Below are 840,664 nucleotides of genomic sequence, written 5' to 3'. Positions count from 1 at the left end.
AGGTTCAACTCCACAGGCAGTCACGAGAAAAGTCACCGTTGGTGTCATAGATGTAGATTTCATTCTCTTTTGGAATGTCTGGCAACAGCCTCAGCTAAGTGAGAAGGCAATCTCAAATTGCAGGTACGGTATAAATGCCTTCTATTCAGTGGGTGAACGTTCTTCACCCCAAGGGGATCTAGACTCACCTGTGTAGATAATAAAATACATTAAACCTGCAGTGTTTGGGGGAACCTGGGTGGCTCAGTCGGTTAAGCTTCTGACTCTTGATTGCGGCTCAGGTCATGATCTCAGGGTCATAAGACTGAGCCCCACCCCCCTACCCCCTTTGGGCTCTGAGCTTGGTAGGAAGTCTGCTTAAGGATTCTCTCTCCCTCCCTCTCCCTCTGCCCCTCACGATGCTCACACTCTCCCTCTCTCTAAATAAATAAATAAATAAATAAATAAATAAATAAATAAATCTTTAAAAAAAAACCTGTGGTATTTGTATTATTGAGTTGATCTTAGAAACAAACTGTGTATACTTGTAATCGAGAGAATTTGGCATATGAGGGCTTTCAACAGATTTACTTTGTGATTCTAATTTAAAATGTGCAATCGAGTAATGGATTTAGACTGTGATTTTAAGTTGAATCATACTGCCTTTATAGGCAGAAGTAAAACACTTAGGAGAATTTTAAGATTCATCAGTTTTGTAAAGTTTAATCTGTTCGTTTTATAAAACTTAAGGGTTACGTCTTAACGGGGGAACCTGTGTTTGCCAGACGATTGGTACTTCACCACGGTTTGTTAGGGTTTCCTTCAAGCATCTCTAAAGTGATTTGTAAATAAAAGAGTAAGATTTTGTAAATTGAACTTAAAAGCTTAAAGAAGGACTATATTTTCAAAACTGTAACATTAGTAAATTAAACATGAATGAAGGTTAACAATATGTTCGGAGTGTTCTTCTGGGCAAAACAGAAGAATGACAAAAGTGACCCCCAGGGATAAAAAAACTCAATTGACAGTGTTAAATAACAAAATTCAACCAAGTCAATTTGAAGATCTTATCAGCTTTATTAAACAAATCATGACTCGGGCAGCCTCCCATCTAGCAAGTTGAGGCGCTCCCAAGAAGTACAAAATGGAAGGCTTTCATGGAAGGAGCGTGGGGCAAGAAAGTAAGCAAAAGAAAAGAATTGTTCCAGGTGAGGCTGCTTTCTAGGGGGAAAAGCAGGGTGTCTTATCACACAGATTCCCTCATCTTTCTTTGGGGAGCCGTGGAGAGGACTCGGGGGCAGATGCACGAGATGGACTGGAAATTTTCCTGGCCGACCAGTTAAGTACAACTACATTTCTGGGGAGGGTTGAAACTGCAATTCGATTATATATTAAGCATCCGTCTGGGAACTTGGCCTAAGTGACACCATCTTTGGGCTGTGCTTTTCTTTTTAACAACAGTTTTGTGTGTAATTTTATCTTATGCCCAGTTTTACGTGGAGATTTTTTTTTTTCCTGCCCTTGTACAAGGGTCCAGGAACAGCGGGAAGCCTAAGTTCGGTAGCTGGGGTCCTGTGTGCACATATGGTTCTAAGTGTGCATGAGTTGCTTTCCTAAAAGTACCAAACACATCTTCAGAAGGAATTGGACTAAAAGTCAGCAAATCCAGATTTGTTACCTTTGAAACTTGGTGCTTCCTTTAGAGCCCGGGAATTAGGGATCGAAAAATGGTTTGAGCTAAAAATATGTATCTATGTGGAGAAATGAAAAAGAATCTGGCCTACAAATTGCTCCATAGCCTTAGAAAACAATGTTAGTGGAATTTCAAAGGAGTGAATTAATGGAATGCAGAAAGCATACCATTTGATACCAGCTGTTCTCACACAGAAACAATGACATCCAGGGCCGGTCCGCCGAGGCACAGTCAGACAATGGTATTCTTTGCCCATTTGGAGCAATGAAATATAAATGTTAAATTTATAAACACCATCTCTAATAAATACCTGTAGTTGACGTCAAATCATTTAGCTCTCTATAGCTAACCTAAACAGACCTGATAACTTACAAAGTTTAACAAGAGAGAATGACAATAAAAAAGCACTTAACATTTATCGGGGGCTTAACGATGTCCCCAGAACTATTTTAAGCTTTTTTTTTTAAGATTTTATTTATTTGTTAGAGAGAGAGGGCACAAGCAGGGGGTAGGGGGAGAGGGAGAGGGAGAAGCGGACTCCCCTGCTGAGCGGAGCCCTGGGATCAGGACCTGAGCCAAAGGCAGACACTTAATAGACTGAGCCACCCAGGCGCCCCTATTCTAAGCTTTTTATAGGCAAATGTTCACTTACTCAACCTGACATCATAGGAGTTGGTTCCCCACTTAATCTACAAGGAGCAAAGGGGTACTGAGACACGAAGAGGTGAAGTTACATAGCCAATCACACAACTAGGAATTAGCAGAGCTGAGAGATTGGAACGCTGGCAGCCTGACCCACAGCCCATGTCCTGAACCCGTCTACTCACCCGGCCGCCATATACAAAGATGGTGCTGTTGGCCTCAGCATTTTGCATGTCAACTCTATGTCCTGACAAGAGGAATTCTCCTAAGTTGGTTCTTTCCGGGGTAGCATGGGATTTTTCTTTTTTTCCAGTTTAGGAAATCTTTTGGTGAGGAACTAAAGCCGCGGCTGACAGAATGTAAATACTGAAGGAGTCGGAGAGAAGCCAGTCTTCCATCTAGTGGTGTGAGAATGATTTGTAGCCGTTGAACACAGAGCTTCCCTAGTGTAGCTCGAAGTAGGAACCAACAAGCAGAACAAATATTTCGACACTTCCATTCCAGTCACCACCTCTCTGGTTAGGCTCTTTTCCCTTCGCTAGGATGTATAATTGACCTCGGAGCACTTGGACTCGGCAAAGATGTTGCAAATGAACACAAACTCCAACGCTTCCTACTTTGTTCTCCTGCAACTCTGTCAGGCTTAACCTGGGAGCCTAAGCAGCCGGGAATCAGTAATGAATACTAATTTGCTTTTGCAAGCTGAGAACTAAAAACGTGCACGCACTTTGGTGCTTGTGAGCTCTCCCGCGGTGTGTCATAGCCTGTCCTGCCCTCCTGCGCCCGGGAGGATTCTGCTTTTATCTGCAATCATTTAACGTATGGATAGAATACGGTAAAGAAAGGATATTATGGGCACTATCAAAGTTGGGTAGCAACAAATGGTGAATGGTTTATGGTTTTAATGGCTTTCCCAGTGCAGTTTCTTTAAACACATACTAGCAAAGCCGCTAAAACTGATAAAGATGCCTTAAACTCAACAGACTCTCCGGTACTGTATGTGAGACTGTAGACAGACTCCAGCCAGATACACCTAGTTTTATCCCATAGACGTGAGTACAGCGTTGCAAGCGAACTCTGCTACTGCTCCTTCTAAGGGGTGAGATGTCTGACCATCAAGACAAAATACCTCTGCGAAGAGTTTCTGTTGGACTTCATGTCAATAAAGATAACCAGGCAGCCCTTGGGCATGTTACTGGCGCGGTCAAGTTCATCTGCATTTACCTCTTTCCCGACTCATTAGTGTTAGAACCTCCCCTTACCTATCAAGTAGCTCCTGTCTTTCTGTACCCTGTCTTTTTTCTCTTTGCTCCCCCAGCCGCATTCCCCACCCCCCAGCTTTTCCCCAGCACACTCTGGGATACTTATCCTTTCCTATTTAGTCTCCCCAACAGCATGCTTTGTAAAATCCTTTCTTTGTACCTTCCCGCTTTCTGACGCAGCACCTAGCACATTCCGGCTCCGTGCATTCCACATCCAATAAATATTCCTAGAGTGCCCACTATGGACAAGCACTGGGGATACAACAGTTACTAAAATAAAGTCCCTCTTACGATGGAGTTTCCAATCTACTGGGCTGGGCTGAACGGAACCATCAGAACCCCGACTAGAATCTGGTCCCAGCCCTTCTCACTTTGACCCAAGCCATTCATCTCTTTTTAAGTCCCTCAGTTGACCTTATCTGCATTTTAAATCTTTTCTGTCCATCTATGGGTTGTCTTTCTGGTTTTTTACATAAATCCGCATGGTCAGGGAAATGGGAGAGACTTGAGAAGACAGGTGGCCTTCTTGACCCTCTCATTCCAGATTTAACAAGGGCCACGGACGTACAGCCCACTCTTGGTAACTGTGAAATGGGAGATCGTCAGAAGGGGAGGTTAATCAACCTCTTCCCTTTCGCCCCAATCTTCTCTTCCCTGTCTCTGCCAGGAACCTGATTCTCAGGGAGCACCTGGTTTCTGAAGGATGCTGTCCAGTCTCTCCCTTTTGGTGCCCAAGGATTCTACAACGTGTCCTAGCAGAGCCACGCTTGCCCCGTCCTGTTGTCTCCCTGAATCCTCATTGCTCTTCCTCCATCCTGCTGCCCCCATGCCCTCACGCCCCTGAAATGTCAAATGTACCCCGGTGGCCCCAGGGATGGCCCTCCTGTGCCCTATCATCTCAAGCATGGTAGGCTGAGTGCACTCAGACATATTGCTGGGTCTTCAGAGTCAGAAATGAGAGCTAAGGTTCCTGTCTTCAAGGAGCTCAGGGCCAACTTGTTTTGTCTAATGACTGATGGTCTTTGGATGATGTTCTGACTTCGCTTCTGACTCGATCATCATGACAGCGACCTTTCACACTTTAGTTTCAAGTTCTTCTGATTCCCCAATTCTAGCAATTAATCATCTTTAAACACATCCTAGGGTAAATCTGAAGAGCGCTTATCTGAAGAAGTTCTTTATGGAATTAAAACTAAAGGACTTAGTAAGAAAACCATCCACAATACCTCTAATGAATTTTTTCATACGATTGAATTTTCAGACATAGGGTCTCCTACAAAAGTATAGGCACATCCATTTCTTTTTTTTTTTTTAATAAATTTTGTTATTTTTAAATTTTTTTTTATTTTTTTAAGATTTTGTTTATTTATTCGACAGAGATAGAGATAGCCAGTGAGAGAGGGAACACAAGCAGGGGGAGTGGGAGAGGAAGAAGCAGGCTCCCAGCAGAGGAGCCTGATGTGGGGCTCGATCCCAGAATGCCAGGATCACGCCCTGAGCTGAAGGCAGACGCCTAACCGCTGTGCCACCCAGGTGCCCCAGGCACATCCATTTCTACCCACCCCAATGTCTAGAAGATGTTGGATTATTAGACTGAACTATCAAACTGGTTCATTTTTTTTTAAGTCATTTTTAAAAAAATCCTTTTAATTAAAAAAAAAAAAAAGAGTCCTGGGGCGCCTGGGTGGCTCAGTCCGTTAAGCATCCACCTCTTGATTTCAGCTCAGGTCATGATCTCAGGATCCTGAGATCGAGCCCCATGTTGGGCTCTGCACACAGTGCAGAGTCTGCTAGGCAGTCTCTCTCTCCCTCTCCCTCTCCCTCTGCCCCTCCCCTTGCGCTCTCTCTCTCCCTCAAATAAATAAATAAGATCTTAAAAAAAATAAAAAATAAAAAGAGTCCTTTGGTAACATTAAATAGCCTCACAATCACCAACTTGCCTCCAGCCGCTTCACGTGAGAAATAAATAAATATGTGTATTTTAAGGAAGGCCGTGCAGGATAGGGAGCGAGCCTCTCTTGTTAGTCTTTCTTGACGCTGCCATAGCACGGCCCAGAGCAACATGCAAAACGGATTCCTATTTACTGGAAAAGATTTCATGTTGGTTTCGGCTGCAGCTGCCTGGGGTGCGGGAGCCCTAAGCATCCAGGCCCAACCCGGCAGGGGCTCCGAATGAATGAATCTCGGAACCAAAAACAAAAACCAAAGCCAAAAACAAAACACCACTTACAAATGGGGGTGTTGGAGCTGGAGATCCTTGAACAAAACAAAGTGGACAGCTGAAAGCAATGCGAGCGTTCCTGAAACATCCAGCAACGAACGTACAGCCAAAACTGTTTTCCCCCGAATGTTCAGGAAGATGTCTCATCTTTCCCCTTCATCCTTCATCGGGTGCATGTGACAAGGAGAACCAGCCAGAACAACTCAGAAGTTAGGATCAAAACCCGAAACCCTTCCATCCATATTTCTCCCTTTTAGTGATCTCAACAACTGACATTCTTCGTGAATTTACAACAAGCATGTCAGCTTGAAAGAAACGGCAATGATATGTTTCCAGTAATCTCTACAGAGAGCATGAGTTTCTCAAAAACAACCTCTACTTGTGCCCCCTCTTTTGTGGCGGTGTTCTTTCTTCATATGAACTAGAGTTTGTTTTGTTTTGTTTTAAGAAGGCTCAGATAGGCACATGGTAAAATACAAATATTAGAGAAATGTTTTTCTCCCCACTGCCTCCTCCCTTCCCAGCCCCCAGAGGTAACCTCTACATATACTTGCCTTTTAAAGAAAAATATTCATGTTGCACAACACGGCGTCTTGATCCAAGTTTTTAAAAAGTGAAAGACAAAATGCCTTAGCTCGCCTCCATCACTGCCATGCCCATCCAAGCATTGGCAAGTGGTTTCCACCAGCCGTTTGGAAGTAAAAGGTTAACGGGCTGCATAGGTTAGGATATCATTTTCTAACTACATCCAATAATTTCTTTGCATGTTTACTCAGCTTTAGAAGAAACCAATAAATGTTTGTTGGCCAAATAGGTTGTTTTGGGTTCACGAAAGGGCCCTTTAATGGGAAAATAATAAATAAGCACATAATCATCACTTTTTGCCTCTTTTACCATATAAAACGTGTTCTAAGGCAGGTTTCCACAACCAAAAGAGCCTCAATCAATGATCGGAAATGTGACCTGGCCTGGAGGGAGGGAGGGAGGGAGGAAGGGAGGGGAAGAGGAGGAGGGACACACACACACACACACACACACACACACACACACACACGTTCCTGGAAAGGCCTCTAGTGGATTCAGTCCAGATGTTTTATTACTGCTGATCATCCAAGTAGGGGCCCAAATCCTCTTTGACTCTTTGTGAGAAGGACTAGAGCAGTAGCAGTAGAAAAAGTCTATGTTTGTTAAAAACTCTGTCAATGTCAAGTTGTTATGAAAGTTGATACTCTTTTGTCCCTTGTCTGAGAGATGCTGGAAGCTGAGACCTGCGGCCCCTGGCTCCCACTCACTATCGCTCTGCTCACAGGTCCAGTGCCCCTGAAGGGGGCTGGCTGAGCAGCTGGGGGCTTGTTCCGGCGGTTCAGGCTCACGGGACACCTAGACAGACAGCCAAAGCTTGGCTTCTTCACCATCAGCCTCCTGAGGATTTCTATGAGCAGTCCAGTGGTACCTGACAGCAAGACAGAGCAGGACCTGATGAAAAACAAATGAACCAACAAACGGGGATCCCATGTCTGCTTTGTGAATTCATATTCAAATAAGTAATTACATTTCTGTTAGTCCTTGATAGCACTTCACGGATCCTCCAGAAAATGATGGAGAGAATGAGAATTTTGGAAACAAATAGACCTAGATGTAATCCCCCGGGGCAGTCTATTTAGTTGTTGAATCTTGATAGAGTATTTGACCTCAATGAGTCTTAATTTCCTGTTCTGTAAAATGGGGATAATGGACACCCCCCATGGAGACTACCAGGAGAACTTCACGGGATAATGGACATGAGGCTCCAAGCCTAGTACCTGGCACATGGTAGGTGCTCAAAAAATGTCAGTTCCCTACTTAAGCTCTGTATTAGGGGTGGAAGAAAGAAAGGAGCCTTAAGGAAGAACAAAAAGCAGACAAAGAAGGGGAAATCAAGGGCCCCGCAGGAGTAAGACTAAGAAGGTAAGGGAAGGCTTTTTGTGATGGAGAAAATCCTCCCTGCTGTGCATGCTGGGCTGGTACCTATTCCAAGGTCTCCCTCCTCCCTCCTGCAGTTCAGCCTTTGGCCATTTCATTGCTCATGAGCACCTGCCCTGGGAAGAAGGAGAGACAGTAGCTGAAACCCAAATCAATTTCGCTCTTAGCAAGCCTTGTCAATCAGATTGAGTTGGGAGCAGAAAAGATGCAGTCAAAATAAAGGTTAGGGCTTGTGTATGTTTCTGTTCTCTCTCTCTCTCTCTCTCTCTCTCCTTTACTCCACTCTCTGTAGAGATGTCTGGGTTCTACAACTTTTCTTCGTCAGCCTTCGCTCATGGTCTAACCCTTGTCGTATGTCTTCTAGCAGGCCCCACTCCCAACCCAGCACTCTACCGAGCCCACCCTTTCAAAGGTCATCAGTGACTTCTTGGTTGCCAAATTGTATGGCCTTTTCTTCGTCTCCATGGTATTGCCATGGTTGACCTTAAAACTCACTAGTATGCCCCTGTATGTGAGAATACTAGTTGTCTACCCAACCCCGTTCACCCCTTCTTCCTTGCTAGCCTATTCTGGAGGCATTGTGCTCAGCCAAAAATACCACAGCCTCCTTTGCAGCTAGAATGTCCAGAGAGATGTGGGTAGGATTATGCGTGGGGAAGGGCAGCCTGGAAGGTCATCACCCAAGTCTTCTAGTGGCTTGAACAGAACCCTGACTATAACCTGCTTTTCCACCCAGCCTTGGGGGACCTGAGATCATTAAGGAAACATTTCCCTAGGACTTACAAGAATTCAACTCTTCCCTCATGTGGGTGTGGAATAAGTATTGGTGGGGGGTGGCGCGGTGCCCTACTATGCCTTTGGGACCCCAAAAAGGAAGATGAAAAATCCATTTGGGAGAGGAGGATTTCTATGTGAAGTGCTAGGGACAACCCTTGGTTGTCCTCACTGGTGGTGGGGTGACATATCCGGAGATTATAGAGCTGCGGTGGGTAGGGGAGAGAGGGCCTGAAGTACAGGGGCCCCACCCTCAGTACAAGGAAAAGTCAGTCTGGAAAAGAGGACCTTCTGGCTAAAGCAGAATGGAAATGCCCAGGTTCTGGCATTTGCCCAGAGAGCCTGAAGAGGGCTTGGAGGGCGGGGTGCTCAGCAGAGGCCCCTGGAAGATCAGTCAGCCTGAAATCCCAGCCAGGGGTAGGACCCTGGCTCCACTAGGGGGAGGCTGAAGCAAGGGGGGCGGGGCAGGCAGCATGGGAACGATTGTGCGCTGCACAGAAAAGCCAATCAGGAAAGGATCAGTAAGATGTGAAAAGGTCATAGGAGGGTGCTCATAATCGGAGTGGGGGCCCTGGAGCCCCAGTGAGTCACCGTGGCACAATACGCACTCCTTGCCGGTCTTGTTTTCTTAGTGACACATCTTCCTGATACATTGTGGTCACTCTACTGGCTAGTCTGGAAGTTTCTGCCAGCTGGCTTAGTCATCGACTGGAAAGACTGTCTTGGGCATTTAATATCTCTAAACGTCAATCGGCAATGGAGGAGGGAAGTACACAGGAGTCAGGCAAATCCCTGTGACTTTGGAAACAAATCGTTATTTCTCTCTTGAGCCTTAATGTTCTCGACTATAAACTGATAATAATACAGCGTACCTGCCGGCTTTGTTGTAAGGAGTAACTGAGGTCATGCATTTAAAGCGCAGGATCTCCAACTTCAGCCACCTGAAGAATGCTGATCATGTTAAATCTTTATTAAATGAAAACATCATAATTAATAAAACCTTTTTAATCTCATGAAAATGGGCCCTACCGCCAGAGTCTCTGCTGTAATAGGTCCAGGTGGGGCCTGAGAATTTGCATTTTAAACAAATGCCTGAGTGATGCTTCTACTTCTGCTGGTCCTGGTCCCATACTTTGAGAACCACTGCTTTAAAGTATTTGGGCTCGGGGTGCCTGGGGGGCTCAGTCAGTGAAAGCACCCGACTCTTGATTCCGGCTCAGGTCACGATCTCAGGGTCGTGAGATCGAGCCCCATGTTGGTCTCTGAGCACAGGGCAGAGTCTGCTGAACAGTCTCTCCCTCTGCCCCGCCTCCTTTTCTTTCCCTCGCTCTCAAATAAATAAATAAATAAATAAATCTTTAAAAAAATAAAGTATTCGGGCTCTTTCTGAGATGTAGAAATGGATTTAACAGGTTCCCTTTCTCCGTCCTGTCCATGCAGAGGGCATCTCTAAAACAAGGCTTCAGCTTTTGAGTCATTTCTTTGTACAGATATTATTAACAATTGCTCCATACGTCAGACATCAGCCTGGTTTATAAGGAAATAGCAATAAAAAAAAATAGCAATATATAGTATGGTCCTTCCAGAGATAACAGTAACAAAGCCAACATTTGTATAGAACCTTCACCAATATAATTTAATTTGATCGTTACCAAAACCTCATTCTGTAAGTGAGGACATGGAGGCTGAGAGAAGTGAAGTGACTAGGTCAAGCTCACACAACTGGAAAGTGCAGAGCCTGGGCTCATTCTCAGTCTTCTGATCCCTAAGCTGACACTCGTTCGATCAAATACTGCTGACCTCATTTTTGTTGTTGCTGTTGTTGTTATAATCTGGTAGGAAGGTGGGGTACCCCCTCCCCCATTGTCATGCATCTGTCATGAGGGGCATGATCACCGCAGAGTCCACAGGTTGAATGACTTTATCACCCACAGCCCCCGGGAGCTGCCACAAATGGCAGGTGTGAACGGTTTTCTCGTGTGTGGTCAGGAGGCGAGCTTGCTTTTAACAGAGGAAAGCTAAAGCGGCTCATTCCATGAGAAACGCTGCTCTGTCCAGGACGTTCCTCTTCAACAGGGACCCTCCCGGCCCTGTAGTACTGCCCTGGAGGCGATGTGTTGTAGAGAACAAGACTTCTTGTCCCCTTCAAGGTCCTTCTAGCCAGAATAAGAATCAAGTTGTCACGAGATAGATGAAGAAAAGAAAATAAAATTTGATGGTGTTCATACAGGAAACGCACAGACAGGGGAATTCCAAAGACAGGCAGAAGGAAGGATCGATGTCATTCTGAACTAAGGAGAGGGGTAGGGGCCTGGGTCTTCACTGGGAAGGAACGTAATCTTCAGGAAGAGAGAAAAGAGCAAATGTTTGGTAAACAAATGTTGGCTGCCCCACTCAGACACAGTGAGACACAGAGGACTTTGATCAAACAGGCCTTGCTAGGTTCCTCTCTATCATACCTAGTTCCTATCATAATCATATCTATGGTGATATGATTCATATCATATCTATGGTGATAGCTCTCTTCCTGGAGCAGGTCTTCCATGTAAATTCTTTTGAGGCAGTTGAGGGGGAGGTAAAGAGCTTCTCCTCAATCTGCTGGGTTTGAATTGCTTTTCAACTCAAAAGAGTCTTCATGCCAAAGGGACCCATTTGGGCGTGGCCTGCCCTTCCTTGGCCCCTCCGGTGTCAAGGATGAAAAAGTTCAGAACCACATTCGACCAATACAATTGCTGAAAAGCAAATGGAAATTATACTCCATCCAGGGAAAAGGAGAGCCAACCACCTCTCTGTGATGGGAAGTTCATAAGGCTGAAAAAGAAGAAGCTGGCGTCATTTGCAGTGGGATATGGAGCCAAAAAGACACTCTCACTTCAAAGCAATTAGGGAATTACAGTTTTGCTGTAAGGAGCACTGCAGGAAAGGCTGATGATGTGAAAGAAGACAGCCGCTAGAACCAGACGAACCTGGCTGCCAGGCTGGGCCCTCCCCTTCCAGGACAACCCTGGGCAAATTCCCAGCCTCTCCGGCAGCACTTACGTGCTGCTGTGGGAATCAAAGGGGTCCCTGTTAGCATAGTATGCACCAAACATGCTAATTCTCTTCCTCTACACCCTGGGATCCCCTGATAGGGGACGTCTGTCTTTTTTTTGGTGGTGGTGGTATTTTATTTTTCCTACCTTAAACCAGCACTCCTCCACCACCACCTCCTCCTCCTCCTCCTCCTCCTCCTCCTCCTCCTCCTCCTCCTTCTTCTTTTTTTAAAAGATTTTATTTATTTATTTGACAGAGAGAGAGACAGCCAGAGAGAGAGGGAACACAAGCAGGGGGAGTGGGAGAGGAAGAAGCAGGCTCCTAGCAGAGGAGCCTGATGCGGGGCTCGATCCCAGAATGCCAGGATCACGCCCTGAGCCACAGGCAGATGCCCAATGACTGCGCCACCCAGGCGCCCCCAGCACACCCTTCTTATGTGGGGATGAGTCTTGGGGCTGCAGGCCCTGTCTCCCTTTATGGAAGGTGAAAGAGCCTTGCGCTCCTTCCCCCTGACCCCAGAAGACCAAGTGTGTCAGTGGATGTTGCCAATGGTGAGCTTTCATATCTTAGTCTGGGTTGCCTACAAGCAGAGTCAGAGACAAGGACTCAGGTTTGGGGAACTTATGTGGGAGATGATCCCAGGGAGCAAGCCTGCAGGGGCAAGGAACGTGTAATGCAAAAAAAGGGAGCGCCGGTGAAGGGTATGTTACAGGGCTGCCTCCAGTGTGGGTACCGGGGCTCCTCCATCCCGCTGGGGACCATCTGGGGACCAATCTAGAATGAATCTCACAGTTGTCTTCTAAAAATGAAAGGCTAGAGGGGCGCCTGGGTGGCTCAGACAGTTAAGCCTCTCACTCTTCGTTTCGGCTCAGGTCATGATCTCAGGCTCAGAGCCCCGCTTCAGGCTCTGAGCTCAGTGGAGAAGTCGGCCTGAGGATTCGCTCCCCCTCTGCCGCTGCCCCTCCCCCTGCTCATGCATGCATGTGCTTTCTCTAAATCAATTTTTTTTTTAAAAGAAAGGCTAGAGCAATTCTACTCCTAATCATACACCCAAGAGAAATAAAAACATATGCCCCCATTAAAACTTGACCCCAGACGTTGATAACAGCACTGCTCAAAATAGCCGAAAGAGAGAAACAACCCAAATGTCCATCGACTGATGAATGAATAAATAAAACATGGTCTATCCACACACTGGACTATTATTCAGCCACAAAAAGAAATGAAATATGGACACAGGCTACAACATGGAAGAACTTTGAAAACATGATGCCGAGTGAAAGATGCCAGACACAAGAGGCCACGTATTATGGGATTCCATTTACATGAAATGCCCGGAACAAGAAAATCTGTGGAGAGAGGAACATAGGGTTGCTGAGGGGTGAGTGGATTAGGGACGAGGATGATAGCTAAAGGTGTAGGAACAAAGGGAGATCATTCATAATAGGATCCAGTAATTCACTTTTGGTTACATGCCCAAAAGAACTGAAAGCAGGGTCTAGAAGAGATATTTGTATACCCACGTTCATAACTACGTTATCCACCACAGGAAGGAAGCCAAGTGTCCATCAACAGATGAATGGATAAAAAATACGTAGTATACACATACAATAAAATGTTATTCAGCCTTAAAAAGCAAGAAAATCCTGCTACCTGCTACAACACGGATGAGTCTTAAGGATATTACGGTACATGAAATAAGTCACAAAATGACAAAGACTGTACGATGCCACTTACGTGAAGCAGCTAGAGTAGCCAGAGTTATGGGGACTGAAAATAGAAGAGTAGTTTGTGGGGGCTCGGGGGAGGGGACAACGGGAAGTCAGTTCACGGGGACAGAGTTGCAGTTTGGGAAGATGAAACCGTTGTGCAGACGGATGGCGGTGACCGGTGCCCGGCAGTGAGCACGTGCTGTGTGCCCCTGGGCTGTGCACTTGCTGGGAATGTAAATGAGCACAGCCACTATGGAAAGCAGGATGGAAAGTCCTCAAAAAAACAAAACAAAACAAAACAAAACAAAAACAAAAACCAAAACCCAGAAATACCAAATGATCTAGTAATTACAGCCTGAGTATTTACCCAAAGAAAACAAAACACTGGGGTGCCAGGGTGGCTCCATCAGTTAAACGCCTGACTCTTGACATCAGCTCAGGTCTTGATCTCAGGATCATGGGTTCCAGCCCCACGTTGGGCTCCACGCTGGGCATGGAGTCTATACTTAAAAAAAAAGAAAGAAAGAAAGAAAGAAACAAACAAACAAAACAAAAACACCAATTTGGAAAGGTATATGCATCCCTGTGTTTTTTGCAGCAGTGTTTACAATGGCCAAGATATGGAAGCATCCTAAGTGTCCATCAAGAGATGAGAGAGAAAGATGTGGTGTGAATGTGTATACAGAAGCCCATACCCATACAATGGAAAATGACTCGGCCATAAAACCTTCCAGGTCCACCCATGCTGTTGCAAATGGCAAGCTCTTACCCTTTTTTATGGCCGAGTCATTTCGCTTACATGTGGAATCTAAAAAACAAAGCAAATGAGCAAGCAAACATTAAACAGAAACAGACTCATAAATACAGAGAAGAAGCTGGTGGTTTGGGGGGGGATGGGCGAAATAGGTGAAAGGGATTCTAGTGATGAAATAAGTAAGTCGCGGGGATGAAACGTACAGCATAGGGAATATAATCAATAGCATTATAGTAACTTTGTATGGTGACTACACTTACGGTGAGCGTTGCGTAAAGTACAGAATTGTCAAATCACTGTGTTGTACTTCTGAAACTGATACAACGTTGTATGTTAACTATACTTCAGTTTAAAAAAAAGTTGAGGTTCTTAATCATAGGAAACAAACTGAGGGTTGCTGGAGGGGAGGGGCTGGGGAGATGAGGTACCTGGGTGATGGACATTAAGAAGGGCACTGGGTACTATATAAGACTGATTAATCATTGACCTCTACCTCTGAAACTAATAATATACTATATGTTAGTTAATTGAATTTAAGTTAAAAAAATAAATAAGAATTTTAAAAATTAAAAAAAAAATTTAAAAAGCTGAGGGGCCCCTGGGTGGCTCGGTCGGTTAAACATTCAACTCTTGATCTCAGCTCAGGTCTTGATCTGAGGGTCGTGAGTTCAAGCCCCGCATTTGGCTCCATGCTGAGCATGGAGTGTACTTAAAAATAAATAAATACACACATATATAAATACATAAAATTTTAAAAGCTGAGATGATTTTTAAAAATGTTTATGGCTTACTGTACAAATATTTTTAAAAAGATTTTATTTATTTATTTACTTATTTATTTATTTAGAGTGTGTGCGAGGGGCAGAGGAAGAGGGAGATAGAATCTCAATCCAACCCAGCACTGGGAGCCTGACTCTGGCGGGCCTCGATCCTATGACCTGGAGATCATGAGCTGAGCAGAAATCAAGAGTCTGACACTTACCCGACTGAGCCACCCAGATGCCCCTGTACAAATAGTTTTTAAAAGGATTGGAGGGGAGAGATTATTCAAGATGGTCATGTTTCAATTCCTTGGTCTATGCTGCTGTCAGCAAAGCACCACGGCTGGGCTTCCTGCCGCCTCACCTCCCCTAGTTCTGCCTTTTTCCAAGCCTGGTTCTCCAGCCTTCCTGCAGAATCTGCGAACGTCCTGATACCTTTCTAGTCCATTTCTTTTGTGCTCACAGTTGCCAGTTACTTGCTGTTACTTGCAGCTCAGAACCCTGACTCATAGACTTCTAGAATAGAATCAGCAAAACAGAAATTTCAGGACGTTTTATACTATAGCCATCTATGAATATAAATCTTAGGGCCAGACTTAACATAAAGGACGTGACTGTTATTAATCAATATTTAGGCTTTTTTTAGCAGCAACATTAGGCAGGTCCAACTTGCGATTCAGGAAAGGTGTGCTTTGGGAAATGCCCATTCTTGGTGCAGGTGGGAGCAGAGTGGGGAGCACTTTCCACCTGCCATCTAGACAACAATAACATAATCGCTAGGACTGTGGGGGCTGCCATGGCCATCCCTGGTTGACACATGTGTTTGTTCCCCAAATACGCTGAGGGCAATGAAAAGAGAAAGGAGCCAACCATGGACTCCACAGCAGAGTCCGGGAGAATCACTGAGAAAAAAAAAAAAATAGGTCTTTAAATTGGGGTTCTTCCCCCCATTCCCTACTGGCTCCCATTCCCAAGGAGAGGCCAGCATGGCGTGTCCAATAGCACATTGCCAGGGGATCTGCAGGAATAAGCAGATGAGAGCAGCTAGAAGCGAACGTGGGAGGCAGAAATGTGCCCGGGCGGCAGCTACTCCCGCTGCGCATGCGCATGCGTGAGCCCGTCTTTTGCACGCAGCACCTGCAGGCTAGAGAAGCGGACCTCGGGGCAATTTGCAAGAAGGATGTTGCGGAGACCACAGAGCAACAATGCCAGGGAGTCCGAGACCATGTCTTGGCGGGACCAAAGCTTATCTGTAACATCTTGGAGGCCAAAGAACAGCTTGAAAGATGGTGGTGATGATGGACCGAGGCCTCGGTCCTCGGTCCTGCCCCAACTTCGCTAATACCACAGAAGCCAGAGGACCGTATGACCAAGAGGAGGGTGGTGGGACCCTCCAGAATCTCTTGGGATTGAATTTTCTGCCAGTCACTGGGTAGGAGCCCAAAGCAATGTAAAGCTGATTTTGAGACATAAAGTCATGGGATTTTTTGTGCACCCAAATTCACACTCAGTGCATAGCTTCCTCACTTTTCAATCTCCAGCCTTCACTGTTGAAGGGGCTCAGGATGGTCCCCACCAGAATGGGCCACTCTGGCATGTGGATTATGTTGAGCTGAAGGGCTCAAGAGGAACTTTTGTCCTCCCTTACCCACACAGAAGGATCTCAATTGGGGGTCTTTCCCAGAATAAGGGTTATTAACAGAGATAAATTTTTTCTGAGTGACCCATCTGTTTGGGAGGACAAATGTCTAATTATCAGGGGTGCCTGGGTAGCGCAGTGGTTAAGCATCTGCCTTCAGCTCAGGGCGTGGTCCCGGCGTTCTGGGTTCGAGCCCCACGTCAGGCTCCTCCGCTATGAGCCTGCTTCTTCGTCTCCCACTCCCCCTGCTTGTGTTCCCTCTCTCGCTAGCTGTCTCTCTCTGTCAAATAAATAAATAAAATCTTTTAAAAAAATGTCTAATTACCAAACATCTGCTCTTCTTAACCACCTGTGAAGTGCACTTCTGTCCTCCGAAGTCCCAGACTCCCACCCCCCTTCTCCTCAGTTCAGAATGACATATAGACCTCATTTCACCTGTCTTCAGAATTTCCAGGTCTAGGTGGATTCCCCATCTGTACACCCATTAAATTTGATTTACCCCTGTTAATCTGTAGCATGCCCATTTTATTCTTGGCCCAGCTAGGAGGACCTTGGAGGGGACAGGAATTCTTGCCTCCCTGATGCTGTAGCCCGTAACTGTACCCACAAGCTAGGTGCATCAGGTTCATTATAGAAGCCATGTCTGTAAGCAAACAAACTTCCCATCTTGGGGTAGGGCTGTCCTCTCTTTCTTGGTTCCCCGGGGGCCTTCTGGGACATCGGGGTCTTATCCCAGCCCCCCTCCTCACCTAGCCACTTGAACTCCTTGGGCATCGGAGGCAGCTGGCCGTCCCCAGCCCAGTGGCCCTCAGACTTGCTAGTGCATCGCAGTCACTTGGAGGAACATAGAGAACCCTTCCAAGTCCTGAACTGATGCCCCATTGAATGAGAGGCTCCGGGAATGGGGCCAGTCATCCATATATTCAACAGCCTTCCCTGGCCGTTGCAAAGCACGGCCAGGTTTGAAAACCACTGTCTTGGCCAGAGCTCCTCCAACTGCCCTCTTCCTAACCACAGAAGAGAATCAGGAGGGAGCCCCTGGGAGGAATCTGGGCCAAGAGATCAACTGCCTGTCAAAAGCTGCAATGCCTTTAAGGCAGCTATTTTGTCTTAAAACTCATTCGGATCCTGATTTCTTAAAGGGTCAGATCTGCCCTCTCTACTGCGCATCTTGATTCGCTCTCATTGTTCGTATCACCAGCGATGACAAACCCAAATTTCCTATCACTCCTCACATAGAAACCCTTCCACTCCCTAAGTGACCGTGAAAAGACGACATGGTGCTGGGTGCTTTATTTAACCAGAGTTGTCAGACCCTTACAACAACATGCACGGAAGAGAATCTTATACCCATTTTACAGATCGAGGCACCTGCAGCTCAGACACGTGACACAAGCCAGTAAATGACAGAACTGCAGCTTTTTCCAGGGTTCATTTTTCATTGTGCTAAAATACACATAACACAAAATTTACTTTTTCGTCCACTTTTAAGTGTCAAATTCAGTAGCATTCAGTACATTTATAATGTTGTGTGACCATCACCACCACCCAATTCTGGAATTATTTCATCACAGACAGAAACTCGACCCGTTAAACACTAACTCCCCATTTTCCCACCCATGGTCCCTACTAACCACTGTTCTGCTGTTTCTATGAATTGGCCTATTCTAGGTACCTCGTATTAGTGGGATCATACGATATCTGCTCTTTTGTTCCTGGTTTATTTCGTTGAGCATAATGTCATCAAGGGGCAAGATTCCTCCATGTTGGAGCAGGTGTCAGAGTTTAGTTCAAACCCAGTTCTAGCAGATTCCTAAATCCACGCTCTTTCCACTTCCTTTTTATTTATTTATTTTTTAAAGTAATTATTTATTTATTTGTCAGAGAGGGAGAACAAGCATGAACAGGGGGAGCAGCAGGCAGAGGGAGAAGTAGGCTTCCTGTTGATGGAGGACTCGATCCCAGGACCCTGGGACCATGACCTGAGCCAAAGGCTTAACCGACTGAGCCACCCAGGTGCCCCTCCACTTCCCATCTTGCCTCTAAGTACTGGCAGGGCTGGGGAGGGCGGGAAGAGGAATCAACCAAATTTTGTTTTCATAGAGCATAGAAAGGAGGTATCGATGGAAGTTTCGGAGTGGCCAGTTCCAATCGCAGAGGTTGAAACCATTTGTCATAAAATATGGGACGTCTAGGTGGCTCAGTTGGTTAAGTGTCTGCCTTCGGCTCAGATCATGATCCCAGAATCCTGGGATTCATCGAGTCCCTCATTGGGCTCCCTGCTCAACGGGGAGTCTGCTTCTCCCTCTACCCCTACCCCTGCTCATGCTCTCTCTTACACTCTCTCTCTCTCAAATAAATAAATAAAATCTTAAAAAAAAAAAAAAGAACGGACTCAAAATAAAATAAGGCCATCCCACTAGGTAGTGAGTTACCTGCCACTGGAAGGGACCAGACACAGGCTGGACAACCAAGCGCTCAAGTTGCTGATTTCTCCTAGGCCACAGGATTTTGTTTGGGAGAGAGCAGCATTTGGGATAGAAACAGCCGTTTTCAATTTCTACTCCTGAGATTATGCCAGAATCACCTGGAAAGCTTTTTGAAACAAGGCTCCCTAGGTCTCCCTGCAGATTCTGACTCATTGAATCTGGACAGGGCTCTGGGGTATGTTTCGGAAGAGCTTTTGGAGACCTGGGAGGGATCCCCAGGTGCTGAACTACATAACCACCCCCACCCCGACATGAGATCTGTGATTCTAGGGCTGGATAGTCATTCTCAGCCAGAGAGTTTAAGTTCCAACTCATTTATTAAAGGGACAGGGTCTGCTCTGAAACAGACTGTTCACAGTCTCCAAGAGACAGAGGTCAGTGGTAGGCAGCTGTGTCTTCCTAATGACTCAGGCACCGAGGGAAACATTAGAATGGCGGAGTGTTCTAACCCATTAGCATCACGAAACATTGCCAAGCTCGGGGAAATAGCAACAGAAGTCATTTTCATGTCATTGGAAGTAACAATATCTACCTTCACGCCCCTTTGGACCTTGCTGCTTGTGGTACGCCAGCCGAGTCCTCTAGCTGACGGTCTGCCCCATCCCCATCCCTCCTTCCTGCACTGCCGGGTTCCCTCCTGTCCCCAGGGTATGCATGTGGACTGGGAGTAGATGGGGAGGAGAGGCACCACAGTCCCCAGCAAGCTGGTCCCCTGGATGGAATAAGCATGTGATTCACCTGGGAATCTTGTTAAAGCGCAGATTCTCATTCCCTTTGGGGCAGGGCAGGAAGGACTGAGGATTCTACTTTGCATTTCTATCAAGCTCCCCTGGCGATACTGAGACTTTCCACTGCCATATCCCTGTTCTGGGAACCACACTTGAATAGCAGGGGTGATGGGTTCAGAGGGCAGGTTCCGGAGTCAGAATGTCTGGGTCTGAATCCCAGCCCTACATCGTAATAGCTGCATTAGCTTGGGTCAGACACTGAGGCTTACTGAGAGTCCCAGTTTCTGTATCTGGGAAAGGGGGAAATAATAGGACTTATGTCATAGAATCCCGAGGGTTCTATCAGATAAAGAAGAACCCTTAGCACGGTGCCTGGCACGTGGTTGGAACTACGCTCCAGCATCAGTAAACAGATTGAAGAAAAGGAGTTGCTTGTGGAGCCAGAGCTGGGAGGGGAGGCAGGGCGGACCGGGAGCTGAGCTGGGCTCTGGGTGTGGCTGTCTCTGCTGTTTTTCCATCCCACCCCACACGTTAGCCCGATTCCTCAGATATTCCACCACGTATGAAAGCCGGTGGCAATTGCTGCTGCTTTATCCTCTGCACTTTTCATGAAGCTTGTTCGGATGGTGCTGGTTGAAACCCACCTCGCTGGTAGGAGCCGCTTAAGGGGTTGCCTTGAATTTGGGGCCACTGTGTCTGCTCAGCAACTGTGCTTGATGGGCTTTAGATCAGCCAACCCTAAATTGCTATCCTGTTGCGTTAGCCCAACTATAGAGAAGCCAGTAATGAGTCCAGCCTGATGAGCGATTCAGGTAGGAACATTTTTTTCTTTCCCCGGTGAGACTTCATTGACTGTCCTGTCAAGACCCAGCTGGAGCTCTGAATTACCAGGATCTTGTTAGCAGCAACGGCTTACCATTGGTGGGTACTTGCGGAGTGTGGCGGACGGTGCTCGTGGGGCCGAACCCTCAAGCAGGCCCACTGGCCTGTTCTTTTTTGCCGATTTCCTGGATTCTCTGCACACCTCTTTGTCCTATTTCTTCTGGACATTTAAGACTCGGATATGTGGTCTGTTAGCTCATCTTTTATTTGCAACTATCAAAGCCTGGTGTTACTCAGTGAGCAAAAAAATCCTGTTTAGGAACATTGAAAAAAAAAAAAAAAAACTCTGGTTAAGTGACCATAGTAGCAAGAATGGCGAAGGTGTTTGCAGTCTCTTCTAGAGCAGTCTAATGGGGTATTTATTTATTTATTTATTTATGGCATCCCTGGGTGGGCTCGAACTCATGGGGCCTCTTTTATTTCCATTTATTCAGAAAGATGAAGGGATGGCTCAGCTCCTCCAGGCTTCTTATCTGTTATTTCAGGAGCATTAATAACTTAATTTAAGCTCCCCACCTTTTCCATGGGATTGTGTCCAGTCTCTCCAGGCTGAGGGCTAGGATGGGGTGCAACACGGAGTCCTCTGACACTAAAAGCGAGACGAAAGGAAAGGCAGGGTCGGGAGTCCGAGACCAGCTCGACTGGTGGCACTAGCGGCCTTGGGGAATACCCGATTCTGTGTGGAAGAATTGCTCAGGGGAATTATACCTTGAGCCTCTAGAGCCAAAGCATTTCTCACTTTAACCATTTCTTACCCAGATCTTTCTAAAATGCCCTTCACACACCATTCTACGGAAAACATCTAACTTCAGCGGCCCACTCGCCATTGGGATATCCATTATTACGATGACAGGTTCAAGAACCGTCGAAGTGCCGTGGACCCTTGCACAATAGAGTGCCAGATCTTCAACTTTCTGTAACTAACCTTTATTGGTTTTTCTGATTATAAGAGTGTTAACATTTTTAAGAAAGTTATTCATTTTGTAATAGCTTCCAGACTGTTTAGCTATCTACATGCTACCTTTGGCTCCCTTTAGTACATTCTAGCACCATCCCTCTCATTGGTTAGGTTTGATCTGGATTTAGGCTGGGAACCCACACGATCAAGCCCACTGCAATTGTGTGTGAAGGGTACCCTCAGGATAGGCCAGTACCGCTATTAGGATAGAACTTTCTAGCGCATTAGGAAAGAAGCTTAGCCTATGGAATCAGATAGACCTGAGTACGAATTGCTTTTCTCTTACTGGTATTGGGAACTTCTGCGAATGACCGTATCATCCTCGGCTCTGTTTCCTCAATGTAAAATCAAAATAAGGACACCTAACTTGCATGACTGTTGTAAGGATTATAAGATGGGACACGCCCATCGTAGAGTTTGGCTCTCGATGGTGCCTCTGTGAGCACTTGTTCCCTCTCTTCCTGCATCACTCCCATGTATCACGATGCCGTAGAAGGAGAATGCTTCTAGGACAGTGGTTCTCAAATTTGAACGTGTGTCAGAATCTCCTGAAGGGCTTATTAAAATACAGATTGCTGGGGGCGCCTGGGTGGCTCGGTCGGTTGAGCATCTGACTCTTGGTTTCAGCTCAGGTCATGATCTCAGGGTCTTGAAGTTGAGCCCAGTGTCAGGCTCCGTGCTGGGCGTGGAACCTGCTTAAGATTCTCTCTCTCCCTCCCCCTCTGCCCCTCCACCTCTCACTCTCTCTCTCTAAAAAAGATAAAATAAAATAAAATAAAAACAGATTGCTGGGCCCCATCTCCAGGATTTCTGATTCAGTAGGACTAGGTTGGGGCCTGAGAATTTGCATTTTGGTGAAATTTCCAGATATGCTGGTGATACTGACGCTACTGGCCTGGGGGCCACACTGAGAACCTAGAACTGGTCTAGGAGATAGGCTTTGGTCTAAATCCTGATGGCTTCTCACTAATTGTGATAATTAATGCATGTCATTCAACTTCTTTGAGCCATGGTTTCCTCACCTAAAACCTAAGTGTAACTTCTGCCTCATGAAGTTGTAATGGACATTAAATGAGATGGCAGTTGGAAAAGATCTAGCAATTATTAGGTCTTCATAAATCTTAATTTTTCCCTCTTTGAGGCAGGGTCCCTTCCTGTTCAACTTAAGGACTTTTTAGTGTCCCAAAGAACTATAGCAACCAGAGGATTTTTGCCCCTAAAATGACCTACTTCTTGTCCTCGGATACTTCACAAATGTGGCATCTGTCACATACTCAGGAAACGCAACGTAGACTCTGTAATAGGTAGTAAATATTGATCCCGTACAGGTCGATCGGCAGATCAATTTCTGTAACTTCCTACCTGTTTACCTTGTTAGAGAAGTGATGGATTGATGTAAAATATTTCCCCCTACAGCGCAGGAAGCATTTACAGTACACACAAGTCAGCAAGTACTCTCTCTATGGGGTGGATGTGGGGTATGGACTGTGGGTTGGGGCAACAAGTATACTCATAAGTTGCAAAGCAGGTGCAGCTCTAATCATATTTATTCTGTTCCAGTGATACATTCTCCAGAAAAAAAAGAATGTTTTTCTGCTGTGAAATTGGTTTGCTGGGGTACTGCCAAAAGGAAGCCTTATCATAGTAAATACATCAACTTTAATTATTCATTTCTATTTGCTCGAAGAAATATTCTTATGTGACATACATATGTTCATACATTTCCTTGTTGCAGCAACATGAACTAAATACGTTACTTTCACACATAAAATGCAACTCCAAGAGTTATTATCACTAACTCGTGTTCTCTATACCATTCACACATTTTCCATTCAGCTGGAGAAAAGGTAGTGCTTGGGTAATGGGGAAGAATCATGCAGCAAAAGATGAAGATCTCTTTAGTGTTCTTTCAAGCAAAGGGCGGGGGGGAGGGAAGCGCAGGCTACCATCTGCTATTGCTGATGAATTTAAACATCTCCATCTATAGGGATGCGTTAATGTACAACTGGTTCAGCAAACTCATCTACTGAACGTGCAGAACCAAGATGAGGCGCGACGTCGGGGGTCTGTTCCGCCACCTGGTGTTCATTGAAGGAAACGTCCGCTGAGACCGGAATTCAGCAACCAGTGTTTCTCTTAGACAGGACAGGCTGTTGAGAAATTGTTAAAACAATCTCAGTGAAAGACAATTCCAGAGTTTGTGCCAAATTCCAATAGAAGACAGAGGTTTGTTTAGAAACATTAGTTTGAAAGCGGTTAAGACACATTGTTCAATGGCAGATGGGATCTTTTTTTTTTTTAAGATTTTATTTATTTGTCAGAGAGAGAGAGAGCACAAGCAAGGGGGAGCAGCAGAGGGAGAAGAGGGCTCCCCGCTGAGCAAGGAGCCCAATGGGGGACTCGATGCCAGGACCCTGGGATAATGACCTGAGCCAAAGGCAGATGCTTAACCGACTGAGCCACCCAGGCGCCCCTCCCGGGGATCTTTTAACTGAGGCTCAGCATACAGCTTCCAGGGATGCTACCAGAAGATAAAATTGGCCCTGCTCACTCTCTGTTCTGCGTCTTTCCCATTTCTGCCCTCACCCTCCGCTTGGGCTGGTCACGTTGTCCTCACGGCACACTCCGATTGTTTTGTTCTAGCTGCTGCTGGGTCTACCGACCCCCTTCAAGACTCTCCTCCCATTTCAACCAAAATGCTTCTTTCTTGAATGCTACTGTATCTGATACCCATGTATTTATTATATAGTTATAATATATATTTGTTATAGTTATAATCTGATTAAATTAATTTTTGTTACAATATGGATGAGACTTAATGTTTCCAAGAAGCACTTGCATTTTCCAAACAGATTTATTAGCAGAAGCGAATCGGAAGTTGGTGAGTGTTGCCAGAGAAATGGCTTTAACACCTACGTTGCTTGACTCCTTTCCTCTTCGTCAGTCCGCTGACAGCTATTTGTGGAGCACTGACTTGTGTGTCAGGCACTGTTCTAGGTGCTGAGGACGCAACAGGTGAAGACGGCGTCGGTCCTTGAGGCGCCTGCACTCCAGGTGGAAAGGCAGACAGTAAATACACAAGCAAGTTAATAAAGGTAATTTCGGGTGCTGATGAGGAGTTAAAGCAGGGCGGTGTGGGTCTGAGTAAAGGGGGGTCAGGGTGATGTTTTAACCAGGTTTGTAGAAGGCAGAAGCTCCCAGTGATGAGGGAGGACAGCCCAAATATCTGGGAGAAGGGGTTTCCAAGCAGAGAGAAACAGTACAAAGACTTTGGCATGTTTCAGGGAAAGAAACAGACGGTGGATTTAAATACCATCAAAAACTCTCAGATTCCTCTCTCCAGCCTGTACCTATCTCTTCAATTCCAGATTCGTATCTCCAGCTCGGCTTTAGCAGGTGTCCCAAATCGATCAGGTAAAAAACTGCACTTCTGGTTTTATGAACCAACCTCAAAGTCAACCCCTTCCTGGTCTCCCTAGCTCAATAAATGGCATCTCTATTTCTCCAATTGTGGAAGCTTATGATTTGGGTCACTCCTGACCTTCTCTTTTTCTGGACTCTCCTATCCTATCCATCAGCCAATCACAATGACCGTTTCTTCCACATGAATTTGATCCCGGCTCACCACTTCCATTGCTACCATCTTGGTGCAAGCTTGAACTATGGCAATCACCTCGGCAGGAGTTAGGGTGTTGGGTAACGTGCTGGAACCGAAATATCATCCTAGCTAAGATGAGGAACTAAAAATACAGTGGTTCAAATAAGGTAGCTGCTTAGTTTTCTCTGGCCAAGAGGTAGAAGGCTCTCTGCCGTGAGATCATCCAGAGAACCAGATTCTATCTTGTGTCTCCAGTAGTCCTTAACTTACTGTTCTTCCCTTCATGGCTGGAGAAGGCTCAACACGAGGTCTTCTATTCCAGCCCACAGCAAGGCAGAGAAAAAGAGTGAGGATGTGTGTGGGGCAGGGGTGTGTGTGTGTGGAGGGCTGGCTTCCCTTTTAAGGCTGCAACCTTGAAGTTGAGCCTATCACTTCCCCTCACATCCCATTGGTCAGGATGTGGTCATATATATAGCCACGCTTAGCTGCGAGGGAATTTTAGGAAATACAGTATCCAGCTGGGCAGCCCTGATAAAACTTGGGGAGGTTCTTAGACAGAAGTGCATAAGAGAGAAACTCCAGCAGTTTCTGCATCTACCCCTGTGGTAGTTACACAGATGCACCACCAGAATCTTCCACCAGGGAGGATTGCTGCCCACCTACAGGAAGTGTGGCGAGCACACAGCCTCCCACTGTCATCTCCTTTGATGAGGACCTCCGGTCCTTGCTTGATGTCATGCCCATCCTGGGCAACCTGCATCCTGTAGTTGGAAGGGGACATAAAAGCCCAGCTGTTTCAGGACACCGACAGGCGATACTTGTCCTAGAGCTCCCTGCTGGGTTGCCCGAGGCTTGCTGGCTTCACGTTTCAGTTCGACTTCTTACTCTGCCAATCTAGCTTCTTCTCCTTTCTTCATAAGTGTTGGTTCCTGTTCCTAATAAACCTCTGGCCCCCCAAATTGTCTCAGCGACTACGAGAGAGCCTAACTTCTTGGTCTCCCTGCTCCTACCTGTGTTGACCTAGAGCATACTCCCCACATGGCCACGAGAGGGAGCCTTTCCCCATGGGCTCCGTCCCCTCCCTGTTCTCTCCCTACCCCATCTCAGGCCTCACTCGCTCCTTGCTCACTCCCCTCCAGCCTTGCTGGACTCTTCCTCAGACATGCCCATCAGCTTCATGATCTGAGCTGTGTCCTTGATGCATCCTCACAGATCCCTGGGCTCACTCCTTCCTTTCCTTTAGCTCACCTAAGTCACCTCCTCAGAGAAGCCTGCCCTGATTGCCCTATTTCAAATAGCACTTCCTTCTCTCACTTGCTATTCCTTTTACCTTATTTATTTTTCCTCATAGCACTTACTACTTGACACTTCATTTATTTGTTTATTATCATCATCTTCTTGTCTTTCTTCTTCCACTAGAATGTCAGCAATTTCAGGGCAGAGGTCACAGTCATCCTTAAAGAATAATCACAAAATAAATGGATAAACAGACAAAAAGCAGAAAAGGAGAGAGAGCTGGAAATACTGGTCATCAGGGGCCAGACTATGGAGGGCGCTACAGACCACGGTGAGGAATCTGCATTTTGTTTCAATTTTAATGGGGAGCCATGGAGTGTCTAAGCGGGAGAGTGACCTGATCTGTTCTTAGGATGATCACTCGTTGAACTCCAAGGACCCAGAACCTTGATGTCGCCAGGGACAGGACACTCACCACTTCCTGAAGAAACCAATTCCATTGCTGAAAACCTTTCATTATTAAACATTTATTTCATATACTGAATCCTTCTTTCCTACAGATGCTCCTCATTAATGTTCTGCCCTCAGGAACAACTCAAAACAAAGTTTTAAACAAGTTTAAAACTTCCACATAACGGCTCTTGAAATATTTGGAGACAGCTTTCTAAGTCTTCCTCCCTCTAGGGTAAACATCCATGATCCTTTGAATTTTTATCCCATTACATGACTTTGAGACTGTTCATTGTCTTTCCGAGAGTTCTGACTTCTCAATATGCTCTTTAAGAACTGCCAACTTTGGTCTGACCAGCACGATACAAAGAAGCAATTGTATCCGAGAATGGATTTGCCTATGTCTTTGAACACAGCCTAACTCGATTACATTTCGGCCCCATCCTAGGGATCAAGCTACACTTGTGGTCAACAGAAGGATCTGGAAATTCTTCAAGCGAGAACTGCTCTGTCCTTCTCTCAGTCTACTCGATCGTGCTGTGATTTACATCAGTCTTGTGAAATTTATCCTGTGGTTTCTGGCTGACGTGGCTTTTTTTATGATCAACTCTTCATTCTCTCGGCTTGTGCAACACCTGAAAACCTACGGGACTGTTCTTAGACTTCATCTGATTGTTGAAAATATTAAACAGAATAGGACTGGGGACAGAATCCTATAGTTTTCTTCTTGAAAGTTTTTCTAAATTATCAGCTTTTAGTATAATAGACCGAGAAAGGAGAGGAGTGGATTCCTATGCACACGGCGTGAAGATCCTTAGCTCTCGGGTATTCATACGTAAGTGGAAAGATTAGGAGCAGGGCAGTACGGCCGGTGGGTGTGCTGTGTTGAAGAAAACTGGTATGAGAACGCGATGAAACAAAGGGAAAGTCACGAATGCCCTTGATAGGTTAAATGGTCAGCTGGATTTGTTTCACCTAGGAGATAAGGGAGGTCATCTGTAAAGGTCCTTGGTGTATTTGTATTTGTGCACGTTCATATAACGAGACGCTTGAAGAATGTTGCTTAAAATCCTTGATCTTCTTGAGGGGTCCACATAAATCAACATTGTTGGGTGTCTATACCCACTTTAAGTTTAAAGATTAAATTTTTTAGCGTATGTGCTGCCAAAGTGAGCACATTTTAAAAAAAAATGATAGATCATATTTGTGGGAGAGATTTATGCCTCCAGCTGTCTTAAAATAGCGAACCAGTCCCCAAGACCTCCTTTGCTTTCACAGAGTTCAAACCTGTGAGGGCTATTAACTCCTGTGGGGTTTGGTGGGTTTGTTAGAGCTACTGTACGGACTTTTTCATGTATACTTTGTACAAGCAGCTGCTGAGCCGACTAGTTATATGTTAGTCCAATCCACACTTCGAATCTTTTTTTTAAGTTGTATTTATTTATTTTAGAGAGAAAGAGTGCGCAAGCAGGGAGAGGGGCCGAGGTAGAGAGAGAATCTGGAAGCAGATTCCCCGCTGAGCCTGGAGCCGGAGGTGGGGCTCGATCCCAGGACCCCAAGGTCATGACCTGAGCCGAAATCAAGAGTCAGCCGTTCAATCAGCTGAACCACCCAGGCTCCCCTTTTCCTAAGTGTTTAAAATTTATTTAAGTAATCTCTATGCTCCGCGTGGTTCTTGAACTTACAACCCCAAGATTAAGAATCACACGTTTTTCCGGCTGAGCCAGCCAGGCATCCCAGTCCAATCCACACTTCAGCATCCCGCCTCCCAGGGATTCCATCAGAAGAGAAGTCATCAAAGACTTTGCTAAAGTATTTCCCCGTATCTGTTACCGTAATCACTGTGTCAAAATCAGACTCAGTCTAAATTTGTCGTAACCTCTTGGAAGAGAACCCGCGTGGGTTTTTAGTGATCATCTCATCTTCAGCCAAGTGCACGTAACAATTCATACCGTCGGGCTGTGGATTTACGTCAAACTCACTGATCCTTGGTTTTCACAGTCTATGGCTTTTCCTCCTGTGGCTTCAGGAATCTCTCTTGTTTATCATTTTTAAAAATTCCTTTTTTTCCCTCCTGCCATACAGTGTTACAAACTCATTACATAAACTTTGGAAATGGAGAAAACAAGAAAAAAAACAAACCCAAACTTTTCCTCCTACCTGAAATACTCTTAACATTTAGGTGCATTAACTTCTAGCATTTTTTTCTATGTATATTCTTTACAATATCACAATGTTGTATGTGTATGTTTTTAAATAAAATATTCACGTTTCAGATTGTCTGCCTTACCAGCCTATATTGTAAAGATTAATGACAGTGATGTTGAGGTCATCACTATAAGTTCTTGCAACTTGGGATATATTTTCCTGGGTTAATAGCCCTAAAATGCATTTTTTAAAAAAGATTTCATTTTTAAGTAATCTCTACACCCAATGTGGGGCTTGAAGTTGCAACTCCAAGATCAAGAGTCGCGCGTTCCACTGACTGAGCCAAACAGGCGACCCCTCTGAAGAGCATTTTGGACAGCCAGTTGCTCATAATTCTTTTCTAGCTGAGCTTCGATTCATCTTCATGATATCCACCTTACCTTTTTTGGTGTGAGTATAATTTTGTTGGCTCATAAGCCAGAAGAAGACTAAAAATTAAATAACCGAGCTCTCTCTTTGCCCTGTGTTTAGATCCTTCAAGCACTGGAAAGTCAGAACATAAATCGGGCTAACCTTTCTGGAAGGCAACCACGTAATGTGTGTCGAGATCCTGAAAACATGTTTTGCTTTTTGTTCAAGTCCTTCCTCTTCTAGAAATAAGATCCTAAGAAAATAATGTATTCAAAGATTTTATAAAAGGCTCTTAACTGTGGCGTTAGTCACAGTGCTAAAAGATACCATCGAAACGTCCCCAAGTCAGGAGATGACTAAACTATACTTGATGATAGATTGTATAGTCAACTTTAAAAAAGCATGCCATTAAAACGTAAGTAATGATCTGGGCAAGTGCTTATGATACGAAAATAAAACACAAAATTTTGCTGCGTATGATCCTGATTTTGATTTTGGTGTATAAACATGCTACAAGGACATAACTCCATGCGGCGAGATTATAGGATTTTCATTTGTTTCAAATGTTTGTTTTCCAGATTGATTCCACAGATATAACATGCTTTTCTAATGAGAAGAATAAACATATAATTCCCTGCTGCATGAGCCCTCTTCTTTGTGAAGTAGAACACCCGCCCATGTTCTTCCTGTTCCGGCTCCCACCTTTGCTGTCCTGGTAGCTTATGTGATCTTTATCTCATTACGTGATCTTTATCTCAGCTTGGGCTTGCTTTAGTCAGCTGAGCTCCTGACGTTTTGCAGGCTTGGTTTATGCTGCATTTGAATTCATTCCATATAATATTCCCCTCCTTCCATCTTTTTCTATTTTTCTTTTCTTTCCTCTTTTCTTTCTTTCTTTCTTTCTTTCTTTCTTTCTTTCTTTCTTTCTGGCATGGTCTTTTCTTTCTGTATCTGAGCTCATCAGAGAACTTGTTGAAAAGTCATGTGGGTTTCTCTGGCTGCCTCCTTATTTTCTTCATCAGATCATCAGTGAATGCGTTTTCAACAATTTATTCTCAGGCTTTCATCTGTTAAGCCTCATCTGTTTCCTTCCAGAAACTCTAGTAATGAGATCATATGGATCTTTTCTTTTGATTGCTTACAATATGTTTTTCTAAATAGTGTATGATATCTATGGGAAAGATCCCAGTGTTCTCTTCTTTGTGTTCCAAAGTGTCAAGGCCTTTTTATCCTCAATGTGCCCTAACTCTGGATTTCATGTGAAGCAGGAAAAGGGAGGGAGTTGGGACCGGGCACCAAATTCACCCACTAGGAGTCAAGGGGGCTGAATCAGAGCCTGAATCTGGAGGAAGTGGCTGGGGTTTCTGGTGGTCACTGGACATTACCTGGGCGACATGATGACTCTGCTAAATCTTGGGGGGAAAACATTTCCAGTATTTCTATACAAAGATGAGTTCCTGGAAAAGAGGAGTCCTATGCTTGTGCTGACTGAGGGGACAAAGACCAAGTAAGCAGGGCCTGGGAATGCTCTTTTAACACGGGAGAATTACACACCTTCTTTTCTGTTTGTAGATTTCCATGTAGGAAATATTTTTTCTTTTTTTAAAAAAATGTTTTATTTACTTATTTGAGAGAGAGAGAGAGCATGAGCAAGGAGAGGATCAGAAGGAGAAGGACAAGCAGGCTCCCCATTGAGCAGGGAGCCCAACTCGGGACTCGATCCCAGGACCCTGGGATCATGACATGAGCCAAAGGCAGATGCTTCACCGACTGAGCCACCCAGGCGCCCCTCCATGTAGGAAATCTTGTATTTCCCTCAAAAGAAGAAATCGATTTTCTGCCTTATCTACTGATCGGTTTTTAAAAATCAGCAAAAACAAAATAAAACAAAAGCCTGACATAGTAAAAAGAAGGAAGAAAGTGAAACACCCATATTCCACCACCTACAGAGAACTCTGGCATTTGGAAGTAGTGTATGGAATGTGGCTCTTTTTTTTCTTTTGTTCTTTTGTGTTTTCTGGTAATGAACACCAATTCACTGAGTCTTATTGAAATCTATTACGGTTTCGTGTGGGAATTTCCAGTACTTTGGTGTAAGACATCCAAGGCATTGATATTAATGATAAGAAGAATGTTAATGAGAACAAAATTTTCTCAAGCACTCGGTATAAACCAGGCACTTTTAAAGTACTGTGCATGCATTCCAATTTAATCCTGACAATCAGCATTTGAAGTAGGTTTTCTTTTCATTCCCATTTTAGAGCTGAAAACCTGACTATAAAAGTTTGCTCGCTGAAGATGTCACAGCTAGTAAGAGGCAGAGTCAGGACCCAAACTCAAGCGAAACATGATTAAAACCTGTTTTTAAGTGGGACACCACATTCCCTCCATTGTGGGGGGGCATGACCGCCTTCCCCGACGGAGTCATCCTCTGAAGAACCACACGCTATGCTCCTTTTCTCTATTTGGTTCATGTTCCCCTCCATAGACTCTATCTCACTGTTACATCTGGGCACTTGCCTCCAAATTCAGTTTAAAACCTAACATCTGGGTTAGTGACTGTGCCCAGCAAAATTCCCTCCCGTTCTGACGACTGTCCTCAGCCCTTTGCTAGGAGTCCATTCTTTGGGAATAAAGCCCTTTCCTCCAACGCGTGCTTCGGGAGAGCAGCAATGTTCCAATTCGTCACGGCTAGGTGTACGCGTGGCCAATGTCACGCTGCTCGTTTCATAAAATGTCTCCCACTCACTGACACCACAGAACGCAAGGTTTGTGAGTTCTGTTTGAGATGTACTGTTTTTCTTTCTTTCTTTTTTTTCCCCAATCCCTTTCTCTCCCTGACTCCTCTCTTGCCCCCATTCATCTTCTACTCTGCCGTCAACGCTCTTTCTGAAATACAAACCTGACCTTGGCCCTCCCTTTCACTACCTTTGGGATGAGTTCAAACCCCTGATCATGGAGTATAAGAGGCTCTGTCATCTAGATCCTACCCTCCCTCCAGGCTCATCTCCCACTATTCCGTACCTGAAGTATTCTGCTCCAGCAGCATTCAACCGTTTGCAGCTATTGGGAGCACATCTTTGCCCCGGCAGCTACCCGGACTCTCTGATTCTTATCATCGTGTCCCCACCCCACCTCACTCCCTCTGAACCACTAAGCTTCTGCAAAACACAATCCAAACGAAACACCCTCTGTGAAGTTTCTGCAGTTGCTTTTAAGGAGAAGTACCTCTGACTTTCTTCTATTATTTTATTTCTAGCCCTGTATTTCCATCCTAGTAAACTGTGAGCTTCTTATAGGCAGCAATCAAGTCTTACGTATTTTCTGAAATTCCAGCATCAACCATGAAGGACAGCTTAGTAAGGGCTTAGTAAACGGTTATAAAATATTGAATGAATCGGGGCGCCTGGGTGGTGCCGTTGGTTAAGCATCTGATTCTTGGTTTCGGCTCAGGGTGTGATCTCAGGGTTGAGAGATCGAGCCCCGTGTCAGGCTCTACGCCAGCACAGAGACCGCTTGAGATGCTCTCTCTCTCTCCCTGCGTCTCCTGCTTGTGCTCTCTCTCTCTGTCTAAAATAAATAAATCTTTTAAAAAATGAATGAATTCATGGAACCCGGAGGTAATTCTCAAGAGATCAAGGAGTTGCATAATATGGGAAGTATAGAGAATAGTGTCACTTTGGCAAGAGAGAGAATGTATGTGGTGGAAACCCCTTGGTTGAACTTAACTTAGGTAAATATTAACATGCTGAATCAGAGGGGTTTATCCCTCCCTGCAATAGTAATTACCTCAGCACTTAAATTAATCAGTGCCTGGACCGCTTCTACCCCCAGAAGTTCTATTCAATTTTTTGAAATTTAATTTATTTTTTAAAGATTTTATTTATTTATTTGTCAGAGAGAGAGAGCGCACAAGCAGGGGGAGCGGCAGGCAGAGGGAGAAGCAGGCTCTCCACTGAGCAGGGAGCCTGATGCGGGGCTGCTTTCCAGGACCCTGGGATCATGACCTGAGCCGAAGACAGACACTTCACCAATTGAGCCACTCAGGTGTCCCTCAATTTTTTTTTTTAAACAGTCTGGGAGATTTTAATGTGCAGCCAAGGTTAAGAATAAGAGCTCTAGATGAAGATTGAAATTGTAGTTTATAAAAGATATTAGTTTCTTCAAGGTAAATGGTATTTACATGTAGGGAATCTCGGAATTCACACAAAGATGTTTCAGTGCTGACTTTGGCTGACTATGTGTGTATTTCTAGACACATGTCCACTAAGACCTATGACAATGTTCCTTTATCCTCTTTGCAAATACCTGCATATTCCTGATAGATTCTGCTATCGTTAGAGCACAGACACTTGCATCTTTCCACTAGGAGCTTGTTGGTGGATGTTGGCCAGAATCCCATCCCAGAAAGAGACAATATTGAAAGTTGTTGTCATTGTTTTTTAATCTAAACTGTTGCTAAATGTTTAATGTTATGGTCAAAGTCTCTGCTTGTAAAGTAAATAAGAACAGTTTTGAACATGTGATGCAATGTGATTTTAGGAATACAGAACCTTGGACTCTGAGTCTAGGTCTCTATAGTTTTTCAAAAGAGAAGAGGGAAGGATCTATAAAGTCATTAAGAATTTCAAGTACATGGTCCTATGTTTCTTGTAAAACACATGTTTTCGTGTACTCTTCAGCCTAAGTGTCTATGTGTCTGCGTATTCCTGTCCATGGTTAACAAAGCAATATATTAAGTGCAGCATTGAATCCAAGGGTTGGTTAATCTTTAGTGGTGAGTATAAACTCCAACAATACAAAACGACCACTTGACTTGCTGAAATTCCTTGGGGTTTTCTTTTTTTCCTTAATGGTTTTTCCATTTGCTCTGCCAAATTACACTTCAATGGTAAGTTTAAATATGTCTTTAAAATGCCATGTAGCATTGACGACCAGGAGCTCCTTGGGTATTATTGTAGGGTACTTAGTGTGAGTGGAACTTCAGGGAGACGACAGATCAGACTCCAGGCCATCCACACGGTGCTAATGTGATGCGGGGCGATGACTCACCAGCTTGAGATGAATGATTTCGTCTCATCTTAAGGCTCGTTGTGAAGGCTTTGCATTAGACCCTTGTGTGTTTTTGGAAGAGTTCTGAGAACATCTTGTAATTCTCAGACATGTTCAAGTGGCAGTATGCTTAGGACTAATAATAATCATAATTTATTAATTGTGCAAAATGCCACCCATTTTCTTTGTATTTAATTACATAAGCAAGGGGAAATTTTACTAACAAAAAAAAAAGAAAAAGGGAAACCCCCCCCGGAAACCACAAACACATGTGACTCCCTTCAAAAGCTGTCAGACTAAGTTTGATTTAGTTATTTCCTCATTGGCTTGTTCCTATACTTTTTTTTCTTTCATCTCTAACTTTATTATTTTTTTAATGTTTTTTTATTATATTATGTTAGTCACCGTACAGTACATCCCTGGTTTCTGATGTAAAGTTCGATGATTCATTAGTTGCGTTTAACACCCAGTGCACCATGCAATATGTGTCCTCCTTGTTCCTATAATTTTTGAATTATTTTCTGTAGTTTAGTAGCTGGCAAATAGGAGCTGGATGTCAATGGCTCAAAAATAATGTGTATACATTATATATATATAACTACTTATAGCTACCTCTCTTCATACACACACACACACACACAGACACACATACACACACACAGACACACATACACACAAACTTAAAATTAAAAAATTCTGTCCATACACTGATTTTTATGGGGTGATGCAAAAAAAGTTGAGGCCTCATACAGTTTGGTTTAAGAACAATATCTTACTGGGCACTAGGGTGGCTCAGTCAGTTACGTGCCTGCCTTTGGGTCAGGTCATGATCCCAGGGTCCCGGGATCGAGCCCCACATTGGGCTCCCTGCTCCGCGGGAAGCCTGCTTCTCCCTCTCCCCTCTGTTTGCGCGCGTGCTCTCTCTCTCGCTTATCTCACTCTCTTTCAAATAAATAAATAAAATCTTAAAAAAAAAAAAGAAAATGCTATCTTATTAAGACCACTCTTAAGGAAACCACAAGAAGGGCACATATTCCTTTTGGTGGTGGTTGTTATATTTTTAAGCAATTTCAAATATACAGAAAATTTCCAAGAATAGAACAAAAACCTCCAAATACTCTTTACCCAGAGACCCCATTCATCCTTCACCAAACATCCCCTCAGGCTCTTACAGCACCAGCTTGGGACACCCATTCAAGGATTCTCCCTGGGCTCCCTCACTCTTTCCTTGCCTTTCATGGCCTCTGCCATTTGAAGACGACGGGGTGGTCATTCTGCATATTGTCCTCCAACTTGAGTATGTGCAATATTTTCTCAGGACACAACCCAGGTCACTATGTTTGGGGCAGGGGTATCGCAGAACAGAGGCCATGTCCTTCCCATTGCATCTTATCTGGGGGGCACACTAAGCCCATTTGTCCCATTAAAGGTGGTATAATTTTGATAATTTGATTAAGTTGGTGTCTGCCAAGTTTCTCCACTATAAATTCCTTTTTTCTCTCTATGCAATATATGCTTATTTTAAGTGGAGACATTTTTAAGGCTATCTGAGCATCTCATTTCTTTTTTTTTTTCTCTTCCTTTTTTTTTTTATTAATAATGATTTTTTATTATATTATGTTAGTCACCATACAGTACATCCCCGGTTTTCGATGTAAGTGAGCATCTCATTTCTAATCCCACTAATACCCTCCTAGTTTTAACAGCCATGGATAGTTCTTGCCAGAATTAAGTATTTCTCTGATGATTTCCAAACTGCAATTTTCCAATTCCAGTGTTCTTATTATATTAATTAATTGGCATTCTACCCCAAGGAAGAACTTTCTTATCTTCCCATATATTTGTTAATATGTTTATTGCTATCAACATGGACTCATTGATTTCCGTTTTAGTCAATGGACTATAATTTTCTACGATCATTACTTATTCTGACACTCAGATTGTCTCGTCTTGAGAGCCCCTTCAAGTGCCTTCTGGGTCCCTATCATTCTCTGAGCATTACCTGAGTTGCTTTTCACAACACGATGTTCCAGAATTGTCTTATACTTTCCACTACTAGAATCAGCCAATTTTCCAAGGAGCCTTGGATAGTTGTATTAGAAACCAAGATCTAGGCATGAGGTATGCTCATTGCTACTGAGTATATTGTCTTCCCCAGATCATCTTGGTGGAAAGAGCTAGGAATAATATGTATAATAGGCATACGTACCTACACACGTGCACACCTTTGTAGCTATAATTTCTGAGTCTATGTATATGCAAAATTTATGCTGATATCGCTATTTCCAGTCCAACACTACAGGGTTTATTTGAGCTTCCCTTCTTTCTCTTTTGCTACCTCTCCTCACCAGTAAAAATCCTGAGTTCCATCATCCCTAATATATTTGCCTGTTTGCTCAATCCCTTTTTGCAGCCAACCCTGTGACAACACTGGGCTGTCATCATCACAAGGGTCAATGTGACTGCCCCACTGGGTCTGCCCCATGACTTTTGGACAGAATTAGGAAGGAAGGACAAAGGAATGGGGGGGAAAGGGAGAGAGGGAGGAAAGAAGGAAGGAGTACACTGTTTTTAATTTGAAATATAATTAGCATATAATAAACGCACAGATCTTAAATGTTGAATTGGATGAATTTATTTAACAAATTATTTATTTTATTTTATTTTATTTTTATTTTTTATTTTTTTTTTAAGATTTTATTTATTTATTTGACAGAGAGAGAGACAGCCAGCGAGAGAGGGAACACAAGCAGGGGGAGTGGGAGAGGGAGAAGCAGACTCCCAGCGGAGGAGCCTGATGTGGGGCTCGATTCCAGGACTCTGGGATTACGGCCTGAGCCGAAGGCAGATGCCCAATGACTGAGCCACCCAGGCGCCCCAATAAATTATTTTTTTAAATTAAAGTATAGTGGACACACAACGTTATGTTAATTTCAGGCGTACAGCATAGTGACTTGACAAGTCTATACATTATGCTATGCTCACAAGTGTAGCCACCATCTGTCACCATACAACGCTATTACAGTTCCAGCGACTGTATTCCCTATGCTTTTATCCCCAGGACTTATTCGTACGGTGACTGGAAGCCTGTACCTTTCACCCCCTTCACCCATTTTGCCCATTCCTCCTCCTCCTCCCCTCTGGCGACCATCAGTTCTCTGTTATTTATGGGTCTGCTTCTGCTTTTTGTTTATTTCTTTGTGAGTTTTGATCACTGCGGGTACCCTAGTAACAAACGTGTAAAAGAAAATACAAAATGTTCCCGCCCCTCCAGAAAGGCTCTGCAGGTGAGGGTGCTCATCTATCGGCAAATATCGTTAAAACCCCCTCTTCTTCTTCTTCTTCTTTTTTTTTTTTTACTGTCATGGTGCAGTGGATAATTAAATGTTTTTTTATTTTAATGTTTTTTTATTATATTATGTTAGTCACCAAAAACCCCCCCCTCCGTCACTGCTCCTCTCAACGACTCTCACTCCATTTGCATCTGTTACCAAAAATGTCTCCTCTTAGTTTCACACTTCTCAAATTTGTTTTCCTGATGTCCTGCCTGTTTGGCTTCTCTCTTTCTCCATCTCCCTCAGATCTGTATTATGTACAACAACTCGGCCCTGTCTTTAGTTTCTCTCTTCTCCACACGTTGAAGGAATTCTCCACAATAGAGCAGAGCCTGTGAATGATCTAGAACCCCCTTCGAAGGGGATGGTGGAGTGAGTGTATGTGTGTGTAAAGACTGTGATTTAATCAGAGAGGGGGAAGGGCCACGATTATTTTCTATTAGTGACAGTATGCTTTTCCTCTTGTCACAGAACACAACGTTCATTAGAAGCAAAGTTCGAGAATCACTGCCTGACAAGAATATTTCTTAAATTAATGTGTGTCAAGCAACCTTAGACCTCAAAGACCATCCATATGAGAACCAGCAAAAGCAACTGACTCAGAGCTTGCCACAACAAGGGAGTCAGCCCTCGTCATTTGCATCTGGCAGAGACTCAAAGTCAGAGGAGTGGTCAAACTTGGTTGTGGCCACAAAGGGCAAAAAGGGCAAATTTCGAGTATGTCCCGATGGGAGGTTGTTGGCATGACAGGGACGACTGGAGGTGGACGGACCAGAAGCTGGGCGTCCTATGTGATTGATAAAGAACATATCTGACTTTCTCCAGCTTGTCCTAAGTTGGGCCAATTGCTATGGAGGTTGGGATTTGGCTTGCTGGACTGGTTGCCTCAGAAACTAGGGGTCAGAGTTCTATTCTTATATATTTTCTGGTCATTGTCCACTTGTATATTCAGTCCCTGAGTGGGAAGGATGCATGAGAGGACTAGAGAGTCATGGCTGGTCCTCTCTGAACCCTCCAAGCAACATCAGCGGCATTGGCCATTGTCTCCTCCTCCCCAACTTCTGTTCTTCTCTGAGTCCAAGCTTGTAACTTCATGTCAACTTTCCAATCCCTAAACCAGATCTAAAATCTGCCTAGACAGATCTAAGAAGTATTAAGAATGACGAGCAGGAGTTTGTGTTGACATGATGTGAGAAGACTGAGGATTTGAGGATAGCTTTGAGGTTGCACCTGGAGCTCCCAGGACGATCTTGTTACCAATTGCAAGTAAAACAGAAATCTGGAAGAAATTATCATTTTCTGAGAGAAGGTGATGAACTCGGTTTTTTAGGCATTATAGTTTCAGATGCCTCCCTGTGGATGTTCTTTAAAATCGTACATCTGGGGACTGGAATATCATTTGAGAAGTGTGGAGACTGAAACCCGGAGATGGTCCAAAATTCCTATGTCGAGACTGTGGGGGAGCAGGTGCTCCAGGCTTCTGATGCTCCGCCCACTACGTGCACAAAACTAAGGCTGGAGGATGAGAGGCCTGAGAATCTGGGAATCACCAAGATCCTATCGGAGGCGATCACCGACCGTGTTGTGCCATTAAAATAAATGTTATGAAGACGGAAACCATTTGCCAAAGATTTCACAACAGACCCACGGAAGTGAAAGTAAATGATTAAAAAATGTAGGTCTCGGAGTTCCCTTCAAATTGTGATATTTCACCTTCTATTTACAGAGGTAAAAGGACACAGGAGAAAAGTTAATGTTTAAGCACTTTTATATTTGCATCCCTCTTTTTAGCAGAGGAAACCATTTTGGTAGTGCCTGTGTGAGTCATCCACAATGATTTCTCTGGGGCTCTTCTTGTTCTCGAGTTTTCTCTGCCATGTTGCTACTGCAGGACGGAGTAAGTAGTCTTTGCTTTTGCAAATATAATTAATATATCCAACCCCCTAGTACATGACAGGGATCAATGATGATCATTAAAATTCTTTCTAGTGCGGCTGCTGGGGAGTCTGGATTGATAACGATTCTCCAATATTGCCATGCTTAAAGCTCCTCCCTAAGATAGTCAGCCAGTTGAAGCCTCGATGTACCGACCTATAAGATGGGGATAACTATTGTACCCTTCAAAGGGTTGTTGAGATTAGATGAGATATTGCATATGTGAAATATTTGGTACAGAATATGGCATAGTTACTATTGGCAGCATTAAATAGTTTTTTTTTCATTTTTGGGCTAGCTGAGCTTAAAAATGAAAATATAGATTTCTTTTTTAAATTTTATTTAAAATCAATTAATTAACATATAGTGTATTATTAGCTCCAGGTAGAGTTCAGTGATTGGTCAGTTGCATAAAACACCCAGTGCTCATTATAATATCAACTGCCTCCTTATGCCCATCACCCGGTTACCCCATCCCCCTACCCCGCTCTCCTCCAGCAACCCTGTTTATTTCATATGATTAAGAGTCCCTTATGGTTTATCTTCCTCTCTGGTTTTGTCTTATTTTAGGGAAAAATATAGATTTCTTAACTCACCACTTTTTGCTCTATTTCAGCCTGTCCCAAACCAGATGATGTACCATTTGCCACTGTTGTTCCATTAAAAACATTCTATGACCCAGGAGAGCAGATAGTATACTCCTGTCGTCCGGGCTACACGGCCCGGAATGGGATCAGGCGGTTCACCTGCCCTCTCACAGGACTTTGGCCCGCCAACTCCCTGAGATGCACACGTAAGTTAGTGCCTTCTCTCACATGCTCTCCTCTCACTGGGATCCTGGACACTTGGGGGATAAGCCACTTTGTCATGCTGGGGGCACAGAGGGCCGGCAGAGCCACAGAGTGGAGGGCTGTGAAGAAACAAGAGGGCCCGGGGTGGGGTGTTCATGGGAGGGCAGAGCAGAGGTGAAGGGTGCTATTTAGAGAGGAGGAGGTGAGCATAGCCTGGAATGAGGAGAGATGTGGAAAAGAGATCTGCTACGATAAAAGAGAGAGAAACATTGCAGAAGTAAAAAAGACGTACAGATACACTGAAATTTAGACAGATACCAAAGAGACCCTTGAAAAAGTAAAACACGAGGAATCATCATATCTTTGGACTTAGCCTCAAAATGAAAGCAGATTTAATAGAATCATCACATGATAATTTATAATATATACAATTATATGAATTATATATGATTATACAACCATAATTTATAATAAATTATAATAATATATATATAATATAAAAACTGAAGTATAAATTTATTGCCATCACCTTATGGTAGATGGGTGCTTTTCTTTAGTTCTCAGGACATGGTTCCGTGATATCATGCCAACATTACTTTTTATAGTCAGATATGGAGCGATCAACCCAATAGAATTTCTGGCAATTTTATGTAGAAGTTACTATAGGGGTCTATGGGAGCTCTGGTTATTTTGATCCTATGAACATGACCTTTGTGCAAATCATATATTTCATACAAGCGATTTTAGTATGCTTTTTGGCTCAAAACAGACTAAACATGATTTTTAATGAAAAACAGCCATGCCATCATAAGGGAAAAGTTTTCTTTAAATCGGTCATAGCTCTGGAATACTAACAATTTCATTGTTTCAAGTTACTTTTCATGTGTGTATTTTTGCATCATTGCAGAGAGTAGGTACCATTTTGTATTTTTCCATATTCACCAGCATAGCATAAATATTGACTATATCTCCATAGGCTTCATAATTCACATTTTATTGGCTGTGTAAGAATTCAACTGTTGATTTACCATAATCAATCAAAACAATCACCTGATGGTAAACATTTAGGCTATCCAGTTTTTGTTATTAGAGCTAACAGGGCGATGAGCCCCTTTGTGCATATATCATTTGACTAATTTTGAGTTATTTTCTTAGAATACTTAACAGTAGTGTTATTGAATCAAAGAATAGAAACGAGTTTATATGTTTTTACTTTATTTTTTTTAATTCTTTTTTTTTTTTAAGATTTTATTTATTTACATGACAGCGAGAGAGGGAACACAGCAGGGGGAGTGGGAGAGGAAGAAGCAGGCTCACAGCGGAGGAGCCCGATGTGGGACTCGATCCCGGCACGCCCGGGATCACGCCCGGAGCTGAAGGCAGACGCTTTAACGACTGCGCTACCCAGGCGCCCCTTTATGTTTTTACTTTAATGAAAAATTCTATAAATTGAAATTTACCTTTCCATCTTTATTTTTGAAATTTTTAATTTATTATTATTCTTTTCTTCTATCTTTAAATTACAGCCAAAATATGTCCTTTTGCTGGAATCTTAGAAAATGGAGCTGTACGCTACACAACTTTTGAATATCCCAACACGATCCATTTTGCTTGTAACACCGGGTGAGGACTTCGAGCTACCAGAGGCAGGACATTTCTGGGCCCTTTAAGCCAAACATCAAGACATATTTTATTTTTAGCCTTCAGTGGTGTTGGGGTGGGGTCGGGGGTGGAGACCATAACAACTAGTGGGATATGAAGTTGCTGCTGTGTCAAACTTTCCTTCTCCTAGTTAATTACTTAACCGTGGAGGTACATGGGAACAATGAGAACTGCATGGTAATTCTTTATCATCTCTGGGACAAATCTTGACATAAAGGTTGAAATACCTTAGGAATTGGACTTGGGCTTTAGATATGAACCTAATTTGCTTGACTGACCTGGGGGTCTCCAGAAGGGAGTTCTCTGGGGAAGGTTGGGCGTGTGATGGTGTAGAACATAGTTCTGTTGGTCCTCACGTGACACAGGACAGCATCCCCAGCAAGAAAGCGCATACGGTCCGTCATATAGATAATCTCCCTTAGGAGCAAAGGCGCTGCCAGTGACACGGTCAATAACGTGTCGGCTGTACCTTAGGGCAAGATTTTCCTGAGGATCCTTGTTTGGGATTGGGAATTAAGAAATACTATGTGTGAAAAAGAAATGGATTCCTTCCATCTGAAACACTAATTAACTTGTGGGTCTGATGGCAAAGGACCTTAAAACAGTTGGCTTCGACGAGACCGTGTTATATTTTCAATGGAAATATACTGCATTGTTTTTACCATTTGTGTCAGCAGAGTGAATAGTTTCAGGAAATGAACAGTAGCCATGACTCAGTTTGATTCACTTTTGTGCCCTTGGAAGAAGAGATAGTTCTTTGCTCCATGTTGAGAAGCAGTGAATTTGGTCTGCTGATTGGAAAAGAGGGGTTGGGGGGTTTGGCTTCTATGCCTCCAGCTATGGAAACTTCTCGTTCTTCCGTGAGTCCCCTGCAGCCCTGGGCTGGGAGATATGAGGAGCCTTAAGTGAGTGTGGAGCTCCCCAGGAAAGCAGCATTACCAAATAGGGGAAAAACTTGAATGTGAGACAATGCTCAGTGGAGAAGACATTTGAGACGCCATTGATGGATTATGCTACTGCTTGATGGGTTACATTTTCCTTTTGCAGGTTTTATCTGAATGGAAGTAGTTCTGCTCAATGCACCGAGGAAGGAAAATGGAGTGTTGACATTCCTGTCTGTATTCGTGAGTCTGCGGGTCCCCAGTTACGGGGAGAGTGATGAGCTGGTTTGCCTGGGACTTTGCTGGTCTTAACACTGTACATTCCAGAGCCTGGAAATCCCTCAGTCCTGACTCGATGGGAGGGTGGCTCACCCTTCTGGGGAGTGTACATCCTGGTATCTGGGAGGATGCAACAACCCTTTTGGAAGGACAGAGGGAAGCATCCGACTCGTGAACACATTTGTATCCTCCACATGGTGGAATCAGTGATATCTGGGCTTGTTCATGCCATCACTCTCACACTTTTTGGGGGGGCTTGGCTACGTGTGGCATTGGTTCAATCGGGGACTGCCATCATTTGACTAGAACTGGAAACAGTGAGATCAAACACCTCCCTCCTGCTCTGGGACCTCGTTCATGCATTTATACATTCACCCATGTATGTATTCCATAAATGGGTACTGAGGACCTAATGTGTACCATATCCTGTTCTCAGGCTCTATGGCCGAAGGCCACTTCGGTCTGCCCTCAGCAAGTGTGTCTAGTGATAAGGGACACAAGCAAGTAACCTTCACAATGAGCTTAGACTCCATCAAAGGGCCTTGCCTCCTAGGAGTGGAGTGGGATTGCTTCAAAAAACACTGCTGCTGGCTTATTCCAGGGACCCTCAGCCACGCAGTGAGGGGCGGCTCTGGGCATTGCTGATACGGGGAGGGATGCTCTGATTGTGATTCATGGGCGTCCAGTCTTGGACCAGGAGGCCCAGGCATTACAATCATGTTACGGTTCTTTAACATTTCAGTGAGGTCTATCTTAGCAAGAGCCAGTGAAAAAGTCAAGCAATTTCAAATCAATGATCATTTAAGAAAAGCTGAACTACCAAAACAAAAGTTTTTTAAGGCTAAATTAGAGTTCTTCACTCCGTAGTAAAAATCACCACGGTTCCTATAGTTTCCCTTGGAAGCAGATTGATGTCAATTACGTAAAGTCACTTTTGCTTCTTGGTTACAAAACAGAAAATCTGCTTTAGCTTCCGTCTAATCTAAATCAATGCTTCTCATACTTTAATGTACGTGTGAGTCCCCTGGGCATCTCGTTAAGATGCAGATTCTGATCCATGGGCCTGGGGTGGGGTCTGAGCTGCTGCCTTTCTAGTAAGCTCCCAGGCGAGGCCCCTGCCACGGGCTCATGGATCCCACGTGGAGTAGCAAGGATCTAACTAATTCAGATTAAATCACATTCTGGTCTGCACTCACCTCCTTTACATTAGTATAACTCTCCCTGGACTTACTGAAACCTCATATTAGTCAGGTCAGGATGACAACCCCGGCCGTGTCTCCACGTAAAGCTACTTGCATAAACTCCACGCACACAGGGTACAGAAGCGGGAGATGTTCAATGGGCACAAACAAATGTAAGCCAGCAGTGGAATGGAGATGTCACAGATGACTTTGTACCAAATGCTATCGTGAGCAGTTATGGCAGGATGGCCCTCCACCGCCTCTGACTTCCAGAAACATCTTCCGAGGTAGCATTTGGATCACAGACTGATGGAGACCTATGCATTGTGTCATTGTAACGGGCAAATTCATGGTGACAAGACTTAGACTTACTTCATTTGTCAGTCTTTTCACTGGTTCAGACATCTGGTTTTCAGATCATATTTTCTTCCAGGACATCTATCAGTGACTGTTTTTATCCTGGCATTTGATCCAATATTGCATTTTCTCAAGTTAATCTTTGTGCTGGTTTTTTTTTCCTTTCTGGAAAGAGTAACTTTCAAGACTCAACTGTTTCATAAACGTGATTGTTCTTTCTTTTTCCAGCCGTAACCTGCCCTCCACCATCCGTACCTAAGTTTGCAACGCTTAATGATTTTAAGTCATTGACTAAAAACCACTCCCTCTATGGAAAAAAGGCTGTCTTCGAATGTCTGCCACACTACGCCATGTTTGGCAATGATACAATCACCTGCACAGAACACGGAAATTGGACTAAATTACCAGAATGCAAAGGTAGGTGCAAGGACAAGACAAAACTATTATGACAGTGTAGAATCCCATTTTTGAGAAGTATGGAAAATTCCACTCTCATTGAGTGTCTCCAGTGGCCTTGTTCAACAAATGTTTATTGGCATCTACCATGTGCCAGGCAGTGTGCTGGGTGTTGGGGTCACCAGATGAATGAGGCCTGGCTTCTGACCTCAGAAAAATTATATATAACGTGATGAACTGTTTGGAGCTGCCCGGGAGAGCTTCCCAGAAGAGGAGAAGTGGAGAATGAGGGGAAGGCATGAAAAGTCAGGGAGGCACGAGAGAACAGAGTGTGTGCACGGACAGTCGGATATGGTGGTGAGATTGGTGGGGAGAAGCTAGGATTAAATTGGGGCATCCTAGGAGATGAGGGTGAAAAACTGGGCTATAGTCAGACTGTCCCACGCTTTTATAGTCTACCTAAATTTAAGAATCACAAGAATATTCGACTTTAAAATATGAAAATTCTTCCTCTTCAATTAATTTTTATTTTTTAGAGAGAGAGAGCATGCATGTGCTTGTGGGGTGGGGAGGGGTAGGTGGAGGGGGAGAGGGAGAGAATCTTAAGCAGGTTCCATGCCCAGCACAGAGTCTAACACCAGGCTCAATCCCACGACCCTGAGATCACGACCTGAGCTGAAATCAAGAGTCAGGCGCTTAACCAACTGAGCCACCCAGGTGCCCCCTTCCTCTTTTAATTTGACCTATCATTGTTATCTTTAACTTTGTCAACTGCCAGACGAGTAGACAAATTACAGACTTTATCATGCACACAAGCAGTTATACCGACTGCTACTTTCTCCTGTGGTAGATATTGCGATACCTCTTGAGGGATTCAGAGCATAAGTGCTTTTTAGCATGGGGAAACTACCAATAACAATACCTAGCACCTTCTGTGGGACTTAAACTCTGGGCCAGGTACTGGTCTCTTGCACTATATGTGTCATCTCACCTCATTTAATTCTCTCAAGTCCTAAGCAGCAGCTGCTTTTTCCCCCCCAACCTTTCACCTAGAGATATCAACCGTCAACATGTGACTTTCTCTGTCTCTCTCTCTTTCCATAGACAGACGCTTTTTCTTCCTGAACCATCTGAAAATAAGTTGTACACATCATGACACTTACCCATAAACATTCAGCGTGAACGTCCTAAGAACAAGAACATTGTCACTGCAGGCAAGACAGTTAATATGCTTTGAATTATAATAATAATGATTTAAACTATTATAATAATATAAACAATTAACAACATTTATTTCATGTGGAAATTTCCCCTCAATTGACCCGAAAGTGTTCTTTATACATGTGTTTTGTTTTACATGGGATCTCGTCAAGAATCCCACATCTGGTTTAGTTGTCAGGGCTCCATAGTCTCCTTTGGTCAAGAATGATCCCCTGCGGGGCGCCTGGGTGGCTCAGTCTGTGAAGCGGCTGCCTTCAGCTCAGGTCATGATCCCAGGGTCCTGGGATCGAGCTTGCTGTCAGGCTCCCTACTTGGCTGGGAGTCGACTTCTCCCTCCCCCGCTGCCCCTCCCCCTGCTCATGCTTGTTCTCTCTGTCTCTGTCTCTCTCTCAAATAAATAAATAAATAAATATAGTCTTTAAAAAAAAAAAAGAAGAATGATCCACTGCCTTTTTAGTTGTCTTTCCTTGACACTTTTATTTTGATTGATTGATTGAGAGAGAGAGAGAGAGAGAGAGCATGTGCGAGGGCCGGGGGGGACGGGCAGAGGGAGAAGGAGAGAGAGAACGCCGAGCAGACTCCATGTCCAGGGTGGAGCCCAACCTGGGGCCCAGTCTCTCAACCCTGAGATCCCAACCTGAGCCGAAATCAAGAGTCAGATGCTTAGGGGTGCCTGGGTGGCTCAGTCAGTTAAGAATCTGTCTTTGGCTCAGGTCATGATCCCAGGGTTCTGGGGTCGAGCCCCACATTGGGTTCCCTGCTCAGTAAGGACCCTGCTTCTCCCTCTGCCTGCTGCTTCCCCTGCTTGTGCTCTCACTCTTTGTGTCAAATAAATAAAATCTAAAAAAAAAAAAAAGTCAGATGCTTAACTAACAGAGCCACCCAGGCGCCCCTCCTTGACATTTTTAAAGAATACAGGCTATTGGTCTTGTAGAATGTTCCATAATCTGAATCTAGGTGATGGTTTAGTTGTGATTAGATTCAAGCTAAATAATTTTGTTAAGAATCCATTCCATCCCATCAGGAGGCATCACTGGTCATGCTTCGTTTGATCCCTTGGCCTGGTGGGTGCTGTCAGATCTTCTCTTGGTAAAAGTGTCTTTTCCTCTTTGGAATTAGTAAGCAAATGGTGGGTGCTACTTTGAGACTGTGTGACTATCTACTCTCTAGTGGGCATTTTGGCATCTTCTGATGGTCCCCGACTTAGCCAATGATGACACTGGTAGTTGCGAACCGGTGACTTTCTATTTTTTCTTCTATATTTATGAGCTTGCATTCTTCTATAGAAAAATTTCTTTTCTTCCATGGACTATTTTAAAAATATTATTATAGACTTATAGATTCAGGGTCAGGAAGCAACATCATGCTTCTCCTTCATATTTCATTCTGGCTTCTCGTATAGATTAAAGACATTCATAAGAATTAGATTTAACACCTGAAATCCAATAATGCTGTGCTAGTGCATGGAGGGAGCCTTTGTGTTTTAATTTCATGGTTTGTTGATTAAAAGAGACAGAATTTTTTTTTCTTCTTTCAAACCCACCATTTTAGACTGCTTGGAGACGAAATTTGGAATAAATAATGCCTTGTGATTGTATGAGAGCCCAAAGAACTTGGTAACTCATTGATTTACTTTCAAAGTATTGTTGTTTCTTTTTTAATACCTAGGGTCCTGTGAGCATAAGAAGAGGGGGACAGAATTAAGCACCTAGTTTCCTAGAAATTGTACTTCAGCTACAGAAACACCCAATGGTTCAATGGGGTCATGGAGACTGGAACGTAAATATTTCATAACTATGGGACGATACTACTATTTATACTAATATGTCTTATTGAATACATTTTTTAGAAGTAAAATGCCCATTCCCATCCAGACCAGACAATGGGTTTGTGAACTATCCTGCAAAACAAACACTTTATTACAAGGATAAAGCCACATATGGTTGCCATGATACATATGGCTTGGATGGCCCAGAAGAAGTAGAATGTAACAAATTTGGAAACTGGTCTGCACAACCAAGTTGTAAAGGTATGAAATATACGGGTGAGGTCTTAATACATCCCTGAATTTATCCAGTGGGTTACCCTTACTTGCCATTTTCTTGTTCCGATCATTTTCCACTTGCTGCTCAGACTTGCTTCACCGTTATTCGTATGTGAAGGACTTTAGGACTCACATGTCCACGGGGGAGCTTCGTGCTTAGCAAGCTTGTTTGAGATGGATTGTAGGAAATAAACAGATCCTTCGTAAGCATTGATGATATGGTGGAAGATTGTGTGGGTTTCCTATACTTGTTTTCCTGTGAGCGTCCTTTTCTGCTATGTTCTGGTCTGGACTCTTCTTGTTGTTGCAAAAACCAACCACATATTCAAGCTAGTTCAAGGAAATAGGGGTTTATCATAAACCGGCAAATCACAATAGGTGATTGTATGGACATTGAAGATGAGGAAATGAAATACAACTGGTCCTCCTGCAGATCTGAACCAAAAGCCAGTCCCTTTTGTATCTCTTTCCATATCTCAGTGGCCTCATGGTCTCTCTCATCTTCATGTTTCCCCGCTCACTCACCTCGAACCCGGCTTGACTCTACATCAGGACCTCTCAAGCAAAGGACTCATCACTAACTGGCATCTTTTCCTGGAAACACTGGTTCCTTTTGAGTTCGGTGTCTATCCTTGATCCGGGGTCATGCTTATGCAAAGAACGATAACCTAGCACTATATTTCTGCTCAGGTTGCTACAGGGCTGGGCCGTTTAAGCAGAAAAGGAAATTAGGCATAGCAAGCAAAATGATGTATAGTGTCTTAGGTTGGGGTCCCCTGGACGCGGAGCCTGAGACAAGGATTCAAGTGCAGATGATTTATTCAGTGAGTGTCTCAGGAGAAAGTGAGGCAGGTAGGACCGAGTAGGGCACTGGCTCTCAAACTTCACTGTGCCCCAGGGTCACCTGGAGGGCTTATTTAAACACAGAGTTCCTGATTCAGTAGATCTGGGGCGGGACCTGAGAATTTGCATTTCTATCAAGTTCCGGAGTGAGGCTGCTGCTGCGGATCCAGGACTAAGTTTTGAACAAATAGGTGGTCTCAACTAGAATCTAGTTTCAATTTCATCCCCTTGGGAGCTCTGGACCATGAATTCTACCCTAGAGTTGATTCCACCAGAAGGCATGGGGACCTGCTTTTTGTATCCCCTTATCAATCAGTCATTGGCTACGGGCTGCTCCCTTCCCTGGCCCCGGTGTGGGAGCTGATTGGCTCCCAGAAGAGATGGCTCCCTAATGGCTGAGAGCAACTTTTCAGAGAAAGGAGCATTTGTGAGCTTTTATCAGCCAACGGTCCCAGTAGCTGGTGGATGGCTACACCAGCTCAATAAATGGGATCTAAGTGGGGCAGTGGGGGTTTATATGAAATGGCGGTGTCTCGTAGAAGTTCTTTTTCACTGAAGACTAAAACCTGATGCTTCTGCCCTGACCTTCTTATGTGGCTGCTACAGGGGGAAAGGGCATCTTGGAAGCCATGACTAATGGTTCTATTGATAAAGAACAGCCATTAGCATTGACACTGACGTTACTCACTCTGGACATTCTTGGAATCTTCTTGTCTTGAGCGATGTGTTTCAGATGTACTCATCTGCTGATTCAAATGCTTCCTTAAGGAAGACTCACTGAACTCTTAAGTCTTGATAACAAATATTGTCTCTTTCAGCTTCTTGTAAATTATCCGTTAAAAAAGCTACTGTGCTATACCAAGGAGAGAGAGTAAAGCTTCAAGAAAAATTCAAGGATGGAATGCGGCATGGTGATAAAGTTTCTTTCTACTGCAAGAATAAGGAAAAGAAGTGTAGCTATACAGAGGACGCTCAGTGCATAGATGGCACCATTGAAATCCCCAAATGCTTCAAGGGTGAGTCTAACACTGGTACCTGTAACTAGGGTTTCCGCTTGCCCCTCACCATAGTAAGTACTCCAATCACATAATGATAATAAGAAGCCACATCAGTTTGGCCACTGGCTTTTTAAAAAAAATATTTTTACTTATTTATTTGAGAGAAAGAGAGAGCACAAGCATGAGCGGGAAGGAAGGGCAGAGGGAGAGGGAGAAGCAGGTTCCCTGCTGAGTAGGGATTCGGATGTGGGGCTCCACCTAGGACCCCGGGGATCATGACCCGAGCCAAAGGTAGACACTTGACCGACTGAGCCACTCAGGCTCCCCTGGCCACCGGATTTTTAAAAAGAGAGGGGGAGCAGGAGAAACGAATGAGATGAAGCAATAAACTGATTCATTTTCTCTACTTGCATTATCATTTTCCTTTCCAATTCTTTTCTGTAAAAGTCAGAGTTGCAGTTTTATTCAATGAATATTGAGATGAATTATGTCATCTTGTGTAATTCCAGATTAAGCTCAAATAAGAGTAATAATGTTGCATGGAATATTGAATAATAACAATATTTACAGCCTCTCAGTCCCAAATTATAGAGAACTCACCCCAATTATAAAGTAACTCATGGTAATGGTGATTGGTTTATAGATGTTCTAACGTTTTTTCCCTCTCTTCAGCAATTCCTAGAGTTTGAAAAGTCTCCATTAGAGCAAAGTATTCATTAGAACCAAATATTTTCAGGAAGATGAGATTATGTTTGTAAGATAAAGATGTGTACAATGATCAGCATTTAGAACTGCCAACTTTTAAAATGTTCAGGTTTAGAGTTTAAGTATCTTCGTACTATGAAGGAAGAGTGAGCCAGACGTTGAAGCTTCTATTGGCTCTTAGCTTAGAAGTGTTCCAGGAGGGGGGCGCCTGGGTAGCACAGTCCTTAGGCGTCTGCCTTCGGCTCAGGGCGTGATCCCAGAGTTCTGGGATCGAGCCCCACATCAGGCTCCTCCGCTGGGAGCCTACTTCTTCCTCTCCTGCTCCCCTGCTGTGTTCCCTCTCTCTCTGGCTGTCTCTCTGTCAAAATAAATAAATAAAATCTAAAAAGAAAAAAAAAAAAGAAGTGTTCCAGGAGGGATGCCTGGGTGGCTCAGTGGGTTAAGTGTCTGCCTTTGGCTCAGGTCATGATCCCAAGGTCCTGGGATCGAGTCCCGCATCGGGCTTCTTGTTCAGCAGGGAGCCTGCTTCTCCCTCTGCCTGTCGTTCCCCCTGTTTGTGCTCTCTCTCCCTGACACATAAATAAATAAATAAATAAATAAATAAATAAATAAAATCTTAAAAAAAAAAAAAGTCTTCCAAGAATGTGGACAGCCCTATACTGGGCAGGCAGGTTAGAGAAAAGAGGGGTTTGAGAAGTGACCAGCTAGAGATGGAAAAAGGAGTGATAACTAGTAAATCATACCTACTCGATAGCTTTAATTATCAGAAGTATGCTCCATGCCACGGAGTATGTGCTCAAACAAGTTATTATAATCACTAATGATTAGAAATGCACTGGATAAATTGTTACTGTTCAAGATACAGCGGACCCTGGGCAGATGTGAAATACTGAAACTGACAGAGGACATGTAGCCTCGTACAAATCAGTACAGAAAATGTTAGAAGAGGATAATTAAAAAAACAACCCAGAGTTCTGTTGATGTATTTCTTCAGGCTCTTGTCCCCGGCAGTCTTCAGACAGCACTGTTAGGCTGATGCAGTTTTTTTTTCCCCTTTTAATCTTGACGGTCAGAATTATACAGAACCCTTTATTTGCCGTCTTGGAAATGAGTGCCTTATCATTTCCCTGATGTTTTCTCCTATCACTTAAACCTCACAGTCAACGGTTTTATTCATATAATTAAATTTTCCCACACGTTTGTAGAATGTATTTGATTTGACGTAGCTACTTAGCGAATTTAAGAAATGATCGTTTCTCTTAGGATCTTTGTCTTTTTCTTCCCAAACAGAACACAGCTCTCTGGCTTTCTGGAAAACCGATGCGTCAGATGTAAAGCCATGCTAAACTGGTTTTCAGATTCAAAATTAAATGCCACACTCGAATCAGTGTTTGTCCAAGGAACGTAGCAGAAGTGGAAAAATAAAGTGACTGAATTTATCCCCTCTGTCGCTGCAGCCTGATAGCTTACTTTTAGTTATGTTAGCTGGTTAAGAAACCCAAATCCTTGAAACATGGTCATTTCGTGGCTGTGGAATGGAAAGGTTACACAGTTATCCAGGCAACTCAGTTCCCCCCTCCCTTGTTCTACTTTCAGATGCTTTCGCCTCAACCGACTGCACTATTTTTCATAGAATGCTCCAGAGAACCATCACACAAGCCCTCAGCTCTGCCTGGCAGTCTTACCATATTTCCCTAATGTGTGCACTCCGCTCCTCTCCAAGGTGGCTACTTCTCTTCTCAACCCTCCTCAAGTCACCTTCTCTCCCCTCACTCTCACCTGAGAACCTTGCTCCTGTTGCACCAAGAAAATAGAAAAGACCTTTTAAAAGACCTTCCCATGGGGCACCTGGGTGGCTCAGTTGGTTAAGAGGCTGACTCTTGATTGCAGTGCTGGTCATGATCTCAGGGTTGGGGGATCGAGCCACGGCAGGGAGTCTGCTGGAGATTCTCTCTCTTCCTCTCCCTCTGCTCCCCCCCACTTGTGCACTCTCTCTCTCTCTAAATAAATCTTTAAAAAAACAAACAAAATAAAATAAAAAAATCTTCCCATGACCAAAACTGTCAACTTACCAGTACCTGTAGAGATTCTCTGCCCTCTGTCTTGTGCAGTGGACGAACTCAGTTCCCATCTAAGGGCGAACCGTATGCACTGGATCCCATCTTCTCTCTCCTACTTAAGGGTTTTGCTCCTCCCACAAGTGAGTTTCCGTTTTTATTATTTTTCTTCCTATTGGACCATTTCTATCGGTGTACAAATATATGGTTATATTACCCTTTACAAAAACCCTTCCTGTTGCCTGACATCTTTTTTCAGCTACTACCCCATCTTTCACCCCCGTGTTTATTTTAATTTTTTGTTTTTATTTTATTTAATTTTAAGTTTTTAATTTTAATTTTTAATTATTTTTTATTTTATTTTTTAAAAAGATTTTATTTATTTATTTGACAGAGAGAGAGAGACAGCCAGTGAGAGAGGGAACACAAGCAGGGGGAGTGGGAGAGGAAGAAACAGGCTCCCAGCAGAGCAGGGAGCCCGAGGTAGGGCTCGATCCTAGGATCCCGGGATCATGTCCTGAGCCAAAAGCAGACGCTTAATGACTGAGCCGCCCAGGTGCCCCAATTTTTTATTTTTTATATTCCCTGTTTTTATAAAAGTACTGGAAAAAGCTGTTTCTCTTTGCCAGCTCTATAAATAGTACCCATCACTACTCTTGAAATTCGTCTCCCCAAATGTATTCCTTCACTAATGCTTTTTTGTTAGGATTTGATCTGCTTGCCCGGGGTTGGGGGCCAGATCTCTTCTCCAAGATGTTTCTCTGCTCCTCCTTTCCTTCCCTCCCAGGTGGTCATTCATTACCTAGCCTTAAAAAACAGTTTTACTTTTTCTTCCTCAATCCTTGCTTTCCATATTGTCTCTCCCTCTCTCTCTCTCTCTCTCTGGGTATTAGGGCTTGGGTTTGATCTCCCCTTTGTAAACCAAAAAGCCCTATTTGGGGATTTTGCTGAGCAAAAGAGCCATCCACTCTGGACTTCCTTCCTTAGCACAAAGCTTTAGACCCACTGTTTTCTGTAACGTGTTACCGATTATTTTTTAAAATGGACCTCCCAGGGCGCCTAGGTGCCTCAGTCAGTTGTGTCTGACTCTTGATTTCAGCTCAGGTCCTGATCTCAGGGTTATGAGATAGAGCCCTGTTCTGCACTTAGCACAAGTCTGCTGGAGATTCTCTCTTCCACTTTTTCTGTTCTTTCCCTCCCCTCTTTCTAAAAATAAATAAATAAACAAAATCTTAAAATAAAAAATAAAAAAATAAAATGGACCCTCCCTCCTCATCCCATGTAACAGGTCTAGGAATGGAAAGATACCCGTAAAAATTTTAGAGCATCTCCCCCTGCTCCAGACATGATTGCAAGGTTTGCTCCAGAAAAGAGAGAATATATTTTTCTATTATCCTCTTTTGTTGCAAATGCTTTCCTAATTAATTTTATTATTTCAAAATTTAAAAATACATAGAAAAAATTTTAAATTGCTCACTTTCCCTCAGCTCACTTAAACAGGGCTACAGAGCAGTGAAAATCAGTAATGATTTTCTTGGGGATCCCGTGAGTGGTTACTGGGGGCCTTTCTAATGTAGACCTGGGCTCCAAGGGCTTTTGCTCAATCTCGGAGGGCCTCTTAATAAAAACTCACAGTTAAGCCTTCCTGTTCTTTCACAAGGCCATTACCTACTTGGATCAACTAAGACATAATCCAGAATTTCTGAAGTCCTATAGTCCACCCAATGAAGGAACATACCCAATGGGGGATTATTTACTTAAGTATTTATTACCTATGACCTTTCTCAAGGGTATAACTGGTAGGATAAGGGGCCAATCAGAATGGATGGCGGTCCTGGACTGAGGTCTGGGTTGGGGAGTGGGGGCTGAAAGCCTCCTGATGTATCAGACATTACACTTTAGTTAGATTGGTGAAAGCAGGGCAGGAGGTCTTATGGAGACCTAAGAGCTGTTGGCCTCGTGGTTGGTACTCAAGCTTTTGGGCAACAGCTGTCTATCAATTGGTGTAAAAGCTTTTCAATATTTTTATACCCTGTATGCCCTGCCACACCTGCTTTCAAGAAAGATTTGGGATATTTCGATGTTGAAAGGACATAAACAACATAAAAATAAACCACACATGTCAAACAAAACAAGAACACATATTGTATGTTTAAAATTGTTATACCATTTATTTTTTAAAGCTTTATTATATTTTTAGAGCAGTTTTAGGTTTACAACAAAATTGAGAGGAAAGTACAGAGATTTCACATATACCGCCCACCCTCACACACGCAGAGCCTAGCCATTATCAACATCACTTACCAAAGTGGTACATTTTTAGCCAAAGATAGACCTACACGGACACATCACCCCAGGTTTCCCTTAGGGTTTACTCTTGGTGCTGTCTATTCTATGGATTTGGACAAAAGTATAATGACATGTATCCATTGTAGAGAGTATTTTCACTGCCCTAAAAATCCTCTGTGCTCTGCAGGACATCTTCGTTGCTTCCAGGTTTTAGCGTTTATGAACAAAGCTGCTATCATGATCTGTGTGCAGATTTTTGTGGGAATATAAGTTTTCAGCTTTTGGGTAAATACCAAGGAGCCCGATTGCTGGATCATATGGTAAGAATATGTTTGTTTGTTTGTTGTTATCGAGATGTAATTGACATATAACATTGCATTAATTTCACATTCAACATAATGATTTGAGACATACATATATTATGAAGTGATCACCACAATAAGTATAGTTACCATCCGTCACCACACAGTTACAGATTTTTTTTCTCGCGGTGAGAACTTTTAAGATCTGCTCTCTTAGCAACTTTCAAATATATTATACCGTGCAGTATCATTAGCTAGAGTCACCATGCTGTACATTACATCCCCAGGACTGAGTTTATTTTACAACCGGAAGTGTGTATTGTATTACTGGAAGTAAGTTTTGGCCACCTTTGCCTGTTTCACCGAGACTGCCTTTAGTTCCGTAAGAAACCACTGAGCTGCCTTTCCAAAGTGGCTGCACCGTTTTGCTCGCTCACCGGGAATGAATGAGAAGTCCTATTGCTCCACGTCCTTGTCGGCGTTTGATGTGGACAGTGTTCTGGAATTTGGTCATTCTAATGGGTGTGTCATGGTATCTCATTGTTTTAATTTGCATTTCCTGATGATATATGATGTGGAACATCTTTTCATATGCTTATTTGCCATCCATCTATGGTCTATTAAAACCATTGGCCCATTTTTTTTAATCGGGTTGCTTATTGTTAAGTCTTAGCAGTTCTTTGTATATTTTGGATAACAATCTTCCATCAGATACATTGTTTGCAAATATTTTCTCCCAGTCTGTGGCTTGTCTTCTCATTCTTTTTGATAGTCTCTCTCACAGAGCAGATTTTAATGAAGTCCAGCTTACCAATGATTTATTCCATGGATCGTGTCTTTGGCATTGTATCTAAAAAAGGTGTTGCATACCCAAGATCATCTGGATTTGCTCGTATGTTATCTTCTAGGAGTTTTACAGTTTTCCATTTTATGTTAAGGTCTATGATCTATTTTAAGTTAATTTTTTTGATGGATGTAAGGTCTGTGTTCTAGATTAATCTTCTTGCATATGGATGTCCAGTTGTTCCAGCACCATTTATGGAAAAGACTGTCTTTGCTCCTTTGAATTGCTTTTGCTTCTTTATCAAAGATCAGTGGACTGTATTCGTAGTGGTCTATTTCTGGGCTCTCTGTTCTGTTCCATTGATCTATTTGTCTATTACTTTGCTAATACCACACTCTCTTGATAACTATAGCCTCTATGTCTGCTGTTTGGTAACATCAGGTGTTCCCAGTGCCAAAGTTTCCTGAGCCCAGCTCTCCTATTTTAAGCCTACAGTACCTCTCTACCTAGTATCCCCTCAACCTGCTCCATAAACAAGCTCCTAGAACATGGTAGGTTTGTTGAGGATGGCATTTTGCATCATTTTGTTCATTGGAAGGCATTTCAGGCTGCTGGATAGGCTTGGATCCTGAAAAATCAATCAGAGTAGACTTTGAAGCTTAGGCCATAGTACTGAGTCCTCTAATTTAATGATATTTTCATAGAAAGAGAAATCTGCTACTTTTGGCAATCTGAAGAGGCAATTTGGATTAGAGGGCCCCATCAGTAGAAACTGCCCAGTTGCAGCCCTCTATTTCATGATTATGTGGTCCATTTAGTAACATAGGTAGATTCTCTTTCCCAAATGTTTTTCTTCTAAAAAGCTTAGGTCATCAGGTTGCCCAGCATTAAAACGCAACTGTCCCCTTCTTAGGAGGTGTGCGGTGATCTCCCCTGCCAGCTGACAGACCAGGGAGTACTTCCCTCCTCTTCCCACAGGCAGTCAGATGGAGAAAGAGTGAAACTGTGGCTAAGGAGCTGTTTATCATCCTATATTTTAGCACGGCTGAATTCGTCTTCCCATGTTATGTGATAGTAATTAACTAGCAACTGCAGACCCAAACGATGCTATAAGCTACATATGGCCAAGGAGGACTTCTTTCAAAATGAGGACGTCCCCAGCTGTGCCTCCCCAAAACCAGCTTTCTTCTCTTGGATTATGGCTGATTAGGCTTCTACATGCAGCGGTGTGCATATTTTAGCTTTCCTCTCACGCTGTCCTATATATCTGCAAGAGGTTTAGAGTATAAAAATGAATTCTTTTATTTCTAAGGCATTGATCATTCTTTCAATATATAGGGTCTCATTTTTGAGGCCCCAAACTCATTAACAGATATTCATCAGTGAAATTTCCCATCTACCCAGAGGATCCTTCCCCACCTTAACCTCTACGTGAAAGATCATAAAGATATGAGAAATAGAGAAAGAAAAGAAAATCGCCTGGGACGTGTGCAAGTGTGTGTGTGAATGTGCAATGTATGTGTATGTGTGTGAATGTGAGATGTAGGGGTTGATATGAACGTGTGAGTGTGTGTGCGAATATGCAACGTATGCTCATACATGAATGTGTGGGTGTGTGAGAGAAATACTTCTTTGTGGGCGAATGCTGCCTCCTAGTGGCACCTATTACTTTTAAAAGTGCTTGCAAAAACAGGTGGGAGTGAAAAGGTACCCAAGTCTCCTGTGTCAAGCATCAAGCAATTTTCCATATATCTCGCCATTGTTGACTTTATTTTCCCAATTATGCCATCCAGAAGGTAAAGAAACTCAGGCTCGGGGAGGTGATGTCACTTCATTTACCTGAGTCACAAAGCTAGTGACAGTTATCCAAACTTCAGAACTGTCTTTACTACCATCCTTATGCTGCTAATTTAGCCGTGAATTTTCCTGGTGGCTTTGTCGAAATGGTTGCAATCTAAAGTTAGAATTTCACAGGCTAGGGAGGAGTGCTGAAACATTCGTGGAGAGATTTCTGTACCGGTGAGGCTCTGAAGTGCCCCGGCAGGTGGTTGCCAGTTTGTATGCACACTACCAAGGGCATATACATATCACCCAAGGGGAGAAGAGCCCGTTTCTCTCTGTGGATAGCTCCAGCATGGCCTGCCCAAGAGGGCAGAATACATAAAGCCACAGGGAGAGGGGTAGAATGGTGAGTGCAGCTTCGTTCCAGCATAAGAATGGAATCCAGCATCATTGTGTTAAAGGTAGCCTTTTCTTCAGTGGTGAAGAAAAAAAAATATGCCTCACAATTGTGTTCCTGCTCTGTTTATACTGCATCTATTTTTTTGTCTTACCATTTGTATTTTGTGACCTGTAAATAGGAAGTTCTGAATCATTTCCTATCCAATTTAAGGAATTTACTGGCTGCAGGATTATTTTGATATCTACCTCTAATGTGTTTACATAATAGTAATCGTTCTTGGTATTTATAAATTGCTTTCCATTTAGATAGCTCAGAGTCATTCATTTATTTCATTCTAATGATACAGAGTATCTTGATAATGCAAAATGGTGAATCAACTGAAATTTGATTAGTTAGAATATCAGCCCATGCTAAGTACTGTGTATAGAGCCATCGCTGGTTTTGAAACGATAAATCAAAATACGGAAGTTATGTACTTCATGTCAAATTCTAGAAAAATGGACGAAGGGATAAAGAGATCCTTTGCAAATGAAGAAAAGGAAAAAACTAATAGAGATTTTTTTTAAAAGATTTTTTATTTATTTATGTGACAGAGAGACAGCCAGCGAGAGAGGGAACACAGCAGGCGAGTGAGAGAGGAAGAAGCAGGCTCCCAGTGGAGGAGCCCGATGTGGGGCTCGATCCCGCAACGCCGGGATCACGCCCTGAGCCAAAGGCAGATGCTTTAACGACTGCGCTACCCAGGCGCCCCAAAACTAATAGAGATTTTAAAAAATATTTCAATATTTCTAATAGTGGAAAATTATATTAAAGAGGACTGTTTTTATATACAGTTAGCACAGATTAGGAAAATTATTAATGTGAGACAGCTATTCTCAGGGAACATTGAATAGGATTGCAAATTTTCAAAACACTCCTAGAAAGCAATTTGACAGCACTGATCAAAAGCCTTAATTTTTTATGTCCATAGGAATATCTTTTATGGAGATAACTGAAACTTCAACCAAGATGTACATATTAAAAGATATTTATTGTAATATTATTTATGAGTCAGAACTTGCTAATAACTTACATATCCGATCACAGGAGAATAATTAAGCAAATTTTGTTGCATCCAAATGATGGGACAATAGGTAGACAGTAGAATAATTACACACTCACACACACACACACATATGATTTGAGGAAATAATGCGATTAATTAATAGTGGTTATTCTTTAGTGGTAGGATTACACATAAATTTTATTTTCTTCTTGAAAACTTTCAGTGTCTTCCAATTTCCTATAATAGCATTAAAATTTTATAATCTAATAAGAATAATTCAAAAGTCTCAGTCTAGGAAGAAAAGTTTCATTTCTCTTTACAGGTAACTTTTGATTATAATTTTTTAAAAAGACTTTATTTATTTATTTGAAAGAGAGAGAGAGAGAGAGAATGAGCAGGGGAGAGAGGCAGAGGGAAAGGGAGAAGCAGACTCCCTGCTGAGCAAGGAGCCTGATGCTGGACTCGATCCCAGGATCCTGGGATCATGCCCTGAGCCAAAGGCAGATGCTTAACTTACTGAGCCACCCAGGCGTCCCAAATTTGATTATTTTTGATAGGAAGTGGGATAACTGCCTGGTGATCCACTGCAGTGGTCATAGGTCACTAGCATTCATTCTTAGGTATTCTATTTTCTTTTTTATGTGTTTATTATTCACAGTCCTTCAAATTACTGGATAAATTCACATTGAAGTTGTTGAAGCCCTGACTCAAAAAGTTTTAGAGGAGAAAAATAAATGGCAAAATTTTGTGTCAATTTGAGTCAGTTTTTCCAGAATAGTGCTATTTTTGGAGAGATCTGAGGATATCTAGTAAGTAAAATTGACAGAACTTGAAATATCTTTAATTGCTTCGCCTAGAGAATCACTGTCCTCATTTGATGCATATTCCTACAGGTTTTCCTTTCTTTATGTGTCTGGCAAGTATGTAAAATGGAATAATCACATTTTGTAACTCACTTTCAGTATTTATTGGTGTAGACTTCTACTTTTGGTATGAGTCTTTAGGGCAATTAAGGTTATCAGAAGAATGCCTTTAGGAAATATGTAAGTTTTATATGCATCTATCTTAAAATTAAAGATGTAAGTTACTGTAATCAGGTTTACATTTGACTTTATAGAACAGGAAACTCAAATGACAGTGGGGTAAGCAAAATGGAGGTAACTTCCATATCTGTGCTATGATTTTATAGAGGAGTTTAAAATACAGAGGTTATCAGGGGCGCCTGGGTGGCACAGCAGTTAAGCGTCTGCCTTCTGCTCAGGGCGTGATCCCAGCGTTACGGGATCGAGCCCCACGTCAGGCTCCTCCACTATGAGCCTCCTTCTTCCTCTCCCACTCCCCTTGCTTGTGTTCCCTCTCTCGCTGGCTGTCTCTATCTCTGTCAAATAAATAAATAAAATCTTTAAAAAAAATACAGAGGTCATCAGATTTAATACAACAAAATGCAGCCTACTTCAAGCTATGTGTGAATAATTATTATCTTTCTAATTAGCAAGAGGTCATATTTCCCCATGTCTTACATAGGGAATAATTGAATTCACATGGTTCAGGATTATCTAGACGAATCTCTCAATTTTAAGTTTATATTTTGAAAAGAAACAGATAGCTTTCAACATGAGAAGTATAGCATTATCAACTTTCCACACAGGAAGGAAAAACAATTTATATTTTACAGTCATGTTTTTACTATCATGTTCGTACTCTATTATCAACTGTGTTACCACTGGATTTTTAAAAATTGAGGTAAAATGTTACTTGTTTTTGAAACAAACTTCTTTCATTTAAGTCACTTGTAGCTGATAGGAAATAATATATATTTTCTGAAACAATATTTTCAATGGGAATAATATTTCAATTTCAATACCTTTTTAAAATCAAAGCTAAAACAAGGTTGAGTATGTATTTTCATATCCTGACTTTATAATCACTATATAGTGTTTGCTTTATCTTCCCTCTATTTCCATCACATATTATTTATATACCTTTTAAGCCAGGTGACATAATCTGACTCCAAATGTGGTATTTGGTGTTTGTCTTATTACCTCCTACTATTTTTTCAACGTTTGGCGGGTGGAAACTCATCTTTGTTCTCACAACTCCTGAAGCTTTGTTGAAGTTGGAACCATTTGTGGTAACTCCCTAGTCCCCTTCTCTAAGAAAGGAATCCCAATCCCTGTCCTTTAGCACAAAGGTAAGCTAGTACAGTCATGTTGATACGGTGGGGTGCCCCATCTCCTGACCACACCTGATCTGATTAAGCGTTCTCACTTGATTCAAATTTTAGACCAATTGAGTGCACTCTGCCAGAAAGAAATTTGGATTCAGAAAAGTTAGTCTTCCGGGCCTCCTGAACGGAAGCTTTGTAAACTAGGAAGTTACGGGTGGCCATGTTCTACCACAGGTGCGAAGAGAAGCACAAAAGACCCATCTGCCTTCATTCTTTGATTCAATAAACATTTATGGATTGTCTCTAAGTAGCAGGTACTTTGTAAGGTGCTGGGTCTACAATGGTAAGCACAGCATATATAGTTCCTGTCCTTATGGATCCTATAAACATTTGAAAAAGATTGTTAATATTAGTTAATAATTGGTTACAAATTTTGATAAATGCAATGGAGAAAAGGAACAGGGGGCTTTGAAAGAGAATAAGGGGTGGATTGAGAAGCAATGAAGGCCTCTCTGAGTAAGTGACATTTAAGCTGAAGTGAAGAGCAAGGTGTTAGAGCATTCCTGGTAGAGGAAACATTTCCTGAGGCCACATACTAGATGTTCAATGACACCTAGTGGCATTCAATAAATATATTTTGAGCTGAAAAATCATTATGCTTTATAAGGTAACCAGACATAGAAGTCTTATTAATTGGTTGCCATAGGTGTTTGGCCGTAAAAGGCTTACATGAACCTGTATTTTTCAGGCCACATAAGCTTGGGGCTCTACTGCAGTAGTCACAAAAGAGTGTTTATCTGACTTTACACTCGAGTTCCCTGAATGGACTCTGATTCCAGCCATTTCTTCCCAAGGATTAATGGAGGCCTCCAGGGTGGGTCCCATGTGTACTCGTATGTCACTAAACTACCATACGCTGCATATCATTTCTTTTTCTCTAAGTGTGTGTAGCTGTGAGGATGCTGTTACTCTCACTTCTTGTGATGCTTGATGAAGGCATCCCTGCTGCTGCTACTTTTTACTGAGGCTTGCCCTGAGGTTGCTGGAGCCAAAGTCTAGGGGCAATGTTGTCTGGACTGAGTGTGCTACCTTCAGAAATTAGGTTCACAAATGCTGGTTATGGCTTCGTTCTCAATGTTTAAATGGGTATAAAATCCACACGCAGGAGTTCTTAACCTGGGCTCTATGGATGGGCTTCAGAAATTTTGGAAATCCTTTGATTTGTATGCACATTTTGGGGCATATGGGCATTTCATGGTGGAGGAGTAAGGGAGGAGGGTTATAACTTTTTAAGATTTTTGAAGGACGTTCCATTCCCTCTAAAGATTAGGAATCACTCTGTTACAACAAGAGGAGGAGAGCTGGAGCCATTCCAAGGCCAGCACTGTGCTTTATGGAGAACTGCCTTCCCCTTCAATGTTTGTATCATCACTGAACCAGACCTGCTCACCATCTCTTAGGATGAATTACTTCCTAGGGGTTCCTTGGTCTTTACATTTTCCACCAGACCTCTCAATAAGATGTATAGGCTTGAATCCTAAGGTGAACACATCTCAGTCTCCAACTGGTATCCCAGCTTCATATTTATAACATAACAATAATAACCTCCATGCATATCATAACAATATTTTTGTTTGCATAAATATATATGTATATACAGTTGAGACTTGTGGGAATTAGGGTGGCTGAACGCCTGACCAGTTGAAAATCCATGTATAATTTTTTGACTCTCCTGAAACTTTACTACTAATAACCAACTGTTGACCAGAACTGATTAACATCACTGATAACATAAACAACCGATTAACACATATTTTGTATGATACATGTATCATTTACTGTATTCTTACAATAAAGTAAGCTAGAGATAAGAAAATCATAAGGAAGATTTAATGTTTAAATTGTTTAAAATGTTAAAATGTTTAAAAAACATTTACAGGACTACACTACTATATTTACAGAAAAAAAAATGGTGTATAAGTGGACCCATGCAGTTGCAACCCATGTTGTTCAAGGGTCAATATACTCTTTAAATGAAAGAAGTGACAGTCTTCTAGTTCTTAAAGGTGAAAAGGGAGATTTTCTTATCTTCTTCCTTTCACTTAATTAGGGAAAATATGTAAGAAGTTTATTTTCATAATTTTTTTTACTTATTACTTTTTACTTTCAGTCATATTTTTTCTCTGCAATTATTTCCTCTCAGAACTTGACTTTGTTTTATTTTTTTCTCCTTGATCCCTTTTTTAATCTTCCATTTTTTTGCCCATTCTCATTTAGACATCAATTGTCAACAATTCGTTTCATGTTCTCCCTGCAATGTGGTTATATATTTCGAACTTCGCTGAGTGGTCAAATTCCTGCAATTAATTGCTTGCATGGGTTTTGCATCCCTGAATCTCAGTGCAAATGATCTGGATTACTGATCATTCTTTAGCTATAAACATGTTCAAATACGCTTCGGAAAACTGATTTCTAAAAGCATTTCATAGTTTCCTTCCTTTAGCCTTCATAATTTGTCATGGAAACAATGAAGAACTGTTGGTCCTTATTTCTGGTGGATGGGTTTGAGAAAGCACCTTGGAGAGCATACAACTTCCCTCTGGAAGCTTGAAAGTAACTAGTTACAAATGAATGAGTCTTCTATTTTCTTTATGGAAAACTGAAAAGATGCTTCAAGCTGTGCTTATGTTAGATTTGGCATCACACCGGTATTGCAGAGAAACTGCAGAAGGAATCCTGTTGTGAAATTAGATGAAAAACAGTGGTAAACTGAATTTCACTTAAGTGAGTGTTTTTACAATTTAAATTTTGTTTCTGCCTGGTATTTAAATAAATATACTTCAGAGCTTTTCCAGAAATGTAATAGAAGACCAAAGAATATCACAACATAGCAACGCAGACATGGAGACTGCCGTTGAGGTGGCTGAGACTTCCTGGGAGTAGCAAAATTACATTTTCCCACTTGATCTTGCTATTCTACACAGAATTGGTAAACACGAAACCTTTTATTTTATTTCAGCATCTTCAGAATTTGGGGTCCAGTTTCTTTAGACCTCGGATAGCTCTGAATGCAAAAAAAAAAAAAAAAAAAAAAAAAAAAAGAAAGAAAGAAAGAAAAAAAAAAGAAACAAGCTAATGCTCATTTTCCCCGTTTAATCCGACCTCATTCACGTCTGGGTTGTGAGATACCAGGCAGTAAATTCTCACTTCTGTAGACTCAATGACGTCCGTCCAAACGGACACAACCTTTGTGAACACCCTGCAGCGATTCCATTTTCTTTACCCTTTACCTGTCTCTTCTCCACAACCCCTAAAGTGTTCACAAGCTACTCTCCTCGCTGGATGACCCAGGGTAGCAGTGTGCAGACAGCTGTCGGGTTACCCTGGGAACCTCCGCCTGGGACCCGCCTACTTACCATCAGGCTACCCAGCCAGCCTGGAGGCTGCGCGACACCCAGGAGCGTCGCCATGGCAACGGCGCGGAGCGCACACCGCGACCCCAGTGCGAGGAAAAGAGTACGGAAGTCCCGCCTCCGAATTGCCGGGAGCGTCGCCATGGCAACGGCGCCGCGCGCGGGCCGCGACCGCAAGGGTGGGAAGGGGGCGGGGAATGCGTGCGCGGAAGTCCCCGCCCCTGGGCTGGTAGGGCGGCGGCGACCGCGGCGGCCCGCAAGGATTTGAAACCGTTTCTCTGTGGCTGAGGCGGCGGCGGCGGCGCGGCCGACCGGAAAGCTTGCATGTAGGGGCGCCAGGTTCTCGTTTTTCCCAATTTCCCCGCCCCGCCCCTACACCCGGGTTCTCGAGTGGAATTTTGCGCGGGGTGGCGGCCGCCCCTCCCGTGCGGGCCCGTTCGGGGCGGGGCGTCGCCCCGCAGGCCCCGGGGCAGTTCGCAAGGCCTGTGGGGCGCGCGCCCGGCGGGGGGGTGGGGGTGAGGGGTCTGGGCGCGGTCGGCCCGCGATTCCGCTTGGGGGTGAAATCCAGAAACTTCTGGGTAAAGTTTGCTAGATGGATGGAGCTGGTCCACAGGACGGGGTCCCGAGATCGGACCGCAAGGTTGGCCGCTGGGGAGGAGAAATCTGTGTCCTGGACAAGGTAGGGAAGTGGCCGCGGCCTCGCGGGCTCGCAGGCCGCCCTCCCGGCGCCCGCCGGCCGCTCAGACACGGGAAGTTCCTCCCAGGGCAGGGTGGGCGACCCCGGAGTTAGGGCAGGACCGGTGTGCTGGCTCCCGTGTGGGCAACAGTCCCGACGCCCGGAGCGCTTGGGAAGGCCTGGCCCAGCACCACGGCGTGCGTGCGGGAGCCACCGAGTGTTCCCGAGTTCCAGTGTTCAGGAGAACTACACACGTACAGACGAACAGTTTTTATTCTGATCCTCGTGGGGCTCTTTTATCATTTGTCCTTTATATTCAATGAGTAAAAATAAGGTAGAAAAGGCGAACGGGATGACAGGAGCCTCTGCGTCGTAATCAGGCTGCAGCCTGGAGTGCACGACGATGGGCACCCAGTGTCTAGGCCCAGCTGCCACTTTCCGTGGGACCGGCTCTAGGGCAGTTACTTAACCCCGCCAAGCCTCGACTTCCTCCTCTGGGAAATGGCCACGAAATAGTGCCTGTCTCCCAGGGTGATGAGTGGGAAACGCCCAGGGTGATGAGTGGGAAACGTCTGTAAAGCACACATAGCATGCTCCTGGCACCGTCAGGCAAGGCCCAATCAGTGCTCTGGTAACTGTCCAAGCATCACGTGCATCTGTAAAACTTTCTGATTTACCGTGGGCGGTATTTCAAATTTTCTGGAATGACTCACCATACATTTAAAAATGTGGTTTGAACAAAATTGATTTTTGCAACTTCCAGGAATATGTTTATTGCGTTTGGCAGAGGGCATGATATATGTGAGGTGTGGATTCTTTGGCAGCGTGGCTGCTTTTCTCCCAAGGTCTTTTAGTATTTGTGGCTTGCTTCTGCTTTGCTGACTCCTATGGCGGCTAAGCACCTTGAGAAGGTCTTAGCCCATTTGTTAGGTGTCCACATATAAAAAGGTTTAAAAAAAGACAGCGCCAGTGAGTTAAATAAAAGACGCGATCAAATATAGATTATAACTATAAGCAAGAGTGACCCAATTAAGTTCTTTGTTTGCTTTTGAAATAATTTATGTGATTTGTAGGCACGTGAGAAGTACTAAGATAAAGCTTCAAGTAGTGATAAAACTTTGATTAGCTGGAACTAAGTAGATATAATTTGTTTATAAGGTGTAATTTATGTAGCAAGAATTCCTTGAAGGTTTGAAATGGTAACTTAATTTTTTCCTTTTTGCATTTCTTAATTTTGTTGGAGAATAAATAAGGGATAAGGAGATGCGGATTTTTAGCTTTTACCCTATACCACATTGACCCTTTATTGTGTTTTAAAGAAAACTGTACTCCACTATTGTGTGTCATTACAGCAATTCCAGTTGCCTTCCTACTTTTCAAAATATGTCTTTATTAGTTGGAGACATTGCTGACTTTTATGTAAATGATCAAGCAGTCAGGTATAATGGATCCAAGAGCTAGGGATTTCAGAATTTTAATCTGAGCTTTGTGTTTAATTTCATGAGTTTGAGGGAGTCTTTCAACTGTTGAGTTTTAGTTTTCCCTAACATTAAACGTTAACATCTCCTGTGTGTGTGTCAAAGAATTTATTGTGAATTAGTAATTATTAGAAATCTTTTTGCTTTAGCTTTATCTCCGTGCTCTCAGGCAAATGTTTGAGCACATGGGCAGGATGCACTGTTTAAGCCTGGGAGTGCTCCTAGGCTAGAGCTGTGCTTAAAATTCTGAGTTTGGGAGTTTTCATTTGTCTTTTCATCCATTTGAATAGTTGCTTTTTAGCTTCATGATCTAATATCCTGCAGTGCTATCATAGCCCTCTGTAACCAAGTGTGTAACAGGTGTAATTATATAGGAATGCAGTTAGTTATTGTAGGAATGCAAAACAACCAACCAAACACCCCCAAGCCAACTAACCAATCAGAAAATGCATTTAAATAAAATTTGATTTAACCAAGTCTTACATTTGAAAATGTGTTTCTTCTACTGTGATGCAGAAGGTTAGGATGACCAGTTTTGGTAAATAGAATTAAGGCCATATACTTCTATTCTAGAAGATCTGTTTGGTACTCAGAACAGAATCTTCTAAAAAATGATTAGTCTCACGTCGAAGTGGGACATTATTCTCTTTTGTTAGCATTTATTTGCCAGTCGATTCTTTAGCTTCTAATAACGTGCCACGTAACATGCCAGGTACCTACTAAGATGTACGGGTCATGGGCCCTGCCTTCTGGGATCATCTCACAGGTGGTGGAAGGCATGTAAATAATATACAGATGTGTACAAAAAATAATAACATGGTGACCACTGCTCCACAGATATGAGCAGTGCACACTGAGAATGGGACACAGGAGTCTAGGCTGAGCGGGGCAGGCTTTTCTCAGAAGTGCCATTTGAGCTGCATTTACCTGGCTGCGGGCAGAGGGAACCGCCTGTGGAGAGGATGCGGCATCGTGTCAGGGCTTGGAGTGTTGCACGAATGGCGCAGAGGTCACTGGCGGGGATGTGGCCCTTGGCAGGTGGATGTATTAGGCAGCATGTACGTACGTGGGGAGAGGTGAGAGCTGGGCTCAAAACGCAAAGGCACTCATAGGCCTAACTTTGGCTTTAGATGGTATCTTGACGTAGTAAGTAGTCAAGAGAGATTTTTAAATAGTGATCGGCCTAGCTTTGCCCTTGGGGAGCTTACTCTGGTACCAGTGACTGAAGTAGGGAAACGGGGCGGGGGGGGGGGGGGGGGAGCAGGGGAGGCCAGGGGAGTGGTGGGAAGGGCTTTCCCTGAGACAATGGCAGTGAGAAGAGAGACACTGGCAGATTTTGAGACAATGCTGAGTATTTGTTGCTATATTGGCTTGATGGGGGGTTAGAGAATGGGAACAATGGAGGGAATGGCGGCCGCGGGGCTGGGAAGTTTGAACCCTTGAGGAGGTAACTGATAGGTGATGGAAGTGTTGGCGTTGGAGAGGACACAGAAGCAAAGGAGGTAAGGAGGTATTCTGTTCTCTTAGAGGTAAGTTGAGAGGTGGAAGGAAGAACATTTTGGGGTGTCACCACCTATTATTTTTCCCATGAAGCAGGAGGTAGGATTTTTTAAAATTGAGAGTGAGGGGAGGCAAGAGGAGTTTGAGGGGCTTTGAGATGTCTGGCAGAAGCTTAAAAGCAGCTTTGTGGAGGGGGAAATAGTAAAAGACACCTGAGGGTTCAGGTAAGGTGGGAAGCTGTCTGACTGCGGGCAGCGCCATTTTTCTCCAGCAGACCCTTCGTGAGGGCGTCGCAGGAGTGCAGTCTTGGTGAGGGAAGTGTACAGATTTTTGACTTAAGGAATTTCGTCAAAACCTACTGATTTTTGGGATTCACCTTCTTGTAGGTAGTGTTTCTCTTGCTAATTTGGAAGAAATGCAAGGACTAATATTTTATATTTTTTGAGGGGAATTAAAAATTTTGAATTTACATACAGTTAAAAATCACTTTTTTGGTGTACAGTTTATTGGCCTTTTACACTTGCATAGAATAGGGTCTTATAACCTCCTATACAAATGGTATGCAGAACAATTTCCAACACCCCAGCTACTTCCCTTGTGCCCCTGCTTTGTAGTCAGACTCTCCCCTAACGGCTAAGCCCTGTGAACCCCTGATCTGTTCAGTATACTCATACCGTTTGCCTTTTCTAGGATGTCATACGAATGGATAGCTAGAGTATGTAGCCCTTTGACCCCTTCTTTCACTCAGCATAATACATTAGAAGTTGATCCACGCCCTGTCAGTAGTTCATTGCACTCCTTCATTGTGTGGATACACCGTAGTTTGTTTACTCCCCAGGTGAGGGACATTTGGGTGGTTTTCTGTGTTTGGTGATTACCCAAGAAAGAAGCTGTTCCAAGGCTTATATTCAGGTTTTTGTGATTATAGACTTGGTTTCACTTGAGTAAATACCTAAGAGTGGGATTTCTGGGTCATGTACGGTAAGGGTATGTTGGACTATGTAAGAAACTGCTAAATTGTTTTCCAGAGTGGCTCTGCCGTTTTGCATTCCTCCCAGCAGTTCATGAGAATTCTTGTTCTGTGCTCTCCCCAGCATTTGGTATTGTTTATTTGGTATTTTTTATTTTAGCTGTCCTAATAGGTATAGTGAGATCTCATTGTGATTCTAATTTGCATTTCCCTAATGATTAATGACATTGAGCATCTTTTCATGTGTTTAGTTGTCATTTGCATATTTTCTTTGGCAAATGAACTCTTTTTTTTCTGTTTATTTTTGGTGGGTTGTTTTCTTATGGTTGAGTTTTGAGAGTTCTTTATATGTTTTTCATATAAATCCTTTATGAGGTATATGATTTACAAATATTTTCTCCCCGTCTGTGGCTTATCTTTTCAATCCCTTAATGGAGTCTTTTGCAGAGCAGAAGTTTTTTATTTTGGTGAAGGTCAATATAATAATTTTTCCTTTATGGGGAGTGTTTTTGGGGCCATATCTAAGAAATCCTTGTTTAATCCAAGGTCATGAAGATTTTCTCCTATGTTTTCTTCTAAGAGTATTATAGTTTTACATCTTACACCTTAGGTCTTTGATTTCTTTTGAGTTAATTTTTGCATACAGTGTACGGTTTAGGTTGAGGTTTATTTATTTATGATGCATATGGATGCCCAGTTGTTACAGTGTATTTGTTGTAAAACCAGTCATTTCTCCATGAATTGCACGTTTGTCGAATGCCTGCTGTCCATACTTGTATTGGTCAGTTTCTGAACTCCAGTCCGCTCCGTGGGTCTGTGTGCCTTACCCTCTCACCAATAGCCATTGTCTTGATCACTTAGCTTGACAGCACAGCTTAAGATCAGGTAATTGAGTTCTCCAACTTTGTTTCTTTTCAGAATTGTTTTTGCTATTCTAGGTCCTTTACATTTCCATATAAATTTTAGAACTGGCTTGTGCATATCTACAAAGAATACTGTTGGAATTTTGACTAGAATTGCAATATATCTGTAGATCAATTTGGGGATATTTAACACTGTTTAACACTAATGAGTTTTCCTTGACCCCTTTCATTAGAGCTGTGTAGTTCTCAGCAGACAGATCTTAATATTTTAATTTTAAATCTTTTACAGACTGAACTATGGAAATAGGAAGTGAAGAAGAAAAATGGGAGAAGCTGGATGCAGAATTTGATCACTTTGTGGTAGATATGAAGCCTTTTGTTCTAAAATTACCCCATAGATCAGGTAAGATTATGATTGCAAACCAGATTCTTTTTTTTTTTAGAGAACGGGTTTTTTTTTTTTTTTTTTAAAGATTTTTATTTTATTTATTTGACAGAGACAGCCAGCAAGAGAGGGAACACAAGCAGGGGGAGTGGGAGAGGAAGAAGCAGGCTCCTAGTGGAGGAGCCTGATGTGGGGCTCGATCCCAGAACGCCAGGATCACGCCCTGAGCCGAAGGCAGATGCTTAATGACTGCGCCATCCAGGCGCCCTGCAAACCAGATTCTTAAGATTAATTTTTTTCTTTATTTTTTCAAGCCAATGAACTATCAAAATGAAAAGAAAGCTTAATTTCTTTTTTCTTTCTTTCTTCTTCCTTTTTTTTTTTTTTAGTTAAAAATTTATTAGAGAGTGTGTGTATGTGAGCGAGGGGGAGGTGAGAGGGAGAGAGAGAATTTCAAGCAGACTCCCTGCTGAATGCAGAGCCTGACCGGGAACTGGATCTCACCACCCTGAGATCATTACCTGAGTTGAAATGAAGAGTTCGATGCTCAACTGACTGAGCCACCCAGGTGCCCCCAAAAGCTAAATTTCTTTAAGCACGGTTTCATCTTAAGCTGACGTAGAATTGTTTGCTTTGAGCTATTCAGGGGTAAATAGAAATTTAGTGATAATATCCTAGTAAACTGTGGAAAGATCTTACTGTGATACCACTCTCAGAGCTTAAAGCCCATGGATCTCTGACGTTAGCGAGAGCTGTTTCTTCCTGCATCTTTTTCCGCCCTGAAGTGCTTCCTCTTTCAGGAGCCTACTATCTGTCTGTTCTCTGACAGTTTTATTTATCAAGCAGAAGAAATATCTATTGGTCTTGTATGCTTATTGGATGACTGAATGAAATCAATTGTGAATGAGTTTTTGTTGCTATCTTGTCTGTAATTCCTGGCCTGTTTACTCTAATAATGGGATGAGAGTCTTTGTATCAAGTCAAAGACTTTTCAGATAATTTAAGGCATCAGAGAAAATTGGAGAGAGTTTGGGGAACCAGGATGATTGTCTAAGCCACAGTAGGCTGTAAAGGTAATTCTGATTTGGTAGTGGGGAGTGGGGCCAAGAAACTCTGGCTTTTACCCAAGTTTTGTCCAAGTTCCCTGTTTCCCTGAGGTGTCTAAGTGAACTCCGTTTGTTCCAGGGAGTTGCACTGGACAAAGGGAGTGTAGTGTACGAGTTCTGCATCCTGTGGTCACTCATTGTTCCGGGGCTGCAGCCGTTCTCAATCAGGATGGCTTGGCATGGTTTTCCTTCCATGCTTCTTTCTCTACTCTCTTTTGCCTCGTCAGACTGTAACTTCCTCTTTCTCCCTCTGCTAGTCTTCAAGATGCATATTTCATGTCCTGTGGCTCATTCGTGATTATTTGTATTGTTTGTATATTATTTGATTAATTGTATTTCTATTTCATGATATCTGTACTGTGTTCTGATAGTCACTACCTTTTTTTTGTGGTCTTAGATCTGCTGAGTAGGACAAATTTGCATTAATGTCTCCCATTATAAATGTATTTGAAATAAAACTATCCTCATATTTCATTTTCTTTTAAAAATGGATGTTAGGTACATAGAATTGGATTAATTTTAATCTTTGGTTCATGATTCGTCAGTATTGGTATATCCTGCCCTTTTAATTAATTAATTACTAATGAATGTTCCAGAACTCAAATCCCAATCGAGAGCCTGAGCAATGATAATAATTTATATCTTCTTACAGCTAAATGCTACTTCTGATAATGGCTCTCCCCAGTATTTTATTTTATTTTATTTTATTTTATTTTATTTTATTTTATTTTTTTAAAGATTTTATTTATTTATTCAACAGAGATAGAGACAGCCAGCGAAAGAGGGAACACAAGCAGGGGGAGTGGGAGAGGAAGAAGCAGGCTCATAGCAGAGGAGCCTGATGTGGGGCTCGATCCCATAACGCCAGGATCACGCCCTGAGCCGAAGGCAGATGCTTAACCGCTGTGCCACCCAGGTGCCCCTCCCCAGTATTTTAAGTAGAGTAGTGAATTCTTTTCATGAACTAAATTGTACTAAATTCTGGCCATTAGGATATTATATAGATTTCAGTTTGCTGCAAGGCATATGGAAAATACATAGTTTGAAAAAGTGTTTTCTTAAGTTTATCAGTTTCACTTTTCCCCTCAAAGTACACCTGATATATCATGAAATTTGCTTTGTGATTATATAATTTTCAAAGCTAAAAATACAAAAGTTCTTTAAAGGTTAGCCCTCATACCTGTAGTGATAAATCTGGTATGAGCAAAGTGGTAAATCCAGCCCTAGCAATTTTTGTAGGTAAAACAATAAATGAATATGACCTTTAGAAACTAAGAGATTAAAGCAGACTTATGATTTATGTTAGCTATATAACCCTCAAATTGAGTTAGACTGATAAAAGATTAATGTCAAATAGTTTTCATGAGACCTAAAAACAATTCTGTGTCATGGTCAGATAAGGTAGTCAATAGGTCATTATATGTGGATTAAACTGTGCTGTATTTTTAAAGTAGTTTTTAAAGGGATAATTATTTTGCTAAATTACATGTTAGTAACCCTCAATTATTTTTAGAGAGGTTAAAAGAAAACCCTAAATTAATCAACTACAAATCTGAAATTTATCAGCTTAGTAAATAAAACATTTGAAATCTAATTTTGGGTTAAGTTTAAAGTGCTTAAATAAGATTGCATTTCAGCTCTCCTTTGGTTTGTGTAATTAGAATTATAGAAAGATTTAACACAGCTAAAATTATCTTAGAGATGTTTTAATAGCAAAATTTTATCTCAGAAATTATTCAATAGTGATCCAGAGATTTTATTTTTGAGAAAATATTTCTTTGCATTTGTCTTGCCTGATCACTAACTAACTGAAAAAGCTAAACCTCTCGGGTTGTCGAACCATAGCCTCCCAGGGCCAAATCCAGCTTGCTGCCTTTTCTCTAAAGTTTTATTAGAAAATACTGATGCCCATTTGATTACATGTGATATGTGACTGCTTTCATGTTATGGTGGCAGAGTCGAGTAGTTGTGCTGGCAAAGCCTAAAATGATGACCGCCTGGCACTTTACAGACAACGTTTGCCAGCCTCTGCTCTAGACCAAAGCAGATGTTTTATAGGTGTTTACTGTTTTATTTTCTGAAAAATCAAGTTTCTAATGGTTCTTATGTATTTCTAGAACGGCAGAGGTGTGCCCTTTGGATCAGAAAACTGTGTGAGCCTTCAGGAACAGGTGCAGGAACAATGGGCAGGAAGAATAGGAACCTGTATGCGAAACTGTTATTGCACATGCTGAAGCGAGGAGTGCTCGAAGGCCCCTTTGCACACCGACCTGAACCAGGGACCCTGAAGACCTTACCTTCGTACATGGTAGGTGTCATTGACCAAAAGGTGTCTTAGCTTCATTTCTTTAAAAATGTCAACTCATCATCCCAGTGGGGAATGGTTATATTATTAAGTTATAAGTCCTGGATAATATATGAGTTAAAACTGTTTGTTTTTCTTCCTAATTCACTTTTTTCCACTTCAAATAGAAATCAGATATTGGCCTTACGGGGATTATGTGTATTGATTTAGCCATCCCACAGTATTCTACTGTATTTCTGAAAAACCGAAAGTAAATTTTTTTTATATTGAACCTTAATTTCCCACTAGCTTTCCCTGGATAACCATAACCATAATTTATGTATATCAGTGAATTCTAGTTTATTAAACTCTTTCACATACATTATTTAAAAATTCATGAGAGGTTGGATTGAGTGACTTCTAAAGTTCCTTTCTACTCTCATAAAATGATGGTAGTAAGTTGGAGTTTATACTTCATTTAATTTCACTATCAAAACCAGCTCTTACAAAGGTAGTTATAATTATGTTTGATTGGTGAATTGTCACTTTCTTGATCCTTATAACCATGAAATATGCCTTGGTTTGTGTGGTCTTTAAATACTTGAGAAATCTGACTGGAGTACTTGGTATTGGTAGTTGCTATTAGGATATTTATGTATTTAAAAAACATAACTTCGGTTAACTTAAACCAAAATGCAGCGAAAAGGCACACTGCATACGACACGATAATTTTTTTGTCCAAGGCAGAGATGCCAAAAGTTGTAATGCTGTTTGTAATTGTATGTTAAAGTAGACCGTATATTTTGCTTCAGATCAGTGGTCTTGGGGGCAGTAGTCACCTGACTTGATATTCGATTGAACATTGCAGTGACTATCTCATAAAACTGACTTGGGATCGAGGGTCATGTGTCACCTTTCCCTAGAGAACACCCCTCTTGAGGATTCTTTGGGTGGGATTCTGAGAATTGTTGCCGAAGCTTCCAGTTAATGCAGAGTTTTCTTCAGAAATGTGTCAGGAAGTTCTGCTCACTTGAAAAACAGTGGGCTTCTGCCATTCTTAAAGACTAAAGGTAGAACATTGTCTGAAACACATTCAGATGTTGAGGTATGGGTGTGTTGCGTCATGTGTTTCCCATTCATACTCATTTCACAGAATCCTAGGAAAGGCTTGATTTCACAAATAATCACAATGAGAAGGCCCAGGGACCTGTCTTGGATTTTTGGTTAGTTTATGGCATGGCCAGAACTAAATTCCAGGTGTTCACTTCTGTTGCTCCTTCTTTACCTTATCAAGGGATTCCTAATTTTTGTTTCTGATTTTTATGGATTGTGGTTTCCCTGCCCACTGATTTAGTGTGTGTGTGTGTGTGTGTGTGCGTGTGTGCAGAATAATTAATGATCATAGCAAGAAATAGAACACATGATTTAAAAAGAACTTTCCATTTATCTTTTTTTTTTTTAATTGGGCATTTCTAGTATTCCATTTCATCTTCACTATTAGTTTATTAGCTATATCTCTCCTTTTTAGTAGTTGTCTTAGGGCTTACAAATTGCATCTCTAATTTATGGCAGTTTACCTTCAAACGTATTATACCAATTTATGAATTATAGAAGAAACTTGCAAGATTTCCTCCTCCCATTCTTTGTGCTATAAGTTTTCATACATTTCACTCCTACATGCATTTTATTATTATTATTTTTAATTTTAATTCCAGTATAGTTAACATACAGCATTGTATTAGTTTTAGATGTATGATATAGTGATTCAACAAGTCTATACATCACTCAGTGCTCATTGTGATAAGTGTACTCTTAATCCCCTTCACCTATTTCTCCCATCCCCCCACCAACCTCCCCTCTGATAACCACTGGTTTATTCTCTATAGTTAAGGGTCTGGTTTTTTTGTTTTGTTTTGTTTTGTTTTGTTTTAGGTTTGCTTCCTTTCTCCTTTGTTCATTTGTTTTATTTCTTAAATTCCACATATGAGTGAAATCTTGTGGTCCATTTATCTTTTTACAAAGCTATATTTTTTATAATACAAATAATTATCAGATTTATCTGTTATAAAATTTTTATCATTTTCAGATTTCTTATACAGCAAAGCATAACTAAAATGTAAAATGTTATCCATTTTATGTATTTTAATATTTCATAATTCATTATGCATTTTTTTGTGATTGAATTTAAGTTGAGTATTTGAAAGGCTGTTACCAGACTTGAAACTTGATGGAAATCTTAACTATATCATTATAGTACATTTTGAAAGAATAATTTTTCTAATTTTTAAAAATCAGTCCATCTATTTTGATGAACCAAATCCAGCACGAGCAAAAGTTTCAAGCCCGGAAGGATTACCAGACTGGGTAATGGGTGAGCTGGGGACCAGTGAACACAAGTTAAATGAATCATGGAAGCTTTCTTCCGGAGAAGATTACTCTTTGGTGCAGTCACCGACTGATACACACAGGTACGCTATGAAAATGGGATTTAAACATGATTCACCATTTAGTCTGTCTTTAGATCTAGTTCATATGTTGTTTTTCCTTGTGGGTTTTTTTTAATGGTAAGTAGTTGGTTTACTTTATAATTTCATTAAAATTGAGGGCTGTGGGGCTCCTGGGTGGCACAGCGGTTAATCGTCTGCCTTCGGCTCAGGGCGTGATCCCGGCGTTATGGGATCGAGTCCCACATCAGGCTCTTCCGCTATGAGCCTGCTTCTTCCTCTCCCACTCCCCCTGCTTGTGTTCCCTCTCTCGCTGGCTGTCTCTCTCTGTCGAATAAATAAATAAAATCTTAAAAGAAAAAAAAAATATTTTAAAAAAAAAATTGAGGGCTGTGAAGTGATGTCAGGTAGGAAAAACAACAGTTTTGCTTTAACATTTACGATATATTCAAGATTCTGTTACAGTTTTAGCCACTTTTTGGGTATCTGTTAAATATATATACATCCCATTACTTGGCAGGTAGTGTGTGAGAACCTTTAAATAATTTCATTGTTTTCCTTCATGACAAGCATGAATTAAGAACATTATTAATGATTTCAACAAAATATAACATCTTGCATATTCATTTTGAATCTTATGCTTGAATTTCTCTTCTTTTCCCCTCATTGAACAATATTTGTTTTGATTTAATAAAGTAATGAATGTAAAAGTAAACCCCATTCAGTTGTGTTTTCTCACCAAAGCACTAAACTTAAGTAGGATTTTTAGTGCAAATAAAAATAAATTTCTGAGTTTTTCAAGTACACAAAGTTTACTGCTGTTGTAGTATATAACTTTTGGCCTTTAAGGGGTGCTAGAGTCACATTGGGCTTTTATCATATTTTGAATTTAACTTTGGCATCGTTTTCTGAAATGTTAAAATATCAGATGGTGGCAATTGACATGGACCATACTTTATACTTCACTCCTCACCATTCTCTTGCTAGTTTTCACTGTTTGGAATTTGATATGGTTAACAGGGTAATCTTTCTTTTTTTCTATAATATTTTTAGTTACTCAGAGACATATTATTAGTAATTTGAAATGTCTTCATGGTTGATGTAGTCTGGTTATAGGTTTTTCAGATCTCAGATATTATGATGGAAAAGGGCAGTTAAATGAATACAATGCAAGAGATCCAGTCCACATGAATTTTTTTTTTTAATCAGAAGGGGGAAACAAAATGGAGAGCAAAAAAGGAAGAGGTGGTAGGATTAAGGATACTTTGAGAAGATTAAAGAGAAATGAATAGATGAGTTACTAGCAGGTGGTGTTAGATATTTATTTTTTCGATCACAGGAGATAGAAAAATAGAAGAGGTGTTATTGTGGAATTTTTCTTAGCCTTATAGCAGGTAAATGGAGGTGTAAAGAGATTGTGGTCTGCATACAAAGAACACAATTCTTGGTTTGGCTGCAGAATCCATTAGGTGTTTGCCAAAACATTTCTTGAATGTCCAACTAAAAGCTACATTCCTTTCTAGGGAATGAGTATGGAGATTACAGTATAAAGGTGAACTAAATAGTTTCCCATGTCTTGGAGCTGAGCAGAGGTTGGAAACTAGTGATCTTCTTGGACTGAGTGACTCATGTGGATAGATTTGTTTTTGTTTGACTTATATAGCCTTTAAAGATTTTTGAACGAGTTATTCAAAATTAATAATTGGGGAATTTCATATAAACCACCTAGTTTTTTGGACTATTGAAAAAGCTGTAGACCCAGTTGTCTTTCCAGAAGACACCCACAGGTTGGAGATAAGGAATACGTGGTTACTCCCCTAATGCAGCATGCCTTCACTATTTGCTGCTCATTTTTCACACTAAGTTTGAGGTCAGTTGCATTTCTTGTTGAGTGTGAGCTTTTTCCCCCTTTTAAGTAGGGTTGAGAAGTGAAAGAAGTATTTCTTTCACATTTTTACATCCCATCACGAGTGGAAAGAGGAAAGGTGGATGAAGAGGGATCATGTGACTCAAAAAGAGGAGAGAGACTACATCTTTGTAGAAGTGAAGACTACCCCCTCACATCTGGCAGCATTATCACTCATTTGTTACCCAGACCCTACAGACACTGGATTTCTAATGGTTGTTTTAGATAAATAGGGAAGAGAGTTAGGTGCATGGATAATTTCCATGTAATGGTTATGTGTAGTTGTGGAGATGTTTGTGAAGATTGAGGTGTGTGTATTAAGGTTTAGGATAGGAAATAGATTTGAGATCTCAGGGAGTCCAGGTGAATGGGCTTTTCTTCCTTGGAACAGAGGATGAAGTGTAAGAAAATAAAGTGAGAATATTCTTCAAATATGACTCAGTGACTTTTCTAGAAAATGATACCATAGTAAAATCTCCACAATTTTAACATATAACTTCTTTTTCTTTGTTGCTCACCTGTAATAAAATGGCATGTAATGAATGTAAAGTGATTCAGATATGAGGCATTAGCTATCAGTTATATAATAAGTAATTGAAAAGCAGTCAGTCCTTTGGTCCTCCTCAGTCCTTCAGATCTCACTATTCAAAAAAGTCTTACTTGACCCCAGGTCTGTTTAAGGGACTCTGTGTTTCCTTGTTGCACTCATGACGTTCAAAGATTCCATATCTGTCCTCTGGGCTAGATTGTAAATGTCATAAGGCAGGGACTGTGCTTTTCCTATTTGCACTGTGGCTCCAGCACCTAGCGCTGGGCAGGAATCTCTTGGGAACTCCGTATTTGTATTTGTTGCGTGCTTACATGCATGAATGAATGGTGTTAGGCACTGCCACATACTTAAATTAATCTGTTCAAAAATCTTTTGACACAGGTAGATTGTGGCAGAGAGGATGGCCCACAATGATTAAAAAAACCTTTCAGGACAAGTTGAGGAAAGGTTAAATTTTAGAAGAAGTTAAGAGAAGTGTGGATATAGGCTACAGAGATGCCCTTCACACATTGGGAGGAATATAGACAGTGAGCTGGAAAAAGATATACTGAAATATCTTTCTGGTCAAGTGTCAGAATTCCGTGAAGGCTAACAGCCAGTTAGTGCTACCAAAACAAAACTTCTCCGAATATCTTTTCTTATGTTTTTCTCTTAATTTAATTCAATCTATTTTCAAATTTTAATTTGATTTAAAATTTTAATCCACATGTACACAAATTAACAGGAATTTGTAATTTTATATACATGAAGGCATTTAAAAAATAAAACTGACCTTTACTTTAGCTAAGGGCAATAAAATTGATTTAAAAGCCAAATACATAATATGTGAGATGAGATCAGAAGTGTTGGTGAAGAGGCTACTGATGGTCTGTCTTCATTTTTCTAAAGTTGCTCCTTTACTGAGTGGTCATACTGTGCTAACGAAAAAGTTAGTATCTGCTAGTGTTGACCTAATACATCTAATCAGTTCTGTAAGAAATTGTTTTAAAAAGTTTAAGAGGCTTATAATATTTGACACATGTATGTTTTTATAGTGAATAATTTATTGTTACTTAGAACTGAAGTTTAATGCTGCCTCATAAATTTTACAACCACTTCAACTTGTCCTTTGAAAAACCTCTTTAATCTTAAAAGATTTTCCCCCTTAGTGTTTCTTTTTTGATCACTTTATAAAATCCTGCTTTACTTAGACCTTTTTGTATGTGAAGTATTTCTAATGGCATTTTAGATTATGCTGTTTGTGTCCTAGCCTTTTCATATTATTAAAGATGCAGAGCCCTTTTGAAGCCTCTTTGTTAGGCCTCCCTATTCAGTAGAGGTGGCACCTTTCCTTTACCTTTATTCTTCCTGTAGAATACGGGGTGTAGCTTCGTTCTAAACATGTTGAAGTAGTATGAGGTTATATTCTCTCTTGCTTATTCTCGTGCTTTTTCCCCCCCCACCAAATACACATCATACACTAGTAAACTTAGCATTTCACATCAGACAGCTTTGACACATAGCTAGTTCCATCCTGGTTTTATTCTTTGCTTTCCTTTTTCAGAGTTCTTGGTTTAAGGTTAGGTTATTACCTATGTTTTCTTTTAGAAAAACCACTTTTCAAATCATTTTGCTATTTTATTAGAGATCTATTACTGCATTTAAATGTCAAATATCTGCTTATTTTCTTGACAGTGAAATATTTTACTTACATTTGAGTTTGGAGCATGGTTTTACAAAATGTTACTGTTGAGACTGTAGACTTAGATCTCATCCCCGTACGTTTGGCTGATTTCATTTAGCTCTGCAACCATGAGCTGTATCCATATATATTGCTTCCTGGTCATCCTTCAGATACTTACCACTGTGACCTGGTAAAGACCTTAATTATCTTTGTGGTAGACAGACTTTCAGGTGGCTCCATGGTCCTCCTCTGGGTGTTCACAGTCTTGTATAATCCTACTCCTTGGGTGTGGGCAGGACCTGTGACTTGATTCCAACTAATAGAATGTGGCAATTGGGATGTCACTTCCATGATTACATTATGATATGTAAGACTCTGTCCTGCCAGCAGACTGGCTCTAGACTCTTGGCTGTCTTTTCCTTGCTGGCTTTGAAGAACCAGGCTGCCATGAATTCTCTAGCTCTATGGAACTGAATGCTGCTGATAACCATGCGAGCGGGGAAAGTGGATCCTTCCCCAGTAGAGCCTCCAGATGAGAACCCAGCTCTGGGCAAACCATGATGGCAGCCTCATATGGCCCTAAGCAGAGGACCCAGCTCAGCTGCACCTACACTTCTGACCCACAGAAACTAAGAAAATATTTAAAATATATGTGTGTTGTTTAAAGCTCTTCAGTTCGTGGTAGTTCATTATGCAGCAATAGATGACTAATACAGTTTTTATCCTAATTATAGGGAATTATATAAACTATATACAATACATGCTTCTTGTAAAAACCTCAATGTAGAAATATGTGGAGTAAAAAGTCGAAGTCCTTCTCTCCATGTCCTCCTATTCCACTTGCCTCATGGGATGTAATAGTCATCAGCAATTTGATGTGTCTCATTCTACAGTAGACACATAGCCACACAAATGTAATTAAAAAATTATAAATCAGTTTATACCAAACTAATTAGTATATTAGTTTATACTAGTATATGTAAACAGTGTGTGCATATATATATGTACTGTTCTGAGACTTTTGCCCCTTAACCATGTCTGAACCTGTGTCATGGAGTCTGTGTAGTCTTTTTAATTGCAGATCATAATCCATAGTGCGGATTTACTGTAATTTAACCTAATTTAACCTGTCTCTGTTGCTTTTAATTCTTTATTGTTATAAAGAATGCTTTAGTTAGCATTTTGGCACATACACCATTGTGGAACTGCATGTATCTTGGACCATTACTGATGCCCAGAAAAGAAATCGCTGTTTCAGTAGCTAGGGACATTAACGAATTTAATGGATAAACTATTGATGAGATTATTAGTAGGTACATCTTGTGGGTTGATAACAAAAATCTCTATGGACTAGTATGGGGAGATCTCTAAGATATATAAAGTTTAAAAGAAATATATGAAAGTATAGTAGGCTTCCATTTATGTGTGTATGTATATTTTAAAGAGAATACGTGGATTCTCTTACTTATGTGTACATGCGTAAGGGATATTTGCGGGCGCCACATTTGAAACAGTTTTACCTTTAGAACATAAGACTAGTCTGCTGTGGAAAGTTAAAAACTTTTATTTTGTACATGTGTCTATGTTATTTTTAATAGCCTACACACTTATTTTTTGATAGATTGTATTAAGTTGCCCTCCAGAATACCATCTTGTTAAGATGTTTGGGCACACACATCATTAACATTAGTGATGCACATTTAATTATATGTAATAGATAAACAAGTTTAAACATAAGAATGAAATTTTCCCAATAAATAAATAAATACTTGTGGATTTCACTTGTATTTCTAATTTGTTAAAACAGAAATCAAGTGGGACAAGTTGTACCATTTATGGAGCATCTACTGTATGCTACATACTATTCTAGAAATCTTTTATAAGTTATCTGATTTCATCCTCTCTGCAGTTCTGTGAGGTTGACGCGAAGGCCCTTTGTATTTATAGATGAGGTAACAGCAGCAGAACGGTCGTGCCACTTTCCCAGTCATGGATCCAGTTTCAGAATCTAGGTCTTGATGATTCCAGACCCTATGTTCTTTCCAGTCTACCATGTAGGCACGGGTACTTTTCACAGCAAATATGGAAATTCCGCTTTCATCCATCTTTTTCCCCACTTGAGCTGCATCAGCAGTCGTGGGTGACTGTGCCTTTGTTCTTGGTTATTTCTAGGTTGAGCTGAAATGAGGCAGTTTGCCTTTGTTCAAATCTCACTTCTGGCACTTGGCAACCATGTGTCCTCAGGCAAGTTACTTAATTTCTCTAAACCCTGGTTTCATCATTTATAAAATGGAGATCTAGAGCTTCTGATGTGGGACCTGGGACAGTGTGAGCTGTTGTGGCCACCATCATCGCTGGCACGGTGATTGTTATTTTAAGAGTTCCTGCAGGGGCTTGCTTCTCTAATTATCTAATTTTCCTAAAGGATATTATCTTAAAATCCATTGGTCAATTATTTCGAGTTACTAAAAATCATTGTGTTCTTGAGAAAAATAAATTAATAGTTAGGCAGAAAGATTCTCATCATAAGTACGAATCCTGCACACTCTCAGAATAAAGAGTGGTAACAGTATTTTAAAAGAGGCTTCGAAGGAATCTTTATATAACTGAGCAAATCCCTTCCTCCTCAGATAGAAGGAATACAATGTAGCTGGCCCCACTCCCACTTTTTTTTTTTTTTTTTTGCATTTGGCCATACCCTGAATTAGAAGCTGCCTAAATAATAGTTAGACATAAGTTCATGTTGCCTCTGTATATTCTTTTTGTGCGTTATCCCAAACACAGAACACAAAGATAATAGGTTTTATTCTTGTCTTCTGATTCCGTGAAAAATGTTTTGAAGCTTCTTTTTAATGGCTTGTAATTATTTTTATGACTTTTCAGTGAAGTATGATGTGGTTTGGTAGCTTATCACCAAAGTGAAGTTAGGGTCTAGTTAGGGTCTAGAAAAGATGAAAAAGAATGATTTAATACCACTTATTATTTTTACTTGAAACTTTGCTTAAGAGTTATGGTTTAGGAGAGGGTGGAGGGGAGTAAAGATGAATCAGCCTCCTTCCCAGTGGAAGAAACACATGGATTCTGCTAATTTTAGAAGACTTTGTTCATGAAAAAGAAGGCATTAGTTTAGATTTCTTTAGATGCCATTTTATAAAGAGATACCATCTAGGTTACATAAAAATTCTAGGAGTATGCAAACAATTAATATTTATTATATATTTTATCATATTAGATTCAGGCTATCTTTATAGGAATTAAAGTTTTATCTTTTAATTTATGTTGGGTCCTCTAAATAATAAATTTGTTCATACCTATAAGAAAGGACTTGGAGAATAATTATCCTATTTTAAGTGATTATAGAGGACTATAATTTTTGCATCTTGCTTTAATGAGATCCTTCTATGGGTTATTTGATGCCAGATTTTAGTTTGGAATGAAGAATCTAATTATAGCCCTGCCCTTATGGAAAATATGATTTGCTTTACAATGATCCTCTTTATGATGTGGTTTTCCAGGAATGCATTGCAGCAAAAAGCTGGGACTGTGTATGTCCTTTAAAAATGTCTTACGTTACAGCTAGCATTTCATTTGCTTGTGCAGTTACGAACATGACCAGCAGATGGTGATCAAGTATAATGAAAATGTAATTGTGACTCGATCTATGTGGAAAAAAAATTTTTTTTCACTTTAAAAATAATGATGTAATTTTTTGGTCTGGATACTTTAAAAACTGTAATAAATCTTTTTACTTTGTTAAGCTCTATTTTTATATGTAAATGACATTGACACTATAAATAGCCCCCCTCCTAAATCGTTGGATAGATATATGGGGGAGCTGATCAGTACCTTTCCTTCCTAGGGATTCTTCATATCCACTGGCATAAATAAATACGGTTGGGATTACACATAGTAAAACATCTTTAAATGTTCACTAAGTACATTCATTATATTTACAAATAGCCCGGTTGTTTGGGCAAAGATATATTCTACAGCAGCACTGTCTTTGCAGTAGAACTTTCTGCATGGAAATGGTCTATGGCTATGCTGTCCAACATAGTAGCCACTCTTCACATATGACCACTAAGCACTTGAAATGTGACTGGTGTGACTGAGGAGCTGAATTTTACATGGTAATTAATTTAAATAGCCACATGTGATTTAGTGGCTGCTGTGTTGTGCTTGGAGCTGTAGACTTGGGTCTTCTCGGCCAGGCCGTTGTAAAACCTGACCTACTAGTGGAGAGCTGGTGTCTTGATGGGGCCGTGGGATGCAGACAGGGGCTAGGAGTTGGGTGTTGGTGCACGGAGACCACCTCTGCCCCAGAGCAGACCTTTTTTCTGTGCTTCCTTGTAATTTCGCAGGTATCTCTTCTTTGATGATAATCACCCATGATCAACACCTAGTTGCTTTTCTTTCAGTCAATCTCAGGTTTCAGAGGAGCTCTTGTAAATAAATAGTTTTGAAAGAAAGAAAAATTAATCATTTTTCTTAAATTAATTTTCGTCACCATTTTGTTTGGGTAGAACACTTAGGATGGATTATATCTGATTAATTTGATATTTTTGATACAGTGACCACTTAACCTTGAGCTCTAGAAGTAAGTCTGCTACGTAAATGAAGAATGAAAACTGTTTCTTAGGGTATTCCATAAAACATAACATGTCATTCTCATAAAACTGCTTAACTACTCATTAATTTTCAACATTAATGTACTAATTAAATATCATTCTTTGGTGTTTACCAAGGCAAGGAAGTGGCAACAAAGTGTAACTGAAATGGAATTGCTTTGAAAATAATGGCCTTGCTTTTATCTTAGGCTTTTTATTTATTTTTTATTTTTTTAGTGAGTCAGATTTTTGACAAACGTCACTTTTTAAAAAAGTTTTTAATGAGTGGGGCTTTGTAATAGCATCTTTTTATTTCACAGGCAAGTTTCTTTTTGTGAGATCATAGTGCTGAACAGTTTTGATTGTCCTTTTAATACACGAAAAAGGATGCCAGTAAGCTTATAGGTATATGACCGTAAAACTTAATTTTAAGGTAATTAAAATACTCTCTAAGTGTTGTACTGTTAAACCAGAGATCTATTAATAAATATTGACTTAATTGAATGACTTTTAAAGGTGATTTTTATTTTTAATTTTTAAAATTACATGTGTTATTTTAAGGTAGGAAATGGGGAAAACATGGAGTCTTAAGTTTATGAATCTCTGGTCATTTTTTAGTTTTGTCAAGTATCTAATTTTTTTTTTTGTTTAGGTTTTCTTTTTATTCCTAATAAAGTTCCCTTTGAAAAATTAAAATAAATATGTTGTGGATCATTGAAAGTTATTTTTATTTTCTTATTTTCAGTGTTATTTGATAGTTTACTGCATTATTGTTTACTGCATTATTAATTGTTGCTATTTATTTTTATGTTTCACTTGTAATTTATCTATACCTTAAGAAGACGATTCTTCAGATGGTATATAACATATTACCCGCTGCTCAGATGAATGCAGAGACATGAAATCTAGTTCGTTCTTGCTTTACTTTTCTGATCATTTATAATGCAGTAGTTGTATTACTCTTGCGGTATTTTACAACTGTGATACAGCACCCATGTAAAAAGTGTACGAAAATATACAGGTACACTTTAAAGAACAGTTACAAAATAAACATCCCTATACTTTTGGCCCACCCAAGAAATAGCATGTTATACTACTCCAGGAGACCTTTGGGTGTCCTTCCCTATTGCCTCCTCTTCCCATCTTCTGAGAGGATCACTGTTCTGTCTTTTGTGTTAAACATTTCTTTGCTTCTTAATTTTTTGAATGTTATATAAGTGGGACCACACTTCATATATTATTTTGAAGCTTCTTTTTCTCATCATATTTCTCAGAATTATCCATGTTAATAAATGTAGCTGTGGTTCAATCTTTGTTTGTGGCAAACTTTTAAAATCAATATGTAACATACAACAAGACACACAATCTCAAGTCTAAAGCTTGATGAAGTTTTACAAAATGAATACCTTTATAGAATCACCTTTTAAATCAAGATAGAGAACATCACCAGCTCTCCAGAAACCTCTGTTTTGCTCCTTCCCGGTCATTTATCATCCCCCCAAAGTAACCACTATTCTGCATTATATCACCATAGATTAGGTTTAACTGTTTCTGATTCATAAAGTATGTCCACTTTTTTCTAGCTTCATTGTCTCAACATTATGTTGGGAGATTGATTCATGTTGTGGCATTTAGCAATGGATTATTATTTTTTTTTTATTTTACTACTCTATGAATATATCATATTTATATATCCATTCTACTGTTATTGAGCATTTGGGTTTTTTCCAGGTTTTGGCTATTATAAATAATGCTGCTGTGAACATTCTTTTACATGTCTTTCAGTGCACATATGTACACTATGTTGACTTGGAAGTGTAATTACAGTAGATACTGCCAAAGAATTTTCCCAAATGGTTATAGCAATTTACATTTCCATGGTAGGACTTCAGAGTCTGTGGTTCGCCATCTTTCCCAGCATTGGTTTGTCAGTTTCTTTTAGTTTTAGCAATTCTAGTATGGTGTTTTAAACTTGCATTTTCCCTCATGACTAATGACATCGAGCACTTTTCTCCAGGCTTTTTGGCCATTTGGATGTCCTCTTTTGTGAAATTCCTATTCATTTTTTAATAAAAAACGGATTGTCAGTCTTTTCTGTATTGATTTGTCATAATTCTTTATATATTCTGGATGCAAATTGTTTGTTGATATATGTATGGCAAGTATCTTTTCCTCCTTTCACTGTGTGTTCTGTTGAATGTTATTAAATTATAGTTTTATTTGTTATTTGTCTCTGGTACTGTTTGTGCTTGTTTTGTGTGTCCTGTTTAAGATTTCTTAAAATGCCTTACTTATCCCAGGATCATGGAGATACTTGCCTGTGTTAGCTTCTAGAAGCTTTCTAATTTTACCTTTCTCAATTAGGCATGTGCTACATCTGGAATTGATTTTTACGTATGAAGTGAGGTAGGGCTCCCTGCTACACCCTCCTGCCACTGGCCCAGGTTGGGGGATAGCCATTTGATTCCGCATTAAAAAAAAAAAAAAAAAAAGCCATTCTTTCCCCATTCTTGTAGTTGGCATCATTATTGTAAACTAGGAAATCTTATTTGTGTGGGTTTGTTTCTGGACTTTTATCGCTTCCATTGGTCTGTTTGTCTATCTGTGTGCTATTCCATGCTGCCTTAATTACTATAGTTTTGAAACAAATCTTGATTTTTAGTAGTGTGATATATGCTCTTCTTGGTTCTTTACATTCTCATTTAAATTTTATAAGTAGCTTACCAGTTTATACATACACATACAGACACACACTAACCCACACACACACCCCTTCTTTGAGATTGTGATTGGGAATGTATTGAGTTTGTAGATCAATTTGGGAAGAATTAATATCTTTATAATGTGGAATTACACTCCAAGGCCCAGGCAAGCAGTGATCTGCTTTTTGTCTCTATAGTTTTGCCTTTTTTAGAAATTTCATATGAGTGGGATCATAAACTATGTAGTCTTACGCATCTGGTTCTTTCACTTAGTGTGTTGTTATTGAAGTTCATGTTGCATGTATCTGTAGTTTATTATGAATAGTGCTGCTGTGGACATTCATATTGCAAATTTTTGTTTGAGCACATGTTTTTCATTTCTTTTGGGTAGATATGCAGTGGGTTGTATGATAAGTATATAGTTAACTTTTTAAGGGAAATATCAAACTGTGTTCCTAAGTGGCAGTACCGTTTTACATCCCCATTAGCAATGTGTGAGTGTTTCAGTTTTTTCACATCCTCAACTCTTGGTATTATCAGTGTTTTTGATTTTGGTCATTTTAATGGGCATGTAGTGGTATTGCATTGTGGTTTTAATTTGCATTCCCCTAATAACTAATTAGGCTGAGCATCTTTTCAAGTGCTTAATGGCCATTTGTAGATCTTCTTTGGAGAAATGTCTTTTCCAATAGTTACCTGCTCCCCACACACCCAACTACAATAATCACTATAGACATTTCTAAAAAGGAGAATAATGGGAGGCACAAAGTAGTCACTGGTCCATAGCAATTCTGAAATCCAGTTGGGCAAATATTAAAAATTCCTTAATTAAAGCTCGAGACCTGGGAGTAGTATTCCATGTCTCTTGGCTTCTCCCACTGGGTTCTTGATTCCATCTTCTGAGTTCTTATTTTTTCATGAAAGATAGCATGTATTTGCAGCTGAGTAATTTTCTCAACCTGCTTCCTTCCAGAAGAATTTTGGAGGTCCAGTGGCCCCTTTTCATTTTGTACTCTATCTTTTCAGTCCAGGAGAGAAGTGATTTTGCTGGTATAATTTTCTCAAAAACTTTGTAGATTTCCTGTACATCTTATTTATGTTCATTCCATTAGGCAAAAGCCACATATATTAATCTCATTGAGATTCCCTTTCCACATTGGGTTGCTTCTGAGAAGATTGAGGGACAATGACCTTAACCTTTCTGGAGACTCCATTGTTTGATTGAGAGGATCTGTATGGCATAGGCTTAATCTGTTTAAAGGTCTCTGTGTGTCAGTGTATAGTACTTTGATGTACCACCTTTAATCTTTTTGATCTTAAAAAAAAGATTTTTCATTTATACTCTTGGCTTTATCTCTAGGCAGTGCCCAAACGTCACTTGGATGACATTTCTTACTTTAGCATCTTTTGCCAGCTGGAGACTGAGAATTTTTAAAACCATGAAGCCCTGATTCTTTTTTCTTTTAATTTATTACTCTCCTCTTGCATTTTACTGTGGGCAACAAGAAATACTTTGCTTGGAAATCTCCTTCACTATATCACTTACCCAATTTATTAACAACATTTTCTATTTTACATGTTACTGAAGGTGATAGTGTGGCTTTCTGCCACTGTATAAAAAGGAGCCCTCTTCCTCTAGATTTTAATAACATGTCTCTCACTTCGTCTTGAGCTCTCACTGGCAATGTCTTCAAATTCCAGATTTCTACCTACAGCTTCTTCAAGTCAATTTTGTTTTTCACTAGCATACTATTCAAAGTCCTTCCATACTCCTACCACTATCTGGTTCAAATGACATTTAAGGCGTTAGTTATTATCTGTTGCTGCATAACAAATTATTCCAAGTCTTAGCAGCTTAAAAAGAATAAACGTTTATCATCTTGTGGACATGACTTGCCTGGGATTTGTGGCTCAGGTTCTCTTATAAAGCTACAAAGTATTTGTGGGGTGTTTGTCTGAGGGCCTCAGTATTATGGCTTTCATCCAGAGGCTTCCCTGAGTTTCTTGTTGTTTAGACTTCTCCAGTGGACAGCGTGCAACATGGCAGCTGGCTTGCATTAGAGAGAATAAGCCAGATGGAAACCAGGGTCTTTTTGTAAACTAATCTTGGAAGTGATATTCTATAACTTGTGTTAGATGCAGGTTATTAGAACTCAATCACTAGGTTCAGTGTACACTCTAGAAAAGAGCTTATACAAGGGCATGAATACCAGGAGATGGGGATCATTGGGAGCCATATTAGATATTGCATAGTACATACCTAGAACAAGTACTAAAAATATAATAGAAAGACCTATAACCAGGAAGAAATATAACTAGAGGGATTAAAATGGAATACAGTAAAGTTTTGTGACTAACACAAAAGAAGGTAGGGAAGGAAGAACAGAGGAACAAAGAGGAGATGGGACAAATACAAAACAAAGAGCAAAATGGCAGACTAAATAGAATCATATCAATAATTACATTAAATGTAAATAGACTCAACAGTTCAATCCAAAGGCAGTGATTGTTATATTGGATTAAAAAAGCAAGAACCAATTGTATGTTATCTATAAGAGACATACTTTAAAATACCAAGACAAGGAAATTGAAAGAGATGTAGAATGTAAAGAGATGTAAAATGAAAACAAGCATAAGAAAGTTGGAATGGCTGTATTAAATATCAGATAACATAGGCTGTAAGCTAAGGAGAATTATTAGAGACAAACATAATTTTGTAATGACATTAAGGGTCAGTTCATAAGCATGACATAACAATTATAAATATATATGTAGCAAATAGTAAAGCTTCAAAAACACGAGGCAAAACATAATAGCTAAAAGGAGAAACAGACAAATCCACAAATGTTGCAGATTTTAACACCCTTTCTTAGGAACTGATGGAGCAGAAAAATCAGTAAGGATAGAGGACTTGAAAAATGCACTGACTCACCTCAACCTCACTGACATCTATAAAATACCCTACCCAATAAGTGCAGGTTACACATCCTTTAAGTGCACATGGCATGTTCATCCAGATAGGTCATCTCTGGGTCATAAAAGAAATCTCAATTGGTCTCAGAAGATGAAAGACATGGAGTATATATTCTGTCCTCATTTGAATTTAATGAGAAATTAATAATACTATTGTACATCCAGAAAAGCCCTAAAATGTTTATAAATTTAAAAACTTCTTTTTTTTAAAAAAAGATTTAGTTTTAAATGATCTCCACACCCAGTGTGGGGCTCGAACTCACAACCCTGAGATCAAAAGTTGCATGCCCCACTGACTGAGTCAGCCAGGTGTCCCAAAAAAATCACCTCTAGGAAAGAAATCACAAGGGAATTTAGAAAATATTTTCAAACAGAAGATAAGGAAAATACAAAATATATGAGGTACAGCTAAGGCAGTGCTTAGAGGGAAATTTAGAGTTTTTAATGCTTATAACAGTAAAGAAGAGATATCAGGGTGTCTGGGTGGCTCAGTCAGTTAAGTGTCTGACTCTTGATTTCAGCTTAGGTCATGATTTCAGGGTCCTGGGATTGAGTCCAGTGTTAGGCGCCATGCTTAGCATGAAGTTTGCTTGAGATTCTCCCTCTCCCTCTGCCTGACCCCCGAGCTTGTGCACCCTCTCTCTCTCTCTAAAATAAATAAATAAAATCCTTAAAAAGAAAAGAAAAGAAGAGATATCTAAAATCAGTGCTAACAGCTCCCCCCTTTGGAAGCTGGAAAAATAAGAGGTGAGTGGACCCAATGTAAGTAGAATGAAGGAAAAAAATAGATGAATGGAAATTAATGCAACAGAAAGCAATAGAGAAACATCAATGAACCAAGCATTGACTTTTTTTTTTTTTAAGACTTTATTTGTCAGAGAGAGAGAGGGTGCACAAGCAGGGGGAGCATCAGACAGAGGGAGAAGCAGACTCCCTGCTGAGCAAGGAGTCTGATTCGGGACTTCAACCCAGGACCTTGGGATCATGACCTGAGCCGAAGACATACACTTAACCCACTGAGCCACCCAGGTGTCCGCATTGATTTTTTTTTTTTTTGAAAGCTAAATAAAATTGATAAATTCTGGTCAGACTGATCAAATAAAAAGAAATACAGTGACAAATATAAAAACCTGTAGAATTTTAATTTTGGCTTATATTTCCATTTTTTTGTTTTCTATAGGAGTATAAAGAAGTATGCATAAAATAATTATAAATATGTGTTAATGAGTACATGGTATAAGTAACAAAAAGCTGTGGAGAAAGATGTGGAGCTGTAAAGGAGTAGAGGTTTTGTATGCAATTGAAGTTTAAAATATATTGTTGTAATTTTAGGATTTTTTTTTTTTTTTGTGATGTTCGTGGTAACCACAAAGAAAATATACACAAAAGGCTATGAGACGGGAATCAAAACACGTCACTACAAAAAAAAATCAACTAAATAAAAAGGGTAGGCAGTAAGGAAGGAAATAGACAAATAAGCTATAAGAATACAGAAGATAACAAAATGGGAATAGTCTTTGTCCATCACTAATTAATTGCACTTTATATATAAATGTATTAAACCCCACAATCAAAAGTCATGGCTTAGAAGAATGGATAAAAAAATGCCAGTATCCAACTATATGCTGTTTACAGGAGACTCACTTTAGATCTAAGGACACACACACATTGAAATTGAAAAGATGAAGAAAGGTATTCCATATAAATAGTAACCAAAGGAGAACAGAGGTGGCTATATATCATGCAAAATGGACTTTAAATAAAAAACTGTTCTGAGACAAAGAAGGACATTATATTATGATAAAAGGGTCAATTCACCAAGAAGATTTAACAATTATAAACATACATGCACCAAACATCAGAAGTCCTAAATATATGAGGCAAACATTGACAGAACTGAAGGGAGAAATAGCTCTATAATAATAGTAGGAAACTTTGGTACCTCACATTCCCTAATTCAATAATGGATAGAACAATCAGAAGATTAATTAAGAAATAGAAGACTTGAACAACACTGTAGACCAATTGGACCAAACAGATATATACAGAGTAAATCACCTAACAACTGCAGAATACACATTTTTCTCGGGAGTGCATGGAATATTCTCTAGGGTAAACCATATGGTAGGCCACAAAAAGTCTTAATACATTTTGAAAAATCAAAATCACACAGAGTATTTTTTTCTGATCAAATTATAAGGAAACTAGAAGTCAGTAGGAGAAGTACAACTAGAAAATTCATAAATGTATGGAAATTAAATAACTCTGAGCAAGCAATGAGTAAGGAAGAAATCAAAAGGGACATTAGAAAATATATTGAGGTAATGCAAATGAAAACACAATGAACCAAAACTTGTGAGATGCTGTGAAAGCAGTGCTAAGAGGGAAATTTACAACTGTAAAAGCTTACATTAAAAAAGAAAAAAAGATCTCACATTGAGGAACTGAATTTGCATCTTAAGGAACTGGAAAAAGAAGAACAAACTCCAGATTTAGCAGAAGAAAGGAAATAATAAAAATTAGAGCAGAGATAAACAAAATGGAGAATGAAAAAAGCATTAGGGAAAAAATAAAACCAACAGTGGTTTTCTTAAAAAAAAAAAAACCAACAAAATTGACAAACATTTAGCTGAATTGACTGGAAAAGAAAGAAGACTCAACTGAAATTAGAAATGAAAGAGGGGATATTACAACTGATTTTATGGAAATGAAAAGGATTACAGGTGAGTATGATGAACAGATATATGCCAACAAATGGGATAAACCAAATGAAATGGACAAATTACTGGAAACACACAATCTACAAAGACTGAATCATGAAGAGATAGAAAATCCGAAAAAACCTGTAACTGGTAAGGTGATCGAAGGAATATACAACAGTCTCACAACAAAGAAAAGCCTAGGACCAGATGGCTTCATTGGTGAATTCTACTGAGCATCTAAAGAATATTTAACACCAATCCTCCTCAAACTCTTCCAAAAAATTGAAGAGGTGGAAATACTTCCAATTCATGGCATGAAGTAAGAATTACCCTGATACCAAAGCCAGACAAAGACACTACTGGAAAACTACAGACCGATTTACCTGATGAATATTGATGTAAAATTCTTAAAAAAATAAAAAATAAATAAAAAATCCAACTAGCAAACAGACTTTGGCAGCACATTAAGAGGATTATATACCATGACCAAGTGGGATATTCCTGGAATGCAAGGATAATTCAACATATGAAACTCAATCAATATAATACATTGCATTAACAGAATGACAGAAAAAAACCACATGATCATCTCAATTGATGCAGAAAAAGCATCTAACAAAATTTAATACCCTTTCATGATAAAAATACTTAACAAACCAGGAATAGAAGGAAATTATCTCTAAATAATAGTCCACATATGAAAAGCAGATAGCCAACATCATACTTAATGTTGAAAGACAAAGACTTACTTTATGTCAGGAACAGGACAATGATGCCCACTCTTGTCACTTCTATTCAACATAGTACTAGAAGTCCTAGCCAGAGCAAATAGACAAGAAAAAGAAAGGAATCCGAATTGGAAAGAAAGAAGTAAAATCACCTCTGTTCACAGGTGACACGATCTTATACATAGAAAACCCTACATATTCCATAAAAAACTGTTAGAACCAATAAATTCAACAAAGCAGCGGGATACAAAACCAACACAGAAAAATCAGTTGCATTTCTTTATACACTAACAGTAAACAATGTGAAAAGAAATTAAGAAAACAATTCCAGGGGCGCCTGGGTGGCGCAGTCGTTAAGCGTCTGCCTTCGGCTCAGGGCGTGATCCTGGCGTCCTGGGATCGTGCCCCACATCAGGCTCCTCCGCTGGGAGCCTGCTTCTTCCTCTCCCACTCCCCCTGCTTGTGTTCCCTCTCTCGCTGGCTGTCTCTCTCTCTGTCAAATAAATAAAATCTTAAAAAAACAAAACAAAACAATTCCATTTACAATAGCCTCACAAAGAATAAAATATTTAGGAATAAACTTATTTAAGGAGGTGAAAAGCTACAAAATGTGGAAAAAAATTAAAGAAGACACTAGTAAATGGAAAGACATCCTGTGCTCATGGATCCAATGCAATACTATCAAGATTCGAGTGACATGTTTTTTTTTTTTTTTCTCCCAGAATTACAAAAATCCATCCTAGAATTCATATGGAATTTCAAGTGACAATGTAGCCATAACAGTCTTGGAAAAGAAGAACAAAACTGGAGTTCTCACACTTTCTGATTTCAAAATTTATTCCAAAGCCACAGTAATCAAAACAGTGGTATTATTATAAAGATGGGAGATATATATAGAATAACATACTAGAATAGAGACCCTGGAACTAAACCCTTGTATATATGACCAAATTATTTTTGTCAAGGGTGCCAAGACCATTTAAGAGGAATAGGACAGTTTTTCAACAAGTGGTGCTGGGAAAACTAGATGCAAAACACATGCAAAAGAATGAAGGTGGACTTTTACCTTACATTATATACAAAAATAAACTCAAAATGGATCAAAGACCTAAATATAAGAGCTACAACTATAAAACTTTTAGTTGAAAATATAGGGGGAGGCTTCATGGCAGTGGATTTGGCAATGATTTGGATATGACACCAAAAGCAAAAAAATAGATGAGTTACATCAAAATTAAAAAACTTTTGTGTATCAAAGGGTGCAATCAACAGAATGAAAAGACATCCCATGCAATGGGAGAAAATATTTGCAAATTGAAACATGGTTAATTTTCAGAATATATAAAAAAATTCTACAAGTTGGGATGCCTGGGTGGCTCAGTCATTTAGGTGTCCGACTCTTGATTTTGGCTTGGGTCATGACCTCGGGGTCATGGTACTGAGCCCTGAGTTGGGCTCTCAGCTCAGCTTGGAGCCTGCTTAAGATTCTCTCCCTCTCCCTCTGCCCCTCTGCCCCCTGGTTCACACATGTGTGCACACTCTTTCTAAAAACAAAACAAAACCAAAACAAAACTTCTGCAACTCAATGCTAACAAAAAACTACCTGGTCAGAAATAGGCAAACAACTTGAATAGCCGTTTCTCCAAAGAAGATATGCATATGACCAATAAACACATGAAAAGATGCTCAATATCAATAATCATTCTGGAAATGCAAATCAAAAACATACCGAGATACCACCTCACACCTATTAGGATGGCTACTATTAAAACCCAGAAATTAAGTGTTATCAAGGATGTGGAGAACTTGAGACCCTTGTGCACTCTTGGTGGAAATGTAAAATGGGATAGGCTACTGTGAAAAATAATATGGCAGTTCCTCAAATTAAAAGTAGTTACCATATGATCTAACAAACCCAAAAGAATTGAAAATGGGAACTTGAACAGTTATTTGTACACTCATGTTCATGGTATCATTATTTGCACTATCCAAAAGGTGGAAGAATTCCAAGTGTTCGTTAGTCGATGAATGGAAAGAAAATGTGGTATATACATACAATGGAAGATGAGTGAGCCTTAAAAAGGGAGGAAATTCTGACACATGTTGCAGCATGGATGAAGCTTGAAGATGTTATGCTGGGGGAAATAAGCCAATCACAAAAAGACAAATACTGTATGTTTCCACTTATATGAGGTACCTAAAGTAGTCAGATTCATAAAGGCAGAAAGTAGAATGGTGTTTGCCAAAGGCTGTAGGCAGAGAAGAATGGGGAGTTATTGTTTAATGGGTACAGAGTTTCAGTTTGGGAAGATGAAAACGTTCTAGAGATGGATGGTGGTGATGGGTGCACAGCAATATGCATGTGCTATTTTTTAAAAGATTTTTATTAGCGTGAAAGCACAGGTGGGGGGAGGAGCAGAGGGAGACGGACAAGCAGACCCCATGCTCAGCACGGAGCTGGGTGCAGGTTTTGATTTCGGGACCCTGAGGTCATGACCTGAGCCAAAACCAAGAGTCCGACACCTAACCAACTGAGCCACCCAAGCGCCCCTGTGAATATACTTAATGCCACTAAACTGTACACTTAAAAATGGTTAAGACAGTAAATTTTATGTTACATGTATTTTGCCACAATTAAAAATAAAAGAGAGAAAACACAAATTAGCAGTATCAAGAATGTAAAGGAGACTCCATATGGATCATGCATGCATTAAGAATATAATAAGAGAATAATATAAACAACTTTATATCACTGAAAACTTTGAGGAAGTAGACACATTCCCTGAAAGACACAGAACCAAAAATGACTCAAGAAGGAACGGGAAATTTGAGTAGCCCTATTACCTACCAAGGAAACTTAATTCGTAATTAACCACCTTTTCACAAAGAAATCTCCAAACCCAGATGGCTTCCTTGGTGAATTTTATCAGGCTTTTATGGAAGAAATACCATCCTGCATGAAATTTTTCCAGGAAATAGAGGAAGAGGGAATGCTTCCAAACTGATTTTGTTAATTCAGTATTACGTTGTTTCCAAAAAAAGACAAAGACATTACAAGAACATAAAACTGCATACCAGTATTCCCTCATGGACATAGATTTAAACATTCTTAATAGCAAATTGTATTCAGAAAAAGGATACAAAGGATAATATAACATGAATATATGGGGCTTATCCCAGGAACATGAGGGTTTTTGGTACTTGAAGATCTATGTATTTCATCACATAAATAAGAAAGAAAAACCATGTCTTGTGTCTTATCTATCTTTATGGGGGCAAGTCTTTGTTTCTCTAGTATTTGGAATCAAGAATGATGCTGAGAGAATGGTTCTGGATTCCTGCTGAGATATTTTAATATTAGGAAAAAGTGAAAGGGAAAAATTTATATTTCCTATAGTTTTATTCCTTCTGGGGAGGTAAGAGGCATTTGCATGTCAGGAAACTTACTAACATGCTTACTAATGTTTCTGTGTTAGTTTCAACACCCTGAAATTGATCAAGCCACAGTCCCTCTCTTCTCATTGGTGCAAGTACCATAACCATAAGCTCCTGTAATCATGTCCCCTGTACCAGGTGCTCTCTGAGCACCACATCTTGCTATTCTGTGTGGCAGACAGCACCTGTTATTCTTCCTAAAGAGGCTTATAGGGTTGAGCTTTGTCTCCTATCCTCTCTGTCACTGTCACCCTTACCTCCAGCTCCATCACTGTGAGTTTGAACTGCCTCTCTGCTCTGAGTTCCAGTTAATGGTGTTTCCAGCTGGAGATAGTCCCAGTGGCAAGAAACTAAACTTCTGTGCCCAATGTCCTGTGTCTCTTGTGTCAGCCAGATTTTAGCAATGATAAGGCCTCCTTCATTAGTTGTCTCGACTGCCTGTACAAGAAACTGGCTTCAGGAATGCCTCTGCTTTATTTGGCCTGAATTGGAGCATGTTTTAGGGACAATATAACGAATTTAGTTTTGGACAAGTTAAATTGTAAGTAAGTAGGGCTTTTCAAATTTGTATTTATAATGGGGCTGGAGGCCGAGAGAGAGCAGTTTGGGTTGGAAATGTAGATTTAGTAACCAAAGCTTCGTGTTATTTGAAAAATGGATAGTCGTTTTATTAGCACTTCGGATTGTCCAGAGGGAATGCATGTAAAAGGGAAATAAACAAGGTTAGATGCAGAACCCTGAGATTATAGCATGCTTGGAGTGGGCAGGGAAGGAAAAGCTGCTGAATGTTATTGTGAAGGAGTTTTCTGAAGGATCGAATGAGAACTGGAGAAGAATGGTTCTACGGAGCCAGTGAATGTGGCATCTTTAAAACACCGTTCCTGATGTTTTAGTGAGATGGACTAGAGTAAGGACAGATAGCGGCTCATTTGCTTGAGCAACTAGGAGATCGTTGATGACGTATTATGGCACTTTCAGGATGAGTGGAAGTCAGTTTGCAGTTGATTGAAAAGTGTATGGTTAGGACATGGATCTAATAACTTTGAAAATTTATTGTGAAGGGAAAGAGGTAGATTGGTACAGAGGACAGCTACAAGTGAATTAAAGGATATGTTGTTTTATGTATGCACCCTGTGTAATAAATAAATAAATGTTTCAGTCCTCTTTTTTATTAATATTTTGTATGAGAATTTCTTTTAATATTTAAGCATTTTTCAATTTTTAAGTTAGCTCTTTTTATGATTGTTTAATCTATTCTTAAAGAAGGACAGGCCACTGCTTAGTATGGTATATCAGGTTGCCATCCTTAGTTTTAAATGTTTATATCAGCTCAAGCACATGGGATAATGAAATTATTCTCAAAATATTACTTTGTCTCTTTTTCTCATTTGTTTTTAGATACCTGGGATATTGAATACAGGTATAAAAAATTAATAGCTCTCTTTAAAACAGCTTTTTCAGACATTTTACATTACTTAGTAACTAGTCTAAGTAATGTTATTCTTTCATTGTTACTAACAAAAACACTGTCATTGTCATCTTGTCTTTTTCAACTACTATTCTGTCTTTGGGAATACTTAGTATGGACCAGTATTTGTGAAGGGAATCCTGATAGGGCTTGTGGTTAAAAGTTAGTGACTTTAACTCACTCTTTAATGGTTAATTTCCATTTTATATATCTTGAAGGAGCTGTTCAGAGCATAGATATTCATAATAATGAAACTTTCATTGACATAGCTTGAGTAAAAAATATATGAGAGACTCCAGGCTAAAGTAGAATATTGAGAATGATATTTTTATATTATATTTTATATTGGAGAAAAGCCTTTTTGTTCAAATCCATTTGGAAGCTTAAACTATTTTCCTAAATTTACCGTACTTATAACATTTTACCTGAATTAACATGGTGTATCTTAAATTTAAGACTGATTTATCTGTAGTTTCTGACATGACTTCAAATTAATCCAAATTTCCAGTACATGAGGATTTTTAAATTTTATGTATTTTAAGGCTTCATCTTGATGTACAACATGAATCCAAGAAAACTTACTAACCTTTTAAAACAATTATCCTCTCTGGGAAAATATATGCTTCATTTTTCTCTTGTTCTCCACTTAGGAAAATAGGGAGGAAGGAGAAAGGATTTAAATACATGTAGTTTATTACAGCTCCATTTAAAAATAGCATTTGTTTGTAAGCAAGTATGTGGCATTTAGGTGACATTTTATTTATAGTTAAATCTCAATAAAATAAAATGTGAGAAATACAAATGGTCGGTAATACGCATTTCCTTTTTCTTTGCAATGGCAGCATCATTGTTAAATATAAACAATCATCTCATTTCTAAATGAAAAAAATTAGTTATCCTAGATTTGAATGCCCCGTGTCCTCTGAATTTCCCCCATTCTGATTGTTACTGTTTTGCTCTGTTAGTAGGGAACAATCCACTGCGAAGCTCCAAATGAGACCACATTCTAGGAGTCCAGCCTCCAGAGAAGATGGACAAAGTGTTACCCCAAAGAGCTGTGTAAGATCAGATTCTACTTTGTTTGTTATTTTAAAATAGCTCCACAAATTTTTAGTTTTTCATGTTTGTCAAAGTTCCAACAATTACTTAAAAACAGTGAATAAAGTCTCAAGGTTTTGGTGAACACCCTGATATCAAAGAAAATGTGTGTTTGGTCTATTCCACGGTGTTCCTTCTGCTTTCTCAATTATTTGGAGGCATCATGTGAAGCAGTGTATTGTTTCTCTTATGCATTGACGAGTAACTTTGGAAGCTTCATTTTTTAGCTGTTTTTTTCCTTTTCCCTTTTACTCAGTGTGTATGTGTGTATAAATATATATATATGATTAGACACCCAGTAGACATAAATTGAAGAAACTGGGATTAACTTGTAGTGAGGTAGGGGATACTGCATTTTTGCTGAAAGTGAACTGCTTATGTCCTGAAATGTGAATGCCTCTCTTGCATCCAGTTGCTTCACATAGTTTTGGTTTGAGGTGCTAGTGAGCATTCCGGTTAGCTTTCCAAAGAGAAGAATTTTGCCTGCTTACTATGGCCTTTCTTGCGTAACTTTGGCTTGTCTTGGGTTACATGACTTTTAGTTATAAGGAGATCATGTGTGATGCGTGACTGACTGTTCAGCACATATTGCTCTAAACATAACTCACTGCATTTTCTCCAGTGATAGTTTGGAACTTTGGAAAATTTTAAGGGCAGCGTATTTTAAATATTTGTGGGTTTATTATCAACCATTACATTTACTCAGAATAAACAAGGCAGGTGCATTTTCTTAAGACATTCTTGTTCACAGAGAAAAACATACAAGAAACGGGACCAACGATAGAAACAATAATGAATTTAAATATAGTATATATAATAAATTCAACATTTTGTTGAATAGAAATTTGGAGATAAGATATGGGGAACATTTTAGTATATTTTTTCATCACTTCAGATAATTTAAATGATCATAGGTAAATAGATTTATTTATTAGTAGTGAGGTTTTCTAAAAGTATGGAAATGGTGTGCCAACAAGTTTAATTTCAAAATATGTTTTTTGGCTGTACTGTAATACATACATTATTATTTTACACAGATTTACCTTTCTAAGTTTCTAGGGCTTTTAGATCATTGTCCATTTCTGGGCACAGATTTTAGGCAGTGCTCAGTTATAATTTTAATCTGCTTTGATAAATGTGTAATATAATAAGTTATATGGGAGGGGGAAAAAGCATGCAATTTTAATTTTTTAAAAAAGTAAAATTTCACCATTATTGTGTTCTCATGATGTGAATCCAAAGCTTATTTCTCTTTATATTCAGTGTATGAATGAGAATTAATTTAAGAACAAAGAGCTTCTTGGACATCAACACAAACTTCCCTGTTAACTAATTTTAAGGATTATAAATAATTCATCTTTTCAAGTGTTTCCCCACCCCCCTTTAAAGCTACTGTGGTATACCACAATTAAAACTTTTTGTAAAAGAACTTAAAGAGAAGAATCTGGATTAATTTTTAAAATATTCTTTTGATGTGTGGCTTTTTTTTTCTTTTTTCTTTTTGAAATCTAGTTACTGTGTGAATATATTGGGAAGGCACCTCATAGCCCTAAGCAGCTATAATAAACAGCCATTACTTAGAGTTGAGAACTCCAGCTCAACATAAACCTTTCCTTTGAGGGCACTACAGCATTACCAGAAAAGCACACAAAACTCTCATTACTCTGAATGACATATATTTTGTCCTGTTTTCTGTCTTTTCTGTTTTCTTTCTTCTTTCCTTTCTCTTTCCCTCTCTCCCTCCTTCCTTTTCTCTTTTATTTCTTCCTTCCTTCTCTGCTCCCCCACACCCTTTTCTTTTGTCTTTTGTCTTTCAGGAAGGTCATTCCAAGAAATCTGCTGTTTCTTTGGATGACAGCGACATCGAAGCTCGCCTTAATAGTTGGAATCTTGGGGTAAAACAAAGTACTTTATGTATGTGTATCAATGTAGGAGAATTGTATTGTATTTGGAAAACATCCGAACTAATTCTATTTAGTGAATATTATTGGATGTCAGCCATTTAGTTCTGCGGTGGTACTGTGGGAGAAGGACTTTGAGTACTGGAAAGAGAAAGAACATTCCAAAGAAGTGTGAAACAGTCCCTGCCCTCACAAGCTGACTTTCTTGCTGGTGAAATAGGAGATACACACATATGTAGTTAAATAATAATTGAAGATAGTGTATGGTAAAATATTAAAATGAGTTAGAAAGTAGAATACTAAAGTGGAGAGAAGGGGAGGGAGGACTTGGGGAAGCAAGGTCATTTGGGTTAAAAAAATTGGGAGATTTCCTGGATGAGCCACCACCACGGGCAGCAAGTTTTCAGGTACAAAGACCGAGAGGGGCATGGATGTATCCAGATAGGCAAGGAGATGGAGAGCTAGGAAGAGAGGCATGAAGAAACATGGGTGGTGTAAGTCAAAAGTCAGGGCTGGATCTTTGGGACTTAGATTAGGGGGCAGTGTTAATCAGGCTGGATTGTATTGGAGCTTTGAATGCTAATTTGAGCAGTTTAGCTTTTACATTTTAGGCAGTAGTGAGCCCTGGAGGTTTAGTTTTTCCTTCCAGGGTCCACTTTACATGATGCTGTTTAAACGCTTTGAGGAAATGAAAAGGGGGTCAGAACAATTTTTATCACATTTTGTTATTAATAAAATAATTTGCAATTTGAAAATTTGAAAAATATAGAGGATCAGAGGGATAAAGTATGTTTGAAAATCTTAACACTGAGAGATGGTTTAACCTTTTGCTATATATATTCTCCCCTCCTTTTTTTTCTGTGCGTATTTATAAAATTAAAATTTAAACAAAATTGGAGTCATATTATAAATACTATTATGTGCTGTTTTGAATTTGCTATAAGTTTATTATAGTTCTATAAATATGAATATTAACAATAGCACTAATTTTTCTTTTGGATGGGTATTCCATAACTTATTTAAGCAGTCTGCTATTTTTGGACATTTTGGTTGCTCCCAGTTTGTGGCTAATATAAGTAATACTGCAATAAAATTCCCTGCAGAATCTTTGTATACATATTTGGTTGCTGTCTCAGGTTATATTCCTTCCTGGTACATTGCCCCCAGAAGGTAGATGCCAGTTTATTCTCCAACCGGCAGTATATAGGATTGTCTGTTTCTTACTTCTTCATTGACATTAGGGATTGTTATTTTAAAAAAACCTAAAACCATTCCTACTAATAATGGTCTTTAATGAAAGTGGTACTTTAGGAAAATTGACTTGGTGGCATTTTGAAAGTTATATTGGATGTGAATGGAAATTGGAGAAAGGGAACCAATTATCTTTTCGGTGTTTGTGGTGAACTCCACCTTAGTGTGATTTCTGTGAAGCTGGAAAGTGTTGAAAGAAAAGGCATTTCAAAGAGGGTAAAGGGTGCTAGTGACTGATTGGTGAGCTGACCAGAAGGGCACCTAAAGGTTTGCTTCTAGGAAATGGAAACATTGACTCTCTGTTAGTTAACTGTCAGATGGGGGGATCCATTTTAAGGGTTACAAGTTTCCTTTTAGACTGGTGGAGTCGGAAGAGGTGGTTGGACGAATTGGGGAGGTCAAGGTTTGGAGCTTCATGAGACTTGATGGCTGGAATCCTATTTTGTAGTCATGCTGTTCGAGGTGGTGGCTGCACCCAGAGGCTGGACAGCCGGTCTTCAGGGGACAGAGTAAGGACAGGTGACTCCTACAGGGGACATGATTAGAAGGTAGGGAATGGATAAGAATTTAAAGCAATATGAATCTCCTAGCCATTTTGAAAGCATGTTAGTGAAAGAGAAAAGAGAGAATTAGTAACAAGAGGGGGATAGTAAGTCAAAAGAAACACATTGTTATGTTTGGAGGTGGAGGGGAAGCTGCCATTGGAGGGAAGGCCTAAGTTACCAGTGTGGGAGAAGAGCACAGGAAATCCCCCAGAAAGACAATTTTTTTTTGATATTTGCCGGAAAGCAATATCAAAGTGAAAAGTGAAATTCTGGGCTATCCTTTTAAACTTGCCTTTGCCCTTAGCCATTTGGAACTTCTAATGTACATTTCTTAGCACACAGAGTACTTTGCCCGATTATTTAACTGTTCAGAGGATTAAATTTTTCATTTGTATAATAAAATTAAAATAAAACATCTAAAATATTTTGAGGTGATGCCTTAAAACTAGGTCTGCCTGGATTTTGTTTCACACTTTTATTATTCAAAGAATGCACTAACAGTGTAAAATATGAAAGCTTTGGATTTTTATATATTTATAACATATATACATTAATCAGGCTGAACTATATCTTTTGATCACAGTAGAATAATTTAAGAACCCAGTGTATTAAAAAGCTTAGATTTTGCTTTGATTTTAGTTTTGTTCGAGAATGTGTGATGGATTTTTTTCTTTCTTCCTGTGAGTGATCAGTTAATAGTAGTTAATTTTAGTGCTCTACACCAAGGGTGCATTTTTTATATCGCTGGCATGACTTTCATACACCTTCGTTCAGATGTATTAGATGTTCTAGAATTTGAATTTTCTAGTTTTTGTTAAAAATACATTTTTCCCTCAGATATATTCTTTCTTTCTCCTGGAGTGTGTTAGTATTTTTTTAGGAATACGTAATTCAAGTAGGGATTTACTTATTAAACCTAGCAATTATATTTTCCTCCTTTTTTTTTTTTTTAACTCTTTAAGCTTTCTAATCTTTAGTTTTGGGGAAGTTTTCTTACTCTGCCAATATAATTGATATATATTTCATGCTCGACTATCTTTATGTACATTTTTCTCTTTTTTCTTTTTTCTTTTTCTAAGGCCCTGATTGGGGGCTGGAAGGAGGACTTTCCTGGGCCTTCCATCCTGGTTACTAGTCACCTGCCCACTCCCACAATGGGTCCACATTCTGACTGCAAAGTCTCACTCCCACCAGGAGCAAAGGAACAGTGAGGACTCTTTGCCCCTTAGCCCCAGAGCAGAATCCGAGAGGAGTGTGGGATTAGTGCAGGGATAGTTCTCAAGACAGGCATGTGAGCTGGGCAAGGTCAGCAGGAGTGAGTGTCCCCCAGATCCTGCAGGTAGCTCCAGAGGGTGGACAGTACCCTAGAGTCAGGCTGACCCACCTGGGGGTCAGGGGCCATCGGGGAGGGGTGAACCTTCCTGTTGAGGGCTAGGGGGTGCCTGTGAGCCGTTAGCAGGGGGGATGTGCCTTTACTTTCCCTGTAGGAAGCCTGGCTGGTGTATTCACTGGGGTCTTCCTCACTGGCCTGTTGGGAACCATCCTAATCAGGCACCGGGGCAGCTGCCGTGCTGGTCTAGTAAACAAAAGAGGAAGAGGAAGAGAAAAGAGTAAGTTGAGACGAGGAACGGTTCCAGCGGTTGAGCTGCCCAGTTTGCTGACCCACAGAATTGCGAGCTCGATACAATGGTTGTAGTTTGAAGCTGTGAAGGTTTGGGGTAACTTGTTGTGTAGCAGAGAGCTGATTGATACAGATGCTGCCTAATAGTTTTCTGAAGTGACTCTGCTAGTTTTTGTCCTCATCAGCCAAGGGCCAGCTCCCGTTTCTCTACTTTCTCTTCAATTCTTGGTATGGGCAGTTAATTTTTTTTTTTTTTTTTTTTTACTTCAAAAAATTTAGCCATTCTTGAGAGTGGCTAGTGACACTGCATTATGTGGTTTTCATATGTATTTTCCTGGTGACTAATACAGTTAGGTGACTTTTCAGATGTTATTGACAGTTTACATGGCCTCTCAGAGTGAAGTGCCTGCTTGTGCCTTTGCCAGTTTTTCTGTTGGGTTGTTTGCCTTTTTCATACTGGTATGTAAGAGTTTTGTATCTATTCTGGGTCAGAGTCCCTTTGGAGTATTATAAATATTTTCTCCTACTTTGTTCCTTTCCTTTAATCTCTTACTGGTATCTTTGATGAACAGAAAATGAACATTTTATTGCAGTTCATTTTCTCACTTTTTCACTCTGTGATTTGTGTTGTTTTGTGTCCTATTTAAGATCTTGGACTATCTTAAGGTCCTGAAGATGTTCTTCTATGTTGTCTCCTAGCAGCCTGTTGTTTTACTTTATTTATTTATTTTATTTTATTTTATTTTAGTGTTTATTTTTTAAAGATTTTATTTATTTATTTTTTATTTTATTTTATTTTATTTTAAAGATTTTATTTATTTATTCGACAGAGATAGAGACAGCCAGTGAGAGAGGGGAACACAAGCAGGGGGAGTGGGAGAGGAAGAAGCAGGCTCCCAGCGGAGGAGCCTGATGTGGGGCTCGATCCCATAACGCCGGGATCACGCCCTGAGCCGAAGGCAGACGCTTAACCGCTGTGCCACCCAGGCGCCCCTATTTATTTATCGCACGATCAGGGAGGAGAGGGAGAAGCAGGCTCCCCGTCTGCAGGGAGCCCAACGTGGGGCTTGACCCCAGGACCCTGAGATCATGACCTGAACCAAAGGCAGACGCTTAACTGACTGAGCCACACAGGCGCCCCACTTTTCCTATTTAGATTACATACCATTTGGAGGTGATCTGGGAATGTGTTATAAGATAGGGTGTTAAAATTTACTTTTGTCGCTTATATATATATATCCAGGTGACACTCCCATTTATTGAAAAGACTATTCCTGTGACATTATGGTGTTATTTGTCTCATAAATCAGGTGATACTACATGCCTGTTTCCATTCTGTTCCTTTGGCTTATTTGCTTTTCCTTGTGCCAAGGGACTATGCCTTTGTATATCTGTATTTAATTTGTGCTCGCTAAGTGTTTGTTGAAATGTGAGTAAACCAACGAATGAGCCTCCATTTGTAGTATTATTTCTGAGGAAAAACATTTTTCAAGTTCTAAAATGTTGACTTTAGAAACATTATTTTGGAGCATAATTGATTTGACATTGAGGACTGTATTTATTTTATGCTATTGAGAGAGTTTTGGCCGTTCTGACAGATGCCATGACTTAAAAACATTTATTTTAGTTGTGGTGCTAGTAATATATTGCTTGATAATGTCCATTCCTTTAAGCCAGCTAAAATATCAGATAAAATGTCTTTCTATTTTTCTGGAATCATAGAACATCTTTAACTGGTCAACATTAGTCTACAAAGGATATTTGATCAATTTGACTAAAATCCTGAATAATCCAAAGGAATAATCTGACAGAACCCTTTGTAACCAAACAAATTGGCTAAAACACTAATAACCAAAGTAAAATGTCAAAAGCCAGTTTTCAATAGAAAGCATTCAGATATCTGTATTTGTGTCTAGTTTAAACTATTACATATTTTATTACTGTGATTCTGTTTGTTCGTTAAACAAGAAGTGTTTGGTCATGTGATTCTTTCCTGCTATTGGAACTTAATTTTTTTGGCTTTGTTTTCTGTATAATATTTTGTTAGACTTTAATGTTTCACATAAATCCTTTTTATCTTCCATTTTGGATATTATTTATTGTGGTCTTCTTTCTTGAGGTATTATAAGAGAACAAGAAATTTTCCAGAAGAACTTGAAAAAAGTAAATGTTAAGACTGTTTACAGATTGCTTCAAGTCCATTTACTGGTGGATTACAAAGTGGGAACATTTAACTTCAAAGCACATCTGGCTGGTGTTATAAAATCAGAAAATAGATTGCTTATTTCCCCCAAGTAGACGCAAGAACATGCTTTACTATGGATAATTCTCATTACATATTGAAAGTGGTTATGAGGCAAACTCAATGTATTGTAAATGGACAACAACAGAAAGAAGATTTATACTTGTTTATAGTGTTCATTGTTGCTTTTAAATATTATAATAGATTTTTTCTTTCTTTTTTTTTTGGTCAACTTGAGAAAGAAAATTTATGATAACAGAATGAGTCTTTAACTTCTGTATTTAATGGTTTTTAAAGATGCAGAGGATGAAACAGGAGTCACTTCTGCATAGTTGAAAGGCTACATTGTAATTAGCTAAACCAATATTTTGTACTCTGCTTGTAAATGTAGAGTTGTGTCAAAATAAGTCACAGATGGTTTTCTTGGCTTTTGGTTTTAAATTTTAAGCTTAATTAGAGCTTGAGCATCTTTGAGAATTCCGTTTCCCCCTTCCTTTATTTTTCCCCTCCGATTTAATTCTGCTTATGAATTAGGGTTTTATATATTTGCAGATTTGGGTGTGTTTTTGAAGAATTTACTTTCTTGGCTGGTTTTCTCCATTCCAAAAATAGAGAATGGTTACTTACTTTTCATATATATACCTTCAGACAATAAATATTTATTGAGTGCACTTTGCTGCCTGCCGGAAATGTGCTGCCTCTATTTTTCCAAAAGCTGTGTATATATAGTACAGTGTTATTTACTGAAGAATGTGCCTCTTTCTCTGGTATGATATTTAAGTGGGTTTTATTATTATCTCCACTTAATAAATGTTTCCCAAAGTGAATGTACTAATTCATACACCCACCAGTGGTGCACCATCTGGAACACTTTTATTGTCAAATTTTTAATGTGTACCGATCTGGTGGCTATAAAATGCCATCTCACTGTGGAATTACTTTACGTTTTCATATTTCTGAAAAGATTGCACGTATATTCATATGTGTATTAGTCATTCAAATTTCTTCATCAGTAAAATGTGTCTCATGTTTTTCCCATTTAAAAAAAAACCGTATTGTTCTTTCTTTTGTTAAATTTTAAAGACCTTCTTTACACATTTTGGAGACTGATCATTTGTGCAAACATCTTCCTGTTTATGGGTTATCGTTTCCTTTTATTTATGATATCTTTTTTGAAGAGAAGTTCTTAGTCAAATTTATTAATTTCCTTTTTTTTTTTTAAAGATTTTATTTATTTATTCGACAGAGATAGAGACAGCCAGTGAGAGAGGGAACACAAGCAGGGGGAGTGGGAGAGGAAGAAGCAGGCTCATAGCGGAGGAGCCTGATGTGGGGCTTGATCCCGTAACGCCGGGATCACGCCCTGAGCCGAAGGCAGAAGCTTAACCGCCGTGCCACCCAGGCGCCCGTAATTTCCTTTTTTTTAATGCTTTTTGGGTTTTTTTTTTTTTTTGTTTCTTGCTTAAGAAATCTTTTCTACTCTGAGGCCATAAAGTCATTCTTTTTTGTTTTTGTTTATCTTTTTTGAGAGAGAAAGAGTGTGAGATAGTGCGCATGTGTGCAAGGGAGGGGACGTGGGATGGGATGGGGGTTGGGGGTGGGGTGTAGGGGGCAGAGGGAGAGGGAGAGAGAGAATCTTAAGCAGGCTTCATGCCCAGCATGGAGCCCCATGAGGGGCTCAATATCACAAGCCTGGGACCATGACCTGAGGTGAAATCAAGAGTTGGACTCTTAATCGACTGAGCCACGCAAGCACCTCAAGTCATTCTTTTAAGTTGTCTTCTGAAAGGTTTTATGGCTCTGCTTTTAATTAGAAGTATTTAATCCATTGGGAATTTATTATATATGGTACGAGAAGGAATCAGATATCATTTTTTTCCCCACTTATTGAAGACATCTTTATTTTCTCAATCATTCACAATGCTAGATTTTCATGAATCATGTTCTCATATTTATTTGAGTTTCTAGTACTTTCTAGTTGGTTCCATTGACTTATTCATTACTGTAGTTTTATTATATCTTTGTAAGTCACTCCACCTTGATCTTTTTCTTCAGGCATGTCTTGGCTATTCTTGTCTATTTATTTATATACATTTTATAATGAGCTTATTAAGTTTTATAAAAGCCCTGTTGAGATTTTGGTTTGGAATAATTTAGTCACTAGATCAAGGAGAATTGTCATTTTTACAATATTGAGACTGTCCAAAAGCATGGTTTCACTATTTATTTCTTTATTAATGTTTTTCAAAAAAGCTGAATTATTTTCTCCACAAAAGGCCTATGTGTATTTTCTTAGATTTACTTTTAGAAATTATATATTGTTTTGTGATTACAAATGATATCTCTGTAAAATTATTTTCTTTTCCTAGGTGATTTTTGCTGATTTACAGAAATGCAGCTGACTTTTACGTATCAATTTGGCATCTCGCAGCTTTGCCAAGCGCTTATTTAGTCAGCTCCTGTTTAATATCTTTCTGTTTTCTGTCTTTATTTGTAGTGTTCTCTATGAACTTCCTGAGGTTGTTTAGAAGTTATATTGAATATTATTGTCCCGGTGCTGGAACATAAGCATCATCAGACACTGACCTGCAGGGAAGTGGTCTACCTCAAGTGGATTGCGCAAAAACCCCAATGAATGAAAGTGCTGGACACGGGGGAGGCCAAAGGAGGCCCATATCACTGTTTTCTTCTATTTCATGGCTTTGGAAAAAAGTAATTCCTGCTACTGACAGGGTTTGATTTTGTTTTTTATAGAACGTTTTTATGGATGTTGGATTCTTTTTGTTGTTGTTTTTCATGATTATTGATGTTAGATTTTTTTGAACAAGCAGTAGCCGGTGGTTGTGTGGAATGGATGGATGGCTTGGGTAGCTTACTTTATTTCTTGGTTCAGGAAGGCCTTCTCCCACTCCACTGAAGTTCAGTTTCTTTAATAAGTGCTGCCTTTGGTGGTTGTCATTTAGGCCTGTCATTCTCTGCTTCTTTGCTTCTGTCTTGTTTCTATAGGGTCTTTTTCTTCAGCTCCATCTTTCTTTCCCTTCATTATGGACAAACTTCCTCACAAGGGGCGTCTCTCTACTGCAGAAGTGGTTCCTTCCTAAGAACCTTCTCTGGTTCTTTACACTTTTTGCATCCTTCTTTTGATTCTCCTGTCTCCAGCACTCTGATCCATCAGGTTTTTTGTACGACTCACATAAGGTAGACCACTCTCCTTATACAGGTCAGTGTTTGATGACATTTATATTCCAACACCACTAGGACCCTGAGGCACGTTCTTTTTGTTCCATGCTATCACTCTGGTTTGGCTCAGGATCTAATTCTGCTGATCTGTGATCTTTCTTTGGCCACTTAAATGTAAATCAAGGGTTTTAGTAATGGGTCCTTGTTATGATGTAGGCTTAGGTGATGTGTGTTTTTATGTGCTCTCTTTGTTGATCTGTATGGGTTTTTGGAGGATGGGGAGAGAAATTTAAATTCAAACAGTTGCCATTACTTTATAGGAATCAGCCTTCAGGCGAAAGAAAATTGTTTTGTAAATTACTCCTTATCTAGGTGCTAAAATATAGTTACTCTTCAGATCTTATCTGTTGCTATAGAGGCTTTTATGTTTTTTGAACATGAATAATCAGTTCTATTTTTAATTTCATTGCCTCTGTATTCTTCGATTAATTGGTCCTTTATGCATCCTTATCGTTATTATCAACGTGGGTATTTGGGTATGGATTGTTTATCTTCCATTATTATGAACTATAATAAGTCATTTGAGGAGTCTTTTGAAAACACAGTGAGATTTTGGAGGAATGGATTCTGATAATATATGTTTGACAAAGTTTGTCAGTTGATGCCAGTGGTATACTTCCGGGTAAAAATCATTATTCGAGTTTGGAGTCATGGTTAATGTTGTAGTGTGTTCTTGTACATTTTGGGATTATCTATGTCATAAACTATAAATTTAAGATGTCAAGAGATTAGAATTCCATGATAATGATTTTTAATTATCACTTCGTTTGAGAATGAAATATTTGGGATAATAATCAGTGTTTCTAATTTATCATACAGTATATTCATCCAATAAATATTTCCTTGAAAGCCTACTACAAGTTAGGTATTGTGCTAGCTACCAGGAATACAAAGTTGAGAAGTCATTATCCTTGCACTTATTGTGCATAAAGACAGATGTGGCGACATACTGATAAACCCTTAGAATGTGCTATGAGAGACATGTAGGATACTTTAGGAGTTTGGTAAGAGGGTGGGATCAGGGTACGTTTTGCCCCTTCCTCCCTTCTTTCCTTCCTTCCTTCCTCCCTCCCTCCCTCCCTCCTTCCCTCCTATCCTCCCTCCTTCTTTCCCTTCTCCTTCCTTTGTTCTTGATGAGGACACGGAATATACGTGAGGTTCAGTGGGGTGGAGTCCGGAGCCGACGACCAGGAAAGAATTCTTGAGGCGTCTTTGGTGCAAAATTGGTGGTTTATTAAAGCACGGGGACAGGACCCGTGGGCAGAAAGAGCTGCTGCACCAGGGTTGTGAGAGGTGGCTGTTATATACCATGGGGTTGGGGGAGGTAAGGAAAAAGGGAGGTTGAGGAAATACTTTCATATGTTAAAGAAGACTCACAAGATACCAGAGGCCTTGCCTTTGTCAAGTGAAGGTTGTTTTTCCCTCTAGCAAGGCATTAACGTTAATATGGTTGGGGACTTCCTGCAGATTACAAGGACATTTAATTTTATCTACATTCCCTTCCATGCTTTGTTCTTGTAAACTGCTAAGACATTTGTAAACTGAGGGAGACTCAAGTCTTGCAGGAATGTGGTATCTATAGGTTAACTGTTTCTTTGTCCTTTAGGGCAGCCAGGAGTGCCAGAGGAAAGTCACATACATTGGGGGGGGGGGGCGGGTTGCAGGGTGTCAGTTTCTGCTTTGTCCTCAACTTGCCTTCTGTTCCCTCATCAGTTCTTAATGAATATTTGTTGGGCACCTGTCACCTCCCAGGCCCTGAGGTAGATGCTAGGGATAGATGGGTTGTGACAGTCATAATAGTTTGTTTTCAGAGCTTACACTCTTACAGAAGATAGATATTTTGATTATAAAAGGGTACTATCTGAGTAGGAGGAACTTAATTAAATTTCTTGGGGAAGAGTCTTGAGTAAGTGAACCACAAGAAGAAATTGGGAGAATGATTTCATAGGTTGCAAAGACTCAGATTTGGGAGAGAATGTAGTGTTTTTAAAGGTAAAATAAGTCATTTAGTGTCCTTGGAATACAGGGTATACTGAGGGGGTAGATGAACCTGAAAGGTAGATGTAGGAGAAGTCCCAAAGGAATTCTCTACTGTAGTAGTTATTCTGGAGGTGAATGTAAGGGTTCCTGCACGGAACCTGTCTGGCTGTGTAGTAAATTGAGACTTGAAAGGTGATTAGGTGCGTGCTTGTAGGGGCTAGAGGGGCTCAGAGTGGTGTCTAGGGGTAGAGAGTTACAGGAAGACTACTGTATTTCGGTAATGGAAGTCATCCAGGGTTCTGGGAGTATAAAACGTGATGGGAGGAGTAGTGGAAATGAAGCTGGGCAGTTAGGCTATGAGAGGATCACAAAGGTGCATTTCTGTCTGCAAAAGAGTTTGTTTTATATTTTATTTGTTAGTGGGCTACTAAAAACATGTTGTGCAATACCCATCCTAAAACACAAACTTAATATTAAGGCACATAGAAAACATTTTTGTATAGCAGCTGAATTCTATATTTTATCAAATAATAATTAAAACTGAAGATTCAAAAATATTAATAATTAATAAAATTATTAAATTCTATCTCAAATTTTTAGATAGAAAATCCTCGATACCTGAGACAGAAGCCAATCCCGGTTTCTCTGGTAGGTGAGAATTTCACTGGACTTTTCCTATGGACGGATTTTTTTTTTTTTTTAAGATTTTATTTATTCGTTGAGAGAGAGCGAGTGAGAAAGAGAGCACATGCGCAAGTGCGGGGAGGGGCAGAGGCAGAGGGAGAGAGAATCCCAAGCAGACTCCATGGAGCATGGAGTCCGCCGTCGGGCTTATCTCACGACCCTGAGATCATGACCTGAGCTGAAATTAAGAGCTGGGTGCTCAACTGACTGAGCCACCTGGCGCCCCCTTATGGACAGATACTTTTAAATAAAGTAATCATTAAGTCCTTTACAGAAAAGAACGCAAGTCCACATTATGAAGCATACTAGTCTTATTAATCCTATCACTTGAGAGTGAATAAATCGCTTTTTTTCTCCAATGGTGGTATTATTTTGGCATGAACTTCAGGCAATTAGAGTTTCCTTTTGGGTTAAGAATAAAGAAGGCCAAAAAAAGTATTGAATAACTCTTACTCATTCCACAGATGACTCCCAAATTCAGCCTGAGAAAATCCAGCAGTTTCCATGATGATCAACTACTCTCTCGAATGCATGAGAAAGAGGTAGGATTGAGATATTTCTGTTGTATCGAATAATGAGCACAGTTTTTGTATTTTGTATAGTATGAGTTTTCAGGTCTTTGAATAATGATGCACGGTAGGGAGGGGTTGTCTTTGGTACGAATGTAAAATAATGATGCAGGGTAGGCAAGGTTTGTTTTTCTCTTTTTTCATGCACATTTTCCACTTTGTGAGAGTGTGCCGAGGGGCTGTCTCCTGACTATCCATCCCTGCTTGTCAGGGCCTGGGGAGATGGCAGTTTTCAGAAGCAGTGTCTTTGACCTCAGCGAATCCCTCCATTCTGCCTTTATCTCAACTTAGTTTTAATGGATCTTTCTAGTTTCGCTATTCTTACTGCTCTGCTATTTAAATTGATCTGCTAAATTTGCTATGCTATGGTTGATATATAACATAATATACTATCTTTCTTTGGTCTTTGAAAATAGAATTATCCAAATGGCAGTATTGTTTATTGGCTAAAAGCATAAACAATGGAGTAAAGACTACCTGGATTTAAATCCAGCTTATTTGCTGTGTGAAAATGGGCAGATACTTGCTCCCTCTGAGTCTTAGTTTCCCTGTCTAATTTGGGAGATACCTGCCTTACAGGATTTGGATCAAGATTTTATGGTCCGTAAGTACCTGTCTGCTTCACATATAGTAGACATGAAATGATGGTGAATTTGCTTAATGATTTTCTTTTTAAAATTTCTGTTTTAGGAAATTTGAAAATCACTACTATTATTTTTATTTTTGCTTATGACACCAACGAAACACTTTTGGTCATCTGTGTGGTGTGATAGAAGACTTAGATTAGGAATCTGAAAAACTATGTCCTTAACTTGCCTTTACCATTCTCTAGTCATATTAGCCAGGGAAGTCAAGAATATTAGTTTAGTTTTTGCTTTAAGAGAGGATAATTATTGATGTCACAGGGTCATTACCAAAATTAATGAGAATAATGAATATGTATGAACTTGTAAATTGTAGTTTAAATGTGCAAATGTGAAAGATGTTATTGGACTTAGATTTAATGTTTCTAATAAATTTAATTAAATAATTTTATCTTTCATTATGTTTTCTTTCATTTTAATGAGGATGCTTCTAAGAATTTCTAAAATTTAATTTCAGTTTGGTGATTTTTCAACAGGAAAGGGTTTTCTCACCACCCTATTTATAAAATATCACAAAGGACATTGATTTTTTTTTGCTTAGATATTCCAAACAATAGCATGAGCATATAATTTAATTTTTGTTGATAATGGAGAAGGAAAGGCAATTTTTTCTTTTAACTTTCAATCTGGTGGAATTACTGCTGCTGATCTCAGTACTGTTTGTCATTTCATGGCTCCCGTTTAAGGCGTGTGGGGTTTTGTTTCTTGGTGCAATCTTAGTGTTTAAAAAAATTGTTGAAATAAAAAACAACTACATTTTAAAAAGCCTTTGAGGGAAATACTTTTCATATGCAGACACATCTTCTTTTGAGCTCTTATTTTGAATTTCTTTCTTTTCCAAATTGTCATTAATTGTTTTTACAAGTCATCCTAAGTCATCCCCAACCACTTTGCTTTTTACTTTTATTTTGTACTAATTCTTAGCGTTGAGGCTGCTTACCATAGAATAATTAAGATAATTGAAAGGAAGTACTGGCTTTTTGAATCTTTTGGGGGTCTTTGATGAAATAGTATCTTTATTCTTTATGACGGCACCTTGGGTCAGGCATGACCATGCCAGTGCTACCCACAATGTGTTGAGTGAGAGAAAAAGCATTTAAAGCTATCGTGTATTACAGCAGATTCATTTTTAAATGTGCGTGGCTTTATTTTTTCCACACCCTTATGTTTTTGTTTTTCTTTTTGGCATACTACAAAAATATTTTTGGCATCATTGAGAAGTTTGCATCTAAACATCATCTTACTTCATATCTTAAAATATATCCAGTGCATATATTTTGGCTAAAATAATCCTTTGTGCAATTACATAGTTGTTTTGGACTTCTGTATGAAATTTTTAAATCATATTTTTTCTCTATACTAAAATATTTAAAAATTAGATGCTGAGTTGCCTCTGTGTGAGAATTATCTTAGTTCTTTCTTTTAAAGTAGCATTTGTAATTATAAAATAATTCGTGGATTTTTATTGAAGAAATTTTAGAAAATACAGACATATGTAAAGAAGGAAATAAAAATCAGCCATAAAACCAACACCTAGAAATAAAAACACTGGCAAAATATTGTATTGCCTTTTAGTTTTTTTCTTTATGTATCCCATAAACCCAAGTGTTTCCTTAGAAAATGAGACGATACCATATATTTTTTTTGTATATTTTGAGTAATTTTCATTCTATTAAATTTTGTTCCTAATTATCTATTTTTAGTGGCTGTATTGTATTTCAAATTATGGAAGTATCCCCAGTTAATTTAACTTTTCCCTATTGTTGGGAATTAAAATTTTTTATACTTTCCCTAATATAAATAATTGTGGGAAGAATATCCTTATTATCTCTTAATAATTAATATATCCTTATATGCATCTCTAACTATTTCCTTGGGGTACTGAATTATATCTTACATGATAGAATTGAAATGATGGATTTCTGTAAGTTTAGTATCATTAACAATTTCACTTCTAGAATAAAAATTAACACTTGGAAGCCCATTGAAAATTGTATGTTACTGTAAGATGCAAGTAAGGAATTTATTATGTGCAAAAATGAGAATGAGAATAAAAAGACAAAAATAGGGGTACCTGGGTGGCATAGTTGGTTAAGCGTCTGCTTTTGGCTTGGGTCATGGTCTCAGGAACCTGGAATCGAGCCCCGCATTGGGCTTTCTGCTACATGGGGAGTCTGCTTCTCCCTTTCACTTTCACTCTGTGCTCTCTCTCAAATAAATAAATAAAATCTTAAAAAAAAAAAAGGCAAAGATAAACAGGAGCCACTTGAAGGCAGAGGAAGTAGCAATTTGTATTGCCTTTGTAAATACAAAAATACTAATTATATTTTTAATACAGAACATGTATTTGCAGGACAAAATTTTTTAATATCCTCATATTTGAAATAAAAAATACCAATCATATTGTGTTATTATTTTTGTCTGTTTTCCAGAGATATTTTTCTAACTTGGATTTTTTCCTAAATTTAAATACATAGTTATGTTGTGATATGCATAGTTATCCTTTAGGATAATTTTATGTCTGCTTGCTTAAGTCACTTTTATTAAATATACTTGTGGATATGATGATAAATGCTTTTCTGTTTTGAAATTTAGTAGAGCCTTGCATGTCTGTATAAGAAAACCCTGATGTGTCTTTTGCATGTTCTCATCTAAAAAATGCTTTTGTTGTTGCTGGGCAGTGTTTTAAAAATAATGAAGAACATTGTTTAAAATGAGTTAACTGTATTTTAAAATGAAACATGAAATATTAAATATTTCATCTTCTTTTTCTCCACACCTAATCCTCATTCTTCGGAGGTAATCATTGCTAAAAATTTAGTATGTATTCTCTTTAAATTTTTCTAGGAATATCTCAGTTTTTTATACAAATGAAATCATAGATCATTGCTTTAAGTTTTTTTTAACTTAAATATATAGTCCGATAATATTTCTATGTATAAATTGTCTTTATTCTTTTAAATAGTTACATTGTATTTTACTTTACTGCTGTATCAGTATTTTATTAATACAGTTCCTGTTGAGGGATATAGGTTATGTATTTTGCTCTAATAGTGTTTCAGGAACATCCCTATGTATATCTTTGTGTATCCTATGCTTCTTTCTTTTGGGAGGTGGGGGAAGGGACAGAGGGAGGGAGAGAATCCTCAAGCAGACTCCGCAGCAAGCACGGAGCAGTACGCGGGGCTCAATCCCACCACCCTGAGATCATGACCTGAGCCCAAATCAAAAGTTGGCGGTTTAGCCACCCAGGCGCCCCTCGTATGCTTATTCTTGTATGATACATTCTGTGAAATGGAATTGCTCATTCACAGGGTTGCGCACTTAAATTTTTTCTTGTCATCAACAGATCCTTCAGATAAGATTCTGTGCCTAGGGTTGTAGGTGTGGGAAGAATGGGGGAGTGATGGCTAAGAGGTATGAGAGTTCTTTTGTGGAGTGCTAAAAATGTGCTGAAATTAGATTGTGAGGATGGTTGCCTAATTCTCTGCTACAGTAAAAGCCGTTCAATTATATACTTTAAATAGGTGAGTATTCTGGTGTGGGAATTATGTGTATTTCAATAAAGCTATTAAAAAAAGGTTATGTCTGCTTATATTTGCACCAGTAGTGTATGAGAATATCTGTTTTCTCATTTCATCAACATTCACTTCTAAACATTTTTAATTATCTATGGCATAAAAAATAGTATCTTGTTTTGAGATTTACATTTATTATAAATGAGAATGAACGTATTTTCTGTCTGTTTTAATTTCACTTTTATGAGCTGTCTTTTCTTACAGTTTTCCATGTTTTTATTGAATTGTTTGTCTTCATTGTGATTGCTGAGCAATTTCTTTTTTTTTAAAGGAGTCTCAAATCTCTTCTGATTACAGCCCTTGATATTTCCTTCTCTTTTTCTTTTAAGATCTTATTAAGATTATTAATTTGAGATAGAGCACGAACATGAACACGAGTGGGTGGAGCAGCAGAGGGAGAAGCAGGCTGTCTGCTAGGCTCGGGAGCCCCATGCGGAGTTCAATCCCAGGACTGAGCCCAAGGCAGATGCTTAACCGACTGAGCCACCCCTCCTGAGCAATTTCTGTATTAAAGAATTCTGGTCTTGGGGCGCCTGGGTGGCTCAGTCGGTTAAGCATCTGCCTTTGGTTCAGGTCATGATCTCAGGGTCCTGGGTCAAGTCCCGCATGGGGCTCTGTGCTCAGTGGGGAGCCTACTTCTCCCTCTCCTCCTGCCCCTCCTCCCTGCTTGTGCTTTCTCTCTCAAATAAATAAATAAATAAATAAAATAAAATCTTGTTAAAAAAAAGAATTCTGGTCTTTGTCATATATCTTGTAAGCATTTTTCTCTATGTCTTTGGTTTATTTCTGATTTTTTTTTTTAACGTATGCAAGTGTTCTCTTAAAAGCTGGATCTATCGGTCTTTTCTCTACGGCTTCTGGTTTTTGTATCATACCTAGAAAAACATTTCTTTTTCTAAGATTATGAAAAAAAATTCACTCATGTTTTTGTCTCTCTTTAAATCTTATTTTTATGTTTAAATCTCAGATCTATTTCAGAGGCTTTTGTTGTGAGTAGTGATGGTAATCTAGGGCTGTCAATTTTAATGTCTACAATAAAAAATTAGGAGGTTGCAATGTTTAAGTTAAAGAAGGCAGGAAGTGTGGAGAGAATTGTTTGATATGAAATTTTATACAGATTACAGAGTTCATCTGTGTCATGAAGCATTCAGTGAAGGATTTGATTCTGTTTAAACTTTAGAGAGTCCTGAAACACTGAATTAGCCTTTACAAATCAAACTTTATAAAATACAACTTTCATTTTAAGTTTATAATTGCGTGGTAAATACCATGGATGTTAAATGAGTGATATTTGCAATATTATTTAATTACAGCTAAAGATTTGTAGTAGGTTTCTTTTTTGGTGGTTAAAATACATATACCCATAAAATACTTAAAGATGTTCTTTTAAATTTCTAATTAATTTTGGGCATTATGGGAAAACATGTTCAGAGACAGTGATCCTTTATTTTAACTTTAGTCTATTAGTCACAAACACACTTGAACTTGTTTGCCTTTGTAATTGCTAACACATTTCCTGTGATATCTACATCAGAGTTCTGTGACAGTGAGCATCATTAAGCAGTGGGTTTTTTCTTTAGTATCCTAAAAAAAGATTTCTGACATAGATTAAGTCATTTGGAAAACCGTTGTCACTGAAAATGAAGTAAGAGACAACACAACAAGGGGAGATCAATTTTCAGAGCAACCATCAGTTTTCAGAGCAGATGGTAGAAATTGCTCTTTTTGTGAAATAAAATAGAAAATTTCCTTTGAACTTCACCTTCACTTATATTGAACATTTTTACCTATTGTGTAAAAAGGGATGTTGCTTCCTTCTCACATGTAATGCCAATTAGGCATTTTTACCTTTGTGAATCTGCTAGTTAAATACAGAATTTAAATAAATCCAAGATAGCAAAATTTACATTATTGATATAATAAATGAAAATATTGCTGTTTTTAAACATTTCATATGAATGTAAACTCAGATATACACAAGCTCACAAAATATAATAAATAATCATACAAAGGAATACCATTGTAAACAACACCCAGGCACAGAATTAGATCATTGTCGATATCCCAGAAGCCTGCTGTCTAACCCTTCCCAAACATACTTGTTTCCATCTTCCTTAGAGGTAACTACTGGGGCACCTGGGTGGCTCAGTTGGTTAAGTGGCCGACTCTTGATTTCCGCTCAGGACATGCTCTTGGGGTTCTGCGATTGCGTCCCGCCTCCGGCTCTGTGCTCACGGGGGAGTCTGCTGAAGGATTGTCTCTTTCCCTCTCCCTCTGGCCCTCCCCCTACTCACACGCATTCTCTGTCTCTCAAATAAATAAATAAATCTTTAAAAAAGTTATCCTGATACTGATTTTTCTGATTATAATTTCCCTCCTTTGTTTTTAAAGTTGATTTTATCACCAATGCCAGCATCCTTAAAAGTGAAAATATTTTTATTTTAGATTTTAAACTTCATCTAAATAGAACTAAACTTTATATATTCTTTTCTTTTTAACTTTTTTTTTTTTAAGATTTTATTTATTTATTTGACAGAGACAGCAAGAGAGGGAACACAAGCAGGGGGAGTGGGAGTGGGAGAAACAGGCCTCCTGCTGAGCCGATACGGGGCTTGATCCCAGGACCCTGGGATTATGACCTGAGCCGAAAGTAGACACTTAAAGACTGAGCCACCCAGGCGCCCCATAGACTTTATATATTGTTTCGCCTCTTTTGCTTAGTAGTACATTGGTGAATCTGCTATGATTATCCCCCATCTAGATTTCTCTAAATGAATCTGCCACAAATTCTTGCCATTTTGTTGATGAGTCTATTCTAATTTTTGGCTTTTACAAACAGTAATTCTATGAACAATCTTGTACATGTATCCTGACAAATGTGTGAGGGTTTCTCTAGGGTAGTGGCTCTCAATGAGCCCGTGGTCCTCATGACTCTTTTATGAGGTCTGTGAGGGCAAAATTATTTTGCAATGATATTTAAATGTTATTTATCTCTTCAGGACGTTGACGATGGTGCAGATGCAGTGCTGGGTAAACGTGTATCTTAGCCCAAATCAAGGCAGTGGTTCCACATTGTACTTGTGGTTATTATATCCTTCAGTGCCACACGGTCACAGGGAATAAATGAACAATTTTACTTAGATGAAACAAGCCGTGAAACTCTTAATTTTATTAAATCAGATATGCATTCTTTTTGATACCTGAGTGAAGGAATGGAACTTTGCAAAGAAAACGTAACATTGTATACTGAGGGATGATGGCTGCCCAGAGGAAAAATGGTTGTCTGATTCTCTGAGTTGGGAACTGCTGCTGTTTTTGTGGAAGACCGTTTTTATTTGAAAGAATGGTTATTCAGACTTGAATATCTGACAGGCAGTCTCTGAAAAATGAACAAAATGAGCCTGTCACTTCAAGTAAAACAACTGATATTTGTTGCTAATGATAATACTAGAATTTTGGAAACTCTGTCCATCACTGTGGGCTTGAGAGCTTTCTAATACTAAGACTTTTTTGGTGAGATTGGTGGTGATATTAACCAATGTGAAGTTCTGGTATTGTACTATGAAATTTTCAATATTTGGAAATTTACATAACTCATTGAACTGAAGTTTTCCAAATGAGTAATGCATGCTGTCATAAGACCACACATGGGTAAAAAGTCCATTCCAAGTTCAAGGTAGACCAACAGAACTTACCATGACAGGGCATGAAAAGTTTCAGATTCCACAGTGCAAGTAACTTTAAAAATCTAGTACTTGTGAGTGTTGGCTTACTTAAGAGACTATCCACAATTATCTGAAAAGGGTACTAAAATACTTTTTCCCTTTCCAACTATCTATTTCTTTAAGGAAACATTTAAGGAAGAACGAATTCCAATATTGCACAGATTCTTTGAGATAGTAGAGGAGGGGGGAATACTTCTCAATTCATTTTATGAGATAGATCCCGACACCAAAACCAGAAGAGGAAAAAATGAAATCCCAGTAAAAATAAAAATTTAATAACAAAATTCATTATCAATATACTGAGAAAAGACTTTCAGTTAATAAATGATGCTGGTACAATCTTTCATTTACCTGGAAGAAAATAAAATTGGATCCTCATTCTCTAAAAACAAAGAGAAACAAAAACAAATTCTGGATATACTGAACAATCTGTAAATGCCCAAATGAAAAGCCTCAAAACAACAGAAATCTTGCAAACAAAACAAAACTCTAGAAATCAGAAGATCTTTCTAACCTAAAAAATTTCCAAACCCAGAGCATATAAAATAAATGATAGCAGTATTCAACTCAAGTGAAATAGAAGACTTTGTGTGGTAAAAAATACAACAAACAAGATCAGCAGAAATATAATGGATTTGGGGAAAGTATTTGGGGCAGACCGTGTGTTAATGTGTATAGCACACCAGGAGGTCTTACTGACCGACAGATAGAAATGTGGATTGAAATTGTGACAGGACACTTTCCAGGACAGATTCATATAGACGCAGAATGTGTGAAAAGGGGCTAAGACAGTAGTTTTCAGAATGCAAGTCAGAGTAGTAATGAGGTAACCACTGTTCCTGGGGAAGAGGTAAATTTACCTTTATTTCATTTTCTTTTTATTATTATTATTTTTTTGCCCTAGGGGAAGAGACATTATTCTGCCCTGTAAGCACCTGAATTTACCTTTACCAGGGGGCAAAATCTAGTAAGATACATCCACCATTGACTCATCCGCCTGTCTTCTGAAATCTATCCTACAGCAACCAAAGCCCTGGTGTGTAGGACGCATGTATGAGAATTATTTTGTGGTAGTGTTTGCATTAGAAAAATATTGAAAATAAGATGAATATGCATTAAGGGAAACAAATTTTGTTTTCATTAAGGAATAGGTGGTAGCAATTTAAAGGAATGAATAAAAACGACAGCAGGTTGTTCAGAGAGAAAAGCGAGATGCAGCAAAAACATATATTTTTGTGTGTAAAATATTCATAATAAAAAATAGGTATTGTTGAAGGGATAGTGGTTTAAAGAAGGGAATATGTCTTAGCTCACATCTAACAGCCCAGGGTGTGTAGGGAGTGCTCTGCTCTGTGACCTCACTGGGACCCAGGCTCCTGGGGAAGCTCCACCATCTTCAGTGTGTGACTTCAGTCTCTGGGTCTCAGGTGGCGGTTGCTCACAGGTACCTTATCTTTTAAGAGTCATCCTTCAGAAAGAAAGAGAGCATGAAAAGAAAGCCTCTTTATTTTGAAAGATACCCAGTCAGGGTTGCCTGCAGCATTTCTGTCCCAGTACCCTCCTTGACCATAGCTAGTCACGTGGTCCCAAGCAGCCTCCGGTAAGACAGCCCAGCCCAAATCTGGTGGTGGTGGGGGGGCCTCAAAGGAAGGAAAGGAAGATAGATATCTGAGGACACTGGCAGTCTGTGCTACAAACCCCCAGACTGGTGCATGCATTTTAGCTTGTGTGTGTTTCTGTATGAGTCTGTGAACATGGCAGGAGATATGCAAATATACTGGGTTGTTAGTAAGGAATACGCCATGCAGGTGTTAATATAGAGGGACATGGGGAGGAGAGGGAGAAGAGGGAGAGTCAAATAAAAAATGAACACCAAGGAGTGCAGAGAAGCGAAACAAAATAAACAGAAACTCAGTATAGAGTAGGATTATGATTATGTTTGTGTTGCCTGTAAATGATGTTTGTATATGATGTATAACAAAATCTAAAAATTAGAAAAAAAAATACTGGCATGCACTGTGTCCGTGTAAATATCACTTCTTCCCTGAAGGTAATGAGTTCTGAGGAGACTAGAAATTACTGTTAGGAGAATTCCATCCATCTCTAAGCCCCACGGATAAGGTAGCAAGAGAGATAGATGCATTGTTCTTTGTGCTATGTTTAGAAATAAGCACAATGAGTAACAATTGGCATTATGAAGTATTACAAACGAACATTTTGAGAATAGGGTATCCTGGAGATGTTAATCAGGAAGAATATTAATTATCAATGCATGATAATATCCCCTGACTAGTAACTAACAGAATTCTCTAAAAAAAAAAATGATTTTAACAGTTAGGTATCTGAGTAAGGACAGTGATGATTATTTTAGAAATCACTTCTTCTGCAATTTGCAGTGGTGATTGGTGAGATGTAGAAAGTGGGAGTAAGCAAACATATCGTGCGGCCTGTTGCTTTGGAAATTGCTGGGCAGGTGTACGTGGTTGACATCAGCAATGTTTTTGAGCTTTTCTGCCTTAAAGTTGAATTACTATGTAGGTACAGTAAATAAAGGCAAACAATATTTCAGAATTATTACATTTTATACTTTGTTGAAAACTTGTAGTTTGTTGAGTTATTCTCTATATTAGAATAAATCTTGCTCTTTTTGTATGTTTTATTCCTTTTGATATTATTGAAGTAGTTGATCAACATTAAAGCTTTGAAATGACATTAAAAGGAGTTCATTGGTATTTTAAAATATGTAGATGAGGACTGTTTAATAACTTTAATACATTTTTTCCTTACAAATTCATTAAGTTATTATGCTAATTTATTTTGGTATTATACTGATTTCAGTATCAGATGTTAAAGTTTGCACTTGCAAAATTGCCAATAGTAAAAAGCACCATTCTGAATAAGAAATTTGCTCTTCATAAGAATGAATGTTGAATACCTGAGTGAATAGACTGGGAAGCATTCCTTTAAAAAAAACCCTTAATTCAAAATTCGTGAGTATTCAGTTGAATAAAATGACAATGGTAATTGTCCTAAAATTTAACTAGTTATACTGTAAGTGGGATATTGTTAAACCCAAGGAAATACTGTAATCCTAAGTGAGCACCTTCATCAGTTTTATTCACTTGGTAAGAATCTCCAACCTCAGAGCTATTCTTTGAAGCACATACTTCAGAAAAAATGAAGCCAAATGGACTTCTAAATAAAATTTCCTAGGGTCTAAGTACAAATTTTAGAAATTCTCTTAAAAATAGCTGGGGGGCATGTCCTCTAGAGAGGTAAGCTATCCATTTTCAGTTCCTTTGCTTTGGCAGTAGGTTTTCCGTGGAATGTCTTATCACACACGCCTCGTATTCCTGTGGCATCGTCTCAGTCTCTTGCTGGCTGTATGCTTCTTTTTCTAGAAGTGGGTGGTTTAGCCCTGAGGTGGTGGTTCAAGTAATTGAGTGGACCCTCGGTCCTGTTGCACAGGGACTTGGTCAGAGGAGGTAAAGCTCTCCTCTTTCCACTTACCCCAACTGATTCTTGCCATAAGATATTTTTGAGGGGGCAAATGGCCTAGACAGGTATGTCGGTTCCAAACCTAACCCCCTTTACATCAGAGAATCGATAGATGAAAAACACGTTGAACAATGGCTGTTTTTAGAAATGGGGTAAAAGTACTCGCGTTTCTTATGTATTGCTTTCAATAGGGCTTCTCTGCCCACTCTTCTTAATGGCTCCGTCTTCTTAGCCTGACATCAAAAATTCTATAATTTAGGCTCAGTTAATCATTTGTCTAAATTTTAAAACTTAATTTTAACATATACGCGCCTGTGTACATAAGTATAGTACACAGAGAATACAAATGTGACTACAAAGTTTAATTATTTTGTTCAGCAAACATGATGAGAAAATCCCCTAAAACATGTATTTCAGGTCCAGGAAAGAAGGAAAGAAAAAGTACAGTGCAAACCAACTGCGGGGCAATGTTGAATATAAAGTGATACAAGGTATACTGAGGAAGGAAAAGTTGCTGTTTTCTGGAAAGCTTGAGGAAGACTTCATGGAGGGAATGACATATGAGCCATGAGATGGGAAGAGGCAGAGAAGACATGGACGCAGGAAGCCAGAGTGTGTGTTTAGCTGGAGCTTATAGACCACTAGGCTGGTGGTACAGGGAAAAGAAAAGAAGGGGGGGGTGGTAAAGTCACACACGGATGTTGCTGCCAAGCCAAGGCCCAGGGAGCTACTGAAGTTTCGACTGGAGAATGCCCTTTTCACAACTGTGCTTTAGGAAGGTGAATGGGCAGTGGTGTCTTAGATGGACTAGCGGGGTGGAGATGGGCCTGAGCTCAGTCTCTATTGAAGAGGCTTTCTGATCGCGGAGGTGCGGGTGCTTGAGGAACTCTGTAGGGTTGTTCCAGCGGGCTGAAGCAAGGCAGTGTGTGCTGGCTTTGAATGTGGTGACTCGGGGGATATTGAGGGCAGGGACAGGGAGGTGTAAAGATAAGGGACTTATTCATACATAGTGACTATTATTGTGTATGGGGTGTTGAACTGTACTGGAGCAACGACCAACAGGAGCTGGCTAGGGGGTGGTGGAAACTAGGAAAGACCTGAGTCCTGGAGATGGACAATTGTGACTCACCTGCATGGGAGACTAGAGTTAAATCCCGATAAAATCACCAAAGGCAAGAATTTACCCATAGTGAAGGCAGCCGGAGGTCTGACTGGAAGAATGGGATGATGCCAAAGAGACAGAGAAACCCTCTCCAGAGCAAGAGGAGAACCAGAACAGCCGAGTCACAGAAGCTGAGGAAAAAAGGTGATCCTCCTGCAAATCGCTGAAGACAGAAGCATGGAATTTGCCCTTAGGTTGGGCGGTCAAAGGCCTCCTGGAGGAAGAATGAAAATTATGTCACATTGTGACCTTTGAGATTGCAGTTTTAATGAAGGGTGGAAGGCGAAATCTGGAAGGAAGGGAAGACGTGAAGGACAGAATGTGGAATATGTGCACAATGGAAAGGTCATAGTTAAAAAGAAGGAAACCACAAAAACAAATGATACTTTGTGTGGAAAGCTCAGATATTTAAAGAGCAATTTCTGCTGGTAATCTTTAATTGGGATTTAAAAAATTAAATATTAATTTAATCTATTAAAAATCACAGAGGAAAATGCGTGTGAAGTACTAAATGATCTAAAAAAAAGTAGGAACCCTTAATTAATCTTAAAAAATTAAAAGAAGTCTTTAGGGAACAGAAGTTGGATCATAGCATGTTTTAGAGTATCAGTGACTTACGGGTTGTGTGCCTGTCCCTCCTCGCTTCCCTAGTTGAGCCAGGTTTTCTGTCCCAAGAAGCATTTCTCATTAAAACCATAAGACTTTATTTAGAAAGCATCTTCTTTTCCTTGCTTGAGTTCTTTTTTTTTTTTTTTTAAAGATTTTATTTATTTATTCGACAGGATAGAGGCAGCCAGCGAGAGAGGGAACATAGGCAGGGGGAGTGGGAGAGGGAGAAGCAGGCTCATAGCAGAGGAGCCTGATGTGGGGCTCGATCCCATAACGCCGGGATCACGCCCTGAGCCGAAGGCAGACGCGTAACTGCTGTGCCACCCAGGCGCCCCTCCTTGCTTGAGTTCTGTTTACATTTTGAGCTGGTTAAAGCAGGTGAACCCTCAAATTAAAAAAAATATTTTTTTTTTGAGAGAGAGTGCACAGCAGGGTGGAGGGGGAGGAGCAGAGGGAGAGGAAGAGAGAGAATCTCAAGCAGGTTCCACTCTCAGGGCAGAGCTAGATTCGGGGCTTGATCTCAGGACCCTGAGATCATGAGCTGAGCCAAAATCAAGAGTTGACGCTTAACTGACTGAGGCACCAGGCACCCTTAACTCTCATATTTTAAAAGCTACTCCGCTTTATTTAGCTTGCATTCATTAGCTGGACCCAGACTGCTGAGTACGAATGCAGCTGGGTGGATTTTTATACCTCAGTGGCTGGGTGACCTTGAGCAGGTGCCTCTTTGTGCTTTAGTTTTGCTCTTTGTAAAAGGGACATAGTAAAAGTACCCATTTGCAGAAGCCATTGTGAGGATTACATGAAATAATGAAACAATTGCATGTAGATTGTTAGGAATAGAGCCGAGCAAGTTGTATCTAATCAATCAAGTATTTTTGTTTTTCTGCTTCTGCAATTTTTTCTTTTCATTCCTTGCTGCTTCTGCTACTGAAATTGATACTACAGATGGTCCCTGACTTAGTATGGTTTGATTTAATGCTTTTTCGACTTTATGATGGTGCTAAAGCAATACACATCCAGTGGAAACCATACTGCAGATTTTGAATTTTGCTCTTTTCTTGGGCTAGCAGTATGTGGTACGATCATCTCTTATGATGCTGGGCAGTGGTGTTCTATTGCATGAATATACCGTAATTTGTTTATCCGTTGATCTATTAGTCACCATTTGGTTTGTTCGCAGTTTTGGCTGTTATGAATAAGGCTACGATGAAAATTAATGTACAAGTTTTTGTTCTCTTGGATAAAACTGCTAAACTGCTTTCCAAGTAGTTGTACAATTTTATACTCTTATCAGCAATGTATGAGAGTTCAAGTTGTTCCATATCCTCACCAACACTTGATATTGTGAGTTAAAAAATTATTTTAATTTGAATAGACCTACAAACAGCAAAGAAATTGAATCAGTAATCAAAGGGCGCCTGGGTGGCTCAGTTGGTTAAGCATGTGCCTTCAGCTCTGGTCATGATCCCAGGGTCCTGGGACCAAGCCCCACATCGGGCTCCCTGCTCAGCGGGGAGCCTGCTTCTCCCTCTCCCTCGCCCTCTCCCTCTACCTGCTGTTCCCCCTGCTTGTGCTCTCTCTCTGTGTCAAATAAATAAATAAATAAATAAATAAATAAAATCTTAAGAAAAAAAAATCTCCCAACAAACAAAAGTCCGGGGCCAGATGGCTTCCCAGGGGAATTCTACCAAACATTTTTGTTTTTTTGAGATTTAAAAAAAATTTATTGGAGAGTGTGAGCACAAGCAGATGGAGGGGAGCAGAGGGAGAGGGAGAAGCAGACTGCCTGCTGAGCAGGGAGCCCCATGTGGGGCTCGATCCTAGGACCCTGGAATCATGACCTGAGCCGAAGACAGACACTTAAATGACTGAGCCACCTAGGCTCCCCTTTACCAAACATTAAAAGAAGAGTTAGGTTTATTCCAAATCCAAAGAGGTGAAAGATCTGTACTCTGAAAACTATAGAGTACTTAATGAAAGAAATTGACACAAAGAAATGGAAAAACATCCCATGCTCATGGATTGGAAGAACAAAATATTGTTAAAATGTCTATACTACTCAAAGCAGTCTTCACATTTAATGCAATCCCTGTCAAAACACCAACAGTATTTTTCACAGAGCTAGAACAAACAATCCTAAAATTTGTATAGAACCACAAAAGACCCTGAATAGCCAAAGCAATCTTGAAAAAGAATAGCACAGCTGGAGGCATCACAATTCCAGACTTCGAGCTATATTAGTATTACAAAGCCATAGTTATCAAGAGAGTATGGTACTGGCAAAAAAACAGACACATAGATCAATGGACTAGAATAGAAAACCGGAAATGGACCCACAACTCTATGGCCAACTAATCTTTGACAAAGCGGGAAAAAATATCAAATGGGAGAAAGTCTCTTCAACAAATGATTTGGGAAAACTGGACAGCCACATGCAGAAGAATGAACCAGTTTCATCTGCTTTCTTACCCATACACAAAAATGAATTCAAAATGGTTGAAAGACCTAAATGTGAGACAGGAAACCATCAAAATCCTAGTGGAGAACATAGGCATCAACTTTTTTTTTCCCCAAGTAGGCTCTACAGCCAACGTGGAGCCCACTGCAGGGTTTGAACTCATGACCCTGAGATCAAGGCTTGAGCTGAGATCAAGAGTTGGACACTTAAGTGACTGAGCCACCCTGGCACCCCAGCCTGTAACCTCTTTGACCTCGACTGTAGCAACTTCTTACTACATATGTCTCTGGAGGTAAGGGAAACAAAAACAAAACATGAACAAAAATGAATTGGGACTTCATCAAGATAAAAATCTTCTGCACAGTAAAGGAAACAATCAACAAAACTAAAAGGCAGCCTATGGAATGGGAGAAGATATTTGCAAATGACATATCTGACAAAGGGTTAGTGTCCAAAATGTAAAGAATTTGTCAAACCTAACACCCCCCCAAAACCCCAAAAAACAAAAAACGAACAAAGACAAGCAAAAAACAAATAATCCAGTTAAGAAATGGGCTAAAGATATGAATAGACATCTTTCCAAAGAAGACACACAGATGGCTAACAGACGTATGAAAAGATGCTCAACATCACTCATCATCAGGGGAATGCAAATCAAAACCACAATGAGGTACCACTCCACACCTCTCAGAATGGCTAAAATTAACAACACAGGAAGCAACAGATGTTGTTGGCAAGGATTCGGAGAAAGGAGAACCCTTTTACACTGTTGGTGGGAATGCAAACTGGTGCAGCCACTCTGGAAAAGAGTATGGAGGTTCCTCAAAAAGGTAAAAATAGAACTATCCTACAACCCAGCAATTGCACTGCTAGGTATCCAAAGGATACAAAGATACTGATTCAAAGGGGCACATGTACCCAGATATTTATAGCAACATTATCAACAATAGCCAAATTATGGAAAGAGCCCAATCGTCCATCCACTGAAGAATGGATGAAGGCGATGTGATACACGTACACACATATGCACACACACACACACACAATGGAATATTACTCAGCCATCACAAAGAATGAAATCTTGCCAGTTTCAACAACATGGATGGAGCTAGAGTATATTATGCTAAGCTAAATAAGTCAGTCAAACAAAGACAAATACCGTATGATCTCACTCATATGTAGAATTTAAGAAACAAAACAGATGAACGTAGAGGAAGAGTAAAAAAAATGGAGGCAAACCATAAGAGACTCTTAATGACAGAGAACAAACAGGGTTGCTAGAGAGGTGGTGGGTGGGGGATGGGCTAAATGGGGGATGGATATTAGGAGAGCACTTGTGATGAGCCCTGGGAGTTGTATGTAAGTGATGAATCACTAAATTCTACTGAAACCATTACACTATATGTTAACTAACTAGAATTTAAATAAAAACTTTAAAAAAAAGATCTGTTGATATACAATGCCAACTTAATTAAACTTTCTGAATAAGAATTTCCAATACCCTTTTATAGTTTAGGAGTCATGTAGGAAATAACTAACAATAAATAATCTAACAACATGAAGATATATATTTGTTTTATAAGCTTGCATAAATAAGAAAAAGTCATACTTTTAAAGACATCTGTGTATGGTATGTGGAAGGAACAAAAAACTAGATGAACTAAAATTCCAGAATGAGAACAATCTTGAAATAAACTGATAATGATAGCTATTCAAAAAAATTATTTTAGCCATTGAAGTTGTATCTCATTGTAGTTTTAATAAATAATAAAAGACTTTATTTTTTTAGAGCAGTTTTAGGTTAGAAAAATTAATCAGAAAGTATAGGGAATTCTAAATTACCTCCCTTCCCACCCAGTTTCCTCATCAGTATGGTATAGTAGTTATAATTGGTGCACCAGTTTTGATAGATTATTATTAACTAAAGTCCATGATTTACTTATTTCTTTGGGTTATATATATAGTTCTGTGGGTTTTGACAAATGTATGATGTCACATATCCACCAGAAAAGTATGCCCTAAAATTCTTCTCTTCTCCATCTCTTCTTCTCTCCCTCTGTCCCCTGAACCTCTGGTACCACTGATCACTGATCTTTTTCCTATCTCTTTAATTTTGCCTTTTCCAGAATGTCAGGTAGTTGGCCTTTCAGATGAGATTGGGCATATTCAGGGTGGTATGGCCATAGACCAGATAGGTGGCCTTTCAGAAGGACTTCTTCCAATTAGCAACGTGCATTAAATGTTCCTCCATGTCTTTTTCTGGCTTGATGTCATGGTTGTTCTAGTTTGTGTTTCCTGAAGGCTAATGTATTCTCTTTTCATATGCTTATGGCCCATTTATGTATCTTTTTATGGGAAGTATTTGTTTAATGCTGTTACATTTTTTAAAGATTTATTTATTTATTTATTTATTTATTTATTTATTTATTTATTTATTTATTTTAGAGAGAGAGAAAGCCCAGGGGAAGGGGAGAGTGGGAGAGGGAAGGGAAGAGGGAGAGAGTCCCAAGCAGACCCTGCAGTGAGCATGGACCTTGACATGGACGGGGCTCCATCACACGACCCTGAGATCATGATCTGAGCCTAAACCAAGAGTTGGATGCTCAACTGACTAAGCCACCCAAGTGCTCTTAATGCTATCACATTTCAAAAGAAATAAGGTTTCTGCCATTTTATTATTAAGTTGTAAGAGCTCTTCTTATATTCTGGACACAGTTATATTTTATATTCTAGGTAGTTTTTATGTTCTGGATACAAATTATATTTTTCTATTCTGCATACAAATGGAAACTTTGTTATTTGATATATACATAATTAGGAAATCTCCTTAATATTGCTAGGATGAATTCCTCTATCACTATAAAATAGCCTTCTGTCTTTTATCATAGTCCTTTTCTTGGTTTGTGTGGCATATCTTTCTGTACCCTTTAATTTTCAACCTATTTGTGTCTTTATATTTAAAATGGATCAATGATAGCATATAATCGGGTCATTCTTTAAAAATGTAGTCTAACAGTCTCTGTGTCATTTATTAAGTGGTTAGTTCATTTAAATTTAATGTGATTATTGATATGGCTGGTTGGCTTTCAGTGTACTTTCTTGGTATTTGTTTCTACTGGTACCTTCTTTTTTTCCCACTCCTTTGTTGTCCTATTTTCAGTTATTCATTTAAAAAATTATTTAATTTAAATTTTTCTATTGAATTCTTAGCTATGTATGCTTTGATATTTTTCTTTATTGGTTGTTCTGGGGCTAAAAATGTGCATCCTGTCCCTGTCAGAGTCTATGTAGTATCAATACTGAACTGCTTCATACTGGACCTTTTCCACTGTCTAGTCCCCACGTCGCAAATCTAATAACTTAAAAATAGTATAATGCAGTTTAACCCTGCCCCATTCTCTGTGCTATCTGTTGCATAGTTCTGCATACTTTAAACCCCACCTTCCAGTGTTGTTAATTTTGCTTTAAATAGTTGTCTTTTGAGGAAAGTAGGAGATGAGAAAACTGCACTTTTGTATTTATCAACTTATTTACTCTTTCAGGGACTCTTTTTCTTTCGTATCTGAGTTTGTATCTGGTATAATTTCCTTTCATCCTTAGGAAAGTCTTTCATTATTTCTTGTAGTGCATCTCTACTGGTGACAACTTCTGTCAGCTTTTCTTTTATCTGAAAATTTTTTTTCCCTTTCAGCACTTGCAAGATATTATTCCTTTGTCCTCTGGCCTCTATTGTTTCTCATGGGGAGCAAGCAGTCATTCTTATTATTGTTCCCCTGTAGATAATGTCTTTTTACTTCTGGCTGTTTTTAAGATTTTCTCTTCATCTTTGGTTTTCGGCAGTGAGACTGTAACATGCCGAGATGTTTTCTTTGTATTTATTCTGTCTCAGAGTCACTGAGGATCTTGGATCTCTGAATTAGTATATATTTTTTCTCAAACTTGGGAGGTTCTTGGCCATTATTTCTCTAAATATGTTTTCTCCCTTTTCTCACTCCCCTCTTTTGGTATATTAGATTCTTTGATTTTGTTCCACATAAAGTTTTGTTCATTTTTCATTAATTCTTTAATCTTTTTTTTTTTCCACTCAGGTCATTAGATTAGATCATTTCTATTGGTGTGTCATCAAATTTACAGACCTTTCTTCTGCCATCTCAAATGTATTATTAAGCTTATCCAGGGATTTTTTCCCTTTAAGCTATTATAATTTTCTGTTCTGGAATTTCTATTTGTTTCTTTTTACAATTCCATTACGTTGCTGAGACTCCTTACCTGTCCTCTCATTAAAATAAATTTTTAATTTTTTGAATATATTTTCCTTTACTTCTTTGCAGTATTTATATTAACTGTTTTAAAGTCTTCTATGCCAAGCAGGTTCATCTTGGGCCTTATTAACTCCTTTTGCTTATTTGTTCTTGCCTATAGACAACATTTTTCTTTTTTTCATGTTTATTAATTTCTGTGTAAAGGACATTGTCATTGTGGGTGATACATTTTAGACCTCTAGTTTCTGTCGTCTTCCGCCATAGTATAGTGATTTTTGTTATTGTTCTTATGGGTTGTTCAGTTATTGGCCAGTTACCTCTAACTTGTGTAAACTTGGCTTTACATTCTATTAAGGTAAATATGTGGAAAGCCAAAGTTATTTCCCAAACTCCTCCAACATGGTGGGATCTAATCTACAAGCTCTGTCTCTTCTGAAGATCTTATAAAGTCTTGCTTTTAGACTTTGTTGGGTAGGTGGGATAAGCCTAAAGTATGGCCTTTGTGGTGTTTCAGCCAGATGCCCAGGTATTCCCAAGTTGTTAGGAAGATGTCTTCAGTTTGCTTGCGCTGGGCCTTCAATATCTCACAGCACCATGTAATCTGTGGTATCTATTATATTTTCTACCTTATAGCAGCCAGGCTTTGTTATTTACCCAGTGCCTGCACCCAGTGTGCCAAATGCACACACATCCCTGTCCATGCTCAAGGACTGGAGGGGGCTCCTGCTGGCAGTTCCCATTTCCCTAGTGCCCTGTACTTAAAGATTCCAGCTTCTTCAGCTGTCCTGAACTCTGACCTTTGCCTTCTCAGTTCAGTAGAGCTTGGGGGCTCTACTTGGACTGTGCTTGTGCCCATGCAGAGAGCCAGAATGATAGTGGGGCTCAGCTTAGGAGGATGACAGTATCACTCGGCCTGTTTCCTAATACCTGGGAATGGTCACCTTCTATGTTTCATCCCAATTTGTGCTTGTTAACAGTGGGAGGTGTGTTTGGTACAAGTTACTCCATTATACCCTGAAGTAGACTTCCATGGTTCTTCACTTTGAAATTGATAGTGTGTATGCTGAGCCCAGTTAAAGAAAACTTAAATGTTGTTTGGAATAGACTTACTGGGGAAGGGGGGGGGGTCAAACAAATTAGAAGTGCTATATTCAGTCTTTTAATTTCAGTCTCTGTGTTAAATTAAGCAAGGCTGTTTACTCTCTTTCCATATGCACATGGTATATGTATGTAGATGCACATAGACGTATGCATGTCTGTATGTCTATCTCTTGTGTCCTGTATTGTCTTTATATACTATACTGGTAAGATTGTTTCTGTGTTCTAACCCTGATAATTTACCATGAATCATGCCCCTGAGTATAGGGTTGTGTTTGTGTTGTCAGGGTAAGAGTTTCCAGAAAAGAGATACTCCTTTATTATTATTATTTCAGGATGGCAGTAGAGAAACTGTCTTTTTAATACTACCCTTGTGATAACTTGGTGTTCTCTCTCTTAACCAAGTTATCAAATGTTACATTGGCAATATTGGGACAAACCACCCTCCTCCTAATAAGATGGAATGAAAAAGGACACAACATCATGTTAGTGTTAATCTTGCTGAAATCTAATAAGTCTAGTCATCAGGAAACATCAGACAAATCCAAATTGAGGGACATTCAATGATTGGCTGTACTCTTTAAAAACATCAAGGTCAAGAAACACAAAGAAAGGTTGTCCTAGATTAAAGGAGATACAGTTGATATGATACCTAAGAGCAACGTGTGATCCTGAGTTGGACCTTGGATTGGTAAAAAACCTACAAATGGCGTTATTGTGATCATTGATAAAGTTTGACTATAGACTGTGCATTAAGTAATATTATTGTGTTCTATTACATTTTCTGATTTTGATAGTGGTTATAGAAGATGGCGCCTGTGTTTTAAGGAAATATACACTGAAGTTTTTAGGGACAAAGGAGCGTGATGTCTCTAGCTTTCTCCCAAAGGGTTCAGAAAATAGTTTTATGTGTGTCTATAAGTAGATACAGATATAAGAAATGATAAAGCACATCAGGCAGAATATAAACCGTTTGTGAATCTGGGTGAAGGGTATATGGGAGCTCCTTGTACTATTGCAACTTTTCTTGAAGTTTAATGTTGTACCAAAGTAAAAATTATAGCCGAAAAATCAAATTTAGATATATCTCTATGGTTGCAAGAGCAGAGATCCATCAAGCTTCCCTGAAATAGAAAGGAATGCAAAAAACCTCCGAATTCAAGTACGCGTACTGTCATGGACACTATTAGGGCCTGAGTTTGCTTACTTCATATTTCAGATGCTGTGTGGTTTCTAGTCTTTGCTGTGTTGGTATATGTGCTTTGCTCTCTTCTGTATAGTGGATTCATCTGCTTTCTCTCAGTTGCTGCCCCTCCAGAACTTGTTTGTTTCTCAAAGTCGCTAACTTGCTGTTCTAATTCAGATTCTTAACAGAGAGCATCAGAACGATTATTCTCCAGCTAATGGATTGGTTAAGCATGTGTCAGGTGTCTATTCCTATCTGGTCAACCAAGATTGAAGTGGAACAGATGGGAGAAGGTGGGTTGGGTATGGCAGCATAGTCCATGGCATTTAGGGCTGACCCTCAGAAGCCAAAGGTATGACAAATTCTCTCGAAGGTGCTGGGGAAAGATATGGCGGTGAACTGTGTCTCCCATATCTGCCCAGCTTGCTTATATTGCTTTTTGAGTTTGACTACTTTTTAAGAGACTCCTAACATACTTCTATTGGGGATCTTCACATGGACTTAGATCACCCAGCCCCCTTTCTGCTAAAATGAGGAGGAAGTAGCAAAGGGAGTTAGAGGCAAAAGAATGGAAACCGTCACAGTTTCTTCCTTGTGTGTAGTAAATGGACGACTGCTTTCCTCTCCACCACGCGGTGTTTAAAAAATCATGAGACTGTGTTAACTTATGTTTGTAAAAGTTTAAAATTTCATTTTACTGTGTTGATTTGATCGTGCATGTTTATCTTAAGTTCAGATTCATCACCTTTTTGAAACAGCAATTGAAAAATACAAAGTGTATTTCAGAAAATTTCAAGAGAGTATTTTGACAGTACATTTGTAATATTTTAAAAGAAAATTTTCCTGAATGTTGTAGACTAATTTTTTTGAATACCTGCTTTGTGCCAAGCATTGTCCTGAGTATAGTTACTTAAGTGATATCATTGAAAATAAGCTTCACAGCTCATTGAGGTAAGGGTAATTAATCTTAACTAGCAGGAGAGGAAATAGAGTGTCGAAATGGTGACTTGTCCAGAGTTACAACAGTTAATGTAGTGAGATTAGAATTCAAAATAGAAATGAGATCTGTCGGACTCCAATGTATATACTCTTTCAAAGCGTAAGGAATCAGGTGGTCAAACACGTTCACATTTGAGATAATCAATTTCATGTTGTTCATCTTACAACCTGTCACTGTTATTCTTTTAATTCTGAGATGTGCCCTTATTATCAACAAGGGTCAGTTACATTTTGGCTGGCTTCGCTCAGAACGCTGGTGCAGTAGGTGTCGGTTTGTTAAGGATGGGAGTTGTTAATAAATGCTCAAAAGGCGATCAAGTTACTTTCTTGAAGTAGTCGGGGTCTACGATTCCAGCAGACAGAACTGGAAAATATGTTAAGTGAAATGTGCGATTATCAGTAATATGCCGTCATTGTGGACATCCACTCTCAAGTTGTCATATTTAAGTACGTAGGTAAATAAGCGTAGTTTTAATGAGCAAGTAGATATGAGAAAAGAAAAAAGTAAAAAGGTTGAAGAGGGGCTCAGAGATAGTAAACAAAGGCTAAACTACTATTGGATTTAGCAAAATATCAATTTAAGATGACTTCTTTTGAGGGTGGAGGGGGCTGGGGATAACTGCTGAATCTATATTTACTAGTCTTCGTTTTTTCTGTCCAGTGAAATTTATTTGAAAATTAGCTTGGAAGTAATCAAAGAATGTAACTAACGTGTCGGTAAGATGATGTGATTGCTAGACCAGTGGCCATAAGAAAAAAGTGGAAAATGATACTTTCACATCGGGAATTATTTTAATTTAATTTTGCGCTTTTGTCAAAGGGAAAAATATGTTAATAACACCTTTAAAATGTTTTTCTTGAAGCTGGACATAAAAACAAAAATGCTGGAAGCTAAATGTCATGAAGAGAAGCTTAAACTGCAGCAGAAACATGATGCTGACGTTCAGAAGGTAGGATATCTGCTGGAATATTCTAGATTTTGTAACCATCATCCCACCATCCACTTATTTATGTACTTATAACAGTCTGTACTATAAATGGAATTTGCTAAATTAATAATTTGGCATAAGTTGATCTTTAAACTTCATCTTCCAAACAAATGTGTCTATGTAAGTATTCTTATGGTTTGTATTGCCTCTTAGTTCTTCCTCTGTTGTTTGAAGGCTGGCCTTCTTATAGTCTGTAATCTGCATTCTATCATTACCTTTCATAAACGCTGAAGTAAGACATCAGCTGTAAACACGAGCGTTTCTTTTAGTCTGATATTCTTTTGTGTTTCTGGAAATTAAAATTTTCTTTTTAATGGAAAAGGAACTTGTGGATTTAGTTCTGTTTGGTGGAGACTGCATGCATCATGATGGTAGCATGGAATGTAGGCTTCTTTGTTCACTAGCTCATTGGATTTATGCCTTTTAATGTTTCAGTTTGTTTTTTTAGAGAAAACTAATTTTTCTTCTTAATGGGCACAGCACCAATAATTAATTTATAACTATCCCACATGGAATTTGAATGATTAGTATGTTTTAGTGTTGATTTAAAAAGCTGAGTGGTATTTTTATATATTTTTATATATGAAGGTTAATCCAAATAGAAACTTGGCATTTACTGTTTCACAGCGAAGCCTGGTCCTGCCTCCTGAAATTGAGGACAGAGATGGTGGCAGGGACTTGAGGCTACACATCGCATACCCATGCTTTCTTAAAAGCTGAAAATATATTAATATTTAGTCAGGTGCCTATTTGGCTCATTTTCTTTCAAAGCAACAAAAACGAAACCACTGATTGAAAGTTAGAAAGAGAAAAAATATTGAATCCTTTTCCTTCTTCTTTCTTCTTTCCCATTCACATTTTAAAGGCCAGTATTTCTTTCTGCTCTTACTAGAATATTTCCTTAGCTTAAATTGGTTAGATAAAAACAGCTCTCTATCACAAATATTCTAGAGATTTAGCAATGTAATTTTATTATTTTTTTTTATTTTATTTTTTTTTAAAGATTTTATTTATTTATTTGACAGAGATAGAGACATCCAGCGAGAGAGGGAACACAAGCAGGGGGAGTGGGAGAGGAAGAAGCAGGCTCATAGCGGAGGAGCCCGATGTGGGGCTCGATCCCATAACGCCAGGATCACGCCCTGAGCCGAAGGCAGACGCTTAACCGCTGTGCCACCCAGGCGCCCCTAGCAATGTAATTTTAATATAACATAATATATATCCAAATGAAATAGAATCTATTGATGTATAAGATAGATAAGTATAAAAATATATTTGGAAAAATCACGGTAATAGAGTTAGAAATAGGCTTCTTGGTACGTCTGTTACAAAAATCTATTCTAAGAAAAACATTTAATAATAAAATTCTTTCCAGGAATTTCTCTTTTAAAATAAATTCTGCATGAAAAAAGAAAGCAATGCAATGCCAGGTAAAATATAAATAAAATCCTTGACCTTATGACAGATTTGGAAAGTATATTCATCAGTTTGTTGCTCAGATGGCATTTTCTAAGTGTCAGGAATTGGGGAGGAACAACATTAGAGCGTTTTATCTTTTCGCATACATTCTTTTCCTTTTTTGCTTCTTTATGAACCTTAGGATCAAACGAGCTCTTTTTCTTAAAAATTTACCAATCATTCTTAGAGGTGGAACTAAAACTATGAAAGGTAAAGTAAAATGCTGGTAATAAAAGTACTAAAAAAAAGTTGATTAGACGTTGGTGAATAATGCCCCCTGCCATTTTTTTTTTTAAAGCTGAATTTGGGTGTATAAGAAATATACTCCAACCATAAGAAAAGGATATATTCATACTCCTGCCTCAGTTTGGTTTTCTTTCTTCCCCTTCGTTAGCACATGTTTTGTCCTACTCGCCAGCTACTACATTTTGGTTATTTCTCTAGGGTTTTTTTGTTTTGTTTTGTTTTTGTGCATGTGTGTGTAGATGTATTTAAGAGTATAAAATCATGATTAAATCTTATAAAATGATTCATTTAAAACTTCTGGCACAACACAATTAATGATGTAAAATATTCATGCGATTTTTGACTTATTTTGAACTGATTTTTTTGATTCTTAATAGCAGAGCTAGATATAAAAGAAGCCTGTTAGAGCTCATCTTTCCATGTGTCTGGGGATTCTTGTTATTGTGCATGAAAAAGAAAGGACACCAGAGGGAGGGAGGATCCGGGGACCACTTATCTGAAGGTGTTCTGTCCCAGGGTAGCAGGGGCTGGATTGTGCTGTGCCAACATGCCGATTTTCTAATGGCTTCTCTCTGCTACTTTATGACCCTTTGATCTCTGAATTATATTTTAGAGAATCACCTAATTTATTATTTACATTCTCAAAAATTGATACATGAAAATTAGAAGCTGATAACATTTCTTTCAGTAATCAGTTATTCTAGTTAATTTGATATTTTCTCAATGCACTAAATTATAATTTTTACATCTTTTTTTGGGGAAACCATTTATGGGATTAGCTGAGATAGAATTGCAAAAAATATTGTGCTTGTTTAAAAAAGTTATTGTTCTAAATATAAAAAATAGTTTACTAAAACATTTTAAATTCATTTGCAGATTTTAGAAAGAAAGAATAATGAAATAGAAGAATTGAAAACTTTATACAAAAAGAAACAAAATGAAATGGAGGAGACTATTAGAAAACTTGAAAAGAAAGGTGATGTTGTATGGTTACGTTCATTTTTAAAAAGCATTTCCATTTTATTTTAGTGGCTGTATAAAGTAAAAGTTTATTTCTGACCTTTTAGCATGACATGGGGATGTTTATGTGGGCTTTCATATGACTGAGAGAAAACTCTGTGTGTGTGTGTGTGAGGTGTGTGGTGTGATATGTGTGGTGTGATATGTGTGGTGTGATATGTGTGTATGGTGTATATGTGGGTATGGGATATGTGCTATGTGTGTGAGGGGGTATGGGATATGTGTGTGAGGGGGTATGGGATATGTGTACGTGTATGGTGTGGATGTGCAGGTTGTGTGTGTGGGGTATGTGGTGTGTGTGTGTGTGTGTATGTATGGTGTGTGTGGGTGTGTATATTTGGGTGTGTATGGTGTGTATGGTGTGTATGGTGTGTGTGGGGTATGTGGTGTGTGTGTGTATGTGTGTGTATGTATGGTGTGTGTGGGTGTGTATATTTGGGTGTGTATGGTGTGTGTGTGTATGTCTGTGTATGGGGTACATGAGGTATATGTGTGGGATATGTGGTGTGTGTGTGTGTGTATGGGGTATGTGGTGTGTATAGGGTGAGTGTATGTGTTTGTAAGGTGTGGGTATGTATGTGTGTGTATGGGGTGTGTGGTGTGTGTGTGTATGTGGTATGTGGGGGAAATGTGTTTATGTATGGATGTGTGTGTGTAGGTATGTGTGTGTATGGATGGTGGTGGTGGCAGTGGTGGTTGGTTTGGTTAAGGAGTTGGATGAGTCTGTCACTGTCCTCCCTCTTCTTAATTCTCTCTCCTTACTGGACTGGAGCTGCCCTGGGTGGGTTATAGATTAGAGCTTACTGGCTTTCACGGGGAAGTCTAGGGAAATTACTCCTCCTGGGTCTAATAAAGTTCATTGCATTAAGTATCTACTTTAATCCTTGTGATATACGCTGGTATCGTGATTGACAGAACAAACATTTAAAAAGTATTCCCTATTTACACTTTCCTTTGGAGAAGGAAAAGAAAGCATGTAATCAAGTGTAAAATTGACTAAGATTGTAGGTTAAGACCTTGAAATGCAACAGGTAGGTCGGGAGAGTGAGTGTTGAAAATACGTTTTGGAGAGAGGAACTTTATAAGTTTGGTAAGATTTGATGAGTTCGAGAGAAGAGTTGCGAGTACAGGGATAGGAATGGTGTGTCGTCAGGTGTGGGAAGGGTGCTGCAGAACCACTGGGCTGGAGTGGATGTCCTGTACATTAGGAGAAGGATCGAAAAGGACTAGACACGGGACTGGTCCTGACTTAAGCATGACCTTGACTTTCAGACTTAGAAGTTTCAGGGTTATCCTGTAGGTGCTGAGGAGTCAGAGAAGATTTTTGAGATTTTAGGAGAAGTAGCCTGGTAAAGGTGGGTGTGCCAAACAAGGGGAGGCTGGTTTCCAGTCTGTTAGAGTAGAGGCAGCATGAGGAGAGAGAGAGAGAGAGAGAAAGAGAGAATGAGAGCACATTCCACTTATTAGAAACATGGGCTCTAATCCCAGCCCTGCTGTTCAGTGTCTGCTGTATGACACCAGGAAGTTTCTGGGCCATGGCTTACGCATTATAAAATGGTGAGGTTGGAATAAATAATATATAAAGTCCCTGCCAACTCAAGGATGTTCTGCTTCCGTGCTTCGGTAACTTTGCATGAGAGGTGATAAGGACCCGGAATACCGGAATGATGGCGGGGGCGAGGAGGCTAGTGAGAGTGGAAGGGAAGAAGGTATTTTGGAAGATTTAGTGAATGGTAAGATATAAGCGATGGGAGAGTTCTCTGTTTAGGGTTTGCCATATGGAACTTACTGGCTCTCTTCACCAGGCCTGAATGTATCTGAGCGAATGGTAATGCCCTTGAAATTTAGGGTGGCAATTACATATATAAGTTAACTAATGAAATAGATATTTTTAGGTTTATTTCCAGCCTTAAATGTTGGTAAAAGTAATTAGAAATTTGTTCAGGTTCTTTTGCCAAATATCAGTGGCTACAAAAATATTAAAAATTTTTTTCTAGGTTTTCGTTTCTTACTCTGATTCAAACCAGGCAATTTAAAACATGCCTAAGGTTTAAAAATAATATTTCCTAAGGCTTTTTGAATTGCGAACAGATCTTAGCTTTAATTTTGGAATTGTGAAGTAAAATGTCGTAGATGCTAAAGACTAATACCAGGTTAACTTGGATTCTTCGCCTTTTCCCCTCCAGTGTTGCATAGTTGAGATACATGAGTGAAAGAAATTTCTATGTAAATGTTTACGAAAATTTTGCAATCTTAAAGTAAGTGAAGAAGAACATATTCAGTAAGCTAGGAAAACAGTACATTCAAGCAAACATACAACTGAATTTATTTTACCCTCCAGAATTTATTTTACATGAATATATTAAACAGATTTTCACTTAAATCAGTGACAATTCAAATCATTTAAAAAAGAAGATAGAAATTTAAATGATTTATAAGGGAAATGTTTTATATAATTTGAAGCCTATTTTGTTTCAGTAACATAAACCTTGGCAGTGATTTTAACATGCTCAGAGCGATGATATATTGAAATGATGAGTTCCTCTGTCTATGTATTCGGGTCACATCTTTTTGAGTACTTGCCTGTGTGGCAGTATTTGTTATGCCCCGTAGATAAAAAGTTGAAATATCTTTCTCCTCAGGAGACAGGCACGTAAGCCACTATAACATATAAGTAGTAAGTGATTTATTGGAGAAATAGATGAGGTTCCCTGGGAATGAAGAGGAGTTGCTTTTTGCCCCTGCAAGGGGAGAAATCTGATTGGTGAATGGTTCATAAAGAAGGTGACACTCGAATTGAGACCAAGGATAAGTAGCAGTTTTTCAACAAGGGAAGGATGGGCATCGCGTGTAATAAGCGATCACGGTGAGGCCATGAATAGATGAAAGAGTATGGCCTCAGGAAGCTGCAGATAGGTTGGTGTGTTTACAGTACAAGGTTAAAAATATGGAAGTGGTGAGAGATATGGCCAGGAAGCAGTCAGATCATGAGGAGTTGTTTTCCATATTAGAGATTTTTGGCTTTTACCTTTTAAGTGAGGGAAGCTGTAGAAAGATTTCAAGTCTGGGAGTAACAGTGCTGGATTTGCACTGTAGAAAGGCCTCTTCAAAGCAACAGAGGACCCCCTGGAAGGGAATGATACGGAGGCCAGCACACTGTTAAAATTGTCTAGAGAGTGAGTAATAATGGATTCAGCCAGGGCTGTGGTGGCAGAAATGGAGAAAGGAAGGAATAAGAGATACTTTAGACAATTGAGAAGACTTGCAGAAAAATGGAACTGTTAACTGGTGAACCATATTTTTTGTGATCAGACTCTTATGAGGTAGCTAGAATTGGTTTAACTATGTTTTCATCATTTTTGACAGTTCAGACCCTTATACGTGACTGTCAAGTTATCAGAGAGACCAAAGAAAACCAGATTACAGAGCTAAAAAAGATATGTGAACAGAGTACAGAATCTCTGAATAATGATTGGGAAAAAAAGGTAAGCGTCATAAGATTGTGATGGAAAAAAAAAGGTTTATGCTTCCAAGTAATATATTTTATTATAAAAATAATGGATGCTCACAGAATATACAGAAAAGTATGAAAAAAGGAAAATAAAATAACTTAAAATTCAAGACCAACTGTCTAGAAATTGCTATTGTTCATGTTTTGGTGTATTTTCTTCTGGAAGTCTAATGGTTTATAAAGTAGTTTTCACTTAGAAAACTTACTTTTGACTAATTCTTGAATTTCATGTTCTGAATTTTTTTGTCATAGCCTATAGATTTTAAGAAAAATTAGTAGGGAAAAAGCATTAGGGTCATTTTTGGAGATTTTACCTTTTCAATTTTGGATTTAGGCCATTGGATCATTTCTTTTCTGAAATTTCAGATAACACAATATTTATAGTATAAACTTGTTTTTGATGTAAACAAAATCAGTAGTGGATGGGTTATTCTTGGAGGAGCATTTAATTTAATTAATTAAAAATATTTTCATATAATTTAGCAGTGCCAAGAGCAATGTAACAAAAATACTTCTTATGTACAAATCTCACATAGTCATATAGTACTTTCACTTAAGCCCTTAGCCATTAGTTCAAATTACAGTATGTGTTTAAAATAAAGTATGTCACTTCTTTTGAGGTATTCTACCATAAAGATATTGTGATAACTCATATTCTCTCAATTATAGTCTGGGTTCAGAATATTTTACTGAAAGTTATAAATGCCTTTCTAAGCAGACACTGGTGGTCTGAAGTAGGTCCTGGTGACGGCAGCTTCAGGACAAGGCTGGGAAGTACACTGACGCCATATTAGGAAGTCGAGAGTTAGCTCTTTTCTGATTTCATTTTGTCGGTTTATGTGTTTTTTCCTCTTTGTCACATTTTGGTTTTATACTTTTCTATAAATTTGGCATATTTTTGAGTTTGCTGCAGGTACGTTACGTACATAGCGGATCCCCTTCCTCCCTTTGTCTGATTCCTTAGTTCCTTATTCTGCAGTTTAAATTGCCAAGTCTTCTTGGGAAAGTCTTCTGCCTTCTGTGTACGAGCATACATTTTATTCCCTCAGTTGGATTAACAAGTCTTCCTTACAGCTGCACAGTAATTAGTGGCTATGAATGCACTGCAAACGTGATTGAAGGTCTTTTTTATGACGTACAATTGCGTCTAAATCTGAGGTAAAAACCTGGTGCAAGCAAGATAGGTACCAAAAATTAACAAGCAGGTGATAGATGTACTTTGTAATTTATGCAGTCATTCATTAAAAAATTATTAAGCATCTGTATGGACAGGTGGTGTGAGTGTGCACACGGGTGCGTGTATGTGCATGCATGTGGGTAGGTGTGGTGTGTGTGTGCCCGCATGTGTGTGCATGTCCTCCATAATATCCCTGACAGAAATCTCCATCCAAGTCCATTGTACAACTAACTACCTGCTTAAGATCTCTCCTTGATCTAAATCTCATTGTTCTTACCAAACCCCATCTTCTTCCTTTGTTGCTAAAACGGTCTCCTCCTCGGGGTTTTCCCTATTCGCTGTTCCCTGGGGCATTGCTGTCTGCCCAGCTGCTTAGGCTCTTCTTTTTGCCTCAACTCTCACATTCCAGTCACTTGCCAAGTTCTGCTTGTTTTGTTCACTCTGCTTGTTTTGTTATTCACCACCGTCCCCTCCCTAGTTCCGGAGACCATCGCCCCTTCCTAGGTTTGCTGTAACTGGACTCTCTGGCCCTCTTTAGTCCACGCCCCACAATACACCACACCGATGGACTTTCTAACACACATCTGGTTTCCCTCAGCACCGTGTTTAAATCACTGCAGTGCTTTCCCAGTAGGACATTTACAGGGCTCTTCATGGCCGAGACTCTGGATCTCTCAAGCCTCACCTTCTGTCACGACCCTACACTTCTTTTTGTACTTTTGGACTGGCTTCACAGAACTTTCCCAGTTATCTGACTCTACCATGCTGTTTCTAATCTGTGGGCCTTTAAAAACATTGACTATGATTCATTAAATTCACCCTCTTAAAGTGTGCGTACAGTTCAGTGGTTTTCATTATATTTACAGGTTTGTGTGACCATCATCATTATCTAATTTCTAGGACATTTCTGTCATCCCAGAGAGAAACCAATTGGCAGTCATTTCCTGTTTCCCTTTCCTCCAGCCTCTTGCAACCAGTAATCCACTTTCTGTCTCCAGAGTTTTGCCTATAGAATTACGCACTATGTGGCATTTTGTGACTGACTTCTCTCACTTACCCGTTTTTAAGTTTCATCATGTTGTGTCATGAATAAAGAGTTCAGTCAGGGGGCGCCTGGGTGGCACAGAGGTTAAGCGTCTGCCTTTGGCTTAGGGCGTGATCCCGGCGTTATGGGATCGAGCCCCACATCAGGCTCCTCCGCTATGAGCCTGCTTCTTCCTCTCCCACTCCCCCTGCTTGTGTTCCCTCTCTCGCTGGCTGTCTCTATCCTGTCAAATAAATAAATAAAAAAAAATCTTAAAAAAAAAAAAAGAGTTCAGTCAGCATTAAGGCTGAATGATTCATTGAATGGACATACCACATTTTGTTTATCCATTCATCAGTTGATGGGGATTTGAATTGATTCCATTTTTTTGGATATCATGAATAATGCTGCTATGAAAATTTGTGTACGAGTTTTTGTGTGGATATATATTTTCATTTCTCTTGGCTATTGTATGGCAAAAAACATTGCCTGTGTTTTCCTTCACTCATACACTCGTAACACCTCTGACTCCCAGATACGTGGGTTTTCTACATATCAAGCAATTTTCTTGGATGCCAACTGGATGCCCTATAATTCAACTAGATTTGATACTATTTGCCTAGAGTGAGTTAGTGTCAGATTCTACAAGGTAAGGGCTAAATTCCACAAAACTGCCCCCACTTGAGATGTCAGTTAAAAGTCCCAGGTTGTTACCTGTACTTCTTACCAAGCAGCTATAAATAGGAGTAACATGAAACCCCTTCTTGGGTTCTCCGATTTGCTGGAATAGTTCACAGAACTTAGGGAAACATGACTTACATTTACTGTTTTATTATAAAGGATATAATAGTAGCTGCTGATAAATAACCAGACAAAAAGATACACAGGCTAGGTATGTGGGAAGGGACACAGAGTTTCTGTGCCCTGTCCCTGAGTGCCTCCACGTGGTCACCAACCCAGAATCTCTCTAAACCCGAAACTTTTGGGATTTTTAGGGAGGCCTTACTACGCATGCATGAGCAATGGTAAACTTAATCTTTAACCACTCTCCCCTTCCTAGAGGATGGGGAGTGGGGCTGAAAGTTATAAGCTTCTAATCATGTGGCTTGACTGTCTAGGTCACCAGCCCCCATCCCGAAGCTGTCCAAGAGCCCAACCAAAGTCACCTCGTTAGAACAACACACACTCCTATCACCCAGGAAATTCTAAGGGATTTAGGAGCTCTGGGCCAGCAACTGGGGTCAGAGACAAATATTAGAACAAAAGACGCACCTAGTGATCTCATCACTGAGCACATCACAGGGATTTTAGCTCTGTGCCAGAATCTATATTTCCGTTATTTCACAGGGGTACCCCTAGGAGTGGAATCTCTGGGGTATGTGGTAATTCTGTGTTTAACATGTCAAGGAACTACCTGACTGTTTTCCAGAGTGGCTGCATTGCTGACCTGTGGGGTTTTACAGTACTTCGCCATCTATTTAGACAGATTCCTGGCTTCTCTGGGTCCCTTCTAGCATAAGGCATCTACATGGTCAAATGTCCAGGCAAAAGACCCATATGTAGGATGCTGGGAAGGCCTTTGGCATCCCATGTATGCATTGCCAAACCCTGGCTAAAAAATGGATTGATCTCCTCATTATCAGGGCCCTGGGTGGCATCCTGATGGCTTAATAAGCCCCAGCAAGGACTGTACTTCAGAGCATGACAAATAATATTTGGTGCTAGAACAGTTTATCCCGAGGGGAATGTTTGCCCTGTAAAGCCTCCCAGACCAAGTTACCTGGACTCCAGTTCATTCCTAGGTCTGGGAAAGCTCTCAGTGATGTATTGTGCCTGGTACATGGTAGATACTAATAAAATTTCCGGATGAATACTTGAGTATTAGTCATCTCCAGTCAGGTTATTAGACTACATACACCTGTTTGATCCTCAGACGTGTCAGCCAAATTCGAGCATACGTGTTTCTGCCAGGATCATGTTTACCCCTGAAGTCTTAACTCTAAGTTCCCTGGGTGAGATAACTCGGGCTGACTTATGGAAACTCCTTTGGCTGACTTACAGACACTCCTCTGGCTTCAACAGGCACAGTGCCCTTGTAAATCAGTGGTGGGAGGCACCCGAGAAGCCACGACGTGCTAGCGGACTGCTAGATGCAGTAGACTTGCAGCTTTCAGTAGGCATATGTCCTAGGACCTCTGGGAGACCACAGACATAAAGAAACCACTACAACATGAGTAAAACCACAAAATTCTAAGTGGCCCTTCCGATCACTTTGTCAGAGTTACTACATAGGTCAGTCAATAGCTCTGAAATTTAGGTGCTGTGGGCTTGGCCACATTCATGTGCCCGCTAAGTGACTGATTTCTGAATATCAGACATAACACCAGTTTGAAACATAGACTTTGGCAAAATAGACGTATCAGGGATTCGGGGGACCACTCAAAAATAGCCCAAACTGCATATGTGAAATTTGTGAAACCCAAGGGTCTTCTTTTGTGTGGCCATTACTGAGCCATCCCCACTTTTCCTGTTCAGCTAGAAATGAGAAAAGTTCTTAGGGCCCTTGACAATAATGAGCACAATTACTGTCAACATTCTGCCTCGAGTTCCCACCATCTCTCAGGGTTTTCCCTGTTCAGTATCTTCCTAGTCAAAACCGAATTTCTACACATGTGTTATATCCTTGTCTCTCCTATTCATGAATGGGACATCAAATCTGTCTTTTAAACCCTTCTGGACTTCTTCACTCCCCACCTATTCAGTGAGCCTGGGGTTAGGTGTGGGGATAGGAGTTAGACTCAGAATTTCACTCCCATTAAGATAAGTGAAGGAATATCCCCAGGCTGGGAGCAGATTTTTAACTCCCTTTGGAAGCTATCCTCTGAACCGTGTTTTCTTTACCTTAGTTACATAGATATTTTGGTGCTTCATCCATTTAAACAGTAGATACATGACCTTAAAAAGACCTATATACAGGAGGACATGTGGTATACATTCCTACTTAGCGAACTCTTTCCCTGTTTGATTTATAAATGCCATCTTTAAGTCTGCTTTTGTATAGATTATGAAATGAGTAAAAAAAAGTTCCTTGTCAGGGGTGAGGGTGAAGGGGAAAGCATTTTTAACACTACTCTTGTGCAAAATTTTGTGCAAATGAGATGAAAATCCTGCCAGTGAGATCATATTCCTAGTCAATAACAGTATTATAAATATTTCTGTTTCCTGGTTTCAGGCAAATACTAGTGTTGTTCAGCCAAGGCATTGTGTTATCTGTGTGATGCATTTACTCTTCCTACCTGAGGATAATTCCGTTTAATATTTGTTTATTCATTAAGATTTTCAGCTCAGGGAAGTCAAGAAGAAATTGTTTCTTTTTTTCCTTTTTTAAATTTTATTTAAAGATTTACTTGTTTATTTTAGAGAGAGAGAGAGAGAGAGCGGGGTTAGGGGCAGCGGGAGAGAGAGGGAGAGAATCTCAAGCAGACTTCCCACTGAGCCTGGAGTCTGATGCAGGTCTCTGTCTCACGACCCCTGAGATCATGACCTGAGCCGAAATCAAGAGTGGGCTGCTTCACCGGCAGAGCCACCCTGGCGCCCTGAAAAAAACTGTTTCATAATTATGCTTTATATAATCTCTTTACTTGGAATGTTTATTGTATGAGTTTTATATCTTTTGTTGTTCAGCTCACCAAATAAATAGAGAAATATAGGAAAACATTTTTTTCTGAATTGCATAGTAGCCTCTTCTGTAATAATAGTGACGGAGTCGCGTCTTGAATTCACTGTGTAGCTCCACAATGCCGTCGCAGAAATGGAAAAGGAAAAGTTTGATCTTCAAAAGCGGCACACAGAAAATATTCAAGAATTGCTCGAGGACACAAACGTGCGTCTGAATAAAATGGAGAGTGAATACATGGCACAGACGCAGTCCACGGTGAGTCTTTTTTTCCCTTTTCTTGCCGTTTTTAGTAACTATCCTGTTAATCTCCATGACTTCATGCTTCCTTGATGTGTGCAGTGCATAAATAAATGTGGTATAGAATTAAAAAAAATTTTACCTTCTGACTTGTTACAAAATTATATGCGACAATGGACAGTCTCTTGAAGTCTGCTATGGGATTTCACTCTGGGTTGTTCAGTGCCAGTTTTTTTTCCCTTAACCCTCAGAAGCCTTTACAAATCTTATTTCTTGTTTTTTGTTTTTGTTTTTTTACTGACTTTCAATCTAGAGACCTTCCTTCCTTCCTCCCTCCTTCCCTCCCTCCCTCCCTCCCTCTCCATCTTCCTTTCCTTTCTTCCTTCCTCCCTCCCTCTTTCTCTTTCTCTCCCTCCCTCTGTCTCTCTTTCTCTCTCCCTGCCTTCTTCCCTCTCCCTCCCTCCCTTCCTTCCTTCCTTCCTTCCTTCCTTCCTTCCTTCCTTCCTTCCTTCTGTTTCATTTTAACTTGATTGAGAGACCAGACTCAGATATCACATGGGTAAACCCTAGTTCCCTTCCTAAGAGGATGCAGAAGGAGGTTACCAGAGTACACAGCAGAGACCAGTCACTTTCTCTAAGGAAAGATAAAGGATTCCCCTCAAGAGTCACCTCAGGGAGTACCTGGTTGCCGAGGACAGGTCTCAGAGAGTGAGCATCTTCAGACTTTGAGAAGGTTAGCTGATTTCCTAAAATACATAAACCTGAAACATGGCTCCTGGGTACATGGACAGGGCTCCTCCCATCCGAGGCAATTACACCTCATCAGTCTTGTTCCTGATATATGATACAACCTTACAGAATGGTGGAGCCTTGTGTCCTAGGCAAGAACACAGTTCTCATTTTCCACTGACAGTCCACCCAGGCCAGCCTGGCTTGGCCCCATACTTCCTTGAATTTAAAGCTGTGGATTTTGAACCAGAGTCAGTTACTCAGGCTTATCTTAGAGACCCCTAGACCAGTTCTACAGCCTATGTTACAGAATTTAAGAAATGGGAAACAGGATCCACAGTGACTTGGAACTTGGGCTTTAGGGTCTTGGGTTCAAATCCCAGCTTGCTAGCTTGAGTGCCGTGTGAGTTCTTCACATGTTAATTTTCCTCATCTGTTAGATAGAATAACAGAAGTACAGTGTAATATATGTTGTTGGAAATTTTTTTAAAGATTTTATTTATTTATTTGGGGAGAGGGGCAGAGGGAGAGGGAGAAGCAGGCTCCCCGCTGAGCAGGGAGCCCGACTTGGGGCTCGATCCCAGGACCTCAGGATTACAACCTGAGCTGAAGGCAGATGCTCAACCAACTGAGCCACCCAGGCATCCCTGTTGGAAATTTTCAATAAATTAATATACATAAATTAAGTCACATAGTAAGTGCTCAGTAGGTAATTTTTAAATATTATCTTTGAAAATGTAACATGCAAGAATGATAATCAAGAGAGACATATAAATGAGAAAATAATCAATTCAAGAAGTTAATTAACGTTTGCTTGAAGATGGCAGATTGAAGATTGTGTTGGCCTCCATCCCCTCCCATAAAAATGATAGTAAGGGGATAAAGAAAAAGGCATAAACCCAGAAGGACAAAGAGCATTTGGTAGTAATAAAATTTTTGTAGTTGGGAAGGGAGTGGGTGAATTGAAACTGACCAGTTCAAGAAAGCAGAACCCTAACTCAGCACTGAAGAAATCTACAAGCAAACTGGATGACACCAGGGGTTCTCCTAGAGGCTCAGGACTTGTCAGCACCGGTCACCTCTGGAAGAAGAGGTGCAGGTGGTGCTTCAACATATTGGATTCCTAGGAAGTTTGTTTCAGAAGCACCTAGATGTTGACTTTGGGTGCTGGACACAAGTGGGTTTATCATATTCTTCCTTCTACTTTTGTGTATGTTTGAAATGTCCTATAATAAAACTTTTTTAATGATAAAATTAACAACCAAAAACAACCAGATCTTTTTATCCCCTCCCCCATCCCCTTTATGAAGCCTGGGATCTTAGCAGAAGACATGAGGTTATTTTCTGAAGAGATTTCTCACCACAGTAGTTCTCAAAGTATGATGAGCACATCTTGGGGAGTCCTTGAGACGCTTTAGAATCCTTTGACTGGCCAGATTGAAACTCCCCTCCCCCCAATGAAGGAAAAACATCAAAAATTTGGGTCATTTATAAGGGAAAAATATTAAGCTTCCCTCAGATTTTCTCACCTCAATATTTGATACCAGAAGATAATAGAGCAACACTAAAAAGAAAAAACATGAGAAGAAGTGTGGCCTAAAATGGTATAAGTATAGAAGATATGAGCAGTTTTGAACATCAGCAAATATCTTTGACTTTCATAAATGTTAAATGTCATTGTGATGTCCCCAGGTGTGGGTTTTGGGGCATTATTTGAGCCCTTTAAATCTGTGTTCAGAGAAATTTATTTCCATTGTTTCTCCAAAAAGATGGGTTGTTCCTACTTCTTAGGTCTTATTTTATGCTTTCTACCTCTTTGTATTTCCTTCCTATTCTCTGTTCCTAGGATGGTTTTCCAGTTATTTCTTTAGTAGATTTCCTTCTGGTTATTGTGTCTATTACACCTTTTATTTAGATACTATATTTTTTTCATATACAGTATTTTCATTTGCTGGTGGCCTCCTCCTCCTCTTGTTTTCTTCTTTTCTTCAAGCAGAGCATATGTATTTGGAAATCACATATGTGGTAAGGTATTGACATCCAGAATATGTAAGGATCTCCTACAACTCAACAACAACAGTTTCCGTGGCCCTCTACCCCGAGGTTCACCCCCCCCCCCTGTATTTAAAGCATAGTAAATCCAAAAGACATATGTAGTCTATTATAAAAACATGCCAGGCATTATACTGGATACTGGAGCCACAGTGGTGACCAAAAGGTCCTTGTGTGCAATGTTCACATTTTTGAGCAGGTTACAGCCAATAAAGAAGTATAAGTGGCCAGGGATAAGTGTTCTGATGAAAAAGAATTCAGTTTAAGACCTGCATTGTAAATGGAGGTGATTTTGTCCTCAAGGGGTTGTCCATTGGTTGTTGGGATAAAAGAAGTTTTAGGTATCATAGTGGTTTGTGACCTTCCAGTAGGTCTACAGCAAGTCTGGGGTATTAAAATTTCATGGTAAGGAACAACTAAAAAAATAACTAAAAAGTCTCGTTAATTAAGGGGGCAATAATTAAAAGAAAAAAAAGGTTGAGCTACACTGGTGTGAGGGGATAGGGTAGAGGAGGTGCTACCACAGGTAAGGTAGTCATGGAAAGTCTTTCTGAAGGTGGGGCGTTTACAAAGGGACCCAAGGAAATATTGGAGGAATCCATGTGATAATCTGGGAACAGCGTTTCAGGCAGAAGGAACAGCCAGTGCAAAGATCCTCACACTGGGATGTGTTGGGCAAGTTTAGAGAACAGCAAGGGGGCAGTGTAGACCTAGCACTGAGAGCAGAAATGGGAGTGGTAGGAAAAGCAGTTAGGGCACAAATCAGAGAAAGCTGTGTAGACGATTGTAATTGATTTTTTTTTTAAGCAGCTTTACTGAGGTATAATTTATATATTACAAAATTATTTTAAAGTGTACAATTCAGTGAATTTTTAGTATATTTGTATTGAATTTTTAATGCGTTGAGCACATGGAAGTGATTCCATCTGACTAATATTTTAAACATGTCTCTCTGGCCCTGTGCAGAGAAAAAAGTGTGAGGGACCAAGAATGGGAGCAGGGAGACCGATTAGGAAGCTATTATTGTAGTCTAGGTAAGAGAGGGGCTGGTTTGGACAGAGGTATCAGTCAGCAAATGATGATGCTAACAAGTGCAATGCGAAAGGCTAGAGGTGGATCAGGTTTATTGGGTAAAAAAAAAAAAAAAATTCAAGAATCTGTTTTGTGGATAATGAATATAACGATGTATCCGAAGTCATGAACGAACACCAAGTTTATATCTGACATACATTTTTGTCATCTCAACATCCTAAATTTTTGCAAACATGAATTAAACGTAATAATTTTAAAGTTCAAACTTGTGAAACATACTGATTGCCTAAGATAGTTGACTCCATAGTTGTATTTTATTAATTAAATAACATAAGAGCAAGATCTTTCACACTGGAATTTTTAATTTTTGTACATTTGGGATATAAAGAAAAGTGATGCTTTGGAGCCAAACGGTCATTGTCAGAGACACTTCATTCTCTTTTTAATGAAAGTTGAAGTTAAAAATTAGCATTCAGGGACGCCTGGGTGGCACAGCGGTTAAACGTCTGCCTTCGGCTCAGGGCGTAATCCCGGTGTTCTGGGATCGAGCCCCACATCAGGCTCTTCCGCTGTGAGCCTGCTTCTTCATCTCCCACTCCCCCTGCTTCTGTTCTCTCTCTCACAGGCTGTCTCTATCTCTCTGTCGAATAAATAAATAAAATCTTAAAAAAATAATTAGCATTCAGACCTTGTCATTAGGTAACAGTAAATATAGAGAAAAATGGACAGAGTCTGTCAGCAGAATTGAATTTAAGAATCATCAAAACTAGACAGATCTTGCTGAGCAGCTCCTGATTTAATAATTAAATAAGGTAGAGTTCAAGGCATGGCTTAAGATGAAAGACGGGACTGTCACTGAGAATTAGTTTCTTGGTTTTGTTGTTCTTTCAGGCTTTTTCTTTTTCTGTTTTTTTTTTTTTTGGTTGAGTCTTGTTTCATTGCCATTTGTTATAAGCAGATACTTGTATAGATTATTAGACTTATGTCTTTTGGTATTGGCAGGGATTTTCTTGTGTGAAATTCATAATTAAAACATGTAAACAGTGAATTTTTAAAACAATATATTAGAACTTATAAATAATTAATAAATTATAGCAAAATTTTTAGATGCTTGGGGAGGTGACAGCTGTAAAATATAGGGCTCTATTCATAACAATGCTTAGATACACTGAAAGTCTGTGGGTGGTTTGGTGTGATTTTAGGCTCAGTTAATGGAATTCTTTACCTTTTTCTGTATCATGGATCCCGCTGGCAATCTTGTGAAGTCTATGAAGAAATTTTATTGAGTTATAGTTATCAAAATATTAATAAATCAAAGTCATGATAAAGTAATATATATATTTCTGAACTAATGCAATAAATATCAAGATTTAGCAGTGGGTCTGATAACCATTGTAATTTATTAATAAGGATGAAGATAAACAATATTTAGTGATTATCCCAAACTGTGATGGACTATAAAAATATCTGTGGTATATGATACTACCTTGGTTTGTTGACCATATTCTTAGTTGAAGGGAAATGCTGAAGGTCAGTTAGGGTAGTGAAAATTAAGATGAGATTTTCTTCTCCATTCTAATTTCCTGACACTCTGAATTGTATTCATGGACCTGTATCAAGTTTAAGAACCCCAGCCTTAAAGAGTATCAAAGGGCCTTAGACACCTGAGAATTTTCTTAGCCATTATTAACTGTTGTTAGTAGGGACATGTGATAATTCATGGAGCAATTCATCTCCTCTCTGAGATGGCTGGACTTTGTTATTTTGTAGTTGCCACCAGCATTTCTTCTCCCAGCCTCATAATTATAAAGAAACCCCCAGATAGTAACACCAGTTCATCATTTTGAATTAACTGAACATTTAAGAGAAGGTAGATTTAATTTTTTCTAAAAACAGTATTAGATTTACAGAAAATTTGAGAAGATAATACACATTTTCCATATACCATACCCAATTTCCTTTATTAACATCTTACATTATTTTGGCCCACTTGTTGCAACAAATGAATCAGTAGTGTTACATTATTATTAATTAAACTCCATAATTTATTCAGTTTTCCTTAATTTTTATGTAATGTCCTGTTGTCCAGGATCTCATGCAGGACATCACATTACATTTAGTTGTTAGGTCTCTAGTTTACTCTTGGATGTGACAGTTTCTCAGGCTTTCCTTGTTCTTTATGGTCTCAGCAGTCTTGAGGAGTGTGGGTCAGGCATGTTGTAGGATGCTCCTCTATTGGCTTTTGTCTCATGTTTTTCTTACGCTTAGACTGGGGTTCTGGGTTGAGGCAGTAGGATCCCACAGGTGCAGTGCTGTTCTCATCACGTCAGATCAGTGGTATGTGAAATTAATGACATCACTTTTTTAAAAAAAAGATTTTATTTATTTATTTGAGAGAGAGTGAAAGTGCGTGTAAGTGGGGGGAGGGAGAGGGACAAGAAGACTCCGTGCTGAGTGCAGAGCCCGACGCTGGGTTCCATTTCACAACCCTGAGAGCACGACCTGAACTGAAATCAAGTCAGACCCTTAACCAACTGAGCCACCCAGGCGCCCCAATGACATCACTTTGATATTAACCTTCATCACCTGGCTGAGATAGTGTTTGTTAGGGTTTTCACCATAAAGTTACTCCTCACCTTTCCATACTGTCCTCTTTGGAAGAAAGTTACTATGTGCAGCCCATGCTTAAGAAGTAGGGAGTTATGCTCTCCATGCTTGAGGATGGAGTATCTATATAAATTGTTTGAAGTTTTTCTGGAGGGAGATTTGTCTCTTCTTTCTCATTTATTCATTTATTGAATCATTTATTTATATCCGTATGGACTTGGGATATTATTTATTTTATACTCTGGGTTATAATCCAATATTCCTTCAATTTTTTGCTCAAATTGTTTAGCTTTGGCCATTGGGAACTCTTTCAGTGGGCTCCGGTGCCCCTTTGACATATCCCCATCAATGTGGATACCATGGAGAAGGTATTAGAAACCAAGATCTGTGTGCTAGGTGTGCTCATTACTGTTGGGGTGTCTTTTCTTTTATGCCCTTAGTTACTGACAGAGCAAGGGAGTATATGTGCATATCCTAACTTGTGTATATATGCATTTCTATAAACATTTCTATATGTAATCATCTGTATCCATTTAAACATAATTTCTTACTGATGTCTGTAACTCAGATTACCACATGGATTGTTCTGGCCTCTTGCCATTGTGTATCTGTAAATTCTTAATCCAACAGTGGAAACTTGGCTTCCACCGTCCTCCTTCATTGTTACTTAATTGTTCCATTCCCGTATACATGTATACAGTATCAGAGTTATTAATCCATACCCCCATGGGAACCAACTTCGAGTACAGTGCTTATGAGCAGTTATCTTTTGCTTTTGGTCTTACAGACACCACTCATTTTAAAATTGCTTAAGCCATCCCCTTTCCCCCATCCCTTCAATGAGTTTTTTCATGTATTAGTAATATAACGAGATTCTCTTGTCACAGTCTGCATTTCTTCCTGAGATCCCCCCAACTCCTAAATGATTTTTTAAATTTACATAACATCTCTTCATTTTTTGTTCTTTAAAATTCCATGTGCTTTGACAAATACATCTTCTCACGTATCCATCATTATAGTATCATACATATTTTCACTGTTCTAAAAAATCACCTGTGCTTTACTCTATTCATCCCTTGCCCCTCTCCCTAGAATCCCTGGGAACCACTGATCTTTTTTACCGTTTGCCTAGTTTTGTCTTTCAAAATGTCGTATAATTGGAATCATATATTATGTATCCTTTTCAGACTGGTTTCTTTCACTAAGCAATTATACCTTTAAGGATTCTTCATGTGTTTTTGTGGTTTAAAAACTCATTTCCTTTTATTGATGAATAACATTCAGTTATATAGATGTACCATAGTTTGTTTATTCATTTATCTCTTAAAAGATATCTTGTTTCTGTCCAGTTTTTTGGCAATGATGAATAGAGCTCTTATAAGTGTTCACTTACAGAGTTTTGCATGGGCATAGTTTTCAAATCAATTGCAAATTCACTGCGAGAAGTATAACCAAAACAAATCACTGCATATATATGTGCCATAAAATATTCATAGCAACATTATTTTTAATAGCCAGGCACTGAAAACAACCCATCAATAAATGGATAAATTATTTTATGTATATTCACACAGGGTAAAACTATATATAGCAATGAAAAAGGTTTAATTACTGCTATACTCCATGACATGGATGAATCTCAGACATACAATATGCATGATGAAGCCTGACCCAAAAGAGTACTGTATGATTCCATTTATAGGAAGCTCAACAAAGCCAAGGTTAATTTTTTTGTGATGAAAGTTGGAGTAGTGGTTGCCTTTGTGGAGAGGATGACCAATAAGGCTTCAGAATGGCTGGTAATGTTTACATCTTGTAATGGCTCATGGGTATTTTCAATTTGTAAACAGTTATTAAAATGTGTACTTAAGATTTGTACATCCTTTTGTCATATTTCAATAAATTTATGAAATAAGATAAAATATATCACTCTTTTTTGCCAGTCTAAATAGTTGCTGAGTTACTAACCCTTTCTAATTTTTCTTTTTGGTAGGATTTCAAATGTTTGTATGTACAATTCCAACATCTGTATCTCCAGTCCTTATGTCTTATTCTATCAGTTGCATAAGTGAAGGCCCACTGGATATTTTCTAATTTCCTAGTATGTAACTTGTTGAAAATCATGTCTTTATTTCCTACCAAAATAATACTCTTTGCTGAGCTTTGTCTTGATTCCCAATGTGTTATAATTCTCTTGGCATATTAGATTTTGAGCCTGGAAGATTTCTAATTCTTGCCACTTGTCATCTCCTTTACTTGGTGTTTTACTTAATCATACTATTTACTACTACAAAAATTTTCTCGGATTCCCTCTTCCCTTCTGTTTCCACAGCTACCACTTGAGTTCAGGCCATTGTTGCCTCATTCCAAGACCCTTCTAGTAACCTGCTAGTTGCTCTCCCTGTCTCCTCTTGTTCCATACCCCACAAATGCAGTTTGTCCCATTTACCCATGATTGAGAACTTTAATTACTGATCTAATGCCTATTATAACTTCTGCTTATAAGCCATGCCCATTCAAGAACTCCAACCACATCTTCCAGGTGCCACCTTTGAGTTCACGATGTGGGAAGATATTCTTTGCACACAAGGTAATCCGTTTGTCATTAACTATACAGTTACTTGTTCCTTCCTTGATCCTGTTGTTCCCTACACGGTATTCCCTCTACACTGTCGCCACAGCCTGCAAAGTAATGATTTGATGGCATCTTTTTTTTTTTTTTTAACTTTTTGCTCATTTTGAGGCTTCTATTATTTTTTATCCTCTCAATTCTTTGTATTCATTTTTAAAAAGGTTACTTTGCCTAAATATTGTTGTCCTTAAGGCATTTCAGTATATGTCTATATGCTTTCCCTTAAATTTATTTTACTTACTTTGGGTCTATTTTATGTAAGACACCATGAGTGTTAGGAAAATGCCTTAAAAATATATCATAAAAATAAAATAACAATAAATTAAAAAATAATAAAATGAATAACTGTCTTACTATGCAGGATGATAATAAAACAAATAACTCACTTACTGTGTGAGTGAATTCGATTGCATTTATTATTCTACACGTGCTGTAAGTCTTCTCATACTGTTGTTTCTTTCCCTGAGTTGACCTCAGTCATAACTTGCTTCCTATGAATGTGGCTTTGTGTGATTTTTCACCTAGCTCAGACTTTCCTGCTTATTCTTTCATGCCAGATTGGGTTCAGAGATGCTACAGTTCCAGCTTGCATAGATGTTATTGTTGAACCAAGCAACAGATTATTTGCATCCCACTTAGTTTGGATAACTATGTTCTGATGATATTTTCTAAGATCTCCAGCCATGGGTCATGCTTTCTTGGAGTATTCCTACATTTCTATTTGATCATCATTTCATTTTACAGACCTTCCTCATGTATTTTGAGTCATGTAACATATTCCTCATAGATTTTTAAATTTCAGTATCTGGACCATTCTGTGTGTCCATTTCTCTTTCTTTTTTTTTCCCTCTCGATTCTAATTTTTGACATGCCTGGTATTTTCTGATTGAATGCTAGACATTGCGTGAATGCTCTGGATGATGTTATCTTCCTCCAGAGAGGTGCACCCTAACCTCTGAGAGGTGTTTGGTGTGGAGACAGCTCCCCTTGATTCATTCGGGGACCGAGGTGACTCAGGGCCGGGTTGCAGTCCTTGTTCTACCTCGGATTCACTTCCACTCCTAGTGTGGCCATCTACACAGTTGGAGGTGAAAGTCTCTGATGTTACCAGGGGAAGACCCTTGAATAATCTCCAGTTTTTTACTCCTAAGTACAGTGACACTGCCAAAAACTCTGGTCTGCATTTCAGAGTATTTTCTCTTGGTTTCCTAGCCATCTGCCCTGTAAATGTTAGGAATTTGGGAAATTCCTTGAGGAGAAAACTGCTTGTGTGGAGCCCCCTCCTATGTGCATCAGGGATATTGGTTCCTCAAGTCCTGGCTGCCTAGGCCACCCCCTGCTCTAATTGCCTTGCGTCATCCTCAGTCTCCAAGATTGGGGAATGCCTCAAAGGTGAAAGCAGCTTACGGAGTGTTGACTTATCTCTCTGAGGTTTCTTTCTCTTGCCCCCTTAGGTCCTAGCTGCCTTGGAAGATCTCTAATGCCTTTAAATTGACTTTTTCTTGATGTCTTTTGGGTTTTTCGCTTTTTCTCAGTGCGAGTGAGATCTGCTGCAAGCTACTCCATCACAGGCAGAGATAGCAGTTCTTCTCCCAGGGTTTATTATATTAAGACAGTTTCATTTCTGTTTCTAGCATATCTTGTCTCTTTGGGGTAATTTCCAAGAGAAGAGGGAATAAAGATAATTTTTATTCTGCCATTTAAAACTGGAAGGCCAAGTATGTATTCTTTTCTTTGTTTCTTCCAGTCAATCGATATTTAGGAAACAAGGAGAGTTTAGAATATGTATTGGAAAATTGAACTATCTTCTAAAAGGAGCTCCCAAAGCAGAGGGATCATTAATAATGAGGCAGAGTGAATAGGATCCATGGAGAAGAAATCTGAGCATCTGATATGTGTCAGACTCTGAGCTAGGAATTGTATGTATTTTCTATCTACCATATCTATATACCATGTTTTTACATTAGATATAATTATTTTCCTTCCTCAAATTAAGAAACTGTTGCTTCCAAAATTTAAATTATATACCTAAATTCGTATTATAATGAAGAAAGGATGGAATGAATAAAGAATGTTGGGGTTGTAATATTATTTAATGCTTGAACTTTATTTTAAATATTTATCTTAGAATGAGTATAAAAAGATACTAATTGATCGGAACATCATCCTAACCTTTTCTGATTGCTCACACTTACTGGAAGTGTAATTGTTAAAATGAAAATCAGTTGTCCCTTCAGCTATTGCCTGCTTACCCTAATTTTAGATAAAATACCTAGTCATAAACACATTGATCTAGTTTTATAAAGATGAAAAATTCAAATAACTTAAACATCAAATAATAAAGAAATGATTTAATTATATGATGATTTTTGGAGACTTTGGAAAATGCAGTACTTTTGATAAAATGGTAAGTAAATAAAAATAAGAAACAAATAAAAATTTCATTCACTAATACTGCAACTATGTAATAAAATATTTTTATACACTAATGTGATAATATGTGTATCAATAAAATTTTTAATTAAAAATATTACATTATTTTTATGATTTTAGGAAGTTTCTAGAACTTCAAGTGAAGATAAAGAACATTGTCAAATACTTACCTAATAAATATGCATTTATTAATAGTTGCATAGAGAGAATGTACTTTCGTGAGGATAAGGACTTCATCTCTTATTTATTGGTTTGTCCCTAGGTCCTGCAATAGTACCAGATTCAGTAAATATTTGTTGAACGAGTGAATGAATAGCTAAAAGGGTATAAACATGATGGTCTTACTCTTGTGGGTGAAGGCATTCTTCTTTTTTTTTTTTTTTTAAAGATCTTGTTGATTTAAAGGTTGGTTTAATTTTTACCAGTATGATTTATGATACATTTATTTTCTGTATTCTTATTTCTAATAGGGTATATGTATATTTTTTTCAGGCTACTTAATGATACAGAAGTATTATAAAGTCAGTCAGAGGCTTTCCTAACCATGACCTATTCTTTCAGAACCAAGTGGTCAAGGAACTGGAGTCCCGTGTCCAGCAGCTGACTGGGGAAGCAGAGAACAGTAACTTACAGAAACAGAAATTAATTCAAGAAAAACTGGAACTTGAAAGATGTTACCAGATAACATGTAATGAATTACAAGAAGTAAAGGCAAGGTATTGTCTGAAGTCAGATATCTATCAGATGTGGCTGTAAAGTACTGATATTAACTCTCAAAATTATTTACCAAAATTAATCACACCTGTGCATTTAACCTTGGGATGTTTCTAGCATAAATACTGCGATTTGTTAATTTTAAAAGTCTTCTTTAAAAAGCATAACGTTTAAGAACAGTTGATTAAATGTGGACACTTCCTTGATGGATTGAAAGATAATGCATTTGAATTTGGTTCACTCAAAAATTTCGTTTTAGATATTGATTCTAAATGTACTAGAAGTATATTTTATTCTCTTATTGCTTTTAGGCGCAACACACTGCATAAAGAGAAAGATCATCTTGTAAACGATTATGAACAAAACATGAAACTATTACAAACCAAATATGAGGCTGATATAAGCCTTCTGAAAAAGGAGCATGCTCTTTCAGCTTCTAAGGTACTGTATGCTGGCAGATGTAACCACAAAAAGTAGTTACTTACCTTGCTCAGCGTAGAGCCATAGATAGCCGTGTGGAAGCTAACTATTTGGCGTTTGAAATTAGTCTCTTTTTTGCTTTATTCTTGAAATAATTGAAATTTTAAGAGTTTTTATTGGTATTTAAAATACTGATAATGCTGAATGTCTAATACAGGGCATAATATAAATATTTAATAAACTAAATTCCACTGTAAGTTAATCCTTTTAAGTACTGAAAATTTTTAAAATGAGGAAATATATAAGAAAATTCAAGTAGAAATGCTCAGTCGTGTCAATAATGCATTTTGTAGAGTAACTATATACATTATTATTATTATTTTGAAATCTGGGTCATGCTTTAGCTTTCTTATCACATACATACAGGAACGCATAGCCACCCTTCTTGGCACCCACACACTTTTGTGTCAGATACTGAAACTTGCCACAAAGCAAATCCTATAGCTACAATTCTAAGGTAGTCAGTTACTTGCTATTTCATGAATTAAGTATTCCAGTAGATTTCCTTTTAAAAGTAAAATTTAGAAGGTTTTCTGTAAGCCCATTATCTGTACATCAGTATTATATTTTTGTAACTTTAAGTATTGTGCAGAATTTAGTTTATATTTTGACTTTAAAAGATTAATTTTTAAAGTTTTTAAAAAAATATTTTTCATTCAGACTTATAGATGATTTTAATTCTGATTAAACCTTCAATCGGGAAAAGTAAATCTATTCAACCAGAAGTTCTAGGATGGTACTGTTTTTCATTATTCTTAAAATTCTTGTAGGCATCTGGTGTGATTAAAGAACTAGAAGAGAACATCTGTCAATTAAAACAGCAGCTCCAGGAATCAGAACTTCAAAGAAAGCAGCAACTAAGGGTGAGTCCTATATTTTTATACAGAGCAGGGGCTAAAACTCTCCTTTCCTTTTCTTGATTATATGTATAAATAAGAGTCAATTAAGAAAAATCCTCAGACATACAAGTAGCCGTTTTTTTTCTTTTGTTGCATTGTATCATTTTACATCTTATTTATTTTAACAAAAGTAGATGCTAATGGAATATAGGGAAAAAAGAACAATAATTTTATTGAATTATCTTTTTTGAATCATTCAAAAAATAAACCTTATTTAAATACATTTTTATTTTAGAATAATTTCCTCCCTTTAAATTACTCTCTACCAGTCTTTAAACTTTCTTTTTCTCCTTCATATCTTCTAGATCTTTCCCTTTCCCTCATGGTCAAGAATCACCAAAGACTGACATATGATATAACTTTAAATGTATTATTTCTCTATTGAGTCAGTTGGTTACTTTTAAGTAATATCCTAATCCTAAGGCCAGAAAAGTTCTCTTCCACTGTAAGTAGACCCTTTAGAGAGTAGGAACGTCTTCAGATAACTAAGGTATTCTGTTCTGCCCTCACACAAAGCTACTCACGTTTCTATTTGTAGTTGAGAAGATTGGACAGGTAGGGCTCTTGTAATAATATGCAGAACTTAAATAAAGTTTGTCATCAGGTAGATCGATTTATTTCCTTAGATTACAAATTGTATTGACTCTAATAGCAACTGTAAGTACAATAAAAGTATTTATTATTCACAGGATCAAGAAAATAAGTTTCAAATGGAGAAAAGTCATTTAAAACGCACCTATGAAAAAAAGGTAATATGTTTTGTATGATACTATGAGACATTTAAAATGGCCAATGAGGCAACTGAGAATGAGGGCTGGTTTTTATTAAGCCATGCATTCTAGCCCCTAAAGAATCATTGATTTCTTAAGTTGATTTCAGCTAGCCAGTGATCAAATTTTGCTTCATTTTTCATATTTATAAACAGCTTCTTTAGTTTGATTATGAATTGTATCAATATAAAAGCACCCCTTCTATATTATATTTAATGAGTGAAGAGTATTATAATAACACTTTGAAATTATATATTTTTTCTACCAGTTTAAAAATATGGTGCAATTGATGGGAGGGGAGCTGTTTGTATTCTGTCAAATCTCATATGTAGTAATGCTCATATTTAACCAAAGAACATAAAACAATTAAAGAATTGTCTACTACTTAAACATTTCTTTAATAATTGTTTCTTGTCATTTGGAACAGTGAATAATTCTGCATATGCTGGCATCCCTGTTATCAGTAATAACTGGGGGTTTATTGACATAATTTAACACCTTTGGCAATAAAATGCAGAGTTCTATAGGTTTGTGACTTTTATACTTCGGTTTGAATTTGTTGTTTGCTATATGACATGAAAAGTAAAAGAATAGTTGAAATAGTAAAGATTTTATTGTTGCTTTTATAATTATTTACTGTTGTAATATTAACCAAATCAATTCATTTGTAAAGTACTCACATAATGGAAAATGAGTAAAACATTAACCTTTAAATAATTAAATACATACAAATTAAAATTAAACAGGTTATATAGCACAACATTCTTTTTTTTTTTTTTTAGATTTGTTTATTTATTTTAGAGAGAGAGAGAGAGAGCAGGGGAAGGGGCAGAGGGAGAGGGAGAGAGAGTCCCAGGTAGACTCTGCTAAGTGCGGAGCCTGACGCGGGGCTATCTCATGACCTGAACTGAAACCAAGAGTCAGTTGCTTAATCTGCTGAGCCACCCATGCACCCTGTAGCACAACATTCTTAAAACACTTCGTATATCTCATCTTACTTATCTATACAGTCACTCAGCCGATATTCATTAAATGCTTTCTCTGGGCAAGGTATTATACAAGGTACTGGGATGGGGAGAGGGTTAAGGATGAATTAGCATAGTGTCTGCCTTCCAGGAGCTTAATGTCTAGGAAGAATGTTTCTGTCATTTGGAAAAGTGAGTATGTCTACCGACATGTATTGACCTGAATACATACATGCCCTTTAAAATTATAATTTTCTTATTGCTAAAGTTTTTTTGTTTTGTTTTGTTTTGCTGATGTTTTAATACAGTCTCAGTGCAAGATCTTAAATATGCTTCATGTCTACAAAATGCTATCTGAACGAGAGGGAAATATTGTTTTCATTGGAATAAAGACTTTTTTTTTTTTTTTAGTTTTTACTGTTGAGTCATGCAGCTTCATAAATATTTGACTTACTAGAAGAAGACCATACGTTATCAGAAGCCTTACCCCCACTGTATAAGGCATCCTCTGGGTGTCCTTGTTAGTCCATTGTTCATTCTTTGGACAGATGTCTGGCTTCCTATTCATTAAGGAACACCTTCTTGGCCTCCTGCTCCATTAAACTCTGTGGTCACCCCTCTTCCTGAGATGGTATCTGGGTACCTGTGAGATAGGGAGAGAGTTTGGTAGCAAAGAGAAAGGCATGCACTGACTAATTGTAAAAGAATGTGTTGCTATCCCAAACTTCTGTAAGTCCTACTGAGGACTGTTAGATACAGAGACAGAGCTGGAGAGACCATCTTTCTTCTACCACTGTCTTATCTTGGCTAGTTAGCCACAAAGGACACTAAGGTTTCTGGATCAGCCCCTCTGCCTGGCAGACACACCTGAGAAACAGAACGTTAGAGCTCAGTTGGTCCCTATCCAGTAGCCTTCCACCCACTCCTGTTCTATTTCGCTTAGGGAGCAGACCTAAATTCTTTCTGTTAGGCATCCTAACTACAACTTTTCCCTTTCCACAAAGTATCAGTTGGCCTTAGCTTTTTAATAATGTAACTAGTTAAAGTGTGTTAATTGTTTTCAATGTAAATAAGAAGTGTTTAAAATAATAGCAATCTTAAAAAGAAAAATAAGCTCAATTGTTCCCGTTGCATATGTTCTCACATTATTTATACTGGAAGAATGTTGCTCAGCATGTCACTTTTTGTTTTACAATTAATTCCACAATCTCCCCCTTTTACATTGACATCTGTTCTTCTTTCTTTATTAAACCTGCTGTGATCTCAGTCCTTGAAGATTGGATAGCTCGTACCCCCCTCAGGGAATATCCTTTTTGACTGTGCAGAGAGCTGACATAAATCTGACATAGTCCTGCGCTGTGGAAGTCAGTAGCTAAATGGGTTGTATAGGTTTTTTGTTTGTTAGCCAGTGTTACAGGTGTGCACACGCAATAACTCTTGGTGGAAAACTTAGTTCTGAGTATCTGTTCAGGAGGAGGAAATGCCATCTGAGTGACATTATTTCCTCACGCCAATAAGAAAGCAGCATGAGAGATCCTAACTTGTCTTTGAGGTAAGAGAAACAGTTAGCATCAAATGCTGTCCCTAATTTAAGCACACACACATTATCTAATGGTTTTTATTGATCTCTGGTGGCTGTTGCCTGCTCTTAAGATCTTTGAACATCAAACAAATAATAGGTAGTAAAACTAAATGTCATTGTTTGATGAAGTGTCCTAATCTGTTAAATCAGGAAATGGTTAGGCTAAATGATTTTACTAGCAAGGAAACACCTGCCTCCTACAAACCTATTGCTTGTTTTCCAAACAGGCACCAAAGAGTGAAAGATGGTGTTGTTTACCTAAAGAAGTTCGAGAGACAGATGTTAAGCATGTATATTCTAAAATGTGCGAGAACTCAAATACCTGCTTGTAATTTCTCTGATGTAACTGTGTAACAGATGAGATACAAAGTCTGCTGGAGTTCAAAACCATCAAAAATAATATTCCAATGTTTTGCATTCACTTACCATTCTTTTAATTAGGTTAAAATAATTTAAAACACACACCTGAGAGCTTTACACATAATATATTGTGTAGTATTTTCCAACTACTACTGGCATGATTTTCTTTAAGAGGATAATGTGCCTTGAGTGAAGTTTTAAACAATGAAATTGCACAGTGAAAAGACTTACAGAAAGAAGTCCTGCAGCCAGTGCCGGCATTTCTCCTGTGGGGAAGCTGAGTTGGAGAGGGGGTGGAGTCAGCCGGGCAGCGGGTGTGGTGAGTGGCGGTTCACTGCTCCTTGCCATGCCAGCACAGCTGTCACCCTGTATCTGTGTCCTTATGCAGAGCAGAATCTCTTTCTTATTTATACAAATACTCCTGTCTTGATTACTTAAATTCTTGGGTTGCCAGGGAAAATATTCATAATATTTTACATGTGTTTACATACATTTACATACATTTAGTAAATGTTCAGTAATTGTGCTTATGTCTAGTTCAGTTATTTACAACAGACTCTCATGTTGGGGAATATATGTTGTATCTTCGACTCTTCGGTTTGTATTTTCATTATTTAAGTTATTAAAATTCATTTTTGGTATTAACCATATAGAGTAGGGAAAGGATTACAGGATCAGTTTGGATTATTCTCCACTGCCTTGCATACATTAAAAAGCAAGGGTTGACAGTAGCATTATCTTTATCACTGCAACTATCTGGAATATAGGTTAGAACTAAAAATAAAATCCAAAAAAGCCCGTAACCACACAGTACAAATATATTCAATTAAGGACAAATGGACAAACAATTTTTGTGTGGGTCAGGTATTGTGCTGGGTGTTGGGATATAGAAATAAATGAGAAAGAAACGGCTTCTAGCATTAAGGACCCCTTAGCTCAAATGTCTGTGCATCGACACATGTATGTTTACCTCAGAGGGAAGTCTCTCCTTCTCCCATCAGATAGTCCCATTTCTGCTTCAGAAATGGTTCCAGAGCTTATAGAGGCAATAAATCAGATCAAGATGCTTGCGTTAGCACATTGACCAGCATCAGGAAGTCACAGCTGCAAACCTGACACAGGTTAAGATTGAATAGAGAGTGATAAAAAGCACTTTTACAAGAGCTCCAGTTCTTAGCAATTCGGGAGCCATCTTCAGAAAGGGCAGCCAGTGCAACCAGGGGATTTACTGTACTGTGCCATCGCTGTGACTTCAGGTCTTCACAGTGACCTTGAGTTTTCAAGAAAATGTTTAGGTATAGAGTATTCAATCTGAGAAGGTAATGATAATAATTTTTAACATTTGTGGAACATTTATTATGTTCCTAATATTGTTCTAAGAGCTTTCCATGGAATAATTTATTAACTCATCACAATTACATATTTTCCATGGAGTAACTTATTAACCCATCACAATTTTTAAGACATAGTTACTGTTATCCCTGTTTCCTCAGGGGACACAGCTGAGGCACAGTGTTAAGTAACCGGCCGCGGAGGAGGGTAGAAACCCATGCAGTCTGATTTCAGAGCTCACACTCCTAATCACCATGTAACTTCAGATAGATTTTTCTCAAAGATGGGTGATTTTTTTGAAGTTTTAGCTTAAAGAGGTAAACCTCAATTTTGCTTTCATGCAGAGAGTTCTGAGTCCCAGAGAAGGAGAAGCTTAGCAGGAAACAGAGGGGAAATCCCTCGAAGAGCCATGCATCGGAGACACAGTGCCAGTATATAAAATATTACTGAGTGGTCGGTAGCTCCGCCAGCGGCTCCTCCTGAGTTCCCTGTATGGCCTATGGCTTCGGAGTCCCGCAGAAGTGAGCCGTGAGGTGTGGAGAGAAAGCCCTCCTCAGCGGAGATCCCCAGTCCACCATCCTGGGGCCTTCCTGGGACCTGGACTGGCTCTGCAGCCCCGAGAAGGAGGCCGCACTAGCAGGCACGTAATGGAAGCGAGGTTATGCCCCCTGCATTTTTGCTCAAGCACCAAATCCAATCGGGTAATATGCCGTTTACAAACGAGTGGGAGAACAGAGCTCTAATGGGGTCTATGGCAAAATAGTGCCAAGCAAAGGAAGGAAAGTGTTACACTTTCGGAGACTCCAAGAAAGGAGTGTCTTCTGAAAGGTATTACTTCAAAAGAAAACATCAAAAGAATTAATCCGTAGAGTACCAGAAGGTACAACGTCTAGGAAAGAGAAACATACGTCATAAGGAAAGAAAAGGATGGAGCGAAGGTGGAGGTAATTGTCGTGGGAAGGCTGTGAAGAACCTGAAAACACAGCAGCAGACATACATCCATGTGGGCACGGGGGAAGGTGGCGCTGGTGCCCTGGAGCTCCCCATCTGTGATCTGAGGGACAGACTGTTACCCTGCGGGCTGCAGGCGACAGGCAGAGAACAGATACTAAAGCAGAAAACAGAAAACCGGTAGACCACAAATTGATATTCCTGAAGGGGGCTCAGAATCAATTAACATGAAGGAAAGGTAGGAGAGAACTTTCTTGAAAGTTTGTGTATACAGATTGGGAAGATTCACCCTGTATCAGATAAAAACCAGGAAAGGGATTTGAGGACATTTGATCCTCAGTACAGAGAGTGGTTTATAAGTATCCAGGCTGGGGTGAGAAGGGGCAAAGGTCAGGTCAGTTTGGTCTCCTTGGTTGCAAATCTAAATGTCTTAAGACAGTAGGGTGGCATATGCTCTGTTGATAGGCCAAAATGTTGTGACTCAGTAATCTCATTGACAACCTTAACTTTGTGTGCCAAGGCAACAGCTGACCTTCTTGGATGCGTGAAACCTCAGAGACAGGTCACTGAGATACTCTTTTTGAAAATAAAATTACTAGCTGATGTACCTTCATCTACCTAAGGATAAGCAAAACATCAAATCAAAACAAAAAAACCACTCAAGAATAAAAAAGTAATGCTGGATGCCACAATTAACTAAAATACAGCTGAAATTAAACGTTTCTTGTGTACATGGTCTAAAATAATGCAGATGTTGGAAAAATTTCTTGAGAGAAGGGATGCGTAGTTAAAAAATGTGGAAACAGCTATCTGGATCAAATAAATCGGATTATTTAAAAGAAAAAATGGCTAGGAGAAGAGGTAAATGTGCTAAGCTGTTATTTAAAAAGATAGGGCATGGAGGGTAGTTTTTCGCTTATTGACTATTAGCGAAGCATAGGTTAAAAATAATTGTGAAGCTGTGCCCAGATGGCTCAGTCGGTTGGGCATCTGCCTCTGGTTCAGATCATGATCCCGGGGTCCTGGGATCGAGCCCCATGTCGGGCTCCTTGCTCAGCAGGAAGTCTGCTTCTCCCTCTCCCCCTGAACCTCCCCCCGTTCATGCTCTCTCTCAAATAAATAAATTTTGAAAAGAAACCAAAGCCAAAACAAACATACGTTTCCAAAATGTCCGCATTGGGTCATCTCTGAGTTTAATTTTGGGCTTTAATTTCTTTGATTCTGCACATCAAAGAGACCAGATCACTGTTGGGATGGTGCTTCTGTTGCTTTATCAATGTTTCTACTCCAATTCAGCATGCCTACTATGTGCCAAGCCTGTAATACATGCCAGGGATCCAATGTAAGTAAGACAATGATTTCAGTCTAGGACCTGGTAAAATTTTGGACAATTGACTTTTTTCCCCATGTAAAGTAAAATAAATGTTGTGGCAAAAATTTGCAAGGCAGGTTAGTTGTTCTTTCTCTTTTTAATAAGGTAGGTACTTATGAGGTATTTTAATTTTACCATTTAAGAGATGGGGGAGAGGGGTCCCCTGTCTTTATTTTCCCGAGGGCCTATGCTCGCCACCACCCTGCGTGTTCCTGTTTCCAGTTGTTTTCTCACCTCTTGGTCACATAGTAGCCAGTAGAAGCTTTTTGATATTCTCATGGAATACGAGACTATGAACAAACTCATGGAAGATTTCCTCACTCCTCTCTCTCCTTTCAGTCTACAAACAGAGTTGATTTTATTTATTTATTTTACTAAACCACCAAAGGAGAAAAACACGAGAGAATTATCAGAGGAAAAGGTCAAAGAGTATAAGGTTTTTGAAATGGAGAGGTCTCCATCCAAACTAATATAAATAGCCAAGTACAGGCATTTTGGGCTAGTGCTGTCAGTGTTTGAAAAGGTTTGTGAATGTGTGTGTGCACGTGCACGTGTTTGTGTGTGTTGTTGGTTTTGTGCTTGTCATTTCTCTCCCGTCCCCTGTACCCACCAGTGGTGCCGTCAGCCTCACCTGGGTTGCCCGCGGATATGCAGCCCCTGTCCTCACCCCACTAAGTGGCTTGCATTTTCTCACCTACCAGCATGGCTCCGTACCCCCTGTTGCCTTGTGTGTAGAAGCATGGCTGCCCTTTTACTCCTCCCTTTCTGTCCAGCTGTACCAAACTCTCCTTTCCCTATAGGTCCACATGATGTCCATGTTGGATGTGCTTATCTGTATTTACACGTGAAGAGTTTTCTGTTAAGAGAAAGTTTTGTTTAGCCCTCATTATTCATGCTCCCTTCCCACCGACTCAAAGGATGCTACATTTAGGAAAGAGATCTTCATCGTGGGGCGACTGCCTCCCAAACTCAGTGGACGGTTATACAAACCATTCCCAATAGTGGAAGAGAGAGCTATTTCATCAAAACCTGTGTATGTTTGCAGAATATCGACACATGATTTTATTCTCCTGAATCTCGTGCGATTCCTTTCCTTTGGCTACTATGTAAGTTCAAAAAAATTCATAAGTGACTGCTCCTTTTGAATTTCTTACACATCAGTTTATTTTACAGGAAATCCACATATAGGTAGACTCAAACAATTACGAACTTTGGCCAGAAAATTGGTATTGGAAGTATAGGATTGAAATGGTTGTGTGGTAAATGATTATGGTTAACCAAGTCTCTATGTTGAAATATCGAAATGTAATTTTACATTAAAAATAGATTTAAGATGACTGTTTCATTGTATTTCTTCTCTGAGTGCTTGTCTTCTGGTAACTTTTACATGTCTTCGTCATGGCAGATTCATGACCTGCAGAGTGAACTTGATAAAGAGAAAGAAGATGCTCAAAAGAAAATCCACAAATTTGAGGAAGCACTCAGGTGAGTAAAATTGTAACATATTTAATTAAAAAATACTCTTATTCTAGACTGTGAGCCACATTAAGCAACTAGAACTAAAACATCATATTTTTCTAAGAGCCTTGCTGTGGTTTAGTTTGAATTGGTTTTCCACCATGAATCTCTATTTTCTGAATGTTATTACTAGCCAGCACATATTTTTTTTCAAAAAGGAAAAATCAGTTCATCTGTTTTTAAGTGATAGGAATGTAAGAAAATAGAACTTAGTGGTTTTAGATGCTTTCTTCCTCTTAAATGAAAACAGATTAAAAAGAAAAAACCAAGATTTAGGTCTTAGGACATTTAGAAATTCCTCTGTAGATTTTTTTGGGGAGAAATTTGGGTAATGAAATGTTCCAGTTATATTTGAAAATGGACTATTACACAGGCATTGTTTGGAAAAGATTTTGTCTCATGATATAACAAATATACACATTAAAGTGTCAGATTTTATTTATCTTCTCCATTCATTTACTAGGTTGATTAGGCCCTACTTATCAGTAGGTTTTATCATTCAGTTTTTAGCTGAAAAACATTGATTTAGTCAGTAAATATTGAGTTTCCACCATGTGTCAGGCAATGTGTAGTCCCTTCCCAGAGGACCTTAGAATCGGTTTGAAAGATTTTCAATAACTTTGGCAATTATGTTACAGAGTGATAAGAACAGGGTACGTGACCCAAAAAAGTGATTTAAGAAGGGAAGCTTACTTGAGTGCATTATATCTAGCTAACTCCCATCCCAGAGAATCAGCTAATTCGATTTTTCTTTCTTCCTCAAACCTTCAAACAAGAATAACTTGCAGAAAGGCCAAAAAGAACACCCAGAATCAAACAAACTTAGTATCAGATTCTGCCTGGGCTGATTACATACCATTTCCTCTCCCTCATTTTTCTTGTTGATTAAATGTATTAGCCGAGTTGTCATATAGAACATCTTAAAATAATTTATGTACTAGGACATCATGAATATCAGTTTTTTATCTGCACAAGGACTTATTGCTTATTTGTTCCCATCACCATGTATGAATTAGATAAAGTCAGAAGAGAACTATAATATTCATTAAAGATTATTCATTATTTAAGTTAAATAAGTGTATTTTATACTCCAGCTTAGATAATGACAAAACTAGGGCTTTCTTGCTTCCTTCATGGAGGAGATGCCCTCCCTTTTTATTCTTTGTTTCATTTTTTCATCCTTAAAATGTTGATTAATAGCATTCTTCATATATCCAATTTATCATACTTTTCCTTCTCTTTTGTTCTACTTCGTCTCTGTTCTTTAGTAATTTCTTTATACCTTTTTCATTGGTTTGTTGATTTGCATTTTATATTGCTAACGGAAGAGATATTCCCTTTACATAACAGCACACCTACAAATATTTGTTTGGTACTTAAGATGTCTATAGATTGTGGTATGATGCTCAAACAAGTAGAAGGTTTAGAAGATACAGCTCAAGGGGCGCCTGGGTGGCGCAGTCGTTAAGCGTCTGCTTCGGCTCAGGGCGTGATCCCGGTGTTCTGGGATTGAGCCCCACATCAGGCTCCTACGCTGGAAGCCTGCTTCTAACTCTCCCACCCCCCCTGCTTGTGTTCCCTCTCTCGCTGGCTGTCTCTCTCTGTCAAATAAATAAAATCTTTAAAAAAAAAAAAATAAAGAAGATACAGCTCAAGACAGAGAGCTGTTCTTAATGATTTTATGGAGTCCACGTTAGGTATTTGAAATACTAGATACTCAGTTGTTGACAGTAAGTGCAATTGGAATTCAGAAAGATTTTTTCAGTGGGATATTGGGAGTTTATGTGTAAACCAGTGTAGTATCTTTTAATGTTCACTGATACATTAGGAAAGAACCCTAAGCCTCTGCGGTTTTCTGTATACAACATTATCATTCATTGAGCCAAGTAACACTCTTTAAGGCTTTAAAGGTCTTTACCAAAATACCAAATTTAACTTGGGGTCAAAAGGTTATTTCAGGGCTTTACTAAAATTCCCCCATAGGCCTGTTTCTCCCATTCCCTGTGTAGGTGATGTTTTCATTTCGACTAAATGTCTGTAGGATCCTAACAATATAGCACCTGGGAGAGCAGGAACAATCGGGCCTGAGAGACGTAGAGTAAGTTCTTGTGTGGCCTGAACATCAGAGTACATAGCACCAGCTGGCCAATGCCCCAAAGGAGAACAGTCTGGAGGATGACTGCTGCCGCTTTCGAATCTCAGAATTGTGGTAGACCCAGTTGGTCCAAAGGCAATTCCATTTTTCTAAAAAACAGCTGTGTGGTATAGAAATTTGCCTTGATTATTAACAGAACTTTTTCTGTAATAAATATATACCAAGTGGAAAATCTCGCTTTAAAGAATGTGGTGGCATCCATTCATGTAATCCTTCTTTCGTCCACACATTAAGGGTTTATTTCTTCTGTGCATGTTGAATGTAAGGTAGAGGACAGCAGAGAACAGGAATTCATACATAGGAATTCATATGCGTGTGAACACACGATAAACGTGTTCAACTCAATCGTCAGTTAAGAGCTCAAGCTGATACCTGAGAACCTCTCGTTACTTAAGGGGCACCCTGGTTTGAGGTCGGCATTCACTGTAAATGCTAACTCCTTGAAGCCCATTTGTCTATTGTTACTGTTTTTCAGAAATAAAACTAGTTTGATATTATTGTACTACTTACAGATTTTATTTTACACATATCCCGAATATTTTTTGCTTCCTACTTTATTTTTATTCTGGCAAATAGTTTTAATAACCTCCAATAACTGAAAGCTATCTGAAACTATCAATGGAATGAATTGTATGTGTGCATTTTTTATTCTTCAAAGACAAGTAATTAAAATATGTGGGAAGCTTGGTAGACCAATGAATGGAAAATAACCACATATAGCAAGAAAATTTGGTATAACTCTTTGAAAGACTAACACTGAAAAAGTTTTTGTTTTTTTTAGAGAAGTTAAAATCTATGGACAATAGAGGTAGATAGTATAGATTTGGTTTATTCCTTTTTCAATATTCATGTATTTAACAAATTTGATGTCTAAGTTTTTGATGCTATAAAAATAATAAAATATTGTTCTGAGATATTGTATACATTTTCTGTTTTTTGAGCTTTTATTTATTTATTTTAGAGAACACACACACACACACACACACACACACACACATGAGTAGGGGGAGGGGCAAAGGGAGAGGGAGAGAGAGAATCTCAGGCAGATTCTGTGCTGAGTATGGAGCCCGACACAGGGATCAATCTCATGACCTTGAGATCATGACCTGACCTGAAGCCAAGAGTTGGGCGCATAACCAACTGAACCACCCAGGCACCCCTATACATTGTCTATTTTGAAGTATTTAATGAAACATTCCAAAGTTATTTTTTTGATTGATACCTTTCAAATTCCTCTATGCAGTAAAATACAAAACTGCCTTGAAACAGATTTATTCTGATCCATTTTAACTTTTTTTGCATTGTCAAATTGTAAATGTTATAAATATTTCTACCCTCACACTAATATATATAAGTTTTCTGGTTTTTAGTTAGTACTGAAAATATGTAGTCATAATTTCACTAGAACATATGATAATACTGGTCTTTAGATGATATGGTGATAAATGAGTCTACAGGAAGAAAGCACTTATTTAACTAAAACGTATTGTTTTGTCGTCATTGTTATATATACACATGTATGTACACATGACTGTGTGTGGATGTATACACCACAAACAAAAGTTTTATTGGGTTTTAAGGAAAAATACAGAAGGATAAAACGAACTCAAATCTGGGCCGTAACCTCTTATCCCAAAGGCTTCTTGACATTACTAACGCAAACTAATCATGCATTTTTGTTAAAAGGTGATGTCTCATGAAAACTGAATATTCCTTTATTCTTCTTTTTAATCATTGCCTTACATTTTTATCATAGTTATGTTATAATCCTGAAACACGTGTTTATCTGAGTTTTTGCAAATTTTTATAATATATAAAATGTAAATAGATAAGGTGTTTGAATATATAAATATTTAGAAATACATGTTTGCTCTTGCTTAGAGTTTGCTGTAAATAAAAAGACCATATTGAAAAATGAAACAGTGGTTAGTTGTACCCTTACAATTTTTTAATAATCTTTTTTTAAAGCTAGTTAATAGAATACTATGGCTTAAAATCTGAAAGATAAAAAAAAAAAAAGAGCATATAGGAAAAAGCTCCCCTTCCATGTAAGCCTTCTAGCTATACATTTTCCCTTTTGGGAAAAGTGTATCCTTTCATAGGCAAGTATAAATATTCCTTCCCCATCATCTTGTCCCCTTATACTTTACATATACCCTGATCTTTCTTTTTTTGTTGTTTTTGCTTATCAGTATGAATTGGAGATTGTTTCATATAAGGACATAAAGAGCTTTTTCATTCTAATTTATGTATTTGATATAATTTATTTGACCAGTTCTGTAGAGATGAACACATGATGAAAATTCTTCCATTTGTCTTTTAGTACATATATGGTTTGAGTTTAATATTTAAATCTGTGATCCATTTGGAATGTATCCAGTGTAGATTGTGAGGTATGGATCCGTTCTTTGTGTTGTTTGTCAAATGATTTCTCAACTACCTCGAGCTCATTTATTTTAATAATCTAGCCTTTCCCTCATTCGAGTTCTGCTATAGGGCCATCACTGGACGTGTTCCTAGACTTTCTGTTCCACTCCAGAGATCTGGATATGCTCGCACCAGTCTCAGACTCTTTTAATTACTGCAGTTTAAAAATAATATTTAATCTCTGGTAGGACCTCTTATTCTGCCACAATGGTCTTTTTTAAAATCTTTTTTTTTTCTTTTTATATTTTCCCACTAGAGCTTTACAATTAGCTGTCTAGTAAAAAACCAAACAAACCATTAGTCTTTTTGTTAATGTTATTGAACATGTATAGTTCAACAAAGGAAGAATTGACATCTTTAGTGTTAAGTCTTTTTACGCAAGGACGTGAGATGCCTTTCCGTTTGTTAAGGTCTTCTTTCGTGCCGTTCTACAGCTCTACCTTCTTTTGAAACAGACATTGTTCATAAGAAATTTGTGTTACTTAAATATCACAAGTTGGTTCTTTTGTATTAAACGCATGCTAGTGTTTTGACTATTTATTAGGGTATGTGATGTGAAAATTGAAATACGTAGGAAGTTGTACGTCCTAGGTTTGACGTTTCATACAGAATTTAAGGTATGGATTTTAAAATCTCTGAACACACCGTGTACTTTTATATGAAGAATGCAAAACTCTTTAGGGCATCACTTGCTTTGTGTGTCCTTCTCCTGTAGTCATTCAGTGCCTTATATGTGATCTTAACCAAATTAACTTGTGAATTCCTCCCAACATATATTTTCTTCTAGGATCTTTGTTGGTTTTGAGTATATAGTGTGGCACCGAGCAGGCAAGGGCTCGGCTGTGGCCACTGTGCACGGCTGTACAGGCTTTGTGTTGCATAATAACACTGTTATTAATACAATAGTGTGGTCCACTAGGTATTCGTGCCCACGATATGGAGGACACTGTCCACACACACCACTGCGTGGTGTTCTGGAACTTAGATGTGTTTTTCCTGCTTTAGTCGATAACATCAGATATTGTTGATTTCATTTTATTAACTTAGTATAAAATAGTTATTTTGCCTTCCATTAAACTATTGTTGGAATGGCTGCACTGTTTGTGAAAATAGAAATTTTGTATCGAAGGGACAAAAGTGAAGTGTTTCCGGCACGATTTGAAGAATTCGGGTTGGTAACTTACAGGAAGTCCAGAATCAGTCTGCTTAACCTCCTGTGCCCGTGACGTCTTCTTAAAGCGCAGTTGCCTGAGCCCCTCCTAAGTGTCTCTGCTGCTGCCGGCTTTCCTTACTGGTTTCCATCAGCTCAGGTGTTCAGACTGTGTCGTGTTCATCCTTGGGGTAGTGTTTTTCTCTGTTCATGTGCGCAGAAGGAAAGTCAGTGTTGCTTTCTTCCGGAGGGCAGAATAGGATGTCGCTAAAGTTACCAACCTTTCCTCTTGGTGAAAAAACAATCTTAGGAATTTAAATACAAAGTCTTATTTATTGTGGAATTTCTATCTAGAGCTCTTTAGAATGCTACTGACTTTTTGTAGTGCTGATTCTAGACAGCAGTATGGATTTGCATTGCTTTCAGGATTTTATTATTATGGATGAATATAGGAAAAATAAATAATAGTAACTTCTAATAGAGTTTATTTTAGGAAGTAAATAGTTCATGTATTTACAATAATAGTATATAATGAATTTATAATACATAGAGTGAACTTATTTATAAGACAAGTAAAATATCTATTTTTTAAAACAGACTGAAATGACTTTTATAGTATAAACAAATATTAACAAAATTAAAATATAACATAAACATGTAGAGAAAGGGGGATACTATTGTACCAGAAATAAAGCTATTTCTGTATTTGAATTTTAAATTTGCCCTGGCCTGAACTCTTTCATGTGGTTTTGGGAGTCATTAGCATAGGTTAAGGGCATGAACCCAGGACCCAGTTGTCATAGATCCAAATTCCTGCTCAAATTACAAGCTCTGTGACCTTGGGTATGGTGCTTAGCTTCTATGTGATGCAGTCTTTACAACTATAAAATGAGGGTAGTAATAAGATCTTCCTCCTAAGATTGCTGACAGGCTTGGATGTGTCAATATAAGCATTTAGAACAGTGTCTGTTACACATGTGTATGAGCCCTTAGTATTTTGTTTCTCATTGCCTTATCAGAGGATCAAACAAGTTCTTCAGAAGAAGTAATCTTTCCCTGCCATCATTTTTTTTAACAAACAGCTTTACTGAGGTGTAATTATCACACCATAAAATTTACTTGTTTTAAGCCTATAGTTCAGTGCTTTTTAGTAAACTTACAGAGTTGTGTCACCATCATCATAGTTCAGTTTTAGAACATTTCCATCAGCCCAAAAGATCCCTTATGAGGGATTTTAGAAGGAAATTATCATAATTGATTTTTTTTTCCTGACTGAAAGGAATAGGTAATAAGGGACAAGATCTTTGACAGTTATCCTGTGGTCAATGCTAACCAACCACTTCTTATTTTGACCCTCAGTAAAAGCTGAAGTCCTCATATTGAGATTTACTTCAGTCAGCATTTTGTGGAGATCTAAACTAATGTAGCCCTGATATGTTGCTTCCGGGTTATTGAATTTTCTGGTGTTTTAACTTTGATACAAGGATGAATTTAGAAAGCAGATTCTGTGTGTGGTGTGTGCGCATGTGCGTGCATGTGCGTGTGCACGCAAACACCCTGAAAGGGGCCTGGAAATATATATATGCTAACGTGTTTGGCACTAGAGTAGGAGGGGTATTCGTGTTTTCCTCTCTGTATTTGTATTTGGTTTGAATCTTTTCCAATGGGAATATGTATATTAGCTTTGTAGCTTCATAGTAAAAGACAAAAGAAACAGATACAGATTTTGGAAGGAAGAATTGTGCAGTATTAATAATGGTGACCTCTGCTTGGCGAGCATATGGGATTTAAAAAGAATTTCTCTGTATTTTACATGTTCTGAAATACATGTGTCCAGCAGTTCCTCAGAGTCTTGAGACTCTTTCAACTTGTCCTAAATCTCTTAGTCAGCATGGGCTAGAGCAGGCAATAAACCCAGATAATCTCTGGAAATATCTGAAGTCTAATTATTTGGGGTTTGATTGGGAAAGAAACCTTTCATGTATTTCATATAATAAAAGGATAGGTGATAAGGTTGACATTACATTTTTTTTTATAGGTGAGAATTTTTGTCACCTAGAATGAAGGGATACCCTGCTCCAAGATTTTAAGAAAGGCTATTAGGAAGCCTATGGGATATAGAATAGGAAATACAGCTTTCTAATAAATGTATAATTAGGATATTCTTAATGAAAGTAAAAGGTATTCACCATGGGAGATTATAGTACCTTTTTGACATGCTTTAAGTTTTCCTGTGGGAACTCACATAAAATACATAGATTCATTTTCCACTTTTAATTTATGAATATTATTTTGTAGACTTGAATCTGATTATAGTACACACATTTTGATTTGTAATGTCAGAACAAATTACATGCACTGGTTATTAATCCCAAGAATAAAGCACCATGTACTGGTTACTGATCCCCGGGGAGGACTCCAACTACTTGGAGAATAGCAGAGATCCTCACAATGCCAGCCACCAGAAATAGAAGTCCAAACATTTCTGCCTACTGCATCTTATTACTGGAGTCATCAAAAACACAGCACAATCACAGCACAATCAAGCATTGAATGGAACAACGCTTAACTTACATAGAGAAGAGACAGAACAAGATGGGCTCAGTCCACCATGGGCAATGGCTCTCTCCCGATGGCTGTCACAAGGCAGTTTGCCTACCTGTCCTGTGCTGCAGTAGAAAGACTCCGTCCTCTCCCTGTGGAGGACAGATCTAACAGGTTGGCCAGGTGCCAGATGATGCACACACTTCAAGCAAAGACAAAAGAGCATTCTTTGACCTGACACGGGTATCACACAAGGTGATAAGCCCAGCACAGGCTTTGTGGGCTCTTTATCTGTTGAGAAGTGTTCCAAGCCCCAGACCCATTCTTAGGTGGCTGAGTGGGGGTCGAAAGACTGCACGTATGAGACTGCCTTTCCTAACACCTCAATATCCTAATATTTCAAGGTAGGTGAATCTCATGACTGACCTGTACTTTAGGGGGATTATCCTGGCAGGAGTGAGAATATCAAATGTATGAGTAATAAGAAATTGGAAGCAGGCGCATAAGGAAGATGAGGACACAGTAACAGTCCATGTGAGAGGCAGCGGACTCTGAAGGTGGTGAGGCTGTGACAGAGTGTAAAGGCGGCCCCCAGGAAAAGCAGCTTCTCTGGAACTCTTCAGTCTCATCCAAGCACCTTTTTTAAAATTCAGAGTCAGAGTGAACTTCCACAGATAAATTCCAAGAGATCTGCTGACGGAAAAGCTCCCCTGCTTTATATTTTTATTCCATGTAGGAGTAACATAGATCGTTGAGTAAATGGAAACATGACGTTAAAGGACTGCATTTGAAAATACTGTCTCATGATCTCAGAAGATACAAATTTAAAGATGTTTACCTTTAATTAAAGATGTTTACCTTTAAAGTTTGTTGTCAGCTTTATTGAGGTATAATTGACGTGGAACGTTGGTTAAGCTTAAGGCTTACAGTGTGTTGATTTGATAGACTTCTATATTGTGAAATGATGGCCACTATACCCTTAGCTAACACCTCCACCAGCTTACAAAATTACCATTTCTTTTTTGTGGTGAGAACAACTGAGATCTGCTCTCTTAGCAAGTTTCAAGGGTGTAATACAGTATTGGTAATTATAATCACCATGCTGTCCATCAGATCTGAAGAACTTAACTAACAACTGGAAGTTTGCACCCTAACAAACATCTGCCTTATCCCTTCCCTCCAAGCCCCTGGTATTCACCATTTTATTCTTTTTCTGTGAATTGGGCTTTTTTAAAGATTCCTTACATAAGGGATATCACACAGTATTTGTCTTTCTCAGTCTGACTTATTTTACTTAGCATAATGCCCTCGAGGTCACTCCATGTTGTTGCAGATGACAGGATTTCCTTCTTTTTATGGCTGAGTAATATTCACTGTGTGTGTATGTGTGTGTGTGTGTGTGTGTGATACATATCGCAATTTCTTTATCCATCTGTCGCACACTTAGGTTGTTTCCATGCCTTGGCTACTGTAAATAATGCTACTCTGCACATGGGGGTACAGATATGTTTTTGAGTTGGTGTTTTCATTTCCTTTGTGTATATTCCCAGATGTAGTATTGCTGGAGCATACATATGGTGGTTCTGTTTTTTATTTTTTTGAGGGTCCTCCATACCGTTTTCCATAATTCAACCATTATTTCTTCAAATAAACTTCCTACTCTCTTCTCCACTCTACTGAAACTCCAGTAATTCATAAATTGGTTCTTTTGATGGTATTCCATAGTTCATGTAGGCTTTGTTCCATCCTTTTTCATTGTTTGTTTGTTTGTTTGTTTTCCTGCTCTGTCTGGGTAATTTCAAAGTTCCTAACTTCTGGTCTTCTGTCTCGTAGATTTTTTTGGCCTGATCCATATTGTTCTGGACGCTGTTGGTTCTTTTCCATGACCACTCTCTATTGCGTTCTTCATTTCACTCATTGTATTCTTCCACTCCAGAATTTCTATTTGGTTCTTTTTAAATTTCTGTCTCTTTGTTAAACTTATTTTGTTCATGTACTATTTTCTTGATTGCATTGAATTGTCTTTCTGTGTTTCTGAGTTCCCTTAAAAAATATATTTTGTACTCTTTATCATGTACCTCACAGATCTCCATGTCTTTGGGGTCAGTTACTATATTATTGGCGATCCTTTGGTGGTGTCACATTTCCTTGATTTTTCACATTCCTTGAACTTCTGCGTTGCCCATCCTCACATTTGACGTAGCGGTCACCTACCAGGGGTCTTTACTAATTGCCTTCAAGAGAGAAATACTTTCCTTCAGCCCTGCTAGGTATTCTGAGGCTTTCTCAGCCTTTCTAGAGTACACCTGCTCCATGCTTCTTCCTCCCTCTTGTGGTGGAATTCTTAAGCTTGTATGCCTTTTCTTGATCCTACAAGATATCTGGCCAAGTGCCCACAGACTCTGCTGTTTTTACAGAAATGGCACTAAAACTCAAGTTTGTGGTCTCTTCCTGGCCCTCAGATTTAGACTGGCTTTTTATGCATTCTCACTAGCCTTTTCCTAAAGTTTGCTCTGGCTGCTGCCACTGGGAGCTCGCACAGGGAGCTGACCGCAGGGTGGGGGTGTGTGTGGGTAAGGTGCATAGAATGCTGTGGGTGAGTGTGGGCCTGTTGAGGGATCTGTGGGTAGGGCCTTCCCGTGGCTCATGGGCAGGCTTCTTGATGGAGTCTATGATGTAGTGAATAGGATCTGAGTCTTGTTAATGCCCCCTGAGAGTCCCTTCTGCCATTCTCTCAGCCTCGTCCCACCCCATAGTCACACAGCTCATCCTCCAGTACCCTGGACGGAGTTAGACAGAAATGAGCTTCTCTTGCTCAGCCTTTAGGTTTGTGAGACCATATTGTTACATAGTCTTGTATTTTATTCTCATTTGTTGAATAATATTTCAAAGTAAACATACCACAATATATTTATCCATTCTATTGTCAGTTTCTAGCTTGGGGATATTATTAATAGTGGTGCAGTGAACATTCCTATTCTGTTTCTCTTGGTAGACACATAGACACATTTATGTTAGGTATATACCTTCATCCAAATTTTTACATCGTGCCAAGCTAGACACATATATGGAGGGGATAGGCTTTAGACTATCTAATGGCATTATCAAAGAACCGAGTGAAGTTAGGAGGGATTCAGGTTGGTTGGGAGCCAAAGGGAGAAGTTATTGGAGGCCTTCTCTCACTTTTACTTTCACCCTGGTGCTGTTTTGAACCTCTTACTCTGAGAACACAGTCATTATATAAATCAACTGTGTTTGTTTTGGAGGATCAAAGACACAAGTGATCTGATTCATGAACCTGCTAGTTGGTCAGTGGGTGATAAGCTAATTGAGCAAGTATTACAAGTAAGGAAAAAATATGACAATTTCTTAAGGACTTATTTTATTGTACTATTGATTTTAAAATATTCCTGCCTCCAATAAAGATTTCTGTTATCAATAGCTGTTTTTTAAAATATATAATCATATTTTCAGTTATCACTGCTTTTTCAAGAACAATTTCATTTGCACATACAATTATTAGAAAAAAATTCTTGATGTTTTCTACAGTAATTCAGAATGTTCTTCAATTACATATATATATTTTTTTGCTTTGAAGCCAACTCTCAATGTTAGTGGTAGTCAGTAAATGTTTACCATTTGGTTTATTGAAAGTCATTCTATAAAGTTATTTATTTATATAAAAATGAGCAGTACCTCTTCTTTTGCCTGACTTTTATAGTTTTGTTTAAAATGAGAAAATGTATGAAATATTTTTGGGGTCTTATTTTTCCAACACATTTTAGAAAACACAGTCTTTTCTTGCTTTAGTATACATAGTATTTATAATCTCCTATTACAGTGGAAAACAGATTATTTACCCCTAAAGTTATATTTTTAAAGAAGTTATATTTTTAAACATGAGTGGAAAAGCTTTCCTGTAAGGTTCTTGTAAATCTCCTTCATTTATCTTTTGGTTGTTTGTTGTCATAAATCAACATTTATAATGTTAGTAGGAATGGGGATTAATCTTCAAATAGGAATGCCTTAGAGTATAGATAATAAAACTGCAATGTTATAATGATGGTGTTTTTGTACTTTTATTTGTAGAAACTAATCTTAAAATAAGACAAATGGAATACTAAATAATCTTGTGATTATTCAAAGAGGGAGTGGACTACATTTTGATTAGGTTTGTTTTTTAATGGAACATTACTTACTATAAAAATTTGGATGAAGTTCCATCAAAAGCAGACAACCTTCCAGTTTACCCAGAAGCTTGAATTTTGAATTTTGGTAGACAGGAAGAGCTAGGTTCAGTCAGTCTTGTGCAGGAATTTTAAAGTATAGCTGAATCGTATAATTCTAAATTCAGTTTTATATATTGCCAAAGTGAGATTTTGCAGCTTGGTCATTTTGTTTGTAAGGTTGGTAAAAAATAACTCAAGGAATTACTAGTGATATATACTTTAAAATGGAAAAAAATGTGAATTAAGGAGCTATATATAAAGAAGCTAAAAATTTCTATGCCTAATAAGTGAATGAAAACATCTTTACCTTGACAAAAAAATTTATTCTGTTTAGAAAACAAATTTGTACCTTTAAAAAGTTTTCTTGGAAGATTAATTATAGAAACTGTTCCACTACAATATAAAGTAACCTATAACTTATGGTACTTGAGAAGGAAGATGTGGTGTTAGCTTTAACCAAGAATATTTAAGTTCAAAGACGAATTCAGTTTGCAAATTGTCAGTATATTTTTTGTTACTATTATTACTGAAATTAAGAGAAGATACAACTCATGATGTATTATTCAATGAAAATATGTCATATTTTTATATCTGCCTATGTTACCTCCAGTAACCTAGATGTTGTGTAGTGAGGAGCAAGAAGATTGATGCATATGATAGCATTGTTGATTTTATGCAACCGGAATTAGATTAATTATATCAAGCTAGGATTAAATGTAACCAGAAATTAGTAAATTATATTATAGTTGAGTTATTTTAAAAGTTTATTATTTGTCACTGCCACTTTTGTTCTAGGCTAATCCAGGAGAGAAATGCTTTTTTTCTACCATTGTAATAGAGAGCTTATGGTAAAATCAACCTACACTCGGTCCTTGGAGGGTGAACTCAGGATACTGACATTATCCAATGAGAAAACTTCTAAAAGTATCTATTCTTTAGCTTTGTTTTTATTATAAAACTAATATATATTTACTGTAGAAAATTGGAAAATGACAGAAGAGCACAAATAAAATCAAAAGCGCTTATGATCACATTAAATCGAGCTGTTTACTGTTATGCCATTTTAATTACTCTGAAAGCATTAAGTCTTGAGCCCTCATGCAGTGAGAACATTCCCTCCCATATTCTATTCTTTTTTTCTTTTTCCACACTCTTTATCTCTAAAATTGTCTTAGCCATTCTTATTTGCTCTTCTATTTCAGTTTCAGAATCAGGTTTTACTAAAATTCTGTTGGTATTTTATTATATTTGCATTGTTTTTATAGGTTAAGTAGAATTAAAACTTTTACTAGATTGGTTTATTTCTTCCATAAGTATTATATTTCTCTAGTCTATTTTAAAAGCTTTTAAGATTTATTTATTTTTGAGAGAGAGAGAGGGAGCACATGGGTGGGGGGGAGGAAGGAGAAGTAGAGGGAGAGAGAGAGAGAGAGAATCCTCAAGGAGATTCCCCACTGAGCATGGAGTCCAACACAGGGCTTGAACTTAGGACCCTGAGATCATGACCTGAGCCAAAACCAAGAGTCGGAGACCGAACTGACTGAGCCACCCAGATGCCCCTATTTCAATGGCTTTAAATGTTTATAATTTTCTCCACATATATTTTAAATATTTTTGTTAATTTTATTCTTACAAATAGTTTATGCTACCGTTTTATATTTTATCTTTTTTTAAAATTAAATTTCCTAACTGAAGGATCCAGCTGATGGAAATACGTTTTTTTTTCCCCCCTTTTAGAGAGAGAGAGAGAGAGAGCATGTGTGTGTGTGTGTGGTGGCAGGTGAGGAAGAGAGAGAGGGAGAGAGAGAATTTCAAGCAGGCTCCATGCTTAGTGTGCAGCCTGCTGCAGGGCTCGATCCCATGACACTGAGTTCATAACCTGAGCTGAAATCAAGAGTCAGAGGTTTAAATGACTGAGCCACCCAGGTGCTCCTGGAAATACATTATTTAAAATTACTGAACTCCTGCATCTAGCAACTTTACTGAATGTATTTTCAAAGTTGGCTGTAAATTGTTTTGAAATTGCTGTGTGGATAATGGCAAATAATCAGTAAATATTTTTTCTTTCTTTTTCAATTTTTATGCTTTTTCTATCACCACTCTCACCTTCCTGCACTGGTTAGAATTTCCAGTAGAATGTTGAGTATCATGGTGAGTGCGGGCATCCTTATATATAGGGAGTGCTTTTATCATGTGTGATGTATAATTTTGGTTGAAGGGTTTTTTTGTTTTGTCAGAGATTTTATTTATTTGAGAGAATGAGTGAGAGAAAGAGAGAAGGAACAGGGGGAGGGGCAGAGGAAGAGGGAGAAGCAGACTCCCCGCTGAGCAGGAAGCCTGACGGGAGGCGTGATCCCAGGACTCTGAGATCATGACCTAAGCCAAAGGCAGATGCCCAACCGCCTGAGCCACCCAGGTGCCCCTGGTTGAAGGTTTTTGTTAGGCCACTTGTATCAGCTTAATGAAATTTCCTGTTCATTCCTAATTTTCTAAGAGTTCTTTATGTTTTTAAAAATCACAGATGGATGTTATACTGTACCAAAAATTTTGTTTTATTGCAATTATCATATGACTTCTTAAAATGATTTTTATTTAATCAATTTATTTAAAGATTTGTTTTATTTATTTGAGAGAGCAAGAGAGCAAGAGAGCATGTGTGCACACAAGTGGGAGGGGCAGAGGGAGAGGGAGAGAGAATCCCAAGCAGACTCCCCACTAAGCATGGAGCCCAATGCAGGGCTTGATCTCAGAACCCTGAGATCACGACTTGAGCTGAAACCGAGAGGCGCTTAACCAACTGCGCCATCCAGGCGCCATTTAAGATGATTTTTAAAAATGTAGATTCCTGGGGCGCCTGGGTAGCACAGTTGTTAAGCGTCTGCCTTTGGCTCAGGGCATGATCCCAAAGTGCCAGGATCGAGTCCCGCATCGGGCTCCTCCGCTGGGAGCCTGCTTCTTCCTCTCCCACTCCCCTGCTGTGTTCCCTTTCTCGCTGGCTGTCTCTGTCACATAAATAAATAAAATCTTTAAAAAAAATGTAGATTCCACTTTTTAAGCAAATTTCAGTGATACAATACAGTGTTATCAACTGTAGTTACCATATTATACTTTAGATCCTAACACCATATTCATCTTACAGCTGAAAGTTTGTATCCTTTACCAACCTCTCTTTTCCCCACCTCTAGCTCCTGGCAATCACTTTTGTACCCTCTGTTTCTATGAGTTAACTTTTTTTTTTTTTTTTAAAGATTCCGTTTGTAAGTGATATCATGCAGTATTTGTCCTTTTCTGCCTGGCCTGTCTCACATAGCGTAATGTCTTCCAGGTTCATTCATATTGTTGCAAATGACACGATTTCCTTCTTTTTTAATAGAGACTAATGTCATTGTATATATACACCACATTTTCTTGATCCATTCATCCACAGATAGACACTTCAGTTGTTTCCTTACTTTGGCTCTTGTGAATAATGCTTCAAGGAACATGAAAATATAGATACCTCTTCAAGGTAATGGTTCTGTTTCCTTTGGTTATATTTCCAGAAGTGGGGTTGCTGGATCATATGGTAGTTCTATTTTTAACTTCTTGAGGGGCCTCAGTACTGGTTTCTATAGTGGCTGTGCCAGTTTGCATACCCACCAGCAGTGCGCAGGGATTCCCTTTTTCTACACCCTCACCAACACCTGCTATCTCTTGTCTTTTTGATAATATCCTTTGTACCAGGTTTGTGGTGATATTTCATTGTGGTTTTGATTGGTGTTTCCCTAATGTTTAGTGATGTTGAACACATTTTCATGTAAATGTAGGGCTTTTGAGGGGAGAGCTTTCTTTTTCCTCAACGTAGATGTTTATCACTATCAACTATCCTCTTAGACTTGCTGCTGTATCCCATAATTTGGTTGTTGTGTTTCCATTTTCATTTGTCTCAAGAGAGTTTTCCCCTTTGATTTATTCTTTGATCCATTGATTATTCAGTAGCATGTTGTTTAATCTCCACATATGTGTGAATTTTCCAGCTTCCTTCTTGTAATTGATTTCTGGTTTCATACTGTTGTGGTTGGAAAAATGCTTCATATGATTTTAATCTTAAATTTATTAAGACTTTTTTGTGGCTTAGCATTTGATCTATGCTGGAGAATGTTTCATGTGTACTTGAGAAGAGTGTGTACTCTGCTGCTTTTGGATGGAATGGTCTGTAAATGTCTGCAGGTCCGTTTGATCTAATGTGTAGCTGAAGTCCAGTGTTTCCTTATTGTTTTTCTCTGTGCATGATCTATCCATTGTTGAAAATGGGTTACTGATATCCTTACTATTACTGTACCACTGTCTGTTTCCTCCTTCCAGTTTGTTAATATTTGCTTCATATATTTCTTTCTTCCCATGTTGGGTGCATAAATATTTACTAATGTTATATCCTCTTGATGAATTGACCCTTTTATCATTATATAATGACCTTCTTTGTCTCTTGGCTTAAAGTCTGTTTTGTGTGATAGATGTATACATCCACCTCTGCTCTCTTTTGGTTTCCACTTGTGTGGGATATCTTTTTCCATCCCTTCAGTTTTAGTCGTTTATGTCCTAAGGCTGAAGTGAATGTTTTGCAGGTATCAGGTAGTTGGGTCTTTTTTATCCACTTAGCCATTCCATGTCTTTACATTGAAGTATTTAATCCATTTACATTTAAAATAATCATTGATAGTTTGTGGACTTGACTGTTGCCCTTTAACAAAAGGGCAAAATTGTTAACAAAAAACAAAATTGTTTTCTGGTTGTTTCGTAATTCCTTTGCTCCTTTGTTCCTCTCTTGCTATCTTTTTTGTGTTTCGATGATTTTCTATAGCAGTATGCCTTTTTTCCTGTCTCCTGATCTTTTTTGTGTATCTTTAGGGTCCAAACTCTGCTCTTCAGGTAGAAGCTGAGAGTTGGGAGCTTCCTCCCTATTATATGGCACCGTGCTGGGGGTGCTGTTTATGGCAAGAGTGTGTGTGTGTGTTTCAGCCTTTCCTACGCAATTTGATGCATCCCTATTGTATACTTGTGCGTTATTCCTGCAGACATTAAGAACTGCTGCTTTGTTTGCCATAGCCCTCTGGGACTCATAAGTGCAGGCCCCATTCTCTATCAGAGCCGGGCAAACATAGAAGTTACTCAGCAAGTTTCTGGGTTTCTTTCAGAGTTAATTATTCTACATGCAGCTGTACATTCTGTGTGTCTGTGGGAGAAGGGGCCCCCTGTAATGTCATTTGGGTTGACCCCCTCTAATTTGGACTTCTTTTTCTTCTCCCTGAAACTCTTTCTTCTCTATGCTTCCATGGTACCAGAAGCATCTGATGGGTTTCTGCCTAATTGATTGGATGCTTCTTTTCAATCTCCTTTAAACTGAATCCTCCTTTTCTATCAGGATTCTGTGTTTTAGAGTTCTTCAAGTTCAATCCTTGACCATCTTTTCTTCTCTATTTACACCCTCTTCTCAAGTGATCCCATCAAGCCCCCTAGCTTCAAGTACTATATACTTAGTAAATCTCACATCTTTATCTCTGGCCCAGATCTGTCTCCAGAATTTTTAATTCAACATCTTAATTGAGTTATTTTATATATCTATATAAATATATATATATTTATATACATATACACACATATATATACACACAAAATATATTTTTTATATGTAATATAGTAAATATAAATATATATTTAGCATATAATATATATTTAGCATATATAAATATATATTTAGTATTCTCTGTATATATACTATATATTCTATATGCTAATATATTAGCATAAATATATTTATATATTATATATGCCAATATATTAGCATAAATATATTAGCATATATTTTGCTATATATATGATATATAAATATATATAAATATATCATATTTATATATAAACATATACATTTAGCATATATGAACATATATAGTTAGCATCCTCCTATGTCCATTTCTGTATCTTTTTTTTTTTTTTAAGATTTTATTTATTCATTTGACAGAGATAGAGACAGCCAGCGAGAGAGGGAACATAAGCAGGGGGAATGGGAGAGGAAGAAGTAAGCTCCCGGTGGAGGAGCCTGATGTGGGGCTCGATCCCAGAATGGGATCACGCCATGAGCCGAAGGCAGACGCTTAACGACTGAGCCACCCAGGCACCCCCATTTCTGTATCTTTTATTCTTTCGTATTTCTTTTTTTTTTTTTTTTAAGATTTTATTTATTTATTTATTTGACAGAGAGACAGCCAGTGAGAGAGGGAACACAGCAGGGGGAGTGGGAGAGGAAGAAGCAGGCTCCTAGCAGAGGAGCCTGATACGGGGCTCGATCCCAGAACAACGGGATCACGCCCTGAGCCGAAGGCAGATGCTTAACGACTGTGCCACCCAGGCGCCCCTATTCTTTCATATTTCTAATTTTCTTGTTTTTATCTGTGTTTTTGTTCTCTGACTGTATATTTAAGATGGTTTATAACATCACTAATTTGACATTCTGCACTTGCATTTCTTCTCTTTTCCACTTCCATGATGAGTTTTTATTCTGCTCTAAATTTTTCTTTTTTATCCCATCTTTATCCTAATCACTTCCCATCTCTAAATCTTAATTGTATTCTTTTTACCTTAGATCATTCTTAAGTCTTAACGCCCCATTTCATAGAGACTGTCTTCTGTCATTCAAACTCCTCACAGTGTTCCTGATACTTTCTTCTGGATATTATAGGAGACCATTTTGATAAGTCACTCGTCTGTGTATTTGAAATGTTTCTATTCCCAGGTTGTACAATAGCTTTCAGACTCCAGTTGGTATTTTCATACCTTATTACTTAACCTTGAACAAGGTACATTTTGTCCAGTCTTGTTTTATTTCACAAGCACTTACTGAACTTCTACTGTGTGTGCATTTTTGCAGATACCATCTGGCATTAGTATACCATGTGTTTTGGGGCTGGATTGTCCTGTCTCTGCTCCGTGTCTGCTTGTATAATGTTCCTATTCTGTTGGAGAGCTGCAGCTAGCCAGAAACACTCTTTGTCAGTTGCCAGTGAAATTGAAAGTTTCTAGGAAAGTATTACCTTTAGAAATTCTGCTTTACTGATGGGATACTTTTTCATAACCTATGTGGTGAGTCTCTGTTCTTTTGAACAAATGGAAGTCCTATAGTTCTGAGTACATATTGAGCTCGAGTTTCTTCCTATTTTTGTTTCCATCTATGTTACTTTAATTGTGGAAATTACAGCTCCCTGCATATAGTATGCCATCATTCATTCTTTACTCTCAATCCAGATGTTTTCTGGGACTTCCTGTCTCTGAACAGATGTGTATAAAGCATCTGTGGATATTACTCTGATGTTTTCTGTTACATGGAAGAATCCCAGCTACCATTTTATTTTATTTTATTTTATTTTATTTTATTTTATTTTATTTTTGTTTAGACACAGAATCTTTCACCTGAGGGCGAAAGAGGATGTCTTTCTACCTCATTTTTCTCTGGTCCTATTTCCTAAGACCAATTTCCATTTGCTCTCAGGTGGACCTGGTTAGGTATTTTTATCCATTTCCATTCGCTTTGTATTTATGGTGATTCCTCCCAGCTTCCTTCATTGGGTTGTTTGTTTATGTCAGTTCTTGTTGTTATTGGGACGCCCCCCTCCCTTTTTCCCCCTCTTTCTCTTTCTAGGTATTTTAGTGAGTACTTGCAGGATTCAGGAGATGTTAGTTAGAGAGATGCCATTTTGTATATGGAGACTAGAACTATTCTTAACTTATTTTCTAATAGAATTCTTTTTGAAGTGTAATATATACTCTCCCATCCTTTTTATCATTGCATAATGAAAACAGTTTATGGGAAATCAGAATCATCATCTTATAATCAATTATTGTGATTTACTGTAGATTCAATTATAGATTAGTTTGTGTGACTAAAATCTGAATACACGGTGACCTTCCCATGACCTTGAAACTTGATTTTTAAAAAATTCCTTGATCTCAGCTTGCTTTGTGGTCTTTTGCCTCTTTTTCAGGAGGATGGTGAGCCATGTGGAGCTGTATGACCTCCCGAGCAGTGTAACACTGTTAGCTTTCTGCAAAATTGATAAGTGAATCAAAGGCTGACTCAGATCTCCCAAATGTTTTTTTTCTAACTCCAGAAAATCATCATGTTCTCTGTTGCCATGAGTATTCTTTAATTTTTCACACACATTGATACATGCTTTATTAATACAATAGACCACAGTCACATCCTTCTGAGCTTTTATCCCTGTTGGTTTTTGTTTTGTTTTGTTTTATTCCTGATACTGTTTGTTCGTGGAGCCTATAGGGAAGCATTTGTCATCACTTTGTCATCTCTTCCTCCTCACCTGCCACCTGCCACTAATTATGTGTGAAATTGGTGTTATTTCTATTCTTGCACCTCCAAACCCAACTAGTTTCTACTTTCCTTAATGTCCTTGCTTTAGACCCTTATTTTCCTGTGTTCTGTGAACTTATAAGGTCATCCCTCACACCCATCCTCCCATGCATTCTCTGTCTCCTTTCCCAATTATTGCCCGTTTCTCCATTGTGCAGACTGATTTAAGACCCCTTTATTATCTCTCAACTGCCTTGGTCCTTTTAACATGTAGAGAAGAGTAGGTATCTACCTTAAAACACCCTTTCTCACCCTCAGCCCCCCCACCTGTGATCTTTTTCCCCTCTCTGCTTTCATAGGTGGGTTTCTGCACTTATTTTGTGAATTTCCTCTGTGTTCTCATCTTCCACTTCCTTTCTTCAGCCCAGTCCCCTCTTTCTTCTTTCATCATGTTACCAAACTTCTCCTAAGGTCACAGTGACCTTCGATGTGGATTTCGTTCAGTCTCCCATCCCTACAAGATTCTCTTCTTCAATTTTTGGGACACACATCCTGCTGATTTTCTTCCTTCCACCCAGTCTTGATTGCATGGTCATTCCATGCTCTGTTCCCTCTGGATCCTCCCCATAGACAATCCAATCAAAGACCACAGCTTTAGAAACCATTCTTCCATACTGTTCTATGGCAGTGACTTACACATTATATCTTAGTCTCAGACCATTTACTTCCTTAATTTTCTTTATAGTACTTATTACTATATATTTGGATATTTGTACTTATTTTCCACTTTCTAAACTCCACTTTTAAATTCACTTCCTGCAGAATTCCAGGATGTCACAGAAGCCATTCCTTTCCCTTCATTGTTTCTCCTTCATGCTGCTCTTATCTTCACCCTCTCTCTACTTGCTTCTTGTCTGTTTCGATGTTCTCCTGCCCAAGTCCCTGCTTTCTTGGGCTACAGATTGAGTCATTCTGCACATGTGTTCAGTTTGGCCTGAAAAACAGTTTGAAAAATTTGAATCAGTTGCCAACATTATAAAATTAGGAGATTTCACATGAATTTGAATTTCTGGTTTCTCTGGAAACTTGCAGGATCTGACAGCACTAAGCCGTCTTCTCTCTTGGCGACAGGTGGCAAGAGCTGATTGCACAATGCTTGGATAAAGTCATGATGGAAGTCACAACAGTTTTCAAAGAATCACTGTCACCGAGACCACTTTTTCTTCTGTTCTTGGTGTGATTAAGTTAGTAATCAATAATAAGCAGCCAGTTTTCTTCTTAAACCCTCAGGTTTGGGCGCCTGGGTGGCTCAGCCAGTTAAGCGTCTGCCTTCAGCTCAGGTCATGATCTCAGGGTCCTGGGATCGAGCCTCACATTGGGCTCTCTGCTCAGCGGGGAGCCTGCTTCTCCTTCTCTCTCTGCCACTCCCCCTGCTTGTGCTCTCTCTCTCTCTCTCTAATAAATAAAATAAAAAAAAAAAATAAACCCTCAGGTTTGTCAACTTAAAATTGTACTTTTAAATAACTTAAGGTTAAAAAGGAAATCATAATAAAAATTTCCAAATATTTAATAAAAGTATTTCTCATTAGACACGTCTCTATTGGACAGATTAAAAAAGAAGAGAGAAAACTAAAGGAAAAAATTAAACAACATTAACCAAAAAACCCAAAGCGGCAATATAATTCTATGCAGAGAATGTTGTTTGGGGCTCATTCTTCTCATATTTGTTGCCTGGTCCTTGTAGGCATTTTCCTTTGGGCCCCATCTCCACAGTTTCAGTTGTTTTGCTTTTTTGTTTAGTTGTTTTGTTTAAATTTGAGGTGAAATTCACATAATAGAAAATTAACCATTTTTAAGTGAACAATTGAGTGACTTTTAGTAGATTTACAATGTGCAACGGCATCTGTGTCTAGTTACAAAACATTTGCATCACCCCCAAATAAAGCTCTGTACTCATTAAACAACTTAGTCCCCAATCTCCACCCCTTCCCAGGTCCTCACAATCACCAATCTGCTTTCTGTCTCTGGGGATTTACCTATTTTGAATATTTCATATGAATAGAATCCTACAACATGTGACCTTTGTGTCTGGCTTCTTTCACTTACATAATATTTTCCAGGTTCATACATGTCGTAGCATGTATCATTACTTCATTCCTTTTCATGGCTGGATAATATTTCATTGTGCGTATACACCATATTTTTTTTTTATCCATTCCGCTGTTGATGGATATTTGGATTTCTATCTTTAGGCTATTGTGAATAGTGCTACTGTGAACATTCATACACAAGTATCTGTTCGAGTACCTGTGTTCAGTTCTTTGGGTGTATACCTAGGAGTGGAGTTGCTGGGAAAGCTGTTTATTTTTGTACTTGGCTTTTGTTATTGGGTCTTCAGAATGATACTCTGGCAGGTGGCACACATGTTTCCTTATCAGCCTAGTTTCAGTTGCTACTGTAGACCACAAAAAGAATTCCTACCGAGCATTACATAAAGGGCTCCTAGGCATTTGGTAAGAACATTCTTTTCTAGTGGACTGGCTTATTCCAGAATCCAAACCACTGATTTAAGTATTGTCTGATAACCATAAAGTTATAACAACGAGAGCTGGGTGTTCTTAAGTCGTATTTATGTCAAATTAGAGTGAGCAGTTAAGTTGGGTGGGTTGCCCTTCCCTACTTTGGGATATTTTTACCGGTATCTCCTTTGTTAGGCTTTGCAAACAAAATTTTCCTCTGCTGATTGGTGCTAAAAGTACTCTGACAGATTTTTACCCTCCATATCCATCCCTGTATAATCATCACCATAAAATATAGTAAATTAAGGGCATCACCACCTTTATGCCAAGAGAGTCACAATAGAATTGTTAGGTTTTTACACTTGTTGGCCACTGGGGAGTATGTGAATGTTGTCTCCCTTTGCTGCAGCAGCTCATTTATGTGGTCATTTTAATATTTTATTGTATTTTTGGAAATCAGAAAAATAGTGTCAATGCTAGTGATAAGAAATCAAGTCTTACAAACAAAGCATAATGGAGACAAGATAGAGATAGATCATCTCCCATATTGAAAGCGATGTTTCTTTAAGCTCAATTAATTTCACATTGAATTTAAGCCTGTTTGTTAAAAGTATAAAGGAAGAAATCAAAATTAAATAACACTTCTGAAATACTGGAAAACATCCTTAATGGTTATAACTTCTCACAGTTATTTCTTCATGGAGACTCAGAAAATAAGTCTTATCAGTAATAAATTCATATAAGCTAACTCTCAGTCTGGTGTTAATTTTAATAACAGATCTCTTTCTGATGGTATCCCCAAGGTATACTCTGAACACAGTGGCTTACATACTGATACACTTTTTCTTATATATGGTAAAAGTCATCCAAGAAGTTGGAAGAGTGTGAACCCAATATGGAGGGATGAAAAGTGCAAGAGGGCATGTGAAAGAACTGGAGAAAAGGAGCCCTCTTGGATCAGGAATACAGGAGACTCATGGTTCAGACTGAGAAGGACCCCAAATCCCCCAAAGGTGGGGGCAGAAGGATGTACTGTCTCCCGTAGGGAATAGCAAATGGTTGGAGAATTGGTAGCAGTGTGGTATATGATGAAACTGACATTGGAGGAAGACTTAACTTTCCTGAATATCTCTCTGCAATAAAACTAGGTTTTGAAGAACAGAAAAGGAGCTGGTGGAGAAGAGAGAATTTCCCTTCCAGAAGGAATAAAATGTTTCAAGACATGAACGTGGTAACGTGTTAATGTCCAAGCATGAGGTTAGGAGTAAAGCAAACAGACCTGGTTTTCTGGAAGAAAGATTTTTGTCAGACTATAATAAACAATAAATAAGCGAATGTCAAACATTTCCATCCTTAAGAAAAACATGCTTTTATTTTCCTTACTGCATTTCCTTTATTCCTTCCTAACTTATAGTCCCTGAAGTTTGAGGTCATGAAATTTAACAAGGAATTTAAAAATTGGGGACTTTGTTAAAATTCTGATCTTCTAGTTTTTTATTACTTGATAGAACATTTAATCATTTTAGGTGTGGAATACACAAATGTCAAGGAACTTTGAAGAAACTTTTGGTAATTTGAACCATATATCTCTATTCTTAGTGAACAATGAAAATACCCCGAAGGAGGTTTGATGTGGAGTAAAGTAGGTCTGGAAATGGTCTATATTGAAAGACCTAATGGTCTTTTGATGTCTGATTCTTTGATTTTGCTTTTGCTTTTTAAAGGGGTGCTATGTGATTATAATGAGAAACATTTCAAGTTCTTTACTTGGGAAGTTAATTGTTCCTTAGCTTGCGCTATTATGACTAATCAGTGGTTTTGAATGGTAGCAGTGTTTGAAATTATTACTGAGGAGAGTCACCTTGTTTGGTAGAGAAAGTTCCAGTTCATCATGAAAGTTTATCACACCCATGAACTGTCGTCATTCCTCCTGCAGTTTGTGGCTATGATGTGAACATATATTTATAATATATTTTAAAAGTTTCAGTTTAATAATTTTCTAAGTAATTAATGGGAATAGAATAGTTTGTTTTTCTTGCAACTGGTACTGTGATATTTGAAGTTGAAAATTATGGATCAATTACTGGAAGGCACCATCAAAAATTTATATTCATTTTTTGTTAGGTGATTTAAAAAGTATTCCATTTTGTATTGATGCAGACATTTGTGTCATCTTAAGAAAAGTTATCCCTATACTTTGGGAAGTTCCCACAAACTCTGAACATAATTTTCTTCTTAAAAATAGCACTCTTAAGTATCACTGGGGGGGGGGGGAACCCATCTGTTCTCTTTTCTGCCCTCTGCTTGAGCATCTGAAACCATTTTAGATGGAGAGCAGTCAAAGTTTCCCGTTTATTGTAAGCATTCCTTAGCCCCAGTGAGCATGCTGACATAACCCTTCCTCTAAGAAGTATGATGGAAGGCTTGAAGAGAGGACAGAAATATGTAGTGACCTTGTTTCAGATTGAAAAGGAAGTTTCTATTCTGTCAAGCACTTCTTTGTAGATGTGTCGTTACACAATTCTGCGCTTCTTCTCATGAGAACACACTGCTTTAAATTAGTGTCAGTGTGATATGATGCTCAGGAGGCCTCTTATTGACAGAGACATTTGTGACACTATTTCACACAGTAGATTTAATTTGTAACGTGAGGCTTTCAGGTTTATTAGATTCTTTCTTCAGGAATTAAGTTTGGAAAACTCATTTTTTTTTTAAGATTTTATTAATTTATTTGACAGAGATAGAGACAGCCAGCGAGAGAGGGAACACAAGCAGGGGGAGTGGGAGAGGAAGAAGCAGGCTCCCAGCAGAGGAGCCCGATGCGGGGCTTGATCCCAGAATGCCAGGATCACGCCCTGAGCCGAAGGCAGATGCGCAGCCGCTGTGCCACCCAGGCGCCCCCGGAAAACTCATTGTTTTAAGCAGTTTATATATTTAGCTTCTTGAGTTTTACTACAGTCAAAATTCACTTTAGCAATGAAATGTGGTGAAATAAATTTAAGCCTGGTGGAAAGTTGATAAACTAATACAGCAATACTTTATTTAATGCTTTATAGTTAAAATGATTTCAGTATATATCCTCTTAGTTCATCCTCAAAAGAATCTTCTGTGGTTGTTTGTGATTATCTGCATTTTAAAGGGAGAAACTGAGGTTCAAAGAGATTAAGCAATTTAACCAGTGTGGTGTAGTTCATACATGACCGAGCTGGGACTTAATCCTAGGCCTTCTGACTCCTAATTCAGTGCTCTTTTTCTGATAGAATGTGGACTTTTACCTTTTGTGTCACTCAGTAAATCTCCTTTTGTGCTTTTTAAATGATTTGATCCCAGTGATTCATAGATAGCAACATACACTAGGTATATGTTATTGCTTATTCTTCCCTGAAGTACCAAATGGGAGAATATACCCTGCCCACATCTTCTGATAGCAACCCACCATGTTCTCTGCATAGGACCACTCTCCTTCTCTGCCATGTACACTGGGTCTAGAGTGGACACCTGAACCAAGGGCAGCAAACTTGTTTTACTCAGAGATACAAAGAGCTTAAGGTGACACAGCTAGTAAGTGGAGGTGCGAGGATTCGAGATTGCCTGTGTTTGACTCTAAAGCCCCTAATCCTAACCATTATGCTATAGTGCATGACTGCTTGTTCTTTGGGAATTTAGAACTGGGAAACCTAGAGACTAAATCAGGGCAGAAGCTGGAAACTTGGAAAGTTACCAAGATGAAGATTGGCTAGGCAGCCACTATGGGCCGTATGCAAGCTCGAGTTCTGAGTAGTGAAGTTGAGGCCAAGAAGAAAATGGAGCAGATGCACAAAGAGAGGCCGAGAAGCTGTAGAAATTGCAGCCCATATGTACAAAAGCTTTGTCTATTCCAGCTCCATCTCAAGAGGGACTGTTCACCACGATCTCCCATCTTTCCAGTTACAGCCATTTTATTTAGGTGGTGTGAATTGGAAGGTATATTAAAAATTTATTTAAGTAGTTATGTTTATTTTTAAAAATAGATTCAATGTGGCCTATATAATGTTATTTCAAACTGTATTTATTTTGAAAAGACATTTAGTTAACTGGATAAGAACATTTATTGATTTCGATAAGGTTTAATTGAAATTGTTCTTAATTTGTCACTTTATTCTGTAGAAATCTCACAAATATTTGAGGGTTTTTTTTCAGGCTTTATTTCCGTTTTCTTTACATACAAATATGGTTTTCCTTGCTACATTAAAAGCTTAAATTTGGGGGGTATCTGAGTGGCACAGTCAGTTAAGGATCCCAGTCTTGGTTTTGACTCAGTTCATGGTCTCGGGGTCAGGGTTGTGAGATTGAGCCCTGCATCGAGCTCCATGCTAAGCATAGTGTCCACTTGAGATTCTCCTCTCTCTCCCTCTGTCCTCCTGCTCATGCTCTCTCTCTCTCTCTGTCTCTCTGAAATAAATAAATAAATCTTTAAAAAAAAAACTTAAATTCTAGAGTAATTAAAAAAAGATATTTATTTTAGAACAAATAAAAGTGAACTTAAATATCCCCTCTGTCAGAACTATCACAAATTCTTACTAACAAAGTCTGAATTAAGATGGGAATGGGATAAAAAAAAAATATATGGGAATGGGATGCTTCTATAAATTTCCTTAGGAATGTTAAGGAAGATTATTAATGAGAATAAAATTATGGTGCTGTTTTATTAGGAACAGCGAGGGTCTATTCAGTAGGAATAAATTCTTAATGTAAACTTGTAAAAAAACCTGAAAAATTTGTAGCATTTTTTATTTGGAAGTGATTATAAGCCAGTAAATAATACCTCTTTTCCCTTTCAAATTGAGGATTAATTTGAAAAAATAGAAGAAGCAGGTAGATGGGGCTGTGGTTTAGATGTGTGGCCAACATGCAGCTTGGGAATCCTTCCTCGTAGAATTTAATGTACTTGGGGCGCCTGGGTGGCACAGCGGTTAAGCGTCTGCCTTCGGCGCAGGGCGTGATCCTGGCATTATGGGATCGAGCCCTGCATCAGGCTCCTCCGCTATGAGCCTGCTTCTTCCTCTCCCACTCCCCCTGCTTGTGTTCCCTCTCTCGCTGGCTGTCTCTATCTCTGTCGAATAAATAAATAAAATCTTAAAAAAAAAAAAAATTTAATGTACTTGTCTGGTCAAAGCCCAAGCAAGATCCTGTGCACGGCAGGGGACATTCTCCGAGAGAGGAGGGGGCTGGACAGTTCCTTGAGGATTGTTTCTCCCAAAGCCCCCCCTCATTAGCAAGCGTGGGAGAGAGCCAGACCAAAACGGGCAGAAGTTCTCTTCTCGTTGAAGGAGCTCAAGTCCTGTGAGATTTTTTTTATCTGTTGGCATTTCATTTTAGAATCGCACCCCCCCATCCTCATTGATTTTGTTCTTTATTTTTTGAACATTAACATGGTGTCAAAAATGAGATCTGCACTAAAAGGTATATTCAGAGGAGCGGTGTCCCACTTCCGCTCCTTCTGTCCTTTCTTCTCTGGCCCCAGCCCCTGCAGATGGGTGATCTCATTCGTTAGTCTCTGACAGATCCTTTCTGTATTTGTTTTTGCACAGTTGAGCAGATACATGTAAGATATATGTATATCTCAGTGGTTTTTTTTTTTCTTACACTTTGCTTTTACTGTTTGTTATAAACTGGAGGTCATTCATACATCAGCATAGTATGAATGTGTGGATGAATCACAATTTATGCAATAGCTGTCCTACCTATGGGCATACAGGTGGGTTCAATATTTGCAATTGCACTTGATGCTGTAACAAATAACCTAGTAGACATGTGTTTTTGTATTGTCTGGTTGAAAGATAAACATATATATATACATATATTTTGTTGTATATTGCCAAATTCATGTGTGTGTATGTGTGTATAGAATTTCTACTGGCTACATATAAGAATGATTTTTGACCCACAGCCTCCCAAACAGAATATGTTATATTTTTTAATTTTTTGTCTGATAGATGATATGTGATAAATAGTATCTCAATATAGTTTCAACTTGCAGTTCTCTTATAATAAGTGAGAATAAACATTTTAATATATTCAGGGTTATTTTAATAGTTTTATTGAGTTATAGTTGAAATACATTTCACATAAAGCATACAGTTTCACATTCTGACTTACCTATACACTGACATACCTACCAACACAAAACATATGTCTGTGTAAGCATATAGTTATTCCCAAAAGATTCCTTATGTCCCTATGAAATCTCTCCTGCCCACCTTTCCCTAACTTCCCCTTATGCAGGCAGGCACTAATCTCCTTTCTGTCACTATAATTTCTAGAATTTTAAATAAATGGAAGCATATGCTATGTGTACTTTTCGGTCTCCCTTCTTTCCCTTGGCATAATGATTTTGAAATTCATCCATGTTTTATTGAATATCAATAGTTCAGTCCTTTTTATTTTTGAGTAATATTCTGTTCTATGAATATACCATAATTTGTTGACCTGTATACCCATTGGTGGACATTTGGGCTGTTTTCAGTTTGGGGCTATTATAGATAAAGCTTCTATAAACATTAGTCTTTTGTGGACATTTTCTTTTTGTCCTTTTGAATAAAACCTGAGAGTCAAATGTCTGGATCATAAGGGAGGTATATGTTTAACTCTTTAAAAAGCTGCCAAACTATTGTCCAGAGTGGATTGTGTGATTTTACATTCCCCCAGCAGAGTGTGGGAGTTCTGTTTCCTCCCTATCCTTGCCAACACTTGATATGGTCAGTGGTGTTACTTTCACAATTCCAACAGGCTTCTCCAAGTACTTCGCTGTGGTTTTAATTTGCATTTCTCTAGTGACTAATGTTGAAAAACTCTTCATGTCCTTTTTTTGCCCTAAGTATATCTACTTTGGCAACTGTCTGTTCAAATCTTTAGCCTCTTTTTTTAACTGGGGTGTTTGTTTTCTTATTATTGAGTCTTGAAAATTCTTTTATATATTGGATACAAGTCCTTTAACAGATACATGTTTTGCCAATGTTTTTCTCCCAGTGTGTGGCTTTCCTTGTCATTGTTTTAATGGTTTATTTCAAGGAATTCGTGTTTTTAATTTTGATGAAGTCCAGTGTATTTATTTGTTCTCTCACAGATGGTGCTTTGGGGTCACATCTAAGAAATCTTTTCCTAATCCCTAATCTTTTCCCTAATCACAAAGGTTTTCTTCTGGAAGTTTATAGTTCCAGGTTTTATATTTAGGATTGTGATCCATTTTTTTAAGTTAATTTTGTATGTGCTAGGAAGTATGGACTAAACTTCTCTTTTCTCTTTCTTTCCTAATATGCCTTCTTATCCTTCTAATATGTGTAGAATCTATAGTGCAGAACCTCTCTTGTTTGTAATGTTGTTAATTTGCATTGTCTCTCTTTCCCAGTCAGTCTGGCGGGAGGGTTATCAATTTTATTGGTCATTTTGGGATTAGGTAATCTAGTCATTATTAAATGTATTATTAGATTATTTAATACTGAATTGTTCTTGCCTTCATGGCATAGATCCAACTTAATTGTCAGCAATTTAAAGATGTCGCCTCATTGTCTTCTTGCTTGCGTTGCTTCTACCAGGAATCTGCTGCTGTCCCTACTTTTGTTCCTCTGCAACATGTCTTTTTTCTGGCTGTTTTCAAGATTCTTTTTTCTTTGTCACTGGTTTTGGGGCAAATTGATTATGTTGTGCCTTTATGTAGTTTTATTTGTCTTATGCTTGGAGTTCTTTGAGTCTTGGATCTGTAGATTTATAATTTTAATTAAATTTGGAAAGCTTTGGCCATAATTTCTTCAAATATTTTTTTGTCCCCATCTTTCTTTTCCTTTAGGGACTCTAAATACACAAATATTAGGTTGCTGACAGTTGTCACCAATGCTTTGCTTTTTATTATTCTATTTTTCTTTCTGTGCTTTGTTTTGGTTAGTTTCCACTGCTAAGTCTTCAAGTTCACGAACCTTTTCTTTAGCAATGCCTGTAATCCCCCATCCATTATGTTTTTCATCTCACACATTGTAGTTTTTCTACAAAGCTATGAAAGTTTTGTCTCTGGAATTTCAGTATGACAGGGTACTTCTCAGCCTTATCACAGGCCCTTTTCTCTCTTGGCCCCTGTTCTCTTCCCTGATTTAGCCACAGTCTTCTCTCTCACAGCTTCTCCATTTGTTATCCTTTGTGCTGGAATGCCCTTACTCTGCATTTTCTTTTATCCAGTCCTCTTCAACCTTCAGTTAACTTTTTTTTTCATTAAAAAAATGTTATTTTCTATTGAAGTATAATCAACATACAAATTCAGTTAACTTTAACATCACTTTCTTTCATCCTAATTCCTAGTTAAGGTTTTTCACCCTGTTATATCCTTAATACTCCATATTTCTTTTTTGGTCATTGAATTGAATCCTCATTGTTCTCATTTGTATTAATTCAATGTCTTTTTCTCTCTGCTAGACTGAAAGCTCCCTTAGCACGGGAACTGGGTGTGATTAGTTCACTGATGTTTTCTCAACATCTAGCAAGGTGCCTGGCACATAATGGCTGCTTAACACATTAATGGTAAATGAATTAATGAATACCACATGGTAACAGATTAACAGTGACTGAACTTATCACTAAGCACCTATAAGATAACCACTGGAGCCTTTGGAAAAAATGTAGTATGAGGTAGGGAGAAATGGTCAGTGAAACATGGGTGATTTATGTTTATAAATAAAGATTGGTTTCTTAAAACTAACATAAATCCAGCTAACATTACTTTTATGCACTTACTGATAGAGTGTGTAGTTTTTATAACCAGCAGAAATGGTTGCATATTTTATTATATCTGAAACAAAACTTTATCTTTAGAAATCTCTTACCTCTACCGTGTTCATCTTTCCCTTGAAATAAATAAGTATCTTCTGATGGAGATTTGCTCTTTTCATGAAAAGTGTGATGGTAAGGAGGAAAATAAAAGATATTTTACAAATATCAAAGAAAAATATGTATTTTACAAATACATTTACATTTTAATACATAGTTAAGCCTCTGTATGTGTATGTTACCACCTCTTCAACAGTCTTCGTGATGATCTTACCAAATGACATGCCCTTATGAAGCTTTTCTATTTTATCTTAGACACAATGAATTCCTCCGGTCCTTGTTTGCTCATATCATTATGTTCATATTATTGTGTAGCTTTCATCATACTGAAAATAGCATAGAGTTTGTCTTTCCTATATTGGATACAGGGACAATGAGTTGATTATTTTTGTATTTTTAGCACCAAGCACAGATACAATAGGTGTTAAGTAAATACTTGATAAATAGCTTAGCTTTCAACTGTTCTGAAGTGGTTTGATATGCAAATATTCATGTTATGTGAGGATAAATCATAGTAAGGACCTACTTGTAAGTTTAATCAATTAGCATCAAACTGATTTAGTAATATATTTATATAAACTTCTAAGCTTCCTTGTTTTCATTGGTGAAAAAAATAAATGATAACTTTATCAGTATAAAAATGAAATGAAATAGTACAGGAACTGCTCTAAATCAATGAGCATAGTAAACCCTCAATAAATGTTCACTCTGTTTCATCATTTGTGGAGACATTAAAATTTTGGTTACACCATGTTATAGTTTGTAGCAGCTTCATCCACTGGAAGTACTAAAAAGTGTCTGTTAGGACTTTATAATTATTTCACATAATTTAGAAATCATTTCTGATAAGCAGAAAAACTTTTCTCAATGATAAATATTATGTTTGGTAAATAAAGAGAAAATTTGCCCACTTAAAATTTGATCTACTTGTGCATAGTAATGAATGTAAGTGAGAATATTTTCCAGCTACTTTGAAATATTGAACTGCCCAGGGACAAGACATGGATGATGTTTTGAAGGAAATAAATATTTCAGCTTCACGTTTCAGCCTTTCTCCTATATTCCTTTGATCTGGCTTTGGCTTACTTATTATTCTGCTTGAATGACTTCACATTGCCTTTTTCCTCTCCCTAGTAACAGGAAGTGGTCCTGCACCTATTTCAATGTAGTTAGGCTTTGTCATTATATAGGATGAATGTGTCTCTCCTTATTACCTACTGATACACGACTGCCTGTAAAGTAAGCTGTATTGGTGGGTATGTATGTAGCTTTGCATGTATGATGAATAATTTATATATGGAACTTTTAATCAGTACTTTCTTAAATATAGGAAACATAAAAGGAAACATTAGATTTGGGATTTTTTTGAAGTTTAAAGATTTTAAAGGAATTTTTCTTCACTATCCACTGTAACTATTTTATCTTTAAGGATCACTTTCTCAAGGTTTTCTTATTTCACCATAAATATTTCAATTGGTCTTCTATTTTCTGGGGTAGAGTTCTTTTCATTTATTTATATGCCTACGTTATAGGCAGAAGTTAGTTTAGCACAAAATTAATATGTAAAACTTCAAACTGTGTAAACATGGCATCAAATTTACCTACATTGCTTTATTTTATACTTTACACACAAATCTGCTGATCTTCTGAGGCTTTTTCTTACACAAATTCTCATTGACTCTTTCCATTTGTCATATTCCCATAGTACTCAGCATATATAATATATATAATATTATACTACTACTTGATTTTGTTTTCTTTTGTTTTCCCCCCTCAATTGGACTGTTATTTCTCCAAGATCGGATTCGTTTTTATACTTCTTCTAGGTTTTCTGCAGGTATCTTACCAAGTAGGTCTCAAAATTTGCTGCCAGGACCCTTGCCTCAGCTCCTGGAACATGACTAACTTGCTGAAAATAGAGGGTAGGAGGTTGATGCCGGGATCAGTTCTTTTGAAACATGTTTAAAATCCAGTTGACTTCAAGGAATTGATGGATCTCCTAGCTGAAATCCATATGTTTTTAAGAGATTTTTGGATAGCTGAAGAAGATTCCTCATTCTCAGTCATAGGTAACGTGCTTCAAAACTAGTCGTGGTTCTTCAAGACTGGAGTCTGGCTCTGGGGGCAGAGTCTGCTGGGGAAGCCTAAATCATTGACGATATAAGGTCCTTGTCAGAAGAGAGTTCCACAGCACTTCTTTATACCCTTTTTGAGTGTTTCCCCTGGTATCAAGGGAGAAGTCTCTAGCTGGTTTAGCACTGGAGCATCGTAGTTTCATTGAGTCTTATTGCGTGTTTGCCCATGGTTCTATCAATGCTGTCCTCTGAGGCAGGATTATGGTGGGAACTGCTGGCTTTCTTTGGTCTGCGTTTACTGTTGCTGTATGTAAGCCCACTTGCCACCGTGGGGCCTCTAAGAAGGTTGTTGTTCTGATTCACCATAATAGGATGGAGATTCCTACAGTAGAGATCTGTTTCCTACCGATCTGTCTCTTCCTGAATGGAGTGGAATGAAATCTCTCTGAACTGTCTCCTTCTGTTTTTCAAGACCCTGTGTTTGAACCTCTGTTACAATATTTGGTAATAATATATTTTTTCCCTTTACCTGATGGCGTCTTCTTAGAAAGACAGGTTTCTCATATAGCTTTGTTCCTTAGTATAATTTAGTGGTTAACATTTAGTAGGTCTTAACCAATTTTTGATGAATGACTTAATAAAAGGTTGGATGACTCTGTTGTAAACTCAAAGTACTGTATTCTTTTAGGAAGAAGAAGAATGGAAAACAATCTTCTCAGGTTTGCTATGGACATTTTAAACATAATTTTGTTATCCCTAGAAATACACTTATATTTGGTTTTTAGGATTCAGTGGTTATATGATTATCTTATATGCAGCCTACTTTGTGACTCAGGAAAGCACTTTATCCTTGTGTATTTTGTGTGTCATCCTTGTGCAGGGGCCATGCTAATCTTCTCTGTATCGTTCCAGTTCTAGTATATGTGCTGGCAAAGTGAGCACTGTCCTTTTGTATTTTGGCTAATATTTTTTAAATATTTTATTTTATTTTTATGTAATCTCTACTCCCAACATGGAGCTCGAACTCACAATCCTAAGATCAAGAGTCGCATGCTCTACTGACTGAGCCAGCCAGGCACCCTTGTCCGTGTGTGTTTTGAATTGGGCTAGCACTACGCACCCCCACAGTAGGTTTCAAAATTGTGATACATGTCTTTGCTATGAGGAGTGCAGAAATGCTAGGCAGCAGCATTTCCTTATAGGTTCTTAAAACTTTTTCTAAAAAGTCACCTTAGCTGTGAATTGGCATTCTTCTTCAGGCTTTCATAATCCCTGGGGTGCCCTGGAGTTTTCAGTAGTACCTCGTTCCTCATTATCCCTTGCACACTTCTTTTCTAGGCCAGGTTCTAGTCTTATGACTTTCGAAAAACAAAACTTTCCTTGGTCACGTCTTCCTTTTGCAAGTCTTAGCAGTCATTCGTTGATCTCCAGAAATTTTAATTCCTAACCATACTGATTCCCTGCACTTAACCACACTCAGAGTTTGCGTGTTTGGGTAGATGCATATTGGTCAAGGGGAATATCTAGAACTAACTGGAGAGTCTTTGGGTGGTTTTATCCGGGGTCCTATCTCATCCAAATTTGCCACTGTTAAATGTAAATATGCCCTTTGGGAAGAAATAATTTGGCTTTTTAGGTTTTTGTTTTTTGTTTTGTTTTTACCTGGTGACATTACCTAGAAGGAGTTAAGTAACAAAGGAAACACAAAAAATTAAAACGCTCAAAGAGTAGCAAAATTTAACCTATGAATTTTTTTCTTTGCCTGATTTAACTTTTAAATTTGTTGAATTTCCTACTTATTTTTTTTTTGTCCATGCAGCATTGTTAATGCAGTTATAAATGTTATGTATATTAAGTACCTCAGAGAGCCCTTGATATATTCTAAGGTTTGGATATATACTAGTTTTGTTAGTTGTTATTGTTTCCTCTCGCTGCTATGCCGCAAACACAGTGTCTTAAAACAATTCAAATTAATTATTTTACAGTTTGGGAGATTAGAAGTCCAAAATGAAAGTTAGGGCCTAAGGTCAAGAGTGGTCAGGACTGGTTTTTGCCAGGAGGTTTTAGGGAAGAATCTGTTCCTTGCCTTTTCCATCTTCTGGAGGCTGTCTTCATTCCTTGGTTTGGGACCCTAATCACATTGTCTTTTCTCCATTGCTTCGTCTCTCATGCTGCCTTGTCTCTCCTTTGACCTTTTTGCTTCCCTCTTATAAGCATCTTGTGATTACACTTGAGGCCTATTATATGATAGCTCTGTTTTTAATTGTTTAAGGAACCTCCATACTGTTTTCCATGGTGGCTGCACCAATTCACATTCCCACCAACAGTGCACAAGGGTTCTCGTTTCTCTATATCCTCGCCAATACTTGTTATCGCTTGTCTTTTTGATGATGGCTGTTCTAACAGGTTTGAAATGATATCTCATTGTGGTTTTCATTTTCATTTCCCTGATGAGTGATGTTGAGCACCTTTTCATTTACCTGTTGGCCATTTGAGTATCTTTGGAAAATTTTCTATTCTGCTCTTCTGCCCATTTTTTGATTGGATTATTTGGGCTTTTTTTCTGTTGAGTTATATGAGTTCTTTATATACATTTTGGATATTAACCCTTATCAGATATGTGGTTCGAAATATTTTCTCCCATTCTGTAGTTTATCTTTTCATTGTCTTGATTATTTTTTTCCTTTTTTTTGCTGTACAGAAGCTTTTCATTTTGATGTAGTCTCACTTGTTTCTTTTTGTTTTTGTTACTTATGCTTTTGGTGTCACATTCATGAAGTCATTGCTAAAACCAATGTCAAGGAGATTTCATCCTGTTTTCTTCTAGGAGTTTTATAGAATCAGGCCTAACATTTAAGTCTTTAATCCATTTTGAGTTAATTTTTGTGAGTGGAGTGAGATAGAGGCCCAGTTTTGTTCTTCTGCATGTGAATATCCATTTTTCCTAACACCATATATTGAAGAGGCTATCTTTTCCCCATTGAATAGTCTTGGCGTTCTTGTCCAATATTAGTTGACTGTATACGCATGGATTTGTTTCTGGGCTTTCAGTTCTATTGGTGTATTTTTGTTTTATTTAAATGGCAGCATCATACTGTTTTGATTACTGTAGTGGGATTTCTGGGAAGCGTCTTGCAATACTGGGGGAACTGGATGTCCACCTTGGGCTCTCCTTTTTCCACTGGAGAAACCAGGGTGGCTCTGTTGGTGCAGTGTAATCCTGGCCTGGGGTGATGGGTGGTGATGCAGAGTGGAGCCACTCCACTTACCTTTTTAATGTGATCCGTCTCAGTCTCTGTGGTCCATGGGAGTGCTTCATTCATATCCTTGGGTCTGGGATTTTCACAATGGTGTCATGTCTATGGATAGTTGCTAGTTGGTCTTTTGGTGAAGGGCACTGAAGTTGGGAATGATTTATGCCACCATCTTGATGACGTCACTCCAGATGGGCTCTTTGATATAGTGTGTTTGAAGTGAAGACTTCCAGAGATGAGCAGAAGTTTGATCTAGAGCTAGTATTAGAGCCCGAAAACAGAAAGTAGACTATACATTATCAACCCAAATGTAGCAGGCTGATGGTGGCCCCCAAAAAGATACGTTCATATCCTAATCCTCATAATTTGTGAATGTTCTTATTTAAAAAGGGGATCTCTGGAGCTGTAACTGAGTTAAAGATCTTGAGATGAGGAGATTGTCCAGGTGGGTCCTAAAGCCAATCGTGAACCTCTTTACTATGGAGAAGAGACACAGAGGAGAAGGTGATGTGAAGATGGATCAGAGAGAGATATAGTCACAATCCAAGGGTGTCAACAGTCTCCAGAAGTTGCAAGTGCCAGGAAATGGATTCTCCCTTAGAGCCTTCAGAGGGAGTGCAGTGCTGCTGACTCCTCAATTATAGACTTTTGGCCTCCAGAACTAAGAGGGAATAGATTCCTATTGTTTTAGACTACTCAGTGTGTGGGAATTTGTTATGCAGCCCTAGGAAACTGATACACTAAGCTACTTTTATATATAGCTCCATGGACTTCCTTACTGAACTACCTCTATCTGCCCTATATCATGTCCATAATGCTGATAATCTCAACAATCACCCTTTCATTCTGTGCAACAAGAACGTTTTAGCTACCACCATTCTCTTGTTCATATATGAACTACTCCTCCACTTGATATTATTGGGTGTCATTCAGTTTGCCTTTCAGAGTTTGCCTTTTTAAGACTTAACTACTTCTCTTCCTTTCATATCTGAATTCAGTCTCTTCTGTCACCTTTCAAAGGTCATTTGAGAAACTAAAGGAACAAATCGTGGCATCAGTCCAACTAGATAATTACAAAACATTCCTTTCTTGACACTGAAAAATCTATACATGTTAAGTACAATTACCATGCAGAGTAGACTCTCTTAATTAATTATAGTTATTAGTTTTGCCCCTTATTAGTTTTTGCTTCCTCTTTAAAATTTTCCATTAGAGGGACGCCTGGGTGGCTCAGTCAGTTGAGCGTCTGCCTTCGGCTTAGGTCATGATCCCAGAGTCCTGGGATCAAGTCCTGCCTCTGCTTCTCCCTCTGCCTGCCACTCACCTTCTCGTGTGCTCAGTCTCTCACTCTCTCTGACAAATAAATAAAATCTTAAAAAAATAAAATGAAATAAAAATTTCCACTTGAAATATATACCTAGGGGCACCTGGGTGGTTCAGTCGGTTAAGTGTCTGACTTCAGCTCAGGTCAGGATCCCAGTGTCCTGGGATTGAGCCCCATATCAGGCTCCGCACTCAGTGGGAAGCCTGCTTGTCTCTCTCCCTCTGCCCCTCCCCCACTCATGCACGCTCTCTCGCTCTCTCAAATAAATAAATAAATAAATAAAATTTTTTTAAAAAGGTAAATATATACCTAGTTGGGAAAATACATGTAAAAACTCATAAACTGCAAAGAGCTATGCAAGCATATCATCATCATCATCATCATCATCAGTTTAGGATTATCTGAGTCTTCTCTCTCCAAGTCAAAAATACCTATAAGGCACATGCTGTAGGAACAAGCAAATTCCTAGTCATGGAGCCATTATAGTCATTTATGAGCATTGCATGGCATTGAATTCTCTAAGAAGTTGGATGGTAATTGCTTTTTCGGGTTATTCCCCATTACCAATATCCTAAACCTTGTTTGAACATCAAACCCCCAGAAACCAAATGAGACCTAAGGCTTCTTTCACTCCATGGAATTTGATAAAGAATCATATTTTCTGGCTTAGTGGTTCTCAATCAGGCATGATTTTGCCCCTCCCGGACGTATTTGGCATGTCTATAGACATTTTGGGGTTGTCAGAATAGTGGGGCGGAGGGACATTGTCACTGGGATCTAGTGAACAGAGGCCAGGGATACTGCTAAACATAGCACAATGCACCCAAAAGGTCCCCACAATAAAGAATTATCTGACCAGAAATACCAATAGTGCTGAGGTTGCTATGTTCCATGGTTTTGCTCTGGTTCTATCTAGATGATATAATATAAATTTATGAAACAAATATTGAATTAATCTATACATGTAGTATGCTCAAGGTATGTAATATAAATAAGAGGAAGACACGTTATGTCCCCACATCCTCCATTCCCCTAGCCTCAAAGAGATTTCATTATCCTAGAAAAGACAAATATATAAATTAACAACCGTAAAGGTACACATAAAATGCTGTGACTGTAACCAGACAGGGCAGATGACAGCTGGATTTCTAGACTGGCCACAGGGCACATTCACCTCCCAGGTGACACTGGAAGTGTCAAGGTGAAAGTGGAGTGGGGGATTGATGGGGCCCTGGAGACCCTGCGCCTGAAGTTGCCTGCCGTGGTGACCGCCGACCTGCAGCTCAGCAAAGCCCGCTATGTCACATTGCCCAACATCATGAAAGTCAAGAACATTAACAAATCAAACCAGGAGACCTGAGTATCTACCTGACCTCCAGCTCTCCGTGGTTAGTGTGGAGGACCCACCCCTGCGTATAGCTGGCATCAAGGCGGAGACCACAGAGGACTTGGTGGCCAAGCTGAGGGAGACTGGGTGGATTTGAGTCCCTTCCCTGAAACCCAGCAATAAAACTATGACCCTCCTGGGTGAAAAAAAATGCTATAGTAGCAGTATATAAACAGTGCTGACAGGACAAGAGACATAGCTAGCAATTCTATCCAAAGAGTTGGCATTTGAACCTCCTAAAGAATGAAGACTCATCTGCCAGTCAAAACAACAAAGAAGGAGGGAGGGTTCCAGTTTATATTATGGCCAAGTAAGCTCCTCTCAGACTAATCCTCTGGCAAATAGAAGCTCTGTACAAAATAATGGAAGGGAGTACATTCTTGGAAGAAGGAAAGGTGAGTTTCCCGTTTTTATAGCATTTATTCTTCCACATTTGGTGCCATATGGGACAGTTAGAATGTGGGTAGATACCTGTGATCTTAGTGCTTGGAGAACCAGATGAAAGAATGGGGCAACCACTGGCAAACTAAGATGGAGAGATACCTAGGAAATAAGTGAACAAGTGAAACAGGAAGCCCAAATTCTTCGTATAATCTTGGTCTGTATTTCTGACTGATCCCTGAAACACGCATGGTTGGAGAATACTCTAAGCAGCCCAGGTAAGATTAAAGGAGCTGAATTTATATACGAACTTCTGTCACCAACAGAAGAAACAGAATTTATGGTGTTTGTTTTGTTTTGTTTTGTTTTTTTGTAGGTGAACTACTTTTATTAGTTTAGGAATATGTCCACAATATATTAAGAAAATTAGAATTTATAGTTTGAATTCAGCCAAGTTAACTGCCTGCTAAAAACAAACAATTGACATTAATTATATTAATATTGATAACATTAATACTATTCGGAGGAAAATAACAGAATCCACGCTCTCTACAATGTCTTATTCATAAAGATACAAGCCAAAATTACTCGACATAAGAAGAAATAGGTAACATAACCTATTTATTCTCAAGAAAATAATCAGTGGAGACCACCTCAGGTTGAATTAGATCTAGGTTTAGCAGATAAAAAATTTAAAGTAGCTATTATAGTTGTGCTCAAGGACATTAAGAAAAATTGGTAGTAACAAGTGAGAAACTGGCAAATCCCAATGGAAAAACAGTGAAAAATACAACATTTGAAGTTTAAAATGTGGACTGAATAAAACAACAGAGTGGAGAACAAGAAGATTCAATGAACATGAAGATAAGTCAATAGAAATCAGCCAATCTGAGGACAAAGAGAAAAATGTACTAAAAGAATGAGCTGCAGGAACTTGTAGGACCATCACAATGTATAAATTTGAGTTGCAGAAGTAGAGGGAAGAGAATAGAGGAATAGAGGCAAAATATTTTAATGAATAATAGCCAAAATCTTCCAGTTTTATGAAAGATATAATGATATGGATTCAGGAAGCTAAACAAAGCCCACACAGGGTACATGCAAAACAGAACAAAACCAAACAACACTTGTTCCTATCTGTCTTTTGATTATATCCATTGGAGAGGTTATATAATGATATCTCACTGTGATTTTGAATTGCATTTTTTGGATCACTAATGCTATTGAGTGAGCTTTCATGTGCTTATGGCCAACTGTATATCTTCTTTGGAGAATCATCTATTCAGATTCTTCACCTATTTTTAAATTGTGTTCTTTCTTTTTTTTTTTTTTTTTACTATTGATTTGTATGTGTTGTTTATGTATTCTTGATACAAGTCTTCTTTCAGATATATGACTGGCAAGAATTTTCTCCTCTTCTGTGGATTTTCTTTTCATTTTTGATGATATCCCTAGGAGCACAAGAGTTTTTAAAATTTGCTGAAGCTGTTTATATTTTATTTTCTTGCTTATGCTTCTGGTGTTATATCTAAGAAGGCTTTGCTTAGCTCAAGGTCACCCAAATTTACTCCTGTTTTCTTCTAAGAGCTTTATATTTCTAGTTCTTACATTTAGGTCTGTGGCTTATCTTGAGTTACTTTTTGTGTGTTGTGTAAAGAAGGATTCCAACTTTATTCTTTTGGATAAATGGATATCTGGTTGTCCCAGCACCATTTGTTGTACAGACTGTTCCTTCTCCATCAAATTGTCTTGGCACCCTTGCCGAACATTTACTGACCATCGATGTAAGGGTTTATTTCTGGAATCTTTATTCCATTGATTTATATGTCTTTTCTTATGCCAGTAGCATGCTGTTTTGATTAATCTAGCTTTGTAATAAGTTTTGAAATCAGGAAATGTGAGTTCTCCAACTTTGTTCTTCTTTTTTGAGGTTGTTTTGCCAATTTTGTGTACCTTGCATTTCCATATGAATTTCAGGGTCCACTTGTCAATTTCTGCAAGACGCCACCTGGGATTTTGGCATGGATTGTGTTGAATCTGTAGCTCAATTGAGGAGTATTGTCATCTTTCCAATATTGAGAGGAATACTACTTTCCATTTTACTGCGCGTTTCTTTCTGACTCTTGAAGTATCAAATGTTTAGTTGTTCAAAGTATTTACCATTTTTTTAAAATAAGAATTTAGCAGAGACCCTTAGTCTTAGCAGTAGTGTGAAGAAGAGGCCAAAGAAGTTCCTTCATTTATCATGCGTAGTGAAAGGTATTATGTTTAGTGCATGTTCAGTCAGTTGTATCTTCATGTTTTTGACTCATCTAATCACCTTGAGCACCAATCAGCAGCAATGAACGTAGATGATATAGCTGCTCAAAGTCTTGTTTTCCAGCTCAGCTGGAAAGGGATGGAGACTCTTCTAGCTGTTTTCCAGACTTGTTTGAAGTTTTTGTTTTGTTTTGTTTTGTTTTTCTTGGAGTTTCCAGTGGAGATGCCACGCTGGCAGCAAATGAAGTATTCTGTAATGTGAAGCCTTATAAATATATGTTGGATCAATGCCATCATTATCAAAAGCGCTGGTACAGAAATGTGCAAAGGGAAGATTTTCAAATTAAGGTTGGCCTGTACATATAAATGTTAGCTTGTAAAGCTCAAGAAATACTAAATTGTAGTCTATTAGTCTCCGACATTTTATTGCCTTTTTGGAATAATCATGTACTTCAGAACATCCTTTAATCTGAGCTGCCTTGTGGTTATATAAGAATGCAGCTTCTTTTTTCTTTATGCTTTATATTCTCAGACGAGGAAAATTTACTGCATTTTATAAATAAATAAGAACTAAAAAGCAAATTTTCTTCCCACCTTTTTATCTTCATGGAGGCCCTGCTTTAAGGCATTTGAGTGATGCAGTTATACTCGGTCCCACAACTAGTTCCACTGGAAAAAATAATCTTCAAAGTCTTTTTTTTTTTTGTGTGTGTGTGTGTGCTTCTTACAGGACACACTTCAGAATCATGGTAAAAGGAATACTGCTCTTAGTGAGAAGCAGACCTTTCTCTTTTTCAAATGCTGAAAGTTTTTGAAACTTCATTCCTTCAGTAGAAATTAAAATGGATCCCTCATTAAAATGAATATCATCTCTTTATTTAAATTAAGATCGATATTTTATTTATATTAAGAGAGAAGCTTCCTAAGTATTAGTGGTACTCAGTGTGCTTGTCATATCGAACTGGACGCAACAGTGATTTACGACGAGTGAGGCCTTTTTTGATATTTACCTTTACTACTAGCAGGTGTGGTGGGACCAGAACCCAGTTGGAAGATTTCCTCATTTCCCCATGCTTGCTATTTAATATACCTCAATGTTTTCTATTTGTAAATCATCACAATAGAAATCAATTAAATGCAATGTTACTACACAAGGTTTTATTTGAACAATATCTTAAATATCATCTGAAATACATACCTGATTATAGGTAAGCCTTAGGACTTTGATTTATGTGGCTATAAGTTAGTTATAAAGTAAATGACTAAACTTGGTAGGTAAGAATGAAATTATGCACAGAAAATATTTACCTATTAAATTGTAAGTGTTTACATTAACTAAATGGCTCATGTGAATATTTGGGCAAAAAATGTAAAACAATTGACTTTTAGCATTCGTGGAACAGTGGATATTTCAGCCACTGGTCATATATTTTATAAAATGTGTCAGCAAAATTCTCTTTTGGCTAAGTAATAGTACATAATTTTAAAATTATATGATAAATAAATTTTTGAAGTTTTCAGATAGTGTCCAATGTACTTTCTTTTGTGTTTATGGACAGACTGACCGAGCAAAGTAAACCTTTGAAAAATTGTAATCCTGATATGAAGTAGTCTTTTCAAGTGCTTTTAGAAGGCCCTAAAAAATGAAAGAGTAACATAAGATGAATTAGTCACTGTAGTCCCTGGGTAGCACGGAAGTAATTCTTGTTGCTGCCTAACCCTAGCCCCTACAAGGGGACATCATTATTCACCAACCACAGTAGCCTTTTCCTCTGAGCCTAGTCTCACAATCCTTTTAACAGAGCATTCTTGGCAGCCCCATTCAGTCATTTGGGTCTGTCACAGCAGAGAAAATGTCCATTAAACATTTGTGACAAAATGTTTATGGCAAATATCCATCGCATTTGCCAATCTAAGTCTAAGACATGGTACCCAGTATACCTTATACGACTTTGTGTTGTCCTCATTTGTTGTTTTAGTATTCAGAAATTTGAATACTTATTTTTTAATAAATATTTGAATATTTAAACAAAATATTCAATGTTTGTATCAGGGAAACCCTAGTCAGCCCTTCCTGCTTCTTGGGCAGAGTAATAGAAGAAGAATGAAAATGCACCAGACCAAATTAACATCCCCTACTGCCATCAAAGTGCTCAGTCCTTTGTGTGGTGATGTCTCTTGAATCAGTCTTCAGTGTAACATCCAGTTATTAATCACCATTGTCTACTAGCTAATATTAACATTATGTGGCAAAGAAACAAAACTTTAAGGCCTTAGGATTTGGCAACCAGTTAACATTAAAGACATTTTATTTTAACAACATGGAAGAAAAATGAGCAGCAAGATATTCAGGTTCCCATTGAACAGTCAACTAAAGTAAACCACTTAAAGAAAAGCTTTTTAAAAAGTTCCAGAAGCCTGTGCCACATTGCTGTAAAAGGCAGCGACCAGGAGCTACATCTGGCATGCAGCACGACCTAGAATGGCTTTGCTCTGGTGGAGGGCCTCACGCACCGTGTGGCAGAGTGTGGAACCCTTAGCTCATTAAAATGGTGGCTCCACCTGTGAAACAGACCTGTAGAAAGGGGTTTCATTGGAAAAGCTGCTTTGTTTAGCACAGGGATGTATTGATGACTTGGTCATCTTCAGAGGGAAGGATGTGTGGTGGGTATGAAGAGGCTGACACTGGTGGTATATAATGAAAAATAAAGGGAAGGTGGATATGGGGTATGTTCATACTATGGAGTATGCAGAGAGCTACTTAACTTGCAGATACTATCCAAACAGGGGGGAAACTCTAAATATGCATTGCCACATTTCTTTACCAAGGGACAGGAGAATCCTGGAGAATCCTGCTGAAAAGGAAACTAGGTGACACTTGTTCTTATCAGTATGTTTGCGTTCAAGCTTTGAGAAAGTTTTCAATGTTTTTGGAGAAAGTTTGGTATTATGATACTTTATATCACATATATGTTCTTATTAGAAAGCCTAGAAATTATTAAGTGTCTTAGAGGGGTTTTAAACACAGATCTGAGTAATTCCAAAAAACTCCAATTACTTTTTGCCTGCCTCTTAAAAGGCAGTAGAATTATTGTTTGGGAAATGTCTCCCCCCTGACTCCCCATCATGATGTTTCTCTAAAATTTGATTCATGTGAGTTAAATCCCCACATCTCCCAGCATTCTTTGATATTATAGTTAATGAGATAATGTTTTCTATGTGTGTAAACTTTTGCATTTAGGGAAGGTGAGCCAAGCTAATCTTACTTATGATGTCTCAGTCTGTTCGGGATGCCGTAACGAAATACCACTGACTAAGTAGCTTATAAGCAACAGAACTTTATTTCTCACAGTTCTAGAGGCTGGGAAGTCCAGGATCAAGGCATCAGTTTGGTTGTGTTCTGATGAAGACCCTCTTCTTGGTTCATCGCCGGTGCCTTCTTACTGTGTCTTCACATGGTGGAAGGGGCGTGGGATCTCTCTGGAACCTCTTTTAGAAGAGCGTTAGTCTCACTTCACGGGGACACATTCAGACCATAGAGTATGGTGTCTGGAAAATCAGGAAAGCAGCAGAACGTAGTAGCCGACAGCATCATCTCTAGGATCGGACTGCTGGGCCTGGGCCTGGCTGGGTCGACTACTAAATGTATTGCCTTGGAACTACTCTCTAAGCTCCAGTTTCCTGCTCTTCATAATAATACTCTTACATAAGTTGGCTATGAGAGTAAAGGAGAGAAGATATATAAAAATATTTTGCACACTGCCCAGCATATAATCAGAACTCAGTATTAGCCATTGGTAACTTTCATGCATTTATAACCTAAAGCCTGTATTTTTTCCTTCTCTCAATATGTAAAGATTTGTCTTATTCTGTTGAACCCTTTCCACCATATAATTGGATGTAAAGAAATGAGATGTAAAGATGTAACCAAGATGTAAAGAAATGAGACGGGTATCGGTAGGCAAGTCTACTAGAGGGTGGTTGAACAGTCTCAGGCCGTCGGGTCTCTCTTTTGCATCTGTCACCCTGTAGGTCAACTGCTGCTAGACATGCATATTAGAGATATTTCTCATGGTACGTTGTTTTTCTAATTTTGTTTTAAGACATAATTTTAAGATATAATTTGCATACTGTAAAATTCATCCTTTTTTAAAAGTACGCCTTTCAGCAGATTTTAGTATATTCACAAGGATGTGCAGCCATCCCCACTATCTAATTCCAGATCATTTTCATCACCAGAAAGGACACTCTATATGCATTAGCAATTCCTCCCCATCCCCCTGGATGCCCCCCACCCCAGCCCTGGCTCCCACTCATCTACTTCTTGTCTCTAAGCATGTATCTGTTCTGGGTATTTTGATTCATAAATGAAATCATACAGTATGTTGCCTCTTCTATCTGGCTTCTTCCTCACGTAGCATGGTGTGTTTGAGCTTCCTCCATGCTGGAGCGTGTGTCAGAACTTCAGTGTTTTTTAAGGCTGAATAATATTCCATTGTACAACTATACTATTATCTTGTTTATCCATTCATCGGCTGATGGAGATAAAAGGGTTTAAATGGTTTTGTTTTTTGGGAAATCGTTGAAAGTAGTTTGAAAGGAATCTTTGAAAGTAGTCATCAGAACACTAACACTCTGTCTCTTTTTCTGCAGGCAAAGTATTTTATTGTCAACTTTTTAAAGGGAAGTTTTATGGAATTTGGATCAAAAAAATTGAAATCGGAATGTTATTTTAGAGAGGTTAAATACTGCTCTTTCATTCAAGCCTCATTCTTTTATTTTACATTCAACTGTGAAGTGTCTCTGGACTTTTCCAGGGAAAAAGAGGAACAGCTGACGCGTGTGACTGAAGTTCAGAGGCTGCAGGCCCAGCAGGCAGACGCTGCTCTGGAAGAGTTTAAGCGGCAGGTGGAACTGAACTCAGAGAAAGTCTATGCTGAAATGAAAGAGCAGGTGAGGAGGCCGCTAGATCGTCTGTTGGCAAAGTCACTCTCTCAGTAGGAAGGTACATTCTGATCTTTATATGACAGAAGTGTATTTACTTTTCACAGATGTTGTATCAAAATTAGCCATACAATTGGGTCAGAGATTCAGATTGAAAAAGGGGGATATTAGGCCTGGCAGAGGAGGATACCCACCTCTATTGGAGCCTGGAAAGAAGAGGTGGCCCCTAGTAGCTGAAAAGGAGGGCCCTGGTGGAGAGGGCTCAGCCGGCACCCTGAGCGCCCTGCTCCCCGCAGAGCAGGCGAAGGGAGGAGGCCACAGTCCGCAGGTCTGGCAGGCCTGCTGTCTGCTCCTGTGGGCCACCAAGTGGGCGCTGATCAGCAACTCCTTGGTGGCAGTGCGTGGAAGAACAAGGGTGGACACCCAGCTGGAGTGGGGCAGACAGGGAGATGGGCCCTCCTGCCTCCTGCAGGATTCCTTGATTCACCTTAAAGCAATGCCAGCATAGTCATTTTAGAGTCGTAGATACAAATGTAGTAATGGCAAGAGTGGGTCTTGCTCTATCAGTAAATTTCCATGAGCCATTTCCGTAGAGCAAGGGCTCAGGTTACCCATGTCTTGTGCTTGTTCGTGTTCCATAAATAGTGTTTTATTGATCACTTACAGCAAATTATTTGCAACTGGTGTTTCAGGAGGACAGAGACCATCTCTAGTTCTTTTTAGTTTTGAGGGAAAATAAAAAATTTGGAAAGAAGAAAGGGAACAAATACCTAGGTGCCCATCATGAAGAATCAACAATTGTCAACACTCTCTGTATTTAAACTAAAACATGACAGATGAAGCTTTAGTTTGCTTTGTTATTCATATCTAATCACATTACTCTGTCCTCTCCGCTTGGGAGAAAACCACTGTCATTAATTTAGTGTGTGTTATTTCAATCTCTTTTATACTTTTGTATGTATATATAATGTTCATGTATCTTATATGCATATGTTCTATATGTATATAGATATTACATGCATATATAATTTTTGTGCATCTGTTTTTTAAAAGTTAGGTGAGTACTGCGGATTTATGTATGCCTTATTTGCTCTTTTATATTTAATTTTTTTTCAACTGGCTGTTTGGAGTTTATTTTCCACTTGGTGCAAGGCTGCTCTTTTATATTTAGTTTTATATATCCATGCCCTATCCATGTTGATTTAGTGCAGTTCTTTTAACACTGAATATTTTTTTTATCATATGACTATACCACATTTCATTTATCAGCTCCTCTATTCAAGGGTATTTGGTTTATTTTTGAGTTTTCCTGGTTCTAAGAAATGTTGCAGTCTCGTCTGCGATCTCGTTTTCAGCCAGAGTTATTTTCCTTAAGAACCCCAAGCACACACCAGGTGGTAGAAATCCCTGGGGAAGGTTTTATGTTGGAGCCCTGTATGGTTTCTAGTTTGGAGTGGTGCTTTCTTGTTATTTTCTTGATTCAGATTTCCACTCCTATTGAGTTGTTTGAATCTGGGTTTTGAGAGTGTGGTTCTGAGATCCCATTCTTCCATTTTCCCACTCACTGCCTAGGGCAAAAGCTGGGTTTGTGCTAGAAGGTAGAGACCAGTCCCTGTTACATGGATGTGTATCTTCCAGCTCCCTGCTAGCATCAGGGCCCAGGCCCTAGAATGTGTGTTTGGTCCAAATATGCAATGGAGCTGCATAGGAAACTCTCTGATCCCCTTAACACTTAAGGAATACAGAAAATATTGAAGGAATGGGCCCCTGGCAAAACGCTTTAAGGATAGAGTCAAGAAGGCTAAAAATGAGACATTTGCAAGTGCTAAGACTATGACAGCTACCTTTGGCTCAGTGGATGCATCACTTGGGGCTAACGATGTAATATTAGCAGGTCACAGCATTCATGGGTAAGGAAGACGAAAAAAACAAGCAAACAACATGGAACTCGTGAGAAAATTCTGTAGAACAAGAAAAGACATTTGTAGGGGCGCCTGGGTGGCACAGCGGTTAAGTGTTTGCCTTCGGCTCAGGACGTGATCCCGGCGTTGTGGGATCGAGCCCCACATCAGGCTCCTCCGCTATGAGCCTGCTTCTTCCTCTCCCACTCCCCCTGCTTGTGTTCCCTCTCTCGCTGACTGTCTCTATCTCTGTTGAATAAATAAATAAAATCTTTAAAAAAAAAAAAAAAGAAAGAAAGAAAAGACATTTGTAGTCAGCAGTCACAGAATAAAAGCATGCCTCCAAAGATAATCGAGGGTAGAATTTAGAAAAAAAAAAAATCAGGAAAATAGTATCTTTATAAGAAGACATGATCTATATGAAAGAGGCCACACATCTTAAGTGAAATTAATGCAATGAAACCTGGATACATTCTGGAAAAAGAATTGAACCTCAAAAATAAAAATGAAAATCCCATAAGTTTCTAGGCAGGATGAAACTAGCAAAGAAATTAGAAAAATAATGGAGTAATGTTTCAGAGTTTTGAAGGAGGAAGGTTGTGACCCAATTTTATACAAAACCAAAGAGTTTTTCACTTGCAAAATCAAGAGAAAAACATATTCTTAGTAAGACCTCATATAATATACTGCTTGTTTCTTTTCTGGAAAAAAATTGTATGAACACATCAACCAATCCAGAGATGAAGCAAAAGATACCCCACACATCCTTAAACCATCATATTTGAGGATGAATCGGAAACAATGGAATCCAACAAAGTAGAAACAAATTTAACAAATTATTACAAATCCAATTATAAGAAAGAATGCTAACTTTATTAGATTTTGGAAAAGAAGGTATATAAAGTAGAAAATACAAATTTAATAACAATTTAAATCTAAATCTCTTGGACATTAACAAAGATCAAGATATAGATGTGGGTAGTGAGTGGGTAAGAGGAGCAGTATGCTAAAACTCTTGGCCATAGAATGTGTAAACATAGGCATTAATAAAATTAACAAGATGTTACAGTCTCATAAAAATCTTGAGAAGATAAGGCAAAACCTGAGAGGAGATACTGCCAAAGGAACAGAAGGAGAAACAACAAAATGTCCAAAATAAAACAGAGTATATAGCTATAATAATAAATATTAATAGGTTAATTCTTTTAGTAAAAAAAGATACTGATTAGTTGACTAAAATCCATGCATATGCTATTTATTAAAGACTTGACTAGCTTACACAAAAATTATATTAGAAAATAATGAAAATGTATCACTTGTATTCAGAAAAAAAGAATGTAATACCATCATATAAATTAACATCAATACAAGTTAATAAACTGGACAAATGGATATCTTTTTCATGCTAAAGGCAAGAATACTTAAATATGAAAAAACTGTTAGGAATAGATAGAGAAATTGACATAAATAGTCATGGGGTGCTTTAATATATTTTTCTCCGTCTTTGACAGATCAGGGGGCAAAAACCAAACAAATAAGAAGTCTAAATAACAGTTCATAGAACTGTTTCTACTTCCTACCCTTCAAATATGACACATTAAATTCCTACTCCCTTGGAACAGTTATAAAACTCAGTAGACCATAAAGAAACACTCAATATGTTTCTAAAACTTGACATGACAGAGAGCACATATTTTTTACCACAATGCAATAAAACCAGAAATTAAATTTCAATTAAAATCGCTACATTCCACTTTACCAAAATTAAAAACTTTTGCTCTTTGAAAGACACCATTAAAAAAACAACAAAAGGAAATAAGGCAAGCTAGAGAATGGGAGAAGAGATTCACAAATATTTCCAAGAACTTGTATCTAAACTATAAAAGAAATCTTACAACTCAATAATAACAAGACAAACACCCCAGTTAAAAATAGGCAAAATTTTGGACACCTTACAGAAAAAAGATATACAAATGACTAATAAGCACATGAAAGATGTTCAATATCAATCATCAGGGAAATTAAAATCAAATGAAATGCCACTATATATATATTTACTAGAATGGCTAGAATTATAAAGATTGGTTGATAATGCTGAGTGTTGGTGAAGATGTGATCAAATGGAGCTGTTGTATACTGCTGGTGGGGAAAGTGCCAATTTCTTAAAAAGTTAAACATTCAAACCATCTGTCAGTCATTCCATCCTATGTGCTTAACTAAGAGATATGAATACATATCCAGACAAAGACTTGTACAAAAATGTTGACAGCAGTTTTATTCACAATAGCCCCAAACCTGAACAACCCAAATGTTCCTCAGAAGTTGAAAGAGCCATCTAATCGTCCGACTCTTGATTTCAGCTCAGGACATGATCTCAGGGTTGTGAGACTGAGCCCTGCATTGGGCTCCGCACTGAGTATGGAGCCTGCTTCAGATTCTCTCTCTTCCTCTACCCCTCCCCCTGCTCATGTGTGTGCATGCACTCTCTCTCTCTCTCTAAAGTAAAAAACAAAATCTTAAAAAAGAAAAAAGTTGGAAGAACAATCCAAATGCAGTATATACAATGAAATACTACTCAGCAGTAAAAGGAATGAACTACTGATGCCCACAACAACATGGATGAGTCTCAAAATCCTGATGAATTTTATATTAATATACTCTCTGAGTAAGGTTAGAATTGCCTGGATGATCTTGAGTTTTTTGTTTTAGCAGATTATCAACCCAGTTTATTTCAGAGTGTCTCATCTTCTGTGGGTGGGTTCCAGTTTCAATTAAGTTCCAAAGCCTTTGCTGTGCTGTGTTGGGTCTGTTTGGATTGTGCCAGTCAGGAGTGAGTCTGAGATGTGGGTGGTATTTAAATCACTCCACCCAGTAATCACTCCATAGAGGCACTTGTGGGACATTCCCCAGGAGAGACCATATGCTTGGACGCAAAACAATTCTCAATAATTTTTAAAAGGATTAAAGTCATGCAAAATGTGTTCTTTGACCCCAATGAAAATAAATTAGAAATAAACAACAATAAGAAATCTGGGAAGTCCCCACGTATTTGGAAATTAAATAACATGCTTATAAATAACTCATGGGTCAAAGAAGATATTACAAGGAAAATTAGGAAATATTTTGAACTGGATTAAAACAATATGGCATATCAAAATTTATGGAATGCAGCTAAAGCAGTACTTAGAGAAAAGTTTATAGCTTTAAACATCTGTATCCCAAAAGAAAGTTCTCAAATCAGCAATGTAAACTTCATCTTAAGAAACCAGAAAAAGAAAAGCAAGCTTCAGCCCAAGCAAGGAGAATGGAGATACTAAATATTTTTGTATTTTTGCAGAAAGCAGAGAAGTATAAAGCAAAAAAAATAGAGAAAATTAATGAAGCCAAAAGTTGGTTCTTTGAAAGATCAATAAAATTGATAAATCTTTAGCAGGACTTAGGGGGAAAAAGTGAGAAGAAACAAATTAACAAGGTTGGGAATAAAAGAGGAGAGGACACCATTACTGATCTATAGAAAATAAAAGAAATTATAAGACGGTATTTTATAAACGTATGCCAACAAATTACAAAACTCAGGTGAAATGGACAAATTCATAGAAAGATAGGAATTACTAAAACTGTCTCAAGAAGAGGTAGAAAATCTCAATTGTCATATAATAAAGATATTTAACTAACAATTAAAAATCTTTTCACAAAGAAAAGCATAGGGCTTCACTGGTGGTTTCCATCAAATAGTAAAGAAAATATAATTTTAGTTTTTTAAAAACTCTTTCAGAAAATTGAGGAGGAAGGAACACTTTCCAGTTCATTCTGTAAGGCCAGTAGTACTCTTTTATCAAAGCCAAAGACACTGCAAGAAAACTACAAAATACTACCTGTCATGAATGTAGACATAAAAATCCTTAATGATATTTTAGGAAATGGAGTCTAGAAACATATAAAAATGATTATACATCACAACCAAGTGGGAATTACTCCAGGAATCCCAGGTGGTTTTAACATTTGAAAATCAATTAATGTCATGCAACATATTAAAAAAGGACAAAACAACATGATCATCTCAGTAGAGACAGAAAAAACATTTAAAAAGTTCAACACCATTCGTGATTAAAAAAAAATTCTTGGCAAATTAAGACTAGAAGCAACTTACTAACCTAATAAAGGACATCTATGAAAACTCTATGGCTAGCATACTTAATGTTGAAAGGCTTAATGCTTTTCCTCCTGAGAACGAGGCAACCATGTCTGCTTTTGCCACTTCTGTTCAACATTGTATTGGAGATTCTAGCCAGTGCACTAAGGCAAAATAAGGAAAGAAAAGGAATGAGAGAGAGAGAGAGAAAAAAAGAAAAGACAGGAAAGAAGGAGGGAAGGAAGGGAGAGAAAGAAAGAAAGAAAGCGAACATATAAATTGGAAAGGAAGAAGTACACATATTTTCAGATGACACAATCATCCTGTATGGTCAAAATCCATACAAGAAATATGAGAACTAATAAATGATTTAAAAAGTTTTCAGGATACAAGACCAATATATGAAATTTAGCCATATTTCTATATACTAACAATGAAATATCTGCAAATGAAATTAAGAAACTTTAATCCACAATAATGGTAATGCTTTCAAATTGATAAATTTTTTTTAATCTGAAAAAGTAGTCTGAGTTGTGTGGCAGAACTGAAAGCCCTGGAGAACCTGAGAATGGTTCTCAGGAACAATTAAATTAAGAACCCTACCTAGCCACAGAGTGAGACTGCCATAAAATATGGAAAGCCAATGGATAAACAATAGTATGCGTGGAACTGATCTGGAATTATTCTACCCTCATATGTCTGACTGTTCTATTATGTGCCTGGTTCATGGTCTTTTTGTCTGTTTTGCTTCACCAATCCTGCCAGCGCATTAGACTCTCCCACTTCCGGACGTTGAGTTCAAGTGTTCCTGTCTTCTAGGTATCATATCTCTATGGACTGGTTAAATGATCCCATGAAGAACCCTACTGGGTGCTCGCTCCTGGGATTCCTTTCTTCCTCCGCATACCCTACTCTGGTGTCCTGTCTTTGTGAGTCGTCCTCACCAGGGCTGATCTGCCCAGTGGTCCTCAATTTAGGCTCCTTGAAAAATAACAGTGATGGCAGCCAGTGAGCAGCAAATTCTTTTGATGGTCTTCTGTTGAAGAAATAGTCTTCAGTGGTTTCTAGTTTTGCCAAGTGCAACTGAGTTTCTGAAATAGAGAAAGCACCTTTGGTGTGAGTATAATAATAACATAATTTATGACGAATCCTTATAGCTGGGCTCATTCGCAAATCAAATAATTCTTACCTGGCTAATTTTAATAAATTTTACATAAACCATGGTGAATTAGAAATCCTCTACTCCAGATTATCAATTGATTGAAAAGTGTGCATCTGATATAGCTCAAATTCTAAAAAAATCAGCAGATTCATTATTTGGAGAATCATAATGTTTTCAGATTTTTCCATAGTCTGTATTTTTAATAGTCTTCCTTTTCTGTTGTTGTCTTGAACTGCTCTTTTCTCTTCTTACTAAAATCTTTTGTGTAAAAGCCAGCAGAGCTTAGGGCATCTTTTTCCATTTGAAAACTGCTGCAGATAGCAGACAATGGGAATTTGAATTAAAAAAAAATAAAAGCTTTGAGTTTGTTTTTGAAAGCAAATTGCTATTTCAAAAATGAGACCCAGGAGAGAAAATGGAACAGAGAAAGTTTAAAAAAAAAAATGCTTCACATTGTTTCTTTCACTTTGAAGAACTTTTTATCTCATTTAAGATTGCTTCAATAACCTAATTTTTACTCCAGTGGTGAAATCCATTATAAATGTTAGCTGTCAGCAATTAGTTATATAAAATATACATATTTTAATTGTGAAAATGTACTATTGTGGTAGAATTTTCCACATGTATGTATATAATCATATTTTTGAAAGAGATAGTGTTCTGTATTTACCTATTCTCTGTGAAACAAATAAATGACGGGAAAAGACAGCTATGTTTTTTGAAGTACTGGCAGGAATTCTAAAGTGAAACTTTTTAATCTTATAAACTGACTGTATGTCAGCTAGCTAGTTCCTCCTGGGGCTTCCACTACCCCCTTGACTTCTAGTTAATTTTTCTCCCCTCGAAAATACATCCTCATTGAATGGTATTTGTTGCTAAATATCGGACTTTAAATTCGATTCCTTTTTTTTTTTTTTTTTTTTAACATTCATCAGCTGCGTGATATTAGCTTTGGACTTAGAACCCACTGGCTTGCCATGCAAACAAAATTCTGAAACATTGCTCTTGAGTAGTGAGGTTGCTTCTGTCTCCTCGTACACTTGAAACTAGCTAGCAGTTTCTTATATTCTTAGAGATTGTAAATTTAGTTCATCATCCTGTTATTGCTGTTGAATACCTGAAAAAAATCCTTAAGTTACGAGGAAGAAAGAATGCCATCTGGATATATTCGTGTCATGAAGTGTAAATGGATAACAAACAGACAAAAAAAGAAAGAGTTATCATACAAACCATTCATTGTGACTTATATATACCTTTGTCGTCTTGTCCTTTAAGGGTCATGCTGGCTCATGTAATTTTAAATAAGTTTTTTTTAGACCAGTTTTAAGTTCATAAAAGGTTTGATATAAATAGAAGCATTTTCCCTCAGTTACTTTTTGATGATAACGGAGAAATCTCTCTACCCTTCTAACATTTGGAATTTTGTCTTTAAATGAGATTAGGTAGCAGAAGTAAAATTCTAGAATTATATTTAAGTGTTTCAGTAGAGGCTATTGTGGTAATTCATCATTTCCAAATGACAACATCCAGAAATATGTGTAAGTATTTGGCTTTGAAAAACAATTAAACAACAGCAGCAGCAAAACAAATAAATTTTAACTTTTATCCTTAAATGCTTAATGTAAGAGGAGTAAGTGAAGGTTTTTCCTTGTAGTATTTGTCAATGACTAATCTCTTTTACAGACAAAAAAATAAGCCAAAAAAATCTACTGAGGACATTGGACCAGAAAATATGTCATTTTTTTCCTGCATTTGACTGATTGGAAGGGTTATTGATTGTGAAATAGTAACATTATTATTTTTAATACCTCAATTATTTTATTGACGTACTGGCCAAAGATTCAACAGATTTGACTTTTTCTTTCATTCATTTATAAAAAATTTATGAATACTTGCTCTATACCAGCCATTGTTGTTGATTCTGGGGATTTAGAGATTTAGAGATTATTAAGACATGTTTGTGGCTTGTGTGATAGACCAGCACATAAAAGTGTGTGATTTAATAAGTGGTATGACTGGTGGAATAAACATCAGTCAGAGGACATAGGGGAGGGACATCTAAGCTAACCCAGTGAGTTTGGCATTTATCTGCAATTATGGCATCTTTGTTGTAACTACGAATTTCTTCAGTGTTTACTTGTTGAAATGTTACTAGTAGTGAATTTAGTAAAGTCACTGAGTATAAGATCAGATAGCGCAGTTTCTTTCTATATATCAGCAGCCAACAAATAGAAAATAAACTTTGAAAAAGATGTCATAGCACAAGAAAGCTTCATGTACGTACCTAAGAATAAATCCAGCGAAAAACGTACAAGGCCTCTGTTTTAAAAACTGGAAAACATTATCGACAGAAACCAAAGAAGACCTAAATAAATTGGCGGATTCAAAGACTCGATGTCATAAACACGTCAGTTCTCCCCACATTCATCTATAAAATCAACACGGTTCTGAAAATCAAAATGTTAGTAGTGGGGTTTTTTTGTTTGTTTTTTGTTTTTTTCGTTTTTGGTTTTTTGGTGAGGTGAAGGGAAGTGAGAGAAACTAACAGCTAATTCTAAAATGTATATGAAAATGCAAAGGGCTAAGAATTGCTCTGGTAATCTGGAAGAAGAGCCCAACGTATATGACGAGCTATTGAGACTAATATTCAGCTTCAGTAATTAATACAGTATGGTTTGGGCACAAGGATGATCAGTGTTACAGAGGAAAGACGCCCAAAATTAGACTCGCACATACATGACCAATCTGACTCATGTTGAAAGAAGTATTATGGTGCCTCAGGGAAAGAATGATCATTTCAATAAATGCCACCGTGTCAACTGGATAGCCACGTGCGGGAAAAAAAAAAGAATCTTGCCTCTTCTTTTACCCCATTCACAAAATTAATTCCAGGATTATAGATGTACAAGTGACAGGTGAAACAATCAAACTTTCAGAAGAAAATGTAGAAACATATTTGATGGTTCGAACTAGTAAAGATTTTCTAAATAGGAAACAAAAAGGCATAAACAGCCCAAAATATTGTCAAGTATAACCTTATTAAAATTAAAAAAACCCTTCTGCTCATTAAAAGAGACCAGTAGAAAGTGGAAAGGCAACCTCAGAGTGAGAGAAGACATTTGTAATTAGGTATAGAGCCCAAGAACTCCCACAGATCAATTGGGACAGGATACTAGAGATACCATCTGTCTTGTACAAATTTATGGTTTTCTCTCACAAAAGAACTGTAGATAGAATCAGTTAATGTGTTCGTTGGTTTTCCGTTAAGGGTATTTATTCCTACTGAGTCTTTAACCAAGCACAGAAATAATGATCTGTCTTTCTGCCATTTATATCTATCTGCCTGCCTGCCTGTTTCTATCGATCGATCCATCTATCTGAACATACTCGAAGGACTGTTTTTTATAGTTTACCTGAATATGTATTAAACAAAAATATATATTGAATTGTATATTCCTTTTTTTTCAAAAAAAGATTTTATTTATTTATTCGACAGAGATAGAGACAGCCAGCGAGAGAGGGAACACAAGCAGGGGGAGTGGGAGAGGAAGAAGCAGGCTCATAGCAGAGGAGCCTGATGGGGGGCTCGATCCCAGAATGCCGGGATCACGCCCTGAGCCGAAGGCAGACGCTTAACCGCTGTGCCACCCAGGCGCCCCTGAATTGTATATTCCTATACAACTGTCTGCTTGTTCTAATGTGAATTGTACATGTCGAATTACTCCGAATATAATAACACAAGGGTACTTTACTAGAGAAAGAGCGATAACTTATGACCCTATTGGACAGTGACTGCCGGATGTTCACACTTGCTTTCTTACTCACAGAGCCCTGGTTTTATTTAGGGCAACATTAGACACAGTTTTAAAACCTGCAGTTTCTCACCTTGCAGATGGAGCTTACTTTTAAATGTAGTTCTAGCGAATGAGACGCAAACAGCGTAAGTAATTTGCTATTGACAGGAACTTGCAGGAAAGCTCCTTAAAAGCGTATTCAACTCAGCTAACACAGACCCTTTGCGCTTCTCCCTTTGCCTTTCCCCTCCCAGATGTTCAGCGCTGTAGGAGCCATTTTGCAACGATTTGGGGAAGGTTGAATTGCAGAGACCTTCACCCTGACATCTTTGAACTGCCAGTGTAGTCTCCTCTTTCTGAACTTGTGGCGCAAGGAAGGCATAAAGGGTCTATGTTGGTTAAGCCACACATGGTCACTTGGGTTTTCTCCTCCGAGTAGCCAAAGTACCAAATGCCTGAGGCACCATAGGAGGAAAACACAACCCCCCCCTTCCTTCTTTAAACACTAAACCTTCACAGAAATACACCCAACCCCTTTTTGCTCCTAATTTGACCACCAAGCTTTACCCTTAGGTTTTCTTGAAGCCGGAGTTACACAATAAAGGAGTGTTGTTGTTATTTTCCTAACACTTGAAGTTGAATGGAATGTGGAATGATGTGTGAGGAAGCAGAATCTCTTGTATCTATGGCAACAGAGAACACTGTGGTTTTATACAAACGAAGTATTTTACAAGACTTTTAAAATTTTTTTGTTGAATTGTTGAAGGAAAATGGAGTGGGGCCTTGCATTTTCGGTCAGTATCCTCTAAAATGACATACATTCCATTTTCTAGTATCAGGTATTGACTTTGAATTTCTCTTCATGTTTAGGTATAAAAGGTCTTTTCATGTGTTTTAAATTCTTATCTGTTTTGGTTATAGAAGAGGATTCTGTTTTTTCTTGAAGATACTCTATTTTTTACAACTTTGAGTACTTAAAGCCCTTAGTTTTTATTTTAAATTCTAAATATCTTGAAGTTTAATTTTTAAAATAATAACAGCTTTATTAAGGTATAATTCACATCCGGGTTGCCCAGGTGACTTAATCAGTTAAGCGTCCAGCTCTTAAATATTTATTATTTACTTTTAATATTCAATCTGTGCTGAGATAAAATAAGAACTTAAAATCAACTTCGTGTGAGAATCTGTCTTAAGACTACTAAATAAACCAGGTCTTCCCTCCTTGATGTACCTTCTCTTTTTCATCCCCTTTTGCTTTTGCCAATCATTTTATTCATCCTTGAGGATTTAATGCGTATTTATTCTGCATGCCATGCCAATTACTTAATAATTAAGATGCAAAAGAATTATAAATCAGAGTTGCTTTCATCTGGTAGCTCATGACCGAGATGAATAAACAAAGCTCACACATTTGAAACACTTCCATATTATACAGAAAACACAGCGTGCTGTGAGATAGATGTTAAGGCCTTGAATGTCAAGAGAAGGAAGGCACTTACTTATGTCAGTTGGTGGGACTAAAGAACGCCTCAGAGGAGGGGAGACTTGAGTCAGCCTTGAGGACTGTCAGTTTGGATGAGGGAAAACACGAAAGGGCTTTCTAGATAGCGCAAAGAGCAAAAGGCTAAAGAATCAAGAACAGAGATGGCTTGTTTGGGAAATGCCAAGGATCTTGGAGTATAGGGAGCACAGACTGCTGGCGACAAGCTAAGGAGCCTTTTTCTTGAGGTCTGATGTGAAAAGCACTGAAGGAGAGAGAGCCTTGAAACCCACGCCTTGAGCTAGAAGCAAAACAAAGTGGGCTTGAGTGTGCTTCCTTCAGTAATTCCTTAGTAAATTTATTCCTGGCCACAATACTGACTACTTGTGGATTAATAATCTTATAACTCTGATCATTGAATATAGAAGCAGATGACTTAGTGTTATTAGGGTTGCACCCTTTGGATTTTACAAAGAAATACTTAGGCTAAATTTTATGCCGTAATTCAGATACTCCAGACCTGGCTGTGAGAAGAAGAGACTGGAATGTGCTGTTGGGTAGCAGCGAGTGACCGTACACATTTTGTCCTCATCCAGTGTAACTGGCTGCTCTTCACTGAACAGCTTTGCTCCTAGGGCCTTAGAGTTTAATCATGTCTGAATAAATGCATTTGAATGCTTTTTAAAAAAAAATTAAGGTGAAAAACTGTGAAGGAAGAATTTTTAGGGTTCATTTCCCCTAATATTCATGTCTTGTCTAATCCTAGCAGTTACCAAAAGGTAACCCGAAAGAGAGCATGGTGTACAAGCTGAAAAAAAAAGAAATATCTCAACCCATCAGTGAAGCAGAATAATAAATTATATAGAATAGCTAGTGGTAGGATGATTGTTACATTAGCTGACAGTTGTCTCAGAAAAAAATACCTCCTGAGACAAAATCAAATCAGGGGAAGTAAAACAAATGAAAAACTGCACTAGGAATACAAGGTGCCATTTTCATGTTATTGATAGGAAGCGATTTTTCATATCTATAGGTAAGTATTTCTTTCTTGCCACATATAGATAAGCATCTGGCCAGAGCAAGGATAAGCATATATTATCTCTAATTTGGTATGTGATAGAAATGTCAGATTCAACATGGTCTTCTATATGTTATTGAGACTCTGGCACCATTTCACATAAATGTTGAGAATTATTTATTCGTCAAATCTCAAACCTGGTTTCGTACACTGGGTTTGTCTTTTTTTTTTTCTTCATTTGACTCTTGAGTCCCTATAGGTGCCAGGCAGTGGGCTAAATTGTTGGGATGCATGAGTGAACGTGGGTTACATTACCATGGGCGAGGCAGACATGAAAATGAGCCCTAAGGAGTAAGCAAATTGTATAGTGTACTTGAAGGTGATATGTCCTATGATAAAAAGGAACAGTAGATCAGGGCAAAGGAGACTGGGAGGACTGGGGGGGTGGGCTGAAATTTAAATAGGGTGGTCAGGGAGGTGCACTCATTAGAGTACAAAGATGACATTTAAGCAGAAACTTAAAACTTTGAGAAAGAAGCCATGTGACCATCTGAGGAGAAGCTTCCAGACACCAAGGCAGAGCATCTCTGGCATGTCTTCACCCAGCAAGGAGACGGGTGGGCTGGAGTGGTGGTGGTGGTGTAGAGTAGCAGAGATGAATCAAGAGAGGTAGCTGGGATTGGATCACATGAGGCCTCATGGTATATGGCATAGTGTTTGACTTTTAATTTTTTTTATAATAACAGCTTTATTAAGATATAATTCACATATGGGCTGCCCAGGGGACTTAATCAGTTAAGCGTCCAGCTCTCGATCTCAGCTCAGGTCTTGATCTCAGGGTCGTGAAATCAAACCCCATGTTGGGCTCCATGCTGGGCATGGAGCCTACTTAAAAAAAGAAGGAAAAAGATATAATTCACATACCTGCAATTAATTCATTTTAAGTATACAATTTAATCGTTTTGAATATATTCACAATTGTGTAACCATCAGCACAATCAATTTTTTAAACGATTTATTTATTTTAGAGAAACAGAGAAAGAGAGCACATGAGCAGGAGAGGCAGAGGGTGAGGGAGGAGTACAGGGAGCGGGAGAGGGAATCCCAAGCAGACTCCTCATAGAACACAGAGCCTGTCTCGGGGCTCCATCTCATGACCCCAAGATCACAATCCAAACTAAAACCAAGAGTCAGTCACTTACCTGACTGTGCCACCCAGGCACCCTAGCACAATCAATTTTAAATTTCCATTTCCCCCAAAAGAAGTTTGATACCCTTTAGCAGTCAGTTGCCCACCTTCCAACTTCCTCTCACCCTAGGCAAGCAGTAGTCTACTTTCTGTTTCGAAGGATTTGCCTCCTGGATATTTGATATAAGTGGAATCATATAACACGTAGTCTTTTGCAACCGCCTCCTTTCACTTAGCATAGCGCTTTCAAGGGTCATCCATGTTATAACGTGCATTAGTGTTCCATTTCTTGTTATGGTTGAATGATACTCCTATGTGCGGATAGACCTCGTTTTGTTTATCTGTCATCCATTGATGAACATCTGGCTTATTTCCTCTTCTTGGCTATTATGAACAATGCTGCTACGAACATTTGTACACAAGTTTTTGTGTGGTTGTGTGTTTTAATTTCTCACCCAGGAGTGGAATTCCTGACACATATGGTAACCATGTTTATCCTTTTGAGGAATTGCACAACCGTCATCCATTCTACATTCCCACCAGCAGGGTATGAGGGTTCTGATTTCTCCACATCTTCACCAACACTTGCTATTATTGGTCTTGATTAAAGCCATCCTAGTGGGTGTGAAGTGGTATGTCATCATTGTTCCAACTTGAAATTGCCTAATGACAGTGATGTTGAGCATCTTCTCATAAGCTTTTTGGTCGTTTGCATATCCTCTTTGGAGAAATGTCTTTTCAGTTCCTTTGCCCATTTTAAAATCGAGTATAATTGCCCATTTATTACTGGGCTGTAAGCATTCTTTATATACTCTTGATACAAGTCCCTTATCAGATAAATGACTTGCAAATATTTTCTCCCATTCAGCACATGCCAAGGCTTTAAAAATTCCTGTTGAATAAATATTTGAATGCTCAAAATTATATTTCCATTACAATGTTGTTATAGCATTAGAATACAGTCAATTACATACCAGTGTTAATTTCCCTGACTTAAACTATTAAATATATGTAAATAAATTGATATAGCTTTCATTATCTTATCATTTTTAAATTCATTTTTAAATGTTTAAAATCTGCCATTTTAATGAATGGACAAATTACAAAAACATGGACCATAATTAATTTTTTGTTTAAAAATATATTTGATTTTTTAATTTTATAGATGGAAAAAGTGGAAGCAGATCTAACTAGATCCAAGTCTCTTCGTGAGAAACAATCAAAAGAGTTTTTGTGGCAGCTGGAGGATGTCAAACAACGATATGAACAGCAGGTTGGTCTTTCATTTTGATGATGCCGTTGAATTTTTAAATGCACTTATAATCTCTCTTTTAAAAATCTCATTATATCTGAGGCACCTGGCTGGCTCAGTTGGTGGAGCATGTGACTCTTGATCTTGGGGTTGTAAGTTTGAGACCCACATTGGGTGTAGAGATTACTTTAAAAAAAATCTTAAAAAATATCGTTGTATCATCATATCCCTACTTATATTACTAAGAATGTTATTACCAATATATGTGAATCATTTAAAACAAAATCTGTTTCAGTAAAATCCAGAAATAGGATTTTAGCTCTTCACTGAAGTCTCTTCCAACAGTTTGTTAATCTGCATGTTTAATGGAAACATTTACTGTGATTCTTGAGTCCTTCTGTTCCTGTCAGAGCAGAAGTCTGACTTGCTCATTTATTTAAGAAGTAGTTTTGGGTACCTACTATGTCCCGACTCTGGGCAGAGCAGTAAGTCGGACTGACACGTCCCTTTTCTCACAGATCATATACCACATTCTTTTTATAATCATTTTTTAAAAAATTTATTTAAATTTAGTTAACATGGTGTATTATTAGTTTCAAGGGTAGAATTTAGTGATTCATCAGTTGCATTTAACACCCAGTGTTCATTACATCATGTGCCCTCCTTGATGCCTATCACCTATCCTCCCCAACCACCTCCCCTCCAGCAACCCTCAGTTTGTTTCCTATAGTTAAGAGTGTCTTATGTTTTGCCTCCCTCTCTGTTTTTATGTTATTTTTCCTTCCCTTCCTCAATGTTCAGCTGTTTTGTTTCTTAAATTCCACATGAGTGAAATCATATTGTAATTGTCTGATTAATTTATTTCACTTAGTATGATACCCTCTAGTTCCATCCATGTTGTTGCAAATAGCAATATTTATTTGTTTTGATGGCTTAGTAGTATTCCATTGTCTATATGTGTGTGTGTGTGTGTGTGTGTTTGTATACACATATATATACCACATCTTCTTTATCCATTCATCTGTCATTGGCTGTTTGGGCTCTTTCCATATTTTGGCTGTTGTGGACATTGCTGCTATAAACATTGAAGTGCATGTGCCCCTTTGAATCACTATGTTTGTATCCTTTGGATAAATATCCAGTAGTGCAATTGCTGGGTCATAGGGCTAGTATCCAAAATCTATAAAGAACTTATCAAACTCAACACCTAAAAAACAAAAAAATCCAGTCAAGTAATGGACAGAAGACATGAACAGACGTTTCTCCAGAGAAGACATACAAATGGCTAACAGAACACATACTACATTTTGGTGGCAGCCTAATTAAAAAATAAATAAACAAAAAAACCCATTCAAAGAGTGATTTATGAAGGAGAAAGAAGGTGTGTACAGAAGCCTTGTTGGGTGGAGGTGGGAAGGGGATTACCAGCATTGATGGTGGTCAGGCAAGCCCTCCAAGCAGGGGAACTTTGTGGTGAGAATCTTGGAAACTTGGTATGAGCCAGCCATGAAGTCTCTGGAGGAATAGTATTCCAGGCCGGGAGAACAGTGAGTGCAAGGATCTGAGATAAGAGCAAGTTGGGAGAGTTCAAGGAACAAAAATGACAGAAAAGGCCAGTTCAGCAGGAGTGTAGAGGGGAAGGTTCTGGCTGTAGGAGATGGGGCGAGAACTGGGCTTGGGCCAGGACCCAGGCATCCAGGGCAGCATAAGAGGTTTGGATTTTGTTCTCAGTGGTCTGCATCTAATTTATTTTATAAAAAAGTTTTTATTTTCACCTTTTCTAAAAATGCATTCCTGCTAATTCATGGAATATTCAAGATGGTTATTAATTTTTACTTGTTTGTTTAATTTACTTGCCTTGTTTCCTTAACATCTGGAAAAATGTTAATTAGCTGAATCACTAAGTTAAAATTTTTTTGTCAAGACAATATTTGAACCTTTTTATTCTGAAAACCTGAATAATTTTTTCATTATTATATTTTTCAATTCCTTATAAGTGGCTACTGCATCAAAAACTAATTAATCCCTTGTGATTACTGAATTTTAATCCCTTTCCTAAGTGATTGCTGTTAGGCGCTCAGTTGAGTTCCATGAAAAGGAAATCTGATCAGACATATGACCTCATGGCTGTTATGTTGTTGTCACTCTTTTATCTTAAAATATTGGTAAGAATACCTGAGTTACTTTCATAGTGATGGGGTAAAGTTTGCAAATTGGTCCTTCTTTGTTATTTGTATTGTCTGCCTAGTCTTGCTCCATTCTGTCAGTGCAAATCATGCGCATGCTTCAAGACTTGCTTCCTGCTTCAACACTTCCCTAAAATGTCACATGACCTTTTCAGCCCACACCCATTTCTTCCTTCTCTGAAATTACGGCATTAATCATCTCATTATTCTGTACGCTTAAATCAGTTCTTGTATCGTAAAATATCATATAGTGCTGTTTTTATCCAGAATGGAATACAGTCTGCAAGGGAGGAGAAACTTCTGTTTTTCCAGCCTCTGCTACATTATGTTTCTGTGATTGAGTTGGTAATAGAAATACATTATAGAGTTCATTACATTGTTGAATTGATTGGAGTGGGAAGTGGGGATAAGAAGGAAACTAAAATAAACAAATATAAATAAGAATATTAAGGAAGGGCAAGGGGTGTTACAGATTATCGTGCTCTAGTTACAAGGTATAGTAGAGATGATTTTTGGGATTAAAAGCGATATTAAAAGCAAAAATAAAAACAAGAAAAATGTCAGTTCCTCTAAGTAAGCTGGCGGGGGAATGGGGGAGAGAGGAAATCCAACAAGTTCAAAACCGTTTCTGTGACACAGATATGACTCAGAAACTATTGTGTTTCAGGGTGACTATAAGGAGGAGAAGCATTCTCTTTGAGAGTTTAAAAAATTATATTTTCAGGAGTGCCTGGGTGTCTCAGGCTGTTAAGTGTGTGACTCTTGGTTTCGGCTCTGGTCATGATCTCAGGGTAGTGAGATCAAGTCCCAAGTTGGGCTCTGCACTCAGAGGGGAGTCTGCTGGAGATTCTCTCCCTCTCCTTCTGTCCCTCCCCACCCTTTCCCTCTGCCTCTCAACCCCTGTTCATTCTCTCTCTCCCCGCTCTCTCTAAAATAAATAAATAAAAAATTTAAAAAAATTATATTTTCATTTTGATGATACTCTTGTAGATGACAGATTTATAACCAGATCTAGCCAAGTGACCTCAGTGCCTGATTGGCATTTATTTTGTGATTGTTTTGGGACAACTCTGGCTTTTTAAAGTTGGACACATAAGAAAAACCACCATGGAAAATTAACATTTGCCTAAATAAAAATTATTTTAAGTTAAAAAAAGAATAATATTTGCAATGAATGTGATAGGCAAAGAGCGACTCTCTTACAAAATTAATAAATTTATAACAAAAATAATTAGCATATAAATTAAGTAATTAGCACAAATCATAAGAAAATCGTTAATGTCCCCACAAATGACCTGGCAAAGGACAGAAACAGATAAGAAACGAATTGAATAAATAACCGTGTAGAAACATCTTCAGCCTTAGTATTAAAGATGCAAATTAGAATTAACAATGATGTGCCATCTAAAGCTGGCAGAAGTTTAGTGAAATTTGTACTTTCATATATTGCTGATGGCATTTAAATTAATGCAGCCTTTTTGGAGAGGATTTTGGCAGTATCTACCAAGAGTCATAAAAAGTATTTACACCCGCTGGCCCAATTATTTTTAATCTCAGACAGAAATATTCAAACAACAATGTTAATTATTTTTTAGGTGATGGAATCATAGTTGATTCTTTTTCTATATTCCCTACTTTCCACATTGTGACTGTCTTTTTTAATGTGACAGTCATGTTCTTAATTTAAAAATACACTTACATGGTGATGAATCACTAAATTCTACACCTGAAACCAATTTTACCATATATGTTAACTAACTTGAATTTAAATAAAAACTTGGAAAAAATACACTTACATAAACTCGTTTGAATGAATAAAAGTTTCAGAGACTTTTCTCAGAATGATAGTTTTAAAAATCTACCAAAGTTTTATCTTTGTATAGTCTTGCTTAAAAATACTTAATAAGGGAAATTAATTTTTTAAAGAATTGATATTATTAATAGAAACTACATGCTGTTGGGGAGCCTGGGTGGCTCAGTCGGTTGAGCATCTGACTCTTGATTTTGGCTGAAGTCATGATCTCAGGGTTGAGGGATTGAGCCCCATGTCCAGCTCCATGCTGGGCGTGGAGCCTGCTTAAGATTCTCTCTCTCCCTCTCCTTCTGCCCCTGCTTGTGCTCTCTCTCTCAAAAAAAAAAAAAAAGAAAGAAAGAAAGAAAGAATAGAAAAGTAAAGAAAAGAAAAGAAAAGAAAAAGAAAAAAAGGCTACGTGGGTGGCTCAGTCAGCTAAGTGTCTGCCTTCAGCTCAGGTCATGATCCCAGGGTCTTGGGATTGAGCCCCGCTCAGCGGGGAGCCTGCTTCTCCCTTTGCCTCTGCCTCTGCCTCTCTCTCTCTCTATGTGTCTCTCATGAATAAATAAATAAAATCTTAAAAAAAAAAAAAACATGCTGTTGCATTACTTTTTCTGTATTTCCTTTTCATGAAAAGGGGATAAAATATACAAGTGTCAGGCAAATATGTGACAGGAATTTTAAAAAAACTCACAAGAGGCTCTGTCAGATCTTGGTGATTTCACCCATTTTATTCTTCCTATCTCTGTCGGCCTGTTCATTAGACTCGGTGTTGAGATTGAAGATCCCAGGCAGTAACTCACCAGGGAAAGACAAAGGCAGGAGGGATATGAGTAGTAGATTTTAGGAGAATATTTATTGATGTGATAATACCAGCTTTTTAAAACCCTTTCCAGCAGAAAATTTTATTAACTGGAACAGTATTCCCCCAGACCACTCCAAATTGTTAAGATTTTTACTGTGAAAGTTTATCATGAGGAATGATAGGCGTATAGCTGTGGTCCCCACAACGAGCATAAATTCACTAAAAATGAAGCCGATTAAACTAAGCTCATTTCCTTCTTTGAACGGGGGGCCAGGCTGGTAGATAAGGCAAGTCTAGCTGAACTTCAGTGAGCCATCTGGTAAGGTCCTTCATGAAGGCAGTATGAGACAGCATGGTGTAGGTATAGGTGCATTTATGTGGCTAAGCGATGGTTCAGAGGGTCATCTCTGAATGCCCAGTTACCAACCTGAAGTGAGATTTCCAAGTGTGTCCATCACTGGATGATGAGACAGAGCTAAAGTTCCCTGCTTCCCTAGAGCTCAGGGGAGCAGTTAACAAGTAGGATATGAAAATCAGTACTCTGAAGCTTTAAGCAGCTGAAATTAAGATGATTAAGTTTATTGGGATTGAATATAAAATCCTATGCTTAGACTTAAAAAATTATCTGCAAAAAATATAAGGCAGGGGTCGGGGTGGGTGAGGGGTATAAAGGGTGGAGACGGCAAGGCAGACCAAAAAACACGCCTGGGATGATGGCACAATGGGCCCAGTGCATTGTTTACATATCAGGTCACATAAGGAATAAGTCCGTTCTGGTCGCCACATTTTAAGTAGGGCACTGACAAAAACATGTTCAAATGAAAGTCTCCAGAATATAGAAAGACTGGGAACTATGTCAGAGAGAATATTTAAAGGAATTTTGCCAAGAAAAAATAAGACGAAGGAGAACAGCATACCTCTTTATTCTTAACTCAAGATCTGTCGTCTAGGAAATAGTAGGACTGGTCTGTGTGGGCATATCCCGACAGCCGCAGTTAGTAGGGCCACTCGGGGCCACGGAGCTCTTCTGCGCGCTCTGTGTGAGTTCAGCCACGTCCCCGTGGTCTCGTGTGGCAGAGGCCGTTATGTATTATTCCCACCTTCTAGTGGTAGCGACTGAAGCTCATCCTCTTAAGTGACCTTCCAGGGGTCCCACACACCTAACAGGTGACACAGAACGGGCACAGGAGCCGTGCTCCTCACCTCCACTCCAAACCAACTCCCCTTGCGCTTCCAGGAGGCAGGAAGTGAACCCGTGTGTAGGTAACACTGGGAGGCATAGTTTGAGTCATTCATTTCAAAGTTATTCTTTCCTAAAGAATTATTCAAATGTGCACTGGTTTATCTGGTGAGAAAGTAAGTTCGAAGTAGCCGTCGGGAGTGCTGTGGGGGTGCTATCCATTCGGGGGGCTGGCCTACCGCTAAGGTCCCTTTTGAATCCAGTGTTGTGTGATTTTCTATTCTGCCTGATGAGACCCTCAGCCCGTGTGTGTGTGTGTGTGTGTGTGTGTGTGTGTGTGTGGCCACAGATGGAGACATCTCTGGCTCCACCACGGACTCATGTACTTCGTACCCGTCTAGCTGGGTGTCCTTCTTCAGGGCCTCTGCCCGCCTCCTCAGCTGCCATTTTGTGCAGATGTGACGGCTTTTCTATTTTTCGGTCTGACTTTTCTATAAAATGTGAAATGTGGTTCTAGCATTTCACACCGGAAGGGGATGTAGACGCTCGTCACCTGGGCCCTTGTCTACCCTCGGACTGGGGTGGGTGATCCCTGGGGCCATTGGCCAGCGCCAGGGTATGTGTGAGGCTGCATACATGCTTCCTGGAAGGTTGGAGTCACTTGATTATTTTGTGGGAAAGCGAAGCAGTTTTACTACTGAGGTAACAATCATATTAAAACAAACAGAGCCTTTCCTGTTTTGAAAAATGCAAAGTTCTCATGAATTTTTAAGATAAAATAGGACATTTCAAAGAAACCTCCAGCTTGCAGAGGCTGCTTCAGGCTATGCCCTCAGATCCCCCAGAGGGGTGCTAGTCATTTTCACTGCTGCTAGGGGTGCTTTGGTGGAAAAGTTTAGAAGCACTTATCTGGCCTAATCCTCCCATTTTATAATGAGGGAATTGCCATCCAGAGGAAATGAATGACTTGTGCTTTGGGTCTCAGTTTCCTTATTCAGTTTTTATTTTTGAGCCCCCTCCCATATAGAAAGCATCATGCCAGGAACTGAAATGAAGTGAAAAAAGCACAGTGGTATTTTAAAATATTTTAGCCAGAATGCAGGCATAAAGTGGGCAGATGTGGAGAGAAAAACATCAAACACATGGGCTAAACACTCACACAAATATCCTGTAAAGCCCAAGCTTTCATCAAGATTTCCTGTTTCTTTCCTGTATAACCCATTGGAACAAAAAGACAATTCTAATTGTCTGCACAAACCTCATTCAAGCTGGAAACAAACAACAAACCAGGCATGCTAGGATTTCCTGAACTATGGAGATTTTTTTGGCAATCCCATCATATCATTCTTTAGTCTTACATTTTATATCTTCTCTTTTCACTACAAAGCCTTTAAAGGGAAATGTAGTTCAAAAGATAAACAAGTGGTCGAATTCTCGGGAAAGAATAAATACTTAATGATCATAAAAAACACTGAAGGGCCCACAGCTTACATGTTACTCTTATTTGAAACTTCAAATATTTTGGTAGCAAAGATAGTGTAAAGATGAGACAAATTATACAAGACAAGTAGTTGGGAAGTTTTAAGATCAGTGGAGATATTTAATTAGGAGATAGTATGCAATTCCCAATTTTTCCCCTGTAAATATTTTACTTATCTCAATTTTTTGGGTAATATAGTCTAAAAACAGAGGTTTTTGTTACATTAGACTTTATAGCATCACGGGTAAAAGGATATGGTACACAGCAAGACATAGAGGGAAAAGAGGGAAGACACAACTAGTCGAGGTGCGCTGGGAGGTGGAGGTGTGCAGGGACCCCAGCACAGGGAGGGGTGTTGGCTTCAGAGGGGAGGACAGGCTTCTGCTGCCACTAGCGAGAAGCGGAGGGCAGAACAGATACACAGAAGTGTGTTGCTCTGCAGCAGGAAAATGAGGATGGCTTGTTCCTGGAGGTTTTCCTTCGTGAGAGAGGAGGAGAGACCGTTCGCTGACACTGGAGGAGTGACATGGGCAGCAGGCCCGATGGAAGTGGCGATTGTTTGATATTATTGTGGTGATCACATGACTGAGCCGATGAGAAGAACTTGGTGAAACTTCTTTTTGGCATCAAGGTCCCCGATGAGGTTAATGACCATGAAGTTGTGAGTCTCCCTAAGAGAGCTTCAGAATGGATTTTTGTAGGATTGACTGCTTTCTGAACATGAGTGTACCTCGTTGTGCATCAAGTACGCTCTGTCATTCTCTTGGTCTTCTTTTGCTCACTTGATCATAACTCTTTTTAAAAGTCTTTTGGCTTGGCTTTCCTTTTCCAGTTTGTAATAAATAATTTTTGAGACTTAACTACATAACAGCCCCTCTGCCTTCTCAGTGGTGGTCAAGATGAACGCAGTCCAGATCCAGATGCTTCTGCAAGGCACAGCTTGGTCCTACAGGCCACAGGCAGAGCGCCAGCTTCCTGGACATTAGGCCGCCAGCGTCAGGGACCCAGGCTGTGATGCTGTGGAGCCCGGGCCCACAGGTCCAGGGCAGGCGTTAGGAGCCTGGGTCCATAGAATGGGCGTTGGTGCTTAGTGAAAGGTGTACTTACAGCAGGCCTCCTCTTCCTGTTTGTAACTTTTCTTATCTAGGTTAAAACAAATGACACTTTTATCTGGAGTGGGAATTAAGAGGGCGAAGATGAACACAATTCTTTTCAAAAACTGTAATAAGTATGTATGTTTTGTTTTAGGGATACTTCATTTTAAAAATGTTTCCTATGGGGTGCCTGTGTGTCTCAATCGGCTAAGTATCTGTTTCTGGATTTCAGCTCAGGTCATGATCTCAGGGTTGTGAGACTGAGCCTCACGCTGGGCTCTGTGCTGAGTCTGGAGCCTGCTTAAGATTCTCTCTCTCTCTCCCTCCCCTTTGGGCTCTCCTCCCACTGTCCCCACCCCTGCTCACATGCTCTCTCTCTCTAAAAAAAAAAAAAAAAAAAAAAAAAGTAAAAACTACAAAATAAATAAAAATAACACAAAAATGTTTCCTAGATAGTGATATGGCTGATGGGATGATTCCCATTCTCTAGATACCTTAGAAGTCTACAACAGATGCAGCGTCTTTCCAATCATTCATTAGTTAACATACGTTTATTGACCACCTACTTTGGGCTCACCATTGTTCCAGTGCTTAGGATGTGGCGGTGAGCAAAAGGGAGTCTCTGCTCTTATGGTAGAGGAGACAACAGCAACATCTCTCTCTCTCTCTCTCTTTCTCTCCCAAAATATAAGGTAAGGTAAGGTAATTATAATTGCTATGAAATAAAGCAGGATAAGGTGTTTAGAGTGAAGGGCTGTTTTATATAGGGCTGTTGTTTAATGTAAGATGTTATTTTAGATACAGCCTGTGAAAGGCTCTAAAGAAGTGATATGCAAATTAAAACCTGCATGAAGGGAAGGAGGAAACCATACAAAACTTGAAGTAAGGAAAGAATATGTCATGCAGAGGGAATGGGTTGGTATGGGGCTGGAATGTAGTGAGCCAGGGAGAGAGTGTTAGGAGCCAAGGTTAAGCTGTGGGCAGCTTGTATCAAGTTCTGTGGACTGTGGCGGGAAGTTTAGGTTTTATTCTGAGTGTGATGCAAAGCTGTTGGAGCATTTGAGCAAAATCTGGTCTGAGTTTTTAAAAGATTTCTCTAGCTGCTGTGTAGAGCATTGATTGTCGGGGATGCAGGGCGGGGGGCTAGTTAGGAGGGATTGCAGGAGTCTGGTGAGAGATTACCATGGCTTGGACCTGGGGGGGGGGTGTGGTGGGGGTGATAGCAAGCGGTCCAATCGGGATGTATTTGGCAGGAAGGACTCGTTAATGGATATGAAATGGAGTGTGGGGGAAAAGGGAACTCAAATGGGACTCATCAGTTTTCCTGCTGAATAATCAGGTAAATGGTGGTGGCAGACATGGACCCATGAGTAGAGAGGAAAGAGAAAGGAAGTCCCAGAACTGAGCCCGGGGCACTACAGTGCTTAGAGATGGGTAGGAGGTGGAGGAAAACAGACACTGGGAAGGAGCAGCCCGTGAGGGAGCAGGGAACCTAAGAAAGTCTGGTTTCCCATAAGCTGTGTGCAGTGTTTCCGGAAGGAAGAAGTGAGCAGCTGATTGTTTCAGGGGCCGCCAAGAGGGGAAGTTAGATGGGGACTGAGAACTGACCATTGGATTTGGCAAGAAGTCCTCTCGCCACCTCGTCAAGGCCAGTTTCAGTGGAATGTGGGAACAAAAGCCTGGGTGGACTGAGAATGGGATGAGAGCATCCCTTTTGAGGAATTTTGAGTAAAAGCGGAGTGGAGAAATGAGGTGGTAGCTTGAGGGATACGTGGGGTCAACGGAAAGTTTTTTAGAAAATGAGACAAGTACAAATGTTTGTTCGTTGACGAGCATTGTCCACTGGAGAGAAAAATGGCGACGGCGCAGGTGGTGGTGGGATGATTGTGAGAGCAAGTGCTTGATTTGACGGTGCCGGTGACAGGACTCTCCTGAGGTGGCAACGAGGATGGCCACCCATTCGAGTCACAGGAAAGGCAGAGACTAGGCAGGTTAGACACCTCAACTGATGATAAGGAAGATGAAGTAGTTCCCTTCTGACTTCTGTTGTTCGACTGTTCCTGAATGCCACCTGTTCCACTCAAAATGATAAATGATCCTGGAGCGTTGGAGTCGGTGAAGTGAGGAAAGTAAAAAAGTAAAGGTATATATAGTCCATATTTTGGAGGATTTTATAGCTTGGTTGATCTGTTTGTCTTTCTAAATTCTATACTAGTCAGGAAACTGATGATTTTTATATTTCCTATTCGTTCAGCAGCAGTGATGTGCCAGGTTAAGAAAATTGAATGTGTTTTAGAGGAACAGATAGAAGGTAAAAGAAATTAAAACTAAAATGTACAGTGAAGACATGTTTTCCCCCAAAATGTTGAACTCTGTCTAAGAGGGTGAATTCTTAGTTAATGAGTTTTCACAATGTTGAGTGGCTTGAATTGTCTGTCATTAAACCACGAAGAAAAATCTTGAAAGATCTGACTATCCGAATGAATCCTTCCTGGATTTTCATTGAGATCTGGCAGATAAACACACAGAAAATAGTAGCTAATTTTCCAAAAAGCTTTAAAAGCTCAGGGTCATTACTGTCATTCATGTCCTGCAGACGCCAGGTGAGTATTTTGAAGTGTTGAAGGAACCTGCCGAGAAGAGTACTTGCCCCCCACACGTGGCATTTCCCAGCATTCCTCTGTGACCACTGGGGGCTTCCAGCCTTCAACCCTTGTGCCTCTTGAGCTTCTGGAGCCTCAGTGGCCATGTGTCCCTGGCTGTCAATGGCTCACTAGAGAGAGAAAGGAGAAGCGGCTCTCTATGCCGGCAGGTCCTTGTTCCCTCTGGAATAGCAGTTAGCACTGCAATATTAAGCTTCTGAAAAAGAGAACTTGCGTAACTAAACTGAACTGTTGATAGATTTCATAGGTAAGTTTTTTGTTGTAGTGGATATCATCTAGGCCTGGAGCCCCATGGCCACCCACAAATGACAAATTCTTCTGCTCTTGACACACTGATGACTTTTTACTATTTGGGGAGGGGGCGTGCCTGTTTCTATGAAGATGTTCATAAAGTTAGACTAAACTGTGGCATTTTCTGTGCTGATGCTGAATTTTCACTCTGACTCCAAAGGCTCAGAGCAGACTGTATATGTCTTTAGGTTTACCTTGTTTGTTTTCTTTTAAGTTTTTATTTGGATTCCTATTAGTTGACATACAGCATAATAAATATGTACAATGTAGTGATCCAACTGTTCTATACATTACTCAGTGCTCATCATGATACGAATACTCTTACTCCCTGAAAAATCCTTGTGTTTTTTTTTAATGCCTCACTCTTTAAAGGAAAGTATCCCTTGAACTATTAGCCTGATATATATATATATTATATATATATAATTGCTCACGATATTTGAACTGACCTTCATCTCTCTTTTTAAAAAAGGTAGCACGTTTACAACAGCTGATGCTTTTACTAGGCAGTGATCTTCCCTACTACTCCACTCAAACTGACCCAGGGAGGAGATGCCGAAACTGCCATCGCATAGTATTGAGGAAGAGATCAAAAGTCTCAGGAAAATGAGACTATTAGAATGATTTTGTTACTTTAGACCAGGTAACCTACCCCATGGTAGGCCCTCTGAGGGCCTAGAAGATACTGCCTCCACTGAGGTGTTGAGGAATGCAGGTGGTGGGGACCCTGATACTGCTGAGCAGCTATGTGGTGGCTTCCGCCGTATGCTGGCACCAAGAGTAGGAGATGCTGCTGTGGAACTGGGCTGCCCACTTCCAGTAGGATGGTAGGGTTCCAAAATGGCAGACACCAGTGAGGCACTCGAATGTCAGATGGAAGGTAGAAGTGATTATTGTAATGGGCCCAAGGCTAGAGAGGCAATCAAGATGTCTTGCCTGGCAGGGATCCTGTGGGGATACCGAATGGAAGCATGTTGTTGAGGGATAAGAGAGACAGAGACCAATGAGAGTACTACTTGCACAACATCAAGAAAAAGTCAAGAGTGGGCAAGTGAACTTTAGACAATTCTCCATGCAAATCATGGTCCTTCATTAAGTTTCCAGATCTAAGTTCACAGTTCACAGACCCAGAACCCATGTGTTTGAAGGGAGACCATGTCCCGTGATAAGGGCTCTTAAAATGCCAAGTAAATGCCATCCAATATGGTACTGCACACAGTGGAGAAAGCATAAATTCCACCAAAGTCTTATCTTCTGGAGTGACTACTGTGAATCTGATATGAGTATAATTCCTGAAATTTCTGAGACATAGGTAAATAGAAGGGTACATAGATATATAGACAAAAACTTTTTTTAAGAAATGAGACTATGCTGTATTTTCTACTTTTATTAAAATAATTTTATGTGAAATTAGTTGAAAAAACAAGGAAAACAAGGAATTTCTGAAGTTTAGAAAAGTGTTTTTTTTGCCATATGGGAGGTGATTTCTTAGAACATTAAGAAATAAAGAATAAAAATACATTGAGGTTTGGGGCACCTGGGTGGCAACTGACTCTTGATTTCAGCTCAGGTCATGATCTTAGGTGGTGAGATGGAACCCAACCTGCATTGGGCTCTCGCTGAGAATGGAGCTTGCTTGGGATTCTCTCCCTCCCTCCCCAACCCCACCGCGCCCCTCCCTCCGCTCGCCTGCACACACACTCTCTCTCTAAAAAAAAGAAAAAAAAAATACATTGAGGTTAGAGTCATTTTTAATTTTATGGCTCAGTTTTGAGAGCATTAGTTTACTCATTACAATAAAAAAAAATAAAATTAACATGCTTAAACCTTCTTCCACCCACTCCTTCCACTCTGTTTTGTCAATTATAGTGTTATTTATACGTTGTGGAGGATTATAACATTTGTATTCTCTTCTGTAACCATGATTCTTTCCTAATTACATAGAGTTAGTTTTTTATTTAAATCATTTATATGCTCACCACCAGGACTTTTAGCATAACTTCCTCATAGTGGATTCCTTTATCTTGATTCATCTTTTGAATGCTGAGATTTCATCATTAAATCTTTTTTTCCAAGAAGGGCATATCATTGTTGTATTCATTGCATTTTTGCGTGCTTGAAAATCACTGTAAGTTTCCTTATTTTTTGGGCTGGGCGTAACACACTTGGATGACTGTCTCTTCCCTAAAGCTTTGTACATAGTGTCCACTGTATTTTGGCATTAACCATTGCCCGTTTTCCTCAATAAAGAATAGTTTTTGTTGGTGTAAAGTGTGCTTTTTTGATACACACGCATAACCATTCATTATAGGAAAAATTTCTGATATATCTGTGTGTACATGGGCTTTCTTTTGCTGGTTTCTCTCTGCGTTATCTTCTCTGTCTCTTTCATTATCTCAAGTCCCTTGTCAATGCCAGTGACTCGATTTTCAGCCATGTTTATTCGGTTGATTGCTGTTTCTAATTTAGAATTAAGTTTGTAATCAAGTTATTTTGGTCCTTGGTTAATTCTGTTGTTTTATCTTCTTGTCTTTGGATTCTTCTTCCATCACCCTCATGTTCTTACTAGGTCTCCCTGTCAACTCTACTCGTTTCTGACTTTGTTTTTGTGTGTGTGTGTGTCTAAAATATTTTTTTTTAAGATTTTATTTATTTATTTGATAGAGACCACCAGCGAGAGAGGGACCACAAGCAGGGGGAGTGGGAGAGGAAGAAGCAGGCTCCCAGCAGAGGAGCCTGATGTGGGGCTTGATCCCAGAACACCGGGATCACACCCTGACGCTTAACGACTGAGCCACCCAGGCGCCCCAATCGTTCCTGACTTTGAAGGTGTATTTTCTTCCCTCAAGAATGTTGGGCCTACCCTTCTTCCTTCCTTTTCCCCTTCCCTCTTTTTTTTTTGTTAAGTAAGTTTGTTTTTTACTTGATGTAACATTTTTATAGCTGTCCAGACACTTTTTCTTTTCATCTCGCTTGGGTGTTAAGTGAGCAGCACTGTCCAAATCAACTGTTCATTTTGGTATAATATGCGTGAATTCTCTCTGACTCCTTTTCTGCCCTTATTTTCAGCCTATCTGTCTTCCTCTGAGTTTTAGTTCGAGGGTATAGGTATTCCATCACATTTACTTTCTAGAGCTTGAGATTAGGGTAAGGACAAGGAGGAGAACTTAGTTGGGGCTTTGAGCAACTTTTTGTTAGAGAATCTGATATCTGCTATGTCTTTTAACATTTTACTCATGTCCTCCCCCAGGATTTGCTCTCTGTATTGGAGGGTTTTTTTCTTTTTGAATGGGAGCTTTGAAGCCTATGCTTCATCAGAACCAACCATAATTTTTCACTTTCTCAGTTTTACTCATCTCTTCCCAGCAGCCGTTTTTCCTCCATGCAATTACCCTCCTTGCCCTTTTCTTAGGACATCTTCCTCGGCATTACTTCAGCTCAGCACTTCTGCCTCTGGGGGAAGGGACAGAGAAGTATGTCTCAGCAGGTCAGAACCTCTCTGTCTTTCCTTGACCACCCCACCATTTGACATGGATGGCCAACGTGATAGGGCTCTTTCCTTGCTGGGTTGCTGCCAGTGAATGTTCTGTTGTTTTTAACATTTGTTTTGTTCCTCTCACGATTTTTCAGCTGTCTTTACTCAGAAGTTCCAGTGTCAGGTGTGTTCACCATGAGGCATAGGTTGCCTTGGAAGCCAGTTGTTCGCTTACTGCTAAGAGCGTTCCAGCAGCAGCTGCGTGACTGACTGTCAGGGCATTATGGGGAAACTTCATGGGTTAAGATTGACGCTGTATTGCCTAGGTAGCCTTTACATCTCTTCAGACTCTTCGACTTTCATACTTCTGTTCACTTGGAATTAGAGCAGCTACCATTGAGTTGTAAGACGCTATCCCCAGGGCTCCTAACTGGAGACTCCTCCCCCTTCTTCCTTTCCCAGCCAGAGCACGGGGAGGGCATCTTTTTCTACTTCCTATAACTTCAATCCATTCTTTATCAAGGCTTGTAGAATATAGATTTTGTAATTTGGTTATATTTAAGGTTATCTTAGTATTTTTATATCAGAAGTCTTTTTAAAAGATGTGTTGGGTACATTCTATCACTTGCATAATTTATGTTTCTGGTTTTGGAATTTCTGACATTGAGGTTTGTTTTGAGATGTATTGGTCTTCTGTGGGTTGTGTACTGAGAAGGAATGACTTACTCATTCCATCCCCTTTGTCTTTTTCTTTATGACATTATTAAAAGTTGTTCGGGCCACATTTGCGAGCACTGATTTCACTCTAAAACAGTTACCAGGACTTAAAAATATATATTCCAGGACCCCCCAGAGACTTGGCTATATTCTATCTTGGTCTTTCTCAGAGCCTGGAATGTACTTCTGCTCTTGGACACTTACGTGAAGTCTCAGTTAGAATGAGGACATCATCATCAGGTTGCAAAATGATTTAGTCTGTGATGGAGGGCTGCACTTTCAGGGACTTCGGAACTTCAAACTTTCACTCTTGAACTTCATGTGTAGTGTGTGTTGTGGGGGTAGTGTCGTGGGTGGAGCACCATCTCCTATTTTGACCTACAAAAATGACAGTTTCAACCTAATAGTTTCTAGGTGATAAAGCCATTTTCTCACCCAAACCCCTACCATCAAGCCATCAAGCTCAGCATCTCAGGGGTCTACTACCAGATGCTACCAGATGCTTGCACTTGAGGGTTATTCACTTCACTCGCCCAGAAGACATGCCAATCTGCTTTAATACATGTTGAGTGGATATACATAGCCAGTACAGTTACCTGGCACACAGCCCATGGCTTTTGGACTAGGAACTTAAAGCTTTCCCTCCTCTATTACAGGGAGCTCTTTAGCTGGCCTTCCTTAAGCAGGTTCCTTGGTGATGGTGCATCCTATTCACCCCTGTAGGATAGATCACCTCAACATAGAGACCTCATTGACCACTGAACATTCATCCTTGAGGATGCTGTATACTTTTATATCCTCCACATTTTCCGTGATTTATAACCTCCTGACACCATTAACTCCATTAGACATTATTGTTGGTCAACCAAAGTATCTAGTAGTCCAAGATAAAGAAGCTACTTCATGTTTACCATTGAGAAATGCCTACAAGTAAAGGACTGAACTGGAAAAGCCAAAAATCTCTTTTAATATTTACTTACATAGAAGGGGCTAGGGACAAGTACCACTGAATTTAAACACAGATCCACTTTGGCGATGGCCTTTGTGGTTATGAATCTTATCATTAAGATGTTTCCAGAACTTTAAGGTTTTTCTTCTGGACTCTACCATTTATTAAGAGAAGATATGTCTGCCAGATGCTGCTGCTAACAGTGAGGAATCCTAGGCAAAGACTAGAAAGGGCTTATAACATCTAGAAGTTGGCCAAGTAATGTGGGTTTGAGTAGACAAACCTGAGCTATTTCACTTTAAAAGGCTCCAGCAACCCTGAGATTTATTCATTCATTAACTAGCATCACTGAGCAATGGGCCCTGACAAAGTGACAAGCTACTAATAATTTATGAACATCTATCTTTAGGCTCAAAATTCCACTATCTCTATTTCATTTGTTCCTAATTTTTAAAAATGAATAAACTGAAATCTGAGCATGGGCAGGGTCATTGATCAGTCTACCAGAGCTCTTCAACGAACTCAGAGAAAGTTACTATGGAAGTACATTATTTAGAGCCTAGAATGAGGCAGTGCCATTACTAACGATCTCATAGTGACTTCTGGTCATGTGTTTTTTCTTGTGGGAAGAATTCTGTAATCCTTCTGCCTTAATTACAGGTCAACTGTTTATTTTTCCCTGGAGTATGTAAAATACTTTGTTTTCCATCAATTTTAAATCACACCCATTCTCTCCATTTTTCTGAGGCCTTTGAGAATCAGATCTCAGTAGTACTCTACCTCCATCTATTTCTTTTTGGTGTGTTACATACTTAAATGATTTTAACTAAAACTTATAACTTTATTATAATAATGCTTGGTAGTGTAACACTGAGTAGAAATAATAATGTGTCCAAGAACTAAAAATATTCTAACTCAATAATTCATAAACTCAGATGCCTGAAATAATGCTGTAATATCAGTACAATTTTAAATTCTCTCTGTTGTTGGGATTAACATTGTAGTTGTATGAATCAGAGTAAAGCATGCACATTAATTTTAAATAAAGAAAATTTTACTTCTTGGTATATAAGGAGAAGATGTGTATAGTATTTTTTCTGTATATTGCCAGCAGTAGAATATGCAAGAGGGATCCCTAAATTTGAAATAGACAGAAATTCACTAGAATATGTCTTTGTTCTCAGATACAAAATAAATGTTTCTATATTACATCATACATTATTTTGTTCTGGTAAGTGTATATAATGAAAAGTGTGTATCCTTTCCTTTCTCCTCGATAGTATAATACATTTATAAGTGGTCAGACATTTCCTGTTCATTTCTCCACTCTAAGAAAAATCACAATAAGGAAAAATGTTGAAACCTGTGTTCATAAGCACATTCAATTTGTGTTTTTGCAATTAGAGGATGAGAATTTCAAATCTCAAAAGAAAATAACTTCTGAAATTTAGTGTAGCATGCACATGTGGAGAAATGAATGCTATCGCTTTAAGATAAGGTAGTCTGGTGATTCATTGCACGAAACGAGAAACAAGATCGATTTGGAGCAGGCTCCTACTGTTAGCTTTTTTGAAGATGGATTCTCACGCCGAAAATAACACAACATATTCTAGATAACAGCAGTTTTTTCCCCTGAAATCCACCAAAACTGAAGAAAAATCCAAGTGACTGTTCTTAGCAGCTGTGTGGCCTGGAGTTCACTGGGGAAGCTGGCTTCCTGCAGTCCCCTATTCATCACCTGCTTCAAAGACAGCCTGGCTGGCTATAGTTTGCAGGCCAGGTAGGGTGCCATTGTGCACAGTCTGGGAGGATTAGTATCAAAGCTGCGGCAACCAGGCCCTTGGTCTCGGGCTGCCATTCAGTCTAGCAGGGAGAGGCTAAGACTGGCCAAGGTCACAGTCTCCAGTGTGGAGTGGACTGGGAAAGGATCCTGAGAATAGAATGCTCTTTATGAAATCATGGCGCAAGCTTGCAGCACAGCAGGTGCCCTTCTGGAACACATAACATCTGTTTATGTTGGTATACCGTAGCTGACAACGAGATAATAGAGCTTTGAAACTTATCATTTTATTTTTTAAAAAGACAACTGTATATACAATAATCCAGATGCGTATTTAGCTTCGAGCTTTTATTTGAAAATCATAAAGAAAACTGACCGATTTAATTGCTGCTTTTACGTGTATATATTGAAGCGAACAGCAGAGCGTACTGCCTATTAACCATTTATAACCATTGCTGATCAGTAATACCCGAATTCTTGGGTAGGAAATACCTAACATTCAACATAATTTTTTTCAATGTTCAGGCATTTATGTCAACAGATTGCAGAACGAATTCCTGAATATGCCCAACTGTCTTGAATATTAGGAGGTTTGGATAAAATCCCCACCCCCACCCCCCCACAGATGAGAGTATTTCAAGGGTGAGGTAATAATGACGCAAAAATAAAATTTTCAACTTGGACAAATTAGAGAAAAATTAAGCTGTCCATGAGTTGTCATGACGACAAGGATGTTCTGTTGATGAACTGTCCTCCTCATTGTCCAATCAGATAGTAGAGCTGAAGCTGGAGCATGAACAGGAGAAGACGCACCTATCACAGCAGCATAGCGCAGAGAAGGATAGCCTAGTCCGAGACCATGAACGGGAAATTGAAAACCTGGAAAAACAGCTTCGCGCTGCCAATATGGAGCACGAAAATCAAATTCAAGAGTTCAAGAAACGAGATTCACAGGTAATTATCAATAATATTTGATAAAACGGGTATCTATTTTTAAAAAGTCATCAGCGTTTAGTGTTTTCTTATTATTCTTGTTGGTGCACGCCGTTTGATCATTTGCAAAACTGACATATAAATGTGGTTTTTTTGTTTTCTTCTCCCCACCCCCCCGTTTTGAGGATGAATAAGGCTTTAACTACAGAAACCACAGGTAGCCAGATTAAAAATCCCATGGCGCGCTATAACTTGGCCCCTTTTTTATAATCTTGTCTCAGTTCCTTTCATGATGGATTTTTTTAAGGTATCTGCCCCTTACCCCTCCCCTCAGCCTCAGCAAATCCCTATGAAATATATCAGCCTCACGCCTTGCTTTTTGTTTTCATCTCTGTAGGTAATCAAGCAGCTGTTTTAATATTTGCTTTTCCTTCCTGGTGTTGCTTTTTTTTTTTTTTTTTTCATTAGACTCTGTATTTGATTAGATCACTCAGATGGTAATTGATAAAAATGACTCCAGAGAAGGGCTATTTCCCATCAGGTCTGTGGCTTATTCCTACATGCGCGTGCACATGTCTCCTAGCCTCCATCTCTGTAGTCCCTGTTGGAAGCCATTTGGCAGAATAACCCCCAGCTGTGGTAGCATTTGACTCTTCAAACTTATGGATGAAATGTGCACTGTCAGCATGGAAAATTATCTTTATAAATTTCAGATGAAAAAAAAATCTTATTGGGTGTGTGCATCTTTGTGGTACAATACGTTCTTTAGGGTATATATAATCAAAGGCCTTTAGTGTATCCTCTTGAGATTGCTGTGAAATTGTATTAAAGAAAAATTGAGGAGCAATTGATAACAAAAAAAGATAATTTTCCTTTCTAATAAAACCATATCATATACGAGGTCTAAATACCTCTTTTCCCATTGAAATCTTAACCATATTGTTCATATCACACATAAGCTTCTTCCTAGTTATCCTGTCTCCCCAAATAATATAATTTTTAAACAATGACATAAGCCTTCTATTTGTGATGACATGTGTTTAAACGATTTTATGATCATCTAAACAATAAAAATACTACCGATTCCATAAGATGTTTATTTCTTGGGTGGAGGGCGGGAGGCGGTAAGGCAAAGAATAGGAGTTACTGGTTATTTTTCATTTGACCTTGAGTTGTCTTTTACCTCCAGAGAACGACTAGGGCACTATAAGTATACTCGGCACAGGTTTTTTTTTTGTCAATAATATACATTTATAGGAAAACTATTTTCAATTTTTTTTGGGGGGTTTGTTAACTAAAAAGGTAGTCATTGTAGTAGCCATGGTACCAGCAGTCAGGTGGTTCCTGCTAAATCAATGTGTATTATATTTTTGCCACCGACCTCATTAGAGCCTTTATAAAATATATGCTGATCTTCTGATTGTTAGCCATATAATTTACTAAGAATCTTTTCAAACTTATGTTCTCCTTCAAAGATGATGCTTAGCCTTACCGTTGTCTTCTATGATAAAGTATTTGGGTTCTGAGTCTGTGTAAGTTCTGTTTGCATAGTAAAATTGAATACTTGCTACAGTAAAATACATTAATTTATATAACTTCCTACTATTTTGGTGCCGTTGTGGAAAGCCAACAGTAGCGGAGGCCAAATTTAGAGGAAATCTTTGTGATTTTACATATGTCGTATCTGCCATATATAGGGTGCGGTTCATCCAGTAACAAAAGGGAAATTTTAGAATTATTACATATAATTAAGCCACAGGGAGAGTACAATAAGGTTCTTAATTGAATTTCTTCTAATTGAAATAATCAGTATGAGGACCATATGACCTCTTCAAATGCTGTAGCATAGGATTGTGTTTCTCCTATTTTGTGTCTTTCTTGGAACAATTGGAATTGCTGTCTGCGAATGCTAGTAAAGCAGTGGAAACTAAGGCTAAATGCATTCTTGATCTGAATTAAAATGATTTTCTGTGCAAGCTAAACTTGGTTGTTTTTAGAGAATGTGTTTTTGAAAAATTTTGCCAGTAAGTTGTATTTTTAACCTTATTATGTATACCAAAACGTTAATAATTTGTATTTATTTTGGTTATTCATTGAGGATATTAATTCAGAGTTTCCTTCAGGTAAGATCTAAATTTTCCAAATATATCTTTTCTTGATTATTATTTAAATAATGTAATGTATAATACCTTTGAAGTCCTGAATTCCATTCACAAATTTCAAAAAACCAAGTGGACATATATTTTTTTAAAATAGAAGATGTTTTTTTTTTCAAATCATTGTTTTGTGGCTCGATACATGTGTGATATATCTTAAATATTGGATTGTATAATTTTTAATTTTAGATCTAGAGAGATTTGATTTTCAGTTCACGTTTGGCTACTCCCATTTAGCAATGGAGGCCATTTTGTAAAAAGGACTGTTTGAAACACTTAACCAAAAGAGAACCAGTGAAGCACCTATTTTGGATACTATGGCTTTGCTTGCTGCTTTTTCTTCCATCAGATTGTTGAATGTAGACAATATACTAAAATCTACTTTTGGCTTCTTCCAAGTGTGTAATGTATTGTATATTGACAAGAAAACCATTATTATAAACTATAGTTCCCTACCACAAGGTGAATCATATATCATACAGGAGCTCCCTTTTGGTGAACATACTGTATAATTATTTCGGGTTAGTTGTTACCCAGGTAATTTCTGTTTTATGGAGAAATCCTAATTGATAGTAACGCAACTAAGGACAATTAACTATTTCTCTCATTTTATTTTGTGCATTTAGCTAATTACTCTATGCATTTATTATATCTTTGTCATAACTTGATTTTAAATCAAGTAGGATATTTTATGTTGTGGTGCTTACATTTGCCAAAATGCATATTAAATTTTACTATCCTCATACAAGATGGTCGGCCTGGTATCTACCTAGGGTCATAATATTTAAGAAAAAGCATCCAGATCAGTAAATATCAAGACATATTAGAAAGTTACAACCTCGTCATCAGATATTTCTTATTTGCCAGACCCCTCTTGTTGAAATTCATTTGAAGGATGATTTGATTGACTTAATCATGTTTTTTAATACAAAGAAAATGTATAACTTTGTTATGACCATCTTAGGAGAGCTGCTTCTAAAAGGTGGTTCTGCGTGCCATTTTGCTTTTGAACTGCAACGTAGTGAAAGCATTTCTACAGTTTATTCCTTCGAATCACGAGAAAAACAGAACTTAGGTTTTACCTCTTAGTTGTTCTTTTAAGACCCTGAACCACTTAGAGATTGCTCGACCTTTTATGTCTGTTGCCAGAGTGAATGGTGTATATGCACATTGTAGAGAACCTTTGTGATCTGTGCCAGAGGTGGGGTCACCATCGTAGGACAGCAGTCTCTGTAACCTGTTGAGGTACAGACACATGGGAGACTCAGGGTAAACACAACAGCCACTGTGAACCACCATTAGGATAGTCAGGCAAAGTAAAACAGCAGACATGGAGGTTGTCATGAGATCCAAAACTACACCAAAGTTAAAATTTCTATATAGGAAATTGGATCTTGCCTAACATTGGCGTCTCGAGGCCTTTCTGGGTTTCCTAAACTGAGGGTCATGGTGCTCGTATGGATGAGTTTTGCTAATAAATGGACAGGTCATCTTGATTTCGCCATATTGATTCACAGTAAGAAGCTGCCCTATTGCCAATTTTCAGAAAATTTTCAGAAATCCTCCTCTTTCTCTCTTCTACTTAAAAAAATTTTCCAGAAAAAATATTTGTGGTAAGACAATTTTAACTTTTAAAGTTATATCTCAATCACATTACTTTATTTTCCATGAATTTGGTAATCTGGGCCATTTATAAACTTGTGCACCTGCGTGCAGTGGATTGAATACTGGCTATCATTCATATTTAGCAATATGAATTTAGCAATATGTATACTCTGAACAGTTCTGGTAAACCTATGCATGGTCTTTGGGCTTTTTTAGGGGAGCATTTTTTCCATTGAAAGCATTGAGTTTAATTTCTTTATGAGCCAACCACTTTCAAAAAGGATTTGAGGCAGCATTTTGTAGTAAACACACACTTAAACAGATAAAATATAACTGAAAACAGTCATGAAGCAATAAATGATATAAACCCCACCAGAAAATCTATACTTTAAAAAAAAATGCTTTAGTTAAATACAAGGTTTGGCTCTGAGCTCACCCTAGAAGCCACAGCAAAGAGGGAAACAAGATGAACTGTGTAATTCTAATTATCTATGAAAGAAATTAGACTAGTTCATTTTTTTTTCTAGCTCTCAGTTCTGAGAGAAATTGATGACACAGGAATTAGTATAAAGGACACTGACCAATATAACTAACGATGATCCCTGTATGCTAAGACATTGGAAATAAAATCTGGTGGGACCATCTTAGATTCTTTAAGTGTTTTCACAAAATGTAATTAGCAGGTTTTATTTTAATGTGCCCAAATTTCATTTTAATTAATGGAGAATGCCATCATTCTCAATATCAAAAAACACACCTGCTTCAGGAGATCCAATTTTGTACGTATTATGAATCAAATGAAATCATATTTTAAGTCACGAGTCTAGCAAATTCTGGTACTTTCATTATATGACTGATCCTGACACCCTTACAAAATGTCTTTAGGAAGTACAAATAGAAGCATGGCTGAGATTAGAAAGAGTTTCAGAGTTAATGCCCTACTGTTAATTTCTAAGAACGTTACTCTCTTCTGATTCTCTTGTCCTCTGAATTTCTATTATGGAAAACTGTAAGAAATAAAAACAATTTGGTAATTTGGTCCAGGACTGTAGGATATTTGTATCCGTACTAAACCAGTTCGCTTTCTACCTACATAACCAAACTGATATTTCATCATCAATATTTATTCACTAATATCATTTACTTGGTTTTGAGGTAGTAAATATTTTTATTTCTTTGGGTCAAATTGGACTGATCACTTGGAAAAACCAAACTATGTAAATATTTTTCCCCCATCGTAATGAGGCTGTTGCTGTTAATGTAACCCTGCTTTTTGTTCCCCTCTTGTCCCTGATGACACCCGCAGTCACATCAGAGTGGTCGCCTGGTGTCCCAGCTGTGTACTCACCACGCTCTGGTACTTACCCCCCACACGGACTTGTTTGTATTAGACGGAAAGAGGAATGGAATTAAGTGTGTTTTAAGTATTAAGGGGGTTTTTGCTGCAATGTACGTGATGTGTCAGACATAAGAGTTGGTGGGAAGATGGGGGGAAGATGTCTTTAACAATTTCCTTTATTACTCCGCAAAAAGAAAATAAGACTTCTCCAGTGCACTTACGGTAAAACCACACATTACAATTTTCAATGTATTTTCTTTAGATGAAGTTTTATAGTATTATCTAAGTGCAACATTTAAGATAGGTCAGAAACTTAGTGCAATCACTTAGAATATAAACAGAGGTTTTCCTAACAAAGCCATTTTTAAAAGCCTGTGGGGGAAATACTGTTTTTCTGATACCAAAAGCATATGTTATACAGAATTTTCCAAATAGGGCCAAAGTTCTTCTCATATTTTGACATAGATGCATTAATGCAAAGATCTCTTACTAGTATCCAGTGGTTGTTTGTCTAATATATTACATATGAATTTAATAGTATGTTTCATTTATATATTACATGTATTTCTGTGCATAAGAATACTGTTTCCTAGGTGCTTAGTTACAAGAAAAGATACGAAGATGACCTTTCAAGTAATGTTTACCTTTTTCGTAGATCACTAGCTTTCTTTTTCCATTATAATTCTAATATTCTGTAGTTATTTTCATCTTATAAGCACAAAAATAGCATATATACCTGTAATTAAACTATTATAAATAATTCAACTTGGTCCTTGTTGTGGAGAAAATTATATGAAGCTGAAAAAACAAAAACAGGCTGAGACAAGGGAATCGATTTCTCTAAGAATCATCCATTTGTAGGAGTATTATACAGTGTATCTTTAGTCCTGTGCATATTTTTTAAATGTGGCAGTTACCATGGAAACCACATTCCATGGCATGTGGTCCACTTCTAGATAAAGAATATTCCTCTTAAAGACAAACCTTCCAAATCATAACATAAAGTATTCCCTTTGAATTAACAACTCCGTGTCAGTTGAGTGATTGCTTTAAAAATCTGCCTTTTGTTCTCATTATACTTAACAGATTTTTTAGAAATATTGAAGTTTTTCTTGAAGAAGCCATAATTAAATGCTGAAGATACTTAAAATAGGGGGTGCAATGTGATAAGTCTGCCATGGTGAAAACTGGGGACCTGGCCGGGGAGCACAAGTCTGTGGAGACAGGATGTCGCGCCAGACACGCACCTTGTAGTCATGTCAGGCATCTAAGCATCCAGCAGTAACAGCGCCAGATTGGGTACAGAGATGACCACATCCAATTATTTTCGGTTCACAGATAAAGAACCTCTGGTTCAAGGACATTATCTTGCCCAAGGTCACAGAACGAGCAAACCAGGGCTTCTTAATCTTAATTCTGTGCTCATTCTCTATCTCACAGCCTCTTTCAAGAGAGATTTTAGATTTTTGGAAAGACTTGGGCTTGGCAAAAAAGGCACAGGGTTATATGTGAATCTTTGCCTAGCAGGAGAGAGAGGGAGACTCTTTGCTCCCCACGCTGAGCCTTTCATCGCAATTTGCATTTCTTTCAGTGATTCGCTGTACTTGACGTTGCTGCAAAGTCATAATTGAATCATGCTGCGTGAGTTCCAGTTTTAGTAAAGCAGGACCTCCTAGAACAACACCGAATTCTTATGCTTGTTTGCGCTTACCAGCAGCAGCAACAAATATTTATCATATGCTGCCCGTGCGCCAGGCTCTCAGCTAGGTTCCTTACGTCGCATCATCTTGTTCCACCCTTCCAACACTCGATAAGGATTACGTTTCCCATTTGGAAACTCTGTTTTGACCTTCTTACCTGGGTCGTAATACGAATGTATGTTATTCCATTTTCTCGATGAGAAAAGTTTCAGAAAGCATAGGTAAAACATGCAAGGTTACATAACTGGTAGTTAGTGTAGCTAAGACTCATGGTAGTGTCTCGTGTCCCCATATGCCTGCTTATGTATGAGCTCGTTGTCTCTGAATTTCATTTATTCGGCAGTAAATTCCATTATATTTTCAATTTTGGATTGTTAATACACTGCTAGATTTAAAATATTGATACCCGTAACTCAGACGATGTAAATCCAAGTCAAGATTTAGCCAGTAGTTTCAAACTTTCTCCGAAGCCACAAGCCATAGCTGTGTCTCTATTCTGAGACAAATTAAACTCCGAAGAGATACAATTCTTAATATTTTATTTGGAATAGAATTCCTTCCCACAAATTTCAGAATTTGTAGAATGGAAAAATGACTATGATTTTGAGATGGGTTTACTTTTGGCTTTTATATTATTGCTGAAATAAAAAGATACGTCTAGAGTAAGAATCCAGGAAGCTTTTAAGTCAGTGGACCTACCCAGTCTCTATAAAAACTGATTCGAGGTTTGCGTTTAGTACTGGTGAAATATGGTTTGTTGTGAATGGTTTATTATAGGTGAATATCTGTTATATACTAATTTGGAATATTACATACAATCCCTTCATTTTATGGAATGAATTTTTAAATCTCAAAGACTTCAATGTTAGTATTTTTCCTCTAAAGGAACCCATATAATGAATCTTATTGCATGACAGCAGCTAGTCAAAACCTTTTAGAAGTGAAGTCAAGGCGGTTTAGTAAGTTCAAACTGGGAGACTTTCTCGATAAAAATATAAGGAATAACTGCAAAACGCGTTTCCTTTTCCTTCCTCAAAAGCGATTTATGTTGATGCAGTTTTTGTTTAATTCTAGACTTATTGTGGTCAAAATGAGAAGTTTTCAGAAGAATTCTTTTTTTTTTTTTACATAAAATACCCCAAAGATGAATTGTTTTCCACATACTGAATGTCATTCCCATTGACATAAGGAAAAATGCCTTCAGTTATTTTTAGCATATTGCTCTTGTCCTTTTCACCTCTGCCTCAATGAAATTACTAAGAATGTTGGCAGAAATTATCTTTGAGGAAATATTGGATGAATAACTCTTCTTTCTTGATGTCTTGGAAAAGTCATTTTTGGATTTCTGACTCAGTCAGTTCTCTCAGAGACATCCTTGATGTCTTTATTTAGATATTTGAGGTAATTTTTTGTGACAGGGAGGTTGGAGCCAAAGTGCAAGAAATGATTGGCAAAATGATGATATCATCAAATGTTCAAAGAACTGGCAAATTGAAGCTTATTAAACTGTCATTTTGTCTTCCATTCAGGACTAATTGGAATCATGCCTAGTTGCATGATAGGAAAGATATTTAACACCTGAGAATTTCTCATGAGAAAAATGACAGGAATTGATGTCAGGGAGACCTTAAACTCATGTTTGAGGAGGAAAGCAAAGGAACTACATGAAAATAATAGTCTGTTTTCAAACTACTTTAATATTTGTGTACAGAAAATATTTGAAAAAGATCGTTAATAGGAGAAAACGTTTAGATAATAAAAATTGGCCTAATTGAGACCGAAAGCATTGAACTTGGTGGGTTAATGTGAAACTTGAGGTAATGCTTTTCATTTGAAACGAATATTAAAGTTCAGTGAAATTTATTTTTCTTCCCTTGTTTTACGTTGTTACCTGACAATTACTTTAAATTGTTACCTGACCTCTCAAATATTTTGGGGCATTTGTGTACTGAGAGGTTAGAGAAAGATCACAAGAAATCAGGAAGAAACAATACATAATTAGACTTGGAGGGTTTGAAAATGTGTGTTATTTTTCTGGTTCGTTTTGATTTGTTTTTCTTAGGTATGAGGTCAAGGCCTGAAAGTATTAGTAATATTTGAGAATGAGTTAATGGCATCCTCAGAGAATGAAGTTTGCTGAAGTATGTGGCCTGGATCTGGGGTCTCTTCTCTTGTTAGTGGGGGCAGTCTCAAGGCAGCATTAGTCTTGCAGTGTGTGAGTGTGTGTGTGTGTGTGTGTGTGTGTGTGTGTGTGTGTGTGTCCCCTGATATCATCACTCTGTGGTACAGAGGAGCTTTCAGTGAGCGTGAAACCAGCAGTCCAGCCAGGCCTAGCGTCTCAAAACAAGGGAATTTTCCAGTGGAAGGACTTGAAAGTTACAGGTCTTTAAAAAGGTTAAAATTAAACTGGTGACTCATTCATCTTAAGTTTGCTCCTTAAGTCAGTATTTATTAATGAAACAAACCCCAGATCCCTGGGGTCAAGTGGGACTTTATTTATTTTGTTACTTGCAGAGATGTCATTTAATGTGTAAGATGCATGTGTTCACCAAATGTTTCCTGAGAAGCTAATGTTTTGTAATGTAAACGTTATCCTCACTTGTTGGGCAAGTTTTCTAGTAGCTCCAGAGAAAGTGACGTTGGCCCGTGCAGCAAAAGTGGAGTGTGAGGTTTGAAGACTTTTGTTCTTCAGTTATTCAAAAATGATGCCAAAGCTGTCGTTAGACAAAAGCCATGAGTTCGAGAGATACAGTGTGTTGCCAGCCCCTCTAAAAGCCAATCCTGACTGTGCGTATGTCTGTTCAGACTTTGGGAAACATGGACACGCGCTCTTGTACTTTACCTCTCTGCTCATTTGCAGTAAACATCATGATCTGTCACTATGAAGTTGACTTTCTTCGAATAAGTCATTCAATGCCGAAATAAGAATCATGGAGTAAATCTTCTCTGAAAACCTTAATTATTGTTAACTCTTCTGATTGCTTTTCGAAGTCTTGTTGTCCCATATGGATATTGACAAAATGGAACTCTGTGACTTCAACACTTCTATAATTGTGACTCTTCAGATAATCTATAAATCAAATTTATTTCCGTATACATTTTCCTGTCTGTGAAAATAAGGCAGAATTACGTATATGGAATCTCCTTATGACAAAGACTTTATTCCACATGACTCATTTATCCAGTCAAGATTTCTTGAGTGCTATTCTGTAGCAGGTCCTGAGGCTGGGTGCTTTTCCCACCCTGGTGCATGTGAATGTTGCCCCAGGCTTGTACAGGGCACGGCCTCTCTGGCCCTAAGGGAGTTCCTGCTCTGGGTCCAGGAAAGAACAAGAGAGACCCGTCCCTTTGCTCTAAAGGAACTTACGCTTGAATGGGGGAAGACAGGTGATAACACACAAAAAGCCCGAAGTAACAAGGAGAGCCTCACATAGTAATAACTGGTAGATGGAGGACTAACATGGAGAAGTGAAGTCACAGACAAGCGACCGAGTGATTGTGTGAGCTGGCCATCAGGGCAGACCTCTCCAGGGAAGAGCTCTCTAAGCTAAGAAAGATCCGATGGATGAGAAGCCAGCTGGGCTGGGAGGGAACAGCCCATGCGGAGACCCTGGAGGAGAAAAAATGTGTGTGTTCAGGAAATAGAAAAGGAGGTCTGATGGCATGAGCTTAGGAGGTGCAGGGAAGGACAGGGCCTTTGAAGTATGAGAGTCCATCTGAGATGTGATTGGAAGACAGTTGGAGGATCTTCAGCAGTAAGGTGACATGATCGGATTCATGTTTTTTGAGGTCCACTGTGGCCGTTGGTACAGTCGGGATGTGTATGACATATGTATTTGAGCCAATAGGACTTTCTGATGGGTTAGGTGTGGGGAGTGAGGTAAAGGGGATGCTTTAGGGTTTGGGTCTGAGCAGATAGATACATGGTGGTGTCAAATATGAGCGTGATTAAGGGGGAATAAAAGCAAAAGCAAGAGTTCTGTTGTTGCCAAGCGAAGTCTGAGCCACATGTTTACCTTCCAAATGGAGATGGATCAGATGGGGAGTTGGATATGCAGGTCAAGATTCCAGATAAAGGAATATAGACATCATTGGCCAGTAGATAATAATTAAAGCATGGGCCTGGAAGCAATTACCAATTTCTTATCAAATATGAAGACAGAAATGCTGGTTCCTGGCCAGTCTCTACCACCTACTGGCACTTTAACCCTGAGTGACCCACTTCATATCTCTGATCATCATTTTCACATCTGAAATATTCATTCGTTCAATTAGCATCATCGGCTGAGCTTCTACTATGGGCCAGGCACTATACTAGACCTTGGCACATTAAAAAAGAAACGATCCCTTCCCTCTAGCTTATAGTCTCTGGGGAAACAGGCATTGCACATCTGTCATAAAAGGAGGGTAATATGGTTCATACCAACAGACAGGAGCAAAGAATTCCTTCTTTTAACATAGACAAAGAGTGCATCTTATCACACAACAAAGGCTGCATGGAATAGGAGACATAGTAACACCCCCGGTCAGACGGACATGCCGTTCTGGCCCACAAGGCCCTGTCAAGGCGTCCCTTTGCTGATGACACCACCTGATGACAACATCTGTGATGATTTAATGAGACCCTTTAAGGTATTTCCTTCACCATTCAGTGGGATGGAGGGAAATTAATATCCTCCTGGCTCCTTTTTTCTACTGTTTGGAAACTTGGCCTTCATGTCTGCCTTGTCCACCAGGTATGTGAGGAGCTGATAACAATATCAGCATGGAAATGGGCAGTTTTATTCTGTGGCGTCCTCTAGCAGGCCCAGCCTTTTAGCCTTCCACAGCTACAGAGAGTGAAGTAGAAGAAAGTGATAATGGTACTCTGATCCCAAGTGAAGAAGATGTGTCAGTCACGTGGCATGGGGTACAGGGTCTCGGGAGGTGATCAGACAAGGTTGCATTAAAGGAGATATCATATGCATTGCATTTCCAAAATGAGTCGAAATTTGCTATGCAAATGAGACTAGGAAAAGCATTTTAAACAGGAGTGGCATGATCCATACCTGGAGAGCACTTTATACCATGTTGAGGCGTCTGCACTGGATCCCCTTGGACACTGTCTCCAGTTTGGGGTCTGTACTCTCTGTCTATGCTGCCATTTCTGTGTCTTCCAGTTGTCCGCCTCCTTGTCCTACTTGTAACACTTATTACCCCTTCTGGTAATTATTGAGAACAGTGTTCTCCCAGATAGGGTTTATTAGGATATAGGAAGAAAAAGGATAGAACTTCTGTTTACATGTACTTGTGTTTCCTCTTTTAAAAATACCCATTTTGTGCGAATTTTTGTAATGTACAGTGGTGTTACAGATTTATACATATACATGCTGGGTGGTGTGCCCCAATTTTTTATGCTAGAAATGTCCAATACAGAAGTGTAGAGATCATAACCATCAGCAGTCAGAAATCACTGAAGAGTTTGAAGCGGAGGATTAGGAAGTGGAAGGCAATGAGATTGGAGGCTGGGGGACTAGTTAGGACTCATCCCAGAGAGAGAGGATAAGGGACTTAGCTAAGGCATTGGCAATGGGGGAAGCTGATGTGGCAGTGAGGGAGAGAGAGGAGACGCAGAGATATGGTTTGCTGTGCCACGGGACAGTTAGGTATTGATGTCATGTAGGTAAGTGGCAGTCCAGGACTAGAGTTCAAAAGAGAGCTCTCCTTTGGGAGTAGAGATTTGGGAGTCACCAGGATGGGTGGTAATGGCTACCAACAGTGAAGATGAGGTCTCCTAAAGAGGCGGAGCAGAGTGAGAATGGGTGACACTCACTGCCTACGGGGAGATGGAGGAAACGGAACGGAACAAGGAGACTGGAAAAGTGGGTCAAAGATGATGGGAAGGAATCCAAGAGACAGTGGTATTTCAGGAGCCAGGAAAAGTCACAATACCTAACTCCTGGATTGTTTGTGAGAATTTGAAATGGGCAAGTATTTTTGAATACCAGTTTATTTATTATAGATAAATAAATACCAGTTTATTTGTTTCAATTTGTGAACTGCGGCCACATAACACACACTAGCGCACCAAATGGACAGCGGTCTCTGAGGTCAGACTCTGCAATCCGGCAGCCGGACATCAGCTTTGTGAACAGGGAGCCCATTTCAGACACGGGAAACATGAGACCCAGGAGAGTGAAGCACCTCGGAGGGATAGTGGCAGAGTCAGACATGGTTTGCAGGCAACCCTAAAACCAGGCTCCCCATAGCGACATCGTTGGGGGGGGCGGCTATGCACCCAGCTCTGCGCCTGTGTTCCCTCTGCTACTCCTGGGAGCAGTGACGTTTCAGGTCCACAGAGAGCCTTTCCAGGTTGGGTACAGAGAAGGGTTCCACAGCTCGCCTGCGGAAGCAGGGATCACCCAGTGAGACGCAAATGATCAAGTTTTGCCTGGGCCTATATAAGAGCCAAGAGTCAGAGGATCTGAGATGGGAGGGAGAACATATGCAGCGTCAGCAGACAGGAGATAAGGAGATCACAGGCTTCTCTGAAGCTCTCCTAAAATGCCCAGGCTGTGAAAAAGCTCCCGCCCAGAATAGTCTACCACTATGCCTGGGATCCGTCAGTTCCATTGCCTGAAACATCTCTGCGTAGAGTCTGGGTTGGCAAACGTTCCCTCTCTTGCTTGCCCTTTTCTTTATGGATACATTTGCCTTGAGTAGGTAGCCCATGCGTGCATTTAAAATTTCAAAATACAAAATTTTTTAAATTTTAAAATTTCCATACAATACAATGAATTCTTGAATAGGTAATTCAGGAGCACTTTAAAAATTTACATGAATAAAGGTATATGGTGAAAAGAACAAATACATCTCCAAGGATTTCTTCTTTTGTCTCTCTTCATTCCTCTTTTATTGAATGTCTTTGTGTACCAGTCACTGTGCTCAGAGAAGGTATACAAAAACAAGACAAAACCCTTCCCTGGAGGAGTTCACAATCTGGCCAGGCAGTTTAGCAAGTACACATCGGAGTGTTGCAAATGAGGTAATTGGTGTTATCTGGTTATCTGCCCTGCATCCAGGGTCAGGGAATTCTTGACAAAAGGGAAGTTCAGAGTGACATTGAAGTGGAGAGGAAAAGAACTGTCATAGCCACCATATTGTGAAATTGTTTCTCATTAAATTGCCCTCATCAAGCTGAAATCCATTACAGTGAAGAAACAGGGGTTTTGATGGATGAAAGAGTGTGGAAGGAGAAAGGTGCAGAGGGGGTTTGGAGTCAGAAGACTGGGACATCTGGAGGTGGGGGAGGGGAAAAAAGACTTAGGAAGTGCAGACAAGGAGGTAGGAAGATGCTAAGGCAAGCTTCACTGGCTTTGAAATTGCGCCTGGGGTTAGTAGTGCCCAAACTACAGCCACCTTGAGACGCAAAAGAGGGAACAGCCCCTCCCTTAGGGAAATGAGCCCCAGGATGCTCCAGTCCTCCTAGAAAACCTGGGGGCAAGTGGAGGATACAGTTCAGCTCCTCTAGATTAAGGCTGCAGGCCTCCTGCCTACGAGAGATCTGCTCTCTCTGGGTTGAGGAGTGCCAGTCCCTTCTCCTCCTCTCTCCTTCCCAGCCCTGTCACCTGATCCTGTTCGAGCACATTATTCCCTCTCCTGCACCCCATCCCCTGCCTTGGTACCCCATCAGCTGGGGTGTGCTTGCAGGACTGAGCTAAAGCTTAGCTGTCACAGGCAAACAGGTGTGTGTGTTCAGGGGTTTGATGGGTCACAGCCAGGTCAGACTCCCACGTAAGGAAGAGGCAGTACCCACGAGCTGTTGGAGCTGAACAGTGGGGAGTTTCAACATCCACTTTCAAAAGAATGGCCACTTTCATTAAAATGTGATTCTGTTGTATATAGAAACAAACATTTTTAACAAGAAATGGCCTCGTTTTCTTTGTTCTGTGTATCGTTTGTTTTGAGGGAATCGAGCATCATGTTGTGCGCTAGACACTCTCACGTGCTTTCTGGAAGGATGTACATATTACCTCAGTTTTTCCGGAAGGGAAGGCAGACCCAAGCTGTGTAGCTCTGAAGCGCCAGGGCTAGGACTTGAACCCAAATCGGTCTGACTTCAAAGCCTGGGAACTTCCTCTCCCCTGCACCTCCGATGGAAATTAAAGGCATACCCATTGGTGGGAAAGCCTTTTTTTGCTACCACTCGGTAGTGACTTGTGGTTAACATTCATGAATATCGTGAGGGCAGTTTCACAGAACAAATCAAATCGGCGTGTCAGGACCATTTAGAAGAGCAAATAGTTCAGGGAGACTCTGAGTCCCTCCCCCAAATCTCAGCAAAGCGTCCCCCAGCATTTTACACGCGGTGTTACGGCTCCTTCTGTTTGCGTAGCCGTTAATGCCACACCGTAGTTATGGCTGCAAGTCTCCACCCCCCCCCCCCCCAAGCAGCTCTTTCCCTTCTGAAGCCTTGTGGCAGCCCGTGGTTGTTTAGATTGAGCTCAGCAATGTTTTTAAACGTTAATTTGGTTTGACATGACTTGGTGCACAAATTAATTATTCAGGCACATCCTGCTCCACGTACATGAAAAGAGTGAAATTGTAGTGAATCACATTGTACCGACCACATGTGAATTGTAATGTTACCAGCAATCAGGCTATTAAAGAACAAAAGCTGGCAACATATAGCAACTCTGAATTTGGCCAGTCCCACCACATTAGCATAAACATGCGAGGCAATCAGAACAGTTTTGGACTTCCTAGGAAAGTGTCCCCATTCTTATCTACTTCTAAAAGAATGTGGAATAAACTATTCATTTAACGAAGTCTAAAAATATGTCTGCTATGCAGTTATAATCATGTGTCATTAATCAGAAAATACTGCAGAAACTCTGACAAATTAAAAACACAAGGATGTGTCTGCAAGGGTTTTCAGCCATTAAAAAGCTGCTTCACCTCTCAGGCGAGCTTTTTTATGGCAACTTCTTGCTCGGTGTACTGACATCTTCAAAGGCTCTGACATCTGTCGGCCTTTGAACTACCATTAAAAAATATTATCCCATTTCCATTCTTTTATGCCCATTTTTTTAATTATAGCCCTTCTTTCAAGTTGGGAACATGGTTGGTTTAAACGATGCTGTCCTTTCGTTTTCAGCCACCCAGCTGCGGTTTGAATAAATTGATGTAGAATCAAAGGGGGGACTTTAAAGGAAAAAGGTTTGATGGACTTGGACTCCGAACCAGATGAGGTTTTATGATGAAAAGGGGTTTAATCCCAGCACAGGCAATGCTTCTATCAGTGGAGCAGTACAAAGCAATTCATATATATAGGTTCACGCGAAATGATCTATTTTTTTTTTTAACAGCACAGATCTCTTCAGGACTTGCAAATGTGGCATTAGCTAATATTCAGAGAGCTGATTTCCTTTCATCCACCAGAAGCTTATGATTATAGTACAGTTCTCGAATTGGAAATGAGAGCTGCAGCACAGATTTAAAGCTGCTGTCTGATTTGTATTCAATATACATGTCACTGCGGGACAGGCTAGTCTGGGCCGAGCTGGTTCAATACAAGGAAAAACAGTTTCATCATCCGAGATTCTTTAGTCAAAAATATCACCAGCTAATTAAAACAGCAGTCTCATGACTATTAGCGAGGTGTTTGGTTGATTGGTATCTCTTTAAATTTGACAGGAAGGATTAGGAGACGCATCCTCTCTTTTATTACGTGGTCTTCTTGCAGCATCGATGTGCTCAAGTGTATTGCAGGGTAATGAAGTGTAATCAGTTAACTCAAACCACTTAAAAAAAAGAAAGAAAGAAAACAACATGATTTGGAAACAATTGCTTCTTTTGCATTGAAATATTTTCCCCTCATTTGATTCTTGATCTGGAAAAAAATCATTAATGAAAGCCGACTGCAGCATTGTCTTTGCTCAGTATACGATTGAATGGTAAATACTGTCTTGAACCAAGCAGTGAAGTAACTACGTAAGTAGTTTAGGATAATTACAAACCTAGAACATAAATCTAAGTCCACGTTAAAGTAAAAAGTGATTATTTTAAAATTTTCTCATAGTAATTGAGGATAAATAGTCCTTTCCATCCATTAGAAAATTTTCTTAAGACAGTGTGCACCTGCTTTACATTAGAAATTTGCTGTCTACTTCCCAGAATAAAAATGCTTCTTCCATTTTCTTGGACAGTTTGGTACTATTTAATTGTACAGATTTGGTCATTCCGCACCACTTATTTTCATCCTCTTCAAATAGAATTTCTATTTAAACTACAAATTCACGTCCAAACTATAGTTTGAAGAAATTCTGAATATGTTCAGTTTCAAATTAGCAAAACAGATGTCAGTAAAAGGAGCAATACTTTAATTCTTCTTTTACTCCAGTCCGTGGTCTACCTCATTCTAGAATGTTTCTCTCTCTCTCTCCTCCTTGGAAGGAAACCTTTTTTTTTAAAAATAGGATTTACCAGGAAATACATTTTTGTAGTCCTTACATATTTTTTTTTTTTTGTAGATTCACAAGAGTTTATTGAGTTACTTGGCAGAAGTTGGATTTCTCTCAGTTATAATCATCATGGTTTTTCACTCTGTGGGACCTCATTTAGCTTCCCCTTTTTATGATACTGTGACTGGCCAGTCTTTCACTGCTTTTAACTATGTAGTTAGGTTTTTATCACTGAATACACCCCTTTTCCTCTATCCTACTGAATTCTATCTTCCCACTGAGTCCTTGTTTTCCTCCTGCTTCTCCCATTTCTCCATCTTAGTTCAGGTTCTTTTTTTTTTTCCTACCAGCTCCTCTACCTCTCCACTAAATCTTGGAGTCTGCTCCTTCTCTTTTTTTCTCTTCATTCTTCTGTTAAGTGATCATCTACATTTCAGTGGCCTTAAATAACTCTGTGCTAATAACCTCAAAGTTCTTATTTCTCATCCGAGAGCGGGACTCAAATATCCAGCTGCCTCTTGGCATCTTCTCCCAGCTAGCTCACAAACACCTCGAATTTCACATGTCTAGAAGCGAAACCTCCACACCCATCTTCTCTGTGTCTATAAATGGTATTACTTTACGGTTCATGCTCAAGCCAGAACTTAGACGCCATTCTTGAATGGCTTCGCTTTCTCTTAATTCATCAGTAACTACTATAGATTCAGCCCCCAAATAGATTTCTCATCCATTCACTTCCTCCTCTTACACCTACTGCCCTAGTGCAGCTCACCAGGGTCTTTTGCCCAGACCTCGACCGCAGGCTTCTGATAGTCCTAATTTCTCTCTTGTCCTTCTTAACAGCCGTAGTGATCAAAATGTGTGTTGGATTAGAAAACTCCCCTCCTTAAAATCCTTCAACAGCTGGTCCTTAGAATGAAATCCAAACTTCTTAGCATGGCCCACAACACCCTGCATGACCTGGTCCTCCTGTTGTTAGCTCACCGACATCTTCTCCAGCTGTTCTCCCCTTGCCGCCCATACTTGAGCTATAGTGGCCTCCGTTTAGTTGCTGAAATACACCACACTCTTTGTTGCCCTCCAGCTGTGGCTCATGATGTTCGTTGGAACTGGAAGACGTTTGCTCTAGCTCTTTGCATGACCGCCTCCTTCTCATTCTGTAAGTCTTGGCCTGATTGTTCACTCCTCCAGTAGGACTTCTCTAATGACTCTGAGAAGGACGGGCCTGCTCTTCTCTATCAGAACACCTTGCTTGTGAATCCAGTTTCACAGAATTTTCTGATTCTTGATCTGGAAAACAATCATTAATGAAATGATTTTTATTTCATTAAAATTCATTAATGAAATGATTCTATTTATCTTACGTATTTATTAAATTTTGTCTATTCCATCAAATAGACTGAAAAAAGGGACCCTGTACCTAAAAGATTCCTGGTATAGACTGTGGCCTCAGTGAACATTTGTGAACGTCTGTATTAACAAGGGCGGATTCACTGGTCAGCAGGAGCCACAGGACAGCCAAGCAAGGCTTTCCTCTGAGCAACCAGTAGTGGCTTCAGGGTTGGGTTAGGTCACGGGGGAAGAGGCTGATGGTTGCCAGGCTCTCACAGCAGCCACCAGTTCACGTTAGTTGTTTTTTGTTTGTTTTTGTTTCTAGTTAGGTTTTTTTTGTTTGTTTGTTCTTTTCTTGTGTTTGTTTGGATGGCGTTGTCCGTGTACTTACTGTTCCAACCTCTTGAGTTCCCACAGAACTTCTAAAGTGCAATGACAAAAAATATATATATAGAATTCACCCATAATTACTGTTATGTCATTATTAATTACATGTTTGTGTCTTCCAGAGGAGGGACTATAGTTTCTCTGTCTTTGCATCTCCGAGAACCTACCAGAGGGCCTGGCCCGAGTGCTGATGATTCATCAGCAAATGAAATGAACACCAATCAATAAGTTTAACCATTTTTATGGGATTGGTCTAGGTCTGGGCTTTGCTTTACCCATATCTTATCTTTTAACCTTCTGACTTCTAAAATATGTGGAGGATGCTTGTTAAAGCTCCGAATAATAATTACTTCAGAGAACTGGTTACCACTTTGGTAATATGATTAAAATTATACCATATTCATCCGACATGTGCTGAGGGCCTCCTTAGTCTTTGGTACATTGTTAGCTGCTGAAGATGGAAAAATGAGTAAGACGCACTTATTCATAAGGAGTAAAAGGCAGAGAAACATAGATATAAAATAATGGGCTAAGTGCAGAGCTGGAGACGTAACGAAGCCTTATGAGCCATGAAGGAGACCTATGCCCCTCTGGGAGGTGGCTTCATCTCTTAACAGTGCCTGCATGCTCCTTGGACCCCACTCTTGTGGAATTTTCTTTCAATTGAAAAGTGTGTCCTTTTCCTCCTCTGTTATTTCTTTAATGTTTTTTCAATAAATACAAAATTATTTTTATCTTCATGTCGCTTCTGCCGGCAGAGGCTGCCGGGTCCATAAGAAGTAAGGAACATAATCAACAAAAGTCGTTTTTTAGTTCTTTGCTGAAAGCCGCCATGAGCACCCAAGGAATAAATTACGCTACGGAGTCTGTGGTATTAGAACAATATTCCTACACAATTTAGTGTTCCTCTCCGTAATTTACATGAAAATATTCAAAAGGGGGTTTGGTATAGAGAACGTCTTTAATTTTGTTGTCCTCTGTTAGCGATTATTGAGATCGATATGGTTTTACCTTAGATATTTTCTGGGTGCTTCTCTGGTACAGAAAATGAATTCAGTGTGTAGAGATCCTCCTTTCATACCATTGAAGTGTTGCCACTCCGAGGACAAATGTGGTGACTATGTCATGGTGTACTGTGGTACCATGGGGCCATCATTCATTCTTTTTATCCACGTCCAGTGGGTATGATGCTATAATTAAGGATAGTTAGTTGGCAAAGGGAACATAGTCTGAGATCATCTTCAGTAACTTCTTTAGCTCTTTTCCAGGCAATAAATTAACTTTTGAGGGCTAAAATAATAAGACAGTTGTTTGAAGCTATGTCTGATGGCCAAGGGGGAAAAACACACACACGCACGTGCGTGCGCACACGCACACACACACACACACAGCCTGTTTTCAGCTTTGCCTCTGAAGTTAATGTATGAAGTTGGCTGTGTCTGTTCTTATAAAAATGACACAAAGGGGGAAAACACATCAGTTATAATAAAGTAGCATTGCTCTGCGCTACAGAGGGCCTTTGACTTGCTATTCCTAGTTTTTGTTTTCACCATAATTATGAACTTTCTCATCTGAGATTAAGAGTGAGAAATTAACAAACACTGTTCCTTTATTGTGGTGGAACAGTCTGGAGATTTTATCACTTGGATAAGAAAAGTTAAGACAACTGGGGTTGAGCACTGGCCACATGCCTCAGACCATGGTCAGAGGGACGAGACAGTCCTGTCCTTGGCCATTTTTCACTCCTCAAAACCACAAGGTGGTTAATTGCCTCTCTCAGGCCTGCTGTAACTCTAAATCAAAGACCTCAGAAAGCCTTTGTGACTGTTATTTCCTCAGATTTTTCTTCATTTTGTCTTTTACTCCATTTTTTTGCAGATTTCCTTCCCTTTATGCTCAAGAATCATATTTTTAAACCCTAAGAGATCTTTTTGTACTTTTGCTATTTATTTTTCAGAGCACCTTGTTTTCATTTGATAGATGGAATAAATTTTCTTCTTTCCGCGTTTATGAATTAGAATGTTTTTTAGTTCCATTCCCTGAATTATCTCTTTCCTCCAGGGTTGGTTTTTTCCTATTTATCTTTCTATTTGTCTTTTCATATTTGTTTCTCTCAGTTTTCTTACATATGCTTGGTGATTCTTACTTTCTACTGAGATTTACAAAAGATGAATGTGTAGTAGTTTCCTATAGCTGTTGTAACCAGTTACCACAAACTTTGTGGATTAAAATACAACAGAAACAGAAATGTATTATCTTATAGTTCTGAAGATGAGAAATCTGAAGTTAGTCCTACAAAACTAAGATCAGGTTGTTGGCAGGGATGGATCTTTCTGGAGTTTCCAGGGAAGAATATTCTTCCTTGTCTTCCCTGGCTTCTAGAGACCACCTACATTCCTGGTTCATGGTCCATGTGGCCTTTCCTCTTGCTGCTTCCATTGTTCCATGGCCTTCTCCATCCCTCTTAAAAGGACCCTTGTGACCACATCAGGCCATGTGCATACTCCAGGATAATCTTCTGTCCCAGCATCCTTAATCTCATCTGCAAAATTTCTTTTCAATGTCAGGTATGTTACTGACAGCTTCTGGGGATTAGGATGTGGACATCTTTGGATAAAGGAGAGGGGACTTGTGTAAATGGAATTTTCTTCCCCATCCCACATCCTAGTGTGTCTCTCCCTAAGTAGGAAATCAGAGTGAGTCCTGGGAAAGGAATGGATGTGATCTGTGGACTGAAAGATGTGTTAGAATCCAGGCTCCTTAAATGCTGGGATGAAGAGGGCTGCATTCTGGGGTTGCAGAATCCTTCTCTTTTGTAGGGAAGAACTTCTGTTTTTCACCTGGATTGCCTACAGCCTGCAGGTTGGGAACCTACTTCCCCTCTACACAGACCTTCAGGAGCTTGTTTTTATTTTGACCTCTCACTGGTGTCTTTACTGTCTTTGTGCTCCATGAGCCCGGAGCCTGTCGAGAGGGTTGTGATAGATGGGCTCCCTGCTCCTCTGCTCACTCCTTCTTGGCTCAGCTTTCACAGACTGTTTCATCTCTCAGCATCTGAATATAGCCTTATCTACTTTCTGTCCTCCAGAATTTTACTGACAGCTTTTCTCACTTGGTGACTATCCCCCGAAAGTGCCTATTCCCGTTGTTCTCTTTGTTTCTATGGCTGGCTTTGTTTTGGACATTTATAGTTTTATTTTATGCAAACTCACTTCTTAGGAGTTCACTAAATCGGTGAAAGATCACCAAAAGTGGAATTCCTAATACATCATAATATTCACTTAAAGATGTAAAAATATTTGTGCATATAATGACTAAAATACTGCATTCAAGGAATGAAGATCAGCTAAAACTCTTTGCTGGTTTATATCTCCTATCACATCAAATAATATGATGCCCATTACGTTTTAAAGTAATGGCCATTGAAATTGACTGGAATGAAGGATAACTAGACATATTAATAGAAATCCAGCCTGCCATTTCCCCTGCAATTTTACATTATAAAGTAATGTAATTACATTATTAGAAGCTTAATTGTGCATGATGTTGTGGAGGTTTGGGTTATTCTGAAAACAGAGCCTGATACAAGAATTAACATGCAGGTAGTTTATGGGGGGAAGGGTGGGGATTCTAGGAATCTGAAGTGAAGGAATGGGGAGAATGAAGAAGGAGGCGAAAAGCCAATAAAGTGTATCTCATGGACTGAGTTACTGCTGAGAGCAGGGGTGACTCCTTCCACTGAAGACCCTGGATAATCTTTTAGAACACACCGTGGAATTTTCCCACCAAAGAATGAAAATCTGGAGCATTTATCCATGAGATTCCATCCAGCTCCTTTCAACTGAGGGTACCCCAAAGGAGCATCTCCTTTGTTTCCTAGCCACACTTGCTCTTCCGGTCCACGCCTGCCCTTCTGCCTGCTCCTGCACGTCTTGGCTGAGTGCCCTTCACTGTCTTTGGAGAAAACTCAAGGTGGCAAAACTGAGTCACACCATCACCCATTCGAAGTGGAATCGAGTATGAGTTCTGCCTCAGCTGGGCTGTGATGAGACGGGTCAAAGAGATGTGGACCAGGACACCTGAAACATCTAGAATTAAATGGAAAGAGTGAAAGTGGAATAGAAACATAGATGCATCTTTCTTTGCACAATAGAGTCTTCTGTACATAACTGCACTAAAACTACTTTCAGAGATTTGTATCTTGTGTATTTACCCATAGAAGCCACAGATTGTCAGACCACATGGGTTTGTTCCCCATTGTTTACAAGGCCCCGTAAAATGATAATGATGGAATACCAAAGGCCTAAAACTACCACAAGAAAGAAAACCTAAGGAGGACATCAGCAGACGAGAGAAGAAGGGTAGCAGAAGAGAGGTGTGAGGTTGAAAATAGGATTCATTTAAGGTTAGCATGTAGAGTAGGTGATTTCCCTCTACCACCAGCCCAGAATGGCCAGCTGTAGGCATTTATTCCCAGGCTGAGAGAAATGGATGATCTGTCTGGGAGGAGTACAGGGAAGCTGGTGCGGAAAGTGACGCCTCGGAGCCAAGCCTTCCGCTTTTCAGCATCGAGAGGGATCTGCATACTCACAGCTTCCTCTGCTCTTGCTCACCTTCAACCACAGTGACCCCTTTAACATACAAGCTCCAGCCCCTTACACGACAGAGTTTCCAGTCTGCATTTCACCTCTTTGATCTTGACTATGAACAAAAAACCCTGGATCATCTGACATCTGAGGCATGCCTTGGAGGCCCAAAAGAGAAAAACTCAATTGATGACTCCAGAGAAAACAAGACACTTCAGGGAGCAAAAAGTAAATTTAAGGAAAGCAAAACTGAAATACCAAGTTTGGTATTATAGTCACAAAAGAAGAACAGACTGCTATGAAAATGTAACAATCAAAGGAAAAAGAAAGGGCCTTGAAAATTAAAAATTGCTTTCATTGTTGCCAAAACTCATGATAGGAATATCTCCCACAAGAGAGAACAAAAAGCAGAGACAAAAATATGAGTATAGAAATACATTTTTAAAAGGTGAGCCATAGATGAGTAAGCCACGGTGCTCAATATTTAGTTGATGTTCAAGACACAGAAAATAGAATAGAGGAATTATTATCAATGTAACGAGAATAGTGAAGTTCCCAAGGCTGAAGGTTGTGTGTCCTCAGACTGAAAAGTCTGCATTCTATATGTCAATAAAAGAGATCCTAAAATCTTCCAGAGAAAAATGAGTCCCCCTACACAGGAACAAGATAGATGCGCATCCTGAATCCAATAATGATAAGATATAAAAATGCCTTTATCAAAACAATGAAAGAGAAATTTTTTCAAACCAGCTTTCTTTTTTTTTTTAAAGATTTTATTTGTTTATTCGACAGAGATAGAGACAGCCAGCGAGAGAGGGAACACAAGCAGGGGGAGTGGGAGAGGAAGAAGCAGGCTCATAGTGGAGGAGCCTGATGTGGGGCTCGATCCCATAACACCGGGATCACGCCCTGAGCTGAAGGCAGACGCTTAACCGCTGTGCCACCCAGGCGCCCCCAAACCAGCTTTCTATACCTAAGTCAATATTCATGAGCCTAAGTTCAGTCAGTCATGAGGTTGGAGAAAGACGTCATACACCTGAAAAGATCTGGAAAGTTTATCTCGTGCATTTCTTGGAAGGTTGCTCATAATGTTGTTCTTCCCTAAACTAAAGGAGTAAATATAAAAGAACTACAAATTCAAGGATTCAAGCAACAGTGGAGCCAAACAGGAAAGGAGGAAAGAGAAGTCCCAGAGAATGTCTGCACCGTGAGTCTAGAAAACACGCAGTTCAGATCAGAACAGATGTGGGGTGAAGAGTGGGAGGAAGAATCTAGATACTACCCATGAGAATTCTTAATAACGTGAGGAGGCAACAAAAGCAGAAAATTCAAAGGTGATGAAAGAAAGTTAATTAGAAGCCTCAGGTGGGAGTCGGGGGAGGGAACTACCAGAAGCAAAATGTAGTTATATAATATATTGTCTCGTTGTGTTTTGAACAATAACTAGAGTCTATGTTTAAATTTCACCTTTGAAATCAGTTTACATATAAAGTACAGGAAATTTATTCATGGTTACGGACACAACATGAATGTTACCAACCTAACAGAAGTACAAATAACAAAAGTACAAACTCAGATAATCAAGGTTTTGAGAATGATTAAGTCTGAAGTTTAGGCAGTTCTAATATACTCATCGAATTAAGTGAAGAATGAAAAGAGCCCATCCATAATTGCTGGAAAAGTTGAATTATTTTACTGAAAGTTGTATTTTCAATTTTGGGGGGAACCTCCTTACTGTTTTCCATAATGGCTGTACCAGTTTGCATGCCCACCAACAGTGCACAAGGGTTTTCTTTTCTCCACATCAAAAAAAATTACAAATAGAACGATTATGTGATCTAGCAGTTCCACTTCTGGGTATACATTTGAAGGAAATGCGATCACTATCCTGAGATGTCTGCAACCCCATATTCATGGCATCATTATTTACATTAGCCAGGACTTGAAACAACCTAGGTGTCCATCAGTGAATGAATGGGTAAAGAAAATGTGGTATATATACACAATGGAATATGACTCAGCCACAAAAAAGAAGAAAATCCTGCCACTTATGACAACATGGATGGACTTTGAGGGCATTATGCTAAGGGAAATAAGTCAGGCAGAGGTAGACAAGTATCATGTGATCTCACTTATGTGTGAAATCTTAAAAAACCCAAACTCATAGAAGCCGAGAAGAGATGGTGGTTGCCTGAGGCAGGGGTTGGGGGTGGAGAGATTGGGTGAAGATGGTCAAAAGGTACAAATTTCCAGTTATAAGATAATTAAGTTCTGAGGATGTAGTGTACATCGTGGTGACTATAGTTAGTAATGTTTTACTGTATATTTGAAAGTTTCTGAGAGAATAAATCTTAAAAGTTCTCATCACAAGAAAAAATATTGTACTTATGTGCGGTGGATGGATGTTAACTAAACTTATTGTGGTGGTCATTTCAGAATGTATATTTCACAATGTGTATTTCAAATCATTACGGGGTATGCCCTCAACTTATACATGGTTATATGTCAATTATATCAGTAAAACTGGAAACAGGTTATAAAGGTAACCAATAAACTAAAAATGGTGAATCAACTATATTTCGAAGATGGAGAAGGAGGGAGGATGATGGTGTAAGGGAGCCAAATCTTTATCTTCTGTAGCAGGAAATAAATAGGTAGTGAATAAGTTCGTAATTAATGGAATATGTAAAGGTATGAAAGTCATTATCTGAAGAGGCAGAAAACACAACCGAAAGAATTATATGTGTCACCCTCTGGAGGGTGGATTGGAGATGGGAAGTCAAAAGCAATAAAGCACTGTTTCCACGAAAAGCCCGTCTATCCCACTTGGTTTGTTTGTTTATGAGTATTTTAAAATTTTAAAGAAGCACTTGAGTGAAAAAAATTTCATAAAGAACACTTTTGTCAAAAAGGCTGGATTTTTCTTTTTCTGCTTTCATCTCCTCTACTCTCGGTTTTCTGAGATGTTGCACAGACATAGGTTCCTGAACAGTTTGGGCAAATTCCTTACTAGTTAATTCCTAATGCACTTTTTCAGAGAAATCAGAAGATATTCAGAAGACTTCTCCAACTTGTATCTGATATTTTGGAATGCAGTTATTTAGCATTCTGCAAAACTGTTATGGTACCGTCATTACCATGTGCCTATAGGAATGCTCAGTAAGGTATTTCTGTCGTTGGTGCAACAGAGGTATTTACATTTTAGGGTTAGGAAGGCAAGGATAAGTATCAGTTGGAGCAATTGTTGGGATGAATAACTCAAGACAGTATGGGGTAAACCTTATTTATACTCCAGGTGGTGGTCATAGATGCATTAAGTAAGAGTAACGTTTTTCTGATGCCAAGGTGACGAACAGAATGCAGGTGTAGTTTCATCAGTGTAGAGAGTACATCAGACGGCCCCCATGGTATGGTAGTCAGTGTCATAGTAAATAGAAAATATAAAATTTAAGTAGAAGGAGGACTCCAAATAATGCTCTGAGAAATAGAGACTGCATGAAATATTAGTGGAAATAAGTAGAAGACTGATTGAGGCAAGACTTTCTTAATAAATCTTGAACATCTTGTTGAAATGTAATTTCATGATGCCATAAAAATTGAGGTGAGAAGCAAAATATCAGACTTTAATAAAATGATACTATTTCAGTTAGGTAATTCACCAGTATATGGGAAATCACTCCACGTGGAAGAATCTAACATGTGCTTTTTTCCACTAATGTTATTTTAGATTTCTTTAGGATTGACATGTTAGTTAAATCTTTTTTATTTATCCAGCTGGCAACTGTTTTTAAAATAAAATTAATAATAGTCACTAAAGATTTTAATTAAAAATTTTAAAAAGTACCCCAGTCACTTGAGACTAAACTTCTGTGCAGATTTCTCTGCGTTCTAGGACAAGGAACTTGGATTAACTAAAGCACAGTGCTGTCCAATAGGGCAGATGAGGAAAGTCAGAGGTCCTGGGAGCCAATCCTGATTGCTACTTGCAAGATGTTTGCACTAAAATAGATACCTTAGTACAGTCTTTCAGAACACCCATTTTATCATTTTTCATGGAAATGATAATACTTACATATTATAAAGATTTCAAATAAGCCTGTGAAGCTGCTTGTAAAATTTTGAAACAAACAGAATACACCCACACAATAATTTTCTAAAATGTAGAATTGAAATGGAGAAGGTTATTTAAGTGATGTAGTGTGTATTATGCATAGCATTTTTAATTACCATTTTAATTAACAGCATCCACTTTATTATATACACTCAATTATAGTCCTAGAGAACTGGGAAAAATTCTTTATGACGTATGAAATTGATGTATGGTACATACCCACATTCAAGATGTCTCTTACAATAAAAATAACCCTTTATATAATTTTCTGCTAATAAAAGTAATATGTACTTTCTGATTTCTTTGATTACATTCTCAGTTCTAAGTTTCTGCCTCCTTATTGGCTTCTTTGCTCTGGAACTGCTTAGAATAAAATTATGGTCACAAACAGAGTTCTGTATCCATAGCAACATACATTTCTGTTTCAATACTTTGCAGGTATTAATTTTCATTCTTATACTTTCTTAGTGTTTGCTGGTTGCTTTGGGGGCATAGATGACTCAGTAAATGGTCTAAGGAAAAAATCCAGTAATCTCAGTGCACTAGGACATGGCAGAAGGAGGAGACCAGGTGGCTAGGCATTAATATGAGCCATTAAGGTACTAGGAGGGTCAGAAATTCAAGTAGGTCAGTTTTAGAATAATGAAGTCAGATCAAGAGGTCATGAAAAGAACTTTGAGAGTCCAGGTAGTTAAAATAAGAGATAAAAAAAGATGTAGTAAGGAGGGCACGTATTGCATGGTGCACTGGGTGTTATACACAACTAATGAATCATCGAACTTTACATCAAAAACCAGGGATGTACTGTATGGTGACTAACATAATATAATAAAAAAATATTATTATTAAAAAAAAAGAAAAAAAGTAGTTACGTAATGTCAAGAATCGAAGCACAACAGTAGATTTGGGAAACCAGTAGTAATCCTAATTTTGAAACATGTATACAGGAATCCAAATCCCAGATTATGAAGCAAACAAGTATCAGTGATTGAGGGTAACAAAAAAGTTCCAGTCAGGCAGGTGCCCAGAGTTCATGGCCCTGAGCCTATCTTGGAGGCAAGGTCTCTTTTGGCTAAAGCCCTCTTCGGTGTGCCCTTCCTTAGCAGGGAATGATCCAGTGAGTGAATGGGCAAGCGTGAGCTTGTGCTGGAGGTTAAATGGGAGACAGGGAGGGAAGGGAGTTTCTGAACCTTTTAGGTTAATAAAAAGGAAAACAATCTCATAAATCATGTGTCTCCTATATGTCAGGTGACTTTGTTCGGTACACTGAGCAAGTACAACAGGCAACTAGTAGGCTACCAGTAGTTTACCAGGCATTGAAAACTTGGCAGATACTGACTAGTGGATGTTATAAGTAGTTATATGGCCAGAGCTTTTAATCACAGAATGGTTTTAGAAGAGCTCTGTGTTAAATTATGTAAACCATTTTTATTAACCAATCTTAAAATACATTTGATGTCTGTTAGTACTTAGTAAAAAAAGTCAATTTACATATTTATCAAAAATGTTAGGCTAATTGAAACATTCAATTTTTTTGCTCACCTCTAAATTTACTTACAAGCATTTTCCTATAGGTTTTGAAAATCTGTTGGTGTCATGATCTTGATCTAGATTTTGTTTTTTAGTTTGTCTTAAAAGTGTTTTAGACCAGTGTGCCTGTAGTTAAGTGTATGAATATCTCAGATGCGTAACTTTACTTAGACTTCATACTTGTCCAGTTTTACCAGATGCAAGAATATAACATTGAAAAAAATGTAACATTACGTCTAGTAAGATAAATTCTTAAAAATGATAGTCTAGGGGCTCCTGGGTGGCTCAGCTGGTTGAGCGTCGGACTCTTGATTCCAGCTGAGGTCATGATCTCATGGGTCATGAGATCGAGCCCCACATTGGGTTCCGCTCTCAGCAGGGAGTCTGCTTGAAGATTCTCTCCCTCTGTCCCTACCCCCACATGTGCTCTCTCTTTCTACAATGAATAAAAATGGGTCTTAAAAAAATAAAAACAGGGGCGCCTGGGTGGCTCAGTCAGTTAAGCAGCTGCCTCCCGCTCAGGTCATGATCCTGGAGTCCTGGGATCGAGCCCCACGTTGGGCTCCCTGCTCAGCCGGCAGTCTGCTTTTCCCCCTGCCTCTGCTCCTCCCCCTGCTCATGTGCTCTCTCTCTCTCTCTCTGGCTCACTCTCTCTTATAAACAAATAAAATCCTTAATAAATAAATAAATAATAAATAAAGACAGTTTAAAAAGATGGTAGTCTAAATCCTTCTATAAATTAATTTAAAACCTTTATTTTTATGTTATATCATTGTTACGAATCATGTTTCTAATGTCTGCATGCCAGTTATTATAGAACTATTTATACCTTTTTGGGGTGTCTGAGTGGCTCAGTCGGTTAAGTGTTTGCCTTCAGCTCAGATCGTGATCCAGGGGTTCTGGGAATGGAGCCCCATGTCAGGCTCCCTGCTCGGGGAAGTGCTTCTCCCTTTCCCTCTGACCCTTCCCCCTACCTCAAATGAATAAATACAAAATCTTAAAAACAAAGAACTATTTATACCTCTTGAATATGCACTTGAATGTATTTAGGAACAACCTTCTTTATCCTCTTACAGAGGCTCAGCTAAAAGAAAAACTTACAAAAATGTTAATAAAAGTAATTTTAAAGTGAGATGGCTAATTTATTAAAAATTACCAATTATATATTTTATATGTATAAGCAGAGGCACATAATATCAACATGGATTTAGTTAGTGCATTTTTTCTAGTTATTTGCATTGGCTTTGCCTGCAAAATATCTTTTTACATTAGATAAATTCATTTTATGAGTAGAGAAGTAAAGCAGCAAGTAACAAGTCATGAACAAAAATACATATTATTATAGTACATTAAGTTAAAGTTTCTATATCTCACGGGGTTGCTGTGTTGATGTCAAAGTCATCCAGGATGCTTTCCCAAGTAGGGTGAATTAATAGCGAGGTAACCTCCCTCTCTCTTGCTAAACATAATACTAGTATTCTGATACCTAGATATCTTGGGGAGGCCCACCTGGGCAGTAAAGCTGTTCTTTATGGTCAAGTTGACTGGGGAGGATAATGTGCAACTCTGCTGGAGAGATTTACCACTAAAGCCTTCATGGCTTGAGAATGGATTTCCTAGATACTTATCATGAGCTTCTTTTAAAATCCCTAGAACCTAGATCTATCAAGAATTTTATGCAATTAGTGAAAGAAATATTAAGCTAGATATCCTTACTTGTAATCTGATGCTCGAGGGGGGAAAAAGGCTGAAATAATACTATCATTTTTCAGATTATTGACTTTTTATATGTTTTATTGCACATTTAAGTTACAAATGCGGTTTCCATGGTACTGACTTAAAATGTAGCATGTGGGGGGCGCCTGGGTGGCACAGCGGTTAGGCGTCTGCCTTCGGCTCAGGGCATGATCCCGGCGTTATGGGATCGAGCCCCACATCAGGCTCTTCCGCTATGAGCCTGCTTCTTCCTCTCCCACTCCCCCTGCTTGTGTTCCCTCTCTCGCTGGCTGTCTCTATCTCTGTCGAATAAATAAACAAAATCTTAAAAAAAAATAAAATAAAATAAAATAAAATAAAATGTAGCATGTGATCTTTCTGTATTAATTTCTGCATATATTTAAAGAATTAGTTGCAGCAAGTGCACACAGTGCATTAAAAAGTACGCATAATGGTAACACAGGATGCACCATTCCATTCTGAGACAGGCAGTCATGGAGTCAGCTGCAACTTTAACAGGGGATAGGACTCTCTTCTCTTTTATCAGCTCATTGTTATCAAGTCAATCATTTGTGCTTCTAGATTTTCTTATGTTTAATTAAGCAGCCAAAACTTGTGAATACTTTGCTTTAGAAAAGTCATATGGTTGTTAGCATAGTAATCAGTGTTTTCTGAATGGCACTAGGATAATGTGTGGGTTCTTGTGACCTAAGTCTGTATAGGATGTTTGGATAGAGTGGCTAATACAGAACTGGCAGAAAACCTAGGTCAATCTTTGTTTTCCCAGAACAAGGAAGTAAGTGGAGAGAGTATTGAAATCTACTTTCCAATTACTTGAATGTCATTCTTTATAGAAGAAGGTTTCTAGTCAAGAAGAATTCAGCCTGAATTTTATTTTTCTTCCAAGGCCAAATAGGTTACCTGTCACTCCTGGAAACACTCTGTTAAGAAAATAGATTTAAGTGTTTCTAGATGCGGCAAATAACATTTCCCGACATGTGGTTCTCCTGTTGTTCGCCCTGACGTTGCACCAAAGTGAGTTGTGGGTAATACGTCTGTTTGGGCTTTTTAATACTCATATTTTACATTCTCCAGATGAGATTATTAAAAGTGGTATTTGAAGGTGGTGTCTTTTAAAAATTTTTTTATTTAAATTCAATTTAGCTAACGTACAATGTAGTATTTCAAGAGTAGAATTTAGTGATTCATCAGTTGTGTATAACACCCAGTGCTCATTCCATCAAGTGCCCTCCTTAATGCCCATCATCCAATTACCCCATCCCCAACCTCCCTCCCCTCCAGCGGCCCTCAGTTTGTTCCCTAGAGTTGAGAGGCCCTTATGGTTTGTCTCCCTCTCTGTTTTCATCTTGTTCTATTTTTCCTTCCCTTCTTCTTGAAGACAGTGTCTTTTTAGGGCCATCATTCTTAAGTGGAATATTTCCACTCTTATAATTCCATTTGAGTCTAAGAAGTATATAAAAAATTGCATTTTGTGCTTCTGTTAATTATTTATATAGTTTAATTTATAAAATAAATGCCCGTATACAATCATTTTATGACTAATAGACATTTCATTTGCAAATTTCCAAAATAGGACAATGCGTTAGGAACCCTCTTATTTTCCTTTTAATTTTAACCTAAACTACGTTTTTTAAATTCACTTTCCTCAAGACCTATTTTCAAATAGATGGTTTGGGTGGTACTTTCAGAATAACACTAGAAATTTCAACATCAGTTATGAGTCTTTAGCAATATCGTCATTACTCACAGAAAAACAAATGCTGCCATAACGTTTGCCAGTTCGTGTGACTCATTACATGTTCTGCTTCTTTTGAAGCTTTTTCTGCAGATAGGCATGTAAATTACTGAGGGCTTTTCTTTTGTATTTTTCTCTTCTCTTCTCTTCTCTTCTCTTCTCTTCTCCTTTTTATTCTCCACCTAGAGCACTCCCTTCTTTTGCAAGTAAAAATATATTTCCTTTCTTAAGTCCTTTGTAATATATTCCCAAACTGAATATTTGTTTTTCTGAAATTTTTACTCAAATTAAAGTTTTTTTGCTTTTCCTATATGCTAACCTCTGTCCTCTCTTTCATCACATAATTTAGTAGTGTCCTTGCAAACAACAGTACTGTATTTCATTTTAATTCTGTGTATAGAATTCCTTCCAGAGCTAAGCTAGTCTCTTGGAATTTGGAGGAATTCTAGCCCATCTATGTCTACAAGTTGCAAAGGAGATATCTCCACTGAACTACAAGGTGGTTAATGATTTAAGTTTTAGTTAATAGATCTAAAAACTGTAGAACAGGAGCCAACACAAATGTCCTTTAAATATACCAAACATGCATATTGGATGCCCAAGAAATTTTTGAATTATTTAAAGGTATATCTGCTGGCTCTTAGTTCTAAATATCTCTCAGTCACTTAAGGGATTTAAAACATATTTTCCATTCGATAGAATACCGTCGTTCTGGTTCAGGAAAGGCCATTTGCAGCTTAGATGCAGCAGGTTCCTAGGAATCTGAAGACCTGGTTTCTTACCCAGACTTTTATGTGACTACCCACGTCCTTTAATAGTCTTTTTTCTACTTTTATCAACTTCCTATCTTTCCTGTGGTATATGCAAGCACATTTTAAAAGCTTTAGCCCTATAAAAATACTATTAAATATAAACTTTTATTCTAAAAAATTACCTTACATATAAAATAATTGATAGCACGTGGCTTAATTTGAAATTATTAATTTCCAAAAATGTTAAATAGTATATTATATGTCATACGATATAATTATATGGTAAAATAAGCTGTCTGTTTTCACTATTTATATGAATTTCAGTTTTTAAGTGACAATAAATATAAGATCTCATGTAAGATATACAGTTTATGTACAGTATAAATTTACTCTCTAAAATAGATACATTAAACCTTTACAAAGTAATTATTTTCTACTGATCCAACAGTATTTTCTTAATATATTCTACTGTTGACTTTTTAATACATATGCTGCCCCTCCTTGAATTGAATATCCACTATATATATTTATATATATTTCCAATTCTATGTATTTAATAAAATCTCAAATTCATATTTCATTCAGTGTATTCCTTTCATTAAAAAACAAAATGAGACATTTTATTCTGGTGGAGTGAAAGTTCTAGAAGAATAAGAGTCTGAAGTTTGCTTCAGAAATAACATAGACATAAGGAGTGATCAACAACCAAATATAACAGAAAGAAAGCTGTTATCTATATTTTAATTTTTAAACTATAGTAGTTGATACTAAAAATATATAATAATATAAACTAATTGTAAATGTACTGTATACTAGATCATATGTCATAACAGTAGTCTGTACTTTCAAACCTAGTCATCAGGGTTTTTTCTCTTCAAAATTATTTTAAGAAAACAGCCATGGGTTTTTTTCCGAAGCCGGCAGTTTGAACACCGAAAGTTAATCTCCCAGTATTTTCCTTTGACAAAGATTTCAGTGAAGTTTGAAGGACATATAATTGAGGATGAATTTGGGGTGTTTACATAAAACACATTTACATTAGGAAATACAGAAAAAATAAAGCTAAGTTATTCTGTAATAAACTCCTACGTATTAAAGGAAAAGGAAGAAGTAAAGAGAATTTAAATATATATGCTCCATAAAAGTAAATAGCAGATAGCAAGGATTTTTTTTTTCCAAAATTACTTCAAGGATATCCATCTGGTCACCATAGATTAACCCCAATTCCTTTATGCATTTATGTTACTTTACAATGCTAATTGGTATTTATTATAATGACCTTGAATTATTTTATGGTCCTGGAATATTTTCAAAATCTTCAAAGAAAGATTAAAGTATTATTATAAGTATATATGTAGCAATTTGCCCTCCTTAGTAGGGTGCACTCATCTCTTCCAATGTGTGATATTTGCAGTGTGTTAATTGTCTGAAGTCTACCAGCCATGCAGACCAGTTGCCCTAGTGCTTCCTGTATGAGGTAAAATGAAAGGGCCAAGTGAATAAAAGATGAAAAACATAGCCTATCAAGGCAGGTTAACTGCAGGATATAGGAGTGCTTGGACCTTTTCTGCCTGATGTAGCCAGCCAAGAAATTAGATGGTCATTTCTTCAGATCTTTACCTTTCTGTGAGGTTTTCATTCTTGTGGCATTTATGTGTAACTTCCTTGGAATGATGAAGTTGCAAACAGTGTTTTAATGCCCTGCCCTACACCCCCCTGAGATTAGCAGGCAAATCTCATCCCTTCTACTCTATGCTCATAATTCCTGTAAGAAATACGGGTGTGTTTGAATTCTGTGTCCTCTTGCTCTTGAAGCCTGTATGAAGCACGCACAATAGCTAACCGAACGCTCTCCACTTCTATACCGTTCTACTTTCTAATTCCAACCTCCATCACCAGCCAAAGAATTTCTAAGGAAGGTGACAGAATGGTGTCAGGGCCCCTGTTCTTACGGTCTTACCCTTTCATTGTGGGAGGAAATTTCCGTTGAGAAGGAGGTTAGGAAGTTGGACTCTTTCTCTTGAAATGGAATCCCAAACCATTTCCTCTGAGGATTCTACCTCCTTGATAAACCTTGTTATATATGAGAACACAACTCCTCAGAAATGGACACTGAAGGCTCATTGGTAGGTATGGCCTTCCAGCTCCTTAAAATATGATTCGGTGAGGTAGTGGATGTTTAGATACATGGACACACCGATGGACAAACCAACGAATGACTGACACAGCTGGCCAGAGAGCTGCAAACCCCTTATTAAGGATCAAAGGTCTTGAAAGACATGAGACCTATGTCAAAGCAAGAGTTAGTTCACCTGGAGGTACTCACCACTCTGTGAACACCTCTGCCTCAGACCATTCTGACTTCAACACTCCCACTTTTTTACCACTTAGTTTCTTTTTTTTTTTTTAAAGAAGCAGGCTCATAGCGGAAGAGCCTGATGTGGGGCTCGATCCCAGATTGCCGGGATCACGCCCTGAGCCGAAGGCAGATGCTTAACCTCTGTGCCACCCAGGCGCCCCCACTTAGTTTCTTTTTAATCCTGTCTCTCCATATTGTCTGGCCATACCACTGCCTGAGCCATGGTATTCATTACACACCAGAACAGCGCTGAGTCGTGTTTAACTGTTGTATTTAATTCGTTAGGCACACTAATCATCTGTCATTATTTCTGGTACCTTTTTCTTTGAGAGACAAAAGCAGTGTTTTCTTACAAGGTTAAATTCTCTTTTATGCTAAAGTTTCTATGGGAGCTGTTTACAATAGAAAATTCTATTGCATTTGATATTTATAAAATAGTGTTAGAAAATTAAAAGACTATAATTTAAAATGCTGTGTTTTCTTTGAACCTATAAACTTAAATCCAAATATTTATTTATCATGTCCAGCATAATGAAAAAAGAGAAATTATTTTGATGTTTTTTATGACTTAATAAGTTTGGTGGCCTTAATATTAAACATAAATAGCTAAAATGTACTCTAGAACTCATGTTGTTCTGAAGAAACTATATTAGTTTAAACTTTTTTACATAATAATGGAAGGTAAAGAATAATGAAGTAATGTGATATTCAAAGACATAAATGAAATCAAGGGTCCCCTGTTAAAAATCCAAAATAAAAAGAAAAATTGCCATAGGATTATGCATTTCCGTAATACAGGCTATATTAAAAATAATTATTGTATTAAATTTTAAGAAATTATTCTGTATTAGAAGCATTCTCCTTGCCACCTAGGCATAAAACATCTGCATTATTTTTAAAAAGTTTTGTTGTATTGTGTGTTATATATACAAAGAATATATGTCATAAATAATAAGTACTAATGCACACAAACAAAATGAACATTATGAACTGACCACCCAAGTTAAGAATTAGAACACTGCTAAAACCTTTGTCTCTAACCAGATGCTCCTTCCTTTCCCAAGCTCCCGGTATCTGACCCAGAGGCAACCTCTGGCCTTAATTGTGTGTTGATGGTTACGGAATGTTTTTTTCAGGACAGTATTATCACACATCTGTTCCCTAAACAGTATGTTGTTTGCTTTTGCTTATTTTAAAACTTTATAAAAATGGTTGCATATTGTAGATAATCCATGATTTGAATTTTTCTCTCAATAGTTTATTTTGAAGATTCATCCATTCTCTTGTATGTGGTTCTAGTTTATTCATTTCTCTGGATATAATATCCCATTATATGATGGCAACCTCTAGTTGTGTAGTTTTAAAAACTCCACTATTCATATTCTTGGACATGTCCTTGGTATGCATGTGTAAGAGTTTCTCTATAAAATGTTGGGACATAGCTTATGAAAATGTTCAACTTTTCTAGGTAGTGCCAACTAAACTTACAATTGGGTTTCATCACTTTATGCTCCCATCATGTGTGTGTAAGAATGCCATTGATACACATCCTTGCCAACACTTGGTAGTGTCAGACTTATTATTTTTGCAAATGTAGTGATTGTAAAATGATATTGCGTTTTCTGATGACTGCTGAGGATTGGGCACATTTTCATATGTTGACTATTAAAGTATTTCCTTTTATAAAGTTCCTGGTCATGCCTTTTTCTCATTTCTCTATTACTGAGAATTATTTCTCTTTATTTATTGATATGCTTCATAAATTCTGAATACTGTTCTTTCATTAATTGCATGTGTTAGAAATCTCCCCGTTCAGGTTTTTATTTATTTTTTTCGTTATCTTTATGGTATCTTTTGATTATATTATAGTCTAACTTACCAATCTTTTCAACTTAGTGCCTTTTGAATTATGTGGAAGAAATCCTTCCTTACCTTGAAGTAAAAAAGCCCTCCCCCATATTTTTTAAAATGTCATCTTTCACATTTGGTCTCTGATCCACTATGCATTGATTTTTAGAATATTAGCCTTATTGAGATACAATTTCCATACAATTCATACAATTCACCTACTTAAAATATACAGTTGAGTGTGTTTCAGTTTTGTTCAGTTGTGCAACCATCACCTCAGTAATTTTGGAGTATTTTATCACCTCCTCCCAAAAGACACATGCTTATTAATAGTCAGCCACTCTCCATTTTCTCCACAACACTCTAGCCCTAGGCAACCACTAATTTAAATTCTGTCCCTCTAGATTTGCTTGTTTTGGCTATTTCTTATGAGTAGAACCTATAACATGTGGTCTTTTGCGACTGGCTTGTTTCATTCATGATGTTTTCAAGGTTCATTCATGTCATAGCCTATATTAGTCCTCCATTCCTTTTTTTGTGTGTGTGTGTGAATAATATTTCATTGTCTATACTATATTTTATTTGTTCATTCATCAGTTGATGGCCAATTTGACTGTTTCTACTTTTTGCTGTTATGAATAATGCTGCTGTGAACATTCACATACAAGTATTTTGCGGAGGTATGTTTTTTTTCTCGTGGGTACACCTAGGAGTAGAGAGAATTGATTTTTTTGTCTGTTGTGTAAGATAGGGATCAGATTTCATTCTTCCCCATGTGAATAGCTTCTTGTCTTAGGACAGTTTTTTTATTTTTTATTTTTATTCGACAGAGATAGAGACAGCCAGCGAGAGAGGGAACACAAGCAGGAGGAGTAGGAGAGGAAGAAGCAGGCTCATAGCAGAGGAGCCTGATGTGGGGCTCGATCCCAGAACGCCAGGATCATGCCCTGAGCTGAAGGCAGACGCTTAACCGCTGTGCCACCCAGGCGCCCTGTCTTAGGACAGTTCTTAAACTGGTTCATCATTGCCCCCCTAAAGTGCAATACCAGCTCTGTTCAATGTGACCTTGTTTCTAGGTTCACTATTATGTTCCATGAGTCAAGATGTTTCTACTCTTTATGATAATACTACACTGTATTAATTTCAGTAACATTATTTTAGGCCCTGATATGTGGGAGGAATGTCACATCACTTGTTCTTCTCTGGGAGTATCATGGTACGGTGCTCATCCTGTACATTTTAGGTTCTGCTTGTCAAGTTTCTTGGAAGCATTTGTTGAAATTTTACTTGGACTGCATTGATGCTATTGATCAATCTGGGAAGAACTGATGGAGAGACTTTCCATCGCCATGATATACCTCTCAGTTATTTAGATCTTCTTTAATGTCTTTCAAAAAGGCTTATAATTTGTTCTTTCAAGTTTTACACATCTTCTGGTAGACTTGTTTCTGAGAATCTTATATTTGTTATACATGATGTTTATAATTTTTTTGCTGGTGTATAAAAATTACAAACAATTTTTAAACATGGATCTTTAATTCAAACAGCTTTCTACACTCTTATTATTTCTAATAATTTGTACATTCATTTTGCATTTTCTCTATAGACAATCATAGCATTCACGACTGAAGACAGTTTGTTTTCATTTTATTTTTTCTGGTCATATCCTTATGAATACAAGTAGTAGTAGGTATTTCTTTTTTCTCTCTCTGATTTTTTTTTTAAGATTTTATTTACTTATTTGACAGAGAGAGACAGCCAGTGAGAGAGGGAACACAAGCAGGGGGAGTGGGAGAGGAAGAAGCAGGCTCCCAGCAGAGCAGGGAGCCCAATGTGGGGCTCAATCCCAAGACCCTGGGATCACGCCCTGAGCCAAAGGCAGACACTTAACGACTGAGCCACCTAGGCGCTCCTCTTCCCTCTGATTTTAAAAGGCAGTAGCTTCACGCCTGGGTAGCGCAGTCGTTGAGCGTCTGCCTTCGGCTCAGGGCGTGATCCCGGAGTTCCGGGATCGAGTCCCACATCAGGCTCCGCCGCTATGAGCCTGCTTCTTCCTCTCCCACTCCCCCTGCTGTGTTCCCTCTCTCGCTGGCTGTCTCTCTGTCACATAAATAAATAAAATCTTAAAAAAAAAAAAAAAAAGGCAGTAGCTTCACAATAAATAATGAATAAAATTTACTGAGCTTTTGGCAAATACCTTTCATCTCAATATTGATATATCATCATTAACTAAAATCCATACCTTATTCCAATTTGCTCAGTTTTTACCTAATGTCATTTTTTTGTTCCAAGATCCTATCTAGGATATCACATTACTTTTAGTTGTCATCTCTCTTTTATATGAGTATGTACTTATGGATATTTATTTTATTCTTTGGAATATAACCTAATCCTTTTTTTCTTAAGTTGTTCCAGCTTTGGCCATTGGGAGGTCTTTCAGTTGCTTCCTGTATCAACTGGTTCCTATATTTAATACACACTAATCAATGAACACTTCTTTACTACTAGCACAACAAGATGTTCTGATTCATCTTGCGTATTTCTTGCCCATTCTTAGAATCAGTCATTTGTCCAAGGGCCACTGGTTCCTTTTATTGGGGAATGGTGCTAGAACCCAAAATCTGGGTGCTTGTTGTACATGTTGCTACTGGGGTGTCATTTACTGAGGGTATTCTGCTTTTCCCTTACTTTGCCTGCTTTTAAGTTTTTCTCTTTGTCTTTTGTGTTCTGCCATTTCATTACCTAGTATACAGATATGGAGCTCACCCCTTCCCTTCCCTTCCCTTCCCTTCTCTTCTCTTCTCTTCCCTTCCCTTCCCTTCCCTTCCCTTCCCTTCCCTTCCCTTCCCTTCCCTTCCCTTCCTTCCCTTCCCTTCCCTTCTTTCTTTTCTATCCTAGTTGATGTTTACTCTGCTCACTATCTGTTGATTTTTGCTTTTCCCCAGTTCTGGAAAATTCAGTCATTTTTGCAAATCCTTCCTATCTTCTCTTCTCTGTCCCCTCCTTCTGGAACTCTAGACATATATTAGATACTTTTATTGTACCTTCCATAGCTTTGAACATCTCACTTATAGCTGTTATCTTCTGATATTAATATGCTGCATTCTGAGTAATTTATTAAGATCTCTCTTCTCTTTCATTACTTTTTGCTTCTGCTATGTTTAAACTGCCTTAACTCATCTATTTTTTAATTCAAAAACATTATTTTTGGAAATTGTAGTTGTTTTTTCCTCAAATCTGGTAATTTTTGCTTAATCTCTTCTCATTTACTTATTTTGTGATTCCATATTTTGTTTTTTAAAATATTTAATGTTATTCAATCTTATTTTTCTGATAATTCTCATATTTGAAGTACTTGCTGGTGGAAATCTGTTTTTGCTAGATCGTACCAATGGTGGGGTTTTTTTTCTGGATTTAGTAATTTTTTTATTATGAGCTCATTTTTGATTTATCTTAATTTATGGAAAACTTGGAGACATTAAACTGAAGAAACTTTTCTCCAGAAGGAATTTGTTTTAGCTTCAGGCAGGAGTAAATAACACTATGGACCTTGAACTGCTTTAGTCCTATTCCAGGCTCTCTGATTTAATTCTGTGGAATCATGTTCAACTCCCATATTCCTTGTCCCTGAAGCTGCAATGTTAATAAGGGTATTTGTCCTCAAAGATACCTTGCCTTTTGGGCATGCTTACTGTTCATTATCCTATTTTTGGCACATGCAGTTTACATGCGTGTGATTTTTGTTTTATTTTGTTTTTCCGTTTGGATTTTTCTCTTACTTCCTAATGAGCAAAGAAAGAAAACATTGTGTTTTATACAGAATCTAGTTGTTTCATCTCATGAGGGCCTCTCAGAATATCTAATCTGCCAAACTGCCTGAAGTAACTATCCTAAATCACCAATATTCCTATCTCTTCCTTGCCTTCAACACACATTTAGTTGTTTAGCCCTTTTAATTCTACTTCTAAAACTGTATTCCCATCCATTCCCGTCTGCTGACCTTCCCATCTCTGGTGTCTCTAACTCATTATCTCTACTGCCATGTTAGTCTTTCTTAATATAAATTCAGTGGTATTTCTTGACTTACTATCCCCACATACTCCTCTCCAGCATCCAACTGAGGTATCTTATTGGTCCTCCAGTGCCTTGACTTCCAACCTTTGTAGTTTAATATCTTCAATGTCTGCAGCAAATCTCTCTTTTCTGAATTTCCCCTATTCCTCTTTGACGCTCTGTTGTTCTTCTTCCGTGCAGCTCATTCTTTTGGCCTGAAATGTCCTGTATTCATCCCTGTCCCCAAATGGTACTAATTTATCTCTTAAGGTCCATCTCTGATGCATTCAGTTTTATTCAGTTTTCCAGAATTCTTACTAGCTCAAAGTAACTGCTCCTTCTTTTGAACTGTTACGGCATTTTGTCTTCTCTTTTGGGTTTACGGCTTGTGTGTGAGTGTAGCTTATATATTACACTCTAAAATCTTTAGGGAAATGTTTTCTTCTAGAAGTCACTTATAATGGCTTCCACATCATAGATCCTAACAAATAGTGAATTATATATGATTATAAATTAAAGAGTAGCACATTGGAAATATTTCAGACATTGGTGAGATTACTCATAAACTTTCTGTGAAAGTACAAAAGTAACCTAATACATCAAAAACTTATTAATATGTCTTTATTCCAAGAGGACTTACAGAGTAATTTTTCAAACTAGTCCAAATGATTCTTTCTTAACTATAAACATGCTCTCAACTTAGATACGTTTTGCTTTCATAAAGTTTATTTTTGAATTTTGTTCGGGGCTACTTTGATGATCATCCTGGCAATCCATAATCATTTATAAGGTGTTTCAACCTCCCACTTCTTTAACCAGAATTGTCAGATTCAGAGTGGTTTCAAGAGTCATTAGCTTTCTAAGGAAATTGGTGTGTATGTTTCGTGTTCTTGTGTTTTTTTGTAATTCATTTTCTTATCGTGGTAAAATACACATAACATAAAGTTTACCATCTTAACCATTTTTAAACGTACAGCTTAGTGGTATTAAATACATTCACATTGTCGTGCATCCATCAGCACATTCATCCCCAGAACTCTATCTTGTAAAACTGAAACTCTGTGCCCATTAAACTGTAATCCCCCATCCTCCCTCCAGCCCCTGGCAACCACCATTCTACTTCCCGTCTTTATGATTTTGACTACCCTAAGTATCTCATGTAAGCAGAATCACCAGCACTTGTCTTTGGTGAGTGGCTTATTTCACTTAGAATAAGTTGTAGCATAAGGCAGATCTTCCTTCATTTTTCAGGCTGAATAATACCGCGTTGTATGTAAAGACTCTATTTAGCTTATCCATTTATCTGTCAATGGATGTCTGGGTTGCTATGTTTTCTGGTCTGTATGTTTTTAACTGTTAATTGAAATCAGCTTGATTAAAACTTGTCCATATAGTGTGTCTCCTGTAGATACAACCTTTATTAGTTTGTGAAATCTCTTTGTAATTCTGCTCTTTTATATTAGTCAAATAGATGAAGCTTTCTAGGTCACTATTTATAATATTAAAGAAAAATGAACACGTCTATTCCAGATTGATCTTGGCAGTTCCATCACTGTAGTTATCAGCACATGCTAGGGACTGAAATATTAAGTACCCCAGGGAAGTCTTCAGTATTAAGTTCTTTCATTTAATGTTTATTTCTTCCATAATTAGTTGATTCATTTTTCAGTATAGTTTCTCTATTTGAAAACCATCATTGGACTAGAGCCAGTGTGTATCAGTGTGCCAGCAATTTAAAATGCCTTCCTTAAGTTATCATCACATTCCTAATCAACTAATAAAAATAGACAAAATTATGAAGTGCAGCAGTGGCAAGAGTGTGGAGAAATAGGTTCACATACCCACTGTTGTTCACACTGGAAATGGATTCAGTGTTTCTGTAGAGCAATTTAGAAAAAAAGTTAGAAAGTTATTCTTATCTTTTAACCAAATAATTTTGATAATGTAACTTAAAAGCAAAATACCAGTGTAATTTATTCATAGATGTCTCATATGTAATAATGACTAATTGGAAAGAAGATAAATATCCAAGAAAATTATAATATATTTCAATGATGAAGTATCAAAGAGCCACTGAAAGTGACAAATACATTAATAAATGGGAATGAAGATGTAAAATTAGGTATAGGAGAAGGTAGAACAGCATCTAAACAATGATTATACCATTAAAAATATTTTTATGTACATTGTCAAAGATTGAAATTCAATTTGGGGTGGTGTCAGTGGTTTTGGAAAGCTCACTTTTTTGGTTCATTTTTTATTTTTTTATAAAGCCATTATGACCTTGCAACTTTGGGATGTAACTTTGTTCTAATCATAGTGAAAATTAGAGGTTAGAGGTACACAATAAGAATAAATTAATAAAATACAATAAATGTCATTCTTTGTAAAAAAAAAAATCTTACTGCTTTGATACAGTATAGTATGTGATAAAAACAAACGCTTTCAAGTCAGACTGAATTTGGATAAAATGTTTGTATGTCTCTTTTTCTTGGACTACATGTCTGAGTCTGTCCTGGCTTCTATAACAAAATACCACAGACTGGGTGGCTTGTAAATAACAAAAATTCATTTGTCACAGTTCTAGAGGCTGGGAAGTCAGAGATCAAGGCACCAACACAGTGTGTTCTGATGAGGACCCCCTTCCTAGTTCAAAACTAGCACCTTTTCACTGTGTCCTCACATGGTGGAAGGGGCAAGGGATCTCTGAGTTTCTTTTGAAAAGGCGCTAGTCCCATTTTATAAAGGCATTAATTACATCCTAAAGGCCCATGACCAGTGTCCTTAAAAGAAGAGGAAAATTTGGACCCAGAGACATGACATACAAAGAAGCCATTTAACGATGGAGCAGAGATTGGAATGATATGTCTGCAAATCAAGGGACACCAAGGATTGCCAGCAGACATCAAAAGCTAGAAGAAGGGAGGCATGGACCAGATTCTGTCTCTGAGCCTCCAGAAGGAATCAACCCTGCCAGCACCTTGATCTCAGACTACTAATTTCTAGAACCGTGAGAGAGTAGATGTCTGTTGCATTAAGCTACCCAGTTTATGGTACTTATTACGGCAGCCTCAGGAAACTAATATGCCCCATATGTTTGGGAATTAAGAAACCTGCTTCTAAATGTTTTATAAGTCAAAACAGAAAATAATAAAGGAAGTTAAAAATGTTTTGAGCTAAATGATCATGAAAACACCATGTATCTGCACTTGAGAGATTAAATTAACGCAAGAGTTGGAGGGGTATTTATAATCTTAAATTTATAAATCGAAAAAGGAGAAAACATAAAAATAAATGAGCTAAATACTGGAAATAAGAAATCAGGAGGAGGAATATAAAATAAACCCAAGAATATAGAATGCAAGACATCATGAAATAAGAGCCAGTATCAATGAAATAAAAGCAAAAATACCGTAGCAAGTAAGGTTGATGAACTTAGGAACATAACGTTGAATATTTGAAAAAGCAAGTTGCAGAATATATGTAATATTCCACTTACATAGATATTTGAAACAAGTAAAACTAAACATGATGTATATGGTAAAAAGGTTCTAGGTAGAATTTACATCTAAGCTAGGAGGGAATGGCATGGGATGGGAGAATAAGTGGATGAGGGAAAGGAACGTATGGGGGGAAGGAAAGAAGGAGTGAACTTGTATGTTTGTTAACCTTTTGCAATTCTTCTTTTATGATCTTCCTATTCATGTCCTCTGCCCATTTTTCCATTTTTAAAAACCAGGTTATTGCTGATATGGAGGCCCAAGTTCACAAGCTGAGAGAAGAGCTGATTCATGTGAACTCGCAGCGGAAACAGCAGCTGATAGAGCTTGGTCTTCTTCGAGAAGAGGAGAAGCAAAGGGCTGCAAGGGACCACGAGACCGCTGTCTATAAACTGAAGGCTGAGTCAGAAAAGATGAAGATGGAGCTGAAAAAGACTCACGCTGCTGAGACAGAGGTGACATTGGAAAAGGTGAGATATCCAGCTGGATTTGCACACACCACTGAAACCCTTGTTTGGGCCGCACTGCTGCCACCCTTGCATTTAATCTCTAAAAGGTGGTGAGCATAGAACTACTCCTGAAATTTACCAGCTGTTCAAATGAGCAATTTATGTGTCTTGCTATATGTTTAAGCACCACAAAAATAATCCAGGGAGTTAGATTTCCTATTTTCCCATGGAAAGGAGAGTATGGAATATCCCATTCCATAGTGATTAAATGCATATTGTAATAAAGCAATGTAGAATATTGTCCAGTATTGTACTGAGTATCGATAGTTGAGCTGTAGCCCCAAGTTTTCCTAGGTTAAAACTAGGTTTCAGATCTTTCTTTGGTTTTCTAATAGTCATTTCTAGATTTCATAGTCTTTTTTAACAGTGTAACATAAATGACAATATTGTTTCCCAGATTACTATTTCAGATTAAGAAAAGTTAAATTATATCAAAATTATATATTTTATATATTTTTGAAATCTATGTTAATATAATATAATATAATATAATATAATATAATATAATATAATATAATATAATATAATGTTTACACATTTGGGGTTGACTGATTTTCCAGGTATAATCTCAAATATTTGTTCTTTCAATATTCTGGAAAGGTGGGAACATTTTAATTGGGTAGTAAATGTGAATTACTATTAATGATAGCAACTGTAAATTGCTTCTTGAGTTCCTTGAGACCAGTCTAATCTTGAGATCAAGAACCTTGAGAAGGGTAATCTAAGAGTCTTCCAATTCTGCTTACCTTTTTTTCACCTTTTCTTCTTTACCTTTAAATGTTATGCCTTCATAGAGCACACACCACCATTCGAGGCACTGCTCCATTGGTTTTACATAGATTGTGATCCTAAGGTGCTTCTTTTATGGTATCTTAATTCATTTGAGACTCAGATTTCAGCAGACTTTGCCCTTGGCAGCATAGCTCTGAACCCATAAATAAATAGGAACAAGACTCTAAAGAGGCAGAAGTGAGCCTGGCCTCTTGGAGGAACAGCAAGGAGGCTGATGTGGCCAGAAATGGTGACCAAGAAGGAGGAAGAGGAGGAGAAGGAGGTGATGAAGTCAGGAAAGAAACCTCAAGGGATGGACCTATTTTCTGTGGGTCTGTGTGGACCCTTGAAAGGGTTGTGCTCTGACTCTCTGGGAGTAAGAGGCTTCACAGGTTTTGAGCAGAGGAGTGGCATGTGTTGATTCACATTTGAGTAGGATCTCTCTGTGCATTCTGAGAACAGACTGAATTGAGGGCAAAGAAGAAAGTAGGGAGACTAGTTAAAAGGCCATTGCGGGAATTTAGATGAGATGACAGAGGCTCGGACCTGGGCAGTAGCAAAGGCTGCTGAGATTCAGGTTAGATTCCGAAGGTGGAGCTGACAGTGTCCGCCATTGGTTCAGATGTGGGGTGGAAGAGAAAGAGGGGGCATGCCGTTGAGCAGTCAAGGGTGATTCCAAGATGACTTGCTGGAGCCAGTAGACCAATGGAATCAGCCTTCTGGCAGCCGAAGGAAGACTGCCAGAACAGTAGGTGGGACCAGTGGGGGCGCTTTCCAGTTGAGATGCCTTCTGTACATCTAAGTGAGGATGTTGGTGGTAATTCCACCAAAGCAATACAAAATAGGAATGTTTTGATGCTAAAATATACAAAGTTTCAGGAATTAGAAAAGTTCTTTATGCAGACAGTTTTACCCCTCTGACAATAGCAGATCAGTGAGACTGATGGAGAGTGAAAGGGGTATTACTATTGTATCCTCTCTGGAGACTTTTTTTTAAGATTTATTTTTTTAAAAAGATTTATTTATTTGAGAGAGAGAGCTCGCAAGCAGGGGGAGGGGCAGAAGGAGGGAGGCAAGCAGACTCCCCACTGAGTGAGGAACCTGATGTGGGGCTCCATCCCATGACCCCAAGATCATGGCCTGAGGCAAAATCAAGTGTTGGATGCTTAACCAACTGAGCCACCCACGCACCCCTCTCTCTGCTGACTCTTACACACACCTTGCCTTGGCTCCATTTGTCTCTGCCAATAGTTCAACGTATTTCTGAATAAACGTTCTTAAACAACACACGTACCAGTGCACACTGATTTAAGAAAATTGGACATACCACAGCCAGACTTATAAAATATACAAGTTTGGCCTTAATTTTCTTGTATTATATATCCACATTCCAAATGTTTCTTTTTAGTAGAAGATGAACCTTTTCAAGTATAGGTTTATTTATGTTATAACTAATTAGCAGGTTACAGATAATAAAAAAAGTTAGAAACCATTAGTAATTCATTTGGCAAACATTTCTGGAAGATCTTCTATAACCCTGAAAGGCATTATCCCAGACACTGTGAGGATATATAGGAAAAAGAAAATAAAGGCACAATCCTCAAGGAGATCATAAAATAATAGTGACATCAAGAAATACACACATACAAAAATAACTGTAATGCAAGGTAGAGTGTGAACGGGGGGCAATTATTCCTGTTAAGGAAATCAGGGAAAATTAGCTGGAAGAGACGTTGCTTTTACTAGATATAAGTAATATGTAGGATTTTGACTAGTAGATATGGAAGGTGGCATTCTAAGCCAAAGGAATACAACTCTAAGAGCAAATGAAACCATTTACATGCATGGCATAGAGGTGAATCAAGGGGAGTGGTTAGTGATCAGGCTAAAAGGTAGGTCGGGATCACTGAGAGTCTCCAAAACGGTCATAGTATTTTAGCTTCATTGGTTAAACAGTGAGAAGCTGCTGGAAGTTTTTAAGCACTGAACGTCAGGATTCAAGCGATTCTTAGGAAAATCTTTTTGTCGGTGTTGTCCGTTTCCGTCGCTGTAGGAGTAATTGGTGGGGACCAGATTAATGCAGGCAGGAGGTCCCTGAGGGGGCATGTTTGAGATGCAGGAAGGCAGTGAGAGTGTGGCAGTGACAAAGGGCTAGAGGGCCATGTTCGAGAATCACCTCAGAGACGGCAGTGTTAGACTTGTGAAGTGTAACCCAACCCTTAATAAATCAGGAAGGTAGGAGATGTCTGGTCTGGGGAGGAAGAAGGTAGATGCCATTATGAACTTGTTGACTTTGAAGTGCCTCCACCTCACCCAGCTGGGCTGTTCACTTGCTGTGGAAGGAACGTTTGTAGGTAGTCATAAGAGAAGGCAGACTCAAGCAAACACTTGTGGGGGTCACCCACAGAGAGGGGCTGTTCAAGAGAGGCACACAGGAAGAAAACAGGCAGCTGTGAAGGAAGAATGGCATTGAAGATGTTGGGGAGGAAACAGCTGAAGAAGAGTCATCAAGGTAAGAGGAATCTGAGAAGAATGCATTTTCATGGAAAGAAAGGAAGAGAGTATTTGGAAAGGCGGATTTTCAAGAATGTGACAGAAAATCAGGAAGGATGAAGGATGAAGGATGAGGAAAGGTCCTGGGATTTGAAAGTGAGAAGTCACTGATGATCTTGGACAGTTCCCCGGAAGGGGGAGTGTGGACAGAAACACGGTTGAAATAGATAAGTGAGGCCCTGGAGATTTGTGAATACTCTTATTATTTCAGAAAATCTGATATTAAAAGGAAGGTGTTGTTCCAAAGGAGTATATTTTTAGGCTGAAAATGTCTTGCAATACACAAGAAGAGACCAGTGGAGAGGAAGAGCTTCGTATGCAGAGAACTGCAGACACCTGAGGGCTTTCTATCTGAGACAGAAGGGTGTGGATGAAAGACCAGCATAGGCCTACCCTTGCCCCTTGGTCACAAAGATTCAGCCACACGAGACCTTGGTCTGTTCATGGAGTAGGCCTCCCGCTCTCCTTCCTCCAGGCCTTTACACCCACCACTCCTCTGTCTAGAATGTTCTTCCCCAGATTTTCTGTGGCCATCCTCCTCATCATCACTCCGTACTGCTCAGTGTCCTTCCCTGACCTCTCTCTCTCTCTAGAGCTGTGCCCAGCTCTACCACCTTCACTGGTCCCATTGTCTTCATAGCTTATCTCACCATCCAGAATCATCTTTTCATTTTCTGATTGTTTATTTTCATTTCAACCCCACCCCCCACCCCCTCCCATTAGAATATCAGCTCCATTAGCAGGACCTTGTCTGCCTTGTTCACTTCTGTACTGCTAGTGTTGAGAAAACTCAGCACATGGTAGGTGCCCTCCTAGTATATATTGAGTGAGAGAATGATAGGAGCCATGACTTCCAAGGAGGGAGGGAGGGAGGGAGGGAGGGAGGGAGGGAGGAAGGAAGGAAGGAAGGAAGGAAGGAAGGAAGGAAGGAAGGAAGGAAGGAGAGGACTGGTAAAGATACAAGGGGATTCTGTGATGAGACATGGAGAGAAGCTATCTGATATCATCTCTGTTTTTAGTAAAGAATAGCAGGAGTCTTCTGAGTGAGGAGCTCCAGGACCAGTGACATAGCCAGGCTTCGTGCTGGGCAGATGGTTAGAATGTGGCTGGAAGGAGGCAGGTGTAAGGGTATTTGCCCAGGTAGGATTAGAGTTCTGCAGGTTGAGAAGGGAGGATGGCAGCTGGAAGAATGGAATGCTCTTGAATTGAACTGAGGACACAAGTACACAAGATAGAAATGGGGTTTTAGCATGTAAGAACTTTAGCCACCATGGTTAACAGTGCTGGTGGAGTTCATCAGAACATAGGGACTTGTTGGCAGAAGGAGAGTCTGGGGAAAGGGACGAGAGCATTAACTAGGCTAGTGTTTAGTGCCATGAGTTTGGTTTTTGTTGAGTTGGTGGAATTAACCAATCCCAAGGTCCATATGATAAAATACAAGTGCTGGACTCTTGATATGAAGAGCGATTTGTATTTCCAGTTGATACATGTTTTTACTTAACTAGTAAAAGGAGTTGAGCCATTTCTAAGTGCAGGAAGACCAGGAGTTCCCAGAAAGCAGTCCTTGTGAAATGCTCGTTTCTAAAGCCCAGGATCACATGTGGCTCCTCCTACAAAGCAGACATTCGTAAATGTTGAGAAAATGAAAGAATGCTGATGATCTGAGAAGTTCAGTCTAGCCATGTGCGTGATGATATGAATAAATAAGACGTTGGTTTTGATTCATCCACATTTGACTTCAACCCATTATAAATTCTTAGATGGGGCAAGATACGTCTTTATGTTCACATCTTCATTTTTTTTAGTTTTGTAATTTCCTCCCTGTTCCTTAGTAAGTTAAATGTATAGCATAAAACATTTTTCAGACATAGTTTTATATTTTTGTACACAAATCAGTAGAGTTAATATGAAAATCTGATTTAACACTAGTAAACTGGTAGATAATCCCTTAGCTGCCTGGTGTGTCATTATGCATGCTGCTTGAATGCTTCTACTGTATTTTATAAAAGGTTTAATGTTTTATCATGTTTAAATCAGAAAGCTAAAATATTTGCCAGCAACTCAAAATCCTGTCAGAATTGAGGGGTTTAGAAATTAATTTTCTCTTATTAAGTATAAAATCGAGGTTCAAAGAGGAGAGGAAAATAACACCAGAAGAATAAATAATCTGAACGTAACATTCCCTGTGGGTCTGGCTTGTGTCAGTGGCACTTACAACATTGAGGTTGTGAAGGAATCCCTGAGTCCAGACCCTACCTGTGTCTCTGTCAGCAGCAGCCCCAGCCTTGCTGACATCTTCAGTGGCTTTAAGAGAAACATGAAATCCTCCACCAGGTCAAAAGACTTGAACTCTAGAATCCAAGAGAGTCCATGATTGACATTTGCAAAGTGAAAGCTGCTTTTCTTGCCTTTTAAAATCTTTTCAAACCAAACTGAAACAAAGTCCACAAAAAACATGAGCCTCTGAAAAATTACAGACCATTACTAAGTGATGGTAGTGGGTCATTTTCGAAGTTTGGTTAAAACTTTGGTATTTACAATTTACCATTCCCTTCTTGAAATAAGAAGCTATTTGAGAAAATATGGGAAATAGAGAAATGTAAAATTTCCTGTTACTACTGCCAGCTAGCGATAACCAATAGTGATAATTTAATGTGCGTGTAAAATAGCACTTTATCTGAGTTTAGCTGATGGAGATCCCACTAAATAAGCAGTGCAGTCTTTCTTTTTACTAAAAGTCATGCTAAGAATATTCCAATGTCGTTGGAGATTCTTTGAAAATACAGTTTTCATTGTTTCATGATATTCCATTTTATGGGTGCAGCATAGTATATTGCAGTATTCTCTTATTTTTAAGCATATAGCTTAAAAAATTGCTTACACTGATGCACAGATGAACTTCTCCATATGTAAGTTTTTGTCAACATTTTGATTGCTTTTGTCTTAGGTTAAGATACCAGTAGAATTACACGGTCAGATTGCTTTTCTGAAAGGTTGTACTAATTTATATTTTCCACAACAGAATATCTGTTTTATCTAGCCAGTCCTTACCATTAATAGTTTTCTTTAATTTTTGCTATTTTTTTTTTTTGGTAAAAATTTTTATTGTTTTTAGTTTGCATTTTAAAGAACGATCTTGAACATTTATAACAGATTGGTTGTGCGTATTTCATTTTCTGAGAATTGCCTGTTCACACGCTTTGACAGTTTGTCTTCTGTTAGTGTCTTAATGTTTTTCTCATCACCTTACAGGATGAAAAAATTCTTAGCTTTGTGGCAGATATTTTTGGTGCTCGCCTTTTAATTTTATCATTTAACTTTATGATACACCAAAGATCTTATTTGTATTTCGTGTAATCTGTCCATCATTTCCTTTGTGAATTCTCTAAGTAGTTGTTTTAAGCTTCACAATTTGAAAATATATTAAAAGTTAAATATTTAAAAATATAGGAACACATCAGGGGCGCCTGGGTGGCACAGCGGTTGGGCGTCTGCCTTCGGCTCAGGGCGTGATCCCGGCGTATCTGACGTTGTGGGATCGAGCCCCACATCAGGCTCTTCCGCTATGAGCCTGCTTCTTCCTCTCCCACTCCCCCTGCTTGTGTTCCCTCTCTCGCTGGCTGTCTCTATCTCTGTCGAATAAATAAAATCTTTAAAAAAAAAAAAAATATATAGGAACACATCAAACATTTTCCACACCACACTCTACTAAGTAAAAAGCGCTTATGAAATTGACATAGCATTTACCAGCTTGGGTTCCTGGTCTGTAATTTTAATAGCGTCTGAAGGATTATACTGGAATTCTGCCAGCCTGAAGTCATTAAAAGGCTTTGAGCAACAATTCAGCATCTTTTTCAAATTTAAGAAAAGCTCCATATGGCATAATTATTCAAAGCTAAGGTCATAGAAACTACTTAAACCTTTGAAATTTATAATTAAAGGATTAATATTAACTTATGAAGACATTGTCATTTTGGCTTAAAATGGATTTCTAATCTCAATTCTGTTCTCTTTGCTTTGATCTTTTCCCTGACTTTTTCCTTTGCTAAAAATATGAAGTTTTATATCCTTAAATTTTTAAATTAAATATTATCCTCAAACAGTTCAGCCTTATAAAAATTGATTGACAAACAACATCCAGTCTAATTTTTACAGTATTTCACAAATGTTGTGAACTTCAAGTTGGCATTTTCCTCTGGCTGCAGCTTGATATAATGGACCATAATGATACTTCCAAACATAACAGTAAATCAATTTACAAAAGAAAAACACGCACAAATGGCAACTTAGAAAACCATGAGTGTGTACATAGTTTGAATGTGATGAATTGGTGTTCATTTATATTAAGGTTTAGAATTTTAAAGTATCTTCAAAGTACTTGCATTGTAAGCCTTCTTGGAGTGGTGAAGGGGCTATGTCTTGTTTCATCCCGGAGCTAAGACTTTTTTGTCATTTTGACGATATCTACAAGCAGTCCAAACCAAATATTTTAGTTAAATCAGTTTATGAATCTCCTACGTAACAAGAGGAATTGTGTGTTCCTTAGAGACGCAGTTTTGCATCAATTCCCAGCTCTCTCCTACTTTTTCTGGTTCTGATGTGAGGCACCCGTTTCACAGTGATTCCATGAAATAAATACTGGAATAATGTATGGGGTGTCTGTTTATTAAACAAAAAAGAGCCGATATTGGATATTTACATTGTCAAGCTTTTACCATCCCAACCTGAGTGCGGGGCTGCCAGATACAGACGGCAGCGGGCTGCTCCCTACTGAATGCGGCTCTTGCTGTTTCCCAGAGAATCTTTTGCCAATTCTCCCTCTGCCTCTTCACTGCATGTTAAAGAGCACTTCTGTTTTCTGGCAATCTGGGAGAGCAAATCAATAGCTTAACTTCAAAGTCTAGTTTTCCTAGGCTAGAGAGCTATGTTTTACTTGGAGAAAATTAAAAGGCAGTATATTCTACGTTAAGGCTATTTTAAAATAAAATCTAGAATTATAAATGAATCATTGTTTATTTTTAAAGTAAATATTTACAATTTATAAGATTAACCCTACCTTGTCTTTCTCTGGCCTAACTCTCTAATATTCTAATTGCACCATTGTAAATGAAGTTCTGCCATTCATCAGAACGTGTTAGTTGTATCCTTTGGATTTTCTTAAGGGAGAAAATGTCTACCTAGAATAAAGGGAAAATCTCTTAGTTCAAGGTAGCAAAAGGTAGTATTTTGACTTGAGAAGTTGTTGAAAATAGAACAATTTATTTGGCATCTTCAGAGATTGATATCCCAACTAAGAGAATTGGGAGTAAAATAAGCAGGTATTTGTGCCCAAAGGCATTTATGCGTGTGTTCATTTTGGTTTTTGTGAGGTTCTTTTGGTATGTGTTTTGTGTGTGTGTGTCTGTCTGTCTGTCTGTGTTTCAGTTGAGATTAGCATTGATAATTGTACAGTCCTTTCGATCCTTTCGGCTTCATGGCCAAACCTGTAGGAGTCTTATTGGCAGTGAATCTTTTTTTCATAACGTGGAAGAAAATAAAATAAAAAAATGTGTATTTCATTAGTATCTTCAACAATGATGAAGTGATTACAAATAAGAACAGAAAGAATAATTTATAGCACTGTCTTGGTTTACCATAAATGGGGGGCCTATACATCCCAACTGGCCTGGGAAGGTCCCAGTTTGCACCTGTTGTCCCAGGATCCTGAATGATTTAACATTTCCCCACCTCTTCCGCTCTTAAACATGTCCTAGCTCGCATGTTAAGCTCTGTGATTACCCTAACTAGGAGGGTGCTTTTTATGTAAAGGAGGCATCTTTTCTCTTTATATATCCTATGATTTAATTATTGAACATTATAATGCTGACTACATATATTTTAAATGAGTGCTTTTTGAAAATAATACTGAACTTAGATTATAGATAACTAGACTCTAATTATTTTAGTATCCTGACTAGCCTTCCGACTGGTGTTTTTTCTATACCACACCAACATTTCAGTAGCAGTTGATTCACTTAGAATGAAAGTATTTTCCATTTGTTAGGAGGCTCAAGGAGATTGGAATGAAGAGGCAGAGCCTCCCTATCCATACTCCTGCCTGCTTTATTTGGAGACTTTCTAGAAGGGGAGGGCAGAGGATGAGCGGATGGGCATTAGGTGTTAGGCACTGAGTGTCTAATGTCCCAGAGGGGCCAGAGGATATAGCACATTGGAGGAGCTCTGGGCTGGGAGTCAAGTCTCTTTCTAATCATTGTTCTTAATGAAAGGGAGACAATTATTCCCTGCCGAATGGGGTTTCCTAATTCAATATTGTGAGGATTAAATTAATAATCAAATGGGGCACTTGGGTGGCTCAGTTGGTTAAGCATCTGCCTTCTGCTCATGTTATGATCCCAGGAAGGACCTGAGTCAGGCTCCCTGCTCGGCCAGGAGTCTGCTTCTCCCTCTCTCTCTGCCTCCCCTCCCTGCTCATGTGCACTCTCTCTCTCAAGTAAATAAGTAAAATCTTTAAAAAAATAATTGATTAATAATCAAAAATGTTCAATTAATTTAACTAAATTGAATACATTATGGGACACAGTAAAAATAAAGTATATGACCAGGTGGTTTAAATATACCTTTCATCCTCACAAGTAATTAAGGAAATACTAATTAAGACAAGATAGTGTTTTTTATGTATTGAATAAACAAATTATTTTAAATGATACTGAGTATCACTTTTAATTAGTAATACCAAATACCAAAGGTGCAATGAATAATAATGCAATGAATACTCCAAAATGCTATTAGTGGGAATGTAAATTGGTACAACTTTCCTGAAAGCCTTTAGTTATCTATATTGTGGACTTCTAAAATATTCATCTCTTTTGATGTAGTAGGCTATTTCTTGGTTACCATAACATCAATACCAAAACCCAAAAAAGATATCCCTCTACAAACAGATTAATCTCAGAAATCTGTTACATTTCTATACACTAATAATGAAGCAGCAGGAAGAGATATTAAGAAAGCAATCCCATTTACAATTGCACCAAAAATAAGATACCTAGGAATAAACCTAACTAAATAAGTGAAAGACCTCTACTCAGAAAACTGTAAAACACTGATGAAAGACATTAGAGATGACACAAGAAATAGAAAGATATGCCATGCTCATGGATTGGAAAAATATTATTTTTTTTAAAAGAATTTTATTTATTTGACAGAGAGACAGCCAGCGAAAGAGGGAACACAAGCAGGGGGAGTGGGAGAGGAAGAAGCAGGCTCCCAGCGGAGGAGCCCGATATGGGGCTCAATCCCAGGACTGCAGGACCACGCCCTGAGCCGAAGGCAGACGCTTAACGACTGAGCCACCCAGGCGCCCCAAAAGAACAAATATTATTAAAATATCTATCCTACCCAAAGCAATCTACAGATTTAATACAATCCTTATCAAAATAACAGCATTTTTCACAGAACTAGAACAAAAAACCCTAAAATTTATATGGAACCACAAAAGATCTGAATGGCCAAAGCAGTTTTGAAAATGAAAAACAAAGCTGGAGGTATCATGATTCCAGACTTCAAGTTATATTATGAAGCTGTACTAGTCAAAACAGTATGGTACTGGCACAAAAAATGGGCATGTAGATCAAAAGAACAGAATAGAAAACCCTTAAATAAACTCACAATCATATGGTCAGTTAATCTTCGACAAAGTAGGAAAGAATATCAAATGGGAAAAAGTCTCTTCAACAAATAGTGTTGGGAAAACTGGTCAGCTATAGACAAAAGAATGAAACTGGACCATTTTTTACGCATACACAAAAATAAACTCAAGACGGATTGACCTGCGGGGCGCCTGGGTGGCTCAGTCAGTTAAGCATCCAACTCATGATTTCATCTCAGGCCATGATCTCAGGGTCGTGAGATCGAGCTCTGTGTTGAGTTCCTCTCTCAGTGTCAAGTCTACTCGAGATTCTGCTTAGATTTCCTCTCTCCCTCCCCCAACTCACACATGCACATTCCCTCTAAAATAAATAAGTAAAATCTTTGAAAAAAATGGATTGACCTGAATGCATAAAAATCCTAGAAGAAAGCAGAGGCAGTAATGTCTCTGGTAACAGCCATAGCAACATTTTTCAGGTATGTTTCCTGAGGCAAGTGAAATAAAAACAAACGTCAACTATTGGGACTACATTATTAAAATAAAAAGCTTCTGCACAGAAAAGGAAACAATCGACAAAACTAAAAGACAACCAACCTACTGAATGGGAGAAGATATTTGCAAATGATATATCCAGTAAAGGGTTAGTATCCAAAATATATAAAGAACTTATACAAATCAACACCCAAAAACAAATAATCCAATTTAAAAATGGACAGAAGACGTGAACAGACATTTCCCCAGAGACATTCAGATGGCCAACAGACACATGAAAAGATGCTTAATATCACTCTTCATCAGGAAAATGCAAATCAAAAAACCACGATAAGATATCACCTCACACCTGTCAGAATGGCTAAAATCAAAAAACACAAGAAACGAGCTGTTGGCAAGGATGTTGGAGAAAGGGAAACCCTTGTGCACTGTTGGTGGGAATGCAAACTGGTGCAGCCACTGTGCAAAACAGTATGGAGGTTCCTCAAAAAGTTAAAAATAGAACTACCCTATGATCCAGTAATTGCACTACAGGGTGTTTCCCCCAAACTACAAAAATATGAATTTAAGATGTGGAAGACATGGAAGCAGCCCAAGTGCCCATCAATAGATGAATGAAGAAAGAAGATGTGGTATATATACAATGGAATATTATTTAGCCATAAAAAAGAATGAAATCTTGCCATTTTCAACGACATGGATGGAGCTAGAGAGTATAATGCTAAGTGAAATAAGTCAGTGAGAGAAACACAAATACCGTATTATTTCACTCATATATGGATTTTAAGAAACAAAACAAACAAGCAAAGTTAAAAAGAGAGGAATCAGAAACAGACTCTTACCTATAAAGAACAAACTGATGGTTACCAGAGGGGATGGGAATGGGGGGATGGGTGAAACATGGAGACTGAAGAGGTCACTTGTCATGAAGAGCACTGGGTGATGTATGGAAGTGTTGAATCACTCTACTGTACACCCAAAGCTAATACAACACTATGTTAATTACACTAGAATTAAAATAAAATTTATAAATTAATAAATAAAAGAAGAACGAATGCTGAGGGACAGGTAGCAGGCAATCGCACACTCTTAATACTTTCAGCATTTGATGCCTATTTTGTGTATAGCAGCCCTAGACACTTGATATAGTAATGAACAAAACAGACAGATATTCCTGTCTCCTCAGAGCTCACATTCTAGCCAGAGAGACAGATAATAAATATGCAGTGAACATACCACATAATTAACTTACATAGAATTTTGTAAAAGTGTCTAAGCGCTACTGAATAAGAAATGAAAGAAAAGATTAAGGGGGACTCTGGAGTACCAAAACTGGGGCCATTTAAATAGTGTGATCAGGATTGACCTCGTTGAGAAGGTCAGCAAAGGAGTTGAATTAGCCATGTGGATATCTGGGGGAAGAAATTTCTGATGGAGCGAACAGCCAGTGCAAAGACCAAGCGAGAACATGGGTGGCATGGGTAAGGACCAGCAGGGAAAAGCCAGTGTGGAGAGAGCAGAGGGGACAGGGAGAGAGAGTAGGAGTTGAATTTTGAGGAATCCCAAGGGCCCTGATCACATAGGGCCTTTGAGGCTGTTGTAAGGACTTTAACTGTGAGTAATGGAAGAACATTTAGGGCATTGTGCCAAGGAGTGATATGATCCAACTTAGACTTGAAAAGGTCATTCTGGCAGTGTGAGGACAAAGGTGGGAAACCCATTAGAAGGGCACTGCTGAGGCCCAAGGGAGAGATTATGGGGGCTTGGACCAGAGTGGCGCCAGTGGAGGTGGTCAGATCCTACATAGACTGAAAGGTGGAGCCAACACAGCTTCTGGACAGATTTGATTTGGGAGGTGAGACCAAGAAAAAGGAAGTCATAGATAAGTTTACATGGGAAAAATGCAAATATGCTAGTTCATTTCTCTGTGGGATGGGATTAGAAGTGATTTTTAAATTATATCATTCAGTTTTCCTGAATGTTCTCTATTATAACCACATTGTAGTCCTAACGATGATGTACAAGTCACCACCTGGTTATATTGTCCCCCTGCGCCAAGCCCTAGGACATCTTCAGCCTGCTTCCCCTTTCTGCCCTGAGACCCCAGAGTCACAGAGACAAGGACGTGCTTGACCCTTCAGTCCTGCTGTTACAGTAGCTGACATCAGAGAACGAGCAGTGTGATTGTGATGTCAGCAGCCCCTCCTCAGCCCTGCCTGTGAGGTTGGGATGTTCTCCAGTGCCCCTTCCCCTGGCCCAGGGCATCTTTCTATCAGGGCAGGGAGGCTGTGCCCTCATTAGCTGCAAAGAAAAGCAGAAATATTGCCTGCCTGACTTCAGCCTGCTCACAGGGCTCTCAGTTTTGCTTCTGCAACATTAATGAGTGCCGAAGGATATGTGGGCTTCTCTAACCTCAGACTACTCCTCTCCCAAGGAAAGCCCAGCCCCGGGTCTGATAGGGAGGAAAGGAGAAGGTGGTCGTGGCCCCGAGACAGAGCAGGCTGGTAGTCTGAGGCCTCTGAAGGACACAGGACCATCCGGCCTCAAAGAGAAGAAGGTAAGACTGAGATACTCTCTCTGTTCCTGAGACAGGGATCTTTCTGAAAAACAAATCTCAGGGACGCTGAGCTGGCTCAGTCAGTAGAGCATGCAACTCTTGATCTTGGGGTCATGAGTTCAAGCCCCATGTTGGGCAGTACAGCTTACTTTTTAAAAAAAGGGGGGAAAAACCCCAAGTCTCATTGCTGGGCTGGATTAAGCACTGGCAATGTAAAAACAATGTCTCCCCTCAAAGAGATATCCTTTAATGGGGCAGGGATAATGGAACAAACGACACTGTGATTACATTTAACCGAAATGAGAGCCATTGTCTAGATCTGTTGACCAGCATGCCTTGAGAAACTCCCAGGAATTCTGTGGGGGAGGGGTAGAATCAGGCCGAACCTTCTGGACAAGGTAAACTGAGCTAATGGCATTTCCCTCTCTTGCTTAAAAACTGACAAAGTGCCATTGCCCACAACAAAATGAAGTTGCCACAGCTCCTTAGGTTTCTGGCCAAGGATTTGCATAATCTCATTTTCTCCTCTCCTACCTTTCCTCTTTTCTCATTTATTTTAATTAATTTAATTTTTCAGTGTACAGTTCAGTGGCATTAAGTACATTTAAATTGTTGTGCAACCATCACCACCGTCTCCGGAACTACTTTCATCTTGCAAAACCTAAACTGTCCCCGTTAAACGCTAACTCTCTAGTTCCTTCTCCCCCAGCCCCTGGCAACCAGCATTCTGTCTTCTGTCTCTATGTAGTTGATGACTGTAGGTGCCTCGTGTGAGTGGAATCAAACAGTATTTATCTTTTTGTGACTGGTATATTTCACTTAGCTTAATGTCTTCAGGGTTTATCCATGTGGTAGCCTATGTCAGAGTTTCCTTTTTAAAAAAGGCTGAATAATATTCCATTGTTTGTATGTACCACACTTTGTTTATCCATTCATCCCATCAGTGGGCACTTGGGTTGCTTCCACATTTTGACTATTGTGACTAATTCTATTATGAATGTGGGTGTGCAAATATCAGTCTGAGCTTCTATCTTCAATTATTTTGGACATAATACCCAGTGTGGAATTGCTGGACCATATGGTAATTCTATTTTTACTTTTCTGAGGAACTCTCCATACTATTTTCCACAGCTGGTGCACCATTTACATTCCCACCAGCAGTGCACAAGGCTTCCAGTTTCTCCAAGTCATCACCAACACTTGATTTTGGTTTGTTTTGTCTTTATCATTGCCGTCATAATGAGGATGAGGTGGTATCATCTTCTACCTTTCTTAACTGTCTCCCTAACCACAGACACACTCCGTGCTGTGCCCATTCCAGAAGATTCCCTTTTCCACAAATAGGCTGTACACATTCTCCCTTCACGGCTTGACATGGGTTTTTTCTCTCCGCCTGGAAGAACTGGTGAACTTATCCTCATTCAGAGATGTTCCCTTTCCTTGTTTTACTCCTTCTTACATCAACTCCAGAAGAAATCAGGCTCGTTCTTGTATCAGGCATCTTCTTTTTAAAACATTTTTTTATCAAGATATAATTTACATACAGATGATGTTTAATTATGCAACTTTGACAACCGTCACCACAATCAAGATAAACAACTATTCCATCACCTCAAATATTTTTCCAGATCCTTTGTTGTCAATCCCACTTCCTTCCTCTTGCTCTGACTCCTGGCAGCCACTCATCTATTTCTATGACTATTAGATTTGCCCTTTCTGGAATGTCATAGAAATGAATCATTCAGTATGTAGCCTTTTGAGTCTGGTTTCTTTCCCTTTAGCATAAAGCATTTGAGATTCCTTCACATTCTTGTGTGTAGCATTAGTCCTATTCTTTTTTATTACCAGTAATATTCCATTGCATGGATGTACCAAAGTTTGTCCATTCTCCAGTGGAGAAGTATTTGGGTGGTTTAACATTCATATATGGGTTTTGTGTGAACGTAATATTTTTCATTCCACTTGGGTAAATAACAAGGAGTAGGATAGCCAAGTTGTATGTTAACTATATCTTTAAACTTTAGGAACTGCCGAACTGTTTTCCAAATTGGCTGTATCATTTTGCATTTTTTTTTTTTTTAGATTTTATTTATTCAGTTGAGAGAGGGACAGAGAGCACAAGCAGGGGGAGCAGCAGGTAGAGGGAGAGGGAATAGCAGCCTCCCCGCTGAGCCACCCAGGAGCCTGATGGCAGCTCAGTCCCAGGACCTGGAGATCATGACCTGAGCCAAAGGCAGATGCCTAACCATCTGAGCCACCCAGGTGCCCCTCCTTTTGCATTTCCATCAAAAATACATATGGGTTCTAGTTGCTCTGTATCCTCACCAGCACTTGATACTGTTGAATTTGTGATGTCATTTTAACCATCCTAACAGGTGTATCTCATTGCATGTGGATTTCCCTAATAACTACTAATGTTGAACATCTTTTCATGTTTCTATTTGTCATTTGAATATCTTTCTTGGTAAAGTGTCTAAATGTTTTTCCAATTTTATATTCAGTTTATTTTCTTTTTATTGAATTTTGGTAGTTCTTTATATATTCTGGTTACAAGTCCTTTATAAGATACAGGATTTGCAAACAGTTTTCACAGTCCATGTTACCTTCTCATCTTTTAGTAGTTTCTTTCAGAGAGCAGGGATTCTTAATTTTTTATGAAGTCCAATTTATCAATTTGTTCTTTTTATAGATCACGCTTTTGGTGTCATATCTAAGAAATCTGTGCCTAACCTAAAGTTGCAAAGATTTTCTCCTGTTTTCTTCTAGTTTTAAGTTTTATATTTAGATCTGTGGTCCATTTTGAGCCATTTTTGTGAATGGTACAAGGTACAGATTAAGATTCAGTTGTTTTAGCACTATGTGTTGAGAAGACTATCCTTTCTCTGTTAAATTGTCTTTGCCGCTTGTTGAAAATCAATTGACCATAAATGTGGAGTGTGCTACTGGGCTCTCTAGTTTTGTACAATTGATATACATGACTGTTCTTTCTAATAATGCCACAGTGGTTTTTTTTCTTAAGATTTTTAAATTTATTTATTTTAGAGGGAGAGAGAGAGAGCACATGAGCAGCATGGGGAAGAAACAGAGGGGGAGGGAGAGAGAGGGGAAGAGAATCTTAAGCAGACTCCATGCTGAGCACAGAGCCTGATGTGGGGCTGGATCTCACGACCCTGAAATCATGACCTGAACTGAAACCAAGAGTTGGGCGTTTAACTGACTAAGCCACCCAGGTGCCCCACAAGTGTCTTGATTATTGTAGTTTTATAGTCAGTCTAGGAGACAGGTGGTATAAGTTATCTGACTTTGTTCTTTTTCAAAATTGTTTTACCTATGGTAGTTCCTTTGCTTTTCTTAGAATCAGCATAGTAAAGTCCACACAAAATCCTGCTGAGATTTTTTAAAAACTGTGTGACTCTGTTTCTCAGTTTGGAAAGAAATGAAAACTTAATGATACTGAGTCGTCTAATCAATGAACATAGAATATCTTGCTGTTTATTTAGGTTTTCTTTAATTTCTTTCATCAGTGTTTATAGTTCTCAGCATGTAGATGTGGCATTTATTTTGTTAGACTTATACCAAATCATTTTGTGTTTTAAAGCCCAATTATTTGTTGCTAATATACAGAAATACAATAGATTTTTTTATATTCATCTTGTATCCTGTGACCTTTCTAAACTCACTGGTTCTAGTCACTTTTTTTATAGATTCTTTGGGATTTCTACATAACCAGATAAGTACCTATTATTTAGTAGTTTTCCTTGTGAGAACTTTTTTTAACGAAACCATATGTATCAAGATATTTTATTTCTCAGTACTCGAACACAATTATTTTACTAGACTGGTGAATTTGGGAAAACGACTTCTCAAAACAAACATAAGAAGAATCAAATGAGATTACACCAATCAGAGAAAATGCATATAGGATGTGAAAGCAGGAGCATTTGTAATTTCCCAGTTTATTTTGTTATGTCCTGTGATATATATATGATTTTTAAAAATAACAATAATACACACAAACATATAGGCAAAGTCATAGGTATTTTTAATACCTCTTTTTCAGATACAAATTATTCTTGGTCTTGGCTTTCCATATTAATCATTCTTTTTAAAAATCAAAATGATTTTAAAATGTTCTAAAATGATATAGTTTATGAATATATTCTAAATACTGCATTATATTGAGAGCCTCTGCTATTTAAAATCATAAAATTTTTGCAAATATTACAGTATTGAAATCAGGCTGAAAACATATTTCTTCTACACACATATTGAAAAATTGGTCAAAACAAAAACAAAAAACATTGTTTCTAATATATGGTCCTTCTCAGTGAATGAACGACCTTTATAAAAAACAATATTACTTTGTCAGTTAAACCTTTTTTAAGTATTAGAATCACCAAATTGTGTAGAAAATCTCTTTAACTTCCATGTTTGAAATTACATTCCCCTTAAAAATATTTTTTTCTTTTTCTTTTTTTCACTTAAGAATATCTTTTAACTGGTTCGTTACATCATTAGAGTGTGTTTTGAATTTTATGTTCTGATTCATGACCCACTCTCGAGTAACTTTTTGGGGCATATATCTTATAATGTATAGACATATATATCTCCTATAGATAGATATCGAGAGAGAGAAAAAGCGAGAAAGCCTTCCCCCTATAGATACACCTGAAATATATGTCCCAAACAGTTACTAATGTGTATATACATTGACATACACGTGTCCACAATTTAGAATACACTAATCAATCCCAATAAAAATATAGGCTATGTCACTGCACTTATGACTGAAACACAAGCTAACCAACCAGGTGTAGAGTATTCCATGATATTTTTTGTATTTTCCAGAATGTATTACAAATTGTTGTTGAAAAAAGAAAAGCTACATTTTTAAGTGTGTGCAGATGTGAATTTTGGCTAACAGAACTATTTTTAATATTCATCTATGGTATTTACTTGGCAAAGAATATGGACATTTGTTCCCACTGCATGAATTTAACAGACCAGTAGACATCCTAGGGATGCTCTAAGGAAGCAACCCTGGGTCATGGAAAATATCTCATAAAACGTCGATATCTTTGAATCTTATTTGTGACAGTTGCTTGTGTTACTATACATTTTATGTTATTATCGAATGAGGGATTTTAACAGATCTTTAAATGAGCTTTTAAAGAGTTATAATTCAGGCCTATAGTATTAATTATTACAATTCTAACATGGATAATGGTGTTTATTCAACCCAGACTCTTTTGTTAGATGGAAGGAAGTATCATCCATTTTAGAGACTTCCTGAGATCAAGAAATTATTAGAATTGCCATACTTAGATCATAACGGATGGTCCACTTAGTCCTATATTTGGTGTCAGATAGCACAAAGAGGGAGTAAATGGGTGATGTGAACTTCCAAATCTCCAGTTTCCTTAATAACTTGCGGGTGAATGAGTCAACATATATTTAACAAGCATTTACTATATACTTAGCTCAGTGCCGATCCCAAAAAGGAATGTAACTTTGTCCCTGCTTTCTGGAAGCTTTTATTGTTGTAGTGATAATGAGAAATAGAAGCACAAAAGAGCTTTTAAAACTATATAACTCTGTATAATAAAATTCTAGATTAGGGTAAAATGCTGGGAAATCTGAGAAGGTCTGTAGTATTCGGAGGATGTTTTACGGAGGAGGTGGTCCTTGAAGTACAATATTTGGATTGGCACTAGATATGAAGAGTTTTCTGAGGCAGTCCAAGGGGATAAAATGGGAAGCCATGAGCTTAGGATGAATTGAGAGAATGTCAGGCAGTAATTAGGAAAACCTTACTTATAAAAAAAGATGGACGGTGACTTTTTGAAACTTTTCCATTTTAAAACTTTTTATTTACCCTTACTGAAAATTTGCGAAAGAGTACGGAGAGTTCCCATGCACCCTTCACCCAGCTTCCCCCGTGTCTACATCTTATTTATCTATAGTGCAATCACTAAAACGAGGAGATTCACATTAATACTTTTTTTTTAACATGGGCAAAATGCATTTACATCAGTAAATAACTGTAGGCCTTATCTGAATTTCACGAGTTTTTCCACTGATGTTCCTTTTTGTTGTTCTAGGATCTCCCACCACATTTATTTGCCATATATTTTTAGTCTCCTCCAGTCTGACAGTTCCTCAGTCTTCCCTTATCTTTCTTGACCTTGACACTTTTGAAGAGTACTAGTTATCTTGTAGACTTTTTCTCACTTTGGGTTCGTCTAATGTTTTTTTCTGATCACACTGAGGTTATTCTTTGGCAAGAATGCTACAGAAAGGATGTGCCTTTCTCAAGTGCATTATATCGGGGTGCAAAATACCAAAATATGTTATTACTGGTGACATTGACATTGATCACTTGGTTAAAGTGGTATCTGCCAGGTTTCTCTGCTGTAAAGTTATTTTTTTCCCCTTTGTAATATGTAAAAATATCTTGAGATACTTTGAGGCTATGCAAATATTCTGTTTTTCCTCAGACTTGCATCCACTAATTTTGTCATCCATTGGTGAATCTTGCCTGCAACACTATTATTATCTTTTTTTTTACTCAGTTCCTTTGAAGTTTTGGCATTTTCTGGCTTTAACTTAGGCTGAGGGTTTTTTTTTTTTTTTTAATTTTTAGTTTTTCATATCTTGAGGAGAGAAAATATTGGAAGTGAAGGTGACTTTTTAAATGCAATTTTTTTTTTTTTTAGTGTAAGGAATCAACTAAAGGAAAATAAAAGAAAAAAGTAAGATGAAAGCAGAGGTAAGGCTTATGAAAAAACAATGCATGATACAAGGGTTTGTATAAATAGAGAGTGACCTCAATTTGACTCTACATTTTCCAGGAACAAATGGAAAGAGAGCACCATAATTAGAACAAGATTCAGTGCAACCAGATTTTAAAAATTAATTAATTCAAGTTCCTGGAATTGAAATCTTCAGAGAAATATTTACTAGAGCTTCTCACAAGGAAGAGTGTATGATGTGGTTAACATCCTCAACAACAATCTCGTGGAACATAACATTTTTATTGGGTATTTTCTTAAAATGGAGGGGTAGTAGGTATTATTTTGACCTCATGTTTTCTAAAAATAGAGAAACCGTTACCATGGGATATAATGTATTAGAAGTCAATCTGGGCTCCAGAAGTCCTTAGAAGGTTCATGACGTTCTTTTGGGATCAAACAAATTACTGACCAGATAGTCTTTACGTGAGGAAAAATGGAATCCCTGCCAGTCGAATGCTACTGTGCTAAATAACCAAAACCTTCTTGTACTAGTATTTTCTCTGGAGTAGGAATCATTCGGTCTCAGACCATGTAAAGGAGTTGGCTAAGGATGTCTCAGAATAACCATGTTATGAGAGAGTCCCACAGTTATTAACCTTGAGGAGGCAGTTAAGGAAATTGAGATTTGCCAAGCATTGGCCTTATTTGTTGTGCTTCTTGAGAGATGTTTCCAGTTTTGCTTCTGATGATCATTTCATCCCCTGGAACTGAACACTGAGAAAGGATGTGAGACAAGAAGCAAGGAAGAGGAAGAGTGTGCACATGCATAGCTTTTCTCTTGTTCATTTTCTATTTCTAAAGAGCTGAAGCTATGTAAGATTTTGACATCTTCAGATGTGGGACTTTTGATCTGCAATGAAGTCTTGGCTATTTTTAACAAAAAGCTTAAATGACCTTTTCACAGGATTTAAATGAATGATTTAAATGGCCTTTCACAGGATTTACATGGGATCTGAGGTATGCGAAGGAAATGCATGTGCGCCTTTAGAACAACTTTTAGCAAAGGAAAACTAAGTGGGCTGCTTCTTCCATTGTATATCACATTAGCATCTGAATCTCTGGATTGTTCTGCGAATTGCCTTATTGCCAGTTTAATTCAGTTGAACTTCATATTCAAGTTAATGTGAGCTAGGGAATGGGTTAAGTATGGAGAATACAAAGGAAATATAACATTGTTGATTAGGACCTGAAGAGTCACAATGTTACCTGATTTTTAAAAATTACATGTTAGTTTATTTTCTATACAATACAACTGAGAATAAAATAGCCCCAACATAATATCAGCTCACATTAGATAAAGAGCTCGCCCAGGGTCAGTGGACTATATTTGGCAGGGTCTGTATAAGTTCCATGTTATCTGCATTTATTAGGTTATAAACTGAAAATAAAATAGTATAAAAGTTTCCAGTCAGAGTGTTTTGGCATGACTTTTAACTGCCTTGTACCATCTTCTTAAAATGTGCCTTATATGGCCAAGGAATTAGACAGCATTTTAATCAAAAATCCAGATGTGGCAATTGATTTTTTTTTTAAATACTCTGTGAGACCTTGGGAATAGAACCAAGTCAAAATTGGCCAATGATAGAGGCCCAATCCTTACTACTACTCAGAAGCTAGAAATAGCAGTTTTTGATAGACAATTCTTGGCAAAATCTTAGATTTTAAAACTGAGCAGAGATTTATATGAACATGAGAAGAGTCTGATGTTAGCTTTGATCAGATCTTTCAAGAAGGAAAGGAGAAAGTTACTTAGGAAAACATTTTATGATCTTTTTCAGTTAAATAACTGTTGGTTGTTTCAGCTTTCCACATCTTCACATCAAGTATTTCAGCCACTGTTTTGTAATATTTTTAATTAGATAATATTTTGGTTTTGTTCTCATAACTTATGTAGTTTCACTAATCACCTAATTAAATGAAGAGCATTGGAGTCAATGTGCTGAATGTTTATATTTAACCATTAATTAATACGTACCAGTCCCCTTTATAATGTATATGTTCATAAAACAGTCTTTAATATTATCTTATATCCAAATTAGTTATATATTATATATACATATATAAATTACCACCTATATTTTCTGATCAGACACAAAATATTTTTAAGTGAGTTAAAAAAAAACATAAGCCAGATAACATTTTATGTTTTTGCTTTCATAAATACACATTTGGCAGTCTCTTGCCAGTTTCCCTGGAAGAAAGAACCATAAACACCTGCTTAGGGTGCCTGGATGGCTCTGTTGGTTTCGTGTCTGCCTTCGGCTTAGGTCATGATCCCGGGGTCCTGGGATCAGGGAGCCTGTCTCTCCCTCTGCCTGCCACTCCCCCTGCTTGTGCTCTCTCTCTCTGTCAAATAAATAAATAAAATATTTTTAAAAAACAAGAACAAAAAAATAGAAACAGCTGCTTGTACAATCTTTTTATGGAATTAGGCCAGAAATAACAAATGAATAAACGAGTACATTTTATTTTATTTTTATTTTTATTAAAGATTTTATTTATTTATTTATTTGACAGAGATAGAGACAGCCAGGGAGAGAGGGAACACAAGCAGGGGGAGTGGGAGAGGAAGAAGCAGGCTCTCAGCGGAGGAGCCTGACGTGGGGCTTGATCCCAGAAGGCCGGGATCACGCCCTGAGCCGAAGGCAGACGCTTAACGTCTGTGCCACCCAGGCGCCCCAACAAGTACATTTTAGACCAGATGACTACCCTGGTGAATTCTATCAAACATTTAAGGAAGAAGTAATACCATTCAACATGAACTCTTTCAGAAAATAGAAGAGGAGAATCACTTCTCAACATATGAACTTAGCATGACCTTGATGCCCAAACTAGACAGTATATGGAAAGAAAACTACAGACTACAGACACAAAAAGTTCCTTGTCAAAATATTAACTAATCAGATCTAGCAGTATATAAATAGGATAACACATCCTGGCCAAGTGGAATTTATCCCAGGAATGCAAAGTTGGTTCGACATTCAAAAATCAATCAGTGTAGGGGTGCCTAGGTGGCTCAGTCAGTTAAGTGACTCTTCATTTTGGCTCAGGTCATGATCTCCAGGTCATGAGATCAAGCCTCATATCGGACTCCATGCTCAGTGTGGAGCCTGCTTAAGATTCTCTCTTGCTCTCCCTCTGCCTCTCCCCCTGCTCGTGTGCTCGCTCACTCTCTCTCTGTCAAAAAAAAAAAAAAATCAATGTAATTTACCATATTAAAAGACTAAAAAAAAAAAAAAAACCCATGATATTATCTCACTAGATTTAGAAAAAGCATTTGACAAAGTTTAATACCCATCTATGATAACTCAGAAAAGTAGGATAAAGTGCAAATAATAAAAAAAGGAAAATCTACAGCTAAAAGTATACTTAATGGTGACAGGCTATTTGATTTTTCCCAAGATCGGGAAAGAGACAAGGATGTCCATTCTCACTTATAGTTCTACTTTATACTGAAGGTCCCAGTCAGTGAAAAAAGAAAAAGAAAAGAAAAAGCATGTAAATCAGGAAGAAAGAAGTAAAACTGTCTTTATTTGCAGATAACATGTCACCTGCCTGAAGTAATCAGAAGGAACCTGCAAACAAACAAACAAACAAACAAACAAACAAAAACCCCTACTAGAACTAATAGGTAAATTGAGCAAGATCACAGGGTACCAGGTCAATATGCAAAGTAATAGTGATTTGAAATTTCAAAAATCAATACCATTTAAAGTGATGACACAAACATGAGCTACTTCAAACTTTAACAAAACGTGTGCAAGATCTATACACTGACGTATGTAAAACATTGGTGATATAAATTGAAGAAGACCTAAATAAGGGAAGATAAATATCAAACTCATGGGTGACAAGGTGCAACACTGTTAGAATGTCGTTTCCCCCAAATTGATTCTTAGGTTAAGTACAGTCCAAATAAAACAATCTCAGCAGTTTTCTGGGTTGAAATTGATGGGCTGACTCTGAATTCAGTGTGACAATGCAAAGCACTGCCAAATCAGTTTTGAAAAAGAATGAAGTTCTAGGAAACACACTGCCCGATTTCATGACTAACTATAAACGTACACCAATCAAGAGAAGGTGGTATTGGTGTAAGGATAAATCTGTCCATCAGTGGATCAATATAAAGAGTCCTGAAATAGACCTACACATTTATAACTAATTGATATTTGACAAAAATGTGCTAAGTAATGAATGGGGAGAGGATAGTCTTTCTATAGATAGTTCTGGAACAATTGGATATCCATGTTGGGGGAAAAAAGAGCCTTGACTTTTTCCTTACATTTAGACAAAAGTAGTGTGAAGTGGATCGTGGACCTGCATAGAAATGATGAAAGTATGAAGCCCTAAGAGAAAATGTTAGCAATGTTGATTAGGCAAAATTCTCTTTGGACTCAAAAAGTATAAATTATGGAAGAAAAAAATGGGTAAGTTGGACTTAAAATTCTTGCTCTTCAAAAGATACTTTTTAAAAAAGATTTTATGTTTAAGTAATCTCTACACCCAATGGAGGGCTGGAACTCACGACCCCAAGATCAGGAGTCACGTGCTCCACCGACTGAGCCCGCCAGGCACCCTGAGGGATACTCTGAAGAAAATAAAAAAGGCCGCACATTGGGAGAAAATATCTGCAAAATATGTATCTTCTAAAGGATTTTTTAATAAAAGATTTTTATCAAACATATATAAAAATTCTCATAACTTAATAAGACAATATGCTTTTTAAAAATCAGGAAAATCATTTACCATTCTTCACCACAGAAGATGTCCTGTACTGACTGAAATTTTAACTGTGTTGTTGGGGCACTGGGCTTATCTAACTAAACCATGAAAACCTATGCAAATTGGAGTTGTGCACAATAAGGACTGCCTATATTTAAGAAACAGAATCACAACTACCTTCAAAGTATATGAATCTTCTGGGTTTTCGATTCCACTGTGTCCAATAAGGGACAGACACCCGAGGATGTTTGGGGGAGCACCACACCGTGTGTGTGCCAAACATCTGGTACCAAACACTCCCTGCCCTAACTAATTACTCTTACTGACTAGTAATAAAAACGGCCCACGTTTCCTGTACCAAGTGTCGGGCTTTGTTGAAAAGGCTTATCTCACTGTCCCTTCTCATTGAAGGAAGGGCTGCTGTTCCCTTTGTGGAGGCTTAGATAGGTTCAGTAATTTGGAGAGATGAGACTCAAGCTCAGTTTGACTCCAGAAGCTGTGCGCTGAATTGTCTTATTGTACACGTGGTAACAAATGTTTGATAATGTGTTGAGAAGGGAGATATAGGGAGGTATGAGAATATACCAGAGCCGACAAGTTGGTCATTGGTCTCAGAAAGATTTGCCTGAACAAATAATGCTGATACTGCTCCTTTGATAAGAGCAAATGCTAGACACACGTGCAGGGAGGGATGTGGGTTCTAGCCAGGCCCCTGTCAACGACTAGCTGAGCAGCGCTTAGACCAGTGACAACCTTCACTCACAAGGTTGTCTTTTCAAGCTTCACCCAAAAAAAAAAAAAAAAAGATTTTTTTTTTTTTACTTTTAGGGTTTTTTTCCAATTTTATTTTTTATTTTTTTTTTATCTTTTATTCAAGTATAATTAACATACATCTTAAATTAGTTTCAAATGTACAATATATAATAAGCCTCAATTCTTAACGCTTTCTTTTTTCTTTGGAGAAATGGGCACCTTTGATGGACAAAGATTATTATGTGAGGTTAACTATGTTGGCAAATAATTACTTACTTTGTTTACTACCCTCTGTCCTGTCTCATTCCCCCCCAACAATTTGATCAGGTAATACAAGATTTTTTTTATAGAATCGTTCTTGCTAAAAGTTGACATTTTCAATAACATACAACAAATTAACGATCTTCTCTACTTTTGTCAGGCTAGAAGACAAGGGTCCTCTGCTTTGCACTTTCTTGTGCTCAGATAAGTTCTTGAAAATAACTGATGTAGTTAAAACAGTTGAGAAGCATGTTCGGTATGTATTGATCTAATGGAAGAAGATACTTATTGTATGCCTACCATGTATCAGGCACTTGGACGTATGTTATCTACCTTAATTCTCACATTAATCTGCTTTAATTCCTTTGAAGTCAGATTCCCTTCGTATAGTTGGAGATACTGAGGCTTAGAGGAGTTAAGTAGCTTGTTCAGCATTATAGGGCCACAAGTTGCAGAACCATGATTCTAATTGCAGCGTCTTTCTCCAAACCCACGCAAGGAATTGCTTGCTTTCCATGTCACGACCCAGCTAATCCAGCCACGTGCAGGCTCAGGTAGGTCACCATGAGCAAAAGATAGAAGCAACTCCTCTTCACAAGGTAATTGGCTTTATGAGCCAAGTCGTGCCCATTTCCACCTTCTTCATGCCCAACTAGACTCTGATTTGGGTTCCCAACTCCTCATTACCCACATCTTTGCTTCACAAGCCTCCTTACCTTTATTTCTGATTTCTACTTTGATTGGTCTCCTTGAATATTTGGTAGCTGACTCATCTTTTGAAAAGCTCTTATTTGATCACTTTGGATTTGACCTCAGATCCATTTGACTTAATGGAATTCTCTTAATGTATCTTTTCTAGTAGACTTATTGGTCCATGTCCCTAGACAAACTTCAGACCTTTCCCTGGCGCTTCTGTGTAGAAAGAGCAGAAGTGTAATCCTCCTCTAACGTCCAGCTAGTCATCTGGGTGCTTTGGTATGAGAGGAAGTGCTGACCCATGCAGTATCTGATGTCTCCAAATTCATCTTCTGATTTTTGCTTTGTGCTTTAATTTGCGCTTTATTAGATTTTTTACTTTTATAAGAATTTTTTGTTCAGACACTTCCAAAAAGCGGTGTCTGCTTTTGCTTTCAATCTTTAAAATGTTGAAAAGAAGGCTTTATCCTGTATAAACTCTAAAGTTTTACACATTTTTTTTCCAAAGTGTTAGTCCTTTTTTTTAAAATTTTCGTTGACATCTGTAGAAACTTCTGTTCATGTAAATAACAGTGTTAAAAAGTCACTTTGACTTTTGAAAGCTGCCAGATTCCTTTATCATTGTCTTTGAGAGATTAGGATGTTTGTTTGGAAGGTTGTCTTTTTTTCTAAATAAAACTGAAGTTTTGTTGTTCCATTGTAATATTTCACTTTAATCGGATTGGTTTCTTGTGGAGATAATATATAACAGGAACCCAAAATAGTTCAATAAAAAACCTTCAATTATAAATAGGCTGGCTGTTGTTGGCTGGCTTTCGGTGTCCTTGTCAGCTGCATTGAGACTGCTGCTTTTGATGGATGTGGAAGAATTTCTCTGCCTTTTTTCTACTGTTCTTTATAACCAAACTCTCCAAAAAGAGTTGCCTGCTTACTTGCTGCATTTCTCATATTTTCTTCCGGTGCCCATGTCAGTGGGGCTATCAGCCACTTCAGTACCCTGAAAACTCCCCAGTCAACAAATGACCTCTGCACTAAATGCAGTGCTCATTCCTCAGTCTTCATCCCCAGTGATGTCTCAGCAGTTCTGACATCGCCCATCACTCCCTCTTCTGTAGACTTTGATCACATGATCAGTTAGGAGGAACATCGCTCTTTCCAGGGGTCTCTCCTGACTGGCTAGCTGCTCCTACTCCACCTCTTTTACCGGCTCCACCTCATCTTCAGAACCCTTAACGTTAGCCAGTCCCGGACTGATCTTGTCCAGTCCCACAGCTTCCCGTGCCTTCGACATGCTGAAGACTTCCGCTTTGTATCTCTTGTCCTCGTCTCTCCCCTGAGCTCCAAACTTGGATATCCAGCTTGTACCTAACATCTGCCCTGAAATTCTAATAGGAATCCCACACTTTACAATTTCTGAAACAGAACTCTTGATTCTCCCTCAGTCTTCGCCAAACCAGCAACCAGGACTCAGAGTTATTCTTGACTCATTTCATCCATCCACACCCACATTCTTCCTGTCAGAAAGTCCTGATGATTTTATCTTCAAAATGTATCCCACATCAGACCACTTCTCACATTTCTGCTGCTGCCACTCTGGTCCACAAGTACCTGGTCTCCTTGTTTTCACACTTGCTCTTTCCACACAACAGTCAGATCGTTCTAGAAATTAATCAGAGAGTATATTCCCCTGCTCAAAACCCTCCATGGGCTTCTCATCACTATTAGAGCAAAATGGAAACTCCTTAGTTTTGCCCTCGAGGTGCTGTGTGATCTGGCCCCTGCTTGCCTCTCCACCTTACCTCTTGCTCCTCTCCCCCACAATTAGGCAGATCCAGCATGCAGCTTTCTTTTTATAAATGTGCCAAGCTTGTTCCTATATAAGGCCTTTCCACTTACTTTTTCCATTTCTCCTTCGGATCTCATATCTCCTAAAGACCAACTGGTCCCTGCCTAAGTGTTAAATTCCCCTATCCTTTTCCATTGTTGTACCCACACTACTCACTTCTTATGCTTTATTATTGTTTGTTTACTTGTTTATTATTCAGTGTTTCTCCTGGGCCTAGAACAATGCTTGGCACATAGTAGACATCCAATAAAAATTTATTGAATAGGTGGATGGATGGATGGATGGATGTTTCTTCAATGATGGCACCCCAGTTAGACTGAAAAGATTTCATAAAGAATAATTCTTGGGCCCTGATTTCACCAACCAGTAAAATTGACACAGACACTGTAGCTCTCTAGAAACAGATCAAAATATTTTTGCTGCTATTGTATCAAATGTGATTTGAGTGTATCCATAATAAAGCTTAAAATTATGAAAATAATACTGAACTGGTAACCATTTGAAAGAGGATAACTAAGTGATAAAGGGAATGAAGCAGCTTCCATATGAAGATTTTTTTTTAATTTTAATTTTAGGCAGAAGATTGAGAGATTTTTTTTGATCAGATTCTCTGATCTTCTAATACCATGATTGGGTTAATTCAGATTATTTTTTCAACAAAGCAGTGTTTAGAAAAATTGGAAAGAGTAGCTTCAAAACAATTAAAAAGAAGGTATAGGAATGCCTCATTTGTCATTCCAGATAACTAAAATGTAATCCCTACATATGTGCCCAAACTGACATTTTGAAGTCCATTTCTCTGACATACCCCCTGACTCTATTAAACAAAAATGCTGATGACATTGGACATTAGCAACCCTCCCAAAATTCCGTTGTCCTCATGGACACTGTGATGCCACATGGAAGATGGCTTACCACCAGTATGCCCCGTCCTCATTCTGGCTGTCTCCTTTTATGGTTCTAAGTCTGATTCTCCAGATGTCACTTTATTGTGATGGCAGCTGATTTCAATCTGATAGGTGATTTTCTACACCCAAAGGCATAGGCGAGGGCTTCAGGGCAGTTCCTAAATAACATACACAGTTGATGCTAGAATTCTGATCTCTGGACAAGTGAGGTATTATGGTGGTAGTAGAAATGGGAAAATGACCTAAAATACTTAAAATGATGGTGTTGAGGAGGTCCTTTATGACTCTTCCTGCTTCTATAAAGATTACTTATACGGAATCTCTCTGACTAAATGGACTATGAACTTGACCTAGCATAGTGGTATTTAATGTTATCCCATTAACAGCATATCGAAGATATAATTCATATTTAGGATGACCATAGTTCTAGTTTCGATGCCTGTTTTCTCAGTGTAATTCTTAACACTCCATTTATTCTCAAAAGTCATCCAATCTTGACAATAAATTATATTCACCCTTTTACATAAGGCATTTTTTTAAAGATTTTATTTATCTATTTGACAGAGACTGCCAGCAAGAGAGGGAACACAAGCAGGGAGAGTGGGAGAGGAAGAAGCAGACTCCCAACAGAGGAGCCTGATGCGGGGCTCGATCCCAGGACTCCGGGATCATGCCCTGAGCTGAAGGCAGACACTTAACGACTGAGCCACCCAGGCGCCTCTTACATAAGGCATTTTAAATAATTCACGAAGTACTATTAATTTTTTTCATTCAGCCCAGAATGTAGTTGCCTGAAATAGGGAAATAAAACTCAGATACAGGATTTCTTAAGTGATGACATCAGAAATATACTTAGTGAAGGGCAGCTGGGTGGTACAGTTGGTTCAGTGTCCAACTCTTGGTTTCTGCTCAGGGTCTTGAGATCGAGCTCCATGTTAGGCTCCATGCTCAGTGCGGAGTCTGCTTGAGTTTCTCTCTCCCCCTCCTTTTACCCCTCCACCCCATGCTTGCGTGCATGTGCTCTCTCTCTCTCAAATAAATCTTAAAAAGAAAAAAAAGAAAATATATACTTAGTGAAAAATTATGCTTAATGTGCTAGGCAAAAAAAAAAGGGGGAATTGAGGAAGTTTTTCCTGGTGACTGTAAAATATAGATCTCTTGTAGGGGAATTTTTTTTTTAAAGATTTTTATTTATTTATTTATTTGACAGAGAGAGAGACAACCAGCAAGAGAGGGAGCACAAGCAAGGGGAGTGGGAGAGGAAGAAGCAGGCTCCCAGCAGAGGAGCTCGATGTGGGGCTCGATACCAGGACTCTGGGATCACGCCCTGAGCTGAAGGCAGACACGCTTAACGACTGAGCCACCCAGACGCCTCTTGTAGGGGAAATTTTGACAATTTATACATATCTGTTGAGTGAATAATTAGATATACTTACCTACATTTTAAGAGTAAAATTATCTAAAATTTGTTTTCTAGAAAAAGATGTATAGATGTATAGACTTAGAATACAAAACAATGTCATGAGAATTAGATTGCACATCTAATTTTAATAATACAGAGAAAATATATATTTGTGAATCAAAATACAAGGCTTTTCTTATGTTTACATAAATTAACAGTGAGTTTGCTTATGTAAACCAAGCAAAACACATTTTTAAAAAACTATAGGTAATTAATCACAACGCTTTTAAGACATGCTGAGAGGTTATTGAAAGGTGGCAAATTCTTTTGGATGAGGCCTTGTTTATTGTTTAACTTTTTTATCTGTGTCAGGAAAACAATCTGTTCTAAAGAAATGTAATCTCAAGATATTAACAGCTATTAGCTTCAGGTTAAACATGTTAAAAACAGAATCATTTCTGATTTTGTGGATTTTTCTAGATCTAGATATATTAAATACTTGGTGATGATAAACTACTTTTAAATTATCACTAAATATGTGAAAATTTGGAATTAGCAGAAGTGTTCAATGATTCATAAAAGGACTCTTTTGATTAGAAAACTGCTAAGACATATTAAGACATTTAAGACATTTAATTTAGCAAAAATTTGCCTAAGAAAAGTCAATGCATGAAACATGATACATTTAGATATTATAATGCTATCAACTTGTAATATGAATGATCCAGAAGTTATCTTTATGATCCAGAGATTATTTCTATGAAATTATTTATTTGGAGTGGAGAATAGAGTTTTCAGGATACTATTTGGGGCTGGGTTAAATTATGCAATCAAATTTTGAGAAAATAATGCAACCTCTAGGTATTTGGGGAAAAGTCTTCCTTGCTAGATGCAAGCTAATTTTGCATCTACATAAATTACATTTTGAAAACTTTTGACACAAGTATGAGATACTTTTCTTTTAATCATATATTTACCACTCTTTTCCATTTAAAAATGTTGCACAGTAGAGAAAGAAAAGAATTTGAGGCAGTGGCATCAAACTACAGCATTTATTATTGCTTAACTTTCTGTGAGTCAGGAATTCAGGAGCTGTATAACAGTGGTTCTGGCTTGGGATGTCTCATGTGGTTGCAGTCAGACAGTAACTGGGCTGAAGCCATTTGAAGGCTTTTTCCTCACATTTCTGGTTTTTGTGCAAGGAAGATTCAAACAACTGGGGCTCCTCTGACATCTCTCTGTATGTGGTTTCTCAACATGGCAGTTTCAGGATAGCTTGACTTCTCACATGTTGGCTTACGATTCCCAAGGCTCATGTCCTGAGACAGAGAACCAGGTGGAATCTGTATCACCCTTTTGACCTACTCTCAGAAATCCAAGTAGTGTCATATCTACCACATTCTTTTGGCCAAGGCAGTTACAAAGTTTGCCCAATTCCAAGAAGAGAGATCTTTGACCTCATCTCTTAATGCAGGAATATGAACACTATATTGTGAACAGAACATGTGGGAAAGGGTATATTGGTGTGGACATCTTTGGAAAATGTAATCTGCACTGATAAAATGTATGACTTACTATAATGTGCTAGGCAATATGATGAGTTCTGGGAATAAGAAGATGAATAGTATACAATTCCTGCTTGCGTGATGCTGTTGTCTAGTAAGGGGAACATCCATGTAAATAAATTATATACAAGGGGATAGGTGTAATAAGATAAGAGAATGAGTAGCTTTGTGGAAGGTAGGATGTCGGCAGATTTGATGGAGGAGTGTTTAATGAAGACTTGAAGATAAAAGGAAGTGAGTAATCTAGAATGTCTCCCAGTTTCCTGGTTTTGGTAATCAAGTGGATGAAGGTTTTAAGATATGTTGGAGTAGAGACACCTGTGAAATATCCACATAGAAATGGCCATTGGTCATCAATAAGACTTTCAGATAAAATGTTTGTGTTGAAGATATAGATTTGAGAGATACTGACTTTTGGGTGGAATCCAAAGACCTACACATGGATGATATTTCCCAAGGAAATTTTCTGGAATAAGAAGAGAATACAGGAAGTGATGTAACCCTGTGGAAAATAACACTCAATGAATGTGCTGGGGAAGATGTCAGGATAAATGTCAGAGTACAGACCTCCAAAAATTCTTTCCTCCGTGAAGCAATGAGAAAACAGGCAAAAATGACCATAATCAACCTTTTCAGAACTGTGGAAATTAACCAAAGGCTTAGAGCAATCTAGGGAACATTCATTAAAAACAAAAACAAAACCCAGCTGAACCCAGTAAGAAGAGCAACTTTGTGATTTTTAAACTTATGCTAATCGTATCCTACCTTTCTTCCCAGCTCTGCAGTCGCATTGAAAACTAACAGCCAGCAATCATGGAGAAAATTAGTAGCCTGGAAACCACCAGGGAGCTCAAACAGGTAGCTCCTTTAAAGCTTATTTCCTGAGAACTATTGTTATTTGACCTATCTAATGGATCCCAGGGAGACCCCACTCAGAAGGCTGTCTTTATGTGTCCAGACTTGGAGTTCACCCAGTAAGAAAACCCTTTTCTCTGGGAATAGTTTTCAAAAACAATTAGAGATAATTATTTAAGATCATGGCTGCCTGACATGGTATATAACAGCTGGGGCAAACAGTAGGCTAACCCAAAGGCTTAAAATGTAAAACTGGGAAACGAGCTGTCCAAAGGGCTTTCGTAATCTCCAATATATTACTTGGAATCTAGAATGCCATGTACAGTTGTATGGCCACGTGCACGTCCAGGGCTGTGTGCATGCCTAGGAAAGATCTGAGAAGATTCTAAACTCTAAACTCTGGCCTGCACAAATAGGAAGAGAAGCCTCTTGATGCTCTGAACAAATAAGAAGAGAGGGCTAAGGCAAAGTCGTAATCTGCTATCTTAGTGCTGAAGGTGTACACCTACAAGTACATATAGGCCCTTGGCAAAAACCAGAAGACATTTAAGGAAACCTCTGCCCAATCATTAGTGTATCACCAATCAAACAGAAACTTTAGTGACCATTTATGATAGAGTACATACTTTTCAGCATTAGTTCAGAAGTCACTAAAAATAATAACAACAATAAACCCCAGCAACAACAAAAAACTCTGGGGAAAGGAGAGAATCTGATTTCCATAATTGCCACATTATAATATCCAAAATGTAACGTTTTCAGCAAAAGAATTATGAGACATGCAAAGAAACAAAGTATGGCCTGTGGGCAGGGAAAAACAAAATCAATAGAGACTGTCCCTAAGGAAGCCCAGATGTTTGATTTAGTAGATAAAGACTTTAAGTCAACTATTTGAGATATGTTCAAAGAAATAAGGAAACTATGTATAAGAAAACTAATGGCAAGATCAACAGCTGATTTCTCATCAGAAACCATGAAGGTCAGAAGGCAGTGGAATGAAATATTCAAAGTCCTAAAGGAAGCATGCCTTAGCCAAGAATTCTGCATCAGGTAAAATCATGTTTCAGAAAGAAAGGATAAATTAAAAAGGTTCACAGGTAAATAAAGACTGAGAGAATTTGTTAATAGCAACCCTGCTCGACCAAATGTAAGAAGAGCTAAAGTTATGAAACTCCTAAGAGAAAATATACATCTTTGTGACCTTGGGTTAGGCAGTGGTTTCAGAGCTATGACAACAAACACAGAAGCAACAAAAGGGAAAATAGGTAAATTGGACTTCATCAAAAGTAAAAACTTTTGTGCTTCCAGGAACATAACCACCAAAGAGCAAAAAGACAATCCACAGAATGGGGTAAAATATTTGCAAATCATCTATCTGATAAGGGTCTACAAGCCTCTATAAAGAACTTTTATAACCCAACAATGAAAGATAATCCAATTTTGAAATGAGCAAAGGGTTTGAATAGATATTTCTCTAAAGAAGGTATATAAAGGGCCAATAAGCACATTGAAAAGATACTCAACATTATTTGTCATTTCAGAAATGCAAATCAAACCCATTATCAGATACTACTTCACATCCACTAAGAAGGCTGCAATCAAAAAGATAATAAGAGATATCAAAAATGTGAACAAATTAAAACCCTCATATTTTGCTGGTGGGAATGTGAAATGGCAGAGAACCATTTGGCAGTTCCTCAAAAAGTTAAACATAACATTACCATAAGACCCAGCAATTTCACTTTTAGGTATGTCCCAAAAGAAATGAAAACATAAGTCCATGCAAAAACGTGTACATAAATGTTCATAGGAGCATTATTCATAATTGTCAAAAAGTAGAAACAGACCAAATGCCCACTAATGATGATAAATAAAATATGGTATATCCGTACAATGGAATATTATTTGACCATAAAAAGGAATGAAGTACTGACTCATGCTACAACATGGATGAACCTTGAAAACATTATGCAAGTGAAAGAAACCAAACCCAAAAGGCTACACATTGTATGATTCCATTTATATGAAATGTTCATAGACGAATTCGTAGAGACAAAAAGTAGACTGGAGGTTTCAAGGGGCTGAGGGGAGGGGGAAATGGAAAATGACAGCTAATAATACAGGATTTCCTTTTGGCTGATAAAATATTCTGGAATTAGATGATTGCACAACTTTGTGAATATCCTAAAAATTGCTGAACTGTATACTTTAGAAGGATGAGTAAGGTAGTAAATGAATTACATATCAATTTTAAAAAGAGAGTGTGGATTATGAAAAAAAGCAATTAATAATATTGTGAAAGGAATGTATCAAGAGGTGGGAGAACTCATGAGAGACTGATTTCACACCCACCCACAGTTAAGTTTCTCATCCCCACGTTCTGAAGAATTATTTATGATCCACCCATAGTTAGACCTCTCAATACATCTTTCATTTGTTCCAGTTGCACTCTGAAAAATATGCCCAAATTAAACATCTTTAAACAAGGAATTACTATAGGAAAATCCATTTGTGAATGTGTTAGTATTTGGGTGAAAGATAGATGGTAGAAAAGTGCAAAGAGTTGAAAATGCTATTATTTCCTTTTGTTTAATTTTATGATTTTCCCTAATGCAGCTTTCTCCTTCAGAAAGAGGCACAGGGCTAGGAGAGCCGTGGTTCATTTCCTTTGTCTCCCCAGTTACTGTCCTCTCATTAGGACTTTGAACAAAAGCCCTCACCCATTGGCAGCAGCTCTCTTTGACTATTGCCACAGTTATCTGCTCTGCTTTTCTGGTTCATTCTCCATGGTCCCAGGCGAGCCATCTTCTCAACGATAGCTTTATGATTTCACTCGCTGCTCACAGACCTTGAATGCATCCCACTGCCTCCAGAGTAAAATCCAAATTCCTTGGCCTCAGATTCCTTGATTTGGCCAAAACCTTGAATTTTTGGCTCTGAAGTCAGAATGGAGTGGGAGACAAACAAGAGAATAGATATAACCAATAATGAGTATGTCTGGGTGAAGTGGAGGGGTTAGCACATTGGGAAATTATATCAGGGGGATTAGAAACTTTTTATCTCAGCTGTCAAGGACATGGCGTTTCTTATTGGTAGAAATTTCTAGAGATCTGTTGGCAGCCATAGGTTTTATTTCAAATGTAAGGAATGAAAGAAAACAAACTTTTTTTTAGGAAATTGTGCATAGAAAACATTTCCTCTTTATTTCACCTCAAAAAAAGGGGGAAGTAACACTGGAGAATTAAATACGACACTCAAATTTAAACTTTGAAAAACAAGTGGAAGGGCACAGCTTTTGAGCCTATCTTGCATGAAAACATTTCTATTGTACCTTTGATCAGTCAAGGAAATTTAAAAATTTAGTTTCCACCTGTTCAGCTAGTAAATTATTTAGTTCACATCTTCTGTTTTTGTTTTGTTTTAAAAATACTCTGAAGGCTTGTGGCCATTTTAAAAAATTAAGAGCCCACTAAAGTACTCTAGAGCAAAGTCTGTTTCATGATATATTTGTACATGGGGTTTTATTTGGTCTTTATTTTTAGGTGAATTGAAAACGATAGTCATGTAATTAATTAGAAAAAGCACTTCAAGGGTTTTAGTAGCTTTAGATTCTGAATGAATTAACTATAACCTTCCCAAACAAGAGACAGTAAAAATTCCTGGAATTTTTCCAAGTTCTCTTGTGAGATTATAGTCCTGGAGATGCATGACAACCGACCAGTATGAAGCATGTCAAGAAGCTGGTTTAGGGTGTGAGCAAAGTTATGTGCAAATCTAAATGAAATTTAATAATGGATAGAACATAGGATAACATCAAATGCCCTTCAGAACCTGGCTCTGCTGTGGATTTAGTCTCTGTGAGTCCAGTAACCTACACATGAGCAACATTGAGTTTTCAGACATGCAAAGTGGGGAATCAGATTGTGATCCACAGTGGATTTCAACAAGTTAGATGCACCTTGTGGATGGTTTCACAAGAAGTGCTTGAATACTCTTGGAAGTTAGCTGACCGACCAGCCAGCCTTTCCAAGTGATACACAAATCTAGATAAGAATGTTTCATTCAGGGGCGCCTGGGTAGCGCAGTTGTTATGCGTCTGCCTTCGGCTCAGGGCGTGATCCTGGCGTTCTGGGATTGAGCCCCACGTCAGGCTCCTCCACTAAGAGCCTGCTTCTTCCTCTCCCACTCCCCCTGCTTATGTTCCCTCTCTTGCTGGCTGTCTCTCTCTGTCAAATAAATAAATAAAATCTTAAAAAAAAAAAAAAAGAATGTTTCATTCAAATGTCTATAGAAAGACATTAAGTTTCAAATTTAAATATACAATATATAATTTACCTTTTATAACCAAACATCCTGGAGAGGTGATAAGGATGTGAATCCCCATGGATTTGGGTCATAGGCTGACAAACACCTAAAGATCCAAGAGGTGGGAGTCTGGGGGCATTTTGTTGAGAACCACAGTGCTGGGAAGCCAGTGAGATTCCAGAGGGAATTTGGAGCTCTGCCAACCAAGCCAGACCCCATTGCTGAGGCTCCATTCCATATTCACACCCCACCCAGTTGTCTCCAAGGGAGCTAGACAAGCAAGCTATAAGCATCTCCCTCTTTTCCAGCTTTGGCTGGAAAGTATGGGAGACCCTCGGACCCATCACCACCCCACAGTGAGAACCACCATGACCCTCTAAAAAGCAGTCTCAAACATCCTGGAAATTTTGAGTTGAAAGAGACCTCAGGGCTGTCTCATTTCCATCCCTGGATGCAGACTGATGTTGAGGGAGAGGGAATTTTAGAGAAACTTCAGCCCTAGCAATTTCAAAGACAAGTCTTCATTTCAATAATTATATATATGATGCCTAATTAATCTGTGCTTTTTCTGTATCATAACCACTACAAATTGACTTTTTTTAGAGTCTCCTACTTTCCCACATTTGTGTTTCTTCACTTATTTCAAATTCAAAGGAGAAATGAAGTCCCTTTCTTTGAGGAAGGAACATCAGTAGTGACTAGTCCTGCATTGTTTTAATGAGAACAAGAGCAAAATGTTCCAGAATTGCTTGCTCGCAGCTACAAAGCACGTTGAGGGAATAAAAATTTCCTTCATTAAATACGTGAGGAAGAAAAAAGAATTGTTTTGAAGTTCTTATGATCAGCTTGTATCAGCTTCATTGTAAACTGATACTGAAGAGTCCCCATTACGATCTGTAGATTTTGGTGCCAGAAGGGTTTTTTTCTTAGGCTGAGTTATTAAATTCTGTCAGCTGCTGGGCTGTCATATAGAGATACAGTAAATCACATTATATTTTGTCATGGATTACACAGAGCAATAAATTTGGGAATAAAGATCAAAGTAGTTCCACAATCACATCTGAGTGTAGGAGGGATGTTTAACTTGTAGGAAACTGATTTAGGTGAAGCTGTTGCGGTCCTTGTGTGAATTCGAAATGAATTTGGATATTTGGTTGAAAATGAATGAGGATCAAATCCCAAAATGACTTTGAGTTTTTGTATTTAGTTCAGAGACGTTAATGCTAACGCCTAGCTGCGTGGCTTGAATTAGACAAATACGAGCTGAGAGTGGAAGAGTCCGTGAAAACTCTGTTTTTTTAATGTATTTTAATTGCTTTCATGACCAAACACTGTATTCCTCTCTGTTTTTATTTGGGGTGTTGGGGGACAAGGCAATTAGTTAAATGCTCTGGTAGTTATACCGTCTGACTCCTTGGAGCTGACTGTTTGCTTTTCGGGCATTTAAAGCCATTAAAACTAAGCCAGCTTAAGATCACTGAGCAACCTTGATTATTTAGATCTTGATGGTGATTATCTTTTTTCTGTGTTACCATAGCAACCCTTTGGGGGTTATCAAAGTTGATGATATTCATTTATTTAAAACAACCAGCCTCAACTTGTTGGGTTCTTTTCAAAGAAAAGTCACAATAGAAATGAGATAATATAGCAGTAGTATAAGCAGAAATTATGTGCTTTGCAAATTATTGTTTTTTATTTAGGAAAGTGCTCTCAGTCATATCCTCAATTAGCTGGAGCAGTGGTCCCCAAACTTGGCGGACTATTAGAAACAAAGGGAGAGTCTTTAATGTAGATGCCCAGGCCCCAAGATCCTGGAGATTCTGATTCAGTATGTTTAGAATCTCAACTTTTCCTCCTCTCACTATTTTTTTCTTTGTTGTAATCCTGTCTGGAGAAATATTTCTCAGTGCTGTAGCCTATTCACAGATATTTAAGCTATGCAAAATTATTTCTCAAGGTTTTGGTTCCTTGTTTTATTTGTATTAGTCTATCATCATCCTTTTATTAATTTTAATTGATTTCATTAATTACTTTTAATTAATTAATTAATGACTTTATTAATTAAATTTAAGTTTTCTTTCATGAAATCTAGAAGGCTTACACTAATGCTAGAGTAAGTCAGTCTGACATCTGACATCAACAGATCATCCCCGAAAGGTCATATGAGGATTAAGACCTCTCCATTCCAAGTGTCATCAGAATAAAGTGTAATTGGGTTATAGATAGGATGGCTTGTGGTGCTGATTTTGGTTTGAAAGGAAATAAAAGGCCAGTTGGTGAGTGTGTGCGTCAGGTGTCTCCCCAAGAGAGCATTCGACTAGGATGGAAGGTTTAGCAGTGGTGCTGCAAAGGCCTAGTTGGAAGAAACTGAACAGTTTGAAGAACTCAGCATCAGTAAGGGGATGGGGGTCACCCTTCAACAGTAGATTATGGAGATTTGACTTACAGGCCTGAGGCTCGCTTTTCCTCCTGTCTTCTGATAATGCTGTGATGCCCCATAAGTCGAATGCTCCCAGATTGGAGCCACTATTTTAGAGCATCTCCATGAAAAACCAAAGGCAGGTAGAGCTTTCAGAGAATGACCCGAGCCCCTATGTTTGCTACTACTGTGCAAGGGATCAAAGGAGCCAACCATACTACTGCATATCCACAAAAATGGCTACAATCAAAAAGAGAGAAAATAACAAACTTTAGCAAGGATGCAGAAAAATTAGAACCCTCATACTTTGCTGGTGGGAATGAAAAATGGTACAGCCACCTAGGAAAATAGTTGGGCAGTTCCTTAAAAAGTTTAACATTAGAGTTACCATATGACCCAGCAATTCCACTCCTACCTAGGAGCTTGACACCTGCAAATAGAATCCCCATGATCTTCTGTTGAGGGATGAACATTGAAAATCTATTTCCCCTCCAAAAAACATGTATAAGAATATTTACAGCAACATTATTTATAATAGCCAAGAAGTGGAAACAACTCCAATGTTTATCAACTGATGGATAAACCAAATGCGGTGTAGCCATACAGCGGGACATGTTAGTTGACAGCGAAAAGGAAAGAAGTGCTGATCTAGGCTGCAGCGTGGATGAACCTTGAAGACGTGCTACTTGAAAGAAGCCAGTCACAGGGCCACATGTTGAATAACTCCAGTTTCTATGAAATGTCCAGAATAAGAAAATCCATAGAGACAGAAAAGAGATTAATATTCGTCAGTGATGGGGGGAGGGGAAAATGGGAAGCAACTGCTAAAGGGTGTGGAGTTTCTTTCTGTTATTTTTTTTTTTTTTACGATTTATTTATTTTAGAGAGAGAGAAAGAGAGCATGAGCTGGGGGAGGAGCAGAGGGAGAGGGAGATAAGCAGATTCTGTGCTAAGCAGAGATTCCTGACACGGGGCTCCATCTCAGGACGCCACCATCCTGACCTGAGCCGAAATCGAGAGCTGGACGCTCAGCAGGCTGCCCCCCAGGTGCCCCTGGTGTGGGGTTTCTTTTTGAGGTGATGAAAATGTTCTGGAAGTTGATAATGATGATAGATAGACAGCCCTTTGAATATACTAAAACCCCTCAAAACTGTACAGATGAAAAGTGTGAACTATATGGTATGTGAATTCTGTCTTACTAAATCTGCTATTAAACGTAGGAAGTCTGACAATGCTAAGTAGGGTTGAAAGTGTGGAGCAAAAAGAACTCTTAGACACTGTGGTGAGACTATAAAATGTTGGTGGCATTATCCTTTAAAGCTGAACGTTTGATTTATGACCATCAGTTCAGCTCTTTAGCATATGCCCTAGGAACCCACAAATACGCACCAGAAGACATGCATAGGAATGCTCATAGCAGCGTGGTTCGTGGAAGAAAAAATGAAAAGCACAAATGCCTGTTAACAAGAATGAATGATTTTGATCTGTTCACACAATTGAAAACTCTCAAGCAGTGACTATGAGGGAAATACAGCTTCAAATGAAACATCATGAATTCATTTTTAAAAAAACATCTGAGAAACAGCAAGTTTCAGGAAATTACACAGAGCATGATTATGTTTGTATAAGGCTAAAACCAATATGTCAGAGATCCTTCCGTATGTGGTATTTTAAAGCAAGGCAATAAATAAAATTTAGAGTAGTGGTTAATTCTCGGGAGGAGTTAGAGGATGCAGTGGGGTGGGACGATCGCTGGCATTTGCAAAGCTAGCTCTTAAGTGGTATGGTGGTTGTAGGGGGGCTCTTTATCATCTTTCATAAACGTGCAGAATGTTCTTTTGCATGTGTCAATTTTATAATTTAAGCAGTTACAAATAAAAATTATTAGCAATGTCAAAAGCAGCAGAGCACCCCATTTTGGGGGACATGTCAAGAAAAAAAAATTGCTTCCCCAGTAAAGAATCTGAGACAGCAGTTATTTTCAAGGACCCAAAGTGAAAGAAGGAACAAGAAAGATTAACAAGAATTGATTGCAAAAGACTGATTCTGACAGCTGACTTTTCTAATAGCCTGATCCTACAGTTTTGTAAGCTCAGCTCTCTAGTAAAGTAACTTCTCTCTTGTTTCCACTTTATCCGTCAAAAAATGCAGACATGTCTTCGACCTCAACATTACTCAGCTCGTTCGCCTCCAAGATCTCAGCCCATCAGGTTCTCCTTTTGATCACTGTTGCCTTCCCTTTTATTTTGCCCGTTCCCTCACGCATAAAGAACGTGCTCTTTATCCTCATTCCAGTGCTTACTCACCACTCTCTGATCCCTTGCCATCTTGAGCCTCCACCGTTCCCATGTTGCTAAACCTCAGGCCTATTTAATTTTTATTGACCACTTTATCTGCACATTATAAAGTAATGCCCAGCAAAGTTCAATAATTTGCCCATGGTCACACCACCCATGTTGGTTTAACTTCAGAGCTGGTGCCCTTAACTACCATGCTCTACTGCTTACCGTTTGGCAACAGTTGTTGGGATAGTCAAAGTAACTGGAGTTGGTGAAAAAGATGGTTGAAGTAGTTTTGAGGGTCTGGGTGATGGGAAATTCACAGCAACAAAACCAACTGAAGACTTTGTGTATGCAGACAAAGGGGGGATAGAACATGGTTTTGGGGTTTTTTTTTTAAAGATTTTATTTATTTGAGAGGGAGAGAGAGCATGAGCAGGGAAAGGGGCAAAGGGAGAGGGAGAAGCAGGCTCCCCACTGAGCAGGGAGCCCGATATGGGGCTCGATCCCAGGACCCTGGGATCATGACCTGAGCCAAAGGCAGACGCTTAACCAACTGAGCCACCCAGGCATATTTTTTATAGGCATCATACTCATTGTAGTCAAACATTTGAATATTATTTTTAAATAAATTGGTATGGTAAAAAAATAAAATAAAAATAAGAATTAATTGGTATGGTAATTCTATCTTCATATAGATGACCCTAGGAGGCTGGATAAACTCTGGATGAAATCTTCAATTAGGAGGATCCAATGATTGAATCTCAAGAATGTCCTCCCAGCACCTATTCCACACTTCCAAAATTATCCAGTAGAAAATTAACAGAGAGTTTGTTAAGTATTGAGATTTATATTGAACTGCCTACAAATCTAACATAGCAACTTCCTATAAATGCATGATTTCATAAACTCTCCAGTTCATATTCATTACATTCTTTTTTTCTTATACAAATGAGCCAAAAAGTAGAAAAATTTCCAAAACAATAAGCAAAATAATAATGGGATTTATGAGTATGACAAATCGACTTCTCTAACTCCCAGATTCAAAGCCTATTTGAAATAATTTATTACTTACCAAATAATTCAGTTAACATCATTTGATCATTGGACAATATCATCATGTTTCATTGTCTAAAGTCATATATTTGAGACAGATCTTCTATCTGCTTCCTAAAGGTACTGCACCAACAAATGTGTCACTCCTATTAAACTTAAAATGTATATTAAATATGTTAAACTTTGTTAAATACAGCAGTCATTTTTCTTCAACTTTTGTCAAATCATGCAACCTTAGATTTCGGTGTAAAGCGTAACAGTAACAAAGGCATAAAAATATTATGAAAGGTAGAGATTCTTAAAAAAAATTAATTGGCCCCATTTACATTTGGCCTTTGATGATAAATTCTTTTTTGCACATCAGAGAATAGTTGCTTCTTCCCTAGAGCAAAGTAAAGTTTTTTTTTCTCCTTCATTCTCTTAAAGTTTGTATTTCTGCCCAAGTCATAAATGAGTTTCAGTTTCTGTGGCCTCTGCTTCAGAGTGTTCCTCTGAGGGTGAGCTTTTGAAATATGATTAGATCTTAATTCTTTAACTATTTCCATAAGCTTGTTTCACAGTTTGCTTTCTTATTCAGTGAGTGGGGTGGAAATTCATGTAAATCTTATGTGATCATTTATGGGTGTTAGCCACATAAATACCTATGTTGCAACGGCAAGAAAATTAGTCCTTCTGAATTACAGTGATGGCAGAAAATCAACTGTCCCATGTTATTCTATAGGTTATCTGTCATTAAATGCACATTATTTAATGTAGACTGAGAATGTATTCAATACTAATTACGCCTAGTCAGAAATAGGGCCAAATTCAGGAATATGGGCACTTTTTCTGAGAATGGACCCGCCGATATTTACTGAGAACCCAAGAAGTAGTGATATTGATAATGATACCATAGCCCTTTTCCAAAACGGTCTGGCTTCTTTCTTCCTTTATAGAGGATGTGGCTTTTCGTGGAATTCTTACAAAATAGTTAGGCAGTGACAAAAGCAGAGCACTTGGAGTTCCTCATTACTCGATTCTGGTTCTGGGTAAAGCAACTGTATAAAATGACTTAATCAATTTTTTAGAAATGAATTATAACTGAAGAATCGCTCAGTATAGAGCACTGACATCTGCAGGTCAAATGTTAATTCAAGCCTGGAAGGAGGGAGTCTAGGCCTCACATTCCAGGACCCTCCCCGCATCCACGGTATCGGGCGCAGAACCAGCCTGTCATCTGTCTCCCGACTGTTGCCATCCTCTCATAGACCTCTCCTTCCTGGAGGGGAGGCCTGATGGCAAGGGGGATCCGAGCCAGATGCCACCAAAGTCTCATCCCAGCCCTTACTAGTGCTATACATGAAATGGTACACATCCCAGGTCCTAAACTCAGACGTGCTTATTTTGCTACAATCCCAGTTTCTGTTTTGAGTCGCCATTTGACTGCATGGCAAAAACTTGATACGTGTCCTCAGTCACCTCAGACCCTAGTCAGTCTCCCCCTTCCCCAGGACAGCATGTGAGCGTGAGGGCTCTACCATGCCATGGTGTGGTGGATGAAGCATGGAGCCCTCTGATCCTGGGTGTGACCCGTCCACGCAGGCGTCTCCTGAGACATCTGTGGCCCCGATCTTTGGTCATCGGTTGATCCGGGTCACTTCTCTGTAACCCCTCCTTTCTCTTTAAAGCCCCTCAGACCTTGCATTCTCTGTGTTACATCCATGCTGCTCTCCGACACCCAGGAGGTTTTATCACCATCTTGCCTTTCGTCGGGGAGAGGTGTGAACGCACAGGGAACTGGGTACAGCAGTCTTGGCAGCCTGCGTAGATATACACACCACACAGCCCGTTTCTGCTACAGCTCCATTGTACATACCTGGGTGGCTAAGAATGCAAGGTCACATGGGCCCTTGCCTTGTCTGGCATGTGAGCACAGCCCCCTCTGCAATTAGAGTATCCCTGTCTCTATGGGGGGGTCCATGGGTTCCCCATCCTTCAGGCTTGGCCCAGAGAATCGGACAAGAAACAAGGCCTTCCCTCAGGAACAGACTCCTGCATAAACATTTTCCCCTTCACTTCAGACGACGTCTCATTCCCCCGAGCTAGGGAATCATTTTTAGTCTGGGGTGGGGAAGCAGTAGGGCAAGCAGACGGAGTAAGACCCACTGTGACTGATACACTTTTTGCCCTGAGTTGAGTCCCACTGGCCCAGGTTATAGAGTCGAAAGCCAAACACTACTTCTTTTGTTTCCTCTGTATTTCTGCTATGTCATCCTTTTGGTGAGGTAGTAAGGGTAGCATGCCAAGCTGGGTTGGGTTTGGAGAATGGAAGAGAATACGAGGTTTAGGCTTCAGAAATATCCTGGTACCTGCAAGTGTGTCGTTCATAAAGATCACTAAGATGTCAACACTGGTACCCCGGATGATAGATTACAAGAAATTTTATATGTGTATTATATAAAGATATTCTATATATTACAACTCTTATTTAAAATATATTACTAAATATTAAAATATTAATATGTGCATTATTAAAATATATTAAGTGTATGCTATGTCATATATTATGTATTTTAAAAATATACTAAATATTAACATATTATTTTAAATATATTTATATATTTTATATATAATTTTTATACATTCATATTTTGCACCTGTTACTCCCTCCATTTGGAATTTTCTTCTTTCTTTTCCATTCAGTTGATTCCTATTCATTCCAAGCTGATAACCTCATGCAAGTTTTTTCACCTTTCTCTCTCTCAGTTTCGCGGTCTATAAATGAGGATAATAACTGTGGCTACCTCACAGAGTTTTGGGGTGGGTTAGATCTGTTAATATATGTAAAACATTTCAACAATATGTGTCAGTAGAGTAAGAGCAAAATAAATACTGGTTATTGTTTTGTTGTTGCTATCATCATCGTCATTATCTTCATCATCATTAGCCTTTAATATTCACCTCCTTGCAAAAGCCTTCTCCAGTGTTGAGGTATCTCATAGTTTTTCCCTAATAACCCCTGTGCATAGCTCTTCCATGACATTTGTGCTGTGTTTTATTGACTCACTTATTTGTCTCCTCCCCAACCGCAGTAAATCGTTTACATCTGTAAACATAGAGTGTCCGACATGGAGGAGGTACTCAAAGTAAGTGTTAATAAAACCATCACAGGGATATATCAGGATTTCAGGGCAGGCTCTGTGTGTATGTGTGTGTGTGTGTGTGTGTGTGTGTGTGTGTGTGTAAAATTAGCCTTTTACAATCACCTGGAAAGGAGTCAATGTAGGAATAAATATTGATGATGTGAAAGGGAAGGAGACTGGGCTATCAGACTCCTGATGGTGGTAAGAGGTGGAATCCATGTTTTGGTGGAGAAACAACACTCCCTTAAGTTATTGTGACATCGTTTCTGCATATTCTCTTTTCTGGAAGAGTTTATATGGAATTGATATTATTTCTTCCATAGATGTTTGATACAATTCACTAGTGAAGCCGCTTGGGCTTCAGTATAGTGTGTGAGTGAGTGCGTGTGTGTGTGTGTGCATGTTTAATACTTATAGAGATGTATGACTCTTTGAGTTTTCTATTCTTACCTTACTTTTGGTAATTTGTATCATTTAAGAGACTTTCATATTTTGCCTAAATTATCCAAAAATTTTGGCAATATGTTACTCATAGTATTTTCTTATTGCCCTATTAATCTCTGTGGGTTCTGATAGTGATGTCCCCTTTCTCTTGTTCCTGAAATTGGTTAATTTGTATCTTCTCTCAGTTGTTTCTGATCAGTCTACCTAGAGATTTATCGATTTTTATTTTATCCCAGGGAACCAGCTTTTGGTTTCACTGATTTTCTCTGTTCTTTTTGTTTTCTATTTCATTGATTTCTATTCTAGCATTTATTATTATTTTTCTTTTGCTTATTTTGTCTTTAATTTGCTGTTCTTTTTCAAGCTTCTTTAGGGGAAGCTTGTATCACTTATTTTAGATTTTCCTTTTTTGCTAATAAAATAATTCGAAGCTAAAAATTTCCCCTAAGCACTGATTTAGCTGCATTCCACAAACACTATACTTCCATTTTCATTAATTTTAAAATGTTTTCTAATTGCCCTTGTAAATTATTTTTTGACCCATAGAAATTAGGTGTATTTTTAATATTCTGAGAATTTCAAGAATATGAGGTACACATCTATTATCATTTCTAATTTAATCTCATTGTGGTCAGAGAATATACTGTGTGTGATTTCAGTCCTTTAAAATTTTATTGAAAGTTGTTTTATGACCCAGAATATGGTGTCCGATTAACGATCAAGTTGGTTGACAGCATTTTTCAGATCATCTACATCCTCACTAATTTTCTATCTCCTTTTTCTATCAATTCCTGAGAGAGTAGGATTGAAATCTCATTTACAATTTGTGGATTTGCCTATTCCTCCTTTCAGTGCTGTCGCTCTTTGCCTCATGTATTTTGAAGCTCTTGAAATTAGGTACTACACAGTAGCATTGCTCTATCATTGTAATGAATTAAATTTTTATCATTATTGGAATACTCTTTTCTCTACTAAGTTTCTTTGTTCTCAAATCTACTTTGATATTAGCATAGCCATCTCACTTATGATTACCTTTTGCATGGTTCATTTTTCTTCATCCTTTTACTTTTAACATGTTTATAGTGTTTATTTTGAAAATATCATGTAGTTACACTTTCTTTTAGATTCAGTCTGACAATCTTTGTCATTTAGGTAAAATTTTAAACTATTTATATTTAATGTAATTATTGATTTAGTTCGGTTTTATTCTACTATTTTGCTATTTGTTTTCTATTTGTCTCATCTTTTTTTCTCTTTTCCTCTTTTCATACCTTTTATTAAATTCCCTGAGTACTTATTAATATTCCATTTTATTTCTACTATTGTCTTAGTAGATATAGCTTTTTCTTTCTTCCTTTTTTTTGTGATATGGAGCTTTATTACAGTCTGCCTTCATGTACTCTTTTTTTTCTTTTTTTAAAGATTTTATTTATTTATTTGACAGAGAGCGAGGCAGCCAGAGAGGGAACACAAGCAGGGGGAGTGGGAGAGGGAGAAACAGGCTTCCTGCTGAGCAGGGAGCCCGATGCAGGGCTCAATCCCAGAATGCCGGGATCATGACCTGAGCTGAAGGCAGACGCTTAATGACTGAGCCCCCCAGGCACCCCTGCCTTCACGTACTCTTAAACCAGCTTATCATAAAATGTAAGTGCCTTCGTAACAGTGTAGCTTCATTTTCCTGTTCCTAGCCTGTTTCTACATATATTATAAACCCCTAAATATACTTTTATTATTTCTGCTTTTTTAAAAAAGAAATTTAGTTATTTATTTTAGAGCGAGAGAGAGAGAGCACATGAGTGGGGGGAGGAGCAGAGGGAGAGGGAGAGAGAATGTCAAGCAGACTCCATGCCCATCTTGGAGCCACACACAGGGCTCAATCCCAGGACCCTGAGATCATGACCTGAGCCCAGATCAAGAGTCAGCCACTTAACTGACCGAGCCACCCAGGTGCCCCTATTATTTCTACTTTTAAAAGTACATTTTCTTTAAAAGAAATTTTTAAAGGGGAAAAAAGATAATTCATATTTACATACTTATTTTCTGTGTCCAGTGCTCTTTATTGTTCAAGTTGATGCAGTTTTACATTTGGTATCATTTTCCATCTGCCTGAACAACTTCCTTGAACCTTGCTTGTTGTTCATGTCTACTGGTGAGAGATTTTTGCTCGAAGATGTCTGTAGTTCATCTTCAGTTTTGAAGGATATTTTTACTAAATACACAATTCTAGATTGACAGATTTTTTTTTCTTTCAGCACTTAAAGATTCATTATTTTATCTTCTGACTAGCATAGTTTCAGATGAGAAATCCTCAGTCATTCTTATCTTTTAAATGCATCTGCCTTCTCTGGCTGCTTTTAAGATGTTATCTTTAGTTCTGTTCTTGCAATTTGATTATGATGTATCTTGATGTGGTTTTCTTTGTGTTTATCTTTTTTGTTCATTGGTCTTCTTCCATTGGTGGGTTTACAGTTTTCTTCATATTGCAAAACTTGTTCCTATTGTGTCTTCAAATATTTTCCCAAACCTTTCTCCTTCTGATATACAATTATACATATGTTAGATGACATGATACAGTCTCATACATTACTGAGATTATTCATTAAATTCAGTCTTTTGTCTTTTTTCCAGTCATTTGGATATTTAAATGCCTTTTCTTCATATTCACTGATCTTTTCCTCTAATGTGCCAAATCTGTTGTTAATCCCATCCAGTGAAATTTTCCTTTCAGATAATATATTGCTATGCCCTGGGATATTTAAGGTTTGTTTTGTTTTGTTTTGTTTTGTTGCATATCTTCCATTTCTCTCCTCATCATGTAATGTTTTTGTTTAAATATTTAGATGTGGTTTTAATAGCTATTTTAAAAACATAATGGTAGTCTTTGTCTACCGATTTCACCATCTCTGTCATTTGTTAGTCTAACTCTATTGACTAATTTTTCTTCTGCTATGGCTCACAAATTCCTTCTTCTTCTTATGGCAACTATTATTGAATGCTGGACTTTATAAAATTTATGTTCTTGAATACTGGATTTTCTTGACTTCTTTTAAAAAAATATTGAGCTTTGTTTAGGAAGCAATTACTTGTCAATGACCAGTTTGATCCATTTGAGGCTTTTTTTTTTTTAAGATTTTATTTATTTATTCGACAGAGATAGAGACAGCCAGCGAGAGAGGGAACACAAGCAAGGGGAGTGGGAGAGGAAGAAGCAGGCTCATAGCAGAGGAGCCTGATGTGAGGCTCGATCCCATAACGCCGGGATCACGCCCTGAGCCGAAGGCAGACGCTTAACCGCTGTGCCACCCAGGCGCCCCTTTTGAGGCTTATTTTTAAACTTTGTTAGAGCAGATTTAAAGTTGACTTTACTCTAAGGCTAGTTTAACCCCGTGACTGAGCGTGACCTTCCTGGACGTTCTATGAGAACCATTCCGTCTGGCTGGTCAGAAGTCAAATATCCCTCAGCTTTGTGTAAGGTTGGGAACTTGGTTATCTTAAATCTCACCAGTCACTTTTTACTTGGCCTTGTAGAACCTTACCTTATACATGCACAGCTCATTATCAGCAACAGACTCAAAGGGAACCCAGGTAGGTGTCTGGAGCTCCTTCTGTGCACAGCTCCATCCTGTCTAGTGCCCTGCCCCCCACAAACTCCAAGTGCCTCAGCCTTCCCAAACTCCAGTCTTTGTCTCTTCAGTTCACAATCCTGCTATGCTTGCCTATGTTCAGGCCTGGATATGCCTCCAGGAAGAAAAGTGTGATTGGGAGGCTTTACCTCACTTGTTTCCCCTTTCTTCACAGGGTCACAGTCCTGTGCCTCTTGTTTCTCAACATCCTAAAACAGTTTTTCCCCCTATATTTTGTCCAGTTTTCTAGCTCTTGACTGTAGCAGATTAAGTATGGTCCCAGTTACTCCATCATAGCCCAAGCAGAAATAATGAATTTTACTTATGCTTCACAAATTTATACCTTTATTTTGAGGTAAAATATAGGCAACTTCAAGTTTGAAAATTCTGTAAATATTTTAAATATAAATATGTCCTATGAATTCTCTGAATATATTTTGTTTTTGCGGGGGGCACAGTTATATACTAACATCTGGCACCAACTGGCCATAACTGTATTCACAGTGTTGGGAGTGCTTCAAATGGATGCCTGCAAAGCTTTTGAGTAGAAAATACCGCATAATAATCTGAGCTTTATGTTATGTTTCAAGAATCTGGGAAGCATCCTTTTTTTTTAATCCTAAAAGCAAATATTTAAATCAAAAACTAATGCTGTTATATTTTAGAGAAATTTATCTTTATAAGATCTAGACTTGCCTTAAATATCGTTATTCTGGAGAAGTCACCTAATTCTCCTCTAAGTGATCCTGGAAATACGAATGCCTTAACTCTCACCAATAATAAGAAATGGAAAATAAAGGAATGAAAGACTGTTTTGAATGAAGACATAATGCAAAGTACCCTGCAACAAAAGAGTGGCATATCAGGATGACTAACAGTCATCAACACCTTTCTAAAAATTGGTTTATTTCTTTCGTCTAGAGTTTTAACCCAAGATTTTGATAGGAATTGCATATAGAAAGTAGACCAATTCATTGGTGGCTTTTTAACAAGGAGGACCTTGTTAAAGGTCTGAGAAAGAGGCCCTAGAAAAGCAGAGGGGAACTGAGTGCTTGGTGGAGGGTGGAGGGCTTGACCAGCCATAATGGGAGCAGTTAGGAAGTGCCAGACATTAAAAAAACAGCAATGACAAAACAAAGTAACTTTGCTTACTTCAAAATTATGATTTTCCTCTCATCTGGTATTCCACATCTGTTCAGGCTATGCTGCAGATGTTTGAAAACTGTCCTTCTGTATAGTAATGATAGCTATAAAAATAAGGCTTGGGTTAAAATAACCGTAACTTAACTTTATGTATGGAAATGTACAGTCAGGACCATCCTGAGAATAGTATTATTCAAAACATGTTTTAGGGACAGTTTTCATGATAAATTAGCTGTAAATTTTCAACCATGCTAAACCAGAGCTTTTTGTTGTTGTTGTTTGTTTTTGTTTTTGTTTGAGAGAGAGAGAGAGAGGGAGAGAGGGTGTGGGCGGGGGAGGGGCAGAGAGAGAGAGAGAGAGAGAGAGAGAGAGAGAGAATCTTAAGCAGGCTCCACACCTAGTGCAGAGCGCAACTCGGGGCTCCTTCTCATGACCCTGAGATCATGAACTGAGCCAAAATGAAGAGTAGGGCATTTAACCAACTGAGCCGGGTGCCCCTAAACCAGAACTTTTTAGATTTATTTGAGAATTCCAGAAATTCAGGCGTTGAGACTTAGTGTCAAATACATAATAGGAACCGTGAAGGGTGATAAGTTAATTTTCTTTCTTCAGTCACTCTTATTATTCTCCAAAGTAGTGATTATGTTCTATTTAGCTGTTGGCAAGTTCTGGAGGTATTCATATATTATCAGCTGGCCTCACTTTGTTTATTTATGTAGTTTTAAAAGATCATTTATTTTAGAGAGAGAGAGCGCGAGCATGGGGGGAGGGCAGAGGGAGAGGGAGAGAATCTCAGGCAGACTCTCCACTGAGTGTGGAGCCCTACATGGGGCTTGATCTCATGACTGTGAGATCATGACCTGAGCCAAAATCAAGAGTTGGCCACTCAACTGACTGAGCCACCTAGGTGGCCCCAACTGGCCTCTCTTTAAATTCGGTGTTCGTGATTTCAAGTGGGCCCTATTGCTTCCTGGAGGCCTGAGACTCCTACTGCATTCCTCAGTCCTTTCCCTTTCCCACTTTCCTAGATGACCATCCATACCCTTCCTGCCCACCTTGAATCTTCCACCCATCTCTTCTCCCATCCTCATGCTTTGCTGTGACTCTTTCCCCGTACTTCCTGGGGAAGGTGGAAGTAAGAAGAACTTGCCCCCCCACTGGTGCTGGGCGTGGTTGACGTGGCCTCCCAGCGAAGGCCCTCTCCACCCCTGTGCTCTAGATCCTGTCCCCTCCCCTTTACCCAAGAACATGTCTCCTCTGACTCTCTGGCAGCACCGAGTTTTCCCTCTCTTCTGCCAGATCTTTCCCATCAGCCTGCACACATGCTGTTAGTTCTCTCATGGTACAAAAAAAAACAAAACAAGTCAGCCCTATCTTTACCCACTTCCCCTGCAGCTTCTAGCCCATTCCTCCCCTTCCCTTGTGACCAAACTCTGGACAAATTGTATGTGCTCCACTTCCTCTCCTTCTCTGGAGCTTCTACACTATGCCACAATTGCTTGTGTTCAAATCACCAACATCCTCCACGGGCTTAAGCCATGTGCTTACTTCTCAGTCCTCATTGCACGTGACCTCTCTGTCCCTGCAGCAGCTGACACAGGTGAATAGTCCTTGAAACACTTTCTCCATTTGGCTTCAGGATTGCATATTATCCTGATTTCTTCTCTCTCCGGCCTTTCTTTTGGTTTGCTTTCCTCCTCCTCTCCAGCATCCTGACATTTGCAGGCTCAGGGCTCAGTAGACCTAGACGTGTCTGTCTTATGTGCACTCATGCCTTGAGATCTCATCCAGGAGTGTCGTTCCATATGCACTTACATACTGGTGATGTCTGAATTTTTACTTCCAACCTAGACCTCTCCCCTGAACTCCAGATTTGAATATCCAAATAGTCACCTCAGCACAAATGTCTGAGAGGTGTCTCCACGCTTAACGTGTCCGAAACCAATCTCTTCATCTTCCCCCCAAAACCTGTACTACCCATAGTTTTCCTGATATAAGGTAATGACAACCCCGCTCTTCTAGTTGCTTGGGAGAAAAATCTTGAAGTCATCTTTGGTTTATCTCTTTTTATCATACAGCATATCCAGTTGGCTCTACTTTCAGATCTTTCAAAGAACCTGACCACTTCTCACCACATCCTCTGTTATATCGCGGATTATTTGTGACAGCCTCCCAACTGGCTGCTCTGTTGGGTTCTTGCCCCAAACAGGAGTTAGAGTAATCCTGTGACGACTTAAGTTAAATCAAGTCCCTCCTGTACTGAAACCTCTTCAGTGACTCGCTGTTTCCCTCATATTAAAAGACACATTCCATACAATTGCCTACAACACCAGAAATGATCTGGCTCCTTGTTCTCTCTCAGACCTTCTCCAAGGGAGACGTTGCTCAGCGACCCAACCACGATGGCCGCCTCACTGTGCCTTGAATGTGCCTCTGCCTCTGGGCTTTCGTAACCGGCCCTCCCTCTGCCTGCTTTCCCTAGAGGTCCCCACGTCTCCTCCATCTCCTGCAGGTCTGTGCTCATGCATCGTATCGTTCCGTGAGCCTTTCCCAAACTCCCACAGTCTTAACACTGTCAACTACCCCCACCTTCCATCACTTCTCATCCCTTTCCTGCTTCAGCCTCTCCATGGCACTTGCGCCACCTAAAATGTTGTCACTTCTGTAAGTTAGTTCATTGACTCGGAATTGGCTGGAATTTCCGTAAAGGTCGGGAGGGGTGTTTGTCTGTTTTATTCACTGCTCTAGTCCCAGTTGCCTGGAATGGATGAATGAATTAGATGGTTGCAAAGGCACTTATGTGAATTTGTGAGATTCTGACACAGGTGGTCCTGGATAAACCAGCATCTCTGGCTCCGACTTTTTTAGGGAAAATAACTTAATCTTGATGGCACTCTAATTTTTATATTTTCTAGTGAGTAAATATTTTTAAAGTGCTTACAGCAGCCCCTAGCACGTGGTGAGAGCTCTGTAGGTGTTTATTAAATAAGCAAAAAGTACCTTATCATGCATTTTGTGATTTAAAAGATATTGGCAGAAGTGAAACAAGACTAACCTTGAGAGGTTCAGAGTGGTCTTCATTCTGTAATGGAGAGGGCTTTATTCATTATCGAGGTAGAATAAAGTCTGATGGCTTAAGAGAAAAAATAGTAATAGTCACATGCCCTCTCTAGTGTGAAAAAAACAAAACTACCCAGTGTATTGTGGGACTATAGATACAGAGAGATTTATGCAATAAACTCTAAAGAATTGCTTTTGAACTTAACTCCATAAATCACATGGCTATTGTCTTAGTCAGCTCGAGTTCTATAATAAAACTCCATAAACTGGGAGGCTTATCAAGAACAGAAATTTATCCCTGATAGTTCTGGAAGCGGGAAGTCTGAGCTCAGGCTGCCAGCGTATCAGGTTCTGGTGAGAGCCTTCTGGGTTGTAGACTCCATCTTCTTGTTAGCCTCACAGGGCAGGAGAGAGCGAGCTCTGAGGCTTCTTATAAGGGCGTTCATCCCATCCATGGCGGGATTCCACCCCATTACCTAATTACCTCCTCCCTCAAAGGCCTCACCACCAAATCCCATCACATTGGGATTAGGGTTTCCATGTCTGCCTCTCCCCCCACCCCTGGTTTGCTCTGTGGGGAGATTGAACGAGAGCGGGGATGCAGGCATGGCTGCGGGCAAAATGAAATTGGGACTGTGCAAGAGTCGATATCCTGAAGGCGTGGACACCCCTCTGCAAACGCTGATGGCCAGATCTCTGTGCCGGGAAGTACGCTGGAGGGAGCAGCTCAGGGCGAAATGGCCCAAGACGAACGTCCAGTCAGAGGCAGGCATGGGAGAGTCCAGGCCCTTCTAAGACACCCTATCACAGGATGTCCACGCAGCCCAAGCCTGCCTGTTGTAGAGGCCTCGCTCTAAATACAAAAGATCACCAGACAAGTGAGGAAAGTTTCTAAAGGGAAAAGCAGAGACAAAACTAGTTGGCCAAGCAAATACATAAAAGGAACTCAGAAAAAAACAGGCGCTCTAGAGAGCAGAGAGACGTTTGTGTGTGCGGGTGGACATTGAGAGACGGGTCACGTGTCTGTGGACCTAATAACTCAGCAGAGAGAGGTGTGCAGTGTGCTCCGCGGGGAGCACCGTTCTCCTGAGTGCAGCTAGCGTGGTGCTTGGTTCCCTCGCTGTGTAACGCTGGGCAAGTTACTGAACCTCTCTAGGCCTCCGTTTCCTCATCTTAAAAGGGGATCGACGATGCTACCCAGAGAACAACAACAACAGCAAAACCTTCTCGGAAATCACGAATAGCATGGCAGTATTTTTTTAAAAATCCATAGAAAATTTAAAATTAAAAGTTGAGAACTCTCTGTGAAAGATCAAAAAGACAAAGAAATGGAAACTAGAAATGACGAGAAAAAGAGATGATACACCTGAGCAGCCCAACAGCCAGAGCGGCAGAGACAGACAGACGGACAGACAGATGAAGGGGGGGGGGGGGGACGAGGAAGGGAGAGACCTGGGAACAGAGACACACTTGGAGAGTATTGACAAAGCTCTTCTAGAAGCAGAGGACACAGGTCGGAAGGGCCTCCTCGCTGCTTTTGCACAGTGAGTGAGAAGAAAGGCCCAGTCCAGGCACATCATGGAGCCATTTCCGAGCGCTCAGGACACCGCCAGGCTCCCGGAATTTTCCAGAGAGCAGGAAAGCGGGTCACATGCAGAGGATGGGAACTTGAGTGGCAGAAGAGAGGGTCGAGTTCTAAGTAATGCGGACTTATTCTGGGAAGGCCACCCTCCTTCCAGGACATGAAAATGGTTTGATGTAGATATATTTGTCACTTGAAAAAAGGAGCTCTTGTGTGTCAGGCAGAGCGGGAACTCATGTCTTTGCTCATGTCTCCAAATCTCCTGTCTGCCTCTGTCCAGGAGCACCTAGTTCTTTCATCTTTCAGCAATGGGAAAGAGGATTAAGTGTACCTTTTCCTGTTTCTCCTCCTCCCTTTTGCCTTCTCCTCTCCTTCGATTCTTCTGCCCTTCCCTACTTTACCTCCCAAGCCCTCACACTCTTGCTAGGTCTATTTCTGTCTCTTCTTCTCGCTTTCTCTTTCTCTCCACAGAAGTCTGTGTTTGTCTCATAATTGGCAGGAGATTTTTTTTTTTTTTTTTTTTTTTTTTTTTGCTTTTTAAGTGATGAATAGTTGGCGTGAGATCAAAGACAAGCCCTGTGGTTTTCTGGCTGCCCCAGAAGGGCGGTACAGCTGGCAGCCATCCCAGCTGCCTGGTGATAGGCATGTGCAAGAGATACCAAGCTCCCAGGTCACCGTGTGTGTGTGTGTGTGTTCATGTACGTGTGTCTTTCAGGCCAACAGCAGGCTGAAGCAGATTGAGAAGGAATACACTCAGAAGCTTGCCAAATCTTCACAGGTAAGAATGTTGAAAGAAAAAAAAAAAAGCAAAACAAACAAAAAAGAAACCTATCCATAAAACCATTTGTACTTTAGAGTTAAACTTAATTCTCTTCAGTGTTTTTATGGGTCAAGATCCTATTTTTGATGGGTACATGGATAAATAATATATGCTTTTAATATTTTGGCCTTCTTAAAAGATTCTTTTAATTAGGCATATTGAACCATTTGAACTAACACACACACACACACACACTCAGATGTTGTAAAACCAGCCCGTGCGCTTGAACAAGCCCAGGCTGCAACATATTTCACAAGGGCGGGAAATACACACCTACATTTGTGATGTAAGCACTTTGATACCATCTGTGCTTTTTGCAATATTCCATTTAGTTCTACCTAAAGACTGCCTAGCAATAAAATTCAAAATGATAAATGTTCTGGGTTAAATTAGCCGCCCAACTGTTGATTCCTTTTGGGGCAAAGAAGAATTATAAAGTCCTTACATCCGTGTCTTGCTTCCTGGTCTTGCTCTAGTAGTTTTTGTAGAAGGCCAATAATTGAATGCCTGTCCCAACTCGACATACGATGCTTAAAATACTTTTTCTGTAAAAGTTGTTATAATAATATCCTGTAGTATCATTTAGGGAATCCCAAGCATGCCTTAGTTTTATGAGTAATTCTAGAATAAAAAATACTAATTTTCATTGTATAGATGGATAGGTTAAGCCATTCACTTTTGTGGACATCGTATGTAATGATTTTAAAATCAGCTCTTCTTAGTATTTTTGCATATACACAGTGATGTGTGGCTGTGAACTGAAATTTATGTGCCATTTTATAAGTTCCCACACAGTGGTCATAATAGCAACACAACAACAAAACAGTAATAAAATCAAGAATTTGGGGGGGCACTAACCATGTTGACTCAGTGTTCACTCATGATAACTCTGGGGTTAGGAACTATTATTTGCCCCATTTTCCCATTGAGGAAACTGAGGCTCAGAGAGCTGAGGTCACACAGGCTAGCAAGTGACTAAGCCAGAACCCCGCCTGGGTCGGACTGGGGAGCAGAGGCTCACAACCTGACAGCCTGGCTCAGTCCCTCCCGTTTTCCCTATGGCAGAGCAGAACTCTGGGGATAGCTCTCATAAAATTTCTTTGATTATACAATTATTTCTAAAATGTGCATATGCCATGTAATTTACATCCCACTCGGAAAGCAAAATGTCTCTGTCTCAGTGAAGACTTATATGTATTTACTTAAAAGATGATGATACGTCTTGATTGCCATTATCCCAGACCTTCTTTGAAGAAGGAACATGGGGAAATATTCTTTTACAATCACTGAAGAAGATTCTTATAATCCAAAGAAATATTATGACTCTCAAAGTTACAGTTTAAACTAAGACATGAAAAATCCCCAACTGGTGTACCCTTCCGTCCTGCTTATTTTGCGTTATGTTAAATGGGGAAGCAGACCGAAAGCAAGATATAAGATAGCTAATAAAAATGCTGAAATAATGAGAGTGTAAACAGGAGTATTTAAGTTTATCTAAAGGAATGAGTGAAGAAGCCTGATTAGTTCATATTAAAGCAAATTAAATGTCAGTTAGTGTGGAAGAAAGCATAAGCTTTGGAGTCCACCAGACCCGAATTTGAATACCAGCCCTACTACTTATATGACCTTGAGCGAGTTACCTGGACTCTCTGGAATTCAGTTTCCTCATTTGTAAAATGAGGGAATAGTACTTACCTCATAGGCTAGTTGTAAGTATTAAGTAACGTAAGGCAAAAAAAGTGCTTAATAGAGAGTGCTTAGTATACAGTAAATCATTTAATGACTGTTAGCTGGTCCAGCAGCAGGATTAAAATGGGAATAGAGACAAGAAAGGAGGGAGCAAAGAATCAAAAAGATATGGAAGGAGCAGGAAGTTATTTTTAATTTATTTTGGGGAGTTCAAGAATTGATAAAATCTCTCTCCAACATTTGGAGACGCAGGGGGTTGCTAAATATTTTCCCGAGTAAAGACACGAAGAAACAGGAGGAGGAGGAGGAGGAAGAAAACCCATCTAGTGACAGCTATCATGTCCCGTAGCCATGAGTTCATAACATCAAAGGGCAGCGCAACACCAAAAAGGAAAAAAAAAAAAATCTTTGAAGGAGTATAACAACATAATAAAAGACAGTCCATCCTCCTCATAAAAGGGAGGATGACAACCTTACACTGATAACATTTTGTTTGCCCACCTCTAAATAAGTATAAATATTTATTTGTATATAAATGTATGTGTATATTTGTATCTGTGTACTGGCATTTGGGAAACATTGATCTACGGTCTAGTCAGTTTAAAGAAACAGATTACTTGAAAATGAACGTTACGAACAAAACCATAGACTGACTTTTTCTGTTTTCCAGTGATAGTTTGCTGGAATCTCTAACTCATATCTAAGCTGAGGACGATGCCAGAAGCAAAGTTGCTTAACTGTTTATCAGGTTTAAAAAAAAAAAAATCCCTCTCTCAAAAAAAAAAATTTTTTCTTAAGTGATATGACGAATGCATTCGTAATGAATGCTTTGGTATCCAGGAGATCATCAGGTTAAATTTGGAAAATATTTTAAATATTTTCCTACCTTAAAGGAAGTTACTTAATCTTTAAGATTTTATCAAGCTTTTAGGATCCAATGGACCATGAACCCTAAACCCGTGGCATACCCAGGACTGTGCCCCTTCTGGGATTCTCCGCGTTCTTCATGTTGCCAATGTTTGGTCATCTCTGGCCACATTCCCAAATATAATTTACGTCAGAATCACATAGTTGTTCTTTTTGTCTAAATATTACATTTTCACCTTGCCTTTTCAGTGTTAGCACAGTTGTCCCCACTCAGCTGACTCACCCAGTGACCATTTTTCGGAGAAAGATACTGCCATGTTGCAAGAATGCAGGTAGTTGTGGACAAGACTAGAGCTGGAATACCAGTAGAGCTCACCCACTGCCAAGAGCCTGGCTCCTCCCCGCCCCCGTGCCCTCACTTTCTCCCACGTACCTGATACGGATTATGCCTGGACACATTCCACGTGTCCCACATGCCCCCAACCTTCCCGTCATTCTCCAGGTTGACAACCCAGAAGGCGAATCATGCTGAGGAGCCCCTCTTTCCACTTATTTGATGAGGATCCTCAGTGTCCACCAAATCTTCCCAAGTATGCCCTGTCTGTTATATTTTAAAGAAGAGTTTTTTGTAAAAATCTCACGCTGTGCTACAATCTGAAAAACATCAGAGTGAGTTAAAGATGAAATCTTAACCTCTGTTCAGAATCCTATTTTTAAGACTTAAGACGCACTAACATTTTTTGCAAAGTGTTAACTGCTTAGCAATAGTTAACTATTAGAGCTATCACGAGTTAGGTTGCTTACGGCATCAGCCCAAAATAGCTCTCCTTTTGCTTCCCAAAACATTAATTTTTAATATTGCATGGAAATGTTTGAATCCACATCTTTCTCTGAAGCGAATGCAGGGTAAACATTCAGTTGAGTGGCGACATTTTGTTTTATGGTTTTTAATTATGATTCAGTCAAAACTGGTGGGGTTTATGATTGCATAGATTAGTTCTGATTTTTTCTCAGAAACTTTTTATATCATTATTCTATGAACAGGCTAGATTATCTCAATATAATTTGTCGGGTAATTATTATTTTTATTTATTATGATTATAGTTCCACTACTTAAATATTAAGTGCCAGTTATGTGCACTGAGCTAAGATGAATATACTCTATAGTCTTTTACTCTATGTCTACAATCAGGTGAGTTTTGTTCTCTTACTAAAGCATATTAATCAAGTTAGTATTATTTCTCAATCTTAAATCTCAGTTCTGGTTTTAAAAATCGTCCACACTTTAGCCACCTCTCTATACGCATCTTGTCTGTCAGTCAGTCAACCACTTTATCCACTCATCCACCCACCGTGTTTCACCTGAAGTATTTTGACACTCTCCCTAGATCATCTTCATAAATTTTTAGAATAACTTTCCAAAGATAATCTCATTACTTCCCCAGAGAAGCTCATTAGTCCCCCCAAGAATGTAGGTTTCATTTTCCACACAAAACAAGCATGCTCTCCTCAGAACATCCTGGACTTTGCTCATAGATCCTTCCAAAACGTGCGTTTATTTCTTTCGATGTACTCTTCTCATTAAGCTTCTGAAAACGAGAGATCCCTGTTTTCATGCCCTTGTGGTCACTGGAAGAACCCGCAAATATTTTTATCTTCGGTCTTGGCCAATTAAAAGCTAATCTAATCTTACTGTTTTTTAAAGAAACAAAATTACTTTGTACTTTAAAAACACATTACATGATTGTGGTAGTGGATATATGAATCTGAACACGTGATCAAACTGCATAGCACTACACATACACGCACACACGTGTACATACACGCACATACGCATACACACACACACTGAACACACGCAATGAACAAGTGACAGAAGTAAGCTTAACACTTCTACAAAGTTGTAGTGTACTTGAAACGCTCCAATAGTCATTGAAATAGTAAGTTATTTTTACTGTTTGGCTCCACGCTCTTATAAAATATCAGTCTTAAGTTTCATGTTGGGCCAAGGAAATTTGGCTCTTTCTTATCTCTGGCTCCTCTTGCTCTGTGACTGCGAGTGAGTTGATTATTCTGTGCCTCAGTTTTTGACATTCACTATAAGAATTTAACCTTCCCTGTTTCGTAGAAGTGCTGTGAGAATTAATTGAATTGATGCCAGAATGGGAACAGCATTTAATCAAAATTCAGAAAACAGATGAAAAACATCTTTATTCTCAGTAAACGGATTCCTCCACTCGTAGCAAAATGTTCAAGTCTGTATTTAAAAATATTAACATACTGCTATTTTGCCATTTATTTCACAATGGTCTTAACATATGATGATTTACAAATCCTAAATGTTAAACTTTGTTACAGTACTCACTTCTAAAAGCATAGACTCCATATTTTATTGTAAATATGCTATCATTTATGTCCATGGTAACAATTAATATTTCTATAGGACTTGGCTTCTGGCAGACTCCAGAAAGTCTCTATTTATTGTCTTACAATACCTTACTCTAGTTTTGCCACCAAATACTAGGTGGAAAAACTGAGCTTCAGGGAAGTTAACTGACTTGTCCAATGTATCTCACCAACCAGCCCTGTTCCCATAGGACCAACAGAATTCTATTCTAACCAGGACTAAGGTTGTTGTTTTTTTTTTTTAAATTAGAAGAAGAAACAACTATTTCCTGCTTTTAAAAAGTCATCACTATTGAATTTGAAAGGAAATGGACACATCCAAACCCAAGAAAAAGCCATGTTCTCAGCTCATTAAAAAAGGTCCCTCATCAGCTGATTACTTGGGAGAATTTAGAGGGGACCCATTCGTGGAGAGAACCAGTTCTCCAATGTGGAGAATACCACAGGGGTCTCTGAATAAATTTCATGGATGTCTATCAGTTGGGGAAAAGACAACCCATTTGGAACTGTGTCATGATAAGCTTCTCTTCCACACCAAAACCTTGTCTAAAAGAAAAACAAAGGCTAGTGAGAGGAACCAGTCCGTACGGCGATTTATCTGACTGTGTTGTTCAAGCCCTGCCTGTCTTTTTGGTTCGATGTCACCTGTGACAATGGGAAATATGTGACCTCTTCCTATGCCTCTGTTTCTCCATTTACAGAAGATGTTTGTAAATGACATAGGAACTCACGGCATTTAACACAGTGCACAAACCTTAGTGAGTACTAGTGAGTAAAAATTGTAGAATTAGGTAACGATAAAGAACGAGCCATTATTTTCTTTGGTCATTACAGTTCCAAGTATTAGAAAAGGCAAAATCGCTTTCTTCATTCTAATAAGTCTATTTCTCAGTGAAATAAAATCTGACGCTTTTCATATTTTTGAGATCACAGATGTTCTTTCTTCTGATGAGTAAATATTGTGGAATTTTATAGTGGAAATGTCTTCCAAATATATTTGGTTCAGCAGTTGTCCACCATTCACAGTTTTGTTATAGTCTTTTATTGTGTGGAATTTCACGCGTGATAGTGTACGATATGTTAATCGAAAATATTTGGTTTGTGGATTAGAGTTTTGCCAAATCCGCTCTTTTGTTAAGCATAAATACATATTAAATAGATGCCTCTCACTGAAGAATTGGAAGTTCTAGCATGCTGTTTTCATTTTAGATCATAGCAGAGCTTCAGACAAGCATTTCCTCTCTGAAAGAGGAGAACAGCCGGCAGCAGCTTGCCGCAGAAAGACGGCTCCAGGATGTTATACAGAAGTTTGAAGATGAGAAGCAGCAGCTGATTAGAGATAATGACCGAGCAATCAAGGTAATCTGGAGACTTCAGTAACCAGTGGTACCAGCTGCTTTAATGTAATTAAAAGGAGGGCTGAAATCGCAGCAGTGGGCAGATGAATGCAGGTATCTGGCTTGCTCGCACAGCCTGCTGGAATTCCATTCACTGGACTCTACCTTTGATGTATCCAGTGACTCAGGCTGACTTCCCTCGAAGAGATCACATGCCAGCATACAAAGTCATTTTTGGCAAGCCCAGTCCATTCACATTGAACAAATATTTGAAAAATACCCGGTCCTTTCTCTTGAGAACCACTTTGGAACTGTCCCTTGAAATTAGGATGACTGTTTCAGCCCAGTACTGCTGGCTAATAAATTCAGAAGTCAGCTTCCAATTTACATTCTATTCTTTGCCCACATCCTTTCATTATGGATTCACATAATGAGAAATAACCTGTTTGAGGTTTGGAATGCCAACCATTTGATGGGCTTTGACATAGTACAGGGGAGATGTGTTGCTGCTGAGAACCTAGGCTGTTTCCAAATGGCTTCAGAGAATCCCGCCTTTAATAGCAACAGAAAGTTCCCTGGACCCTGATTCTTTAGGTGATAGGCAGTTAGATCTCAAAGTAGTTTTTTTTTCTTGGCTTCATAGCAGCGAATATTATTGTAAGTGTCTACATCACGCTGTGTTTAATCTGTGAGGATAAGCATCTGGAAACCTTTATGAATAAGATTTAAAAGAGAACAAAAATTTTTTTTAAGAATTTCCAGCAAAAGATTATTTTTCAGTGATTTTACTTTGTTATAACAATGCTTAAAGCATGTTGAGTAATCATACAAAGCAAGGAAAAATAAAAGAAACATTTGGGTTTTATCTGCCCTTTTCTGCCTAACCCCTCCGTCTTTCTTTTCTATAGCTTATTGTAGGCAATCTAAGTAATTTACGGAGAAGCTAGTGTTAATGTAAGTTGCTTTTTAAAATATACTCTTTAAGCCTGGACAAGACTGAATGGAATAAAAAAAAAACCCTTCAGATATGGACAAAATCTTGGAGGCCATTTTATCCAGCCTCCTCACTTTAGAGGTGAGGACTTATTTTATTTTGTTCTTAATGAGATTTCCTCCGTATATTGCTATCTTCCAGCTTCTTTTTCCTCTACGTGGGATATGAGACAAAAAAAAAGGTTTCTTTTTTATATGCTGGTAACTGAAAAAAATCTTTGAAGCTCTTCTCATTTATAAATGCACAGGAGGTACTCATTGATCTATATAACTGTTTTGCTTGGCATGAACTGAGCTGAATACTTTGTTTAAATTCCTTTAGTTATATAAAAATTTCATTTTAAGTGAATTTCTTTTCCACTTGATGTCCAAATACCATGCACTAGGCAATTCCCAAATTTTAAATAAATAATTGAATCCCAATATATGCAAAAAGGGAAAACCTAAATTTACTCCATAATGGCATACTTTCTAGTATTGTTTCTTAAGATTAAAAAAAATCGTGAAAGAAATATAATTAGTACAACTGCCTATTTTTAATTGTTTTTGCAGTTTCCATCCACTTACCTGTTAAAACAGAAAACCATTGTGATCGTAATTTCCAGAAAAGTGTCAAATCTTAGACTGTTTAAAAGATGTACATACATATTATATTAAAATATATGGTATATAGTACTTACGACCTCCAGAACATAGGTACGTGAAAATAGCTAAAATTATAATGTAGGTAAGATATGGTTCAGTTTTTTGTTTTGTTTTTTTTTTAAGAGAGGGGGAGAGAGAGAGTGGGGGAGGGGCAGAAGGCGAGGAGAGAGAGAATCTTAAACAGACTCCCTGCTGAGCTTGAAGCCTGACACGGGGCTTGGGGCTCGATCCCAGGACCCTGAGATCTCAACCTGAGCCCAAATCAAGAGTCGAACACTTAACCAGCTGAGCCACTGAGGCAGTGCAGATATAGTATGGTTTTGATTGACTCAGATTCCGTGTAAAGTGGATGACATTTGTGGGGGTTTTTTACTTACCTACATAAGATAAGTAATTCATTAGCACTCCTCACCTTGCTTTTTTTTCCCAGACTATGTCACCAAAAATAAAAGGAATAATAGCTCATATTTATTTAACATGTCCTATGTACCAGGCTCTCTGCCGGACGTTTTTATTCATCACCAGTCCCATTATGTCGTTTAGGCCTCTTAGTAATCTTTATAAGGAAGGTATTTCTATCATCCCCATCTTACAGGTGGGAGAACTGAGGCTCTAAGTTTAAATAACCAGCCCAAGGTCAGACTGCTCAACAACTGTCACAGCCAGGTTCAAGTCACGGTCTTCCTGACGGGAAAGGCTCAGCCATGACCTTGTGGACATACCCCAGTGTCTACATTCTGTCCGTAAAAGTCAGTTGTTGGCCAAGTGCACACGTGAACCCTGATAGCCTCACTGTCATTTTCTGTCTTCCTGAGTGGTAATAGCACATCTGCAACAGCTGTTTAATTTGGACACTCGAATTGTGTTTGAGTGTTTTGTCCATATAGATACATAGGTAGATCCAGATCCTCAGAGAGGCACAGTCACCAGGAGGCTTGTATTTGGCTTTCTGAAACCAAACGCATTCGTCCACATCTATATTAAGACAAGCTAATATGTATCGAATATTTTGTGATATTAAATATTACTGTATTGAAATATTAGAATCAAAGACTGCTGTATAAAGAGTGTGCATGCTAGTTGTGAAATGCACCTTGCCCCACTTTCTGGGCTGGGGACAAGCTGAGCTCTCCAGCTGGTGGTTGGGGATGAGGGGGGAGAGTAAACCTGTTACTCAGCCTGCCAGAGCTTACGATAATGTCTCCATGGATCAGCAGACCTTTTATTAAAGTAATTCTTGAGAGAAAAGTTGGGGTACAAGGTAGTCTACCACAGTCCGCTTTTAAGGGCCACCAGTGTGGTATAGTGTAACCTGCTAAAACATTTCTGGAGAATAATTTGGCAATACCTATCATTATTACATTGCCTGAGAGACATGCCCAACTTTTGGCCCATTTCCAGAATGTGCCTGAAGGTGGCAGTTAAAAGGTTGCATAGAGCTTTAGCTAGCCAAAAAAATGTTCATTCTAGCATTCATTCATCTATCCCATAACTATTTATCAAGGTCCTGTTGCATGCAAGGCACCCACAATACTCACATTTTCTATTTCCTTTCTGCATTTTTTGCCATAGTACATAAACTAAAAACCGTGCACTATTGAAAATGGTGTTGGAGAAGGATATTTAAGGTTAGTGAAAATGTTCACAAGATAGTTTTCAATGAAAATACAGTTTACAGAAATTCTATATGAGGTCATGTTTGCAAATAAAAGTGCATATAAAGAGAAAAAAAGACGGGAATCATATATCTAAATTCTACTGGAGGACATCTCTTCGGGGTGAAATTTGTGGTAATTTTCTTTTATCTTAGCTCCGTATTTTTAATTATAACATCACTTTTGCAATCAGAAACAATAAAAACTGTTTGGTGAAAGAAGAGCCAGCAGTCTAAAGGGGCCCAGTGGACGTTCATCATGGTAGCGGAGACCAGCAGCAGGCATGATCCTGGCTGTCTAAGAAACAACAGACCAAGTGAGGTCTTCCACAGAACAGAATTCCTGGAGTGTAAAAGGAAGTATAGAAACAAATGCATTCATACGGGTAAATATTTTATACCGGAGAATGCCCTATCTTGAGAGCAAAAAGATCCTTATCACTTACCTACTGCTTTAGCTCACTCCTCACCTTCAAAGTCAAGCTCAAAAGAGCCAGCTCTGCTGCATAACACACCACCCCAAACCTTGGTGTTTTAAAGCAGCAACCATTTTATATGCCTAGAATTCTTTGGATCAGAAATTCAGGCAGGGATAGGCTGGGTGGTTCTTCCGCTCAGTGTGTAGCATGGTGGAGTTACATTCAGCAGGAAGCTTGGCTGGGGCTGCAACATCCAATATGGCTCCACATGGCCTCGCTCTCTGGGTGGTCAGACCTTTCGCATGGAAACTGGCATCAGTGAGGAGTGTTCTAATAGGTAAAGGCAGATCTGCACTTCCCCTAAGGCTACTGTAGGAAGATTCACAGTGGCACTTCCACCACATTCTACTGGTTGAGATAGGTCCCAGGGTCAGCCTGAACCAAGGGGAGTGGAATTAGTCTCTAGCTCTGGAAGGGAGGAGTGGCAGAGATGGTGAAGCCATCTTGAACCCATACAGTAGTCTATGCTAAATGGCCAGTTTTCATCTCCCATTAATTCCTCACCCATACAAAATAGTACCAAGTAGAAAAATAACTATATTTATATTCCTACCTCCCAGAATCAACATTGTCAGTTAACATCATGGCATAGTTGCAGGCGTAGTTTTAAAGAAAATCTCTGTTGTTTTTGTAAAAAATGGATAATCGCATATGCTCACAAATGATTCAAAACATAGGGGGAAGGGTAGTCTTTCAAGTCACTCCAAATCCCATCACTCAGAAATAACCGTCATTGCATTAAGGTGAACATCACTTCAGATACCCTACTACATGTAAAGAGAAAAAAGAAGGAAAGCTAAATAGACTCGTAAAATGAGGTAATACTCCAGATTCTGTATTTCTGCTTGTTTTAGAAAGATCTCTGGAGTTAATTTTACTTCAATTGAACAGATGAAATTAGAGTCGAAAGTAGGAACATTGGACTATTGGACAGATTTGATTTGGGGTTGAAAATGAGTATATTAGCACGTTCATACTTCCTCCCATAACCCCTGCTTTCCACCTCCTGCCTGGGGCGGTGGTATTATTTTTACGCTGTCCAGGTTTGTGATAGTCACAATTTGTCCATAACCCTATTCTTCAGTTTAATACTTGTGCTGTCCTTAGTGGGTGTGGTGCTTACCACTACACCTTTTACCACAGCAACTCCGTTTCTGAAGTTTTTACTTCAATTTGGTTCTTAATTGGCTGGATTTCATGGTCAAATCATTTTCTGAAGACTCATGGTACTGTCCTCTCTGAATTGTTCATGTTTAAGAATGTCTGCTGATTTACCTTTATGTTTGAACGCCGTGTTAGCTGGGCACCATCTTCTTGGTCACGTGTTTTCCCATGAGATCTATAAACATTGCCCACCTAGCATTTATTATTGTTGTGGGGGAGGCTGGGCAAGACCAGGTTTTCCCCCATGGAAAAGATTTGCATTTTTTTTTTTGAGGGATTCCTAAAGAAGTCTTTCTTTATTGTGTTAAGGTTAGTAGATTAACCAAGATAAATTCAGTAATTAACCAGAATACCTCTACATATTAAACATTCAATATATGTTTCTGAAGCATTGTGATTCTCCCCTCTCTTTAAGTAAAACTGATCTGTGGTGTCTATGCATTTTCTCTAACTTGAGGGGAGGGAAAAGAAGAGCTGTGTGTAGTCTGGTTGGGACGACTGTTCTGTGTTTCGGCATTCACACTACCTAAATGGGAGAGGGCATCTGATATCCCTTTGGGGTTTGAATTATCCCAGTTTGGCGTGTATCCCTGAAGTCCTGACACCTTCACGTTTCTCAGAGATAGACAGTCCTGATATTTACCTGTTTTTCCACCATGTCCATTTCCACTTCTCACAGTGGGAAGAGGAAAAAGATGAGGTCACTCATACAGCTTTTTTCTCTCCACATTTGGTGATACTAATGAGATTTCTCAGGATTTTGTTGACTTCTAACAAAATAATGAATTGGGGGATATTGGCAGATATGGGGGTTGTGTCGTGATATAATACTCTAGTGTGCTCCAGAATCATGTTTCTTTCCTTGACTATAGGCTTTGAGAGTTTTTTGGTATTATTTACCTTACTACCCTATTTCAGTGCTTCAGTGCATTTGTGCTAGTTTTTACTCTCATTTAGTCACTTCATTCAGTGTTGCAAAACCTTCTATTTGATCTTAGAAGCTTGTTTGACTCCTTTATAACATTTAACACGGAACCTGTGCTCATCAGCTATGCTGCATAACAAACAAGGCCCCAAATTCAATGACTTAAAATAACAAGCACTTATTCATTTATTTCTTTATTTAATATTTTGCAGCATATCTGTGGATTATTGCTATGGTTTGGGTTCAGGCTGTTGATTGACTTCATTTGACTCCAGGCTTTAGAATGAGTTCAGGCCTACTCTGTCTGCACAATCTCCCCAGACTAGTAGCTGCCTGGGGTATCATCCTCGTGGTGGATTATGATGAGTATAGGAAAAAACATCCCTGTAGCCTTAGCCTCATTTCCATCCACATCAATGGGGCAGGGAAATGATAGAACCATTCTAGTAAGAGTCTGTGAACATCTATGAACAAGGATTTAATCGGCCACATACAGTCTCTAAAATCTCCCTTAGCTCCATGGCAACATATTCTCAGTTCATCCACCATTCTGAAACCCTCTCTCCCACCTCCCTTCCCTCTTCTTACACTCAAATAGTGGTATTAGGTAAGACCTCGTTTATTTTCTTTGTATGCATCCCGGACAGTCTCACCTCTTCGTGTATGTAGCTTCTGTGCAAATGAATTTTGAATCTTCATCCCCACCTAGACTTTTTCCCTGAGCTCTCAATCCAGATTTCTAACTACCATTGCATATTTTCACTTGATGACCCATTAGACTGTTTAAACTAGACATCATATAAGCTGAACTCATCTTCCTCTCACTCTTGCCTTGCCCCCAACCTGGTCTTGTACTGATGATCTGAATTAAATACCACCACCTGGGCCCTCAAGTCAGATTCTGGAAGTACCCTTAAATGAACCCTCCTCACCTCTCTGAGGTCAATTCCTAGAAATAATGCCTCAGTATCTGCAAACTCATACCCCATTCTGCAATCACTAGTTCCTACCTTCTTAGCCCTTCATCATCTTTGTCCTTGCCTGTTACAATCCCTCCTGTATAGAATCACTGCCAGTAACTCAACTGTCCCAAGTCTATCCCTCCCCCTGTTGATAAGGTGACCTTTCTAAAACACAAATCCGAACACGTGGTGTGCTACTTAAAATCCATCCGTGGCCTTCCATTGCCTACAAGCCTGTACTTGCCAGCAGGGCATACGAAACACTTGATCCAAGCCAGCAGTTCTCAAGGTGTCCTCAGACCTGTGTGGGTCCCTGATAACCTTTTCAGAGGCTCCACCTCCACAAGGTCAAAATTATTTTCATAATAACACTAAGACATCATTTGCCTTTTTCACTGTATTCAGTTTGCACTGTGGATAAAACTGCTGGTGTCTTAGCACAAGACACAACCTTGTCACTACGCTGAGTAGCGATTTCCTTCACCACCACATACTTGTGCTTTAAACACACACACACACACACACACAAAACCGAAGCAACAAAGTATCAATTCTATTAAATCTAAACCCTTGAGAACGTATCTTTTTAATATTCATAGGAAGTACACACAAAGCACTTCTGCATACTGAAGTCGGCTGGTTGTCTCTAGGAAAAGCAGTTCTGCATTTGTGTGGGTGTGAGCTGAACCCTAGGCACTTGGAAGGAACGATTGACAGGCAAACTAGGCTTATTCGGATTTGACTATCTGGCAGAGCTGTTCTTGAGAAGGAAGGAAGTGAACCTGACACTTCAAGGCCAACAACTGACTATATTGTCGCTAATGATAAAATCTGAGCTTTCAAGCAAAAATCAGAAATTTGGAAAACCTTGTACCATCACTGTAAGCTTGGCAGCTTCCCAGTACTTAAAGACTTTTCTGATGAGATCAGTGGTATTACTAATGATGTGAATGGAAAGAAAGGAGGAAAAATATAATGAAGTGTATCAACATTTGGAATATTTGTGTAACTCGCAGAACCGGTGTTTTCCAAATGACCTATACCTGGTGTTAAAATCATGTGTGGGTAAAAGATCCTTACAAAGTATAAAAGAGAACAATGGATTTTAATGGAGCATTAGACAAAGTTCACCGCTAGGAGTTTCCAATTGGGTATTGCCGCTAACCTTTAAGAAACTACCACTTGTCAAGTTTTGGGGTTTTTAAAAGATTTTATTTATTTATTTGTGAGAGAGAGCACACACATGAGCAGGGAAAGGGGCAGAGGGGGAGGGAGAAGCAGACTTCCCACTGAGCAGGGAGCCCGATGTGGGGCTCCATCCCAGGACCCTGAGATCATGACCTGAGCCGAAGGCAGACGCTCAACCAAGTGAGCCGCCCGAGCACTCTACCACTTGTCAAGTTTTGATTTGTCCCAATGAGGATCCACAATCATCTGAAAAGGCTACTAAAATAATCCTTCCTGTTCTAATTCCTTATTTGTGGGAAACTAGATTGCTTCCTGTGCTCCAGCCAGAGAGACATATCACAAGAGATGGAGCACCGAAGCATATCGGAGAATCCAGCTCCCTTCTGTTAAGCCAGACATTAAAAAGATTTGGGAAAATACAAAGCAGCCACTCTTCTCACTCTTATTTTTTGCTTCAGAAAATAGTTATTTTTCATTAAAAATATGATATTTTATGTTCACACACAGCAGTTTTCACTTATTTTAAAATGAATTAATACACAAATATTATAAAAGTTCTTCATTTTCATTTAGAATACAGTAAGTATCAATAGATACAACGCATAAACAAAACCTCTTTGGGATTCTGAATTTTTAAGAGTGTAAAGGGGTCCAGAGACCAACAACTTGGAGAACTGCTTGTGTAGACCCTGCCCTTTTGCCCGGCTCATCAGACAGCCAGTCCTCGGCATTCATGCCATGCTCCCCATGATCCCATGAACTGTGTGTGAGGTCCTTCCCTTTAAAGATTTAAATGTCATCTTTTCTGTGACGTGTCAGAATGGGAAGCTCGTGCCAGCTTTGGCCATCCCTCTGGTGAAGTTTTCCCGGCTCTGTAACACTCGTCTGCAACCCCTGATCCCGAACCTTGGAGTTGGGTATGTTTCACAAAGCAGGGTCTTCGGATTCCGGGAAGGTGGTACGGTGCTTGTCCTTTATCCCCAGTGGGGTTGGGTCAGCACACTGTGCCCAGACACACAAATGCACGGTGAAATGTGCCAGTATCACAAATGGGACAAATAAGGACCAGGAACCCTGGCAAACATCAGTCCGGTTTTGTTGCCTCGCAAGTGAACCGCAACCTTTCAAAAATAATTAGTGGTTTTCAGAGGATTTTTGAATTTCAGGCTTGCAGATAGAAGACTGCGACCCCGTCTTTTGATTGATGGTCTTTCTCGCTTACTAGACTCTGAACTTCTTGGGAACAGGCTGTTGCCGCAACATTTGGTCCAGTGGAAGGTGCCAGAAATATGCTGAAGGAATGAATGATACTACCTCATAAATCCAGCCTCTGAGCCCTAATAATGTCCATTTATTCCCATGTTATCTTATGGACGGCAGCAAGCTTGTCAGTATTTTGGGGTGGTATAGCAGATAGGTGTAAATCACCTCAATCTTGTGATAACAGTGATATGTTTTGCCTGATTAGGCAGATTCAAGTAAAATACCCTATACCTTGCATATATTATCCGAGAGCATAATTTGTCTGCTCCAGGGGAAGGCTCCCAAAAGGCTGTCCACCGAAGCAGTTATCTAAATGTTAGTTAGCACTATCCTCAGCACTCACAGAAGTGCACTGGGGGAAATTGTTAGAAATAGTTCTATAGAAAGACTGTGGAACATTCTTCTGGCATCACTGCCCCACCAGGGCTAAGCCCTTTCTTTGAAGCTAGTGTATTGAAAGTTCCTCACTGTGAAGCCAGATGTCCAAGCAGAGATTTCATATCAAGGAGAAATGTTGTAAAATTTTTGCTTGCAGGCATAGAAAAGAGATTTTAAAGCATTGATGCTTCTCTCCCTTGGCCACTGACTGGAGTTCACGAGAAAAGGTCGGCTGCCAGTAGGACATCTAGAAATCTGGTCTGTATTACCAGAAGGGCTTGAGGGGGGAAAAGAGAATATTTCATAAGATTGGGCAATTCTCACTGTGCTAAAAGCTTACAGGAATCCATTTCCCAAAGAATAAAATTACAAACCTCATTGTGGGGTTTTAGTAGCATTGAGAAACAGAAAGAAATCTCAGTGCCTAGCATCAGATGGCTTTGTTTGGGACCTGTTCATTATTTAATTCCTGTCTCCCCTGTATGCACGTCCTAAGGGCGCAGAGGGAAGTGGCATTTTCTTTGTGCCCTCCTGACTTAGAATTAATAATGCTAAGAATAGAAATGTATTTTCCATCCCACCCAAGAAGGCTTGCCTGCGTACTCAGAAAGGAAGACAGAGCCATTCATTCATACTAGCAAAAACCCTAAGTGACATTTTCCAGGAAGAATATCTGGAAGAGGGTTCGGTACAGCATGGTAGTGAATTAGGACCTTGCTTCCTAGAGCAAGGAGAAGCAGTAACAAGAAATGAGCAGAGTAGAAATGAACAGTTCTCCCCACAAAGCATTTTACCCCCATAACTTTCCTTCAGTTCTGTTCTCTGGCAAAATTTTATTTTATTTAAAGACTAGTTGAAAATCATTTGTTCAGTGGACAAAATCCTTCCGGCATTATGAGAAGTATTTTCAGCCTCTGGGACACTGTCATTATATACTAAGAGATCAGTTAGAGTTTGATGAGTGAATGTGGGAATGACTGAGAGTTGATTCAAAGAATACAGGTGAAAACAGATTCTCCTTCACCAGTAGCTGTGTAAACTCTGCTCTTCGGAAGCCACTCCGTGAATTTTATTACTGCATGGTCCAAAATATGAATGGCTTTGGTGAATCAAATATTGGATTATATAAGCATCGGTTTCTTTACTATTTGAAAAAAATGTTAAAAATAACTATTTGGAAATATTTTAATCTTTAATGATTCTGAACTATCCCAGAAACTATTTCAAAGTCAGTATGATGAACATAATGAGCACTGAAATACATAATTGTAAGCCTCCATAACCAAAATTACCAAATGATTACTGTGTATATACATATGTGTCTATACACATAAATATAAATATAAATATAAATATATATATACACACACATATATATATATTCACATCCATGTGTAAATATATTCAGAAGCACTGGGTTATAAAGAATTTTGATTATTAGAAGACTTAATAATGATTTAATATATTCATTATATTAAATAGTTATGTGATGTCTTGATTTAATTGGCTGTTGGCCCATTCTTTCTGTAGCAGAAGCTGGGTTTCTGGTCAGTCTTGGGTGACTCTTGATTAAACCTCTCTTTTACCATTTATCAACAGTGACATTTATGCCCCTTTTATGGATCATAATACTATCTCATGCTCCCAAAGAGTTCAGCATGCTGCTGCTGTCCTCCTGTACTCTATCCCCCACCCTCAGCACGGGTGACAGCAACACCCAGTTGGTGTGCTGGCCCAGGCTTGTGCTAGCTTGAGTGAGCTGATTGTTACATCGTCAGGAATTCTGCCAGCTGGAATGTGTGCACCATGGAAATCGGTGCGCACTGCTACAAAGATTTTTTTTGAGAGCCAGTTATGAAACATTTACTAGGGTACTGCTGCTACAAGAGTTCCTTTTCTCCTACTTTCTGGATGAAACCAACTTCTAGCTGTAGTCACCGTGCTCATGTGCTCCTCAGCCTTCTCAGAACAAGGGGGACATGGATGGGCGGGTGGATGAACAGCATTCTGTTATCCCTCTTGCTACTCTTTCTAGCTACCAACCAACCACTGGCTCTGCTTTTTTGGATATGTACTACATGATTCAGCTCTTCCGAATGTTCCCTTAAAGTCCATTTTCTAAGCCCAATATCATATGGGAACTTTACAAAGTAACCTATTACCTCTTCTCTACATTCAGCGGTGTTTTCCCACTTCTAATCATCCTCTAACTCCATGCAGCCTTTCACTATATTGATCAACAATTTTCCTTCTAGAACAGAGGTTGGCAAACTTCTTCTGTAAAGGGCCAGATAGTGAATATTTTAGGCTTTTTGGGCCATGCGATCTCTATGGCAGGTACTCAGTGCCTGCTTCTGTGGTGTGAAAGCAGCCTTAGACAATATGTCAACAAGTGGGCATGGCTGTGTTCCAATAAAACTTTATTCACGAAAACTGGCTGGGTGCCAGATTTGGTCTCTTGGCCATAGTTTGCTAACCCCTGCTCTAGAAACTCTTTTCTTGGTTTATACGATACTTCTTTTACTTGTTTCCTCTGTTGATCTCTCTTCTTCCCTGTGGGTGTTCCTCAAGTCTGTGTCCTGGACTTCACTTCCCCTTTTGCCTTCCGCTGTGAGCTCATCTCCTGTATGACTTCAGCTGTCGCTTGTATAGGGATGCTTCCCAGAAGCCTCAGCCTGATTCCCTGTTGGGTCCTATATCTCATACTGCCCGTAAATCATCTTCATTTGGAGAATGCACTGCTCTTTCAAATTCACTAACTGCAACACTGAATTCTCCTCCTCCCTTCTAAATTGGCTCTTCTTTAGTCTATCAGGGTTACCCTGATAGGGGTACAGGCTTTCTGTTTCCTCTTAGGAACTTCGGGTTCATCTTTGTCCTTTCTTTCCTTCATCCCAATTTACCTCAAGCCTATCACCAGAATCCGGGAATATATATCTTGTTCCTCTGCTATGACCCTATTCAGAGCCCTTCTCAACTTGCAGTTGATTTAAAACAGCCCCTCTCAGCTGGTGTCCCTGCCAGAAGCCTCTCAGCTCAGTCCAGCATGAAGAACTCCGCCAGAGGAATCTTAAACCACTGCCTTCCCTGCCTTACAAAGGGTGCTTGAAAATCAATAGGACAAGACTAACAAGCCAATGGACGAGAAAAGCAAAGGATACGAACACAGAATTCATAGACAAAAAGCAATATCCAGCAAACCTGTGAAAAATATGCTAATTCTCATTCATAATTAAAGAAATGTAAATCAACACTACAAAGTTGTGAAGGGCCTGGCTGCCATTTGATAGGCATAAATTTTGAATTTGAAAAAATAACTGGTGACGTGCAGTTGTTGGGAGCAGAAGTGGGTGCAGCGTCTTTGGAGGGCAGCATGGGGGCATCTGCCACCACCTGAAATGCACAGAGCCTTTGGCTCAGCAGTTGCATGGGTAGGAATTTATCCCACGGACATACTTGCAGGGATATGCAGTATTATTTGAGCAAAAAGCTAGGGGAAATGATGGATTATGGTACACACATCCATACAGCAGAATACCATGAGGCCATTTTAAAAGACTGAAGTAGGTCTCTGTGGGAAAGGAGACAAGATCGCCAAGACGTTGTAAGTGAAAAGAAGGCAGAATGGCACGTACATTTAAATTTGCCCGAATGGGTCTCAAAATGGGGCAACTGGCCATTTCGGGGGCTAGGACATTTCATCTTGCCTTTTCTATATTTTGATGATGTTTTAATTTCTTACAAGGTCACATTACTAGATTGAATGTCAAGGGTTTCTTATAACCTCGAGATGCAGCTCTTCTGCCCGGCTTTCAAAACCCATCCAGATTTCTCAGTATTCCCCAACATGCACGTTCTGTTCTAGCCAACTGGTCTCCCTGCCGGCAAGTACATGGCACTGCCTACGCCCACCATTCATGAATTCACGCTGTGCCTTCCTCCTCACTGCAGCCTCTTCTCCATCCCTCAGACTTGTCAAGTATTAGCCAGGCCATCTTAAGGTCTTACCTGCCTCCTCCAGGAAGCCTTTCTGACTGCCCCTTCCCTGGGGATTTTTACTTTCATGAAGCTCTCCTTAAGGCTTAGTGATTCTTTCACTGTTTCTGGTTTCTGCACAGCACCCACATCACTGGGCACCCAAGAATACAGACTTAGTTGATTTAAAGAATATAATCTCTTGTTGTTAAATGCTAAATCTTCGGTCTATTATTGTATTATTTTAAGGCAGCTTGAAGCATATCATCACCAACCTTGCAGTTAGAAGAAGTAGGGATACACACACACATACATCTGCAGTTAACTATCTAAGCCTTTGGGTTAGCAAACTCCTCTTTTAAGATGCAGATATCCTTGATGTGTTAACATATTAAAACCACTTGAAGTCGTTCACGCTCTAATGTGAAATTGTTTAATCAGAGACTTTCTTCCTAACAATTAGATGAGATCATCTCATTTGAAGGACTAGGAAGTGGTATCTGGAGCGGAAAGGGGGGAGCAGAGAGCTATAGGGTATTTAGGGGCCTGAGGCATAGAGTGGGGGTGGGGCGGGAGAGGAGGCCACAGTGAACAGGGAGGAGGCTAGACAGGGATGGGAAGAAAACCCCTGGGTCTCCATGGCCTGGTGAGACTTCGTTTGCCATCATGTTTGTTGCAACAGAAGTTCAATACCTGATGCATAAGTCGTTCTGACTCTATTTTACATGATTCTTTGTTGACAGGTATCGCTTTTTACAAAAGGAAATGGAATGGATGTGTGTGTGTGTGTGTGTGTGTACATGCTTTTCCAAAAAAGATAGGACGTGTGTACCTATGTATATACGTGCATGTGTATTTTCCAGCAGTTATTACATATTCTTAGAAAAAAGCGAAGCTGTGAATAAACAGTTGTATTATCATAGCTCATTCTGCATAAATGTGTCTTATAAATCATGAAACAAAATTTAAGACAGGCCTAGCTCATTCTGCTTTACGTGTGTGTGCGTGTGTAGTGTTCTTTTTAGGGAATTTGTTGCAGGTGGAAATATAGAATGTAGAGAGTTAATTGACAGCTTGAACAGAATTTCTAAGGAACTAAATCAAAATCAATAAATGAATCAAAATAAGTCTAGTTTTTGTATGTGTATTGTGTTTGCCAGATGCATATAATTGAAAATAAAAATAATAAAAACCTGATGCGATGCCATCGAGCCATCAGGACAGACCGAAATGTCGTTTTCAGCCTTGTCAATAGGAGGCTGTTGCTACCAGGGGCACAGGAGGAGCAGCTGAAACCAAAGATTTGGAGCGCAAGAGATCTGGGGTGGTTGGTGGGTTACAGGAATGCTTTAATGTTGGAAGCACAGAGGAAAAAGTGGAATTAAAAACAAAGCAACAGCCCCCATTTTCTTCAAGAGAGGCAGAACCCTTTTGCTTTTATGTCTCTGTCACTTGCTCCAGGATTCTTCATAAAGCCCTCTAACCACCTAAATAAATATTCATATGGCTGCTCACCATCTCATTAATAAAACAAGATTTGGTGGTACAGTATTTCAGAGTAACGTGCCATTTGCATCTCACCCTTGTTTAACTTTAAATCTCAAGCAATTAATAAATTAGACTCAAGAGCTTTTTAAGAAGTAACATCTTCCATGCACCACAAATTGCATTATTTTTATGTGTAAATAATGATGAAAGGAGAGATTGTTCCTTTGATGTCTATAAACTACACTGTAAAATATGCAGAAAACATTCTTGAGTTTAGTTGCAGCCAAAACAAATAGACTAGTTCATAAAACAAAGCAGCAGCATTCTTAGAAACAAGCATTATTTTTCTTTTCATCCCAATGGCTCTTTTTCCATCTTATATTCTTGCCATTCCTAGTGGCAGATTCGTTCCAAATGCAAAAGCGACGCTGGTCTGCATTTTCTCATCCAGAGGACGGGGTCCCTCCCAGGTTCCTCCCCAGTAAAGTTGTCTTTCTCAACAGCTCTGACCAGACCTCAGCCGGACTGCCAGGCTTTGTGCAAGGAATCATATTTGTCAGTACCATTTCATTGTTGCTTTAAAAATGATTTCAAATGTTAGCAAATATCAGTGTTTCCCAGAGAGATCTATTTACTTTCCTCTCGATTTTCCAAGCTGGCTTATCCGGTTTTGTTTTCTTTAAATAGGATCTGCGAAGTTTACAAAGTCTGAGTTTGGCCTATTGTTTTTTTCTTGGGTAGAGTTAATACACAGCACCTCGTTGTAAGTTTTTACTTACCACGGGAGGGGTACAGAAACAGTTTGGGCTCCTGTTAGACTACAGCACAAGTTCGCTGTGAACATCACAAGATGGTGTGTGGTCTACATTGGACCCTGCGTGTATTCTCTGAACACACCGTATGTAGCATAAGATTAAATACTAGGTGGCTATGCTTATTTGGAGAGGCCAAAGATGTATGCTTAACCTCCAGGCCCTCCCAGCCTGAGCAATGGATATTCTTCCATGGAATCAGCTCTGCTGTGGTCCGTGTTTCCGCCTTGCTAGCAAGTTTACTGTTTCACTTCTTGGCCTAACGCACTTTCATTAAAACGGATCTTGAGCTCCAATCAATTGAAATACCAGTCTTGTCTATCAGGTCCTGTGTCACATTTCCTCTGGCTGAGTTTCTCTTCTGATTTCTCTTTTCTCCTTGATGACAGGTTTCCACTAGAGCTCGCCATCTCTGTGTTCTCAAACATCATGTCCTCATCCACCCTTCCTGTCATCCTTCCTGTATTCTTAACAAAGTTTAATGAGCAGATTATTAAAAAAAAAAAATAGTGGATTCATGCGAAGCTGTTTCCTAATCTTACACCAACTGAAATCATACTCCCATGTGATTTCATTGATTACTAGCATCTTCAAGCGGAAAAAAATCTTAAAGAGTTGGCCCACTGACCTCACTGACCCCCTAGTCTCCCCATCCTCATCCCCCATTTCACAAATAAAAATCTTGAGCCCACCTGGGGGGACGTGCCTGGTCACGCAGCTGTTGGCAGCACCGAGACTTGAACCCCAAGCCTTCCAAAGCTTTGGTGTTTCCCTCATATTCCGTGTAGTCAAACGCACAGGAAAATGGAATGTATGTACGATTTTTACTTTCAAAGGGATGGGGCGTCTTCCTCACAATCTTCTATGGCTTCTCACGACCTAAGCAGAACTTGCCCTTGGCTTTGAGAGCAGAGCTCAGCAAAGCCATTTCTCATCTGGACTGTTTAAGAAATGTTTCCTTCAGTAGTTGGCGTTAGTGCTTGCTGTGATTTTTTAAAAATTATCTTTAGCTGTCCTTGGAAACAGAATGTTCAAGGCCAATTTAGAAAAGAGGTCATGATTTGAAAAGTAACTTTCTAAACACTTTACCTAATTTAAAGAGCATTCCAAAGGAAGGAAATGTTGATGAATAACGATCTCTTCAGCCGTCTCGATGCGGAGGGCTCAGCGAAGACACTTAGGCCAAGATTGATTTGCGAGAAGGCTGAGGAATTTGTTTTCCAAGAGGAAACCAATTATTTTGAGAATCCATTTAGTTCAAATGATTTTATTTCTATGATGTCAAACGATCAATGAATAAATAAAAGGGGTCAATACAGCAGCACTCTTGATTTGGGGAAGGCCACTAGCGCAGTGGAATGAAGATGGCAGACTCGGGATCACTTTGAGTGATTTTTCAACCTTTGCCAAAGTGTGAAGTGTTACATGAAACCCGATCTTTTGAATGTTACCACTGTGTCATTTTTCTAAGGCTCCAAGTATCCTCTTGGGTTACCCTTTATGTTTTGCATTAAAGAGAGGTGTAGGTCTTAACAGCATGTGCTGTGGAGCCAGACTGCCTGGGCTTAAATCTTGGCTCCACCATTTAGAAACCATGGGACCTCAGACAAGCCTTCTGTGCCTCCATTTCCCCATTTCAAAAAAAAAAAATGGAAATAACAATAAAACTTACAGAAATTTCTGTGAGAATTCAATGAGGTAATGCTTGAAAAGTGTTTAGAACAGTGTCTTCTACTAAAAAGTCCCACTACATGATCATTAATTATTTTTTTAAAGACTTGAGCCAATAAGAGTTGAAGTATGCTCAAATGTAACCCATAGTAAGTAAACCTCTCTTGATCCCATTCCCCTTCTTCCTGCCATGTCTACTTCATTCCCACTCGTTTTCTGTTATTTAACAGTCTGACTTCTGTCCCTGTCACTCCACAGAAATGATCTTTGGGTTGCCAGTGGCTTCTTTGTTGCTAAATCCACCAGCCACTCTGTCTTTATCTGTTTGACCCCCCTGCAGCACCTGACATGGTGGAAGGCAGTTCCCCCTTACTCACGTTTATGGGCCCCTCTTGCCCTCAAAGCCCATTGTTCTTCAGGGGGATTGTTCTGGGCTGTTTTGTTTTTCTAATTAAGCTCAAAGATCTCTTGTAGGCGATCTTGTCCACTACCACCTGTATTTTGAAAATTGGCAACTTTCTATCTTTACCCCAGATCTCTTAGATCTTATTTCATTCCAGATCTTTCTGGAAGCTTCCTGGTTATCTCCACAGATCTTGACGTGTCCTACAGAAACCTGAGAGCTCACCATGTTCAAAACTGAAGTGATTATCTGTACCTGACTCTACTCCTGTGTTCCCAAGTGCAGGTAATGGCTCCGTCCTTCTTCCCCACGGGCAGCCCGTCCCCTGAGTCTAATCTTCATATTGGCTTACCCTCTTCTCTGCACCCACAAGGCCCTTCCCCTCATGCGGGGACTCACCAGCTCTCTCCTGATTTTCAAGCTTCCGGTCCCTCCTCCACAGCACAGCCTGGGTGATTTTTCTTCCCTGGGTCCCCATAGGCCTGAGAATGTAGCCCAGGTGCTCTAACAAGGCTCACGGGACTCCACAACCGCCCGGCCGGACTCTGCCACCTCTCGCCTCCCCTCCCTGCGCCCTGCATTCCCACCATTACTCACCCTCAAACTCTTCAGCTCTACTGAGCTGTTCTCACCCTCAGCTTTTGCCCCTTCCCCTGCCCATCTCCTGTGCATCCCACAGGCCTCATCTTCAATGTCTCTGTCCCTGGTAAGACTTCCTTGGCCATTCCAGCCTCCCAAGACTGGCTTGCATTCCATCCCTTTTGCTCCTCTTGTGCCCTCTGATGTGCCTGCCGTCGCACAGACACACATGACATGGTGACCGCCATACTTGTCTGTACCTCCCCCTGGCCTCTCAGCCCCACGAGAACAGGGCCGTTCACTGTCAGCCCCCGAGCCAAGCCCAGTGCCTGAGACGCATGATCACTCAGACAGAGTTCATTTGTCGACTCCCCGGATTTTCACAGCCCAATAAACCCAGGCCTGTGTCTACCCCTGCATGGACTGTATGAAGCAATAAAAGTATGTTCCCTTTAGGAAGCACTTTCTTCTTAAAATGGCACAGCAACACATATGCAGAGAAAACAAGCAATTTAACTTCTTCAGCATCTAAAACCTCTTATACTCTTCACGACATGTTTTGGGGTGAAGCCTCAGGTCTTCCTCCCCACTCCCCTTCTCTTCCCCTGTCTCTCTACACCTCACTGAGGCAAATCAGTAAGAGCATTTCTTTGAATTTTTCACGTGGAAACACTTGACAGAATTTTTAGGGCTAAAAGAACAGTCGTACGTACAGGCTTCAGCCCAAGATGAGAACATTCTGTGGTCTGTCCTCTCTCAGTCGTAAGCCCTAAATGATCCCGAAGCTCTGCAAGGTTGACTTTCCCTTTCCTTTCTGTTACGATGTTTATCCAAGTTTTTGTTTCATCTTGTCGAGGCTAGATTAGTTCACGACATAAAAATTCCTTTCATTTTATCAGTAAACATAAACAACTAGGTCAAAAAAAAAGAAAGAAAAAAAAAGTTAAACTACATCCTCCTGAAATACAATCAATAGAATTGAATCCACGTACGTGCTGAACTACTAAGATCGAGGGGCCCACGGAAGGAGGCTGTCCCCCTCCTGGGATGTGTTGGAGGAGGCCCTTGGCAAACACTTAATCATTGATTATCTTCTAGGGAAAAATAGTAAATATTTTATTGAAATTAAATTAGTAAATGCCACTTCCAGTGAAAATGTAACATAATACTGCCTTTATGTTCCAGCACCTTCGCTTAGTCAAGTTTGGAGAGTTAAAGAGATGAGTCAGGTTTTATATTAATAGAGAAACATGTCAGAAAAAAATTTGTTGGGGCTCCCTTTTGTTTTTAGGGGAAGATTCTGCACATGCTTATTAGGTCCATCAACTAAATGACTGTCAGTGGACGGACAGCACTCGACTCCCCGGCTTCTGTTCCTCTCATTTCTTCCTGGTCAAGAAGTCGGGGGCCCTTTGACACATTCTCACCTGCAGCCACCCATGCTTTCACCTGGGCATAAATTCTCTAACTGCTAGTTTTCCAAGAAATCGTGTTCAGGAAAATTAAAACTTGACAGCTAGGAAAGTCGGGAAAAAAAGGATTGGGGAAAAAGACATTTTTCAAAGCAGTGCTTTGTATTATTATCTAGCATCTAGAAAGTGTACCTGCGATGCGGGGGGACACAGAATGCGAGTATGTACTCTCAAACATCGGCCCTTAGGTGAAGCCCGGGAGCCAGGAGGAAGAGGCAGTATTCAAAAGGCAGAGAGGAAAAATCGTTAATCAAAAGAAGAGATAAAAATTAAGTGCAGTGGTCATAATACGACGTTTCATTCCATTTGATGAAAATCATCAAACAAGTTTGAAACCTTATTTTTGTTCTATTTCTGGGTTCTTTTTGGAATTCTTCTCTCTCGTCTGGGACTCACCTGTTTTCGTATCTGTGAGATCATTATAGTTTAAAGGGAGTATGTGTGAGCTGTGCACTCCCCGTCCAGCCACTTGCCTGAGGCACATGACATCCTTTCAAAGGCTGTTTCCAGGGGCAAGGCAAGTTTGTAAATTCACAGTAAAAACTTTAAGTGTGATATAGTAAGAAGTCCTAAAATATGCATGCGTATTTAGCTGAGCAAGTTACATTTCCTAATGAGAGCCCAGTCATAGAAGTTAGCATTTTTCTATTTTTTAAAGATGTATTTATTCTTCTATGGCAGAGGGAGAGGAATAGAGAATCTCAAGCAGACTCTGCCCTGAGCACAGAGCCCAATGTGGGGCTCGATCTCACGACCCCAAAATCACAACCTGAGCTGAAACCAAGAGTCAGACGTTCAACTGACCGTGCCACTCAGGCGCCCAAGGTTAGCATTTTTCTAGGAATTAACTAAAATGGAACATGTAAATATAAATTTTATTGCAGCTAAGAATGTCTTCACGCTTGAATTCTTGGCGCCGTTGTTTAGAGACTCCTGGCTTCTCTAGGTATGGAATGCGATTGTTTACTTAAAGGTTATGACAGCAATAATTTCTAGAGTCCAGACCTGTGATCACAGCATGCTTCGTAGTCTCCCAGTTCCTGTGCTTTCCCGTCCCATCATGTTGCCAACAAGGCCTTCAGCATTACATTGTCCCTTGCAATGCCCCTTTATGGCATCATGTTCTCTGTTTTTCTCCTCCTGGTCTTATAATCCTGTCTCTCGCTTCCACCATTACCCCCCGCATTTGAATTGATTACACTACCAAGACTGTTGTAGGCAAAGATGTGTTCCTTGCGACCCAGGTGGCAACTCTGAACACATTTCCAAGGGAAACACTGGTGAAAGGGTCCCACAGTACACTTAGTCCAATATTTCAGACGCATAAAGGTTAAATAATCGTGTTCAGATTCAGTTCTTCCCCCAAAGAACCAAACTCTGACTTGACTCTGACTCATTCCCCCACGTAGACAACTTTCCCCTCTCAACCTGTTACAGCCCTAGATTCTTACAAGAGTAGGACTATGCCCATCCTCTGCTTTCTCACCATGCATTCTTTCCTGTTCTTTGCTTTATACCCCAGTGCCCAGTTCAGTATCTGGTCAGTAGTAAGACCCAATAAATTTTTGTTGAATGAAGAAATGAATTTGGCATTTACGTCTACCAACTAGTAAAACCACATTCCTAGAAACGATGAACTTCCTCCCACTTCCCCACCCAATGATCAGCAATGGTAGTTGTAAGGTGATCATACCGAGGATGATGGGGAGGGTGATACCAGTCGTGAATCTCCCCCGACTGCTCTGAACAGCATTCAGTCCTGATAACCACCTCCTTGAAATTCTCTCCATCCTTGGCTCCCTGGATTCCACACTGTACTTAAAATGTCTCCTATGGTTACATTCATTGGCTCTTCTTTTCTCTTCGGGAGCCCTCAATATAAATTCTACACCAGCGCTCTATGATTTTTTTCCTTTATCCTATTTCCTTCAGCAAACGGCAGTCCAATTCCAACCCAGATTCCTCTGCAGAAGAAGCACAACTTTGAACTCCTGACCCTGGTTTTCCCTCAAGTTCCAGACTGAATAGACACGTCTTTATGGATGATCTTGGCATCTAGAACTCCACATACTTCCTCCTCACTCTTACTGCTCGTGACTTAAATGATATTGAGATCCTCAGCTGCTTCTTCCCTTCCTTGCTTCCTACACAGAGCCAATTGGTTCTGTGCTTTTTTTTTTTTTTTGAAGATTTTATTTATTTATTTATTTGACAGAGAGAGACAGCCAGCGAGAGAGGGAACACAAGCCGGGGGAGTGGGAGAGGAAGAAGCAGGCTTCCAGCGGAGGAGCCCGATGTGGGGCTCGATCCCAGAACGCCGGGATCACGCCCTGAGCCGAAGGCAGACGCTTAACGACTGCGCCACCCAGGCGCCCCGTGTTTCTGTGCTTTAAACTCACTCTTTCCTCTCTACTAACATTCCCTCAGTCCTATTTATGCTTGTGATTTCTCTCCTGGACTCTTCCTGAATCTCCTTGCTCCCTCCCATCCAACTCTTTCATGTGTCACCAGAGCAGATGAATCAGCTGTAGATCTAAACAGACCTAACCATATCACTCCCCTCCTCAGGAGCTCTGAATCGTTCCTCACCGCCCAGTGAGCTAAACAGCTCAACTAGCCCATCTACCCCTTGTCTTCTGTTTCCGCATGTGCCCGAAGCATCAACCAGAGTAGACTTTTTATTGCCTTTATTGCCCACTGTTTCCTCGTATGTAAATCTTGGATGATGTTGTTCCTTTTCCTAGACCAGCATATGGGATTGCTTAATTTAAGATGTTAGAGATGTGCCAATTCTAAATAGTAAGAGGATATATGTATGACATAGCTGTAGAATGGATTGCCAAAATGGAGGCGAAGTTAAGGTTTTCAGAGGTGAGGAAAAGAAGGAACCAGGAAGATGACCAGGGACACCGATCGCTGATTAATGAGGATCCTGAGGTCCTATGATTGTAGCTGAGAAAGAGGAAGGCTAGGACCGAGTCACGTTCTGAATCCACAGATAACAGGACGAGAGTGAACTGACGGATACATGTACTGTTAGGTGATGTTCATCTTTATGTAAATGGCCAATAATTATCAAGTCAGCGATAAAAATTTTTGCTAACATACAGAGGAGGAAAAAAAGGGATTTTGTAAAATATCTGGTTTGTTGACTTCTGTATGTTTTGGTCGGTTGGGTTATTGCAACTCAGAGTAAATTAAATGTAACAAACAGAATTACTGTAAAAATGTTACACATTTACATTGTGGACAGAGAGAGAGAGAGAAGGAGGGGGAGAGGGAGGAAGAGAGTGAGGAGAGATGGAGGGAGACACGGAGAGAAGGGTTGTGTTTGGAGCTCAAAGGGACATATTCTCTTGGGAGGCATCAAATTCTTTCTGAAGAGGAGAAGGTAGAAGATGCTTGCATAATTCAGACGAGGAGCATATTCCAGGTTTAAAGAGCTGGCATTCAGAGACTCCTCTAGAAGGGTGGCTGAGAAGCTGGCACACACAAATGAAGAGTGCCCAGAATGAGAGAGAAGAGGCAGATCAAGTGTTCTTCAGTTCCTCGGAGAGGAACTAAGGGAAGAAGGAAAGTAAACGGACCTGACATGGAAGGAAATAATAGCTATTAGGGAACATGAGGGATGGTGATAGACCGTATTCGTGAAATATTTGAATTTTGCATCACCTGAGTGTGTTTTGTGGGAACCAAATGGGTAGCATGATAATTTGGTACAGCTCTTAAAATAACTTCAAAAATGTTCTTTAGACTTTCCTTAAATGGCTGTATTTAGATTTTCTTATGTTTTTGTTTCTAAAGTTAATATAATTTGTATCCTTTGCAGATTTGGGCTTGTAGTTCCCCAAAATAAACACAGCAATTTCAGAAGGCTATGTAATAATTTTAATTATATCAGCAGGTTCTAATTGTCTGCATACCTGGTAACACCCTAGACCACTAGTATCTTCTAGAAAGCCATACTCTCCTCACATCTTACATTATGCATTTCCGTAAAGCTACCAGAATACTCACTTGCCATATATCATCTACCTACCTTCCCCTAAAGCGCAGAAACCCAGAAAAGCACACAGGAAAAGTGAGCATGATTGCCGTGTGGAGATTATAGTGTGGTCTGGGCCGTCCGTGTGCTCTCCTTTGAAGACTTTGCATGTGTTTTCCCATTTCTTTGGTGCCTCGAGCCTGCCTTCCCTGGGTCTCATGCCCACTTTTTCCTTCCTTCCTGGCCCAGCATTAGCTCACTCAGCTGGGCGCTGGTGATTTTTGGCACGGACACAGGCTCCGTTGTGGCTCTGTGCTGGTGGCGGCGCAGCTGTGAGCCCCGTCCAGCCCTTGCTTTCGAATGTCACCCACAGCACCCACCTACACAGAGGGGAGACTTGCTCACATGTTCTCATCAAAAGTGAAAATTAGAGCAGGCCCAGACAGCTCTGACCCTGCTTGCTTTCTCGTACTATTTTGGTCACTATTTACATTTGCTGGTGAGAAAGCAGAGGCTTTTTTTGTTCCTCAAAATGCTTTTGAAGCCCCATGGCACAGCAGAAATTATATGTTTGTCTGGGCTTTGCCACTCAGAGGGAAGAGGGCCGTGAGTACACAACGAGGATGGCGGTGCGGATAACCCTGGCCTGTTTCATGTCACTTTCGCAAGCGTTTGTAATATGCCATATTTCAAAAGTCTTTGGAAGTCTTCCTGCCTGGGATAGAAGCAGCATTAGACATCATTTTCTCCAGGCTACTTTCCACCTGACGTATAAATACCGAATACTTTAGTCTCCTCAGAGATCTAAAACAGGTGGATGAAGAGGTGTTTATTTTTTGTTCTACTGTTCATCATCCGTGGGTCTTATCCATGAGATATGGGTAAAGTATAATTACCCTGTGAGGGCAAGAGCCATTAATTTCATCCCCTGATTTCCCTCACATACAGCATCTCAGAAATTGTTCCATTGAGCACGGCGGGCGTTGGATACATAATCATCAAATAAGCAGAGGGTGATAGGGTCCCACTCAATGTGCCTTCTCCGTGCAGCAGAGAGGGGAATGAAGAGGGCCCCTCCATCCAGCAGGGCAGGATCAACGTACAAAGAGAACTGCGGCCAAGAGCAGAAGCCCAAGAGGCAGGGTGAAGACAAATGTTAGGGGATTTTCCCAGGGGAAAGGAAACTATAACAAGTCTCCAGTCCGATCTCAGCCATCATCAGGGATGTTGGGGTGCAGGGCTCCCCCAGGACCACCCAGCTGTTTCAGGTCCCTCGGTCAAAGACAAACAGAAAGCAAAACTATGTTCATATTAAGCCATAGAATTGTGCTCTGGAGTCCCTTAAATATGTCTTGCCGTAGATGAAATTGCCTTTAAGAGCAATTTAAATTTGTTAAGAACAATCCAAATGGAATGAGAGTATGTGGGTAATTTAAAGTCACTCTCGGACTAGGGTGACCTGAAAATCAAGGTCCCTTCTGAGTTTTCACCAAGGGACAGGAGAGAAGCTACCTCCACTAAGCAGGATTACAGGAGCGGTGGGAGACAGAGGATGGGGGCTCCCACGATCATGCTCAGTGAGTCCTACAAGTTCAAAGTGCTAGTTTTGTATGCGTAGGGAAAAAGCCATGGTGTGAGTAGAGGTTCTGTCTGAATGCCAAGGAGTATGGAGTTTTATTTTCCTCTTTATGCTTGTTGATTTTCCTTCAATTAGCACATATTACTTGACAATCAGAAGTTGGACATAAAAACTGGGGGACGGGGGAGTAAAACAAATGTTTAGAATTGATATTAGGTCCTAGAACAAAGTTTCATCTACTAGTGAGAGGTCGAGAGGTCTTAGCTATTCAAAAGTTGGGCTAAGAAGCCAGGCTAACAATAAGTCAATGAGGAAACAGAATTTTTTAAAATTAATTTAAAACGTTGGATTTCCTAGACCACATCTTTTTCAAGGATACGAATCAGGTAATGCACTAAAACGAGTTTTGTCCATTTTGAAGAGAAACAACACTCATCTGAAACTGTGGGTGTTTGGTTTGTGGCGGTTCATTTCAAAGGGGCCGTGCTAGGTTTCCAGTTTTAGTTACAGGCATAATTCATTTAAAGGAAAGTCTTTGATGAAAAGTTAAGGTTGAAAAATATGTTTTGGCTGAGTTCTGTCAAGAACCAGCCTTGATTTTTTGGGTTTTGGTTTGGTTTGGCTTTTGTTTTTGTTTTTGTTTGCTTAAAAATATTTTTTTAACTATTTACATCCCTATTTTAAGTGTGCTGGGTCCAAACTAGTTCATGAAATCATGGTTCACCTTGCACATCATTGTCTCTGATTAAAGCTGATTTGAAAGCTGTGGAAACATTGTTATGGTCTTTCTTTGTATTTATCGTGTACTACTGATGTCCTGTACTACTGTACAGTGATTGAGGGAAAACACGTTTCTGACAATAGTAATTGTTAATCCAGTCATTCAAAAAAAGTTTTAATCTTTTTCATTCTCTTAACTCAAATGGGAAACCACAATCTTAAAAAAAAAAAATCCAGTTGGAAACTTCTGAAACTTTCGTCCTTTTTGTGTGTGTAAGCTCTATGCCCAGTGTGGGGCTCAAGCACATGACCCCAAGATCAAGGGTCTCATGCTCTACTGACTGAGCCAGCCAGGCCCCCCTCTGAAACTTCGTCTTTAAAAAGCTGCATAAATCATCAAATTAAAGGTCTTATAATTTCATCAAGAATGTAATTTTTGCTACATATTTAGGAGCATAAATATTCATGTTCGTTATTATACTTTCAGACCAGAATTCAGAACTAATTCACATTTTCTCTGCCCCCGCCGTCAGTAAGTTGCATTTCCCAGGAGAATGAGCTTTTTAATGCTCTTTAAAATCCTTCAATGCCAAGACCAGCCCCTGCCCTCATGGGAAATATGGCTAGAAGAAGAGACAGATGCCAGTCAAATAAAACAATCACAGACATAAATGTAAAAATCATGATCCTGATGGGGCTACCAAAGAGAGGCCCATGGTGCTCCAGGAGGTCATCCTAGCAGGCCCAACTGGAGAGGTTGCCCTGCAAGAGTGATGTCTAAGCTGGGATCTAAAAGACGTGTGGAGAGATATCATTAAGTGTTAAGTGGCAAAATCATGCTCTAGATAGAAAGGAGTATGCAAAGCCTCCTGGAGGGAGCAAGATGGTAGATGTGCCAAACTCAGAGAGCCAGTGTGCCTGCAGCACAGGGGGTGGGCAAGGACGGTGCATGGCAGAGATGGACCAGGAGGCATGCATCCTAGAGGCGTTGCCTGAAGACTATGCACGAACCTTTGGGATATTTTCGAGAGAGGAGGACATGATCAGATACTCTACAGCAAGTATTTCTTGAGCCCCTTCTAATATGCCAAACTCTATTCTAGGTCCATGATATTCATGGTAAACAGGATCCATTCCTGGCCTTCATCGGGTCTTCTAAATAAAAGAGAAACAAAAAATAAAGAAGAAAAGTATCAAATGGTACTAAGTGTTCTGCGAAGACCTAAGGTGGGATGTCATGAAGTATGACCAGGTGGCCAGTTTCGGCTGCGTGGTCAGGGAAGACATCCCCAAGGAAGTGATCTATGATCTGAGACTAGCTACAGGAAGTTGACCATGTGAATGTCATGGAGAAAATGTTCCTGAAAGAAGGGAAGAGCTAGTTACAGTCTCAAAGGTGGTAATAAATTTGGTGATGTTCAAAGAACAAAAGGAAGCCAGTGTGTGGCTGGACCAGAGGACATGAGAGAGGCTGGTACAGGAGGCCTGGGGGACAGGTGGCAGCCAGGTTGTGAGGGCCTCACCAGCTTTGGGAGAGGTGGGATATTACTCCAAGTGTAATGCTGAGCCACTAGAGAGTTTTGAGCAGGTGAGAGCCGTTCACACTTGAGATGGGTCGAGCTGATGACCGCGGGCAGAAGGTGTAGGAGGGAGATGAAGGGAGACCGGAGGCTGGTGGGAAAAGAGGCGGAGAGAAGGGGGTGGGTCGTGCATGTTGTAAGGTAGAGTCAGCAGAGCTTACTGATGACTCACCTGTGGCAGGGGAGGTGAGGGGAAGAAGGGATTCAGTGATAACTTCTAGACACGCCTTTTGAGGCGGTAACGGGTGGCTCTGTGGAGAGTAGGCTGATAGGAGCCTCCAGGAGTGAATGGAGACCAGAGAGGAAGCTCTGACAACACAATCCGAGAATGTCCATTGAGAGGGCACCACGTGGACCCAACCAAAGGTATTGAAGCGATTGAATCCACAGGGCTTAGTGAGGAAAACCAGAACTCTGGGGGAGGGGAAAAGTGGAATAAAAGCAAGTTGTCAAAGATGCCTCCCGAGTTTTCCCCTTGGAGATGATTGGCTGGCTGTGCGGCTACTGTTCATAGACTAGAGGAGAAGGTACTCTGGGAGCAGTGAGTCGGAAAGGAGGGACCTGTGAGTGCGTTCACAGCCCAGATGAGACTCAGCACGGGCAGTGACAGAGGGCTGGAGAGGAGAAGCATTTAGACAGTAGGTAAATGATCCAACAGGAGGTTTAAGGGTGGGGAGCATTCAGGTGTGTCCTCGAGCTTCCTGGTTTGGATGACTGGGGGAATATGGGTTCCATTAATCTAGCTCTGAATACATAGGGAGATAAACAGGTTTAGGCAAAAGGGTGGGGTGGGTAGGAGGATAGAGGAAGAAAGTAGGAGAACTGATAATATGTCCAGTTTTGGACGTGCTAAGCCTGGGACACGCATCATTGGTGTCTAGGAAGTAATTATGTATACTTGAGTTTAAGTACGGCACAAAAGCCTATCTCCTCTTCACCGAATTAAGTGTAAACTCAGCCTGGCGTTCAAGGCCTCTTTTCAGGACCTCCTCGCTTTCACAGGGGCTGCTCCTTTGGACGCAGGTTCTTTGCTAAGTGCACCCCATTTTCCTTTTATTTACTTTGCAAATGCTATTTCTTTGGCAGACGGTTCCTCCCCTTTCCCCACCTGCCTGTCCAAATTGCAACTGTCATTCAAGGTTTCCCCCAGGTGCCACTTTCCACCTGAAGACTTTCTTGATAATTTTGTGCTCCCACCCCCGATGTCATTTTATTGTATACATATATTTTTAAATTTTATTATGAAAATTTGCACACCTACCCAAAGTAGAGAGCATGGTACTCTATACCCAACTCCAATAATTATCCATCACACAGCTTCAATAATTATCAAGATCTGGCCACATGTACTTTATCTTTTCTCCCCATTTTCTTTGCTAATACACTTTAAAGCAAATTCCAGACATCATGTCGTTTTACTGTGGATATTCTAGAATGCCTCTCCGAAAATGTGGACATTATCTCACACAGCCACAGTGCCACTGTCACACCGAAGAAAATTAGCAGTTGTCTTTTAATATCATCAAATGCATGCTTCATAACCAGGTATCTCCACTTGAGTTTAAAATGCCACTTTGCAGTTGATTTGTCTGAATCAGGATCCAAACAAGATCCAAATGTTACATTTGGTGCTTATTTACCTTATATATTTTTCAATCCTAAAAGTAGACCCTTTCTTACTTTTTATTCCGTGCTGTCGACTTCTTACAGAAACCAAGTCAGTGGCCCTGTAGAATGTCCCCCATTCTGTATTTATCTGCTTGCTTCCTTGTGGTGTCCTTGAACTCCTTCCTCTGTCCTCCCTCTTCTGGTTTGTTTTCTCAGTTGGATGCCTAAGACACTTCTCGTGCTCCCTGCTTTTTGTCCTTATTGCATACCTTCTGTGATAGTGTAAGCTCCTTAAAAAGTAAGACCACGTCTGACCCATCTTTTTGCTTTCCAAATGAGGGCTAATATATTGTATACACTTTAAAAACATTACTCAATGGAAGTATTTAGAAAGAGTTTTGATTCCTCTTGGGAAAATATGAACTGGAGTTATTCTCAATGTGAAGAAATTTATACTAGGATTAAGTTGCCAGAGAAATCTCAATGATGTAGGTCATGGTTTCCTAATTGGCACTGAAAGAATTGTAGGCTAACTTAAAGTGGCGTGTTCTTATATCTGAAGAGTCTTACAATTTGAAGCATTATAAAACACTTAAGTGAAATTTCCAAGTCCCCTCCATTGTCTGTGGGTCCACACAGAAGTGATTTCAGAGATCAGTTGTGTTGTGCATTCAGCATGAAAACTAGGTCACTAATCATTTTTCTGATCAGGAGAATTTAATTTTGCTTAGTAGTTCAGAAATCAGACTGAAAGACTGACTATAAAAACACTATCACGTGTATGCTTTGTTGTTGATAACTAACTGCAATCCAAGCTTTAATAACTAAAAGGGAGTGGAAGAAACTTCAAAAGGTTGCACGATAAATGTTTTTGACAATGTGTCAGCTGAACATTAAACAGGATCTTTGTAAATCCTCTCATTCTAAGTGGTTTAAATGGAAAGTTCTAAACTTCTTTCTTCGTAAATATTGGCTCCAGGTATCACAGTATCTTAGGGGAAGGAAGGAAGGAAGGAAAGAAGGAAGGAAAAGAAGGGAGGGAGGAAGGAAGGGGAAGGAAGGAAGGAAGGAAGGAAGGAAGGAAGGAAGGAAGGAAGGAAGGAAGGAAGGAAGGGAGGAAGGAAGGAAAAAAAGAAAAATACTTTATGTGGCATCTACAATTTCCATCCCCTCTGTGAATGTGGGAGTGCTGGACACAGGCTCACCTAAAGGTCTCTGCCTCCACGTCTTGGGCATCTTCTCTTTCATGGTCTAGCAATGCACCCGTATTTTACTGGAATGACTGCCTTTATAACCTGATGTGAGCCTGGACACGAAATGATAGAAATGCAAATTGATACATATAATTTAAATACCTTCAAATGCCAACTTTGGAGAAAAATCTCCAAGTTTCCAGATTGTCGCACAGTGAGAATGCTGTCGGTCCTTACATGAACAAAATGAGGTCTAGAACTAGGTAGTACAAAAGGAATGTGCATGCACGCGTGTGTGCGCGCTTGCGGGTGTCTGTGTGTGCGCGCGGGCCTGCTCACGTGACATAGTGTTTCAGAGAAAAAACGTGTAAGACAAAGGAAGTTCCTTGGTGTGTATATGAGTTCTCTGGGCTGCCATCACAAAGTACCAAAAATTAAGTAGCTTAAAAGAACAGAAAGTTATCATCTCACAGTTCTAGAGACTAAACGCCTGAAATCCAGGTGTCGGCAGGGCCGTGCTGAGGTCTCCAGGGAAGAGCCCTCCCTTGCTTCTTCCCCTTCTGGTGTTTCCCAGCAGTCTCTGGTGTCCTTGGCTTGTAGATGCATCACTGGCCAGTCTCCGCCTCCAGTGTCACATGGCTAACCTCTAACCCCGTTTCTCTTCATGTAAGAACAGCAGTCATGCTGGATTAAAGGCCTGCTCTAATCCGGTATGACTTCTGCTTAACTAATTCCGTCTTCAAAGACCCCATTTCCAAATAAGGTCATGTTTTGAGGTTCTAAGAGTTAGGACTTCAACATGTCTTTTTTTTTTTTAAAGAATGAATTTATTTATTTGACAGAGAGAGACAGCCGGCGAGAGAGGGAACACAAGCAGGGGGAGTGGGAGAGGAAGAAGCAGGCTCATAGCAGAGGAGCCCGATGTGGGGCTCGATCCCATCACGCCGGGACCACGTCCTGAGCCGAAGGCAGACACTTAACCGCTGCACCACCCAGGCGCCCCTCAACATGTCTTTTTGAGGGCATGTAATTTAACCCAGAATATGGTGTAATGTCCTTCTTTTTTGACACCACACTCTGATAGGCTAACCACTGGCATCGTTATTACTAGTGAATCTGTGACACAGAAACTTCTTTTTCCTCCTGCTTTTTTTGATTCATTAAGTTTAAGACTAAATATCTTAAGACCAAACCCAGATCATCTGGAGTCATTGAAGGCTTTTGAAGGAAAGTAGCATCAGCATAGACAGTAGGAGGCATTCTAGATAAGCTGAAGAAAGGAGCAGAGGCCCACAGGGCAGCGCAGAAGGGGGAGCCTCTTGGTAGCAGCAAGCAGAGGTGGAGAGGAAGAAGAGGCGGGTCTCCGGCAGCACCATTCCCTCCTCCCCGGTCCAGCTGACCTGGGGCCCTTTCCTCTGTCTGTGACTTTCTAGCTGGGAAGCTCAGGCAATCTGTCTCAGCCTTAGCTGCCTCCCTCCCAAGTGAGGCTTCTCAGAGAGTTACTGTGAAAAGAAGTGGAGTATTTAAGGCTCCTAGCCTGACGTAGGAGCTACCATGTTAGCGCAGTGCCCGACCTGACGTAGGAGCTACCATGTTAGCGCAGTGCCCGACCTGACGTAGGAGCTACCATGTTAGCGCAGTGCCCGGCCTGTGGGAGCTAACGTGTTAGCGCAGTGCCCGGCCTGACGTAGGAGCTACCATGTTAGCGCAGTGCCCGGCCTGTGGGAGCTAACGTGTTAGCGCAGTGCCCGACCTGTGGGAGCTACCATGTTAGCGCAGTGCCTGGCCTGACGTAGGAGCTACCATGTTAGCGCAGTGCCCGACCTGTGGGAGCTAACGTGTTGGCTTTGAGCTAGTATGCTGAGCACAGTAAGCAAGACTACAGACCGATCTGGAACTAGGTAGAAGAATGTTAACCTTGACAGGGTTAAGAGATGGTCAGGCATTTATGGTTTTGGAGATGGAGAATGGCATAAAAAGATAGTCTTTGAGAAAAATTCGTCTTCCAGGGGGTTGCAGGGGGTCATAGCCGGGAAAATGTGGAATCCCGGTGTGCAAAAATGAAGGCTGAAGTCAGAGTGGCTTCACATAGAAATTAAAGGAACTCAGGCAACTAACCGGGACAGAATTGAAAGAGGCACAGCCCACGGAGGGCTGTGAGTTTAAACCCACGTGGCGGCGGAAAGAGGGCTGTGTCACTGATGGGCAGGACAGCGGGGAGGGAAGCTGGTGGAGAGGAACACCATGAGTTTGGTCTTGGACTTGACACGTCTGAGATGACGGTGAGGCAACAGGGTGCCCACAGAGACAGTGGGAGACGCCACACCAGACGACCGTGAGATGTATGGAGATGAGCTTTAGGGCCCTCAGCAGGGAGGCCCTTGCTGGAGCTGGGGAAGGGGGGGCCCTGCCCGCAGGACAGGGGACACTGGTGTCATGGTGCGTGCTCCAACTCTAACACTCAACTCAGGATCTTACTTGCCCCAAACTGCTTCCTTCGTGATGTTTCTCTCGGTACCGTGCACTCAGGGTCGTCATTGGCATCGTATCACCATTGAATCTGTGTCACACAGAAACTTGTTTTCTCTCTTCCTTTCCATATATTTTAATTCTGCTCTGATGACAGCACCCAGCCACCTCCGCAGGGAGCCCCGTAGCCATTCCTTCTCGCGTAGCTGGCACGTCCCTCCTTCAGTTTTAATAGAGGACAAAGTCACAGTCCTCGGGAATGAATGCCGCAGGCTCAAGGGATCCCACGTGTGAGCGATTAGTCGTTGTAAGAAGGTCGAAATTGAAACGAATGACTTGTGGGTGCTCCCTCCTCCCCGGGCTTGCGCAGAAGAGGGGTGTCTGCAACACGTCACCACTTTTCACTCGGTCACCCTCCTCCGTGATCCCGGAACATCCTAGCTGCGGTTCTTGAACTTGATCCTCCATGTCTGCCACCCGAGATAAGAAGCTGTGCTTGGATTTCCTGCCTAGGAAAGTACTGGCTACTTGAAGCGGAGACGTGTGTCAGGTCAGGAGGGTCTTTGCGTGACTAGGGAAGGGATGAGGTGCGTCAGGAGATGCCAGCTTCCTGAGGTCATAGTCTTGGAGTAACATGATTTCTGTTCCTAGAACCTATGTTAAGGCCAGGAAACACCAATATTTTTAAGAGCGCATTTTTAGGACCTTTAAAGAGAGGTCTTCAGGAGTTTTAAAAGCCTGAAAATAGGTGCCCGCACACGCAAGAGAAGAGAGAATAAGTAACAGCTTTCTTCTTCTTGGGTGAAAACGCTACTCTTATTTTTCATACTGGCCACGATACTTTTGCCTTTCATGTTGAATCAGTAGCCTATGACGTACTATAGCAAAGGCTCACATCCAAGTGCAATTTCTCATACATGTGGTTTGTTGCAACAGGGACTAAAAACTTTCCACCTGAAAGGAATCTTGCCTGATGTGAAGAGTAACATATGTATGGGGTTAACACCCCCAAAGATCTCCTTTTCTTCATACCAATAGCACCAGAGACTGAATGATGAGGGGTAAAAAAGGAAGAAAAAATTGCTTGCTTGGACTGTGAAAAAAAAAATTAAAAACCTGAATGTAAGCCATAAAACATATATATACGCTGTTATGTTTTTGAATGCGTTAGTGGCTTCTGCAGTGACTGGGGTTCTGGTTTTCTTTAGATCCTTAGTGTGAGCCCGTTCTCCATCCCTGTGGAACCACCAGTCCAACTTTCTTACGGTTTGTTATTCATCCTGGGTAGGTCTAAATGAAGAAATCACTTTGAAAAGAAATCTTGACTGACATTTCAGTTGAAGACTTGTTACTTTTGTTAGATTTAGCCTATGAAAAAAAATAAAATCAGACAGGAGCTATAGTGGCCTCTGTAAATAGCCAGTGAGACCACCCAGGAAAAATGTCACTCTGCCATTGTGTCATCTTCCCTCCCCTGAGAGTTAGATCTCCTCATCTGGGGGACAGGCCTGGTCTTCCCGCTGTATCCCAGTTGTTCAAGATGTGCTTTTAAAAAAAAGTCTATAAATCTGACATAAAAATAGTGCGATTTTGTTGCTTTTCTTTCATTTTCCCTTAGCTTTCAGTTAGCAATAGTAGAAAGAAAATCATCTGCTGTTTCTGTGTCCATTGACATGCCAAAGAAAACCAACTCGTCAGAAATATTGTCAGCACCATTCGTGAACTGAATCAAAGTAATGCTACTTTAAAAAATGTGGGCATTAGTAAAAAGGCAATTAAGGTTTAAATGAGAGTCATGCCTATTTCCCCTTCATATGTAGTGTCTCTTCCCTCTAGTCACAGATCAGGTGTCATTTCTGGTCGATGGATAAACCAATCAGAGGATGATGGTTTCTATCAAGATTTTATAATCTGAATAGATATTTTATGATACAAACTTTTAAATCATCTTACCGTTTTAAATAGAAAACAGACCACTTCCGTTAAAAAAAATAAACCTGGAATTTTACGGTCTGTAAATTATATCTTCATAAAAATATAAATAAGCCTTTCCTTTCCAGTTATCTTTTCCTTGGGTCAAAATATGAACATCACTCCTTGCTTCCTTAACTTTATGTTCAGAATACACTTGGGGAAGTCCTTCTGTATCTCTTCTACCCGTTGAATGATGAATGAATCTTGTCTTCTCTGAAGTAAGATAGTAAATTCAAACCTCATGAAAGGACGGATATGGTGACTTCATGTTTTTTTAAGTAGGAAAAGCTTAAAAATGTTTTTAGATTTTTATTATGGAAACTTTCAAACATACACAAAAGTAGGGAGAATAGTATGCAGAGCCCCCACTCGCCCATCAATTTCAACAGTTTGCCAGGCAGACTTTTTTGGGGCAGCACTTTGGTACAAATACTCTGCTTTTTCGCTTATTAAACTCCTTGGCTGTGCAGAGCTTGCTGCTAACGAGGCCCCTCCTTCATTTCACCCAGCAGAGGCTTGTCTGCTTCCTTGTTTCATGACCGCAGACCTAACCCAAAGTCTACAAAATCAATGACTTTGAGGACCCCAATTTTGTATTTATACAAGGCAAAACTTAATCCATGATTTTTTTTGGTCTACATATGCTTTAATCCAGTTTCTTCAAATAAAAGAACTCTATATTATTCAAGATCCCCACTCCCCAGAGAACATGTGGGAACAGGGTCTATGGGAGAGAGCCAAGGAAAGGGTCCATTTACCCTTTGCCCCTCAATGTACGGCAGGCTCAGAAAAATGTGCCCGTAGGCCTCATGATGATTTGTGAAAAGGTCAGACACAGGCATTTTGCCAAAACTTGGCAGCACAGAATGAGGCAGAATATAAGCGTAAAATGCATTAAATTTCAAGTCAGAACTGGTTTGAAAACTCTTAAAAAGCAGGAAGGCATATCCTACAGTCTGCGTAACAAAATGGAGTTCACTCTGCTGATAGTGGTTCTGGAAGTGACTCAGGAGAGGGTAGCTTTTTCCTGTTGATTCTGTGTTGATTAGAAAGTAGTTTTCCAAATTTCTCACAATGGAGGTTTTGGTAAAGATGGGGAAGTAGAGAGTTTGAGATGGTCTCTGGTGAGAACCTGGAGCCCAGATATTCTGGGTGATGAGCTGAGGACAAATTTGCTTCCCAGACAGCCTACTGAAAAAGGATCATAAGGTCATAGCTCTCATGGGTCAGAATGGATGCCCACCCCCACCTCCATCTGTGGAACTGGCGGAGAGGTTGGCTAAGGGCAAGGTCAGATCTCTAGAAAGACTTCTGGTCACACTAAAAGACTAAGTCTGAAAGCCTCTATCATATGCCTTGTATACTGGGAACATTCTGACATCTATATCTATCTATCTGTCTATCTGTCTATCTATCCATCCATCCATCCATCCATCCATCCATCCATCCATCTAAGCAATCTCTCCACCCAATGTGGGGCTTAAACTCATGACCCCAAGATCAAGAGTCACACGCTCTTCTGAGTCAGCCAGATGCCCCATTCCTTTTTTTTTCACTATAGCACGGTGTTTCTCCCTTCCAATGCCTTTTTCCTTCATTAAATAACTTTTTAACCACTTTATAATTGAAATGAACTCTTTTGTTTCCTTTATTCATTATTAAAAGGCATATATCTGCCATCATTTCATGTTTGTTTGATTCAGAACTGCCAGAGAACTTTGGTTTTTAATAAGACTACAAATAATTCCTTAATGCATGATTTTACAAGTTGAGTGATTTGCTTTGAATCGTGTTTATAAATTTTATGAAAATAATATCAACTCTAGTACTCTTTTCTTTCCCCCAAACCAACAGCAAAGCTCTAGTACTGACACAGGTGCCATTTAACGGACATCACATTAGCCACCAGCCCTTCCCCTCACCCTGCGAAGTCCATTGACATGTATAATCTTTCAGACTTTAATTTGCCCTAATTATTTTCATATTTTAAACAAATCAAATTATAATGTGCTCCCTTTTAGAGAGTGTGGTATACCCTCATTGTTCTTGCAAAGCTTGTTATGTCATTTACATTTTTCTTCTGGAAAGTGTCATTCTTTCTTCCCGACCACCACAAAGCACTCTGAAAGTCGGCACAGTGTTGCTTCCTACAGCAAGCTGACTTACATGGCATTTAAAGGCAGGTTTAATTGGGAGAAGAGAACTGCCTTTTCAGTAATGATGCAAGTTAACACAGCAGAGCCGAGAGATGAGGAATAATTTTGCAGAATAAACAGTTTAACTGTGCAAGTTGGATTTCGTTTAATATTTGTGATCCAGTGTTGGACATTCTGTTCTTTCATGATCATGGGCTTTTCTCAGGAATAAACCAAAAGTCGCGATTTGTGTGTGTGTATGTCAAATGTCGGATCTGAAGGCTTTTGAATAAAGAAGCCACAACTCGAAAGAATGTTCCTGCTTGTACTGATTGAGTAATTGTGCTCATTTTCACACTGTCCTTATGTCAGATTCTGAGGTTGAAACTCTAACGGCCTAATAATTTTTTAGAATATGAGACCAGGAACAGCTGCCAATATAAACTGTCATTTTCCTTTCATCTAAGTACATCTTAACTTTTTTGAAAGTGGTATATTATTTGGTTACTTTCCAATTTTTTAAACTGATTTTTTAAAAGATAATAAAAGTAATTTCTAGACACACTGCTTTCTCTGATTAACCTTAAAAAGGTCATGTCTTACATCTTTAAACTACGAGCAAATTTGAAAAGTGGTACCTTTTTCGAAAGCAAATGTAATTTCACTGCTAGTTTGATAGTATTGATAAAATACGGTTGACTTAGTCTTTTCGCTATATGGAGTGTGGAGAAAGGATCAGATGTAATTCTGTGACCTGTCCTGTTAGAAACGCTTTCTGCTAGAGTCCCGTAAGGCTAAACTCTCAGCTGCCCCCTGACCCTCAAGGTCTCACCAGCCCCCTTGGCCTCTTTCCCCTCTGCCTGCTCATCCGTGGGGCTGTCAGCCAGGAGTCAGGTTCTTGAACCTCTTCTCTTTCGACTTACTTCCCCAGGGAAGTATCCTATTTGCACCTAGTCTGAGACCCCTCTCCACTGCTCAGAACCCCCTCCTGGTGTGACTGGTCCCCTGGGAAGTCCCACCAGCACCTTAAACTCAACTGGTCAAAAATCAGCCTGCCCCCACTGCTCTGGCTTCTTGTCCCTTCGGTAGTTCACGGCATCCTATTCTGTGGTCGTTCAGTGTCAAAGCCTTGTGGTATCTCTGAGTCCCTCCTTCCCTCGACGCCCCGTTCAGGATTCTGCCACAGCCACCGCAGCCCTCCTTCAAGCCGTCCTGTCATGTTGGCCTGCACTCTTGCAGCAGCCTCCTTACTTGAGCCCCGGCTTCAGTCTGCAGAATTAGTTCCTCAGAATTCAAGGGAAAAACCACTGCGGCATGAACAGGGCCGGATACTGCCATGGGACGAGCAAGAAAATGGGCTTCTGGCTTCGGCATTTGGGAGGTAACGAGTGACTATGATGAAAACGGACTTAGGAGTGTGGTGGGGACAGCTGGCAGGTGCAACGGGTTGCCAAGAGGGTGGAGAGGAGGACAGGGGCCACTGTGTGTGGCTGCTCCCGGGTTCTGCTGCTGGAGGAGGAGGGAGACAAGGCAGGAGGCAGAGAGCAATGTTTTGCTTAAGACAAGAGAGGTGCACATCTCCTTTATTTTCTTCTATGAAATAAAAATAAAAACTAGGGGCGCCTGGGTGGCTCAGTCGGTTGAGCGTCAGACTCTTGGTTTCGGCTCAGGTCATGATCTCGGGGTCATGGGATTGATTCCTGTGTTGGGCTACACGCTCAGCAAGGAGTCTGCTTGAAGATTTTCTCTCTCCTTCTCCCTCTGTCCCCCGCCCCACACATGAGCACGTTCTCTCTCTCTCTCAAATAAATAAATATTTTAAAAAATAGAATAAAAATAAAAACTAAAAAAAAAAATAAAGGAAGTGTTTTACTGTTTTAGTGTTACAAGTAACAGTAATGTCATATATACATACATAATATGTGTCTAGATATGGATATTTGGAAGGTATAGTTGTATATTCTGTGCTTTGAGAAACATCATAATCTTTAGTTTAATGTGCTGTATTAAGGACGTTTGCAAGCCCTGGTGATTAAAGTACATTTCCTCAGGGAGTATCATTCAAATATTTATTAGCTCCTTCTACAAACATGAATTCAGTGTCAAGTGTGTGCCAGGCGTCAGGTTGGCCTGGCTCTGGGCTTGCAGACCTGAGGGGGAGAGAGCCCTGAGCTTCTGCTGCTCTCAGTCCTGCACAGACACGGACACGGATTCTCTGAAGCACTTGACGGATAAAAGCCCAGAGGAGTCCATTCTTAGCTCTCAGGATGAACACCATCAAGCAGAGCAGGTGGGGCAGCTTCCAGGCAAAGAAAAGAGAAAAATAGGTACAGAGGAAGAAAGAGGCAGGGTGAGTAGCAAAATGTACAGAATGCGAAGTTAGTGTTCTAAAACGCCAGCCCCGGGGCGCCTGGGTGGCGCAGTCGTTAAGCGTCTGCCTTCGGCTCAGGGCGTGATCCCGGCGTTATGGCATCGAGTCCCACATCAGGCTCCTCCGCTAGGAGCCTGCTTCTTCCTCTCCCACTCCCCCTGCTGTGCTCCCTCTCTCGCTGGCTATCTCTGTCAAATAAATAAATAAAATCTTTAAAAATAAAATTAAATAAATAAATAAAACGCCAGCCCAGTGCCTGAGTACCGGCCACGGGGACCCGAGCAGGCTACGGAACCTCGCCGAGCCTCAACCGCACTCTCGCCGACGCCGAGGAGGCAACACCTCCTGCCCAGGATCGCAGCGAGCGGTGAAAATACACCCCGCACAGTCCCTGCCAGCTGCCCTGATCCTGGCCACGCAGCAGCAGGACGCCAAGGCTTCGTGGGGCTCAGCCTGGCCAGAGCCAGAGGGCAGAGGCCCCTGCAAGCCCCGCCCGGGCGTTTGAGCTGTAGCTCCGGGACGCTGGAGTACCGTGTAAGCATTTCAGGGGGGGACTGACATACTTAGATTGCGGTTTAAGAAGATCACTCTGACAGCAGGATGAGGGTGGATGGGAGAGCAGGAAAGACTGGGAACAAAAAAACATGCACACATTCTTCCCACTACAGTAATCCTTCCTCTCCCCGATGATGCCGTCAGAGAGGCGGATAGGATCCTCTTTATTGGGAGCTACCGAAAGGAAAGAAGAAACTGCGAGTTGATCAACAAACACAGAACAGTTGCATTCACAGACCACAATAACAGGATTGTAAACGGGTACCTGCAAGCTCGTGGGCAGACTTAGTTGAATTGGGGATTTTAAAATGAAGCATAATATCAAAGAGCCCCTAAAGCTTTTCACCTCATCCTCAAACCCTTTTACTTTTTAAATTAGAGGTTCTTGGCCTGGGGTTCATCCATGGATGGTCTTCAGGCAATCTGTGGACTCCCTGAAATCAAAGACTGAATATAAACAGTTTTTCCATGTGGGGAGGGACCACTTAGCATTCATCAGATGCTGGCTGGCTGGATCTAGAACCCCAAAGAGGTGAAGAACCACTGTGTGTATCTGTATGCAGAACAGACTGGCATTGCCTTGAACGGACCGGACGCTGACTGAGACGTTTCTGTCTGAACTCCAGACTCCGATCTAGCTGCACCCAGCATCATTGCTTGGATGTGTAATGGGCGGTCCAGACTTAACATACTGCATCCCAAGCTGAACAGATATCCTACCCCAACCCCTCCCTTACCTTCCCCGACTGCCGCCTTCCACCTGCTCAAGCCAAAATCTGGGGGTCTTTTTATTTCCATGGTCTGCATCCACCCCTTGGGGCTGTCACTCTATCTTCAAACCCCCGCCTGCTGCCACCCACCACCCTGGTTCAGTTCCCCATCGTCCTTCCCCAGTATGTTTCAGGGGCCTCTACCCTGCCTCCCTGCTTCTGCCCTTATCCCTTTTCCATCTATTCCTCACAGCAACCAAAGCAATACTTGCCCACACTCTCCAGTAGCTTTCCTTCTACCTCTGAATAAAATCTAAAGTTCTTTGCCCTCTGAGGCTTTGTGTGACCTGATGTGGCTTGGCACCTATGATGTCCCCGATATTGTGTCTCCCCCTTCGCCCACTCTCCACACTGACCTCAGGGCCTTTGCTCATACAGTGTTCCCTGCTTGGAAGGTTCTGCCTGCAGATATCCGTGACTTGCTCTCTCTCCTCCTTCTGGTCTTTGCTCAAGTCTTCTTGGGTCATCTGTTCAAGATTGCAATAATAAAATATTATACTTATTTGTTTATTGTCTACCCCCGAATGTAACCGAAGCTTCATGAGAACAGGGAAATTTTTGTTCTCTGGTTTCTTTCACTCTTCTATCTAGAGTGCCTATCACAGTTCTTGACGCCTAGCAGGAAGTCCGTTGTCTTGACTGAATGAATTTTATTTTGAAAATTTATTTGGCACCTTTGCTGTTACCATGCTGTGTATCCTTCTCGTTGTAACTTTCTGTCTATCATATCCATAATTATGTGAGATTGTTTGAATGCGTTGTTTCTTTTTGAATTCACCTCTTTACTTAAAATAGTAACAGAGGCAATGATGATTATTGATGTCACGGTTCCTAAATTCCCTATATTTACCTGAATTCTATTTCCAGCAGCCACTTGGCAGCTAAAAGAGTTACTCTCCATATGCTTCTTACAGGCTCCTCTAATTCCACACCATCCTTCGTGACTTAATAAAGAAATTCCTTTAAGGCTACTATTAGTATAATTTGGAAACCTGTCATGTTGGTGTGACATTGCAATTCCTAGGCTGTCACAACACTTTTCAGAGTGCAGCGTACCTCACAGGTGGACCGAGAGAGCTACTTTCATTAGTGACAGCTTTATGCTTGATTGCAGGCTTGTGGCTCTGTGCTGGGAATATCAGAGACATTTTTATAAACGGAACTGACACCTGCTAATGTGTCTGTCTTCTGTTTGGAATTTGTTATACTAGCTATTCCTAAAGCAGAAAACACCTGGGCGTGACCTTTAGAGTCTGGTTTTGTTTGCCTGAGCTCTGGGAAACAGCAGTCATGGCTCGAGCCGAGCCCTTTTTAATGCCAGTTCAGGTGGTAAAACTTCTTTTCGAGGAGTCGAATTTTTAATGTGTATGTGTTTATCTTACACCGTTCCAGGCTTTACAAGATGAACTGGAAAACCGCGCTAACCAGGTACGCTGCGCAGAGAAGAAACTACAACACAAGGAACTCGAGTCACAGGAACAGGTAGGTCCTGTCCCCGCCACCGCTTGGCTGTTTCCTTTCTCCGGCCAAGCAGCTTCTGTCATTGCTGTTTCCCCTGGGATGCGTTGGCTGCAAGTAGCAGAATACCCCACCCCTAGCCGGCGTAGATGGCTTAGGGACTGAGTACCTCACATGACCAGGAGTCCGCAGGTAGGGTAGGCTCTGGGCCCAGAGGTTCGGGGCCTGGCTCTGCTTCTCTGCCATTCCCGTGGCTCTACCTCCTGCCGTGGCCTCATCCTCACACCATCCAAGACGGCTACAGCAGCTCAGGCATCCGGTGCAGACCTGGCGGTGTCCAGACTGCCCTTCCCAGAACCACCGCTCCCCCGCACGCCTCCCTTCCCATCTCATTGGCCAGAACTGGTCACGTGCTCAGCCGGGCCTGTCCAATCCCTGGCAAGAGAACTCAGGGGACCCAAACTAGCCTGGACGGATGGCGATCCACCTGCTGGTGAGGGTCTGGGAGAGGGGGGATAGCCTGGACCAGGAACGGGGGACAGGGATGTTGAGTCTGCAGCCGGCAGTGTCTGCCATGTCATCACACTCCTATGCACAGACACTCTCATACTCACGGAAATCAGGGTTTCTTTTGAACTTTAATTTTCCCCCTCTTTCCATTATGTTGATGAAATAAATCTTACATAACCAGAATAATCTGGCAATGACAGTAGCTAATGACCTGTTTTATTTTCAAATGACAGGATTATTTTCATCCAGTTCTTCTGGTTATAGTGAATTATTCTTTGTGGTAATTTTGACAGTTTAAACTAAAAAGTCAACAACGTTATCAGTAGAGATCGTGAGTCTTGCTGAAATCTTTGATAAACGCATTGTCCCCAGCCATTGCGTAGAGGACTGCTAACATTCTCCTAAGTGCCCCCAGCCTCTGTGCACAGAAAGAACCATAGGTACTCACAGATTCTCACACTTCAGTTGTCTCGTGAAAACATTAGTTATATAACTGTGACCTCGTGGGAAAAGTAAACTCTGAAGTAAGGCTAAGAGGGAAACTCTCTTCATCTTTGTAGATGTTTACAAACAGGATCCGAGGTAGGGGATTGCACAGAAGGGCAAACGTGAGCATCTAGTAAATGCTCAATATTAGTGCTTAGTGAACTGACTTGATCTCCTGTAATTCCTTCCTGCTCTCTGGTCTGTTTCCTGTGTAAAGTACGTGCCGTGTATCTATGTCTGTGTCATGTCTTACACGCATGCATCTGTGCACATACATGGACATATATGAATTGCGTAGGGTCTAATGTACAGTCAATAACAGGATCACAAAGTAAGATGATACTAGGATGAAGTGCTGAATAATAACTACACTTGATCAAAGGCCCGAAGGTGACAGACACTGCCCGAGACCATTACACACGGTAGTTCTTTGTCATGATAATAACCACATAGGGCCAGGACTATCACCCCCGTTTCACGGAGGGCGCACGAAAACCCAGAGAGGTTGAGTAACTCGCCCAAGCTCACACAGCTAGTGAAGAGTAGAGGTGGATTCAAACCTGGATGTATCAGTTTGGAATCCTTCCTCCTTTCATGACAACATTTCTAGTTCGTAAAAAGGCTGCCCAGCAGTGACGTACGGTGGCAGGCACCTGCCGTACAGTACAAATGCCGCTACCCCTCAGAGTGCAGCAGAGAGCAAAGGCAACCAAAGCCGAGCAGATCTGGCTGCAGGTGACGATGGCTCCTCGGATGGCAGCGGGGTGCTCAGCGGCAGCCGGCATAGGCCTGCTCCCCTCAGAAGGGCAACTGAGCTCGCCTTCCGTCTAAGATGCTGGTAACTAGGAGAAGACCAGCTGCCTAACAGCAGGAAGCGGTGCTCCCTCCTGGGGCTCTTCCACTTTGTGATAAAATATGACTTAAGGTAAAACTTTGTTGACATCACTCTAATTCGTGGCAAAACTTCACACAGAAAATTCCATAATATATTGAGAGTAGGGAAATTAAGAAATCCCGAATGAACAATAGGGAAGGATTCAGGGGCCATGTTCTGTCTTTTTTTTTATTGACTTCTTTTTGATCATCAAAGTTGCTTTCATCTTTGCAGTGACAATGGCTTTTTAGACTATTTCTTGCACTAATTCCTGCTATCTTCTGCTAGGGCTACGGTTTACCAAAGAAAGGTCAGGAAATACCCATGGGTAAAACTGACTATTTCGTAATCGTTGCAACCATAAAATGTTGAATTCTTTCCACAAGATCCTAGGGTGTGGCTAGGATTCGATGCCAGTTGTTTCAACAAAACTGAAGAGCAAATAATGGGCACGTAATAAATCCTATTCCTCTATCTTTCACTTAGTTTAACTTTGGTTTTATCTAAATTTGACCTGTGGCCCCCTTTCAGCTTGTGACAGTAATGGAAATAGTCAAAACTAATTACAAGTATCGCCGTGGACGTTTTGTAGGGGCTCCTTGTAGATGAGCTTACTTAGGAGATTTCAAACGTCGAAATTGTCGTGTAGGGTTTTCTGTTTTGCATCTGTCAAAGCAACTGCAGGACCAGTAGCCAGCCTGACATCAGCCTATCAAATAATCAAAACAGCTTCTTGGAACTTTCTTCTCTTTCTTTTCGACCAAATATTATTATCCTGATACTTGTTGCACAAAGAATCAAAATTGAGACTGGCAGAGTTACAAAGGACAATTTCCTGGCCTTCCTTTCTTAACTTGCCTGCTTTAAAAAAAAAAAAAAAAAAAAAAAAGTTTGAACTGTTTCTGTTTTTCATTTAAGAAAAATTCCTGTGTTTTGAGTCTATAAAAACAAAACATGAATGAGGCATTTTAAAAGTTATGTTTTTAATTAAAAACAAAAAGCTGCTTCTCATCAGGCCTTGATGGGTGGTATTCTCGCTGTCCACCCCTTGCCAGTGCACCGTCACCTCTCCCCTCACCCCGGGGGGCCTACGTCAAGGGCGTCACCAAAGAAGGCTTGTTCACCCAGAGTTGCAAAGGGTTAATTTGCTGTGATGCACCTTCAAGATAACACAAATAAAATGAGAAAAATACTAATTTTCTAAGTCGGCCCTATAGAAGCACGTTTCCTAATATTCACAAATAACAAAGTAATTTAAAAATCATCATTATTTTTCTCCACTACGAGGAGCTGATAATTTCGAATTCTAGATTAGATCGAGCAAGAATCCCGCAAGTGCAGCAAGAAGGGGGGATCAGAGCTCTGAGCGAACTTCCTCATTGTGCAAGGAAACAAAGTCATCAGAAAAGGAGGTGACTCCTTAACACGCTAGCGGTGGGCCCGGGGCAAGACTGCTCCTACCTGTGCGCTCGGCAGGCGGCTCACTCCCAGGAAGCTAGTTTCTGTTATATCGAGCACTCTGTAAAATGGATAAATGCCACGTATCTCTTAGGTTTAGATATGTGTAAAACTACATGTCATTCATGGGAGCAACCATGATTTCATTGTTTGCAATGAGACTAAGTAATTTGCTAGCCCTGGTCAAGATAATTTGGTCTGATAAGTTACAGAAAAGAGAGGAAAGAAAAGAAATAGTCTAACATTTTACTTGGTATTTTTAACACCGTACAAAACACATATTTATCATAGAGCACCAAACAATGTCAGATAATAACGTACACAGGATAAAACCCCTCCTTTGAACTGAGTGTATCTTAAGTTTTGAAAGTGTGAGTAGCTTTGATTACATTGGTCACTCAGTTTCTCAGAATATTTTTTTAAATACATTAGTGAGAAAAAATAATACCTTTGAGACCCAATAAATAAAGTGTAATGCTGCGCGTTTCACTCACAGGGTCATACTTTTTTTGCATAACATTTCATATTGTGCCAGACAGTGCTAGGTCCTGAGAAGACACAAGGATGAATTAAGTCTCAGTTCTTGTGCTCAAGGAGTTTACAGTCGAGTGGAGCAGAGAACATATGTGTAAAAGGGACTGCAGGCATGGAATTTAAAGGAGGTTCTTTTTCTTCTAACTGGCATAGAGACTCAGAATCACAAGATGTAGAAAGAACACACATATTGGTACTGCTGTCCATCTTCCCCAAGGAGAAGGAACGGAAAGATCTTTAGCTGGTAGAAGGGGAGGGGCCACCTCCCCCCGGAAGAGCTTGGAACTTGCAGGCAGGTTTCAGGAGCCTATGGCCTTCAAGGGAACCAGGTCCTTGCTGAGCGGTCAGGCAGGAAAGCGTGCTTCTGCCAGCTTCTCATGGAGCACCTGGGCGCCTATCTCATCTTGTTGCCTGGGGCTGCCCCTGGAGAGCCTGTCTGGTTTTCTGGCTAGCATTTTGGGGCAGCCAGCTAGTTTAGTTCCTAGTCGTAGCTGGTGTGCCCGGCATGAAGGGGACTACTCCGACACAAGTAACTCATAAATTGCCTTAAAATATAGAAATGAAGGCAACCTACTGAATGGGAAAACTATTTGCAAATGACATATCCTATAATGGCTAACATCCAAAATATATAAAAAACTTATACGACTCGGGGCGCCTGGGTGGCACAGCGGTTAAGCGTCTGCCTTCGGCTCAGGGCGTGATCCCGGCGTTACGGGATCGAGCCCCACATCAGGCTCCTCTGCTATGAGCCTGCTTCTTCCTCTCCCACTCCCCCTGCTTGTGTTCCCTCTCTCGCTGGCTGTGTCTATCTCTGTCGAATAAATAAATAAAATCTTTAAAAAAAAAAAAACTTATACGACTCAACCCCAATATAACCCAAGCCATCTGATTAAAAAATGGGCAGAAGGACCTGAATAGACGTTTTTTCCAAAGCAGACATCCAGATGGCCATCAGACACATGAAAAGATGCTCAACATCACTCATCATCAGGGAAATGCAAATCAAACCACAATGAGATACCACCTCACACCGGTCAGAATGGCTAGAAGCAAAAAGACAAGAAATAACAAGTGTGGCAAAAATGTGGAGAAAAAGGAACCCTCCGGAGCTATTGGTGGGAGTGCAAACTGGTGTAGACTCTCTGGAGAGCAGTGTGGAGGTTCAATTACCATATGCTGCATTAATTCTACTTCTGGATATTTACCCTAAAGAAAACAAAAATACTAATTCAAAGAGATAAATGCCCCTTTGTTTATTGAAGCATTATTTACAATGGCCAGGATATGGGAGCAACCTAAGTGTCCGTCAGTAGGAGAATGGATAAGGAAAATGTGGCATAAATATGTGAGGGAGAGAGTGTGTGAAAAAGGGAAAGAGAAATTGGAATATATGTGAAATATATATAAGTGGGGTATATACAATGGAATAAATACTCTATATATATGTGTGTGTGTGTGTATACACACCGTGGAATATTACACAGCCATAAAAAGTGATGAGCTCATGCCATTTGCAGCAACATGGATGAACCTAAAGGGTGTTATGCTAAGTGAAGTAAGTCAGACTTAAGAAAGACAAATACCATATGATTTCACTGATGTGGATTCTAAAAAAAAACAAAAAACAAATGACCAAACAAACAAAAAGCAGAATCAGGGAGCAAACTGATGGTTACCGTAGGGGAGGGACGTGGGGGAATGGGCAAAGTAGGTGCAGAGGGGGTGGAAGATCCAGGCTTCCAGTTACAGAATGAATAAGTCATGGGGATAAAAAGCCCAGCATAAGGAATATAGTAAATGTACTGTAATAGTGTTGTATGGTAACAGATGGTAGCTACACTTGTAGTGAGCATGGCATAATGCATGCATTTGCCAGATCACCGTCTTGTACACCTGAAACTAATGGAACATTGTGTGACAACTATACTCAAAAAGTTAGCAAATTATTAAAAAGTGCAAAAACTAAATAATGTAATATATATAATCCAGTCACACTTAACACATTTTTTTAAAAGATTTTATTTATTTATTTGACAGAGAGAGAGAGAGAGCACAAGCAGGGGGAGTGGCAGGCAGAGGGAGAGGGAGAAGCAGGCTCCCCGCTGAGCAGAGAGCCAGATGTGGAGCTCGATCCCAGGACAGATGCTTAACCTACTGAGCCACCCAGACGCACTATATATTTAAGGTCTAGCCACATCAATTAACTTAGGAGAGAATCTAGGGAACAAGGCAGTCACGGGTAATTGTGTGTGTTTGAGGAAGGAACAAAGGTTGTCCCAGAGAGCCTACCAAGACACTGGGAGGAGAAAAAGGAGAGTCTCCAGGGACTAGTATGATCCAGCAAAGAAGCACTCCTGGTTCTAGGTCGATCTTTGTCCCTACTGGTCATGTGCTCTTGGGCAAGTCACGTAACCTTTCTGGACACCAGGTTCATAAAATGTTGTCATAATACCGTCCCACAGGATTGATGTGAACATCAAAAGAAGATAATGTATGAGAAATACTTCAAAAGGTATCAAACATGATGCAGATGAAATGTGCGTCATTATAGTTGTCCATAAAGTTCAAAGGGACAAGTGAGCCAGGCATTAGCAGGAAGGAAGGACATTTGGAACAGAATGAGGGAAGACGTGAAGCAGAATGGGCTCAGAAGGTTCAGGGACTAGTGACTAATATCTTGGTTAAAGGGTAGCATCGGTGAAGAGGAGAATAAAGCCAGAGAGTTAGCCGGTTTCATTTCATCCATTCAAAAAGAGAACAAACCTGTGTTATTACCTGTTCTTTACCACGCACTGCACTAGGTGTTAGGAGTATTGGTGGCTAATCTTGGATGCAGTGCTAAGGAAATCAGTCATTGCCCAGGAAGCGTTGTCGGCCATTGAGGACTTTTGCCCTTCAACTGGGTAGAGTTCTATGATTGCATTTACACTTTAGAAAGATTAATCCAGCAGCAGAAGATGAGATGAACAAGGGATGAAAAGAGATGAATTCAGAGGGTATAGCACTAAAATTCACATCACGAGTCACAGGAGATCAAGAGGGCTCGAACTCGATCTTGTCAAAGGGAGTAGAAAGAAAGGAGTAGATGTGAAGACTCACTTGAAAATTCACAGAACACAAAGATTTAGAGGGCAAAAGAAAAGAATAATAGCTCGTCTTTGAGTTGATAGGCTGATGAATAGTGTAGTGTCCACAAGAGGTGGAGTCTGAGAGGCTAGCAGCAGGGCATTCATTTGGTGGAGACGTGTCATTGAAAATCTGAACTAGAACTTGAGAAGGAATGCACACACGTCTGGATCCTCTTGATGGGGGGACCTAGCAAAGCCTACAGGACATGGATGAGACTGAGAGGCAAGAGACGAGAGGCCCACGGGCAGAGGCATGAACAAGAAAAAGTAGGGGAGGATACAAAGAAGGTTTTAAAGGAATGATTGGCCAAAGAGAGAAGAGCAGAGCCAGAAGAATTTAATGTCGTGAAAACCAAAGAGAGTTCCCCACTAGACTTTAAGCTCCTCGAGGGTACTGGCCCTGTGTCATCTCAAGGCACCGACCAGTGCCTGTTGTCGCACTGAATCGCTCAGTAAAGCCCTTGCTGCCCTCAGTCTCATCCTCAAAACTCTCCTGCCCACTCCACGTCCCTCTTTAATCTGTGCTCTTTTAACACTTTCTGTGAAACTGCTAAAGGTTTTCCCATCAAACTCCCTTAGTAGATGTTTGCTCCTTGAGGGTGGGCCCCTGAGCTGGGACTGTGTCCTCTTCATCCTTCTGTCTCAGCGTTCAGCCCAGTGCTGGGCCCATGTGGCACCCGGTGAATTTGTGGAAGGAAGACAGGAAGGAGGGAGGGGGGATTGGCAGCATGGTCTCCTGCAAGGAGTCTGAGAATGAAGAGTTCCAAAAGCCACCAAACTTGGGTACTGACCTCCAGATCCTTTATATTGCACCCCCTAAGCCTAGGCTAAGTAGACTCTTTCTGAACATATTCTTGTCTAGGCTTTTGTTAGAATAAATATTACATGCTTGTATAATTGTCATCTGGGGTGAGTGGGATCGTTGAGCGTTCTCACGGCTTATCTCATGGCTTATCTGGGGCGCTCAGAAGGGTTTGTAGGTTGGGGAAAACCAAGATAAAGCAGAATGCCAACACCCTATCCACACAGCCCACCTTTCCTCTTTTTTTCTCAGTAATTTTTTCCCTACATTTATTGAGGTATAATTGACAAAAAAAAATCGTATATATTTAAAACAAACGTAAAACAATGTGATATGATACACATTGTGAAATGATTGCCACAATTAAGTTAATTAACACTTCCGTCACCTCACCTTCTTACTGTGGTGTGTGTGTGTGGTGAGAATGCTTACGATCTCCTCTCTTGGCAAATTTCAAGGAGACAGCACAGTCTTATTAACGATAGTCTGCGCTGTACGCCAGGTCCCAGAACCATCTCAACAACCGCAAGTCTTTACCCTTTACCCAACATCTCACATCCCCCCACCCGCCGGCCCCCAGCAGCCAGCATTCCACTCTGTTTCCATGAGTTCGCTTTTTTTCTTTTTTAAAAATCCACAGAGGGTGAGAGCGTCTGAGTTATCTGCATTCTTTCTCTCAGCCACTGTCCTCTGGGTTCATCCTTGGTGTCGCAAATGCCACGCATCCCGCCTTTCTGCTCCTCTCTAAATCAGGGCTGATTTTCCTTGCAAATCTCTTCCATGAGACACCCTCAGAAGGACAAAGCAGAAGGGATACCAGCCAAGTCCTTTATTTTCTCTACAGATAAACTTGGCATTCTGCAGCTTCCTTCCCAGGTTCCTGGGCTTAAGAAGAAAACTGGATCCCTTTAGTATCGGTGGCTTTGGGGTCATGTTACGCATCTCTGGCAGAGCCTTTGCTTCTTCTGCCTGGTCCACCTTTACAATGATCATCATTTGTATTCCCAAAGACTTTATTTGCCTCCCACAAAGCCCAGTGATCTGTGGGGGAGCAACATGGATATTAGGAGAAGCAACATCAATATATTTAAAGCTTTCATTGGGTAGCGCTGCTTGTCTTTAAACCACCTCAGTCATCAAGAGTAACTGACAAATCCATAAAGTCACAGGCAGCCCTACAGAGGAAGACGCTATGTAGACAGAAAATCAATTAGGCAATAATCGTAACAATTGTTAAGAGGAAGAATTGGTCTTTTGCAGATTTCCAAGCCTTTAATTTCTGCTTTCCATAATGGATTTTAAAACTTCACAGTCTTAGCTGCTGTTGGCTAACTCGTCTGCAGTGAAATCTATTTAAAAGTACTAACAGCACAAAACTATGTTCTATCCCAAAGCACATTATGAAAACAGGAATAATAATTGCAACAGAAATAAAATTCAAAGACTTTTATTGACTTTTCATGTTTAATGGTTATTATTCTGGCTTGTTTCGAGTAATTTTAATAACCACAGTTTATTTACAAAATTCAGACTAATTCTTTTGTTCCCATGCCAACAAAATACATTTGTTCCCAGACAGCTGGTATGATGCATCCTTCTAAAATTTGTGTTGTTATGAGGGCTAGAACCACATTTAATTTTGGCCACGTCTTATTCTCAATGAGAGTTTATTTGAATACTTGCCTTTGTTTTCTGAAAAACACTTGAAGCACAGTGTCAGGGACATGAGTATTTTCGTTAAAATACACATCTCATCAAAATTTTCCTTATAAGTCAGTTCCAGTAGAATTCTAGAAGATTTTAGTGGTAAAGCAAGTCAACACTTGTGCACAAAACCGCTACTACAAACTATCCACGATGATCACAAGGCCGTTGTTAGAGGAGAACTTAAAGCAGCTCTTTAATGTGCTCTGCATTTCATCATGGCTTTCTTGAGATTCCCTTTGTTTTTAACTTCACTGGGCTGGTTGCGCTGGGGGCAGGAGAGAGGAGGCGTGTTTTTAATCCCGTGCTTTGCTGACATGTCAAATCCAAGTGTCAGCAAAGGACCCACTGCATCATTGCAGGTGTTTTTCCATAAAGCATTTTCTACATTGTCGAAGTGGTTCTTTGTCCGTGCAGCTAACACAGGGGGACGATGGGGACAGGGGTGAGAGCTACAAAGGGACTGCACAGACTGACAGACAGACAGAAGGGGCTCTGACCTGGGGCTGCCGGCTTCAAAGCCTGGCTATGTCTGCCTGGGTCTAGGTCTCATCCTGTACTCCTGTAAGTAAGTAATGTGATAATACATTCTCACTTCTTGTGGTTTGATTTTTTTTTTAAGGTAGTTTTGGCTGGAATTTTAGTGGGTTTTTTTTTATTATTTTTTTATTCCAAAAAGTATTTACTTCAAATCAGTAAATTATAGAGGCACTTAAAACCCAAAAATAAAAGCTTAAAACCAAGTTTTCTTCTATGCCACCTTTTTAAACTCATGGGCAAGAAGAATGATCACAAGCATTAACCTGGGTAATGGAATACAGTCTCCCAGGAAGAGAGAAAGGAGAATATATCCCTGAGCAGTGTCCTGTCAAGATTTACTTTTCTGGCAGCTGCTAAGCACTGAATTCATGGAATTGAGTGAACAGCTGGAAAGAGGAAGTCAAAGAAGAGAGAAACACAGAGATGGTAAAAGAAGGTGGGAGTGAGTCAGCACGGCGGCAGGGAGAAATGTTTGATGACTACTTACTGTGCCTGTCACGCTCAGAAAAGTTATCACATATTCTGAGCTAACATTTACTTACAATTCCTTTTCTGCTCTCGTCCAGCCAGAAGAGATCTCCTTCCTGTTGAAAGAGGCTATTTTAAGGTGGAAGCGATTGAAATTGTTTATTATCAAACAAATGGCAGAGCACAGGTATTTTAGAGGCCTCAGATGTATATCAGTTTAAACTAGAAATAAGGAAAGAAAGGTGATATTTTTATACAAAAGAAAATTCAGAAATTTGAAAGGCCCTTTGAACATACTTTACATGAAGGTAACCTTTTGGATTTCTCTACAGAACTCGAGGACAGTTCCAATTGAAAAAAAATATATTGTCATAAAATGTTCAAATGCAAAAAATGATTTCTTGAATCACATGGAAAAATTAGAACTAGTGAAGAATAGAGCATCACTGGTGTGATTAAAATTGTGTGAAATATGACAGCTATTTTGAAGCAGACAACCTAATACCTCCTCAGTGCTCAGTGTATAGAGTTGACATGGAAGTCTTGTCCTCTAGAAGCTTCTGTTATTATGATAAAGGAAAACATCATTTAAAGATCCATTTTTGGTTTTGTATGTGAGATTTACACTCAGGTTTATTGAGAAGAGGCAAGAAGTAGGAGTAGAAAGCCCTCTGACAGGAGATTTTCTAATTTTAATTAAGAAGTAAGGGAAGGTTTGCACTCTATTAGCCACGAAAGACTTATGTGGGGGAGGGGGGGCTCTTCCCATCTCAGATAGGTAGCAAGTCATGGTGGAGAAGAAAGGGCCCAGACGTCAGGCTATGTCAGGCTTACATCAGGCTTGAATCTTTCAGCAGCGGCAGAAAGGATCTGACAGGTGGCACATCAGCCCTGGCCCCCCACTATAGAACCAGAGCAGCAATTTATCTTGTTCTTCTACTCTTCTGCTTTAAGATTTTACTTGAATGAATGCCCAGGCAGAAAGAATGGGAAAAAATTGGAAACCTAGACCAAATGATTCCAAATGCTTCATTTGGCTCAGAAGATTTTGAGGTTTTGCTTGAGTTGGTAAACAGAGGAAGGTAAATGAGATTGGTAAATCAGAATGTGCAACAGTAACTAAATGACAGCTCAGGGTGAGCTCTCTTTCTAAACTCCTAAGTGTTTAGGAGTTTAGATGTCTTGTTGAAGACAATTCAACAAGTATTTCCTGAGCACCTACTATATATCAGGTCCTTTATTGGCCTTGATAGACATCAATGAGCAAAGAAAAATCCTTGCTCTTCTGAAGCTTACCTTTTAGTGATAGGTTCTTCATAGCCTTTTGCACTTCTATATAAATTTTACACTCAACTTGTCAATTTCTGATGTCTCCCCAGTCCATGAACTTAGTATATCCCTCTGCTTTATTTAAGCATTCTTTAATTTTTTTATTGTTTTATGTAAAGATCTCTTACACATCTTATGTTAAATTTATTCCTATTTATTTTACATATTATGATGCTGTTTGAAATGGTATTACTTTTAAATTTTTATTTTCTCACCATTGGTTCCTGGTATATAGAATAAAGTTGACTTTTGTGTAGTTTCCCTTTATCATATTAAGAAAGTTTCTCTCTATTCTTACAAAGATTTTTTTTCACCTTTAAATTATGAATGGATGTTTCTTAAATGCCTTTTTTTCCATCCTTTGAGATAGTTACATGAATTTTGCCCTTCATTCTGCTAATGCAATGACCTTCATAGGTTAGTTTTCTGACATTGAATCATCAGCCTTGAGTTTCTGGAATTAGCCCTTTTTGATCATGATGACTTATCCCTTTTTATCTTTTGCTGGATTTTGGTTTGCCAATATTTTTTTTAGGATTTTTACATCTTTGTTTATGAGTGACATTAGCCTATACTTTTCTTTTATTATAATGTTCTTACTAGATTTTGGTATCAAAGTTTGCTGTCCTCATAAAATAAACTGGAGTGTCCTCTCTTTATCTGTTTCCTGGAAGACTTTGTCTAATACTGATATTATTTCATCCTTAAAATGGTAGATGAAGCCATCAGGACTTAGAATTTTCTTTGTTGGAAGATTTTCAATTAATCATGTATATACTTTCTTTAGTGGTTATAGTATCAGATTTTCTATTTTAATGTCTGTCTGACTCTCTTCTCTTTTTGAGACTATAATTATATGTATGTTAGACCTTCTAACTTTGTTCCCTATGTTCTGTATTTATTCTGGATATTTTTAAATCCAGCTTCTAGTTCCTTTCCTTAACTGTGTTTAACCTGCTGTTAAACCCATTCTTAATTTTGGTTGTTGTATTTTCCAGAGCTAGAATTTCTACTTAGTTTCATTTTAGTTTTCTGTCCTGTGCTGAAGTTCACAACTTTTTTTCTTATCTTGTTGAACGTATTTATCTCAGCTCTTTTAAAGTCGAAGTCTGATCATCATTGTGTGGAATTCACATGGATCTTATTTTATTGTCTTTGTTTCTCTTGGCTTTTGGTCATATTGTCTTGCTTTCTTGTGAGCCTGGCTATTTTTGATTGAATGCCAGATATTTTATAGAGAACTTCATAGAAATAATTTGAGGCCTACCTAGAATGATGATCATTTCCTCCAGAGAGAATTTATATTTGCTTCTAGGTAGGCAGGTAGTGGCACTTGCTATCCTGAATAACCTGAATCCATTTTCAGGGATTGAGATGATTTGAAGGTAGTTTTAGAGAGTGCCGGTCTATTTCCAACTCAGTCCTTCTCATAGAGTGTGAAATCCACCCAAAGCATGGGATTTTACAAGACGCTCCCGTTTAGTGAGACGTGGACTGCAGCTTGTGTCTCCATGGCTTTTTTTGTGAGGCTATTAAAAGATCTGTTCAGCTTCTCAGTCTCTTACCAACCACTCTACAGTTGGCAAAGTCCACCACATAAAATGTTCCCAAATGCCAGACTTACACGCTCTCTTAATATCTATCATTTCCAGAAACTTGGTCCTATGATTCTTCCCTGCCTTGTTAGTTCCCTAATACTTTGAAACAGACTTGGAAGAGAATTATGTAAGTGTCCATTACTAGAAGTGGAAATCCAGTATTTGCATTTCTGTGAGTTGCTTCATCCCATTCATTGTTAAATTTGTTCTATCAATTTGTTTTTCTAATTTGAACCATAGAAATTTTCTTCCGTATTCTGTATCTTATTCGTGTGGTAAATACATTGCAAATGCTTTCAGATGCTTCTCCTTTAACTTTATATTCAATATTTTTATCTTTTGAGAACATTATTTTTCATTTTTTTCTTTATAGTTTCTAAGTTTGCCCAGGAAGGTCTTCCCTACCCTAAGATTATAAAATATATTCTCTTTGTCAATGTAGATAAAGTTACTAATCACTGACTTCAAAATAGGGAGTAGGCCTAATCTAAACCCATAACCACTTAAGGACAGAGAACTTTCTCTGGCTGGAGGCAGAGATGTGACAGAAGGGAGGGTCAGAGAGGTTTAAGTATGAGAAGGATCCAATGCACCGGCACTGATTAAAATTGGAGGGAGCAATATAAGGTGGCCTTCAGGGCCTGAGAGGGGCTCCCAGCTGACCGCCAGCAAGGCAATGGGGACATCAGGCCTTACAGCTGCAAGGAACTGAATTGTACCCCAAACCTGACTGAGCTCAGAAATAAAGACTCCCCCAGAGACTCCAGATGAGAGTCTGGGCTAGCCAACACCATGATTTTGGCCTTGCGATACCAGAGCAGAGGAACCAGCTGGGCCTCTTCCGACTCTGACCTATGGAACGTGAGATAGTGAATTTGCATTGTTTCAAGCTGCTAGGTTTACGATAATTTGTTAGAGCAAGAGTAGCAAGCTAATGCAGGGATCTTACCTTATTTTTTATGTTTTATTTCCAAGTAGCCAGTTATTGGTACCATTTATTGACTGAGATATTCCTCCCCCGTTTATTTGAAATGCTACCCTTGTCAAGAATCAGATTTTCCATATATGCATGAATCTGTTTGGGACTTTGTATTCTTTCTTATTCATCCATTTCCTGTACCAATAAGAGTCATTTTTATGGTGCTTAAGAGCATGAACTCTGGAGCCACCGTGCCTGGGTTCAAATCCCAGCTCTGCCACCTCTACTTACTTGCCCTGGGACTTCAAGCAATTTACTTTACTTTTTCGTGTCAGTTTTCCTATCTTGAAAATGGCTTAATAATAGTACCCACCTTGTAAAATTGATGTGAGAATCGTCAGCTATTACAAGTAACATCCTTAGAAAAGTACCAGCACGTAGTATCTAGTACCTTTAGGGAAAGTTTCCCCTCGCAATCTCTTTTTAGAATTGCCTGAGTCATTCTTAAGCATTTACACTTTCATGTGAATCTTAGAATAATCTTGCCAACTTCCCTTTGGTAAAATCTCTATGATTAGTTGGTTGGAACTGCGCTGAGGTTATGAGTTAGTCTGGGAAGAATTAACGTCTTTGCAACATTGAATTTACCGATTCAGGGACTTCACATCTCTTTGCATTTCATTGTGTCTTTTTATGCCTTTCAGTATAATTGAAATTTATTTTTTTATGGATGTTGTACATTTCTTATTAAATTTATTCCCAGGTATATTATGGCATTTTCCCCTTTTGTGGTTTTTCCCTGTATAGTCTCTAAACAGTCATGACTCATGTGGAGGAAAGTGTTCATATGTTTTGTTTGTCTGTATCCAGCCAACCAGAACTATTCTCAACCTTAATTCTATTGAATTTTCAGTTGATTTCCTAAAAAAACTTAGTTACATTTTCAGTTGATTTCTTAAATTTATGTAAGTAGACAATTACATTGTTCCTTAACAGATAATTTTGTGTCTTCCTTTCCATTTTTCATCCGTATTTGATTTTGTTATTGCTCCGGGGGAGGCCTCTAGTTCAATGTTGAGGAACAGTAATGACAGAATGTGTCCCTGTCTTTTACTTGTTTTTAACGAGAATACTTTTTAGGTCTCATTGCAAGTGTTTTGGTTTCTGAGAGTTTTTTTTTTTTGAGATTTTTTAATTTATTTATTTGACAGAGAGCACAATCAGGGGGAGTGGCAGGCAACGGGAGAAGTAGGCTCCCCACTGAGCAGTGAGTCCGATGTGGGGCTCAGTCCCAGGACCCTGGGATCATGACCTGAGCAGAAGGCGATGCTTAACCAGCTGAGCCACCCAGGCGCCCCCGAGGGTTTCTGCTAGTTACTCTTGGTGGGGTTGAGACACGTCACCTTCATTATAATTCCTTATGTCCATGTTTTGTCCTTCCCGCCAGGCCAAGACTCCTTTTAGGGCCAAGTATGTATTAGAGTAGGAATGCACACACACCCAGTGTGTGCGTATATATAGATACATGTACTTAGCTCATGTGTGTGTGCGTGTAATAGACCCATCTGCCTCATAGTCGGCTTTCCGCACAGAGGAGACAGAGTTTACCTGCGACTGGTATAGGGAACTTGCAGCATCAGACAGATACACAGAAAGCCTCAGAGTCCTCAGCACTCACAGGATAGAAGCATCACTGCCTCTCACTTGTTCTGTCACCTGCCACGAGTGACTTCTTGGCCCATGCTTACTACACCAGTGGGGTCTCTTATACACCGTGCAAGACCCTCATCTCCAAAGGGGAGAATCCCCCTATTTAGGGGTCAGAGGGTACGTCTCCCCTTACTGCATATACACACTCCCTCCCAACTCCCGCTTCTGGACCTGTCACTCCACAGTCAGGGGGAGGTCTCTACGAAGCCACCCTGTGGTCTGACCTTCAGATCCCTGGCCCACCGACTACTGTTTTCCTTTTTGCCACCTGCTCACCGTATTTCTCTTTTCAGCCAGCTGCTTGCTGTTTGTTTTACTCCTCCCCACGCGGCCAAACAACCTCAAAGGACTTCTGAGAAATGCATCTCCCTTTAGAAACAGTAGTAGACATGTCTTTCTACATGTTAATGTATTTTATCTAATATTTTCTTTATTTCTTTATAATAGTGAGTTATTCTTTCAAGGACAGTAACATGAGTTAATTCCCCAGTCATTCACCTCGGGCTTAATCTGGGTACCTGCCCCTCCACCACTAGCACCCCCACAGTGCTTGGCACAGTCAGTACACAGTCAGTACGGTCACTTGATCTGTGACCGTATGAATAACACATTCCATGAGTGTTTGGACTGAGTTGGCTGACTGTCTGATTTATGATTCTGAAGTAGTGTCAACTGAGTTTTCATTAATCCTTAAAACTGCTAAATTCTGCTTATGCCTATATTGACTATTTTGTGAAGCTTGCGTATGTAAAGATTGTGTTGGTTAATTGCTGCCCGTCCCACTCCTTTGCGAGCTGTGACATTTGGAGCAGCTAAGTGTGGGGGAAGGCAAGATTAGGTGGAAGCCTGAAGTATGCATGATGTCTTGAAAGTTGGCACTTTCTGGTATTTGGTTTTTAAACAGGTGACAAATAATGATAAAAGGGTTCGCATTTGTGGGTACAAAGATGTTGTCGGCAAATAGAAAGTTTCCTGAGAATTTAAATGATGAGTTTTAAAAATTCCAACTGAGTTATAACAGTGCACAGCAACAGGACAGTGAGTTGACCTGCTTGTTAGGGAAATCTACGCCACTGTATTAGGATAGAATTAGAGCATATTTTTAAAATGACAGAACACAAAAGAGTTTTAGACCCTCCTCTAAGCACCAATAAACCTCAAAGAAGAGATGCCTCACTCATGGGAGAAACAAGCTATTTTTAACAGGAGATGGCTCCTATTCATTCAGCAAACATTTATTGAACACCCATTACGGGCCAGGCACCATTAGCTTGGAGTGTAAGATGAGTGGGAGGAACTTTCCCGGAAGGAGCCCATAGCCTCGTGGAAGAGATTCTTGAAGTTAACCTGAATTGCCCTGTTGACCCAGCATAATCTGATTTTTCTGCTCCTTTTTAGACGTCCCTCATAATCTCTTCTACTGACTTCTGGTCTTTGGCAATTACTCCTTTTGTGGGTGTAACCTCTGCCTTCTGGTGTTTCTTTCTGACTTCTCACAGCTATATAGTCTGTCTTCCCCAGTGATGTCATCTATCCCCTGGGGCTCCAGCACTCATTTATTACAGTGATTTCCAAACTTCTAGTCGCAGGCATACCTCTTTCTCAAACTCAAACTCCTATGTTTCTTCTGTGCGATGATACATGCACCTTAGTCTGGCATATCAGACTCTCGGGTCTAAAGCCAGAGTCTTTAGAAAAAAAAAAAAAAAACTCCTTGCTGCTATATCTAGGTTTTTTGGTCAATCTAACACTTGGGGCTCAATCTTCTTTGGGAGGAAAGAGAAATGAGTCATTAGTAATGGGCAATATTAACAGAGTTTGTCTTAATACAGAGCAGTCAAGCTGGTGGTGTGATTTCAGTGAAGACGGGGAAGGGTCAGCTGCCCCTTTCCCAAAAATGTTTGCTCTCCTGACTTGTTGAAAACTGAAATTATAGGGACGGCTGGGTGGCCTGGGATCGAGTCTCGCGTTGGGCTCCTTGCTCATCAGGGAGCCTGCTTCTCCCTCTACCTGCTGCTCCCCCTGCTTGTGCTCTCTCTCTCTCTCTCTCTCTGATAAATATATACACATACTGAAGTTATGGGGGCACAATTTCAGGTATCAGAGACCAGACTTTATTTTTCAGTTAAAGACATACTAGTGCAAGATATCCCTCGAAACAGTTACCCATCACAACTTCTACCAAAAGACATTTGGCTAGGAGAAAGTGGTGAGAAAATGTGAAAATATTACACACCAGAACAGGATGGGGGAGGAGGACAAGATTCTGTGTGAGGACAGAGGACTAGTTTTGCATAGTGTTGGCCTGGGAGTCAAAGAGAGCCTGTCTGGTGATGGGACAGTAAGGAGTGCCCTTGCTGGGATGAGCACGGGGGGGTCGTATGCACCTGCTGAATCACTATATTATACACCTGACGTTAACATTACCCTGTATGTTAACTAACTGAAATTGAAATGAAAACTTAAAAAAAAGAAGAAGAAGAAGAAAGAAAAAGACAAGAGTCCCTCCAAACTGTTTCGGCAAAGGGGTGGTACAAACTCTTTCCATGAGTCAGTAGTGCTGGACTGAGAGAAGATAAACCACTCAAATTTTAGCAAAACGAGAGGAAAGGAAACCGTTCCTCTCCCACCCAGCATGGGGGAAGGCGGGTTTAACTTTGCGTTGTTGTCAGAGAGCTCTTTGATTCCTGTTCAGCTTATGGAACCCCGGGAATGTAGCTCCCCAAATGCCGCATGTGCTCAGCTGGTTTTAGAGTCTTCTCTGCCCTCGTGGTTATGAATTATATAGACCTTTAGGGCTTAACCACAAACAGGATTTTCCAGGTGGGGGATCGGAGTTAGGAAAAGAAAACTACTAAAATACAAGTCACTGGGTTAATAAGGTCTCTTTTTGTTGAAATGGGGTAACTGCCCTAAGAATGGGGTGCCAGGCGTCGGGCCCCACTCTGAAGGGCAGGAATAGCTGCTGGCCAAGACTTCCCGGGTAGTGGGAGACACCGGGCGTATTAACCGCCGGGCCGGGACGGGTTCTGTGATGTCTGTTTCTTGGGCATTTTGTTCTTTGTGGTTGTTCCAGAAGGTAAGTTTACTCTCAGGATACAAATCATACAAACTGACCTTAATGCTGTTTCCGTTTTTGTCTACCTGAATGTATGAAATGTAAAATACACTTGTTCCTCAAATTAATTCTCGCCCTAATTCCCACTGCTAAGTGTGAGCCTCTCTTGGACTCCTTTCAATGGGCCTTTTGTTTTTACATCAAAATGGAAATGTTTTTAAAATGCATATCTGTGATATAATAAATTATAGAGGTATAAGAGAAAAGAATATAGGATTTTAGAGTTTGGGGGGGTTATTTGGGGTTTTTTGGTGTTGTTTTATTTGGTTGGCCTTTTTTTTCTTTCTAGTACATCAGAGTGGGACCACAGTTTAAGTCAATCCTGTAACAGGTACCAACTCAGAAAATATCCTTTTATTCCCTTACCCCATTGCCCTGAAGTTGTGATTACTGTCTGTAATTCCTTGGGCTTCTACGTTTGGTTCCCTGCACATTTTCCCAAGCTTGTTCAACCATTAGCCTTCTGGACTTCTGGGTTTAAGTACTGTCAGATCAGATTTAAATCATGGGTTGAGGCTTGGTGGGTCCATCATTGTCCTCAATTTAAGAAGCATTATAGAGGTCACGACATGGCTACAAAGAAGGTGGCACTAATCCCCCACTTTATAAAAGGGAACGCTGTGGTGTGCATTACACCAAAGGCACCAGCCCCACCAGCACCAGGGCCCGGGAGCCAGCCACGCACTCATTTCCTCTGCTCTCACTGCGTACTTCCAGGGATGGGTAGTACAAAACCAGATGTCAGCTCTTTTTCAAATACTCCTCTCTGACTTAGCATTTAATTTCCCTGAGACCAGATGCCAGGGTTTAAATAATATCCTGGAGGATCCGAAGAGGAGGAATTACTCATCGTGTTTCATTCATATAAACTCTGAAATAAAGGGAGAAGAGTACAAAGAAACCAGAGTATCTTGCCTATGTCTTGCCAGACTCTCATAATTGGAAAAGAATATTGCCTCGCTTCGGAAAGCTCAGAAGTGAAGTGTCCTTTTTCTTTAATTATCGATCGAACCTCCCATTACTTGTTATTAGTGCTTGTTAGTAAGAACAAAAGCAATTTCGCTTGGAGGCAGTTTGGTTGTGTTTTCAGGAGATTGGGCGGCACTTGCTTTAAAGTGGTCTTGTCCTTAATCACTTCCACTTACTAATTGTATCGATTTATACCTTGCTCTCTGAAATTATTGCTTTGAGGGTCGGCGCCAATCGAGACCCACTGCAAATAACCAAACCCCTTGTCTTGGGATAGTTATTTTCCATGGTGCTCCCCCGGTAGCACCCAAAGCCTCACTGAGCACGGGCGCCACGAGGGCCCGAATCACACCAAGGCCAGCCATGGGCAGATCGTCAGCGTACTGGCTGCTGGGTGTAGGTCTCTTGTGAGACAGAAGCTGTGTGGTGAAGGCCCACCACCCAACGTAAAACAGAGGCCAGCAAAAGGTTTGCCCCCAGTGGAGAAGGTCCACTGAAGTTAAATAGCATGAATTTGTAGTTGAGCCTATCAAAATAGTGTGTGTGTGTGTGTGTGTGTGTGTGTGTGTGTGTGTGTGTGTTACTGTTGTTGTTTACTTTCTGCAGCGGTGAAAGAGAGCCTCCAGATGGGGAAAGCAGGTGGTGGGCAGTACCCAGAGCTGGGGTTTGGCCCGGAGGACCCCGCAACATCAGATGTTAGTGTGTAAAGTCCAGGTTAAGTCAGCAAGAGAGCTCACGTGGGAAGTAACCCACTAATTGGGAAAGTAGGGAGGCTTTGAGTGAGCAGAGCTGGGATGCACATAACAGTGAGGAGGGAGCGGGGCAAGGTAGTTGGAGGTGCAGAAGGTGGTGTGGGGCGTGGGCCAGAGGTCAGTGCCCAAGGATCCCCCAGTCCGGTCAGTAGGGTGTGGTGACTTTTAAATAGTGGCCATCCTCACGTCATTGGTACTGGCTGGTGGGCTGGGGTCAGGTGCAAAGTCAAGAGCCTTGGCAGAGAATCTCAGCCCCTGTCAAATAGTCCATTAGAAATAGCCGGTTGGGGGCGCCTGGGTGGCATAGCGGTTGGGTGTCTGCCTTCGGCTCAGGGCGTGATCCCGGCGTTCTGGGATCGAGCCCCACATCAGGCTCTTCTGCTATGGGCCTGCTTCTTCCTCTCCCACTCTCCCTGCTTGTGTTCCCTCTCTCGCTGGCTGTCTCTATCTCTGTCAAATAAAATAAAAAATCTTTAAGAAATAGCCGGTTGAAACTCACACTGGTTTAAACAGTTAAGAATGTTTTGGTTCCTGTAACTGAGAAGTAGTATTGGCTTCCAAGGAGGCTTAATCCAATTACAATCAAATTATGTGACCAAAAGCCAGTTCTCTCTCTATTTTATAGCTCTGTGTCCCCATTGCTGGCTCCATTGTCTGCAGGTTGTCCCCCTCGTGGTTGCAAGATAACCGCTAGCAATTCCTGGGCCTGTGTTTCCAGGCTCAAATCCGCAGGAGAGAGAAAGTTCCCCACTACAGCAGCAGGATTCTTGGGCTCAGTTTCATTGGCCCCAAGCTCTAATTCTAGCAGTGGCCTGGAGCAGAAGGCAGAGGGGAAAGGCAGTTCGTGCAAACCAACGGGGTTAATGAAACAAACCACCATCGCCTGGGGCCTGCGGCCACTGGGTCGTAAATCCGCAAATGGAAGAGAACTCTGCTGTCTCCAGCCGCTGGGCCTCAGCTACTAATGTGCCTCCCATCCTTATCTGCATTGTCTCAGTGGCTCTTAGATCTGGGCTTGCACGTGAAAAGGCCCAGTGACTCGAGCAGAGTGAGGCTGAAAACTATCTGGAGTGTGGAAGTGGTGGTCATGAAAAGTGAAGTGTGGTACTGGGGCGCCTGGGTGACCCAGTTGGTTAGGCATCCAACTCTTGATTTCAGCTCAGGTCAGGATCTCAGGGTGGTGAGATCGAGCCCTGCATCAGGCTCCGAGCTGGGTGTAGAGTCCGCTTGAGATTCTCTTTCCCTCTCTTTCTGCCTCCCCCCCCCCCCCGCAATTGTGCACACGCTCTCTCTTTCTCAAAAAAAGAAAAAAGTGAAGTGGAATTATGGGCTGGATGTTTGTGTCACCTCAAAATTCTTACGTTGAAGCCCGAAGTCCCAGTGTGATGGTATTTGGAGATGGGGCCTGTGGGGGTTAGTGACGTCAGGGCTGGGATTAGCGCCCTCACAAGAAGAGACACGGGAGGTCTGGCTCACTTTCCACCGTATGAGGAGGCCACGAGAAGGTGGCTGGCTGTAAGTCGGCCAGAGGGCTCCCTCACCAGAGCCTGACCCTGTTGGCTTGCTCATCTTGGACTTCCCAGCGTCCAGAACCGGGAGACGTGGAGGCCTGTTGTGTAAGCCCCCAGGGCTGTGGAATTTGGGTAGAGCAGTCGGAGCTGACTTAAGACCTGCGGGAACCAAGAGGCCAAAGGTATCGAGATAGTCCATCCGTGAGGACATCTAGCCCTAACTGTGTCAGCAGGATTGAGAGGAAGCGTGTGCTTGCTGTTGCCTCGGACTCTGCCTCCTCCATCAGTCACACCTGATAACATCTCATCACCAAGTCCTGTGATTTCTCCCCCTTCTTCAGTTCTCTTCGTCCCCTCCACCCTCGCGGCTGTCATCTTTGAATCCTAATCACCTCGAGTTTGGAGGAAGTGGCTTCTTCCTAGCTGGCGTCCCTGCCTCTCATCTCTCACTAGTCTTCCTTAAATACCACTGCGGTGGTGTTTTCTCCGGCTTGAAGAGACTTCCCTACCCAGTTCCAGGGGCTCTTGTGGTCTGGATGACTTCTCCAGGCCTGTGTCTGGGCCCCCACCCCCCGCAGGCAAGCCTCCTCTCAACAGGCTCTCAGCTTCCGTACCAGCCATGCCCACAGGGTATTTTTCTTCACCTGGAATTTCCTTTTGTGAAAGTCTGCCCATCCAACTGCTATTTTCCTTTGGGAGTACAGCTCTGACCGCCCAAACTCTCCCATGCCACAAAGATCTCTTTTTCCAAGATTCTATGATGCTCAGTTTCCCCAGAGCTAAATGTGTCATGTTTGTGGGCTAATTTGGTTTCCCAACAAAATTGGAAACTCCTTGGAGACAGGGTTGGATTCTTCCTCTGTGTTCCTCACTGAGCATAGATGAGGGGTTCAGCACTGAAGAGGAGAGGCGGAGAGGTAGGGCCCGGTGCGCGATGTCTGGGTCCAGTCCTCAGCACACTGGGGGCGCGGCTTCCTTGAGGCAGCTGGTCTGAGCCTAGTGGATTCCCAGCTGACTACCCACCAGGCTCTACGTCCCATTGGCATGGAATCGTTTGAATGAAACCGTAAAGGTTGGCCCAGAAATCCTGAGACAGTGGTTTTAAAGGCCCCTGTGCCCAAGACTAGCCATCCTTTGATACTTTGCACCTAATGCTAATATTGGGTGGCTACCCGCCTCTCCCCCAGGCTGCTTCTGGTTATGACTTTTGGCCAACAACACAGCTGAGCCAGCTGGGTAGATGAAATTAAAAATTTCAGTGGACTCTTCTGAAAGTGCTCATTCCATCAACATGTGCTCTGCCTTACGGGACATGTAAATTACATATTAACCTAAGTTTGAGTCAACCACCCTTATTTTTCCAAGATCACTGAACATGACAATGGTCATATAAGCCCACCTGTCTATTTAAAATTTCCTTTAAAAAATAAAAATAAAATAAAATAAAATCTTCTTAAGGCCAGGAGGAAGCAAGATTCATTTTCTCAAAGAAAATCTATCACAAAAAGATTTTCTCGAGACTGGGAAAGAAAATGTTAGCATGATGCAAGGTAAATGGTATCCTTATTCCCCAACTCTCAGACTTTCTGCTGCCACCATTGGTTTTAAATTTATGTACAGGATAAAGCAGGGAGTGAAACGTTTGTGGAGTTCTGAGCAACCCACTTGGGCACGCGAGCCACACAGAAAGATCTTACAGTGGCCTCCAATGCTTGGAAATAAGTAGCAGAAACAAAAGCTCTAGAATTCAATCTGAATTAGAAAAGACACTCTTCCTGTTTGTTTTCACATATAAATGAGGTAGTTGAAATGCTTGCTGTGATGTATTTTACCTTGAAGGCCAATAAGCATGAAAAATAACATTAGTCATAATATCAGCACCTAATGTTTAGGGAATTTTTTTTCTAATTTTCGATAGTGATTTTTCTCTGTCCTTGAAGTAACGAAGAAAGCTGTCCCGACGAGGATCCCTCAGCCAGCAACGGTTGTCTAGCGCTTTTTCCTTTGTGTCTTGACTTCTCCGCTGTGAATTCTTTTCAGACATCATCAGAATGTTTCTAGATTCAGTACATTTTTAATATTAAAGAAATGTCTTCAACTGCAAGAACAAAATCTTCCTGCTCTTTACTTGACCTTTGTTGGTTTGATGTGTTTTAAAAAAAGATCTGGGCAACAGTTTTATAAAGAATGCGCCGAGACATTCCTGGAAAAGCACACTAGTGAAAATAATAACGAAAAAAAGATTAGAAGAGGAAGCCTCTTGCTCAATCTAACGTCCTGCTAATCTCCCCACAGTTTCTTGGGGTTGTGCGGGTTTTATTGAAGACAGAAACAACGTACCCAAGTTTTTAAAAGATACTTTAATGTAACTGTTTCTAACAGAAATTTTACTTTCGCATACGTCCCAGTAGACCAAGCCAAGTTAATATTCCTACCAGAGTGTCTGATTTGTGAAACAGAAACCGCAGTCTCTCTCGCACTGGACGTGCGCTGCTCTTGGGCCATTTCTGCATCAGACCAGGAGCAGGTGTAGAGCCCAGATGTATGTGGTCGGCGATGTTCTGCTTCGTGCAAACTCCAGCCTACATAAGAGGCTGGCAAAAATGCCTTTATGTTGGCAAAAACAATCCTTGTAATGTTTTCAAACTTCAGCTCAATAATGATGTAATCTTACTTTTTAAATAGCATTGATCTCCAGTAAAACCTAGAACCTATCCTAGGGGACCCACAGTCTAAGAGGACAAAACAATGCATAAATGATTATCCTGTGACAATGAAGTAAAACAGAGGCTCTGGGGTACGGAAGACCTAGATACGGGTCCTAGCGCACCTGCCAACTAGCTCTGTGGCTGTGAATAAGATAGGAACCTCTCTCAGCTTATTTCTTCATATGTAAATAGCCATAAAGGTACCACATGGAATTGATAGAGAGAGTAAATAAAATATAATATATGCAGAAGGATGCAGCGTGGTACGTAATACATAGAAAACACTTAGTGATTGTCAGCTGTCGAGGCTGGTGATGATGACCGCCATCACAACAACCGTAAGTGCTAGATGCTTCACCCTTGGAAGCATATTAGAGGAGGGAGCGGTCAGCCTGACCGGATGACTAAGGAAAGGTGTCCCAGAGAGAAGGTCTCTGCGAGAACAGTGAGTAGCACTCTAGCTGGTCAAGAGGAGGAGAGAGCACCGAACAACATGCGTGAAGGCATAAGGCATGAAAAGGTATGGGATTTGGGGCGGGGGGAACGCAGGTCCTCACTGGAGCTCAAGGTGTCCTAGAAAGTAAGATCAGCTGAGAAGGTTCTTAGGTGATCCATGCCAACAAGGTTGTCCTTAGTCTATAGGTTAAAAAAAAAAGTCACTGAAGAGCTTTCATGATGGTGGGGGGGGCAACATGGTCAGATCTGCATTTTGGCAACAGTGTGGATAAGCAGTTGAGGGGAAAAAAACCAACTAGAAGCAGTCTCTACCTGTGTCCTTCGTCCCCTGGCCACCGCACGACCCCCGTCCACACCTGACCACTTGGCAGTCCCGAAGCATGCCACACACGTTCACCTGCATGCTTGCCGCTCTTCCCTCTCCTCCATCCAGAAAGTTCCTACTCATTCCACAGCCCCCGTCAAATCTCATCACCTCTCTAAAGGCTCCCATTATCCCACTTAGAAGTAATCAATCTCCGATTCCCTTCCTTGGCCTGTTACGCTTCAGTTGTGTTTTTATGTAGCTCCTTTTTACATGTCTGATGTCAAATGTGTAAGCTTCTGGGGGACGAAAACCGTTTGCTCCTGCGCGCGGAGCTATGCGGAGTCATCACCCATAAGCGTTGGCCAGATCCACATCCCGACCGTTGTCATTCAGAAAGCCTGAATGGAGCCTTTGGATAACTGCACGTTCCCTAACTTTTAATTGAATGAACATTCCTTTTATCTCTGCTGTGTAAAGGTGAACAACTCGTGAATTTAGTCAGTGACTGTTCACAATGGTGTTTTGAAATTTTCTGCCGTGAGGTTGTGGGGTCTCTGCTCCCATTAGTTGGGAGGTAAGGGATTCATGCACAAAATCCTCATTACGGTTAATTGGAACCGCCTCAGTAAATCCCGGGCGCACCGGTGGGGCAGGGGCCGCCTTTGTATGCCTATTCTGTGCTTTGTATAGGACGCCACATCTGGCGAGACATGCCTTCTCCAACATGAGGAGGTAATTGGTACTCTGAGGGAGAGATTTAGCTTATTTATTATTGTCAAGAGTTTAAATATGCAGAAAAGAAAGAGCAGTCATAGCTTGCCTCTTTTGAAAAATGCCTTCAACCCAGGTCAGAAATCTCAGACTAGATCAGATATTTGGGGTGATAGTTAACTGAAGGGTAGACGTGGGTACTCCTACTGTAACTTTTGCTTTAAAATAGGAAATGCCGTATTTACCAACACACTACTTCCGCCCTAAACTCTTACGCGTAGCATTGCTGTTCACCCAAATCTCTCAGGACTGATACGCGGTCGAGATGGCTTTGCTTCACACGTGGTGACAGCTTGGGAGGCAAAAGATGCCCACGGTCCTTGGCCTCCCTGCAGCTGCCCCTTCCTGTGAAACCCAAGGCTGTGCTCCCCACTCCGCGGCCTTTCAGCCCACCTCTCCCACCATTCCTGACCTTTCTCTTGTTCCTCTTCTCCTGCGCCCTGCATGGTGGAGCTCCTTGTGGGTGACTCTCTGCTCCTGGGGGATTCTTAGTCTCCCCTTCCCCCTTCAGAGAGCCCTTCCGTTCCTAAGGCTCCACCTTGCTGTTCCGGCCCAGGCCTCTCAGGCATCCAGTCCCGGCCTTTCTCATAAGCTGCACGGCTGCCTCTCCTCACCAGCAGCTCCCCGGCACCTCAAACTAAGTAAATGCAAACCCAAACCATGTCTTCCCTCCCACCCACACACAGGCAGGCTCCCTCCACCCATTTCCCCACCTCTCCAGCGATAGCGCTCTTCTGGGCCCGTGGCTGAGGCCTGAATCCTCATTCAGTCACCTCACACTTTTATTTTTTACAAGCTAGGTCATCATCAGCTTCTGTAATAGGACCTTCCCATGCCTCGCCTTTGAACCAGAGCTCGCTCGCTCTCTCTCCTAGATCACTCCAGCTGCTCCCGCTGTCCCCGAGGCCCAGGCTGTTCCCCTCCTGACATTTCTTTACAATATTTCCAGAGGAATCCTCCTCACCCCCCACCCCCCAGTGGCCCTCACCCCCCACCTCCCGGCACAGTGTGGGTTTAGATGTCTGGCTTCAGCCCTGGGTCTAGCAGTTACTCACTGTGGGCCTATTTCTTCATCTGTGAAATGGGTACGATATTATCTGTCTCTCAGATTTTATGGAAGGGTTGAATGGCGTCTTAACAGCAGGTGGAAGATTATGTATCAGTTCCTTGATACGGTGCCTGGCATAGCAGCTGTTTGTCAGTGTTGATTTCTCTTTATTTTCTATTACATTCAATCGAAACTTGACGGGATGACTTTTACTGCCCTCCATAATTTCAAGGTCCCAACTATCTATCCAACCATAGCTGTGTTCAGTCAATAACTCATTAAAACAATGTTCGCTGAGCGTTTACCGTATGCCAAGTGTTCCGACCTTACTTCAGTGCACAAAGAGCAAATATCAACTGGAGTCCAAAACCCCTGCCAACCACACTGAGTATCAGTCTCTCTCCATAAGGCTTCCTGGGTCTTCAATTTAAGAAAGTCAATTAAAAGCCTCAGGAGTCTTCGTTGGGATTTTGGTCCTCATTGATGGACGTGACCTTGGCACGAAGTCTGGCCGCACCCAGAAAGGGCTGACCGCTCTGTCTCTGAGAGGAGGATGGTGAAAACCACCACCCCTCCCCAAAGTGTTCCAGACCCTTTTGGACCTTCCGAAGTAAAGTGGAAATGTCGCTGCCCTTGAACTCATATAAACTCGGCCCTCCGCGTGTCCACGTTCTCCAGCACGTACCTCCCCAGGCTCCCCATTCAGCCTTTCTCAGTCTCTGCCTCCAGAAATGGTGCAGGCATCACAGTCCTCTAAGACTTCTCCCAGCCGATCTTTGAAGTAAGGGTGTGTTCCTACCGTAAATAAATGTATATGAAGAAAAATTCCAGCAATGGTATTGTTTAGGAGAAAAACACTAGGAATAGAAACCAAATTAATATATTCCAGTGAGAAAGGAGCCAGCATTTAATTTCAGGAGAAACGCACACACACACATACACACACACACACACACACACACACCAAGAAGCAGGAGTCATTTAATGTGGTGACCCTATAAAAAGTCTGGCTGTGAGGAAAGGGGGAAGAAGCTAGAGGAGGGGGCAGAACAGGGATGAAGCGAACTCCCCTCCCTCAAGGCAGATTTCAGCAGCCCTGCAGGCCCTGGGGTTTGCCTCCGTTGTCCTCAGCTCTGAAGTCAACCTGACTATTCGTAGCCACAGCGCTGATTAAAGACTGCAGGACCCTGATGACAGAATCTGCCATTTGTATTTCGGGAAAGGTTTTGCGAGTTGTTGACTCTGGACATTCTGGAGATCCTGGTGTCTGAAGACAAAGACGGACCTAACACGTGTGTGCTGTGAAGTTGGATTCATTCATTCACTCAGCAAATATTTACTGAGTTGCTACCATATGCCAGGCACCAAGATGAATGTGGGAGCTTCCGCCGTCAGCAAAACAAGCACACTCCCCACCTTGTGGTTCTCAATCCAGCGCAGGGATCAGCCGAAGTCCTGTGAAGGGCTAGAGAGAAAATGGCTTAGGCTTAACCTGCGGGCCATGGGGTCTCTGTCAAAATCTCTCAGCTCTGCCATTGTCATGCTAAAGCAGCCACGGATAATAGATAAGCAAATGAGTGTTTCTGTGTTCCAATAAAGCTTTATTTACAAAAATAGGTGGCGGGCCAGATTTGGCCTGTAGGCCTAAGTTTGCCGACCCCTGGTCAAACAGACGCAACACATAGATACAAGTTAATATTTTGCCTGTTCTACCCTGTTTCAATCAGGACTATTTTGGTTGCAAGTGACAGAAAATGCAACCCAAACTAAAAAATCTAAGGACAGGGTGAACTTCAAGGTCAGCTGGACAAAGGGCCCAATTTCTCTCTCTCCACTTCTCAGCTCTTCTTTGCCGGATTGGCTCCCTTCTCAGTCCAGCTCTCACTCTGTGGTAGCAAGATGGCTGTCGCAACCCCCGAACGACATCCCCTGGGCGAAGTCTAGTGGATGAGCTTGTCCTGTGACTCTTGGTGACTCCAGTTACCTCAACCTGGATCATGTACCCAGGCCCCAAAGGACCCCAGCACAAGGGGAATGTGATGCGATGATTGGCTAGACCTTATCACATATTCCACCCCAATGACCTTGGGTGGACAGTGTGGGGGAGGGGTATGTTCCAGTAACCAGAAGCCTCTCGAATGAATGCTGGAGGGTGAGACGAATATCCACTACATGTATCTTGTGAAACTCTAAATGAGTACTTCCAAAGGCCACATTTGTTTATAGGAGATCTGAAACAGGGTTTCAGGTTTTTCTTTGACATCAGGAGGGAAAGGGTACCGCTTATGTGCAACAATCCTCCAGAATTTTAGTATTCACACATGTTTATTTCATGCCACGACCTCAGTCGTCTTATTAGATATGTATTTAAGTCTTTGCTTCGTGGACATATTTGGGCAGTTTATTGGTCATTTTCTGGCCCCTGATTATCATACCTGCTTCCCATCTTTTCTATGTATGTTGATTCTTATGAATAGACGTAGGAGACCCAGGTTTCTTTGTGCAGCCTGGAACCTTTCCAACTACCCGCACCTGAATTTAGAGCACCCGAAGCTAACTGAAGTGCTAGGTTCGGACCGTTGTCTTCACCCTCAGGCCCCCGTCTTCTCCACAGTACCAGAAAATTGTGCCTTCCTCCTAAAACCATACCCCTTTTCAGAAACTAGTTCATGCTCTCCTCCCACTAGAGGGGCTGGTGGCTGCTTCCTTCATCAGCCATCCACTTTGCTGGGAGGCTCAGGGTCCCGTCTGCAGCAGGCTTTGCTCCCTTGGGGTGGAGACTGGTCCCCATGTACAGGAAACGAGGGGGTCCTGTACACTGCAGCCTTGGTCTGAGGGGGCCCCCGTTGCAATAAAGAACCGTAAGGTAAAACCATATTGAAGACGGGGGGAAATGAACGTTCTGAAGACCGTTGAGAAAATTATGGTTACTTGTACATTTTCACTTTGTATTTGAGAATCGAAGTCCACCCGCTCTGCCGCAGAGTGCCTTTCTTAAAAAGGATCTCTCTTGGCAGTTGCTGTGGCAACGCATAATACCTTAACCCCAATAAAAATGACATTTCTTAGAAGGCAGAGCATTTTTTCTCAGCTGCACTAGAGCATTATTTTGGCACCATCTTTTACTACAGTTTCTTTCATTCTTATTCTTTAAACCACATGGAATTCAGTATCAAACCACTGAGTTTTATATACTCACTCCCCTAAAAAGCCCACGCAAAAACTTTCTGCTGCACAAAGGCCCGTCGCTCAGAAACATCCCCCGCATTTCTGTTCGCCTTCTATCAGATCCCCCCCAGTAACCTCCCTCCCTGTGTCCCTCTCCTGCCCACCTCTTACCCACCTGTCACCACCCTTCAGAAGCCCAGCGTCTCTTTGATGTTCTCCACTCACTCCAAACCCCCCACTGCAGTGCCCACCCATGTTCACCCTCTCTCAGAATATATACTCTGCTCCAAATTTACCTCTTGTTCTTTCCCTCATCTCCAACCCCCTACAATTTCTTCAACAGTCAAACTCCATTTGCTTTATAGCGTTCAGCTAAGCCAGGTGTTAGGACACAGTTCTGAATACACGAATCCACAATGAGAAGAAGCCTCTGATAATTTCCCCCAACCCTTCCATATACATCGATAGAAATCCAGGCTGGATGGAGAGAGTTTTAAGCTGAGGTCCTTTCCTTAAATCATTCAGCATGGAGCAGTGATTCCTACCTGTGGAGCAGAGCTCTTGGCAAGGCTCTGAGAAAACTCATCCATACCCCAATCACGCTCGGTAGCCAGGATAAATAATAGGAGCCAAAACCTTGCTTTCCAAAGGTATGTAGATGAGTTTAATTATAAAATACAAATTCACTTAAAATTCATTCTGAATTCATAGGAGCTTTTCGTCATGATGTACTTTCTCAATCCGTAGATACTAAAAAATGCAAAAAGAGGTTTAAATGGAACCCTCAAGTTAATCGCAAATATATGCAAATAATTTGCTAGCAGGATTTCTAGCATTGCAAATAATTAGATGTTAAAAAGTGTAGTGCTAGAGGCTTGGCTAAATTCAATATATATATAAAATTCATAATATACATAAATATAAGGTAATGAAATATATATGTATAGTCTCCATTATATGATGTAATGATAACTAACATTTATTGAACATTTATTTACTAAATGCCACTCTTGTAAAACTTCTACATACATTAAGTCACCTAATCTCACAGCAGCCTTGAGAATTTATAATTCCCATTTTCCTGATAAAGAAACTGAGGTACAGAGAAATTAACCTTCCCAGGGCATGCAGTTTAGGGACCCAACTCAGATTCAGTTCTGACTTTCCCGCTCCAGAGTCTGGGTTCTTATTGTATTAAGAGGTATTAAGACTGTATTAAAAGAGAAAATACAAAAAGAGAAAAGTAAAATGGGGGCGCCTGGCTGGCTCAGTTGGTTGAGTGTCTGCCTTCGGCTCAGGTCATGATCCCGGGGCCCTGGGTTTGAGCCCCGTCCCTGCTCAGCGGGGAGTCTGCCTCTCAGTCTCCCTCTCCCCCTGCCCCACTCCCCTGCTCATGCTCTAGCTTGCTCTCTCTCTCTCAAACGAATAAATTTAAAAATCTCTTAAAAAAAAAAAAAAAGTAAAAGGTATTCAGAGTCAAAAGCAGAATGGACATCTGCGTGTGACCTGGAAACAGAACAAAACCCCAGCCTGGTGCGTGAAGCCAAAGCCGCGAGTACAGGGTCCCGAGCCCATCAGCAGGCAGAGGCAGCGGGGAGAGAAGTCCCAGGAGTAAAGGGGACAAAAATGCTGAGAGGGCTCCTTGCCAGCTAAATGACGAGAGACTGGGTCACAGCTTGAAAGCGAGCGCTGGTGTGGCCCCCGTTCTCAGAAGGAAACTGAGGAAGGCTGTTGCCTGCCACAGCAGCGGGCTCCAGCTCATCTGAAGCTGCGAGGCGGTTGCCCCGGACGCAGCCCGCACACCAGGGCCTGCCTAGTTCCCGGCGCAGCAGCCCCGACACCACCGCGCTGCGGGCCCCCACGCCCTGAGATCTAGACGGAGGATGGCAGAACCCCACCGGACAGGCACGTAGGCAGAGGAAAAGGAGACGGGCCTGCTGTGGGAAAAGGCATCCAGGCACCTGGTGCGCGGACGGAAAGAAGCCAAGGAGTCTGGTGTCTGGAAGTGAGAGGACGGGTGAGTGACAGGGGCTGCGAGGCAGATAGAGGCCAGACGGTGCAGGACCCTGTTGGTCTCATTAAAGGATTTGATTTTGATTTTAAATGTTAAGAAAATTTGAGTCAAAAACTAAAACCAACATAACCAGTATTGCCGTGGGTCAGGTGCGAGACGAAGGCATCCCGGACTGGGATGGTCCCGGGGCGACACGGAAGAGTGGGGAGATAGTTCAGAGATGCCATCAGTACAAGTCTGACTTGGTTCCCTTTTTCCTCTGCTGAGCTGACCCCCAAAATGCTCGTTGGATTTTGGAAAGTAATATCAGGCACCGTCATTTTCCCAAAGTGCTTCACTCTTACCTCAGAAAACAATCACAAATGACTGTGCAGGGGCGTGTGACACAGGAACCCCCGTGGCCTCCCCTTTCCTCACCTCTTCAGAAGTGAATGCCATCTTGGGCGCATCGAAGCTTACAATAAAATAACCTGTGGCTGAGGCACCGTCCCTAAGTTGTGTGTATAAAGCTGCAGGCTTCCATCTTATTGTTTTGTTCCATCACAGGAGGGGGACGTATTTGGCATGATTTTGACACGTCAACATGACTAGTTGATAGTGTTTTTCAATAAAAACACCACAAAATATGCTTCCGTTGTCTTTCCATATTTTCAGTGAAATTGTAAGGTTTCCAAGGTTCACTTTTTGCAACAGCACTTTGAATTTCTTTCTCCAGAGATCCTATTGGCTCAAGTCAACCACAGATGTTGCACGCTCCGTAGACTCTTGTTTATGCAAATGAGTATTTGTCCAGTTACCCGGGATGTAAGTTTTACTTGAGGGTAACACTCAACTCTAGTTATGGATGTTCTCAGTCTTCATGGTCCTTTTTAAAAATTAAAGGAAATATTGGCAGTGCTCTGCCTTCGAGAGAAAGGTGGGCAGTCTGTTGCCATGGTGCGGAGACAGCTATCTTTGGTCACGTGGGCGCCATGTTACACATACGCCATTTCCACTCAGCGTCCAGGGGTCTTATTACATTACAGGAATGTCGTTGTTTGTCACGATGTCCTACGTTTCCTGATTTTCTTTGCTAAAGGGAAGAAGGTGAAGGAAAGAGGGAGGGGGGAGACTGATGTCTGTTTGGCATGAGGCGGTTGAGGAATGTGGAAAAGGAGATAACTATGCACAGTGCTCTTAGAGGGCAGTGGGAGTGCTGAGGTGGGGTGGAAATGAGCCAAAATAGTCCTGGAAATGCCTTTCCAGAGTTACTTACACGAGAACGGTCTTTGAATGCTTCTGCATTTAATAAACTAATATAGCCCTCGCGAGTGTAATTGGACAGTATATGCTAATGAAAATTAATATTCAAACCTAATAATAAGATAGATTTATATGTAAAAACTTCATTTCCCTTAGGAAAAGGAATTGTACATCCATCAAATCCTTTGCTTAGATCAGTTCAACTTCCTCTGGCTTCTTGACCTGTTGTAAGACCAGATTCAGACGACAAGAGAGACGTGGAAAGGCAGGAAGACAAAGGGAGATTGGCGTATTTAGCAGTTCATAGTTTGTGATTAGTCCAGAGATAAGTGTTATCACCCCCTCGTTATTCCCCCTCAAACACATCATGGGTCAGAGGTGGGGATAGAAAAATAGTAACAGAAGTCGAAAGTGATATGAAAGAATATAAGCTAATTCTTTCCTTCCTCTTTCTCATTTTGCCATGTGACAAACTTAGATTCAGCCTTCACTGGTTGGACCTTACAGTGTGTGCATCTGTGGGGGATTTATGGAACTTCTAGTTTAGGTCAATATGTGCATTGCATTTGTAGAGATTTTTTAAATTAGTCTTATCTATAAATCTTCAATTAAAATTTTAAACCAACGGGAAAGTATGAGGAATAAATTATTGTTGTCATTGTTGTTCTTGTAGTCATCAAAAAAAAAAAAAAGCAAAGAATAGATGGATGTCTGGAAGGATGGCAGTACATCCGCCCCCTTTCTCAGCCCCTGTTATACTGGGGAGAGCACCAGTGTATAGTGGATGGAACTTCTCTAACTAGTTGTGTCTGCGATGTCCTTTTCCTTTGGGGGTGGAAGAAACATTTCAGCATTTGGAAAGGTTATCTGAGAAACAGCAGAGCATAGTGGCTAAGAATACATGCTTGACAGACTCCTTGAGTTCCAGTCATGGCTTGCTCGCCTCTCTGTGCTTACCTCACTGGGTTGTCGGAAGGATTCACCACTTATTAAAGCACTTAGAATTGTATCTGGCACATTGGAGGTACTCAATGAATGTTTGCTGGTAGTAACATTATCAACCTTATGAATAGAGCAAAACAGATTCAAGTTTTCCATGACTTTATTAAAGTAACAGGATTCTGCTTGGTATAATGATTTTTAAATTCAGGATTTGGGTTTAAGGATTCAGGGTAGTAATATTTTCCTGGTCAATAGTCTCATTCATAAGAGAGGTAATTTCAGATTTTCCAAGAGCTCATTTTAAGTTTACTCAGATTCACTGAAATCATAAAAACAAAGGAATAGTAGACAGGAAGTGGAAATGCCCAGATCCTCAAAAAAAAAGTTGGAAAATACAGCCTACTGAATTTAAAAGTGATGTGATAGGGTGATCAAAGGGCAGTCGGCTCACACAGTGTTCTGCTATCTGTGGCCTAGCCTTCAGTAGGAGAAGGCCATCAGATATGAAAAGTGAGGTGGGGACAAGGGTTCAAGAGAAACTATGAGAATTAACAGAAGAACCTAAGTGCTGGGCCTTCACCTCCCAAGTACTTAAAACTGAGGGAAGATGGCCCCAAGAAAAGATGGAAAGGGCATACACAACGTCTCTGGAAAAGTGGTCACCGTTAATACCAAAGCATATGCCAGTGGAGTTCCTGAATCGAGGAGAAAGAAAATCTCACAGGCATTCAAGCAGAGAAAGAAAGTCACCTTCAACACAGAAAACAACCCAGCCTGGCTTCAGACTTTGCCATGGGTACATGTGATGCCAGAGGACATTGAAAAGAAAAGTCGCCAAAGTCCTAAAGGAAAGGAAGTAGGGTTGGGCATTATTATACCCAGCTCAGTGGTCTTGCAGACGTACAGATCGTGGGCAGACACTCCAACTGAACAAGGATACAAGGGAGACAGCACACAGGAGTCCCTTTTGAAAGGGTAGCAGCTCAAAATTTCAGAGCCAGTGTCGAACAATAGAAAAATATAGTCAATATAGTAGCTTGTAGACCCTCGATCAATGGCAAGACACGCTGGTCTACCTGTGTTGTGGAGACAGCAGCGTAGATGCTTCTTCATCCTGTGGATTATAGCGAGCGCCCCGGTACCTAGCCAGGTGGAGGGAGTGTCTTCATCAAAGCAACGACATAGCAGGAGTTGTCCTCAAATCACATGTGCCACGATCTTAATCCACATCCCGATCAAGGAAAGGTTAGCATAGTGCGTATATCATGAGTGGTGAGGGGAGGGCAGGTGTTTCACTTATCAAATGCTGAAAATTGTGTTCCTGGGGATTGTAAAGAAATAAAAGTGTTTCTGGCACTGTCTCTCCCAGACTCGCAAGGGCAGACCAAGTGCCTTTTTCAGTTTGTAATTCTGTTTCCTGTCGTTTCATCTTTATTGATGAAACTTACTTTGGTGATAAATAGATATTATTATTTTTTTAAACTTAAGACAACCATTTCCATGGAAAAATTGATAAGCTGTCATTTTTTTTTTCACTTTAGATAACTTATATACGACAAGAATATGAAACCAAATTCAAAGGGTTGATGCCGGCATCTCTAAGACAAGAGCTGGAAGACACCATTTCCTCCCTAAAGTCACAGGTAATTACTAGAATCAAGGCATTTCTTTGGGATTCCGGTGGTGTGTACATCCTGAAAACAGGCTCACAAATAAGTTTAATTCTGAATTGATGCCAGAAATTAATATCATACGTAATATAACGTACAACTCAGGATGAATTGTTTGTTGTTTGGGGTTTGTTTTTTTTTTTAAGTTTTTCTTACTAGTTTTGGAACTCATTGTCTCAATGAGATTTTCTTACAAGCACCGTGACATTGAAAAGTTCAGTTATGGTTACCTTTCCTCATTTACAGTGCACATTCCAGCATAGCCTCCCCCTTTCTCCTCTTGGTACTAAGCCCCAAATGCCATCACTTGGCACATCGGGGATTCCTCATGGTGTGAAAGGGCAGAGAAACAGAAACCAGGGTTCAATTAGAAGCATTTTTATTCTGGTGTGTTTCGTATGGTTGTTAGACGTAACAAGATGCATTTTAAATTCCAAGCAGAATAATGACAAGGTATTCAAACAATTCGGTTAAATAGTTCTTGCTGAAATGTGTAGTTCTTGGTGTAGCTTATGAAATACAGTGTGAGAGATGCGATGGATATAAATTTAGGTGCTTAGGATTATTTCACAACTCCCAACGTCAGTTTTCCCCATGTACTTCTAGAAACATATTTTATATATTGCCAGTCTGATGACCCTAACATGGCAAAGAATCTGCACATTCCCACTTCTAAAACACTTAGGAACCTAAAACGTACTTTTTCCCTACAACAATCATGTTCCCTTTGTATGTCTAAGAATCCTTGTATGACTGAGACTGATGAAAAGCAATAACTAGGACCCAGAGTAGCCAAAACCAGCTTGAAAAAATAAGAATGAATTTGGAGGGCTCATGCTTCCCAATTTCAAAACTCACTACAAGGCTGTGATAATCAAGACAGTGTGATATTGGCAAAAGCATAGACACAGAGGTCAATGAAATAGAATTGAGAATCTGGGGAGGAGGGGAATCTTTTATATATACATATTATATTATATTATATATATTATATTATATTATATTATATTATATTATATTATATTATATTATATATTTTTTTGGTCACTTGGTTTCCAAATATCCCAAGACTGAGGGAAAAATGGAAAGAAAGGCACTGGGACAATCAGATAATTCAACAAGTTAATTCAAAACGGATCATAGACCTAAATGTAAGAGCTAAAAAACGATAAAACTCTTCGAAGAAAACTCTGAGATCTTCTTAGATGAAGGAGTGAATCCGTGTGCCTTGGGCTAGGTGGGAGTTGTTTTTTTTTTAGCTATGACACCAAGAGCACAAGCAGCAGAAGAAAAAACCAGATGAATCGTACTTTACTAAAAGTTAAAACATTATACTTCAAAAGGCAACATTCAGAAATTGAAGAGACAGGGGCGCCTGGGTGGCGCAGTCATAAAGCGTCTGCCTTCAACTCAGGGCGTGATCCCGGCATTCTGGGATCGAGCCCCACATCAGGCTCCTCTGCTAGGAGCCTGCTTCTTCCTCTCCCACTCCCCCTGCTTGTGTTCCCTCTCTCGCTGGCTGTCTTTCTCTGTCAAATAAATAAATCTTAAAAAAAAAAAAAACAAAAATTGAGACAAACCATGGCATAGGAGGAAACATTTGCAAATCGGGTCTCTTTTAAGAAACTTAAAAAAAAAAAAAAAAGAAACCATCCTTTTTTCTGGGCTTCTTGAGAGGAGGAGGACTTGGCTGTCTGTGCCAAGAGCAGCGCCTGCCACACAGTAGGTGCTCAATAAATTGATTTATGAACCAAAACGATTTGATGATATTCACACACGCTTTTTACACTGTGTAGGACAAAGCGCGGGCAGCAAATTTCAGCCGCCCCGTATGTATTCCCCTCCATCAAAAGCCTCTTACCTGAAGATGAAACGTTCATTCCATCATTCTGTGGCTACTGTTGGCTTTGCTCCTGCCGGCCGAGTTTTGCTCTCGTTCGCGCCTGCCTATAAAAATAAGTACTGCAGGAAAGTGTTACGGTAGAAAGGGTTAAGTCATCTTTATTTACATGAAAAGCTCCCCTTGCAGTGTGGTTTACCCATTAACTTTGTAGGGGAGCTTCCATAGGGTCAGCTACGGAGGACCTGGCACCTTGGAGGGGGGTGGTTAGGGAAAAAAAAGAAGGAAAGAAAGAAATCTGATAGCCACCTGCAGGGCTTCTGTTATCATTCACATCATTTCCCTGTAATAAAAGTCACTTCAGCCTCCTAAAACTGGATGTTGACCCAGAAAGAGAGTGCTGCCAGCTGCGTTAGGGCCTCAGAACTGGCAGCTGCGTGGAGGAGTCGCAGGCCCGAGAGTGTGCAAATTTAGTTTGAAAGCACAGGTGCGTGTATGTTCTGAAAATTGTTGGGATTCCAATTGCAAAGCAGGGTGGGGGAAGGGAAGCCGAATGGGTGTAATCCTCGCATCTGTCAACATTATCAATTGTCCCATGGGTCATTTGAGCAATTGGCTAGAATTAAGACCAGGGTGATATTACAAGTAAGAAAAACCAAGGGGGACCACTTGGATATGGACCCATCTAGAGAATGTGTGCTTTCCTCTCTTGCAAGCACATTTGCTGTTCTGCCAGCTGTATTCTCTTGCCTAACCAGGCTTCGGAATCAACCGTTGCCATGGTTTCAGTTCAGACCAAAGTGGCAAGAGTAAACAATTCTGAAATGATCAAATACCGCTGACTCTTGATTACATGGAGCCATAGTAGAAGTTACCCCCAAACCATTTCTATTAGCTCGTGTAAGGTGCTTTGGAATTCATACCTGATATAGGTATCTTTAACACTATATAGAAACTTATGCTTCCAAAACAATCAAACCACACTGTAAAGATCTGATTTAAGAGAATATGCTAAGCTCCTAGGCCACTTCTATTAGTCTTTTCACGTCCTCCTAACCTTGGGAAGCAGCTGTCATCGATCCCATTTCACAGACGAGGCATCATGAGCTCAAGTAACTTTCCTAGAGCCATAGAGGCCAAGCCAAGAGTTGAACCCAAGCTGGCCTAACTCTGGCTTAGGCTCTTTCCACTACCAACATTGTCTCTCCAACCTCAGGGAAGCCCCAGAATGGGCTGAAGTTTCCAGAAGACAGCAATTTTCTTTCTCCTCACTCATTCATTCGTTAAACGCTGGTGAACACCAGCATCCCACCCAGCCCCGTGAAAGAGGCTGGGGACAGAGACGAAGAAACATCCTCCCCGTCCCAGAAGAGCTCTCAGGTTTGGGGGAGAGATATGAAAGCAAATAACCCCAAGGCAGTTCAAGAAGTCCTAATGATGCAGCACAGGAGGAGGGAGAGAGCGGAGGGGCCCTGACTCTGTCTAGGATGCGATGAGCGGTTGCGGAGGCATCGAGGAAGTCAGTAGGAGAGGTGACATTTGAACCAAACAGTGGAGGATAAATGGGAAATAGCCAAGCATTCCAAAGAGAGAAAATGCGCCGTGCCAAAGGGCAAAAGAGTCCGGAAGACATGGTGTACAAGGTGGTGATGGTGGGGAGGGCGGGAGGAGAGATGGAGCCTCAGGGATGGGCTGGGGCCAGACCAAAATGGCTCTGCAATAAGGAGTTCGAATGGATTCTCTAGTCTCGGATGGATTTTCAGGAGGGATGCGATGTGATCAAAGGTGAAAAGTACAACACTGACATTCAGCAAATCCTCTGCCTTTCATGTAGGGAGCCATGTTATTTGCACCACATTGCCATTTCAGCCGCATTCGCCTCTGCTCATACACGGTGTCTTTTTCTAGGTTAACTTTCTACAGAAGAGAGCATCCATCCTTCAAGAAGAACTAACTACATACCAAGGCAGAAGGTACAGCCCACGCTCCTAAGGCCTTCTGATTAGTTTGTACTGTTAGCACCCTGAGTCTCCCGGGTTGACATTAGGGTCTTTATTAAAATGCTTACCCATAATATCAGTTTTGAAAAAAAAAATGATTTTTTTTTTTACACAAAATGGCCTGTCTTGGAGAAGCCACCCACCTCTTGTCATCAGAGTGCTTAGTCAGTACGCTCAGAACAAAACGAGAGAATCTGCAGGTGCCTGACAAGTCTGGGCCTCACCTTCGTAGTCCTGACAAGACATTGTCTTGAAGCCAGTTGCAGGGTTAAGGAGACTGTCTTGCTTTTAAGATAGCGAGATGATGCAATCTTAGTGTGGTAGCCCACATCTTCAAAGGCCCGTATCCCCTGGAGGTTTGGCGCTGTTGCAGATGTTCTCCGGACCAAAATAGATAAACGTCTCGGTGGTGTGGCAACAGCGTGACTCCAGTGCCCTCAGCGTGTGCTCCTCAAGGATGCCTTTTTAGTCAGCTTCCCAGAGACATCACAGGCATAGATTATGTTTACCTGCTCGCGAACTACCTCCCTTTTCGTGCAGTGAAAGGCCGAAGCACTTATCTGGCATTGGATTAAAAGTGAAGACCTTGTGAATCATTCACTTTCCAGAAGATTCTGTTGCCTTGTGCAGATGGGATCAGATCTTTTCTGGGCATGAATGATAAAATTTTGATATCAAATATCCTTTTTAACCGCTATCCAACTCCTCCCAAGTTAGGACCTGTTTTCTTGTTGACACGCCCATTAAACCTGGAGAAAATCATTAACGGAGGGTTTTGATTTTCAGGTGACTGCACGAAGGCTTACCTGAGTAGCACAGGGCGAGGGCAGTGGGTGTCACTGTCTGGGCTGCACTGGGGATTTCTTCCAGCAGGTTTGAAGATTTGGATATTGTAAAGTGTGAGATCAATGACATTTTTTAATACTTAAATGTAATTAAGATCATAAACACATGCATCACTCATACGCTATGGGGTGGTTTTATTTGTGTCTGCCTAAGTTATTATTATTTTTTTTAACATTCCTTTATTTCGGATTGCCATAGTCGCGTGCATTTGAGCGTGTACTGAGAATTGCTATATATTGGGGAAAGAAATGATTTCTCATAATATGCCTTGTTGATGCTTTTGTATAGAATTTTACCGGTGGCCTATGATCAAAATCACGTTTGTAGTATCGTATCACAATTTTTAACATGCTTACGTTGTTTTCATGTTCATGTTCATACATTATTAAAACATTATATTTTGTACTTATCAATTTTATTTCCACTTTTTATTGCACCTCATTTGCCAAAATAAGTATGACATGTGCGTGGTATTTTTCCCTAGAAAATCCTGACCATCTCAAATTGTACTATGGCGAAAAATACCTTAGTCATGTCAGAGATCACATCCATAAGCAAGCAGTTCGTTTATTTAGACTAAAAATCACTGGGTCGTCTGATATAAGTTTAAGGAGTTGACGCATGGGTCTCGTCTGCCCCTGGGACTCCAGAGGCGGAATGGTGTAAGAATTTTATGTAGCAGCTATGGTTTTATTGTTGCTTTCTCTTTTTATGGTGGTTGTTTTCATTATCGTATCAATTGATGCTTCTTAAGAAAGCCTCAAAACGTAGAGGTGTTTTCCAAGGACACGCAGCCCAGTGGCAAATGGTGGCGGATGAGCCGTGATTGGTCCCATTTTCCTCCCTGCAAATATGGTGGTGTTCCCCTTATTGGATGTTTGTCTCCACCCAGCTGACCAATCAGCATTAATATGCTGATTGATAGCGTTGATTGGTCTGTGTTCTATGCTGATTGGTCAGCCCCATTTGCCGAGGAAATTTTGAATTGCAATGGATGGATGCTCTGTATTCTTTTGTCTGCATTGTGGTGTGTGCCCTGGGCCCTTTGAGACGCTCTAAAAATCTGGACCGCAGGCAGGGCCATGATCATCCGCTTTACTGTAACAGGACAGGGCAGAACGTTTCTTTACGCTCTTTCAAAATCCTTGTCTCTTTCCCACGCCCATCTCTGTTGTTTGCTGCCCAAGGATTAATTACCCTTTCTTGCACCGTAACTGAGCCGCGGAGATAAGGAAGTAACAGGTTTTAAAGCCACTTCCAAAGCCAGGGCCTTGCGGCGGCCATCAATAAAAACCCTTACCTTCCTACTGTAGATCACCTCTGCCTGGTGACGTTTGCCCTGACACCTCCTGCAGGAACAGAGGTCCTGTCCTTTGAAAGCTCAGGTCTTTCTTGCATTTACGATAAATTACAGCACTGGCTTGAAGAATATTCAGGAAAAAGCAAAATCGAAGCAGATGCTATTAAAACCACCTACCAAATGAGGACAATTGGTGCTCAGACTATGATTTAGTGCTCGAAAGGGAAAGATTAAGGCTACGTGATTAATTTTTAAGTGCTTCTCTACAGACCGTGAAAAACAGGTTGAAGCTCAACACATTTCATTAGTAAGGTTATTAGCTGCCTGATGTGAAAATGCTTGGTGAATTGTATTGTCTGCTGGAATTGGAACTCCCACTCAAGAATATTTGTTTTCCATGAGTAAATATCAGTAGGTGTTTTGGAAAGTTGCCTGCTATTCTTTCTTTTCCTTATTTCAGGGGTTATGAATCACAAACAGTGGTGAACCTTTGACATTACCCAGATCCTGTTTCCCTTCTGATGCGTGTCGCATACGGCTGGGAGTCAGCGTACTGAAGCTTTAGGCCAGTTTGATTCTGTGTGATAGGACTGGATGGCCGACACTAATGTTTTTGTGAATGTCCTCTGATAAAGGAAGAGAAGGAAAAATTGTCTTTGGCACGTTTAAAATCCCTTCCTGAATTGAGCCCTGGGTATCTAAATGGCTCCTGGGAGGACAAGCAAGTGCTCAGGAAATGAGTTATAAACATGGTGCCTTATTATAAAATCATCTAAGATTTCATCCCTTCTTTTATCTGGTGGAAGATCAATTGTTCATCCTACGTACCTCATTTAGTTCCATTTCAAGTCGTCATTCTTGGCTCCTGCCCCGGAGTCACCCACCTGTGCATGCGACCGGCTGCTGGGGTGGGTGAGGAGGCGCTGGGGACCAGCGCGGAAGGCAAGCCATGGGCGCGCGGGGTTCTTCGTGCGTGTGTTTACCCAGCGTGGGGTCGAGCGCAGGAGAAGGGTTAACACGGAGGCCAGCCGTCCGTCATCTGCCCATGTCATGGTTTTATTTGAGTCCTACCACTTCTGCGTCACCAAGCCACAAGCCCTTTCAGGGGTCTGACCCCTGATTTTGCAACCGCCCCACTCAACAATCAGCTCCTCAGAGGGCAGCCATCCGGGGGCACCAGGGAGAAAAAAGGCCCTGGGGTGGGGTGGGGTGGGGGGGCAGAGAATGGGTCGCCTTGCTTCAGGGTTTGTACAAAAGAATCGGCTGTGACTCAAGGGAAATTGCTGGATTCAGACGTTATCCTGTAATGTCACCTAGTAACAGCAGACTCCTCAGAAGCGGGCATATGCCTGTCGTCGTGAGCAAGCTCATTAAAGGTGTCTGCAGAGAAAGTGCAGACAGGAGAAACTATGAGCTTGAATTAACAATTAACAGCCCTCTTATTGAAGTGCATCGCCATCCGCAGAAGGCAGTGGTGTTTTAGCTTTCCTTCTGAGAGCAAAAAGGAAAGGCAAAACATCAAAAATGGTCGGAGAAAAGTTTCAGAACACAAGGTCATTTTAATTCATAGTTTCCTTAAAAGAGCAGTCTCTTCGGAGCTTTCATATTTTGTTCAGAAAGGTCGTCTCTTTTAAGCCTTGTCATTAAAGACAGTTTGCTCTTTAAAGTGAATTATCAAAGTGTGTAGAAATTGCAAGTTACTGAAACTAAAAATGCATGATCAATTTTAAGTCTGCTAACTAAAGCTTACTTAAAATTGGATGTGCTTTTGTCCTGGCGGCCCCTTTGATAAGACCAAAAAAAGATACATGGTTGGTCAATTCAAAGTAGGAGAAGAAGATAATTAGATAAAACCTTTTCTCACCCGTTGAAGTGGTTCTCGGATTTGGAGACTTGATTAGGAAGCTGTGGCGTAGGCTGAAATGGTATTTGAAAGGTAAAAATCAAATATTCTGGATTTTGACCTGTATTAACATTCTTCCCTGTATTGTTTTAAGAACTGAGTCAAACTTCAGATCCTATTATTTACCTCACATGGAGGAAGAGAGATGGAATTTGTAACATAAGACTAAAGGAATTTTAAAATCCAGATCCCTCAGTGACATCTAGGTCAGTTGAAAAGTCGTTCTTCCAGAGATTTCGGTTTTAAGCAAGGATTTCCATCAGGCAAATGCTTTAAGACCAAAGGCCCAAGATGTTGCCATAGATTCTGCTGTTTTTTAGAAGTGAGCTTAGTCTAGACGTCGGGGTAATAAATACCCTTATATCCTCTTTGGGAGTCTACCGTTTAAGAGAGGTCTCCTGGAAAACAGCTAGCTGGACGCAAAGACTTGATCAGCGAGCAGAAAGACAGGGCGACCTATGAGAAGCCTGATAAATTTAGTTAGCTGAAATGCGTTTGCATAAGGGAAACCATGTCGTCCATACCCCTTTACTTCTGCTAGAAAAGGAACTTAGTTCATAGGTGGAGTCTACCACTTAGCTTTGTTTCCCTAGGTAATTCCCTTTACCTCTCTGGGCCTCACTTTGGTCATCGAGAACACATCAGTGTTTCTCAAACTCTACCATTTCAAGCTCTAATTCATCCTTTCTCCCACTGGTATTCTGTCAGGCCCTGTTCTGAATGGCTTGTCTTGATGTCTTCAGATGGCATATTTAGGAAATGTGGCGTGCTCGATCCCCTCTCGAAGGCTCCCGTTCGCGTCACTCAGTCGCTCACTCACCCAGCCATCATCCATTGACAAATGCTGATTGCCTCCTGTGTGCTGGGCAGCACAGTAACCCCCTCCAAAGTTAGTGGCTTCACGGTAATTTATCATCTCTCTCTACGGAAGGTTGACCAGGCTCAGCTAGGCTGTTCGCGCTTGGGTTTCAAGCAGGTGCAGTGACCATGATGACTCTCTCCCAGGGTGGATGTCAGGAGCCCTCAAGAGCAAGCCCAACGAGAGAGCAGACTTGAAAGTCCCCAGAAACACAACGCACGGGCTCAGGGAGGGCACAGCATCACTTCCACCTAACTTCATCAAAGACAGAGCCCACCCAGAGTCAAGGGTAGAGGACACAGAGCCCAGTAGTGTTAAAGAACGTGTGGCCATCTCTAATCTGCCACACCTGTGGGTAAAAAGAAACCCATCTATCTTTAACCTGGAATCTCTCCTTAAACAATGTGATCCACGGAAGAGTTTTTCTGTAGCATACATGTTTTATTGCTTGGCGTTCTGAGAAATGTCAGCTAGAGCCCAAATCCAGGTGATTGCTGAGAAGTCTCTTCCTGGGCAACCTTCTGCTGGCCTCTGTTGTATTTCCATGATCACGGGTTAAATGGGATTTGGAAACACCTCTTGGGGAGCCCTGAGTTACGAGTATTCACTAAGGCCGCGTCTTCCGCTGTGATTCTTTGGAAAGATGGTAGCAACCGCAGACGAGTGTTTCTCTCGGCCCTTCTCTGTTCGGGGCTTGGTGTACGTTGTTTACCGTAATTATCTTAGCAAGTGTGTTATTATAAAGGTCCACCAAAACACATACCCTGTGCTTAGCGTGGTTTTTCCTTCTTTCGTGGAAATATCAGGCGCATGGAAGGGCGTGGTCTTGATGAGCCTGTGAGGGAAAATTCCCTGAACCACAGAGCACTCAGAAACTACTCAACTAATCATCCAGATAAACAAGTGAATCAGCCTCCTAATTGCCCCGTTAGCTTCCTCGTCTCTGCTGGGTTATCTCTGTTCGTGCCCCTGAGCCCAGCTCCTGGATCTCACCAGCCTGAGCCTGAACCTGAACCTGGGTGGGGGAGGTGAACGAGCAACTGAAGCGGAGCGACCATTCCTCCGCCTTCTAACTCCCAATCTCCATGAGTGCTGCAATGGACAGATTGATCGGGCCTGGTGATCGGCGTGTGTTTTGAAAACATCAGAAGCCTTGGTTTGCCCGGAGTTCAGCTCTGTTCCGCAAGCAAAGCCTGACAGTTTAAGGGGGAGAGGAGACGAGAAAAGACATCATCTCCCCAGGAAAGAGGAACTATTTTCCTAACAGGGTGCTAGAGAGTTCTGAGAATCTTGCACTTGTTGCAGAAGTACCTTGACATCAGCTGAGAGTTCTCAGAAGCGGGTTTGCGTTCCCCACTCTGGCTCCGCGCAGGCTGACTGTTGCTGTCGTTTACCTGACATCGACCGTGATGTTGCTCTTTCGAGTTCTGTGCAAACTCCCATTGCCGTCCGACTCCCCCATGTACGTTTCATGTTTCCCAGCTACTGCGGTGTCACAATCCTGTGTGAAATCCTTTTCAGAACTGAGTATTTGGCCCCTTAGTTATCATCGTGTTTGTAATAAAAATATTTATCCAAGCTGGGTGCAGCAGTTACGGCGTGAAGCCCAGGCGGGGTGGCCTCTTCATGTCTCCACCTGCTCCCTCCCAGAGTTAAGGATCTGGTAGCCGTTTTCTGCCTAGAGTGATATTTCTTACAATGTTCGGGAACCTTTCTCTGACTGAGTTTCCACTTGTGTTATCTGATTTTCTTCTTCAGTATTTTTATTTATGCATGTGGGCATGTGAGTTTGGAAGCTGCTGGAATACAAATTGGGTGGATTAAAGGAATTTTTTTTTCTTTCAAAATCATTTCTGCAATCTTATTTGGAGTGTGTGTGTGTTTGTGTATGTGTGTGTGGAATTTTTTCTACTAGGCTAATTAAGACAGCAGACCGAAGTAGACCACCTACTGCTGGCCCCTGCTGTCAGGTACTTTCCCTAAGACCATCTAATGGTCACTGTCTCTGCCTTTCTATCAGTAAAGGAGAAAGACTAATTGGCCTTCTCTCTATCTCACATTATAAATATTGTTCTCTCAGTGGTATCACCTCTAACATATAAGGAACATTTTTACCTCATGCAATCGGTAAATTGAGCTCAGCTCTTCAAAACTTGAATACATTTGCTCCCAGATTAAATGCCCTGCAGACGTTTGCTGAGTGCCTCGTGTGTCCCAGGGACTGAGCCTGGCGGAGACGCACAAAGATGAATCAGACCTGCTCCTTGCCCGCAAAGAGCTTGTAATCCATTCGGGAAGATAAGACATAGAGAGGAAAGAAAAAAAAAAAAAAGAAGATAAGACAGAGCACGATCTTCGTATAAGAGAAATGCCAAATATTCTGGGAATTCAAAGGAAGTGGTAGCATTTTGAAATCCTCTCATAGGAGGAGGTGACATTTAGTCTGGATGTTGGAGTAAGAGTGAGATTTCAATCGGTAGAAACGTGGGACAGGCGTTCCAGCTGGAAAGCTAAGCTGGGAAAGTCGTTCACATCCTCGGCATCTCCCACACAGGGAGGAAGGGAGTCGAGAGATTTAAAAAGGTGCGTTGGAATCAGGTTGTGGAGGCCAAAGGGAACTTACTGACCACCTTCAGTGCTAAGCGGGCCTCTCAGCGCATGCGGCCGAGGGCTTCGGGGTCAGAGGGAACTGGAGCCCGGCAAGTTGCCTAGTCCCTGAGTCTTGGTTTCCTTATCTTAGAAGGTGGAGGAAATAGTAGAATGCAGTTGTGAAGATTGAATGAGATAATGCATTTTCAAAGTCTAACATGCAATAAACATACAATAAGTGAAGGCCCTTTTTACTTTCTGACCATCCTCAATGATTTTGCGAGCTACGTATGATTTGTGCTTGAGGACACTGAAGCGAAGAGAAGCTTGGAATTTCGCCCAAAGCCCCACTTCGAATACATGATGGAAGCAGAGGTTGGAGCTCATGTCCCTGTAACTCACTCTTTGCTCCTCCTGCTATATTGCATCGCCTCCACGGGCGAGGAGAGGTTTGGACTCGATGTTATAGAAAACCAGGGAGCAAATAAAGCGTTTTGAGTAGGGCAGTGACACCATGAGAAACTGCCACGTGAGCATTTGTCCTGCAGCAGCATGAGGCAGGATAGTTGGAGGCCGGAGGCAGAGAAAGAGACAGGAAATAGACAGGAAATGTGTGCAGGAGTCCCGTAAGTGCAACCGAATGCCCAGGGAGAGGAACATCTCTCTCTCTCTCTCTCTCTCTCTCTCTCTCTCTCTCTCAACAGAAAATAGGTCAAAGATTTAGTAGCTACTGTGGCACCTGAATGAATGAGATGATTGTGAAGGAGGAAGGAATGTAGGGCCAAGGTTCGCAGCCTAAAAAGATGCGGGGTGCAGATCTGGGAGTGAGGGTGATGGGTTTGGGTTTAGACACACTGCGCTTCGTCAGGTAACTGGAAGCCTGGGTCAGGGCCCAGAGATTCGTCAATCAGGAGCAAGTGGGCGAGAGCTTAGGCGGAGAAGCTGATGGTTTCACCAAGAAGGGCAGAGGTTTGGGGGAAACAGGAGAGGAGAGAGGGGGATAGGAGGGGACCAGGAGGGAGCACACAGGTCCACTAGCAGCTGAAGAAGAGAGTTGGAAAGAAGCAGGGATAAGGAGAGGGCCGGCGGCAAGCTGGCCCAGAGTGTGCATTGGAGGACCGAGAAAATCTGCGGTTTGCCCTCGAGGAGAGAGGCGGGCGGGCGGTGAGTTAGAGGAGCTGCGTACATTCCTTGAGAGTCCAGCCTGAAGCCCGCGGTGCCTCCCAGACCTCGACAGCCCTGAGATACGTGCTGGAGAGCCAGGGACAGAGTTCTGAGGGCCCCATAGGGACTGGAGGCAGGGCTTTCTGCTCCGATTTCCAGGTTACAGCTTGTAGTTGGCAAGGGTTCCGCTGGACACCAACCCCACAAAGGGCCCGGAGCGGGTGCCGGCCGCCCCTGCGAATGGCTATCCTGGCTGATCTGGAAAAGTTAGGGAAGTGTTCTCGAAAGTTCAGTTCTTCTCTCATCCTAAGGTCTTCACCCATTCGTCCATTTTGTGAAGTCACTAAATGAAGTTAGCCGTTTTTGCAAACGAGCCCTTGGGATAAGATCATGGTCATTAAATGGACTGTCCTCGAGGCATGCTCCTCTACCTTCAAATATGTTTGTTTCTGATCCTTACTGATAGGGACTTACAGTTGGTTTTCAGGCATTTTCATTTTTACAGCAACAACAAAAAGTCACCTTGAACTTGCTATCTTGGTCAAATTTAACCGAGAGTTAGTGTATTGATCACAAAATTACCCTTTTTAATGTCCCCCCCATCCCGAACAGTAGTTAAGAAAACCAAGTGAATACATTTTGAGGGTAAAGAAGAGTGCATTAAAAATCGAGCAACGTAAGGACAGTACAGGGGCTTTAGTATGGGAGGAGATGAAACAACTTTTTTAAAAGGAAAATTGAGCTTATTAATATTCTGGAAATATAGGTGAGAATTTCTACTACCTAAAAGCATTTTGATGTCCTAAATTTCTTTAATGCATTTTGTAAATATGTACCCCACAATGTCTAGAAGCCATAAATAGTCTTCCTTTACTTTTTTTTTTTTTTTTAATAGTTTGGCACCAAAATTTCCTTCGTGCCAACACCCAAAGTTCTTAGTGGGGACTTAGAAAGAAAATAAGGCAAGACATCATAATTCTGCCAAAATAACATAGAGTATGGTCTTATTTTAAAGGGAAGGAGAAAAGATGGCTTTTTTTTTTCTACTAAGAAAAATTGAGAACTGGATATTTGGTCACTTTGTATCTCCAGCAGGGGGTGGGAGGGGCTGCATGCTTTAGATTTGCTGACTGTCCTCCAAAGAGGTGACAAAGGGAACCCAATTTAACCTGGTGCCCTTGAGCTGCTGGGAGAATGTAGTCGGCTCAAGCTGGCCAGACCATGGCTTCCCCAGGGCGCTGGGGGTGGGTCCCCACTGGGAATGTCTAAAGGGGACTGTGGTGCCTACATGTATGCCACCATTAATTTAGCTCTAGATTTCTTTCTCAGTAACAGAACACGCTCCCCCCCAACCCCCACGGCCCACCAAGCTACGAGAAAGAGAAGTCCGAACCCAGTGTCGACCTGAGAGCATGGCCCTGTTTGGCTTGTCTGTTGCAGAGATCAGCAGTATAGATAGTGAGAGGGAGGTTTGCAGACACTGACTCAGGGTTTTTCTGCTGCTGGTATCCCAGAAGCAATGCCGCTTCTCTGTCAGATGGCATCAGCCAAAGGCGAACCCAGAAAGGCCGCGGGTAATTAGGAGCTTGATTTTCAAATACTTACCACTGTGCTGCTGGATAGGATGTCCTGTTCACCCAGGTGCTTCGGGAACAAATGGAGAGGATCCCAACAATATTGAGGAGAAGTCTTGAGAAATACACGTAAAACTAGGAGTAGCATTTGCCTTCCTCTGAAAGGAGTCTGTGAGCCAAAAACAAGGAAAGCCTTATTTCAGGTTAGCTTGACTGTAACACCATCTAAATAATTCCATTTCATATATACTTAGGTTTTATACTCTAATTCCTACTTGGTCATAATGGTTTTATCTGTGATTATGCCCCCCAGGGTAGCCGAATTTTATATTATGCCTTCTGACCACAGGAAAAGGAAAGTATAATTCTACTGTGTCTTCAGGCAAGTTATTAAATATTTTATGGTGCAAGTGTAGTTCGCCATGCTTTCTTTAAGGCAAGAGCTTGTACTGATAGACAAATTTAATTTCTAACACTGGCAAAATTGGCCTGTAGGCTACCTGCTTCAGCTCTGTGTGCCTTAGGCTCTTTATCTAGATAAATAGACAAGAAATAATGACTATCAGATTATCAGATTAGGGATGTGTTTAAGATCTAGAAGCCCCACTATAGAAAGCACGTAGGCCGTCTTGAAAGGGAAAGGGGCACCTACGGGCTGGTGTGGACAGCACCCCATGTCCAGCAGCTGGTCTTGGCCTCCGTCTTCTCTTACTGATTAAAACCACTACTTACCACCAAAACATCTCTTGGCTGTGGCCTAAATAAGTCGGATGTACAGTCTACCCATTCAAGGTCAAGGTTGGAAGTGATTTTTCTGACTCTGTCTGCAGCTTAGAAAATAAAAATGTATCCTTTTTGCAATACTGCACTTTAAAAAAATGAAGCATTAAAGTGTTTTCATGCTTTGGTATAGCTAGGCAATGCAAACGGTGTGTGGATTCCTACATCAACAAAGAAGAAACAAAGGCCAGAGTTTGGGAAATAAAGCATTTAATGAAAAGGAAGACATCTTATTTGATCGTGCGCCGAAGGACACAAAAATTTGAAGCATGTGGAGAGCCAGTTCCTCGGTTATAAGAGAATGGGATAGACTCGTTTATAAAGTAGAAAAAAAATGTTGATGGCATAATAGAAAGCTAATCCGGGGTAATGGGTCCGTCTGTTTCAGAATCCCACAGTAGTTCAGGGAAAAAAAAAAAAATCACTTTTCTCCCAAACACATTAGAGCAGGAAGGCATTTTCAGCACCACCAAAGCAGTGTTTCATCACTTCTGCAAATGAATTTGTTAGTTTGATGTCAAAGTGCGGGCGGGAGAAAGCTTTCAGAACCTGCTCAGAAGCATCCGAGAATTCTACAGAAAAGTTAATGGAAGGAAGCCATGGAATCTTCTCTCCCCCCACCATTACCATCGATGGGTTTCTAGAGCGTCTGCTCACATGAGAGCCATGGTACCTGTTTTCTGGAGATGACCCTCATTTTGAACACAGTTCCAGGGCCCTCCAAGCAATGAAACACGCTGGTACAAGATGCCGTTTTCTGTCCAACGTCATTGGACTCAAATTTTAAGAAATGCATCCAACGCAGCCCATGAACAAAAGCCTGTAGAAAGGAACATGATGATTGAGCGTTTAATATGATTAGTGGTTTTTCTGAGACAAGGTAAGGTGATTTTCCTGAGGTCGAAGATCAGCTACCAAGGGGCCAAATTTGGTCTAGAACCCAAGTTTTTGGTTTGATAGCCCATATTTTTCCCCCATCGCTTGTTCTTTCCTGCCCCCCCCCGGCCAATGTATTAGACACATTAATTGAACTCCATGGTGAAAAGAGTCAAAGCTTTTTTGTTTGTTTGTTTTTGTTTTTACAGTGGCCACTCTTGGGCCAATGTCCATTTACTAGCTGCTTCAGTATTTTATATGCCTCGTGATCTAGAAAGGCTAAGAGGTCTGGCTAGACCTTCATGGCCCTGGCAACAGTGTCTGTTTGGAAGTGGGGTGTAAGGCATCAGAGCCTAATTTCATAAGCCATCTGATAAGATATTTTATAGAAGATCAGTACTTGCCAGCGAAGTGGCATGGCCAAGAGTCTGCTCTTGGGCAAGAGTCTGCAAAACAGAGAGGGGATTGCAAGGCAGGAGTCCTGGCATCATTTCCAAATGCTCCCTGGCCTCAAGCGATTCTCCCTCCATGCCTGCGCTTCCTGTCTCTTCCCCAGAGATCCCGCCGGGCGGTGGGAAAAGGGGCCAGGAGGAAGCCCCACCTTCCAGGGTCGGCTAGAGCTAGAATTGAATAAGGAAGCTCTTTCTCTTCGCATTTTCATTTCTGCCTCTTTATTTGCAAGGTTAGAGGAACCATCTGAGAGAGGCCTTCCCTTGGCCTGGAAGCAAGTGGGTCCTTATTCCTGCAACAGCCTGGGAGGCGTGGTATCGGGGCAGCGGGAGGGGAAAACGAGAGAGTGCATTGTGCAAGCCCTTCATCTGTATCTCGTGGGTCCTTTGTAACGCCAAGGTCCTGTGACAAAATCCTAGGGTGCAGACTAGTAGCTACACTTGGGCAATGGGGGCAAAAGTGTGAAGCAACCAGACAGACCCTTGACACCCAGCCACACAGCCTCACACGGGGACATTATTTTTAAAAAGACTCTTAAGGCAAGGCTTGGGCTTTCCCATGGCTGCCGTCTCTGATCTCCATTTGCAGATGGTGGAAACACAGGCTAGCCACGTGAATGAAATGTTGCTGGTTTCTGGGGCAGCCCAGGCGTCCCTTGAGAAGGAAAGAAACAGAGCCTCCTGTTTGCCCAGTTTGGGTCTCCCTGTCACTGAAGACAGATGAAAAAAACTCATTTTTTTGCTTGAAACAAAATGCTCTAAGCGTGATATGCAAGCCATCTTCCAGGGGCCAGTGGCTTCTGGACCCTTCACAGGTCAGCGGGACACAGGATCACTTCAGAACAAGCCTGGAGTCCCCCTGTCTTCTCTGGTTCGCACACAGGTTGCAAAAAAGGGTGCGAGCGATTCCTGGAGAGAGCCCGCCTTCAGCTGCTGGCCGCGTTAACTCTAGGACAGCGTAGAGCATACCACCTCTGAACTAAAAACATCCCTGTGTGGATCAGTTGGGAAGAATCTATTTTCCGACGGCAAGCCACTTCTGCAGGCGTTTCTCCTGCATCCTCACAACCACTCTGTCACCGTGGATGGTGACAGAAGTGATGGTGACAAGGAGGAGGAAGCCATTTACTTACCTGGTTTCCTTCCCTGCTTTGGTGCCCTGCCCCTCTTGCCAACCCTGGTGCCTCAAGGCCGTGTTCTTAGAAATACTTGGAAAAGCACCGAATCCAGGGCCCTTCCCACTATGGGAAGAGAGGTGTCCGCTGCCTATGGACAGCGTCCTGCAGCCTCGGCTTTTCCCGATCACCCCGTTCACTCACAGCTCATCTTAGGATCAACCCATTCCTGGCCAGGGGACAGCTGGTACGGAGGACTCTGCTGCCCTTCACGGCACGCCTGGCCAGGGCAGAGCACGATGAAGGGGAAGGAGCCTGACTCTGAAGCTTGACTTGACTTCAGGTCCTGGTCCCAGCATTTATTAGCTCTGTGGGCTTGAGCTATGACTCGGTCCCACTGCGTTTAGTCCCCTGTCCTGTATCACAGGATACAGAGCCTACCTTGTACGGGGTTGTATTAAGCTCATCCCACCCCAGCCCCCTGCTAGGTTACCCGCCAAGGCGTCACATGACCCCAACCCAGACGAAATACTTACCTCTCCAGAGTCCCAAGATAAGCAGAAGGCTGGTGCGGGCAGCTTAATTAAGCAAACGTGCCTTCTTTCAAAACCCCTAAAATTGAGTCCCGAGTCCCCTCCTTCCCCTTCAGGGCCCCTACTGCCAACCTCAGCTTGTCCTTACTTCCACTCCAGTGCACGTCCTGTCTCCAAACGTAAAGAACGATAGGACCCGTCACCAATTGTTTTCAGATCCCAGGGAGCATTGTATAAACCCATTCATTCAAATGAAGGGCCCCATTATACCCTGCCGATTCATTGCGTCTTCATAATGACCAAAGAGACAGGGGGTTGAAATGAAATTTTCTTAAGATTTTCTTTTCTTTCTTTCTTTCTTTGAGAGAGAGATCAAGCAAGTGAGCATGAGACGAGGGAGGGGGGTAGAAGGGAAGGGAGAGGGAGAGAGAGAATCTCTCAAGCAGACTCTGTGCTAAGCATGGAGCCTATCTCAGACTCGACCTCATGAGCCTGAGATCACGACCTGAGTCGAAACCAACAGTTCGATGCTTAACCGACTGAGCCACCTGGCACCCCGAAATGCAGTTTTCTAATTGAAAATCAATAGACTTTTCAACCTTCATTTTAAAGCTCTGTTTTGAAAAAGCAGCAAACGGTACCCTAAATCTACAACACATGCAGCCAATTCAGATGCCGCCCCTCTAGTGGCATGGGTGACCCTCTCTCATGGGTGACCTTAAGAACTATGGCAGATCCCCAGTAATAAGGTCCTTGTCCTTATGGAGTTGGCCAGTGCTGGCCGGAGGGAGGAGAGGCTCAGAGTCAGCTACGCCCCAGCCCACTCGCTATGAGAGCTAATCCCCACCATTTTGTTCTTCGGGAAATGAAGAGACACTGCCCACAAGTACTACGGAGACAGAGTTAGAGGGATTTCATCCTCAGGAACCACGAGATGACAAGCCTCCCAGGCTCTTGTGTTTTTGCAGGAGGTAAAGGAGGGAGATTTGCACAGAGAAGAAAAGCAAAGCTGGAGGCACCTTGGGATGTCCTCAGGCTGAAGCCAGTTGGGATGGATGGGATAGGGCAGCCATGTTGAACTTCTTGAAGGAGGAATTTGCCCAAGTTCACAAAGCTGGGAGAGTTCAGAGGTTGGGCCTGGTCTGACCTGAAGCCATGGTCTTGGGGATTCATCTAGTCCATTGACTTCGTGGACAACTAAAATGCTTTTTCCCTTCGTTTGTTAAGAGCAAAGGGAAATTAATAAACTGCTGTTATTCGGAGGCACTGACTTAGGCACTGGACGTGCAGAGCAGGCACGGGGCCTGGAGACCAACACAGCCGGGGTAGGATTTCTTGATGGAGTCGAAGTGGGGTGTGAGGGAGAAAAATGCAGGATGGCTCCAAAGTGTCTGGCCTGAGCAACCCAAAGCATGCCATCACCTGTAAATGAGATGACAGACTGCATGTGTGCAGGTGGGAGGGAGCGGACACCAGGAGCTCGGTTTTAATCATGAGAATTCTCAGAGGTCTGTTCAGCCTTTACTCACAGCCATCACGTGTGTTAAGCACAGCCCAGGAGGAACTCAAGAAAGACTTGTCGCCGTCTTCTTTATCCTTCTCACCACTCTGCCACTCCTCCACCTTAATCCTGCAGCAGTCCGGTCTTCAGAAAAAGCCAGAATCCACTGACTCCCTCATCCTAACCATGGCGAGTGGCTTTCTCTCCCCCTGAGGAAGGTAGTGGGCTTCCTCCCGGGGGCATCCCAAGCCCAGGGTGAGCAGCAGCTGACCACCTGGAAGTTCCCTTATGTCAGGACCTTGTGCGAGAGGGAAGCTGACTCAGGCCAACGTCACACTGCAGCTTTGAACTTCAGCCTAGGGCCCCAAGAGAAGTGTCATCCAGGACCCCTCTGTTCTCTGTGAATCAAAACACATTCATGTTCTTCTCAGAAGCGGGGCTTATGACTACAGAAAGGACCTGGGCCATATGGGAAGGCCCTTATCCATTCAAAGAGGAGGGAACGGGGACCAAATTATGGGAAGGCACTGACACAATATCACATAGCCAGTTAGTGGTGGACCTAAGATTAGGTAAAGTTCTTAATGCCCCCTCTACCCTACCACGTAGCAGTTTTCAGACGGGGCTGGGGGCACCAGGCTGGCTTAGATGGAAGAGCGTGTGACTCTTGATGTCAGGGTCGTGAGTTCAAGCCCCTCATTGGGCATAGATTACTTTACTTCACGCATTACTTTAAAAAAAAAATGGGGCTGAATCATTTTCCATACATTTCTGTTTCTCGGTAAAATTTTTTTTATTGTTGTTTTAAGAGCACGTTATAAGATCTTTGAGAGCGGGAACTCAGTTCAGGTCAACATTTGCTGACTTTTCATTTTGTGCAAGGTCCTTTCTAGGCCCTGGTGTTTCAGAAGTAGAGTGGATGTGGTCTCTGCCCTGAAGGATCCCCTGCCCCTTAACTAAATCCCCTGCCCCTACAGACGCTTAGAAAATTTTCAAAGAGTATACCTAGCCATCTCAGATGCCCTTCTCCTTGCTACCAAGACCTCCGTATAAACAGAAAGACATGGATACCTTAGATGTTCTAAGGCATAACATTCATGCCACAATTTCCTTATTCTTTTGGACAGAGGAGGATGCTCATTGTATAAAAGATTGGGGGGTAAAAACGATGAAGACTGTGTGGAGCTCCAGTCATGGCAGAACAACTTACGTTGAACCAACTCTCTGAAAGATAACAATGATAAACGCTTGACAAAATCATGTTTTTTAAAAAAAAAACCTATTTGGAGGCACTGGAGAGCGGACAAAAGCAGGCACAAACCGGAAGGTAGTCAACCTTTAAAAGAAGGGAACTAGACTGAGAGCCACATCTGTGTAGTTTTCCCCCCGAGGGCAATCCACAGTCTGCATGACACGGAGAGACTAGAACTCAAGCAAAAGCCACAGTTATTGCTTTGAGGTAAGCAGAAGACCTAGTTGAGGCTGCCAGAGTGGCTAGAAATTGAAAGGGAAATCCAGGAAAAGAGGGAGTGACAGATTGGGAGCCTCAAAAACTGTAGAGGAACCTCAGATTCTTGGCTGACTCCTGAACTGTCGATTGTGTGGGGAGACCCCAAGGAGCTACAGGAAACAGTGGCTGCGAGGCTGAAAGAGCAGAGCAAATACGTCAGTGCTGCACCACAGAAGAAATTGAGTTTTGGGTTTTTTTTTTTTTTTTTAAGATTTTTTTGTCTTATTTATTTGTCAGAGAGGGAGCGTGCACGCTCGCACAAGTGGGGGAAGGGAGGAGCGGCAGACAGAGGGAGAAGCAGGTTCCCTACTGAGCAAGGAGCCTGATGCAGGACTTGATCCCAGGACCTGAGCCTATGGCAGACACTTAACCGACTGAGCCACCCAGGCGCCCCAGAAATCGAGTTTAGAGTTTGAGACCTATTTATTATGTTAGCTCTCTGCTTGGGGGAAAAAAAATCACTAAAATCTTCAGAGGAGGATACAATCCAGTCTCTATAGCATTTATAATATAATATTTACTATATAACTTAAAAATCGCTGGACATGAAAGGGAACAGAAAATATTCTCTCAGTCAAAAGAAAAAGCAACAAAAGAAACAGACTCCAACATGGCATAGATGCTGGAATTAGCAGACAGGTCTTTAAGGTAACTTTGATAAACATATTCAAAAATTTAAAGGAAAAGATGATCACAATGAACTTGAAAATGGATAATTTAAGATGAGAAATAGAATTTTTTTAAGAACTCAAGAATCGGATTCTAGAACTGGAAAGTATATCTGAAATGAAAATTTTACTAAATGGGCTTGATAGCAGATTGGAAGTAGTGAAGAAAGGTCAGTAAATTTAAAAATAAAAAGTATCCAATTTGAAGAAGAATATGTTGCAAGAAAGAACAAAGCCTGTGCGATTTCTGGAGCAATCCACGAGGTCTAACACACGTGCAAGTAGAATCTCAGAAGCACAGGAGAGAGAATGAGGAAGAAAAAATATTTGAAGAAATAATGGCTGAAAATTCAGTAAATTTCATGCAAACCATCAGTTTAGAAATCAAAGATGTTCAGCAAATCCCAGGCAGAGTAAATACTACAAAGAAAATTGCACTTAGGTACCTCATAGACTGTTAATATAAAGAGAAAACCTTGAAAGCCATCAGAGAAAAAAAAGACATTTCAGCCAGGGAACAATGTCAAGAATGAATGCTTGCCTGTCATCAGAAACACTGGGGGCCAGAAGACAACGGATCACCTGTAAACTGCTGAAAGATGTCAGCATCCTTTCAGATTGTTTCAGAAACCGTCTTTTAACCCCTGCTCTCCTCTCTCCCTGACTGCTTCTGCCGCTGGGCTTGGAGGGCACTGGAAGTATGAATGTGTGCCTCTGTGCATTTAGTTTTATGCAGTTTTATCTCACACGTGGCTGTTTTGTTTCATTTTTTTTTCTAATAGATGTTTATTGGTATAAGTCATGGTTTGGGCGCACCTGGGTGGCTCGGTTTGTTAAGTCTCCAACTCTTGGTTTTGGCTCAGGTCGTGATGTCATGGGTTGCGAGACAGGGCCCCGAGTCAGGCTCATGCTCAGTGAACGGTCTGCTTGAAGAGTCTCTCCCTCTGCCCCTCCCCCACTCACACAACCATACACGTGCATGTGTGCATGCTCTCTCTCAAATTAAATCTTTTTTAAAAAAGATATAATTTTGTGCTAAAGAATGTATAGTATGGTTAAGAAGTCCAAAAAAACATATAAGAAAAGTTAAAATATACATTTAGGAAATGTTTTTGTTTTATTTTATTTAGCTTTTTTATTGAATATCATTTATATGCAGGAAAGAACACAAATTTTAAGTGTGCAGCTTGATTAATGTCTGTATATGTGTATACTTATGTAATCGTCACTGAGATTAAGATGGAAAACACTTCCATCACCCCCGAAGGTTCTCTTGTGCCCCCTCCCAGTGAGTGCCCATAACCAGAGGTAACCACTGGTCCAGCTTCTATCACCAAAGTGGAATGTTGCCTGTTGTTGTACTTCCTATAAATGGACTCATGTCGTACGTCCTCTCCTGCCTGGTTTCTTTTGTTAACCAACCATCTGTGAGTTTCAGCGATGTTATTGTTGGTATTAGTACTCGATTCCTTTTTATTGTTGTGTAGTAGTCCATTGTATAAATATCCCATGGTTTATTTGTCCATTTACCTATTGATGGACATTTGAGTTGTTTCTAGTTTGGGGCTATTAAGAATAAAAATGCTATGGATATTTTTTTAAGATTTCTTTCTTTATTTTAGAGAGATTGGGGAGGGGTAGAGGGAGGGACAAAAGGAAAGGGAGAGAGAGAATCTTGAGTATATTCCACGCCCAGCGCAGAGCCTGACTCGGGGCTCAATCTCACAACTCTGAGATCGTGGCCTGAGCCGAAATCAAGAGTCGGTCGCTTGACCAACTGAGCCACCCAGGCGCCCCGCTATGAATATTACTATACTTGTCTTTTGGTGGGCACCTGCAACATTTCCTCCGGATATGTGCCGGAAACAGAGTTAACGGGGCATAGGATAGACATGTATTTAGCCCTAGTAGATACTGCTAAACAGTTTTCCAAAGTGGATGAATCAATTTCCACTCCTCTTGATGATAGACGACGGTTCCCATTGCCTCACGTGCTTGCCAACACGTGGTATTGTCAGTCTTTTTAATTTAAGTCATTCTGGTGGATGCGCAGCGTTAGCTCCTTATGGTTTTAATTTGCATTTCCCTGACGAGCAATGATGTGTGCGAGTTGGGTCATCCCAGCACCTAGCGCAGACTGGGCCGGAGAGTAGGGACTGCGTGTTGGATTAAGCTGAGTCAGCTCACTTCCTGCATCGTGTTCATCAACCCCCACGTCACCCTGTAACTCTGCAGAGAGACCATGGGACAGACTTTCTCAGGAGTGAGAACGGGAGATTGGGGAGAGATCGAACTATCCCCTGCCTTAAGGCTCTGCCTTGGAAATCGGGACATTCCGTCTACATCATTCTTCCAAGGGAACGAGTACGGGGCATTGTCCTAGAATTTCACAACTTCCCTGTGCAATGAGATTCCCTGGGGACTAGCCCTATAAATTGGCCACAAGAAGGAAAGTGGCTCCAAGTTGATTATATCGAGATGGCAGCACAGCTCAGGTGAGAAGGCAGGCCACCTGACTGAGTCGAAACCCATGGCTGGTCCTCCTGAGATACCGAGTCAGAGGCAAGCTCCACCTGATGCCTCCAAAAGACCATCCCCCCTGGTACCGCTGTGTTTGGGACAGTAGCCTGTTGCCAGGTGGCAGATAAGTGGAAAGCAGCTGCCCTTGCCTCGGGCCCTGGATTGGAACGACGGCTTTTCATCCCCACCTAGATATTAATCACTTTGCGCACTGCCAGCCCGTTGCCAGCTGCATTCCTTGACGGCCCATGTTTTAATAAGGCCAGAGCACTCCTGGCAGGCCGGGATACAATGTGTGGATTCACCAGACAGGATTACAGAGGGGGCTTTTCTTTGCTGCCCTGGGCCTGGGAGTTTGTGTGCATTTCTGCTCCAACACAGTATCTCCAAGGAGGCTTTCACTTTCTAAGAAGGATGCTACCCACTGCGCTATTCAGAGTGGGTAAACGAGAAAATGGGTTAATAAAATACATGCTAGAGAAAAAGAAAATAAGATTAGGAGGCTGATGTTTGGGCTGAGAGTGCTTTTCTGGGCTCCAGGAAAAATAGAACAAGATGATTATTTTTTTCGGCCCAAAGGACGTCATGCTCAGAACACCACCACTAATCCAATTTTCCTGCTCTAACAAGTATTTGATCAACACTTCTTTAAAAGTTCAATGCTTATACTGACCAGCCCACCAGTTCCCCTAGTTATTGATATATTTATATAGATCTATTTTCAATTTCTTTGGCAGAACCACACCATGCTGATTTGCCCTGACACGAGAATGGGGTGGGGGGGGTTCATATAATTTATCTCCCGTAGCCACAGTTTGAGGGGGGAGGGGTTCTCACTTTTAATGGCCCGAGAGCCTGTGAGTTAATTAAGAGTCATTCAGGCAGTGTGGACATCGAAAGTCAGCAGCCCGCACTGAGTGCCTGGCCCTCCCCAGCCTGATTAGAGTTCACTTTGTTTGGTGAACAGGCAGTAATAATTTTTCTCCTTAACCAGAGAAGGTGGGGGGAGGGAAGGTACAGGGAAGCTAAGAACTGAAGGTTTCGTCAGTGAAGACTCTTTCCCAAACTTTCAAGCTGAAAAGGTTTTTGAAGAGTTTCAGGCATGTTTTTGCAAGACATTAAAAAAGAAGAAAGGTTAAATATAAAAATTGAAGTTTGGCAGGCAGTATTCCCTGAACTCAATGCATTGCTTGTGGTATTTTGAAAAAAGAAAAGAATTTTGCTTTGAAAATGTCATACTCCAAAGAAGTTTTTATAAGTTATTTCTAGGGGAGTTGACTCCTATTTAGTTGAATGGATGATTTGACTGTTCCTTTAAAGATATTTCAAACTGTTCCAAACAGTTTCTCTTTTTTTTTTTTGAACAACAGAAGACCTACCCTCCACAATGTTCCAGTAAAACAGGGTAGGAGGGAAGACATTTCCATTTCAATGGAGAAATAATAATTACAAAATGTTAAGATGCTCAGACTCGGGCCTGATAATCTTCTCAAAAGATACGGAAACATATGCTGTTCAGCTGGCCCCAGAACACCCCCCAGATGGGAGGCAGGCAATCGGGGAACTTCGGGGAAGAGGTGCCATTGTAACGTCAACACGACTGTTCTAGAAAAAGAACTCCGCCTGTGTTCGTTCTCCCACCTCCAAGGGACCGATTTCCTCCTCCCCTGCGGGAGGGGCTCAGGGAAGGGCGGATGAGCTGTCCTGTATCCGACTGGTCCCCCTTCACGGCAGGGGACAGGGTGGCGTCGAGGCCTTGGTGCTCTGGCAGGTCTAGTAGGGAGCCCACCGGGAGATGATGGCACCACTAGCGCCGAGGGCGAGGGCGAGGCACCCCGACGGGAGGCAGCCGGCTTTTGATGGCGGAGAAAACACCTGCGTGTGAAGGGCGATGATGCAGCAGAGCATGATTGTGACAGACGGCGAGAGGGGCTATTACCCCTCTAGCGACACTGCGATTATAACAAGTGATGTCAGTTACCTGTTCTTTTCAACGTGGATCAACGAGGATTTTTGCGGAAAGAGACTTTAGAGATGGTCTAGTCCAAACCCCTCGCTTCACAGAAGAAACCAGCAGACGGAGAATTTCAGTGGCTTGGCCGAGGCCAGGTGGCAAGCCAGGGAGACGCATGACGGAGCGGGTCATCCGGGCCGGACACAGGGGAGCACTGTGATAGACGGGGCACCTGGGGTGCCCGCCTCACCCTCCGCTAGCGGGGCCTTGTGGTTGGTGCTCAGTGAATGTTAGTGGAAATAGTAGTGGACAACCTCATCAGGTTAGCCACACATCCACTCCCTTGGCAAAGGCCAAGGCCAGTGCACAAAACACATGGCTTCCGGTGAAGATCACCGTAAAGTGAATCCCATTCTTCCGTCGGCTTCTGTTGTGAGACCAGAGTTACTGGCCTGCAGGTGGGGCAGGAGAACCTCTGTGATTCCTTCGGGCTATGACAGCGTGCATCCCCGCTATGGCTCGGATCCCCTCTTGGCTCATCCCATTGTCCTCGTGACAGCATTAGAGGCTATGCCCTAGTCAGTCATCGGATGTTTGCGATGGGCCATGGGGCCCAGACAAGGCAGCTGGGGTGGATGGAAGTAGATTCGTCCCAACTGCTGGACAAATAGAGCCATCGGTGAGGATCCGATCTGCTGGGAAGGAAGGCCTGTGGCACGTTGGGGGCGCTTAGTCTCTGGCCAGCAATTTGAGAATTTGGTGGCATTTTGGTTCTTCTAAGTTAAGAATGTCTTCTTCACTTTCACCTCCTCTTCTGTTGCTTCCCCAACTCTGAACGTCCTCCTCCTCTTCCCCTGCCTTCGGGCTAATTGCTGGTCAGGCCTGATAGAATCGGGTTGCATTTCCCGGCTTTACCAGTAGGTGCCCCCGTTCAACACATGGGGGATTTCAACTTGCACGTAAGGTTGGCCACTTCCGTTCAATAACACGACTCCGCGTCTGATCCTGACAATCCTGTTAAGATGAGGCTCTTGTAAAGCAAAGGCGACTGTAGTTCTCACTCCCCCACCTTCTGACCAACAGCAAATCTGCAGTGGCCCGTGGCTGCAACCATGACGTCTTCCTGGTGCCCATCACGTGCTTGGCAGGGGCTCGGGTCTGAGGATTCAAAGGGAGATGGGGTGGCTGCTCTCAAGAAGCTTGCAGTCTTTAGGGCTACGTGAAAGCCACACATTCTCATCCATTTTTGTGCACACAGAACAATTATTGGGAACATACCAATGGGCGTAGTGAGCACTTGCTACAATGTGCCGAAGACACTCCAGGGCCTCTGATACCCGCCGCAGTTCTAGGAGACAGGGATTGTCTCCCCAGCCCCGCCGCCCCCTCTTATGGGATAGGGAACCGAGACACAGCGAGGTCGGGTAACTTGTTCCAAGGAAGGTTCTCAGCTGACATGCAGAGGCGAGGTGTAGACTCAGGCGACACGCGACTCCTCGAAGCCGGCTTCCTGGGGCCGTGGGGGGCTCACGCTGGGTCTCTGGATCTGAAGTTTATGCTTTACTTCCATAGAAGTGAAAAGCATTCTGGAGTGTTCCTCCTGCTTCTCCTTCCCCACGTATTTGCAAACACACACACACACACACACACACACACACACACACACACGTGTACCCCATGTCCTTCGAGTGCTGACCTGGAGCTTGCTTCTGCTTTGAGGGCCGAGCCTGGCGGAAGCTTATTAAGAGCAACATCCCTGGCTTGGGGCCTCTCCTGCCTCCAGCAAAGCCACCTCTAATAGAGCTTGCTCCTGACATGGCCTCTGATCACACGGGGAGCCTCCCTCTCTGAGAGCAACAGGAAAAGACAGCCTTTTACTGGGTTCCCCAAGTAAGACTCTCTCTCTGTGGCCTTGCAGCCTTTTTTGGAGAACCTTCTCGGTAAATACAGGTTTAGCTTCTCTTGACAATGAACATCCATTTTCTCCTGCTGCAGAAATGTCTGTCACATTAAAAAGAAAAAAGAAAGAAAGAAAGAAGAAAGAAAGAAAGAAAGAAAGAAAGAAAGGAAAGAAAGAAAGAAAAAGAAAGAAAAAGAAAAGAGAAAAGCAAGGCAAGGTGTCAAGGGGGAAATACTGGCATATGCCAAAGGGAGATCTGGACAGGGGTGCTGAAGAACCAAGCGAAGGCCCGACCCCAGTCCCCCAAAGCATTCAGGGTCACCGGTCCGGACTCCCGGGGTCTCTGTGCCAGCCCAGCTCTCTCCCCACACCTGACACTTAGCCCCAACCGGCTGAGTTACGTATCAGGAGCCCGGACTAGACTTGCCCAAAACCAGCTATTAAAAAGAGACCTCATATCCTATCTTGCTTTTGCGAGGAAAGAGCACTGAGAGAAATGTTTCAAAAGTCTTTTAGAATAACCCAGGGCGTTCTAAAGCTCTTTCAAAAAAAAACCCCGGGCCCTCCACAAGTTCCCCCCCTCCCATTATAAACATCCCCAAGCATCTTACTTTCCAATGTGCAAAGATCAGAAAACCACTATAAAATGGAAAATCCTGAAGTAAGGACGAGAGATTACGGTTATTCCTAATGCGGGCCAATTTGGGCTCACTGTGCCTTTTAAATCTTTTATTTCTTCACAGTAGAAATGTTTAAGCCATTGTAGTTCTGGCAAAGACGCACATGAAACCCTCCGATTCAAGGAGAAGTTCCTCCAGGGTCTGCACAAATCACATTATAAAGCAGCTTTTATGTATCTAGAATAATTACAGTTGATTTGAAGAAGTTTGTTTTTTGTTAAGCTAACTTTAGCATCGATTCTAATTGGGAGCAGACGCACTGCCTCATCCCAGGCTACAGAACGTAGAAATGTGCGCGTCAACATGGACGCGGCACGTCCGAGATAAGCGTGGCCCGGGGCATCTGCCACCCCGCATCGCAGGGCCTCGAGCACCCCCACATTTCTGTGACTTCTCACTGGCGGGGCTGGCGTCACCTGCCCCTGTCAACCAGGGAGTCACTGCCTCAGGCCCCAGCTCCGCACCCTCACCCCCAAAAGCAGAATGGCCCAAGCCACGGGTCACCTGCCCACGTCCGTGACCCTTCTGGTTCCTTGAAACCCAAGAAGCGGGAGAGTGACCTGGAAGAAATGAGGGCTGGGGCTGGGAAGGAGAACTCTCTCGGAGAAAAGGCTCAGGCCCTGGGAGAGAAGAGCCCTAGGCCTTTGGAGAAAGTAGGAGAAACATTCTGATCTTTGCACATAAACCACTTTACTTTTCAAAACCTCTGCTGCCTTTTTTTTTTTTTCTTTCCCAGAGTGCTAGCTGAAGTGTGTGTATAAATAAGACAGAAGAAATAAAAACCCAAGGCCGAGGTATTCTGAAACCAAACCCAAGACAGGCTCCCTTGAAAACCTCGTCAGAAGCATATGCACTGGGGTCTCGAAGCAGTTTGTCCTTCCCGGCTCCGGCTGGAGGGCCCGACCAAGTCATTCCCAGGAACGCGAGAACGTGCAGCCGTTGCTTCCTGTCTGAACAGACTTGGGGAGCTGCCTCCCTTAAACCGGGAGCACCGTGAAACCCAGGCCGTGGGGTCCGGCGCTGGCCCTGAGTTCAGAAGGCTTCGGCGCCTCCCAGCAAAGGGCAGGCCTGTCTGACCCATCTCCTCCCTGCCCGGCCTCCCCCCACCCCCGCCCCGGAGCCCCACGACACGGCCGGGGGAGAGGTTACCCTGTGGTCGAAAACACGGTCAGGGCCTAGCCGATGGAGAAGGGAGCTTTCCAGATGGGGCGCACAATCAAGCGGGGGTTTTATTTTATTACTTCTTTTTTTAATGAGGAGAGGGGGAGTCGTAACCAGGGCAAAATGTGAGCTTTCAAATCCTCGGTTGGCCGTGTGGGCCTGTGTGCGTCGGGCAGAAAAAGAGGTGTGGGCTGCACGGTGGCGGGGCAGGCGCTAGAAACGTCCCATTTAAACCGGGCGAGGGCTGTTCTCGCTCCGGAGACCCCTTGCTGCGGCGGGATCGGGCGGCCGGGCCGGCTCTTCGCCGAGTGCGCATCTTCCCGGGCAGACGAGCGCTCCGCACGGGACTCGGCAACGGGGAAATCACGCATTTCCAACGTTAGTTAGCAAAAAAAAAAAACACCCATTTTTTTCTTTCTTCTTCTTCTCTCTCTCTCTTTAAACAGGGAGACAGGCAGCCTAATGATCCCGAAAGAGCTGCTGCCTCCGGGAGTCCAGAAAGACTTTTGAAAAAAAAAAAAAAAAAAAAGAAGTTGTGATGTTTTCCTCCCGACGCCGTGTGGGACTGACTTTCCTCCTCGGTGGGAGAAGCCGGGATGAAAGTTCCCCTCTCCGACGGCCCCTTTGGGGGACGGGTCTTTTTAACAAGCCATTTCCTGGCGCGTGAATAGTTTGGCCCCTTCCCCCTTGAACAGTGTTGTGCACCATGTCAGACATCAAAGCCCTAATTAAACCCATTCTTTAATTGTGTCTTTTTGCTTCATTACTTTCTCTCCTCCTTTGATGAGGGCTGCACCTCTCTGATCGCCCCCCCAGATCATCCCTGTTTCTTCATTTTCCAGAGGCTCTGAAAACTGATCGCTGGGCTGTTGTTTTGGGGGTCCTCCCCTATTTTTTTTTCTTCCCCAAGTCGGGGCGGCAGTCCATCCGTGCCCCACCCCCCACCCTCCCAGGCAGGCCAGCGGTTAAAGGGATATTCACACCTTTTCCCTCCCGGCTCCTCTATTCTTATGAAGTTTCCATTGATTATTGTCCTGAGATTCCTTGGTCCAGTCATAGATAAAAGGATAATGACTTCAAAGGGAAGAGTTAAGAGTTTAACCCCAAGCTAAGAGAGTGGACAACTAGATAATTGAGGGTAATAACCCATCACAGACTCGCTTTCAAAGGATCGCCGGGCGAGCTCTCAGGTGGCTTTAATTTTATTAACATTTGTAGCCCCTGACTTGAGAAGACGGTCTGGAGTCCTTACGGAGCTTCAAAGCTCCAGGTAACACTCCGCCCGGCCGGGAATCTGACATCAATTTGGGCCTGAGAGCTCCCCTCCCAGGATGGCAGTGCTGGCTGCTAAACCCAGACCTCACCGCCAAACTACAGACCCCAGAAACTTGGGGATAGGGTGGGGGGCGCGAGAAGATCAAAGGTCCCCCTTGGCCCCCACTTCTTCGTGATGGCAAATGAGAATTCAAATCAAACGAAGACACATAAAAAGCACAAGGGTTTTCAGAGGGGGATGGAACCTGGGGTGGGCTTTACAGAGGCCGGGGGTCCGGGGGTCCTTGGAGCCCAAATCTGCTCTGTGCTGATCTGGGGGGCGGGCAGTGGGGGCCTCGAACCCTTGGGCCTCGGGGGGGGTGGAATGGGGCCCCCTGTGGGCACCCCTCCTCAGCTGAGGCTTCTCTCAGCCTCCCTTGCCTCCTCTGAGAAGCCCATGGCGTTCTCGGAGAGAGTCAGGCCAGGCCACCAGGTCCACACTTACTTTCTGGTGAGAAAGGTGGGGTGACTTGCCCTGAAACCACCAGCTAACCGGGAGCAGCAGAACCAAGAGCTCTGACTCCCACAGGAGCAGACAAGACCCTGGGAAAACGAACTAGAAGATCGCCCAAGGGAGACTCAACTCGACATTCAGTGTAGACATTCGCAATATCCCTCCCAGCATTTGTGCAAACGCTCTGGGTCGCCGCTCGGCTCTGCGCACCTGCGTCTGGCCCGTCAGTAAATCCCGGAGGCCGGAAGGGGTCTCCTCCTGGTCACGCCGGCTGCTCGGACCCATCCCCTGATTTATGGCATGGAGTGCCCAGCTCCCCGCTCCATTCCCCGGGTTGGAGGGGAGCTCGATAGCCTGCCAGGTCACTGCAATTCGGAGGACTTCCCTGTGCGTGGCTGCGGGCCGTCCTTTTGGCCGTTAGAAGTTTAACAATAGGCCTTTGAAATGGATCGACACTTGAACAGCTGCCAACTTGGGGCAGGGCTCTGGACTGCATTCTTGGACCTGTCCTGTGGGGAGGCCGGGCCCGGGGGGAGGTTACTGGAATCCCTTCACCCCTGCCAGCACCCCTCAGCTACGCTGGCCCCTCTCCTCCTCCCGGGCTTCTCCAGAGAGCCACCTGTGTGGGTGGAAGGACCAGAAAATGCAGCCAGGGCCACCAGGGCTGACACAGCACTTGCCACCAAGTGCCCTGTAAAGTCCCCTCCGCGTGCATGGAGCGCAGAGGGCTCAGCCCCTAGCTCTGGGCAGTGGTCTTCCCCAGTCTGAGACCACCCGGCGGCAGCCCCGTCCGCCTGCAGCTTTCACTCCAGTTCTTGCAAAATCCTTCCCTCAAGAGGTAAAAATGCCACCCCAGTTGGAGAGCTGGCAGCTTCTCAAGCTGTACCCCAAACTCCTGAAGTGGAGGTGTGTGCTTGGGTCTCTGGTGAAAGAATCCGGGTAGAGTAGGAGACGGCGGGGCGGGGGGGGGGGGTCCTCCTGGCACCTCTGCGGCCACATCTCCTGGGCGACCACCCCCTTGCAGAAAGACCGCCTAGGGGGAGATGGGGCAGCGAGTGGGACTGGGGACAGGAGCTGGCTGCGCCCTGAAGTTTTGACACAAATGCTCTAACCAGTCAGCCCCCCAGAGACTCTCCGTGACCACAGTGGGATGGTGCGCCCTCCGAGTTACGCCAGGGATGGTCGCACAGCCAGCTCTTTGCATTTCGTTTGTTCTTAGAAAATTATGATGAATTTTCAGCACAGCCTGATAGGGGGAGTGATGTATGTGATTTGTTCCAATCCCAAGTTTGCAGACAATCATCTGCTGATTCCGCCGCTGTACACGGTAGCTGCGTGCGGCCGTAGAAGAGAGCCCTCGGATGACACTGGAAACACGCTTAGTGTGGCCTGTCCCTCCCGCCCCGGGTGGGCCGCATGGACACCTTCTGCATGCTCTTACCCAGAACCCCTTGTCAGCAAAGATGTGCCTGAGGCCAGGGTCCTGGGCCCTTGGCTCTGCGACAGAACGAGTCCATGCGCGACACTGGGTGCTGGGGATGTGAGTATCGCCAACCTTTGATTTTTATGATGCTGTAACCCAGATGTCTCAGTTGAGACACGTGTGAGGTGTATTGGAATAAGCCCAGACTTTGAAGTTAGACAGACATATGTTCGGGTTCAGACGGCCATTTACTGACCAGCTTAGCCAGGCCAGCCCCGCAGCCTCTCAGATCCTCAGTTCCTTGGGTGCCGTGTGAGGAAACACAGCCACTGTTAGCCGGGCGTCGAGGCCACCTGCCCGGGCCGGGCACCTGCCTGGGTGAAGTTCTGGGGACGTAAAAGTGAATGCATTTCATCCTCGCCCCTGAGGAGCTTGGGGTCCAGAGCTGTGGGTCCAGACTCCCTTGCTGCCTAGTGAAATGCGGACTTAGATGCGGACACCGGCGTCCTTGGAGAGTCTGACTACCTTGGAGTACCAGGGTTCCCCCAGTGAGACGGGCCACACATCCTAACAGAGAAGCTCTCCACGGTTCTACAGGTGTCCCCTGACTGTTCAGATGGTACAGTCACAGTTTTGACTTTTTCCCCTGCAGCCTGAGGGTCCAAGACAAGTAGGCTTTGTACATGGGCCTGGGGCACAGACTTCCATGTTTTAGAGGGAGTGGTTCTGCTTGTAGGGTCCCCAAACCATATCCCCCACAGGGCTGATTTTCCCAGAGAAGAGCAACGGCTTCCCTGCCCCGTTCTGAAGGGGATGAGGTTAACTCTGGAGCTAAGTGGAGCCTGGTGGAAGTCTGGCCTGGCCCTGGAGGCTGGCCGAGTGTGTGTGGCTGGCCGGGGAGGCAGAGCAGGGAGCTGGCTCTGGACCTGGTTAAACTTATCAAAGCCTCCCTGGCTGGCCGACTTTGATCCCTAGCCTCAAGTCTGAAGAGGTAACTCGGATACTCCGTGATTAATGGCATTTAGGTGGAGATCCCGTGACTCGTGGTGTCTGTGGCTTGTAGGGACAGACCAAGGTCTCTGTCAGTATCCCGCCCGAGGGTCAAAGTTCTGCCCGGGGCACCTTCTCATTTGCATGAAGCCTGGGAGGGCAGCCATCAGCGTGTAGGGGATGTTCAGTGAATGTCGCTTTCTTCCCCGCCTGCCCACGTCTGACATTACTCACCATTTCGGAAGTAGAGTGTGTTTGAACATTCTTGGAGAACTTTCCCAGGGTGGATTCCTATTTTTATCCCTATAACAATCTTAGACATGGGCAGGGCAGGTAAAGCCATCCCGGTTATGGGAATAAAGGGCACTGAGTCACCGATGGATAGGGACGCGCCCTTGCCCCGCATTCAGCTAACCAGTCAGTGGCAGCCTGGGGATGGGCTCCCGGGCTCCAGGAACCGAGCCCCCACTCTTGCGGTGCAGCTCTGGTATAGCCGACAGTGAGGTTCCTAGTTAGCTTTTGGCTCAATCTGGGGCACCATTCCTTTCCCTGCCATGTCCCTTGCCCCTTTCACAGCGGGAAGGAATCTTCCAGAGCCACAGGGTCCCCATAATCCTGGCGACAGAGCTGATGCTGGCAGTCCTGGTTTGGACTTCTCTTGACCTTCTAGATCTGAACCATGCAAGTTCTCCCGAAGCACGAATTCCTGGCTCATTGCAATGCTCACAGGACCCACTGGGAGTCCTTGGGAGGTCTCATAAGCAACTGAAGCAGAGAACTAAAACTCAACACTCCGCTGACCCCTACCTCCCTCGGGCACCCACTGTGCCTACAAGTTCTGAGAGTACAAAGTGCCTTCATCCCCTCTCCTATCCCCCAAGCCCTTCACCAGGGCAGAAATACCCCAGCTCCTTTGTCTCCAAGCCAGGGTGACAGTGAAGCAAAGTCACCCTCTGGGGGATCTGATGGACATCATGCCCCATCATGCCCCCACTTCCTTCCCTTCCCCAGGCCACCACCTCCTCCCGTACAGATTTTCCCTGAGACTATTTCCCAGTAATTCACCTGAATTCCCATCTCAGGGTCTGCTTCTGGGGAGCCCAACCTAAGAAAGTCCCTGAAATAAAATGCAAATATCTAAATACCACAGACTTCCATTGGGGTCCCCACTTCTTGCATCCCACCCTTCATTAGACCCTGTGCCCCCCCAACACTCCCACAAGAAGGTGCTTCCTGAGACACAGCTCAGTGACATAGCTCCCCTGCTAGCCAGTTTCTCTATAGTCAAGGCCATACTCAATACCAGAACATTCAGTTTCCCCTTGCTTTGGCCACGCCCACTCCACTCTGGACAGCCACTGGCCTGGCACCTTGTGCGCTCCCAAGATGCGATCCTGCAGCAGCTGTGCCTGGCTTCTGGGCCTTTGCTCATGCTCTTTTGCCTTCCAGGGCTGTCCCGCTCAGCTTCCTTGGACTGGTTCTGCCCCTTTGTCATCTCATCTAGGGCGGGCTCTGTGCCCCCACGCCCCTCCCCCCAGCACCCCACGGCTTTGGCTCTTCCTCTGTTCTGGTTATGCCATCTGCTTCTCTGTTTCCCTCTCAAACTCTTAAAACACAAAACCAGTGTCTGGTCATCGCGGACACTGTCCCTGAGCCTGAGACAGTGCATGACACAGGGCAGACACCTCCCTATGTGGTCGGACGGGCCTGCCGACGGTCCTTCAAACATGATGCTATGCAATGAACTGCCCTATCCCCAGCCACATGTTGAACCCCTAACCCCCAAGATAATGGTATTTGGAGTTGGAGCCTGTGGGACATAATTAGGGTTAGATGAGGTCATCAGGGTGGGCCCCCCATGATGGGATTCATGCCCTTATTAGAAGAGGAAGAGAACAGATCTCTCCCTTCCTCCCTCCCTCCCTCTCTCTCTCTCTGTCTCTCTCTCTCTCTCTCTCTCTCTGCCATGTGAGGATATAGTGAGATGGTGATTGTCCGTAAGGCAGGAAGAGAGTTTCTCCCCAGGAACTGAATAGGCTGGAAACTTGGTCTTGGATTTCCAGCCTCCAGAACGGTGAGAAGTAAATTTCTGTTGCTTATACCACGGAGTCTATGGAATTTTGTTATGATAGCCTGGGCAGACCGATGTACAGGGGCACAGAAAATCCGAACGTATACATTTCTGAGTGATACCAATCACCTCTACTGGAGTCCAACATTGAGACCTGTTAGGAGTTTAATTGTTTAATGATGAAAGAAGGAATTGAAGCATTAATTTTATCTGCATGCAGTGACAAGGCTATCATCCATTTGCTTTAGATTATCTTGGACCGGCCTAGTCTGAAAATCAGGGGACTAGCTCCCCAAGGATTCTGGCGCAGGTGGCAGGGCGGCCTGCTGTGCTGTGGGCGGCCTGCTGTGCTGTTGGGCAGCGCTGGGCCCGTGAGCTAAGACCAGGTCTAAAACCAGACTCACCAAGGCTCTCACTCAGTGATCCCGCTTGATTTCTTTTATCTGTTTTATTCCACTTTTTTCTGTTTCGTTTTTACATTGTACGTATTCTCTGCACGTGCTGTGCAGAGGCAACAGTGAGGCAGGTATCCCCAGAGCTGCATAGCATCCATCCATCTGAGCTGAGAGCAGGGAGAGAGGCCTGGAAAAGCCATTCTCACTCCTCTCGAGGCCTGTGTGGACATCGGCTTCACCGTCCCGGGCCCAGAGTCACTGTTTTTCCCAGGGCTCTGAGGGTGGGCCGAAGGGGTGTGCGTGCACTTTCTTCCTTCTGGCTGGAGTGGGGGGATCAGGTGAGAAGAGGCTGCCCCATCTGCACCCCTGGCTGCAGAGCCGCCCTGACAGCCTCTCGGGGCCTGTGGGTCTCGGGGGGGGGGGGCACCCACCCTTTCAGTGCCAGCATCTTGGCCTTGGCTCGGCCGCCTCTACGAGCAGCCAGCGTTGCCCTTGCCAAGAAGTCTTCTGTGGTCCCAGCGCCAAGGATTTATAGCTCCCCGTGGACAGAGGCTGTGTGGTTCCCCTTCAGCGCTCGCAGCCCTCTTCCTGGGCCTGGGAAGGCCATCAGCCCTGCAGAAAGCAAGTCCTTCCGTGGTGTTCCTGGTCCTTGCAGAGGGTTCTTCCGGGGCCTGCGGAGGCAGAGCCCCAGGGGTGCCAGAAACTTTCCCGGCCTTTGGCGCAGAAAGCCCTTGGGACTGGAGCACAAGAGTTAAGTTCTGGGCTGAGGCTTCAGGGTTCAATTCCATTATTTCCTGCCGATGACACTACTGCCTTCCTATGGCCATTGACACATGTTGCTTTCATCTGTTTCATTTCAAGACATGAGTACACTCACTGGAAACTATGCTTAATAGCTAAACTCAAAACATTTGGATTTCCTTTCCTTCTTGACTCTTTGCTGGTATGCTGCATTCTCTCGTGGGTTGGTTTTTTGGGTGGTGGTGGCTTTTTTTTTTTTTTTTTTTTTTCCAAGCCACCATTTTTAACCGAGCAAAGAGAAGCCAGTGGCTTTCTGGCCAATTGGCTCAGGCCCGTTCTCTATATATGGGCTATTTCACTTCCTGGGGGAGCCATTGGCTCCTGCAGCCCCCTCGTTGTGGTGGTTAAACAGCATCTCCCAGCCTCTTTCTTCGCCCAGCTCCTCCCCGTGTCAGGGAGAGAACTGGCCTGTTTAACTATAGGACGGGCCGTGGGGTCTCCGAAAGGTTGCTGCTTCCTTGAGCTCCGTGACTCATGGCTTGGACCTTCTGAATGGAGCCTCCAGAGCAGAGGTGAGCTGCTCCGTCTGGGCCCGAGGACTCTCGGGGAACAAACAGGCCCGGCTGCCTGGGGATGGGATCTGGACGAGCCTGCCCCTGGCCGGGCCTGGGATGGAAAGTGGCCGTTGGAAGCAGGCCAGCCTCATCTGGTTGGAATTGGGTTTGACATGTGTTTCTAAACCTGGTTGCAGCCGCTCACCCTTCCCTGAGCCAGGACCGCGCTGCGTGTTGACACAGTCCGCAGAAGGAGCAGTCGGGCTGCTCATGGACGCGTCTCAAAGGTGCCCGGCCTGGGGTGACTGCCCAGCGCTCAGCATGGCCAGCCCCCAGCCGTCTCTCCAGAGGCTCCCGGTGGGGACATTTTCCAGTGGGGGCACCAGGGGAGGGAGAGGCGAGGCGGCCGCAGCCTGGTTCCCCAAGCTGAACGGCAGCAGAGTTTAGAGGGCACTCACTGTACACGTGGACCTTTATGTCCTTTTCCTCATTTCGCCCTCCCCGTTAACAGCTCATTCCCATTTCACAGTTGAGAAAATCAAGGCACGGAAAGGGCAAAAAATGTTGCCCAAGCCCCACAGCTTTTAAGGGGTGAAACTGGGACAGGAGCTCGGGACTGAGGTGTCCCCAGCAGCTTCTGTCTGGCGGTACCATCCTGGACTTCTCCCCAGGAGCCCGGGGTGCTGGGAGAGCCCATACATGCCCCCCCCCCATGTTACCCACTCTGGGCCTTTCCTGCCTAGCAATCTGCATTGCAAGCAGGTAGGAAGAATGTTCCCAGAAGCTAATAGACAGGTGAACGGGGTCTTGTGCATTGTATCCGGGAGGGGAGAACGTTTGTGGCCACTCTGCCGCCCCTTGCAAGTGAGCAGATCTGGCCAAGAGTCTGAGATAGCAGGAAGTGTGGAGAACAAAAACTTCAAGGGGAGAAGCGTGTGAGTGGAATGGAAATGCTAAGGGATTGGAGGGCTGGAGATTTATCACTCTTATCTGTTCAGACTCACAAACAAAAGTCCCCTGGCTGAGGAAATGGACTTCAAATTCCGTAAAACCGATGCCATGTTTTCTTCCGTCTCCTCGTCTGCTGTCTCCAGGCTGTTCGTCTTCAGGGGTGCGTGTGCGAGCGTGAGTGCCTGGGGAAGGCAGCGTAGAGACCCATGTGCCAGTGAGGGCGCGCTCACTTGTCTAAAAATGGGGTCGGCACGAAACAGGGGATGCCAAGCTGCCTTTCCAAGCTGACATTTCTGAGAGGGACGAGGCTCTGTTGGCCTGTCGGGGTGTCCCCAGCAGGCCTGGCTGGGGGTGTCTGATGCCAAAGCCCCCAGAGGGACATCTGCGTTGCAAAGCATTCAAGTGCCCTTGAACTCCAGCTCTTCCGTAACCCCGGTGAAATGATGCAAGGCCAAGCTTATTTAAAATATTTGACCCAGTAGAAGAGCTCTAAAATAGTAGGGTTGCCAAGGATGCAAGGGAACCCCTCTTCGGCAGTGAGCTATGTTATTAAAAGTCATACACTGTCATTGTAGAAACTTTGGAAAACACAAAATAATATTATTCCATTTTAAGGACCAGAGACCCGCTCGACTGACCCCAAGGGAAAATAGGGTTTCGTTGCAAGAACATGAGGGGCTTGGGGTTCCCTCAGGGCATGGCCCCTCCCGCTGGCCCCTCATCATTTCAAAAGCCCCCTGGCCATGGCAACCATCTCCTCGGCCTCGCTCTGGCCTCTTTCTATAGCTTTGGCTCCCAGGGAGCACAATTTTTTCTTTGTTTCTCAGTTCAAATTTCCGAGCTCAAGGGAAAAACTGAACAACCCCGCCCCTCTTTCTAGGCCTGTGGCGCCGAAGTGCCCACTGTGGGCCTCCCACGAGTGACAACGGCCGTGCGTCGTTCAGTCAGCTGTGCCCAGGAAGGGGTAGGGTCACGTGGCACAAAATGTCGCCGTCCAGGCCTGGCTGGGGGTACTGGCAACCCCAGCCTGCTAACACAGTATAAAAAGCCAGAGAAAAATGATTCATAGGCCCGCCCTCGAGGGCTCCAGTCTTTTTTCTGTACATTTTGCCTGTTTGAATGTATGTTTGATACAACTTTCGCCTCTTGCTTTTTGGAGTTAACTTCATATGTACTTCCGGTATCAGTACACCTCCATTACCTTTTATTTCTGTTTCTTAGAGGGGGAGAGTGCAGGAGGCACAGAGGGCAAGAGAGAACCTTAAGCAGGCGCCACACCCAGCGAGGAGCCCGACTCGGGCTGGAGCCCACCACCCTGAGATCATGACCTGAGCCAAATTCAAGAGTCGGTTGCCTTTTTTTTCTTTTTAAGATTTTATTTATTTATTTATCAGAGAGAAAGAGAGAGAGAGAGCACAAGCAGGGAGAGGGGCAGGGAGAGGGGCAGAGGGAGAAGTAGACTCCCTGCCGAGCAAGGAGCCCGATGTGAGGCTTCATCCCAGGACCCTGGGATCATAACCCGAGCTGAAGACGGGCACTTAACCGACTGAGCCACCCAGGCGCCCCCCTCCATTCCCTTTTAAATGGCTGTATAATGTTCCTGTGAGATGCCTGCGCCCTGTCTATGATTTACTTAATTGGTCCTCTTATCGACGTGGATATTATTTTCAAATCCCTCTGATTATACCTAACCCTGAATGCTTGGGATCGTGTCAGGAATGCACAAGATGGCATCCTAGATTCATTGTTAATTCTAGGAGGGTTTGGAAAACCTGGCCCTTCCTCCCAAAGCAGAGGTATGATGGCTCTTTGGAAGAGACCACTGGGACCGAAGGAAGAAGCGGGTCCTGCCCTCTCGGCATCCGCTTGCATCTGTGTTACCATTCTTGAATGTGGGACCTGTGGCCATTACCAATGGTCACAAGCTGGCACCTCTCCGCTCCCTCCAGGGAGGCCCACGCAGGCGGCACACGGGGACAAGAAGCAAGGGGGCGACAGCTGCTGCCTTCTGCAGTCCTGTCGCTCTTAGCTAATGAGCACAGCCTCGGCCAAGGTGAGGCCCTGGGGCCTCCGGTGGGTGTGACATGTGTGTAGCGAGGAGGGGGAATGGAGCAGAAGGAGCTGGAGTATAAGAGTCAGAGATGCCGGTCTCCAAGCCCCTTCTGGTGCAGGTGGGGACCCTGCACTGCCCAGAGTAGCCTGGGCCACCGAGCAAGCTGGAGGCAGAGCCTGGACTGGGATGGAGGCCTGGGCGCCAGCCACTAGCTCTCGCTGATGATGCGTTCCATCGGTGAGAACACAGAGGCAACTGGAAAAGTAACAGATGTCTCTTCAGGTTATGGCTCTTGTTCTTAAAACTAGCAGCTCAGACTAGGCTGAGCTCAGACTAGCTCAGATATTTCAGCCTCTCGGAACTGACACCTGTCATTCAGAGACTGGGAAGCTGACACTGGACCGGAGTGTTTACAAGAAAACTCCATCAGCTAAAGAGCCAGGCCTGAGCCCTGGACCCCGAGGCAGGCGAGTTCCTGGTGGCAGAGCCCACGCATCTGTCCTCAAGGGAGGCCGACGTGGCACTCCTTCCAGCCGGCGCTTCCACAGCCCCAGCAGGGTGTCTAAGCAAGCTAAGATTGACAGCCTCCAGGGCAATGGCCCTCCTCGAAACCCTGGCCTTATCAGGAGAATCCACCTATGGTAGAGCTGGGTGACCCTGAACTGTTCACTTACCCTCTCTGAGCCTTCGCCGACGGCTGGTGGCGGCCCGTCCGTGGGGTGGAAGAAAGGCTGGGAGGAGTCCAAGAACCAACCCAGAGTCTGTCCTTTCCCACTGCCCTGTGCCCACACCTGGTGCCACCCCTGTTTACTGCCGTGTGATCTTCGCCAAGCATCCGGAGCCCTCTGGACAGGCTGGCCCGGCGGGCAGGTGACCCGTGCAAGTCACACGGTCCCCACCCTCCGAGGGGCCCATGCTGCCGCCATCTTGAGTTCCTAAAGTTGGAAGGGGGCCGGTGTTCACGTCCTCCACTGTGCCAGCAGCAGTTCAGCAGCTTCTTGCCCCCCTAGGGGCAACATAGGTTGGTCACGGGGTGTCGGCCACGAGGAGTGGTTGGGCAGGAGAGCAAATGAGGAAACCCCTTCGCAGAGGGCCTGGCCCACGGCAAGTGTCTCCTCGCCTCAGCCACGTTGCCACTGTTATTACCCGAAACCCTCTGCAGCCTGCCTCTTGCCCTCCCGGTCTTTCCTGTCCCCTGGGAGGACTTCTCCTCAACCTCCTCTCTCTCCATGGACTCTGACCCGAGGATTCAAATATCTGGGGCGCAAGGACCAGACTTGGAAATCACAGCCGTCTCCTCGGAGCGCTTGAAGCCCTTATCAGAAAGGAAACTGCTAACGACTCTGTCTCTGGTTTATGGCTGCTTGCTCTGTTTATGGCCCTTTTACTGCCCTGGGCCCTGGGGGTTCAGACAGAGCCGCTCTTTGTGACGGAAGATGGCGCCAAGGAGGGAGCCATGCTGGTGGTGGTGGCTCCCAAGACCCAGACCCACCTTCCCTCTGGGCGCAGGCCTTGGATTCCCTCTGGTTGGGGCAGGATCAGCCTGGAAACATCTACAGTCATGTCTGACCGGGCCCAGGAGCCACACGTACAAGCCGGGGTGTGGTCATCCGGCCCAGGTCTCTGGGCCCAGCTTCCTGGACCGGACACAGGTGAATACTAACAGCCAATAGTGGTCACTCTGCCTTCTCCATGCCGGCGACGATGGCTGGCACGTGGCACATCCTATCTCGATACCCGCAGCATCTTGGGCCTGTTAGCCTGGGCCTGGTAAGTGGGAAACATTTTTTTTTAAAAAAAGGATAGCTTGAAAATTATTTAAACATTTTGAAAGAAGGATAGCTGGAAAGTTATTGCAGTCACACACAACCCTTGAAAGAGGTTATTTATCCTTAGCTCTGTTTTTGCAGATGGGGAAATTAAGGCTTAAAAAGATATACAACTTATTCCAAGTCGGTCTCTCCGACTCCAAAGTTCCAAGGACTGGTGTCGCTTCTCAGGCATGAATTCTTCTGCTCCTTCCTTCCTTACACTGTACCAGATACAAAAGAAGTGGTAGGCTTGGTTCCAGCAGCCGACAGCTCTGGGCAGCTCGGGTTGGCCATTATGTATGCACATTATATAGGAAAGACAAGCATCCCAGGCCACGTGCAGAAGGGTGGGAAAGAGGATATTCCTGGGATGGGAGTGACTGTGACTTCCTGTGCCTGTGTCTCTCTTCTGTCCCCTTCTCCTCCCAGCCTGGGGTGACCCTGAATAAGGCCCACCGCAAAGAGGACATTTATAGAGAAAACTCTAAACTGAGTGTTGAGGTTCTGGGGGAGGGGCTCATAAATAGCGCCCCCTTGCCCTGCCCGAGAGTCGAGCTGACACAGGGTTCAGGCCGGTGGTGATGATACATCGGGTTTGCTGCCGATCCAGGAAGTGTCTGGCCCGAATCAGCAATCGGCTTCCTAGAGCTGGGACCAAATTAGACATGCTTACCAGATACTGGTTTGGAGGGACGACCTTGGATCACCCCAGTGGGGTCTGCCCTATGAAACTTAGGGCTTCAAGGAGCTGATGAAGATCGGGAGACTCCACAGGCCAACTCCAAAGAGGGATGGGCAGAATGACACACACCCCTGGTTAGTCTCCTCCTCTTCTGGGGCCGGGGGTCTCTCCCCCGCCATGGGAGCTAAAGGAGTGGAGGGAAGCATGCGCCCACCCCAGGGCCAGCAGGTGAGGACCCAGCCCCCAGCCGACCAGCAGAGGATGGAGCAGGCTTGAATCCATGAAGGGTGGTCGGAGGAGGTGGTCAATGAAGAGATGTGTCCAGTGGCCTCCATTCCCAAAGCCCATGGGGTCTCTGTTCCCTCTACTGAAAGTGGGCGAGACCCAGCAGGGAAGGTCCAGCTGGAAAGCCCCAAAATGTTCCCATTGCCCTTTCCTGCCCCCGCGCACTCATCCGGCCTTGGGAAACAGGCTCAGGGGCCCTGTGCTGGGTGCTCTGCACCCAGTAGTGTCATCCAGCCTCCCTCACTGGCCCCCAGCACCCACCAGGGAGGAAAAGAGAATCTGAAAAAGATGGCTGTCCATCCTGGCAATACAGCCGAGCCAGGGTCAAGTACTTCGGGGATGACCAAACTCCCTTCTCCCCCTCCGCCTTCCCTCCTGCTGCCTGCAGCACTGACCCCTGCTCTGTAGGCTCCTGTGTGGGCCATAAAGCCAGTGGGAGAAACAGGTGGGCTCGCATGCGCCTTCAGTGTCCTGGAATGTGGCCCTGCCAAGAGGGCCCTGGGGACCTGGGGTAAGCAGCCTCCAGGACACGGCCGACCCGTGCCAGGCACACAGAGCACGAGGCAGGGCAAGGGGCATGAGCAGCACGTTGAGGGAGCACTGAGTCCACGTGCAGAGCGCCAGAGGGCTGGAGAGCAGCGGGGAGGGGCTCAGTCTTGGACCCTTGTCATCCTCTGAAGCTCCTGATTCTCCCCCTCCCCCCGGCGGGGGCTGCCCCGGCGTCCCCCCCACACCAAGATGTTACAGCTCTCTGTATCTCAAAGACACACAGAAGCCTTGCTGGAGAGGAAGGCCAGCCCGTGTCCCGCACCCCAGCAGAAGCCCCTGGCTAGCACCAGAGCGCACACCTGGCAGGGAGCCTTGACGGGTTTGTGGCCCTCATACCTCGCACCCCAGGACCGGCTTGGAACAAGCCTTTTTTCGACGCGGAATATGAAGAAGGGATGGAATCTACACTGAGAAGAATTGTCGAGACACAGCATTGCGCGGGATTTACAGAGAGGAACACATGTGCCGGGGGAAGTCCTCAGAAACTTGGTAGTCACACCTGGATCGTTAAAAAATTGTGGACACGGAAGGGGAAGCAGCACGTGGGGCTGTGGGGCTGGTGCCAATCATGTGAAGCTCCCTGGGAGGGCTCCGAGGGAGAGGGAGCGGCGGGGGCTTGGAGGATAAGGGGGGCCGGGGATGCGCGCCCCCTTCTCCTGACCCCACTCCGTGGGGCCCATCTTCCGGCTCTTGGGAGGAGCAGCAGGACCGCCAAACACGCCAAGGCTGCTCACATGCGAGCCTGGCGACAGGCCTGGAGGCGGGAGGTGGCCCCCCGTGCGGACCCCGTGCAAGGGTTCACTCACTGGCGTGGCAGCAAGGCTTGGGGCTGGGGGTGCTTTCCGAGGAGACGCACAATGAAGTTAGTTGGCTGCAGCCTTACCCCTGGTTGAAGACTGGCCGCGAGCATTGAGGAGGTAAACTGCGTGCCAAGACCCCAGCTGGCCTTGGCAACCCGTTGATGCCAGAAACGGAATTTACTGGCTAGAACGTTTCCACTCAAATGCTGCCTGAATCGTGCCATTATTTGATTCCCATTTTATAGTGAAGGGAAGGGAGTCTCAAAGAGCCCCAAAGACTTTCTTTTCAGGGCGTCCTTCACGGGGGAGCCAGGCCCCAGACTGGGTTGTTCGTTTTTTGCCCGAGGTAATTCATCCTTACCAGGTGCTCACTGGTCACCAGGTGGGGTCCCAGACCCTTGACGGTACTTACTTCATTTAATCCTCACACCAACTCCCAAGCCAGGTGCTGCCATTCCTCCCAATTTATACTTGGGGAAACTGAGGCACAGAGCAAGGACAGACTCTCTCCTCTCTCTGTAGGGAGCCAGTCATCCCTTTTCAGAGCCTCCGTGTTTAACCACTATGCCACACTCCCTTGGCTCATAATTATATTTTAGGATAAAGAAAACGTTTTCCTCCCCGGGCCCACAAGGCTCCGCCAAGCCCACCTAGGCCAGTCTGCTCCATCTTGCCTTTCTCACTGGCTCTCACTGTTCATGGGTTTCTGGAAAAGGCACAGCTTCCTCCTGCCTGGGGCCTGTGTGCAGGTCCTGCTCCCATCTGCCCACAGCTCCAGCATCCCCCACCCCCTACCCCTGGCCTGCTGCTCACCAATTCCAGCACAGAGCTTGGATTCCAGGCTCTTCCTCGCCCCAGGTGATCAGAGCCTCCACCTTGAGCCCTCCTAGTCAAATAGCCGTCTTCCTCCCCACCATCCCTCAGACAGCTGACTGCAGAGGGCAGGCACTCTGGTGTTTGGATCCACTCTGGAGCCCCGGTGCCCACTGCGTTCCGTGCCCATCTTCCTCTTCCCTCCCGGCTCCCTGGGAAAAGGTCTCTTCTTGGTGGGGGGGAGGGGTGAGCACCATCCCAAGGGCACACTAGCCCCTCCATTGTCGTGTAGAGTGTAAGGTTGACACCTTTTCACAGGGAAATTCAGAGCAGGGACCCCCTGGGGAGGCTGGAGGTGGGGAAGGAAGGCGGCCTTTGTCAGGGTAGAAAAGGTTAAAGCTTGGGGTGGGGGTTGGGAGGGTCCTGTCTGTTACTGCAAAGCCAAGTTCAGGTGAAGCAGCAGCTAGACCTGCAGGAAGTGGGTGATCACCTGAGAAAGCTGACTGGGGGGGAAGGCCTCGCGGCCACGGGGCCCCCCGCACCCTAACTGGGTGACAGAGCCTTTCGGGGCCGGCTCCTCGGTCTTGACCTCTGGAAGCTGTCCTGCCACTGGGACTTCTCCAGGGCTCCCTCTGAGCAGCCACCGGGAAGACAGTCCCGTCTCCACTCGGCAGGCAGCTGTCTCACACCTGCCCTTCACCCCTGGCTTACTGTGCGCCCGTCTTCTCTGACCTTGGCTTTGAGAAGGGGAGGAGGGGCAAGCCCCTTACTCGCTTTTTGTGACCCCAAAGGCAGGCAACCAGGTCCCAACCATTTTCTGATTTGTGAATTCATGGATTCAGGTGCAAAGGGGTACATAGGTAGACAGATTTAACGCATTGAACGAATTGACCTTGAGAAAAATACTTAATTCTGCAAAAAAGAAATAGTTCAGGGAGAGAGGAAATGGCGTTTTCAGCTAAAAGACTGGCCTTCTCATCGTGGCGTCTGTTGGTGGTACCATGCCCCAGTCTTCCTTGTCTGGAGAGCTGGGCTAGCTCACGGCGGATTTTTTCCACTTGATTTTTCCCTAACATCCCCTAAGTGTTGGGGTGATGTGTTGAGATTATCAAGATAGATGTTGTAGCTTCGGTAAATACTGTATCTTTTTTCTACACTCAAAAAGTATTATTGGGGAATAGTTATTAACAGAACATCCGCTCAATCCACACATCCTAATTTGGGGATGCTCATACCTTTGCTACAAAAACCTCTAAGTACTGTCTCCTGTGCCGACAATGGTCACATGGTCACATCAACAAAACAAAACCAAAAACGTCTTCTCCAGAGTAGTTCTGGGCACCCCCATTCAGGAATTCTCTCCCCCACATCGAAGTTCCCTGATAGGAATTCTGAAGATTGCTTTACAAATATCATGCAAAGAAAGAGCCCCAGTCCCTCCTACTCTCGGCATCCCATTTTAATCCCGAAGATCCCCTCATTAGCAACTTTTTGTCCAGGTTCCCTACAGCTCCAAGGGGAAGGTTCGCCTCCCTCTTCTCAATTTGAAGCAATAAATAAGAAATAATATTCCTATGCACCTTCTAGACGAATAAGTCCTGTCTCTCCATTTGGGGGGGGGGGAAGCCCCAATAACTCGGGGAAAGGTGGCAGCGAAGTGAATGCTGTTTTGGAGTTTGCTCAAATGTCACTAGCCTGTAACTCAGTAAAATCTCAAAACGATTTCGGTTTTGCGTTTCATAACCTCTTTGGAGAATCTGATATGTTTTTACAGAACCATCCAGTAGCCTTGGAAGAACCTCGGACATGTAATAATTATTGCCGGCTTACGCTTGTTGCCGGTCCCCCCCCCCCCCCGCCCCATGTGCTATTGTGCGTCAGTGTGGAAAAGGCTCCTGTAACCCGTATGTCCTGCAGCTTGGTCCCCAGCATGAGCCCTGTTAGTCGACAGAGCAAAGGTCTGGGGAACAGGTCTGGTTTTGCCACGCCCCTTCAGAAAGGATGCCTCTTCATCTGTGGGTCCAGAATCTGGCCGTGGCTTAGCAGGTGTCTCTGGCTCAACGTGGTCTACGGCGTTGCAGGGGGCTTGTCAGCTGGGCCTACACAGGTCTCGAGGCTTGGCTGGGTCGGAATCAACTTCCAAGATCACTCACTTGGCTGGTGGCAGGCCTTGTCCCTTGCCGCATGGGCCTCTCCCCTCCACAGCCTGCCTCAAGATCCTACAAAAGCACCGAAGAGAGAAGTCACCATCTTTTTATAATCCAATCTCAGAAGGAACATCCTGTCCTGTCTGCCATATTCTGTTGGTTCGAGGCAAGACAGGAAGCCCCACCATGCTCAAAGGGAGGGAATGACCCGGGGCAGAGTGCCTAGACACAGGCTCATCCAGGTCTACTTCGAGGATGCCAGCCACAACGGCCCATGACGCAGGAGCTAAAGGCTTGACTCTGCTGGGAGGATTTCATGACCCAGCCCCAGCACCCAGGCCGGCATCCGTGCTGGTGGGCCCGTGTCCATGTTATACCGGTTGTCCAATGTTTCATGTATCACCCGTGGCCACAACATGGTTCAGCTGTGGATGGGGCTAAGGGATGAATGTATCAAAAAAACATGGCCCCTTCTTTGGAGCCCACGGTTGAGTGGGTAGGACAGAGAAATTGATCAGACAAGGTGTTTTGCTAGAGGTGAGGCCCAGGTGCCACGGAACCATAGAGGAGAGGAGCATCTCCCAGTTTGGGGACGATAAGGCAGGGGAGGAATGAAGAAGCCGAAGAGGGTGGTCTGCCAGCCAAGGGACTCCCAAGCACAAAGGCACAGAGGAGTAGAAGACAGGAGCCACCATGGGGGACCGCCCTTGGCAGGGGCCTGCGAAGCCAGAAGGAGGCAGAGCTGAAGACTGGCCAGGGCCAAACACCTCGGGCACCATACAACAGGCTTTGGGTCTTGTCCTGGAGGATATATGCGGCCAAGAGAGGATTTGAAGCCAGGGACAATACAGTCAATTTTGGAGTACAGAATGCTCTCTATGGTGGCAATGTGTCAGGGGGCCCAGGGGTAGGGGGCTCTACTGCAGGCTGGGAGAACAGAATGTTCTGCTGTTCCTGGCAAGAGATGAGAAGAGCCCCGAGTCCTGGTCCATGGTTGTGGATGTGGGGAGAAGGTGGTGACTTTAGGAGATTTTTAGGAGGCAGAATCAACAGAGCCGGGTGACTGAATGGGGATGGATGAGGGAGTAGAAGGATCTAGAAATGGTCCAGGTTTCTAACTGAGGCAGTGGGGCGTGGTGATGTCACCACCCACCAGGAGGATGGCTGGTTTTGTACAGGGACAAAGTAGGTTCTGTTTGAAGATTCGAAATTAGAGGCAGCTGTGGCCCGCCCCCCATGCAAGGTGAGGGTGATGAGGGAGGGCGTGGGTCTGGGGTGCAGCGAGAGAGGGCAGGGCATAGGGCTGGGAAGCCCCGTCTTTAGAGAATGGGGCTTGGAGATTGCCCAGAAGACATTGCAGGGGAAAAGAACGCGGAGAAAGAGCAGCTGTGAGGGCTGGGGAGGAAGAGGAGGCCTAGGGAGCAGCAGGAGAAGAGATGTTCTGGTAAGAAAGTCCTGTCAGGTAAGACGGAGACTTGAACTGCAGAGACGAGAAGGAGCAGGGCTCCAGGCAGGTCAAGCCAGAGCCAGAGCAAAATGGTCCCATGGGGTTTACCAATTAGGATGGCTTTTACCCGGCTGAAAATGGTTTTCGAGGGGGAAGGACTATCGTGGGTTTTGGAAGTGTAGACAGCAAGTGTAGACTCCTCTTGAAAGACAGTTGCCAGCATATATGTGAGTGCTCTGAAGCCAGTGGCATGCGGGATGGGTCCTGGCGTCAGCACCTGAAAGCGGGTTACGTAATAAAGCCGCACGTTGGGTGCCTGGGTGCCTTAGTGGGTGAAGCGTCTGCCTTTGGCTCAGGTCATGATCTCAGGGTCTTGGGATCGAGCCCCACGTGGGGGCTCCCTGCTCAGCGGGGGGTCTGCGTCTCCCTCCCCCCCGCCCCCCCACTTGTGCTCTCTTGCTCCCTCTCTCTCTGACAAATAAATAAAATTATAAAAAAATAAAAATAAATAAAGCAGCAGGTGGAGGACTTGACAGGGAGAATTTTCTTCCACTGGCATCCTGGCCACCCCCCCCCCGGGGGGCAAATTGCGCCTCCACCCCCTTGAGGAAAGCGCCCCATCAGCCTGTGGGAATGCTCCCAGGGAATGGAGAAACTAACGGGAACGAATAAAGGAGCCCAGTCCAAGCTTGGCAAACCTTCACTTTCCAGAAACTGTTTCAAAGGAGCAGGATGAAACATCAGGAGCAGAAAATAATGTCTACGGAGAGAACTTGGCAACACAGACCTATTTATTAGCAAAGTTTCACGTGTAGCCACTGGGCGAGCTACTCCAGCGCGTCTTCTCCTCTTTCTCCCTTCTTTTCCCCAAAACACCCTTTTCCGTGTGTGCGTCCGTTCCACACCATGGAGAAGGAAATGTCAAAACTCAGAACCTCTTTCTGGATTTGTTTTAGTATTGGTGGTCTCTTCTGGTTATGAGCTCAGGCCAGCTCTTAAAAAGCCAAATTCTGAGATGATGGTTGGCAACATGCCAAAGGCCCGGCCATTTGTAGCTCCACTTATAATAAATAGGAAAAGCACTTGAGAGTAAATCAGATTAGGAAGTTTTACACTATTAGCTCTGTTTTAAATTTAACATTTAAATGACGTGTTATCATTCGTTTTATTATCAAATACGTTTCCCCAACACTTCTCTGGATAGGATTTCTTAGAGAAACCTCCCCTTTTCTCTTGTGGCTTCAAGATTTCCACCTTGACATCCCAGTCCCTGGTCTGCTAAGGGCAGAGAGCAAGTAGGAATGGGAGGCCTGGGGGGGGGGGGGGGGCGGGGAGTGGAGTCGGCCTTTTCCTCTTCTCTTCCTCCTCTCAGGGTCTGTGAAAGTCAGTGCTCCCTTAGGGGAACCGACCCCACTGAGATGCCCGTGGAAACGCCTGCCACCATAAAAGACTTGGTGGATAGCCCAGTTCCAAGGGTCAAGGCGATCCCTAAGAAGGGCAGAAGGAAGTATGTTTCAGAGGAATTTCAGGCCTAAGCCCTGGGGTGATTCTTTCAGGAAAACATCGCCAATCATTTTTATTAGTTCCGCACTGGAAGTCAGGGACTTGAGAGGCTCAGGTCCCCCTCTTAGCCAGCCCCACCCTGGGTCTCCTCCCCCGAAGGAGGAAAAGAGGAAGAATCCAGCATGGGCGGAGAGATTTTGGGAAAAATCTCTTCACCTCCTCCTAGCTTAAGTTCCCCATCCTAAAAGGTGGATTGGATCAGATAATACTTTGGGTCCCCTGGCTAGAAAATTTGGATGTTTCATTTCGGGTCCTGGAGAGGAGTGTTTTTGAGAGATGGCAGAAAGGCGCAGCCCCCTTTCCCTCCCAGCCTGCCCCTCCTTGCAGGGGAGACAGCGGGGCTGGCGCACCTCTGCAGGATCTCTTGGTAGCCTCCAGGCCCCCACCCCCAGGAGTGTGTCTCCCACCTGGAGGGCATCTTCCTTTGGAGATGGAGAGTTTCTTCCTGGAATGGATAAGCAGACTGTTGAGGGAACAGTTTGGAGCGCCTTCTGTATCTCAGGCATCTTGCTGGACATTTACCTTGTTGCTTATCTTCACGAGAGGATTCTGAAGGCTGTTTCCTCCACTCTACAGGTGAACAGACTCAAAACGGCTAGGTGATCTGCAGTCTTAGGAAAGGTCACCTGTGTCCCTCTCCACCTCCCTCCTTAAACAAAGGTACATTGTCTAAGGTGGCACTTTTCCAAAGAAATAAAAGACAAAGTCACTGAATCTTAGAAAACCATGTCCTGGGTCTGAGCTCCTCTGAAGTCACAGCTGGTATGAGTTCCACACCAGAGGGATTTTGGGGGCGGCTGACCAAAATTTGGAGATCTGACCAGATGCTTCTCAGGGAGTCCCCAGTCCTCGTTTTCTGGGATTCTAGGATTTCAATCTGATATGTAATTCCAGAAAAGAACTATGCTCTCTGCTTTATTAAACCTGTCTGCACTTAGGCAAAGTAAGCTGTTTATCCTCTGTAGGGTTTTTCTTTAAAGAAGGGGGGAGAGTGAGCATGTGCAGAAATCCATCACCTTGCTTTCCAGTTTCCAGGCAACCGTGCAGGATTACAACAAGTCACATGATATCACTGCTGCCAGGGAGAAGGGAAAAATGGAAAACTGTGCTATCTTGAGAAAGGGGCTGGGTATAAGCAAAGGACTTTGGATTCTCTTCCAGAAATATTATCAACAAGTAGTCAAAGACCCGGAGGCTTGAGAGGGCTCCTGGCTTCTCAGCACCTGGCCCAGCCTCCTGCTGGGTGGGAAATGTACCACCAGATCTGAAGTCAAGGGGAAGGGGAAAGGTCAGGGGTGAGATGGAGGGGGAGCCATTGGCCCAAGGTGGCCAAGCACCTGTTCTGGAAATCAGGCTCTCAGAAGGGTCATTCGTGAGAAGATCCAAACCAAACCAGGCCTTGGGTCTGTGTCCCCATCTCCCTTCCCTCCTTCCTGCTGCTTGCAGCCCTGGGATAATGAGGGAGTGGGAGAGTCTTTGGTTCAAGCCGAGCCTGGGATGATTAGGGCTGGCTGGGGGGCAGTGAAGGGTCAGTGGGGACAGCTGGGAGGAGAGGAAAACCACCCATGAAGACCAAGTTTCCACTTCCTTTTTGAAAGCCTCCTCTTTCTGATCATTGTTTATTTTGATTTTGGATGTTTTGATTTTTCTATCTCCCCTCCCCCACATTGTGTGTGTGTGTGTGTGTGTGTGTGTACTTGCACACACATGCACGCTGCTGTTGTTTATCTTGTAGACACTTCTGTGGCAATTTATTCCCCTCAGTATACACTTCTGTTCCTGTAATAACACCCTCTGTAGACTAAAGACTCCCTGGAACCACAGGGACAGCTTGGCTCCTGGCTCTCGTGGGGTCGCAGAAGGGGGTGGGTGTGTCCTTGGCCACGGGTCCCACATACCAGCATTCCGGAAGGCCAGGCTCTTAGATGGAGCCGACCTGAAGTGGACTGGCTTCCAGTTTCCTCACACCCAGCAGTTGTCCCAAGGCAAAGATGAGTCATCCTGCCACACTCTTGCACCAGCCCTCCCGATTTGCCCCAAGGTGGCCATATTTCATAGCCTGGACTGTGGGCTTGCAGCCAGCTCCGCTGGCTGCCTCGGGAGGTGAGCCCAGAGGGGCAGAACATGGACACAGACAGGCAGGTATTGGGAAGTGAGATGCCACCCAGCTTCCCATTCAAGAGCTCTGAAGTCTGGCAGCCTGGGCTGCAAAGGACTCTGGCCACTAGTCACAGCCCCACAGACCACGGGGAGAGAGCACAGTCCCTGCTGCTTGCCCTTTTCCAGCACATCATGGATGTTGCACATTCCTTCTCTTTTCCTATGGAAACCTAAATAGACACATTTCTTGCATGTTTCAAAGTTCTGAAGGCCTAATGACAGGTTTCAATGCCTCTGCATTGAAAAGCATTGTCATCCATTACGTTCAACAAGCAAGTAAATAAAGGAAGAGTGAGTAGAGCTGGACACCCCAAGCGTCGCCCATCACATTCAGCGCTGGGCTCCCCCTTTTCACTTATTGAAACAATCTGATTGACACCTTTAAGTTTCTCAGGTGGAGGAAAAGTTAATAGCCAATCCTATGAGGGACCATCCTATAGCAAGAGATAGTCTAGGTTTGCGGAATATTTTCTTGTTATGTTAAATGAGAAGAGAAGGTTGTGCCTTATAAACATTACTGGTGGCATGTGAGGAGGTGACATTCAAAGGAGACAGCAGGTGAAGAGTTTTCAGTACATTAAAAACCGCGGATCAAGGAGAAAAAAGACATTCCATGTCTGTTTAATATGGAACATATGGGAGGATGGTGAATGCCTGCCATGGCTGTTGGGAATGCAGTTGTTACAGAAAGATGTTCTATATGTGCACAAAAAGGGTTCTGGTGGCCAGGTTGGGAATTTGTCGTTAAATCTTCAGGGAACTGAGACTTGCGTCCTAACGAGGTGTCAGAGCCCATCTGCAGCCCTCAGGCCTGTGCTGGCAGATTCACACCCCCATCTTCACACATCCACAAACGCGCCCTGGTTCTAACCCACACTTAGATACACGCGCAAGGGCACACACATGCCTTCTGCGTGCCGGCCCGCGTTGGCCCTATGACACTTGGCCAGTGGATCCCAGGACTGGAACTCCCTTTACAAGATCCTCGCAGCCCAAATTCCCAGGGAAACTTGAATAGAGGTGGAAAAGTGTTTGATGATAGGGAAAAAAAAAAAAAAAATCTGCTTGCTTGCAGTTCTTGGGATGGCCAGAATGCTACAATAAACTGTTGCTTTCCAGAGCTGAGGAGGGTGAGGGCAGGCAGGGGGAGGAAGCCGGAGCAAAGAGGCCGGAGAACTTGAAAGACCGAGTTGGAACTCCGGCCGAGAGATCCCCCCGGGACGGCGGGGGCCTGGCAGGGGGTGGAGGAGGACCCGGGAAGGGTTAACGCGGGAGTCGAGCGTGCGGCGGGGGCGGGCCGGGCCCGGCCGGGCGGGCGCGGGGCGCTGTCCCTTTAAGGCGGGCGGCGCGGGCCGGCCGAGCGCGAATGTGATTGGCGCGGCGGGATCACTGGCTCCCCAAGCCCGGCCCGGGGGAGTCGGCTGGAGCCGGCTGCGCTTTGATAAGGTCCTGGCAACTCAGTAACAACCCGAGAGCCGGGAAATAAAAATAACCCCTCACTGCAATGGACTTCGGGGCCGCCCGGCGTCCGAGGCGCCCGTCTCCCCCGCCGAAAGCCCTGCTGTAAAAGGTGGGGGTGGAGGCGCGGCCCCAGCGGAGCCGCTTCAAAGAAAGCACCCCTCGGACAGGGGGCGAGGTCGCGCCGAGCCGCGTTGCGGGCGCCGGGGGCGGGAGGGGGTCCGGCCGGGCCGAACCCGGGCCAAGAGGGGCGGTGGGAGCCGGACGGCCCTGGGGAGGGACGGCAGGGGCGCCGGGGGCGGCCCGGGGCGCGGCCGGCGCGTACCTCCCTTTCAGGACCGTGCGCTCGGCTCGCGCCTTTGAAGTGCACAGTTAAATCCACAGCGCAGTTTTTGTTGGAAGCGCCCGGAGGACATTTGGTGCGCGGAGTGACTGCTGGAAACAGGACCTGTGTTGAAAGCCGGGCCGGGCGGGGGCCGGAGGGGCCGGGGGCGGCCGCGGCAGGGGCGGAGGCCCACTCGGGTCTTTTGCATAAAAGGGGCGGCGGAGTGCGCCGCTTCACCCTCCCTCCCGGTGGATCTCGCTCTAATCCCGGGATTGTTGTTTCCCCGCACCCCCCTCCCCTGCCGCGCGACTCCCGATGTTCCCCGACGCCGGGACCGGCCCGGGGGGGCTCGGGGCCGCCGCTGCGAGCCGATCCGGGGGCCGGGGCCGGGGCCCTGCCCGGGGCGCCTGCGAGGTCTCGCCGCGGAGCGCGCGCGCGGATCAATGGTGAGTGCCGAGGCCGCGGCGGCCGGGCGGCCCGCGCGCTTTGATGTGCCGGCGGCCCTTTGAAGTTGGCAGGCCGGCTATTTCGGGGCGCACTCCGGGCGGGCTCTGAGGGGAGCGGCGGGCCCGGCGCCCGGCGCTCCGGGGGGCTTGGCCGGGCCGCCCCGCGCGCCCTGCGCCCGGGGCCCCCTCCCTAGCGGGGTGGTGGGGCCCCCGGCGGAGAGACTTCTGCAAGTGGCGGCTGCGGCGGGGGCGGAGAGGGGGCAGATCCCCCCCTCGGGGGTCGCGTCGCTGTCGTTGTTATGGATGTGAGTCGGGGTGTGAGTGTGCGCGGGAGTGCCTTTGGAAGGTGGGATGAAAGGGTGGCGGCGCCCCCCGCTTGCCCTCCCTCCGCCCCCTCCCACCCCCCCGCCTCTCCCTCCGCCCCCTCCTCCCCTCCCGCCTCTCTGCCCCCTCCCCTCCTCCCCTCCCGGCGGCCGGTCCGCGCTTAGGGGCCCCGAGCGCTGGCCCAGGCTCAGTCTGCGCGCAGGAGCGGCCCGAGCCCGGGGCGCCCGCGTCCCCCGCGTCCCTCCTCCCCGCCCGGGCCCCGCGCCCCCGGCCACCCCGGCCCCTTTTGCGGAGAGGCAGAGACTCCGCGCGTCGCCATTTCTGGACTAGGCTGCTGCTTTCCGTGCCTTTTCTGTGAGCGGCGGCGCTGGGGACCGACCCGCGCCCGGACTCGGGGTGCCGCGAGCGCCTCCCGGGGCTCCGGGCCCGCGCTCGGCGGCCCGCTCGCCGGGGCTCTGGACGCGTTCGGTTGGATTTGGGCCGGGGGGGCGGGCCGGGGGGGCTCGGCGGAGATGAGAGCCCGGCCTCGGGCCGCCTTCGTCTTCCAGGTAACGGGGCCGCCCCACCTTCCCTCCGCCGGGGCAGCGCGGCGCTACCGGCGGCCCGAGAGGCCCTTCGTTACGGGTCGCGCCCCATCCCCCCGGCCCGCCCCTGCCCTCCTTAGTTTGATGCTTCCCGTGCTAGGGAAAGCGGCTTGTTTATTGGTTAGATAAGACTTTTTTCTTTTGGAAAAAAGACAGGATTGAGGTCAGTAGAGTTTGGGATTCTTGGCACAGGCAGTGGTAGCGTGAGACGGTTTCTGATCCGGTTTTGTAGGATTTGTGGCTCCGGGAGGTGAGCTGGGGGCGGGAAGGGGGAGACGGGTCCTGAGGCTTCTCTCCTTCTCTCGCAAAGTTTGAAGATCAAAGTCTGAGTGAGTTAATTTCTGGTTTTGGGGAACGGGAACACAGAGGTGTAGACTGAGCCGGATTCTTGGCGGGAGGCGGGGGCGCAGCGAACATTTACATCTGGGTGGAGGGGGGCGTTTTCCAGCTGGGAGCCCATTCCGCCCCTTGCTGGGCGGGCTTCTTTCTTGGTCGAGGATCTTCTGAATTTTTAAGGAGTGGGAAGGGGGAGCGCCGAGGGAAGGGGTGGGTGGGGGGAATGGGAACCAGATGCCGGGGAAGGGCACGTTTGGAGCTCGAGTTATCTGTGCCGAGAGCCGAGTGGGGAAATTTACCGAAATTGGTTTCACCTGCACACAGCCCAGCGGCTCCGTGTGCGCGTCTTTCGAGTTGATGCTATCGGGGGGAGGGGAGGGAGGGGAGCAGAGGGGAGGGGGGAGAAAGGGCAGCCGAGCCTGTGCGGAGCCAAGGCTGCCCTGCGCGCGCCCCGGCTGAGGGGGTTTTTGGAAGATTCAGTCTTACACCTTCCAAGCCCCTCCGCCCCCACCTCCCACCCTCCGCGCTCCCAGCTCACCTTCCCCGCCCCTCCCCCCCAATTGTGCAGGGAGCTCGGATTTCGCCTTTGAAAAAGCAGCGTCTGATACTTTAGATGAGCACCTCGCAGATAGCTGGGTTGCTTGATTTGAATTTGAGGAGTTGAAAAGCCTGTTTACTTTCTTGCTTTGATGTTGGGTAGATCTGGTTTTGATTAGATCAATACCCCTTTCTCTCTCCCTACCTCCCCCCTTCCTTTTCTTTCCAGAAAGGAGGCTCAGATGAGCCCTGCTGACTTGAGAGAGAAAGAGAGACCACGCTGATTGCTGAGAGGAACTGGGGGGAAGAGAACAAACAATCTCCGGGCGAAGAGCTCCCTCACCATGAGCAGTGCTGTGTTGGTGACCCGGCTCCCAGACCCCAGCAGCAGCTTCCACGAGGATGCCCCCCGACCCCCAGTGCCGGGGGAAGAAGGGGAGACCCCGCCGTGCCAGCCCGGGGCAGGAAAGGGCCAGGTCACCAAACCCATGCCTGTCTCCTCCAACGCCAGGCGGAACGAGGATGGGTTGGGGGAGCCCGAGGGGCGGGCGTCCCCGGATTCCCCTCTGACCAGGTGGACCAAGTCCTTGCACTCCTTGTTGGGCGATCAAGATGGTGCTTATCTCTTCCGCACTTTCCTGGAGAGGGACAAATGCGTGGATACCTTAGATTTCTGGTTTGCCTGCAATGGGTTCAGGCAGATGAACCTAAAGGATACCAAAACTTTACGAGTAGCCAAAGCGATCTACAAAAGGTACATTGAGAACAACAGCATCGTCTCCAAGCAGCTGAAACCTGCCACCAAAACCTACATAAGAGATGGCATCAAGAAGCAACAGATTGATTCCATCATGTTTGACCAGGCACAGACTGAGATCCAGTCGGTGATGGAGGAAAATGCCTACCAGATGTTTTTGACTTCTGATATATACCTCGAATATGTGAGGAGTGGGGGAGAAAACACAGCTTACATGAGTAACGGGGGACTGGGGAGCCTCAAGGTCGTGTGTGGCTATCTCCCCACCTTGAACGAGGAAGAGGAGTGGGCTTGTGCTGACTTCAAGTGCAAACTGTCACCCACTGTGGTTGGCTTGTCCAGCAAAACTCTGAGGGCTACAGCGAACGTGAGGACCACCGAGGCTGTTGAAAATGGATACAGGTAAGACTTTGTCCGTCCAGGGAGGGGGCCGGGGGCTGGGGGCTGGGGGACTGTGTGGACTTTGCAGATGTTTTGAGTTAAGTGGGGCGGAGGGCCGGATGGATGTGCTGCTGAGGCTGACAGGTCTGTTGAGAGCTAGGACCGCTGGCCATGAACCCTTTGATCTTGGCTTTTCGTTGTTTCAAGTGGGGAGCAGTGCTGCACACACAGCTGAGTCTAAACCTGCAGTCTTCCAGGACTGACTTCAAACAGTGGCAAGCAGTGTTCATTAATGCGGGTTCCTTATTATCCTGGACCAGTCTTGGAAGGCTGAGAGAGGACAGCAGCTTTTGATGCCTCTGACTCACCCAATACACTAAGCGCTGGTTTTGGAAGGGGTCATTCACCACTCAGCAGAGAGAGGAATGAATGTGGCTGGGGAGGCAGCTGGGTTGTGGAGGCACAGGGATATCGTGCGCACCCATTGGACGTGGGGGTAAGTGGGATCTTTTGAACTTTTTGTTCAGATAAGAGCCAGCAGTTGGCTTAACAGCTGAGGTTGTGGTTGTCTCTGTAGCATTAGGTGTTGACCTGGCAAGAAGCCCTCCAAGCTAGGGAAGGCCCTGTGACTTTCCTGAATAAAGGACCTTTAGCTTTAGAGTCCGCTGGTATATTAATCTAGGTTTTACATGCTTGCAGCCCGAGGGCAGACCCCCGTTGACTGTTGTGTTGCTTAGTGCTGGCTGAGAAGAGTCTTGGACAGAGAGCACAGGGCCCTGGAGTACTTTCCCTTTTTGAAGCTTCGAAGATCCACAGTCCTTTAGAGAATGGCCAAGTCTTAAGATTCTTGACCTTTGGCAGCAACTTCAGACCTCCTGGTAGAATGAGTTTTTCTGTGTCCCTCCCTCTCTCCCCGTCCAGATAGCCAAAAGGAGCCTCTCACTTCTAGATCTGTTGCTTGTTGCATGCAGTGGAAGGGGTGGTGGGCCCTTGATTGCTCTCTGAATGGCTTAGCTTGCTATCCATCGTGTATTTCTTCGTGGGTTTGGGACCTGGGATGGACTCGAGTGGCTGCCTCTGTGGAGACTGCCCTCTCCCTGGAGGGTCAGGCCTTCAGTGTCCCGCAGGAGCAAGAGGGACAGGGTAGCCGCATCTGAGCCTAGAAGCAGTGAGTTAGGGGTGGCCCAGAGAGTCGACTTTTTCCGCTGGGAGCGAAGAGCTCGTTCTCCAACCACCAGAGGGCGCTCCGACAGCCTCGCGCGCTGGTTTACCCACACTCAGACATCTGGTCTACACCTAAGTGCGACTGGATTGGCTTCTGAAAGGAAGCAGAGGATCACGTGAAAGGAGTTGTTTCAGCGTCTTTACGCTTCTGGTTTCAGGGAGTTTCGCGGAAGATATTGGTCGGGCCTCTGTGGTGGGGCAGTCCCCGCGCACCTGCTGCTCCCGCCCCGTTCCGTTAGGTGAATGTTCTGGTAAATGTGTGCTGGTCTCCTTGCTCTCCAGTTCGGCAGCCTAGGCGGAGACTACTTAAGGCCTGTGGTAAGGCTGCCACTCCAGGGGCTTTCCGACAGTGGAGCTTCTGTGTCCCCTTTGTGAACAGTGTCCCCTTTGTCAGCAGCACCACGCGTGGTTGGTGTGCGGTGTGGGATGTCAGGGAAAGAAAGTGCTCCCAGGCAGGACCCTGCTGCGACCCCTCCCCTTTGTGGGTGGGCAGTCCAGAGCCAGCCTGGATGTGCCCCTCCCCCTTCCAGAGGCCTCCACTGGGCGAGGACCAGGATTAAACTTTCCGGAGTTGACCCTTGTGAAGCTTTTGAGATCCTGGGGGCAGGGGCCAAAGATCCCTTGTTTCCAGTGCTGGCCACCTTGGTTGTGGACTGTGGGCCTCGCTGCTCTGTCGATGACACCTTCTCATCTGCCCCTGGAGTTGCCAGGCTCTGTTTGTGTGCACTTTCTCGCACTGTGGGGTTGAAATGAAGTATTTGACCTGCACTAAACAGAGCCCACACATCTTAACTGGGCATCGTCACAGAGAACGTAACACCTACCCAGTTTCGTTTGGACATGCAGGCACTTCAGGTGTACATAGGGGTGTATTGGGAGGTGTCCCAGATTATTCCAAGGCCCTGTCCACTCACTGCCACCTGGGTTGAAGTCTTTCTGAGCCCCGCGTGGCCTTCTGTGCAATGATGACTGGGCACCATCTCTTCTGCTCATGTCGTCGGTTGCTCCTAGGATCAGAATCGGGGACGTGAAAGCCGTTGGTAAAGGGAAATGTTCGGAACTCTCGTAAAGCATTAGAATTGGTATCATTTAATCACGGTAAGGAGCAGATATGTGAAAAGGGCAGCCAGGTTAGGCGAGCACCTTCAGAGAATGCCTCCTGGCTTCTAGCCCATATTCACTGTAAAGTTGGAGAGTGGTCCGCCTTCCCAGGCCTCTGCTTTCTCTGCATGGTGAACTTCAGCCTGTCTTTTCAGCCAGCTCTTGGGATGTAGGGATCCCGTCCAGCTCTTTCAGGTCTGCCTCCCCCTGCACGACACTCACTCGTCAGGCAAGGTACGTGGCAGATGGGACGGGCCTCAGAAGCGAGTGACATGAATGAGACCCACACCCGAGTCCTGCCGAGGGGTCCGCCTTCCTCAGCTCTGGACGAGCATCCTTGGCAGCTGGGTGCCGGGAGCGCTGGCCCGCCTTCCAAGCCCTGTGTTTACCTTGGGCACTCAGAGGAGGCCTCCTTTTTAATGACTTGTTTGTGTCCTCACTGATTTGGTGTCAGGTTTAATATAAATAGTTGGAAAGGAAGAGCAGGAATTATCCTCGGAGGGAAGGACTCGGGTTTGTGAGTGCTGGAGTGGGATGCCTGGGCTTTTGATGGGCTCTATAAATAACTTAGAGCCCGAGTGACCCGTGGTGGAAGCACGTGTCAAAGCCCCAGCGCAGACACAGACACAGAGCGTCAAGGTGTGTGTGCAGGGCCTGTGGGATTAGGAGCGCAGCCCGGCATGTATTTTGGGAAGGAGACCGTGTTGGGCTCACAGACTACTCCCTTGTGTCCTTCCCTGTCCGCACTGACCCTGGTGCCCTCCTGCGCCAGGCGGGTCTCCTGTGCCTCCCGTTGGACCCCCTCCTCCGTTCTCCCTTCAAGTAAGTCGGGCCTAGCAGATGGCCCTCTGCTGGCTCCCGGTGCTTCCTATTCTCTGAAAGAACCCGCTGAGGAGGCCCGTTTTTATGCGAAGCCACTGGAATCAAGCTTGGCTTCGATTATCAAAGAAAATGATGCCATAGGAAAGATATGCTGGGAGCAGTAGTCCCCAGCTAGAGGCTGGGATCTCTGAGGAAGGCAGTTTGCTAAAAGGCACTTGGAAGAGTTGGCCTTTCTCATGGCTCAGCTGCACAGGGCCACCTGAGTGCTGGGCCCCCTCACTGAACGCCCCCGCCCCCACCTTGCCTTAGATGATGCTTCTTGAGGCAATGGTTGCCTTTTGGGCAGTGACTTTGTGAGTACATCGTCAGAGGGCTTTCCGCAAGCCCTGCGCACACAGCTTTAGAAGCAAATACTTGCTAAGTTGCACGGTTTGGGGAGGGGACCCAGAAGGAGGCCCCAAAGATCAGGTCTCTTGTGCTCTCTGTAGGGCGGGTTGGCCCTGGGGAGGGGGCCGGGGCCACAGCGCTTTCATCAAGATAAGAGAGAAGAATAAGCTGGGGGAGGAAAAAAAGAAAAGAAAAAGCCAGCAAACAGTTTCCCTTCCCTGAAGGTCCCAGGAGTCTCTGCTGCCTGATGGCTGAGAAGCCCTTTGCACATGGACTTGCAAACACAGGTCTGCGGACACCCGCCCAGTGCAAAGTCGGTACCGTAGGCCTCCAGTGTCTGCAGGAATTTAAAACCCTTGCAGCAACCGTGGGAGCACAACAGTCCCGAAGAAATAATCAAAGCATCTGGGTACAATTACTGTAGCGTGGTCGAGTTTCTTTCCTTTCCTTTTTTTTTTTTTCCGTAAAAGATACAAGAAAAGAGCTCTAATCCGTTTTCTTAAAATCATGTGGAGATTTTGACAACATTCCGGGTTCTTAAGAATTGAGTTTCTGTGTGTCTCCACGACCCTGCCTCCTTCCTCTACTCCGTCCTCCCTCCTTTGTTACAATTGTAGGAAAATCCAAATACTTTATTGCAGTCAAGCAAGCTAAGGGTAGTATATTCCATTTTTAATGACTGGTCACACAGGGAGCCCTCTATTTTGGAAGCGAAGGAGGACAGGTTTATTTTGGGACCCATGTGTTTTGTGATCCACTCCAATGAGTGCTAAGCTGTGAGCACACACAGGATAGTTCAGTGTCTTTCTGGTTGAGGAGGGAGGAGGGATTTCTATTGAGTGGTTTGCTCCCCGAAGAGGTTGACTCCAGGACCTTGTCACTGAGTGAATACCGCAGACAGCAGCCCTGTCCGAATGCTCTTCAGGGCTGCGTGGGCCCTTTTGATCTTGTACTAAGGCCTCTTAGACCAAAACACTTTCCAGCCAGCCATCAGATGGCCCCAGGTCTTTTAAGGCTGTTCAAGCAAAGCCTAGAGCTTCTGCCACGCTCGCTCCCCCGGCTGGGAGCCACTTGCAGGGAAGACAGGCCTGGCCCTTGCCCTCATGGCGCTTCCAGTCTGGCTGCGTGGGACGGGCGTTCAAGGCGTGGACGTACCAACGCCGTGTGACCATAAGTCATGATAAATACCGCAGAAGAAGGAAGAGCCCCCCGCCCCCCGCCAGCTCTGTTTTCCTCGGCAGTTGTTTTTTTGGAGGATTACCAGTATCTCCCCTAATCACAGTGCCCTTGAGTCTTTGGAGAATGTAAGAATTTCCTGCCGATGGCCGTGTTTGAACCAGGTGACTTTTAGGTGGAGACCCCACGTCCGTGGAGGCGCTGACTTGACCGCAGTCACCTGCTGGCCGGAGCTAAGCCAGCAGCAGCTCTCGGCCTCCCGATTCCCTTTCCCTGTCAAGGGTGTAGCGCACTTTCCTACCTCCGGGCTTCTGAAAGCTGGGAGGGGGCCTGAAAGAAGTTTCCTCGCTGTCCTGCTTTGACGCAGTAGCCGGGTCCAAGCACCCAGAGAGCGGGGAACTTTGGACTGTTTTAAAGACTTGGGTGAGTCCATAACCCCATCCACTCCGTGGGTCCACTCGGTGCTCGGTGCTTGGTGCTTTCTGACTTAAAAGCCCATTTCCTCTCGTCTTGCCTTTAGAGGCAGTGCCATCCTCTCCTTCCTTTTGACTTCCCTCATCAACTAGGAGACATTTTTACTCAGTCAGCCCTCCTCCCATCTCCTCTCTAAAAAAAAAAAAAAAAAAAAAGTCAGTTGCCCTTCCTTTGCTCCCACAGTGCCTGGAAATCCCACATTGAGGACAAGAAACCAGTGTTGAGGCCTGGAGGGCCTGACGGTCCTCATGTAATCATCACAGCATATCCTGGACAGTGGGGAGACATCGTGCCCTCTACAGACCTGAGCACAGGGCCGGTATCTCAAGGACAGCTCAGGGTCACTCGGGCCAAAGTATTCAACGGGTTCAAGCAGGACATTCCTCATGTGCACTTTCTGGTCAGTTCTGCACCCATGTGCCGTTTCCAACATCTGGCTTTATGTTCGGTTGAGCTCAGTAGAACAGAATCATGGTCCCTGCTGACGTCGAGCTCCCGTGGGAGTATCTAGATGTGGGTTTGCTGTGGCCACATGTCCAGCCAGGTGGCCTCCAACAAGGCTTTTGCCCCCCCCCCCCCCCCGGGCTCTGCGCCTCCTGCCACGGTTGTGAGGCTGCAAGGTGACTGGGCAGTAGACGTCCCTTGAGCACCTACTGTGTGCTGGGGCAGGGGGTGCAGCCACGCCCCAAACAGAGAGCCCGCCTCTTATGAGTGCCCTGTGTGTGGCAACTCTCTGATGTTTAGTCACATCTCTAAATAGAGGAGGTCGGCTTGGGTTCATTCGGGCTCGAAAATGCTCAGATTCTGGGTGTAACTTTTCCCGCTGGTGTCCTCACTCCGGCTGGAGCGCAGGCCTCAGCGACACGACGGGGCCCGGCCGTCCCATCCCAGCTGCCGCCGCGGAGGCCCTCACACCACACTGTGGCCACGGCTCCTGCCCACACCCGCCCCTCCATCCGTCCAGTGCGGTGGCCTGGCCTGGGTCCCACATGCTGCGAGAACTTGTTGAACCCTTGAGGCCGGTCTCTGTATTAGGAGGCGGGAAGAGTTTGGGTGAGAGCTCAAGAAATCCGTGTCTTGCCAGTGACCCCTGGCTCTGCCCCAGGGCAGGCTGCTGTCCTGTGGGGCCACCACGGCACGCTGGTGAGGCGGGCCCAGGACACCTCCTCCCCCAGGTGGCTGCAAGCCTGGGAGGGTGTGAAGTGTGTGAAGTTGCACCCCTCTGTGAGCCTGTGCCAACGCGGCGTCTGCCTCCCCAGTGGCACCCCCCCCATTTTGGTGACCAGGCCACTGGTGCCAGGAGACCGGAGACACAGGCTGGGTCAGTCCAGAGCCCAGCACCGTGCTGCACAGGCAGGAGGTGAATAGGAGCTTGGCGATGGCACGGAGAGGCTGCTTTGACCTTTCACGAGTCCCTTTCATCTGCCACCCCCAAGGCCATCTTTAGAGACCCGCGCGATGGCCGGATGGAATGGAGTCTCTCTTCTGGGCCTTCCCCTTCTCCCGCAGTTGGTTTCTTAGCTGTTGGCTTAGACTTGGTGGGCCCAGTGGAGTATGCCGGGGTCTCTGTCAGCAGGGCCTCCTGCGACTTCAGGCTTGACGGGCCTCTTCCTGGAGCCCGCTGACCACAGTGGCCCCTTCCTCCTCCTCCCCCCACTTCCGTCCTTCGCTGGTGACACAAGACGAATGCAGCCCCGCCGGGGCCAGGCACACTGGCAGCTCTGCGAGGAGATCTGGAGGACAGACTGGGGCGGCAGGGGCCCCTGAAGCAAAGGGCAGGAGACACTGGAGGACGGGCCTGGACCTTCCTGTGAAACAGCTGTGCAGCCCATTCGGATCCTGCAGGCCTTGCTCTCAGCCTAGTTGCCTGGAGGAGGCGGGCCCGGTGGGGGGAGCGGGGAAGGCCCGCCAGAGGCCAGCTCCAGGTGGGGTGCAAGTCCTGAGCCTTGCCTTGAGCTTTTCTGTCCCCTCTGTCCAGCGTACTGGGTGCAGGGTGGGAACGAGAAGGCGATGCCAGGCCTTGGGTGGCTTGAACCTTGGAACTATGCTAACAGACCCGATGGAGAGTTTGGATGCCTAAGACCTCTTGGGGCCCTAAAACCGTGTTCTTCCAGTGCAGGCTTGGATATGGTGGTGGGGAGGGAGAAGACCCTTCACCTCCACGACTTACTCTCCTCTTTGATTTGATAGCCCCCCTCGCCCCCAGGAGTATGTGTTTAGCTCTTTGTAGGATCCTCCGGGCTGGTTATGGCTTCCTCTGTCCCCTGGCAGACCTGCCCTTGGCAGCAGGGGAACCCAGCCTGCTTTCTTCCCAGGATGAGCTGGTGGCTTGGCCGCCCTCCCTTAGGTCGCCCCAGCTGTCTGCCCCGATGAGCAGCTGGCCCCAGGCAGCAGGTTGGCATCCGTGCATGGTGGGATCGTGCCCTCCCTTGTCCCCGGGTTGCCTGGTCACCTGGTGTCCGGAGCGAAGTGGTGATGCGCTGCTCTTGTACTTGGCCCGCAGGTCCTTCAGGAGGAGCGATCCTATGAATCCATACCACGTCGGTTCTGGCTATGTCTTTGCACCGGCTACCAGCGCCAACGACAGTGAGATATCCAGCGACGCGCTGACTGACGATTCCATGTCCATGACGGACAGCAGCGTGTAAGTATCCTGCTGTCCCCATCGTGGATGTGGCTGGCAGTGTGACCCACCAGGCCAGCAGGGCGGAGCCCTCAGGCCTCCTCAGCTGGCTTTGCAAACCCCATCTGGGTGTGTACGGGCGCTTGCTCACTGGGAGGGGAGTGTCCCAGCTCTGCGGTCTGGGTTTGGGAGGGCGATGGGGTCTTGAAAGGAAAGTTGGCCTGTAGAAAACTAAAGCAAGATAAGGGTTAAGATGACCATCCATGGATTCTTGAGTCTAGAAAGCCATCTTCTGATTGTCCTTTTGGCTTTCTTCCCTGGATGGAAGTGCCCGGCTGGGCTTGAAACCCAGGGTGTCCAGTCTGCAGAGCCAGCAGGTGGGAGACGGGGTGGCGTGGGAAGGGAGGTGTGTTCATTGTTTCTGAAGGAAAAGGCACCGGAGGTGAGGGGCAGAAGGCTGGAGCCCGCTCAAGGCCCGCCGGGCGTCATGTGCCCTCCTGGATGTGTTCAGGTGGACCTCAGCCGGTCACCAAATGCTGGCGGAGTGTGTCAGGTTCTGCCCCTAAGTGGGGCTTCTATCCAAAGGTGTCTGATCTTGATTCTTTTCAAGATGCATCTGGCATACTAAGAGTTTGTTCCTTTAAAAAAAAAAATTACTATTGAAGTATAGTTGACACAATGTTCTGTTGGTTTCAGGTATACAACGTAGTGATTCCACGATTCTGTACATTACTCAGTGTTGACGATAAGCGTAGTCCCCGCCTGTCACCATGCAGTGTTGCTACGGTGTTATGGACAATAGTCCCTCTGCCGTAGTCTGTGACTGGAGGTTTGTGCCTCTTAGTGTGCTCTTCGCCTGTGTTGCCCATCCCCCACACCCACCTAGAGTTTGTTCCTTTGCTTTCCAAAGACAATCCAAGGCATCAGCCTGGTAGGTCTGAGGAGGTCAGCAGGCTGGCAGGTGGGCTCACAATTTGCACTGAAGTCACTTGAAGTCATGCAGTGGTGATCTCTGGGTGGAGAACAGCCATTCTTCTGAGTCTCATCGCGGGGCGTGTGCGTGTGCGTGCGCGCGTGTGGGTGTGGGTGTGGGTGTGGGTGTTGAGCTGGATATCTCCATCTCTTGCCATCCTTTGAGATCCTGATTCAGAAGAGCCTAGGGAGGTGGAGCCTGGGGTTGGGCAAAAGTCCCCCAAGAGCCCACCCAACATCCAGTTGAGAACTACCATTCCAGAAATGGCCTTTGAAGACGTTCCACAGGTGCGTGGGCAGTAAGAGCCTCCTCGGCCAAGGGGACAGCTTTGGAAGGCAGACCCGCGGAGCCGCGCGTTAGGGCGTGTGTAGAGTTTGTTCTTAGCACCCTCGCACTGGACCGTCTCCTCTTCCAGTTGGTTTGAAATGATCTGGTTTCTGTTGGCCAGTGTCCTGTGCTTTGGCCTGTGGCACGGAGCCAGTTGGAAGGGAAGTCGATGAGGTTGGTTTGGGATTCTGCTGTCGGTTTTCCCAGCGGCTTTCCTTGTGTTATCTCAGATCCCCCGTCAGTAAAGGGAGAGAGAGCCACAAGGTGACAGGTTCCATTTTGAATACAAGAAGAGCATTCTGGCGTTAGTGAAAATAGAATAAGGGTACACCTCTTTCATCCAACATGGAGAAATGAGGGGTTCCACGGAAGTTAGGTTTCCATCCATACTTGAGAAAAATTATCCTTTGATGGTCACAGGCCTTAAAATAATACATTTTTGTTCTATTTTAATTAAACAGTATTAGGCATACTTTATTGCTTAATCTCAGTCACGAATATCAAGATCTGTTTTCATCCTATATTGTAGTGTTATCTCCTAGCCTACAAGGCCACGTGAGGCTGTCTGCCCCCACTTTTTAAAAATGGCTTTTCTTTTTTCTCTTGGTCATTCTGCCTGCTGTTGTATTTTGCTCCTGTCTCTGTGCTTGCTTCTAACAACATTACTCCTTTAGCTTTTATTTTGGATTGCGTGGGGGAGGAGGGGGGAAGTCTTGGCGTCTTGAGTAAAAGGAGAGTATGTTGGGTTGGAATGAGGGCGTTGAGTGAATCTCCTAGGTCACATGTAGTTAAGACTGTAAGGCTTCTGTTTGGTTTTCTTAGAGACTATTTTTGGCTGGCTTTCGGGCCCTTGCCTGCACTTCAGTCCCCACCGTTGAGGCGTTGTTCTGGTTCGTGCCGAACTAACTTGGGTGTAGTCCCCGTACATGTCTGAGCCTCACGAGACCCAGTCAGAAAGGTAGGCGGTCACTTGTGACTTTCACAGCTGGGACAGTAGGGCCCAGTGCCAGTGCGGCAGCCCCCCCAGCCTTGCCCTTTGCCTGTCACTCCCCTCCTGGACAGCGTGAACATTTCCAACAGGAGGTGTTGGGAGGACCAGTCGAGAATGAGACCTTTGAGCCACTTTGAGTTTCTTTAATTTATTAGGGACTCACACTGCTTTCTTTTTGAACGGTTTGGGGGAGGGGTAGGAGGGAACAAGTTCTAACTTCTCCCCTGCACTCCCCCCCCTTATTATTCCCTTCCCAGAAGAACTTTCTCAGTTTTTCTTGTTAGAGATGACTTTAAGGTTCCCACCCTTCCCATGTCAGCTAAGACACTTGTGGACTTGAAGCCCCGGCTAGCCCCCATCCAGGATCGGGGAAGTTCCCTTGGCCAGTCTGCTGTTCTAGATAGCCGGGGTAGGGCGTGGGCCAGTAAAGTCCACGTGGGTATAGAGACAGAAAAGGGCGAGCCCCTCAATACGTCACTTTCTCTTTGGGGCACACTAGGTACCCCTGGGTCCCGAGTGACAGGACCTCAGCGTTGTCAGCGGCCTTGGATGGGTGGAGAGAGTAAACCAGGGCATCAAGGCCAAGGGAAGATGCCTGGTAAGCCTCGGAGCCCCAGGGCCTCAGTGGTGGGCCTGACCTTCTTGACATCAGTGTTCGGTGCCCCGGAGCCATCTCCCAGGCACGTGGGCAGGTTATCCCGAGCAGCTGGCGTAGCTGTACCCACTCGGGCAGGTTCATACCACCTTGGGGCGAATTTCTCATCAGTGTGGGACCCTCCTCTCTCTGGAGTTGTTTGTCCAGGCTAGTTTGCCTCACGCAGACCACGGTGGGGGACAAAGAGGTCTCTGGAATAAGAGCCCATCATCCGGATGTGGGGGGTTCCTATGGGTCTCGGGCCGCCAGGCGCCGGGGATCCCTGGGCCCTCCTCTGCTTCCCTACAGGCGTGGCATGTATGGAGAGCTCGGGCTGTGCGAGCCACTTTCTGGCCGGCTGGCCCTGGGTGTGTGTGATCTGCCCTGTGTCGGGCGGGTCACCCGGGATTCCCAGGGCTGGGATTAGACCCCTCTTCAGAGCTCTGCCAATTGTGGGCCTCGCACAGATGAGAGCACAGAGCAGGCGAGAAATAAAGTGTGTGGGGGATGAAAAGCTGAACTGAACCGCTTTCAGCCCATTGTTCTTCTGGGGAAGCTTAGCGGGGATAAGAGGGTAGCAGGCCCCTTTGAAATTTCCTTGAACAAGTGAATAGGAGCGCCCCATAAAGCATGAAAAGAGCCCTGGCTATTTCTCCCCGTCACAATGGGCGGCTCTGGCTGCCAGGGGGGCTGCCAGGGCCTGGGGACTGGGGCTGGCCGCCCTGCTGGGAGTTGGGGAGGGGACCCGGCCGGGGAGGGGGAGAGGGGGTCACAGGCGGTCTTCAATAGACTCCAGAAGGTTGGAGTTCATTAGACACAAGCCCGGGAAGCAATCGTCTCATTTGCGACAGGACCAATTAAGTCCCGGGGGCCTTTGCAAGAGGGCCGGCGTAGAAGTTGGGAAGGGCCGGCCTGCACTTGGTTGTTCCAGGGAGCTGTGTGCCGGGGGGCCTGGAGGTGCAGAGCTGGCAGGGGCTCTGAGGAAATCATTGCCTTCCCCCGAAGCCCGCTGCTGACTTCTGTTTTCCCGCTAAGTAAAAAGCCTGTAAAGATGGCTGGGGGTTTGGGCCTTCGTAGTAGGCCTCTGAGAGGGCTGCTTTATGAGCCTGTGACTCTGAAACCTGTATTCTCAGAAGAAATCGCTTTCTATTTTTTGGGGAGGGGGGGGTTAGCTGCCAGACTCCAGCAAAGCCCTAAAACCCAGTGCCTTGGAGTGCTGGGCGCAGAGGCTCGTGGGGCCGTTCGCAGGGCATCAGGCCTGGGGGGATGCAGCCAGGGGCGGAGACCATCACCGGCAGCCGGTTCTTCGCCACCCAAGTGTGGCCTCTGTGTTCGGGGCGACCAGGAGGTGTGGAAGCTACGCCGACGACCCCGGGGTCTCTCGGTCTTCTCTTTTTGTGCAAAGTTGCTCTTACAGTCAGGGGCCATAAAACCAGCGCGGGATACTTCCCTCGCGGTTCCCGCGGAAGGGTGGCACGGGATCTTTTATGTATCTATTTGTGTTTCCTTGTATGTTATTCATGGGCTTACTCAGGGCACCAGGGAAGGCACCCGAGTGAAGTTCAGATCTTATCTTATCTTACAAGACCAGGCTTTTGATGCTGGCTGCCGTCAGAGGCTGCCTCCTGAGTGCTCGCCGGATGGGAACGGGAGCGGACACGTGTGCGAGCGAGCCGGTACTGCTAAGCCTCGGGCAGACGGCACCCAGGTTAGGCTGGGCACAGCGGAGTCCAAAGGCTAAGCTAATTGGCTCGGCTTAAATGGCAGCTAAGTGGAGTCCATGCTTCAGGACCAGTGCTCCCCAGAAGCAGCTGGGCCCAGCAGCGGGCTCGTTAGCTAAAATGCTTGTAATTAAAGGAGGACGGTATAGGAACCGAAACTCAGGCACCCTGCCGCTCACCGTGCTGAGCGTCCAAGAGACAGACCCGAAAGTTCTAGAGCCCACGTACGGAGAAGAGGGGTCCTTTTCTGGCGTGTGAGGCTGTTTGGGAGAAGATTCTTGGCTGGTGGGGAGGTAAAGCCCTGTTTCCGTGAAGGCACCTGTTAATAAGCCTCTTTGAGCCTCTGCAAGGTGAGCCCCCTCTTCTCTGCCCTGGTCACAGTTCTCCTGCCCTGCCGTTGGCCCCTTCACCTGCCTCGGGGGTGGTGCTGAAATCATTTGTTCCTTTTGCCTTCAATCGGCCAGGCACCTGCTTCTCCCCACCTCCCCCTTTCTATAGGTACTTCCCCCAGTTCTCTTCTTTCTTCTGCTCTGTATGGACAAAGCCAAGGAGGTATAAAAACCTTACCACTGGTTTCCATCTGGGTGGAAAGGGGAAGAGCAGAGGCTACTAGAGGACACTTGAGGACAGAGTCTTGGGGGAGATGGATGGGGACCTCCTCTAGGACCTTTGAAGCCTCGCGTGTATCACAGTGAAGTCCCTGGGGTGCTTGACTCCTCCCCAAGGTTGTCAGGAGGAGGCCTGGAGCAGAGGCCAGCCACCCTTTTGAAGTCTGCAGAGGTGTTGCTGGTCAGGAGAAGGGCATGGACATTGTTCATGGGGCAGCCCTGGGGCAACGGAAGTGGATTAGATCAGTACGAGACCCAACCTGGAGGACCCCTATAGTCACCCTCACCCCACAAGGAATGTTAGGCAAGAGACAAGGGGATCTTGAGTGTGCCTTGGGAACCACCTGGCATGCCCCATAGCCAGTGAGTACCAAGTGGTGGGGTACTATGTTCCAGAATGTTCCCCAGATCTTCCAATGTCATGTGACTTCACAGGGCTTAGGAATCGGACCATCAGGAAGCTTGGCTCCTCCAGGCGGGGGGAGTGGGGGTGGGGTAGGAGGGTAGGTCGCTGAGTTAAGGACACCTCTTCTGGAGTTCAGCAGTGGCTCAGATTTGGATCGTGGGTCTAACTGCTACTGACTGACCCCAGGAGAGCTACAGAGCGTCTCTGACCATCTGTAAAACTTGGTGAAGTCGGATGAAGTTGGATTATATGTCACATGAGTCTGACCCACAGTGGGAACACATACCTGGGGGTGGGCAGCCTCACATTAGACCCAGCCCCTGGTGTGGAATCTGGTTACTGGTCAAGCCAGGCATGCTCATGAGCACCCAGTTTTCTCCCATTGTATAGGTGTTTCCAAGGTGAAAACGTTGAGGTTTGGTAAATCTATTCCAGGTGGCTCTGTAAGTTTCTGGACTTAGAACCTTTTATCCTCTCTGGCCTTCGAGGGCCCAGTCCAGTGAGCGGGAGGCTGTCTGAGAGACTCGGCCTGCACTGGTCAACCTGTGTGCTGTCTCTGGCCCTCTTGGCCTTTCTCTGGGGCAGGATTCACCCTTATGTGTATGTTCCTGCTTTAGATACTTTTTTAAAAAATTAATTAATTAATTTTTAGACAGAGAACACACAAGCAGGGGGAGGGGGAGGACAGAGGGAGAGAATCTTTTGAGCAGACTCCCTGCTGAGCGAGCAGCCCTACTCGGACCTTAATCCCACAACCCATGAGATCATGACCCAAGTCTAAGCCAAGAGTCGGGCCACTCAATGGACTGAGACACCCAGGTGCACCCCCTGCTTCAGATATTGATCCCTTTTCTCCCCTGGACCCTCAGTACAGTGATCCTTCCTGTGCTAATTCGTAGCCAGGCTTTGGCTAACCTGCCTCCCGGATGTACTGACCGACTGTGATCCCAGTCATCCCCACAGCGGTCCTGTGACCTGGCCCAGGTCAACAGATTTCTGGAAAGTGCAGCCACTTGGAATTCTAGGGCATCGCAGATGAGGAGCTAGAGGTCAACCAGTTACCCCTGGCTGCTCCTGGGTATTTTTAGGCAGTGCTGATTTTCACCCACGGCTGGTGAGCCGAAGATGTTTTTCTTCCTTCCACCCTGTGATGAACAAAACGCCAGGAAAAGGGAAATAACCAAATACCTCATTTCAATATTTACAGCCTCCAAGTATGATTCATTATAGGAATGTCGGAATCCTGAGGCTTTTGTCAATAAGTGGCCTCTAGAAGGGACAGCAGTGGGAAAAGAGTCACACCTTGACTGTGTGACTGCTTTCAAGCACAAAATTCTTTTTTTTTTTTTAAAGATGTTATTTATTTATTTATTTGACAGAGACAGCCAGCTAGAGAGGGAGCACAGGGCGGGTGAGCAGGGGGAGTGGGAGAGGAAGAAGCAGGCTCCCAGTGGAGGAGCCCAATGTGGGGCTTGATCCCAGAACGCTGGGATCACGCCCTGAGCCAAAGGCAGACGCTTAACGACTGAGCCACCCAGGCGACCCCAAAATTCTTTTTTTTTTTTTTTTTTTAAAAATCATAGCAACTCCAGGTCATGTCTTAGTGAAGACAAGCTGGGGTGGAGGCTTTTCTTTACTTTTCTTACCTCCTCCACTTTTTTTTTTTTTTTTTTTTTTTTGGAATATAATGATGAAGGATATAGGGGCTCATCCTGCCTTCAGGTCTTTGCTCAAAGGTCACCTTCGTAGCGAGGACTTCGTTGGTACCCCCTCCCCCACCCCCCACATGGAACTGGAACTCCCTCACCCCCACCCCATCCTTTCTTCCCATTTCCCGTCCTGTATTTTGTCCCAGTACTTAACCGCTTTCTAACATGCTGTAGATTTTGTGTTGATATTTCCTGCTTCTTGCCCGCCACCCGGTAGAATATAAGCTTTGTGAGGGCAGTCGTCTGCATTTTTATCCCCTTCACTGCTGTCTCGCCTGGTGCCTGGAACAAGGTCTCACATAGTAGGTCCTCAAATATTTGAAATTGCCCAGAGTGCCATGTAGTAGGGGCTTTCTCTTTATGCCTACATTGGTCATGTGTCCTTGGGAATTCCTTAGTTTGAGGGGTGTTAGGGTTTGGAATCGAAGGAGGGAAGGAGCCCAAAGATATTCTCATGGTGATTTACGAAAGGAAGACATTTGGAAACAGTCAGGGGCTTGACTGTTGGAGAATGGCACCCCTTCATTATTGCCTGGCTCAGCTTTTCTGCAGGCCTGGTCCCTCTTCCTACAGCATTTTGCCCTGGTATGCTCCAGGAGGCCCTGGCAGCCTGATTTGGGGCAGTACGGCCGACTGTAAGGAGGACCAAAGGGGCCTCAGAGTCTCCTGTGTGGGCCCCCTGTAAACTGAAATGGGGAGCCTTCGCTGTGGGCTGGCTAGAGTGTAAGCACTCCAAGGCAGAGCTGCCAGAGGAGCTTACCAGACTCTTTCCAAGTTGCGATCCTGAATCTCAGAGGGAGCCAAGTTGACAGAGGGGATTGATGGGCAGGGGATTTGGCGGTTTGATCTTGGATCGGTCCTTGCCCTTGGGAATAGCCATGGGGCCCAGGACAGGGGCACACGTACGTGGAGGCATGCGATGGCCCTGCCCATTGGTGGGATCTCAGGAGGGCTTGTGAGTTAGCCCACGTGCTGAAAGCATCCTCGTGAGCCTGTGGGTTCTGTCTTTTCCCTTCCCTTAGAGATGGAATCCCTCCTTATCGTGTGGGGAGTAAGAAACAGCTGCAGAGAGAAATGCATCGCAGTGTGAAGGCCAATGGCCAAGTGTCTCTACCTCATTTCCCGGTGAGTATAGTCTGGAGGGGAAGGCAGATACTTTTGGCCATGTTGAGTCTTGAAGATCAGGGCTGGGAGGTGGAGTGGGGGAGGTCCAGGGTAAGAGGAGAAGCAGCGCCTGGGGTCTGCTAGGGGAGAGGGAAGGAAGGGGGAACCAGGCAAAAGGTGTTACCTGGCTCCTTGGGGGGCGATGCTGAGCAGAGTGAAGTTCAAGGTGACCTACTCGAACCTCTGCATTTATTCTCAACTCAAAAATAAAATTCTGCATGAGAAACTGAAGCAGTTCTCTTCCAGAAACCAAGCAATGGTGGGAGTTAATCCATGCTTCGTTGGGTTCCTGCTAGAACGGAAGCCCCCTGAGGGCAGGGAGTTTTGTCTGTTCCATGAAGTGCCCTGCCCACAGCGGCTAGAGCAGTGGCTGGCGCATAGCAGGTCCTTACTAAAACGTGTCGGCCGAATCAGTGGATGAGGAGGCAGAAGGAAAATTGCAACCCTGGGACGTTTCTCCTGTTGACTTCTAAAGCCCTGGAAGGCAGCTGTCCCGTGTTGTCCGCTCCCGACGCCAGAACTCGGCTTAGTGCCTCCCGTTGAATCTGCGCCTGATGATTGCTGAGTGGAAGTGAGGGTCTCATGAGCAGCTTCTCCCTGTGGTTGACGTGAGAGGCCAGCAGGGCGTGCAGATCCTTTCCTGTATCTCCTCTTCCATGTCCAAGACCTGGAGGGCAGCCAGCGTGTGGCCCCCTAGACTCAGCAGAGCCCCCTCGTCCGTGTTTTAGGAGCTGTGCTTGCGATACACTGAGCTCCGAGATTGCGAGAGCACTGTTCCTCAGGGAGGGGAGGAGAGCGCCCAGCTTTGAGTGGCATCTGTGTTCACGAATCCTTCCTGCCAGCTTCCGACAATTGGCCCATCGGTGATGTTGCGTTCAGAAAATGAACACACCCAATTGCTAAATTCCGTGTGGCACTCGTGCGTGGGCTGTTGTCACTGAGCAACTCCCCTCCGAAAGCCCCTGACACAGTCCAGGGTGGGCTTAACTTGGTCTGAACATTTAGCATATTACGATGCCTTCCTGGGGCCCTTCAGCATCCCCCCTCCTCAGTAATACTACCCCGCAAGTACAGCACTGTTGAGGATACAAGTTTTTTGGGGGGCAGGGCTGTGGGGGTGCAGGGGAGTATGTGTGTGAATAAAAGTTCTACCGCCCAAGCTTGTAAATTAGATGATTTTGTCCTGGGGTGTGCAAATCGACTTTCTCCATAAGGCAGTGCTTTGATCCGGGCTGCACTGAGCCAGCCTGCATGAGAGCAGCGGGGGGGAGGGGGGTGCTTTCTCTCCCCGCCCCCCACCTCGGTTCTGTGGCTAAGTGGGCACCAGTTGCCGAGGTGAGCCCAGCTTAGCTGCAGGGGGAACGTGGGCCTTTGCAGGTCGGCTTTCTGCCGCCCCCACCCATCCTGAAGGAAAGGGCAGAGCAGGAGGGAAATTGAGGAAGGAGGAGGCCGACAGCTGGGGGGAGGGGGCGGCGGGAGGACCAGAGGACGGAGAGCCGGGCGGTGGGAGTCCTCTGTTTGCTGCTTTTGGCAGGCACCCTCGATGCCTTTGTATATTCTGGACTTGATTTGGGGATGTTCCCCTTTCCCCTGATAGATGAGCTTCAGGCAGCCAAGCTCAGCGGTGCCCTGCTGCGGCCCGCAGCGTCTCCCTTCGTTTTCTGCACAGAGCCGGGGAGGAGGGGCGCAGGGGGCCGGGGAGATCCAGCACAGTGTTGAGACAACGCCACCTCAAAGGTGCGCAGTGTGCGGCCACGAAATAAATTACCACTTCTTCTGATCCGGCCGTGTGGCTCCCTTTTTCCCTCCCCTCTTCTTCCCCTCCGCCCCCACCTCCCTTCCAATCGTATTATTTTTTTTAATTTCCAGCTCCCTTTCTGTTTAGACTCTACTTTTTATTCCTTGAGTTGGTCCCTCTCCCCTCCCCACCTCAGAGGGCTGCTGGTTTTTTTTTTTTTTTTTTTTTTGATGTTTGACAACAGTCTTTGAAGATTTTCTACTTCAGAGTAGCTACTGACGGGCTGGTTGTACTACAGAGAGAACAAGCGGGGCCCCTCGGAGTGCGACCAACTGCTCCTGCCCACGGCAAACGCCGGTGGGGACCGTGGCTCTCCATGAGGCCGCGGCGCTGGCGCATAAAGCTCCCGAGCAGCCTGGGCGCCACACCCGCCACTCTCCGCCCGCCTGCCCGTGCAGCTGTGGCTGTGGCTGTGGCTGTAGCCGTGGCCGTGGCCGTGGCTGCTGGGCCCGGGAAGCTCCGGCGGGTGCCGCGTGCTGGCCCCGCTGAACATGCCTCGTGTCTTTCCTCCCCCTGCCCCGTAGAGAACCCACCGCCTGCCCAAGGAGATGACCCCCGTGGAGCCCGCCACCTTCGCGGCTGAGCTCATCTCCAGGCTGGAGAAGCTGAAGCTGGAGCTGGAGAGCCGCCACAGCCTGGAGGAGCGCCTGCAGCAGATCCGAGAGGTAGTGCCGGGCCCTGTCCCTCCCCGGGCGGAGCTGTCCCCGCGCCCTGCCCTCCCCACGCCTTGGCACCGCCCCTCCCCTTGACGTGCTGGTGACCCAGGCTGGTCCCTCCTGCTTACCTGGTCGCTCCCCCTTCTGCCCCTCCAGGATGAAGAGAAGGAGGCCTCCGAGCTAGCGCTGAGCTCCAGGGAGGGGGGGCCCACACCGCACCCCCTCTCCCTCCTGCCCTCCGGCAGCTATGAGGAGGACCCGCAGACCATTCTGGACGACCACCTGTCCAGGGTCCTGAAGACCCCCGGCTGCCAGTCACCCGGCGTGGGCCGCTACAGCCCCCGCTCCCGCTCCCCTGACCACCACCACCACCACCACCACCAGCAGTACCACCCCCTGCTCCCGCCTGGGGGCAAGCTGCCCCCGGTGTCCGCCTCGCAACCCGGGTGCCCCCTCCTCGGAGCCAAGGGCTTCGTGACCAAGCAGACAACAAAGCATGTCCACCACCACTACATCCACCACCACGCCCTCCCCAAGAGCAAGGAGGAAATGGAGGCAGAGGCCGCACAGCGGGTGCGCTGCTTCTGCCCCGGGGCCGCCGAGTACTACTGCTACTCCAAGTGCAGGAGCCACCCCAAGGCCCTGGAGCCCGGGCCGGCCGAGCAGTCTGGGTAAGTGGCGGGCAGACCGGAGCGTCCCCGTGGGGCTGGCTCTCCCAGCCAGAGCCCTGGGCGGATGCGAGGTGGGGCTTCAGCGGTCACGGGCTTTTAGCTTCCAGGAGGGAGGTGCGGGGGGGGGGGGGAGGAAGGGGGCGGGGCAAGGAGAGCAGGTGCATGGGTCTTTGGTGTCACCCCACCACCCGCCGCTCTGTCCCGATTCGAGGCGTCGCGGAGATGTAACGGGGGCTCTGGGCTGGGTGTGGGTCTTGGTCTCCCACAGCAGCAGAGGCAGTACCCTGCCCAAGCCAAGTGGGAGAAGCGTGGAGCCGGGCCTGGCCCTGCCCGCCAGGGAAGGAGGGGCCCCCGGCGGAGCTGGGGCGCTGCAGCTTCCCGGGGAGGAAGGAGACAGGTCGCAGGATGTGTGGCAGTGGATGCTGGAGAGTGAGCGGCAGAGCAAACCCAAGCCCCCTAGGTAAAGAGCGCCGCGGGCGCGGCGGGGTCACGGGCCGTCGCCGCGGAGGTGTGGGGATGGCTGTGTCTGCAGTCCGCCGAAAACAAATGGGACTTTCTGCTCCTGCCGTCTTAATACTTAACGTGGGACTGAGCAGACCCCACAAATGCCCTGTTTCAGCACCGCCCCCGTCCGTGTGATGGTGGGGTCATTTTTTTTTTTCCTCTTCTCTCTTTGAAGGCAGGATAGAGAAGTTCTCCTGAAGTCACATTTTCCAGGGTTTCTAACCCCGTTTCTTTTCCTTCTGCTTTCTCTCTCACTCCTTGCTCAGTGCCCAAAGCACAAAAAAGGCTTACTCCTTGGAGTCCAGCCGTGCGTCCCCCGCCGAGCGAGCCGGCCGGCACCCCCTGCTGGGGGGCAGCAACGGGCACCCCCGCGCTGCCCCCCGAGCCCACCCGTTCACCCAGGACCCCACGATGCCTCCCCTGACCCCTCCCAACACGCTGGCACAGCTAGAGGAGGCCTGCCGCCGGCTGGCTGAGGTGTCCAAGCCCCCAAAGCAGCGGTGAGTAGCTGCGGTGCAGAGGTGAGGGCGGGGGGCTGGTCCGGGGGCAGAGCCCTGGCCTGTCGGACAAGGGAGGGGCCTTCTCTGCCTGCGTCCCCGCACTCCTCAGGGAGGAGGGGTGGCTTCCGGCCACACACGCGTGGTCTTCCCACCTGCTAGAAGTTGTTCCTCCTAGTTGTGTTTGTGCTGAAGCACTAGCAGGACCTGTTAGGCAAGGCAGGCCCAGGAGGAGAGCGAATTTCCATCATTCCTTACAAGTCCCATCCCTTACAAATGCCCCGATCACGCGAGGCTGGGTAGATGAGCGTGTCAGGAGAGCCCTGACCCGTGGAAGATCTAGAGCCTCGGCCCTTGGCGTGGGCTGGCATCGCCCCGTCCCGGGCTCCCAGGGGGCTTCGGATGGCTGCTCCCTGTGGATGGAAGTTGGGTCTACGGTGAGGGCCTAGAGCGTACAGCTTTTCTGTCTGCTCCCCACTCGCCTCACTTTCCGTCCTCTGCTCCCACTGTGTTCTCAGGTGCTGTGCAGCCGGTCAGCAGAGAGACAGGAACCACTCGGCCACTGGTCAGACAGGAGGCGCGCCCTTCTCCAGCCCCAGCCTGGCTTCCGAAGAGTGAGTGTCTTTACCTGACCTTGCTGAGATCCCCCTCGTGGTTTATATACCAGGGCATTGACTCCTTGGCGTTGGGATTCTTGAAAACTTTTCCTAGGATATCATATCCCCTTGATTGGCACAGCAGCCACGAGGAACTTAGGTTAAAGGCAGCTATTGCCATAAGCCAGGACCGTGGAAACCCTGTCTGCACAACGCGTTGGGACTTACACAGGTGTTGCTTCCTGAAGTGATGGATGGCTCGGGGTTCCCGGGCACGCACTCGTCAAAAGCCGAGGTGTGCAGCCATTAGCAGATGGAGAAAAGGGGGTCCCCAAACCCAGATGGAAACATTGCCCTCATTCAGCTTGCAAGCTAGCAAGTTGGAAACGTCTCGTCACATGGAGCAGGGAGGTGCTTCTCCGCCGTCGCAGAGATTTGTTGGTTTTGCTTGGGGAGAACCCCGGGTCTTCCCCAGCAGTGCGTGACTCTTTCCATAAGTTTACACTCTTGCAAAGTGGGCTGCAAAGCCTGGCTCCGTTGAATTCCAGGATGGTGCATGTAGAAAGAAATCGGTCACGGGGTCTGAAATGGTCCACATAAGTCAAGTGTTCTTCCTCAGCTCGTTCATCTTGAGCAGCGAGCCACGTTTGAAGCCCTGCATAAGCCGCCACCCCGGACCCTCTTCTCGTTGGTTGACCTTTAGTGCACCAGCTGTCCGGGCCTGTGGCTTTTTCTAAGTCACTCTACAAACTCAGAAGAAATGAGGGAGGTCGAAATGACCGAGTGAACCCTCCCCATGGGCTCTGGCCTCCGTGCTGTCCCAGGAGACGCTCTGGGTTTGTCTCTGCAGCGTTCCCAGGTTGGCCTGAGTGGACCCATGGCTCTATGGCAGCTTCTCCCCTCGTCTTCCTTGGCAATCACCTGCTCATGGCCTCCTGAAAAAGACCCCATTGGGTGGTAGTGAGGGGGACAGTAGCAGTGTGTACAACCCAAAGGAGACTGTCCCTTCCCAGGTGCCCCATGCACCTGATCTGGACCTTGCACCCCCAGAGCTGGCTGCCTCTATGACACGTGGACCGAGGGGGCACACCCGAGCCCCCTTTGAGCTCCTAGCTGCAGCCTCACGCTCTCTCTGGAGCCCATGTTCAAGGGCCTGTGTGTGTTGTGTGCACTTGGCCACCTTCGAATGCTGAACGTGTTGTGTTCCATCTTCCTTCTCAGTCACAAAGAGCCGAAGAAGCTGGCGGGGGTCCACGCGCTCCAGGCCAGCGAGTTGGTCGTCACATACTTTTTCTGTGGAGAAGAAATTCCATACAGGAGGATGCTGAAGGCTCAGAGCTTGACCCTGGGCCACTTTAAAGAGCAGCTCAGCAAAAAGGGAAATTATAGGTAAGAGCCCTGTGGCTTCTTGCTGCTCCGCAGTTTGTTTGCTCAGGACCCAGAGCCAGAGTCACCTCCCTGGCCTGGCCAGACCCGGGAGGGGCCGGGCGGGAGGGCGGCGCTTGGGCCGTCGGGCTGCCTGGCGCTTCTGTTCCTTCTCATTTCCTCTCTCCTCTCATCACCGACAGAAATAGCAGCAGCAGCAGGGAGGCCGCTGGGAGGGCTCTGTGGGGACCTGGATGGGCTTTTTCTACCAGGTGAACCAGACTCTGAGGAGAAAGGGGACTTGGCCAGGAGAGCTGGGCTTGGGCCATCTCGTGGAGGCCCTTCCCGAAAGGCAGAGAGCGGTGTGTGTGTCGGGGAGAGACAGACGGACAGACCGATGAGGAGGCTTGGGTCTAGGGGAGACTGGCTGACCACTCTGAAGTCTCGGGGAAGGGCAGAGGCTGTTGCCTGGAAATAGAGACAGCGTTCTCCTTCCTCAGCCTTTCTGCCTGAAGAATTGCCTCGCGCTATGGAACGGGTCACGTGAAGCAGAAATGCTCTTGTGTCCATAACAGAGGGCGGGCAGGCCCCGGGGGTGGGCACTGGGTGGACAGGGCTGGCCACTCTTCCTGCTGGGGCCTGGGCAAGGGCACTCGCCCTCCTTCTAGCTCTCCTTGCCCTGTCTGCGTGGTGGACACGCCAGCCTGGCCTTCTAGGACCCCAGAGGGGATTCAAGAGCGGGGACCATGTCATGGTCACCTCCCCCTGAACGCGGGGTGGATGATGACTCCACCTGCGTCCGTCCAGAGTCCTAGCTGCTCCTTCTTGATGGCCTTCATCCCAAGGGAACGCGTGGGTTCTGCTTCAGCCGTATCTCGGCTTGCGTGTGCAGGGCTGGGGAGGGGCACTCCTTTAAGGAGGAGCACGGTATGTGCTCAGAAGGTGCCAGCCTCCCCCCCCCCCTCGAGCCCGAGAGGGGAGTGCAGGACTGCATAGCACTCAGGGACCTGCCCAGCGGGCACCGGTTCCTGGATCCCGCCGCCAGGGCCCTGAGACCCCGGCCCGTCTGGAGCAGGCCCCGTGTGGCTTTACCGGCCACTCCACCTGGTTGGGCCAGGGGCCCAAGGTGATTCCTCTTGCAGGGAAAGGATGGGGCTTGGGGGCGGGGACCCTGTAAGTGACGGAGGAGCGGAGCATGGCGCTGGGCTTCAGATCTTTCCATCTGACACCAGGGCAGACACAATTCTGAAAATGTATCAAAGGGATTAGGGAATAGCCCTGGCTGCTGCTTCTTTCTTCCTCCTCTTCCTCCTCCTCCTCCTCTTCTTTTTTTCATCTTGAACAGACACACGGTGAAACTAATTACACAGGTGCGCCCCTCCGGGGATTCATTTTGATCTCAGCTGTGACTCGGCTGGACTTTGAGTGGAACTGCAGGTGACCTTCAGGGGAGAAGGGCCGTGGAGCTCGGAGCAGAGGCTGCAGGGGAGGCTTTGCGCTCAGCCACTCCGGCCACATCTGGCTCTGATTTTTTTTTTCTAAGGCACACTTAATAAGCCTGGCTTTGAAGCCCCGGCCTCCCCTTTAATGCACAAAGACTTGCACAAATGGTTGACTCTCAAATTCTTTACTGATTGGATCAGGCTGTGGCCAGACCCTTCCCAGCCGCCTTATCTCTCTCTGCTTGCTCTCCGGCCGGAGCGGGCTCGTGGCGGCGCGGGGTGCCATGCCTGGCCCTCCCAGTGGGGGTGGTGCCCCGTCCTCCCGCGCACTCCCCCTCACCCCCCAATAAAAAGCCCAGCGAGGATGGGGCCGCGGAGTGGGGGGACCGGGGCCGCACTGAGTAATCTCAACATGGCAGGGGTTCAAAAGGAGAACGGTCTCTCCAGACGTGCCAGACGCTATTGGTGCCAGATGTCAGAAGAAAGCAGAGTTTGCCACATAAAGCATGTTGCAGTGGAAAAGCCCGTTTCTTGGAGAAGATGAGGGCAGCGCAGTGCGTTTGAAGTCTTGGGGCCAGGGCCGAGGGAATGTGGCCTCTCTCCTCTCTGGAAGAGAGTGCAGTTCTGGAAAAGGTCACTGCGTGTTTGCTCAGAGGTGCCTTGAAAGCCCGACCTGGTAGAGCCGAGGGGTCGGGGCTGGGGGGCTGAGGGGCACGACCGAGGGTGGCATCAGAATCGGAGCCTCATGTCAGGAAGGGGCCTTCCCCCCACTGTCCGGGGACCCCTGTGCGCCGTGCCCCTCCCTGTCCCCGCTCGCTGCCCCGTCCGGCCAGGCTGCTCACCCCAGTGCTGGGGCCCAGCTGGGAGCGCTAACAGCACGGCACCTTGACTAAACCAGCTGGTTGGCTTTATTTAGCCTTATCTCCTGCGAAAGTATTTGGCTTGCTTTCATTAAAGAGGAAAGAAGTTGAGCTCTAACCAAGGGGAATTCTTTTTTGTTTTTTTCTTTTAAATGAAAAGACAGAAACAAAAACCAACTGTAACCCTGAGACACAATTAAATTTTTTAGAGAGCTGTCCCCCTCCACCCAGAGGACCGGGACCCTCCTTCCAGGAGTGGCCTTTATTGGCTGAAGGTGACAGCTTGCAGGGGCGAGTTTAATCCATCCGAGGGGTCTCCCTGGAAGGGGCCAGGGAAGGAAGGGGCCGGGCAGTGGGCCCGCCTGGAGGACAGCAGTTGTTTCTGAATGTGGCTCTCCTCAGAGAGGCCGGTCATTTGCCTCCACACAATTAAACAGCCTTAGAAGAAAGAAGTCTGGGGTGGGATAAAAGGAACCTTTAATCAAGGGGCATAATAGAAGGGTCTTTAGTGTTTGACCCTGGAGGGGTGGGGTGGGGTGGAAGCAGAGGGGAGGGAAACATAGCCAGGCCGAGGCTGTCTGCCACCATGGGGCTGGCCAGCCTCCTGCAGCGGCCACCGAGGAAAGCAGCCTGTCCTGTGGCTGTGCCAGGGCTGGGCCAGAGGAGCCGGCCTGTGGGTGCTTCGGGGTGGGAAGGACAGGAGGTGTCAGCCTTCCACAGACTTCTACAGGTTCAGGGTGGCTGGGTCTGGGGCTTCTTGGAGGGACCCCCACCTCAGCTGCTGCTGATGGACCCGGCGTGCCCTGCCCTTCCCACCCCCACACCCCTCCCCGAAAGGGGAGAAAGAAGCAGGTGGCTCGCCTCCCCGGAGTGTGCTCTGCCCAGTGTACGTGTGGGGTGGTCCCAGCATTCTGGGCCAAGGACTGCAGGTGGGAGGCCACCCCCGCCGGCTGCTCCTGCCGTGCCTCCCGGGTGACCCCCACCTGCCCCATCGCCCCCGCCTGCGGGCCAGTGGCCCCGGTGGCCGGTGTAAATCAGCTGCGGGCAAAGGTTCCCATGCACACCTGCTGCGGCAGAACCCTAGGACCCCTCAGTCCTCCGTGTTGACATCACCTCTCTTCCAAGCAAAGTAGAAAACGCATCACCAAGATGCTCTTTGGGTTTTCCTTTTAAGGTATTACTTCAAAAAAGCAAGCGACGAGTTTGCCTGCGGAGCCGTGTTTGAGGAGATCTGGGACGATGAGGCGGTGCTCCCCATGTACGAAGGCAGGATTCTGGGGAAAGTGGAGAGGATCGACTGAGCCTGGGGGCCGCCGCTGAGCCGGGGGGCCGCTGCCCGCGCCGCCGGCCTTGGCCGGGTCGGACCGCGACCAGACGTTTTGAAGGAAAACTGAACCAATGAAGAAGACAAAATCTCGGGAAGAATTGGCCACTGGCCACTTGGGGAGGGGGGGGAGGGTAGGGAGGTTGGTTTTCACTATTCACGAGCTGGGTACTGAGATAAGAAAAGCCTGAACTATTTATTAAAAACATGACCACTCTTGGCTATTGAAGACTGTATTCGAGAGACTGCCATACATAATATATGACTGCCTAGGGAGCTGAAACCCTCGAACTAAGAGAATCTGCGTGTAGCTTACCTGAACCGGACCCCTTACCGCTATTTATTGAACAATTGATTCCCCCCGTCCCCAGTTTATGGATATGCTGCTTTAAACACGGAAGGGGGAGAGGGGAAGGCTTAATTGTCCTGTCCAGACTTGGGAGTTGAGCTAGGGGTGCATTCATGATTTCTTCATTAAAAGGGGAATTATTCTGCTTTGCCCTGCATTTCTCCAAGCGGAGATGGACTTTTTTAAATGGTGCCCTACCATTGACACAGGCAGAAAATTGGTGCATTTTTTTTCTCTGCTGCTCTATTTCGTCATAAAGGTCTTAAGGAGGGATTTATGTTGCAACGTCACCGCCATTTGGGGTCATCGTGTGGGATGGGATCCATTGTGGGGCGGGGGGGAGCCTCATTTTGGGGACCCCAGATTGCCTCAGTAACTCCTTCTAACTCCCCACCAAGGCCCAGCGCCCAACGGCTGAGGCCCGCTAGAACCTTGGGGTTCAACCCGTGCTTGTATTGAAACAGTTCATTGGCGTGGTGGTTGGGTGGTCGGTCGGTTTTTCAAACTAGCCTTTGGCCCCCCGCCATTCTGGAAACACGCCCCCGGCCCCCCGCCCCCGGCCCCCCGCCCCGGCCCCCCGGCCCCGCCCCCGGCCCCCGCCCTGCAAAGAAGCAGACAGTTGTGTGAAGACCTAGCAGCGCCCTTTCCTCCAGACACCTTCATTCTGACGTTCGGGTTTTCGTGTTAAGTTAATCTGTGCATCCGGTTTGCCCCCGTGACCTGTACTACACGTCTGTATATATTGTACGACAGAAGAGTATTAATCCACTATTTCTAGTGCTTGACTTGAAATGAGTACAGTACCTGTACGGGCACGGCGTCCCGCCCCGTGTGTCGCCCTGTATTGAGGGCTCCAGCTTTCCCTTGGTTTTTGAAAGGGGTTTATGTACAAATATATTTTATGCCTTTTTATTACAAGTCTTGTACTCAAGGACTTTTGCCATGGCATTTTGTTCTACTTATACTGTAAATTATGCATTATAAAGAGTTCATTTAAGGAAAATTACTTGGTACAATAATTATTGTAATTAAGAGATGTAGCCTTTATTAAAATTTTATATTTTTCAAAACGTCCGCCTCGTCTTTGAGTCCCCCCGGCGTGGGAGCAGCGCAGAGGCACCTGCGCCTCATGGCCCACCTGGCCTGAGCCCCTCTCTTGACTGGCCTTGACCTCTTCTCACCCAACCTGGCCCTGCCCCGGGTTCTGAAAAACTGTCTTCAAAATCACCTGGTTAATGGCTGAGGCTTTTCTTGTCCCCCAGCAGGCCGTGACAACTCCCTCTGACGTTCCCCTTCCCTCTGATGTCTGTGCAGCCTCTTCCTCGAAGGCAGGTCTCATCCGGCCAGGTAGGTCCAGGAGATGAGGAGTGGCGGTGGCTTCCTCCCAGGAGTCCTGGGAGGAAATTTCCAGAGAACGGCGCGTGGATCTAGAATGTGCAGTGGGGCTGATGGACCCTGAGCTCAGTGCTAAGCAGCCTGGCTGTGTGAGTGACCTCAGCTGAGGCCTTCAGCAAGGGCTGGTCTCCTGGAGGGTCTGGGCTGGAAAGGCGGTCGGAAGAAAAGGGGGTTCAGCAAGAGAACCGCGAGGCTCGCTGGACCGTTTACTCCGTGTGCCCATGGAATTCGGCTGACCGTTGTTCACTGAACTCGGGTTACCTCCCGGTGCGCTGAGCGCTCGGAGGTCGGGCTGTTTCCCATCTGGGAGAGCCGGTCTCTCTACCTAGAGGGTCCTATAATGAACCCATTTTAGAAAGAAAGCGTCCGTTGGACTTGGCTTCTCACATGAGGAGTTTTCCTGTGGTGGGGACTGCGGCAAATGCGGTTGGCTTTCTGTCCCCGCTGGAACGCGCGAGGCAGACAGGGTAGGGTGAGGCCAGGGCGCGGCCGCGTGGGATGAGGGGCTGCCTGGAACCGGCTAGTCTCAGCGCGGCAGGGTTAGGAGGCATGGGGCGGCTGCTGGCGGGGCAGGCCAGGGCGCGAGGGAACGGGACACCGGGCTGCAAGAGTCCTTGATCTTGGGCCTAATGAGGCTGGAATGGGGGGCTCACAGCAGAGGTAACCCAAACCCACTTGCAAACTGTAAGGTTCTTCCCAGTCTGAAAGGACAAAGAGATTGAACCTGGTGTGGGTGGTGTGGGTGGGGTGTCGGGGCTTTTAATCTTCAGGCCTTTTGATTCATCCTATGAGAGTCATGGGATGAAACAGACCTGGGGCTCAGACAAACCTGGACTCAAGTCTAGAAGACCGTGGGCAGAGGGCCCATTTCTCTGCCTCTAGCATTTTAACAATCAGTCGTGCTTCACCTGGCCCTGATGGGCTCCTGGGGTTCCTGGACCTTCGACATTGTGGAATCCCCTGTGAGGAAAGGGTCGTTAGTTTTATTAGATTCTTAAAGGGATCTATGACTCAAAAGAGAAAGCTAAAACACAGTTTGGGCTGTCTGCTCTTTCTTCCCTGCCCCCCAAATCATTTAAGACCCAGCCCTTCAGAAACCCGCCCCGACTGGCCAGGACCGGCTCCAATCCGGCCTCTCCCGAAGGAGTCGCACTTGCTCCCGTGTTCCTGGATCTTCCCCTTCCTGAACTCCAGCTTCCAGTCCAGTTCACCCCCTTAGTGCTCATTCCCTGGTGCTTCCTTCTGCTCTGGCCTTATTTCTCAGATTAATTGTTAACCAACTAATCAGGTGGGGTGCAGACCGGGGCGGGGGCCACAGTTTCTGCCGCTACTAAGTGGGGATGGTCGGTGTGTTTCCTTCCAGGGCTGCTCTGATGGCCGAGTGCGTGAGGTGCAGAGGCTCAGGATCTCACTCCAGGTCTCGGGTCCTTGGGCTGCATCCTTACCGCCTGTGTTATTATTAGCTCCTCATTTGGAAATTCCACCCCTCCCCATTCCTGCTACAACATCTGGGCTCTGGCATCCCGCTTCCCTCGCCCCTGACACAAAACCAGTAGGGTGGTGGGCAAATTGGCCCGTAGGCTGCTTGATGGGGCGGCTTTCAGCTAGAGCAGAGCCTTGGCCCCAGAGCGTCATTAAGTTTTCATTAAATCTATGACTTTATACAATTATTGGAAATTCTGTGTGGACTCTCACCTAGGGTGACAGTCCACGTAGAGAGGCTTGAAATATGGGGCTTTGGGAAAAAGGATCCTGTTCTACTCTCCCCCTACCCCCAAATATGTTGGGATCACAATTGTGCTGTCAAAGAAGGAAATTGGCAATTACCCCAAAGAAAATACTCCAGTCTATTTGAATAATTAGGTTAGATTTGTTGTGGTTGTTTTTGGTTTTCCTTGAGTTCTTTTTGGTAAAGAAGAGTATTCCTTTTTTTTTTAACCTTTAATAAATCACTTGGTTGTACAGGAAGTCCCCAAATTACGTAGATGATTCAAAGAGGGAGTCACACCTTCCTTAGTGTCCTTGTTCCATGTCATCAACCCGATTTTCTAAAAATCTGATATGAGAATGAGCCTCTACTGTATTCTATGGCTCGTCCCAGGAAGGGGGGCCTCCCCCTGGATATTGCCCCGTCCTGAAAACATAAATTCCCTGAGCTTCGTCCACACCGACCTATAAGTTCCCCTCATGTGCTCTGCTGCTCAGAGCCTTTGCATATGCTATTCCCTCTGCTGGGCACACCCCCTCCCTCAGCCCTTCCTGAGGTGGTCTGCCTTATAGCCTCAGGTCTTGACTTAAATGTCCGAGGCATGTCCTCACCTGGTCCTCCCCATCACAGAAGTTCCTTCACCTGTTCACTGCACATGCTCATTTGTAACTAGACGACAAGGATTTCGTTGCCCACTCACCCATGAAGCAGGGAACAGATGTACCTCTATTCACCATCACGTATATAACAGCCAGTGCGGTGCTTGGCGCCTAGTAGGCTCTCAATAGTCACAGAATTGAGGCCAAAAAAAAAAAAATAGAAACTACCAATAGCAATTTTGGTATCACCTATAATGAAAATAATCACTATTAACGTTTTACGGTATCTTTCCGGGTTAAAACACACACGCACACATCAGACCATATGGTGCACATTATTCTGTAATCTGTATTTCTCACTCAGTAACATGTCATTGGCGTACCTCCATACCAATAATATTTTCCTGCCTTGCTCTACAGCACGACTTAAACGTACGGCCGCATTTATTCAACCACTTACGGTTGGACATTTATATAGTTTACAAATTCTGCAATTATAAGTCACATCGTAATGAAATCTTTCTAGCTCCCTCGGTATTCATAGCTAAATAGTCTTTAATTATTAGGAGGAAGGTTTTCCATGTAGAATTTCTGGATCAAAGTCCATTTTAGGGCTTGTCTCTGACTGTCCAGGGCCTTGCTCGCGGTTGGCCCTCAAGCCACGGTTAGGCCATCCACTTAAATCTCAAGCCCGGACAGCCAAGGCTCTCCTCAGTCTGAGCCGAGCCTGCCTTTCTGGTAGGATCTCCGTTTTCAAGCCGGGTCGCCTTGAGCAGTGAACGTCCCTCTACCCAGGTTTGCCTCTTGGTAACCTGAGGAGAGTCACCAGCATCACCAGCACCCCTCACAGGGCCGGTGAAAGTTGCTCAGGTGCGCACGGCTCTTGGCGGTCAGTCTGGCCTCGTACACGTCCGCCGCTATGATCACCCGCCGAGCCCCACCATCCGGTCTTCAGACCTGACTCTGCTCAGCCCTTTCCCTCCCTTCTCTCAGCGGTGATATGCAAGCCCTGGTGTGCCCCCCGACCCACGCCCCTCCCTGCCCTCCCCCGGCCTCCCTTCCACAATCCAGGGGGACCCTGACTTTCTCCGGCGCTCAGCCTAGGGTCACTTCTATTTTTTCTTTTTCCTGCCCTGAGTTGTAAGCCACTTCGCGAACAGAGTCTGTGGCTCACACTTTGCTGTACAAGAGCTTTACGGATAGGGGCGCCTGGCTGGCTCAGCTGGAAGAGCGCACAACTCTTTTTTTTTTTTTTTTTTTTTAAGATTTTATTTATTTATTTGACAGAGAGAGACAGCCAGTGAGAGAGGGAACACAAGCAGGGGGAGTGGGAGAGGAAGAAGCAGGCTCATAGCGGAGGAGCCTGATGTGGGGCTCGATCCCATAACGCCAGGATCACGCCCTGAGCCGAAGGCAGACGCTTAACCGCTGTGCCACCCAGGCGCCCCAGAGCGTGCAACTCTTGATCTCGGGGTCGTGAGTTCGAGTCCTACATTGGGTAGAGAGGCGATGTAACAATAAAATCTTTAAAAGAAAAAAGAAAGCTTTACAGATAAAAAGTCACCCTGGGTGATAGAGAGAGTGCAGATAAGACTCCTCCAGACATCCTGTGACCGCACACGACCCTTCTTACCTCGCCATCTGACTTGGCTCCATTTTCCCAAACTCAACTTTGGACCAAACTATGTGGTTGGGAGCCCCTGAGCCTTTCATGCTGTAGACATGGTACATGGAGGGGATGGGGAAAGGATCCAATGGTCACAGGCATTGAGGTCAGCTTTCTCTCCCACCATCTCCCAGTGATCTCAACGAGAAGAGACTGGAAACCAGCCGTGAACGGTGTTGTGGTTAGAGTTGACTCATTTAGCAAATTAAAATACAGGACGCCCAATTAAATTTGAATTTTGTATAAATGATGAATAACCTTTTAGTATGAGTATGTCCCCTGTAGTAGTTGGGTCATACTTATACAAGAAATCTATCTGTGTATCTGAATTCAAACTTCACCGGGCATCTGGCATTTAATCTGGCAACTCCAGTTGTGGAAATGCTTTGGATTGCCCGCTCAACCTTCCTTCCTCTTTGCTTCTCATGTGCTTTCTTACACCACAGAGATTGGAAAGCTAAACCCTCATTTTCCAGACCGCTTTGTGTCCAGATTCGAAGTGGGTTCTCTCATTCAGATGTGCTCACTAGGAGAGAGAGGCGTCTTCCTTTGGTTTTTGTTTGCCCACAAGCAAAGTCACGGAGTCACGGGGCTTCCCTGCAGCCACATGCACGTCTGTTCCCAGCATCCCGGGTCCTGAGAGGTGTGGAGCTGGGACAGCGGTCCAGGCTCCCCATTGCAGTGTCCCACCACCAGCTCCAGATGTGCGGTGACTGTGGCTCCTTCCGGACAGTGGGGCCGCGCCCCTGGCAGCATCTCCATCCACCCTCCTCGGGCAGGTGCGCTCTGCAGGACGTTAGGAAGTCATGACCAGAGGCTCAGTCTATTCCATGTGTTGGCTCCTTAAACAAACCTCTAAGCACCTTATATGAGTTTCCTTTCTTAGAAGCTTGTCCTCAGTGGGGGCTGCTGGAACAAAACACCACAACGCGGGTAGCTTCCAACAACAGAAAGTTATTGTCTCCGTTCTGGAGGCTGGACGTCCAAAAACAGGGTGTCAGCAGGGCTCTGCTCCCTCCAAACCCTTTAGGGGAAGGAGCCTTTCCGGTCCCTTCTGGCTTCAGGTGGCCCCAGGCACACCTGGGCTAGTGGAGGCGAAGCTCCCACCTTCAGAATGTTCTCCCTGCGTCTTATCACACAGTCCTTCCTCTGTGTTTATCTGTGACTGCGCCCAAACGACACTGCTCACATTGGCGACGTGCCCAGCTGACCTCCTCTTAACTTACGTCTGCAAAGACCTTATTTCCCAATACGGTCACATTCTGAGGTCCCGGGTGTTAGGACCTCTTCACCATAACTCTTTGGGAGGACACAGCTCAACCCACAGCACGTACTTAGAGTAGTGTCCGTCTCCTAGCTGCTCGCTTGTGACTCCCATCATTGTGTCCGTCCTCACAGGGAAAGAGAAGCACCAATCTTTCAACGAGAAAAACTTCCACCATCACCTCGGGGAGAAACGCACCGGGACCACGTGCAAGGCCTCCGTTCTCCCTCCGCCCGCCAGTCACCTCATCCCTACACACCCCAGGTCACTCCGTGCTCCCTGCCCACCTCCCTTCCCAGACCCCAGCCGACCAAGCCCGTTATCCTGGGCCCGCTCCAGCCTGACTCCTCCACACACCTTTGGTTCCATTTCTACTCAGCCTTGGTCAAACCACAAAATCCAGGCTGCTGGTCTTTGCCCACTGGAAGATGAAGCCAGAGTCTGCGGCCCACAGTAAAACAGTATGGAAAGCCGGAGATGTCATGGTCTCTCCAAGAACGATCTTGGCTACCAGACTATACAACCCTGAAACAGGTCCCTGGGAGATACTACGGAATTTCAACCTCCAGAGATTCCCAGGTGGAGAATACAAAACCGATACGCCTTCCATGGCGTTTGGAGCTCTTCTGGCCCGGAGGCTGCGTCCTTACGAAACAAGCTGTCCAAATCTCTTCCTCCCTGGGATCCTGAGTGTGGCACAGGCTTGTAATCCCAAAGGGAAGGGCTCAGCTCCCAGGTCGGTGGTGGTGGTGGCAGTGATGAGAGGGTAGTTCTTATGGGCTATTAGGGGAGGGTTTGTGTCTTGGCAGGGACCTTCATCGGTTAACTGAGCCTCAGCTCCCATCCCCAACCAGGCCGTGGGTACCTGGGTGCCTGTTTCCACGAGGGTAAAATCTCTTGAGACCATCAATTGTATAAATGATTTGTGAGTCATTGTCAAGCGCTTGGCGGGCTGAGGACAGCAAGAAGCAATTAGTCTTCTGATCAACATGGTTTGTCAGCATAAAAGGTTAGGGCTGCAGCGTCCTCCAGATGACACCCACTTCTTGGCATGCCTGAGATGGCCACAGGCCTTTGTTGTTCATTCATCCGGCCAAAAAAAGACCAGGGGGGCGAGAGAAGGGGGAGGGGCGCACACTGGGGGAGGGGCACAGCTGCCTTCCATCTGAGCCCGCTCCCTCGCCAGGCTCAGTGGGAACCAACCAGCCCCTCCTGGAGAAGCAGAGACCCCTCCCAACCTCACTTTAGGGGACAGAGCTGCTTGGGCCACCTGCTTCCCAGTCGGCCAGAGGCCAATTATCCAGACTGAAGGACAGCCAGGTTGCCAGGGTGAGAGAGACAGGGAGAAAATGAATGAAATGGAAGAGTGGATTATGATAAGAAGAGTTTGGCTTGTCGAGTGTTCCGACAGGAGCAGCTTAGAGTTTTTTCCCTTAATTTGTATCCGCCCCCTTCCCTGACAAAAATAAACAGTCATGGTAAAAAAATTTGAAAAATGCATAGAATTACATAAAAGACAAACCCACCTATAATCCCACTACCCAGAGACGCCAGTTGATAATATTTGGGGGTATTTCCTTCCAAGATATGGCATGCTGTCTTGCTCAGTAAAGTGTTCTGAGCGTCTCATCATTTCTCAGGGTAAATCTCAACCCGTGGGAGTACTTTTCATTGTTTCGAGCAAACTGGGTGGCCATTTTCTGCGAACTGCCCTGGTCACTGGGCTGATCTGTGAGGCCCCGAATAGGCTCGGGACCCTCTAGCAATTGTAGAATCCACCATGGACGCAGAAAGAAGAGCTTGGAGGTCCTGCCTGCCCTGCCCTGCCCCTTCCCTGCTGGGAGGTCCTGCTCCTTGATCACACCTGCTTGATTGCTCTGCTGACTGTCAGACTCCATTGCCCGTGTCTCCCACCTTCGTACATCTGATGAGCTCTTGTTTCTGGTCCTGGTTTATCTCCACCCTTTTGCCTCCAACACACTGTGTTTTCCCCGTCACCTCCTTCCAAGAATCTCCATAAATGGCACTGTGAGATTTGTCCTTGCCGTGATCATCTGTTGTTTTATTCTGCCCAGCATCCATGCTTTCATCTCCTGATAATAGCTCCTTGGTTTTCCTTTGGGAAGGCACACTCAGCACAAAAATGGCACCTGATGTGGCCAATTAATATAGCCCATCGCTTTGGCTATCCTGAGTGGCTCAGGGGTGGACATGTGACTTAAGTCAGTCCAATGAGACAGCTTAAGTTGGTCCAATAAACCACGGGCCTTGTGCCAGGCATTTGGAGAACAGGGTGCTCTCTTTCTACTGGGGTTTCTAAAATGGTAGAACAAAATCTTGGAGCTTCTGGAGGCCAAGAAGTGGAGAGTGCTTACCTGCCATTGAAGCCAACAAAGCAGTTCAGAGCCACAGAATGGAGGGGTGGGGGCAGAGAGAAAGATCAACCAAGTCTTGTCAGCATCCCTCGGGTCCTCAGTTCAACTGCCCAAGAGCCCAGCCTTGTGAGTCAGCAAACCCTGCCATCTGCTTTTTCCTTAAGTCAATTTGACTTGGGTTTTGGTCATACTCGATCAAAAGACTTTTGACTAATAATAGAGGTCCTGTCCTAGAGGAGGGAGGATCTGTCCCCAAGGCCAGTTTGGACATCAGAGAGCCCAGGTTCCTGGAGTTTTAGGTCTAAGCCTTACATGGCCTGAAATGGGGGGAGAGAGATTCAAGAGGAGAATCTGGTGGCTTTGAGAAACAGATGGAGTGATGAAGAGATGCCTCAAGTTCAAGTTCTGGAGAATGCCGTGTTTAGATGTTAGCAACCAAGGCTTGGGTTCTGTAATGGCCCTTATGTAACGTGACCCTTGGGACACAAGCTCACGTTCACTGTTCTCAGCTAAACACCCCCATCACCAACACCTACCCAGAGGTACCTGGGGTGGGGCGGGGGGATACAGATGGTGAAGACATGGCCCCCAACCTGGATAAGCACCGGGTTGAGACATTAAAATTCAGTGTGAGGAGTGCCCGCATAGAGCTGTCAGGAGACCCGGAGGAGGGCCACCTCCGCTTGGGCTGTCCAGAGGAAGGCCACTTCCGGGCTGGGATGTGCAGGGTCCTGGGGACTGATCAGGAGAATAATGGAAGGACAATTCTGGGAGAGGCAAGAAGGTGGGTGAGAAGTAGGGACACCAGAGGCCTCGAAGTGCAGCAGGTGGCCAAGAGTACCTGGGGTCTTCCAGGGCTGAGCTGTGACCCAGCGGAGGGAAGGGGGGCCCTTTGATCTGGGAGAAGCTGACCCTGGTGGAGGGCTGAGAGACCCCAAACCAGGAGCACCGTAGCCACGGAAGCAGACCTTCTGCCCACCCCTCTTCCTCCATGTTTACCTCCCCTCCCCTTCCCTGCCCACTCCTCCTGAGCCCCTCTGTTCTCCCTCTCCACTTCCTCCTCACTTCTCCCCACCTCCATCCCTATTTCTACACCTTCCCTCCGCCATCTGGTCCTTCCCCCCTTCCATCTCCCTTTGCCTCTCCCAATCTCTTCCTCCATCCCTCTCTCTCCTTCCTCCTACCCCCTTTCTCCTCCCTTTCCTGCCCTCCCCCTCCTCCTCTGGCCCTCCCCGTCTGCCCCCCCCCCACCGCCATATTAGGGGCATAGTTGCACCGGAATGGGGGTGAGCCCCATCCCTGCCCTCCAGCAGCTACAATCTGTCCCGGGCTTATTTGGGTCCAGAGATGCCCCCACAGCCCTGGCCATCCCCCACCCCAAAAAGGAACTCTCCTGGTGGGGATGCCCCCACCCCCACTCTCAGAAGGGAGGTCCTGAGACCTGAGCGCCCTGGGCCCAGAAGGGAAGTGAGCACGGAGCTGACTCTCCTGTTATTATTTTTCTCCCCTGGGGGTCACGAGCAAAGAATTCTGGGCTCCGAGTCTTTATAGATCCTCACTCCCTTGGCAACCCAGCACTCCTGTCCAACCTGGAGTGTTTAATTACCAAGGAAAAGAATGATTTTTTTTTCCCTGAGAATCCATTTAATTATTTGATTGCACAGTAACCAAAGAGTGTGAGCGGCCCGTAGCCAGAAGGGACTTCAAAGCAATACCTTGATGTTGCTGAGTGGGGCATTAATGGGTTCTGAAGGGAGGAGGTTGCTAAAGAGAGGGAAAGTATTCAAAGCCATCCTGCCAGCAATCTCAAAAAATGCATAAACACTGGAATGCTCCGCCGGAGAGGGAAGGCGAGTTCAAAGGGACTGGGAGAGTTTTCATGTAAAGTTTAGAGTTTAAGGCGTGACTGCTGGCTATGGAGCTCAGCGTTTGAACTCTTGTTTATTAAAAACAGTTTCCCAGCCATTCAGCGGGTTCCCAAAGACAACAGAGAAATGCAGACTTTTTCAGTGTGGAAGATTTAAAGGCGTCATTGATTTCTACCTAGGGTCCCCCCCCAGCCCCCGCTTTTGTGCTTGCTTGCTTGCTTGCTTTCCTTTTTTTTATTTTTTTGATCAAGTTTTTAAAATCCCACTCTCAGAGGGTGATGGCAGCAGAGAGAGAGGTCCCCCCCTCCCCGTCCCATCCAGGAGAGCAGGTCACGTCAATGACCCCTGCACTGCTTGGGGTGGGGGTGCCGAGCCTCTGACGACCCTGTCCCAGGTCCCATGGGTTCTCTCAGAGGCAGTGGGGCTGTCCTAGATTCTGCGCCCAGCTCTGGCCTTGGCCGGCCCAGCAGGACTGCTGGGAGTGCGGTTCTCCACCTCTCGCTGCTCCTCCTTGTTTCCCAGGGTAAAGGATGTCGCCAGCATCTACCTTCAGAAAGGGGCTCAGAGAAGGCCTTCAGTTTTCCAGGCCTGATTTCCAAGCCCAGGGAACCACTATCTTGTACTGACCCCGTACTGGTCCTTGATGAGGTGGGGGGGAGGGATTACATTTTAAAGGTGATTTAAGTAAATTCTAGGAGAGCCTTCAAACCCCTGGACACGCTGGCTCCCGCCTCCAAGGCCTCAGTGTTGCTGGTACTGACTGAGACGTGCTTGGGGCACCTGGTCAGTCCCCTTGCTCCCCGTGCCAGAGGGACGTGAGCTTTCTCTCTCGGGCCAGGCCAGCACCCAGAAAGCCAGAAGCAGCTCGGGACAGAGCTCCAACTCACCAGAGACCCTGGTCTCTGCGAAACGCTTCCCTCCTTCCCCCCTGGCCTTACTCGCTGAGAAAGGTGCTGGAGGTCCCGCAGGGTAGTCCCCTCACCCCGCAGCACGCACTTCTGGCTTCTCAAGTTCCAGACTCAGGTTCCTTGCAAGATTGTGACCCCCTGGAAAGCATATCTATCGGAAGCCGTGACCAGACCCTCCTTTCAATTAGGGCTTCTCTGCCCTTCCTCTGAGGACACGGCCTAAGATCTCACCCGACCATGTACCCCCATTCAGCTTTATCCCCAATACGAAGAACAGATTTTTAAAATAAACATTTTGTTTTGCTTTGACCTATGCCCCCTTTGCTGCCAATTACGATTTCCTTTGAAACCACTGTGTGGGGGCGCCTGGGTGGCTCAGTCGGTTAGGTGGGTAAGTGGGTAAGCGTCTGACTCTTGCATTTGGCTCAGGCCATGACCTCAGGGTCTGGGGTCAGGCTCCACGCTCAGCCCGAGTCTGCTTCTCCCTCTCCCCCCGTTCCTCCCTCTGTCTCTCTCCATCTCAAATAAATACATAAAATCTTCAAATATTAATTAATTAATCAATTAATAAACCACCGTATGACATGTATCCCGGCTCCGCCCCCACCCCACCCGCTCGTCTTACGGGAAAATGGGTCTTGGGGCAGTTGCAACTGTGTGGATGACATAAGAGGAAAAGCCATAAATCCCAAACCGCAGCGTCCGTGTTCACACCCATGTGCACTCTCTTTTTGGTATGAATTTCCTTTCTTTGTGAGTCAGAGGCAGTGGTGTTGCTGGTAGGCAGGCCAGCCAGCCGCTCTCCGGGGAGCAAGGCCTGATTTGCAGCATTTGCCAATTGCCCTGGTGTAAACGCTCCCACCGGGGTTGATTTTAAATGGAACAGCTGGCTGGGGGACGCCACTGAAAAAGGCCCCGGATTGTAACTCGTGGGATCATCGCCATAGAAGCTGCCTTCTCTTCACGAGGCCTTCGTTCCCGAAGTCGGCTCCCTAAGCTAAAAGGTAAAGGAGTCTTTGCTTTATGAAAACACCGGTGGGTGTAGAGATGAAGGCTTAAGGAGTGTGGGGTTGGGGTGAACGCTGTTAACGCTCGTTATGCATCTTGGGTCGGGCTCCAGGCAGAGGGCCTGTGTGCAGATCAATGGCTGTAGGCATGTGTTTCTATGCATATATGGGTGTTCGTGATAATATAAGACTTTTGATTGACCAAGGGACTTCTTTGCTCTTGCTCCCCTCCTTGTTCCCACCTCTTCACTTTCTAATCAGAAAACAAGGATTCAAGGGGCGCCGGCGTGGCTCAGTCGGTTAAGCATCTGACTCTTAGTTTTGGCTCAGCTCATGATCTCAGGGTCCCAGGATTGAGCCCTGCATTCGCTCTGCGCTCAGTGTGGAGTCTGTCCCTCTCCCTCCCCATCTGCTCCTTTCCCACTCCCTGCATGCTCTCTCTCTAGCTCTCTCTCTCTCACTCTGTCTCAAATAATAAAATCTTAAAAAAAAAAAAAAAAAAAAAAAAGAAACCCACCAAGGATTCAGTTTTGTAGATGTGACAAGTTCTACCTCAGGTCTATTCAGGACAGAGAGATTTGCTCAGGGTCATTTCCGGTAAGAACCATGCACTTTTCATTACCAGCTGGTGGGAATGTCGAGAAAATATTTCAAGGTAGCGTTCAGAGTTGTTTTTTTAAAAAAAATCAATATTCCTGAGATATAATTTCCGTAACATACATGGCTTCATTTGACTGCAATCAAAATATAAATCGTTTTCTTCACCTCTTTGCAGGCAACCTTTCCTCTCCCACGCCCCCCACGCCCACCCCAGCCCCCAGCCAGGGCCAATCGCCGATCCGCTTTCTGTCACTATAGACTAACGCAGCTGAGGATTTTCACCCTCGGCACTAAGAACATTTTGGGTCAGGTCGTGCTTTGCTGTGGGGCTGACCTGTGCATGGTAGAATGGTTAACAGCTTTCTGGCCTGTACTCGCTCAGATGCCAGTAGCAAACGCCCACTTGTGACCAACCAAAAATATTTCCAGATATTTCCAAATGTCCCCTGAAGGGCAAAATCATCCACGGGTGAGAATTCCAGAATTTCAGATAAGTGGATCATAACACTATGGACCCTTTTGTGTTTTTAGCTTCTTTGCTCAGCCCAGTTTTGGGGATTCATGCCCGTTAGCTGTGTGTCTGAATGGTTTGCTCCTTTTTATTGCCGAGGGTTAGTCCATTGTGTGGAGATACCCTAACTTGTTTATCTGTTCACCTGCTGATGGACATTCGGGTTGTTTTCAACGTGGGGACATTATGAGTGGGTCTACTATGAACATCCCTTTACAGGGCTGTGCGATCATACGTTTGCACTTCCCTTCAGTAGGAAGTGAAATCATTGCATTGAATGTAAGTATATTTTTTTAACTTTATAAGAAACTGCCAGACTATTTTCCAAAGCGGTTTTACCATTTTCTATTTCCACTAAAAATGTATGAAAATGTAGGAGAGTCCCAGTCGATCCACATCTTCTTTACGTTTGGGATAACAAGTCTTTTTCTTTCTGAACCTTCCAGTGCCCACGTAGTATGGCTCACTGCAGTTCACTGATGACTGATGACATCGAGCGCCTTTTCGTGTGCTTATTGGGCACGAATATATCTTCTTTGGGGACAAAGAGCTCATCTCATCTTTTACCAATTTTTAAAATCAGATCAGTTGTTTCCTGTTATTGACTTATAAGTGTTCTTTGTATATTCTGGATACAAGTGCTAGTGCTATGTCAGGTGTTTGTACTTGAAATGTTTTCTACTAGTTCCTGGCTTTCTTTTTCAATTCTTTAATGCTGTTTTTTTTTTTTTAAGATTTTATTTATTTATTCGACAGAGATAGAGACAGCCAGCGAGAGAGAGAACACAAGCAGGGGGAGTGGGAGAGGAAGAAGCAGGCTCCCAGCGGAGGAGCCTGATGTGGGGCTCGATCCCATAACGCCAGGATCACGCCCTGAGCCGAAGGCAGACGCTTAACCGCTGTGCCACCCAGGCGCCCCTAATGCTGTTTTTGAAGAGCATTTTTTTTTCATGTCAATGAAGTCCAATTTATTCATTTCTTCTTTCTTGATAGTGTATTTTATGCGTTTTCCAAAAAATTGTTGCCTTCACCAGGGTAAACAATGTTTTTTTTTTCCTGTTTCTCTTCCAAATTTTTTTTTATGATTTTAGCTTTTATAACATTTAGCTCTGTGATTGATGTTGGGTTAATTTTTGTCTGTGATGTAAGATAAGATTTAAGGTTCATTTTTTTCTCATGTGGTTATCCAGTTTTTCTAGCATCATTTTTGAAAATGGCTATTCCCTCCCTGTTGAATTATTCCAGCATTCTCATTAAAAAACCAATCAAGTACATATGTGTGGATCTATTTCTGGACTCTCTTGTCTGTTCTTTTATTTTATTTATTTATTTTTAAAGATTTTATTTATTTATTCGACAGAGATAGAGACAGCCAGAGAGAGAGGGAACACAAGCAGGGGGAGTGGGAGAGGAAGAAGCAGGCTCATAGCGGAGGAGCCTGATGTGGGGCTCGATCTCGTAACGCCAGGATCACGCCCTGAGCCGAAGGCAGACGCGTAACCGCTGTGCCACCCAGGCGCCCCTGTCTGCTCTTTTAATACATTTATCTTTCTCTAGGTCATACCACACCGTCCTGGTTATTGTAGCCTTATAATAAGTCTGGGAATCAGGTGCTGCAAGTCTTCCCAAGTTCTTCATCTTCAGCAATCATTTAAAAACTGTTTTTGGCTAGTTTAAGGCCTCTGCATTTCTCTACAAATTTTACAATCGTCTTGTCAATTTCTATCAAAAAGCCTTGGAATTTTTATTGGGACTGAATTGAATCCATAGATCAATTTGGGTAAAACTAGCAACCACACTGAGTCTTCCAACCGATGAACACAGCATATCTTAGCATTTATTTAGAGCTTCTCTCTCTCTCTCTTTTTAAAGATTTTATTTATTTGAGAGAGAGCGAGCATGCACGAGTAGGGATGAGGGGCAGAGGGAGAGTGAAAAGCAGGCTCCCTGCTGAGCAAAAAGCCTGACATGGGACTCCATCCCAGGACCCCGTGACCATGACCTGAGCCACAACCAAGACTCAGACACTTAACCACTTAAACAACTGAGCCACCCAGGCGTCCCTGGGTCTTCTTTAATGCAATTGTGTTGTCGTTCTCAGTGTACATATTTTGGATATATTTTATTAAATGTATTCCTAAGTATCTCATGGGGTTTTTTAATGCTATTATAAGTGGTATTTTTAAGTGGTATTTTCTAAGTGTTCTTTGGTCGCGTATAGATGTATAATTGATTTTTTACTTTGACCTTGTAGCATATGCCCTTGCTGAATTCACTCGTATTTGTCAGCTTTCAAAAAACAGTTTCATGAAGATTTTCTATGTACACAATTGTTTTGTGCACTGACCTGCTACAACTGCTATAAAACGTTAAATAAAGGTTATGAGATCAGATATCCTTGCTCGTTTCCAGTCTTAAGGGGAAAGTGTTCAGTCATTCATCATTAGGTTTGATGCTAGTGGCAGGTTTGTTGTAGATACTCTATCACATTGAAGATGTTCCGTTGTATTTCTGTTTCCTTAGGGTTTTTAGCATGAATATAAGTTTTATGTGTTCAAATGCTCTTTTTTCACATCTGCTGATTCGACCATCTGATTTTTTCCCTTTATTGTATTAATAGGATGATTTACATTTGGTTGATTTTTATTTTTTACTTTATTTAATTCATTTTTTAAAGTTTATTTTTTTAGTGATCTCTACAACGGGGGGCTTAAACTCAGACCCTGAGATCAAGAGTCACATGCTTGAAGGCACCTGGGTGGCTCAGTCAGTTGAATGTCTGCCTTCATCTCAGGTCATGATCTCGGGGTCCTGAGTTCAAGCCCTGCATCTGGCTCCTTGCTCAGGGGGGAGTCTGCTTCTCCCTCTCCCTGTGGCCCTCCCCCCACATGTGCGCTCTGCTCTCTCTCTCTCTCTCTCTCTCTCAAATGAATAAAATCTTTGGTGAAAAAAGAAAAAGTCACATGCTCTACCAACTGAGCCAGCCAGACACCCCTACACTGGTTGATTTTTAAATGTTAAATCATTCTAGTGTTTCTGGGATAAATCCCAGTCCCTCACACTGTGTTATGTGTTTTAATTATTGCTGGATTTGAATTGTTAATGAGTTGAGAAGTGGTCCCTTCTCTATTTTCCAAAAGAATTCATGAAAGATTGGCATATAACTTCCTTAAGGGTTTGATTGAATTTACCAGTGCAGACATTTGGCCTGGAGTTTTCTTTAAGGGAATTGTTTTTTTTTTTAATTTTGACAAATTACATTGCTTTAATAGATTAGGGCTCTTTCTGATTGCCTATTACTTCTTGGGTCAGTTTCGGTAAATTTTTGCCCTTCAAGTAATTTGTCCATTGTATCTAAATTGTTGAATTAATCAACAAAGCATTGTTCATGATATTTTCTAATTATCCTTTCATTATCTGTGGGATTTGTGATGATGTCTCTTATCCATTCCTGATAAGGATAATTTATGTGTTCTTCCTTTTTTTCCCCCCTTGGTTAGTCCAGCTGGAGTTTTACAATTTTGTTGACATTTTCTAAGAGTGAGCTTTTGGTTTCATTGAATTATCTGACTGTAAGTCTATTTTCTACTTCTTTACTGCTCTTATTTTCCCTATTTCCTTCCTTCTGCTTCATTTGCTGTTTTATTACCAGTTTCTTAAACTGGAAGCTTGAGTAGCTGATTTTAGATCTTTCTTCTCTGCTGTTGTGAAGCATTTAAAGCTACGTCTTTGTGTCCTGGCTCCGCGTTAGGTGTATCCCCCAAATTTTGATATGTTGTGTTTCCCTCAGCATTCAGTTCAAAATCTTTTCTAATTTCTCCTTTGACTTCTCTTTTGATTCATGTATACTTCTAAGTATAGAAGTATATTGTTTGGTTTCCCAATATTTCCAGATTTTCCAGATATTTCTCTTTTGTTTTTTATTTAATTCTGTTGTCAGAAAAAATAATCTGTGGTTTCAACCCTTTTACATGTATTGATGGCTGACCTACGGTTGAGCAAATGGTTTACCATGACGAATGCTCCGTGTGCATTTGGAAATAATGTGTACCCCACCGATGCCAGGTAGAGAGTTCTATTAATGTCAATATGGTTGACAGCATTATTCAAATCTTCTATATTGTTACTGATTTTCTGTCTATTTGCTCTACTAATTCTGAGAAAGAGGCTTAAAATCTCTAGGCACAATTGTGGATTTCTTTTATTTCTACTTTAACTTTGTTAGTTTATGCACATTTTGATTGATATGTCTTGATGAATTGCCCTTGAAATCATTAGCCCTCTTTAGCCCTGATAATATTCCTTGTCCTAAAGTTACGTTCAATATTAATATAGCTAGCTTTTTTTTTAAAGATTTTATTTATTTATTCGACAGAGATAGAGACAGCCAGTGAGAGAGGGAACACAAGCAGGGGGAGTGGGAGAGGAAGAAGCAGGCTCATAGCAGAGGAGCCTGATGTGGGGCTCGATCCCACGATGCCAGGATCACACCCTGAGCCGAAGGCAGAAGCTTAACGGCTGTGCCACCCAGGCGCCCCATAGCTAGCTTTTCTTATGCATGTTGTATTTTTTTTCTATCCTTTTACCTTTCATCTATGTCTTTATATTTAAAGTGTGTTTCTTATAGACAGCAAATAATTGGGTCTTTTTAAAAATCTATTTTGATGATAATCTCTGCCTCTTAACTAGAGTGTTTGGACCATTTATGTTTCATGTAATTATCAACATGATTGGGTTTAAGTCTCTACCATCTTGCTATTTTTTTTCTATGTGCTATTAATTCTTTTTTTAAACTGATTACATCTACCTTCAAAGAATTTTAGGGCCTTGTTTCATTTGTAAGTCATGACATTTGCTGATTTACTAGATATGAGGATGCATGGGAGAGGAGAATGTCAAGGATGCTTCTGAGATTTGAGAGTGGGTGACTGGGAGAAAAGCCAGTATGTATGTGGAGGTCATACAGTGGTGTGTTGGAGCTAGCTGATACCAGCTCAGAAGAGCTGATTCTGTGCCTCTTATCCCAACTCCATGTTCAGTAATGTTATATTAGAAGCTTGAAATCAGCCATCGTGGAATATTTACACCATGGAGATTGGCAAATGCTACAAATCAGGGCTTTATTTTTCAGAAAGCTGGTTTACCAGCACACCAATGGGCTCAGGAAGTCTTACTCCTGGGAGTCCCTCATGGGAAATGGTCTGCCATTTTGTTTTCATGGCACAATGCCTGGCCACTCTTGTTTATTGAGTTCCACTGAATTAAATGAGAAAATAATGAGTTTCTTTTGAGACTTTGAGTTTCAGGAATGAAGAATGCATGGCTCTAAATCTGAAGTTTAGACAGAAGTTGGGGCTGAAGATTTAGTTTTGCATGTCAACTGAACTTGCAAGTGGGCATACAATTTTGGGAACAGGATGAAGAACTGGAATGAAGGAGACAGTCCTGAGAGGTGGGAAGCAATCAGAATAAGCCAGGGTAAAAATTTCATGCTAAGCTGTGTGGGTTAGACCAATAGCATTTTAACATTTAATGGCGCAGATGGTCAAAGAGGGAGAAGACTAAGAAAAGATCGATAATTGTTAGGAGGTTGTTGGTAACTTTTGAAAATCTGGTGGGTCCATAAGGATCTGGTTAGAAATGCAGAATCTCAGGCCCTCTCCAGACCTACTAATCAGGATTCACAGTGTCACAACATTGCCAGTGCTTCTTGAATGTGCATATGAATCAGTGGGGATTTTGTGATGTGATGCTTCTGGTCCCTGAGCTACACTTTGGGTAGCAGGAACCTAGACCGTATAGGATAGTGCTTAAGCTTTTCTTTTATTTTTTAAAGATTTATTTATTTATTTATTTATTTATTTATTTATTTATTTGAGAGAGAGCACGAGCAGAGGGAGAGGTGGGGGGGAGAGAGAGAGAACTTCAAGCAGGCTCCCCAGTGAGTATGGAGCCCAACACAGGGGCTCCATCTCATGACCCTGAGATCATGACCTGAGCCAAAATCAAGAGTCAGACACTTAACCGACTGGGACATCCAGGCTCCCCTTAAGCTTTTAGGGTCTGGCATCCGACTTTGGGCTCAAATCCCATCTCTGCTCTTTACTGTGTGACATCTGGCAGTGGGGGCAATGCCAACATGAGGGGTGGGGTTGCAAGGAGAGGCTGCTGGGAAGTCTGAGGTGTTGGGGGTTCCGGTTAGAGAAAGCTGGGCTGAAATGTTTGGCCACAGGATCCAATCTAGGCAGAGAATCTTGCTAGAGGAAGGCCCTGCTCTAAGGTAGACAAGGATAACCTGGAAAACCTTTCATCTGTGGAAACAAGGAAAAGGATTATCCAAATGAACTAGTGGGTTTTTGTGCCGTCCTGGTCAAGAGCATCATTCCGACCACCATCTTTAAAGGGACTGAAGCCAACCTCAACAACCATGGTGTGGTAACTGGCATAATGTGCCCCCCCCCAAATTCATAACCGCCCAGAAAATTAGAAAGTGACCTTCTTTGGAAATAGGGTCTTTACAGATAGATATACTTAGTTAAGGATTTCCAGATGAAATCATCCAGGATTTAGAGTGGCCCCTACATTCCAAAGACCCGATCTAAATAAGAAGAAGGAGAGAATTGGACACACAGAGACACAGGGAAGAACATCATGTGAAGGCAGGGACAGAGATTGGACCTATGTGGCCACAAGCCAAGGAAGGCCAGGAGCTACCAGAGGCTGGAAGAGATGAAGATGAATCTTCACCTAGAACTTTTCTTTTTTTGTAAAGATTTTATTTATTTATTTGATAGAGACAGCCAGCGAGAGAGGGAACACAAGCAGGGGGAGTGGGAGAGGAAGAAGCAGGCTCCCAGTGGAAGAGCCCGATGTGGGGCTCGATCCCAGAACGCTGGGATCACGCCCTCAGCCGAAGGCAGATGCTTAACGACTGCGCCACCCAGGCGCCCCTTCACCTAGAACTTTTGGAGAAGAAGGAACACGGTCCACTGACACCCTGACGTTGGACCTTTGGACTCCAGAACTGTAAGAAATTAAATTCCTGTTGTTTCAAGCCACCAGATTTGTGGAATTTTATTATAACAGCCCTTGGGAATTGATACACGTGAGACAGGATGGCAGTCTGTCCAGGTCACAGTGACAATATGGCAGACCCCCTGCACATCTCTTACTTTGTCAGACCAGTTCCCGTCACCACTGTCCCTTAGCCCTGAAGAGCTTGGGGAAGCACTGACAAGGAATGGGGCATGTGCATGGGGCGATGGCCAGAGGCAGCAAAGAGGATGGGAGCTTCAGGCTCAAGAAAACTGATCTGCCATTGCCAGCTAGGTGGCCGTGGGTACTTCTCTGTAAATCTCAGTCTCTTCACCTGTAACATGGGAATGAATAGAACGGAACCTTCTTCAGGGGATCAGTGTGAGGATTATAGGACATGCTATGTCTTCATCCATTCGGGCTGCTGACAAAATACCACAGACGGTGTCCTATAAGCAACAAGCATTTCTCTCTCGTAGTTCTGGACGCTGGAAGTCCAAGATCAAGACACTGGCAGATTCAGTGTCTGATGAGAACCCACTTTCTGGTTCAGAGATGACAACTTGTAGCTGTCACCTCACATGGTGGAAGGGGAAAAGGAGCTTATTCAGGTCGCTTTTGTAAGGCACTAATCCCATTCATGAGGGCTCCAACCTCATGAACTAATCGCCTCCCGAAGGCCCCACCTCCTCATGCCAGCATCTTGGGGGTTACGTTTCCCCATATGAGTTTTGGAGGGACACAAACGTGCGATCTATGGCGGGTCCCATGTCCAGATGAGCGTATAGAAAGTGCCCGGTGAACGTTGGCTACTTTACTGGTTGTTTTTGTGATCTTACTAGCGGGGTGACCCTGAGTAAATTATTTAATAAGTAGGGAGGCAGAAGAAAGTGAATTTTGAGGCTCCATAGACTTGAATTTGAACTCCCCTTCCCCACTCACCTCGTATAATGCACTCATCTTCTCTATGCCTCCTTTCCTCATTGATCGAATTTAAAAAGAAAACAAAGCAAAAACCAGGTGGCTATCAAAACTACGTATGCAAAGAATGGAAAGCCTGGTACACAGGAGGTACTTAATAAATGTTGATTTCCTCCCTTCCCTTCACTTTGGATGTAATTCCCTTACTCTGTGACAAAGAGAGGAACCATTCCAACCTCACAGGAACGCTTTGAGGATTACATGAGGTCCTAACTATAAATTCCTGGTACAAAGCCTCACACCCAGCGTGCCTGGACACAAGTGTGTCATTGTGTGGAACCTGGGTTCTCTGACCCCCACTTGGGGGGCTTTCCCTCGTGTCTTCTCTGCTGCACCAGCTCGCTTAAATGCTTCCAGCATATCAGGACCTCGTGGCAGGGGGTGGGTGGGGGGCAGTCAGGGGGTGGGGTTGGTGTGAGAGCCACACTGAAGACACGGAGGAACACTGCGGGGGTCCCTTGGTATCCTTGGAGCCTCCTGAGACACAGGGTCCTCCATGCCTCAGACTCCCCGTCTCGGCTCCCTTTCTCTGCTTGCTTTGCCCTCTGGAGGTTGTACTGAGCTCTGCTCTGAGAGCCTTGGCCCTCTCCCAGTGGACTCTCCAGACTGTGTCTCCCTTCCCGCCCTTCCCGCCCTTTGGCTCCCCAGGTAGGACGGACAGAGCTCCTGCAGCCGCCCCTCTCCTCTGGGAGATCCGACCCGCCCTGCCGGGTCTCGCGGTGACACAGAGTGATAATGAGGGCCAGACGACGACTGTGCCCCTCTCCTCGCCCTGCCACATCTAATTCAAAAGAGAAACGATACCAAACCACAATTTGAATATAAGGAATCAGTAAAAGAAAAACAATACTAAACTGTCAAATAAATATAATACTAAACTACAAAATAAAAATAAGGAAATCGGTAATTTCTGGTTTTCCTTTATTTCAAAGCTTTTGGGAAACATTAAAAACTTCGTTTCTCATACCCTGCTTTGTAGATGGTTAAGCTCATGGTGAGACTGCCATTGGGAATCCCAACATGGCAGATGGCACCCCCTCAGAGTCCCTCTGCCCCCTGCCCCCGACCACAGTCACCTTCCTCAGTTGCAAATATGTGGCTATGTTTGTGTATCCTGCAGTCTCTCCCTCGGGCGCTTCTTGGCCCCACACCACGTGATCCCGGTGAGCCGCCAATCATAGGGCCCGCCCCCCTCTGTCAAGGGAATGGGCCAAAGGTGCAGGCGGAGAGCGCTCCCTCGGTCTATCCGGCTGGCCAAAGAGCTTTTCAACCTCCTTTAGCTTTTATCTCTTTTCTTTTTTTAAACTAAATTTGTCTTCCATTGCATGTAAAGTGTTGTGACCTTTTTTTTTTAACTTAATGTTCTATTGTGAGTATTTCTGCATATCTGTAAATATTCTTTGAAAATACGATTTTTATTGGCTGTAGAGCATTCTATCCAATATTTTTATGCCAAACTATATTAAACCAATTCCCTATTTACAGACACTTAAGTTTTTCTTAATTTTAAAATATCCTTAAAGAACTTTGTGGCTAATGTATTTATATGCAAATCCTCACATACAATTCTAATTTTTGTCTTAAGACACATTCTTAAAAGAGAGAGTGGTTAAGTCAAGGGACATAAAGGATTTACTTGATATGAGCAAACTGCCCCCAGAAATGTTGTATCGCTTTATATTTTCACTACCTTTGAATCAGAGTTTCTGTTTCCCATACTCTTACAGACACTGAGTATTTATTTTTAAGAACTGACAGTAAACTAAGTGGAAAAAGTGGAATTTCACTGTTACGACCTTGTACTTATTTTATTACTTGATAGGATATACGTTTTACACGTATATGTCTTTATTTGTAAATTACATTTTCATGTTATTGTACTTTTTTTTTAAACTGAGATTTTTGGGGGGTTTTTTCCTTATTGGTTTATAAAAGCTTTTTATATATTAGGGATAATTGACTTTGTCATGTATGTTCAAATTTTTTTTTTAGAGTGAGAGAGCACGCATGTGTGCATGTGTGCTGGGGGGATGGGAAGAAGGGAGGAGGGAGAGGAAGAGAGAGAATCTCAAGCAGTCTCCACACAGCACAGAGCCCAACGTGGGGCTCAATCTTACGACCCTGAAGGCATGACCTGAGCTGAAATCAGGTCAGATGCTTAACCGACTGAGCCACCCAGGCACCCCTCAAATATTTTGTTTTTTAACCCATGTAGTTGTATACATTTTTCTTTCTACCCATATTGGTTTTTTATATAGAGAAATTTTACATTAAAAATGTGTTCAAATCTATTAAGAACATTTTCTGTTCTTAACATGTGTATGATTAGAAATGTTTCCATAGCTGAGCTCATAACTATTCACTAATATCTTTTCTGATTTTCTTACTGAATTTTTAAAAAATATGAATTTAGCCATTTCTTGTCTTTCCTTTGTCTGACTTTTTTTTTTTTTAAGATTTTATTCATTTGACAGAGAAAGAGACAGCGAGAGAGGGAACAACAAGCAGGGGGAGTGGGAGAGGGAGAAGCAGACTCCCTGCTGAGCAGGGAACCTGATGTGGGGTTCAATCCCAGGACCTGGGATCATGGCCGGTGCTTAAGGCAGACGCTTAAGGACTGAGCCACTCAGGGGCCCCGGGTGTTTTGTTTTCTTAGTTGGTGTTTTCTTCCAGAGCCGTCCATTCTCAAAACTGAAAAACCAGGCTACTGGCTCTCTTGCAAATTAACCCCAAATCTCCAAAGGACACAGAAAAGGAAAAGTCTCCTCCTTATTAAAGCAGCCCCTGGGAAGATTGGGGCATCAGATGTCACTTCTATCTCAAGACCTACCATCCTGATTTCCAGTTGTGCTGCTTCTATGGAAAGATGAAGAAGGGACAATGTCACTGTCTCTTTCTACCCCAAGGATGGTGGTCTTCAAAGCGGGCAGGACAATGAGGTCAGGGATGGCCACTTCCATCAGGCCTCAAACCAATGCCTAGGAGCTGATTTGTCCTCCCTGGCATCTCCCTCCCTCTGTAGTCCTCTCTGGCCACTGCTGAACCACACAGGGCCAGGCTCCCAGGCACACCCAACACCATCGACTCTCAGAAGGGGTAGCAGAGTGGGAGAAAGAGAATGAACATGTTTGAACACTGTGCGTCAGACCTACATGCCTATATGCAACTTCTTCTTAACCCTACAGCCACAACTGCAAGGTCTGGAGGCAAAATCCAAGGCAGCTGAACTATTGGGCAAGAGGAGTGCAAGTGTCCGTGGGACTTGGGTCTGAGAAGTCATCAGACAGAACCGCCAGTGGAAGGACTGGGGCATGAGCAAAAGATAAGGATCCTGAAAGAGCAAGTGAGGTGGGAGAAGATGTAGGCTCCAGGCAGGCTGACCCCGAAGAGAAATGAACATGCAGAGAGGTAAACGCAGAGGACCTAGTTAAGGGTCAGCCATTAGAACCGCAGGAACGAGAAGGCTGATTCGCAGTGTCCCAAACTAAGGCTTGGAGGGCTCAACGTTTTCTGGACTACCGCTCAGTCTCTCCTGCCAGTAAGGCTGGAGAGAGAGTGGAGAAGGTGGAGCGAAATGCCCCCTCCATCCCTCACCCTGTTGCCATGACCCAAGTCCATTGCAAGCCCTCACTTCCTATCCTCCCAACGCCCCAACAGAAGGGGCTTCAGGATGACTTCAGAGAAGCTCGGTCTCTGCCCGTTTGAACGAGCATTCCCAGGGAACAGAGTTAGGGAGCAGGAGACTTGAGAGACCTTGGCATTGACAAACAGAGGTATTGCCACTGACCGGTCCCATTCAAGCAGGTTTCTCTGCAGGGGAGGGAGGGACGGGGAGGGGATCTATGGTTCACCGCCTGGGATCCTAACACAGTGCAGGGGCCTGTGGGGCGAGCGGCTGGCTTTTATCTCCTGGAGCATCTCTTTCGCCGAGTGCTCGCTCAAGGGTCCACACAGGGTGCCTGAGGTATCAGAGATGCTGCCTTGGGAGGCTTCTAGCCCGACAGCCCTGCTCCGAGGCTCTCTCTGTTCTAGATGGGGCAGCCTGAACTCTCGCTCTAGATCTTAGTAGCCCAGGGGCCAGAGAGCTGCGAAGCCTCTTCTTAAACCCCAAAGAATTCTTTGTTCTATAGCTGAGAACTGAAAATCCAGGGCAGCGTCTCTTGGCTGGTTGCTTGGAGGTTGCTGGGAGAATCCCTCAGCGAGAGAAAAAGAGGTTTGGACCAAGATCACAAAGAGAAGCCAGTTCTTTCCTGCTTTGTGTTCCTCGCTTGGAGAGAGGCTCTGGCCACTTCCTTTTTTTTTTTTTTTTTTTTTTCCCTTAATGAAGGAACAGAACTTCCAGCTTGCATCTCGTGCCCACCAACACAGCAGCCCTGGGGAACTCTAAACCCTGATGCCTGGGCATAACCCCCAGAGATTCGGACTCAGGTGGGGGGAGACTGGACTCCCTCGAGGCTTCTCATGTGTCACCGAGGCTGAGGGCCCCTGGCTTAGAACTGCTTTTACATGGTTGCCTTCCGTGACGATCACCAAAGAGGGGTGAACACCTCTTTTCACCTTGGCAGAGTTGAAATGGGGTACACGACCTCATCTGGAGATCGATGACAGTCTACGTTGGAGGCGCTTGATAACTGCAGCCCACGACCTCCTCTGGCCCAGAAGCGACGTTCCGCAACCAGGACCAGCTCGTGCAGGGGTGAGGGTGGAAGGTGCATCTCTGTCTCTGAGTGTTGATGGTTTTCTCCCCCCACCTAATAGCAAACCTGATTCAAACGTTTAAGGCGGGAGGTGGAGGGGGCTGTATATGGCGCAGTCGGTTAAGCGTAAGACTCCTGGTTTCGGCTCAGGTCATGATCTCAGGGTCATGAGATTGAGCCCCGCATTGGGCTCCGCACTCTGTGCAGAGTGTCCTTTATGATTCTCTCCCTCTGCCCCTCCCCCTACTCTCTTTCTCTCTGCATCTCTCTCTCTCTCAAATAAATAAGTAAATCTTTAAAAAAATAAAAAATAAAAAAACACCTCTCCAGGCCAGGCCCACCAGCAAAGCTTTGCCTGCCCCCCCCTAAATCCCTTCCTTTCCTGCCTCCCTTCCCCTAAGGCTTTCCCTGCCCTTGTGAACTGAGAAGGCCTTTACTACAACTTCCATTCCGGCCCAACGAGGAACAGCAACCTCTTCAGGGCAAGGGAAGGCCGTTAGCCCTGAATTCCTAGCGCCTCTCAGAGCAGAGGTGCCCCATAAGTGTTCCGTGCGCAGCTGACTCGGGGACACTCGTTCTCCCTGAGCTGGCCGTCCTGGAGCCCTGGGCCCGTGGCTCTGTCTGTCCAGTGAAGATGGTTATATTCTCTTGGAAGCGTTGATGCAGTGATGAAATGAAACTGAGGGAACTCTGCCACACTGGCCGTGTCCTGAGTGCTCACCAAACCCCGAGAGCCCCAGGGCCTGTTCACAAAAGGCTAGGTTTGGGGGGCACTCTCTGGATTCAAGGGCAGACACTGCTCTAGGAACAGGGTGATCCACAGCCCCTCTCACGGACGCAGACCCCTTTGGGGGGAGCTTCTTCTCTTCTCTCCTGGCTCCCCCCGCATCTCCCATTTCTGAGGCCTCCGCCTCATTCCTGCCTTTCTGGGTTAGGCCCCAGGGCTCTTGCTTCTCTCTTCCCAGGAAGCCCGTGGGGACATCACGAAGGGCTTTCTTCGACAGCTCACCTCCAGAGTGGATCACGCCCCCATCTGGAGACTCAGCCGGCTACAGGCAGTGCTGGCTTTGAAAACCCGCTCTCTTCTTTCTACGAAGGCTGGAAGGTCCTCAACACAGAGATGACACTCCATAAAGTCTCCTTTCCTTCCTGGGGACCCGGACCCGCTCCCGGAGGAGGTCCAAATCCTGCCTCCCCGCCATCCTCCCCTCTCTCTCCGCTTGCTTCCATCCACACGCAGGGGGAGAAACTAGGATTTGCGAGACTCTGCTCATGCAGGAGGAACAGACCCGTGAGGGCTCACGCCCGGTCCTCCCGCAGGATGACCACGCCTGGCGTGATCCGTGGAGCACAGAGGTGTCGCAAACAGCAGGTGGCAGAAAGCCTTCACAGAGGCGGTCCCAAGTGTAGGGAAAATCAGCAGACAGGCTACACGGGGAATTTGGGCAAAGCCGGGAGGTGCAGAAGAGCGAGAGGCATTCAGGAACCATCTGGGCTTTGCGGAGCACGGGACCTTGGCCCAGGAGAGATGAGAGGACACACAGGAGACCAGGCCAGGGCCTTATCTGGAGGACTTGGCAGGTCCATCGGCAGCCAGGTTTTCTCAATAAAGCCGTCATAGAGTGGTGAGAGTAATGCAGAAGGCTGCAACCAGCTTTAAAAAAAAAGAAAAGAAAAGAAAAAGGAGCACAGAGTGGAAAATCCGTATGCATGGCACGTAACAGTGGTAAGTACTGTTTGGAGAGACGGGAGTTTTATGCGTGTGGACCGATGCGGGAGCAGGCTGGATCAACGCGGAAAATGCACTTCCTGCTGGGGGTCGTGGCAGCTGGAGACACGCTGCTGGGGGGTCGCGGCCCCGCGGAGGAGAGTCCGGGGAACGCACCCACAGCTTCTCGGTCCATCCTGGGAGCCTCCTGCCCGGGTGCGGGGTTGCGGGAGGGGCCCTGGCGTGCCCGCACCTGTGGGCGGCTGGCATTTCCTGAGGCTGCTGGTTGTTTGAAGGCTTAACTGCAGCCCGCTGGGGAAGCGGCTCTTGCTGAGTGCAAAGCATTTTCGAGGGAGAGGGGGTGGGTGTGTGGACTGGCTGCTTAATTAAAACAGGGAGAGGTTGACATGAGGGACCTTTAGTGGGTTTTGATCTCTTTCTCTCTCTGCCTGCTTTCCAACTTGAGGGGGGAGGGAGTAAACCTCTTTCCTACTCTTTTTTCTTCCACCTCTTCCGTCTTTCGCAGAGCCGGCAAGTGCCAGCGGGCATCTGTCCCCCCCCCCCATTCCTCCCCCCTCCAGGCCTCTCCTCCTCTGTCTCAAGGGTCTGGATTCTGGGTGCGGTTTACACACACAGGGTTGTTTTGGGGGAGGGGGATTCACCATTCACCCTGCTAAGTGACTGTAGTCTGGGCCTTCTAAAGGGCTTTAGAAATATATCTGGCTTCCCTACGGAACAACGTAGAAATATCTATTGCAAATTTGGAAAATGTCTGCGAGGCCCAGCGAGAGAGGGAATAATACAGGTGTGGAGACAAGCAGGCCTCCACAAGTTCAAGTCCTGGCCCCCCGTTCATGAAGTGTGGCCCTGGGCTGGTTACCTCTCCGAGCCTCTCTTGCCTCACCCGCAGACTAGGGGTTATGGGGATGTAGTCACGGAAGCAAGCGGCGTGGAGCGCGGGGCTGGCCGGGCGAGTCAGTGGTGCTGGGGCAGCAGCGTGGCTGTGGATGCTACCGTCTGTGTCTCCGGATATCCCGCGTCTGTTAGTAGGCATGGAAAGTCAGAGCCAAGAAGTAGGTCACGCTCGCAGCCCCTTCAGTTTGTACACGGAGAAACTGAGGGCTGGAGGCACGAGGGATTTGCTGGCATCACCGGACGGCTAGATCAAGTGGCTTACACCTGTGCTGGGACCTCTTTTCTGAGTTCATCACTAGTCTCTCTGGAGGATGGATTCTGAACTAGTGGAAGGGTGTATCCTGCCCCCGCCCTTGGTTCTTAGGAACATGCGTGTGAGCACGGCCATTGTGTGGGATCAGCGGACCATCTGGTCCTGATAGTCTAGTTTTCAGCAGAGCATGAGTGTTCACAAAACCCTTCCATTTCTACCCCTCTTGTCTCATTCCAGGAAACAGGTGCAGGCAGGACAGCTGATGTCAGCCCCATACCTGCTTTCAGAAAGGGAAGCAGACTCAGAGGATGAAGTATCCAGCTCGAGGTCATAGAGCTAGTAAGTGATGGTTATGTGGGCTTCCAACTGATAACTACTAATGGGGCGGGTGCTCCGTCACAAGGGAGACAGCAGCCATCATTTAAACAAAGGAGGCAGTAGCCATCAGTTAACTGTTGACTTGAGGATGGACGTGTTGATTCAGGCTGGCCAGGTCTGAGGACCCAGAAGGGATCTCGCAGGACCAGCCAAGAGGGTCCTTGGCTTCTCGCAGGATAGAAGTCAAATGAAAACTGAGAGGAAGTGAAAGCAGCACTTACAGAGGGACAGACAGAGCGCACATACAGAGTGTCTGGGAGACGTGGCAAGGAAAGGAGGGTGAGCCTCATCGTTGCTTGGGGTCTGGGGTTTTGACTGAGGATTGTGGTCTCGCGGACGTGTCTTCTCAGGCATCCAGGAACCAAGACGAGTGTTGAGGTGTTTTCCAGAAGTCACTTATGCCCTGGAGCCAGGGGTCTTGGTGAGTCAAGGTCTTGGAAAATGTTCATGACGAACTTGCCCAGTCACTCCTTAGATGTACTTATGGTGCTGGATGACGCCAAAGAAATCATTAACTCCTTGACCTTCACAAGGAGAACATACCTTATCTGTACGATCAGGCGTGTGTAAGGCGGGGGGATGCAGGTCCCAGCAAGAACGGAAGCAGGAAAAGGAGCAAAAGCAGTAGTTTCCCATGAAATCCCTTTAGTTTCCCTGTCTTGGTATCAACAGTGAGTCAAACTAGGAACCTGCTGGCCGGTGGTATCTAAGTGTCCATGAAAATCAGCTCTTGGTGACACCGACCTTCCACAGATCCCAAAACAAGTCACCTGAGCAAGCAATCCCCGTAAGGCACTATCCTGGATGGAGTGCACTGGAAAGTTCACCCGCCATCTTGTCACATCTCTTTAGGGGACAATGAAGATGCATTATGTTAAGTGCATTAATCACCCCTGTCGAAGAACAGAGCTGGGTCGTCGGCAGTTCCTCCAGTCAGTGGGTGTGTGTTCAGGGTTCAAGGCTCTACGGAGCGGTGCTCGCTCCTTTCGTCGGGGCCTGAGGGCAGGAAACAGATGGAGGCATCCCTTGGTGCCCGTGTGACTGTAAGGTGCATTAGGGACCTAAAGAGGTAGGTCCTAGTGTCTCCAGACAGAAGAGGCCTGTCCTTTCTCAGATCGTTAGGGCTGGTTGCCCCTGTGACTTATAATTTGCCACACGCTCAGCTTGGTTTCCCGCAGTCTTCTATTTGCAAATGCCTGATCTTTGCTGAGAATTTCTGAAGAGCCAGGCGCCCCAGGATGGGCAATCCTGACAGTCTCTCGTATAGTTCTCCCAAGAACCCATCACCTTATTTTGCGCACGAGGACCTGGGACTCAGAGAGGTTAAGTCACTTGACCACAGTTTACACGACCGACAGGTGACAGAGCTGAGGTGGGGAAGGAGTGACTCTGGCAACAGCAAGACGGAAGGGACGAAGGCATTCTCTTTTTGACTGGCAGCTAGGGGACTTGGAGTGAGTGATAGGAGAGGATGTGAGGTTTGTTGGGCGGGTCTGCAAGGCCAGCGAAGGCATTTGAAGCCGCTGGCTCCTTATAGACTCACGGTCCGAATTCTAGATGAAGTGCTGACGTCTGGCAAGCATCGACACTTGATGCAAGTCAGCTCGTGGAGGCGGGAAGACGGGGAAGGACGGGTAGGGAGTCGGAGGCAGGCAGGCTCCTCAGGGAAAGCCAGTGATCTTTGTAGTTAGAAAGGTCTGCGTGCCGATCCCAACTTGGTTTCTGACAGATTGCGTGTGCTTCGGCAAATTTCTAGACCTTTCTGAATCCCTGAGCTGCTGGGATATGGTGAAGACACAGCATGAGACGGTAGGAAGGCACGGTGGCCCGTAGGGTACACGAAGGGCCAAGACAAACAAACGAAAACAAACAAGGACAACAACAAGAGCAGAACGTTTACAGGAGGTCTTCACCCAGTTCTCCCCAATGATAACGTCCCATGTAATTATAGCACAACATCAAAGCACACGCCGCGACATCGGTGTGCAACATCGGGGAGTTGACGCGGGCAGAATCCAGAACGCTGGTCAGACTTCAGCCGTTCTGTGTGCGCTCCCGTGTGTAGCTGTGCGGGGCTGGCGGTTTCTGCACGCGTGTGGGTGGGCATACCCCCACCACGGTCAAGATACAGCACTGTGGCGTGGCCACCGGCCTCCGGCGTTACCCCTCTACAGCCACGCTCGCTCTTCCCTCCTCCCTAACTCCTGCCAGCTACTGGTCCTATAATTTTGTCACATTGAGAATATTCTATAAAATAGAACCAAACACTATGTGACCTTTTGAGATTGGGGTTTTACTCAGCAGAAACGCCTGGAGCTTCAAAACTCCAGGCAGAAGGGCAGCACGTAGCCTTTAACAAGACAGGAATGTCTCATTCTTGCTCAGCACCTCTTGGGTTCTCTAGAATTTCCTCTTCTGTCTCTCTGGCTCAGACACCAATAGATCTCTTCTTCCCCCATTGGATTTTTGTCCCATTCACAATAAGCTCCATCCCTCCATGCTCCTGGTAATGGGCACAACCGTCCTGGGTCTCTGGGTACCAGGGAATTTGAACGGCAACTCACTCAAAGGCTGGTGGGTGAGGCTGGAGCCAGACATTGGGGCTCCTATTCCGAGGCTAGCCCCTCTGATAAATGGTCGTGTGGCCCACGGCCACGCCCATAGCCTACAGGGGCCTCCGTTTACCTCCATCTATAACGAGGCACTTTGCTTCAGTGGTATTTGTGAACTGTCTACATGTATCTTGTTTCATATGAACAAACCTGCTGAATACAAAAGTGCCATGCTCGCTTTGGAATGGGAAGACGTGAGGAAGACGTGGTTCTTGCCCCAGAAAAGAGAGAAAGATGGATGAGGGAAGAAGGAGCGTCGCAGCAGGAAGCATATGGCTGACTCGAAGACCAGATCAGGATGTGGGGGTGCCATGATCTGGTGGTGGAGCATCCCTAAGTCGATGGGGACCCCATCTTATCTTCCCAGCCATAGGCTAAGTCCTTGGTAGGAGAGACTCTCACGCTCCTATTTTCCGTCTGTCATGGCTGCTGACGTAACATGGCTCCGTACGTAACATGGCTCCGTACGAGCGACAGCCAATGTGAGGTGCCTTCTCCGTGCCGAGGCGTTGACCTTCATCCTTGATCGTCACGACAACCCGGTGAGGAAGGGACTATCGTTAAAAGCCATTTTTATTTATTTTTAAAATCAATCTTATAGTTATATATTTTCTTTCTTTTTCCTTTTTTCATAATTTAAACGTCAGGCAGTTAACATGTAGTGCAGTATTGGTGTCTGGAGTAGAATTTAGCGATTCATCACTTACCTACAACACCCAGTGCTCATCCCAAGTGCCCTCCCTAATGCCCATCCCCCATCTAGCCCATCCCCCACCCACCTCCCTCCCTCAGCTCTCAGTTTCTTCTCTGTCATTAAGAGTCTCTTATGGCTTGTGTCCCTCTCTCCTTTTTTCTTTCCCCCTTCCCATATGTTCCTCTGTTTTCTTTCTTAAATTCCACATATGAGTGAGATCATATGGTATTTGTCTTTCTCTGACTGACTTATTTTCGCTCCGCATAATACCCTCTAGTTCCATCCGCGTCGTGGCAAATTAAAACCCATTTTTAGATGGAAAAGCTGAGACCTGGTGTCTCAAGCCACATAACCAAGGTCACCCCGTGCTGACTGGCAGCTGGGATTTAAGCCTCCTGAGTTTTTGACTCACACTTAACCTTGCTGACTGTTGGGGCTCATTCCGCGGTAGCTGGGTGAGCAGGCGAAGGGAAAGGGACTCCTGTTTTAATCACCGCTCATTCCTGATGAGCTTGGGCGTCTCAGCCCCCAGTGCACCCCGCTAGAGGGTGACCACCCCCAGGGGTGTGTTTCCAGCAGCTCCGGCATGACTAAGAACATGGGTGCCTGCTCAGGGGAGAGACCCGTACTTACGGCTTTCCCACGACAGATCGACAGTAGGTTGTTTGTCGTGTGGCTGAGAGTTTCCACCCAATCGTTGCCATCCTCGTTGGCCTGTTGATTATTTATGATTTCTTTATGATTGTGGGGATCCCAGCCTGGCTCACAGGCTGCTGGAGGAAAGGAGGCCCAAAGGAGGTGACTCGGGAGGGAAGCAAGGCGAAGCGGTGTTTCGACTCCCGCACAGGAACCCTGAAGCCAGGCGTTCGCAAAAGCCCGCGTGTGCTCCGTGTCAGTCCCGTAGCCTTGCCAGCTCTGCAGACGCCTGGCTGCGGATAACTGAGAGCGCCAGGCCTTTTCAAGGCAATAAACAATGGACAAAATAAACCAGTAATTATACAGTGTGTTAGAAAGTGCAAAGTGCCCTGGAAAGCAGAACGAATGGAGCAGAATGGGGCAGTGGGTGGTGGCGGCGGCGACGGTGGGCTCCATGTGGGTGGCGGTGTTAAGTAAGGTGGTCAGTAGCACGGTTGCCATAGTAAACGAGGAGGCCTCATGGAGAAGGTGTCATCTGAATGAAACTTGACCGCTGCGAGGGAGTTGGCCTTATGGATATATGGAGGAAAGAACATTCTAGAAAGAGCGGACAGCCAGGGCAAAGGCCTCGAGACTGCTTCTTCCTGATAGAATAGAAGCTGCCTGAGAGCAGGGAGCTTTCTTTGCTTTCTTCGTGGAGTGAGCCTCGGGCCTGGCTGGGGCACTGGGCCAGGGTGGGCACTGGGGAACTTGCTGAAGGAACGAGCCATTAGTCTCCTGGGGCCAAGGCCTTGAGGAACCTGCCTAGAGGGGCGTGTTTGAAATCTCCTGCAGTGGCCCCCCACTCTGTCCCCGCCATGGAAAGCTGACTGAGCTCCAGGAGCAGGTTTTCCTGTGGCTCAGACCCCGCGCTCCGTCGGCCTCAGTGTCCTTTCTCCCTCCCGTGGGTGGGGACCCCTCCGGGTTGGCCGCTGTCACAGTTCTCCGGCCTCCATGTTACCACCTCCAACTTGCAGGCCTTATCACATCCCCTCTTTGTGTGGGAGCCAAGCCAAACATATTTGGGGACTGTTGTGCTTTTTTCATATTTCCTCATGAGTCAGTCTCTCCAGCTTTTTAATCATGTCTCCCCTGTGAGTGGTTGGCAAGGAGCAGGGGTCCGGTTCTCGGCTGCGAGGCATAATGACTTGCAGCTCACAGGCACAGGCTCGGGCCAGATGGCCCCCCATACACCTCTCCTGGGGGGCGGGGGCCCCTGCAGGGTTAGGGAGCCCCTACGACATTAGGCAGTGCCTAAGTGCTGGGGATTCAAAGACTCGGAAGGCAGGTGCATGAATGAATAATGGTGATGGAAATGTTAAGAACAAAGTTCTCGGCACAAGCACCCAAGTAGGGGACAGTCCTACCTTCCTTGGTGACAAGAGGGAAGAAAAAGGCTTATGGGGCGTTTTGATGTGGGGTTAACAGCAAAGAGTTTAGGGGCAGGATCCGGGTTCAAATTCCCGACTGCTGTGTTCTAGTGGTACAACCGCAAGCCGCTCACTGGTGCTGCTTAAAACTCGTTTTTTTAACCCATAAAATGGGGCCGATGATGCCAGTCAGATAGGGTTGCTGGAGAGATTAAATAAGATTATATAATCACGGGGAGCTGTCATGATAATGGGGTCCTCATCGACTCCCTGCCACACAAAGTGTGGGCCAAGAACCAGCAGCCCCTGCCTCACCTGGGAGCTGGAGAAACACAGACTCTCGGGCCACCCCAGACTCACTGAGGCAGGAACAGCCTTTTAACAAGATCTCCAGGTGACTTCAAGTCTGAGAAGCCTTGCTCTGTGCGTAATGGGATCTTGTGAACCCTTGACATTCTGTGGGAAATTGTGTGATAAGTGCCAGACGCTGAGGACCCATGACTTTCAAGTGATTCCTGAAAGGGTTTTGGGAATGCCCTGGCCAGTTTCGTGTTGTAGATGATTCCGGTGCAGAGTGGATGGGGGATGGGAGATGTTCATAGGGGTCCTGGTGGAAGGTGATGGAGACATAAGGCAGAAATGAGAAGGAGTGAAGAGGCGGCGACAGGTGTGAGAATACACACATAGGAGATTGTGTGACTTTTAGGTTTGGGGGTGGAGGAATTGGGGGGGACGCTGAGATGTTGAGATTGACCCTCAAGTCTTTGGCACGAGTGGCTTCTGAATGTGCGGCTGCCCTGTTCACCAACACCGGGAATGTGGGAGAAGGGGCAGTTTGTGAAGGAGGGAGGTGGTGGGTTTAGAAGACCTACTGAGCTGAGAATGCTCTAGGGGAACTAGAAACAATAGATGCTGGGTGCTCGCTCAGCTGCGGTCAGCGCCGGATACCCCAACGGGCTCCTGTTCACAGCACCAATGAATACAATGTGGGGATATTGGAGTATCCCCTCAAATGCATGTCCACTCAAGATGCGACCGTATTTGGAAGTAGGGTGTTTGCAGGTATAATTAAGTTGAGATGAAGTCATACTGGATTAGGGTGGGCCCTGAATATAATGGCCAGTGTCCTTTTTTTTTTTTTTTTTTTTAGGATTTTACTTATTTGTTTGTTTAGAGAATGTGCAAGAACAGGGGGAGGGGAGGAGGGAGAGAGAATCTCAAGCAGATTCCCCGCTGAGTGTGGAGCCTGACGCAGGGCTCGATCCCACAACCCTGAGATCATGACCTGAGCCAAAATCAAGAGCCGGATGCTTAACCGAATGAGCCACGCAGGTGCTCCTGGCTGGTGTCCTTCTAAGAGGAGAGGATACAGAGACACGCAGAGAGAAGAAAGCCACCTGAAGACACAGAACGAGATTGACCTCATGCAGCTAAAAGCCAAGCAACACCAAGGGTTGCTGGGACCACCAGGAGCTGGAAGAGGCAAGGGTTCTCCCCTAGAGCATTTAGAGGGAGCATGGCCCTGTGACATGTTGGTTTCAGACTTCTAGCTTCCAGAACTGTGAAAGAATAAATTTCTGTTGTTTTAAGCGACTCAGTTTGAGATTGTTACAGCGGCCCCAGGAAACTAATACACAATGTAAACAGAACACAGTAAGGTTCCTGGAACCATGTTTTAACTTCAAGGTATTCTAATCGTGAGTCTGTCCTTCCTTCTGAAAGGCTGGGAACTCTTAAAAGAACAGGAGGATGAGTTTCTCTGACCGTATTACCCAAGAGCAGTCCTAGTGAAAGAATTAGTGCATGAGTTACCTTTGCTTGCCTTGGGTCTGAACTCCCAATGCCCTTCAGGAACCACTGAAGGGGCCACAAAGCCAAGCTGTGGTCTGTGCTTCCAGATCAAAGGTGTGGCCTCCAGCGAGTGTATGAACTTCTTCAAGCCCAAGGCCCTCACCTGTCAAATGGCGTTGATGATCACATTCCCCCGCCAGAATCCCTGGCCGTGGCGCTCTTGGAAGAGTGGAGGGCACCGTCCGAGAGAGTGCCAAGGAGAAGATCTTTCAAGTCCAGGCCCAAGACAAGCAAAGGCAGCTACACGGCAGAAGAGCTCTGATATTCCCAGCACCACCAACGCTACTGGTAAGGAGACACCAGAAGCTTTTTAAAAGGCTGTTTTAATTGCCTTCTGTTCATCCCATTGGTGAGGGGGGATTCCTGTCCTCGGGTTGTGACAATGGCAGAACACACAACACCTGACCCAGTGCATCAGCCGCAGGTTATTAGTCACATATACTCACATCCCAGGGGAGGAGGACACGGCACACCACGCACCTCCATATGGGGGTTGCGCGTGGCCACGGGGTGAATAACCAGGGGCCCCGGGAGACAGGTAGGCTTTGTAGTATCAAAAGGGTGAGGTGCCTGCTGGTTCCATGGGAGGATATATCGGCTCTTCGGAATAATTCCATGGGTTGGCAGGGAACTGAAACCCACTACTCAGGGATAAGCAGGAACGTGCCTGGCCCCTCGACAAGGGGGTTGTTTGGTTAGGGGATCTCATCCATGGGAGCAACCTGGGGAGGGGGCTTGCACTTAGGACCTTCAACGCCTTCCCAGTTTCCCCAGATGTCAAGGCAACACATGATATTGGGCCTTGCTTTTAGTCCTTATTGCTCAGCCAGGCGAGGGGAAACGCATAGCAAGGGTTGTATGTTCTAGTCTCCTTGATGCCAGTACTTCCTCATCCCTGGAGATGATAATGGGCCAAGTCTCATTGCCACATGTGTTAAGGCCCTGTTGAAATTCACTGATGGCACTGGAATTCCGTATGTTGGTTCTTGCCAACAGGTCTTGGAAATCCTACAGGACATGGCGGTTTTGCTGTGATGGGCTTGTCATGGGTACATCTTGATCAACTGAAACTTCTTAATGGACTGCAGCTTTTTCCGGTTCCTTCTTGCCTCTGTCCTGACGATGGCTCCCTGGTGCCTGTGGCTGAAGGCCCAGCTCAACCGTAGGGCACCGAGGGGTCTTGAGTGTCCTGGCAGTGGTTCAGAATCTGATCTCTCAGGGTGCAAGCAGCCAAGTCGTCCAGACTTTAGGCCTTTGTTTTCCCTTCTGTACCAGTTGAAGAGTGGCTGAGATGTGTGCACCTGCAGCATTATGTAATGATTGCTGGGGAGAGCAGCTTGCACCAAAACGGATCGTTGTTCTCAATCACAGCAGTCTTTTGGATTTGTGACTACGGTGTGGCTGATGGTCATGTCTGGGGCTGAGTGTCCATTGTGTGCAAATCCCCATAACTAGTTTCTAAGAGAGTAAAAAAGCTCAAGGCTCCTGTTGCACAAATACACGTATACATGTGTAAAAGACTCAGGACTCTTTCGTGAACGCACATGGAGGGGTGCAGACCAGAAAGACAGCCTTAGTTTATTTTCCCTCACCCCACTCCTGTCTAAAATGGGAAAAGAGGCCTTCAACAGTTTTCATTCTTTAGTTGCAAGTCAAATAAATGCACGTGAACCAGCGTAAGCCAGGATGGAGGCTTGGCTCTAAGGATATAGGGAGTTCTTTTGTAAATCGAAGACAGAATGTCATTGTTCTAGTGATCTATTGCTGCCTAACAAACCCCTCCCCCAAAATGCAGTGACTTTGAACAATCATCCTAGATTGCTCCTGACTCTGCAGTTTAAGTGGGGCTCAGTGAAGAAGTCCCATCTCTGGTCTGTGTGGCGTCTCCTGGCCTGGTTTTACTGGAGACAAGAGGATCTGCTTTCAAGATGGTGCACTCATGGTTGGCGGATTGGTGCTGCCCCTCCCCTGGTTGCTCAACGAGTGCCTGGCTCTTGTTCACGTGGTCCTCTCCATGTGGTCTGTTTTTCCACAGTGTGGCCGGGTTCCATGGACAAGTGTCCCAAGAAATAGAGCTATGTGGAAGCATCTGTTTGGCCTTTAAGGAATGGTTCTAAATCTGTGCTATATAGCACAGTGGCCACTAGGCATGTGTGGCTCTTGGACACTTGAAACGTGGCCAGTGGGAGCGAGGAACTGAATTCGACTGTAAATAGCTCCACGGGGCTAGTGCTCACCGCATCAGACAGCCACCCCACTCTCTTGGGGGTGCTCGGAGCAAATCTTCTTGGCTCACAGGTCCAGGCTTACACCAGCCATCTTCATGGAGGTGAGGAACTCTGCCTAGGAGAGGGTTACACGGTTTTTGTTTGTTAGTTTGTTTTGTTTTTTTAAATTTTTTATTCTGTTATGTTAGTCACCATACAGCACATCCTTAGTGTTTGATGTAGTGTTCCATGATTCATTGTTTGCGTATAACACCCAGTGCACCATGCAATACGTGCCCTCCTTAACATCAATCACCAGGCAGGCTCATCCCCCCAGCCCCCTTCCCCTCTGAAACCCTCAGTTTGACTCCATGAACAAGGTTCACCTCATCTGAACCACATGAGACAGGTCCCTGGTAGAAAGAGGATTTCTGTATCAGAAGAGGGAAGAGGAACTGCGTGGGCTGTCAAAAACTCTATCCCCACAACCTCCCCGCAGTGATCCATATGTCTCGCTGAAGGGAAGTGGGGGTGGAGATGGCAAGAACGGGCATACACTTGAGACCCTAGTTTCCGGGCACTGTGTTAGCTGCTGGGAACACAAATACAGAAATCATGCCAACAGTGGGGCGAGGAAGACCCCATTCTTTCGCAGGCTGACAGGAGAAGCTGATGCCTGAAGGTAAAATCGCCGAAAGGTGAAAAGTCCCCAAACAGAGATGGATGAATGCCCTGTTAGCAGACAACTCATTTTGTCTTAATTTGGCAAAAGAGCAAGCCCCTGATTTTCCATAGTTTGCAAGCTGCTGATAGGACGAGAAGTGACTTCTATTTCCCCCTTCTGAAAGAAGCATTAAGAAATCGCTCCACTTATTATTAAAAAAAAAAAAAAAACCCATCAGAAAACAAAGTCTAGTCTCGGAGAGGGGCCAGCGTCTGGCTGATGGCTAGGCATGAGCTGTCTAAAACTAAAGTGAGACAGATTAATGAATGTCTTTAAAACAGAGATCAAACCGGAGGATGTAATGACACCGCCGACATATGCTCCTTTGGGACTTTGTACTCCTTTCGAGAATTGCTCAAAAGCAGGTTACCCAAGAGCTTGGGCTGCATGCCCACCATTCTCCTAATGCTGGGAGGAGGCACTCGTCACGTTACACGGGGCTGAAGGCGGGGCGGCGGGGGTCGGGGGTGGTGGGCTGGCCTCCAGTCCTCTTGGTCTTCTCTCCCTGTCCCAGCCCTGTCTGGTCAGCACCCAGCCATGCCTGTCCTCATCCCCCAAGCCCTCTGCGGGGGCAGGGGCAGGGGCAGGGGCCCTCGCTCTGCGGCCAGCTCCTTCCATCTCCCTCTGCTTGGCTAGCCCAGGTCTCTGTGGCGTGGGCACCCCTGGGCAGCGGACTGTCCGAATAATGGTTCTGCTTATGGATTACTAACCCACTTAAATCCTCCCAGCACGCCTAGATGGGACCTCATTAGCTCCAGTTTGCAAATGGAAGAACTGAGGCACCCAGGTGTGGATAACTTACCCAGTGTCATGGAGTCCACAAATACAGAGCTGGGATTTGAACCCAGGCACTTGGTTCCAGAGTCCACACGATCAACCATTACTCACACTGCCCTCATTTGTCCTTCTAGACCCCCTACAGATAGACAGTAACTCTGTCCTCATTTTATAGATGGGGACCGGGTGGGGGGGCACCTGGGTGGCTCAGTTGGTTGAGCCTCTGAATGTTGATTTCAGCTCAGGTCATGATCTCGGGGTCATGAGATCAAGCCCCACGTTGGGCTCTGTGCTCAGCACAAAGTCTGCTTTAGATTCCCTCTCTCCCTCAACCCTTCCGCACTGCTCGTGCTAAGTAAATAAATAAATCTTTGTAGATAGGGACAGGAGGTGTTTGGCCAGTTGAGGGAAATAAATGGCAAGCTGGGTGGAGCCTGGTCTGGGCTCTGTGACCTTGAAATCACCACTCACCCTCTCTGGGCTTCGGTCTCTTCATTCTTAAGCATAGCTGTTGTTTCTGAGTTTCTGTCCCACGCCAGGCCCTGCACACCCCATTCTGCACCTGTTAGCCATTTAACCAGCCAACAGCAGTCTGAAGTTGAGGTCCTCAGGGCCTCGACCCAGGTTATCCAGGGGGTCCCACGGAGTGACCGAGTTAGAATTGGTACCCAAGTCTGTTTGGTTCCAAAGCCCCAGGTTCTCTCTATTTACAACATGAGGCTCACTTGAAGTAATAGGTTTAAAAGCTCTCAGTGGGAGAGCAAGCCGTGGCTGCTCCCAAGGGAACATGGCTGGGCTGTCATTATCAGCCTCACAGATTTCTTGGGGGGGCTGTGGAATGTGCGGGGTGCCCTGTCCCCAACAAATGCTATGAAAAGGTTTTCACTGGCGGGAGTAGGGAGGGGGAGGGGTGAGGACAGGAGTCCACAGACAGACTGACAGACTGACCGTGGCCACCAAAGCCGAGGGTGGAAAGGCTGAGGTGCCCACTGGCTCTGTCCTCCCCTCCTCCCCTCCTCCTTGCAGTTAGATAGACCTGGGTCCTCGGGCCAGGCGATAGGGCCAGGCCTCCAAGGCCCTGCCGCCCCCATGAAGCTTATAGCCCCTGCTTCTGTCCTGGGTGATGGATGTTGCTTTCTGACCGGTGCCTACCCCTGCCCGCCCCTCCAAGTTCCAATTCTGAAGCTTCCTTAACCACAGAAAGAATTCACTTTGTCTCTTAAGGACACTAAAACCTGGGACAAACAGTCTCTGATAATAAACACATTTTTTTTCCAGGGGATCAAAAGCTCCCCAGACACTTTCAAAGCGAGCCAGGGTGCTTTGGCCATCCCACAGCCCGGAATGCTGGCAGGCTCAAGAGAAAGGCTCTGGGAGCACTTGGCTCGCGTGGTTTGTCGGTCCTTCCCGGAGAGGTCAAGTGCCCTGCTGAGCAGAGGGCAACTGGGAGCTGAGAGAAAGAGGCTGGATTCCAGGCCCGGGGTGGAGTGGGGAGAAAGGGCCCCTTGCCTTTTCCCAGCAGAGCCCCTTCAGGAGGCAGCTGTGCCCACCTGGGGTGACTCTGCCTGGGGGAGGGGACATCCCTGGGGCGCCGGAGGGCCCATCTGGACAGCTGTGGCTGGCTCCTTGGGCAGTTCCCAGGCTTGGAGGAAGCTCTGAATGCTGGTCATTGCCATGGCCACTGGCCTGAGTCAGGGGCTGCCAACAAGATGAACGCCCCCTTCCTCACATCCTCAGCAAGTGAAGAGCAAGGTGGTCAGTCAGCAGCCCTAACCTGGAGGCAGCCCTCAGTTCTGCTCCCGAGTCAGGCTGGGTCGGCTTCCAGCGCAACGTCTTTACGTGCCGTCATCTCCAGCCAACTGGACCCAGGGGGACGGGCCGGTATGGGAGGCAGTATGCCTCTACCCAGAGTATCCTTCGTCTTCTCATCTACCTTGGAAACCACTCCTTAACCATGAGGTCGTGGCCACAGGCATGGACGGGAACCAGGCACAGGTCCAGGTTTAAATCCTGTTATCCAAATTGCTTCTGTGTTCATTATCTTTTGCTGTTTAACCCGATAGCTCAGAGGCTTAAAAAATATCCATCATCTCACAGTTCCTGTGGTTCAAGAGTTCAGGAGTGGCTCACCGGGTGGTTCTGGCTACAGATCTCTCACGAGGTTGGCCAAGATGTCAGCTGGATGGGTGACCTCAGGGCTCACTCACATGTGGGTGAATCAGTGGGGCCACTGGCAGGAGGCCACAGGTCCTCGTCCCATCAGCCTCCCCAGAGGGCTGTGCGGTGCCTGCATGTCACAGCCACTGGCTTTCCCCAAGACTGGTGATCTGAGAGAGCAACGTGGAAGCTGCCGTGGGTTTTAGGACCTCAGAGGACACCCACCGGCATTTCCACAACATCTTCTTGGTTACATAGGTCGGCCCTGTTTCGTGTGGGAGAAGGGTGTACAAGGCTAAGAACACCAGGGGGTGAGGGACCCTGGGGGCTGTCGTGGGGGCTGGCAACCACATCCTCTCTGGCTTTGAGTTTCTTCAAGTGGGCCTAAAAGCCAGCGCTCTGCAATATGGCGGCGAGCTGTCGCGTGATGTAAATGGAACCATCAAGCCGCTGCCCGCCACAGAAGAGAGGCTCAACAGATTGTCATCACCCTTCAATAGTGATGTCACTGGGCTAAGATTATTTCCCTTCCATGATACAATAGCACCTGGGTTACTGTGTCGCAAACATTATTCCAACGTTTTATCTTTAGTAACTAATTTAATTTTCACAATAATCCCAAGAGATAGATACTATTATCCCCTCTGCTCTACAGGGGGAGCCTGAGGCCATCGGGCTGGTGAGTGTGGAGATAAGATTCGAACCCAAGCAGCCTGGCCCCCAAGCTCCCATGCTAAGATTATTCCAAGTGCAAGATACCCCTCCTCGGAGGAGCCTTTCCAGAAGTGTCTTTTCCCCATCTTCCTGCTTTGTAACTCCAGATGGTGGAATGACCTGGATTGAGAACGTCTGGGCTTCCCGCTCCCGCAACGCATGACCCTGGGCAAGTTCCTCCTCTCTCTGATCCTTGGATTCTGCATCTGCTAAGTAGGGACATGAACCACATCCCAGAGCTGCTGAGAGGATGAAATAAGAACCCATGAGATACTGGTAGAGTAAAGCAGCCCAAGGAGCTTGATCCATGTTGGCCTGGAATGACTAGCTTTTGTCACCATCTCACCCATTTTCCTGCATCGAAACCTGTACCGATTTCTTCAGGACATATGGCGATGCGGATCAGATGACGCAGACTCCCAGACACTCCTAGCCCAGGACCAGCCATTTGACCTTGGGCCAAACTGACTGGCTGGGTGTAAGTATTGGGGTGGGAGAGGCTCTGACTCTAAAGTCTCTAAAATCCCGGGGTGGTGGTAGGGTGGTGGTTTCCCTGCTGAGCTAGTGAACAAGGTAGGATAGATGGAGGTGGGGCCCCCAAGCTCTGTGTACATCCTTCTTCCTAGTCAAGCCTTTGCTGCTCCCTGGTTTTCAAGCCAGCTCCCTTGTTGGGATCATTTCTGTCTCTCCAGCCACGGGCGAGCACAGTCTCCTCTCTAGAGATCACTCGCACGGGATGGCACGTACTCTGGAGTCACTCAAGGAAGCTCCTTGAACCGCAGTCACCAGGTCAGCTGAACAGGGATCCTGAAAGGGTAGTTCGACCTCCCATCAGGTGAGGGTTCAGTGAGACAGTGTTCCTTAGCGCAGTGCTGGGCCTTAGACCACGTTTGATAGAGGTCAGCTAACCAGGGTCATACAGACAATCGACAAGTGAGCATCTGGGTTCTGCTGAGTGTCCAGCGCGTTGGTCAGGAAGCAAGGGGTAACTCTGGCAGCCTCCGGACTGCCCACCCTCCTCCTTCTCTTTCAGCTTGCCTGGAATCTCGAAAACAAAGTGTCCCTTTCTTTGGAGAGAGAGCCAGTTGCTCTGGGCCTCACAAGGGCAACCAGCCCCCAGGCCTCTCAGCAGGAATCCCCCTGGTAGACAAGGCCTCATTGTGACCTTTCACCTTTTAGCCTCTGGGTGAAGGACCATTAACCAAACTGCCTTCCCCAGTCTTTTGTGGAGGAGAGTCCTTTGTCCAGCTGTCTTCTAAAAAGAACACATGTGGAGTGATGGTTTCTCTCCCCAGGCTGCATCTGAGCACAAGCCGGCCATTTTTGTTTGCTCACCCTTTATAATTTATAAAATTCTTTCGTGTGTGCGATCTCATTAGGTCTTCAGAGAGGTTACATTCCTTGCCCAAGGTGACCCAACCAGCAAATGACTCCTGGTCTTCTGATTCTCTAACTCATGTCCCTCAATTCCACCAGGTTGCCAGGCAAGAGGCCTGATGGGGATGAAGACTGGTTAGACAGATAATTTAGACTTGCCCCATTTTCTGTCCCCACATTCCCTACGAGGCAGGATTTCTAGACAAAACCAAAGGGAAGAGAATTATTATTTATATTTATTGAATCCTTTCTTTTGCCAGACACTTAAATAAGTTATCACATTGGTTCCAATTTAGTCTTCATGGGAAATCCTTAAGGTGGGCATTCTTACTGTTTACAGTGGAAGAAATGAATATGGAGAAGCCAAGGAATGCATCCAAGGTCACAGAGCTGCTGAGTGGGGCAGCGGGGTTTGTACCTCAGTCTCCCCCACATTCCGAAGCCTGCCTATTTCCGCCATATTGGGCGCTCTACATTGTGGTGGGTTCTTGCATGCACAGCAACTCAGAGCAATGTGAGTGTACGCCTAGGATTGTACAGTTTCCCCAACAGCAAGGAGGACACAGCATTGGGGAATTGAATGTGGTTTTGGGGAGAGCTCAGGCTTTGGAAACTTGAGGTTCAAATCTTGACTCTATGGCTCCATAGCTGTGAGCCTCAAGCCAACCATCAAGCATCATCTGCTAAACAGGAGAAATGTCCCCTGGCTTGCAGGATTACTAATCATGTGTGTATACTAATCATGGAGATATATATATATATTTCTGCACGGTCTAAGACATCAGCTCTGGCCATCATGTCCATCAGCATCAGGAAGGTGAAGAAGGTGGAGAAGAAAAGCAAAAAGGGTGAATGCACCAACCTTCTCTTAAGGACATTCCTAGGAGCTCTCACGTGATACTTATGCCTAGATACCATTGGCCAAGCTTGGTCATATGACCACGCTTAGCAGCAAGGGGACGCTTAGTGGCCTCATGCCCTGCTAAAAACTGGGTCTTTGTTACTGTATTCCCATTCTCCTGCCCTGATGTATTTAAGCTTTCACTATGGATTAGGAGCTATATTTAATCTTCTTTATCTCGACAACTCTACCATTTGATTCTTTTCATCCCCTTTATATAAATGAGAAAACTGCTCATCAGAGAGATTATGTAACATTTTCTAGGTCACCCAGGAAGGAAATGGTGAATCTGGGCTTCGGGGAAAGGCCTATCTGATGCTTAAACCTGTGTAGCTACCTTTTCCATAAGGCCTGTGCTAGGGGTCGGGGATACCCCAGATGATAGGACACCCCCTCTCCCCCACATTATTTAAGAAATATCAGTGCTAATTTCTGGGTTTCGGAATGAAAGGAGGGGACTGATGTACATTTTGGATGCCATTATGGGTTGACTATATCCCCCTAAATTCACATGCTGAAGTCCTAATCCCCAATACTTCAGAATATGACCTTATTGGAAATAGGATCATCACAGACATAATTCGTCGTACTAGGATAGATGTGCCTCTGGTCCTATATGACTGGTGTCCCCATAAGAAGATGGCCATGTGAGGATACAGAGATATAGGAAGAACCCCATTGAGGGTGAGGGCGGAGATCAGAGTGACAGAGCAGAAGCCAAGAAATGCCAAAGATGGTCAGAACATCCCCAGACAGGAGGAGACGATGGAACAGATTTTCCCTCATGGCCCTCAGAGAGAGCCAAGCATACTGACACCTTGATTTTGGACTTCCAGCCTCCAGAACTTCAAGACAATGGAATTCTGGTGTTTGAGCCACTCAGTCTGTGGTGATTTATCATGGGCACCCTAGCAAGCTAATACAGTGCAACGTGTTGTCCTCAGCAAGGGGGTGCCTTAGTTTCCCTTATAAAGAGACAGAAACACTTCCCTGTGGGCTGTTCCCAGGTTTCACCCAGGGCCATCAAGTGCAATGCCACTTTATCGAATCTCTCCTAATGTCCCAGGCCCTGAGTTAGATGCACAACCCAAAGAAACCAAACTGGACTTAGAAGATGCCAGGCTGTTCTACTTAATCAGTGCAAAGGGAAGCCTTGGTCTTGGCACTGGGTCTCCTATTCTCAGCTCAGACGTTCCTGGTCACTTGCTCCCTCCTTGGCTTGGCCTTGGGCAGGGTGGGAGGGGCAGGTCCCAGTTTGTTAAGCTTCTCTGTCATGTGAGATCAAATGAGGTCAGTACAGGGGTTGGCGTGCAAAGACCAAGCCCTCTCTTGGTAGGTGGGTAATGAGCCAAGTCGTCTCAGTATTTGAGTTGCTTTATCTGTGGCCACTTATCTCACTGGGTTAGACCATGCTGCTCACTGGAAGCCAGTGTCTCGATGTCCTCGGGCTGGTTAGGAGTGTAGCCTGCACTCCTGACCCAAATGGCTGACTTCCAGGCAAGTCTGCGCACTGCTGTGGCACTCTCTTACTTCATGTTTCAGAGAGCTGTTCCAACCCTCCAAGTCCCACACATGGCCCAGAGTGTGTTTGTGTAATTGTGTGTGTGTGTGTGTGTGTGTGTGTGTGTGTGTGTGTGTGCTGGGTGGAGCTTTCCTCTTAAGAATAGCTAGTACTCCTACAACCCAGCGATAAAAAACAACCCAATAAAAAAAATGGGCAAAGGACTTGAATCGGTTTTCAAACCACAATGACACACCACTTCACACCCATTAGGGTGGCCTTTGTTAAGAAAACAAAACAAAACCAGAAAATAACAAATGTTGACGAGGAGGTAGAGAAATTAGAACTTCCGTGCACTGCTGGTGGGAATGTAAAAGGGTGCGGCCGTTATGGACAAACAGTATGGCGGTTCCTCAAACCATGAGACAGAACTACCACATGATCCAGCAATTCGGCTTCTAGGTATACACCCAAAAAACTGGAAGCAGAGACTTGAACAGGTATTTGTACACCCATTTTATAGCAGCTTTAGTGACAACGGCCTGAAGGTGGAAACAACCCAAGTGTCCATCAATGGATGAATGGATCAACACAACTCAGTGTATCCAGACAATGGAATATCGTTTTCAGCCTTCAAAGGAATGGGACTGTAACACATGGTATAACAGGGATGAACCATGAAGACATTACACCGAGTGACATAAGTCATATCCAAGGGGATGCATATCGTATGATTCCACTTATATGAAGTCCCTAGAGTAGTCAAGGTCATAGAGGACAGAAAGTAGAGCAGTTTCCAGGGCCTGGGGGAGGGGGAAATGGGAGTAGGTGCTCAGTGGGCACAGATTTTCACTTGGAGAAGATGAAAAAGTTCTGGAAATAGATAAGTTCTACTTATGTGTTCTACTTAATGCCATAGAACTGTATGCTTAAAAATTGCCAAAATCTTACATTTTGTGTTATCCATTTACCATAGTAAACAGAGAATGGCTGGTAATAACACCTGCCATTTATTGAATCCTTATTACGTGGCCGTCCCTCGGCAAAGCACCGGACACGCATTAGCTCCGCAAGCATCGTTTTAAGGCTGTGCGGGCTGAGGCTCAGGGAGTTTCAGTCATCTGCCCAGGACCCTATATGCCTAACAGTAAGCAGCAGATTTGGACCCAGGGCCTCAGCTCCAACCTGCCCTACTGGACAGCCTCTCAGCTTCCTCGTTGTGTCTCAGACACTGCCTTCAACACAGTGGCTTCCAGCCACTCTGGAGTGAGGTATGGACTTCAACAAATACCCAGACCTCGCCAGGGTGTGGCCAAATCAACACTGACTGTCTCAGGGGTGCTCAGAGGTGCCAAAGTTTAACTTTCAAGAAATTAAAAACGTGATGCAGGCTAATATCGTGAGAATGGGTCCAGGGCTGGGACGAGGGTGAGGTGCTCCCCCCCGCCTCCCCCCCGTCCCAGCCCCGCATGGGTCAGAGATTTATTTAATCCCCAAACGAGGATGGCAAAGCTGGTTCACAGGAGTGTACAAGAGACTGAAGTGTAGGTTGTCACTGAGGGCAGGACTGCTGGAAGTGACTTCGCTACTAAGTCAAATTCAAAACTGGTGAATTGCCTACAGGACAATAAATCTGTAACCTTTGGGGCTATCTTTTCTAGCAGAATTGTTTGCTTATCTACCACACAAACATCATTGGCAACTTATCGATTTCCTATAAGTTAGCATCTGGAGTCTGGGTCTTAATCAATAATAAATCAGAATTCAGAATGACCTCATACTGAATGACCCCCTGGTATTGCCCAGAGCCTTCCTTCACCACCTGCGAATATCAGCTGCTGATCGTTTGCAGCTCTGTACCTTACTGGGAGGAAGCTGCCTCCCCAAAGTTACACCTCCCTCCCCATCCCCCTGCGGGGGGGGGGTTTGAACAGGTGTGACAAAGCCTGGTCCTCTTGCCTCAATTTGGGACCCCAGTGAAGGGTCTCCCCAGCTCCGGAACTTTCCATGGGATGGGTTGAGCCACCCCCACTTGCAGGCCAGCTTCTCCGTGGCCCAATTTTTCCCTTCTTCTCACTACCTGACCAGTGGAGCTCCCGAGAGCATCCCCCAGCACAGGAGTCCCTGTCTCCGAGCCCATGTCCCGCAGGGTATCTAAACAATGCTCTCATACCACTTTGCAAGGGCACGTAATCATCTTTTTGCCTGCTTTCCAGGTTTGGGGATATTTTCTTCCCCACAGAAGTTAGTAAAAATCTGTGGAATGAACAGACAAGAGTGGGCGGAAAAGGCTCCGCGGAAACCGTCCCCCACACCTGGAAAAACAACTCTGGGTCTGCTCGCTGACTGAGGGCCAGAAGCAGCCTCCAGGCCCGTGAGGTGTTGGGAATTCAAAGGGGTTGCTCCCTGGCAAAGGTGAGAAATCTGACTGGTCCTCAGTTGGTGCCTGAGATCACACGAGATTCTCCACCTTCGTGGGGAAGCGCAGAGAAAGAAGTGTGCTTAAATCCTGGGGAATTCGTTTTCAGTTGAATAAAACCACCTGATTGAAAAAACTGCAGGGCCCGCAAAAAAAAAAAAAGGGCAGGGCCCGCACGCATAGCCAGCCCCTCCCCTGCCTGGAGCCCACCGCCCTCTGGGAGAGCCAAGCCAGGCTCAGGGTGAGTCGGACGACTCCAGCTCCTGCCCCTGCCTTTTCCTTTCTGAGACAAAAATAAGATTCTGGAAGGGTGCAACTTAAAATAGACCTTTCATAAAAGATTCATTCCTGAACAAGAATGTCACGAAAGCATGAAATGTGCGATGGGCTCCAATCTGAATTCCACCCGAGGTATTTGGCAGTCGCGATTTCAAAATTCCCCCACAAGAGGCACTTTTCAACTACAGGAGAGCAAGAAATATCAGGAGGGATCGGGGCCAGGTAGTTTCTTCACTGGGGGGCGAAAGCTTGTTTCAAGTTGTAAGTATTGATCTAAGGCATTTAGAATAAGCATGAGTATTAAATGGATTTAGTTAAAAAAAAAAAAAGCCCAGAGCTGTGGCAGAAAAATGCCTGCAGAGCCTTGGCTCAAACAAAGATGTAAATTACCTCCAGGAAAAGCCCGATGATCCTTTAGGAACCACCCAGTCACTGCGAGGGCTGGGAGCATCCGTGGTTTTAGAGTTAGTAGGACCCAGAACTCTCCCCAGACTGCGGAGGAGTGATGGCCCCCAGGTCTGTAGGTGTGTCTGTATTTGGGAGCTGACCCCAAAGCTTCCTTCTCTATGGGCATCCCCTCTGGGGACAAACGGACTTCCTTCCCATCAACACTGCGTTCATCTGCAAACAAATTCAAGTTGACAAAAGCAGCCATTCCTGGGCAGCCTCTCCCCTTCCATCTGGTTTTCTCCCCCTCGTTTTTTTCTTTCTGGATCATCTTACCACGATGCCTGGCAAAGGCTGGAGTGTGTGTGTCTGTGCGAGGGCAAGTTTCTCGTTCCTTGGCCTTGGGGCCTTGGTGTGGTATCAAAAGCGTGGGTTAAAATTTTAGGCTTATTACAGCCTTTTTGCAGAGGGGTTCCTCAATCTCCTTCCTCACCTCCGTGGGCACTGCTTAGGGTCTGTCCCCTCTGGTGTCCTTGTTCAGGCTGGTTCCCTGGGGCCAATTTCAGAGCTATGGGATTTCCAGTGGGTCTAGGTTCTCTGCCTGGAGCAGAGAGGTCTGGAGCGGGAAATTTGAAAAGTGGCACAGTCACACACACACACACACACACACACACACACACACACACACACAACTCCTATACCACATACACGCCTCATATACATACACCCTCTCTGCATCAGAGAAAATAAAACGAACCCCCCATGTTTGAAGTGGTTATGGCTCTCACCATTCGCAACAGCCATTGGGTTTTATTTGTGATTCTTTATGGATAATAATGTTAATTGCTGCCCTCATCCACAGGTGTGCTTTCTGGAAGGCTTGGAAGAAGGCAAAGCACTGATAAGTCACTGAGGTTTGTTCCGGCGCTTCTGTTTAAGAAGAGAGACCCAGTGTCAGGGGCCACCCCGGGGGGAGGCAGAGCCTCTGTGAGCAAGCACAGGGGACCCTGACACAGGTGGGGGCTGGAAGGGGCTGGAGGCTGGGGCTGGGCCTGGGGCAGCAGCCCCCCCAGGGACAGGCTTTGGACTGCCATGGCCAGACCCCAGAACACGAGGAAAGGCAGAAAGGAAGCAAGGACACTAGCCAGGCGTGGTGCCTGCGTCCCTGGGGAAGCCAGGGGCAGGGTCTTGCCTTGAGTGCCCCTGGGACATAACAGGGCAGGCATCTCTCCGTCTCCCACTTCATATCTCCCTCTGGGAATAGGGTTTTGGGCAAGGAAGGATCCTTTTAGCCGGTGAAGCTGTAATCCAGACAGGAGTCTAAATGGAGTCCCAAACTCTCAGCTATGGTGACTAGCTTATTCCGACTGGCCCAGGACTTTCTGGATTTTAGCTTCCCAGGAGCCCCGTGCGTCCTGGGCAAACCTGGACGCTCACTCGCCCTACTGTCAGGCCCCCCAGCCCGCAGCCCGCTCCCACAAAGGGGCTGCAGGGGACAGACGAGCAGCAGAGGATGCTTTTAAGAACACAAGGTGATATTTGCAGCCTCTAGAATAGTGGGGTTGGGCCGTTGGTAGTAGGACCCAGCTCCACCAGCCTCTCACTCACTCCCATTTAAAAAGGAGAGAAAGAAGGGGCACCTGGGTGGCTCAGTTGGTTAAGCATCTGCCTTCAGTTCAGGTCATGGTCTCGGGGGCCCAGGGATCAAGCCCAGAGTGTGGCTGCCTGCTCAGCAGGGAGTCTGATTCTCCCTCTCCCCCGCCCCTCCCCCTGCCCCTCCCCCTGCTTGCCCACGCGCTCTCGCACTCACTCTCTCTCTCTCCAATAAGTAAATAAAAAGTCTTAAAAAAAGAGAGAGAGAAAAGAGGAAAAGAAAAGAAAAAAGAAAAAAAGAAAAATCCCAATCGGCTTTTGGAGGCAGTGCCCAGTTTCCAATCTTGAAACACACACAACACCCAGGCCCACGTAGTGTGTGCGAGCTTATCTTCACACCTGCAGGGCACTGTGGGGTGGGGACAGCCATTCCCGAGGGTCAGTCCGGGGGCACTGACTATGTGCCAGCCTCTGCTGCAGGAGTGTTTCCTACAAGGCCACAAGCGACCCCAGGAGATGAACACAGCGATGACCCCCATCTTGCAGTGAGGGATCAGAAGCACAGAGAGGTTAAGACATTTGCCCGGGGAGCAAGCGTCAGAGGCCCACACAGAGGCAGGAGCAAGACCCCAAGGTGGGGGGCAGAGCAGGCAAGGAGAGCCCGTGGTGTCATCACAGTGCATGTGACCAAGCCGGTCTCCCGGTGGGGCGGTGCCGGGAGCAGGGATTCAACAATTACAGTTATTTAACAAATCCTTACCTTAGAGGGCGCCTGGGCGGCTCAGTCAGTGAAGCGTCTGCCTTCGGCTCAGGTCATGATCCCAGGGTCCTGGGATCGAGTCCCACATTGGGCTCCCTGCTCAGCGGGGAGCCTGCTTCTCTCTCTGCCTGCCGCCCCCCCACACCCCCCCACTTGTGCGTGCTCTCTCTGTCATGTGAATAAATAAAATCTTAAAAAAAAAATCCTTACCTTATAGAGTGTGTACCCTGTCGGACACTGTTCTAAGTTCATTAACAATCATGAGCTCAACAAATCCTTGCAATCACCCTAAATACGGATGGTCTTTTTTTGCCCTAAACCTGAGTTCTCAATCAGAGGCAATTTTGCTCCCCAAGGGACATCCGGCAACGTTTGGGGAGATTTTGGGGTTATTGGGCTGCGGGGCAGGGGGAGGGGATAATGCTAAATGTCTGACAATGCACAGGAGAGTCCCCCCGCAACCCAGAACGATCCGGCGCTGATGTCATACACAGTGCAGGGGCCAGAAACTGCCCGAACTGAGAAGAGTGGGGCCCTGGAAAGGCTTGTCTCCACTGCTCCCCCAGCCCCCCCAAATCGGGCTGGAGCAGTCTGCGCTTCGGTGGGCTTCTTGCATCTGTGTAGGGCTCAGGCCGGAGTTTCGGATCCACTGCTCGTTCAGGGCTGGAGCCGCTGCTCCCTTCCAGGAAGCACACTGCCTGGCTTTGTTCTGGTTTGTTAAGACAGTGGACTGGATTTTATAGTTACTGCCCTTGAAAGCCCTGTAAATGGCATTCACAGCCATTAGTGGGGCTGGGGGTTGCCAGATCAGTAGGGCTGACTTCACAGGAGGACTTAGACGCAAATGCCCTACAGGGTTCCAGCCGCTCGGTTGCCCAAGCCACTGCCAGGCTGCGGAAAAGTCGGCCAAGAACAAAACCAGAGTTCAAACAGGCATGAGGTCGCTCCTGGGAACACCTCCGAGCTTGTGCGGGCTGGCCGCTCCCTGCAGGCCTGCATCTGCTCCGAGAGGGGCAGAACGGGGTAACGCGGCAGCTGGCGGACCCCAGGCGCCACCCTTCGTCTGATTATGTGCTGCCACTTTTAGGCCCAGGGGATTCGAATCAGCTGAGCTTAAAACCAGAACTTACCCTTCTGGGGCCCAGAAGCCCAGCTGCCTTCATCTGGAAGGGGCTGCAGAGCTCACGCCATATCTCCTTGCTGTACGATACTATCCTCCCTCCAGGTGCAGTTACATCATTTGTGGGGCCCAGCGCAAAATAAAAACGTGGGGTCCCTCGTTCAAAAGTTCTGAATTTCAAGATGGCAACAGCAAGAGCCTTAAACCATGCCCAGGGCTCCGTGAGGGAGGCCCTTGTGGCTGAACGGCTTGCACACCCAGGAAACCGCCCTGCTCCCAAGTCATCCTATGGTCCATGACCAGGGGACCCTCTGTTCCGGCTTACGCAAGACAGCCCTGATTCAGTACTGTTATCCCAGTATGATTAGTAAGAGTTCCCCTTTCATGCTCAACACTGTCCTGGTGGGGACAACAAATTATATGACCACCTCCTAGATAATTGTTCTCTCATCCTATTTCTGTTACCAGGTTACACAGAGTGTACCCAATCCATAATGTTATTTTGGGGATGGAGTGATAATAAGGCTTTGCACAGACTGTCGGGGTTTCCTACGCCCCTGTTCACATGCTGACCTCATTTCATGCTACGACCGGGTGTGTAGGACGGGTGGCCGATAGGCCGATACGCAGCAGAGGCAGGATCCAAGCCGGGACAGTCTGATGTCCAGTTAGGGTGACCTGTTGTCCCACTTTGTGTGGGACCGAGGGCATTCTTTGGGCGTGGGACTTTCAGTGTTTGAAGTTCCAGACTAATCAAGACAAATTGGTCACCTTACTGACAGTCCGCCATAATGTGGAAACTTTCTGAATCATTTTGGAATGAATAAGTTTATGTTAAACATCGGATGACAATCCTTTCTGAGGCTGGACTTCCACTTAATACTAAAAGGAACCTTCGCTATGGCTGGTGGTGGGGTAGGAAGGCAAAGGATGTTCAAATCAAGAATGATTCATAGGTCACATTTTGTATATCTTCCTAGACTTTTGTCTCTACGTATGCATATGCACATGAAATACGTTTTTGGAATCCTGCTTGGTGAATTTTTTCCATTTATAGCAGGGATCAGTGCAAAATTTCCTGTAAAGTGCCAGCTTGTAAATATATTTTGTTTGCACGCTATACGGTCTCTGTTGGAACTATTCAACTCTGCCATTGGTGTGTCTGTGTTCCAATAAAACTTTATTTACAAAAATAAGCAGAAGGCCAGATTTGGCTCACAATTTGTAGTTTGCCTATCCTTGGTCTGTAGCATAAACATTTTCCCATGACAACTATTCTTGGTTTTTTTTTTGTTTTTTTTTAAAGAAACAGAGAGTGCAGGCAGGGTGGGGGCAGAGGGAGAGGGAGAGAGAGGGTCTTAAGCAGGCTCCACACCCAGTGTGGGGCCCAACACAGGGCTTGATCCCATGACCCTGAGATCACGACCCGAGCCAAAGAGTCAGACGCCTATCCGACTGAGGCACCCAGGGGCCCCTTTCCACGCCAACTGTTCAAGGATAATTTTCAAAAAGGTAAAATTGTAACAGTTAAGCAAATATAAAACAGACATATCAAAGATTTTATTTGACTCCTTAATTAATGAGGGAACTCCACGAGGGTGTTCCAAAGAACAGACACATATATAGGTGATTGGAAATGCAGAAAAAGCATTTGTTAATAGATGCAAATGGGCTAATTTCTTTATGGCAATAAAGTGTTTGCTTGGAATCATCTTTTCTGTAGGATGGACCACATATAGGGCGGTAAAGCACCGTGGTTCAAAGCATAGGCCTTGCGTCAGGCAAATCCAGGGTCTCAGTGTCCTCATCTCCAGAGGGGACATTCTTGGTAACTACGTCGCACGCTGTTGTTTGGGTCACCTGAGAAAGCCCATGTAAAGTCCTAAACACAATGTCAGAGCAGAGGGTCCCTCGATACATGTTAGCTCTTGTTACGGTCACCAGCAAGGCACCTGCTGCTAGACGGTGGTCCCTCTCAGGGGACCATCCTTCCCCTCCGCCCACTCCCCTTAAAGAATATTCTGTTCCTCAAAGCTGGGACAAGGGACCATGGGCTAACTGTTCCCTCTCCTGCTCCATCCTCCAGGGATCCGTTTTGGGTTTAGAGGGACAGAGACAAGGACACTGACTGTTGGCCCCACGGTGAAGGCACATACCCAAAGTGCCGCTTGTATACGTCACCTGGCTCTCCCGTAAACTGGTGTTTGGTTCTCAGCAGCCATTTTTTTTTCACGGAAAATTCCATTAGATACTATTTTTTTCATTTTTTAAAAAAGATTTTATTTAATTATTTGAAAGAGAGAGAGAAAGCGCGAGTGGGGGGAGGGGCAGAGGCAGAGGGAGGTGCAGACTCTCCTGTTGAGCCGAGATCCCGACCTGGGGCTCCATCCCAGGACCCCGAGATTATGATCTGAGCTGAAGGCAGCTGCTTAATCGACTGAGCCACCCAGGTGCCCCTGCATTAGATTTTAAAATACGTGTTTTTACTCATTCCCATTGCTCAGTCTGAATTATTGAAAAATAGAAGGTTTAACTTTGAGGACTTTGAGTAAAACAATCCAGGTTAAGAGGTGTGGTCAAGGAAGAATTGTATGGACCTACTTCCATGAACCGATAAGGCCTTTTTTCATCTTTCTGTCACTTGGGCAGTCAATGGATGCCGCCAACATCCTTGAAAAGTGTGTTCCCCTGAGGATGTTAAACAATTTCTCTTCAATTTTATTTTGCTGTCCTCATCAGTTCAGCTAACTCTTTCTATATGAGTAAAATATTTCAGCCCAGCCCCATTGACCTTGCCGTGAATTCCAGATCAGAAGATCTGAAAACCACACAACCGGGTTGCTCTGAGGCACAAGGGCCTCAGAGCCGCATATTCAATGGCCCCACCACCGCGTGGCTGCCTTTCTCGTCCCCTCCAGTGTTGCTCAGAATCTTTACGACCATCCTCAAGCTGAGCCTGCCCCTCCCCAACCCGGTCCCTCACTTTCGACGGACAGTCCTTCCCCTGAGTCTTTGAAAAAAATCTAGGCTGTCAGGCTGACCTTTCTCAAAGTCTCGCCTTCACACCAACACATTTACCTCAATCTTGACCTCTCCTCCTCTTCTAATTCATCCAGCCTCGGAGGAAGACACTCATCCTGCCCTGGGAGCTCCGAATCAATCCCCAGCCAAGCGCCAAGGGGCCTAAGGTATCATAAACGTGCCCACGGCTTTTACCATCTTAAAGTAGCAACGGCCTAACCGCCCAGGCTCCAAACCGTCTCTCCATCCCATGGCCCCATCTCTCTCCATCCCTTCCCTGCCAAGTTTCTTGAAAGAGTTGTCCCCAGCCACCATTGCTATGTCGTCCCCTCCCATTCACCTCTTCATCAACTGAGCGCTGGCTGTTGGTCCTACCCTTTCCCTCATGGAGGCCAAAGACTTCTTTGTTCTGAGGTCCCATCAGCCCCAGTTTGCCCTTATCTCTGCAGATCTCCCAGGCACCTTTGAGCCTTGATCTCTCCTTAAAAACTCTCCCTTCCCTTGGTTCCCAGGACACCCACCTCTCCCGGTTTTCTTGGTACCCCTTAAGCGTTGTCTTCTGGGACTTTCTACTTGGTCTGTTTTTCATTTGATAAGCTCTTCCCAAGTAACACATCCAATTCTAGAGCTGCTGTGATGCCCCCGGATGCAAAGCATGTCCAGGGAAATCCCGGGATGAGTCCTGTCTCTCTTTCCAGCACATAGCGGCCTTGAAGCACCCCTCCCCCCAACTCCTGCAGCCCCAGGGACTCCCGCTGCATTCCCCAAACAATGCAGTCTCCACACAGCTCAGACATCTCAGCTTGCTCCTCCTATGTGCCCCACAGCCCTCTCCAGGCCCAGGTACTTACGCTAGGACCGTTCCACTTCTGCCACTGCACCTCCGGCACCTCTCATGGCCATGCGCCTAGTGCCCCAATCCCCATCCCACCTGAGCCTCTCTCCGCCATCTCCACCATACTGCTAAATTTAGCACCAGAGTCCTCCATCCTCCCCGGATGGCTCCACCGCTTTCCATCAGTTCTCTCTGCCTGCAGACTTCCCCACAGCCAGCCCATCTATGGTCCAGCAGCCAGAGGCGACTGAAGTCTGGGGCCACTTCAGTCTCCTTGGTATCCTGTTGGTCTGTCCAGAATCACCAGCCTTGCCTCCCTGACTCCCTTCCTTGCTCTCTGCTTCTGGTCCAGGCCAACATTCTTTCTTCCCAACCCTGACACCTGACTGATCCCACCTGTTCTCTCCTGGGCCTCCTCTTCCTGAAAATCCTCGCAGGTGTTCTTCTCTTGGCTCCCCGAGTTGACTATGCATTCATCACGTGGCTTTGCCAACACTCACTCTCTCCTGTCTTCCCAGAATGCGTGTTCCTGGAAGGCAGGGACTCATTTTGTCCCACTAATCCCAGGGTTTAGCCTGTGCCTGGCATCTAGTAACAGGCCAAACAAACAAAACACAAACAAATGCTGTTGACTGAATGAATTCAGTTGCAGGAAGGCTTGCAATTGCATACGCGTGGCTTGAGTAGTACAGGACCAAAGATAACAATGTGGGCCTTATATGGCCTCTGGCTCTTCTGTTTTGGGACAACCTCTTGTTGCATCTCTGACCTCCTTTGTATCCAGCATGAGCAACAAAGTGTGTGACATCTTTCTGGCAGATTCATGGGGCTTGGGGTGGGGGTGGGGGAGCAGGCTCGATGTTTGAATCTCATCACCTGTTAGCTCTGCGTCCCCATGCAAGTCACCCACGCTCTCTGAGCTTTTCCCTTTAACCCATAAAATGTCACATAAGAATAGCTCCTCAAGATATTGGGCGTCTCAGATATAAAACCGAAGGTAAAATGTGTGTTGCTAACTGTCAAGTCACTAGTTAAAATTTGGGTATGGAATGGGGGGCAGGGCAGGTCTCTTTCCAAGAGAACGAACTGAAGAACCAAGATGTTTCATGAGAAGTGTAATAAAAATTTATTTATTTTAATACTTCTCCCTTCAGGCCAGTGTTCTCCTAAACCTTATTAGAGTGTGGGTTTCTACATGATAAGAACTAGGTCCTGGATTCCCTTTGTGTCCCCCGGGGCCTAGGACACCGCAGAGTCAAGATAGGAGTCTGTAGATGGTTCTTACCCGGATGATCTATGACATGGATATTTTGCACCAGGTAATAATGCTGTTACTTCCTATTCTGTCGTGACGGGAGAACATGGAAAAGGGGAGTCCTATCCAGGGGACAGGGCTGGGATGTGGAATAGTGGACATCACTTGGTTTTGATTTTCAGCATTCTTTTACCTTGACCTAATGATGGGACCCCACTTTTTCAGGAGAAACACTCATCTCGGTTGTCAATCTAGGGATAGAGTTGACTTCACTACCTGTTCTAAGTACAGGCATGTGACTCAGGGCATCACAGTCCTCTCGCTCCGGGGAGGGGCTTACGGCCTGATTAGGGCCAGTGGGGCTTGATGAGTCTTTTGCTGGGACTTTCTGGGAAGGAGGTTTGTTGGGCTCAAACCTGGGAGGATACACACTTGAAATTTGCCATCGTGTCTCTACATGAAGTTTGAGGATAAAGCAAAGATGGAGTGGCACAGAGAGCCTGACTCCTGGTCACATCTTTGAAGCTCCTGCATCAAACCCCACTGAAGCTGGGGCATCTTCCAACTTTTCCGTTATCGGAGTCGATACATTTCCTCTTTGGCTAAAGTCAGTGTGAATTGGGTTCTCTGTTATCTGAACTGAGAGGCTGAGAGTGTTCTGATCCATGGTGCGAGGAGACTTACGAGCCTGGCCAGGGGGACTGTGTCTTCTATCCGTCTTCTACCTTGCTGGACCCCCCAGTCTTTACAGAGGAGCTCGTCCTGACAGGGTCTGTGTGGATTCAAACACTGATCGCCTCCGAGATTATTTAAAGACGGGGGTGAGCTTAGGAGACCGTTGGGGAACGCTTTTGACCCTGGGGTCCCAGAAGTCTAGAAAAGCACTCAAAGATGGTAATTTCATACCTCCAATAACACTGCAAAAATCTCTTCTGGATATGGGTCAACTGCCAGCCAAACCTTAAACACTGGCTCCGCTTTGGTGTCAAATTGAAATTCTCCGCTTTCATCTTCCCCTGCAGTTCCTTCTGTTTTTCATTTCTCCTCATTTCTTTCTTTGGGCTTTTGATCTGTTTTCTATTGTTATCATTCAGGCATTTCATGCCGGAACTTTCCAAGTCCATGTAATCCAACCATAACAACATCTGGGATCCGTGGTCGTGTATTAATGTCAGCTCCTCTTGATGCATCGGGACCGGGTGCTTTGCTGGATTATTCTATACCTTTGTTCCATGAGGCTGATTTTCCTCCAAGCCTTAGCCCCAGGATTTTCCAAGGAACTTTCCAAGGTGGGCAGGATGCAAGAAGAGCTCTTGGGGGAATTTGCTTTGCTATCTTGTCTAAGTTCTTCTCGCCACCGCCGGTGGTCTTCACGCCCCTTTGCCTCTGATGATTGGCTCCTTGGGATCATGCTCGGGACCTTGGAATGTTACTTCAAGGCACACGGGACTTGGGTTGGGTGAGTCAGACCTGGCTTGAAGGACAGTGGACAAGTCACCTCAACTCTCCGCCTCCCGGTGTCTCTGGAGTGAAATAGGTGTTGATGGTTTTAAAGTGTGGAATTGTTGTGAGGATCACATTCAGTACAATCATTTCTATAAAACATCAGCACAATTCGGTGATCACGACCACGTGCTGGGTCAGGACACTTCATTAGACAGGGTGCCTATGGCGTGCTGTTTAGCCCTGGGATGACCCTACCCTGGAGATGGTATGATTCCCATTGACAGATGGAGGTCAACCCTGAAGTTTGCTTCTCTTCTCTCCCGCATGCTACCTGACACCTAGGGAGACACACAGCTGTCATTTCCAGCAGAGGAGTGGATGTGACTCCCCACCAAAGTTGCTATGGCTTTTTCGATGATGCTGTCACCACTGGTACTAGGAAACAGCGGCTGGTCCCCAAGTTCCCAAACCACCTTCCTACCTGTCATCATCGAGACTCTGCAAGGAATAGAAACCCAAGTCAAATTAGAGAAAGATGTGTGTCTTACATAAAGAAAAGGTCCAGGGGTAGGTCTGGCATCTACCCAGCTGGCTCTGAGGCTCAGATGGTGCCCTGGGGGCCCTCTGTCTTCCTCTCCCGGCCCTGGTGTCTCTGGCCTTTCTCTATCACTTCTAAGTGGTGACAAGATGCTCCAGGCTATGCCTGATGTACCCCGTTGCACCAGCAAAAGCCCCGGGAGGCCTCACTAGCGTTCTTGGACCACACGCTCATCTCCAGGGCAATCAGCATGGCCAGGCCAGGGTCAGAAATCCACCTACGTGTGGGGGAATGGAGTCATCCTCACCCAACCATGTTGATGTTGGCAGGGTGGGGACCTGTCACTCTCAAGCGCCTACCTTGTCAGCTTTCTGATTCTGCTTCCTGAACCTGGGTTCCAAACTACAACGTTACCACCCGCTGTGGTCTCATCCCGAGCAAGAAGGTCCTTGTGATCACAGGTTTGGGACATTTTGTGTATATATGTGGAGATGAAAAGAAAAAGAAAGAGAATATATGTATATTTAATATCCATGAAAATACACAACTATGAAAACAACCTCTATCCCTATATTACCCCCAAATAATCTCTTATTCCACCAGTAATGATACCACAATTCGGGAAATGCTCTCTCACTCCAGCCCTTTATAGCTGGGGAAACTGGGCCCAGCAAAGCTACGCCATCTACGTAAGGGCAAATCGAAAGTGACAGAAATGGGACAAGACGCCCAATTCCAGCTTTGCATCTGCTTTTTAAAAATTCCCCAAAGTAACGTGACACTGTGGCTCCGCCCTTACCAGCTGTCTGTCCTTGGGCACATGGCTGAACTTCTCTGTGCATCTGTGTTCCCACTTACGAAACGGGGACCAGGATAGTATTTGCTTCATAGAATTGTTAGGAGTACAGGATGAATTAATATTTATGAACCACTTAGGGCAGCACCTGGTCCACGGTGATCATTATATATATTTGTTAAATACACAGGACATCACCTGCAGGAATGATAAATACAAGCTTGCAGTCCATACTCCAGATTCCCCGGGGGAGAGGAATTCAGATCTTTTGTGTGTGTGTGTGTGAACCGCGCTTTCGTTAACAGGTATAGCTGATAAAGCCACAGGTCCGGCAATGAAGACAGCCATCACTTTACACAAAACTGACACACATAAGAATTTCAGAAATGCTGTCCTCACTTGTGACTAATCTCTCTCTCTTTTTTTAAAGATTTTATTTATTTATTTGACACAGAGAGAGAGCGCGCAAGCAGGGGAAGCAGCAAGCAGAGGGAGAAGCAGGTTCCCTGCTGAGCAGGGAGCCCGACGCAGGGCTCGATTCCAAGACCCTGGGATCATGACCTGAGCCGAAGGCAGACACTTAACCAACGGAGCCACCCAGGCGTCCCTCATTTGTGACTAATCTCCTAAGCTTCTCCGCAGCCCAGACAGCCTGTCAAGTTAATAACACCAAACACAACTGGAAATGTTCTAAGGGGGATCGTTATAAGACACCACAAGATGATTTTTTTCCTTTTTTTAAAATTTATTTATTTGCCAGAGAGAGAGAGAGAGAGAATGAGCAGGGGGGAGAGGCAGAGGGAGAGGGAGAAGCAGGCTCCCCGCTGAGCAAGGAACCCAATGCAGGACTTGATCCCAAGACCCTGGGATTGTGACCTGAGCCGAAGGCAGATGCTCAACCCACTGAGCCCCCCAAGCATCCCGATTCTTTCTTTTTCTTAAAAGAAAAATTCCCCTTACTTTATCTGCTGTGTAAGTTTGCGAGAACACCTGCGCTGTCCACTCAAGGGCCGTTCTGCGTGCAGGGACGTTGCAAATGTGTCATGTGACCGAAAGTACCAGCCCATCTGTTCTAGCACATTCTCCTTTCTAGATAGCTTAGCTCTAGAAACCTTATCTTTCTATTCAAGTTCCAACAGAAAGCACAGCACTACCTTGTCCACAGAGATGCCCCTTTATGACGAAGTGAACATTTATGCAGGAGCTGGGTTGAATTTTACTTCCAATGAGCAAACGCCCCCTGCTCCATCTGTCCTCCCTAAATCGGCGGTTCCCAGACAGCGGGCAGGCGGTTGGCCCCCCAGCGGACGTTGGGCAGTGTCTGGTTATCGCAGCTGAGGTGGGGCTGCTGCTGTCTTCTAGCGAGTGGGTTGAGGCCAGGGAGGCTGCTTGCCACCCTACGACGCACAGGACGGTCCCCACCACGGAGAACGAGCCGCTGCAAATGTCAGGGCCCGGGTTGAGCCGCCCTGCCTGCAATCAGCAGCCACAATGGCAATAACAACAGATTGCTGCGAAATTGAAGAGTGCAAGCACCGTGTTTAAAACTGCTTCTCGGTATCTAAAACCCTGGGGAACTTGGGTGAGTCTATTGTCGTCCAAGTGATGTGCAAAAACACAGAATATTTCTGTTCTCCTCGAGCAGAGTTTTACTAGTCTATCCTGGATTAGCCTAATTCGATTTACCTTTGGGCTTGAAAGTCATGAGTGCATTTCTTAAGGAACTGTTGTGTATAAGAACATCTTCTTGCTAATTAACTGGCCTCTCCTGGGTGAGTTTCTCTGTAGGTGGGATTTGTCCGTCTTCTCGTGGACGCGAGGACACCTGCCAAGAGAGGAAAGGCAAAGGAGCCGTCATTGTGATTCTGAGCCACCCAGTTTCAAACTCCTTTGAGTCCAGTGCCAGCCTTGGCAAAACCCCCTGTTCCCTGAGCAATGCTGTTTAAAAATCCGAAGGCAGCTGCTTGGGAGAGAAGTCCAAGATGGTAGAGAGGGCAGCGGAGCTCCTGCTGGCTTCCCGTGCACTGTGTTTTGATCAAAGCCCCGGTTCTCCGTCCCTTCTGTGTGCAGCCAGATGCAAGGCATTGTTGGGCACCTGTTTGCAAAGACGTGGTGTTTACTCACAGGACGGCCTCGTGGGGAGGCTCACCCACACCTGGAATTTGCTCAGTAGGGACAAGACCGACAACTCCAACAGCCCATCTGCAGGGGCCCATCCTAGTGAGTCAACCATGGGTGAGTTGTTGGGTCCCCCTGAGGGTTCAAACTATGCCCTTGGGTGGCAATGACAGGGTTGGGGCCACGGCAGGGGAAAAGAGCAGAATGAAAGGAAGGGAGCGTGCAAAAGAGAAGGAAGGAGCCATGCCATGTGGGTAGCTGAGTGGGCTCAGCTGAGGATTAGACTGGCCGGACCCCAAGATTGGAGTTGCCCCTTGATCAGGCAAAAAGCAGGCCAGTGAGTGCAGGCTCAATGCCCTCTGAGGTCTGAAACCCATCGTTGGGAGAAATCTCTTGAATTCTTTGCCTGCCCTCACCAGGATCCTGACCTGTGTTCCTCTCCTTGGCTGTGAGCCTGGACTTGCTGTTTGGACCTCGGACAAACTCTAGCCTTAGCTCTCAGTGACCAGGACCTCGGGCTGCCTGCAAAAAAGGGACAAGGAATTGATTCTGTCTCCAGGATGGGGAGGCCTCTGAGGGTTCTTCCAGCTGTCACTGACGTAGGGCGGTCACGTCCCTGACTGGGGAGCCCGGAGACTCTCCCTTATGTGCCATCCTGCAAATCGGCAGGAAGCCCCTCCCTCCACAGGTCTGGAGTTGGGGTCGCCCACTCACAGCCACAGGCACTGCCTTCATTAGGACACATTGAAAGGGCTCAAATATTTTCATCCAACCCTCAAGACATCAAAGAAGCCACGTCCATAAACCCACAAATCAATCGTATGCAATATTTACATTTCTCCACTTTTTATCTATAAAAATATATGTTTTTATGCAGTCATAATTGTGGAGCATAAATATTTCATTCAGCATTATTTCCTGTATATTTTTCCAAGGTTCTACCTAGTGACCATATTTATTATTTTTGCCTCTCTTATACCACTGAGTTAATGACACCGAAACTTACTTCACTCTTCCACAATCATCCGGCATTTCTTTTGCCTTTAGATTCTTGTTTTTACAAAGAGGTCATAAACATCTGTATACAACCAGCTCTTTTCTTCTTCTTCTTCTTCTCTTTCTCCTTCTCCGTCTCCCCTTCCCCCTCCCCCTCCTCCTCCCCTTCTCCTCCTCCTTCTTCTTCTTATTTTGAATTATTTCCCAAAAGTAAATTTCTGGGAGTGAGGATTCCTGGAGCAAAGGAGACGAACATTTTCATGGTTCTTGATATCCACGGCCAAATTATTTTCCAAAACAGGTGTATCAATTTTCATTGCCAGAGAGATGTAGGAGCCTGTTGCCATGGGGGCGGGGGCGGGATTTAACATTTTCAAAATGGAGTTATTAGGTGTTTTTTTTTTTTCTTCCTCCTGCCGTAATGGGGGATTTTCAGCTTGTGGCCGTCCTCTGGCTATGCTTCAAGTGGTTTTCATTGACAAATGCTGTGTCTTTACGTTCTTGTAGCCTGTGATTACAAGATCCAAATATAAGTACTGGGGAGGGAGTGGAGAGGGGGCGCTCATTGGAGAGGTAATGGAATGAGAAGCCAGGGTTTGGTGACAGATTAAAGGTGTGTAGGACAACATGCCGAGGAGATAAGAAAAACTCTTGGGTCTCTGGTGGGATGCTTGGATGCTGGCGCTGTGCAGAAGACGGGCTGGAGGAGGACCCAACGGGGGTAGAAGCGAGTCACCATGGGAGTCATAGCTGCGGTCCTAGTAAAGAGGAAACACAGCATCGAACACGGAATGCGATCTGGAACGTCGTGGGTTCCAATCCCAGCTCTCACTTAGAGGCTGCGTGCACTCCGCAAATTATTTCATATCTCTGATTCTCAGTTTCCTCGTTTGAAAGATGGGACAGAAGTACATCCCTCATGGGGCTGTTTGTGAGGATTGGAGGAGCTGGTGTGTGTAAAATGTTCAGCTCAGTGCTTATCGCTGAGGGAGAACATGATGTAGGGTAACTATGTTACTGTTTTTAATAGAGTGCACTAAATAACAAAATGTTTTTCTATGAATGCTTTTCCAAGATGCAAAAAACAAGTACTCACTGGAAGGATAACAGTTATTTTTTTGTTTGTTTGTTTGTTTGTTTGTTTGTTTAAAATTTGGGCGATTACTTCCTGTTAACTTAGAAATGCTGCTTTCATCACTGTTGCATTCAGCTGTGGGTAGACCAACCTAGGTCTCACCAACCAAGGGTGAGAAGGCTATTTTTTTCTCCAAGGTCGGAAGGACTTAAATGGCACATTGTATAGAAAGCCCATAATATGGTGCCTGACCTACTAGTCTCTAAGCAAGTTCTAGCTATTAACAATATTATTGTTACTTCCATTAAAGGGGCACTGGAGAAACAGGGATAAAGTAGGTTTTAAAATATAATTCTACAGTCTTTTCGAAGTTAGTTCACCTTCCTGGTTACATTTGAATTAAGCCAAGACTAAAATCATTTGGTATGCGTGGAATCCCACTTCAACTGATTGTCAAAAGTTGTATCCATGAGTGTTTATTTTCATTTGCAATCACTTGTTAGGATGAAAATGCTTATCAAGGCTTTTTAACTTCCTGCTCTTTAAATTGGCAGGGATTTCGGAGTGAAGGATTAGGACAGCACCCTGAAATGTCCATGTTACTATTTAATACAAACAAGCAGGGGCGCTTTTTTGTTTCTACTTGGAGAGGCGTAATTTTCATACTATTGTTTAGTTCTTTCCCCATGATTTCCTTCAATTCTTTATTTATATTTTTAAAAAATTTTATTTATTTATCAGAGAGAGAGAGAGAGAGAGAGCACAAGCAGGGGGAGCAGCAGGCAGGGGGAGAAACAGGCTCCCCACTGAGCAAGGAGCCCGATGCTGGACTCGATCCCAGGACCCTGGGATCATGACCTGGGCCGAAGGCAGACACTTAGCTGACTGAGCCACCCAGGCTTCCTTAATTTTTTAAAAATGAAATATAGTTGATATACAATGTTACATTAGTTTCAGATGTGGAACATAACGACTCGACAACTCACTCACCACAAGCGTAGCTACCATCTGTCACCGGGTGGGACTATTATAATAACCAGATCATCAGTTCTTTTTTTTTTTTTTTTAAGATTTTATTTATTTATTTGACAGAGAGAGAGACAGCCAGCGAGAGAGGGAACACAAGCAGGGGGAGTGGGAGAGGAAGAAGCAGGCTCCCAGCAGAGGAGCCCGATGCGGGGCTCGATCCCAGGACCCCGGGATCATGCCCTGAGCCTAAGGCAGACACTTAACGACTGAGCCACCCAGGCGCCCCCAGATCATCAGTTCTTAACATCAGCACCAGGCAGCAAATGTGGCCATTGACTGTGTTGAGAAGGACCACCCAGGTGGGTTTTCCCCCCAAACTTCTACCTGCTTTGCCACACCTGTCCAACAACCTCATCACTGGATAATCAGGGGTCGGGTAAGGAGCCCCCACCTGGACTGGTGGGTGCAGGGAAAATAAATCTAAGCAATTTAGTCAAGGCTGATATGAAATGTTTTGGGTTCCTCACCTGCCACTGTATTTCCAATTCGTTGTTTCTCTTGGTCTCTCGCCCCAGATCCAATAAGAACAGTTGTAACGACCTGAGGCCAGTTACATTTTCAGAACAGGACAAGTCTCCTTTGGAACTAGGCTAGAGTCAGCACCCTCCATGTCTCCTTCGGCGGGACAGGTGTTGGGAGCTTGAAGGTGTTGCTGGGGGAAAGGCATCAGCATTAGCCGAAGGTGTGGGCAGCGGCTATGACGTTATTAGCCACACTCCTGATTAATCCCCTGGAATCCCAGGCATTTTTCCATCTGTCCTGGGCTCACATGAAGGTGGGTTTACAACTCCTTGCCGCCCGAGTTCCTAAATGAGCCCCACACCCTCTGCCAGAGCTGCTATAATTTTATCGAAATGGGACCCATTCCCTTTGATCTCCTCTGGTTCTTAAATCCAGCAGTTGTGTGTTCGAACATCAATAGAAATGGGGCTTCAAGCTTCCTCTTTCATTATCTTTCTCAAAGATAAAAAAAAAAAAGAGCAAAAGGGAAAAAAATATCTTAAGCTTTGTAAATGAGGCAATATTTTTATAGTAATTTCTTTATCTGATTTAATCAGATCAACAAAAGTTGTTTCGAAATATACGTCCACTCTCATCTCTCTATTTTAAAGGTGGCTTTTCTGAAAAATAAATAAAACCATGAACACCACTGTCTGCGTCCTTTGCCTGCAAACGTGGGAGGCCCCCTGCGTGGTCCACTCCCGCGGGTGAGGGGAGGTTTCTGTGTGTTCTCCAGCTTTGGAGGTCTTGAGGTGAGTCTGAGAGCTTTGTGATCAAGGATGAGATTCAAGCCTTCCAATGAACTCCCCTATTTTTTCAAAAAGGAACTTTGTGTTCTTGGCAGTGTGGGGAGAAGAGACTTGTAGATTAGAATAATTAAATATCTGACCCACGACTCCCCAAATGCCTGTGGCTTCTTGGGCTTTGATGTGGGCAGCTTACTGTAGAATGGAAAAGTACAGCTTCTGCTCAAGGCCATCAGCATCTGGGAGTAAGGAAGGCTAACAGTGAAGAACTCAGGGTCTCTGGCTTGAAAACAAACAGACAGGACCCCAGCCAGAGGATCTGGGCAGTGGGAATGTAAGCACGCACCACTCTTGCAGACATAACTTTTTCACTTGGCCGATGGCTCGTCCCTCTGCCAACTTCCAGGGCCTTATCTGGAACCCCACTGTCTCTCCCTCCACCCACCCTCGTTGGCCTTTCCCAGTTCCTCCTTCTTGCTGTCTCCCTCCCACCAAAAGCCTTTGCCTAAGGCCGTTCTCTCTGGCTAGAATGTTTTCATCTCCTTTCTCTTTATATATTTAACCCCAATTCATTCTTTACCTCTCTGCCCAACTGTGTATTACTTAGAGTAGGACAGGCTAAATTGTAGTAACAAACAGCCTTTGGAAACTCAATGGCCCAGGAAACAAAGGTCTGTTTCCTACTACCATTATTATTATTTTTAACTTGTTTATTTGAGAAAGTGAGAGCACCAGTGGAGGGGCAGAGGGAGCCGGAGCTGGGCAGGGAGTCTGATGCAGGGCTCGATCCTGGGACCTTGGGATCATGAGCTGAGCTGAAGGCAGCCACTTAACCAACTGAGCCACCCGGGCGCCCCTGCCTGCTACCACTAAAGTCCACTCTGTCAGCTCTCCAGGTGACTCCTTGAAGCAGCCACTCGGGGATCCATCGTTGGCCTCTGCCATCCTGGAGATGGAAAAGTGAGAATATAGGAGAGTGCATAGATATTTGGCTTACCTCATTTCTGCCTTTATTCCATTGGCCAAGACCTAGTCATGTGGGTCCACCTCAATGCAAGAAAGGCTGGGAAATGTAACCTTCTTAGGACCATGTAGCATTGTTTCTGCAAGGGTCACTTTCTCAGTAAGCCTTTGTTGCCTCCCCATGGGACCAGCGATCCCAAGCTTAAAGCACCTGTTTACTCTGTTGTTTTCTTCTTCGGAGCACTTGTTGCGACTGCAACATGACATTAGTTTGTGTGATTTCTGGTTAAAGCCGATCTCCTCGAATGTGCTGTAAACCCCACGAGGGCAGGGTTCTTGCACGGCCTGCCTGAAATATAGCAGGTGCTCAATTAATTTTTTTTTTTTTTGTCTGAGGGAATTAGTCTATCAATCTGGTCACTCCTTAGGACAATGCCAGGCAGAGCCCAGGACCCCCCTGCATACAGCCTCTGCCCCTGGCAGTTTGGTGCCTCCGTTTGATTCCTGGATCCATAACCCACGAAGGTGTTTCTGATTGGCTGAGCCCAAGTCACATGACCATGACCTTGTCGCATGGAAGGATGGAAAAGCAGTTGTCGGTCTCCTATCTTGGGGAAATGCAGGCCGTGAAGGGGGAAATAACCCAAGTATAGGGAGTATGCTCAAAGGTAGTGGGTGGCTCCCAAACCAAAAAGGCCTACTGTCCATATAGGAAGTTTCAGTTCTGTATGGAGCCTGGGGTGGGGTTTGGGGTGATGTTAGGAAGGCATGGAGGGACAAAACAGAGACTCCCAGAGTGACCCCAAATGCACGAAGGGCATGCCAAAATTGTTTTGGTTTTCTTTTTCAAAGTTTGATGAAAAACATAGGACCATAGAGCAGAAGATGGTGAAAATATATTTTTAAAAATCAGATTCTAAATATAAATCTTTTCAGCCTCTCATGTTGTTTTTCACTAATTTGCTTTGTTTTTTCTCTTGAACTTATTTTTAAAAATCAGATAGAGGGAAAAACCTTGAGAAACAGATGGCGGTGGGGGAGGGGCTTAGGCTAGCACCAGCCCCCTACCCCCAAGGCTTGGATCTCAGCTGCTTCTGCCTGGACTCAGGCCCTCTGTTTCCATCAGGCGAGATGATGGTCTGCACCCGGCCCCTTGATCATTGGTGGGGTGCCGGGAGGTGGGAACCTAGCAGCACAAAGCTTTCCCTTCATCCTGCCTGGCAGGGCACACTTTGAGGAATGCCGTGCATGCTGGCTGGCAGCCCCGGGCATCTTCCAAAGGATACTGGGGGAGCAGGTGAAGGGGGACAAAGCCTTGGCATCTTCGCCAACCTGTAGAAGACAGAGTATGTTGCCGAGCAGACCTAGAGCCCAGGGTAAGTGAGGGGAGGGAGGCTCAGAATCTGAGTCTTGAATCTGGCTGTAGGCCAGTATCCAAGTTACCCTTCAGACAAGATCTGTGTGAGATGGAACAGCTCTTGCTGGAATAAGTCAAATCAAAGTTGTGTTTTGGGGGGGGGGGGGATGACGGAGACCACACAGCCCCAATTCCCTTTGATTACCTTGCAAAATCTGGAAGAGACACAGAAGAATCTACCATAAGGTCCAAATTTTACAACAGCCAGAGGATGGTAAAAATATTATTTATTTCTTCCAATCGGTCTCGTTTGGGCCTATCGTAATGCTCCCTGGAGAGATGCTTGTATGTTCCCTCTCTGTCTTTTCTCCTGTATCAGTCAGGAGAGGCTAGTTCTTGCTGCGGTAACAAAAACCCTTCAAATCTCAGCAAATGTCTCTGGCTCACTCACTGCACACATCCATTGTGGGTCGGCATCATGGGTCCATCTCTGCCGCCAGCCTGATAGAACGGCCACGGTCACAAACATTACCAGCCATGGTAGCAGAGGGAAGAGAGAGTTCCGAAAGCTCTCTCGTTAGCAATTAAATGCTCCAGCATGGAAGCAACTCCACTTCTTCTTGGGTTTATTGGCCAGAACTACCTACCTGGTCCCACCCAACCACAGGCAGGCTGGAAAATGCCTTCTTAGATGCACAAGAACTAGAAATACAGGGTAAGAAGCCCTTAAGACTACTCACTAGCCCATCTTCTCCTCCTGCCAGGTTCCTCGGCTCTCTTTGGACCTCTCTGGCCTCCTCATAAAGTCCCACTCCATGAAGGAGGCTCTGGGTCGGGTCCTTTGGGTTCCAGACACACCTCTTACTTCCAGCCTTCAGTATCAATGGAAGAGGACGTCTTTGGGTTTTCAGAGTGAAGCATCTCCAAATTAGATACAGCTTTCTTGTGTTAGTATTGGTGGCATCTCCTAGCACTCCTTGAGAAGGTTATTTTGCTGAGAAACTCTGTTCATTCATACTGCTCCACTAAAGACTTCCAGGAGTGAGAGGAGAGAGGGAGAAAGAAGTTGGTGAGGGAGAAAGAAAATCTTACCTTGATGCAAACTTGAAGTTCTCTCTTAGAATTAAAGACATGGGGGCGCCTAGGTGGCATAGTCGTTGAGCGTCTGCCTTTGGCTCAGGGCGTGATCCCGGCGTTCCGGGATCGAGCCCCACATCAGGCTCCTCCACTAGGAGCCTGCTTCTTCCTCTCCCACTCCCCCTGCTTGTGTTCCCTCTCTCGCTGGCTGTCTCTATCAAATAAATAAATAAAATCTTTAAAAAAAAAAAGAATTAAAGACATGATGCTTACCGTTCCTTATCCTGTTTCTCTGGCCCTGGGTGAGGCATAGCATTGCCCTCCACAACCTGCGGTACGATGGGGTTTACACAGGGGTGGAGTCAAAAACTACGTGCCTGTAGCTCTCAGAGGACACTCACTAGATCAGCAGCGGCGGCACCAGCAAGGAGCTTGTTAGAGATGTGAATTCTGGGGTCCCTTCCCAGATTTACTGAATTGATGTCCAACAATGAACTCACTGAAGCGTGAGAGCCCCTGGTATACACCATCATTTTCTACGTGGCCTTGCGCAAGTACCTGAACCTACCTGGGTCTTAGCCTTCTTAGCTGCAGAATCAGAATAGGGACCCCCACCTGGTAAGGCCAATGGCTCTAGGTACAGAGTATCCAATACAGAGGTCTTTTGTTCCCCCTTCCTTTCCTCCCTGTGGCAAACTGATCTTTCCAAAAATGGCCACAGCAATATCTCCCATCCCACATGTTCTTTCTTTTTAAAGATTTATTTATTTATTTGAGAGAGAGAAAGAGAGAGAGAGAGCATGAGCAGAAAGGACAGAGGGAGAGGGAGAGAGCAGTCCAAGAGACTTTCTGCTGAGTATAGACCCAGCCATGGGTCTTGATCCCAGGACCCTGAAATCATGACTTGAGCAGAACCAAGAGTCAGATGCTCAACCAGCTGCACCACTCAGGTACCCCTCACATGTTCTTTATATACTATGGCAATCCTCCCATTGCATGGTGGGGTCCACAGACTCTCCTTTAAACCTGGGAGGACCTTTGTGACTGCCTCATCCAAGTATGGCAGAGGTAGTGTCACGTGACTTTGGAAGTCAGAGCACGAGAATGCATGCATTTCCACCTTGCTGTCTTTGGGCTCTTGAAATCCAGCCACCATGCCGTGAGAAAGCCCAAACTAGCCATGTGGAAAGACTGCATAGAGAGGCCATGTGTAGGCCGACAGCCAGCTGAGGTCCCCGCTGACAGCTGATATCAACCATCAGATGTGTGAGTGACAGTACTTCCCGATGATTCCAGCCCCTGATGGTTGCCCCACCCCATCAAGGCTTCTTCTCTGAGGTATCAGACATTCTGGAACAGAGCGATCTATCATGACGGTGCCCAAATGGCTGCCCATTTAAACTGTCAGGATAATATAGTGGTTGTGTTATGCCGGTATGTTTTGGGGCGCTTTGTTATAGAGTGGTAGAAAACTGATGTGCTCCCCACATGTTGACCTGGGAGTTCAAGCACACTGGCTTAGGGCATCCAAGAGTGGAGGAGCAGAAGTTGGTGGGAGTGGGAAAGAAATGTGCATAAAGGGCAAAGTCCCACCTCCCCTGCCCTTGTAGGAACCCTGAGGCAAGAGAACTCTGAAGGGTAAACAGTAAGGGGTTGAGATAGAAGAGAATGTTCAGTTGCTATTCACCAAGACAGGGTGTCTCCTGGAATTCCCACCAGGCTGGCCCCTAACGTTTGCCCAGCTCAGAGCAGGAGCACACATGGAAGCCCACCTACCACAGGCCTATGTGGTGAGATATTCAAAATAATAAATCAAGCCAACACACTGTGAAGTGTGTCCCATCCTCCCATCACAACATACAGAACTCCGGGATGAGGTGGAAGGCCAGGTTCAGAATCTTGGTTCCTAGGAATTTCTTGCTGGAAGGTACTGGCATATGAGGCTCCAGTTCCTAGTTCATGACCTGTCTCCCTTCACTCTTCACCCTCAGCTCCATCCCACACGGGCTCGGTCTCAGGATCCTTATTTGTAAAGTGAGTCTATCACCTTCTCAGCGTGCAAGGAGAATTAAAAGCAATGAGCATGCGCTAGCAAGCAGTAATTGCTCAATAAATAAGAAGAAGAATAACAGTATTTTGATGTTAACTATTTCAAGTGCTATCATTTGGAAGTAGACTTTGATCTATTTTGTAGAGCTCCAGGGTATATAATTAAGACCAGTGGTTGGAAGTTATAAGAAAGCAGATTTTGGTTCAACCTAGAAAGAGCTTTTGATAATGCTCTGAAAATGGGTTGAAGTCCTTTGGGAAGTCGAAAGGTATCAGATGGGAACGGATGAGGGGGCCTTAAAAGTTTACCTCTAACTCTGACTCTGTGTGAAATCATCTTTTGACTTTGGATGTGTGCTTGAGTTTTATCTTTGGGATTCATGCCTCACCCTGATCCGTATTTTAGAGGGTTAACCTTCGGTGTTCAGGACCCATGTGCCCACAATTTATACATTGCCCCATACATTTAAGTAGAAGCCTGGTAAAGCTCTTTGAAAGTCAACTTAGCACCTGTGCAATTATAGTAGTTAGGACTACTGCAATTCAAGTAACTAAAGCCCAATGAGCTTAGCAAAAAGAGGGAATTTCCTGGAAGAATACTAAGGAATAATATGAATAATACGGCATCCAAAGAACAGTAGAATCACAAGTGGCACGAGGGGCAGGGAAACAGGTGGGTCTCAGGGCCACCAGGGACCAGGAACTGAGACATCATTGAGATATCTGTTTCCTACAGTTTTCTTTCTTTTTTTTTTTTTTTTTTTAAGATTTTATTTATTTGACAGAGAGAGGCACAGCCAGTGAGAGAGGGAACACAAGCAGGGGGAGTGGGAGAGGAAGAAGCAGGCTCCCAGCATAGGAGCCTGATGTGGGGCTTGACCCCAGGACCCTGGGATCACGCGCTGAGCCCAAGGCAGACGCTCAACGACTGAGCCACCCAGGCGCCCCTCTTCCCTACAGTTTTCTGTCTTGCCCCCACCAGTCCCCCTCTGCTCTCATGGACTTTGCCATATGGTGGAACACATGGAGCCCACCCCACCCCACAGGCTCCTACCATACAACCTCAGCTGCCAGAAAGCCTGGCTCTCTTTTGGCGGTCAGCCTCACATTTCTTAGGAACGTATTGTGATTGGCCCAGCCCAGCCCAGGGCACCTGCTTTTGACCAATCGCATGTGATATAAAATGGCTGCTCCTGTGATCGTGTGTGGGGGAAGGGCTGGGGATAGAGGGGACAGGCTGGGGAAGCCAGACTGGGCGGATGCGTGTACTGTCCAGGCCACAGATGTTGGACCTCTCTGCTTGGCCTTTGGCTCTGTCGGTTGGATCTGGTGGAATGTGTTCTTGAACTTGGGTGGACTCTCACTTCTTCTTAGCTGGGGAACTCTTTGTTAGAAGTGACATGTTCTCCTAAATATGCCTCCTGAGATGAAACCTGCCTCTGGAACATCCTTGAACGACTGCTCTGATAGTCCTATCTTCTGACCAGGGTCCCGTGGGTGTTGGTCAGACCTAGTGGCCTGAACTGTCCCATCATCAGTGGCCGAAATACTGCTGTAATCCAGACATGTGGGCTGAGGGGCGGTGGCTGAGGTTTCAGGAGGTGACCAGATGGCAAGAAGTGGTCTGAGGTGCCGCTGGCTGTCATGAGTCAGGGTTGGGTCTAGGATTTTCCTAACATAGCAGGACTTTATTCTCATGGCAAAGTTTAAATCCCATTCCTGCACTTTGAAGACTCAAAAGTCTCTGGAAAGTCTTTGGAAGGAAGTCTTGAGTGAGGTCAGGCCTCAGTGGAGCCTGCCAGCTTATGGGATTTTGTTCACATCCTTGTTACTTTGGAATGTGTCTCGGATATTCTTTACACACACACTATAAGTATATAAAGATATATCTATGCATGTCTATATGCACATACATACACTATAAACACACATACGTATTTACATACAAATATACACCCATATACACAATATATATGTGTGTATAGATACGTTATTTCTTTTTTTTTTTAATCTTGATGATCTTCTTTGAAATCATGGTGCTCTCTTCACACTTTCTTTGCCCCCTCCCCCCCCACCGCAGGTTGGCAAACTTTATCTCTCAACAGCATGCTGCTTTCTTCGTGGCGGATCACAGCAAACCTAGGACCCAAACAAGAGGCGTGGGTGGGGTGAGCGGTAGGACTGGGGTGTGATTCTTCTGTCTGCAGGCCAGGGCATGTGTTCACAGCGGGGCACATCCCAGCATCTAAGAGTGAATCTGGGCTTGCTCTTTCTCTTGGGGAAAGCGGGGGAGCTGTATTCTTCTGCCTGGCAGTCTCACCGCCTGCCTCCCTTGGGATGGCTGGGCCTGTGGCCGGAGGGAAATGCAGAGCCAGCCCCCCGACTTACTCATCCCCCAGGGAAGGTTGAAGGAACAAAGAAAGGGGAGGAGCAAGAATTCGGAGGAAATAGAAGAGAAACAGGTCAGCAACCTCTTGTTTACTTTCCCTTCTTGCCCCTCATCCTTAATGTTTCCAGGACAGGAGCATCTTCCCCACAAAACACCCCTCTCCCGGTAGCGCCCCCTGCTGGTGCTCACCTACATTCCTGTGTTTACCTCAGCAGGGGGCTCTCCTGGGTTTCGCTGCACAGGAAATCTATATCAGCTTGGGGAGATCTTTAAGAACAAGAATCTAGGGGCGCCTGGGTGGCTCAGTCGTTGGGCGTCTGCCTTCGGCTCAGGGCGTGATCCCGGAGTCCTGGGATCGAGCCCCACATCGGGCTCCTCTGCTGGGAGCCTGCTTCTTCCTCTCCCACTCCCCCTGCTTGTGTTCCCTCTCTCGCTGGCTGTCTCTCTCTGTGTCAAAGAAATAAATAAAGTCTTTAAAAAAAAAAAACAAGAATCTAAATTATGAATGTAGAATGAGGTATACACCCAAACATTTATTTAGAAGGATTAAATAAATTATGAAAATGACAAACTTTTCAAAGCAGGCAAATACCACGAATGTTTACATTAATTAACTCCCTGACCCATCTTTGTGGTTTTTTTCCTACATTTTTTGACTGTAGATTCATCGACCGCCTCTTCATAGGACAATGATTCTATAATGTTATTTCCTATAGAAAAATTAGAAAGGTAATGAAATCTTTCCCTTTAGCAGGTTGCTTGAGATGTGTTTATTATTTAATGCTGGAACACATCGAGAATGCAACTTCACATCCTCACTCTTTGGGCTACTCCTTGCTACAGCTTTACGCCAGACAGACTCACGATTCTGATCTGTCCTATTTCATACAATTCCCATCAAAAAATGAAACAAATGATAACCATGCTGGAATTACAATTTTTTAAAAAATGCTTAACACTAAAAACATTTGAAAGTAAATATATAAAACGAATGTGTGTTTATTTCTGCATAGGCAACATCATTGGGTTATTCCCATCCGGAAGTGAGAGGACTTTGGTTTTGACCGGACATCAATGAGAATCAGAAATCCTGCTTCAGTTGTACACATCTGATGATTGCAAGGATGTCCGGTAGACTGGCTTCTGGCCCCACACATTTCAAGCCTTCTTTGTCCTCCACAGCCTACAGTTTCTGGCGCTCATCACGCCGGGTAGACGGGCACAGTTTGTGGTTCTTCCTCGAGGCCACTGCTCCACTGTAATGGCTCATGTTGACTTCCTCATATGTGGAGGTGATGGTGAACGACACAAATACATCTCACGGAACCCAAACTCCATGCATCCCTGATTCAAGTTCTTGGCTGGATTCCCCAGAATGCCAAGGCCCCTCCACCCATCATGGACATGGGGCAGAGTGAAAGGGAGGGCAAGTCAGAGTGGAAAGAGGCAGTGGCCTCACAATGACTATTCAGACATCTTCCTTGGTGAATTTGACCAAATGTTCGACCACATGAACACAGAGCTAGGGCCCCTCTCAGGGAGGTTAGATAGGCCCAGAAGCCCAACTTCACACCAAAGCCGCCTCTCTGACCGTGGCTGAAAGTTTCAGCTGTCTGGCACTTTCCATCAAGATGGGGCCTGCACCTTGTCCAGGCATGGGTCCACCGATGGCGTGGTAGTAAATCGGTCTCTCAAAAAAGAGAAATAATAATAATAAATTATACTAACCTAAAGAATGTGTTGCATGCAATTAACAGATAAAATATAAAATCTTTGTATTGTTTATTCCATACCGCCGACTGACGTTCCCAGAACGTCACGCTCGGATGTCTGCAGCCAACCTATTATGGTCGCAGGGGAAGCGAGTGTAGTCCTGACATGAAAGTTGACTGATCTTTTCACTTCTTGATGTAACAAGTAAGATGAGAGCAAAGCAATGAAGACATCCGTAGGGATTTCCTCATTAGTCAGAGATGTGAGTGACTCCTCCGCGGAGTTGGATGATGGCCTTGAATGCTGGAAGAGCGTTTCCTCAACGTTTTTTGTGTTCACAAAGGAAAGGTGGCAGGAATGACACACTAGTAACTTTAACCTGCGCTGTGAACATCTTCCCTCTCTCTTCTTGAAGTGCGGGTCGTCGACAAGAGAACAATACATCGAGCCTCCGTCTCTAGCGCTTGTCCCTCTCCATGGTGTCAGTGCCCTGACCAGGGCTGATTTCGAGGGGCCCACGTGGACCTCACTGGACGGGAATTGGGAGGTGCCACCCAATAGCGCCCTGCCATGTGCTGTTTCCGCCTTACAGATGCTACCGCTGTAAATAACCCAACGAACACGGATAACAGGGACATGTAGTAAAACAGTTCGAAGTGATGTTTTGAGTTTTTATTGCTTTTGTTTTCAATACCATTTATTTAATTATACATGAATATAATTGAATTTTAAATAATGGCTTGGTTCCACAGCTGGTTTACAAAATTCCCTAAAGTTTAACAACGGGCCCTTGAGAGCCCGTCCTCGCGGGCTCCCACTGGGGTGTCCCGAGTGCGGGGCACAAGGCCGGGCACGGAGGAGGCACTAGACACAGGTGCGTCTCGTGGACGAATGCTTTCAGGATGACTTGTCTCTGACTCTCTGAGGGCCTGGGCCAGTCACTTATCCTCCTTTGTCTCCATCTCAGCCAAGAGGCTATTAATGTCTACTTCATAGAGGTGTTGGGAGTTAATTAAGGTTCACTAAGTGCTTTGAAATCCACGGATGAAAGGCCCAGTGGGGGAGAACTTTATTATTATTCCATGTATCATCTTAAGAAGTGCATGGTGATGATAGCCACCTGGCCCTTTTCATCTTCAAAGTGTTCTCCAGACATTAGCCAATTAAACGTCACCATTCCCCGCCCAGTCAGTGGGTGTCCTCTAGAGAGGGAACCACACGGTGAGTGGGCGACTCTTTCACCCTTGGCCACCAGGGAGTGGGCGTCAGAGGCAGGATCTCAGCTCTTCCAGCTGAGGTCTTCCACTCGGGGTCTACGTCTTCCTGCTCAACCCCTGTGCTCTCTACTGCTGGGTGGTGGGGACGCCTGCACAGGCCCCGCGACTTAGCCGCCATTTTGCTTCTTCCATCATGTGTGTGATGCGACCCACCCAATGTCATCAGCTCTAAGATGCATCTTTTCTCTCACATATGAACATCGCTGAAGTCTATATGCGTCCTACCGCTGATGCTGGATGACGGTTCAGTTGGAAGTGTCGTCCTTCTCACGAGTGCATCAAATAATAGGTAGAGTTGTTGTCATAATAGTTGTTGTCAGCGATTGCTGAGATAGGATACTGTGACTCATTCTAGAACTTGCAGCTTTGAGGTTTATTAGGAAATAAACTCATTTTTGGAAGAACCTCTTTTCCCTGTGTCCCCATTAGAACTGTATTATTATGTCACTATATGATGTGGAAAATGCAGGTAATTAAGATGAAGAAAAAGCCGCAAAAATCCTCAATCTCAAATTTTTTGTGCTATTATCATCGTGACAGAAATGACACACCTTTTAACTTTAATGTGCATTATTAGCCTTTTTTCGGTCACTTCCTTAAATCTAGATAAGTCAAGAGGACGATAAATCAAGCCTTGGTCTGCGGCATTTGCCAGTTTCCTTGATGTGAATCTTCAGGGATCAATGCCAAGAGCATATTGCTGTATTTCCTTCCTGCCTTTTCTCTTTTTATTATTGGGAACATTTCCCTCCTCTGGTTATAAGAAGTAATTTATGTCTACTGTAGAAAAATCAGAAAATACAAAGCCCAGTAGAATATAAAATACAAGTCACCGATAACCCCATTGCCCAGAATGGCAGCTTTTAAAATTGTAGTAACCATTATATTTCTAGATTGCAGAAGTAAGCCATTGTTAATTATAAAGAATGGACAAAAAAGAAGACAAAATCTACAGTAAGCTTTCTGATGGATTTCCTTCTGCCAATTATTTATATTTGTCTTTATTTGTATCTAGAAACATCGATATCTGTTTATATCTATATACATACAACATTGAAGGCATCAAGTATGCATAGTTTTAACTTGTGTGCTGTTCAGCAATATTGACCAGAACTAACCATATATATCGACAGTCCCCAACTTACAGCGGCTCGTCTTATGGCTTTTCAACTTTACGATGGTGCACAAGCAGTAAGTATTCAGTAGAAACTGTACTTCCAGTTCTGAATTTGGGTCTTTCCCCAGGCTAGCAATATGTGGTCCGATCCTCTCTCGTGATGCTGGGCAGTGGCAGTGCGCCCCAGCTCCCCGCCAGCCACACGACCACGCGACTCAAAAACCAATACGCTGACAGCCATCCAGGACCCAGACAACCATTCTGTATGTCACTTTCAGTACAGTCAATAAAGCACAGGAGATATTCAACACTTTACTATAAAATAGTCTTTATGTCCCATGATTTTGCCCAGCTAGAGGCTAATGAAAATGTTCTGAGCACGCTTAAGGTACGAGAGGCTAGAGGCAATGATGTTTGGTAGGTGAGGCGTATTAAATGCATTTTCAGCTTCTAATATTTTCAACTTATGATGGTTTTTTTTCCATTATAAATAAAGCAGCAATGAACATTTGTGCATATACATCTTTTCCGGGATCCTGACTCTTTCCCTAGGGTAGAACCCTAGAATGCACGCGACTGGATCCAATCCTTCAAACGTGTTAAGAGTTCTTGATACGTATCGCTAATTTCTTCTCCTGATCGATTAAACTAGTTCATATACCTGCGATTAGTCACTCATTTACATTTCTCTATAACACTTCCCACTTCTTTTAGGCCATCCAGAAAAGTCCTGGCCATCATCCTTTATTAGTCAGTTGATTTGTGCTCAGAAAGATTAACATTGAAATGCTATCTATTTACCTATCCTTCTATTTATGTATATATGTGTGTATTATGTATATATTTAATATATTATATTATATAATAATATATAACGTAATAATTTTTATATTATATAAATACATGATATAATATAAACATATAAATAACATATAATATGGTAAATATAATACAATAATTTATTATGAAATAGATATCACATATAAATATAAATAAATTATATATAAAATATATATTATTAAATATCGTGATATATTAAATATTATAATAAATAAAATATATTGTATTTATTATACAAATGTAAGTGTATATTATATATTTATTATGCAAATGTAAATAGATAAGCACACATGTACACACATATATATGTATATATGTATCTTTTCATATCAGTCTTCTATCTCGATTTGGTTTCGGTTGATCTTAGAATGAAAGGCCAGAAGAGATCACCCCCCGAATGATCTTGCTGGAGTTCCCATGCATCCCGGTGGACTCCCAGAGCTTTAGCGATTTGACTCCAAGTGAAGAATGGCCCTTTGGTTACAGGAAAGAGTGTGATGCCCAAGGAACACAGGTTTTTATAGGTATCTTTCAATTTCTGGTTGTTCACCTTCATGCCTATCGTTTGAGGCAATATGGTCTTAATCTTTGGTTGGTGGGACCTGGGAAACCTTGCTCCCGAAGAACTTTAGTTTGCATAAATATTTGATGACAGGACATGTAGCCATAGTTACATCGGGATTCAAATCCCATACAACAGATGCCTGATAGATCACCACAAACCACACCTCTTTCACTTTTCCAAGTTCCAAATGAAGAGAGAGAGAGAGAGAGAGAGAGAGAGAGAGAAGAGATAGCTGGAGATAATTAGTGATAAAATCTGGATGAAAAGGAGTGGCTTAGGCACACAGGTCCCAATGGGCTTCCTAATAGTTCGCTCTGAGTTAGACATCACTACCCACTCCCACCCTGATGGAGCCGTGGACCCCCTTCTGCCACAGCAGAGAGCCAGCCGCATGGCAGAGAAAGGATAGAAATGTACTGTCACTGCCGCTCTGTGGCCAAGATGAGCCCAGGAGGCTGAGCTGAGTGTGCTAATTCCCTCTGCCAACCTCACTGATTAGAGCAGCCAGTCGCTTTGGGGGAGCAGGGAGGAGCTGCGGCGGGAGGAGAGGCCCGGCGTCAGGCCGGTAGGAGCATGAAACCAGGGGAATGGAGGCCCCTCTGAGGAGCCCCTAAGATACTCCTGAGATCATGTTTCCTGCAAAAGTCAAAAGTCTTGGCCGAGCATCCCGCAGGTTAGCCCCCTTTCCATCCACATCAGCTCTTGTCTTGTTCATTGAATGCGCAAGCGTTGGGCGTCTTGGGCATTCTCTGAAATTGCTTGACAAATCCCTGTTCCTCGTTTTCAAAGAGGGGTGTGATGTGTGTGTGTGTCCTGTTCCCTGCTATCACCAACATACTACCATTTAGCTAAGATTTCTATTTACTTATAAAACCTTCACATTTCCACGTAATCCTTTTTTTCCTTCTCTCAGGGCTATTTCCCACAGAGAAGGTGGTGCCGGTGGTGCTGACTTTTCCTTATCTCGAAGCAGTGGCTGACGTCCGAAGAGATCCACTTCAGCTGCTGGGCTTACCCACGGCTCCCCCAGCCCAGGACCTGGACCCCCAGTCCTGCTAAGCAGGATTCAGATGTGTCCCTGAACACTACCTGGCACCCCTGGGATGTCTCATGAAGAGTTGAAGCAAGAAATAGGCCATCTGCAAATGTCAAGCATCCAGAGCAGGAATTGAAACACTTTTCCTGCACAGGGTCAGACAGTAAATCTTCTCAGCTTTGTGGGCCATATGGTCTCTGTCCCGAGCACTGAGTTCTGCTCTTGTGTGGTGAAAGCAGCCGCAGACAATGTGTAAACAAATGCATGAGGCTGGTGTACCAATAAAACTTTATTTACAAAACAAAAACAAAAACCGACCCGACGGATTTGGCTGGTCACCTGGAGTTCGCCATCCCTGCTTGGGGCGCTCAGTGGCTCTTTCCTGCGTGCCACTGATCAGAAGATATAATGGACGGTAGTTGTGAGATGTGGTTTCAGTCCCCGCTCTGCTGCCGACCGATTGCGTGACTTTAGGTAAGTCCCTGACCCCATCTCTGGGAACAGTTCTAGTTTCCCCTTCTGCAAGCTCACGGGTGGGTCTGTACCAGAGGTTGCAAACCGGCACTCCACGTCTGCGTCTGGCCCACAGATGGGTGTTATTTGGCCCACGTCGTATCCAAAACATTTTGAATTTGTTTCCAACATTTCAGATGGGGAGATTTCATATAAAAAATCCAGATTTCTGGCTACTCTTGAAATATCGGAAAATCTGGCGCCCCTGATCCCACATTCTCTGGTGGCTGCCCTTGCCCAAGGCCGAGAGCAGGGTTTGGTGGCCCGGGGCGGGCACACACCCTCGGAACACAGCAGCCTCCCTCCAGCCTGCTTCTGCCACCGAGGCTACTCGCTGACACCCAAGCGTCTTGGTTTGTGACCCCTGCAGGCGACCTCTGAGTGCCTTTGAGTTTAATAATCAAGTGTTTGCTCCTTAGTCCAAACCCTGATGTCATTATTGTGCAGCGGATGCTTTCATGCTCCGTTTTTCCCTCGCTCTTCCCCAAAGTCCTGGGTCTATTTGAAACCCACCGGGGGCTGGGGGGACAGCATGCCCTGGGGCTAGCCAAAATCAGCACATTCTGTCCCCTGGCCTCACAGTTGGTTCAAGGCTGGGTGTGTGACTGCATCAGGGTGTCAGAGTGACTCTCAGGCTTGGCTTGGAACGCTGGGACGTTTCTCTGGGGAGGGAGGATGGGCCCCATGAGAACTTTGACGGCTCCAGACTTTTCATTACTGGGAGGAGAGCCTACCTCCACCGGTTATCCCTGTCTTCGTCAGTTTGGGGCTGCTCTCGCAATGACCACAGCCTGGGTGGCTTATAAAGAACAGAAATGGAAGTCCGACATCAGGTGCCAGCATGGTCAAGTTCTGGAGAGAGTCTTCTTCCAGGTTGTAGACCCGCCTTCTTGTCTTGCCCTCACGTGGAGGACAGAGGGCTGGAGAGTTCTCTGGGGTCTCTTTGGAAGGGCACTAATCCCCTTGGCAGGGGCTCCACCTTCATGACCTAATCAGCTCCCCAGGCCCCAACTCCTCATGTCATCACACCGGGGTTAGGCACAAAAGATGTCGGCTCAGTGACAAGAATGTTGGGGAGAAGGCAGGATACACAGAAAATGAAACTGCTATAAGACCCTGGGTGTGCCCCAAATTTATTTCTTCTAATTCTAATTAATTCTAATTCTAATTCTAATTCTAATTCTTCTTCCTCCTCCTCCTTCTTCTCCTTCTCCTCCTCCTCTTCTTTCTTCTTTCTTCTTCTTCTTCTTCTTCTTCATCTTCTTCCTCTTCCTCTTCTTTGTTATTTTTTTTTGGTGGGCAGCAAAGCAAAGTTTATCGACCAATGCAGTAGTAAAGTGATAGTACAAAGCTCCTGAAGAGGGAGGGGACCTGAGAAGGTTGCCCCCCAAATTTCTTTCTGACTAAAATGATGTCTTCTGAAGACCAGGAGTCATCTGAGTGCTCTTCACTGGAACGTTCGCAGGTGTCAAGGTCAACACAAGCATATAACTCCCCAAGGGCAGGGAGTTTCTTCTGTTTTTGTCAACAGTGGGATCGTCAGTGCCCCAAGCAGTGCCCAGCCCATTTTAGGTGGCCCATAAACACGTAGTGAATAAATGAACGTATTCGTGGGTGCACTTACCACATGGTGGGGGCTGTGCAAGGAACTGGGTGGGTGGTCTGTCATTTAATTATCATAGCTCCTCGAAAGTAGGGGCTGTTACTGTCCTTGTACAGGAAGGGACAAGGGCGGTAGGGCGATGCTAAGAACTCTCCAGGGTCCAAGAGCTGATCAGGGGCAACAGGACCCCCAAGTCTTGGACTCTGTGCTTGTATCTATGGGTTCCCCAATGCATGGAAAGTAGGTGGTCCCAGGAAGGGAGGTGATTTGAGATTATAAAGGAATATAGCCTCAATGGTGTTGAATCACACCATGCAGACCCGACTCCTCCTTGCAACCTTGTTTTAGTCCTTATGGTTCCAGGCAAGGAGAAAGGCTCAGCCTCCAGCTAGACTGGCTAGAACACCTCTCTCATCGTCTCATCTCCCTCTTCAAATAGCTCCCAGGCTCAGAACACTCAGTAACCGGTAGCATCTACTTTCCCAGCGCTTTGTTCCCACTGCTTTTATTTTTATAAGTTACCTCCTTGCATGGTGGTCCTGCTTGTTTTCCATTTAAGGTGCTGATAAACAATTCTCTTTAAAAAAAAAAAAAGATTTGTTTATTTATTTGAGAGAGAGAGCGAGCAGGGGGGAGGGACAGAGCGAGAGGGAGAGAGAGTCTTCAGCAGACTCCACACCAAGCATGGAGCCCGGTGCGGGGCTCGATCCCACGACCCTGTGATCGTGACCTGAGACAAAAGTAGGGCAGAATCGGTCTGCAGGGGAGGCGGTGTGGCTGTGCCAGGCACTGGGAGGGACAGGAAGAAGAGTAGCCCGAAAGGAGGAAAGATGTGGTCCATAAGGAAGGGAAGTGGTGGCTGGACATTGAGAATGGGAGAGCTCAGGGAGCTTTAGGAGATGCTCAAGGAGGCGCTGTACGGGTAAAACCATCGCCTGCCAGTGCTCATTTATCCCTCCCTTCATCAAGCTCGCTAATGGTAACTGACTCACCCCCAGGGCAGTGCTTCTCAACCCTGATTTTCAATGCACACCTTACCAGCCAAGGCTTCGATGGGCTTGACCTCGTGTCGTCTGTGTTCCGAAAATAACGTCTCCCTCCCCAATTCTGCTACACAGGAATGTGGATTATGTTTTTTGAGAATGCCTGCCGAAGGATCCTTAACAACAAATTCCAGCTCTTTCCCTCATCATAGGAACACTCTAGTGAAGTATGTGCGAGGGGCTGGGAGTTCTCCAACCGTCTAATTCCTTTTCGATTAAAACCAAATTAAGACTGTTTTAAAAACCGTACTTAAAACCAACAGGTCGGCTCATGGGTGTTTTCTTCCCAATCGTAACCTATCAGAAAGCATCCACGTCCTCATGTAGCAAGGGCATATATTTGAACTGTTTGGCAATGTGTCATTGATTAGAAAGGATGAGCTGGTCTTTTTTGAAATTCAGACTTGGCATGTTCGCTCAAATAAATGTGAGTCGAACTCAAGCACATCTGCTCAGCGCATGTTCTTGGCATCCCCTTATCTTCAGTTACACCAATCACAGGGAAACTTGCAACATGTCATCCCGATAATATTTTATTATAGATTTTTTTTGGGTCTTATTCTAAGTGAAGGGTGCTTCTTCTCTCACTTCTTTATCTATGATAAAGAATATAAGCCAAGGTTTGAAATTATACGTGTTCCAACTTGGGGATAAAATTTCAAGCGATTTCTCTTTTGAGACTTTAGACCAGTTTAATGAAAGAGTATTCCGAAATTGCAAGGTGAGTGGTATCAAAACCAAACCACTGTCAGCCTCTTACCTGTGCGAATCAGAAGTTTCACATTACTGTAGAGCCAAAATGAAAGTATAGGAATAATTTGTACATCGGATGCTGAGGCTGGGTTAAGAATGAATGGTCATCGAGAACAGGGGAAGGCAAACATTTTCTGCAAAGGGCCAGGTAGCCAATCTCAGCAGTTTTGTGGGACATACAATCTCTGTCCCAGTGACTGAACTCTGTCTGCTACCACCAAAGCAGACACAGATAATGTGTAAAGCAAAGAATGTGGCTTTATTATAATAATTATTTGTAGACCCTGAAAAGTGAAATTCATTTATTCTCACATCATGAAATATTGTTCTTCTTCTGATTTTTTCCCAACTACTTAAAAATATAGAAACCATCCCTAACTCATGAGCGGATCTCGGATCCACACCCCTCAATTTCACATTGTTTTGACCCATTGAAACAGCCTCACGGTGGGAAACTCTGGGAGATGAAAGGAAATGTGATTGGAAAGGGACAGCCGGGAAGGGAAGGGGTTCAGCGAAGGGAGTGTCTCAACCCCAGGCAATTCAATTTCTTGACCTGGGTGCTGGTTATGAGACTGGGAAACTGAAGGGATCCCGTAAAGGACTACTCTTTGCAACTTTTCCTGCTTCTATTCTTGCTGGGACCTGCACCCCCGCCTTACACACGCCTGATCGTACAGATAATGTATGTTCTCCTTGTAAAGGTCAAGGAGTTAATGATTTCTTTGGAGTCATCCAGCAACACAGATAACATCTAAGGAGTGACTGGGCGAGTTCATCACGAACATTTTCCAAGACCATTGACTCATCAAGACCCTGGCTCCAGGGCATAAATGACTTCTGGGTAACACCTCAACACTCGTCTTGGTTCCTGGATGCCTGAGAAGACACGTCCGCGAGACCACAATCCTCAGTCAAAACCCCAGACCCCAAGCAACGATGAGGCTCACCCTCCTTTCCTTGCCGCGTCTCCCAGACACTCTGTATGTGCGCTCTGTCTGTCCCTCCGTAAGCGCTGCTCTCACTTCCTGTTAGCTTGTGCTTGATTTCTATCTGCTGGACTCCCCACCCCCCAAGGTCCTTGGGCCCAGGGATCCTGCATCAGTTACGTGGGTGTGTACTTTATAATCATTCATTAAACTATACATTTATGTTCTATGCCTGTGTGTGTGTGTAAAGCTAACATTGCACGGTGAAAATGTCTGAAAGCAAATGGCATCAATTAACATACAGAAAATACTACGGTGCTCCCCGATTGCGTAATTAGCCAATGTTACTTTGACTTTATGAAATACATTAATTATTGATTTAAATGACACTTTTGTTTATTTGATACATGGAGGCTTCCTGTAAGATTTTATTAGAAAAATGTAATTCCACGGCTGAGACTGTTTGATCGCTGCTGTGTAATCAGCACTTAGCACCAATAGAATTTTCTGCATCGGTGGAAATGTTCCATGTCTGTGCTGTCCACATGGGCTTGTGACTACTGTATCCCATGGCGCAGGTTCAGAGTTTTGTACTCGCCCTTCCAGATTATAATTTGATGTTTATGCATGTTTGGGTTCAAATCTCAATTGCACCATTAGGTAGCTGTGTGACCTTAAGCAACTTACTTAACCTCTCTGTGCCTTCGTGCCTTAATAATAGTACCTACCCTACAGTGTAGTTGACAGGATTAAATGAGAAAATCTTATGCACCGCGTCCTGTTCTATACTAAGTACTCAGTGAATTTGCCCCTATAACTACTAACAACTCCATTCCCACAGCAATCCTATGAGGTTTATAAAAGAGGAAATCAAGGCTCCCACACCTGATAAATGGCAGAGTTAGACCAAAATCTCGACGTGGCCAAGTTTTCCTGGGTCCCTTTGATTCCCCAAGGAAACTGACAGGGCAGCAAAGCCTAGAGAGTGATCAATGGCCTTTACAATTCTTTGAGGGATAGAATATTATATTCATGTCTAACAGGGTGGGTCTGAACTCTCTCAGGTATCCCTCTGTGCTTTTGTGAAAAGAAACTTCTTCAAAATACTCGTTGAGTAAATGAAATTAAAAATAATGGTACTAGCCAGTCGCTTATGGCTTCAACCTCCCTGTTGCTAAAAGTTAAGTTACGTGAAGTCACAAGGAAGGAAAAAAACTCAAAGCTTAACTACAACTACAAGCAAGGCTTTCAAAATTGACTTTGACAGGCTTGTTTTCCCTTGAACTTTTCCCATGGCTGGCTTCCACAGATGGGAATCACACTTGTCCTGAAAGTCGTCCCAGGGTCTCCACACTCCATTTGCACATACTTGCTTGTAATGGGTGGGGTTGAGATCGAGGGATAAAGGTCTTGGGGGTTTGAGATTGATGTTTATGACTCCGTCTGTCCTTGGTGCCTTTCATCTGTTCTCCTGAATGGATGGCGCAGCCCGCATTGTTTGTGGGAGTGATTGAGTTTTTGTTTTATCAGATTCCTACACACAGAATATAAGGGTGCAGAGATTACAGGGCAGGTTTGGAATTCGGATGGGCTGGGTTGCTTGTGTTGTGGGAATTTGTCAAGTTTGAGTTTTGCTGGTGGGGGCTAGACTCTGGGCCTGGAGGGGGGGAGGGGGTGTGGACCATCATGGGGGACAGGAGACTCAGCTCGGTGACTCCAGGCCATTGACATTGCCCTCACGTAGTCCCGGCTCCTAGCCATGTGGTACACATAGTTAGGCCTCTGTTGGGGGCCGCAGGACAAGGGAAGAGATAAAAAAAAAAGACAGAATAACTCTCAACAAAGCACGAAATGCCCTCCGCCCCCCAGCTGCTTCGACAATGAGCTGGAGGGGTCTCGATGGGCGACCGTTGGCTGATTCAGCCCTGAGCTGCGGGCCTTCACATATGGCATGGCCCCCGCCATGGCTCTGACCCTCTTTGCCCTGGCCACCGGGGTCTGGTTTGCCTGGACCCCCCTTTGCACAGAGGCTCGTCTTGGCAACAGCTGGGGGTTGGGGGAAGACACAGCCAGACCCTTCCTGAAGGGCAGGCAATGTGTCTCCCCACCCCTCCCTAAGGTCTGCAGAGAGGCTGAGGTCAAGGCCTGGGGAAAAGCAGGAATTCCTTCCTGGAGGGGCTGAGAGCTGGGATAGTGGTGAAGGGGGCAACCAGTCAAAACGGTGGGTGTCCCCAGACAAAAACTCCCCTCCCCACTGCATCCCCATCCCTCATGGAGCAGACTAAACCGAGACACTAGCCATGGGCTACCGAATTCTGTTGGAAATGAAGGCAGAAATGACCTAAGCGACACACTGGGGCCCCAGCTAAGCCAGGCTCAGTGTCCTCCCTGATTCGTTCCCCCTGGTGAGAGGGAGGGGCACGCACTGCCTGTCAGGTGGCCCAGCTGTCCTCCCGCAGCTCCTGGGACATCCTCTGGGAGGAGCTCAATGGGGATATTTGACTTGCAAATGTTGGGAGTGGTCCCCTGCCCGCTGGGAAGTGAGGGGAGTGGAGAGGAGTCAGGGCTGGATGGGGGGTGGGGTGATCAGGGGCGGAGTGCAGGGGGGTGCGGTGCTGTGTCATCTCAGTCAACAGAAAGGCTCTCCACACGAGTCTGCCTCCGCTGTAGAAGAACCTGCCTTCTGTTCTCTGTCTGCGAATCTCCAGGCTGGCGACTGTCGAAAGCATTTATGTCAAGGACAGAGTCGGGAAGACTGGATTCCTTTTCTTGGTCATTTGCCGGCGTGGGAATGGCAAGAGCTGTTTTTGGCACGTCGCGCGGAACCTCAAGGGTTGACTACTTAATAGTTCATAGAGGAAGGACTATTTTCTGTGGTTGCTCCCAAGTTCACGCTCTGGTGAAAAGCCATGAATTGATGCTGTCCTGGGCTTAGATTGGGCTTAAGCTGTTGGAGGCACCAAGGATTTTCACCCACAGGTAGACTCGCGGCGCTTGGCTGTGGACCTGGACAGCACGGCTGGGTGCCTTGCCAGACTCTTTTCCATTTTTGCTTCTTGTGTTCATAAACGAGGCCCGCATAAAAGTAGGCCATCTTCTGATAAGCTGATCATTTCAAAATTAGAATCACCTACAAATCAGGACATGGAGACAGCCTTGCAACCAATGAGGGAAGTCACGTTGGAAAGAAGGTGCCGAGATTCGAGATTCGGCAGGAGTCCGAAGACCTTGTTGGGATCTCTTTGATAGGGCATCTTAAATGGACATTATCAAATGGCTCTTTAAAACACGCACCCTTTTGTTTGATTAGCCTACTGGAGATAACCTTTATTAAACCTGATCTGAAATTACAGCCGTGGCCGGCTCTCCTTTGATGCGGGGGCTGCTTCATTTCCTGTTTATACTATGATACACGTTGCACTAGGAGATAAAGCACTTCTGAAGGATATTAAGATATAAAAGTCCCTTGGCTATTTGCTGGCACTGTTTTGATGTTTTCTTGCTCCCTAGAAATTAGCATATCCTTTTCAAAGGCTGCCTCTGATGAGAGTAATCCTTTGCCATGATGTATTTGCTAAAAGTCATCAATGATAGTATATTGTGTAAAGAAATGACACATAAAAGGCATGATGTTAGATTATTGATAATAAGGCAACGTGTGTAACGGTTGCTTTTGGCTCTTCTAAAACATATTTTGACACCATAAATACACTGGGCTTATATAAATGAACATTTAATGCTTCTGAGATTTTAAAGAAACTTGCACAGAACAACTTCGCAAAGGAAAGCGCTGGCAGGGGGCAAGTGTAACATTTTTACTAATTTTACTAAGTTATGTTCTATCGAGACATTTTATTGCCTTGGAAATAAGACATGATTGTAAGCTTTTTGTTTCCCTTTGGTTTTAGAGCTTACAGTTAATGCGTTAATACTGCACGGAGCCAATCTGGGAAAACAGTTTTGCCCACATACCCAGATTTTTTTTTTTTAATGAGATAAGGAAAGAGAAAATGAAAGAAAGACAATGAGGAAGGAGGGAAGGAGGGAAGGAAGGGAAAGGAGCAATAGAAGAAGCCAACACAAAGGTGAGAAAGAAAGATTTTTTAAAAAGTGAAGGTTAGAAGGAGAAAAATAAAGGAAGAAAGAAAAAAGGAAGGAAGAAAGCAAAGAGAGAAGAAAGAGGGCGAGGAGGGAGGGAAGGAGGAAAGGAATGAAGGAGGGAAGAAAGGGAGGGAGGGAAGGAAGGAAACAAGGGAGGGAAGGAAGGAGGGAGGAAAGGAAGGAGAGGAGGGAAGGCGGAAGGAAGGAACGAAGGAAGGAAGGGAGGGAGGGAAGGAAAGTTCTGTGGCTTGCATGGTGATAAGTTATTCAGGGAAGGGTTCTGGCAAACTTCAAGTGGGTTCAAAGGACATTTAGAAAAAGCATTTTTAATTAAGTTTATCTGAATCAATCAATAGACTTAACCTTAATTTAAAGTTAGTTATTCTGAGACTTTAAAATGTCAGGGAGGCCGAGATTCCATCGTCTGAGTCCTCCCCATTTCTAGGCAGAACTGTATCCAAACCGATGCCTGCAAGATAATTCTTGAATTTTTATTCTTTCCACCATGGTTCAACACTGAGATACTCAGCTGTTCCCTTACAATTACTGAAGGTACTGAGAGCAAAGCAGCATGCAACACTCTGGCTGAAGCAATGTTCCTCATGCCATTCTTCTCTCTCCGATATGACTGTTGATTACCATTAAAGGCAAACATATAAGATACCTGCAGCAGGGACATTTTCTTAGAAATCTGCATCCTTTTAAAAATGAAATGTGTCAAGTGTTCAGCTTTCTTTTGTCTGTTTCTCCATGCATTTAACACGTGTTGGGTTTTCCATTTAGGATCAGAAATATTTTCTTAATTATGGGCGTACTATTCTTGAATTGTGGTTCAGAATATCTTTCTCTTGGAGATTTGGTTCCAACTTGGCTATTGGAAGATCCAGGGGCAAAAGAGGTGGCTAAGGAGAGGGTGCGGAGAATGGCACTGGGCACCATAGCTCCAGCCATGGAAGGTTTCTGGACACCGTTTTGTGGCATGTCCTCTGAATGACTATATTGACACAAACTCACTTTAAAACATTTTTGAACCTCGGAAATAATCAAAGAAATCCATTGGCGAAGACGCGGATCAGGGAGAACCCTTTTTGTGCTCACCACTATCACATCAATATCACCAAGCTGGTTATAGGCATTCTTGAGTCACTCAATGACAAAAGAATGGGCTGAATCTTCTCTCTGATTGAGTATTGTTCCTAAAAAGAGTTTTGTAAAGGAAGATATTTTGCCTTCGGTTAAGATTTCTGGAAGTGATACGCTGGGAGTCTGGAGGCATCCAGAGAATTAGATTTGTTGGCCTTGGGTTGAGTCTACGTGATGGATTCCACTCACGTTCTATGTACTGACCTGACAACCCCCAGGGCAAGGTTCAGATTCATCTCCTCCGAACCAACTCCAGTTCTCTCCTAAATGCCTGCTCCCCAGGTTGGAAGGACAGGTTTGCCCAAGGAGGCACTCTTGTTCGAACTTCAAACCTCTACACTCAGCTCTTTTCATCAGCAAGATACCTCTATAGAGGATAAATGGCTGGGACTGATCCCACAATTAAAATGGGCTACTTCAGTGCTTCTCGGATTTTTTGTGGTTATTTTTAAAAGACTTTTTAAAATCTTTTAAAATTTTGTTTTAGTTTTAATTTTGAGTCCATCATAGATCAATACATGGTCCCACTGCATAAGCCTTTTAGGCAGCTGTCACCAGTGGGACTCACCATTGGAGCTGGACAGCTCCAGAAATTCTATACACAGTTCAGCAAGACAAGTCCATTGATCATGTGCTTGGATTTTGTGACAAAGTCAAATTGCTATAAAAGTTTCCAAATATTCGCTCTCAATTTTTGTATGTACATGATCAGGAACAGTCAGTTCGAGGACCACACTTGGACTTGGTTTAGAGTAAATATTCTCAGTAGAAGGTGTAATTATTATTTTAAGGGTCACCAGTTAACTTTGTTATAAAACGGATGCTCAGTATTATTGATGATGGATGCAGTCGTAATGGTAGAGAACACAGGAGTTTACGATCTTGGTCTCCATTTTAATCAGTGGATTGGCATGAATTCCAGTCGTCTCTGTAAAAGTGTCAAGTCAGTCATTAACCCCAAGTACTGATACATCACGGAGAGTTGCGGCAATTGTGAATTATTATGATACGTGTGGGTTGTAATTTTGAGACATAGCTGGTTTTTTGTGGGGGGGGATTACTCATAAATAATTCTTTTAATTAGGAAGAGGAAAAGAAAAAAAGTGCAAACAAGAGTAATGTTGTTTGTATTAATATCACATTGGACATTACTAAGTTCTTTTTTTTTTTTTTTTTTTAAGATTTTATTTATTTATGTGACAGACAGCCAGCGAGAGAGGGAACACAGCAGGGGAGTGGGAGAGGAAGAAGCAGGCTCCCAGCGGAGGAGCCCGATGTGGGACTCGATCCCTGAACGCCGGGATCACGCCCTGAGCTGAAGGCAGCCGCTTAACGACTGCGCTACCCAGGCGCCCCTGGACATTACTAAGTTCTATGTATTATTTTAAGCTAAAACACCAGGTGTATCTCTGCTCATTCTTCAATAGGACACATTCTCACCTTGCTGAAATTATCTGTAGGGCAGCAATATGAGGAAAACCTCAACACTTATTTTTAAAAAGTTTGTTATTTTGAAAAATTATGTTAACCTACTTTATTCATTTCCCCTGTAATATGACCAATTTTGCTATCTTTAACTTGACTATTTTGTTACTTGTAGGCTTATAAAATGCTTTAGGGAGTATCATGTCCACCCCCTACAAAAGGCTGCCCTATTTCTATTTCTTTCCTCCAGCCCCAGTACTTAAACAAAACAAAACAAAACAAAACAAAACAAAACAAAAAGACCCCACGTCAATTGCATGCAGTAATAGATGATAGTGCTTGAACATTTCCTATGGCAGCATGTTGCAAGCTATAAATGTCATGTCATGTTTTGCAGCAGGATCTATCACTAGACCTGGGGGGCAGTCATTTTCCCAACCACCTGGCATCATTAGAGGAGTATGAATAGCTTGGTGGCTCTTCCTTCTCTTAGTCTATTTCAAACCTACTGAGAATGCCTTCTGAGAGGCTGGAGGGGCCATCGAATGGGTCTTGGTACATCTTCCAAAGGGTGCTTCTGCAGGGATGCAGGACGAAGCTGGAAGCTTGCTGGGCCTGACAGTGGTGCTTCATGCATGGATCCTTACATACGACACATCTTGGAGGAGATGGCTGCAGTAGATTCTGCCCTGAATATAATTGGCATCTGAGATAGGAGTTTGTAGTGGGAGCAGGGAAAGAGGGTCCCAGCTGGACATTCTAATCAGAAGAAACTGTTTCTCTTCTCTGCAGAACTACTTCTCTCTTCCACGTACACAGCAAGCTTCAGGAGATGTTGGAAGGATATTAATGAGTTCAGGATTCATAAAGGACTTAGGGATGCTCAGACGGGAGTACCAATGGCACTTACCTACTTCATAGATTTATCGAGTGGATGCTCTGAAAATGGAAAGCACTCTATGATCATGATTGGCAAGCTCCTTCGTGTTTCAGCCTCCTCGTCTGCAGAATGGGGATAATAGCATATATCTCACTGGGGTGTTGGGGATATTAATGTGATTCCTGACCTGATTTGTGCTTTTATATTCAGGAATAGTTCTTACAAGGTAATAAAATTGCACTGCAAGATGAATCCTGTGGCTCAGACTTCTCATTTTTATTTCCCCATAATGTGGAGGTCAAAGTGAAGACGACATTCTTAAAAACTGACAACGGAGAAAAAGGAATGCCTCCCCCCAGATTTTTGTCTTTTTTCAAATGCAGTTGCTCAAACTGTGTGAGAATGCATGTACTAACATAACATTAAAAAAAAAAAAAGAATGCATGTGTTATTTTTAGCCTCTGGGGAGAGGAAAATCAGAGGAATAGGGCCACAGTCACAGGGTACATCTCACTAAACCTCTAAGGAGAGTGTGCTATTTAGGATTTGGTGGCTGCACAAAGGACAAAAGGCCCCAAATAGCAACATGTCCAACAGCAAAGTTTAATTTCGCCTTCCTCTCAGGAAGAGTCTGAAGGTTGACCGTCTACATCTGATAAAGTGTTCACTCGCTCCACAAATTCCTCCAACATGGAGACACCTTCTAGTTCACTGAGTTGTCATCTCCTAGGGTTCTTGAGGTCCCCAAGACCCTTTCAGGAGTTCTGTGAGATCAAAACTGTTTTTCTGTGACACTAAGATGTCTTTTGCCTTTTCACTCTCATTGTCTCAAGGGTGAGTGAGCACACAGTGGAGTGCTCTAGAGGTCCCATGATGTCTAATGATGTTGCTCTGAAAGCTAATGGAATATGTGCTCATATACACATGAGTTTTTAATTTTTCTGTTTTAATTTCTAATGCTATAAATATCAATAAATATAACCTGCACACATAAAAGCTTTTGGTTAAGCTTTATGAATGTTTAAGAGTACAAATGGAGTCTGGAGACCAAAAAGGTTGATGACCGCTGTCCTATGGGATACCTTTGTCCTCATGGACCAGAAATATTGCCTTAGTTCTGGCCATGCATGTCTTCATTCCAGCAGTGGGAAGGAGAAAAGTGGGGAGGAGAAGAGCACTCCTCTCCTTTAAAAATGTTCCCAGCATTAGCACATACCACTTTCTATGCCTCATTGACGAGTGCTTAGCCAACTGCAAAGGAGTAAGGTCAATGTAGTCTTTAGGCCACATGCCCAATTTAAAAGAGAAGATCCTATTCCTGAGAAAGTAGGCAAGAAAGTCTATTAGCAGCCTCTGCTACAAGTAAAAAGTGCAAAAACAATATTCTTGCTCTTGCGATGTGGACCCACCATCTGCACAGAACAGATGGCCCCGAAGACTCTTGTGTATCACAAAGGCCTAACCCCCACACATCTGGCCACACGTGTTGCTTTAATTTTCACTCTCCTCCAAAACTTGGCTTGACCTGTGAGATGGTCTTGAAAGCTGAGCTCAAGAGACCTTTGTGACTTAATACAGATGTCCGAGTCTCTGCAGCCAAATAAGGGCTGAAAAGGAGTTGTTATTTCTGAAAGGGGATCACAACAGAGCATAGAGAGAAAAAACTGGAGGTGAAATTCTTTCATGTGGTAAGAAACCTGGAAGAAAAAAAGCAGTGAGTTAACTAGATCCCGAGCTAATTAACAAGTGAGAACAGGGTTAATGAGGCCAAGATTGAGGGCTTGCCTTGGTCCCGATGGACCAAGTAGTTTTGCTCAGACTCAATTTTTAACCTCCCAGAGAGCTGCTGTTGACCACAAGACAATCCGGATAGAGAGGCAAGGGTGGTTCAACTCGAACCACACACGCTGGAAAATCACCTCGTCTGTGTTGTTGACGGCAGGTCTGGAAATGATCTCTGTCTAGACTACTCTGGCTAACTGGAAGGTCTATTCCAGAAGGCACACAGGGCTCCAGGGGGATGCTTGTGTCAGCGGTCACAAAATTGTATACATAGAATTCTCTTTCTCCTCATTGATCCCATGCAAAGCCCTGATCCTTTGGCCTGGAAAAAACACCTAGTTTGCCCATTTGTTTTTTTCCTTTTGCTAATACGTTTTCTTGAGGTTCTCATGAAGAGTGGCTAAAATGGATTTGGTCCTTTGCATTACATAGAATCCTTCCTGGCACAGGCGAAGCACTGAGAGTATTTGTGGCTGAGAACTGACGTTTCCTATTTTGCAATCTTACCATTTTCCCTCTGCTTTCTTTTCTTTTTTTCGTTTTTCTTTTCTCTCTGTCTCTGTCTCTCTCTGTCTCTCTGTCTCTCTCTCTCTCTCTCTCTCTTTTTTTTTTTTTTTTTTTTACCAAAGATGAATTACCTTCCCTGAACCTCTGGACTGATCTCTGCTGGGAGGCAAAGATTCTTCCCGAATGGTCTCCAGGGGCCCAGAGCAGGGCACGCTTCGCCGCACACTCGGGTAACATGGCTTTCTTTCCACCAACCTGTCCTGGCGTGGACAGGCTTGAGCCAGCTGTTTGCAAGACTGGGGCCATGGCAACAATGACATCTGAGTGTGGGTTGTGGGGATCTTGACACGGATAGAAGCAAAACGCAAGAGCAAAAGCAAAAAGCAAAATGCTTTTAGAAATTCCAAGCTTGAACTTGCACAACAGCAGGCACAGCCTGCAAGAAACAAAAAAGGAAGACAAAAGCAAGTGGTTTCCTATCGGCTTTGAGAAGGAATGGTCGTGACGCAACCTCCCTCTCCCTCGCAACCACATCTAAACAACGCCGGGCGCCTTGCTCAGGTGGCACATGGTTCGCTCTGCAAACCGACCCCTGACTGGGGGCTTCAAGCTTGTTTCAAAAGTTGTCTTTCAACCTGGACCATTCAATTCGGTCTTTCTTCCTTGGCTTTCATCCATGTGACTATGGCAGTGCTCTCTGGAGAAGAGAGGGAAAAAATCAATGACTGACCTGTCTACAGACCACACTCGGGTAACCTCGCTTGAAAGAGAAGAGCGTATGTCTCTCAGCCTCCCCTTGGCCGCCACTCACACTTGACTCCTCTCCAAAAGAAAACATGCCAGGACTTTGCAGTGCAGAGGGAAAAACCTGGGACCCATTTGATAAAAGAACATCCCCAAGGGCCCTGGTTGCTTTCAGAAATGTACTCTCTGGTATAATGTGGGAAATGAGGTCACATCCGTTTTCTGGATGGCCGAAGCCTTCGCGGCCTCATTGGCAGGTGCATCTGGGAGCTGCTGGAGGGGCCACCCCAAAGCGACACGGTGTCTGTACTGTCTTAAGGCACATGATGCCTCTTAGAAACTGCGTCATACAGCAACGAAGGACATGGGCGCTAAACTCAGATGGTGTGGGTGCCATTCCCAGCACTGTCATTCCCTAGCCACGTGATTGTGGGCCAGAAATAGATCTCAAGGAAGACTTTGTTTCCTCACCTGCAAAAGGGGAAAATAGCAGTCCTTACTTGACAGGTTTGCTATGTGAAGTACTTACCATAGAGCCTGGCTTGAGGGGGCTTGATCCACACAACTGGAGACCCTGGGTGGCCTAGGTAGGTTAGCTCTGGTTTGGTTTGGTTTGGTTTGGTTTGGTTTGGTTTGGTTTGGGGAGACATGAGGGTACATAGACGTGGTGACCTCTCCTCTTCTTAAATCCTTTTACTAAGATGTCTGATTGGGAGGTCACAGTTGTTCCCACCACTCTTTTCCTTTCTATATCCACCATAGTAAATTAAAAAAAAAAAAAAAGCACTCGGTGCCAAGCTTTTGACCATCAACTGAGCTGCATGAGACTGACCACTCACAGCCTTTCCTAGGCAGCCCACCCTCCTGGCCACTCTCCTCCCTACGGCTTGTTCGGCAGTGGTTGCTCTCTCCCCACACCTCATTTCTATTTCCATCACCTCTATTAAGTCATGCCATTATTGTGAGATGACAGTACTTCCTTCCATAAGGAGATCCTGAATGCCCACTCCTCCAGCAAGCCTGCCTGGATTGATCCCTGCTTTCTCTTATCCACAGTCTTAACTCCCTTTAACACCTGTCTGCTTCACACTGTCTTGGTTCTCTGTTTATAGTTTACTTCCTAGAGTTGTTGCCTGTGTGTCTCAGATCAGGAACCCCTGGAGGGAAGGACCTTGGCTCTGTAATTTCCTGGATTAACCTTTGATGATGGGGATAAGATGGTATGGCCTAAAGGGATGTTTTGCTTTTGATGAGTGAAAATGAAAAGCCCTGTTAAGGATCAGCAGGGGTTTCCATGCCCATGTTTCCTTCCAGTTGGGCACCTCTGTGCCACCATCACCTCTGCTCTTTCTCCTCCACTCTTCTTTTTTCTTCCAAATCACATCCCTTGAAGCCCAGGCTCCCTGAATCCACCTGGCCCTCTCACTTGTTTATTTGTACCCTTTTCCTAGAGCAAGCACCTGTCTCAGATCCAACTTAATGACCACTAATCACTGGGTTCACTGGCCGGGCTATATAAAGAACTGCTCTATCTCTGCATCTTGGGCTCTGAAGTTCAGCCCTCCCTGTTATCCACCCACCTGGGGCAAGAGGTTGATTGTCTGGCTAGGGAAAATGAGTTTCATGATGATATTAAGGGGACACCAGCCAAGTAGGGGATGTCACACTAAAGGTGATTTGTCCTTTGCCTGGGACAGAGATGGTGTGGTAGCTCCAATGCTTGGTCATACTCTTCACCCTGCCTTGGACCTAGAGTGGGAGGGGCATACTTCCTGCTCCTTGATTTGGTGCTCGACCACATGGCTCGCTTTCACCAGTGAAATGTTAGTGGATCTGACATAAGTAGAGACTAAAAACATGCTTGTGTGGCTGGTCTTTCCCTCATGTGCCTCTAATCTCAATAAGAGAAGAGTATTCTTTGGCCGTGCTGCTGACCCTGGAGCAGGGGCCCCAGAATGGAAACACGTTGAGCAGACCTGAGCCCGAACCGTGGCAGGGACCCAGCCCAGCTGGACGGTGGCTTGAAGCAGAGCACTCCTAGCCTGATTTAGTGCAGATCTGCCCAAGCCCTGTTGCTTCCAAGAATAAATGATTCTTGTTTTAAGCCACTAAGTTTTGGTGGGGTTCGTTATGCAGCATTAACATAGCAATTGCTAGCTGAGACAGATGGCAGACAGGTTCACTCTGGTATGTCACCTCCATTCAGTTGGTAGAGACTGAGAAGAATACTTCACTGAGTGGAGAAGGATTGGGAGACCAACTTGGGCTCAGTGTGAAAGAATTCCAGAATTGATTAGTGATGTCTGCCATTGGAAGAATAGTGGCACGAGAGTTACGTATCTACCATCTTGGGTCTAAAGCCTCTCCAGATGACTCACCTGGTCTCGCCAAGACAGGGCAGAATCAGGAACGTGGCCTATTGACAAGTACTAATGTACACAGTTAGGAGTAGACGACACACATTCTGGTGTTTGCATATTCATATTTCAAGCTGTAACTAGCATACAAGGGCACTAGTGCGTACAGCCTCTTAGAAAAATGCAACTCTTCCAGACAGATGCAGCCCCAGGGATGCCAACTTGGTGAGTAATTAGTCCCTTTGTGGGGGAGGAGGAAAAGTGTCCCTCCCTCCAGGTAACAATGCCCCATGCTGGCATACATGGCTTAGCAAGCAGGGCATGGGCTGGATTTCACTCTCTTGGCTGAACACTTTTGTATAGTGTACAAATTGTACCACTGTACATGACAGGCTTACCAGTACAAGTTGAGATGGAAATAAAAGAAAAAGAGGAAATAAGATGAAAAGAAAGAAAAGTCTGCCCTTTTCTGATGTCAGTTCTGCCCAACTCCTGTGCTTTGGAGTTTTGAATGAGTCATCCTAGCACTATTTGACCTTGGATTTCAGGCCCACACTGCTTATATATTCTGAGTAGCTGGAAGAATAGTTTAATTGAAGTGGATAAGCCTACTACTGGACAGACATGTTCTAATCCAAAAGAGGAAACTTCTATCCCACTGAATCACTAACCTGCAAATGCTGGAAAGCGCTAGGCTGAGAACCAATCCTCTGAAATCTTTTGCCCACTCCTGCTTGTCAGGTACCTTGGAAAAGCAAACATTGTAGTGTAAAAGGAGCCTCTTCTGCAAGGTAACTGAAAACCCAAGTAAAGACTGACCCTGGGAATTAGATTGCCTTAGTTTGAAGAGCCAAATAAAAAGGAGTCACATCTGGTTCCATTTTTCTTGTGAAATTATCTCACACTGACCAAGTAGGTCCTTTCCGGAGTGTATAAATACAGAAGACACACACATGGTTGTTATCAAACTGTATTGTGCAAAATTAAATCGGCTACTTTATGGTGAAATGGAGAAGAATGGCAGGCATTTCAAACACATGAGTTTCTCTTCATTGGGTCTGGAAGCAATCACTCATAAAGACAGCTACTTTATCTCCTAGAGTGTGGACCATTCTAGAAGGGACATCAGGTTGGGTTAAAACCAGTGACATAGCCAAACCTGCAATGGAGCCAAGACACACAGAGCCCTGATTGACCAATTATTTGAGGGAAGGTCGTCTGAGTTAATGACAGAAATCACCCCCTCCCCCCACAATGTCCCAAGCTGATCTTTTGGACAAGGTCTCTAATGTGCTAGCCATATGTGAACTTAGGGCCAAAGGGAATGGACTTACTGGGATTTTTCAACTATCTTTGGGTCCCAGAGATGTGCTACATTGTTGCTACCTGGCTGTCATCTCTGGATTGTTCCAGAGAATGCACAATAGATGAGAAGCAGAAATCAAAGAAAGACTTCAAGCCCTAGCTGTGGTGAGCCTTGAAATGACTCCATATTGAGCCAGAAGAGGGGGAGTTGATATTCCCAGCTGGGCATTTCATTGAGACTATCATTGCTCAGCAGTCATTCCAAAAGATTCTGAATCACCCTCCCCCCCCCCACCCCCCGTGCCCCGATGGAGTTTCCCACAGGACATGTGTGAGCAAAAGGATGGTGGTGGAAGCTGGGGGAAAGAGTGAGACAATGAAGTGTAAAGCAATAAAAGGTTACGAGGTTGGGGGAGGGAGAGAACCCATGAAATTGGTTCCCCTACCACCCTGCCTTGGTATTCCCAGATGTTCTTATTTTTATAGGCCGCATTGAAGGGTAAGAAGCTTGAACGAAATTGGGCTCCATGAATGGCGTGCAAGTGGGCCAAAATGGAAGAGCACTGTGCATTGTCTCAGGGAGGAGAGCGGAGTCCTTATCCGGAATCCCCTTCTCTTTAACCTTCCCACTTCCATACTTCCTGTCCTGGTGAGATCTTGTTACATCTCAAACCACACACCCCAATTTTCACAAGATCAAACAGTGCCAGGCTCTTGCTAACTGTCTCCTGAAGCCCTATTCATTGAAGACTCCAGCTAAGCCAGTAGCCTCTTAGAGTATGTGGAATCAGGGTTTGGATTCAGTTCTTGGAAAGATAGTTCTGTCATATACATTCTGTGTCACATTCAAGAAGACTCTATCTAACAGTGAAAAGAATTGGAGAAGAGGATCTTTTCTTCCGTCCCTGCCCAGAGGATGAAGATGGCCAAATAGGGTCTTCTCTTGAAATAGAAGGCAAAAAACAGAAGTGTGTCATTTAAGCTCTGGGGATATCATAACGTGGCCCACTCTCTTGCAATTGAAAGTTGGAAGACATGGAGGGGCGCCTCGGTGGCGCAGTCATTAAGCGTCTGCCTTCGGCTCAGGGCGTGATCCCAGCGTTCTGGGATTGAGCCCCACATCAGGCTCCTCTGCTAGGAGCCTGCTTCTTCCTCTCCCACTCCCCATGCTTGTGTTCCCTCTCTCGCTGGCTGTCTCTCTCTCTGTCAAATAAATAAATAAAATCTTTAAAAATAATAATAAAAAAAAGAAAGTTGGAAGACATGGAAAAACTCGATTCGTTATAGTTTAGACTTCTCTGAAATGGTCCTGGTGGGGGCATTTGAAAGAAGGAAACTCTTCTCTGGGATGGGTTTTTCCACTTCCAATGTCAAGTGGTAGAGGGGGTAGGTGGGAATGGTGTGGGTTTTGTTAGATAAAGTGCTGTGAATTTGAAACCTCAGAGTGCTACTCTCTTAGCACTCTGGGTTGGGGTGGTTTAAAAGTCAGTGGCTGAAGAACCTGTAGAGAATTGTGTAGTCTGCTGACATGAGCCTATGGCTTTTAGCCCCCAGTGGTGCAGGGATACACATCACTCAGCCTAGAAGTCCTAGACCTCACCTATCCCTCAGCGAGTTTGCCTCTAAGGGGCCCAGAGCACTGGCCTACTTGTGATAATTAAGTTCACCCACGTCCACATCTTATTTTAGGGACGACCCTAAAGATTCCTTGCATTTACTTTCTACCATCTGAAAGAGAGAGAGAGAGAGAGACAGACAGAGAGAGAGAGAGACAGAGAAAAGGACATGATAGCACAGTTCATGCTTTTCTTTTTAAATTCACGCTTAAATGTTCATTATTTTCTCAAAGCTGGTAACTAGCTCCTCAGGCCCGAATGCACCCCTTAGGTTCTAAACGAAAGAAAGGGACCAGGCAGAGAAAGATGGTGGAAGAGAAGAAGGGTCAGACAAGAGGGCCTGTGCGGTGCAGGTGGGCACGGATATCTAGTGACCTGCCTGACGCTGGCCCGGACACTGGCCAGACCCGCAGCCCTGGCTGCTGTCCTTGCCCCTCCTTCCCTAATCTTAGCTCCACATGGTGAGACCAGAGTGGGCTCCCCGCACTACTCAGCCCAAGGAACGCAGGAAGCTGTGCCTGACCACCTTCGAAATTGCCCTGAGAACTTGAAGCTACTCCAACAGTGAGGGGAAATCAAGTTCGGAATACTTCAGAAAGAAAACGGCCAGGTTATTCCACCTCATTTCTTCATCCTCCTTCTTGGCATGAATCAGAGAATGCTCACTTGGTGGAACTGCAGGTGTCTAAGGAGAACTTTGATTTTTCTAAACATTTACAATTCTCTTTTATGTATGCAGTCAGAAAGTGGGCAAGGAAATCGAAAATGTAAATCTTCAAGCAAACGTGCGTGTCAGGGAGATGCCAGACTCCCTTCAGCAGAGCAGATTATTGGGAAAGACACCCAGGGAGGAAACACTGGAAGAGTGAATTTCCAAGCAGTGGGGGCCACTCATACCAGAAGAGAGGGCCTGAGCCGGAAGGGGCGGGGCTTGCCCTGAGAGCCAATGGGATGCCTGGCCTCGCTGGGGCAAAGATGGAGGATGTTCCTGAAGATGGGGTGGAGGTCCTTTTGCTTCAGGTCTCCCGTTACCTGACAAATAGTGGATTAGAATCGTGGGGGAGAATTGCATCTGGTTCTTCTGTCTCTCCAATCTGGAAACCAGGGTCGCTGAACCTATGATTCTTCCCTTACGGACATCACCGTGATGAGCTGAGCCTTCTCTGGGAGACAGACTCAAGGAAAACTATGACGTTGATCAAATTTGTCTTTGTGTCTCTCTTCCACCCCCGTCTTCTTCCTCCTCCTTTTTATCTTAAATATTTTACTTTTTAAGTGATCTCCACAGGCAACATGGGGCTCTAGCTCGCAACCCGGAGATCAAGAGTCGCAGGCTTTACCAACTGAGCCAGCCAGGGGCCCCTTTTAATAAAACACCTCATACATGTCCAAACAATAACCACATAGAAAATGTAACGAATATGAATAGAATATAAAATGCTAGGAATAAATTTAATAAGAATTGTGTCGCACTAACATGAAGAAAGTGTGTACCTTTTACTGAAAATCATAAAGAAGGGGCGCCTGGGTGGCTCAGTCAGTTAAGCATCTGCCTTCAGCTCAGGTCGTGATCCCAGGGTCCTGGGATCAGCCCTGCCTGGGGCTCTCTGCTCAGTGGGGAGCCTGCTTCTCCCCCCTTCTTCCCTCTCCTCCCCTTTCACGTGTGCTCTCTCTGGCTATCTCTGTCTCTCAAATAGATAAATAAAGTCTTAAAAAAAAAAAGAAAATCATAAAGAAGATGACTAATGGAGAGACATCCTTTGGTATCGGATAAACAGATACAGTATTGTATCTGAAAGAGGTCTTTTCTCCCTAAATTATTCTGAAAACATAACCCAATGCTAATTAAAAGCTCAACTTGAGTTTTGGGTACATGATAGAATAATTCTAAAATTTATTAGGAAGAACAAAAAGGTTAGAATAACCAGGAAATCCTTTAAAAGAGAAAACAAGGGGTAAAAAGCCCTCCCAGGAAATAAAGTATGTTATACAATTACAGTGACTTAAATTGTTTCATACTTGGAGAAGAACAAGTTAGAGCTCCCAGAAACATACCCATGTAAATTGAGAATTCAGTATATGATAAAGGGCATTTTCAAACACGTGGGGAAAAGAATTTATTGAATGCTATTGGGACAACTGGCTAGCCATTTGGGGGGAAAAATGCCATCATCCTCCCAAAGGAGTTCCAGATGCTTTAAATGTAAAAACTAACACCATAAAAACACTAGAAGAAAGCAGGGGTAAAGATGTGTATGATCTTTGGATGGAAACTTCTAGGCATGGCACAAACGCTGTAAACAATAAAGAAAAAGATTGGAACATGTGACAACATAAAAATTAAAAACTTCTGCACGAAAACACTATACACAAAGTAAAAAATAAAGCACAAATAGGAAAAATCTTTAGGACCCATGTCAGAGGGTGAATAACCCTAATACAGAAAAACTTCTTATCAATAAGAGTCCAAACAACCCAATGAAACTATACATGTGTATCAGGCTTCATTGCTGATAAAATCATTTCAAATTCAGCTTGTCAGTCAAAACAATCCTTGGGACCCCCTTACACTAACAAAAGTATACAATTAGCTATTGTGTATCTAAGATGCCAAGTTGATTGGGCATCTTGTGTTTTTATTTGTCAAAGCTGGCAATCCTATTTCAGACTGGCAAGCTCATTTTGGCCCTGCAGTGACTCTGCAAGGTGCAGAAGAAGGGGTTAGTTAGCTTTTCAAGCAGGGGTTTCCTCCTTGGTCAAGTACAGCATGAGAAGGAAATCGGATAACAAATGTGTGCACAGGACACGGCACATGAAGAGTGTTCTGTACACGTTGCTTTGCTTTCCCTTTCGTTTCCACGTGGTTCATTTCACAGATGAGAAAACTGAGACTGAGAAGAGGGAAATGACTGGCCCACGTGTACTCAGCTAATAAGACAGAATTGCGCTGGGAATCCAGGCCAGACTCCATCATTCCCCGCTCACCCCTCCCCCATGACCTCTGCCTTCCCGGGGTCCTCCCATGTCTTGATGTGGCTCAGTTCTTGCGTCCTACTGAACCTGATCTTCTTTTCTCTATTCAGGTGTCTGATCACGGTCCCCTACCCAGTCTATCACCCTGAGACACGAGGGGATGCTTAAACAGTGGTTCTCCACCTCGGCTGTCTGTTACAATCACTTATGGAGCTTTTAAAAATCTGAATGCTCAGGTGACATCAGACCAATTAAATCAGAACCCTGGGGATAGGACCCAGGAGACCGGGGCTCACAGTGCCGACGTGAGTATGTACGGCTGATCTCGGCGCTGTGAAATGTTTGCCTATGAGACAGTCTAGTTCCACAGCCTCGTTTTGTAGACGAGAGCCCCGAGGCCCAGAACAACAAGAACGACTTGGCTTGGGCAGCCGTCACAGATTTGGGAGGCAAACTGCAGACTGGAGCTCTGGCTTTCGAGTCCGTCATCCGTTCCTCTGTCCGCGGCAGTGTGTTCAGACAACCGTGTTTCTTCTCCAAACACATCCAACCTTTCTCAGGCACCTTCAGCCACAGAAAGAATCTAGGACTTGGATTTCAGTAACAGGGGTATTCGCCTATAGTCTTCTGCACCCCCCCCACTACAAGTTTTGTTCTATGAATCAAGTCCATCCACCTTGACCCCCATTTCTTCTCTTCTTGGTCCTCAGCTTGATCTCTGGGGACCACTTCAGGCCTTTCCTTCAAGGGGGCGGTGGCAGACACCTCTCCCTGCTTTGCTCTGGCAGCATTTTTTTTTTTAAGATTTCATTTATTAATTTGAGAGAGAGAGAGAGAAAGCACAAGCAGGGGGAGGGGCGGAGGGAGAGGGAGAAGCAGGCTCCCCACTGACTAAGGAGCCCGTTGCTGGATCCCAGGACCCCAGGATCATGACCTGAGCTGAAGGCAGACGCTTCACTGACTGAACCCCCTCAGGCACCTCCCCTCCCCACCCCACCCCCTGCAGCATTTCTGACACATCCCTCCTCCTGAGGCCGGCTCCCTCCTCCGTCCAGCGCTGGCTATTCCACTCCAATGGGCCAACACTTGTCCTAATTCCGTATCCTCTGCAGAATTCAAATTCTGTGCCAAAACTTCCCTCTCTTGTTCGTGCTCAGAGTGCTACAAGGTAAGAGGAACTAAGCTGATGAGCTAATTTGCCTTGGGTTTTAATCATTGCTCATTGCTTAGCCTTAGAATAATAAAATACTTCTGCTTCCTCTTCGCTAGCTGTTTTCCTGCTCGGAAAACCTGTTTGGCTTCTGTCGGGGGCCTTGTGGTCAGAGACTCGCAATCTGTGGCCCATGGACTGCCAAGAGGGTGTCAAATGCAATGGTTCCATAAACATGGCGGGGAAAATGTGTTTCTATTTCCATGAACAATAAAATCTGTATTTGTTTTTATTAAACAATAAAATATATCTTTCTTTTCACAAACCTCAAATGGAAACGTGGCATATCCTTCAGTTACACGTGCGGGAAGCAGACCGTACCGGCATTAGGGGCATCTGTTACTCTGTTGCCTACAAAATGAATAGATATTTTCATGTCATATTATAGTTGTTGCAATTATCTTTTAGTGTTATCAATGCTCATCACTACTCTGAAATCATGGTTAAGTATGAAACTTGGCCTTACAGTTCCTTTCTTTTTTTTTAAGATTTTATTTTTTTAAGTAATCTCTACACCCAAGGTGGGGCTCGAACTCACAACCCCACGACCAAGAGTCCCATGTTCTACTGACCGAGCCAGCCAGGCACCCCTAGAGTTTCTTTTTTTTTTTTTTTTTAAGATTCTATTTATTAATTTGACAGAGAGAGACAACCAGCAAGAGAGGGAACACAAGCAGGGGGAGTGGGAGAGGAAGAAGCAGGCTCCTAGTGGAGGAGCCTGATGTGGGGCTCGATCCCAGAATGCTGGGATGACTCCCTGAGCTGAAGGCAGACACTTAACGACTGCGTCACCCAGGCGCCCCACCCCTAGAGTTTCTTAATGTACCAATTCACAGGGACACAGAGCGCTATGTCCCAATTTAAAAATCGTCTAAGAACTGTTTTTCACTGTGATGGTTTTCTTGGTAACCCTATGTATGCTGCTTTCTTCATTTAGAAATATTTAAATCATTTCGAAGCATGCTTCTGAGAAGGGCTGCGTGACCCGGAACCTGTCGGTGACCCAGAACTCTCCTGTCGGCATCCCTGGGTGACGTGGGCACTGGGAGCCTTTAAGATACACCCATGGCTGCTGGCAGCGTGGGCCCCATCTGCCTCCCGGGCTGTGTGAGGTCAGGGCTGGTGGAAAGTCAGGCTCTTTTGAAAACCTCGCTCTAGACTTGTCATCTTTGGGGCAGCTCCATGTTTGACAGCCGCGCTCCCTTCCACAACCTTCCCAGGGAATGACGTATTCAAGCCCTACAACTAACTGGCAAGCATGAGTCAAGGCTCTGCTGGTAGCGAGAAACAGAAACCTATCCATGCCGGCCCAGAGCACGGTTTTGGGGTGCTGACCTAGACTTGTCATGAAAACACAGCACAGCGGGGTCGCTTGGGGTGGAGGAAGCGGCCCAGGACCAAGACCCCTATTTTCTGTGTCCCTTGGGATCCTCCTGCTCGCTTTCTCCTTTCTGACCCGCCTCCTCCGTTCTCTCCGAGACCTGCTCTTCTGAAATCTGAGCTCTGCCTCCTTCTAGTGCCCCCTGGAGCCCTGATACCTCATGAGCCGTGATACCTCCTGGCCTTGCAACCCAGCTCCTCACAGCTCCCTGGTGGTGAGACTTCCGGGCACACGGACATCAGGCTCTCCTCTTCTGGGCCCTTGGGAAGCCCGCACCTCCCTACCCCACGGCGGTCGGGTGGGCCCCTGTGACTGGTCCTCTCCAGGCTTTCTCCACGGTGGCACTCCTGACACTTCCGTGGAAGCCTTCTGTCATGGGAGCCTGTTCTGTGCCTTGTAGGATGTTAGCAGTATCCCTGGCCTTTCTCCAACAGACAAAATCCAAAATTACCCTCCACTGAGAAGCACCACCCTGTAATTTCTGGGGCAGTCCCATTGAAGACATTCTTTCCCATAGTTTCCATGTATACTCCTAGTCATAAGACCCCTGGCCCCCATTTTTGGTTTAGAAATTGAAGTCATGCGTGTGGTATTTGTTACCTTGGACATGAGCAAATCTTTTGATCTTTTTTTTTCCTCTCTCTTTCTATCATGTAAAAAACACTACAATGAATGACCCCTGCGACCTTTCTGTTTTCCTAGCACCCAGTCTAAGCGACCTTTTTTTGAGCAGGGTCCATCTGTATCTCCAAGCCTACCACTCCACTGGGACCTCCGCAGGTGACCGTGAACAGGCTAGAGATTTAGTGGCTATGCAGGAAGAAACCAGTGGCTCGCCCTCGTTCCCCAGGCTGTCTCTTCTCTGAACAACAGTCACTAAGTTTCGTCTCTTCATGAGCCCTCTCGCTGTTCAGCCTCGTCAGAAGAACACGTGCTCCCAGCCTTCCTCCACTTCTTTCGTCGCCACTTTAATTGGAAAGGTCTCCTTTCTGCTCTGCCTCAAGAGAGAGAGAAGGAGCCCTTTGCCACAGGTAAACAGTACGGGCAACACATGAAAACAGTCACCCAGCCAACGAGATCCTCAGAAGGCCTCTGGTGTGCCCCTAGTTCAAAGCAGCCACTCGCTGACCAGTAATTAGCTCGGTTGAGGTCTGCAGAGAGGACCCGGGGAGCTACAAAAGGCAACTTGGGGCGAAGCAGCTCCTTTCCTGCAGGAGATGTGAGGAACCTTTCTTAGAGGTAGTGCCCGAGCGTCTCCTGTGATGTCGCACAGTGGAGCTGAAAAGTGGATTAAGGCAGGAAGCAGCAAGCTACGTGGCAGCCCGCACGCGCTCACACATTCGCACACAGCTCTGCTCATTTACTTTCTGTATTGAAAGGCCTGCTGACCTCTGCGATTTCCTCCCCCTCAAATTCAGAAACGATGAATAGAATGCATTCTGACTTTAAATGCAACGGAGAGCTTTGAAAAGATGGAAAATTAGCAACATCTGGGCTGAGGAACCCAAAGAGACCTGAAAGGGAAGGAAATGCCTTGAAAGAAGTTTCAGATGTCATTGTGATCCTGGGGCCAGTGTTTGGATGGGTAGGTGGCTTCGTGTGCTTAGGAGAGGGGGTCGGGGCCTCCGTGCCCACCCTGACTTGGCTCCCAGTCGGAGTCTTTTGTTTTTCTTCTCTTCTCCGGGCTCCACCACCCAGGAACAAACATTCTCCTGCTTGGAAATGGTTTCCACTGCGTCTCTTGGACATTCTGCCTGATGCCATGAAAATCGAGGACACCCATTTTCTCAAGCTTGTTTCTTTCTCTTTTCTTCAACACATAACGCCGCCGGCCCTGGATCTTGTCCTCAAACCTTCCTCGAAAAGGAAGAGAGGCAAGCCACGCAGTCAGGCTTGTTCCCAGATGCCCCTGCTCTGCCTGGGGTAAATGGCGATTGCTCTAAAGCTGTTGTGTTGGTCTGAGCTCTGTCGGTCGCAAGGCCAGACCCCAACTCCAGCTAGTCTGGGTGGAAACATTAAGTTTCACATCACAAACCCTGGGGATGGTGGAACTGGCCCCAAACCGCATCCAGAAATGTAAAAACCATCAGGGTCTCCTCACTCTGGAACCTGGCTTCTTGCTTCTATTTGCCTCATTCCTACCTACTGCAGTGGGCTTTGCCACGCAGCAGGTACTTGTCCCCCCAGTGGCTTGGATTCTTTGTGTACCAATTTCACAGCCCCAACAGAAAGAGAAGTATAACCCTTGCCTGCTCAGGAATACAAAAATCTAGGGAAGGACTCTGATTGGGCAGGGTTGAGTCATGAGTTACCCCTGAACCAATCACTGCAGCCGAGGAGCTGGGGCTCTCTGATTGGCTGGTTCTAGACAACAGGCCCCTCCCCGCATCTGGGACTAGGATGGGCCACCAGAAGCAGGTGGCAGGAGGTTGGGGAGCAGGTCTCTAAAGGAAGGGATGAGTTGTGACCTGGGTAAAAGAAAAAGGATGCTTAGGAGACATGAAGGGCATTGTCCACTAAATTGACTGTCATTTCCCCAGTGAATAGTTTCCTAGCGTGTCCAGAGCAAGTTACCATAATCCGGGAGGCTTATACCTGCAGAAATATATTCTCTCACAGTTCTAGGAGCTAGAAGTCAAAAATCAAGGTGTTGGCAGGACCCACTCCCTTCCAAGGCTCTTGGGGAGACTCCTTGTCTTGTGTCTTCTGGTGACTGTCAGCATTCCTTGGCTTATGGCTGTTTGCTGCAGTCTCTGCATCTTTACATGTCTCCTCTCTGTGTCACCTCTTCCTAGAAGGACACTTGTCACTGGATTTAGGACCCACCTGGATAATCCAAAATGAGAGCCTTAACTTAATTGCTTTACAAAGACCCATTTGCAAATAAGGTTACATTCGCAGTTTCCAAGGATGAGGACACGGACACATCTTTTTGGGGGACTACTGTTCAACCCATTACACCCAGCGTGAGGTGCCCTCCCAAGTGGCAGGGAAGGCTGTTTTGTACCCACACATTGTGGATTTTCTACAGGTGTCTGAGTCTCATCTTAACATTTTTTTAAGATTTTATTTATTTATTTAAATAGCACAAGAGTGAGGGGGGGGAGGGGCAGAAGGAAAGGGAGAGAGAATCCCAGGCAGACTCCTTGCTGAGCGTGGAGCCCCATGTGGGGCTCAATTCCCTGACCCCAAGATCACGACCTGAGCCAAAAAATCAAGAGTCGGATGCTTCACCGACTGAGCCACCCAGGGCCCCATGCCCAAGTCTCATCTTAAACTTGCCAAGCAGCCAGCTGGGTTTCTGTGATACCAGCACACCTTGGCAGGACACAGATTGGGACCCCAACCCAGCTTTGTTCCGTGTTGGCTTTCTGTAGTGCCTCTGTTCTCATTACCCTGTCCTGTTTTCCTCTCTACAGGAAAATACTTTTTTCTCTGTAGGTCTATCACCTGGCAGTTCATGTTCTGTCCTGGCTTTCTGTCTTAGCCCAGTGACTTCGGGCAGATAATTTAAATTCTCTGAGCCTCAGTTCTCTCCTCTGTCAAATGGGGATGATAGTAGTAGCTACCTCCGAGGGGGGGCTCGGAGCCTCAAGTCAGTTAATAGAGAGTATAGAAAACACCCACGGCGATCTCCCAGACAAAGTAAACACTTCATAAAGTTAGCTATCCTTGTAGCTAACATAGGCAGATCCTATTTTCCAGTTTCTTCCTTGAGTCTCTACTTTTTCTGGTTACATTTTTATTTTTCCGTTAGGTTTTCTCTTTTCAAGTTCTGCGTGATTTAGTGCAGAGGCTCAGAGACTCTGGTGTTCACCTGAATCACCCGGAGGAGACTTAAAAGTGCATATGGCTGGGCCCCTCCCTGGGAAATTCGATTCCGTGGGTTTGGTAGCCCAGATCCTGAGCCTCGTCGATTCTGACAAGTGCCTAAGTGTCTGAGATGCAACCAGACTTTGAGACCCCTGGTGATGGGAGAGACGCTTGGGGAAGAGGTTCTAATGCCATGATTCATTGACTTATCGCAGTGTGGTGGGCAGGTGACCTGACCTTCGTTTCCACAGTACCCCTTTAAAATGGGGAAGTATGATTATACTTTTCAGCCAGGACCAAATGAGAGTGTACTCACGATTTCTAAAATATCTACAATATCTCACAAAAGAATGGTGATGAGGGTAAGAACCGATATTCTCGATGCAGTAAGGTTTTGGAAACGTACACGTATATTACCTCACCTCACTTGTTCAAATAGCTTGTAAGTTGGGTTCTAGCATCCGCTCTACAGATGAACCAGCTGAGGCTCAGGGGATATCAGGAGGCTCGAATGGGTTAATACCGATAAAGAGTACGGTAAGCGGTTTTGCCTTTATTCTAACCCTTGGCCTTTTTTCCCCATTGAGGGCAGCTACCTTCACGCAAAGGCGGCTTGTGTGCTCGAGTGACACCCTTAGCTTTTCTGTCCCTCTTTCTCTCTAATGGAAAGAAAGGAATCTCAAGATCGGCTTCTTGCTGGTGCAAAGGACTTCCTATCCCTGGTTCATAATTTAGTTCAAAACTTAAAGTGTCCCAATGTGCAGGGCTTGAAATCCATAAAGCAAACCCTTCTGACAGAACTCCGTTCGGGTGATCAGAGGGGTTTCACTTCTCTCGGTGTCAGCAATCCAGGAAGAAGAGCTAGGGCACAGAGCGTGACCTCAGAGCGCACAGCCACGGGGTGGAGCCAGTCTAGGGCTGGTGGGGGAAAGAGGGGCCGGCCCGCTTGAGGGAACAGAGTGGTTTTCTTAAAAGAGGGGAGAATCCAGCTCTGGAGGCCACCTCTGGTTTCCTCTGAGTCCTTGCTCCTCCCTCACACCATTGCACCTGATTTCGTGGTTATTACCAGAGGTCACCAGAACTCTTACTTCTTGGCACACCTCTCCGGACTCCTGGACTCCTAAGCCGGATGTTTGCTTTCCATGTGGAGCGTGGGCCTGGCTGCCTCGCCACGGGGTTCGGCCTTGGACTCCTCCACTGCCCCAGCTCAGAGCTGCTACACAATCTGCCTGTGAGTGTGAACATGAGTGTGTATGTGAGTGTGCGTGCCCGATGGACCTACGATAACATAGCTCAAGCTTTTCAAACAGCTTTACTGAGACAAAAGTCATATGCCATGTGATTCGCTCCTGCAAAGTATGCAAGTCAATATTTTTTAGTGTAGCCACCCAGGTGCATAACCATCACCACAATTTGGGAACATTTTCATCATCCCCCCAAAAGAAACCTCATGCCCTTGAGCCATTGTCTCCCTGCTCCCCAGGTCCCAGCCCCTGACAACCACTGATCCACTTCTGTCTCTATAGATTTCCCTGCTCTGAACATGTCATATGAATGAACCATATATGATATGGTCTTTTCGCTCAGCATCAGGTTTCCAAAGGTCCTTCATGCTCTAGCCTGGATCGGGGCTTTGCTCCTTTTTTATTGCCAAATAATATTCCGTTGTCCCGGATGCACGATGCTTCATTCATTCATTCGCCAGTTGATTGAAGCTTCGGTTGCGTCCACCTCCCAGCTCTTATGAATAATGGTGCTGTAAACATTTATGTACAGAGTTTTATGTGAACATATGTTTTCAATTCTCTTAGGTTGATCCCTAGGAGTGGAATTGCCGGGTCATATGGTTGCTCTCTGTTTAAAGTAGCTAAACCTTTTAATGTGTGAAAGACACGCATCTCAGAGCTCGTGCCAGGCACTGAAGGTTAAAACCCCTAGCTGCACCTGAGCTGTCTCAAGAAAGATTCATTTTTAGTCTGTGGATATTTTATACCTAGTGAGGAGAAAGGGGAGGGGGAGACGGGTGAGCCAGAGAGATTCTAAAACTCTTGTTCGGACTTCAAAGTAGAGCGGGATGCCTGGACCAGTCTCTGTTTTCTCACCATTGAGCTGAGCTGGAAGATAACGGGATTCGGCTTTTCCCACATGACCCTGACGCTACGGGGGACGGGAGAGAATGGGAAGGTCTCTAAGGAAGCTGTGGAGGAACCCAGAGTGGGGGTGGCCTGCCCTGGGGACAGTGTAGGAACCGGCCCTCAGTCAGGAAAGGACTCCCCCCTGGGGACTCCGTGCACGAAGCCCTCTGCTTTTGAGAGCTGTAGTGGCTCTCAAATTTTTAGTACATATCTATTTCTAGCATACAGTGACTATATATATATATATATATATATATATATATATATATATATATAATAGTACATTTGGAAATGAAAAGCCGATGAGAAAAAAATTAGGCTTTGTCCTACTGACCAAACAGAGGCACTCTTAACAGGGTGTTTCCATTCCACTCTTTGGGTTTTTTCGTTTATCTGTTTAATGCATAGGTTTCATTGGTTTTCTCCCCCTCTGCACAGCTCTCCATATGGGAGGACCTTCGGGGCACCGCGCTGGTGGAAGGAAAGGCTGGAGGGTAAGTTTTGAAGCCTCTTTGCAAAACAAGCATTTGTGTCTACTCGGCACTATGCTCACTGGGGTCGCGTTGGGGGAACAGCTGCTGGAAATTGGGGGGATGTCCACTTCACACACCCCCATCAAACAGGTGCAGGAAATGCCAGGCCCACATTGTCACTAATCCCACAACCTCCAGGCCACCCAGCAGGCAGCTCACTATTCCCTCGGTCCTCCCAGCTCAGCAGTGAGGCTGTCCTGGCTGAACGGTGCTCCTGTCTCGCTGCCCTGCATTTGGGGTGACTCACAGCTCTTGCTCTGGAACCCAAGAAGGTCAGTGAGCAGTTCATGCCTCACCGTAGTTTCTGGAGAACTGACCTCAGCCAGGGCTGGCGAGCTACTCAGGCAGCCCCTGCGGCTCCTTGGTGTGACCGGGTATTAGGAGCCAGAAACAGAAGGAGCCACAGCCGGAGCTCAAAGACACGAAATATCTGGGTTTTGTTTGGGTTTGGTTCTGAATAGGGGTCTTTTCAAGCCCCTTCTAACCCCAAAGCTCTGGCCAAGCTGCCTGGACTGAACAGACAGGGCACAGGTCAAGCGTGATGGGTCCACCCGACACTCTTGGTGACACGCAGAGTTGTCATGGAAATGTGTGGTGACCAGGCCCAGGGGGCAGCGTTCTGCTTCGTCAGCTCTAATTCGTGGTCGTGCTCCTGCAGGACCACCCCGTTTTGCCTTCTCTCATCTGGTTCGTGCACCTGGACGGGACCCACGATCAGCATAAATATTGAGGTCCTCCATCAGCAGAACCTGGCATTCTTGCCCTTCTCCCTACCTCCTGTCCCAGCTCACTCTCTTTCCCACGTCCATCCTTCCAGTCCACAAGGACCCCCCAGCCCTCCTTTTGCAGCCTGCCCTCCTCAGAGCATGCTGGTGGCTTCCAAAGCCACCAAGACCCCACGGACTGCCTGGTCACCCTGGCAGGGCAGAGGGCAGGAGAGAAATAGGGAGGAAGGGCTTTGGCTCCCCAGCACAGGGGGCCTGGGACCAGAGGGAAGGTCTGGGTCTGGGATGAGGCCAGGTTGGGGGTTTGGCTGCCCTCTTCACTGTATAACCTTGGGAAGCCCCTTCCCTCTCTGGGGCTAACTGTCCATGTGAGGGGATGGCGGGGCTCAGGGGGTGCCTCAGGTCACTGTACCTGCCCTAAGGGTCCTGGGAGGACCCAGATGCCCGGATATACTGGTGTTTACAGGCAGCTGTGGGACTCAGGCAGGGCAAAGGGGAAGAAGCCACCTCTTAACTATAGGGCAGTGGTCCCAGGGGTCAGTGTTCAACTCGGGTGGGGGGCTCTGGGAAGAATGATAGACATGAGGGGCAAGATGTGACGTATCACTGGTATTGTCTTCAGCCCCATCCAGGGAGGGGGTGGTAAGAAACAAAATGGCCTGCTTATTCTAGAGTTGGTGACACCAAGACTATTCTAAGAAATCAGAGGAGAAAATAGGCCACCTGTCAGGCTCTTTCAGCAGAGCTGTAACACTAAAGAAGGGACATGGGCAAGGCCATCAGGGCTGCCTGATCTACCAGGAAGGACACCTGGCCACTTGGGCTCCAGGCCAAGGGAGGAGAGGGCCTGAGACCCCTGGGTTCCCATGCCTCTTGCTGGTACAGCCTCAGCTTCACAGACAGTCATTGTTCTCCACACCCCTTTGTTGCCCTTTCTCAGGCGCCAGGCGGGTCGTAACTGGGGAGGCACGGGTGACCCAGAGATAAAGTCTTTTTATGAGCTTCCTGATTTAGCTGAGAGAGGAACTTGGCTGACTGGCACGGATGATGGACAATCCCCTCTACCTGGTTCCTTCTGTGAGAAGGAGGCTCTTCCAAGTTCAGATGGGAGGTGCTGGCACCCTCCAGGGAGGCTTGAGCTGGGTTGCCTGGGGAGAGAGGTCCAACCCAGGAGGACATTAGCAGATAAGAGAAGAAAGCTTTACTCACCCTTCTGTGCTCAGCCCCACATTTCAGCAAACACATGCTCAGAAAACCAAGTCTGGCCATCACTTTTGGCATTGCGTAGACTAGCAGATTGTTTCTCAAGATTCTTCTGGAAATTTCTCCTGACTACTCCAGGGAAAAAGAAGGTGAAGAGGACTAAAAGAAAATCTAAGAAAACCTCCACATCATTTGTCTAAATTCCAGATGTACAGGAGAGAGTTGGAGGTGAACCCCAAGACATCATTAGTCAGGCCCAAGGGGGTTTTAGACGAGGCACTTTGAAATGGCTCGTCTGGGAAATTAAGATGAGAAGAGACAGAGAGAGAGAGTGGGTTGAGATTTTAATGAAAATAAACTTTTACTATAAGTCGTCCATGTGTTTGGTGAAATGGCCAAATGGTACCAAAAAATATGCAGTGAAAAGTTTATCATTTCCTCCCCACCCCTTGATTTCTTAGTCCTCCTTCCCAGCAGCAACGACTTTATTGATACCTTAAGTATCCTTACTGGGTGATTTTCAGAAGTTATTTCTTACAGATCTGTGTGAGATTATAGCGTGGGACATCTGAACAGTATCCCAAATGGCGGGTGCCTTGGAAGGATGCGACTCTGATGACTTCAAATGGGAAGGGAGCTAAGTTTATGTCCCCGCAGCAAGGGTCGCAGGGGGGGACCAGGCTGGGGGAGGCCAGCAGTCAACAAACACACAGATCCTGAAAACATGAGATTCCAGGAAGTGCTATGAAAAGAATTAAAATAGAGGGACACATTGGGGAGTGACCATTCAGTCTCTCTGAGGAGGTCACTTCTAAGGTGAATAATGTGAATGAATACATGTCCTCTTTCTTTGTCCACTTTGTGGTGTCTACCAGTCCTTAATGGTGGAGGGCGCCTGCTGCCAGATGTGCTTCTCTCTCACTGGATGGTCACACACTGACGTTCACACACTAGCAGTCCAAGGGACAGCGCAGACTGCCCACCATCCTGGTCCCCTTTTATCCCACCCACCTGCTTCCTTACACCAGAACTGAGACCCCTCACCCCCATACTCTCTTCTCATCCCTCATCCCCCTTGAGGCATTTGTGAGCTGCACCTGGGCCATCTGGAAGGTGGAGGAGGCCAACTTAACTTCTGTCTGCCCTAGACTATCTCCTAGATGCTGTTTTAACACACCACTGGTATGAACCACCTTCATCTTTCTTGGTTTTTCCAGAGCACTGTAGAAGAAAATATGCCAGTTAGGTGAGCATTCTGCTTAACAAACTCCTGGCACCTACTAACCATATATCTGAATAATAAAGGAACGCCAAGATCCTAGATCATCCTCACATCCTTTTACCCCCACGTCTAACACACTAACTCTGAGTCCCATTGAGCTGGGAGGACACCACCTCTCCAGGAATGGGGGCATTCCCTTTTCCTTCCCTCCCTCTCTCCTTCCTTCTTCCTTGTCTCTTTCTTCCTACCCTTTGCGGTTTCAATACTCATGTATGTGTCCCCAGTCAATGCGTTGTTTACTGTTGCCTGTTTTTGCACTTTTTATTAACAAAGTCACACACATGTTTTCTTCTAGAATTCACATTTCTTCATCATGTTTTGTTTTTGAGATTTCTTTTCATGGCCATGCTCACAGCTGTAGTTCATGTTCTCTAATCAATAGCATTTCTTTACGTTAAAAGGGCGCAATTCATCTCTTCTGCGGCTGCCAGACATTTAGGTGGTTTTCCATTTTTTTCCTATTGTGAACAATGCTGTATGGAACATTCCTATCCCTGTCTCCTGGTGCATGTGTGGGAGCGTCTCTAAGATCCACACCAAGGAGTGGAATTGCTGGCTTGGAGTGCTTTTGTTTTTGTTTTTTTCATAAAGATTTTATCTTTTTTAGAGAGACAGAGCGCATGGGGGGGAGGGGTAGAAGGTGAGAGAAAGGCAGAGAATTTGAAGCAGACTCCACCCTGAGTGCTGAGCCTGGTCTCATGACCCTGAGATCATGACCTGAGCTGAAACCAAGAGTCGGAGGCTTCACCAACTGAGCCCCCCAGGCGCCCCTGGCATGGAGTGTTAGGAGCAGATCTGATTTTATTAAATAAGACCGAATTCTTTTCCACAGGAGGTTTCGTTTGAAGAAAGCTCTCTGTAGTTGGAGAAAGGGAGAGCAGGGCGAGGTGGGCCCAAACATATCCCCTGTAATCATGACAAAGGAAGCTATCCGTTTTTGAAAAGTAATTCTGCGATTTTGATAAATAACAATCCACGTAAGATGATGCACTTGGCCATCTGCGGAAGGAGCGCAGTCGGCAGGACGCATGTATTAATACACGGTCGTTCTTCAACCACAGAGGGGAGCCCCCGAAGTGAACGGTGATGCACTTACTAGCAAGAAGAGAGGGAGATGGTCTGCAATCTAAAACGAGACTCAGGGAATCCTACCCTGTCAGTGGGACTTCTCATCGCGCTAAGCAAGAGCCGGGGTCTAGGGCCCCGTTTTCCAATGGAACAGTCTCCGTGTTGGATGGGGCACTGTGGCCCCTCAGTCGGCATGAATTCGCTTGAGGGACCATTAGTTCCTCAAAGCTTCATCTCACCTCCCGAGCAAACTGACAGAGATCCCACTCTGGAACCCCCCTGGCAAACAGGGGCCATGATGTACAAGGGGCATTCTCAATCAGCCACCTGCTGGGTTCTCCCTTACCCTCACCCTCTTACCTGCAGCCTGCCGCTTCCATCATTGTATTCGTCACAATAAGCATTGAATCTACTATTGTGATCTTTATTTTTCTTGTTTTTGCTCATAAGGATGTAGATAGGAATACGAAGATTCATACATATACACAAAAGAAAATCAAGGCCATTGTTTACCCTGGTGGATTTTATACACAACATAGACCATGAAAGTCCTTCTGAAGGTTCGTATCTGTCATGGGGCGCCCACGTGGGCGATTCTATACCCTTCCTTCACCCACGTCCACCAAGTGTACATGTGACAAGATGGCTTCTTTCCGTGTTCTCATTTTCTGACTGATTCACAGAATGCTTGGGAATTTGTGAAATATTTTCATCAGCATTCTTGCATTAGATTTTTACAACCACTGAGCGAGAAAGAAAGGAGGAGTTCCAGTTATGCAGAACGAAGAAACTGAGGCCCAGAGAGGTTGACAGATCTGCCTGGAGTCACACAGCCAAGCTGTACCTTGGCACCTCTCCCGCACCACGTGGGCTGGGTCACCCCATCGTTGATGTCCATCTGTGCACCTTAGGTGTTTACAAGTGATTCTGGTAGAGACTCTCCCTGTCCGGGGCGGGGGGGGAGGGGTCCACCTGCTTCACATCCCTAGGGTAGAACTGGCACCCCACAGAGCAAGATGGCCATCCTACCTCATGGGGCCCCCCACCTGTGTCCTCCGGGGAGCTAGAGAAACCATTGGCATTACAATGGGGTAGTGGCAATATAGCAGGAACCCAAGCGCAGCTTCCCACTTGATCCTCAGGTCTCTGCTCTGTGGCTGAAGGTAAATAGCCAAAGAGAAACCAGCCCTGACTACAGCTGTCTTGGGGGATCTGTGTACCTTCGCGATAAGGGGAGTCGCCCAACCATTTTATGATACCAATTGTAGGGGAACAGGATACTGTCCTCAAACACATCAACGTGCCCCTCCCAGCCCCCTTCTGTGCTGATTAAAATGAAGCCGTTTGCTTAAGAAGCTCCCCCTCGCCAGAACCGGAGCATTTATGGTTCCGTTTCCCCCAGAAAACCTCATTTCCAGACGGCGTGCCTCACCCCAGCAGGGCTCCGCGTGGCTTAGACAAACAATGCAAAACCTCCCACCCTCCCGACCAAGGACCTGCTCGCGCCACACGGGCTTCAGTCCGTTTTCTTTTCTTTTGTTTTATTTTACTTTCCGTTTTTAACCGACTAATAACTTGGGGTTTGCTTGTTTGTTTGTTTTTTTTCTTACCCCCCACCCCACACCTCCAGTCGTACACAAAGTAATTCTAAACTGTGTAAGCTACTCCCGACTTAACTACTTATTAAAAACACTAATATGCTTGGCTGCTTTGATGTCTGCCCAACAACAAAGGGAGAGAGTTACTCTGGGTCACTGTAATCCTTGATTTGTCACTAAGTTATGACACCCAGCAGAGCCGTGTGACAGTGCAAATCAATCATCCCGCATGCTCGGCGGGGCGTGCCCCGCTTCCCGCCGAGTCTCTGCAGTTTAATTAGCTTTTTTCACACCGCCGTAATGTGCATCTGCAGCTTCAGCAAGAAAGGGAGACAGAGGAGAGCCCGCTGGAAAGCACCGGCCTTAAAAAAAGTTCATATCGTGGAAAAAAAAAAAAATCTGAAAACGAAACATCAGAGACCTTTGTAGTTTCTGCTTCAGAGATATTATGCTTGAAATACACAGGCCCCGGGTACTTCGTATTGTTCAGTGTAGACTTTAAAAACAGCTCCACCCTTTACGGAGGACGGAGCTGATGGTGTTTAAAGGGCTTTTTCTTCTTTGGGGATGGTCCATGTCTTGTGTTTCTTCTCTGGCCCTTGATTACCCCTCCAGGCCCCCCCTCCAGGTGATGGTGCAGAAATTCCTGGAGCCCCAGCCTTCCCAGAGCCCACCAGGATCCAGAAGGCAAGACCTCAACTGCGGCCAAGTTTTGCAAAAGTTTGCACAAATTCTTCCGGTACAGTGGTGTCCCTGAGTGCGAAGCTTGATAGGGTGCCCACTTTGCAGTGATAAATAATGCCAGGCGAACAAGAAAGCCAGGGATGAGGCCGAGAAGGTGGGGAGTAATGGATGGCAGGCGCGAGAGCCATGCAGGCCATGGTGTCAGACGCGGAGTGACACTTTTGTCTTGGCCCAGGAGGGAGGGAGACAGATGAGATCCAGCGACTCTGTGCCTAGTGGGGGTGTTCGGGGGGCTGTCTGGTTCCTCTGAAAAACCTTCTGCCAGGGAAGGGGGCGGGAGACAGCCAGTCGGCTTTGCTGGTGGAGTCGAAGATGGGTTGGGGGTTGGACAATCTCCTCCCAGATTCTCCTTCCTTGCCCAGTCAGGGGACACGGGCAGGGCGTGGAGTCAGGTGCCTGGGGTCACTGCATCACCACCCAGCATCTCCTGTGACCTGGAGGGAGGGAAGCCACATACCCGAGGAGGCCCAAGCCCACTGAAAGGGCTCTCCTGGGAGCTCCTTCTACCCATTTTGGGCGGGCCTAGAACCCAGCCGGTCCTTCTTATATCTCTGTCCCTAACTCTGGGGCACAGCCGGTGATGGGCAGGCTCCGACTGTGGGCGGCCCTCCTGAGACTGTGCTGCCAGGCTCTGGGGGGCACAGCAAACTCTGAAAAGATGTGGGGGAAACTTAGATGCAGATTGCTGAGGGACAGTGAGCAATCCGAGAAGCCTGCATACTGCACGATTCTAACCATAGGACCTTCTGGAAAAAGCGAAACTACGGACAGTAAAAAGATCAGTGGTCGCCAGGGCTTAGGTGGGAGGGAGGGATGAACAGGTGAGACATGGAGGATTTTTAGGGCAGTGAACAGTCTTCTATGTGATGCCATTTTGATGGATACGTGTCGTTTGTCCGAACGTGTAGCCTGCCCAACACCAAGAGTGAACGCGGATGTAAACCACGGACTTTTGTTAATAATGGTGTGTCCATACTGGCTCGTCAATTGCCACAAATGTACCACTAATGCAAAAGGTTAATAACGGGCAATTTGGGGAAGGGGGTGGGAATGATGAGAATTGCAGTTTCCACTCAATTTTTTTTTTAAAACCGAAAACTGCTCTGAAGAGCAAAGCCCAGGGGCGCCTGGGTGGCTCAGGCACTTAAGTGTCAGGTACGATCTCTGGGTCTTGGGATCGAGTCCCACATGAGGTTTCCTGCTCAGCGGGGAGTCTGCTTCTCTCTCTCCCTCTGCTCCCCACCCTCTCCTCTGCTCTTTCTCTCTCTCTCAAATGAATAAATAGAAGCTTTTGAAAAAAAAGGTAAAGCCCGTTTTAAATTTAAATTTTAAAAGCAGGTCACAGAGTAAAAAGCCACAGAAATAGGAAGAAGGGAGAGGTGAGCAAGGGGAGGCTTCCCTGGACACCTGTGATGTTTATTTTGTAGTTAGCTGCCAGAGGGCATTCGCTGAAATCATGGTTACCCAAGAAACTTCCTTTCTTTCCATGACAGGCTTCCTCTTGACCTTGCTCTGAGCATTTAGCGCAGGTCATCTCCCTGCTAGTGACACATAGACCTGAATCGAGCCCCCATTCCCATCAAACAAATGCCTGTTTTATGTAATGGATGGATGTCAACAGCGTTTGAAAAGTCGAATCACCCTTTAAAATATATGGAGAGAATGCTGTCGGTGCATTCTGGAGAGGGAAGCGGCACAGCATTTCAGAGCAGAAAGTGTTCTTTGAGACCGTGTGGTTGGAGCCCCCAGAGAGGTTCAGCTACCTGGCCAAGGGCACACAGCCAAGCATGGGCAGAACTAGGATTAACTTCAGGATTCCCGAATCTCCATCCCGTCCAGCATCCTGCCCCTGGGCCAGGCTGCTAAATGGTCCTCAAGGGGCAGAGGCGGCGAGCTCCAGTCTTATGTCTGTGACCCCTTATTAAATCTCATAACCTCCCGTGCTTCCGTTTACCCATCTGTGAGCCTCTCCCTACACAAGCCCAGATGAATTTCCTTGTCTCCCAAATGGCAACACTGGTAACATTAAGATTCTCACCAGCAGTTACGAGGATTGAAGCATTTTGTAGAATAGAAAGCATTGCCCTGTGCTGGTTAATGCCCCCGTGAAGACCCCCCTTCTGCAGCTGGATGCCAGAGGAAGAGCCTTTATTCCTCCCAGAGAGGGGCAAGGGGGTTGTCGGTTATTTATTCCTGGCTCGGTGGGCCTGGGGAGGGGCGCATGCTGCTGGCCCACCCTCCGAGTGACAAGCCCCAGCAGCTGAGGGTCCTCCCTTTGTGCTTTTCCCTTTCGTAAGAGAGAGGGATGCTCGATGCCGGGCCCAGCCTGGGTGCTTTGTTGGGGTCAGGTGCCTGTCCCTGACCATGGGAGGGGCAGGGTCCAAAGCTGCGGGGCCCCGGCCTCCTTGGGTCTTGGGGAATCAGTGGCCCGAGCATCCAGCCCACAGAGCTGGGAGGTGACAAGGGCCCGCGGAGGGCTCTCTGGACCCTTGCTCATTTCAGCTCCTGCTCCACTGCAGACAAGGAGCTGTCAGTGTCCCCCTCCTCCCCTTCTCACCCCTTCTCGCCCCTACTCGCCCCTGCTCCTCCCCTCCCCACGTGTCTGACTCAGGACAGTCAGCCTCTTAGAGGCTCAGACTCACCAGACACTTCAAAGACTTTCCCACTGAGGGGCTGGGGCACCCCGGGAACTCCTTGCAGCCCTCAAGGGTCGGCTTCAAAGACCAAGTGTAACGGGGGGCTGCCCCCCTTCAGGGAGGCCTTATCACTTTGGGGGTGATTCCCCTCAGGAAGGGCCTTCTCATCACAGAGGGGAGGGACGTTCCCTTTGAAGGAAGGGCCTGATTGTCCTCCCTCGCCGGCCCTCCCGCCTCTGTCCCGGGCCACCCCCAACCCCTTCGTGTCATCTTGGCTCGAGGCAGGTGAAGTGGGGGCCGGGAGAGGCGAGCACAGGCCCGACTCCCCGTGTGTAACCGCCCCAGCTCTGCGTGTGTTCACCCCTCGAGAATGCTCCACCCAAGGCTGCCTGTCTTCTCCGAGGACTGGTTTGGCAGGAGCGTCTTGTTACCAACATCGTTTATGCTCTCAGAAGGCAGGGCCTGGGACCCTGCCGGCTGTGAGGACTCCTGCAACATGGGGGGCCCAGGACTCCCATCTCCTGGCACGTTGGAGGGGATAACCTGGCACTGCGTGGGCCATTCCACGTGCTTGGCCTCTTGCCACAGAATGTCCAAGTCTTCCCCCAGTCATGCGACAATCAAAATGGAACACCACCCCCCGCCCCGTTCCAAATGCTCCTACCTCCCCTGGTTGAAGAGTGTGCTGCTGGGGCACCTGGGTGGCTCTGCCGGTGGAGTGTCACACTCTTGATCTCAGCTCAGGTCCTGATCTCGGGGTCGTGAGTGCGAGCCCCACATTGGGCTCCACACTGGGTGCGGAGCCTACTTAAAAAAAAAATAGGTACTGCTGGCCTCCGAGGGGCTTCATGGTGGTGGAGAACCCTCTCCACGCCACCAGCCATGCAGACCTACCCACATTCGAATCCTGGGGCTGCGCGGGGTCTTTGCCGGGCCCCCTTTCTGTCCCCCCAGAACACCAACGCCAGGGTCACTGTGCTTCAGCCTGCTTTTCTCCCTTCTCCTCCAGTTTCTTGCCCCCGACACACACACAGACACACTCACACACACACACACTCTCTCTCTGTCTTGCTCTGATACTCACACTTATATGCACTCATTCTCAACCATTCCATACTCATGCTAACAAATGGACACACACACACACAGATGCACATTCATTTACTCACGTCCACACATGTATACACACTCACACTCGTGCACAGGCACACTTCCTAACACACTTACAAACTCACACTCGTGCACACACTCCCATATACATACCCGACACCTTTACACACTCATTTGACACACACTTCCTGACACATACACACACTCTAAACACACACACACACACACACACACACACACACTCACATGCTCCCCATCCCAAAGCCCAGGTGTCCACACTAGGCCTCAGAGGAAAAGCCCTCCCATCTCGTGGGGGCACCCGGCCCCCTTCGTGTCCTGGGGAGGAAGGAGGGACGCTGCTGTGCACTGGGGAGCAGAGGGTGCGGGAGGGGCCTGCGTTACTGACATCAGCCCGAGCAGGGGCACAAGCCCACAGGGAGAGAGAGGGGGACTTAGCCAGTGACATGGACGCGCCAGATCGGTTTTAATCTAGTGCCCTCCCCCTCACCATGTGGGTCAGAAATGTAATTCAGGCTCACATAGAAAATTTAGAACTTACAGAAAAGAAAAAGGGGAGAAGGTAAATCTCACACAGTCTCACGGCTTCTTGAGAGAGAACCGTTATGAACGTTCTGGCGTCCACTTTCCAGTCATTTTCCTGACCTACTGTCGTGGTCGGTTTTATGTGTCAGCTTAGTCAGGCTAGAGGTATCAGTCATGCCTTTGACTTTCTTAACTCTGATGCTTTCACGTCTTGGAGCCATGCCAGCTCCAGAGGGACTGCCGCTGACAAGACAAGCTTAGCCAGTTTTGAGAGATAGCAAAAGACTCATCTGCGAGCACACCTTCCCTACGCCAGCCAACCGATCCAGAGCCCACAGCCCCAAGGCCTCTTGCAGACCCTCACGCCCAGGGGCACCATCCTTTGCCCTCATCACCGCAGAGCCAGGGACCAGGCCAGGCCAGACAGCCCTGCACCCTAGAGCCCACTGGAATTATTTGAACGAACCAGCCCTAAATCTGCTTACCCCACTTCACCCATTCCATCCTGTGAATTCCCTTGGGTGGCTCAGTCGGTGAGGCGTCCAACTCTTGATTTCGGCTCAGGTCATGATCTCAGGATCACGGGATCGAGCCCCATATGGGGCTCTGCGCTTAGTGGGAATCTGCTAGAGATTCTCTCTCTCTCCCTCTGTCCCTCCCCCAACCCATACACTCTAAATAAATAAATAGATACATACATACATAAATACATAAATCTTACCCAAAAAAGAACTCTTGCCCATGCTTTCCCCTCGGTCTCTCTGCCTCCTGACTGACTCTGGTGCTCCCCCACCTGCCCCCTCCGTGCTCCCTTCTCTTCGGAGGCCCCTCCTCTCGGGATGTGTGAGTATAACAACCATCTTTTCAATGGCAATCATCTCCTGGTCTGTTAGCCTTGCTCTGCCTGAGTGACAATAACGGCTCTGCTTTAAAACGCTGTTGCCACAGTTTGAAGATTTGCGTCCTCCCCGCCCCCCAAATTCATATGTTGAAACCCTAACCCCCCAAGGTGATGGTCTTAGAAGGTGGTTCCTGTTGGGGAGGGGATTAGGTCATGAGGATGGAGCCCCCATGAATGGGATTCGTGCTTTTATAAAAGAGACCCCAGAGAAAGGCTTACCCTTCCCCTCTTCTGAAGACACAACGAGAAGTCAGCAGTCTACACCCTGGAAAAGGGGTCCTCACCACAACCCGGCCAGGCTGGCACCCTGACCTTGGACTTCCCAGCCTCCAGAACTGTGACAAGTACACCTTGTTGTTTAAGCCACTAGATCTGGGGTGTTTTGTTGCAGTCCAACGGACTGAGACAACTGCAGTCCCCAGTTATTCAGTCAGAGACTAATCCAAGTGTCACCACGAAGGTGTTCTGTAGACGTGCTTGACATCTGCGATCAGTTCAGTCCAAGGAAAGCAGATGCTCCCTAATCTCAGGGATCCTCATCCTGTCAGTCAACAGCCTTTGCGAACCAAACTGAGGTCTCCCAGGAAGAAGAAATTCTGCTTTAAGGCTGCAAGACCAAGTTCTGCTCAAGTATATCTGTTCTGTTTCTCCGGAGAAGTCTTTGTTTACTCCAAGATCATGAAGATTTTCTCCTGTGCTGTATCTTTCATGTGTAAGTCTAAAATCTATCCGGAACGGCTATCTTCCGGTTGTGGTAAAAATACATAAATTTACCATCTGAACCATTTTTAACTGTACGGTTCAGTAGCATTAGCCGCAGTCACATTGCTGTGCCACAGAGCGCTAGAACTTGCGTCCATCTCTTGGCTGTTGTGAACCATGCTGCAAAGCACATGGGTGTGCAAATGTCTGAGATCGTGTTTCGAATTCTTTCGGATGTATACCCAGATGTGAGGTTGCTGGATCGCTCAGTAGTTCTGTTTTTAATTTTTTGAGGATTGTCTACACTGTTTTCCGTCACAGCTGCACCATTTTATCTTCCCACCAACGGTGCACAAGGGTTCCAATTTCTCCACCTCCTGGCCAACGCTTGCTATTTTATTTGATAGTAACCACATCTTGATGGGTGTGAGGTGACATCTCACTGTGGTTCTGATTTATATTTCTTTAATGATCAGTTTTATTGGGCGTGTTTTCATATCCTATTGGCTATTTTATCTTTTTTGGAGAAACGTCTCTTCAAAGCCCTTGGCCATTTCATTTTGTTTTATTTTTCCTTAAGTAGGCTCCACACCCCATGTGGAGCCCAACGTGGGGCTTGAACTCACGACCCTGAGATCAAGACCTGAGCTGAGATCAAGAGTCATACACTGAGGGGCGCCTGGGTAGCGCAGTCGCTAGGCGTCTGCCTTCGGCTCAGGGCGTGATCCCGGCGTACCGGGATCGAGTCCCACATCGGGCTCCTCGGCTGGGAGCCTGCTTCTTCCTCTCCCTCTCCCCTGCTGTGTTCCCTCTCTCGCTGGCTGTCTCTCTGTCACATAAATAAATAAAATCTTTAAAAAAAAAAAAAAAAGAGTCATACACTGAACTGAGTGAGCCACCCACATGTCCCTCCTTTAGCCACTTCATTTTATTTTATTTTATTATTTCGTTTTTAGAGAGGGAGGGAGAGACAGGGGAGGGGTGGAGGGAGAGAGAAAATCTTAAGCAGACTCCACACGCAGCATGGAGCCCCATATGGGGCTCAATCTCAGGACCCTGAGATCATGACCTGAGCCAAAACCAAGAGTTGGTCACTCAACTGACTGGGCCACCCAGGTGCCCCTCCTTTGGCCATTTAAAAATTCAGTTATTTATTCTGTTGTTCTCCAAGTGTAGAGATTATTCCCATATTCTGGATATTAACCCCTTATCAGATATGTGATTTGCAAATCTTTTCTCCTCTTCCACAGGTTGCCTTTCACTCTGTTGTTTCCCTTGATGCACAAAAGGTTTTGAGCTGGATGTGGTCCCATTTGTCTGTTTTAGCTTTTGTTGCTTCTGTTCTTGGTGTCGATCCAAGAAATCCTTATCAAATCTACCATTATGAAACTAACCTTCTAGGTTTCCTCCTAGGCGTTTGACAGTTGTAGGTCTTCCATTTACGTCTTTAATCAGTTTTGAGCTCATTTTTATATGTGGTGTAAAGTAAGGGCCCAACTTCACGGAGTTGCTTTTTGTATATGGTATGAAGAAGGATGAAGATGTACGTCCAGTGGACCTAGCACTGTTTAGTGAGATAAGTCTCTTCTCTACATTCTTCTGCAGTGCCGCCTTTATAGTAGATCAAGTTTTTGTATACGTAGGCATCTGTTTCTGGGCTCTCTATTTTGTAATGTTGGTCATTTATCTAACAGCTCATCGTTACCACAATGTCTTAATTATAGCAATGAATATATTCATATCAGGTAGAGCAAATACTTTCTCGTTTTTTGTCAAGATTGTCTTAGCTATTCATGGCCATTGGCTTTTCTATATAAATTTTAGGATCATCTCGCCAACACACACACACACAATCTGTTGAGATTTTTATTGGGATTGCACTGAATCTAAAGAATTTGGGGGGGAATTGACATCTTTATAACATTGCTTTTTTTTTTAAGATTTTACTTATTTATTTGACAGAGAGAGAGAGCACAAGCACAGGGAGTGGTAGGAAGAGAGAGAGGGAAAAGCAGGCTCTCCACTGAACAGGGAGCCCGACTAGGGGCTCAATCCCAGCAACCTGGGATCATGACCTGAGCTGGAGGCAGACGCTTCACCGACTGAGCCACCCAGGTGCCCCGATATTGAATCTTTCAATAGACGAATGTAGTATATTTCTCCGTATATTAAATCTTCATTAATTTCCCTCAAGAATTTTCTGTAGCTTCTGATAGAGATCTTGAATACTGGTTTTAGTTCTACCTGGGTATTTAATGATTTTATAGGTTATTGTAAGTGAAATTTGTATAAATTTCATTTTTTAATTATTTGATGTTTGTAGAAATACAATTTCTTTTGTATATTGAGTTTATGTATTCAAATAATTTTCTAAGTTCTCTTATCATTTAAGTTTCTCAATATATTTTTAAAATTTTCTACATACAAAACTATGTTGTCTGTGAATAAAAATCCTTCTACTGCTATTCCTTTTTCTTGCCTTATTCCACTGGCTACGTATTCCAGTATATTTAGTTAGTAGAAGCCTTAGTAGTGTGCATCCACATCTCTTTCCTAATCTCAAGGGGGTAATTTTAACATTCACCATGAAATATGAAATTTGCGGTAACTTGTAGGGCTTTTTTGGTTTGGTTTGGTTTTGAAATTTGTAAACACCTTTTTTCAGGTTAGGGAAGTTCTCTTCTATCCCTAGTTTATGAAGATTTAAATTTTTTTAAGTCATAAATGGTTGCAAATGTTATCAAATACATTTTCTGCATCTAATAAGGTAATAAAATTTTTCTTATTTATTCTGGTAGTATTGCAAATTGTAGCAATTTATTTTCTAATGTTAAATGAACCTGTCATTACTGGAATAAATTCAACTTGGTTGTGATATATTTCCCTGTGTTTATATCTCAGAATTTGGCCTGCCAATCTTGTTTATAATTTACATCTGTGTTCATTAGATACATGGACTGCTGATTTTCCTTTCTTGTAAAGACTTCGTCAGGTTTTAGTGTCAAGGTTGTGTGGTCCTCATAAAGTGAGTTGAAAAGTATTTCACCTTTCTTTTTACTGGAGGAGTTATGTAAAACTGATGTTTTTCCTTTCTTAAATATTTGAAAACAATCTGCTAGTGAAGTCATCTGCACCTGGTTCTTTCATTATGGCAATTTTTCAATCAAAGATTAAAAAAAATTTTTTAAACTAGATATAAGACTAGTCACATTTCTCAGTTCTTCAAGTGTCAGTTTTGGTAAGTTACATTTTTCTAAAATTTTGTCCATTACATTTAAAGTTTTTGTCCACTACATTTAATGTCTTTAGGATTTGTGGTGATACCCTCTGTTAAGTTTAATTCCTGATACTGGTTATCTATGCCTTCTCTTTTCTTAATTTTTAATTTTTAAATAAATTTTATTAGTCAATTTAAAGAATCAGCTATTGATTTTATTGAATCTCTCTATTTTATGTTGGATTTCTATTTCATTAATTTCTGCTCTGAGCTTGATTTCCTATTACTTTCTACTTTTGGGGGTTTCATTTACTGTTGTTTTTTTCTAACTTGTTAAGTTTGGTGCTTAGATCACTGATTTTCAGGTCTTCTTTTTTCTAATGTATGAAACTAGGGCTATGTAGTCCCTCCAAGTATCATTTTAGCTGTATTACACAAATTTTATATCATGTTATATTTCATTTTCACTAAGTTAAAAATATTTTCTTTTTTCCATTATGACTTATTATTTTACCTATGGGTTATTTAAAAGTGTATCTTAAGGATGCCCGGGTGGCTCAGTCAGTTAAGTGTCCAACTCTTGATCTCAGCTCAGGTCTTGATCTCATGAGTTCAAGCCCTGGGTTTGGGCCCAGTAAAAGGGGGGGGGGGTGGAGAGAAAAAAAAAGAAAAGAAAAGAAAAGGGAGGAAAAATGTATATTTTGTTTAATTTATAAACATTTGGGGACTTTCTATTTATTGTTTTTTATTGATGTCTTGCTTAATTGCATTGTGGCCAGAGAACTTATTATGCATGATTTCAGTATTTTGAAAACAATTGAGACTTGTTTTATAACACAGTATATAATCATTTTTCACGTTGCTTTATTTCATGAATGCTTGAAAAGAATGTGTACTTGGAATAAGTCAAATTTTTCACATTGTTCAAATCTATTATATTCTTACTAATTTTTTTTTTTGTCTCTTCATTTTACTGTAACTTCAGAGATATACTAAAGTCTCTCTCTATGACTGTGGACTTAACCATTTTTTTCTTGTGGTTCTGAAAATTATGGCTTCGTGCATTTTGAAGTTATCTTGTTTATTGCATGAAACTTTAGAATTATTACAGGATTTGTTTATGAACTAAACTTCTAGTATTTAAAACAAATTTTTCTCTAGTAATTCTTTTTCTTCCCTTAAAACCAACTTTGTTTTAATATAGTTATACAAGTTTTCTTTTGTTTCATGTTTGCATGCATACCTTCTTCCATCCTTTTACTTTGAACCTTTCTGTATCTTTATATTTCACATTCATCTTTGGGGGAAATCATGTGGTTCCATTTTATAAAAAAGAACTTGTTTGCAATATTTGCCTTTTAGTTAGAAAATTTAGTTTATTTACATTTGGTGTAATTACTAATGTATTTGGGTTGAGATCTATGATCTTACTTAGGAAAAACTCAGTATACAGGCCAATAATAAGTCTAAAATTATGGGCAGAGGAATATTGTGCCTGATATAATATATAGAACAATTCCTTTCTTTCCCCACCTTTGAAGATTTGCTCTGGATTGGGGAAAATAAAACTTGATACCACTATCCCTTCTGCTTACAGAGATAGGCAGGAGTATTGATAGACCTGTTGAAGAATTTTATCTAGCTAAATTAGAAAAGAAGTGGAATTTCAAAACTTCTGCTCTGTGTTCCTGTAGCTAAGGTGGACATGAAGAACGCATAACTTTGTGTGTGGTGGTAATGTTATCAGTATAATTTCTTATGACTGGATGGATGATGAGTGGACATGTTCTAGAAGCAGAAGGATAAGCAAAGAAAGGAAAATAGAAACCACTCTGCCTATATCTCTTTATAAGGGACTAGGGATCTTTTGTCCAATAATGTTGTTTTTAGAAAATGTATATTATCCTGAATGTGAATTTAGGCTCTGCTGTCTCTGAGAATTATATTATATCCATGGAAAATATATGTATTCTGTCCAAAATTTGCCCACAGGAGTGTGAAGACTGCAGAATGAATGAGGGGTGTGTCTCCCCTTGCTTTGGACTGTCCCACTGAAGACCCTCATGGTTTTATGCCAAACTGAGTAACTCAGATGGTTAGGCTCTATTTTGGAGATTATTGTGTCCCATGGGTTTCACTGGTGGGTGGTGAGACAGCTCCCAGATAAGATAAATATATTTGGTAGGAGGGAATATTTTCCCTAAAGAGAGACAGAGATTAAGAAAGTCTATATTTTAGGAAGGGAGGAGAAGACCTCAAGGCAGGGAAGGGTAGCTTGAAAGTTTTCTCTTCCCCCATCCCCTTTAGTTCTGGAAACATCCATATTTTATATTCAGTTTGAAATGCCTTTTTTTACATTGTTTTTTCTTTTCCTATTTTTTGCAATACTGTCAGTAATGTCTTTTGCACAAAAAACAGCCAGCCCTCTGTTGATGACGTGTATGTGCTGGGGGAACTGGGGTAGTCCAGGGAGGAAGGGTCTTCCCCAACATCATTCCTCCTCAGAAGCCAGCATAACAGCAGCACACTGTATCAAGAGAGCACGGCATTCCCAGGGTTACAAGTGACAACCAGTAGAACAATTAACAAGCCCTGACCTCCTCCCAATCCCCCCTTCTACCCCATCCATTAGAGGAAGATGCTCTTTGAAGAAGAGAAGCATATGCTTGTGTTACACTGAATGGTTGGTTACTCAGAAATATCCGTATTTCTTGGACCCTCATATTTGGGCGGGATAGAAGGGTAAGAGGATCTGACAGGGTCAGGATGAGAGCGAAGTCATTGAGGTGAGTCGTGCAAGGGCTTGATCCAATCCTGCCTTTATTTTAAATTTTGCTATTTTTTAAGTCATAGACTTTTTGCATTGAGTTTTCAAAACCTTGAACAAAATTTCATTCATCTCGATGACTGAGTCTTTTAAGCGCTCCCTTAAATTTGGGCCTGAGGCAAGTGCCTCATCACCACACCCTAGACCTGCAACACGTGGACACGCCCGTGTGTGTCCACACACACACACACACACACACACACAAGTTGTAGCCTATGCTCCCTCTTTACAAAGAATATCACAGTTCTTTGAGCATGCCTCCGTGCTTTGGCACCAAATGCATCACCTGCTTATAACACCATTTTCTCTCTCCCCCATCTGCCCACAAAACTCCTACGCTGTCTTTCAAGACTTAAAGTCAGCTTTCACGACCTCCCTAGAAAGAAACGATCACTGTTTCCTCCATGTTATTTGCTCACCCTGTACATACCTCTCTCACTGTACTCATCACACTAGGTTTTAATTCTCAGCTCACGTGTCTACCTTCCTCAATAGAGCGAGGGGTCTTTGTGGACAGGGATCTCGTTGTCTTGGTGTCTTTCCATTTCCAGCAGTCAGCACATAGTAGGTGCTCAAGGAAATACGCATTCCACACCACATGAAGACAAGGACGGGGTTGCCATTTTACCAAAAAGGAAATCAAGCTCAGAAGGTTGGGGCGGCTTGCTCAAGGCCACACTGGGTCAGCCGGGCTCAAAGCCAGGTCTTCTGCTGCCCACATCCAGCGCTGCGTGCACTGCCCAGAATAAGCAGCGTCCCTTGCAGAGCGCCAGCCCCCACGAGGTTGTGGGGAGCCAGTGCCCCCACCGACCACTGCAGCTCTCTGCCCAGAGCTCCGCGCCGCCCCTGACCCACCCTTGGCAGCTCTCCAGTGCCCCACTCCCCCCACCGCTTCCCCCAAGGAGGCTGACTCATGTGGATCCCAGCAACATTGCTGGACTCGGCCGCCACGGGAGCTGGCCACCGGCTCAGCCTCTGATCAGCATGGCAGGGTCTGCCGCGATAAAAGGCATCCCTCGTCTCCAGACCGGAGCGTTGAGTTTGGCCAACAACTCTGGGAGCGAGTATCCAACGTACCCGAGGTGTTGCCCTCAGAGGGAAGATTTTGCAGCATGAAATGGTCTATTCTTCACAGGACGTTTTTCTGGAAAGCCTCAGGTCCTGAAAGGGAGCCACTTAGGCAGTCAGAAAGAAGGCTTTTGTGGGTTTCTCTTTCTTTCTTTCTCTTTTTTTTTTTTTCCTCGCTTTTCTTGTCTTTTTTAACCTTCTGCTTCTGACTCTGCCAGGCTGTGTCTCTCTCTCACCCCTGGAGCTTTCTTTTCAATACTGGTCATTCGTGGAGTCGGTTCTGCCCTCTCTGCTTGTGACTGGTGGGAGAGCGGGGCCGCCTCCCTCTAATGAGGGGCCCTCCAGGTCCCACTGCCCTCATTTTTGATACCTGGGGAGAGGATGTGCAGGCAAGGGGCAAGTGGATCAGAAAGGCCCCACTGAACAGACATCACAGCCGAGCTCAAAGAGCGCAGGAAGTAGAACAAAGAACAAAAACATTTACAGAAGTGCTACAGTGGAAGGGGAAAATGTACTAGCAACTCTAACAAGGTCAATGGTGAGGGAAAAAAAAAATTTTTTTTTGAAAGGAATTGCTGAGGGAAAAAAAAGAGAGAAACCTCAAAAAGGGGCTGAGGACTCTGAGTAGGGCCTGCTGGTCGGCTCCTGGAACATTTTCCTTGATATCTTCCCATGAAGCACTATTTCTACAAGACTTCAATACGTTGGAAAAGTTTATGCAACTGGTTAGGAGGAGGGTTAGAAGTTGTGAGTCACCATCATCAGCTCTGTGTGTGTTTGCTTTCAACACGGGCTTCCTGTGGGACCACATAAATGGAGGCTTTCTGGTTCTTTGGCATGTGCAGGGGTGGGGTGGGGTGGGAGCGCCCGGCCAACCTATTTCAAGGGAGTGTGGGGCGCCCAGCCTCCGTGGCTGCTAAGGATGGAATGAACGGACTGACTTGCCTGTGCGCCGGTCCCCGATGTCGAAGAAGAGCAGGAAGGACGTCGGTGCCACTAACGCTAAGTTCTGTGACTTTAGGCGGGTTTCTTAAGCGCTCCAGGCCTCAGTTTCGCTGCCCGTAGAATGGGTACAGTATAACCACCTTTGCAGGATTATCTTGAGGATTATGATGCTGGCCTGCACGTCAAAGGGGCTCCATAAGTAGTTGTTACTCTTTCTGGCTTTTTTTTTTTTTTTTTTTTTTTTTTTTTGCCTCTTGTGTTTTCTCTTTATTTATCACAGAAAACGGGAATGTGAGCATAGAACTTCTCAAATCTTGGGCTTCTGAGCAAATGGAACGACTTCTTATAAACTTCCTTCCCTGGAGATTTTTTAAAGGGCAGGCAGCCAGAGGTCTTAAAAAACAAGCCTTTTTGTTTTGCGGATTACCTGTGGCAAATACTTTACCCTGGCTTCCTCTTGCAATCCAATGAGCTTTAGGGTCGTTTCCCTTTTTTTTTTTTTTTTAAGATTTTATTTATTTATTTGACTGAGATAGAGACAGCCAGAGAGAGAGGGAACACAAGCAGGGGGAGTGGGAGAGGAAGAAGCAGGCTCATAGTGGAGGAGCCTGACGTGGGGCTCGATCCCGTAACGCCGGGATCACACCCTGAGCTGAAGGCAGACGCTTAACCGCTGTGCCACCCAGGCGCCCCTAGGGTCATTTCCCTTTGCCCGCCATCATGTGTACTTTCTCTAATGCAGTGAATTCATTTGAACAGCATCCTAACAAAATATTTGCAGGATAGGCCTGCCACGTGCACAATTACAGGAAAGGGAAGGACGGCCATAACTTACTGAGCATCTACTAGACGCCAGCCTTGTGCCGGCCCTTCATAGGCTTGAAGACTTAGCCCTCCCCCGTTGGCGCCCCCTCCCCTTACCCTGCTCTTCTATTCAGGGTACTTATTTCCTTCAAACATGTCAGATAACTTACTTAGTGGGGTACTTTTTAAATTATTTCTTGTTGGTTGTCCCTGTCTCCCGCAACCAGTATGTAGGTCTATGAGGGCGAGGTATTTTGTCAAGTACAGTTTTTTACTTTAGAATACAGTTGACCTTTGAACAACATGGGTTTGGAACAGTGTGGGTTCACTCCTGCATAGACTTTTATTTTTTTTAGATAAATGCAGTCCAGCGCTGTAAATGTATTTTCTCTTCCTTATGATTTTCTTAGCATTTTCTTTTCTCTAGCTTACTCTAGTCTAAGAAAACAGGATAGAATACGTATAACATATAAGATATGGGTTAATTGGCTGTTCATGTTATCAGTAAGCCTTCCAGTCCACAGGAGGCTATCAGTATTTAAGTTTGGGGCAAGTTGGAAGTTATACGTGGGGTTTCTACCCTGCAGGGGGTCATGCTCCTAACCCCTGCATTGTTCAAGGGTCGGCTGTAGTTTTAGATTAACAGCAAGGTCGCAAAGGTAGTACAGGGCGTCTCTGCGCACCTCCCACCTGGTTAACCCCCCGCATTGCTCCATACGTTTGTCACAACTAAGGAAACAGTAAAAGTACGTTGCTATTAATAACACTGCAGACTTTATTTAGAGTTCACTCATTTTTCGCAAATGTCCTGTCTCGTTTCCAAGCTCTCATTCAGGATCCCATGTTGCTTTTATGCATCATGTGTCCTCGGTCTCCCCTGGCTTGTGGGAGTTTCTCAGTCTTTCCTTGGTTTTGATGACCTTGACAGTTTTGAGACGTACCGGTCATGTGTTTTGCAGTATGTTCCTCAGTATGGGTTTATCTGATGTTTTTCTTGTGCTTAGACGAGTCTGATGGGGTTTTGGAAAGAAGACCATGGAAGTGAAGAGCCATTCAACCTCCTATTGAGCCCTATACCGTCAACATGACTTCTCACTAATGATGTTGACCTTGGTCCCCTGGTCAAGGTGGTGTTCACCAGGTTTCCCCTCTGTAAAGTTACACTGTCCCCTTTCCTTTAGTCTACTCTTTGGGAGCAAGTCACTAAATACAACAGCTAGGGGCCCAACGTGCCCCCCACTCCCCCAATTTATATGTTGAAGCACTAACCCCCAGCACCTCAGAATACAGCCATATTTGGAGATAGGATCTTGGAAGAGGCAGTTAAGCTAAAATGAAGCTTTTAGGATTGGCTCTCATCCAATATGACTGGCATCCTCATAAAAAGAGGAAATTTGGACATGACACGCTCACACACAGAGGGAAGACCACGTGAGGACACGGGGAGAAGGCAATGCTCTAAAGCCAAGGACCGAGGCCTCAGAAGAAACCAAACCTGTCGACACCTTGATCTTAGACTTCCCAGCCTCCAGAATTGTGAGAAAACAAATTCCTGTTGTTTAAGCCACCCATCTGTGGCCCTTTGTTAAGGCAGCCTTAGAAAATTCATACAACAGCCAGCCCACTCTCTTGATAGTTGAGCACCTACAGAAAGTACATGGAACTATACTCTATGGGGTTTCGTGTCTTCTCCCTCGCTTAACTATTTGTTCGATCATTTTTTATATAGGAGTGGATTCATGGACTCACGGATATTTATTCTATGCCTTAACTTACAATCCAATACTGTGATTTATCTGGTTACTCAAATTCTTTCTGCTTTGGTCATCGTGAGCTCCTTCCGGTTGGCTCTCACTCACCTAGGACACACCCCATCATTTGGTTTTTGGAGCCCTTGCTTCTCTTTCTTTCTAGCGCAGCAAGCGGCTCCAGGTCCGCTTTGCGCATTCCCGGCCCAACCCCTAGAAACAGCTATTTCTCCAAAAAGCTCTGGCTCCCTTTTTTGCAGAATGGTATTGGAACCAAGAGCTGGGCACTGGTGTGCCCGCTGCTACTGAGGGATCTTCGCTTCCAGGCCCCACGCAGGCAGGATTTTTGTCGGTTCTGTTCCCTGATGAATCCCAAGCACCCCAGGGTCTGTCACCGAGCAGGTGCTCTGCAGTATTTGTTGAATGCATTAATGAGGGGATCATCTTCAGAATCACTCTATAAAGTCAGTGCTGTTATCAGTACCATTGTATACATGAAGCCACGGGGTCGGGGAGGCTAAGAAACTTGCTGAAGTTGTACAGGTAGAAAATGACAAAGCAAGGAGTCCCATCCTGTGTGCCTCAAACGCCACTGAGTCTTTCTGCCCATTTAAATTAGCTGCCTGGTGATTCTCTTCATCCAGCACGATAATCTGAAGATCTTTTACAGAACAGTGTAACTCTTCATCTTTTTGTCACGTTGCAGCCTGGCAAGAGGTGAAAATAGCTTGGATGGTAGGGTCCAATAGACCAGGATTAAATCTGGGCTCCATCCCTTAGGGCAAGTTGATTTAGCCTCTCTGTGCCTCAGTTTCCTCAAGTGGATTAGAGAAAACAAGATTAAAGGCAAAAACACGAGGACCTGCTTAGAACGAGCTCGGCATATCGCGAGCATATTCGTTTCCTCCCACTGCTGGGACAATCACCACAAATGTAACAGCTTAAGACAACCCAGATTTATTACGCTTGGGGGGTTCTGGAGGTCCAAAGTCCTAGAGTCAAGGTATCAGCTGGTCTGTGTTCCTTCTGGAGGCTCTACAGAAGAATCCATTGTCTTGTCTTCTGCAGCATCTAGAGGCCATCTGCCCTCCTTGGCCCCTTCTTTGTCCTTCTGTCCCCTGCTTCCCTCTTCATATCACCTTCTCCGAGTCCAACCCTCCTGCCTCCCTCTTATACGGACCCTGAGATTGCATCTAGGGCCTATCAGATAGTCAGGATAACTCCTGCCTCAACTCTAAATCCATACCCGCATCTGCAATGGGTTGTATATTTTAGACTGATGCAAGGTAGAAGTCTAAGAGTGCCCCTCTCTTGACTTGCTCTTGGGTCAGAGACAAAGAGGTTTCCACAGGCCTCTTGAGGGGAGGCAGGCAGTATGCACAATACAAGTAAATACAGATTTGGGGTATGAATCAAGCCATAATAAAGCTAATGGTAGACGCTGGAAGTCAACAGGCTGCCAGGTTAAGATTTGCGGGTCCAAGTGGAGCACAGTTGCACGCTCATGTTTGTGGCAGCCTGGCCACGGTAGCTGAAGTGTGGAAGCAACTCAAGCTCCCATCAACAGAGCGGTGGGTGAGCAAAAGTGGTATATATGTATAGTGGCAGTCAGGTGCGGCCCCGTGAAGACGTCAGCGGCCAACTGTAGGCAGTAGGAGACCCTCTGCCGACCTGAGGCTTTGCGGGCCGGGGCTGGGAGTTGGAAGGGAGGCCGGTGGGGTGACTCCTGGGCCCCTTCCCCTGTCCATCTGTGCTGTTCCAAGACTCTAACTGTGTCAGCCCATGGTGGGCTGAGGATGTCACAGAAACTCTGTCACTCTTCCCAGAGCCAGTCCTTCCCATTCCCACCCCAGGATCAAAGCAAGCTACCCCTTCCCAGAAGCCCTTTGTTTATTTCCTCGATATCCTGGCGACCTACTTTCTCAGCCCTGCACTTTATTCCTGCTCTCCCAACAAATCCTTCATCCCACTCCTGCTGTGTTGGAGGGAAAAGAGGCTGACTTTCCCGCCCAGATGGTGGCCCTTTGGCGGCGGGTGGTTCCTCATGCTGGTGGGAGCCTGGCCAGGCCTGACTCCCCGGCAAGCCTCACTCTGTGGCCGCAGGAGATCCCCAAGGACCTGTGGGCATGGGTGTCCCTTTGTTCTTCCGGCCCCCACCTGCAGGGTCACCTCCCCAAGCTGGAAGAGTCAGCCTCAAGCCAGGTGTGCCCTCTTCCCTCCCTTTTGAAAAAAAATCTCATTGTTGTTTTTTTTCTCTCATTGTAAACAATGCACAGATGTTTGATGTAGACACTTGGATAGGACAAAACATTTTAAAAAATTAAATTAAAAATTACTCACCAAGCCCCACCTAAAGAGAACTATTGGCATTTGAGGTATATACTCTCTTCTCTCTCTCTCTCTCAATCTCTTTATATCTAAAGTACATGGGGATGTATTTTATTATTTATACCTCCAGCTATGTAACACATACTAATAATATAAATAATGATAAATATCACATAATAGATTTGCTCAAGCATACTTGTGGTTCTGTAAGCGCTTCCTTTTCTCAGTTAACAGCATATTATAAACCTCCCTCCTGGCCATGCTTTGCTCTTCTACGACTTCCCTTTAAACAACTATCCGATAGTCCATCTCACGGGCATTCGTGCTTCTGGGTTTCTTCAACTGGGGGCCATAGGCCTCTGAGGGCTCACAGGGAACCCTCTGCTCACTCCGGGAATTTTGCTTTTTTTTGCATTGTCCTCTTGTGAGACACGAATCGAAGTTATCAGGAGGAGGAATGAGGGAAGAACATTCCAGCCAGGAAAAGAGCCCGCGTCGTGACGCAGAGGAGCGAAGGCCCAGGGGTCAAGCACATAGGGTGAAGACCCTCTATTCTGTCCCCACCCTCTCGGCTCCACAGTTCCACCTTCGGGGGTGGAGTGGAGGGCTACTTTCCTTTCTGAGGAGTTCGTCCCTCACCGCAGATGCGTTCGAAAGGTGTCTGGACGTTGAACTGGATCCCGGCTCCCTGAACCCTTTCCCCCTTGGCATTGGTCTAGACCCAAGAACCCAATCTGATTCCCCATCCATGTGACTGCTCCCCAAATGGGGGAGCCCAGTATCTACGAATCTCTAAGGCTTCCTTGCTGGGAGCATCTCTAAGCAAAGTAGCCCGAACATCTTTAGCCATTCTTTATGTGACTAGTCTCCAAACCTTTCACCATCCCCGCTGACATCCTCCAAATGTGCTCTGGTTTCTCCACGCCCCTCCTCAAGGGTTTCCCGGCACTGAAGGTGGGGCTGCAGATGCAGATGGCCTGAGCTGTGTGGGATTGACTTCTTTTGATGAGGCAGTCTAACATTGCCTTTGCTTTTTGGCAACCACACTACATTATTGCTTCATATTGATTTGCAGGCGACTAAAACTCTACAGTACTGTTTTTCTTAACATGCATTCTTGTTAGGCCATCCTGTACTTGTACGCCTGAGTGTTTGGGGCCCAAGTCCATGAGCTTATATTTGTCTATCCAAGAGCTCCTTCTTGTGTGGTTCAGGGCCCGTCCTAGTCTGTTGAACTTATTCAGAACCCCACGCTGTTCGTCCAGCTGTCCCTCTGGCTTTGGGTCAACAGTCAATTGGATCCACCTGCTTTCTAGAACTTAGTCCAAGTCATTGATAAAGACGTTGAATAGAACCGAACCAGGGACATAGCTCCGTGCTACTAGAAATCTTTTTTGGGGTCAGAGGTCCCATACAGATGCTCCATTTGCCAAACGCTGCACACAGATGTGTTTTGTTTGGACTGCACAGGGTTTTCTTTAAACACACACACACACAACAAATAACAACTTTGAATCCGTGGCCAACATCTGGATTTCTAACTTCTCCTGGAAGAAGGTGTCTCAACACTGGATCACAGTGGTGTGGCTGGAGCAGCTGTGTGCAGTGATATAGATTGTGACTCAAGACACAGGCTCTCCATTTTGTCCCTGTCCCCACTATGCCCTAGTGTCAAGCACCCAGCCCATGCCTGCTCATTGACGATACCTGTCTCACTCACACGGGCATTTTGTTAGCAGCCCCTACTCCCTATTTATCAGCACACTGTGAGTATAATCTGTCAACTCGTCATAAATCCACTTCATTGTACCATCTCCCAGGCTATATAATCTCCCTTGGAATTTATGAGATCCTGTCAAATTCTGTATACCACTCAGTTATCAGGGTTCTCTGCCTCTCCTTGGTCTACCAGAGTAAAACTGTGGAAAATGACTTTGAGATGAGCTTGTCCTGTCTTGGTCTCCAGAACCTACTCTGACTCTTAAGTGACACTATTTACCTCTCTCAGAGCATACACACCATCCTTTAAAACATTGCTTTTAGGACTTTTTAGGACTGAACCTGGAACTGGTAATCAATCCCCCAAACAAGCATTCTTGAAGATACCCTGTCCTTATGATGACCAGAACATTTACCCATCTTAGTTTTCAGGTACTTTTGTTGCTCTCATTTTCACATATTCTCTTGTGATCTCTGAACAGAATCACGAGGGCCAGGAGATTCAGTCCATCTGGAGTCAGTAACTGTCCCAGGTAGGGCTTTGATTCCTTTTTACGGATGTCCATCCTACTCTGTTCAGTCTTCTTATTCTCTTCCTAAACAGAGAAATCTCAGGCAGAGAAACAAGAGGAAATGAGGGATTTTGTATTCCCTTCTCCATCAGAAGTACTCTGCTATTAGACTTCAAAAGCAGGTCTGTTCCGTTCTTGATTATCTTCTTGTGTTACCTATCACTTGAAAGTTTTTAGCAGACACAGCCAGATGTCCACCAACGGTTTATGCTTCCCCTTTCATTGGACAGCATTGGTGCCATGTGACTAGTTCTTTCCAACGAAATGTGGAGGAAGTGAGGAGGAAACTCTTCTGGGTTAAAGAGCTTAGGATATGAGTGGTCTTGTCCAACTCCGCTTCCCTCGCCTCCACCGAGTGACGGCAGAGGGCTCTGAGACCCTGGTGGAGGGTGGAGACACAAGGTGGAAGGAGCGTGGATCCCTGCATCACCACATGAAAGTCTGCCTGCCAATCAGTACCCCTCCTTGAACGGTTACATGAGTGAGAAGCCAGGTCTCATTATGGTACACCACTGAGAGATGCTCTTTTGGCTTCAGAGTTGAGCCTTGTCCTAAATGACAGAGTTATTCAAAATATTTCTCAGAAGTCTCAGCTGCCTACCATTATTGTTCCAGCTCTGGACTACTTCCTTCTCTTCCTTCTTGTGAACTCCTTTCCACTTTGGGCTGTATATGTCCTCTTAGAACCTCAGCTCTCTTGAAATCCCCTTTGCAGCCCTTCTCTTCAGGCATACCCCACACTCTGCTTCCTCCCTGGGACCATTTGAAATTGCATTGTCAGGGGCTCCTGGGTGGCTCAGTCGTTAAGCGTCTGCCTTTGGCTCAGGTCATGATCCCAGGATCCTGGGATCGAGCCCCGCATTGGGCTCCCTGCTCAGCGGGAAGCCTGCTTCTCCCTCTCCCACTTCCCCTGCTAGTGTTCACTCTCTTGCTGTGTCTCTCTCTCTGTCCAATAAATAAATAAAATCTTTTTAAAAAAAAGAAATTGCATCGTCAGAACTCCCTTTTTACAAGCTTCCAACTCTCCTGATGCTTGTTTCTGTTACAGCCATTGCCGTGGAGTTGTGTATAAGACAGTATAAGAACTGTCCACCTGGGCTCCCTTCCCAGCATCCCGTGGCCTCTAGAAACTCTCAGATCAGTAGTATGAATTCTTTCAGAGGCTGAATTTTAGTTAAGGTAGCACCAGATGCTAAATCACCCCCGAGGTGTGCAATGGCTCAAGCAACATAGACTTTCATTACTATTTACATAAAGTCAAAACAGGTTTACCTAATTGGAGACAGGCTTTCTTCTGATTCAGGGACCCCGTCTCCTTCCATCCTATGGCTCTGCCATCTTTAATACCTGGCCGCCCAGATGTTCTGATGGCCAAGCTTGGTGCTAGGGCTTCTGTATTGCCACACCTGCATTGTCATCCAGCTCGGGGCCACAGGGGAGAAGCAGTACCCAGCTAGTCTGGTTAGTCTCTGCCACAAGATTTAAGGTCCCTTATACTTTGAAAATCACTTTCATAAATATTAGCTCCTATTTTTTTTATTCAGTCATTCATAATCTATTTGTGGAACACTCACTGTGTCCTAAAGGGTTTAAGATGAGACAGGTCTTCTGTACCCCCTCCTTTCCCCCAGAAGCATTCACAGGTGCTTCCCTGCTTGCGAATTTCTCCACTCTCAGGGACCCTCCGGCTGGGCTGGTGAGAGCTGGCTCCCGTTCTGCCACCAACACAGTGACTTGGCATCTCTCAGGCCAAGTGGTTTCAACTTCCAAATCACCATGGATTCTTTCTCCAAATGTATCTTGTTGCCAAGCACTGTGCAAACCACAGGAATACAGTAGTAAGCAAGAGAGACGGTGCGTTCAAAATAATTCTGTAAAGTAGGCAAGGCACATAGTCTTTTTTTTTTTTTTTTGGAGAGTGAGAAAGAGTGGGGGAGGGGCAGAGAGTGAGAGAGAGAGAGAATCTGAAGCAGGCTCCACGCCCAACACAGAGCCCAACACCAGGCTTGATCTCACAACCCTGATCATAGCCAAAATCAAGAGTTGGACACTTAACTGACTGATCCTCCCAGGACACCCAGGGCCCCTAGGGAACTTACGCTTATTCCCATTGGGAAGTTGAGTCAAACAGCCTGTCTGAAATTGCACACACAGTCACTGGCCGACAAGGGCTGGGGTAGGGGTCTCCTATCTTGGGTCCTGCCCTGCACTGCAGTGACAGAGAATGACATATATACCCAAGTTTGCTTTTATGCTTCCTGCTCATTGGTGCAAATTAGCCTAATCCGCAAACCTGGCACCAGAAAGAATCTGAAGGTGGGGTAGCAACCCTTGAAGAAAGTGGAAACCTACATCCTGTCCTTGCTACTGTATTCGGCCGGCCGGGTAGAGCTACCCTCGGCTTCGCTGCTTGAGGCTGGTGGAGACGGAGTGGCAAGCGAGGGCTCCCCGTCCTGGGCCTCCTGCGTGGCAATCCCACCTCGAGGTTTGGCCCCAAAGCTCAGGCTGTTCCAGTCTGGTGAGTTTCTCCTTCCGGACTTTCACGCTGTCAATTCATTGGCGTCCTTCTGAACAAAGCCCCAAACATTTGGTTTGGGCTTTGTTTCTCAAGTTACCACTTACCTAATACGCTTCGGTTCTGCTTCTCAGTAACACGGCTGCGGAAAAGAACGCCGTCTACCAAGGTCTTCACCACCGTGCGGCTCCTGCCAGGCTCTCCCCGGGCCCGAACACCAGCCGCACGCACAGGCCTGCTGGGAGCCAGCCGTGGGAGAAGCTCCTCTCTGGACCCTTCTCAGGCTGCTCCAGGGCACAGAGACAGGCTGTGTTGTCAAGAAATAGCCCCAGACTGGAGCACTGGGGGGCTGCAGGTTTGCTAAAAGTGAGGCCTCAGGACTCATCTGCAGCAAACAGATTAAAATCATCTTGAGGGGCACCTGGGTGGCTCAGTCGTTACGCATCTGCCTTCGGCTCAGGGCGTGATCCCGGCGTTCTGGGATCGAGCCCCACGTCAGGCTCCTCCGCTATGAGCCTGCTTCTTCCTCTCCCACTCCCCCTGCTTGTGTTCCCTCTCTCGCTGGCTGTCTCTCTCTGTCAAATAAATAAAATAAAATAAAATAAAATAAAATAAAATAAAATAAAATAAAATAAAATAAAATCATCTTGAGCCAAGTCTGAAGTTTATAAACACTTTTTTTTCTTATGACACCAAGTAAGTTGTGCTTATTACAAAAGTTTTTGAAAATAAAGGTACTGAAATCTACTGCTATCATCATCCCTTGGATATAATTACTCGTAACATTTTGGTCTCTGCTGTGGATCGAATTGTGTGTCCTCCCCCCAAAAAAATGTCCTATGTAGACGCTCCAATGTGACTGTATTTGGAGATGAGGATTTTAAGAGGGGATTAGGGTGAATTGATGTCATAAAGGTGGGGTCCTAATTAGATAGGATTGCGGCCTTCTAAGAAGGAGACCCCACCCCCATATGCACACCCTAAGGAAAGACCACGTAGGACACAGTGAGAAATTGTCTGTCTCCAAGCCAGCAAGAGCGTCCTCATTAGAAACCTAATCAGCCGGCACCTTGATCTTGGACTTCCCAGCCTCCAGAACTGTGAGAAGATAAATTTCTATAGTTAAGCCACCAGTCCTAGAGTATTTTCTTATGGCTAATATAGTCACAAGACCCTTCTCTCTCCGTGAATGCTAATTTTTATTTACCCAAATATAAGATCTCATTTTATGCCTATGACTTCATATATTTCTTGCTTATCTTAATTATATAGTAAGAATTATGTTCTAGGTCACTGACTGTTGTTCCCCATGTCATGTGTAATGGCTGTAACATGTGTAGGATAGAGTATTTTTTTTTTAAGATTTATTTACTTATTTGAGAGAGAGAAAGAGAGAGCCAGTGCAGGGCTGGGGAGGGGTAGAGGGCAGAGGGAGAGACAGCATCTCAAGCAGACTCCATGCTGAGTGCAGAGCCTGACTTGGGGCTTGATCTCACGACCCTGAGATCATGACCTGGGCTGAAACTGAGAGTCGGATGCTTAACCGACTGTGGCTCCCAGGTGCCCCTATGATAGAATAGTCTTTCGTGTGGATCTGCTGAAAATTATTTAGGAACATTTCTTTTTCTGTTTTCTTTTCTTTCTTTCTTTCTTTCTTTTTTTTTTTTTGGACACTTGGGTCATTTCAAATTTTTCGCTTTATAAATAGTGCTACAAGGAACATACCAAGAGCCTGGGCTCTGGAGCCTGAGCGCCCAGGTTCAAGTCCTAGTTCTGCAGCCTGCTAGCTCCGTGTCTCAGTTTCTTCACCTGTAAAATGGGGATAAGAAAAGAATCCGCCCCCGAGGGTTGTGGTGACGACCGAATGTGCTAAACCAAGTACAGCACTCAGAGCAGAGCCCGGCCCAGAATACGTGCTCAATAAATAAGGAATGGATCAAGCGCTATCTCCAGGCCAGAGGATGGTTCTCATGGCCTCCCGAGAGCCTTCCAGTCCACGTGAGCTGTGCCTTATCTTCCCTAGATGGTTGCAGCAAGGTCCCTCCAAGCCCCTTCCCGTCCTTCCTCTTGTGCCCACGTAAGTTGGGCCCCACTCCCAACAGCAAGAAGGAGCTGATGCCCCAGCACCCCCCGAAAGCTATAGAACTGTGTGGAGGGGCGCCTGGCTGGTTCAGTCAGAAGAGCATGCGACTCTTGATCTCGGGGTCATGAGTTCAAGCCCCACACTGGATGTAGAGAGGACTTAAAAAAAATAAAGCGTTAAAAAAAAAAAAAAAAGGACTGTGTGCAGCCAGCTCCCATGGCCTTCCGTGTTCCCAATCAAACTATTAGGTTCTTAAAAAAGAAAAACAGACTGTCCCCAAAGAGGCATGAACAACAAAAACCGCTCTGTGGTTAGTATCGGGAAAAAATCTAACCCAAGCATGCTAACAAATGAGTATGCTCCTTGTCTGAGAGACCCAGTTGAAGAGACTGGGCTCCCAGTTAAGCCCTATTGTCCCCTCTTATTATTAATAGCAGTCTGTTTCTGCGGACAAGGAAGAGAGAGGAGAAAAGCAAGTGGCAGCCTCACTCCCTCCAAAGGAAAGAAATCCAGATTTCAAAACGCTTAGACTTCTTTCTCTTTCAAAAGGCAACTTCAGAAACCTGCCCATCCCTCCATCAAAGAGCAGAGCCGTTTGAAGCCACCCCCTCCCCAAGCCTACCTGCTGATTATTCAGGGAAAAAAATTATATTGACATGACTCTTTAGAATATAAAGTCTCTGCAGTGTTTGGGTGCAACCCCGTGACTATCTTGCACCCACACATGATTAAAAATGTAGATGGCTAACTTTGAAACAATCAAATGCACTAGAAGCCCCTTAATGAGCTGCTGTCTGAACTACAAACTTCAGAAAAGTGCTTCTGTGGAGATTCCATTGTCTTTGATCCGAGAACGTCGCGGCGGGGTGGTTTTATTTCAAGTTTATTTTTTGGCATACTGGTCCTCCCGAAATATTGGGAGATATCTTTCTGAGCAAGATGCGGGAGAAAACAATGGTGCTGTCTCTTTCATTTATCTGCAATTTGACAGGAGTGCAGTTTATTAACTTGAAAACAGGCAGAGACATTATCTGAAGCCCGGAGACTCTGGTGGGGACCGCCTCCCTTTTGTACCAGTGGGAGTTGGCGACATTTTGAACCTGCTTCACCATTAAATTCCTTCCTGAGTGGGGGAAAAGCCTTTAAAAAGAAAGCCGATGCATTTATGATGTAAATTCGTTATTTTGACAGTCTTTGAAATCTGTCATATTCACATCCAATTTAATGCCTTGCAAAAAAAAAAAAAGCCCCTTTTCTTTTAAAACACTTTTAAGATTTTCAAAGCCATTTTCATGTAGCAAACTATTGTTATACCTAATATATCCTGAAAGTATTTTAGCAAAGGAACTTACAGGATTCTGTTTTAAGTCATGTTGAGTTTTAAAACATGGCAGTCTTCAAATAAGCTTTGAGCAGGATATCTCTTTTTGATTAGTTAAAAGCTGTTCTTGATTTCCACGTACACAATTAGCTGGCATACATGCATTTAACCGGTTTCCACCATCGTTTAGCAATCCCAGAAGTTGGCCCTGTGAGTGACCACATATGTTGTTGTATATTTTGGGTGACTGAATCTTCCAGATCTTTGAATACAGAGGTCTCCTGTCGGCTATCCAGAACACCGATGAAATCCCAGAGCGAGGGTTCTCCACCGGGGGCGATTTTGCCCCCCAGGGAACACTGAGCCATGTCTGGAGACATTTTGGGTTGTCCCAGCTGGAAGAGAGGTGCTGTGGTGCCTGGGGTGTTGAGGCCAGAGACGCTGCTAGACATCTCGGGATGCATGGGCCAGCCTCTGGCAGCAAAGAGTTACCCGTCCCACCACGGCGGCAGTCATGAGGCTGAGCCGTTCCCCCCTAGATGCAGGCAGTGAAAGGTCTCCTTCTGCAGGCTTGGACTGGGTATCCCTATGCCAAAGCGCTAGGCTAGCAGTTACCAAACTTGCAAAGTGTGAGGACACCGGGGGCGGCTTCTTGACAAAGAGAAATTCCCAGAGGCCACCCCTGCACCAATGAAACAGGTCTTCCAGGGAAGTAGTTATTGGCATCTGTACCACTCAGATGCTCCCCGAAGCAATTCTGATGTAGTTAATCCACAAGTGAGCGTCCAGGAACCAACACGGTGGACCGCAAGCATCTTTTCACTTTTAGAGAGCCTCTGCATTGCTTGGGAGTATTAACTTCTACTTTGCACACTGTGCTAATGACCATGACGCCTGCTTTCCTGGCTCAGGATGCTATAACGGTAGGGCAGAGCTGGGAGCACTGACTATAGCAGAAAGTGACAATGTCCAATAAAAAGGGAAGAGGAAGAAAATTTACTTTAAAAAAAAAAAAAGGAAGATACGAATTCCCAAAGCACAGCATCCTCATTAGGGAGCTGGGCAGACAGACAATAAACAACTGGATGAACCAGTAAACGATTACACCATCTGGTAGTGATCAGCGCTACGCAGAGAATTCAGATAGGGGGATGGGGGGCTGGGTAGCTACTTTAGTCTGCAAGGTCAGTAAAGGTCTGCTGAAGCTGAGATGAGAACAAGAAGAAACCAACCACCGAGAAATAACTTTCCGGGCCAACAGCCCATCTGGTGCAAAGGCCCTGGGGCAGGAATGAGCTTAGGATGTTCCAAGAAAGAGGCCAGAGGCTGATCTGTGGTGGCCCAGAGGGAGAGGGGCTTGAAGCGAGGTCAAGGTTTCAGCAGGAGGCCCCTTGTATGCCCCGATACAAAATTTGGGTCTCTTTCTAAACACAAGAAGAGGCCCCTGGAAAGCTTTAAACAAGGTAAGGACACGATCTGATTGTTTTAATAAGATCACCTTGCCAGAGGGTAGAGAATGGATTGCAAAGGGCAAGAGTGAGAGAGGGGAGGTCAGTATGGTAGGTGGGCGATGGCGGCAGACTCATGGTGGTGGGAAGGATGGAGAGAAGCAGCTGAATCCCAGAGAGGTTGCTGATGGATTGGACACAGGTGAAGAAGAAAATGAGATTCAGGGATAAGCTCCAAGACTTTAGGCTTGAGCAAGTTAATTTAGGGAGTGCCCCCTACAGAGATGGGGTAGGCTGGGGACCGTGTAGGGACTCAGGGGCTCTGTTTCATCCTCGTAAAGTTTGAGGTGGTCCCAGACATCCATGCGGAGATGTCAATTGACAATGAAATACGCCTGGAGTTGCAGGGGAACACCGCACACCAGCAACCACCGGCCCTCAGGTCCGTAGGTCATCAGAGCTGGACGGGAGAAGGAGGCCACATGGACAGGAGGCACAGAGGAAGGAACAGATCCAAGGAAAAGCAGGAAAGGGAAGAAGAAGCCACAAGCAGGGGGGAGTGGCTAGCGACGTCCCTGGGGTGGTCAATCAAGAGAGGCACACCGCCTACAGCCCTACAGTGAGCTGGGGACGCTCCCACCACACAGTCCTTTTGTGTAGTGCGACGTGAAGATGCTTCACCGCTGGTGAGACTGGCCGATCGGAGCAGACACTGGGCCTCGACGCAGGTGTAGGGTCTCAGAGACCTTCTGCTGGGTCAGGTGTTAACTCTATGGTGCGTGAATCGTGGAGGAGGGCACAAGGTCCTGGGGGAGGGAAGGGCTATTGGGGCAGCAGGTGGCACTCAGAGAACCAGGGGCAGTGGCTCCTTACAACCCCATTAGCCCCAGCAGTTGAGTATTTTCACCACCAGTCACAGGAGTCACACCGCCAGCCAGCATCTGTGGTGTTTGCTGGCGTCAGCTGGGTCTAGAACGACGTTTAAGGGTCTGGTCTTGGGGCGCCTGGGTGGCTCAGGTCTGCCTTTGGCTCAGGTCATGATCTCAGAGTCCTGGGATCGAGTCCCACGTTGGGCTCCCTGCTCAGCGAGGACTCTGCTTCTCCCTCTGCCCTTCCCCCTGCCTCCCCCACTCATTCTCTCTCTCTCTTAAATAAATAAATAAAATCTTAAAAAAAAAAAAGAGTCTGGTCTTGATCACCTGCATTAGAAGCCCTAGGGGGTCTTACTAAAACCCCAGTTCCCTGAGTTCCACCTTAGACCATGCAAGGAAGACTCTGAGGTGCCAGCACCCCAGAATCTCCGTTTCACGAGCTCTTCGGGTGATCTGGGCACCTGAGTAAGCCTGAGAGCCACATCGTAGAGGGGAAGTCCTAAAAGAGACTCAAGGACTTTCCAAGTCGGAAGGTAGGGGCACTGCCCGTGTCGGGCTGGGCACCCCCGGTCTGTGGGATGGGGGTGGGGGTGAGGGACTGGTGTCTGGGTTCCTTTGGATTAAATCCAAACCTCACATATTTCAACTCTGTCTTCCATGCAGACAAACCTCAGTTTCACGAGTCCCTCTTACGGAGGGATTTTAGCTGGATCTGCGCGGCTTTATCAGCTGGCGAGACATTTTCATCTTGTACGGAGGTCTTCCTGCAGTTTCACTTCAAAGTGTCAAACCCAAGGAGGCTGGAGGAGTCTCTGAGAGTGTTTACAGATGCCTTATCGCTTCTGGGCGAGGCGGGAGGGAGAGGCAGGAGGGGAGGGCGTGGGGGAAAGGAACACCGTTCTCCAAAGCGGTTCAGAGCTCGCCTAATCTGGTGAGGCGATCAAACAGTAGCTTAGAAGATCTCTCTTACAAAGAGGGAAATTAAGTTTTCTGGCTTGTCAGTCACCCGGGATCTAGGCTGGTGTTTTCTACTAGGTAGATCGTCCTTTACGGGGTGCGAATTACAGGATTCTGGGGGCAGCTGTGTGAGGGTATGCAAACACACACACACACACACACACACACACACACACACACACACGCACACACGCAGATCATCTCCTGTGTGTGTATTAATGCATGTGAGTGGGAGTCCATGTAATTAAGAGGAAGAAATGTCTTTCCTCCGACTGCCCAGGCGAGGGAAAAGGGTCACTTTGGAAACCTTTCTCTCTATTCCTGAGTTGAATGGGGGGTGGGGGGCAGGGGACTGGTTTTTCCAAGTCATCCACTAACCCCTTTTATTGCCCGACCTGAGGAAGAGACACACGTACATTCTCTTCTTTCCTCCCCAAGGAAGCTTCTGTCGCTCCCGAGGCTTCTCTCTGCAGAAGGGAGGCTGAATGTTTCCGAGACTCAGGAAGTCGGAAGGGCAGGTTAGAGACGCAGAGAAGAACCCCGGGCCTGGCCAGCATCTACCCTCCCTCACCCCTCGAGGTGAGCGTCGCTCAGAGACGGGGCCTCCACGTCTGGCCTTCTCCTTGGCATAAGGGAGGCCCAGGCTGCTAGGAAAAAAAAAAAAAAACAAAAAAAAACCCAGTTTGGAACTTGGCCTAACACACTTGGTCCTGGTTCAGAACACAGTAGGCCACATAAACCACCGTAACAGGGCCAGGGGGAAGGAGGGCGCCCCCGAGTTTGGCTAAACCATGGGGATTCCCTTTACAGAGAGCATATTCAATCACGTTTAAGTATAGGTTTGTTGTGGCGGGGGGAACAGTCTCTACTCTCCTTGATTTTCCCACAGAGGGCTAGGCTTTTCCTGGGTCAGCCGCTAAGCGCCCGGGGCCTCCCTCGGACCCGCCTTCCCCCTTCCCAGAGAAGCCAGGCTGCGGCCCAGCCCCGGCGGCCGCCTCCCGCTGGATCACCTCGGGGCTGGTGGTTTAGCCCTCTTGCACACCACGGTTGCTCGAAATTCACAGCCTTTCCTCCTCTCTTTTCAGTTTCTTCCTTTCCGAGGGCTGGCGTGTGTTTTGAGGATGAACGCCCCGTGGGTCTTGTGGTGAAGAGAAGTCCAGGGCTGCCGTCCCCGGCTGCTGTCGAGCTTAGACCTTGGAGGGTCTGAGAGCTTTTGGTACCTCGGGGACGCCTGCTCAGGGGCAGGAGAGGGTCGGACAGCAGGGCTCTGGATGCTGGCGGGCCCTGTCTCCCTCTCCCTGCCTCTGTGGCCCGGGGGGAAGATACTTAGCCACTTGGTGCCTCGGTTTCCTTCTCTGTGACGTGGAGGTAATGACGGCACCTCCCTCACAGGATGGATGGGCTGAGACAAGCACTAAAGCACACGAAGGGCTCCGGGCCGTGCCTGGTGCGTGGTAAACGCGACAAGAGTTGTCATGGGCGCTGCCATCGCTCTGCCCCTCGGGCGGTGACCCTGAGACGTCTGCGTTTGGGGTTAAATATCTTCCAAACTGGCTCACCGGGTGAGGCAGGCCAGGAACTCACAGAGGCCTTCGGCCCAGGACGCGCAGGTCGGAGCGGCAGCGGGGATGTGGCTGTCTGCCAAGGTGGCAGGAAGGGGCCCCCCTGACGGTCTAACCGCGAGGTTAGGGGAGGGGCTGCTTCGGGAGGTGACTCTGCGGTGGGCACCAGAGTCCGTGCTGAGCCGTCTGCACAGCGCCTATGACGGCCTTATCCCCACGTGATGTCCCAGCAGGATGGGCCCCATTCCAGCAGGTGTTCCGGGGTTCGTCCGTCTTCCTCCTGGGTCAGCTGCTTCTGGCCCCAGCACCTGCACTGGGATCTTATTTTTCCACAAGCCTGGGGCTCCAGACTCTTCTCTCCCTGGAGAAAGGGACGCTGGCCTCTGTCCGGTACTCCTGATGTTCTCCCAGCTTCTACCTGACCCGCTGCAGTCTGTCCCTCACTGGCAGCCAGAGCCATCCATTTGCAGCAGGAATCAGAACCTTCCACTCCCCGCTAGAATCCCTCCAATAAAATACAACCTCAGCACCTCCCCACGACCTGCCAGGGCCCCTCAGTGCAGCCCCCTCGGCCTGAGCGCGTGTCTCCCCAGCCACCGTAGGCCACATTCAGATCCGCACACTGGCCCAGGCCTGCTTCTGGGAGTCTGCCCTTGAGGTGTCCTCTACCCAGATTCTGCTTCTCGCTGCTCCAGATCTCAACCTGAATGTCACCTCCTCAGGGGGGCCCTCCAGGACGACCTGAGCCAAGCGGCCCATCCCCTGCCAGACACTTCGCGCTCTGCATTCACCGATCTGTGCGGAGACCTCAGATGTGTCACACTGTCAGCTGTGACTCAAGTGTGAACTCCCCCGGAGCTCGGCCCACCTGACACACCCACTCTCCGCTGACGCCCAGCACGGGACATGGCGCACACTGTCTTATGCACATATGGGTGTTCTACTCGATGGATGGAACGCCATCCCTTGCGGCGCCTGGGTGGCTCAGTCAGCTGAGCACCCGACTCTCGGTTTTGGCTCGGGTCATGATCTCAGGGTCATAGGATTGAGCCCCACATGGGGCTCCACACTCAACGGGAGAGTCTGCTGGAAGATTTACTCCCTCTGCCCCCTCCCCGCTCGTGAGCATGCAGGCTCTCTCTCTCAAATAAATAAATAAATCTTAGAAAAAATGCTGTTACCTGACTTTGGGGGCTCTTTGAAGGGGCTGTGACTCGCGACGTAAGGTCTGGAGATGGAGCTTGTGGACGATAATTGTTCTTGTTGCTCCTGGGGCTCTGGTTAATGTTGTTATTATGGGAAAGGGAGGCAGGTGTTTCTAACAGCTCTCTTTACCCCCCGACCCCTGATCTCATGCCAGTTGTCATTCCTTCAGCCTTTACAGACTGTCACAAGGTCTCCATTCACCACAAGCATTCTCTCTGGAAGGGGTACCATGGCCACCTGTTTGCTTAAGTCAATCTCAGTTGTAGGCTGAGAGCAGAAGGGCTTTAGGGAAAGTAAATACAAACTTGTTTAAGAGTAAGAGAGGAACAAGATTGTCCAGGTCAAGGATGGACCACCTTATGAAGGTCAGATACCTTGACTGCCCAGGGACATCAAAATAAACCCAATTAGCAGGTGGTTAAGACAGGACTTGAACCCGAGCCTCTGGTCCCTCCTGCTGGACCAGAGGCATGGGCAGTCTAAGAGCAGCCTGAGGGGGTCAGAGATGGGTGGGAAGGGAGGAAGTAGAAACAGAGACTGGGTGAGGAGGTGCAACAGAGTTCAAGACGAAAGACATCATTTCTCAGTCTTGATCTTGGCCCATGACCATTGCTGCATCTGGCTGGAAAAGACCCTAAAGCCCCAGTTGGGCCACCCTGCCCATTCCGAGCACCTCCACCTGTCCCAGAAGCCCTCCTCCAGCCTGGCTCCCCAGGAGCACCTGCAGGTTGACCAAGGCCAAGGCGACGTGTCCCAGGGATCGCCGGGGCTTGGCTTCTCTGCTCCCAAGCTAATCACTGTCATCATCGGCTGCCTCACGCAGTGATTGCCAGGATGAAAGAGTCGGAGTCTGAAAACCCCTTTGATCTGGGTGAATGAGAGGGTTTGAAGAAGAGAGCTGGAAAAAAGCAAAATAATGGGCGATGGGGGTAAACTGCCACTCTGAGTGCCGTGAGGAAAATCATATCACTTCTCCAGGCTCACGACACCCTTTAATTCAGGAGTGGTCTTTCTGCAACCACCACATTTTCTCTCCCCCTCCCGCCTGCAGACATACGGATTGAACAATGTGACTCCTCGTTGACCCCCGATCACTCGGGAGTTGCTTTGGACTAAACAAGTCAGGCTCAGTAGCCTCTTCTGTGACTCAGAGATGTGGAGAGAGGAATCAGAGGATGGGACATCATGCTTACTGCTCACCCGGCAGGTAGAGACAAGCAGGACGCCTGGAGAAGGGGAGAGGGTCAGTGGTAAGAGGGAGGCGGATAAATGGAAAGGTCCCTGAGCCTTTGCTAAGGAGAAAGACAGGTGTGGTCCATCCCATTTGCAGGTGCAGCCTTAAATCCTTCAACTGGGAACCAGCCCTGAAGGCACCAGCGTTGGGGTGGGGGTGGTTTGCTTTGTGGTCTGCGGTTTCTCGGAGGAGGATGAGAACGTCGGCAGACCTGAGGACTCTTCTTAAAGGGGTTGTTCCCTTGTGTTGCAGTCTTGATGCTTTAGGAATGGAAGCACAGAGTGGAGAGGAGGTCTGGAGCACCCTGCCTGGGTTTTCTTGAACGACAGTTACAGGTTGGCACTTGCCAGCCTTCCAGAGCTTTCCACCAAGGTCACCTTGACAGGGATGCGAGTGAGATGTGAAAGAGAGACAGAGAGCGGTGAGGCTGGGCTGGAGGTGAGTTCCAGCCAAGCAGAGGCTGCAACTGAGCCAGTGGAAAGTACTTATTTCCGATTCTAGAAAGTCTGTGATTACCCTTTGCTGGCAACACTCTCTCTTCTGAAGCCCAAAGTGGTTGGATTGCAAATGACAAGAAGTCAGGGCTGGATGAGAAACGTTGAGGTGTTTCTCCAGTGGATTAAGAAAAGCCTCTGAAAGAAGACACTTAAAAGCATAAGCCCTTGCCGACGACTAGAAGGGAGATTTAGATCTTCGCCGACGCCAGAGGCAAGCGCAGACCATGTCTGATTATCCAGAAGCAGTTTTTTTTCCGAAACTGCTCCAAAATTCAGTCTTCTTTTAGCATTCCAGGGAGGGGGGGGTGGGAGGTTTTGGGGGGGGGGCAGGAGACAGGCAGCAAGAAGAGGAAGCATGGAAGGGACACAAAGTTGTTGTTTGAGATTCCCTTTTAAAAGGCCAACCACTGTAATTAAGACCTCGAAGCAAATTCACTTGGAAGTGAAGGTGCTTTCATTTTTCAAATGTGAGATTGTAATCTTCCCTCTTTCCCTGTGATCCCTCTCATCATATGTGTGTGTATCTATGTGTGTATACATATGTATATAAATGTGTATATATGTGTATAGAAATGTTTATACTTGTTTCTCCCCTCATCTGGACCATTTGAGGGCAGGTTGCAGATATCAAACCCTGGCACCCCCTTTTAGTGTGCATTTCCTAAGAGCAAGGACGAAACTTCTCTTACGTAACTACGGTGAATTACCAAACTTAGGAAATTTCCATTAAGACAATGCTCTTATCCCATCTACCATCTGCATTCCAGTGTCATCGATGATCCCAATCATGTCCATTATAGCAACATTTTTCCTTCTGCTTCTGCCTCCGCTCCATCCAGAATCACAGAAAGCAAGGATTGTCAGGTCTCAGTGGAGCCTCATCAATGGTCCTCCTGTCCTGTTCGTATACTCTCCACTGGGTTTCGGAAAGGATTTCAAACAAGATACAAAAAAGCCACACATCTACGACAAGATAAAATATGAATTTAAAATATCGGATGAAAAAATTAAAAAAATAAAATATCGCATGAAGGAAATGAAACAGAGAGAACACGAGAGAAGGAAGGAAAAACTAAAGCTGGGGGCAAGAGTCCTTCATAAGAGACATCTCGTGAAGTCCGTTACGTTCGGTGCTGGAAATCAACCATGCTTTTGCCTTGAGCTCTGTAGTGGCCAACACAAAGAAGGAAACAAGATCAGATAGACGTGGCAGTGGGGTGGTCCCAGGTAGGGGGTTCTGTCTTAGGTAGGCTTTGGTTGTTGTTGTTTTGGGTTTTTTTTTCATGTTAAATGTCTTTAGGTCATGACTGTGGTACATACTCTCTTCCCAGCTTCTTCTCCAAGCTCGTGCCCCTGCTGAGCTCTGGAGAAGGGAGACAGAAGTGAGGAGATGACTCTGAGAGCCTGATAAATAGCAATGCATACACCCACCTGTGTAGCTCTTCTGACATTCGTTATTTTGTTCACAGCTCTGCTGTCACCATTTGTCATTTCATACGCGTCGATTTAAATCGACAGGGTTTTGCATTCTCACGTGCATGCAATTACCCACTGCCTCTCTCCCGCTGGAGTGTAAGCTCCCCGAGGGCAGGGACCCCACCTGTTTGCTCCCCACTGTTTCTCTAGGGCCTACAACAATCCCAAGCACCTGATGAGTGCTCAAAAGCTTTTGTTGAATAAATGAGTGTCCCCGGGAATGGGCTTCTCCCCCTCTGCACACGCACCCCACCGCATGTCACTCGTTTCTCCCCTGCAAAGACAATAAATCCTGAAGGAGACAGGAAGGTGGCTCGAATCCCCTTCTTCGCTCAAAAGTGGAATGCAAACTCAGAGGACAGCGGGACAGCTGGTGGACACTTGCTGACAGATGGACATTGGAGCCGGCCGCGCAGGGCGGGGGTGGAGGGGTGACAGAGGCCACGTCAGCCAGGGAGGTGAGGACACCCGCCTGCCTCCTCTGTGTGCTACAGCTGCACAAAAGAGCCATCTGGGCCACACCCGGCGGGAAGGGGGGCCCAGTGGCGCCAGTGTTCCTTGCGAGCGCTGGGCAACCCTCTGCCTAGGCCCCACCGCCCTCCTCCCCCACGGAGCTCGGAGCCTCGACAGGCGCCTCGTGGCATTCAGGCTCCAGCCCCCGCCAGATGCTGGGCTCCCAAGGGTGCCCCACCACCCACACCACTCGCTGGCACCTTAGCGCTCACTTGGGGCGCATGTGCCTGTGCCCCAGCCCCCCTGCCCCGGGCTCCCCGCTACCCCCCACCTCCTTCCCCCCACCCCGTACACGAGGCGGGTTTTGGTTCCCCAGGATTCAGTCAGAGCCTCCAACACATCTTTTATTAATATTAATTCTAAAAAAATTTTTTCGGTGCTATTTACCATCTGTTTTTTCCCTTGGCTGAAAATAATTGGAGATGAACCGCCCGCTGCTCGGGTCCCCCGCATAGTCTCCGAAGGAACAATGGGAACAGACAATGACTGCATTTTTTCCCCCAGCAAAACAAGCTCCAATAAACTCCCCTCCCCGGGTTGCAGAAGCTGCACGAAATCCAGTGGGTCTCATATCCTGGCATTTCTTATCATCTGCCTCTTCCGAGCCTCATGCATCTTGGGCCCAGAAAGTCTTCTCCGGGGCGGGGGTGGGGGGGCGCTCTTTGATTTCTATCAGCCAAGTTCACTAATTTTCTTCTGTCCTAACAACATCTGGTGCATTTGATGTTCTACTAAAGTTTGCACCATCTGTAAATATAAATAGCCTGGTCTTGATTCCATTAGAGGCCCATGAATGGAACAAAGATATTCTAAACTGACTGCCGTGAGGCTGTGGGCCCGACAGGACCGGGCTCCCGCTCTGGAGAGAAGGAGACGGGGCGTGTTTTCCTCCACCCGATGGAGCCAGACCTTTCGGCTTCCCGGCCGAGGGGCTCTAAGCCTCCCCGGGTCCCGCCAGGATCTTGGAGCTGTGTGCCCCTGGGGAAGAGAACTGTCAGAGGTTCCTTTGGCAGACGAGCTTCTGAGGGCAGGACAGGCCGTGCTAAGCCAACGTCCCCGAAGCAGGCCGGGAACCCGAGTGACCTTTTAGAGGGGAGGTGTCTTGGGGCTGCCCCTCCCCAGGAAGCAGCAGCCCGGACCCGCAAGTCCCCAGGGACTCTAGCCCTTGTCACTCAGGGGCACTTGTGGGCACCTGGCTGACATGGCGCTGACATGGCCCTCGAGGGTCCCGCCAACCTGTCCAGCTCCTCTGCCCTCGTGCCCATCCATTGGCACAGGGCTATGCTGTCACTCCACGGGCTTGGCACACAGGTGGCAGCTGGATCCCAGTTGTTACGGGCACACACAGATGCCCCCTCTTTCCCATTAGATTCTTTGCTGGCTCCCGCCCTGATCTTTGGGGGGGACACATCTTCCCGGGTCACTTTGTGCCTCCCTCTCTGCCAGGCTGATCTCTCTGTCTCGTTCTTTCTCTCCCCTAAATTTCTAAGGGAAAACAAAAGAAAACAGGGTCCTTGTCCATCTAGGTGTTAGAGACGACGTGTTTGTGTCTCCTGCAAAACTCCTAGGTTGAAGCCCTAAGACCCAATGTGATGGCATTTGGAGGTGCATCTTTGGGAGGTAATTAGGTCACACAGGTGGGGCCCTCACGATGGGATTAGTGCCTTCTAAGAAAACACGGGAGACAGTCCTGTCCCCCCGCTCCGCCTCCATGTGGGGACACCGCCAGAAGACGGTATTTCTGAACCAGGAAGCAGGCCCTCGCCAGACAGAACCTGCCAGCGCTTTGATCCTGGATGCCCCAGCCTCCAGATCTGTGAGAAGTGTCTGTTGTTTCAGCCCCGTCTGTGGTATTTTTGTGAGAGCAGTTCAAATGGACCAAGATGCTCGCTACGCCTCACGCCCACCTCAGCTTCGGGCAGAATCGGCTCTTGCCAAAATACTACCTCAAGTCTGACCCAAGAATGCCCCTGAACTTGGCCTGTGTCCTCCCAGCCGAGCCGGTCTCACAGCGACTGTTTGCTTCTATCCCCCAACACCCCAAACAGCTCCCGCAACATAAGCGAATGTCCTCCCCAAACCCCACGCTCGTCCACCACCTGTCTCCATGTCCCCCACTGAGACACGTGTCAGAACCCAGCACAGTGAGGCCCACCCACCTCAGGGCACAGTCATGCGGGTCTCCTGTCAGACAGCGCTAATGTCTGCCAGCCTTTCCAGAAATACATGTGTCCTCTAATACCATCCTGCAGTGTCCTACACCAAAAAGGAATTTTCTAGATAAAGAAGATTGAGATACTGGGTGTTAGGGACTGAATATTTATGTCCCCAAATTCATAGGTTGAGGTCCTTGACCCCAGTATGGCCGTATTTGGAGATGGGCTTCTAGGGAAGTAATAATTGAGGTGAAACGGGGTGCTAAGATTAGGCCCTGATCTGATAGGATTAGTGTCGTTTTAAGAAAAGATACCAGACAGGATCGATCCCTCTCTCTCTCTCTCTTTCTCTTTCTCTCACCATACACGCACTGACGAAAGGCCAGGTGAGGCCATAGATAGAAGGCAGTTGTCTTCAACCCAAAAGGTGAGACCTCACCAGACACCAACCCTGCCGGCACCTTGACCTTGGACTTCCAGCCTCCAGAACCATGAGAAAATTAATTTCTGGTTTTTAAGACACTCGGTTTATGACATTTTGCTGTGGTAACCCGAGCAGGCGAAGACGCTGTGTTAAACCAAGTGGATGGGCTTCAGCACGATGGCCGTCCATCCATAAATATTTGCTGAGCTCCACTGGAGTCAGGTGCTGGGCTGGGCCCTGGGGACACAGTGGGGGGGAAGGGGCATCTCTGTGCCTCTTACGAGCCAATGTGCTTTGTGGTTCTCAGAGAGGATGCCGTAACATGGATAGTTCCCACTCCTATCTGACCACAGGGACTTTCCGTGAGGAACAATGGGTCACCACAGACACTTTGAGAAACTCCCAATAATACCTTGGTCCAATGGGGAGAGGGGCCCTTCGGTCTGTGTTTCACCATGGCTGTTAGTTGATCCAGTGAGTTGGGCCCCCAAAACTTAGTACAGAGTATCACATGGAATGCTGGGAAGATAGAAAAGCAAATGGAAGGCAGGAAATGTGAAGAACACCCAGTGTATCGGAGAGAACAGGGGCCTTGGAATTGGGTGGAAATGGGAGGACTCGGTGGCTCTGGTCCAGGTTCCATGAGCAAATCCCCCAGCTCCCTCCAATGCCTCTTCCCCGTCCAGAAACCAGGTTCCTTTCAGGGAAGCCAGATCCTAGTTGTCTCTGGGTACCTCTTAGAGCCCCCAGCTCTGGGGGCTGCTCTCCCCTGCAAACCCCATCTCCCACTTGGCCTATGAACCCCACGCTGGGGCCCGTGGTGCTTAACCCTCTATTTTTATTTATTCAGTGGTAATCATTCCCCGGCACTTAAGCAGAGGTCTAATTATGAAGGCCTCATTCCACATTTTCCCTGGCAGGATGGTAGCCAGCGTGTTCTTCTTTGATCTGTAAGAACTTCACTAGAGTTCAAGATGGCCTGGATTTGCGCTTCCACACTCTGATCCATTTTATTATCCCCCCGAGGGGCCGGCAAAACTTTTTCAGACTTGTGTTTTCAGAGCACCTTGCCAGGTCCTCTGCCTGTTTGTTTTGCGGTCAGCGTGGTCGTCCCACACCCCCCTCCCCGGTTCACCTCACTATGAAAACTCTTCGCAAGTCCACGTTCAAGGTGGGAAGGCCTGTGCTTGCTGAGATCCAGAATCAAAATACAGCCTATATGAGCCAAGGTTTGACCTCTGATATTTGTGTTGTTGTTTTTTTCTTTCCACCATACTCCTGGTAGGTATTGAAAGGAACACAGGATTCCAGGTCCTAAGAAAGGGGCTTGGATCTGTCCTGCCTCTAGTTCCCTGAGTAACAATGGGTGAGTTTCTCCAAGGAACTGAGTCCTCCAAGACTCAGATTTCTCTTCTGAGGTGTCAAAGGATTTCCTGATGTGTTTATTAGTTTACTCGCGCTTCCCCAACAGAGGACCACAGCCTCAGGGGTTTAAACAACAGAAATGTATTTGCTCACATTTCTGGAGGCTCAAAGTCCAAGATCGAGTTGTGAGCAGGGTTGGTTTCTTGTGAAGCCCCTCTCCTTGGTTTGCAGATGGCCATCTTCTCCCCATGTCCTCACATGGACTTTGCTCCATGAGTGTATCTGGGCCCTAATCTCTTCTTCTCAGAAGACACCAGTCGTGGTGGATTGGGGCCCGTCCTCAGGACCTCATTTTACCTTCATTCCCTCTTTAAAGTCCCCATCTCCAAACACAGTCACGATCTGAGGTCCCGGGGATTAGGGCTTCAACATATGAATTCGGAGGGGACACAATTCAAATGCAACTAACAAGGGGGGGGCGTGTCCCATTGCATAAGGTGCATCATCAAATCCCCATCTGTTGACAGCTCAGTACCTTAGCCATTTGACAGGTTTTGTTAGCAATTGTCAGCAATTACCTTACAAGTTTCCTGCTGCCCAACGGGCGAGGAGGATGCTCTCGTAAAGGGCACTGTCCAGAGTATTTGCTGTTGCAAAGGATTCTGAAACGGCATCCGACCGCCTGCCTGAACGCTAGTCCCACCACCATCATGAACTCAAACACCTTACGTCACTTTTCCGCCGGGCCTCATCCGAAGGCAGGGCCATCCCAGGACCGCGGTTGCAGTGAAACAAAACCACGCAGAGCTCTGAAAGACAAAGTCCAGAGCATCGTAAGGGCACCGACTCCAGGAGCAAGCAGCAGGGCTCCCGGTCGCCCCTTCGGAGGAAAGCCGCGGATGGCAGGGAAGTCAAGGCTGACATGGGGTTTGCGGAGTTCCTTTCCGGAGCTGGGTTTTTCAGACTCTCCCTGGCTTTTTCCAGGCGAAATAGTTCCAATTCCTTTAACCTTGCTTCACAGAGAGCCCCGTTTCCACTGCTTTGATCATTTCTGTGGCTCCTGCCAGGACATCCTCCAGCCTCTCCCGGCCCTTCCAGGAGGGGTGACACAGACTCAACCCAGCAGTCTAATGAAGAGCTGACTAAGGCGGACCCGTGATGGGGGACGACTTGGGGGCCGGGGCATGTCACGGGCCTTTCATGTGTGCGGAATCCAGCGGCTTTGAAGAAGGCAAGGCGCTCTGTTGACTACGACCAGATGCCCTGGATTTTCCGGGACGGGCTTTTTGGAGATGGTTCAGATAGCAAATATTCTATTTGATTGTCCCCATAAACCAGTAAAACGTCCCAGAAGTTCTAACTTTTCTGCTTCCCAGCGGCAGGCCCCAGAGTGCCTCTCACGCGGGCCTAGGTAGTTGTGCCAAAAGCATCTTTCCCACCAGCGTTTTCATCTCTTATCTAATTGGCCGTAAGGCAAGTTTGCTGTAAATGATTAAAAAAAAAAAAAGAGTAACTGGTTTGACAGTTGGTTGGTTTCATCAACTGGCCGGCGGTTTGGTTTCATTTCTCCTTGCCACGCTACGCCCACTTTCATATTCTAGAAATCTCAGCCCTCGTGATGGTCTGTACGGCGGTGGAGGATTTTGGACCTTGTTTCCCATGGAACTCTGGAACAGCTTCCAACAGACATGTGACAGCTCTTCAAGAATAAACAACAGTGTAGGAGGCAACAGGCTTTCCCGACGCAGTACAAAACTCCATTGCACATATGCATATTCCGGTAGTCAGAAGCTGATACCTGGGGCGTCTGGGTGGCTCAGGTGTTAAGCGTCTGCCTTCGGCTCAGGGCGTGATCCCAGGGTCCTGGGATCGAGCCCCACATCAGGCTCCTCCGCTGGGAGCCTGCTTCTTCCTCTCCCACTCCCCCTGCCTGTGTTCCCTCTCCTGCTGGCTGTCTCTTGTCTCTCTCTGTCAAATAAATAAATAAAATCTTTAAAAAAGAAAAAAAAAGAAGCGGATACCTCTCTTAATGAAGAAGGAAAGTTGAGCGAAAAAAAAAAAAAGAATGAGGAGACCCATCAAGAAGCAAATAAAAAAAAGGATATAAAATACTATGAACAGAAACTTTGAAGACAAGTACACAAAACCCAGTCATTTGCACAGTACTGCCCTGAGTCTACTCACGCTTGACTTGTATTCAAATATTTTGCCTATTGCAATAAAGCTCCTTTTTAATTTTTTTATGTTTCAGTGCATCCTTTTTAAATGACTGTCCCTCTTTCATGTGTCGTGATTTTATTTTTTTACAGCAAGATGGCCCTTCAGCCAATGAATTCTGTGGCCAACATGCTTGCAGCAAACGTGCTATGGTGAAAATATCAGATACGCTCTTCCATGTCGATGCGACATTCAAATGTCCCCCCGGCCTAGCAGGAAACAGATGGCGTCTGGATGTAGTGAGGGCCCAGTTCTAGAGTGGAGGACTGTCCTGATGTCAAAGACCTTTCCCTTTGGTAATCCAGGACTTAGACTTTGAGCCAGACCACTTTGTTGGGATTTTGTATACAGAAAATCTGTTGCAGGGAGGATTTTGCTCATTTTTTCTCGGCTTGTGGACAGTAATCAGCACGAGGTCTTTTTCCTCCTACACCTATCCGTGTCTGGCCCCAAACACCTCACAGGGGCTCACCTGGTCGCTGAGACCGGTTGGAGGCTGGTCCTGTCTTCACCCTAAACATAGGGCGGCTACTTTGAGCCCTCAATCTATCACCTTATAATTGTACTATTGAATTTCATCTGGTTTTTTCAGAGCCGTGTTTTCAATTTGTCACGGTTGTTTTGAATTTTATTCTTGGCTTTCCGAGTGTGAGCCACCCCACCAAATTTAGTATCATGTGAGGGTTTGATGAGTACAACCTCCCTTCTTTTGTTTAAGTCATTAGTGAAGATGGGCCCGGCAGCAAATCCCCGGAGGAGCGGCATTCTTGCAAATAGACGCCACAGCACTGATTACCCAATAAAGAATGGCTTTTCCCTCTGGCCGTAGACACACGTGTTCATTGCAGAACGTTTACAAAGCGCTGATAAGCCTCAGAAGGAAATAAAAGTAACTTGTAATCCCACCATGCAGATATAAGTGCTGTCAGTTGGTGTGAATCCTTCTTGTTAAATATATAAATGTTACTTGGCGTGGATTAAGTGATCTGGAGGGGGGGGGAGCTATGATGGGCTTTCTGGTAGACCTGGTGATACCGCATGACCCGAGAGCTAGTTCTTCACCCTCGACTGCTACAGACATTCCAAATCAAAAGACTTATTATGTAACGTGAGCACACATGCAACCCAAACTATGTTTCATGAATCCTGGCTCCATGAGATGGCCCAAGAAAACAAAGGCAGCTTTGGCAGTTAGTTCCTTTGAGAAATGCTTTTCCTGATACATTTCTACATCCAGGAGATTCCCAATGTGCCTAGACATAACAAAGGGTCTGAGAAGTCCTCCAATTAAAAAAACAAACAACAAAAAAAAACTACGTAATTTTTTTAACCTCCGCATTCCCCAAATTTAATTACCCAATATGATAATTTTCTACTCCTTTGAGAAACATTTATAGAAATGCTGTTATAGATTAAATCTTCACGTCAGGATGAAGAGTAATTATAATTTTTAAAAGCAGCTGACTTTGGGGCTCCTGGGTGACTCAGTCAAGCCTCTGACTCCTGATTTCAGTTCAGGTCATGACCTCAGGGTCATGGGATCGAGCCCGGCATCGGGCTCCATGCTTAGCCGGGAGTCTGCTTGAGATCTTCTCCGCCCTCTCTCTGCCCCTTTCCCCACTCACTTTATCTCTCTCTCTCTCTAAAATAAATAAATAAAAATTTTATTAAAAAATTAAATAAAAGGGGCGCCTGGGTGGCACAGCGGTTAAGCGTCTGCCTTCGGCTCAGGGCGTGATCCCGGCGTTGTGGGATCGAGCCCCACATCAGGCTCCTCCGCTATGAGCCTGCTTCTTCCTCTCCCACTCCCCTGCTTGTGTTCCCTCTCTCACTGGCTGTCTCTATCTCTGTCGAATAAATAAATAAAATCTTTAAAAAATATAAAAAAATAAAAAGTAAATAAAAGCACATGACTTAAAGTCAGGAGATGGGATCCCTCCTCTGCCCTAACAAGCTCATGACATTGGCCAAGTTACTTTTGTCTGAGCCTTGGTTTAGCAAAATGGTTGGACTCCTCTAGTAATCCCAACCTGTCATGTTTTCCCCTTAAAGTGAAGATCGATTGAAGTCAAGGTGGCCCGGGATAATGTATTTTTTACAACATCATTCAGCTATTTCGTCTTGTCTCGCAGAGACAGTGGCCATTGCTACAGCACGTCCCACAGGGGAACTCACTGGACCCTCATGACATCCTCATGGTGGGTGGCAGCTGGAGCGGACGAATTCACTTGCCCCAGGGCCGCGTCACCAGTGCGAGAATTCAGACTGGAACACTAGGACCCCTGCTCTTGGTCACTAAGCGGTCCCACCCCTGTGGTCCCCCAGATGGTCGGTGATCAGTTCTAGCATCTTCCCAGGAAAGGTTCAGCCACTGGCCATTGCCTAACAAGGCTCATTTGCTCATTTTTCCTTCTCCAGAGGCGAGCAGTCATCTGCCACGTAACATCCTTGGGGCTCTCCTGGTCCCCTGATGCCACTATAATAATAGTTCCACCCTGACACACACCAGGCCCTCTGGGACCCCTCGGGTGCCTCTCTGCAGGTCCTGCTACATAGAATAGACCCGGCTGCCAGCTGCTTCTCTCCTCCAAGTGGGCTTGCCCTCGCCGCAGAGACTTCACCCGGTCCTTGGTGGCTTCCGATCTCCGTACATTGGAAGGGAAAGGGGCATTCCTGTCCGCCGCCCTTTTCCATTGGCTTCCTCTTCCTGTCTTTAATGGGAGGAGGGGCAGGTAAGTGGTGAAGGGATGGGCAAGTGGGCTCCAGCCTCTCCCCCATCTGGTCTGCTTACTAAGAGATTGCCAAGACGTATTGAGTGCTAATGATACAGCAGGCACGCTTCACATGGGCTCTCATCTCAACAACCCTAGGAGGTCTTCTATCTTCATTTTACAGGTGAATCCGTGGAAACAGAGAAGTTGAGCCATTTACCGAAAGCCACCCAGCTTGTAAGACTTAGAGCCATGATGTAATCACAGCCCTTTCTTCGGGGCTTCTCTGTGACACTGTCCCCCATTTCCCAGGGGTCCCTCCCCCACTGCCGCCTTCCTACCCACCTGTGCTGAGGGACAAGGTGCCCCCAGCTCCGCCAGACCCCTTCCACGCTGCACAAACCTGCACTGTCTCCCATTCCTTCCCAGCCTCCTCCAGGCCTCCACAATGCCCGCTCCTGCTTCCTCTCAAGAAACCGGGGCCTGAGGAAGCCCCAGAGAGTCCCGGGCAAGGTGGGCTGTGCAGCTTGGCGGAGAAGGAGGGAGGCCTTTCTGCATCTGGTTTGCGGTGTTAGTCCTGCAAGGACTGAGGGGACGGGAACAGTGTGTAACAGAGACACCTACTGGCTGCTCCAAGCACAGGGCCCCGAACACCCTGGACCTGGGCTCATCCCACCGTCCTCCCGAGGGCCAGGTGGACAGAGCTACTTAGCAGGGTTTGCTGTCTGGCCTGGGGGGCTGATCCCTGAGAAGGCCTGCGAGGACCTTGGTCTCTTTCTCTCATCCTGCTCTGAGGACAAAGGCAAAGGAAAGGGACAACTTTTATGGCAACACGTCAGCTCCTTCATGAAGCTGCTCACAGCTGCACCGGGTCACTAGGAAGGAGGGGACAGGGCCGTTTATAGCCAGAGAAAGAAAGGGTGGCTTTTCTGTTATGCAAATGGAGGCCTGAAATAGCTCGGGCAGGTTGGTTGCATGTGGCCTGTGTTATTCGGGAAGGACCGCCCTCCTGGGCAGGCTGTCTCGGACTCCGGGTTTACAGCCCCGTATCCACAGCCCGGCACCTTTTGATGCGGACAAACGAAGCCCGCCTTTCTGGTGAATTGCCATAATTTGCCAGTTCAAATATTAAGCTGTCAGGTGGTTAGAAAAGGGAGGAGGCCACTTCCCAGGAAACCACTGAGCCAGAAGATAGCCAGAAACGTTGTTGCTGGGATGTTCTGCCAAGGATGGGGGATGCCACTGCCCGCGACACCCCCTCCCACATTTCCCCCACCACGGAGACATCAGAACTGGGGCAGATCACACAGAGGTGTGGGGGACAGTTGTGTCCGGGGTGCCCCCAAAATCCTGCCAAGGTTCTAACCTGCCTGAACCCCCCCCACCCGGTGTGATTTGTTCTTCTGAATGGGGACCTCATTCTCCATGAGCTCTATGCACAAGCATTTATGAACACGATGTGCCTCACACAGTCTTGGGGTTTTAGGAACTAGCAAGCCGCTTAAATAGGATCTCCGTGCATCTCCAATATGACAGGGAGATGCAGGGTTTACCCTCTCCGGTTATTCCAGTGGGCGTACTGCTATGAGGCAAGTCCAAGGAGTTTACGAAGTCCGTGAGTAAAGATTGAAACCCACAAAACGCTAAGGAGTGATACGTTCCGTTAAGAACAGTTGCACACACACATAAAAATTAAAAAATAAAAATAAATTAAAAAAAGAAAGAACAGTTGCACACCAGAGTTTCCCCAAAACCATCCAATCAGTGTTCCCAAGTCCTTGATGCAGATGTGTTCAGAAGATTCGAAAGGTGTCCGAGCATGGTGTCAACTCTGAAGGCTTCTCAGAGGAGGAGGGATTTCAGAGGGTCTTAAAAGATGAATAGATTTCGACAGGCAGACATAAGGAGGGGATAGTGCCAAGTGAAGAGAACATGCAGGGAAATATACCCACGTGTTTGGAATAGGAAGAAAATCCCTTTTGACAATAAGGCCCCAGAAGTGGACTGTGGCCAGTTTGCAATAGGTTTTGAAAACCCGGCAAAGGAGCCCGGGCTTCCTCCGGGGGTCAGGAGGCTGCCACTGAAGCTTCTTAGACGGGAATCAATAGGTTCAGAGCAATGCATTTGGAAAAGTGTGGAAGGAAGGGACGAGAATCAGCAGCAAGGGTTAAGGAACCAGCAGAATGGCTCCAGAAGAGCAAAGAGAGGAGGGCCACATGACTGGCTGATGTAAAAATGCAGTTGCATTGTGGGGTGGGGTGGGGGGCAGCTGGTATAGAGGACCAGCGTTCCTGGGTCTTTCCTCCTGGGGGGCGGTGGTAGTTAATAGGGTGAAGTTTCAAACCTGGGACATTTGTAAGAGGGTCTGAGCACAATCTTTAGGTGCTTAGGTGAAGCAGCGGTTTCCCTAGGAGTGGAGCAGGGATGGGGCCAGGCTAAGACAGGGACAGGCCTAGCAAACTAACATCATAATGTCACCTAAAGGACTGAATGCAAGAAGGGACAAGTTAACCCAGCATTCTCCAAGAGAGACACGATTGTAGACTCATGTAATCTTAAGTTTTCTAGGGATCACATTTCTTAAAAGTCAAAAGAAAGCAGGTGAAATGAATTCTAGATTTTAATTAGCCTCAAGTATCCAGAATATTTTCTTTTTAAAAAAGATTTTATTTATTTATTTGAGAGAGAGAGAGCATGAGCAGAGAGAAGGGCAGAGAGAGAAGAACAAGCAAGCAGACTCCCTGCTGAGCGCAGAGCCCAATGTGGGGCTCAAACCCAGGACACTGAGATCATGACCTGAGCCAAAGTCAGATGCTTAACTGACTGAGCCACCCAAGTGCCCCCAGAATATTCTCATTTTAACATGTAATGAATGCTTTAAAATTATCATTGTTGTATTTTACTCTCTGTTTGTTTGTCTTGTACTCTTTGAAGTCTGGTGTGTGTTTTATACGCTGAGCACATCGCAATTTGGACCCATTACATTGCAAGTGCTTGAGAGCCACATGCAGCTAGCGGCTACATACTAGACCTCTAGAGTATTGCTTCTCAACCCTGGCAATTTGAATCCCCAGGGGACATTTGACAACATCGGGGGACAATTTGGGTTGTTGCAATAGGGGATAGAGACCAGGGGTGCTGCTAACCATCCTACCATGCACAAGGCACCCCTCCCCCACCTCAACAGAGAATGATCCTGCCCAAAATGTTGACAGAGGCAAGTCCGAGCTCCACATAACACTGGGAGGAAGTGGGTACTCCATGCCAGGTTGTCAGGGTGATGCCACTGTACACTCCTGCTAGAACTCAGGCCTCGCCTCAGACAGGGCAGGCTTCCAGGCGCCAGTGTCAGAACTTCCTGGTGCTTTGTGATATGGCATGGACTACACCCTGAGCCACTCAGATAAGCCAGATTGTGTTTGTAATGATTATAGTCCTGCAATTACCCTCACTCCACCCTACCCAAACCTCAGCATTGTGGTTGTTGTATAGTGTGGTTCCCACTCAGGGCAACTGTGCAATGGACAACCATGTGAACAGCAACACTTACAGTTGTGCAGTGCACAACCTATGCGACTGTACATGGCAGCTCTACTTCCAGACACCGGAATACCATGTCTCATCATCACAGCAGCCTCTTTGGTTTTCTTCTTGGCCATCCCATGTGTAGAAGTCCCAAAGAAGTAGAGCAATTGATGATTATGCATGTAGCAGAAGACTCTTTCTTTTGGTGTGGGGGCCATAACCAAGAATCAAAAGTGCCACTGAATTCCTGTCCAGCATTCCTGCTCTTAAGACAGAGAACTTGGTCTTTTTCTAAGGACAACCTTTCCTTCCTTTTCTCCTTCCTTCCCTCCCTTCCTACAAATATTTATTGTAGTGCAAAGTTTCGAGCTTATAAGGAGGTTGGGCTAGGGCTCTGAGCAGATAAGTGCGGAAGGATCACTGCTGGTTGCACCAGCAACTCTGCAGGAAATCAAGATAAACTTAGAGCAAATTCTTTCCAGTAGGACCAGCTCAGTTGATCTTAACAGGTGATATGATTTAAAAAAAAAATCATCATTAAAAAATAAGGGCCATTCTAAGTTAAAGCAAGAGTATATATATATATATATATATATGTGTATATATATATATAAAGCATTATGATTACATGCACGCACTCTGGAGCCAGGCTTCCTGGATTAGAAACCAGGCTTTTCTATTTAATAACTATGTTATTTTAGACAAGTGACTTAAATGCTGTGTGTCTCAGTTTCCCTGTTTGTAAAATGGAATAATACCTAACTTGGAGGGTTGAAGTGGAACTTTGAACAAGTTAATATATGTAAAATGCTGAGAATCACGTTTACCATAAAGTGTTTAAGAAATGCTAGTTTGTCAGGTCAACAGTTTTGTTTTGTTTACTGCAGAATTGCTCGGAGCCTTTGATATGCACCATGACTCTCGAAGTGGGGAAGAGGATCAAGTAGGTAATATTGCCTAATTTTATTAGACCACTGTTTTCAATGGGCCCTCTAAAAAACAAAGCCTGAAGTAAAGATGAAAGTGTCAGAGCTTTCTTTGTAAAGCCCCCGGGGGCAGAGAGGATGAAGGACGAAGGCAATGGGAAAAGAAGCAACGCCCAGCCATGCTTCATCACTCTGCCTACTCCTTTCCCATGAGGTTACTCAGCAGGTGGGCTTGCTGGGCACACAGCATTTCTCCAGAAGGGCTACAAGGAGGAAGGCATTCCAGAGGAGCTCCCCCCACAGAAAGAAAGAAGGAGGATTTATCTGCCCAGCTTCCTTCCATGTCCTGTGGTTTGTTGGCCACATTTCCCTCTGGGAGGAGCTGATCCCACTGGCTGGGCCATCTGGCCCCTTGGCAGCTACTCCATATTCCACACCTGGAGATGTGAGTTTCCATCTAAGTCTGGAAGAGGAAGAGTGTCCAAGTGAGGGTGGGAACCAACACGGAGCCGGGAAGATGGACACAGTCAAGGAGATCTGAGAAAGCACATGGGCTCGCAGCAAGCACAACCACAGAACCCATTCAGAGGAGACGTCTCGGTAGATGCTCTGGGGAACTGGCTTCAATGTGTCTGGAATGGCTCAGAGAGACATACTTCGCATCCTTGCCCTCAAGGAACCATAAGGAAATCGCTACAATGTGAAAAACATACATAGCATGTTTTGGGAGGACCCCACTGGATTTGGAGAGGTCAGAAAGTGAGGTCTGATGGAGTGAGGCTAAAGGGTCAGTAGGAGGTGGGTGGTCAACAGAAGATGGAGAGAACATGAGATCAGGGAGTAGAGAGTAAGTGTCCATGAAAGGGGGTATTAATTTCCAAGGTCCACCATAACAAAGTACCATAAACCAAAGGCTTGAAACAAGAAACATTTATTGTCTTACCGTTTTGGAGTCCAGAAGTCCAAAATAAAGGAGTCAGCAGGGTCCTGCTCTAGGGGAGGAAACTTCCTTGCCTTGTCCTAACTTCTCATGATTGCAAGTAATCCTTGGCGTTCTTTGGCTTCTATTTGCATCTTTCTGATCTCTGCTTCATGTGGCCTTCTCCTCCTGCATGTTTCTATGCCTCTTCTTATAGGGACACCAGTCATATTGGATCGAGAGCCCACCCGACACCAGTGTGACCTCATCTTAAATTACATCTGCAACAACCTTATTTCCAAATAAGGTCACATTCTGAGGACCTGGAGGGACATGAGTTTTGGGGGGAATGTTATCTAGCTCCATACAGAGGAGGAGCAGCATAGGCAAAGTTCTGGAGGAAGAAAGAGGAAGGCAGGCCAGAGAAGGTGGCCAGAGGGCACTTAAGGCTGGAGGAAAAGTGAGGTGGGACCCCAAGAGCTCCGAAAGCCTGGGGGCTTATCCTAAGCAGGGGAGTGAGGGTTGTTATCACATCTATGGTCTAGAGAGACCCTTGGCCCCCTCATGAAATGCAGTTTGGAGAGATCTGAGTCGGGCCGTGTGAGGTGGTGATTTATAATAAGAAATACACACTTGGTCTTGGTGCCTTTTTTGGCACAGAGCTCCCCAAACCCTTGGAATTTCCTAAGTGATGAGAGCAATCAAGGTGAAATTTGTTATGTTAATGAGATGGGGGCTGGTTGCCAGGAGACCCAACTAGTGATTAAAGGGTTGGAACTTTCAGTCCCACCCCCCACCAATTGACCTCTCCCTCCTCTGGGAAGGGGAGAGGGGCTGGAGGTTGAATCAGTTGCCAATGACCCACAATTTAATCAATTGTGCCAAGGTAATGAAGCCTCCATAAAACCCCCCAAAAAACTGATTTTGAAGAGCTTCCAGGTTGGTGAACACTTGGAGATTTGGGGGAGAGTGTCACACCTGGAGAAGGCACAGAAGCTCCACGCTCTTTCCGCATCCCCTTGCCCCACACACCTCTTCCATCTGGCTGCTCCTGAGTTCTATCCTTTATAATACACCAGTGATCTAGCGAGTAAAATGATTCTCTGAGCTCTGCAAGCAGCTCTAGCAAATTAATCAAACGCAGGGAGGGGGTGGTTGGAACGTCCAGTCAGAAGCACAGATGATAATCTGAACTTGGAATTGGCATCTGAAAGAAAGTGGAGGCAGTCTTGTAGGACTGTGGGCTCTAATGCTTTCTCCAGCGAAATTAACCTGGGAAGGCTTCAGGATGGATTTGAGATTTGAGCTAGGTCTTGTCCAGATGGGCAGGGAGGGTGGGACGGACTAAGGGCCTGCTTAGAGCCAAGAACAAGCTGTGTGTTGGTTCCACAAGCACTTTTCACTTGGTTCTAATGGAGACACCATGGCAGAACAGGGAACAATGCTGGGTGCACTGGGAGGTCCAGGGTGCAGGGGTCCCATTGTCTGAGCACAGACCCACCCACAGAGGGAAGATGACTCTGCTGGCCTGTGTGGTGGGTAGTTCCTCTGAGGTTGGACCAGCAGGAGCTGAGCCACAGTTCTGTGGCTCCAGACTCCACTCCAGACATCCTCTGAAGGACCTCAACTTCTCCTAGCAGCTTCTAGAGGCTTTCCTAGAGATGGGTTTTCTAAGACAGAGCTACAGAGAAACCAATGCTCCCTGTCCCCAGTGGGGTGGCTGAAGTCTTCTGGTCCCTCCCGCTGTGCTCTCCTCCTTCCCCAGTGCACCACTAAGCCCAGAGGTAGGAATGCACAAGAGCGCTGTGCCGGGAACGCTGGGGTCAGGAACTCGGGGAAAGAATGTCAACTATGAGAGGGGTCTGCTGATTTAAGATGTGGGTGGCTGGGAGCTGCAGGGGATTTCAGATGAAAAGAGTTTCCAAAGACACTTCTTCGAGGTCACTGACAGGAGGATCCAGGCACATCTCATGCCTCCTGCCAAGAATTCCAGAGGCCAGGACCCTCTTCTGGGAGCCAAGGTTGGAGAGTTTCCCATGGAGCCCCCTGATGGGGGCAAATTCCAACCTTGCCCATATTTTCCTCCTCTGGAAGCCCAAGCTGAGGGAGACGTCAGCTTGGGGTGGTGGAAAATGGGCAGGCACTGGGACAGGCAGACACGGATTTGAATTCCATCTCCACCCTTATGAACTGTGTGATCTCAGACAACTGACTTAACCTCACTGAACCTGTTTTTTCACTATATAGTTGTAAAATGAATTGAGGCGCTGACATATATGGTTGATGCTCGCTCTCATTTCCCTTTTAGAAAGATGACTCATGGGGTAGGATTGTACACATGCTCCCGCTACCAACTGGGCCTAACCAATCAGCTTTCATTCATTCGTTCACTCACACGTGTAACAAATAATTCTTGAGAACACTATCCACTGGTCACTATCATGGGCACTAGGGATTCAGCAATGAACAAAACAGTCCTGAGAAGCTTGCATTCTGATGGAGGAAGACAGAAATAAATAATCAGGGGTGCCTGGGTGGTTTAGTTGGTTAAGCGTCTGACTTCAGCTCAGGTCATGATCCCAGGGTCGTGGGATCGAGCCCCGCATCAGGCTCCCTGCTCAGCGGGGAGCCTGCTTCTCCCTCTACCTCTGCCCCTGCTCGTACTCTCGCTCTCTCTGTCAAATAAATAAATAAAATCTTTAAAAAAGGAAGGAAGGAAGGACCAGAGAAATAAATATAGAATATATCAATTAATGATAAGTGCTAAGAATAAGTAAAGCGGCCTACAAAGCCAGAAGTGCTGGGAAGGGAGATACCTGAGAAGACCGGAATAGAACCTTTTTTTTTTTAGTTTAGTTTATTATGTATTTTTATAGGGCAGCATCTTAAACAGGGAAAATCTCAAAGCAGATGGTCTTTAAAGAGAGACCAGAATCAAGCCAGGCAGAAAGAACTATAAGTGAAAGGGCCCTGGGCAGACACAAGGAGCAACCACAAGGTCAGGACAGCAGAAATGCAGAGAACAGAGGGACCAGGGATTGGAGGTGAGATCAGAAGGAACTGGGCCCATATCATGGAAGGTCTTGCCAACCACAGCAAGGCCTTGGGTTTTATTCACAATGAGATGGGAGCCATGTTATCAATTGTACTTTTTCATAACAAACACTAATTGGGCTCCTACTTGGTGCCATGCATGGGGCTAAGCACTTGACATATATTTAACTTTTACAAGAACCCCATGAAGTGTGTACCATTACTATTCCTATCTTACAGATGAGGAAACTCAGGTGTAGAAAGCCTGGAGCCCCCAACCCAGCCTAGAAGTCCCTGACTCGAAGTCCTCCTTAGGTTATTTGAGGTTATCCTTCCTGCAAGGCCGCCAACCCTCCAACTTTCTCCCTTGTTATCAGAAGAAGAAAGTCATGTGAAGACAAGCACAGATTGAATCAAGGCACCTACAAACCAACCAACACCGAGAGTTGCCAGCAGCTGCCAGGAGCTTGGAGAGAAGCATAGAATACATTCTCCCTCAGAGTCCCCAGAAGAAACCCACGCTGCCAACACCTTCGTTGTGGACTTCCATCTTCCAGAACTGTAGAAAGAATAAATTCCTATAACTTTTAGCCACCAAGTCTGTGGTAGCTTCCTATGGCGGCCCCAGGAAATGAATACAGATTTGTGTGGCATAATGGAAGACTGTGTTTAGAATTGCACCTCCTAGCCCTAGAGCTCTGTGCCTCCTAGCCACATGTCCTCACACAGCTCCTTGACTTTCACCCAAGCCTCAGTGTCTTCCTCTGTAGAATGGGTCCACTAAGCCCTGGCTTCCAGAGGCTGTCGTGGGAATAAAATGAGATCAAGGACAATGTAGCTAAGGCATCTGGCAGAGTCAGCAGAGTTCCTCCATTGTTGAGGAGCAGTCTTAGGCAGACGAGATGAGGAGCTGGACTCCCCAGTGCTCAGGGTAAGACTCAGGATGGGGCCTGGAAGCAGCAACTCCTGGGCATGGCTTCCAAATGCTCCAGCGTGTTGCTGGCAAAGTGACTTCTTCCTGACATCACCTCCTGAAGAGGGAGAGTCCAGCTCTTGGGCCAGGCAGAAGTAACCATTTGGAGAATGAGTCAAGGAGCCCTGGCACTTGGATATTCAATCATGACCTCCTGCCAGGATTCTGGGCGTGTGTGTGTGTACAAGAGAGCCCTGTGCCAACGAGAGTCTTAAGGCTTCAAAGCCAAAGAAAAGGCAATTAAGTTTATGGTGGAATTAGTCAGGAAATTATAAACCTGGGACATTACCCCTGTACAGTAGATCCTTTTAGCCCCATCTGAGAACACACTGAATAGTCTGAGCCTTGGTTCCAACAAAACTGTCTCTTAAAAATAAATTTAGAGTCTAGACAAGGTTACCATGACCTCCTTGCCACCCTGGGTCTTCATTTGTCACCAGGTTGGGGAGTATGCCCAATGATAAGCCAAGATATTCCAAGCCCCAGGCCCCCAGCCCTAACTAACTCTACCCCACCCTGAATGTGGGAGGGACCCGTGGAGAAACACGGGAAAGAAACTGGAGATGGTGCATTGCGCAGCCCATCAGAGTAGGCTAGGCAGGAGTGTGACTGGGCCTCACACACTGGATTGGACTCACCCCAGTCCCCACAGTCTTAATTGGTGAAACCAAGTTTTAAGCAACCAAAATGATGACTTGTAGGCTATAGACCATGGATAAACAAGCTCATTTCGTAATGATAAAGGGATCAATTAATCAAGAGGACATAACAACTCTGAACATTTATGCTGCTAGTAACAGAGTTTCAAAATACATAAAGCAAAACTGAATAGAAATGCAAGGAGAAAATTACAGATTGAGAAATAGACAAATTACACTTGTAATTTGAAATTTGAACACTCATCTCTCAATAATTGATAAATCACGTAGACAGTCAGCAAAGATATAGTAGACTTGGGTAACACTTTCAACCAACTTGACCTAATTTACTGGAAATAGCCCATCAACAGGGAATGAATAAACAAACTTCGGCATATGCATTTAATGGAATACTATCTGTAATAAAGAAGAATGAACTATTAATCACTCAATGACATGGATGAATCTCAAAATAATTATGTTTAGTAAAAGAAGTGAAACAATAAGGGAGTACATACTATATGAATCCATTTACACAAAACTCTAGAAAATGCCAACTTATCTGACAGAAAGTAGATCAGCGGTTACTTGGGAGAAAGGCGAGGGCTGGAGGGGAAGGGAGTGATTAACAAGGGACATGAGGAAACTCCAGGGGGAGAGAAATATTTGCACTCTCTCGGTTGTGGTGATGGGTTCATGAGTATATACATTTGTCAAAATTTGCCAAATTGTACATTACAGGTACAGCTTATTACATGTCAAGTATACCTCAATAAAGCTGTTTTTTAAAATGTCTTCAGGCTCTACAGAAAGCAGAAAAGAAAACCTCCACTTGGAAATCTTGTTTTCAGGGTTGCACAATTTGCCTGGTGCCCAGGCTCTTATGTTCCACTCCTGAGATGTTATTGGAGGACATCAGAACACCTCGGCATTCCCGGTTTAGAGACAGCATCTCTAGCATCGCAGGGAAGGTGCCAAGTGTCCCAGGTAAAATCCCTTCCAAGAAGGGAAAATAAGCACAGATACTTTGTAAGCAACTACCAAGATTTTACTGAGACAGGAGACATAGAACTCTTGCTCGGGCCAGGGCTGGACTTCTGCTACTCCTCGCACCTGGAGTTGAGACACCCTGTCCCCCAGCGTCGATCCCTATCCGGGTCTGCAGAGGGACCAAGGGCCTGCTGGGAAACAACCTTCTCACACACAACGGTCATTCAGTCATTCACAAACATACTTGGCGAACTTCGGGTGGTGATACTGGGAGGGACCCAAGTCACACGCGAGAGAATCAGTCATCTGGGGAGAAGGAGTTTGGCCAGAGGGTACCGACTCAGCCACAGGACCCAAAGATCAGCATTGAGGGGAGTTCTGGGCGCAGCACGCCAGTTGGGTCTTGGCCCAGCTGAGCATGTGAGCCCTGGGAAGGAAAACGGTTTCTTGTGTGAACTCAATCATCCCACTGACACCAAAGTCTCTGCTCTTAATTTATATACCATATTGACGCCCCAGACCAGGGGTCTGCAAACCACTAGCCTCAGGCTCACCCAACCCACTGCCTACTTGTGTAAATAAAGCTTTATTGGAACGCAGACACCTCCATTCCTTTATATCTGGCCATACTACCACCACAGTTACTATAGCTCTGTGATGGCAACAGGGGCCATATGGCCCATAAAGCCGGAAGTAGTTTCTATCTGGCCCCATAGACTTTATGATGTGAATAATTTGTTCTTTATATTTTATATGTATGTATATGTAAACATATATATGTTTTATTCACATAATTATATTTATTTATCAAATGGATTATTACTCAGCCTTAAAAAAGAGGGAAATTTTGACCCAGGCTACAATATGGCTGAACCTTGAGGACAGGATGCCAAGGAAAGCAGCTGGACACAAAGACACAAATAAATACTCTGACTCCACTTCTGTGCGGTACTTAGAGCAGCCAAATTCATACAGACAGAAACTCAAACGGTGGTTGCCAGGGGCTGGGGCAGGGACGGTGGGGAGTGACTGTTCACTGGGGACAGAGATTCGGCTTGGAAGGAAGAAAAACTTCTGGAACTTGCACAACAACACAAATGCATTTGCTACCACTGAATTGTATACTTAAAAATGGTTAAAACGGTGAATTTTGTGTTATATGCATCGTACTACAATTTTTTTTAAAGAGAAAAAAAAGAAACAGATATGCGATGAAATAGAATGTAATTCTCCGTGAACTTTTTTTTTTTTTTTTTAGATCAAATGTCTCACGCCTAAGAATTTTCGGACATCTTCAGTCACCCCTGCTGTGGGGCACATGCGGAGGAGGGGAGGAGAGGGGAGCTGACCAGAAGTTCTGCAGGACCAGCAGCCTTTCCAGGTGCTCCGGGGGATTCCTCTTGGGTCCAGTGAGCTCCGTACGTTCAGGGTGCAAATGAAGGCCTTTCTAAGCCCAGGGGCCGTCTCAGGACAGGGTGGCTGCCCACATGCTTGCAGGAGCTGGTGGGGTCCCAGGGGGACAGAGACCCCAGTGCCAGGTCTGGGGTCTCCCCCGACCACACCGTCTGAGAGCTCCTGGGAGAAGCAGAAGAGATCGCGGAGGGAAACATGCAGAGTTTTGTAAAGTTGAAAGCACACGCTGACGGCTGGACGTCTCGTGGGCCTCCAAGGGGTCACGTCTGTTGTTACAGGTGGTGCAGGGGTTATGCGCATGGGCCCAGAGCTCCAAGGGCCTCTGGCCAGGCCACGGCTCTGTGACCTCCCGGCTTTGTGACCATCGACGTGAGCCTCTTTCCTGGGGTGTGAAAGGGAAGGCAGACAGGTGGAGGGTGGCCCCACGAGACCTTGCACAAAGCCCCCGGGAACTCTCTCAGTGTGGGCTCTGGTCCTCATGCCCCAGCCAGCCCCAGGGGACATTGGGCAGCCAGTGGGTCCCCGAAAGCATCTCCAAAGACTGGCCTCTCACCCCCAAACCCGAGGGGGGCCTTCACGGAGAGGGTGGTCTGAGAGAGGTTATCAAACACCTGCTCGGTGCCAGGGAGCCCGGCATCTGTGTTTCCCCCCTCCCCCCCGTCCTGCGCCCACAGGCCTGTCCCAGTGTTGAATGAAGCTGTCACGAGAAATCCCACCGTTAGTCAACTTCCAAGCAAAACAGGGCAAGGTGGCCTGGCCCTGGAACAGCACTGATTATTGTAACAAGATGATCTACGGGTGGAGCCATGGAGTGGCCACCACGTATTTGTCAAGAAGGGGGCCTTCCGGGCTTGGAGGGGAGAAGGAATAACAGAGCTAAAGAACCGGAAGACCAGGGCCCATCAACAGGACTTCTGAAGCACGAGACAGCTTCTTCCTGGCCTCCCGCAGGTCTGCACCTGTCACGCGAGCACAGAGCTCCCTCTCTGCGGGGCGGCCCAGAGCCCACCACTCGGAGCTGGCTCTTGGTGCAGCAGGCTTTTGGGGGCAGCCCTGGAAGAGCCTAGTGTGCGCGGTTTCTGCAGGACTCTCGGGACCCTGCCCTCAGACACAATCTGGACCCTGCGGATTTGGCTGTGATCGGGGTCCTGTTGGAGCTGGGGAGGACAGGAACCCCCACCGGGCTGGATGCTTTTGTGTTAAGAAACACACACACCCCACGGTCTTCTTACGAAAGCTTGCGTTGACCCTCTTCACCAAAACAGAAGCTAAAACTGAGAAATGAAAACAGCAGTATTTCTGTAGAGATTTTTTAAATTAAATAAAGGGTGAAAGCAAATGATAAAATGAAGTCGATGGCCCTGGGCCCTGGGCCCTGGGCTAGGGCTTCCCATCTGCCTCTCAATCCAGTCGGCAGGTGTATGAAGGGACATTCACTCTCTTCCTCTTTCTGGACGCCGTTGGATTGTCAAATGACACTTTGTTGAAAATATTAAAACCTCAAGGTCACGCCAAACCCGGCTTGAAAGTGAGGAGACATTCTTTTGTCTTAGCACAAATGCGTATTTGGAATTGTAAATGCAAATTCTTTAGAGACAAACTTGCCTTCCTGGCCGGCAAGTACAGACAGAACATTTGAAAGCAGGTCTCGCTTTAATTTTCAACAAGTGTTAGGAAGAGATACTCTTCACTGCTTGAGAGAGAAGGAGAATGAAAACCAGTTTGTGGGTCAGAGTGTGTGGAGGGAGAGCGAAGAGAAGGGGGTTGGCTTCTGGAAGGGACTGTCAGACTCAGTTCCCGCCTCTGCTGACGACACTCTCTGATGGTAAGCAGGGAGTTCCAGGGACGTCACTAAGGGAAGCCCAGTGATATCACAGCGGCCAGTGCAGTGGGGCAGGTGTCTAGGAACCTGGCAAGCAATCCGATTTTTTCCAGTGGAGGGGAGAGGAAGCAACAGAGGCTTAGGTTCCCAGAAACTCATCATAGTTAACCTGGTTTAGGGTGGTTCGCTGGTTTGGGAAACTCATCCCGCCCTGAGCCTTTTGGTCCAGCTGAGTTCTTGTAGAGCTCATGGGAAGTTGCCCTCATAGGAAATCCAGGCCTGAGGGCTTTGGCTGTGAAGAGATTCTCTCCCTGTTAGAGACTGGGTGAGGGCATGTGAGGATGCAATTTGCCTCTTCACCTACCCTTCCCCCACTCCCATCCTCTCATGTATAAGCACTGAGCTCTCACCACCCTGGGAAGATGAGGAGAAGGGGAGCAAGGCATTAACATTGACTGGATGTAGACCAGGCGCCTAGAACTTGACAGTGAGACTTCCCACCAAAGCACTTTGTAGATGAGGAAATTCAGGCTGCTGGGGCCAAATAACCTGCCCAGGAGCCTCCAGTGAGCAAAGGGCAGAACCTAGATTCTGGCTGCGGGGCTCATGTTCTTTCTTCTGTGCCAAACCACCTACATGCATCAGAGAAAACCAGGAAATGTCCAATGACCGGATGAAAATCACTAAGCAATGGAAGAAACAAGACCAAAATACGCATGTCCCGGTCACCTAGTCTGGGCCACTGTCACTATGAAAAAGTGACCTCTTGCAAGCCCCACTCACATTTGATGATTATGAAAATGCCAGTGTGGACAGGAGAAGTGAGTCTTGATGCCGCTGAGCTCTTTCTTGCCCCTTCACTCTCCTAATCCATTTCCCAAATTCATTCCCGTGGCCTTTTTAAAAAATCGAAATGTAATTCACATCCCATAAAACTCACCCATTAAAAGTATACAGTTCTGTGGGTTTTGGTGTATTCCCAAAGTTCTCCAACTTTCACTACTATCATTCCAGAATATTTTCATCACCTCTAGAAGGAATACTGTACCCATTAGCAGTCACTCCCTCCCCATCCGCAACTCTCAGCCTTCGAAAACCACTAATATATTTTCTGTCCCTATGGATTTGCCTACTTGGGATATTCATATAAATGGGATCATATAATATGCAGCCTGTGTGCCTGGCTTGTTTCACTCAGCATAATGTTTTTAAAATTCCTCCACGTTGTAACCTATATCCGTACTTTGTTCCATTATGTGGTGGAAAAATACTCCCTTGTAGGAATGTTTTTCATCAGTTGATGGGCATATGGGGTGTTTGTACCTTTTGGCCGTTATGAATAATCCTGCTGTGGACATTCACGTCCCAAGTTTTTGTGTAGACATTTGCTTTCAGTTCTCTGAGGTGTATACCGAAGAGTGAATTGCTGGGTCTTATGGCAACTCCATATTGGACTTTTTGGAGGAACTACCAAACTGTTTTCCACTTTACGTGCCCACCAGCAATATTTCTCCACACCTTCACCAACATTTGTTATTGCCTGTCTTTTTGATTATAGCCATTCCAGTGGGTATGAAGTCGTATCTCATTGCGGCTTTTACTTGCATTTCTCTGATGATTAATGATGTTGGGCATTATGTGCTTATTGGCCATTCATATGTCTTCTTCTGTGAGCTGTGTATTCAAATCCTTTGTCCATTTTTTAATTCAGTTATTTGCCCTTTTACTTTGGAGTTGCAAGAGCTCTGAATACTAGACTGTATCCGATATAGGCTTTGCAAATATTTTCTCCCATTCTGTGGGTTTATTTTCACTTTTTTGATAGTGTCCTTTGAAGCACTTAATTTTTTTTTTAAGATTTATTTTATTCATTTTAGAGAGAGAGAGAGCATGAGTGGGAGGGGCAGGGGGAGAGGGAGAGAGAATCTCAAGCAGATTCCGTACTGAGCACGGAGCCCAATGCAGGGCTCCATCCCAGGACCCTGAACTTATGACCTGAGCTGAAACCAAGAGTCAGGCGCTTAACCAACTGAGCCACCCAGGCACCCCTGAAGCTGAAACCAAGAGTCAGGCATTTAACCAACTGAGCCACCCAGGCACCCCTGAAGCACTTGATAAAAGTCCAATTTATCTTTTTTTTTTTTTTTTTTTTTGCTTGTGCCTGTGGTGTCATATCTAAGAAACTATTGCCTAATCCAAGGTCATGAAGATTTTCACTAATATTTTCTTCCAAAAGTTTTAGCTTTTGCATTTGGGTCTTTGACTATTTTGAGGTAGTTTGTTTATATGGTGTGAGGTAGGAGTCCAACTTCATTCTTCTGCATGGGATTCGCAGTTGTCCCAGAACCATTGTTGACAAGACTATTCTTCCCCCTATTGACTTGTCTCAGCACATTTGTTCAAAATCAATTGATCATAAATGTATGGGTTTATTTCTGGATTCTTAATTCTATTCCATTGATCCATAGGTCTATCCTTTCACCAGGATTGATTACTGTAGTTTTGTAGTATGTTTTGAAATCAAGAGTGAGTCCCCCAACTTTGTTCCTTTTCAAGATTGTTTTGGCTATTCTGGGTCTCTTGCATTTCTTTTCTTTTTTTTTTTTTTTAAGATTTATTTATTTGAGAAGGTCTCTTACATTCCTTTTTTTTTTAAAGATTTATTTTTTTTGAGAGAGAGAGAGGGAGAGCATGCATACAAGTGAAAGAGGGCAGAGGGAGAGGGAGAGAGAGACTCCTCAAGCAGACTCCCTGCTGAGCACAGAGCCCAAGGTGGGGCTCAATCCCAGGACCCTGAGATTATGACCCAAGCCAAAATTCAGAGTCAAATGCTTAACCGACTGAGCCACCAGGCACCCCTGGGTCCCTTGCATTTCTATATGAATTTTAGGATCGGCTTGCCAATTCCTCCAAAAAGGCCAGCTGGGATTTTGACCCCATGGCCTTTAATATCTGAAAAGGGAAGGAAAGAAAAGGTAGGGCAGGTAAGGGAACTTTCTTAGCAAATGGAAATGGGAACAGAACAATATCTGTCCTACAGACTAATTGTCTTACACAAGCTAATGAAAGTGGATATGGCCATGACTCTGTGATAAGCTGAATAACACAGGGTTACTGTCCAAGCCACCCCAGTGGGGGAGCATTTTACATTTGCCTACCCATTATTCCATGGCTACTTCAAAGGAATGAACTAATTTCCATCAAGTCTAATCTATCACCAAGACTGTCAAGATGCACAATGAATTTGATTTGGGGTTTGGCATACCATCTTGAAATTAAATGTGTATCTTCTGTGATTTTTAACCAAAGTCACTGAAATTTGACCAAGGTTATAGAAGCTTCATTGTGCCAAATTAGATTATTCTTAATTAATTAATGCCACAATTAATTATATGTGGACCCTCAATGTGGGCATCAGTTTTTTCATCTGTAAAGAGATCAGTCTTTGGTCTCTTTCAGCTCTGAAGGTCTGTGGTTTCTGTGTTTGGCTGAGTTACAGTGAGCAGCTCCTTCCTACCTCGGGTCCTTTCCCAGTGCCGGAACCACCACCTCCATTGGTTATCCTCATTGAAAGGGACTCCTCATAGCGACTTCTTGGCTGAATACAGTGATGAAAGGAAATGTATCCTTTTGAGTACATCCTGCTGCTTTAAGAGGTTCTCTAAGATAAGAGAACAAAGGTCTGTAAGACAGGGGGAGCTCACTTTAGTGACTCTTAGACTGCTCTTCTCGTACAACTTTAGGTTAATAATTTCGATTCAGGGGAGGCTCGTCTCGTAGGATCACCAATACTGCACTCTCTCCGGGTCTCCTAACTCCCTGTGCATAAGTCACTAACCAGCCTGATTAAACCAGGCCCATGTGAATCCTTTCCAAGTTCTAGAAGTCTTTCATTATTGTCTTTAGGCTCAGAACAATGCCAAGCAAGCATTCTCTGACCCCTACCCTTTCAAAACTTGCAGTCTATTTCAGAGGAAAGAAATGAGTGTATGTGTGACCTCATGCACCAGCTCCCGTAGATGGGTAGTGATTTCTTAGAGTACTGTGTTAAGAAGGATTCTGAGGTTGAATTTCAGATTCGGCAGGAAAAAGAAATGGAATGATGGAGTGAGTATGCACAGGATAGAAGCCTGGAGACATAGACTCCACAGAGTTGTCATGCTTCATCTATATACAACGGCAAGTTTGTATGTATGTATGTTTACCAGTCTTTGAACACTGAAGTAACTGCGAAGACTCTCAAATCATCCTGATACTCAGCATTGTATCTAGAATGAATAATGGCTGACATACATGTGCAATGATTTTTCAAACATAAGGAGATGTAGTAATAAAATACAAACTTATTTCAAAGAATTATTAAAGAAGTATTAAATTTAGGGGTGCCTGGGTGGCTCAGTCAGTTAAGCATCTGCCTTTGACGGAGGTCATGATCCCAGGGTCCTGGGATCAAGCCCCGCATTGGGTTCTCTGCTCAGCAGGGAGCCTGCTTCTCCCTCTCTCTCTGCCTGCCTCTCACCTGCTTGTATGAGTGCACTCTCTCTATCGAATAAATAAATAAAATCTTTTAAAAAAATAATTATTAAATTAGAATGGATTTCCTTCATTATACATTTTCTGTCTACAAATAAGGAAAATCGAACCACTACTAGTTGGGGGTCTGCAACAACCTTTTGATACTTAAAGGGGTCCTCATCCTGAGAAATATGGAAAACACTCTTTTACAGTCTTTCCATGAGCAAAGGCCGAAGGACAAAGGCACCAGCCATAATCATATCATGATGATTTAACATGAGTCACACACGCTGAATGAGTTGGTATCAACGTGTTTATTTCCCAACAGCCAGGTAAGCTACTGTCTTGGGAAGGGTGGTCCTGAGGAGTAAATGAATTCCTTCCCATGCTAATGGGTGTCCAGGAATGAAGGAACGACCCCACTCTCATCTTTTCCTAATTTTGACCTCATAGAATATCAGAACCAGGGACCTTTTAAATATCTTCTTCCATGGTTCTCAAACAGTGCTGTTAACAGCAGATTTCTTCCGCAGGTCTTACCCAGAACTCGAAAATACAAAACATAAAAAGGTAGCCATTACAGGTGAGGGGAGGATAAGATACCCAGACTCCTTCCTGCTGGGCATCAGCAGGGCCCACTGTGGCTATGCTTGTGGACTCCAACGGTTGGGTACCACCAGCATCAAACCCCTGACCTCACCGGCTGCCTTCACCACACTGGGTAAGGAAACCAAGACCCACACCCTCAGCCCCAACCCCAGCCCCCAAACCAGGTCCTATCCTATTGCCTTGGGAAAACCCAGGCAGGCCAGAGGTATTATCGTCTTTCCAAACTGACAAGCTAGAAACAGCCACTGCATGGCGCATTGACATTAAAATCGTCAGGACACTAAAGGGGTGACCAGCCAAACCTCCAAGGTTCCCCTATCTCCTGGATTTGTCCACATCTTTCAAAAACAAATAAATAAAAAGGAAAAAGATGCCAAAATGCACGCATCCGGTATCTCACTTACGCTGTGTACCTGTCCAGTAAAACCGCCCGGAAAGTTCACCCCCCACCCCCTTCCTCCCTTCCTCTCCCCCGCTCCTCTCTCTGCCTTCTGCTTCCCTCGCCCCACTGTGAGCTGGGCTGAGTCAGCCTCGCCTGGGTCCCGCCCCTGTGGTCTCCGCCTGAGCAGCCTGCAGAGCAGTGAGGGCCCGACTCGGTTCCACGCCACCCCCTGGGCAGTTCCTTGGCAGAGATTTGAAACGTTTCTATTTAAATGACATTTGAACAAACGCAGAGGGGTTCAGTTGTACTTCAATCAAATTCCGTCGGATCCAGTTGGGAGCCGGGTCCCTGTGGACAGTGCGCATGGAGTTCCCTCTGTTTTCTGATTTGAATTGCTTTGTTCTCTTTCCAGGAAGAGGGAAAGAGGGGGGATGCATTTGGCCTAAAATGAAACATTTCCCTTTTAAGTCAAAAACTTGAACATGGCTTGAAGGAGCGAGTTTAAGCTCCATAATCCCTGGTCTGGAGCAAAGCAGTAACAAGCCCGCAATTTCCGTTTTGGAGGAGAGAAGTCGGGGCAGAGCAGCCCGGCCCCCTCCGTGAGCCTGCCCTGAGCAGGCATTTCACATGCTCCTGGGGCCGCTGCTCAGAAATCCCATCCTGCAGGGCAGTCTATGCAGATAGGCTCTGGGCTTTAATCCGTGGGGGGAAAACCACAGGGGCAGCTTTGCTGTGGCTCCCAGTTCTTTTCCCACTCTCTGTGCCCGTGTGGGTCCCACCCCACTGTGCCCATCACCACACCAGCTGCCTCTGGCTCTCTGCTGGCCCTGCCGCCCCAGAATCTGCATGTTCAGTCCCCCACTGGCCCACCAGCCACCGTGGAGCGCTGGCATCACAGGTCTTGGCACAAATCCCCCAAGCTCCCCAAGTTTGGGTTTGCCCATCCCAGGCGTGAGAAAACTGGACCAGACCACGTTCCCGCTTATCATCCATTTGAAAGTTGTTTGAATCATCAAGTAATAGCACCAAAAGGGATATGAGCAAGTATTTAAGTTAGATTTTCTTATTTTTATCTGATGAAAAGGAGAGCGTCTGGCTGAGTGCCAGCCGCCAGGCACAGAAATGTCTGGTTAATTTGACCTTGACCTAGTGCTTCAAACCCTCCCTCTCAGAAAGCCTTCTGCCAGTAATTTAAACTCAATCAATACATGTTTAATTAAAAAGCGAATGTAGAGAGGGGTGGATGAATAGAGGAATGGATGGATGGAAACTCTATTAGAGTAATGAATATTTACTATCCTGCCCAGGGTTCCCCATCACAATAAAAATGACCAGAAGCAGGTGTCAGACGCAGAGCAGAGCTATCCCAATGCGTCCCATCTTCCCTTAGCCATGCAAGCCTTACTTAGCCATAGGTTCGTTGCTTTGAGGCCAGCCTTGCCCCTGATTTGTCCATTCTGGAGGAAGAGATATTTTACGTGGTGATTTTATGTCCTTGGAACTCTGAATCCTTTTTCCAAGGAGAATACCGCAAACTTCTAATTCAATTTCTCCATGTTACTATGTATGTAGGAAGCCAGCAACGTTAATTAGAACACTTTTGGCTGCACATGCCAGAAACTCAACTCAACCTGGCTTATGCCCCAAAGAGAATGAATTGGTGTGCACAGTTGGTCCTTGAACAAGGTGGGAATTAGGGGCTCCCAATCCCTTGCACAGTTGAAAATCTGAGTACGGACTTCTACTCCCCAAAAACTTAACTACGAATAACTTACTATTGACCGGAAGCCCTAGAGACAATAGAAACAATTATGTATGCTTCATCTGTTGTATTTCATACTATATTCTTACAATATACTAAGCTAGAAAAAGAAAATGTTATGAAGAAAATCATAAGGAAGAGAAAATACATTTACTGTGAATAAAAATCCATGTACAAGTGGACCCGCAGAATTCAAATCTGTGCTGTTCAAGGGTCAATTGTATAAACAGAAACTCCAGAGGTGCCCGGGTGGCTCAGTCAGTTAAGCATCTGCCTTCAGCTCAGGTCATGATCCTAGGGTCCTGGGATCTGAGCAGGGAGTCTGGTTCTCCCTCTCCGTTTGCCCCTCCCCCAACTCCTGTGCATGCTTGCTCTCTCTCTCTCTCAAATAAATAAATTAAATCTTTTAAACGAAAAAAGCCTCCAGAGGTAGATTGCCATGGTGTAGTCAATACCAGGTCCATAAACAATGTGACCAGAAATCTTTGTTGCTCTTCACCTCTCAGCTTTGCATTGTGGGTTTTGGTTTCATTCCTAGACAGGCTCTTACACGTGGAACCTTAGAAAAGACGCTGCACAGGAAACAGCTCTCAGCTTCCCTGGTCCTTAGAGCCAATGACACCCCAGGAGCTCTGGCTAAGGTTCCATGGCTGACTCCCATAGGCCTGGCTTAGGTCAGGTGACTATTCCTGACCCAATCACGGTGACCAGAAAAAAAATGGGATAAATATTCTGATTGGTCAGGCTAGGATCATGGGGATGGCTGACTGAGAATGGGCACAATGGACAAGGAGGGTTCTAGGTCCAGCGGGAGGGAAGGATACGGAGAACACAAACATGGCACTTGGCCACTACACTGACTTAGCTTTTGTGCCCCGAGCTACAGTTCTATTTTTCTCCACTTTTTCCTAGGACCCCCTCATCCTCATAAAAGATAAAGTTTATGAACTTGTGAAGTAATTCCGGAGCCCGTGGTTAAGAATCCTCATGGATCGCACTTTCTAAAAATGGCTGCAATAATATCTTCTTTCCCGTATGCTCTTTTGGAATCTTGATACTCCCCGTGCCCTTAGGCCTGGGTGGGCCTGGGGGCTGCCTGTCCAATAGAGTATGTCAGAAGTGACCCTATGTAACATCCAAGCTTAAGTCCTAAAAATGTCCTGCGTTTCTGACATTTTCTTTGGGGATGCTCACTTTTAGAACATGACCACCATATTACAAGGAAGCCCAAGAAGCCTGTGGAGAGGCCCATACGGGCAGGCACTGAGGCCCACAGATCTGGCTGAGGCTGAGTATCCCAACAACAGCCAGCACCAACTCGCCAGCCCTATGGGTGAGCCATCTCTAAAGGGCATCCTTCAGCAGCTCCCTCCCCCCCATTGAGTTACTCCAGCTGAGGCCACATGGAGCAGAGATGAGCTACCCCTTCCAGTCCTGTCCAAATTGCAGATTCATAAGCAAAATAGATGATTCTGTGGTTTAAGGCACTAGGTTGTGGCAGTTTGTTCCACAGCGATAGATAACCAATAGAAAGATCTAGCGGGGATGGAGGCTGGAAGCCTTGAGTTAATGATGTATCCACCACTCGTGGTGCCTCTTCCACCTGCTTGGGATTTTGATAAATCGGATATCACTTGGTGCAGAGGAACCAGAAGATGTGCAGGTCGTCTGGTCTGTTCTTCTAATTAGCTGTGCAACTCCACAAAGGTATTTCACATTGTTAGACCTCCTGTGTGTCTCCAAGTATGCAAATACGTGTCCCGCATCATGCCAGATTGCAAATGTAAATCACACAAGGCAAGTCGAGCTTTCTGTAGAAAAGATGCTCTGCAAGCAAGACCTGGATTCTGACTCAAGGGCTACCCAAGTAGTTAAACTGTTTTGGTACCTATAACCTGCCTTGCTGAAGGTACATTAACTTGGGACATACGCTTGCCATATTTAACAAACATCCTGCTTGCAGGTTCGTCATCAATCTTAGATCTAGTCAGTGTTAAAATCAGAGCTTGAAGAAACCCAAAGCTTCTGCCAAAATGAAAGTAGGTTTGGGCAATGAGCTCACCTCAAGGTAAAATTGCACATGAGACCCTTACCCAGCCTCACCCCAGCCCGAATTTTTAGGCTCTAATCTGTCCCCGGTGCATCCTGGACTCGGGTTTTGCTGGATTTCTGACCTGTCACTCAAAGGCTCTCATGATCCTGCTCAGACCCTTTCCTCTGAGTGGAATTGCTTCTTTCCTATCCCCCCTCCTTCTCTAACATACCTATTTACCCTCCATGACTCACCTCAGGAATTTGCTCCCCCCATCCCTTCCGTGGTGATTTCCATGGTCAACACCCACCTCTCTCCCCCATGCTCCTGCAGCCATCCACACACATGAATCCCCTGGGACGAGCCCTGTTCCCAGCTACAGAGTCCCAACAGGGGCTGAAGTGCTCTGATGATCTCCCCTCACAGGAAGTCCAGGGCAGGGACTGTTCTGGGGTTGGCACAGCAATTCAACAAGGCTCTCCGGAAATCTGGCTCTTTTTTCTTTCCATATTGCAGAATTCAGCGTTTGGCTTTTCATCCTTGGTCTTGTCCCAGTGTAGTTGCCTCCTCTCCAAATGCCATATCTGTACACAACCATTCTCGAGTCAGGAAGAAAGAGGCGAGATCTCATTAGCTAGATGTAGTCACATGCCCACCCCTACACAGTCCTTAGAAGTGGGGATTACTCTTGGCTTGGTCCAGTCATGGTTTATCCCTTGGGACTGGGAGGGACTCACCTGTCCCAAGAACATGGTCACATGAAAAAACCTCAGGGCTCTATACACAAAGGAGTAATGGAAAAGAGTTGTTGCGTAGGCAAATAACAGGGGTGGTTTTTGTCTGTTATCACATACTGTAACTGCTAGTTATATACACAACTACCTTCAGGATATTTATTTATCCTTGTGCTCACAGCACCACATCCAGAGCTGGACACTTTGAAGAACTCAGTAAATATTGCCCAAATGAAGACCAAATTCACTTTGGAGTCCCCACGTGCACCTCCTTCCCCACAAGTCCTTTATGCCTCCCTTGTGAGTAACTTTTTAGTTACTCCTGGCTACCCAGGGATGGATCCTTGGAGGCACCTGCCATCAGCAGAAGGATGGGTGATTTCTATTGCATCTATTCACATACATTCAATATAGTCACTCAAAATTAATATGGACTGTGGAAGGCTATACGTCAACAAGCATGAACAAACTTTATGTAAGCACCACGGGTAAGTCTCATAAATACCCTGTACGATCCATTTATGTAATGTTCAGAAAATTCGATCGACATAAAGTTCAAAAACAGGCAAGACTAATCTCAAGTGTTAGAAGTCAGGGTGTTGTTTATGGAGGGGAGAAGTAGCTGGCAGAGGGCACAAGGGGGAACTTCTGGGGTTCTCAAAATGCTTGTTTCTTGATCCGGGAGCTGACCACATGGGCACGCTCACTTTGAGAAAATTCATCAAGCTGTATACCGGGTCTCTGTGTGAGCTTCTATTTATGTCAAACTTCAATGAGAACGTACCTTAAAAAAATACTGCCTAGTTCAGAAAGTACACTGAGCAGATCAATGTTGATGCGATTCATGTGCCTTTGTGTTTTAATAACAGTTCAATTCTTTCAAAAATGATTCTTTCATTGTTACATCAATATAATTCATCATGGCAAGTTTTCCTTTCACACTGTACAGACAGCTGTGTCCTCAGGCCCCATGCTGGCCAGCCCTTTGTATGGGCTCTTCTGTTTATTGGCAAGGCCAGCTCTGCTCAGCACCTGTGCTCACTTGGAATCCCTAAACCCATCCCAGATGCTTTGGCTAATTTTGTGTTTAGCGGAAAAAGTTCCCCTGATAGACAACGGGGCATGATGGAAAGAGCACAAGACTTGGAGCCATATAGACCCATACTGTTAACACATTCCTGCCCTGTGAGAGGTCAGTTGCTTAACTTCTTGGAGCCTCAAATTTCTTCTCTGTAAAATGTGCTCACCATTGTAACTACCCCATAGGGCAGTGGTGAGGAATGAACGGGATAACATAAATGGCCAGCCCATTTGTTGTGGTGACCATTTCCCTGTCTCTACAGATGTCGAATCATCACGTTGGACATCCAAAACTAAAGGAAGGTTGTATGTCAGTTACACCTCAATAGAAAATAAAATAAAATACTAAAGACTTCCTTAAAAAAGAAAAACGTGGCCAACCCAATGCCCGGCATGTTGAGCTTCCGTCCTTAGTAAATGTGAGCTCTTATTGTCATGGAAGGATCTGAAACCTCTTTTTTCCCCCCTAATTTCAAAATGAATGAATGTCTTATTGCAAAAAAAAAAAAAAGGCACGAAAAATACAGGAAAGCACCAAGAAGAAAGTAGAAATCATTGAGCAATAACCACCAAATCATAATTTTGTGGTATGCTCTTCGACTCCTTTCCTGTGCGTTAGTGAGCATAAATTCCAGCCCACAGTTTCAGGTGGGCAAGAAATAAATGTTTGTTTCCTCTACTTCAACTTGATTTCTGTTATGAGCCCATGCTGCACTGCGGGCAGGAGCTTAATCTCTCTAGTTCAAAACCCTGGGGTTTTCTCCAAATTCCCATGGAGGGTAGAGGAGGTGAGGAGGACACTGAGAAGAGGGAGTCAGGGGCAAGAGGGTCTGGTCCATGGATCCAGGCATCCATCTAGACGGTTCACTGCCTATAGCCCCTCACTCCCTTCTGCAGGCCCCACAGGTCCAGTGCCTTGTGGGTCCCCTGGAGCACAGGGACAAGCCAGGGTGTGTCACACAAGCTGAGCTGAGGTCTCATTACAGGACTCTCTCCCTATAGTATCCCCTCTTAGGGGGTCAAAGACCTCTCAGGAATTGACCTCAGGTCCCCTTGGTTCTTGGAGCCTTTGAAGTATCCTCCACCTCTTTGCAGCCTCCAGCATCCCAGCCAAGTGATAGACAAGGCTCTGGACTTTTTTCTCAGGAGCCCCCTAGCATCTAAGCTCTCAGTGGCTCTCCCCCCACACACCCTGCCCCCTCCAGTATATCCCCATTCCTCTCTCCCTTATCCCCCAACCCTACCCCCCACACTTGTCAACCCCAGAGGATCTTTTCCTGGGGTGCGGTCAGAGGAAAGTTTATCCACCCTGCCCTCTGTTGCTGAAGGCCCTGATGACTTTCCTTTTCTACTGCTTTCTATTCACATCCCTTCCCTGAGGCAACAAGCACCAAAGAGCTGAACTTTAATACCAAGGATAGTGGGTAGGGAGGAAGTTCAGCAAAGGGTAAAAGGAAATGCAGATACAAAAGTATCCCTTAAATGTTTTTAAAATACTGCGCACACACACGCACACGCACACACGTGTGCGTGCGCACCTCAGTATGATGCTGCTTTGTGGCCTCACGTTTCCACTTAACAATGCATCGGGGCCCATCCCTGTGCCATTATGGCATTTTGATTGACTACATACTATGCCACGGTATGGAGGTATAGTTATTCGCCCTCCTGTTCCCAGTGTTGGAGAAATACGTTATTTCCAAATCGTTATTACCGTAAGTAATATTGCAAAGCAACAGTCGCAGGGCCACACCCCTCTCTGCAGGCAAGGGTACAAACCTCGCCGAGCCCCCGCGTCCCGATGTGAAATCATTGGCAATACCTCACAGAGTCATTGGAAGAATTGGATGAGATAATATATGTAACGTGCTCAGCAAACCCATGTTCAAGGATGATGAAGGTGATGGTGGTGATAACGGGACAGCTTCTTACAAATCCGTATTTTTCTCAGGATTAAAACCAAGACACTAAACTCCTGGATTAAATGATACGTACATCTTCTAAAGTCTTCTGACCATGAATTTGACTTGCCCTCCGTGTACCCTGCCCAGGGCCCCTTTGCCAGCCTGCTGCACCTGCCTCCCAGCTGTGCTGCATCGTGACTTCAAAGGGCTCACAGCTGCACCGTTATCCAGGGAATTGCCCTCCACCGATGGGAGCCACATCCCTGGGAAGAACCAGGAATGTGAGCCTGCCCGCAGGGCAGCCTGCAGCCAAGGGCTGATTAATACATGGTACAAAGGCCAGCCCCTTGCCTCAAGGTGGGACAACTGGGGAGTCCCATAGTGCCCCGTGGGACAAGCTAAGACCAGACAGGGTTCAGCGGAGCTACATCGTTGTTGGTCGTCTTCCTCTAGCCTCTAGCCTCTATCTGCACTTCCTCAAAGGTACTTCTCCAAGAACCTCCTTCAATAAATAAATCACCTACATGAGTACCCCTTATGTTGAATCCATCCTAAGAAACTCTTCCAATAGTAGGTGTGGCGGTGTTCAGGTGGGAGGTCTTAGGTGCTATACTTCATGTCGCTGTTTAAAACTACCTCCAAGAGATCCAGGTAGGATGGGGGGGGGGTGCTGGTGGAACGGGGTTCTCAGTCCCAGAAAAACCCTACTCCGAATGGTTGCATCTCCCCAAATACATGTGTGCAGGATGCCCGCCCCTGGCCAGCCGGTAGAGTCTTGGAGACAAAGTAGGGGGGCCAGCAAGCCATTCAGTGACCTACAAGCCAGCAAGAGAGGGAGATGGAGCTTTACTGTGCTTCACGAAGATGGACCACGGAAGCCAGAAAACAGAACTGGGGGGACGGGGAAGTGGCGAGAGGGGCAGGCAGGCTGAAGGTGAACACAAAGGTAGTGGAGACAAAGTTCAGAACAGGGCCAAGGTGCAAAATGAACGGTCTGCCCCAGTTCACGTGCATCTATTTCACAAGGACGCTCATTGATAAGCAAACCACCTGACGCTTGCGTACTAGAAAAAATAATAATAAAACACCTGGTACTGCCTTTGGGTTGATAAGCCAACATCTTTCATCTTTCTCTTTCTTTCTCTCTCTCTCTCTTTTTTTCTTGATGACTGAAGTCCCCACTCTGTGCGGCCTTCTGCTCAATCCACACTGGTAATAGTGACAAGACTTTGATGTCCTCCTCATTCAACAGAATGTTGTTTAGTTCAAAGTGAAGAACAGAGGCGATTCTTTGCTTTTAAATTATTAGCTCCCTAAGTCTTCTGTAATGATACAGTTTGACTGAAGTGTGCAGTTTATTAACTACATAAAGACGACATTATCAGAGCGGAGAAAGGCCGCTGTGAGTTTTGCCTTTCAGCCTAGCAGCAGGGGTTCTAGATACTTTGATCTCAATCAATGCTAAATGTCTTTGTGAGATAGAGAGAGGGCTGAAATTATCTTTGGCATGGCGGCTGCATCAATTATTCAAGCCCTTTTCCTTATGAATTAAAGTGTTCTTCAACTTCCACCCCACTTGTGGGTTTGGGTTTTTTTTTTTTTTTATTGTTGTTTTTCCAGTCAGAAAAGGCACTTGGAATAAATCTCCAAACGTTCACTAACCATACTCAAGCTGACCTTTGAAAATCCACATCTACCCCTCCTCCTCCTTCCTGATTGCTCTCCCCACCCTCACTCCCAGCTCTGGTCTTCTCTGAGGTGACCCGAAGGACGATTCAGAGAAAAGGGGGACATTGTTTCTGTTTGGAGGCATGCCAGGATGGTCAGCAGAGGACAATGAAGTAGGCCCTTGACAGGAGCATTGGTTTGAAATCTGATGAAAAGGAGACGTCCACAGGCTGTGAGAAGTCCCCCAAGCGGACGTCAGCTGCTCACTGTGCCCCCCAAGGAAGAGTTCGACAATCAAATTGCCCTTATGACCAAGACCCAGTTCTCCTTCATCTCCTCTGGGGTGGTGGTTTTCAAACTGCAGACTGAGACCCATGAGTGGGTCATCAAGTCACTTCAGTGGGTCCTGTTCAGCAGAATAGAAGAGAAAAGAAAATATTAGAGTCGTTCGATGGATTGGGGTAAGTATTGTTTCTTGAAACTTTTGTTTCAGAAATGAGTGTACCAGGTCACAATGTATCATCACCACCTTGTGGCATCCAAAGAGCCTGAGACAAGACTTTGGGGCAAGTAGCTTCTTTGGGGGCAGGGGAATGATTCCAGAAAGTACTGTGAGGTAGTGAGGTAAATGAGACAGGAAAGGAGGAAAGCCAATGAAATATGCATTAATGACTGAGCTACCACTATGAGCCACTGGAGCTCAACCCTCCAGGGACCCTTTAAGGGACCCTGTGGAAATGCCTCAGAGTTGTCCCCCTGGAGGTATGGAAGCTGGAGCATTGATCCACAAACATCCACCCTCCGTCGGTTAGCGTCTCACTTCGGCATTAGCTCCCTAGCACTTCCAGGATGCCCCACACATATACCAAGTATGTCCTCATGGCCAGAGGACACCTTCTGGCAGAAAGATAGAGAAGCTGTCAGAATGCAGAGTAACTGTCTCTGATGACCTTGGAATAGACCAAGGGAACCTAGAGGGAGCATCCACAGTGACTGCTCTGTCATGTAAAATGTATTTCTTATCATGAATGGCAGTCACCATGCTTGGTGCTGTAGGGAATCAGCCAGTCAACCACCAAGTCAGAAACGAGGACTTGTCCTAGTGTGATGGCTAGTTTTACGTGTCAAGTCGGCTAGGCCATGGTGCCTAGAGGTTTGGTCAGTTATTCTCCATGTTTCTGTGAAGATATTTTTTGGATGAAATTAACATTTAAATTGGTGGACTTTGACCAAAGGTACAGGAAGGTGGAAGTGCCTGGGCAGATTATATGGAAAGAATCATGAAATCCTGTGAGGCATGGCTTACATTTCAGAATACCCCTGTGAGAAGACATTGAAGTTACTCTCCGTCCTTCTGAAATCCATCCTTACTTGACTTCTTCCCCTTCCCCTGTCCTGCTCTCCCCACTGCCTGGCTGGTTTGTCCTAGAAGCACTTCCATAATCAATCACTTGCATGCGGATCCTCATCTCAGGGTCTGCTTTTAGGAAACCCACATACAACATTGTTGTTGATGCTTTCATGCATCTCCTTCCATTCTTTCTCTATACATACAATGTATATCATATGGCTCTGGTACGTTTTGCTTTATGAAAGATTTGGTTCTGATCTTCTCAGACTCCAGCACTGAGAGAGCCACAAATGGTCATATGACTCATGGCATCTATGAGATCCAAAAAAAAAAAAAAAAAATCATGACCGGGGAGAAGAAGAAGTATTTTCTGGCATTAAGTGCAGAGAACATTTTTTCCTGTGGATTTTAAAGAACCACATCCTCAATGGCTTCCTGCAAAGTTGATAGTAACGAATTCCATAAGCTGATGGCAAGGAGCCCAAGTGGTGTGGTTGAGGGAAATAGCTTTTGATGCTCTGACAAAATCCAAGGATTAAATTCAGTGTGTAATGAGGGATTGCACAAGCAAACGCCTACAGGGGCAAAACGGGTAATGCAAATGAGGTACCATGTAAGAAAAAAATCATGGGAAGCCACATTTCCTATTTGAAGGAGCCGCTACTTAGCTCGCATTGGGAGTGACCATGGGAGAACATTGCTTCCAGATCTTCAAGAGGACCTGGTATTTTCAAGAGGACATGGAAATCAGAATTTATTTACAAAACAGCTCAATTTAAAAATATTGAAGATGAATTTTTATTTTTAAAACAGTGTGCCAGATACAACTGTGGACCAAATTCAACCCATGACTTACAATTTGCAACCACTGTTCTAAAGGGGAAAATAATGCCTGCTCTTCAGATAAGCCACCAAAACAACTGCCTCACACAATTTAGCTTTTAATTGCATTTTTTCTATTGCTAAAAGCATATTGTATAGTCAGTTTTATAGTCTGCTATTTTCTTTATCATGGTAGAAGCATTTTTGTACATCATTAAATGCCACCCATAAAAATAATTTTAATGGCTGCAATGTTGAAGTACCATGATTCACTTAACCGTTCTTCATGTTCGATAACTTAGAGGGCCTGGGGTGCCTTAGTACCTACTGTATTTCAGGTGTTTGCACCTGCAAAACCTGTAGCTGCAGTTTTTCTGGTCTTGTCTAGAATTAGGTGACATGACTGGGCTCCAGGCTTCATTTGAGTTCTGGCCTTCATTCCTGGACACGATCCAAAAGGGCTTGGGTCACCTGGGATATGCTCTTCTCAGACTGGAGGGCAGAAGGTCCAAGAGAGCTTGTTGGAAACTTGCTGTGCTTCTTAGGACCTCAGCTAGGAGTTGGCACATTGTCACTTTCTCCCACTCTTCCATTGGTCAAAGCAAATCCCATAGGGTCACAGGGTGGGAAGTATATACTCCAGGGAAGTCATTGCAAGAATGGGGAAGGAAAGAAAAATCTTACATGAATAATAAATCTACCACACTGGTAAACCAGAAAGTCATTGAATTTTGAACTATTGTCTTTAATCCTCTTACTAAATTATTAATTAATTTAAGTAACTTTAGGTGATTCTTTTGAGTTCTTTGTATTTACAATTGTATTATTTACAAATAATATTTTTCTTCTTCTCCAACTCCAGTCTCAACTGTTACTGCATTATTAGTAGAGAGAATAGGGATACCTGTGTGGCTCAGTTGGTTAAGTGGCTGACTCTTGATTTCAGCTCAGGTCATGATCTCAGGGCTGTGAGATCGAGCCACATGTGGGCTCTGTGCTCAGCAGGGAGTCTGCTTGAAATTCTCTCTCTCCATCTCCCTCTTCCCCATTCCCCCCCCTCTCTAAAATAAATAAATCTTTTTTAAAAAAGAAAGAAGGAAAGAAAGAGAATAAGTGGTACCTGGGTGGCTCAGTCGGTTAAGCATCCAGCTCTTGATTTCAGCTCAGGTCATGATCCCACGGTCCTGAGATTGAGCCCCGAGTTGGGCTCTGCACTCAGCAGGGAGTCTGCTGGAGATTCTCTCTCTCCCACTGCCCCTCTCTCAGCTTGTGTTCTCTCTCTTTCCTTCTAAAATAAATCAATCAATCTTTTTTTCTTAAAGAAAGAATGATTAAGATGGTATAAAACTACTATAATGAGTGAAATATCGTAATATTGGTGTCGGGGCAGCAGAAAGATTTAGTAAAATTTTTGAGAAAGTGTTATATATGCAACGAATATAACTTGAAAGAAGTATACCAAAATGAACTTTGTATAACTTGTTACTATGGTAGATTGTAATGACATTTATTTATATGTCTGCCTTCCTAAGGAGACATTCAGTGTCTCAAGGGAAGGGACAATTTCCTATATATCTAATGTCTAATCAATGTTTATGGCATTGATATTTGAATGAATGAATTTACACTGCAGCTACTAAGTGTCCCTGAAGATATATATTCCTTCTGTCATACAGTGCTCTGCCTCCGTGTAGACTGCTTCTTGGGAAACCCATGTGACCTTACTTTGCCACATTCCCCACCTGAATCCAATTCTACCCAACACTGTTTTCTTATCCTTGACCCTCACTCTCTTGGATCCCAATGGTCCCCCAAGTCCTGTTGATTCTACCACCTACACATCTCTCAAATTTTTGTTTTTCTCCATCCTCATTGCCACTTCCTTAATTCAGCGAATCCATTTTCCCTCCACGTTGCTGCTAGCGAGAAATTTCAAACATGCAAATTGTACCCTATCCTTCCTGATTTAAAATCTTTTGATGGCTTTCCATCAAATATGAGAAAAATCTCAGGATGGCATTCATGATCTGGCTTACCCCTCTAGCTTTATCCCTGGTCCTTCCCTCTCTCACACCAATTTATAGCAGTGTGAGAATTCTTGCAGCAACCTAAAAATATCAGATGAGCTAAGGATCCGAAGGGCTGATTGGGAACTACATAATTTGTAATTAATAAGATGGGAAAATGCCAAAGAAAACCCTTTCTTAACTCCTTTCAAATCTGGTAAATGTGGGCGGAATGCGATATTAAAAAGGTTTTAGTGGTACAGTTTAGGAATCACTGAGATCCAGATGGAACATAAATGATCATAAATATGCATGAGAGAAGGAAAAATAGTATTATTACTTGTACACCCCTCATTACATGTGATGGGTGGAGGAGGTGGGGAGAAATGTGCAAGAAAAGGTTTTTCAAGGATAAAGCATGTTTTCCTACATACGATATAGGAGTGATATTACCAGAGAATTTCAACTATGTCTGAAAAAAAGGGAGAAGGGGTTGAAAGTCACCAAAAATGTGACTTTATGAGGTCAAATATGTAGAGTCAGCCTACAGGGAGAACGGACTGAAGGACATGCGTTTGGACACATAAGTTAGTAGTGGGGCTGAGGCATCTGCCTACGGAAACTCTGTGACCTGGAGCTGTCACACCAGCCCAACTGTCCTAGGCCCCCTCGGTGGACACTCAGGCTCTCCAGACTCCAGTGTGTCCTCAGTGCCACCAGGCAACCCTGCCCATGCCTCTTGCCATCCTCGCCCCGACTCCTCCCTCCACGTTCTGCTTTTATATCTTTCCTCTTCTCTCCCTCTACTCTGTCCCTCAACACCTCCATCTATTCCCAGGCCTTCTGAATTTTCATTATGTTTATAAGGGAGTTCACAAAAGCGACCTGTCCCTCCCTGGAACCCATTTGACATTTTCAAATTTCATGAGTTTATCTTCCTGCCTGATTTCCTGGTCCTGTCCCATGGCCGCGCCACTCTCTAGTGCCCTGGGTTCCATATCTCAGCCATCTCTGACTTCACCCTGTCCTTTCCTTGATGTCACACTCCAGGTCTGTTCAGCTCTTTGGACTGTTTTTCCAACATTGCTGTCACCAGCGTGCAGTCCCCTTCCTCCTGCAGTCCTGGGGAGGTCTCAAAAACTTACCGCTGCTTCACTTCTCAGCCCATTTGATCCCTGCCCCCAGACTGGTTGCTTGAAAATGCAGCTCCAATCAGCCATCTCCAGACTCAAAAGCTCCGCGTGGCTCCCCATTGCCTATCAACTGAAGTGTCTCCTCCTGAACTCAGCCCTGGGACCAACCTAAGTTTATAACATTCTCTCCTATGTCCCTTTAGTAAAATGGAATCCTCACTGTTCTCCAACACATCCCCCCTTTCTCCCCTTGCCACACTGTTGTCCTCATGGTCCCCTCCACCTGGAATGCTTTCCTTTTCCTCTCCTTGTCATGTAGGTTTCAACCTAAACTCACCAGTGGAAACCCCGATGGCACAGTGGGGGGATTCTCCCCACTCTGAAACTCTGTATTCTCTAAGCAGTTGATCACATTCTGCTTTCTACTATTTTAATGCATGTTTTAGCACCCCGTTTTAGTGTTCTTGAGGGTAGAAGCCATGTGAGCCGTCCATGCATCCCCCAGCAACAACCACACAGTAAGTCCTCACAATGGGTGTTGAATGAATCCTTAAAATATGGGTGTTGCTGAGCCTCCCTGAGCCAGGCCACATCTACCTCTGGCTCATCTCTGCTATGACAAGCACAAGCAAATCATCACATTTGTGCATTCCTCTCAAGTCAAGCAGGGCCGGCACGTCCCCTCCGTACAGACCTGTCCAACTGCTCTCTCCTTAGACCAGACATCTCTTGACCTGAGGGTTTCAAGCCAACTCCCCCAGACCAGAATCTCAGTCTCAGAGCTTAGCCGACTTCTGAGAGCCTCGTTCTCTGTCTTCCTGTCCCCAGCTTTCTGCTTCTGGGACAATCCCCAGGCCCAGGAGCAAAGCCAAAGCTTGACCCCAAGGCAGGGTCCCCTCGGAACCAGCTTAAGAGCAAAAAAGAAACTCTGCTTTCCCTGAGATCAAAGCTCTGTGCAGCCGGATCACCCATGGCCTAATGCCACGCTGCTATGGCAACGTGAATTTTAAGCAGTCACCTGTAGAACGCGCTCTTCTAGTCCCCCAAGCCTCGAGCCAGCCTCTCCAGGATGGGACTCCCCACAATGAGGGTCCAGGGTGCGCCTGAGGGACCTGAGTCATTTTGGGGAGGTGGGTCAGGACAGCCCCAGCCGGGAGCTGGCATCCTGAGACCTGATACGGGGAGGGAAGGGAGTGGTCACTTGTATGTCTCCAGACATAGTACATCCCTGGGGAAGGCACGGGGGCCCCGGCTGCCTGCAGGACACAACCCTAACGTGGAAGCTGAAGACAGCTCCTTGCTTCTCTCCCCTCCAGGAACCCAGGCTCCTCTCTGCCTTTTGCATCCACACAAAGATGACTGAAGTACGACCCAATCCTGAAGACGTCACCATCTCTCGGGGAGATAAATCACATACTGAAACAACACAAAGTATGCTGCAACCGAGGTCATCACAAAGGTCCCCTCACTTCCCCTTAAGCCGCACACTAGCCACCAGTCAATGGCAGGAGGCACCAAACAGACAGCCAAAGCCCCAGCGAGGCTGGGACGTCCCAGAGGACAGGCAGGGAGGCTGTGGTTGTCCCCACTGTCCCGTCCTCCCCGGGATTAGGAGGGTGCAGAGAGACTGCGGCCCCTGGCACTCTCAGCTTCGAGCCCTGGGCTCTAGAAGAATGTGCTGGACTCCCCGAGGCCTCACTGCCGACCGAGTAAACACCAGCGCAGACGCTATCGCAGTGTCAATATCAGCGCTCTCAGGAAATGATTGCCCTCGTACATGCGTGTTGGTAGAACTCTAAATGCGTACAGACTTCTAACAAGACAAACTGGCGTGGTGGGTCGGTCTGTGACAGAGGCATGCTTTTTAACCCAGACATTTCCTCTTGTTCATTTTGGTCCCAGCAATGCACCTGGTGTTCGTGACAACATTGTTGTCATGAAAAATTGCAAACAACTTAATATTCATCTGTAGACTATTCAAGCCATGTTATAAGCTTCATGTATTAGCTTCCTAGAACTCCTGTGACAAAATGCCACAAACTGGGTGGCTTAAAAGAACAGGAATTTATTCTCTCCCAGTTCTGGGGACCAGAAGTCCAAGGGGTCAGCAAGGCCGCGCCCCCTCTGGAGGATCTAGGGGAGGCTCCTTCCTTGCCCCTCCCAGCTTCTGGTGGTCCCAGCGACTCTCAGCAATCCTGGGCTTACAGCCACATTGGTCCCATCTGAGCCTGTCTTCACATGGCGGCGTATGTCCCCGTGCGTCATCTCCTCTTATTAGAAGGATTCCAGTCATTGGATTCAGGGCCCACCCTAATCCAGGATGACTAATATTTCAGTAAATTTACCAGTAGGGATTTTTTTGGGGGGGGAAATAGACACTAAAAATCTCAGGCCAGTAAATCCTATGAAGTCATTGACTTTTCATCCTGTTTCAACAAAAATACTAGAGATGTTTAAAAAAAATTTGGAAAAAAGGCCACTGATTCACAATATTAGCCTTAATTTACAAAGTGATATATGTGGGCATTTGAGGAATAATCAGGAAATTTTTATCTTAATAGATGATCCAACATCTTCAACACCCCATACCCCAAACTGAGTAAGGGGCTGCCTTGGGCTCTGGACAAAGATGAGGCTGTGGTCATGACTCCTGCCTTTTAGAGTCCCCATTGTTGACATTTATTGGGATGAGAGTAATGAGCCGTACAAATAAAATTCAATGACAACCATGACATAGTGACAGAGGCATGCCCTCCAGTAGTCTAGAGACTTGGCCAAAAATCCCAGGAGTGCCATGTTACTACAATTCTTCAAATTCTCCTTGCCTTGAAGCCAAAGGAAAATGAGAAAACATTGAGGACCGGCCCAGGGAAGGACCAGAGCTGGGGCTCTATAGGAGAGCAGAGAACTCAGCAATCTAGGTCGTTCTAATGTCTAATTAACACGCACAACAGAAGTTATTGATGTGGGTCGGGTGCTTGGATTCTACTGGGTACAAAACTCACTGTCCTCTCGGGATGTGTAGCCATGCTTCCCTGCTGGCTGAGATATGCTCTGCCCCTTCCTTGCTCCTGGGGGCTCCAAGAACTGAATGCCAGAAGATATTTTATGTCAGCTTCTTACTGAGGTGAACGTCTCCTTCATCCTGCACCCTCTCGTTTCAAATGGATAACTTCTCACCATGTTCTGTTGCATTTTATTGAAGGTGAGTGTTCTGAGATTATTTTTGTATGTTCCTGGACTTTCCTACTACACGTTTCTCATGGGAACTCAAACTTTCCATACACTAGCCCAACACATACACAGAGCCACATTCTGGGGCCAATAAGACTTTCTAGAGGTTCTTTTTTGCTTCAGTACCACCTCGTATATAAAAATAGGAAATATTCATCAAGCACTGATCTGAGCTTTTTACACAAATTAGCTCATAATCTTCATGCCCTTGTAAAAGGCAAGTATTACCCTGATTTCAATTTTATGGATGAGAGAACTGAGGTTTGGAGGGCTTTCATAAAATACTTAGGTCACTCAGCTAGGAGAGAGTGGGACCTGGATCTGTCCTGCGGCAGACAAGAGCAGTGTGCACCAGGCAGCGTGCTCCTAGCTGTCATGCTCTTGCACCCTCTGCCAATGCAGCATAATCCAATCTTAGTTTAAAAGTATGCTTTCCAGCTCAGCTATGAATCCTTGAGACCAGGACCTAACTTTAGCCATGACAACATACAAAGTGTCTAGTAGTAGGCACTTGATGAAACTTGGATGGATGGTTGGATGGTTGGATGGATGCATGCATGCATGCATGGAAAGATGGATGGATGGATAGATGGATGGATGGATGGATGGATGGATGGATGGATGGATGGATGGATAGAAAGATGGATGGATGGATGGATGGATGGATGGATGGATGGATGGATGGAAGAATGGATGGATAGATGGATGGATGGAAATGCTAGGAGAAGAAAAATCTTTTCCCTCTACCAACTAATATCCAGGGATTTGGGGGGACCTGAGAATTAACTGACAAAAGACAGACCAACAGAGATTACTCCTCAGATTAACAGAGAAAAGACAAAGTTTATTCACATGCATGAAAGCATACAAAGAAATGGCTCCTGGGGTTCCTGGGTGGCTCAGTTGATTAAGTGGCCAACTCTTGACTTCTGCTCAGGTCACAATCTCAGGATGGCGATATTGAGCCCTGCTTCAGGCTCTGCACTCAGTGGGGAGTCTGCTTCTCTCCTTGTCCCTCTCTCTCTGCCCCTCCCCCCAACCCCAGCTCATGGGTGCGTGCATGCTCTCTCTCTCTAAAATAAATAAATCCAAAAAAAGAAAGAAAGAAGAAGAAAAAGAAGAAAGAAAGAAAGAAAGAAAGAAAGAAAGAAAGAAAGAAAGAAAGAAAGAAAGAAAGAAGGGAAAAGAAAGAAAGGAAAAGAAAAAAGACCTCCATGAACAGCTAGAGTTAAGGGTTTATATATCATCTTAATAGGAAGAGGGGTTAGGATTTCAAAGGAAAGCAAATGGTGGGAAGTAATGGAAAAACAAGTAGGGAAAACCAGCAAAATGAATAAAAGGAATAGAAAATTTTGATGAGGTTTTGTTTATGTAATTTCTCATCCAGGTGCAGGGAGTCCATCTCCTCTCTAACTGTAAACCTCCCAGAGAAGGGATTTATGGAGGGTATATTTTTGAGAAGCATTGTTTAAGTCAGGAAAAAAAAAGGTTTAGAAATGTTGTTTTTTTTCCCTGTGTCTGCTGTTTGTTTAGATGTTTTCAGCATAAGTTGAGCTTCATACCACATCATACCACATCAGTGGGTCCAAGTGGATCCCATCAGTTGGTTGGATGGTTGAATGGATGGGTGGATGGATGGAATGTTGAAGGCAGATGGTATAGACTCATTTGCGTGTTTATGATGCAGAGTGAAGAAGCATTTCATGGCAGGGCCACAATCAGAGTCAACCTCATAAGACATTCACTGAGTATAAATCTCCCTACCCCCAAATTATATCCACAGCATGTTTGGTGGCTACCATTCTAAGTTTGGAGATGCATTTCCTTGAACTAGAGGTCCCTGTTAAAATGGAGCTACAATGAAGAGGGAAATACATACACACCCATATGTATGGAATATATGTATATAATAATAGGAGAGAGAGGGAGAGAGAGAGATGGCTGTGTAGCTGTGTTGTGGTAAAAGGAAGGCCCTGGGTGGACTTCTAGTTCCAGCAACAGGACAACTGAGCTAACATGGACTCCCCTCTGTTACGAAATGTGGAAATCATACTGAATGAAGGTAGAAATAATGAAGGCCCTGAAAGAGAGCAGTAGGGATTTGCTAGGGGCCCAGAGACCTGGAGGACCTGACCTAAGACCCCTCCATCAAGCTGAGATACCAGAAGGGCTACTCAGGACAGGAAAAGGGGACTCAGAAAAAAGGAGGGATTTCTGTCGAAGGTATAACAAACATATAATAGGAGCTGCCAAAAGAGAAACAGAGAGAATGGGGAGGAGGGAGAAACCTTCGAACAGACAATGAGTTGAGAATGTTGAGACTGAAAACCAGACCTGAGCTCTCAGACTGAGGAAGCACCACCAGAACAGGACACCCACGAGCACATCCATACCTACATGTGCCACAGGAAAACTGCAGAACACTCAAGATAAGGACCAATGCTCAGAAGCAAAATGGAAAAGAAAATCTATAAAATGACAGCAACTGGACGTTTCATCAGCAGCAAGACAGGGCAGCAGATGATGACATAATGTCAGAAGGGCAGAGGGTAAATTACTCTTAACCTGTTATCCTTTTTTTTTTTTTTAAAGCAAGCTCTATGCCCAACGTGGGGCTCGAACTCACGACCCCAAGACCAAGAATCGCGTGATCCACCGACTAAGCCAGCCAGGTGTCCCTCAACCTATCTTTCTTTATTCAGGCAAACAATCATTTAATGGTAATGAGGAAGATAAGAATAGGGCACATTTTGGAGCAGAAAACTCAATTTGCTTCTCCAAGCCATCAATGAAAGGATCACTAAAGATGCCCTTCAGTACAAAGAAAACTGGACTTGAAAGGAAAAAGTAGGGTACTAGGGGCAGAGGGGAGCAAAGAGCTGGGTAAACGTGGAGTTGAAGCTAAATAAACATTGAGTATAACACAATACTAGCAATCACAATGACTCATTCTTCAAAAAACCATAATGAAACTCATAACATAGAACAAAGGTTGGCAAGCTTTGACCCTTGAGCTAAATCCAGTCGGCAGCCTGTTTTTCTATGGTCTTCATGGTAGGAACACCATTTATGTGTTTTTATTGTGGTAAAATACACACGACATAAACATTACCACTTTAACCATTCTGAAGTATACCGTTTCATGGTAGGAAGTACATTCCTATTGTTATGCACCTGTTACCACCGTCCATCTCCGCAACTTTCTCAGCTTCCCAAACTGAAGCCCTGTTAAACGATGATTGTTTAATAATGGGAGGTTATGAAACAATAGCGTCCATCCCCTCGTCCCCCAGTCCCTGGCAAACGACTATTCTACTTTCTGTTTTTGTGAATCTGACTACTCTAGGGACCTCATGTAAGTGGAATCACGCAGTATTTTTTCTTGCTGGATCATATGGTGTTTCTGGTTTTAACTTCTGGAGGAACCACCATACTGTTTTCCATAGTGGCTGCACCATTTTTTTAAAAAGATTCTATTTATTTATTTATTTATTTGACAGAGAGAGAGAACACATGAGCAGGAGGAGGGGCAGAGGGAGAGAGAGAAGCAGGCTCCTTGCTGAGTAGGGAGCCCGACATGGGGCTCGATCCCAGGACCCTGGGATCATGACCTGAGCCGAAGGCAGGCACTTCACCGACTGAGTCACCAGGGGCACCCGGTCTGTGCCATTTTATGTTCCCACCAGCAGCACACAAGGGCTCCAGCTTCTCCACAGCCCTGGGTTTGGGGGGTTATTTGACAGTAGCCATCCTAACTGATGCGAAGTGGTAACTCACTGCGGTCTTGATTTGCATTCACCTACAGATTTGTGATATTAAAGCATCTTTTCATATCTTTAGTATATATTTGTATATCTTCTTTGGAGAAATGTCTATTCAAATCCTTCACTCATTTTTTCATCAGGTTGTAGGCATTTTTGTTGTTGTGCTGTAGGAGTTCTTCACACATTCTGGAGATTAACCCCTTGTCAGGTATAGGAAGATTTTGCTTTTTTTTTTTTTTTAAGTAGGCTCCACAGCCAGAATGGAGCCCTATGTGGAGCCTGAATTCATGACACCGAGATCGAGACTTGAGCTGAGATGAAAAGTCGGACACTCGACTGACTGAGCCATCCAGGTGTTGCAAGATTTTACATTTCTTATGTTTTTCTAAAAGAAGAATATGTGATAGAAATCAAATATAACCTGAAAGGTCTAAAATATTTAATAACTGAAATATTTACTGAAAAAAATTGCTGACAGATGCCTTGATTTTTTTAAAGCATCCCAAGTAATTAGGGCAAAATATAGACATGAATTAATTCTAGGCATATTTTTAATTCCAAAATTTAAATATAACACACACACACAGAAAATCACTGCACTAGACATCAATGGTAGTGTTCCTACCAGTTGTAAGTGGGAAATCACATCTTCAAAGGAGGGCAGTGGTGCTGTCCTCAACAGTGCTGCAGTGAGGATTAAATTCACGCAGGAACTCACGGGGTGAGTCTTTAAATGTCAGTCTGTGAACCTGGGCTGTCCGGATCCCTAACTCCCTTAGATGGAGAGCTTCAGGACAGGACAGCTTGGTGGCTTCCTCTGGGTTGAGGAGGAGGAACAGGGGCTACCAAAGCTGGCTGAGAGATGGACAATGAAGAAGGATTTCTTTCTGAAGCTTCAAAAAGAGACCCACTGTAAATGAGCTGGGACCAGTCCAGAGCATGGCCTTGACCCTGTCCGTTGAAGCTCACTGCACCCTAGCCCCCTCGTCTAATACACTGTGCCCACCTCTCCCTGAATGTTTGGGTCAGGGAGACAGAGGCGTTCTTCATAAATGTCCAGCTTCTCAAGAACATTCCTGTGGTGCTTTCCACATGTACCATGGTCTCCAAGTTCACCGCCGAGTGACCGTTGTGCTGGGGTGCACGTAGAGTGGCCTCCGCAGCCAGCGCCAGCCCCCCATCCATAGTGTCCCCCGTATGCCCCACACCGAAGCTCCACGGCCCACGGTGCACACACGTGGTCTCACCCATGTGAACACACATGCCTCTCTGCACGTGGCAGGCTCCTCCCCTCCGTGGACATGGTTGATCCTGATAGACGAGTTCCTGTACCCCAACCCCGCTATCCCTACTACACCCTTCTCACCCACAGGGACCTTTGAATACCCTTGTTCTACTGTGCGAGAAGCACATGAACTTGCTCCTCCCCCGATCCCCTGTCGCAGGGCCACACACAGGTCCCTCCCATCAGCAGAGAATTTGAAGCTTGTTTTCTGATATCATGTATTTGCCCTAAATAACACCGTGCTCTGGCCCCTCTGGCTATACCAGGCCTCCAGCTTCACCTGCTTCACGGAGGGCTGACAGATCACTGGGGCGAGGAAGTGGACCCTGAATGAGGCCCTCTCAGCTCTCAGTCCTAGGAGGCAGAGATTTGCACAGAGAAGGCCCACAAAAAGTGGAATCCTATCACCGGTCTGCGGGCGAGAGAGAGAGTCTCTTTCTGTGGGACTTTTCTGCAGAATCTCAACCCTCACCCAAAGCCAGTAGGAACTAGGGCATCAGCCCCTCGCCCGGCCAGAATACAGCAGCCAGGAGAACCCTGTGGGGTGGGGGGGCCCATGGCCAAGAGCAGTGAGTAAGAAGCTTCTCTCGCAAGGTCCCTGCCTCCACCAGTCCCAGGGTCTTTGGGCCTGGGACAGGAGAACAAAGCTCATAGGGGAGACCCAGCCCCTCCTGCTGCCCCCAGCCCTCCACCCCCAATCTGTACTTCTCTCCAAGTCCCCTCTGAGTTCTCCAAAGCTGGGCTCTGAATTCCTAAGGGGAAATCACAGCCACGCTCTTTGGGGATCTGTGAGCCGTGGACTCCCTCTTCTGGTGAAGTGTGAGGAGATGGTGCCCACAGCAGAGGGCCGGGCTTCTGAGGCCGAGGTGAGTGGAAATCCCACGTCCCCTCACCTTCCCCTGCTCACCTTCTCTGCACCCAGGGACCCTGCAGTACTTGGCTGGTACAGATACCTTAAAGATATTTCTTTTTTTCTTTCCCAGCAACGAAGCAAGGGGCAGCACTGTCTCCTCTCAGGTTCAATGAATTTACAGCCTCAAATGGGCCACCAAGCGTCCCCTCCCCAGAAGGCAAAGGGACAATCACCTTAGGACTCCCAAAGACATTGCTCTGCTCGTAGATTTTTAAGAGAAAGAAAATGGTCACACTCGTGAAAATGTGACAAATATAATGGAATGTTAAAATGGGATTTGTTCCGTCTCCATTTCTGCTGAGGCCCCAAAGGCCAAGAGGAAAACAGTAGGTGCCAACCACTGGCCAGCCAGGTCCAAATGAAGTGCTGGATGCATGGGCAGGACTAGCACAGGCGGTGGTCCCATTTTTGCAAACCCACTCCCTGGGGAAGAGGGTGCTTGGCTCTTTCTTAAGCGAAGAAAGGAGTCTTACAAGTCACTCAAAGGGCTTGACCTGTGCAGTCCAAGTGAGAGGGAAGGAACCAGAAGAAAGCGGAGATCAGGCAAAGCCATGCAACAGAGAGGAGAGGAAAAAGGGCAGACTGCCCAGCTGGGGCAAGGGTGCCAGGGTCTGAAGGGTGTACACAGAGGGGAGCGGGTGCAGTCATTTGAATCTTGCCCCAGCAACCAGGGATGTGACCACAGCTGAGATGTGGACCATGGGATGAATTCCTCATGCAGCTGGAGGAGACTCATGGTCCCTTCTGACCAACGAGGCTGAGGCCAAAAGACCCCAAGAATCCAGGAAAACCTCAGCTAAGGAAGAGCCCATAAGCGAATCCCAGCAAGCACCATGACCAATGCTTTTTATGTCCTTCAACTAAGATCTTCCTGGCTCGCCCACCCCTCCAGGAGCCACAGGCTACATGGTGAGTGGGCGAGAAGAAAAGCAGAGCGAGAAAGGAAAGGGAGAAGAAGCTGACCCACTTCCCCAACCTGGCTCAGTTCAAGCTGAGGGGGAAAGGAACTTTACCTTTGGGTGAAGTTCTGAGTTTTGCTCATTACAGTAAGATCTGAACTGCATGCGGAAAGAGCGACGTTGAGATGGTTTTTGTCGCTGAAGCTCTCGGAGGATTTACTATCTGAAAGGGACCAGGAATGTTATGGGACTCGCCAGAGCTTTCATCCAGGGTTGGAAAACCAAACTAACTCACAGTGTAGGTTTACAGGGAGAGGTGGGTGCGGAGGGCTGGTGGCAAAAATTTTTTCCTTCTTGCACCCTATAACGTTCTGAACAGGCAAAAAGTTTTATATGTATCGTTGCATTTTATGTGTCTTCCAATAGCCCTATGAAGACGGTCCAGTTAACAGTCCCCAGCTCACAGATGAAGGAATCCAGGAGCTGTCCCATGCCAGGAAGGAGCAGGGTAGGGGTACTCCTGTGTCTACCGGTGACTCGTAGATCTGACTTCCCCAGCTTGCCTCTGGGCAATAACAGAGCTCCGCGAGAGAATCAGCTGCACCCCTAGCCCCTAGCATGTTTGGCACCTAGCGGGTATTCCTTCTGAATAAAGGCAAAGCCGCCCAGGCCCGAGTAGAGCAGGGCTGCATTTTGCAGATATCGACCAAAGATTTGGCCAAAAGCCAACGAATCATCCACTCCCAGCTTCTCTTGCCCCATCTCCTACTTTCTCCCCTTTTCCATCACTTACTTTCCATTCCCTCCACCAAGACTGTGTAATAGTCTTTCAGTAGGGGAAAGACTAAGTTCCACCAATATCCATCCTACCCATCTTCCTTCGTACTGTTGGAACCTCCAGAAGGTTAGCTAGTGACAAGGTGGCCTAACCAGACGCTACATTTCCCGACATCCTTTCGGCTAGGTGTGGCCATGTGAACAAGCACAGACCAATGGGATGTGAGAGGAAATGGCGGCTACTACTTCTAGGTTGTGAACTCAAGGCCCTACCACTTTGTCTGTTCCTGTTGTCTCTCGAGTGTGAACACGGATGTGGGGGCGGTGAACCAGCTTCAATCACTATCCCAGGCCAGTGGTTCTCAACCTTGTTCGGACACGGGAATCATCTGAAAAAGTCTCAAAAAATCTTGATGCCAGGGCTCCATCTCTGGAGAGTGACTTGATTGGACTGGGTGTGGCCTGAGCATCGAGATCTTTCAAGGTTCCAGCAGATTCTAATACCCAGACAAGGAGGAGAATAATCATGCCAGGACTCGGGGATGGGTAAAGCAATAAGATTTATATATATATATATATATATATATATATATATGTATGTATTATAGGCCCTTAGATTTCCTCTCTTTGCTGGAATCCACTCACCATAGCCTACCTCCCACCTTTGGGCAACTATGAGACAGAGTCAAAAACTCCTTCATGTTTGAACCCCTTCCTTCCTTCTGGGGTCTCTTTGTTACTGCATTTGAGTCTGGACCTCACCTAATCCAAGCAGCCGATCCTGCAGCCTCCAGTAGTTGACGCTGAAGATCCAGGTGGGCTCAGTTTCTCTTTAGGACCCTGGGGGCTTAGGAGTGGAGCCCCATTGCTGTAGAGTGCAAGTCTGGGCATGCAGGCTGCTGGTAGACTAAAGGTCTGGATTGCTTTGCCTGTGATCTCATTTTAGACCAGCTTTGCAAATAAAGACATCAAATGAATTGACCCCCCACTCGCCTTCCAAGAAAGATCCAACCTATTCTGTGTACTCTCTGGAAGAAAAATGTCCTTACCCCAGAATGAGTGACTCTAGAGCCCCAAGGAGTGGATTCCATAGAATGTAAAACGAGATGCTCTTTCGGTATGAAATTGTCTGTGTTTCCCTGCATGGTCAGCAAGTCCAGGTTTTGGCCGTGCACTTAGCCACCACTCATCTCCAGAAGTATCAGGACAGATGACTCAGTAGCCCCAGGATTTATGGGCTCAATAAGGTAAGTTGTCCAACATTCAAAGCAAGTGAGGGGCTCTAATCTACTAATCGGAATCTGATGAAGCTGAGGATTAAGGGGAGGAGCATAATGAGTGGTTTGGCAACCAACTTGAATTTTTTTTTCCCTATGAGAACTTTCCATGGAACTTTTAAGAAATGTTTTGTTGTTTTGTTTTGTTTTTACCATGTAGCCCTTAATCTCAACCCACTGTTTAAGCCAATCAAAATCCCAGCAGGACCCCTTCAGCTAACACTTCAGGGCTTTGGGCAGAAACAATGACAAGGGTCACATGGCCAGCAGCACAGGGAGTAAACGTAACCTCTGTGCTAGGATTTCTCAGCAGTGGTACCTGATATTTTGGACAAGATGATCTTTTGCTGTGGGGCGCCTGGGTAGCGCAGTCGTTAAAGCGTCTGCCTTCGGCTCAGGGCGTGATCCCGGCGTACCGGGATCGAGTCCCACATCGGGCTCCTCTGCTATGAGCCTGCTTCTTCCTCTCCCACTCCCCCTGCTGTGTTCCCTCTCTCGCTGGCTGTCTCTCTGTCACATAAATAAATAAAATCTTTAAAAAAAAAAAAAAAGATGATCTTTTGCTGTGGCGGGCTAGGGGACCGTCCTGTGCTTTGTAGAATTTTAGCAGCATCCCTGCCCTCTACCCACTGGATGCCAGTAGCATTTCCTGCACCAGTCTTGACACCCAAACACATCTCGAGACACTGCTCAGTGTCCCCTAGGGGCAAAGCTGTCCCTGGTTAAGAACTACCACTCTAGGCGAATTCCAGGAGACAAGGAGTCTTACCCACAGCTGCAACCCCAGAGCCTAGCACAGTGCCTGGACCATAGTAGAGGCTCAATAAATATTGGTTGAGTAAACAACTGGGAGAAGTGGGGGAGGGGGACACCATCTCCAGGGGTGCCTACTGGATTGCATGCAGCAGACAGGGACATGTTTGCTCAGATCTCCTGCCACAGGGAGCATATGGACTGATGGCCATCAGGGTGTCCATGCCAGAGCCAGGCTTCCCCCCCAGGTGTCACCAGCCAGTGACCTTGCATGTGGAGTCTTAAGGCAGAACTATTCCTGCCAGACATAGGACCCCTCCAATGGTGACTTTGCCTCAGGGATGCCCCAGTGGCGTGGCCAAAACTTTCTTGGAACTGCGCTGCCATCTGAGACTCTCCCTGCATGCTCCTTCTTCTCCAGAGGTCAGCCCTGCACATGGTCCGAAGGCCCTCACCCCCTCCTTCTCCAGCTCCCACTCTTTATCCTTCATAGGTGTTTCCCCCAATAAATCCCTTGCCCATCTAATCCCATCTTGTTTCTACTTCTTGGTGGATCTGAACAACACACCTGACATTCTAGAAAGATGCCTTTCCCCAGCACCCCCTTCCTGAATGGTGCCACACTCCTGGGAGCTCCATTGATAAAAGTGACATGCACCAACCAATTTAGACATGGAGGGAAAGTGACCGGAAAATGACTCAGTGTCCCTTTGTCCCTAAAACCGAAGAAGGAATGAGCTTAACACATAAACTCATAAATAATAGCTCCTAACTAGTAAAACCAGACACACACTAACATTCCAATCCGAAAGACTCTTACAAGTTAACCTTTTATCGGTTTTAAGGCAGCAAGTAAAGTCCTCTGGTCCACATGCCTTTCTTCTGCCCAGGGGAGGGAAGGTCAGGAGGAAGGGTAGGAATTGGCCATTGGGACCCCAGCCAGCACACAGTTCCCATAATCCATCCCATCTCGTCTCTCTGGCCCCCAAATGTGATCGCAATGCACTTTGGTTCGAGAGCAAGCTTGCCCACGGTCCCATCTGCGGGGTCTGCCGGGAGCCTCTTCTTGGTCCAGGGCCTCTGGCTCAGCTAGCTTTCCCCCCGGCCAGGCTCTCCCAGGGGCAGATGACCTCCTTTTCGATGGCCTGGTCACCCGATTCTCCGGTCCCGGCGTCCTCTGAGTCCATCAGGCAGGTCCCACTCTGCGTAGGCACATCCATTTTGATCTGGAAAAAGCTTCAGGCACAAAAAGAAAGCATGTGCATGGGGACAGGAAGGATACCAAATCCTCACCTCACCCTGACATCCCCGGAGAAGGCTGACACGCCGGTTTATTTGCCAAAAGCTCTGTGTGCAGCAAACGGCTCCGTGGATCTCTTTTACTGGCGGGAGCAAGGGACTCATATTTTTCTGCGGAATTAAGGCTGAGTCAAAAGATGCTTTATCTTCATTGGATTTTTATGGTTTTGGTGAGTTCAGGACGTCGCATTAGGACATGCCTGCACTTGATCCTCAAGCTAGTTCCACTGCCTTCTGATGAATCGATAGACAGACTCACCCTCGATCCCCACCCTCCTTCCCCCGCCTGACTGACAGAGGCAGCAGAGAAGTAATCACCTCTGCCCCCTGCTGTCCCCCAAGCACACTGCGAGGCAGAGGCCAGGGATGCTCGGGTATCCATGGAAACCGGAGACCTCTGCATGGAGCTTTCCTTTTCAACACCAGGCAAGGCCAAACACAGGAGCGGGTTGATTGGTGCAGGGATACCCCTGACTGTCTCCCCCAAACCAGATAAAGGTGGGGGCTGATTCTCGGTTTTGCACTGTCTACAACTTTCCTTTCTGCCGCTGGTCTGGGAGCTATCAGGCACCCCCCGCAGGGTTCTGCACCTGGCAGGGTGCCTCAGGGTCCTTGGGGTTCTCGGAAATCAGGCTTGTGGCGCCACCCAAATTCGAGTAGAGAGGGGCCACCTGTCGGGAGAGACTGGGCACTGTGGTTTTCACAGGAACAACTGTAGAAGCAGGGATCCCTGAAAGCCCCTCTGGGAGTCTGCAGGTGGAGGCAGGGGTGGGGGTGGCAAAGTGGGGGCACGGGAGCCCCCACCCCCTGTGGTTCCCATGGCCACCGCTGACCCTTCCTGCCCTTTAAAGGTGCGATGGGTTCGTTAGACTAAGGTTCAGGGGATGGGGCAGGGTGGGGGCAGCACAGAAGGGGGAACAAGATGGAAAAGAAAGACCCCCATTCCTTTTCTTTCTCAGGAAGCAGGGGAGGACAACGCTGAGTTTCTGGAAACTATGCAGAGGCCAAACAGCCTGCTTTTGTGTCTGCTGGCCTGGAATCCTTACCCAACCCGCCAGCCCCCAGCTCTAGACCGTGTTCAAGCCACACAGCTCCGGGACCCACCACAGACATACATGCACACACACACACACACTCACGTGCCACCGACATATGTGCACGGTCACACAGAGAAACATGTGTGCACACGCATGCTCGCATACAGGCAAGTGTGCAGACACACCGGCATATGTGCACACATGCACTCACACCAAGACATGTGCAAACATGCACACATACACACTGACATACGTGCACATATGCACGCTCACACAGAGAAACGTGTGCACACGCATGCTCACACAGGCAAATGTGCAAACGTGCACACAGACATGTGCATACGTCCACGCTTACACACAAATGTGTGTGTGTGCACACCCACAGACATGTGCACACATGCATACACAGAGACACATGTGCGCGCACACAGCATAATCCCTTCTGGTTCTTACTTCGCTACTTTCCTGGATTTCAATCTTGGCAGCTGCTGGCCCACATCCCCCAGGGGCTGCACCTTCCCGTGGGACACAGGGGGGCACTTGGGCGAGAGCCTGGCAAAGACGGGGGAAGCTAAACAGCCCCGTCTCAGAAACCTGCTGAAGGACAGAGCCATGCGGGCCTTGGGCGGGGCCTTGGGCTGCAGCCGGGGCCAGGGGTGCTCTGCGGAAGCCTCGCTGGCGTCCGTGTCGGAGGGCCCAGGACAGGCACTGGACCCGCTGGCCTCCCCCTTCTGCTCGGAGCTCTCCAAGGCCACCCTAATGGGCGAGGGGCAGATGGCGCTGCTGGGCCTCCGGATGAAGCGGCCCGGTGAGGGGAAGGGCCTCCTGGGGGAGCGGCAGGATGGGGAGAAGGGGCTGGAAGGAGAGGGGGGCACGCAGGTCCCGGTGTACACGGCCAGGTGAGGGCTGGGAGCAGTGTGCTGGCCCGGCTGCAGGAAAGGAAAGAGAGAGCTCAGAGTGAGTGGTGGGGGCTGATGGACGGGGCCCTCTGCTAACTTAGCCCCTTCCGGTGCCGGGACCACAGCACCGGGGAGCTGGGAAGAGGGTCCAAAGCCCCCTGGGACAATGGCACAGACACACACAGACCTCCTGCCAAGGGTCCTGCCCGTCCCCGAGCCCTGGCCAGAGGGCCCAGAGCTGGGCAGTTGCATCTAGACTGACCTTCTGGCCAGGGGTGCTGGCATATGGCCAGGCTGGATTTCCAATTGCCCCTCAACTCCCGTCCCCCAACGAACGATGCTTAGTACCCACCACACCATGTCATTCCTCCTCTATCCCTGGTTCCCAGCCTGAGGACTGGAGGCATCGAAACACGTGTCACAGAGCAGTGAAGGTTCTACCCCCCCACCCCCGGGCCCCGCTGACTCTGCCGGGCTTGAGAACACCCAGCTGGTCCTGAGCCCCCGCCCATGTCCCACTGGCCGTCCCTTGGGGATGGCCCAGCCCTGGCACTGGCCCATGCCTCCCGCAGCAGAGCAGGGTGGCTGGAAAGAAAGGCTGAGTGTGGAGGCAGGAAACGTCCTCAGAGAAGGAAAGAATCTCAACCTCTCTGGGCTCCCAAGACCCCAGAGTCAAGGAGCCGCAGGGCAGGAGTGCTGGACCGGGCGGGTTTCTGGCAAAGATGCCCAAGAGAGCTTTGTCTGAGCTGACAAAGTTAAAATGGGGATTTTCAGGGAGGCTGTCTGCTGTCCCCTCTTTCCTCCACAGATGGGCCTCCAAGGGCCCATCGGCCCAATTGTCTTGCCCCCTCCTGACGGCCGGATGTGGCCTCGCACCACATGGAAGCCCAGCTGGAGGATGTGCTGGTCCTGGTGGGGAAGGGGCACCCTCTGGGGCCATTGGGCCAACACTGCCTCTGATTTCAGTGAACAACAAACCCTCTTGGAAACACACAGCCACACAGATGCCCGGCTTAGAGAAGCCTGCCTGCCCCTGGTGACTGGGCACTGTCCTGGGGCCACAGAAGGGCAACTCCGGGCGCTGAGCTGGAGGCGGCTGGCTTCCTTGGGGTGCGGCCTGATTTCCGGGTCACCTGAGTGAGCCGGTCCCAACCTGAAGAGGAAAGGGCAGGCACAGCCAAGGACAGCTTTTGGAGGAAAAGAAAGGCCACAGAAGGACAGAAGACCTTGCCGGGGCGGGGGGGGGGCGGTGAGGAGGGCAGGGGGATGGTCTCCATTCTCCCCCACCAACTCCCCAAAGCTCAAGCTCCATTCCATCCTGAAACAGCAGCTGGGAGTCGCGGATTCGTTCCTCTGCTCCAGCACCCACAGCCAACAAGCCAGAGCTGAGGCCCAGACCTGGGGCCCCAAGGTGGACAGACTCATCATAACTGGCATTATTCATATGCACTGAGAATGAACAAATCTGAGGTTCTGGGCTGAGCACGTTTCGTGGATCATTGCACTTACTTCCCGGAGCCGCTCGGTGAGGCGACCAACTCTCATTATGCCCATTTTACAGATGAGAAAACGAATGCTTCGAAAAGCAAGTCCCAAGGACAAGCCGCTGGGGACGCTGGGGCAGGCTTGGAAACCGGGCTCATGGGCTTCGGGGTTCACACATGTAACAGCTAGTTGCACATCCCCCGGGGGGCCCACACATCAGCCCTACTCCGAATCACCCCCACGTCCACTGCAAGTACAGATCTCAGCCCAGCCAGACCCCCTGCAGGGACTCTCGGGGTGGGGGGGGTTGCAACTGAAGGAAAGTCTCTTCTACCAAACCCCAAGGCCATGGTTTTGTTATCGTGCCCGGGGAGTTTGAGGACCCCTGCACTGTGCTTCTAACACCGTCCTCCTACAGGGAAAAGGGTCTCCACTTCGAACCCAGGCTGCAGACAACACTAACAGGAGAGGGGAGGGGCACCTGGGGGGAGCAGTCGGTTGAGCGCCCAACTCCTGGTTTCAGCTCAGGTCGTGATCTCAGGGTCTGGGGATGGAGCCCTGCACAGGCTCCCTGCTCAGCGGGGAGTCTGCTTCTCCCTCTCCCTCTGCCCCTTCCCTGCTCACATGCTCTTTCGCTTGCTCTCTCTCGAAAATAAATAATTAAAAAAAAAACAACAACAAAGGGGAAAGCTTGCTCTACTGAAGGATTCAGGAGACAACTGCTGGGGGAAAGGAGTACGACCCTATCACCTAAGAAACATCTACTATGCGCTAAGTAATCTATGTATCTGAAACTCCCCCATTTTAGAGAACAGAAATTGCAGGTCCAGAGGGGTTCCTCACCCCCCCCCCCCCCCGCCGAGGCTCTCACAACCAGGGACTGTGGTATGTAGACTACTACTTGGCCCCTACATTCTGCCCGTCTCCAGGGCAGGTGTGCACCGTAAACATCACGTGACAGCCACTCCGTGGCCAGGCTACGTGCTATGGCATAGGTGACATTAACAAAGGATCATCGGAGCCAGCCTGACCTCCTTACATGAACCCTTCAGAGCTGAGTCTAGAGGCCAGAGACAGATGTCAGAGAGGTCTGAAGCACGACAGGAATTCAACAAAGGAGAAATTCTCCATTATTGGCTTTGAAGGAGGAAGGGGGACACCTGGAGAGGGATTGGGGCGGCTTCTAGGAGCTGAGTACAGCCATCAGCCAACAGCCAGCAAAAACCAGTGGGACCTGCAGTCCTACAATGAGACACTGAATCTCACCAACAGTCCCTATGAGCCTGGAACAGACTCTTCCCAAGAGCCCCAGAGAGGAACACAGCATCCTGTTGTGACCTTGAGTGTGAGACCATGAGCAGAGGACCCAGCCCAGCCTCACTCAGCCAACTGTGATAAACAGCTGCGTCCGTGCTGCTTTGTTACACAGCAATAGATAACGAACACAGAGACTAAATGAGAATTCCATCCCGGGAGTGGGTAACCCCAGACCCCTGCTCTGTCTACTGATCCCTATGGCCATCCTGGTGACTGTGGGGCTCAGATAGGACCTGGGGTCCTGCAGAGTGGGCTGAAACATCAAACCTAGGAAACGGGCTTTGTTAAGAGAGAGAGAGTGGCATCAAAACTCCTCTCCCTCAATAGATTGACTGAGGACACCCCACCACCAGTTCATTACCTTGAATTCCACTTTCTCAGAATCTGTGATGAACTCGTTAATACCCCCACTTTACAGATAAGAACACTGAGGCTCGTGGAGATGACAGCTTGACCAAGATTGTACAGCTTATGACAGGATGGACCACTCCATTTACCTCCCCCCCAGTTCTGTGCCCTCCTCTTCCCCACAGCTCCCCCAGCACTTTCTTTTCCAAGATGAATGACAGGACAGGTGAGGACGTAGCCACTGTCCTGCTTGACTTACCTGGCCTGAGAAAGTCCTTTCTTCTGGGCAGAGAGCCATTAGCCCCGTTGGCTCTAGATACTTGAAGCAGGACTCCTTTTTTAGCCCACCCCACCATGACTCTGGCCCCTCCCACAGAGACCTAGCCCCACCCCTCCAGCCCATGCCACACCCACCAGGGGTGCGAGGCAGCGAAGCAGCGGCATGCAAGGCACGTGGCAAAGAAATGTGACACGCAGAGACACAGTGAAGCTCTGAGAGCTTGGATTGTTTTGTCTTGTGCTGCTGTTTTATTATGCAAGGAGCCAACAGAGGGGGACAGGAGCATGAAATGGAGTGCGTACGTTGACACGAGAACACAGTCACAGGCTTTTCAATGGAGGGCAAAGCAGGCAGTGCAAAGAGCTACAATTAGTTTTCTGCCTAGAAACTGGCTGAGAATTTTCAGGAGACCTCGTGGCCACCTGCGCTCCCAAGTCCTGCGAGCCACACTCGGGTTCAGCATGCAGTGTACGAGCGCCCCCTCCCGTCCCTCCTTGCTCTCCCTTTCCCCACTGTCTCCCAAAGCCAATAAGCAAAGTGGGCTCCAAGGAGAAAAATCCACAAGGGTGAACACATCATTCCTCCTACCTACCATCTCGTTTGGCACAGCCCAGCACAAGACCTTCCCCATGCTGTAGCCATGAAGCCTGGGACCAAAGGGTAGACCAGTCACCGCACTGTTGCTGGTCAGCCCTCTCATAGACAGAGGACATGACATCAGCACCCACTCTCCTCCCTTCAATATATCCTAATGGCTGCTGGAGAGCAGGGAGGGCGACACTGCAAGACTCTGAGAGAGCAGAGCAATAAGACAGTTTAGGGAAACAAAGCTGTGAACACACCTCAGGAAATGCCCTAAATAATAAAGAATAATGAATCACTGTACAGGACCGCACTGACAGATGCAAGAAAGCCCAAGCTTACTCTGAGACCATATGCTACTAGGGATGGTGGTGATGGTGGTGGTGGTGATGATGATGGTGATGGTGGTGATGGTGGTGATGATGATGGTTATGGTGGTGACGGTGGTGGTGATGATGGTTATGGTGGTGACGGTGGTGGTGATGATGATGATGATGACGATAGTGGTGATTGCGATGATGGTGTTGTTGGTGGTGATGATGTGATGACAGTTATGGTGGTGACGGTTGTGGTGATGATGGTTATGGTGGTGATGGTGGTGATAGTGGTGATGGTGGTGATGATGATGGTGATGATGGTGATGGTGGTGACGGTTGTGGTGATGATGGTTATGGTGGTGATGGTAGTGGTGATGATGGTGATGATAGTGGTGATGATGGTGATGGTGGTGATGGTGGTGATAGTGGTGATGATGGTGATGGTGGTGATGGTGGTGATGGTGGTGATAGTGGTGATGATGGCGGTGATGATGGTGATGGTGGTGATGGTAGTGGTGATGATGGTGATGGCGGTGATGGTGGTGATGGTAGTGGTGATGATGGTGATGGCGGTGATGGTGGTGATGATGGTGATGATAGTGGTGATGATGGTGATGGCAGTGATGGCGGTGATAGTGGTGATGGTGGTGATGATGATGGTGATGGTGGTGATGGTGGTGGTGATGACAGTGGTGATGGTGGTGATGACGGTGGTAGTGGTGTTGGTAATGATGCTTACAGGGATGATAATGGTGGTGGTGGTGATGACAGTGATGGTGATCACACCAATGTGAGGAGGAGGATGGTGAGGATGATGATGACGGTGACAGTGATAATGGTTCTGACACGGATAAAAACAGCTAGTATTTACTGAGCATGTATTAGATGCCAGGCATTGGCCAATGTATTCTACCTATTGTCCCCAGCCCTTGTATTACCACGACCCTCCGGAGAAGAACAGTCCTTTCTCGAAAAATCAAGCTCGAAAATGAAATTCTACAAAGGAAATCCTGGCACTTAACCCCATAGTTTCTATTCTAGCATAAGATACACACCACTGTGGGTAGAGAAACTCAAACTATTTAAAATATGGCATTAAGGAATTAAGACGGTGCCTAAGTACACAGAGAACATCATAATCATTTAAATATATCAACAATAATGTCCAAACAAATCCTACTTCTGAAGCTATTTGAGATTCAGACCAACCTCACGGGGCTACCGTTCTGCCCCCACAGACACAAAGCAGGAGCAGCCGCCACCTGCGGGAGCCCGGCGGCGGACACTCGGAGAAAGCCTCAAAACTGGGCAGGGACCTGGGGCTCCTTTACTGTCAAACATGAGGACTTCCTGGTGGCGTCCCCCGCAGTCCTCTAGGCCAGACCCGGGGTGTTGTACGCGACCCCAGCCTCGATCCCATCCTGCTGCGTGCTGCGGCCGTTTGCAACCTCACCCCCTTGTCCGCCCCTCGAGGGCAAAGAACCTCTCGCATCCGCCTCGGCACCCTTCACTGGCTCTTACACAGAACAGGTGTTTAGGAAACGCTCGTGGGACGGCCCTGTTGCTCTCCCAGAGCGAAGCCCTTTATCTCCTGTCTTCCTTGAGTTGGGTAGTGTCACAATATTTATGTGTGTATCCCTTAAAGCATGATAACCTCCTTCGGTGACACGCCTGTCCTCTCATTAGACGGCGGGATCCTTGTGCGTCTGACATTGAGAAGGTTTCCATTGAGATGTGTGGTGTCCCTACCCTGTGCCCGATATAGAGCCCCTGGTGGTCTGCTGGGGAAAGAGGCAGCAGACACATCTCACATGTGGGGAGCAGGGTGGAGGATGGTCGAGTCAAGGATGAGCACGGCACCGTTTGTAATGTGAAGAATTCACGATGCATTTGACACCCCGACATCCTCACTACTGTTGTGCCGGGCATGTGATCTCGGCTCACAGGGGGCCACCAGAAGGGGTAGCGAATATATATCTCTGGTTTCATGCTTTTCTAGCTTCCTCAGGAAAGTAGGACAAACAGCGGGAGAGCAGGGTAAACATCCTCTCCCAGGAATCTGAGGGCAAAGCCTAAACCTGCCACAGCCAAGCATGAAATGTCTTTGATGTCTCAATTTTTATCTTAAAAAATGCATGTCCATGTTGCATTCTAATTCATAATATATTCATGATTATTTCAATGCAAAAAATTGAAAATTACCTATTTCATCCCATTCCAAATCTTCAAGCAAAATGGAGGCCCCAGGCTTGGTACCCTCCTGGAACTCACAAAGTCTGTTTCAAGAAGCAAGGATCCAGTCCCAACCCCTCACTTCACGAATCAGGAAGCAGAGACAATAAGTGACTTGTTCAAGACCACATGGCTAGTGGTAGACCCGGGGGCCAAGAGGCCGTCTCCAAACCCAGGGCTCTGTCCCTTCCTTCCTCCCTTCCTTCCTTCCCTCTTTCCTTCCTTCCTCCACTCATTCATGTGAGACATGTTTCTGCAGAACCCACCAGGCCTCAGGCATTAGTCTCCAAAAAATGAGACATGGCCCCTCCTCATGTCACTCAGTATAAGAATGGCTGTTACCAGACGTTTCTGCTTGGGGTGCCCTCCCTGAGTTGGAGGACTCTGACATTCTTCAGAAGACAGATGACCAAAGCATACCTCTGGTTGCCCTTCCAGAGTATAAGCTTATCTACAGCTCGGGAAAATGGAGAGAGTAATGGGATCATTTTGCTAACATGAAACCAAGAGCCACAAACTCCTTACGCTGACCTAAAAAAGTCCCCGATGACCTGGCCTTGCCCACCTCTCTAAGCTCATGCTGTACCATTTCTCCCGCGCCCACAAGGCTCTGTTCGCCTGGCCTTGCAGTCACTCAAAGCCACTTCCCCCCAGTGGGCCTTTACGCCTGTGGTCCCCTCTGCCTGGAAAGTTCTCCCAGCCTCCCCCCAGGCTTTGTATGGCCCACTTTTTCTCATCCTTTTATCTGTCACTGCCTGGGAGAGGCCTCCCTAGTGGACGCAAGCCCCCTATCCCCCACAACAGCACCACCTCCATTTCCTTTCTAACACCTGGTATAGGTTTAACCACATATTTGGGTTGTCAATTCACTTCCTCTCTCCACGTCATTTGCAACGAGACTTTAAAACTTCTCTCACTAAAGAGATAGAGGCTATTTCCTCACCCCTTGATTCGAGGCCAGTTTTGTAACTTGATTTGGCCAAGAACTGGAGGTAGAAGACCGCGCCCCTGTTCGAAGCCTACACCTTGAGACTCCTACGCGTTCTCACTCCCTTGCAATTCCGCCGTCGCCATAGATCATGCCGAGGCCAGGCTGCTGGAGGACAGGAGACGTGCGAAGCAGAGAAGAGGCATTCCACTCCTCCCAGCTCAGGCTCCCACAGGCCAAGCCCCCAGGCAGGGGAGTGAGCTCCAAGATAAACAGAGCCACACGGATGACAAGCACTGATTCCTGCATGCCGCTCTAGCTCTGCAGTTGTCAGCCAAGGTACGGATACGGTGGGCTTCTCTGTTGTCTGTCAGTCCTAGACAAGAAGCTCCATGAGACAGACCATGCCCTTCGTATTCACCAAGGCCTGGCACATAGCGGATACTCAGTGTGTCCAATGAGTGAGTCTTTGCTGCGCAGTGCTGGTCCCTTGCTCACTGACTTGTTCTAGCTCCTTTGCGTTCTTACACACGTGTACGAGGTGAGGCTAACTGCAAGAAGCACCTGTGGTCCTCCCGAGGTCAGAGTTGGAGCTGTCCTCCCCCTCCGCCCTGACCACAGGGCTGACCTAAGCTACAGCTACACAGGAGGGAAGCGCCAGCATCTAGAAAATATCCGAAAGAGTATTATCTTTGACCCTAACCCATCTTGAAAATGTCCAGGTATCTACCCTCTCTCTTCCCACGAATGAAGACACCCGTGCCTTTCCCTTATCCACGATGGTGCTCCTCGGAAGGTCATTTGACCTTGACGGCTCTGGAGGCTTCCGGCCTGAGTCCTTCGTCCCTACCCGCTACACGTTCCGCTAGCAGGTACTGGGGGATGGGGAGACAAAAGGGAAGGACCCTCCATCGCTGTGACCAAGAACAAGCTCCCCAGCAATGTCTCAGCAGGGCCTTTCCAGGAAGGTGTAACAGGGGAGCCAGGGACGAGCATCTCTAGGGGACCCTGAGCTAGCCCCTTGGGGGGATCTAAAGCAGAGTCTCACGGGGAGGGGGGTGAAGAGCTTCATTAAAGCTATTTGAAACGGATGTACCTGAAAGAGGGGGCCTTCTAGTTCATTCTCCAAAGCAAATGGTGGTACACAAAGCAGCCCGTTTTCTCTACGCTCCCGCTACAAGAACCCCCCCCAGTGAGACAGATGGTCACACAGCAACTGAGTCAGGTGACCTCCCCCCGCCACTGCGACACTGTCCCTGGGAGAGCTGGAGCGGGAGGACGAGCTCTAGTTGCCGCGGCACTGGGAAGGCCACCGTGAAGGAGGGCAGGGGCCTATGGGAGGAACCTGGCTGCCCCACTGCCCCGCCGGAGGGGAACCACGCGGTCTAGACTCCGCCCGCCCCTGCCTCTCTCTGCGCGCCTCTCCCGCGCGCGCACGCCCTGCCCCAGCAACTGCAGATTTATTTAGGAGGAAGCTCTCTTTTGAGTTGGCTCCTACGGTCCAGCTTGCTCATGACCTGGGTGATGTCCACGGTGTTGGCTGCTTCTCGGGCCTTGGCTTCTTCTTCCAGCTGCCGCAGGATGACGGGGCTCGGGCTGGCACGCAGGTGGCGCCGCATGAATGGGAGGCCGGAGCTGGAAGGAAGGACAGGGCCGCGGTTGGTGGAAAGGACACAGCCGGCCCCGCAGGGGCACGGGAGTCCCTCATGGGACACGGAGCTGCAGGACCAGAATCTGGGCTTGTTCCCTCATGTTCCCAGTGAGCCCCAAGGGTGGTGGGACCTCAGGGGCACGTTCAACCTTAGCTCTTTCTCCCCCTTTGGAGGATGGACCAGATGAGTACCAGTGCCTTAGGATTTCCAGCTAGCCCCAAGGAAGACTGCCTGCAGTGGTGATAATGTACATTCTAGAATGTTTAGAAACCAAGGTGTCAGCTTAACCTCCTGTGGGCTCTTCCTGAAAGAAGGGGGCAAGGGGAATTGGATATGGGAAGCCCAAGGGTTCTGGCCTCAGGGGGAGTTGGCGCGTTTGTTTTCAAAAGCCAAGGATCTGGGAAGGAGAGAAAGAGCTGGGCTGTCCCAGAGGGCGAGGCTGGGCCTGCAGAGAAAGGCGGAAGCGGGGGAGGGGGCTGGGGGGCTGGTGGTGCTGTGTGCATACACCAGATAAGTCAGAACCTCGACAGAAGTCAAACATGGGCTCTTGGGACCCAACTCTGTCCACCATGGCCTTGGGCACCAGGACAAAGCTCCTGGTATCTGAGTGATGCGGGCAATGGGGGAGCCGCTGAGTCACCCACATGCCTGGAAAACAGACATTTCAGCAGCAATGGTGGCCTGAAAACCTAGGACCTCCCCAAAGCTCTGGACTACAAAAGCCCAGAGAATTCTTGTATCTACCCTCGGGAAGAAGAAGAGGGCTCCCCTGCTAGTAAATCAGGCCTGAACTTGGGTCTCCCACCAGCCCTGCCAAAGGGGAGCTTGGAGCTCGATTTAACTCGTTCTAGAGAAATTAAGGTTCATACACTGCCTGACAGCCTCGAGCCATGGGACAAATGCACACCCACTGCAATCCCCACATGTTTACAGGCTGAGCTCCCCTCGGTACGAAAGCATTCACACGTGTCTTCTCATTCACAGGGACATTCTCAGACCACAACAGCCCACGCCAAAGCCAAGCAGTGCACCTGGGGCCTCGCGTCACCCCAGCGCTCCAGAAAAGATACCAGCTGATTTCTCAGGTCTGCCCCAACCGATGAAATATCTGGAGAGAGAAATAGGAGACTCCCCTTCCTTCCCTACTACTTTCTGGCAGAAGTTCTGGAGCGATTATGCCCCTTTCTTGTGGCTTGAAGGAGAAGCTTTCAAGCCCCCAGGGACGCTGAACTCCCTTCCTTCCCCAGTAAACCCAGAAGAATAATGGCACCACAGAGACCTCCTTTCCCTCCTTTTTATAACAGGGCCATTATCCTCAAGAATGAAACCAAGTTGGGTTTGTTTTTTTTTAAGCTCCTTTGATAAAGGCTCCGGTCTAACCACCCCTCTTTTGAATTGACTGGCGATGCTGGAAAAGAGCCCAGCGTGGGCTGAGCGGACAAACAGGGGAACATTTACTAACCATGGGGGGACAGGCCACGTGCTGGTGCTGGGAAAGCCTCCGCCAAAGTCCTGTGTCTTTGTTCAAGCTGTCATCTGGTTCCTCTTTGGAATCCTCAGTCCCTACAGAGTTTTCTTTTTCCTCCCCAGAAAAGAGTTCCAACTGCCCCTCAGAACATGTCACCCTTTGCCCACGGGTGTGGCTGGATGGGACAATCTACATCTCTAACGACGAGGGTGAGCACAAACCAGTTAACGGGGGACTCGCTAAAAGGCGGACCCTGGGGTCAAGGACGCTTAGAATGTCACTGTTCATCTCCCCGTGAGTCTGCCGTTTTTCTGGGGGTGGAGTCCGCCATGCTCTCTAAGGTCTTAGGACTTCCCAAAGATACAAGGATGTGGCTCACTTAATTCCCACAAATCAGTCCAAGGTGGGGAAGTGCAGCAATGAACAAACCAATGAGATGCTTCTGTTTGCCATGGGGTAACGATCAGTGGGATAATCTGCACTTTTTCAAACCCGCGTCAGGGACACAAAACTTCACTGGCAGTGATGACTGTGGAAATCTTGCTAGGGTATTACGAAGCCAACAAGGCAATCCGACCCCTAAGAAATCCTTCCTGGTCCCCAATATTTTCATCAGGCAAATATCTCAATCATGGCCATTTGGCTGAAAAAGACCCTCACTTCCCTGTAAACAAAACAGCAGGCAACCAGCAAATCACAGGCCTCTCCACTTGCCTTCTCTTGGTGGTTCCCTGAGGTTCAATAGCCTTGGCCAGCATTTCCTTATAGATTGGAGATTTTAAGTAGCGAGCATAAGAATCCTAGGGGGAACAAGAGAGAAAAGTCATTAAGCCCCTGAAGATAGTCTTATTACGATACCAAATAAGAACCAAACCGGACAACCTCTCTTAGGTCAACGCTGAACCCCAAATTCTATTTCTTAAGAAAGAAAGTGATTTTTGTCTCAGGTTCCCCCCTCCTTTTTTTTTTTTTTTTTTGTTAACAGTTCCCTAGAATTTCCCACCATGTTCACTTTTTATTAATAACCCAGAAAGGCTACCTGAATTCCCACTGAGTTTTACCATAATCCCACCACATTTGTCTCTTTCACATACTAAATGCCCCACTCCCCCCACCCCCGACCTGTGATATTTGCTTCGGGCCGGGGCCACCAGAACTGCCACCATGCACCATTCTACGGTAGAGACGAAGAGGTGGGCCTTCGGAGGCAGGCAGACAGTTTGACTGTGGACTCCACCTCCGAGGAGACTCTGGACAAACGACTCTGGACCAGCCTGTCCTGCCCCATGGGTGGTCCTTGATACAAAGTGCCAGGCTTTGCACCATGACTGCTGCTCCCAAGCCCTCGGTAAATAACAGCTATTCCGGCAACGCTCTCATCACCAATGGCAAGGGTGCCTGGACCACCATCGAAGAGTGACAGCCCATAGGGACACACGCAGCATGTCAGTGTTTTCCCCCTTCCCTCCCCACAACCCAGCTGCAGAGACTGGAAGCCCAGGCAGGTTCCGGACCAGGGATGGGGGAAGAGACCGCTGACCATCCTGCACCCCAGCCCCGGCAGAGCAGAAACCACACAGCATCTCCCTTTGTTCCCCTATCTGCAGACTTGTCCAGGTTCCCGAGACGGGCGGGGCTTCCGGCTCCCGGCTTCCGGTTCCGGCTCCCGGCTTCCCGTTCCCGCTCCAGCCAGCGCAGGGCCCGCCTACCTTCTTCATGAGCATGTAGATGTGCGTTTGAGCTGCGTCCAGCACGTAGCGGTGGGGATGCCGCAGCCCCTTGACCGTGATGTCCATGGTTTTGCCGTCTATGTTTATCCACCGTCTCGCCCCTGGGGCCAAGAAGAGCCTGGAGCGGGGAGGAAAATGTTAGCCAGGCGCTCCACCAAGTTGGCTCACGAAAGTTCACAGCTGCCTGGGCGGGAGGGATCGCCGCGACTCAGGTCACCCGGAATGAAGCAGGTCACCGGGAATGAGAGCAGGCCTTTTTTTCAGAGACACTGAGAGTCTAAACGGGTTGTCGAGCGACCTTTCTCAGAAGCAAGGAAACAGTCACGCCAGTATTGAGAAGGGGAATATTGAACTCTGGCGTTCCCAGCCTAGGACAGTGAGCAGAATGTTGGTGGGGCGACGCCAGCCATCGGAATAAAGAATCCAGTTTCCAACTTAACGGCTTCTGCCTTATTGACGAGGATTTAGGGCCCACCTGGAACCAGGCCGAGACACCTCCAAACAGGTGTTCCAGCCAACATGGGGCTCAAACTCGCCGACCCCAGATCAAGAGCTGCGCGCTCAGCTGAGCCAGCCAGGCGCTCTAGAGGGAGTTGGAGATGAGTCTCACGTGCTGCGACAGGGGGCAGCACACAGTCCCAGCACCCAGAGGGCGGATGGCAGGGGCGTCCTTGCCAACGGCCCCAGCGAGACCCAAATTCAGCCGCATGGCTCTCCAGCGTTTCCTGTTCTGCCTTGTATCAGGGTTGGAAACACGTGAATGTTTTGCCACGCTCCAAAGCCGTATGTTAAAATTTTGGAATTCAGACGAAGATGACAGAACGGGGGAGCCTGGGGAGAAGCTGACAGAAAGGCGGAGGCCGCAAAGTTTTTTATAGTAGATTTTTGGAGTTAGGTACTGTGTGTGTGTGTGTGTGTGTGTGTGTGTGTGTGTGTGTGTCTCGTGGTGTGCGAGACAGTCACGCACGACTGTTCTGAGCCTGGGTGTCACAGGACCTTCCTGGAATGACAATCCCCCCCGCACCCCCACCTCTCTCCATGCGCACAGCCCCTCCCTGTGGGAGGAGGTGGGAAAGCACAAGAGCCTCCAAGTATGAGGAGTGAGACCTCAGCTCTTCCCTTCAGTGTTATTGGCGCCTTTCCGAAAATTGCAGTGGCCCCTTCTGAGTCAGTCGGAAGGACACCAGAGGTCCAAAGGGGCGAGTGCTCAGAGGGGAGGGGCCATCTGGCCTGCCGCCCAGAGCTCGGCCCCACCATCTGGTGGCTGCGGAGGGCCGGTCCCAGCCCAGCTTACGTGTGTGAGTGTGACCTGCATGTGTTGGGCACTCAGGGCCCAAGACTGGCGTCCACTAGGACCAGTGTAGGGAGAAGGACTGGCAGGGAGGCCCCCACTGCTTTACCTCCTGAGCACTTCCCCCCTGGAGCAGGGCAGCGACATCACGTGCCTCCCCACGCTTCCTTCCAAGGAAGCCCCAAACCTCAGCAGGGAGGTATTGATCGATAGTGTGGCAGGTGCAGTGACTGAGGCTGACACCAGGAATGTGGTCCTTCCCATTCCATCCCAACCTCCGAAGCCACGGGGCGGCCAGCAGGGAGTAGGGGGGGCCCCGCGGGGAGGCTTTCCCAACCATCTGGCTAGTCCTTACTTGTAAATCTCCTCTGCTTTCTCCTTGACCTTGGACTGATCTCCATACTTCAGATCTTCACAGGCTTCCCAGAATCCCAGATTCTCGCCTGCACAGGGAGGAGCGGTCCACGCAGACGAAAGCCAGGCAGGAAACACGGCAGGGGGAGAAGAAAAGAGGAAAGAAGAGAGATGGGTCAGCTGAGGCGGATTCAGTCCTCGCGGCCCAGGGAGGATCTCCCGTCTGCAGAGCAAGCCAGGGCACGCTGTGAGGCTGGACAGAACACCCCTAGGGAGAAGGATCTGGGTCTTACTACCAGAGCCCCGGAGAACACGGTTAACCCGCGACTGCCCCATGCGTGGTCTCTGCAATGAGGCCGACTGGAGCCCACCACGTCTGCAGCCGTATGCACCTGCTGGGCACACTGGCCTTTCCCAGGTAATGCACAGGTCAGAGCTCACATCAACCCCTCGGACTGTCCCAGCCTTGCCTGTGCTGGAGTCTGGCTGGAGGAAAGCCTGCTGGAACAAGTCCGCATAGGACAGGCTTGTGAACAAGTCCCGCTGGCTACCCGACAGGCTGTCTTCATAAAGGCCCCTGTTCGCTTGGCTCCTGCTGAGTGACTGACACGACTTCTGCCTCCTTTATGTGCACAGACCCCTCGTGGCAGCCCCCCTCAGGGCACATTCCCGCCAAAGGTCCTTACAGAGAGGCTGCTCCAGCGGCAATGCTGACGGACCGACTCTCAGGGAAGGCCTGGCCGCTGGGGGACTTCACAGAGGGTCACCTGAGCCACAGAGACTCAGCTCCTCTGGGCCCAGGAGGAGAGCCAGTCTCCTCTCCAGCCTTCACTTCCTTTCCACTTAGAGCTCTCTACTCAGTTCTCCACAGCACCCACAAGGGGTGGGAGTACTTGGGTATCATCATCCCAGGTGGTCATTTCTGCCCAAGACAATAAAGATGATCGCACCAGTGGGACAGCAAGTGGCTACGTGCGAGCATGTGCACGTGTGTGCATGTTATGTATGTGTGAGCGTGTGCACGTGTGTGCATGTGTGTACATGTGAGCGTGAGCATGTGAGCATGTGCACGTCTGTGCATGTTGTGTACGTGTGAGTGTGTGCATGTGTGCATGTTATGTACGTGTGAGCGTGTGCACGTCTGTGCATGTGTGTATATGTGAGCGTGAGCATGTGAGCATGTGCACGTCTGTGCATGCTGTGTACGTGTGTGTGCATGTGTGCATGTGCACGTCTGTGCATGTTGTGTACATGTGAGTGTGTGCATGTGTGCATGTTATGTACGTGTGAGCGTGTTCACGTGTGTGCATGTGTGTACATGTGAGCGTGAGCATGTGCACATCTGTGCATGTTGTGTACATGTGAGCATGTGCACGTCTGTGCATGTTATGTACGTGTGAGCGTGTGCATGTGTGTATGTGTAAGTGTGTGCACGTGTGTGCACTGCGTGCATGTGTATGTTGTACGTGCGTGTGTGTGCGCATGTGTGTAAATCACGGCATGCTGTGGGGTGGGGACATAGACAAGAGTACCCCCTCCTCTCCTTTTACAGCATTTGCTGGAAAGCTCCCAGGTGCATCGGAACAGAAAAAGCAGCACAATTCTCAACTAGTGGACATCTGCCCCATAACTCTAGAGAGGTACTTCCTCTTCAACATGAACTTCCAGGCGTTCCTAGGACTGAGATCACAGGCATGAGTGGAACAAGCCAGCAATGCTTTTAAGTGACAACCAATCCATCTCATGTCAAGGGCCAGGTAGACCGCCTTTCCCACACAGAAGACAAGCCATTCCTTAAGGTTAAAATGAATTGAGCAATTATTCACAATAGCCAAAGGTGGGAGCAAAAATGTCCGTCAGCAGATGAACGGATAACCAAAACGTGGCATGTACATACAATGCAATATGATTCAGCCTTAAAAAGGAATAAAATTCTAATGCAGGCTACAATATAGATGAACCTCGAAGACATTGTGCTAAGTGAAATAAGCCAGTCCAAAGGGACAAAAAGATATATGATTTCACTCCTATGAGGCACCTAACACAGAGAAATTCATAGAGACAGGAGAATGATGGTCGCCGGGGGCTGGGGGGGAGAGAGAATGGGGAGTTAGTGTTTCCCGGGGACAGAGTTTCATTCGGGGAAGATAAAAAGTTCTAGAGATGGACGGTGGTGAGGGAGACACAGCAAGGTGGATGTCCTGACCACCACCAAACCATACATTTAGAAATGGTTAGAATGATAAATTTTGCGTGATGAATCTTTTATTACCATAAAAAATTAAATGAGCACATGAAAATGTGTGCATGAATGTGCAAAGCAGCCTTATTCACAATGGCCAAAAAAGTCTAAACAACCCAAAGGGCCACCAAATGATGAATGGATAAAGGAAACGTGGTCTAGCCATACAATGGGATATTATTTGGTCATAAGAAGGAATGAAACACCTTAAATACTCTAATAGGGATGAATCCTGAAAAGACTGTGTGTGAAAGAAGACAAAAAGCCACACATTGCATGATTCCGTTTATATGAAATGTCCAGGACGGGCATATCCATGAAGATAGACAATAAATCAATGGTCAACTAAGACTGGTAGGGGAGGGGAAAGCTGGGGGCAACAGTGGGGGGGGGGCGCAGAGGAAGAGAGGAAGAGGGAACAGCTTTTAACGGGTAAGGGGTTTCTTTGTGAGGTGGTAAAAATGTTCTACAATTATATAATGATGATGGTCGTGCAGTTTTGTGAATATACTAAAAACCACGGCACGTACACTTTAAAAGGATTACAGCATGTGAATTACATATTACGTGTATTTATGGTATGCGAAGTAGATCTCAATTTTTTAAAAATGTTATTTAAATGAGAAAACTCACAATTCATCTTCCCTGTTTACCCCCTGAAGCCTCGGGAATCTCTTGAGGAGATCACCAGAAATACTATTTTAATAACACAGGGAAATCTTCAACGGATTCTCACCGTTAACCAAGTACTGGGTGGGACAAGTCCAGGGTGCGGTTTGTCATTTTGCCACTAGATGGCACCCTATTCTCTTCTTCTAGAGTTGCTTGGGTGGGGGCAGCTAAAAGCACTTGCCTTTCCCATCATCTGTTCTGGGTTTTATCATATCATGGCAATTAGGCTTGATTAGAGAGAAGGATTGTCAGGAATCCATATTATAATGTAATGTGCTGCATCAGGCAGTCAAGCAGGCTAATGGCGCGTCCCCTGGGATTAGTTTCAGGCGCAAACCCATAGACAAATGGGTCTTGGCAGCAAGCGGCTGAGAATGGAGGATCAAATATGACGATGCTCTGCAGGGCTGGGGGTTCAGTAAACAGACAAATCCCATAAAATCACATCTTCCAGCAAAGGCTGGAGAAGCCACCTGAATGCTCCACCTGATGAAATTGGTCCTAATCTTGCCTTTAATTTTCCCAGATGGTTCTCAGGGCAGTGCATCTGAGCGGGTACAAGTGCTACCAGGCTGAGACACCCGAAGTCTAAAATGGGGCCCCGCTAGTCCCACTAAGACGGCACACTCCTAGCGCCCTGTATGTCGGCAGCAGAGCGGGAGCTGAGACAGTGGTTCTCAGTCACAGCCACGTATTAGAATCACCTGGGGAGTTCTCACACCTGCGGAGATCCCACCCCGAACCAATATAAAAGGAGCACCTGGAGATGGCATCCGGGCAGGTGTGCTTTTAAAATACCCCCAGGTGAATCGAATGCACAGCTGGGCTGAGAAGCACTGAGCTGAAGGAAACCAGGCTGCCAGACAAAAAGGGCAAGTTTGCTTTTCTGCTTCCCTTCTAGCCAGGGTCCCCCGAGGAGCTGCACTTAGCGGCAGGGGACATGGGACTCTTGGACCGGTGACCCCAGAATCAGCATGAGGAAGTGAGAACAGCCGGAGGGGACGGAGCCCTTGCAGATGGGAGTCACGCGCCGTGAATTTCGTCAGCAGACTCAATCCCCTGCCCCCCCGACTGTGGGGCCTCTTGAAACGGATGGAAAGGACAGGTCCAAGGAGAGCACACAGGAGCAGAGCTGGGAAAACATCTACTGAGAAATCCCCGAAACCCTATGCAGACATGACAGGAGTGTTTCTAAAAGTAAAAATTGTATTTAAAAAAAATCAAAGACCCACCACTGAATTCTTTCTTGAGAAAGTACTGGAAACTCTGTCGGCCCTTGGGGTCTCGGATCAATTCGCTGAAGTTGAAAGCCCATCGTTCCACCCGCATCTTGGTTGGGATTTCCACCCTGCAAGGATGGTGATTTGTAAATACGCCAGACACTCAATGCGAGGCAGGGGCCCCCATTAAGCTCACGAGCCCCACGGCCCAGGGCTCAACCCAGTCCTCCCCCCTCAATCCCTGCACAAACAGAATATCCAAGTAATCACTTGCTAGGAACACGCAGCCTCAGATAAGTGCCCCGGGGCGCATGTGGAAAGCTGGGAGCCCAGAGGTGAGAAGGATGCCCAGCACGAACAGCTTCATGCTCCAGCCCGCTCCCTTCTTCTTCAGGGCACAGGAACACAGATGCCCCCTCCAAGGCCTGTGGGAGACTGGCCCCAGAGTGTCGGTCAGGCCACTGCACCAGACCAGAAGATTCCAGAGCAGCACCGGTGACGGGTGCTGTGGCCACTGCCACCCCGCCCCACGCCCCTTCACCACGGGAGCACAGATGCATCTAGGAGGAGCCAATGATTCTTCCCGTGCCTGCTCTCAGGCCCCGAGCCCCAGGCAGACCCTACTACTGTCACGGATGCGCCCTCCTCCAGAGCCCTGACTAAGACGCAAGTCCCACGCCACTTCCCTGCTTGGAAAGGTCTCGCTGCTCCCAGGTAGGGAGAGCTGAGCCCTAACATTCCAGAAAACGAGAAAAAGAGCTGGCTTTTCTCCTCTTGCATATGAAATTCTCCAGAACCCAACACAGCCCCTTGGAAACAAAGGTTTCCAGGTCCAGGACAGCACACCTCCCAGGACTGCAGCCGCTAGAACCGTGACCGCTACAGCACATGGGGTCTAAAGTCAGCCAAGCAAGTTCGTGCTTTCTCCGACAACAGCGTGAAAACGGGAACAGCCCGGGGCTGATGTTAAGAGCCACCATTTACAGACTGGACAGCCCGTGGGGCTCTGCGCTGGAGGTGTCCGTCACTCTGTCCTTAAGAGAATGCTGTGAGCTGACCATTGTCACCCCCGTGTTATTGCTGAGAAGACCAAGGTCATACAAGAAACAGATCCAAAAAACAAACAAACAAAAATAATGGTGTGCAAACTTCAGCATGCGTCAGGGTCACCTGCCAGACTCATGAACAGTTTGCTGGGCAGGGTCCCTTGAGCTTCGGATTCACAGGGCTCAGTGAGGCCCAAGAATATGCATTTCTTTTTTTTTTTTTTAAGATTTTATTTATTTATTTGACAGAGACAGCCAGCGAGAGAGGGAACACAAGCAGGGGGAGTGGGAGAGGAAGAAGCAGGCTCCTAGCGGAAGAGCCTGATGTGGGGCTCGATCCCAGAACGCTGGGATCACGCCCTGAGCCGAAAGCAGACGCTTAACGGCTGTGCCACCCAGGCGCCCCCAAGAATTTGCATTTCTAACCAGCTCCCCTCCTGAGGCCACAGCGACTGGTCCAGGGACCTCGCTGGGAGCCACTGCTCCACACCAGTGTTAGGAACCCCGGCTGTTCATTAAAGTCAATGGGAGCTTTTAAAGACCCCTGGTGAGGATAAGAAGGTCACCTGGGCCAATTAAGAGGCTTTGGGAGTGAGGGCAGGACATTGGTTTCTGCTTGTTTTTCACTTTTAAGCCTCCCAGGTGATTTTAATACGGCTTTACAATCTAAACCATTCAGAACAAGGCTTCCTGTTTTCAGTGGGACGTTCGGCATTGCCCCCGTGGTACCCTCTGATAGACGGCTCCTCCACGAAACATCGCCCCTGTTCTTTCCCCCAGCAAATCTCTGCCTCACGCTTCGATACCATAGTCTCCACTTCATTTAACGTTCAGTGGCTCTCCACGTCTCCGTCCCAAGCCTTCCCGGGACAGCCCTTTTCCTGGCCCGGTGGTTCTGCCTTCTCCTCCCCGGAGAGCTGAACTCTGCACATCCTTGTGCACAAGGACATTCAGGTCACTTCTCTGCCCTGACACACTGGGAGGCAGGCGTAGGCTCCAGAAAACCACCCTAACAACTAGAGCTCCCAGAGTGGGAGGGAGGCCTCTCCAGAAGGTGGTTCCAGAGTCTTTGGCTCTGCAGGTGACATTAGTAGACAGGTGACCCCAAACTCCAGATGAGTGCCCCCCTTACGCCATCAGCTGCCCACAGCAGGCTAGGAGGAATGGGTAAAAGGGTTCCCCCAAGCTATGGGGAAGCTATGCCTCTTTACTCGGCTGGATCTGTGCTACCTGCTTGCTCCTCATCCCTTACGTGACCATGACCTTGGTCGTGACCTGAACTGTGGTATGCACCTGATGCTTTCTTCCCATCACCCCACCTGCCTTATCCACTGCTACCAGCGCCTTCCTTCCTCCCCCCCTCCTCCTCCAGCTTTCCCTCTATGTAATTACTACACCCTCTCCTCTTCCTTCACTGGCTTCTGCTCTCCTTCTGCATTTCTGCCTTTGTCCCTCTTGCAAACGACAGGCTTACGCGGGCCCAGTCAGGAGCCATAACTGTTTATAATTCACAAACAGAGCAAAGGAGTGAGTGGTGTAATTGCCAAGGCAGGTGGAGGGCCCTGCCCTCCAGGACCTTATTTTTTCTCTCGTTAGGTGTCAAAAATGCAAAGCCATCAAGATGATTGTTTTCTCTTCAGAAGCAATATAGTGTTAATACAGAGTTACTATCTGACCCAGCATTTCCGCTCCTAGGTACACACCCAAGAGAAATGAAAACATACGTCCACACAAAAACCCGGACACGAATGTTCACAGCAGCAGCATTCATAACGGCTAAAAGATGGACACAACCCAAATGTCCATCAACGGATACATGGATTAATAAAAAGTCTATCTCCTTACAGTGACTATCACTCGGCCATAAATAAGGATGGAGTATTTAATCCACCACACAGATGAACGCTGAAAGCCTCATGCTCAGGGGGAAAAAGCCGATCACAAAAGACCACATATTATATGACTCCTTAGATGCAAAATGTCCAAGGTCGGCAAAGGCACAGAGACGGAAAGTAGTTTTGTGGTTGCCTAGAACCGGAGGGGGTTTGGGGGTGAGGGGGGGGGTTCTTATTTGGGTGATGAAAGGTTTTAAAATTAACTGTGGCGATGTTCGCACGACTCTAGGAACATAGTAGAAACCACTGACTCGCACACTTTCATTGGGTGAATTGTACGGCACATGAATTATAACTCAAAAAGCTATTTTCTTATAACAGCGAGTTATCAAATACATACAATTTGGCGTTTAAGTCCCAGAACTGGGTGTCATCTGTTATCCAAGGATTGCTAGGGAGGCAGCCCGACATGATGGCATCATTGGACAAAAATTGCTCACTGTATTTGACGATCCTGAAAAGCAAATGGAAAACGATTTCCTAGAAGTTCGACACCCAAGAGAAGAAATCGATACACAGGTTCATTGACCAGCCCGTCCTCCTTTCTCTTTATCGATTTAGTGACATGCTTATTACTGTCTTCTTAGAAAAATGCTCTAATAGCCCTCGGGGTTGGCAGGTCTCTGACAGGCTCTGTCCCTGTTCTACTCGTGAGATGAAACATCGTCTTCCCATCCAATCCCTTTGCGATTTCTCTACTGCACCAATTTCCTTAAAATAAGGCCTCTTTATATTGTATCAGTTTTCCAAATTCAAAGCTGACTCGGTTTGCATGGGTTCCAACCAGTCTGGGTGCCATCTTGGAAGCATGAGGTTGCCATGGTCTCTCTGAGATTCTGCTGCCACATCAGATTCTACCCTTCGTCAGGAGAACGCCTACGTTTGGGAACTTAGATTCATCACTCGAAGCCTGTGGTCTCACTGAGGTATGAATCCCACATTCACGAATGTGAACAAGAGCTCATTCCTTCTATGTGGGTTAGACCTTCCTAGGCAGGACGTTTCCTGGTGTGCTGGGCCTCCACCCCTCAGATGGGGGATTGCATCCACGGTATACACACGAGACACCTGCTATGACGTCTGCCCACAGCCAGAAGATTTTGACAGAACAGAACCCAGGCCCTAGAGATAGACCAGAGCATCAGGCTTATAGTTCTGTGCAAAACTCAAGCTCCTCAGCTTCACTTCTCCCAAGACCCTCTTATTTCTCATCAAGGCCTTCACAGTGGAGCAACTGAAGGGAAGAAAAAAGAAAACTGGCCCACAGGTCTAACCACAAATGATGTCAAATTCTGGTAATGAAGCATCAAAACAAATAAAAATCGGGAAGTGGGTGTAAGAAGTATCCAGTAGCCTTCGAGTCTCCTTCAATGTGCTTTCTGTTTGGTTTCGTTAAATTGCATCTCTGGAACATCACGGTAGATGGTTTTTACTTTATCATAAAACAATGATTATCATTATAACGCAAAGTTGCGTGTCCACTGAGTATACGGGCACACGCTTCCCTGTGACCGACTGAGCTCAGCCGCTCAACAGCTGCAGGAAAATGTAGGTGAGGTCAGGGCACGTTTTCTCAGCTAGGTGGTATGATTGCAAACTAGGGATTTGGGAAGATGTAAAAAAGATAGCTGCAGATTTTGATAGGAGCCTAACCCCTGACTGTATTGGAAGAAAGGCAATGAAAAAATACAACATCTTCAATCTCTGTACCATACTCAAGTCTCACACAGTCAAAACCAAAGAGCAGTCACGCTGTACCCCTCCTGAAATAAGCCAAGTCCATTTTCATGTGTGCAGGAAAATCTTAGAGTTACCAAGGTGATCCTAAAATGAACTCCGCATTTTAAAAGGATAACTGCTTACATCTGGGGGGGGCACTAAATCCTTTTGTGTCTTCCCAGGAATGTTGTATGGGGGACTGAATCAAGGTTCCCTGCACGTTCAGTAAGTCAAATGTCAATTTCCAGTGTATCATAACGGGATTTTAATTCAAAGATTAACAATGGACATTTAATAGTACCTTGAACCAGTAAACTCACACACCACTAGTAAAGTTGAGTGGGGACTGATGGGAACACAGCTACGGTCCATTCCCCGCAGGGCAACATCTATGAACTTCCAATTCTTCCCACCTTCTCCATCCACACATTAGCGGATTCCAAGAAAGGTAAGGCTTCTAAAAAACCTCACTCATTCCTGATTTTGCCTAACCCAAGATGAGAACTGGACACACGCAGACTGAGGAACGAAGTATTTAATCCTTAAAAGACTGGTGTCCTCCCTCAGAGTTCCTTAGGAGCTTATGCCCACCCGTGATGGCTTAAGTTTGCCTTGAAGCAGAAAGTTCTCCTCTTGTCTACGTCTTGTTCAAACCTCAGCAAGACCAACAAATTAGGAACATACCCTCCGAGGGACACTGACGACTTCACGGTGGACCTCATTAAGGCCTGTTGGTAATACATGATCTGAAAGAGACACAGTGGTTAGAAGATGCCCCACTTCCCCACCGTTGACTGTTGCTAACACTGGCACTTACACATGGCCCCCAGAGCCAGAAGCCACTTACCTGCCACCCCATGCCCTCAAGCCACCCACTACAGTACTAACAGGGCACAGGCCCACAGGAGACAGGTGACCCCAAACTCCAAATGAGGGGCCTCCATAGCCCATCATGTATCAGTCTGGGAAAAGGCACCGATTGGAAATACAGAAAGTTCTAAGGAGCATTACATCCAGACATGGGGATGGCTGCTTGGCTTTTCCCTCAAGTGTCTCTGGCTCACAGAGCAGGGCTCACCTCAGGAGACAACACCTTCCAGGGCTCTGTCTTGGGCCCTGGACACAAGGTCTGCCAAAACAGGTAGTGTGCCTCTTCAGAGAGGTTCTGAATGGCCCTGTCACCATAGGAGCAGGGGCCGGGGTGAAGAGGCAGACACTGGGCATCCAGGCCACGTCTCTCAGATCTGGGCCTTCTGATGGTTTTTCCTATCCTGAGCCTCAGCTCTGATCCATTTAGATCTTACAAAAGCTGCTTTGTCGCTCTGTGTGGTCCATTAATTTAGAAATAATTGTTGGAACATTACACATGGTTTTTCATTTCATTACTGAGGACAGAGCATAAAGCCGAAGTACACATAATTTGTTGGAGGATTGAAAATCAAACTTCCCTGGGACCGGGAAACTAATTACCTCTTTTCTGACAGCAGTGATTGTTTGTTTCTGTAAAAACAAAGAAGCAAAAACCATTAAACAGATGCCATTAAGTCATTACAGTTCAAATACCCATTTGAGAAATAAAAATCCTTGCCCATGAAAAAAAAGTTTCACCTTTTCTTGCTTAAGAGACAGGATTTCCCCATGACCACTGCCACCGGAGAATTAATTCAACTAAGGCTCTGATGAGGGAACACATATGATTTACTACTATAACTGTATGCTGTTCTCCCAAAAGCCAAGATGAATTCAAGACTACGTCTGGGATTGGTCCCAAGCTACCATAGTGCCTACAGAGCCATCCTAAATGGAATCAGACATAAAGATGGGGAAACAAGAATGCAGCTGGGAAGCTTGTTTCTTTCCTCCCAGCAGAGAGCTCTGAATGAAGGGTAAGATCCATTCCTCAGGTATTCATAACAACTGGACCAATACAAATAGAGGGGGGGAAAGCCACATTGCCAAATATAAAGCACACAGTTAAAAAACTTGAGACCAGAGTCCACCAAAAGCTAAGTCCCAGAGTGGAGCTGTACCATATCAGGTGGGTCCCATCCTCTTGTTGAAGCAGCTGAAGCAGGTTCATGCCCGGGGTGAGCTGCAGGGTATCCTCTCTCTGGGTTTTTTGCAATATAGCAGAGAAAGGCTGGCTCTTAAAAGAAACTCCATGTATAGGCTCTTAGAAGCTTCTGGAAACCATTCAGACCTGTCTCTTACTAAAATCCTCTCTAATCTGACATGCTTCCTTACCGTCACTTTCCTGCTCCCTGCAACTCCTGGAAGTCGGGCACAGTTGGTGATTCCAGTCTCGGTTTTTCTAGGTTTGATTGTGTCCAGCGGCTGCTTGGTACTGACTCTCATACTTTAAATTGATCATCTTCGTTCCTGGCTGCCAGTATCCAAGCAGCTTAATACAACCAGATCTTCCCCGGGAAGAGAATCAGAAGCCCAAGGAGGACACTATTTCCCTTAGCCAGTTAGCAAAATAAGTATTGGCCCCTGAGCCCATTGACGAGGAATAGAGGAAGGTCTAATCTGGAATGTCACATACTTATCTCTCCTTTCTAACCCATGTAGGGTTTCATTTTGCTTCATTAGATTGCTTTTATGTAACTGCTTTTCATAGGAAATCCTTTTTCCTGGGTGGGGGAGTAGGGAGAGTTATCTCAGAAAATGAAAGGTAGGTCTCCCTGTTTTGGACTCACACGCACCCTCACTTCTTCCTTCATAGCACTTACCGCAACTGTAATTAAATATTTGTTTGCGTCATTCTATTTCATATATGTATCACCCACCAGGCACCATTAAGAGCAGGGCGACCATGCCGGCCTCTAGCACAATTCCCGGTGCACAGTAGATGCTCAAAAAACCTCAGATAAACGATGACTGCCGTGTGCTTAAAGGCGTAGAAAAATGGAGATGTATTCTAAGCTTAATAGAATAGAATATTTTTCAACCTAAACAGTTGAAGACATTCCCTAAATGATCCATATTTTTGGCAACCACACTGACTATCTGTTACCATCGTCTCTTAACATAAGGCACTGTTTTAGAAGACTCGCATTTCAGGAAGAAAAGGACCCCGGGACCAGAGTGGCTTTGCATTCAAATCTAACACAATCACACTCTCTTGTTAGAGTGTGCCGAAGCGGGTTAAGAATCATATCTACTGGTCTACACCTCCTGCTCAAAGCGGACGTGGGACTTTTGCTTATAATAGTAACCACTTAGCGATCAGGGCAATTTACCCCTCTCTGATCCCTTACAAAGCTTAAAGGAGGGGATTCTGATTTTCAGTTGGGGATACCAAGCATCAGTTCCTTCTTTGCCTTAGAGCCACACGTGCTGCCCCGTGGAATGACTCTGTCCGGCCATTTAATTTAAAATTAAACATAAAGAGAGCTAAAGCCCCAGTCACAAGATGAAACAGAAAGACAGGACACACTCTTTAATCAACACCCATGACAGTAAAACAAACTCCCAGCTAGAAGAGAAACAAGATCTGGGGATCCGACACATAGCACATTTAACAAGACCGTTTAACACACTTGAAAGTTGTTAAAGAGAGTAGCTCTTAATTGCCATCACCACACACTCAAAAAAAAATCCTAATTATGCGAAGGTGTGGAGGTGTTAACCAACCTTATTGTGGTAATCACTGTGCAATGTATACATAGTTCTAACGATCCCACCGTACACCTTAAATTTAAGTACGTTGTATGTCAACGACCTCTCCACAAAGCTAAGGAAGAAAACACATGAACAACAGTGAAGATCTCAGTCATACTAGGCCTGTGCTCAGCAGCCAGAGTTCATGAACACCCTCCTGCCAAGTGCCCAGGAGGCAAGATCAAATCTCCTGCAAGCACGGGGCTCCTGAGCGGACCAAGAGAGACTAAAGGAGCCAGATTCTCCGTCTGCCTGACCTTCTCTGGGCTCCGTGGGGAGCTGTCCCTGCAGGTCAACCCCAACCACACACACTTGCTCATCTCTCCTCTGCCTGCCATGGCCTGGCTTTTAGCCTAATATGTTTCTGGGGCCATTATCTCAGTCTTTGGTGTGTTAAAATATTTCATATTGTGGGGCACCTGGGTGGCACAGCGGTTAAGCGTCTGCCTTCGGCTCAGGGCGTGATCCCGGCGTTATGGGATTGAGCCCCACATCAGGCTCCTCCGCTGGGAGCCTGCTTCTTCCTCTCCCACTCCCCCTGCTTGTGTTCCCTCTCTCGCTGGCTGTCTCTATCTCTGTCGAATAAATAAATAAAATATTTTAAAAAAATATTTCATATTGTAATTCACTTCATTTGATTTTACTGCCCCATTAGGGCTTCTGCATTGGCGGTGCGGTTGCTGTTTCCGGATTCCCGGGATCACCAGCCACCCTCTGGGAGTCCGATGGCTTCCCCACCTCCACCTTGGATTTCCCACATGGACGTTACTGGTCTAGCTTTAAAAATGGCTTTCCATGGGATCAGCTTCCTCTAGATGGACATACAGGGCATCTGTGTCCTGTTAAGGGTGTGTGGACCCTAGGGACAGGGCAGGAGAGGGTCCTGGACTTTTCTAAAAGACAGAAAGGGAATGTGATTGGGGAGGGGAGGGGTGTCTTAGGAAAGAGAATGGACTTTCAGAATGGGCCCAGGTCAAATTCATGGTTCTGTCACTTATTGGCTATACAGCTTTGGATGAGTTATTTAGCATTTCAAAGCCTCTTTCTTCCTTTGTAAAGGGGGATTGCAAAAGGGGAAGGGCATTAAATGAGATAATACACGGAGGTGACCTGCACAGAGCAGAGGCTCAACACAGAGCGGCTACTGAGTAGGGTTCACAGACTATTCCCAAGAAGGGGCGCAGTGTGGCGCAGACCCTAACAACAAGATAAAACCCAATTTGGGACATATTTATACTAAAGAAGTTATTCATGGTTTATCTGATAATCGAATTCAACGGAGCATCCAGTATTGTTATTTGTTAAATCTCATAAACCTGTCCATGTTGTTACTTAGCCAAAGGCCATAAAAAAGACATTAAAGTGAAGTTATTAAAAAATACACACACACACACACACACACGTGCACGCACATTTCTAAGCAATTCAAAGACAACCACTGCATGACAACATAAGAAATGAACAATTTTTTTTCCCTGTAATTCGTGCCCAGACCCCCTGCCTTCTCAACCCGGCCCTCCTGGAGGGAAGTCACTCCTTTATTCCTCATCCGAGTGACACACTGTGCCACAGTAAGATACTCCGCCCAGGGAATCTGCAATTGCTATGCGTTCTTGGAATTCTAACTTATTCTTTTTCCCTTATGGAGTTACCCAAATAGGGATGCCTCTAGAGCCTTGTTGGCCTGCAAACCCGGGTGGAGGCTGCAGACAATTGTCACAGGGCAGGAGGGGTCAGTCAGGCCATGACCTGGGAGGGCCTGGGGCCACGGCAGACAGGGCTGTGGAAGCGAGGAGGACGGACAAGCAAGGACCCTGGGACCAGGCGGCCAGGCAGGAATATACGTGGAAACAGAGGTGAGGGGTCGGGCAAGCCACAGAGCGAAACACGAGATGGGGACAACCACGAGGAATCGGGGAACACAGGCACTGAGAGCAGAGAGAGGACCAAAAATCAGAAACCAGGAAGTCTGGGGACTGGCGGAGTTAACGCAAAGCAGACTGGGGATGGGAGGCAGCGACCTACGCAAAGAGACAAGAATTTGAGGCTGCAATCACCTAAAGTAGTCTGTCCTGCCGCAAGCTTCCCGATAGGTGGAGGCAGGACAGACCGAGGAACCTGCAGGGCCCGGTGCAAAATGAACCTGCAGGACCCCTCGTGCAAAGAAAGCATTAAGAATTTTAAGGCAGCGCCAGGAGAACATTAACCCAAGCACAGGGCCCTACTGAGTGCGCAGCTGCGGCCCAGGGCGCAGGTCGCCCCCCCATGATACTGACTGGGATGCAGACTGGAAGGGTGTGGTGGGGGGGGCGGGTAATGGGATCAGAGAAGAGCAAGGGCCACAGACCTGGGAAGTCATACAGCCAATAAGTGACATAACGAGGAATTTGACCTGGGCCCAATCTGAAAGTCCATTCTCTTCCCTAAGCGGTCCCTCCCCTCCCCAATCACATTCCCTCTCTGCCTTTTAGAAAAGTCCAGGACCCTCTCCTGCACCATCCCAGAAATGACATCTCTCACAGAATGGCAACCATTAGGATAATGACAGCTACTGTCCATCGAGTGCCTCTACATGTTGGATACCACTCCAGACACTTCACGTAAATGATCTCATTTAATCCTCTGAGGAAGGGGCTACTGTTAGTCCCATTTTATGGGTAAGGAAACGTGAGGCTTTGAATAACTCAAGAGCTTGTCCAAGATCACATGCCCAGGGCGTGGCTGAGCTGGGACTCACGGTGAGGTCAAAGCTCTCTTCAGCACACCACACTGGTCCTCATCACAAAGTGACTATGGTCACCCTGTCAGGGTTGCGGAGGAAGGGCCAGCCCTGGGCATACCCCTACCCACCGCCAGACTAATGCCCAGCCGCCATTTTGTCTCCTCACCGAAATAAAAGGAAGATGGGGGACTGAGTGTGCCCCAACTCATGGGAACTGAGAGAGGACATGCTCTCTGGGTGCGGCCCTGGGACCACGGTCAGTTCCTCCCAGGGCTGGGCAGCCACACCAACTGGCGGTCACCAGTCTGAGGAGGTGGGTCACCCAGAGCCCTAGGACACCTGCCAAATGAACAGCCTTCTTTTTCATGCTTGATGGTGTTCATTGCTTTTGGGTTATTTGCCTCCATTTAAGGAAAATAAGCATCTTTTCAAGAATTCACTAATTCTCAGAAATGGCCTCTCTCTTCAAACCAGCAATGAGAGCTCTTCTCTGGAATGAGACAAAAATCCAGAACCTCTGCATGCCCAAGGCCTCACGGAGACACTTCGTGTCCTCTTGGCCCTCTCCCCTCAGGGCAGATAAACCAGGGAAAACAGGGGACACTTAGTCAGACGGTGGGAAACGTTGCCAACATATCAAACATGGCACCAGCCTCTGTCCCCCCAACAGCTGGGCCTGACACACTGGGGCTGGCGGAGCAGGAGAGGTCCCGCTCGCATGAGAATTACGGTTCTTTATTCTTCGGAATATTCCAGGACAGTCAGAGTGCAGACAGGAGAAAGAGAGCTGGTGGGAGAGAGAGAGAGAGAGAGAGATGAAGAGTAAGCAAAGTGAAAGCGCCCCCATGTCAAACATGGCCACGGGAGGGGCAGCCCCCAGCCTCACGCACGGTCAGGTGCTCCGTCTGGCAAGAATAGTAAGTACCGGAAGGTACGCTCTTCTCCCAGCCTGACCACCCGTGAGCCTGAAGATGCTCTCTCAGTGAGGAGGGGTCTGGCCAGGCTCCTTGGAAGTTACCCCCAAATAGCATGGAGGATGGAGCACCTCAGCTCCTCAACTGTCCTCCCAGAGCTGGAGTATAAGGCCGCCTGCACCACAGACAGACAGACAGACACACACACACACACACACACACACACACGCACGCACACACACAGGAAAGCCAAATCCCAGCTGGCTAGGGTCAGAGTAGAGTGATGTGATTTCCACCTGTACCTTCCCCTCCTCCACACCACAGAGGTTTCCAGAACTGCCAGTTATCCATTTAAAAAAAAAAAAAAAAAGCAAATCTTCCACCCCGGTTCAGTATTTTCCTTGATGATTCTGTTTCCATAGCAACGAAGCCTACAAGCCTCAGCAATTATCTGTCATCTGACGAGGGGAACGTGGAAAAGGCCGTGAAGGCTGACAGTGCCATACATGTATCAAAGGCAGGGTCACTTTGAGTTATGGGCAAGGAACCTAGCAATGCCCCAGGGTATGCCCTCTGGGGACTCAATGTCCCCTCTCCATATGGACTCCATCCCTAAACCCATGCCTCTGTCCCATGCCCTGGTGGGGGTCCCCACAGCCATCTTGAGTTCCAGGTCCCAGTGGACTTCCTTCTTCCTCCTTTCCAGCATATTCCTCCCACCTCCCACTCAAGGTGTTAGGCACTGCCAAGGCTTAGAGATGACACACGAGGCTAAAATGTCCCTGATCCCTTGCTGCCCGCGGACAACATCAGACAGAAAGCAATGGAAGCATCTAAGACTAGTTCAAGTGGGTTTTAGGTTCCACGGTTCTCAGTCGGGGCAATCTTGTTCCCCAGGGCACACTGGACAATGTATGGGGACATCTGTGATTGTCAGGACTGGGATGCTGGCAGGGAAAGGGACGGAGTGACTGGCATCCCGTGGGTAGAGTCCAGAGGTGCTGCTACACACCCCACAGCATGCAAGAAATCCCCCCAGGAATTATCTGGCCCCAAATTATAGTGCCAGGGTTGAGAAACCCCACCCTGGATGCCCACTGCTTCAACAGCTTATGCAATGCATTTCTTTAAATAAAAATTGTCTTGGGAAAATGGCCACTCATCATAAGTGGTGGCCTATATGGGAAAAGGGTCCTTCTAAACCTAAAAGCCTAAGACAATCTTCGCAAAGGCCCCACCCTACCGAGATGCAAAAGAAAGTGTGGGGCGCCTGGGTGGCACAACGGTTAAGCGTCTGCCTTCGGCTCAGGGCGTGATCCTGGCGTTATGGGATCGAGCCCCACATCAGGCTCCTCCGCTATGAGCCTGCTTCTTCCTCTCCCACTCCCCTGCTTGTGTTCCCTCTCTCGCTGGCTGTCTCTATCTCTGTCGAATAAATAAATAAAATCTTTTAAAAAAAAAGTGTGACATTCTGGGTCATGTGGATTAAGGTTTAAACCCCAAGTTGACTCAAGGGTTTTGAGCCTGGGGCCTAGAGCCTCCAGGAGGTCAGGGAACTGGCTGAGATTCTGTGCAAAATGTCTGTCTGGGCATCTTTGGGCGGAATGGGTTCATAATTTTCATCAGATTTTTAAAAGGGGGAACAGCCTCAGAAAAGTCTGAAGCTTGACCACCTAGATCTCACTTGCTTTGACCTGCACTCTACGTTCTCTCGTCTCTCATCACGCAAGACCCCTGTCACGGCCTGTCCCCTTCCTGACACTGGTATTACAAGATGCCTTTTTGGCAGTCCCAACGGGGAGACATCATTGCCCCAATAGACACAAACAGACAAGGGTCGTGTGGACACAATTAAGAACGTGACCTAGGCCCTGCCCAAAGTATGCAGCTGAGACCTACCTGGTTTACCTGAACTTCGTTCGGATTGGTTACTCGGTCCAGGCCATAGTCCAGCACATTGTTCATTCCCGGCTGAACAGAATAAAAACAACGTAAGAACCACCACTGGAAGAATATCCAGTTTCTGATTAACTTTGGGTCTTGGCCAAACTGCCAATTATGAGACAGAGCTGAGAAGGGCTTGTGGCTTAGCCCATGGGGAGCCACAGCTATTGTAAGACCCTCTGGGTGAGCTGGGAAGCTTCATGGGGCTGTTCCACCACCACAGCATCCCCAGAACCCAACACAGTGTGATGGATGGGTGGGTGGATAGGTGTGTGTAGTGGTGGGTGAATGGATGTATAGATAGATGGATGGATGGATGGATGGATGGATGGATGGATGGATGGATGGATGGACAGATGGATGGATGGATGGATGGACAGATGGATGGATGGATGGATGGATGGATGGATGGATGGATGGGTGGATGGATGGATAAAACTAAAATCCAAGAGTTCCCTGGGATTAGTACATGGGACTCTGACTCCTCTGGCAGTGCTCCTTCTTCACCCTACGGTATAGTGCTTTGAAGAGTCCAGGCTTCAGTCAACACCTTTGGGTTTCAATCCTGGATCTGCCACTTCCCAGCGGTGAGGAAGATTTTGGAAACTACTTCTCTCTACACTCGCTATCCTTCCTGAGAAATGGAGATGATCCCTCCTACCTGTCAAGTTCTTGTTAAGGATTTAACAAGAGGATGTGCAAAACACTCAACAGAAGGTAGCAATTATTGAGCAAGGGCTTGTATTCATGTTAAGATGGCGTGTGTAATGGCCTGGCCCAAAATGGGGCCTTCAGCCTTTACCAGTCCTGTTCTCCATCAGCCAACCAACTCTCCAGCCAATCCTGCTTGGTCTCTCCCAATTTCTTGGCCAGCAAGCTGGGTCTTTCACTTCCTTCTTTGTTAGTTTGGTGCAGGCCACCATCAAGTTCCCAAACCCGTGGGATCAACCAGGCCTACTGCACTGGGGCAGGAGGCCGCTGAGCTTTCTCCCCATTAGATTCGATCTCAGTAGGAGCAGCCACTTGTCTGGCTCAGAGGTATGGTTGCCGAATAAAATATAGGATGCCCAGTTAAGCTTGAAGTTCAGACAAATGACAAAAAATTTTGATACATGATTTAATAAAAATATATTCCATATGTTTTCAATATAAATATACAATAAGCATAAAAATATTGTGACATTAATCATTTGCTGTTTATCTGAAATTCAAACTTAACTAGGCATCCTCTATTTTACTTGCTGAGTCTGCCAGCTTAGCTCAGCAGGCTACCACCGGGGCAAATACTGGGCACACAGCAGAGGCAAGGAAGAGAAAAAAGAAAGCGGTAGAAAATCAGTGGGAAGAAAGACAGGGGGAGGGAGCGGCTGTCCTCACCCCAGTTGTCACACACGTGGACCTCCATCAACAAATACTTATCAGGCACGTCCTATGGCTGACACTGTGCTCAGCCTGGGAGCCTCTGGAGAATGCGACACTTCAAGACATCCCCAGCTGGCATCTCAAGGCACTTCTGGTCTTGTGGGCAAGGCAGCCACTTGACAATTTATCACACAAATGATAAATTACAGTTGTGACAAGTGCTATGTTATGAGGGACAATATGGGAAGTCCAAGCCAGCCTTCAACAGGATGGAATGTAGCATGGGGGTGGGGGCTGCGGGGGGGTTGTCATCAGAATCTGTGCCTTTCCCTAAAATGAGTTCTAGGAATTGTCCTCTTCAGCTGGTACAAAGAAATCCCCCCAGGGTAACCGAAGACAGACTTACACACACACACACACACACACACAGCCCACACTCCTGGTCCCTACAGCCTCAGTGGCTTCAGTGCAGTTGTCTGCTCAAGCCTTCAAGTAGCTCTCCAAATCTTTCCTTTGAACTTGACCCATGTTCTGCTATCACTTTGGCGGCCCCGATGCTCACAGGTGCACCAGCATAACCGTAATCAGCACAGGACCTCCCTCAGCTGCGCAGACCAGACGGCCTTGACTCTCAGAGCTGTAGGCACCCAGCGAGCGTCACGATCCTGCCAGCCTGCCCAGTGCCAGCCCCTGCTGGCTCTCCTCCACTCTGCAGACGGCCACACACGCCCTTCTGGCTGCCCCACTGCCCTGTCTCCTGCCTCCTCGGTGCATCTCCCAACTGAGCCGTGGTCCCATCCCAGTGCCCTGACCTCAAAACCACCCCGAGGGCTGCCTTTCTACCTCTGCTGGTTTGGAAGACTCCCAGCCTCTATTCATTCATTCATTCATTCATTCATTCATTCATTCATTCATTCATCAGGAAGGATCAAGTCTTTGTTCCCCACGACCACTGCTGATGCAGTTTCTGGCACGCAAGAGGGTGTTCGACTGACAGTGACCCAGAGCTGCCCGCCAGGGCACAGGAAACCGGGGCGATCCTTGCGACAGGCTGCCAGCAGATAACGAGACACACAGACCCATCCAGCCCCAGTGCCACACGCAGAAAGCCCACAAAGACAGCCAACTCTCCCCCGGGGAGCTCCAGAGTGTGACACCCCAAGAACATCCCTCGGGCAGAAGCCAAAGAGGCAATTTGCTAAATGAATCATAATTCAGATTAGGGAAGACCCTCTGTACCCCCCACCCCCATGAGGAGGCGACGTCCCCAGAATCAGCATTCTGGAGCGGCACCAGGCCGGGAGCTGATGGACACTGCTTGGTGGCACTCCACCATGTCCCTCCTGTCCCTTCTCCTGTTCTGTTCTTCATCATCACTCTTTTCCCTAATGTACCAGCTCAGACGCTTCCGGTGCGTAGGACAGAAAACAAATAATAAAATACCAAGTAGTTGCATAAACAAAATAGAGTAGGGGAAAGAGACAGAGACGGGGCTGCAGCGGGGAGACGGGTCTTGGCTGGAATATCACTTCCCAGACCCCGAGCTGACGCAGAACCCCTGCCTCTTTCCAGCTGTCCTGCCTCTCTGACGTACTCGCTTCCACGTCCGGCTCTGGGCCACACCATCAGCTCCTTGCGGGCGCAGGCAGCCCTCTCCTGGCTCATCATTCCAATAGCCCCACTGCCTCGCCAGTGCCTGGCACGGAGCGGACACCCACAAAATAGATGTCGATTTCTTTCCTCGTTTGAATCCGAGTATGTGGGTTTTCCACCTGTTTTTAGGACATTATAGGTCTGACCATTTTCCTAGGTCAATAAATGGCCTTGGAAAATACAATTTTAATAGCTCCCTAATGTACCTTCATGTGGATATCATCTCATATTTAAAGATTTAAATGTATCTATCCGTTTATTTAAATTTATTTTTGCTGTTTCTCTGTTGTTGGACATTTAGACCGACCTCAACCGGAAACGGAAGGCAGACACTTCTCTGGTGAGGTCAGCGCTGGTGGCTGACTTGAAGGCCAGTTCGAAGATACTCAGACAAGCGACCCTGGGATTTAGAGCACACAGTGCCGCTGTCCCTGGACCATATCCTCCATATACCCAGGGTCCATATGTCAGCGGACCCCATCCTTGGGAGACCCAGAAGTTGGACCCCATCCTCAGGAGATCCACAGCAAGGATGCAGGGAAGGCCCCCAAATGACTTCTCTAAGGGAACCGTTGTCCCTCTGTTGATTTACACAATCAACTGTTGTTTGCACCCTGCCCAGATCTGCAGTTTCATTTGGGTAAAAAACTGGAGAGGAACAGTTTTCCTTCACTATTCTCCTCTTCTAGACCCTGTTCCGCAGCACCCAGATTCTGAGTCCCAAGCAGCATCTGGGCTCAGGATGGGGGTTGGGTCACATCCCTCAGCCACCACCATCCACATCCGGGCTTGGCCTCTGCGCATGACGCTATCCCCGATACAGCATCAGGCACCAGACTCCTCCCCATTCCCTTAACCAATCACCCCTGACCTTCTCTCGGGGAGATGCTGCTCGCCTATTACAGCAATCGGGATTCTGTGCCCCTCAAGCTGGGAGAGGGGACCGCATGTGGGCGCCCCTCTAACAGTAGCAGCACATCAGACAGACGTGGATTCACCTCCCAGTGCTGTGCAACCTACCGGCCCTCTCTGAGCCTTGATCGCCCCATCTGCACACTGGGATAGGGAGACTCCCTACTCGCCAGCATCATCATCAGGTAAATGGGATCGTCCACACCAAGAGCTTACCACGGGCACGCAGCCGGTGCTGGAGGATTCTTAGCTGTTATTTTACGCCCAGCACCAAACTCAGCCGGCACGGAGTCGAGGCCCGTGAAGGTTTCACAGATCAATGAACAGACAAGTGAACAGGGGAACTGCCGAGTCACGACAAGCCATGTCCCACGCCACGACAGTCGGTTACGGACAGTCCACATACTGGCTGCTTCCCGTACCACGGAGCCAAAAGTTTTGTCTGCCTGGCTGGCTTTCTTCCCACCGAACTGACCGTTTGTTTGGGTCTCCTGGAGACAGTCTGACAGCCCCTAAGCTCCCAGGCTTCGTGGGTTTGTCAGGGAGACTGCTCAATGTCTAGGCTGAGACAAACTTCAAACAAGATGCTCTCAAACCGAGCGCTCCGAGAGGCTGCCGGTGTTTTAGAAAGTCCGGGAGAGCAGGACCCACACGCACCCCGGCCTCAGCTTGGACTGCTGGTGCAACTTGGACTCAGGGGAGCAGCACTTGCAGAGACCGGACGTGAAAACAGTTTCGTGTCTGTGGGGTTTTACGACGGTTCCAGGAACATCAGAACCTCACTGAGAACTCGGCTCCCCAGTGCTGTCAGAGAGGGACTGTCTACCTTTGAACCCTGGCATCTCGTTTGTTAGAGCAGCAGGGATTCGCGCGATGCTCTAATGACCGAGGAGGGGACAGAAGGGCCTTCGCTGCACTAAGACCTCACGTGCCATTGCCGTGGGAGACAGAAGGGCACAGGGACCAAGAGAGAGCGCTCTGCAGTCTGACCCTCGATGGCTGTGCAACTCCGGCCGCATCCCTGAGCCTCAGCTTCCCTATCCGGAGAATGGGACTAATAATAGCACCTTCCACACGGGGCTGCAAGGATGAAACGAGAGAACGAATGCAGAGGGAAGCCTAGCACAGCGCCCAGCACACGGTTATGGGCTCAGTTCGGGTCTGCTGTGATGACGATGATGATGGTGGTGATGGTGGTGATGGTGGTGGAGGAGGCGGAGGAAGTGGCAGCAGTGGGGAAGGGGTGGAGGCGGGGCAGGTGATGGTGGAAACAGTAATGATAGAGTCACGTTGTCAAATTTAGGGACTTCTGCAGCATACTGTGAAGAGTCACCCAGCCATTTATCGGCCTGATGTGGGGGCTGAGAGCTTGCCCCCGGAGAAGTCGGGAGAACTCCGATCATCTGCTTTGCACCTTGCTCCCTATGGGCCTCCTGGTTGCAGAGACAGAAGGGAGGAGAAAGACCCGGGCCGGGTCTTGTGCACAGCCAGTCTACACCACTTTGCCAGGGATGCAGTCACACTGGCATTTCCCCACCACAGAGTCCCCTGCAGGTAACATGAAGTTGTTCTCCTCCCTGCAAGGAGCAGAATCCCCTCCATCGTGAGCGCCATGGGCACCAGGGCGTCTTGCCCAATGAGTGGCTCCCCCGCCATGTGCCCTTAACCCCGCCCAGGCTCTCCCTTCAGGAACAGATGACAGAAGGCAGGCTGAACAATGCCAGTGCCCTTCTCATACAAAGATCTCTCTCCTGGGCTACCACGGGGGGGGGGGGGGGGGGGGGACGTGTGCCTGGCTGTTTCTCTAGGACCGTGGACTCCACCCAGCCCCGGCGACCTGTGTCGGGCATCAGCTAACTGATTTGTCTGGAGGAGGAATCCTGGAACAAAGCAAAACCCAACAAGCATCTTGGGGATCAACCCCAGGACCTTAACCTCAGCAACGAGGCATGGAAACCAACACCCCCCACAGATGGAACCCGATACGTGTATCTGTTTTGAATTTAGAAAGAAAATAAGCAAAACAGCCAAAATCTGATGAGCTCAATGTTCCAAAATCCGGAAGCTTTGGTACCATGACCGACCCAGTTCACTTTCTGGTTCTGAGAATTTGGTCAGCTAGCAGGCAGGGAAACTCAAGGAGGAAGAACATTTGCTTTGACCTCTTCACTTTTCGGAATCCCTTTCACATCTCCCACCTCTAGTGATCCATAGGCAGCACCCTGGTCTGCTCCAGGAGGAAACTGAGGCAGCAGAGTTAACCCCAGGGGGTGACCATTCCCAGGAACGGGCCAAAATGAGTCACATCACTTATGCACAGCTTGTCTCTCTGGGCCCCTAAAAGTCCCTGAGCCAGAGACACAGTGTGCCCTAAGCTGCGAGGCATAGCACACACTCACTCCTTCTCGCCTCCTCCCACCTCAGCTGCTGGAGACGGATCTGGAAAAGGAAAAGGAGAGGGAGCAAGAGACGCAAGGCCTGGCTTGGGCTATGCAGCCTTCCAGTTCTCTACCGCATTTCATGGGGAGTCTGGGTTCTAGTTTTTTCTTCTTGTATTCCTTGTCCAAGGTGTCATGGCAAAAAAAAAAAAATCCACCCTTCCTAAAAGGCAAGCTCATTCAGGGTCCTCCCGCGGGTCACTCCCCTTAGCCCCAACACCACGAGATGAGCCCCAAGCTCATTCCACCCAGGGAGTCTCTTTCCTCTTCCACCAAGAGGCGCTCGCACGCTAACCCAACACTGAGCAACGGCATCCTGCTGACACAGTTGCAGCCCCAGCGGGAAATGCGCCGCCAAAAGGGATGGTGAGTACGGGGCGGGGGGGGCATAAGATGGGTGAAGCCAGGAAGGCTAATACTCACCGGGCATCGGTGGACCAGCCAATACGCCTTCTCCTGGCAATCCAGGGCATACCTGTCTGCCTTATTCCTTTCCTTCCCAGTCCTGAAAAGCCAAAAGCCACGTAAAGCCCAGTAAGACTTCGGATCGTTTGCTCAGTGAGGTACCCCATTGCTGATGACCCAGACCACTCTGCCCACCTCTCCAAATAATCTATGTTTGCCAAAATAATAATCACACCAAACACCAATATCATATGAATGTTAACTCATTTAATCCCCCCAGTGATCTTGTCCCCCTGACTTAGAGGCTCAGGGACTAAAGCAAAGAGAGACTGAATATCCCCCTCGGAAGGTCACACTGTTGGCAAGGAGCAGAGTGGGGCTCGAACCCACATTCAGCCCCCGAGTCCAGCTCCTCCTGAGAGCCCTGCGCCGCCCCCGCTCCGTGACTGGCCCCGGCATCGAACTCCACCCCCTGCACTACTACCGTAAGTGTGGATGTCATTCGGGGCTGCCATCTGACCCCTGGCTTCATGTTTCCCTGCGCTGATAAACAACACCGGCGACATCTGGACAAGTGGGCAGCAGGCCATGCCAATGCTCACTGACGGGGAAAACGCCGGGTCTCAGGGGGTCCGTGTGTCTCCCTGTTCGTTCCGTTCCATCGCTTCAAAGACCTCGTGCCAAGTCAGGGTTTTTCCAGACCCCACTGATTATCATAAAAGGCTATTTATTTTCCCTCTTAACTCTGTCCCTCCCCCTCCCCACGATGGAGAGGAAACGATGCTGTGCTTTCCTCCCACGGAAGCCGGGCCACGTTAATGATCGTGCCATGGGTCCCATTCAGCACCATTTCCACGGCGACCAGCACTCGCACGCTGATGCTTGTTTTCCCAGGCAACGTGGGATGACGCACATGCCCTCCACAAGACAGAGACGGCAACTTATGTGCCAGCTAATGGACTGTGACTAACGTCACCACATCCAGGGAACCAGATGGGTGGAGAGCACCATTCCGGCAGGCTGTTTTGCTAACCTCCTCTGGAAATTAAATATAAACACTGTCATTTCAACTCCCCCTTGCCAGCCTAACTGCATTTTCCACCAGGTTAATGGCCCTGTGTATGCAGGACGATGGGCCATAGATGGCGTAAGGTGCTCCGGAGTCTCCATCCTGCTGGAGAGCCTGGTAAATAGAGTCCGTCGCTAACTGACAGCAACAGTCCCTTTCTGGCTTTGCTCTGCGGCTCTTCTGCGACAGATGTAACTGGAGGAGAGTCACGATGAATGGAATCCGAAAGAACCAGTAAACAAGCAATCATCTTAGGTTGTCATATATGATCTTTCTTAGCAACGGTGGCGCTTAGTCAATCAACCAGTCAGAGCCCTGGGCGTACATTGGTGAACCAAAGAGACTGTTACAGTCTGAATGTTCGTGTGCCCCTCAAAACTCAGGTGTGGAGGCCCTAACCTCCCACGTGACGGTATCTGGAGATGGGGCCTCTAAGAGGTAATTAGATGAGGTCACGAGGGTAGGGCCCTCATGACGGGATTAGTGCCCTTGTAATAGGAGACACTCTCCCTCTCTCTCTCTCTCCTGTGAGGACATGAAGGCAGCCATCTGACAGTCAGAAATGAAACCCTGTCATAACCTTGAGCTTGGACTCCCCAGCCCCCCCAAACCGTGAGAAAACAAGTATCTGTTGTTTAAGGCACTCGGTGTGTGGTGTTTCGACATGACCGCCTGAGCTCACACAAATACATGCTCCGTGCCCTTGAGTAAATTTTGGTCTAAACACTGAACAAATAGGAAATAAATATAAAATCACAAATTGCATGATGAGCTCTCAGGAAAAGTTCAGGTGTTCTCATGCAGAATCGGGGAGGGCCACTGCGGTGCTTTTTAGATATGTCTACAATTCTTCGACGCTCCTTCCATGGAGAGGAAGGTCTGTGTCCTCCCCTCCTGGAAACCAGGTGGGTTTCTCGGGGCTGCTTCGACCAACACAGTATGTCAGAAATGGCCCTCTGTGATTTTTGAGGCTGGGCCATAAAAGGTGGGACAGCTGCCACCCTCCTCACTGGAATATTTGCCCACGAGGCTTCCGAGCACCTGTAAGCAACGTGACTGCCCCGGTACCAGCATGCTGCGAGGAAGCCCAAGGCAGCCAGAGAGGCCCAGAGGCCCCGTGATGAGGGCGAGAAATGCCCACCCAGTGGCTCCAGGCCCCCAGCTCCAGCCGTTGGACTGCAACCACTTGAGAGACTCAGACCCAGCACTGCCCAGCCAAGCCCTTCCCAAATTCCAGACCGACAGAAACCTTGAAAGATAATAGAACAACTTGCCGTTTTGAGCCACTAAGTCTTAGAATGATCTATGTTCACGCACAACTAATCAGCAAAGCCTCTTTGAGCATGTGACGTTTGAACTGAGAGCTCTCCCTCTGAAGGGTGACAGGACCCTATCTGTGTTTTGAAAATGGGGGCAAATGGGAGCAGAGAGAGCAGTTGGGAGGATACGGCCATGGCCTGGGTGACAGTGAGGTTGGTTCAACCAGGGTAGGGAGGTAGGGGCTGACAGAAGGGGGCAGGTGGGGTGGAAGGAATTTTGCCAGGGTTGGCAAAAGGACCAGATAACTAGACACTGGGCATGGGGGTTTGGGGGTGGGAGGTAAATGGGGTTCCTTGCACTGATGTGGGTAACACTACAGGAAGAGGTTTGGGGTATGAGAGAGAGAAACATTCAGATATGAACAAGTGAAGTCTGAGGTGTGACATCATCGTGAGATGTTAAGTAGCTAGATACTGAGTCTGGGGTTCAGAAAAGAGGTGTGCGTGGAGAGGTTCAGTATAACAAAATGGCTACCTCAGAAGCCAACCCTATTTTGTGGTGAGACCCTCTGTATTAATCAGGACTCTGCAGAGAAATAGAAACAGTGGGAGATTAGATAGATAGATAGATAGATAGATAGATAGATAGATAGATAGATATAATAGATAGGGGCACAATCTATTTATTTTAAGGAAAAACACACAATCACACAATTGAGGAGGCTGGCAAGTCTAAATTCTATAGGACACAGCAGGCTGGGGACCCAGGGGAGGGTTGATGTTGCAATTTGAGTCCAAAGGCAATCTGGAAACAGAACTCCTTCTTCCTCAAAAAACCTGTCTTTTTTCTTAAGACCTTCAACTGATTAGATAAGGCCCACCCACACTGTGGAGGCAATCTGTGCATTACACAAAGTCTACTCATGTAAATGTTAATCTCATCTAAAAAATACCTTCACAGGGGCACTGGCTGGCTCAGTCAGCGGAGCATGAGACTCTTGATCTCGGGGTTGTGAGTTTGAGCCCCACACTGGGTGTAGAGATAAATCAAAAATCAAAAATTAAAAAAAAAAAACTTCACAGTGTCATCTTAGACTGGTGGTGGCCCAGCTCTCTAGGTACCATGGCCTAGACAAGTTGACACACAAAATTAGCTACTGCAGACACAAATCTGAAATTGGAGGCAGCCTTTGAGTCAAGCAACGGAGTCAGCGGGGAAAAGCCAGTGTCTGAGGAGAGAGCCTTTTATGAATTTCTCATCCCAAGGCATCTAGAAGTGATGGAGGAGAGGATGTCCTATGACATGGGCAGCACAGAGCTTTATCTAGGCTGAGGCCAAGGCCTGAGTGGTGGGGCCTTTGGGAGCCACTGAGAATAGCCCTGAGCTGCATAGGCAGCTAGCGTGTTCTGAAAACCATATGTCAGGATCTGCAGTCCTCAGGATCACTGGGCTATCTTGCTCAGAGCAGAGAACTGGAGGAGGACGAGGGGGTTCCAGCCTGGGGTGGAACCCAGTAGAAACTCAAAACTGGTGCACTGACTGGAACAAAGTAATACTAGTCCAGGCTCGACCATTCCCTCACAGAGTGACCTTGCCACACACTGTTTAAACTCTCTACGCCTCAGTTTCCCCATTTGTGGATGTGAGGGGTGACAAGAATTACTGCCGTGAGCACTTCCCTCTCACCAACAGGAAAGGAGACCATACACAAAACTCACCAAATGAAGCCTTATGAACAAATACAAGTGATGGGAAGTTAGAGCATTCCCCGCAGCTGCCCTGTTTCAGACATACCTGGGCAGAAACATGTCAATGGTGAAAGGCCCATGCCAGGTCTCTGAGTAACGCTCCTTTATGTGAATCTCAAGCCTCAGAGCAGATATTCCCCCTTCAAGGCAATAAAGCCATCTGCCATTAGAAGTTTTGTGTTTCCTGAACCGGCATTCCTGCATAATAGTGCTGCCCTCTTATGATGGCTAATTTCATACATCACCTTGACTGGGTCATGGGACACCCAGATACTTGGTCAAATACTACTCTGGGTGTGTCCCTGAGGGTGTTTTCAGATGAGGGTATTTTAACTTGAAGGCCTGAGTGGAACAAAAGGGATGACACTCCCCTGGATGACAAGGAATTCCGCCTGCCTGATGGCCTTGAGCTGGGACATCAGTCTTCCCGCCTTCAGACTCAACTAAAATATCGGCTTCTGGGCCCCCAAGCCTGTCAGCCTTCAGACGAAGCTATACCGCCAGCTCTCCTGGGCCCTCAGCCTGCCAACTGCAGGTCTTGTGACTTCTCAGCCTCTGTAATTGTGTAAACCAATGCCTTATCATGAATCTCTCAATATACATACATACATATATATCCTACCATTTCTGTTCCTCTAGAGAACCCTAACTAATTCCCCCTACTCCAATCCTGAGGCTGCTTGATGAGAGTCCACTGTCCAGCCCAACTATGCACCAGCAAAGGTAGACCTTCCAGAAACTGGACCTGCCAGAGTGAGCGAGGTGGGCCAGCCAGACTTACCCATTTTGGTAAAATCTGGTATGGGTCCCCAGTTATTCCTGACTCCCCAAATCACAGGCACACAGTAGGATTGTACATCCCCACCCAAACGCCTTTGAAGTTGAGCCCAACCATAGGAGGTGCTGCTTTGGCTAATGAATTGTGAACAGAAGTGACATGCATCACTTGTGACCTGCACGGGCTCTGTCTCCCTCTGCTCCAGCAACAGGCAAAGCCTGGATGGTGCTGCTCCCACAGCATGGCTTCTGGAGTGGGCACAAAGCACATCAGGGCCCCAGCTAACCCACAGTGGACGTGTAACACAAGCAAGAAATGACCGTGAGGTTTCGTGCTTCCAGGACCTGGGGGCTATTTGTTACGACAGCCTGACCTTGTCCTGACTGATTCTCTCTCCCCAACATTTACATCTGGCTCTCACAGACAAGGCAGAGCCTTCCAGGGACTTCCGACTCCAGTTCTGAAGTGGACAGCCGGCAAATGAGAGCAGCAGTGGGTGGTTCTACCGTGTGAATCCGCTTAAGATCTTTTTATGCCTCCCTGTGGCCCTTAGCACAAAACCCTCTCACGATCTGCTCCTGCTAACGTCTCGGGTCTCACTTCCGTCAGTCCCAGGCTCTACGCTCTCTGCTTCCACTATGCAGAACTGCATCAGGTAGGCGTTCCCCTGACTCCAGACCCTGGTGCTGTCTGCTTAGAAGATCCTTCCTCACACCTCACCCCTCCTCTGCATCCACCACTGGCATCCTTCACCCAGAAACCTCCTATGTAGCCTCCAGGTTCAATGTTGTTCCTCCAGCTCCTTCTGGAAACCCCTGTGTGAGGCCCTCACCTCAGTGCAGCATCACAACCTGTGTGCTCACCCGCCTGACCCCGGACTGTGCCTTTATATTCCCCATGCCTCGCCCAGGATTGCACACATAGTGCCCAATAAAGGTTTATTTTAATAAAAGGAAACAAAGAAGGAAGGGAGGGAACAAGGGCGACCAGTGGACAAACATCACCTTTCGCTTACCTGTATTGCTCTTTGGCCTGCATAATGACAAAGTCCCATTTGTAGTTAATTTTTTTGTTCAAGAAATTGTAATTTTCCTAGAAATGGAAAACGAAAAGAACACTAAACCCCATGACATACACTGTGTGCAGAGGGCAGAAAGCTCTAAGCCTATGAGGGCATGCTTCTGCCCAGCAGCAACCTAGCCCCAGCCAAATGATCTCCCATCTCAGCTTTGCAAAAACATGCATTCAAAGGGTAGCACCGAATTCTCAAAAAGCCTTTACAACAAAAGCCACACCCTGGCTTGGATTTTTTTTTTTTTAAATAAATGTATCCCAGATTTGATTAGGAAGAGGAGAAGAGAGTGGGAGAAAATGCAGAAACTCAATATTCAACGACACAGCACCACAAATGCACAAAGACAAGTCCTAACATTGGCATGATGCAGACTCTTCCAAAAATATGTTTGTAAAGAATAAAAACACAGCAAGATTGTTGCTGTCTGCCCAGAAATCCAGACTTTTGAGGGCCAGGGTGTATTCTTTGAGAAATCTGATTCATCTGGCCTAAAACAAAAGCTACACTATTGTTTTCCCATCACAAACTCATGTTTAAATCTGTTCATCCCATAATATCCATTATCATGCATATTAATTGTCTCATTTTTCTAGGACAGCAAAAGGAAGGTAGTAGCTATTGTGTGTCCAGTAGCCACCAAGGCAAGAGCTTAAATTACAGCAGGAGAAACTGAAGCTTGACATGCGGAGGAATTTACTTCAGGAGCTGCTTCTAAACAGATGGATGGATGAAGGGTGGATGGAGATGAATGGGAGATGGATGGATGGTGGGTAGATGATGGTGGATGCATGGATAGTGGATGGATGAATGGTGGGTGGGTGGATGGACGGTGGATGGATGGTAGATGGATGGTGGATGGATGGATGGATGGGTGGCTGGATGGTGGATGGATGGTACATGGATGGATGGATAGACAGTGGGTAGATGGATGGATGATGGACGAAGTGGGGATGGGTGGGTGGGTGGATGGATGGATGGATGGATGATGGATGAAGAGTGGATGGATGGATGGTGGATGGGTGGATAAATGGATAGATAATGGATGGATGGATGATGATGGTACATATGATGTAGCAAACGGGGAAGAGGAAAAACAACAGCTCGAGACTTTATTCCAATTATAATAACATGTACTTGAAAACATCTCTGTACCTTCTCATATTCTTCTAAAATCCCTTTCTTCTTTATATTTCGCTTGGCTAGATAGATGGCTGGAAAAGAAAGCGATGACATTTTCCATCATCATCGTAGTTTAAAACTACCTCGGCAGCCTTTATATGCATGAGGCTGCTGTGCTTGGCTTGGTAGGAAGAAGTCTCAGCAGAACCCTGGTCCCTTCCCTGGGAACACTCCCAATACAGATGTGAACTGACATAAAGGGCGTGATGACAGCGAGACGAACGTCACCAAAATGTGGCAAGTAAATAAGCAGTGTGTTAAGGGGTACCGAAAGCATAGGGGGGTGGAGTTTTACCGTAGTCTGTATCTTCAGCCGGCCACTGCTGGGTGGGCCAGAAATACGGCGTCTACAAAAGAAACCAGGAAACCATGGTTAAACACTGGGCTGTGACTGTCCCCCTGGGCCCCCAGCCCTGTGGCTTGGGATGAAACAACCTTAGCCCCCCTCCCCGACCATTTCTAAAGTTCTGATGTATGAGGATATGAAGCCACACGATGACCTTCTCAGGTAAGCTTAATCCCATATTAACCTCAAAGTCAAGGCCAAGACCTACCTGAAATCGGTACAGGCTGTTGTCGGGCTTGAGAACGAGATTCCTGGGATCTTGCAGGGGGTAAATGTAGCCATACTTGACAATAAAGTTGCCCAGGTTCTGTGCCTCTGAGAAGAAACCGTTAAGACATGGAAGTCAAGAGCAGACACCAAAGGCAGAAGCTCATTGCCCGACGCTCACACAGCACCCCAAACCCCAGGAGAGGTGCCCCCATCCTCACAGCACTTCATCCAAGGAGCGAGGGCAGTGGTTCCTGAACTTGGCTATGGGCAACTATGAGCTGGGGAGCACGGTAAGAGGAAGATTCCTGAGCCGACCCCCGAGAAGGACAACTCCTAAGTCCAGGGGGAGCAGTGAACCCAAACATTAATGGGTACCACAGGTGGTCCACTGCAGGTGTTCGGAGAAGCTTCTCTGGGCCCTTTGGGTCTGGAGACGTCCCCAGGAGCAGGGAGACAATGTCTCTGAACAACAGAACATTCCTTGCTCAAAGAGGAAAAGAAAGAGGAGGCCATGCCTACAGTCAACTTCTATCCCACGCTCAATTCTGCCTGCCTCCCAGGTCCAGATCCCACAATCCACCCCGGCTCCTCCCCGCCTCACTTTAATTCCCACCCACCTCCAATGTGCTTGGAAACACAGTCTCGTTTCTGGATTTGCACCAATTAAAGGAAAACCTTCCTGGCTCTTTCTCAGAAGCGCCAACGAAGCAGGTGTCCTTTCATCCAGCACTGAGAGAGCATTCCATCCCTCCAGGCCTTGGGCTCAAGGACCCAGCCCACATCCCATCCCTCTTAGCCTCCAAAACTTGATAAGACTTTCTCACCAGCCCTCCTTCTTCATGTCTCACTCCCTCCATCAGCGACAAGCCTCATGTTTTATGCCTTGTTGTACCAACAGCCTCTTTTCCAGTGGTCTGTCAGATTCTTTCTGTTCTGAGCCATCCCTCAAATTGCTGCAAACATTTTAGCTTACAGAAGACTATGCTCAAACATCCCCATGGCGGGGCGCCTGGGTGGCACAGAGGTTAAACGTCTGCCTTCGGCTCAGGGCGTGATCCCGGCATTATGGGATCGAGCCCCACATCAGGCTCCTCCGCTAGGAGGCTGCTTCTTCCTCTCCCACTCCCCCTGCTTGTGTTCCCTCTCTCGCTGGCTGTCTCTATCTCTGTCAAATAAATAAAAATAAAATCTTTAAAAAAAAAAGAAAAGAAAAAGAAAATGACTGAAAAGCCATTTAAAAAAAAAAATCCCCATGGCTTCCTACTGCTTGTCTCCCACATAAAGTTTGGAATTTGCAGGGGCACCTGGGTGGCTCAGTCGGTTAAGCATCCGACTCCTGATTTCAGCTCAGGTTGTGATCTCTGGGTCCTGGAACCAAGACCCACGTCGGACTCAGCGCAGAGTCTACTTGGGATTCTCCCTTTCCCCTCCCCCTGCTCACTCTCCAGCTCTCTCCCTCTCTGAAATAAATAAATAAATCTTAAAAAAAAAAGCTAGGAATTTGCAAACATGCCAACTATACTCCTATCCCTACCCCTCCTCTGCCCTCCACACCCAGGTTAAGTCATTTCTCCCAATTTCCCCTCGTTCCCGCTCCCTGTCTCATTCATTCCATTTCTACACCACTGCTCTTGCTAGTTCCCCCTCCAGGAAGACAGACCCTCAGGGCTTCCCTCCACAATTCACAAGCGTCCCTTCTTTCAAAATCAGCTGTCTGTGCACATCACCCCCTCCAAGAATTCTGTGTTGGCTGATTCTTCCCCAAGTATCCATTATTCACGTGCTCTCAGTATTTTGTATGAAACAATTCCCCCCCCCATCATGCCTTCACTTTTGATTCGGGTCGTTTCACATGTGAATGCCTTGTCTCTCCAGTCAATTTCTCAGAGACCAAGGTTAAGCCTCCGTTTAGTCTCCACCCTCCAGAGATTCTCTGGGGGCCCTGCACCCACGGCCGTCCTTGTTGCCGGAGTGCCAGACGGGCTCTCACCCAGATTGGAGATCCAAAGCCGCTGGGCGATCCACTGTAGAACGTCGCTTCCTGCAAACCAGAAGTATTTGGCCATTGTCAGAGCCTCCCAGCACATCCCCTGACCTCCACACCCTCCTCCACGCTGTGGCCTCACTTGTCTCCTCTGGACTCAGCTGGGATCTCGTCCCTCTTCTGCTCCAAACTTTCAGGGACTCCCCTCCACGCCCCCCCCTCCCAATGATTCAGGGTCATCCAGGATCTGACTCCAGCCAGATTTCCCGTTGAACCGCCTGCACGCACCCTCGGTCTTTACGTCTCTGGTAGTACTTCTTTTCTTACCTTACAACAATTGGTGCATAGACTATCAGTCATCAGATAGGAAGGAAACAGCCTAAGTCTCAACACTGAAAAACACCCAGACTCAAGGCCTGCTGTCTGTGGGGCTCCAGATGGACCCTGGTCACATGAAGGGGAAATCAGAGCACGAGATGGGAGGAAAGGTGGGGATGAGCTAAGGGTGAGGGGATGGTTCTCCTAGGCTCCCAAGTTCCCAGGCAGATCTCTGAGGAGTCAGAAAATTCTCAATTCAGACCTGGCCTCTCAGGTCATTGCAAAGGTACTCCGGTCAAAGCAGGAGGATGCGATGTATTTTGGTAACACTCCGCGGGCTGATTTATAACTTTAGACAAGGGGATGTGGACTCCACTTCTAGTCTTTTAGGGGCTGGCCTGGGAACAATGCAGAGTGAAGACTGGTGTGAAAAAAAGCAAGAGAGGAAGAAAGGGACAAGATCAGGAGAGATCAGGAGAGAACAAGCACCCCCCCTCCCACCCGTCCCCCAAAGATTCAGATTTATCTAAGGGCCAAAGCAAGCCAAGTTCCACCAACAATCCAGAACTTTTGTAGGACCCCAGGGAAGCTCTTGCTTCCACCTCACCCTGGGCCCTGCAGCCCCATAAGCAGAACAGGCTCCTTGGAGGAACAGGACAACAGCAACTCCGAGGAAAGACAAGAGGCCCTGGAACCAACCATCCCAATTCAGACGCCATCTTGCAAACACCAAAGACCACATTTCCTAGCAACTTCAGCCTGCTTTACAAAGGCCAAGCTTGGAATCTGCCTGCATGGGAACTGACCCGCAGAACATACAGAGAAGAAGGATCTGGATCTGAGACCCCAGTGCCTGTGCCTTTGTGGCTAGACCATTCCAAATACTTCCCTCCTCAGCGGTAGTAAAGGGGCATTTCTTCTGGGCCCCTCCAGCAAAGGGAGGGGAGCCACTCACACACTCTCTGGGCTTAATTACCTGCCCACGGCCTGGCTGAGGATGGGCAACTTACCTTCCTCTCCATGCCCTGGGGCACGAGTGTCCAGACATTATCTCTGTCTATGCCCACATGCCCACTGTTATGGCTTTCAGTGGGTTCTCATCTGTTCTTAGTTTTATTCGCCCCTGGTCGGCTGTTCTAAAGCAAAATTTTTCATCTAAACTCCTGTGTAAACTCCTAGCTAGGACTGGGTGTTTCAGACTTTCCACCTGGGGTCTCCCTGAATGCCACTCAGAGGTATGCAGACCGAGAGAGACAGACCCAGGCAGACAGCAGACAGATTAGTGCTCTCCACCAAGGAGCCGAGGGGTTTCTCATCCACTTGACTGCTTCCTAAAATAGACCAAATAAGATTACAGGCCACCAGCATCTGCGCCACGTGGTCTGTGCTAATAGCGTGGCCGGCTCCCACGTCAGCCACCTTCGTTGCCAAAGTCCTGGGTCACCTGCCATCCGAGGAGCTGATGCTGATTACCCAATTTGCTTGTATCAGCGCTGACGCAGGACCCAAGGCTTCTCCCCGAGTCCTGTTCCGATGGCCGCTAACACCCACAGGAGGAACAGGAAGAAACACGGCAGGCGGGCAGCCTCGCCCAAACCCAGGAACCAAGCGCACCCTGTGCGCAAGGAAAGAAAGTAGCTTTTGCACTGATGGCGGATAAGGGATGGACACTGGGGTCAGATCCAAGCTCAGCCATGTGTAAGTTTAGTGACAGGGGGACCAGCGGCTGAACCTCTCCTCTTGTCCATGGCCCCATCTGCAAAAAGCAGATGGTCCCTTCGACCCCGAACTTGATGGTGGGTATTTAGTGACACGGTGTGGGAAGCTGCTCGCCATCGCCACACATCGAGCATCCATGCTTGCTGACCACATGCTCAGTACTATCTCACTGAACTCCTGCAATCGTTCTCTTCGACAGGGATTGCTAGTCCTGCTTTCAAAATGAGAAGAGTAAGACAAGGGCTACACAGCTTGAAAGAGGCACCTGAAGGATTCAATCCTAGGTGGCGTGTCTCACGTCCAGTACTCCTTGCACGGTGCTAGACTAGCACTGACCCACGCATTCAAGAAACTTCTGTGAAAACCTCCACCCTGACCAACATAGGCTAAGCATGGGAGTTAGCCAGGTGAGCAAGACAAGGTATCTCCCCTTGAGGGCTTCCCAATCCAGGGGAGAATTCAGGCCAGAATTAACGACAACCAGGAGTGGAGCGGGGCAGGGGCAGGGGTAGGGGCAGGGGCAGGGATGCCTTCGGGAAGAATCAACCTAAGTACATCTTAAATGTTGGGGAAAATGCAGACCCACCCTGAGAAGTCTGCCCATCAATCCCCGCTCTCTAGGCACCTGTGCAACTCTGCTTCCTAGCCCTTCCCAGTGTGGCTCGTCACTTTCCTTTTCTTCTGTGAGCTACTCTGTCCAATTCTGATCAATTGCTCTTTTGTTCCAACCAACCCAGTTGAATTTCTGTTGTTTGCCCTCAAGGAAACCTGAGTGACACATTGCTGGCCGGGGCACTCCTTCTTCCAAACAGACAGAGAGGGAAACAGGAGGACACTGTGAGCCAGCTTGCCTCTGCCAAGACCACGGCACCTCGAGTGAAAATAGTCAGCTCGTGGTGGGGGAGAGAGTGAGCGTTCACGAGGAGCGGTGCGGAGTGGCGAGGCCCAGGCCCGTGCTTGGAGAGGCTGTCTGATTCGGCCCACAATGTATCTCAAGAAACACTCTCTGCCGATATCCTCAAATGATGCTCCCTTACCCCACATCCAGAGGAAAGAGACAAGAGCCACTGGTTCTGTTCCGGTGGGGTACGTAAGACGGGTGTCAACAAGAATCAGGAAAGAGTGGAGCAAAGACCACGTTTTTTTCTGCCGGAAAGTACTTTTTTTTTAAATGCTACCTAATTTCATTAAAACAGGCAAAACAGAAAGTAGCAGTAAAAGCTTTTTAAATGATCTCCTGGGAGGGATGGCTTCACAACGTGACCTATTAGTTCCTTTTCTCCTTTCCTTTCTGACCCCTTTCCCAGAAGAAGCCCGTGGTCCAGGCATCAGCAAACTTCCTCTGTAAAAGGCTGTCAATACTTTTCAGTTTTGCGGGCCAGGATTCAGTCTCTGAACAACTACCTAGCCCTGTCATTGTAGCATAAAAGCAGCCAAAGATAATACAGAAATAGGGATGTGGGGGCGCCTGGGTGGCTCAGTCAGTGAAGCTTCTGCCTTCGGCTCAGGTCATGATCCCAGGGTCCTGGGATCGAGTCCAGCTTCGGGCTCCTTGCTCAGGAAGGAGTCCGCTTCTCCCTCTCCCTCTGCCCCTCCCCCCAGCTCGTTTCTCTCTCTCTCTCTCTCTCTCTCTCTCAAAAATAAATAAATAAAATATTTTTTTAAAAAGTGGGACATGGTTGTGTTCCAATAAAGCTTTATACACAAATACAGGCCATGGGCCGAACCTGGACCTCGGGCTAGAGATTGCCAACCTCTGTGTGTGGACGGTTCCAAGCCAAGACTAAGTCACAAAATACACTACCTGTCATGGCGTGAGGGACGCTGGTGACCAGAACCTTCTGGTTCTGCATTCTGACCCCCGTCTCCGGGTTCTGCATGTCCTTCACTAGGGCTTCGATCTGCAAAACAGAACCGAAAACACTGGCTGACCAGAAGTGTCTCAGAAGCCAAGCAAGGCCCCTGTCTGCAGCACGGAGGGGGCGAAAGATGCAACGAGGAACACCGGGAGCTTACCATCAGGAGCTTGTGATCTGGACGGATACGGAGTGACCACAACACAACCAGATTCAACGTGTCCTTCACAGACACAAACACCCTCGCTGGGTGCGGGAGCTCAGAGAGCTCTGACCTGGGAGAGTCTGCTCAGGCTCAGAGGAAAAAGGGAGACTCAGCAAATGAGGATTTTGCTGGACAGAAAGTGAGAAGACACAGGAGCCAGTGCCCAGGGCGAGAGAGGGACAGACAACGGGGGCAGACAAAGCAGGAACCACAGCTGGGGGCCAGATCACAATGGGCCTTGAATGCCATTCCTAGAGCCAATCCAGCAACTGCGGGGCAGGAGCATAATTCAGCCCAAGCTTGGGAAATGTGGCCCGTGACAGAGACGAGCACTGAAGTATGAGGAAGTTTGCCAAGGAGGAAAGAAAAGGGAAGAGTCATTTGAAGCTACTGCAATGGTCCCAGCAAGAAATGGTGTGGCTCTCCTCTTGCCACGTCTGCCTCCTGGTGTCTTCTCAGGTGAGCAGCCAGAGAGAATCTTTCAATTATTTTAGAAGGCGTCACTCCTCTGCTCGAAACCCTGCATCGGCCATTCCACTCAGAGGCAATGGCAAAGCTCCCCAGCTGGCCTACGTGGTTGGGTCCCCTTCCTCCCTGACTCTCCTCCTACCACCGCCCACCTGACTCCCTCCGATCCAGCCACACCGGCCACCTTGCTGCTCCCTGACCATGCCCAGCACATACCCACCCCAGGGCCTTTGCTCTGGTTATTCTCTGTGCCTTGCCCGCTCTTCCCTGTGTAACTAACTCGCTCACCAGTTTCTTCCGCTAACGTGCTCAGGAGGTCCACCCTGACCATCCTACTTAACACTACAACCTTCAACTCCACCCCTGGCATTGCTGACCCCCTACTCGCTTTTTCAGTAGCACTCACCTTCTAACATAGGAAATTATCTGCCTATCAATCACATTGCTTATTATGTGTCTCCTTTGTTCCTAGAAAGTAGGCCCTTCAAGGGCAGGTCTTCTGTCTGCTGTGGTCCAATGCTGCTATCGTGCGTGCTGGCATAGAGCCGGACGCGTAGCGGGTACCAGTAAGCAGCTGGTGCAGAAGGGAATATGTAAATGAAGGCAGCGGCAGGGGCGACAGGCAGGCTCCGCTTCTAGAGCCCTAGTTAACTCGAGTGAACTGTACTTGCAAGTGACTGACTTGTTCAGTGAGGGCGGCAAAGTTTATAATTCCGCGGCTCAGAGTTGCCAGGTCCCAGAATAGAAAGACGTAGGAAGTGCCAAAGAAGGAACACCTTCTGAGAGCAAAGCCTCCCGCCTCGGGATGCTGGCCGAGCTAGCCACGGTGTCCGACAGGTGACGGGAAATGAACGTCCCAAGTGCGAAAGAGATAAGGGTCAGAGAGATGAATTAGTCATGCGCATCGGAGAGAGAGCTGAAGCAAAGCGAACCCATGAGCTGTCAGCGGGGCGGGGGGGGGGGGGGGGGGGGGCAGGAGGGGCGGGGGGGGGGGAGCGAACCACAGGAAGACATCCGCAAGGATGGCCCTGATGCTCTTTATTTTATTTTGTTAATAAAAAAATCGTTTTTGGGGCGACTGGGTGGCACAGCGGTTAAGCGTCTGCCTTCGGCTCAGGGCGTGATCCTGGCATTATGGGATCGAGCCCCACATCAGGCTCCTCCGCTAGGAGCCTGCTTCTTCATCTCCCACTCTCCCTGCTTTGTTCCCTCTCTCGCTGGCTGTCTCTCTCTGTCAAATAAATAAATAAATAAATAAAAATCTTTAAAAAAAATAAAATAAAAAATAAAAAAATCGTTTTTTATTGAAAAAATTAAACAGAAGTAAAATCCACCGAAGGCCGTTGTAAAACAAACCGGGTGGGTTGGCACAGTTCAAAGCAAAAGAAAACCCAGGCGTGTGTCTTGTCCATGTTTATCATGGGCACTGACAAAGCCTCACGAATCCGAGGTCTCAAGCTTCCTGATCCCCCAGGAAACCTCTCCTTCCTGAAGAAACCATGTACCCCCCAGCCTGCCGTGTGCTTGCTGTGGTCAGTCAGTCATTCAACAACCAGGCAGTCACTTTGGAAAACCCAAGATAAGGTGATGTGGTCCCCGAGCCCAAGGAGCTCACTGGTGCAAGGATATTATGGGACAACATGGGAGGGACCCTGACGAAGGTGAGTTCCCGGTATCATGAGAACACAGCAGCGCCAGGAAGGGGTCAGGAGTGGGGACTCCTGGAGTGAATCTTAAAAAGATGAATAGGAATCAGGCACCAGAAAGAAGGGGGGGGATGGTGAACCAGTGCATTCCAGGCTCCGGGGACAGCAGGAGCAGAAGCACGGAATACAAACGGGCAAGCAGGAATGAAAACCTTTCCCGTCCTTCTCCGTCCAGAAACCCTCTCCTGCATAGAGCTGGACGTATCCTCCTGGAGGGCTGCACCTCAAACCCGACCTGCCCAGTTCCGGCTGCTCCCCAAACCAAAACAGGTCACTGCTTCACCCGCTTCCCCTCAATTTAACTGACTTGGTTATCTCATCATTCTTCTCCTGCTTTTAAATAAAACAACACTCCAGCGCTCCGTACAGCCCTTTACAATTACTAGTCCTTTCAGACGCTGCACCGTGGCTGTGGTACAAAGAAAAGAAACCCACGGTTCTCACAGTTCCATGGGGCTTCCTTTCTCTACTACCTGTGGGATTTCACTGAACCTCTCTGAAATGGGGACAGCAGATAGTCTGTGTCCAGGTAACTGACACACTTCTGTAATCTCTTAGAATCTCATTGAGTAATTGTGTAAAAATGCTTTACAAGGACAGATATGTTATATACTCATAAAGATATATACTTTATCAGGACGCCTGGGTGGCTCCGTCGGTTAAGGTCATGATCTTAGGGTCCTGGAATCGAGCCCCAAGTTGGGCTCCCTGCTCAGTGGGGAGTCTGCTTCTCCCTCTCCACCTGCCCCTCCCCCCACACCCCACTCTCTCTCTTATATAAATAAATAAAATCTTTTTAAAAAAAGATACATACTTCATCAGGAGAGATTCATGTTAGTGGCTCTGGTTGGAATCATTAACATTAGTAGCTTTTGCATAATTAATGCATCTTTGAAACTTTGCATGCGCGGCTGTGTTTAGATGACTGGGAATAAAAACCCTGTTCTCCTCGCCGTTCAAACACAGGTATTTATGGAGCACGATTAAGTGCACAGCACTGTGGGGGTGATACTACAAGGTAAAAGACATCCTCCAAGCCCACAGAGGACTGGGAAGACATTTGTATGAAAATAAAAAGATAACTAAGATAAATGCTAGAGATCTGGGAGCAGAAAAAGCCCAGCTCAGATCCCTGCTCAAGGTAGAAGCTAGGGAAATTGCTAAACTTCACTAAGACTCATTTCTCTGTAAAACAGAGATTGCAATATGACCTGTGTCATCAGAGGGCTGTCGTGAAGATTAGCTGAGCTCAAGGGTGTAGAGCACTTACTATGATGCGATCTACAGACTATTTCGTAGACAGCAACTGCAGACGGAATTAGGCACCAAATAAAGGGGAAGGTGCTGACTGCAGCAGGAGCCAAGGCACGAGAAGGATGGCTGAGAAGATCTCCCAAAAAGTGTGCGTGGAGGGCGAAGGGGATCTTCCTAGACAGTGAGGATGGGGCTGTGCTCCAAGGGAGGGGTCGTCTGAGAAGGCGCTGGGCTTCTCTACACAGGAAAGTGGAGAGACTGAACTTGGAACCCTTGTGCATTGTCGGTGGGAAAGCAAGATGGTGCAGCTGCTATGGAAAAACAGTACGAAGGCTCCTCCAAAAATTAAAAAGAGAATGACTAGCAATCCCACTTCTGGGTGTGTACTGAAAAGACTTGAAATCGGGATCTCGAAGAGATATGAGCAGTCATGTTCACTGCAGCCCTGTTCACGACGTGCAAACAGCCTAAATGTCCATCGACAAATGAATAAGGAAAATGTGGCAGAGACATACAATGGAACCTTCGTCAGCCTTTAAAAAGAAGGAAACTGCAACAATAGGGATGAACCCGGAGAACAATCTGCTATGGAGAACATTTTGCTAAGTGCAGTAAGCCCGTCGCAGAAGGACTGCATGACCCCACTTACGTGGGGTACCTAAATGCATAGAATCAAAGAGAAGGATGGTGGTGCCCGGGGCTGGGGGAAGGGAAGCGGGGCCTGGCCAACCACCAAGCATCAGGTTTCAGCTAAGCAAGGTGAAGAAGCTGTAGAGATCTGCTCTCCCATATGGTTTGCACACTTCAAAATTTAAGGGGGTAGATACTCGCAATAAGTGTTCTTACCACAATAAAATACAATTTAAAAAAGAGTGATCGACAGAGACTGACCCAGCTGCTGTGGAGGTGAAGGGTCACGCAGGGAAGCAAGGCTGAGGGCATGCTGCACCTGCCCAGACACTTCCTCGGCTCGCAGATTGTTCGGGAACAGAAATTATCCATTTCAGCTCCTTCTGCAAATTTATAGGCTACTCCAAGAAGTGCCCGATTTTCTGAGGTGTGGACTTCGGCCTCCCCCTTTCCCACATTAGCTGCCAGATAAAATCCCCTATTTGTCCAAAAACTTTTTGGATGAACCAGCCATGTTTCACAGAAACAGGGGGCCCAGATATTGGGGAAAAAATAGAAATTGCCTTATGAGTTAGAAATCTGAGTTCCTCTGAGAGAAAGTCAGTGGATTGGATTTCTTTTCTTCGAGTTAAGGGGGGGGAAAAGATCTAGTTATAAAGAGTTTGAAAATAATCTTCAGGGGAGGAATAATGAGAGTTATTTTAAAAACACAATGAGGGGAGTCACATTTCCTTCCAGCAGGTGTGTCACCGTTCACAGAAAAGAAGGGCCGGTGGGAGGAGGGAGCATCACATGAACCTTGGGAACATTTTGAAGGCGTTCAGCCCAGTGCAGTTCCAATCAATTTTCCTTAGAACTTTCCTCCTATAAATTCCTCTAAGGGGTCTCCCCAGTCACCTAGGGAAACAATGAGAGACTCTGTTATGGGCTGAACTGTGTCCCCCAAAATTTGTATGTTGAAGCCTTAATCCCCGGTACCTCAGAATGTGAGTGTATTTGGAGAGAGGGTCTTAAAGTGGCCATGAGGGTAAAATGAGGTCATTAGGTGGGCCCTCATCCGTACGACTGTGTCCTCATAAGAGGAGGAGATTAGGACACAGACACGTACGGAGGGAAGGCCATGTGAGGACACGGGGAGAAGGCGGCCGTCGGTGAGCCACAGAGAGAGGCCTCCAAGGAAACCAGCCCTGCCGACGCCTGGTCTCGGATTTCTAGCCTCCAGAGCTGTGAGGAAATCAATTTCTGTTGTTGAAGCCACAGAGCCCATGGTACTTTGTCATGGCGGCCCGAAAAAAAGGGTAGACTCTGCGTTCCATCATCCACCCCAAGAGAAAAACCCCTTTGTCCATCGTGGAGAGGAGAGAATCCCAACTGTTTCCAAGTTCTCCAGAGAGCCAGCGAGAAGCCCTGGCCTTTCTACTCCAAAAGGCTGCCAACTCTCACACCTCCCCCTGGTGTCCCGTGGGCGTCCCCGGGAGATGAGGCCGAGGCCGGCCGTCCCCACCGGCAAATGTCAAGGCCCACTCCCAACCAGACTCAGCCAAATCTCGTTCCCAGGCACAAATACAGGCCGCACAGCCAGGCCGCACTGGGCCGCCTGGGACCCCACGCTGGGGGACAGGCACAGGGGTGGGGGGCAGTTGCTGGCCCACGTTTCCTCTCCCAGAAGCCAGGGAACCCCGACATCCCAGAGGAGCAGACACGATGGCTTTGACGGCCCCGGCATCCCACCCTCCACACCCACGCCGCTCCTCACATTAAGAAGCTGTCACTCACTGTGCAAGATCTCTGGGGCTGGAATTTTCCTTCAAGCCGGAGAAGGCTCCCAGGGGGATGATAATAATCAGTCCTTCTCTATACAAAGAGGGGCAGAGTGACCCGGAACCACCGGCTTGTTTTGCTAACAGACAGGAAGGTACTCCTGCTAACCGGCTTGGCCACACAGAGGCCAGCTGACCCCTGCCACCTCACCCTGCCGTCTCGAACACCCTCGTGAGCCCCATACCCTCATCGGTACTCAGGGGTCTTTCCCCAAGTCCTGCTCTCCCCACCCTGGTCAAAGGCCCAAGAGACATTCTAGATGGCCCCAGACAATAGCGGCCAACTTCCGTTGACTCTGCTTTTGTTTCTGAGGTATGTCTTACCTGCCCACTAAATCCTGCTTCCTGGGATCACTGAACCTCCCCTCTGGACCGTCAGGCTCTGCCTTCCTGGCATGTGCCTTTCGACTGGCACGTCTCCAACCCCCAGTGTGTCCTCCGGCCCAGGGTCCCCAGCCGCAGCACTACTGACATTTGGGTCCAGACCATTCCTGGTTGTGGGGCCAGCTGTCCTGTGCATTGGCTAGCAGGACCCCTGCCTTTACCCACCGGATGCCAGCAGCACCCTCGTCTCCAGATATGACAACCCCAAATGTCTCCAGATGTTGCCAAACACCCCCAGGATGTTTCGGCTCGGCTGTACGGTCAAATCCTGGAAGCTTTTTTAAAAACACCAATGCTTGGACTCCACTGCGCTTCATTACTTAATGACCTGGCAAGTAAATCAAAAACTCTAAGGTCGGATACTTGGTATCAATCTATCGTTAAGTGTGGCCAGCGTAGAGAAGCACGTGGACCCTCGAACCAGAATCATCCTTCTAGCACGTAAACCGACTCATTTTAAAACACCAAATAGCTTCTCACGGAACGCAGAAAGCATCCAACTCGTAAGCACGACGTCCAAAGCCCCAGGTCTGGGCCCTTCCGAACTCACAGCCTTAACACCCACCAACGCCCAGCTCTCCCAGCCCCTGATGGCTCTCCCACACCAGCGTGCTGTTTGCCACGTCTGTTTTGTATCTGCCTAAACAGATGCTCATCTTCCCATCCTCCTGGCAACGAAAACTAATTTCTTGTACCTCAACTCAGTTACAACCCCCCCCTTGTGACCCCTCTCCTGATGCCATCACCCCGGCAGAACGAAGCATCCCCCGCTTTGTGGGATACGTATATGCATATCTTTGTGGGGGGGATATCTCCTCTAACAAGGTCTGCCGCGATCTTGAGAACACTTCTCTCCTTATTTATGCATCCATCTTCTCTGTTAGACTCTAAGTTCTGGGAGGAAGGGGCCGCGTCTTAATCCCCACAGTGTCCCCAGCCCCTGGCACGGTGCCTAGCACGTAAGTACACGATTATGTATGCGTGTTGAATGAAAGAAGGATGCAAGCAAAAGATACCCTGCTCTGCCCACACCTCCTAATATTTCTGTTTCCGCACTCCCTTTCCAAGCGAAAGCAGATGCCAGAAGCCACACCGGAAAGCACAGCATCTAACAGAAGGCTTCTCCCCACAACACCAGGAGAGTCAATGCCATGGTGTTTCCCAAGGGCAGCAGCGACTGGTACTGGCAGGGATGGTAATCTGGAAATCGCAGAGGGGACGGGCCAGCACTGGAACAGGAGCCCACGCGTGCCACAGCCATAGGGAGCGGTCCACTGTATGTCACACATACACTTAGCGCATGCCATTCCCTCTGCCTGGAACATCCTTTCCTTTCTCTCTGCCTACAACCCCTACTTATCCTTTGGTTCTCAGCTCCACGTCCCCCACGCACTTAAGTCAGGCCTTCCCACAGCCTCCTCTCGGCCCCAAGCTCATAGCATAGTATCGCATTTGGCAACAGATGACGGTCAGTCCTGTATTTTTCCTGGTTCCACCCCTTAGTGGCTATATGACTGGGGCAAGTCACCTCTCTGACCTTCAGTTTCCTTCTCTGTAAATGGTGATGATAACGTCCGTCTTGTGGACCAGTTGGGATAATGCATGAACGCCCCCACTATGGGGCAGAACACACTTTATAAATATTCACTGAATATTTCATCGAATACTCCTTGAGTGGTGAATGACACTGCATCCATGTCCACATTCCTTTGGTCTGCGTCCCTCTCCTGAAGGCTGGACATCTAGTTCAGCAGCCTCTTCGGGAAGGACCCCCTGGCAGGGCTCTTGAGCTCTGGGGACCTCAGGATACACAAACAGGCGGGTCCCTCCCCACAAGGCAAAGGGATAGAGCAGTCCTGGGGTTGTGGGCAGAGTCTGTGGGGCAGCGAAAGAAGTGGCTCGGCTCCAGGGGCTGGGGAGAACTGGCCTTCACAGCGGAAGAGGGGGAAATTGGCAGGTGAGAAGGGGAGAAAAGGCTTTCTCGGGAAAGGAGCCTGACGTATGACCGGGCACAGGGTTCCTAGAAAGGCAGAGAGGTCCTTGAGGCAGGAGCCCCACTGAGGACTGTGGCTGCTTTGTTTTGTTTCCCTGGAGGGCAGGTCGGTGGGAGGCAAAGAGAGAGGGGGTCGAAGCAGGACCCGAGGGCCTGCACTGAGCAGGCTGTTCTTAATCCTGTGAACGTGGGAAGCCAGCGGAGGGTTTTAGGCTGAGGAGATCAGCGTTAGCTTAAGGAAGAAAATCAATGTGCTTATGAAGCATACTGTGGAGGTAGGCAGGCTGCGGGTATAGAGGGAGGCTGGAAACCAAGACACCGGTCAGAAGGCCAGGTAGAGGGGCGCCTGGGTGGCACAGCGGTTAAGCGTCTGCCTTCGGCTCAGGGCGTGATCCTGGCGTTATGGGATCGAGCCCCACATCAGGCTCCTCCGCTGGGAGCCTGCTTCTTCCTCTCCCGCTCCCCCTGCTTGTGTTCCCTCTCTCGCTGGCTGTCTCTATCCTGTTGAATAAATAAATAAAATCTTTAAAAAAAAAAAAAAAGAAGGCCAGGTAGAGAGGAAAATCTACCAGGTAACAGTCGTGATGGAAAAGAGTGTCAAGAGTCGGAAAACAGAATGTCTCCAGACCATTGCCCTCTGAGCCTCCAAGCCAGAGCCGCCCTGTCTGGGAGACGAGGGCAGACCCGGGAGAATCCTGGAAATGATTTATGGCTTTCAGATATCAGACTTAGGTGGTTTCTTCTGCTTTTAGGAACTGGTGTCTGCAATACAGGCTCTAAGGATTCTTTTTATGGGTTATCCTCACAGCTGTACTATCTGGAATACGCATCAGCTTCTTGAAGTAGGTGGTCCACGCGTGACCAACTGTCTCCATTGTGCCTGGAACTGTCCAGACTTTAGCATTGAAAGTCCTGGTCAAATCAGGACAGCTGGTCACCAACTACCCCAATCTGCTGAGCTCTAAGGGCTCAGGGCAGGGCTCTTAATTGTCACAAAGCATTCAGCTAATTCTACTGAACAAGATAAGCCTAAAAAGGCGGACTGCACCGTGAAAAATGGCTGTAGATGGGATGAAGGCTGGGCAAGCGACCTGGGACCTAATCCTTTGTCCATCTCCTCTGACACTGGTTATCTCAAAAGTCTAGAACAAAAATGAGCCAGTTGGAACCCAACACATCACCCTACAAGGTACATACCGCATCCCAAGTGTCCACGGATGGATACCCTGTGCCTGTCCACTTGGTCTGGGAAAGCCTTTGTAATGGAAGGGAAAGGCTCTGACCTCTGCCGCCAGACAGACACGAGATCCACAAATACACATACTTGAATGAGGAATCGAGGGGCTCTTACAAAATTACAAATTACCCTGCAAATCACACCATTTCTGTGGTCTATGTGTACGCACCACACACACTCCTACTTAAAAATACTGTAACTTGGGATTCGAAAAATGGCAAAAATGTTCATTCAACCTCTGGGAATCTTAGGATAATATTGGGCTTCTGTCTGAAATCTGACACAGCCTCGGCTGAACAGCCTTCTGGCGCCCTCCTCTCCAGAGTAACAGGTTGTTTTCCAGGTTCCAGCGGACCATCGCCCCTGGCTTCAGAGTCTCCACTACAAACAGGTTACGTGGAAACCTAATCATTATTGTCTTTAAAATACACACACACACGCACACACACGCACGCACAAACACACAGCAAGTAAGTCATTTAATAACACCAAGCAGCACTAACGGACCACAGGGATGCCCTCCACTCCCGGCCACATGCCTCGCGCCTCCCCAGCATCTCCGCGGACACTTCCCAGAGTTGGCACCCCGCGCACCGCCCAGGGCCCAGGGCACAGGACCGCGCTCACCTTCTGCAGAAATGCCATCCTCGGCCTGTACTGTTGGCCTTGGTGTCGGATCGTCATCCCGGACCCTGGATGGATTCAGAAGCAGAACCCGAGCGGACCACAGGAGGGGAAGCCCCCGGCGAAGGCGCCCGCGTGGCCCGCACACGCCCCGGCGTCCCGGGGGAGGAGGGCTGCCCGGAGTGCGGGGCGGGGGCGGCTGCTGCTGCTGCCGGCGGCGCCCCTTTACTCTGCCTCGGCCCCCGCCCCGGGAAAGCCACTGGAATCCGCGCCAGCCAATGAGCGCGCCGCGCCGCGGGCTTATTAGCATGCGCTGAGCTTGCGCCCACCTGCCGCCAGGGGGCGGGGTCTGGTCCCGGCGGGACCCCGGGGAGCCTCAGGTGAGACCCGGGAGTGTCCGCCCCCGAGAGTGGGAGGATCTGTCGCAGAGAGCTGCCTTTTCATCTGGGGCAGAAGTGAGTTATGTGCAGAAGTGAGACAAAGCAGCCTCACTAATGAGCGCGGTGGAAAAAAATGGTCTTTCCCATCCCAGCTCTGCCACTAACTAGCAGGGCAACCTTGGGCAAGTTTCTTAAATTCTAAGCCTCAATTTCCTTACCTGAAAGATAAAGGTGAAAAATGGGATGGTCATATCCAACAGACGGGTTGCTATATCATTTAATGGGGATATGTGTAACACAGTGCTTAGTCCTTAACAAAGGTTTAGCGGTGTTTAGGGAAACAAATCACAAGTGGATTGGTGAGGTGTTGGTTAATGAAAGAGGGGAAGGGGGAAGGAAGGAAGGAAGGAAGGAAGGAAGGAAGGAAGGAAGGAAGGAAGGAAGGAAGGAAGGGAGGGAGGGAGGGAGGGAGGGAGGGAGGGAGGGAGGGAGGGAGGGAGGAAGACAGGAAAGATGCAGTCACTACTGGGCCAGCTGCCTGATCTAAGCAAGTTATATTTTCCTTCTCTGGTTCTTAGTGTTTTTATATCTAGAAAATGAAAAATGACCTTCCTGAGTAATCAGCAAGACTCTTTGTCTGTGAAGCATCTTATTTTTTCATATTAGCTGGATGGCGATCTATTGTGGCAGATAAAATGTTTGAGTTGGAAGAAGAACAATGAAGAGATTGACTCAGGAGGGCACACCAATCACTGTCCCTTTAAAGCAGTGGCTCTTATCCATAGCCCTATTTTTGGTCATACCTGAAGATGAAAGCTCTGGACACCCTCTCAGGAACATGGTCATGGCACATGCGTGCACATCCACACACAACAGAAGACACACAATTCACACAACATTGACTCAAGTTTGCAAACAATTTCAAGTGGTTCATGGCTGGTCCCCTCTGAGAGTGGTCCACCATTCACTTTTGCTTTAGAGAATCCAGGACCCAAGTGCAGAAGATATCCAACCATGCAGAAGACCAAAGATCCTACTAAGCAAACCAGGCCACTATGTTCCTGGTGTGAACTACAATCCAAGAAAAGTGTTGGGATATCCATACCCAAATATGACTCTTTTTTTTTTTTAATGGAGTGTCTTTTGGGCCTGGACTTATATAGAACACACACTGGGATATGCTGGAGAGGGTGAACTATGAGTTTCTTTCCAGCTTCAATGTTCCTTGATTCTATAAACCCTAAGTGGAAAGGAGGAAAACGGCTTTCCTACAATCAAAGACGAGAAAACTTCAACTTTTCAGGAGCAAAAGCAGGAAAAATACATGAGCTCTTGCTCAGTAATCGGGTAGAAGAGACCCCATAATGCCTGCCAGTGTCTTCTCCTTCCCTTCTATCAGGCCCTGCCCAAGGAGCACCCTTGCTTTGTGGGACACACCCACCCTTAGCTCATTGGACCAGGGATGCTGAGGATGTGAGCTGGCAGCCACTCCCTGCTCAGGCTGCGGCCATGCTATGGATCTGAAGAGCTTAGATGAGCTTGCTGGAGTGTTACCTTCACAAATGTCGACTTCAGCCAGACAGACGTAAAGTCAGGGCCAGAGGAAGCTAAGGCCAAGTGCAAGGTGAAGTTACAAGGAAACAGAAATGAGCAGAGGAAGTCCATTGGGGGGGAAAAAAAGCAAAGAAACTAAACAGGCTAAGAGCAGAGGAGGGGCCCAGAGGTAGACCAAGAAGTCCCTAGGGCTAACCTGGCTCCCTGCCTTTCCAAGGGCACGTGCATCTCCACAAATCCTCTCCAGTATCTTGAGTCTTTGTTTCTTGCAACCAAAGGGGCTTAGCGCATAATGTGTCAAGACTTTAGTGACAGTGTCCTGAAAAATAGAATTGATTTAATTCACCTATTCATTTAAACGACGAACAATTGCATGCCAGGCATTGTGCTAGAGCGGAATATGACCCAGTCCCTGTTTCGAGGAGCTCACACGTTCATGGGGGAGAAGAATACTTGAACAAAGATATGTTATAAACCAAATCTGTAAAAATGGAGATCCATTCAATGCAAGACAGAACTTTGTAGAAGGGCACCTTATCTAGCCCGAGTGGAAGAGAAGATCAGGGAGACTTCCTGAAAGAGGAGTCCTAAAGGAAAAAGGGGTTCCTGCAGGTAACAGCAAAAGAATAGGCACAGAGGCCAGGATTAGCATTGTTTGGCCGGGCCGGGGCGGGGGGGCGGGGTGTTGGTGAGGAATGCATTGGACACAAGATCTTGGGAGATCCGTTAGAGGGACGTGGGCAGGAATCAGACAATGGTTGGCTTCAGGTCAAGAATTAAACAGAGACAGGTGTAAGGGAACTTTCTGGAGTGATAGCAATGTTCTATATCTCAGTGGGAATGTAGTAACACAGGAAAGTAAGTTTGTCAAACCTCATCCAACGGTACTCTTAGAATTGGAGCATGACACAGTCTATAACCCAGACCTCAACAAATGGATCGACTCCCTAAAGCAAACATTATCTTGCCACATGGTAGAGGGACATGGTACAAAACTGAAATCCTCCCATGACTCAGTCAGGTAAGTGAGCATTCCGTCATCATCATTGTCACTATTGTCATCAAAGGCCTCCTCCTCACTAACAAAAGGGTGTCATTCAGACCCTAAAGTGGTCATGTTGCCCTGGATACTATTCCGTGTGATCGACATGGGCCTGAACCTTTTCCCCTGTAGGATAAACATCACCCAAGCACAATGACATGGTCATCCATACAGCAGTGTCCTTTAAAACCCAGGTCTAAGGTCACCTCCCAGTTAAACGTCCCTGGCCTGCTCAACAGTTTCGTTCAGTGCACTGTGCTCAGCGCTGAGGAGAAAAGACTTTAGAAAGCCACGCTCCCAGCTCCTGGACTGGGAGGGGAGACAAAATCTTCAACGGTTCATTCCCACAGGATGGATGTATCAGACCACTTCCAGGCAGAGACTTCACGAAGGGTCTTCTTAGAGGTGGGGCAGGGTCAAGGGAACCCCTAAGAGAGGTCAAGCCACCCAGAGATCGACAGCCATGGAAGCCACTGCTATTACCAGACTTAAAGGCCCGGGGGGCCAGAGCCTTGGTGGAGGGGCTGCCTTGCAGGGCTGTCATCTTGGAGGGACACAGCCATGGCTAGACAGCATGCCAGGGGAATAAATACTCTGACCCGCTCTCCTTCTTGTGCCTGCCCCCCATTGCTCAGTTCTGACCAGAAGTCAGGGGGCAGCGGAGCCTGGGTGATGTACCTGTTAGGGTCAGCCTCCTGGAGCACAGGGCCATGCAGATGAGGGCAACGAATTCTAGAGGTGGGAGGGACACAGGGTAGGGAAACCATGAAGAAGCAGCACGACGTGTTAAATGTCTTTGATAACGCAGAAGCCCAGAGGATAGTTCTCAGAGTTGATCCTGTGTCCCCAAGCACTTTGAACAGCTCAGTAACGCCCCCCCCCCCACCTGCACAGATGTCTCCCTGACTCAGACAGAAATCACGTCGAGCTCATCTGACTTCCCGGGCCACTACCTTTTTCTACCCCTCATTTGCATTTCATATAATTTTGTCTTGTTTGAATTCGTTACAAGTGTGTATTACATGTGCAATCCTACAGAATCATTTAGAGAAAAAAAACACCTTCCATGCATGAATGTTTCTTCCTAGCACCTGCTAGAAGAAGCAATCGCTCATGAAAACATATTCTGTAGGGAAACCAGAGGGCCTTCTTTTCCCACAGTGAGCACACCAGGCCAGCCAGACAGAATCTCTCTGTGTACCCATTGGTCAGCTTTGGTTCTGTAATAAAGCCAAGTGTGGGTGAGGCGCCCCCCCTCACCATAATTTCACCTTCTCCACAAAGAAGCTATGTTAGACCTCGGGAAGCTGGCCACACCTAGTGGCCCTGGTTGTTCGATCTGGGAGACTGGAAGAAAAAGAGAACTTAGAACCTTTCTGGAAGGTTCCCTGCCTCTTCCTCATCTAGGGATTGCTCAGAAATTATCTTGGCCCATTAGGGGCCATCAAAAGTACAGTACATCACAAAGTACAGTCCTATGAAAACCCCATCCTTTATCCTTTATCCTAAATTACATTGTCTGGATGCATCCAGAGATCATACCTTTCATGAGGACCACCAGAGATAAACAGGTAAAGAGAATAAAACCACGCCTTGCTCTGTCCCCACCCGCCTCCCAGCTCTGTGGGGTACACTGCTGTCTATGGACCAGGTCACACCGGAACTTTCTCAAGTGACGTCTGCTACTTTCTGGTGAAGGGTGTTATTATTTTACATTATAAAAAATTTGGAGCTGTGGCGTTTTTAAAAATGACATTAAGAGAAAAGGCATTTTTCACAACTTGAAGTAGGCTTTGGTTTTAAGACAGCGTTGGGGCTAAGGGAAGGTGTGAAGGCCTCAAGGCACAAGATATGTGTTCTGGGCCCTGCTCTATTTCTCACAGGATGTGTGACTTTTTTTAGACAGCTTTATTGAGGTGTAATTGACATACACCAAAAGCACCGTATTTAAAGTGTATAATTTTACAAGTTTTGATATATGTATATACCCGTGAAACCATACCCATGATCAAGAGAGGGAGCATATCCATAACCCCCAGAAGTTTCCTTTGTGATCCCTCCCCCTCCTATCCCTAGACAATCACTGGTCGCTTTTCTGTCACTGTGAATTAGTTGGATCAAGTCACCTAATCTCTAATCAAGTCACCTAATCTCTCCAATTCCCTAGTTTCTTATTAGTAATAAGAAAGTATCAGATTTGATTAATTCAAAAGTCCTCTCCTATTTTTAAACCATATGACTTTCGTATTCTAAGTAGAATAAGAATCTCCATCAGCCCCAAGGCTGGTTGAGTGGGATTTAGTGTTCCCTGCAAAACCACGCCCCTCCGAACTTAAACCAGACACCCCAAAAATGGGATTCCCTGTAACAGACATGCCGAAGTGCTGAGTGCCCATATGATTTCACTCATATGCGGAATTTAAGAAACAAAACAGATGAACGTAGGGGAAAGGAAGGAAAAATAAAATAAAAACAGAGGGAGGCAAACCATTAGAGACTCTTAACTGTAGGAAACAAACTGAGGGTTGCTGGAAGGGAGGCGGGTGGGGGGATGGGATAACTGGGTGACGGGCATTACGGATGGCACGTGATGGAATGAGCACAGGGTGTTCTATGCAAACTGATGAGTCACTAAATTCTACCTCTGAAACGAATAATACACTGTATGTTCACTAAATTGAATTTAAATTTTAAAAAAATTAATTTAAAAAAGTGCTGAGTGCTACCATCTACAATACCCCAAACATTCCTGCCACAAATGACCAGAGGGGTGGGGGTGAGAGGCAAGAAAGACCACTTTAGGAGAATAGACCCCAAGAAAATGTATCACTCAGTGCAGCCCAGGAGTCTTAGTCTCACTGAAGTCCCCTTCTGTCATCAAACCTGCCGTGCCCATCCTGCGAGGATGCTGAAACCAAAAGCACGCAGCCTGGGGTCCTCTGCTGACACTCGGACTCTCCCCCTGCTTGTGTGGGTGACTCAGACACCACAGCCCAGGTCCCCAGCCCTCTCCCTCCTGCCAGCAGCCATCACTGCCTTCCGTGAAGAGACGAGAGGGCAGCAGAGAGCAAATGTCTTTCTTAAGGCTTTCCAAAACGGGATTTTTCAAAGTCCCTTCCCCTTCTGCTTTTCCCTAGGTTTCCCCAGGAATGGCAATGTCTGGAAGGGTATAGGAAGCCGGCCCCATAAAGGAAATGCAAAGGAAACAAAAACTTTAGCCCCTGCAAGAATATCTTTTAAAATCTGTAACTTTCGCTTTTTTCAGATGTTGCATTTGAAGACCTACTTCACCCCTGCTCATTTCTCTTTGCTCCCATGTGTGGATCTAATAATGCATTCTCTCTCTCCTTTCTTTCTTCTCTTTTTCTCTAGTTCAATAGAGAGGGAAAGAGAAACAGAGAGCTGTGTGGATATATCCCCTGAACCTTGGGAAAACCAGTTGTGCTTTCCCTTTCTCTGTTTATCTTCAGTAGCCAGTCCCTCTGGGTTCAAACCTCAGGCCACTGTACAGACACCAGATTTGGTGTTTTGTAAAAAGTACAAACCCTCCAGGGGCGCCTAGGTGGTTCAGTTGGTGAAGTGTCTGCCTTTGGCTCAGGTAATAATCCCAGGGTTTTGGGATCGAGTCCCGCATTGGGCTCCGGGCTCATTGGGGAGTCTGCTTCTGCCTCTACCCCTGCTCATACTCTCTCTGTGTGTCTCAAATAAATAAATAAAATCTTTGTTTTAAAAAAAAAGTACAAACCCTTAGGACAGGAAGGAATCCTGGGGAGTGGCTGCTAGTGAGTATGGAGTTTCTTCTTGGGTGATGAAAATGTTCTGAAATTAGACAGCAGGTGATGGTTGGACGACCTCGTGAATATACTAAACCCGTTGAACCGTATACTCAAGAGGGGCACATTTATGGTCTGTGAATTATACCTCGATTTTTAAAAGTGCAAATGCAGAGAATTAATTTTCAAGCTATTGCTATTAGAATGTCCCTCCCTTTCTCAAAAAGCTGTAGTGGCTCCCATCCACCTCCCTAATAAGGTTCATTCTTTCAGGGTTGGGACCAATGTGATTTTTCAGCCACAGCTTCCCTGCTTATCAACACGAGGGTCCTTTTCTAGCCAGGACTGAAACGTGCTTTTTCTCCAGCATGTGGTGGATTTTTGTCACCATTGTGTCTTTTCTCTTGCCAGTTGTTCTGCTGATAATCCCCTCATGCCTGTATTTGACAAATGCAACTGCTCTCTGCTGCCCTCCGTCAGAATCCAGATCAAGTTGCATTCTGAGCAGATGCTTCCCTCCTCCCCGCTCCTTCCACCTGGCGTCTGTGCCTCCCGTTTTCCACTCACAACCTTCGGTTGTAGATAATTGGCACATTTCTTACATCCCCTCCTAATCAATGAGTTTCACCAAGGATAAGGGCAGCCGGTGGCTTGTAAGTAGTGGTTTCTGGATGGATTTGGGTTTGGGTTTTGGTTTTTGGCAGGAGGTCAGTATGATTTGTGGCATTGCCCATTGCTGTGGTGTAAATACTCTTACCAATGTGACGTCGGTGACCACAGAGATAGTGGATGAGAGTTGGAAGTCCTTCTCTGTTAGAATCATGGTGTGGCACCAAAGATAGCTAAGGATTAGCAAAACCTGAATTAGGACATAGTTACATAAAGAGCAATTAGCGAAACCACTATAGAAACATAAAGACACGTGGACATTACAATGGGTACACTAATGCTTCAGCAAGGCTTGACTGTAAACTGAACCATTTTTTCTCTTCCTCATTCTCAAAGCCTCCTGCTCCCCTTTACTTGTTTTTCTGTGGCACCCTTTATTCCAGGAACTTGGTGTCAATATTGACATCCTGCTGACCTCAAGGTATACTTAGTAACGAGAGTCCAACGGCTGGCGCCAGCGCTAATAATGAGACCACCTTGAAGATGTGACCACCCTGGCTGGCAGCACGGACCAGATTCCTATCGCAACTGCCCAGATCCTGTATTTTCCTATAAAACCCCGCAGCCTTTTACCCCGGGCGGGGCTGCAATTTTGAAGGCATTAGCCTGCTGCATTCTCCTTTGCCTGGCAGCGTAATGAAACTATCGTTCCTCTTTATCCCCAAACTCTGTCTTTGTGTTACATTTCAGCTCCAGAGCACGGAGGTCAGTTTCCGACAACATTAGGACCCAGTGGGAAAACTTTCTAGCAACTAGAACTGTCCCATAAACTAAATAGGTTATCTCTTGGACCAGGAAACTGGGTGTCGTTGGAGTGTTCTTAGCTTACGTGACCATGGTCTCAGATGTTGAAGATGAGATCTACACTACGCTTAGTGGTAAACTATATAGACCTGTCCATCTCTTCCAACTCTATGAATTTTTGAGTCTCAGATGGGTATGGCAGAGAAATGGGTGATGCTATTACAAACCCAGTGTCACCATCAGAGATTTGGTGATCACCCATGAGAAAGGTTTCCTGGCTGGCCTGATCTACGCCCTCATGCCCCTAATGAAGCCTTCCCCCCTTTAAGCTCCCTGTTCACTTTGCATTATCTGTGTGAATTTTGCATATGAGTATTGGGTTTACAGGGTGGTATCTGATATCCTGAGGGTGGGTTTGATCTCTCCAAAGGCAACTGTCATTTCTCCTGACAATCTCCAAGGGAAGAGACTCAAGGGAACAGACGCATTCTAAATCAGGAAAAGGAAACAATAATAGGTAGCAGTCTGTTGCTGGAACTCATCTGCCCATTATATGAGAACAAGTCCCTGAGCAAGAAAAAATGGAATCTGTAATCCCCAGGAATCAGGCCATTTTTTGTAGGAAAATTTTTCTGACTTCATGTGGGTTTCTCTACTTCCTTTTCATATCTAGCATTTATTACATTTTCATTAACTCTTCCTGATTTCTCTGCTCTGTGTTGGAGAGTATTCTGTTTTGTCCAGCTAAGCCTTTATTGAGCACCATTTCTGGGGTGGGTACTGTTTAAGCACCTGTGGTATAAAAGTGAATAAGATACAGTCCTGCCTTCAGGGTATTTCCAGTGGGAAAGAAAGATATAAAATATAATTCTGGGATCATGCAGTAGACGATATTACAATATGCGGAAGGCAAAAGGAACCGTAAAAAAGGAAGGGTGGTAAGAGCTTGCTTGGAGGCAATGATAATAGTCATACCTAACAAGCATTAGTGTACCTTCTTCATTCATTAGTCCCCAGCACAACCCTATGAAGCAGACGTCTGTCGTTAATAACCTCTTTCAACAAATGAGAACATGAGACTCAGAGAAGATAAATAACAAGCTGAAGTCCATGAACCTACAAAGCAGCAGAACCAGGAGTGGGAACCGGGCAGCCCGGTCCTGACTTCGCGCCTTACCGCCGGCCATGCTGGGATATCCTGATTGGCCAGACCTGGTCACGTGCCCACCCTGGAAGTGGACTGAGGTTCAGGTGGTTTCCCACAGAAAAATCAGGGGGAAAAAAGAAAACTGGTTGTTGGGCAAGCAAAATCAACAGCTGTCCACTGCAGAATCACTTGAGGAGAGCAACTCTTCCCTTCCCTTGGATTATCTGCTTGGGATGACTATTAAGCAGATGGTATGTCGCTGAGCAGAACCTAAAACACATTAAATGGCCCTTGATATAGAATGCCGAGTAGTTTTTCAACAGGATTGCCTATTTACCATCTGTTTGCCCAGAATGAACTTATTTCACCACGCCCTTGTGTTAGATGCGATTACGTTTAAACCTAGACAATTCTGGGGCACCTGGGTGGCCCAGTTAGGCAGGCGTCTGCCTTCCCCTGAGATCCTGATCTGGGGTCCTGGGATCCCCTGGGCGCTTTGGACTCCCTGCTCAGCGGGGAGTCTGCTTCTTCCTCTCCCCCTACCCCTCCCCCGTGCTCCAGCTCTCTCTCTCTGTCTCTCTCTCTCAAATAAATAAATAAAATCTTTTACAAAAATAAAACAAACCTAGGCAATTCTAATATTACTACACTCTGTATTTATATTTGCATAGTCTTCCCTTTCTCCTTTTACAACAGAAAATCCAAATAAGAGGGTATGTAAAAGTTGGTTAATACGAACCTCTGAATCAACAGATGAGCCACTTGGGTCCCTGGGGGGTGAAGGGAAGGACAGGTGTGCCCACTCATCCCCGCAGTGTTAGGGGAACAAAAGGGCTGGGTTTGTAAGAATAGAGGAGCAGCAGGTCCAGCCGGGGCCTGGGGTTCAAGTTCAAAAGATACTTCCTATGTAAAACCTTCTTTAAAAAATTATTTAGGGTCCCTTCACCTGTGTTACTGTTTTAAAGTTAGACGTCATGTCAATAAAAAGGTATGTGCGCATCCGCTAATTAAAGAAACAGCTAGAGGGGAGCCTGGCTGGCTCAGTGAGTAAAACATGCCTCTCTGGATCTCTGGGTTGTGAGTTCAAGACCCACCTTGGGCAAGGAGCTTACCTTTAAAAAGATGGATAGATTAGATAGGTAGATAGATGATTGATTGATAGATAGATAGATAGATAGATTAGATAGATAGAGCAGTGTTGTTAAAAAACAACAATAGGGGCGCCTGGGTGGCACAGCGGTTAAGCATCTGCCTTCGGCTCAGGGCGTGATCTCGGCGTTATGGGATCGAGCCCCACATCAGGCTCCTCCGCTATGAGTCTGCTTCTTCCTCTCCCACTCCCCCTGCTTGTGTTTCCCCTCTCGCTGGCTGTCTCTATCTCTGTCAAATAAATAAATAAAATCTTTAAAAACAACAACAACAACAAAAACAAACACCTAGAAAACTGGAGATATTCCAGGGTGCCCCATTGTGAGCCCGTATCTCCATTTATGGCAATTCCCAACTCTCTGCCGCTAGTGCTGCCAGATGCACACGTAAAAAAGAGCAGCAGGGTGTCCCAAAGACACAGATGGGTGCTCTACCCGGCGGGCCGGCGCCCCCTTTCCTTCCCGCCAGACCGCTCATCTGAGTCCAGACCATAGAGGTGAGGATACCTCCAAACTCCTAGAGAGGAAAGGCGACTCTCGGAAGACGGACTTCCGCTGAGGGCCACTTCCGGCTCTGCCCCGCCCGCTGCAGTGGGACGGGTTGGAGGGTGTGGGGTGGACATTGAACTCAGTGCCACCTGGTGGGCCCTGGCCCTGGGAGGCGAGGGAGGTGGGCGCCGGCCCCAGAAGGCGGGTCCCGGGGCTGCGAGGCGCCTGCTCGAAGTGACCCGCACGCCGCGGTGCTGGGGGCGGGGAGGAAGGCTTCCCGGAGGGGCCACCCTGAAGCCGTGGCGTGGGGGCGTCTTCTGTCCCGGAATTGATGCCTCGCGATCGGCCCTCGAATACCCAGAGCTGTGGACTTGTTTCGTTTTGATGACTTCTCGAGGCCGTCTGGCTTGTAGAAAATAGTGGCGACACCCCAGTTGAAAAATACGTAGTTTAGGGTCCGTTCCTGTGTACCGGAGAGAACGCTCTCCTTGTCCGTTTAAGCAAAAATGAGTGCCTCAGTATTTCATTGTGGCCGGATACACGGGAGACAGGAATCGGGTCGAACCATGAGAAACTGTGGCCCAGGAAGAACGGGGTAAAGGGGCAGTAGGCAGAGGGCAATTTGGAAGGAGGTCGGAATACCTCCCTGTGGGAGAGGAGGGTGAGGGCTTGGAATAAAGAAGGACCTCTTACCAAGGGGGAAATGGGAGGCTCGCCATTGCAGAGTATTTGCCGGATACAGGCCTGGGTTCTTTCTCTTCTTGCCACAGGCGTACTGTCTAAACATTTGAACTCAATTGTCCTCGATTTTAAAGTGAGGATAAAAAATAATAATAAATAAAGTGAGGGTAATGTCTGCCATCTCTCCTACTGTGTGTGACTGTACAGTGGTATGGGTTCTTTGGTGAAACTATTTTACAAGATCGTGTTATAGAATACTTCACATAAAGCTTTTACCATAGGTGTTTAGCATAATGGACGAATAAGTTTTGAATTTGAACTATGGTCTCTTGGCACAGTTAATAACAGAACACTAAATTGTTCTGAAAAGCCCTGCAGTAATGGAACTTGTCTAACTTTGTTTAGCCTGGTGTTTCTCAAGCATTTTGACCACAGAAACTTTTGAGTAACACCCTATTAATATCTCTCCAGTGCGGTTTTTCCCAGAACAAATTTTGGGAAATACTGACAAAGAAATCATTCACCTGGGCACAGACCTGCTCAGAAGGCACTCTCACTTCTCAAAAGACGTTTCAGAAGTACTTTTTTGAAAATCATCTGACTGGATTTCAGTAAGGTTGGTTACATTTGAGAACATGGTCCATAATTAACAAAGTACTACAAACATGTAACATTTGGAATAGGAAGTAAGCCCTCCTTGCCCTTCCTCCTACATGTCATGGACAGTAGATAATATCTCAATATTGAGCAAATACTATCAATATATAATTATAAAATAATGAGAAAAATTATTTGGGGGGGAAAAAACGTGAATTGTTCCGAGCGGAAATTCTAAGTTAAGACTACTGAATGACAAACCGAGGAAATCTGTTCATGGACTCCTAGAAGGACCTACTTTAAATAGAATGTAGCTAAAAACCACGTAAGTGAGCTGTATGTCTGACATTAAGTGACATTCACTGGAAACTTGCCCTAACAGAATAAAATGTAATACAAGGATTGTCTTGAACTTTGCTCAGCATTGCCTAGTTACTGAAGTAACAACAGAAGTTCTTAATGAGGTACTTTCACATGTTTGGCACAAACCTCTGTCAGGGAGAGCTTTGAAGTAACTTCCTAGTATGTTACTAAATTTGCAGTTTCAAGCAAAACCTGCCTAAAGATGAGGTGAGGATAGGTTGGAGTGCCCTTGTTCCATTATGTAGGGCCAGAAACCTAGTTTCATTAGTTTGCACAGAGGTAAGCAGGCTTCAGAAGACACACTAATGATAACCAAACTCAAAAGGGACTGATGTATAAACCTAGAGTGTGAGTTAATTCCTTTCTAGTGAAAAATATAATTTTCAGTCATCTGGATAATTTTATTTGCCAACAGTGTGTTCCTTCTTGAAGGAAGATCTACATGGGAGACCAGATTGTTATACTATGATCTGTTGTATTAAAGACAAATAGCATGAAATCAACAAGGAGAAAGATATCCAAGTTTAATGGCATCCGGTGTCTTCACTCTACAGATACATCTGTCAGATATTTATTTTCATGTGTAAAAGGCACTCTCTCCTGTGGCATTGGAGGTAAGATAAAAATTCGTTTTTTGAACATCCCTTTCAGAAATGCTCTCCCCATATTCTTTCTCAAGCTAGAATACAATGCAATTAACTTGGTTTAAGCTTTTCTGTTTACAGCCTTTATCCAGCTGTTCCTCCCCGAAGTTGCTCCCAGGTCACCAAGTTTGGATTTGGGGTCTCTATAGATAGTCTCTTTGTCCTTTCTATTGATGATTGATTTCATTCTATATATTTGATCTCTTTCTGAAATATAAGTACCTATTGGCCCTGTTTTTGGTTCAAAACCTTGGGAGCTTCCTGGGTGAAATCTGAAACTGTTCCTCATACACAGAGGGCAAGGAGAGACCAAAGAAAAAGGCAAACCCCAGATTAGTAGGTAGTAGGTCTAATAAGCAAGGCTTGTCATGGGTGGCTCTAAGATGAGTAAATCACATCCACCCACCAGAATCTTAAAAGCTTATATAGAAGACTTAATGGGGGTTAGTCATGTTTACTGTTCAGATGATCTCAACACACTTTGCTCTCTCAAGGCTACGTCCTTGAAAATGGCTCCCACCGTAGGAATAGCGGGCAGAATGTACACTCCAAGAATGGGAGAGGGTGAGGAGCCTCCGATTGCGCAGGTCCAGCCTGAGGGTCAACTGGTGATCAATGTCCTCTTGATGACTTCCTCCAACACCCATTTAGCTCATCCAAGAACCAAAACCTGTATTCATGTATTTAATCAGCTCCTTTCCCCTATGACGCTGTACTTGATGTTAAGACTAACTGCATATAATTTTCTAATCAAATAGGACCCTTCAGTTCCATTGGGTACATTGTCAAAATTTGTCCCTTGTTGAGATATTATAGCTATAATTATCTAGATAGCTCTTAGGTATTTTCTCTATTTCTAATTATAAATTCCAGTAGTGACTGGCTTTGTGTATATTTTATACATGCTCCCAACAACGGCTGTCATTTATCTACGTTGGTCATAATTTAATATATTTGAAGAGCGGCCCGAAAGAGGAATTCCCAGGAATTTGAAGAGCTAGCTCTTGGGGTTTGAGCTCAACAGCACCCATCTCTGACAAATGAATAATTAAAGGACCGAAGAACCTAGGGTCCCCATGCTCCACCTGAGCAAGAGGAGGGTGGAAAAAAGAAGACTCCTGGGGACAGAAATGCAGCCAGGGGGGCGCCTGGGTGGCACAGCGGTTAAGCGTCTGCCTTCGGCTCAGGGCGTGATCCCAGCATTCATGGGATCGAGCGCCACATCAGGCTCCTCCACGGGAAGCCTGCTTCTTCCTCTCCCACTCCCCCTGCTTGTGTTCCCTCTCTCGCTGGCTGTCTCTCTGTCAAATAAATAAATAAAATCTTAAAACAAACAAACAAACAAAAAAGAAATGCAGCCAGGAAAATAGCACCAGGCAAGAGAGCTTATGTCAGTGCTTTAGAAAATTGTCATACTAGGTGATGCGAACAACCCATGAGATTCTGAGTGGACTCCAAAAGCTGTGTCGTGAAAGACTGAGTCCAGACATGTACACGGAAGAGCAGGTATCAGAGCTGCTCACCCCACAACGGTTCCTGATTATTCTGCTAGAGGATGCCAGACTCCTGTGGGAATAGCACCACCAGGTGCAGAGCGAGCTGCGATTGTTTTGGAAGCTTTTGGGGAGATTCAGGATAGTGGGTAGGATGCAGGAGGTTTGAGCATGTGGAGAGTTGGGGAAGGGGGATGCAGAGGGCTGGGACCACCAAGCTAGGGCAAGGTGCATAGTCCCACAGTGGGAGAAGAGATGTTAGGATGGTCTCTGCCGGGCTGGACTGAAAATATTGGTCTCTCCAATCCAAATCCCTCAGAGCTTGCCCTGCAGCTTACCGCCCTTGGAAATGAGTGAAGGTTTGGCTTTGTCCAGGTTCCTGGCACACAGCTCCTAAACCCTTGGACTCTCAGCAGTGTTAAGAGTGTCTTTTGGATGCTGAAGAGATGGCGGTGGCTGGAGGCCCTTAGGGCTAGTACCCAGAAAGACCAAGGCTTGACTAGAAGGTTGGAAGTTTCAGCCCCATCCCCTGACTTCTAGGGTGGGTAGAGGGGCTGGAGTCAATCACTAATGTCCATGTTTTAATCAATCATGCCTAAAACCTCCATAAACCTCTAAATGATGGGTTCAGAAAGCTCCAGGGTGGGTGAGCACATGTAGGTTCTGGGAAGGTGGCTCACCCTGAGACAGCTTGGAAGTTCCAAACACCCCACCCACCCTTCTGTGCTGTGCCCTGTGCGTCTCTGCCGTTTGGCTCTTCCTAAATTACGTCCATTATAATCGACTGCTAATAGTAAGTAAAGTGGTTTGTGAGTTCTGTGAGTTGGTCTAGTGAGTTATCCAGCCACGTGCTTGGGGGTGCTGTGGATTGATAGCCAGTCCTCGGAAGTCCTGGTGACCTGGGACTTGGACGGGCATCTGAACTGGGGGCAGTCTTGTAGGACTGAGATCGTAAACCTGTGGCGTCTGATGCTAACTCCAGGTAGTGTCAGAACTGAACTGAACTGTTAGAAAACTGGGGAACTGATTGGTGTCAGGAAAGAAAACAAAAAACAAAAAGCCTCCATTCATGAATATAGATGCAAAATCTTCCGTAAAATATTAGCAAATAAAATCAAGCATCCAGGGGCGCCTGGGTGGCTCAGATGGTTAAGCCTCTGACTTCAACTCAGGTCATGATCTCAGGGTCCTGGGATGGAGCCCATGTCAGGCTCCTTGCTCAGTGCGGAGCCTGCTTCTCCCTCTGCCTCTCCCCCCACCTCGTGTGTGCTCTCTCTCTCTCTCAAATAAATAAATTAAATCTTTTAAATTAATTAATTAATTAAAATCTTTTTAAAAATCAAGCATCCAACTAGGGTTTATCCCAGGAATGCAAGAATAACTCAATATTCTAAAAATCAATCAAGGTAATTCATCATAGTAGGAAAAAAATTCATAAAACTTCAGCCATACCTTGTTTTGTTGTGCGGCACTTTATTCACTTCAGAGATACTGTTTTTTTACAAATTGAAGGTTGGTGGCAGCCCTGAGTCAAGCAAATCTATCGGCTCCATTTTTCTAACAGCATTTGCTTATTTCATGTCTCTGACACCTGTAATTCTCACAATATTTCAACCTTCTTTTTTTTTTAAGATTTGTTTATTTGAGAGAGAGAGAGAGAGAGAGAGAGAGGCACAGAGGGAGAGGGAAAAGCAGACTCCCCTCTGAGTAGGGAGCCCAACGCGGGGCTGGATGCCAGGACCCTGAGATCAGGACCCGAGCCAAAGACAGACACTTAACCGACTGAACCACCCAGCTGCCCCTCAAACTTTTGCATTATCACTATATTTGTTACGGTGATCTGTGATCAGTGATTACCACTCACTAAAACCTCAGATGAGCGGTAGCATATTTTAGCAATCAAGTCTTTTTAAAATAAAGTATTTTGAAGATACGTACATCACGTATTCAGAGATAATGCTATTGCACATTTAATAGACCACAGTATAGTGTAAACCTAACTTTTACATACACTGGGAAACCAAAAAATTCATCTGATTCGCTTTACTGCAATCTTTGCTTTATTACAGTGGTCAGGAACCAACCCCACAGTATCTCCAAGGTATGCATGTCTCTTGCTAGATTCATAAAATGATAACTTCAGGGAAAGTGATTTCAAAAGTGACACTGAATTCACCTTTCCTTCCTCCCTCCCCCTGCGTTCTGTCCCTCCAGTTTGAATTAATTTGTAGAAAACTGTAGTCTACCCTGGCCCTGGCCTGTGCCATAGACGATGCCACCTGTGTGTTGCAAGGGCTCCTGATTCTGTAATCACGGGATCCTCTGGCTTTACGTTTTGGGCCCCATCTCTGGCTCTCTGTGTCTTTCGCTGATTCTTCAATCTGCAAGACAAAACAGGAGGCTGGCCAGCGGATTCTACTGAATGATTGATCATTGTAGCCAGTATGCTGGTAGGTACCAGAGGGACGGATAGGAACCGAGGTCCTCTCCAAAGGTCCCACTGCTGATTCACGGCAGGGCTGAGATGTGAAACGTGAACCCAGGCAGTCCAGTTCCAGAATTCATCCTCTTAATCATTCCATGTCCCTAACTCTACAGGTACATAAACCAGCCAGGATACACGTGCTGTCAAAATACAAAAGAAAGTGATTAATTCTGACTGGGTGTGGGTTGATCCTGGAAAGCTTTTAAAGAAAGAGGTAGCAAGGTGCCCGGGTGGCTCAGCCGGTTAACGTCTGCCTTCGACTCAGGTCATGATCCCAGGGTCCTGGGATCGAGTCCCACATTGAGCCCCACATCTCCCAGTTCTGGAGGCTGGGAAGTCTGAGATCAGCTCTGTGACCCTGGCCCATCATTTAGCCTCTCTGAATCTCTGTATTTTCATCCACCGAAGGGAAAAAATGTAATTCCTGTCCCATCTATTTAAAAAGGTAGTTGTGAAGAGCAAATGAAAACACTGAATGTGAACCAGATACTCTCTACGGCAACAGAGAAGCGGTGACAGCTGGGGTGGGGGTGCCAGCGATAGACGTCATTGTCACAGTCCGCCCTTCAGGGACCAGTCAGTAAAGCCACATAAGAAAAACTTAGCTAGACAACCTAATCCAGAGAGAAAAATGTAATTGAATCCTTATGGCTCCAATTCTATGATTGCTAAAGAGAAACAACATAAGCTTTGTCTGCTGGGAGCTGCGTTAGCAGGTCCCAGCCAGAACTCAACACAAAGCGTGCCCCAGGTGGGCCACACGCATCCAAACTGCACAGGACCTCAAATGGGGCAGAGGTGATCAGAATGGTCAAGGAACGCTTCCTGGAAGAAGCAGACGTTGAAGGGAGCCTGTGATTCAGCCAGGTAGAGAGGAAGGAGGTCTACACCAACCTGGCCGCGTTGGAGGAGGACAATCGGGCAGGGGAGCCCTGAATTGGAAAAATTCTACCTGCCACCCCTACTCAGCCAGCTTGCTCCTGAGGCTGGAAGGCCCCACCTTCCCAAAGAGGGATGGAGTGTGAAACAATGTCCTAAGTCAAAGCAGGGGGTCAGGGGGAGTTGGGATTCCTACTTCATTCTGTTGCTAAACCAGTATTTGCCGCTGAACCACCATCCTGAGAAAGGGGCTGGAATCAGGTGCACTGACCGTTGAAACCGTTCCAGACACAGTGCCAGCCACGCAGCCAGCCTGCGGGAAGGGCTGGGGCCCAGGTGGCACCCACGGCTCCCCAGGCAGAACTGACTGCACGCTTCATCTGCATGGACACTTTCTTGGCCCACAGATGGCTCTGGAATGGTGGCAGCATCTTGGCCACTGGGTCAACCAGGCGCCCGCAGCAGCAAGGGAGCAGAGGGGCGAGGCCAGGGGGGCGATGGGAGGGGCTGGGACGAGGCTGCTTCTCCTGGACATGGGGGGCCAGGGAACCACGGGCTGTGGGGGTCCCTCCTTGTGGTGGCAGCCGGAGGTGCCTTCTTCCCCAACACACACACACACACACACACACACACACACACACACCGTCAAGCTAGAGCTAGTCTCTAATGACATGGCTGAATACTTCCTCCTTTCACTCATAACTTCTCAGGTTATAAATAGCTTTTACCAAAAATACTATATTTCACTGGATGAACCGGCCATCTTATTAGTAGAGAGTTGGGTTGGGGGGGGGGGGGTTCTAAGCAGATGGAGGAGTTTTATCCACTGGGCCAATTAGAAATTTAAACTTCTCTGATAAAAATACCAGCAGGTTCCTTTCTTTCCCTTTGTGTTAAAAAAAAAATCAGTCTATGAAGAATTTGAAACTAAGCTTCAAAGGGGATCAATAAGAACTATTTTTAAACAGACAAGGAAAAAAGAGGCAGATTTCTTGCCAGCAGGAAGGTCCCACTTTGTACAAAGGGCGGTTTGCTGGGCAGAGGGGAACGTGTGTGTGCCAGGTATGTCTTTCAAGAGTTGCTATGGTCTGAATGTTTGTGTCCCCCCAACATTCACAAGGGGAAACTGTTAAAATCCAAAACAAATGAAGACCAGCCTTGAAAATTCCCTAAGCAGAAAAAAACAAAAAACAAAACAAAACAAAAAACCAGGTTAGTCATACAAACAAAGGTTGATTGAGCTTATTTTGCAAGGCTAACTTGACCTGCGTCATTTCTTGCTTATGCCTCTGGAAACTGTAAGCAAAATGTGAACGGTTGCTCCCGGTTTGCAAACTGTCTTTTGGTGTGGGCACAATCACCTTTTACTAATCTCTACTTTGGTGATTCATTCATTTTCCTTCTGCAAAGTCTTCCTCAAAGAGATCAGTGCCCTTATAATAAAAGAGACCCCAGCGAGCTCCCTCGCCCCGTCCACGATGTAAGGACACCGCACAAGGTATGGGACTGGGAAGAGGGCTCTCGCCAGACCCGACCACGCTGGCGTCTCAGACTTCCAGCCTCCAAAACTGGAAGAAATAAATTTCTGTCGTTTATAAGCTACCCAGGCTGTGGTATTTCGTTACAGTGGCCTGAACAGACTGAGACAAGAGTCTTTCCATTAGGACCCAGAATAATTTTCCTCTGACCTTTTCCAATGTAAATTCAGTTAAGTGGTTCCCTAAAAAAGAGTTATAATAAATCTAATGTGCAAAACATAGGACCGACTCCTAAAGTCTCGGAGAGGTGATCTTGGCCATCTCCTCGTCTTTGGTGAACATCGCCCACCAAGAGAAGGTGCACCTCAATTTTAAAGCTTCCCAGAAAGGGTGTTGCTGGGGCATTTCTCTGGGCCCCCCTCATCTTGTGTTCTGCGCGCATCCCTTCTGAGGTATGTTCTTTAATTAGACACAGTGAAGATTCCTGGTCCTTCCCCACACTGTCACCCCAACACACACACACACACACACACACACACACACTGTTGCCCAGACCACAGCTTCCTGGCTCTCTAGAATCCTGACTTCTCACAACTAATTCCCGAGGCCACAAACCAGTGCTGCAATAAGGAGGTCACCTGTGACCTCTCTGACCCCACAACAAACCTAGCGTTTCCCTTCTCAGATTCCTGCTGACTGAGCTATGACATCAAGCATTTTGGAGAATCCAGACCGTCACTATGAGCATTTCAGGAGCAGGAGCGACCGTAGCCCATCCACCACGCCCACGGTTTCCCCTCACATTAAGTGGCTGTCACTCTTCATAGGATGTCAGGAAGCAGAGTGTTCCTATAAACCAGAGAGGGCTTCCCGGGGACCATACTAATCATACCCTTTGCTGTGCAAAGATGTGATAGGATCCCAAACCACAGCACTCTCTTCCCCAGTGGGACCCAACTCTTCTGTTGCCAATCACCGTCTCGATGCCCAAGTCCACGTGCTTTGCTAGCTGTGTCCAGCCTCAAAAAGTCCTCATTTCGGTTACATTCTCACTTCTGTTACATTCTGAACCTCCCTCTAGAAATAGAACTTGGCCATCACCAGCCGACTCTGGTCAACAACTGACACGCGACAGATCCCCAGCTCAATGCATGTCCTCCCGATCCTGTGTCCTGCCCTCTTCGGACACCCCGTCTGCCTCAAGAACACCCTTGCACCCTTCAAGACCCAGCGAACCCAAGAGAATCTTCCAGAATCCTTTCATGATACTCCACCCATGATACTCCACAAGCAATTCTAAGTCCGTCCAAGCCTCCTTAAGATCCCTACTGCTTGTAGTCCTCGCCCAGGCCCAACTGTCTCCCTATGCTGAAGAGAAAAACATTTTAGAGGCTTGGAGGAACAATTCGTCCACCTTGACCCTCGCTGGCCAGAGCGGGACACAGGAGACAGGCCGGAGTCAGAACAGAGCCCTGTGGGTGTTAGGGGCCATACCAGGCTGCCTAGCCACACTCTTCTGTCCACTGTGTGTCATCGGCTCACTGCTCCCAGGCGAAGTTCCTGGACTATAGACTTTTTCTTCCTGCCACATTTTTTTTTTTTTTAAGAGAGATAGAGAGAGGCAGAGAGGGGCAGAGGGAGAGGGCGGGAGAGACTCTTAAGCAGGCTCCACACCCAGCACGGAGCCCGATGCAGGGTTCGATTTCATGACCCCTGAGATCATGACCTTAGCTGAAATCAAGAGTCAGCAGCTTAACCAACTGAGATGCCCAGGCGCCCCTCTTTCTGCCACATCTTTTTTTTTTTTTAAGATTTTATTTATTTATGTGACAGAGAGACAGCAAGCGAGAGAGGGAACACAAGCAGGGGGAGTGGGAGAGGAAGAAGCAGGCTCCCAGTGGAGGAGCCCGATGTGGGACTCGATCCCGGAACACTGGGATCACGCCCTGAGCCGAAGGCAGACGCTTAACGACTGCGCCACCCAGGCGCCCCTCTGCCACATCTTAAGCAAGCCCAGGAGCCCTCCTTGGTGGGGTGCCAGCCAGCAGGCCCTGCAACAGAAATCAGAGGTGACAGCAGTGGGGCTGGTGGGCCTGTCTCTCCGAGAGCTTCACTGGACCTGAGAAGGACGCATGGCAGCCAGAGCAGAAAGAAGCAACCTTCTGACTGGGCACTTTTCTCCCAGTCCCCGATAAGCCTGTCACTTTCTAGGCAGCTAGAGTTGTAGTGAACCCAGGAGGACTTGGGTGAACTCTCTTAGCTCACAGAAAAGAAGACCTCCCATCCTTCCTCTTGCTCACATCAGACTGGTCTTTTGACCTTGATTTTGAGCTTGAATCTGACCATATCCCTCACCTGCTCCAAATTCTTCAGTGGCTGCTTCTCGGGGAAATCAGGCCACCTCTGAAAGGTGCAGGAGCTCTGTATGATCCGTCTGTGCCTGCCCGTGCAGCCTCACACTCCCCCTGTATAATAATCTCAGCCATAGCAAACAACCTGCCTCCAACACCGGACTCCCACGCACCTCTGCTCTGGCACATGCCACCCCCACCACCTGGGTCCTCCCTTCTTCCCTTCTTCCGCAGAAGTCCCTTCAGCGTCAGCCTCAAGGCGTTCTGGACTTGGGGTGCCTTCCCCTACTCCTCACACAGAATTGGAAACTCCAGTCCACTGCAGGGTCCACACTTTATATTTTCACTGTAGTAGTGAGAGCAGCTTCACTGCATCGCACCAGTTCTTCCAGTCTTGGTCCTTAACAACCTGTTTCCTTACCTGTAAAATTGGGGATAGTAATTGGACCTCATAGTGTTGGTGACAGGGCTGATCCCGGGAAGCGGCAGTGGGTAGCTGGGAAGTGAGCCAGGGGAAGGAAGGAGAGCAACACGGGGGGCATTCACGTGCAGGTGACCCCGTGGATCACCGGAGTTAGAGGGAGCCGCTGGGAGAAAGGGTGTAGAACACCCTCGGAACAGTCGTGCCTGAGCGCATAGGAAGCTCTGCACCCTCCGACATTCCGCCCAAACATTGCTGATTCTTCGGGACCAGCCGGCAGCTTGGAAACCTGAACAGATAATGTTGTTATTACAATATACACGGTCACTGAAGACCGGAGGGATGCCCTCCACTCCCGGCCACACGCCCCGCGCCTCCCCAGCATCTCCGCGGACACTTCCCAGAGTTGGCACCCCGCGCACCGCCCAGGGCCCAGGGCACAGGACCGCGCTCACCTTCTGCAGAAATGCCATCCTCGGCCTGTACTGTTGGCCTTGGTGTCGGATCGTCATCCCGGACCCTGGATGGATTCAGAAGCAGAACCCGAGCGGACCACAGGAGGGGAAGCCCCCGGCGAAGGCGCCCGCGTGGCCCGCACACGCCCCGGCGTCCCGGGGGAGGAGGGCTGCCCGGAGTGCGGGGGCGGGGGCGGCTGCTGCTGCTGCTGCCGGCGGCGCCCCTTTACTCTGCCTCGGCCTCCGCCCAGGAAAGCCACTGGAATCCGCGCCAGCCAATGAGCGCGCCGCGCCTCGGGCTTATTAGCATGCGCTGCGCTTGCGCCCACCTGCCGCCAGGGGGCGGGGTCTGGTCCCGGCGGGACCCCGCGGAGCCTCAGGTGAGAGTGGGAGGATCTGCCGCAGAGAGCGAGCCTGGGACCGCATCCCTAAAACCTGGGGAAGTGAAGACAGTATACCGTGGGTTTTGGATCCCTGGCTAGGCTGCCACCGAGTCACTGTGTGGCCCTCAGCAAGTCGCTTCAACTTTCTGAGCGTCAGTTCCTTATCTAATCGGAGAAAATCGACCGAGTGGTGAGAAGTGACACCTGTCTGACAAGTGCTTTGAGGTCAGAATGAAGAGCAGAGTTAATGGGCAGTGAAGTGTGATGCTTACCTGCGAGGTGGGCTGGCTGTGAACCCTGGACTTCCCCTAGCTTTAGCATCTCAAGCAAGTTATGGAAACTTTCTGGACTTCATTTTCTCCATCTTATCAGTGAGACTGGTGCATCCTCCTCGTTGTGTTTTGGGAGGGGCAGGGGCGATTTGGTTTAAGATTACCAACCTAATGCATGTAAAAGCACTTAGAATAGTGACTGACACTTGGTGAATATCAGGTAAACCATAGTTTCTCTCATGTCTCACGTTCTTAAAAATTACCATGCCTAGTGGCTCCCTTGTATACATAGAGATCTATGTCATCTCAGAATAATATGAGAACTCTTGTAGTAGTAAACAGAAGGAAGGGTATATATAGACTCAAATCAGATTACTTGGGGTCAAGCCTCAAATCTGGTATTTACTAACTAGCTGTGTGTCTTTGGGTAAGTTACTTAACCCCTCTGTGCTTCAGTTTCTGTAAAATGGGGATGGTCCAATGACTGTCCACGTCAAAGGGTATTAAGGGGAGATGAAGGAGTAAACAAATGAATAGATATCACTTGTTACTGTTATTAATATTAATAACATTAAAGAGAGTGTAATAGTAAACACAAAACTTGAAATGAAATTAGGCTCACTTAACAGTTACTTCCTTCCCCTTGTTCTCAATTTCTTCATCTATAAAGGGAGGGGCTAGAACTAACCAATTTCTGACAGGATGAGACCTCCCAGGTCTGAGACTCAGGATTCTCAGGGTAAAGGCATGCCCGTGTTTCATTTCTAGAGCTGAGCCCATGAAGCTGCAGTCAGAAGAGGACAGGTGGGCATTTGCCATAAGAGGCACACTCAGAGACCAACTGTGCAGGTCATCTGGGTCCCATCCTGGTGGGAGAACCAAGTTCCTCCCAAACTACCCAGATATCTTAGCTCTGACTTCAAGTGCTGGAAAACGGTTTCTGAAACCAAATTCTGAAATCTGGTTGACTCACAGGGAAATGACTTGACAAAAAGCCATGAGCTATAGCTCCCAGGCCCAGTGAGGCCACTGCATTGGTATATGAGAGACAGCAGGGAAGCACTCGTTTCATCCAGGTTTTCAAATTTATTGAAATGGGTTTTAGCGAAGTAATTACAGAATCCTTTTAAATGTTTCTCCACTCTCCTATTCTGTCGATTTGGGCTCCCTTTTTCCTTGATTAGGTTAGATCATGATTTATCTAAGATTTATCTATTCTAGTGAGATAGTGTGTGTGTGTGTGTGTGCGTGTGTGTGTGTGTGTGTGTGTGTGTCTTTGCTTGAGAACTGGGTTTTATTTAAAAGGTCAAACTTTAAGATCATCTAGTTTATGGATATCCATGCTGTTTAGGTTAGGTAGCAGATGTGAACTGTAAACTAGAAAAATCTTTAGGTCTGTAAAATGACCACCTGTGTCACTTGGCATAACTTCTCCTCAAATAGTTCCTCTTGTGGTCTCAAAGTGACCATGTTTGGATGACAAATTACATGATCACCCTAAACAATGTTAATTTACTCCTCTAACAATAATCTAATCAAGCCACCTCATTTCCCAGCTGTGGGAGACATCATGGGGCATCAGAGAGAGACTCTGACCAGAGCTCAGGATCTGGATTCTGGTCACAAATCTATTCCTGACCCATTGGGGGACTTCAGGCAAGACACATCACCTTTTGAAGCCTCAATTCCAGTCAGAGTCTCCAGGGCTCCCCAAAGTTTGCTCTACAAGGTGCTTCTCAGGCATTCATGCCCACACTAGTCCCCTGGGGATCTTGTTTAAATGCAGTAGGTCGGTGTGAGGCTGAGATTCTGCATTTCTTTTTTATTTTTTTTATAATAATTTTTTATTATGTTGTTAGTCACCATACAGTATATCCTTAGTTTTTGATGTAGTGTTCCATGATTCATTATTTGCGTATAACACGTGCACCATGCAATACGTGCCCTCCTTACTACCCATCACCAGTCTGTCCCATTCCCCCACCCCCCTCCCCTTTGAAGCCCTCAGTTTGTTACCCAGAGTCGATAGTCTCTCATGGTTCATTCCCCCTTCTGTACAGGCTGCCAGTTGATGTCCTCCATCTGAGTAGCAAGGTCTAAAAGGACTTGTTCCATAGACGATAAATCAATATGACATTTTTTAAAAATGCAAGAAAGGGATTATAGTGAAACACATTCAGAAATCCATATGCCTAGTATATTTTAAAAGGATCGTTGGGGTGCCTGGGTGGTGGAGTCGTTTGGGCAATGGACTCTTGGTTTTGGCTCCGGTGGTGACCTCAGGATCGTAATCTCAGGGTTTTGAGATCAAACCCCGCATCAGGCTCCATGCTCACCCCCCCAAAAAATAGATAAATAAATCTTTAAAAAAAATAGAAAGGATTTGTTCACTGCAGGGCCTTGAACATACTCCCAAAGAGAAGGACGTTAGCCACTCAGAAGAAAAGATTTTTTCATAAAGACAAAAGTGTCTGTTTTATAAACTGATGTCATAGAGCCAGGAGGGCAACCAGTGTTCCCAGGCTTATGCTCAATCCCTCTCCCAGATGAATAGACGAAGTCTTTGATCACTTGCCCTACTCACACCTCACTGCAGGGAAAACCGTTTCACCCGAGGCTCCCTCCACACCCCCACCCCGCCTAGACACACCCTGGCTGGTATTTTGGACCATGTTACTTGACCCATGGTTAACTGATCGGAGATAGTACCCAACCCAGGCCACCAGTCCACAGACTGGCCAACAACCTGTAACACGGCAAGATGTTAAAGAGTGACCTGGGGAACCAGATTATCGCTCTTGGAAACAGCCACTGGAGCCAGCTAGTAGATGTGGCCAGATCTGAAGAGAAGCCCCCAGGAGGAATCAGGCCCATGAAGAGGTAAAGCTATAGGTGAGCTGAAGTTATGATGGAGACAAACTCGGAGCAGGTAGTGGGAGCCTGGGGTAGATATGAATATGGAAACAGCACAGAGCAAGGCAGAGAAACCCCAAGAGCTCTTAGAATTGGAAGTGGAGGCCTTGGGTGGCTGTTGTTGGGTCACAAAGAGCAAATTATATCATCCTTAGTTTTGGGTGGCAGTGATGGCTACAGATTAGAGCGATGGAAACATGGCATAGCTATGCTTCAGCCAGACATTTGTGGACCAGAGGGGAAAAAAGTGAACTTTGCTTCCTTTCCTCCAGGAAACCCTAAGCAAATCTGCAGCCAAGTTGTAGCAATAGAAGGACTTTATTGCCATCATACATTCCTTCTGGCTAGCCTCACCCTATACCCACCCTGGTCTTGGCTCCATATTTAATTTGTTTTCCTTGTCCTGATTTTTAATTTATAATTCACCATTTTATATTATGCATCTTCTGTATGCTGCATTGACTTAATTGTAAAAAAGAGACAGGGTATAAATAAATAAATAGATCAAATGAGAGCTCACTTAAGTGGATTCATGTCTGAATGATTGTGTCCCCGATTCCCCCTTAATTATCGGTGCAGGCGTAGAGGGTAAATGTCTAGTTGGGTGTCATAGGATTCACCCAAAATTGCATCCTATTAAAAATCAGAATGATTGGATGACACACTGATGACACAGTGTTTACGTTTTCAAACAAAGATGCCAAAGAATGGCTAATACGTTAGAAAATCACACTTGCATCCAAAAGTTCTCACCAGCCTGAGCTTAACCCCAGGCACTCTCAAGAGTTGATCTAATGCCCACACGTAATCGACATCTCTGGGCTAAACTCCAGGGTCAGGATTTCTAATTCCTTTTTTTTTTTTTTTTTTAAAGATTTTATTTATTTATTTGACAGAGATAGAGACAGCCAGCGAGAGAGGGAACACAAGCAGGGGGAGTGGGAAAGGAAGAAGCAGGCTCATAGCGGAGGAGCCTGATGTGGGGCTCGATCCCATAACGCCGGGATCACGCCCTGAGCCGAAGGCAGACGCTTAACCGCTGTGCCACCCAGGCGCCCCAGGATTTCTAATTCCTATCAAAAGTCATCAGAAGAACTAGCCACATGAATTTCTTTTTGAAAAAATTATGATTTGATCCAAAAACTGCTGTCCAGATATTGTCCATCCTGTTCCCCTACTATGTAGTCTAGGAGAAATTTCTTTCAAAGTGTAGTACAATAAAAATTTAGTCTCCCTTAAAACACAAAAAAACAAAAAAACAAAAAAAATTAAAAATAAAAAAACAAACAAACAAAACCTACAATGTTTTCTTTTCCCTGATCAAAAGAGATTTGTGTCATGTTTCCTTTTACATCCTGACCAGCAGAAACATTCCCAATCTGGCATTACCCTCCCTTGGAGCAACAGGAATTAACATTTAATTTTTTTCTCCACTCTGTTTTCCTATTTGAGTTCATACACGATTGGTTTTTTTGTCTGGGCTTTTTTCTTTTGGTAAGCCACAGCAATTTTCTTGAAGTGACTTGGGTATAAATAAATTATCTATGAAATGATGAGTGGGAGGTGGCTTGATGAACGGCACAAGGCAGGGGGGAAAGGAAAAAATGAGCAATCTGAACACTCTTCAAGATGAGTAACTCCATCAAAATCAAACCCACATTGTTTTATTTTAGTCCATGATACCTGCTAAAGGGAGAACAGTGCAGCGAAATGTATTTGACTTTGATAAGCATCTTTCTGTCCTTACAAGACAATTGATCAGAGTACTTCTGTCCATCTGAATCGATTGCCTTAGCTTGAAAGTAGAAGGCTGTCTCATTCTGCAAGCCTGGATCTGCTCTGTCTTCCCTGCACCTCCATCATTTCCAGGTGAGGTGGGTGAGGAAGGAGGCAGGGAGGGAGGGATGGATGGGGATGGGTCTCAGGACTTCAGGGATTTTAGAATAACCTTACCTAAGACCTAATGATCCCCAGGATGCCATCCTAGAACTAGGAAAGTCTCCCTTCCATCTTTCCCATCTTAAGGAGTGGAGTTCCCGCAATGGGTTCAGGGAGAAAATTTCCCAGAAACACTTGGCTGGAAATTGTCAAAGGCAAATACGACAATACTGTCCTATCTTCTGAACCTCTGCCCCATAAAACACCACGATGTGCCTCCCTTAAACTGGAGGTAGGTTTAGCAGGGTTCTGCTGAATAGTATTCACGTCCTTGCTTTTACAAGTCTTTTTTTTCCGCTGTCAATAGACAGGCTCACTACCGAAAGTTTAGAAAGAGAGAAAAGCAAATTTTTAAAAATTTAGTAGTATCTAATGTGGGAAAAGAGGTTTGAAGGTCTTGAAATGAGAAGGGACGTACTCTCCCAGGCAGGAGATATGGATTCTGGTCCCAAGGTTGCTGTGGCTAGCAGGGGTGGCCTGGGGCAAGTGACTTATTCTTGATTTTTTTTTCACTTGTAAAAGGAAAAGTTTGGGCCGGGCACACCCGCTGTTCTAGCACCCCAGAATCGCAGAACAAACAGGCAGATGCTGCAGCTTGACCGCCTGGGTTTACACTGCCAGCATTATCATATATGAGTTGTTGGAACCGAGGTAAATTTCATAGCCTATCCGTGCTTCGTTGTTGCCAAATATACGTTAAGATTACGGTAACATCTCTTACATATCGATGGTTCAGTGAACTTTGGTTACTATTGTTATCTTCAACATGGTCCAGTCTCCCTGTCCAGCCATAGCTAATGTCACACAAGACCTCTCTTCTGAGAGCCACGTGCCCTATGTTGGCTTCACCTTGACCCCACATGTCATTTGGGAGTCTCGACTTTGTGATGTCCAAAAGTGAGTGAATAATCCTCACGTATCTCAAACCTGCGCCCCCTTGACTGCTCCCCACCTCAGCAAATAAGACCAACATCCACCCACTTGCTCATCCCCCAAGCCTGGGAGTCGACCAGATACCTCTTTGTCCCTTACTGCTGAGATCTGATCAATCAAGTTATGTTGACTGTCTCCTTCGTGTTTCTTTTAAGATCTACTTCTATCGTCTTCCCTGCCACTAGCTGAATCCAAGCTACAAGCATCTCTTGTTTGGGCAACTACAACGGTGCCTAATGAGCCACATTCCTGCCCCCACACCTACTTCTAGCTTCCTGTTCTTTCCACTCATGGTGACCAGAGCGATTATTTTTAAACTCTCTATTTGGACATCTCACCCTTCTGCCTTAAGGGCATCAGTTGTCCATGCAGCTCTTAGGAAGAAGCCTA

At 44.3% G+C, this 840,664-nt stretch overlaps 4 protein-coding genes, 2 long non-coding RNA genes and 1 other non-coding gene across 25 annotated transcripts; 3 read left to right on the top strand and 4 right to left on the bottom strand.

The window, feature by feature from the left end:
• Positions 1–23,018: 23,018 nt before the first annotated feature.
• LOC123803056 (uncharacterized) lies at positions 23,019–32,425 on the bottom strand. Of its 2 annotated transcripts, XR_015721258.1 has the most exons (3): positions 32,357–32,425; positions 24,406–26,542; positions 23,019–23,639 (listed from the first exon to the last, which is right to left on the bottom strand). It is a non-coding gene; the product is annotated as an uncharacterized LOC123803056 (long non-coding RNA). The 2 variants fall into 2 exon arrangements; XR_015721257.1 differs by having other exon boundaries at positions 24,406–32,425.
• Positions 32,426–39,509: 7,084 nt separating this feature from the next.
• On the top strand, positions 39,510–52,451 carry APOH (apolipoprotein H). The gene is made up of 8 exons (XM_045814225.2): positions 39,510–39,616; positions 40,271–40,447; positions 41,972–42,068; positions 43,155–43,231; positions 45,034–45,222; positions 48,272–48,451; positions 50,128–50,325; positions 52,303–52,451. The coding sequence occupies exons 1-8, from the start codon at positions 39,553–39,555 to the stop codon at positions 52,356–52,358; spliced, it is 1,038 nt and encodes a 345-aa protein (XP_045670181.1). The 5' UTR covers positions 39,510–39,552; the 3' UTR covers positions 52,359–52,451.
• A 12,992-nt stretch (positions 52,452–65,443) lies between these two features.
• CEP112 (centrosomal protein 112) lies at positions 65,444–503,016 on the top strand. Of its 12 annotated transcripts, none has more exons than XM_045813968.2 (27): positions 65,444–65,577; positions 71,028–71,141; positions 74,347–74,537; positions 76,809–76,981; positions 100,657–100,750; positions 102,607–102,684; positions 114,170–114,217; positions 114,718–114,795; positions 138,908–138,994; positions 141,614–141,713; positions 145,124–145,242; positions 151,260–151,403; positions 163,432–163,586; positions 163,896–164,025; positions 164,835–164,927; positions 165,653–165,712; positions 173,701–173,780; positions 221,529–221,664; positions 237,497–237,604; positions 256,767–256,949; positions 302,340–302,570; positions 360,181–360,243; positions 366,457–366,606; positions 408,967–409,056; positions 445,643–445,744; positions 449,520–449,584; positions 475,940–476,380. In XM_045813968.2, exons 2-27 carry the CDS (start codon positions 71,036–71,038, stop codon positions 476,001–476,003), a joined length of 2,928 nt encoding a protein of 975 aa, XP_045669924.1. In that variant the 5' UTR covers positions 65,444–65,577; positions 71,028–71,035; the 3' UTR covers positions 476,004–476,380. The 12 variants fall into 12 exon arrangements, 11 of the variants coding, with proteins under 11 accessions (XP_045669924.1, XP_087710320.1, XP_087710321.1 ...); XM_087854194.1 differs by lacking the exon at positions 65,444–65,577 and adding an exon at positions 65,755–65,930 and having other exon boundaries at positions 100,660–100,750; positions 475,940–476,382; XM_087854195.1 differs by lacking the exons at positions 65,444–65,577; positions 475,940–476,380 and adding exons at positions 65,756–65,930; positions 502,936–503,016.
• LOC123803260 (U6 spliceosomal RNA) lies at positions 208,942–209,048 on the bottom strand. Its single transcript, XR_006782796.1, has one exon. It is a non-coding gene; the product is annotated as a U6 spliceosomal RNA (small nuclear RNA).
• Positions 503,017–503,050: 34 nt separating the features above from the next.
• AXIN2 (axin 2) lies at positions 503,051–531,316 on the top strand. Of its 3 annotated transcripts, none has more exons than XM_087854198.1 (10): positions 503,051–503,865; positions 511,532–511,672; positions 520,043–520,145; positions 522,507–522,647; positions 522,795–523,309; positions 523,581–523,769; positions 524,080–524,313; positions 524,829–524,924; positions 526,128–526,295; positions 529,748–531,316. In XM_087854198.1, exons 1-10 carry the CDS (start codon positions 503,051–503,053, stop codon positions 529,872–529,874), a joined length of 2,529 nt encoding a protein of 842 aa, XP_087710324.1. In that variant the 3' UTR covers positions 529,875–531,316. The 3 variants fall into 3 exon arrangements, with proteins under 3 accessions (XP_087710324.1, XP_045670223.2, XP_045670224.2); XM_045814267.2 differs by having other exon boundaries at positions 523,578–523,769; XM_045814268.2 differs by lacking the exon at positions 523,581–523,769.
• A 214,653-nt stretch (positions 531,317–745,969) lies between these two features.
• RGS9 (regulator of G protein signaling 9) lies at positions 745,970–811,261 on the bottom strand. Of its 4 annotated transcripts, none has more exons than XM_045814063.2 (19): positions 811,046–811,261; positions 800,670–800,766; positions 796,835–796,885; positions 794,843–794,949; positions 794,584–794,635; positions 794,262–794,320; positions 793,050–793,126; positions 787,198–787,279; positions 780,365–780,436; positions 772,637–772,666; positions 771,851–771,912; positions 769,788–769,901; positions 766,519–766,634; positions 762,374–762,461; positions 760,707–760,845; positions 759,712–759,797; positions 757,395–757,512; positions 747,943–748,418; positions 745,970–746,389 (listed from the first exon to the last, which is right to left on the bottom strand). In XM_045814063.2, the coding sequence occupies exons 1-19, from the start codon at positions 811,100–811,102 to the stop codon at positions 746,239–746,241; spliced, it is 2,034 nt and encodes a 677-aa protein (XP_045670019.1). In that variant the 5' UTR covers positions 811,103–811,261; the 3' UTR covers positions 745,970–746,238. The 4 variants fall into 4 exon arrangements, with proteins under 4 accessions (XP_045670019.1, XP_045670020.1, XP_045670021.1 ...); XM_045814064.2 differs by having other exon boundaries at positions 780,374–780,436; XM_045814065.2 differs by lacking the exon at positions 780,365–780,436.
• A 16,157-nt stretch (positions 811,262–827,418) lies between these two features.
• LOC123803170 (uncharacterized) lies at positions 827,419–834,070 on the bottom strand. 2 transcript variants are annotated; one of them, XR_015721255.1, is made up of 3 exons: positions 833,836–834,070; positions 833,381–833,669; positions 827,419–828,391 (listed from the first exon to the last, which is right to left on the bottom strand). It is a non-coding gene; the product is annotated as an uncharacterized LOC123803170 (long non-coding RNA). The 2 variants fall into 2 exon arrangements; XR_015721254.1 differs by having other exon boundaries at positions 827,419–828,147.
• Between the last annotated feature and the right edge of the window lie 6,594 nt (positions 834,071–840,664).

This window comes from Ursus americanus, chromosome 23 (genome assembly GCF_024610735.1).
Source record: "Ursus americanus isolate L20-20 chromosome 23, mUrsAme1.1.p, whole genome shotgun sequence".
Lineage (NCBI taxonomy): Eukaryota > Metazoa > Chordata > Mammalia > Carnivora > Ursidae > Ursus > Ursus americanus.
The sequence above is the reverse complement of the archived record's forward strand: the minus strand, read 5'-3'. Positions and strand labels throughout refer to the sequence as shown.

What these genes read in the sequence shown, in the direction of transcription:
- APOH (XM_045814225.2), top strand. Translation starts at nt 39,553, where the DNA reads ATGATTTCTCTGGGGCTCTTCTTGTTCTCGAGTTTTCTCTGCCATGTT. An exon ending in TGACATTCCTGTCTGTATTC is followed by an intron (nt 43,232 to 45,033) that starts GTGAGTCTGCGG and finishes TTCTTTTTCCAG; the next exon opens with CCGTAACCTGCCCTCCACCA. An exon ending in TGCACAACCAAGTTGTAAAG is followed by an intron (nt 48,452 to 50,127) that starts GTATGAAATATA and finishes TGTCTCTTTCAG; the next exon opens with CTTCTTGTAAATTATCCGTT.
- CEP112 (XM_045813968.2), top strand. Translation starts at nt 71,036, where the DNA reads ATGGAAATAGGAAGTGAAGAAGAAAAATGGGAGAAGCTGGATGCAGAA. An exon ending in CTCGAATGCATGAGAAAGAG is followed by an intron (nt 114,796 to 138,907) that starts GTAGGATTGAGA and finishes TTTTTCTTGAAG; the next exon opens with CTGGACATAAAAACAAAAAT. An exon ending in ATAATGATTGGGAAAAAAAG is followed by an intron (nt 145,243 to 151,259) that starts GTAAGCGTCATA and finishes TTCACTGTGTAG; the next exon opens with CTCCACAATGCCGTCGCAGA.
- AXIN2 (XM_045814267.2), top strand. Translation starts at nt 503,051, where the DNA reads ATGAGCAGTGCTGTGTTGGTGACCCGGCTCCCAGACCCCAGCAGCAGC. An exon ending in AGCAAACCCAAGCCCCCTAG is followed by an intron (nt 523,770 to 524,079) that starts GTAAAGAGCGCC and finishes CTCCTTGCTCAG; the next exon opens with TGCCCAAAGCACAAAAAAGG. An exon ending in CCCAGCCTGGCTTCCGAAGA is followed by an intron (nt 524,925 to 526,127) that starts GTGAGTGTCTTT and finishes CTTCCTTCTCAG; the next exon opens with TCACAAAGAGCCGAAGAAGC.
- RGS9 (XM_045814063.2), bottom strand. Translation starts at nt 811,102, where the DNA reads ATGACGATCCGACACCAAGGCCAACAGTACAGGCCGAGGATGGCATTT. An exon ending in ACAGCCTGTACCGATTTCAG is followed by an intron (nt 794,636 to 794,842) that starts GTAGGTCTTGGC and finishes TTTCTTTTGTAG; the next exon opens with ACGCCGTATTTCTGGCCCAC. An exon ending in AAATCCAGGAAAGTAGCGAA is followed by an intron (nt 746,390 to 747,942) that starts GTAAGAACCAGA and finishes TTGTGCCTGAAG; the next exon opens with CTTTTTCCAGATCAAAATGG.